Source organism: Gopherus evgoodei, chromosome 19 (assembly GCF_007399415.2).
Source record: "Gopherus evgoodei ecotype Sinaloan lineage chromosome 19, rGopEvg1_v1.p, whole genome shotgun sequence".
Lineage (NCBI taxonomy): Eukaryota > Metazoa > Chordata > Testudines > Testudinidae > Gopherus > Gopherus evgoodei.
Genome location: NC_044340.1, coordinates 3,440,012 through 4,575,549, shown reverse-complemented (window position 1 = coordinate 4,575,549; position 1,135,538 = coordinate 3,440,012). Strand labels below are relative to the sequence as shown.

Sequence of the window (1,135,538 nt, the reverse complement as noted above, 5' to 3'; positions counted from 1 at the left end):
ACCTCCCAAGTCCCATATGCAGCCCTGCCTGTGTGTAAATCCATCCTGCTGCTCTGGGGGTGAGGGGCATGAACAGGAATCTCAAACAGGAGCCGAGAGGGTATCTTACCTCTGTATTTGCCATTGGTAGGACTGTGCAGGCATCCTGTGTCCAGTTCTGGAGGATGTGGATAAATTGGAGGGATCAGGGAAGAGCCACTAGAATGATTAAAGGATGAGAAAACTCGCCTGGGGGCATTCTTCATGAAAAAAGTCTGTGCCAAAAAATTAAAAATTCTGCGCACTGTATTTTAAAATTCTGCAAAATTCTGCAAATTTTATTTGTCAAAACAACACTACATAATCCCACCAGTTTCATTTGTTTTCATAATTTATTTCAAAATCTCTGTCAGCAAGTATGTAACAATACAGCCACACACAAAATTTCCCCCAGAAGTAGAGAGTTAAAGAAATCCCTATGACAACCCAGTGCCTGTTTCTCTGCCCCCTTCCCCACTTCCCCAGAGCCCAGCTGGGGGGGGCCAGACACCCACAATCCACCCCCTGCCCCAGTCCAGCCGCGCTTCCCCCAGCCAATGCACCCAAACCCCCTCTTCCCCAGAACCCAGCTGCGGGACCCCTCCAGCCCAGATACCTGCACCCCCATTCCCTGAGCCCAGCTGTGCCCCCCAGCCCAGATACCACCTGACCCCCAAGCCTAGGGATTCAAAAGGAAGAGGCTTGCAATTGCATGGAGTTTCCTGCATATCTCCCACAGGGCATGCTGGGAACTGCAGATGCAGGAGCCCTCTAGCTCTTCGCCCCCTGCCCCCAGTGTCTTCTATGTGCCAGCTGGGTTCTGATGGGTCCAGTGGCCCTAGTGGTGGCCAGCAGCACTGTAGCCAATTTCTGTGGAGTGGGGGAAGGAAATTCTGCACGCACGCTAATTTGTGCAAAATTCTGCATTGCCCAGTGGTGCAGAATTCCCCCAGGAGTAAGTGATGGACTCAAGGAGCCAAAGTTATGACATTGTTAAGCTAAGTCGGGATGACCATCCTGTTGTGCAGAAAGAATAGCAACTATGGCAGGCGACCAGCTTGGCTTAACAGAGAAATCTTTGGTGAGCTTAACTACAAAAAGGAAGCTTACAAGAAGTGGAAACTTGGACAGATGACTAGGAACGAGTATAAAAATATTGCTTGAGCATGCAGGGGTGTAATCAAGAAGGCCAAATCACACTTGGAGTTGCAGTTAGCAAGGAATTTGAAGGGTAACAAGAATGGTCTCTTCAGGTATGTTAGCAACAAGGTGGGCAGGGAAAGTGTAGGCCCCTTACTGAATGGGGGAGGCAACCTAGTGACAGAGGATGTGGAAAAAGCTGAAGTACTCAATGCTTCTTTTGCCTCAATCTTCACAGACAAGATCAACTCCCAGACTGCTGCACTGGGCAGCACAGTATGGGGAGGAGGTGAGCAGCCCTCAGTGGTGAAAGAGCAAGTTAAGGGCTATTTAGAAAATCTGGATGTGCATGAGTCCATGGGGCTGGATGCGCTGCATCCGAGGATACTGAGGGAGTTGGCTGATGTGATTGCAGAGCCATTAGCCTTTATCTTTGAAAACTATGGTGATTGGAGGAGGTCCCAGATGACTGGAAAAAGGCTAATGTAGTGCCCATCTTTAAAAAACGGAAGAAGGAGGATCTGTGGAACTACAAACCAGTCAGCCTCACCTCAGTCCCTGGAAAAATCATGGAATCAATTTTGAAGCACTTGGAGGAGAGGAAGGTGATCAGGAACAGTCAACATGGATTCACCAAGGGCAAGTCATGCCTGACCAGCCTGATTGCCTTCTATGATGAGATAACTGGCTCTGTGGATATGGGAAAAGCAGTAGATGTGATATTCCTTGACTTTAGCAAACCTTTTGATATGGTTTCCCACCGTATTCTTGCCAGCAAGAAAGCTGGCTAGATCATCAGGCTCAATGGGTAGTGATCAATGACTCGATGAATAGTTGGCAGCCAGTATCAAGTGGAATGCCCCAAGGGTCGGTCCTGGGGCCGGTTTCATTCAAGATCTTCATTAATGATCTGGATGATAGGATGAACTGCACCATCAACAAGTTCATGGATGACACTAAGCTGGGGGGAGAGGTAGATACACTGGAGGTTTGGGATGAGGTCCAGAGTGACCTAGATGGATTGGACCAAAAGAAATCTGATGAGGTTCAACAAGGACAAGTGCAGAGTCCTGCACTTAGGATGGAAGAATCCCATGAACTGCTACTGGCTGGGGACCGACTGGCTAAGTGGCAGTTCTGCAGAAAAGAACCTGGGGATTACAGTGGACGAGAAGCTGGATATGAGTCAGTAGTGTGCCCTTGTTGCCAAGAAGGCTAACTGCATATTGCGCTGCATTAGTAGGAGCGTTGCCAGCAGACCATGGGAAGTGATTATTTCCCTCTATTCAGCACTGGTGAGGCCACATCTGGAGTATTGTGTCCAGTTTTGGGCTGCCCACTACAGAAAGGATGTGGACAAATTGAAGAGAGGCCAACGGAGGGCAATGAAAATGATTAGGGGGCTGGGGCACATGACTTATGAGTAGAGGCTGAGGGAACTGGACTTATTTAATCTGCAGAAGAGCAGAGTGATAGGGGATTTGATAGCTGCCTTCAACTACCTGAAAGGGGGGTTCCAAAGAGGATGGAGCTCGGCTGTTCTCAGTGGTGGCAGATGACAGAACAAGGAGCAATGGTCTCAAGTTGCAGTGGGGGGAGGTCTAGGTTGGATATTAGGAAACACTATTTCACTAGGAGATTGGTGAAGCACTGGAATGGGTTCCCTAGGGAGGAGGTGGAATCTCCTTCCTTAGAGGTTTTTAAGGCCCAGCTTGACAAAGCCCTGGCTGGGATGATTTAGTTGGTGCTGGTCCTGCTTTGAGCAGGGGATTGGACGAGATGACCTCTCGAGGTCTCTTCCAACCCTGATATGCTATGATTCTATGATTCTATGATTTGATCACAGCCTATAAGTACCTATATGGGGAACAAATATTGTCTAAGGGGCTCTTCAATGTAGCAGTGAAAGGGCTAACTCGGTCCATGGGTGGAAGCTGAAGCTCGACTAAGTCTGACTAGAAATAAGGGGTACATTTTTGACAGTGAGTAATTTCCCAAGGGTCGTGGTAGATTCTCCATCATGGGCAATGTTTAAATCTACATTGGCTGTTAATCCAAAAGCTCTCCTCTAGGCATTATTATGGGGCAGGTCTTTGACCCCTGCTATGCAGGGGGCCAGGCTAGATGGTCACAATGGCCCCTTCTGGCCTTGGACTCTATGAACATCTGCCCGACTGCCCCGTGCCAGGTGGTGAGTCTGGCTCTGCAGTCCAAGAAGGGGAATCGTAAACTCACAGGACTAGTGCAGTCCCCTGCACTTGTGGCAGAACTAAGTATTATCTAGACCATCCATGACAGGTGTTTGTCTAACCTGTTCTTAAAACTTTCTAGTGATAGAGATTCCACAACTTCCCTGGGCAATTTAGTCCAGTGCTTAACCACTCTGACAGGAAGTTTTTCCTGATGTCCTAAACTGCCCTTGCTGCAATTCAAGCCCATTGCTTCTTGTCCTGGACTCAGAGGTTAAAAAGAATAATTTTTTTCTGTCCTCCTTGTAACAACCCTGTATGTACTTGAAACCTGTTATCATGTCCCCTCTCAGTCTTCTCTTCTCCAGACTAAACAAACCCACTTCTTTCAATCTTCCCTCACACGTCGTGTTTTCTGGACCTTTAATCATTTTTGTTGCTCTTCTCTGGACTTTCTCCAATTTGTCCACATCTTTCCTGAAATGTGGTACCCAGAACTGGACACAATACTCCAGCTGAGGCCTAATCTGCACAGAATAGAGCGGAAGAATTACTTCTCGTGTCTTGCTTACACACTCCCGTTAGTACATCCCGGAATGATGTTCATTTTTTTTGCAACAGCGTTACCCTGTTCACGCATATTTCGCTTGTGATCCACTATGACCCCCAGATCCCTTTCCGCAGTACCCTTTCCTAGGCAGTCATTTTACATTTTGTATGTGTGCAACTTTGATTGTTCCTTCCTAAGTAGAGTACTTCCCATTTGTCCTTATTGTATTTCATCTGATTTACTTCAAACCATTTCTCCAGTTTGTCCAGATCATATTGAATTTTAATCTTATCCCCTAAAGCACGTGCAACCCCTCCCAGCGTGGTATTGTCCGCAGATGTTGTCAGTGTGCTCTCTGATGCACCGGTGCGCTGCCAGCCCTCCTCACTCAGGCATCACCGCTCATGGAGGATGTGCTCACACTCCAGCGCCCAGCCCATCGATCGCCCCGGAGCAGCACGATTGATTCTCACACGGGCTGGGCTGTTTGAGTGACTCTGGAGGTGAAGTGAAGGTCACTGAGTGCTGGCACACCCAGCGGGGCAGGCAGTGGGGGCTGGGCGAGGGGGGGCCGCAGCTCAGGCTAGGCCTGCCAGTGGTCTGGCTGTGCTGGGACCACAGAGCGAGCACCGACACGCCAGGCCTGCCTCACGCCTGAGCTCCTATCCTGAGCAGCAGCCTCCTTTAGCTCCCGGCAATGAATGGTGCCCACAGCACTGGGGCTCACCTCTGCTCCATGTCCTGCACCGATGGGGGGCCCAACCACCTCCCTCTCTGGTTCCTTCTCCTTCTGCGTCGGTTCTAACCATCTGGGCTGGACAGCACAACTGGCACTGCCAACCCTTCTGCCCTGCAGCATCCCGGGGCTGGGAAACCTGTCCCTGGCCCCCACAGGGGCTCAAAGCACAGCCGGCTGCAGACATGGGCCCCCTGCTGCTCCTCACCGGCTGCCCAGACCTGAGCTGAGCCCAGCTCCGTGGCAGTCCCAGGGCTTGTACTCACTACACCGTGCTGTGTACTCGCTGCCAGCGGCACCAGCACATGAGAAGCCAGAGCACAGAGACCCCAACAACCACCCCACCTGCATGGCCCCTCGCCCCGCCTCCCCCCAGCAGCCGGCCTTGGGGGACCAGCTGTGTCCAGACAGGAAGGCATGTCAGCCTGTGCCTCCCTCACAGAGCCTCCATGCCCTGTTTGCTCTCTCTCCTGGCCAGCCTCTGGGGGTTGTGTCCCCCATGTTGCCTCCTGTGTGGCTCTTTGGGTGGCAGTTTATACATATCCTCCCCCTTGCCCCAATCGCCGTGCAACAGCCGCAGTTCTCTGTTTGGGACCTTTCCACACACACACACACACACGGCTCAATCACTGGGTTTCCCCTTAAACACTGTCACCCTTCAGCATAGCAGCTGTGGTGAAAGTGCTGGCATTCCTGCTGGCTGCTGCCCCAGACACCGGCTGTGCACCAGACGTAGGCGCTCCATACTGCACCAGGGTCATGAGCTCCACAATAACAACGCAACTGTGTCCAGACACGTTCCCAGTCATCACAGCAGGGCCAGGCTGGGCACCGCATGCTCAGCGTGGGGGAGCTGAGCAAAGCCGGGCGGGGTTAAGATTTGGGGTTACGACGGCTAAGTGCAGGTGGGTACCAACATGGCGGGAGGCAGTAGACTATGTTTATTGTGGCCGGCGGGTGGGTTTAAAGGTGCCCTGCAAAGACCCCAGCTGGGGCTGGTTCTGCATCTCCACTGCCGGCCAAAGTCTGGTTTGTGCTTTCAGAACAGTTTGGTTTTTTTCTGGAGTCGTGTCCAGGTGCCAGGGCCAGTCCTGCCTGGCTCGGGCTGTGGCCTGCACACTGTCCTGAGCAGTTACTGGTATGTGAGTAAACGAAGTCCAGTGTGTTTGGAGCACTCAGAGTAACAATCCCCCAGCCACCCGCAGGCCATCAGGAACAGCAAGGGAGAGAAGACCTAATGGGTAAACTAGGAGAACTCCCTCTTTTCTCCCCCCCGCCTCCATGAGTGCTTTGTGCCCAGCACAGCAGCCAGCGGCCTGTATGCCACCCACCTGATCTGCCAGTCACCTTCTACATTGGGGCTTTACCACTCAGAAAGACGCTGGTTGGGGCTTTGTGTGCAGGTGAGCGTACCATGCTACCATGTTGGTGTTCGCACCCCAGTGTGCTCCCATCAATAGACATGGCTGACTGGCGCTGGGGATGGATGGGTGGCAATTCCCTGCCATGCCAGGGCAGAATTCACCCATCTGGGCATGGCTAACCCAGCCCTGCCAGCTGGACTGCACTGAAGGGAAGATTTCCCAGCCTAGCGAAACTCCTCAGCCCATCAGTAAGTGCCCAACAGACTCCCCACTATTTTCTCTCTGGGACATAAAAAAACCAGCACAAAATTCCCTGCCCAGCTGTGTTGTCTCGAAAGGGGCATGGCCAACACTTGGCAGCAGAATCCACGGGCCCGCTGGCTCTGGAGAAGCCCTGCAGGCCCAGGAGGAGCTGCTGGCTCCTGAATGGAGTTGATGTGTTTTCCTGCCTGGCCTGCAGATGCTAAACTCAGCATCCCCAGCCCCATCCACCCCAGGTGCAGGGAGATGTTTGCGGCCTAGAGGGAAAGGGTCTGAATGGCACTCAGGGCACAAAGGCTGATGATTAGGTGCCCTGCTGAGAGCCTGTGCCCTGTTCATAGTCCAGCCGGAAGCCTGCCAGGAGCGTCGATAACCCTGCCAGCCCTGGCTCTCCGCCCGCCCGCTGCACGCACATGGCAAAGGCAGAGGCTGTCACTCACGGGGTGGCTGGGCTGGCCCCACATGGAGCCTGCCTGACCTCTGCAGTACCTGGTTACCCTGAGATGACGTGTATGGCTTCCTGTAAGGCAGCGCGTGGATTTCCCCAGGCAGCCAATCTGGGACGGGTAGTCAGGTCCCTGGAGATGCTGCCGGGCTTGGGACCGTGCATGCGACTCTCCCAGAAGCAGGGCAGACATGCAGAGGCCTGGCTGCGGCTGCAGGTCCCCTGGCTCCAGGTCACTCTGGTCACCCAATGCCGATCTCTGCTCAATCCAGCCCAGGGCGTCGGGGAGGCAGAGCCAGGGGGCCCCCAGCAACGGTGCTCTGAGCCAGGCTGCCTGCACCGGACCTGGGGAGCCGGCCGAGCTGTGCGCCAGAGACCTGCACACACAGGCAGTGGCCACGCTGGGGCCTCATCTGCCCTGCACAGGAGCAAGCCCCCAGCCCAGCACTTTGACGTGCGGCTCAGGTTGCAGCTCAGCCTCTTGGCCCTCCTGTTCCCCCCCCACCCAAGCCACACCATACAGGTGCTGGCCACAGCTGTTTAGAGCACTAGCCCGAGTCTATTGACCTGGGCTAGGAGGTGTGCTCCAAAATGCTGTGTAGACATAACCCTAGAGCCCCAGCTCCATGCCCAACCCCTACAGTGCCCTGCCCTGATGCAGGGTCCAGGCCCCCTGGCCCAGACACCCATTGCCCAGCCCCCAGGAGCACAGCACTCACTAGGGCAATGCTGAAGGGAACTTGCCTCTCGGCCCAACCTGGAGCCATGCTGCTGCAGAGCGGGAATTAGCCGCACGGCCCCAGTCGTGGAGAGGTGTTGGCAGAGGCCTCGCCAAGAGCTCACCCAAAGCCCAGCTCCTGGGGCAGTTACATGTGCCTGGTTTCAGGGTCACAGAAACTCGTGCTCAAGGCTGGGGCATGTGGGACAACGTGCGCTGTGACCCATCCTGCAGGGCCGCCCGGGGCGAGGGGGCAAGTGGAGCAATTGGCCCCAGGCCCTGGTCCCCGCAGGGGTCCCCACGAGAATATAGTATTCTATAATATTGCAACTTTTTTTATGGAAGGGGCCTCTGAAATTGCTTTGCCCCAGGCCCCCTGAAGCCTCTGGGCGGCCCTGCCATCCTGAGCATGGCTGCTAGGCAGTGACAAGGCCTGGGGACTGGAGAGGCCAGAGCAATGCCCCACCTGCCCTGGGTGGTGCGCCTCAGGGGGGTGGGGACACGGGCCGCAATTTAACTGCTAGAAGGGACTCTCACAACGCTGAGAGCCCAAAGCCTGGGGTGCTGGGCTGAGATACCCCCAGAGCCACTGCAGCGTGTACCTGCCTAGCTTTAGCGCACGTTGCCGTGACTGTGGTGGAGGGGCCCACCACACGCAGAGCCCCGCGGAGTACAGGCTCCCTGCACTCTGGCCAGACAGCAGCCGAGGGCAGCCATCCCAGCGGGCGTGAACTGATTGCGAGAGACGCGAGTGCTGAGGCAAATGAAGCCCCCCGCAGGCTCTCCGATACAACTCGCAGCTGTCAGGAATTTGTTTCCAGCTGCCTTTCATTGCAGCGCGATGCCCAGGCGGTGGAGGGTTCCTGGGGCACTAACACACACGCCCCGTGGGTGCGACCCCCATGGCTTGCCGGGCGCTGTGCAGCGGGTGACTCAGCGGCCAGCAGCTCGCTGGAGAAGCTCTCTTTATTTACAGGAATAAGGCCCCAGCACTGGGAAATCAGGCAGGTTAGGAAAACGTCTCACAATAGCCATTAAAGGAAATATTAAACGCTCCCAGGCTAGCGCCTCGCAGAGCTGACCAAACCCGAACAGGCATTGCCAAACAACCCCCAGCTTTGAGTGTGGTGATGCCAGCTGGGTGGGCAGGACCACTGGGCTCCCAGCTCCATGCTGGGCAGCAAATGCAGCTGCAGGGGCCTCCAAACCCGGGGGTTCCCCGTATGCCCCAGGAAAAGCCCACTATGGCAGGTGCCCCAGACAGCGTCAAAGCAGAGATCGGCCCTGAAGCCAATAGCAGGAATCCTGGCTTGGCCCCCACATGGAGTGCCAGCCTAAGAGTGGGGCAGCAGGTGGAGTCCTGCCAGGGACCGGGCACTCAAGAGAAAAGGAGGCAACGTTTGCTGGCAAGAGACGCCTGTGCCAAGCCCCATGGCCAGGCTATGTTGCGGGGGGCTCCTCTCCTGCACGCAGCTGGTATGGAGCCTGGCGAGGCCTCCATGCTGCCCCATCTGCCTGGCCTTTCCCATCTCTCATGCTGAATGTTCCCCCTCAGCATGTGGGGCAGCCTGGGGAATCCCTTTCCCATGGGATCGCAGCCCATCTTGGGGGGAAGCGTCAAAGGCCTTTCATCAGGGATTCTGTTGCCAGTGACCAGGGGCCAGGTGTGTCTAGCAGGCATTGGGGGTGGGCACAGTAGTAGCCAAGTGCTCGCCCTCAGGCCCACGGTGTCTGGAGAGTCTCTCCGGGCTTTGAGCATTACAGATGTTGCACCCGCCTGGCATAGAACATGCTTGGCTTTCTACACCTGGACTCCTGTCGCCCCCATGTCCATGGGCGGCAGCATGACTCTGGTCTTCTCGTCCCTCCTGGGAATGGCAGAGCTGTTTGGCATGGGACTGTGGGCAGCAGGGCAGGGGGTCTGGCACTCGCCCATCGTCCCTGCTATGGGGCTGCTGGACTCCGACATGCAGGCACCTGGAAAGGAATCACCTTTTACTAATAGCGAACAGCAGCAGCAGCAGCTTAGCAGGCTCAGAGCATGACTCTGCTGTCCATGGACAGGCCAGGCCTGGCATGGGGACCCCAGCCCTGGGCAGAGCAATCCCTTCCGAGGGGACACGGGGTATTTTCCTTGTTCACAAGGAGATCGTTTTTACCGTGTTCCCCCTGCAGGCCGTGGGCTCGAGTCAAGGCTTGGGGGGCTCAGAGGAAAGAAACCCGCTGGCTCGTTTGGGAGTCAGGCACTGATGACAAGGGACGCTCTGAACCTCCACCCAATGAGCTTGTTTTCTCACGGGACAGGCACGATGGCAGGACTTGCCACGCAGAGCCATGGGCAGAGCCAACTGGCACAGAGCATGGGCATGCCCAGAGGCAAACCTGCAGTCTGAGGGGCTGGAAGGGCCGGGTCTGTCCTACTGCCTGCACAGAGCACTCAGCGACATGCCAAGGGCAGTGGGCTGGGAGACCTAGTGTCTCTTCTGGCTCGGGCACAGCCGCACTGCGTCACAGGTCACGTCCCCTCCTTGTGCACCCCGCACTGGGAAGTGGAACAAGCCCCACCCGCTCAGGGGTGATGGCCAGGAGCCAAGAGAGGCCCACCTGGGAATGGAAGGCTGCAGTGCAGGCCACATCAGCGTGTCGAGGGGCCAGGTCAAAATGTACCCAGCACAGCGCCTGGCCTTGGATCAAACCTTCTCCTCTGCCCCGTCCAGCCCCCCATGGAGTCAGGCATCGCTCCCACGTCATGCTCATGTAATCCAGTGCCCCTTGCCCTCCACTAGCCTGACCCCCAGCTCCATAGCAATGCCCAAAGCAGTCTGGCCTCACCCTCACCCCAAGGGGGGCCCATGTCAGCCAGTCACCTGCTAGGGTGTCTTGGGACTCAGCGCCAGATCAGCGCCTGCTGGGAGCTAATCACTGCACGCAGTACACTGCAGTGCCCCAGGGACGGACAGGCTGAGCCTGCTGTGGGGACTGGCAGTCCGGCTGGGAGCAGTGCATGGGGGCTGGGCTGTGGAGCTCCAGGGATGAGGCCACGAGAGGCTTTGCAAGTCCAGGTTATTTTGTGTGGAGCTGGTGTCTCTGAGCTGCATCCAGGGCCCCAAGCGTTTGTGCCCTAGAGAGCCATGTGCCGAGCTGGTAGAGTTCTTGTGCCCGTCCACCCCCAGTCCAGGCCGCACAGGGCTGGGGAGAAGCGTCCCCCAGGGCAGGTTATTCCCAAGTTCACTAAAATTTGCACCTGCCTCCAGACAACCTGGACTGGCCGGTGTCCTAGCTGAGCGTCTCACCTGCTCACTGAGGCATGCGTGTGTGCGAGGTTGTACAGGCCTGTCGGCCAGCTAGCGCATTGGCACTCAATGGGGAATCTGGAGGCGCTGGGCAGTGAGGGCTGCACATGCTGGCCCAGCTCCCTGAGCCCCTCCCTGCTTGCAGATGCCCAGTGGGACCCAGGCGGCGATGCCGCACTCCAGAAGCACACACCGCAGCTACAGGGAGGTCAGCATCACGCTCGATGGGCGGCAGGAGAGCTGGCTCGAACTGTGATAGCCCTGGGGGTAGGGGGGGCAGTGCCATGCTGTGGGGAGGCTGGAGCTCACCCCAGGATCTGGGCAGGCTGCTCCATGATGGCCAGCACTGTTGGTAATCTACAGAGAGCACACCCTGGAAGAAAGAGGTTGGGGGGGGTGATGCTGGCAGGCCAGGTGCCAGCTCATGCCAAGGTCCCCATGATTCTACTGGACACTGACAGACCCCGGGCTGGAATCACTGTAGCTCACATGGGGGTTAATACTGATCAAATAAGTATGAGGATGCTAAGGACGTGTTTAGTGGTTGGCCTCTAGTGAATGCCTGGGAGATGCCACCTGCATTGATCTGTATTCCATACTATTGGAGTGGCTGGAGGGTGAACCTCTATGAATCGCCACTAACTAGTACAGGGAGCTGCTCTTCTGCAGAAATTGTTACACCCCCTCCTGAAGGAGGACACCCAGTGATACCAGACAGGCTCTGGTGGGATCCTGCAACTGGAAACTCCTATATCCAGAGTGAGAAACTAAACGCTCTCCTGTCCTGCTCTCCTCCCCGTGAAGATGAGTTACAAGAGTGGACTCCTCCATGAGCTGAGTTTGCAGCTGAGACCACATGGCTGGAGGGGGATAAAACCCCCAGACAAAAGGAACTAGGTATTTGTGCTGCTTGGATTTGGGCATGGGGGCAAGGAAGGAGTTTTTTAGGCATAAGCAAGGGAGCCCCAGTGCTCAGCCTGTGTTAGCCCTAAAGGACAACAGAGCTTCCTGATTATAGACACCTCTGTTACCCTTTGAAAGCTAAGACTGTACGTCATTGGTGTGTGTCTCTATTCACTTGCTTCAACCTTGTAAATAACTCTAGTTTTCTTCTCCTAGGTAATAAATCTTCATGTAGTTTATTAGAGGATTGGCCACAAGCATTGTCCTTGGTGAGACCTAACATACAACTGACCTGGGGCAAGTGACTGGTCCTTGGGGACTGGGGGTACCTGACTACTGCTGTGATTCTTGGTCTTCAGGGTCACCTGTCAGGGAGATATGCTCTCGTGGGCACCCCGGGGCTGGCAGGGCTCCGTGTTCAGGCTGTCAGAGTGCCGGTGCAGTTTGCACTTGGGGCAGTTGGTTGGTTCGAAGTTTAAGGGTTTGTGCCCAGGTTTTTATCACTCTGTCCTGAGGGTGGCATTCACACTTGGGAGCACTACGGGGCAGAGAGTGTTCGGCAGCAGGAAGGGGCTGGGGCACTTATCCAAGGAGATGCCAGAGGGGACTGTTTGGGGATTTTTCCTGCTCCCGGTCACAGGCTGGGTGGGGAACTCTCCTCCCTTTCCTAGCCACTGGGTAGGAGCGGGCTCCAGGACTCACCCTTTGATCATTCTGCCTCCCCTCCTGGGGAGTCTCCCAGTGGGTTTTTCTCAGTGCTCCCTAAGGGTGAGCGGAGGGTGCTCCTGTGTCTGGCCTGGCTGGCACCTCGCCTAGGCACCATGTGTCACAGGGAGCTCCGCAGAGGACAGGATTCTGTTCCAGCCCCAGCGTGGGAGCAAGGCCTGAAGCCAGGGCTCTGGGACCCTGCCAGGAGGGAGGGGCCCAGAGCTCAGGCTGCAGCCCATGCCTGAACGTCTACACTGCAATGAAACAGCCCCACAGCCCGAGTCAGCTGGCAGGGGCCAGCTGCAGGGTCTAGGTGTAGACATGCCCTGAAGAGCCCAGGGATGCTAAGGGCTCTGGCTGATCTCCTGGCTGGGGAGGATGCAGCGCTGCGATGCCAGAGCAGGCCGGCCTGCCAGCGTCCCAGTTATTGTGTGCCAGCCAGCACCAGCACTAACACTTGCCGTTTGGCCCAGTGAGGGGCTGGGTCCCATTCAGTGCTGCCTTCCCCTCCAGCTTCTCAGCAGCAGGTATCCCCTCAGGCCTCTGGGAATACTTGGCCTCCATGTCCTCCAGCCAGCCGGTGCTCCACTCCCAGGTGGGACGGGGAAGAGGCTCTGCTCCAGTCCATGCCATGCCCTCCCAGTGCTCCGGACGGGGAAGGAACCTATCCAGCGGGGAGGCGGGTGGCGAGAAGTCTGTGGGAAAGAACAACCCCAGAGTTACGCTGTGAGGCTCACGGAGGGGGTGGGTGAGAGTCAGGGACCTCCGGGCAGGCCTGATGGTAAGGCAGCCCTGCGGCAGGAGAAGCAGAAGGGCAGCGTGGCTGCCACAGTGCAGGACAAAGGGCCAGGCCATTCCCACGTCAGTGTTCAGCAGGTGGAGCAGAGCTTGGAGCCCACTCCATGGGCTGCCAGGGCACGTGCTTCTCAGAGCAGGGACAGGCATGACCCTGACGTCCGGCCACTGAATGGCCACCGAGGCCTGACCTCGGTGCTCATGTGGCTCCCCCCAGCCCAGGGCAGGTGGCCTCTCTCTGCTAGTTGAGACGTGATGCTAGGGGCTAGCATCATTGCCACATTGCTGGCACCGCACAGGGCTGGTGTCCCATCCACGGCGCTGGCACCGCCAGCTGGCATCTCAGGCAGCCAGGCCCCTCTGCAGACACAGGGCCCCTGGGCTGCAGCAGCCTCCCGCCCCCTGGCTCCTGTCCAGCCTCGCCCTGGGGCCAGCTCTGGCCCTTCCCCTCACGGGCACAGGGTAGGTGCATGCCAGGCACACTGCGGAGTGGCAGCGCCGCTGGAGCTAGGCTGGGAGTGACGCACGGGGTGGCACTGCAGCGGGTGCTGGCGGGAGGAGGAGCTGCGCCTTGGGCCAATGAAGCTGTTTCATCTGGACAAGGTCCAAGCAGCCCGGAGAGGAGCTAACCCAGCTGGTTCCTGCTGGGCCCTTCAGGAAAGGCAGCGCCTGGAGCACGGTTGCCTGTGGACGAGGGGTGAGTTGTGTAAACATGGGCGCCATAGGGCATGGCTGAGCTCAGCGCATTAAATACCCTGCATAGCTCCAGGGCCTCGGTGAGGGGCATGTGGGTACCCAAGAGTCCCTGCCCTCAGGGAGGGGCACGTGGAAACCCGAGAGTCCCTGCCCTAAGGAAGGGGCACGTGGGAACCTGAGAGCCCCCTGCCCTCAGTGAGGGGGCACATGGGAACCCGAGAACTCCCTGCCCTAGGTGAGGGGCTGGACATAGCTGGAAGCATTTCTGTGCCCAGTAACTAACAGAATCACGTGGCTCCCCAAAGAGCTAAAGGGGGCCACAGGTCCGTCTGGCACTCTAGCCAGCTCTGCCCGGGCAGTTCGTCAGCAATTCTGGGCAGGATGCACCAAGACCACGTGGCTCGTTTCCTTTGGGTATCTTGCCTGCTCCCAGTGCTGTCAGTTTGGGTTAACGGTGGCTCTGGGGGACCTGGAGTGACAGCGGATTTACTGAAGCCCAGACCCTGAGCAGCGGGCGCAATGCAGTACATGCAGACGCCTGAGGCTGCAGTGTGCAGAGAGTGGGGCACACTCTGGCCTGACCCTCTCTCCATATCCAGGGCCCCTCTGCAGGGACGGCGGGCAGTGCACGGGCACAGCTGGGTTCCGCTAGTGTAACGCCAACAGATCTTGGTCATCAGTGGGCGGGATCAAACTGTGCACCGCTGGAGCTAGTGCCTGAGCCTCTACTGCATGAGCGAAAAGCCAGCTGGCTGTGAGCTAAGGCTGTAGAACAGGCTCATTTCTCTCTCTCTCTCTAAGTGGTCTCGGTGCCACTAGATGGGACAGAGCCACCCCCCCCCCAGTAGGTGTGTGGGTTACACTAACAGTGGGTTACTACATGAGCAGCTCTTCGGCTGGCTGGGCAGAGCTGGGGGCATGTCCTGCCTGTGCCTCTGGGAGATGAGTCAATGCCGCCTGGGGCATCGCAACCAGAATTCCCAACCCCTGGGAACCGACATCCCCCTGGTGCCAGTCCAGGCTGGGCAGACAGAAACCTGCCAGTGCCGGTCACATAGAGGCAGGGCACAGGCTGTAACATGCCCCTAATCTGCTAACACCGGGCGAACACCTCCCCGCCGGGCCCCGAACTCCAGGGACCAGCAGCTGGAGAAGGAAAGCTGCACACCACATACCGACCCCCAGGAGGCACAGGGCCCCTGAGTGCAAGGCCTCTGGATGCTCTCCGGGGGGGGGTGCACTTCCGCCCTGCTCCTCCCACTGGGGGCAGCCAACTGCTGCCCATACTCTGTGCAGGTCCCTGCTTTTGCCGCTGCAACAGAAACTGCTCTTTCCACATCTGGATGAGATGTCTCCTGCCTCAGGGAGAGAGATCTGTGGGGAGAGTGTGTCTGAGCAACTCCCCCAACCAAGCCCCCCAGGGCAATGCCCCAAGCATGCGGGCAAGCATGTATCCCCACGGTGCTACCCAGGACACTGATTTGCAGCATAGGGCCAGACAAGTGCAATAGCCATGCAGGCATCTGCCCCATCCAGGGGAGAGCGAATCCTAGACCAGCCCAGCCCAACCTGCCCTGGCCAGCCTGGGGGTGTAAAATCAGGCCCCAGTGTCCTCTCTAAATTCAGTTTCTCCTCAACCAGGAGGGGCTGTGCCGAGCGTGCCCCGAGGCTGGGCGCTGGCACACACAGCTACACTGCTGGATCTGTGTGCCCGAGGCCCTAACGTGCAGGCAGGGGCCGCGGGGCGGCAGCACAGGCCCGCACTGCCTGGAGGAGTATGAGCCCCTAGCTCTGTCAGCTCCAGGATCTGGATTCCATGCCAGACCTTGCTCTACTCTGCCGTCTGGCACAGAGCCTGGTGCTGGGGGGACGCCTTGGCCAGCTTGGCCCTGATGCCATGAGCCTGGCCAGGTCACGCTCCTCACACAGTGACTTTCCCAGGGGGTTAGGTGCAGTGGTTCTTCAGATCCCCCATTAATTAACATCTGCAGCCCCCTCTCCAGGGCAGGCCAAAGAGGTTTGGCAGCTATGCTCTTAGTTAATTGGCATTCTTGGTCCTAAGAGAAACAGAAAAGTAACCTGCCCCCATCTGCCCCTGCCCCCCTCCAACTGCACCCGAGGTCTGGGGCAGAAAGCAGGGCCTAGTGCAAGCGCTCAGGGCTCTGGGCACGAGAGGGATCCATGTACCTGGGTAGGCCGGCTCGGCCTCGCTCGGGCTCAGCCCAAAGCAGAAGCTGTCCACCGCCACGGCCAGGGCCTGCGCGAAGTTGGCGTCCACGAGGAAGGAGCCGTCGGAGGAGCTGACCAGGCTGCAGCGGGTGCTAGTGAAGTTCTCCTCGGAGACGGAGCCCCAGCCGTTGAGCAGGGAGCCGCCCAGCGAGCTGGACGAGGGTGTCCGGCAGTACCGGCGCAGGAAGGGCATGGACTGGCAGCCGCCCCCCTCCGCGTCGGGGTCGTTGTCCTCTTTGGGGGCAGGCCCTGCCCCCAGCTCAGAGAGCAGCGGGCCGCAGATGTACCCGTAGGTGTGAGGGGGGGAGAAGGAGCTCTCCTGCCGGGGCCTTTGGAGAGAGAACATGGAGCTGGCATTAACGTCGGCAGTAGCCTTAGATGGGAATTCGCTGCCTCAGTGCAGAGAAGGCTGGGCCTGGGCTCCCTGGGGGGGCTCCGATCCGTGGCAAAGCCTCTCTCCTGGGGGGTTCACGGTCAGCCCTGCCCTTCCCAGCGACACCCGGTCCAGGGCCCCACCCACGCTCCCTGGGGCCCATTCAGGGGTCAGGCTCCAGCTCGAGCTTATTGACATGTTCTTAGGCGTCAAACCTGCAGGGTGTGAGCCCAGCTCGCGGAGCGTAGCCGTGACTGAAATGGGGGACACCTGCCTGATGCACTAGAGCTGATGGGGTGTGAAGCCTGCTGTAGCTCGATGCAATGGGGCTGTGTACGGGGGATCTGACAGGGCAGGGTTTGAGTCTTGGCTGACATCCTCTCAGAGCTGTATGGCTGCAGGTACCAGCTGGTAGGTTTTGTTTGTTAAACACTGACAGGTTTAAATCTGGCCGGGCTGGTTTGCTAGCAAATCTGTGCTATGAATTGTCTGTGCAGAGGGCCAGGTGAGATGATCACAGTGGTCCCTTCTAGCCCTGGAACCTATGAAATAAACCCATGAAAAACACCCTGTTGCTCCTTACATCGCTAAGGCCACCCTGACCCCCTCACAGCTGGTGCACACAGGCAAGTGAGGGTGAAGATATGTGTGTGTGTAGGCAGGTGTGTGCGTGTGTTTGCAGGTGTGTGAATCTGCAGGTGGGCATGTATGTGTCAGTGTACAGGCAGATGGGTGTGTTTGTATAGGTGAGTGTGCAGACAGGTGAGTACACATGTGCAGGTGCATGGGGGTGAGTGTGCAGGCAGGTGTTGTGAATGTGCAGGTGGTTGTGGAGGTAAATACACAGGTGCGTGTGTATGCAGGCATGTGCTTGTGGGGGCGTGAGTGTGCAGGTGGATATGAGTGGGTGGGTGTGTGCATACAGGCAGGCATGGGTGTGCAGGTGGGTGTGCATGGGGGTGTGAATATAAAGGTGCGTGTGTGCGCAGGTGGCTGTGTATGTGTACAATTAGCTGTGTGTGAGTGTGTGGGTGTTTGTAAGCACAGGCAGCTGTGTGTTCGTTTGCAGGTGGGTGTATGAGAGTGTGTGGGTGCAGGCAGGTGTGTGTGAATGTGCAGGCAGGTGTGTGTGCAGGTGAGGTGTGTGCAGATGGCTGTGTGTGAGTGTGCAGGTGGCTGTGGGTGTGTGCAAAGGTGTGTGTGTGAGAGAGAGAGTGCATGTGTGTAAGTGGCTGTATGTAAGTGTGCAGGTGCTTTTGTTTGTGCAAATGTGTGTGAGAGAGTGTGTGTGTGCCTGTAGGTGGCTGTGTGTGCATGCAGCTGATTGTGTTTGTGTGTGTGTGCAGGCAGCTATGTGTGAATGTGCAGGTATATGTGTGTGTGTTTGTGTGTGCATGCATTCAGGCATGTCAAGGCAGCAGTGTGTGAGTATGCAGGCGGTTGGCTGTAAGTGTCCAGGTGTGTGAATGTGTGCAGGTATGGATGGGTGGGTGTGTAGGCAGATGTATGTGTGTGTGCAGGTGTGTGTTCAGGTACATGTGAGTGTAGAAGTGTGTGTGTGTGCAGGGGTATGTGTGAGTGTGCAAATAGCTGTGTGTGAGTCTGCAGATGTGTGTATGTGCAAGTGTGTTTGTGTGCAGGCAGCTGTGTGTGAGTGTGAAGGCAGGTTTGTGTGGCTGCAGGTGGCTGTGTGGGTGCAAAGTTGTATACATTTGTGAGAGAGAGAGAGTGTGTGCAGGTGTGTGTGTTTAAGTACAGGTGCCTTTGTGTGTACAGGTTTGTGTGTGAGTGTGAAGGTGTGTTTGTGTGCATGAGGAGTGTGTGTGTGTGTGTGTGTCTGTGTGTGTGCAGGTATGTGTAGTTAGCTGTGTGCGAGTATGCAGGTGGCTAGGTGTGAGTGTCCAGGGGTGTGTGTGTGTGTGTGTGTTTGTGTAGGGGGTGTGCAGGCAGCTCTATGTTCAGATGTGTGTGAGTGTGCAGGTGGCTGTGTGTGCACAGAGGTGTGTGTGCAGGCAGGTGTGTGTGGCGTGACTGTGTGTGCAGGTGTGTGTGTGTTTGGGTGTGCATGCAGGTGGCTCAGTGTGTGTAGCAGGTGTATATGAATGTGCAAGCAGGCAGGTGTGAGTCTGCAGGTGAGTGTGTATGTGTGTGCAGTGAGTTAGAGTGCGTGTGCAGGGGTCTGTGTGAGTGTGCAGGGGTCTGTGTGAGTATGCAGGTGGGTGTGCAGCCTGCTTGGTGGAGCAGAGGGAGGGTGTGATATGAGGGTGGGTGCAGCGAGAGGTTGTGCCTGGCCTCTGGGCCTTGCAGCAGGCTGGGGAGGGGATTCCAAGCTTGGCTGGAGCCTTTACCTCTGGCACTCGGCCTCCACACTGAGCTCCAGGTACGCAGCCACCTGGTCCGGCGTCAGCACGGCCTCCCCGTCGTCGCCGAGAGAGGGTGCGGGAGAGGCAGCGGCAAGGCGGCGGTAGGGCAGCGCGGGTGAGGGCAGCACACTCCGAAGGGCGTTCTCTGTGCTCTGCTGCAACTCTCCAGCCGGGAAAGGCCTGGCTGCCTCCCCACCGTCTCTGCTCCTGTAGGCACAGGCACCATCACCGTGGGGAGCCTGCCCTGCTGGGCCCTGGCACATCCCCCTCATGCCCTTGCCTGCCCCGCCTCCTCCAGTCCTGCTCAGCTCTGGAGCCCCCCAGCCTCCCTTCAGACCCTTGGGCTCCCCTGGTGGTGAGAGGCTCCTTGTCCCACAGCATGAAGCTCAGGACTTACGGCAAACATCCAGGGGCCGCTGTCAGCTGGATGTTGGACAAACCTCTCCATCCTCCTAACACAGAAAACACAGTACCCGTTCTTCCGTGCGCAAGGCCGGCAAGCTCAGGGCACCTGTGGGCCCATTAGCCTGGCCTGTCAGCACCTCCCGCCCCCCTACAGAGAGCACTCACCCCATGCCTGGAGGGCTGGGGAGGTGAAACCAGGAGGTTCCTAACTGCATTTGATAAGTAGCTAAATGAATCCTCATGGGAAAAGAGAACCAACCTATAGACAGCAAGAGGGGATTCTTGCCCCACTCCAGAACCAACCTATAGACAGCAAGGGGGGATTCTCGCCCCGCTCCGGAACCAACCTATAGACAGCGAGGGGGGATTCCTGCCCTGCTCTGGAACCAACCTATAGACAGCGGGGGGGGGGATTCCCTCCCCGCTCCAGAACTGACCTATAGACAGTGAGTGGGGATTCCCGCCCCACTCCAGAACCGACCTATAGACAGCGAGGGGGGATTCAAGCCCCGCTCCAGAACCGACCTATAGAGAGTGAGGGGCAATTCTCACCCTGCTCCAGAATTGACCTGTAGACAGCGAGGTGGGATTCCTGCCCCACTCTAGAATCAACCTATAGACAGCGAGGGGGGATTCAAGCCCCACTCCAGAACTGACTTATAGAGAGTGAGGGGGAATTCCCGCCCCACTCCAGAACCGACCTATAGACAGTGAGGGGGGATTCAAGCCCCGCTCCAGAAGCGACCTATAGAGAGTGAGGGGGAATTCCCGCACTGCTCCAGAATTGACCTGTAAACAGCGAGTGGGGATTCCCACGCTGCTCCGAACCAACCTGTACACAGCAAGAGGGGAGGATTCCCGCCTGGCTCCAGAACCAACCTATAGACAGCAAGTGGGGGATTCCCGCCTGGCTCCAGAACCGACCTATAGACAGTGAGGGGGGATTCAAGCCCTGCTCCAGAAGCGACCTATAGAGAGTGAGGGGGGATTCAAGCCCCGCTCCAGAAGCGACCTATAGAGAGTGAGGGGGAATTCCCGCACTGCTCCAGAATTAACCTGTAAACAGCGAGTGGGGATTCCCACGCTGCTCTGAACCAACCTGTACACAGCAAGAGGGGAGGATTCCCGCCTGGCTCCAGAACCAACCTATAGACAGCAAGTGGGGGATTCCTGCCTGGCTCCAGAACCGACCTATAGACAGCAAGTGGGGGATTCCCACCCTGCTCTGGACCCGACCGTTATGTCATTTTAAGCACAAAGAAGGTAGAAGGCAGGACCTAGCTTTACTCCCCCATGGCCCCTACACACACACTGCCTGTGCCAGTTTCCGGGTCATGGGGGCAGCAGAGGACAAGTTCTAGGTGCCGCTAAAGGAATGGGCATAGGGGGTGCTAGGCACAAGACTGGCTGTGCTCTCCCCATCAGAGATTTGTGCTTGGTACTCGGTGGGGTGAGGTAACGCTCAAGCACCAGAAAGGAATCCCTGAGCCAGCCACTGCCCCTACTGGCTCCGAGTCCAGCATGGGCCCCATCCCTGTGGGAATCCAGATGTCAGGACCTGAGCCAGTATGAGGAGAGGGTCTGGCTGGGGCAACAGAGTCTGTCTAGCACAGTCTGGCACTCGCCTGCTGTCCAGACCCAGACGACCAGCTGTGAGAGGGGGCAGGACACCCCTTCAAACTTCCCAGTGCCAGCGTCTCCTGGAGTCCCCGCCCGGCATGATGTCCCCATCACACCCTGCCCGACAGCCTAACCTGGAGCCCCTGGGCAGCAGCAGGACATGGAGCTGGTTACAAACTGGTGGGCTGGATTCAGTGACGTGCAAAAAGTGTTGCAGCCTGTAAATTAGACTGCCAGCACTGCTAGAGAAAGACGTCTCTCCAAAGCAGGTGAGGCGAACCCACTGGAGGTGTGCATCCCTCCTCCTCGGATTGCTTTGCCTTTACTGTCCCTCTGGCTACAGTCGGTTATTCAGCCTCAGGAACGTTGTTAGGAACAAACCCCAAGTGCTGACAAACAGCTGGCTGCCCTTTTCAGCAATGCCAGGCCCAGCGTGGCTGGGTCACAGGGTTCTGCCCTTCAGAGATGGTCAGGGGGTGCACTCCAGAGAGGCTGAAGCAGTTCATCTGGCAGGCAAAGCAGGGTAAACAGGCACTTAACATCAGTTCAGAAGGCCCTTACTCTGGCTGCATGCCCTGGCCCTGGGGGCTCTGTGGAGTGGGAGGAGCTGGAGGGGGGGGCAATGTGCCAGTTCTGTGCAGTGAGCCTCTGGATTGCAGCAGCTTGGGGGAGCTGAAGGTTTTCAGCACTTTGGTATCCTCTCCTAGGGAAAAAAAAAAACATGAGAAAATGATCAGCCAGCTGTCCAGCCCGCTGTCACCCCCCAACCCGGCCTACCTGCCAATCAGCCACCTGGCCCCAGTCCCCTGCCATCCCTCCCAGCCCACCAACCAACTCCCCACCACCCCAACAGGCCCCAGATAACCAGACCCAGCCCACCCACCCCAACAAGATACACTGGCTGGAAGCTGATGCTAGACAAATTCAAAAGAGCAAATTAACAGTAAAGGGTGATTAACCAATGGAACCAGGAGTCATGGTGGATTCTCCACCACAGGCAATTTTTAAATCAAGGCTGGATGTTTTTTTAAAAGATCTGCTCTAGTTTAAGCAAGAGAATCCAGGGAAGCCCTATGGCCTGGGATGTACAGCTCAGATTAATTGATCACAGTGGTCTCAACCAACTCTCCAGCTGCCCAAACCTGCCGTCCAGCACCAATCAACCAATGCCCCAGTGCCTCAACCCTTCCATCAGCTCCCGACTAACCAACCCCCCAGCCCCATAAAGGCCTCTATCCCCTACTGACCAACTGATCTTCACCCAGCCCTTCACCACATCCCCCGGCCCCGAGAAAACAACTGACCTATCAGCCACGCCCCACCAACTTCACCAACTCCCCATCCAATGTCTCAAGCCCTCACCCAACATGTCCACTTACCTGCAACCAACTCTCCAGTCTCCCAAGAGACTGACCTACCTACAGTCACCAAGCAACCCACTCCACAAACCACTAACCTACCCACCGGCCCCAGCCCACTCAGGGCCGTCCCTAGCCATTTGGGTACCCGATGTAGCCCCCCTCGCAGGGAGGCTGTGTGGGGCCCCAGGCCTCCTCCCCTCCCCACAGGATCTGGGAGGCAGGAGCTGTGGGGGGCACTTTTTGGGACCTCACAGGCCCAGAGTGGCCCAGGGGATTAGCAGGGGGCCAGGAGCAGCTCACTCCACTTCCCTCGCCCCAGTCCTAGCTGTGTCGCTTGGGGGAGGGGGTTTGGGGGAAGGGATCCCCCCGACTCAGCAGTGGGAAGTGGAGCAGCCTGGCCCCAGCCTTTCCCCGCACTCACCAGTGGGAAGTGGAGCGCTACGGCTGGGAGCTGGCAGAGTAGAGCGGGCTGGGGCCGGGTTGCTCTACTTCCCACTGATGCCGGTGAGTGCAGGGTTGCTGGGGGAAGAGCTGGAATGGGGGTGGGCTGGGGGTGGAGCAGAGGGGAAGGGTAAGAGGCATCATAGAGGGAGCTGTCCGGGGCCCCGCGCCCCCCATCCCCCAGGGATGGCCTTGCCCCTTGCAGAGAGGGCCGGCCGAGGAATACAGCTCATCGCTGGGGCTGGTACTGCCACATATGCAGCACGCAGCAGCCTAGGGCACCATGAAATTAGGGGCAATTTGGTACCCCAAATTTCATGGTGTCCTACGCAGCTGCATATGCTGCATATGCCTAAGGATGGCCCTGAGCCCACTAACCCACCCACCAGCTCCCCACAACCCACTAACCTATCCACCAGTCCCCTAGCCCACTTCCTACCCACCTGCTCCCCGCAACCCACTAACCCACCCAACAGCCCCCATGTAACCCCTTTATCCTCCAGTCAACCCACCCCCTGACCAGGTTCCAGGAGCTCAGCTCCCCAGTGCCCCAGGCTGAAATCTCAATGAGCATCCAGGTAAGCAGCCCAGCCAACGGACCCTCAGCCACCACACACTGCTGATCCTGAGGCTGTTTGGAGGCCTGGTGACAGGCAGGCTACACGTGCACAAACTCCTAATCTTTTCATTCAGTGCAATGGGAAGTCCAGGACTGGCCCTGGCAGATGGGAACTCTTGTCCTGTTGGTTGGGGGCCAGCTTGCCGTGGGTCTCTCCCATCTGCCCCCTCTACAGGCTTATGGCTGGTGAGCTGTGCTAGGCCTCCTCCAGCCTAGTACAGGCCTTTCCCAGTGCCGATTTCCCGCTGGGACCTTCTCCTCTCACGCAGCACAGGATCTGCCCCACGTGCTGGCGGCTTGCTCCCAGCACAGATACATGCAGAGGATAGACGCAATACAAGGGTGAATAATGTTGTCTGTGGCCCAGGCTCTGTGGCACCAGGGGACCTAGAGACATGGCCCCTGGCCCGAGGCTGCCATTCCCTCCTCTAACAGCAGGGACCTGAGGGCACATTGCTGATGTCCCTGCCTTCTCCATCTGTGCCTTTAGACTCAGGGCCGGCTCCAGGATTTTTGCCACCCCAAGTAGCAAAAAGAAAAAAAAAAAAGCCGCGATTTCGATCTGCGGCACTACCACCTCCCACTCCGAGAGGAAGTGAGGGACCCGCCACTAAATTGCCACCAAAGAGCTGGGCGTGCCACCCCTCTCTGTTGGCTGCGCGGGGCCGGTGCCTGGAGCTGGCCCTGTTTAGACTGCACTCAGCCCCGTCCTGCTCGGACCCCGCCAGCCACTCACCGAGGCATGAAGATCAAGGGCAGAGGCTTCCCCTCGCCTATGAGCCGCCCCGAGCTCTGAGGCCGGCTCTCCTCACCCGGCCAGCAGACACTGTCTCTTCCACCACCCCGGGGATACCCTGTCTCATTTCCAGTGCAGTTAAAAATTGTCTTTGATGGCCACACACACCTGCCATGGACAGACCATAACTAGGGTGATCTGATGTCCTGATTTTATAGGGACAGTCCTGATATTTGGGACTTCTTCTTATATAGGCTCCTATTACCCCCCACCCCCTGTCTTGATTTTTCACACTTGCTGTCTGGTCACCCTAGAATCATAGAATATCAGGGTTGGATGGAACCTCAGAAGGTCATCTAGTCCACCCCCCGTGCCCAAAGCAGGACCAATCCCCAACTAAATCAGCCTAACCTTAACTACTGTCCTTTTTGCTCCTCGTGTTATTCCGCAGAGATGCTGGAAAGCTGTCACTTGGGGAGCAGTGTTTGGCCAGCCCCCGTAGCCATTCCTATTTGCTCCTAAGCCAGCTGCCAGGTGTTATCTGTCTCCTGTCATTCCCGCCCCCCCCCCGGGTCCGATCCAATTTCAACAGGGGAAACCACGTGGGTCCAGAAGAGAGAACAAAGGCACATTAACCACTCGGCACATGGCAGCTCCATCAGCTGTGGGGTTTGAGGAAGGAGCGACAAGCAATGAGATCCCCACAAGGCATGAGCCCTTCTCTCAACCTCAGCTGCTCTCAGCAGATCAAAGCACCTAGGCGATGCTTCTTCATGGTCCCCTGCACTGCAGGCCGGCCAGCCCTTGGTCTGTAGGTGTTCCCCGCACTCCTCGGCTTTGCTGAGTGTTCCCTGTCCGGATGGCTGAGCACCCCGCCCTTCAGCAGGGAGCTGCCTGGTCTCACAGCTCTGGTTCACTGCCGGCTCACCCTTCAAAGCAGGGCTGGGGAATCGCAGTGCCGCTGCAAGTGCTCCTGATGTCTCAGAGCTACCTCCCACCCTTTACAAGCACCCTGCAAACGTGGGCTCCGGGCTCTTCTGTCGGATGATGGAAGGGCTGGGAGTCTTGGGGGCTCAAGGGCTTTTTCTGCTTGCTGGTTACATTGGACGATCAGCTGTGCCTAGGCCCGATGGCTCCCTGGGCCCTGCTGTGAGCGCAACAAGGTGAAGCCAGGTTGGTAGGCAGTGGAGGGATTCATATCAGACTGGTTGGTTTGGTGCTGGGAACCAGCATACCTAGGCCTCTGGTGAGCTGACAGCCCCCAGCCTCACCTCGGCGCCATCCAGGAAAGATAAGCAAACCAGGGAAGGCCAGCCTGGCCAGCCCTGATGTCTCTACTGCAGAGAAACCCAGGCAGAAACCCTCCCCTCCCCAGGAAACAGCCCTCTGCCCGTCCCTGAGTGCCACAGAGGTTCACCAAGGACTCTGGGCCAGGGAGTCTCCCGCAGCCATCTTTACAACTGGTAAGTGCCAGCAGGCCGGGCCTTCTTCCCGTATGAAAAGCCTGTTTCCTTGGCATCCCAGCAGCACCTCGCCAGGCTCCAGTTAACATGGCAGCGTCGCTGTCTGGGAGCGCCGATGGCACTGATCCCCTCGGACCAGATGTGCCATGGGGGGCTGAGAGGGGGCAAGGGTGTTGGGGCCAATGGTGGATTAGCCAACTGGGGGGGGCACCTGGAAAAAATCCACCGTGCAGTGGAAGCCACCAATTGACTGTTTTGTGGAAGGCAGATGGCACTTGGGAGAGGGCAGACAGCAGCGAGCAACGGGCTGGCAGGGGGCTTCGAGGGCAAAGCTGGGGCAGGAAGAGGCCGGTCAAGGCAGGGCAGTGGGAGAGGGGCAGGAAGAGGCAGAGTGAGGGAGGGGGCTCAGGGGCAGAGTGGGGATGGGAACTCAGGGTAGAGCATGGATGGAGCACCCAGGGGGAAAAAGATGTCAGTGTTTGTGCGTGCAATTGACTGCATAGGGGCAGGTTACCAGCCCCTCAACCTCCTCCCTATGATGCACAGCTGCTCACGCCTCCCCTCCGAGAGCTGGCTGCAAAGCCCTCAGCAAGGTGGGGCTCCTAACAGGTTCACATGCCCAGCGATTTGGAGGTTCTCAAAGAATATAGAAACAAGACAGCTGAGCTGTGCCCAGAGTGGAACCAATGGGCGTTGGGGGCAGAGAGTCTGAACCACTGCTTGGGGGAGCCGCCTCCCTCTGAGGATTTGTACTCCCCTCAGAGAGGCAGCATTGCCCAGTGGGTAGGGCTCTAATTTGGCTCTTGGCAGCCCTGGGGTCAGCTCCCAGCTCTGCCTGGGGTGAATGTCTCAAGCCCGCAGTTCACCGGGTGGGACAGAAGAATGTAGCTGATAGCTGTGACATGGGGCAAGGTTGGAGCAAGGGTTTGGATGAGTTTGAGACAGGCTCAACTCACCAGCTAAACACTCTCTCTGTCGGGGATCACTATAGCAGGAGGCAGGGCTGAACCCCACCCCATGTTTCTCCTGGGGGCCGTGGTGCCAGTGCGGAAGCAACACTATACTGGCCCCTGTTGCAGGGGTCTCACGGTGATGCACAGGCCTGCAGCCATCACTTGATTGTTGGAAGCAAAGGAAGGGAGCGGGGCACAACAGCCACGGCGGAAGGGGCACTGAACTGCAAACCAGAGACCATGTGCCAGCGGCTACTGTTAATATTTCTGTGCCCTTCACTGCCCTGATTCTGCCCAAGGTTCCACATCTCACCAGTTTTACAGAGATGCTAACGGGCGGCTTGTCCACGGTCCCCGCAGGGCAGGCAGAGCTGGGAGGAGAAGCCGAGTCTTTAAGTCTGAAAGAGCCAAAGCCCAGCTGCTCTGCCACAACGCATTCCCCTGTGCACAACAGCTGGGGCAAGGCCCTGCTTTACTGCTGGAGGGGTTTTACATCTCAGCATTGTGAGCTGATGGGACCTGGGATGTTACATGAAGGTTGGGTTTCCTGTTGCATGTTTAGTGGTTGTAGCCTGGTTCCTGGGGCTGTGCCTTGAAAAGCAGGGGTGGGGGCAGACAGTGTTTGCGGCTGAAGGCACCCTGTGGGGGAGCAGGGGGAGAAGAGAGAGACAGCCCCTGCCCGGAGAGCCCCAGGAAGAACAGAAGTCGATTTAATACATGTAGCGCTCTCCCAGTGGACTGGTGTGCCTGCAGGGGATGGGCTGCCTAAGGGCATTGCTGCGGGGCTGTGAGCCGTTCCCCTGGAGGGCACAGCATTGAATCCAGCCCAGCTCAGCAGGGGGCCAACTGTTCCTAGCCTGGGGGCCAGCCCCACAGGATTTCTCTTTTTCGAAAATATCATGATGTGGGGGTCAGTGTCTGATATCTAGGGCCCGACTTGGGGTTTGGACCTTGTGGGGCTGAAACCAAGCCAGACCCAGTCTGGACCCATTAGTCAGTCCCAGCACCCCTTTGTTTGAGCAGCCCGCCCTGCCTTTGGGGCTGCAAGCGCGACTCCCAGCCACAGGGTGTGCAGAATGGGGGACCAGCCCCGGTGAGCGGCTGGAGGGGCAGCGCCCAGCATAGTGCCTTCCACCCCACCCCTCCTGCAGCACTTGCACAGCCACTCGTTCCTGTGGCTGGGGGGCAGAGCTAGGGGTGCCGCAGGATGAGCACTGGGCAGGGCCGGGCTGGGGGATGCTTATCCCTATGGAAGAGCCCCGGCTGGCGACTGTGTGGGGTGCTGGTGCCCCCTGCTGCCGGCTCTCTAGTAATGCAAATCCTGGCAGAGCTCAGACCGGGGTGATGCAGTGATGCCCTACGTGGCTGGGCAGTGAGATCTAGACATGGCTGCCCTGGCTGGCTCAGCACCGCATGGAGAGCAGGAGAGGCAATGGATTCCCAAGCAGTTCGCAGCAGCCCAGGCATGGGGACGGTCAGGAAGGGGGGAACAGACTCAAGCCCTGCCCCCAGGTGCTTGCTGTCCCCCGGATGGGCCTGGAGCCCCAGGGAAGTGGCTAACAGAATCACCTCCTTTTCTCCTGCCAGTTTCCTCATCTTGCCCCGGCCTGGATGCTGCCGGCTCTGCCCTAGGCCAGCCCAGGCTGCCAAATCAGAGGTGCCTCTGGGTAGGATGGCTCTGCTCAGCGTGGTCCCTGGCGTTGGAGGAAGGTGTCTGCAGCTAGGGCAAGAGATGCTCCAAGGAAGGAATCCACCCCACTCAGTGGCCAGGGCCAGCAGCAAGACGCCAGGGACATGCACCCAGTTGCAGGCCAGATGTCCAGCTGTCCCTCACTGGGGCCCAGCCTGTGCATGGCAGCACCTGGCCATGGTTCCCAGTGCAGCTCCCCAGGCCATGCAGACCCCAGAAGGCTCCCACACCTTCCCCTTGCTTGCCCCCAGCCTCCGGGAGAGCAGGATCAGGGCAGCAGAGGGGGACCAGTCCTGGGGGACAAAGTGGAGCAGGAGCATGTTGACAGGGAGGGGGCAAGTGCCGAAGGATCAGGGTAGCTGGGGGAGCCCGAGTGTCTGGCAGTGTGAGGGGGTGGGCTTGGGGTGTACAGAGGAGCAGGAGAGGGACCTGGGGGTACCTGAGGGGATAGACGGGGGGCCTGTGAGAGTCCCTAGGGAGCAGCAGAGGAGGCTAAGTCTCCAGGCCCCAAACAAGCCCAGCCTTTGAGTTCTCTGGCCAGGCATGAGCCCCAGTAGGGGCCAAGTAAGTTGGCCCCTGGGCATCTCCACCAGCTGGTGTGGAAGCGATGCCAGCAAAAGGCTCCAGGCAACCGCAGTGTGTGGAGGGGGAAGGCCTTGGCTTCATGGCCAGAGGTTCACAGAAAACCAGGGAGTATTACATCCCCTGCCCCCCACTGGAGAGTTCCACAGGGTAACACAGACCCCCAGAGACTGCCCAGCCCAAGAGCTCCGGAGGGTAAGACAGACCCCCAGAGACACGCCTGCTAACACAGCCCACCAGACCTCCCACTAACAAAGTGCCCAGAGACTCTTGCCACTAATGCAGCCGTCCAGCACCACCTCCTCCGCTAACACAGCCTCATCTTCCAGAGAGCCTTGTAGGCTAACAGCCCCCCATGCACCTCCCACATTACGACAGGGATCAACGGGCAGACCCAATCTCCCCCAAACTTTCCGCAGTGTCCCGCAAGGTCCCATAGCACTCAGAGGCCTGCAGGGTACCCAAGAAATTCTTCTGCACCCTACTGCTGTCTTGCAGAGCTGGAGTTCCAGGTGTCCTGACCTTCTCCAGCACCCCTTCCGTCCAGCCCCCAGGCAACTGGGGAAGGGCAGCCTGGCCTGGTGCTGCAGCCCCAGCGCTCTGGGACCAGAGCTGGAGGAGGGTCTGTGGGGCAGGCCATGCTCACCTTTTCCTGCATGGCGCTTTCCTGGGCTGCTGGTGCTGGGCACACTGCTAGGGCTGCTGGAGTATGCCGGGAGGCTGGGTGACAGCACAGGGGTGCTGTGCACCTGCTGCAGCTCTGGGGGAAAAGGAAAGGAGGGGTGAGCAGTGGAACAGCAGTGGGGGATAACCAGAGCTGCACCTCTCCTCGGGGCCCCTCTCAGGCCACACCTGCTCTCAGCTGGAGCTGTGAAGATGGGGTTGCGCCCACTGAGGCCAGAGGTGGTGCCTGGGAATCTGGCCCGTGACAGTGGCTGCTGTATTGGACGTGTCACCAAGTGTGGAGGAGCCTGTGAGGAGGTTTTGGGCCCAGTCCTCACTCGCATGTGGGCCCCTGACATAACTGTGACTGAGCCTGGGAATCCCCCTGCGCAGCACCTCCAGCCTGCCCTGCTCTGCCCCCAGCACCACTGGGACGGGGTGGTGCACACTGCGCCACAGCTATTCACTTCCCAGGGCCCCCAGGCTGCCCCGGCTTGGGGTACATCTCCACTGCAGAGACTACACCAGCACAGCTGTGTACCAGAGCTATCCCGGCACAGCTGTGTCCCGTAGATGCAGCCAACGTTGGCAGAAGAGAACATTAGCTATGTCTGTGACACTGCCAGGCCAGGTGCCAGCTTATGCCAAGGCCCCCCGGTCTCCCTGACAAATGCCCAGCTGGAAACCAGCCTGGCTCACCAGTGTGTTACAACAGATGTTAGAGTTATAATGTGTTCAGTGTTGGGACTTTATGACATGCTTGTGAGTTGCTGCATGTGTTAATCTCACATATAACATCTGTATCCTGTTATAGGGCAACATTTACGTATTTTCTCTGCAATTAGAGAAGCGTTTGCTATAAACCCGCAAAGCCCGGAGTCATGAGGAAGCACGGCCAGGTGTGAAATACTCATTCACCACAAGAGGTGTCATTTCCTGCCCACACAAAAGGTCTACAGACACCAGACAAGCCATTGTGGGACATCAGTGCACAAAAGACTTCGCTGATTGCTCCCCTCATATCCCTGAAGAGTAGACGTGCTCATCACATCCCTTCGAACTCTGGGGGAAGGGAATAAAAATGCCTGGCCAGAAGGAACTTTATCTCTGTGCTGCTTTACCTCTGCGGGGCAAAGACTTCTAAGGGTACGCAAGAGAGAGACCATATAGAGCTTGCTGATTATAGAAACGTCTGTCACCTTTTAGAACCTAAGACTGTAACTCATTTGTGTGTGTGTTTACTGCTTTAACCCTGTCAGTGTCTCTCATTTCTTTTTCTTATCCATTAAATCTTTAGTTAGTTTATTATAGGATTGGCTACAGGTGTTGTCTTGGGTTTGAGAGTTGAGGTGTCATTGACCTGGGGTAAGTGATTTGTCCTTTGGGACTGAAGATAACCTGAGTGTTGTGGTTTTTGGTGTAAGGGACCATCTATCACAAAAGCCAGATAGACTGGAGTGCCCAAGGGGACTGTCTGTGACTCCATGGTTAGGCTGTTAGTGTTGGAGGAGTTCACACTTGTCACTGGGTTGGTGAATTCTAACTGTGGAACACACCACCAGTTTGGGGTTTGTGCCAGTCTGCCCTGAGTTGGTACTCACGGTTGTCAGCCACTCCAGAGAACTTGACAACGTCATTGGAATCCCTCTTCTGTCAGCATAGCTGTGTCTACTCCGGAGGTCAGGTGGGCAAAGCTACCCCGGTCAGAGTGTTGTTGGTTCACTTCCCTGACTGCCGTAGCTATGCCGATATAACTTTCAAGCCTATGAGTCTGTCTACACTGCAGCTGCAGGTGTGTTTGCAGAAAGGGCAGATCTAGCTAGATCAAAGCAAACTCGGGGAACAGCAGCAGTGAAGCCATGGCAGCCTGGGGGTGGTACAGGCTAGCCCTGACCACCCAGGATCCCGGGTACATTCTCAAGCAGCCACTACCGGTGCTGCTGCAACTTCGCTGCTGCTGTTCCCTGAGGTAGCTTCGAGCTAGCTAGATCTGCCCTTACTGCAATCACAGACATCCCCTTACACCGGTCCTGAGCAGGGCCATGACTGGCCCCAGAGTACAGGGAGGGGCCACGCAGATTCTAGAGTCATGGATTCGAAGAGCAGAAGGGATCATTGTGATTGTCAGTGGTCCCCAACGCGGTGCCCGCGGGTGCCATGGCGCCCGAGGGGGGCATCTTAATGTGCCCACGGCTTGGCCCCAGGGAGAGAACCCGCCGAAATGCCGTGGCGGGGACGCCTCTCGATGACGACACTTGTCGCCGACAAGCGATATCATTGAGAAGTGTTGCCCCAGAATTTCGGCAGGAACGCCTCTATGATGCTGCTTGCCGTCGACAAGTGACGTCATCGAGAGGCGTCACCGCCGTGGCATTTCGGCGGGTGCTCCGCCGCCACTGTGGTCCTTCGGCTGGTGCCTGCCAGCCAAAAGGTTGGGGACCACTGGTCTAGTAGCTTGGCCACCATAGAGATCACTGAATGTGTTTGCGACTCCATGATGAGCCAAAACTGGCGCATGACAGGGCAGTATTCCAGTGTGGGACAGGTGTCTGTCAACAGCATCCAGCCATTGTATTGTAGGTCCTCCGGGGTGTCCTTTCCGTCTAGCTCCAAATCAAAAGTGATTTTTGCAGGGAAGCTGATAGACATTCAGAGTAGATGACTGTGTTCCCTTAGAACACTGGACAACTGTTTGAGAGAGCGGGACCTCTGTAACTAGAAAATGGGTCTCTTCATTCAACTTTAATTTGAACCATTTGATATTTTTGATCATTCAGAGATGCTTCATCTGACTGGTGTCCAGCTTCTTTTCAGTCTTGTTTCAGTCCTTGTTTCGTGCATTGCTTGATTACGAATGTTATTTAGCCTACGACACGTGACCATATCACCTTCCAAATGAGCCATACAACACTGTTCAAACACGGCTAAGGTGTTAATGGAGCTCCAGGGCTTCTTAGCCATTTTGGGGACCAAGGACAGTCATAGCAATATGACCGCAAAGCTCTTATGGGAGTCCATGCTGTCGCCCTCGAGGAATCTTCTGCCAAGAACAATGTGGCCTCCTTCTGCAAACACTTGTGGAGCTCACCCCCAAGAAAGATCTTTCATTTGATGTGGTCGACTCCAGTTCTGATCAGTTACTCAGTGCAGAGGTGGAGTGTGTGGCATGCTGGAGGGACCATGTCAGCCAGCTGGTAAATCCACTCTCAGTTTTGTTGGACCCTGACATTAAGGCTGCTGCTGAGTTCACCCATTCCATGCAAAACGATCCTGGCGAATCCACCAAAATCCACAGAGATGTAAAGATACATAAGGGAAACCAGGCAGCAGGAATCTGTGGCATTCCTGTGGAACTGTTATCTGGGATTTGAAGCCCATCCAGGTGGAGGCAGAATCGGCATACTTTGGCAGTCTCAAACCTGTCTGAGATTTCAATTGCACAGCAGTTTTGAATGCTATTGAATTTTAGATTGGATCATTTGAATTCTGGTAACCCAATCATCGCTCTGCCTATGCTCGTTAATCTAAGACAGAAACGTGCAGAGACTAATTAGTGGTCACTGTTGCCAGGCTTGGCAGACCGATAAGATCTGCAGTTGCTGATGGATGATTCCCAGCTATGAGAGATTATGAACTCAATCATCTTCTTTGTTCCACCGTCCTTCCTTGACCAAGGAAATTGGTGAATTCACTTCCTATGAAACCAGGTGTCACTGGGGATGCTGAAGGTGGAAACCATGTGTTTGAGTTGTTATTACTACCTCAAGCTGCAGCACCCCCAGCACCCCTAGTTCCAGCACCTGGGCCAGGTTTCGTAGAGGCCTGGGTCCGAAAGAGGTAGGCTCAGTGCCCAGTCAAACACCAGTTACTGCACTAAATGACGGGGCACCTGGATGAGGGTCTCTGTGAAGTCAGAGCAGGTGATCCTGATGGACTTTAAATTCCCTGGAACTCTATAGGGCTGGAGGGATGGGGTGTGACACTGCACCCCATATTCTTCACAGCAATATGATTATGATATGATTATGGCATAATTATGGTGCATTTTATACCAGATGGGTCATGTGAAGTGAAGTGTGTGGGGGAGGAGCTCCCTTTGATGGACAGCCAGCCAGCCAGTTAGCTGTAAAATCCCTCTTGGTAGCTGTTCTCTGCTTGCTTTACCTGTAAAGGGTTAAGAAGTCCCCCAGGTAAAGAAAAATAAAAAGTGGGCACCTGACCAAAAGAGCCAATGGGAGGCTAGAACTTTTTAAAATTGGAAAAGAAACTTTCCTTTTGTCTGTTGTTCTCTGGAGAAGGAGTCACGGAGCAGCAATGCTGTGTAAGGTATAAAAATTCATCTTCCATACCTAGAAGAAATCATTGGACGGGGCATGTTTAAATAGACCCATTTAGGGTTATTTCGTTATTTTGGCTTGTGAAGCTCCTCTGTGCTAACCCCAGATGCTTTTGTTTTGCTTGTAACTTTTAAGCTGAACCTCAAGAGAGCTATCTTGATGCTTAATTTTTGTAATTATTTCTTTTACGATTTAGTAAAATGCCTAAGTTCCAGATGTATTTTCTTCCTTTTTAATAAAATTTACCCTTTTTAAGAACAGGATTGGATTTTTGGTGTCCTAAGAGGTTTGTGCATGTTGTTTGATTAGCTGGTAGCACAGCTAATTTCCTTTGTTTTCTTTCTCAGCTCCTCCCCAGAGGGGGCATGAAAGGGATTGAGGGTACCCCACAGGGAGGAATTCCCAGGTGCTCCTTCTTGGGTCCAAGGGTTTTTTTTTGCATTTGGGTGGTGGCAGCGTTTACCAAACCAGGGTCAGAGAAAAGTTGTAACCTTGGGAGTTTAATACAAGCCTGGAATGGCCAGTATTAATTTTCAAAATCCTTGCAGGCCCCCACCTTCTGTACTCAAAGTGACAGAGTGAGGATTAAGCCTTGACATGAGGCGTCAGTGGAAAAGTTATGATTTGCTGAATATGATTATCCTATTTGTATGCATGTATCATTTTTGTATCTGAAGTTCTGAATATTGACTATGTATCTATATTTCAAGCGTGCTTACTTTGGGTGACACCCACAGCTAGCCTTTCTGGTACAATAAGGAAGAAGCCAGACAGCGCTGATGGCCCATCAGCAAAGACAATGGACACTGGAAGAACTTAACCTTCCTGTGAACATTGCAGACAGGCTGTAAGTAATGGCTGCTATGACTCAGCAAGGTATGCAAGGGCATGTAACCAGGCCACATGACTCTGGACTCCATCTTGGGATGTACAGGTTTTTCCACAAACTGAGTTTGGAACAAAGGGTTCCTGCCATATGTTAAAGCTCTATAAGGCAGTGGGCAGCACAGCATCGGGGGGAAGTGACTAGCCCTCTGTGGAGAAAGAAGTGGTTCGAGACTATTTAGAAAAGCTGGATGAGCACAAGTCCCTGGGGCCGGATGTGCTGCATCCGAGGGTGCTAAAGGAGTCGGCAGATGTGATTGCAGAGCCATTGGCCATTATCTTTGAAAACTCATGGCGAACGGGGGAGGTCCCGGATGACTGGAAAAAGGCTAATGTAGTGCCCATCTTTAAAAAAGGGAAGAAGGAGGATCCGGGGAACTACAGGCCAGTCAGCCGTACCTCAGTCCCTGGAAAAATCATAGAGAAGGTCCTCAAGGAATCAATTCTGAAGCACTTAGAGGAGAGGAAAGTGATCAGGAACAGTCAGTATGGATTCACCAAGGGCAAGTCATGCCTGACTAACCTAATTGCCTTCTATGAGGAGATAACTGGGTCTGTGGATGAGGGGAAAGCAGTGGACATGTTATTCCTTGACTTTAGCAAAGCTTTTGATACAGTTTCCCACAGTATTCTTGCTGGCAAGTTAAAGAAGTATGGGCTGGATGAATGGACTATAAGGTGGATAGAAAGCTGGCTAGATCGTTGGGCTCAAGGGGTAGAGATCAATGGCTCCATGTCTAGTTGGTAGCTGGTATCAAGTGGAGTGTCCCAGGGGTCGGTCGTCGGGCCAGTTTCGTTCAACATCTTCATTAATGATCTGGAGGATGGCGTGGACTGCACCTTCAGCAAGTTTGCAGATGACACTAAACTGGGAGGAGTGATAGATACACTGGAGGGTAGGGATAGGACACAGAGGGACCTAGACAAATTAGAGGATTGGGCCAAAAGAAATCTGATGAGGTTCAACAAGGACAAGTGCACAGTCCTGCACTTAGGATGGAAGAATCCCATGCACTGCTACAGACTAGGGACTGAATGGCTAGGCAGCGGTTCTGCAGAAAAGGACCTAGGGGTTCCAGTGGACAAGAAGCTGGATATGAGTCAACAGTGTGCCCTTGTTGCCAAGAAGGCTAATGGCATTTTGGGCTGTATAAGTAGGGGCATTGCCAGCAGATTGAGGGATGTGATCATTCCCGTTTATTCAACATTGGTGAAGCCTCATCTGGAAAACTGTGTCCAGTTTTGGGCCCCACATTACAAAAAGGATGTGGACAAATTGGATAGAGTCCAGAGGAGGGCAACAAAAATGATTAGGGGTCTGGAGCACATGACTTATGAGGAGAGGCTGAGGGAACTGGGATTGTTTAGTCTGCAGAAGGGAAGAATGAGGGGGGATTTGATAGCTGCTTTCAACTACCTGAAAGGGGGTTCCAAAGAGGATGGATCTAGACTGTTCTCAGTGGTACCAGATGACAGAACAAGGAGTAACGGTCTCAAGTTGCAATGGGGGAGGTTTAAGTTGGATATTAGGAAAAACTTTTTCACTAGGAGGGTGGTGAAGCACTGGAATGGGTTACCTAGGTAGGTGGTGGAATCTCCTTCCTTAGAGGTTTTTAAGGTCAGGCTTTGACAAAGCTGGGTTGATTTAGTTGGGAATTGGTTCTGCTCTGAGAAGGGGGTGGGACTAGATGACTTCCTGAGGTCCCTTCCAACCCTGATATTCTATGACTCTATGAAGACAGGGAGTGACATCATCTGTTGTTCTTCATGCCCCACACAAGGGGAATCTGGAAAACACCTGCGTATTAAAGACTGAACTGGGGAAGTGCTGGGCTCAGGCAAAGTGGTTTCCAGCCTGTGTATGAAAACCCTGGGGATTCCAAGCTGCAAAAGAAGTGTATCTTGTGCCTTAAGAATCTCCCAACCTGCTTGTATCATCAGACAGGGTGAGAATTTGCTAATTCGTATCCTATCTTTCTAGTGCTTAGTTTGCATTTTTGTTTATTTGCTAGGTGATCTGCTTTGATCTGTTGGCTATCACTTATAATCACTTAAAATCTATCTTTTTGTAGGTAATACACTTGCTTTACGTTTTAATCTAAACCAGTAAATTTGGAAATAAGTGCTTGGGAATAGCTCAAGGGCTGTTGCAGGGGCTGTTGCATTTCCTCTCCACACTGAAGGGTGAACTCTATGACCTTGCACTGTACAGTCCCCATGTGCAGCGCAAGATGGAATAATTTTGGGTTTATACTCTGGAGTGCGGGGGGCAGGTCCTAGGCTGGGAAGCTGGTGGTTATTTTGGCTGTAGCCTCTCTATTGTTGTTGTATGCAGTGGCTGGTCAGACAGCCTGCATGTAACTCCAGCTGGGTGTGTCCCTACCTGTATGAATGCTGGTGGAAGTGTAGGACCGGGAGCAGCACAGTGGGAAAGGGATCCCAGGCTCATGAGTTAGAGGGCTCATTGGTACTCCAGTCCCAGGTGGCACCCCGGGGGGATCCCATCACATGGGGATCTGACTCCATCAGCGAATCCTGCACTAGATTGGTCAGGCCAGCTGTCTTGGGGTGAAGTGTTGCCTCCCCACAGCATGTAGTGTCCTTGCTGTCCACTCAAGCGCACGTGTTTGGGCCAGGGACCAAAGTCACTCCCTGGTGCTGCCTCTTCCCAACTGGACTTTGGATGCATTTGGCTTGGCTGAAATCCCCAGAGGCAGAGCAGCTGGGGCCCAAGCTGCAGATAGTGCCTGGGACGGTTCAGGGAGGGAGCACTTACTGCACAGATCGTGGCAAGTAACCAGGCTCCATTGACTTTCGCTAACCTCCCTGGTGCCGGCTTGTCCCTGAACTCTGGAGCTAATTAAATTCCACCCTCCCTCAGCACCCCTTCCACAGCAGCCTCCCTCTCCCACATTGGCAGCCCCTCTGAAGGCGGCGAGGCTGCTGGGATCAGCACATGTTTCCCTCTCTGGGGTTTGCCAGGAGCTGGGGACTGGAGGCTGGATGCAAGGACAGGATGCAGCTGGCATGTGGGACAGTGGTGGTGGGTGTCACAGGCTGAGGGGATGCAGGGCAGGGCTGTTGCTGAGGGCATGGGAGGTGTACAATGCCAGCAATACTTTGCATTGCCTGAGGGCTGTTCAGCCATTGGACTCAGAGCACAGAGGTGCAGGGAGAGGGGGAGGGACGAGGGCTCTGGTCCCCAGTGCTCAGCATTGGACAGGCCCAGACAGGGGCACACACAGAACCCAGCAGCCCTGGTTTCCATGTCTGCCCCCTGCTCTGTGCTGCTGCTGGACTGGGCTACGACCCCTGCTGTCAGTGTGATCCTGGTCCCGTTCCCGGGGCACACACCAGCCCCGTGCTCCCTCAGCTAGTGCCGCAAGAAGCCAGGCAGCACTTGCCAGTGCTCCCACTGCTCCCCTCCTCCAGCACCCTCCTGTGCCGTGGGGCCTGGGGAAGGGACTGGCTGGGGCAGTGTGCTGCTCCTCCCCCGACACCCTGCTGGGAGCCATGCTGGAGCTCACAGGGCTCGTCCCGGGTGCAGATCCAGACCCTAGTGTGAAGCCAGGACAAGGGCAAAGAAGAAGAAAGGCCCTGGCCAACCGCCCAGGCGAAGGTCCCCTCCATGGGCAGGCCCAGCCGGGCTGTGATGCCAGCAGAACAGCCGAAGGGTTGCTCTGGGGTCGGGGAGCAGGCCCATGTCCAGGCCTTGGAGTGGGGGTGGGGGAATGCCAGGGGCACGGCACTGGGCTGTTTGGCGGGGCTTACGCCCAGTGGGATGGCCACACTAGGGAAAGGCTGAGCTTGCTGGGCTCTGTGGCAGGCTACGGTCGATGGCGGTCCCGCCGTCTGGGCTGGTGTCAGCACATGCAAGGTGTAGTGTGGCAGGGCAGCGCGTTGCCACAGTCTCAGCGGGTCAGGAGGGAAATGCCAACCCTTCCCGCTGGGCCTGTGTGCCTGCGTGGCACCCTGCAGCCCCTGAATGCAGGCCCAGCCACCCTGAGGTCAGAGCCCCAGCTCCCAGCTGGGACTTCCCACGGCCCTTACCTCTCTTGCTGCTACTCTCCCAGGGTCCCTGCAGGGTGAGGCTGGGGGGCCCGGGGCCCGCTGGCTTCCACAGCCCTCTTTTTTCGGCTCCCCCCACACAGCTGCTCTCCATGCCAAGGCTCTGCCTGTAATGAGGCCCGAGCTTGGGGTCGGGGGCTCTGCAGTGAGGGCCAGGGGTGCTGGGCAGCGGGGGGCGGTGGAAGGTTTGCATGTCCTTGGCAGGAAGGTCGACATAGAGCACCCGGTACAGGCTGCTGCTGTCGGGCCCCCGTGGGACACCCGGGGTCTGGGAGCTCTGGCTCGGCCTGTCAAAGGACATGGCTGCAGAGAGAAAGGGAGAGACATGGTGTGTTAGGCTCCAGGGGCTCCATGAGCCTCACTCAGCCTGCAGAGCTCTCCCCTGCCCACAGACACACCCAGCCCACAGCTCTCTCCCCATCCCCAGCCCCACAGGCACACCCAGCCCAGTCTCCCACACCACCCCACAGACACACCCAGCCCACAGTCTCCCCCACTGTCCCACGGACACACCCAGCCCACAGCTCTCCCTCCCACCCCCTGCCCCAGAGACGCACCCAGCCCACAGATCTCCCCCTGCCCCACAGATACACCCAGCCTGCAGCTCTACCCCACCCCAATCCCCTGCCCCAACCCAGAGCCCCTCCTGTGCCCTAAACCCTTCATCCTTGGCCCCATCCCAGAGCCCGCACCCCCAGCCAGAGCCTTCACTCCTTCCCACACCCCAACTCCCTGCCCCAGCCCTGAGCCCCCTCCCACACCCAAACTCCTTCCTGGAGCCTCACCCCCTTCCGCACCCCACCTCCCTGCCCCAGCCCAGAGCACCCTCCTGCACCCCAAACTCTTCAGCCTTGGCCCCACCCCAGAGCCCGCACCCCCAGCCAGAGTCCTCACCCTTCCCCACACCTGAACACTCTGAGCCAGCCCAGTGACAGTGAGTGATGGTGAAGGCGAGCGAGCAACGGAGGGAGGGGGGATGGAGAGAGTGGGGGACGGGGCCTCGGAGAAGGGGCAGGGCTAGGGTGTCCAGTTTTGTGCAATTAGAAAGTTGGCAAGCCTACTGACAGCCCTCCCCCCCGGAGGTGTGGGGCTCAGTTAAAGCCCCGAAGTGCCGGCTGCCCCCCAGACTGCAGGTAGCGCAGGCCTGGGGCTGACGTGTTTGGAGCCAGACGCTGCCGCGACATTCAAGTGCAAGCTGAAAGACCCCAGTCAGGAAACCCAGGCATTCCATCGCCTCCCCTGCAATGAACCAGGTCCCACCGCCACGGGCATTGTGATGCCAGAATCCTGCTGACTCCCCAGTCCTCCGGGGAACCTTCGGGGGAACACCAGGGAGACAAGCCCTGAATTTCTCACAGCAAAACCCAGCAGAAAATCACCCTCTCCCTGTTCAGAGAACCTGCTTGGTCTCCTGGAATCCCACACATGGAGCTCAGCCGGCCTGCGACCGGGCTCCTGGGATCCTGCACAGGGAGTGTCATCTCCTCGGCAGAACGTCCTGACTTTGCCCTGAAGGTGCAGCGAGAGGCGTGGGCTGGTCCATGCGGGAGCCTCTTAGGGTGACCAGACAGCAAGTGTGAAAAATTGGGACAGGGCACGGGGGTGGGGGGCAATAGGCACCTATATAAGAAAAAGACCCAAAAATCGGGACTGTCCCTATAAAATCGGGACACCTGGTCACCCTAGAGCCTCTGTCCAGGCAGGGAATGGCCAGGAGCATGGCACGGCAGGGACTCACTGGAGCGGTGGAAGTCCAGGCTGTCTTTGGTCTCAGCCCACAGGAGCTGGCTGCTCGACCTGCTGCTGCTGCTGCTGAAGGTCTTGGAGCAGGAGGTGGCTTTCCAGCTGTCAGCCAGCCACGGGTAGTCACTCACGTCCATCCTGGGGTTGGGGAGGGGAGGAGATGTACAGGTGAAGGCACCAGGTGGGGGCTTTGCTGTCACCTGCAGCAGCTCTGGTAAACCCCAGCACATCGGGCTGGGTGAGTCTGTGGCACCTTCCTCCTGTGTCCATGTGGAAGGGGCTAGCACAGGGCTAGTGCCCCACTCCAGCCCTGGCCACGTGCAGGGGGAGTGGGAAGATCCTCTGCGTTCCCAGCCTAGGGAGCCCTAGCAGGTACGGCCTGCTTCCCCCGGCAGGGGTGTGTCAGGGTGGGCAGCGGGCAGGTTCTGGCTCCCTCCTGTTGGCAGGTGCTGCACAGCACCCACGTGAGCAGGGAATCTGGTCATCTGTTGTAGGGAAAAGCCCCAGAGCGCTGCGTAACTCACAGCACCCTGGGCACCTGCCTTTCTCTGCACCAGGACGCCACAGGGGTGTTAGCTTGGCAGCCTCTCATCACAAAGCCATCACACGCTCCCCAGCAGAGACCAGATGAATCTGCTCCCCCTCCAGCCTGCCTTCACCACCTTGTGCCTTCAGGACTATCACAGGGCACAGGTGGGGCTGGCAGGGGCTGCTGCAGACTGTAAGCTGTTTGGTGTCTTACAGAGGGTCATATGTGGGGCCCAGGGCTGGGATAGAAAGTGGATGCAGGTGGCGATTGAGGGGCTGTGCATGGGGCCCAGGGCTGGGATAGCAGGGGGCTGTGGGTTGCGATCTAGGGGCACCGGCAGAGCAGTGACTGGGGAGCCCAGGGCTGGGATAGCACGGAGCTGGGGGTTGGGATTGAGGGGCACCAGCAGAACTGTGTGTGAAGGGGATCCCAGGGCTGGGATAGCAGGGGGCTGTGTGTTGTGATTGAGGGGCACTGGCAGAGCTGTGTGGGGAGCCCAGGGCTGGGATAGCAGGGGGCTGCAGGTCAGAAATAAAGCAGGCATCTTCCCTGTCAGTGGGCCACCCTTGGGCTTGCTGAATGGGGATACAGGCCAGCCTATGCCGTAGGGTTCAAAACCATTTTCTCCAGGCAGATCACTGTCCGTGGTAGGGCCGAGCTGTCACTCACTTGTGCTTGACGATGGTGTCGTCACTGGCATATCGGCACAGACCTGGGAGAGAGGCAGGGAGGTTGTCAGCTGCACAGCGATGGCTCCTTGCAATGACCAGGGTGCTCGCGTACCAGCAGACTGTCCTGAGCTGCATGGCTCCCATTTGCTGCCCCTCTTGGCCACCTCTCTCAGCAGGCCCGTCTTCCCCTGCCAGAGTTTCATCTCGCCCCCATGGCTGATTACAACCCAGTTTCGCAATGCTGGGGACTCGGCCAGCTTCTCACCAGTCCCAGCACCAGTTTCTGGATAATTCCTGGGCATGCTCCCACAGCACTGAGATAGGGAACCCCTGGGGTTCACCCCAGACCACCCAGGGCAGGGGCCCTGCTGATCTCCTGCACTGACAGGCCCCTTTCTGGGTACATCTGGGCAGAAATCAGAGCCGTCTAAGACAAATCCCCAGTGTAATGTCCAGGGCTGTGTGGAGGCTGCAGGGCCCAGCGAGCAGGGGTGATGTTGGGGAGCCCTGCTTTAGCTGGACTGGTCTGAGCCCCTAAGGGCTGGGGTGTCTCATACTCACATAGACCAGGCATAATGTGTCGTTCCAGGGCCCCTGCTGCCCCCCACTCCCATGCTAGTGACTGCTGGGAGACAGCTGGGCTCGGAGTTCTATAGCTCCAGATTCGCTCTCACCTTTGCCCACGGCGTGCTGCTGTTCTTGGCTGTAATCCCTGGCGTGGTGCTGGCACAGGTAGACAGCCAGCACCATCAGCACGAGCCAGAGCAGCGAGCCCACACTAGCGATGAAGACAGGCTGGCGAATCACTGCCAGGATGTGGCTGACGGAGAGCACAGCCGGAGTCCTGGCCATCTTTTCCACCAAGGGCTCTGGGAAGGAAGGGGCGGATCAGAGATTGAGGTGACAGGCTGAGTGGCTGCAGCTGAGCTCGTCCAATGCAGAACGATGGCCCGGGAATAGCTGAGCTGCTCACCTGCCTGCCCACTAGACACCGAATGGTTAAATGCAAAGGTGCAGACGCAGCAGGAGGTTGGGTCAGGCTCCAGTCTCTCTTTGCTACCCTCCCAGCAATACCTGGGCTGCTGCTCGGAGGGGCACAAGAGCCTCCTGCCTGCACAGCTCAAGGGCTGGGGTCCCCCTCTATGCGGGTGTCGCTGGGGAGCCAGGCTCAGAGCTGGGATAATGCCGGGGACAGGTGTCAGCTGTGATGAGCAGAGACTGGCCCAGCTGGCAGAGGGAGCCAGCCTGCCAGGCTGAGTAGGTCCCACCACTCCTGGCACACCCCTAGGGCCTGTGGGCTGGAGCCCTGTGAGCGGCACACCTGGCAGAAAGGGAAGGGGATGGGCCGTGGCCAAAGTGACCCAACGAGAGGCAGACAGAACTGGGAACAGAACCGGATTCCAGACAGCCAGCTCCTGGCTCGAACCATCAGCCAACATTCCCTAGTCCCAGCTGCCAGCCAAGCCCCTGCAGAAAGCCAGCACTGTCTGGGGGCTCACGTGAAATGAGTCAAATGCAGAGAAGAAAAATATCCCTTCCAGGTGCTGCCTGAACCAATGGTCCACTGGGCAGGCGTCAGAGAAGGGAAACAGACCGAGGAGCACGACCTCCACGCTGCCCCCAAGAGGGTCCCTGCAGACTTCCCTAAAACTTCAGTCTGGCCAGCTGGCAATGGTGCCAAGGGTCCACGTGACTGAACCAGGGTTTCTAAGGGACACAAGTGAGCACAGCCAGCAGGCCAGTGTGCCAGCTTGGGAAGCCAGAATGTCAAAGGGAGGGCAAGTGAGCGAGCGATCTGTCTGTCCCACCATCCCCAGCCAGCTCTCTGATCACAGGGCCCATCACAGGGGGCTTGGGGGTTTCCAGCTGGACAAAGAGCTCTACAAACAAAACATCACTTCTGACCTACGCTGCTGCATGTGGCATTGCTGGGCACCCCGAGCCCAGCTCCATTGAAGGCTGCTACCTGGATACAGTATTTAACCCCAGCCGGCAGCATGACTGTTTCCAGACTGTGAGTCCCTCCATTCACGGTCCTGTTCAAGTGATGGTGAGTTTCATTGCCCAGGTACCAGACCTGTAACACACCCAGACAGAGCTAGCATGGCTGTGACAAACCCAGACCAAGAGACAGGATGCCTGTCATACACCCAGACAGAGATACAACCAGATACACCCCCACCATCCCAGGCCCCATGGAAAGCTGTGACAACCCCCCCTCCCACACACACACACACTGCCCCAGGCCCCACAGACAGCTATGACCTCCACTGCCTCAGGCCCCATGGATAGCTGTGACCCCCACCGCCCCAGGCCCCACAGACGACTGTGACCCGCACTGCCCTGGGCCACACAGACAGCTGTGACCTGCTCTGCCTTGGACCCTCTGGATAGCTGTGACCCCCACTGCCCCAGGCCCCACAGACAACTGACCCGCACTGCCCTGGGCCCCACAGACAGCTGTGACCTGCTCTGCCTTGGACCCCCTGGATAGCTGTGACCCCCACTGCCCCAGGCCCCACAGACAGCTGTGACCCGCACTGCTCCAGGACCTATGGACAGCTGTGACCCCACCATCCCAGGCCCCATGGACAGCTGTGACCCCCACTGCTCCAGACCCCATAGGCCAACTGTGACCTGCACCACCTGGGCCCCACAGAGCTGTGATCTGCTCCACCAGGGCCCCCTGGATATCTGTGATCCCCACCATCCCAGGCCCCATGGATAGCTGTGACCTGCTCCACCCCAAGCCCCACGGATAACTGTGACCCCCACCCCCCAGGCCCAACAATCAGCCCCAGGAACTCCAAGCAAAAGCTGCTCCAAAGGCAGGACTGCACAGGCACTGAGGGGTCTCAGCTGGTGTGGCTCCTCTGCCAGGCCCCCCCCAGGTCCCCGAGCAGAGCAGCCCCCGAGATCCTTGCATGAACAAACACTGACTCCTGTGAATGCTCCTGAAAGTGACTGAGAGGGCGTGTCAGGCTGGGCAGCACTCCCAGGGTACATGGTCCTGCCTCCTGGCACCCTCCCGGTTACCTCCCCACCTTCGGATGAGATCCCTCCATGAGCCAGAGCTCCCTCCAGGTTCCTACTAGCTGCAGCCTGGCCAAGCCAGGCCGATTTGGCTCTTTAACCTCTGTCCCCACGGCGAGCACATCAGTGTCATGCTGGACCTGAGCCGTCACCCCGGCACATCCTCACCTTGTAGCCCCGGATGATGCCGTTGTGTGTGTGGTGGGGAGGGGGGTCCCAGCTGATGAGCACTGTGCCATTCCCATCCTCCACTGCTGTGATGGTGACATGCTGAGGAGGTGCGCTAGGCACTGAGGACAAGAGAGAGCCACTGAAAACCTCCCTGGCCAGTGCGGGGCCGGGCTGCTCTCCGGACACGGAGCCTGTGGTCCCTAGAGCTTTGACCTCCCCATCCCCACCCCTTCCACCCGAGGCCCCGCCCCTTCTGGGAGCCAGACCCGGCCCCATCCCAACCCCGTACCAGTAAGTCTCTATTTCTACTTTCACCCCTGGGTGGAGGGCAGCAGAGCTGTGGTCCTGAAGTCTCCCACCAGCACCAAGATGCCCGTCTAGGCTTCGGGCAGGTATCGCTAGAGAGGCAGGTCAGGTCATGGGGCCATGGAGAGATGGGGTGACTGCAGATGAAGGGACCGACCTGGCCTCCTGGTGCCCAGGGGTCCTTTGAGATTGTGCATGGTGCTGCTCCTGCTTCTCATCCTCTTCCTTGTCCCTCCCTGTTCCCTGTAGCAGGACAGTGACAGACCCCAGCCTTGGCACTTCCCCGCACAAGATCTCTGGACGATGCAGCCTTGGGGTGCCAGGGCACACTAGGGCATCCGTCATGCTATTCACCCAGGGGATGCATAGCAGCTGAATGGGCAGATTCCTGTGTGCTCCAGCAGAACCCCCTGACCGTGCTCTCCTGGCGAGCCATTGGCCTTGTAAGGAGCAGCACCATGGAGAAGGACCTGTTGGCAGCCATGCACCAAGCCCTCAAACCCGCTCAGCATGTGACTCATGGACTCCCTGTCAGGCCAGCAGCCTCTCTAGGTCCCCATGTGACCTTGCTCTGCAGAGCAAGCTGAGTCAGGCCCCGGAGCTGGAGGGACTGGGGGCACCTCGGGCTGTACCTTCCTCCGGGATCCAGAGGTGCCTGACGTTGCTGTCCAGGCCATGGACCTTCCCGGCATAGGGCCGAACCTTGAACTCATACTTGTAGCCTCTCTTGAGGGCTGGGATGATGATGCTGTGCTCCCAGGGCACCTTCCGTTCAACCCAGTCCGTGCTGACCGGCAGCAGGGAGCGGTACAGCACAGCATGGCCCTCAGTGTGCTGGGACGGGCGGATCACCTGAAAGGCAACCATGGTCAGTGGGGACACAGGACAGGCCAGCAGAGATCTGCTCAACCCCCCAGCCTGCCCATATCCGAGTCTCCTCTTGTCCTCCTGCCCAAGATGGTGCTTGCCGTGGGCAAGGGGCTTGGGGATAGGCTGCCAGAGCTGCATCAGCAGGACTATGTGCTGGGAGAAGCCAACTCAGTGTGGTTGCTATGACAGAAAGTGCTGTATAAATGCTGATAGATGGGAGGGCAGGAGGATGGACAAGTGGATGGATGAGTTGGTAGATGGGTGGCTGGGGGGTGGGAGGGTCAGAGGGTGGATGGCTGGTTGGGTTCAGTGGATGGGATGAAAAGATGGGTGAGAGAGTTGGTGGGTGGGTAAGTAGTTGGGGGTGGGTTGGATACTGCCTGCAGATGTGGTTGCCCCATCTCAAAAAAGATATATTGGAATTGGAAAAGGTTCAGAAAAGGGCAACAAAAATGATTAGGGGTATGGAACGGCTTCCATATGAGGAGAGATTATTAAAACTGGGACTTTTCAGCTTGGAAAAGAGAAGACTAAGGGGGGATATGATAGAGGTCTATAAAATCATGAGTGGTATAAAGTAAATAAGGAAGTGTTATTTATGTCCTCTCATAATACAAGAACAAGGGGCCACCAAATGAAATTAATAGGTAGCAGGTTTAAAACAAACACAAGAAAGTATTATTTCATGCAACGAACTGTCAACCTCTGGAACTCCTTGCCAGAGGGTGTTGTGAAGGCCAATACTATAATGGGGTTCAAAAGGAAGCCAGATAGATTCATGAAAGAAAGGTCCATCAACGGCTATTAGTCAGGATGGAGTCCCTAGCCTCTGTTTGCCAGAAACCAAGATTGGGTGACAGGGCATAGAATCTCAGGGTTAGAAGGGACCTCAGGAGGTCATTTAGTCCAACCCTGCTTCTCAAAGCAGGACCAATCCCCAGACAGATATTTGCCTTGATCTCTAAATGGCCCCCTTGAGGATTGAACTCACAACCCTGGGTTTAGCAGGCTAATGCTTAAACCACTGAGCTATCCCTCTCCACTCACTGAATGAGCACCTGTCTATTCATTCTCTTTGGGGCCCCTGCCATTGGCCACTGCCAGAGAACATGATACTGGGCTTGCTGGACCTTTGGTCTGACCCAATAGGCCCATTCTTATGTTCTTAAGTAGCTAGGAGTGAGCTGGATGAGTGGTTAGGAGTCAGTGGGTGAGTAAGTAGCTGGAAGTGGGATGGACGGGTGGGAGAGTTGGAGGGTGGGTAAGTAGCTGGGGGATGGGATGCATGGGTAGGAGAGACAGTGGGTGGGTAAGTAGGATGGGATGGGATGGATGGGTGATTAGATGGATCGATGTGAGAGTTGGTGGGTGGGTAAGTAGTTGGGGGTAGGATGAATGGGCTTGTCTATCGGGGACTCCTGGCTTATGGGCCTCAACACCCATTGCTGGATGTGGATTTCAAACAATGGACATGACATGAAAGAAACTGACCACATCCTCATCATAAATCGCTCTGCAGTGAAAACTCACGGATCTCCAGAGCACAGGAACACCGGCAAACTCCAGACTAGCTGTCACTCAGTTCTCACTTGTCCAGCTCCTCATCAGCCTGATGTCCACCAAAAGCTATGGAATGGATGTGCTGCTGGACCTGGTGGCATCCACCCAAGCTACTCAAAGGTGCCTTGGAACAAGAAAGCTCTGGCCAGCATCAGGCCAAGTACCAGCAGACTGGACAGATGGCATCATAGTGCCCCTATGCCAAGGTAACGAATCTCACACTGAGTGTAGCAGCTACAGGCTGATTGCATTGCTTTCTGCCCCTGAAAGATCTTCGCTCATGTCCTACTTGATAGGATGCAGCCCATGCCTTAACAGACATTGTTGTTCACAGAAATCAGGTTTCGCTGATAGGCAGTCGATAATGGACGCTCTCTGTACCCTCTGGCTCCTGGCTGAGCTGCCCCAAGAATTCATCCGCCCTCCTCACCTGGCACACACGGACATCAAAGCAGCTTTGAATCCCATTGGCAGGTCAGCACTTTGGCTCGCACTGAAAGGATTTGGTGTCCCAGATGTTCTGCTACATCTGGTGTGTGATCTTCACACTGGTCCTGGTGCGAGACTGTCCTTTGGTTCACAGCTTTCAGTGCATTTCTATACAGCCTCAGGTGTGTGGCAGGGACGTGTTATCGCAAATGCTCCATTGACATGCAAAGGGGTGTATGCCTTGACCCTCCCTGGCACTGCCTGTAGAACAAGCCCAAAGATTTGTGGATTCCCAGGATTGACCCAGATCTGGGAACTTCCCTCCATAATGCCTGGTAGAATGCCATCAGCCATGGTCACTCTGGCTGGAGTCTGAGCAATGGTCCTCAGTAGCCTATGAGCACCAGATGATGTGGGTAGCTAAGAGGGTAGTTAGCTGGGAGCATGGGTGAGTGGATGGATGAGAGACGTGGATGGTGGATGGGAGGGTGGATGGACGGATGGATGAGTGGGATGGTGGGTAGATAAATATACGAGGGGTGAGTGGATGAATAGAGGAGGGTGGGTATGTGGGTGGGTGGGGTTCTGTGGCCTGCCTTGTGCAGGAGGTCAGACTAGATGATCATATTGGTCCCTTCTGACCTATGAGTCTATGAGTCTATGGGTGCTGCCCACTGGGCCGGATGCTGAACTGAGCTGACAGTTCAGGACACAGTTTGAGCACCTAGCCGATGGAGTGTGCAGGGGGAGCCCTCTACCTTGCAGCATCTGCACACAGACTGAGCATTTGCAATGGCGCCTGACTCAGTTCCCAGGTGCTTTCTACCCCAGGCAGCGCTGTTGCTAGACATTGCAGAGCACAGGCCCGACTGCATGGGGGAACATGCCAATGGTGAGCCCAGGGGTCTGCTTGGCCCTGCTGGGGAGGCCTTGCAGCACTTGGCTACTATCCTTCAAGCCTCATAGCTTATCGCTGGGGGGTCCTGTCCTTGTGACCTTTTCACAGGCAGGTGTGTCACAGCAGAGCCAAAGCCCCTCAGTCCCACTGGTAACCTGCCCAATGTCCAGGACGGCATTCCTGCGTTACCCACAATCGCCTCCATGAGGGAGGATGGCTTTCAAGGCTGCTGTCCCCATGCCGCTCTGCCATTGGAGCTGGGGAATCCCACCACTGGTCTCCAGCCAGCCCTCCACTCTCCTCGCTGGGCCTGTCCATGCACGCTGGGAATGGTGGGGATCCGAGCAGCACTGAGGCAGGGCAAGACCTAGCCCAGCCAGGCTGCCCAGGGGGGTAGGGCTCAACAGGGCCCTGCTGGAAGAGGCTGGGTTTGGCCGGCACTTTCCCATTCACAGGCTGGGAGTGCAGGAGCAGCTCCCCATTCCCTCCTGCTCCATCAGGACACAGTGCTGCTGTCTGTAAGTCCTGGTGCCCTGGTGGGGTGCTGGGGCTTGTCCTGGGCAACACATTCCCTGGACTTCTCCACTTTTGAACTCTGGGGCCATTTGCAGGCCAGGGAGCACCATGCTGCATCCACCCCTGAGAGGGGGGCTGTCACACAGGCCGAAGCTGACCATGTCACCCGTGACTCTCTCTGCTCCCTGCCCTGTGCAAATGCACTGCAGCATGGCGAGGCGCTTGCCCTTCCAGCAGGGGGTTGGCTCAGACAGGCCCTGAGCTCCTTCGAGACCTGCACAAGCCCAGGCAGGGCCTGGGGTGAGAACAGGCAACGGGAACTCAAAGGGTGTATGTTCCCCTGGCAGCCTCAGTTCCCACGTACATTGAGCACTGGGAGCCGACAAAATGGAAGCCCCGTTTCCATAGGAAGGAAACATGAGGATGTGAAAACAACATGAAGTCAGCACACCAGGGATAGACCCTGGGAACCATCCAGACTCTGGAGATCAGCAATGGATTTGGGGGGATATAAGGAGAAAGCAGAAGGCCACTCGTTACCCTGCACTGGGAAGCAAAAAGGACAGAGCTCTTTACATCCTGGCCAGGTTGGCTGGAGACACTGGGAGATTGCCTTGGAGAGAAAAACTACTTCAGACAAGGGTTTGGCCAGGTACAGTTCAGTGGAGACTCTACGAAGCAGGTTCTCTCTTTTGGTTTTTATTGAATCATTTCTGACTCTATGATCCTTACTTATTAGTAAGGCTAAGTTTTTGTCACACTTATTTTTAATAAAAGTCACGGAGAGATCACGGGCAATAAACAAAAATTTGTGGAGCCTGTGGCATGTTCATGACTTTGGGGCAGAGCTAGATGGGGGGAGGAATGGAGTCCTGGCAGGTAGGGAGTGGGAGGAATGATTGACAGGCCGAGCTCAGCTCCGGAGGCCACAATGGGGGAGGCACAACCATGGGGGGCACACAGTCCGTGCTCCAGAGCTGGCCGCAGCTGTGGGACAGGGGTGTGGGCCCGGCTGCAGCCCCCGCCAAGCCCAGGCTGCCACGAGGGTAGGGCTCATGGCCCCGGTGGAAGCCGCCGGGCAGGTACATTGTCCTGGCTGCAGCCCCCAGTGGAAGCCATGAGGCTAGGGCTGCAGGGTCCTGGTTCCAGCCAGCCCCAGTTGCAGCGTAGAAGTCACAGAGGTCCGGTAAAGTCACAGGATCTGGGACTGCCGTGACCTCCGTGACCAAATCGTAGCTTACTTATTAGCTCTTAAATTTGAGCTTCTGATGCTAAACTCATGAATGAGTCACTATCAATATGTTGGGATGTTCCAAAGGCCCTGGCCATGAGCTACAACACTTCACCTGTGTGTACACCACTCCCTGGAGACAGCAGGCCAGTAATTTCTGTGAGTGTCCAGTGGACACGGGCTGGGCACCACAGGGGCTGCTCTGAGGACCTGCAGGTTGGTGCCTACTGCTAACCCGCACCAAGAGAGTGAGGTCTGGGAAGGCCTATCAGACAGGACTTGTGTGGCCAGAGGCTGCTGGCTTCAAGGAGCTGAGCTGCAGCAGGCACAGACAAGCCCATTTCACACTAAGGGCCTCCCAACCCTGGGTGCCCTTGGGGAGCGCCACCCTCACGACACCCTCCCCTTCACCCCACCCATCCCCAAGCCAGCCAGAGGGGCTGCCCAGGGCTCACTGCCAGGCACTCTAGGCCAGAGTACCAGTGCACTTAGCACTAGTGGAGACTCCTCACTGACCTTCCAGTGCAGGTAGACGGCAGATGAGGAGGGGAGCGTGGTGCTGTTGTCCAGGTACAGCTGGACGTCCATCATCTCCCGTGGGACGTCCTTCTGCCACTCCCTCTGCCCAGTGTCCAGGGGGTCTACGGGCAAGAAAGGGGCAAGCGTGGGGTTGGGGCATGAGCAACAGGAGCTCTCCGGGGAAATACCACCCCCAGTGAGCACCTTTAGAAGTTGCTCCCTCTCCCCTCTGACAACCCTAGCCTATGGGCTGTTACCATGTGCTGGCAGCCCAGCTAGTGGGGGGACCACAGGCCCCAGGAATCGAACTGGATGCTGGGAAGGGTCAACAGAGCCAAGCCGGGGCAGACTCTGCTGTAGCTTCAACCCCCTTCATGAAGCAACCCAGGGCTGTGAGTTTAGTCCTTGAGGGGGCCATTTAGGGATCTGAGGCAAAAATCTGTCTGGGGATTGGTCCTGCTTTGAGCAGGGGGTTGGACTAGATACCTCCTGAGGTCCCATCCAACCCTGATATTCTATGATTCTATGAGAGGCAGAGTTGGAGGGCACAGGGGCTGGGCCAGCCATGAAGTGATGGGCCCAGCCCTGCACACACTCAAGCAGTAGAGTCACTTGGGCCATGCGAGGCGCACTTCCCAGGTGTGTCTGGAGATCGGGCCCTGCCAAGCTAGAGACAGGAGTTCCCAGCAGCCGAGGGCATTGTCTACTGATGGAACATCCAAGTGCTACTGCACCCCGGTCCCTGGGCCTGTGGTACTGCAGGGGTAAGTACCACAGAAAGGGGCTTTCTTGGAGCTCATGTGGGGCTGTTTCAGGCAGTTCAGGGCACTGACCTATCTACAGGGACCCCAGCCTGTAAAGTCTTGGGGAGCAGAGGAAAGAATCACACCAGGGTTGCTCAGAGAGGGCCAGAGCTAATGGGGCTGGTGGGTGGGTAGGGCAGGGATGTTACGTGTGCCCAGTCGCTGGTGACAACTTTCTGTCTCCCCCAGTTCCCGGGGCATTCAGGAAGCAGGGTGTGCTGGGCACTAAGGTCTCTCTGCTGCTCGTGGGCATGGCCCAGCCCTGCCATGCTGCTGGCGGTGAAGGCTGCATGGAGCTGCTTACCCTGCACAGTGAGCGAGGCCTTGGCCGAGGCGGTGCCCACCTGGTTCTGGGCCGTGCAGATGTACTTGCCGGAGTCAAGCGTTGTCACGTAATGAATCCGCAAGGTGTTCTCCTCGTCCACCTCGTGCCTGGGTGTGTGAGACAGAACAGCTGCATGGAACAGGGACTGGCGGCCACTCAGTGTTTGTGCCAAGCCCTGTCCTGGCTGGCTCGTAGGCCCCATCGGTATGCACATGACTCATAATAACAACAATAAACCATGGGTGAGTGGGACATGGGCAGCAGGGCTCTGGGCCCCAAACACAGGAGGCTCCCAGCTGCCAGAGCCTGGGATCTTGCATGCGCAGCAACCACTGACCATGGTTCCCTCTGCCCCATCAGAGCCAGTGGAACCACTATTCCAAGGGGTGGGAATTGCTCATGCTCATGACCAGAAACAATACGAGGCTGTACCCCACCCTGCCCACCTCCAGGAGAATGGGAACAGGTGACAGGCTGGGTTTATCTCCATTGATCCCTCCGGGGGCTGTATCGAACAGGCACAGTTCCCCCTCTCCCCCGTGGCCTGGGCAGTGTTGCTAAGTGAGCCTGGCATCCTCTACCTACTTTGCAGCAATGGGCTACGGGAATTACACAGTGCTTGGAGTGCTGTGTATTTGGATACCCGCCTGCAGGTAACATGCTAGCTAGGGGGGCAGCGCCAAAGCTCACAAGCCTCCGAATATACATCACATACCTGCCCCAGGGCAGCTCTCCGAGCTCCTTGTGCCACCATACTTTGGGCAGTGGGTCCCCCTCAACACCACACCCCAGCTGGACGGTGCTGCCAAATTTAGCCACAATATCACTAGGTCTGCGAGTGAACGTTGGCTTTTCTGGGGAGGAAGAAGCAGAGATCACAGTGAGACATCCCCGCTCTGCTGGGAGATGGAGCTCTGGGTGGCGAGAATTAGAGTCAGTGTCACATGTTACAGGATCCAAGCCCCACAACCTCCTGTTCCCCCAGGAGGTCTCCACCCCCTACCACAGTGGTCCTCAAACTTCTGAGGGTCATGCCCCCCTTACCCCTGAGGGTGGCTCCCCCACCAGAGCTGGGGCTGGGGCTGGGAGTGGCTCGGGGGGGGGAAGGAAGGGAGGAGGGACGTGGACAGGGGTAAGGGAGCCAAGGCTGGAGCTGCAGCTAGGGCTGGGTGGGGCTGGGAGCGGGGCCAGGAATGGAGTCGCAGCCAGGGGCTGAGGCAGAGGGCAGGGTCAGGGCAGGGCTGGGAGCAGGGCAGCAGCTAGGCCATGATGTGGGCAGGCAGCCAGGCTCCTGGCCAAGTTCCAAGCCATGCCAAGGCTGGGGATGAGACCAGGTGTGGGACCGGGAGCCGAGGCTATGGCTGGGGATGGGGCCAGAGCAGAGCTGCAGGGGTGGGCTCTCCCTCCCCACCCCATGGGGACTGGCCCAGGCCTGCCATGCCCCCCCTCCATGTTCCTGCATGCCACCCTAGGGGGGAGTGCCCCACAGTTTGGAGACCTCTGCCCTGCCAGCATGTGCAGCCCTCAGGGAATAAGGACAGTCAGAAAGGGGAAGGAACAGCCATTGCCTGCATTGGGGGTGTCGCGATAACTGGGTCTACAAATGTATCCTTACTGTGAGCAACTGTGAAAAGCAGTGAAAGTGCACAGATGCTCCAGTAACCTGTGACAACAAATGAGGGAAAAGCTGCCAAGGGAGACAGAGACTGAATGTGTGAAACGAAAAGGCCCCTGATATAATGCCAGCACCCACTGTCCACAGAACCCATATCTCTAACATGACAACCCCACCCTCAGCCACACTGCTCTCCATACTGAATGTGCCAAATCTATGTACTCCTGGCAGCCTACCTCTAACCACTACTTCACAGGCCCCTCTCAGAGCCAGGATTCCTGAGCTCCACTTTTCTATTGCTGTCTAAGAAATAGTTGTGTAACCCACTGAGATAGTGTCTCAAGCCCCCCTCTAGCAGCAGGTCCACAGGGCACTTGGCAATTGCTGCTGTAGCTCCTAAGTTGGGGTCAGTCCCTGCTGGCGACCCATGGGGGGTGTGTGTGTGTTACCACTGTATGTGATAAGCTATGGCTTTCTCGTTTAAGTTCACCGAGGGAGGAAACATCCTTTAAAATGGGGTTCATAGTTTAAAACACAGCCTGTCATTTACGGTGTGCCAGAATGCAGGCCTTCCCCATTTCAATCATTTCTCTCCCATTCGATTGCCCGTTGCCAGGGCAGAAGGTGTGTGTGTGTGTGTGCGGGCACTGGGAGAGGCTGGCTTGGCTCAAGCCCTGTCCACACTGCTGTTGGCAAGCTTGGAAATGGTTTCCCATGAGGCTGAACTGGGAGGAAGTGACGCAGCAACTCCAAAAGCCTGGAGAGGTTGGAGTTCAAACGGAGCCATTTCCTGGAAATCTGTAGCTAAGGCAGGGACTTGTCTCCAGGGAAAGCAACACGGGAGAGAAGCCAGTTCAGTGAGTCTCTGAACCATGCACTGGCTTGCGGTTCGACGTGGTTGTCAAAAGAGTGCTGAAGCTTGAATCAGACCCAGGGACTGTTTTTGGAAGCCCCTCATATTCTCCAGGACTCGGGGTGCAGGCTCCAAACCAGGAGCCATGGAGTGAAGCTGCAAATGGAGGAAGCTCCCAGGGAGAGACCCGTGCGTTCAGAAGGGCCAGGCTGCCCCCAAGAAGGGCTCCCAAAGGATGGGGACATTCCAGGTAAAGGAGGCTGAGCACCAAGGAGTGGCTTCAGGGCCGCTTGCCTGCTGCTCTCCCAGCACATCCTGGCCATTATGGCAGAGGAGCTCCAGGGATCACCTGGCTAGGAATCTCCTCCCTCAATGGGAACGTCCCTTTCTATGCAGGGAGCCAGTGTAGCCAGGGGTTTCCTGCAGCCGGCAGCACTCCTGGGTGCTTGGCTTCACAAGCTCCAGGGAGCATCGCCCAAGTCCCAGCCAACCTGAACTGGTCCCCTCGCCCTGGGGAGCAGGATTCCTTGGGGGCTGTCATCAAACCTCCTGCCGCCCTGAGAGGGGGAGTGCTGTTATGGTCTAGGAGAACCAGCCCCTCTCATGCGTGCCAGCCTATTAATGCCCCTCAGATGGTGACCACGCTGGGCATTCTGGGCACAGGCCATGTGGGTCCTACCGGTGGTCTCATTGGTCAGAAATGTCACCTGGCCAGTTTTCTGGCACCCCATGTGTGACAAAGTGGGGATTTTTCATAATGTTTTGCATTACTACTGTGTGTGCCGCAGTTTCCTCTATGTGCTGCATGGGTAACTGGGTTGGGGAGGAAAGGTTGTTTACTCTTTGCAGAGATCCAGGTGAGACTGACCCTGGCTGTCTGGGGTCTGGGCCCAGGGGGAATCCCTGAAGACAGTGACCACTCAAATTCCCTGGACATTTGGCACCTAGCAACTAACTACCATGGATGGCCCAACCTCCTTAGGAAGCCAGTCAGGTGTGACCAGCTGGAAAACAAAAGGCTAAGGGGAAGGCCAGATGACTGTGTTTGCCTGGGAACAAGGACTGAGAAGGGGCCAGGTGGGGTTGTTAAGTGTGGGCTGCTGGGCTTCTGGACTGGACTACAGAGCCTCAGAGGGGCTCTGGACTCTGCACTGACTCAGCTGAACTTTGCTGTAACTTCCCATTCACTGTGTTAACTGAGGAGGTCCTGCGCTCTGTTCCTGCTGTCACACTGGCTGGGAATCACTTGAGTCAGGAAGCTGGGGGTGCATTGCTTCCTTTGGGTGTGCAAGTCCTACTCAGGTGGACTGGCTGCAGGGAGCTCATGGAGTGAAGCTGGGGGGCTGAAGGCTCTGAGGTTCGGTCCCAAGAGGTAGGGAAGCCAAGGGACTTGCCCCAGTGATATAGTGACCCAAAGTGGGCTGACACACTGAAGACGTCCTCTCAGGGACTGTTCCAGAGCTGTGGGTCTGTGATGCCATGACAGTTGCTTGGATATCAGCTGAGCGCCAGGCCCAGTGGGCAAGGGACTGTCTCCTCACCCAGGACAGACACCAGGGCAGCTTTGCTCTCTCGTTGGCCTGCCTGGTTGGAAGCCACACACACATACAGCCCAGCATCACTCCTCTGGGCATGCACCATCAGGAGCTTCCCGCTGGAGACCTGCAAGGAGGGAGAGAGGGAGTCAGAGGCCCACGTAGGGTGACCAGACAGCAAGTGTGAAAAATCAGGATGAGGAGGGGGGTGTAATAGGCACCTATATAAGACAAAGCCCCCAAAAATCAGGACTGTCCCATAAAATCGGGACATCTGGTCACCCTAGGCCCATGTGTTGCCCCAGCCAGAGCCAGCCCCAGTGCAGAAACTCGGCATCTGGGGGGAGCTTAGCTTGTGCCCCCACGTACTGGGCCAGCAGCAGGAATAGCAGCACCCCACCAAGTCCAGTACAGCAGACAGACGGCCGAAAGAGAAAGAGTGAGAGAGCGCATATTTGGGCTAGAGAGTGACGGGCCTGACTACCCACACTGGGCGGAGGTAGCACCGTCCCAACTCTGGGAAGAGGGGGCCAAAGTGGCTCTGTTTGAACTCTGGGACAGGAAGACGGGGGCCAAGGTGGCTCCCTCTGAGCCCCAGGGCCAGGGGCCAAAGTGGCTTTGTTCGAATCCTGGGACTGGATGCTGAGGCAGCTCCACTCGTCTGCGGGCAGCAAACACCGTGAGGCTCGGTGCTCTAGCATGCAACCATGCCCCCTGCACGATGCTGCAGGTGGGAAAAGCCAGGGTAGGGTAGAGTGTGAGGAGGGGGAGAGGACCGAGCTTACCTCGTAATGGCCAGCCTTCTGGCTTATGGGGACCCCGTCCTTCTTCCAGGAGATGGTGGGCTCAGGATGCCCCCTCGGGGGCACACACTCTAACAGCACCTGCTCCCCCACTGTCACCAGCAGGTCGCTGGGCTGCAGCCGGAAATCTTCCCGCAGTGCTGCAAGGAGACCAAATATAAGCCAAATCACAGGGCAAGGCCTCCAGCCCTCCTGTGAGCATCTGGCTGAAAATCCACGAGGCAGATAGCAGAGCAGCGAATGGAACGTAGCCCTGTCCATCATGTCTATTCAGCCAGCTGCCCCATAGCCACGCTAGGCACCCTCCAGCCTCCTGCTCTTCCCTGAGCTCCTGCTGTCCCGGTCCCGTACCAAGTATGGACGGGCTACGGAGCTTCCTGTGGAGTGAGCCCCCCAACTGTGTTCAGCATCGGGCCCTCTGATGCTCCCCCCTACCCCCATGGCTCAGGGGAGCTGAAATAAGGTAAGTTACACACAGCGCCACCATGTGGTTGAACAGTATAATACAGTTTAGCATGCCATTCCATCGCCCCTTCTGAGTTCTACGTTCCTACCGTTTACACTAAACACACGATCAGTGCCAATCAGTCTGCTAAGTGTCTCTGGGTACGTCTTCACTACCGGCTGTATCGGCGGGTAGCAATCGATTTCTCGGGGATCGATATAGTGCATCTCATCTACACGCGATATATCGATCCCCGAACGTGCTCCTGTCGACTCTGGAACTCCACTAACGCGAACGGCGGTAGCGGAGTCGACAGGGGGAGCCGCGGACGTCGATCCCGCGCCGTGAGGATGATAGGTAACTCGATCTAAGATACTTCGACTTCAGTTACGCTATTCACATAGCTGAAGTTGTGTATCTTAGATAGATCCCCTTCCCCTAGTGTAGACCAGCCCTCTGAATCACACTGGTTTTCTAATTACATGACCCAAACCCGTAACTACGTGGTCATCTGGCTGTCCAGTAGTTACAGCAGCTGGCTGTGGTCCATCTAGAATCCTTGAGTCTTCCTTTCCTTGTTTTGCATCTGCCAGCTGTAGAGTTTGCTCTGTGGTTGATTGTTCTTTCAGAGGAACAAATTGTAGATGTCAATGGTTTCTGTTGAACTCTCCACTCTTGGTCTTGATCACACGTTCTGGGCAATGAATTCTTTTTCTTTATAACAGCTTTACAACAGAGGCTTGGGCAGTGCAGACCCTGTGCCGAACACCTGCAGGGAGGGGCCGGTGCAGCCATCAGCACTGATACGCAATCAGATCTTCCACACAGGCTGTGTTTGCCCGTTTGGGTGAGGCTGGGTAAATCCGTGGTGCCCTCCCGTGAACAGAAGGAGAAAAGACGAGCATCCCCTTCCTTCTCTTTTCCTAAGGCTGGATTTTCGTTCCGGGCTCAGAGTCTGGCAGTGCCTGGCTAAGCTGCAGGGCATTTCAGAGGCTCTGTTGCTCACCACAAATAAACAAGGAGAGCGCTGAGTCCCCATCTGAATTCGACTCTCCTTTTCCCACACAAGGTCCACCAGGCAACCTGGTTTGATCCCGTCTGGCAGCTCCTATGTTCCAAAGTGACCGGCTCAAACCATGAGACCCAGGGACCCTCTGGAAGCCTGGTTCAGATCCCCTTATCCACGACAGATTCAGATCCCCTCATCCATGCAGGACCATGCAGCCTTAGCCAAGGGCATCAGAACTTTTGTAGAAGTGGGGAGCCACCAGCACTGGAACCGGGAGGGCTCAGGGGGCCATGCACCCCACTTTTTAACATGGGCATAGTTTGGGGAGCAGAAGGGATGGCGTTGCCTCCCCAAACTACACCCATATGGTTATGGCTCCTAGCTCCCCCACAAGTTCTGGTAGTGTTGGCTTAGCCACACCAGCCCCAGCTCCAGCAAGGGCTCTGAGAGCCCCTCTCACGCCTGTGCCTGCTGAGGAGGAGAAAGTGGATGGCGCCTCATCAGGCCAGCATTTCATACGACAAGCCGGGACTCTACCCAGGGTTTCATTAGTGTTGCTAATAAAAGCATCTCCCAAACCAGGTTTGCCCATATGAATATTTATAACCCACTGACACCAGGACAAGGCCCTGGTCCGAGCTGTTGGACTTAATGGAGCCTGATCGGTAACAAAGTGTTAATTGGAAAGGCTCTGGACCTGCCCAGCAGAAGGGATTGCATTGCATCTCTAATGAAATATGGGTTATTGTGCTGAGCAACTCTTGCAAGAGGAAATAGTGTGGGGGGGGGCGGGGGGCAGAGGAGGGACTGGCTGCGACAGTCCAGAGCTGCAACTGCCAAAAATGCAGACAGCCCCCTTACAGGAGGGTGTGAGCAGCAAACATGCAGTGAGCATGGCAGGGAAGCAGTGAGCATGTGCAGCTCTTCTGGCCCAGAGCAGGGACTGTCCTCCAGGATCACTTTACCCCATTGCAGGAAGCCTGGAGCCAGCTGATCTTCAACATATGACAGGGCTGGAATTGGGGTCGGGGGGGGGGCACAGGGTGTGATAAATGAAGGGGGTGGGGAGCTCCCTATTATGGACACCCAGCCGGCCAGTAGCTATAAAATTCCTGTCAGTAGCAGTTTTCTATTCGCTTCACCTGAAAAGGGTTAAAAAAAAACAAAAAACACATAGGTAAAAGGAAGGGAGCGGGCAGGGAACGCCAAAGGGAGGGCTAGAACTTTTTAAATTTGGGGGGGAAAGGGGCCCCCACTTTCTGCACTCCAAGTGCCAGAATGGGGAATCAGCCCTGACACAGGGTTTCAGCAAATCCCTGACTGTGGGTGTGAGATGGAAGAGAGGTCACCCGCTGCTGCAGGCAGACACAGCACCCTGCCCCACAGGCCCAGGAAGACGGGGCCCCTGGCTAGCTACATTTTTGGTGTGACTGAATTGGGGCTGGAAATCCCTTGACCCTTTCAGAGGGATTGTTTATTCGCCACGAACTAGCTTCAGGCTGACCGATACCATTCCTAGACTGGCACTGAGCTATTCGAATCGTTTCTACTGACCTGAGGAGGCTGGACCGTTTCGATAATGTGTGGTGGGGGGGGGGAACCTTTCGATAGCTTTCAACCCAGACAGGATCGCTTTGGTTTTCAGGCATTTGCGAAAAGCCAGTGACCGGCTTCACAAACCAGCTGGCGGACAAATCACCACCCTCCTTGGCACAAGGTTGGTGATTAGTGAGCTCCCTGGACAGCTGATTTCCTTTGTTTTCTTTCTCAGCTCTTCCCTGGAAGCGGGGTGGGGGTGAAAGGGCTTGAGAGTACCCCACAGTGAGAAATTCCCAAGTGCGTCTTCCTGTATCCAAAGGGGGTTTTTTGCACTTGGGTAGTGGCAGCATCTTCCCATCTAAGGTCCCAACAAGTCCCAAACTTGGGAGTTAAATACAAGCCGGGAGTGGCCAGTATTAATTTTTAGAATCCTTCTGCACTCAAAGTGCCAGCGTGTGGAATAAGCCATGACAGCCCCTAGACCAAAAAATTCATTAGTCACTCCGCTCTACTTCCTACTAATCTGCAACACCTCTCTGCGGGCACTGAGTGAATAACCATCATCCCCATGGCAGGGAGGCCTTGGAAAGTTACCTTATATATAGAAGGAGAGTTGCCTGTGGAGTTTCAGCACATTCTTCCCAGTCCAGTTGCAATGAGCATCTCCCTGAGTTTTACTCAGGTTCTGGACAGAGAGACAACGTACCAGATGGCAGTGCCTGGGCCAGAGCTCCAGATATTGTAGGAAATTGGCTCGTTTGCTTTCCCATCCAAGCACAGACCAAAGAGAAGTACCCTCCAGTCGATACATTCCTCTTCTCCAACCAAAGCCCAGTGCAAGGCCATACTTGGAAGGCCATGCTTTAGGGAGCTGGCATGCAGGAGGCTGCCCCTGGTGTCTCATAGTGGTGACACGGGGACCTCTCAATGTATCTGTGCAACTCAGCCTGAGCAGGGGCTAAGAGGCTGCATTAGAGCTACCTACAACCCAGAACTCTCAATTTCCAGCTTTTGCTTCATTTCTTATGTGGAAAACTCTTGATGGGCCCAACCCTGCTTCAGTAGAGGTTGAGGGTGCTCAGCGCCATTCAGATTAGGCCAACTGTGGCTACCCCTGAACGGGACATGGGAAATTGCTGCTGGCATTATTTATCCTCTTTCACTGATGCATCATGGGTTAATATTGTTTGTTCCCCAGCTCATTTGTTTGGTTAAATCAAAGAACTGGGGGAAAGCTGTGGTTATGGTTAGCAGGCTCAGCAAAGCGCTGAAAGCAAAGTCAAATCTCTCAGCTTCCCAGTAAGCACGGCCATTTCCAGGCACTCAATTCAGCGAGCAGCTCCTAATGCCTTACCGGCAATGTAGAGGGACGCGTTCTTGCTGCTGGCTGTGCCCAGGTGGTTCGTGGCTACGCAAGTGTACACCCCTTCGTCGGACTGGCCCTTCCGCTGGTTGAGGCGGAGGAAGAAGAGCGACCCATCAGGCAGAAGCGTGCGCTGGGAATAAACGTTGTCTTTGCTCGTTTCCACATACTCCCCATTACGGTACCACCCAATAGTGGGTGCCGGGCTCCCTGCCACGCGGCAGTTCAGGGTGGCAGGCTGGTCCCAACGCACCACCAAGTCTGTTGGGTGATCAATGATGTAGGGCGGGAACTCCTCAGAATGGGACTTTGACCCTAGGGATAAAATGGCAGAACATGACATCATCCAATTTCTCTTTCGCTGCACCCTCCCCCATCACACTGCCACCCCCCATCACATGACAGCCTCAGTATCACCAGTGGGAAGCCCTGGCCAGTCATTCTCTTACACCCATTGTAAAGCCGCTCTTTGAGGTGTTTCCAGGGGCTAGACTGAGTGGCTCAGTTGGGTTTAGACTCTGAGATCCCAGCAATCAAACATCCCCCAACACTCCCCCAACCCAGATCCAGCATTTCTATGGAAGATGGCTGCTGCCTGAGCTAATCTCTGGTGACAAACTGTCATTTCCAGGTGGGCCCTTGAAGGAGAGCAATTCCCACCATCTTACCCCAGGCCCCTTCAGTCCTGCAGAAGCAGGATATTAATTATTAACCATATTATCATTTGCATTACCACAGACCTAGGCCTAGGCGCTGACCTTCTTTTTTCCGGGTGGGCGTTCCACCCCTGCTCCACTCCAAGGTCCTGCCTCCATTCCGGCCCTTCCCCCAAGGCCCCACCCTCGCTCTGCCTCTTCCCACGCCCGCTGCCAAAGAGCTGATAGGTGGGCCCACCAAAGAGCTGATGGGCAGGGGGCTGGTAGGTACTGAGCACCCACTTTTTTTTTTCTGGGTGCGCCAGCCCCAGACCAACCATGGAGTTGGCACCTACGGACCTAGGAGCCCCAACCATGGGCCTGAGCCCCATCATGCTAGGGGCCGTAGAAACAGAACAAAAAGACAGTCCCTATCCCAAGAATTTCCAAGCTACGTAAAGCGCAGGAAACCCCACCTGATGCTGGGCGTCACCACTCCACTTGCTGAGGGTACAATTAATCCCACCATCCAGATCATAATGAAGATGTTGAACAAAAACTGGACACAGTAATCTAAGACAATCTAAGACAATTGAAGAGTTGGCGGTCTGGCTCTGAGAACAAGCCCATGAAACAGCCTGAACTCTTAGTCCTGTGAGCTCACCATGCTGCACAGAGGGCTCAGCCACAGCTCCAGGAGAAGACACCAGGCCAGTCAGCCTCACCTCAGTCCCTGAAAAAATCATGGAGCAGGTCCTCAAGGAATCCATTTTGAAGCACTTTGAGGAGAGGAAAGTGATCAGGAACAGTCAGCATGGATTCACCAAGGGCAAGTCATGCCTGACTAACCTAATTGCCTTCTGTGATGAGACAACTGTCTCTGTGGATGAGAGGAAAGCAGTGGACATGTTATTCCTTGACTTTAGCAAAGCTTTTGATACGGTCTCCCAAAGTATTTATTCTTGCCAGCAAGTTAAAGTAGTATGGGCTGGAGGAATGGACTATAAGGTTGATAGAAAGCTGGCTAGATCGTCGGGCTCAACGGGTAGTGATCAATGGCTCCATGTCTAGTTGGCAGCTGGTATCAAGCGAAGTGCCCCAAGGATTGGTCCTGGGGCTGGTTTTGTTTAATATCTTCATTAATGATTTTGTACCCTCAGCAAGTTTGCAGATGACACTAAACTGGGAGGAATGGTAGTTATGCTGGGGGGTAAGGATAGGACACAGAGGGACCTAGACAAATTAGAGGACTGGGCCAAAAGAATTCTGATGATGTTCATCAAGGACAAGTGCAGAGTCCTGCACTTAGGATGGAAGAATCCCATGCACTGCCACAGACTAGAGACTGAGCGGCTAGGCAGCAGTTCTGCAGAAAAGGACCTAGGGTTACAGTGGATGAGAAGCTGGATATGAGTCGGCAGCGTGCCCTTGTTGACAAGAAGGCTAACGGCATTTTGGGTTGTATAAGTAGGGGCATTGCCAGCAGATCAAGGGATGTGATCATTCCCCTCTATTCAGCATTGGTGAGGCCTCATCTGGAGTACCGTGTCCAGTTTTGGGCCCCACACTACAAGAAGGATGTGGAAAAATTGGAAAGAGTCCAGCTGAGGATTAGGGGCTGGAGCACATGATTTATGAGGAGAGGCTGAGGGAACTGGGATTATTTAGTCTAGAGAAGAGAAGAATGAGGGGGAATTCAGGGTACAAAACATATCAGAAGGACAGAACAGGTTGTGCTGGTGGGGGAGTGGCACTATATGTGAAAGAAAGCGTAGAATCAAATGAAGTAAAAATCTTAAATGAACTAAATTGTACCATAAAATCTCTAGGGATAGTAATTCCATGCTTGAAAAATAAGAATATAGCAGTAGGGCTATATTACAGACCACCTGACCAGGGAGATTAGAAATAAAATAAAAATAAAAAAAGTCAATGATAATAATGGGGGATTTCAGCTATTCCCATATTGACTGGGTACATGTCTCCTCAGGATGGGATGCTGAGATAAAGTTTCTTGACACCTTAAATGACTGCTTCTTGGAGCAGCTAGTCCTGGAACCCACAAGAGGAGAGGCAATTCTTGATTTAGTGCTAAGTGGGGAGCAGGATCAGATCCAAGAGGTGAATATAGCTGGACCGCTTAGTAATAGTGACCATAATATAATTAAATTTAACATCCCTTTGGCGGGGAAAACTCCACAGCGGCCCAACACGATAGCATTTAATTTCAGAAAAGGGAACTACACAAAAATGAGGAGGCCAGTGAAACAGAAATTAAAGGGTACAGCACCAAAAGTGAAATCCCTGCAAGCTGCATGGAAACTTTTGAAAGACACCATAATAGAGGCTCAACTTAAATGTATACCCCAATTTAAAAAACATAGGAATAGAATCAAAAAAAGAGCCACCATGGTTAAACAACAAAGTAGAAGAAGCAGTGAGAGGAAAAAAGGCATCCTTTAAAAAGTGGAAGATAAATCCTAATGAGGAAAATAGAAAAAAGCATAAATTCTGGCAAATGAAGTGTAATAATATAATTAGAAAGACCAAAAAGGAATTTGAAGAAGAGCTAGCCAAAGACTCCAAAAGAAATAACAAAAAATCTTTTAAATACATCAGAAGCAGGAAGCCTGCTAAACAACCAGTGGGGCCACTGGACGATCGAGGTGTTAAAGGAGCACTCAAAGATGATAAGGCCATTGCGGAGAAACTAAATGAATTCTTTGCATTGGTCTTCACTGTTGAGGATATGAGGGAGATTCCCAAACCTGAGCCATTCTTTTTGGATGACAGATCTGAGGAACTGTCCCAAATTGAGGTGTCATTAGAGGCGGTTTTGGAACAAATTGATAAACTAAACAGTAATAAGTCTCCAGGACCTGACGGTATTCACCCAAGAGTTCTGAAGGAACTCAAATGTGAAATTGCAGGACTACTAACTGTCATCTGTAACCTATCATTTTAATCAGCTTCTGTACCAAATGACTGTAGAATAGCTAATGTGGCACCAATTTTTAAAAAGGGCTCCAGAGGTGACTCTGGCAACTACAGGCCAGTAAGCCTCACTTCAGTACCAGGCAGATTGGTTGAAATTATCGTAAAGAACAAAAAACTGTCAGACACATAGATGAACATAATTTGTTGGGAAATAGTCAACATGGTTTTAAGTAAAGGGAAATCATGTCTTACCAATTTACTAGAATTCTTTGAGGGGGTCAACAGGCATGCGGACAAAGGGGATGGAGTGGATATAGTGTATTTAGATTTTCAGAAAGCCTTAGACAATAAATAAGCAGTCATGGGATAAGAGGGAAGGTCCTCTCATGGACTGGTAACTAGTTAAAAGATAGGAAACAAAAGGTAGGAATAAATGGTCAGTTTTCAGACTGGAGAGAGGTAAATAGTGCTGTCCCCCAGGGATCAGTACAGGGCCCAGTCCTATTTAACATATTCATAAACAATCTGGAAAAATGGGCAAACAGTGAGGTGGCAAAATTTGCAGATGATACAAAACTACTCAAGACAATTAAGTTCCAGACAGTCTGCAAAGAGCTACGAAAGGATCTCACAAAACTGGGTGACACAAGAAAGAGATCTTGGAGTCATTGTGGATAGTTCTCTGAAATCATCCACTCAATGTGCAGCGACAGTCAAAAAAGCAAACAGAATGTTAGGAGTCATCAAGAAAGGGATAGATAAGACAGAAAATATCATATTGCCTCTATATAAATCCATGGTACGCCCACACATTGAATACTGCATTCAGATGTGGTCGCCTCATCTCAAAAAAGATACATTGGAATTGGAAAAGGTTCAGAAAAGGGCAACAAAAACGATTAGGAGTATAGAACAGCTTCTGTATGTGGAATGACTAATAAGACTGGGACTTTTCAGCTTGGAAAAGAGGCGACTAAGGGGGGATATGATAGAGATCTATAAAATCATAAGTGGTATAGAGAAAGTAAACAAGGAATTGTTATTTACTCCTTCTCATAATACAAGAACAAGGGGCCACCAAACGAAATTAATAGGTAGCAGGTTTAAAACAAACACAAGAAAGTATTTTTTCATGCAACACACTGTTAATCTCTGGAACTCCTTGCCAGAGGGTGTTGTGAAGGCCAATACTTTAACAGGGTTCAAAAGGGAGCTAGACAGATTCATGGAGGATAGGTCCATCCATGGCTATTAGCCAGGATGGGCAGGAATGGTGTCCCTAGCCTCTGTTTGCCAGACGCTGGGATTGGGTGACAGGGCATGGATCACTTGATGATAACTTGTCTGTTCAGTCTCCTTGGGGCATTTGCCATTGGCCACTGTCAGAGGACAGGATACTGGGCTCGATGGACCTTTGGTCTGACCCAGTATGGCTGTTCTTATGTTCTTATGATTTGATAGCTGCTTTCAGCTACTTGAAGGGGGGTTTCAAAGAGGATGGAATTAGACTGTTCTCAGTGGTGGTAGATGACAGAACAAGAAGCAATGGTCTCAAATTGCAGTGGGGGAGGTCTAAGTTGGATATTAGGAAACACTATTTCACTAGGAGAGTGGTGAAGGACTGGAATGGGTTACCTAGGGAGGTGGTGGAATCTCCTTCTGTAGAAGTTTTTAAGGTCGGGCTTGACAAAGCCCTGGCTGGGATGATATAGTCAGGGACTGGTCCTGCTTTGAGCAGGGGATTGGACTAGATGACCTTCTGAGGTCTCTTCCAACCCTAATATTCTATGATTCTATGATTCTGTGCCTGAATGGTGGCTGGGGGCATTGGGGTTGTGTATGGCTGACTAAGGTGACTGCTGCTGATACAGCTGAGAATGGTGTTGGAGCGAGTCCTGGGTGGGAGTTAAAATCCACCATTAGCATGGGGAGTCCCCATCTGATAGTGCTGTCTGTGGCTATCTCTAACACCTCCCCAGCTTCCCTCTGGCTCGTTTCCCTTTGCACGGAGGATCCAGGCAGCAAAGCTTCTGTCTCCGCTCTCATTAGCACTAGACCCACAGCTACAGCCATGCAAGTCATACACACCAGTTCCTGGGCTGTCAGCAGCTCGCTGGCCCCAATGCTGAGTCACATCAGCTGGGAGACTAGCCGCCCCGGTGCTGTTCAGACACGACCCCATGGGCAGTGAGGCCAGGCACCTAGTCTCGCTGTAACCCTGCCCTGGCTGGGCTGACACCAGAGGGTGGATCCATTGTATGTGTTGGGGGATGGCAGTAGGACATGGTGATGCTGGACAGTGGGTCACCTCCCCTGGGGTTGCAGCTCTCACCCTGGGGAAAGCCAGCACTGTTGCTGCCTTCTTACTGCTCTATAGTCTTTTCCCCGTCTCTCACAGATCCAGGTGCGACTTTGTTGTAGCGTAGTCCAGAGAGGCGCTGGCCTGGGAGGAGGCTGAAGCTGGAGGGGAACAGCTGTGCTTTGCCCATTGCTGCTGGCCTCCTCTCTGCCTCTGGGCAAGAAGCATCTCCTCTCCCCAACTGCCGGCTGGGCAGCTGGAGGGCAGCCCTGCGTCCCAAGGCATGGGCTCTCCGGTGAGTAGCAGTATGCGATGTGAGTGCAGTGGATGAGGGTGTTTAGCCAGCAAGTGGTGCTGTTCACATCCATGGTCACAGCCCCACCCCTAAAGTTGAGCAGGTTTTGCAAGTTCCTTTAATGAAGTTTTGATTTTCCGCAGAATGGGGAGGTTGAAAAGCATTCACAGTGGGTGGGAACAAACCCACATGCACTGCCACTCAGGGCTGCCCAGAGGATTCTGGGGGCCTGGGGCAAAGCAATTTCGGGGGCCCCTTCTCTAAAAAAAAGTTACAATACTATAGAATACTGTATTCTTGTGGGGGCCCCTGCAGGACCCAGAGCCTGGGGCAAATTGCCCCATTTGCCCCTGCCCTGGGCAGCCCTGCTGCCACTGCCCAGTGCTAGTGGCCTGGGGGCAGCATGGTCTAGTGGACAGGGGCCAGCACAGGGGCCAGCAATGGGCTCCATTCCTGCCGCTGACACCGACTGCCCTTAACAACCCTCTGCTAAGTACAGGCAGCCCTGGAGGCGCTGCATGTCAATCCCCTTCCCCGGGGACGGGTCGGGAAACTAGCACTCAGAAAGGCTGACAGAGTCACTCTGCCAGTCCCAGGAGTAGCACTTAGCGCCCCAAGCCAATGCTTGAGCTCCTGGAGCACCAGTCCCTTCCTTCGCTCAGCACCACATGGCCTCTCAGCCCCTCTCCTCCAGCCAACAGTGTCTGGTTCGCATGCAGTGGATGCACCTTGCAGTGGGCTCCCTGGCCAGTGTGGCTGTCCTGGGGCCTGGGCTAGTGTCGGGGAGCCGTGTGGTACTGCCGGGACAACGCTGCGCTGTGCCTGGGACAGTCAGTGGCCCCACTGCTGTCATGTGCTACATATGCCCCGAAAGGTATTGCAGAAGGAGAACAGACAGAGGCTTTGCGGCAAGCTGGGCCGGAGGGGGAGCCCAAGGCATGGGGCTTGTGCAGTTCACTGGACAGGCCCACGCCCTCCCCGCTGGGCTGGCCTGGGGCTGCCATCCTCTCTGCTGGGCCCAAGCTCCACGGAAGCAAAACTGCTCTGAAAATGGCAAGTCAAGTGTCAGCGAGTGGCCAGGGTGGGGTTTGTGAAAAGCGAGTCCTGGTCTCCAAATGGGAGCTGCACTCCTCAATGGCTGTGCGGAGTCCCTGGCTGAGGGTGCTCTCCCCTGGGGGCTGGTGTTTGTCTCCCCCTCCCCCGCCCTTCAGCTTTTCTCTCCTTCCCTCTTTGTCCGGGAACTTTTCCATGTGAATGTGTCTGCAGAAAGTGGCCCGCCCTGGGAGCAGGGCTGCACAATCGCAGCATTGTCCTGCCTGGAGAACAGCCCTGACAGGCAGTGAATGGTGCATGGCCTCACAGAACCAGAGCACAGGGAGAGACTCCAGAAAACAAACCAGGGGCCATTGATCCCTGGGCGAGATCCATCCCCAGGAGCACAGGCCCCTCCTGGCACAATGCAAGGACCCACTCGCTGGCGTCAGTCCAGCCGGGGCAGGGTTACAGCGAGGCTGGGGCCTGGCCTCACTGCCCGCGGGGTCGTGTCTGAACAGCACTGGGGCGGCTGATGTCTGCAGGTCACCAGAGAGCTCGGTTTATGGTGTACATGTACCCCTCACCAGAACCATGCAGGGTATCACAAACAATTACAACCCATCTCGGGACCAACACGGCTACATCTAGTCTGACCTCCCAGGGGCGGCTCTAGGTATTTTGCCGCCCCAAACACAGCAGGCAGGCTGCCTTCGGCAGCTTGCCTGTGGGATGTCCCCGGTCCTGCGGCTTCGGCGGCACACCTGCGGGAGGTCCGCCGAAGCCGTGGGACCAGTGAACCCTCCCCAGGCAAGCCGCCGAAGGCAACCTGCCTGCCGCCCTCGTGGCGACCGGCAGAGCGCCCCCGTGGCTTGCCACCCCAGGCACGCGCTTGGCATGCTGGTGCCTGGAGCCACCCCTGTGACCTCCTGTATAGCACAGGCCAGAGACCTGCCCCAAATAGTCCCTAGATCAGAGCTTTCACAAAAACAGCCCATCTTGATTTCGACATTGTCACTTGTCAGTGAAAGAGAATCCACTATGATCCTTGGTAAATTGTTCCAAAGGTTAAGTACTCTCAGAGTTAAAAACTCACCTCTTATTTCCAGTCTGAATTTGTCTAGCTTTAGCTACCAGCCTTTGGATCACGTTAGACCTTTCTCTGCTAGACTGAAGATCCCATTAGTAAATGTTTGTTCCCCATGTAGGTACCTATAGACTGTTATCAAGTCACCCCTTAACCTTCTTTGTTAACAGGGCCGACTCCAGGCTCCAGCGCGTCAAGCGTGTGCTTGGGCAGCATGCCGCGGGGAGCACTCTGCTGGTTGCCGGGAGGGTGGCAGGCGGCTCTGGCGGACTTCCCGCAGGCGTGCCAGCGGATGCTCCACCGGAGCCGCGGGACCAGCAGATCCTCCGCAGGCACACCTGCGGGAGGTCCACCAGAGCGGCCTGCCGCCCTCCCGGCAACTGGCAGAGCACTCCCCGGGGCATGCCGTCCCAAGCACGCACTTGGCGCGCTGGGGCCTGGAGCCGGCCCTGTTACCAAGTGATCAGATCACACTGAATCAGTGACCGGTCCTTTTCATTATTTATCACTCCCCCAATTTCTGTGCCATCTGCAAACTTTATCAGTGATGATTTTATTTTTTCTTCCAGGTCACTGATAAAAATGTTAAATAGTGTGGGGCCAAGAACCAAACCCTGTGGGACCCCACTAGAAACACATCCAGCTGATGATGATTCCCTGTTTACAGTTACATTTCGAGACTTATCAGATAGCCAACTTTTAATCCATTTAATATGTGACATGTTAACTGTTTTAGTTTTCTAATCAAAATGTTGTGTGGTGCCAAGTGAAACGCATTACAGAAGTCTAAGTATATCCCATGACCACTGTTACCTTTATCAGCAAAACTTGCAGTCTCATCAAAAAAAGATAGTTAGTTTGACAGAATCTATTTTTTGTAAGCCTTAACTCTGCTGGCCAGAGATTTTTCCTTGTGTCCCTTTGCTTCCCTTATTGATTTACTACAGTTCCTAACTTCTGATTTATATTACTATCAACTTCCAAATATCCACTGACATATCCCATTATCCAGAAAGCCCCTCGTTGGGATGTGTCATTCCATATCCCACCCTTTGGCTTGCACAAGGTACCAAGGCCGCTGCAGAATTCAGTAAACCAGGGGACGGGTCTCCCCAGTCACAGCAGCACAGAGCAGCAGAGGTCAGATGGTGTGCAGCAGTGAGCCCAGGGCTGGAAGCGAGAACGTGCTGACTCTAGTCCAACCCCCAGACTGCCGACTGCCTTTTCTAATAATACTGCACATCCACTACACTTTGCAGGCCACTTAGCCAGGCTGCCCAACCCCTGCGAGGTCTGGAGAGTCGTTAACACCCTGCCTTGCCAACAGACAGGTTAGGTGACATGCCCAGTGTCCTGTGGTGACTCAGACTCAGAACCAGGCATTCATGCCAAGCCCAGTGTAGTAGTACCACCCTCCCAGCCAAGTCACTCTGGGCCTGATTCTCAGCCACGGCAAGGCCCCATGCTGACAGGAAAAGAGGTCTTAATGTGGAAGCAGGTCATATTTCCTGATGCTGCCAGAGCGCTACAAGAGAGCCCCAATCCACTTTTCCTGTGGTGGTGGTGGAGAAGGCCTCTCCATTGAGCCCCTTTGGCATCCTCTGACTGTCCCTCCCCTCCCACACATTTCTGAGTGTGGGGCCTTGGACTGTGATGTGCTGGGCCATTGCCTCCCTGCATCAGGGCCCTGACAGTGGGGGAATCATGGTATTTGTTCTTTACCTCGGAATTTGAATGTATATATAAACATGGGCAGGCCCTTACCGGTGAAGGGGATGAGACGTTGTGTCTGCAGCTGCCGGAGATGCACACAAGGGCCCTAATATTAGAGCAGAACATAAGAATGGCCATACTGGGACAGACCAATGGTCCATTTAGCCCAGTGTCCAGTCTTCTAACCATGGTCAGTGCCAGGTGCCTTACAGCAAATAAACAGAACAGGGCAATTTATCGAGTGATCTGTCCCCTGTCATATAGTCCCAGCTTCTGGCAGTCAGAGGTTTAGGGTCACCCAGAGCATAGGGCTGCATACCCGCCCATCTTGGCTAATAGCCATTGATGGACCTGTCCTCCATGAATGTATCTCATTCCTTTTTTAACTCAGTTATTCTTTGGGCTTTTGCAATGTCCCCTGGCAATGAGTTCCACAGGTTAACTATGCGTTGTGTGAAGAAATACTTCCTTATGTTTGTTTTAAACTTGCTGTCTACTAATTTCATTGGGGGTCCTGATTCTTGCGTTATGTGATGGGGTAAATAGCACTTCCTTATTCACTTTCTCCACACCAGTCATGATTTTATAGACTGCTATCATATCCCCCTTAGTTGTCTCTTTTCCAAGCTGAACATTTCCAGCCTTTTTAATCTTTCCTCATAAGGAAGCTGCTCCATACACCTAATCATGTCTGTTGCCCTTCTCTGCACCTTTTCCAATTCTAATATATATCTTTTGAGATGGGGCGACCACATCTTAATGCAGCAGTATTCAAAAGTACCATGGATTTAAATAGTGGCATTATGAAATTTTTCTGGATTATTGTCTATCCGATCCCTAATGGTTCCTAACATTGTTAGCTTTTTTGACTGCCACTGCACATTGAATGGATGTTTTCAGAGAACTATCCACAACAACTGCAAAATCTCTTTCTTGAGTGGTAACAGCTAATTTAGACCATCATTGCATATGTATAGTTGGGATGATGTTTTCCAATGTGCATTACTTTGCATTTATCAACACTGAATGTCCTCTGCCATTTTGTTGCCCAGTCACCTGGTTTTGTGAAATCCCTTTGTAACTCTTCGCAGTCTGCTTTGGACTTAATTATCTTGAGTAGTTTTGTATCTGCAAACTTTGCCACCTCACTGTTTACCCCTTTTCCCAGATCACTTATGAATATGCTGAACAGCACTAGTCCCAGTACAGACCCCTGGGGGACACCACTATTTATCTGTCTTCATTGTGAAAACTGACCATTTATTCCTACTCTTTGTTTCCAGTCCTTTAACCAGTTACTAATCCATGAGAGGACCTGCCCTCTTATCCAACGACAGCTGAGTTTTCTTAAAAGCCTTAGGTGAGGGACCTTATCAAAGGCTTTCTGAAAGTCCAACTACACGCATCAGTCACTAAAAGCCCATAGTGCCAAAGAGCAGGACAGGGATGTGCCCCCGTGGCTGCAGTGCCTGGGTCCCAGCCACAGCCTGGGCTTCGTGAGGACCCAACGGGGGCCATACAACCTGCAGACTCTGGGGTGAGATTGAGCCCTGAGGGTGATGGGGTGGAGGTGACACTGGAGCTGGCTGCAGCAGGGCTCCAAGGTGCAGAAACGAGAGCAGTAGCTCTCCCGCACTTTGTAGAGTGTCATGTGCTCTCAGCCAGCTCTGGCAGCCATCATCCCTCAGCCTGATCCCACTGCCTGGCCTGCAGCTTGCCGCAGGGACCACACTCCCCACTGGAACTGAGACAGTTTCTGTGGAGCCTGATGGAGGAGAGGGGGGCTTTTGTACCCACTTGCACAGTGGACAGCAAGAATCTGGCACTGGGGTCCATTCTGCTCCCGGAGTAGGGTGACCAAATAGCAAGTGTGAAAAATCGGGACAGAAGATGGAGGTAATAGGCGCCTATGTAAGGAAAAGGCCCAAATATCAGGACTGTCCCTATAAAATCAGGACATCTGGTCACCCTATCCCGGAGACACTGTTGAGGCTTCTTATCTAGCATCAGGTAGAGCTGCAAAACCCCAGAGGCCTCAGCCCAGGTGAGAAGGGTTGATGCTGTGGTGCTGGGTGATGCCAAGACTCAGACTCAGACTCAGACTCAGAATCTAGGACTGGAAGGGCCTCGAGAGGTCATCGAGTCCAGTCCCCTGCCCTCATGGCAGGACCAAATACTGTCTAGACCATCCCTGATAGATATTTATTTAACCTACTCTTAAATATCTCCAGCGATGGAGATTCCACAACTTCCCTAGGCAATCTATTCCAGTGTTTAACTACCCTGACAGTTAGGAACTTTTTCCTAATGTCCAACCTAAATCTCCCTTGCTGCAGTTTAAGCCCACTGCTTCTTGTTCTACCATTGGAGGCCAAGGTGAACAAGTTTTCTCCCTCCTCCTGATGACACCCTTTTAGATATCTGAAAACTGCTATCAGGTCCCCTCTCAGTCTTCTCTTTTCCAAACTAAACAAACCCAATTCCTTCAGCCTTCCTTCATAGGTCATGTTCTCAAGACCTTTAATCATTCTTGTTGCTCTTCTCTGGACCCTCTCCAATTTCTCCACATCTTTCTTGAAATGCGGTGCCCAGAACTGGACACAATACTCCAGTTGAGGCCTAACCAGCGCAGAGTAAAGCGGAAGAATGACTTCTCGTGTCTTGTTTACAACACACCTGTTAATGCATCCCAGAATCATGTTTGCTTTTTTTGCAACAGTATCACACTGTTGACTCATATTAAGCTTGTGGTCCACTATGACCCCTAGATCTCTTTCTGCCATACTCCTTCCTAGACAGTCTCTTCCCATTCTGTATGTGTGAAACTGATTGTTCCTTCCTAAGTGGAGCACAGAGAGCAGGGAACTGCTAGGGGATCAAAGAAATGGAAGCGTGCCCCACAGTTAGAGGGGAAGAAGGCTGGGCCAGTGCTTTGGGGACTAGCCTGCCATAGAGACAACCGAAATCAACTCCCTGCTCCCCTCAGGCTTCCTGTGTGACTCTAGGCCCTCCTCTTCCTCAGCCCAAACAAACAGAAACTTCTGTCCCGAGCAGAGCTCTGCTCTGGACCTATAAAGAAAGAAGTGCCAGAGCCTCCATGGAGTCCTCTCAGGAGTTTGCTAGTGATTTCCCCCTGGAAGACATTCAGGTACTCCAGTGATGGGTAGCAGGACAAAACCCTAACACAGAGAGCAAGCTAGTTCACCTGGGTAACAGGGGTTCACATCACTGCCCGAGATCATGGGGGTTGTGTGCATAAATACAGCCAAATCTATCCAGCACTCCAATCCCATGACAATGGGGCCATGCCAGTACCAGAGACATGGAATCTGATCCTGCCACTAACATGTGAGCGTTCCTTCCTTATAGGACTAGGGTTGTTGGCACTTTTCCAATTGCTGTTAACTGGCCCCCAAAGTCCCCCACCACCTCTTCCTCCCCAGGTCCCTCCCTTGCTCCACCTCTTCCCCCAGGCCCCACCCCCCCGTCACTCACTCCTCTCCCCTTCCCCTCATTGCTTGACTCCCTCTGCTCTGGGGCTTGGACAGGAGCTGCTGCAGCCCGACAAAGAGCCTGCCTGCAGGTAGGAGGTGGCCTTGTCTGAGCAGGGACTGGCACAGGTTAATGACCTGGCGCCTGCCCCCGTCCTGCGGTAACCGGACTTTTGGTGTCCGGTCAGTACATCTGACTGGACATTGCCAGGTCCCCTTTTCAACTGGCCTTTCTGGTCGAAACCTGGCAACCTTAAACAGCACCTGGACACTGAAGCCAAAAACCGAACTGTCCGGGTAAAACTCAGATGGGTGACACCACTACAAGGCCTGGTGTCCCAGGGACTGTCTTAAGAGTAGGGAGCTTGGCATGAGCAAGTGTGGCAGGAGTAGAACCAGGAGCATGAGACAAATGGCTGACCCGGCAGAAGGTGAAATGTTATGTTTGTTATTGCATTCTGCTGCAGAACATGAGCAGGCTGCTATATGCACCAGGGCTGGTCTGAGTGTGTTCACTGCATGGCGTGGGATTCAGTAGAACCCCACCACACCGGCAATGGGTGACGAGGAGACCACCAGAATTAAAAGATTGGGAAGCACTTGCCTTATACGAGGTGCTGGCACTACATGGGCAGAGTTAAGGGTATCGGATTCAGCATTTCCACGTTGTTGTACGTTTGAGTATTTGCATGTCTGTGTCTGTGTAACATTAACTCTGAATTTCCTCCTTTTCAGCTGTTTAGGTTATTTTAAAACACACCAATGCTGCATTCTGCTTTCTTTCCTTTCTCGCTCCTGATTCCTGTTTACAGCCCTAACGGCAGGAAACGAAGGCGCTTTTGTCTGGGAATTACTCTCCATTCTGTAGAGTAGCTGCAGGGTCCGACCCCTGGAGTGAATGGTCAGGGACACCAGCGGGAGCTTGGCCATTGGGAACGTTTCGAGCCCGTGTGAAAGAGGATAATTTGCAGTGACTCAAAGCTGCATTGTCCCTATTCAGAGTTCCAGAACCGCTCTATCTAAGTGTTTCCAATGCTTCCGTCACCCGCCTGTGAAGGGACAAAAAGCAGCTTTGCCACCTCTGTGAGCAGAGACTGATCCGGCTGGTGGGTCTGTGCCGACCCCAGGCAGACACGGCTGCACCACAGCTCAGCGCTCAGGGCACTGCACTGCCAGCATTGGCACCTGAGCTGAACACAGAGCAATGCAGGTAGAGAAAAGCAGCCTCTGACCTCGAGGCACTCGCAGTTTGAGATGCACAAAAGAAAAGGAAAGACAACAGCTCCATCCCAAGGAATCAGCGTTTCCCTGGTTGGTCTGCTCTGGTGTTCGGCTGATGGGCCAGACCCAGGAGCTGTGCTACATGGGAAAGAAGAGCCAATAAAATGGGTTCAAGACAACCCCAGCCTGGAAGCCTGTCCTTCCACGGCCACTGCACATTGCCCGGCTCTCTTCTGCCGATCTCAGGGGAAAGGCAATTCCAAGCAGTAGCAAGTAACTCGCCAAAAGCAGTATGAGCACTTGCTCCTCCAAGGACACCAGCAGACGTTCTAAGGCAGGGCGTTCCCGTCTTACCCGCAGTCAGTGCGGAGAAGGAAAGTTAACAGGCTGTCCCTGCCTGCCCCGGTCAGCCCTGCTGGCTCTAACCCGCCACAAGGACAGTGCCAGGGGCCTGGCCCTGGGAACAAACTCACCTTCCAGCTGCAGCAAGGCTGCGCCCAGCAGTAGCCCCTGCAGTGCAATCCAGGCTGCTGCCATGCTCTCCCAGTCGCTGGGACGGTCGGTGCAGATGGACTCGAGGCAAAGGGTGAACCTATCCACTCGCCCCTAAGCTGCTGCGCTGCACGTGGGCCTGGGGCGCTGTAGCTCCCACCAGTTTGTCCCCCACACACCTCAGAAGGCTCCTCTCCCTGCCGGGTGTATGCTGGTGCCTGTTTGCTGAGTGGAGGGGAGTGTGTGTGAACTCCGCTTTGTTGCCTGCAACTTCAGTTTGAAAACAGGGCTGCTTAATGAGCCCTCCTCAGAGCGCAGGCAGGAGGGGGCAAGCACAAACCTTCCTGTTTCCTGCTGCATGGCAGGAGAGCTGGGATCCGCCCCTGCCAAGCCAGTGTCGCAGACAAACAAGCCCCTTGCCAAAGGAATTTGCTTTTTCTAATTCCTTGAACGATAACTAGCTGCCCACCCCCAGCCCCAGGCCCAGGCCCGGTTGTATTTACAGCCCATGTCCTGTGCTGTGTCCTTGTCTAAACGAGCGGGTGCAAAATGAGAGTAGGTTTCTTCTCTGCTCCCCCCTTCCCCGGATCCCTGGTCAGCCAGACTAACCAAGCAGGAGCATTTGCTGCACTCCAGACAGACAGAGAGACAGATAGACATTTACCAGTGTGCCAGTCCCAGGCTGGGACCACTTTTTACCATAGCGTCGAGCTTTACGCATAGGCAGTTCTGTAGCATCCCATTCCCTGATACAGGGTATAGTGTTGCCCAGCAGTTAGATCACAGACTCACACCTTAGGAGGTGTAGGCTGTTGTCTTGGCTCTGTCACACATTTGCTGCTCCAGGCTGTTGTCTCGGCTCTGTCACAAGTGTGCTGCTCCAGCACTGACCTACCACACCTGGAGAGCTTCCTCATGAATGCTGGTGAAGTGCTTTGAGATCCTCGGCTGGAAAATGCTACAGAAGGCAGTGCCGAAGTGCAAATCAGGGCTAGAAGGAGGCAAAGGGCTGGATGGGCCAATGGTGCTGGTGCTGAGCCAATGTCGGTGCATGCCTCATTGTGGCTAGCCCTGGACTGCCCCAGGTCCCAGTCCCATGGCGTGTCCAGGGACCATTCCCTATCCAGAGAGCCATGGCCATCCAGCTGTGCAGAGACTGGTCTCGGAGCACCCACAGAGCTTGGAGCACTGCTGCTTTCTGGCAGTTTTGACACATCAGACACAGGGATCCCGTTGGGTCGAACCAAACCCGAATTTTTTTTTAAATGTGGACAAACTGGAAGCACCGTTGTTTTGTTTTGGGCATTTTTAACAAAAGCAAAGGAATTAAGGGCTAGAGTCACAGACCTGGAGGGGGGCAAGGAGGTGGTGGTCCTGTGCCCCCTGACACTCTTGAGTCCAGTGGTTAGAGAACTCCCCACGCTGGTATCCCCAGTCTAGACAGGGACTTGAGCCCAGTTCTGCCCCCTGCTGGGTGAGTAGCCTCTCACCTTCGCTTGTTGACGCTGTTCCATGTGGCATCAAATCCTTGCCCAGGCCTTGGGCCGGAGAGAGATACTGAGAATGACTCTGTAGCCCAGCGGGCGGGGCACTCAGCTGGGGGTGAGGGAGAGAAGCCTGGGCTTCAGTTCCTGCTCCCTTGAATACTGAATTGTTATACAAAGTGAAGCAGCTTCAACAGGACAGCCTGAGAGTGACCACCCGCCAGTAGTCCATAGCTGGTGCTTAGCACTGCTCCAGAGGGGGGGTCTCAACACGGGTGCATTACCCACTGGCTAAGGGCCACGGAAGGGAATGGGACCGGAATCCCCTTGGGAATCCAGTCCAAAGCCCCAAGACACTTCACTTGGGAACAATTGAAACCCCACACATCCCAAAACCAGGAGTCCAGTCCACAAAGCGTGAGACTGGCTTCCAATCCGGAGATTCTGAAAAATAATACACTGCAGGGTGGGGGTGGAGCTTTGCTTTCTGGGGTCCAAGCATGGAGGTTGCACTCGGACCACATTTTTCCACATCTCTCCAGTCCCAGAGGCTGGAACCAGGCTCCTTTTTTCTATGAAAACCGAGATTTATTCTCCTGGTTCCAGGCGAGGGGACTTCAAGAAAAAGCCCAAGTATCACGAGACTTGAGATAAAATTGCAAGAGTTGGTGACGCCTTGAATTGACTAGAAGTTGCTTGGCTCTTGCCCCAGCCAGGACGGCGCATCGAAGCCCCGCGCTGTAATGTGGCCCCACCCACCCTAGTTCCACAGGTGTTTAGTGCAGGGCAGAGGCAGGTAGATGCTGTGGTGCCCGCAGGCGGTGTCTGCACTTGATTTTGCACCATTTCCACTTGGAGGCAGGCTGGCCCCAGACCTTCCAACCAGTGTCAGTGAACCCTATGTGACACCGAACAAGGTAAAATATCGGAGGCTGCTGGCGTTTTTCTAAGCCAGTGCCCTTCTTCCCCCCACTGCTGCCCTCAGCAGAGCTGCACCAGTGCTAGTGACGATGGGAGACTGGAGGGAAAGAGGCAAGTGCAGACAAGGCCCCGAGTGCACAGAGCGGCACTGGGATGTTTGGCCAGTCCCTGCAAAGGGAAACACTCCACTCAGAGCACACGCAGCACTCCTGCTGCAGAACCAGACTGCGCAGAGAGCACCTGCGCCGAGCGCACTGGAGACTGGGTCACAACACGGGGGCAGGAAGGATGGGAGGAGTTTGCACCATCCCATTTTAAATAGTTACTACCGAGGTTCGATCCCAAGGACTATTCCTATCGTTCACCCCATGGCAGGACTTGGCAGGGAGCTGGGGCTCACAATAGCAGGACGTTCCAGAGCAGGCAGGAAGTGCTGCAATGAATGTAAACAGAATATGCTTAAGGAGAACACGGCTGCCTAGCAGGAGAGGTGCTGGGGCAGCTCTAGCGAGCCCTGGTTTGGTTCTCAGACGCTCTCTCACTCCCTAGCACCCTGCTCTCAGCCTCTAGCAGGTGGCAACTCTCGAACAGTCAGGGGGTCCCTCACATGGCTTCAGAAATCCACCCCCCCTCCTGGCCAGGGCATGAGCTTGTGATGCAGGATCCTGCAGGGAGGGACCAGAGGGGAGGGACTGGGTGAGTGTGTGCATCAGCGAGGTACATGTTGGGGAGACAGTAAACCCTTGTCGTTTGTCACCTGCCCCTAGCAGAGTCTGAGCCATCATTGGCAGCTCTGGGGAGGGCAATCGGAGACTGCTGTGCAGTGTGCACCTGCTCTGAGCATGACACTTAATACACCCCCCCCCTGCACTAGCTTCCCAATTGGGGCAGAGGCGGTCGACATTTTTGGCAGCAAAGTCCATTGTAACTGCAGCCTGAGAGACGCTGGTTGCTGGTGAATGACAACAGCGTTGTCAGAGGTGTGTTAACTGGCCATCAGACAAGACAGAGCGGTGCAGGGAAACATGGCCCTGATTACAAGGAGTTTGTTTAGAAGCAAGAGAATCCTTTATAGAAGTGATCCACCCCAGAACACGGCAGCAGCCGCAGTCTGACTGGGGCAATTCGAAAGAGGGTAATGGGCTTTGGGGAGATGCTCCCCTAACACCTGCTCTCAATTTGGTCCATAAGAGGCAAGGGTCAGTGCAAGGAGGCTGCATTTGCAGCACGGTGCAGTTGCAAATGAATGGAAAGAAGCAGCATGTGCAATTGGAAAGAAGTTTTCATACAAAAGTGGGGCCCTAGTCTGAGAATAACACCCAAGTCTGCTACGTGCGTGTGCAAGTGCCACACACACTGTAGCAGGGAGCGGGGACTGTACTTGCATCTCTTTGCTCATTAACACAGACCTCCTGTCCTGCCTGGGCCGTTGGGTGTGTAATGTCTGTGTCTCTCACAGCTCCTGCTCCCCTCGAGGTCTGCATCCACTGAAAGAACCTCCAAGCTTCTCCTAGATGCTCTGTGATCTGGGTGGGGCAAGCCTGGTGCACGTTCCTCTTGCTCTGTAGGAACTTGACCTTCTGCCATGTCATTGGCAGGTGATTTACCTGGGCTGAGCAATGTATTCTGTGGCCTCTCTGCAGTGATCATGACATCAGATGTGCAGAACTTCCAGCCTCGGCGAGGAAGATTGTGGCTTATGAGCAACATGGGCCCCAATTTGGCAGCTGACCTCAGTTGAACTTGAACTCCTGACTCTGGAAGGCTGGGCCGTCTCCTCCAGACATGCCATTTCCTCCAGCTGCTCCCTGGCACTCAGCGCCATGCCTGAGCTGTGCTGATCCCTTTAACCTGAACACACCCAGCAGGTGCAGCTGGGTGCTCCTCACCCCCCTGTTCTGTAGCATGGTGTTTGTACACACCCCATGGCAGTCTGACACTGCACAGCTCACTCCTATAACAGGCCTTATCCAGCATGAGAATGACCCTCCCAGCTCTGACAACCCCTCGCACCCCCAAACCCCAACACCCCCCCAACAACCTATATTGGCACCCTCTTCAACCCCCAAATCCTGACACTAACCCACCCCCCATTTTACCCCCCAACCCTGACACCAAAACCCCTTCTACCCCCAGACGCCGACCAACCAAACCACAAACCCAAACAAACCCTGAAAATCCATGGTAAGAAAATACATTCATAACGGTGAGCTAACAATATTTAACCTCCCCCCTCTCCAGCAGAGATTTCACCCCAAAAAGGAAGAAGTGCCGCAAACTCTATGAAGTTCATTAGGAACTTTGCTGTTGTTCTTGATTTGACATGGAAGCTGGCAGAATAAAGCCCTGCGATAGACCTGAAGACGAGCTCTGCATGGCTCAAAAACTTGTCTCTCTCACCAATGGAAGTTGGTACAATAAAAGCTATTCCCTCACCCACCTTGTCTCTCTAATATCCTGGGACCCAGACGGCTACAACAACACTGCATATGACAGGCCGCCGGATGGCCAGATCAGACAAAGGCAGAACAAGAGCCAATGCCTGGAAACTGGAGTCAGCCAAGTTCAACCGGGAAATAAGACCCCCTGGCTACCAGTGAGGGGAATCCCCAGATTGCAAGGGATGTGGGGACTTCCCTCACCGGGGAATGCTCTGTTCTGACCAGTCCGAGCCATGAGGTTGGTGCAGGGATCTTGGGGTGAAGTTCTTGTGATGCAGTAGGGACGGTCTGCATGGGGGATGGGAGAGCAGAGGATGACTTTAGGTGAGGAACAGTACCTAAGCCTGTAACCTGAGCCAGGAAGCGGGGTGGGGGGAGTCAACACCTTTGCCGGGAAGCTGGACAAAGGAAGAGAGCCTGCTGGAGAGGTTTTTGGTTTCAGTTTTGGGCTGGCTGGGAGGAGACAGGGAACCCCAAGTCTGGGGTCTAAGATCCTTGCCCCCAAGAGGGCCCTGACTGAGGGATCCTGGTTGTACCTACAAGCCCTGCTTGGGACTGTGTTCCTGTCGTCTAATAAACCTTCTGTTTTACTTATTGGCTGAGAGTCACGGTGAATTGCAGGAAGTGGGGGGCGCAGGGCCCTGACTCCCCCACTCTCCCTGACAGTTCTGTGCTGGCAGGTCAGCCTGGGTGATCAGCCGAGAGCTCGCCGCATCTCCACGATCTGCCGCGGAGGTCCTTGCAGGGGGATGGGCGGGAAGCGGCACTAATTGCTATAAAGGGCAAAATGATTTTTTCACCCTCTCAAGATCCCGGACTGGCTGAGAGGATTGGGGGGAAACCCCAAAGCTCAGCTGTGGGCAGAAAGATGCTGGCTTCCCTAGGACTCAAGCAGAGACTAGGACACTGCTGGGCTGGGGTCACGGGGCGGCAGGGACTTGCCCAGGGGCATGTGGGGAATCGGTGGCAGCATTTGTATATTTGGGTTTCTGCATTGATCAAAGTGTGGCCCAGGGCTCCCAGTGCCCTGAGAGAAACCTGCTCACCCCATGGTGTTCCGCCCCCCACAGAAAGGAGCTGCCCATTGGCACCACAGCAATGGGACCACTACAAGGAGTCCTTCAAGGCTCTGCAATGGCTGGTGGGCTGTGCAGCCAAGGGCTGGGGGTGCTCCACAGGTGGGGGCACTGTCACTGCGAATGGGGCACAGGGCAAGGGAGGAGAGACGAGCTTTCCTCTGGTCTTATTCTCCTGTTTTCTGGCGTGTTCAGGACCTCCCACTCCCTCACCCTACATGACAGGTGGTCCTCCTTGGAGCTTCCTTTGAGAGAGGATGGATCATCACACTGCAGAGGTCTGCACGGCTTCATGTCAGGGGCCGAGTCTGGGGCCGCAGGCGTGGGAGCTGCTGGCTCTTCCTGGGGAGGGGGAGGAGGGATGTGATGGGAAAGGCCAGGATTGTCAGATGACTCAACGTTTCCAGCTCTCATTGTGTTTGATCCGGCCCACTGTTGCCATTAGATGGTCTGCTGAGCGTGGCTCAGCAGATCAAGGCTGGGACAGGAAGTGTCCCTGTCGCCTCTCCATCCTGGGGTTGCTGGGGAGCAGCGGTGGGACCGGCAGCTGCAGGCAGGATTTTTATATCTGGTAAAGGCTGGGGGGAGGGAAGAACCCCCCACCTGGACCTGTCACAAAACTGAAGCTGCAGGGAGACCCCCCACTGGATACAGAACAGAGGCTGTTGGGGGGAGCCCCCACCCAGCACAGAAGCGAGGCCACAATAGGGTCCAATCTGGAACAGAACCCCCTAATCCACTGCCCCACACACATCCAGCACCGTGACGCCACAACCTCTGTTGCTCCCTCACCCAAATACCAGTAACCCCTGTACTCAAATCCATACTGAGACTCGATCCCCTGCTCCCAGCCCTATTGTGTCCCTCTCCAGAGCCATTGTGTGCCCCCTGCTACTTAGCCAGGAAGGGCCAAGGCTGAGCTGTGTTGGGCCTATGAGGGTGTGAGGGGGATGTCAGGGCCTGAAAATCAGGGGATTAGCTTACAAATCATGAGACTATACACTCCGAACAACACTGGCTCTCATCCTTCACCTTCTGGGGCCTGCGCTGTTGGGGGATAGAGCAGGTTCAGGACCAACTTATTCTTTGCAAAGGACACAGAGATTCTCACGCCTCTTGGAGCTAGGGGTCCTGGGCTGCGAAGTTACAGCAGCAGCTGCTCAGTGGGCTCCCAGCTAGGCCAGCCTGTGGGCACACTTGGCTTGCCTGCCCGCTGCGCTGTACAGGTGTGAAAGTGCCACACGTCCTGGGCAGAGCCACATGCGCTGCTGACTCCCTCCAGGAAAGGAGCTGGAGCAGAGCCCAGAACCTGCAGCAGCAGTACGGGGTCAGGTCACTTCTCCTGGTCAGCTAGAGGATGCGGGCAGATGGGCCAGCCCCACCCTCATACCCTGAGTGGTTAGGGGGAGGGCACAGAGGGCAGTTGGGTCTTACCCAGAGCTGCCAGCCTGCTCCCCAGCTGAGGAGGGGAATGGCAGAGTGGGAGCTCTACCCTGCCTGCATGGGGACAAGGATGGACCGCTGGCCGCCTGGTCAGCTCTGGTGGAAGGGCAGGGCTGGCAGAGGGCCACGTGGCTTGAGCCGAGAGCCCAGCCTGCTGCTGCAGGGAGCAAGCCCAATGCAGCCTGGTCCTGGTCCTGGTCCTGGTCCTGGGAGTGGGGGGCATGAGCCCAGGGAGCATGACCACAACCAGACTGGGAGAGCACCCCCAGTCCTCAGGAGGGAGCCCTGACCAGCTTGGCCATGCAGGGACAGACCCTGGCATTGCAGCAGGGCCTCTGGACTTGCACTGCACCCAAGCCCCAGTGACACTGCATGGGTCAGGAGGTGCCTCTGTGAGGACTAAGGGCAGAGGCTGGGGTGGGTGAGTGGAGGTTGGGCTGGTGGTGGCTGTGTCAGGTGAGACACGGCTGCTGTGCACACTGACGGGTCAGGGATGCAGTACATTGTCCTGCCTCCCCTCAGGCTGTGTAGGGGAACCAAGCAACAGGGCCTGGTGGGAGGCCAGTGGAGGCCAAGCTCCCCCACCCTCCAAGCTTAGAACCTCCCTGAGTCTGCACTGAAATACCCCGGCTCCTGTCCCAGCCACTCTAAGTCTGCCTCCTCCCCCTGCCTTCCAGGGAAAGAGCCACAACTCAACTCACTAGGCTCCTGGGGGCACTGGCTGGGACAAGACCTGGCATGGGACTGCCCTGCCAAACTGGCACTGCTAACAGGCATAGCAGTAAGGGCGCTGGCTCCCTTCCCAGCTGAGAGACACGCACACACACACATACCTCCCACCTTCCTCCATGCTCCCCAGCCAGATCACACTTTGTTTGTCATGGCAGCAGGGTCTGAATGAATCCTTCCCTGACAGTAAGCTGGGTGTATTTATGTAAATACATAACTGCTCCTGCTCTGATTATATATTCAACTTTGGCGGGTGTTGGGTACAAATCACCTTGGTACTGAATGCAGGGGTAGTGAAATATGGTTACTAATGTTGTAATCTTTGTAGGAATACAGGAAAGCAGGACTGTGCTTAACCTGTCCCAAATGAGGGGGCCACTCTCAGCTGAAAGAACACTGTTAAGCTAGGGACTTGATTGTCAGAGCCCTATGACAAGAAAAAGGGGGGGGGGAAACAGATATCTCCAATCAGAAGGCTGTACATCCTTAAGGGTCCTCCCCACTGTTCAAAGAATAAAACTAAATAGGTTTCATTTATTAATTGTTAAATGCCCCAGCAGAGCTGAAATCAGTTGTGGTAGGACTGTGTTTCTACCCTACCTGCTAAGAATTAAAAATCAGTGAGAGCTGAAATCACTTGAGATGGGGCAGTGTTTCTGCCCAGACTGCAAAGATCTGAAAATTACTAAGAGACTGATGTGCAGAGGGGCAGGAGGCAGCCGAAGGTGTCTGACAGTCAGCTGATGAACGAGTGGCTGGTGTGATAGAGAGGTGTGATGAGTGAGCGGTGCAGGGTGGCTGGCAGAGAGGCGTGGTGAGGGAGTGCCCAAGCAGCAGAGCGAGTAAGGTACGTCTTTATCCCACCCAGAATCACAGAATGGTTTTAACACAGTTACACACAGATGCCACAAAAGGCACAGAATTAAGGTAGCCAAGCCAACTGCTCCAAAGTCAGGAACTGCCAGAAGGAAGGTCACCTGAGCAACCTGACTCAGACCCTTGTTCTTATATACCCAATCTGTAGTGACATCAGCACATGCCAGCTTTTCCAGAGGACCCCTCCCCATCACTGCCCAGGCTGGGCAGTGCTCGCTGAACCAGGCAGCTGGTCCCCTTCCTTATTTACTGCCCACTGTTCAGACCCCGGTCTGAAGGCAGGGGAATCCTTTGCTCCTGGGTCTCACTATGGTACTCATCACTGGAGCATCGGAGTACGTCCCAAACATTAATTTACTCCTCTTCCCAACTGTAAGGATAAGGCCTTCGTCTGCAGCCAGATTAAAAGAGCAGTCGAGCAGCAGCCATTAGCTGAGAAGCAGGCAGTCACATCCTCACATTCCATCTAAATTACATTAAAACAATGTAATATCAGGCTGTTAAGAAGGAGACCCTGTCCTAATGGCACCCACTATCACCAGATAAAGAAACAGATCTGAAGATGGTTAAAGAAAACTTAGTTTGGTAGCATCCTGTCTGTCAAGAAATCACTTATCAATAGTTGCGGTTGTGAAATCCTCATTTCTTTATTGTCTTGTCATTATGGTCCCCACTTTCCTATTGTTTATCTGTATGGTCTCTGTCCGGTTCTTTGATTGTTCAATGCCCTGTCCCACTGCCATGCATCAGAGTATGCAAACATGGTCACTGTGAGATATGAGCTCCTTAGGGAGGGACTGGCTTCATTTGTGTCTTCCCCAGGGCTGAGCACGTGGTCAGAAGTAAGAACTCACACCTGACCAATAGTCATAGGAATAAATAGTAAAGAACCTAGTTCCTCAGTGTGGGTCTCAGATGGCATCCGGAGACCATGTCCCATTGAGAGTCATGGGGACCTGTGCTTCTAAGTCCCACAACCCTTTCTGAGGATCCTGCTGTGAAGGACTCTGCCCTCTTGCATAGACGATGAGTCAGTAAACTCTCCCCTCTGAAACTCCACTTTGTGTTGAGTGTCACACCGAGATGCCCAGTCGCTAAAGTCTCTCATGCACGCACAGTCAGAAATCCTGCTGGAGGAACATCCCATAAGGATGTGTTCTCAGCACACCCAGCCCCAAACAACCAAGTACCGCTACAGCTGCAAGCCAAGAAGTCACAAAAGAAAAGCTGACAGCGCTTCACACACACAGCAGAGTCTTTCCTTTTGTTGCCAGCCAGCCAGGCTCCCCATACCTTTACATACAGACAGAGAGGATTATTCCAATGGTAGGCGCTCACTGCATGAACAGACCCGACTCTGCGTAGCCCTCCTTACTTACAAAAATCAGCCACGAGTATAAAGCACGTCTCCCAGTTACTGGTGATAACAATAAAGATGCTATTTAATCTCGGCCAGTTACACTGATGCATAATAATAGAAAATAAGGCAGGTGAAACTTAAATTCTTAGAGAGGTATTTCTTATCTAGGAAATATGGGGCTGGTAAGAAGAAGTCGGTGTGATGGGTTCCTCCTGGGGTGTCACCTGGAATTGGGGCACCATTGAGCTCAGTGACTCACCAGCCTGGGCTCCCTAACAGCACTGTACTGCTGACACAATCTGCAGACCACTCTGGGTCCTACACTCCCACCAGCAGTCACACAGGCAAGGACACACCCAGCTGCAGTTACATGCAGGTTCTGACCAGCCAGTGCATAAACCAAACATTACAGAGGCTACAGCCAAGATACCCCCAGCTTCCCAGCCTTGTATCCCAGAGCTCTACCATCCTCCTCTGGTGAAAAACCCAACCAGTATGAATTTATTACTCAGTTTGTCCCTCCCTCAATGTGGAGAGGAATATGCGCACTTGTGTTAACCAAGCTGAGATTTTTCCCCAGACACTTCACTCAGAGGCACACTGGTTTAGATAAAACAAAAAATCCCCCAGTTTATTAACTACAAGAAGATAGATTTTAAGTGATTATAAGGGACAGCAAACAGATCAAAGCAGATACCTAGCAAATAAACAAACTACAAACTAAGCCTAAAATAGTAGAAAGATTGGATATGGATTAGCAAATTCTCACCCCGGCTGATGATACGAGCAATCCAACAGGTTTCCATACACAGGCTAGACATCCTTTTAGCCTGAGACCATCACTTCCCCCAGTTCAGTCTTTGTTTCTCAGATGTTTCCAGGGGTGTCCTTGTGTGGGGAGTGAGGCCCCCAGATGATGTCACACCCCACCTAATATAGCTTTACTATATGCCGGGAACCCTTTGTTCCAAATTCAGTTCACAGCTCAGTTTGAGGAAAAATGCAGGTACCCAAAATGGAGTTCAATATCGTGTGGTCTGATCACATGCTCTTGCTGACTCATAGCAGCCATGACTTACAGGCTGGCTGAAACATTTACAGGAAGACTAAATCCTTTCATAGTCCATTGTCTTTGCTGATGGGCCATCAGCACTGTCTAGCTTCTTCATTGTTTACCTGAAAGGCTACCTGTGGGTGTTACTCAGAGTAAGCATATTTGGAATACAGATACATAGTAAATATTTATAACTTCAGATACAAAAAGGGTACATGCATACAAATAGGATAATCATATTTAGCAAATCATAACTTTTTCAGTGACACCTCACATGACCCATTGGGTACAAAATGCATCATAATTATGTCATAATTACATCATAATCATACAACTATGAAGACTATGGGCTGCAGTGGCACAGTCAGTATCTATAAACACAAGAAGTTCATTAACTTTCTTATACAACCAGAATGATGTAGGGATCCTAAAATCCTGGACTCACATGTGTTGTCCTTCCTCCCGTGCGTAGGGCTTGGAAAGGGTTTCATTCCAGGATTCATCCACAATCAGGTGCAAAGTGTTAACAAGAGCTGTAAGCTTTAAGTCACCCTCTGTGAGCACATTCCTATTGCAAGGGACTGTCTCTCCGCATGCAGGACATGACAAACACCTCACTGCCTTTGGTCTACCCGGATCCTTCCAGGCGGGGCAGCATGCTCCAGGAATGGGGGGCAAGAGAATAGCTGGCTGTGATCCAGCTTCAGACTAACGAGATGGAGCTGCTGGAGTCAGAGCAGCCCATGCGGCCTTTAAGACTCTTGATTTTCATGCACGATGCACTAAAGTGATTCTGGAGAAGGCAGCTGCCATTAAGAGCAGAATGCTAGGTGGTATTGTGCTGCTCAGCCCCTAGGTGGTGCAGTGTATAAAATACTGACTAAGGGAATCTCCAGTGAGCACCTCTGGTGCGCCTCTGGGAAGGGTATTCTGTAGTCAGTCTGTATCTGCTACTCCTGCAGTACTGTATCTGCTACTGTAGCCCTGCAACCTACCATGTACAAGGTGTACATGACAGGTCCCAGATCTCAAACCAAACACGCACAGTCTCTGGGTTTAAACCTGGTGCTAGGAATGTCTATGAGCAGAGCTGGTGACTCCAAAGCACCAGCGTGTGTGGCCAGGTCACCTCCTGGCACGGGACATGTTCCTTTCCTTTGCCAAACCCTATCCCTAAAGGAAGGAAGCCCATTACCACAATGGACAAGAACTGGTGCCCCCTGCTCTCCTGTCTGCGTAGCGCAGGCATGTGTGATAGGCCTTTGATGTCACATACCAGGCAATGCAGGGCAAGGAGGGCCATGCAGCCGCAGCCTGGAGTGTTGATATTTAGAGGCCACAGGAACAGGTGTCTGAGAAATGGTCTAGGGAGTACCTCAGACATGCAGCAAGGCAAACAGTGCTGTGCTGTTGTATTACACCTGCAGTGTGACTCAGACACAGGCTTTGGGGTGGCAGAAGTCGGCTTTTCCAGTCTGCAGAAAAAAGATATTACACCAGGGTGCTCGAGTGGTTGGCTGATTTACCCTGCTGGGTGCACACTGTGGGCGCACGGTGCACAACATCTGTGTGAAAGCCAGGCTGGGTGGCAGCATTTGTGCACACGTCCCAGAGGAAAACGTTCCTGCGTTCTGTCCAACACCAATGTTTTCTCCTGCTGTTAGTTTCTGAGGGCATAAAGCAGTGGTCTCAAACTTCTGTATTGGTGACCCCTTTTGCACAGCAAGCCTCTGAGCATGACCCCTCCTTATAAATTAAAAACACATTTTTTGTATTTACCACTATTATAAATGCTGGAGGTGAAGTGGTGATTGGGATGGAGGCTGGCAGCTCGCATCCCCCATGTAATAACCTCGCAACCCCCTGAGGGGTCATGACCCCTGGCTTGAGAACCCCTCGTGTAAAGGATCAGTGTGAGCCCCCTGGAAGTTCTTGGGGTTTGGGTCACAAGTACAGCTCTGAAATCAGATGATCTGAGCTTTGGGGATCAGTTTTGAAAGCCACAAAGAATAAAGAGAAGGCCCTGGCTGGTCACTGACTTTCAGGACAGAGATTGACCGAGGCAATGGTTAATGACTGGTCAGTATAAACAGAAAGGACTTCCTCCGCTCTGACTGCCTCATTCTCTTCTAACGTGGCCTGGTAATTACAACTCTCTTCTCCAGCTGTCCCCCAGACCCCGGTCATTAGTTTGATCACCATTTTACTGGAAAGTGTCAGGCTCTTGAAACTTTGCTGAGAAAGTGCACTGATTCACCTACCTGGCTTTTATCCGAAGAGCTACTTGGAAACAACGGAAAGAGACACAGTATCTATGAGGACTGGAGGGGGCGGCAGTGGGAACACCAATGGGGTCAACATAGCCTCAAGGACAAACATGATTAAATCCCCCTAAAAACACCTCTGTGGTGCCCACCAGTTCTGAGTTCCTCCCCCTCTGAGCTATTCCTTCCCTTGCATTTCCCAGTATGTCCTATCTCCTAGCTTGTAAGATCTTTGGGGCAGGGACTGTCTCTTTATCATGAATGGCTCTGAGCACTAGTATCTAACCAAGAATAAATAATAATAAACAAGCAGCTTTTCTCCCTATGCTTGGAGAATCCAGCGCTGCAACACCAGTTCTCCCAGTGCAGTCACTACTCCTACCCCCATCACCAGTCCTCACCCCAATCATTGCTCCGACCCACCACGATCACCCAGACCTCCCTCTCTGTCACTTCAGCCATTGCTTGTGCATATAGGCTGAGACAAGCTTTTACAAGGAGGTAAATATTTGGAGTCTCTTTCACCAGCCTCTAAATCCCTGGGGTGCAGCATCCTCTCAGCCGAACAATTCCCCAGAGGTGAGAAGAAGTAAAAGAACCATCCCGCAGCCTGGTGGCTCTTCCCACATGCGCTGCAGTGACAACAGCCACTTGGGGGCAGCCAGGTGTTTGTGGGGCACGCTGCTCCACGGGCTGCCTGCCTCTAGTCAAGCCGGCTGTGGGACTAGGAGTCTGGTGAAAGGTGCTTACCTCGCAGCCGGTGCCGGTGCCTGCGCTGGTGGTGCTGGAGCTGTCTCGTCTGCCTGTTGGGCCCCTGCAGGCCCCTCCTCCCCTGTCCCTCTGGCCAGGTGCAGCGACACTGGCACACCTGGGATCCCCAGCTCCAGGGGAGGGAAGCCAAGCCCAGCAGGAGGAGTGCCGAGAGCATCTCAAGGAGAAACACTCCCAGCCAGATCCTGGCTCCGAGAAGCAACTTCCCACAAGAAGTTCTTTCCAGTCAAAGGATCCACAGGCGAGGCTCCTGCTCCCGCCCTGCCTGCACGGCTCTCCCCTCTGCCTGGCTCCAGCCCCTCGGCTGGGGAAAGTATTGGGAATTTGTTATGAAGCATGTTTTTCAGCTGCTTTTGTACTTTTTTTCCTCCTTTTTTTCCCCCCTCTTCTTCTTTTTGAAGTTGTGGACAATGGGGGAGGAAGGCATGTAGGCCCCATGCTGTGAGGGGGCTGCGTGGCGCCACAGGGGCTGCTTTCTCTGCACCATCTGTGACATCAGAACAGCAAGGGGGGGCAGCACCACCAGGAGTTGGGCGCAATATTGTGCAGAACTAAATTAACTGATCAGTGGAGAAAAAGGGCAAACAGCGTCTTTGTGGTTCCTTCTCAGCACCAGCCATCTCTGCCTTTAACCTCTTTCTCTGCCGTGTCTGCGCTCTGAGCCGGCCCAGCGAGACTGGCTCCATAAAGGAATGCCCCCCGCTTTAGAAAAGGCTGTTTTCAAACAAAATTGACCGTCCCCTGATAGATTTAACCGCTTGTCGGCTGCTCCTTTGTCAAACTGGTGTGAGACGGTGCAGCTCGGAGGGGGCCTGCGACATGTTCATTTGTCACAAGGAGACAGGCACTTTAAATGGTTACAATCACAGTTATTGCACTGGCTCCAATTATTTCATCATTCCACTGCTGAAAATCATGGGGGCTTCTTTTGTTCTTATGGTTCAATCCAGTTTTTCTCCAGCCCAGTTTCCCTTTCCCCTTGTTTTCTGGGACTTTTTATTCACTCAGACAGATTTAGCAAACATAATTCAATGAAAGATTTGTACCAAGTTAGCTCCTGTGCAAAGCCATCTATCTTCCCAGCTCCATCTAGCTCCTCCCCGCCCAGCCATCCGCCCACCCAGAATGCAGATGCCCAACAAGGAGAGCTCTCTCCTCCAGGCGCCTGCCTGCCCCCAGTGAGCAGAGCCATCAGCACCCTGCCTCAACTCCAAAGGCAGAGCCGTGTCACCTCATCTCTGTGGCTAAGCGCCTTGAGGGCTGACCCCAAACTTGAAAGTGCCCAAAGCGTGGGGCTGTTGGACAGCACAACTCCGGCACGGCCTACGCACAGACAAGGGCCTGTCAGAAGCTTCCTTCCCCACTGCCCAGTTGTGGGTTTGGTTTGGGCCCATCGTGACACAACTGGAGCTGGCCCAACAACGCACAGAAGGAGTCAGCCTGGTTGACAAATATCTGCTGTGAGTTCAGTGCACTCCTGTAGATTCATAGCTGACAAGGCCAGAAGGGCCCATCCTGACCATCCAGTCTGACCCCCTGCATAGCCCAGATCAGAGACATCTTCTCCCCGCTGCGCCCCAGGGACTCCTGCCTCCAGCCCAGTACTTGTGGGTGGGACACCTCATCTCGAGCTAAAGATTTCTGGAGATGGAGCCTTAGCCACATTGCTGGGTAAGCTGTTCCAGTCACAAATTTCCCTCGCTGTGAAACACTTATTTCCAGTTTGAATTTGTCCAGCATCGGCAACCAGAGTCATCTGCTCTTAGAAATCTCCTCCCCGCGTAGGCACTTGTAGACCCCGACCAAGGCACATCTTAGTCTTCCCGTTGTTAAGCTAAATAGACTGACCCCTTCAATCTCTCTATCAGGCATCCATTCCTGTGGTGGTTCTGTGAATCCTATCCAATTTACCAATATCCTTTGGCTGGGGGGATGCCATTTCAGTAATGGCCTCACTAGTGCCCAATACAGAGCTAAGCCCCAGCTCCCTCCTGCTGCTTGATTTCCCTTTTATACGTCCCTGGGTCACATCAGCGCCTTTTGTCACAGTACTGCACTGGAAAATTGTGCTCCGCCGATTATCAGCAACGACCTCAAGGTCCTTTTCAGTCATTGTCTTTGGTACTCAGCAAAAGTCAGAGTCTCACAAACTTTAGCCTCCGTGTGAGTGGGACGGTGTTGCTATTTCCTCCCCTGCTTAAGAAGTGTCGGTAGTCCGGTCAGAGAGCAGACACAGTACTAAGTGACTAGCCACACGCTACAAATTATGAAGAGGAACTTGCTGGAGTGAATGGCGGCTACAGTTGTCCACAGGAATGACTTGGTGAATACTTATGAGTAACGAAGAGGCTCCTAGAGACCAGGAGCAGGACATGAACAGACAAAAATGATTTATACAAATGGAATAATTCCACCGGATCTAATTACAGCAATGTCTGTGGGGTGCATGAGATTGTGCAATGCAAAGTCTTCCTGTGATTTGCAGGGGAAGGCTAAGTTGTGGTGGCTGCTGGAAAATCCCCGCCTGACCTTACAGCAGACTTATGGCCTGAAAAGGAATGCTATAAAAATGGTATCATAGGTTCCACTTGGGCCTTGTCTCTAGGTGTCTCCACACCTGTCACAAGGCTGCTTTTCGAACTGCCTGCCCTGCAGACTCGAAGCTGAAGCAGGAGCTGAAAGTCAAACTGTGTTCTTTCTGAGGCTTAGTCTAACTAGAAAGGCTTTGCCAGTTTAGCTACACAGGTCCATCCACACTGGCAAACCCCCACATCCACGCCACCTCCATGGCTATCCGTGTTGGCTAACAGTGAGCTGGCAAATAACCGACAATACACTGCAACAGTTAGGGAGTACATAAAGATCATGGCAAATCCCACACTACTGCCCCACCCTGGCTGAGAACGGCCCTCTTGCCATCAAGAAAACCCATCTGGTCTCGTGCCCCAGCCCTCCTTGCAGAAGAGAAGGACATTCACAGAAGATGGTCTGAAGCCTGGACAGCTGCCAATGCACCAAACAAAAATCTAATCAATGACCCAGCTATGCAAGTGCCAGGCTTTCCTCCCCACAGCACATATGGACAGCTCTAACCCCTGCATGCTTACTCTGTAGAGGGAAGGTGAAGGAATTGCTGAATGATGACTATGGTGTGGTGCAAACTATTGGACACATCACAGATGACTACCCAATCCATGTTCATCCTGGAGGTGTTGCAGCCATTCACATGGCTACCCTCTGCTCTTGATAAGAGACCTTAAGATCTAACTGGAGCCACTCTATTGCTTTTACTGTTCCACTATTGCATATGAAAGAAGATGACAGGCAAATTCTTCTAATGCAGGCAGAGCTTAATTATAGAATATCAGGGTTAGAAGGAACTGCTGCTCAAAGCAGGACCCATCCCCAGACAGATTTTTGCCCCACATCCCTAAATGTCCCCTTCAAGGACTGAGCTCACAACCCTGGGTTTAGCAGGCCAATGCTCAAACCACTGAGCTATCCCTCTCCCCCAAAACTTATACTGGTAAGACCACTTGTGCTGGTATAGCTTATACCACTTCCCCAAAGGGATATACTGTAACAATGTCACAGAGCCACAGGATCGGTGCCATGCCCCAGCTTTTCAGTAGTGTCTTGGAGAAACCACTGCCATGGGGCAGCCCCCCTAAGGAGCCCAAATCATCCTTCAGGGCAGGCCACACTGCCTCACCACCTCTTAGGCTCCAGCACTCCATCTTCACACTGCGAGCTCTACCCAGCACATCCAATGGAGACAGGCTTCTGGCAGAGACTCGTATACACTTCAGGGACTAGTGCACCTCAGCCAGTATCTGCAGTGACACCCGAGCAGCGTTTTCCAGACACAACTGGGTTTAGTAGCTGACTGGCATACAGCATAGTCCAGTCTGGTCACACCAGAGCAAGTCACCAGCCCAGCTGTAGCAAACTCCATGTTGATTGTAGAAGGACTTGGCCTTTGCATGGCTCTTCCTTCCTGTCTGTTGCATGCTCCACCCCTGCCTGTTGTAGTAATGCTGGGGCTTTCAGCACTAAGGGTGTGACAGCTCGGCAACGGGAGAGACTCCCCACCCTTTGCCCTATTTGCAGAGGTAATCCGCTGGCCGACTCACCACCTCCATAGAAGTCATCCCCTTGTTCTTTTGAGTGCCCTGAAACCTTGTCCTAACAGGTCTGGAGTCAGTTCCGATTTAAGCAGCAATGCCACTTTAAATTGCTCATAATCCCTGCACTCTGAGCCGTCCATTTCGCTGTAGGCCTCACAGCTTTGCCCCAATAAGGGGGTGAGAAAATGGAGGGAATCTGATTCAAGTCACAAGGCTTTTCAAAGGCGGGGAGACAGACAGCAATATCTCCCCCTCCTTTAACTGGGCAACAGCTTAGCATCTCTGCCATCTGCGGAGTTAGCATGCCATGTCCAGCCACTGCTTACTGGGTTCCCCAGATCTCTGACTCCTCATATGCTCAAGGGCCAGATCCTGCTTTGTCTGTAAGTCTTGCTCTGGTGCTGTGCCGCCTTGGGCTGGTGTTCTCTAGCACAGCCAGCAGCTTCTCCTTGTGCTGTTGGGGCTCTCCCACTCATGGTCAATCATGCCTCTGTCACTCCAGCTTTGCTCTCTTTAGCTGCAGCTTTTCCCACTGCAGACACAGGGAGCTGTGACTGGATGAGGCCTAGTCACTGCATATGCTCCTGACATCCTCCTGCACACCTCCCTCTGGCACCTCATTGCAGCCTTGCCATCCCTGTTGGTCCATTCTGACCTGTGTCTTATGGGGCACCCTGTAATACGGCAGAGCAATCACTGGCACAGTGCCTCCTGCTTGTTGCTCTGGGAATTAGCTCTTCCAGCTTCTGAGTGCCTCCTGCTGGCCGTGTCTCCCTTGCTGCCGCCTGCTTCTCCTTTTTCTCCACCACACTTTAGTTTAGGCCTCGCGTCCCTCCCAGCCTGTGGTGCCCCTGTGCTCAGGCACTGCCCCCAGCAGTAACTCATACTCTGGGATCCTCCCCTCCCCGAGGAAACTCAATTCTCTAACGCCCATCTTGCCTCAGTGATCAACTGCTAGTCTTCATCTATCCCTTTTCCTCAGGGGCAAACTGCAGTTTGAAGTGGCCATTGATCATTTGCAAAGGGGTTTGGACCTGCTGCCTCTTCCTGGCCTGGCTGCACCACTGCAGCCTCAGTACCACCACAGGCCCTTTTAGCACAACCTCAGCCTGGGGACTTGCCTGGCCAGAGTTCCCCAACTCTGCCTGTCCTTCCCCAGCACTGCTCTATTTGAGATACCCTTCTCTGACCAGCAGCCAGGTCCTTCCCACTCCACCCCTGGAGTGAGACTCCCCTTGCCTAGCTTCCAGCCCTTTTATCAGGGCCAGCTGGACCCTAATTGGGTGTGGGCACACCTGTAGCTGCCTACCCAATCAGCCTCCCTCAGCTGCTTTCAGCCCCAGCCCTCTCCAGGGGCTGGCTTTCAACCCTTTCCGAGCCAGAGAGGGATGACCACCCCGCTATACACCCACATGTCCTGCATGAGAGCAGAGACCCACTCCCAGCTCCTGGTCCACTTTGCCTTTGGACAGCTTCATGCAGCAAAGCTCTATCCTCTTCAGCTCTGCAGAGTTTAGCTTCCTTTCCCTGGACAGCTCCCCTAGCTCCTCTTCCCTGAGGTGTTCACAACTCACCATCTCTGTCAGCTCCTGTTCTCTTCCCCCAAAGAGCCCAGGACATTTTTCTCTTGTGTTTCTTTCTACAATACTTGTTTCTACTGCTGTCGTCCCTTGCTGGAACTTCACCACTTCCCTGTTCCACACGTACTGCCACCAAGATGTCACCATTACCGGACTTGCTGCACCTCTGGCTGAGTGTATCCCCGCGATGTTGGGCATCCTGCCCTCACCTCTCCCAGGACAGAATGCTACAGCTCTCTCACCCTTGGCATGGGCCCTGAGCTACTGCATCCTTGGTATCTACCAGGCTTCCCCAGCAGGGCTGACGGGGGTCGGTACCAGGGGCACTGGAACAAGGGGGCCAGGGCCCCATCACTTTTGAAGTGGGAAGGCTGTGCCCTTCCACTTGTTAGCAGCTATAAGGGTGAGTGACAGAGAAAGGGGGCAGAGAGAAGTGAATCGGGGCACCGGGTCTTGGGAGGAAGAGATGGAATGAGGGCAGGGCCTCAGGGATAAGGGGCTGCTTGAGGGTGTGGCCTCAGGGAGAAGGATCAGCATGGGCACTGGGCCATGGTATGGGCACCGGTGCCCCACCCATACACTTTTAGGGAGCTTCAATCACCCAATGTCAGCACTGCGGTGCTTTTCTCCAGAAGTCTGTGACCAGTGGTGAGTACAGTGACCAGGCAGCCGTCTCACACCAAAGCTGTGTGTAGATTATGGTTTGGAACAAAGCATTCAGAAGAAAGGATTGTCAAAGCACCCAGTCCACACATAGCTCTCATCCCTAGAGTTCTGCTGCTTCCTGACAGTGATCTTGGCAATACCAGCTTCTCTAGCCACCCCAGCGAGTGCCTGTGTCAATCTGGACAGCTCCCCTGCAACTGCCTCTTCCCTGAGGAGAGTCTCTTTCACCCAGCCACAGTGACTTGGCAATTGGATTTTCAAGCTTTGGGCCTTGCTTGTCAAAAACCAGCTTGGTACTGAGCCAGACTTCTCTGAGCCAGTGGCTCTGCCATCGTCCCATAACAACCCCCCAGTGTTTGCTGAGGGGTGGCTTATTTTGAGCTATTCTACTTCCTTTCTGCTGGTTTTCCTTACATCCATTACTGAACTAAACCAAGGTATCCCCATGGTAACATCCTGGTTACTGGGCGACACACAGAACTCTCAAATTATTTCAGAGCAGCAACACCCCCCACCCCAATCCATCACACTATGCACACAAGTAAAACAGAAGTAGGGGCCTGGAAGAGCCGGTATGGCTGGTCACTAAGGGGTTAAAGGAAGGTGTCAATCAGCAAAGTCATGATTAATATGGAGTCTCTTGGAGTCACACACACGGGAGGCTGCCTTGGTTGTTGATTCCCAGGAAGGAGCCAACTTTCCAGAGGCCCCCCTCTTGTGTTGCTTCAGTTTCCCATAGTTAGCATGTCCCATTGCCTGGCCATCCAGGGCAGGCTAGGTTCCCCAAGGGGACAATCGGTACATTGGGCAGCTCCCAGGAGCTGAGAGCTCCAGTTCCCTCCTTTGACACTGTACACCCATAAATCACCATGGGATGGAGTGACACTAACGCTGGTTGGCAAATTTCAGCAAAACCCATTTCTTGTTCATTTTTGTCTGAATGTTCATTTCCCTCGCTGAAAATCGCCAGTTGTGAGCAGGCACTTCCCCCACAAATCTTCACTTCACCAGAAACCCCATTTGCCACTGACAAATGCCAATGACAACATTTTGACCAGCCCTAACTGACACCATGTGATTCAGCCTGAGTGCGGGGCCGTGCAGCTCCGCATTGGCCCAGGAGCAGAGCTGGGGCATCATAGGGCCTTGGAGCATCTGACATTGGGCCCAGCTTCCCCTCTGCTCCATGGGGCAAATACACTACACTAGCCTTTCTCCTGGTCAAGCTCCCATCCACCTCCACGCCTGCTGCGCTGTGCTGCACTGGCCAGTGCAAGGACTAGGCAGAGGGGCCTTAGCCTGCTTCCCCACACATCCCGCCCGCACAGGCCGCTGTTCCTCCTGCACACAACCTGCGATGCAGGTGGCCAGTACAGGGCAGGAAGGTGGCGCCTGAGTGAATGCTCTGAACTCAGTGAAAAACTGTTCTGAGCTGAGAACATTTTACACTCAATTTGCACTGGTGTAAATGCACAAGGTGCAGGGCAATGGAGAATCACGCCCTTTGTGTCAGCAGCTTGTACAGGGAAGTTGCTGTGCAAAGGGCTTTGTGCACATTAAGGTTTCTAGGTTAGACAGCTGTGAAGGAGAACACGGCAGTAATGGAACATTCTGAAAGTCATGGGGCCTGGTGTCTTCCATCAGTGTGACGCACACAACTGCAGATAGACAGCACGTGCAGGTATGCACACAGCTCAGTATGTGCTACACACATCCAGCACATGCAGGTATGCGGTCTGTCTGCCTGTCCTGGCTCATCTCTGTGTGTTGCTGTCTGTAACCCGGCTCATCGCTGTGCTATAGCTCCTTCTAGTCGAGGATCTCCCAACACTCACAGGCCCTGGTCATTCTCATGCTACAGTGGGGAAGTTGAGCCCTGGAGAGGCTGAGTGACATGCCCAAGTTCTCACAGGGAGTAAGCAGCTGAGCCAGGAATTGAACCTGAGGCCTGATTGCCAGATCTACCCACTAGGCACACCCTCACTCCCCCCTCTGTGACTGACACAAAGGACTGTGCATTGATCTGTTACCCATAACCTCCAATGAGGGCTGGAGGCTGTACAGGCCTTTGTGCCCCACCCCCGTCTGGTGCTGGCAGCAGAAGGGGCTCCCTCCCCATCTGATCACTTCTCAGCCCAGCTGCCGCGTGCCTGGGAGCACGTCCACCCCTGCTTTCACCTGTGAACCAGCACAGTGGGGGCTGTGTAGACACACTCCTGCCTGGCAGGCAGGTAGCCCCACATAGCTCCAAGCAGCAGGGGCCTTTATAATCTGGGGTTGACCTTTAAATTGGTCCCTAATCATCCCACTGGGAGGACAGGGCTTTCGGATGCCTCCCAAGGAGAGGCCATTTGCCCGGAGCCACAGGCCTTTGTTGGCCCGGTGTGCACGCTGACAGCTCGCAAGGGAAGGGGAGCGCAGCAATGGCAGCTGGCTGGGAAAGCCCCCCCATCCACTCCCTCCCTGCAGGTGAGCGCGTTGGAGGACGCCTTTCTTCCCCACGGAGCGTATTGTTTCCCTTGGCAAAAGCGATGTGCTGTTCCCATGGCAATCGGTGGGCCAGCCCCAGCCTCCGGCCCATTCACCTCCCCGCTGACAAGCCTGCGCCCTGAAAGGAAGGATGGAGTCTGGGGATGTTTCCCTGAGTTAGTTAACACAGAACGTCCACCTCCTTCGTAGGCTGCCCAGTCCAGGGGGGCATGTCGGAGAGGGGGCGAGCCGTCGGGTGGGGGGGGTTGTGCTTCAACAAAGAGCAAAGCAATGTGGTGAGGCTACGACCGACTTCTGCTTGACTGCAGCTCAATGGAGGTGGCCCAGGCTGCAGGGAAGGGGCTTCTCTTTGTGCCTCGTTGCCAGCTGGCATCTGACAAAGGGGGCTGCTCCGAGCCCCCAGTGAAATACCGCTCCAGCCCTGCTTTGTTCCACTGATTTTCCCACTAGTCTGGGGGAGTGGTGGGGGGAGGGGATGTGTGTGAACAAGGCAGGGCACTGCAGAGCTGAGGGAGCCCGCCACGCTGGAGATGGGCTGTGGTGGATTCAAAACACAAACCATGAGCAAAAGACCCACCTCCAAGTTTGGCAGTGTCCTTTTCCTCTCAGGGTCTTAAGTCCAGTAACCCAAAAATCACCCAAAAGTCCAATACCGCAAAAGTCTCTGTCCCTGGTCAGTGCAGCCCCAGAGTTTAAAAGTTTATCTGCAGAGTTTTACCTCCCGGTCTGGGGTGGGGGGGGCACACAAGGGTGTTAAGGGGCACCTTACGTGGTCCAAGGCTGACTGCCCTGCCTCTCCGTGGGGTTCTGCTGCAGCCTTCACCGTGAGCTGCTCCAGCCATTCCATGAACTGCTCCGCTCCACCAGCCACTCCGCTCCCCCAGCTGTCCCCCAACCATCCCACAAACTGCTTGACTCCACCAGCTGTCCCACAAACTGCTCTGCCAGCCACTCAGCAACATATCTTCAGGCCCCCCCACAGCACTCAGTGATTTCAGCTTGCAGTAGGGGAGCCTCAATACTAGTGCACCATTAGCCCAAGGTGAATTCAGCTCAACAGCCTGTAACTAGACTTCTAATAAAATTAATATTAGCTCTGATACTCCACAGCAGCAAAACCATACAATTGGTGCTTCAGACCCTTAAAGATACCAACATCTATCTCCAACTTTCTCCTATTCACTGGATTTTGGAACCCATGTCCCTTGTCTAGTGAGTGCTACTTATTTGATGGCAAGTCACTCTAACATAAAATAGTTCCACTGTCCTTGATTCACATAATCAGCGTAACAACACTTTATTCTTCCTGCCCCAATAATAGAGAAACTGGGGATCCCACAGCAGCCAAAGTGACCATTTGGGGAGCTGTGGGCTCATGCTAGGCAGGGTGGGTGTACCTATGCAAACAAGATCAGCCCCTGAAGTTCTTTTCCACAATTCACCACAATTCACCACCAGATGTCAGGTTAGAGTTCATCCTGACTCTGCTTACACCTGCTCCAGCTCCCTCTCGGCCCTGACTGCATGGAGGAGGGGCCAGGCCCCATTCGCCAGTTCTTGGCCTCTCTGCTGGGCCTGTCACCAGAGGCCACCTGGGAAGGTAGAGCTGGGAATATGGACAACTGTCCGCTAGGAGCTGGATTGAGAGGCACACACGTCACACAGGCCCCCCAATAGCTAGCTCCAGTCCCCCAGTCACTGCCAGCTGGAGCCATATTTGAACCAGTGATCTTGTGGTGGAGGCCTCCATACCCTGTTGCCTCACACAGAGCTTGGTAATCAGGCGAAGCTAGGAAACAGCACTGGCTGTGAGCAGCTGGTTCCTGTGCTGAGCCGTGGGCAATGGAAAGCCAGGAAAGGCACCCCTCTCATCCATTGAAAATGGCCGGCAGGCCCCCCTGACTCCTGCCAGCTGGAGATGGTGCTGCATACACTCTGCTCTAGGGCCCTGCAGACAGGCAATGAGAGTGGGGAGCTCAGGGGACTGGACCAGGTGAACAGTGGAGTAAGGCAATTATCTCAGAGGTGTGTTCTTTCCATAGGGCCCAGGAGGAGAGGGCATGAGCATCCTGGCTCTGGCAATGGGGGGAGAAACTAGGGAGCATTTGTTCCTGGGGGAAGCTTGCTCTGGATTCTTGTGGCCCAGTGACTGTGCTGATCACAAGTGAATCAGTCCAACTCACTTTTCCTGCTGTCCTGCCCCGTGGCCTTTGCTCCTCTCTCCTCTCCACTCCGCTCCCATGGAGCCCAGGGAGTGGAGTAGATGGAGGAGCAGTTTGGAATCCATACACATTCCCATCCCCGCCTCCCTGATTGTCCAGCCCAGGCCTCTGACCCATCCATGGTGTTTTGAGGCATCTGCCCATTCTGAAGACCCTGCAGGAGCTGAGGAAAACCATGAGAGGGCTGCCTGGACTAGAGGAGTGATCTCTGCAGCAGGGAGGCCAGCCTGTTAGCCCAGGAAAGGCAAAAGGATGTGGAAGTACCCTAGTCTCCATGCACAGAGCCTTCCAGCTACTTCTCACAGTCACCCCAAACACCTACAGGTGCAAGAGAAATGTGAGAGTCAATGGAGGCACCAAGGGACATCGGAAAGCTAAAAAGAGCTACCGGTAGAATTCATAGGGTGCTACAAGAGATTAAAACCCCATTTATTAATAGGTTAGATAAGGCTTTTGATCAACATAGTTGCCATTCTCCCCACCCCTACATGAGGCTAGAATTAGGAGAAGCTCCAAGCCAGAGGCAAACCCACAGCTGCCTCTATTCTTCAGCAGCACTTGCTAACCTTTGGGCTAGCAGATGTGAAGGGCTTTAATCTGCTACAATAAATCAATCTCCTGCAGCAGAATCAGGTGTCTTAGCCACCTGCCTGCATGCTACTCATTAGCTACCTAAGACACGCTCTACAGTTGCAGAAAAAGTGTTTCACCGCGTATAGTGGCATTCTTTATTGCTGAGCACAGAGGAGGTTGATTCTGAGGCCATTTTTTTCAGCAGATCACAAACCTCCATGTGACCCAAACTTCCTACCTCGCACCAAATGGGCTTGAATCCTGTAGGTTTAGCTGAGAAGAGGCAGCACCGCCCCTTACTCCATTGCTATTGGTTATGGTGATGGCACCTCTGGCAGCTGCAAAATGGCAAGGAGAGGGAAAGGACGGTATTGGGGTTAATAGAGCCCGGAATAGGGGTCACTTGATGTTGGTGACCTTCTAGTCTCCATTCTCAATACAACCAACACTCAAATTACTTCAACAGAGACAAGTCTCAGGGATATAAAATGAACCTCTCAGAATCAGCCACTACTCTTATGTGGAAGCTCCGCTTCTTCCAGGGGAAATCCATTTTGCATTCTGAATTGCCTGGGGAGCCATAAAGCATTTAGTTATATGGGCCCAGCCAACCTTAAAGTGTTTGATATCAAGGTAAAAGCTTCCGTGAGCCAGAGCAGCAGGAGAGGCAGGCAGATGAAGGGATCAGCCATTAACCTTCGGGGGCAGACATGCGGTGTGCTTGCTCCAAATGTGTTGTATACAGCAGGTGTGTAATTAACCCTGCAGGGCAGCTCTCCTCTGCACAACCTATTTCACTGCAGGGAAGAGTGGCAGGTAATGCCACTAAGGAGAGAGGGAGAGATGGTTAGGAAAATGGTGTCTGGAACAGACCCGGAGCACTGTGATACCATGTGCTAGCAGACCAAGTAGGACTGGCAGCAAGTCCCATAAAAATCTGGTTCTTGACTCTGCCATTAACTCCTGAGGTGACCTTGATGTGCCCCATGCCTCAGTTTCTCCACCAGTGATGGGGGGATACTGTGATGCAGTAGGGACTGTCTGTGTGGGGAGTGGGAGAGCAGGGGAGGACTTTAGGGGATGGACGATGCCAGGGCCTGTAACCTGAGCTAGGTAAGGGAGGGGAAGGTCAACACCTTTGCCCGGGAAGGGGACAAAGGAAGGGGGTGGCAGGAGGGAAGCAGTTTGAGTTTGGGCTTGGGGCTGGATGGGCAGAATTCAGGGGATCCTAGCTAGGATCCAAGCACCCTGAAAGCCCAGAAGGATTTGGTGGAGGGGTCCTGACTGTGCCTGCAAGCCCTGCTGTAACCTGTGTTCCTGTTGTCCAATAAACCTTCTGCTTTATTGGCTGGCTAAGAGTCACTGTGGGTCCCAGGAAGAGGGGTGCAGGACTGGACTCCTCACACTCCATGACAGATACTGATACCCACCCGTGTAGAGCACTGGGAAATCCTCCGACGATGCACATGATTTTTTCCATTCATTTATCACTTCTGAGCACCTCATTTTGAAATGATCCCATCATGCTTCTGTAAAGGCCCTGCTCCCGTGGCACTGTCCGGAGCCAGGACTCAGCAAAGGGAAGAAGCCTCCTGGCCTCCAGTCACCAAGAACAATGCAGGAAGCTGGGGAGACTGTGGCCAATGAGAACAGCTGGAGCAGGCCCCAGGGAGTGAGGCCCCCTGGCCACAGTCACCTGAGAAGGGGCCAGCTGTGTGTGTGATGGGTACTGAGGCTGGGCGCTAGCTCTGCACACCTGGGCCCATTCAGACAGCACAATCAGGCTGGGGCCTGGACTGCTTACAGTGGTTCAGAGGGAATACAGGAACCTCAGCACCCTGCGTGCCAGGCCGAGGGATGTCTCCGAGGAGAGGGGACTGCTGGGATGGGGAACCAGACTGGGGTGTCCTCTTGGCTTTGTGCTTTGGTTTAGCTCTTCTGCACTTTAGAAACCACAAAACCAACCAACCTTGTTTGTTACTAAGGCACCTGATGGACTCCACCCACTCACGGGGAGCCAAAGCTGCAGGTTTGGGAGACTGTGAGGGGAATCTGAAGGGCAAGGAAAACAGCAGGAAGAGTAACCCCAAAGCACCCACAACTCCTGTGCTGTGTACCATGCAGGGGAGGGTCTCTGTGTGCGATGGGGAGGGAGTGATCCTTGTTCCTTCCCTTCCAGGGACTGCCCTGGCTCAGTGCTGTCTGCCACCTCTGTAGGACATGGATCACTGCAGACAGAGAGAGGAGTTTGAGCTCTCCTATTCTAGAGGCCAGTTGTTGCATCACAAACCTCTACCCTGTTGGTCTCTTCTCACTAAGGCCTGACCCTCCACTGCTAAAGTCAATAGGAACGTGGCCATTGACTCCAGTGGCTGGCATATCTACCCCAAAGAGCAGAAGGTTTGTGGCAGGTGCAGTAGCTGGCATACAGGAGGAGGGGCGCTAGCAGGGGTATGTGTCAGGCGCGCTAGCAGGGGTATGTGTCAGTGTAGTGAAGCGGCCTGGCTCCCAGCCGCCCCAGAGAGGGACGAGCTCCTCCGGATGCCAAAGTGGGCGGAGCCACTGGAGCCTGCGCCCGCCCCCAGAGGTCAAAGCACAGGACAGGAAGTATAAAAGCCCAACCTCAGGGCTCAGAAGCTGCCTGGCCACCAGAGATGCCAGATGTTGGTGCCCTAGTTCCTGCTGGGGACACTCTTGCAGCCCCTGACCGGCCCAAGGACTGGTCATACCAGTTGAGGCTGGACGCTGACCAGATGCCGGAGAAGCTGGTAAGCCTACCTGGGGGAAGTGACCCAGAGGAGCTGCCAAGCCTACCACTCGCTGAGTACCCCGAGGAGCCCATGGTGCTTGATGCCGTGGAAGATGCCGACCGGATACAGGCACTGCTAGAGGGGGAGATCAGAAGTAGCCCAGGGCCAGCCAACCCTAGTCTGGCTGTGGCACACCCAGAGCCGATGTCAGTGTGTTGAGGCCAGGATCCCCACTGATACAGCAGCAGGCCGCTTGCTGCTGTTAGGGCCCCGGCCTGGGACGCAGTGGAGTGGGTGGGCTGCGTCCCCCTTGCCCAACAGTGTATTATTGCCTAGGCCAACAAGGCCTCGGCCTAGGGCTGCAAATTTGCAGGGGTGACAAATTTGCTCATGACCCCTCCCCAACTCCGCCCCTTCCCCAAATCCCGGCCCGCCTCCTCCCCCAGGCGTGCAGTGCTTCCCTCCTTCCAACTCCCTCCCAGGCTTGCTGCGCGAAAGCACTGGGAGGGAGGGAGAAGCGAGTAGCGGTGTGCTTGGAGGAGGCAGAGCAGAAGTGAGCTGGGGCCCGCAGGCACGGGGAGTAACCCAGGGGGGTGGGAACCACTCCCCACCTCAGCTCACTTCCGTTCCACCGCTGCCATTCCCTGAGCATGCTGCAACTCCCCTTCTCCCACCTCCCTCCTAGGCTTACCATGGGGGAGCAGAGATGAGTTGGTGGGAGGTGTGGGGGCAGCAATTTTTTGAGGACCTAGGAGCACCAAATTTGTTAATCTGTCACTGCCCCTGCCCCCCCCTTCACGGGTGGCAGCCTCCCCCTCGCCTTGACGCTCAGGATCAGGAGCCTGGGTTTTAGTCTTGAACTATTTGCTCAGCCCCTGCCTGAAGGCCTGTGCGCCAAACTCTTTGTTTGCTGCCCGCCCTGACTCAGGGCCTAGGCTAGTTCTTGAACTATTTGCTCAGCCCCTTCCTGGGGCCTGAGCCCTTGACTGTTTCCTGCCCACCAGGCCAACTCCCTGACTCACCAGACCCAAGGAGTGAGGTGGCCTCACCCCAGAGAGAGACGACCTCCAACCAAAACCTTCTATAGTTAGGTGCATTAGCCAAGGGAGGAGGTGTCACCATTAGCCCACGAACACTGACACAGGTTTACTGACAAGCAATGGGAAAAAGAATCTATCACCCCCCACTGACGAGAGCCATCGCCTTCATTTTGCATTTGAAGCTCTTGACCAAAACACAGCTAAACTCCCTTAAAAATCCTCGTGAATCCCCTCATTGTTCAAGGTTGGACCTAAACAAGAAAGTGGTTCATTTTGTTACAGTTCAGTTTTTCCCACTCTTAGGCTCTCACCATGACTATAAGCCGTTCTCCCCCTTCCTGCCCTGTCCTCTACCTCCAAGCCATCTAGGCCGGAACTAATAGGATTGACTCTGTTTCATTAATTCCCTTTTCTGTAGCCTGGTTGGATTTCCACCACACGTAGCCCCTTCTTTCCCAACATTTATCAAGGCTTAAGGAATGCAGGGAGCCACTGAATAGCAATAGCAATTGGTCTGCAAGTCGAGGTGACTCATGTTTGCAAAGAGATTCTTATAGGGGACAATTCAGTGCTGTGTTTTGCTGCTATCCCTTCACACACAGACTTTCAGAATACTCTTGTTGGCCTGGTTTCTCGCAGTGTGTGAGGCACATGAGAAATTCTAATGAGCTGGAAAACAGGTGAGGTGTCCCCGCTAGAACTGGATGTTCCATAGCACCCTGAGTCTGGATAGCACAGGAGTTTGCTGGAGTGGAGCCCAGGAATAGTAGCACCAAAGCTCTTCTGGCTTTCGGTGCCTTGCGTTTCTGGGAGCAGATGGTGACAGGTCACTTGGATGTGACACAGAGCTGGGCTAGGGCACATCTTTGTTAATTCCAGCCTGCTTACTGCCTGGAAGCAAGAGTGACTAACAGGGCAATAAATACACTATGGGACAGACACCCAGGAGAGGATCCTCAGACAAACAGTTTTAAGTACCTGGGTCTCCAGCCACCCTGTCTGTGGCCCAGCCACCCTCAGGCCCAGAACTCTTGAACTCACCTGGCCTCTCCTTGTATAACCTGGCTGGCCTCTACTGTGGACTTCCCTCCGAAGGCAGATACAGCCCCAGTGCAAGGAGCAGGCAGAAGGGGTATGTGTTGAACAAAAGGAAGAGAACGGAGCTAGAGGGAAAGAAGTAAGGCTGGAGGACAGCTGACCTACAGCAGCAGCTGCATTGCCAGAGACGTCAGTGCTGGAGAGCTCACTGCCTGTTGTGCTGTTTTGCTGCAGAAGCTGGGAGTCTGTTATGTGGCCTGCTCACCAATGAAGGCCCCTAAGGAGTGATCTAGTCCCTGAGACAGGACACAAGGTCAGACATCTGAGCTCTGGGACGTCTGTCTGAAATGTGCCAGAACCAACAAACCCTAGCTTTGCAGTGAGACTGACTCCAGCCCCCCGGGAGCTCTTGCTAATAGGGATCTGCCATTACCATCACGGTAGAGATTTATCCAAACAGCTTGTTGCTCTGAGCTTGCTGAGCGAGAGGCAGCCCTGGGGGCATCTCCCCACTGGCCTCAGCAATACGGTTTGAGCCAGTCAAGGGGAGAAATGAAATACGGTGCAGAAAGGCCAGCAAGATGGAAGCAGGAGGCGGTGCCCTCACTGTGACTGCAGGCACGCCATGGGGGAGAGGGCCCAGGACAAGGCTAAGATGAAGGGAGGGCAGCTACCTGGGTCCCGCTGAGGAGCTCTGCCATCCCAAAATGGTGAGGGGTTGCCAGAGGCAGAAAGCAGGGCCAAGCACCCTTCCTCCATGTTCAGTTACACAAAGAGGCCACCCTGCATGTGCCTTCATGCCACTGCTGGAGGTAGATAGTGAGATAGAGAGACGGCTGTGGGTTTAGCGCTCACTGTCACATCCCACCAATCACATGCTAGCCTAGCGGAGTCAGACTAGGGCAAGGCATCTCCAGTTTACTGCCGACCCCCAGAAGGGAAAGCTGCCTAGGGAACGGTAATGTACAGACCACACACTGGGGAAGACCATCCAGAGAGTGTGATTGTGCACCAGGTACCTGTGCAGAACCTGCTGGGAGGAGGGGCACCCGGCGCCGAGGGGATATTGGCCGTTGCACGGTAAATGAGAGCCAATGGAAACTGAACCTTGTTCCCGCCAGCACTGCTGAGCCAAAAGGCACTCCGGCAAGTGCCTCTGCAAGTGGAGAAAGAAATGATGAGAATGAGGATCTGGGCATCTCCGAGGAAGCTGACGAGTCAGGGCCAGGAGGGTCTCTGCAGCAGAAACTGCCCAGGAGGGCTTTTAGTGACAGAATGAGACAAAAAGGCTGATGCCTCCTGCCTCGGGTGAGATCCTTTCTACACAGCCAAAGCCCCTGTCTGCTTCAGGAGAGTTTGGGCCAATACGCTGCCCCGAGAGCTGCACACCAGGGCCAGCCCTGTCTGAAGAGCTGCCTTGGGTGGATTCTGTTTGGGGTCAGTTCCTCACTAGAAACATTTCAGTGGAAAGGTTTGTGCTCCGGGGGGGTAGGATACAGGGTGATAACAGGTGGAATTCTCCTGCACGGGAGGTGGGAGCAGGCTGGCTGACGTGCTTGCCCCAATGAGGGAATCAGGCTGAAAATGACTCAAAGAAGGGAGACACGGTGGGTGAGGGAATATCTCCTATTGGACCACACTCTGCTGGTGAGAGAGACAAGCTTTCGACCGGCACAGAGCTCTTCTTCAGGCCAGAGGCTCCAGCACCACTGCCTGCATCAGGGAAGAGTGTCCGATTCAGAAAAGAGACCTGCATTTTAGTCAGGTGATTAGCAAAACTGGACCAAAGCCACGAAACAGCTCTCAACCCAGTGAATGTCAATGTGATATGGCATTGTCTCCTGTGACCCCCAGTACAGCACCATCCCTCTGCCCAGGACGTCCCCGTGTCTGTCCTCATGGAGGTGTAGTTTTGGGGCAGGGAACACGCTCAGGGATGGGCTGTCTACTGTGGAAATAGCAGATGCAAGCAGCTCTGTTATATGACAGGGCAAGGACCCCATCTCACTTGATGGCAAAGGGCAGATTCCATGTCCAGTTCTGGTCCCTTGGCCAGGGTATCAATCCAGGACTCTGTACACACCTCAGTCCAGAGCAGAGCTCCCACGCATGCCCTCTGGAAGGCTGCACAAAGACCAAGAGTGGGACAAGGCCCATAAAAAGTAAATGAACATTAGTCATCATTGTGTGTTGTTCGGTGCCACTCAATGGGAGAATCTGCCCTTTCTCAGGTCAGCATCATTCCTGCCCCACTCTACTTTCCTTGTTCCTGTCCCTGGGCCTCTGTCCTCACCTCGCGTTTCCTTCCCAATCCCCCTGTGGGACCCACCCACACCAGTAAGGGCTTCTGCCAGTGCCCGCCCAGGAACCTGGGCACCTCGAGGTCTATTCCCTGGCTCCAGCAGCCTGCCTACAAGCACAAGGTCTCACCCTGGCTTCCACCTAGTTACTCCTTGCAGTGACATCACTTTGGCACCCACACGCCACACAGTTTGCGCACCAGAGACCTGCTTGGGATAAAAATAAATGAAATATTTATTTAACAGAGAACCCATCGATTCAGAGATGAACTAGTGAGAGGAAAGTAACAGAGACGAGTTACACCGAAAGCAAACAGAAACCTGCCACCTCAGGCCATACCCTTCCAGATTAGATACAATCTTTTCTAATCAGAGCTGCCTATTGTCTTTAAACAGTTTCCCCATGTCACGCTGTCTGGAGTCGTTCACAGGTGTGAGTGCCTACTTCAGCGCAGACTGTCAGAAACAGAGCCGACTTGGCGGTGTGTTCTGTAATTAGATTTCACCACACCAACAACAAATGTGAACGCCTGGATCACTATACAAGCCTTACTATGGAGTCACAGACAGTCCCCTTAGCCTCTCCAAACTATCCTGCCACCCAGACAACCTGGACTTTGTGATAAAAGGTCACAAACCAAAAGTCATAGCACATCTGGTTGCTCCCAGTCCCAAGAGACCAGTCACTTACCCAGATCTATTGATCCTCTGGATGTTACACCAAAGACAAGGTTGGCAGCCAGTGCTATAGTAAACTAACTAAAGGTTTATCAGCTAAGAAAAGGAAGTGAGTTATTGAGAGGTTCAAGCAGGTAAAATGTATGTACTGGCAAGTTACAGTTTGTAATTCCCAGTGGTGGCAGTGATGTCATAAACTGCCCAATTTCCCGAAAGGCTTGTCAGGGGACCCAGCTTGTCTCTGGGGATCTCCGCTTTGCATCTGGTGCACTTCCCTGTAAGAGTCCAAACGGTGCAGAGATGAAGAAGCTTTCCTAGAACGCTGCGTATAGCTTCTTCTGACAGAAAGCAAGCTGCCAATGCCTCCACCCCTGGGGCCTTTCCCTCTGGTGAGGGCGAGTGAGGAACGCACTTTGAGTCTTTGACCTCTGGTCACCACACACAAGGGCCTCTTTGAACTTAGCACTTTTCTGTTAAAGTCCTTCACTAGCATTCACAAGGCTTCGCTGATGTGTTATTTGGTTACAGGGGTGCACACAATGTAAATAGGGGCTAGTGCACTCTAATAGGATACAGCTGAGTGGAAAACAAGGCAAGTAATGTTCTATTAGCTTTATGACGTCTAAAAGCCAAATGCACTCTTCTCCCTTCAACAGTCACTTAACAGCTGTACACAAGTGAATTGGCCTGAATACACTCTGGCATGACCTGCTCTGCTAGCGTCATACCCAGCTATCGAAGGGATCCAGCATTCCCAGATAGCACAGCCTTGTGCCTCAAGACTGACCCACAAGTTCTCGGTGATCTTCAGTTCAAACTCCTTCCATGTTAAAAGGGTTTGTGGTTCTTTTTCTTCAGTGTAGGGAAAACGCCCTCCTTTCCTAGCTTCCAAAGACTGGGCTTGTCTAAGCACTTTCAGGCTGTTCCCATCTGCTTTCCTGGTTCCTTGTGGTTTTTCCCTGGGTTGGACAATGGGTAGGTGCTTGAAGCCAGGCTGGATGGTTCATAGAATCATAGAATATCAGGGTTGGAAGGGACCTCAGGAAGTTGGGGGAAGTAGCCTCTCCCTGCCTGATTGCTTCATTCCATTTTGAGGTGATGCCAACGTTACTCTCTCTCTCTCTCTCTCTCACACACAAACACACCTGTGTACATATCTCATCATGACTAAGTTCTCTGCATTACAAGCTTGCATAAAAGATCCTACCTGATATATTATTACAGTAATTTAACATAGCATGAAATCAGTGGGTTTAACTGCTAATTTTTCTGGATTTACACCTTCTGTTCTCCCCTTGGTATGTCTGGACTCTGACTGTCACATACCTGCCTACATGGGCTTCACTCTTACCCCTTTCCCCACTCCTGCTGCTAACATGATCAGCAATTAAATAGTTATTGCTTACATTAAAGTGTCATCAGTGGTCTTAAGAGTTAACATCCCAGTGAGATCAACGGACAAAAGAGCTGGTCACACCTCTCACAGCTATTGTTTCAGGCTGTTTGTAGACTCAGGCAGACGTTGCAGCATCAAAGGCCTTGTCTACATGGGACTATTTGTTTGATGTGCTTCTCTGCTATAATTCTACCGGTGTAACTATATTGTGCATCTCCACGGCTTTGTTAATACACAGGATGGACCATAAGTTGCATTGTGGTAACATAGCTCTGTGCCATTTCATTCTGTGCAGATATTCCATGGTGCCATGTTTCGTTGTTAGGCTCAATAAATTCTGGGATTTCCCTTGTGGTGCATTGTGGGATACCTACTGGAGCCTGCTGGAACTCTAGGTATAATTAACAAACTCTGATTTATTTCATGGTATCCCATGATTCGTCTGGTTTCAGCAATCCAGCAACATTTTCAAACTGTTGTCAGGTAGCATGGAGAAAACACTGCTGAGTGCCACAATCCAGCCAGGCATTGATGTAAACAGGCTGCTCCAGTCGATGTACTGGCAGCCAGGCTGCTGGAGGGTTTGAATGAGTTGAGTGCAATCACCAGCATAACCACTTTAATGCTGTGCGGCTCCTGCTATAGGAGAAAGAGAACGACATTGAGCAGGTATTTCTGCAAGGCATTTTCCTGGAGCAGCTGCATTCAGTGGAGCGTAAGGCTTGGCCACCCACTGCCAACCAGTCAGACAGGCCAGTGCTGCAGAACTGGCATGCCCAGCAGTGGCAGCAGATCTTCAGGATGCAGAAGGCTACTTTCCTGGAGATCTGTGCAGAGCTCACGCCAGAGCGGCAGTGACAGAACACCGACATGAGGGATACCATATTTCAAGTTCCCAAATAGAGGACACTGCTGGGGAATGGAGAGTTGGAGGAGTGGGGCACAGTTTCTACTGTACAGTTTCTTTCTATTTTGAATGCCTAACATTTATAAATAACAAGCGTAATGGCCACAAAAATAAATGAATATCAAATTTCAATGTACACGGAGTCAGTCCTTTCCTACTGCGCTGCTTCTTGTCCCCATGCATTTCTCTGTAGAGCGGATCTTTCTCAGCAATGGCTGATGGCTCATCAAATAGCCATGAAAGCCTTTGCAAGATCCGTGCCTGAAGTTGTACTGTACAAGAAAGATCCCTTTCAGCGACTCAGTCAAGTTGTTCCTTTCCTTTGTCCGCAGACTTTGCAACAGCAGGAAAAAAAACTCACTGTACATTTGCATCATGAGAGGGAACAGCAAAGAACTGCAATCTTTAACACTGTTGAGTGACATTCAATGTTTTTGGACGTCTCAAAATATTTGGTCCGTTTTTGGTGTGCTAACAAATTATTGAACTCTCCATCCCTTTTGCAACCTCCCATAAATTTCCAGAGATTGCTGAACTGATCAAATCACTTAACGTCATCAGTTTCCACCCTCTTCTCTGTCAGGTATTTGACACAAGATTCCACATCATTCCAGTTTGGTGTCTCACTCAGGGCAATCCACATGGAACAAGAGATGTCTTCCAGAGGTGCCATCCACACCTCCCAATATTCTAAGCCTGTGCGGAACAGACATCCGACTTTAGCACAGAATACATTACACTCTTCATCAGGTCCCTCCTTGTGCTTTTGTGCCAGTTGTCCCTTAACTGTCAGCAGCATAAAGTTCCAGGTCTTGTGTTCAAGAAGGACAGTGTACGTTGAGTTCAAGCCTTTCATCACTTTGTCACGGAGTCCCCGGGCGATGCTCTGGAACTGCTCCCCACCAAGCCAGGCAGGACTTTGGGGAGCCTCCTCTCCCTTGGAGCAGACTTGTTCAGGGCAAGAAGCTCACGTCTTCACCTCCTGGGTCTCTCCTTGGAGCATTCAGCATCCTCTGCCCCTCCATGCGCTTCCCACAGTGAGCCCGCCTCAGTGGGGTCCTGGGGAAGCCACAGGGTCCTGCACCCCCACTTTGCAGTCAGACGTGACTCTTAGCCAGCCAGTAAAACAGAGGTTTATTCAATGACAGGAACAGGGTCTAAAACAGAGCTTGTAGATACAGCGAACCAGACCCCTCGGCTGGGTCCATTCTGGGGGGCAGTGAGCCAGACCCCCACGTCTGCCCTCAGCCAGCTCCAGACTAACCACCCCTCCAGCCCCTCCTCTCTGCTCAGCCCCTTTTCCTGGGCCAGGAGGTCAACTGATCCTTTTGTCTCCAACACCTTCAGGTGGCACCTTTGCAGGAGAGGGGCCCAGGCCATCAGTTGCTAAGAGACAGAGTGTCAGGCATTTAGGTGCACTGGCCCTTTGCTCTGCCAGATACTTAAGAACTGCCATGGGGACACTGAGGCACCAACACAGTATTCAGAGAAAACATTAAGAACATTCCCAGTTCGTCACAGACTTGCACGATGGAGTTTTCCTTTTCTATTGCCTGAATGTGTGACTGGAATGCACTCATGAGTGAGTGCATGTGCCACCGGTAAATCTCCCTGAACTCATCTTTGAAAAATTTCTTAATCACAGTACGTGGTTTGTCCTGTGACAGGAAGAAAGACTTAAAGGCAGGAAACATCTGAAGCAGCCTTGTAATACCTGGAAATAAGGACAGCCATTGTGTCTTGCTGTGATAAAGCAACGTTCTGTACTCAATGTCAACAAACTCACGGTATTCCTTCAGAAGCTCAGTGTTGATATGAAAATAATTTTAAAATTTTAAAATAATGCTCTCAATGTCAACATCAAGTGTCTGACCTACGATGGGCACAACTGTTCAAAAAGTGTGCTGGGCAACCCATTCTGATTAAAGTCCCCTTCTGCAACAGCTTCTTTAAATTTGCAAAGATGTTCTTGCTTTCCTCATCACACTGGAGTGCTCTGAACATTGTGTTGCAGTTGTCACACAAATGCAATACACTTCTCACACAAACCTTTCTTTCTCAGGTTCCTTGAAGTGTTGTGCAATTGTACCTGCAGTCTGATTAGGTGTGCTTTGGACCTCAGTTAGCTTTGATTGCAACCCACCGTGCCTCTGAATTATTACTGGAAATATTTTCACAGCACCATGCTTCCATCTGTAGCAGCTCCACAGTAAGGTATGTTGTTGTCCTCAAGCACTTTCAGAGCAGTGTCAACAGGATGCGGTGCAAGCACGGAATTAACAATTGCTTCTGGCTTGATTCGAGCAGTGGAATATTTTCAGGCGCTCTCAGAATCTGTGAATGTCTTTTTCAGCAGACAGATATGAAATCCATTGATTTGAAACTATTACAATGCACAACTGTGTGAAACACCAGAACACCTTCTACTGCAGTAACAGCATCCTCCGATTGGCTGCCTGGGTTTAACAAAATAATGAGCTGATTTTGCTGATGAGCTCTTTGAATGAACTTCTTGTATTTCTCGGAATCCACATGACCCTGTAAATCAAGAGCACCTTTATTTGCAAGAGAGATATATGTACCAACTCTGCATATCACACACTCTGCTACTCATTCCACTCAACCGCTATGAAAACATGGACATTTTGTCTTCAGTTCTTGACATTTCGTTTTGGCATTATGTTCAGTGGTAGGTCACTTCATCCAGCTCAAAGTACAACAAATCAAGTTCAACAAAATAAATCAAGCTCAAGGGAAATTAGATGGGTAACACACACAGAAATGCCCCAATCCAGGGCTCTAAGAATTATTAAAATACAACATAAAGGCAGCAGCTCCCCCCTAAACCAACCCGCCAAGCAATTAGCCCCAAGCACATCATGCCCCCAAGATCAGCCCCACCCTCAGACCTTCCCCACAAGCCTGGCTGACCACGTGGGCCGTGCAGCAGGCCATGTGTGGCCCCGCCCAGGCTCCTTCTCTGTAGAGCATGCGTGGGGAGAACGTGAGTTCTCTCCTCCAGTGGGATGGCAGAGGGCTAGGCTGGGCAGTGTTTTCTGAGTAGCCATTGCAAGGACCTCACGCCATGGCTGGGCTGCACACTGGGCACTTGTTCCAATCCTTGTTTCCTGCCTGGCCGATGCCAGCCAGAGCAGCATAAATTGCCAAACGCACTTTTTGGAAATGTCTCCCTGTGGCTGGCCGGTTCGGTGAATGGCAAAGATCCACCAGTCCCGCCCCAGACAGCTGTTTATCCCCAGGCATGTTCCCATACACAGCCACCAAATCCCCAGCACACCCCCCTCCCCTTGGTTTGAATGACACAGGCAGAGAGTGAGCCCAAAGCTCGGCACCAGCCTGTGCCCTGGGCACAGGAACAGCAGACTGTCCGGCTGCCCAGCTCTGAAGGCAGCACAGAAGTAAGCGTGTGGGAGCGGGGGATATTGCAAGGGGCTCCCGCCGTGTGATCATGGTTCACTAGGGCAGTTATCACGCCTAGCAGTGATAATCCAAGATGGCCACAGTCCTGCCTAATGTCTGTCATCTGGGCAGGAGCAGGGGAAATTGGGTCCTCCCTACTTCACTGGGTTCTGACCAGGGCCCCGGGAAGCTGACTCCTCTGCTCACCTGACTTCATGTGGTTTACAACTTCCCATCAGCTTCCCTGGGTCACTTCCTGCTCCTGTTCGGCTCCCATCTGGCCACAGTACGACTCTGGGGAATGTTGCTGTGATGGGGTTGGGACTCAGCACTGCTGGCAACTTCTGCTGGTCACTCCAGGGATTAGCTCAGTCCATGTGGAGCACCCTCTCTTGGTGGTTTCCTGTCCGTTTCTCGCCCTCGCTTGGCACCTGGACCGGTGTTGCTCCCTTTTGCTCATGGTGTCCCCTTCAGGACACTGCCCTCCAGCAGTGCTCCCTAGTCTGTTCTCACCCTCTTGGGGGGGTGGGGCTAACAGCAGTCCTTCACCTGCCACAGTGGCCAGCTGCTCCCAAAGTCTAACCCCTTCCCTCAGGGTTATGGTGCAGCCCAATATGGCCACTTCCCTCAGCCAGTTGCAATATAAGGGAGAAAGGGGAGGGGGGGACCCAGGCCCATCCTCTACTCTGGGTCCTGACCCAGGGACCCTCTAGCGGCAGCCTCCCTGCCCTCCTTCTCTCCTTTCGCTCGCTGTCCACTCTCCCTGGGTCACTTCCCCTCTGCACCCATTAGGCCCTTCCCTCTGGGCCTGCAGTCTGGCAGGTAGCAGGCTGGAGTTCCCTTCAGCTCCCCCCCAAGCCTGTGCTGGTCTCCTGGGTCAGGAGACAGACCTTCCCTGTTGGAGGTCTGGGAGAGACTGACTGCTCTGCTCATGGGCAGCCTTTATATAGGGCTGAGCCCGGCCCTGACTGGCCACCTCCTGTCTAGCCCTGACTGGCTCTCTAACAGGCCCTTCCTGATTGGCTGTCACTTTGCGCAGCCTCTCTGGTGTGTCTTAGCCCACTTTCACAGCGGGGTGGGGCACTCGCCCCACCACAGTTGCCTTCAGGCTTCTGTCTCCTGTCTCCTCCGTTGGCTGCTGCAGCCCCCTTCACTCACCAGCTCGATACTGGCTCCATTCCAGTCCTTCTGGGGAGCTCCCAGGGCGCATCCTGGTCCCTGGCTCACCAGCCCTAGACTGAGCTGTTGGCTGGCTTTTAAACCTGTCCTCCAGTCTGAGCATGCCTCTTTAGTCCATAAGTGTTCCTTAACCCTATGGTTGAGGTGGGTGTTTCAGGGGGCTCCTGCCTACTAAGGGGTTCACAAGGTGGCAATGCCATACCTTGCCACCCCTACTTCTGCACTGATGGCGGTAGCACTGCCTTCACAGCTGGGCACCCAGCCAGAAGCAGCTGCTCTCCAGCCGCCCAGCTCAAAATCACAGACGTGTTCAGATTTCAAAAATCCACCTGGACGGAGATTGGAGGATCATAGAAGAGGTCATGTCTGGGAAAACTTGGACATGTGGGAACCCTACTTTAGCATGGAGAACCATGTGGTCATCGCCATCTGGATGTTCGTCACCCCCCTAGTGCTGGCTGATCGGTGCTCCAGGTTCACCAGCATTGATGTGGGTTGGGCTCCATACTACCATGATCTTTAGAAACTCAGCACTGTTTTACGCAAGGAAAAGTGGAACTTTTACTTCCTAAGCCACTATGGACATTAATGGTAAAGTGATTCCTCCTGTCAAAAGGGGGCCCCAGTTTCCCCTCTGCTTCTCTGCCTTATCAAACCATTTACTAGTCACTTGGACAGGAAAAAAGAGCTATCTGACTGTCCCCCTGTGGCTGCAGACAGAAGGGAAGGTGGAGGTTTCTCAGGACAAGGATGGAGGGTTCTGAGCAGTCTCTGTCTCCCTGGATAATTGCGTGCAGTGCTTTGCACAACAGCTGTGAGACCAAGAAAGCCAGTCTCCCTGAAGGCTGGGAGCCGAAGAACTGGGCTTGCAGAGAGGCTGCCTTGCGGCTGGTCAGGGAAGCGTTGTGCTGTACTCTCAGGCCAGGGTGGGGTGCGGAGAGCCAAGAAAATGAACAGAATAGATCTGCTTTGTACAACGATGCTATTAGGAATGGCCATTGCTCAGGGGAGCTGAGACCTCAGTGCCGTTTCCCAGCAAAGCTATAAATACAAACCCTCTGCTGACCCACCCAAGAACACAGGTCACAGTGAAAGCCGATGGAACTGGCCAAGCCTGCCCAGAGTGTGAGCCACTCATTGTTGGGGGGGTGGCAGGTGCTAGAGGGCAGAGCAAACACATCGTTGTTATCTCAGGCCCAGGCTCCTAGCCGGCAATGATAAAGCATTGTTTTTTTCTCCGTTTTGGAATTCCTTCCCTTTCTGTTCTCCCAGGCTGTGGTGCCTTGGAGATGGTCAGCGGTTTCTGTCTTATTTCTCTCTTATGCAGGCCCCCTGTACCACTATTGGGCAGCTGGGCTTGGGAGGGAGAGGGCCACCCAGGGGCAGTTAGTAATTGCATGTGCACCTCTAGAAGCCAAAGGGTGTCACAGAAGCCCCATTTCCCCCCAAGGGGTCAGCACGAGCTCCAGCCCCTGACCAAGCTCATACGCTAAGGGTAGAAGTGTAGCTGTGGAGGCGGGAAGGGATTCATTGCCTCAGTACAATCCCATCCAAGGCCACAGCTATGTACGGGGGCAGCTAGACCCCCCAGCACTCTCACCCCCATGGCACCACTGCTATTTCCCATTTGGACGGACATACCCACAGTAACTCGATCGGCACTGGCAATGACAGCTCCCGCTCCAGCACAGCCGGACCCTCAGGAGGTAACTCCCTAGCGCCAGCCAAGGCAGAGCTGCAGGCCAGGCATCGGAGAGCTCCGCAGGGGAAGCCTGGGAGCCATCTGTCCATTATCTGCAAGGATGCGAATGTTGCCAAGGCAGACACTGCTAGCTGCAATCCCAGGGTGATGGTGGTTAATTGGTGAATTATTCACTGTTAAATCTCACAGGATTTTCCTACTGGAGACCCCTGCACAGAGCTGACAATCAGCTTCGACAATAGCAAGTAATCCTGTGAGGCTCATGGAAAAAGCAGTCATGCACCAAACCTCGCTAGCCCCTCGCATGCTCCTGTCCCCTCTGGCTCCCCATGAATCCAGCCCACCTCTCTCTGGGGCAGGGACCACATCCCATCCTCCTGTCTGGAAAGCACTTTGCACTGGTATAGCAGAGCCCTCTCTCAGAACGGCGCTGGCTTCTCTGGGGATTTCCTATAAGTGCACCTGGATTTAAGCATTGCCAGTGAAGGAGAACCCACCACAACCTTTGGTTAAGCCCAGCCGCTGAGGAGCAGACCTCTCAGCCATAGCTCCATTCCCGGCCATGCAGTAACTTTCCCAGTGTTTTGCCCTGCGTAGCTTTCAGTGATTCAGGATATGACCTTCCTACCACTCCCCAGACCAGCAGATCTCCCCTTCCTGGAGCCTGCAAAGACGTTTGCTGCATCCTGTTCTCCTTATGACTCCTTGTGACTCTCCTGTACAGGGAGAAGAGAGGTTCCCAGGTTACAGCTGCTGCCAGCCAGCACATGGAGCGTCAGAGTGCTTCTCTCAGACCTGCTCTGCCTTTGGTCACCTCCTTCTCTCCTGCTGCATCCCTGGACAGGCAGAGCTGAGCAAACAGAACCTCCCCTGCCAGCTCCCAGCCCCGATACCAACGAATGCTTCCCAGCCAGCCGTAATGAGTGGGGCCTAGTTCAGCACCCTTGGGGCTCTTCTTGCTCTGTGAGATGGGCCAGCCCTAGGGCAAGAGCTGGTGTCACAACCTCGGCTCTGAGACACAAGCCCAGGCCTGCTGCTTTTGAATCCCCAAAAAATGACGTGTGAAAAAGTTCTTCTGCACAACCAGCCAGAGGAGGCTGTTTCTTCACAGGCCCTACCTGGCGGCGTGCGGGTCCTGGGGCAGCAGCACCAGGGGGTCTGATGGGGGCCTGCCAGAATGCCCCTGCCACTTGTGCCCTCAGAGTGACCCCCACCCCATTGCAGCCCTTCCTGTTGTTGGGGTGTGTGACAGCGCCCCCCTGCTGTTAACACTGGAGAGTGTAAACATTTTATTCAGTAACAAAAGTCCCCTACACTCTTTGCTTCTGGGAGGTCAGTGTGGCATTGCACTGGGTGCATGCAGCACGGCTGCTGTGCTGGGACACAGGAGGGCTCGCTCTGCACGAGCTAGGGGTGAATACTGTCCTGCCATTGCACCGTGGGGCTTGTCACCTGGATTGACAGGCTGGGAGTTGATTTTCCTCCATTTAACATTGTTGCCCTTGGGAATCCATTGGGCGTGATTCTGTGCAGCCCTGCCCTGGTGCACAGCGAGCCAGGCAGCGCTCAGCCCACTACACCCGGGGGTCGGAGATGGACGAGATGCCAGGCAGGGGACACAGGCCCTGCTTTGATTCTGTGTCCGGCATCTCCCTGGGGCGGTTGAGAGCTGCCATGCCACAGTGGGGTTCAGCTGTGCCTGGTGAGTGCCGTTGGAGGGTACGGACAGGCCCTGTCCCACTTGCAATCAGGGGTGTGTGTGCTGGGGGCTGACTCTGACACCGGGGGAAAATGGTTGTTGTTCCAGATGGCCATTTATGTGAAACTGCCCTGTTTTTTCTGACTCCTGCCCCTCCCCCTGGCATTCTGGGAGGCGTAGGCTGTGGGGGGCTCGCAGGGCCCACTCGGCCACACTCGGTGCTTATTCCAGCCAACACCGGCATGCTCAGAAATGCCCACTTAAAAAACATCAGGTTCAGCCATTCCGTGGGAAACACGAAACAGGCATTTGGAGAGAGGGCAGTGCCAACAGCCCCGGGACAAACCCCACACCTGCCACATCCAGGGGCCCCAGGACGGGGGGAGAAGAGACACCCATTGCCCTCCTTTTTCCATCAGGCCGCTGCATGGTGATAACCCCATACAGGGGGGCTCTAGGGGTTGCGGAGAAGCCCCACTCCTTTGGGGGGGGGTGTGCCAAGCCACCACCACAGCTTTCTGCTTTTCCACTCCCCTGGCATCACAGCCTTAATTCCCTCTTGTCCGTGTCCACTCTAAGGTGATGATCCCGGTCGTTTCCATCTCTATCTCCAGGAGAGCTTTTCCAGGGCCTTGATCTTTGTCCTCACCCTTCTTTAAACTCCATCTAAAGAAAACGACAACTTGGCAGCAAAACTGCTCATCCGAGACCAACTAGACAAAAGCAAAAGCTGGCAGACATGCGTCCTGTGCATTTCCTTTAGGCTTTTTAATTGCTGGGTCTCCCTTTACAATATATTATACCCTTTCTACATCCAGTACAGCTGGGAACAGAAACTAGGACATACAGAAAGAGGCTAGTTTTCCCGCTATAGCGAAGTTAGTCTCATAATGAGGAAAGTGCAAGGTGGAGTGACACGTACATTGCCATGGAGAGCAGAGCTGACGACATGGGGAGCAGCAGGCAGGTCCATCTCTCAGTCTGATGTGGCAGGCCAGAATCCAGGTGAAAGAGACGTGTGACTGTACAGGGCCCCTACCCCCACACTTCGTAATGCATTCATTTTAAAAGAAGGAAGCTACCCAAGCACCCTTTCCAGCAGGAATCCCCTCTCTCTTCCCATGGCCTAAAGGTGGACTAGTGTGACTTTTACTTATCCTCTATGATGGGAGAAGTCGGCCTCAGACTTTTACTGCAAACCCAGATTTTTCTGTCTGATTTACCCTAGGAATGTGCATCTGCCGAGAACATTTCCGCAGTGACTGTGTGCTCAGTATCTGAGTGCTGGCTAGGATCTGGAGAGGGCCATTCCAAGAGCTGCACCCATGCAGCGGAGTGGAGCCTCAAACAGTCCAGTTGCCCCAATGATTCTAACCACATACTGAGCCCAAAGCCATTCCACTTTGCAGCCATCTCTATGACTGGGAAAGGGCCAGAAAGGGCCCACCAACCAGCAAACAAGCGTTTGCACCACAGCTCACCTATGGCTGGATCCAGCCACCACCTGCATGCTCATACCAGTGACGGGGTGAGCACCAGTCCCTGGCTATTACAGACGCCAGGCGCCCAGATTCTGGATCAGCTCATCCTTCAAGCACCAGCCCTGGGGTCATGAGCTGGCCAGTCCTGTGGGACAGGCAAGGAAGCACATGGACTTGATTCATGCCACACCCAGTTACAGCAGGGACCACATTCTGCGTGTGTTGTAAGGTGCATTCTGTCCCAGGGGGAACTCTACCGTGGCAAAGGCTCTCAGATGAGCGATTCCTCATTGCTTGTTCACAAGGCAACTAGGGTATTGTTTGACTTTGGCATGACAAAGTTGGCTGAGGATTGTTCTGCCTGGAGCCAGCCTTAGAATTAACCATCAGAGCTGGACAAAATCTTTTGGCCCAGGCTTTTTTTCACCAAAAACACAGATTTGGGTTGGTGGAAACATTTCACAAATCTGGGTTGAATTTGCCTAATAAACAAAAAAAAAAAAAAAACCGAAAACCCAAAATAAAAATTCTGGAAAAAATCAGAACTTTCTCTTGTGATATTTGACCTCAGTTGTATGTTTGAAAAAGATTAAAAACCTTAGAACCGAAGTGCTTTGTTTCAGGCTGAACAAAAAGTTTCATTCAACCAGAAATTCGATTTTTTTCAACTATTTCAGTTCACTGACAAAAATTTCATTTTTAGCCAACCTGAAACAAATTCCCCCCCTGCCCCAAACTTTTCACTCTGCCCAGCAAACTGGAAGCCCAACTTTGTGTGCAGCTCTAGCCATGCCAGGCCTAACCTGGCTCCCTGGTGTCTCAGAGGCTGCTACTGGGAGGAGAGGGGTGCTGGGGCTCTGGCACAGGTTTCCTTTAACCAAAGTGTTAAGGAGTTGTTGGCGTTAATTGCCGGGTACCAGCAAATGGGTCCCGGGGGGTTTCATGGCCTGGTGACAGTCCCCCACCAATGCTGCTGCTTGTGCTCACTTCCCTCCTGCAGCGTCCCCAGTGTCTGGTCTCTGCTCCCCACACAGTTTCCAGCCTAGACAGGACCTGGGTTTCTAAGGTAAAAATGAAGTGAAACTGAAGAGTCTCCTGGACACCCTCTTGGTCTCGGCCCAGCTCCCATGAGTGCCCGCAGTCCTCTCCCCCCGGGCACCAGTTGCTCCCTTGGCAGCAATCTGCCAAGGTGATGGGGCCCCAGGGGCTCAGACGCTGACCACAGGCCCCTTGGATCTGCCCTGAGGCCTGTGGGGTGGAGTCGACCCGGCTGTGCTCAGGCTCTGCCTGCCCTGTGCTTTGGGCTGGGGCATGGCACACAGGATGGACTTTGCCCCCTCCTTCCCCTCACACTCTTTAATTGCGGGGTTACCACCTGACCAGGTTTTCCCAGGATCACCATTCTTTCGAGGGACTTGTCCCAGGAAATCTGCCCAGGGCTTAGCACTCCTGGCTAGTTGTCCAATTCTGTGGGCTCAGGATCCTCCCGGGTGTCCCAGGTGCAGAGGTGACAGCTCCTCCGATAGGGTCTGTCTTCACTGCAGTTAGCCTGACTCTCCCCGGGCTCCACGCCATCCCCTCCCCAAGTCTGGTGGTGCTTTGAGCCCAGGCCAGCTAGCCTGACTGGGCGGTGGGCTGGAGTCTGGCACTGCTGTCCCTAGGGCTGGTGACCTGCCCGCTTTGCAGAGAGGATGTAGGTTAAATCACGCCAGTGCTGATGGTCCTCCGGTGCTTTCCCACAATCCCCCCAGGAGGTCAGACGAGTTCTCCGACTGCTCACTGGGGAACAGTTGAAGAGCGGGTTCCTCCCTACAGCACAACGAACCCTGGGATGTACCCCCAGCAGACACACATCGGGGCATGCAGCAGCAAAGAGGATGCAGTGTTACCCACTGTCTGTGCCAGATTCACTCCTGCTTTACACCAGTGTAGCCCTACTGCCTGTGGTGTAGTCACTGCTGATTTACACCAATGTTACCCACTGTCTGCGCTAGATTCACTCTTGCTTTACACCAATGTTACCCATTTTCTGCACTAGTCATGCCTGCTTTACACCAATGTTACCCATTGTCTGCGCTAGAGTCACACCTGCTTTACACCAGTGTAGCCCTACTGCCTGTGGTGGAGTCACTCCTGATTTACATCAGTGTTACTCACTGTCTGCACTAGATTCACTCCTGCTTTACACCAATGTAGCTCTACTGCCTGCGCTGGCGTCACTCCTGATTTACTCTGGCCTGGCTGAGAGCTGAGTCAGGCTGTGAGCCAGTAAAGCTCCCTCCTTCAGAAAGTGAGATGTTTTTCTGGGCCTTCAGGTCAGCCCATCTCCTCCTCAAGGAGCAGAAAGCGCCTGACCTGAGAGGCATGTTGGTCGTGTTTTGCCCTCAAACGTTTCTACGTCGAAGATGAGGCTGCAGGTCCCGGCCAGGCCAGACCCGTCTGTCTGCGACATGCAGGGCTTGGGCGCCAGATTTTGTTTGGCAGTGGTGGCAGATGAATGGAGCAAAGCAGCCAGGCTGGAGGGTAGTAGGTTTAGTTTATTAGTCAACAGTGTCTGCTCTTACAGGGATGCAGTACAAACTTGTGGTGTGAGGAGGATGTGGGGCCCTAACCCCTCCTGGCTAGATGGCAGCTTCTCTCACCACACATTGCTGGGGGGTGGGATGCTCTTCTCCTAGCTAATGTCCCCAGAGAAGTCAAACATGAATATGCACCAGTGTCACGTCTGAACGTCCGTGTAAAGAACAGGCAATTTTCACAGAAAATAGAGACATGGCAGAGCTGGCTAGGGAAGGGAAGACAGCAGTTGGGCTAACTAGACACCTGTCAGGCAAATCCCAGGGCCCAGCGTGCTACGAGCAAGTGGACTGCGAGGGAACATGGTCCGTGCAGCCGTATGTCAGAGACGGAACATAAAGCTATTTCACAGCAAAAGAATATACCCCAAGCTGTGCCAGTGACCTGGAGTTCCAGTCCGGGCCCTCGAAATCCCCCCCCCCCGCGCCCCCTGCCTGTGGGGCTGCCCTACAGGAAGGCAGTGACAGTCAGTGGAGCTGACCCTGCAGGCAAGGGGCAGTGCCGTGGAGGGAACAGGGCGGCTGCTGCTGCTGAGATGGCAAAGCTGACTGGCTCTACTGCCCCAAGCAGAGATGAGATGAGGCTGAGGCTGGGGGCCTGGTGGGGCCAGGACTCACATCTGTGCTCGCTGAAGCAGTGACTTCATGCCACTGTTTTGGGCCCTCTGCGCTGTCTGGTGGGGCAAAGGGCTGGAAAGCTGCAGGTTCCCCTCAGCTGAGGAGCCCCCTGGGCATAGGTGCAGGGAGAGGTCCCAACTGGAACAGCCAGCTCCTAAGCCGGCCCTTGTGCAGCCCTGGGCATACGCATGGCTGGAAGGTTACTGCACTAGCTGTTCTCAGCCAGTGTGATGCCCCCTTGGGGCCACAGCAAATTTAGATCTGAGGCGGCTATAAAGTACCTGTGGCTGGGGCCCCCTGTAACTGGTCCCATGATCAGAGACCCACAGTGAGCTTCTTTGTGGCTGTCAGCTCCACCCAGTGGCCTTTCGCTCTGCCTGCTTTTCCGGCACAAGCATGGACTAGTTTCAGCAGCGTGCTGCCTCTAACGGGCCTTCCAGCCCCTTCCAGCCCCTTAGTAAGCTCTGTAAATGAGCAACGACTCGCCACTCTGAGAGTCCTGGGCCTCTGCTCCTTTCCCACAGCTCCGAAACCAGCCCCGCAATGCTTTGTGAATGTCTGCGAGCCCTGGCCAATGATCAGCCCTCCGCCCAGAGGGACACGGCCACACGTGTGTGAGCTCACAGACACGCTCCACGCCGACAGCAGCCCACAGGGGCCTGTGTGCAAGCTCACGTGCAAATGTACTTGCCCACAGGCTCACATAATGTCACACGGAGAGGCACACTGAGGCAGACAGGCACACCTAGTCACACTCAAAAGCATGCCTGCTCACACACGCCTTCTCACGCTAAGCGGCACACACACACACAGACACAAGTTCTCGTGCACATACATGCACGTGTAGAGCTGCGTAGGGACAGATCTCAAGTGTGAGGGAATTAGTCTGACACCCCAGAAAGCCAAAGCTTAGTGAGCTGCCTGGGATTGCCCTAGAGCGTTAAATAGCAAATTAGTGTCTTTAAACCCGCTGAAGCTGGAACATTGAGGCTACAGTAAATTTTAAACTGGGCTCATCCAGTCAGCGGAGCAACGCATTTCACCTTTATCTACAGGCAGTACCTGGGCCCCATTCACCACCTGGAACACGCGGACATACACACGCCTGAAACCAACGCACTGCCACCTGTTAGAGACCCATTCCTCGGCAGCGGGAGCTTCCTGTTCACATGAGCTGGATGCTCTCAGGCTTTGATTTCGACAGAGTTGGCCTCCTCCTGCTCCCGGATGATATGAACGCCAGCAGTCCGCAGCATGCGTGTAGCACTCCGGGAGCGCACCGGAGAGCCGGGCGACCTGGGTGGGGATTTGTGTGTTCTGGTGGAGGCTGGAGATTGGGCTGGGGAGCGGTGATATCTGCGAGCTGATCGAACAGGAGGACCTGGGGATCTGCCAGGAGGAGAGCTGGAATAGCTGGGTGGTCCTTGCTCGGCTGCCGTTCTTGCCTGCTGAAAGGATTCCTCTTCTGCCTCCGGAGAATCCTTCAGGAATACAAGAAGAAGCAACAGGCAGTGTTCAGGATGAGCTGAGCAAAGACAGTAGTGGCATTGCACTTGGGGCAGGCCTTAAAAGCCAGCAAGAGGCAGATCCTGCAGTAGCTGGGTTCTCCATCCAGCGCTTTTCCATTCCCAGAGACACACAGGGGTTAATGCTTGTGTGAGCTCCAAGTGACAGCACAAGGAGTCATGACAGCATGGCTTACTACAGTTTTCAATCTGCTCCATCCTCCTCTGAGCGCAGGCAGGCCTCAGGCCACTGCAGAGTGGGGACAGATCATGCCAGAGGGCATTTGTAAAGAGCATCAATTGTGTTTGCTACCAGGGCAGGACCCCTGGACTTTTGACGGGGTTTCCCAGCAGGTGCATGCCCTTAAGCGCCGCTCAGCTGGCGCTTTCTGATGTCCTGAGCTGCGGATTATCACACATACCAGCTCCCTTCCCTGGAGAAGGTTCAGCCAGCAGAGACTCAGAATGGCATGTTTTGCTGCCCATGCCTGCAGTGCTTCCCAGTGCTCCTGGGGGCTTCTCCACAGCACCCTGCTCTCTCCACGTCTACCAGCAAGTGTCGCCCTTGAGTCACAATATGCTTGACTGAGACAAGCCAGGATGAGCTGGCAGGGGAGGATGGGAGGCATTGCTGAACCTGAACTTGTCTCCTTTTGCTTGTTCTTTTTAATAACAGAGCAGGTGAGAAATGAAGAAGCCACAGCCCATGGTTAAGGATGTGAGTCAGCTGCCATTAAAAGGCTGTTTTTTATATCCCTCCCAGGTTGCATGCTGAAAAAAAAGCCCTTTGCCATTTGAAATTCCTTGGGTATACAGTTCAGCCAGCGGAGAATGACTTGGAAAAGTTTGGACTTACCAAGACGGGCTCGGGACTTAGCAAACTGGGGGGAGGGGAAGAGTTCAGTTTTTAAAGAATCTTGTCATTTCTCTTTTCTGTTCTGCCTCTGTTAGGCCTGAGGCGGGCTACCCCCTACGTGTTTGATAATTGGTTCGATGAGATGCTTTCGCGCGGGATCACTGTCACGCTGATCAAAGCAGGAAGGCCTGCAAGATGCTCATCCTGCCACACCAGTGCTGTGCTGCTGGACATACTTAATACACTCCCAGGATGCTGAAAGCGTTCCCAGCCCTGGCAGTACTGGAGCAGAAGAGCCCAGCTGCCACTGTCAAAGAAGCCCACGTTCTGGGCCCATGGGAAAAGCTCAGCTGTACAGAGGCCTGGCTACACAGAGGGGTTCTACTGGAGCTGGGTGGGAGTGAAAGCCAGGACATGCTATTTTTGTACCCTTGGTGGGCTGGGCTCCTCCATACCCAGATAAATGCAGTCTGATATCCTGGGTTGAATGTTCCACTGCAGCCAGCTACTTGGGACCTGCCAAACTCACAGGTGCCACAAATCCCATTGCTACCTGCAAACACGCCCTTGCCTGTGCTGATGCAGCTTCTTCTCATGCATGGCCAGTTTGTTAGAGCCAGATGAATCTCAGCAGTTTGCTTTGGAGGCGCTCGACTGGCCATTTCCAGGGTGCGTCCCTCTGGGGTTCACGGCCCACAAGTTTTGCTTTGAGTTTCTGGCTCAAACAAACTGCAAACCTCAGAGGAATTCAATCAGAATGTCTGGGTCTCCCCCTATTTCACCTGAAACCACAAGTCCTGCACAATTTCCATGCACGGCTCTAAACTGATCCAAATTTGTCCAAGACAAACAGCTTCCCCCAAGTAGTGCAGGAGACTCAGCCAAGTGAGTCTATGACTCGCACTGGTAACAAAAGTTGCTAGGGCCACACTGGAAGTGTTTCACACAGCTCCAGGATTATGAGCCCATTTACAGGATCTGTGCCCGTGCCTCCATGTGAACGTGTCCCCTTTGGCCTTGCCTAGAACAACGCTGTCTCACTCTCTTATATGGAAAGAAATTGCCCTGCGCCATCCCAGGGGAAAGCTGTGAAATTACTGGCCTACAGACCCGACAGGTTACAAAGCATAACACTTACTTTGTCCTTTAAGATGTAGAGAGCGACTGGATTCCTGCATTCATGTTCTCCGCTGCGGGGGACAATCTCAACTGTACAGAAACAGCAACAAACTTCGGTGACATTTCTGATTAATAACTGGAGAAGGACCCTACACGCAGCATGTATGTGTGTCTGTGTGTGTATGTATGTGTGTGTATGTGTGTCCATCTGTCCATCCCAGCTGCTGCCCAGGCCAGACCCGGTGTGTGGGTGTTAGAATCCTCCTGGTTTTGCTTAGATTCCAGGAGCAGTACAAAGACTCAAAGTGCAAGTTCCCACAATCTTCCAGTCTCCATTAAGTCAGACTTACTGAACCAGATTTTGGAAATCCCGCCTGTTGTTGAATTACACTAGCAGTGCAGGCACAGGCTGTCAAGCACAGAATCACACACAAGCGGGGTAAAAACATGCCCGTGCGTGCTTGTGCTGCACAAAAAATAGATCAGGAGTGGCAGAGTTGGCTCCCTCCCGAGTGTAATATTTAGACAAACTTTGTGGGCAGCCCCCCAAAGGCTGCATCATAGCAGGAACCTGAGATCACAGCAATCAGCAACTAAAGTTTAGGAAGAAAGAGCCAGCAGTTGTAAGGGTGGCCTATGGCATATAGGACCCCTCCTCTCCTGGGCTCCATATGAGAAATTGGTCAGATGCAGGAAAGGGAAACAGGATTTTTTTTGCTCAGATTCATGGACTGTGAAAAATCAAACAGGAGCCAAGGGTTTATGGAGGATAGGTCCATCAATGGCTATTAGCCAGGATGGGCAGGATGGTGTCCCTAGCCTCTGTTTGCCAGAAGCTGGGAACTGGGAATGGGAGACAGGGAATCAGGGCCGGCTCCAAGTGTTTTTGCACCCCAAGCAAAAAAATGTTCACCGCCCCCTCCGGCCCTGCCCCAACTCCACCCCTTCCCTGCCCCATTCCAACCCCTTCCCCAAGTCCCCGGCCATGCCTCTTTCCCAGGGTGTGCCGCATTTCCCCTCCTACCCTTCCCTCCCCGGCTTTCCTGGGAGGGAGGGTGGAGAAGCAGAGCGGCCGTGTGCTCAGAGGAGGAGGCAAAGGTGAGCTGGACGGGGAGAGCGGTTCCTCTGCCCCCCCAGGGTTACCTCCTGCAGCCCTCCCCACAGCTCACCTCTGCTCCACCTACTCCCCTGAGGGTGCTGCCACCACTCCGCTTCTCCCCCTCCCTCCCAGGCTTGCCACAAAACAGCGGATTTGCACGGCTGGGAGGGAGGGGGGAGAAGCGGAGCGGTGACGCGCTCGGGGGAGCAGGCGGCAGTGGAGTGGAGGTGAGCTGAGGGGTGAGCAGTTCCTCTGCTCCCCCAGGGTTACCTCCTGCGGCCTCCCCACATCCCCCACCACCGCAGCTCACCTCCACTCAGGGCCGGCTCCCAACTTTTTGTATCTCAAGCAACAAAAAAAAAAAAAGGAGCCAGAGTGCCGCCCCGTGGAAAGTGCCACCCCAGGCACATGCTTGGAGTGCTGGTGCCTAGAGCCGGCCCTGCAGGGAATGGATCACTTGATGATTCCCTGCTCTGTTCATTCCCTCTGGGGCACCTGGCATTGGCCGTTGTTGGAAGACGGGATACTGGGCTAGATGGATCTTTGGTCTCATCCAATATGGCCAGTCTTATGTTCTTATACAAGCCCCCTTGTACCGTCCCCCACCCCAAACAGGCTGAGTGACACAACACTTGCTTCAGGATCCCATCTGGCCTCTAGTTTCATGCATGCATACAGAGCCCCAGTGAAGGAACAGGCTCTTAAGCAGAAGCCAGAATAAATGATGGGGCTCAGGATCTAGAAAGCAGAGAAATCTGAAAACCGTGTTTTGCAAGAGCACGGTGCTCCAAAGCCTTCAGTGCATCAGTCACAGCCACAGACTTCCCATCTCCACGTGAAGCAGGGCTTCCATTGAACAGATGCCACAGAGGAGTTGTTACATGCCTGACCCTCCCCATGCTGGGAGCTCAGGATTAACAGCTGAAAGAATGCACAACTGAAAGAGCGTGCAAAACATCACAAGGGAAATTGTGTATGCACACGTGGGCAGGAGCCACCAGCGCTGTGTTTGTTAACATTTGTCTCTTCCTGCTGGGTTGTCTCAATGTGAAAAGTGTGGGTTTGGTTAGGCCTGTAGTCCGTTAATCCTGGCTCTGGGATGGTGCACAGCACCCTGAGCACAGGCAGGGACATTTGACCCACACATTGATTATTTCATAATTCAGGATGACAACATGATTAAACATCTTCAGACTAACTTTCTGGCTAATGCATCCCTGGGAAATAATTGCTCAGGACAGAGCTCTTTGTTATACAGGAAGCCAGGACAAAATCTAGCCTGTTGTTATTTCATAAAATATTAGGGTCGGAAGGGACCTCAGGAGGTCATCTAGTCCAACCACCTGTTCAAAGCAGGACCAATCCCCAACTAAATCATCCCAGCCAGGGCTTTGTCAAGCTGGGTCTTAAAACCCGCTAAGGAAGGAGATTCCACCACCTCGCTAGGGAACGCATTCCATTGTACATGACTTTGACATAGCTAGCGTTTACTAGTAGCCCTTGTGCTACCCAGCCCGAGGAGTCCCGTGGTGACAACTGCGCCCAATGGCAATGGTTTGCAGGTCGTAAGAGTCATTGCATAAGAGGGTCACTAAGGAGCCCTGACAACAAGCTATTACCAGCTGTTTTCCCAGCTCCCCAGTGTGTGTAAACAGGAAAATTCTTTGACTGTTTTCTTTGCCTGCAGAGGTGCTGTGTTAACTGGCTGCAAATAGCCACAGAAGCCAGGTTGGCGGGATTGGCCAACAAGCCCTGGAAGGCTCCAGCCATCTGTGCCCTGCAGAGAGTTCAGAGCAGACAGAATCTCAGGACAGTTATTTACCTTCGTGCTTTAAATGCTCTTCATTCTGATCCACGTATTCAGAGGAGCTTTGCTTGTCCAGCTTCTGTTTGTCTCTGTTAAATGTACAAAGTGTTTCGTAAAGAACAAGCCGGGAGACTTGTGCTCAGATGCCCTTTACTAACCATGTTCTCGTCCCAGGGGAAGGCCCTTTGTGTGCTACTCACGGCTCTTCTGCTCCAAGGCAGCACAGTGGCACTGAGGCACCGATGCTGGGGAGGTTTCCCCAGCTTTATATACAGCCCAAGGCCACTCCTGAGGAATGTGTTCAGTGGCAGAAGGGAACAAAAATCCTAGGACTGCAAAGCGAAAGGAGGGTGGCAGCTGAGTCTGGGAGATGCTGCTGCTGGACCCTGCCTGCTCCAGGACCTGTCACCTCAGCTACTGCAATACTGGCCAGCAAATTCCTGGGACAACAGGATGGTTTGAAACACAGAGAGGCTGACGTGGGGCAATGTGGGGAAACACCCAGGGAGTGAATGAGCATGAGAGATATTGAGGGGATTCGGGAATTGGATTGGGAGGAGATCCCAGCTCTGGGGGGACAGAAGGGAACAGCATTGCAGCAATGACTCCAGGGAAAACGCAGATGAGGAGTAAGGGTTAAATATACATGAGAATGGTGCCACACGACTCAGGTCAGAATCCACTGTCTGGAGCAAACAAGGAACTGACTTGTAGCCTGGGTTCTATGGCAGCACTAGTCTGGGGGAGGGGGCTGGGGCTGGGTCAGGCTCCTCCACTGGGAATGACTTGTCTTTTATCAGGGGTTTATGTCTAGAAATAGCTCAGGGTGCATGAGAAGCAGTTAGCCCAGTCTGCCCTATTGTCAAGGTGGATATAAGCTGGTATTTAGCCTTCTCCAACTTTAAACATTTCTGGTTTTTAAAAAATCAACTCACCACTTTGTAAGAGACTATTTGCAAGTGAACTTTGGCAGGGGTGGCAGTGAGGGGGAGTGCCAGCTGGCTGTGCAGCAGCATTATACTCATGCACATTGTTTCTGAAAATGTGAGGAACTCATCAGAACTGCAGGACACAAGCAAGCCAGGCTGTTTGGGGTCCTGGGGGAATCAGTGATGGGCAAAGAGAAACCAACAGGAGCCAGGAAAGGAAACAGATTTTAATATTCCAATGACATCTCTGGGGACAGGGAAGCCTCCCACTCTCCCTAAGTGCTGACATCATCTCATGTGACAGAATGGGATTTGTTCCAAAGCCTGACCCTTTGCATGGAAGCCATCCCCTCCCTTATATCACATACAATATCAGGCTTGGAAGGGACCTCAGGAGATTGAGTCCAACCCCTGCTCTAAGCAGGACCAATCCCCAGACAGATTTTTACCCCAGTTCCCTCAATGAGGCCCTCAAGAATTGAACTCACAATCCTGGGTTTAGCAGGCCAGTGCTCAAACCACTGAGCTATCCCTCCCCCCACTACTTGTGTTCTATGGTGTGGGCTTCATCTGCCAAAGAGATTTTGCTCCCCACGAACCCTGCAGTGCAAATAGGCACAGACACTCCCATTGCCAGCCTAACTGTAACACAAGGAGGGCGCTCCTGGCAAGTCAAGCCCTTTCTTCATGGGTTTTGAGAAGGCGGTGGACAGAGTTGGACTTTGGTCCTTATGAGGCAGTGCAGTGAGGGCAGAGATTGCCTGTCACCTGGCATGGGGACCCTCCATGGGACTAGAGCCAGCAAAGCTCACTCCCACGCCTCCCTCACCACAGCCCCCAGTGATGGGAAAGGGATGGGGGAGGAGCGGGCCCTGGGCACCTCGGCAATCTCCATCGGGCTTGAGGTCCCTTCAGTACGGCAGTCCCCAGGCTATTCTGTTCTGCAGCCAGGGCAAATAATCATACGCCATGCCCAGGGCTGTGACAGTCCCTCCTGTCTGCACCCCACAGGGAATCCACCCCACTTGGCATGTGGGGTTATTGGGGTTATTCATTATTGCCGGGGTTGGGGAGCAGTTCATTGTGGGTTTGATTGATTGCAGAGTTTGTCAAGTTTAAGTGTCCAGGGCTCTGGGGAGCCCCTTCTGGGAAAGAATAAAGACACCAAGGCAATGTTACTGTGGTTGTATTCCCTGAAGCAGACAAAAGGCCTCTGGGCCCTGGGCTCCATAGACATCCCAGCAAACTACATGGAACCATTCGCTGGGAGATGGTCCCCAGAGAGCTCCCAGCTTCTCAGCCAGCCCCATCCCACTAGGGTGACCAGATGTCCTGATTTTATAGGGACAGTCCTGATTTTTGCCTCTTTTTCTTATGTAGGCTCCTATTACCCCCGACCCCCTGTGTCGATTTTTCACACTTGCTATCTGGTCACCCTACACCCCACTCCGCCTGTCGGGGCTGGCATGGGTGAGAAAATGCAGCATGACAGAACAGATTGGAAAGAGAGAATAGGCCATAAGGAAACAAATACAGATAAATACTGGTGTGTCGAAGAGAGGCAGGCCTGACAGAGCAGGGGAAGCAGCCAGAGGGCGCTGTGTCCCTCTGCAATCCCCTGGTTGAGGCTGGGATCCTGATGCAGGGGATCCATCGGGGGTGCTGTGTCCCTGTGTGATCCCCGGGATGGGGCTGGGAGCCAGGAGCCTGGTGTAGGGGATCCATCGGGGGTGCTGTGTCCCTGTGTGATCCCCAGGATGGGGCTGGGAGCCGGGAGCCTGGTGCCAGGGAGCAGAGTAACAGATATTTTATTCAAGTTATGTGAAAATGCTCACTTTTTGGAGGGCTTCCAGCAGGCACAGACCGTCACCAAGGTGACAAGGAGGAAAATGCCCCCAGTGGAGAGGATTATGTAGAGGGAGCTCCTTCCTAGGAAAGAGAAGGCAGAGGAATTACCCGCTCACACCGCCGTGGCTGCTGTGTCATTGCCTCAGCCTTTACAAAGCCCATTCTGCTCTCTGCAGAGAGTACAAGGAGCAACCCAGCATCAATCTGCCCTCAGCAATGCTCAGCTTGGGGTCACACTGAAACCTTGCCAGGGATGCCTCAGATAGAGGAGAACTCAAACAGCCCAGGAGATGAGCACAATCCTCTGTTTCTTTCAGTTCTAACACACACAGCTGGGGAGAGCTGGAGGAGATCTGGACCAGCCTCTCTGGGCCCCTAGCATAAGGGAAATGAAACAGAAAGAGATGATTTGCTCCTCTTCCAAGCTTCCAGGCTGAGCCCCCAGGACCCAGTTAAGTGCCCTGTTTTATCACTTCCCAGGTGTTTGTCAAACACCACACCCAGCAGGGATGGTGCAGAGGCAGTGAATGCCAGTGACTAGAAAAGAATGTTTGCTGGCCCTGGGTCTTGGACACACTGGAACTTCAGTGCCTGGGTTGGGTGGGGTCTGTGTCAGTGAGACTCAGACTTAAGGGGTTCAGGAGCCAAATTAGTGTCAACATTACCCAAAAGAGCCACAGTCGTGTGAATTCATTGTGCCATTTACTATAGTACTATTCGTATTAAACAGTATGACAGGAAAATTTAGTTTATATAGTGACAGGGCAAGGCCAGATGGCTATAGTAAAGTAGTGGGAGACAGATATATTAGCCACAGGCTAAACAAATCCCTGTTACGAGGATAAGCAAATGGCAGCTGCTCCAGGTCAATTAAGCCACCTGGGGCCATTAAGATCCTTCCAGAAGGCAGGAAGGACATCTAGGTTGATTGGGACACCTGAAGCCAATCAGGGGCTGGCTGAAACTAGTTTCAAACCTCCCAGTTAGTTAGGGGTGTGTGTGTGTCAGGAGCTGCAGGAGAAAGCTGTGCTGTTGGAGAGAATGAGCAGTATAAACCATATCAGGCACAAGGCAGGAGGTCCTGAGGTAAGGGTGAAGTGGATATTGAGGAAGTGGGGGCTGCTGTGGGGAAGTGGCCCAGGGAATTGTACGCGTCCTGTTTTCAAAAAGTCACCTATCATAGCTGAAACTATTAGGGTCCCTGGGCTGGAGCCTGGAGTAGAGGGCAGGGCTGGGTTCCCACTTTTCCACACACACCCCTAATTAATCACTGAGATTGGGAGACAACAGAGACTGTGCGAGGGAGGGTAGCTTCTCCTCATCTCCATTGCTGGCTTATCAAGAAAATGGCTCAGCAAGCTGTGACCCTTGCCTCTAGAAAGAGAATGGCTACGTGGAGGGTCACAGTGAGCCTCTGAGGCTAGCGAAATCCACCAGGAAACGCAGGACCCATGGAGATAAGCTACAAAACTGCTATGTGAATGCCTGTTCTCACTTGCAAGTGGGACATTGTAAATAAGAAGTGGGCAGCATTGTCTCCTGTAAATGTAAACAGACTTGTTCATCTTAGCGACTGGCTGAACAAGAAGTAAGACTGAGTGGACTTGTAGGCTCTGAAGTTTTACATTGTTTTGTTTTTGAGTGCAGCTATATATAAAAAAAATTTCCATTTGTAAGTTGCACTTTCACGAGAAAGAGATTGCGCTACAGTACTTGTATGAGGAGAATTGAAAAATACTGTTTTATCTTTTTACAGTGAAATATTTGCAAAAAAAATGATAATATAAAGTGAGCACTGTGCACTTTGTATTCTGTGTTATAATTGAAATCAATGTATTTGAAAATGTAGTAAAACATCCAAAATATTTTTAAAATGTCAATTGGTATTCTATTGTTTAACAGTGCAATTAAAACTGTGATTAATCGCAATTAATTTTTTTAATCGTGATTACATTTTTCAGTTAATTGTGAGTTAACTGCAATTAAACAGCCCTATAAATAATATGTATATATTATTCTCACAGCAAAATGACTGACTAAATATTATTATTTTATCAACTACACTTTGCTAATAACATAGTAAAAGTATCCTGACTGGTTAATAGTTTAGATTGGTTAATAGTGTTTTAATAACATGTGCTGCAAAGAGCCACAGGAGACACATCAAAAGCCCCTAGCCTGACTTACCCCACTGTGCACCGCTGCCACCCTGGAGCCGCTCGAGATAAGTGGTGCCAGGTCAGAGCCTGCACCCCGAACCCTTCCTGCACTCTGCACCCCAACTCCCTGCCCTGATCCCCCTGCTGCACCCTGTACTCCTCTTGCACCCCAACCCCCTGCCCCAGCCTTACATTCATGGCCCTGCATACAATTTTCCCACCCAGATGTGGCCCTCGGGCCAAAAAGTTTGCCCACCCCTGGGCTAGTGTCACAAGGGGACTTTGGTGCTGTTCATAAAGTAGTAGTGGAGGAGATTTCCTCTTGACAACTTTTAGCCCCATAGTTAGTGCACACATCAAGAATGTGAGAGACCCACGTCCAAGCCCCCCTTTACTTGCAGTGGAGCAGGGATTTGAACATGGATCCAGCCCTCCTAGGAGAGCACTCTAATGGCTGGGCTCTGGGGCTCTCACACAGGCTGTTGAAGCTGTTCCACTTTGTATAAATAACTAAACAGCCAGTCGAGCATCTCACCTGCCAGGTGAGTGCCCTAAACACTAGACCATAAAGTCATTTATTCTCTCACTCTTTCTGGCCCAGTGACTAGTTCAAATGAAAAGTTTCCTTGGCTCCAAAGCAGACGTTGCCAATTCACTGAAGTTTTTGGATTTGGTTTGGGTCAAACCACTTTCAAAAATTTTTTTTGGAACTGCTAGTGAACCGAAAAATCAATTATTTGCCCAGCTCTGCTACAGAGGTTATGGATCTGCTTATCTGCCTATCTCAGTGATCACTAACTGGATGTCCACTTGGAGGCGCCAAGGGCCTGATTTTCATTAGTACCTACAGCAAATATTGATTTCAGCTGAGGATGGGCTGCTCAGCTCCTCTGCACGTGTTATAAACTTTGGGCATCAAGTTTAGGCACAAATTCTCAAGTGTTACCATGAATGTAACAGAGGGTGAATTTCCCTCCTAGCCCCCTCTGCACCCCCTCCCCCACACAAGAGGGGACTTCCACTGTTGTCAACTTTCACAATTTTATCTTGATCATTGATGATCATTTATTGTGATAATTGGTGCACATCTTTGCAATAACCACAGTCCTGTAGCATATAAGCCCGATACCAATTGGAATGAAAAACAATATCCGACGAAGTGGGCATTCACCCACGAAAGCTCATACTCCAAAACAACTGTTAGTCTATAAGGTGCCACAGGATTCTTTGCTGCTTTTAATATCCGTGAAGGAGTAATTCCATTTGGTGCTACTGCTTTGCAGCTAATTCTTCATAGAGCAAAGGCTAGAGGAGAAAACCCTGAACTAAATCCGCTGCAGAGAAAGTGGCAGGTGGTTGGCACTGCAATTCAGCTTTGCCCTCTGGCGTTTCCTGCAGCTGTGCTGGCTTCCAAACATCTTGGTCTTCCAAGCCTCTGGGCGCAGTCAGTGCTGCCAAGAGGAGGACTTTGATCCTAAGGCACACCTCTGTCTGCCGAGGCATCCACACTGAGCATTCAGGTAGAATGGTCACCCTCTTCAGACTTGCTTGTTGGAAAGTGAGGACAATGTGCTCTGATATGCTAAATGATCTAGAGGAGGCTAGTGACCCTAGGAAATCTGCCATCAATGTAGGCCATCTCTCTGAAACCAGACTAACTGACAGGCTCTCTGCACCAGAGGCATTACACTTTCTCCTGGCACAGAAAAAGCAAACATCATCATCACAAACATGGGGTGGGTTTTGCAGGCAGAAACTCAGTACTAGCCATGGTTGAATGTCCCATTGAAACATCAGAATGAATTGTACCACTCAGAATATCTACCACAGGAGGCTTTGCCAACGTCATTATATCTGCTCCACCACTTTCCAGCTCTGAAGGGAAGGACTTGTTCTATCAGCCACTCGACAATGCCATCAGCAAGCTACCACCAGGCAAGCAACTCTGTCTACTGGGAGACTTCAACACAAGAGTCAGCTCAAGCCACAAGATGCGACTGCTAGGCACTGGCCACCATGGATTGGGGAAAATGAACAACATGCAAAGGCTGGAGCTCTGCACCCCCGAGGACTGAGCATGACTGACACCTACTTCCAAGGCAGTGTCTTGCAGGACAGTCTTGTGGAGACACCCCAGATGTGGATGCTGGCACTGATTGAATTTAATTGTCACCTGCAGAAAACCTCTACAGGATGTTCTCCAAACTCATAGTTTTAATGGTGTGTAGCAAAATATGGCTTTCGCTATGGAAATTCCATCATACCCAACAAAACTGTTGCCCATGTATTAACATCAACAACACACAAGACCAAGGAAGATGTCTCCAATTCACTACAAATCTCCTGGAAGCTATGGCATCAGTTGCACTTCTCATGGATGCTGATGCAGCATGAATACACTCAGAATGAATATACATATAGCTGCAACCTTAGCTTTTGGTTAAAAAAACTGTACAAGATAAAGACTGCTTTGCAGCATATTCTGAAGAAATGCTTCCAGTTATTGAACCAAAGTGCACAGCATATCTGCACCACAACATGAACTCCTCTCCTGAGACATGGGCTAACTGCAGAGTGGCCAAAGCACAATGCAATGAACAGCAAGACAATGTGCTAAATCATACTGGCTCCATCTGTGTAAGAAGAGACCTCTTAGACCTCCATTCTCATTGGATGCTTGTATGTAATGATGCAATCAAGAAAGCAATAGGTACGTCAGCCAAAAAGTCTGCCTCATTCAAATCTCTTAATGGAGACATCATCATTGACGGAAGCAAACAGATGTAGTGATGGGTTGAACGCTATCACAAAATTGATTAATGTGAAACCACGGTTTCTGAAGCAGCACTAAATGCAATCCCCAAGCTTCAGACCATCCAACAGCTTGATACAGAACCATTTAAAAATGAGCTAGTACATGTAATCAGCTTCCTAGCAGCAGGAAAGGCTGCAGAAAGAGATGGAATTCCAGCTGAAGTACTGAAACAAGGGCAGGTTGTGCTGAAACCTCCACACAATGTCTTGCTTGGCTACTAGAGGCAAGGAGGGGCACCGCAAGACGCGAAGGATGCCAACATCATAACATTGTATAAAACTAAAGGAGATTGCAGTGATTGCCACCACTACAGAGGAATTGCTCTCCTCACCGTTGCTGGCAAGGCATTTGCATAGGTCATTCTCAAACCATAAGTTCTGGTTGAACATACATATCCACAAAAGCGGCAAAGAGTTCTTATAAACTAACAAACGTATTGGAGCATGAGCTTTCATGGGTGAATACATATCCACAGTCAGTGCAGCTTCCATGCTGGTAGATCTACTATCATCATGGTCTTCACACTAAGGCAGCTGCAAGAAAAGCGTCAAGAACAAGGAAAACCTCTCTAAGTTGCCTTCCTAGATCTTACCTGGTTAGCAGAACAGGCCTTTTTCAACTGCTAGAGAGAACTGGTTGCCCCCTAATCCTCCTCAGTCAGATTCAATTCTTCCATGGTGGCATGAAGGCTATAGTCTAGTATTATGGTGATCAATCTGACAGATCGGAATTGTGCTGCGGTTTCAAACAGGGATATGTTTTGGCCCAACACTCTTCGATCTATACTGTTTGCTACTTTGTCATGCTTTCTCCTCTCCATGCAAGCTCAAATGGAAAAAAACTCTTCAATATTCCAAAACCTGCTGATAAGAGAATTTCTTTTTGCCAACAATGCAGGACTCATCACACACAGCGAAGTGGTGCTGCTGCAACTTTGTACCAGCTTTTCGCTAGCTTGTGATACATTTGGACTAGCCATCAGTCTAAAGAAGAAAATGAATATGGCACAAGGTGTGTTGCTTGCACCAGAAGTTTCAATAGCTAACACCACGCTCAAAGTTGTGCACGGGTTCTGCTCTCTAGGATCAACTATGTCAGAATTTATCTCAAGATGAAGGATTTAAATCTCACAATAGAAAGGCAGGTCCTATATTTGGCCAAGTGACTAAAAGCGTGTGTGTGTGTGATGACAGGAAACTAACACTGAACACCAAGGTATAAGTTTACCAAACGTGTGTTTCGAGCATGCTGCTGTATGGTGGCGAGACCTGGACTTCCTACAATGGGCATAAAGAAGACTAAAAAGCTTCCACACCCATTGTCCACACTGTGCTCTAAATATCAAGTGGGAAAGCAGAGTTCCTGACACCAAAGTAAAGCAAAATTGCCAAGTCTAATCGCTAATCTCAAAGACAGACATTTCCGGTGCCTTGGTCTTCTGCATCAGATGGAGGATGGACCCATTCCAAAGCATCTCCTATATGGAGAAATTGTGGACGCTGCAAGGCTACTGAGCCGACCTAGATTGATGTTCAAGGACATTTGTAATAGGGACCTGAAAACTTTCAAGATCTGGGAAGATACAGCTAACAGGCCGGCCTGCAGCACTAAGCTATGCCAGGGAGTCAAATAGGCTGAAGAGAGGTGTTTGAGAGAGAGGAAAGTGAAGAGAGCAAAAAGGAGAACAGTGGTCACTGTTTTGATGTTCTTAAAGCCCTAGCTCCTGGAGTCATGTGATGACATGAGAATCTCAGCTCTCATTTTTAAATGAGTACATTTTTAGCTCACTCAAGCTTACTTTCTAGCTTACAGAAGGCCAAAAATACATATTTTTTTAAATCTCATGATTGTTTGAGCCCAGCTCATGATTTTTGAATGTTTGAGGTTGGCAATGCTGTATTTTTAACATCATGAATGGAAAAGATTCCTCTCCTGGTGGGTGAGATGCCAAATGAGCAGCACAGGGGTTATAGCAAGGTTATTGCATCAGCTGAAAGGCTCATCTGACCAGTGATGATCAGCATCCTCAACTAGTCTTGTATGTGAATCATGACCAGGCTAAAAATGGACTGTGAGTGGGCTTAGTAGGTGGGGACTCAGGAGAGCTGGGTTCTGTTCCTGGCTCTGCCATTGATCTGCTGGGTGACCATGGGCAAGTCACTTTCCCTTCCCAATGCCTCACTTTTTGCTTAGTCTATTCAGACTGCAAGATCTTAGGGGCAAGGACTGTCTCTCAGTCTGCTTCTGGGCAGCTTCTGGCCCCATGAGGGCCTGATCTTGATCAAGGCCTCTAGGTGCTAGTGTGATGGAAATATTTATTAAGAAAAACTAGCATTAAGCACGAAGAGATTGAACTCATTCTCCTAACAAATGTAATCAATGACTGTAAGGACTGAGAAGGGTTTGCTGGTGGGAGGTGAAGAGAACAAATTCTAGCCATGCATTAAATGAACATTGTGTGTGTATTAGAATGTTATAAACAACTAGAACAGAGTCTGTTGACAGTTGAATCTTTAATTACCCTGACCCCGATTGGAACTGAGTATTATTCCTGGCCTGAAAGCCCTGATGAATATGGAAGACATTCTAGGTACCACAGGAGACTTTCCCCCTAAGGGACAAATAAGGGGAGCCAGACCCAAACTACCCTCTCTTCTGAGATTGCACCTGGCGGCTGGCCCCAAGAATCTGCCTAAGCATCCTGATTTCTTCAAAAGTAAGAGGTCCCTATCCCACTCACGGCTATAAAGTTGGCAAGGTTTCCTCAAGCCCTGGCTGTGAAAAGCAGCATTTCAGTGACTAGGATACTTCTGCCATGAGCATCAGACCCAAAAAATCCTGGCACCCTCACGTCCACTTGCAAACATTCTGCATGGGTCCGGTATTAAACCCGATTTGTAACTGGAGCCTGTGCTTACAAAGGTGGGGTAGGCTTTGGCCCATCCCCAGGCTAACACAGGGCACTGATGGTTGGGCAGGACAGAATTGTGGCACTTTGTTATGGGAGAGTCCAGACAGCATGACACAGGCAAGGGGGTCAGGGGGATCGAACTGTGCAGGCCCCTCCCCCATAGAGAGGACCATGCAGGAGCCCCCCTCTTTGAATGCTATGTTTCTCTGGCACAGGTACAATCGGGCTTTGTATCCTGGCTACAGGGACAGAAAAGAAAGGGGTTGTGACAAGCAAAGAAAGGCCTCTAATTTAGCTCTGTTTACCCTGCAGCTCTGAGGCCAAGTTCAGCACATCAGGGACTCTTCCATACTTCAGAGAAGAGTTTAAAGGCCAAAGAGGACACAGATTCCTGCCTTCGTCACCCTCAGTCATTTCCAGCATGGAACCAACATTTAACTCCTTGGGACCAGTCGGGTTGTTAACATGACAGAGACCTTAGCAGCCTGGCTGACGTTTGGATTTTGCATCATGCACTGGGGTGGAAATTGAATGCATTTTAGTGCTCTGATAACTTAGGGAGACATTTGAGCATCGTAACAGTGCAGTGAGGGCTGTGCCCAGCAATGCAGCTTAGCCCTTGGACTGAACGCAGCGGGAAGCATGCCCCAGCAGGGATACAACATTCCCCAGAAGCCAGAGCCTGCAGGACACCTGACAGACAGGGCAAACAAAGCCCCTGCTGTGTGTGAGGCTCAGATACTGCGGTGATGGGTGTGGTGGAGACACCCACGGACACAGACCTGCCCCATCACTGCCAGGTTTAGATGGTGGCAGCAGGGCCACACACTGAATGTCTCTGTCCCTTTCCATGAGTCCCCAGCCCCCTGTTCTGCCCTGTCCCCAGCCTGGCCTTGCCCTATGTATTCAGCCTTCCCTGCAGCCCCTTGCCCCCCATGCTGCTGGGCATTGCAGGCAAGCAGCAAGCACAGGACAGAATCATAGAATATCAGGGTTGGAAGGGACCTCAGGAGGTCATCTAGTCCCACCCCATGCTCAATCCGGGACGAATCCCCAGATTTTTACCCCAGTTCCCCAAATGGCCCCCTCCAAGGATTGAACTCACAACCCTGGGTTTAGCTGGCCAATGCTCAAACCACTGAGCTATCCTTCCCTCCCTGAGAGTCTCCTTGCTCTCAATTCCTGTGCCTGGTGCCACATTGACCTCCACTGGCTTGGAGCAGCAATTGCTCCCTGTGATGGACTGCTCTGAGATTTTACTACTTGTCTTAACAGACGTCTGGTGAGCATGTGCAAACGGTGATTTTTCAGGTGCCAAATCTGGGTAGATGTATATGGGGGCAGCAAATGCCATTTCCCTGACCCCAAGGCTGCCGCCCTGCAAATTTCAAGTCCCTGCTCCAAAGCACGGTGACACTAGGGCTTCTCAAAGAAATCGCATGTAGGAATTTTTTGACATGGACGAAACCACCAGTGTTAACTACATAGGCTAACTTCATAGTTCATAGGCTAACTTCAGCTGCAGCATGTATTATCCCAAGAGAAGATCACAGAAAGTGTTTGTGAGCGTTAGTACTGAGACAGTATCATTCACTTCTCGTGCACTGGGAGAGGGGAAGGATCTCTACAACACTTGTGCCTTGCATTGGGGTTGCACAGAGGGAAGGGTGAAGTGGTCATTCAGTGGTACCTTGGCACCTCTTTTCTGCCACAGGAAGCACTGTGTGGAGGGCAGAGGCAAGGGTGGTCTGTGCTAGGACTAAGGAATGTACCACAGGATCTCTCCAGGCAGTCAGTGTGCAGGGGCCAGACGAGCCAAGTGGCCTCAGAAGGCTGCACTGCAATGCCATGCTCTAGCTGCAGATGGTAGGCGGATTTCACCTGCACTTCACCCATACAGAACTAGAGAGTGGCTATTTCAGATACAGTGAGAAGGCAAAAACCTTCTAAAAGATTAGCCACTCCAGAGTCGGAACCTGGCCCCGCACATTGTGGGCTCTGCACATGCAGCTAATTACTGCTTTTATGCAACCCTGAGAAAACACAAGCAGTTATATCATTTGGCATTAGGGTGACCAGATAGCAAGTGTGAAAAATCAGGACGGGGGTGGGGGATAATAGGAGCCTATATAAGAAAAAACTCCAAATATCGGGACTGTCCCTATAAAATCGGGACATCTGGTCACCCTATTTGGTATCAACAAATACCAATTACTCAGTCACTTCCTGTAACAATTAACTAATCTTAGTAATACAGAGCAATCACCAGTAAAGGGCAAGGAATTCATTTATTTGTTTTCAGTTATTAAAAAATTACTATGTAAATGTTGCTTTCAGGTTCTAGATGAGGAGGCACAGAACCGCTAGCACCTCGCTGGGGCATTTGCGTCACTACTGCCACAAAGACCAGCACACCTCTCATGAGTGACTTACCTCCCTCTCTGTAATATTGGGCTCTCTATCAGTTACTGTGGGCCTTGAAGTCAATACTGAGCCAAGAAGCAAAGAACCTTCCACTGAGCTACTGGCACCCTTCCTGCAGCGCAGAACTCCCTAGTGTGCCGCTGAAGGGCTGGCTTCATATCGGTGCCGAGTGAAGAGGGGTCCCTTTTACACCTATCAGCAAATTTCCACCACAGGTCACAATTGTGCACTGCTTTCCATGGGCATTTCACTGGATTTAAACATGTCCTGCTTGAAACCACCATGTCGTGTTCCCCGTGTGTGCCAGACTGGAGACTTTCTGCAGCATGTGGAATGGACAATGTCACCACACAGACTGTATGCCTTCCCCCACATGTCCGCACTGTCGGAATACTTACTATACACCGTCAGCTTTATTGGGACGCTGCGCCCTCTACTAATGGGGTTTTCTACCAGACAGCTGTAAATGTCATCATCAGACATGAGGACTCTTGTGATGGTGAGCACCTTCTGATCGTGGGAGAGAAGGAGCCGTGAGTCGTTGCTGAGGGGCTTGCCATCCTTCAGCCAGGTGTAGGTGGGCTTTGTGCCATTCTCGTGGGAGCAGTTCAGGGTGAAATACTCACTTAGCTCCAGCACAGTGGATGATGCAAGGACAACATGAGGCTTTGAAATTGGAACTAGAAGGAAAAGAAAATAAAAACACTTCTAATTAACACTACAAAAGAGACTGCCTCTCCCCGCAATTCTACAGCCCCTGCCCCTGCTCCAATATCTTTCCCCATCCCCGGCCTGAGGAGAAACTGGCATAGCCAGTAGCAGAGTCCTGCTCACTCATTGCACTTGACCATTTTGGGGTTCCTTGGGGTTTTCTTTCAGACTCAGTGAGCAAATGCTCTGACTTTGCTGCGGCCTGGCAGGGATTTGTCACAGTGCCAGATGCTAGGGAGGCAGAATGTGGCAGCCCTGACCATAAAACCAACCCCCCAACAATCAACCGGACTGCAACAGAGCCACGAAAGAGTCAGAGGTCTGGCCATGGAGGAGCCCTGAAGAAGAGGGAATCCCCATGTCCTTCAGGCTCAAATCACTGGGCCTTAGCAAACTCTGACTGCAAAGCACTGCTGAGTTTTCCAGCAGTCCTCACACGTCATTATTTGTTTGCACCCAGAGACCACAAAAGAGATTAGGGCCATATTGTGCTGGGTGGTGCATAGATACATACTGGAAGAAACAGCTCCTGCCCCAAAGAGTTTACCCTCTAAATAGACAAAGGGAGGGTCATTCTCTCCCCATTGTACAGATGGGACCTGAACCCAGAGAGATTAAGGGACTTGCCCAAGATCACAGAACTAGGACTGACCACAGAGCTCCAGGGTCCCAGCCCAGCCCAGCCCCTAAACTACAAGGAGGTCCTTCCTCTCCATACAGTTAGCAGGTGTGTTTGTGAGTCTCTCATTTTTTGTTTTTTTTGTTTCTGATTCTGCCCTGAAGCCTACTGTTTGGCCACGGAAATCGGTCCCCAGCTGCTGCTGGATTCTATTCACTGTGCACCAGTGACAGCACAAGTCCCTTGACATGTTAATCGGCCATCTGAAATCCCAGCTCCGCCTACTCAGGGAGAGGTTTCCCCTCCCACACTTGGTGCTGGGAAGAAGTGACATTATGATATTAACCAAACACTGGTCTGTGACAGCCATAGAGGCCCCATGTCACATACCATGGCCCACCCTCCATCAATTGCCCTGTCTGACCTGTTGAGGGACAGAAACAGGAGCTAAGGAAGCTCTCACTAGAGGAGGGCACTGCCACTCCAGAGCGAGAGCACTGTCCTACCTAAGTGGCTGCAGGTCACCTGGCTGTCTCTGTTTTCGCTTGTTCTTAAATGTAGATCAGCTCATATGGGGATCTTGCTAACAACCAGAGCTGGTCAAAATGAATTTCCATTCCGCAGGAAACGTTGACATTTCAAAATTTGTTTTCATTCCAAATTGGACTGAAAAATGTTTTCAAAATTTCCAGAAAAATTTCTGCACAAAATTGTGAATTTTTGTTTAGAATGTTATGTTTTGTTCATGTTTATGTTTTTATCATTATTTTTACATTATTTCATAACATGTCAGTGGTAGTGGCGCATAATGATTCGTGTCAAAGTGAAAAACTATTCCATTCATTATAACACAAACAGGAGACATTTCGGTTGAGAAAAAAGATAAGATGTTTCAATCTGGGCTAAGCGGCAGCGGCCTGTAAGCATCTTAAACATTGATAAAATAAAAATAATCGGCTATTTCAACTGTTATGTCATATTATGGCCTGTGAGTAGTAGTAGGAGTTTATATTATGCACTGCTGCTATGGAAATGAGAAAAACCCATACAATAAAATTGAAAACAAAAGTTTAAAATTCCCTGAAATTAAAAATTTTCAAAATGGAAAAAAAAGATGTTTTCTGTGGTTTTTTTTCAAAATTGACACATTTAACACAAAAAAATATTTGGCAAACCAGCACTACTAGCAACATGCCTATTAATTGTCACAGCAACTGCACCTATATTTCCCCTTCTAAGGTCCACTAAGCACACCCAACCTCAGGCTTCCAGCTCCCCAGCCATCACGGCTCTTGGGCAGAGTCCTGTGCCTCTCTTCCTCCTGAGTGGCATATTTCCAGACTGCACAGTCCCCTGCCTGCATTGTGAGTTCCCCAGCAAGTCACACTGTCTAAGTAGGCCTGCTCTGCCTTCTCCTCAAACAGTGTAATTGCCACAGTTAAGGTAACACATGGCTCTTTCTAAGCAAGCATAGCTATTCTTAAAGTGAAAGCATTATAGAGAAAACATGTTATAAACAGTACAAGAATCTACGCATGTGCTAATAAACTTAGCAGAGATCACCCCACAAGGGCTCAGGCAGGTAAACAGTCCTTCAAATCCTACACCAGGGTTTTTGTGTGGATACAAGCTCCTAACTTCTTTTTCTCAGAACAAGAACACTCATGCAAATCTTAGTGCCTCCTTTATATGATATGGGAATAGCTAATTCATAGACAATGGGTTTCTCCTCCGGGTGTAGTTTCCGAAGGACAGGGTTTTGCAGAATCAGAGGAGTTACATTTGCATACTCCTCCCCATAGAGATTTCTTGGGGAACCCACTGAATTTCAAAAATTCACCTTGTTCCAAATAGTCCTTTGAAGCTCCTAACACTTTTCAGAGTTTTCATTAGTCAGGTCTCCTCTGTGGAGACGTCACACACAATCCCACAATAATATGTGAACATTTGGTGTTTTCCATACAATGAACTCCTAAGATACTTCAATTTATGTCAGTAAGATTTGTCCAGGATATTGCAGGACATTGCTGTCATGCTTATTACTAGACTTCTTTTGGACTGGATATAGGAAACTAAACATTCCTAGAGGCTCTTGTGAACATTAAAATGGGAGGAGTGGTAGATACATTGGAGGGTAGGGATAGGATATAGAGGGACCTAGACAAATTAGAGAATTGGGCCAAAAGAAATCTGATGAGGTTCAACAAGGACAAGTGCACAGTCCTGTACTTAGGAAAGAAGAATTCCATGCACTGCTACAGCTAGGGACCGAATGGCTAGGCAGCAGTTCTGCAGAAAAGGACCTAGGAGTTACAGTGGATGAGAAGCTGGATATGAGTCGACAGTGTGCCCTTGTTGACAAAAAGGCTAACGGCGTTTTGGGCTGTATAAGTAGGGGCATTGCCAGCAGATCGAGGAAAGTGATCATTCCCCTCTATTCGACATTGGTGAGACCTTATCTGGAGTACTGTGTCCAATTTTGGACCCCACACTACAAGAAGGATGTGGAAAAATTGGAAAGAGTCCAATGGAGGGCAACAAAAATGATTAGGGGGTTGGAGCACATGACTTATGAGGAGAGGCTGAGGGAACTGGGATTGTTTAGTCTGCAGAAGAGAAGAATGAGGGGGGATTTGATAGCTGCTTTCAACTACCTGAAAGGCGGTTCCAAAGAGGATGGATCTAGACTGTTCTCAGTGGTACCAGATGACAGAACAAGATGTAACGGTCTCAAGTTGCAGTGGGGGAGGTTTAGGTTGGATATTAGGAAAAACTTTTTCAACAGGAGGTTGGTGAAGCCCTAGAATGGTTTACCTAGGGAGGTGGTGGAATCTCCTTCTGTCATAACATATTTCCCAGATTTGGACCTTAGCGTCCAAAATATGGGTGTTAGCATGAAAACCTCCAAGCTTAGTTACCTGCTTGGACCTGGTAAAGCTGCCACCACCCAAAAAATTAGAGTGTTTTGGGGCACCCTGGTCCCCCCAAAAACCTTCCCTGGGGACCCCAAAGACCAAAATTCCTTGAGTCTTACAACAAAGGGGAATAAACCATCTCCCTTCCCCCTCCTCCCTTCCAGGTGGACCCTCCCTGGGTTCCTGGAGAGATACACAGAAGCAAGCTCCGTGAATCTAAACAGAGGGATTCCACCCTCCCTATTTCCAGTCCTGGAAATAGGTACCGAGAGAGAGAGAGCCAAGCTCTCCCCCCACCCCCCTCCTTCACCCAGAGGGAATGCAAAGTCAGGCTAGTAAATCTAACACACACAGATTTCCCCGACTTCTTCCTCCCACCAATTCCCTGGTGAGCTACAGACTGAATTCCCTGGAGTTCCCCACTAAAGAAAAACTGCAACAGGTCTTAAAAAGAAAGCTTTATGTAAAAAGAAAGAAAAATACATAAAAATGGTCTCTCTGTATTAAGGTGACAAATACAGGGTCAATTGCTTAAAAGAAATATGAATAATCAGCCTTATTAAAAAAGAACACAATTTAACACATTCCAGCAACTACACACATGTAAGTACAAAAGAAAACAATATAAACCTATGTCTATTCTTTTTGTACTTACAACTGGGAAACAGAAGATTAGAAAGCAGGAGGCAGAAAAATCCTTCCCATAGCCGAGAGGGACAGACACAAGACCAGAACAAAGGACTCACACACGAACTTCCCTCCACCCAGATTTGAAAAAGTCTTGTTTCCTGATTGGTCCTCTGGTCAGGTGTTTCAGGTTACTTTTTTCCAGGTGAAGGAGACATTAACCCTTAGCTATATGTTTATGACACCTTCCTTAGAGGTTTTTAAGGTCAGGCTTGACAAAGCCCTGGCTGGGATGATTTAGTTGGGAATTGGTCCTGCTTTGAGCAGGGGGATGGACTAGATGACCTCCTGAGGTCCCTTCCAACTCTGATATTCTATGATCAGTACTGAGACTATCAATAGCACTTCGTATACCCATTCAAAACAGCAGCTTTCCATAGTCTGATCAGGTGCTATTCTGGCCCCACTGAAGTCAATGGGAGTTCTGAGGTCATTGAGGCCAGGATTTCACCCATATGACCCAATGGAGAACAATGGGACTCAGCAGGAAGCCTTGCACTTGGTAGCGTTTGCAGTTGTTCTGACTCTAGTTGCCTAGCTGTCACCATCTTCAAGAAATAAGGTCATGCTTTTCGGTGCTCTGGAGTTGCTAGGTCCTTTGTCTTTGGCATTTCTGAAGTAGTAAACTAGAAATCTAAACAAATGTTGAATAACAGAGCTCCACAACCTGCAGGCAAACAACACATTCGAGCAGTGTTGCACAGAGCTGTCTGTGCATTAGTGTTCTGTACAGGGCCGGGAACATCACCAAACAATTAAATCTAACAAGGGTTGCTAAGGATGCTTAGCAAATGAGAAGGATGAATAATGAAAAGCACTTTGCGTTTTTAGTGTAACACATGCTAAGGCAGGAAGCCTGTTCTGCTGCAAAGCCAAACAGCTACTCCATAAGAACATATGAATGGCCATACTGGGTCATATCTAGCCCAGTCTCCTGTCTTCCAACAGTGACCAATGCCAGGTGCCCCAGAGGGAATGAACAGAACAGGGAATCATCAAGTGATCTGTCACCTATTCTCAGCTTCTGGTGAACAGAGGCTAGGGACACTATTCCTGCCTATCCTGGCTAATAGCCACTGATGGACCCATCTTCCATGAACTTATCTAGTTCTTCTTTTAACCCTGTTATAGTCTTGGCCTTCACAACATCCTCTGGCAAAGAGTTCCACAGATTGACTGTGTGTTGCATGAAGAAATACTTCCCTTTGTTTGTTTAAAACCTGTTGCCTATTAATTCATTTGGTGACCCCCTAGCTCTTGTATCATGTGGAGTATATAACACGTCCTTATTTACTTTCTCTGCACCAGTCATGATTTTATAGACCTCTGACATATCCCCCCACCAATCATCTCTTTTCCAAGCTGAAAAGTCCCAGTTTTATTAATCTCCCCTCATATGGAAGCTGTTCCATAACCCTAATCATTTTTGTTGCCGTTTTCTGAACCCTTTCCAATTCCAATTTTTTTTTTGAGATGGGGCGACCACACCTGCATGCAGTATTCAAGATGTGGGTGTACCATGAACTTATATAGAGGCAATATGAAATTTTCTGTCGTCTTAGCTATCCCTTGCTTAATGATTCCCAACATTCTGTTCGCTTTTTTAACTGCCGCTGCACATTGCGTGGATGTTTTCAGAGAACTATCCACAATGTCTCCAAGATCTCTTTCTTGAGTGGTAACGGCTAATTTAGACCCCATCATTTTATATGTATAATTGGGATTATGTTTTTCAGTGTGCATTACTTTGCATTTATCAACAGTGAATTTCATCTGCACTTTTGTTGCCCAGTCACCCAGTTTTGAGAGGTCCTTTTGTAGCTCTTTGCAGTCTGCCTGGGACTCAACTATCTTGAGTAGTTTTGTGTCATCTTCAAATTTTGTCACCTCGCTGTTTACCCCTTTTTCCAGATCATTTATGAATACGTTGACTAGGAATGGCCCCAGTACAGACCTCTGGGAGCACCACTATTTAGTTTTCCCATTCTGAAAACTGTCCATTTATTCCAGCTTTGTTTCCTATCTTATAACCAGTTACCAATCCATGAGAGGACCTCCTTTCTCTCTGTCTCTCTCCCCTTCTCCTCTCTGTAACCTTCTTTCTGCACACCTCTGTGAAGGATTCTTTCTGTGTTCCTCTTCTCTCTCTAAAGCACTGGGTGAATCCTCTCTACAGTAGAGCCCTGCAGCCTGACCCAAACCTGAGACAACCCGGTACGAGTGTCAGGGCTGGGTCAGGTCAGGTGGGAAAACAACCAGACCCTCTCTGGCTCAGGTCAGTTGGGCTCTCCCTCCTCCTGCTGCCTGTGGGGTTGGTGTGAGAGTGGCTGCATGCCCCAGTCCTGCCAGCCACCATCTTACTGCGCCCTGTGTACAGCAGCCTGGAGCAAGTCACAGCACCTCTCCCTCTGCAGCACACAAAGTGGGGCAACTGCAAAAGATGGCAGGAGCAGGGCATGCACCCCTGGTGCACCGAGGAGGAGAGACACCCTAACGAGATGGCAGTGCCAAGTCAGATCATGTTGGGTCAGGTTGTAAAATGACTTGACTCTCTTGGGTCAAGTTAGGTGGACTTGGGTCCAAGTCTGACCTGAAAGTTAGACTCAAGCAGACCTCTACTATAGAGGGCCTGGGATCAAGGACTGCCTCTGGACAGGGCAGTATGCAAGCACTGGCCACAAAGCTAGCAGCTAATGCACAGCTCAGAGAGATGGGACACCATGGGCCAGGAAATATCTCCAAACCAAAACCACACTGCTTTCCCCGCGTGAGCTGTGGGAAAACCTCCAGCTCCAATGAGGCCGAGTATTCTGTAACACTCTGAGTACCGATACGGAGCCAAGCAGCATTTGCCCTTCACTCTGGGGGCAGCATTACTGAGGAGCTATAAATACAAAGACAAAGGCTTGAGTAAGGATTGTGTGATATGGACTAAAAACTGGTGGAAGGCTCATAAACAAAGGGGAATGAGAAATGATAGGGCAATGCTTTCAGCTGGGAGTAGGGAGCAGTGTTAGGCTCAGCTTATCTAACAGCTTTGTTAATGGAGTAACAGCATGTTAATGGCCCAGAAAGGTGACAACAGATTAGGGGCAGTTGTGAGGACAAAGCAATTCAAGAAAGGCTAAAAACATGATATTCTATGGGAGGGGGGTGGGGGAGAATCCAGAGATGATTGATATTGATGAACAGAGGCCTGACAGGTGTGAGTGAAAGATCGGGCCAAACTCATGCTTGTTGTAACTCCAATGAAATCAGGGATAGATTTGGCTTGATGTGCATAGTTTACCTAAACAATGACTAAAAGTAGGGAGACAGGGACATAATGGGTAATAGTATTTAGGGTGATGTGTGAAAGCAAACTAGGAATAATGGGACTGAGCAAAAAACGTAGCATGAATAGCACATAACAATTCCTGGGCGGGAGATGCATCAGGGTGCGGAATGACCTCTTGGGGAAAAGGTAGAAGCTCCATTGCTTGGGACTCTTCAAATTAGACAAGACAGAATAATAGAAACTCTAGGGGACAACACAGCACACTCCAGGGAATTGATTTGTAGAGCACCTAGCAAAACGGGCCCCGCGGCTGGCTGGCCCTTCGGCATTACCCTAATAAACATGATTGACACTAATAATAGTAGTATGAATTTTTCTATCCCTCACTCCTCTGACTCTCTGACAGGGTGCCCAGCATGATACCTGCATTGCTTATAACACCCTCAGCCCCAGCCATTCATGTACATAGGCAAGTGTGTCATCTGCTAACTGTGGTGATCTTAAATGTAGATCTCTGCAAATTCCTAGATATCTGCAGATATCCACATCCGCGGATGCAAATATCCATGGATCATTTTTGTGGATTGCAGATCGGACATGGATACAAATTTTGTATCTGCGCAGGGCTCTACTTGGAATCATAGACTTTAACGTCGGAAGGGACAATTATGATTGTCTAGTCTGTCCTCCTGCACAATGCAGGCCACAGAATCTCACCCACCCATTCCTGTAACAAATTTCTGACCTGTGTCTGAGCCATTGAAGTCCTCAAATCATGATTTAAAGACTTCAGGGTGCAAAGAATCCTCCAGCAAGTGACCCGTGCTGCAGAGGAAGGTGAAAACCCCCCAGGGCCTCTGCCAATCTGCCCTGGGAGAACATTCCTTCCCAACCCCAAATATGGTGATCAGATAAACCCTGAGCATGTGGGCAAGACTCACCAGCAAGTACCCAGGAAAGAATTCTCTGTAGTAACTCAGATCCCACCCCATCTAACATCCCATTACAAGCCATTGGGCATATTTACCACTAATAGTCAAAGATAGCCTAATTAAGTGATCCCATCATACCATCCCCTCCATAAACGTATCAAGCTGAGTCTTGAAGCCAGATATGTCTTTTGCCTCCACGACTCCCCTTGGAAGGCTGTTCCGGAACTTCACTCTTCTGATGGTTAGAAACCTTTGTCTAATTTCAAGTCTAAAGTTCCTGATGGCCAGTTTATACCCCTTTGTTCTTGTGTCTACATTGGTACTGAGCTTAAATAATTCCTCTCCCTCCCTGATATTTATCCCTCTGATGTATTTATACAGAGCAATCATATCTCCCCTCAGCCTTCTTTTGGTTAGGCTAAACAAGCCAAACTCTTTGAGTCTCCTTTCATAAGACAGGTTTTCCATTCCTCGGACCATCCCTTCTCTGTACCTGTTCCAGTTTGAATTCATCCTTCTTAAACATGGGAGACTGGACTGCACACAGTATTCCAGATGAGATCTCATCAGTGCCTTGTATAATGGTACTAACACCTCCTTATCTTTACTGGCAATACGTCGCCTGATGCATCCTAAAACCGCATTAGCTTTTTTAATGGCCATATCACATTGGCGGCTCATAGTCATCCTATGATCAACCAATACTCCAAGGCCCTTCTCCTCCTGTTACTTCCAACTGATGCATCCCCAATTTATAACCAAAATTCTTGTTATTAATCCCTAAATGCATGACCTTGCACTTTTCACTATTAAATTTCATCCTATTGCTTTTACTCCAGTTTACAAGGTCATCCAAATCATCCTGTATGATAGCCCAGTCCTTCTTTGTATTGGCAATACCTCCTAGCTTTGTGTCATCCACAAACTTTATTAGCACATTCCCACTTTTTGTGCCAAGGTCAGTAATAAAACGATTACACAAGATTGGTCCCAAAACCGAGCTCTGAGGAACTCCACTAGTAACCTCCCTCCAGCCTGACAGTTCACCTTTCAGTTTGATCCATTGTAGTCTCCCCTTTAAACAGTTCCTTATCTATCTTTCTATTTTCATATTGATCCTCATCTTTTCCAATTTAGCTAATAATTCTCCATCTGAAACCATATCAAATGCCTTACTGAAATCGAGGTAAATTAGATGCACTGCATTTCATTTGTCTAAAAAATCTGTTACCTTCTCAAAGAAGGAGATCAGGTTGGTTTGGCACGGTCTGCCTTTTGTAGAACCATGTTGTATTTTGTCCCAATTACCATTGACCTCAATGTCCTTAACTACTTTCTCCTTCAAAATTTTCCCAAGACCTTGCATACTACAGGTGTCAAACTAACAGGCCTGTAGTTACCCAGATTACTTTTTTTCCCTTTCTTAAAGATAGGAACTATGTTAGCAATTCTCCAGTCATGCGGCACAACCAGAGTTTACAGATTCATGAAAAATTCTTGCTAATGGGCTTGCAATTTCATGTGCCAGTTCCTTTAATATTTTTGGATGAAGGTTATCTGGGCCCCTTGATTCAGTCCCATTAAGCTGTTCGAGTCTGGCTTCTACCTCGAATGTGGTAATATATATTTCCATTTGTCATCCTACCACTGTCCCTAAGCTCCTCATTAAAGACTGAGGCAAAGTATTTGTTTAGATATTGGGCCATGCCTAGATTATCCTTAACCTCCACTCCATCCTCAGTGTTTAGCAGTCCCACTTCTTCTTTCTTTGTTTTCTTCTTATTTATATGGCTATAGAACCTTTTACTACTTACATGAACTGGGTAGGAAGGAGAATAGTGAGGTGATAAAATTTACCAATGACAAAGTTATTTATTTAGCCCTGTCTACACTAGACATTTAACTGGGATTGTAACCAACCAAGAGCATTGCTGGCTCTACACATCAGATAGCATTTGTACTCCTCAGTCCTCCAGCAGCACACACTCTCACTCTCAGCTCCTTGCACGCCCCTCACTAACTGAAGTGAGGTCCCTTTTAAACCAGGTGTCCCCTGATCAGCCTGCCTGTCTTAATTGATTCTAGCAGCTTCTTAATTGGCTCCAGATGTCTTAATTAGCCTGCCTTAATTGGTTCCAGCAAGTTCCTGATTGTTCTGGAACCACCCCTGTAACCCTACCCAGGGGAAAGGGACCTGCTTAATTTGGGGCTTATACATCTGCCTTCTATCACTCTCCTGTAGCCATCTGACCCAACCCTGCCACAATACAGACATGAGTTCAATCCATTTAGGTGCAGATACATAGCAGAAATGATGAGGAGGCCGTGGGCACCTTAAAGACTAACAGATTTTTTTGGGAATAAACTTTTGTGGGTAAAAAACTCACTTCTTCAGATGCATGGAGTGAAAATTACAGATGCAGGCATAAATATCCTGACACGTGAAGAGAACGGAATTACCTTTTAAGTGGAGAATCAGTGTTAACAAGGCCAATTCAGTCAGGCTGGTTGTGGTTCACTCCCAATAATTGATGAGGAAGTGTCAATACCAAGAGAGGGAAAATTGCTTTTGTAGTGAATCAGCCACTCCCAGTCCCTATTCAAGCCCAAATTAATGGTGTTAAATTTGCAAATGCATTGTAGCTCTGCAGTTTCTCTTTGGTGTCTGTTTTTGAAGCTTTTTGTTGAAGGGTGTCTACTTTTAAATCTGTTATTGAATGTCCAGGGAGATTGAAGTATCAGAGGGGTAGCCGTGTTAGTCTGGATCTATAAAAGCAGCAAAGAGTCTTGTGGCACCTTATAGACTAACAGACGTTTTGGAGCATGAGCTTTCGTGAGTGAATACCCACTTCGTCAGATGCATGTGAGATTGAAGTGTTCTGCTGGCTTTTGTATGTTACCATTCCTGATGTCTGATCTGTGTCCATTTATTCGTTTACACTGAGACTGTCTGGTTTGGCCAATGTACATGGCAGAGGGCATTGTTGGCATGTGATGACATATATCACATTAGTAGATGTGCAGATGAGTAAGCCCCTGATGGTGCAGCTCATGTGGTTAGGTCCTCTGATGATGTCACTAGAGTAGATATGGGGATAGAGTAAACAATGGGGTTTGTTACAGGGATTGGACATAAAGCTGGTGGAGATTCCAATATTTAGATTTACCAAGACATCATAAAGCAGTTTCTTTATTACCTTGCTGGTTACTCAGAAGTCCAAACAACAGTTCCCTTGTTGTTTTTGTGGACACAGACTAACACGGCTACCCCTCTGATACATAGCAGAGATGGTGAGTTTCATAGCTGCAAAGAGCTCTTTCAGAAATAGTTCTGAAGTTATAATCCAACGTCCAAATATTATATTCAGGGCATTCCAGTGTAACTGGGACCTCAGTCTTGCGACTCAAACTTTCCCTGATGAAGCCTAAACAGATCTGCAATGACAGAATCAGGACCCACAGATCTTTTACATAATGTCATGTCTTTTGACAAGTTGGGAGTTCAAAAGATAATTAGAATGACTTAAAAGGAGTTCCATCACCGGTACTTAGCTATACGAATTAACATAAGGCCATTTGTTTGAAGTGTACTGTGAATGATGGAGGAACAAAGAGAGATGAATACCAAGATATCCCATGTTTACAATTCATTTAAGTCATAGGATGTTCTTTTGACCTCTGAATTATCAGAATACAGCATAGACGGACTGTTGATTACATTGTTAACCCTACTCATACAGAATGTAAATACACATACATGATCCCTCCACATGTCTTTTGAGGGTTATTTATTTGCAGGATGGTTAACGCTTTCTAGCCATGCATCACACCTTTACAGTGGACAGATTGGAAGCAGTAGTTTGCAAGATTTCAGTTTGCTACAAAACTATTAGGAAACTGAAGGTTTACAGGTATGCTCTTTAATTTATGGTATGGGGAAGTAGCTTGGGGGGAGGAATCTCTCAGTGGTTTGAGTACTAGCCTGCTAAACCCAGGGTTGTGAGTTCAACCCTTGAGGGGGGCCATTTGGGGATTTAGTTGGGGATTGGGCCTGCTTTGAGCAGGGGGTTGGACTTAGATGACCTCCTAAGGTCCCTTCCAACCCTGGTATTCTATGATCTTCAAATCCTTTCACTTTACTGAAGACAGTCACAAAGATGAGTATGAAAAGGCTTTGGCTGTGTTCAATGTATACTTTATACAGCATGTTTTCACCAGAGAATTCAAAAACCAGGATAAAATGTTGAATGTTTTATAAGAGCCCCATATGCATTGGCTGAAAACTGGGATTTCAGAACTGCAAATATGAAAATATCAGAAACAGGCTGGATATTTAGTTAACAGATACAAATATTTCACAGCAGCTACACTTAAAAACAGACTTAAGCCAACACACAGCTATTCAAACAGTAAAGCAGTCTGAGTTGGTGAGATAGCAAAACCAAGAGCCACTTGCCCATACTTGAAAAACAAGAAACTAGCTTAGAAGCAGTCAACAGAACCAGCAAGAGCGCTGCCATAAGACCCCTGGGGCAAGGAGAAATCATTCCTAGGCTGAGAGGGATGAATTCCAGTCAGACACCAAAGCCTTGCAGCCTAAATGCACAATATGTGGAAAAAAATCATATCCCAAGAGATGATGCACATCCACCCAAAGGCACAAGGTATAATAAATGCACAAAGTATGGACATTTTGCAGTTGTTTGCTGAACCAAAGCAATCGGGGAATTGACTTATATTACAGACAGACAGACAGACAGACAATCAAGAGCCATTGTTTCTGGGATCTATCACATGTGATGACACAGAGTGTGCCTGGAGAATGACACTGAATATGCATGGAAAGACTATTGACTTTAAAACACAGACTCAGGAGCAGACCTCTCAGAAGGGACTTAACATAACCTTCAACATCTCCAGAGCTGAAGTCACCTGACACAGCTCTGACTAGCCCTGGAGTTATTCTGAATCACATGGGCCAGTTCACCACAGAAGCAATTTAAAAAGACAAAAGCTTTGCATTCAGAGTGCTGAACAAAGGATCAAAGATCAGCAACATTCTCAGCAGCAACGTGGCAGCTGCGATGGATCTAGTGAGAAAGGTGGAAGAACTCAGAGAATTTGGTGAAATTGGACTTTTGAAAGGAGATTCAGAACAAATAAACTTAAGAATAATGCTGAACTATACAATGTACAAAAACCTCTACCAGACAGACTATCTGCAGATTTATACAAATCCAGAGGTCATCATTACCTGTTTTTCCAGGTATATAGCAATAATGTACTCAAAAAAGACATAACATATCACCGTAAAAAAAAGGAGTAATAATTGTGGCACCTTAGAGACTAGGAAATTTAATGGGCATAAGCTTTTGTGGGCTAAAACTCACTTCATCAAATGCAGAGAGTGGAAAATACGGTAAACAGGTATAAATATACAGCACATGAAAAGATGGGAGTTGCCTTACCAAGTGGGGGGGGTCAGTGCTAATGAGACAATTCAAACATACGTCGCAGTGTTATCAAGAAACTGAAGTGCACTTTTGGTCACTTCAGTATTCCAGAACATCTAGTGATGGACAACGGACCATAATTCATTGCAGCAGAATTTAAGTAATTCAGAAGGAAATATGATTTTGATTGTATTACTAGCAGCCCACATTATTCACAAGCAAATGGAGAGGCTGACAGAGGTGTACAGAGAGCCAAGAAAATCCTAGAGCAGGAAGACCCACTCCTTGCTTTTCTGACACCAATAGCAGCTACTGGATATAGTTCAGCAAATGGGAAGGCAACTCGGAAATACTGTTCTAACTCTGGAAAAGAATCTGTCTCCAAAATGGCCAGACATGAAGAGAGTAGCCAAACTGGATGAAAAGCAAAAAGAGCTTGCAAACACTTTTGCAACAGAGGACACTCAGAACTGTTGGGTCTAGAACCTGATGATTGTGTTCATGTCAAACTAGATGGAAAAAAAAAGGATGGATAGCTTCTGCTGTCATGAAGAAAAATAATTCAGTGCCCAGATAATATGTGAGCAAGACCGACAGTGGAGAGTTGGAAAGTTCAGCAGAAACCATCAATATCTCCAGTTTGTTCCTTAGAAAGAACAATCAACAGAGCAAATTCTACAGATGGTGGATGCAGAACAAGGAAAAGACTCAAGGATTCCAAACCAACCACAGCCAGTCATTAACTAGTAGACCGCCAGACGACCAAGTTGTTATGCATTCAAGGCAAATAATTAGAAAACCCGTATGGTTCAGCAACACTTAGACTGATCTGTATTGAACTTCAAAGATAGAATGATAGTATAAATATTGTAAATGGTAGGAATGTAGAACTTAAAGAGGGAGATGCAATGGAATACTAAACTGTATCAGAGAAACAAGGTGGGTGAGGTAATATCTTTTATTGGACCAACTTCTACTGGTGAAAGAGACAAGCTTTTGAGCTTATACTGAGCTCTTCTTCAGGTCCAGAAAAGGTGTTCAGAGGGTCACAGCTCATTGCAAGGTGGAACAGATTGTTTAGCATAAGGAGTAAACATGTTCTAAGAAACTGTTGAAGTTGAAGTGAGCAGTTAATATCTCTGCAGTCGAAGGACAACGGAGGGTTAGTGAGTCAGTAAGGGAAGGGCCTGTCTTTTTGTTATGTGTGTATAAACCCAAGCATAAGGGGCCCCGACCCCTTGATGGAGCCCCAAGGTGTTAATGAAATCACGTAATAAATAATAGCAACGGTCCAGGATGTTGAGGGCTGGACCTTTATGGGGTTCCCCTACCAGCTCTTTTAATGTGTCTCAAATCTGAGGTGCAACAACCCTTGCTAATCCAACTCTGTGCTCCATACACAGCTCTGCCAGTGAGTCTGTTATCCAGTCCCTGGGACCCCCACTGCACAGCTCTTACCAACATATCCACACTCCTCACCCCTGGCCTGCAGAACCCCACAGTGTTCCAATGAAGGGTCCTACCCAGCCTATAGGATTAGAGAGCTGGCATTCTAAAGTGTACTCGTTTGCAGAAGTTTGGAAATTATCTCCAGTGCCGGGATAGGTGACAAACACTTGGAATAATGTGCAGTGCTAGATAGCTAGGCGGTTTGCTGAAATGTGTCTCACATTTTCCTGCCCTCCTCCTTCCGTGACTGAAGCTTTGCTGGTACCTAAGGGCCGCTCCTTCACTTGGACTGAGTCTGCAGGCAGCACCGGCTCCAGGCACCAGTGCAGCAAGCAGGTGCTTGGGGTGGCCAATGAGAAGGGGCGGCATGTCCGGCTCTTTGGCGGCGGGTTTCTCAGTCCCTCTCTGAGGGAAGGACCTCCCACCAAACTGCTGCTGAAGAATGAAGCGATGAGGTAGAGCAGCTGCTGAGTGCTGCCGATCGTGATTGCGGTTTGTTTGTTCCCTCCCCCCCCCCGCCGCTTGGGGCAGCAAAAACCCTGGAGCCGGCCCTGTCTGCATGATCAACTGGGAAAGTGAATCATCCATATTCTATTTGGAAACCACATGCCTGAGGACAAACCCCGAATTCCCAAGACTGATGCAAAAACCAAGCAGGAAACGTTTGGGTCCCTCCACTAACCCTAACTACGGCTTTTCATTGAGAAGGTCGGAGCCCTTACAAATGTCCTTAATAGTTAACCAATCTGGCAAGAGAAATGCAGACTAGATGAGCTTGTGCTGTAAAATGGATACTTGGAAAGTGACCCTGCTTATGAAAAACTAAGGACTCGGAACAGCTGTGGTTCTAAGAACTTTTACTGAGGTTTCTTCTGCATTTAGCATGGAGCAAAATCCCCCTGGCAGCTCTCTGCTGGGCTACAGAGAGCTGGCCTGGATCAGTCCTTTAAGTTCTCTGTAATAAAGAGAGAACAAAGGGACTTCAGGGAGGATTTTACTGAAGAAAGGAGCTGTGCTTGTTTTCTTGGGAAGTTCTGTACACTTACTGTCCACGGTAAGGTTAATGTTCTTCTCCCCGGTAAAAGTGTCATCTGTGATGGAGATCTCCACCTCATAGGTGCCCTCATCTGACAGCTGCAGGTGACTGATCAGCAGGGAGCCATTCTCAAGTATTTTAATCCGGTCCTTGTAATCAGGGCGCAGGTTGCCAATGATCTCGGTGCCAATGGACTGCACCACTGTGGTAGGCTTGTCTCGCTTCAGCTGCCATTTGACCACAGGTTTATCGCTGCTGGTGCTGGTGTACCTCACCGAGAGCAGGGCAGGTTTGCCAACTGTGCCATGGATGAGGAGAACTGGGCTGGTGATATTGACGCCTTCCAGTAGGCCTAGAGGGAAGAGACAGCAGGACAGGTTAAGGCAAGGCTAAGACTTGTGTTATCGCTGTGGGAGTGACAGTCTAATACCTGTGTTCAGCTTCTGAAGATGCCCAGATGTTTCCAGAAGCCTTGTCAGGCTCAGTCTTAGCTGCCTGCTTATGCAGTTAATGAAAGTACTGGGCCTTCTCTCCTGAGAGTTTATTACACATTAGGCAGGAGCGCTGGCTAAGTGAAAACAGAACTGAACCCTTCTCAAGGCAATGAACAAAACCTAGTTCCAAGTATGATGCTGCTGATCCTTGCAGCTCAGGCTGCATGGCCCTTTCCTCCTTACTGTGGTTTTAAATGCACAGCACCTTCCCTCCCCGCCCCACATCAACTTTTAGGCATTTCACAAGGAAGAGGAAATCTCGTTCTCTGCATTTGACAGGATATTGAAAAGCAGAGAAGTGACATTCTTGCCTCAGGACACAACAAAACAGTGAAGCACTGCTGACTCCAGTGCCCTTCTCTAGCCACTAGTGCACACTACCTCCAGTGGACTGTGGACAGAAAACTGAGCCACACGAAGCGGGACAGACTTCCCCAAGGAGCAGCTCTGAATTAATTTTTTTAATCAATGTGTTCTCTGTCAGGGCTACATAAAGAACCCAGGTCTAGACATCCAGGAACCGTCAGCGAACCTGCTGCCAGTGGTCTTGGATACAAAGGCTGGGATACACAGTATTGAGGTAGGGCGGTAGAGGGCCTACCCCAATGGGTATAGCTAGCAGCTGGAATATTCTACACATACTAACAAAGCCATTAGCCCCACAATTCACGGTGCTCTACCATTTCAGACACTGTGCACACACAGCAGCTCCAGCGAGTCAGAGAGACCTGGCAGTGTGCTAATAAAACCATATCAGCATGCATCCGACAAAGTGGGTATTCATCCACGAAAGCTCATGCTCCAAAATGTCTGTTAGTCTATAAGGTGCCACAGGATTCTTTGCTGCTTTTACAGATCCAGAATAACATAGCTACTCCTCTGATAATAAAATCATAGAATATCAGGACTGGAAAGGACCTCAGGAGGTCACCTAGGTCCAACCCCCTGCTCAAAGCAGGACCAATCCCAGACAGATTTTTACCCCAAGTAGCCCCCTCAAGGTTTGAGCTCACAACCCTGAGTTTAGCAGACTAATGCTCAAACCACTGAGCCATCCCTCCCCTGATGGTTGCCTGATGGAGAACAAACCTTCATCTTTCCCACTGCCTTTAACAGCCTGGGGCAGGTGCATGCTGTAGAACTGCACTGTCACATATAACTGGACCTCTCTTCTGATCCTACAATGCTGTGCAATGTCTTGGTGCACAGGTGAGCAGTCACAGCCATAGTCCACCCCAGAGGTGTCTGCCTTTCAATGGTGGGTAGTGAAATGATTTATTTTAACTGTCGTGGTGGTAGCATCCTCTAGAGTTAAGACTGCAAAAGGATGTGCATTAACATGTACAAGGCTAGGCCGCTTAGGAGACATTTGCACAGCCCTCACAGTGACAAGTGCAATATCAGTGCCTTCCATTAATCAAATAAATAAAATAGGAGCTAAGATAGAACTGGGCCTGACCTCTTTTGCCTTAAACAAACCAAGGAAGTTCAATTAGAAAATGAGGACAATGTTAAGATTAAACACCGTTAAGCTCGGGGTAAATAAAAAAGTTAGGGCTGAACACGTAACTGTAAGTCCTGGGGTCAGGGAGGTGCCTATTGCTGTCCTCATGAAAACCCACCTAGATTTGGCTAAGTTATAAGCATCTAGAAAATGCTGTTTAGTAGAGGCTTGCTGAGAAACTCTCTGAACAGTCCATCGGCACTGAGCATGCTCCCTCCCCACAGAGCTTCCTGTGCATCAACTGCTATAAGCTTGCTCAAGCTCCACAGAGTTTCCGACAAGCCAGTGGTACCGAGCATGCTCCTAGCCATCACTCAGGGTACGTCTACACCTCAGTCATTGGGCCAAAATCTGCACTCCAAGTATGCAGACACCTCCTTCCGACTGCACTTACAGCTGTGTGTGTGTGTGGAGCGAGAGGGAATCTGGCCTGCAGAGGCTGGAGGTGGAAACGCTCTGCTAAGTACTCCAGTCCATCTATCTCATTGTCAATGCAGGCTCGTTCCCTACAGAGCGTGAGCTAGCACTGCACTCGCTTCACTGCCAGAGTCCATCATGAACATGCAGTGTGTGGCACTAAAACATCAATGACTGCCACGTGGCAATATTTGACTTTATTGCAGAATTCCCTACCCTGCAACTAGGAAATACCCCCTTCAGATGATCCTCTAAAGATGAAATATTGTGAAGTATTTTGAGATCTACTGAAGAAGAACACTAGATAAGAGCTAGGCATTATTAATAATTTTATGACTACTGCAGCCAAGCAGGACATGCAGATTATTCTTTTAAATGGTGCTCGCTTTGTTCAGAAAATATTTTCCATGTTGTTTTAAAATGCTCGTTTCTATTGATGGGTTACCAGATTAAATAGCTAGCCACAAACCCGCACAGCAGCTAGGACAAAATCCCCTGCCAAATGAGAACAAATGAGCCAAACATGAATTAGCCAATTAAGAAAAGCGAGATCAGCCCTAAAGAACACAGTTCAAAGAGACACACCTCAGCCTCGGCTAATCCACTGTTACACACAGTTTCCAATGTTTTGGTGGGTGTAATCCTTGCGCTGCTGCTCTTAAATGCACATTTAGAACACTGTCTCTGAGAATCGCACCCTTGACTGGCATGTTTGAGGCAGGCTGATGGGCGAGGTCAGCCTCCCAGACACCATTATGAGGAAGTCTCCAAATCATTTCCCCCACCTTTGGCAAGGCAAAACAGCTTCAGGCTTTGGCGGGAGGCACAGCCTGCCTGACCTTTCAGTCCCTCGGCACCCATGGCACAATGTCAGCAATGTGAAGGGCTGCTACACTACCAAGTTAATTACCTAGAACTTGTGTGTCTGGAGTGGGATGATGTATGAGCTCATCACCATTCAGCCAAACACAGTGACAGGAGAGAGGCCAGGAGAGCCTCCCCATGTAAAAGGCAAGGAGCCAAGACTTAGCAAGAAAGGGAAGGTTAATGACTGCAATGGGCAACTAGCACAAGGAGAGCCCTGCAATTCCAGGGGCCCATTTTAAAGACAGTGCTCTACAATGCATATCGTACAGCAAGGTTGCTGGGCCAGTGCTAAACTGGCGGAGGGCCTGTCTGGTTGCCCTGCGACAGCCAGGGCCCGGTGAATAAGGGGTTAACTCCAGTTCAGGTCCCTCCTCCCACAGGTGCTCTGGGCTCTAAGGTCTGCCGTTGCTGCAATCAGAGGCATGACTGCAGCATTTGCAGACGTACCGGAGCTAGCTTTCGCTAGTACACTGGAACATCAATAGCAGTGAACCTGCAGCGGCATGGGCTAGTCACCAAGTACGTACCCAAGGTCCTGGGTGTGCTGCCACAGCCTCATAGCTATTTTTTTTCAAGCTAGACCTGAACACTGGGGGGCTACCCATACTGCAGTCACACCTCTGATTGCAGTGTAGACGTAACTCCAGGGCTGGATTTGAACTTAAATGTTACCTCTAGAGATCTGCTCTTGAGCTAGATCATTTCAGTCAGAGCAGCCACATGGCAAAATAACTCAGGGGCTGCACAGAGTGTTGGGTTAGCAGCTAAGTTGAGTTGTAGCCAGTACTTCCATCGTTGGGGGAAGGAAGATCTAATGCAGGATCAAGGTCTGTGCAGCTGAAGAGAAATTCCACAAGGGGCCCAGCTGAAGCAGAACATACGTGTATTAGTTATTGTCCCTAACTCCAGTCCCGTTCACCAAAAGCTTGATGGGATGTAATCAGTAAGCTGTGGACTCCAGTTGATGGTGTTCTGCATTTCAAGCTGATTTCAGCACCAAGCCTCCTCTGTTCCATTGAATGGTTCCTTAAGGCTCTTTTAAGAGTTGTTGTACTAGGCTCACAGCGCAGTGATTGCAAAAAAATCCAACTCCAATCATCTCCACCGAAACCAGGCAATGGAACAAAGAAGCAGAGAGAAATTTCCCTTGGTGACCTTGCACTTACAGGATTACCAGGAATGTATGCATGTAGGTGCATATTGTTATAGGGTGCCCGTCAGAAGAAAACACACTGCTGTCCCCATGAAAATCTGCAGGGCCAGTCACACCCATTAGTCAGGAGGCCACTGCTCTGAAAACCCAAAGCACCTCTGGATGTGTACAGCTCATGGGGCCTCGGGGGGGGGGGGTTATGGAGCAGCCAGTGGACAAATGTTGCCAGAGGCCTGGCTGCTGAGCCCCAGCTAGAGCCATTTCCCTGACCGAGCCCCTCTCAACCCGCTGCCACGCTGCACATGGCTCTGAGAAGCCTCGAAGCGGCGTTTGTGCTGCTTTCGATCTGGCTGGTCTCCGAACACAGTGCTCAGTGCAAGAGAGAGAAAAGGGGCTGGGGGTCCAATACCTCTGTCCCAGGTGTTCTCCAGTGACCCTGCCTTAGCACACCCCTTCCACCTCTGCTCTGGCACCTGCTTCACCAAATGCATGTGTGTGCTGAAGCCTCACTCCCCAGGGCCGAGTGCCAACTTTCCCGTGTGTTCCATGCATCCTGGAGCTGGGTGCTCCCTGCTAGTGTCAGAGCAGCTCGGCAGTCAGAGCCTTGCTCTGGGGCTCTCTGGTCTCACTCTAGTGATTCTTTTGGCAGGACTTGGATCAGGCAAAACAAAATGTCTCTCGGTCCTTCTTTAAAGGATTTTCATCACACGTGAACTAAACCCTACAATCCTGGCACTGGCTGGAGACAAACAGCTCCAACACCAGTGGAGACGCAGGTTCAAGGGTGCCGCAGTCTATGTCGGCTGCAGCCTGCCCGAGGCCTTGTGTCTGCGGATAGTGGGGAGTAGAGGATCGAGGGGGACAGAATGAGAGCAGCTGGCTTCAGCAGCGTTACTGAGCGTGCTCTGTCCATGTGAGCATGCTTAGTACAAGCCAAGCAGCAAATCTGGGGGAGCACATAACCCCACATACCCCGTCTCCCATGCATCTCCTCTGAGCCTCACTAATATCAGGCAGCTGTGCCTCTGAGTCACAACACCAATCTGTGCGAGTCGGATCAGCTAACTCCACAGGCAGTTGGCTCCCAGGCTAGACTCCTACCATAGATAACCTGTGCCTGCTGATGGGGGGATTGGGGAGGGCAAACCCCCGGAATAGCTCAAGTCATGCCAACCCCCCCCCCCCACCCTCCTGGAAAGCAGCAGCCCCTCCCTACAGCTCTCAGCTGTTCCCTTGCTCCAGCTCCTGGGCTCAACTGCTCTGCAGGGAGTGAGCCCAGCCATATCATGTGACCAAGCAATCGAGGGGGGGCATGTGACCCCACATCCTGCTCCCCATGTCACCTCTGCTTCCACCTGCACCGATGGTGTAAGTTACACCTCCCTGCACTGATTTGGCCCAGAAGTGGCCTTGCCCTAGGCAGGACAGGCAGTGCCACTGCTGCTGCTGTCTTTCCAGAGGGTCACCCCAGCGGGAGTGGGTCCCTCAGGGTCCTGCCCTGCAGGCTGGGCAGAAGGGAGAGTTACCTTTACACAGTCACTCTTGTTTATGCAAGAAAATAACATGCACTGTCCACAAAGGTGTTTCTCGGTAATAGATCAGCCCATCCCCCGGCTGCTCTGTCTGTCCCTGTCCTGGCCGGGCTAGTGCTGTTTTCTACTGCCAAAGTCTCCTCCTGGATGGACCTTCTGCCAGGGCACCATGCAGCTGGCACAGAACCTGGGCCAGAACTGTTACTCTACAGCCACCGCTTAATCATTGTGCTGGGAATGGCAGGGGAAAATATTTCCCTGTTTCACTGATTTTCAAAACCCATTGGGGTCCATCCAGCAGCATGGACTCAGGTTAAAGCAACTGCCTCCAAGAACTAGTGGGGAAACTAGTTATTAATTCAATCCATGGTTGTAACAGTCAGTAAACCACATGACCATGGAGTGAAATGTGTGCAGACCGCCCCCTACTGCCTCATGGCTCTAGAAGAGCGCTGAGTGCTGCAGATCCTGGCACCAGGGTGGGTGCTGAAGGGCTGAGACATGGGGCCAGACTTCCAAGCCCTCTGTATCTGCAGTTGGGGCCAGATTTTCAAAAATGCTCAGCACTCAACATGGAGACACTTCCTTTGGTGCCTAACTGGGAGCTGAGCTCTCTGGAACATCTGGCCTAGGAGCCTACTGTACGCACCTGTAGGACGTCCTAGGACTTTGTCTTTTTGCAATGAATCGGTCCTAGAGGAAATCTGGAAATAGTGAAGCAAGGGACAAAAGTCTGCTCGCAGTCACACTGGTGTAAAACAGAAGCAACACTCTAAAATCCATGTGGGGTTAATGGAGAGCAGCATCCAGAAAGAAAAATATGTCAACCAGAAAGAAAAATAATTGAATATTTTAATGAGATGGAACCAGATAAGACCCCTGTGGCATCCATCTCCTACAGAGAGCACAAACTTCCTCTCTCGTTTTAACTGCTCATCTAGATGAGGCTGAAGTGAGGGGCCTTCCTCTGACTCCCGGGTATTAAATGTCTAATTCTAGCAGGTCAAGCACAGGTAAATCCCTCTTTGCTGTTGCAGGGGCAGGGGTGACCACACCGAGGCCTGGCCCAATGGTCAAGCTGGAAGCCATAGCCAGGCAGGGAACCCAGGTCCCTCCATCTGCCTGGTGAGGGGGAGCCTGAGAGCAGCCTCCAACCTGTGTCCCCACCTCCCCGGACCCCCTGTCCAGGGAAGGTGGAGGATCCACATCTTCCCACAGCTGCCTGGGCACCCCAGGCCACTCATACCCTTGCTGGGGTAAGAGCTTCTGTCCTGGTCAGGGGACGGGGCCTTGGGGGGAAGTGGAGGGGCAGGGAGCTGGGTCCATGGTGAAAAGTGGGAGGGCCATCGCCCCTTGCCCCCCCTGTTCTGGTCCCCCTGTGCAGAGGGGTACAGAAACCACAACATAGAATTGTCTTATGTTAATGTTGGGTCTAAACTTTTGGTGAACTTTGGAGCAAAAAAACACCCAGACTGGCCGTCTCTGCATAATCCTTTCTGAACCTTTTTTGAACAAAGCACTGACCTGCAAACTACTCATGACACCCCCTTCCTCAAGTAGCCATTAGCCTTTATCTCTATGCATTTACTTGTTAAACTTGCTCTTCCTGTAAAATCTTGATTGATTATGCATGACCATTATCTTTTGTTAATCACTTTGTTTACTTCTGTGTATAAATATTGATGCCCACCCCTAATAAAGGGGCCACACTTATTCTAAAGCTTTTGGGGTAGTGTGTGCCCGTTGATCAACGCATTTGTGTCTGGTCTCTGACAGAATTGTGGGCCCATATTCCAACTCCGCAGCAACCTCGGGTGTTGGAGAGGTGAGTGAGGACTTGCTTTATTACCTAACAATTTGGGGGCTCGTCCGGGATTCCTTCTGGTGCGGTACCTCTGTCCAGTGGTCAGACCACTCATATATGAATTGGCAAGGCGCCACAGGAGATTTCTCCTAGCCAATTCAATATTGAGAGGTCGTGTATTGGACAGCAGGGTAAACGCCAGTTGGAGGGCTCCTGTCAGACACCATGGGTCAAGGGACTAGAGTGCCTCTTGAGAGTCCGTTGGGGATTGTAAATAAGTTATGGAATGAAGGGAAACTCCCAGTACAGACAGGAATGTCTAGGAAGAAGTTGTACACACTATGTGTAAGGAATTGGACTGGGTATACCGCGGTATTGGCCGACTCGGAGATGAGGTGGCCTTCGTATGGCTCTTTCGAGCAGGCTGCCTTAAGAGGAGTAAAGAGCCAGATCGAAAAAGACCATCCGGGACAGTTATGTTACTGGTTTTGTTGGGACACAGCAGCAGAGCTGTGGAAATCTTTAAAAATTATGGCAGTCAGGTACTCTCCCGAGAGTGAACCCCCTCCAGGTTATTTCGATGAAGGGTGTAGACCACGGCGTGTTTTGACTCGTCAGCTGGTCCCCTCTGCACCTGCCCCTATTCCTCCTCCGCAGGGGAACTCTCTCCTTGTAGCAGAGGGGAATCTGCAGGATCCCAGATTGGAATTTGTGCAGAAGGATGAGGAGGAATTGGAGGGGCCAACCTCGGGAGGAGTAGTTACTAGGCTTAGGTCCAAGCAGGTACAGCAGGGTGCATGCCCCCCCCTGAGGATAGCCTAGAGGATGTCTCTGTCAAATCTCTTGCGAATAATAAAAGTATGGTTATAGAGATGCCTTTACAGGTGCACGATCAACCTTATATGAGCAATGATGGACAATTGCAACATGCTAGTATTGTGGAATATAAAGGATGGCTAGAATGGGATTTGAAAGAGTGGGGACAGTTGTCAGGGTCTTTTGGGGAAATCCCCGAAAGATCATAGAACTTCTAGAAAGATTGTTTTTAAGTTATAATCCTACTTATACGGATGTGGATCAGTTGTTAAGTAGAGTTTTGACTGGAGAAGACGTAGTAGATTGTGGATGGCAGAAAGGACATGGGGAGATAGCAATGCAGCTAATGTTACTTGGATGGATAGGCGGGATCTGGCCGCTGGCTGGAATCCCCTAGACTGGACTCAGCTAAGGCTGACTCAGCTGCGAACAGATAGAGAGCGATTGTTAGAGAGACTCAAGGAAATGGCTCGCCGCTCGCCTAATCAGGCTAAGTTCATGCAGATTCGGCAGGAATCTGATGAGCCGCCCAGAAAGTTCTGGTCGAGGCTATTGGAGGGGGCCCGAATGTTCACTCAGATGGATCCTGAGAGAGAAGCAGACCACCCTACTCTTATTTCATTTTTTGTGAATCAGTCGGTGCCCCCTGTAAGGGATTACTTCTTAAAGTTTCGCCCTGGTTGGGGAGGTGAGTCAGTCACTTCAGTGTTGGAAGTAGCTGATTTTGCCTGGGAGAAAGAAAGGGAAAGTAGTAAAAAGAAAGAGAAAAAGGAAGAATATAAGCTGATGGCTTTAGCTTTTCACGGTGGTGTTCGAGGCAAAGGCCGTGGCCGTGGCAGGGGATTCCAGGGTGCCCGGGGAAGAGGGTCCTGGCGACCCCAGCCATCAGGAAATTGTTTTCAGTGCGGACAGCCTGGTCACTTTAAACGTGAATGCCCCTGGGGACGCCCAGAAGGTCTGGCTGCATCCGCAGATGCTTACACAAGTGAGGAATACACCCCTGCACCACCAGCTCAGCCCATCCCCCAGGCCTGGATCAACTATGGAAAACAGCAGCAGCCGCAGCAAACTCAGCCTCCTCAATGACGGTACCCCGGGGGCGAAGGCAAACAATGTGATGGTCTTATTTCCTTAATGTCTTTAGCCGGCTCCTTTCTCACTTTCTCTCCTCCCAGCGAAGAGCCTCGTTTAACCCTTTCAGTCCAGGGACTGCCTGTCTCTTTCCTCATTGATACTGGGGCTACTTTCTCTCTTTTAAATCATGCCCCCTCTCCCTGGCTATCCTCTGAGGTTAAAACTGCGACTGGGGTGGAGGGCAACCCACAGTCTCTGGGACTCACTTTGCCTTTGAATGTTATTTATGCTGATAAATGTTTTTCTCACCGTTTTCTTTTTTCCCCAGCTTGTCCGATCCCTTTGATGGGCCGGGATTTACTCTGTAAGCTTGAGGCTACTTTAACCTGCACTCCTGAAGGGGTAGGATTATTGATGACAGTGTTAGGAGATTCGGCCCCTACTCAGGGTAATTGGGAAACACCCCCCTCTCTCTCCCCTGACCTCACTGACTTGCCTTCAACCCTCTAGGGAATTTCTGACACTGATGTTGGCCTGCTCCTTTCGGCAGAGCCCGTAAGGATTCAGGTAAAGCCTTCCTTAACCCCCCCGTCAGTCCCTCAATACCCCCTGTCGCTGGAAGCCCGGGAGGGCATCCGCCCCATTATTGAGGGATTCATTGCACAAAAGCTAGTCCGCCCTCAGCGCACTCCCTGTAACACCCCTATACTGCCTGTCAAAAAGCCTCCTAAAAAGGACGGAGACCCTGTTCGTTGGCGCTTTGTACAGGATCTACGAGTTGTTAATCAGTATGTGGTCCCTCTTCATGCAGTAGTTCCTGACCCAGCTACTATCATCAGCCAAATCCCCTGGGATGCTGAGTGGTTCACTGTTATTGACTTAAAATCAGCTTTTTTCAGCATTCCTGTGCACCCAGACTCTCAGTATCTCTTTGGTTTCACCTGGGAGGGACAAAGTTATGTCTGGCAACGACTTCCTCAAGGCTACAGAGACAGCCCCACGATTTTCAGCCAGTGCCTCCGCCACGACTTGGAAGGTTTCACCAGTCCGCAGGGATCCACATTGGTCCTATACGTAGATGACATCCTATTAGGTAATCGCGAAGAAGCTGCCCTCCGCATCGATGGTAAGGCACTTTTATTATACCTACACACCAGAGGCCACAAGGTAGACCCTAAAAAGATTCAGTGGGTCTCACAGAAGGTCCGATATCTGGGCTTCCTGTTAACCCCAGAAGGAAGACAGATGGACCCAGCCCGCATAAAGACTATTCAAAACTGCCCTCTACCGAACACCAAGAAACAACTTCGAGGTTTCTTAGGATTAATTGGCTTCTGTCGCCCCTGGTTGCCGTCCTGCGGGGAGTTAAGCAAACCGCTCCACCGACTCACTGCTAACCTTGCTCCTGACCCTTTGCAGTGGTCCCCGGACACTATTCAAGCCTTTCAGTTACTCAAGGACAGTGTGGCCTCCTCCATGTCTCTCCGCCCCCCCAATTACAGCAAACCCTTTCACCTTTTTGTCCACGAGAGAGGCGGAATTGCTAGTGGTGTCCTTACCCAGCTGAGCGGGCCCCACCATTTCCCGCTTGCTTTTTACTCTCAGCAAATCGACCCTGTCGCTCAGGGAACCCCATCCTGCACCCGGACTCTGGCAGCAGCTGCCCTGCTGATCACAAAGGCAAAGAGCCTAACCCTGGGTCATTTTACCACGGTTTGGACCTCTCATGCCTTGTCAGCCCTTCTGCGTAGGGGCACAACCCAAGTCTTTTCGGCCCATCGTCAGCAACAGCTAGAGGCCGAACTCTTAGAAGACACTAACCTAATTTTTGAAAGGTGTGGACCCCTTAATCCAGCTACCTTGCTTCCTGACCTGCCAGTCCCCCAGGACCAGCACGACTGTGTGGAAGTAGTTTCCAGCATCTTACAGATAAGAGACAACCTGTTTGACGTGCCACTGGACAACCCCGATTGCATCCTCTTCTCGGACGGAAGCTCCTTCTATGTTGATGGCAAGCGTTTCACTGGTTATGCTGTCACCTCTGAATGGGACATTCAAGAGGCCGCCTCACTGCCAGGCAACTGGGGAGCCCAAGCCGCTGAACTCTATGCCCTGGCCCGAGCTTGCCAGTTGGCCGCTGGTAAGACCGTTACCATTTTTACTGATAGCAAATATGCTTTTGGAGTTGTGCATTGTCATATCCACCTCTGGAAGTTCGAGGTTTCCAGACAGCTGCCGGTAAACCCATTCAGCACCTCCCCCTCATCCACAAGCTTTTGGACGCCCTCCAAAAACCCTCCGTCCTGGCTGTAGTTCACTGCCGGGCCCATACTAAAGATAGCAGCCCCGTTACCCGTGGGAATGCCCTGGCTGACGCCTCCGCCAAGAAGGCTGCCACCTTACCTTTAGCCATGCCCACATTGGCTATTGCAACCTCCTCCTTTACTCCACCGCACCCCGTACCAGTACCCGCTGCTGAACTAAAATCATGGGAAAGCCTCGGGCCACTCTGGTCAAAGGGACCTGGCTTATGCCAGATGGCCGAGCCTGCCTCCCTCGCTCCACATACCCTGTGGCAGTTCGCTGGCACCATGATAAAGGGGGTCACTACGGCACGCACGCCCTCGTGGACACTATCGCTCGCTTTTGGTATGCTCCAGGCATTCAACCCTATTGCCTATCAATAGTGAAAGCATGCAGCACATGTCAGCGTAATGGACCTGCTCCACCTCTTAAACAAAATTAAGGGTGGAAGACCTCCGCCTGCTGCTCCATTTCAACATCTTCAAATTGATTTTGCAGATATGCCAAAGGCTTTTGGAAAAAAGCACCTCCTTGTTTTGGTTTGCCCTCTGACTTCCTGGGTCGAAGCTTTTCCTACTGCTAATTGTACTGCTGCCACAGTGGCGAAGATTCTCCTTAGAGATATTGTACCCCGTTTTGGCATCCCTCTTGTGCTCGACTCAGATCGCGGACCTCACTTTACTGGTCATGTCCTTGGCCATTTAGAACAAGGACTGGGCATTTCACACTCCTTTCATACACCCTACCACCCCCAGTCTAGCGGGAAAGTTGAGCGTATGAATAGGGAACTTAAGTTTACATTGGCTAAATACTGTCAGGAAACAGGATTAAAGTGGCCTCAGGTACTTCCCTTGGTCCTGTTTCACCTTCGTACTCGCCCAACCCGCGCATTGGGATTATCCCCCTTTGAACTGCTCTATGGACACCCCCCTTTCAAAGGCGGGGCGCTACCACGTGCTGATGTTTCACTATTGGGAGGGGATCATATGACTGCGTGTCAGTTTCTCTCCCTACAGGCTCGCCTCCGTACCCTTTGGAAAGCCTCGCAGTTTTCCCAGACCGTGCCGCTGGAGGAACAAATCCACCCGTTCCAACCAGGGACTTCGTCTGGGCCAAAAGTTCGTTCGTGACGACACCCTCCAGCCAAGGTTTACTGGACCCCACCAGGTTCTTTTGACAACCCAGACTGCAGTGTTCCTGGAAGGACGCAAATCTTGGATCCACCACTCCCACGTCAAGCCAGCCGTAGTGGACCACAGTGACGGACCAGCAGCTCTTGTCACCACTGAGGACACTGCCTTCGACCAGTGGACCAGCTTACCTCTCTCAGACATTAGACTTAAATTAACTCGAAAAAAATGAGAGGACCCTTTATTTTGACAACTGTATGTTTTTTATGCTTTTTCAGTTTATTTTCTGCTTATGAAGATAATGCTTTTATTAGATATTCCCATGAGGTTAAAACTCGTATTTTAGGAAATAGAAGTGATTGCTGGGTATGTACTCAATTTCCAGTAAATGCAGCACAGGGACTCCCCTTCACACCCATTCCCCTAACCACTGCTAATATGACTTGGATGCCACCGACTAGAATAAAAGATCCAGTCCAACCCAATCTTACATGGGACAAAACAGAAGTGCCAATTAACAAATATCTCAGGGTAACCAATCAAACAGGATCACTGTGTTTTGTTAAAGAAAAAGGGTCAACTTTTGTGGGAACAAGTAAATGCAACATATATTTTAATGGCACCGCCTTTAGTAAAAATCTTGGCTTCAAGCCTTGCGCATCCCACTTATCCCATATGTGGATCCCTCACCCCGATCCAACCTTTTCAACTTTTTCATGGAGGGGCAGGTTTTCACAGTCAGTTTTTAAAAAGCCCTGCTCAGAGCTCGAGGGTGTCCAACTAATTGTTAAAGGATACACAATTGCCTTCTACAACTGCTCAAGCAGTACTACACTGCCCTTTGAGGACAACACTACCAAATTGTGCCTCTGCAGTTCACACAACGACCCCTCTGCGTTACCAGGGGAACAGTGGTACAACGGGCGGTGGGTTACCTCCTACTTTGAGAAATGGAATACCCAAAACGCATTATATGGAACATACTGGGTGTGCGGGCCCAAGGCTTATTATTTCCTCTCCCCTGATTGGGCAGGGTCATGTTATTTGGCATGGCTAGCACCGCCTTCTCGGATCTCCCTCACCCCCCCTCATTTTCCCCACGTTCGTAACATCCGTGAAACTGACAGAGATATTAATCTCCGTGATGGTTTGTCCTGGCAGCGGTGGGCTGGTCACACTAGCTTGAAGGGTGCTATCATCCGTCTACAGGGACTATTAGAATCTTTGACCAATGAAACTGCAACCCTATTTGAAAACCAGGCCGGGGAAATGTCCCAGCTGCGCCAGTTGGCTTTGCAAAACAGAATGGCTTTAGATATGATGTTAGCAGCCCAGGGAGGAACTTGCGCCCTCATAAATGAAGAATGCTGTGTTTTTGTAAATGACACCTACTCTGACACTTTTCAACGTACCAAACACCTAAGGGAAATGGCTAAAAACTACTCCTCTGGCCAGCCACCTTATGATTGGTGGGGAGCCTTATGGAATTGGCTGCCCGGATTTGGGTGGGTTAAAAACCTCTTGGTGGGTGTTGTTGGGGCCATGGTAGTCCTTATAATACTGTGTTGCTGTATTCAGTGTGTCCCCTCCCTCATAAACTCATGTAAGTCAGTTTATTCTTTTCCCACTTCAGCTAAAAGCCTTACTCTCTTCGAATTGGCCCAGGCTGAAATTGCCAAGCGGCCCTTGAGATCTTGAAATAGGGTGTAGCTTTTTGATTAATAGTTATCTCAAAGCTACAAATGGAGGAATGTTGGGTCTAAACTTTTGGTGAACTTTGGAGCAAAAAAACACCCAGACTGGCCGTCTCTGCATAATCCTTTCTGAACCTTTTTTGAACAAAGCACTGACCTGCAAACTACTCATGACACCCCCTTCCTCAAGTAGCCATTAGCCTTTATCTCTATGCATTTACTTGTTAAACTTGCTCTTCCTGTAAAATCTTGATTGATTATGCATGACCATTATCTTTTGTTAATCACTTTGTTTACTTCTGTGTATAAATATTGATGCCCACCCCTAATAAAGGGGCCACACTTATTCTAAAGCTTTTGGGGTAGTGTGTGCCCGTTGATCAACGCATTTGTGTCTGGTCTCTGACAGAATTGTGGGCCCATATTCCAACTCCGCAGCAACCTCGGGTGTTGGAGAGGTGAGTGAGGACTTGCTTTATTACCTAACATTAATATAATGCTCAAGTGATCAATCTGCCGCTGGGAACAGCTGTTTCTGGCCCTTTAAGTATTCAGAGGGGAGCAGGGTGGGAATGCTGCATTCAGACACCTGTCGTCAAAGAGCTTGGCGGAAGGATCTCTGTTTCTTAAGGTGGTATTTTTATATGATAAGGCCAGAAGGGACAGCTGTGATTATCTAGTCTGACCTCCATTATAACAGAGGCCATAGAACTTCCCTGAATTAATTCCTGTTGGAAGGCACTCAGGTGTGTAGTTCAATGTAAAAATCAGTGTCAATAACTGACCTGCTCACCAGCCAGGGAAGGAAGGTCAGGAGCCAAAAAGAAAAGAAAGAAAGATTAAATTCAGTGTAGGAAAGGCAGAGAGAAGCAGCAGAAATGCCTTGTCGTGGCTGACGGGAAGCACGCCAGAGCCACGCTGGACAATCTGTTCCCAGCTAAGGCTCTTTCTCTTGCTGCTATAGAAAGGGGCTATTCCTTGTGTCAGGTGTCATGGCAACAAAGTACTGGAACTGGGAAAGGGGGAGAGGGGCAGAGAGTGCTATAGAGACAGGAGAACCCAGTGAGAGAGCGAGGGAAGCTAGATTGAGAGAAAAAGAGAGAGAGAGAATAAAGAGTGAGTGAAAATGTTTGATGGAAAGAAGAACAGAGAAATGATTGAGATGGGGAGAGGGCAGTAGGAGAAAAGGGAAATCGGCAGACATGTGTGGAGGACAGGGATAAAGGACAGAAATGTAAAGTAGGGAAAGTGGAGAATGGAGCCCACATTTCTATGGAGAAATACAGTCTTGGCGGAACTACCATTAAGTGGATACATAATTGGTTAAACAACTTCAAACAAAGAGTAACCAGAAATGGAATGATGTCAGATTGTAAATATCTCAAGTGGGGTTCCACAGGGATCTGTTCTGGGCCTTGTGCTATTTAACATCACTATTAATGACCTGGAGTAGGAACAGACAGCATATTGATCAAATCTGCAGATGGCACAAAGCTCGGGGGTGGGTAGGGTTGCCAACACTTTGAAAGATAGAGCTAAAATTCAGAGGGATTTTGATAAATTGGAGAACTGTGCTATAGGTAACAAAATGAATTCAACAAAGACAAATGTAAGGTGCTACACTTAGGGAAGAGAAACCAAATGCACAAACACAGAATGAGGGGAACCTGGCTTGACAGCAGCACTGCTGAGAAGTCAACATGAGTCAACAATGTGATGCTGTTACCAAAAAAGCAAATGCAATTTTAGATTGTATTTATAGAGGCATGCAGGTCATGGGAGGTGATAGTACCACTCTAGTCGGCGCTGGTTAGGCCTCAGCTGGAGTACAGAGTCCAGTTTTGGTCACTACTGTATAGAAAGGATGTGGAGAAACTGGAAAAGATCCAGAGGTGAGCAACAAGGATGATCAAATGGATGGAACACAAATCATACGAGCAGAGGCTGAAGGAACTGGGTATTTTTAGTTTGGAAAAGAGGAGATTAAGGGGGGATATGATAGTCATCTTCAAATACTTGAAAGGCTGCCATAAAAAAAGATGGAGAAAAGTTGTTTGCTCTTGCCACAGTGGACAGGACGAAAGGCAATGGGTTCAAACTACAGGCTTGGCTACACTTGCGAGTTACAGTGCAATAAAGCAGCCCCGGGCACCCTAGCTCACTCCCCATCCACAATGGCAAAATACGTAGAGCTCTCTGACTCCGCAGCTACAGTGCTGCAGGTTCTCCACCTTGGCAAGTGGAATAACATTTGCTTCGCCCCTGCTGGAACACCACAGCGCCAGAGTGGACAAGGTGTTGCATTATTGTGCTGTGATCGGCCTCCGGAAAAGTCCCATAATCCCCTTAAGTCAAGTGGCCCCTCGTCATTGTTGTGAAATCGGCTGCAGGAATGCAGAAATGCCCTTTCAAAGCTCCGTTTTGGAGAAGCCGGCTGCATATCCATTTACTGTTTGCCTTGAGTGAGTGAGAGAGAGAGGCAAGGGGGAGAGGGGTCTGAATTACAAAACAGCATGCTGACACACTCTCAGCACCCCAAAAACCCACTCTCTCCCCCCACATACACAAAACACACTCCCTGTCACACTCCACCCCACCATCCCCATTTGAAAAGCACACTGCAGTCATTGCATGCTGGGATAGCTGCCCATAATGCACCGCTCCCAATGCTGCTGCAAGGGCCACAAATGTGGCCATGCCAGTGCGCTGTCAGTGTGGACAGATTGCAGAGCTTTCCCTACTGCGCTGTACGAAGGCGGGTTTAACTCACAGCACTCTACATCTGCAAGCATAGCCATGCCCTAACTGTAAGCAGGGTAGGACAATGGAACAGATCGCCTAGGGAGGTGGTGGAAGCTCCTTCACTGGAGGTTGTCAAAAGGAGGCTGGATGTCCTTCTGGCTTGGATGGGTTAAATACAACAAATCCTGCATCTTGGCAGGGAGTTAGACTAGATGACCCTTGTGGTCCTTTCTAACCCTATGGCTCTAGGTTTCTAAGATGTGAGTGAATGACCCTGCAGGCTGGAGAAAGTGATGGGAGATTGAAATCCCATTATGGGGCAGGGGGAGATGCTGGAAAAGGTCATTGAATATCTCTGATTTCTATGGCTAAGGCCTGCACCAGGATCTTGGCAGGGGTGGGGTTCTGGAAATGGCAAGGCTGACAGTGCTGGCAGATTAGTGACTTTCAGATAAAGGAGGATGTTTGGGGCCTATGGTGACTCCAATATTTTTGGACTTTGGAGCAAGCTACGGCCTGAATTGTCCTCCTTGATTTTTTATCACTGCTTCTCCTCTGGATGTTCCTCCATAGGCTCTCTCATGGTGGTTCCTCCTCTCTTCTGCTTTTTGCGCAGGCACCACAGGACTCTGTCCTTGGCCCCCTCCCCTTCTCATTTCACACTTTTTCTTTGGGTGAGCTCCTCAATTTGTACGACTTCAGCTGCCTTCTCTCCACTCAGGACTCAATCTGACCTCGCTGGTCCTGCCTCATCTCCCTCCATCCACCCTGCCACAGGACCTGTCTGACATTCCCTTCTGCAGGACTCACTGCCAGCTTTAACTCCACAGGTATGTCTACATAGCATTTTGGAATGAGTCTTTGATCCAGTGCTCTAAAAATAGCTGTGTAGACTGTGCATTGAAGTTGTGGCTCAGGCTGGAACTTGGGCTCTGAAGCCTGGGGAGTGAGGGAAGGGAGGGGCTACTTCACAGCAAGTCTGTTCAGCTATTTTGAGAGCACTGAGTGAGTCCCACTAGCCCAAGTCTGTCGATTGGGGCTGGGAGGCTCGCTCCAAAATGCCGTTCAGACCTACCCTAGATGGCCAGAAACCGGTCTCAATGGATTCCAAGGCCAGCAGGGACCATTGTGATCATCCAGTCTTCCTCCAGACATAACGCAGACCTGCCCCCAGATAATTCCTGTTTGAACTACAACTGAGCTTTTAGAAAAAAAATTGTGATTTAAAAATGTCCGATGATGGAGAATCCACCGCAGCCCTTGGTCAGCTTTTCCGCTGGTCAATCACCCTCATTGTTATGGTTTATTTCCAGTCTGAATTTGTCTAGCTGTTAGATTGAAGAGCCCATTGCCAAATGGAAGCCAGCTGGAAGCCAGTTGTGATGCACAGGTTAATTTGTAAAGTCATGTGTATAAACATGTAAAACTGAAAATAGCTTGAAACTTAAAAGCTGGACAGCAACAGACCACTCATCCCAGCGATGACTGACCTTGGTGATATTCTAACCCAAAGAGCTCTCAACCACGCTTGTAGCTCTTTCCATCTCTTGACAGCGACTCAACAGTCATTCTAGGATTCAGAGTGATGTTTTCGGTTATTCGTGCAGGTTGTGTTGATTAGTGTGTGGATTGTGTTGTGCTGAGAGATTGGTGTTGATTTGTGCAGGTGGGGAAGAAGGTGAGGGGTTGTGCTGAGGTGAGGGGTTGTGCATCTTTGAATTATTGTGTGTGCTGGTTGTGTTGATTTGTGTCTGGGGGGGTTGTGCTAGGATATCAGTGCAGGTGATGAATGATGGGTGTGTGCTGCCATGAGGGGCTATTTGTGTTTGGGCATGGGTGGCGCATGAATCGCTGACTGGGGGAAACTAGTCCCCAACCCTGCCCCTTCTGCACACACACCCCCCACCAGAGTCCAGAGCTCCCCTACAGCAGCCACCAGCCCTTGGTCCAGACTGGGCTCCCCAGCCCTGGAGCACCAGGAGGGCAGGTGGTGTGGCCTCAGCCTGAGCTGGGGCCACTGCACAGGGGGATTGGAGCCACGGCAAGTGGGAAGGAGGATGGGGGGAGCCTGGAGGCAGAGCATGGGTGGGGCCATGCCTGGCTGTTTGGGGAGGCACAACCTCCCTCAGCCTTTCATACCCACCGCCCATGGTTTGGGGTTATTGTGTGTGCTGGCTGTGTAGCTGTGTGGGTGGTTTTTAACAACTGTGGTAGCTGGGTCCCACAATCCACCATTCGTGTGGTCTCCCTTGAACAACCAATGAAATTGTTGCATGCAAATTTACTGTAGAATAAGAGTAGTGATTGGTGAGTTATCTTTGATATCACAACCATCTAGGACTCTTGGCATGGCATAGATACATGGCTTACTGTTGCACGGGTGTAATTCATAAAATCAAAATGACTGAGAACTTAAAAATTGAATGGTAACAGACTGTGAATCCCAGTGATAATTTGTTTTCATGATATTCTGAACAAAAAGAGGTCTCAGCCATGCTTGTAGTTTTTTCCCTCACTTCACACTGACTCAGACATTTTATGCTTCAGAGTGACACGGAGAACGACAATCTTGGATTCTTATTATATAGATTTGTTCTCTTTATAGGTACTTGCAGATCATGATCAGGTCATCTCTTTACCTTCCCTTTGGTAAACTAAATCAACTCAGCTCCTTGAATCTATCACCATCAGGCAGGTTTTCCAATCCTTTAATCATTCTTGTAGCTCTTCTCTGACACCTTCCAATTTATCAACATCCTTCTTGAATTATGAAGGCCAGAACCTGACACAGGATTCCAGTAACAATTGCACGGGTACAAAATACAGGGTTAATAGAACCTCTCTAGTCATACTTCAGAATCCCCTGTTTATAAATTCAAGGACTGTATTAATCCTTTTCACCACAGCCTCATACTGGGAGCACATGTTCGGCTGATTACTCATCATAACCTGCAAGACTTTTTCCGAATCCCTGCTTCCTAGCATAGAGTTCCCGATTTTGTAAATATGGCCTATATTCTTTGATCCTAGAAGTAAATGTTTACATTTGGCTATATTAAAACACAAAATTATTTGCTTGTGCCCAATTTATCAAGCGATTCAAATTGCTCTGCACTAGTGACCTGTCCTTTTCAATATTTACCACTGCCCTAATTTTTTGTGTCACCTACCAACTTTATCAGTGATGATTTTATATTTTCTTCCTCGTCATTGATAAAAATGTTAAATAGCGTAGGGCCAAAAACACATCCCTGCAAGACTCCACTCGAAACACATCTGCTCAGTGCTCATTCCCGGGTTACAATTATATTTTGAGACCTATCAAGTTAGCAATATTTTAATCCATTTAATGTGTGCCATATATATTTTTGTATTGTTCTAGTTTCTTAAACAAAATGTTGCGTGGTACCAAGTCAAATGCCTCACAGAGGTCTAAGTATATTAAATCAACACTATTACCTTTAAGAACATAAGCACAGCCATACTGGGACAGACCAATGGTCGTCTAGTACAGTATCCTGTTTCTGACAGTGGCCAGAGCCAGACGCTTCTGAGAGTTGCAGGTTTAGGGACACCCCAGAGCATGCATCCCTGACCACTTTGACTTATAGCCATTGAGGAACCTATCCTGCATGAGTTCCACAGGTTGATTAGGGATTGTGTGAAGTACTTTCTGTCACGGAGTCACCGGGCGATGCTCTCTAACTGCTCCCCACCAAGCCAGTCAGGACTTTGGGGAGCCTCCTCTCCCTTGGAGCAGACTTGTTCAGGGCAAGAAGCTCACACGTCTTCACCTCCTGGGTCTCTCCTTGGAGCATTCAGCATCCTCTGCCCCTCCGTGCGCTTCCCACAGCGAGCCCACCCAGGCAGGGTCCTGGGGAAGCCACAGGGTCCTGCACCCCCACTTTGCAGTCAGACGTGACTCTTAGCCAGCCAGTAAAACAGAGGTTTATTCGATGACAGGAATAGGGTCTAAAACAGAGCTTGTAGATACAGCGAACCGGACCCCTCGGCCGGGTCCATTCTTGGGGGCAGTGAGCCAGACCCCCCACTTCTGCACTTCACTCCTTGTCCCCAGCCAGCTCCAGACTAACAACCCCTCCCAGCCCCTCCTCTCTGCTCAGCTCCTTTCCCAGCCCAGGAGGTCACCTGACCTCTTTGTCTCCAACACCTTCAGCTGACACCTTTGCAGAGAAGGGGCCCAGGCCATCAGTTGCTAGGAGACAGAGTGCCAGGCATTTAGGTGCACTGGCCCCTTCCTCTGCAGCAATCACACACCCTTATTCCACCACCTAGATATTAAGAACTGCTTAGGGGACACTGAGGCACCAACACAGTATTCAGAGCAAACATTAAGAACATTCCAAGTTCATCACACTTTCTTTTGTTTGTTTTAAACCTGATACCTAGTAATTTCATCAGGTGACCACTATATATTGTGTTATGTGAGGGGTTAAATTACATTTTCCTATTCACTTTCTCCGCACTATTCATGCTTTTATAGACCACTGTCATATCTCCTTTTAGTCGTCTCATTTTTAGACTGAACCGTCCCCGTCTTTTTAGTCTCTCCTAGTACAGAAGCTGTTCCATACCCTTAATATTTTCATTGCTCTTCTTTGCACTTTTTCCAATTCTAATATTGCTTTTTGGATACGTGACAATCAGGACTGCCTGCAATATTCAAGGTAGGGCATACCATGGATTTATATAGCAGCATTATGATATTTTCTGTTTTATTATCTATCCTTTTCCTAATGATTCCTAACATTCTGTTCGCTTTTTTGACTGCCGCTGCACATTCATTGGATGTTTTCAGAGAACTATCCACAGTGACGCTGTTGGGGGGTGCAGGGCTCCAAGTAACTGGCAATATGGCGTGGGGTCAGAAGTTTACATTCTCAGGCCTACGACTGCCTTTCGAGCTAAACAATATGTTCCTTTAAAGTTAGCATGAGTACATGTAATCATTTGTCATTTTCTTGTGTTCTTTTGTTTATGGTACAAGATGTAATCGATCAAAGGGGGGAGGGTTAGTAGTATGGGTTAAGGATATAGTTAATTAAAAGATCCGGTAGTTAATGAATTGTAAATGATGAATTGTAGCACCTGTGAACATCTTTGTAAACAAGTAAGGTATATAAGACATGGCAATGAATAGTGATGTGTGCATGATCTGAGATTTTATATCTCCTTGCACCTTATTTGACTCAAATAAAGATACTTGCTTCTCCACTCCGGTGTGGTCATTGGGGATACGCACACCGGGCAAACGAACCCCAACTGTTGCCCCCCTGCAACAGCTTTGGCGACCGCGGCAGGACGGTCTGAGGCTGAAAAATTAGCCTTGCCCGGACCCTCTCCGGTGGCCGACAGACTGAGACAGTCACTGATGCCCAGCGCGCACCGGTGCTTTCACCGGGGGCCTCAGCGAAGTCTGGTGCGGTCGACCCCGGGAGGCACAACGGTGCAACGCCCCAGAAGGTGGAGAAGCTTTGGTCCTGAGCGACGGTGAGGAACCGGTCTCGGGGATAAGGTAGGATAAAAGTTAAAGGGTTTAATCTGTCACCTGCTAAGACCTGGGGACGCCCAGGGTCTCCCGGTAAGGAATGGGACAGGGACAGTCACAGGATAAGGTAGCGTGCACGCCTTTAGAATGCATTCTGGTTGCATTCTCGGTAATTGGAAAATCTTTGGAATGGATCCACTAACTAAGGGTAAACTAAAAAGGTATTGTACAATAGACTGGCCTCAATATCAGCTAGAGGACCAGGAACGGTGGCCACCAGAGGGTTCAATTAATTATAATACGATCCTCCAACTTCTTTTATTTTGTCAACGAACTGGTAAATGGAATGAGCCTATGTATGGTCAGATATTTATGTCATTATGGAACAGAACAGATATTTTGAAGCAGTGTAATTTGATTCCAACAGGCTTTTAGGGAAGAGTTGTGAAAATGTTTAAAACTCATTATTTACTGTAATAGCAGGAGCGGGGTCACATTCGGCCACAGCACCCCCATTGTATGGTGACAAAGTCCCCTCAGCCCCGCCAATTGAGCCCGCCACAGGTTTGTACCCTTTAATTACTGAAACCCGAATCGCTCGCAATGCTACGGCTACTCAGGAGTTAACCACTATGCAGGTGTACTCTCATGTTCCTTTTAATTCTGTGGATCTAGCGGCTTTCAAAGCGCAGGCAGGGGAATTTTCTACCAACCCCTCCCGATTTATTTCAGTTTTTGAAGGCTTTCTGGTTAGTCATAAACCTGACTGGGATAACTGCCAGGTACTTCTGTGAACACTCCTCTCTGAAGTGGAGCGAAACCAGGTTTCAGCTAAGGCATGGGCAGAAGCAGAATGAAGATATGAGCAAAGTCTTGATACTTAGAAGGAGGCCAGGGAGGAATTACAGAAAATTATAGATAAATTCCTGCAGTGTGGGGTATTACAGGAGTGTCACTCAGCTTGGAATACCCCTATCTCACCAGTCCAGAAACCGGACGGCAGTTATCGATTGGTGCAGGACTTAAGAGCAGTCAACGAGAGGGTTAAGACTCTATACTCCCTCGTGCCCAACCCATATACGCTGCTAGCCTCTGTGGGGGGACAGTATTCATGTTTCTCAATTCTTGATTTAAAGGATACCTTTTTCACAATTCTGGTGGACACAGGGTCCCAGGAAATTTTCTCCTTTGAATGGGAAGACGCAAACAGGAATAAAAGGCAACTGTGTTGGACGGTGCTGGCACAAGGATTTAAGAACTCCCCCACTCTTTTCTGTCAAGCTTTATCCCGGGACTTGGAAGGATGGGAAAATGAGAACGAAGTCCTTCTCCTACAGTACGTTGATGATTTATTAATCGCAGCAGTGGGACTAGAAGTATGTCTCCAGGCAACCGTAAGTCTTTTAAACTTTCTCGGGCTGCGGCGGTATCGCGTGTCAAGAAATAAAGCCCAAATTGCCCTCCCCGAAGTACGTTACCTAGGCTTCCAGATCAGACAGGGGGAACGCCAGCTTTCAAGGGGGAGGCTTGAACCTATTTGTCGAGTTTCTACTCCCTGAAATCGCAAGCAGCTCAGAGTACTCCTGGGAATGGCAGGATTTTGCCGCATATGGATTCCAGAGTTTGGACTACTAGCTAAGCCACTGTATGAATGTGTTAAAGGGACCGATCAGAAACCGTTTTACTGGACAACAAAGGCAAATAATGCCTTTACCTTAATAAAAAGAAAATTGATGGAAGCCCCAGGCCTGGGTCTGCCCGATCTTTCTAAGCCCTTTCAATTGTATGTACATGAAAGAAAAGGGGTGGCCCTGGGACTACTTACACAGTTATTGGGCTCTTGGAAATACCCAGTGGCTTATTTCTCCAAACAATTGGATCAGGTTGCTAAGGGGTGGCCGGCATGCCTACGGACAGTTGCAGCTACAGCTCTGGTGTTAGAGGAAGCAGAAAAACTGACTTTGGGGCGGGGGGGGCTGTTCAAGTATACACTCCACATATGGACCAAGCCTTACTGGACACAAAGGGAGGTCTCTGGCTCACCCAAGCTCGGGTAGCCCGGTATCAGGCTAAGCTCTTAGAGAACCCCTAAGTTACCCTGCAGGTTTGCCCCTCCCTTAACCCAGCCACCTTGCTGCCAGAAACAGAGGGCCAAGAGCATGACTGCTTGGAAGTTATAGATGCCCAGTATTCCAGCCGTCAGGATTTAAAAGAGCAACCTCTTGCTAACGCAGACTATGAGTGGTACACGGATGGAAAAGCACTGTTGTAAATGGACTTAGAAGGGCGGGCTATGCCGTGGTGTCTCTCCATGAAACTGTGGAGGCAAAAAGCCTGCCCCCGGGGACTTCAGCCCAGCTAGCCGAAATAGTGGCTTTAACTCGTGCGCTTGAATTGTCAAAAGGGAAAAGGGTTAATATCTTCACAGACTCTAAATATGCTTTTGGTGTACTACATGCCCACGCAGGTTTATGGAAACAAAGGGGATTATTGACGGCTCAAGGCTCCCTGGTCAAGCACGGGTTACAAATTCTTCAGCTTTTGGAGGCCATACAACTCCCCTTAAAGGTAGCAGTAATGCACGCTCATCAAAAGAAGGATCACAGTATTAACCGAGGAACACTGCTAAGACTGTGGCTCTTAACCTTGTTAAAGAGATTTTTCCTAGATTTGGCCTGCCTCGATGGATGGAATCTGACCAGGGAACACACCTCACCTCAAAAATTGTCCAGAATGTCTCGGATATCCTCCAGCTCAACTGGAAACTTCACACCCCTTGGAGGCCACAGGCCAGTGGAGTGGTAGAATGTACTAATCAGACACTCAAAAGGCATCTAGCCAAGATATGTCAGGAAGCGTCTTTAAAGTGGCCTGATGCCCTACCTTTGGTTTTACTCCGCATTCGAGCTCTTCCTAAGGGAAGAACTGGTTTAAGCCCCTTCGAGATTATGTTTGGAAGGGCATGGCCTGTGAATGGTACCCCGATCCTGCTAGGGGAATGGGAGGCTGGGTGTGGATATTTGTCTCAGTATATGTGTTCTCTGTCTGCTGTTTTATGTTCTTTTTACAGGTACATTAAGGACTCTCAGCCACTCCCTTTGGATGCACCGGTGTATTCCCTACAGCCAGATGACTTCATCCTTGTCCGTACCTGGAAGGACGAACCTCTCCAGGAGAAGTGGAAAGGACCCTATCTCGTTTTACTGGTGTCCCACACGGCAGCTAAAGTAGAGGGACACAAGAGCTGGATTCACTACTCCCGATTGAAAGCTGTACCTCCACCGCAAAATCCAAACCCCGAGCAGTGGACGATCCAGCCTACTGGGACCGAAACATCGGAAGATCTGGGACTCAAGTTATTGTTTAAACGCAAATCACTCTAATTTGGTCATGTTTTTAATATTTGTATGGGTGTTTACTGTTTCTGGACAGTTGGCCCCTTTATCTTTCCGCTCTCCAGAAAATAACTGGTGGGCTCTTTTAGCTGCCACAGCCTCTAATTCTTCTCACTTTTGTGTAGGGAGCGGTTACACTTTAGGGTCTGTATTTACTACTTGTTTTGTGGGAGTAGCTATGCCCTTGCAAGAAATTCACAAATATACTAAACTTGCTGGTTTCAATATTAAATTGACAGCTGGGCATCTGTCTCAGTTTGGTTCTATCTCAAATCCTAAACCCTATACAAACCAGCATTGTCTTCAGATTAGGCTAATGGCCGTGTCCTCAAATGTTATTTCCTGTTTTGCTATTGTAGGAGCACGGAAGGTTGATACTAATTTGACCAACCATGAGACGAATTGTTCTGTTTCCCCAACCCCGACTTCTTATTTTTATGCACACTTATATCTTCCCCATGAGTGGTTTTTGCTCTGCAGACTAACCGCATTTACCTATGTCCCAGCTAACAGTTCGGGAGGCCCTTGTTCTCTCGGACAATTAACCATGGGGGTTGTCCCTGGCCATGCTCTAGTTTTAAAGACACCTGGACCTATCCGAGCCCGGAGGGCTCGGCGTGGCCAGCCTCTGGATGAAACATGTGATTCTAAGGTAAACTTGGTGTCTAAATCTCAGGCCATAGCCCTTGCTACTTCATTGGTCAGAGTCCCAGGCCTGGCCTTAGATGCAGAGCTCCAGCTTGCTAAAGTGGCCTATGCCCTCGCCAAATCCATTAATCTAACTTCCACTTTAATCTCTGATTTGGCCTCGGAACTCACAGGGGTCCGAGAAGGGGTACTCCAAAAATCGAGCTGCAATAGATTATCTCCTCTTAAGGCATAATCATGGCTGTGAGAAATTTAAGGGTCTCTGTTGCTTTAACCTTTCTGATCACAGCCAAAGCATTGAAAATAGACTGGCTAAGTTGCGTGACATTGTCACTCACATAACGCAAAATAGTGACAATAATTGGTGGGGTTCTTGGGGTTTTGGTAATTGGTTTGGGTGGCTTAAAAGCATTTTTACCTCCCTGCTAGTAGTGATAGCGATTGGTTTGCTCTTCTGCTGTGGTCTGCAGTTAGGAGTGCCTTGTTGTAAAAGCTGTCTTTCTGCCCTCCGTCAGCCAACAGAAATGTACCCCCTTAGGGCAGTCTCGCTGCCAATATCAGGTGGCTTGCCCATTGACCTTATTCTAAGTAATGAATATGAGAAAACTCAACGAAAGGCCTTTGAGTATTCTCAAAGGGGGGATTGTTGGGGGGTGCAGGGCTCCAAGTAACTGGCAATATGGCGTGGGGTCAGAAGTTTACATTCTCAGGCCTACGACTGCCTTTCGAGCTAAACAATATGTTCCTTTAAAGTTAGCATGAGTACATGTAATCATTTGTCATTTTCTTGTGTTCTTTTGTTTATGGTACAAGATGTAATCGATCAAAGGGGGGAGGGTTAGTAGTATGGGTTAAGGATATAGTTAATTAAAAGATCCGGTAGTTAATGAATTGTAAATGATGAATTGTAGCACCTGTGAACATCTTTGTAAACAAGTAAGGTATATAAGACATGGCAATGAATAGTGATGTGTGCATGATCTGAGATTTTATATCTCCTTGCACCTTATTTGACTCAAATAAAGATACTTGCTTCTCCACTCCGGTGTGGTCATTGGGGATACGCACACCGGGCAAACGAACCCCAACTGTTGCCCCCCTGCAACAACGGCAAGATCTCTTTCTTGAGTGGTAACAGCTACTTTAGGCCCCATCATTTTGTGTGTATAGTTAGGATTATGTTTTCCAGCGTGGATCGCTTTGCATTTATCAGCATTGAATTTCATCTGGGCCATTTTGTTGCCCAATCACCCGGTTTTGTGAGATCCCTTTGTAACTCTTCGCAGTCTGTTTTGTACTTAACTATCTTGAGTAATTTTGTATCATCTGCAAATTTTGCCTCCTCACTGTTTACCCCCTTTTCCACATCATTCATGAATATGTTGAACAGCACTCATCCCAGTACAAATCCTTGGGGGACCCTGCTATTGACCTCTCTCCTTTGTGAAAGCTGACCATTTATTCCTACCCTTTGTTTCCTTTCCTTTAACCAGTTACTGAGGTATAAAGAGATCTTCCTGATTATCCCATTACTCCTTACTTTGCTTAAGAACCTTTGCTGAGGAACCTTGTCAAAGGCTTTCTGAAAATCCAAGTACACTATATCCACCCTTGTCCACATGTTTGTTGACTCCCTCAAAGAATTCTAATAGATTGGTGAGGTGTGATTTCCCTTTACAAAAGCTGTGTTGATTTCTCCCCAAAATATCATGTTTATCTATGTGTCACTCTACTCTAGCAACACCATCAGAGGACCCAGCCACATGGGACACACCATCAGGGGCTCATTCACCTGCACATCTACCAATGTGATATATGCCATCATATGCCAGCAATGCCCCTCTGCCATGTACATTGGCCAAACTGAACAGTCTCTGTGTAAAAGAACAAATGGACACAAATCAGACATCAGGAATGGTAACATACAAAAGCCAGTACGAGAACACTTCAGTCTCCAGGGACATTCAATAATAGATTTAAAAGTAGACATACTTCAACAAAAAAAACTTCAAAAACAGACTTCAAAGAGAAACTGCAGAGCTATAATTCATTTGCAAATTTAACACCATTAATTTGGGCTTGAATAGGGACTGGGAGTGGCTGGCTCATTATGAAAGCAATTTTCCCTCTCTTGGTATTGACACCTCCTCATCAATTATTGGGAGTGGACCATGTCCACCCTGACTGAATTGGCCTTGTTAATACTGGTTCTCCACTTGTAAGGTAACTCCCTTCCCTTCATGTGCCAGTATATTTATGCCTGCATCTATAATTTTCACTCCATGAATCTGAAGAAGCAGGGGGTTTTACCCATGAAAGCTTATACCCACATAAATCTATTAGGTGTCACCGGACTCCTCATTGAAAAGGTTTAAGATTACCCAAGTCCCATCAATTGAAGTCTAGAAATCTTAAAATGCTTGACAATGTCACTCATTTGGAATAAGATGTGTAATTATATGAATCAGTGGGTAGTAGGGGCAGGAGGCTGAAGGTAGCTGTGACAAACTAAAGAGATGGGGGCCCTAGCAATGCCTAGGAGATCACAACTGGCTTTAAATGGCCCCTTTGTTGGCCAAAGCAGCAAAACGTCCAAGGGCTGCCTGGGCCATAATGAATGCCTCGGGCTGTGCCCAGCTGCCATGCCTAGCAATGACCCTGTAGGTATGCATTCAAGCCAACACAGTGACAGGGTGTGGAGGACACGTACTCTACTGCCACCAGCACCTAGCCTGTTCTGTGAATAGAGGTCACTTCCTTGGCCATGGCTGCGTTACACAACCTCCTCCCGTGCCCTGAATACAGACTGTGCTGCAGACTTGTGTGAAGAGGAGGGACCAGGGGCACTCCAGAAGGCTTGGGGCCTGAGCAGAAATCCTAGGCAAAGGAAGATGCAGCAGGAAGAGACAGGGTCTGTTTGATGAAGGCCTTTTTTGCTCAGAGAGTGGGCTATTGTTCTGAGCTGTCTGATAGGAATGTCTCCTATCCTATAGAGACAAAGGGCCAAGTTAATCTTGCTGTCAGTCCTCGGTGTGTGCATGGCAGCGGGGTTCATTGTTTGATCTACAGCCCTGGAATAGAGGGGCTGCCGCTCTGCTCGCCTGCCCCCTGCTAGTCCATGCAGAGGCAGGGCTGCTATTTGCAGTCAGCGCTTTGGAGTCTGGAAGAGAGAGCTGTGTAAACACTGCCTGGCTAACAGACAGCACAGGGAGGAAATATTCCACATCTGATAGGCCGCCTCTGACAGGACATCGGCCTGCAGCCTGGACGCCGTAATCCAATAGCAAACAAAACCCGTATTGAAATGCAGCAGAGGAAAATGACTCATCTGGGTGACAATTCAGTATTAGATTAGGAGCTGTGTGCAGGAGCATAAGAAAAGGCTTAAACAAGTCCGAAAGTCATGAGACCTATTAGTATGCAGAGCATCTCCTCCTTCCTGCTCCATGCAACCAGCAGAAAAAGCTATTTCTGCTAATGAGTGATCTAAAGACAAGGGCTGATGAAAAAACAAGTTTCTGATTCAGACATCCCCTTTCCCGGGGAGAAGGATGTGTGGGGCAGAAGTAGGGTGACTATATTTCCCAAAGGGAAAATGGGACATCACGAGGGGCTTGCCTGAACCCCACCATGTGTGGCTGACCTGACCACTCTCCCAAGCTCTCCTCCTCACATGCGGGGGGGAAGGCAGGGCTCAGGCAAGCAGAGATGCACACACTACACAGGGTGACCATATTTCCCAAAGGCTGGGACTAGTGTTGCTGCTTGCCCAAGCCCTGCCTGCATCCTGCCAGAGCCCTGCCTCCCCCCGCCACCACCCACATGGGGCTGGCATCACTGCTCTCCTTCCCGCCCCCCACGTTCCTCTGCACCCCACTTTCTTTACATAGTGGACATTTGTCCCATTTGCTCTTGCCAACTGATCAGTGTCAAAAGAGTCGAGATGGCCGGGACAGGGCTCAAAAAAGGGTCTGTCCCAGCCAAAATGGGATGTATGGTCACCCTAGATAGAAGGGGTGAGAACTAGGAGCACCCACTCCATGACTAGACTGTCCACGCTTCTAACTGTCACTGGGCAAGTTAAATGGGCTGAGCCCCCTCCTATCCTTTTTCAAATCTCCCTTAAATTCACTGCATGCTTAGCCAGGCACCCCTGATCTCCTGGCTGGCCCTCTCTACTCTGGCTGCTCTGCCTGATCCTTTATCACTCGTGCTGGACCTGCCCAGCTAACGAGCTATGCTCCCTGGGGCAGGGAAGTTGGGCCAGATTTGCAGTTAAACCTACAGAGAGGTGCCTAGTGGACTATACTAAAGCACCTAACAGGTCCGGCACCTAACTCCTATTGAAAATCAATGAGAGTGAGGCACCTAACTCACATAGGCACCTTTGTAAATCCAGTCCCTTGTCTTCCTCTGTGTTTGTGCCATTCACAGCTCTAACAGTGTCTAGCTAACATCCAGGCCTGACTCGGCAATGCCGTGACCTCCCTCTGAGAGCGCTTACCAAGCAAACGTTTCCACAGGTATTTATTCATCAAGCCTTGGGCCAGTCCTGACATCAGCAGGATCTCTGGCTCCGTGTGAGATGAAGGGGGAGAGGCAGAAGTTATCCAAAGGCCCTGGGCACGGGGAGATTCTAGGAGCATATGCCAGACTTTTCCTGCCAATGGGCTTTAGTCACCTGCCAAGAGCTGCTTTCTCCTGCTTCTGGATGATGGGGAGTAACACAATGAACATGCAGAGTCATAGAACTCCAGCAAGCCCCACACAGCCACACACCACTGCCTGTTCAACTATCATGGCAACTTGCAGTTGCTTTGGCCATCATCTTCCCCAGGGTGCACTCACCTCGTCCACAAATAAGAATAGGGCAACATGGTAGATACAGGTGAAACGTCCTCTTAGGGATGGGTATCTATGGGGGAAGGTGGAGTAGGGCAGCCTCTGTGCCTCCCCACCCTATATCTTCTCATAGGAACTCAGGCCCCAGTGCTGGGGCTGGGAGGGAGGGATCTCGGGAGACACCCTGGGGTGCCTCAGGATTTCAGCACAAACCTGTACAGAGATGGCGCTGTGACAGCATGTGACCCCAGCATGGCCAGTGGGGAGCCAAAGGAGGGTGAGGATAGATGGAAGAAGTGGGAGAGAGGGGAGACCATGAGGGAAAGGACAAAAACACAGGGGACTGTACTTTCCTCTTCCCCTGTCTCCAGCTGCCAAACCTCATCCAGCACCTACCTCTCTTCTCAGGGCAAGTACCTCACACAGGGCCAGCACAACCCATTAGGTGACCTAGGCAGTCGCCTAGGGCACTAACATTTGGGGGACGGCGACCAGATCTTCGGCCGCCCTGGTCGTCAGCAGTATTTCGGCGGCGGGACCTTCCGCTGCCTCTGTTGGGGCTGGTATTTCGGGGGTGGGACCTTCCACCGCCTAAGACACCAAAAAAGCTGGCGGCACTCCTGACCTCACACTTCCCCTAGAGAAGGGGAGAGCATGACATATGGGTAGCTGACATTAGGTAACTGCAGTTAGGCATCTTAGCGAGAAGTGGCCTGATTCTCTGAAGTGCTAAGCAAACACACCTCTCTTCTCTCTCATAAATTTAAAGGTTTATTCGGCACCTCTGAAAGCTGATTTTAGGCAACTTAACTTTTGAATGTTTTGGTCTCTGAATATAGAGGCTTTTTTTTTCCCCCACTTGTTATAGAAACAGTTCCAAAGCTAAGATCTTAACACACTGCTTAGAAGGTGCATTTTTGCAGCCTTTGACATTAAAATCATGTATTTGCCGTGTCTTTGAGGATTGTTTTGAAAAGCATGGAAGTTAAATCATAATGGATTTAAAATCTGTGTCCTAGTCTTAAATATATTTAAGTCAACACTTTAAAATTTAACACTGAAAAGTACTGGCTTGAAAAAAATCAATCAAAACACTACCTTAAATTTTACAGTAAACAGCTTAGAGCTCATATCTTAATAAGATAGCAATGCCTCTGTATTTGCACAAATTGGGCCTTATTCTGAAGTCATGGGCTGGTGTGAAGTTACACCACCTCCAATGTAAAACCTGAGATTAGAATAAGGCCTGTTTGTATTCTTGACTCATCAAGGCCATTCCTACGGCTGCGGAAGAGATTATTCTGATTCAGTAGCGGGGGCGGGGAGCAACAAAGGATAAATTGTGATCAAGCATGGAGAGGTAGGTGAACCTTGTGTTAAAAAAAAAAGGTGGTCAAAGGTGGTTGAAGCATGGAGGGACATATGAATCTTTAGCACATCTGGCACATAAATACCTTGTGATGCCAGCTACAACAGTGCCATGCGAACACCTGTTCTCACAGGTGACATTCTAAACACTATTTATCACCCCCCAATTTGTGTGTCAACTGCACACTTTGTCAGTGACCATTTTGTTTTCTTCCACATCACTGATAAAAATGTTAAAAAGCATAGGGCCAGTAGCTGATCCCTGAGGGACCTCACTGGAAACACACCTGCTTGATAAAGATGCAAATCCAGTGTCAGTGCTTTAGCCAAAGAGTTGCTGGCAATACGAGATGACCTGTAGCTGCTACAGCACATTGGACACCTTTCTGTGCCCTTCCTGCCTAGGCCCTTTCAGATGTAACCTAGCTCTGTGGGGTTAGGACAAGCTGAGAGTCTGGTTCCTCCATGGAAAGAGCAGATTTAACAGTCCTAGTGTTTACCTCACATTCCCATGGTTTACCTCCCTTCCTGGAGGCCTCTCAGTGATCAGTCAGCATCACTGGAGTGTGGGGTTTAGAACTATTGAACATACAAGCCATAAAAAATAGCACAGACCGTTCTAGAGAGAAATATCTTCATTCAGCGGCTGAAAGGACTGGGACAAACTGTTACAAATGTGCTCACTGCACAACCAGAACAACTGAGTGGGACACTGGGGCACTCACAATTAACCAGCTATTGGGCAGAGTCTGTAGCTGGCAGGAGTGGACTAACATGAGCACAGCAGGGTACCAAAAGGGACTTTTCAAAAAGTAAATTAAAGTAGAAATTTCCTCTTTCAGGAAAGCCCATTCCAGATAGTGTGTCTGTACAATGCATGTGTGGGCTGCCACAAGAAACAGTGACATGGGAGACAGTTCTTCCCAGTAGCAGCTGGTTAAATCAAACTGGATCCAGGCTCACACGCAGCACTCATTCAATTCCACATCTCTTGGGAGCGGGGATGTCGGTATGAACATAGAGGAGTTTGTTCAGGAGCAAGCTTTTTAAATAAACTACTTTTATGGCATTTCTACAGTAATATCAGGAGCCAGTTACTTTCCAAATGTGATCCAGTCTCTTTCACACTTTGACTCGGGTGTGAGTCAAAATGTATAGCCAGCAAGCATGGCAGGAATGACATAACATTTTGTTTGAACTTTCCAGCATCTCCAGACCTTGGCTTAGCATTAAGCACAGCTGAATTATGGGTCTCAAGTGATTTCAATTGTCTTTCCAGAAGAGGGTGTTAGATTAACTCACGACATCAAACTATCTTGCTTCTACAAACAGAACACTCCCCAGGCACAATTCAGTGTCTGATTTTAGACGCACAAACCAACAATGTGTTCTATAAGAAACTGCTCGTTAATTCTTTGTTACATTGAAATGCAGCTGGAACAATCCTTCCCCAAAGTCAGAAAGCCGCTGTGCGAGGGGAAAGAAAAGGTATTCAGGACTGTTGCTTGAATGAACATCCTCTGATCGTGTAGGGGCTAAGCAGGCTCATGAACACCAGCATTCAGCTCCAAAGCCTCACCTCACCCCCATCTTCACGCCACACAACAACATCTGCACACCCTCTCCCACTTCCCAGATTCTTAAAGAGATTCGCTTTCCTACCTGGGTGGATTAGAAGAAGGCACACTAAGTGCACGAAACCTGGAGCACTAGGGACTCTGGATAAGGCTTCCCTTTCTCTCTTCATTTTGTGTTTAGCTTTAGGTCCCTCTCACAGACAATTGGCATGATTTGTCCACTCCAGGCACGTCCCTCAGTACTGCTTGGAGTTGTTCTGCCACCGCTCAGCCCTGCCAACTTCTCTGTGAATAGACAGAGCTCTGTGTGTTGTTGAGTTTGTCTTTTCTTTTGGTCAGACCTGACACTTTCTGGTTTCATGAACCCTACATCCTCAGCATCAGGAGATTAGCTGCCAGGACTGAGAAATAATGAACAATATCTCCAAATCTTCAAACACAAAAGTAACAGCAAAGGCCTGACTTAAATCTCTGAAAACAAGAAGCTTCTGAATGCCAGCTGACAGTGCCTTTCGCTCGCTCCTTGAGAATGCAGCGCACACTACATTGCATGTGCAGTTCTCTTTGAAATGCACCGGCAGGGCAGTTATAAAGGGTATTTGCATTTCCTGGCCTCTCGGGCTCAAGCCAGACACAGCATTGTTTTAAAGGGGTTGTGTTCTTTGTGGTAACTGTGCAGTGGAGTTTGCCAAGCTTCACTGGCTCATTAGATCACAAATATCTCTGCTCTGATGTCTCAGATGGTCAAATCTCCTGGGGTTCATTAAACAGGACTTTCTTTACAGGAAGTGGCATGAGGAAGGGGGGACTGCTGCCCCCTAGAGGAACCCCTATTCCTGTAAAAAGGGTTTAGATACCGTAACCAATACTTTCCCTTCCTCATGGAAGAAGGGGCTCCTTCCTGATGCAGGATGCTATCTATTGCCCATTCTTAGAGCAGTTTAGGCTGAGGATATTTGTTGAGATTCCCTCCAAGACCTTTTCCACTTGGCTTCTCCAGCACTACAACATTGCCATGAGTGGATTTTCCATACCATACCCTTCTGCTAGGCAGGGCCAGGAGCAATAAGGGCTGAGTTCACTATCTAGGGGTTCCTCTTAATGTTACAAAACCAAACCAACTCAAGCCCCCTCTGCCAACTCCCCCAAATCTGGGAAAACTAAACCCCTACACAGAGTGCCTCTAAGGGGGAATGCTTCCTCATTCGCAAACACCAAGTCTAGGGATAACAAAAGAAAACAGTTATTAAAAGGGAGTGGCAACTCAGCATTCATTTGGGAAAACACCATGATTCAAAAGTGTGCAAACCGTAAGTAAAGGCCTGCCTCACGATATGGGGGCAGTGTCTTTGCCTCAGCTTTCTCCCTTGCAGTGTGAAAATCCAATGGACAAATGTCCCTTTAATACACCACTTCCTTTCCCCTCTGCTGCACCTGCAAAGCCCTAGAATTCAAGGGGGCTCTTGCATGGGTTCGCCTCCCATCCCTGCAAGGGATGCCTCTGCTGCTGTCACTGCTCACCCCCACCGCTAATGTCTCTGCCACTGCTTGCCCCTCACCACTGCCTCCAGCTGGAGTGACATGTTCTGAGATTCCTGCATTGACCCCAGTTCTCGGTGATTTCAGCAGTGAGTGGGGAACCTCGTTGCTGCTGCGTCCTTTGTGTGATCTCTCATTGCAATGCTCTCCCCAAATCAGATGAAAGGCTCAGTCCCCAAGACCTGCTGATCAGTGATTTCAGCTCTATTGACCCCTGAGCAGAACCACAGGCTCTAAGTGGAGTCTGATCAGCTCTCTTTAAGTCCTGGAGGTGGAGGGTTAAATAGGATTCTTTAAACAGAGGACATTCTACCAGGTAGAAACACTTGTCCACTCCCTCAGATTTCTCTTGGATTGGACGTTACCCCCTGCTTCGCGAGTGATGTGTAGGACATGTTAAGTACAGATTTGTCGCCTTTTAGGCATACAAAAAGGATAATTACATTTCATTACCCCTGCGGTCAAGACTAAAGTGAATTTTAATCTAAAACAGCCAAAACAGGTCTGGCTGCTGAGCACCTAGGTCAAGGGTAGGCAACCTGCAGCACGCAAGCTGATTTTCAGTGGCACTCACACTACCCAGGTCCTGGCTACTGATCCGGGGGGCTCTGCATTTTAATTTCATTTCAAATGAAGCTTTTTAAACATTTTAAAAACCTTATTTACTTTACATACAACAATAGTTTAGTTATATATTATAGAAAGAGACCTTCCAAAAATGTTAAAATGTATTTCTGGCACGTGAAACCTTAAATTAGAGTGAATGAAGACTCAGCACAGCACTTCTGAAAGGTTGCAGACCCCTGTCCTAGGCCTGGTCTACACTGGGATCGGGGAGGGGGAAAATCGATCTAAGATACACAACTTCAGCTACGAGAATATTAACAAGAGTGTCGGATGAAAGATATGGGAGGTGATTGCCCCCCTTTTAGTTCTAAGAAAAAAAAGACAGAGGGAGCCTGATAACAGTCTTCAAATCTATTACGGGCTGTTATAAAGAGGACAGTGATCAATTGTTCTCCATGTCCATTGAGGGTAGGACAAGAAGTAAAGGGCTTAATCTGCAGCAAGGAGATTTAGGTTAGATATTAGGAAAAAACTTCCCCCATAAGGATAAACTCTGCAATAGTCTTCCAGGGGAGGGTGTAGAATCCCCATCATTGGAGGTTTTTCAGAACAGGTTGGGCAACCCCCCCGCTGCCAAAATGCCACCGAAGACCCAGAGTGGACCCCTCCACCCCTGTCGGGTAAGTAAAAAAAATAAAAAAAGATGCCTAAGGCACTGGGCCCGATTCCGGGGAATCAGCTTAAAGCCGGCCCTGCTCCTTTGGGCTAGAGGGGTAAGCCAGAGGGATTTAAACATCTCTTAGCCCTTGGTTTGTCACTGTGGCGTTTGGGACAAGTTTCCCCTTCTGTGTGGGAAATACTGCTGAGCATGGAAAGGCTACTGTGTTTGCTGTACTGATACTTAGCGATGGAGTCATTCATTGTACCAAAGTGCTCTGACCCATTCATCAAAAGCAGCCCTTCTTCTAGCTGCAGATCTGGATTTCACATCACCAAAGGACACAGCCACATGCCACCAGACGATGCCCTTATGTTTGCAGAAGACATAGTCATCAGTGACAGTATCATCACAGACAGATCCTACATCATTGCCAGAGACAGAACCACAGTCTCAGAACATGGTCTCAGAACCGGTGCTGGAGGCTCAGCCACTACTCAGCAAGGCAGCACCAGCCACTGGATCCCAAATACAGTAACTCCTCGCTTAACGTTGTAGCTATGTTCCTGAAAAATGCGACCTTAAGCAAAATGATGTTAAGTGAATCCAATTGCCCCATAAGAATTAATGTAAATGTGGGGGTTGGGTTCCAGGGAAATTTTTTATCAGACAAAAAACTATATATTACATAGATATACACACACTATACATTCTAAACAAACTAATACTGTTCACAGCTATGATGATTGTGAAGCTAGAGGGTGGAAGAGGGAGAGAGATTTCCCAAGGAATGCCTTGCTGCTAAATGATGAACGAGCAGTCAGCTGAGCCCTCAAGGGTTAACACATTGTTGTTAATGCAGCCTCTCACACCAGGCAGCATGAACACCAGTGAGGGGAGACAGCATAGCAGACAGAGACAAACATGCACCTTGGGTGTGGGAGAGAGAGAAACGCACACTGCCCCTTTAACTACGCTGACCCTCTCTTAAGTGCGCCGTCTTTTTAAGTGGATCAGTAAGTTGAGACAGCAGCTGCTGCCCCAAGCTCTCTGTCAGTGTCCCCACCCTGCTCTATATGGACAAGCGGTAAGTGGGGTGCAGGAGCAGTGGGGAGTGGGACACCCTGACATTAGCCTCCCCCCTGCACAGCAAGCAGGAATCTCTGGGAGCAGCTCCAAGGCAGAGGTGGGAGGGACAGCTGAACTGCTGATTGCTAGCCTGCTGGGCAGCTGCAGCATAGGGAACTTAGGGGAGTGGGGAGGGCCTGCTGGTCCACCCTGGTTCCAAGCTCCCACCAGCTAGCTGCAATGGGCTGCTCTTCCTGCAAGCAGTGGACAAAGCAGGTGGCTGCCAAATGATGTTAGAAGGGAGCATTGCACAACTTTAAACAACCATGTTCCCTAATTGATCAGCAACATAAGTTAACTGGAATGACTAAGTGAGGAGTTACTGTAGTCCGGTGTGTTGCCATTTGTCTCTTGACAGCACGTAAATAGGGCCCTACCAAATTCACCATCTGTTTTGGTCAAATTCATGGTCATAGGATATTAAAAATTGTAAGTGTCATGTCAGCTATTTAAATCTGAAATTTCACAGTGTTGTAATTGTAGGGGTCCTGACCAAAAAAGGAGGTTTTATTGGGGGGGGCTTACAAGGCTATTTTGGGGGTGGCTGCAGTCAATTTTCCCTCTAATTTTTTATATCTATGTGTGGAATGAATTTCGTGCACCAATATGGAAGGTAGGGATAGTGTTATCTGCAAACTGAGAGTGCAGTCCATGTCATCCTCCAGATCATTAATGAAGATATTGAACAAAACTGGCCTTAGGACCGACCCTTGGGGCACTCCACTTGAAACCAGCTGCTAACTAGACATGGAGCCATTGATCACCACCCATTGAGCCTGACAATCTAGCCAGCTTTCTATCCACCTTACAGTCCAATCATCCAGCCCATACTACTTTAACTTGCTGGCAAGAATACTATGGGAGACCGTATCAAAAGCTTTGCTAAAGTCAAGGAATAACATGTCCACTGCTTTCCCCTCATCCACAGACCCAGTTATCTCCTCATAGAAGGCAATTCAGTTAGTCAGGCATGACTTGCCCTTGGTGAATCCATGCTGACTGTTGCTGATTACTTTCCTCTCCTCTAAGTGCTTCAGAATTGATTCCTTGAGAACCTGCTCCATGATTTTTCCAGGGACTTCTCTCAGTTGCTTGTCTGCCCTTTCCCTGCTGAATGGATGAGCTAAGCTGTGAAGTACCTCAGAGGCTAATGAGAACATGTGTATACCAATGGCTCACGGGTGTTTACTGTTAAGAGACTAATTCTGTAGACTGGAGAGAGATTGTAAAATACTGAGGTTTTGGAGCAGTGTATGCCTCTTGCTGCAGTTTTTGAACACTTAAAGCACCAGTGTGGGACAATATAGGTATTTGAGTGGAGAGACAGGATCCCCTTCCTCAAACAGTATCATCTACTAGAGAGGCAGCAGATTCGATCTATGTGGTTATTGAAAAGCCAGAAACAAAAAGCAGCCATCTTTCAAGGACTGTCTCTGGCAGTCTGCAAAGTGAGTATAAAAAGGCACAGAGAGAAGCTTAAAGCTGCCAAATAAATTGGCGGAAAACTGTCACTCTGCCACATATGGTAGAAAGTTTACATCCCAGGATTTAGTGGCTAGTGAGGCCTTGGGAAGTGTCTTGTTGGACAATGAAGAGCTGAAGCTGAGTGATATAAAGAAAAGTGATGTTAGTAGGAGCTTTGGCACAGACTAAGTTCACTGCAGAGCCGAGAGTGGATTAGACATTCGGGAATAGTGGAAGTGTTAAAGAGGATGTTAATTAAAAAAAAAGGGAAAACACCTAGTAAGTCAAAGAAAAATGACTAACACTGTCACCAAAACTATATTGAGATCTTAGTTGGTGGAAACTCAGAAGAATAAAGAGCTCAAAAAATGGCAATAAAACAGAACGTTGCTAAGAGCAGCTAAAGCCCAGGCCAAAAAGTTATTTCACCTTTAAACACAGCAGTCAAAGCTTAAATATAAAAATAAAATCACAGTTAGAAATGTGAGCTGCTTAATTTAGAGGAAGGCCAGTGAAAAATGAACAACTATTTCCAGTGGCAAGGAGCATGAAGTGGGATATCGGGGAACTTATGCAGTACATCTCAGATAAAAGGCCAGTTGGGAAGGTCCATACTATGTAATGGATTGTTGAACTATCTTCATGTAAAATTTTAGAGAATCAATGGGTAAGGTGGAATTGGAGGAAATGTGGTAGCCTGAAAAGGGAGAGGGTCATGGGAAAAGAGAAAACAGATATAGGAACAATACTGTTAGTTGGAAATAATAGCATCGAATCATGGATATCACAGTATTGTGGAAGGAAATAGAGTGGGAGAGTTCAGTTGAAAAACCTGTTAAAGTGAAATAAACAACAAAATGAAGATATAAGGGAGGATTTCAAGAATGCAAAGATGCAGGACAGCTGTTTAGGGAAGTGGAAGTAACATTCAATGAAATGGGAAAAATAATAAACCATTTTCTAGTATATCAAAAGTTACCTGTTTGTGGTATGGCAGCTTCCTAATACAGGAGCTAGAGATAGGACTAGAGGAAAATCAAAGCGGCAAACTGCCTGTGTTCATAACAAAGAAAATGTTGGCTCAATGGACAAAAATAAAAGGAATAGATTGGTGCAGGGTTAGGCATTATCCAAGGGTCTGTTATGTTGAGAAGAGGTGCAATTTTGATGAGACATGGAGCCTTCCTTAATGAAGCAGAAAAACTGTCTGCCAGGAGTTAAAGAGAACCTTTTGGCCCAGCAAGCCCTGCCCTGTATCTCTGCAACCAATGCTAGGCCCAGAGTGGGGAGAAAAGGAGACCTTGGCTCAGTTTGGGGCTGCCTGGTAAAGAGGCAGGAGCTACTGCCTCCCTACTGGAAAGGAAGGGTCAGTAGCCCGCCAGCCAAGGCGGCCACTAGGGAGTGCAAGGACGATCTTCCTGGCCAAGGGAAACTGCAGAGGAGACCTAGGAGTCTCTTGCACCTGAGGGAACTGCATGACTGCTGCCCAGAGACAGTGTGGGGTTTGCCCTCACCAACCTTATGGCTGCCATGCCCAAAGGAGCCTGGGATTGTGGCAGGGTGATACTCGAGATCCATGAGGGGGCACTCTGGGAAGAAAACCACCCCAGTGAATTGGAATATAGGGGCCATGCTCCCTGTTCAGGAGTCGACTCACACAGGGCCCTGGGTGGAGAGGGATGCCTATGTCCCCCTATACCACCCCTCCTCCCCCACCTAAAAGACTGAGGCACCTCAACCAGGGAAACAAGGGGCCAGAGGTAAAATGCACCATCCACTAGGCTGTCTGGCTCTCCAGGCACCCTGTTATGCTTCCTCTGGTAGTAGCAGTACCCACAGCACTAAAATCACACATTAAGGGTATTTGATGTCCAGTCCATAGGTACATTGGAATTTATCATGGCAGGATACATCTTAAAGGAATATGTTGCTCAACCTCAGATACTGTGTACAGACAGCTGGGGTAGTCTGAAAACCCCCAGATAAGTCATGTTGCCCCAAGGGGAGTGGCACCTGGTTATATCACGAGGTATTTACCTTGGTTGAAGAAACCCCAAATTATACAGTATAGCTGAGACAATAGGAACAAGGTCAAGCCAAGGTTGCAAAGGCCAGAGAAAGCAAATATTGTGTAACCTTGCGGGCTGGACACTTAATAGGGCTCATAACTCGCCAAGTTCTGTTTTGCTCCAAGACAGGTTACCTGAATATGGAACAAGGCAATTTTTCCAGTTCCCCACCAGAAGATCACCAACATATCAGCTGCTGCCCTAGTCACAACAGTACAGTTAAGCCAAGTCACACCACCATTGCATTGAAGTATGCAGACCTTATGGAGTAGGTGCTGTAGCAGAGCTCCAACCTTGTCCCCATGGGTCCCACAGTTCTAGGCAGTATATGCTAGTCTCAGTGCAACCCTCCATGTAACCTCTCTCCAGGGTTACAGTCTACTGAGCCCTTTTCATCATAAGCCAGCAAGGAGGTTGGGGAGAGAACTTCTACAGTCTCTATTGTCCCTAGGGACTCATTTCAAGACAGTTGAGCCTCTTGTCCTGACAGGGGCCTGGCTTCCCCTCCCAGAAGGTGTTTCTGTAGTGGTGGGTTGGGAGGAACCCAGGGCTACCCTCTACTCCGGGTTCCAGCCCAGGGACCCTAATGGTAGCAGCTGTTAGTAACCAACCTTTCACCACCAGAGTTGCTACATTTCCCTGGGCCACTTCCCCACAGCTCTCCCACTTCTCCACCCTTACCTTAGGGCTCCCTTATCAATGACTTGATTATGTCTTCATTAACCAGCCCTTCAACCACACTTCCTCTTCTCTAGTTCTCTTCAGCCTGATTGGAATGAGCCCTTTTATAGTATCAAAAAGGGCCTTAATTAGAGTCAGGTGTTCACATTACCTTACTGGCCTCACCTGACTCTCTGCAGGTTAATTGGAGTCAGCTTTTCTCATTAGACTGGAGCAGTCCTTGCTCTAGTCAGTCAGGGAACAGAAAACTGCTAATCCAGTGGCCAGTATATCTGCCTTCGACTATTTTGTTGTACTCAGCTGACCTGGGTTTATCACAGCATCTAGAACATTTGTTGACCTTAAGTCAGGAAAGCTGAAATTTTCAAAGTGATACAGATATGCTGGGAAATTGGCCATGCTGGAAGATAGCATACAAGACTGGGGAACATCTGTGGCTACAAATGGTATCAATGGGCTTTGTAACTATGCAAGCTATATTGGTGATCACGTTAATTACTTAGATTTGAAAAGACAGGCGCTTGTTTAGGCAGTTTGGAAAGAAGAGATATAAATGAAATACAGGCCTTGATGAAGCCTTAAAAAGGATTCTATAGCTTCATGCGAGGGAGTGTTAGGAGGAAAGGTATATTTAGGCCTGACTGAAGCCAGCTGTCATCCAACAGTTTTACAGTTTATCGTGTTTAATGTTATGCATGTGTAAGGAAGATACAGCCTAATCATGTCTGTGAGCAAAACAAAAGATAAAGTAATCACAAAACTAGAAGAAACTGGTTTGCACTAATATCAAACCTATATTGACAGTAAAGGAGAGTTAACATGGAAATGACAGACTAATGCATATGTATAAGATAGCAGAAAGTAATATAAAGGGAAGCTGAAGCTACGTATTGTCTGGTGCTGGATGTGATCATGGTGAGACCATCCTGATGTGCTTTCCACTTGTAAGTAACTGATCACTGCTTATGAGAGCTTTGCCTTAATAAAGATTTGTTAGCTCCATCTGCTGAGTGGTGAATTACAATCCAAGAATGTGCAAATAACCCTCCCTCTGTGCCCAATGCATCACCCCCTGGCCACAAGCAGAGACAGCAAAGAGACACAGTCATGGGTGCTAGAACTAGGGGTGCTAAGATGTTGCAGCATGCCCTGGCTTGAAGTTGTTTCCATCATACCCAGGGTTTACAGTTTGGTTCAGTGTCTCTCAGCACCCCCACTGTACACTTTGTTCCAGCCCCACTGGATGCCGTGATGAGGCATTTTCATTCCAAAGCATATTACATACATACAGCTCTGCCGAAACCTGCCCCAAGGCCTTGCACAGTTCCAGCCCCTTCCCCAAGCAGCTCCCCCACCTGGCCTCAGAAAGTCTGTGGTGCTTAGTTAGCGAGGCCAGGACATGGCTCCCATACCTCCATGTTCCTGCAGGCTATGAATCCAAAGCCAAACCACAAGCAAGCATCAGCACACAACAGGGCAACTGGGCAGAATGAAGGTGCTGTACCAAAGCCGCCTTCCAACGTGGACAGCCGGCCTCCTGCAACTAACCTACCCCTACTCAGCACATCTGACAGTGAGTCTGAGGAGGAAGACACAACCATGGTGTATCCTGGGATGAAGAAAAGATTTCAGTCTCGATCCGCTGAATCAGAAGAGAGCACATCCTCTTCCGCCCTAAAACCTATGGCAGAAGTATTTAGGCCCATTCCTGACATCCCTGAGCCACTGGTGGGACCCCCGTGTAATGACTTACACAGGCTATTAGACAGTGGTGACATACAGATGGAGGATGTCCAGAGCACCTGCGACCCTCCACTGTTAGAACTAGAAATGCAGGGGCCTATGCCAGTACCAGAGGGGAACTCACAGGAAACCTCCCCATCCGTCACTCAAGAGGATGTCCCCCCTACCATAGCACCAGAGATTCTCAATAGGCAAGACAGGGTAATAAGACCAGTGAAACGGTTAACTTACGATGCACCTGAGGTGATTAGTGAGGAGCCTATACATTTAGCACACAGGTTTGTGAAAGCTAAAGTGGGCTATCTAATGCCTTTTGGAGGGGACCAATAAGTTGGTATAGTAAGGAATGTGATTTGTCGGGACGACAAATTCTTGGCTTCTAGCTAGCAGTACCAGGTAAAAGGGCTCATTACAGGCACGGCTGGTGGCACCATCCACTAGTGATGTCACCAGCACCTCCTGCAAGAAGATGCTGTTTTATAAAGATATATATATTTTAAAAAAAAACTAAACTTTAAATGTTCAGGCTAAAATTTTCCACACTGGGTGTCAGCCTCAGGCTGTTTCTGTGAGTTGGGCCTGAGAGCCCCCAAAGCAGCTCCCATTGTGGCTGGGCTGGCACAGCAAGCGTTCCTCCTCCCCAGTACTCCTGCACAGGGTCACGCTGCCTGAAGATCAGCTGCTGCTCCTTGCCACCCTCGCCCCCTTCAGCTGCCCCCATAATGCTGGTAAACCAGGTGATAGCTCTTGAGAATGCTGGAGGTGTCATAGCTGCATTCAGACCAGCTCAACTGTATATTAATGTAAGCAGAGTCAGGATAAGCTCTACCCTGACATCTGGTGGAAAGAATTTCAGAGAGTGTATTTGCATAGGCACGCCTACCCTATCCCAGACTGCTGAGCTGTGGGACTGCTTGGTGACAAATGACTCACCCTCAGTTGGGTGGTACTTGCTAGACAAGGGACATGGGTTCCAAAACTGACGGATGGAATCTGTGCCTGGTGGTGCAGTCTCCTTGGGGAGCCAGAAGCACCAGTTCCACTCTCTCCACTGTGGAATGTCAGAGTTGGTTTTTTTTTATTCCCTCAAGAATCTAAATACAGGTTACTGAGCTGAACTCACTTTGGGCTAATGGTGCACTAGCACTGGGGCTCCCCTACTAAGAGCTGAGATCACTAAGAGTTGAAATCACTAACGAGCTGAAATTACTGAGCTGAGAGCACTGAGTACTGTGCTAACTAGTGGGGGAGCCTGAAGATATACTGTGGAACAGAGCAGCTGGCAGAGTGGAGCAGTTGTGGGGGTGGCTGGAGCGGATCACGGGACAGCTGGTGGCAGCAAAGCGGCTGGCAGAGCGGCGTGGCTGTGGGACGGGTGGAGAGGCCTGCAGATTGAGCAGACCCGAGCAGTTTGCAGGGAGAACTGGAGCAGCTCATGGAGCAGAGCAGCTGGTGGAGCGGAGCAGTTTCTGAGGACGGCTGGAGGGGCAGAGTGGAGCAGCTGGTAAAGCGGAGCAGTTCGTGGAGAAGGCGGAAGCAGAACCCACGGAGAGGCAGGGCAGTTGGCCCCGGACCATGTAAGGTGCCCCTTTCTACCCAGGCTGGGGGGAGGGACCTCTACAGATAAACTCTCGAACTCTGGGGTGGCATTGACCAGAGACTCTTGGGTTGTTGGACTTTGGGGTGATTGGACTTAAAACCCTAAGGGGAAAAAGGACAGTGCCAAACGTACTTGGAGGTGGGTTTTTGTTTATGGTTTGTGTTCTAACCCTGTTTGTGGTGTTTCTCCAATGGGATGCCACATTGATTCCTTCTTTTCTTAAAAAGATTTTGCTACACTCAGACTCCGTGCTTGCGAGAGGGGAAGTATTGCCTCCTAGAGGCGCCCAGGGGGGTGTGGTATGTGAGTGTCCCAGGTCTCTGGGTGGGGGCTCGAGCCGGTTATGCATTGTGTTACTGAAAAGGAACCCCTGGATACTGAACCAGGCCCTTGTTGCTGCCAACTCAGAGGGGCAGAAGGGTTACATTTTTGGGGGCTCGTCTGGGATCCCTGGGTCAGTACCCCTCGCAAGCACCTGTTGAGTGTTCCACTGTATTGGGAAATAATTGTGTTTATATTTTGAGGAAACTACTGTTTGTATAATGGCTAATATGTCAGGTTTGTTGGGCCCCAGTCCTGCAGCCTCTAGCTCAGGGGCGGCAGACTCAACCTATGATTGGGCAAAAGCACTGGGGCATATATTGGAAAAGATTGTGTTGGCCTATGCTACGTCGAACTCTTGTCGTAAGTTAAGGTTATTTGATGGGGAAGAGGAGTTTGAACTCTGGTCGGAGCATACTACTGAAATGCTGCGGGAGTGGGCCGTACCCGATGTAGAAAAGCGACGATGTCTAATAGAGAGCCTTAGTGGCCCAGCATTAGATGTAATTCGCACCCTGAAGCTCATTGACCCTGAGGTCAGTGTGAAGGACTGCCTAGAGGCCCTTGATAATACCTTTGGGAGCGTAGAGGGCCCTGAGGACAGTTACTGTAAATTCATTAATTCCCAACAGCAAAGGGGTGAGAAAACTTCAGCCTATATACAGAGGCTGGAGAGACTGCTTCAGAGAGCTGTTATGAGGGGAGCACTGACTGCTGAGCAGATGGATCAGACCAGACTGGCTCAGGTTGTAAGAGGGACTCTGTATCGGAACCCAATCCTACTTCATCTCCGACTAAGAGAACGGCAGGAACATCCCCCAAGTTACTCCCAGCTGATAAAGGAGGTCAGGGAAGAAGAAGAAAGGCAGGCAGCCAGCGAGTGTTGGGAAGCCCAAACATTGGAACCAGCCAGCACGACACCACCGCCAAGGGCCAGGGAACTGATGGTGAGCACCACAGAGGAACTTGCCCAACAAATGTAGGTCCTGACAGAACGGATAGCTGAGCTGCAAAGCATCATTGACCGAGCTAAGATTTCCAGGAATAAGGAGCCTCAGACGGTGACGATAGACAAGTCAGTATCTAGAGTCACCGTCCCACCTCGCCGAAGGGGGAAAGGACAATTCTTTTGCTACCGGTGTGGTCAGTATGGGCACAATGCTGCTAACTGTCATAAGGAAGAGAACCCCTCCTTAGTGTATGAAAAGCTGAGGACTAGTTGGAAGAGATCCAGTAGCTGCCAGAAGGTCCGGGGATGGAGACCACCTAGGCCTAGAGGATTTGAAGTTTCCCCCAGAAGAGACCATCCAGCTGGGATCCCTGCAGGACTGATAGGCCCTCGAGCAGAGGTCATGGTGAGGATTGAAGGGGCGGAGTGTAAAGCTGTGCTTGACACTGGATCTCAAGTGACTATTATATTTCAGTCATTCTACCAACAGATGCTTAGGCATCTGCCTATACAGCCACTGACTGGCATTGGTCTGTGTGGCCTCAGCATGGATGAATACCCCTATCAAGGGTATGTCATAGTGCATCTGGAATTCCCAGAGGAGGTTGCTGGGGTAAAGCAAGAGGTAGACACTGCTGCCTTAATATGCCCTGACCCGAAAGGGACCTCTGATGTGTCTGTGCTGATAGGGACCAACTCCAGCCTCTTCAAGGTGCTCGCGGATTACTGCAGACAATGGACCAGTACCTGAGTACCCTGATGATCCATACGCTTTGTGCTGAAGCCTATAGGAAGATTGGGAGCGCTAAAAAGGAGACATCTGAGCTACCGATTGGGGCACTGAAGTACATGGGTACAACCCCCTTAGTAGTGCCTGCAAGGACGGAACAAGAAGTACTTGTCATGAGTACCAGGCTGAAAGGCAGTAAAGGGGCATTAGCAATGATAGAGCAGCCGGCTGAAGGAGAGCTCCCGGAAGGAGTGCTGGTCCCCAGTGGAGTCATAACCCTACCTGCTGAAGCCCAGGAAAAGGTGACTATACTGATTACTAATGAAACAAGTAGAGATGTTGTTGTGAGGCAAGGACAAAAGATAGCAGACCTCTTTGAGCCAGAATCAATTGTAAAACCCCAGTGTGAGACTCAAGTGCCAACAATAGACCCAGCAAAGTTTGACTTTGGAGATTCACCATTGTCCGAGGAGTGGAAAGATCGCCTAAGAAGGAAACTTTGTGAAAGATCCAAGGTGTTCTCATTGCATGAGTGGGATGTGGGATGTGCAAAAGGAGTAGAGCACAACATCAGACTACATGACTCTCGACCTTTCAGAGAGAGATCTAGGAGGCTTGCTCTCTCTGAGATGGAAGATGTGCGACAACATCTTCAAGAGCTGGCTGCAAATGGCATCATTACAGAGTCCCGCAGCTCATACGCCTCACCCATTGTGGTGGTCCGTAAAAAGAATGGGAAAATCCGGATGTGTATTGACTACCGCATCCTAAACCGCCGTACTGTGGTTGACCAGTACACAATGCCTCGAGTTCAAGATGCCTTAGACTGTTTGCTGGGAAGCCAGTGGTTCTCTGTGTTGGATCTTCGGAGTGGATACTACCAGATCCCTCTGGGTGAAGAAGATAAGGAGAAGACAGCCTTCATCTGCCCATTAGGATTTTATCAGTTTGAACGCATGCCCCAAGGCATTTCTGGAGCACCTGCCACATTTCAACGTCTTATGGAGAAAGTTGTGGGAGACATGAATTTAGTGCAAGTGTTAGTTTATTTGGATGACCTGATTGTGTTTGGAAGAACTTTGGAGGAGCATGAAGAAAGACTTCTTAAAGTGCTTGATAGGCTAGAGGATTATGGTTTGAAGCTTTCAATTGACAAATGCCAGCTCTGCAGGACCTCGGTGAAGTATGTGGGGCACATCGTGTCCCAAGAGGGTGTGAGTACTGATCCTGATAAAATAGAAGCACTCACTACATGGCCACGTCCAAGCAACTACAGAGAACTCAAGACCTTCCTTGGGTTTAGTGGTTATTACCGCAGATTTGTGAAAAACTATGCTACAATTGTAAAACCCCTCAATGATCTTACCAGGGGATATCAGTCCAGCAAGGACAAATCTAAGACCAAGAATAAAGGGCCTTCCGTGCAGAGACACTATGGCCCCTTCGAACCCTTTGGGCCACGGTGGGATGAGAGATGTGAAAGGGCTTTTCGAGAAATCATTACTTGCCTAACTCATGCCCCAGTCCTCATATTTGCTGACCCAAGCAAGCCATTTATCCTGCATACTGATGCCAGTTTGGAGGGTCTGGGGGCAGTACTGTACCAGGAGGTGGAAGGCAAGTGTAAACCTGTAGCCTTTGCCAGCCGAGGACTGTCTGATAGTGAAACCCGCTATCCCACCCACAAGCTGGAGTTCTTGGCCTTGAAATGGGCCATCACTGAGAAATTTCGAGACTACTTGTATTGGGCTCAGTTCCAGGTGTGGACAGACAACAACCCACTGACTTATGTGTTAACAAGTGCTAAACTGGATGCTACAGGGCAAAGATGGGTGGCTGCTTTGGCTAGCTATGACTTCAGCATTCAATACTGATCAGGGAGAAGCAATGTAGATGCAGATGCATTGTCCAGGCGTCCACAGGCACCAGAAGTTGCTATGATACCCACTGATGGAGAGCTATTTGCAGTGTGAGTCGCCGAGAGCCGGAGGCCCATGAGAGCCTTCATGGATGTGTTGCTGAAACTTTGGGCCTACCCCCTGAATGCGTGCCTTCTGCTTCAATAAACTATATTGCTTTGGACCAATCTCCCTTGCCCATGCTCAATGCGGCTGACTGGCAGGAAGCCCAGCTGCAAGATACTGACATTCGTGATGCACTACTTGCCAAAAGAGAGGGGCGAGGCCCAGTTGAGGTTGTCCCACCTACCCCAGAGGGCAAACTACTATTGAGAGAATGGACCAAACTAAAACTGATTCAGGGAGTGCTACACCGCACGACCACAGACCCTCTACAAAAGCAACGGAATCAACTATTGCTGCCAAAAGATTACAGAGCCCTGGCCATGAGGGCCCTGCATGATGACTTCGGACATTTAGGGATGGAGAGGACCCTGGAACTTATCCGCAGTAGATTCTATTGGCCACGGATGGCTGAAGATGTTCGCAGGAAATGTGAGACCTGCGCGCGATGTGTTCAAAGGAAAACTCTGCCCACGAGGGCTGCATATCTGAAGAACATCATCAGCAACAAACCTCTGGAGCTGGTTTGCATTGATTTCTTGTCTTTAGAAGTGGACAAGAGGAATATTGGGAACATCCTAGTAGTGACCAACCATTACACGCGATATGCACAGGCGTATCCCACACGTGATCAGAGGGCCACCAGTGTCGCTCGAGTACTGTGGGAAAAATATTTCTCAGTTTATGGATTCCCAGCCCGGATACACTCAGATCAGGGACGAGACTTTGAGAGTCACCTTCTGAAGGAGGTGCTGAGGATAGCAGGTATTAAAAAGTCGAGGACAATGCCTTACCACCCGCAAGGTGACCCTCAGCCAGAGAGGTTCAACCGAACCCTATTGGATATGTTAGGGACTTTGCGGCCAGAGCAGAAGGCAACCTGGAGCCAACATGTTGCATTTCTGGTGCACGCCTACAACGCCACAAAGAACGATGCTACGGGGGTCACCCCATATCTCTTGATGTTTGGGCGAGAACCAAGACAACCCATAGATCTGTGCTTTGGTGTATCAGAGGATGGCGATAGCTATGAAACCATCAGCAATATGAAACCCATCAGCAATACGACGAGAAAAGCTACGGGATGCTTATCACTTAGCTACATCTGCAGCTCGGAAGAATGCAGAACGCAACAAACATCGATATGATGCTAGGGTGCGTCTGCAAGAGCTCCAGCCAGGGGACAGAGTCCGGCTGTGAAATTTGGGTATTGCTGGCAAACACAAGACAGCTGACAGATGGAAGGCAATACCTTACTTAGTGATGGAAAAGCTAGGAGACCTGCTGGTCTACAAGATCAAACCTGAAGAGGGTCCAGGGCAGACCAAAACCATGCATAGAAACATTTTGCTCCCTGTGGGAGAATTGGTAGGCAGCCCTTATGAGATGGGCCACAACAGGGCAACTGGGCAGAATGAAGGTGCTGTACCAAAGCCGCCTTCCAACGTGGACAGCCGGCCTCCTGCAACTAACCTACCCCTACTCAGCACATCTGACAGTGAGTCTGAGGAGGAAGACACAACCATGGTGTATCCTGGGATGAAGAAAAGATTTCAGTCTCGATCCGCTGAATCAGAAGAGAGCACATCCTCTTCCGCCCTAAAACCTATGGCAGAAGTATTTAGGCCCATTCCTGACATCCCTGAGCCACTGGTGGGACCCCCGTGTAATGACTTACACAGGCTATTAGACAGTGGTGACATACAGATGGAGGATGTCCAGAGCACCTGCGACCCTCCACTGTTAGAACTAGAAATGCAGGGGCCTATGCCAGTACCAGAGGGGAACTCACAGGAAACCTCCCCATCCGTCACTCAAGAGGATGTCCCCCCTACCATAGCACCAGAGATTCTCAATAGGCAAGACAGGGTAATAAGACCAGTGAAACGGTTAACTTACGATGCACCTGAGGTGATTAGTGAGGAGCCTATACATTTAGCACACAGGTTTGTGAAAGCTAAAGTGGGCTATCTAATGCCTTTTGGAGGGGACCAATAAGTTGGTATAGTAAGGAATGTGATTTGTCGGGACGACAAATTCTTGGCTGGGGGGAGGATGTAAGCAGAGTCAGGATAAGCTCTACCTTGACATCTGGTGGAAAGAATTTCAGAGAGTGTATTTGCATAGGCACGCCTACCCTACTGCCGAGCTGTGGGACTGCTTGGTGACGAATGACTCACCCTCAGTTGGGTGGTACTTGCTAGATAAGGGACATGGGTTCCAAAACCCAGTGAATTGAGAGAGGTTGGGGACAAGTTTCTGTGCCTGGTGGTGCAGTCTCCTTGTGGAGCCAGAAGCACCAGTTCCACCCTCTCCTCTTTCCACTGTGGAATGTCAGAGTTGATTTTTTTTTTTTTTATTCCTTCAAGAATCTAAATACAGGTTACTGAGCTGAACTCACTTTGGGCTAATGGTGCACTAGCACTGGGGCTCCCCTACTAAGAGCTGAGATCACTAAGAGTTGAAATCACTAAAGAGCTGAAATTACTGAGCTGAGAGCACTGAGTACTGTGCTAACTAGTGGGGGAGCCTGAAGATATACTGTGGAACAGAGCAGCTGGCAGAGTGGAGCAGTTGTGGGGACGGCTGGAGCGGATCACGGGACAGCTGGTGGCAGCAAAGCGGCTGGCAGAGTGGCGTGGCTGTGGGACGGGTGGAGTGGCCTGCAGAGTGAGCAGACCCGAGCAGTTTGCAGGGAGAACTGGAGCAGCTCATGGAGCAGAGCAGCTGGTGGAGCGGAGCAGTTTCTGAGGACGGCAGGAGGAGCAGAGTGGAGCAGCTGGTAAAGCGGAGCAGTTCGTGGAGAAGGCGGAAGCAGAACCCACGGAGAGGCAGGGCAGTTGGCCCCAGACCACGTAAGGTGCCCCTTTCTACCCAGGCTGGGGAGAGGGACCTCTACAGATAAACTCTCGAACTCTGGGGTGGCATTGACCAGAGACTCTTGGGTTGTTGGACTTTGGGGTGATTGGACTTAAAACCCTAAGGGGAAAAAGGACAGTGCCAAACGTACTTGGAGGTGGGTTTTTGTTTATGGTTTGTGTTCTAACCCTGTTTGTGGTGTTTCTCCAATGGGATGCCACATTGATTCCTTCTTTTCTTAAAAAGATTTTGCTACACTCAGACTCCGTGCTTGTGAGAGGGGAAGTATTGCCTCCTAGAGGCGCCCAGGGGGGTGTGGTATGTGAGTGTCCCAGGTCACTGGGTGGGGGCTCGAGCCGGTTATGCATTGTGTTATTGAAAAGGAATCCCTGGATACTGAACCCGGCCCTTGTTGCTGCCAACTCAGAGGGGCAGAAGGGTTACATTAATATTGTTCAGGGTAGGTGTTAGACTTGCAAAGATGTGTTTAGATTCACCAAAATGCTTGTAAGTTGCTGTGTGCATTAATCTTACTTGTAATGCCTGTATCCCATGCTAAGGTAATATAGGTTTACTTTATAATTGTAGAAATGCCTGCTCCAAATCTGTGCACTTGGGCAAGAAGAGTGGTTCACCCACTCACAAAGAAGGGCTATCAAAACTTAATGGGGCACTGTAGGATGAGAACTTTGGTGATTGCCACATCCACCCACAAAGAAGTTACGGGCAGGAGCACTTGTCCCATGGGTTTGAATTCTGGGGTAAGGACAGGTAGAGATGCTCACAAGAAGAAAGTTATCTCTTTGCTCACAAGGGCTCAGAAATAAAAGCAAATATCCCCAGGCCATCTGGGGCTAGCCTTAAAAGGCATTCGACAGGTTACTACTGTAGTAAGTGAAGGCCCTGATAAAGGCCCAGTATGAGGCTTGAGGCCTGAACTAAAGTAATGTCAAGACTTAGCTAGAAAGCAAAGTCAAGCTGTGAGCTGAAGGCCGGCTCAGTTCACAGATGCTGGCAAGGAAAGGGCTGATATTGCATAAACATATATTCACCTAGCATACCGAAGTATAAACACAGTACCAGAACACCTTATACTGGAACATTCCACAGATAAGAAAGAATAGGCCGACCCATCCCAATGACAGGGGCAAAAGGGTAATATGATGGATAGAGTTGTTTAGATAGAACCAACATATACAAGGTGAGAGGTGGCACCTTACTGCGTAGAGGGGCTGCACCTCAATACGTCAGGAGTGATGTGTAACTTGTTTGTACCTGTGTATAAAAATGTATCCCTGGGGCAATGTCCATGTCCGGCCTAGGGGCAGCGGAAAGTCCCGCCACTGACTGAGCCGAGTCCATTGCCAAGAGGCACTTTCTTGTAGTATGCCCTGAATTAGGCTAAGAAACCTACAGGGAACTGCAATTGTGTCCGAGATCGCAATAAACCTGGCCGACGTGCCTTCGTACCTTACTAGACTCTGTGGTCATTGGGGGTTTTCTTTGGGTCTGCTGTGTCAGCTATCTGCGGAGCTGGGGCAGCACAAGAGGGAACACATGCACGCAGCCGAGTGATACCAACAAGGAGAGAGCAGAGCACCACACAGGTAGCATCTGACAACACACCTCTGACAACACTTGCTGGCAAGGAAAGGGCTGATATTGCATAAACATATATTCACCTAGCATACCAAAGTATAAACACGGTACCAGAACACCTTATACTGGAACATTCCACAGATAAGCAAGAACAGGCCGACCCATCCCAATAACAGGGGCAAAAGGGTAATATGATGGATAGAGTTGTTTTGATTGAACCAACATATACAAGGTGAGAGGCGGCACCTTACTGCGTAGAGGGGCTGCACCTCAATACGTCAGGAGTGATGTGTAACTTGTTTGTACCTGTGTATAAAAATGTATCCCTGGGGCAATGTCCATGTCCGGCCTAGGGGGCAGTGGAAAGTCCCGCCACTGACTGAGCCGAGTCCATTGCCAAGAGGCACTTTCTCGTAGTATGCCCTGAATTAGGCTAAGAAACATACAGGGAACTGCAATTGTGTCCGAGATCGCAATAAACCTGGCCGACGTGCCTTCGTACCTTACTAGACTCTGTGGTCATTGGGGATTCTCTTCGGGTCTGCTGTGTCAGCTATCTGCAGAGCTGGGACAGCACAAGAGGGAACACACGCACGCAGCCAAGTGATACCAACAAGGAGAGAGCAGAGCACCACACCGGTAGCATCTGACAACACTGGTGACCCCGACCGCTGATCTGGAAATTACGTAGAATAAGCAAGTGCCGTAAGTACCATGGAGACCTTCCAACTAAATAATGGAAGTTTTATAAGTTTTAACCTTACAGCCCCATCTGCACCCTGCTTACTGTTACATATTGCGTGGGGACAATTAAAATGTTTTGAATTAACTAGACCCTACCCAGTCAGACAATTAAGAGCGAAGGGTCAGTTCACTTGGGGCATTGGGAATATACTCACTATCTGGTGGAATGATGTAAACACTTCTGTGTGGACACTGGAACAAGAAGGAAAACAGCCGCTGTGGATGGTGGGGCCAGGAATTTCATGGATTAACAATGTTCCTATGGTCCCCATGGGAACAAGATTCCTATTCTTAAATCCACTCAAGGATGAGGTCATACTGGCTTTGTTAAATATGGATTATATCCAGCAAGAGCCAACAAAGATACATGAATGTGACTAACTGACATTAGCATAAATCAAACACTATGGCTCTAAAATATTGCTGCTACAAAAAAAACAACACATCATACAGTATAACCTCTATTATGTATACGTAAGAGAGAGGCGAGTGTTGTTTTGTATTTTTCATAGGTTAAGATGCAAACATGGATTTGGATCGTGGCAGGCATTTTGGTAGTAGCCCAAGAGTCAACGGGACTGGCAGATGTCATCAAAATCAACCAAACCCATTCGGTGACCAGAACCTTCTGGGTCGAAACAGCTGATAACCCTAACGGATGGGAAACAACTAGCCAGCAGCACCCTTCCGGGACTGTGTTAAAGTTGGTGTGTGACACTGAAGGAAAGCGACAAATGGAAAACATCCTCAGGACATCGCCTTTCCCAATCCTAATGGCGTGGGGATGGAAAGTTAATGACAGGGGCCAAACCCAACTGGTTCCCGTACCAGAGTTTAAGGATGCACACAAACGAATTGAAAAGGAACTAACTTTAAGTAAAGAAACACAGGGGAAGTATGCATGCTGTTGGAAAGTTGATGTTATTGTAAATTGTAAACCCATGGATATTTTAGCTCTCCCTCCTCCAGTTTCAGACAACAATGTCCCCGTTATTGCACCACAACACCATGAGTATAATATAAACAAGAAAAGAAAACAGGCAACTCCGGAAATGCAGCGTGCTCTAGTGTCACCAAAACAAATTATGGAGGACTATCTTACAGTAATGGTGGGAGAAGATCTTACACTAACATGCATTATGCAACCACACCTGGTCCAGACCAATACAGTCTCTCTTGATTGGTTTCGAGCAATAAACCCTGTAATCAGTTATATTAATGGGCAGGTAAAAACATATGGAGATTGGCTAAATAGGGCGGAATTTACAAATGTGCAAAATAAGTGGAGTGCATCGATCCGCATCCGTAATATTCAGCTAAGGGATGCAGGCACATACACAGGGACTTGGTCTATAACTCCCAGTATTAGTAAATGCATTTACCATGTGCAGGTTTGTAAGGATGTATGCCCCACTTTAGACCGTACGTCATCTCCTCCCTTTCCTCCATACATAGATACTATTTTAGAGGAAGAATGTCCACCTATACAGCCATGGCCTATATCAGGAATTTTCCTACACCCCACTACGGAATATATGGTAGAAAATGTAGGATGGCTTTATGTCCCATTAAAATTGGATTTCGCAGGAATGAACCTGCCAGAGCAGTGTCCCAGTCATTATAAAAATTGGTTTAATTCTGAGCTGCAAATGCAGTTACAGCTCTGGAAGGGCTCTCAAATTGTCCCACAACACAACAGAAACAAAAGAGATATATTGGGAGCAGCCCTGGGAGGTTCAAGCCTTGGGATGTCCCTATGGAATTCAGCAGATATTGAAAATCTTAATTGGAAAATAAGCACTGTGGTGGACGGAATAGGTAAAGCAGTTAAAACAGGGGGAAGTGTTAGCAGTTTATTGATGGACCAACACGCAATCACTATTGACAACATGCATGTAATTGCACAAGGGTTTCAACACCTAAATGCCACTGTTTTGTCTCTTATTAACAGTATACAAAATAATGATGTTTCACTGGCAGTGGCCTGCACAGCCTATGGCAATAGGGTAATAGAAATAGTACAGCAAAGTTTACTACAGTTACAGCTTCATAATTGGCCACATATTTTAAACCATGCCACCATCATGAACCAAATACGACAGGGCATAGACCATATGATGCCTATCTTTCTAGAATTCGCTAAGTTCGACAGCATTCCAAAACGAAATCAAGGGGAACGCAAATGCATACACCTCATGATGGCTGTGCCTAGATGGGTACAAGAGCCAGTTAAAGTATATTATACTAATAATGTGGGGACTTTGGTAAATAAGACATATGTACAACACTACCTCACTGTGCGTCTAGTGATGGAAACTGGCTCTGAAATCAATCAGGCGTGCTGTACAAAACATAATGGCTGGTGGTTGTGTGAGTGCTATGCCAATATTGACATCAATGCCACTAAAAAAGGATGGGCGCGACTAGTAAAAAATTGGTCAACGAGGTAATGCGTATTCAGAACATGGCCGGTGCCATAGGGTATTATAATTTTTCCATAGATGGCAATATCTGCCCCACAAGTGAGGCAGGATTTTGTGTACCTATCATCGGCATTATTGAGATAGGAGCCCATGCTTTTTGGCCAACAAAAACGGGTAAGGCTGTCACTGAAACGGTCGTTATGCATAAACAGCTGCAAAGCTTATTGGTTGATCTATTTCCACCTGTAAAATCCTTACATTTAGATATACATGAATTAGTAGCAAGAACAAAGGAATCCCTAATACCTATAGCCCACTTAATCCAGCAGCAAATGCGTGAAGTGGACGAGGTTCAACAAGCGGTGGAAACACCTTGGTGGACAATCCCCGAGGATGTGACTCTGCATCCAGTAGTCCACACCCTAAGCATATTTCTAATGGGAATCCAGGCCCTAACTGTTGTGGCTTTAATAGGAATGTGTTGCTATATGATCCGTCAAACAAAACGTGCAAAATTACAAGGTCGAGTCAATAACGGAATGGAAATGGCAATCAACACTGTTGTTGTACACCCAAATAATCACTTCATAGAGTAAAAAAAGTAAGGCACAAAAACTAAGTCACACTAAATAACAAATCTGTTACAGCACACAGGTATTCATATTTTTAATAATGGGTAGATTGTTATAACCAAAACCTATATATCAATCACCATATCATTCACATACATACTCCTATTCAGATAATATCAATATGTAAGTCATATAATCCATAATTTTTATTTATATCCTGGGCATAGTCTGTATGTCCCCACGAAGCCCTCGATGAAATACCAGATAGGCTACTAACCCCCAAGAACTTACGGTCCCGGGCCTAACATTCCCAGGCCCACCATAAGGGACTAAAAAATAATTGGATAATAAAATCTGTCTCTCAGTCGTACGAGGGAATGTGCAGACTAAACAGACAGATGGGGCATGAGTGTATGGATAATAAAATAAGGTAACCATATAACAGTGTTTAGCCCACTGGGTTATCTTAAGTCCATGCATTATGCTTTTCCGGGACAATGGGTAAACATCCTCCCCATAAAAAGACAAAAAGTGGGGGAATGTAGTAAGTGAAGGCCCTGATAAAGGCCCAGTATGAGGCTTGAGGCCTGAACTAAAGTAATGTCAAGACTTAGCTAGAAAGCAAAGTCAAGCTGTGAGCTGAAGGCCGGCTCAGTTCACAGATGCTGGCAAGGAAAGGGCTGATATTGCATAAACATATATTCACTTAGCATACCGAAGTATAAACACGGTACCAGAACACCTTATACTGGAACATTCCACAGATAAGAAAGAATAGGCCGACCCATCCCAATGACAGGGGCAAAAGGGTAATATGATGGATAGAGTTGTTTTGATTGAACCAACATGTACAAGGTGAGAGGCGGCAGCTTACTGCGTAGAGGGGCTGCACCTCAATACGTCAGGAGTGATGTGTAACTTGTTTGTACCTGTGTATAAAAATGTATCCCTGGGGCAATGTCCATGTCCGGCCTAGGGGGCAGTGGAAAGTCCCGCCACTGACTGAGCCGAGTCCATTGCCAAGAGGCACTTTCTCGTAGTATGCCCTGAATTAGGCTAAGAAACCTACAGGGAACTGCAATTGTGTCCGAGATCGCAATAAACCTGGCCGACATGCCTTCGTACCTTACTAGACTCTGTGGTCATTGGGAATTCTCTTCGGGTCTGCTGTGTCAGCTATCTGCAGAGCTGGGACAGCACAAGAGGGAACACACACACGCAGCCGAGTGATACCAACAAGGAGAGAGCAGAGCACCACACCGGTAGCATCTGACAACAACTACAGCTCTGTCACTCGTTGGAACCACAGCCTGTGACTCATTGGTGCTTATGTGTTGGCTGCTTTATCCTGTCCATAACACTCCCGTTGCCTTTTCCTAGTTAATAAAGCCATAGCTAGTTTACTCTTGGACTGGCTACCAGCTGTCTCTGGCTCTAAGTTGCCCACCAATCTGGGGGAAGGAGTTGGGAAGAGGCCCAATATGCTGTGCATTTGGTATAAGTGACCACTAGCAAGCCATCCTGCGGAGCCAAAGCAGCTTCCCTGAGGCCTGGTCTGGGGCTACCTGGCAGGCCCGTCTCACTGACCCGGGTCACCCTTGTCGCTGGTCTAGGGAACTAACCCTATGGCGCTTGGCTGGGAGTCTCCTGGAATTGGGCTTGATCTCCCAGAGGCTACTGAAGCCAATCCAGGAGGTTTTAGGCCGCTAAAAGTCTGATGGCGTGGTGGGGCTAAGGAGGAGGTGCGGCCAGGGCATCTCTGTGCACTGCCCCCAGTGCCGACTCTACAGTTCCCATTGGCCAGGAATGGGGAACTGTGGGGGCAATGCTTGCAGGGACCGTGTGCAGAGCCTGGTCGCCTGTGAGCCACTGCCAGATATGCCGCCGCTTCTGCGAGCTGCCTAAGTTTCTCCTAGCCAAAGCCTGCACCTTGAACCCCCTCCCACACCCCACCCCCTGACCTCTCCTGCACCAGCCCTGAACTCTTTCAAGCACCCCAAACCCTCTCCTCCACCCCAACTCCCTGCCCCAGGCTCAGCCTGGAGCCCCCCCCAAACTCCCTCCGCCCCAGGCTCAGCCTGGAGCCCCCCCCCCAAACTCCCTCCTGCCCCCCAACTCCCTGCCCCAGGCTCAGCCTGGAGACCCCTCCCACCCCGAGCCTGCAGCGAGCGAGGCAGGGCTGGCTTGCAGCCCTGGAGGAGCGACGTGGTGGGGCAGGGCAGGGCAGAGCAGAGCCGTTTGGGTTGGGGGGGGTGACTGCTGACACCCCGAGGCCCCCACCCGTAGGCGCTGGAACTAGGGGTGCTGCAGCAGCCTCTGCCGTGACACCACCACATGCAGGGGCCCGTTTGGTTCAATGGCTCCCAGCCCCTCACTGCACAAGCGGCAGCGCCAGCCCCGCGGGTCACTCAGGCCGGGCTCCCGCAGGCCCTGCTCTGCCCGTTCCCGCCCTCCCGCCACGCGCCCCGCGCCCCGCAGCCAGCAGCAGGCCCGGTCTACCGCGCCTGCGCAGCGGTCCCCAGCAGCCCCGCCCTCCCTTGTGTCCAGGCGCGAGCGAAGCGGAAGGGGCGTGTCCCGGGGTGGGTCCAGCGCGCTGGGCGGAAGTGGCGCCTGGATTCAAAGTGTCGGTTGGCGGCAGCTGCTTCCGGGTTCGGGCCGTGAGAGCGGGTGGGGCGAGGTGCCCGAGTTGCCATGGCGATGGGTGTTGGGGGCGCCTGGCTGCAGGGTAGCGGGGGGTTTCGGCGGCGCGGGGCTGGTTTATGGGGGTGTCTGGGGGCCAGGCAGTGCTGGGTTGGTATTGTTGGGGTGAGATGGGGGTGTCTGTGGGGGTGGGTAGGCAGTGCTGGGTTCGTTTTGTTGGGGTGAGATGGGGGTGTCTGTGGGGGTGGGTTAGGGCTGTCTGGGGGCCAGGCAGTGCTGGGTTGGTATTGTTGGGGTGAGATGGGGGTGTATGTCGGGGTGGGTTAGGGGTGTCGGGGGGGCAGGCAGTGCTGGGTTGGTTTTGTTGGGGTGAGATGGGGGTGTCTGTGGCACGAGGCACTGGGTTAGGCTGGTCTGTGGGGTTGGGCGTGGGGCTGGTTTATGGGGGTGGGTTAGGGCTGTCTGGGGGCCAGGCAGTGCTGGGTTGGTTTTGTTGGGGTGAGATGGGGGTGTCTGTGGGGGTGGGTTAGGGGTGTTGGGGGGGCAGGCAGTGCTGGGTTAGGTTACTCTATGGGGGTGGGATATGGGTGTCTGGTGTGGCCGAGGGGTGCTGGGTTGGTTTTGTTGGGGTGAGATGGGGGTGTCTGTGGCACGTGGCACTGGGTTAGATTGGTCTGTGGGGTTGGGCGTGGGGGTGGGTTAGGGCTGTCTGGGGGCTAGGCAGTGCTGCGTTGGTTTTGTTGGGGTGAGATGGGGGTCTGCTGGGGGCGCTGGGTTAGGTTACTCTGTGGGGGTGGGTTAGGGGTGTCTGGTGTGGGCAAGGGGTGCTGGGTTGGTTTTGCTGGAGTGGGATGGGGGTGTCTGGAGTGGGATGGGGTGGGGTAATGGGCTAGTTTGGGGCTGGTGTAGGGATGTCTGTGGCAGGGCAGCAGGCACTGGGTTGCTTTTGCGGGAGTGTACTGGGGTTGGGGGGCACTGGGATGCTTTTGCCTAGAGCTATCCCTTGAGTTGTTGTTTTCATTGTTTTTGAACAGGGCTGTGGATGAGGGGCTGGCTTCCTGTGTGACTGGGATGCTGCCACCTGCGAAGCAGCAACCCTGTGCCCGGAGCATGGCAGTGGGACAGCCTGTAGGGGACAAAGCGAGGTGTCTGTGGATGGCAGTGAATCAGGCAGTACTGGCTGAGAGGAACCAGAGTGTGGCCCCTGTGAGGGCTTGGGTGGAGAGCGCCCAAGCTGGTGGCAAGTGGGAGGAGAGCATTGCTTTTGTGAGTGCCCTGTCTGAATGCTTTGTCTGTTCCGCTGTTTGCTTTCTCCAGATTGTTCTCTCATCAATTTTGGTAATCCAGGCCAGGATTAGATCATCTCTGAGTGGGAGTCTCAGCTGGGGTTCAGATTGTAGCTACTAAGTATTCTTCCTTGACTTTGTGCTCCTTATTCCTCTACTCTTCCCCAGAAATCTGATAGTCATGGGGAGGGCCCTCTGTGTTCTGCGATTCCACAGCTCCAAAGTCCTCCCTTACTGCAGAATCTATTTTATTGAATTCTGTTTCTAGTACTCATAGTTGTGAAGATAGAAAAGGTGACCTGCATGTAAACCAATGCAGCATTGTTTTCCTGAGTTTACAGACAGCCTGAAATGATACCTGCGAGAGACCTGAACTGCTCCTTTTCATCTTAAAGGATTGTTAATGCGGAAACTCTTAAGATGACAATCTATAGTACCCTGGAAAATGTGCAGACAAGTTCTTTTTTTTTGTAACTGCGAAATAAATCCCACAGCAGCTGTTTGTTTATTTTCACGTTTAACTCAATAAAACCTGCATTCTTAAAACTTAACTAAAACGTCCACAGAATTTTCACCTAAGCACTGCTGAGTCTAGGCACCTTCCAGAAGAACTTGGGTGTAGCTAAGGGAGAGGAGTTATTTAAATTAAGTGCCAGTGGGGACACAAGAACAAATGGATATAAATTGGCTATCAGTAAGTTAGGCTTGACATTAAATGAAAGTTTGTAACCACCACAGGAGTGAAGTTCTGGAACAGCCTTCCCAGGGGAGCAGTGGGGACAAAAAACCTAACTCGCTTCAAGGCTGAGCATGAAACCTTTATGGAGGGGATGGTATGATGAGACTGCCTACAATGGCATGTAGCCGATCTGTGACTGCGAGTAGCAAATATATCCAATAGCTGGTGATGGGACATCAGTTGGGAAGGGCTCTGAGTTACTACAGAGAATTCTTTTCCAGGTGCATGGCTGGTGGGTCTTGCCTACATGCTCAGGGTCTAACTGATTGCCATATTTAGGGTTGGGAAGAAGTTTTCCCCAGGTCAGATTGGCAGAGGCCCTTAGGTTTTTATGCCTTCCTCACTTGCATGTTTAAACTAGTATAAATGGTGGTTTCTCTGTAACTTTTACTCTTTAAATCATGATTTGAGGACTTCAGTAACTGAGCCAGAGATTAGGGGTCCATTGCAGGAGTGGGTGGGTGACGATTTCTGGCCTGCAGTGTGCAGGAGGTCAGACTAGAATGATGATGATGGTCCTTTCTGGGCTTGGAGTCTATAAGTCTATAAGCCTGTAGCAGGCTTTGGTTTGTATATGCATCCTTACCCTTACTTGTCTCTTTCATTGCTTTTGCCCAGAGATCGGTTTTGTGTTCTTTTTGTATAGCACCTTCAACCAAGTGGAAGGCAGCACTGTCCCCAGTGTGTATACTTTGATTGTGCTAGAAAGACACATTTGTTATGAGCAGGTAGAAACTGAAATGTGCTCTTTCGGCCCAGCACAAAATCCTACTCTAGTGGGCACAAGGGCTGCCACGCATAACTAACTATCTCAGTGAAATGAGTAGCCCATTTTACAGTACTCCTCTGGTAGGAAACAGACCGGAGAATAATAGGCTTTGATTTGCTGGTGTTTTGAGGTTCCTTATTTTGACTTTTTAACTAATCCGTACAGCAAACCAATCAGCAATGGCCTTGTGATTTTTCTTTTGTTTTTTACTAGCATATTTACAAATAAATACACATGGGCGGCATATGACACCTGCATTTGAGGCGGCTGGATGCAAGTGCCAGAAGCTCCCCAGAAGTAGGAGGGGCATTGGTGCCTCAACTGTAGCCCCATGCCCTTGGTCCATCCCAAAGAGGGTGGAGAGGTGCGGGGGTCTCTGGGAAAGAGGCAGTGTTGGGATGGGAAAAGGCGGAGTGTGGGTGGAGCCTCTTGGGAAAAGGCAGAGCAGGAGCAGGAAGAAGATAAGCAGGAGTGGGGCCTCAGGGCAGAACCTGAACGGGGACATGGCTCGGGCGCCCTTTCAGCAGCGATACTCCAAAGGCGATGGGCTGGCATGCCTCCAAAGGGAGGTGTGCCTCATCCTGTTTGGGGAGGCTTAGCTTCCCGTGACCTTTTATGCCCTCTGCCCATGTAAATACACACACAATTCACTAGTAGATTAGGTGTTGTATTCAGGTATGTACAAATGTTCATAGATTCTGACTGCAGCATTGTTAAACACAAGTATTTGGTGCAGTCATATGCACTGATGTACAATTCTTACATGCCATAAAAGCATGATACAGAATTACCATTTATTTATTTATTTATCAATATACAATATACTTTGTATAATGACCACCATCTATGCAAGTCAGAGACTGGCATCATTCTAAGTACAGAACAGCGTTGCTCTAATTTGAGAGGCTTTTTATCATCTGTGTTACAAATGGGTCATTGACTAAGGCAGGGATTGGCAACCTTTTGGAAGTGGTGTGCCAAGTCGTCATTTATTCACTCTAATTTAAGGTTTTGTGTGTCAGTAAAACATTTTAACATTTTTAGAAGGTCTCTTTCTATAAGACTATAATATATAACTAAACTATTGTTGTATGTAAAGTAAATAAGGTTTTAAAAATGTTTAAGAAGCTTCATTTTAAATTAAATTAAAATGCAGAGCCCCCCAGACTTGTGGCCAGGACCCGGGTAGTGTGAGTGCCACTGAAAATCAGCCTTTGGCACATGTGCTATAGGTTGCCTACCCCTGGACTAAGGCTTGATGTGCCATAAACTCCTCTTCACACTTCAGTGAAGTTGCTTTCTATTCCAGCTCTGATTTATTGTATGTTATGTAGGCTCTTCATATTGTATTGCAACAGCGGTGTGATATGGTGATGTACGGCCTCTCTGCTGTTAATATTCAGTTGTTTTGTAGTTTTACAGTTTTCTCTCTAAGCACATAACTTGAGTTTTACAGAATTTATTGGAAGCTTTTCATACTGTTTGATATGTCTCTAAAGCTGAAGACTTGTGGGTGTTCTCAAAAAGTGTCTCAAATAACTTGATTTCATCCTTTTCAGTAGAAGCGATGTTTACTTGAGCTCATTTCGTTGGTGATGATGAGTAGAAATGTGTTAATACTTTGGATTGGAATGCTTTTGCTCAGTCTCACTTCAGCTGTCCTGCGTCCTTCTCTTCCTCATTTCTCCTCTCCTTCACCCCTGTAATAGAATACACTTAGTACAAACACATGTAAACTAAAAATACAAATCTAGTCAAACCCTATTAAAACAATCAGTGGAGGTGCTAGCCTGACACAAGTCATCCTTGTTCATTGTGTCTGTGTGTTTTCTATCCCTTTCACTATCCTTTCTGTCTTGTCTGTTTAGGTTGTAAACTCTTTGGAGCGAGAAACATCTTTTGCTCTGTCTTTGGTCAATGCCTAGCACAATGGGGCATTAGAGCCTCAAAACACTATTCTAATACAAACAATCAGTAATAAGAATCCATTCTGGCCCTGATGGAAGGAGGGTGAAGAGTGAGTATTCTGGAGACAGTCTTAGAAGTTGTGCTTCTGTTGTGGTTTTATGTGCTGTGACTTGTGTATCTTCGTATTATACATGGAGCTTCATGGAGAAAGGTAAATCTAAAAGAAAATGACAGGTTTTTTTTCCCGAATTTTCTTGCAGTTTATCTATTTTGGGTTTGTGGTGTTGGATGCCTGCTCTTGGTGTGGTGCTAACGTTGAATTTAGGATATTTATACATGTCGTTGTTGGATGAATGGTCCTCATAGGCACAAGTGAGAAACTTGAAATTGCTGATTTATGTGAGTGTTTGTTTTCCATCAGATGGTGAAAATACTGGGAGAAGAGCAGGTCTTGCTTTATTTTGGCCCTGTAAGTTAGTTCCCTGACATGTTGTTATAGATCTGGGATGAGTACATAAAACATTGTTGAAAGACCGATGTGGGACTTGCACTGGGCCTTAATGGAGACCACAATGGGTGTCAATCCTCAGTTTTCTGATTCGGATTTTGTGGCTTCTGTCAGTCTTTCTGAAAGCAGCTTCATGTCTGATTGCCCCACGAGTTACTTTATTAAACATGCCTCCTTTCTTTCCTTTTTTTTATATTATGCATTTTAAAGGGGGAAAGTAAAGATTTCCACATTGTAACATGATCTACTCAACCCATCTGTGCAGCTGTTACTAGGTTCACAGAACAATCTGTGTTACACTTCACAATTTTAACTAATTGTATTTATCTTTAAACTAGAAGATTGACACACATCCCTTTCCCTAGAGATACTGCTTGTCTGTAGGTTTATGTACAGGTCCCAGAGATAGAGAGAAGCTGAAATCAAGGCTGTTGTGAAGCTATATGGTGAAAAAACTAACTTGAACGTCTGCTTTAACCTGTTCCAGGCTTCAGCGTTTCAGGTTGAAGAGGAGCTAAAGGAGCAGCAAAAGGAAAAGGAAGAAAATCTGAAACGCTTCCACGGGGAAGTGAAGCAGAGGGTGAATCAGCAAATCAAGATGAGGAGAAAACAGCAGCTCCAGAAATCCTGTGAAGCGGTAGGGCAAACCTGTGTCAACACCAGCCTCTGTCTGCTCTGATTCACACAAGGAGTCTTGCTTAGATGGTGACACTGCTTCAAAAGCAAACGTTCCTGTGTAAATACAACCACTATTTATACAATCTTAAGGCTTGTCTCTTAAGAAAAGTCTGGAAATTTGCAATTATTTCCACAGCTGCTTTGACTCTAGGCATCTTGCAAAGACTTAATGTCCAGAGATCTATGTCCTAGTGAAGACAAGCAGGGAACTTCCCACTCACAACTGAAAACCATTGCTGAGGTGTCTATTACAGATGTGACCCTTGCAGGATTCCTACTGTTATGTCTTGTGCACTAGTGTGTGACTGGCTGGGAACTTCTGTATTTTGGGTCTTTCAGGTACTGGTAGTTGAGCATGAGCCTCCTCCCAACCTGCAATACCTCTAGAACCTTCCTAGCTAGTTCCTTCTAACTGCAATCTGAGTGGAGCAATCTGGTTGAGCTACATGTCGCTGGGCTGGGCTGGGCTAGCTCCTTGCTTTCTTCCCCATTTCCCTGCATTGTCAGCAGAGGAGGAGAGGAAGAAAGAGGCATTGTCTCTGAAGAGCCATAATTTTGCCCTGCTTGTGTCTTTGAACTCTGGCAGGAGGAGATGAACTGGGAAGGGAAGTTAGCACAGCAATTCCCTTTTTAATAAGCTTGTTCCACATGTTCAGTTCCATGAGGGGTCACCTTTGTGATCTAAGGGGGCACTAACCTTCAGGTGCACTCAACCCTTGAATACAGAGCCACAGGGGCAATAGCCTCCAAAATCCATCTGCTCCTGTACCTTTCTGTCATCACATGAATGAAAGTTCCACTGGTAGCACCTGCGACAGCAAACTGTCAGTACGTGGGTGGATTTACTCAATGAGTGACTTCGGTAAGATGGTTGTTCTGGACTTGTGTGGGTTCTTTGTCCCCCCATCACTGCAGGCAGAAAAAGAAAGCTCTGTTGTGATGCGATGTTCAGAGTCTGCACTGCACTTGACCCCTAAGAGGAATACATGTGTGTATCGAAGTAATGCAGCATCTGCCATCTGCAGTTCTGGTACCAACTTGATCCCTGGGCAGCAGCTTCGTGCCAGTTGGGAGGAAGAGGGAAGAGAGAAGCAAAACCTGTTATTCTATCAACAAGCCAACACAGTGAGTGTTTGACTGCCAACAATCTCACAGCCTCTGTTTGTTGTATGCCCATAGCATTAAAACTTCCCCAACTACGATACAGGAGTACCCTGTTTTAGAACTGAGCTTGCATATCATGAATGTAAAGGCTTTGCAGAGTACTCTGACACTTAGAATTACAGGGGAAGCATGTGTGTGAGTTCTGTTGTTAAAACTGGGTCATTACAAGATAACGTTACAATGCTTTACTTCTCTTACCTCACTTTTACCTTTTGTACATCTCACTCATGACACTTACCTGTTCTTGAGGTGGAAGACAATATGTTTTTTTTTTTCTTACTCCAGTCTCTCCTTTTATGGGCTGGATGTCCTTGTGTGTTTACATTCAATGCTTTGTGGTGGTAAAGTACAAAGCTATTATATAGGGAACTTTTTTTGGATTCTTGATATTGCTGAGGTTCCATTTAGTCATAATTTCAGTATTAAAACTAACAACAAATATCCCTATTAAGAATGCTGCACTTAAATTTGATCCATCGTTAGTTTAGTGGAGATGCAAGCATTCCTTTTGTGAAAAACTTCCAAAGAAGTGAAGTAAAGCCTCCATAGAATAAAGGTTCTTCCCCACTGGTGTGTTTCATTGGGTCGAAGGCACTAGATGGAGTCATCTCCCCACTGACATTCTGCATATCCAGGAACAAAGGTGTGAGATAACTAAAGCCTTGTGAAATGTGTGAGGTGGGAGCTAGCTGCCTTTTTTTTATAGTTATTAACTGTGCTTATGATTTATCTTGTCAGTTTAAAAAATTACTCGCTATCATCCCATATGGCTGTGCTTGAGTTTAACAATTCAGTTCCCAATCCAAATTCAGTGAAGTTTAGAGGTATCTGGGGCTTTGGTTCAGTGCGCTCTCTAATTATGGTATCGTTCTGTATCATAAGCCTCTAGACCTGCTTATATTAGAACAAGAATTAAAAAAAGCGACAGAATCCTCTGGCACCTTTATAGACTAACAGGCGTATTGGAGCATAAGCTTTCGTGGGTGAAGTGGGTATTCACCCACAAAAGCTTATGCTCCAATACATCTGTTGTCTATAAGGTACCACAGGACTCTGTTGCTTTTTACAGATCCAGACTAACACGGCTACCCCTCTGATACAAGAATAAAAAAAGAAACCACCTCTCTGGGTTAGTGTTGCTCAGTGTCTATGTCAGTATATACATGAGCCCACAGGACATCCAGAACTGGATCAGCTGGATCAAGGCGGACATCCAGCTTCTGGTACTGGCTTCTAACGGATATTTTAGAAGGTGAGGGGGTAAATCCCTCCTCCCTCTCATGCACAGGTTACTTGTGGTAAGAGGATTGAGGCTAAATTGACCATAGCACAGGTTTTTCTCTGAGCTAGTCACGTAGCACCTGTGATTGGGTAGCAGGAATGGGATCTAGAATGTCTCCTGTCTAGCCCCAAAGTCCAAATCTAAAACAGGTCAGTAGGAACCAAGTCAGGCTGTGACAGCTGTGAGGCACGTGAAACAAAACTGTTGGTGATCACATACTAATGGGCTACATCCCTGGAAATTGTAACAGACTAGTCAAGGAGTGAATTGGCCATCAATGAAATTCTTTTTCTTACCAAGAACTGTCCTATGGATTAGAGTTGCAGTATGCTTGCAAGGTACTGTAGCTGCCTGTCACGTACCTGTCAGTGGATTACCTCCAACAGTCAAGCAACTGATGCTGCATTGCACCCTCAGGCAAAGTGCCAAGATGACTTTGGCCACGTTGAGTGACGACTACTTTCAGATGTGATGTAATCTACGTTGTAATGAACCTTTTGGCCTTCTCCTCATTTGTAGCAGCAAGCTGTCACTAAACTGTCAACCTATTAGCACTTTGATCTATCTTTCTTACTGGCAGCTTAGCAAAACTATGCAACAGGTCCGTTGCCGGCTAGCATCCTGCAAAACAGTGCCCAAAGGAACAGGCCCACCTGAACTACCAGGAGGCATCTGGGGTGTCAGCCCAACCAGAAACGTAAGTAAGGGGCTGACTCAGCTCAGCCACTAGTAGAGTGATCATAAATTGCTCCTTGCACTGTGTGAAGATCCTGAGCCCTGTACAATCAGCCAACCACACAGTGCCGTGGATCTTTTCAATAAAGGGGAAAATAAAATGGGTTATTGCTGTCACTTAATAATTTATTATCCCATATGTTTAAATTCAATGGGGTTGAGAGACCCAAGGAGATGCCTTTACAGTACGGAGTAGTGTGCCTAGACTATCCAGTTACTTTTTCTTCCCCCCTTATTACTATTCATTCAAGTAAAACAAGCTTCACTGAAAACCACATGAAAGGGAACTTTCTGAAATAACCACCATTAAAGTACAGTCCTGTTCTGAATAATGATAGTAAAGATGGCTCCTCCTTGCCCATCAGCCTTGAATATACAGGGAGCAGATATGCCAATCCTCTTCACTTCTGTATGAGCAACCTCCTTTTGCCCTACAGAGCCAACAGTTGAGGGAGACTCCAGGTCACCTTCTTGTTTATCCAGTTCCAGGGCTAGCATTTCAAACACTATCACATAGCTGTCTTGAGAGAGGGGGGCGGGGCGGTTGGTTGTTTGTTTTTAAATCAGCATTCCTTCCAGATCAACACTTCCTTCAATACCCCTCCTTTTAGAATGTGGAGTTTGCTTCCCAAAATGACACTAGCCAAAGGCTCAGGCCAGGCCACATTTAGTCCGGCCCAAATGATAGGTAAAAGGCCTGATGTTATGTGACCTAGCAAGACCCCCCCACCCATGCCCCTAAACCCAGTGCTTTTTACCGTTAGAAAATTGCAAGTGAAGGTTGTCAGTTCCTAGCTGCCCAAAGGGACCCAGTTTGTTTTAGAAGGCTTTTAAAATAGACACTTAGAGCGGTGGTTTTCAAACTTGATTGCACCAAGACCCCCTTCTAACAACAAAAGTTATTACACGACCCCAGGAGGGGGGAGACCGAGCCCCTCCATCCCAGGCTGGGGGGCCAAAGCCAAAGCCCGACACTCACTGCCCCAGAGCCAAAGCCGAAGCCCAAGGGCGTCAGCCCCAGGCAGGGGGCCTGTAACTTGAGCCCCACCACCCAGAGCTGATGCTTTTGGGCTTTGTCTTGGGCCCTGGGTGATGGGGCTTGGGCCTTGGGCCCCAGCAAGTCTAAGCCAGCCCTGGCGACCTCATTAAAATGTGCTTGCGACCCACTTTGGCGTCCCAACCTACAGTTTGAGAACCGCTGATGGAGAGAGATGCTTCTGGGTTATTGAGGGAGTTCTCTTGACGTGTGCACTACTGGGCTTGTGGTGCTTAAGGAGTTTGCCTTTATGGTGGAAGAACTACAAAAATAGCTTAACTACTGCCTTATCATAGCCAAGCTGTTTATGAACATATTTCTCTGAAAGCCATGGTGCATGGCAGGGTGAAATGGTACAAATGTTTTATTGGCACTTTTTTGGGATGCTAGTGGCCTCAATGCTCGTAAGTAATGCAGTCATTACATACATAAACCAATAAAATTCTGTCTCATCTCTTGCAATTATGCATTTTTTATTGGTCTGGCCTGTTTCAAGAGTGTCTTTTTTCGTCCAGCATAGAAACAGCAAAGTAGAACAAATCCTGAGTCCATGATACCCTGGGTCTGTTTTTTATCTTCCTTCATTTTCACAGATTCCCTTTAAGATCTACTGGATCTTCAGATATCGAGAGGATCTGAATCAATATCTGGCCTGCTTCTCTGTGAACACCGTCTCTCTATCTTCCATGGCCTGATTAAATGTATTGAACACTTCCATGTTCAACAAAAGAATTACCCACAAATTCTTGTTCTAGGTTTTTTTTCAGCTTAAACTAGAATCTATTTTTGTTAGTGTGTTGCTGTGGATCCCATTGTAAGTGCCCACGTGCCTCATGAATGCGAGATTTATCTTTTGGCTAGTCATATCTGTCAGGGCTATGCTTGGACCCTGTTCCTCCTTGGGCCCTGGTATTGGGGCATCAAGCCATGACCCTCCAGTTCCCTCTTACTGCTGGAGGTAGCGAGAGAGAACTCGGTGAGTGTCCAACTCACTATTCTTTAACTTCAGCTAAGTTCGATATTCACTTTACTTGCTGAAGGAAACTAAAACAAACGAACTCAACCCATCTGGGCTAATTTCTGATGGACAGAATTTTGCTCCATTGTATCAAAAGGACCATGCCTTTTAGGGTGTCTCCCCACCTATTTGAGGCCACATCTAGCCCTTTAAAAATTCAGGCCATCTCATTGCAAAGACTCTTTCTAAGTGGATCACACAATATATTTCCACTTGTAGAAAGATAGCTGGTAGACCTCTCCTTCCAATGGTCAAGGCTCACTCTGTCAGGGCACAGGATTGTGCCAATATCTGAGATCTGCATGGCAACACTGTAGAGCAGGTCACTGACCTTTGTCAGATATTCTGTCCTTGACCTCAAGGCTAGATCAGGTACCAAGTTTTGGAGAGCAGTGCTTCAATTTTTATTTGAAACTTCTCATTCCCGGCATCTAATGAGGAAACTGCTTGCCAGACACCTGCTGTGGGATCCACACTGGCATTCTTAAAGAAGAGGGCTCAGTTACTTACCCTACAGTAAGTGGCTAGTTGAGGTGGGGGATAGCTCAGTGGTTTGAGCATTGGCCTGCTTAAACCCAGGGTTGTGAGTTCAATTCTTGAGGGGGCTACTTGGGGATTTAGTTGGGGACTGTTCCTGCTTTCAGCAGGGGGTTGGACTAGATGACCTTCTGAGGTCCCTTCCAACCCTATGAGATGTAATCTGTGTAGATCTACTCCCCATCCCTGCTTTTCAGAATTCTCCAAAGCCACAGACTTTGTATTGCAAGGAGCCAAGGGAGGTTTGTGGCTATCCCACCCTTATGCTATCAGATGGAAGCATCAGGAGGAACAGTGTGTGCACCACCTTGACACACACTGGTATTCACAAAACTCTGATCTCAGGTACATTTCCAGTGGGAGCCACACTTACTACAACATCTCAAAGATTGGTAGTTATTGTAGGGTGAATATCTTCTCTTCTGAGAGGTCCCAAGATTCTGCGCACCTTGATGTGACTCCAGAAACCTGCACATACAGCACCCTATATTTGCCAACAGTTACTTTGCAAATGCCACGAGTAGTTCCTGTTTGTACCACAAATATAGATGGCTCAGATGGCCTCTGTTCTAAATATTGAGAGAATCTGTAGCAGCAATTAGCAAGTGTTGTTTTGGTTGTTTTTTTTAATGTTTGCGTCTCCTGCAACTGCAAAATGACACGCACAGAAAACCACTTCCTTTATTCCCACCAGCTAGTCACTTTTGCATTGTTGACAAGATTGTCCACCAATTAAAATCTGCAGTGGTACTATTTCTTGCTCATTCCCCTCTACTGAAGTTCAAGCATATCCTCTTTACAACCTGCCTAGTCTTCACTGACCCAGAGAACAAATGTCCTCAGGTTGCTCTTTCACCCAAAGCTTACAGGGGTCTTATATTCATGAGCTGCTCCTGCATTGAAATAATGCAATTAAGTTTAAATCTAACATTTTGTTTCCCCAGAAACTAGTGTCCCGCAGGCCAACTCCAGTGCATGGAGAAGAGTGTGAGGAGTTTCCTCTGGCAGGACATCATGACCTTCCCGCTGAATTAAAAGACCAGGCAACAACCAAAAATAAGGCTGAGCAGGGTGATGACAACTTGTACTACAAACTAGAATTTGGAAAAGTAAGACATCTAAAATCCCAGACCTGATGTGACCAAGGCTAGGTCAGCCAGTCCTGGCGTCCCTAATTGTCCTAAGTAAAGGTGGTTTCTGGTCTTTAAGACTGCTGTTCCAGAACAGCTACTGCCTGAGCAGTGGTGATGCATTGCCAGTTGACCTCCTAACCTGAACTCTAGACTCCAGATACGAGTTCAGACTTCTACTTTGACCTCTCTGCTGAGCTTGATAGCAAAGAGTAGCATTTGTGGAGGTGACTTTTTTTTTTAACATACGTGTCTATTCATTCACTCAAGCCACTAAACAGCAAGTAGCTATTTAATTTTTTTTATCACTGCCATTTTGAGCTGGAGTTGAACCCATGATTACAGGTGAATATTCCATGTGAATCCAGGACAAGTACTTGTGACAGCATATTTAATGACTGGATTTTTTTTTTCCTGTTTACAAGCAGGCTGATATATTTATATAAGTATTTGTTTGAATCTGATACTTTAGGCAAACATTTCACCCAATGGGTTGCTTATAAATTGTTAACTCAAAAATGGGAGCGTTTACTGTTTGTGCCAAGAATGGCTATATTAGACATGGGATGTTCATATTTTTTTGATCCGTGGTTCGATTATAAATATTGAAGCAAGAGGGCTTGAGCAAGTTCTGTCTGCTTCAAATACTTGCCTAAGTATTTGTGGGACTTCCACATTCTGAAAATATTCTTGTAAATAAGTACTCACTGGTACAAATGTTTGTGAAACTAAAAAAAAATGTGTTGAATATAACTAAGAATAAGCGCGTGTAACTGAGCAATTTGCAAGTAGCTTTTTGCAGTATTTTCACAGCTTTCGTGTTATATCCCGTTACCAGCTACTAGAGGGCTCCAATCCCACTAAATTCCGTTTTTTGATCCTTAAACAATGGTTTTACAAAACAAATTGATGTATAAGTGTCCTTAACTTTGCATGAATGAACTGAAAAGTAATATTTCTGGCAGGACCCAAGTTCAGAGCTCATGTAAGAGTTAACCCAAAGTAAAACAGAAAGCTGCACTCCTATAGCAATGCTCTGAGGGGACAAGAGCAAACTCCAAGACAGACTTATCCATCCATAATAGGTGAGCACACAGAGAAATGCTTTGTCCTTAGTCAATCAGTGGTTGTGCAAACTTTAGACACCTTCATTAACACACAAAGGTCCACAAAAATACACATTCCCAAACCTGATTTTTGAGATAGCATGCTGAAGAATCTCTTCTTCACTAGCATTCTCTGTGCCACCAATTAGACATGTATAGCTGAACACATTGTATCTGTATATACAAACTTAAGCCTAAATCATGGAATTATTCTATTTGTATTGAAAGGGCTTCTGTGGCTAAAGCATCACACTTACAACTGGCTTCTCATAGATATGTCTCCGAGCCGTTGTGGGGGAAAAAGAACATAAGGAAGATGGGAGAATGGTCGTGATTTGGCCACTGTACGAGTGCAATGGCTTTACCTATTAAGATGTCTGCAAACTTCTTTAAGTCCTTGATCAAAAAATCCCCATCTTTCAGCGTGGAAGTATGACCCTGTGAACTGCATGAATAAAAGTTTGCAGGATTAGATCTTAAGTGTGAATAGGGAGTTAAAAAAGGGAAGTTAGTGCTAGTGACACTACAGGGTCAAATGTAGCATGTTTGGGGACCTTAAATATAACATCTGTACATCTCCATGTTTTAAGAAGTTTTGAATTTCTCATAATTTTTCACCAGGACATTTGGAATTAAGGTAGTTAATTTGTCAGTTTGGGCTAACTGCGATGCTCTTGTAATGATTTTTGTCCTTATAATAAGTATAGAATCTCATTCTTAACTGCATCTTGAACAAATTTCTGTCTGGGAATATCTAATAAAATAAGTCACATACATGTGTGAAAAACAGTAGGAATCGTATACTGTGCAAAAACATCCACTGATTTTCACATTAATTACATAAGAACATAAGAGTGGCCATACCAGGTCAGACCTATGGTCCATGTACTCCTGTATCCTGTCTTCTGACAGTTGTTGGTGCCAATTGCTTCAGAGGAAATTAATACAACAGAGCGATTTGCTGAGTGATCCATCCACTGTTGTCCAGTCCCAGCTTATGGCAGTCAGATGTTTTGGAGGAACCAGAGCATGGGATTGTGTTCCTGACCATCTTGGCTAACGTCCATTGATGGACCTGTCTTCCATTAATTTATTTAATTATTTTTTAATCCAGTTATGTTTCTGGCCTTCTCAATAACCTCTGGCAATGAGTTCCACAGGTTGACTGATTTATTTATTTATTTATTTATTTATTTTTTAAGATATATTGTGCACAGAGCTCTGTAAGGGTATTGCACAATTTCTGGGCTAAAGTGGGGCAACTTTAATTTCCAAAACCGATTATAGCTGTGAATAAAACTTCAGTTTGTTCCGAGCTGAGATTTTTATTTTATGTTTCTACCCAAAACAAACTTACATGGCAGTGTTATCAATGCCTGATTGTAGAAATGCAGATGTTTTCTCAACAATAACAGTATCACCAATGATCTTTCCTGTGTGCCATGCATAAAATTATCAGCAATGTCAATGTCCCATATTTTGTGTTTTGTATGAATGTTGTGCAGATCATGTGTAATTAGTCAAAAGACTAGTGTTACTGCTATAAACTTCAACAAAAATCTGACACTCTGGCTTATTGAAAGTGCTGAGGCCTATCGTGTCTTGATCCACTGCATATTTTTTTTCAGCTTTATAATGGATTAATGAAGGCATCAGACCCTGCTGGCCTGTCTTCAAGATTGAACACTGATTTCCAAGCTCCCCTTGTACTTTGGCCTGGGATAGACAAAGAAGAAACCAAGAAACAGGTATGTCAAATAGCATAAAGTCTTACTTGTATTTTCGGCATCTGTGTCTGAATTATAATAAGAGCAGGACACATTAGGAGACACTGCTGTTTACTGTGAAACACCAGAAACTGGCATAATATATCAAAGCTGGTGGCATAGCTGCCAATACTGTGTAATACGTATTAACGCCCTTAAGGCTGTTGATTGACTTCATACATGGAATCATTGGGGCAGTTGGAACCATAACGACGTAGTCTCAGTTGGTGCGATAATCCCTGCAGGATCCCACCATTTAACTTACCACGTACACTGCCACAAAAGACATACAAAACCACTGAAACCCTGCATTCCAAGAGGAGCAGAGTACATGCTCGTCCCATGAGGATTTCTGTTCTCTTGCCATTTGGCTTCTTTCTAGGCTCCCTTTTTAGTTGCGAGGAGGGGATTGATACTTGTCTGTTGTTGGACCTTAATAACCTGGACCTCAGTAGTGTATGGAATTGGCTCCTATGCAAGCTTTTCATTCCTTTACACACAGGGCTGGCCTTAACTGCAAGCAAAGCCTGTTACTTTTCCAGTTGTGTGTGTTGAAATCCGGACAAACTGCAAAGCATGTAGAGTACAGCGTTGCAAGCAAAGTATCCACCTGTAATGGGCAGAGGTTTCTGTGGCCTGCCAAACCCAGAGTTGCCTAATGTAGCACTGCCCTGGATTTCAGCAGCAAAATTTTTCCAGAACATCCATTATAACAAAATAATTTTAACTGTACCGTGCAACGAATCTATGACCACTGTCTTTATGAAGCACCTTCAGGGTGCTTGGTATTGTACAATACACTGGATGAGCCATGCTATCACGTAATATTTAGTAACTATTAAGTACAGACCATGTGATTGACACTGCACCAGAGACAACATGCTAGTCCATACCTTGCTCAGCTTACAGCCTAGAAGACATAGGAAGATGACAACCGCTGGGAGACCCAGAAGAGAGAATTATTTTAGTAGGTGCTTCTCCTCCCCACCCATTCCCTTTCACTGTCCACTTATATTAATGTAATATTTCCCTCTTTCACTTGTGAGCCTTGCCGTATTTTATACATAAGCTTCAAATGATAAACAGTTTGCTTTTATTCTTAAATTAACAACTTCTTACTAATTACTTCGCAACCACTGAACCCCTGAGGTCCAAAGAATCTTTCCTTCCTCGCTTCCAAATGGTCTCTACCCTCTGTATATCAACCCTTCTGACTTGTTCCTCCACCTATTCCTCTTAGCTTACTGCTTTCTCCCGCTCAGCCTCCCATTTCTTTTCTCTTTCACACCGTAAAGCTTGATTCCTCCATTGCAAGCCTACCAGTATCTTGCACACCATTATTTCTAACTTCATGATCACTCAAAAGTTCAGTCATCTCAACTCTTAGCAGAGGGCCTACCTGGGAGGAAAACCCTATATAAACTATGAAAATAGCAGTGCATCAAATGCAGCATGTGACTTAGAAACCAGGTCTTCTTTTAGGTACATAGAACAGTTCCCCACCAAGGAAGGATTTACTTGGGTTTCTATGCCATGTACAGTGTTTGATGTATGCTCAGCAGGCCTCTGTTCTGAGTCTATTTCTAGACTCTGTATGCATATAGGGTTCCTTTCCCATGTGAAAGATGAACTAGTTCAACCTGAAGTTATGGGCTTGGTGGAGGAATCACTGGGTGAAATTCTATGGCCTGTGTTATGCCAGAGATCAGACTAGATGATCTTGATCGTCCTATTTGCCCTTAAATCTTACGAATCTGCATGGAGATGTGAACTTAACTAGATGCTTTCTCCACTCTTAGTACATCCATGGGTTTTTTTCTTCCCTTTGAATTCTATGGGTGAGGCTGAAGCCTTGACAGCAAAGACTTTTCCTTATATAGCAACACATATGGGGCTTATCTCCCCTGTGAAACAGTGGATACTTAAGGCTCCAGCTGTTGCTGGAGTTGATGGCATGGCTTTTTCACATGCCCTGTGGCTGATCAGACAAAGGGCTAATCTTAAAACCATGTGGTCTCTTATTTTGAATAGAAAATGTGTAAGCATTGAAGGGGAAAAAATGTCCCTAGCACTCCTCTCTCTCTCTCTCTCTCCCCCCCCTTGGCTGGGTAATGTAAATCTTCCACACCCCTGGTTCTGGCTTCTCACTACAGGCCCTCCTTTATGCTGGATCTCCTTTCAGAGATTCTACAGCAGAAATCTTAGGGGTGGAGGAAGAACTATGAGTGCATGAGGTTGAGTAGATGAGTGTTGTCTTGGGAAATCCACTGTGGGTCCATCAGGAGCATAGAAGTTCTCAAACTGTGGCCCACTTGCTGGTGGTTGTCAATGAGCTGGCTGGTCACATGGTGCTGCCTCTACCTCACTGCAACTACAGAATAACACTGAAAGAAGGCAAAACTTAAAGATGATCGGGGAAAAAATGGGAAAGGCCGACACTTCAAAATTTCCTTTCATTTCCAGTCAGAATGAGAAGTCAAAGTTTACCATGGAACAAAAATTCTGAAATACTTCATAGAAACCCATCATTTCAGTAATGTCCAAACATTGAAAAACTTTTTAAAAAAATTAAACATATTACATTTAGAAGTTGAAACAAAACAAGAAAATTGGAACACAATCCTCCATTTCCATTCAAATAGGTTTTAAACTTTTCTGTCAGTTGGCACATTCACTGAAATCAAAGAGGTTTCACTGCAAACACCTTTTTCTGATGGGGAGGGGTGGGGAAACTCTTCCATTGGAAAAAAAATAAAATTTGGCCAGCTCCAGTAAAAATACCTTACAACACAAGCAATTGCTATAGCTGGCGTCCATGAGACGATATTGCTAATAAAATGTCACACAAAGTTTAAGAACGCTTGCAGTAGAAGATAGCTGGAGAGAAGAGGAGCAAGGTAACAGCTTTCTTCCTGCCTTTCATTCAGTTCTGGAACATGTTCAATGAAACACTTTAGTTCTCCCTTGAGGAGAAAGAAGAAACTCATACACAGGGAGCACAAGATGACTGACAAGATGTGTGTTTTCTATCATCTGAATGACCATCTGCAGCAGCTGGAGACAAGTAAACTCTGTGGTGGATTTCACAGGGTGTTGCTTATTGGGTTTTTATTCAGTGTGATATTTGGCGAGACTTCTTAGCTCAAAACTTAATCCTTCCTCCTTTAATTCTTGCAGTATAACTTGCACAGTGTGAGTTCTTGCAGTGCCACTTTCAGGTCCTGCTGTATATTGCACCAAGACACCTTCCTCTTAAGACTATGTCGTCTTTCCTGCAGCGTCAAAATCAGTACCTGAGATACAGACGTCTCTTCATGGATATCGAGAGAGAACAAGTAAAGGAACAGCAGAGGCAGAAAGAGCAGCAGAAGAAAATTGCAAAGTAGGTATCTACTGATAACTATGGATTTCTTTATAGATGTTGCCCTTGATGTACAGTCAACTGAAAGAAGGTTTTCGTAAATTTCAGATTTTAAGCCTGAAGGGACAATTGTGATAATCTAGTCTGACTTTCTCCATAATGCAGGCTACAGAATTTCAGAGTAACTTCTGCATCAAGGCCAATAACTTGTGGTTTTACTACCTGGAAGCTTTTTAAGACATCTGATCTTTAATGAAATCAAGATCAAGATTTAAATCTAGTCCTCTATAATCCTCTACTTGATAAGTTGTTCCAATGGTTATTTACTCTCACTGTTAAAAGTTTGCACTCTTTTTTTTTCCAGTTTGAATTTGTCTAGTTTAATTTCAAGTCACTGGAACTTGTGGTGAGTTTTGTCTGCTACATTAACGAGCTCTCTACTATCGGATATCTTCTCCCTGTGTGGATACTTACAGGGTGTAGCTGCTAGAGTATGTAAGCAGTGTCCTGGTTGGGCTACTGCAGCCCAAGCTGCCAGGGCTTTGCTACTGGTAGCTAGCTAGATGAAAGCTAGCTTGACTGTGCCCTCAAGAGCTTTGATTGCAATGTAGCTAGACCCATAGGCTTTGATCCATGTCAACTCTTAACATTCTGTTTGATCAACTAAATAGTTTCTGTAAAGACATGTTTTCCAAAACCTCAAATTAGTCTTGCAGTTATTCTCTGAACCCTCTTCAGTTTTTTTTCAATGCTCTATTAGAGGTATGGACACAGGAACGGGATACAATATGCGAGTGATGGTCTTGTAAGAGCTGTATGCATAGTCTCCCTACTCCTAGTGACTGTTCATATGATCTTTGGGTGTATTAGGTTTTTTGGTCACGGCATTGCACTGGGAGCTCCGGGGTCATGGTTAACACCCAGCTGACTATATGGCCTTCTCAGAGTTGCTGCTTTTCAGGTTACAGCCCCCATCCTCTGTGTGTGACCAACTTTCTTGAATTTAAGTTTATTACTTTCATTTATCTGTGTGTTTAACTCCTTGTTTAATCGTGCCCAGCTTTCCCAAGTAATCTAGGTTGCTCTGTGTAAGTGACCTTTTCCCCGTTATTATTTATTAGTTTTCCACAGATCTTAACTTTATCAAGAATACTTTTGTTCTAGGGCACTGATTAAAAATATTGTCTGGCCAAGAACCGATCCCTCTAGAAATGCCCCCATATATGAGGATCTTCCATTAACAATTATCTATTGAGATCTGTTAGCCAGTTTCTAATAACTTAATATGTTCCTCATTCGCTTTGTGCTTAAAGGAACTGGCATCTTAAGGTGTCATGCAGTATTAAGACAAATGCTGTACTGGAGTTTTAAGTGTGTTTCTATGCAAGTTACTCTTATCAACTGAACTTGTCGAACATCACTTTTTGTGTTTATTAGCTTAGAAGATGTATTTTCCATAAAACCATATTGATTGATATGAATTCTATTACTATCCTTTTAGTCCTCTGATCGAATTTTTTTTTTCCTTGCATCAGTTCCTTTCTTTTGCCTCAAATTCGTGTGTGGTTAACAGGAGAACTGCTGTAGTATGAGGGAAGCTTTATGTGCTTAATTCACTCAAGAGCTGCCATGTGCTGCAGCCCCTTTGTCATCAAACACATAGGAGATATCCTGTATATGTGGTATAATGATCTACGGGCTATCTATATCTATATCTAATCATCTAGTGAATTCTCCTGTCCGCATAATAAAACAATCTTTGTGAGTGGTGGTAGCTATGTTAGTGTTGGCATAGCACTATGTCAGCAGAATTTGTCACTCAGGAGGATGGTTTATCGCACCCCTACCTGACATGAGTTATGTTGACACAAACGGTAGTGTAGACATAACCTAAGAGTAGAAGAACCATATAGAAGTATTTGAAGAATATAAACCCAAGGCAGGGAGGAGGAATTGGTGTGGCACAGCTGAAGAGACTACAACTAAGGGGTGAAGCTGATCCAAGAAAGAGTTGGGTAAAAATCAGCAAAACTTTCCTGACTGTGTACAATCTGTTCATTGGGGAAAGTTGTCGCAGTAAGATAGCAAGTCACTTAAAACTGTACTGGACAACACAATTGGAGAGCTGCGTAGGGAACGCCCCTCTCTAACCATTGGGGTGGACTAGATAATGGTAACAGGTCTTATTCGTTTCTTAACTTTGACCCATTAAATGTGTAGGAAGGGCCTCTATAGCAAATGTAGCTGCATCACCTATTACCTGTTAGCTATTATCTGAGCTCTTCCATTTTTTTGTGCCTCGTCGGAAGGAATCCGCTCCTAATACACCATACGTGTGCATGGCATTTAACAGACGCTCCCAAATGATAGGGGCCCTGTCCAAGTAAGTGTCTTACAGTCTAAATCCGTACTCCTAAATTCATATGAATGTTTAACATGCTCTTATTAGCATCTTGATTTATTTTTGCATTGCATAAATTGTATTTTAATCTTCTGTTTTCAGTTCTTTTCAACTCAGTAACTGCAGAAGAAAGTTTTTCTTCAGGTATTAGGTCACTGTATCATGACACAAATACATCAAGAAGTGTCAGCTGACTTCTTGTGTCTCTAAGTGACACAAACTGCAGCCTGATTTAACTTTCAGATAATACACACTGGCTCTGATCTGTACACATGTGCATGTGAATATTATGCAGGTGAGTAGGCTCATTGACTGCAGAGACACTACTCGTGTGCTGAGAATGACTAATGCATTAGTGTTTGTGGGATTGGAGCCATTGTTTGCAGATGTGCAAGGGTGATGATCTCTGAGCTTTAACAGAGGAAATGCTACTTTAAATGACCTTTTCAACCAGGAATTAATGCACTTACTTTTTTATATACAGTTTAACCTGGCACTAATCTAAAGACTAAGTGTTGAATGAATTGAGAACCATGTTAAATAGTACACATGAAAGTTCTTAATAAAAACTTTTTTTTTTCCCTGCAACATGGAAATGAAGGACAGTTGATTTTTGACGTGAATAAAAATCCTTTCTCCATTCTTCAAAAGGAGGTGGGACTAGAAACTCTATGAACCTCAGGATTCTGTACCCTTCTGACATAGTATTTTTTTTTCTTTTCCTGTTCACTGACCCAGGATGGATTTGATTTAGATCACTGACTGAAATCATTGATTTTAATCAAGATTTAAATCAACAAGCCAGAAACCTTGATTTAAATCATGGTTGGTTTGTTTGTTTGTTTTTTTAAACATCTTGCATTTGTACTTTTTAGCAATTTTCCTAAAGAAAGAGTGATTCACATTGCTTTGAGCCAGTATGGCCATTCTTATGAACCAATGGGCCATCTGCCCCGGTATCCTGTCTTCTGACTGGTCAATGCCAGATGCTTCAGAGGGAATGAACAGAGCAGGGCACTTACCAAGTTATTATCAACTGTTATCCAGCCCCAGCATCTGGTAGTCAGAGGCTTAGGGACACCCAGAGCATGGGGTTGCATCCCTGACCATCTTGGCTATTTGCTGAGGTTAAGATTGTCACAGGTATTTTTAGTAAAAGTCAGGGACGGGTCATGGGTAATAAACAAAAATTAATGGAACCCTGCAATCTGTCCCTGATTTTTACTAAAAATATTCTGGGGGAGGCGGAGGCTAACAGTCAGAGTGCTGCTAGTGGCTGACCTCCAGCATCTGCTCCAGCTCAGCTGCTGCTCTTGCAAAAGGGACTGACCATCTCTGCTCCAGCCCCAGGAAGGATAAACTAACCCTGGGCACTGCTCCGGCAGCCCTGGGAGCTGCTGATCCAGCAGCCCTGGAAAAAGTCACAGAAATCCCAGAAAGTCACAGAATCTGTGACTTCCGTGAGAAGAATCATACCATTACCAATAGACACTAATGGACCTGTCCTCCATGAATTGATCTAATTATTTTTTTAACCTGATTATAGTTTTGGCCTTCGCAACATCCCCTGGCAACCAGTTCCATAATATCTTTTTTGAGATGGGGTGACCAGAACTGCATGCAATATTCTAGGTGCGGGAGTACCATGGATTTATATAGTGGCATTTATGATATTTGCCTAAAACTAACAGAATGATAGGAACTTTTTAGACTGCCACTGCAGGTTGAGTGAATGTTGTCAGAGAACTATCCCCAGTGACTCCAAGATCCTTTCTTTAGTATCAGCTAATTTAAACCCTATCATTTTATGTTTTTCCAATGTGCATTACTGTGCATTTTATCAATATTGAATTTCATCTGCTATTCTGTTGCTCAGTCATCCTGTTTTGTGAGATCTCTTTGTAACTCTTTGCAGTCTGCTTTGGATTTAACGATCTTGAGTAATTTTGTATTATCTGCAAACTTTGCCACCTCACTGTTTACCCCTTTTCCCAGATCACTTATGAGTACGTTGAACAGTATTGGTCCCAGTACAGATCCCTGGGGAATCCCTCTGTTTTACCTCTCTCCATTCTGAAAACTGACCATTTATTCCTACCCTTTTTGTTTCCTGTCTTTTAACCAGTTACTGATCCATGAGAGGATCTTCTCTATTATCCTATGACTGCTTAGTTTTCTTAAGAGCCTTTGGTGACGGACCTTGTCAAAGGTTTTCTGAAAGTTCATTATATCCACTGGATCCCCCTTGTCCACATGTTTGTTTGACCTTTTCAGAGAATTCTAACCATTAAAACATGTTGATTTTCAATTAAATATAGTCTTTACTCTAAATGTGGTGCTTCTTTATTCACCAGGAGGCTACGCGGTATTAATACATTTATTTAACCAATTATCTTACATTTTTTCAGGTTCTCAATTATTACTTTATTATGATGTTAGCAATGTATCGTTCACCATTTTCTTACTAGATTTTTTTTTTACTTGCAATTTGTCATGCTCTATTTGGAAATTCAAATTCAATTAAATACCAAAAAAGAGTGTTTTAATATTTGTGTTTTATTAGTTAAATAAAAATATCTCAGATTTGCTGGCTACATAAGAAAAAAATTAGACAGTTTATCAAAACGTTATGCATTTAAAACTAAGTATTATGTGTAGTTAGTGAATTGAACTGATTGCTTCTGGTCACCATTCTCCTTGAAGATTTTAGAGCTTATATCCTCTCACCTGTTTTTACTTATAGATTGGAAGAGGAAAACAAACTTTCCTGCATCTTTAACTCCCAGGTGGCTTCTTAAATGGGAATGAACTAGTCATTATTTGAAACTGAAATGAAAATATTCTCTCTGCATCTGCAGATGAGATTACCGCTGTCAAAAGCTGGTTTAGCACTCCTGCAAACTCTGGTTCTAGGTGCTTAGTCGTTGACTTCCACTAGTTCAGTAATCCAGGGTAGATTGGATTTAAATCATTAGTCAAGAATCATTTAATCATGAATTTCTCCATAAAAGTGCGTTCTTGTTGGTTGTAATAGCCTTACTATGTATTCTTCACAACTCGGAGACAGATGTAGATTTCACTTTTAGAAGGTATACACTATATATTTTTTAAGTGATTTATTTTTGGAAACTTTTCAAATGAGTTTTATAGCTATCTCAGAAAACGAATGATTGGTTATTTAATTTGCCAAAGGTAATTGAAGCAGATATTGATGAAGTCATTGGGAGGTGAACTATCTCCAGTTCAACACATTAATCATTAATATTTGGAGGATTTTCTCGCCAGGGTGTATTAGGAGGAGAACATCACCAGACAGACATTAAAATTTTTTGTTTTAACTAAAACAACAACGTTAAGTATTCTGGATTTATTTTCTTCAACAGCAAACACATAATAATATAACAAAACAAGCATATGAATTTGAATTTAGTAAAACATTCAAGTTTTTTTTTAAATCAAGTTTGTTTTTGTTTAAATTGTTAACTAAAACAACAACATTAAGTATTCTGGATTTATTTTCTTCAACAGCAAACATATAATAATATAACAAAACAAGCATGTGAATTTGAATTTAGTAAAACGTTCAAGTTTTTTTTTAAATCAAGTTTGTTTTTGTTTAAATTGTTAACTAAAATAGTTAAATATTTAGATAAACAAATTAAATCGACTATGTCAGCCAGGTCAACATGAGAAATTTAAAATATTTGGCTCCTGCAACTAACTGTTCATAATCTGGAAAAGAAAACAAGCTTTCCTGCTTTTTCAGGTCCCAAATGATTTCTCAATTGGGAATGAATTAGTCCAAAGGAAGAAAATATTATTTCTGGACCAGCAGAAGAAGCTACTGCTGTTAAAAGTGAGATTATCACTTCAACAGTCTCTGAATCCAAGTGCTTAAGTGACTTCCTCCAGTTCACTGGTGTGACTTTCTTTAAATCATCATCAGCAAACATACGTTTCACCCTTAGCTCTGAAGTTTTATTATAGTTGACGTTATGGAGAGATGATTGCTGGATGTCCATGTCATAGCCAACTCCTCTCCTTCAGCAGTTAAGGTTTGACCCTGGTACTGAGTATTGAGAAAATTTGCAAGAAAATGAGCTGGAGATAATGCTTGTCCCATTCATTTTTTTTTTTTTTTAATGCTTTAATTTAACTGCATATTTCTCTTTAAGATCTCAGTTCCTTCCAAATTTCAACAGCGTCAGCAATAAAACAGCTATTTCCCTGCATTTTGTTCAAGGCTACAGAAATAGGCTTCAGGGTACTCTGCATGTGTTTAGCATTTCTCTTAAGCCCAATGTTGAGAACTTTGGCTCTGACAGTGCCATCTATTTTTTCACAATTTTGTTCACCAACTATCATCAGATTAGGCCAGTTCTTGATATAGTGCTCAAAATAGTCCACTGCTGAGTTCCATCACTCGTCTTATGGGAGAGTTAGCTTGGTTCCTCCGACTTTTTTCAGAGTAGCTGATGCAAAGTGGTTGTTACGGAAGTATTTTGCAATATCAGCAACATTAGCCTTTATTTCTGGAATGCTGAAATCTTCGGCTAGGAGGTGCATCAAATAAGCACTGCAACTGTATGTTGTTAGCTTGGGAATCTCTTTACTCTCATCTACATTTCTTCTCATCTTGGATACATTCTCAGCATTGTCTGTGACCAAGCTGTTTACTAGACATTTGATTTTTTTTTTCAGTTTGTTATAGTTTTTATTGCTGCTACTTGTAAGTATTCTGCTGTGTGCATTTCCTGATGTATCAATTATTTCTGTAAGAAAGACATTCCTTTCTTCGGTTGTCACACGAGCACATACAACAGGATCATTGTGGACATTGCTCCACCCATCGAGACTCAGGTTAACAATTTTACCTGCTAGACCTTTTGCCCACTGCTCAATTTCTCTTTCATACACTTTATCCAGCAATTTGCCTTCCAGATCTGCTCTGTTGGGTGGGCTGTATCCTGGTCTTAATGGCTGAACCATGTTAATGAAGTGTGAGTTCTCAGTCATACGGAAAGGAGAATTTTGTTGCATAAACAACCTCGTCAATTTTTTCATCAACTATCTCTTTTTGTAATCTGCTGGTTCTTATCACAAACTTATCTATGGTTGTTTCTGGGTGATGGAGATTTTCTTTTCTTTTTGCTACAGGTGATATACTGTGGCTATGTGACATACACGATGTGACTGAAACACTATCATTGGCAGATAACTCTGAAACTTTTAAAAAAAAAAATTTGTGATCTTGAAGGTGGATAGTCTTCAGAATCCTGTATGTTGAGGATGGATTCTGCCAAACAAAATAATTCAGTGCAGTTATTTAATCATTATTACCATACTGCTCATTTAGCATTACTCAGTGTATTCACTGACACTCAGTACTATAAAGGTGAAATTGTAAAAGGACAATCTCCCTATTTCAGCTATTAATTTTTTTATTACAACTGCATCTAAAATGATAGTACCGTAGAGTTGTTTTTTTTGTTGTTTTTTTTTTTTTGCTCAAACATGACAATTCAAGAATAGTCCAAAAGGAAGACAGGCAGTCCTTAAGAAAGAAGTGTGAAATAAAAAAGTTTACCAACCTGAAGATCCTGCGTGTTCAGACATGTTCCTTTCATCATCTTCAACGCAGCTTCCCCTGAGCAGGAACACTTCTCATGATGTTGTTTCATCCAGGCAACCAGGCCTTACATTTCTTTGTTGCATTGTTTGCATTTTGCATGCATGCCTGTCTTAACCCACAGGTAGAGGAATTTCATTAAAATATTCCCAAACTGGGTCTCTTTTTACAGTCTGCTTCCATTATAGGTTTTCCCTTCTAGTGAGGGAATGGTATGGTAGATCTCAGATCAATGAAGGCTACACTCAGATCTCAAGACTTCTGGAATATGCTGCTCAAACAGCTTCACTTTAGTTTCTACTGCCTGTCCCTCCCATTCCACATTTATCTCCAGACTTCTTCTCCTTGTCCAGATCTGTTCCACCCCAACAATCTTCTATTCATTGAACTTTTTGAAACTTTGCACTTCTAGAGAGAGGTAAGGGATTGACTCTTTGTACACAAATTTGCAGAGGGACAATAGGGTTGAGGTCTGTTATTTCTCACCTCTCTATATATTTATTTTAAAAACATTTTTGCTTTTAACAAGCATGTTATCTCTGGAAACACAAATCCACAGTTTGAGAAATGCAGAACTAAGCATCTCTGACGGTATCTTCTAGACTGAGCACTGAGTCCCATTGCGTAGATAGATTATTTTAGGTTAATCTTGCTATGCAGAAGCCCCTGGAACTCCATAAGATTGGGTCCCTAATCCATGAGCTGTGGGAAATCATTTACAAAACTTTTCTTAAACATTACATGAATTGTCTCATACTATAGAATTTTTATAATCCCTATTCCATGATGAGATATCTTTGAGCTGTAACATATCTTTAATAGGTTTTCCTTCAAAAAGCATTTATCAAAAAAAATCCAATTTAAATTAAAAAAATAGGATTTTTGATTTTTAAAATCTTTTTTTTATCCACCCTGCAATAATCTGGTTTTCTTTAAAACTTTGGCAGCAAACAAGTACTGCTTGACATTGCTTTAATTGAATTTAAATAATTTTATTAAATGGGAGAGGGAGGAATGGCTCAGTGTCTTGAGCACTGGCTTGCTAAACCCAGGGTTGTGAGTTCAATCCTTGAGGGGGGCCATTTGGGGAACTGGGGTAAAAATCTGTCGGGATTGGTCCTGCTTTGAGCAGGGGGTTGGACTAGATGACCTCCTGAAGTCCCTTCCAACCCTGATATTCTGATAGTACACTTAAACCTTCATGTAAATTGTAATAATTTCAATTTTATTTTAAATAAGTTTCTTTTTAAAAAACTTTTTTCACTTTATAAGTGTTTTTTTTTTGTTTGTTTGTTTTATTTAATCCACCCTGCCTTTGGCATATCTCCAAATCTAGTACAGTGACTGCCAGGGCTAAAGGGTTCTTCAAAGATGGGGATTGGCAGTAATTGTAAGGAGGAGGGACCAACTGCACAGTCATGGAGGGTAGAAAAGAGAGCGCCTCTTGTAGGGTTGAGGAGAGAAGCCATGAACCTGCTGAAGGGAGTCTCAAACAGTTTCACAGGCAACCAAAACTGTTAAGTTAACCATATAAGTACACTTATCTGCTACTGAATTGCCCCACACTGCGTGAACTGGGTAGTTGTTTCATTTGCTAGAATATGGATTTTCCTAGCTATAGTGTTAGGTTCCTGAGAAGACTTGGTCGGAGAGATGGTTTGAGGTGACAGTAGTTATGATTTGGACAGTTGCACTATAGGTGAAAAACGAAATCTTCGTGACGTGCGTTGAGAACAAGCTTCCATGTTCAGAAATTATTGGGTGAGGGTCTCTGGTCAGTATTATGCAGGAGGCCAGACTAGATTATCGTAATGGTCCCTTCTGGTCTTAACCTATGAATCTGTACATATCCCTTGGCTTCTATCCCTAGGTTTGATGAGTGACTGTAAATGTGCCTCGTGGGGCTCCATTTAGTTTCAGTTGCTAACTTCCTGATCAAATGTGTTGACTGTATGAGGAGAAAGAGATGGTTTTTGCTAAGTACCTGTTCTGCAAACTAGCCCCAGGAGATGAGTTACGTAATCATTAAATACAAATTAAATGTACATTTTTATGTAATATTGTAATTTAAATTTATGCCAGCCAAGCTCTCCTCATACACCTGTCCAGCTGTAGTGTCTGAAATGGGCTTGTGTAGGTGTAACTAATTGATTCACAAGTATGTTGAAGGGCAGAATTTGGCCTTCCAATTGGATCTGGGCTATCAGTTGCATTGAAAGAGAAGAAACAGCATGCAGTTCACTTGACCACTGCTGGGTTGATTCTGCAGAGCTAACTGGAGTGAAGTAGTCCTTGGTATTTAAAGTCAGTATGTCTGACTTTGGATACCCACAGGGAACAGACCTGTTTAAAGAATGTTTTTAACATTGTCGCTTTTCAGAGTAGAACTGCACCTTTTAAAGAAACATTTCTTTGTTGGTTACATTTCCTTAAATAAAATGTGGCAATGAAAGAGCCTCTAGTACAGAACCCATTCTGCTCCAGGAATGAACACGAAGAGGCTGCTGTGTATGTGGAGGCCATTTGAAGGATTTTCTTGTTTCAGGTTGATGCAGTCTTATAAGTTTGCTAGATTTACTAGCTGCCCAGCCTTTCTATATATGGAAGTGAGTGTTCCTGTAGTTACTTGATGTAAAGCTAAGCTGTCCTTGTTCTGAGTTTTATAGGAGCACACTTACGATATACTTAAGTTTTTATTAGCACTTCATTGTAAAGACATCTTCGGGCATTATAACTTGACTAGAGAAGCTTTGGCTTAGGCACTCTCCTCCTTGGTGTGTGTGTGTGTGTGTGTGTGTGTGTGTGTGTTTTTTTGTTTTGTTTTGTTTTTTTTCTGGTCTGTTGGGCAAACACCCTTTATTTAATTTCTGGTACTCTTCCAATCTGAGCTCAACCCAGCTTGGATTTCAGATTGAATTTTGGCAGTGATTAGTTAGAATATGTTGTATTTGGTATTCAGTGAAAAGAATAACATGGTAGATCATAGAATCATAGAATATCAGGGTTGGAAGGGACCTCAGGAGGTCATCTAGTCCCACCCCCTGCTCAAAGCAGGACGAATCCTCAACTAAATCAGATGTCTCTGTTTAAAGTCCATTTCTGCCTATGGTAATAACTTGTTCCAGAGAATGTCCTTAACATTTTTAGTACAAGCTTATATAGTTATTTACACGGTAACCCAGATTCTACATCAAGGTATTAAACACCACCTAGATGTGAAGAGCTTTATCATAAAACCAAAAATTACATGTAAAGAATGTTCTGGTTCATTAAAGCACTAAGCACAGCATGGCATACCTCAGCCAGAGATCAGGGCCCTCCCGGGGTTGAGGGCAAAGGTGGCTGTAAGTTACCTTTGTGCCCTCTGGATTCTGGGCTGTTCTAAGGGCTGAAATGGCCTCTGGCATACGTTAGAGCAGTGTGTCCTGTGGTACAGCCCAGAATGTCCATAGTACTTGTACTAAATCTTCCCCCAGCTTTGTCCTGAGCATGTCCCCTTGGATGGTGATTGCATGGATGCAGTCTGCCCCATGTATTGGCTGGAGCAAGTTGCTCCCCAGCCAACTTCCATGCAAAGCTCTAACACTTGGCTCCCATGACTCCCACCTCAGCCCTCTCACTCTCGTTGCCTATCTCTGTCCCAAACTCCAGACACCACATATGTGGGATTTTTTTTGTTTTAAAGTCCACTACAATGTAACAAAGATTAATTCCCCGGAGCTGGTCAGCCCAACACTTGCACAGAAGGCAAGCAGCTGTGAGCCCTTCTGTATCATTTCCCCATTTGGATGGAGTCTATACCAAATTTCTCCCGAGATTCAGGCTTCCTTCGCTCTCCCTGCTCTGAGAATGCACTGGGGAGAGAAAGGGAAGCCCAGATTATGGCTACAGTCCTCTGCTTTGGCTGATGGAGTCCTGTCCTCAGCCTGGAGTGGTGGGAGGAGTGAAGATCATATCCAGTACTTTGTGAGGAAACCCACTTACCAGGGCCCTTTGAAATCTGCAGTAGGCTGAGTGGGACCAGGAAACAGAATTGCTGGTTCCTGCCCTTTGGGCAGCTGCTCCTTTTAAGAGGATGGAAAGGAAGAAGCAGCAGTGGCATAGGCATTGTTGCTACTTTCTAAGGTGGAGAAGAGGAGCTGTAGAGCAGAGCAACACAGGAGCCTCCTGACAAAGAATATAGGCCATACTTGCAGGTTAGGGGATTCCTATCCCGAGAAACAGGGACTCTGACAAAGACTTGAGGGACATGGTGGATAATTATTTGAACATGAGGTCCGAGTGTGATCTTGTGGCCCTCCGGGCTAGTGTGATCTTTGAATACACAAGCAGGGGAATCTCAAGTGGGTCTAAAGAGATTATATTGCTTCTACTCATTTGAGTTTTGGTTTGACCACTGTTGGAATATGGTATCCTGTTCTGGTGTCCACAACTGAGGAAGGATGTTGATAAATTGAAGAGGTTCAGAGAAGACCCATGAGAAAGATTAAATGAATGGAAAAGTTTTGTCTTGTAGTGATAGCTTGAGTTCCTTCAGGTTAACAAAGAGATGGTTAAGGGGCAACTTGATCAGTTTTTATGTACTGACATGGGGAACAAATATTTGGCTCTTAAGTCCAGCAAACAAAGATAACAAAATCCAAAGGGTGGAAGTTAAAGGTAGAGAAATCCAGACTGGAAATAAGGCATGCATTTTTATACTGAAGATAATTAATCACTGGAACAGTTTACCAAGTGTTGAGAGAATCTGTCACTGACCATTTTTAAGTCGAGGTCGGATGTTTTTCAGTTGTAGTTCAAACAGGAATCCTTTCTGGGCAGTTCTCTGGCCTGTGCTGTACACAAGATCGGACTAGATGATCAGAATGGTACCTTCTGACCTCACAGATTGACTATTGGAACTGTGTGCAAATCCTCTGAGCCAGAAGCAAGCCTGTGGGTGGAGGGGTCAGAGCTCTCTGGAGAGAAGAAATGTGAGACAGAAAACATGGGGTGGGGCAGAACAAAAGACGGTGGTGGTGGAGGGGAGAGGGGAAACAGGAAAAGCTATAAAGGGATGGAGGAAAGGAGAAGGCACACACAAGGCACAAAACTCTCCAGTGAGGAAGCCAGGAGGGAAAAATTAGCTTTGACAAATTTCAGGGAACAGTTATGTTATGTTAAAGTTTATCACATAGAAAGCTGATGCTGCATTTAAACACAGTGCAGAATTGTTTTCCTCTGCAGGTAGGTGAGTAGTTGGGGCCTGGGAGAAAGCAGCATAATCCAACTCCTTGCTGTAGATCCAGTGCTTCTAGAAAGAGGGTATTGTCAGTATCTTACAGTTGTGGGGGGAAAGACGATATATGACATACCCTAGGTCCCACATGCAGCAGAAAACAGAACCCAGTGCTCCTGACTTTGTCCTGTCCTCTGAGCATGGGACCATCTTCCTTCTCTCTGAAAGATCCAGTTAAACAGCACTTCTGCCCACAGAATTAAGAGTGAGAAGGAGCACCAGCGTCGTGCAGAGGAGCAGAGGATCCAGGAGAGAGCCTACCAGCAAGACACCTGTTCTGGGGAGAAGGCATGTGAAGTACTGGCTCAACTCAGACTGGAGGAGAGAAGAGTGAGGAACAGTAAGGAAAAGCAACAGAGAAATAAGGAATATGTGAGGTGAGCTGGTGAATGATTGAGGGCTCCTTCATCTTGTTCTCAAAATCCTGGCTTTGCCAGTGGGATTAATGAAGGCAATGGTATTATCCTGTCACAGGGAAACTGTTTTATTTTTGCAGATACATGGAAGCTTTAAGAGCTCAGATGAGGGAGAAGATAAAACTGTATAACATTGACTTGCCTCCATTGTGCTGCTGTGGGTCTGATTTCTGGGACTCTCATCCTGACACCTGTGCCAACAACTGCATGTTCTACAAAAACCACAAAGGTTTGAGCTCTTGCTTCCTAGTAAGGAATCAGTGTAGACCCAGAACTGAGATCAGATGTAGGAGTCCTGCCATACAGGCAAATGTTAAGCCTGGCTAGGAGTTCCCATAGTTTTGTAGCATCATTTCCATTAACTTCCTCTACTGTGAGCTCTGTACTTATGTAAGTGTGCACACATCCCCCATGCACACTCCCAGGGAAATATAGACTACTTGGGTAGTATTTCATTTTCATTTGACAGCCTCGGTGGTCTGTTAAACTAGATTTTCTTGTGGCACAGATATTTTGTAACTCTTTTTATACAGCTGTTAAAGCTAAGCACCAGCTGCTGCTCTCACTAATGCAAAGCCAAGGGGGAGTCCAAATCCAGGAACTAGAAAAGCCTGGGCATTCTGCAGACACCTGGCACCCCCCTTTTGCAACCCTTGCTTTGGAGAAACTGCAGCTGTCCCACCAAGGGCTGGGCTGGCAACTTTCCAGGGATGCACGTGTTTGTTTGAATGAATAATGAAATTATATTTGAAAGAACTGATGGGGACACATGTTATGGGGAAAAGTACCGCAAAGCAAACATGTAAACGGGACAGAAAATGCCTGGCTCTTGGAAAATCTGCTCTCCACTTTGATGCCAAGGTCTTTATCGGAAGGTGGATGGGAGGGAGATGTTATCAATCACCTGTAACAAAGCAGTCTTGTGCTTTAAATTATCCTGCAGAACAATTAGGGTATTTGGTTGAACAGACATTTGGGGCAATCCTCATAAACTACTTTCAAAAATACAAAGTCATGAGACAAATGGGAAATGCAACAGTTTGTAGAAAAAATCAATAAATACAGAAGCCTAAAGTCAGTAATGGCACATGTGGGTGCTGCTATTGCTATTTTACAGTGCCCAGACCAGGGATTTTAAAGGTTGATGGGTAATTATTAGGCTTATTGGTTAACCAACACTAACTGTTAAGCCTGATGGCCCTGTGTTGACAGGAGGGACCCCAGCTGTGCTGGCCACAGCAGGCTGGTGGGGCCCCAGCACTACCTCAGTTAACCAGTTGTAGTTCTAACAGTTTAACCGCTTAACTTTTTTAACCAATATTTGCATGCCCAGCCCAGACACAGAGTCATAGATTATTAGGGTTGGAATGGACCTCAGGAGATCATCTAGTCCAACCCCCTGCTGAAAGCAGGACCAATCCCCAAATGCTCCTCTCAAGGATTGAACTCACAACCCTGGGTTTAGCAGGCCAATGCTCAAACCACTGAGCTATCCTTCCCTGCCCCATAGATGTTGTAGAATGCCAGCTAGTTAAAAATCAGCTTCTCCAGCACTTACCTTCTGGCTCCTAGGTTCAAGGTTCTTTATTTGCCCTGTACCCACTAATACATCTCAGACACATGCAATGTTGAGATGCTGCTTGTGGCCTACAGAAAGTGCCCTGAACATCTGAGCTGGCTGGTGAGTGAGGAATTGCTGTTCAAACTCTTTACACTTTAAATGCTTGTGTGCAGAATACATGCAAGACTCTCTTATGGAGTTGGGATTTTTCATGTCTAGTCTCCTCCCATTTGGTGCCCAATCCTGCCCTTGCTCGTCTTGTGTGTCTCAGCTTCCCATGTCGTAATCTGCTAAGCAGCTACGCTGCCCCCACAGCCATGCAGAAGCTTATCTTCTTGCTCAGTTATGCAGCAAGAAGAGCACGTGATTGCTCGATACCCGTAGATCCTATGAATTTCCACCCTTCAGAGATGAGGCCCTTGGGAAAATGTCCCTCTCTATCTTTGTCAAGAGGCCCAACTGCATTTTTTGTTTAATTCCCAAGTTAGCAAATGACTCCAGAAGTAAGCCCCAGGACTCTGTGGGAAAGCTGGCTCAGGCTACAGTCACTTAGCACTTTCTGATTTTTCAGCTTATGCTCGAGCGTTGCAGTCGGTCATCTCATCATGTGACATTTCGGATGGGAATTCAACCACACGACTTGCAATCCATAACTTAGCTTCAATACGTGCACCTTCTGTGAAGAATCCATGAAAAGTCGGCCTGGAATCAGCTTTTACGAATGTTCAGCAGACAGCTGGCGCGTGCACAGGAGAGACAATTGTTCCCCGGAGCAGTTTTCTGTCCCAGAGCATTCACTCTCTTCTTCATTTGTTAGCCCTTATCCAGAGAGACACTAGATTTGTTTTGACTAATACTCACATTCAGGGTTAAATTGTACCTCTAACTCCTTTCATCATGTGTGATCCATATACACTATGGAAGGTGAGTACTTCAAAGGCCCAGAATTAGCCCTGCTGCTGCCACTGATCAGTAACGCAGGGATCTAATGTAAAGAGATACCATGGGATGGTTATAATGGATGAGGGATTTTTGTTTGAAGCATAAATCCAAATTTCTGTCTATTCGGCTGATGAATAAACCCTTCCAAGTTCAAAGCATCTGTGCAGAATTCTTCTGTGGCTGTAGCTGTGCATGCTTTCATGTTGTACGAGTCTCTAAACTGGGGAGGGAGTGGGGGATAGCCTGGCTACGGTTGGGTTCCCCTCCCTCCCTGCTCCACCATCTCAACAATCCGTGGTCTGTTAGTACGTCTGCCCAGAAAGATTTTTTGCAGTTTTAGTTTATAAAACGAACTGTTCAGAAAAGAGATGCAAATCTGCAACATCTTCAGCTTTTGCCCCATGAGGAAAAAAACTATAAAGCTTCTCCAGTTGAAGTCCAAAGAGAAGGGGGCGGTGAGATGTTTGTTGAAACAAAACACCCAGTTCTCTTGTGTTGTCAATCCCATAGTCTCCTCTCTGCAGGGTCCAGAGCACTGAGGGTTTTTCTCTTATTAGATCCTGGCAATAAAGAGGTCCCAGGCTGCATATCCACGTGTATACTGTGCAATCTCATTCTGCTGTCTGCAAATGGCTCCATCAAGTAGCAGAATATTCTTATACTCAACCCTACATGTTGGGAAGAGGAGACACTGGTGCATCCTCTCCTTGGATTTAGTCCATTTATAAAGCGGGGGCAGAAACCCTCCTCTTCCCGTAGGAATATGTTGCAGTCTTGTAGTGTTTGCTTGAAAGATGCCCTACTTCCAGGGAAGGTTAGAGGGTGTCGTTTGACTCTCTCACTAGGGCACTTTAGAGAGGCCACAGGCTTGGTTGGGAGAGAGGAATCTGGGTGGTGGGCAATTTGAGCTGGGCTGTTCTGTGGTGTGTAAAGAGAACCAGCAACAGGGTGAGTTTGGATTCCACATGCTGTGGATGCTGTCCTACATGCTGGTGAGGAGTGGTGCAGAGTGGACTTCCTAGGAGGAATTCTGTTTTGAGGGAGCCAAAATTCCCTCTGGGGAGTGGTCCCTCTGCCACTGGGGAGAAGCCGTCACACACCTCCTCCCCCCTTTCCTTCTGAGTGGTTAGTAGCTGCCCTAGGAGGGAGTAGGGGCTGATCTCCCCAAAAGAATTTGACCAGCTCCTTTGAAGAGGCACAAGGACTGTGTCTCTGTCTGTGTCCTCTAGTTCACTCCCTACCTCCACATATTAAATGCCCCGTGGGCACTCTGTCACATACCAGCACTCTGCTGTCTATAATTTCCTGCTTGTTCCATTGGCTAGCTAATCACTCACTCATAAAACATGTCAAGTAAGTCTCTCTTTCTCTCATATGATGTAAAGAAACCTGCATCAATTTCCAATTTTGCTTTGAGGCCTCACCCTATTCCCCATTGATGGACTGGCTAATCCCCAATTAGCTCTTCACATGGCTGCCAAGCACTCAGTAGCTTCTCCTGTGTCACCTGGCTGGAGAGGAGCGGGTTTAGCGAGCAGCTTGTTGTGAGCGGCCTGTCTCTTCCACAGATTGATGTACTGAATCTTAACATGCTTCCATCTACTTGAAATGTAGGTCAGTATCATTCTCCCTCATCTTCAAATGACTAAACTAAGGCACAGAGAGTCACGGGCAGAGCTGGGAAAAGAACCCAACTCTCCTTCGTCGTGAGCCTGTATATTAGCCACAAGTCTGTCCTTCCCTGTTCGTTCCTGGATTGTATTGTTTTCCTTCTCTTGGTTCCAGTCTCTCTCCTGTCTTTTCTTCTTGTCTTTCTCCCTGCCTTTCTCTGCAATAGTCTAGTCTCCTCCCACAGGTTCTTTTTCCTAAATCTCTCTGCTCCTGTCTCCGCACCGTGGCTGCCTCCTACATGCGGAACGTGTTACTGCTCAGGGCCCAGGGGCAGCAGTAGTGAAATGGGAGCAGAGGTAAAGGGGGAAAAGCATTGGTTGCCTGCTCAGAAGCCCTGGGAGTTGCTTTTAGTAGCCAAGAGGAGGTGCTGCAGGCAAAACAATGCACAGTACCTGTAGCCATGCCTAGGAGTGACAGCAGGGATGAATGTGATTATTGCTGCCGCTGAGTGACGCTTAGCGGGTTTGTGTTTGGCTGGGCTGCATGAAACTGAAAGCTTATCAGGAAAAGAAATGGCTACACAGCACTGCAAATAAGACTAAGGTACAGTCTTCTGCTCTAGGAGGGAAAAATCATGAGAAACATAGCCAGTTCCATCAGAAGAAAACTTTTCTATGAGGGGGCAACATGTGCATATGTCTCTCTCCACCCTTTAACCTCCCCCACCTGCTACCATCACATGGAAGAGCAAGAGATCTGATCCCTTCACCCCATGGATCTTGAGCAATCTCCTGGATGCTCAAAGTCATATATGTAGAAGCCCCGTGTCTCTACTTCAGCTCCTGTTCTTGTCAGAAAAGTTCCATTATAGTCAAGGGGTCCTCAGCTAGAAGGTATGCAGGGAATATGTACAGAGGGAGGTGGGGGGACTTCCTACCTATGGAAGGGCCTATACTGGCAAATTAATAGCCTCCTACAGCAGACTTATCACTGGATGATGGGCGAGGGACAAGGAGTGCTGCAGAGTCAATGATTTCAGAGCTCACCAGCTCAGATCAGCTAATCCCGATGGAGTAACAAGATCTAGGAAAGCAGCAAAGAATCCTGTGGCACCTTATAGACTAACAGACATTTTGGAGCATGAGCTTTCGTGGGTGAATACCCACTTCCTCAGATGCATCTAGGAAACTGACGGACCTGAGGAGCGTCCAAACTCCTGTGGCCTTGTTTGGAATATGAGTCCTAAACACACTTAAGGCCCTCACATTCTTTAAAACCATAATCTATATTTGCTACATTAGATTCTAGCACGTGGTTTCAGTTTCTAGGTGCTGTAGACAAAACGAAGGATCTACATCCTACTTAAGAAGGCAAAAGCTCTCCACGTGTCCTTCAGCTGCCTGCTCCCCTGAGTTATTTATACCCCCTTCTGCCAGCTACCAGAGGCATCTCTCTCTTCTAGATGTTCTGTATGTCTGCCCAGGTTGAGCTTGCTTGTCGCTGCACTGTTGACATACCCACCAGGACCTTTGGCCAGAATCACTTTTAAAGCAGAATTGCACTTGACGTTCTGGTTTATCTTGTGGAAATCAAATAATGAAGTATTGTCATTAAAATTCATTAAAGCAATAATAAACCTGACGACTAAATATCAGGCAGACGTTAAAAGTGGTTATCACAGCTGCTGAGCTGGAGTTTCCAGATGTTAATCTCCAATGATCACAAGCATTCTGGATTGTAACCTCTCGCCAAGGCCGATAGATTGGCGCTGTGCTTTCCTCTAGCAAACGGGAGCAGCTAAGGGGAGTTGTGCGAGGGAGTTCTCCAGGTGGAGGAGTGACTACCTGACACCTGGGGTGAGTTTGTCGCCTGTTTGTGTGTTTGCTGCTTGACTGAAGTTTACAGTGTGGTCTGTTTGTGTGTGGGAGGGGGCCATGTGTTGAGCCTAGCGGCCTGCTAGATACAGCTGAGAGCTTCTTAACAAGGCTTTGAACCCTAATCCCTTGAGCACCTGTTAGCCCTTCACCACGGGGTGGGGCTACTCAGGGAGAACTGGGGGTTAAAAAGCCCACTCCTAAGAAACCAAAAGAGCTAGCGAACAGGAGCAACTAATAGGAGTTTTGCGAGGGAGTGTGGGAACCCAATACACCTGATTAACCTGCTCTTAAACTTAGGCCAAGAAATATCTCTCCCCACCCCCTAGCAATAAAAAACCCAGCAAAGAAGCTACAGGAGTAAAAAGCATGCAGGCAGAGTCCAGCAGCAGAGTGGGGGCTATCCAGTTTATTGCACGGAGTGCAGCATGTACCATTATCTACCTTGTGGACAGGTGCCGTGTGCATTCAGTGCAAGCAGCTCATGGCCGTCAGAGACTGAGCACAGGCTCTTGAGACCAGAGTGGCTGAACTGGAGGAGCTAATGGAGACAGAAAGATGTGTAGACGAGATTTTTATTTATTTATTTTGGTCCCACGCCTGAGGTGCTGCTGAGGAAGGTGAAAGTCTCAGGGAAGGAGAACATGAAAGTGGAGCAGAGGGAAACAATTCCATAGTTGGGACCCTCCTTCCAGATGTCATGGTGTCCTCTCGGGGGAGTTTCTCTACATCAGGGGTAGCTGATTTTCAGTGGCACTCGCACTGCCTGGGTCCAGGGGGCTCTGCATTTCAATTTAATTTTAAATTTTAAAACTTCTTAAACATTTTAAAACCCTTATTTACTTTAAATATATAACTAAACTATTGTTGTATGTATAGACTTACAGAAAGAGATCTTCTAAAAATGTTAAAATGTATTACTGGCATGCGAAACCTTAAATCAGAGTGAATAAACGAAGACTCGGCACACCACTTCTGAAAGGTTGCCGACCCTGCTCTACAGCTTAGTAAAGAGAAGAGGATAGAATGGTAGGACTGGAGAGGTCCTCAAAAGGTCATCTAATCCTGTCCTCTGCACCAGTGATGAACATTCCACAACCTCCCTAGGCAGAAATTGATAAAGTATAGGTAGGAACTGGAGAGGCAGTCCAATGAAAGAGTCCAATTCATTTATATCACATAACAGATAGCTAAAATGTGTCAAATTTTATAGGTGCTTGTATACAAATGCCAGAAGTCTAAATTGTAAGATGGGTGAACTTGAGTGCCTGGAATTAATGAGGATATTGATATAATAGGCATCACAGAAACCTGGTGGAGTGATATAATCAATGGGACATGGTAATACCAAGGTACAAAATATATCGGAATGACAGTATAGGTTGTGCTGGGGCAGTTAGGGTGTGCACTATATGTGAAAGAAAGCATAGAGTCAAATATTGGTAAAAATCTTAAATAAATCAAACGGTATGATAGAATGTCTGTGGATAGAAATTCCATCCTTGAATAATAAGAGTTGAGCAGTAGGAATATACTACCAACCACCCGACCAGGATGGTGACAAGTGATTGTGCAATGCTCTGGGATATCAGAGAGGCTACAAAAAATAGGAAAACTCAGTAATATTGGGGGATTTCAAATATCCCCATGTTGACATGGTACATGTCAGGATGGGATGCAGAGATAAAGTTTATAGACACCACCAATGACTGTTTTTTGGAGCAGCTAGGCCTGGAACCCACAAAGGAAGAGGCAATTCTTGATTTAGTCCTAAATGGAACACAGGATCTGGTCCAACAGATGAATATATAGCTGAGCACTCTGTAATAACGATTATAATGTAATGCAATTTAACACCCTTGTGGGGAGGAAAATCCCAAAGAAGCCCACCACAGCAGCATTTAACTTCAGAAAGGGGGAACTACAGAAAAAAGAGGAAGCCAGTTAAACAGAAATAAAAAGGTACAGTCATAAAGGTGAAATAGCTGCAAGCTGTTTGGAAGCTTTTTTTTAAAATACCATAACAGAGACTCAAATTAAGTATATACCCCAAATCAAAAAAGCATAGAAGATTATAAAGATGCCACCGTGGCTAAACAACAAAGTAAAAGAAGCAGAGAGGCAAAAAAAAGGCATCCTTTAAAATTGGAAGTCAAATCCTAGTGAGGAAAATAGAAAGGAGCATAATCTCTGGCAAGTCAAGTGTAAAAATACAATTAGGCAGGCCGAAAAAGAATTTGAAGAGCAACTAGTCAAAGACTCAAAAACTAACAACAAAAAAATTAAGTAGATTGTTGGGCAGTCTTCCTGCTTCAGATCAGTAGCACCACTGGATGACTTAAGTGCTAAAAGAACAGGAGTACTTGTGGCACCTCAGAGACTAACAAATTTATTTGAGCATAAGCTTTTGTGGGCTACAGCCCACTTCAGCGGATGCATAGAATGGAACATATAGTGAGGAGATATGTATACAATACAGAGAACATGAAAAGGTGGGAGTTCCCCTACCAACTCTAAGAGGCTAATTAATTAAAATGAGCTGTTGTCAGCAGGAGAAAAAAAAATTTTGTTGTGATCAAGATAGCCCATTTAAGACAGTTTGACAAGAAGGTGTGAGGATACTTAACATGAGGAAATAGATTCAATGTGTGTAATGGCTCAGCCATTCTCAGTCTTTATTTAAGCCCAAGTTGATAGTATCTAGTTTGCATATTAATTCAAGTTCAGTGGTTTCTCCTAGGAGTCTGTTTTTGAAGCTTTTCTGTTGCAAAATTGCCACCTTTAAATCTGTTACTAAGTGGCCAGAGAGCTTGAAGTGTTCTCCTACTGGTTTTTTAATGTTATGATTCCTGATGTCCAATTTGTGTCCATTTATTCTTTTGCATAGAGACTGTCTGGTATGGCCAATGTACATGGCAGAGTGGCATTGCTGGCGCATGATGGCATATCACATTGGTAGATATGCGCTGTGAACGAGCCCCTGATGGCATGGCTGATGTGATTAGGTTCTATGATGGTGTCACTTGAATAGATATGTGGGCAGTTGGCATCAGACTTTGTTGCAAGGATAGGTTCCTGGGTTAGTGGGTTTTGTTCTGTGGTGTGTGGTTGCTGGTGAGTATTTGCTTAAGGTTGGGGAGCTGTCTGTAAGCAAGGACAGGTCTGTCTCCCAAGATCTGTGAGAGTCAGGGATCATCTTTCAGGATAGGTTGTAGATCATTGATGATGTGCTGGAGAGGTTTTAGTTGGAGCCTGAAGGTGACAGCCAGGGCTGGTGCAACCATTTAGGCGGACTAGGCGGTTGCCTAGGGCGCCGAGATTTGGGGGTGTCAAAAAGCGCCCCCCAATTTTTTTTAAATGGTTGAGCAGGTGCTGCTGCTGGGACAGAGAGGGAGTCTGAGCTCCCGGCAGCAGCCGGCAGCCCAGGGGGTCCCCCGGGTCAGGGTGCCATCACGTCAGCTGGCAGCCCAGGGGGTCCCCCGGGTCAGGGCGCCATTGCTGGCAGCCCAGGGCTTCCTCTGGGTCAGCGTGCTGCCGCGGCAGCTGGCAGCCCAGGGGGTCCCTCTGGTCAGCGTGCTGTTGCCGGCAGCCCAGGGCTTCCTCTGGGTCAGGGTGCCGCCGCAGCAGCCAGCAGCCCAGGGTGTTCCCCGGGTCAGGGCGCCGCCGCGGCAGCTGGCAGCCCAGGGGTCCTCCCGGTCAGGGAGCCGCTGTGGCAGCCAGCAGCCCAGGGCTTCCTCTGGGTCAACGCGCCAGCAGGGCCGCCCAGAGAGGGGGAAAGAGGGGCAATTTGCCCCAGGCCTCGCAGGGGCCCCCACGAGAGTTTTTCGAGGCCCTGGAGCGGGGTCCTTCACTCGCTCCGGGAGCCCCGGAAAACTCTCGTGGGGCCCGGGCTCCTGGAGCTTCCGCTCCGGGGCAGAAGGATCCCCCGCCGGTGAATTACCGCCGAAGCGGGATCCGCTGCCGACATGCAGCCCGGTCTTTGGCCGTAATTCGGCGGCGGGGGGGCCCTTCCGCTCTGGGACCAGTCACCGAAGTGTTCTGGAGACCTGTGCCGGGGGCCCTCCGCCACAGAATTACCGCTGAAGACCCGGCTGCACTTCAGCAGCTGGTCCCGCTTCGCTGGCAATTTGGCGGTGGGGGGGGCCACACGGCGGGTCTCCAGGGCACTTCAGCGGCAGGTCCCGGAGCGGAAGGGCTCCCCGCCGCCGAATTACCGCCAAAGCGGGGACCCCCTGCCGCCGAAGACCCCAGGCCCCCGGAATCCTCTGGGCTGCCCTGGCGTGCCACTGGCAACCCAGGGAGGTCCCCTGGGTCAGCACGCCGCTGCCGGCAGCCACCAGCCCAGGGGTTCCACTGCGCAGTCCTGCTTGGAGAGGATGCGGAGCAGAGGTGAGCTGGGATGGGGAGGTACCGCAGGGCTCCTCAGGCCAGGGGGTGGGAAGCTGCCACAGGGGTGGGTGGCACACTTCAGGGTGGGGGGCTGCTGCAGGGCTGGGGGGGGCGCAAGGTGGAAGTTTTGCCTAGGGCGCGAAACTTCCTTGCACCGGCCCTGGTGACAGCTAGTGGTGTTCTGTTATTTTCTTTGTTGGGTCTGTCTTGTAGTAGGTGACTTTTGGGTTCTCTTCTGGCTCTGTCAATCTGTTTTGTTTTGTTTTTTTTCACTTCAGCAGGTGGGTATTGCACTTTTAAGAATGTTTGATAGAGATCTTGTAGGTGTTTGTTTCTGTCTGAGGGATTGGAGCAAATGTGGTTGTATCTTAGAGCTTGGCTGTAGGCAGTGGATCATGTGGTGTGTCCTGGATGGAAACTAGAGGAATGTAGGTAAGTATAGCAGTCAGTAGGTTTCCGGTATAGGGTGGGGGTTATGCGACGATCACTTATTAGCACAGTAGTATCAAGGAAATGGACTGCTTGTGTGGATTGGTGTAGGCTGAGGTTGATGGTGGGATGGAAATTGTTGAAATCATGGTAGAATTCCTCAAGGGCTTCTTTTCCATGGGTCCAGATGATGATGTCATCAATGTAGCGCAAGTAGAATAGGGGCATAAGGGGACAAGAGCTAAGGAAGCGTTGTTCTAAGTCAGCCATAAAAATGTTGGGAGCACTCAAGGGAAACAAGGCCATTGCAGAGAAGTTACATGAATATTTTGCCTTGGTCTTCACGGCAGAGGATGTGAAGGAGGTTCCCACGTGAGCCATGTGAGAATCATAGAATATCAGAGTTGGAACAGACCTCAGGAGGTCATCTAGTCCAACTCCCTGCTCAAAGCAGGACCAATCCCCAACTAAATCATCCCAGCCAGGGCTTTGTCAAGCCTGACCTTAAAAACCTCTAAGGAAGAAGATTCTGCCATCTCCCTAGGTAACCCATTCCAATGCTTCACCACCCTCGTAGTGAAAAAGTTTTTATCCTAATAGCCAACCTAAACCTCCCCTACTGCAACTTGAGACCCTTACTCCTCGTTCTGTCTATGACAGGGTGGATCGCAGAAACCCCCCTGGGAGCTGCCAACTGATGTGCCAAGACTACCTCTTTTCCTATTTTCCCTGTCAGCTGTATTCCCTCCAGCACCATGTCTTGCTGAGCCAGCCACTCCCGTCTGCTCCAACAAAGACCCAGGGTCTGAATTACTTGCCCCAAAGCTGCAGATTTACCTGAAAACAGCTCACAGAAGTGTGCTTGTCTTTAGCACTCAGAGGCCCCAACTACCAATGGGGTCTAAACCCAAATAAATCTGTTTTACCCTGTATAAAGCTTATGCAGGGTAAACTCATAAATTGTTCGCCCTCTATAATACTGATAGAGAGAAATGCACAGTTGTTTGCTTCCCCAGGTATTAATACATACTCTGAGTTGATTAATAAGTAAAAAGTGATTTTATTAAATACAGAAAGTAGGATTTAAGTGGTTCCAAGTAGTAACAGACAGAACAAAGTAAGTAACCAAGCAAAATAAAATAAAATGTGCAAATCTATGTCTAATCAAACTGAATATAGATAATCTCACCCTCAGAGATGGTTCAGTAAGTTTTTTTTTATTTTTTTTTTACTCAGACTTGACACCTTCCAGGCCTGGGCGCAATTCTTTCCCCTGGTTCAGCTCTTATTCCAGCTCAGGTGGTAGCTATAGGATTCTTCACGATGGCTCTTATCCCCCTTTGTTCTCTTCCACCCCTTTTATATATCTTTTTCATAAGGTGGGAATCCTTTTGTCCCTCTCTGAGTTCCCACCCCTCCTTCTCAATGGAAAGACACCAGGTTCAAGATGGATTCCAGTTCAGGTGACATGATCACATGTCACTGCAAGACTTCATTATCCACTTGCCAGCACACACGTGCAGGTAAAACAGAGCCATTTGCAGACAATGGTCCTAGTTAATGGGAGTCATCAAGATTCCAAACCACCATTAATGGCCCACACTTTACATAATTACAATAGAGAGATATTTCATATTTCTAGTTTGATACAAGAGTGGTACATTTATACAAATAGGATGATTAAACTCAGTAGATTATAAACTTTGTAATGATAATTTACAAGAGACCTTTTGCATGAAGCATATTCCAGTTGCATTATATTCACTTATTATTAATTTTTTATAAAACCATATAGACCGCACAACATCACACTGTCATCTGCTACCACTGAGAACAGTCTAGATCCCTCATCTTTGGAACCCCCTTTCAGGTAGTTGAAAGCAACTATCAAATCTCCCCTCATTCTTCTCTTCTGCAGACTGAATAATCCCAGTTCCCTCAGCCTCTCCTCATAAGTCATGTGCTCAAGCCCCCTAATCATTTTTCAGAGGGGTAGCCGTCTTAGTCTGGATCTGTAAAAGCAGCAAAGAGTCCTGTGGCACTGTATAGACTAACAGACGTATTGGAGCATGAGCTTTCATGAGTGAATGCATCCAACGAAATGGGTATTCATCCACGAAAGGTCATACTCCAATACGTCTGTTAGTCTATAAGGTGCCTCAGGACTCTGTGCTGCTTTTACTAATCGTTTTTGTTGCCCTCTGCTAGACTCTTTCCAATTTTTCCACATCCTTGTAGGGTTGAGCCCAAAACTGGACACAGTACTCCAGATGAGGCCTCACCAATGTCGAATAGAAGGGAATGATTACATCCCTTGATCTGCTGGCAATGCCCCTACTTATACAGCCCAAAATTCTGTTAGCCTTCTTGGCAACAAGGGCACACTCGATTCATATCTAGCTTCTTGTCCACTGTAACCCTTAGGTCCTTTTCTGCAGATGTAAGCCACTCTTTTTAGGTAACAAATCTGAGGAACTGTCTCTCAAACTGAGGTCTCAATAGAACAAATTGATAAATTACACAGTAATAAGTCACCAGGACCAGCTGGTGTTCACCCGAGAGTTCTGAAGGAACTCTAATATGAAATTGCAGAACTACTAACTGTGGTATGTTACCTATCACTTAAATCAGCCTCTCTACCACAGGACTAATGTGACACCACTTTTAAAAACAGGCTTCAGATGCAATTGTGGCAATTACAGGTGAGTAAGCCTAACTTCAGTACCAGGCAAATTGGTTGAAACTATAGTAAAGAATAGAATTGTCAGACACTAGATGAATTTGATTTGTTGAGGAAGAGTCAACATGGCTTTTATAAAGGAAGATCATGCCTCACTAATCTATTAGAATTCTTTGAGGAGATCAACAAACTTGTGGACAAGGGTGATCCAGGAGGTATGGGGTACTTGGACTTTCAGAAAGCCTTTTGACAAGGTCCCTCACCAGTGACTCATAAGCAAAGTAAGCTGTCATGGGATAAAGGAGAAGGTCCTCTCATGGATCTATAACTGGGTTAAAAGACAGGAAACAATGATAGGAATAAATGGTCACTTTCTACAATGGTGAAAGATAAACAGCTGTGTCCCCCGGGGATCTGTACTAGGACCTCTGCTGTTCAGCACGTTCATAAATGATCTAGAAATTGGGTGAGGTGGCACAATTTGCAGATGATACAAAATTACTTAAGATAATTAAGTCCAAAGCAGACTGGAGAAGAGCTGCAAAAGGATCTTGCAAAACTGGGTGACTGGGCAACGAAATGGCAGATAAAATTCAATGTTAATAAATGCAAAGTAATGCACATTGGAAAATATAACCCCAACTACCCATCCAATATGATAGGATCTAAATTTAGCTGTTACCACTCAAGAAAGAGGTCTTGAAGTCACTGTGGATAATGCTCTAAAAACATCTGCTCAGGGTGCAGCAGCAGTCAAAAAAGTTAACAATGTTAGGAACCATCAGGACAGAGATAGATAACTCAGAAAATATCATAATGCCACTATGTAAATCCATGATACACCCACAACTTGAATACTGTGCAGTTCTGGTCAGCCCATCTCAAAAAAGGTATATTAGAATTGGAAAAAGTACAGAGAAGGGCAATGATTAAGGATATGGAACAGCTTCTGTATGAAGAGAGATTAATAAGACTGGGACTTTTCATCTTGGAAAAGAGATGATGTGGTGGGGGGGAATATGATGGAGGTCTATAAAACTATAAATGGTGAGGAGAAAGTGGATAGGGAAGTGTTATTTACTCCTTCATATAATATATGAACCAGGGATCACCTGATGAAATTAATAGCAGGTTTAAAACAAATATAAGGAAGTATTGGATGAGGGGGATTTGAATTCCAATATTAAATAAAAGTTATATTGGAAAAGGTTCAGAAAAGGGCAACAAAAATTATTAGAGGTAAGGAACGGCTTCCATTTGAGGGATTAATAAGACTGGGACTTCTCAGCTTGGAAAAGATACTAAGGAGGGATATGAGAGAGGTCTATAAAATCATGACTGGTGTAGAGAAAGTAGATAAGGAATTGTTGTTTACTACTTCTCATTACACAAGAACTAGGGGTCACCAAGTGAAATTAATAGGCAGCAAGTTTAAAACAAATAAATGGAAGTATTTCTTCACACAACACACAGTCAACCTGTGGAATTCCTTGCCAGAGGATGTTGTGAAGGCCAAGACCATAACAGGGTTCCAAAAAAACTAGATAAATTCATGGAAGATAGGTCCATTAATGGCTATTAGCCAAGATGGGCAGGAATGGTGTTTGCCACAAGCTGGGAATGGGTGATAGGGGATGGATCACTTGATTATCTGTTCTGTTCATTTCCTCTGGGGCACCTGGCACTGGCCACTGTTGGAAGCCAGGAGTCTGGGCTAGATGGACCTTTGGTCTGACCCAGTAGGGCCATTCTTAAGTACTACTTCAAAGAATGCAAAGTTAACCTGTGGAACTCATTGCCAGGGAATGTTGTGAAGGCCAAAACTATACTATACTATGAATTCAAAAAAGTATTTATATAGTATGCTATACTATATAAGTATAGTATGTATTTATAATTGATTTATAATTTGATGCATAAGCAACTGCTTTCCACAGATCACTATATTTTTGTAACAGAGCTGCTCCTAGGCCTCATTTGGATTTGTCTGAAGACAATTTTGTGAGTCTGTTACTATCAAATTGTTTTAATACTGGAACTGTTTTCATTAGTTACTTAAGATGCTTAAATTCTTGATTATTTTTACAAAGTAAAGTCCTTAAATTTCTTGGTTGTTTTTTTTATCTGCTAGGTTAGGTATGTATTTTCCTACAAAATTAACCGGACCAAAAAATGTCTGTAATGGCTCCTTTTGAGTAAGCAACGTTATCAGTGGCTTGTATTCATTATGGATCAATCAGTAATCTCTGACTGGTCACTCTTCCTCCTAGAAACGTTAATTCTTGCTGCTAGATTTACATTTATTTTTGTTAAATTAAAATCCTGCTTCTTTTGTTCTAAATAATGACTTAGATCGTTTTAATCATGCTCTTCTGTATTCCTTCCCCATATTATTATATCATCCATGTAGACTTGTGTGCCATCTAGATTTTCAACAATCTTTTCTATTTCTCCATGAAATACCTCTTGAGCTAAACATAATCCAAAAGGTAATCTTCTAAAACAGTACCATCCAAAAGGTGTGTTAAACATACATAGCAATTGACTTTCTTGCTCCAATGGTATTTGCCAAAATCCTTTTGAAGAAAGAAGAAAAGTTTTTTGCTCCTGACATTTGTCCAAATATTTCTTCTTTTTTCAGAATTTTAAAATGTTCCCTTTTAACATACTTATTTAAGTCTTTTGGATCTAAACATAAACAGGGATCCACCTTTCTTTTCTACTATTATTAATGAATTCACCCACACAATTGGCTCTTCTACTCTTTCACTTATATTAGAATTAACAAACCTTTCCAATGCCATTTGTACCCTGCTTTTTAAAGCTAAGGGTATTCTTCTGATTGCATGTGTCACTGGTTTCTTTATTTTATTTAATTCTATTTTGCACACTGTATCCAATTTACCAATGCCAGAGACGAACTCTGTAAACTGATGTTCTATTTCCAGGGTTTCAGAATCATGAATAGTCTGAATCCTGCCAATTATATTTAGTGCTAAACATGTTTCTAAATCTAAAACTACTATAAATCTTGTGTTCTAAATTATCTATAACTATGACCTGTAATTCACAAATATCCATAACAGGAATTTCATACCACAGTTAGTAGTTCTGCAATTTCATATTAGAGTTCCTTCAGAACGATTGTAAATTAATATGTATTTTTGTTCTCTTACTACAGGTTTTACTTTGACATTTTATAATTTCTTCTGAAATTACATTAGCTTGGGCACCTGTATCTATTACACATGAAATTAATGTTCCTTTAGTAGATAATGTAACCGTACAGTCCTCCTTGTAGTTCGCAGTGATTGTTTCAAAATACCCAGAAACAAATTTTCTTCTTCTGTAATGTTAGCTCTGTATTCCTTATTTTGTATCTTCTCAGAGACTTTTAAATTTTGAACTAAATGTATATTTCTAAGTTTTTCCAGACTTCGCTGTTTACAACTGTTGCGACATGATTCTCTTTCTTGCAGATATGACAGGTTTGACCATATGCTGGGCATTGTCTAAACTGGTGCTTCCTTCCACCTCTAGAACATTCTTTCCCATGTGCATTCATTTTAACTTTAATACTTTCACTCTCTTCTCCTCCATAGACTTGTTTTTTACTTTTACTTCTTAAGTCTCTATTCACATCAGTTTGTTTTCTTTCTAAAATGTGCAGTAGTTTGGCAAATTCTCCGTTTTTTCTAGATTTTAGATTTGGCTCTAACGGTCTTTTTCTTACACTGATATATTTTTATACCCATCACAATCTGATCTCTGATATTGACTCAGTTAGATTCTGGAAATTACACCTCTGACTTCTTATCTTTAGATCTGTTTAAAATGGTTCAAAAGTCTTTCTTTTTCTCTGTTTTGATTTCTGGAGTGAAACCGAAATCTTTCAAATGTTTCATTTCTTTTTGGTAAAAAGTATTCCACACATTTTTTAAGGCAAATTCAAAGTCAGTCCATTCTCTCACATTAAGCTCAAATGAATGACGCTGCTTCAGTACCTGCAATATTCAAAAAGACAGGAATCTTTTGCTCACCTTCCTTATGAGTAGATTCTGATGCCCTCAAAAATAAGTCAGATTCTTTTTTAAACTTTTCCCAGTTTTCTGCAGCATTTATTGACCTTTTTAGAAATGTAGAAACTCTCAATTGATCCATCTAATTTCATTCAAACTTATTTTTCTCTCCTGAGCAACTTTTACCTCAAAAAAAACAAAAAAACTTTAACTTCTTCCAGTTCCTTTTATCAGGTCCCTCACTCCTGGTACCGTGTATTGTTTTATGGTCAAGTAATCCACAATCCTAATAACCATTCAGTTCTAGTAACTTAACAACAGTCTTTATTAGATACACAATTAACAGACAGAGCATCTTAACTCCTGTCAAAGTGTCTAACCCAGTGGTTCCCGAACTTTAACAACCTGTGAACCCCTTTCACTAAAATGTCAAGTCTCACAAACCCCTCCTAAAAATGACTATTTCCAGGGATTTTCTCTTTTACCTGAGTATAAATTATAAAAGCAGTGATCTTGGAAATATAAAATTTGCTTTTAATGACATGTTTATTCACACTATTATTTATCATTACAGTATTTTTATTACATTAGGAAAACAGCAACACTCTTCCAAGACTTTCGTAGCTTGTCTCACTTTGAATAAGCCTGTTTCATCAAGGAGTATCAGATGTGAAACAGCATGAAGGTATTTAAGAAGCCTACTCAAAGTTCCTCCTACACAAGCATTCAGGTCTTGAGTAGTCCAACCAAACACCACATGTTACGAAGCTTAAACTTGTTCTTCTTAATAATTTTGCAAACAGTGCTAGGTACCTATTTAGTTTTAAAAACAGCAAAAAATATCCACCTCCCTTTTTCATTTCTTATAAGGAGTCTTGAAATTTAAATCTCCTCAGTGTGACACATATGCTTGCTTTGATCTGCATAGCTATTGGAAGTCCAAGGGATAGCTCTGTCCGCCAGTAGGGAATTTTTTTCCGAGAACCCCCTGTAACATTTCGCGAACTCCCAAGGGTTCACGAACCCTGGTTTGGGAACCACTGGTCTAACCTAAAACCAACTGTCAGCTTCCACATCCAGGAAAGTCTATTCATTCTCTTAAAGCCACAGTAACACCACAGTATGGATTTGTCAAGAACAAACCATGCAAAACCAACCTAATTTTCTCCTTTGACAGGGTTACTGGCCTAGTGGATGTGGGGAAGCAGGGGATGTTATATCTTGTCTTGAGTCAGGCTTTTGACACAGTCCCATATGACAGGCTAATAAGCAAACCAGGAAAATATGGGCTAGAGGAAATTATGATAAGGTGGGTGCACAACTCTAGCATTTCCGGTTTAAACTTCCTGGAGACATTTATTACTGGTTCATGGTCATGATTCCAGCCAATGTAGTGCAAGGATTCCAAGGCCAGAAGCCGATCCATCTTTTCTAAGTATGATTTCAGTTGGGCTATAGATCTAGTATTTATCCAGAGGAGACTACCTCTCTGTAGCTCTATACTGTACTAGCGTCATTGTGGATCTACAACCCCTCTTCTGGAATTAGGTGCCTAATCCAGGTCAACCCTTTCTTGCCAAAAGGGAAAAAAATCATCCAAGGAGGATGTTGTAGGAAGTAGCCCTCTCACCTTATATTCACTAGCCCAATGGTGTGGGTGCTCAGCTAGGATTTGGCAAACCAACGTTCAAGTCTCTGGTCTGCCTGATTTGCAGCAAACACTCAAAGCCCTGTCTCCCACTCTGCAAGGCATGTCTGGACTACAAGTGTGATGTTATTGATGTGAACTGTGACCGTATAGATCATTGTTGCAACCAAGGTCCTATAATTGCACCAAATCTTGTACAAAGGAGGTTAAGTGAGGTGTCTTTGGAAAGGTGGTAATTTGCTGGTTATGATTATGCTGTCTGTATGCATGTATCATTTTTATATTTGAAGTTATGAATATTGGCTATTTACTCTTGCTCTTCAGCATGAGCATCTTCATGGTTCCTTCCTCTGCGGCTGGGGAATGGGTGTGCAACAAGAACGTATATGACACTCAGTCACTTTCTAGTAGGAGCCGAAATAGTGTTCCGGTATTTTTTCCTTTTTTTTTTTTTTAAGGACTCAAGCACAGGTTCTTAGATGCTACCATAATGGGATTATATTGGCTTTGTTGGCAAGTGTGTAACAGCTGTGAGCGTATAAACAGTTGGCACAAGTGAATTTCACTCTGACACAATGAACTCTCTTTTCTGTTTGTATAGATTAGAATAGATCTGAGCGAAAGAAGTTGATTCATGATCAATGCAGACCGCATTTGTAACAGCGGGAGTTCAAAACCAGCGAGTTACTGACCCATGGGACACTCGGCATTCTCATAATAGCCACGAACCCAGATGTAGTTCATTCACATATCCTGAGTAAATACCCACAGCTTCTCTTTAGCGGTTGTAATAGCTGTGAAACGCCCTAGAAATAGCTGATTCCAGTAGCTATAAACTCTGCTGGCGTCTCCATGGAGCAGGTCTTTAGAGCGGCAAGGTCATGAAAAGCCAGTTTATGACTGCTATCAACCCAGAGGGTCAATACTAAGACATTTATGACCTGGTAATCTTCTTTGTGGCAGAGACCTCACCCCTAGTCATTGCCATTTGGATTGTGCCTCTCTGCTAATAAATACAAAGCAGCTCATAGTTGGCCAGGAGGACTCTGGAGCTAGGTTGTGCTCTAAAGTACCACACCCCTCCAGGTGAATATTGTGATGCTCCAGGAATGCTCCATAGGCTGGTGACAGATTGTCTCTCAGGAGCTCACTAACCACTTATGTGAATCCAGGAGGCCATTGGAATCTCTCCTCAGGCACCTCGCTCAGGTGACTTGAACTGAGGGAGCTCAGTACTGGAAAGGAAACTAGCAAGTAAATGTCTGTCTGGATTGCAACCTCTGCCCTGGCCCGATATGTTTGGAACATGAAAAACGATAGTAGGGGAGAGAGAGGAGGCAGGAGGATGGAATCCAGCAGGGCTACACTCTAAAGGGTAATCAAATTTAACTATTTCTGAGCGCCGCATGGCGTAGAGTCTGTCTGATGAACGAGTCTTCAGGTGAAAGGGCATCACAAAGAGTTCCTTTTGGTGGCAGGTTCCCTTTTGGCCCAGGATGCTGCTAGGGAAGGTGTTGAATGGGTTACCTAGTGAGGTGGTGGAATCTCCATCCTTAGAGGTTGGGATGATTTAGTTGGGGTTGGTCCTGCTTTGAGCAGGGGGTTGGACTATATAACCTCCTGAGGTCTCTTCCAATCCTAATCTTCTTTGATTCTATGAATGGGATTTTATCCCTTTCCAATTTTATCTGAAGCTGTGCATTCGTCTGTGATGCACTCTTTGCCCTGCCTCCTCCCAGCTATGGAAGGGTTAAGAGCTGTCTGAGACAGGCATTTAGAGTGAAAGGCATGAAATAACAGCATTCCCAGCACTGATTGGCTCATGTTAATATTGCTGTTGTGTTGAGGCGTCAGGCAAAGTCAAAGCAGAACGTTTTACCGGGCTGTGGCAGTTCACTGCTCTTTATCAGCATCTCTTGTCAGGCCTGGCCAACTCACTACATCTAACATATTGTTACCATAGTGTTTATCCAAAAAGAGTCTTGTACGGTATGAAATGAAAGGTGGTGATGGGCTGGAATTATGGATACTTCATACTTTAAAGTCTGGGACCAAACACATTTTCTTCCAGATTGGAGGGAAGGTAGTTATCTCCCTACATCCAATGTAAATTAAGCCTTGGGAAACCAACACATAGGCAGCTGTATTTGCATGTAAGTCACCAGGAAAAGCCAGGTTGACGATGGCCAGGGGGAGATGGGCAATTAGTATGGATAGACATTGGAGACTGAAATCACAGTGGGACCAAAATGATGTGTTTTGGGGAGACATAAAGAGAAGCAAAAAAAATATTTTGTTACCTATTTACTGAGGAAACCACCAGGAGGGCATGGTGGAATCATGAAAATCTGGATTGTGATTTGCCTGAAAATCAGCAAAACTCTACAGAAAAACTGTGAGGGTGAGAAAACTGCTTTAGCTTAAGGACTGTAGCTTGCTAAAGTTATATTTAGTTTCTTAGAGGAATGTTGTACTTTTGTTTCACTTGTAACCAACTCTCCATTATCCTTGCTTTATATCACCTAAATCTCTCTTTGTTAATAAACATCTCTTTGTTTAATCATTGGTAGATCTCAGTGCTGTAATATTAAGGAAAGTGTGACTTCTTAGTTGAATCAAACAAGCTGGTGTCTGATAGTAAACTTGGTAATTTCTGTGTGTCCAGTGACAAGGGCCGGATATGCCAGAGGCATGCGCTTCCAAAGGGCTCAGGAACTGGGGTGCACAAATGCTATCTGCAAGGCAAAGCAAGAGATGGCGGAGTCCTGAGAAGTTTGTCTCAGGGGTTTGTCTGGAGTGGCTAACAGACTGGGGTGACAGGGAGATGTCACCCAGTTTAGCACCAGTGTAAGCAGAGTCAGAATGAGCTCTACCCTGACATCTGCTAGTGAGCTGTGGAAAAGGACTTCAAGGGCTGATCTCTTTTGCATGGATACACCCACCCTGCCTAGCATGATGGGACTGCTTGCCCGAATGGTCACCTTGGCTGCTGTGGGACCCCAGTCTCTTTATTACTCCTGCCCCAATAACAAAGTGTTGTTATCCTGGTTATGTGAATCAAGAACAGGAGAACTGTACTTGGCATGTTATGACTGAGGGACTCGCCCTCAACTAAGTAGCACTTGCTAGGCAAGGGACATGGGTTCCAAAGCTCAGTGAATTGAGAGATGGGGATGGGTATTTATACCGGGGAGTGTGGGCCCCTTCTGAGGGCCCTAAATGCCACTTTGATCTCTTCTCTCTCCACTGCATCATAACAGCTAATTTTGATTCTATTAGGAGTCTTGTTACATGCTGCAGAGCTGAAATCTCTGATACCTAGGTCTATGTGTTAGACCTACTTTGGGCTAGTTATTCTTAGTGCCCTGGCACTGAGGCTCCCCTACTAACAGCTAGGGGGAGCTGAAGACATATTGGTGGATGGCTAGCAAAGAGGTGTGGCTAGGGCTGAAAACTGCAGCAGAGCTCCACGAAGAGGTGTGGCAATTGGCTTTCAACCTGAGCAATGAAGCAAGTAAGGAACCATCCCCATACCTCTGTCCCCTTGCCCCCTTCCACCCAAGCTGGGAGGTAAACTCTACAGATGGACTTCTGAACTCTAGGGCTGTACTGACCAAGGAGAGAAACTGGGAGGGGTGACTTCTGGATTGCTGGACTTAAGACCCTGAGAGGAAAAGGACACTGCCAAACTTACTTGGGGATGGGTCTTTTGCTCATGGTTTGTGTTATGAATCCTGTTTGTGGTGTTTCCCCAACATAATGCCACATTGTTTCCCTCCTTTATTAAAAGGCTTTTGCTACACTCAGACTCTGTGCTTGCACGAGGGGAAGTATTGCCTCTTAGAGGTGCCCAGGAGGTGGTATGTAATTGTCCCAGATCACTGGGTAGGGGCTCAAGACGGTTTTGCACTGTGTTATTGAGGCGGAACCCCTAGATACTGAACCTGACCCTTGTTGTTGCCAACTCTGACAGGCAGAAGGGTTACACCAGCAAATCTCTCTTTTGCTAGGAGGGAGGGAGAGAGGGGTTACACTGTGACCTATGATTTGGGGCACCCTAAGAAAGTTGGAAGGGACCTCAGGAGGTCATCTAGTCCAACCCCCTGCTCAAAGCAGGACCAATCCCCAACTAAATCATCCCAGAATTTCAGATTCACTAGATTGTAACTAGGTGTATCTTTAGGAACTCAAATACTTTTGGAAAGCTCAGCTGGCGCTGGGCCTTTTATTGGTGCTTTGTTGATCTATGGAAAGTTGCTTATGCATCAAGATCTATGTCAAAAAAGGAATGACAGTATGCGCCGATAGAAATAGGCTTTGACATTGACTTTTGCATGCAAAAACTTGAACGTTTTATTTATGGTAGATCTTCACTGGCAGAAACAGATTATAAATAGTTAATATTTCAAAAAGGAACAACAAACATCCCGCCTCGGTTACAATGATGATTTTTGTTCTTCGAGTGCTTGCTCATGTTAATTTCATTCACGCTCATGTGCACAGTTGTCAGAGATTTTTTACCTTAGCAGTATCCCCCTTGAGTGCTGTGCTCATCCACTGGTATATTAGGTGCTGCAGGCCCTATACCCTCTCAGTTCTTCCTTGCCACCCTGTGATGGTTGGTCAGAGCACCTTGTCTTGCATTGCAAGAGCATTAGCGGTTCTTTACAACCCATTGTTCTATCTTCTTTGTATATAGTTCATAGGCACTTAGTCATTAAGTGAAGTGTTAGGTTAGTTTAGTAGTTAGAGTCCTGTCTGAGACTTTGCCCCGAAGTGGGGTGTGCCGTGTTCCCCCAGGGTTCATCTCTGCTCCTCATCCAGCAGGTGCCTGTTAGTGACCCCTACGACAGCTTTTGAAGTGTTTAGGGGAGTCCTATAGAAAGGACAAATGCAGATTCTGTAAAAATGTTTGACCTAGAGCTCAGAAGGATTAGGACATCTGCTTGAGAGCCCTCCTCATGGAGGCCATGCTTTATCCTGCACTGGAGCCCTCCCAACTGGATTCCACACCTAGCACCTCAGCAGTGGCCCACTCAGTGGCCATACTGGAATCCATGGAGCCTTCCTGTCATGCCAGTCATAGAATATCAGGGTTGGAAGGAACCTCAGGAGGTCATCTAGTCCAACCTCCTGCTCAAAGCAGGACTAATCCCCAGATAGCTAAATGGCTCCCTCAAAGATTAAATTCATAACCCTGGGTTTAGCAGGCCAATGCTCAAACCACTGAGCTATCCCTCCCCCATATTCCCACCATTCCTCTCTGGCCACCTTGGACAAACTGCCGCCGGCACCAAAATCAGAATACGGTGCTGAATATGACACAGGCTGCACAGCAGACTCCAACACCTAAGCTAAACAACTAGTGGGGCCACTGGACGATGAAGATGCTAAAAGAGCACTCAAGGACGATAAGACCAGGGCAGAGAAATAAATTGATTCTTTGCATTGGTCTTCATGGCGGAGGATGTGAGGGAGATTCCCAAACCTGAGCCATTCTTTTTTAGGTGATAAATCTGAGGAACTGTCCCAGACTGAGGAGTCATTAGAGGAGGTTTTGGAACAAATTGATAAACTAAACAGTAATAAGTCACCAGGACTAGATGGTATTCACCCAAGGGTTCTGAAGGAACTAAAATGTGAAATTGCAGAACTACTAACTGTAATATATAACCTATCATTTAAATCAGCTTCTGTACCAAATGACTGGAGGATAGCTAATGTGGCGCCAATTTTTTAAAAGGGGTCCAGCGGTGATCCCAGCAATTACAGATCAGTAAGCCTCACTTCAGTACCGGGCAAACTGACTGAAACTATAATAAAGAGCAAAATCATCAGACACATAGAGGAACATAATTTGCTGGGGAAGAGTCAACATGTTTTTTGAAAAGGGAAATCATGCCTCACCAATCTACTAGAATTCTTTGAGGGGGTCAACATGTATCTGGAAAAGGGGAATCTAGTGGATATAGTGTATTTAGATTTTCAGAAAGCCTTTCACAAGGTCCCTCATCAAAGGCTCTTAAGCAAAGTAAACTATCATGAGATAAGAGGGAAGGTTCTCTCATGGATTGGTAACTGGTTAAAAGATAGGAAACAAAGGGTAGGAATAAATGGTCAGTTTTCATGGAGAGAGGTAAATAGTGGTGTCCCCCAAGGGTCTGTTCTGGAACCAGTCCTATTCAACATGTTCATAAATGATGTGGAAAAAGAGGTAAACAGTAAGGTGGCAAAATTTGCAGATGATACAAAACTACTCAAGATAGTTAAGTCTCAGGCAGACTGCAAAGAGCTACAAAAGGATCTGTCAAAACTGGGTGACTGAGCAACAAAATGGCAGATGAAATTTAATGTTGAGAAATGCAAAGTAATGCACATTGGAAAACATAATCTCAACTAAACATATAAAATGATGGGGTCTAAATTAGCTGTTACCACTCAAGAAAGAGATCTTTGAGTCAATGTGGATAGTTCTCAGAAATCATCAACTCAATGTGAAGCAGCAGTCAAAAAAGTGAATAGAATGCTGGCATCATTAAGAAAGGGATACATAATAAGACAGAAAATATCGTATTGCCTCTATATAAATCCATGGTATGCCCACATTTTGAATACTGCACGGAGATGTGGTTGTCCCCCCTCAAAAAAATGTATTGGAATTGTAAAAGGTTCAGAAAAGGGCAACAAAAATTATTAGGGGTATGGAACGACTTCCATATGAGTAGAGATTAATAAGACTGGGGGGATATGATCTAAGGGGGATATGATCAAGGTCTATAAAATCATGACTGGTGTGGAGAAAGTAAATAAGGAAGTGTTGTTTACTCCTTCTCATAACACAAGAACTATGGGTCACCAAAAGAAATTAATAGGCAGCAGGTTTAAAACAAAAAGAAGTATTTTTTTATATGACACACAATCAGCCTGCGGAACTCCTTGCCAGAGGATTTTGTGAAACCCAGGAAGATAACAGGGTTCCAAAAAGAACTAGAGAAGTTCATGGAGGATAGGTCTATCAATGGCTATTAGCCAGGATGGGCAGGGATGGTGTCCCTAGCCTCTGTTTGCCCGGAAGCTGGGAATGAGTGACAGGGGATGAATCACTTGATGTTTGCCTGTTCTGTTCATTCCCCCTAGGGCACCTGGCATTGGCCACTGTTGGAAGGATACTGGACTAAGTGGACCTTTGGTCTGATCCAATATGGACATTCTGATGTTCTTAAGTACAGGATGAAGCTCAGCACAGGGACAGACGTTTGGCTGAAGCTCACCAATATCTCATCTGACAGAAATCAGGTCTGTTTTGTCAAAGAAGAACATCCTTCCCATTAATGGCACTTTTTGAAAAAATTCAGTGCTACGCCAAATGTATTGTATTTTTCGTGATTTTAATTTTGTGAAAGAGAAGCAAAGAGAACTTTGACTTGTGTGCAACAGTAACCCAGATAAGAATTATCAGGAACTTTAAACTAAAATTAGACAAGTTAAAAAGTCACGTTACTGACGTAATGCAGCGGCGCACACCAAAATATATCAAGATATAATTTATGACATTTGTTTCTTGTAATTTGAGTAACACAAAAGACAAATATTGATAATGAGAGACAAGGTGGGTGAGGTAATATATTTTATTGGACCAACTTCTGTTGGTGAGAGAGACATGGTTTTGTGGTTACTTGGATCTGTTCTTCAGGTCTTTGAGTTGCTGAAGAAGAACTCAGTGTAAAGTCAAAAGCTTCTCTAGTGAAATCATATTTAAGCACATTTTCCATAAAGAAATTTACTTTGTGAAAAAATTGTCTTAAACTGCACCTATCTGGGGCCTGGCTGAGTTCATATCTGTGAGCAGGCATATATCCATCTGAAGGATCAACTGCTATCAACTAGTTTCATTGCCTATTTTCATGCATGAGCTAGCATTGGAATGCGTGCACAAGCAGAATGCTCTGAAGTGCAAACAGCTCAGGAGACAGTGCCACTTTATTTCATAGATCTTAAGCTGAGGGACTCCTGGGATCCTCTAATCTGATCCTGCATAACACAGGCCATATGACTTCCCTGAATTGAGTTGTCTTTGAAATAGAGTATCTCTTTTCGAAAAACATCACATTTAATAGATCATAAATACAGATCACACATGTATTCCAGAGCCAACCCTTTTGGATGGTACCCTAGCACTTTGCAATACCCTTCCACACCTTGTGAACTCCTGGGTGAAATATTAAGATAACCATGTCAGAACGCAATGCTGAGAATTCACGTTAGCCCCATCGTTCCTGTTTGGTATGAAGTCTTTCATGGCTTGCTTAGGGGATTCAGAAGTCTCTTATGAAATGGCGCAAGTAGCTTTTGTACCAAGTCTTTTATTTAGGCTTCTCAGTGTGGCTGTTGCTTGACCTTCTACTACAGGCCTCATTGGCCTTTCAACACATACACTGTGCTGTGATCTCTCATATTGCTATTGTGCCAGTCACTGTCCTCTCTGCTTGCTCCCCGCATCTTCTGATGTTTCTGACCGTCCTACAGCCACTGCCATTGGAAAGCACCAAAACTGAGAGTTGCTATCCAAGTTAGAGCTACCGGTTGGGCTCTAATAATACGTAAAATCCAATGGGCTTTGTTATCCATGTTTGGCAGGGGGTTAAGGAGACACACAGCCAGCAGATATGGTCACAACTGCCCTCAGGAGTGAATGGGAGGAAGAGGTATAACAATACATATCAAATGCTGCGGTAAAAGATGAAAAGATGTTCCTGCCTCGTACACTAAAAGTGCAGCCTACAAATAAAAATTCTCTAGGTTCACATAAGTGTCTTACTGAGAAATGAAAGCATAACTTTACATGACTGTTAAAGGCTCACTGCTTGACTTCTGTAAGGCATGCACAAAAGCGAGTGTACAGTGACAAAAAGGAAGTGCATAGTGGTTGAACTTTTTGGACAACCCCCTATTGAGTTCCCTTGTGCACCTGCTCTTGCTGCCTGGGGTTGCTGTGGGGGCCAGGAGAGAACAGGTTGACGTGGTTTTGGAGCCCTGTTTTCATGCACAGCCCCAAATCTCTGCTCCGTGGTACAGATGTGCGCTTTGTGCTATATGACTGAAATAATAAAGAATCTCGTGTTTTCAAAGAACAGAATCCATATCCTGAAGTGTGTTATGTTTGCCATTACTTTTTATCTACTACCCCTGCAGTTCTGCATCTTCTGCCACTTAGAATACAGAGGAAGCCCGCGACGCACAGTTAGACTCGGAACGTGATGGGACAGAATCGATGTCTTGACTTTCTTTGTTGCCTCTGTGCTGTAGAATCTGATGTGGAAGACATGCATTGTATCTCCAGCTTTACAGATTGTGGGACTGGAGCACGTGCACTGGGACACACTAGCCAGCAGAGTGTCTTACGGGCTGTGCTTTGCAGCTCATGGTTTTGAGTGTTTGGGTACGCAACAGTGCAGAACATTGTTTATCTGTCATTCCAATAACAGGGCAGACATTCTCATGCCTCAGTAATGGCACGTGAAGGAACCCTCCACGACCTGTAACCACAGTTCATAGGTAGCTATGGATTTTTATTAATCCAGAGGCAGATTGCCCATCTCACGTGTTTAGGGTTGTCTCCTTTCACCCTGTGCTAATTTCCTCCCACACAGTAGCCAATGAATCATTTATCACTTTAATATGGTCCTTCACTCTATTAATTAGCTGATGTCTCCTGAGCAATTTGCGTCAGAGTAAAATCAGCAAAGCACCAATAAAAGGCACGGAGCCAGTTGACCTTTCCAAAGGTATTTGAGTGACTAAAGATACAGCAGGCGCCTAGTGAGATTTTTGAAAGCTCCCAAAGAGATTTATGTGCCTGGGCCCTTTGGAAATATCACTGGGCGCCTGTCTGCACCTTTCGTTGCCTAAATCCCTTTGCAAAGCTGGCCACTAATGCTTCGGTTGGCACAGAGCTGGCACCTGCACCACAGACTGAAGCGCCGGGTGAGCTGGAGATGAAGAAACCTGAAGGGGCCCTCAAACCCAAGCGCACAATGATCCTTCCAAGGGCCTTGTTGCAATGAAGTTGCTATAAATGCACTATCAGTTCTGTTTACCTTTTAAAATGTGTAGAGGCCGTAACTGTGTTTTTAGTGCACTTTGAGTGTGATGTCACTGCCTCTGCACATAATGGGATTGCTGTAATGATGTGGGTCAGTGAGACACTGGCGTGACTTGTGCCCAGACTCTAAAAGCTATTTCATAAAACACGCACAAGGTACATTTTGGATATTCACTCTAAGGCCCCTAGGGGACATGCCGCAGTAAAGTCCCATAATAAGGAAAGAGCCTTACTGATTTGCTCTTATTGAGAAAATGAAATGTAGCCACTTCCTTTCAGGCTAGAATATAAAGAAAAATCCAGTGGAGGAGATGCCAGTCTGAGGCGAGGATGCAAAGCAGCCCAAGCATCAGAGACCTTTCCCATGCAATCTTCCAACCTGCCTCCCTGGAGTGGATGCAGCACATAGCAGATGAAACTAAAACTAATTGCCTTCTATAATGAGATAACTGGGTCTGTGGATGAGTGGAAAACAGTGGATGTGTTATTCCTTGACTTTAGCAAAGCTTTTGATATGGTCTTCAACAGTATTCTTGCTGGCAAGTTAAAAAATATGGGCTGGATGAATGGACTATAACGTGGATAGAAAGCTGGCTAGATCATCGGACTCAACAGGTAGCGATCAATGGCTCCATGTCTAGTTGGCAGCTGGTATCAAGCAAAGTGCCCCAAGGGTTGGCCCTGGGGCCGGTTTGGTTCAATATCTTCATTAATGATCTGGAGAATGGCATGGACCACGCCCTCAGCAAGTTTACAGATGACACTAAACTGGGAGGCGTGGTAGGTATGGTGGAGGGTAGGGATAGGATACAGAGAGACCTAGACAAATTAGAGGATTGGGCCAAAAGAAATCTGATGTGGTTCAACAAGGACAAGTGCAGAGTCCTGCACCTAGGACAGAAGAATCCCATGCACTACTACAGACTAGGGACCAAGCGGCTAGGCAGCAGTTCTGCAGAAAAGGACCTAGGGGTTACAGGGGATGAGAAGCTGGATATGAGTTGACAGTGTGGAAGTACAGAAAGAACTGACAGGGATTTGTAGGGGATCTTAATGCATGACAGTCTTTGTTAGCAAGAGTTAGGCTAGCTGTAACCCTAATAACGCGAGATTTGTAGAAGCAAGGATTGTGTGAGGCAAGTGGAAAAGAACTGTGTGAGAAGTTGTTTTTCGGCCTTGTGTAGATAATACAATATGTAGACTGGCGTCTCTTAAGTGAGAAAAACAAGATATCAGGATGACCTTTGTATAAACAAAATGCAGCTGTTGCTTATTATCTGTAACAAAAGTATAAATGCTTGTTGTAATTGTTCTATTGAGAGACCTATCTAGGAAGGGGAGACTCTATGTCCTAGTGCACTCTCTCTCCCTGTTGTAGCTGCTAAACAGAATAAAGTATCTGACTCTGCTGCACCCAAACGAAAAGCGAGAACTGAGTTTTTCTCCGACAATAGTGTGTCCTTGTTACCAAGAAGGCAAATGGCATTTTGGGCTGTATAAGTAGGGGCATTGCCAGCAGATCGAGGGACATGATAATTCCCCTCTATTCAACATTGGTAAGGCCTCATCTGGAATACTGTCACCAGTTTTGGGCCCCGCACTACAAGAAGGATGTGGAAAAATTGGAAAGAGTCCAGTGGAGGGCAACAAAAATGATTAGGGGGCTGGAGCACATGACTTATGAGGAGAGGCTGAGGGAACTGGGATTATTTAGCCTGCATAAGAGAAGAATGAGGGGGGATTTGATAGCTGCTTTCAACTACCTGAAAGGGGGTTCCAAAGAGGATGGGATCTAGACTGTTCTCAGTGGTAGCAGATGACAGAATGAGGATTAATGGTCTTAAGTTGCAGTGGGGAAGGTTTAGGTTGGATATTAGGAGAAACGTATTCACTAGGAGGGTGGTGAAGCACTGGAATGGGTTACTCAGGGAGGTGGTGGAATCTCCTTCCTCAGAGTGTTTTAAGGCCTGGCTTAACAAAGCCCTGGCTGGGATGATTTAGTTGGGGATTGGTCCTGCTTTGAGCAGGGTATTGGACTAGATGACCTCCTGAGGTCCTTTCCAACCCTGATATTCTATGAAAGTCCAACCCTGAATCCATCTGTGCTGCCACCTACCCACTGGGAATCGCATAAGGAGTCTGCTGTGAGGGATGCCCCTCTCTGTCTATAGTTGTGATGGGTGCTATACAACCATGAGCTGAGCTAGGCACAGTGCTCTCCTTGGGAAATAAGGGCTTGGAGCAGAGATGACTGACTTGATGTTTGAATCTTCAGGGTCCCAATAGGCCATGGTGACTTCTTTGAGAAACAGATCCCATGTGGCACTGGGTATGCAAACAAAGATAGAAAAAGTCCCAAACTGAGTGAGCCTTCCCTCCACCCAGCTCTCTTGAGAAACCTTCCTCTTGCATTACTGTGAAAAATAACTTTACGAGGCTTTGCAGGATTCCTTGCACCTCCCCCTACAGGTATTGTGCAGGAGTTCCGCCCAGAGTTTGGGAGAGAGAAAAACAGAGCACTTGGATTTTGTCTGACCATTCCTAGTGATTTGAAAAGGCAAAGCCCCCATTCTCTCAAGGACATGGGGATGTTTCCGGTACAGGGGCCTTTGGATCCTAATGCAAACAATGACTGACTCACCCAGCAACTGGCTAGTGCTGGGTGGTCTGGTCTCTTAACTGATCTTTAAAATGGTGGGTGCTTTGTTAATAGACTTGTAACCCCCAACAGAGCATTGAAATTAACATCTGGGTGTATATTGTTTTAAGAGCTGTGCCCAGCAGCACCCCTTCCTCCTCCAGCATTCCATTCTAGCCATGCTGGTGAACGCCATTCCCAGGCAAGAGGGAGCAGCTCCTGTATCTCACTGTCCATTGTGCCAAACCTTCCCTCCCATGCCAGGCCAGCTCCCCATCAGGTTGCTGGAGGGAAGGATTTCTCCTGTTTTGGGCACAAGCATGAAATAAAGCGCATTTGCCTGGGATGCCACAAACAGCTGTGAGACATCAAAGGAAGAGCAGCACTGGGGCTAGAAATGGTGGCCAGGCAAGATGGAACTAGCAAAACAGCCAAGACAAGGGACAAAGTAAAAGAAGAGACAAAGTAAAAGAATCAAATCTACAGAAGGAAATAAGGGGAGGTGCCAATCATCCCCCCACACTATAGATAAATGAGAGGCCGGCCAATACAGGAATACAACCAAAGTTTCTACTCTGACAGCTTAACTCTCCTCTACTGTCCCACACAGTCTTTCAGAAGAAACATCCAGATTCTATACTTGTCTAACCCAAACGAACACTGTTTCGGTTTCTGGCCCATTCTAGTAGTTAGCCTCCATAGACAAATTTATGAGCCTGCTACAGCTCCAGGATAGTGTCCCTGAGCTCAAGTTGCTTTCCATTACAAACAAGAGTCACGCTATGTGGCTCTGCTGTCCTGTCTCGCTCCAGAGCCAGGTGCACAGCTATCCCCCCTGACGGAGATGTCACCAGACAAGAGAGCCTTGAAGGCTGGACTCGGAGGGGCAGGAAGCGACCCCAGCAGGAGGCCTCATGCTGAGGAGAAGGGTGCTCCACTTAGACCCCGAGGGTGTGTAGCTGCCACCACAGCAGGTGTTTTACCCGCAGTATCACCACAGTTCTGTCAGGGCCTGGGAAAGTGGTCAGAGACGGGTAATGAGCTGTAAATTTTCTTGAGTCCCAAAGACTGTTTTTACAGTGTCTCTATGCCCATCATGTGAGGTTCCTTGAGCCCTTAACCTTTTCCATTATTCCCTTATTGCTTGACAGTCGCTGGTTCATAAATTTTATGTGGTTTAAACTCAAGGCAGCGATCACTGGGTCAGGGAAGTGGCTGGTGAGGAGAGAATACCAAAGTGGGGACACCCTAACCCCCTGTCTTGAGCAACCCACAATGAGAATAGGGGTTAAGCTCACCAGGAGACCTGGGCCCAGCCTTTTTGGGTTTACGAGGAGTCTGCCACCCAGGAGAATGGAAGGGGAGTCCTCAAGGTCAAGAAGGCCTCTGGGTAAAGGGAGCTGGGGAAGGAACTCAGATCCTTTTGCCACTCAATTCCACCAGGATAGTACAGAAGCCAGGAAAATTCCCCACGATAGCACTACCATTCCCTGCTTACACCCGACCTTGTCTCTAGATAGAGAGACTTTGTTCTGCTGGTACCAGGTGGCTTATACCCATCACATTGCCCTTCCAAGTTCTCCCCTCCATTCCTTTAGGGGTCATGCAATGGTTGGCCTGCCTTATGGGGTCTCTACCTTCAGGTGAGTGGTCAACAAATAATTTCTGGTCAACATCATGGCCTTAGACAATGTCTCAGGGCAGGGCCCTGTTACTCATTCCCAATCCCCAAGCTGTAGAACTTGAAGGAATTGCTACAGGACCACCTCTTTTGCTGCCCGCCCTGAGGCTCAGAGTAGGGGAATCTGGGGTGGGTAGGGGGACCCGGACCCTCCCGCTCCAGTGCCCTGAAAGTATGACAGTGTGGGATGTCTGAGGTCCAGCCCACCTCCTTCTTAAATTCCCCTGGCCACTTCCCACTACAACCAATGCCTCACTTTGGGGACTGGCTTCTATTGAATTACACTCCTTTGCTTCACACCCGGCAGTCTAGGAGTCATTGCAAGCTGGTGCTCCAGCATGCAGATCTCCCTTCCTCTTGGGTAATGTCATGGTGGGGTAAAGACTCCCAGCCAGACCTCCTTAGTGGGAGCTTCTCCTCCTGCTGCCAGGCGGTTCTCTTCCAGGAAATGGCTGCTCTCTTCCCCCTTGCCTGGGCTGCTGGAGCTCTCTTAATAGAGGTCCTTTTCCCAGGAGTGTGCTCAGCAGTGCTGAGGGATGAAGTTTTCCTCTCCTAGTACTCTCCAGCCCTCCCCTGTCTCAGCCTATGTGGGGGGTCTGTAAACATCATTACACATGGGGTGTTTCAAGGATGGTGGGGAGGAGTGGCTTCCGGGGTCCATGATTCCTGGACTGTGGAGTTGACAACTGTGACCAGAGCAGTCACTATTGCAGGGAAGAGAGCATTGTGGGACAGCTGCTAGAGGACTGTGAGGGTCAGCATATGTCACAGTGTATACACTCACACTCCATCAACCGCAGTAGGTTGACAATGGCTCAATGCAGTTCAGGGGCATGGCTTTACTGCATTGCCTGTCGGTTGGAGACAAATTTGCTTGTAGACACATGCAAAACTAAGTCAGTGCAAGGCGACATACGTCAACCTTACTTTGCCATGTAGACCCGGCCTTAGTTACACGGTCTTCAAAGAGAAGCTGCTGGATTACAGAGACTGACGCTTCTCCTCAGATGTTGCTCATGGTTTTAAAAACGGGATCTGGCTTTCAAATGATTGTGGGGAAAAAGCTGTTAATAAATTACGGTGATGCATCAGACGTGCTGTCTGCTTTCAGCTCTAACCCTGTGTGGTTTCAGAACCAGTACACTTTAAAAACCCTGTGAGATGCTGCTTCAGACAAAGGGAAACATTCACAATGAGAAACTGCAAAGCACTAGTGCCTCCCCCTGAATTTGGAGCTGCTGGGAAAGTTTCCAACGGGCAGTTTAGCAGCAGAAAATGCTGATTCAAGTAAATCAAACCATTCTAAGGCAACCTGGTGATTCTGTTGAACCACTGGGTCTTAGTGTCCACTTGTTTTCCTATCCCTGTTCTGACCCTTCCTGCAGGCTGCTACAGATGGCTGCTCTAGCCTGGTGAGTCTTCCTTGGGAGGGAATCTAGTAGTTAAAAGTGAAAAAACCTCCAGCCTGCCAGACCTATTAGCACAACATTGAAACTGTTAAAGAGACATTCAAAGGGTAATAAAGCCATTTAACAGGCATTTGCCAACCCCAAGTTATATACTGACAGGTTTCAGAGTGGTAGTCCTGTTAGGCCACGTCCAGACTAGGTATTAAAATCGATTTTAGATACGCAACTTCAGCTACGGGAATAACGTAGCTGAAGTCGAATTTCTAAAATCGAGGTACTCACCCGTCTGGACGGCGCGGCATTGATGTCCGCGGCTCTCCGTGTCGATTCCGGAACTCCGTTCGGATTGATGGAGTTCCGGAATCGATGTAAGCGCGCTCGGGGATCGATACATCGCGTCCAGACTAGACGCGATATATCGATCCCCGAGCAATCGATTTTAACCCGCCGATGCCGCGGGTTAGTCTGGACGTGGGCTTAGTCTGTATCAGCAAAAACAAGGACGAGTCCTTGTGTCACCTCAAAGACTAACAAATTATTTGGGTATAAGCTTTTGTGGACTAGAACCCATTTCATCAGATGTCCACGAAAGCTTATGCCCAAATACATTTTTATACTGTCAGTTTCTGACTTTACTGACAAAAACAGTTGTGCATTAATGTAATATTTACACAGAACATGTCAGTCTACAGGACCTTAGTTTAAAGTTTGCTTTAAAAATATTTCATTAGTGAGCTGGTGAAGATTATAAAATCACATTTCTAAAAAATGCTTGCATAGAGTTTTAGATGCACAATCATCTTTAGCCTTAAATGCATGGATCTTCAGACATACAGTTTTTTAAATAAATCCTTCAAAAGACCTCCCTTATCTAAAATACACATTTTAATTACTATAGTTAAAAAAAAAGTGCTTCCAAGTCTTCCTGTGTCCTTTCTGTCCATCCCTTCACCATCTCTCCCCCCACTCCCCACTGAAGAGAGCCCTTAAAGGGACAACAGTCCTTCCCTTCCAGATAGGTGGACAAAGAGTTTCCCTTTCTTTACTTCTGACTATCCGACGAACTAGTTTTAAAAGAACCCTCCAGCAAAATCATTACCTTAGTAAGACAAAATCCTTATTATACCTAAAATCTTTGGAAACATATATTTTTTTAAAGTTGGTGAAATTTCATAACCGTGTCTCTTGTTATGGAGATCACACAAAGTAAATTACTGTTCCCTTTTTCTAAAAGCAATGAACATTGTTATGAACACACTAAACCTCTCTGATTAATTTAAAAGAATGTCTTCATTTCAGTGAGTTAAATATGTAGTAATCTGGAATGCTGGCTTAAGATTTGAGTACGTTTAAAATATAAATTCAGCTTAGAAATACTGATGAAGAAAATGTAAAACAGAGAAGAGCTGCATCATGTATTCCATTATATGTAATGTTGTATTCAGCAGGACAGCAGACTCACCCTTACTATGAAGTTTTTGCAAATAAATCTCTGACAAACTTCAGGGCATATCAAAACACCTGTGACTGACATTTTTTATTCCCAAATTTTAGTGCTTTTAATTAGGTACTTTCTTCATGTCCATTCTGCATGAGGGAGAGGGCATGGAAGTCTCTGCGGCGAACTGTGACTCTCCGCCACCATGAGGCAGGCCGGGCATCTCATTATCCTTTGCTGTCAAGTCCCTCCTCCCCCTTCCCCACCAGGCTGTGAGCTTGGGCTGCCATCCGGCCTAGGGGCACCAGTTTAATAATACTGCGTAGGGCCCCATAAATCCTAAGGACGGCCCTGCCTGGAGGCTGACTCTCTGACTGTCCTGAAGGCAGGCTCCCTGACTGTCTGGTTGGCTGACTCCCCAGTCTGCTTGACTTCCAGGGAGCCATCAGCTGACAGATTCCATTTCCGTTTGCCCCAGACTACATTCTTTGTGCATTTGTGAAAAGTTTGAATTTCTGACTCTTCATTACGATGTGAGACAAAAAATGGCATTGCAATGACCAAGTTCCTTTGTGAATCTCACCTGGCTTCCTTATCTGTGCCGTGCTGCGTCGGATTCCTGACAACTCATTATCGAGTTTCCCATCTCTAGTCATTTCCTCTCTAATTGCTGACGTCTGTTGAGGTTAGCTGTTTGTTACAGGCCTGTCACTTTCATAGCCTGGTCCCAAACAATGTACGTTGCTCTATTTTACACCATGTTTACCTTGCTCGTCTGATTTACCTGCCATAACCACTGCATTGCTAGCAACCTGGAGCTGAGTGCTCTCTGTTGGTAGCAATACTGTCAGTCCTTCCCTTCCCCTAGCATTGTGACCTTCAGAAATAAATACGTTTTGTATGGAGCTACTGACCCAGCGTTTACTGCTGCTGTTTACTGCTGGTTCAGAGCAAAGCTGTGACACATTCCATTTACCTAGGACCTGATTCACAAAGTGCAGGTGCCTAATAGCCTCTTCCAATGCCTATGTTCAACTTATTGGCACCACGGACATTCTCTGAACCAGCGCATGGCTGCTGCCTCCCTCAGGGCCACCAGAGTGCTCACCTTTCCCCCACTTTCAAAGTCTCCTGTGTCCTGATGACACCCCATGACTAGTCGACAGATTGGTGCCCTAGTACAAACCATGCCCCTGTGGGAGTTGCAGACAAGGTGTTCCCCTGCCTTTCTCGCCAGCGGGGTCTCATCCCATAGGCATGCTCAGAGCATGGGCACAGGGTTGAGCCCGGCACAAAAGACAGGTGTTTGTGTTTGTCCCCAGATTTCCCAATAGACCAGTGGTTGGAGCTCTTATTGGAGATGTGGGAGGCCCAGGTTTGTATCCTCCTCTGCCTGGTTTGGACTCAGCCTGTATCCAGGTGAGTGCCTGAACCACAGGGCAGGTCTCTCTCAATCTCTCCTCCTGGAACAGTTCCCTTTGTATCACTACTTCAATAATTTTTGGAGCAGGGACTGAACCTGACTTTGCCGCAGAATTACCCTGTGTACGTCACAGGAGTACCTCGACCACCAGGCTATCCCAGTCTCTTGTGCACTCTGGCCCCATTAATAGAGAGATTGAGAGCCACCCCCTGTGCCGCTCCCCACCTTATTCTCAATAGCCAGGTGCATGGGGCACCCACCTGGGAGCTCCAAAATAGGGAGAACAGGGACTGGAGTCTGGATCTCCCTTACCCAGATGAGCGCCCTGACAACTGAGCTACTGGCTCTGATAGACTGACTCTATCTCTCCATTATTTGTGAGATAAAGCTAACCTGGCTTAGGTGCCTGGCTCCGGGAAAGGGATCATGGCAGAGAATCCTGAGGGAAGGGAGATGCCACAATGCCCAAGTCCATGGGAGTTAGGCACCTAACTACCTCTGAGGATCTGTCCCTAAGCCCTGTCCCTTTCCTCTGCATTTCACACCAGACTAGCTCAGGCAGCTCCCCACTCACATTGCTCTCTCCTGAGGATCCCTTTCTTAGGTGCCTAACTCTCCCCAGATGATGTGCTGGGCGTCTGGGAGCCTTGGGCTGAGGGTCTCATGAGGCAGCAGGTGCCTAAATGTTCTGCATAGCAACACCTCTGTGAGCCAAGCCTTAGCTGGATTCATTTTTCTCATTCCCATTTAGGTGGCATGGAAGGTCAACGTAGGCCAGACACTGAAACCCCCGGAGGGTTTTCAATGGCAAACAGGCTTTTCCACTGGGCCCTGAGCTTCGCGATGCAGGGTGGCTCCCATGTAGGGTGTATCAATGGGTGGGTGTCCCCCCAAGGGATGCCAACAATGTCAAGGGTTCGTTAGCATTTATGGAAATTATTTGCTGCTTTGTCTCTCACGCTGTTGAGACCTTTATGTCCTTTTGATAAGCCCTAATAAAGTTTATTACTCTGTTCTTGATGACTTTAATTGGAGTACAAAAAGCTCTTATCTTTGTAGAAGGCTCTTGGCCAGCAATGGCATTCATGCTGCCATGAAGCAACTAAAGCATCGCAGTGGTGGATATCATCTGTGAGTGTGTGTGTGTGTTTTCGTGCACGTGGTTGTAGGCGGAAGCATAACAGCATACAGTTCTTCCCTTCAATGTCCCTTGCCACACCGTATAATTATGTTGTTCCTTGTCCCTGTGGTCTGGAGAACAGGTGAGTACCAGGGTGACCCCAGATTCCCTAAGCTTTGTCACAGCCTGGATTGCATCTTAATAGGGAGACAGTTGTAGACGTAATCCAGAACACTCCCTCATGCCCTGCAGTGCCATGTGCCCCCCTTCTGCTCACCATGGTGTATACCCTTCCCAAAACATTCATAGAATCATAAAATATTAGGGTTGGAAGAGATCTCAGGAGGTCATCTAGTCCAGTCTCCTGCTCAAAGCAGGACCAACACCAACTAAATCATCCCAGCCAGGGCTTTGTCAAGCCAGGCCTTAAAAACCTCTAAGGATGGAGATTCCACCACCTGCCCAGGTAACCCATTCCAGGGCTTCACCACCCTAGGCAGGTGGTGGAATCTCCTTCCTCAGAGGTTTTTAAGGTCTCCAACACCTTCAGTTGGCACCTTTGCAGGGGAGAGGCCCAAGCCATCAGTTACTAGGAGACAGGTTGTCAGCCATTCTCTGTGTAGACAGCATCACACTGGCCCTCTAGGACTCTGCAACAATCACACCCCTTATCCCACCACCTAGATACTTAAGAAAGGCATAGGGGAAACTGAGGCACCACACAGTATTCAGAGAAAACTTTAAGAATATTCCCATTTCATCACATCAGGGCCTGAAGAAATGCATCCTAGAATACTCAAGGAGCTGGCTGAGGAGATATCTGAGCCCTTAGTGATTATCTTTGAAAAGTCATAGAAGATGGGAAAGATTCCAGAGGATTGAAAGAGGCAAATTTAGTGCACATCTATAAAAAGGGGACTAAGGACAACCTGGGGAATTACAGATTAGTCACAGAAAGATAACAGAGCAAATAAGCAATCAGTTTGCAAACACCTAGAAAATAATAAGGTGATAAGTAACAGCCAACACAGATGTCTCAAGAATAAATCATGTCAAACCAAACTAACAGTGACAGTTTAACAAGCCTAGTGGATAGGGAAAGGTGGTAGATGTGGTATATCGTGACTTTAGTGAGGCATTTGATACTGTCTCTCATGACCTTCTCATAAACAAACTGGGGAAATATAGCCTAGATGGAGCTACTATAAAGTAGGTGCATAACTGGTTGGAAAACTGTTCCCAGAGAGTAATCATCAGTGGTTCACAGTCAAGCTGGAAGAACATATCGAATGAGGTCTTGCAGGGGTCAGTTTTGAGTCCAGTTCTGTGCAATATAGATTCATAGGTTCATAGACTCTAGGACTGGAAGGGATCTCGAGAGTCATCAAGTCCTGTCCCCTGCCCTCATGGCAGGACCAAATACTGTCTAGACCATCCCTGATAGACATTTATGTAACCTCCTTTTAAATATCTCCAGAGATGGAGATTCCACAACCTTCCTAGGCAGTTTATTCCAGTGTTTAACCACCCTGACAGTTAGGAACTTTTTCCTAATGTCCAATCTAAATCTCCCTTGCTGCAGTTTAAGCCCATTGCTTCTTGTTCTATCCTTGAGGCTAAAGTGAACAAGTTTTCTCCCATCTCCTTATGACACACCCTTTTAGATATCTGAAAACTACTATCATTTCCCCTCTCAGTCTTCTCTTTTCCAAACTAAACAAATCCAATTCTTTCAGCTTTCCTTCATAGGTCACGTCCTCTAGACCTTTAATCATTCTTGTTACTCTTCTCTGGACCCTCTCCAATTTCTCCACATCTTTCTTGAAATGTGGTGCCCAGAACTGGACACAATACTCCAGTTGAGGCCTAACCAGCGCAGAGTAGAGCGGAAGAATGACTTCTCGTGTCTTGTTTACAACACACCTGTTAATGCATCCCAGAATCATGTTTGCTTTTTTTGCAACAGCATCACACTGTTGACTCATATATAGCTTGTGGTCCACTATAACCCCTAGATCCCTTTCTGTCGTACTCCTTCCTAGACAGTCTCTTCCTATACTGTGTGTGTGAAACTGATTGTTCCTTCCTAAGTGGAGCACTTTGCATTTGTCTTTATTAAACTTCATCCTGTTTACCTCAGACCATTTCTCCAATTTGTCCAGATCATTTTGAATTTTGACCCTATCCTCCAAAGCAGTTGCAATCCCTCATCCATTATTAGATAATGGCATAGATCGGGGTAGGCAACCTATGGCACATGTGCCAAAGGTGGCACGCAAGCTAATTTTCAGTGGCACTCATACTACCCAGGTCCTGGCCATCAGTCCAGGGGGCTTTGCATTTTAATTTAATTTTAAATGAAGCTCCTTAAACATTTTAAAAATTTTATTTACTATTTATTTATTATTTACAACAACAGTTTAGTTATATATTATAGACTTATAGAAAGAGACCTTCTAAAAACATTAAAATGTTTTACTGGCACACAAAACCTTAAATTAGAGTGAATAAATAAAAACAGTACACCACTTCTGAAAGGCTGCTGACCCCTGGCATAGACAGTATACTTACAAAGTTTGTGGATGATTCCAAATTGAGGTTGAGGAGGTTGCAAGTGCTTTGGAGGATAGGATTAAAATTCAAAATGATCTGGACTAGGGCTGTCAAACTGTTAAAAAAAATTAATTACAATTAATCATGTGATTAATTGCTCTGTTAAACAATAATAGAATACCATTTATTTAATTTTTGGATGTTTTCTATACTTTCAAATATATTGATTGCAATTACAACATAGAATACATACAGTGTACCATGCTAACTTTATATTTATTTTTGATTGCAAGTATTTGCACTGTAAAAACACAAAAGAAATTGTATTTTTCAATTCACCTAATACAAGTACTGTAGTGCAATCTCTTTATCATGGAAGTGCAGTTTACGAAGGTAGCATTATGTACAAAAAAAACTGCATTCAAAAATAAAACTATGTAAAACTTTAGAGCCTACAAGTCCACTTAGTCCTATTCTTGTTCAGCCAATCACTCAAACAAACAAGGCTGGTTACAATTTGCAGGAGATAACGCTGCTTGCTTCTTGTTTACAATTCACCTGAAAGTGAGAACAGGCATTCTCATGGCACTGTTGGAGCCAGCATCACAAGATATTTATGTGCCAGATGCACTAAAGATTTATATGTCCCTTCATGCTTCAAACACCATTCCAGAGGACATGCATCCGTGCTGATGATGGGTTCTGCTCGATAATAAAAGCAGTGTGGACCAACGCGTGTTCATTTTCATCATCTGAGTCAGATGCCACCAGCAGAAGGTTGATTTTCTTTTCTCGTGGTTTGGGTTCTGTAGTTCCTGCATCATCAGAGTCTTTTAAGACTTCTGAAAGCATGCTCCACACCTCAATCCTCCAAGATTTTGGAGGGCACTTCAGATTCTTAAACCTTGGGTTGAGTGCTGTAGCTATCCTTAAACATCTAACGGAGGTATCTTCTTTGCATTTTGTCAAATTTGCAGTGAAAGTGTTCTTAAAACAAACAACATGTTCTGGGTCATCATCCAAGGCTGCTATAACATGAAATATGTGGCAGAATGTGGGCAAAACAGAGCAGGGGACATACAGTTTCCCCCCAGGGAGTTCAGTCACAAATTTAATTATCGCATTTTTTTTTAATGAGCATGGAACCATTTCCGCTGGAATGGTGGCTGAAGCATGAAGGAGCATACGAATGTTTAGCATATCTAGCATGTAAATATCTTGCAATGCTGGCTACAAAAGTGGCATGCAAATGCCTGTTTTCACTTTCTGGTGACATGTAAATAAGAAGAGGGCAGCATTATCTCCTGTAAATGTAAACAAACTATTTTGTCTTAGCGATTGGCTGAACAAGAAATAGTACCACGTGGACTTGTAGGCTCTAAAGTTTTACATTGTTTTGTTTTTGAGTACAGTTATGTAACGAAAAAAATCTACATTTGTAAGTTGCACTTTCATGATAAAGAGATTGCACTACAGTACTTGTATGAGGTGAATTGAAAAATACAATTTCTTTTGTTTACAAATATTTGCACTGTAAAAATGATAATAAAAAATGATATACACTTTGTATTCTGTGTTGTAATTGAAATCGATAGACATGAAAATGTAGAAAAATATCCATAATATTTAATACAGTTCAATTAGTGTTCTATTGTTTAACAGTGTGATTAAAACTGTGATTAATCACGATTAATTTTTAAAATCACAATTAACTTTTTTGAGTTAATCATGGGAGTTAGCTGCAATTAATGCACAGCCCTAATCTGGACAAACTGGAGACACGGTCTGAAGTAAATAGGGTGAAATTCAATAATTACAAATTCAAAGTACTCCACTTAGGAAGGAACAATCAATTGCACACTTACAAAATGGGAAATGACTGCCTAGGAAGGAGTATGGCAGAAAGGGACTTGGGGGGTCGCAGTGGACCACAAGCTAAATATGAGTCAACAGTGTTACACTGTTGCAAAAAAAGTGAACATCATTCTGGGATGAATTAGCAGGAGTATTGTAAGCAAGATACAAGAAGTAATTCTTCCACTCTACTCTGCACTGATTAGGCCTCAACTGGAATATTGTGTCCAGTTCTTGGTACTACATTTCAGTAAAGATGTGGACAAATTGGAGAAAGTCCAGAGAAGAGCAACAAAAACAATTACAAGTCTAGAAAACTTGACCTATGAGGGAAGATTGACAAAAATGAGTTGTTTAGTATGGAGAGGAGAAGACTGAGAGGGAACATAACATCAGTTTTCAAGTATATAGAAGAATATTACAAGGAGGAGGATGAAAAGTTCTCATTAACCTTGGAGGACAGGACTAGAAACAGTGGGAGTAAATTGCAGCAAGGGCAGTTTAGCTTGGACATTAGGAAAAACTTCCTAACTGTCAGGGTGGTTAAGTACTGGAACAAGTTACCTAGGGAGGTTGTGGAATCTCCATCACTGGAGGATTTTAAGAGCAGGTTAGACAAACACCTGTCAGGAATAGTCTATTTATTACGTAGTCTTGCTATGACTGCAGGGAACTGGACTAGACGACCTTTCGAGGTCCCCTCTAGTCCTACATTTCTATGATACTGTGATTTTTAGGTGATCCAGGGACCACTCCTCTCCAATAGAGATGATATTGCAGCATTCCGAGAGAGGTTGATCCCATCCAAGACCCCGGGGTGGTGGCAGAATTTTAACTTGGGGTTTGTGAGACTCTCCCCTCCTTCCCTTCCTGATTTATCACCAGGTTTAGCTGGACATGGCTGAGCAGTTACACTGTTTAGCAGAAGAGCTAGGCACAGACTGCTCACTGCTCAGGTCTGCCCGAACAAACCCATGTCCAAAACTCAGGACAGGAGAAGGCACAGGGGCAGAATGCTGTGTCATCTCAGGAGCTGCAAATTGAGATGACACAGGCGCTCTGGAAATGAACTTGCCTCTGTGTCATCTCCAACGTATACTTCCGCCAGTAATTTACTAGACTATGTCGTTCCAGCCTAAGTTCCTCTTTACGTCAGTGCTGCTTGCGTGCACTGGAGTACCTGCTTCCACACAGTTACATCAGCACCAATGCAAACAGGGCCCTGGCAATGGACATCACAGTGCTCAGTGTTCAGTCCTGCAAGCCTTGGCTGGGGCTGGGACTGGGGCTGCACTGAGTCAGCATAACAGCCTCTGCCTGCAGGGCTCCCACACAGACCCTGATGGAAACTAACACTGCCTGAGCCCCAGGAGGAGGCTGGCAGTGCCCCACTACCGGAGGGAATCCTCCTGGAGCCCAGGGGCAGTTTGCATGTCTCTGTAGCAGCTGGGAGAATCTCACTTACTGAGCTAATCATTAATGGCAGGGCTGGGCCTGGCCAGGTGTGTCTTCTGGGGAAGCTCTTGCAAATCCCTCCCAGCAGCTCTCTGTTGCACTTTCTTGCCTGTGATTTGAAGTTTACAATTGAAATGGCAAAGGTCTGTTTCCTAACCAGTAGGGGGTGTGACGAACTGGGACTGTTCTTATTGTTTTCTCTGAATACTGTGTTGGTGCCTCAGTGTCCCCTATGCAGTTCTTAAGTATCTAGGTGGTGGGATAAGGGTGTATGGTTGCTGCAGAGCAAAGGGCCAGTGTGCATAAATCCCTGACACTTTGTCTCCTAGCAACTGATGGCCTGAGCCCCTCCTCTGCAAAGGTACCAACTGAAGGTGTTGGAGACAAAGAGGTCAGGTGGCCTCCTGGCCCGGGAAAGGAACTGAGCAGAGGAGGAGGGGCTGGAGGGGCTTTTGAGTCTGGAGCTGGCTGGGGACAAGGAGTGAAGTGCAGATGTGAGTGTCTGGCTCACTGCCCCCCAAAATGGACCTGGCTGAAGGGTCCTTTTCACTGTACCTACAAGCTCTGTTTTAAACCATGTTCCTGTCATCGAATAAACCTCTCTTTTTCTGGAGACTAAGAGTCACGTCTGACTGCGAAGTGGGGGTGCAGGACCCTGTGGCTTCCCCAGGACCCCACCTGGGTGGACTCGCTGTGGGAAGCGCACGGAGGGGCAGAGGATGCTGAATGCTCCAAGGAGAGATCCAGGAGGTGAAGACGTATGAGCTTCTTGCCCCGAAAAAGTCTGCTCCAAGGGAGAAGAGGCTCCCCAAAGTCCTGACTGGCTTGATGGGGAGCAGTTCCAGAGCATCGCCCGGAGACTCCGTGACAAGGAGTGACAGTGCCATGTTGCTCCTCTCTGGGCAGTATCCGAGAGTGGGTGAGGGTCCAGGGTAGGGATGGTGGACTGAACCATTGCTGCTACCAGAGTCACTCTTCACTGCCCTGTAATGACTTCTGTGGAGAGAAAGGCCTGGACTACCCACAGATTTCCTGAATCTGAAACCCCCTGCCACCAAAAGTTTCTTAGGGCACAAACAAGGCACAGCCATCCCTGACTGGAATGGCACTAGGCTACACAGCCCTGCTGAAGAGGGCAGCCCTACTGACTCAGGTCACTAGGCCACACAGTCATATTGACTCAGGCCTTTAGGCTGCACAGCCCTCTGAATAGGGCAGCTCTACTCACTCTGGCCATTAAGCAACACTACCCTGACGGGGAGGGCAGCTATACTGACTCTGGCCAGTGGGCCACGCAGCCCTGAGGGACAGGGCAGCCATATTGACTTTTGCCCCTAGGCCACGCTGTCCTGAGACAAAGGGTGGTCGCACAGACTCAGCTGCAGGGAAATAATAACTCTCACCCTGCCACAAAAAGAGCTAGAGCAGACTTCCCCATCAACAACTGGTAACAGGGTTTATACTAGTACAGCATCTCCTCATAAATTGGACAGTGAGAGTAAACCACACTGGGATAAGCACTTTTATACTGGTCCCACCGCTCCTTGTGCCCTTCCAGCTTGACTGGGAACAGCTGTTGATAACTCTCTGGGAATGGTTTTCCAACCAGTTATGCACCCATTTTATAGTAGCTCCATCTAGGCTATATTTCCCCAATTTGTTTATGAGACAGTCATGAAAAACAGTATCAAAAGCCTCACTAAAGTCAAGATTTCCCATATCTACCATTTCCCCTCTATCCACTAGGCTTGTTACCTTATCAAAGAAAGCTCTTATGTTGGCTTGACATGATTTATTCTTGAGAAATCCATGTTGACTGTTACTTATCACCTTACTGTCTCCTAGGTGTTTTCAAACTTGATTATTTGCTCCATTATCTTTCTGTATACTGAATGGTCTGTAATTTCACAGATTCTCCTTAATGTCCTTTTTATAGATTGGCACTTTATTTGTCCTCTGGAATCTCTTCCATCTTCCATGACTTTTTGAAGATAATCACCAAGGGCTCAGACATCTCCTCAGTCAGCTCCTTGTGTATTCTAGGATGTATTTCATTAGGGCCTGGTGACTTGAAAACACCTAACTGTCGAACTGGAGCCAACCTAACAACATGAGGATTAACATAATTGCAAGTTGTTTTCGAACTGGAGCATTGGTACCCTGTCGCCATCCAGCAAGAGCCGGAGGAGATGGAGCTTGGGGCTTCTGCACCATGCTGAGGTGCCAGTGTTTGCCAAGCCTCACAAACTTCAGGTGACCTATAAAACCGGAGAAAACAAAGAGGCAGATTAATGGCAGGAATATTGGGCCATAAAAATGCTATTGAAAAATGCCAGCACCTTCTATTCCAAAATCAATATTTTGTTACAGTGGGTGTTTGTATAACTAGCCGGCCCTTTAAATGCTCTGAGTTGAGGAGACTTGCCAAACACACATCTCTGTTCTTGTGGAAATGGCAGAGGTGCTAAATGACGTTTTTGTTTCAGTTTCCACAAAAAGTTTAGTAGCGATCACACATCCCATAATGAACACCAGTGAAATTGAGGTAGGATTCGATGCTAAAATATGGCAAGAACAAGTGAATAACTTAGACAAGCGTTTGTTCCTGGGGGTGTGGTTGCCCAGCCACTCTTGCACCGCTGTAATGATATGGATTTCTAAACTGGCACCGTAACTGTGCAGCAAGGCCCAGAGAAGCATGAGGCTGCTGCATTGGAGGGAGAGGAGCACTGCTCCCAGAGAGGGTTGGTGTAGCCACGTGGTACATCAGCCAGGCCCATTTCTCGACTTGGCAGGTTCCCCCGTGTTGTGGTCAGGAGCACCCCAGTGTTACTAAGGAGAACACTGGGGAGTGAGGGGGCTCAGACTCACAGGAAGCAGAGGCTTGTGCTCACCTCTGCTTGGCTCCCTGCAATTTTCCTTTTGTGTTAAATTTCATCTCTGGGGATGATCATTAACCTTGACAGCCCAGAGGGATGAACTCCGCGGTGCTTAGAGACGACGACACCTCCGACTGTGTGAGCTGGGAGGCATCAAACCCTCAGCCCATCTGGGCATTTCCTTGCTGCTGACACTCAGTTGTACTGACTGTGTCTCCTGCAGAATCAGCACCGGCTTTGCCACCTGGTGTCCTCACCTTGCCACTGGACAAAGCAAGTGTAAAAGGGGCTCACTCAGAGTGCTGGGGTGCACTGACTGCCCCCACCCACAGCAGCTCATCCAGTAAACCGGTAGACATGAAACTCGAACACACACCGCACCAGCCATGGGAGGCTCTGTGTGTTTCTAGCAATATCAGTTAGAAGAGATTAAGCCCACCATTTAGCAGGCCCTAGCCATAAGTCTCACTCTGAATAAAATGGGGTAGCTTGTGAGTTAACCACCTGGAGACTCAGACCTCAGGTATACTGGGGCTGCAGGCAGCCAGGGGGAGTGTGTCTGTCTGCTGTGGTGCCAGAGTGGGTGTTAACCCAGGAAACAATCCCTAAGACAACCTGGAAGTTAATTCACTTTTTACTCTATTGGTGAAAATGTGCTTTTAAAAGCATTAAATGAGAGAGGCAACCTAGTGAAAGATATTGAAAAAGCGAATGTACTCAATGCTTTTTTTGCCTCTGTTTTCACAAACAAGGTCAGCTTCCAGACTACTGCACTGGGGGCACAGCACAAGGAGGAGACGACCAGCCCTCCATGGAGAAAGACGTGGTTCAGGACTATTTAGAAAAGCTGGACAAGCACAAGTCCATGGGACAGAATGAGCTGCATCCAAGGGTGCTAAAGGAGTCATCGGATGTGATTGCAGATACATTGGCCATTATCTTTGAAAACTCATAGTGATTGGGGGAGGTCCCAGATGACTGGAAAAAGGCTATTGTAGTGCCCATCTTTAAAAAAGGGAAGGAGGAGGATCCGGGGAACTACAGGCCAGTCAGCCTCACCTCAGTCCCTGGAAAAATCATGGAGCAGGTCCTCAAGGAATCAGTTCTGAAGCACTTAGAGGAGAGGAAAGTGATCAGGAACAGTCAGCATGGATTCACCAAGGGCAAGTCATGCCTAACTAACCTAATTGCTTTCTATGACGAGATAGAAGGGTCTGTGGGTGAGGGGAAAGCAGTGGATGTGTTATTCCTTGACTTTAGCAAAGCTTTCAATACAGTCTCCCACAGTATTCTTGCTGGCAAGTTAAAGAAGTGTGGGCTGGATGAATGGACTATAAGGTGAATAGAAAGCTGGCTAGATAATCGGGCTCAACAGGTAGTGATCAATGGCTCCATGTCTAGCTGGCAGCTGGTATCAAGCGGAGTGCCCCAAGGGTCAGTCCTGGGGCCGGTTTTGTTCAATATCTTCATTAATGATCTGGAGGATGGCGTGGACTGCACCCTCAGCAAGTTTGCAGATGACACTAAACTGAGAGGAGAGGTAGATACGCTGGAGGGTGAGAGGCACATGGAGGAGAGAGAGATGGTGATTGGAGCCATGGGGCTAGATATATAAGGGAAGCAGACAGAAGAGAAACAGGCAGCAGAATGGCATATGCCTGGGCGTGGGAGAGGAGACACCTGGTGCCGAAGGAGTACGAAGTGAAATGAAGAGCACGCAGGCGACCAGGTCTCCACTGACGCTCCACTGACGCCCCAACTAAGCAACAATTTTTCAAATAAGATGAAACACCGCTGGACCAAGACAGCGAAAACAGAAACACTTTCCGGGTGTAGTTATGAACCATCAACCGCTGCTGTTGGTTCCACAGGAATGTTTTGGGAAGGGTATACACCATGGGGAGTGGGAGGGGAGAAGGGCACATGGCATTGCAGGGCAAGAGGGGGTATTGTGGGTTACATCCACAACTATCTCCCTGGTAGGATGCAATCCAGGCTGTGACAAAGCTTAGGGAATCTGGGGTCACTCTGATGCTCACCTGTTCTCCACACCACAGGGGCAAAGAATCACATAATTATATGGTGTGACTAGAGACATTGAGGGGAAGAACTGTATGCCATTATGCTTCCCCCCACAATCAAGCACACGTACACACACACACACACACACACTCACAGATGATATCCACCACTGCGAGGCTTTAGCTGCTTCATGGCAGCATGAATGCCATCGTTGGCCAAGAGCCTTCTGCAGAGATAAGATCTTCTTGTACTCCAATTAAAGTAATCAAGAATAGAGTAATAAACTTTATTAGGGCTTATCAGAAGGACATAAAGGTCTCAACAGCGTGAGAGACAAAGCAGCAAATAATTTCCATAAATGCTAACGAACCCTTGACATTGTTGGCATCCCTTGGGGGGGACACCTACCCATTGACTCACCCTACATGGGAGCCACCCTGCATCGCGAAGCTCAGGGCCCAGTGGAAAAGCCTGTTTGCCATTGAAAACCCTCCGGGGGTTTCAGTGTCTGGCCTATGTTGACCTTCCGTGCCACCTAAATAAGAATGAAAAAAATGAATCCAGCTAAGGCTTGGCTCACAGAGGTGTTGCCATGCAGAACATTTAGGCACCTACTGCCTCATGAGACCCTCAGCCCAAGGCGTCCAGATGCCCTGTGCATCATCTGGGGAGAGTTAGGCACCTAAGAAAGGGATCTTCAGGAGAGAACAATGTGAGTGGGGCGCTGCCTGAGCTAGTCCGGTGTGAAATGCAGAGGAAAGGGACAGGGCTTAGGGACAGATGCTCAGAGGTAGTTAGATGCCTAACTCCCACGGACCTGGGACTTGGGGCATCTCCCTCTTCTCAGGATTCTCTGCCATGATCCCTTTCCCGGAGCCAGGCATCTAAGCCAAGTCAGCTTTATCTCACAAATAACGGAGAGAGAGAGTCAGTCTATCAGAGCCAGTAGCTCAGTTGTCAGGGCGCTCATCTGGGTAAGGGAGATTCAGACTCCAGTCCCTCCTCTCCCTATTTTGGAGCTCCCAGGTGGTTGCCCCATACACCTGGCTATTGAGAATAAGGTGGGGAGCGGCACAGGGGGTGGCTCTCAATCTCTCTATTAATGGGGCCAGAGTGCGCAAGAGACTGGGATAGCCTGGTGGTCGAGGTACTCCTGTGACGTACACAGGGTACTCCCTCGGCAGTCAGGTTCAGTCCCTGCTCCAAAAATTATTGAAGTAGTGATACAAAGGGAACTGTTCCAGGAGGAGAGATTGAGAGAGACCTGCCCTGTGGTTCAGGCACTCACCTGGATATAGGCTAAGTCCAAACTAGGCAGAGGGGGATACAAACCTGGGCCTCCCACATCTCCAATAAGAGCTCCAACCACTGGTCTATTGGGGAATCTGGGGACAAACACACATGCCTGTCTTTTGTGCCAGGCTTGACCCTGTGCCTGTGCTTTGAGCATACCTATGGGATGGGACCCTGCTGGTGAGATAGGCAGGGGAACATCTTGTCTGCAACTCCCACAGGGGCATGGTTTGCACTAGGGCTTCGATCTGTTGGTTAGTCGTGGGGTGTCATCAAGACACAGGAGACTTTGAACATGAGGGAAAGGTGAGCACTCTGGTGGCCATGAGGGAGGCAGTAGACCGTGTGCTGGATCAGAGAATGTCCATGGTGCCAATATGTTGGACTTAGGCATCGTTGTGAATCGGGCCCTATGTAAATGGAATGTGTCACAGCTTTGCTCTGAACCAGCAGTAAACGCTGGGTCAGTAGCCTAGATCCATACAAAATATATTTATTTCTGAAGGTCACAATGCGAGGGGAAGGGAAGAACTGACAGTATTGCTACCAACAGAGAGAACTCAGCTCCAGGTTGCTAGCAACGCAGTGGCTATGGCAGGTAAATCAGACGAGCAAGGTAAACATGTTGTAAAGTAGAGCAATGTACATTGTTTGGGACCTGGCTATGAAAGTGACAGGCCGGTGACAAACAGCTAACCCCAAGAGACGTCAGCAAGTAGAGAGGAAATGACTAGAGATGGGAAATTCGATAATGCACACAGTGGTTGGGCTGTCAGAAATCTGACGTGGCACAGCAGAGATAAGGAAGGGAAACAGTAAACCATTTGCTGACTCTGGGAGTCCAGCATCCCATGCCGAGAGCCAGAGCAAGGCCTAAGCACCAAGAAAGGATCAGCCATTTCTAGGGATAACTAGTCATGCAGAGTTACGACAATTCCTGCCAACAGATTCTGAATGGATGTTTGAATTTCCGGCTTCCAGACTTTAGTCTGTCCCTACCTATTAGAGACCATAATGAGGCGTAATGTGGGGCTCTTACACTTAACGTCTGAAGCACCTGGGGCTGGCCACTGGCACAGACAGGACACTGGACCTCCGGTCTGACCCAGTCTGGCAGGTCCCATGTTCCACCTTGTCCGTTCCCTTCTCAGGCCCTGTGTTGGCCCTGGACATAGGGAGAATCATACCCAGAACCAACATCAGCCTCCACTAAGGCATCTGCCTGCGAGACACATCTAGAGACAGTGAGTAAAGATGGACTTAATGGCAATTGTGGTTGGTGTGTTAATGAGCATAAAACAATAACAGCTGTAAGCTGAGGGCCCTCAGCTCCCCTCTGCTGCCTCTGGAGGAGAGGTAGGGGTAGGCAGGGGGAAAAGAACCCACAACAGGCTCCTCTCGCACTCCGAGCCCTCTGTCCAGGGCAGGTGCAGAGTCAGAACTCTGCAGGGAGGGTGGGGTCATTCCAGGGGCAGCTGCCCGCTACAGCACACTCCCCAGGAGACCTAGCAGCTTCTCTAATGGAAATCCCCTCTAGAGTTAACACAGCTTCCAGCAGCAGGACCACACCTTCTCCCTTAGCCACACAGAAAGCCAATGGTATCAGGTTCCTAAGGTAGCTATGCTGAAGGGGAGAATAGGACTAGGGAAGCCCAGGAGCCAGAAGAATGGAGTCTGCTGTCACCATGGAGCATAGGTCTTTGCTGGACACACAGGCTGTATCCCTGATCCCTCTCCAAGCACAATATCCTCACATTGTGGGATGATGCAAGGGAAACCCAGGGAACTGGGTGCAGTTTCCAACAGTGTGCTGCCCACAGGAGGAGACTGTCTGACCCTGGCAAAGCAAGTGATGCAACAGCACCATTCAGCTCATCCGATGCATCTTCCTGAGAGGCAGCATGACTGCAGAATCCCCAGAGTTTGCTCAGCAGTGCCAAGGGCAGCCAGCGGTAAGTGGACCCTGGGCTATTTTTGGATTGACTTTTAGTTCAAACTGGTTGTTGCTAGGTAAGAAAGTTAACGCTACTAACATAATAAATTACTGCACTGAACTCCATAACCTGCCCTGAACTCATCTCCACTCACACTGCTGCAGATCAGGAGTAATTCCACTGGTATAAAACTGGTGGAAGTAAGAAGAGAATTGGGCCCAGCCTTGCTGAATTCCCCAGCAGCCAGCACACAGAGGTTCTTCTTTAATGTACAGCGTAAAGGGCTTCCCACCCACATGCTACCAGAGCCTCCTGGAGTGCCACAAGCCCGGTTGGGGGAAGGAAAGACTGAACTCCTCCAGAACTTGCCCAAAAGGGGCTCCTGAGCGAGATGAAGAACATCTCGTATGAATTCCTCTGCCACTGAGGGATCAGAAACACAAGAGGCAGAGGGTTGATCTGCCTGTCCAGCTTTGGATGGGAAACGTGAGGAGTCCTATGCTGGAAGGGAAGGCAGGCACAAACGTGTAAAAAAAAATTTAAGTACATCAGAAGCAGTAAGCTTGCTAAACAACCAGTGGGGTCACTGGACAATCGAGGTGCTAAAGAAGCACTCAAGTACGATAAGAATATTGCGAAGAAACTAAATGAATTCTTTGCATCGGTCTTCATGGCGGAGGATGTGAGGAAGATTCCCAAACCTGAGCCATTCTCTTTAGGTGATAGATCTGAGGAACTGTCCCAGATTGAGGTGTCATTAGAAGATATTTTGGAACAAACTGGTAAATTAAACAGCAATAAGTCACCAGGACCAGATGGTATTCATCCAAGGGTTCTGAAGGAACTCAAATGTGAAATTGCAAAACTACTAACTGTAGTCTGCAAAAAGAACAGGAGTACTTGTGGCACCTTAGAGACTAATGAGCATAACAAATTCATTAGTTATTTATTAGTTTATTTGTTAGTCTCTAAGGTGCCACAAGTACTTCTGTTCTTTTAACTGTAGTCTGTAACCTATCATATGTGATGCAGTAGGAACTGTCTGTGTGGGGAGTGGGAGAGCAGGGGAGGACTTTAGGGGATGGATGATGCCAGGGCCTGTAACCTGAGCTAGGTAAGGGAGGGGAAAGGTCAACACCTTTGCCCGGAAAGGGGACAAAGGAAGGGAGTGGCAGGAGGGAAGCAGTTTGAGTTTGGGCTTGGGGCTGGATGGGCGGAATTCAGGGTATCCTAGCTAGGATCCAAGCACCCTGAAAGCCCAGAAGGACTCGATGGAGGGGTCCTGACTGTGCCTGCAAGCCCTGCTGTAACCTGTGTTCCTGTTGTCCAATAAACCTTCTGTTTTACTGGCTGGCTAAGAGTCACTGTGGGTCCCAGGAAGAGGGGTGCAGGGCCAGACTCCCCCACACTCCGTGACACATTTAAATCAGCTTCTGTACCAGATGACTGGAGGATAGCTAATGTGACGCCAATTTTTAAAATGGGCTCCAGAGGTGATCCTGGCAATTACTGGCCTATAAGCCTGACTTCAGTACCGAGCAAACTGGTTGAAACTATAATAAAGAACAATATTGTCAGACATATAGATGAACATAATTTGTGAGCAAGGGTCAACATGGTTTTAGTAAAGGGAAATCTTGCCTCACCAATCTACTTGAATTCTTTGAGGAGGTCAACAAGCATGCGGACTAAGAGGATCCAGTGAACACAGTGTACTTAGATTTTCAGAAAACCTTTGACAAGGTCCCTAACCAAAGGCTCTTATGCAAAGTAAGAGGGAAGGTCCTCTCATGGATTGATAACTGGTTAAAGGATAGGCAACAAAGGGTAGGTATAAATAATCCGTTTTCAGACTGGAGAGAGGTAAATAGTGGTGTCCCCCAGGTATCTGTTCTGGAACCAGTCCTATTGAACGTGTTCATAAACGATCTGGAAAAAGGGGTAAACAGTGAGGTGGCAAAATTTGCAGATGATACAAAATTACTAAAGATAGTTAAGACCCAGGCAGACTGTGAAGAGCTACAAAATCATCTCTCAAAACTGGGTGACTGGGCAATGTCACGGGGTGGAACCCACCCCTGCGGGGCCTCCTGCTGGTCATCCAGGGAATTAGTGTTTCCAGCCTCCAGAGTGCCCTCTGCAGGCCGGTGTTCCACTTGCCGCTGGGCCTGAGTCCCTCCTGGACCTCGGTGCCCCTTTCAGGCCAGGGTGCTTCCCCCTGTCAGTACCCCCACAGATCTGGGTCTCCCCTTTCTGGGGAACCCCCACCCACTATCCCCACCTAGCCTCAGACTATGGCTACTGCCAGTCTCAATCTAGCTCCAGTTCACTGGGGCAGACTGAAGTGTAAATGCCACTCATCACCGGCAAGGTGGGGTTGGACCTGCTGCCTCTGCCTACCCTTGGGCTGCCCCGCTGCAACCCCAGTACGCTTTTTGGTCTTTAACAAGGCCTGCATCCTGGGAGGTTTTCAGGCTGGAGCTCCCCTAGCTCCTCTAGCCTTCCCCCAGCCCTGCTCCACTTTAGGTACCTTCTCTCAGCCCCCTGGAGCCAAGCCCTTCTCCCTCAAGATCTAGAGGGAGAGTCCTGTCAGCTCCTGGCTTCACTGGCTTTTATAGGGCCAGCTGCAGTCTGATTGGGGCGTGGCCCAGCTGTGGCTGATTTCCCAATCAGCCAAGGCTTTAGCTCCCAGCCCCAGCCCTCTCCCAGGGCTGGCTTCAAGCCCTTCAGGGCAGGAGTGGGTGACCACCCCGCTACAGGCAAAAAAATGGCAGATGAAATGTAATATTGAGAAATGCATAGTAATGCACATTGGAAAGCATAATCCCAACTATACATATAAAATGATGGGGTCTAAATTAGCTGTTACCACTCAAGAAAGAGATCTTGGAGTCATTGTGGATAGTTCTCTGAAAACATCCAATGAATGTGCAGCGGCAGGCAAAAAAGCAAACAGAATGTTGGGAATTATCAAGAAAGGGATAGATAATAAGACAGAAAATATCATGTTGCCTCTCTATAAATCCATGGTACGCTCACACCTTGAATACTGTGTACAGATGTGGTCGCCCCATCTCAAAAAATATATATTGGAATTGGAAAAGGTTCAGAAAAGGTCAACAAAAATGATTAGGGTATGGAACAGCTTCCATATGAGAAGAGATTAATAAGAAAAGAGATGCCTAAGAGGAGATATGATTGAGGTCAATAAAATGATGACTGGTGTAGAGAAAGTAGATAAGGAAGTGTTGTTTACCTCTTCTCATAACACAAGAACTAGCTATCACCAAATGAAATTATTAGGCAGCAGGTTTAAAACAAATAAAAGGAAGTATTTTTTCACACAATGCACAGTCAACCTGTGGAACTCCTTGCCAGAGGATGCTGTGAAGGCCAAGACCATAACAGCGTTCAAAAAAGAACTAGATAAATTCATGGAGGATAGGTCCATCAATGGCTATTAGCCAGGATGGGCAGGAACGGTGTCCCTAGGGTCTGTTTGCCAGAAGCTGGGAATGGGTGACAGCGGTTGGATCACTTGATGATTACCTGTTCTGTTCATTCCTTCTGGAGCACCTGACAAGATACTGGGCTAGATGGACCCAGCAGGGCCGTTCTTATGCCAGTTCCATGAGAATTTGATTCATAAACAGAGAATCTTTGCACCTGCTAAAACTCATACAGCTTTTAGATGAAGGAGAAGGAAGAAATGACCTGACTGAAATCTATTCATAAAAAGTTCAGGCAGATTTTCATTTCTTGGAAGAGCTTTTCGGCGAATGGATCAGGAGGGATGACTGATCATGCCATTTCCCCCAGAACCTGAGCTGGGCCCTCAAGACGTATAACCCCAGGGCCAGAGGGGCCAAATCTATGGATGGAGCAGGAACAACAAGTCCAGGAACTTATCTAGACTGTCACAACAGTTTTCTTAAAGGCATCTGGCCATACACATATTGTGTTCCACCACACAGAAATAGAATGGGGAAAAAGGGTACACGACACTTCAGACTGCTACCAAGACACAAGTGGAACATGGTATGTAAAGAATTACAGGCTGGACCTGGGCATGGTGGAAGAGTCCCACAGCAACTGGCATAGCCTGATCATTCTCGTTCCCAAGCTGTGTCCAAGTTGGATGCATACCCAAGGCTGTGAGTTTCACTGCGTCAATGAGATAATGGTGCAGAGAGGAGGGGTTTAGATTTATTAGGTACTGGGAAAACTTTGGGGATGCGGGAGCCCATACAGGAGGGATGGGCTCCACCTAAACCAAAGTGGAACCAGACTGCTGGCACTCAACATTAAAAAGGTTGCAGAGCAGTTTTTAAACTAGGAGATGCGGGAAAGCTGATTGCTGCAGTGGAGCACATGGATCGGACAGAGACTTCTCTTAGAGGAGAACCTATTGATAGAAGCAGCAAAGAATCCTGTGGCCCCTTATAGACTAACAGACGTTTTGGAGCATGAGCTTTCGTGGGTGAATACCACTTCGTCGGATGCATGCCTATTGATAGAGATTCTCTAGGTTTTAGTCAGGAGGAGAGGCCAGATCAGATGAGAAACTTTTACATAACAAAGAATCCAAAACATCAGAAAAGGGCAGACAAATGAACAGTGACAAGTTTTTAAAGTGCTTGACCACAAATGCTAGAAGTCTAAATAATAAGATGGGTGAACTAGAGTGCCTTGTGATAAAGGAGGATATTGATATAATTGGCATCACAGAAACCTGGTGGAGTGAGGACAATCAATGGGACACAATCATTCTGGGGTACAAAATATATTAGAAGGACAGAACAGGTCGTGCGGGGGGTGGGGAGTGGCACTCTATGTAAAAGAAAATGTAAAATAAAATGAAGTAAAAATCTTAAGTGAATCCACATGTTCCATAGAATCTCTATGGATAGTAATTCCATGCTCTAATAAGAATATAACATTAGGGATATATTATCGACCACCTGACCAGGACAGTGATTGATAGTGATGATGAAATGCAAAGGGAGATTAGAGAGGCTATCAAAATTAAGAACTCAGAAACAGTGGTGGATTTCAATTATCCCCATATTGACTGGGAACATGTCACCTCAAGACAAAATGCAGAGACAAAATTTCTCGATACTTTAAATGACTGTTTCTTGGAGCAGCTGGTAGGTGAACCCACAAGGGGGGAGACAATTCTCGATTTAGTCCTGAGTGGAATGTAGGAGCTGGTCCAAGAAGTGACTATAACAGGACCACTTGGAAATAATGACCATAATATAATAATATTTAACATTACTGTGGTGGGAAGAACACCTGAACAGCTCAACTCTGTGGCATTTAATTTCAGAAAGGAGAACTATGCAAAAATGAGGGGGGTAGTTAAACAGAAATTAAAAGGTACAGTGACTAGAGTGAAATCCCTGTAAGCTGCAGGGATACTTTTCAAAGACACCATAATAGAGGCCCATCTTAAATGTATTCCTGTAGGGAGGTTCGGCTGGGACTCATCCCTCTCCAGGGCGGTGGGGAACCAGACCGCCTCACTACTTCTGTCAGGTGTGTCGGGGCAAACAGTCAGTTGCTCAGGCCCTCAGGCACGAGCTGAATAAACTGTTCAGTGTTAGCAGTTCCAGGCCCTGGGTCAGGGCAGGGCAACAAACAGTCAGTGGTTCAGGCCCTCAGGCAGGGGCTGAACAAACAGCTGAGCAGCAAACCCCAGGCTCCTGGCTCTGAGCAGCCATGGCGAGGGGGAGGCTGCCACCCACGAGGTGGGTGGCACGGGGGATGCAGGCCCACCCACTCTACTGCATCCCAGCCCAGGGCCCTGTCAGCGACAGAAAATCCTCTGCTGTGTCAGTGGGGATCCTGACTGCAACACACTGACATTGGCTCTGGCGGTGTTGCAGCCAGACTAGGGTCAGCTGCTCCCAGGCTACTTCCTTTCTCCTCCTCTTGAGGTACCTGGGTCCGGATGGCGTCCTCCAAGGGGTCACACACCATGGGCTCCTCAGGGTAACTGGCACATGGTTGGCTTGGCAGCTCCTCAGGGTAACTAGCGAGTGGCAGGCTTGGCAGCATCTCTGGGCTCGGGCTAGCATCAGGCATTGGCTGGTCTGGCCAGTCCTCAGGTCGGCCGCTAATTGCCGTGGTCTCCCAACTGGGAGCTATGCCACAGGCATCTGGCTTCTCCGGTGGCTGAGTTCCAAGTGAGCCCTGGGGTCCGGCTTTTATACTTCCTGTCCTGCACCTTGACCTCTGAGGAGCAGGCGCAGGATTTGCTGGCTCTGCCCACTTTGGTGTCCAGAGAGGCTTGTCCTTCTCCGGGGCAGCGGGGAACCAGACCGTGTCACTACAATATCCCAAATTTAAAAATACAGTTAAAGAACCAAAAAAGAGCCACTATGGCTTAACAGCCGTGTAAAAGAAGCAGTGAGAGATAAAAAGGCATCTTTTAAAAAGTGGAAGTCAAATCCTAGTGAGGTAAATAGAGAGGGGCATAAGCACTGCCAAATTAAATGTAAAAAGGTAATAAGAAAAGCCAAAAAGGAGTTTGAAGAACAGCTAGCCAAAAACTCAAAAAGTAATAACAATTTGTTTTTCAGTACATCAGAAGTAGGAAGCCTGCTAAACAACCAGTGGGGCCCTGGACAATCGAGATACAAAAAGATCACTTAAAAACGATAAAGTCATTGTAGAGAAACTAAATGAATCTTTTGCTTCAGTCTTCATGGCTGAGGATATTAGAGAGATTCCCAAACCTGAGCTGGCATTTGTAGGTGACAAATCTGAGAAATTGTCACAGACTGAGGTGTCACTAGAGGAGATTTTGGAATTAATTTATAAATGTAACAGTAACAAGTCTCCGGGACCAGATGGCATTCACCCAAGAGTTCTGAAAGAATGCAAATGTGAAATTGCGGAACTATTAACTATGGTTTGTAACCTGTCCTTTAAATTAGCTTCTGTACCCAATGATTGGAAGATAGCTAATGTAATGACAATATTTAAAAAGAGCTCTAGAGGTGATCCCAGCAATTACAGACCAGTAAGCCTAACATCAGTACAGGGCAAATTAGTTGAAACAATCATAAAGAATAAAATTGTCAGACACATAGAAGAACATAAATTGTTGGGCAAAAGTCAACATGGTTTCTGTAAAGGAAAATCATTTCTTATTAATCTGTTAGAGTTCTTTGAAGGGATCAACAATATGTGGACAAGGGGGATCCAGTGGACATAGTGTACTTAGATTTCCAGAAAGCCCTTGACAAGGTCCCTCACCAAAGGCTCTTACATAAATTAAGTTGCCATGGGATAAGAGGGAAGATCCTTTCATGGACTGAGAACTGGTTAAAAGACAGGGAACAAAGGGTAGGAATAAATGGTTAATTTTCAGAATGGAGAGGGGTAACTAGTGGTGTTACCTCCTCGGACCAATCCTATTCAACTTATTCATAAATGATTTGGAGAAAGGGGTAAACAGTGAGGTGGCAAAGTTTGCAGATGATACTAAACTACTCAAGATAGTTAAGACCAAAGGAGACTGCAAAGAACTTCAAAAAGGTCTCGCAAAACTAAGTGACTGGGCAACAAAATGGCAAATGAAATTTAATGTGGATAAATGTAAAGTAATGCACATTGGAAAAAATAACCCCAACTATACATACAATATGATGGGGGCTAATTTACCTACAGCTAATCAGGAAAAAGATCTTGGAGTCATCGTGGATAGTTCTGTGAAGACGTCCCCGCAGCGTGCAGTGGCAATCAAAAAAGCAAACAGGATGTTAGGAATCATTAAAAAGGGGATAGAGAATAAGACAGAGAATATCTTATTGCCCTTATATAAATCCATAGTACGCCCATATCTTGAATACTGCGTACAGATGTGGTCTCCTCATCTCAAAAAAGATATACTGGCATCAGAAAAGGTTCAGAGAAGGGCATCTAAAATGATTAGGGGTTTGGAATGGGTCCCATATGAGGAGAGATTAAAGAGGCTAGGTCTCTTCAGCTTGGAAAAGAGGAGACTAAGGGGGGATATGATAGAGGTATATAAAATCATGAGTGATGTGGAGAAAGGAAAAGTTATTTACTTGTTCCCATAATAGAAGAACTAGGGGGCAGCAAATGAAATTAATGGGCAACAGGTTTAAAACAAATAAAAGGAAGTTCTTCTTCACCCATCACACCATCAACCCATGGAACTCCATACCTGAAGAGGTTGTGAAGGCTAGAGCTATAACAGGGTTTAAAAGAGAACTGGATAAATTAATGGAGGTTAAGTCCATTAATGGTTATTAGCCAGGATGGGTAAGGAATGGTGTCCCTAGCCTCTGTTTGTCAGAGGGTGGAGATGGATGGCAGGAGAGAGATCACTTGATCATTACCTGTTAGGTTCACTCCCTCTGGGGCACCTGGCATTGGCCACTGTCAGTAAACAGGATACTGGTCTGGATGGACCTTTGGTCTGACTCAGTCTGGCCATTCTTATGTTCTTATGTACCTGTTGGTCAACTGGGAGAGCTGCTACCTCATTCCCCTAAACCCCAAAATTAGGATTTAATTTATATAATTTAATAGAAATAGTTTAAGGGTAATTCCCTGTGTATTAGCAATATGTTAACTTAAGCCATGGGTGGAGCCATTATGTAATCTTTTAGACCATTGGCTTATTGTGCTTATCTTGCCTTATTGATAGAACCTATCCAGGGGCTTCGGAAAACCCATTCCTGTCGCTTCTCTCCTCCCATGGCACCCTATATAATCTATTGTAATTAATTGTTGGGCAGTGTCTCTGAGCCTAATAAGCAAAGTGACAGTCCACCAGCACTGTGCATAATAAAGTCCTGTGATTGACTCTACACAGTGTCCATATCTGTTCCTTAACAGAGGTTGCTGAACAAGGTTTTAAAACCATATAACTGAAAAGCAGTGGCATATATTGGTGATATCGTTGTGTACTGCAAGGCTTGGGGAGTCTACTTCACACACATCTCACAGTAGTCTTACAGACCCTCTGAAAGATAGGACAGATGGTAAACCCATCTAAATGTAAATTAGCCAGGTGACCTGGGCTATATGAGGCTGGGGTGGGGGGCGGTGTTGCCTATGACCTCTGCAAGGGAAGGTGTAAGGTTTGCAGGACTGACCCATTGAAGGGCAGGTTTCAGAAAAGACTCACAAGAGTGATTAAACTGTTAGAAAACCTGCCTTGTAGAGACAGACTCAAGGCACTCAATCTATTCAGCTTAACAAAGAGAAGGTTAAGGGGTGTTTAGATCACAGTCTGTAAGTACCTACACGGGGAACGGATTTTTAACAACGGGCTCTTCAATCTAGTAGAGAAAGGTAGAACATGATCCAGTGGCTGGAAGTTGAAGCTAGACACATTCAGACTGGAAATAAGATGTAATTGGAACAACTTACCAAAGGTCATGGTGGATTCTTCATCAGTGCCAACGTTTAAATGAAAACTGAACTTGTTTCTTAAAGAGCTGCTCTAGGAATTATTGTGGGAAGGTTTTTGGCCTATGTTTTACAGGAGGTCAGACTAGATAATCACAATGGTCCCTGGCCTTAGAATCTAAGAATCTATAACTCGTAGCTTCAGTAAAACACACAGTCTAATTGTTATAAATGTACATCAAGCACTACATGTTTTCTAACAATCCCCAAACCTTCAGGGCTAGAGTACAGTCCAGCACAGCACATTAATGTGGCTAACCATTAAAATGCTCTTTCAAAGCCTACCTCAACCTCATAGCTCCACCTTGAGCTCTTGTAATGGCCCTTGTGTCTGGATGTTCAAACTCATCTGACAGCTGCTCTACTTGCATCCTGGCAGTACCTTTTCTCCATTTGCTTCACAGATATTATGCAGAACACAACATGCAATATAACCATTGGGATATTTTTCTCACTGAGATCCAGTCTGGTGAGTAAACACTGCCAGAGTCCCTTCAATCTACTCAAACCACATTCAGCTGTAATTCTGCACTTGCTGAGCTGGTAGTTGCATCTTTCCTTGGTGCTGTCAAGGTGGTGGGCATACAGATCATGAGCAAGGGGAGCAAGGGGTAGGCTGGGTCCCGCACAATCACTGTGGGCATTTCAATATTGCCAGTGATAATCTGCCTGTTGGGAAAAAAAGGTCTCTGCTTGCAGCTTTCTGAACATTGGTATTTTCTAAAAGATGCAAATATCATGCTCCTTCTCTGACCAGCCCACATTGATGTCAGTAAAGTGTCACTGGTGATCCACTAAGGCTTGCATAACCATAGAAAAGTAACCCTTTCTGGTGCCAAAATACGGATGTCCAAAGTTCAGGAACCCCGTTGCTGAAAATCCATCCGCAAAGCAGGAGATGATTAATGGCCCTGCACCCTTGCATGGCAACAGCCTCCATTGTGGATTTTCAAACTCCAGAATGATTCCCCACTAACCAGTAGCAATATAGCTTTGCAAGCTTCTGGAGTGTGATCATCACTCACTTCTCCATTGTCAGTGCAGCTCTCATTCTACTAAGAGGGAGCAATAGGATACTGCCTTTCAGATGCTATGGCAAGGATGGAGGTTATTCATGGGTTGAGGACAGGAGCTTTCAGGATAAGTCTACACTGCAGTGTAATCCCAGGCTCTGACTCAGGCTCAAGCCTAACCCCCTTTCCATCTACACGCAAATCAGACTAACCCAGGGCTTAGTCCCAGGGTACCAGGACCCTCCTGGGCTGCAGAGTCCAAGCCCAAGGCAAGCTGGGACCCAGAGTTTGAGCCTTATTGCTTTGCAGTGTAGACACAGCCTCACTTGACTCATGTCCTGGAACTCTACCAAAAGTATCTATATGCCCATGGGCCAACTTTCTTTGTCCTCTTGGTCCCAAGAATCTCTAAAGGACTCAACTGAAAATGGAAGCCAGCCACCTTGGTGTACAGCAGTAGCTCAGTGAGGTGGCATTCACCTTTCCATCATATTCTGACCACTGAGCTTCAAATTCCCCGTTGGAAAGCAGAGCCTTTCATGTATGCAATGGAGACTGACCAGAAGAAGCTTTTTGCAAAGGGTGCTGCATCATGGTCATGGGAAAACAGCCAGATTTTGGTGAATCTCTGGTGCGAGGTCAGCAAAACTGTGGACTTTAGCAAAAGTACCAGGAATGACCACGTAGATAGCAAAAAAGCTTTGCAAATTTTCTGGACTGATGACCTGTGCAGGGAGCAGATCAAGAGGTTCACGAGTGAGTACTGGAAGACCAGATACCAGAACTGCACCTGGGCAACTTGCCAACCTCATTCCTGTTTCATAAGGTGTTTGACTGGATGCTGAGCACCACACCCATCACAAAACCAATGGTGGTGCATGACGATCTGGTCAGTCGGGATGGTGACTGATGGAAATCAGCAGCAGGCTTTGAGCGAGGACCATCAAGTCACTCTGTTGCTGAAATTGGTCCCACAGCTGTGTGAAACAGGATCAGCAACAAATTCTGGGTCCATACTTGGAGGAGCTGTTTGATGCCCCTGCCCCTTTCCCCCTGAAATAACAGCCCACTGCTGAGCCTGCAGCGAACCCAGAGGAGACAAAAAGAACAGGAGTACTTGTGGCACCTTAGAGACAAATTAGTTAGTCTCTAAGGTGCCACAAGTACTCCTGTTCTTTTTGTGAATACAGACTAACATGGCTGGTACTCTGAAACAAGAGGGGACAGAATCTTCCCTCAAGCCTGGTAAGTTTCTGGCTCCATTTAAAAGTTAATTACTACAGCAAAGCAACAGTCATGAGAATCTGCAGCTACCAGCATGTGCCCACAGATGACAGATTGTATCCCAGCACCTTGTCATCCTTCAACCCCCTTCCCTATCCCTTCCCTTCACATGGCTTTCAGAATGGCAGCTGGGAAATGCAAACTGTAAATAACATCTTTGAAAAGCATTTTCACTGGACAGGCACTGATTTTTTTCCTAGGGTCATTCATTTTTTCCTTAAAGTAATAATGGCTTTACCTTTGCTGCTCTGTAATCACTCAACGGTCTGTGGAGCTGCCAGGCAACAGTGAAGTCTCTGTGTGTGTTTGGGAAAATGTGTTTTGTTTCCAAATCTAGCCCATTTCAGTTTGAAGTAGTCCATGCAGTCTTTAGGGGACAAAATCATTTCTCCCAAGTATGACTGAGGTATCAGTTTTTGTTTAGAAATGTGCCAGGGGAGAGATGAGGAAGGCTGTGGAGTTCTGCACGTTTGCATGCAGGCATAACAGACTATGCCATGTGGAAGCTAACACAGCATCCTATTAATTTCCTCATGGCTTCTGACCAAATCCCAGATGCTGATAGATGGATGCTTTTCCTGAAGCAGGAACTCCAGCTAGGCAGTCACATTTCAGGGAAGAGTGTATATTCCAGGGCCACCCTGATAGCTGGCCAACCCATTCCACTCATAGAAGTGCTGGTCAGTCTCTATACATTTGAATACTTTGGCTGCATACACCACACGTTTCCCACCAGCAACTTGGAATAACATCTCCCTTTGCCACCGTAAGAACAATTATATCATCCAAAACATGAAAGGCTGAAATGATTGAAGAAGCCTTTTGTTGCAAGGCCATCCCCACTTCAACTAGTTATGCAAAATTTATCAAACAGAAACAGCATGCAGAAAAGGACCTAGGGGATACAGTGGAATAGAAGCTGGATATGAGTCAACAATGTGCCCTTGTTGCCGAGAAGGCTAACAGCATTTGAGCTATATAAGTAGGGGCATTGCCAGCAGATTGAGGGACATGATAATTCCCCTCTATATGACATTGGAGAGGCCTCATCTGGAGTACTGTGTCCAGTTTTGGGCCCCACACTACAGGAAGGATGTGAAAAAATTGGAAAGAGTTCAGCGGAGGGCAACAAAAATGCTTAGGGGGCTGGAGCACATGACTTATAAGGAGAGGCTGAGGGAACTGGGACTGTTTAGTCTTCAGAAGAGAAGAATGAGATGTGATTTGATAGCTGCTTTCAACTACCTGAAAGGGGGTTCCAAAGAGGATGGATCTAGACTGTTCTCAGTGGTACCAGATGACAGAACAAGGAGTAATGGTCTGAAGATGCAGTGGGGGAGGTTTAAGTTGGATATTAGGAAATACTTTTTCACTAGGAGGGTGGTGAAGCCCTGGAATGGGTTCCCTAGGGAGGTGGTGGAATCTCCTTCCTTAGAGGTCTTTAAGGTCAGGCTTGACAAATCCCTAGCTGAGATGATTTAGTTGGGGATTGGTACTGCTTTGAGCAGGGGGTTGGACTAGATGACCTCCTGAGGTCCCTTCCAACCCTCATATTCTAATTCATTGTCTCTGCACTTCTGTAAATGTGATTAACCAGGCTGTGTCCAGGGCTGTTCTCTGAACTGAAGCATCCCTTTCACAGTCTGCTGGGGTTCAGTTCTGAAATGTAACATTTTATGTCCTTGAAATTCCACAATAATTAATTCTGTGTTCCTTCACTGAGCTCTTTGAGACAATAACCCTCTGTGTCTTGTCCAGTTTCAGGCCCCTTGAACTCTACTAGCTGCTGTATGTCCACAACTTGACTCCGGGTTCAACGTCCTTTCCAAGAGGAAGCATATCCGTGATGAAGTTATGATCAGAGTTCTTGAAAGGGCCGACAAGCAGATCCAGTACCAGGAGCAAAGAGACTTAAGACTGGAGAACTGGCATGCTGAGAGGCAAGCAGAAAGGCTGAGGCTCCCCCCACAGCTGGAGGACAGGTGTTTCAGCATGGGAGCAGGCAACAATGTTCCTGGAATGGGAATAGTGGCTAAGGAAGGACAACAGAGGACAACAAAGAGAACTGTTTGAACAACTCACTTCCATCATGTCTGGAAGAGTACCAGCTCCTGCTGCCTCTTCCACACCATGGTCTGATCCCTCTGCAACATACCCTCTGTCCAGAAGTAGCTCAGACAACTCCATGTCTGGGTGGTCCATGCAATCAGGCCCCATGAGTGGCTGGGCAGGGCACCTAAAACCTGTGCAGCCTTCCTTCTGAACCCCTCTCCTGTGGATACATCCATCCCCCTCCCCTGGCACCAGGTGTGTGGAAAATAGGGCAAGAAAGAAAAGAAGAATGTAGGGCCAGGAGACATGCAGCGGGGAGGGGAGGGGAGTGAGTTGTGTCTACACTGTGTTCTGCACTTTAATTTTTTTCGTTTTGGAAATGTTTTGTTACTTGGGTTTGGGTCTTGTTTTGTTTTGCTGACCTGTCTGACAATTGTTGAAGATGTACTGTTTTATAATATGTTTACAAATAAAACATTTTATAACATCAAGGATTTTTATTGCTATTCCTGCATCCCATCATATAATCATGATTTGCAATAATAAAACTAAAAATAGGATCAGGAGCAATTATACATGACTAAGCAAACACTTCTCCTCTACACAGTTAGATACAGCAATTCACACTTTAATAACTTCCTTACAAGATCCTATGCCGTGATTCATTGACCGCCCCCTTCCACCCAAATCATTACTCATCATGTCATTTATAAGTACATTGCATGGCAATCAAGCCCCCTAACACCCAAGCACTGACCCTCCACAATTAATTAACCCTTTTCTCCCCACAAGCACATTCATAGCTGTGCTATTCCCCCTATTCCATTGGGCCACGCAAGTCCATAATGTGGAAGCACAAAGCATCCCTAACTTTTGTGCCTGGGTGCATCGAGCTCCAGGTGTGGAAGGTGCACTTTCTGGCTGAGGTACCGATCCAGCAGCCTCTGCTGTCACAGGTCCATTCAGGGGAGAAAGGCCCACCTCTCTCTTCACACAGATTGTGAAGAGCACAGCAAGCCACAGTGATACGGACAGCATTGAAGACACTGGTATTCAAATGGGGCTGAAGACACCTCCAGTGGGATTTCAATCTGCCAAAAGCACATTCAACAACCACTCTGTACCTGCTGAGAGTGTAAGTAAACCCTCTCTGACATCAGGGTACAGTTTCATAAGTCAAGGCAAAGACTAGGTACACAGGGTCCCCCAGAATGCTGGTGGGGACAGTAACTCCATTTATGACACTGTCATGTGGTGGGAAGAGTGTCCCAGCTGGGCCATGAATATAGACTGCTGATCAGTGAAAATCTCTGGCATCATGGACTTTCCCTGTGCAGCCCCCATTAAATCACCCTTTGTGGTCCACGAGGACCTGTAGTACCCTTTGTGGTTTATATACTCATGTGCTCCTTGAGGAGGGCAAACTATGGGCACATGGGTCCCATCAATGGCCCCAGCACAGTTAGGAAACCCCATTCTCTCAAAGCCAGCAATTGCCTCTGGAATAGTTTTAATGCCACCCACCTTGGGGTAACAGCGGAGGCTAACACAGGGAGTTTGCCTGGGAGTTTGCCTGGGAAGAGTGCCCTGAGGCTTTCATCTTGCAGGCTTCTCTGAGTAGTTACTTCAGCAGCTGAGGAAGCTCTTAGAAGAGAGAAATTATGGAAGGTGAGCATTCAGCTGTTGTTATCTGCACAGGATGTGCCATGTTTGTCTTTCTTCCACAGGATGGAAGCACCTTTGTCTATAAAAAGTGTAAGCTGGTCTCCATATTGGAAGAGAAGGTTTGAGGTCTGGAGAAACAAGTATCAACCTTGCGTTGCATAAGAGAAAATGAAGATTTCCTTGACAGACGTTAGGATATGCTTCTACAGGCACAACATTCTGAAGAATCAGAGCAAGCTGTGCAGCAGGGACAGAAGGATGGTGAAGCAATTTGGCAGCATGTGACCTCCAGAAGAAGAAAGAGGAGCATCCATGTACCAGCAATGCAGATACAGGTGAGCAACCATTTTCATGTTCTCTCCACAGGTACTAATATGGAGAGTGGACTAGATGATGCATCTGCGGGAAGGGAGCAGAAGGAGATTCCACCAATTGGAAGGATGAGATGCACTGTCCTAGGGATGGGGGTTCCACGACCACCGCTCCCAAGAGAAGGAGGCAGGTGGTAGTGGTCAGGGACTCCCTCCTCAGGGGCACTGAGTCATCTATGTGCCACCCCAACTGAGAAAACCGAGAGGTCTGCTGCTTGCCAGGAGCTAGGATTCACGGTGTGATGGAGAGACTGCCGAGACTCATCAAGCCCTCAGATCGCTACCCTTTCCTGCTTCTCCATGTGGGCACCAATGATACTGCCAAGAATGACCTTGAGTGGATCACTGCAGACTACGTGGCTCTGAGAAAAAGGATAAAGGAGTTTGAGGCCCAAGTGGTATTCTTGTCCATCCTCCCTGTGGAAGGAAAAAGCCAGGGGAGAGACTGTTGAAACATGGAAATCAACGAATGGCTAGGCAGGTGGTGTCGGAGAGAAGGCTTTGGATTCTTTGACCATGGGATGGTATTCCGAGAAGGAGGAGTGCTAGGCGGAGACGGGCTCCACGTACCAAAGAGAGGGAAGAGCATCTTCGCAAGCAGGCTGGCTAACCTAGTGAGGAGGGCTTTAGACAAGGTTCACTGGGGGAAGGAGACTAAATCCCTGAGGTAAGTGGGGAAATGGGACACCGGGAGGAAGCAGAAGCAGGAGAGCCCAAGAGGGGAGGCCTTTTGTCCCATACTCAGAAAGTGGGACGATCAGCGAGTAATCTTAAGTGCTTATACACAAATACAAGAAGCAGGGAGAACTGGAAGTCCTGGCACAGTCAAGGAACTATGATGTGATTGGAATAACAGAGACTTGGTGGGGTAGCTCACATGACTGGAGTACTGTATGGATGGATATAAACTGTTCAGGAAGGACAGGCTGGGCAGAAAAGGTGGAGGAGTTCCATTGTATGTAAGAGAGCAGTATGACTGTTCAGAGCTCTAGTATGAAACTGGGGAAAAACCTGAGAGTCTCTGGATTAAGTTTAGAAGTGTGAGCAACAAGGATGATGTTGTGATGGGAGTCTGCTATAAAGCACCAGACCAAGGGGATGAGGTGGATGAGGCTTTCTTCTGGCAACTAACAGAAGTTACTAGATCACAGGCCATGGTTCTCATGAGAGACTTCAATCACCCCGATATCTGCTGGGAGAGCAATACAGCAGTGCACAGACAATCCAGGAAGTTTTTGGAAAGTGTGGGGGACAATTTCCTGGTGCAAGTGCTGGAGGAACCAACTAGGGGCAGAGCTCTTCTTGACCTGCTGCTTACATACTGAGAAGAATTAGTAAGGGAAGGAAAGGTGGATGGGAACCTGGGAGGCAGTGACCATGAGACGGTGGAGTTCAGGATCCTGACACAAGGAAGAAAGGAGAGCAGCAGAATATTGACCCTGGACTTCAAAAAAGCAGACTTTGACTCCCTCAGGGAACTGATGGGCAGGATCCCCTGGGAGAATAACATGAGGGGGAAAGGAGTCCAGGAGACCTGGCTGTATTTTAAAGAAGCCTTATTGAGGTTGCAGGAACAAACCATCCTGATGTGTAGTAAGAATAGTAAATATGGCAGGCGACCAGCTTGGCTTAACAGTGAAATCCTTGCTGATCATAAATATGAAAAGGAAGCTTACAAGAAGTGGAAGATTAGACAAAAGACCAGGGAGGAGTATAAAAATATTGCTCAGGCATACAGGAGTGAAATCAGGAAGGCCAAATCACACTTGGAGTTACAGCTAGCAAGAAATGTTAAGAGTAATAAGAAAGGTTTCTTCAGGTATGTTAGCAACAAGAAGAAATTCAAGGAAAGTGTGTGCCCCTTACTGAATGAGGGAGGCAATCTAGTGACGGAGGATGTGGAAAAAGCTAATGTAATCAATCTTTTTTTCCTCTGTCTTCACGAACAAGGTCAGCTCCCAGACTGTTGCACTGGGCAGCACAGCATGGGGAGGAGATGACCAGCCCTCTTTGGAGAAAAAAGTGGTTCAGGACTATTTAGAAAAGCTGGTGAGCACAAGTCCATGGGGCTGGATGCACTGCATCCGAGGGTGCTAAAGGAGTTGGTGGATGTGATTGCACAGCCATTGGCCATTATCTTTGAAAACTCGTGGTGATCTGGGGAGGTCCCAGATGACTGGAAAAAGGCTAATGTAGTGCCCATCTTTAAAAAAGGGAAGAAGGAGGATCTGGGGAACTACGGGCCAGTCAGCCTCACCTCAGTCCCTGGAAAAATCATGGAGTAAGTCCTCGAGGAATCAATTCTGAAGCACTTAGAGGAGAGGAAAGTGATCAGGAACAGTCAGCATGGATTCACCAAGGGCAAGTCATGACTATAATGACTATAATGACTATAATGACTAACCTAATTGCCTTCTATGAGGAGATAACTGGGTCAGTGGATGAGGGGAAAGCAGTGGATGTGTTATTCCTTGACTTTAGCAAAGCTTTTGAAACAGTCTCCCACAGTATTCTTGCTGGCAACTTAAAGAAGTATAGACGGGATGAATGGACTATAAGGTGGATAGAAAGCTGGCTAGATCGTTGCGCTCAACGGGTAGTGATCAATGGCTCCATGTCTAGTTGGCAGTTGGTATCAAGCAAAGTGCCCCAAGGGTTAGTCCTGGGGCCGGTTTTGTTCAATATCTTCATTAATGATCTGGAGGATGCCATGGACTGTACTCTCAGTAAGTTTGCAGATGACACTAAATTGGGGGGAGAGGCAGATAAGCTGGAGGGTAGGGATAGGATACAGAGGGACCTAGACAAATTAGAGGATTGAGCCAAAAGAAACCTGATGAGGTTCAACAAGGACAAGTGCAGAGTCCTGCACTTAGGATGGAAGAATCCCAGGCACTGCTACAGACTAGGGACTGAGTGGCTAGGCAGCAGTTCTGCAGAAAAGGACCTAGGGGTTACAGTGGACGAGAAGCTGGATATGAGTCGACAGTGTGCCCTTGTTGCCAAGAAGGCTAACGGCATTTTGGCCTGTATAAGTAGAGGCATTGCCAGCAGATCGAGGGATGTGTTCATTCCCCTCTATTCAGCATTGATGAGGCCTCATCTGGAGTACTGTGTCCAGTTTTGGGCCCCACACTACAAGAAGGATGTGGAAAAATTGGAAAGAGTCCAATGGAGGGCAACAAAAATGATTAGGTGGCTGGAGCTCATGACTTATGAGGAGAGACTGAGGGAACTGGGATTGTTTAGTCTTCAGAAGAGAAGAATGAGGTGGGATTTGATAACTGCTTTCAACTACCTGAAAGGCAGTTCCAAAGAGGACGGATCTAGACTGTTCTCAGTGGTACCTGATGACAGAACAAGGAGTAGTGGTCTCAAGTTGCAGTGGGGAGGTTTAGGTTGGATATTAGGAAAAACTTTTTCATTCAGAGAGTGGTGAAACACTGGAATGGGTTCCCTAGGGAGGTGGTGGAATCTCCTTCCTTAGAGGTTTTTAAGGTCAGGCTTGACAAAGCCCTGGCTGGAATGATTTAGTTGGGAATTGGTCCTGCTTTGAGCAGGGGGTTGGACAAGATGACCCCCTGAGGTCCCTTTCAACCCTGATATTCTATGATTTTATTCTATGACTCCTCCGCATTGGCGGGCTGTTCCAACTTCCTATAATGTGCAGGGTGGACAGCCAAGTTTCCTCACAATGCACCAGGGCCAAAGGGCTGGAGTGGCCACATTTCAGGAGGGTGCTAGGGACTCAGATATTGTTGGTTAGACTCACGTCTGCATGTTCCAGTATGGAAGCCAGAGCTCCAAGTCAGAAAAGTCTGAACGTAGGGTTAAGAATCAGTGTAGATGCACAAGCCCATGGTTCTCTAACACAGATCAGCTGACTTGAACCCGCTAACCCTTACATTACAGTGTAGATAGTGGCCTCTGAATCTGCCTCCTTCCACACCTGGAGCCACCCCTGGGAGTTGGCCTACTTATAAGATGGGACAGAGGAAAACTTTTGCATCAAAAGCAATGACTGAAAGGTTACAGCTGATGTGCTCAAGGGCTGTAAAACCTGACCCAGAGGGAAGGAGTCAGTCTGAGTGGGTAGAAAATGGAAAGTAACTCTAAGACTCATGTCATAAACATACAACTAAGGGTAGCATAAAGTCCATCTTTTACCTTTAAGGGGTTAAGAAGCTCAAATAACCTGGTTGGCACCTGACCAGAAGGACCAATAAGGGAAGAAGATACTTTCAAATATGTGGGGGGGAGGTTTTGTTTGTGCTTTCTTTGTTGTTCTCTCTGGGCAGGAAAAAACATCTCCTAAAACTCTACCTGAAATAAGCATCCAAGATTACAAAAATTGAAAGTAATAGCAAGGAAATGCATTAGCTTATCTTTTGTTTTAGCTTGTGAATTTTTCCTATGCTAAGAGGGGGATTTATTCCTGTTTTTTGTAACTTTGAAGTTTTGCCCAGAGGGGAATCTTCTGTGTGTTAAATTTTATTACCCTGTAAAATTACCTTTCATCCTGATTTTACAGAGGTGCTTCTTTTACTTTTTTTGTCTTTATAATAAATTTCTGCTTTTAAGGATCTGATTGGGTTTTTAGTGTCCTAAAAACCCAAGGGTCTGGTCTGTGCTCACCTTGTTTACCTATTTGGTTTGTATATTATTCTCCAGCCTCCCCAGGAAAGGGGGTGAAGGGTCTTGGGGGGATATTTTGGGGAAACAGGAACTCCAAGAGTCCTTTTCCTGAATCTTCATCTAACACACTTGGTGGTGGCAGCGATACCGTCCAAGGACAAGGAAGAATTTGTGCCTTGGGGAAGTTATTACCTAAGCTGGTAGAAATAAGCTTAGAGGGTCTTTCATAGAATATCAGGGTTGGAATGGATCTCAGGAGGACATCTAGTCCAACCCCCTGCTCAAAGCAGGACCAATCCCAGACAGATTTTTACCCCAGATCCCTAAATGGCCCCCTCAAGGATTGAACTTCCCCACATCTGTACCCCAGAGCTCAGAGTGGGGAGGGAATCCTGACAATCCAGGTGCAAATCCCAAACCCAGGCTCTTTAGTCTGTCCTCACACAAGCTGCTAAGTTATCTGGAGTGGATTTTATTAGCTTTTCAGGGGGGCAGATGGAGGAGGGAGAGCCCAGGTGTTCTGTATGTTCAATAAACTAGGAATTTTTAACTCCCAAGGCTCACTGGGGATGGATTTTTTCAAAACAGCTCCTGGAAGCATTCCAGCCTGCACAGCATCACAGCATTCCAATGGGGACCCCAATGCCACTCTCAGGGGACCCTGCAAGCTGAGAGCCCATCAACATAGATGAATTTGGTTTCAGCCTTAGGGTGATGACAATGAAATGTCATCCCTCATCACACTGTCCAGTATCCTTGTTCAGGAAAGTCCAGCTGGAGGTACTTAAAGTCTTCTGTGGTTCCTGAAATCTAACGCCATCAGCAAGCCGGCATCTGCAGTGACTGTCGCTCTGCAAACCACTCAGCCAAGTACCTTGGCGATGTGCTTGTTGGAATTCTGCCACCCATGTCAGGGAGAGTTGGAGTGATCTCCCAGCCTTCTCTGTTTGCTGCTACTTCATCCCTGCCAGAAACAACTTGTCCTGGGAACTCAAACTTCTCAAGCATCAACACATTCTGAAAATGTTGCCGGAGCATTTCCAGAAATTTCATTTAATCAGGTTTATTTGCTGAAGGGAGGAAACACCCTTCAGCAAATAAAGTTATGAAAATGTTTTTTTAAAATGGGTAGATAACTGAATAGACTCTTGTAAGCACACACACAGCTGGCTTTAGCAGAGGCCAAAGGAAACCTTTGGTTAAAATAATGGCAGCAAATCACTGAACTAAATGTCACCAAGTCAAGGAAATTTCCTCTTCAAGCCATTAAGTGTATGAGTCACATTGGTTCCAGTACCTACCCCTTTAGATCTGACTCCTATTAACCTCTATCCTTTCTAGGACAGGCAGCGCTTCCTTATTGCCTAACCAGTGCTTACTCCATAACGAGACTTTGCCCCTTGTCCTGTGGGTTAGTTAGATTCCTTAATAAGCTTTTATGACAATCCTTATCAAAAGCTTTTTGGAAACCCAAGTAAATTATGGATGAGGTCACATTCAACTACTACTTAATTATTGTTTTCAAAGAGTAGCAGGTTAGAGATTTCCCCTGCTGTTTTGAGCCTGACAGTTTTTACTTATCTGAGTGTTCTTCTTATCTGTTAGCAACAACCTCTGAGAGTATCTGTGATTGTCACACACACTTGAATGTGCTGAGGCATGAGACAGTGGAGTGCTTTAGCACACCCAGGGTGTGCACTAAAGTCATTGACACTCACCTCCAGCATGTTCTCTTGTACTTGTGTTTTGTTTTGTTCTTTTTGAGGAGGGGGGTAGGGTGTGTGTGTGTGGAGACTTTAGGAACTTTAGGAGCTTTACATGGGAACTTTAGGAATATAAGATTTGCCAGATCTGATCAGGTCATAGGTCCCATGTCCTGGCCTACAGAGGCCAATACCAGATGCTTTAGTGGTAGGTGTAAAACCTTCATAATGAACAATTATGCAATAACATGCCTACCTGGGATGTTTCTTTCTTATCCCTAAGCAGTCAGTGATTGGCGTATTCACCGCAGTGTTCAGACATTCTGTCCTTTTGACTGTTGATGTTCCCATTGGCCATCTAAAAGTCCAATTCTTTTCTGAATCCTGGTAAGCTTTCATCCTCAACTACATAGAATCATAGACTATCAGGGTTGGAAGGCTCTTCAAGAGGTCATCTAAGGGCCAATCCCCAACTAAATCATCCCAGCCAGGGCGTTGTCAAGCTTGACATTAAATATGTATAAGGAAGGAGATTCCACCACCTCTCTAGATAACCCATTCCAGTGCTTTACCATCCTCCTAGTGAAAAAGTTTTTCCTAATATCCAACCTAAACCTCCCCCACTGCAACTTGAGACTACTACTCCTTGTTCAGTCATCTGAGAACAGTCTACATCAGGGGTAGGCAACCTATGGCATCTGTGCCAAAGGCGGCACGCAAGCTGATTTTCAGTGGCACTCACACTGCCTGGGTCCTGGCCACTGGTCCAGGGGCCTCTGCATTTTAATTTAATTTTAAATGAAGCTTCTTAAACATTTTAAAGCCCTTATAAATTTTACAAACAACAATATTTTACTTATACATTATAGACTTATAGACTCTAAAAACGTTAAAATGTATTACTGGCACGCAAAACTTTAAATTAGAGTGAATAAATGAAGACTCAGCACACTACTTCTGAAAGGTTGCCAACTCCTGGTCTAGATCCATCCTCTTTGGAACCTCCTTTCAGATAGTTGAAAGCAGCTAAAAAATCCCTCCTCATTCTTCTCTTCCGCAGGCTAAACAATCCCAGTTCCCTCAGCCTCGCCTCATAAGTCACATGCTCCAGCCCCCTAATCATTTTTGTTGCTCTCCACTGGACTCTTTCCAATTTTTCCACATCCTCCTTGTAGTGTGGGGCCCAAAACTAGACACGGTACTCCAGATGAGGCCTCACCAATGTTGAATAGAGTGAAATGATCACATCTCTCAATCTGCTGGCAATGCTCCTGTTTATACAGCACAAAATGCCATTATCATTCTTGGCAACAAGGGCACAGTGTCAACTCATATCCAGCTTCTCGTCCGCTGGAACCCCTAGGTCGATTTCTGCAGAACTGCTGCCTAGCCATTCAGTCCCTAGTCTGTAGCAGTGCATGAGATTATTCCATCCTAAGTGCAGGATTCTGCATTTGTCCTTGTTGAACCTCATCAGATGTTTTTTGGTCCAATCCTTTAATTTGTTTAGGTCCCTCTGTATGTTATCCCTACCCTACAGCATATCTATCACTCCTCCCAGTTTAGAGTCATCTGCAAACTTGCTGAGGGAGCAGTCCATGGCATCCTCCAGATCATTAATGAAGATATTGAACAAAACCGGCCCCAGGACCAACCCTTGGGGCACTCCACTTGAAACCGGCTGCCAACTAGACATGGAGCCATTGATCACTACCTGTTGAGCCCAAGCATCTAGCCAGTTTTCTATCCACCTTATGGTCCAATCATCCAGCCCTTACTTCTTTAACTTCCCAGCTAGAACATTGTTGGAGACCATATTAAAGCTTTGCTAAAGTCAAGGAATAACACAACCACTGCTTTCTCCTCATCCTTTTTGTTACTCTTAACATCTCTTTCTAGCTGCAACTCCAAGTGTGATTGGCCTTCCTGATTTCACTCCTGTATGCCTGAGCAATAATTTTATACCCCTCCCTGGTCATTTGTCTAATCTTCCACTTCTTGTAAGCTTCCTTTTTGTGTTTAAGATTAGCAAGGATTTCCTATTAAGCCAAGCTGGTCACCTGCCATATTTACTATTCTTACTACACATCGGGATGGTTTGTTCCTGCAAACTCAATCAGGCTTCTTTAAAATACAGCCAGGTCTCCTGGACTCCTTTCCCCCTCATGTTATTCTCCAAGGGGATCCTGCCCATCAGCTCCCTGAGGGAATCAAAGTCTGCTTTTCTGAAGTCCAGGGTCCATATTCTGCTGCTCTCCTTTCTTCCTTGTGTCAGGATCCTGAACTCCACCGTCTCATGGTCACTGCCTCCCAGGTTCCCATCCACTTTTCCTTCCTCTACTAATTCTTCTCGGTTTGTGAGCAGCAAGTCAAGAAGAGCTCTGCCCCTAGTTGGTTCCTCTAGCACTTGCACCAGGAAATTGTCCCCTACCCTTTCCAAAAACTTCCTGGATTGTCTGTGCACTGCTGTATTGCTCTCCCAGCAGATATCGGGGTGATTGAAGTCTCCCATGAGAACCATGGCCTGTGATCTAGTAACTTCTGTTAGTTGCCAGAGAAAAGCCTCGTCCACCTCATCCCCCTGGTCTGGTGGTCTATAGCAGACTCTCTCCACGACATCACCCTTGTTGCTCACACTTCTAAACTAAATCCAGAGACTCTCAGGTTTTTCTGCAGATTCATGTCAGAGCTCTGAGCAGTCATACTGCTCTCGTACATACAATGGAACTCCCCCACTTTTTCTGCCTTGCCTGTCCTTCCTGAACAGTTTATACCCCTCCATGACAATACTCCAGTCATGCGATTTATCCCACTAGGTCTGTTATTCTAATCACATCACAGTCCGTTGACTGTGCCAGGACTTCCAGTTCTCCCTGCTTGTTTCCTAGGCTTCTTGCATTTGTGTATAGGCACTTAAGATAATTTGCTGATTGTCCTGCTTTCTCAGTATGAGGCAAGAGTCCTCCTCTCTTGCGCTCTCCTACTCGTGCTTGCTCCTGGTATCCCACTTCCCCACTTACCTCAGGACTTTGGTCTCCTTCCCCTAGTGAACTTAGTTTAAAGCCCTCCTCACTAGGTTAGCCAGCCTGCTTGCAAAGATGCTCTTCCCTCTCTTCGTTAGGTGAAGCCCATCTCTGTCTAGCACTCTTGGAGTAGGGAGTTCCACTGGTTAATGGTGCATGGTGTGAAATAGATAAGTGTTTCCTTTAATCAGTTGTAAATATGCTGCCTTCCAATGCCATTTCACAGACTGTTGCTGCTGGGTTATGGAAAAGGTAAACAAGAACCCTCTTTTTATCACAGTCACAGATACCCAGGCCAGAAGGGACCAGTGTGATCATCTAGTCTGACCCCCTTTATAGCACCTGCCAGACGGTCTCACCCAGATATACTCTTCTCTACAACATCCATTATTAAGTACCTCTATCATGAGCCTCAGAAATAAAGACAATAAGGTGAAATCCTTTGTCCCAGTGGATGACAGGCTGTTGCAGGCACAGGTCCCAGAGGCTACTGATATCCCCACGCTGACCCTCCAAGGAGGTTTGTCAGGCCAGGGCCAGGCAGGCCAGCTGGTAAGACACAGACGCACAGGGGAGCTGGTGCTTTATCTGAAATGTTGGGGAAAGGATATGTGTGAGTAGTCTGGCCAGGAGGAAGGCAATGGGAAGGGCAGAAAGTGAAATTCCCACCAGCAACCCACAGATAGGACACCAGCTTGGGACTGTCTAGCTTGAAGGGGCATTTTAAGAGCGGCAATGTTGGGTGGGAGGACTCAGCTGGTGAATGAAGGTGGTTTGTTGGGTAAGGAAGCTCTCACATTTGACAGCTGAGAGAGATAGCAGCGACCCTGACTCAGTTGAGGTGAGGAAGTCCTCGTGTAGACACAGGGCAAACCTTACTCCCATTGAACGTGTAGAATGTAGAAGACCTCAGATATTTGTGCCTCAGCTGGACAGAGCCTATGCTTTAATTTGACTAGTCTACCGTGTTTACGCTAGACTTGTAGACAGGTTTCAGAGTGGTAGCCATGTTAGGCTGAATCAGCAAAAAGAATGAGGAGTACTTGTGGCACCTTAGAGACTATCAAATTTATTTGGGCTTAAGCTTTCGTGGGCTAAAACCCACTTCATCAGATGCATGGAGTGGTAAATACAGTAGGAAGATAGATAGATAGATAGATAGATAGATAGATAGATAGATAGATAGATAGATAGATAGATAGATAGATAGATAGATAGATAGATAGATATACAGAGAACATGAAAAGATGGGGGTTGTCATGCCAACTCTAAAGAGACAAATCGATTAATGTGGGTTATTATCAGCAGGAGAAAAAAAACTTTTGCAGTGATAATCAGGATGGCTCATTTCAAACAGTGGACAAGAAGGTGTGAGTAACAGTAGGGGGGAAAATTAGCACAGGGAAATAGATTTTAGTTTGTGTAATGACCCATTCACTCCCAGTCTTTATTCAAGCCTAATTAATTAATTAATTAAGCAAACCTAATTGTAGAGTGTTAGTTCGCACATACTAGCAAGACATCTTTCAACCCTAGCCTAGATAAGGATGTGGAACAGCTTGGCACCCCTGGCTCGGGTCTCCTGCAGACATCCCAGGATCTATGCAGCTTGGGACCCAGACCCACAGCCTGCTCTCTGGAGGATTACCTCATTTCACTGCTACCCCTCCCCACATATGCCTGAAATCACACAGTGGGTCAGTGGCAGAGCTGGGTCCACACCACAGGTGTCCTGAGACCTAGTCCAGTGCCCTCTCCAGGGGACAATATTGTGTGTCAACAAGGACATTGTTGTGACTGGTTTATTTATTTCTCTCTTTCAGGGGCCCTACTCTCCTCCCCATTCTGTGAGGCTCCCCATGAATATGCTCTTGGCTCTTTGCTCTTCCTACAGCATATCCTGGCTCTGGGTGAACTCATCGGCCATTGGGGCGCCAGCTCTCACCTCTGTGCTGATGATTCACAAATCTTTCTTTCCATCCAATCCCATATTTCACTTTACCTCTCTAATATCTCCTCTTGCAGGCCTTGTCACCACCTTACACAGACTTTTCTTTCCTCCTGAACCTTCTCCTTTTTCTTCCTTCTACAGCATTAGATCGATTTAACCTGCACCCATCCATATGACAAAGCCATTTTTGTCGACTTAAAGGGCTCTTAAAATCAATTTATGTACTCCTCCCCAATGAGGGGATTAGCACTGAAATCGACCCTGCAGGGTTGAATTTGGGGTAGTGTGGACACAATTCAATGGTATTTGCCTCCAGGACCTATCCCAGAGTGCTCCATTGTGACTGCTCTGGACAACATTATCAACTCAGAAGCACTGACCAGGTAGACAGGAAAAGCTCCGCAAACTTTTGAATTTCATTTCCTGTTTGGCCAGCGTAGCACGCTGATCAGCACAAGTGACCACGCAGAGCTCATCAGCACACGTGACCATGGAGTCCCAGAATCGCAAAAGAGCTCCAGCATGGACTGAATGGGAGGTACTGCATCTGATCGCTGTATGGGGAGACGAATCCGTGCTGTCCGAACTCCGTTCCAAAGGACAAAATGCTGGAATATTTGAAAAAATCTCCAAGGGCATGAAGGACAGAGGTTATAACAGGGACCCCCAGCAGTGCCACGTGAAGCCTACTAAAGAACCAGAGATGCAAACGGCCGCTCCGGGTCAGAGCCCCAGACATGCCACTTCTGTGATGAGCTGCATGCCATTCTAGGGAGTGCCTCTACAACTACCCTACCCCTGTGCTTCCCTCCTCCCCCACCCCTCCCAGGCTACCTTGACAGTGTCCCCCCATTTGTGTGATGAATTAATAAAGAATGCATGAATTTGAAACAATAATGACTTTATTGCCTCTGCAAGCAAAGCTCAAAGTGGGGAGTGGAGGGCGGCTGGCTTACTGGGAAGTAGAATGAACCAAGGGGGTGGGTTTTCATCAAAGAAAAACAAACAGAACTTTCACACCGTAGCCTGGCCAGTCATGAAACTGGTTTTCAAAGCTTCTCTGATTCATAGCACACCCTGCTGTGCTCTTCTAACTGCCCTGGTGTCTGGCTGTGCATAATCAGTGGCCAGGCAATTTGCCTCAACCTTCCACCCCACCATAAATGCCTCCCCCTTACTCTCACAGATATTGTGGAACACACAGCAAGCAGTAATAACGATGGGATTATTGGTTTTGCTGAGGTCTAACTGAGTCAGTAAACTGCGCCAGCGAGCTTTTAAATGTCCAAAGGCACATTCTACCACCATTCTGCACTTGCTCAGCCTATGGTTGAACTGCTCCTTACTATGGCACAGGCTTCATGAGCCATGGGAGCAAGGGGTAGGCTGGGGTAGGTGCAACCACGCGGTGCTGCCGACTGGAAGAGCAGCCTGAGGCAGAAGCCTCCAGCTGGTATGATATTCCAGGCAGAGCTGAATCTCCATTAGACAAAACCTAAAGAAGAGAATGATCTGGAGTCATTCCCATTTTTGTCCAGGCACCCCCAACTAACCTCACCGAGGCCAGCCAGGAGCACCCATGTCTGCCCAGGCACCCCCAACCAACCTAACCAAGGTCAGCCAGGAGCACCTATGGGATGATGATGATGGCTAGCAGCCATATTGTACCATCTGCCATCCGCAAGGCAAGGCAAGGGGATGCTGCTAAGTGGCACTGCAGTACCACATCTGCCAGCAGCACCCAGGAGATATACGGTGACAGTGAGCTGAGCAGGCTCCGTGCTTGACGCTTGTCTGCATGAGTAACCCAGGAAAAAAGGTGAGAAATGATTTTTTGCTATTGCTTTCACAGGGGGAGGGAGGGGGGCCTGACGACATGTACCCAGAATCACCCGCGATAATGTTTTTTGCCCCATCAGGCATTGGGAGCTCAACCCAGACTTCCAAGGGGTGGCAGAGACTGCGGGAACTGTGCGATAGCTACCACAGTGCAACGCTCCAGAAGTCGACGCTAGCCTCAGTACTGTGGACACACACCACCAACTTAATGTGCTTAGTGGGGACACACACAATTGACTGTATCAAATCGATTTCTAAAAAATTGACTTCTATTAAGTTGACCTAATTTCGTAATGTAGACATACCCAGCTGACAGAAGGAATGGAAGGTTATAAGACAGCAGGAACTGATCTCTTTGGGTCATCATGGGCCAGCTTAAGATGAGGGAAGCTGATGCAGGACCCTGCATCCTTGAACACAGATGGTTCCCAAGGACTCCTAAGAAATGATGAGCTAAAGTGAGGAGCACTCTGCACAGGTCGTTTGTTGTTTTCTATATGATCTGTACCCACTATGTAGTTCTTAAGTGTTTAAGCAAAGAGCAATAATGAGTCAGATCCTATGCAAAGTGTCTGTGTGTTATACGCTACACCTGCCATGTGGCCCCTTGAAGCAGTAACCCAGCAGGCTCACTCCTTCAGTGGGACTATGGGAAAGGTGTCTTCAGAGGTGAAAGTAATCCGATCCGGTCCGGTACGGCATACTGGCAAGAGCCAGTGCACCGTGCCGGACTGGACCGGCTTCTGCAGAGGTGATTTAAAGGGCCCGGTGCTCCTGCCACTAGGAGAGCCCGAGGCCCTTTAAATCCCAGCTGGAGCTCTGGCAACCGGGCTCAGGCAGGGATTTAAAGGGCCCGGTCCTCCTGCCACTGCAGGGAGTCCTGTGCCCTTTAAATCACCACTGGAGCTGAGGCAGCTAGGTTTGGGCGGGGATTTAAAGGGCCCGGAGCTCCACAGTGGCCAGAGCCCCAGGCCCTTTAATTCGCCCCAGGGCTCCCAGCTGCCTCAGCAGCTGGTAGCTCCGGAGTGATTTAAAGGCCTTTAAATCTTGAAAGACCCCACCTCTTCTGGTTGAGGCCTTGCCCCCCTCTCAGGACTCCGGCATACCGGTAAGTCCTTTAAGTTACTTTCACCCCTGGGTGTATTTAAGATATGGGGGTATCTCGGGGGTCAGCATTGGTCTTGAGGGCTGCAGGGCTCCAGTTCCATGAAGTGGTAACAGACTGAGAGTCAATGCCCAGGAAATGGGGAAGGAATCAGTGCTGCAGCCTGCTGACACCCTGGGAAGCTTAGAGTCCATGGGGGGAATCACTGACTTGATCCCTCATTGGAGTCCACCGGCTGCCAGCAGGGGGAGCCTGACTGGATCTGTGTGACAATGGGCGATGTCATGTTCATTTCCCTCTTTCCTCCAAAACTGTAACACATGGTGGCCATGAGGTTAATGTGACAGGGAATAACGAGTAAGAGCAAACCAGCTGCTTAGACACTCTAGTCACTGTCCCACACAACTCAACCTGGCTAGATTCCTTTGGGCCAGCATTGCACAAAGGCATTGAGGAGCCAGTGGTGCAGAGCCACGAATCGTTACCCCTCTGCACTAACTTTCAATTATCTGTGATGGCAAAATTCTCAAAAATCACACGCTGGTCAAATAACCAGGCTGGGCCCTTAGCCATGTGCCCTGAGGAATAGAATTCTCAGGTCAGATCTATACTACAGAGTTAGGTTGATGTAAGGCAGCTTATGTGGACTAACTATGTATGCATACACATTACAATGTTTCTCCCGCCACTGTAACTCACCCGCTGTGCTGACCTAATACATCCACCTCTGTAAGAGGCATAAGGCTTAGGTCGATGTAGTTTGGGCAATACAGTATCTGAATAGACACTGCATTGCTTGCATCACCTGTTGGCTGTCAGCGTTAAAATGTGTTTGGAAACGACAGGAGAAAGTCCCTGGTGATCTGCACAGAAACACTGATCCATACTTTGAGTAGTTGGGCACATGACACAACCTATAAAGAGGGACCATCGTGGCTCTGGAATTTATAGCTGCACTGTTATCTTTGGGAGCTATGCGCGATGTCTGAGAGGCAGAACTGCATGCTGCTGATAGCTGTATCTCGGACACGGCCATCAGTGGCTGTTTCATGTGACTCTAGCTCTTTGTACTATCCAAAAACAGGGCTTTTATTTTAAAATGCCTATTGAATTTTAGGCAATACATTCACAAACAGCCAAACCTGAGAGCCATCACTCATAACAGAGTGTGACGCTGGGGGGACAGAAAGAGAGGGGACTTGAGCACAGAGAATCGGGGAATGAACACAGGTTTCACGCTCCATTAACAGAATAACCATAAACCAAAGTAACTGAAACAAATATCAAATAGCAGCAGGTTTTAAATAACTATCTTTGCTTACCCGGGTGGTCTCCTCACTACCCACAGTCCAGAGACTGTTGTTGAAAAATCCTTGCCAGGCAGGTCTCTATTGGCATGGGAATTTTATCAAGATTATGTATTAAAAAACCACAGCTGCAAACCTGGAGGCCCCCTGTGATGGAGTGGGAATTTTTCATAATATTTTGTATGTACACCTCTACCCTGATATACCGCTGTCCTTGGGAGCCAAAAAATCTTACCACATTATAGGTGAAAACGCTTTATATTGAACTTGCTTTGATCCACCGGAGCACGCAGCCCCACCCCCTGGAGCACAGCTTTACCGCGTTATATCCAAATTCGTGTTATATCAGGTTGTGTTATATCGGAGTAGAGGTGTGTATTGTTGTGCCTCAGTTTCCCCTATGTGCTGCATGGTTAACTAGATGGTGAGAAAAGTTGCTTGGGGCTTGTCTACACTGGCAATTTGCAGCACTGCAACTTTCTCACTCAGGGAGGTGAAAAACACCTCCCTGAGCACAGCGAGTTTCAGCACTGTAAAGCCCCAGTGTAAACAGTGCTCTGGGACTGACCCAGATAGACTATGGTGCAACTATCTGCTCTCTATGTTAACTAAGGACTTTCTATCCTCTGTTCCAGACAACTAATAAACCCTCCTGCTTTTACACCTCTGCCTGAGAGCTACTCCAGGTTAAGGAAGTTGGGGGTGCATTGCTCCTTTTGGATCTGCAAGTCTCCCTCAGGTTTCCAACTCAGGTGGACTCACTGCAGGGAGCTCACAGCATGAGGCAGGAGTGCTGAAGGCCCCGAGGTTCAGTCTAAGGAGGCACTGAAGCCAAGTGACTTACCCTAATGAAACAGTGTGACCCTAAGGGGGCTAACAGACTGAAGGGATTCTCCCAGGAACTGTTCCAGAGCTGTACGAGAACATTGGACTTGTGGATCTGTGACACCCCCACTGCAGGAAACCTTTCTGTCTTGCCCAGTAGTTTAAATGTGAAGCTTTCCCTTGGCATAGCTTGCTTGCTGAGCGGAGGGCAGCACACTGTGGAAGGGAGGTGGGGCTGTCACCAATCCTACAGAATCAATCCCTTCTTTCATAGAGTTATAGTCTTTAAGGCCAGAAGGGACCATTGTGACTGTGATAGATATGAAAATATCATGGACAAAACTTGATTGAATTTAGTACAAGTATCTCTGGAGTTCATTATATTCAAAATGCAAATGTTTATGTACGATTGTGGGATTGTATGTAACGACTTTTAAGAGGTATATTCCAGTTACGCAAGAACTCAGCCTTTGAAGCTTTGCCCTGAAGGGGGAACCCATGTGTGGCTGATAACCTATTCACAGTCCCTTCAAAGACCTCAACTGGATAAAGGAGGGACTCCCTCATTCATGAGAGTGTTTGTTCTGAGCTGAAGTGCTGATGAACTTGTGAACAAGGGAAAAAACCCTGGGTGGAGTTTGAGGGACTATGGTGAACCGACCAAAGCCCTTGTTGGAGAGAGAGGGTGATCTCTGGTGAGTTTATTAGCATGTGTGTAGGGTTTTTTTAATTGTTTTAACATGTTTTCTCTGTAACACTTTATCTTAAGAATAAATGTGTCTGTTTAGAAAGAGCTGTGTGGTAACTTAACTATGAGCTCAAACACAAAGCAGGCCTGCTTAGACAGTTTGATTTTGCTGGACATCTCAGATTGTAGGCAGAGCCTTAGTAGTAAGGATCCTTCAGTCTCAAACTGTGACCATCTATTCTGACCTCTTGCATGATACAGGCAAGAGAATTTCAGTCAGTGATTCCAGCATCAAACCCGTAGTTCCTGGTAGAGCTACAGCAGATCTCTTACAACTTCAGCCAATCTTGATTTAAAGACCTCAAGTGATGGGGAATCCACTAGGTCTGTTGTTCCAAAGGTTAATTATCCTCACTGTTAAAAATTTATGCCTTCTTTGTAGTTCGAATGGCTTCTAGCTGTTGCACCTTACTCTGCCTGGTAAATTAAAGAGTCCTTAACTATCAGAAATCTTCTCCCTGTGTAGGTATCCGTAAACTTGACTAAAAGAATAATGCAATGCTCTGCTAGTTAGTGAGGCAGTTTGACTCTTTCTTGTCCCACACTAAGCAGGGTGAGTGAGTGCCAAAGAATGTAAGAAAGAAGAAATCTGTTGGAAGCAGCTGTCTAATTGTGTTAATTAGCTCAAGGTTCTGCCGCTCCAGATTTGCACGGCCCCACAGCATCTGCTCTGCCCTCTCCGGTGAACGTTAAGGTCCTCAGCAGGGCAGTGACCTAGTATTGACAAACCCAAACATCCAAAAATCACAGAAGATTTTAATTCAAAATCATGAGAACAAAACAAAACACAGATTTGGGCTCTTTTAATTTGCCTGCTGACTTTTGAGCCTTTCAGCGATCATAGGGTTTTAAGCTTTTTTCCCCGCTATGAAGGCTAGACCATTCCTCTCCTCTAAATGGAGTCCGAGATTATCACATACCCTAGGAGTTAACACTGGATAGTGCAAGAGTTGACCCCTATGCTCCAGTTACAAAGAAAGCAGAAATTCTACCTCTAATTAAATGCACATTCCTAATATAATCACAAGTACAAACATTGGTTTTTTACACTGTCCTCTCAGAGGGCCCAGTTCTGCTTTGACTGCTGGGAAAGTGGGAGATGTTATGTTGCAGTACCAGTTCAGAAACAGGCTCTGCATTGCCACCTGTTTTATGTACTGGTGCTAGAGGGAATTGCTTTGCTACTGATGGGTCAGTGACTACCTAGGGGAAAACAGCAGCCGCTAGGACAGGGGTTCTCAAACTGGGGGTTGAGATCCCTCAGGGGGTCGCGAGATTATTACATGGGGGGTCGTGAGTTGTCATTCCCTACTCCAAACCCCACTTTGTCTCTAGCATTTATAATGGTGTTAAATATATTTAAACATGTTTGTAATTTATAAGGGGGGGGGTCGCACTCAGAGACTTGCTATGTGAAAGAGGTCACCGGTACAAAACTTTGAGAACCACTGCACGAGCTCCCTCCACCCTCTGACACTGAAACCTGCTTTAGTGCCTGACAGACCCTGAGGTTCTCTGCTAAGCTCTGCAGGGTCAGGGCGCTTTCCTCAGGTTCCTGTCAGTCAAGCAACGGAGGACTGTGTGAGTTTTCATTCCCCTCTGTTCTGCTGCCATGGCAGAGCCCAAGGAGGGAAAACGGGGAGGGGGAGCCTGATTGAACTTGGGTGCTACTAGGTGCCCTCAGTCAGCCTGGTCCGGTTGTTCCCCAGCTCTCCCACGGTCGGTGCTGGGCAGCTGTCCTGGGAGCCAGTGCCTTTCATACCCAGACTAAGTTGCTCTATGACAAGGTTTTGTTTTCCCCAGATATGGAGATCCACACAAGAAAGTGGGATTCTTTCCTTACCTGCTGCAATGGCTAGACTGACCCACCAGACAATTTCTCTGCATCCCTGAAGGGCTCAGGAAGACATTTAAAGGAGATACTTGTATTTAATATTTTGTTCAGCTAGCAGCCTTGGTTCAGACAAAGTCAACTGGAAACCTCCTCTGCTGTTACAGAAATGGATGGGTGGGGGTAGTTGTGAATATGTGCAGGGAGAGGGTGTGTTTGGGGGTACAGGAAGGGGTTATCTGTGTGGCCAGGCAGCTGCACTTTCCCCTTCTCTCTGCTGGATCCCAGTCAAGGGACAGAGGCTGGGGGAGCAGGGGCTGGACGGGGGCAGAATGCGGGGTGGGGGGGTAGATGAGATTTCTGTTGGATTTCCTACTCTCCTTGCCCCCCCATTTCAATCCACCAAAGCCTTCTCCCCCCATTTCTCCTTTAGGTTCTCTCTACCCACACACCCTCTTCCCCATGACTCTCCCAACCCTTCACCAGCCACTCCTGCCCTGCTCCCCCAAAAGAAACCCGGGGTGCAGGGGAGAATGAATGGCTGATGCTCACCTGTCAGAAATGCCACATACAAATGTGGCCATTCTCTGTGGGGAATGGAGGGAAGTGTGTGTATGAGGGGGTGCATACATAGGAGATGCTGTCCGAGGGGTCTGGCCAGCACCTCGAGGGCCATGAGAGGAAGGGTGTGTCTGGCAGCAGGATGCTCCCTGGCAGGCAAAGCCAGTGTATGGGGGTGGGGTCTGGCATAAGGCAAAAGTAGCTATATATGGCGGCTGAGAGTGTTTGGGGGGGTGTCTGGAGATGGAGATGTGGGTGTATGGCGAGTGTGTGTAATGAAAGAAGCAGAAGGATGTGTGAGGATGGCAAGGCTGGGGGGAGTATGAGGAGGGAGGGAGTGGGGGTGGGTCTGGGGCAGGAGGTCTATGGAGAGGAATAGGGTGTGGGGCTGTATGTGCTTGGGGATACAGGAAGGGCTGTATAAGGTTGGTATGTGTATGGGGAGACATGGGGTGGGACGTGTGTTAGGATGGGGTGCGGGTGCATGGAGAGGGGAGGTTTGTGGGGATAGGGGCAGGGCTTGTATGGGGAGGGAGGATCGTAGGGCTATATGTATGGAGTGGAGAGAGGGGGCGAGATGCATGGCCTATATGAAATGTAAAAGATTGGACATTTAAAACCAGTCGAAATAAATACTTTCTCACACAATGTGTGATTCAACTGTGGAACTTGCTGCCACATGATGTTGTTGTGACCAATAATTTAGCACGATTCCAAAGGCATTTGGTATTTATATGGATAACAGGGATAGAGATGGGAGGGGAGGGGTGCATGTGGGGGGAGAAGCAGAGAGAGAGAAGGGGGTGCACAGGGAGGGAGATAGTCAGGAGGAGTGCACGACAGATGGGAGGAGGGGGGTGCACAGGGAGGGGGACAGAGCTGGGAGGGGAGGGACACACGCTGGATGGGGGTGCGAACGGGATAGAGGCGGGAAGGGCAGGGGGCTCACAGGGAGGGGGACAGAGGCGGGAGGGGAGTGGACACAGGAGGAGGGGGATAGAGGCAGGAGGGACCGGGAGAGGGAAGGGGACGCACGGGGAGGGGGACAGAGATGGGAAGGGTGCAGGTAGGGGGAGGAGAAGGGAGAGGGCAGGGGGCGCATGGCGGAGGAGACAGGGTGCACGGAGGGGACACGAGGGGGATAAAGGTGGGAGGGGAGGGGCAGGGAGCAGGCAGGGGGCGCATGGCAGAGGAGAGGGAGGGTGCACGGAGGGGGCGCCACAGGGATAGAGGCGGAAGGGGAGGGGCAGGGAGTGCACGGTGGAGGAGAGGGAGGGTGCACAGAGGGGGTGCAAGGAGGATAGAGGTGGGAGGGGAGGGGTACAGGTACAGGGACAGGAAGAGAGGGCAGGGGTGCACAGGGATGGGAGGAGAGGGAGGGTGCACAGAGGGGGCGGGAGGGGAGGGGCAGGGGGGGTGCATGGCGGAGGAGAGAGAGGGTGCACAGAGGGACATGAGGGGGGATAGGGGCAGGAGGGGCGCATGGGGAGGAAAGGAGAGGGAGGGTGCATGGAGGGGCGCAGGTGGGGGGAGGGGCCAGGACGCATGGGGCGGGGAGGAGAGGAAGGATGCATGGAGGGGGCTCGAGGGGGCTCGAGGTGGGAGGAGAGGGGCAGGGGGCACACAGCAGAGGAGAGGGAGGGTGCATGGACGGGGTGCGAGGGTGGCGCAGGTGGGGGAGGGGCAGGGAGAGGGCATGGGGCGCATGGCAGAGGAGAGGGAGGATGCATGGAGGGAGACAGAGGCGGCAGGGTAGGGACAGGGAGAGGGCTGGGGGCGCGAGGCGTTGGAGACGGAGGGGGTGCGTGGGGGACAGAGGTGGGAGGGGAGGGGCAGGGAGAGGGCAGGGGCTGCACAGCAGAGGACAGGGAGGGTGCATGGACGGGGTGCGAGGGGGGCGCAGGTGGGGGGAGGGGCAGGGAGAGGGCAGGGAGCGCATGGCAGAGGAGAGGGAGGGTGCACGGAGGGAGATAGATGCGGCAGGGGAGGGACTGGGAGAGGGCCGGAGGTGCAAGGCGGAGGAGACGGAGGGGATGCGTGGGGGACAGAGGCAGGAGGGGAGGGGCAGGGAGAGGGCAGGGGACACAGCAGAGGAGAGGGAGGGTGCATGGAGGGATGCGAGGGGGATAGAGGCAGGAGGGGCGCAGGCGGGAGGAAGGGCAGGAAGAGGGCACGGGGCACACGGCAGAGGAGAGGGAGAGTGCATGGAGGGGGCACGAGGGGACAGAGGCAGGAGGGGAGGAGAAGGGGGCGCACAGGAGGAGAGGGAGGATGCAGGGCGAGGGACAGAGGTGGGAGGGGAAGGGAGGGGCAGGGAGTGCACAGCAGAGGAGAGGGAGGGTGCACGGCGAGGGACAGAGGTGGGAGGGGAGGGGAGGGGCAGGGAGTGCACAGCGGAGGAGAGGGAGGGTGCACGGATGGGGACAGAGGCGGGAGGGGAGGGACAGGAAGAAGGCAGGGGCGGGAGAGGAGGGTGCACGGAGGGGACGCGAGGAGGACAGAGGCGGGAGGGTCGGAGCAGGAGGCGCACGGCGCAGGAGAGGAGGGTGCACGGAGGGGACGCGAGGGGGATAGAAGCGGGAGGGTCGGAGCAGGAGGCGCACGGAGCAGGAGGGGAGGGTGCACGGAGAACAGAGGCGGGAGGGTCGGAGCAGGAGGCGCACGGAGCAGGAGAGGAGAGTGCTCGGAGGGGACGCGAGGAGGACAGAGGCGGCAGGGTCGGAGCAGGAGGCGCACGGAGCAGGAGAGGAGAGTGCTCGGAGGGGACGCGAGGGGGATAGAGGCGGGAGGGTCAGAGCAGGAGGCGCACGGCGCAGGAGGGGAGGGTGCACGGAGGGGAAGCGAGGGGGACAGAGGCGGGAGGGTCGGAGCAGGAGGCGCACGGCGCAGGAGGGGAGGGTGCACGGAGGGGAAGCGAGGGGGACAGAGGCGGGAGGGTCGGAGCAGGAGGCGCACGGCGCAGGAGGGGAGGGTGCACGGAGGGGACGCGAGGGGGACAGAGGCGGGAGGTTCGGAGCAGGAGGCGCACGGCGCAGGAGGGGAGGGTGCACGGAGGGGACGCGAGGGGGACAGAGGCGGGAGGTTCGGAGCAGGAGGCGCACGGCGCAGGAGGGGAGGGTGCACGGAGGGGACGCGAGGAGGATAGAGGCGGGGTAAGGGCGCGGAGCCCCAGCCCCCGCACAGCACCAGGCGGCCGCAGGACCGGAGTCGGGACGCAGGAGGCGGATCCGAGCCGGTCCCGCGCGGCCGCAGCATGTGACCGGCGGGGCGGGGAACGGGGCTGACCCAGCGGCATGTGCCCGGCCGCCGGGCTCCAGCGGGGCATTTAAATGGCAGCGCCCGCGGGGCCTGCAGCAGAGCTCGCTCCTCTCCGCGCCCGGCAGCATGAGATCGTCGCTGGCTCCCGGGATCCGCCTCATCCGGGCTCTGCCCCGGGACAGCTGGTAAGCTCGGGGACCGGCCCGCGGCAGGGGCACCAGCGGCGCTGCGATGCCCGACAGGCCCGTGGGGGCTCCGGTGGGCGAGCGAGGCTGGTCCTTCCGCCGAGGCCTCTAGCCAGAATCCCGGAGTCTCGAGGATGGACCGATTCATCCCTGCCCCCAGACCCTAAATGGTGGCACTGTCTGTTCCAGGAAGACTGGACTGGGGTGGACTAGTGGGGCGCCATGGAGGGGGCATGGCGAAGCTGGGGGGATTCCCAGGCTGGACTGGGCATGGGGTGGCACTGCAGAGCTGAGAGGAACCCCAGGCTGGACTGGGCATGGGCTGGCACTGCAGAGCTGGGGGGATCCCCAGGCTGGACTGGGCATGGGGTGGCACTGCAGAGCTGGGGGGAACCCCAGGCTGGACTGGGCACGGGCTGGCACTGCAGAGCTGGGGGGATCCCCAGGCTGGACTGGGCACGGGCTGGCACTGCAGAGCTGGGGGGATCCCCATGCTGGACTGGGCATGGGGTGGCACTGCAGAGCTGGGAGGAACCCCAGGCTGGACTGGGCATGGGCTGGCACTGCACAGCTGGGGGGATCCCAAGGCCGGACTGGGCATGAGGTGGCACTGCAGAGCTGGGGGGATCCCCATGCTGGACTGGGCATGGGGTGGCACTGCAGAGCTGGGAGGAATCCCAGGCTGGACTGGGCATGGGCTGGCACTGCAGAGTTGGGGGGATCCCAAGGCCGGACTGGGCATGAGGTGGCACTGCAGAGCTGGGGGGAGCCCCAGGCTGGACTGGGCACGGGCTGGCATTGCAGAGCTGAGGGGATCCCAAGGCTGGACTGGGCATGGGCTGGCACTGCAGAGCTGGGGGTATCCCAAGGCTGGACTGGGCACGGGCTGGCACTGCAGAGCTGGGGATATCCCAAGGCTGGACTGGGCATGGGCTGGCACTGCAGAGCTGGGGGGATCCCCAGGCTGGACTGGGCATGGGGTGGCACTGCAGAGCTGGGGGGATCCCCAGACTGGACTGGGCACGAGGTGGCACTGCAGAGCTGGGGGGATCCCCAGGCTGGACTGGGCACGGGCTGGCACTGCAGAGCTGGGGGGATCCCAAGGCTGGACTGGGCACGGGCTGGCACTGCAGAGCTGGAGGGATCCCAAGGCCGGACTGGGCATGAGGTGGCATTGCAGAGCTGGATGGATCCCAGGGCTGGAATGGGTGCGGGGTGGCACTGGAGAGCTGGGGGGAGCTCAGGGCTGGACTGGGCATGGGGTGGCACTGCAGAGCTGGGGGGGGGGAAGCCCAGGGCTGAAATGGGTGCGGGGTGGCACTACAGAGCTGAGAGGAGCCCAAATCTGGAATGAGTGCAGGGTGGCACTGGAAAGCTGGGGGTGCGGGGCTGAGCTGGTAGTCATGGTTGGTTTATTTGCGTTTTTTTGCTGGCAGATGTGCGGGTGAAGGAGCACTTCCAGCTCTTGAGTTTATTGCATCTGTCACAAACTCCAGGCCCTGCCCAATGCACCAGCTCTTTGGCATCTGATACTTTGTCACTGAAACAAGGAGCTCACCCAGATCAGTCTGTAGCTAGAAAGTGCCTAGGGTGGTTATTTTGTCATTTGTGGGCCTTCTCCTCCTACTTAGGCCTGGTCTACACTACGCTGTTAAACCGATTTTAACAGCGTTAAATCGATTTAACGCTGCACCCGTCCACACTACACTGCTCTTTATATCGATTTAAAGGGCCCTTTAAATCGATTTCTGTACTCCTACAAAACGAGAGGAGTAATGCTAAAATCGATATTACTATATCGAATTAGGGTTAGTGTGGACGCAAATTGAAGTTATTGGCCTCATTATTTTACAGTAGCTACCCACAGTGCACCACTCCAGAAATCGACGCTAGCCTTGGACCATGGACGCACACCACCGAATTAATGAGCCTAGTGTGGACACGCACAATCGACTTTATAATATCTGTTTTATAAAATCAGTTTAAGCTAATTCGAATTTATCCTGTAGTGTAGACGTAGTCTCAGTTGGCACCTGTTCTATTTCATGCTGAGCAATGGATTTTCCCAAGTCTATACCAGTTCCTGCTGCAGGCTGCTGGGCAACTTGCTGGTGCATCTCCGTGGACCAACATTAAGTGTATTTAGAGCATGTCTACATTCAGGAGAGTTAATCCAAATTAACATAGGCCTGGTGTACACTAAAAAGTTAGGTCAACCCAGGTATGTCGCTCAGGGGTGTAAAAAATGCACACCCCTCAGAGACATAGCTATACTCAGTGGAAGAATTCGTCCATCAACCTGGCTGTTACCTCTTGTGGAGGTGGATTATCTACACCGATGGGAGAAGCTCTCCTGTTGACATCAGGTGGTGCCTATACTGAAGTGCTACAGAAGTGCAGCTGCACTGCTGTAGTGTTTTAAGTGTAGACATATCCTAAAACTGCATTTGAAGTGGATTAGTTAAACTGCATTAAACTCCTGAGGACACTTATTCAGAACTGATTGACCTGGTCACAGTTTTAATTAATTTGGATTAACTTTTCTGAGGTTGGCTCTACGCTACAAATCTGTACTGGTATAACTATGTCCCTCAGGGGTGTGAAAAATCCCACCAATTTAGGCTGCATCTACACTGCCACTTTCAGCATTAAAACTTTTGTCATCCAGGGGTGTGAACCCCCACCCGAGCGATACAAGTTTAAGTGCTGAAAAGCACCAGTATAGACAACTCTTTATCGCCGAACTCCCGGCGATAAAGCTACCATCACTAGGTAGGGGTGGGTTGTGGTGTTTTTTTGTTTTGTTTTGTTTTGTTTTGTTTTTGTTTTTGTTTTTGTTTTTTAAACCTCTGGCAGAGCTCTCCCCCGGCGATAAAGCATGTCTACACTACCCATAACTACTGCCTCTCAGGGAGGTGGATTAACTATGCCAACGGGAGAGCCATCTCTTGTCGGCATAGAGCATCTTCGTTGAAGTGCTACAGTGACACAGCTGCAGGATTTTAAGGGTAGAATTGCACTGAATGTCACTGTATAGATAGTTCTTATGTGGACCATGGAAACCCCAACATAATGCTCATGGCCAGCAATGAAACAAATATTTTTAAGATTATTTTTGTGGCTCTCTAAAATCTGAAAATCCTGTAAAAATAAATGTGAAATAACACTCTTCATAAAATGTTTGCTTTGTTCATCTTTAGAGGTTTCTATATCAGCAGAACCTTAGAACAGGGTGTGTTATGCATGGGCTCTTAATACTTCATGCTTCCTATTTAATCCAAGGATCACCATTTATTGCATAATTAATAAATCTTGCAGCATCCCTGTGAAATAGACTCATTTTAAAATGGGGAAACTGAGGCACAACTAGCGAGGGACTTGACAATGTCACATTTGTGACAGAGCTAATCTTAGAAACTATCAGCCTCAGTTTTCTCTCATTTGCTTTAGCTGGACCATATGTCCTTGGCATGCAATAATTTTCACCGTTTGCTGTCCGTCTTAATGTATCTACCTTCCAGATGTTACCCTGTTAAGATAAAACAGTAAACTTTGCGGACTTCTGTTGGGTTGGTCTGCTGCAGATATCCTATTCTACTTTAAAAATATTTCACTTTCTCCATACATTTGGCTTTAAAGTGATATTACTATCCAAGGTCATATTATGACATTTCCTATAATGCTATATTGTATCACTGCAGTTCATGACAGTGCTTTGTGAAAGCCTGTCACTTGATAGACCCTTATAAAGTGCCAGGATTATAGGAGATAAAGTGAGCCTGCTTCACCTGTATCAGCTAAACCACGAGAGTGAAGCTTATCTGGCTTTTTCAGGTCACTGAAAGGAAAATACAACTTATCTGTAGCTGTTCTCCTCATAGCTGATTCTCCCCTGCCCAGGCCTCTCGTCTTCGGCTACAAGAAAGGTTCTTCCCCTGCGCATTGCTGTGTTGTATGGAAAGATGCAGCCCATGTGTCGAGGCGCTGCCTTGTTAGTCTGCTGAGTTCCACTGAAGAATTCTCAGGGCTTTGTTGGCCTAAGGGCTGGTCCACACTACGGGGGGAAATCGATCTTAGATACGCAACTTCAGCTATGTGAATAACGTAGCTGAAGTCGAATATCTAAGATCGGATTACTCACCCGTCCACACCACGCAGGATCGATGTTCGCGGCTCTCCCTGTCGATTCCGGAACTCCGTTGGGGTTGATGGAGTTCCGGAATCGATATAAGAGCGCTCGGGGATCGATATATCGCGTCTAGATTAGACACGATATATCGATCCCTGAGCAATCGATTTTAACCCGCCGATACGGCGGGTAGTCTGGACATAGCCTAAGCTTCAGGCTCTGTAGGGGGCTTCCGTCTGCCCTGCTCTGAACATGAGAAGATTAGTGGGGCTACGGAGATAGAAATGGATGTCTGCAATATTCATTTCCTTTTATAACTGGGCCGGGCTGGGAGTGGGAAAGCTCTTGAGCCAGACAGGCAAAGATCTCCTGGAGAGGGACTTGATCCCCACAAACAGAATGTTCACAGGGCTTCTGGCTTCTCTTTTTACATTTTGTTTTTGATTATCTCTCTCTTTTTTGAAATGTAGATGGAGGGGCCCCATAGAAGCCTTGTAATTTTTGATGAACTCTCAAAGCAGCACATGGAGTGGCAGTGCAGTTCCCACGAGGTTTAGTGTAGATAACCCTCTCCTTACACCCTGTTTTTCAAACCTGACTGTCTTGGAGTCTGTGTGACTTTTTCTACATAACGAGGGTTTGAAACCTTTCAGTTCCTATTATGGCTATTAGTGTAAATACCGAGTCATCATTTCCAGGGGAGCTAGTGGCTTGTGTCTCTTTGACATGTAATCTGGCATTGTCACATGATAGACACAAGATCGCTGAAGAATCGTGGAAAGTATTGCTTTTTTCTAGCACGGAGCAAGGAGCCCTTCTGCAATGAAGAGAAACTCTCTTCCTAAAGCAACTTTGTCTGGCTCTGCTTTAGTTTAAAGCTTCTACTGACAATCTTAGCAGCTCACTCATCTCACTTGACCTAGCCTGACTTCTTGCTGCAATTTCAAAGAAACAGGAGACTTTCTCATTGTGCCCATCACCATGGTATCTGGATGGTCATGAAATCTGGTGTACGGTAATGTACTGTAATGTCTCTTAGAAAGCAAGGATAGAGGTACACATCCACTCTGGTGGTTAGGAATCTGTCAAATACATACGTACTGTACGTAATTACATGGTGTGTTAATGGTTCAGTGTGTAGGTAGGTAGGAAGCTATGGAGCCTTTCACGCTTGCATCACCATACCCAATGTGTGGTCTGTGGCGGCTGGCTGGTTGCCTGTGCATAACGAACTGATTGTCTTGGTTCAACTCCTGATGAACTGGGACCCAGTAGTGAATACTATCAATTGTCCCCTTGGCGAAATCTTTTGGCAAATAGTAAATTAGCAGAAAAAAAATCACTTTTTCAGGGCAACCCAACTATTTGGGTTGAATTCGACTAATAGTTTTGGAGAAAAACCCAGAAATGTCAAAATGCTTTATTTTGACATTTTAAAAACAAATTATTTCAATATTCCATTTCAAAATGTTGTTTGGTTTTGGTTGCCAAATTCAAAAACCAAAACCGAACAACAAGTGTCAATTATTCATTCAACTCTACTGGGCCCTCTGCTGCTATTGAGTGACTGGGCCATGGAGACAGCACTCTCCTCTCGGCTATAGAGGTGATTTCCCCCCCGCCCGCCGCCTTCCTCCCCAGCTCGGGCCAAGGCACACTGGCAGTCTGGAAGGCTGCATTATTGTCACATTAATAAATATGAGGCACTCCGACACTATGGGGATTAGCACCATAGAAATACCTAGAAATAACTACATCTAATGGGTGTAACTGATCTTGGTTACTCTCTGATTGCTAGTAAGGCCTATGGGACATGGGTGTGCAACAGACTTTCATAACAAAGCAGCACAAATTTTAATAACTTACTCAAACCTTTTGCCAAGGAGTATCATCCACAACAGTCACTCAAACACTGTGTTTGAGTGGGGCTTCAAGAGCTCACTAACCATAATGCAGTCTGGATGATGTGAGTATTACCTGGGGAGTAGCGACAAGCTTTTGGGCAACTTAATTTTTGCTTTTCAAAAAATTCCTGTTGGCCTTTAAACTGCAGAGGTGTAAGAAGAAAGGACACACCTCTGGATTTGACACTGGCATGACTATTACTGGAACACTATGTCCAGATCCAGTGTCAACAGTTCAAGAAGGATGCTGCTACATTGGAGAGGGTTCAGAGAAGAGCCATGAGAATGATTAAAGGATTAGAAAACCTGCCTTAGAGTGATAACCTAAATAGACTGAAGGAGCTCACTCTAACAAAGAGAAGGTTAATGGGTGACTTGATCACAGTCTGTAAGTGTGGATATGAGGAATAAATATTTTTCATGATGGGCTCCTCAGTCTAGCAGAGAAAAGTCGAATGCAGGGATCGGCAACCTTTCAGAAGTGCTGTGCCGAGTCTTCGTTTATTCACTCTAATTTAAGGTTTCGTGTGCCAGTCGTACATTTTAACGTTTTTAGAAGGTCACTTTCTATAAGACTATAATATATAACAAAACTATTGTATGTAAAGTAAATAAAATTTTAAAAATGTTTAAGAAGCTTCATTTAACATTAAATTAAAATGCAGAGCCCCCCGGACTGGTGGCCCGGACCCGGGCAGCATGAGTGCCACTGAAAATCAGCTCGTGTGCCACCTTTGGCATGTGTGCCATAGGTTCCCTACCCCTGGTCTAATGTGATTTAGTGGCTGGAAGTTGAAGCTAGACAACTTCAGACTGGAAATAAGGTGCAGATTTTTAATGTTGAGGGTAATTAAGTTGTTCCAGTGGTTACTAAGAATTGTGGTGGACACTGGCAATTTATAAATCAAGTCTGGATTCATTTTTAAGATTTGCCCTAATTCAAAAGGAATTATTGCGGGGGAAGTTCTATGGCCTGTGTTTAAACAGCTCACACTGGATGATCACAGTGGTCCCTTCTGGCCTCACTGTCTATGAATCTCCTCACATGTGTTGGGCTTTTGTACTGGGTTTCAATCCAGTGTTCAATTGATTTCATGCATTAAGCATAATAAACTCTTTGAAATGGGTCAGCATTGCAGCTAGATCGAGTGTGATATGTGCCATACAGTTCAGCATGTACTGGGCGGGGTGGTGGGGGCGGAGAACGGCAGAGGAAGCTCAGAGCACATACCTCATTTAGTGAAACCAGCTTTTGTACATCATGGGATTAAGGTTTGGTCTTCACCTGGCTGCAGGTTTGACATTTCTGCACCACAGAGTTGTGTATATGGGGCAGGTGAACCAGACTGAAATGAAGAAAAAAATAGAGGACACTCTGAATGCATCTCTCGTGCTTCCTGTGTACCTGCTACATTCCCTTGCTAGGGGCAGGTGAGCAGGACAGTTGCTCTGGCTGCCAGCTTCCAAGGGAACTGTATTGCTACCCCACTTGAATTTTTGTTCCACTCTGATTGACCAGCTGGTTTTGTACTGCTGACTGACCGGCTTTTTTTCCCTTCAGCTGTGTGTGCTGGATGCCCACACATGTACCCAGGGGTCAAGTGCGATGGCTAGCTTGAGTCATCACTCGTGTTGCTGCAGCCACGTTGCTATTTTTAGCGTGCTGGCTTGAGCAGAGTTTTGTGCCTCTGTCTCCCCAGGCTGGGAAGCACCCTCCCAGCTGCAGTGTGGACGTGCCCTTTGGGAATGCTAGAGGCATGAAAAAACTACTCAGAGCAAGGGTGCCTAAATCTGGCCGTAAATGATTCGGAGTGTTTGTGGTGGACACTCCACAGCTTTGTGACTCTGGAGCACTGTTTCTCAAATGTGGCCGCCAGGGGGTTTCCCTGCAGCCATGGCAGTTTCCTGAGACTTGAAGATTTTTTGGTTCGCCTGCTGGGAGCATTTGGGCTTATCTCACCTAATCAATTCCTTGCACTGCAGGGGTCTCTGGCATTATAAGTACCTTGATTTCTCTGTTCTGTCCCTGTTTAAACTAAAGTGTTTCAGTCCTCAGAAGACTAAAGTCTCTGGGCTTAACATAAGGGTATCTAGGTGGAAATTAATGGCCTGTGAAATATAGAACAGGCTAGATGATCCAATGGTCCCGTCTGTCCTTAAATTCTAAAACTATGAATTTTAAAGTGGCTGCCATTCCTGACTCAGGAGCCCACTAATATTCTAGATGTTTTAAAATGTAAATTTGAAAAAACAAATTCCATCATCGCGTATGTGGTTGGGGTATCAGCAGGGTTGGAACCTTCAGCTCCATCAAGCAGACCTCTGCCACTGAAACTAGTGGAGTCATTGAAAGCAATATTAAATCCTCTATGTGGATTAACACTGGGGGGGATGAGACACACACTTTGTGGAAGGATTTCACAGTTATTTGCTGACTGCAGAGGCGTGGTGACTCGAGAATCTTGGATTCCATTCCTGACTCTGGAGGGGGAGTGTGCTTTGTGGTCATAGACTCTTGTGCCCTGTCCACTCCAACTTGTCCTTATCCCAATCCCGTCTCTTCCCCACCGTTGGCTTCTTATCCCAGTTCCATTCTCCTTGCCTATCCTGTCCCACTCCTCAGGCTTCTCATCCAAGTCCCAGTGTTGTTGGCCGGCCAGTCAGCCAGCCCTAGTCTCCCCTTCTGGGGTCCCCATTGGAGTCCCAATCTCGCCCTATTCCCAGTATCCTTATTCAGTTAGTCCCAGTTGCCCCGGGAAAGGTACTGGGAGTTAAAGTAGCCTTTGTTTGGAGGTGACAAAGGCATGGAACTCTTTGTCCAGGTTCACAAGACGTTTTTGGAAACTGATGCTACCTGGTCACCTGACATTAGTGAGGATTCAAACAGGACCCCAAGACTTCCTACCACTTTGAGAAATGGGAGCTGTGCGCTTTCTATGGAAGATAGCGACAACATTTTGGCTAGCTCTTCGAAGTGTTTTCTCTTTCCAGTCAACATTGCTTCAGTTGTGTCTAGGTTCAACATGGGCCAGCTGCTCTTCATTGGAGAGCTAATTTCCTGTTGGAATGCTGACACTTGAGTGGTGGTGGTGATTCCGTCAGTTGAGGTAGGTGGTAGAGTGTCATTGGCATCCTGGGGCATCTGAGCCCATGGCGTCTCTCTGTGCTCTTGTGTAGCTATTGAAGGGGAGTGGGATAGTGTGGATCCTTGTGGAATCCCAGCTTTGGAGAGGAGGAGCAGTTACCCATCACCATTCTCTGAGTTCTGGTGGAGAGAAATGGTTGGAACCAATTAATTGTAATTGAAAGGTGTCCCATAATGCAGACATACAGGGGGACCAAATTAAGATTGCATCAGGAACCTTAATTCTGGCATTTCCTAACTTTTGAGTGCTTGATTTAGCAACCTTAATGTCCTTTGAATGGTGTGTATGTGTGTGTGTGCATCCGTGCGAATAAATATTCTGGGGGAGGGGGGGAAGGAGGGCGATGAGGAAGCAAAGTTTGCAGATAGCACAAGATTATCACTTCCAAAGAGAACTATGGGGGAATATAGGGGAACCTAACTAGCCATGATGTCCATTCCCTTGATAAACGCAAAGTAATGCATACTGGAAGGAAAACAAACTATTTGTACACCTTATTTTATGTAGCTGTATCGACTCAGAAAAAGGATGTGGGTGTCATTTAGGACAGCTTAATGGAGACTTCTGCTCAGTGAGAAGCTGCGATCAATAAAGCAAACAAGATGTTAGGATGCATAAGAAATAGGCTGGAGAATAATAGCAAAACTATTGCAATGCCCTTCTGTAAATCAGTGATGCAGCACCATCTGGGTATTGAGTGCAGTACTGGTCACTTCATCTCAAAATGGATATTGCAGAATTAGAGGGGGTTTAGAGAAGGCAACAAAAATGATCAAGGGCCAGGAAAAACTCTTAATATGAAGAGAGATTGAAATGACTGTGATTGTTACCTCTTTACAAAGGAGACAAGAGAGGACATGATAAAAGTCAATAAAATAAGCAGTGATCTAGAGAAGGTAGACTGGGAGTTTTTGTTCACCCTGTTTTGTAACACAAGAACAAGGAGACATTCAATGAAATTAAAAGATAGCAAATTCAAAACCGATAAAAGGAAATACACTTTTACGCAGTGCACAACTAAACAGTGGCACCCCATTGCCATAGGCTATCACTGAGGCCAGAAACTCAGTAAGATTCGAAAAGATCCCAAAGAGATCTCATCAAACAAAATACTAAACTCATGAGGTGCTACTCTTTTGATCTAGTTAAAACTGTTGGAAGAGTGTAGGCTGGTCTGCTAACATAGCAGGTTTAGTTGTGCTGAGTGACGTATGCATCTGAGTTGAACTTATTAGCATTCGGCGTTATGTAAGACAGGAAAACATTGCAAAGCCTCCTATGCACTGGGAACCTTTGGCTGTTAATACTTGTCTTTTGGAGTCTCGCTTCTTCTCCAACTCCAACCGCACAATTTGATGCAGTAGAACCTCAGAGTTGTGAACACCAGAGTTACGCACTGACCACTCAACCACACATCTCATTTGGAATTTGAAGTACACAATCAGGCAGCAGAGACAACCTCTTCCCCACCCCCAAAAACCAAACAAACAGACCCAGTACAGCACTGTGTTAAATGTAAACTGCTTTAAAAAAAGCAGCATTTTTCTTCTGCATAGTAAAGTTTCAAAGCTATATTAAGTCATCTGATTTCTGTGCTGAGGAAAGAAATTAGGGTTTTCCAACTCTGGAGATGAGCCGTTGTCTAGCTCTCCTATGTGGAGTCTGCACTGCTTGCTTACAATGCACTTGTAATGATTGATAAAATCGGTTGAGCTCACTGCTGTGGAGGCCTGATCCAAAGCCAAATGGAATAAGTGCAGTTTTCTATTGGGCTTTGGATCAGCTCCTACCCAAACCACAGTGTGGCTTCTTCTGATGACTTCCTGCCACTGGAGTCTTTGCGGCAATCTGTACTTGACTCCCAAGTGACTTGGAGGCAGTGTGGTGGGGGAGTAGGGGTTTTTTGTGTGGCACATACTAATTTGTTTGCACACAGGCTTTATAGAGCTCCGGCATCGCCTTAGTTTGTGGATCTGGCTCCTCATCCAGACAGAGAAATGGGGGGTTAGTGTTAGTCCCAGAGCCTCCTGGTTCCAGTTCCCTCTTTTCCCAGCAAATACAGGACCTGCATATGCTTTGACTTGGTCAGGTTTTTCTTGGTCTCTCTTATATTGAGAGATCCTTGATTGACAGGCCTGAGAGATCCTAACTCCTGTTGCTCACCACATCATGGGCCAGCAGTTTCCTCTCAGAACTCTTCAGCCCTCTCTACTGTCCACTCTTTCCTCTAAAATAGCCGAATTCTAGACTGATCAGGGGCAGCAAGTTCCAGGAAAGGGCACTGTGCATCCTCCGTTAGGAGTTGCCTTGCCTTCTCTTTGGCCCCCTCCCCCAAAGGGTCTTTACTTTCTCTTTGCAGGATTTTCTTGAACTGTGTTTTATGTCTAAGTCAGTTCTCTCTTAAGCAGAAGTGAAACCAGTCTGGGGGCAAGAACAGAAGCTGCTCAGTTCAGAAGATTAATTCTCTGGGGGAAGGAAACCAGAAGCTACAATGGCATATAGTAGTTTCCTGGCTAGGCTGAGCTCTGAGGCACTTGTGTACAAGTCACTAGTGTCACTGATCTTACGCAGTCCTCTGTTGTATGTTCTTAATCGTTCATATAGACTTGTCAGTTCTATGTACTGCAGCACTGATCCTCCTCAGTGTCTGATCAGCGCTAAGAAGCACAGCTACGTGGCACTGATTTGGCAGCTCCTACGGTTATTCCTGACTTCTGGCACCCTTTCCTCTCCCTGGCTCCTCTTAAACAGAAATGAGAGGAGGACATGGCTTTTAACTGTCTCTTGCTGCCTAAAAAGGTCCCCATGAGATGAAATTTCCCTATTCAGTACAGAGCACAGGATCCTAGCCACGCTCTGAACCAGCACAGCCCCTGAAAGGTATGAGGATGTGATGCTGTTTGTTCAGAACCCAGCTGCCTAGGGAGTCCCTTATCCATTACTAATAGCCCACTGAGTTGACCTACTCAGTGTGCCTTGTGAAATCTGCTAGATGGGTTTACATGACTGGTCATCTTGACACTTTGGGACCAAAGGGAGCTGCGGACTAAACAGCTGTCAGCTTTTGTCTTGAAGAGTAGATGTCCCTGGATGTGTCCATTTTCCCCTCTCTTTGCTCACCTGTGGTACTGCCCTCAGTTTGGGATAAAAGTACCTGGGACTGGTAAATTTGCTGAACAGGCTCCTGCTGTGTTGGGGCTGAAACTCCCCCCTGGCTGAAGTTAGTGTGATTGTTTTCACTGATATCTCTATGCTAATGAGGTAATAGATAATCCCTGCCTGAGACACTGACCCTTGAGAAGCCTCTCGGAGCCAGCATCTTCTCTCCCTTCTCTCCGCAATACAATCGTCTTCAAGCCAATTTTGTCTCTAGCCGTTCTGTGCGGGGCAGCTGTTTCAGAGGCAGCGCTGTGGAACATAAATGCTGAATCAGATGCTAAGAGGATGTTGGGGGTGGGGAGCTAGGGTGAGAGTCCTCAGCTGTTAAAAGCTGAAGTCGTGTCTGTGAGTGGCTAGAGCAGGGCCTTAGTTTCCTATCTCTTTCCACCTCCATTGCCCCCAGATAAAGGCCTTATCTTCATCTATGCTAAGCACCCACAGATCCCACCAAAGTCAATGGGAGCTGCTGGTGCTCAATACCGCTGAAAACTGGGTCCTCAGTACTTACCTGCCTGCACCACAGAGCAGTATGTGAGATACTCAGACTCTGCATAAGTGAGGTATCAAGGGAAATATACTGAGAACTGTGGGCAAATGGTCACTTTTTTATGGGGACTGCTACCCTTACCAGACTCTCAGGTGGGCCATTAAGTAAGGATCTTATACCAGCATCACCTCTAAGGCAGCCTAAGACCCACTTATCTTCTAGCATGTCTGATCTTTTTCACTCTCCAATGCATTCAGGGTTGTGAAAAAACAGACTTTTCCTAAGAGACAAAATGTCAGCATGGTGGGTTTTGCTTGTTTAGTCAGATCTTTTGTTTTATTTTTTCACTTTTTGAATTTCTTGTGTCACTTTGAATGATTTTATAGGCATATAATATATCAGAAAGTATCTTTGGATGCTAGAAACACTCTCACTTCAATGTGTGAATGTAAACTTTATTCGGAAGTTACAGGGGAAGTGATGAGACTAGCCAGGCTCTTATGCCCATCAGGAATGTGTAAAGCTGGCTAAGTCATTGCATTTTCTTTTGTCTTCAGATTGTTTAATGCATTAATGGTGGCTTCTCCTTCCTGTAGTAAATGTGAAAGCTCTGGTCAGTAGTGGTCACCAGTAATCACAGATATCTCAGTCTGAATTGCCGACTTTTGAGGCCTGAAGTGGAAGGCATAGTGATCAGTATTTGAATAGACCAAAGTAACCAAACCAAAGAATTCTTTTGAATGAAGATAAAGCTCTTCTCCAGGTTGAATGGGTGGATGGGAAGGACTCGTGCTCATCTCAGAGCAGAGATGATGTGTAATTGAATGAAATCTTGTCTAGTGAAGTGGAAAAGCAGAAAATGGAGTTAGGCGATTCTGCAGACGAGGTATTTTCCATGCCATTGTTTTTGGGATGAAGCTACAATGAGAACTTATGTCATTGATCTAGACCTCCCTCTCCCCTCCCAGCCCCATTTTTTCATTCAGGTTAGGGAAATTCCCTTATTCTATGTGCATCTGGCCTGCCTGAATGTGATCCCTATGGACTAGGGTGGTGGTTCTTGATCATCCTTCCTGCATCATGCTTTAGTGCTTGGTCCTGGGAGATGGAAATATTTTCTGAATATTTCCTTCCCTGTCCTGCCTGTTTCTCTGTATACAGTGCACACAGCAGGGCTTGAGTGGAACTTGGTCACAGGGAGGCAGTAATTCCACTGCTTCTCCCTTGTGACACTGGAAACATATGAGTCATTCTGTGGTTCAGTTGCTTGTCTGAGGGAAAAATTGGAATGGAAATATTCTCACTTCAGTGGAATCTGCTCCAGATAAACAGCTGACACGTGAACCACCATCAAAGCCTAGGATTCTCTTGCAGATTTCTGCTGCCTTTACATATATCTCTCAGGAGCTCCCTAAATCTCTAAACTGCTTCCTGATAGTTCATAGATTTGTAAAGCCAGAAGTGATCAATGTTGAGCATTTAGTCTGACATTCATAACACAGGGCACCGAATTTCCCTGAATTAATTCCTGTTAGGAGTCCAATAGCTGTGGCTGAACAAAGCACATCTTTTAGAAAAATGTTCCAACTTGAATTTTTTTAAACTGCTAGTGGTGGAGAATCCACCACAGCCCTTGGTAAGTTGTTCTAGCCGTTAATTACTCTCCCTGTTAAAAAAAAAATACAAACTTTAACAATTGCTTCTTATTCCTATGGTCTGCATTTGCCCAGCTTCTACTTCCAGACATTAGATTATGTTAAGTTATACCACCCCCTGCTAGACTGAAGAGCCCTCTATCTAATTTGTAACACATTCTAGAAAGATCAATTAGCTGCTAGGTCCTCCCCACAGAAATCTTGAGCTGCTTTATTTAGGCATTTATTGGAACCATTAAAAGCTTATGGAAAAGGCTGAGAGTACCTCTTAAAAACTACTTTTTAAAGCTAATTTTTCTTCTCATGAACTAAGAACGTAAGAGGAATGTTCCTGTTGATCAGTGTTGTGGCCATTCATTGAAAGCTTCTTCTAAGGTACAATGTAATATATTGTCAAAATGTGGTAGGTACAGCAGAGAGTGAGCCTGCACGTGTGGGAGATGGACAGGTTGAGCTAATTGTGCTTTTCTGTCTCTGATTTCTGTGACTGCCCTTCAATAATCAGTCCAAAGTAATGGAATGACTAGGAACTGCTCTGTTCTCTCGAATTTTAAACAAACGTGTCCCCTGCTGTGAGGTGCTCTTTCCATCGAATCTTTGGATATATAAATCTTTTAGTAAAGAAGGAAGATCCTGCCAAAATAACTTGTTTCCTAAACGTCTGCTCTTAAGCTTGGTCATAGAGGCCATGCAGGTCATCAGATGACCTGAATTACATGTGTCTTAGTGTGCAAGGGAACTAACTAATGAACTCACTGAATCAGTGATAATTATAGTTTGTAAAAAATCACATGGAAAACTAGGGAGGTATTAGAAGTGTGGAGGACAGCAAACTCTGTACCACGTTTCCAGAAAGGAAAGAGCTGCCAGGATCACTTAATGTTCTGTATCCCCTAAGTTCTAACTCCTGTCCATAGTAATGCATTTTGTCTTAAAGAGGCTAATGGAGCCATGAACGATTGGCATTGGGAATTTGGAAAGTACAACTCTTTCTGGACACACTTGATTGCTTTTTTTGGTTGCTAGAACTTGGTGAATGAGTGGGAATCCAATAGGTGAACTGTCTCGTCATCATTCACTATGAACCCTAAAGATGGGTTTTAAGGTCAGCTTTTGACTATGTAACGATTGATGATTTTTAGAAAGGAATCCATACCTACTCTGAGGTTATGAATGGCATTTGGGTAGAACTTGTCCACTTCCCTGCATTCTAACCCTGGGGGGAGTTCTGTAGTGTGGTAAATGTGGTGTGTATCAGGAAAATCTCCCTGAGTGCTAGATGTATTGTGTTGTAGAATAGTCTCCTCAGGGAAGTGGTGAACGTCTTCTTGCTTGGGACTTGTAAAACTAGACTGAGGACAGTGCGAGAACACATGCCATAGGGAATATTTCTGCGCTGGGAGAGGGTCTAGATGATCCAGCAGGTCTTCATCTCTAACTCTTGAGTGTCTGAATCATCTAATAAACAGCTGCTGGAGGAACCAGAATTCCAGCTGCTGTCATAGAACTGTGACTGTTTAATTTCCAAACTGGGCCAGGTGCAGAGAAGGGCTGCTAGGATGCTCATGGGGAGTGGTGAGGCTGTGTTACAAGAGAAGACTGAAAGAGCTTGGTTTGTTTAACCTAGCAAACCACAGGCTGAGAAGGGCCATGGTTGTGCTTGATAAATACATCCGGGACTACACTAAGAAAAGCTATTGAAGTTGAAGGACAATTTTGGTATAAGAACAAATGGGAATAAACTGGCCAGAAATAAATTGAAGCTGGAAATGAGAAGCAGGTTTCTAGCCAGTTCTGGAACAGCATCCCCACTAGGAGCAGTGGGGACAAGAAACCTGATTTGATTTTAAGATGGAACCTAATCAGTTTATGAACAAGATTTACATGTCAGGCTTGTCTGCCATAACAGGGACTGGACCTGATGGCCCAGGAAGTCCTCTTAGTCCCACATCATGTTCTGAAAATAACGTTGCACTAAGTCATCAGCCACTGAACCTGATCATGTTGGCTTTAAATGGTGGCACCAGCTGGCCTGTCGCTCATGTGTGATAAATCCAGCCCACATTCCCTCTGGTCTTCTTGTCTCTACCCTAGACCTGAAGAAGAACTCTGTCTAAGCTCAAAAACTTGTGTCTTGCCAACAGAAGTTGGTCCAATAAAAGATATTGCCCTCACCCACCTTGTCTCTTTAATATCCTGGGACCAATATGGCTACAACACCACTGCAAACAATCTCCACCCAAAACAGGGCAAAAGATGGCATTTTCAAGAAAATGGCACGATCATAGAAACATAGAAGATTAGGGTTGGAAGAGACCTCAGGAAGTCATCTAGTCTAATCCCTTGCTCAGAGCAGGACCAACACCAACTAAATCATCCCAGCCAGGGCTTTATTAAGCCAGGCCTTAATCTCTAAGGATGGAGATTCCACCAACTTCTTAGCTAACGCATTCCAGTGCTTCACCACCCTTCTAGTGAAATAGTGTTTCCTAATATCCAACCTAAACCTCCCCCACTGCAACTTGAGACCATTGCTCCTTGTTCTATCATCTGCCACCACTGAGAAGAGCCGAGCTCCATCCTCTTTGGAACCTCCCTTCAGGTAATTGAAGGCTGCTATCAAATCCCCCCTCACTCTTCTCTTCCGCAGACTAAATAACCTCAGTTCCCTCAGCTTCTCCTCATAAGTCGTGTGCCCCAGCCCCCTAATCATTTTTGTTGCCCTCCACTAGACTCTCTCTCCAATTTGTCCACGTCCCTTCTATAGTGGGGGGCGGAAACCAAAACTGGATGCAATACTCCAGGTGTGGCCTCTCCAGTGCCAGATAGAGGGTAATAATCACTTCCCTCAATCTGCCGGCAATGCTCCTACTAATAGAGCCCAAAATGCTGTTAGCCTTCTTGGCAACAAGGACCCACTGCTGACTCATATCCAGCTTCTCATCCACTATAATCCCCAGGTCCTTTTCTGCAGAACTGCTGCTTAGCCGGTCAGTCTCCAGCCTGTAGCGGTGTATGAGATTCTTCCATCCTAAGGGCAGGACTCTGTACTTGTCCTTGTCCTTGTTGAACCTCATCAGATTTATTTTGGCCCAATCCTCCAATTTGTCTAGGTCATTCTGGACCCTATCACTACTCTCCAGCGTATCTACCTCTCCCCCCAGCTTAGTGTCATAAGAACGTCTGTACTGGATCAGACCAAAAGTCCATCAAGCCCAGTATCCTGTCCTCTGACAGTGGCCAATGGCAGGTGCCCCAAGGAGATTGAACAGGCAGGTTATCATCAAGTGATCCATGCCCTGTCACCCAATCCCAGGTTCTGGCAAACAGAGGCTAGGGACACCATTCCTGCTTGTCCTGGCTAATAGCTATTGATGGACCTATCCTCCATGCATTCATCTAGAGCCCTTTTGAACCCTGTTAAAGTATTGACCTTCACAACACCCTCTGGCAAGGAGTTCCAGCGGTTGACAGTGTATTATGTGAAAAAATACTTTATTGTGTTTGTTTTAAACCTGCTACCTATTAATTTCATTTGGTGGCCCCTTGTTCTTGTATTATGAGAAGGAGTAAATAACGCTTCCTTATTTCCTTTCTCTATACCAGTCATGATTTTATAGACCTCTTTCATGTCCCCCGTTAGTTGCCTCTTTTCCAAGCTAAAAAGTCTTCTCATATGGAAGCTGTTCTATACCCCTAATTGTTTCTGTTGCCCTTTTCTGAAAGTTTTCCAATTCCAATATATCCTTTTTGAGATGGGGTGACCACATCTGCATGCAGTATTCAGGGTGTGGGTGTACCATGGATTTATACAGAGGCAAGATGATATTTTCTGTCCTGTTATCTATCCCTTTCTTGATTCCCAACATTCTGTTCACTTTTTTGACTGCCACTGCACATTGAGTGGATGATTTCAGGGAACTATCCACAATGACTCCAAGATCTTTCTTGAGTGGTGACAGCTAATTTAGACTACATCATTGTATGTTTAGTTAGGATTATGTTTCCCAGTGTGCATTACTTTCATAGAATACCAGGATTGGGAGGGACCTCAGGAGGCCATCTAGTCCAACCCCTTGCTAAAAGCAGGACTGGTCCCAAGACAGGTTTTTGCTCCAGATCCCTAAACAGTCCCCTCAAGGATTGAACTCACAACCTTGGGTTTAGCAGACCAATGCTCAAACCACTGAGCTATCCCTCCCCCCTGATAAATTACTTTGCGGTTATCAACATTAAATTTCATCTGCCATTTTGTTTCCCAGTCACCCAGTTTTGTGAGATCCTTTTGTAGCTCTTTGCAGTCTGCCTGGGACTTAAGTATCTTGAGTAGTTTAGTATCATCTGCAAATTTTGCCACCTCACTGTTTGCCCCTTTTTCCAGATCATTTATGAATATGTTGAATAGACTTGGCCCAGTACAGATTCCTGAGAGACACCACTATTTACCTCTCTCAGTTCTGAAAACTGACCATTTATTCCTACCCTTTGTTTCTTATCTTTTAACCAGTTACCAATCCATGAGAGAACCTTCTCTCTTATCCTATGACTGCTTATTTTGCTTAAGAACCCTTTGGTGAGGGACCTCGTCAAAGGCTTTCTGAAAATCTAAATATGCTATATCCACTGGATCTCCTTTGTCCACATGCTTGTTGACCTCCTCAGAGAATTCTAGTAGATTGGTGAGACATAATTTCCCTTTACAAAAACCGTGTTGACTATTTCCGAACAAATTATGTTCATCTCTGAGTCTGACAATTTTGTTCTTTACGATAGTTTTAACTGATTTGCCTGGTACTGAAGTGAGGCTTACTGGCCTGTAGTTGCCAGGGTAACCTCTGGAGCCCTTTTAAAAAAATTGGCATCACATTAGCTATCCTCCAGTCATTTGGTACAGAAGCTGATTTAAATGATAGGTTACAGATGACAGTTAATAGTCCTGCAATTTCACATTTTGAGTTCCTTCAGAACTCTTGGGTGAATACCATCAGGTCCTGGAGACTTATTACTATTTAGTTTATCAATTTGTTCCAAAACTTCCTCTAATGACACCTCAATTTGGGGACAGTTCCTCAGATCTGTCACCCAAAAAGAATGGCTCAGGTTTAGGAATCTCCCTCACATCCTTAACAGTGAACAATGCAAAGAATTCATTTTGTTTCTCCACAATTGCCTTATCGTCTTTGAGTGCTCCTTTAGCACCTCGATCGTCCAATGGCCTCACTGGTTGTTTAAATACAACAGAAGTGGAAAGGCTGCTAATTTTTTTTTTGCACATCTGTGAACTTGCTGATGGTGCAATTCATCCCATCATCCAGATCATTAATAAAGATGTTGAACAAAACCGGCCCCAGGACCGACCTCTGGGGTACTCTGCTTGATACCGGCTGCCAGCTAGACATTGAGCTGTTGATCACTACCCATTGAGCCCGACAGCTTTCTGTCCACCTTGTAGTCCATTCATCCAATGCATAATTCTTTAACTTGCTGGCAAGAATACTGTGGGAGACCGGATCAAAAATCGTCCTCTTCCCAAGTGGTTGGGTCTCTATCTGTGTACGTAGGAAGTGGGTGCTTCTGTAGCATGTCCCCCTGCCCAATATTCCACCTGTGTCACACCATGTCTTAGTAAGTGTGTCATCTGGTGATCACATCTTTGTCTATCAGGTTCCGTGCTAAATGCATTCAATCTACAAATTCAAAGCAGGCTTTTCTAACTGCCAACCCTGCAAATTCAACCTGGCATCCAGGAGTCAAAGTGGGTACTGATTGCTTTGTGCATTAGCTGCAATAAAGGTTCCATAGGCTGAGTTCTGCACTCAGAGACTCCTGGGCAACCTTCCGGGGCTTGCGTAGGTGTGACGCTGGAACTCCACAAACAATTGCATTGATGCACAAGAGGAAATAGATTTTCCCCTCTCTCTCCTCTATTGCTCTGTTGGCTCTGTGGAGCAATAGGAAGTAAAAAGCAATAAATGAATTTATTTGTCACTCACATCGGAATTTGATTCTGTTGCACACAGGGACAGATATGAGGATAGAGGGTGCCGTTTTACATTAGACTTTTCTGTGAACTGCATCCACACCTGGGAAAACATGCCTTGAGGTCAGGCAAAGCTTCAGGCTTGGGGTGCCAAGGTTCTGTTAGTATAGACAGTCTGAGTCCATTCCATTGGCTCCCCAGATTCTCTTGTGTTAAGGAAACTCTCTGCTGTCTTATCCTGGTAAGGTATTGCGGGATGCTTGGGTTCTTGGACCAAGAGCCAGACCCTCAGCCATGAAGACAGGTGCAAATAATTTGTTTTAGTTTCTCCATAACGGCCTTATTGTCCTTGAGTGCTCTTTTAGCAACTTGATCATCCAGTGGCCCCACTAGTTGTTTAGCAGGCTTCTGACTTACTTAAAATTTTTTTGCTATTCCTTTTTGAGTCTTTGGCAAGCTGTTTTTCAAATTCTCTTTTGGCCTACTTATATTTTTACACCTCATTGTCCAGAGTTTATGCTCCTTTCTATTTTCCTCACTGGGCTTTAACTTCCACTTTTAAAGGAGCCTTTTTGCCTCTCACTGTTCTGTTTGTTTTTTTGTTTTTGCGTTTTGCTTCATTGCTTAGCCATGGTGGCACTTTTTTGGTTCTCATACTATGTATTTTAATTTGGGGTATACATTTAAGTTGAGCCTCTATTATGGTGTCTTTCAAAAGTTACCATGCAGCTTGCAGGGATTTCACTTTGGGTGTTGTGTCTTTTAATTTCCGTTTTAACTAACCTCCTCATGTTTGTGGTTTGTGTTGATTCTCAAATCTGCCTCTCTGCTGCTGAGCTCTCTCCCTCTATCCAGTCCAGTATCTCACAGCTTGTTCACGCTTATACAGTGCTGTAGCACTTACTGAAAATACTACCTACACTGATGGAAAAGCTTCTCCTGTCAGCGTAGGTACTCCACCTCCCCACGAAGCTTATCTTTGAAAACTCATGGCGATCGGGGAAGGTTCTGGATGACTGGAAGAAGGCTAATGTAGTGCCCATCTTTAAAAAAGGGAAGGAGAAGGATCCGGGGAACTACAGGCCAGTCAGCCTCACCTCAGTCCCTGGAAAAATCATGGAGCAAGTCCTCAAGGAATCAATTCTGAAGCACTTTAGAGGAGAGGAAAGTGATTGGGGACTGGAGCACATGACTTATGAGGAGAGGCTTAGGGAACTGGGATTGTTTAGTCTGCAGACGAGAAGAATGAGGGAGGATTTGATAGCTGCTTTCAACTACCTGAAAGGGGGTTCCAAAGAGGATGGAGCTAACAGGGCCGGTGCAAGAAAGTTTCGCGCCCTAGGCGAAACTTCCACCTTGCACCCCTCCCCCAGCTAAGCCCCCCCCCCATGACAGCTAACTCAGCCCCCACCCGGGGAACCCCCCCCCGCAGCAGCTGCCCCCTGCACCGTGACAGCTAACCCCTCTCCTCCCTGTCCCCCCACGGCAACTAACTCCAGCCAGAGAGACTCCCCCTGTCCCCCCCAGGCAGCTAATCCCGCCTGGGGAGACTTCCTCCCCACCCCCCACCACAGCAGCTAACCCTGCCTGGGGAGACTTCCCCCCTTCCCCTCCCCCCGCCATGGCAGCTAATCCTGCCTGGGGATACCTTCCCCCGCGGAAGCTAACCCTACCTGGGTAGCCAGCCCCAGCTCACCTCGGCTCTGCCTCCTCCACTGAGCACGCCGGCACTGCTCTAATTCTCTTCCCCGCCCAGGCTTGCGGCGCTGATTGGAGGAGACTTAGAGCTGGGCTGTGTGCTCAGCGTAGGAGACAGAGTGGAGGTGAGCTGGGGCAGGGAGCTGTTCCCCTGTGTGCCCCCCCCATTACTGCGGGCAGCCCCCCTCGCGCGCCCTCCCACCCAGCTCATCTCCACTCCATCTCCTCGCCTGAGGGGACTTTTAGGTGCCCCCAACCACTAGGCGCCCTAGGCGGCCGCCTAGTTTGCCTAAATGGTTGCACCGGCCCTGGGAGCTAAACTGTTCTCAGTGGTAGCAGATGACAGAACAAGGAGTAATGGTCTCAAGTTGCAGTGGGGGAGGTTTAGGTTGAATATTAGGAAAAACTTTTTCACTAGGAGGGTGGTGAAGCACTGGAATGGGTTACCTAGGGAGGTGACGGATTCTTCTTCTTTAGAGGGTTTTAAGGCCCAGCTTGACAAAGCCCTGGCTGGGATGATTTAGTTGGGAATTGGTCCTGCTGTGAGCAGGGGGTAAAACTAGATGACCTCCTGAGGTCCCTTCCAACCCTGATATATTATGAAGCTCTCCTGTCAATACAGAGCTGTCTGCACCAGAAGCTAGGTCAGTAGAATGACGTCGTTCTACTGAGGACATTTGTAGTGAAGGCCTAGCCTCAGTTGGCCTTCCTGATGCCTCTTTGGGTGCCCATTCATCACCTTTAGACTCCATCTCCTCCTCCTCCTTTCTCAGCACTGTGGGCAAACGGCTGTCCTTGCAGTGGTGCACTTCCTTATACCACATCTCTGAAATCCAGCCTTTCCTCTCTGCCCACCCACCTAGCCAGTTGCCTGTCGAGGCCTCAGTGTGTCGCGCTGTGGCTGCTCCACTCCTGCTCCCCTTATGTCTGTATGTGCTGTTGGTGCTGAAATCACAACCTTGGCTTGTTGCTTGGACCCTGTCAGCCCCCTCTGCATCGCTCCGCTACCGCCCATTTACCTATACAAGCTTTCTTGCCTTCACCTTTCGAGCATAGAACTGAAGACTGTATCATGGTGACTATGCACAAGGGCACCAAACTAAGGTTGCTTGGGCAGCAGTAAATCTTGCATTTCCTAATTTTTGGGCGCTTTTACTCTGTAACAGAAATGTTCTTTAAATGCAGTTTTTTATTTAACTTGTGTGTGTGCATGCTTATGTGTAGTTTTTTGTTTTAAAGTTGGAGAGGAAAAAAATAAAAGCAAATTTATATAAATACAACTATAACAGTCTCTCATGATGAATCATGAGTGGGTTTTGAACCTTGGGCCTTCTGCAGTCCAGACTTCTACCACCTGAATTACTGGACTGGCTATATTAACTGGCAGCAAGGGAAGGCTGTTTTCTCTCAGAAGGGTGGACTGCTGGCTCTGGGGAGGTGCAGGAGAATGGGGAACGCCTCTCTCCCCACCCATGGAAGTTGGGGGGCACACCAGCTGTATGTGGTGTCCCCAAGGGAGAAAGAAATGGGTCACTTGGGCCATATGCTGAATCCAGGCATCTCTGCTCTCTTTTCCCTCCCTTCCACATGCATGTTCCCCACCCCCACATCACCAACTGTCAATTTTACAGCTGCTTTTGCAGCTCCAGGCCGTCTCAGCATGTCTGCTGCCACCCTGACATTGTGAGTCGGGCGTTGTCATCAGTTATCATCTAGGAAGGCTGCCAACACTTCCCTGAGGACTGCGGGAAGGGGAATGGAAACTGTATGGTTTATAGCTCATGAAATGCTGAACTGAAATTTATGAGAGAGAGAAAAAGGCATTTGTGTTGTGGAAGGAATTTCTACTGCTAAATATCAAAGGCTTTCTGCAAACAGGTGTGAGAACATCTCAAACAGAGTCAGAAGAATCCCTTAGAATGGGACCAGTTAGGGAATTTAAATATAGCGATTGCTGGAACTCACTCGTTCCACCTAGCATCATAGGTGGGTGGATTGACTAGCTCATCTGTGTCTTTCACCTGTGTAACGTCTGTGACCCAATCCTACCAATATCCTGCCTCTGCAGCCCTGGGGTGTGATGAAGGAAGTGGTGCACCAGTCAGCTGAGGGTTTCTGGAATGGGGTGGAAGCTGTTTCAGACCCACTTAAGGTGGAGCCAGTGCCATGTTCAGGCCACGCTCCTCTGGACCTCTACATATGGGAAGTGGAGTTCTTCCAGCTTATGGGTCAGGGTTGTGGGTAGGATCCTGCCCATGTGTCCAGAGTCTCCTTGCTCCATGATGGTGGGGAAAGGGGTCAGGCTTGTCCCCAGCTCTTATGTGGCAGAGCAGTGACCGGCACAGACTGTGACTGTGCTGTCTCTGACCCAGGTGCTTATGAGGGGGAAGGGATAGCTCAGTGGTTTGAGCATTGGCCTCCTAAACCCAGGGTTGTGAGTTCAATCCTTGAGGGGGCCATTTAGGGAATTAAGGTAAAAATCTATCGAGGTTGGACTAGATGACTTCCTGAGGTCCCTTCCAACACTGGTATTCTATGAATCTCTATGGTTCCTGCAGCAGGAGCCAAAGAGGGCATTTTCTCTCCATTTTAATGCCTTGTCTCTCATTTGTGCCATTTCTTGTTCTTCCCCCACTCAGGTATCGGGGGCTAACGCTTGTGCTGACATTCGTGTTTTATGCCAGTTTCCATCTCTCTCGCAAACCCATTAGCATTGTGAAGGTAAGTGCTGTACCTGGGATGTAACACCTAGTGTGGCCCTATGCTCATGAGATGAGATTTCTGCTTCTGTAGTCTTGTTCTGGCCAGCTCCCCAACCCACTGTTAATGCATGAGTCTGATGGTATTGCAGCCCCACCTGCCCACCATGCCAGTACCTGTACCCTGCCAATGGCCTGGTCTCACCATAACCTCTACAGCCAGCAGTGAGCTGCTTGCCGCCATTGGCCTGGCACACTAGTGTCTCATCCTAGTGTGCTTTATTAAGAGATGTTTGGGCGAGGGTGAGGAGGAAGAGTTCTCCAGATTCTCTCTTTGGGCGGCTTCTCAGATCCTCAGTTCTGGCAAGACTTTTCCCTTGAGGAGGATCTGTGTCATGTAGGTTCAGACCTTCATGCAGGGGTGTTAAATACCATTCCTGGTGCCTGAAACATGGCCAAGCAGCATCAGGGAGACTTCAGTCAAGACATCCTAGGTACCAAGGGTGCTTAAAAGGCACTAGCTAGTGGGGACACAGTAGGCAGAGAGCACATGGGGGGGATGTCTGGGAGGTGCTGGGTTGGGGACAGGCTGTGGGGTGAGCTGTGTGTGTGTGTGTGTGTGTGTGTGTGAAACAAGAAGCGGGAGCTGCCTCTTGTTCTTGTGTGAAGATGATGCCTTTTGAAGGAGACTTGGACTCTTCAGCCTTTTCTTTCCTTGTTCGGTCCACAGAGTGAGCTGCACACCAATTGCTCTTCTCTGGAAAAGATTCCCCCCAATGACACCAACAGCACCACGTGGTGTGACTGGGCTCCCTTTGGTAAGAGCTTCCTGACTGAGTGCCGTGGGCCTCCCACCCAGCTCCTCTGGATGGCTGCGCTCTGAACTGCGAAGAGCGTAGGAGAGTGCAGCTCCCTTCCCTCACGTGCCGGGGGCAGCCAGGAGAGCTTCACCTCGGAGCTCAGTGCCCAGAACTAGCTGCAAGTCACTTGGTCCAAGGTCTCCAGGGAGGTGTTTGGGTGGGAGGCTCTAATGGCTGGGCAGAAATTACAGAGACTGTTCAGGCTGCCTGGGTTGGGAGCCCTCATTATCTCCCCCTAGCCTGTCCACTTCCCTCTGCCACACTCCCCATGGTGCTGCTGTGACCCTGGCTTTGTAGGTGTGCTGCTTGGGTAGCCCTTGGGGCCAGCAATTTTCAGTGCCTCTGCATTGCCTGTTGGGGGCCCCAGCCCCTTCTCCAAGAGCAAGCCATGACTGAGCCTGTGTGCCTCCGCCCTAGACTGTGACCCCAGGAAGTCCGATCAAATATTAAGAATTGGCAATGCTCTGGCAAATAGACTCCTAGCGTGATTAATGACCTTACTCAGGAGCCTTAATGTGTTTACAACATACTTATGAGTCTCATTAGTGTGTTAGCTGAGGGCTGGGTTCCCAGAACAGCTGGGTTTGGCAGTTGCTAATCAGAGCCAATTGGAGGCCATTAACCAGCTGAGCAGTGCCCAATGTGCTTTTGCCTCAGGTCCCAGGTACAAAGGACAGATGCTTAGTGGAAAACAGGCATGTAACAGAAGCTGGCCTCGTAGTGGGGTGTCCTGGCATTCGGAGAAGGCGTTGTTTCTGAAAGCAGTGCAGCTTAGCGTGGCCTAGAACCATGCTCCTCAACCTTTTCAGGCTGGCACCCCTTACTCAAAGTAACGCTTTTGAAACTCTCTTACATAGAGTGTAAAAAGCATAGCCATGCGTACAGTGCCAAGCCAATGGAATGGCGTGGTCAGTGCATGCTGAGCGCTTGACAGAGAACACTTCCCTTGAAGGGTCAGGAGGTGTGGGAGTGAGAGTCTCTGTGCTTTAAACTGTAAGAATATAGTCAATGCCTCGTTCCTTTCATGTTGCACTGGTTGAGAATCACCAGCCTGGAGAAATGAGCTCAGGAGGCAAAGTCCTGAGTTTGAATCCCAATTCTGCTGCATTGTCCCATCTCCTTTTTGTACCTTCAGTCCCCTTTGGTAGACGGGGATAATTACACTTTGTTTTTGGGGGTGTGGGGTGAAGAGCAGTGAGTTAATGTTTAAATACACAAGGTTCTGCTCAACTCTTAAAAATCTGATCCCTGAAGCAGTGAATGAGGCACTCAGAAATTCAGCTCTGAGGGTCTCTGAGCCTTGCTAGGAGCACAAAGCGGTAACCTGCATTGGGGAGGGAGTGGGAGAGAGCAATATCTCCCGTGGATGTGAATGAGATGCAGGGCTTCTCTAAAATATAGGCGTAAACCCAGAAAATATAGCTAGCAGCAAGCCCACCCTCCAGGTCTTGAAGCATCCCTGCGGTGCTGGGGTGGGGAGAGTGGGCAGAGACTGCAGTTGGGAGTCCTGCTATTCCAGCCTGTTGCTCTTTAACATGCTGGCTTCTGCCTGCATTGTCACTTGTTTTCCAGATCAGGCTAACTACAATGAGCTTTTTGGTGCCCTGGACAATGCCTTCTTGGTTGCCTATGCCATTGGAATGTTTATCAGGTATGGACTTCCAAGCACCACCAGCATGTAGAGAGGAGACGGTTACATCTCAAATCCTCCCCTAGATGTCTCACTGCTTCCCTTTGGGATCACCTCCATTCCACAGACCCCATGAGAGCTTTCTGACTGCATAGCTGCCAACAGGTGTACTGGCTCTTGCGTCTTTGCCTGGCTCAGTGACATGTAGTGTCTTGGACAAAAGCTGGGCCAGACAGTCTGATTCTGGCTTCCTGCATGCCCCTGGTAGCCTCAAAAGCAAAGGACATGTAGTATAGCCAAAAGCTGCTACCTTGCACCCCAGAAGTGGCTGCATTTCAGTGATGCATGAAACTGTTGTAAACCATTCTGGAATGGGTAGGGTGAATGGTGCTATATAATGCCAATGACTGGTTGTTAAGAAGTGGAACATCCCTTAGGGAGCTAGACCCTGGCAGAAAGCTGCAGCACCAGTGCTCTGTGGTCACATCTCTGGTCAAGCAAGATGAAGGGAAGATAAACTTTGAACTGGCCTCCCGGCACTGAGAATAAATTGATCCCCATTTCTCTTGCCTGCTTTAGCCCAGTGATTCCAAGCACCCTAGCTGATTGGTCTGCACAGACCTTTCCCTTTCCCGTAGACTCTGGCTATTGCTGCCAGTGGAATTGGTGTAGCCTCAGCTTGGAATTTCAGCCACCTTGTTCTGTTCCTAGAATGCAGACTTTTCCCTCTATTGGAGCTTGCTGTTGGGTTATGATGATGATTTTGGGTGGCGTTTGCCCTTCCCCTGCCCTGGAAAATAACCCTGTGGGGATAAGAAATGACTTGCACTCCAGCTTGGTAAATAACATCCATCATGCGTGCTACCGGCTGTGGACACTTTAGTAGGTTTCTTATCAGTTTGCTGTTTGTGACGGCAGCTTCAGGGGTTTGTATCTGAAATGTGTCCAGCCTGTTTGAGAGGTCAGGTTGGTTTCTGTGTTGATCTGGGCTGAGTGGGATGGTGGGGTGGTCTCCAGTCTGGGTGCAGCTGGGAGGAGACCACATACTAGATCTGTCCTGGGGACGCTGCATTGGGTAGGTGACTTATGGCACCTGGCCTCAGCCAGCACGGCACGTAAATGCTAATGCCCAATGCCTGTGAGATATGACTTCAGCACTCCACACTGAGACAACCAGAGCCATTGAGAGGAAGGGGGACTCGAAGAGTTGAACATTAGGAAGGTGCCATGGTGAAGAGATAGAATGAGCCTTAGATTGGGACATTCTGCTTGGGGGTGAGAGGATCAGGATGGCATTTTGGGTTTAGTTCTGGGTTTTGTTCCTGCTTGGGAGGAAAGTAGCTCTGTCTCTCTGGAGTTCAGACTGCCCCCTCAGCCTCCCTGCATGCAGAGATGGGCCTCGCATTTCAGAGCTGGGAAATCTGTAGCTTTCCATAAGCATGTCCCAGCCTCTGGTTCCCAGAGGTAAGACCCCAGCCCTTGTGTAAAGTATTGCTGAGCTGGCAGAGTGCATGTGGGTGGCTGTTAATGGTCTTTCCGCTCCTCCCCTCCTCTGTGCAGTGGCATCTTTGGTGAGCGCCTCCCACTACGCTATTACCTGTCGGGAGGGATGGTGCTGAGTGGACTGTTCACTTCCTTGTTTGGCCTGGCCTACTTCTGGGAAATCCACGTTCTCTGGTACTACATCATCATCCAGGTAAGGAGTCCCTGGCCTTCACCTACCATCTGTTCTGAAATGCTTAACTGACCACAATGTTGGGCGCAGAGCAGGGAGTTCAGTACCTCTGAAGAGTCTGCGTGCAATCAGCAAGCCTAGAGTTTCTTTGGAACGCCTCTCTGCAGGTACATGGTGCTTCTCCACCACTTGGAATCTTTAAACCATATCGGACTTCCTGCTGAAAGCTCTGTGCTAACTCAGCCATAAGTGATGGGATTCAGTGCAGGAATTACTGGAGGGAAGCTCTGGCCTGCCTTGTGTAAGAGGGCGGAATAGTTTATCATAATGTTCTTAAATCTGTGCATCGGCAAAGCTGTAATTAAATGTACTGATTTGATGGGAGCAGCCTAATGTGTGATCATTTTAAAAAGGCTGAGTTTCCCAAGGGGAATCCTCAGCATCCTTTGGAGTAAAGGCTATTGTGTGAGTTTCTCAGTAACTTTGGGAGTTTCTCTTTGTCATAAGAACATAAGAATGGCCGTACTGAGTCAGACCAAAGGTCCATCTAGCCCAGTATCTGTCTACCGACAGTGGCCAATGCTAGGTGCCCTAGAGGGAGCGAACCTAACAGGCAATGATCAGGTGATCTCTCTCCTGCCATCCATCTCCATCCTCTGACAAACACAGGCTAGGGACACCATTCTTTACCCATCCTGGCTAATAGTCATTTATGAACTTCACCACCATGAATTTATCCAGTTCCCTTTTAAACACTGTTATAGTCCTAGCCTTCACAACCTCCTCAGGCAAGGAGTTCCACAAGTTGACTGTGCGCTGTGTGAAGAAGAACCTCCTTTTATTTGTTTTAAACCTGCTGCCCACTAACTTCATTTGGTGACCCTTAGTTCTTGTATTATGGGAATAAGTAAATAACTTTTCCTTATCCACTTTTTCCACATCACTCATGATTTTATATACCTCTATCATATCCCCCCTTAGTCTCCTCTTTTCCAAGCTGAAGAGTCCTAGCCTCTTTAATCTTTCCTCATATGGGACCCTCTCCAAACCCCTAATCATTTTAGTTGCCTTTTTCTGAACCTTTTCTAGTGCTAGAATATCTTTTTTGAGGTGAGGAGACCGCATCAGTACACAGTATTCAAGATGTGAGCATACCATGGATTTATATAAGGGCAATAATATACTTTCAGTCTTATTCTTTATCCCCTTTTTGATGTTTCTTAACATCGTGTTTGCTTTTTTGACCGCCTCTGCACACTGCATGGACATCTTCAGAGAACTATCCATGATGACTCCAAGATCTTTTTCCTGACTCGTTGTAGCTAAATTAGCCCCCATCATATTGTATGTATAGTTGGGGTTATTTTTTCCAGTGTGCATTACTTTGCATTTATCCACACTAAATTTCATTTGCCGTTTTGTTGTCCAATCACTTAGTTTTGTGAGATCTTTTTGAAGTTCTTCACAGTCTGCTTTGGTCTTAACTATCTTGAGTAGTTTAGTATCATCTGCAAACTTTGCCATTTCACTGTTTACCCCTTTGTCCTGCCTGATGGTTTTTGGTTTTTTTTTAGTACTTGCTTCTGCAGCCTTTGATGTGATCATAGAATCATAGGACTGGTAGGAACCTTGAGAGGTCATCTAGTCTACTCCCGTGCACTCATGGCAGGGCTAAGTATAATCTAAGCCATTCCTGACAGGTGTTTTGTCTAACTTGCTCTTAAACCATCTTGGGGTTCGGTTCCTCTGGCCAGCCCAGAGAGCCAGCAATGCAAAGCCAAACCACAAACCTGTTTTGATTCTTTTTCTCTCCACCCCTGCCCCTCCCACCAACGAAAGAACAAGCAAGGTAATAGATACACTTGGCATGGCCAGGCATCCGCCTAAGTGTGCAAAAATTTTCCATGGTGTCCTGAGTCAGTGTGAAGTTTGCAGTGGATTCTCCAGGAGCTCTCTCTAATGTGGTTGTTCCAAAGTGCTAGCAAGAACAGGGCACTTCCAAGGACATTTTAAGAAATAGGAGGCTTGAAATGCTCCAAACTTACAGCAGACAGGCTGGCACAGAATGACCAGTATGGAAAAACTAGCAAGTGACTAGAACTGGCAGACTGTGTTACCTGAGGGAGACCCAGGCTACAGGGCAGTGCCAAGGCTGCTTCTCCTTCAGAATCAGAGAGATGTTCATCTCCTCCACTCTGATTTCATCCAGAGTAGGCCGCACAGGTATTCTCTGCAAGCTGATAGGACCTGGAGTTAAAAATAGTTATCCTAATTCTTGAGATTCCCTCCTCACACCCTCTTGCTATGAAGATGGTGCACCCCAGACCCCGCTGTGCCAAGTATTCTCATTCCTGCTCAGGTACGAACAGGAAACGGAGGGGCCTAATAACAGAAAAACAACCTGTAAAAGTTCCCTAGAGGTGCTACGTTACAGGAGTGTTGGGAAATCTCACTGGCCCTGACTATTGCCAATGGAGAGCAAGTAGCAGGAAACATGGATATTTCTCCACATTGATGTCCCAGATGCAGCACTGCAAATCTCTGCTTCACCAGACAGCCTGTACCAGAGAAAATTGGCACAAGTGCTGATGAAATGTAACCTACTGGCAACAGCCACTTTTCCTGAACCTGTAATTGCAGGTTCCTGTTCCAGTTTCTCTGATAAGAAATATGCCGTCAAACCTGCCACTTTGACGTGGGGTGCAGCAAAACTTGACTCCCAAAAATATTCCAGCTGCAGACTGAGGTGCCATCCCTCACAATGGAAAAATCTTGACTTCCACTGCTGCGGTGAAGCTGCTGAGGTTTCTGCAAAGCTGCTGCTGCTAGCAGGGATTCTGTTCTCTCAAGCAATGCCAGGGAAGCATTTCACAATGAGCTATTGGTGGGGCCCTGGGTGGGGCCCTGGCTGTTACTTCCTATTAAAGGATGAACTCCCAACCAGCAGTGCAGACCTTAATTGCAGCTTTGGAATCCAGAGGGCAAGCTGCCTGGGTTAAAGGCCTCATTTGTGTACTGCTCCCTTTTTTGTGTTTTGACATGCCAGGGCTTCCTAAGTGGATGTTTAGGTTGGGGCAGATGGGCTGGGTCACAGGTCAGGATTTTGCGCTTCAAACATAGGCCTCCTTCTAAGTGCAGAGACACCTCCCCCCTCCCCCCAACCATCTCCTACTCCCAGTGCTTTCAGACACCTATTTTCATGTCTCAGGGTGACTCTGGCTTTATTTACAGGAGTGACTGAGATGCTGAGCATGAGTTGATGCACCTTCTACACTTTAACGAGTTTAGCCTCACAGCCTCCCTGTGAAGTGGGTCAGGTCAGGTTAACTCCATTTTACAAATGGAAAACTAAGGAGCAGAGAGGTGTGACTTGTCCAAGGTTACGCAGCGAGTTAGTGGCAGACTGAGAATCTTCTCAATAATCTCGTGCCTTAGATCCCAGGCTCTCCTCACTCCCTAGGTGGCGGGGGCAGTTGGAAAATGCTGTGGTATTGAAATAGAGCAACTTAATTTGAAAGCTCCTGGAATGACTTTCAGACAGAAATATCATCGAATGCCCGAGAAAGCATTGCTAAGCGCTGCAGGGATTCCCGGCCTCCAGGTGGGGTACAGCAATAGTTTATGCTCCTGATGCATGTAAAATGGTCCAGCAGAGAAAACTTACTGACTACTCACTGAAAAGGGTGGGTGCTTTCAGCATCCCAGACATACTAGAGCAGTCAGCCCTGGGCACAAGAGAGGTGAGATTGGGCTTATCTTGGAGCCAGGGATTAGGAGTTCTAATCCCAGCTCTCTCTTGACATGCTGCATGACCTTGGGCAAGTGATAAGCTCCCTGCTTCTGTTCACCTACTGCATGGGGTGAGGGGTTCTGAGGATTAAGGTCACAATTTTCAAAAGCAGGAACCTAAAGTAAATCTGTATTTAGGTTCTGGAATAAATGTCCTGGCTTGTCAGAAGTGCTGAATTACCAGGGGGCTGTTGGGCGCTCAGCATGTTTGAAAATCAGACACTTTGTTTAGGAGTCAAAATATGTGCTTGGGATCTGAACTTCAGGCTTCTGGTTTTGGCCTGTCCATTTTGGCATCAGGGACTGGTGTTTTCCAAAGAGCACTGCAGTTTTTCCCGTTAGTGAAAAAAAGCAGCCACTTCCACTACAAGCAGAGATCTGTGGAGACAACAGGAGCTAGTGGATGTCATGTCCCTTGCAGTGCATGCCTGCAGCTCCATCCAGATGGAGGCCTACTTCCTATGGTAGCTCTATGAATGTCCTTGTAGCCCTTCTGAAACCTGCCCTGCATAGTTCCCTTTACTAGATGGGTTAAAGTGTACCTGCACTACTCATTGGCCTTCCCTGCCACTGCATGGAGGGGGTGGGACTGGCATGTCTTTAACTTGGGCACCAGCCCTTCAGAACGACTGCATACTTGACTCCCCAAGCATCCAGGTTTTTGGAGGAATTAGACTATTGGGCCATGGAAAATGCACTGCCTTCCCCCAGGACGTGTAAGGATACTTTGGCAGTGTGGCACCAATAACCCCATAGGATGTAGGCACTGCTTTGGATGGGAGACGGTCTACTAGACAGCATCTACATGGATGAGTCTCACCTCTGGCTCTAGAATGACTTCCTTTGCAGGGAGAGAGATTTCTTTCTTTGCTATGTTTCACCAGAATTGCCTGATACTGAGGTATGATTTCAAACTGTTCAGTTTGCCTCCCTGTTCCTGTACTGAGTTAGGTCTGCATTTACCTCAGGAACCAGTGGCACCCCTGAAATCCAGAAGAAATGGCCAGATAAAAATATCTTGAGATGCCTCAGACAGAGTTTCTCCTTCTCCTTTGGTGGGGAAGCTGGCTGGAGTGAATGGCCTGACCATGCTCAGGGTGTAAGGCACTACTTTCTTTCTGATTTGGGTGGTGGATGTGTGTGGTGGGCTAGTGAGAACACTTCTGTCCTAGAGGAGGACTGAATTTTCCAGGGACGGGGACAGGGGATAGCACAGTCTAACATTGTGACTCTATTGCATGGCTTCTAGACACATCTACTCTCTCCCCACTAGATCTGCAATGGTTTGGTGCAGACGACTGGCTGGCCATCCGTGGTGACGTGCGTTGGGAACTGGTTCGGAAAGGGGAAGTGAGTCTGTTTCTTCATCTCTTAAGCTTTTTGTTGTGGCTTCTCTCAAATGTTTTGTTGCTTAATCCCATCCCCTGAGGAAGTGCCTGATTCACACCCTGGCAGTGGCAGGAAACGACACCCGGCACAGAAACCTGTGGACTAACTTTGGTTTATGGTCATGGTGGCACTGTCAAGGCCTGGTCTGAAACTCACACAAGGTCCTACGATACAGCTTTTTTGCGTGGCAAGGGAGACTCTAAAATGCTGAGGCTTCCCAGCGAGGATAGTAGCACCATTAAAAAGGCAGCTACCCTGAGCCATTTGCCAATGTAAGCTGTGTGCACACTGCATGTCTCCCTATGTTCCTTCTACTCCACATAGCTGCCCATCAGTGCTTTGGGGCAGAGATTCCTGAGGTGTTCCAGCACTCAGGGCCTGTCTTGGTAAGTCATTAGCTCTGAGAAGACTGTTTGTTTACCCAGCAATGGCTTGATAAGCCATTGCCACCTTGTTTTATATGTCAGCAACTAGTGATCATAGGTGTTGCACCTGCTGGGCCCTCTGTCATCAGGGCCGGCTTTAGGAAGTGCAGGGCCCAATTTGAACATTTTCGGCGGGGCCCTGGCAGGGATGACTTAAAAAAAAAAGTGGAAAACAATGCCTTTCATTTCTTTCATGTATTATTTACTTTCCATAACTATATGAATAATAAAATTATAAATTATATACATTGCATCATATATGCTGTTGATTGGCTATTAATGACCGCCATTTCACATGTGTGGGTCCCCGCCACTCCCTGGGGGTGTGCACATGTGTTGGTCCCAGCTGCTCCCTGCCCCCATCATTGAAGCAGGTGTGCAGGGTTACTGCCCTGGAAACTGCAGGGCAGCAGTGGACATGGGGCTGGCTGGAGGCAGGTCAGGGGCTGACTGGAGGTAGGGTCAGGCTGCAGGCAGGGCAAGGGGTGTGGGGCTGGTTAGAGACAGGGGGTGTGGGCCGGGCTGGCTTCAGGCAGGGCCGCAGGGGGGTGCAGCAGGGGTTTGCAGGTCTGGAGACAGCGGCGTGTGGAACTGGCTGGCTTCAGGCAGGGGGGTGCAGCAGGGGTTGACTGGAGACAGGGAAGAGGGTGCGGGCTGGGCAGGGTGTGCAGGGCTGGTGCCGGCAGCAGCGTGTGTGGGGCTGGCTGGCTTTGGGCAGGGCTGCAGGGGTGTGTGGCAGGGGTTGGCTGGAGACAGGACAAAGGGTTTGGCAGGGGCTGGCTGTGGGTACGGGGTGCAGAGCTGGCTGCAGGCAGGGGGGGCCGGACTGGTGTGGGCAGGTCAGGGGGTGCAGCAGAGGCAGCTGGAACCCCAGCCCTTTAAGTAGCCCCCAAACCCCCTTCTACCCTGCCCCGGACCTTTTAAATAGCCGCGGGAACACTGGGGAATGCATGGGGGTGGCGGGGCTCCTGCGGCTGTTTAAAGGACCGGGGTGGCAAAGGCAGCTGGAGCCCCAGGCGCTTTAAATAGCCCCCGGTGCCCCTCACTGCCCCAGGGCTCTGGGGGCTATTTAAAGGGTCCAGAGCTCCAGCCGGGGTCGCGGGGCTTGCCGCACTTCAGCCGGAGCTGCCAGGCTTGCCACACTCCGGCTGGAGCGAGTGTGGCAAGCCCCGCGGCCTCGCTCTCCCGGCCGAAGTGCGGCAAAGCCCCACCGCCCCGCTCTCCCGGCTGGAGCCCCGGCCGGAGCGCGGCAAGCCCCGCCGCCCTGGCTGGAGCTCTAGTTGGGAGAGCGGGGCAGCACCGCGCTCCCACCGGTGCTTCGCTCAAAGGAGCGGGACCATGGAAGACCCCGGAGCAGACCGCAGCCGGGGACCGGGGTAAGTTAAAAAAAAAAATTAAAAAGGTGCCTAAGGCGCGGGGCCCTCTTAGACGCCGGGCCTGATTCCCCGGAATCGGTCAAATCGGCCTAAAGCCGGCCCTGTCTGTCATGATCAAATGGGATGATGAGCACACACCTCGCAAACTGTCATGCCCATCTCTGCCATTGCTCACCCTGGTGCCAGCCCCGACTTGTCCTCACTGGCCATAACTTTGGATTTGGAGAATTTTCTTCCTTCCTTATTTCGGTGGCTGTAAATCTGCATATCCTCCCCCCTCTGCTTGTGTTCGCTGCTGCCAGGAGCCCCTCTGCTGCAGTCCTCATCCAGGCCTTCATTTCCTCTCCCTTGACTGCTACAGCTCCCTTCCTTAACATGCCAGTTCCCAGCCGCTGCAGAATACAACATCTCCTTCTGCACATACGGAGCAGGAGCTCATCCTTAAACACTTACTTGTTTGTGCGGGAGCCAGTTCTGTGGTATCCCTCCATGGACTCAAAGCAGCCCAGCTCTCCTCTGATCATGGACCTGTTATGTTGCTTCACAGTCACACCATTGTTCATGCTTCTCCTTTGCTGATACTGCCACCTGTAGCAGCCTTCCTGGATCTTTGTCTCTCCCTGATTTTACAGCTGAAAGTCTGTAGCTGTGACCATCTCTTCTGACTTACGTGTGTCCCCTAGTTTTGGCTTTTCCTGAATTACTGCTTTAACTGTATCTCTGTTGCTAAGCTCTGATGTGTTTCTGATGTAGGAATGGTGCTACCCAGAGTGAAATTGCTGGTTATGAACTATTGGCCCATTATTGTCCATTTCAAGCAATAGTGGGGGCTGCACACAGTCACATCACTAATACATTGCCTTACCTTTAAAAAACATGAGCAAGGCTCAGTTCCCAAATTTGTGGGCTCTTCCTCCTAGGGAGGAGGATATACAGCAATGGCATTCTCATGTTCCCTCTTGGGTTAGGTTGGTCCAGTCTTTGGTGCAAGGTACTTCTTACTGGACTCTGCCATGTCATGCCCACTGGCCAAATCCAAATTGGCATTGCTGATTGGAACAGGAGAGAATGTGCCCTGGTTCCTGCATGCCCATTTGCCCACATCAGCTGAGCTGGGAATCCCTGCTGAGCCTTTCTTAGCTGCTGGGGTATAGGGCCTGGGCATGGAGGAAATGGCAGGACATTGAGGGCCTGCAGGGAAGAGTCTCATATCCAGAGTCTATCCCAATAAATGGTCGTAACTGGCAAGCACTGTAGAAATGCTGTCCTAATGGTTTCTCTCTTATCCTTCATCAGGAGAGGTCTGATCATGGGCATCTGGAATTCCCATACCTCTGTAGGAAACATCCTGGGGTCCCTAATCGCTGGAGTGTGGGTTTCGTCAGCCTGGGGCCTGTCTTTCATCGTGCCTGGAATCATCATTGCAATCATGGGAATCGTCTGCTTCTTGTTCCTCGTTGAATGTGAGTGTGAGCTGGGCCTAGATGCTTCATCACAACCTCATGCTGGAAGACGAGCTGTGCTGCAGCATTCTGCTGGCCTGAGGGTGGGGAAGGTAGATACAGAATGTGTCAGGGAGGGAGGCAGCTTCTCAGTAGCCTCTGCAGGGAGAGCAGAGGCTTGGTGCCTCTGTGACGAACTGGGAAAGTTCTTAATGTTTTCTCTGAATACTGTGTTGGTGCCTCAGTGTCCCCATGGCAGTTCTTAAGTATCTGGCAGAGCAAAGGGCCAGTGCACCTAAATGCCTGACACTCTGTCTCCTAGCAACTGATGGCCTGGGCCCCCCCTCTGCAAAGGTGCCAGCTGAAGGTGTTGGAGACAAAGGGATCAGGTGACCTCCTGGCCCGGGAAAGGGGCTGAGCAGAGAGGAGGGGCTAGGGGGGGTTGTTAGTCTGGAGCTGGCTGAGGGCAGACGTGAGGGTCTGGCTCACTGACCCCCAGAATGGACCCGGCCGAGGGGTCCGGTTCTCTGTACCTACAAGCTCTGTTTTAGACCCTGTTCCTGTCATTGAATAAACCTCTGTTTTACTGGCTGGCTAAGAGTCACATCTGACTGCAAAGTGGGGGTGCAGGACCCGGTGGCTTCCCCAGGACCCCGCTGGGGTGGACTCGCTGTGGGAAGCGCACGGAGGGGCAGAGGATGCTGAATGCTCCAAGGAGAGACCCAGGAGGTGAAGATGTGTGAGCTTCTTGCCCTGAACAAGTCTGCTCCAAGGGAGAGGAGGCTCCCCAAAGTCCTGCCTGGCTTGGTGGGGAGGAGTTCAGGAGCATCGCCCGGTGACTCCGTGACAGCCTCATTGCTGACACCATGCCAGCCCCCCATTGTCATGAGGAGAGAACTGGCTGTATTCAATATTTAGGGTTGGCATCTAAAGCCTTTCAGCTCTAGGACACTGGTGTAGCTAATGAATGGTGCTGAAACCTCCCTTCAGTATTGGCTTGACCTCTGGCAGGGCTCTGTCCCCTTTGTGCTGGTGTCTGAGCACCCTCCAGCGATCAGGTTCCCTGGCAGGAGCATTGGTGGAAGTGGCAGATGGGATCAGTTGGTGCTGGTGCATATCCGTGGGCTGTGGATTCAGGCTGTCAGAATACTCTTCCCCAGGAAGTGGGTTTTACGAATGATGCTAGTCTCATCAGTTTTTGTGAGATCAGTGTTAATCAGAGCAGAGCTCTAACTGTGAAGATCAGACTCTTGATGGACTAAAAACTGATTATTCTACAATATCTCATTGAGCTGATGAATTCTGAGTGAGGATAACCTGGGCAGAGCCAAGACTTGTTACTGAGCTAAAGACCCTGGCTCCAAAGTCCTTATCTGATGGCTGTACAGCGGCCTGTGTGGAAACAATAGGCAGTGTCAGAGCGGTTCTCATGCACAGAAGTCAGTGTTATCTCTTCTCTTTAGAGCTTGAAAGGCTTATCTACCTTTGGGGGTCCTTATGGGACTGTCCTCTGCAGTACAGTGCTGCGTGGCTATGTGGAGACTCTCTGGGGGAACACTAGAAAATGATGGGCCGATAACAAGAATGAAAACCTTGGAAAGGGGCTTGACATTCCAGGGAACCTGAAGTTCTAGCAGAGCCATGCCCGAGATGAGTAACTGCAAGATCTCTTATCCCTCTCAGCATGTGCACCTCAGGCCCTGGCAGCCTTTCTCCATGGTGGCACACACTGAGCTGCTGAGCGTGTTTCCGACTGGCACGCGGAGCAGTAAATCGGCAGCATGGGAGCTGGCCCTAGGGAAAGGTGCACTATGCTGGGGCCCACTTCCAAGCTTAGTGTGTCACAGCTGCAGCTGCTGTGTGGGGCTTTTGCAGCCATGTGAAGCCAGAAAGCTGTCTGCTGAAGGGCTGAACTCTTACAATGGAAGGAGTGCAACGGAGCATCTTGACATCCAGAGAAATGAAGCAGGGACAGCAGTGAAGAGAGGGCAGTTCCTGGGACCTCGTATACCCCCTTCCAGCCACAAAGATCTCTGCTGGAAGCATGGTACCTTACAGTGTGGACAGTTTTCAGAGCTCTTTGGGGTACATGGGTCACTTAAGGGAAAAGCCCTCCTGGTCAGATTCCATGAGAATCCTCACGTGGCGCGCTGCTGTGATTGCTAGCTACTGATGTGTGGGGACCCCATAGCTAACGGGAACGTTGGGCCAGACCCTGACTTACAAAGGGATTGAGGCACCTAAAGATGCAGAGAGGTGCCTAGTGGGATGTACATAAGTGTCCAAGTTAGGCCCCTGTGGAACTCCTTGTCCGGGGATGTTGTGAAAGCCAAAAGTATCACTGGGTTCAAAGAAGAATTAACTAAGTTCATAGGTCCATCAACAGCTGTTAGCCAAGATGGGCAGGGAGGCAGCCCCGTGCTCTGGGTGTCCCTCGCCTGTGACTGCCAGAAGCTGGGACTGTACAACAGGGGATGGGTCACTCAATAGATTGCCCTGTTCTGTTCACTCCCTCTGAAGCACCTGGCACTGGTTACTGTTGGAAGATAGGATACTGAGCTAGATGGACCTTTCGTCTGACCCAGTCTGGCCATTCTTATGTTCTTAGGTACCTCTCTGCATCTTTAGGTGCCTAGATTCCTTTGTGTCTCTTGCCCCACGGGACTCAGACAGCTCAGAGCACCTTTAAACTTCAGACTAGGAGCACTTTGAATGGAAACAACAAATAGCTATTGCCATCTAGTGGCAAGTGGTGATACAACTGCTTCCCTATCCTGGCCATGCTATTGCTCTGCATGGCTGCCCCGAATTGTGTCCACTCAGCTCTTACCGCCAGTGCTCTGGTCTCTGAGCTCCCCTAGAGGTGTGTGGATATGCTGCCCACCAGGCATGCTCCCCATAAAAGCCAAGGCCCTCTCCTACTCATCTTTGCAGCTGCAAAATGGAGGGGAAATGAGCCCTATGGAAACACTTGGGGTCTTGCAGTTCACTTCACTTTAGGAAATAGTCACTGGTCTCTAAAGTCGTCACCTTTACTGTGAGCTGCGGCCGAGACCTGGCTTTGCTGTTGCTGCTTAATCTTGGACTTGCTTTTCAGATTGCCATAATTGGGGCCTTTTATTCTTCAGGTCTTGTAGTATGAAATGTTGTTTGCATGCTCCTTTTCCTAGTTGTGGGGCTCCTGAGTTAGTGCACCGGAAAGCTCTTGTCCTGTGGGGCAGGCTGCACACATGCTACAGACTAGGGACTGCTAGATTAGTTTCCCACACTGGCTGTTGTACGTGTGCTGAGGTAACGGGAGGATGCAATGGGGTTGTTGTGTGTGGCAGTCACATGGAATCTCTCTCTCCCTCTCTCTTTCAGATCCTGAAGACGTTGATTGCAGCCCACCTCTGCACCATGTAAGTTAACTTTCTTTCCAGGCTCTCTGAGGAATCTCGGGCTAGGCAGAGTTTCCTCTTCCCCACTCAGCAAGGGCAGTGCCATTTCCGGGGACCACAGTTCCAAACCTCAGCTTCCAGAAGGTTTCCCATTTCCCTGGTGTGGGGCTAGCAAGGAATATCCCAGCAATTCACTATGCTGTGGTGCAGCAAAAGCTCTGATGTGCAGCCATAGCCATGGGAATGGCACAATTTAACCAGAGATGCCAGTTGCTCAAGGAGGATGTTCCGGATGCTTTGGCTGTTGAAATCTGGCTTGTGTGCTGTTGTGTAGTTCACTGGTTGAAATCTATAAATAACCTGTAACAACATATTTCCCCAGGACACCTGTGTGGAGATACATCCTAAAGTTCTTGGCCTGTCCCCTGTCCAGATGCCTCGATGGAGGCACATTGATCCCATGACACAAGTGGGGCTCTGAGCTTTCCTACTTTCATTAGGCATGTGGCCTCCCTCGCTAAGAGCACTTTGCAGGGCTAGAGACACATCATGTAGCAAGGGTGCCAAGCTGTTGTGTGTGAGTGCACTGACCAGGCAGCTCTTCAGCAGAACCTAAGAAGGGCTACCAACAGCTGCTTGACATTATTATTATTATTTTATTATTTTATTTATTATTTAATGAACTTTTTTCTAAAATGAAACTTCATGAAAAAGTGTTTTTTAAATCCACCTTCTCCCTCCTCCCAGCCTCATGCAGCCTTTATAGAAACTGAGTCTTTCAGTTTTCCCCCTTTTCTCTCCTGCCGCCCCTGAAACAAATAGAAAAGCTGGGGAGGGAGGGATAGGAAAAATGGAGTTTGTACTGTTGGCAAGTTTTCTCTTGAAACTCGGACACTTCATATGTGTCCAGCACTTAGGCAGTGGGATTAGCAGCACTGGCCTTAGGCAGGTGTAACTGTCAATGCACAAGCTCATTCCTGACCTGAATACCCACACGTTTGCAGTGGTGGACTCCAGTGCACCTTGGTACATGTTTCAGCCATTGCCTGCCACACGCCTGCTCTATTAGGGCTGGTCTACCCACAGAAATGTACTGGTATAATGATACTGCTGTATTCAGTATAACTTCCTGTGTGGGCATTCTTATTCCACTATGGCAATAGAACTATACCAGTATAGTTCTGCTGGTAAACGTCCCCATGTAGACAAGCCCTTAGTCCTGTCAATCTCTTAAACCCAGAGCCAGGTTACATAAGAACGGCCACACCGGGTCAGACCAAAGGTCCATCCAGACCAGTATCCTGTCTACTGACAATGACCAATGCCAGGTGTCCCAGAAGGAGTAAACCTAACAGGCAATGATCAAGTGATCTCTCTCCTGCCATCCATCTCCACCCTCTGACAAACAGAGGCTAGGGACACCATTCCTTACCCATCCTGGCTAATAGCCATTCATGGACATAACCTCCATGAATTTAAGGCAGTTTGGAGTCCTTGGCACAACCTCAGCCTGGCACTGGGACCTTGCCCTGCCTGGGGCAGTGTTGGCAGGGGCTGCCCATGTGAGCTGGTTGGAGTCAGGCAGGCCTACCACCCTCCTTTCTGGGAAAACTGAAAATCACTGTTCCATCTTCTGGGGACCTGGGGCTGCCCGATCAGCGAGGACAGAGAACTTCAGGGGATGGGCTCTGCTGACATCACCCCATGAGAACTGATGATAGGGTGGCAGCAGTGAGGGCCCCTGTTCTGGTGGTGATGGCAGGGCCCCTCCCCCTACACCAGCAGTGGCTTCCATCATTAACAAATCCATTGAGATGCATGGCATAGCTCATTTGTCAGCTATTGTTTCAGGCTGTCTGTAACCTCAGGCAGGTGTCACTGCCTTGGTTCGGCTTGGAAACATGACCCAAGTGTTTGCAGCCATAAGGGCTAGAAGCAGTTTTTGGTGTGTGTTTGTGTTTTTTTGTTTCTTTTTAAATGACAACTGAGATTTATGACCCCAAGAGTGAGGGCCCTATACATGGGCCTATAATGCCTGGCCTTGAAGCAGCAGGCTTGTTACGCAATTGTGTGGCTATGCAATACTTCATCCCGTTATAGTGATGGGCCTGAGCATGAGAATAAGCTGTACCTGCAACCAAGGGGAGGGCTGGGCTCGACAGGTGTGCCAGGCCAGGGTATGGACACGCTCTGCTCCAGCTGCCTGAGTGTAAACTGCTGGGCTAATCTGGTTTCAGACGGAATCAGAGGAATCAGAGGAGAAAGACCCTGAAGTGACGCTCTCCGCTGATGATGGGAGCTGTAGCCGAGAAAACACTATCGATTCTTCAGAGTATCCCAAAGAACCAGCTGAGCAGCCAGGAGCCATCAGCTTCTTAGGAGCCCTCAGGATACCCGTGAGTAGAAGAACCAGGCTGCTAGCGGGTCCAGAGTATTCTGAACAGGGGGCTAATGTCCTGTGGGATTTGGGATGTCACTTACTATACACCAGCACAGACATAGGTGAAGTCCAAGGTGTTTAGCTGAACATGAGAATGGCCGTACTGGGTCAGACCAAGGTCCATCTAGCCCGCTATCCTGACTTCCCACAGTGGCAAGTGTCAGTGGGGAATGAACAGAACAGGGCAATTTTATCTAGTGATCCATCCCCTGTCATTCAGTCCCAGCTTTTAGCAGTCAGAGGTTTAGGACACCCAGAGCATGGTTAATGGCCATTGATGAACCTGTCCTCCATGAACTTATCTACTTCTTTTTTTGAACCCTGTTATAGTTTTGGCCTTCACAACATCCCCTAGCAACAAATTCCACAGGGTGACTTTGCACTATGTGAAGAAATACTTCCTTTTGCTTGCTTTAAATCTGCTGCCTGTTAATTTCATTGGGTGACCCTGGTTCTAGTGTTTATGTGAAGGGGTAAATAATACTTTTTCTCCACAACAGTCAAGAATTTGTAGACCTGTTTCATATCTCCCCTTAGTTGTCTCTTTTCCAAGCTGAAAAGTCCCAGTCTTTTTAATCTCTCCCTGTATGGAAGCTGTTCCATACCCCCAGTCGTTTTTGTTGCCCTGCTCTGTACCTTTTCCAATTCTAATATATCCTTTTTTGAGATGGGGTGACCAGAACTGCACACAGTATTCAAGGTATGGAGATACTGTAGATTTATATAGTGACATTATGATTTTTTTTGTTTTATTATATATCCCTGTCCTAATGGTTCCTAACATTAGCTTTTTTTGACTGTCGCTGCACATTGAGCAGGTGTTTTCAGAGAACTATCCATGACTTCAAGATCTCTTTCTTGGGCGGTGACAGCTAATTTAGACCCCATCATTTTGTATGGATAGTTGGGATTATGTCTTCCATTTTGTGTTACTCTGCATTTATCAACACAGAATTTCATCTGCCATTTTCTTGCCTAGTCACCCAGTTTTGTGAGCTCCCTTTTGTAGTTCTTCCCAGTCCGATTTGGACTCAACTATTTTAAGTAATTTTGTATCATCTGCAAACTTTGCTACCTCACTCTTTACCCCTTTTCCCAAATCATTTATGAATATGTTGAACAGCACTCGTCCCAATACAGATCCTTGACTGTCTCTCTCCACTGTGAAAACTGGCCATTTTATTCCTACCCTTTCTCTCCTGTCTTTCTAACAGTTACTGATCCATGAGAGGGACCTTCCCTCTTAACCCACGACAGCTTACTTTGCTTATGAGCCTTTGGTGAGGGACCTTGTCGAAGGCTTTCTGAACCTCCAAGTATACCATATCCACTGGATCACTCTTGTCCATACGTGCGTTTGACCCCCCTCAAAGAATTCTAATAGATTGGTGAGGCATGAATTAACTTTACTAAAGCCATGTTGACTCTTTCCCAACAAAGTGTGTTCATCTATGTGTCTGATCATTCTGTTCTTTAGTAGAAGCAGCAAAGAGTCCTGTGGCACCTTATAGACTAACAGACGTATATACGTCTGTTAGTCTATAAGGTGCCACAGGACTCATCGCCGCTTTTACAGATCCAGACTAATACAGCTACCCCTCTGATGCTGTTCTTTAGTGTAGTTTAAACCAATTTGCCTGGTACTGAACAGCCTTTCTGGCCTGTAATTGTCATGATCACCTCTAGAGCCTTTTAAAAAAATTGGTATCACATTAGCTGTCATCTGGTACAGAGGCTGATTTAAGCAATAAGTTACATATCACAGTTAGTAGTTCTGCAGTTTCATATACGAGTTCCCTTGTAACTGTGGGGTGAATACCATCTGGTCCTGGTGACTTATTACTGTTTAATTTAACAGTTTGTTCCAAAACCTCCTCCTTCAGTCAGAGACAGCTCCTCAGATTTGTCACCTGAAGGGAATGGCTCAGGTCTGGGAATTTCCCTCATCATCTTCAGGGAAGACCAGTGCAAGGAATTCATTTAGCCTCTCTCCAACAGACATGCTGAGTTAAGCTTAGCATCTCGATCATCCAGTGACGCCACTGATTTTTTGTTTGGCAGGCTTCCTGCTTCTAATGTTGTTGTTGGTTTTTCTGTTAGGTTTTGTCTTTTGCTAGTTGCTCTTCAGATTCTTTTGTGGCCCGCCTACTTGTACGTTTATCCTTGATTTGCCTGAGGGCAAGTCTACACTGCAGAATTAAGTCAACCTAAGGTATGTCATTGTACAGCCACCCAAGTAACTAAATTGCTTTTGCACGTCCATGCTACTTTTCTTGTGCTGGCGGTGTGTGTTCTCACCAGGAGTATTCGCACTGATTTAATTGTTAGTGTGGGCATTGTGGGATGGCTTCTGAAAGGCCGCACCAGTCAATGTAAACAACAGCGTGTCTATACTGGCACTGCGTCAACCCAACTACATTGACCTCAGCACTATGCCTCTCAGCAAGGTGGAGTTATTAAATTGGTGTAATGGATGAGTTACGCTGGTGGGAGCTACATCTTAGTGTAGACGCTTAGTTAGATCAATGTAAGCTGCCTTACATAGACCTCTGTAGTGTAGACCAGGCCTGAGTTTATGCTCCTTTCTATTTTCCTGAGTAGGGTTTGACTTCCAATTTTTAAAGGGTGTCTTTTTGCCTCCAGCCACCTCCTTTTTTAAATTTGGGGTATGCATTTAATTTGTGCCTCTATTACGGTATTTATAAAAGTTTCCATGCAGCTTGCAGATATTTCACTCTTGTCACTGTTCCTTTTAATTTCTGTTAAATTAGCTTCCTCATTTTTCTGTAGTTCCCCTTTTTGAAGCTAAGTGCTACTGAGTTTGGTATTCCCCCACCCACCCCCAAGATGTTAAATTAAATTACATTATGGTCGCTATTACTGAGTGGTTCAACTAGATTCATGTCTTGGACCATCCTGCACTCCTCTGAGGACTAAATGAAGAATTGCCTCTCCTCTTGTGGCTTCCAGGATTAGCCGCTCCAAGAAGCAGTCATTGTACAGAAGAGAAAGGGAGGCATGGAGACACCACTAGGGTTGCCACCTTTCGTTGGATGTATTCCTGGAGGTTTGATCACCTAACATAATCTTTATTTAATGATTAATCTCTGATTCCTGGAGACTCCAGGACAATCCTGGAGGATTGGCAATCATAGACATAGCGCAGCAGAGATTAAAAATCAACTATCGTGCTTTTAAAAAAAAGATGTATTTCCATACATTTTTTTAAAATAAACCTATTGAAAATTAAATTTTTGAAATTGACATCCTATACTAAGGCCTAAAAATGGTACAATCTGTTAAAATTTCAATTTAAATAAAATTCAAGCAGGCCGTGTTCATTGCTGAACTTCTAAAGGAAGTCAAAGCATTGACTTGGGGGAAGTCACTGGCGAAGCACCTGGAAGCAGAGTTTGTTGAAGTGCTAAACCAACTTTTGACAGCGGTAGCCTCTTCTGCGCATGCAGAGAGAGAACCTTACTTTCTTCACTTCAGTTTATTCAACAAGTTCAGTTCCGTGACTCTTTCCTTCAAAGTTGAGAAACCAATGTGGGAGTTGAAAAAGCAGGAAAGCTTGTTTTCCTCCTCCAGTCTATGAATAAAAGTGAGATATAAGTGGATGAGGCCTCCTGTTCGAAAATTCAGAAGGACAATGCTCAGCTGCTCTTCCTGATGTTTATTTTAAGAAAGGTGGCTAGTGTGCAGTGGGCATGCCTGATGCGTCAGAGAAATCCACATGGGGGCTGTTTCCCCGGGAGCTTGTAACTCCTTGTCCTATTGTGCTTCGGGATAACATTCCCTCAGTGTCGGCAGTCTTCCCTATCAGCCATATGCTTCCCGAACACCTAGAACTCTGCAGATACTGTGGTGAAGCTGTTTAATTGTCCAAGGTAATGAGTGAGTTTAAGATGATCATTAGCACCACTGATGCACCCGACATATGGGATTGGGTTGAAAGCAAATGGGGAGAAGGAAGAAGATGGAAAGGGGAGGCTAGGGGTCCCCTCTGTGCCTTGAGGTTTTCAGACACTAACCCTTCTCCCCTCCATCTCCTTCCCAGGGTGTGGTGGAGTTCTCCTTATGCCTGCTGTTTGCAAAGCTGGTCAGTTACACTTTCCTCTACTGGCTGCCTCTCTACATTGTGAATGTTGGTGAGTCACAGGAAACTACTAATGCCCATTTAACTATTTCACCGGGTGTGCTCTGGATGGAGGATTCTCATTTGCCTGCCTCCTGGCAGGAGTGCACAGGCTTCCCGCAGAGAATCTTGCTTATTTGCCCTTAGGAGCAAGAAAGTGTTCTCTGCTTCCTCGTAAGTGTTCAGTCTCTTGGGAAAATCTGGCTGTGGTTCAGGAGTGTGTGGGGACCTCAGCTGAGGGACACAGACGTATACCACAATGGCAGTTCAGCTGCTGTGGCCAGCTGTGCTCAGTGATACCCATCGTGGTGCTGGGCAGGTCCATGGGGTTTAGATGCCAATGTTGCTCCAAACTGAGCAAATGACAGTGCATCCTGTGTCTGCAGTCTAGAGTGCAGGTCCTGCCAATGGGCTCCTAATGAACAAGGTGTCTTCCTGGGCATCCACAAGAGCTGCTTCTGGCTCCCAGGAGATCCATACCCAGCACCAGTGGATGCCTGTCTCTTGGCCCCAAGAGCTCTGGCTCCTGATGCCAGGAGAATAACCATACAGCCAGAGCTCAGGCTTGCTCTGAACGTCTGACAAAGTGAATGTATCTCATTTCATTGCAGCTCACTTCAGCGCTAAGGAGGCTGGGGACCTGTCCACGCTCTTTGATGTTGGCGGCATCCTAGGTCTGGCATTCTTCATTCTTGTTTGCTGTGTTGCCGTTGTGGACAGGGAGAGATGATGGCTTGTGGCGAAAGCACAGGCCTGGGACACAGAGAGGAGTTGTATCCCTGGCTCTGATCAGGGTTCCTGGGGGGACCTTGACCAATTCGGTTATATCTACACTGTGAAATGTGTGTCCTGATTTGGGTGCCTACCTTGAGATGAGGCGTGACTCCCAGAAGTGTTCAGCACCCACCACTCCCATTGCTAGCTGGAGTCGTGGGTGCTCGGTCCCTCTGACCACGAGTGTCCCAAGTTGGCCGTATGTGATGTATAGGGCTCCCTGTTCTCTCCTGGGCTTTATCTGAAAAAATGGGAGTAACGCTTGCCCTTCTCACTGGGGCAGGGGATGTAAGGATTGACTCCTGTTTGTAAAGCATGTTCAGAGCTGCTAATAGAAGTACCAATTATTATCACATTTTTTTTTATTCTGCTCACTGATTGGCTTGTAGTGACAGCTCTTTAGAATCCATATCCTTGCTGCATATGTCTGTTTTCCAGCTCACTGAGTGAGTCTCCTGGAATTCTCTCCTCTGCCTGGGTCTAACCAGTCACCAGACAGTAACATCTGTCTGCAGGGCCCCAAGCACCTTCCTGAGATCATGTGGGAAGGCAGCAATGGGACAAAGACAGAATATAAAGGAACTGGGGTAAAAATCTGTCTGGGGATTGGTCCTGCTTTGAGCAGGGGGTGGGACTAGATGACCTCCTAAAGTCCCTTCCAACCCTGATATTTTATGATTCTATGAGACTTTCTCATGCAGGAGGCATTCTGGCTGGTCTCATATCGGACTACACTGATGGCAGGGCCACCACATGCTGTGTGATGCTGATAGTGGCTGCTCCTATGGTGCGTATTGTGATGGAAAATGTTCACTTGTCCTTGGTCATGAGGGCTTGATGTGAGCCTTTTCCCTCTGCTCCTCCCTACGTAAGCCCCTTTGAGTCATATGCACTTTCCTGCAATGAGTGGTCAGATGGATCCTTGTGCAGGGAAGTCTGGAACCTGCTGCAGGATCAGCATGAGTCACAGTTTTCATGTCTAGCTCTTGTTCCTGGAGGAGGATATTCACTCTGGAGCTCTTCCTAGATTGTAAGGGGCTCCAGCATCCTCCACAGCTGGGCACAGGAGGCCATGTGAGAGGCTTTTCTTCCCCCTCCTCCCCCCCACGCTCTGCTCACTTACCCCTTCCTAGACCTCTGCAGTGAGGGTGCCACCTCCACCTCCCTTGGGACTCTACTTCACTATCCAGCTGCTTCTTCCTAAACTTTTATTCCATAGCCTGATACCAAGTGTGCTTGGTCTGCAGCCTAGAGACTGAATAGCTTCCTGGTTCTGCCCTGTGCTAGCTAATGTTCTCCAGTAAGAGACAGGAGCTGTAGAGCAATTCTCTCAGGACGACTGGTCCTCTGCCTAGTCAGCGTGGGTCTGAAATAGAACAGCTGTACTCCACTATTAATGTTCAAAACTCCTAATGCGTCATTCCAAGTAAGGCTGGAGTCATCGCTGAATAGGGACCCATCTACTCCCTTTAGCTGGCGTAGAAAGGCACCTTCAGGGTCTTGGTTTCTCCAAGAGGAATGGAGGTTGGGAGCAAAAATGAATGAATCAGGGAATAGCCATCCCTTTTTGTTCTAAGGCACTGGAGTTCTCTGCACCACAGAGCAGCTCTTGGTGCAGCTGTGAATCAGTGAGGTGGCAGTCCTGCTGCTATGCAGATCTGGCAGGAGGCTGGCATCTGACTGCTCTCTGCTGGAGCTCCTTCTCTGTTCAAATGTGTGGTGCTTCAGGCAGGGAAAATGGGGAGCCCTCCTGTCTACTTTGCACAGCACCCAGCAGCAGCCAGGAGGCTGTTCTTAAACTCTGGCTGCTCATCCAGGCATCCAGGACTGTCAGACCCTGCTGCACAGTGCTGGGAAGATGGGCCTGTTGGCAGGTATTGTCTGGGCTGGTGGCAGGTTATGGTACCTCTGGGTCACCAGATCAAAGGAGCCAACGTTGATAGTTGCTGAAAATAATCCAACACCTCCTATCACAATGGACAGAGCCCTGCAAATCTGTGGATATCCACGGGCTATGTTTGCAGATCGGATGCAGATACTAATCATGTATCTGTGCAGGGCTCTAACAATGGGACTCCTTCTGCCAGCCCAAAAGTGCCCTGTGGGTTCTGGAGTAAAGGAGGGGTTAAAGTTAAAATGTTTGTGGTTTTCCCCCCATGGGTACTATACCCCCCATGTCTGTGCTGAACTCCACTTCAGTTAGACTTCACTGTTCACCCCTAAAAGCAGCTAATTGGGGCAAGCTGCAATGTGAACGCATTCTGACTCTTAGTTGCAATTCTCTTCCCAGCCCAAATGCCTCTGATGCTGCAGTCTATCATTAGTGCAAAGCTGCGACAGTGAGACCATGACTAGGAGGTCAGAATGCAGGCTGTGAGGTCCTGGTCCTTATGCCGTGCTAGAGCAGTGATAGCACTACAGAGACAAATGATTTTGTGTTGCTGGATTTCACCTTCTTCCAGACTCAGGATTCACGTAGCCCACCAAATGAAACTGAATCTCAAAAATAGCTGTTTGGCTAGCTGTTCAGTTACCAGCTGCTGCTATTTTATCTGGCAGTCGAACCACAGAGCTGAAGGCCAAATGAGAGATTCTGGCTCTGTTGTTCCCCTTTAGTCCTGCCTTCCCATAAATACTTGCTAGCATCTGCTCTGGCTGACTTACTCAAGTCGCACTTTCTAGAAAGACTAAACATTTTCTAACCAAGAAATAATTGAGTGCAAGCAGTAAAACTTAACCTCCTGTTAAAAGCACATCACTGAGTGACCAGCAGGTGTCTCTAGAACGCTTCCCATAACCCTTGGCTTCAGATGTGATTGGCTGGGATGAGCACTGGCAGGACTGACACTAACTCATGCTCTTCTGCCATGTGGCAATGACCCCCCTTCCCTCAGCAAGCAAGGATGGAAGTAACGCTCTCCTTAACATGCCACAGTGGGCCTCTTTTCCCACACTCAACTCCACAACTCCTAAAAAGATCTCCATTCAGGATAGTGGCTCTTAACCAATCTAATGCTGCCTTGGAATTAACAGTGCCCTCTGATCACTGAATGACCCCCCCCACCCAGCTCATAGGTCTAATTGGCTGTCCTCACCCTCTCTGTTTTACTCTTGTCTGGGAGAAGCGACAAGAGACCGGTACAGAATAAATACTGCTGCCTCCTCCACCCTGACGCATCTGGTTCCAGGAGTTTAGCATGGAAAGCAGGAGAACTAAACTGCTGGAGTGCAGGTTAGGTTTGCCCAAGAGCCTTCTTGAGCCGAGGCCAAATTCTGTGAGCATTTCCTTTTGCGCTGAGAGGGAGCTGTGCCCATGTGCATGTATTGTGCCCAAAATGCCTCAGCCACAAACTAGGTCTAAAATAAGGACCTCAGTGTGTATTTAGGCAGCTAAGTAAGTGGGCTAACATTCAAAGGGAATGAGCATCCCAACTGCTGGCTTCGGTGAGAGCTGCAAGTACAGACTTTGGACTCAGAGAATGGATTTAGCACCTGACATTAGGCCCCCAAGATAGACAGTGGTGGTCCCTCCTTTGTCTGAAAGGATCCAGATGTGGACTCAGGGGTCTTGCATACCACTGCAAGCTAAAATGCTGGGAAAGGGAACAGAACCAGAATCCAGGCAGGACTAGCTCACTGCACCTTGCAACTCATCTGGGACCCAGGGATGCTCTGCTTGATCTCAAGAGGAAGGCGAGTTCCTTCTTGAATGGTGGAGGAACTTGTGACAAATCGCTGTCTGTGGTCCGGGATTGTCCGTGGGGGGTTTCCATGGAAATAACCCTGATACTTGTGCCCACTTGTTATAGCTGCAGCTCGGCCATGGCACTCCACCCAGCTGAGGTCTAGGGAGGAGAGCAGAAATTAGCTAAGGGGCTTGGTACTTCTAACCTGCTGACATAATCTGTTTCTCCGCTTTGCTTCCAGCTATTCCTGTACAATCACGTTGGCCAGAATGGAATAGGCAGTTCAATAGGTAAGTAGAACTTCAGACTCTTGGGAACAAACCAGTGAGTGATTTCACAAGTTTGAGTTTCTAGATGTACCTCCCTGGAGGTAAATAAACCCTCTAGTCTCATTCTCCCATCTCCTCCAGAATTATCTGCCCTAGGGAAAATCTTAACTGGTAGACCATGGACTGTAGTTATGTACACTGGGAGAAGATGTCTGATGCTAGAGGGCTCTTTAATCTAGCATCCAAAAGCAGAAGTACCTTCCAGCCATTGTACCTTAAGTTGGTGAAGTTCAAACTGGAATAAGATGGCTTTTTTTAACAGGGAGATTGGTTGACCATTGGAAGAATTCATCTAGGGATGTGGTGAAATCTCCATCACCCGGACATCTTCTTTTAAGTCAAATCATGGCCCCAACAGTTATTGGGCTCATGCAGGAATTGCTGGGTGAAATTCAGTGGCCTGCAGGAAATCAGACTCAGTGATCACAATGCTCCCCTCTGGCCTTAAAATCCAAACTAGTCACTGGTGCCACACGGTTGCTATTGCTGTTATTTTAAAAATCCTCCCTCTCCACCCCCCGGCAACACCCCATTTCTGCCTTCAAAACCTGTTTGTATCAAAGTCCCCAGCAAACCTTCCTTTCATCCAGGCTGTTCTGGGCTGAGCCTCACTCACTGTCACCCTTGTCAAAGCACCTAACTATGGCTGAGAGCTGCCGAATAAAGTGATGCGGTCACAGCCCAGAATGTTCTCTTCCCATCAGCACTCAGCCTTCCCCAAGCCTCAGCTTATTCTTTTGTCACCACTGTAGTCACGTTCTAGGCCTTAGAATAGCAAGGGGAAGCGGAGATGCAGTGGGCCCCAACTCGTCTTATTTCATCTCCTGGCCCTCTTCCCAGGACTCGGGCTCCAATCACTTATCAGCTAGGTGACTGAAATGGAGGTCACAGCATCACTGAAGTCGTGTTGTAAGAGTTTGTTCCTGCCTGCAGGCGCTAGGGGAGCAGAGGAGGGAAGATGTGACCTTCTGAAAGGGAAGAGTAAATGTGTGACATAGAACCTGTCCTGCAGTGACCTCCAGAATAGGGTGTTGGAGATGAAGAGGGGACTCTTAACCTAACAGGGCCTTCCTGGGCTGCCTGTAACTCCAAATGGCTCTTACTTCCAATTCCCTTGCTCCCGTGGTGACCCCGTTGTCCCACTATGAACTCAGTGGCAGAACTGAGAGTTCATAGAAAGTTAGAAGCACCCAGTAGATCCTGTCAGTACAGGGTTGTTCCCTACAGTGGAGTGTAGCAAATACACAAATCTCTGAGTGGATCGCTGTAGGATCTTGGCATACAGCAGGGCCAGCTGTGCTGTAGTATTGATACTCTTTCTCTTTGCAGCTATGCTAATTGTATGTGGTGCCCTGGTGAATGGGCCGTATGCTCTCATTACGACAGCGGTTTCAGCTGACTTGGTAAGAATTACACTGTTTGTTTGTTTGTTCTTGGGGCAGGTCTATACTTAAAACACTGCAGGACTTTAGTGAAGACACTACCTACGCTGATGGGAGAAGCCCTCCCGTTGGTGTGAGTACTCCACCCCACCCCGACAGGTGGTAGCTGTGTTGGCGGGAGCAGCCCTCCTGTCGGTGTGGCTACTCCACTCCCCCGCCTCCACACACACCCTGCGACAGGCGGTAGCTGTGTTGGTGGAAGTAGCTCTCCCACTGGTGTGAGTACTCCATCCCCCTGACAGGCAGTAGCTGTGTCAGCAGGAGCAGCCCTCCTGTTGCTGTGGGTACTCCACCCCACTGACAAGCAGTAGCTGTGTTGGTGGGAGCAACCCTCCCATTGGTGTGAGTACTCCACCTCCCTGACAAGTGGGACTTATGTCGGCGGGAGCAGCCCTCCCGTCAACATAGCACTGTCTACACCAGGGGTTAGGTTGCTTTGACTGCATTGCACAGGGGTGTGGATTTCTCACACCCCAAGGTGATTTAGTTATGCGGACCTAATTTCCTAGTGTAGACCTAGCCCCTCTCATCTCACTTGAGCCTTTTTTCTTATTTTTTGCCTGGCTCAAAGTTTGAGGCCTTCCATTCCCACTGCAGCTTTTTGTGCACTGCCCTCCACACAAAGGCAGTTCTGTCTTTTCTGAGCTTCGCCATAGAGGGTTGTTACTGGTGGATCATGTGCAAATACCCACATCTTGGGCCTCTCATTAGTGCAAATCCCTCCTCCCCTCCCTGGGCTAGGATTGCACACAGCACAAGTGCAGGAAAGTCTTCTCATCACTGACACCTGGGTTGAGCCCTCCTGGTGGCAGGGGGACAAGGGCTGGGATGCTGCATTAGAAACTTGGAGGGATTTAAGTGATGTGGTACAGAGTGCTCAGACATCTCCGAGGCAGTTCAGAAGGATTTGTGGTTTTATGCAATCCGCCGGCTGTAAGCATGCCTGAGGTAAATTCTCCAGAGCAGCCAAGCATAAGAAGGTATTTGCTAGTATCTGTTTCAAAAGATTTAGTCCGGTCCAAGTGTTCCTCAGTTGTGCAAGAATATTTTCTGTTGCTGCTGCTTTGAAGACCAGAACATCTTCTTCCCAGTTCTGGCACATGCTTGGACTGACGCTCTTCAGATCAAATGTAAGGCTAGTTGGTAAACAGCTCTGTGGTCTGACAGCACAGAGTCCCATTCCTTGCCGTGGCCTCACTGTGAGCAACTGCCCAAAAGTTCCTCTAACAAACTGGAAGGCCTTCTGAGGGACGCTGCTTGCTTTCTCCTCTAAATAACCTTCTTCTTAGGAGCTTCCTGTTAAGACTTTATTAAGAGGGGGGAGGTAGCACCACTATACTTAGTGTTTTTACAACCTGCAGTTGGGCTTGCGTCAAGCTAACTTCCATGTACTTCAGTGGAAGCAGAGCGGAGCCAGCACAATACACGTTTGAAAATTCCATCCTTAATTCCCTATGGATTAACTTTGGGTTGTTTTTTAAAGATGACGCTTTCAGCTTGTTCAAATTGAAGACCTTTCTACCTGCTTTCGTAACTGGCTACAAGTTAGGATTTTGGGGGTGGGGGGAAAGGAAAAGAAGGGACTTGAAATTCAGCTGGAGTTAGATTTTAGTGATATTTGGGCACCTGGCTCTGAAACCTCTTTAAAATCCCTAGCCTTAAAAACTTTACAAGCAGAGTTAATAAAATCAGATGGGATTAAAATCACTGGATATTTAGCTCTGGCGGGAAGGGTCTGTTTTATGTTTGTGCCGTGCCTAGTACAATGGAACCTTGCACCTGATTGGGGTCATTGGGCACTACAGCAATGGAAGTCCTCAGTAACGATCCTATTATCCCTTCATCAATCTTACTATCAACTCAGGCAAGCTACGGAGGTGCCACCCACACCCCTCCTCCTCCAAAGATTCAGTACAAATGTAGCTGAAACACTGTAAGAAACAGCAGAGAACCTGACCCAGTTTTGGGCAGCCAGATGCAGTAAATCTGCAAAGAGGCCAACAAAAAACCAATTTGCCCCCAACCTTCAATCTTCAAAAATCCCTCCGCTCCAACCAGCATAAGCCAGGACTTCAGAGAGGCCAAAGCAGTTTCTCCTTCATGCAGAGCAAAGTTCTTCAGCCATCGTGAGCTCTAGTGCTCCTCGCCTGCCTTTGGAACGTGGCCGTAGGAGGCAACATGAAATGTGCAGAAAATCAGACTCTTGGAATGCTGCCCCTGCTTGGTACATGGAAGGGGAGCAACCTCCCAAAGATGTCGCTTACTGGTCTAAGAATCTCCCTCCCCAGGGCAAGTATTCAAGAAAGGGGTTTCCCCTCTTCAAGGAACTGTCTCTCTAGAGAGTGTGTTCCTAAATCTGCCTGTCACAGAAGAAACCTCTCTGGCATTTTGATACCAGCATTCCTCGCTGGAAGCTGGAGACAGATCCTGGACTAACCCAGTAACCAGAATGAGTCAGGGTTAGGGTGACCAGACAGCAAATGTGAAAAATCAGGACAGGGGTCAGGGGGTAATAGGAGCCTGTATAAGAAACAGACCCAAAAATCGGGACTGTCCCAGTAAAATCAGGACATCTGGTCACCGTAGTCAGGGTTCAGGATGCACTGAATGGATCACAAGTTGTACCCCTCATTTTTACTCCAGTATTTTGATTTTATTTATTTATTTATTTATTACTTCCCCCTCCTGCGCAGGGAACTCATGAGTGTCTCAAAGGAAATGCAAAAGCCCTGTCCACTGTTACAGCCATAATTGATGGGACTGGATCTGTAGGTGAGTAGGGTTGGCTGTACTAAACAAGGGGGGCAAACTGTTCCAAGAACTCCATACAACAGCTGGAGAACCTAATTCAACCCCCCAGCTCTCCTGCCCCCAGTAGGGTCTACGTTCCTTTTGCCCCCAGGGTCCAGCACCCTTTGCCCTAAGGGAACACAGGCTGCTGGTGAGCTGGAAATGGTCCGGGGCCAGCCTGCTTTACTCAAGAGAATGGAAAGGGAGAGAGACTCTTTACTTCCCTCTGCAGGGATGGTGATTGGGTCCTGTAAGCTTACAGGACCCATTCTCGGGCAGGCAGAGAGACTGGAAGGGACGGGATAAGACCCAAGGGAACGGTTGGGTTCCCACAACCCTGGGGGTCGGAGCTAATGGTGCAGGTGCTGCAGGGAGCTTTTCAAACTACCAAGTAGACTCAAACTCCAGTGCTCAGGGGCCCTGGCGATTAAATGGTCCCCAGTGCCCAATAAATAACCCTGCTGTGCGACTGAGCTGTGCAGTGAGACACACCCAGGCTGGGGCAGGAGGAAAGCGACTGCCGGCTCCTCCAGCTCTGCCTGTGGCCGAAGCCAGGGGAGTTCAGGCACACTCACTTCCTGAGCAGGGCTGTGAGGCCAGTGCTAGCCATGTGTGGAGACTCCTCAGAGGGGAGACTTGGAGCAAGCTCTTCTGTTCTCTTCTGGCCCTCAGAAAGTGGGAGCTGGATCTGCAGGCCCAGCTGCAGCATCCGGCGAGTCTGGCCAGTGCCTGATAGCAGGGGCATTGCTGAACAGCAGCGGCTGCCAAGGTGGGAGTGGGAGCAAGGTGAGACGCTGGCAGGGGAGGAGATGACTGAGAGAGCAGGCAGAGGAGCTGGAGCCTGCAGCTCTGAGCATGCAACCTTCAAGCACTCACTCCAGCACGTGTGCCAGAACTGACGTGGGGGCTGGGTATGGGTTTTCTGCCCTGCATATGCCAGTGCCCAAAGGCTGGCTGCCCGGGATGGTTCATGGCTGCTAGTGATATGCTTTGTTTGTTTGTCCTTTTGCAGGTGCTGCTCTGGGCCCCCTGCTGGCAGGGCTGATCTCTCCCACTGGCTGGAACAATGTCTTCTACATGCTAATAACAGCGGATATCTTGGCTTGCCTGGTGGGTTTCTCTTGAGCCTGCTGTGGCTTCTTGATACAGATTAGGGGGTTGGTGTGCAGCTGGGCCAGGGGTTGTGTCTCATTTCACAAGCTAAGTGTCTGGCCTGGCCTGCATTTGGATGGGTAGCTGCTAAGGAAAGGCCAGGAGCTGTAGCACGTAGTGCTGGTGCCTGAGTATTTGGTGCTCTTCTCTTTGAGGCAGCATTGAATTTCGGGTCCCGGCATCCTGAGGGATTAACATCGTGTTTGATGGACAGCCCTTGGCATGCTTGTCAAGGCTAGAGGGAGGAACCAAACGCCAGTGGGGTTAATTGCATATGTCTCCCAGTGTTACTCCTGGCGTGTCAGCTGGAGACAGGATTCTTCATTTCCTGCCCTAAACTCTTGTGTGGTGCTGCCGTGCACATGTCAAACAGCAACTGGTTCCGCTGTCCAGGAGGTTCCTTTTCAGATCGAGGAGCATTTCCATAGCTTAGAACACGCTCTGGGACCCTTCAAGATAAAAGGCAAAAGCGCTGTGTAAATAGGACTGTCACATGCATGGTGGAAGCGGTGGGCTCTGCATAAAGCCAGGCACAATGAACAGTCTCTTCCATCTGTAGTGCTGCTTTTATGCACAGTGGGTTCTCTTAGCCATTGTGAAGTGGTTCCTAGATTTGCATAACAGCCTCGGCTCAGAACCGCTTTGCTAATTCCTTTGCGCTGCACTGGGGCATCGAAAGAAAATCTGCACTCTTTTCTCCCCTTCCTTCTGCGACAGCCAGTGCTGCTGTTAACTGCCCAGGGGTCGCTGAACGGGACAAAGTGATCAGTGGGCAAGGCACTGGACTGGAAGTGGGGATACCTGGGTTCTGTTCCTGGCTCTGTCGCTGACCTGTGTACAGCACCTAGCACCGCCGTAGGGCCCCAGTCTGGGTTGGAATCTGTGCTCTTGCAGTATTCCTCCTCCCACCCCCAACAACACCACTGCGCTGCCTTTTTGCTGGCTTTCCACTTCCGTAAGGAGGTAACTCTGCTGGAAGTGAGCCAGGCTCACTGTGATTTGCATCCTGCACCTTTCCATGTCATTGCAGGACATCCTGCTCTACATCAGGAGCTTTTCCACTCCTGTTTTGTCAGATTTTTGATTGCAGGTGTGCAGATTTTGCTTTGCATGAACACTCTAGAAAACAAGACTTTGCAGGAATAGTCATGGAGACGGCAAATGATGTAAATGTTTCAGAGCATTGGCAGAAAGCAAAGCCTGTATTTAACCAAGTGTTGGCCTTGGAAACCTGATGTTAGGAATATGCTCATTCAATCAGGGTTTGATGTAGACCCTGTGATTCCTTTGTCCTATCAGAATTTTGACTCTTGGATACTCATAATGAAAATGCTCTCAGTTGACACAAACAAAGAAGTATTCCCTGGAACTGTGGTGAATAAATAATACATTTATAGACAGTACATGGCCTGACAAACTAAATTCAGACTAAATCATTCATCCAGTTGTTTGCATACTTCTCATTCACTCCAGGGATAGGGAAGGTGGTGGAGGGGACTGTATCTTCAATACTTTCCCAGAGGCTAGAATCATGAGTGTCTTTTTCCCTTCCAGTTCCTTTCCCGGGTGGTGTATAAAGAGATTAAAGGATGGTGTGGCTGCTACACAAGAAAAAGAGGGTATGTGCTTCTAAAATCCCAAGTTTGTTGTGTATTTCTATGACTGTTCTCAGATCTCCTGTAACACTGGCAGAGAAGCCTTCACTTCCAGCAAAATATGCAGGTATGGTACATGCTGAGTGCACATAGGAGTTTTAGATCTAAAGTAGGTGACATTGAAAAAGGAAACTTACTGTACTTGGGTAATTTACGTCTGCTGCTGCATTCCCTGCATTTAGAATGGGAAGCACCCCAAATGCTGCTATAAATGTTTTGTCTTTGTCCAGTCTTTGATGGAACCCCCTGTACAATGAATGCCTCCCCACCCCCTATCCTATCCCCCAAGCATGCCCAAAAGGACACCTAGAGCCTGGGCCACAGAAGAACCCAGGGAGAGTTATGACTGTTCTAATGACCCAAGGCTTCTACCTCCAGCCCTGCAAAACCCTATTAATGTGTTCTAAATGAATTGTCCTTGTGTGTCTTCTTAGCTCTTCTGTGGCACTAACACACGCAGTAGTGTTGGATGGGAAATAGTTTGTATTGTGAGTATCTTTGCTATTTTGCTGCTGCAGCTAATTCCATCTGCAATTTATCCTGATTTTTCTTTCTTGGCATTTGTGGGGTAAACTTGAAGGTGTCTGTTCCGTGGCTAACTAAAGAAGAGTAGAGACCCAAGGCACAGTAGTCATACAACGGACTTCTAAGGGAACAGCTTCCAAAGAAAAGAATCCAATATGTCCATCTCCAGTGCCTGACTGTGAGAGCGGCACATGCTGTGCTCTGGGTCATAATTGCAGAGTAGTGGGGCTAACTGACCAGAAGACTGTCTGGAAATGTCCAAACACACACTGATCTGGACACCAAATTTTTAGTCCTAGAGTATAAGGCCAGAAAGGATCATCAGATCATCTTGTCTGACCACCAATGAGTGTGTTAAACTAACAAACTACAAGTGGCCAAGTACATAGCCCCACTGCTCCTGTAATCTTGCCAGTGAATCTAATGATAAAAATAGAAATGTAATGCTGTACCAATCAAAGTAATTTCCAAGCCTGTGTAAAATGAAGGTAACAATCATGTGTCTTGTCCTGGAGTCAACAGAAATTGATGAGATTGTAGACTATATTTCTCAGAGGCCATTTTTGCTCTTTACCTGACAATCCCAGGGCAGCTCGTGGTGGTGCAGGGCTGCGCTTTGCCAAGGTGTGTTCTTGCCATGCTCTCAGGAGTCTGGTACACTATATCTTGATTATGTTTACAGGTAAACAGCTTTTTTAGTAGCCATGTTCTGGGCCCCTGTGTTACGGTAAGTCTGGCCCAAGTCTCCTCCTCAGCCCTGGTGCAGGGTAATAAGACTCCTGCTTTCATGTCTCGGCTATCTTGTCACAAAGGGCCCAGTTCTAGCTTCTCCAACCTGAATCAGCTCCCTTTGGGAGTGATGGGAGTGACGTGTGCCCATCTGCCAGCGGAAATGGGCCCCAGGGAGAATGTGTTGTGAGCAGCTCTGGCTTTGGGAATGTGCCACTCTGCGCTTGCTGGGTCCACCAAAGGGTGGCAAACCTGCTTCCTTTATGTTGGTCAGTCAGGATGATGCTTCAGGCTCTGTTTAGAGCCCTTTGGTGTCTGAGGCTCCAGTCTGATCCCTTGGGAAGGGCATATGGTGGGCTCAGCCAGCTAATGGCAGCTGGACCTCAATTTATATCTGGCTGGTTCTGCCTTCTGGAGAGAGTCACCTCAACAGCAGCCTGGAAAAGCAGGGCTATAGCCAGGGTGCCTCTTGTTGCATTTTATGAGACAAGGTTCCCTTTTTTCAGGGCTTGTGAGCCTGGCACAGCAGGGAGAACTGGGCCAGAAAGCTGTGGGTTCAAGTCTCCGCAGTGTGATTCTGGCTCATTCTCAGCGATAGCTGTGAAGAAGCAAGGAGAGGGAGGAATGCTGCAGTGCAAGAGCTGCAACCTTCAGCTAAGACAAAGGCCCAGATCCCCACAGGGACATAGGCATTGCAACACCGAACTTTTAGGCACCTAGAAATCCCTGGAACTAAAACAGGATCCACAAAGCCTGAGTTAGGTGCTAGTTTCCCTATGCAATGAATGGGGTGTGGGGAAGGCGCTTAAGAATGGGACCAACAAAAGCCAGCCTCTCCTCCTGTGGATCTGGCCCGACAGTACTATCCCATCTGCCAGCCTTTGGGGGTTGGGCTAGGAAGTTGGGACAGTCAGCTCTGTCCCCAAATTCCCTCTCAGCAGAAGGTTCTAATGTCTAAAGCTGAGGCCCATGTGGTCACTGAGGTCTGTCTCACTATCTGCATAGTCACTGCAGTGCTGGTATCTCCTTATGTCGGGACCCCCAGCCTCTGGAAGGTGCTGCAGCCACCTCAGCCCCTGGGTGGTCCTTGCATGTCCCTCTTGGGTTGTTTCTCAGACTCTTACCATTTAGTTCCCCACTGGAATCAAATTAACAGCTGTGAACTGCTTTCTGCTCTCTGGGACACACACTAGGCTCTTGCGTTAGCAGGAACCAAAATGGGGGCGGTATCTCTGCTGCCCTCTCTCCCTGCTTGCTCCTTTGGTTCTTTCCCTTGCACAAGGACTCCGTGGGTCTAAAACTTGGCAGGTGAGGTGAGCTGGGTGAGGGCTATGCAAAGGGGCAGGATGTAAGTACCAGTGACTTGGCTTTGGATTCTGGCACACTGCAATTCTTGAACAATCTCCATCGGAGCAAAGTTCCATCTATCCCTGACTGTATCTGAGCACCTGGGAAGCGGTGGCTAGTAAGGCTTAAAAGTGCTTTGGAAGCGTATCGAATGTAATTAAACTCATGAAAATAAACTGTTCCTTGGCAGGCACCTGCCTGGCCACACTCCATGGGCTGTGCTCTAATCGCGGTTCTTGTTCTCGCAGATTTAAAGAATTTTGACCTGACTCCCTATGACCAGGAAGCAGAGTGCAGCAGTGACGGGCTTTGCTGGCAGAACCCACCTTTGATGCTCTCAGTTTAAAGTGGGAGGAATTACGGAGGCAAAATGAACTGGGAAGATGAGTAGTGCTCTAAAACCCAACCACCACGGACTCTAATCATTGGCAGCAGCTTTATACAGGGCGAGGATGCAGAGAAGATGGTATATTCTGGCCCATGACTGTTTTGTGAGGTATAATTGGAGCCTCTGTCTCTTACCCACTGCCTCTGCTCCTCTTCCATTATTCCTTTTATTATTAAAATGGTGCTAAACCTGTGTTGTAGTGGAGCTCCTCTTTGTCCTGGGAGTGGAGGGAAATGTTCCCAAGGCCGCTGGGGCCCAGGAGCTGCAAGGCTGGCTTCCTTCTGTGCAATGGGCTACAGCTGGCCCTTGCCTTGTCAAGATCAGCAGTTCCGTCTGAGCACCAGCTGGTTCTCAAACGACAATTCTCAGGTTTGAGCCCCACTTCTGGCTTTTCAGATGCCTCTGTCGTCATTTGTTTGCAACATTGATTAATGTGCTCAGCAACTGAGATGAAAACTTGCCAGTTCCCGTGCCTGGATTCTTTCTCATTCTGGACAGATTAACACAGTAGGTACTAATAAATGGATAGTATTAGCTATCAAACAAGTACTGTGAGCAAGAATTTTGTTTTTGGGAACAAGACAAAGAGTTGTGTCAGTGCTCGTGGCTCTCCGAGGTCATAATACAGAGTAGTGCTAGACAGTAGAACGCTGCCATTTGGACTAAAAAAAGACTTGTTAGTTTAGTCCAGGAATCCCACTTCTAGCTTTGCTGATAAACACAAAGTCAGGTTTAATTATGTGCTTTGCTGTTTCCAGAACCACTCTTCACACTGGAAGAAAGCAGCATCTTTCATAAGGGTACCGGTTTATAATTTTAAAACATGGTATGACGGTTTGTAGATCAGAAACTTTCAGTGAGATTATAATCTCATCCGGCCTCTGTTCAAAGTGAACTAGATTCCTATCATTTGAAATGTCTTAATCTGCATCTGCAGGCCACTGACAGTTGTTTTAAGAGTAACTTTGATAATGTTTGTAAAGACACTCTGTCTGGGTTCTCACACCATGCTTATCACTTTTCTAGTCAAGTGCTAAACATCCTTGTGAGCTATACTATGAGGAGGAGGAGGAGGAAAGAAGATTCTCTCTCCTACAACCTCTGTATGTCTGGAAGCAGCTGACTAATGTATTCCTCCTCTTTCTAAGGCCACGTCCAGACTAGGAATTAAAATCGATTTTAGATACGCAATTTCAGCTACGAGAATAACGTAGCTGAAGTCAAATTTCTAAAATCGAGGTACTCACCAGTCTGGACGGCGCTGCATCGATGTCCGCGGCTCTCCGTGTCGATTCCGGAACTCCGTTCGGATTGATGGAGTTCCGGAATCGATGTAAGCGCGCTCGGGGATCGATACACCGCGTCCAGACTAGACGCGATATATCGATCCCCGAGCAATCGATTTTAACCCGCCGATGCCGTGGGTTAGTCTGGACGAGGGCTTAAAGTGTCTTTAGGAGCATAGGTGTAGATTGATTTATATATTTGGGGGGTCAATTCCAGCCAGGCCAATGGGGCCAGTCATGGGGGGTAAATTCCGCACCTGCCCCAAGCTTGCTGTTTGGGGTGCAACACTCCCATGTCCCCCCAAACTATGCCCATGTCTAGGAGACATTGTGCTAGAAAGAGAGATTGGTGGTGGGGGAGGGAAGAGCCCCATTTAAATCCAATATGCCAGTCTGTGAGGCTAAGTACTTAAGAACAAGGCTTCTGTAGCTTAACAATTTAATACCCATCTAATTCTCAGCCTTCCAAAAAAGAATGAAAAACTAGTAAATTGTCTTCATGACCAATAATAGGCCTATCAAATTGTCTTTTATCAATCTACCCAACACCTCCAGTAGTGCTGGGTCCATCACTCGCTCTGAAGAGACAGATCCTTGCTGCCAATGTCTTAGTCTAACCAGCTGGGCATAACATTCATTCTTAATGAGTAAGGCAGAGCAGGACAAGCTCTTGTTGGTTCTGATTCTTCCCCCCGCCTCACCCTAGTAGTTTCATAAGAGCAAAGCAAGAGCTCCTCACTCCTTGATTGTGTAAAGAAAAGGGATAAAATCCTCTCCAGAAGCCCTGAGTGCTGCTCCAGGAGAATTAGTCTCTCAAAAAGGCATCCACTTGCAGATCCATCCCTACTCCTGTGCTGGGAAAGCAAGAGAGGCTCCTGTTAGGTACATCTACACTGTGAAGAACAATCCGCGGCATAGAGTGGCAGGGCCTGGGTCAACTGACTCAGGTTTGTAGGGTTAAAAATAACAGTGCAGACGTTCCCACTCTGGCTCTGAAACGTGGCCAGGGAAGAAGGTCTCGTAGCCCAGGCTCCAATTCAACTGGCCCCCACTTACACTGCTGTTTTAGCCCCACAGTCCGAGCACCGCGAACCCAAGTCAATTGACCCTGGGACTCTGAGCCGGGGGTTTTCTTTGCAATGTAGACATACACTTAGTATAGCAAAAGGGTGACACATTAAAGTGCAGGCAGAAATCCAGTCATTCAGGAACTGAACATAAATCACAGTGCAAACATGGAACTGCCTTCAGCAGAAGAACTAGCTGAGCATGCTGGGAAGAGAAGGAAGTTTATCATCTGGCAGTTGCCTTCCATGTGTCAGGGTTAGATCCACAGAGGGACTTTGCTGCTTAATGAGGTAGCAGGGCACCCTGGCCCTGATCTAACCTCTGCTCAGCTGCTGCCAGCCCCTGTAGGCACTTATGTTTCTGCTGGGGGAGCTTGCATAAAACTGCTCAAATTTTGATGCCCCTGAGCTACTTAGGTCCTAGTTCAGGCCTAAGCCGTGGTGGGATTCTCAGACTAGGCATTCCCCTGCCTATCCCAGCTGTAGGGTCCAATCCATGAAGCATTGTCAGCACACCTAACCTGCACAACAGGCACTTTGGGGCTCTGTGTCCATCTGTCCAATCATACCCCCTAACCCTATGGTCAGGGCACTCATCTGGACTGTGGGAGAACCAAATCCCTGCTCTACCTGATAGGGATCAGGGACTGGAACACAGGTCTCCCATATTGCAGAAGTGCTCCAACCACTGGGCTACAGGATATTCTGCGCTGGGGTCTCTCAATTCCGCAAATGATCCTCACATTCAGCAATCGACCTGGACTCCTCAGCAATGCTCAGGGGCTGACGATTGCTGCTGGCAGGCATCCTCTTCCTGCAGGAGTCAGGCTATTTCTGGTGCCAGGATCTCCCCATTCCACAAAGGGGTGCAGGGGTCAGGTGCAGATTATAACTCTACTAAAAACCCAACTCCTGATCTCCTGCCGCAGCACTCAGCCACACTCCCAACAGGCAGGCAGCCCTGAGTGAGCACTAAAGCAGCACTGGCCACATGGAACTGTAGGGCTCACGCCGCCCAGCTGGGGAGAGAATTTTCCCACAAAACCCTGTACGCTGGGCACTCTCCTGAGGAGTGAAAGCACCAAGATAAGGGATGTTGCCAGGCACCTGGAGGCCAGTTCTCAGGAGGACCGTGCATGCAGGCCTGAGACTCACCAGCTACCCCACACCAGTCCTGTCTCTTCAGTGGCTGGCTCCAGCTCCTCCAAAATGGCGTCTCCCCTCTCCCAGCGCTCCTGGGGGTCACTCTAGCTCTTCTTCCAGGGATTTGATGTGTCAGTCATATGACTGTACCCCACACCATGCCCAGACATGCCCTCCTCTGAGCAGGCAGTTGGTGGCCGTCCAGGCACACTGCCATCCTCCCCTGAGCTCGAGGGGCCGTCGCTTGAAATCGTGACTCTCCTCATTCCCTCGGGGCTGCTCACAGTCTCTGAATCTTCCCTTGGCCCGCTTCCTCTCAGGGATAGCGTGCGTCTCCCTGTGCAAGCAGTGCACAGAGCCAGGGACCAAGCTGAGCTCCCTGGGGTAGAGATATATAATTGATATCAATTGGACCAGGGACTCCCTGCATCCCAGGCAAGTGCCCTTCTCTGTCTGGCCACATTGGTATTGAATTATACGCGATGGGACAGTGTCAAGCCCCTCAAATCTGCTGGAAACCAGATGGGTTTCCAAGGGAAAGCAGAGTGGGGAGCTGTCTAAACTAGCCAACAGCAAATGCTAAGATGAGAGGCGATTTAGGCACCTCCTTCTTCCTGGGATTCACAGCTGTGAACCCTGCTATGAGCCTAAGCCAGGTCAGAAAACTAAAGCATGCCCCCTGTCCCATGGTCAGCCCATAGCCTAGTAGTCAGGACGCTCACCTGGGCTGTGCATTTTCAGCTCCTCACTTGGCCTGATGTGGAGCAGGGCCTTGGGTCTCCCGTATTCCCGCAGAGTGCCCTGCTCAGCAGGCAATCATCCCCTTCCCTAGCATGCTGAGTATTTATACAAAGTGGAAGCACTTCAACAAGAGTCCTCCCCCCCCCCGCTGACAGCCTGGGGAGCAGGGCCCTCAGCTGGAATATAGGGGACCCAGACTCATTTCCCTGCTCCACATCAAGCAGAGCAGGGATTCAAACCTGGGTTTCTTGCCCCACCCAGACCCTGGGCTGTTAGGTACTGTGGGCACTAGAGACTTACATTCCTGACTGTCTTTTGTGCAGTGCCAAAACATGCTCTGAACATACCTACCAGACTAGGCCCTGTAGGAGAGTGAGGCTGGGGAATGCTTGATTTGAGAATCCCACTGGCGGTGAACTAGGGTTCTGAGCAGCTTGATGGCTGTGCATATGCCCATGATGAAAATATGGGAACCTCATACCCCTTGTCAGCTTAAATGGGGGTACCCCAGGCTAGGCAGCAGCTGTGCAAGGATTCTGAGGTTCTCAATGGTGTCTAAATCTCCAGTTTAGGTGTCAAAAGTGGCAGTTAGACAGCTAAGGGCATGTGTGGAGCTAGCCCTAAGACTTTCACAAGCAATCCTTCAGAATGGTCTGGTGCTCAGAGGTGGGTGCTGGACCCTTTCTAGCCACTGGGCCCTCTAAGTTGGGGCCCACACAGGGATGGTAAAAGGCACCTCTCTCCCCAAGACCTACCTCCTTGCCAAATTCCAAGGTCCTGCTGGAAAAGGAAAAAGAAAAAAAGCAGGAAAAATGTGTCAATAGGAAATGTTAGGCAACCTTAATATAGGGGACACTGCTGCTTCTTCCTTTGTGCAGAATCTTAGAATCATAGGACTGGAAGGGACCTCGAGAGGTCTCTAGTCCAGTCCCCTGCACTCATGGCAGGACTAAGCAGTATCTAGACCACCCCTGGCAGGTATTGGTCTAACCCGCTCTTAAATATCTCCAGGGATGGAGATTCCACACTCTCCCTAGGCCAGCGGTTCTCAAACTGTGGGTCAGGACCCCAAAGTGGGTCATAACCCTATTTTACTGGAATTGCCAGGGCTGGTGTTAGACTTGCTGTGGCTTGGAGCCGAAGCCCGAGCCCCACCACCCAGTGCCAAAGCCCAAGGGTTTCAGCCCTTGACGGTGGAGCTTAGCTTTGGCATCAGCCCTGTGTGGTGGAGCTCAGGTTACAGGCCTCCTGCTCAGGGCTGAAGCCCTTGGGCTTGGCTTTGGCACAGACCCCTCTGCCCGGCACAGCAGGGCTTAGGTGGACTCAGGCTTCAGTCCCCACTCCTGGGGTCATGTAGCAATTTTTGTTGTCAGAAGAGAGGTTGCGGTGCAATGAAGTTTGAGAATCCCTGTTCTAGGCAGTTTATTCCAGTGCTTAACCACCTTGACAATTAGGAAGTTTTTCCTAATGTCCAACCTAAACTGTACATTGCTTCTTGTTGTATCCTCAGAGGTTAAAGAGAGCAATTTTTTGCCGTCCTTCTTGTAAAAGCCTTTTATGTACTTGAAAACTGTTATCTTGTCTCCTCTGTCATCTCTTCTCCAGACTAAACAACCAAGTCTTTCAGACTTCCCTCATACGTCATGTTTTCTAGACTTTTAATCATTTTTGTTGCTCTTCTCTGAACTTTTCCCAATTTATCCACATCTTTCCTGAAATGGGGCACCCAGGACTGGACAATACTCCAGCTGAGGCCTAATCAGCCAGGAGTAGAGCAGAAGAATTACTTCTTGTGTCTTGCTAATTCCCCACTCTGGCACTTCAAGTGCAGAAGGTGGGGGCCCGCAAGGATTTTAAAAATTTAATACTGATCACTGCAGGCTTGTATTAAACTCCCAAGGTCACAGCTTCTCTCTGACCTTGGATGGGTCACCGCTGCCACCACCCAAATGCAAACCCCTTGAAACCCAGGAAGGCGCACTTGAGAATTCCTTTCTGTGGGGTACCCTCAAGCCCTTTCACCCTGTTACACCGTTCGCTCATATTAAGTTTGTGATCCACTTTGACCCCCAGATCCCTTTCCACAGGACTCCTTCCTAGGCAGTCATTTCCCATTTTGTATGTGTGCAACTGATTGTTCCTTCCTAAGTGGAGAATTTTGCATTTCTCCTTGTTGAGTTTCATCCTATTTACTTCAGAGCATGTCTCCGGTTTGTCCAGATCATTTTGAATTTTAATCTTATCCTCCAAAATACTTGCAACCCCTCCCAAACTTTACAAGCGCACTCTCTAGGACATCATCTAAATCATTGATGAAGCTACTGAACAGAACCAGACCCATAACTGACCCCTGAAAGAGCCACTCATTATGCCCTTCCAGCTTGACTGTGAACCACTGATAATTACTCTCTGAGAACGGTTTTCCAACCAGTTGTGCATCCAACTTATTTCCCTAGTTTACGAGAAGGTCATGCGAGACAGTATCAAGAGCCTTACTAAAGTCAAGATCTACCATGTCTCCCACTGATGAGGTCACTGTGAGTATTCATGGAGAGTGCCCATAGGCACCTACTCCGTGGGTGCTCCAGGGCTGGAATTAGTGGGTGCTTAGCACCAGCTGGCAGCCGCCCTCCCCCAGTGCCTCCTGCCTGCCACGATAAGCTGTTCCAAGGCATGCAGGAGGCATTGGAAGGGATGGGGAGAAGCAGGGACAGGGCACACTCACGGGAGGGAGCAAAACTGGGTGGGAAGTAGTAGGGCGGAGCAGGGGTGGGAAGAGGTGGGGTTTGGGGGAAGGGGTGGGGGTGGGACAGGAAGAGGCAAGGCAGGGTGGGGGTTTGGGTAAGGGGGTTGGTGGGGGTGGGGCTGGAAGAGGAGCGAAAGGTTGAGCACCCTTGGGGCCCAGAGTAAGCTTCCCAAACACATGGAGCAGCCAAGGAGAAAGCACAAAGGTGAGCAATGGAGGCTGCACTGAGGGCCGATTGGAGAGGAGCATTGACAGCTTGATAGTGAATGAAAGATGATAGGTGGGTAGGGACTGACTGTGAAGGGCTTTGAAAGTGAAGAGAAGCAGCTCATGTTTGATGTGGGAGAAGGGGGAGCCAGTAGGGGGTTGCAAAGAGAAGAGTGACAAAGCAATGGGCTAGGAGAAGGATCTTTGCAGCAGCATTCTGGATGGAGATGAGTGGGTCAAGATTCAGGACTGACCTGAGAGCTGGCTGTTCAGCGTCCACACCTGGAGCACCACATAACTTGGCTGCCAGTGTTTTTGTTTGGTTTGATCTGCTGGCCTGATCAGGGAAAGGCACCGAAAATATTTTCTGCCCTGGGTTGCAAAATCAGGGCTGGCCCTGATTGCACTGGTTAAGGCCAGAGAGCGGGATGTTGCAGTAACTGAGGTGCAAGCTGATGAGAGCCTGGAGGAGAGTTTTAGCTGGTGGATGGCTAGGAATGGCCGTGTCTTTGGGTGCTGTTGAACACAGTGACTGAGACAGGAGGTAACCGGGAGGACTTGGGGGAAGATTAAGAGCTCTCTTTTAGCCATATTGAGCTTGGGGTGATGACTAGACATTCCCAAGGCAACAGCAGAGAGACAGGCAGAGATTTTCATTTGGACAGAAGAAGCCAGGTCTGGAGCAGATACAGATCTGTGAGCTGTCCACATAATGATGGGAGTTGAATTGTTTGCAGATGAGATTACCGAGCAATGAGGTCAGCCTGGCTGCAGACTTTCCTGCACTTCAGCTCAGAGCCTCCACTCAGACAGCTGCAGCATCAGCCCTAGGCTAAGGAGTTCTAGTCAGAGCTCCCCGGACTTCTCTAGCTCCCCACCTGTAGAACGCCCACATTGCTCCGTAGGTCCTGGAGCCTAGAGCAGGTGCTCTCCTCTCCATGGCACAGCTGTCCTGGGGCAGAAAGGGCACAGGTTTGGATCTCACCACAGCCAAACTAAGACAGTTAATGAGCGTGTACATTGTGAACCAGCAACCAGTTGCACAGATGTGAAATGTCTGAGTAGCAGCTTTAATGTGCTGAAAACAAAACTGCAGCTTGGAGCAAAAAATTCTGATGTGTTCCGTCTGCTGAGCCATGAGTGTCCCAGCCTGTTCTCCGTCCAGCAGGCACATCGATGAGAAGGTCAGGCTAATTAGCCAGGGGATTGTTCCATTGGTATTAAGGCTGCTCGCGCCATGCACTGTGTTTATGTACAGTATAAATCTGAACTCCAGTTGACTTCACCTCCTTGGAACATAAGGCAAGAAGTAACATCTGTGCCTGATGTTATTTTATGAAGTGCTGATTCCATCAGTTAAGAAACAAAATACATGTAGTAAAAGCAAATCCCTGCAAATCCCAGCAGGGCTGCGTTCAGGCCCCACTGAATGGAGCACTGGCAGAGCAGGCAATCAAGCGCTGACTTCAGGAACTAGCCTGGTGACCACATGGCTTCTTGCATGAATTAGAGATGGCCAAATAAAGAGAATCTCTGTGAGGTCAACCTGATTTGAGCCTTAGCCAAAGAAAGCTCTGAAGGAAGCCTCTCCTGCCGTAGAGTGTGATTGACTGGAAGAGAGAGCACATACATAAACACATACTGAAAAGACCAAGCATTCAGAAACCCTCTGCTCAGTTGCCCTGGCTGCAAAGAAATATTTCAAAAGTGACTCCCGTGACCCACACTGCCTGAGTCTGCACAGAGCCTGAGCTGATCGCCCTGAAAGAGGGCAGCTGCCCCACGTGTGACCCATGCTGCTTGAGTCTGTGCAGAGCCTGGGTCAATCACCCTGAGAGAGGGCAGCTGCCCTGGGTGTGACCCACATTGCCTGAGTCTGCGCAGAGTCTGGGCCGATTGCTCTGAGAGGGGGCAATTGTCCCGGGTGTGACCCACGCTATCTGAGTCTGCGCGGAATCTGGGTTGATCACCCTTGGAAGGAACAGCTGCCCCAAGTGTGATCCACATTGCCTGAGTCTGCGCAGAGCCTGGGCCGATCACCCTGAGAGGGGGCAGTTGTCCCAGGTGTGACCCACACTGCCTGAGTCTATGCAGAGCCTGGGCCAATCGCCCTGAGAGGGGGCAGTTGTCCCCGGTGTGACCCATGCAGCATTCAACATCCCTGTGGTGGGAAGAACACCTCAACAGCCCAACACTGTGGCATTTAATTTTAAAAGGGGGAACTATGCAAAAACGAGGGGGTTAGTTAAGCAGAAGTTAAAAGGTACAGTGGCTAAAGTGAAATCCCTGCAAACTGCATGGGTGCTTTTTAAAGACACCATAATAGAGGCCCAACTTCAATCTATACCCCAAATTAAAAAACACAGTAAAAGAACAAAAAAAGAGTCATGGTGGCTTAACAACCATGTAAAAGAAGCAGTGAGAGATAAAAAGACTTCTTTTAAAAAGTGAAAGTCAAATCCTAGTGAGGCAAATAGAAAGGAGCATAAACACTGCCAAATTAAGTGCAAGAATGTAATAAGAAAAGCCAAAGAGGAATTTGAAGAACGACTAGCCAAAAATTCCAAAGGTAATAACAAAATGTTTTTTAAGTACATCAGAAGCAGGAAGCCTTCTAAACAACCAGTGGGGCCCCTTGACGATCGAAATACAAAAGGAGTGCTTAAAGACGATAAAGTCATTGCGGAGAAACTAAATGGATTCTTTGCTTCAGTCTTCACGGCTGAGGATGTTAGGGAGATTCCCAAACCTGAGCTGGCTTTTGCAGGTGACACAGATTGAAATGTCACTAGAGGAGGTTTTGGAATTAATTGATAAACTCAACATTAACAAGTCACTGGGACCAGATGTCATTCATCCAAGAGTTCTGAAAGAACTCAAATGTGAAGTTGCAGAACTATTAACTAAGGTTTATAACCTGTCCTTTAAATAGGCTTCGGTACCCAATGACAGGAAGTTAGCTAGTGTAACACCAATATTTAAAAAGGGCTCTAGAGGTGATCCCAGCAATTACAGACAGGTAAGCCTAACATCGGTACCAGGCAAATTAGTCAAAACAATAGTTAAGAATAAAATTGTCATAGAAAAACAAACTGTTGAGCAATAGTCAACATGGTTTCCGTAAAGAGAAATCATGTCTTACTAATCTATTAGAGTTCTTTGAAGGGGTCAACAAACATGTGGACAAGGGGGATCCAGTGGACATAGTGTACTTAGATTTCCAGAAAGCCTTTGGCAAGGTCCCTCACCAAAGGCTCTTACGTAAATTAAGTTGTCATGGGGTAAGAGGCAAGGTCCTTTCATGGATTGAGAACTGGTTAAAAGACAGGGAACAAAGGATAGGAATTAATGGTAAATTCTCAGAATGGAGAGGGGTAACTAGTGGTGTTCCCCAAGGGTCAGTCTTAGGACCAATCCTATTCAATTTATTCACGAATGATCTGGAGAAAGGGGTAAACAGTGAGGTGGCAAAGTTTGCAGATGATGCTAAACTACTCAAGATAGTTAAGACCAAAGCAGACTGTGAAGAACTTCAAAAAGATCTCACAAAACTAAGTGATTGGGCAACAAAATGGCAAATGAAATTTAATGTGGATAAATGTAAAGTAATGCACATTGGAAAAAATAACCCCAACTATACATACAATATGATGGGGGCTAATTTAGCTACAACGAGTCAGGAAAAAGATCTTGGAGTCATCGTGGATAGTTCTCTGAAGATGTCCACGCAGTGTGCAGAGGCGGTCAAAAAAGCAAACACGATGTTAGGAATCATTAAAAAGTGGATAGAGAATAAGACTGAGAATATATTATTGCCCTTATATAAATCCATGGTACGCCCACATCTCGAATACTGCATACAGATGTGGTCTCCTCATCTCAAAAAAGATATACTGGCACTAGAAAAGCTTCAAAAAAGGGCAACTAAAATGATTAGGGGTTTGGAGAGGGTCTCATATGAGGAAAGATTAAAGAGGCTAGGACTTTTCAGCTTGGAAAAGAGGAGACTAAGGGGGGTTATGATAGAGATATATAAAATCATGAGTGATGTGGAGAAAGTGGATAAGGAAAAGTTATTTACTTATTCCCATAATACAAGAACTAGGGGTCACCAAATGAAATTAATAGGCAGCAGGTTTAAAACAAATAAAAGGAAGTTTTTCTTCATGCAGCGCAGTCAACTTGTGGAACTCCTTACCTGAGGAGGTTGTGAAGGCTAGGACTGTAACAGCATTTAAAAGAGAACTGGATAAATTAATGGTGGTTAAGTCCATAAATGGCTATTAGCCAGGATGGGTAAGGAATGGTGTCCCTAGCGTGTGTCTGTCAGAGGATGGAGATGGATGGCAGGAGAGAGATCACTTGATCATTGCCTGTTAGGTTCACTCCCTCTGGGACACCATTGGCCACTGTCGGTAGACAGGATACTGGGCTAGATGGACCTTTGGTCTGACCCGGTATGGCCGTTCTTATGTCCTTATGTTATGTTCTTATTAATTAACCCAGAGTAAGTGATTAACACCTAGGAGAGCAAACAGCTGTGCATATCTCTCTATCAGTGTTATAGAGAGTGGACAATTTATGAGTTTACCCTGTATAAGCTTTATATGGAGTAAAAAGGATTTATTTGTGGTTTGAATCCCATTGGAAGCTGGGTGTCTGGATGCTGGAGATATTTGACCTGCTGAGCAGTTTTTGGTTAAAGTCTGCAGCTTTGGGGGTGTGGACCAGACTTGGGTCTGTGTTGCATCAGGCTAGTGTGTCTGGCTCAACAAGGCAGGGTTCTGGAGTCCCAAGCATAGGTGCCGATTTCCACTGTTCCTGGTGGGTGCTTGATCCTATCCCTGCCCCTGGCCCCGCCCCGGCACCACTCTCGCCTTGCCCCCATTCCACCCCTTCCCCAAAGTTCCCGCCTCCTTCCTGCCCCCATTCCACCCCCTACCCCCAAGTCGCCACCCCTTCCCTGCCTTTTCTCCGCCTCCTCCCCTGAGTGTGCTGCATTCCCGCTCCTCCCCCCCCACCTCCTGGAAAGTCCTAAGCATCACCAAACAGCTGTTTGGCGGCAGGAAGCGCTGGGAGGTAGGGGGAGGAGCAGAGACATGGCGCGCTCGGGGCAGGCAGGAGGTGAGATGGGGCAGGGGGTGAGGGGAGCTTGGCTGCTGGTGGGTGCAGAGAATCCACTAATCTCTCCCTGTGGGTGCTCCAGCCCCGGAGCACCCATGGAGTCAGTGCCTATAGTCCGAAGCTGGCAGGGAAAACAGGCTCAGTGGCAGTTTCAGCACATCAGAGGATAGTCCCATGGGGATCTCTGTGACCGAACCTGTCGCAAGGACTCTCGAGTTGGAGACACAATCTTGTCATCATCTGGGACGAAGAGGCCATCTGGGCATGAGCCGTCCTCTGCGGGTGGGAGACAGGGAACCTTGGGAATAGGAACCGCACATAGGCGTGTCACCAATAAACACTGCTCACAGGGCACGAACCCCAGAGCTGAATGCACAACATCCATCTGCTGAGGGGAGGAGATGGGAAAGGACAGCTAGGAAAGGAGACAGTGAAGGGAAGGCGACACAGTAGCGGGGCTGCAGGGGTGTTTCTCTCACTTTGCATCCCTACAATTCAGTCAGGCTCAGTCACTAGCCACAGGGCTGGATGCAGGATTCTCCAGAGGAGGTTGTCTGGCCTGGATGATTGAGGAGGCCAGACTGGATGGGCATAATGGTCCCTTCAGGCCTCAGGACTCTACATTTATGTTTTGTTTTATGGCTCCAGAACTCTCTGGTACTCAGGGGGGCGAATCCCCCCAGGCAGAAAGGGGCTGCTCAGAGCCATGGCAAACACTACACATCTCCAGCCAAGACCTGCCTCTGCAGAGCTCAAAAGAGGCGGAGCTGAGTGCACTCACTGCTTTCCCAGAGTCCCAACATTTCATTTCCCTCGTCCATGGTTTCAGAGGTGTTTTATCCCATCCCTCCCCTGTGTAGATGCCTCTCAGGGTCTCTGGTTCCTCAAGGCCCTGGGCAGCTGCGACAAAGGGCTCCTCCCCTCACTCCAGGCAGGAGATGATGTCAGGCTTGTGAATGGGAATCCTTACTCTGGGAAAGTCCACAGGTAAGGTCCCAGCTGGCCAAATGTCTCAGCATCCATCATTCCATTATTTTAACCCCAGCCACCCTTCCCGTGCTCACAAGGACATGGAATCCATACAACTAGGGCAATACCACGGAAGCCTTCTGGGGTGGTGAAGTGTCTGCATGGGTCATTGATGTGCCCTGTTAAGACAGCAGCTCCTCTGATAAATGCCAATGGACCCTCTCTCTCCAGCTCAGCAGGGTAAATCCAATCCCTGCACTGCCACTTCTGTCCCTGCATCTGGGGGCAAGTTACGACTGGGGAGGCACAAGCTAAATGGGAGGACATGTGACTGTCCCATGTGTCTCCCCTACCACCTGACACCCCCTCCCCTCCACCCAGCCGGGGCTGCTGCATTCTTCCCACCCCATGTTACCTGTGGGGAGGGAACTGTGGGGGTTCTGTCCTTCTCTCACTGTGCCTTCCCCCTCCCTCAAGCAAATTTGACCCGCTCTCCCTGGCAGGCGGGCAGGGAGAGAGGCAGAGCTGCTTCTGCCTGAGAGAGCCTGGCTGGGAGGCAGCCTGGGCTTGGCTGCCAGGGGGAGGGAGTGGAGCTCTGGCTTTCTTGGCCCCTGTCCCTGCAGCAGGGCCGGGATGGGGGATGGCCCCCTGCCATCCCAGTTACCCGGGACAGGGGTGAGCAAGCTGGAGTCCCCTCCCCTCCATAGTGTGTTTCTGGCTCACTTGTCCCCTGTCCCTGGCAGCTGGGATTGCAGCAGGCTGCCCCCCATCAAGGCCCTGCTGTGGGGACAGGGGCCGAATGAGCTAGAGTCCCCTCCCTCCCCGCCTCCCACAACCAAGTCCAGGCAGGGAGTGGGCCACTGCTGCCTCCCAGCCAGGCTCTCTCAGGCAGTTGCAGCTCTGTCCTGCTCCCTGCCCGGCTGCCAGGTAGAGCAGCCAATTTAGCCAAAAAGGTACCCAGGAGTGAGGGGTGGGGGCATAGGGAGAGAAAGTAGAGCTCATCTCCCTCCCTGCCCCCAGCAGGCCAATCGGGGGGGGCACTTGACTCCCTGTGCCCCCCATGCATCGCCTCTGTGTGGGTCCTAGAGAAACCGCGGCTGAAAAAGCCTTGGCAGCGCATGTCTCCATGAACTGGGAAAAGCCTGATGGAACCAGAAGCAGAACAGAGGTTTAGGTCCTCTTCGGAGGGAAGGTCCCAGCTGACAGGTGGGGCTTCAGGTGGAACTGTTGACAATGCCATTGGAGGAAGACAAACCACCATCTCCATCCTTGCCCAATAGACTGATTTGGGAAGAGCTCCCTGAGGCAATCCTCCCTGGACCTTCCTCACCACTGACCACCTTGGGCTGGCACTTCTACAGCAGGGAGCGGTGAAGGGTAAGGAAGAGGTCCCTAACCATTTATGATAGGACATGTCCAGCTGCTTATTACTGTATGTAGCGGGGTGGTTACCCCCTCTGGCCCTGAGAAGGTTAAGGCCAGTCCTGGGAGGAAAAGCCCGAGCTGCTTAGGAAAGCAGGCACAGCTGGGGCCACACCCCAAACAGAGCACAGCAGATCCTTATAAAAGGGCTGCTAGCTTGGTGCTAGACAGTCTCTCTCTCTCCAGTCTTGGAGGGAGCAGGGCCTGGCTGCCTCTAGAAAGGATACTGGGAGTGAAGCAGGGCTGGGGCTGGGGCTGGGGCTGGGGAGCTCCAGGCCGGTGACTTCCCAGGCTGCAGGGTCTGGTCCTAGGCCCACCCCTGAGGTACTGGGTGGTAGAGGAAGACAGCAGGTCCTACCCCCTTGCCTGTGATGAGTGGCATATACTGCAGTCTGACCCAGGGAGCGGGGGGCTAGTTAGTGACTGCCACTAGCCTATGACTGAGGTGGGGATAGTGGGTGGGGGTTCCCCAGGAAGGGAGAGACTGAGGGGTGTACTGCCAGGGAGCAGCATCCCAGATAACGGGGCACCAGGGTCCGGGAGGGACACGGGGGCCCAGCGGCAGGAAGATGTCAGCCTGCAGAGGGTGCTCCAAGGCTGGAAAAAGAGTTAATTCCCAGGATGCCAGCAAGAAGTGCGGCAGGGCTGAGTCTTGCACCATTACACTGTGTTACTTACTAATGACTCCAAGGTGTTAAACCAGGCCTGGGTTAGGTGGCACAAGCGAAGACACACTTTTTATACCTCTCCATTTACCAATGATTAAAGGACAACACAGGGAACCTTCACCCCCGGTGGCCTGCATTAACCGGTTGGGCTGGTTCAGGAGTCAGGGAGATAAAGAACTTTGAGGTGGATAAAAGGGAATTTGTGAGGAACAGAGGATGAAGGCTGCAGGCTGCCCGCTCATGCCCAGCGGGTGGGTGCCTGGGATAAGCAGAGACTGTCTAAGCTCTGGGTGAGACAGAGCTTCCGATAGACTCTTTGTTGTATTAAAAGCTCTTTGTGTATTATGCTGCATTCACACTGCTAAGACTGAACAATACTTTGGTTTGAAAAGGCTACCGGTGGCACTGAATTCATTACTAGTCCTGGCTCCCAGAGGGAAGAGCTGCAGGGACTGAATCCACTTGGCTGGTAAATGGGGGATGCAGAAGTGCAGGTACATGGGGGCTGGAGAAGTGCAGGTTTTTTCCTGTGGGAAGTAAAAGCTTGAGGCCTAAATCCTGGAAGGGGAGAGCTCTGAGAGAGGACTGACAGAGGGGCTGCAGGTGCAGCAAGCTCTGAAGTGGGATCAGATTCCCAGCTGTAGTGCATGTAGAGCAGTTCTCAACCTATTTACCATTGTGGGCCGCATCCTGTACTATTAGTATGGTCCTGATGATGTAACATGGGCCTCAGCTCTGTGCTGATTGGTCCATAAGTGGCCCACAGGCCACAGGTTGAGAACCACTGAGTAGCCTTAGCATAGTTTCCCGTTACTGCCAATGTGTAAAATTAAAGAGTGTGTGAGAACGAGAGCTGGTACCCTATAGACTGTGGTTGTCATGCCAGACTGGTGTACATTTGTTAGCATTACATGGTTCGCTTTCTCCTGGGGGAGGTGTAATGACAAGCAGAACACAAAGCAGCATCCTCTCAGAGCCATGCCAAAGCTCCCCTAGGGGTGGCACTGTTACCTCACTTGTGGATTCACATGCTGGCTGTGAAAAGAGGACCCAAATCTGGCAGCCTCACCAACACAACCAGGCCCTCCCCTCGGCACTAGGGTCAATCAGGTGCATTGAGCGTTCACTGGACAGGGTGTTCCAGTCCAAGTCCCACAGCATCCCCTCTTGTACGAAGTCCCCACAGTAGCATCTGAGACCTGAAGTTGCTTCCAACCCAGCATTTCTTTTATGGAGGATACACTGTAGTCCTGTGCAATCAGGGCACCTTCAAGAGAACACGCTGCAACAGTTCTGGGAGTTACTAACTCCCCAGAAATCAAGGAGGGTGTGAAAAAAGAAAAGAAATGTTAAATTCTTTGGTCGCTAGATGGAGCTGCTGCTGTGTGACATGGAGCTTCAGAAAGGTCCCAGTGTGACTCAGTGGGAAGGGCACCATTTGTTTATGGCTTTTGCACTGACATTTTAATTGCAGGACTGGGAAAGCTTGTCTGTAAAAAAGCTCCGTGCTTTTCTGTTTTCTGTTTTGATTCATTCCTCTCCAGTGCCAGAACTTCAAAACACCACGTATCGCTCACAGTCTCACACACACACTCACACAGCCTCATGGCAATAGTCAGCACTGCAAAACCTCCCTATAAATGTCTGCTCATGATAGGGGGCTGCTAAGGAGCAGTGAGAGTCTTAATGCGCCAGATCTGAAAAGGCTTGAGGTGTGTATTTACTGATAAAGAGAACTGCCTGCCTTTTGAGTCAAATCACCCCCCAGCTCACGTTCACATTTAACATTAATTTTATTATTATTTATACCAACTGAATACTCAGCACTGAGGCAGAAGGAAAAGATGCAGACATTAGACATCAATCAGGCGTATCTGAAATATTATCCATATGTCCAAGAAAGAATTCCTGAACAGATCGACCTTGCTAGTAATAGCAAACCCTCTCTTGCAGGCACTGACACATGTAGTATGGCTCAGCAGCACGTTTTCAAGCTCAGATAATGCCCCTCTCAGAGCTATTGGCAAATGCTGCTGCTGGAAAATACAGCAGTGAATTGTAATCATGAGTCGTACGCTAAGTGATAATGATGACATGGGCCAGATTTCACTGGGGTTACACTGGTGTAAATGAGAACAGAATTGGCCCAATGTCTCCTAATCAGCTCATGGCGTAACTTCATAGCAATGGCTTTGAGGCCATCATGATCCAAGAACTCCTCAATGCCAACTGACAGGAGGGTTAAAAGAATGTCCTGATTCTGGTCTGTACAGTGTAGTTCAGCAAAGAATGTCCTGTGAGGGGTTAACTGGAAGCCAGGGTCACTCAGGCCATTGTTATTATTGAGCAAGGGATGTACAGATACTGTGCAGGGAGCTGCGTGCACAGTGGAAATGTATCCTTGGAGTCTGTATCACAGCAGAAGTGAAGAAACAGGTTTCCTGTCACACAAAAGGTATTTATTCACCTGTCTCTCTGTTGAGATGTAAATTAAGTGTCTCATTCACAATGGGTCTCCCATCACCCGTCTAAACTGAATGCAGAGGAAGGATTGTAAGAATCTCAGCAACGTATTAACAGATATAGAGACACAGTGGGGGAAGAGAACATTATCTTGAGATGCACATCAAAGGTTTGCTAGACTATATTTGGGGAACAAAGAAGACACCCTGCACCTAGGAAGTAAACAGGCAGTGTGTTTACATTAATGAAAACAGGATCACAACCAGCCTTGGCTGAAGACACTGCAAAAGGCTTTGCACGAGATAACCTTCATTAAACAGGAGGTTAACCTAATAGTTAAGTTTAGATATGTCTTCACTACCAGCTTGGCTGTGTAGTCGGAGCAGCAGCTGTAAAAAACTATCCGCTCGAGGGGAGTAGCTACCAGCACTAGAAGCATGGCTCCCAGCGCTGTTGAACTGTCTACACTGCCACTTTACAGCGCTGAATCTTGCATCGCTCAGGGGTGTGTTTTTTCACACACCCCGAGTCAGAAAGTTTCAGCACTGTAAAATGGCAGTGTAGACAAGGCCTTAGTCTCTAGAAAGCATGTTATGTAACCCTTATGTTTCCATGATCCTTACTTACTATCTCTTGAATTGTGACTCTTTGATAAGAAACATATATATTTTTTTTACTATAACTATATCTCAGTGCTGTGGCATTAAGCAATGTGCTGATCCTGAATTGAATCAGGCAAGCTGGTCAGGGGCACAATTTCAGATTTTGGTGGAGGGGAGCATCTTTAACCATGAAAACACCTTAGGCACCTGAAAACGCTTTTTGGAACACTTCAGCAGTGTCCCTTTTATATGTGAGAACATACACTAGTTTTTGCAAGTTTTCCATATTAAAGGAAAACAAGACAGAAAATATGGTTGAAGACTTGATTGAATAGCTGTATGTCTAACTAGGCCTATTTATCCACGTCTTCAGCCAGATTGTTTGTTTTAAAATACATACCAGGTAATCAGTAAACAAGCCCAGTGATAGAGCATACCAATTTAAGCCCACTCCTCCAGACTGATGGATGCAGGCAAGACTCTGCACGTGTGGTGCACCCCATCCACTTGTATTAGCTTGTATCATTAGGGCTTTATAACCATGCTTGAATTAGCATCTGTTGTGGCACTGGCCCTGAGAAGAGTATGGTCGAGTTGTTAGAACACTTGACTGGGAATTCTTGGTTCCATTTCTGGCTCCATAACTCACTCACTAAGTGAACCTGGGAAACTAACTTAGCCTTTCTATACTTTGATGTCCCCCTCTGCAAAATGGGAATAAACAATAAATCCCTATCTCACATATTAATAAAGATTAAATGAGGATAGTGAAACTTCATTAATTATTATGCTTTGAGATCTTCTTATGATGCTATGGAAGCACCTCATATCTAGAACTGGCCAGGCATTTTTCAACGAAACACTGTTGTCAGAACACACTGATGGTTGAATCCAAAACTTTACACAGGAACTTGCCAGTTTCAACAAACGTTCATCAGCAAGAGTTTCTCAGGTCCAGGATGGAATTTCTGGACAAGGAGAGAGACCTAGCCCATCAATAAGCTGCTGGCTAGAGGACTGGTTCAGCCCAGGGGCTCGAGCCTGAGTCTCCCGCAAGTGCTCTAACCATGGGACTATTAGCTATTCTGGGGTGAGTGCCTCCCTTCCCCCACCCTACTTGGGTTTTGCAAGAAATTTCAAAATGCCTGTTTGGTCCCAAGAGGAAATGCTCTGAAATCTTGACGTTTTGCAGGATGGAAAAACCTCTTCCCACCCAGCCCTACCTATAACTTCCAGAGTAATTCCTGTCTGTGATGCATACATGAAGCTCTACTGAAGCAGAGTGGGTTCACTGACTAATGTGCTAGCCCCAAACCCCCCCTTCCAGGGGGTTGTTGGCATTGCTTATACTACACCGGGGTAGAACACACCAAGAAAACCAAACCCAGCCAGCATTTGAACACAGCCCCTGCCATTCAAGCAGGCAGCAAACCCCAGTGTCCTGTAGATGACAGACGCAGGCAGGGAACACTCCAGAGCTGATTATTTCTGGAGTGGAGAAGGCACAGAGCTCTTCCAAGAATGGTTTGTCTCTAGGAGCAGCACACCTGCACTGGTGACTCATGGGAGAGTCCCACTTCATCAGCCTCCTACCCACTGTCCTGGACACAAGCAACAGTCAGACTGATCCCCTTCTGCATGGGGAGAGGAAAGGGGCAGTTATTCAGAGCTCCCTTTTCCAGGCAGCTACCCCAGGAAGTGGGACTGAGGCCACTAATCTCCCTTATCTGTCAGCATGGTGGGGGTGGGTAGGGGGCATCTGCTGGAAGGGCAGGGCATGGTCAGCGGATCACTCACCCAACAAGCAGCAGTGGCAACAAAGAGACAGTGGTCAGAGAAACAGCAGTAGATGGGAGCCAGTTGCAGAGGCAGCAGTGGAGGTGTTGCTTGGTACCCTGCCCCCCCTTGGCGAGAGGTGAATCCTGTGAATGCCCCTCTGAATGCTGACCAAGGACAGCCAGTTGTGAGTGGGTGCAGCAGGGACAGCAGGAGTGATGTGTTAAAGGGACATTCACTCATCGGACTTTCCCACTGCCAGGTGGGAAACTGAGGCAAAGGACACTGTGGAGTCTACTTTGCTTATGGTAACATGCTTTTGAATGCGGTTGTGGTGTTTTCCCAAATTAATGCTGGATTCTCTCTCCCTTCTAATAAAAGTTTTCTATTGCTATACACAGACTTTGTGCTTGTGGGAGGGGAAGTGTTGGCTCTGACGGGCACTCAGAGGCAGTGTTACCTTTTCCCAGGTTACTGGGTGGGGGCTCAAATCAGTTCTGTGTTGTATTGTTAAGAGGAACTGCTGGATATTGAACCTGGCCCTCGTTGCTGCCAACTCGACCTGCCAGAAGGGTTATACTTATAACCAGCCAATAGCATTCCCCTATAGTAGTATTACAAAATCATGACTGGGTCATAGGCCGACACAGTGCACTGCCTGAGTAGCCATCTTTCTCCAGTAGCTGGGGCATGAAAAGTCATGGTGCCTTAAAACAAGAGGCTTATTCTGGAGGCTAACTGAGGGCTTGTTTGGCCTGGGGAGTCTCCGCATGGGGAGTCTCTGGTGATAATGTGACAGAAGGGAACAGCTCCTCTTGGCTGTCTGACTCAGGCTGACAGTTATAACAGCAAATGGATCCCATTCCAGGGAATGCACAGCCCAGGGCTTGGTTTCACCCATTCTCTAGCAACAAAAGCCAGGCCGTGTCGGCTCAGGCTGGGTCATAGCTCTGAATATGGCAGGAGAGCTTTCAAGCACCAGGGCAGTAGACAGGAAGTCTGGGAAGGTGGAGAGGCTGGGGGAATTGGGAGGGGTTTGGTGGCAGGTGTGGAGACTGTGTGCAGCAAGAACAGGAATCCCAAGCTAGTTTTTCCCTGCGTTGCCTGCCTTTCTGCTCGGAGCCCTGGAGCACCTCTCACAGGCCACTGGGGGAAGGCCAAGCCAAGCTGGAACTCAAGGCAGGGCTTCTCCAGTGCAGTTCCTGATCATGGCTCTCAGCTCTATGGAGGATGAGGAGTCTGGTGGCAATGACCATTGCAGTTGGTCCCTAATGGGTTTTGCTGTTTAGTCACCAACTACTTTCCCTCCCTAAGCTGTGGCTGGAACCAGTATTGTTATGTTGCCCACATGTTTTTCAACAACTTTTAATTTAGTTGAGTAAACACGGCAACTCTGTAAGCAGCATGGGGCCAGGCCTTGTCTCTAGTGCACTGTTTTCAAACAGATGTTTAGACATAGCCAAACATCTGACTTTGGTTTCAGTCCCAAATCAGTAGTGTTTGAGCCATACCTGTGCCCTTGGCCAAGTGTCCCACTGCCAGGGTGAGAGAAAGCCCCCCTGTCCCTCCCCCCCGGGGATTATTATTCACTGGAGCACATACATTATGAGATCATGTATCAGACATTCTCATCAAATGGGAACAAATCCATGCAATTCCCATGAAACTTCTCTCTATTTGAATATGTAATATAGTGCTGGGAGATTAACCTAAAAGCAGATTAATAGACAACTCACCTAATCTGGGATGAAATGAGTGCAAATAATACCCCTTCTCTGTGTTTCTGCAACTGGAATTTTTCATATGATCCTGCTTGTGTTTTCAATATCTTACTGCTTGGAATTCTTGTGCCATGACCCTGGGCCAAGGGCAGGAACTGACCATGAGACTCTTCACTCCCAGACACTGACTAATTATTACAATGTGTAGAAAGAGCAAGAAGCTTTGGGCCCAGGTCAGAAACTGCAGCACTATAGTGTCTAAAGTCTAAAGTCGAGCTGCCTGGAGACGGAAGGGACGGGCAAGCGTAAAGATCCTGCACCTGGGCTATCATCTTCAGTTATGGGCCCTTCCATACACAAATGGTGCAATCTCAGGGGAACTCAAAGGTGGGAAACAAAAATGATTAATAATCCCAAGATACTGATTGATGAGGGGAGATTAAACATCCACAGCAGCTTTGCTAATGCCTTTATTTCCTGACCCCTGCTGCTCCATCTAGCTCTCCCCACCCACTCCTCCCATTTCTCCACTCCTCCAGGACACTCCTTGTCCTGCTTTGAGCAGGGCATTGGACTAGATGACCTCCTGAGGTCCTAATATTCTCTGATTCTCTGACTGGAGCATGGGGCTGGTCTATGGAATTTTGGAGTAAGGGTCTATTTTGGCTGGAAAGACCTCTATGGCAGCATTTAAAAATATTATCTGATATAATTAATCTAGGAGTGGCAATACCAAAGATGTTACTGTGCTGCCCGGGCCCCCGATTCCTGGACCCTCAGAGCCCAGGGCCAAATGAGCAGCTGTTCCATGGACGCTCAAAGCCATGTGGGGTGCTGGTCTCTTGAATCTCAGAGCTCAGAGTTCTGTGGGGTAATTCCAGAGGGCCACAGAGTCTAGGGCTGAATGGGGTGCTTCTCAGACCACCAGAGACCAGGGCTGCGTGGAATCCTCCCCAGGCCCTCAGAATCTGATTTTGTGATATGCTGCGGAGTAGAGACGGGGAGTTTATGGCAGGTGAGAAAACGAGGGGGTGAGCTCCCCCTGAGATTCCAAGTCATTGCAACCCTGAGGAATAAAATGAGTGATCTGGGGTTTCCATGTGAAAACACAGAGCCCAGAATCTCTCACTCACCCTCCCCGCTCATTACACACGCATACGCACACACACACACTCACATGCCAATGTCACTCATTTTACACACACACAGATGCCCACATGCCCACATGCCAGGCCAGGCAGCTGCACTCATATCACAATTCTCTTTGGAAGCTGCGAACAAGAGCCTGTGATTGTAGCTTAGTCATCGCTATGCAGCATAGAAACCATCCACCCGCCATCCCCTCCCCCCCAACTCCCCCATTCCTGACCCCCCCCCCCAGCATTGTGTGCAGTACTACAGTAGAACCTCAGAGTTACATACACCTTGGGAATGGAGAGTGCTCATAATTCTGAAATATTCGTTACTCTGAACAAAACGTTATGGTTGTTCTTTCCTAAGTTAACAACTGAACATTGACTTAATACAGGTTTTAGACTTTACTATGCAGAATTAAAAAGTTGCTTTTAACCATCTTAATTTAAATGAAACAACCACAGAAATCATTTCCTTACCTTGTCAAATCTGTTTTTAAACTTTCCCTTTTTTTTTTTTTTTAGCAGTTTATGTTTAACACAATACTGTACTGTATTTGCTTTTGTTTGTCTCTGCTGCCTGGTTGTGTACTTCCGGTTCCAAATGAGGGGTGTGGTTGACCGGTCAGTGCGTAACTCTGGGGTTCATAACTCTGAGGCTCTACTGCACATCTCACTGTGCGTGGTTCCCAGCCATAGGGTCCATAGCAGAGCCCATGGTTTTCCATGGGCAGTTGACAATCTCTCCTGCACAGCGCTCTCTGTAGATAGCACAGGTTCTGTGAGCACTTTGGAGTCAGGAGCAGTGCGTCTATATGTGAATCAAAGACCCGCAGCATGGCTGCGGCTGGTCCAGGTCAACTGACTTGGGTGCAGGGGGCTCAGCCGGTGAGGCTACGACTTGTTGTGCAGACATTCAGCCTCAGGCTAGAGCCCAGGCCCTGGGACCCTTCCCCCTCCCAGAACTTGGGCTCCAGCCTGAGTCTGAACATCCACACAGCAGTTTACTGACCTACAGCCCAAGCCCTGCTAGCCTGGATCAGCTGATCCAGACCAGCTGTGAGTGTTTGATTGCCGTGTAGATGTCCCCTAAGAGACCCTAACTGGGCTGGAGCTTGGGCTCAAAACCCTGGGCTTGGGCTCGGAACCTCTGAAGCCAGAGCTCTGCCCGAACCACACCGTCATAGCACTGTCTACACAGCTGTTTGGAGAGCACTGGCATGAGCCGAGTCAGCTGACCGGGGCTGGGAGGTTTGATGCATGGGCTGTGTAGACATGCATCCCTTAGCCATCAGCCTATACTCCCACCAGACATGTTCTGGAGGGTCACTTGGTTTCACTTTTTGGGGTTTGTGCTGCTGCTGTATTTCCAGGTGCCATGGGGAGTAGAGTAGAATTGCAGAGATACAGAAGAGTGGCTATTGCTTGAGGCATTTCTGGCTGGACCAAAGCAGGAAATACCAGGAGTCTCCCAAGAGAGCCTCCGGTCATGAGATTTCTGGCCCCTGAGCCCCATGCTTGAGAGATAAAAGGTGCAGAGACACTTCTGGGGGCTTATCCAACCCAAATCTGTGAGATTCCCCCCTACTGATAAAGAACCCACAGCTCCCAATTCCCCTTCCTCCTGGTGGGGCTCTGCTATGAGAGGCAAGACCTTCTGTTGTTCTGGGTGCTGATGCAGTCAGTTCATTCAGCTTGCTCACAGCAGAGGCATCTGCCGCTCTGGAGCCAGCCCTTGCTGTGGAAACTGTGAAATTAATTCAGTAGCTGCATGCACATCTGGCAGAGGGGGCTGGGGCAGCGTGGCTGTGGGGTGTCAATGGGGCACTATATCAGCCCCTAGGACAGGATGGATCATCTGGTGGCTGTAAATCTGCTTGAAAAAGCCTGTGGAGCTGTACGCACTGATATATATTAGGCTGCACAGCTCTGGTATGTGAGAAAGCTGCTATAGCAGAGGCCCCCTCTCCCACCTCCCCTCTGCTCCCCACTCCTCACCGACCAGCTCCTCATAGCCTTGCTCCTTAATTGAAACCGTACTTTAATTCTGCGCCTATAAATATTAATGGAGTTCTTTAGATCCCCCAAGCTGGGATCACGTGGTGTGTGGTACCCAGCGCAATCATGTTTTATTGGTCCTTCCATATGGAACAGGAAACGTGCACAAAGGGGGAAACTCCACAAATAGGAGGAAATTTACTCTAGACTCAAGTCTGCAGAAGAATGACTGGGAACTTGCAGCCTGAATTGCCAGCCGCAGGGGTGACATTCTTGACCCTCCGGCACTCACACAGCACTGTATTGCATCTTATTTTTCAAGTGCAAATTGTGGCCATTGCTGGTGCTGCTTTTCTTACTCCTATGCCAGAGAAGCATCTACCGTTATCTGCAGAGACGTCTACTTTTTACAGAGGCTCTACAACAGCTAAGGCAGTTGGCTTCATATTTCCTCATTCTTCCCATCCCTGGGGGATTAATACACAGACAGCAGGGACAGTTCATAAAACTCTCTGCACAGCTTCGCTGAACTGTCACTCACTGAAACAGAAGGTTGGACCCAGACTCATGAGATGGCCAGCACACTTTGGCCAGCACAGCAGCAGAGATCTGTCCTAAATTCTCCCCCCTTTTCCAGTGACTCATAATTTTTCCTAGATAAATTTCTTTGGGGCTGAAATGATTCACACTTGGCTTAAGCCCAAGAGGAACTGTTTCTAGAGAATCTGTGTAGAATCAGTTGAGTAGTTTTGTCTTTTCTTTTCCAACGGGGAAAAGGCACTACATTTCCCTCTTGGTTCTGGTCAGACTTGTTCTCACAAACCGAGTTCACAAAAATGACTCAAGCAGCGCTAGAAACAAATCTGGCTCTCACTGACACTTAAAAGGTGAGTGGCAAAGGAGTGGGGGATTAGTTCATGCCCTTTCCCCTCTTTTGCTTCTCTAGGACAGAGAAGGGCAGGAAGGTTTGTCTTTAACAAAACCCAGAGAAAAAGAAAGAGGGGCAGAGAAGAGGTTCTGCTCTTTTCTACAATAGAAATTCAGATCTTGTCCACCTTGGAGCACTCTGTGGATTATGGGATTGCAAGAGCCAAAAGGCTGTAACAAAACTCTCTTTGTCTTTGTTAATACCAATCTAACCAAAGAACAGTTTGGAGAAAGGATGTCTTTGTTAAAGAGTCAAACACACATCCACGCAGTGTGAGGTGGGGCTCCCAATACACATATTCCACAACCTCCCCTAGGGCCTCCAAAAAATCCAAGGTCCATCAAGACTCACATTCAGAGGTAAATAGGCAGCAGGTTTAAAACAAATGGAAATATTTCTTAAAAAAAGTCATAATGTGGAAATCTTTGCCAGAGGATGTTGTGAAGGCCAAGTCTATAACAGGATTAAAACCAAAAAAACTAGATAAGTTCATGGAGGATAGGTCCATCGGTGGCTATTAGCCAATAGCCAGGATGGACAGGGATGGTGTTCCTAACCTCTGTTTGCCTGAAGCTGAGAATGCGTGACAGGGGATGAATGAATAGATTACCCCTTCTATTCATTCCCACTGTCGGAAGACAGGACACTGGGCTAGATGGACCTTTGATCTGACCCAGTATGGCCATTCCTATGTTCTTATAAAACCAGGGGAACCCACCTGGACAAAGCCCACATTTCAGGCTTTTTTTATCCTTCATGAAGTAACAGAAACAGAAAAAAGGGCCTCTTCGCAGGTCACCTTTAAATGAGCTAGGTGGGAGCCAGCTATTTCAGGGGTTGCTTGGTTCTGTGAGCTAGGGGCAGCTGTTTGTCACGTACACAGTATTACTTTGCCACTTGATTAACTCAGTGATTTGTCTTAATGTCTTGTCACAGAGTGTGGGGGAGTCAGGGCCCTGCACCCCTACTTCCTGCAATTCACCGTTTATTAGACCAAGAATACAGTCCCAAGCAGGACTTGTAGGTACAACCAGGATCCCTCAGCCAGGTCCTTCTGTGGGGCAAGGATCTTAAACCCCAGACTTGGGGTTCCCTGCCTCTTCCCAGCCAGCCCAAAACTGAAACCAAAAACCACTCCAGCAGGCTCTCCCCTCCACTTCTCTCCTCTCCCTTTGTCCAGTTTCCCTGGCTCCACTCCTCTTCCTGGCTCAGGTTACAGGCTCAGGTACCGTCCCTCACCTAAAGTCATCCCCTGCTCTACCATCTCCCATGCAGACAGTCCCAATAAAACTAAACGACATTCCCAGGTCAATCCACTCCGCTCCCTACTGCGTCACATGTCTCTATTCCAAAATTAACATGGAAAATAAAGGCACAAGTGAAATAAAGGTGAAAATAAAGGCAAAATGCAATATTAAGTTTGAAATCTGGAGCAGGCAAAAGGAAGGAAATTTTACAGTAAAATCCTGTTACTCTGACACAAGCCCTGGGGAGGGGGCAGCGTGGAGGGGATTGTGGGGCCGTGATCCTGACTACTGATTTTGTCCAGCAAATTACATGGAGCAAGTGCTACTGAATGCTAACCCTGTGCAACCAAAGAAGGTGGTCTGGTAACCTATGAACTTCCACACCTGAATGGCTGCCACACATAAGCAGTAAAAGTCTACCCTCAGTGCTTTCTTGTTTAATCTCCCTCACAGCAGAGTGCAAAGCTATAATTACAACTTCAGCAAATATTTGTTGCAAGAGAGTTCTACAAAGACCTATCTGTATCCATGTAGACCATTGAGCTAAAAGCTGGGGCTTCTCCAAGTGGCAGAAAATGTAATGATCTGCAAATTGTATGCCTCTAATAAAGGAAGAACCAAACAATCAAGATGGAGCTATATTTTTAAAGGCCTCAGATGCCTTCTGGAGAACATCACATGGAAATCAACCCTGAGGTGAAACAACTACAACAAGCCGCACAGAGCAGCTGCTTCTTTGAAAAAGGAGCTTATCCAGATTGACAAACTTGTGGAGATGGGAATCTTAAAGAAAGTTACATGACTGACCAACTTTCAGTACCATGGTAGCTATAAAAATCCAGGCAAACTGCTCACACCTCACTAAAGCTCTAAAATGATTCTGTTATCCTTTAACTGAGGAGATCCAACCCAAACTCCTGAAGGCACAGGTTGCAATCCATCTTCAAAAACCCATTGTTATCAGTTCATGAACATCTTCAAAGAGCGTTGATGACAGTTCACAGTTATCACTGGGACATTCAATACTGAGGGGGCCTCTGATGTTCATTGCAGAATTTTAGTCCAGAGCAGCAGTGCCACAAAAGACTGTGAATAATGGGACCCTTGAAATCTTCAGTATGCACCCAAGATGGAGTGAAGCTAGACAAACTCAGACTGGAAAATAAGCATACATTTTTAACTGTGCAAGGCATTAACCATTAGAACAATTTACCAACTGTCATGGTGGATTCTCCATCATGACAATGTTTAAACCAAGATGGGATGTTTTTCTAAAAGATCTACTCAAGGAGTTATTTTGGAGCAGATTTCTGCCCTGTGTTATCCAGGAGTGAGATGAGAGGATCACAATGCTCCCTTCTGGCCTTGGAATCTAGGAACGAGGAATTTGAACACATCAATCAGACAGAATTCTTTCAGGTGATATAGAGAAATGGCTTCTGCAAATAGACTTGTCCAAACAGACACTGCACCTCAGGTACTCAGAACAGTCATTATACTGGGAATGCACAGGCAGGAGGTAAGGAGAGCCACTTAGCATCTATACTGCCTATAGACACACATCCCAAAATGCTAATCCACATACTGGGGCTGAAGTAAATCTATGTGAGGCCTGAGATGTCCTGAATTGGCCAAATATGAGCAGTGAGGTCAGAGACTCCATAAGCCTGTGCAATATCTGCAGTGAAATCCTCTTACGAGTTAGGCATGCATCAGTCTTCCCTCCCTAGCATAACAAATATGTTAACTGAGAAATTGCATCAGGTTGCCTCTGGCAGACCTAGGAATAGAAATTAGGTCTCTAATATGGCTGAGCCAATATAGCCACTGGGTCTTGGAGCTCAACCGTATGTATGGGCTTGTGTGTCCCACACTAAGAGAGAAAAGGTCCTTGTTCCCTCTAGTGGCTGGTCCACAAGGCATATTTGAGTCTGGTTCTGTTTCCAGCTGGAGGATTGATTAATTTAATTCAGATTGTAGAAATCTGTGCCAGGACTCTGAAGGTCCAGTGCCAAGTCCTGTTAACGACCCATGTGGATCTTATAGTTGCACATGAGAGAATTTCTGTATTTCTACCTTTCTTTTGCTGGGGACAACTGGTTTATTTAATTCACACAGTAAGAAAACATCATTTCAAAGCAGTTTATGGTTAGGAACCATTAGAATCTGTCAGTTACGGTGTGATGTGCAACAACCCAGCTGTTCCACACTGTGGTCATTTGTCACAAATATCAGTTGCTTGACCCACACATTGGGAAGCATGAAGGTTGAGAGGAATGATGGCAAAGACTTTAGTGAAATGTCAGCCATCTTCCCAGGGAATAGCTTGTGGCACCCGCTCCCCTGAAAACAGCAGCCATCTTTGCTAGGAGCAGCCTCATTTCATATGGCAAAACTTCAGTGAAATGGTGGCCAGCTTCTCTGAGGGTAATCTGTGGCTTTGCAGACGGTAGCCATCTTAACTAGTGGCATCACTGCCCCCCACTAGCAAGACTCTGGCCATCTTTCCTGAGCACTTGAGTAGTTTCAATTCCACTACGGAACTTCACTTCCATTGTAAGTTAGGGGAAATAGTGGCTGTTTCGACTAAGGGAACATTGGGAAATATAGGGAAATGAACTTTGCTTGATTCCAATCTAATTCTTTAAACAAATATACCTCCAATGAGAGTTAAGTATGGAAAGTGTGAATGAAAACAAACCGGCTATTTGTGAGCAAAAGGCATCCCAAAAAAGGGATCAACAGATAAAAAAAAATCCTTTTTATTACAAATGAATGCAAGCTGGGATCTTTAACCCACACTAAAGAAAAGAAACACATTTCCTTGAAAGTCCCCAGAAAACTCAATCCTCATCACAGACTATGTGCTGTTCATTTGGGAGTTCCACATTTCAGGGGAAAGAATGCAAAATCTCTCTGTCACCTGCATGAAATATAGCCTAGTCAAACTCATGCTGATAAAGCCTTTATACCACTCCACAACAACATGAATTCCCTTTATATAATCTTAGAATATAAACCCCTAGTCCAGGAATGTGCCTGCAGGTACAGAACCTGGTACCCCATTGGCACTGCCTAAATGCTAGACAGTATGAACTATAAGATGACAGACACAGAGGTTAGACCATATATTCAGCACTGCCAAAATCTGGACCCCACTCAGAAGTTTCTTGGGCTGTTGAATCGTTTTAGCTACCTCTGATTTACATGGTTTCCTGGTAAGTCTTCACGCTCTGCACCAATTGGAACGATTTCATCCTCAGCGGGGTTGGATTTTCTGACTAACAGAAATGTGAGCGTCTGGTTAAAGCATTGAAGTCCCCTCTGTGCTTCCCTTTTATGGGCAATTTTATAGCTTCTGTATAATCCATTAGGTTACAAGCAGCCCTTTGATCCTTGTTTGCCCCTTACCTTCTGTTTCTGGTTGATTTTGTCCCTTGCTGGCCACCTCATCTCTGCCGCTCACACCATTCATCTCACTTAGAGATGTTTCCTTTGGGCTCCCTGGACTGGATTTTCAGCACTGCTAACAGCTACTTCCATCACTCCAGCTAAAGCCATTGCTGTGCCAGGGGCTTATGATGCCATGTGTTCCATTAAACACACTCTCTGATCCAGAAGCCCGCAGAGCTGGCTGGGAGGGAATCCCATGTGACCAGCCTAGCCTGGAACATCCTCAGAGCCTGGGTGGATGGAAAGAAACCACTTGGAATGTGGAGTGCAGCCACCCTCCTGCAGCTGCAGGTGGATCTATGGAGACACCAGCTGGCAGCTGCCCGGATAAGACTCAATTGTGATAGGCCTCCTGGTGCCAAGGCACATTGGCAGAGAAAGGCAGTGCTGGAAACTATCTATCTCAGCACCCTTGAGCAAGAGCCAGCCATGTGCTGGTGTGGGGAGTGCGGGAGGGTAAGGGTGATGACACTGAGATGGCTGACTAATGGGAGCAGCATCTGTATCTACTGCACAGGAATAGAAGGGGAAGGAGTGCTTTCCGGCAGCCAGGAGGCATTATGAAACTTCCCAGTTCCAAAAACGATTCCCAATGCCTCACGTTCGATTTGGGCATAGTTAGTTTCTGCTTTGCTTAGAGCGTGTGAAGCAAAAGCAATAGGTCTCTCTTCTCCCAAAGCCATAATGTGTGACACGACTGCTCCCACTCCATAAGGGAATGCATCGCAGGCCAACTGTAGGGGTAAGGATAGATCAAAGTGCGCCAGAACTTCAGAATTTAACAATGCATCCTTAGCTTTGTTAAATGCAACATCACAGGCTTCAGTCCACCTCCAGGCCTTGTTCTGCCCAAGGAGTTTGTGAAGTGGTTTTGAAAGTGTGGCTAACTGTGAGATGAACTTTCCATAGTAGTTCAATAGTCCTAGAAACAAACAAAGCTGGCTAACATTTTGAGGAGTGGGAGCCTCCATAATAGCCTTAACTTTTGCAGGGGCCTTACGAAGCCCTGTAGCATCAATGATGCATCCCAAATATTCAACAGAGGGCTGGAAGAATTCACACTTGTCTTTGCGGACTCCTAGGCCATACTCTTCCAGTCTTTGTAGGTTAGCCTCTAAATTCTTTACGTAATCCTCCTCATTCCTTCTAGTGACCAGGATATCATCCAGATAGCACTGGACTCCTGGCAAGCCACACAAGATCTGGTCCATAGCCCTCTGGAACAGGGCGGGAGCAGGTGTTATTCCAAAGGGTAGGTGACAGTATCGATAAAGCCACTTATGTGTCACAATAGTCAACAGTTCTTGGGACTTTTCATCAACATGCATCTGTAAATGCGCTTGACTCAGATCAATCTTACTGAACTTTTGGCCCCCAGCCAGGCCTGTGAAGAGGTCATCGATGCAGGGAAGCGGGTATTACTGTGCACACAGCACTGGGTTGACAGTGACTTTAAAATCACCGCAAATCCGGAGGAAGCCATCTTTCTTCACTATTGGAACAATAGGGGTTGCCCATGGGCTATGGGTAACTGGTATTAAGACTCCATTTGTGACCAGGTGCTCCAGGTCCACTTTGGCCTGATGGCATATGGCACAGTTCGGGCTTTCAGATATTTTGGTGGACTGTCAGGTTTAATGTTCAATGTCACAGTGATTCCCTTCATACTTCCCAGATCCTTTCCAAAAACAGCAGCATGTTTCTTTAGTATAGCTGGCAGACTAGTTTCTTATTTAGTCATTCGGTGCACTTCTGCCCAGTTCAGCTGGATCTTCCTAAGCCAAGACCTATCCATTAAGGCTGGGTAATTACCTCTCACCACAAACAGTGGCAATTTAGCAGCCTGTCCATTGAGCTCCACCTTAACATCAGTAGTGCCCAACATGGGCACAGCTTCTCCCGTATACGTCTTCAGAACTGTTTTTGTTGCTTTAAGCGGAAGATGCTGTAGCTTTTCTTTATGCACGGTCTCAGAGATCAGCGAGACAGCTGCACCGATGTCCAGTTCCATGCATATAGGTTTGCCATCCAACTACGGGGTTACCCAGTATTCATGTGAGCCCACTGCCAAAGACAAAATGTGGAGTGGCTCTTCTTCTTATGATGAGGTTTCTTCTTGGTCATCCTAGCCCCTACAACACTTAAGAATATTGGCACCTTCTTCTCTTCTGTAATGTCATTTGCAATAACGAAAAGCTCAAAACGCTCAGTATATATGTGCCATTGCACTATAGTCTCCTCAAAAGGTTCCAGTGGCCCTGTAAGCGTAGCCATGTGTCAAGGTTTTTTTCCCTCACTTTGAACTTTAGCGTCCAAAAAGTGGGGACCTGCATGGATCCTTCTAAGCTTAATTCCTAGCTTAGATCTGATAACGCTGCCACCAGCCAAAATATAGTGTTTGGCACACTTTCTGTTCCCCCAAAACCTTCCCTGGGGAAACCAAGGGAACCCAAGACCCAAACCCCTTGGGTCTTAAAACAAGGAGAAATAAACCATCTCCCTTCCTTTCCCCCTCCCAGACTTTCCCCTCCCTGGGTTACCCTGAGAGGCTACACTGATCCAAACTCCTTGGATCTTAAAACAGAGAGGAATTAACCTTCCACCAATCCCTGGTGAGTTGACTGGGTGTTGTGTGAAGAAATACTTCCGTATGTTTGTTTTAAATCTGCGGTCTATTATTTTCATCAGGTGGCCCCTGGTGCATGTGTTATCTGCAGGGGTAAATAACACTTCATTACTCACTTTTGCCACACCATTTGTGATTTTATAGACCTCTATCATATTCCCCCTTGGTCATCTCTTTTCCAAGCTGAACAGTCCCAATCTTTTAAATCTCTCATTATATGGAAGCTGTTCCATACTCCAATCATTTTTGTTGCCCTTCTCTGTACCTTTTCCCAGTTCCAAAATATCTTTTTTGAGATGGGGCAACCACATCTGCACACAGTATTCAAGATGTGGGTATTCCATGGATTTATGTAGTGGAATTATGATATTTTCTGTCTCCTTATCTATTCCTGTCCTAATGGTTCCTAACACTGTTCGCTTTTTTGACTGCTGCTGCACACTGAGTAGATGTTTTCAGAGAACTATCCATGATGATATCACAATTTCTTTTCTGAGTGGTAACAGCTAATTGAGACCCCATCATTTTGTATGCATAGTAGGGATTATGTTTTCCAATGTGCATCACTTTGCAGATTTTTCATACTGGAGTGTCAGAAGGGCATCCCTGTGTTCAGGCAGTTCTTGAAATCCAAGGGATCTAGATAGTCCCACCCATCAAGAACACGATCAACAACAGATTTTGTCAACCAGTTTTTGAAGTAAGGAGCCCATATTAGGTGGAAGGGCTGCAGAGTCAAGGACTTGCAGGCTTTACAGCTTGTGTTGATGTCTTCACTATAAGCTAATCTTCATAAGGGAGTTTCTTTCTCTTTGAGAGTTGACAGTGGAGCGGCTTCTACTTTGAAATAAAGAGTAAAATCTTCCATAGTCTTTTTTCCAGATGCCCTGCTTTCCTTTCTCCTCCGTTCTCCAGGAGAATTACGGTAGCAATCCTTTCCACAGTTCCCAGCACGATTTCCATGTCACCTAGATGATGTATGGGATGATGATTCAGCTCTGCAGTCTGCGAGTACCATACCCCAGAGACTTTACCTTCCTTTGCTCTGATCCTTAATGCTCTGCGCATCAAGCTTGGTTTCCTAAGCAGGATTTAGTGCTGCTTTCTTTGGTAACAAGCCGCTCACAGTTCACATTACTGGGCCTGCTGACAAAGAAAAGTTCTTACCCCAGCACAGCTGGGTGCCTCTGCTGCAAAGCACTGAAACAACCAGGGGTGGTTGGGGCTCTTGCTGCTGCCGAAGTGGGAGCCATACAAGATGGAGCTAAGATTCTCACCCACCTTCTCATGAGCTATGTTTTACAAACTAAGGTTGAGATGTGCAAAGCATTCTAGGGAATTTAGGGCCAACTTTTCAGACTGGCTCAGGGTCAATCTTTCCAGATCTCAGCACCACACTCAGGGCCAGATAGTCAAAAGAATTCGGCACCCAACGTGCAGAGCTCCTTGAAAATCTAGTCTTAGTGCCTAAATCCCCTAGACTGCTGTGAAAAGCCCAAACTGACCTCTGAAACTTGATAAAGGGACAGTCACTTTGCTAAATCTGAGGCCTGATCTACATTAGAAAGTTGACTCAACTATTTAGGCACAGCCTGACATGCATCCATATGTAATTTTGTCTCCTACCAATAAAACTCTCTGATTTTCCAGCATAGTTATTCCCCTTTTTTATGTACCCATGTTGATATAAGCAAACCTCCAGCTGCAATCCCACAATGCAACATTCCCTTCCCAAACAATCTGTCAGGAAGCCCTTTTGAACTTCACTGCCCAGGTGTCACCATGACCGGAAGTCCACCTTGCTTTTAAATGCCTAGCTCGATATTCACAGCCACGTCCATTCCAAATACCTGCTACCTGTTTCTTGAAAGAGTGGCTCCTAGCTCCTGGCTTGTACTGTGGTTCGGTCCCGATGGTAGGTGCTGTCATAAACAGATAGCTAAGGGTTAATGTCTCTTACACCTGGAAATAAGTCATTTGAAACACCTGACCAGAGGACCAATCAGGAAACAAGACTTTTTAAAATCTGGGTGGAGGGTTTTTTGTGTGTGAGTCCTTTGTTCTTGGGTCTTCTACTTGCACTCTCTCGGCTATGAGGAGTGAATTTTTTTATTTCCTGCCTTCTAATCTTCTGTTTCCCAGTTGTAAGTACAAAGGATCAGCTAGTGATTTATATGTTTTTTTGTATTTACATGTCTATAGTTGCTGGAGTGCTTTGAATTGTATTCTTTTTGAATAAGGCTGTTTATTCATATTTCTTTTAAGCAATTGACCCTGTATTTGTCACCTTAATACAGAGAGACCATTTTAATGTATTTTTCTTTCTTTTTATATAAAGCTTTCTTTTAAGACCTGTTGGAGTTTTTCTTTAGTGAGGAACTCCAGGGAATTGAGTCTGCAGCTCACCAGGGAATTGGTGGGAGAAAGAAGTCAGGGGGAAATCTGTGTGTGTTAGATTTACTAGCCTGACTTTGCATTCCCTCTGGGTGAAGAGGGAAGGGCTTGTGTTTCCAGGACTGGAAATAAAGAGGGTGGAATCCCTCTGTTTAGATTCACGGAGTTTGCTTCTGTGTATCTCTCCAGGAATACCTGGAGGGGGGAAGGGAAAAGGTTTATTTCCCTTTGTTGGGAGACTCAAGGGATTTGGGTCTTGGGGTCCCCAGGGAAGGTTTTTTGGGGGACCAGAGTGCCCCAAAACACTCTAATTTTTTGGGTGGTGGCAGCTTTATCAGGTCCAAGCTGGTAACTAAGCTTGGAGGTTTTCATGCTAACCCCCATATTTTGGATGCTAAGGTCCAAATCTGGGACTAGGGTTTTGACAGGTGCTCATTGCCCTTACACTGTAGGAAGAGGGGTGTGTGCAAGCCCAACAACTGCTCTCCTGCAGGACCAAGGCTCTCTGCAGTGACTTGGTGAGGCTAGGGTGCACAGAGAGAAGTCCCAGTGCCATGCAAGGGAAAGGAGCTGAGGAAGAGATGCCAGAAGGTGAAGCAGAACAATATGCATGCTAGGGTTCCCCTGGGTCAGCGCACCGGCACCCAGCCCAGAGGTTCCCCTGGGTCAGTGCACGCCACTGGCAGGCAGCCCAGGGGTTCCCCTGGCTCAGCACACCGCCGCCGGCAGCCAGCCCAGGGGTTCGGACTGCCGGCGACGAGCTGACCCAGGGGAACCCCTGGGCTGCCTGCCAGCGGCTCAGACTCCCTCTCCCTCCCAGCGCAGCGGCCACTCCATCCCATGCGATTCTTCTAATTGCCGATGGTGGCACCGGTGGCTGGGCAGAGCTCCGTAGCTCTGCTTAGCGCACATGACATGAGGCCAGCGACGGGCGTGACAGCAGGGCTTCTGGAGCAGAGGTGAGCTGGGGTGGGGAGGTGCCAGTCGGCTCCCTGGGAGGGGGAGCTGCTGCGGGGCTTGTGAGGGGGGCGGGACGCAAGGTGGCAGTTTCGCCTAGGGCGCAAAACTTCCTTGCGCCGGCCCTGGATACATAAGCCCCTGGGCTCTGGGATGCTATAACTCCAGCACGGTCTTTCACCTTCACAAAACTCAAGCTGGCTGGAGCCATAGGCTCTCTCCTGTATTAACAGCCCCTTTGTGTTGCTCTGGTGGCACAAAGGAGCTGGAAGCTAGCTGGATGTGGCCAGCTGAGAATTCCTGCAGCATGTACCCAGCCCCTGCATGACTCCCCTATGGCATAGGGGGCAGGGAGGAAGCGGGGAGGAGCCGGGAGAAGGTATGGCCAGAGGATGGTATTCTTCAGCAGACCTCAGCTGGCCTGCAGTCCCTTGCTGGTAGGGTCACCAACAGTCCTGTATTACAAGGGATATCCCTTATTTTTCATCTCAGTATAACAAAATCAGGAGTTGCTGAGTGCTGCGAAAACGAGCAAGAAATGCCCTGGAACATGTCAGTGAGTACTGTATCATTATTGTTATTATTAATAATAATGATGATGATAATTTTGAGAGGAGGGGTTGGGTGAGGGGCTAAGAAAACAACCCCTTATTTTTGAAATACAGTCTTGGAAGCCCTAGGTGCTGGCAAAGGTTTAAGAATGCCACTTTTGGGGAAAAGCCTGAGGACACTTGCTGTTGCATAAACATTTATGCAAATTAGTTCATTTGTATATTTGCAAATAATTTGGTGAGCTTGTCTGGATTCAGACTCACAATCTATAGGAGACAGGCTCAGTAGCCCACAGCAATGCCCTGTATCAGAGGGTAGCCGTGTTAGTCTGGATCTGTAAAAGCAGCAAAGAATCCTGTGGCACCTTATAGACTAACAGACGTTTTGGAGCATGAGCTTTCGTGGGTGAATACCCACTTCCTCAGATGCATGTCATGCATCTGAGGAAGTGGGTATTCACCCACGAAAGCTCATGCTCCAAAACGTCTGTTAGCAATGCCCTGACACCACTAAGATCCAGTGAGTTATAACCAGGGATCCTAGAAATCTGTTTGCCATGGAAAAAATACAGAAAAACATAGAATTGGTGTTTTTACAGAGAATTTTTAGTTTTTGCATTTTGTGAAAAAATAAAAACATATATTAACTATTAAATACATTTTACTGAAAATACCAGTGTCACTTATTCAATGCACACAACCTTCCCATCTTGTGGTTGATTTTTTAATGCACTTTAAATTTACAGTGGAACCCCGTTTATCTGATCTTATCCAGATCAGATAATAAAAAATTGGGATAATCAGGAGAATTGGCAAAGCGCTTTCTATCCCTTATTTTAAGATGGGGGGGGGGGCTCCAGCTGCCAGTCCCAGGCAGCTAGTCATTTGGTTAATACAGAGAGCCAGCTAATGGAGGTGCGGATAAATGGGGTTCTACTGTATATCAATAAAATGTGTTCGACTGACACCTATATATATTGTGGATAGGAAAACAAAAGTTCAGCATTTCATTTTCATCAAGGAAAAACACAGATTTTTCTGTTTTTCTCTAGGAGCATTTTGGTTATTTTTAATCACAGAAAACTAGGATCCCTGGTGATAACTTAAGATGGAGTCTCCAAGACAGACAGATATTACATACACATCCCCACACAAACGCTGAAAAAAAAGTGTTCAAAAAATATTAAGGTTGCAAAGTCAAGCGCTCAGAAGTTAGGAAATAGCAGAACGAAAGTTGCCCGTGTAAACTCTGTGCATAGGCATTATGATGCACTCTTTTATGATAACATCACATACTATTTTTAATCCTACAGGGTGTGGACTTAGCATCTTAACATCCATAGCACCACCTTCAACTCCTCCAACAAAAGGAGAAAATGGGAGATGAGCTAAGCTGTTATCACCAGTGTGAACTAATCCTTAGTGGCGATCCAACATACAATTCGTCAGCTGGTTATACACCTGCTTGTGAGATGCGGTGGAATATTGGCTATCAGCATTCTGGGGTTCTTGTCCTGTTTTTGGCAGTGAGCTGTGGTCAAGTGGTAGGAACAAAGAAATTAAGAGCTAGGCAATAGCCACTGTGGCACAGTGGTTAGAATTCAATGCTCCTGAAAAATGATTGTAATAAGTCCCACAATGGGGGTCGTTTTTTTAATCCGCCAGAACAGAATAAACATGAGCCCAGTGCTGATGTGACAAATGTGACATCTGGAGGAGTTTGGAACAAACACAGAAACCTTAAATAAGCTTTTCAATTGAGTGCATTACAAGGACATTTGTTAAACACTGAGCCTCCCCTTTTTACTATGTCAAAGAGCTCTTAGAATATTCACACTGCAAACCCATACTTTACAGAGCAAGGGCTCCATTTCACATGCTAATTGCTGGTTCACATTAGCCAATTGTTTCTAAGATAACATTTATGGGACACGCACAGCGTGTTTGGAATATTTATCATGCCTCATAATATTCCTCACTCCTGAGTTCCTATAGCTCCCACAGATTTTACTGGAGTTTAATATATATTTTCTATGTGCAATACAAATCACTGGCCTTGACAACCAACCTTTTTATAACTTGTATGTCTTCCCAATAGTCCTATTTGTCTGATGGAGACAAGGGAGAAAGTGTCACACATTTTTGCAGGCGTCCTAGTGCAAGAAATGGTATCAATATAATTTCAGCAAATTATTCCTGGAGTCCTTGGAAGGCTTCACATCCTGCACATCCTACAGCATCTCTATTGCCTAAGGCCCTGCTTCTGCAAAGGCACATGGCCCCATGGAGTCCTGGGGAGTTCGGCGAGGCTCCTCAGAAGCATGAGGATCAGTGTTGGCAGATATCTGCAGGCCTGCTGCCCAACACTGGATCTGCTACTTGAGTTTGAGTGGCAATCTCCAACTGCCTGCTGGCTCAGCACCCACAAGAGAAAGCAACTCCATGAACAGAAGAACTCAGGGCCAGTCCTGGGCTGTGTCTGAGTGGCTTTCTGTGAAGCTTTGTGGTGGAGAAGGGCAACAGGAGCCTCAAGAATCTTTTGTGCCCCCCTAAGCCTGGTGCAGATGTGCTGCAGGGCTGGTCCCTGGCATAGGCTGCTAACAGCCCTGAAGGGATGTTATGGCATCTGGGGTTGTCAGAGCACAAGGATACCATGACCTCACATCCTTCCCCATTCCCATGCCCCCCATGCTAGGGGTAGGGAAGAAGCAGGCCTAAGTCACTGGAGGATTTCTCCTACCCAAGATGGGGAACTCCGGTAGGCCTAGGTTGCCAAAGAAATGGCTTTTGGTTCAGCCCTTTACTTGTCCTCAGGGCTGTGGTGTTCTTTGTTTGAGGAAATGAATAGGGGGGAAATTTGTCATCCAAACCATGGAAAGGCCACATATCTATACTGTTTGCACATGTGCCCTCAGGACCATTTGTTACCTGAGAGTCACAGCATGGTTGGAACAAGCCAGAGAAACATCTCAGAAGCCCGTACGCTATTGGAGTCTTGGATCACAGGACTATCCTTGCACAGGTGTAAGGTTTTAGTCCCTGATCCTGCACTGAGAACTGTGAGTGAACCCTTTGGCTACAACAGATCTCTGTGCAGTTCTGCTGCCCTCAGGGTTCTCAGCGCAGAATCAAGGCCCCATCCATTTCTTCGTTACCTGAATTTCCAACATAAGGACAAGCAGGGGAAGCCCTGTTTCTGTTGGGAGAAGAGGGAAGTCTTCGCACCTTCCAGGTATTTGTTATAGTGTATAAAGAAACAAAGAAGAACAAAACTCCAGTGTTTCCCCTGTGCAGGTCATGGTCCTCACACTCTGGGTGAAGGCTTTCCTTGGAATGGATACCAAGTCCCAGGCTACTTCAAAGGACTGAGTACTTATTGCTTAAAGGCCCAGTTGTCCTCCATAGCATCTCAGCAGATAGCATCTTTATTTCTCCCGGTGTGGACACAATTTCAATTACAATGCAGCATCTTTTTAGCCTGGTTTTCCAGTGTGTGCTGAATTGTTGATTTTTGGTGTTGTGATCCTTTCCCCAGCTAGTTCTATTCTTTTCTTCTAATATTTGTTTGTAACCCATTGTCCATGTTGCATTTCATTTCCAGAGTCTGTCTGCCTTTGAATCACATTTCTTGATATTTTATAGGCGGGATCCAGGAAGATGATCTTTAGCCCTGTAAAATGGAAACACATAAAATAAGGATGTGACACTCTGTACCTCAAAGTAGCACCCTGGAACCCACATATTCACCACGGTGATATGATTATGATATGTTTTGTACAAAATATACCTTGTGAGGTATCGTTTTAAAAGTCTTGATCTGTTGAACATCAGTACCCTGTTGGATTGTATGGGCTAGCATTGCATGTGAAGTTATGAAGTTTTTCTATGCATGTGTTACTAAAATATGTTTTGAGGTTGGGAACACCCAGCCTTTCAGTTACCACAAAAAAGTAGCCATCAAGAAAAGATTCCTCTATTCTAGAGACTTCTCAGAGGAGGCACGAACGCCATCGTGGCGGACTAACCCACCTCACAGCAAAGATCTTTCCAGCAATCTGGAAGAAAATATAAAAGAAAGACAGTGTGTTTTGGCTGAATTGCTTGGTGTTGCATGCCTGGGTGCTCTGCAAGGACGAGGCCCACACACTCGGTGAATTAATTGGCTTTATTGAACGTTAAGTGACACACCCGCAATGGGGACTCCAAGCGTTGCTGTCACTGGGATGGGGAACCCAGCGCACGAAAAGCTCGGCCTGGTGCGAAGTCCAATTGCGCAACCAATGGCTACAGCAATTATAGCATCATGCTAATCCCATGCAAAGCAGCACATACATAATAATTCGGGGCTTTCCAACAGCAATGGCCGCCCCCCTTGGCCTATGGCCAGGGGCTTTCTGCAGTTCCTCGTAAACACTGGGGGCTTCCCACACAGGGCAGTTCTAACCGGTTACAAGCAGCATCTGCTAGCATGCTGTGTCCGCTAATAACCTCTCCTTGAGAAAGCATAAGCCCTAACTAGGCCATGACAAAGTCTTCCGGGGTCCCCTACACTTGGAAAATCTCAGCTCAGTTCACAACGGCTGGTGTGTGCCCTCTCCATACTGAGGGAGTGGCAAATCAGATAGTGAACTTGGAATCATAGAAGATTAGGGTTGGAAGAGACCTCAGGAAGTCATCTAGTCCAACCCCTTGCTCAAAGCAGGACCAACACCAACTAAAGCATCCCAGCCAGGGCTTTGTCAAGCTGGGCCTTAAAAACCTCTAAGGAAGGAGATTCCACCACCTCCCTAGGTAACCCATTCCAATGCTTCACCACCCTCCTAGTGAAATAGTGTTTCCTAATATCCAGCCTAGAACTCCCCCACTGCAACTTGGACTATTCTCTTTGTTCTGTCATTTGTCACTACTGAGAACAGATAAGCTCCATCCTCTTTGGAACCCCCTGTGGTGGGGGGGGTCACTGATGCGGTACGTCCTGCTGGCCATCTCAGGAATTAGCGCTTTCCAGCCCAGAGCACCCTCTGCAGACCATTGTCTCACCTACTGCTGGCCCCATGTCACTCCCAGACCCCATTGCCCTTTTCCCAGGGATTCTGCCCACCACAGTACCCCCTCCCTCTGGGTCTCTCCTCCCAGGGGAACCCCCAACCCTCTAAACCCACCTTGCCTCAGTGTCTACTGCCAGTCATCATCTAGCCCCCACTCCCTAGGGCCGACTGCAGTCTGTAAACCACTCATCATTGGCAAGGGGGTTAGGACCTGCTGCCTCTGCCTATCTCTGGGCTGCCTCTCTGCAGCCCCAATACCCTTTTGTAGGCCCGTAACTAGGCCTGCAGCCTGGGGTTTTGCTAGGCTGGTGCTCCCCAGCTCCCTCTGCCCTTCCCCAGCACTGCTCCACCTAGGTACCTTCCCAGCTCCCAGGCAGCCAGGTTCTTCTCTCTCAAAAAGCTAGAGAGAGTGTGTCTGCTAGTTTCTGGCCCACAGCCCTCTTATAAGGGCCAGCTGGGCCCTGATTAAGCTTGCCACATCTGTCTACCTTTTCCCAGCTGAAGCCCTCTCCAGGGGTGCTTTAACCCCTTCAGGGCCGGAGCAGGGTGACCACCCCGCTACACCCCTCTTCCGGTCAGTGACATAGCCAGGTTCTAACAGCAGGGGGAGCAAGCAAATATAAAAAAGGCACCCTCCCTTGGCTCCTCCTCTGGCCACGCCATGCCCCCTCCCTCCCTTTGCTGGCTCCTCTGGCCACACTGCGGCCATGCTATGCCCCCCCCGCCACTCCGCGCCCCCCCCCCCCATGGCTGTACAGGGAGGCTGGCAGAGGACGGAGGTACGAGGGGAGGTGAAGGGGAGGGAAAGGCAGGGACATGGGAGGGGTACACAGGGTATGGAGTTTGGGGAGGGGTTACTGGGGATGGGAGTGGGCTGCGGTCCCTGGGGCTCTCTGTGCAGAGGGGGCTGGAGCTGCTCCCAGGACCGGGAGAGTCTGGGAGGGGCTCGCTGCGTGCAGCACCAGACCAGACTCAGTGCTGGCCCTACCCCTTGGGGCGTGGGGGAAGAGGGCAGCAAGCCCCGCCAGGCGTGGTCCGAGCAAGCTGCAGCCTGGCTCGCCCGCTCAGCCTGGAGGGCGCTGCCCTGCCCAGGGCTGCTGGCAGAGCCTGGCTGTGGGCGGGTCGCACTGACAGGCCACGCCGGGAGGGGGGAAGCGCTCTCCCCTCCTCGGGGGAGTTTTATTCCGGTGAGCCGCGGGCGGCACCGAGGCTCCTGCTGGGTGTGGCTGCCATGAGCAGCACAGAGCTGTGGCATCCACTCCTCCAGCATGCACGGGCTCTGCCGCTGCTTCTGCTTTGCAGCCACGCTGGCGGGGCTCTCCTGGGCCAGCCGGAACTGTCAGCGCCTGCCGCCCTGAGGGGAAGCAGCTGCTTCCACTGAACCTCGCTAGCTATGCTACTGCTTCCGGTAGTTGAATGCTGCTATCAAATCCACCCTCACTCTTCTCTTCTGCAGACTAAACAAGCCCAGTTCCCTCAGCCTCTCCTCGTAAGTCCTGTGCCTCAGCCCCCTAATCATTTTTGTTGCCCTCTGCTGGACTCTCTCCAATTTGCACATCCCTTCTGTAGTGGGAGGACCCAAAACTGGACACAATACTCCAGATATGGCCTCAACAGTTCCAAATAGAGGGGAATAATCACTTCCTTCAATCTGCTGGCAATGCTCCTACTAATGCAGCCCAATATGCCATTAGCCTTCTTGGCAATTAGGGCACACTGCTGACTCATATCCAGCTTCTCATCCACTGTAATCCCCAGGTCCTTTTCTGAAAAACTGCTGCTTAGCCAGTCGGTCCCCAGCCTGTAGCGGTGCATTATATTCTGCCGTCCTAAGTGTAGGTCCAAGATCCAAGTGATCGGGACAAATTGGAGAAATGGTCTGAGGTAAACTGGATGAAGTTCAATAAAGACAAATGCAAAGTGCTCCACTTAGGAAGGAACAATCAGTTTCACACATACAAAATGGGAAGAGACTGTCTAGGAAGGAGTATGGCAGAAAGAGATCTAGGGGTCATAGTGGACCACAAGCTAAATATGAGTCAACAGTGTGATGCCATTGCAAAAAAAGCAAACGTGATTCTGGGATGCATTAACAGGTGTGTTGTAAACAAGACACGAGAAGTCATTCTTTCGCTCTACTCTGCGCTGGTTAGGCCTCAGCTGGAGTATTGTGTCCAGTTCTGGGCATCGCATTTCAAGAAAGATGTGGAGAAATTGGAGAGGGTCCAGAGAAGAGCAACAAGAATGATTAAAGGTCTTGAGAACATGACCTATGAAGGAAGGCTGAAAGAATTGGGTTTATTTAGTTTGGAAAAGAGAAGACTGAGAGGGGACATGATAGCAGTTTTCAAGTATCTAAAAGGGTGTCATCAGGAGGAGGGAGAAAACGTGTTCACCTTAACCTCCAATGATAGAACAAGAAGCAATGGGCTTAAACTGCAGCAAGGGAGATTTAGGTTGGACATAGGAAAAAGTTCCTAACTGTCAGGGTAGTTAAACACTGGAATCAATTGCCTAGGGAGGTTGTGGAATCTCCATCTCTGGAGATATTTAAGAGTAGGTTAGATAAATGTCTATCAGGGATGGTCTAGACAGTATTTGGTCCTGCCATGAGGGCAGGGGACTGGACTCGATGACCTCTCGAGGTCCCTTCCAGTCCTAGAGTCTATGAATCTATGAATCTATATCAAAAGCTTTGATAAAGTCAAGATATATCACATCCACTGCTTTTCCCATATCCACAGAGCCAGTTATCTCATCATAGAAGGCAATCAGGCTGGTCAGACATGACTTGCCCTTGGTGAATCCATGTTGACTATTCTGGAACTTATACTGGCCAGGCTTCTGATCAGGGCAGGACAGTACAGTCCTGGGGTGCAAGACTGGGGAGCTGGGGGGAATTGGCTGAAGTGTCTCTATGGTTGGTTCATGAGTGGCTGGGAGAGCATTCATGTAAATCAGTTGGGTGTGTGCCTGCCTGTGGATGGCTGTGTAAGTGCAGTATCTGCCAGAGGTTTGTAGCTTGACATCAGCATCACAGTGTAAGGGATACTCCAGCTTGTGGGAGAGAGGGCTCAGCAGTTCCACAGTCCAAGTTGCATCCCGGTGACCCCACCACAAATACCCAATTCACCTTACAGAGCGTTGACACAATCCAGCTAATATACTATTGTTCCTATTGTGCATTGTTATGGTATTCTGTAGCCAAGTGATTGGTTAGGAAGTGAGTGTAGGTAAATATACATACTTATATGCTAAATAAATCAGTGTTAACAGTAATAAATGATTCCACCAATTGGAAATAAAACCCGCTCAAATTCTGCAAAGACCAACAAAGAACATGCATTTTACTGTAGCTAAATGTAAATGTATACATCTAGGACATTCTTAAACGATGGAGGACTATCCCAGGAAGCAGTGGTTATGAAAAAAATTTTGGGGCCTTGGTGGATATCAGCTGACCATAAGTGCCCAGTGTGATGTGCTGGCCAAAAGAGCTGATGCCATCCTTGGATACTGTGATAAATAAAGGAGGAAGAGGGGAAATAGCTCCCTTTGATGGACACCCAGCCAGCCAGTTAGCTATAAAGTCCCTCTTGGTAGCTGTTCTCTACTTGCTTTACCTATCAAGGGTTTAAAAGTCCCCCAGATAAAGGGGGGGCAAAGTGGGCACCTGACCAAAAGAGCCAATGGGAAGGCTAGAACTTTTTTAAATGGGAAAAGAAACTTTCCCTTTGTCTGTGGCTCTTGGGAAAGAGGGCAGCAGGAATGCTGTGTAAAGCTTAAGCCAGGTATGATCATAAATCATCAGATCATGCCTAGAACTACTTATCTGAACTTCAAATGTCTAAGAAGGTCAAAATGTGTAGCTAGACGTGATCAGGTTTATTTCTTTATTTTGGTTTGTGGATCTCATCTGTGCTAATCCCAGATGCTTTTGTTGCTTGTAACCTTTAAGTTGAACCACCAGGAAAGCTGTTTTGAGTGCTTAATTTTTTAAATTGTTTCTTTTAAGATCTAGCAAAAAGCCTAAGTTCCAGATGTATTTTTTCCTTTTTGTTTTTAATAAAATTGACCTTTTTAAAGAACAGGGTTGGATTTTTGGTGTCCTAAGAGGTCTGTGCATGTTGGTTGATTAGCTGATAGCTACAGCTAATTTCCTTTGTTTTCTTTCTCAACTCTTCCCTGGAGGGGAGTGGGGGTGAAAGGGCTTGAGAGTACCCCACAGGGAGTAATTCCCAAGTGCTCCTTCCTGGGTTCAAAGGGTTGGGTTTTGTTTTTTTTTGCATTTGGGCAGTGGCAGCACTTACCAAGCCAAGGTCAGAGAGACGCTGTAACCTTGGGGGATCAATACAAGCCTGGAGTGGCCAGTATTAATTTTTAAAATTCTTGCGGGCTCCTACTTCCCTGCACTCAGAGTGACAGAGTGGGGACTCAGCCTTGACATATACAGTGTGATAGACCCAGGCCATTTGGGAACAGCAGAGTAGTAAAAGGGAGATATACTGGCCACTGGATAAGCAGTTTTCCGTTCCCTGAGTGACCAGAGCAGGGGCTGCTCCAGGCTAATGAGAACACCTGACTCCAATTAACCTGCTAAGAGTCAGGTGAGACTGTTTAGCACCTGACTCTGATTAAGGCCCCTCTGATGCTATAAAGGGGCTCACTCCAGTCAGGCCAAAGGGAGCCAGGAGAGAGGAAGTGCGTGCGAGGAATTGGGAGCAAGAGGCGTGCAAGAAGCTGAGAGTGAGTAGTCATACTGCTGGAGGACTGAGAAGTACAAGCGTTATCAGACATCAGGAGGAAGGTCCAGTGGTGAGGACAAAGAAGGTGTTGGGAGGAGGCCATGGGGAAGTAGCCCAGGGAGTTGTAGCTGTCTCACAACTGTACCAGGAGGCACTCTAGACAGCTGCAGTCCACAGGGCCCTGGGCTGGAACCCGGAATAGAGGGCAGGCCCAGGTTCCCCTCAAACCTCCCAACTCCTGATCAAACACAGGAGGAATTGACATAGACTGTGGCTTCTACCAGAGGGGAAGGTCTCTGGGCTGTTTCCCGACCCATAGGGTGAATCTGTGAGGCGAGCAAATCCCAATAAGTGCAGGACCCACCAAGGTAAAGGAGGAACTTTGTCACAACAGAAACAGGGGAATCTCAAGTTGAGGGGTAAGGAGGTTATTTTAAGAATGTGTTTGGCACTGGTGTGACTGCTGCTGGAATATATTGGCCAGTTCTAGTGTCCATGTTTCAAGAAGAATGTTGAGTACAAAATTAATAAAGGAACCAAAAGACACAAGTGAAGTAATTCTTAGTTGCCTAGTCACAAATGTTAGGAGCCTGGGTAACAAACATGAGGAATTGGAATTGCTCATTTATTAGCATAAATTTGATGTAGGGCTGTCAATTAGTTGCAGTTATCTCATGTGATTGACTCAAAACAAATTAATTCAATTAAAAATAATTGTGATTAATCATCGTTTTATTCACAGGTTAAACAATAGAATACCAATTGAAATTGATTATAAATATTTTTGGATGGTTTTTCTACATTTTCAAATATATTACAACACAGAATACCAAGTGCACAATGCTCCCTTCATATTATTTTTATTACAAATATTTGTACTGTAAAAAAGAAACAAAAGAAATAGTATTTTTCAAGTACTGTAGTACAATCTCTTTATTGTGAAAGTGCAGCTTACATATGTAGATTTTTTGTTACATAACTGCACTCAAAAAAAACAATGTAAAACTTTAGAGCCTACAAGTCCACTCAGTCCTACTTTTTGTTTAGCCAATCACTAAGACAAACAACTTTGTTTACATTGATGGGACATAATGCTGCCTGCTTCTTGTTTACAATATTATCTGAAAGTGAGTACTGGTGTTCACATGGCACTTTTGTAGCTGGTATTGCAAGGTATATAAAAGCCAGATATGCTAAACATTTGTATGTCCTTTTATGCTTCGACCACCATTCCAGGGGACATGCTTCCATGCTGATAACACTTGTTAGAAAAAAATGCATGAATTAAATTTGTGACTGAACTTCTTGGGGGAGAATTGTATGTCTCCTGCTCCATGGTTTTACCAGCATTCTGCCATATATTTTATGTTATGGCAATCTCAGATGACAACCCATTATGTGTTGTTTGATTTAAGAACACTTTTATTGCATATTTGACAAAACACAAAGAAAGTATCAATATGAGATTTTTAAAGATAGCTATAGTGCTTGACCCAAGGTTTAAGAATCTGAAGTGCCTTCCAAAATCTGAGAGGGACGAGGTATGGAACATGCTGACGAGGTATGGAACATGAAGTCTTAAAAGAGCAACACTCTGTTGCGGAAACTACAGAACCCGAACTACCAAAAAATAAAATCAACCTTTTGTTACTATCATCTGACTCAGATGATGCAGACGAATGTGTGTCGGTCCACACAGCTTTGGATCGTTATCGAGCAGAACCCATCAGCAGCATGGAAGCATGTCCTCTGGAATGGTGGGTCGAAGTATGATGGGGGATACAAATGTTTAGCATGTCAGGCATGTAAATACCTTACAACACTGGCTACAATGCTGCCATGTGAATGCTTGTTCTCACTTTCAGCTGACATTGTAAACAAGAAGCAGGCAGCATTATCTCCCGTAAATGTAAACAAAGTGAGTGCACTTGTAGGCTCTAAAGTTTTACATCGTTTTATTTTTGAAGGCAGTTATGTAAAATAATAATTCTACATTTGTAAGTTGCACTTTCACGATAAAGAGACTGCACTAAACTCCCAAGCAATGAAACAGCAAAGGACAAATCACAGTCCTGGTCACTATTTTTGTGCCTGCACAAATAACCATTTATGTATGAAATTGGCAGTTTAGCTACTATGTGTGTGAGAGAGAGAAATGGGTGTGTGCTGACAGTTGCACCCATAGAGTAAAAAGGGAGGCTGGGTAAAATTGTGCCTGTTGCTGTTTTCAATGGTCCCAGCATCCTGGAACTGAGAGTTTTGGAACTAACCATAGTGCTTATTTATCACATTTACTTTGATAGACAAAAGCCCGGTGAGGGGTGCCTGTGTCAGAACCTCGAAACAGAGTTAGCTGTGATAGATAAGAACATATTTCACTCTTCTTTTAGCTCCAGCCCATATCATACAACAAGGAGGTAGGGCTGGATGGCAAACTCTGCAAAGGAGGCAGCTGCCATTTAAGGCTGGTCTGAAAACCAATTTCTTGACACATTCTTCCTTTTCAAAAATAAACAGGAACCATCTGAAAATCTAGAGCAAAGCAGGAAGCAGAACGGTTTTACTGCTACCAAAATAAACAGACACATACAAAGAGTGTGAGTGATTTCATCCAGCCAGGAAAGCCAGGCTGCCGGGGAGCAGAAAGGCTGGAGCAGGGGATATAGTGCTGAGCACCAGAATCAGCAGCTTCAGATACCTACTATCTGTGCTCCCCTCATTGCTACAGAGCACGTACCATGTATGAATGCATCGTCCCAGCATCCCTTAGATAACTGCAGTATATTGTGAATGGAAATACATCAAGAATTAGTTTAAAGTCCATTCCTGTTTGTGACTATAATGGACACCTTGATGGAAAGGATTAAGGGAAAGGATTCGTGGAATATTCCTTTTGTCAATTACATGTGTTGTCACAACCAGAAATACAAACTGGAAAGGGATCTAGAATGATGGCAGGCTGCATTAGAAGAAAATGGCCTATGAATCAGCTGGCAAAAGATGGAATATATGCTTCATAGAAAGGGACAATGAGAAGCCAGTAAAACTAGATGTATAGAGTTAAAGTCTGCAGAATTGTTCAAATAACTTGGTTCAGTGTTGAGCCAGGATGGAAATGTGGATGCAGCTGTTGGGAGACACGTGAAGAAAACTTGGTGCAAATGGAGAGGAGTTGGTGGGAATTCTCTGAGACAGGAATATGCCAACTAAACTAAAGACTAAAGGCCCACCATAATGGTCAGAACACTGGCCATTGAGGAGGAGAGAAGAACAGTTACTCCACATTGAATAAGATGGGAGCTGATAGGCTACACAGTGAAACAGTATGAGCCATGTTGCAGGTCGCCCCACCACAGAAAAGCTGAGAGAGTATCAACTGAGATTGTCAGGTCATGTGAGATGATGAGGCACCAGATATTTTGGTCTGAAAGTGCAAGATCTAGTAGCTGCAGGACAAAGACCATGAGGAAGACCCAGAAAAGGTGGTTCGAGATGCTGAAGGAGGACATGAAGAACACTGATGTCAGCTTAGAAGATGTACTAAAAAGGAATGCTTGGAGGCAAAGAACTAGAGCCACTGACCTCAGCTAATGGAGCAAGGTGAGGAGGAAGATGAAGTACTGGTCATCTGTAGCACACTTTTAAGAGGGAAACTGAGCCACAGAGAGGGGAACTTGACTTGTACGCAGTGATTCAGTAACAGAGATGAGAAAGGAACCCAGGTCTCTTCGCTCCCAGGCCTGTCAGAACTGCTGAGCCATACTACCATCTCCTGTCAGCGTGCTATGGCAACAAAGCACCTGTGGTGTGTGGCCTTCAGGTCAAATGTAGCCTCTGGAAATCACAGATTCTAAAGGTCACAGATTCTAAGGCCAGAAGGGACTGCTGGGATCATCTAATCTGACTTTCTATATGGCATAGGCCAGAGAATATCCCTGAATTAATTCCTGTTTAAATTAGAGCAGATATTTTAGAGAAACATCCAATCTTGATTTAAAAATTACCCGTGATGGAGAATCCACCACAACACTTGGTAAATTGTTCCAATGGTTAATTACTTCAATGGTTAAAAATTTATGCCTATTTCCAGTCTGAACTTATCTAGCTTCAACTTCCAGCCACTGGATTGTGTTATACTCGTGTCTGCCACATTGGAGAGCCCATTGTCAAATTTTTGTTCTCCATGTAGTGTGACAGACCCAGGCCAGTGGAGTACAGGAGTCTGATAGAGGGCAAATATACTGGTCACTGGATGAGTAGTTTTCTGTTCCCTGAGTGACCAGAGCAGGGGCTGCATTAGAGTAATCAGGAACCTGCTAGAACTAATCAAACTGTCTGCCTTAATTGGAACACCTGCAGCCAATCAAGGCAGATTAATCAGGGCACCTGGGTTTAAAAAGGAGCTCACTCCAGTCAGATGAGGAGCCAGAGGAGAGGAAGTGTGTGTGAGGAGCTGGGAGCAAGAGGTGCAAGGAGCTGAGAGCAAGAGGGAGAGCTGCTGGAGGACTGAGGAGTACAAACGTTATCAGACACCAGGAGGAAGGTCCTGTGGTGAGGATAAAGAAGGTGTTTGGAGGAGGCCATGGGAAAGTAGCCCAGGAAGTTGTATCTGTCATGCAGCTGTTACAGGAGGCACTACAGACAGCTGCAATCCACAGGGCCCCGCCAAACCTCTCAACTCCAGATCAGACACAGGAAAAGTTGACCCAAACTGTGGGGAAGATCACTGAGGTGAGCAAACTCTGCCAATAAGCGCAGGACCCACCAAGGTAGAGGAGGAACTTTGTCACAGTAGGTACATAGAAATTTTGATTAAGACACCCATTAACCTTCTCTTTGTAAGATAAACAGATTGTCTCAAAGAGCTCAGTCACTGTACACCATGTTTTCTAATCCATTAATCATTCTCCTGGCTCTTCTCTGAATCCTCTTCATTGTATCAACATCCTTCTTGATTTGTAGATTAATTTATGAAGGCCATTGTACGACAGGGTTGCTTGTGATGGTGAGGAGCAAGGCTCAACAGCCCTGGGTTTCAGCCGCCCACCTGCAATGGTCAGAGAGGGTGTATTGCCCCTCCTTCCCCCCTCCCACTGTATTCCAAGAGGGGTTTTTTTAAGCTCCTTCCTCTGAAGTGTCAGGGATGGCCATGGCTGGACATGGAACTTTGGGCAGCGTGGGCCAGGGCTCTGAGGTGGTACTGAGCATTTTCTGTCTCAGGTGCTTGGCTGGGGGTTCTTGCTCACATGCTTAGGGTCTAACTAATCACCACATGTGGGGTTGGGAAGGAATCTTCCTACAGGTCAGATTGGCAGTGACCTTGGGGTTTTTCTCCCTCCTCTGCAGAATGGCACGATTATCTGGGTAGATCTCACTTAATCATTTCCCTGTCCTTGGTCCCTCCTGTTGTCTGCCTGTGGCACATAATAGTCTAGGCTCCTGTCAGATCTAATATTGTGGTCTCATTTTGGTTGCTGTGTCTAGTGTGAGGGTGCTGGGTGGTGGTGTGGCCTGTGATACACAGGGACTCAAACTAGATGATCTGGTGGTCACTTCTGGCCTTAAGCTCTATGACCCCATGATACTAAGAACTAGACACAGTATTCCAGCAGCAACTGCACCAGTATCAAACATGGAGCTAATACATAAAACCTCTCTACTGCTGCTTGAAATGCCCTTGTTTATACGTCCAAGGATTGCATTAGCCTTTATGGCCACAGCATCACACTGGCAGATCATGTGCAGCTGGTTATTCACCATGACTCCCAAGCCTTTTTGAAAGACTCTGCTTCCCAGGACAGGATTCCCCATCCTGTAAGCATGGCCTACACTCTTTGTTTCCAGATTTATACCTTCACATTTGGCCACGTTTGCTTGCACACTGTTTGCTCGCACCCAGCTTACCAATCTATACAGAATGATCTGGATCAGTGACTTGTCCTCTTCATTATTTACCACGACCCCCAATTTTTGTGTCAACTGCAAACTTTGTCAGGGATGATTTTATGCTTTTTTTACCAGTCACCTGGAAGAAAGTTAAATAGCAGAAGGCCAAGAACCTCTGCCTGCAGGCCCCCAATGTAAGCACACCAGCTTGATGACGATTCCCTGTGTAAGATCACATTTTGAGACCTATCAGTTAGTCAGAATTGAATATGTGCCATGTTGATTTTATATCATTCTCATTTTTCAAGCCAAAGGTTATATCAAGTCAAATGGCTTACAGAATGCTAAATACATCAACACTGTTACCTTTAGCCTCCAAATTTATCATCTCACCAAAAAAGCTATCAAGTGACCCAGAACAGCCCGAATGAGGCAAGCAAACACCAGAGACTGTCCAAGAATTTTATCCCACACTTCTAGAGGGTATGAGCTGTGGGGCAGCTCAGGCTGCAGGCCCAAGGAGCCCTGCAGACAGTGCTGTCCTGCCCCTGCCATTGCATTGCTGCCAAAGAGGATTTAAGAATCCTGTGGCACCTTATAGACTAACAGACATTTTGGAGCATGAGCTTTCATGGGTGAATACCCACTTCGTCAGATACATGCATCTGACGAAATGGGTATTCACCCATGAAAGCTCATGCTCCAAAACGTCTGTTAGTCTATAAGGTGCCACAGGATTCTTTGCTGCTTTTACAGATCCAGACTAACACGGCTACCCCTCTGATACAAAGAGGATTTAGTACTAGAGTCTGCCAGCCCCAATAGAGACTTCCTTTGTGTGAGATGTGTGCATGCATTTATGGGAACCCACCAGGTCTAAGGACCTAGCAGGTGAGGCCCCAGCAGGTGAGGCCCCTTACTTCTGGAGCAGGCGTTACACCAACGTTTCTATGGTTTACATCCTGATTACAGCAGCTTGTCTGAGGCCCTACAGCTTGCTCCTGGCTTTAGCCACTAGATGGTGCCAGAGTCAGTATTTTCACTAAAGGGCTAACGCTCCCATTTGTCCCTCTGGTGCTGGTGTGCCCAGTGCATTGGACTCAGGCCTCTCCATGGAGGCCGCTGCCCAGACAACACTAGCGAGCAATGGAGCAGCCATTGTGCCTTGCTTTAGTTTTCTGCAATGAAAGAACAAGGGGAGGTGAATGAACCCCAGGGTATCCCGAGGTCAGGCCCAGGGTCAGCAGATGCCTGCTCAGGCCCAAGCAGACAGGGAGACCGTCCTTATTTTAAGGGACGTCCCTTGACCATTTTATACATTAAATTGAAGCTGATGCTAATTGCACGGTACACCTGAGGGCAGTGGAAATGTGCCCTTGGGAGACAAACACAGTCTGCACCAGGAAATGAGGTTTCCCTAAAGTGTTCCTTAAAATAAAGCCTAGTCCCTTATTTCCATTCAGCAAAGCTCGTCACACGCCGAGGGCAGGTACAGTGGAATGCAGAGGGTTTGGAGCTGAGGAACCAGCTGCACCAGCCAAGTGGCCTGCTAGTCTCCACTGTCCAGTGTCGCACTCACCTTCTTGACTGTTGCTGGTGCCTCATTGGTCTGGGCAACCTCTTCACCCATCTGATGGTCACGCCAGATCACGGTAACACTAGTGGGTGGTGGGGGTGCCACATGGTCCAGCCCCGTCAGCTGTGCACTTGCCAAGCCCCCCAGCCAGAGGGCAGCCCTGGCGGCAGAGCGCATGAAGAAAGCTACATTCCTGGAGCTTTGTGAGCAGCTTTCCATGACTCTTCGGTGTAAAGACCCACACACGGCGACTGTGGGTAGAGCGGTGGCAGAGGTCTCGGAGGCAGCCAGTCGTGTGGGTAACCCCAAGGTGATTGGAATTGAAGCTATTCCGGAGGCAATTCCAGGTTTTGAGAGAACGGGGTTTCCTAACTGTGCAGGGGCCACTGGTGCAACCCATGTGCCCATAGTCTGCCCTCCCCAAGGAGCACATGAGTATATAAACCACAAAGGGTACTACAGGTCCTCGTGGACCACAAAGGGTGATTTAAAGGGGGCTGCACAGGGAAAGTCCATGATGCCAGGGATTTTCACTGATCAGCAGTCTACATTCATGGCCCGGCTGGGACACTCTTCCCACCACATGACAGTGTCATAAATGGAGTTACTGTCCCCACCAGCATTCTGGGGGACCCTGTGTACTTAGTTTTTGCCTTGACTTATGAAACTGTACCCTGATGTCAGAAAGGGTTTACTTACACTCAGCAGGTGCAGAGTGGTTGTTGAATGTGCTTTTGGCAGATTGAAATCCCGCTGGAGGTGTCTACCTCCCTCTTTGGATGCCAGTGTCTTCAACGCTGTCCACATCGCTGTGACTTGCTGTGCTCTTCACAATCTCTGCAAAGCCAGAGATTGGCCTTTTCCCCCTGAATGGACCTGTGACAGCGAGAGGCCGCTGGATCAGAACCTCAGCCAGAAAGTGCCCCTGCTACACCTGGAGCTGAATGCACCCAGGCACAGAAGTCAGGGATGCTTTGTGCTTCCATGTTATGAACTGGCCTGGTCCAATGGAAGAGCTTGAATAGTACCTCTATGAATGTGCTTGTGGGGGGTGGAGGTGGGGCTCATTGATTTAGTGTGTGGGGGGGTCAGTGCTTGGGGAGAGATGGGGGCTTGATTTCATGCAATGTATTTATCAGTGACATGACCACTCATGAAATGGGGCATGGGGGGGAATGATTCACAGTATTGATTCATATTAGGAAGTAACTGAAGTGTGGATTGCTGTACCTAACTGTACAGAGGACTAGTGTTTGCTTACTAATTCCTAATTGTTCCTGATCATGTGTTAGCTTTATTATTTTAAATACACATTGTCAGACATGGTGCAGTGATGGCAATACACTCTCCTGAAGACATACAAATCTTTATTTACATACATGTTATAAAACTACAACAGTTGCCCTTTCCGAGACGGCGAGCCACCACCCCCACACCAAAACACCAGTAACAACAGAACCTTACAGGGGAAAACCCACAAAAACCACTAGAAGAACAAGTGTGAACAGTGGAATCAAGTACAAGACAGAGCCCTCTGCCGTGGCATGTCCCCTGGGCCCCCATTCTCCTTTCTCTTTGTTCTCCATTTGCTGAGCACTTGATGCCAGGGCAGGGGCTGGAGGCATCAACAGGGGAGGAGGTCAAGACAAAGAGCTGCATAGGGCTAATTTGCCCTGCCCAGCTGCTCATGGGGCCTGACTGCATGGGCAACCCAGGCCTGAAGTTTCTGGCCTGCATCCCAGGGTACCGTGCAGGTATCTCAGGCCATGGTGTGGATAATGGAGCAACAGCTGGTACTCTTGTAGCTATTACTGACAACAGCTGCTCAGCTCTGTCCTCCCTTAGCCACCATTCCTGTTCCAGGAACTGCAAAGCAAGTGCCTGCTCCCACGTTGAAACCCTGTCCTCAGGCTATGCAGCCAGCCGGAGCCTTTCCTCTGGTCTCCCACCAGGCCTTTCCTCTAGCCACAAGTCCCTTTGTTCATGGTACTGGAATTGTCGGTGGCTCTCTGCAGAACTTCAACCATCAGTTCATCACTGAAACGTTTGTACGGCACTGTGGGCGAGCTGTGGAGGTTCTGCAGCCAATAGAGAGTGAGGGGCCTAGAACAGGACAGGACACACAGGGTTATTGTCTCAAAGACCCCCATGCAGGAGCACAGAAAAATCCTTGTGGAATTTCAAGGACATAAAATGCTACTTTTCGAAACTGAACATCAATATATTGCGAGAGGGATGCACAGAAGCCCCTTGACACAGCCTGGTTAATCACAGCGAAAGAAGTGCAGAGACAATGACAGGCTTGCTTTTTTTTTTTTTCCTAAAAAAGTGCAGAACTACTTGGGCTGGCTGGGTTGTGCGGGTGGGCAGGGTGCCATCAGTGGCAATGCTACAAAAGCTTTTTCTATCGTTTCAGGCCTTCCATATTTTGGAGGGCAGAACAGTTCTTGTGCTGCTCGGCTGGCAGAGGGAGTTGTTATTCCAAGCTGCTGGTGGGAAACCTGCAGTGTGTGCAGCTGAAGTATTCAAATGTATAGAGACTGACCAGCACATTGATTAGTGGAGTGGGCTGGTCAGCTACCAAGCTGGCCCTAGGAAATACACCCTTCCCTGCAATGTGACTGCCTAGCTACGGTTCCTGCTCCAGGAAAAGTTTCTATCAGCACCTGGGATTGGTTCAAAATTCATGAGGGAATCAACAGGATGCTCCATTAGCTTCCACATGGCTTAGCCTGTTATGGCTGCATGCAAACACACACAACTCCACAGTCATCTCTCTTATACCCCATCCTCCATGGCACATTTCTGGATGCATTTTCAAACCCCGGTCAAATTGGGGATAACTGCTTTTGTCATCTGTAGACTGCATGGACTATCTTTACCTGAAATGGACTAGATTTGTGGCTGGAACTCATTTTCACCTCTCCCCTCTTTGACAGTTCATTTTCCAGTGGCTCTTTATGTTACTGAGTGGTTACAGAATGGTGTACTTACAGGCATGGCAATGCAAAGTTATTATTTTTAGGGAACAGGAATGGCCGGACCAAAAATCTGTGCCTTTCAGGTAAAAATTCACTCTAAGGCATTTTTACTATTTGCATTTCTAGGTCACCATTTGAACTCCATGTGATAGGGAAGCCACAGCACTGGGATACAGTCTGCCATTGGTGGATACATGCTGCTAGCTGGGATGTCTCATAACTTTTGCATTGGTTAATAGAGCAGAAATCCCTGCCATGCCTATATTAATAATAATAAACATTAAAACAGGGTCAGAAGCCTACCAGGCTCAGGGTTTCAGTAACAGTTCCTTCACTGCCCTCACTCGGCACCTGCTCCTGTTTCCCATCAGTCCCCATGCTGGATTCTGGGGCCAGCAGGGCACCATCCTGGCTAACCAGGTAGACATGCACCATCGCTGGCTCTGTGTTCGGTGCAATACCCAGCACCCAGTCAAACTCCTCAGAAAACAGGCACAATGTCGGTAAGTAGCCCAAGGTGGGGTTCTGGTCTCTGGTTTTCCAGTACTCACTCTTGAGATGCTTAATCCAGTCCCTTCACTGCAGTCAGGTCAGACCTTAGAGGCTGTTTTATAGACACACCTCTCATGTTATTGACAAGCCTCCATTCATAAATGCAACACACAATTCTAAGCTACATTACCACCACCCAATGAACCTTTCTGCCCAGGGGAGGAGGTGACAATTCAGAAGGAGTTGGTGACTGAGGAATTTAGCACATAGATTCACATAATCAGTCTTTTGTATTTCAAGGCCAGCTTGCAATGTGTGTGGTAACAATATATTTCACTCAATTAATTAGCTTGGAACTCATTCAGGAATCCAGCTCTTTGCATGCAGGCAATAACGTGAGCTAATAGAGATGAGTCCAGCAAACACATCAGTATCATAGTCCGAAAAGAGACTAACGTACACGCAGGCTGTTTCTCAGCTCTATCCGACATTTTGCTCCCTCCATTGTACTCTAGCTCCCAAGGGAGCCCAAAGTTTGACTCTTGCTGTCAGCCGGAGCACACACAGAAACAGGAGCTGCTCTTGCATCAGGGACTGTCGCTGTGAAACCTCCTCTACAGGGCCAGTGAGCCCTAGATGGAGATCAAGATCTTAGGTGAGATAGCAGTCGTCTCATTAGACTGGAGTGATTCCTGTAACATGGATGCTGGCTCCTTTCCTCCATGCAGTTCTCACCACAATACTGATGTAGGCCCCAGTCCTGTAAACATGTGTGAAATCAACGGGCCTGCTCACATGGTTGAAATTAAGCATCTGAGGAAGAGTTTGCAGAAGCAGGGCCTGGCTGATCGTGGCTAACTGAGCAGGAGCGTCATAGCTCTGCATATAGTGCCCAGAGCACATGATGCTCTCATTACAGGAGCTAGTTTGGGTTTGGCAGGGGGAAGGGAAGGTACAGCATATTCAGGTTGCTCTACACCAGGGTTCCTTCCAAAGATGCTGGAGTAGGCTGGCACAGGCACCTCTCTTTTTCTGCAGCCCTTCCATTTACGTCTCTGCTGATCGTCCTTGGTACAAAGTTCAGCTTCTCAGCAGAAGCTTAAAAACAAAGTATAGGCAGGAGTGCCAGGGGACCGAATCAAGATGAATTTAATCCTTCCTCCATGGCACAGTAATGCTTCCCCTGATCTCCCCACCCCCTAGGGGATTTCTTTCCATTCTACTAAAAGACAAAGACCTGAAGAATTAATCAACTTCTAATTGAATAAATAACCAGCATTTAAACTACAGGAGGAGGTGCCACTTGCCAGCAACGTCACCTGGGGCAAGAGAGAATTGGTACCAGAGATCCAGGCAAAGTGGCGTAAGGAAAACCCAGCAACTGTTGTGCGTACCCAGCCTGCTGGTAAATGATGAGATGGGCATGGAAAAGGGTCCTCGTTCCAGCAGAAGGTTTCTAGCAGAAGACTAGCAATCCAGTGATCCATCCCTGCCTTTGTCTGTAGTATTATAAGTCCCTTTCCCAGTGAATTTGGATTTTTCTAGCACTGAACAGGTAAAAATCTCTCTCTTAATCCAGTGCCCAGGTCTGCGGGGCCTTGGCTAAGCACATCCCTCCTCTTTTAGGGCCTGAACCTCCATCCGTTGGAAAGATGACTTCTCTTATTGAGTGCAGCATGAGTTAGATCAGACTCTTGGAGCACAATGGAGACAGCTCTTTAGAGGTGTCCCCCAATCTCGATAGCCACTGAATGGCCAGTGAGTTTTCACCCTCAAAATACCTACCTGGGACCTCAATCCCTCATGGAAGAGGGAACATGAAAATGATCCATTCGCAGACAGTGATTTGTTTTTCATGTTTGTTCCTTTACTAAGGTGATGGGTGCAAATGATAGATGATATGTGTATCTTCTGATGCAACCAGAAGGAAATATAGCAGCTGAAAAAAAGAGAGTCACTTTAATTAGGACAATCAACACAGTGTAAATAATAAAATAAATGGGCTAGTTAATACTGATCCACCACTTCACATCTTCAAAATACAATAATTGTGACACTGCTGCTTTAGCTAGTATTATCAGAGCATCAGGGCCAGGGCCCTTCCACACTGGCCCTATGGCAGGTGCCCTGGCCTCATTCACTGTGCAATAGGTGGTATGGTGAGTGAGGCAGGAACCCACCTGACAGTAGCTCTCCCAAGATCTCTTTCGCAAACACGAAGATGTCACACATCTGCATCTTGGGCGGTAGGACTAACAGGCCATAGTACATTATACGGGATTACTTGACAGAGTCTGTGACGATGGATCCCAATGGGGCCAGAGAAAAGACTGTGAGGACAGCTTTATCACTGACTCAGCATAGCAGGTTCTTCTTCACCTGAGCCACCCCCCTGGCCAGGTGGGGCAGGGAAAGCCCTATCAAACTGCCTCCTCAGTGCACACAAACTGCTATGTAGGGTGTGACATTACACCCCATATTCTTTCTGGAAATATGCTTATAATATGGACATGGCATAACTGAAATATATTTTATGCAAGATGGGTCTTATCATTGGAAAGGTTATAATTTACGGAATGTGATGACCCAATTTGTATGCATGTATCATTTCTGTATCTAAAGTTAGGAATATTGACTATGTAACAATTACAACTGTGTGTGTATTTGGTAGACACCCACCAGACAACAGGCCACTAGCCTTGATGGGCCATTAGGAAGAAACAATAAGACTTTGAAGATACTAATCTCTCTTCTTCCTGAGCCATGTCCTGGAACATAGCTGTGACACTATTAGGTCAGGTGGTCCTGTCACATGGTACTAAACACCATCTTGGACTTCTAGTAATTTTCCACTAAAAGGAGGGGGATGTCAAGACTGGGAAATAAAAGATTCCCACCTAAAGTAAATCTTATTTAAGGCTGGGGAGTAAGGTAAACAGGACTCTTCTTTGCCTTTCTGCCCAAGAAGGAAGACTGCTGAAAGTATTTGAAGAGACAAAGGAACAGAGCAGTGAGAAAGGCAAGGGCTGAGTCCAGACTAAGACAGGAGTCTAGTCTGTAAAGAGAAATAACTGGAACTCTAAGCTACAGAAATTCTGCAACTTGCCTAAAACAACATTTAGGGTGAGAAATTACTTCTTGTAACCAGTCTCTTTAAGATCTTAGCTTAGAATACGTGTTAAGTAGTCTGCTTTGTTCTGTTTCCTGTCCCTTATAATCACTTAAAATCTGCCTTGTATAGTTAATAAACTTGTTTTTGTTTATTATTAAACCCAATTTGTGCAATTTCTAACTGGGGGGAGGCAAGAAGTTGTGTATATCTTCCTCCACATTGAGGGAGGGGGCGAATTCATGAGCTTACGTTGTATAGATTTCTCTACAGTGCAAGACAATATTATTTTGTGTGTACTTTCCAGAGGGGAGCTGCTCTTGAGTGCTGGGCGATTTCCTAGCTGAGTCTTCTCATAGAGAGCTGTTTGCAGACTCTGTGTGATTCTACAGCTGGTGCGTCCCTATCTGTGTGTGTGTGCTGCCAGAGGCCGGAGACCCTAATTCAGCAAAACAGGCTAGTGGGACGGGCAGGCTCAGTGAAATCCCAGTACATCAGGTAACATCCCGGATGGGGGGGTCCAACCCATCACACAGGGGTTTCCCTCCCTGCTGCCTCCTGGCTTGCTGCTCCTTCTGCTATTTTAAAAGCAACAATTTCCCCTCAGAGTAGTCATATTATGTAACTGTCTGCACGATCCATGACCTGTACTGGGAAGCTGCTGGTCAAAGTCTTTGGCATCACCATCCAAAAACACTGTGCTGCTTTCGCATCAGACCACTCATTCACTGAGATCAACAGCTCAAAGGCTCTTTAAGTAGTTAGATTCCAGTCTAATTTGCATGACCAGCACATCTCTTCTCGGGCAAAAGTACTTTTGCCATCTTGAAGCCACTGCTACCAGTTTTATTACTTGATATAGAAATCCAAGGATTTATTGAATACTGCAAGTAACAACTCCAGCACACTCCGGCAGGATTTGACTTCCTACTACACCCCCCAAGTCAGATACCACACAACATACAAGACAGCAGCTTAACCCTAACTATTGGCAGAGGTGCTGTATACAGTCATCATTACACATCTCCTGACCTGAGTCCTTAAAGGGACACTAGTGTCACAACTGATGCCTACAATCCCTACAACTGAAAGAGTTTAGAGGAAGATAATCACTCTCTCTGTTTTTTCAGTGTGTTTTCTTTGTGCCTCTTACAGTATTGAGTGTCTGAGCAAGGTCCTGGTTCACTGGTCTGGGCAGTGAGGCCTGGAATCTGCAGCCATTTACACAGTGGGCATTGAAACCAGTTGAAGCCTTTCCCCTGATTGCAGTGGGCTCTGGATCAGACTCTGAGTAACTTGCCACTGCCATGTCGGGGAAAAAACCACCACCTCAATGATTTGATCAGACAGCCTGAGGCTCCTTTATTGTTATGCAGGTATGCATACCGGGAGAGCTAGCATATCCCCTAGCAAGGGGTAAGCTGCTCTACCCTTACAAATTTCCCTGCACCTTATAAAGCTTAAAACCGCAAATTAGCATATCTTGCTTACGCATTAATACAACCTTATTTGGATTATTATATAGCTTACACTGCAAAACACAATTAATATTTTCCTTATATGGCATACATATTGCAATTTTGCAAGCAACTGACTTTTATATTTCCTTGTTGATGTCCTTTGGCCATCTCGCAGCCCTGACTGTTCCGTTACCCCTACTTGCGGTTACTTTGAGCAAGCTTCACATGGTCTCATTGGATCCTCTTTTGGAGTCCAGTTTCCCCAGTTCCGGCCAGATGGCTTTTGCGCTGACAGACAAGTATTAATGTTATACTGATAAGCAAGCTTTTAACTTTATACAGACAGACAAGTTATTAAGGCAAGTTAGCATAAAGCCAACAAAGCCTTTGTTATAAAACTTACTCAAGCTAAAGGGGAATTCCATTAGAAGCCATTATCGAGTATTATATGATAGGGCAATATTGAGCTGGTTACCTGGTGACCCCTCCTTGGGATCCATCTTATGCATCATATGCAAGCCAAAACAAATATATTCATCTGTAGCAGAACAGATTTCTAGGGGACCCATTGTCTCTTTTCCAGGTTCTCTTTTGTCAGTGCTGCATACCCCGTTTCCTTATCCTTAAAGCAATTAAACCTTTAACTCCTACATGTATTAGTTAGCAGAAGCCTAAGGCCTCTATATGTGGGCCCGTAAAACTTACATAAACAAGGCTATTAAACTACGGGTTAAACTAAGGGGGGTTGGTTTCCCTATCAGCCATAATAAGCAAAGCACCTTCTGCTCCAAAGATGGACGACCCCTGGGCCATGTGAGCTGCAGTGCTTCTTTTCAAGCACAATGAAATGGTTTGTTTTTGAGGATCTTGTTCACAGAATGAAAGATCATTTAAACAATGTCTGATTAATGAGGAAAAAAATCAACTGGATCATGTGGACATGAAAAGTTCCTAAAGAAATAGCAAAACCTTGGCTTTAAATTTTTCAGACACACTTTACCAGCTGCTGCCCAGTTTGCCACAATCAGACCTTGACTGAGCCACTCCTCCCATTTGAATGGACATGCTCCAACCCACCTGGGAACTTGAGAAGCTCCCAGCCTCAGCCTCACCTTTGTGAGGAGATGCCCAAGCACCTTGGCAGGTGATACAGGACTAGTCTGGGCACTCCTGGTTGGGAACCAGGGCACTAAACTCTGGAGAGTTTCTGTGTAAATGTACATCTCAAGCGAGCCCTTCCTTGTTTGCTGTGAGACACGTACACATGCATAAATATTATTAAGAGGATAATCTAAATATGAATTTTGTTTCAGGCATCAATTCAAAGGCACCACGACATTCAAGGGACTCATTGCATAAATGATCAGCATGTTCCTTAACATCATTGATGCCACTGAAATCCCTTTGATCCCAGCTTTAGGGTATGCGCAGGATTAGTATTTATGTAGTTGGAGTAGTTTGGATTCTTCTTTTAGCAGCTACAAGGAATCCATGCAACTAGAGTTTTATCTAGACTAAACGTTAAGATTCCTACATGCTTAAACAGTTATGAATCCAGGGCCAGAAACTGCATTATCAAACCTGAAGGTTTAAGATGATTGCTCTTTAATGCGTAGGTAGCATGAAACAACTTTCCCAACCTGTAAGACTTTTGAGATTAAAAAAAATTTTCCCATCTCAAATCAGGACTAAAAGTTGAGATTTGAAAATTTTCATGAACCTAAATCCAAAAAATACCTTTGGGTTGGGTAAATCAAGAAGTTGTGTGAAAAAGTACATGTTTTTAACTATGCCCTAACAAATTTCAAAAGAAAAAGTTGTTTAAAATGAACAATGGAAACTTTTCATTTAAAAAAATGTTAAAATGGGATGTTTCAATGATTTCAGAACTTTTATTTAAAAAACTGCAAAACAGAAAGTTCATCAAAACTGACCTTTTCCTGTGGACAGTCTCAGTTTTGAAGAATGGGCATTTACCAACACAGAATGTTTTTGTCAAAAAACTTCTGACCAGCTTTCATTTCTCTACAAAAATAAATCAAACGGAAAAACACCAGGAATGGAGGAGGAATTATTTAAATTAGGACCTATGTTGACACAAGAACAAATGGATATAAACTGGCCTCAATTACTTTAGGCTTGAAATTAGACAAAGGTTCCTAACCATCAGGGGAGTGAAGTTCTGGAACAACTTTCCAAGGGGAGCAGTGGAGGAAAAGCTTACCTTGAATGAGAGTGGATATTATGATGGGATTGCCTACAACAACATCTGACCCATCCATGATTGCTATTAGCTAATATCGCCAGTGGCCAGAGATGGGACACTAGATCGGGAGGCTCAGAATTACTACAGATAATTCTTTCCCAGGTGTCTGGCTGGTGGGTCTTGCCCACATGCTCAGAGTCTAACTTATCATAATATTTGGGGTTAGGAAGGAATTTTCCCCAGGTCAGACTGGCAGAAACCCTGTATTATTTTTTGTTGTTGCTTTCCTCTGCTGCCTGGAGCATGAGTCATTTGCTAGTTCAAACTACAGCAAATAGTGGATTCTCTGTAACTTGTAAGTCTTTAAAACAAGATTTGCGGACTTCAGTTACTAAGCCAGAGGAGATTGGCCTATTACAGGAGTGGGTGACTGCAGATCTGTAGCCTGCAATGTGCAAGAAGCCAGATTAGATGATCATGACGGTCTCTTCTGGCCTTAAAAAGTCTTATGGGCTCCCCTCTCAAACTGGATTCCAAGATTTTATGCAAACATGAAGGCCCGCTGACAGAAATTCCAGGCCTCGGGACCAGGGCCGTCCCTAGTTGGGGCAGGGCCCAGGGCAGAAGTGATGAATCCTTTTAAATCACCCCATCCTCTGAGCAATTGCCCCCTTTGCCCCTCCTCCGTCGGCGGGTCTGCAAACATGCTCCTGTTCTCCTCTGCATTCCAGCTGATTTTCTGATTTACAGTCGTTCCAGGTCTTTCTGATTAGTCACATGCATCTTCAGCCTTCAGTTTAGCATTTTTGCTTTCTTAGAGAATCTGGACCCTTTCTTTAAAAATAGAGAAATCACAAGGTGTGTGCACCCTAATCATTTTAACGCACTCTACATGTTGAAAGCCTGAGATTTTTCTTTAGCTTCATAGTACTGGCTTTTTGTCCAGGTACAAGCACAAGTCCCGTACCTCACTGCACTTATGAGAAGTTTAACAAAGTTGGCCCCTCTCACTGTTTGGAATCTGTTATGTCACAGTGAGAATCACAGACTCTCTTCTATCAGAGTCAAGAAAAGGGTGTTATTGCAAACATTGTTCCAGCTCTGACTCCTCTCTACTCTTATGCTGCCACTGCAGAATATGGCACCTTCAGGATAATGGTAACTGTGTGCAGTTACTGCTCCTTTAAGGCCTGGAATATTCTGGGGGGCTCAGTTCAGAAGGCATTTCAGGTGGATTTGGTGAGATGTGGGTTGGGCTGGTCTGCAGCAGAAATTCCAGAGACAAGAGCTGGATAAGTTCATACCTAGGGACTCACTGGCTGGGCCAGCCTCACTCATTTAGGCAGTTCATTTTCTTATTATTATTCCCATCCAGGCAAAGGCACCGCAGTTCATTAAAAATGTGTGATTGGTTTATTTAGATCTGAAACAATAACATCAAGCCCCTTCACCCAGCTCCCGCCCCTCCCTCAGCCAATCCTCCTAAATAGAGCCAGGCAGGAATTTCTGGACAAAATGGTTTCTCATTAGAAAATGCAGATTTGTTGAAATGCACTTATTATGAGAAGTTGTCGTCATGTTCTTGCACCAAATATGCCCTGGCTTTTAACATGAGTGACTAGTGGGAGGGACATAAAGGGAGCACCTTTAGGGAGCAAGTGACCTCCTTACGTGACCCCCACATGTGATTCGTCCCTGCCCCTCCCCCAGCCTGGGGGCCCTGCACTCTCCCTGTCCTCTTCCCATCCCATGTTACCTGGTGGGGAGGGAAAGAGAGAGGCTCTGCTCCAGTCCCCTGGTATGTGGAGCCACTAACGCACTCTCCCAGGCAGTCTCCAGCCATGCTGCCTGCTTGGGCCCTCCCAGGCAAGCAGCGTGGCCCGAGGCTGCTTGGGAGAGTGCAGCCACTGCGTGCTGCAACAGGCAGTGTGACCAGAAGAGGAGAGGCTCTGGCCCTGCCTCTTCCCTTCTGGCTCTGGCCCTGCCCTTTCACCTCCCCAGCTGCCGGCTTTGTCCCTCCCCTGGCGTTTTGGGAAGAGTCATGTGACTCTTCAGGTTCCCCCCCTCCCACAGGTCACCATTGGCCACAGCACTTACTTCTGAGCAAGATACACACTGTACATGTTCACTATAAGATCTTCTAATGCACTGCGTGGAATGGGTGTTGTGACACAGACCAGTCTCTGGTATGCAGCAAGGTCAGACTTAAAGCAAAATACACAGATCTAAAGCAAAAGGACGTCCTCGTATTAACATCAGTACCACAGCTGTCCAAGAAAAGTCACAGGAGTACAAGAACATACAATAACAAGCCCCTGCGTCCAATGATTGTGCCACAAGCACCCAGCTGATGTGGGAGAAATTGAAGAACACAATCTATGACGCAGCTCTGTCAGTATTTGGGAAGAAGGAAAACAAGACTAATGACTGGTTTGATGTATATTCCAGTGAGATGACACTAGTTCCATAAAGGCCAACGCACAGCCCAAACCAAGAACAGGAAAGACTCAAATGAAAAAAAAACCAAAAACCGCACAAGCTTTGGGAGTGACAAGAACCAAGATACAACAAACTGTTCAACATTGCACTTATGTGAAAGCATCCAAATAGCAGCTGATACAAGCAAAATCAGAAACATTCATGATGAGATCAAGAAAGCCTTGGTCCAACTTCAAAGAAGACGGCCTCATTGAAATCAACAAGAGAGGAAACAATCAACGACCACACCAAGCAGATAGATCGCTGGGTAGAACACCACTCTGAGCTTTACTCATGTGAAAATATTGCTACGGACTCAGCCATCTACACCATCGAAAGCCTGCCTGTTATGAACCAACTCGACAATGAACCAACTATCGAGGAGCTTACATTTGCCATAGATGACTTCCCCAATGCAAAAGCCCCCAAAAAAGACTGCATACTGCCAGAGGTCATAAAATGCGGAAAACCTAATCTATTGCAACACCTTCATGAGTTGCTCTGCCTGTTCTGGAAAGAAGGCGCAGTACCACAAGAAATGAGAGATGCCAACATCATCATTCTTTATAAAAACAAGGCTGACAGGAGTAACTGTAACAACTATCGTGGCATTTCCCTTCTGAGTATCATGGGGAAAAAAACTTTGCCTGAGTCAACCAGAACAGACATCAGACAGCTGAGACAACTACAAGAGAAATGGAGAGAACATAGAAAGCCCCTTTACATAGCCTTCATCAATCTCACAAAGACTTTTGACCTTGTTAGTAGAAGTGGACTACTTGCACTTCTAGAAAAGATTGGATGTCCCCCCAAGCTCTTAAGCGTGGTTCAGTCCTTCCATGAAAACACGCACAGCACAGTCCAATTCGATGGCTGTCTCCGAAGGGCTTTCCAGATTCATAGCAGGATCAAGCAGGGCTGTGTACTTGCATCAACTCTGGGATCTTCTTTTCCTTGCTACTGAAACAAGGTTTTGGTTCCTCAACTGAGGGAATCTACTTGCACACAAGATCTGATGGGAAGCTGTTCTATCTTGCAAGACTCAGATCTAAAACCAAGACTCGAGAAGCCCTCATGCAACACCTTCTCTTTGTTGATGATGCAGCCGTGTCAACCCACACTGAAGCCCATCTCCAAAACCTCATGGACAGTTTTTCCAATGCCTGCCAAGACTTTGGGCTTACTATAAGACTAAAAAGGACTGACATAATGTGACAAGGAGTTGAGGAAGCACCCTCCATCACGATCTGCAACTATGAACTTGAAGTGGTGAACAAGTTCACATACCTGGCGTCCACTATCACAGTCAACCTCTCACTTGAAACGGAACTCAACATCTGCATTGGAAAAGCTGCCACAACAATATCAAGACTGAGCAAGAGAGTATGGCCAAACAACAAACTGACAGAACACACAAAGATCCGTGTGTATCATGCATATGTTATCAGCACACTTTTGTATGGGAGCAAGACATGGACTTTATACTCTCATCAGGAAGAGAGGCTCAACAGTTTTCATACACGTTACCTCGTCAAATCTTTGGAATCTCCTGGAGGGGATAGTCACCAACACTGAGGTGCTCAAGTGGGCCAGTATACTCAGTATGCAAACAATCCTCAAACAGAAACAACTCCACTGGCTTGGGCATGTGTGTGCCGAATGAATGATGGGTGCATCCCAAAGGACATTGTCTATGGCAAATTGGCATCTGGAAAAAGCCCCAAAGGATGCCCCAAATTCTATTTCAAGGATGTGGGCAAGCAGGACTGCAAAGAAATGGATATAGATGTGGACAACGGGGCAGATCACACTCAGGACCACAGCCTTTGGAAACAAGAACTTAACAAAGGTCTCCGGAGTTACGAGAGGAAGCCATCTATTTTAGAGGAGAAAGGAGCTAGCAGATGGCAGAGCCAAAGGGTCGAAACATCACCTTTAAATGTGACCTATGCAGCAGATTGTCTCTCTCGAGTGGGTCTCTTCATCCACAGTCACAGCTGCACTAAAACCAACTGAGTGAATTCTTTATCTCTCAGGGGTGCATACCTATGGTCCCTCAAGACTGAAGGATGCCTACTACTATATTTAACATTCAGCATGGATCAGTCTGTTAAGTGTCTCTGAATCATACTAGTTTTCTAACTACACTACCCGAACATGCAACCACTTGGTCTTCTGGCTGTCCATTAGTTCCAGTGACTGTCTGTGGTCAGTTTGGAATCTTTGAGTCTTCTTATTCTGCATCCACTATCTGTAGAGTTTGCTTTATTGATTGTTCTTTCTGAGGAAAGAAACGGAAGTTGTCATCTGTCTGCTAAACTCTCCACTCAATCATAAGAACAGCCATACTGGGTCAGACCAAAGGTCCATCTAACTCAGTATTCTGTCTTCTGACAGTGGCCAATGCCCCATGCCCCAGAGGGAATGAACAGAACAGGTCATCATCAAGTGATCTAACTGCTGTTGCCCATTCCCAGCTTCTCTCAAACAGAGGCTAGGGATAGCATCTCTGCCCATCCTGGCTAATAGCCATTGATGGACGGACCTCTCTTCTATTTCTTTTTTGAGCTTTCAAACATCCTCTGGCATAGAGTTCCACAGGTCGACTGCATTGCATGAAGAAATATTTCCTTTTGTTTGTTTTTAACTTGCTGCCTATTAATTTCATTTGGTGACCCCTAGTTCTTGTGTTATGAGAAGTAAATAACACCCCCTTATTTACTTTCTCCACACCAGTCATGATTATATAGACCTCCTTCCTCTTAGTCGTCTCTTTTCCAAGATGAAAAGTCACAGTCTTATTAATCTCTCATATGGAAACTGTTCCATACCCCTAATCATAATTGTTGCCCTTTGCTGTACAATTTCCAAGGGGCGACCACATCTGCCCGCAGTATTCAAAATGTGGGCGTACCATGGATTTATAAAGAGGCAATATATTTTCTGTGTTATTATCTGTTCCTTCTTAATGATTCCCAGCATTCTGTTCGCTTTTTTCACTGCTGCTGCACATTGAGTGGATGTTTTCAGAGAACTATCCACTATGACACCAAGATCTCTTTCTTGCATGGTAACAGCTAATTTAGATCCCATCATTTTATATATATAGTTGGGATTATGTTTTCCAACGTGCATTGTGACATTCTGTACCTTGGGGGAGCACCCTGTAAATCCCCCCCCCCATTCCTCATCTGTATATAATTATGATATTATATATAAAAGATGCCTTGTAAGATATCGAGGGAAAGGTTATGATCTGCTGAAAGTAATTTTTCTATCCATATATGTATCTATACGATATTCCAATCCTCCTATGCTGATGATGAGTCCAACTTTGTCACCAGCAAATTTCATTAACACACTCCTGCTTTTTGTGCCTCCATCATATACTCTCCCTGCACCTCAAGAGTGAAGTTAAACTCAGATTCAGACTGACTTCTGTGACAGACCCAGACCAGTGGGGTATAGGAGTCTGGTAGAAGGCAAATATACTGGCGACTGGATGAACAATTTTCTGTTCCCTGAGTGACCAGAGCAGGGGCTGCTCTAGAGCAATCAGGAACCTATTAGAACCAATTAAGACAGGCAAGCTAATCAAGACATCTGGAGCCAATTAAGAACTTTCTAGAATCAATTATGGCAGGCAGGCTAATCAGGACACCTGGTTTTAAAAGGACCTCCCATCAGTTAGTAGGGTGTGTGTGTGTGCAAGGAGTGAGAAGGTGTGCTGTTGGAGGAGTGAAGAGTTCAAGGGTGATCAGGCTTCAGGAGGAAGATCCTGAACTGAGGATGAAGAAGGTGCTGGGGGAAGGCCATGGGGAAGTAGCCCAGGGAGTTGTAGCTGTCACACAGCTGATACAGGGAACATTGTAGACAGCTGCTATCCACAAGGTCCTGGGCTGGAACCTGGTGTAGAGAGTGGGCCTGGGTTCCCCCCATTCCCCCAGCTCCTGATTGGACACAGGAGGAGTTGACCTGGTCTGTGAGAAACACCAGAAGGGAAGGTCTAAATTCGAAAGGGATCTGGCCTATCCCCGCCACAGACACAGACTGTGGGGATTGTTCTCCATTTCCCTCATGCTGGCCAGTGATAAGGTTAGCTGAGTGGATGGCAGATTTGAGCCACTAGCAAAAGTGGCCAAACTGAGGGCAGCTGTGAATTTCTGAGACAAGCAAAACTGCCTATAAGTGCAGGACCCGCCAAGGCAGAGGAGGAACTTTGTCACACTTCCCACCACCTTTATCTATTGTTGTTTAACAACAGTCCTTGGGTCCGTTTCAATCCACATGGTGAAGCTAAGATTGAAGTCCATCTGAGGTGAGATTCCATGAGACAAATGCTTTACTACAGTCCAGCTAGATCAGTGGTCTCCAACCTTTTTATGCACAAGATCACTTTTTGAATTAAGATCAACCCAGGATCTACCCAGCCTCTTTCCTGAGGCCCCACCCTGCTCAATCCATTCCCCTCTCCCTCCGTCACTTGCTCTCCCCTACCCTCACTCACTTTCACTGGGCTGGGGCAGGTGGTTGGAGTGTTGGAGGGGGTGCAGGCTCTAGGCTGGGGCTGAGAGGTTTGGAGCATGGGAGGGAGCTCTGGGCTGAGCCTGGTGCAGGGGATGGGGTGCAGGAGTGAGGGGTGCAAGCTCTGGGAGGGAGTTTGGGTGCAGGAGGGGGCTCCAAGCTGGTGCAGGGGACTGGAGTGTGGGAGGAAGCTGCAAGCTCTGGCTGGGAGGCGCTTACCACAGGCGGCTCCCAGCTGGCGGCGCAGGGGAGCTCAGGCAGGCTGGCTGCCTGCTGTGGCCCCATGCCCCTCCTGGAAGCATTTGGCTGCTGGCACATTTCTCCCCTCCAGGGAAGGGAACAGCGGGTCTCCATGTCCTACCTGTGCCTGTGAGTTCTGCCCCCACAGCTCCCATTGCCCAGTTGCCGGCCAATGGGAGCTGCGGCACAGTGCTGGGGGTCAGGGAAGTGTGTGGAGTCCCACCTCCTCCCAGAGGCCACAGATATGTGCCAGCAGCCAGCCATTTCTGGGAGTGGCATGGGGCCACGGCAGGGAGGCAGCCTGCCTGAGCCCGTGTGCCACCAGATTTTTAGCAGCCCAGAGATTGCAATTGACTTGAAGAGGCTCCAGGATTGACCAGTCAATCATGATCAACAGGTTGGTGATCACTGAGTCAGACTGAAGCTATAGCATTCCTTTAAGCACCGACAATATGCTTGACGATATAGAATACAGACAGCCCTGCTCCCAAGAGCTTGCAGGCTGAGCTATGCAGACAGAGCAAAGACTCAGAGCAGTGAACCACTGACTTTTTGGCTTTGTCTATTACACCCTTGCTAACACTTTTTCAGCTGTGTGTGTTCGACGCCATACTGCAGAGGAGCTGCTGGATGCCATTAGCATTTTCAGCATTCTGACATCTTTTCCAGCTTCTCCTGCTGACAGTAGGTCCAACCAGCATCTGGTTAAAATGATGACAGCAGACAACAACCCATCTGCACTAGGGTTCTCAATGCTGCTACCCCCAATGAGGCTGAATTGAGAAAATAAAGTTTTGCAAAGTGTCCTTAAGTGTACACAGGGCCCTTGTGGGCATCACAGAAGTGAAGGGAACAGATGGAGGATGGTGGCTTGTTCGACTTCACAAAGCTATGTTGCCTAGTGGGGATTGTTCCACACACCCCTATTGCTTACAGACTTTGGTCCTATTGACTTACTCTAGGCTGAAGCTAGGCTTACCAGATGGTAACTGCCAGCAACACTTTTTTCCCCTTTCTCCCCTTTGGTACTTTGCAATCTGCTGCTACATCCCCAACTTTCCATGGTGTCAGCCAATGAATTTAAAATATTGAAGAATATCAGGATTTTTTCTAGGCTCTTTGCAAGGTTTTTAGTACTTCGGGATTGTTCACACCCTTTCCCCCACATTCTTCTTGTTAGAGATGAAGTTGCAGCTTAGCCAGTTTAGCGTCACTTTGATTTTTGTCCCCTCCTCATTCAATGCTGGGCCAAGTACTTTTCAATTAAGTTATACAATCTAGTTAGAAGTTTATTCACCAGAGCCCCCTCTGATTTTGTGCTTTCATCAGAAGAAAAGGATTGCTTCCTCACTTCAGTTTTCTGACCAAAAAAATTACAAGCTTTCTGCCAGCAAAAAGGAGATCTTTCCATCCACAGGAAGTAGGAATACTTCAGGCAGGATAGACTGTGAAAATTGCAAGAAGTAATGGAGAAACCATGGTGGAAGTAAAACCAGTGAGGCTATTTCATGGCCTGAAAGAAGTAGTTAGGTACAGTCAGTGGAAAGAGATAGCATTTAGTATTGTATTAGAATAGGCAGATATGATGCAAGTACATAACAATAAGCAATGCATGCTCTGTTGCTTATATGGTGGCACACTATAACTTAGAGCAGGGGTCAGCAACTTCTGGCACGTGGCTTGCCAGAGGGCCAGGCCAGTTTGTTTACCTGCCGCGTCCGCAGGTTCGGCCGATCTCGGGTCCCACTGGCCGTGGTTAGCCACTCCAGGCCAATGGGGTGGGGGGCCGAGGGACGTGCTGGCCGCCGCTTCCCACTGCCCCCATTGGCCTGGAGCGGTGAACCGTGGCCAGTGGAAGCCGTGATCGGTCGAACCTGCAGACACAGCAGGAAAACCAAACTGGCCCAGCCTGCCAGGGTGCTTACCCAGGTGAGCTGTGTGTCAGAGGTTGCCGACCCCTGCCTTAGAGGCATCACAAAGACTAGTCTCACCTACCTGTGCGGTGCACCTACAGCTGAACATAGGACATATCCAAAACATTTGCATTAGAAGTTTGCCCTTTGAGTGTGTTGTGCTTCTGAGAACATAAAATGCTCCCTGAGCCATTCTGCTGCAGTTTGACCCAAGCATCACAGAAAGCTGAGTGGAACTGGCTGACTTTCCATACATGGCTGGAGTTAGAGGCTTCAGGTGTTTGTTTATATAAACAATGTGTTTTTTCTCATGATCTATCTTACCCCATCTCCTCCCCACAAAGGAGAAGATAAAACCAACTCTTACCCTATTGGCTATGGTACCTGAATTATGAGCAGGAATCTCACTGGAAAGGGCCACTTTGTACTTCTGAGTCAGTGTTCGAAAGACACACACATCTACATTGCCCCCAAAATGCCCAGAAAATGTTGCAAGAGCAATATGCCCTAAATTACATGACAAAATCCTTACTTTCACTCATTTCTAATTTTGGAAAGAACGGTTCGTTACTTTCCCTTCTGGAACAATAGGGATGGCAAGAAGTTCCTCAAAGCAACAGAGAGAGAGTGTGTGTCCTATTGGAACTTTTTAGTCACATCCCCTTTCAATACTGAGCAGTGAAGTGTGTCCCAATAGGAGCATGTACATGGCTATGACATCACTGGAAAAGCCCCAGTGGCCAATACCAAGATGCCTTTGGAGAGTCCAGGCCTAAAGTTGCACACCAATCACCAGCTGGTGCACAAAAAAGAGCATGAGTGGCACCAGAGCTCCAGCCTTCAGCTTGGCTCATAAGTAAAGGCCCCTCCACAGTTATAGGGACTGGCACAGTCATCAAATTGCTAAAAAACACAATATTTATTTTGTCTTTAGGAACTAGTCAGCCAGTGGCTTCTCAGAGGGACTCATTAGTTTTCCACTTGCATGAAGAAGGGAGGGCAACAAATAAGCCCCTGGGGATCCATTAAATACAACTCACTAAATAAAAACATAGTACAAAGCAATACCTGGCAGAAAAGAAAAGAGCTGATGACAAAGCCGAGCCCTGGAATGAATGTGTGATTTCTTTATTAAAATGCTCTAGCTACACAACCGCTGTTCTTGCCAAGTGCCATGGGTGTTAGGAAAGTGTCTAAGGTGGCACGTACATTATAAAGGGCTTTGAATGTGTCTGAGAAAAAAATACTACTATCTGGGCTACAATTTCTCAGGCCCAATTCCCAGCCCAAAGATAGTTTTTATTACAGTAGAAAGTTTGGTGCCAGGTAACCTAGTCATGCATGGAAAGCAGCATCTCCTACAGTTTCCTCCACTGCCTCCTCCTGCAGCATTTCAGGTGTTAAGTTTTTACACAAGCTGCTTTTCAAAACTTCACTCTTGCACTGGGCTCAGGGCCAGATCGCCTCAGCCCCCAAAGCGCATGTGGGAGAGGTTCCCCCATCTGTTCCAACCATTCTGTCCCTATGCGCCATCTCCAGCCTCCCTTCAAATCTCTTCAGTGGTTCCACCTTCTGCATCAGGTTCCCCCCCCGAAATGCTGGCGGGAATATCTAGTGACATGCACATTCAGCTCCCTACACAGTGGAGCTCACAATCCCCTCCCTGACACTCTCCAAGGGAATAAGGAGAAGGTAAAGTAAACCCCAGTTCAGAGCGAGCTCAAGAATGGCAACATGGATGCAGTTGCTTGTGCCAGAGTGTCTCTGAAAGAGCCCCTGGATTCTGAGCTGGGCATAAGCAACACATTTGAACTGCCACGTCAGTGCTTTCTAAGTCAGAGAAACAATATTTGGTTGTTCCTGTTCCTGCTTCTTTATTGCCATAAAAATAGGATCTCACTTTCCCATGAGTTTACCCTCTCCACTTGCTTCTGCCTCTGAAATCATTTCTCAGGTGTTTCAAGAATGATTACAAATGACAAACGGCAGGGACAGATAAACCAACCCAAACTTCTGACACCCACAGTTCAAACTGAGCTGGGCTAAAGCCTCCAAGTTCAGTTCCTCTTTTTATTTATGTATTTCCACACATCCCACTTTCAGACAAAAGCACCAGCTCAGGCCTCCATCATGGCATTCTGCACCACCTCCTATGCTGGAAAGATGTCCAGCCTGACTTTTAGACCCCAGTGGTTCGGGTAAGGATCAGATCTTTTAGGAAGTTTCAGAAAGAACTATAGCTGTAGATGAGGCACAGGAGAAGCAAGACAAGCTGAATTTCCATAGAACAGAGATCACAGATATACCCCTGGAAACAAATACTGGAGAGACATGATGAAGTCTGTAAGCAGGCCTGTCTCTGCCAGGAAACAGTTCTCAGCTTCAAAAAACACAGAAGCTGCTCTTGGTAATTATCCAGTCCAAAGCATACACATTCTACAACTTCATTCTGGAGATGCCAGGGCCTCAGAAAGCAGATGCTGATTCTGGAAGTCAGTGTAGGTATCATAACATCACTTGAAGAAAGGCTTCTGGAGAGAATATTTTCTTTACCCAACTGGTGACTTGTCTGCTTTGGAGCATAGGGAATTCCCTTCTTCATAATAGCTAGTTAACTCGGAGTGGTTTAGCATACACTGGCTCCAAGACATGGTGAACCAGAACCAGGAACAGGCTTCCTAGAAACGTCACACTGAGAAGAGAGACCAGGACGTAGCGGCCAATAAAGAAGGTGTCCACGATCTGAGGAGAGTGGAAAGGTCACAAAATTACAACAGCAGCATTTCCTTCTTTATCACTGTTAACAAAAGCCCTACTACGGGTACCATGGCAATTTGACCAGTTTGCTGTAAAAGATGGTGTGCCAGGCAGTAGAAAAAATAGAATAGAACTTTTGGCCTTCTGAAAAGGAAAAGCCAGCCAAGATAAAGGTGGCAGATCCATGCAGGCAGGCAGGGGTGGAGCTACACCCCTTCCCAAATGTGCCACGTCTCAGCAGGATTTATCCGATAAACACAGGTTGCTCTGCCTAACCCGCTGGCAGGGGTGTCTGCTGAGTAACAAAGGGAATGTCTTCTCCCTCTGGAACTGTGTGCACCAATTCCAAAGCAGCCTCAGCCAGAATAAAATTCTAAGCCTGTTCTGCTGAATACCAACCCACAGTGCTAGCATTTGACCCACAGAGCTGCCATCCTCTCATTTTAAATCTAACAGGTTCACATGAAACATTCATGGTAGTACTCACACTGAATTTCTCTGTTGGTTCTGATTACTGGGTAGTGGTTCTAATGCTATCACTTGCGAGTGGGTTTATATAATAGGGTCCTGTTCCCTTCCTATGTCAAGCTTAGTTCTAAGGCGAGAGTTAAGCTAAAGGAAGCACCAGGTACCCACTATTTAGATGAATGAGAAAGGGTTTAATCACTGAATGGAGCCCAGTTCTGCATTCCTTGGACACAAACTTCCATAGAATTCAATGAGAATCTTAGGTGAACGAGGAGTGCAGAATCTGACCCATGAGGTTCAAATTAGCCCTAAGCCAACCATACTCAGCTCACTAGAATCAGATGTGGCCACAGATCATGACAGTGAGACAAGAGCTGAAATCTTGTCCAGCAATTATTTCCCTTAAGTCAATCAGTTATTTTATGAACTCCAAGTCACACAGCTGCTTCTCCCAGAATATTAGTCACTGATCTTTATATTTATGGGCACTGATATCAGGCACCACTGTACTTACAGAGGATATGTGGCAGAAAAAGAATCTCATTATTTAGCGAAGATGCAGACACAGACGGTAGACAAAGTGATAGTGAGAAAACACCAAACAGAAAGCCCAGGATTATGAAATCATCCTCCGAGCTTCTGGGATTGCTTATAACAAAGGTGAATATTATGAAACAGTGTTAACACAAGCTTGACCTTGGCTCTGCTACAGAACAAGTCTCTTGAGAGTGACATGTTTGCTCGTTCAACACTTTCACTTTTTAATTAGCCAATTAGCAGGCTTTGAGCATAGAAAGCCCAGGTCATGTATTATTGATATCGTATTAAGCCGGACTGCTTCAGGGGCTAGTCCTGGAGATCCTGTAAATGAGCATTTTGATTCTGCTGGCTTGTCTGACATGTACACTACATTCTATTTTGACCATGGCCCTTGATCTCAGCTCCAAGTAAATCTTGGAGCAAAGCAATTTACATGCAGGACAGAGAAAAAAAAATAAGAACCTCTCATACCACACTGTGATACTCTGTACCTTGAGGAAACACCCTACACTCCCATGTTCATCCTTATAATATGACTGTGTGGTATCCAATGCAAAGTTTTGGAAAGTACAGGGGAAAATTTCCTGGCACGAGTGTTGGAAGAACCAACTAGGGGAAGAGCTCTTCTAGACCTGATGCTCACAAACAGGGAAAAATTAGTAGGGAAAGCAAAAGTGGATGGGAATCTGCAAGGCAGTGACCATGAGATGTTGAGTTCAGGATCCTGACACAAGGAAGAAAGGAGAGCAGCAGAATATGGACGCTGGACTTCAGAAAAGCAGACTTTGACTCCCTCAGGGAACTGATGGGCAGGATTCCCTGGGAGAACAACATGAAGGGGAAAGTCGTCCAGGAGAGCTCGCTGTATTTTGAAGAAACCTTACTGAGGTTGCAGGAACAAACCATCCCAATGTGTAGAAACAATAGTAAATACGGCAGGCGATCAGCTTGGCTTAACAGTGAAATACTTGCTGATCTTAAACACAAAAAAGAAGCTTACAAGAAGTGGAAGACTGGACAAATGACCAGGAAGGAGTATAAAAATATTGCTCAGGCATGCAGGAGTGAAATGAGGAAGGTCAAATCACACTTGGAGTTGCAGCTAGCAAGAAATGTTAAGAGTAATAAGAAGGGTTTCTTCAGGTATGTTAGCAACAAGAAGAAAGTCAAGGAAAGTATGGGCCTCTTACCGAATGAGGGAGGCAACCTAGTGACAGAGGATGTGGAAAAAGCTAATGTACTCAATGCTTTTTTAGCCTCTGTCTTTACAAACAAGGTCAGCTCCCAGACAACTGCACTGGGTGGCACAGCATGGGAAAGAGGGGACCAGCTCTCTGTGAAAAAAAGAAGTGGTTCAGGACTATTTAGAAAAGCTGGACGAGCACAATTCCATGCGGCTGGATGCACTGCATCAGAGGGTGTTAAAGGAGTTGATGGATGTGATTGCAGAGCCATTGGCCATTATCTTTGAAAACTCATGGCGATCGGGGGAGGTCCCAGATGACTGGAAAAAGGCTAATGTAGTGCTCATCTTTTGAAAAAGGAAGGAGGAGGATCCAGGGAGCGACAGGCCAGTCAGCCTCAGCTCAGTCCGTGGAAAAATTGTGGAGCAGGTCCTCAAGGAATCAATTCTGAAGCACTTAGAGGAGAGGAAAGCGATCAGGAACAGTCAGCATGGATTCACCAAGAGCAAGTCATGCCTGACTAACCTAATTGCCTTTTATGATGAGATAGAGGGGAAAGCAGTGGACGTGTTATTCCTTGACTTTAGCAAAGCTTTTGATATGGTCTCTCACAGTATTCTTGCCAGCAAGTTAAAGAAATATGGGCTGGATTAATGGACTATAAGGTGGATAGAAAGCTGCCTAGATCATTGGGTTCAATGGGTAGTGATCAATGGCTCCATGTCCAGTTGGCAGCCGGTATCAAGCAGAGTACCCCAAGGGTCGGTCCTATGGCCGGTTTTGTTCAATATCTTCATTAATGATCTGGAGCACATGATTTATGAGGAGAATCTGAGGGAACTGGGATTATTTAATCTGCAGAAGAGATGAATGAGGGGGTATTTGATAGCTGCTTTCAACTACCTGAAAGGGGGTTCCAAAGAGGATGGATCTAGACTGTTCTCAGTGATAGCAGATGACAGAACAAGGAGTAATGGTCTCAAGTTGCAGGGGGGAGAGGTTTAAGTTGGATATTAGGAAAAACTTTTTCCCTAGGAGGGTGGTGAAGCACTGGAATGGGTTACCCAGGGAGGTGGTGGAATCTCCTTCCTTAGAGGTTTTTAAGGTCAGGCTTGACAAAGCCCTGGCTGGGATGATTTAGTTGGGGATTAGAATCATAGACTAAGGTCAGAAGGGACCACTATGATCATCTAGTCGGACCTCCTGCACAATGCAGGACACAGAATCTCATCCACCCACTCTTGTATCAAACCTGTGTCTGAGCCACTGAAGTCCTTAAATCATGATTTAAAGACTTGAAGGTGCAGAGACCCTTCCAGCAAGTGACCCGTGCCCCACACTGCAGAGGAAGGCGAAAATCCCCCAGGTTTTAGGATTAGTCCTGCTTTGAGCAGGGGGTTGGACTAGATGACCTCCTGGAGGTCCCTTCCAACCCTGATATTCTATGATTCTGTAATTCTCCAGGAGCAGAGAGGCAGTTCACACCTCATCAGGGCATGTATGCGACAAACCCAGCCCAGCCTAACAGGAAAAAAGGACACTGGCCTAGGCAGCAACAAAGGATCTGTTGGATTCTCAAGTGAGTCACCCCATTTCCCTTGGTCAGTTTGGGATGACGATGACGTACTCCTCACCTGACTCTGAAGGTGGGGGGCAAAGCCAAGAGAGACGAAAGGACACTTTAAAAGGGAGAGATGTTTGCCATACTGGCTCTCTCTTCCAACTCCATCTACAGACATCACCACCAAGCAACTGAAATGCTGATCAAAGGGGAGAGCCTGGCTGAAGAGCAACCAGCCTGTGATGAGAATCATCTAAGTCTGCCCTTAAATTAGGGCACTGAAAAAAAGTGTTAAGATCATCTTAGAAAGCATTTTGCTTTTGTTTCATTTGACCAAATCTGACTTCTTGTGCTTTGACTTATAATCACTTAAAATTGATCTTTTGTAGTTAATAAATTTGTTTGTTCTACCTGAAGCAGTGTATTTGGTTTGAAGCATGTCAGAGATAACAAGCCTAGTACAAATCAATGTCTTTGTTAAATTGATTAGCTTTTATAAGCTTGCAGCATCCATCAGGCATAATTGGACATGGCAAGATGGAGATTCCTAGGGTTGTGTCTGGGACTGGAGATATTGGCGAGTGTCATTCGGTTGCACAATCGAAGCAGCAGCTGGCCAAAAGTGCTCACTCACGTAGCTGGGAGCCACTTACATGTCAGAGGCTGTATGTGAACAGCCCGGGAGTGAGGGTTCTCACAGCAGAGCAGAGTAAGGCTGGCTCCCAAAGTCGAAGATTGGCGTGACCTAGCAGATCACCAGTCCAGATAACACCAGGGGAACACTACACACACCACACAACTCAGTATTTAGAAAGTGAGTAACATTCCTCTGCATGCTAATAATAGAATATGGGAAAGAGCACTTTGGGTATTCAAAACCCCAAACACCTACAGAAGGGCTGGGAGATGTAGAGCAGGAATAAGACAAACACAGAAAGCAGCATGGTGTGAGCAGGAGTCAAGAGAATCCAAACACCTAAACTATGGCCAACAGAGACTAAGCTCTCAGGAAGGTGAAAGGACAGCAATCTGGCTCTGAGCCAGAAGGCAAGTGGAATTAAGGCTAAATGATTGAGAAGGGCACTGGAGGGTTAGGCAGGGTGCTGAATGCAGGACTATTTGCCAAGTGATTATTACTCTGTAATGCTCACAAGCATGCTGGGTGCTGCAAAGAAGGCAAAGAAAGGTATGGCCCCTGAACCAAAGCATTTGTTGTCTAATTTAGAAATGTGAGCAAGAAGTGATGAAGGCAGCTTGAGCTCCCAGAAACCAAGCAAAATTATTTGCGGTCAGGCAAGCTGCACTGTGCAACAAGCAAGAGACAGAGAGGTTTTGAGGCAAGCCACCTTGGAGTGCAGCACAGCAGGCTCACCACAGAACAGCCTGCCTGCATCCTCCAGTCAAACAGCCAGTGTTCTGCCAGAGGAAAACCAAGGATGAACAGAAAATTTCCCTTCGAAGGTACCCATCTTCCAACGGCAGAAGAACAAGGTGAACATTCCTCAAGCTCTGAGAGTTGCTCAAGGACACAGGGAATCAGAGTGCTAAGAACGGGCTTTTTATCACTGGGACACAGTCAGGTGTGTGATGACAAAGGAATCATAGGATCATTTGCCTACTAAGAGTCCAGCCCACAAGCCTTTTGGTGAGAATCTGTCAGTATCTACAAGCTGACACTGTAGCACAAAGGCCCTGGAAGCTAAAGGTAGATGATCAGGAAAAACTCAAAAGCAATCTGCTGTAAAGGCCTATCTTCCAGCTTCATTCCCAGGCAAGCCCAGCAAAACAGGGGAATTAATTGCTGCAGTGTGAGTGAAAAGATGGTGTAAAGAGTGGCCCCCTCAAGGATTGAACTCACAACCCTGGGTTTAGCAGGCCAATGCTCATACCACTGAGCTATCCCTCCCCCCTGGCCAACAGCAGTGACAGGAGAGAGAATGGAAAAAAGCTCACAGACTGACGTGTTATGGGATTATCAAAATTAAAAATCCCATTTATAGGGCAAGAGATTTACACAGCAATTTACAGATGCAGAACAAGCCACATTTCCTACCCTGAAGATTTTAAGCTAAGGCAGAGACCAGACAGTATGGGGATTATTACTGGTGAGGAAGCAAATGAAATTCCAAAGAGGAGAGAGCACTGAAGTTTAGTGGATAAAATGGTGAAGACTGTTCTACATGGGGCCAGAGGGCAGCCTGATGGAAGGTGAAAAGATCAAAGTTGAAGAAAGAGACAAAGGAGGAGAGCGAAAAGGTTGTGTGTTGCCAAAGGAGCACAGGAGGGAAGATATGGCAAGAGACCAGGAGCCACAGCAGAATTAAAGAAAGTATGTGAGGGTGTGTGGGGAGGGAATGTGAAACATGACAGGAGGAGGAGGAGATGACTTTAGCGGAGACGTTCGAGTTCATGGAGGGTAGAAAGAGACAATGGGAGAGGTATAGTACTCAAGGCAGGAGCCAAGCAAGGGCTCCAGGAGGGTTTGAGCAGCGAGGTGATGGTAAGGCATGGGTTACCTCTGATTAAAAGAGTGACAAATGCCTCTACCTCATGATCAGTTAATCACAGAGTAAGAACTGTCCTAGCAGAATGCAAAAAGCTTTCCTGTATGCCAGAAAGATGGCAGGAAACCGCAGCTCCTGGCTAGAAACTATACTGCGCAGACAGGCTAGGCCTCCAAAGCACTGCACATAGAGTTCAAATCCTGACTAGGGACTTCCACAGAAAGGAATTTAGGAGGTAGGATCCATAGGGATGCAAATACCAGTTTGCAAGAATACAAGCAGAACTGTCAAATGCAAGAATTCCAGAATACGGTAGTCTGGGTTACTCTAGATTACCACAGGGATTGAGAGTCAGAATAGCAACTATAATAGTGATGTGCTCCCAATATCTTAAGGAAAACTTTGTGGAGCCCCTTATTCTTTGGGTGTGATAAACCCTGTGTCCCTAGCATGCTGCAGAGATGAGAGGTTGGGGACTCAGGATGCTCATATAACCACAGCTGCAAATAGCACTCACTTCACACTACAGATGGTCAGCAGACTGCAGCCCATCCTATTGGGCAAAGACTTGGCTACAGGGTTCCATGCTTTTGTGCACTTCAAGTTTGATCATTGCAGCTCACTTTACCTGGAATGAAGTCACATAGCTACAGCTTTCTCAGGGTGACATGTAACCCTGTAGCACAGAGGTATCTCAAAATCCTGGCCCACAGACCATCTGTGGCCCTAGAACCCCCCACTGCGGCCTGTGGAAACTTTTTAAAAAGTTCTTTCATCTGGCCCTCGTGGCTGCCGGCCGAGAGGGTCGGAGGGTGGGGGAGGCGGGAGGGGAGCAAGCAGGAGAGATGCAGCTATGCGCAGGGCCAGTGCAAGGATGTTTCATGTCCTAGGCAAAACTTCCACCTTGTGCCCCCCCCACGTCCCCACCCTGAGGCCTCCTCGCGGCAGCTCCACCCCCCGCCAAGGCATCCCCCTTGTGGCAGCTCCCCACCCCCACCCCGTCCTGAGGCACCCCCTCTACCCCAGCTCACCCCTGCTCCGCGCACGAACACCCCAAGCACGCCGTCATTTCTTCACTTGTCCCACCACCCAGGCTTGCAACGCCCAAGCTGATTGGGGCCGCAAGCCTGGGAGGCGGCAGAAGTGAAGCAGTTCACCCCTGCCCCGTCTCTTCCCCGAGCACGCCGTCGCTGCTTCACTTCTCCTGCCTCCCAGGCTTGCAGCGCCAATCAGCTTAGGCGCTGCAAGCCTGGGAGGTGGGAGAAGTGAAGCAGCCATGGCGTGCTCAGGGAGGAGGCGGGGTAGGGGTGAGCTGGGGCGGGGAGTTCCCCTGCGTGCTGCCCCCTCACCCTTACTTGTTGCAGGCAGCCCTCCCCGCACTCCCCTGCCCCAGCTCCCTCCGCCTAAATGCCGGCGGCAACTGAGGTGGCTGAAGATCTGGCCACCGCGGTCGCTGTCAAAGAAAATGGCGCCCCCCAAATCCCAGCGCCCTATCCTGAGTCCTAGATCACCTAAATGGTTGCACCGGCCCTGGCTATGCCGTTGGCTGTCTGCTGCAGGCACGCCCCCAGCATGCTCCCATTGGCCAGGGAAGAGCAACAGATATACCATCACTAGTCGCCAGGCAGAGTCAGCCATGGAGGCTGAAAGAACAGGAGTACTTGTGGCACCTTAGAGACTAACAAATTTATTTGAGCATAAGCTTTCATGGGCTACAGACAACTTCATCGGAGACATAGAATGGAACATATAGTGAGGAGATGTATATACACAGAGAGAACACGAAAAGGTGAGAATTGTCCTACCAACTCTAAGAAGCTAATTAACTAAGAGAAAAAGCATCACTAGTCACTGGGCAGAGTCAGCTGGGGCAGCATGAGGCCCAGAGAGCAAGGGAAAAGGGTGGGAAACGGACTGGGAGGTGACGTGACTCATGAGGCTCCAATGACAGCGCAAGGGGACAAGCTGCCTCCGGCTCCTCTCTCCCCGAGCACTGACCCCGTAGCCAATGGGAGCTCCAGGGGACGGTGCCTACAGGGAGACAATATGCCTGGTGCCTGCAGATAAGATAAGAGAAAAGACGCTCTTTCTAGCTGTTGGCACTGCAGGTCTGTGCAATGAAATGGGGTCCCTTATTTACTTTTTTACCCACTGTCCCATGTAATGTTGGTAGGTTGTGTAGGAGAGGGCCATCTCAACAGAGACACCAGGAGGTACTGAACCTGATGGGAGCATAATCCCAGACACACAGGGAGGATTAGAACTCCCCCACTGCCCCATCTCTTTAGGGTAATAGCCATGCACCTCACCCTGTCCATCTGACCAGTCAGCAGACCATGACTGTGCCTCCTCTTCAGCTGCTTTTGTGCCCAAGGAGGCCCAGCCCAGCAAAGTCCTGCTGTCAGCAAAGCATGAAGAGTGGGAAAGTGGACTGAACAAAACTATCTGATTCGCACCTTATTGAAATCCTGAAGGTTTCAACTGCTCAGTCACTGAGGCCAAACATCAACAAACTGACAGAACCAAAGCATTGCCAAGTGTCTGGCAAACACTAAAAACTCTCTTGTAGGTGAAGATTTGTATAAAGTTCTGACAGTTTTATTATTTCTAAGAAATTAAAAATAAAAAATACAATATAAACGTTTTCTTTTCTGAACACCATCTTCAGTGACATCACTGGCCCGCTGGGAGGATCTGAGGACTGGCACTGGCCCTAAGGTAAATTGAGTTTGAGACCCCTGCTGTAGCACATCTGCTCAATAACAAAGGCTGCTGAGAAGACAAGGAGAGCTACTCCTGAGGGCGTTCTGTGCCAACAAAACTTAAAAATTCTGCACACAATATTTAAAAATTCTGCAAGTTTGATTTGTCAATAAATAAATACAGAGGCTCCAGCATGGCAGATGGAAATGATAAAATAAAAATGCAAAAAACTAAGTTGGGGGTGGACAGGGAGAACCAGATGACATAATCTCATCATCTGGTGATGAGAACACTTTTTCCATTCCACTAGTCTCTTTGGTGGATGTTAAACAGCAGCTACTAAAGTTAGACATTTTAAAATCAGCAGATCCTGATAATTTGCATCTAAGAGTTTTGAAAGAGCCAGCGGAGCAGCTCATTAGACCATTAACATAGATTTCAGTAAGTTTTGGATAACTGGGGAAGTTTCAGAAGATCTGAAGAAAGCAAAAATTGTGCCAATTTTTAAAAAGGATGACCCGAATAATTATATGCTTATCAGCCTCACACTAATCTTGGGTAAGATAATGGAGCACCTGATAAGGAACTTGATTAATAAAGACCAAAAGGAATGTAATGTAATTAATGCGAATCAATGTGGGTTTATGGAAAATGACCTATTTTTTTTTTTTTAAATGAGAGCACAAGTTTGCTTGATAAAAGGTAGTAGTATTGACCTAACAAACTGAGACTTCCATAAAGTTTTGGACTTGGTACTGCTCAACATTCTGATTTGAAAAATTAGAATATAAAATTAATATGACATTCATTAAATGGATTGAAAACTAGCTAACTGCAGACTGTTAACTATAACTGCAAACAGGGAATTGACACGAACAGGTTTGTTTCCAGTGGGGTCCTACAGGGCTCAATTCTTGGTCTTATGCTAATCAACATTTTTATCAATGACCTGGAAGAAAGGAAAATCATCACTGATAAAGTTTGCAGATGACACAATAATTGGGAGTGGGGTAAATAATGAAGAGGACAAGTCACGGATTCAGAGCTATCTGGATCACTTGGTAAAATGGGCATAGGCAAACAATATGCATTCAATACAGCTAAATGTAAATGCATACGTCTAGGAACAAAGAATGTAGGCCATATTTACAGGGTGGGGGACTCAATCCTGGGAACCAGTGCGTCTGAAAAAAGATTTGGGGGCTGTAGTGGATAGTCAACTGAACATGAGCTCCCAATATGGCAGTGTGGCCAAAAGAGCTAATGAGACCCTTGGATGCATAAATAGGGGAAACTCAAACAGGAGCAGAGAGGTTATTTTACCTCTGTACTTGGCATTGATGTGACTGATGCTGGAATACTATGTCCGGTTCTGGTGTCCACAATTCAAGAAGGACGTTGATAAATTGAAAAGGGTTCAGAGAAGAGCCACAAGAATGATTAAAGGATTAGAAAACATACTGTATGGTGAAACTCAAGGAGCTCAATCTGTTTAGTTTAACAAAGAGAAGGTGAAGAGGTGACTTGATTACAGTCTATAAGTACCTCCATGGGGAACAAATACTTAAGGACTACTGTTCTATCTAGCTGAGAAAGGTAGAACATGATTCAATGGCTGAAAGTTAATGCTAGATAAATTCAGACTATGTGAGTAATTAACCATTGGAACAGTGTACCAAGGATCGTGGTAGACTCTCCATAATGACAATTTTAAAATTAAGATTAGATTGTTTTATTTTATGGGGGGTTTTTTTGTTTGTTTTTTTAGACCAGCTCTAGGAATTATCTGGGGGAAGTTCTATGGCCTGTGCTATACAGGAGATTAGATTAGATTAGATAATCATAATGATCCCTTCTGGTCTTAGAATCTGTGAACTCCCATTCATCCATGTCAGAAAATGACTCACTGCAGACAGCAGGGCAGTGGCAGGACCCAGCTGACTCCACCCACAGAGAAGCATCACGGAACAGACCAGGGGGTCCTAACCACCCCACTCTACTTGTGCCTCTTACTCTGGCTCCAAAGGACTTAAAATACGTGGGGGTGCAGCCAGCCAGGTATCCGGGGCAGGGCAGTAGATGGGAGAGCTAGCAGTGAGTCACCAGTGGTCAGAGAAGAGAGGAGAGAAAGCAGCAAGTTGCTGCTGAGGCTGGGCTGAGCTTCCATCCCCCCATATCTGAATGCAAGGGACTCCCTGCACACTCTCTCCATTGCTATCCCGCCCTGTCCCGGACAGCCACAGCCCCACATCCCCTGACCACCTCATTTTACCCCCATCCCATTTGAAAGCCAGTGGCCTACATTAAACAAGGTGTAATAGCCAGGACAGAGGGACTGAAATGGGGGAAAGAAATGAGTTTACCTTTATTTCTGTAGCCGGTGCTGGGAACTCACTGGCACGAGGGAAAAGTAACAGAACCAACATAACGATCACAGCAGAGAAGAAAATCATAATGACAGAGAATCTGCGGAAGAATCAGACAGGAAGAATCCCACTATTAGGTCTCCCAGCCACACAGCTCCTTTTATAAATGAGACATTAACACTGCTCACATTTTGTCCATACCACATTAAACAAACCAATAGCCCCATATCCCCCTTTTTGGTCTAACCCCAGCCCAGGTATTTAGTGCAGTCACAGGTCTCCAAAGCAAAGCAGCCATCACAAATTCAAAGGAATTCTACTCTTGTCTTTCCCAATAAGATATAAAGGAAAGTGCCAATATCCTGAAATGAAAGATAGTCATTCCCCATAAAGCAGAGACACTGGTAGTGAAGCAGTACACAGAAAATCTGATTTTCAAAACTGCTTAGCACAATTGGTCACACGATTTCCACTTTATCCCCTAGGTAGCATTGAAAAATCTCAGCCTTGCAGAGTAAGGTTTGAATTGGATGTTTTGCTGGAGCCTGATATTGGATAGTCTCTGTACTGCCTACCCATAGGAGCACTGGGCAATAGTTATGTTTGCTTGAATCAATTAATTATTTACTCGACTTTCATTGGGTGAATCTTGGCTCAGTGAGCAAAGACTTGAAAAAACAGATGAGTCTCTTAGTCAATCAGCATCCTGTCCCAGAACCACACAAGAGCTTTTAGAGTGACAATCTTTACTGCTGCAGCAAAAAGACATATGGGAAAGGCCAAGTCCTGGAAAAGTGCCTTTAGGAATGAAATATAACAGTTCACACCCCAAATCCGCCAATAATCCTTCCCACTCTCCTTGGTATGTACAGGTACTCTACACACTGTAGCACTCTACAGAGAGGACAGACTGCAAATGAGCTGGTTAGTGTTTATGGACTCATTCTAACCCCCACTGAAGTTAATGAGAATCTGCTATTTTAACAGGAGATTAAAATGGATCCTATTCAAGCTGCGAGGAATTAAAGAAACAGTGCCCTAAAATCCAGATGTCTGAGGACGTCAGACATTTCACCTCTAATAACTTTAGCTTTCTTTATCCAGAAGGCTACATCTCCTTACCTTGCAAGACCGGAGGTCCTAGATAACAGCATGCAGAGCAGCAACATCAAGACACAGAGCAGTGCTAAGATAAATACTCCTGGCCCCACCCCAAGCACAGTGCCAGCCATTCTGGAGAAGAGAGAAAGCATCAGCAAACCTGCTTCAGCTGGCCTCCTCTATCACAGAGGATAGATTTTCTTTGCAGGTTCCATTTTTCCTTCCTTTAAAACAGGTAATTATTCAAAAATAAAAACAAATACTTTAACATTAACAATCTAAGCGCAAAGAACAACCAGGGAAACTAACACCATCTCCTATAGCAAGTAATTTCATCTGGCAATTATTCTTCAGGAAATGCTATGTGATGACACTGGAAGTGTAAGAACAAGAAGATTTTTTGTTTTAGGACTAGTTGTTAACTATATTCTATTTACCCAAATTCCAGGTTCATACGGACTTTTTAAAACATAAATTCCTATTCTAAACTGTTACATAGTGTTGTGTGTACTATTAAATGCATTTCACCCAAGAGGAGTGTATCTTAATGAAGTGATCCTAGTGTACAGCTTGTGTACCATTTGCTAAATATGTAGAACACTTTGGGAACCAGCTAGATGAAAGGTGCTACACAAATAAAGGTTATTATTACAAAAGAATCGATGCTCATTACATCAGCCAAATACACTAAGAGTTTAGCATACTGTGTATTTTATGACAGGTTTCAGAATGGTAGGCGTGTTAGTCTGTATCAGCAAAAACAACATTTTGGGTTCTAGCCCACAAAAGCTTATGCCCAAATAAATGTGTTAGTCTCTAAGGTGCCATTAGGACTCCTCTTTTTTGTGTATTTTATGTATGCTTTCAGATTTATGTGAATTTCCTTTCACTGATGACATCTGGAATGAATAATGTTTAAATATCTATTAACCTCTTCTACTACAAGCTGGGACAATACATTTTTCACTCACCAATGAAAGCTACTAATGGGCTACATTCATCCACAGTCCATCCGCACGGTAGGAAAACAGTTCTGGTCATTTCCGCCAGCAAAGAAATAATCTGGAGTTTCCAAGCAATTCATCACCTAGAAGTGATCCAGCTGACACTCCCACATGCCAGATCCAGGCCTTGGGACGATTCTGTCCCGACCAGCAGCATTTTGCTCTACGCAATGGGGTCCTCCACATGGGTGTGACTTTGCAGGTACTGCAAGGTCCCATCACCTGGCCAACGCCGTTCTGTTTCCGTGTTGCGTAAAGCAGTGCCACACAACTAGGTGTGAGGCCCAGGTCCCTGAGGGATAGGAGCACCCAGCTGTCTGCTGCTGTGCCACTGGAACCCATCTGAGAGGGGGGATGGCCATGCTGGGAGGACCCAGGGCTCTAACTGACCCATACCAGCAGATTTCCTAGGTAGGAGACCAGGCCCAGACAGGGCACAGGAACAGTCTTTCTAGTGGGGGTGCTGAGAGCCCTGGCACCAAACTGCAACCCCTGGATCTGACGGAAACCACTTCAAGCCAGGGGGTGCTCAGAGCCCTGGCACCAACCTGCAGCCCCTGGATCTGACAGAAACCACTTCAAGCCAGGGGGTGCTCAGAGCCCTGGCACCAACCTGCAGCCCCTGGATCTGACAGAAACCACTTCAAGCCAGGGGGTGCTCAGAGCCCTGGCACCAACCTGCAGCCCCTGGATCTGACGGAAACCACTTCAAGCCAGGGGGTGCTCAGAGCCCTGGCACCAACCTGCAGCCCCTGGACCTGACGGAAACCACTTCAAGCCAGGGGGTGCTCAGAGCCCTGGCACCAAACTGCAACCGCTGGACCTGACGGAAACCACTTCAAGCCAGGGGTCGCTGCAGCACCTACGGGCCCCGATCCCCACAGGTATTGAGGCTCCCAACTCCCACTGACCTCAACTCACCTCCACGCTCGGGGGCGGGGCGCGCCCCACCGTGGCCAGGCGCAGCCTCAGCCGCCCCGGGGGACGTGATGCGCTGACCCCGCCAGGGACCCGGGCGAGCCGGCCGAGCTCGGGGAGTGACAGCGGCTCTCCCCGCGGCCGGCCGGCCGGCCCTGCCCCGCCGGAGCCAGCGCCTCACAGCCGGCCGCGCGCGGGGGCCCTCGGGTCGGTCTCGCTCAGCGCTCTCCTCCGGTTGCTCGAGCGCAAACGACGGGGCGCCGAAGAGAGCCAATGGCAGATAAGCTTCTATTCCGGGCTGTGGCTATGCACCAATCAGCATTCCCCTCTCATCAGCACCTCTTTCTCCTCAGGTCGGCTCTCTGCGGCCGGTTTCCCCGGGCAACCAGCGGGCCCGCACGGGTTGAAATTCGCCATCTGATTGGTTAGGGCGCACCGCTGAACGCCAATCAATGAGGCCCGCTCCGCTGCCCCGCACCGCTATTGGTTAAAGCTCCCCGGCCCCTCTCGGCCCCGCCACGTGACAGGCGGCTGGGCGCGCGGCGATCGGGGAGGGAGACCCCAGCGCGGCCACGCCCCCAGCCGCGCGCGCAGGGTCTGGCTGTCCCGTTCCTCAGCGTGGAGCGATTTGACCCCTCGTGGGCGAGGCTCGCGGAAGATCCTATTCCCCGCACAGGCAGAGCAGCCCGCGCCGTGGGGAAGCGTAGCCAGGGCTGCTTGCCCCAGGCATCCCCTCGTGCTGGGGCCATGTTCTGTGGCGCTTCCCTCTGCCTCAGTGACTCCCCTGGGGAGCCCTGCAGGCTCTGGGGCTGGAGGGGCACGTGGGCAACGTGCCTTGCTCTGCCCTCTTCCTGTGCATGGATCCCCTGTCTGAGATCTGGCCCTTGGCCTGAGTCTCGTGCTGACCCCCACGCTAGTTCAGCTGGGTCCCTTCGCGTTCCTGGATAATAAACTCCCTAGGGCCCAGCCACATCGCTCCCTGCCCCTGGAGTCCAGCAGCACAGCTCTCTGCTGTGTTTGGGTTTGACCAGCTCTCATATCAAACAGGCAGAGGGATCAGCTTGTCCTCTGTGCCTTAGTGAGGCTGAAGAAGCCCCACCAGTGTCTTCGTCTAGCCCTCAGACAGCTCCACAAAATGTGGGTGACCATCCCTGACATGTCTGATGCCCTCCCAGTCTGTCAGATCTCCTTCATTAGTGTGACCCCCCCTGACTGAAGGAACACCCTCCAGTGAGCCAGCCCCCTCCATGTGTGTGAATCCACCAAATGAGGGAGCCCCCTTGCTTGTCTGATACCATATAGACTGAGGAATCTTCTCCCCCTCACCCCTATCACCAGCCTGTTTGGAAAACTGGCCTGAGCAACAATTGTGATGTTAAAACCCCATCCCCACCTCCCCCATTAGGCCCCACTTCTACATGCCCCCAAATTCTTCTTTTCAGAAAATATCAGGGTTGGAAGGTAATGTACTCCAACTCCCTGCTCAAAGCAGGACCAATCCCCAGACAGATTTTTTTACCCCAGTTCCCTAAATGGCCCCCTCAAAGACTGAACTCTCAAACCTGGTTTTAGTAAGCCAATGCTCAACCCACTGAGCTATTCCTCCATCCACACTGCTTTGAAGACCCCTCCCTCTGCTCTCATCTTGTTCTTAAAGAGCTACTCCTACTAACCAAATTACAAACACTAAAAAATAATAAAATAATTACAAACACATCAAAATTCATTTATAAATGTTTTACAATAAAGATATTTGAACAATTCCTTTTTAATCTTTATACTTAGTGTTCTACAACTATTTTCATAGAGGTTATTATCAGTGGCTGAACTTGCAATTGTCAAAGCTATAATAGGGGACTCAACCACCACAGCCATAAGAACAACCAGTAAGGAGATGGTATTGTGTAGTCTGCTATGTGGAGCAGCCCAACAGGGTGATGACAGAGAACATCTTGCTTTTATTTTTTTCAGTTCAAGTACTGAGGCTTGGTGGAGGCCCTGGGGTGGTGACTGGAGATGTCTGCAGGGTTGAGAATTTGTTGAAGTTGTTGGATCTCCATTGATGTCGGGGGGGAATCCTGAATATGTCTCTTCCTTGACATCAACCCTGTCACTTTCATAAGGTAAAGGAAAGTTTAATCAGTATGAATATTAACTGGAGGCAAAAAGGTGATCAAAGGATGTTCTGATTAATAGAAACTGGATTTGACAAAAATAGCAAATTGCATTGTTTCTGTCTGTTGGGCAAGCAGCTTCTGAACCCAAACAGGAAGATGCAAACAATTCTACTGTGTGATATTGGAAGTTCCATTCTTGTTCCTTGTCATTTAATAAATGTCTTTCCGTAGTAAATTATTAAGTCAGGATTTTCTCTGGTCTAGGTCTGACGAAGTGAGATGAGAGGACAGGAAATCAAACATATAAGCCTTCCACTGGCATCGCTGTCTCATTGTGTTTCATGAAAGGTGCCACTCTTCACAATTTTTTTTTAAAGTGGGCTCTCTTTGATAGCTGTGCTCAGCAACTCTCAAACAAGGGCTCTCTGCTGTTATTCACAGACATGATTAATTTGCTGTTTCCATCAATCAGAAGATCCATGCACTGACAGAATGCAGCTGAGTATCTGAATAGATTCCTGCCTTAGGTTTTCTATGGTCAGATCAAGGATGGACCTGAACGAGCCCAGCCCACTCAACTTTAGGGAAATTTGGATCACACTCTGAACTCTGTGGCTCAGGCCTCTCCCTGGTTACATTCAGGGATAAAACTTGGTTCTTTTAGTGTCTGTAACATTTTCTGAAAAGGCAATAGGAAAATTTGCTCTGAAAAGTCACTCTGTACAAATGGCTGCATGCAGCCCCATGTTTAGGATCGCTCAAATAGGGAAAATATGTTCAGTTTAAGTAACAGTTAGATGTTTTTGTAACTGACAGCCTTGCAGATTCCACCTGGGATCTGAGAACCAGGCTGGATTCTTCACCGTTATGTATTATCCTCATTAATAAAGATCCTGCAGAACCAGATTATGCCTGGAGAAATACCTGTGAAATCCCCATTGCCTACAATGGATCTGCACAGGTGTAACTGACTGAAACTGAGGTTAAACAATTCTGTTGCTCATGCACAAGGGGTAGACTCCTGCTCCTTCATCTATAGCTGTGTTGGCTCTAATAGGAGAAAAGAGCAGAAAAATGTATCCCTTTCACTAAAGTCAGCAAGCAGGCCTGTGTCTGCATATACACAGGGAGTAGTAGGTTTAATAAGTAAGATGTTATTTTCACTTGGTCACTTTTTAGAGCAGAACTGCAATTTAAGCTTCCAAATCCTCCAACACCTTCTCTGTGCATGCTCTGCTCAGGTCACACTTCAGTAACGGCCTGTGTAATGGGGCCTACAAAACCCGTACTGAGTTTAAACAGAGGAGGGAGGAAAACCTCTCCTATTTACAAGCAAGCAGCTTGGTTACACCCCCATGCAGCTGTCAGAGCTACCAATCATGGAGACAGGTATCCACAGCTGCAGCCAATGGGGAAACAAGGCATTCTATAAAGGAGGGAGTATAGAGATGGAAGGGGAGATGGTGTAGGACAACAAAGAGGTGACAGCCATGCACCAGGCTGCCTCCAAGAAAGTAACCAAGCGACTGAAGCAGATTGAAAGTTGTAAAATTAAAGGACTGCTGGCCTTAATTAGAGGTGAAGGTCCAGGTATTGACCTAACTGAAGACAGGCTAAGGATGGTCATCCTGGAGAAGCTAGGGCCCCTCGAAATACCATACCAAGAGACTGTGAGAGCCTGAAATAGCTCTCACCAAGATAATAAGTGGGAGGCATTGACCTTCCTTTGCTCCTTAGGGAGGAAAATCTCAAGATCTTGGAGTGAAAGGCTAAGTCTACACTGCACAGTTAGCCTGAGTAATTCACACCTGGGTTAGCCTAGCCCAGCTGTGAGGATCCCCCAAATGGGTTACTAATTCTACTGGTGTTACTGTGTCATAACTGTTGCTGTTCTTACCCGTGTGTGTCTGGGTGGTGCATCCCATGGCTCTGTGGACAGAAGACATTCTATGATTCTTTCCCAGTCAACTGTGTTAATTAAGGGAGAACATATCTGTCCTTGGGGGAGATTGTAGGAAGGCATCACAGGACTATCAGCACTAGAGTGATTTTTGCCTGTGGGTTTCAGCCTGAGGGCTTGTCTACACTGACAGTGCTGCAGCTTTGCCATTGTAGCACTTAGTGAAGATGCTACCTACACCAACATAAGGTTTAGGTGCTCCACCTCCCTGAGAGGCCATAGCTATATTGATGGGAGAAGCCTCCTGTGATGCAGTAGATCAGGCCCTGCGGCCCCCTGCTGGAGGCCTGGTGGCCCTGCCATACCCTGCCCCAGAAAAGGGCAGTGGAGAGGGTCCTCCAAGCTGCCTAGAGTGACTGTATGGGACACAGCCAATCAGAAAGGGGTGGCTGGGAGCAGCTGATCAGGGCCCAGTAGGCTAGTATAAGAAGAGCTGCAGGGCCAGAGTGAGATCAGTTACTGCCTGGAGCTGGAAGTGGGAGGCCTGGGTGCATAGCTGACTGGCTGGAAGAGCAGCAGGACTGTGGACAGCTCACGGCAGGCAGGTCTGAGCCTAGAGAAGGCTACCGAAGTCCAGGTGCCTGGCTGGCTGGAAGAGCAGCAGGACCATGGACAGGTCAGTGTGGGCAGGCTGACCTGAGGGGACTCAGCCCAGAATCTAGCCAGACTAGCTGAGTGTACTGTGATGTGCCGTCCTGGTCTGGTTGAAGACTGAGCCCAAGGGAGGGCTACTGAAAAGACACCCACCAAGGATACTGAGATGGGGCCCCTGTTAGGCTGTTAAAGTAGGCATTTTCAGTTGTCACGGAGTTCCCAGGCGATGCTCTGGAACTGCTCCCTACAAAGCCAGTCAGGACTCTGGTGATGTCTCTCTCTGTGAGTAGACTATCTTCAGGGCAAGAAGCTCACATGGCTTCACCTTCCTGGGTCTGACCTTTGGAGCATTTAGCATTCTCTGCCCCCTGTGAAAGCAGCGAAGAATTCTGTGGCACTTTATAGACTAACAGACGTTTTGGAGCATGAGCTTTCGTGGGTGAATACCCACTTCGTCGGATGCATGCAGTGGAAATTTCCAGGGGCAGGTATATATATGCAAGCAAGAAGCAAGCTAGAGATAACGAGGTTAGTTCAATCAGGGAGGATGAGGCCCTGTTCTAGCAGTTGAGGTGTGGAAAACCAAGGGAGGAGAAACTGGTTTTGTAGTTGGCAAGCCATTCACAGTCTTTGTTTAATCCTGAGCTGATGATGTCAAATTTGCAGATGAACTGAAGCTCAGCAGTTTCTCTTTGAAGTCTGGTCCTGAAGTTTTTTAGCTGCAGGATGGCCACCTTAAGATCTGCTATTGTGTGGCCAGGGAGGTTGAAGTGTTCTCCTACAGGTTTTTGTATATTGCCATTCCTAATATCTGATTTGTGTCCATTTATCCTTTTCCGTAGAGACTGTCCAGTCTGGCCAATGTACATAGCAGAGGGGCATTGCTGGCATATGATGGCGTATATTACATTGGTGGACATGCAGGTGAATGAACCAGTGATTGTGTGGCTAATCTGGTTAGGTCCTGTGATGGTATCGCTGGTATAGATATGTGGGCAGAGTTGGCATCGAGGTTTGTTGCATGGATTGGTTCCTGAGCTAGAGTTACTATGGCGTGGTGTGCTTCAGGTTGTCTGTGGGCGAGGACTGGCCTGCCACCCAAGGCCTGTGAAAGTGTGGGATCATTATCCAGATTGGGTTATAGATCCCTGATGATGCATTGGAGGGGTTTTAGCTGGGGATTGTATGTGATGGCCAGTGGAGTCCTATTGGTTTCTCTCTTGGGTTTGTCTTGCAGTAGGAGGCTTCTGGGTACACGTCTGGCTCTGTTGATCTGTTTCTTTATTTCCTCCTATGGGTATTGTAGTTTTGAGAATGCTTGGTGGAGATTTTGTAGGTGTTGGTCTTTGTCTGAGGGGTTAGAGAAGATACGGTTGTACCTCAGTGCTTGGCTGTAGACAATGGATCGTGTGGTGTGCCCAGGATGGAAGCTGGAGACATGGAGGTAGGCATAGCGGTCGGTAGGTTTTCAGTATAGGGTGGTGTTAATGTGACCATCACTTATTTGCACCGTGGTGTCTAGGATACTTAACACTCTGCCCCCTGTGTACTTCCCACAACGAGTCCGCCCTGGCAGGGTCTTGGGGAAGCCACAGGGTCCTGCACCCCCACTTCATAGTCAGACATGACTCTTAGGCCAGCCAGGGCCATGAGAAAGAACTAGAGACAGTATACCCTGGAGGTGGGGACCGTGTTTGAGACTTGACCGGAGGGCTGAGTCACAGAAGACCTGCCAAAAGAATGAGCAGCTGAGGGGAGGGAGTGCTCACAAGAGGCAGGTGCCACCCTGTTGTAAGAACTGAAAGAAATGCAGGCTCACACCTGCCCAGAAAGGAGGTGCCCATGAGAGATGGGTGCTAATCCCGTTACACCCTTCCATCTATATAGAGCTATCTACACTGGGGGTTAGGTTGGCAAGCAGTTATACTGACATAAGTTGTAGTGTAGGCAAAGCTCAAGTTAAAGCAGAGCCCAAGCTGTAAGCCACATCTCAAGCCAGTTAAACTAGCCTGGGCTTAAAGCATCTTCAAACCAGGCCAGCAGTTCTTTTCTGTGTGGACGATGGGGTGGGCTAAGACTAAAATCCAGGTAATTATCTGGGTTAACTCTGCAGTGTAAACTTACCCTAAGTGAAGCAACTCAGGTTAAATTATATCATATTTATTATGCACATAGTGCAGCTAACTACAGGCTACTGCCCCAGCAATGGCATCCACTCTCAGGCTTCCCGCTCCCCAGCTGTTGCCTTTTTGGATGGAGACTCGCATGTCTCTCCCTTCTGATTAGTGTATTTCCCAGCCACACTGTTCCCTGCCTTCACTGTCAGAGTTCCCTCTCCACTCTGAACTCGGGGGTACAGATGTGGGGATTTGCATGAAAGACCCCCTATGCTTATATTCTACCATCTTACGTTAAAACTTCCCCAAGGAAACAAATTGTTTTCTTGTCCTTGGATTGTATTTCTGCCACTACCAAGTGATTTACACAAAAATTCAGGAAAAGGGTCACTTGGAGTCCCTGTTCCCCCAAAAATATTCCCCCAAGACCCTTCACCCCCTTTCCTGGGGAGGCTTGAGAATAATATGAGTACTGACCAGACCCTTTGTCTCTAGGACACTGAAAATCAAACAGGTTCTTAAAGGAAGAACTTTATTTAAAGAAAAAGTAAAAGAATCACACCTGAAAAAAATCAGGATGGAAGGTAACTTTACAGAGTAATAAAAAAGATTTAAACACAGAGGATTCCCCTCTAGGCTCAGCTTCAAAGTTACAAGAAACAGGAATAAAACTCTTAGCATAGGGAAAATTCACAAGCTAGAACAAAAGATAATCTAACGCATTTCCTTACCCTTACTTACAATTTCTGTAATTTTAGATGTATCATTTCAGGTATGTTTTCAGGAGATGTTTTACCTGCCTGGTCTCCCTCTCTGTCTAGAGAGGGAACAAACAGAGAGCACAACCAAAACCTCCTCCCACCCAGATTTGAAAGTCTCTTCTTTCCTTATTGGTCCTTTTGGTCAGGTGCCAACCAGATTATTTGAGCTTCTTAACCCCCTTAGTACATCTGGCCAGGAGGGATTTTATGCTACTGCATACATAAAAGTCGTTACCCTTCCCTTTATATTTATGACAGCTGTGTTATTCCCAGCATAGCCAGGTTGCCAAGCACACCCACTCACTTTCTCTTCAGTGACTGACAGAGTGATTGTCAACAGTTGTATGGTGCCACACAGTTCTTTCCATGCAAGCCTATTTTATTCTTATCATAATAGCACTATGGAGAAAACATATTAAAAATAAGAAAAGAACCCACATGCATGCTCATAATCTTACCCAAATTCACCCCACCCCTAACCACTTCTGATGGGGCAGTCCTTCAGATTCCCACCCAAGGTGATTCCTTGTGGTTACATGTTAATCACTGCTCAGAACAAGCACCCAGTGTGACTCTAAGAGCCCCTCAATGCCCACTGGCAAAGGGTTTGCTGCCATGTAACAGCAACTCCTATCAAGCCTAACAAATTCACTCCACCTAACACTTTGCTGTCATGATATTCATCTCTAAAGAATGTAATGTAAGAGATCAAATGAAAGCTGGTGATACACTGGTCATTAATATCATTGTGAAAATGTATTCACACCCTATGAAGAGTTATGGATACTTACTGATATTATGCTTGAAAGTCTGTGGCCAAACAAATGGGGAACAGGTTCTCTTCCAGACAAGCAGAAGCATCGTTATTTCCTTAGGTCTAATGTAAATTGAGCATGGTGATATTAGAGACAACAGGCAGTCCATTTGCATCTGTGGTAAACTCTAATTACCAGGATGATGAAGAAACAGCATGGCATCAGCACACTAGAGGACACACCAGGGTCTGAATGTCAGGGGTTCATCCTGAAACTGGTGACAAAGACAATACATTTTGGGGAATATAAGAAGCAAAAAGACATTTTGATTATCTGTCAGTTAGGCAACAAAGAGGCCGGCACTCTCTGTATCTTTGAACAGTGGATCTCCTACCATGCAGGTGGGGGATGTTGAAAGCTTGCTTTAGGTAAGAAACTTACCTTAGACAAGGATTGTAGCATGTTAAGTTCTAGTCACTAGAAAGCATGTTTATGCTTTTGTTGTATTTGTGACCATTTTCTATTATGTTTGCTATATATCACTAAAATCTCTGATCTTTATTAATAAATGTATTCTTGTTTTATTATAACTTCATCTCAGTACTGTTATATTAAAAAGTGATGTGTGCATCCTCAGCTGAGTCAACAGGCTGGATCCTGCAGGAAGCCACTTCTGGAGAGTGTGGGAATTGACGTACACCAAGGGTTAACCTGCAAAGTAAAGTTAGGACTGGTGAACTCTTGAGAACTCTGTGGCTGGCTAACAAACTAGAGGGGAAAGGAGTTGTCACTCGGTTTAGCATCAGCAGACCCTTTTATACTGAGGGAGAGAGGTAACAGGGTAACTTACAGTTCTGACACCCTGGAAAGCACCACACCCAGTCATATGGGGCCTCAATAGACCCAGTCGTTCCAACCCTAACCCTAGGATTGGGAGAGCCCCAATCCTGGTATATGTGCACCTTTCCAGGAGGTGACTTCAAAGGATTGATAACAAAGTACATTAGCATCCTCGTTGCTAACAGAGAAGGTACATACGATGCCACAGTAACATACACAATTGCCTTTTAATACAGTGTACCCCAAAGGTATTAATTCAATAAAGTTTAACTTAATTCAGTACAGTTTATCTTCATTCCATAAGGTTTGTTCACGATATTGTCACTCTTTCACAATGTTAATTTCCACCTATTTATATTACAGAAGCAAATGGGTTACTAATGCTCTTTGAACTATTTACATGTAACCAAGAAATAAAATAATCTAGCTATTAAATAGGAATCCTCAACACTATAACCCGCGAAGAATGCTGTAAAATCAACTATGGGATGAAGCTGTGACAGATTTATGTTACCAATCTGCCTGAGGTGTCAAGTGATCAGGCTGAGGCTGGAGGATCGTTAGGGAAGGAGATGATGGCACACACCAAGTGACTGAGTTTTAAAGCTTTATTAATAAAATAACAGCGGAAAGTGCTGGGGGTTCCCCATATCACTCAGAGGAAGGAAGAAGGTGTTAGTGCCCCAAGCCCTAACCCACTTTCATAATCACACATGCACGATCCGGGGCTGGCCAAGCCTGGGTGTAACGTACGAAGAAGCGGGGGGAAGAGGTGGACGGGAGTTCTGTCCTGTGCACAGGTTGTCTGGAGTCCGCTGTTGATCTCCAAGTTGCTTTTAGCTCCCAGGAGGATTTTAAGTCCCTGGGTCTCTTGAGGGTGTCCCGTTCAGGGACATCTGTCCCCAATGCTCTTTGTACCAGTCCAAATCTTCCATGGCTTCCTCAGCTTTCCCAAAACACACCAGCTTCAGGGATGCGAAAACTGTTGTTTTGGACACCAAAACCATTGTTTTCCCCCTTACTGGGTCTTCACTGTCTCCCTCATTTTCATAGCCCCTGCAGATCTGTTCAGCTGAAGCCTCCTGTCTCACAGCTGGTCAGGGTTGGAATTCATGCCCCTGTCTGTCTTGGCAGGCAGCTAAGAGTCAGTTGTATGCTGTGGCCTTGAGCTGGAGTCAGCCTTTTATCTCTGCTGGACCTAGCTGGAGTGTGGTGTTAACCCATTTCTGTCTCTCTCTTCCTCCCCCTTTGGTCTCACAACCTGCAAAGGAATATTTCATTCCACACTCACACCTTTAACCCTTCCCAAAATGCCTTGCAATGCCTGCAACAGTGTTAGCAACATACAATGCTGATCTGCCTCCCCAGGAGACTCCCTAAGGGAGGGGCCCATTGGGGTATGACAAAGCTCAAGCAGAAATGTTAACTCTTCTTACTTACCAGGAGATATTTTCAAAGATGCAGAGGGCAGTTAGACACCCAGGGTAAAAATTTCAAAAGCACTTAAATAATGTAGAAGGCTAAGTTCCATCAACTTTCAATAGGACTCAGGCACTTCTGAAATTTTTCCCTCAACTTCCCAACAAAAGTCAATGAGAGTTGGGCATCTAACTGCCATTTATACCGTTGAAAATGAAGGGAAGAGGCAAGTGGGGCCACTCCATGGCATCCACTGCATGACCAAGTGTGATACTGCAAGCATACCCTGCTTCAGTCTAGTGGCAAGAGAGAATGACTTTTCTCTATCTTTTTTATGATAGTCTTTCAAACACTTGAAAGACAGTCATATCTCCCTCTCCCATTACTCTCCTGTCTTCCAAACTAAACATACACAGTTCCTTCTGCCTTTGCTTATATGGCTTCCATTCCATCCCTTTGATCATCTCTTTTGCTCGCCTCTGAATCCTTTCCAGTTTCTCCACATACTTTCTATACATTGGTGACTAAAATTGGACACAGTACTCCAGCTGAGGCCTAACCAGCACCAAGTAAAGATTGTGACAGGGTCAGGCCAGATGGCTACAGGAAAGTGATAGAAGGCAGCTATATTAGCCCCAGGTTAAGTAGGTCCCCTTTCCCTGCGTAAGGTAACAGGGAAGGTTTCAGAACAATCAGGAACTTTCTGGGAACAATTAAGGCAGACAGGCTGATTAGAATACCTGCAGTCAATCAAGAAGCTGCTAGAATCAATTAAGGCAGGTTAATCAGGGCACCTGGGTTTAAAAAGGAGCTCACTTCAGTTTGTGGTGGGTGTGTGAGGAGCTGGGAGCAAGAGGTGCAAGGAGCTGAGAATGAGGGGGTCTGCTGCTGGAGGACTAAGGAGTACAAGTGTTATCAGACACCAGGAGGAAGGTCCTGTGGTGAGGATACAGAAGGTATTGGGAGGAGACTATGAGGAAGTAGCCCAGGGAATTGTAGCAGTTGCGCAGCTGTACCAGGAGGCACTCTAGATAGCTGGCGTCCACAGGGCCCTGGGCTAGAACCTGGAGTAGAGGGCAGGCCCAGGTTCCCCCCAAAACCTCCCAACTCCTGATCCAACAGAGGAAGATCTCTGAGGCTAGTGAAATCTGCCAGTAAGCCCAGGCACCAGCATCTGGCCTCTCTGGCAGCTTCTGAGCCCTGGGGTTGGGCTTTTATACTTCCTGTCCTGCACTTTGACCTCTGGGGGGGTGCAGGCTCCAGTGGCTTCACCCACTTGGGCACCCAGAGGGGCTCATCCCTCTCTAGGGTGGCTGGGAGCCAGGCCGCCTCACTACACCCCCATTCTGTATTTATGCATTTATTTTTTCTTCCTTAAGTGTAGCACCTTGCACTTGTCTTTGTTAAATTTCATTTTTTTTGTCTATAGCCCAGTTCTCCAATTTATGAAGATCCCTCTGAATCTTACCTCTATCCTCCAAAGTATTTCTCCCCCCCCCCCACTTTGTGTCATCTGCAAATTAAATCAGTATGCTCTCTGTTCCTAGTTCCAGTTCATTAATGAAGAGGTTAAACAACACCAGACCCAGAACAGATCCCTATGGAACCCCACTTGAGACCTCCTTCCAATCTGACATCATCCCATTAATAGTTATTCTTTGTTTGTGGTTGTTTACCTAAGTATGTATCCACTTAATGGTAGTTCCACCCAGCCCACATTTCTCCAGCTTACTTATCAGAATGTCATGTGGAACTGTGTCAAAAGCCTTGCTGAAGTCCAGGTATATTATATCCACTGTATTCCCCCTAAACACCAAACCAGTTACCCTGTCAAAGAAGGAAATCAAGCTGGTTTAGCATGATTTGTTCTTGGTAAATTTATGCTGGGTGTTAGTGATTACCCCTTCATCCTCCAGGTATTCGCAAATGAAATGTTTTATATATTTCAATACCTGGGAAGCTACTAGAGCAGTCAGGCTCACTGATCTATAGTTCCCTGGCTCCTCCTTTCTCCCCTTTTAAAAGATGGGCACTATGTTAGCCCTTCTCTGGTCTTCCAGAACCTCTCCTGTCATCCATGAGTTTGCAAATATTATTGCTAGTGGCTCCAAGAATCTTTGGCTAATTCCTTCAGAACCCTGCAGTGAATAGCATCAAGCTCTGCTGACTTGAATTCATTCAAATTAGTCACACCCTTGACATGTTCGTTACTTATCCTGATCATAGACTATCAAGGTTGGAAGGGACCTCAGGAGGTCATCCAGTCCAACTCCCTGCTCAAAGCAGGACCAATCCTCAACTAAATCAACTGATCTGCATCCCTTCCTCTTTATTGTCTATGGTAACTTCTCTAGTCCTCTGGTCACATGTTTTGTTTTTGTTTTGTTTTTTTTGTGAGAAGACTGAAAAAAAATAGGCATTGAGCAGCTCTGCCTTCTTATCTTCCATTCTAAGCTCACCTTCTCCATTGAGCAGCACACCCACAACATCATTGATCTTTCTTTTTTACTGGCATATTTCAAGAACCTCTTCTTGTTGTCTCTAACATTCATTGTCAATTGTAACTCATTCTTTGCCTTGACTTCCTTGATTTTTCTCCCTACACATCCATGCTATTTTCATGTATATTTCCTAGGTGACATCCCCTCCTTCATGCATGTATGCCTTTTGGTTTTTAGATAGCTAAAAACCACTTGTGGAGCCACATTGGCCTCCTGTGGCTTTTATTCTGTCCTCATGTCCTTCTTTCCTTAGGATTTTGAATTCTATCTGATCATGATCACTTCCTCCCAAGTCCCTGACCATGTTCACATTTGCAACTAATTCATCCCGGTTGGTCAAAACCAGATCCAAAATGGATGACCCCCCTACTTGTTCCCTTCTGACCTTCTAGTCCTCTGAACAATTGCCTTGTTGGTCTGAGTGAATTTTCCTTGTGCAGAGGGTTTCAGGGTACCAATGCCTCCAGCAAGGGACAGAGAAGGCCTGATAGACCATGTCACAGTTATAATATCTATGTCTGTTATGGTGAAAGGTGCTAATGGTTGCCATCAGGTGGATATTGGATCCAAAGATAATCATAGACCTCATTTGAAGTCAATGGATTCCAAGCACACACTTTCAGGCCCATCAGAAGAGGCAATCAAGCCCCAGTCTGTAATTAAAACACCTGGAAGCTGTGGGGCTACCACATGAGGCACTAAACTCAGAGCTAAGCCAAGTGAATGGATAGTTGCAAATGCAGGGGCTACAATATAAGTTTCAGGTTCTGTATGCTGGAGGCAAAAAGCCAGGAGCAGTAGTTGTGAGCATGACCCTGAGAGGAAGCAAAGAAGCAAGCTTCTTGGGCACAGTGGTCACAGGAGGGAAAGACCTGGAGATTTCTGAGTAAGGAAACTGCCTGCTGTTTGTTTCCACTGCGTTCAGGAAAACTAAGTTGGGGGGAGAGGTAGATACACTGGAGGGTAGGGACAGGGTCCAGAGTGACCTAGAAAAATTGGAGGATTGGGCTAAAAGAAATCTGATGAGGTTCAACAAGGACAAGTGCAGAGTCCTGCACTTAGGATGGAAGAATCCCAGGCACTGCTACAAACTGGGGACTGACTGGCTAAGCAGCAGTTCTGCAGAAAAGGACCTGGGGATTACAGTGAACGAGAACCTGGATATGAACCAACAGCGTTGCCAAGAAGGCTAACGGCATATTGGGCTGCATTAGTAAGAGCATTGCCAGCAGACTGAGGGAAGTGATTATTCCCCTCTATTCAGCACTGCTGAGGCCACATCTGGTGTATTGCATCCAGTTTTGTGCTCCTTCCACTACAGAAAGGATGTGGACAAATTGGAGAGAGTCCAGTGGAAGGCAATGAAAATGATTAGAGGGCTGGAGCACATGACTTATGAGGAGCGGCTGAGGGAACTGGTCTTATTTAGTCTGCAGAAGAGAAGAGTGAGGGGGGATTTGATAGCAGCCTTCAACTACCTGAAGGGGGCTTCCAGAGAAGACAGAGTTCGGCTGTTCTCAGTGGTGGCAGATGACAGAAGAAGGAGCAATGGTCTCAAGTTGTAGTGGGGGAGGTCTAGGTTGGATATTAGGAAAAACTTTTTTTCACTAGGAGGGTGGTGAAGCACTGGAATGGGTTACCTAGGGAAGTGGTGAAATCTCCTTCCTTAGAGGTTTTTAAGGCTCGGCCTGACAAAGCCCTGGCTGGGATGATTTAGTTGGGGTTGGTCCTGCTTTGAGCAGGGGGTTGGACTAATTGACCTCTGAGGTCTCTTCCAACCCTAATTTTCTATGATCTGAGGCCCTCCAAAGGAGAGGGAAGCAGCATCCAGGAAGACTTTGGAACAAACTTTGCCAAAGCTTTCCATGGTGGGCTGGGTTTGGCAATTTTGTACTTAAAGGCACAGTGCTTGGGTGGGAAATTTGTTCTTTCCTTATTAATATTTATTTATATTTCAGTAGTACCTAGGAGCCCCCGTTATGGACCTCATTGTGCTAGGTGCTGTACAAACATAGAACAAAAAGATAGCCTCTGTATCAAAGAATTTACCCTGCTCTTAAAACAATGTTACCTCTTAGCAGTATTAACTACTGTATTAATTGGATACCCTCCATGTTGTATTTGACTGATTAAAAGCTCTGGCCTGGCAGTTGCTTTCTCCATCTTCACTCATTTCATTTTGCTGTACCCACTGGAAGCCAAGTCTCAGTCCTTCACTGAACGTAGTTTAATATCAGCTGACATTTCTTTGACTATAATCTAGGGATGTGTATGCTATTAACGTTTGCCAATTGTCTGTGCCAGCCATCTGATTCCACGGCCAGAAGAGACCACAGTGATCATCTAGTCTGCCCTCCTGTGTAACACAGACCATCCTACAGAACTTGCCCATCCCTTCTGCAGAGGCTCGCCCTTCCTGAGAAATGTCTTCAGTACCTAATAAGCGTAAACCCCTCCTCTTTACATCGTCTTCTCATCCACACATGGAGATTTTGATGTTCCCCCTGTCCACCTGATCCTGTGTCCCCTGTATTAGAAGCAAAGGCATCTTTAGGCCTGATAACATCCACAGCAGGCTTCTAAGAGTCTGCTCAGATAATGTTTAACAGCAGAAGTAGAACTGTGTATGTGTAATAAATTGCAGAGTAATCATATTTAATGTTGCACATGTGTAAGAAACTGTAATCGGGTTGTGTTGCTCATGTGAAAGAAATTGCAGAGCACTCATGTTTGAGAACAAGATAAAATAGCTAAAATGCTAGAAAGGACCATTTTGAACTAACACTAAAACTATACTGATGGGAGAGGAAGGTGAACATGGAAATGAGAGACAAATATATATGTATAGGAAAAGATAAGTTATAAATAAGTCTGTGTAACAACAGGAGGTTGGAGCTGTGTAGTCTAATGCTGGACATGGCTGTGATGAGATGATCCTGATGGGCTTCCCATTTGTGAGTAATTGATCACTACTCGCTGAGTGTTTTGCCTTAGTTAGATACATTTGCTGAGTAAATGAACCTTAATCCAACACCCCTGTGGCCTAGAAGATTTCAAAGAAAACTAACTGAGATCCTGGACCTAAGCTTATTTTCTAGCAATCTAAATTCTGATTCCAGAATGGTTCTCTTATACCATTGGAACCAATATGTCCCTTGACCACAGTCTCCCTCCGTACTCGCTGTCTTGATGCTGCTAGACAAGTCACTGCCCAGTTTCCATGGTCAGCGCATGCCCAGCTATCCATACTTCTAATGATCAAACACCACACTAGCTTAAATATAGAAAACAGAGAGAGAATCAATGGTAATGAGAGAATCATCAACCTTTCTAGCACATTCTAAGGTCACCGTAAATCTCACTGGGGGAGGGTGTGGAAAGTTCTTTAGCATTACGGGTGAATTTTAAATGGAAACATAATCCTTTTCCTTGTTTGACCCCCTAGCCTAACTTTCCCAATTCACTTAAGCCTTATCTACACAGGAAAGTTTTTTTTGGTATATTTTTTCGGTATAACTTTACTTGATTTACAACTTAAGCTCCTTCCCTTGTAAGTCATGCTGTGTCCACACAGCTCTGTGCTTTTCTGAAATAACTGCATAGCACTGTGGACAGATGTCCCATGGTGCAATGCACAGTCACTTGGTTCTATGCATTTGGGGATTTTTCTCATGGCACATTGCTGGATACCTGATGGACCCTACTGGAACTCTGAGACTTGGGGTCAAACTAAAACTCCCATGATTCCTTTCATGGTATCCCAGATTTCATCTGGTTTTAGCAATCTAGTGCCATTTTCAAACTACTGTCAGGTAGCAGGAAGAAACAATGCTGAGTGCTGCAATCCTGACAGGCATGGATACGAACAGCTGCACTAGATGTACTGGCAGCCAGGCTGCCGAATGGTTCGGATGAGTTGGTGGAGCCACCAATATAGCCTCTGTGCTGCTGTGCGGATCCTGCTAGAGGAAGATAAAATTGAGCAAGTACTTCTGCAGGGAATTCTCCTGGATTAGCTTCGTTCAGCAGAAAGTCGCTTCTGGGCTTGGCCACCCAGCAGTGCCCAGCTGACAGAACAATGCTGCAGAACTAGGATGCTGAGCAGTGGAGGCAGGACTTCAGGCTGTGCAAGGCTGCTTCCCTGGAAATCTGTGCAAAGCCCATCCTGGAGCTGCAGCAGGAGAACAGGAAAGTTCCATCAAAAGAGTTCCCCTTAGCATGGAGAAGCATGTGGCTTTCGCCATCTGACAGCTCATTGGCCCCGTTTGTTACTGGACAGCATGTAATCCCCCTTTCTTCTTCTTTCCTGGTGTTTAGCCAAACACACTGACTGCTGGGATTCTAGCTGCTGTTTCTACTTGTTCTGAGTTGATATGGAAACATTGCCAGACAAGGGGGCAGTGACTACAAAGAAGTAGTAGCTGTTTATGCACACTGGAGGGAGTGCAGAATGTTGTTAACCATGCTCAGTAGCTGTTTTGAAGCTAGTGTAGAAGGCTTTGTTAAGGGCAGTCATTGCTGCATGTACACACACAGCCTCTTAGTGAGAGGCTGGAAGCACCTGGCCAATCAGCAGTGAGTGCTATCAGGGGTACAAAACTGGCAACCAAATAGAGCCCCGGTCAGATCCAGCCCTGCCCTGCAGGAGGGAGATAGAGCTGCCAGTGATAACCTAGGCTGAGCACTGGGGTAGATCTCAATGCAGTTTCCCAGTGGGATTGAGAGTGGGAAAAAGCACGGAGGAGGAATCGCAGGTAGGAGGCCAAATGTCTCCAGGAGCTGCACTGTATCATGGAAACGGACACTGTGTGAGCCTCACAGCTACAGTCATTGCCAAGTTGTTTTCGTTCTTATTTTAAGTTGTGTATGTGCTCAATAGTGTGATGCTGAAACACTCGGTTGTGTAGGACAGCTAAAAGTTTTATTTCACTGTTAGTGCATTACGAAGGGTGAGCTTACATGGAAGCAGAAGATCTCTGATTGTCAGAAGTCCCAAGCCCTGTATTGATTCTGCAAGGCATGATATATATATTGGGTCTAGGCCCTGTGTTATAGTCTTCATTTTAAAGGCATGATGGGGTGTCCATCCACACAAGGCATGGTGGGGGTCCAGGTGGCCAAGTGGGCCTATTAACTGCCTGGCTGCACCTGAAGGAAAAGCCAGGGAGCATGGATTTGAGTTGAGGCTCGAGGCTTAGCTAGACAGGAACAGAAGAGGCCTAGATAAAGCCCAGGAGCTGCAAGCAGCAAGGGACTCTGCAGGAAGGAGTCTGCAGTCACTCCCTGGGAGAAGGGAGGCTTTTTTGGGGCTATAGAAGCAAGTAACCTACAATTACTCCCTGGGAGCAGGGAGCTGTGGGGCTGGCAAACCCAGAGAAGGGGGCAGAGCCGGAAGGTAAGGAAAGGGGTCAGGGAAAGTCAGCAAGGTCCAGAAGGGAACAGACCTTGGATGCTGACTAGAGGGTCCCTGAGATTAAACTCTGACTAGAGGGCAGTTCTGGGTTCCCCTGACAGTCCCTGGGGAAGTTGTGCAGAGCAGGCAGTGGAAAGCAGACTGCCTGGAACAGTTTGCCCCCAAAGACTTTGATACCCCGGAAGGGGAGGACTACAGTGACTTCTCTGGAGCAGTCAAAGAGGAAGCTGCAGTGTGAAAGGGGATGATGGTTGGAGAGGCCACCAGAAGAGGGAGCAGCACTTGGAAGGAGTGAATCCCCACAGCAAGCAGGAGGAGGCACCCTAACAATGAGTGGACCGCATGACAAAAAGGGAAATAAATCTCTAGTTAGAAATGTCAGTCTAGCTAGATTGCATTGCAACTGCTTGGCTGTAACAGGTGGGAATTTTTATTAGAGTGTTATTCATAAAAAGGAATTTGACATTATTAACTGGGGGTGTGCAGAACTGTCTTATGGTGAAGACTAGTACTGGATTCCTGAGGAGAGAAAAAAGTGAATCCAATTATTTCCACTTTTAATATTTAGAGGGTTTCTATAGAAAATCCAGCTGTAGTCTCTTGCAAGAAAAGGGATTCATGGTATTTGCAAATACTTTGTCAGAGGAATTCTGTAGCACAGAATTGGTAAGCGAATTGACTTACCTCCCCTCTACATAAGTTACAAGCAGCTAACCACTTTGGATCAACTGTCAGGACTGCTGTCATGGAGGTTAGAACTGCTAGTGAAACAGTGTTGCCCTCATCTCCCATCTAACCACCAGACCCACTGGAGTTTCACTCTTCACAATTCCCTGGAGCAAACACATCAATCTTCTCTGCTAGTGTCTGCCCATAGATTTTTTTAATTGCCAAGAGACCTGTTTGCCAGGAGGTGCTGTGACAGGAGCCTGAGTCTCTCTTCCCACATGTCAGAGAAGATACTGCATGTGACTTGCTCCCTACAGCTTCATGCTTGGTGGATGCACCCCTGCCTGACTGTAGGCACACTCCATAATCTCTGCTGTCCAATATTCTCTGGTGATTTTTGCTCCCTTGAAAGCATCTGCCCAATGGATTGGGAATCTGCGTAGATAACCGAGGCAACTCTGAGAAAGAATGTTCTGAAGCTTCCCTAACATACAATGATGTTTGAAAGAAAGAAAAAATAAATCAGATAAAGGCATGTGGCACCTGAAACTCCTGCACAGCAATGTGGCAACCATAAGTACTGAAAAACCTCATGAGAAAGTGCAGCACTTACCCCCCAGAGGGCATGCTGTGGCTGCTTTCTCAGCCCACGTCCAGACTAACCCGCGGCATCGGCGGGTTAAAATCGATTGCTCGGGGATCGATATATCGCCTCTAGTCTGGACGCGATGTATCGATCCCCGAGTGCGCTTACATCAATTCCGGAACTCCATCAACCCGAATGGAGTTCCGGAATCGACATGGAGAGCCGCGGACATCGATGCCGCACCGTCTGGACGGGTGAGTACCTCGATTTTAGAAATTCGACTTCAGCTACATTATTCACGTAGCTGAAGTTGCGTATCTAAAATCGATTTTAATACCCTAGTCTGGACGTGGCCTTAGTCACTTTTTTTGTTGTTGGCGGGGGTAGAAAACAGGAGCATTAACTAGGTGCTCAACAAGCTAGGAGCCAGGATCCAAAAAACTTATAAAGCATAAGTCAGAAAGCAATTAAAGCGTACATTCCCTAATGAAAGCATCCTAAAGACAAGCCCATCATCACCCTGCCTCTTCTGAAGCACCAAACCCAGCCTCCACATGTCCTCAGTTTCAGCCTGTTTCCTGGAAAATCTTACCGAGGAGCACCTAGCAGGCATTACTTGAACTCTCCTGTGTCCAATGGTGCAGATGTCTAGGATTCCTTTCACAAATCCTGGCCTGTGTTATAACTTGCCACATGGAGCGGATGCAATTAAAGTTTCTGTCTCTTTAAATTTCATTATCACTAGTGCTGTACATTATAAAATATCACCCAGGTTCTCAGTTGTGGAGTTAGCTGGTGTAAATTGGTGTAAGGAGCTGGTCCTGTGTACCTGTCCCAGATGCATATTAAACAACCTCACTGAGTAGTGCCATGCCCAATTTCCTGTTTTAAATCAAAACAGTGACAGGGAAGTAAAAATTCATTAAGAAGCGCTCTCTCTCTTCTGACACAACTGTGCTTCCGAAACAGCCACACAAGGCTTTGTAAAAACAAAACTGTTTACACTTGGGGTGAGACATTACAAACTGAACTTCACATTTGACCTGAAAACAGCATTCCCAGTAATTCCAAACAAACCAACCGCTGCAGACCTCCTTAATTAAAAGGATTGTAAGATAATGAGCACTGCTATGTGTACACACAGTCAGTGTAGATTCATGTATCGCAGGCCCTGGTCAGTGTGTTTTATTATTTGTAGAATGCCAGGGTTGGAAGGGACCTCAGTAGGTCATCTAGTCCAACCTTGTGCTCAAAGCAGGGCCAGTCCCCAGACAGATTTTTGCCCTAGATGGCCCTGTCAAAGACTGAGTTTATAATTCTGGGTTTAGGGGGCCAGTGCTGGGTTTAGGGGACCAGTGGGCCCCTTCCCACTTTGTATTGCATCACCTGTATTCTACCCACTAACTCATCTCCTAGGAACTTCCAGAATGGCTCCGACCCATGGCCTATCTAGCCCAGGATGCAGTCTCTGACAGTGGCCAGTACCAGATGTTTCAGAGGGAGGAGCAAGAAGCCCGGCAAAAGGCAGTTATGGGACAACCTTCCCCCAGGGAAGTTTCCTCCTAACCCCATCCCACTAAACCTTGGATCTCGGGTACTGCGAAGGGGCACATTCTCACTCTCATGGAAAGGAGACTTAGGAGCTCTTCTGGGCTCCTTCAGCACAAATGAGGAGCATTTGGAAGGCTTGTGCTGCCTAGGGAGAGAGGAAGCTTATAAGGGAAAATTCCCCCCAGGAAGGAGTAGTGAACAGAGAGAAGAATGCTACACCACAGAGACTGCTGACTACAAAGACTGATCAGCCAAAAGAGACAGAGTTGCAGGCCTTGCTGTCCCTGAAACTGTGTGGACCAACTGCCAACAGGGACAGTACCAGGTTTACAGTGGCTCCATGGAGCTGGGCCTATGCTCAGAAGGAGCCTGCTCCACTTGCACTGTGCCCTGAGACCCTGCTGGTTCCCCCCACCCACCACTTGCTCCTCTTGGCCTGCCCGCTGGCTGGCCGAGGGCTCCTCTCAGCCCCCTGGCAGGACCCGAGTGCACCTCCAGCTCTGGGCAGTCTCTGCTTCCCACCACCTGTGGGGCCCTGCCTGTTTCCCTGGAGCTGAGCCACCTGAGACTGGTGCAGAAGCCTAGCCAGTCTCAGCCTGGTATGTGTGTGTCGGGGGTGGCAACCAGTGTGGATGGCTTGGCTGGGCCCCTCCAGGCAAATGCGTCTTGAGGGACCTCGGCTGGGGCAGGTCCTGGCCTGGCTGATCATGCCACTCCCAAGGGGCCAGAATGGTTCGTGGGGCCAGCCCTGGCTGTGCTGCCAGCTCAGCCCGGCAGACACAGTCGCCTCCCAGAAAGGCCGGGGAGTGCAGCCGGGAGACAGGGCTTGGGGGAGTGGGTCTGTGGGGAGCCTGGGTGGGTGCTAGACTGTGAAGATGTGTGTGTTGGAGCACTAGGGACAGGGGGTTCGCTGTGCATTTGTGAGTGGGGGCTGGGAATAGTGGGTCTGGGGGGCCTCTGGCCATAGGCAGCTGGGGGTGTTGGGCAGGGGGGCTGTGTGGCATGGCATGGGCCCACCCCTGAGAGAAGGGGCATGCTGGCAGCACAGGGCCGGGCAGGCCACTGTGCATCTGGCAACTGCCGATTTGTAAATAGTGCCCTCATATTGGGCAGAGCGGGGCTTCCCCTGCCATGCCATGCCCCATTGTCTCTGGCTGGCCTTTCAGGACTGACCTTAGGGTGACCAGATGTCCTGATTTTATAAGGACAGTCCCAATTTTGCAGGCTTTTTCTTATATAGGCATCTATTACCCCACCCTCACCCCATCATGATTTTTCACACTTGCCCTCTGGTCACCCTAACTGACCACCCTGCACCATGCTCCATTGCCTCCACAGGGGCCCACAAATATTGGTGCCAGGCCCACAAAAGGTTAATCTGGCTCTGCACAGGGTGCCCCAAGAGCAGGGGCTGGAGGTGGACCCTAAGTAAAGGCAGTAGGGGCCATCTGATAAACCAAGCCCCAGAGGGCTGGCCCCAGAAAGGCTGCATCAGAGGTGCTTGAACAGGTTTATTGTTGACAAAACATGGATAGAAAGCTGGCTAGTTCGTCGGACTCAACAGGTAGTGATCAATGGCTCCATGTCTAGTTGGCAACCAGTATCAAGTGGAGTGCCCCAAGGGTAAGTCCTGGGGCCAGTTTTGTTCAATATCTTCATTAATGATCTGGAGGATGGCATGGACTGCACCCTCAGCAAGTTTGTAGATGACACTAAACTGGGAGGAGTGGTAGATACGCTGGCGGGTAGGGATAGGATACAGAGGGACCTAGACAAATTAGAGGAAGAAAGAAATCTGATGAGCTTCAACAAAGACAAGAGCAGAGTCTTGCACTTAGGACGGAAGAATCCCATGCACTGTTACAGACTAGGGACAGAGTGGCTAGGGAGCAGTTCTGCAGAAAAGGACCCAGGAGTTATAGTGGATGAGAAGCTGGATATGAGTCAACAGTGTGCCCTTGTTGCCAAGAAAGCTAACAGCATTTTGTGCTGTATAAATAGGGGCATTGTCAGTAGATCAAGGGATATGAACATTCCCCTCTATTCGGCATTGGTGAGGCCTCATCTGGAGTACTGTGTCCAGTTTTGGGCCCCACACTACAAGAAGAACGTGAAAAAATTAGAAAGAGTCCAGCAGAGGGCAACAAAAATTATTAGGGGCATATGATTTATGAGGAGAGGCTGCGGGAACTGGGATTATTTAGTCTGCAGAAGAGAAGAGTGAGGGGGGATTTGATAGCTGCTTTCAACTACCTGAAAGGGGGTTCCAAAGAGGAAGGATCTAGACTGTTTTCAGTGGTACCAGATGACAGAACAAGATGTAATCGTCTCAAGTTGCGGTGGGGGAGGTTTAGGTTGGATATTGGGAAACACTATTTCACTAGGAGGGTGGTGAAGCACTGGAATGGGTTACCTAGGGAAGTGGTGGAATCTCTTTCCTTGGAGGTTTTAAGGTCAGGCTTGACAAAGCCCTGGCTGGGATGATTTAGTTGGGGTTGGTCCTGCTTTGAGCAGGGGATTAGACTAGATGACCTCATGTGGTCCCTTCCAAACCTGATACTCTATGATTCACAATTGGCTTAGGATGCAAATATGAATGGCCAGACAGAGAGATAAGTGTTTGTCACCTTGTGCGTGAAAGGAATGTTTCTGAAGCGTGTCACTTTCCGGGAGCCTGTCTGAACTCTGAGATCTTCAGAGCAGAACATTCAGTAGAAATACAGAACTCCTCAGATATGACCCAGACATACATTTTGCAGTGGTTACAACAACCAATAATTTATTGCCTTTTGGTAGAAACCTCATATGCTACCCTCTGATGAACTCTTATGCATATATCCTGGGCTGGGGATCTCTGTAAAACCCTATGTATCCCTGTGACCTCTGCCTGTGGGCACCAAAGGGTCCCTAGGTCATACGCATCCAACAAGAGAGCTTCAAGATTACCTTTCAGCTGTCATTTTGAGGCATCCTCTCTCCCACAAACATGGCCAAAGGTAGAGATGAGATTCAGACTCAGCATTCTCATAGAAGAGGGGAATAAAGAGATGAAAAATGCTGCCAGAAAAAAGAGCAGAGCAACTTTGAGCTGCTGTGGCCAGTTGGAGACCCAGTGAGGGAGCTGCCAGGAATGCCATGAGCTCCTCTGATCCTATCACCTCCTCCCAAAAACAGCAGCCCAATCTTCCACAGGTCTAGGTTCAAGCCGAAATGGGTTAATAATACAGGCACTTAGATATAATGCTCCTTAGCCACCCGGCTCTGAGGTGATTTGCTGACATTTATGAATATTAAATAAATAGGCTACAATATCTGGATCTGAAATGCATTGCCAGGATCTACTGTGGAGTCAGAAGGACTTGGGGATCAATTCAAAACTCTTTGCACAGTCATAAAAATTTGCTGAGCTAAAGCTGTAAAAATTCTAGCTTGATTATCAAGTATTAAAATTGGAAGAAACAAGCATTGATGCAAGTAAAAATATTCTGCTACTGATTTAAAGACTAGTGAATTGCTAAATATTTTTATTAGCAGCAAATTTGCTGCTTGCTGGAACTAATTTCACGCCCTGTAGATATGGTGCTTAAGCTGGAAATAGCGTTAAATTACTCTCTTGTAAAGGCAGTTAAGCCTTCTGATAAAAACACCACTAGATGGCATAAAACTGTCTGACATACACAGCAGGTATGAAGAGCTGAAAGCCAAGGGAGGAGCCTGGCAGAGGATGGGGTAAGCACAACTCTCGTTCTACTACAGCATCTCCGTATGCTGACATGAAACAGTTCCAGAATTTTCAGCCTTACCAGCACACCTGTTTCTCGCCTCTATCCTGGTCTCCTCCTTTCACAGCTGGCAACACTGATGAACATTTTGGAATGGAGTTGACAAACAAGCTTATATCAGGAAAGTAGCTGAGGGAGCTCCAGAAAGAGAGAGAGAAGCAAAATCTGCATTAGTCCTGTGAGAGGATTGGAAATGTGCTACTAACCTCTAACCAGAGACTGTTGGCCTCACCGTGTCAGGTGCAATGTGCCAATAACACCCAGCACATCACACGATCAGGTCCTTTATTCCCAGAGGCCTTGTTCTGGTTGTTTAGATGGAGACTGGTAGGCAAAGAGAGAGAGAGAACCCACAGAGTCAGCTACTTAACCACAAGTTTTGGAGCAGGAGAAGTGAGTCTCACTTCTTACAGGCCTGGTTGTCTGTGGCCTGGAACCTTGAGTCATTACTTACACCAGTCCACATAAGTGTAAAATGCTATCAGATCACAATGGCAGCGTGTTCACCCCTTGGGTGCTTTGTCTGAAGTGGAGCATCAGGCCCAGGGTCTGTAACCCACCAGTGACTGGGGCTTGGAGGCTTTGGGGCCAAGTCCAGGTGCTATATCCCACCTCAGTGATTAACAGCAGCTGAAAATTAGATTAACAATTCTGGTACTCCCAGTGGGGGAGTTGGGGAGGGGGAGCACCTGAGGGGAGTAGTGGATGTGCCATGCTGGCAGGTGGAGCAGTTCTGCCAACCTTACGAGTTCCAAGCTCTTGGAAAGGTCCACAAATGACGGGAACCACCCCACCCATCTCACTGCAGCTTGGGCATGATCTTTGAGTTTGGACGGGGAAATCGCCCCTTTGTGTGTGAGGGATTCAGGAAACACCCAACAACAATACAACACACACATCATGGAACCAGATCCTATGGCACATACACAATGCACCTGCAATGGGGAGGCCTCCCCACTTGCACTGTGGATTAAAGGTGGGACTCTTCCCCAACTCCTGCCTCCCCAGGCACCAATATCCCCCCCCCACACACACCACCCCTCTGCTTCCCTCTGGCCACTCCTGGAGCAAGTTCTCTGTCCTGCTCCCTCCCTGCCCAGCCCCACTGCCCAGCACAATGCTCCAGTCAGCTGCAGCGGCACAGGAGGTGGCTAACAGGGGAGTTTCAGTGGGAGTTTCCAGGGGGAGGTTGCAGGGGAAACCAAGGCAGAGAAATCAGGAAGGCAGACTAGGGAAGAGGCAGGGGTCTGCCAGCAGCCCAGCGCTTGTTGGTGGCCTGCGGTGCGGTGTGAGGCGTGGATTGCCAGGCACAGAGTTGGAGCGCTACGATGGAGGCAGAGGCAGCAGGTGCAGACACACTGAGGATGACAGGATGCGGTAGCTGCGGCATGTACATGGTCCTAGAGGGAGCACCTGAAAGGTGTTTCATCTACATGAAGTGCCGCCTGATAGAACTGCTGGAGGAAAAGGTAAGGGGACTGGAGATGCAAGTGGAAACTCTGGCTGAGTTTAGAAGGGGATTTGAGCAGATGATGGAACACAGACATGATGAGGCACAGTGGACAAGCTCAGACGAGCGGATAGAAGCAGGACCAAAGGACTCTGAGGAGGGCCTGCTGGGTGAGGACAGTGGACGGTGGAAGCATGTGACTAGGAGAATCAGGCAGAGGAAAAGACGGGCCAGTGATGGAGAAATAGAACTCAGGAACAGGTTTGCTGAGTTGGAAAATGAAGATGGAGCACAGCAGGCTGCTGAAGGAGAAAGGGCGAGGAAGAAGAGGCGAGCAGCTAGTCCTGCAGAAGGAGAGGAGGAGTCAATGGAGGCGACACCAAGTACGAGCCCTAGGAGGATTGTAAGGGCGAATACAAATCGAGAGGAATTGCGGCCAGCTGCTGTGGGGGATAGACCGCAGAATCGCACTGTCTCCAGGAAAAGGCAAGTCTACGTGATTGGAGACTCTTTACTGAGAAGAGTAGACAGGCCTGTAACTAGACCTGATCGGGAGAACAGACGGGTGTGCTGTCTGCCAGGGGCTAAGATACAGGATGTGGACCTGAGGCTGAATACGATCTTAGCGGGAGCGGGAAAGAATCCGTTGATTATCCTTCATGTGGGAACGAATGATACAGCTAGTTACTCGCTGGACTGTATCAAGGAGGACTATGCCAGACTGGGAAAGACGCTCAAAGAAATCGAGGCTCAGGTGATCTTCAGTGGGATTCTGCCGGTTCCTAGAGCGGGGCGACGAAGGAGTGACAAGATTATGGCGATCAACAGATGGCTCAGGGAGTGGTGTTATAAGGAGGGCTTTGGGATGTACGGTCACTGGGAAGCGTTTACGGATAGACGACTGTTCGCTCAGGATGGACTTCATCTAAGCAAGGAGGGTAATAGAATTCTAGGATGGAGGCTCGCCGACCTCATCAAGAGAGCTTTAAACTAGAAAGTTGGGGGAGATGGTTGGGAAATGTTCGGGAAATCTCCACGCCGGAATATAACCTGGAGAGGGAAGTAAACAAAGTGAGAGGGGATACCCTTGCGGTCCCAAGAATTGATCCAAGGAGGAATAGTGGAGTAGAAACCAGAGTAACGGGTGATGCTGGTGGTTTAAGGTCTCTGCACGACGGGGGAAAGAATGTCACTGACGCCAAACGCCAAAAATTAAAAGGTCTGTACACTAATGCGAGGAGCCTAGGTAACAAGATGGAGGAACTGGAGTTACTGGTGCAGGAAGTGAAACCGGATATTATTGGGATAACTGAAACCTGGTGGAATAGTACTCATGACTGGAGCACGGGTATTGAAGGCTATGTGCTGTTTAGAAAAGACAGGAAGAAAGGCAAAGGTGGTGGAGTAGCCTTGTACATCAATGATGAAATTAACTGTAGCGAAATAAGAAGCGATGGAATGGATAAGACAGAGTCTGTCTGGGCAAAAATCACACTGGGTAAAAAAGCAACTAGAGCTTCCCCTGAGATAGTGCTTGGGGTGTGCTATAGACCGCCAGGATCTGATTGGGATATGGATAGAGACCTCTTTAATGTCTTTAATGAAGTAAACACAAAGGGGAAATGTGTGATTATGGGAGACTTCAACTTCCCGGATATAGACTGGAGGACGAGTGCTTGCAAGAATAATAGGGGTCAGATTTTCCTGGATGTGATAGCGGATGGATTTCTTCATCAAGTAGTTGAAGTACCTACGAGAGGGGATGCCATTTTAGATTTGGTGTTGGTGAGCAGTGAGGACCTCATAGAAGAAATGGTGGTAGGGGACAACCTTGGTTCGAGTGATCATGAGCTGATTCAGTTCAAACTAGATGGAAGGATAAACAAATGTAGATCTGGGATTAGGGTTTTTGACTTCTTGAGGGCTAATTTTAAAGAGTTAAGGAAATTAGTTAGGGAAGTGGATTGGACGGAGGAATTAGTGGATTTAAATGCGGAGGAGGCCTGGAATTACTTTAAGTCACAGCTGCGGAGACTGTCAGAAGCCTGCATCCCAAGAAAGGGGAAAAAAAACATGGGCAGGAGTTGTAGGCCAAACTGGATGAGCAAGCAACTCAGAGAGGAGATTAGACAAAAGCAGAAAGCTTACAGGGAGTGGAAGAAAGGCAGGATCAGTAAGGAAAGCTATCTTGGTGAGGTCAGAACATGTAGGGATAAAGTGAGGAAGGCTAAAAGCCGCATTGAACTGGACCTTGCAAAGGGAATCAAAACCAATAGTAAAAGGTTCTACAGCCACATAAATAAGAAGAAAACAAAGAAAGAAGAAGTGGGGCCGCTATACACTGAGGATGGAATGGAGGTTAAGGATAACCTAGGCATGGCCCAACATCTAAACAAGTACTTTGCCTCAGTTTTTAATAAGACTAGTGAGGAATCTAGCGATGATGGAGGGATGATAAACGGGAATGTGGATATGGAAGTGGATATTACCGCAACTGAGGTAGAGGCCGTACTTGAACAGCTCAATGGGACGAAGTCGGAGGGTCCGGACAATCTCCATCCGAGGATATTAAAGGAACTGGCGCGTGAAATTGCGAGCCCGTTAGCGATAATTTTTAAGCAATCGGTAAACTCGGGGGTTGTGCCGTATGACTGGAGGATTGCTAATGTAGTTCCTATTTTTAAGAAAGGGAATAAAAGTGATCCGGGTAATTATAGGCCTGTCAGCTTGACGTCTGTAGTATGTAAGGTCTTGGAAAAAATTTTAAGGGAGAAAGTAGTTAAGGACATAGAGGTCAATGGTAATTGGGACGAATTGCAACACGGATTTACTAAAGGTAGATCGTGTCAAACCAATCTGATCTCCTTCTTTGAGAAGGTGATGGATTACTTAGATAAAGGAAATGCAGTAGATATAATTTACCTAGATTTCAGTAAGGCGTTCGACACGGTTCCGCATGGGGAACTGTTAGTTAAATTGGAAAAGATGGGGATGAATATGAAAGTTGTAAGGTGGATAAGGAACTGGTTAAAGGGGAGACTCCAGCGGGTCGTATTGAAAGGTGAACTGTCAGGCTGGAAGGAGGTCACTAGTGGAGTCCCTCAAGGATCGGTTTTGGGACTGATCTTATTTAACCTTTTTATTACTGACCTTGGCACAAAGGGCAGGAATGTGCTAATAAAGTTTGCAGATGACACAAAGCTGGGGGGTATTGCTAACATGGAGAAGGACAGGGATACTATTCAGGAAGATCTGAACCACCTTGTAAACTGGAGTAATAGAAATAGGAAGAAATACAATAGTGAAAAGTGCAAGGTCATGCACTTAGGAATTAATAATAAGAATTTTGGCTATACGTTGGGGGCACATCAGTTGGAAGTGACGGAGGAGGAGAAGGACCTTGGGGTACTGGTTGATAGCAGGATGACTATGAGTCGCCAATGTGATATGGCTGTTAAAAAAGCAAATGCGATTTTGGGATGCATCAGGCGGGGTATTTCCTGCAAGGATAAGGAGGTGTTAGTACCGTTATATAAGGCGTTGGTGAGACCCCATCTGGAATACTGTGTGCAGTTCTGGTGTCCCATGTTCAAGAAGGATGAATTCAAACTGGAACAGGTTCAGAGACGGGCTACAAGGATGATCCGAGGAATGGAAAAACTGCCTTATGAAAGGAGACTCAAAGAGCTTGGCTTGTTTAGCCTGGCCAAAAGAAGGCTGCGGGGGGATATGCTTGCTCTATATAAATATATCAGGGGGGTTAACGTTAGGGAGGGAGAGGAATTATTTAAGTTTAGTACTAATGTAGGCACGAGGACGAATGGGTATAAATTGGATATTAGGAAGTTTAGACTTGAAATTAGACGAAGGTTTCTAACCATTAGGGGAGTGAAGTTCTGGAACAGCCTTCCGAGGGAAGTAGTGGGGGAAAAAGACTTTTCTGGCTTTAAGACAAAGCTTGATAAGTATATGGAGGGGATGTTATGATAGGATCGTTAATTTGGGCAACTGATCTTGGATTACCATCAGATAGGTCTGCTCAATGGTCTGCGGGGAGATGTTGGATGGGATGGGAACTGAGTTACTGCAGAGAATTCCTTCTTGGGTGCTGGCTGGTGAGTCTTGCCCACATGCTCAGGGTTTAGCTGATTGCCATATTTGGGGTCGGGAAGGAATTTTCCTCCAGGGCGGATTGGCAGGGGCCCTGGAGGTTTTTCGCCTTCCCCTGCAGCGTGGGGCACGGGTCGCTTGCTGGTGGATTCTCTGCAGCTTGAGGTCTTCAAACCAATTTTGAGGATTTCAATAACTCGGTCCTGGGTTAGGGGTTGTTATAAAATTGGATGGGTGGGGTTCTGTGGCCTGCCTTGTGCTGGAGGTCAGACTAGATGATCATATTGGTCCCTTCTGACCTATGAGTCTATGAGTCTATGCATACTCTGGGATCTGCTTTGAACCCTGTTGCTGGGTGGAGCTGCCCTGAGTAGGGTGACCAGATTGTAAGTATGAAAAATCAGGACACTTTTTTCCAGGGGGAGTGGTGGCTGTATGGTTGCCTATATAAGACAAAGCCCCTAATATTGGGATGTCTTCTCACTCTAGCTCTGATGCTGGGCACAGGTGGGAAAACCATGAGTCACTTGCTTTTCAGGATGCAGCAAACAGTGCAGCAGCCTTTTCTGGTGGCAGCTGGATCTACATTATCAACATAGCTCAGGTCAAAACCCTGGGCCGCCAGGATTCTCTCACCAGCTCAGCACTGCTCCCACACCAGGCCCCTCCCACATGCATCCCCCCACAGCTAATCCTTTTGTCCTTCCCATACCAGGCCCCTCAGCACTGCTCCCAGCCTCCCACACCCAGTGACAATTCACATCCCTCTCTCACCAGCCCCCTAGATTCCCATTCCCATCCCACACCCAGTCCCTGAGCACTGATCCCCACACTCCTCCCACACCGGTCCCCACAGTGCTGATCTCCATGCCCCTCCCACACTGGTCCCCCCAGTGCTGATGCCCACATCGCTCCAATACCAAGACCCTCCAGGCTGCTCCTCACATCTTGCCTCAGGCTCACAACCCCACATCCACCAGCACGTAGATGTGGCATCAAGTATTTGCCTGAAGGTTTGATATCCAATTTTTAAACATGCAATACTTGGAAATCCATCCATCCAGAAAATCTTGTGACACAGCTGAGGTTGCCTTCCCCACATCTCTCTCCAACATACCTGACACAGAAATGAAATGTTAACCCACTTAGCAGCATGTCACCTCCACATTTCCACCCAGACACACGCTCTGCTAGTGCCAGAGCTCCTGTACCACACCCTTAACTTGGCTCTAAACCCCCCAAATTATGCAGTAAGTCTAGCATGCAGAGACCCCTATCTGTCAGCGCAGGGTGAAGTGAAGTCTGAAAGTGACTCAGCATCTCAGCACCTGTGTGCGAAAGGGTTCATTTTAATCCACCTAACACCTAAACTGGTACTAGAATCTGGTGGAAATATATTCAGTGCGAGTCACCCGCCCAGCTCCCTGAACAAGGAGCTGATGGAACCAACAGGGAGAATGTGAGTGCTACCAAGAGGGATGACAATGGCAGGGGTGTTCACCAGAATTATTGTTACAGACAAATATTGCCCAGTATACATATGACAGGAGAGCACTGGAGGCTGGCTTTGCGCAAGCAAAGTTAATATTGTGATGAATGGTCAGCGGTGCACTCTAGCTGTCATAGGCTGTGGGTCCAGGGATGAGGGGAGGGGGAGCCACCCAGGCCATGGCCTGACCATTTTTTGGCTACCTGGCTGGGCCAAACCTGAGTGGTGCTGCAACCCCATGTGCCAGGTTATAGACGATAGATTCCAAGACCAGAAGGAACCATTGTCAGTGGCCGATTAATACACAGGCCCATGGGGCCCATACCCAGGGGCCCTGGCCAATTTGGAGGCCTCGCAGGAGCACCAGAAGCTGTGTAGAAGCCTCCTGCCCCTACTCTTCCCCTCAAGGCTCCACCCCTGGCCAGGCTGGAAGTTTGAGCAGGGCCATGGTAAGAGCTGCCCAGGGAGCCCTGGCCACTGTGGGGAGCTCCAGACCCTCCACCTGCCCTGGATGGCATACCCTGGGGGCGAGTCACAGGCCGGGGGCTACTCTGAGGTACTCCAACCCCTGCCTCCACTGCTCCACACCTGCCCAAGGCTACAACACCCATGTTTAAAAGTGGGAAGGCATGGCCCCCCTGACACTGATTCCGGTGCCCCTGCAGTGTGCGGGACCCCAAACGTTCTTTGTGCCCAGGGCCCCAATAAATCTTAATCTACCTCTGACCACTGTGATCGCTAGCTTGACCTTCTTTATAGCACAGGCAATAGAACTTCCCTAAAGTAATTTCTAGAGAGATTTTAGAAAGAATCCCATCTTGATTTAAAAATTGCAGTGCTGGAGAATTCACCACAACCCTTAGTAATTAACCATTGGAACAATTTACCCTCACTGTTAAAAATGTAAATGTTAGTTCCAGTCTGAATTTGTCCCGCTTCAGTTGCCAGCCATTGGATAGTGTTATCTTTCTTTGCTACGTTCAAGAACCCATTGTTAAATATTTGTTCCCCATGCAGGTACATATAGACAGTAATCAAGTCACCCCTTAACCTCTTTGTTAAGCTAAATATTTTGAGCTCCTTGGCTCTATCACTATAAGGCAGGTTTTCTAATCCTTTAATCATTCTCGTGGCTTTTTCTGACCCATTTCCAATTTATAAACATCCTTCTTGAACTGTGGACACCAGAACTGGACACAGTATTCCAGCAGCAGTCGCACAAGTGCCAAATACAAAGACAAAATAACCTCTCTACTCCTACTCAGGATTCCCTTGTTTATGCATCCAATGATCATCTTACCCCTTTTGGCCACAGCATCGCATTGATAGCTCATGTTCAGCTGATTATCCACCACGACCCCTTGAGTCACTGCTTCCCTGGATAAAGTCTCTCTTTGTGCCTAGATGTATACATGTAGTCACACTAAAATGAATATTGTTTGCGATCTAGATTGCTCTATATCAGTGACCTGTTCTCTTCATTTTTTACCACTTCCCGAATTTCTGGGTCATTAACATAAAATCACCACTGAAAGTTATTCCTCTTCCAGGGCATTAATAAAAATGTTAAATATTGTACAGCCACAAATGAACCCTGTGAAATCCCACTAGAAACACCCATTCAATGATTCTCTTTTACAATTACATTTTGAGATCTACTAGTTAGCCAGTTTTAATCCATTTAATGTATTATGTTAATTTTATATCTCGCTACTTTTTTAAATCAAAATGTCATTCAGTACCAAGTAAAAAGCCTTATGGAAGTCCAAATATATTATATTAACACTATTACCTTTTATTAACCAAACTTATAATATCATAAAAAAAAATCTCAACTTAGTTTGACAGGATCTATTTTCCCCATGTTGATTTGCATTAATTACATCAACTCCCTTTAATGCTTTATTAATCGAGTCTCATATCAGCCTCTTCATTATCTTACCCAGGACTGACAGACCTATAATTACTCAGGTCACCTTCTTTACCCTGTTTAAATATTGGCATAACATTAGCTTCCTTCCAGTCTTCTGGAACATAACAGCTGTTCCCATACTTACTGAATGTCTACATTAACAGTCCAGGGAGCTCCTCACCCACCTCTTTCAAAGCTCTTTGGTGCAAATTATCTGGAACTGCTGATTCAAAGATGTCTAACTTTGGTAGCTGCTGTTTAACATCCTCCTGAGACAGCGGAATGGAAAGAATGTTATGATATGACTACATCATCTGGTTTTTCTCAAATACAGAACAGATTTGCCTTTTCTGCATTGTTATTAATTCTACCATTTCCATCTAACAATAGACCGATACCCTTGTTAGGATTATTTTTGTTCCTAATATGCTTAAACGCTTTGTCATGTTGTCACAATGCCACTCACTCAAATTCAGAAGTGGGGATGTCAGGGCTCATGGGCCAGAGAGGTCAGGCAGCTAGCAGGCAGGGGGAACCTGAGAGAAGAGTAGTAAGGTGATGTGGGGAGAGGGGCAGGAAATCTATACCCCCCACACTTTAAATGGCAGTCCGAAGCCCCTGGCTGTGGAATTAGTGAGGCAAGTGATTAGGAGTATTTCTACGCAGTAAATTCAAGTATGTTTGTAGTGTGTGCAGGCAGACCTGCATTAGCTTTAATCTAGCTAGTGCTGGTAACAGTATTAGAGAAGACACGGCAGCATGGGATTCAGTGCACACTAGCTGCCCCAGTCTAAGCCTCCTGTAAACCTGGGTATGTACTTGGGTTGCTGGCTTACACTGAAGTCTGTGACACCATGTCTTTACTACTATTGTTACCGCGCTAGCTAAATTGAGGCCAGCTTGGGTATGCCTGTCTGCGCTACAATCACACTTTCATAGATGTGCCCTATGAGTGGAAGCAAAGAGGGGATGTGTGGTTAGATGGCTTCACTTTTCATTTGCTCACTTTTATGGTTTGCTGTCAGGAATGTTAGATGTGTGGAACTTGGTTTCACAACAAAGGGTTTGTTTTTTGAATATGGAAAGAGACCCTGATTGACTAAACAGAGGCCAAGAGTTCCCCAAACCTCTCAAATAAGCCCTGACACAGAGTCAGTTAAATAACTGTGTCAACATGCAGTTACTTTGTGTGAATAGTATGGAACAAATTTACATTTTAACTCAGTGCTCAGCCAATTAATCTTATAGTTGCCAAGTGATGTGTTGCAAATGTTTTAATAAAAAGCTCATGGAAAAACTATTCTTTTAGCCTGGTGAAAAACCTCTGTCCAGGAGTGATGGAGATGGTGGAAATAGGATGGTAGGAGGCGACCGAGATGCTGACAGAAAGGAAGGGCAAGGATTGGGGTAGCTGTTTAGCATTGCTCCCAAGCCTCTCATTCTAATCACAAGGCAATAAGTAAGTGAAGAAGAGTTCCACAGGTTAAAATGTTTATCCTTTGGATTCCTGAAAATTATGCTGAGTCCATTGATGATATCACCTGGTTACACTTTGTGAGATGTGCCAGAGGATCTTGCAGGAAGGTTGGGTGGGAAGAGGAAGAATTGTTGAAAATATGACAGTTGGTGTAATCTGACATGTCCCAAAACCAACAACACCTCTCCTGCAAGGATGACTTAGCAGTGTCCAGAGAGGGGTGACTCCATCGGAGGCTAAGAGGTCACAGGCCTTTCACAGTGATGGTAGTATTTTAACAAGGGACAGCCAGGAGATCTGTACCTGGTATTTCCAGAAATAAAGTCTCAGGCAAGCCTTGTGCAGCCTAGAATGGAGACGGTCTGCCATGCTCTAATCTTCCCTAGCCTTGCTGATCGGCTCCCTCCCCCTGAGGGTTTCAAAGCACCAAGGGGGAATTAGCAATTATACGTAGCCAATCAGGAAGTAAAAACAGTATCATGTGATCAGCTGGCCAACACATCATCTTATGTAAACAACAGAGAAGTGAACTCTGAAGGACAAAGGTCGTGCCATATTTCCACAATGGAAGCATAATAGGTTAAATGAACCTCAACAACGTCCTTGGATAACATGTCCTGTAATTGACCAAATGATAAGTTGCTCTTTTCCAAAGAGAATCACTAATAAAAGAAAATTAAAATAATGTAAGAGAGTTTGAAATGGCTCCTCTGGGGATAAGTCTCTCTCTCACAGGAACCCATTTTGTATTATCTTTCTCTTGCTCATGGCGGAAATCAATTTTAATAGTACTGACAGGAAATGAGGATGTAAGACTTCAAATAGCACAAATCCTGCAAAGTTCACAAATCATAAAGTGGGATATGAAGTCATTTTAAAAATAAAAGTCTGTTACCAGCAAGTGAAAACCTTTATATTGAGGACCCGAACATTCCTGGCTTATGTGACAGTGATTAGGCAAAGTATTTCCAACAATTAAACACAAATTAGATGAACAGTGTACCATTTGCACATGGAGATATGCACTTCAGGCTATTAACATAGACATAAGAGGCACCTTTATAATCATGGATTATGATTTTATAGGCACCAGAGTTGGAGGAATTTGTTTTTTTCCTGTGTCTGTAAATAGAACTATAACTCAGGGCAGTAAACTGCCTTTTCAAACTTACTTTACCACAAAAACCATTTCATGGCATCCCAGTCCCAGAGGCTAATCAAGCTGTCATCAATGTAGCACAAGTAGAGGAGGGGCGCTAGGGGACGAGAGCTGAGGAAGCATTGTTCTAAGTCAATCATAAAAATGTTGGCATCCTGTGGGGCCATGTGGGTACCCAGAGCAGTGCCACTGACTTGAAGGTATAAGTTGTCCCTAAATCTGAAATGGTTGTGGGTGAGGACAAAGTCACAAAGCTCAGCCACCAGGCGTGCTGTGGCCTACAATGCATTGGTGATCCTCCTGAAAAAAACATCCTGGCCACCATGGATGTAGAAGCGCTTTACACCAATATTCCACATGAAGCTGTCAGGAATAGTATCCCTGATGAGGCCACGGCATGCCTGGTGGCTGAGCTTTGTGACTTTGTCCTCAACCACAACCATTTCAGATCTGGGGACAACTTATACCTTCAAGTTAGTGGCACTGCTCTGGGTACCCACATGGCCCCACAGGATGCCAATATTTTTATGGCTGGCTTAGAACAACGCTTCCTCAGCTCTTGTCCCCTAGCACCCCTCCTCTACTTGCACTACATTGATGACATCTTCATCATATGGACCCAGAGAAAGGACGCCTGTAGCTGGGTGATTACCCCGCTCCTGCCCTGAAGGGCTTGAAATCAGCCCTGTGAGAGGGCTGAGACTGTGAGAGAGCTGCTGCTAGGAAAGCAGCGAGCCTCAGCTGATTGTGGAAACAGCCACAGCTGTGGCCATGCCCCAATCAGGCCACAGCTGGCCTTATAAAAGGCCAGTGAACCAAGAGCTGGCAGAGTCTCCCTCTAGATGAGGAGGGAGATGGACCTAGCTGCCTGAGTCCTAAAGGGTACTAGAGTGAAGCAGGGCTGCGGAAAGGCCAGAGGAGCAGGGAAGCTCCAGACTGGCAGCTCCCCAGGCTGCAGGGCCTGGTCCTAGGCCCATAGAGGTACTGGGAGGCAGAGGAAGGCAACAGGTCCTAACCCCCTTGCCTACGATGAGTGGCTTTTACATTGCAGTTTGCCCCAGAGAGTGGGGGCTTGTGATGACGGGCAGTAACCCAGACTGAGGCAAGGTGGAGATTAGAGGGTGGGGGGAGGGTTCCTAGATGGGGGAGACCCAGAGACCGTGGGGGTATTGCCAAGGGGCAGCACCCCAGCCTGAAAGGGCACCGGGGTCCAGGAGGGACTCAGGCCCAGTGGCAAGCGGGACACCAGCCTGGAGTCGGTGCTCTGGAGGCTGGAAGAGCTAATTCCCTGAGATGACCAGCAGGAGGCACTGCAGGGGTGAGTCCCACACATTTACAAGTGGTGGAGAATGCGGGCATAGATAGTGTGCCCCTGATACAAGGGGCCCGGGCCTGGACTGTTGGGTGATTGCCCAGATTCAAGACTGGAGATATGCGGTACTATTATTGGAACTGCTTCAGCTGCTGTGGGGGAGGGCACATAGACCTCAATGGGGGCCAGGCTCCAAAGTCTGGAGGCTGGTGCTGAGGCCTAAAAACTGTTTCGCTTGTGGGTGAGTGGGACACTTGAGAAGGGAGTACCCCTACCAGACTGGAGCAGGGAGGCTTCACCCAGGACACTATGGAACTGTGAGAGAACCCCTGTGAAGTTAGCAGGGGGGCTCTAAACTTGTTGGGCCTGTGGGGAGCCTGGGCACAGGAAGAGGGAGTGCCACTGTAGGACTCGCAGGACCCAGGCTAGCCCTGAGGTGATCAAGGGTGTGCACGTTTACAAGGCCATTGAAGAATTCCACCAGAATTTCAAAAATTTCCACTCTACCATCAACCTCAGCCTGGACTAGTCCACACAAGGGAATCCACTTCCTGGAGACTACAGTGCAAATAAGTGATGGTCACATAAACACCACCCTATACTGGAAACCTGCTGACCACTATACTTACCTATATGCCTCCAGCTTCCATCCAGGACAAATCACACGATCCATTGTCTACAGCCAAGCCCTAACATACAACCTAATTTGCTCAAATCCCTCAAACACCCACAAGATCTTTATCAAGCATTCTTAAAACTACAATACCCATCTGGGGAAGTGAGGACAGAGCGAGATGCATACCCAGAAATCACCTACTACAGGACAGGCCCAACAAAGAAAATAACAGAACACCACTGGCCATCACGTACAGCCCCCAGCTAAAACCTCTCCAGCGCATCATCAACGATCTACAACCTATCCTGGAAAATGATCCCTCACTCTCACAGACCTTGGGAGGCAGGCCAGTCCTCGCTTACAGACAACCCCCTAACCTGAAGCAAATAGTCACCAGCAACTATACACCATGCCACAGAAACACCAGCCCTGGAACCAATTCCTGTAGCAAACCTTGTTGCCTACTCTGTCCACATATCTACTCTAGCGACACCATCAGAGGACCCAACCACATCAGCCACACCATCAAGGGCTCATTCACCTGCATGTCTACTTATAAAAAGTGACAAAGAGTCCTGTGGAACTTTAACGACTAACAGACGTATTGGAGCATAAGCTTTTGTGGGTGAATACCCACTTCGGCAGACCCCGAAAGCTTATGCTTTAAGCTGTTAGTCTGTTAGTCTATAAGGTGCCACAGGACTCTTTGTCACTTTTTACAGATCCAGACTAACACGGCTACCCCTCTGATAGTTCTACTATTGGTATATATGCCATAATGTGCCAGCAATGCCTTTCTGCCATGTACATTGGTCAAATCAGACAGTCCCTACATAAAAGAATAAATGGACGCAAATCAGACAGCAGGAACGGTAACATACAAAAGCCAGTAGGTGAACACTTCAACCTCCCTGGACATTCTATAACAGATTTAAAAGTAACTATTCTTTGAACAAAAAAACTTCAGAAACAGACTTTAAAGAGAAACAACAGAACGAAAATTCATTTGCAAATTTAACACCATTAATCTGGGCTTGAATAGGGACTGGGAGTGGGTGGCTCATTACAAAAGCAGCTTTGCTTCCCCTGGAATTGAAACTTTCTTATCTATTATTGGGAGTGGACTACATTTACCCTGATTGAATTGACCCTGTCAGCAATGGTTCTCCACTTGTGAGGTAACTTCCTTCTCTTCATGTGTCATTATATAAAGCCTGCATCTGTAACTTTCACTCCATGCATCTGAAGAAGTGAGGTTTTTTACCCATGAAAGCTTATGCCCAAATAAATCTTTAAGGTGCCACTGGACTCCTTGTTGTTTTTGTCACTATTTAATGTGCAAAATTGGGCCTTTTACATCATAGAATCATAGAATATTAGGGTTGGAAGAGACCTCAGGAGGTCATCTAGTCCAATCCTCTGCTCAAAGCAGGACCAACACCAACAAAATACGCTGTTTTTCTTCACCACAGCCCATTGGCTTCCTCATGTCAGAGTTCTGAGCTGCATGTCTGGGCTCAGAGTATAGGCAAGGATTCTCCTAATGGAAGGAAAGAATTCCCATGCCCTTGCTGTATCATTGAGGGGCATCGGGTCGCTCTAAATGCTTCCTTCCAGGGGCACAATGTGACATGAGCTTTCAACCTGGGGGCTGCAAACAGGTGTCAGGGGTCACAGCCATCCTGCCCATCCCATATTGCTAACTGGGACCAGGTTCCTGGATATGGGGGTGGGAGGAAGATAGGAGAAGAGACAGTCTTAGGGCACTGCCAATCTGGAAAAGGTTGAGAACCAATGCCCTAAGCAACTTCTCAGCAGGGACAGATGAAGGGAGTTTGGAACCCTAGAAAACACTTGCATGGGATGATATGGATAGAGTGGGATGGATTTCTCATTTCAAGTGGTGCTGACGTGTGTTTGTGGATATACAAGAGGGAGGTGATGTTGAAAGTGTGAGGTCAGGTGGCTATGTGGCAATGAATTAATTCATATCACAGGGGTGGGGTGAGTTGGGTGTGTGGCAATAGAAGAGGGATTCCTAATGCCGAATGTTGAAGGGTGTAGTAGGAACTAAGCCTTTAAATGCACTGAAGTACTATAAATAATCATTCTTCTGGAGTAAAATGTCAAGAGTTATTAAGTAGCCAGGGAGAAGGAGAGAGGCAAAAATCCTAAGAGGGCAGGAAATCTTTTCTTCCGATTCTCCAGGATCAGATGTGCCATTGAATGAAGCTTTGTCTATTGAGGTGGAAAAGCAGAACACTAATGAGACTGATGATCCTACAATTCAGACATTTCTGTACCCATCACCAGCAATGAGAATTTAAATGCCTGTTCCAGGCCTTCCTGCAGCTCCTCACATCGCCTACAGTCAGGAGCAATCTCTGTTCATCTTTGACAGTCAAAAAAATGGCAATGCTCAATCTGTGATTATGTCACAGGAGCAGTAGAAAGGCAAAGATTTGAATTTGATAAGAAAACTGCAACTTCCTTTTATACTAGCAACATCATCTTAAGTGTAGGACAAAAGAAGTAATTTAAAGAAATGACTGAAGCGCTCTCCCTGGATCTACTCCTCTACTAGATGCTCCAAGTGAAAGAAAGAGGAAAAATTATAGGAATCAACACTGACATTAATGCAAGGAAGTTGAACATGAGTAATGACCTGGTAATAGCTATGAGTGTTCGTATAACAAAAGATGCATCCCTACTTAATGCTGCCGATTCTACATGAAAGGAAACCATATGCTACAGATTTGTGTCCAAGTTGCAGAAGACACCATTCAAGAATTCAGGGAGATGATGATGATGGAAAAGAAGAGAGACCTTCTCAAGTGTGTTGTCTTTAGCTTCTGAGACATTGGTGTTCAGCATGCTAATTAAACTTCATTGAGAAAGAAGTAACAGCAAACACAGTCCTGGAAGTTCTTTGTACACAGATTACTAGTCTCACAAATTACTAGACTGTGGTGTTCTTATATTTGCCTTACAGAACTGGAAGCAGTCAATTTGGACAGTATGTGGCTATGGTGTTTGAGGATTTAATATGGTCATGAAGCGAATCACATGATGTATGTCTTGTGTTCCATTTCATAAATACTTTCTGTGGTCCCTTCCTCCCCCGTTTATTTTTTTCTCCAAAAAGAAAATAATGGACCTTTTGAGGTTGAGGAAAATTACAACCAGCAATTAAGTGATATTCATAATAAAGTGACATTTCCAGAGTAGCTAAAACATTATGAGACATTTTCTGAGCAGTGCTGTTGCTTATTCCTAGTATCACAGGCCTTGGGTGGCAGGCCAGTCCTCGCCCACAGGCAACCTGCCAACCTGAAACATATTCTCACCAGTAACTGCACACCACACCATAGTAACTCTAGCTCAGGAACCAATCCATGCAAGAAACCTCGATGCCAACTCTGCCCACATATCTACACCAGCGACACCATCACAGGACCTAACCAGATCAGCCACACCATCACCGGTTCATTCATCTGCACGTCCACCAATGTAATATACACCATCATATGCCAGCAATGCCCCTCTGCTATGTACATCGGCCAAACTGGACAGTCGCTACGGAAAAGGATAAACGGACATAAATCAGACATTAGGAACGGCAATATACAAAAACCTGTAGGAGAACACTTCAACCTCCCTGGCCACACTATAGCAGACCTTAAGGTGGCCATCCTGCAGCAAAAAAACTTCAGGACCAGACTTCAAAGAGAAACTGCTGAGCTTCAGTTCATCTGCAAATTTGACACCATCAGCTCAGGATTAAACAAAGACTGTGAATGGCTTGCCAACTACAAAACCAGTTTCTCCTCCCTTGGTTTTCACACCTCAACTGCTAGAACAGGGCTTCATCCTCCCTGATTGAACTAACCTCATTATCTCTAGCTTGCCTGCATATATATACCTGCCCCTGGAAATTTCCACTACATGCATCTGAGGAAGTGGGTATTCACCCACGAAAGCTCATGCTCCAAAACGTCTGTTAGTCTATAAGGTGCCACAGGATTCTTTGCTGCTTTTACTTATTCCTAGTATTATTTTCTTTTTAAAAGTGCAAAATTCGATATTCTATCACCTTCCATTTTAGCCGCCTGGTGGAACTGGTCATCTTCGACAGCTTGTTTGCCAACCCTCTCTCTCCTTCTTCATGTGCTCTGACAAAGTATTTTCCAGTTATCATCAAACTTCAGCGCAGACATTGATAATGAAACTCTTAACACTTAACTGTAAGTGACTAATCGTAATTAGTTCCTTTGGTACTCCTCATAATGACATTAATCATAAACCATTCATTAGACTTTAATATGCCTGTAATATTTTAATCCATATTAATTCAACTGTAATTTAGCATTAAATAATGTCCACTTATTGGAAAGTGTTAGTGATGTAACTTAAATCCATTTTGTAATAAAGCTGATGAACAGACGTGAGAAGAGAGTGAAGTCAGGGCATAGGAAAAGTGTTAGTATTTTGCAAACTCATGTCGTTGATGTACTATGCAATAGCAGAGATGAAATGCAGACATGTACAATCAGCTGTCTGCTGGCCTCCAGGCTTCTCAGCAGCACTATGTGGGATGCAGAAATCATGTCTGGCTCCCCAGGGAGAATGGACCTTGGAAAGCTGCAGGTCTGTGTAGCACTTGGCACCTGTCACAAATGGAAATTATGTATTTTGCTTTCTGGGCGTGTTTGAAAGTATGAAGAGTCATAAAATCCCCGAATGGCACTCCAGGGACGCTGAAATAACTGCTGGCAGTGACTGGAGAGAACCTGACCTTTCTAAGCATCAGAATAGCATGGTCAGCCTCTATTTTTTAGCTGTTTATGGATCCTATTCAGCTTTGATGGTTTGCTATCACCACTGAATGTTCCATTCTTCTATCACTTTCAAAGAGACACCGACTACATAGTCTCACTGCGTCACTGTTCTTCTCATCATATATTTCTGTATATTTTCACTAGCTCAAAGGTTCATGGGCTAGTGCACTATAGTACACCTGCACCATTAGCTGTGAAGAGAAGAAATGTCTTTAATACATGTCTGACAAATTGTCATGACTGGTCCACTGAGGTTGCCTGCCATCCCACAGCCAGAGTGTAACCTTGCCATGGGAAAGGAGCATTTAATAGATTAGATTTCTGCAGTAAAGAATTGGGAAAGACTGGATGGAAATTTGTGAGAATCTTCTTACCTCCAAACAGCCTTGCCATTGCTCTTCCTCCTTCGTGCTTCTGCATCTCTGTGCTACACATTAGATGTATTTACTTCTTTAAAAAGAAAGGAACGTAGAAAACAGTGTACAAAGCCCAAGAGACATAAAGAAATGGATACACTCTGGAAAATGTCATTTTGGTGCACAAATAGCTTGGAACACTTCTGCTCAGTGACCTTGGTGGGTCAGGAAGCCCATCTTGGACAAGAGTCATGGGAGGGAAGCACTAAGGACTGTACCACAGATCAAAGGCAGGGGTTCATCTGTGACTCCCCATATGCACACAATACACAATGCACACTTTTGAGAAGCAGAAGGACGAGCAGCTACAGTGCGCATTCTTGACTCCTGGTGTGAATTCATGTATCTTCTGGAAACATGCCACCAGCCAGAAAGGTAAATTAGATACTGATATTGGTCCTGATCCAAAGTCCACTGAAGGAAATGGAAAGCCTCAGGGACTTTGGATCAGGCTCCTTGGTCCCTAATCCAGATAGCTGCAGCAGTGCTGATGGCTGTAAAGCAGGGAGTTCTTCCTGTTTAGGGGATTTCATGTAAATTTTTAGGGCTGGTTTTGATCTTGAACATCCAGTCTGGCTTAGGCCCTGGCTAATTTTACATCTTCCTTACAGCTGAGGTGCTCCCACTGACAGTTCCTAACTCTGGAAGTGTAACTCTGCTGTCCCCCATGCAGCCTTGTGTCCCTGCATATTTTATAACACCCCAACCTCCACCCCCTCTGGTACTATCATATCTGAACTCCCCCAGAAATATTTATGGATTTTTCCTTACAACACCCCTCTGAGGCAGGAAAGTAGCATTAACCCTATTTTACAGATGGGGAAACTGAGGGACACAAGTAGCTGGGGTCATACTTTGGAAAGATCTCAGTTCCCATTTAGCAACTAAATAATGTGGCCAGATTTCCAGACATGTCTTGTCCCTGGCATCTTTGGCCAGGCCATTTAGTTACCTAACCGGGTGCTGACTTTTTTTTTAAATAAGTGACTTATCCAAGGTCTCTCAGAGATTCTATGGCAGAGCCAGAAACTGAATCCAGATTCCCTGGGCAGCAGTCAAGTGTAGCAGCCACAAGACCATCGTTCTCCCCTCACAGCTGCTTGCTGTGGGCCTGATCCAATTCCCATTGCTGTCAATGGAGGGTCTCTGATGGGGTGCATAGACCCCACATAGACAAGGGAGGTGCCAGAGATGCCCAGGCAGTAGAGCTAGCCCTGCCCCTCTGACCCTGTCAATCTTGCATGAGAGGGAGGAGGCCTTTAAAAGGGGGGGGGTGCTGCAGTAAGTGGGTGGGGAAGAGTAGGATTGCCCTAAGCTGCAGAGGGAACCCCTAGCCAGAAGACCTTCACCCTGCCCCTGAGAGGAATACAGTGGACTTCTAGGGTAAGATGGACAGACTGAGCCTGACTCAAAGGCCCAGCTAGAGTGATCTCCCCACTCATCCCTACATTGGTGCTGGATTGTTGGCAGCACTGTAGACTAATCAACCCCTCTTCTGGGGTCACAGGGAGGGAGTATCCCTGAATACACTGCGGTTTGTGATGTTCATTTTGATTCCCACAATCAGAGACTTAAGAAGGCCCACAAAGAGGAACCCCCCACACCACACAAAGAGTAAGTAAGTGGGGCCTGTGCTGGGAGCAGCCAATGTAGATAATGGGGTGTGGTCAGGTCCTCCCAGCCACTGAGGGAGGAAAGGCTGAAGACTGTTACAGGGTCCTTCAGGCCTTAACATAGTAGAGAAGACTGCTGGCAGGGGCAGCTTCCAGACTACCCAAACACTAGCCTCAACGTGTCTCTTTATTCCCCCACTGCTGTGTGGTTGTGACGCTAAGAACACCCAATGCCAGCTGGCACACTATCATCATAATATTTACCCAAAGGGTAACATGTAATGTATAACTGGAAAACTCATAACTCACTGACCATTAATATTATTGTGTGGTGCATGTATGGGTAACATATGCAAAGTTACAAATGTGCTGAAATTATGGTCTTAAAATGTATCCCAGGCAAGGTGTAAGATACCTCAATCTAAGCAAAGGAATGTGGTTCTGCCAGCTTGAATGTTTTCTTGAGAGACATTGGAAATGCATTTACATAAAAGATAAAGTCATCAGGCTAGAAAGTGGAGAAGACAGCTACTCAACAGCTGTGGGGGAACCAGCCAGAAGTCTTCACCAGACTACATGGTGTCTCTTCCCAGCAGGAGAAAAAGACTGTTCTCTGAGAATACATTTCAGAGTTCACTAGTCTATAGAGAGTTATCCTTTTATCTGATGAGACAAAGAAACTGACCATTTTGGACTCTGTAAAGGATCTGGGTCCAAAAGGTTGGTCTGGTCAGGCACTGCTGAAAAAGAGACTTGGCAAGAAACACTCCTCTTTTGAACAAGAGACTCTAGTTTGTTAAATCAGGCTAAATCTTAGGAAGATATTTTTGCTTTTATTTGCTTGTAACCCTTTCTATCTATAGGACTGGGTCAAAGGTCACTATTTTCAGGTTGGGAAACAAGCATGTCAGAGTAACCACTGGAGCTAGTGGATGCCAGCCCCTACACTTGACGGGCATTCACCCTCAGTGTCCCCGACTCACTGAATGGGATCATAGTTCTTCGTTGCTCTCACAGTATTTCACTGCTTCTGCTACAAAATTTGTCATTACCAAAAACATTTCTCTTGCCCATCACCCCACTGCTCTTCTGTACTGTCTTCAAGCAGCAGGCTGGGTGGAGCACTTATCAAGCTCAACCCTAATTTGTCACAGATTAGATATGTTAACATGTCGATGAATCTCAGCAAGGCTTGCTTGTTTTGAGGTCTTTGGGCTTATATAATTGGCTTCCCTTTGCTTGGGTTCAGCTATGCGCCTTTGTCACTGAGCATGTGTCCCACAGAACTCGTCTTATTCAGCTGGACCTGGCCTTTGGTCTTGCTCAGTTTGTGGTTTTTTTCCCCTTTGGTGACAAGTGGGATGTTATACCATCTCTCAGTGTTGCTCATTTCCACCCCAAAATAGCAGACCATCAACAGCTATTTCCACCTCACCCACATCTGCAAACATGCAGGACATGATGCTTTGGTTACCTCAGGAGCTGAGGTAATCCTGAAAATGAGTCATTTAAACATACATCTGCCAAACGGAGTCGAAGGGGCAGAGTTTTTGTTATAGTCACGTTACACACACACACACAAGTTAAATAAAAGAAGAGCAAATATTCTTGCTGGATGGTTGCAGTGTAAGACGACTTTATTTCTTAGAATCCAGAACTTTAACACAAGAACCAAAAAGAGAGCAGAGTGCTCGCTTCCACATCCACCATGCAGTAGACTGACTCTTTCCGTACTCACTGCTGCTAGACACAGATCACAGGCTACTCCTCACAGCCCCTTGACCTGCAAGCAAGACTAGGAAAACCTCTGAGGATTTAAAGTGACAACTTATCATTTTAATACAATTTTCAATACGCCACAGTTTTATACTTTCTCTATTGAGTCAGACCTGCCAAACCCCTTGGCTTGCATAAAGAATGGAAAATATCTTTGCATTTTGAAGTATGGACATGACCTCCTCACTGTGGCCTTGGCTCTTTACTTCTCTAGGGTTTCCTACTGGTATAATTATTAACTTGTGGCTATCTGTTCTTAAAAAAAATGACTTCAAGTTTTTGGAATAAAGATAAAGAGAGGAAGTTTCACTTTCTCACTGTCCTCTGAGCTGAAATTAATCTGTTCCTTGCTGTTGGAAGAACAGAATTTCTGACAGTCAGAAAATTAAAAATTGCTCCAGCTGCACCTCCAAAGACTTTTCTCCCATTCTTTCCCAGAATTCTAGTGCGTGTGCTGTGTTTATAGTGTTAATTACGGTTTTATTCTCCACTGTTTGCAACACCCTGATTTCATCCTCTCTCATTTGGCAAACATTGATTTCAAACCCCCCGCCCCTGGAGGCAACTTGAAATGGATGCGGCTGTTGTTGAATTTAATTTAATTTCCTTTGTGTGTGCATAACATCAACTAAATAAGTGATAGAAAAGACCAGTTAGACTTCTGATAACGTGGACTGGGAGCACCCTCCAGCTCCATGGAACTTCCTTTGAGTGCCACAAAGTGCCCATGTGGTGCTACACGATATTGGGATTATTCGCATTTGACAATCTGTGACTTTTCTTTCAAAAAAATAAATAAATACTTTGTACTACTCTGAACAGCCCTTGCCCTCCTTGGTATATAAGCCCATTCAGTCTCCAGCCTCAGGCAGAGCTCACTTGGGCTGTAAATATTTTGTTCTTTTCCCCAACTTAGTCCTTTCAGCTTTTTCATGCTCTCTGTCACACTTTAGGAAACACCCTTCAGTTTGTCAATGTCTTCCTAGTATCGAGGCTCCCAGATGTATGCATAGCATTCCACATGCAGCCTCACCAATGTCATATCAATAGTAACCGTCACCTCCTTTGTCTGTCATGCGATGGCTCTACACACACACCCCAGAGCCACATTTCCTTCTTTACTGCTGTATCAATCTCATCTAGCAGAGACATTTCCAATCTTTTTGTTCTCATGGCATCAAAACTCAGAATACACAAACAAAAGTAACTTTGTCCATTGGAATCACAACTATCTGCCCTTCCAAGATTTACCAGCTTTTGCATGAGATTCCTCTTTCTTCACTTTACTGCCTGTGCCTCTTACACCTTCTTTATCAATAACTTGCATCTGACAGTTAACTTACGCAGAATTTGTCCCTCTGTCACCAAACTCTCAGTAGATGCTATTCCAAGACGCAGCTTAGTTCTGCCCTCATGTACACCTGTGTGATCCCACTGATATCAGTGAGGCTGAGCCCAGCCATCTGAGGGCAGCATCTGCCTCTAGTAATTGCAGCAGATTAGGAAGCATACATATATGTTTAGTCTTCAGAGTCCAAGAGAGGCTCTAAATCTTCTATTTGTTTCCTGTGCCCAGGGCCGGTGCAACCATTTAGGCGGACTAGGCGGTTGCCTAGGGCGCCGAGATTTGGGGTCATCAAAAAGCACCCCCCCAATTTTTTTTTAAATGGTTGAGCAGCTGCTGCTGCTGGGACAGAGAGGGAGTCTGAGCTGCCTGTGGCAGCCGGCAGTCCAGGGTGTCCCCTGGGTCAGGGCGCCTTCGCGGCAGCCGGCAGCCCAGGGTGTCCCCTGGGTCAGGGCGCCTCCGCGGCAGCCGGCAGCCCAGGGTGTCCCCTGGGTCAGGGCGCCTCCGCGGCAGCCGGCAGCCCAGGGTGTCCCCTGGGTCAGGGCGCCTCCGCGGCAGCCGGCAGCCCAGGGTGTCCCCTGGGTCAGGGCGCCTCCGCGGCAGCCGGCAGCCCAGGGTGTCCCCTGGGTCAGGGCGCCGCTGGAGGGGCGGCAGGCAGCTCCCGTGGAGCTGCCGCAGTGGTGCCTGCGGATGGTCGGCTACTCGCGCGGCTCCGGTGGACCGCCCGCAGGAACGCCTGCGGCAGCTCCACCAGAGCCGCGGGACCAGCGCGTGGGCCGGCAAAATTGCCGTCCGCCTAGGGTGCTCAAAACTCCTAGCGCTGGTCCTGCCTGTGCCCATGGGATCCAGAACCTATAAGAAAATCAAGCTTGCCCACAAAGAGTTCTCCAACTATCCAAGAGAGACAGACAATCCCTGTTGGGAATTCAATACTCAAAAGAACAGTCTGCCAGGGACAGGTGATCAACCGGATGGTGGGCTGCCCTCCCAGAGGCAAGGCATGAGATGGGATAGGTCAACGGTTTGAGCATTGGCCTACTAAACCCAGGGGTAGAAGAGCAAACTCACCCCTGCAGCGCCTCCTGCTGGTCTGTTCCAGGAACTAGCTCAATTCAGCTCTGGAGCATCCTCTGCAGGCCGGTGATCCACCTTACCACTGGCCCCCACATACCTCCCAGACCCTGTGCCCTATTATCTGGGGCACTGCCCCCTGGCAGTAACCCCTCAGTCTTAGGATCTGCCCTCCCCAGGGAATCCCCAACCACTATCCCCACCTCACCTCAGTATACAGTTACTGCCAGTCATTGTCTAGCCCCACACCCTGGGGCAGACTGCAGAATCAGCCACTCATCACTGGCAAGGTTGGGTTTGGACCTGCTCCTTTGCCTACCCCTGGGCTGCCCTCTGCAACCCCCAGTGCCTATTAGCCCAATGCTAGGCCGCAGCCTGGGGCTTTCAAGGCTGGAGCTCCCCAGCCTTTTGCCAGCCCTGCTTCACTCAGGTACCTTATGTGCAGCTCCCTGCAGCCAGGCCTTTCTCCCTCTACAAAGAGAGAGAGACTTCTGAGCTCCTGGCTCCCAGGCTCTTTAAACAGGCCAGCTGTGGCCTGATTGGGGCATGGCCCAGCTGCAGCCACTTCCCAGTCAGCCCAGTTTAGCAGCTCCCAGCCAGAATCTTCCCCCAGGGCTGTTTTAAGCCCTTCAGGGCAGGCGCAGGAGCAGGAACAGCAGCACCCTGCTACACCAGGGTTGTGAGCTCAATCCATGAGGGGGCCATTTAGGGATTGGGGCAAAAATCTCTCCAGAGATTGGTCCTGCTTTGAGCAGGGGGTTGAACTAGATGACCTCCTGATTGGATAGACTCCCAATGTCAATAAGCAAGGATCCATCAGTGATGGTTCATATTGGCACTAATGACACTGTATTGCCAGATATCTCACAGATAACAGATGGCTTCAGGGAACTCAGAAGTGTGTTGAAGAAGAATGTCCAAGCACAGAGAACACATAACTATTAATCAGAGGTGAGGGGAGCACATATTTTGAACCCATGCCCCACACACAGGGTGACTGCCTCCTTTCACATCTATTGATAATGCGTAGGCAGAAAAACACTATGTGATCATGGAGGACTACAACCTGAGTGACCTGTGCTGGAGATCTCATGCTGCCAGGACTAAAACGTACTGGGAATTTCTAAATATTATAGATGACCATTTCCTAACCCAAAAAGTGTTGCCTCCAACACTATATTGGACTTTGTCTTGACAAATAATGAAGAACTGATCACAGCACTAAAAGTCAGTGGTAACTTAGGTTTTGTCTACACTGGCACTTTCATCGCTAAAGCTTTTGTCACTCAGGGATGTGAAAAAACACACTCCTGAGCGACAAGTTTTAGCAAGGAAAAGCACCAGTGTGGACAGTGCTATGTCAGCAGGAGATGCTCTCCCGTCGATGGAGGTACAGACCCTGGTTGGAGGTGGTTTTATTTTGTTGCTGGGAGAGCTCTCTCCCAGCAATAAAGAGCAGTCGCACACAGCGCACCTTACAACAGGACGGCTGCAGCAGCACAGCCATGCCGTTGTAAGGTGCACTGTGTAGCCATAGGCTCAGAGTAGGCACCTTTACTAGAGGGGCCTCTGAACTTAATTGGGAGTGTTCCACTCGGGAAGATCCTCAGTGCTGCAGTCCAGCCTGGGAGACTATAACTCTCATCATGCCTTGAGGTAGGGAAAGACTACCACTTTGAGAGGAGGCAGGGAGAGCATGTGGTGGGCTCCATCTTGGCAGGGAGCTGAGATCCTGGTCAGGGAAGATGAGGTTGCTTAGTGGAAGTCTGTCTGAGCCAGGAGCTGCTGCTAAGCTCCTGATAGAAAGCCAGAAGCTGCTAGTGAGAAACCGCTGGGGCTTTGACTAAGCAGGATGCCATGGGGTCTATTGCTGGGCTTCCTTGGAGCCAGGGCAGAGATTGTTGCTGTGCCCAGAGCTGACTGAGGTTGGTCTGCAGTCCAGGCAGTGTGCATCAGCACCCTCTTTGTTGTTTGGAAAAGTACTGCAAGAGACAGGGGACAGCAAAGAGACTCTAAGGGGTTGCCTGAGTCTGAGATGAGACAATGGTCTTATTGTCTAACCAGAATCCAGGGTTACTAACCTCTAGTTATAACAAGTCCCATCTTCAGAGGGGCTGTGCAGCTTGGAATAATCCCAAGTAGAATTGTTCTATCTTCATTACCTTGGCTGGACTGCTTTACGGGACCAACAGACTTCTGTCCCCAGCTTCAAGATTGTCACACACGCCCACGCAAGCATCGAGATCTCTGACATTCAGAGGAGTGCACATGCAGGGGTGGTTAAATGGTGACGGTGGAAATGTGAGTTGATTACATTTCATTTACTACTGTAAACTGCATTTATTAATTGATTTATTAGAGTACTTCCTGTTTTTTTTAAAATTGGTTGTGACATTTTAATTATCTCAATCTGTTATATCATGTTTTTCAAAATTGTTAGATTAGAGTTAAGACACCTTTAGTTAAGATTATATTGTTTATAATTGGTACTTTTGAGTTAGACCCATTACACAGATTAGCTCAGATTTATTCCTGGAAATTCCCAAGGCATTTCAGTGAGTCGGTGCTGAGCCTAGCCAGGTGGAGGCACAGTCAGCACTAATTTCCTTTATAGGTAAAAGGACTGCAGCAGATGCGGGGACAGAAGATTCACACCTATCCAACATCACCACTGGGACTTTTAGTCGTTATTGTTAATAACATCAGGCTGTGGTGGTGTGTACAGGCCCCATACTGGTGAGGCAAGAGTTAAGGAGTTGCTCTGGACACAGGAGACCCTGCTCTGCTGCCCCTGCTGGGCATGCTGACAGTGGAGGCAGAGGTCAAAAGGGAGCAGCTCAGGGGGAAGGCCACTGAACTGCCACAGACAAAGGGAGACGCTCTAGAGAGTGGCCAGAGATCTGCAAGGGGGATTCCAAGACAGACCAGTGGCACCAGCAGAGGATATGAAACTGGGGTAGGAAGTGGCCCAGGGAGCAGGCATAGAGGTGCCCGTCCCCTAGGCCACACATTCTGAACGATTGTTTCTTTGGGCCCTGGTTTGGAACCTGGTGGAGCAGCCGGGAGGGCCTGGGTTCCCTTACCTGGGCCACTAACTCTCACCATTGGGCAACACAGCCACTGAATCCAGCATCTAGGCTACTGCTGGGCAACATGGCCACTGACTCCAGCCACTGGGTGACACGGCCGCTGATTACCGCTGCTGGGCAACATGGCCACTGCCACCTGCCACCGGGTGACGCAGCTGCTGACACGGGCCTCTGGGCAACATAGCCGCTAATGCCCATTGCTGGAAGTCACAATGAGGTCGATGAACTATTGGTCTGAGCTAGTATGGCCATTCTTATGTTTTTATGTTCTTATGTAATTCTGATGTAAAGACGTATAGTCACACTGGAAACTACAAAAAAAGAACAAAACAAAAAACAAATTCAGTCATTGTAAACTTTCATAGATAATTTAAGTAAAGATAAAAAAATTACACTAACCTAGTAACTAAAGCTACTAAAAATTCAAAGTTTATAGTCCATCTGGCTCTTTGCTTCAGGGAGCCCGTATTAAATTTATTGCTAAATAAAACGAATAAGCCTAGTAAAAGTCAGTGCCGAAATCTGCATACTCATAAGAGAATTAACAGAACTCTCTTGTTATGATGGCTGATTCTCAATCTGCATCTTTAAAGAGTTGTGATCATTTCTTGGTTTGTTCCTTCCTAGTTACGCCAGAGGTAGGGCCAGTTTTATGCTTTGTGGAGTGCTTCAGGATGAGTGTTTAAACAAGTGCTGCGTATGCTGGCAATTTTGCACCATGGGCCAAACTGAAGCAAAGCAGGGGACATAAAAAATTACCAGAGACTGAATATTGTCTCAAGGGGCTGTTAACTAAAAGTTAAAGGCAGCTCCATGGATGCCTTGGAATTCACCAGGTCTCTGTTGCCTACATTTTAGTTTTTCTGTGTGTTTGGATTTCTGAATATCTTACATACAATTATTCCAGTGGAAGCCGTGAAAAATAGATTTCCTATAGGAAACTAATGAGATATATGATTTGACTTCGCAGTGAGGTGGTTGTCATGAATTAATCCCAAAATACTTTATGGTCTCTGCTGTTATAGGAAGCTCAGGATGTCAATTTAGATTTTTATTAGGGTTTTATTTAGCTTCTCTTTTGCTTTGTTAAAATACTAATAGCTACTTGAAAGTATAAATATATTTTTAAAGGCCCCATATCTCTCTCCAGTGTGACCAGTATTGTCTCAGCAAAACAGGTTCTTCTGTCTAAGGATGTGAGCATATCACTGCTATGTGCTTGCCTGCATAGTGCCTGCACTGCTATTGTTTGATGCTGGATTTAGTCAAGTGGTGGGGACCTTGCATATGAAAGTCCCTGCATACGTGCAGGGTTTTTCAGTTCTGTAAGCTGTGTAGGAAGGATCAGTAAAGACAAGAGCGAGAGCAGCTTTGCATTTAAAGGAAGGTTTGGAAGTGCAGTAACTCAGATTCAGGCCCTGAAGGAGAAGCGAGAGCAAGCAACAGACTTATTATGGCTTGAAATGAAACATTAAAAGGAAGGAAACTAACAGAAGGGATTTTCTAATAAAAATGATATAACCTTTAAATTATAGAGCCCTGTCATCCTGAAGGATCCCGCCGTGCTTTGCAGACTCCATGACATACCATTAACCCAAGTGTAGCCATCTCAGAAATGGAGCATGGCAGCTGTTTACCAACACAGCACTGCACTGTGCTCTGCTCAGGGGGGGCAAGATCACAGTGAAAATTTGTGCAACCATAGCTCTTTCCTAACTTTGGGGTGCTCAGCTATGCACCATTCATGTTTCTCTAACAAATGTTGGGATGGAATGTTATCCTGGCAGATGCAGCACAAACCAATGGCCATCGGTGTGAATTTTCCTGCTGGTGGTTGTGATGCTGGGATCCATGTAGTTAGCCAGGGCCGTCCTTATCCATATGCAAAGTGCGCAGCTGCATATAGGGTGACCAGATGAGAGGAAGAAAATATTGGGACACACGGGGGGTGGGGGGGCGTGCTCCTGGTAGAGTGAAATATCAGGACAAATTGCATCCCGACCAAAGATCGGTCGGGACGTGGGACAAAGACCTAAATATTGGGACGGTCCCGATTTTGTCGGGACATCTGCTCACCCTAGCCGCGTAGGGCACCAGGAAACTTGGGGTACCAAATTTCCTGGTGTCCTGTGCAGCTGCTTACTGCTCCAGCCCCTGCCCCACCTCTTCCCACCCCTGCTCTGCCCCAGCCCCACCTCCACTCCACCCCTTCCCCAAAGCCTCCGCCCTGCTCCACCCTGCCCCATCTCCTCCCGCCCCTGCTCCGCCCCACCCCTGCCCCTGAGAACTGCAGGAGGGCCGGGCCTGCACTCGCTGGCAGCAGGAAGTGCAGGGACCCAGCCCCAGCCGGGCCACTGGTGAGTGCTGGGGGTGGTTCCCCTCTGCCCCCCAATCCAGCCCCGCCCCCCACAGGAGGGCTGTGTAGGGCCCCAGAATAGATAGGGATGACCCTGTAAGTAGCCAGTGTATATTGCTCTTGTGCACATATTTTTAGACAGGGTGGCTATCTGTCAGCCTGCAACACTTTTGCGCCAGCACTAGGCCTGTGCCCTCAGGTTCGTTGTTTACCTGCTTGAGCTTTGAGTCTGTTGTTTTCACAACAGGCAGATCAATGGACTCATCTGGCTAATGCCAGTGTCATCCCCACTGACAACCCTGAGGGTAGCACTACAAGCACAGGCACTGACGTTCCAGGCCCTGCCCCCACTCCACCCCTTCCCCCAAAACCCCACACCTCCCCAACCTCTTCCTGCCCCTGCTCCACCCCACCCCACCTCTTGCTGCCCAGTTCCACTCCCTCCCTCGAGCATGCCGCATCCTCACTCCTCCCCCACAGCCTCCTGCACACCACAAAACACCTCATTGTGGTGGGTGGGAGGTGCAGGGAGGGAGCAGGACTCACTGATCTGTGGGGCCCACTGGTGGGCACGAAGCACTGGGGGGGGCTGATGGGGGAGCTACCCACCATTTTTCCCCCGTGAGTGCTCCAGCCCCGGAGCATCCACGGAGTCGGCGCCTATGACTACAAGGACTTAGTATCACACAGAGCCCTCATGCTCTGTGGCCACTTTGCCAGGTCCAGGTTCAGGCAGCTGCTTTCAGGGCGCATGAGGCCCAAGTGCACCAAGAAATTCCGCAGGGCTATGGCATCTCATAAAGCCAGTCGATCATGCTACTCTAATGTGTTTGCACCACAGTATCTGAGCACCTGGATGACTCCTCAGGAGTGGCTCATCATCTTTTGTTCAACATCTTTATTAATGATCTGGAGGATGGGATGAATTGCACCCTCAGCAAGTTCACAGAAGACACTAAGCTGGGGGCAGGGGAGAGGTAGATACACCGGAGGGTAGGGATAGGGTCTAGAGTGACCGAGACAAACTGGAGGATTAGGCCAAAAGAAATCTGATGAGGTTCAACAAGGACAAGACCATTACCCATTGCATCAGATCTACTCAAGGCTCATCTCAGCCAATGTTTATGTAAACACAATGCTGTTTTGCACTTAGGATGGAAGACTCCCATGCACCGCTATAGTCCGGGGACCGACTGGCTAAGCAGCAGTTCTGCAGAAAAGGACCTGGGGCTTACAGTGGATGAGAAGCTGGCTATGAGTCAGCAGTGTGCCCTTGTTGCCAAGAAGGCTAATGGCATATTGGTCTGCATTAGTAGGAGCATTGCCAGCAGATCAAGGGAAGTGATTATTCCCCTCCAGTAGGTAGTGGTGAGGCCACGCCTGGAGTATTGCATCCAGTTTTGGGCCCCCCACTACAGAAAGGATGTGGACAAATTGGAGAGAGTCCAGCGAAGGGCAATGAAAATGATCAGGGGACTGGACACATGTCTTACATGGAGGGGCTGAGGGAACTGGGCTTGTTTAGTCTGCAGAAGAGAAGAGTGAGGGGGGATTTGATAGCAGCCTTCAACTACTCGATGCAGGGTTCCAAAGAGGATGAAGCTAGGCTGTTCTCAGTGGTGGCAGATGACAGAACAAGGAGCAATGGTCTCAAGTTGCAGTGGGGGAGATTTAGGTTGGATATTAGGAAAAACTTTTTCACTTGGAGGGTGGTGAAGCATTGGAATGGTTTACCTAGAGAGGTGGTGGAATCTCCATCCTTAGAGGTTTTTAAGGTCAGGCTTGACAAAGCCCTGGCTGGGATGATTTAGTTGGGGATTGGTCCTGCTTTGAGCAGGGGGTTGGACTAGATGACCTTCTGAAGTCTCTTCCAACCCTAATCTTCTATGATTCAGATTCTATGACACTACTTACCATGAATACAGCACAGGGACTGACTTGGCCCACAGTCCGTAGCACACTGGCTGCTACAGAGATCTGACTCGTTACAGCCAGGATTTCAGATGCAATAAGAACATTGTTTATCACAGAGACTATGGTGAGTGCTGATGAACCACAGAAACCTGAAGACCAGGACATTCAGTAAATACCCATAGCATGAAATACTGTGGTATATAAACGGAGGCAAGGTGCTCATTGACAGAAGGGGATAGTGCTCCACTAGCCCCAAGCCAGCTCTGTGGATGACTGAGTAGTGTTCACCAAGTAATTCTTGGCAATAGTTTTCTGACAGTTGTCAGATAAGTTATCTATAAAGAATTTGGTTCATAATTCAGCCACCTCTGCTCTTACTGAAGTTCTAGATGTCCTTGTCCCATGATGAAATGTGCTCACGCTCAGTATGTTGGGAACGTAAGGGCCAGGGGCATTGCTCAGAGTGTAAGTTCTTCCAGGCAGGGCCCATACTTTTGTTATGTGTTTGTACAGCACGTAGTACAGTGGGGGCCTGATCCCTGCTTAGGGCCCCAAGTCACTGTCAAAATTAATACAAAATGATAATAAGCACTAATTACATAGGTTAGAAACTGAGCACTATAAAGATGCCGTGAGCCTTAGGAGTTATCACTGTGTCTGATCCTGAAATATTTATAGATTAATAGATTTTAAATTCAGAAGGGAGCATAATGATCATCTAGCCTGTCTGACCTTCTATATAAACCAAGATATAAATTTCACCTAGCGATTCCTGCATCCTATGGTAGAACTAGAGCAGCTCTTTTGGAATGACATCCGGTCTTGATTTAGAGACACCATGTGCTGGATGCACCAGGCACCTTTTGGTAAACTGTGACACTCATTAATTGCTCTTATTGTTAAGAATCTTATTTCCAGTTTGAATTTTGCAGACTTCAACTTCTAACCATTAGATTTGGTTACACCCTTCTCTCCTGAATTAAAGAGCCGTCTATTATCAGGTATCTTCTCCCTCTGGAGGTATTTATGGATAGTGACCAAGTCACATTTTAACCTTCTCTTTGATAAGCTAGAATAGAATCATAGAATATCAGGGTTGGAAGGGATCTCAGGAGGTCATCTAATCCAACCCCCTGCTCAAAGCAGGACCAATCCCCAACTAAATCATCCTAGCCAGGGCTTTGTCAAGCCTGACCTTAAAAACCTCTAAGGATGCAGATTCCACCACCTCCCTAGGTAAACCATTCCAGTGCTTCACCAACCTCCTATTGAAAAAGTTTTTCCTAATATCCAACCTAAATCTCCCCCATTTCAACTTGAGACCATTACTCCTTGTTCTGTCATCTGGTACCATTGAGAACAGTCTAGATCCATCCTCTTTGGAACCCCCTTTCAGGTAGTTGAAAGCAGCTATCAAATCCCCCCTATTCTCTTCTGCAGACTAAACAATCCCAGTTCCCTCAGCCTCTCCTCATAAGTCATGTGCTCCAGCCCCTAATCAATTTTGTTGCCCTCTGCTGGATCTTTCCAATTTTTCCACATCCTTCTTGTAGTCTTCTTGGCAACAAGGGCACACTGTCGACTCATATCCAGCTTCTCGTCCACTGGAACCCCTAAGCCCTTTTCTGCAGAACGGCTGCCTAGCCAGTCGGGTCCCAGCCTGTAGCAGTACATGGGATTCTGCCATCCTAAGTGCAGTACTCTGCACTTGTCCTTGTTGAACCTCATCAGATTTCTTTTGGCCCAATCCTCTAATTTGTCTAGGTCCCTCTGTATCCTATCCCTACCCTCCAGCATATCTACCATTCCTCCCAGTTTAGTGTCATCTGCAAACTTGCTGAGGGTGCAGTCCACACCATTCTCCAGATCATTAATGAAGATATTGAACAAAATTGGTCCCAGGACTGACTCTTGGGGCACTCCGCTTGATACTGGCTGCCAAGTAGACATGGAGCCATTGATCGCTATGCACTGAGCCTGATGATCTAGCCAGCTTTCTATCCACCTTATAGTCCATTCATCCAGCCCATACTTCTTTAACCTGTTGGCAAGAATACTGTGGGAGACCGTGTCAAAAGCTTTGCTAAAGTCAAGAAATAACACATCCATGGCTTTCCACTCATCCAGAGTCATTTATCTCATCATAGAAGGCAATTTGGTTAGTCAGGCATGACTTGCCCTTGGTGATAAATAGACTGAGCTCTTTGAGTCTCTCACTGTAAGGCAGGTTTTCCAGACCTCAAATCATTCTTGTACCTCTTCTCTAATCTCTCTCTTATTTTTCAAGATCTTTTTTTTTAATAGTGCAGACACCAGAATTGGACATCAGTTCCGTATGATGAGGTTGCTACTGCTTTGAGAATTCTCTCTTTTTAGGAAACAGTGTTAAGGGCATGTTTCCTTTTATTAATCATTTTTCTCTGACACCATGAAGCTGTTTGGTTTCAGCTGAGGTACAACTGTTTTGACTCTTCCTGCACGACAGATCATTTCAGAAACATTTACCAAGAATTGCCCACTTTCAAAATAGCTGCCATCTCCCATTGCTCTTGTTGGTGTCACTAAGCATAACCCTACGTAACTCGGGAGGGTGGAAGGCCACAAGAGTATGGAGCCTTCCTGGTTTTAGGCCTCAGCAGACAAGAGTCCCTCCATGTTTGAACTTTAATCGACCTAAAAGGCCAGGTGTAACAGCCGTTATCAGTTGCAACAGTTCTAACTGGTCTAAAGCAGAAATAATGAGGCCTGTGTACCTTTAGCAGAAGGACAAGATAACTTGCAGAAGGAAAACTTACTAACGAGCTGCCGCGGCCAAGATTACTTAATGCACCTGCACTTACGTAATTGCTACAGGGGGAGGAAGGAGGAGGAGGGAGGGGAAACGGGGGATTGCTAGTCAGTGAGAAAAGTTCTCATGGATATAAAGGAACAGACTGCTTGTTTTAGGTGTGCTTGATCTGAGTCAATCTCCCTGCACCGCTTTGAGATCTCAAATAAACTTGGTTTGCTTCTCCACCCTGGTGTGTTTATTGGCGCAGCACACCAGGCCACGGACCCCCCTGCTGTTGCTTGGCCTCAGGCAGTTATCTGCCGGCAACACTCTCAATAGGACTGAGGCTACAGATTACACGTAGCAACTGGCCATTTCCTCAGTGGTTCCCATTGTTCTCAATAGAACGGAGCCAAGCTGCTCTCATGGAAGATAGAGACAGAGAGGAGAACTGAGACACAGGTCAATGGAGGCAGTGGCCATCTCTGCTGAGCACAGCCTATGCCCATCCTCCCATAGAGAACACTAGAAGATGGAAGCCATTTAAAATAGGGCAATTCTTTGTGAATTTATGTGAAAAACAGCGTTTTTCTTCAGCCTCTGCTGACAGAGAAACTTTCAGTTATAAAGAACAATAGAGAGAGATACAAGTAAATGTTAAAAAACTATTTAAAAAAAATTATCCATTGCATCAGATCTACTCAAGGCTCATCTCAGCCAATGTTTATGTAAACACAATGTCTGAACTGAGACCGCCTGGGACAAAATTGGCTCTAGCATGGGGGGCTCAGTTTCTTAAAGGATCCATTTTAACATTAATTTGAACTCATACATTAAATACTGGATTTACTTGAAAACTCCCAGGAAATGAATTCAGTATGCAGCAAATAAGTGTTGCAGTTTTGGGGAGGATGCAGTGTGTGTCAGGGACCCACAGCTGAACCCAGACCCAGTTTATTGCCCTTGGCTGATTCAACTAATGAACCTGACCTCCTGATTGATGGAAGACTCCAGTGGGCACATTCTTAAACTCTGGAGCAGGCCTGGGTTCCTGGCTGCTCAATAGTTTCCTTGCCTATAGCTGTCCTGCTTCCTGTTCCTGCTCTCAGCTCCATCCTTGCTCCTGACCCTCACTCCTAACCCCTGCTTCTGCCTCCTGGTCCTTGTTCTTGGCTGCCACCACTGATTTCTTCCCATTGGCCCCCAGTTCCTGGCTTCCCCCTCATGCTCTGCTTCACCTGATGCTTCTGGCTCTGACCCTTGGCTCCTGATTCCTGGTTCTCAGCTCTGGCTCGCTCCCTGGACTTGGTAACTTGGCTCCTGATTTGGGCTGTGGCCATTAGGCCTGGTCACCTCTGCTCCAGCCACTAGGCCAGCCGCCCTCCCTGACCATTAGGACACACTTCCCCATGGCCTGATCTTTAACAGCATTCTTCATATATAGCAAAGAGCTTGAATCCCAGCTTGAAGTGCAAAACTTAACTTAACCTCAGCTATGGAGCCATGACTGCTTCTCCATGATACATTTTTGTGTTGTTTTTAACATATATTGTTTATTTATTCAGCTTCCTATCTTATGTATACTTAACAAGATTTCTTTTTGCATACACATAAAGCTGGAAACGTTTATTTCTCATTGTATCCTGTCAGTTTTCTTAGAGAAAGTCCATACTAGCGATAATGTAACGTTGTAAAGAGAATTGAATTATTCATGGCGATGGAGTGAAATGACTTACAGTAAAACTTTATATTTGATGTAATTTGTTTCTCCCTAAGCCTGTTGTGTAAACATAAATTATGCATGTCACTTCCCTTGCTAAGTGTTTAATATTTTAGCAAACTTGCTCTGTGTATTTTGGTCACTTAATAAAAAGAACCAGTAGATTTCTTTAATAAGCAGTGATTAGTGCACAGTACCTATACGTCCAAGCAAATCAAACAGTTGGGGTTTGTCTATGTGGGGAAATAGGCCAGAATAGCTATTCCGTAATAGCTCCCTGGATGGACACTCTTATTCTATACTAGTCTACTTTTTGGATTAAATTAAACTATACAAAGACACTCTAGTGTGGAATAAGAGTGCACACATGAGGAGCTAGTGCAGAATAGCTTATTTTGCAATAGCTTTCCCGTGCAGACAAATCCTTCTACAGCTGCTAACTTAGCCATTACGTTCGTGGAGTCTAAATCCGGAAGAGAAAACTCTGATCATCTAGTGGGAGCTCCTGCATAACGCAGGCCACAGAGTTTACCTGAAATTATTCTCATTTGAACTACAGCAGATCTTTTAGAAAAACATCCCCTCTTGTCTTAAACATTGCCCGTGATGGAGAATCCACCGCAGCCCTGGGCACATTGGCCCAATGGTTCTGTGCTAATAATGGGCTAAACTATGGCATTGAGGGTATGTCAACACTGCAATAAAATACCTACAGGTGGCCTGTGTCAGCTGACTTGGACTCTGGGGGGCTCAGATGCAGGGCTATAAAACTGCAGTGTAGACATTCAGGCTCAAGGGGGGAGGATCCCAAAACTAGAACCCCAACCAGAGCCCAAATGTCTACACTGCAATTTTATAGCTCCACAAGTACAAGTCATGGGATATGGACCAGCTGTGGTTGTTTTATTGTAGTCACGGCGGGTGCAAGGATGTTTCACGCCCTAGGCAAAACTTCCACCTTGCGCTTCCCCCCCCCTGAGCCCTGTGGCAACCCTCCGCCCTAAGATGCCCCCCCTGCAGCAGCTCCCCACCTCCACCCTAAGGCGCCCCCTCGGGGCCGCTCCTCGCCCCTGCCCTGAGGCACCCACCCCACAGTCGCTCCCCTCCCCCTCCTCCACCCTGAGGCACCCCCCCATGGCAGCTCCACCCCTCCACCCTGAGGTGCCCCCATGGCAGCTCCCCCCAGCCCGGGGAGCCATGCGGCAGCTCCCCACCCCAGCTCACCTCTGCTCCGCCTCCTCCCCAAGCACACCATCGCCACTCCACTTCTCCCACTGTTTGGCACCGGCAAGCCTGGGAGAGAAGAAGCAGAGCAGGGCAGCATGCTCATGGTAGGAGGCGGAGCAGAGGTGAGCTGAGGCGGGGAGCAGTTCCCCTGCATGCTGTGCCCCCCCCTTACATGCTGCAGGCAGCCCTCCCCAGGCCCCCCTGCCCCAGCTTCCTCTGCCTAAATGCCATCACCGCCGAAGATCTGGCTGCCATGGTCACCGCTGAAGGCCCCAAAATACCGCCCCCCTCAAATGCTAGCGCCCTAGGAGACTGCCTAGGTTGCCTAATGGGTTGCACCAGCCCTGATTGTAGTGTAGACATATCCATCGTCACAGAGACATTTGAAGATGCATCCCTGAACAGGAGACATAGAGAACTGCCGAGGTGCTGTTAGGCTCATCTCTTCTTGTGTTTTTCTGGCCTAGATTGAGATGAGCAAAGCAGGGTCTGTGAGGAAGCAGAGGACAGTGGTTCGGAAGCTTTGGCTCCAAGGCCTTAATGCTAACAAGTGCCTGATGTAGGGGTATTGCTAAGACCGGAAGGAGAATGCTCCCTTAAGAGCTCAGGTTGGGAAGAGAGATATTTGCGAGGCGGTTCCATTCCTCTTTCCCACATCAGAGCCCAGGGTCCTGGAGGTGAAAGCCGTAGTTAAAGGTACAGTGGTGCCGAGCTGGTGCCAGCTCAGAAAAGAAGATGTCCAAACCTTTGCCCATTCTCACTTATCTAAACATACTTCACCTCACCCCCTCACCTGACTCATAGAACTTATAGCCAGTAAGGACCATCATGACCATCTAGTCTGCACATCATAGGCCACAGAACCTCCTGTAACAGACCCTGAACCTCTGGCTGAGTTACTGAAGTCCTCAAATCATGGTTTTAAATTCTTCAAGTTACAGATAATCCACCATTTACTCTAGTTTCAAGCCAGAAAGTGACCCGTGCCCCACACTTCAGAGGAAGGCAAAAAACTCCCAAGGTCTCTGCCAATCTAACCTGAGGAAAATTCCTTCTCAGCCCCAAATATGGTGATCATTTAGACCCTGAGCGTGTAGGCAAAACCTGCCAGGCAGATACCTCAGAAAGAATTCTCTCTGTAATATCTCAGAGCCCTCCCCAATTAGTGTCCCATTTCTGGCAGTTTGAATATTTGCTGTTAGCGGTTGCAGATTGGCTACATGGCCGTTGTAGGCACTCCCAGCATACCATCTCCCTCCATAAACCTATCAAGATCAGTCTTGAAGCCAGTAGATTTTTTTGCCTCTACTGCTCCTTTGGAAGGATTCTCCAGAACTTCACTCCTCTGAGGGTAGAAAACGTTTGTCTAATTTCAAGCATAATCTTGTTGATGGCAGTTTAGCTATTGGTCTTGTGTCCACCTTGGCACTTTACTTAAATAACTCCTCTCCCTCCCTGGTAATTTATTCCTCTGATGTATTTATAGAGAGCAATCATAGCACCCCTCAGCCTTCTTTTGGTTAGGCTAAGCAGCCAAGTTCCTTAAGAGTATGTTTACACTGCAGTGCAAGCCCAGATTAGGGGAACTAGGGTCAGCTGATCCTGAGTTAGAGAATCCAGGGCACAAGTGGCTACATAATTGTTAAACCTACGTTAAGGTTTTTCTAACCTGGGGCTCCAGCTCCACATGGCAGCACGAAGACCTGAGTCAACCAACAATATCCCAGACTCCGTGGTGCCCTCCCAAAATGAGCCACTCCAGCCCTTGACCCGGGTGCACTGTGGGGAAACTTGGCTGTCCATCCTGCACATTGGCAGGAAGTTTGAACAGCCCATCAACGCAGCCTGCCAAGGAGTGATTTTGGTCTGTGTGCTCCCAGCTACCAGAGTCAGCAACATGGAGGAGGTGCTCCTTGCCTTGTGCTTTCACTCCTGTGTCAGGAAACAGGCAGAGCTTCTGTGAGATGCTGGTGGATGTTTTGGAGATGTTTTCTGACCTGACAGAGCTTAGGATAGAGCAGGAGGAGAAGTACACAGAAAAACTAGATGAGCACAAGTCCATGGGGGCGATATGTGCTGCCATCCGAGGTGCTAAAGGAGTTGGCGGATGTGATTGCAAAGCCATTGGCCATTATCTTTGAAACTCATGGTGATTGGGGGAGGTCCCAGATGACTGGAAAAAAGGCTAATGGGGGGCTCAACAGGTAGTGATCAAAGACTCCATGTCTAGTTGGCATCCGGGTTTCAAGTGGAGTGCCCCAAGGGTCGGTCCTGGGACAGATTTATTTGATATCTCATTAATGATCTGGAGGATGGCGTGAACTGCACCCTCTGGAGGGTAGGGATAGGATCTAGAGTGACTGAGACAAACTGAGGATTGGGCCAAAAGAAATCTGATGACGTTCATCGAGGACAAGTGCAGAGTCCTGCACATAGGATGAAGAAATCCAATTCACTCTTACAGACTATGGACCGAATGGCTAGGGACCGAATGGCTTGCAGAAAAGGACCTAGAGGTTACAGTGAACGAGAAGTGTGGATATGAGTCAACAGTTGTGCCCTTGTTGCCAAGAAGGCAATGGCATTTTTGGACTGTATAAGTAGAGGGCATTGCCAGCAGATCAAGGGAGTGTGTTCATTCCCCTCTATTCAGCAGTGATGAGGCCTCATCTGGAGTACTGTGTCCAGTTTTGGACCCCACACTACAATAAGATGTGGAAAAATGGAAAGAGTCCCAGCAGAGGGCAAAAAAAATGATTAGGGGACTGGAGGCACATGACTTATGAGGACAGCTGAAGGGAAACTGGGATTGGTTTAGTCTGCAGAAGAGAAGAATGAGGGGGGATTTGATAGCTGCTTTCAACTACCTGAAAGGGGGGTTCCAAAGAGGATGGATCTAGACTGTTCTCAGTGGTACCAGATGACAGAACAAGGAGTAATGGTCTGAAGTATGCAGTGGGGGAGGTTTAGGTTGGATATGAGGAAAAACTTTTTCACTAGGAGGGTGGTGAAGCACTGGAATGGGTTCCCTAGGGAGGTGGTGGAATCTCCTTCCGTGGAGGTTTTTAAGGTCAGGCTTGACAAAGCCCTGGATGGGATGATTTAATTGGGGATTGGCCCTGCTTTGAGCTGGGGGTTGGACTAGATGACCTCCTGAAGGTCCCTTCCACCTCTGATTGTTCTATGATTCATGTGCTGAAACCTGTCTTCAAGCTGTGCAGTCAGCCTCACCTTTCTTCTGGCCTCCCACCAGGCCTTTCCCTTAGCTGCAAGTCCCTCTGTTTGTGGTACTGGACCTGACTTGTTTGGCCCTGTCCACACTTCAACCATCAGGTTCATTATGGAAATGCTTCCTCTTGAAACAGTCATGTGAAGGTACAGTGGGCTAGTAGAGGATGAGGGGGCCTGGAACAGGACAGAAACAAAGGGTTATTGTCTCAAATACCCCCTTTAACCAGGGTCCCAGACAGCCATAGTTGGAAGTTACTCAATTAGGGTGAACTGGAAAGATTGAGCAGGACAATCCCCAAAGTTGTAGAATATTCCAATACTTTTATTTACCAAACCAGCGCAAAACAGCTTCTATAATACTTCACTAGTTAGCCAGAAGCCAACATCACAGTTCCCTTAAAGCAACCCAGCCTCAGGCTTCTACCCAGAAACCCAAGTTAAATATGATGAGGATTACTAAAAATCTTATTCATCATAGAAAAAAGTTCTACCAGTCCCAAAGCATCAGACACATTACTTCCCAGGTTAATGAATATTCCAGATCTTAATCAATACATACTTACAGCCAATTCTTATTAACTAAACTACAATTTATTAAAAAAGAAAAAAAAGAGAGAGTATTGGTTAAAATATCAGACACAAGTACAGTTCTGAGATCAGATTCATAGCAGAGATAGTAACCTTTCTAGTTCCAAAGAGTACTTTCAGAATTAGTCCATAGGTTATAATCCAATGTCCATATTCAGGGAGAGTTCAGTTTTATGACTTAAGCTTCCCCTGTATGAAGCATCAAGCAGATCTGAGATAAAAAGGATCAGGACCCAAGACATTTTTATGCAGTTCCAGGCCTTCTTTGACAGCTCGGAGTCCTTAGGCAAACAATAGGCAATCATCGAGACTTTGAAGTAGACCTATTTCTTAAGCATCACCGGTAATTAGCTACACGGATTAACATAAGGCAATTGCTTGTTTTCCACCATTCGTGGATGATTTGTTATACATTTCAAAGAGATGAATACAGTGACATCCTATATTTACTTTTGATCTCTGAATTAACAGAATACAGCATAGACAGAGACTGTTTGATTACACTGTTCACCTCTGACAATATATATGTAAACAGACAAAAACACAAACATTATCTACCAAAATGTCTCTAAGGGTAGAATTTGGGTCATCTATCCCGCAGGATGCTTAAACCTTTCCGGCCATGCGTCACACCCCCGTGCAGGAAAACAGAAAAAATCCTTGTGGAATTTCAAGGACATAAAATGTTACTTTTCCAAACTGAAATTCAATATACTGTGAGAGGGATACACAAAAGCACAGCCTGGTTAATCACAGCGAAAGGAGTGCAGAGACAATGATAAGTTACAAATGCGAAGCTGCTTTTTTATTTTAGAAAATTGCAGAATTACTTGGGTTGGCTGGGGGAGATGGTGGGGGTGGGCAGGGTGCCATCAGTGGCAACACTACAAAAGCTTTTTCTATCATTTCAGGCCTTCCATATTATGGAGGATAGAACAGTTCTTGTGCTGCTTGGCTGGCAGAGGGAGTTGTTATTCCAAGCTGCTGGTGGGAAACCTGCAGTGTGCGCAACTGAAATATTTGAATGTATAGAGACTGACCAGCACATTGATTAATGGAGTGGGCTGGTCAGCTACCAAGCTGGCCCTGGGAAATACACCCTTCCCTGCAATATGACTGCCTAGCTGGGGTTCCTGCTTCAGGAAAAGTTTCTATCAGCACCTGGGATTGGTTCAAAATTCATGAGGGAATCAACAGGATTCTCCATTAGCTTCCACGTGGCTTAGCCTCTTATGGCTGCATGCAAACACACACAACTTCACAATCTTCCTCCTCCCTGCCCGACTGTAATTGGGACAAATGATTTTGTCACCTGTGGTCAGCATGGACTAGATTTGTGAATGGAACACATTTCCACCTCTCCCATTTCACTATTTCCAGGGAGCTCAACAGACCATTGGGTGGTTACAGAGCAGCATACTCACAGGCATGGCAATGTAAGGTCATTGTTTTTAAGAGACAATAATTGCTCTAGCACAAATTTGTGCCTTTCCTGTAAGAATACACTTTCAAGGTGTTCTTTACTGTTTGCATTTCCCAGCTGCCATTTTTAACTCCACATGCTGGGTGGGAGATGAAAGGGAGACACCAAGGTGCTGGCATACAATCCGCCATTAGCAGATACATGCTGCTAGCCAGGGCATCGTGTAACTTTTGCATTGGTTCATAGATTGGAAATCCCTCCCATTACTGTATTAATAAACATTACAATGGAGCCAGAAACTTACTGGCTTCAGGAGCAGCTTTTGTCCTGCCTGTGTCTACTGCAGACTCCACAGTGGGCTGTTCCTCAGGGGGGTACAGGGACTCTGTGTGCTGCTCCTCTCCGAAGCCTGTTCTGGGATCAGTTCAGCAACTGAGTGACTGCATTGTCCTCCCTTGGTGCCTGCTGCTAGCTCCCATCAGTCCCCATGCTAGATTCTGGGGCCAGCAGGATATCATCCCTGTGGACCAAGTCATCATGCAGCAGCATTGGCTTCATGCTGGGAACAGTGCTAGCACCCAGTCAAACTCCTTATAAAACGGGCATGATGTCGGCAAGTTGCCAAAGGTGTGGGTCTAGAACATAAGAACAGCCATACTGGGTCAGACGAAAGGTCCATTAGCCCAGGATCCTGTCTTCCAGCTGTGGCCACTGCCAGGTGCCCCCGAGGGAATGAACAGAACAGATAAATCATGAAGTGATCCACCCCCTGTCACCCATTCCCAGCTTCTGGTCCCTGTTTTTCTGGTACTCAGTCTTGAGCCACTTAATCTGCTCCCTGGACTGGTGGCCGATCTGATATATTTGCAAAATGCCGGCAGCTTCTTCACTATTTGCTGGGACGGCTGATCATTCCAGGTACTCTTACGGAAGTCCACTGTTTTGCTGGCCTCACACTACAGATTCACCAGTATCTGGCTGTGCTCCCATGAAGATGAAGCAGTGCACTCTCAAAAGGCTTCTTCTGGTCAATCTGCATTGCAAACACGGAAGGCTCTCTGATGGTGTGTTTGTAGCTTAGTGGTCACAAGACAATGAAAGGGTTAATGCTGAATGACTGAGCTGCTGCAGTACACCAAGGAGGCCGCTTCTGTTTTCAGGGGATTGGAGATTCTTAGGATAGAGAGGACAAAGGAAATTGCCCTGTGGGATACTTTTGGTCAAGGGGGTGCTATGTCTACACTGTAAAGCAACAAGGCTTGAACCTTGGGTCACTGCTTGACTTGGGCGCAGACCCCGGAGAGTCCTAGGACCCTAGGTCTGAGCCCAAGTCTGAGAGAACTGCGTTTAGACAAAAGGGAGGTCTGCGCTCAAGCCCGAGTCTGAGCCCAGGCTTACAGGGCCGTGTAGGCAAATCCTAAGTTTCCTCTTCTCAGGTAGGTTCTTTATTCCTCAGATCGTCCTAGTGGCCCTTCTCTGCACCTGTTCCAATTTGAATTCAAATTTCTTAAACATGGGAGACCAGAACTGTACATACTATGCCAGATGAGGTCTCACCAGTGCCTTGTATAAATGGTAAGAACACTTTCCTATCTCTACTGGAAATACCTCGCCTGATGACTCCTCGGCTTGCATTAGCCTTTTTCACAGTTGTATCACATTGGCAGCTCATAGTCATCCTATGACCGACCAGTACACCAAGATCTTTCTCCTCCTCTGTTGCTTCCAACAGACATGTCCCCAGCTCATAGCAAAAAGTCTTGTGGTTAGTCCCTAGGTGTGGGACCTTGCACTTTGCACTATTACATTTCATCCCATTTCTACTACTACAGTTATCAAGGTGCCCCAGATCTTCTTATATGATTCTCCAGTCCTCCTCTGTATTGACAATACTTGCTGTGGTAGCTAGGGGTCCTCTTGAGTCCCTACCAGACCACAATTTGGGCTACTTACAGAGTCTTTCCCCTGGTTGTGGCAAACAAGGGCTTCTCCAAACAACCAAAGGTTCTTTTCCCTCTCCCTCCCCTGGGAGAGGGAGAATCAGAGTAAAAGAAAAAGACAAAGGTGGTCAGCCTCTTAGGCAATCTTTTGGGTCACCCTTTTGGGGTTCCTGTTACCTACAGGTTCTAATATCCTTGCTCAGGATTAAGGTCTGCCCCCAGCCCATCTCTGTGGTAACCCCCAGTTTGCACCAGGTCCATATGGTCTCAGGGGGTGGCAAAGTCTGCAATTGTCTTCCTGTTTGCTGATCTGTTACTGTAGCAAGCAGTCTGTGAGGCACAACTGTCTTCTCCTAGTCACTGCCCCTCCCTGTGGGGGATTTTCCCTTTTTAAGCTTCCTCTCTCCGGGCAGAACAAGCCTTACAGGTCTGTCTGGTTAGTGCTGGCTGAGCCCAGAAGAGCTCGTTAGCTTCCTCTCTACTGGAGTGAGGGGGTGGCCCTCACACCTCCCAATTTTGTGTCGTCCACAGATTGTGTTAGCACACTCCCACTTTTGATGCCAAGGTCATTAATGAAAATGCTAAATAAGATTGGCTCCAACTTCTCCAAATCTTCCTTGGCTGAAACAGAATTATCCAACAGAACCTCAGTTTTCAACCAGCCCCTCCCTAGTCCCCAGATCCTTGCTCTGTACCACTGCATGCTGAGGAACCTGTATCAGAAGGAGAGAGAATCTTCTATCTTCGGAAATTAGCCTAGGATAGGATAGAAATATAATCAGAAGAGGCGAGAACTTAATCTTCTAAGACGTGGTGGTTCCAGTGTGTCCCCCAGAATATTCTCACCATTTGCCAGAACTACCACATCGGGTGATGAAGACCATCAGCGTCAACTAGCTCCACCAATGGTAGGTCCTGGATATGTACGTATCCCTGTCTAGCCTATATTTTCAGCAGCATATTGAGACTTTCCCATCCCAAATGGCCTCCTTTGAAAGTGGTTCCACTTTTAAGCCCATAACTCTGAAAGTCCATCCACTTACTGTTTCTGATTGTTGGGTGCCATGAGTAACTTTTGAGGGACAGGTGATGTTCTTTGAAATGTGCCACCATTAAAATCATGCACACAAGCTGTAAGAAAGGACATTGTTTTATCTAACCAGTCTCTGGACACACAGAGAAGGGGTTTGCCCTCTCAGCCTGGCAGTATCCTTGCCTCTTGTGTCAGCCTACAGATATAAAACAGCAAGTAAGAACCTTGGCCAACCTAGTGACATTCAGCTGAAGTGGTGGTTTTATTTAAAGATATTTCTTCCATTTCAGGATTGCATGTTACCATAGCCAACACCCAAAGGCTAGAGTGATGATGATGCCATGGGACTAGTAAAGTGAAAAAAAGCAAATGCTGGTGCTAAAATATAAAATACAGTATTCGCTGCACGAACCAATGGACTGGTTCTTTGAGATGAGCAGAGTTGTTTTTTTCTGTGCACTTGGTAAGCTGGATGTGTGAATGACTTTTCTTTCTTCTAGTCCCAACTGTAGTTGGAAGAGAGCCTAAGACATAAGCCCTTTTATCAGAGGTCTGGTATAAGGCAGAACCTGTTCACAGAGTAACACTTTGAGGGTACTAAATTTTTATGACACTGTTGTGTTTGGGAGCCAAAGGTGGAAACCTGCTGAAAAAGCAGAAACCTGTTGAAATTGTTTAGTTAGCTTTATGCACAAATTATTATTTTAAAACATTTGTGCTATGACATTTTTATAACTATATTTAAAAGCACAAGGAAGTTTATAAAAACCCAACAAGAAATTGACATTTTGTTAATATTACATTATATGTATAATATATTGTATTTGGGCTGTATCTGAACCTGAACTCCACGGTGTTGGGAGTAGCTGGTGCAGGAGCTAGGTTACCAGCTCTGTGCTAGCAAACTTTCCCCTCTGCCAGGAGACTTCTCCACCAGCAAGTTATAGCCAGAATCCAGCCTGTTAAATGTAAAAGTGAATTGACTTTGGCTTGCTTATACTGCCTTGGTGAGGGCTTCCTACAAACATCCAGGAAATAAGGTTTTAGTCACAAAGTGAATTTTAAACTGCTCAATTGTGAATTAACACTGGAAGCCATTAGAAAAGTTACATTCTTCTAATAAGAGAAAAAGAAGAATACCACGTGGCCAGTCACAACTTACAGCTCATATTTTACATACTGAGCAAATTGTTCATACAGAAACATATTTCACAGAAATCATTTAGTAATTTAAAAACACAAATAAATATGAGGAAAGCATGACATCCCCGAAGCAGAAAGAGGTTGCAGCTGTTAATGAACTTATTCTCTATAAATTATTTGCTCAGCTGTTTGCTCCCCCAGGTATTAATCACTTACTCTGGGTTTACTAATAAACAAAAGTGATTTTATTAAGGATAAAACATAGGATTTAAGTTTTCAAGTAATAACAGACAGAACAAAGTAAGTTACCAAGCAAAATGAAACAAAACACGCAAGTCTAAGCCTAATACATTAAGAACTGGATACTGGTAAATCTCACCCTCAGAGATGTTCCAATAAGATTCTTTCACAGACTAGACTCCTTCTTAGTCTGGCCTCAATCCTTTCCCTGGTACAATTCTTGTTAGTTCCAGCTCAGGTGGTAACTTGGGGATTTCTCATGACTAGCAATCCCCTTTGTTCTGTTCCACCCCCTTTTACAGCTTTGGCCCAAGGCAGGAATCTTTTGTCTCTCTGGGTCCACAGCCCTCCTTCTAAATGGAAAAGCACCAGATTTAAGATGGATTCCAGTATCATGTGACATGGTCACACATCATGTAAGACCTCATTTTTCATTACCCAGGTCACAGGTACACTGGAAGGCTTGCAGGTAAATAAACCCATTCACAACCAGTTGTCCTAGTTAATGGAAGCCATCAAGATCCTAAGCCATCATTAATGGCCCACACTCTGCATAATTACAATAGGACCTCAGAGTAATACTTCATACTTCTAGTTTCAGATACAAGAATGATACATACATACAAATAAGATGACCACCCTCAGTAGATTATAAGTTTTGAAATGATACCTCACAAGAGACCTTTTGCATAAGCATATTCCAGTTACATCATATTTACACTCATAAAACATATGGAGTGCAAGTCACAAAGTGAATAATACTCTGGAGATGAAATGCAAAGATGGGATGCAGTTGTCCTGTCCACAGTGGCACTTGTTCAGAAGACCAGATCTAGGGGTCATCTTTGCAAAAAAAAAGCCTTTGGTATATTTACCAAAATATATATTTAGCAAAAGTGGTACCTTCAACAGCACAGTGCCCCTTAGTGCCATTCTTGGTCATTGGTTCCATACTTAAACTCTCTGGATTTGCTTTGCAAATCTCCTATCCAAATTCTGAGCAGGACTAACCTATTGTGAGATTTGATACTGACACTATATACTGCTGCCTAAACCAGTACTGGATTTACCATGGCGCCAGGCCCACGCTCCAAAGGGGCCCCAGCCCAGCCCACTCTTCTCCACCCCCCCGTCCACCGCTCTCTCCTGATGGGGCAGCTGGCAGAAGCCTGGTCCTGCCACCTCCTGCAGCAGCAGGGCAGGGTCCTCCAGCAGCCAAGCTCCCCCTCCCCTGCCTCTTCCACCGAGTGTGCTGCGTTCCTGTCCCTCCTCCTCCCAACACTTCCCCTGCTGCCGAACAGCTGTTTGCCCATGTGAGGGAGGGGAGTAGTGGAGCTGCAGCACACTCGCTGCTCGGGGGAGGAGGTGGAGAAGAGGCAGGGGTGGAGCCTTGGGGAAGGGGGTGGAATCAGGGCATACCCCCTCCAGCCCCCTGCCATGAGCCACTCGGGGCAGGGAGCACCCCCACGACCCCAGCCCACACCCCCCAGCCCTCTGCCCTGACTCCTGCACTGCCCTCTCACACCCCAACCCCTTGCCCTGACTCCTGCACTGCCCTCTCACACCCCAACCCCTTGCCCTGACTCCTGCACCCCTCCACACACACCCATGACCCCAACCCTGACTCCTGCATCCCTCCACATCCCCACCCCCAGCTTGAGCACCAAATGGGAGCTCTTGCACCCCCTCCCCCACATTCCCACCCGCACCCCTTGCACGAAATGGGAGCTGCCCCAGGTAAGCGCTCCACACCCCAACCTCCTGTCCCAACCCTGAGCCCCTCCCTCACCCTAACTCCTGGCCAGACCCTGAACCCCAATTCTAAGCCTCCTCCTGCACCCTAACCCCCTCCCAGACCCTGCACCCCCACCCTCAGCTCAGTGTAGAGAGAGACAAAAAGAATGGGCTAGAACCAGGGAGAAAGTAGGTACCCACTCTATGTGGGCAGGAGCAGGGCAGATCCTGTTTACCCCTCCTCAGCCCTGCTGTGCTTGCAATTTACCCCAGCCCCTCCCTTGCTCCAGGGACAACCCTAGCTCCCGGCCCGCTGTGCTTTTTCCCCAGGCCCCTTCCTTGCTCCATTCAGCAGGGTCTAATTCTCCCCCCACACCCCATTGTGCTCATCTTGCTCCGGCCCCTGCCTTGCTCTAGTTGGGAACCAATCCTTCTTTCCTCCCCCCCATGCCCCGCTGTGCTCTTGCCCCTGGCCCCTGCCTCGCTCCAGCTGGGGACCAGTCCTTCCCCCCCCACCATGCCCACTGTCAGGATGGATAAAAATCAATGACATTTTTTTTTTTAAAATCAGATTTTTAAAATTTAAATCTTTTTTTTGAGGAAAAAACCCTATCTAAATGTAGTTTTAATTAAGATACATTATATGTCACCGTGGAATAGGGATTATAAATTCTAATTCTATAGTATGAGACAATATATTCATGTAACGTTTAAGAAAAGTTTTGTAAATGAGTTCCAATAGTTGATGGATTAGGGACCCAATTATATAGGGGTCCAGGGAGAGATAGCTCAGTGGTTTGAGCATTGGCTTGCTAAACCAAGGGTTGTGAGTTCAATCCTTGAGGGGGCCATTTAGGGAACTGGGGCAAAAATCTGTCTGAGGATTGGTCCTGCCTCAAGCAGCAGGTTGGACTAGAAGACTTCCTGAGGTCCTTTCCAACCCTGATATTCCATTTAGGTTAATCTTCCTATCTACCCAATGGGACTCAGTGTTCAGTCTAGAAGATACCATCAGAGATGCTTAGTTCTGCATTTCTCAAACTGTGGATTTGTGTCTCCAGAGGCAACATGCTTGTTAACAGCAAAAATGTTTTTAAATAAATAAATATATAGAGAGAGGTGAGAAATAACAGACCTCAAACCTATTGTCCCTCTGCAAATTTGTGTACATAGAGGCAATCCCCTACCTCTCTCTAAAAGTGCCAAGTTTCAAAAAGTTTAATGAATAGAAGATCATTGGGGGCGGAATAGCTCTGGACAAGGAGAAGAAGTCTGGAGATAAATGTGAGAAACGAGGGACATATGCTTGTTTTGTTAAAATATTATATGTTTGCTGTTGTAGAAAAAAATCCAGAATACATAACATTGTTGTATTAGTTAAATAAAACAATTTAAATGTCTGTCTGGTGACTTTCTCCTCCTTATACAGCCTTGCAAGAAAATCCTCCAAATATTAATGATTAACCTGTTGAATTGGAGATAGTTCACCTCTCAATGACTTCATCAATATCTGCTTCGATTATCGTGGTAAATGAAATAACCAAATAATCAGTCATTTTCTGATACAGCTGTAAAACTCATCTGAAAAGTTTTCAAAATAAATCACTGTTTAAAAATGTATAGTGTGTACCTTCTAAAAATGAAACCTGCATCTATCTCTCAATTGTGAAGAACATGTATTAAGGTTATAACAACCAACAAAATTGCACTTTTATGTAGAAAACCATGATTAAATCAAGTCTTACTGACTAGTGATATAAATCAAATCTACCCTGCCTGCTGTGCTCTTGCCCCTGGCCCCTTCATTCCCCAGGGGGGCCCACAAATTTGTTTGGTGCCAGGCCCACAAAAAGTTAATCCAGCCCAGTCCTAAACATGGGGATAACTGAAATATTTGGTACTCAAACATTTCCATAAAGACCTATTAGAGCTGCCATATTGAGATACCATACTGGGGGATGGGGATGGCACAGATGGATCGGAATGGTAGAACCCGGTAAAGCCATGAAGAAGACAGGACTCATTGAATAAGTGTGCTGTTAGTGGGGTCCCTACCAGGATTGCTTCTTGGCCCTACACTATTTAATATTTTTATTAATTAAAACATAAAATCTTCACTGATAAAGTTTGCAGCTGACACAAAAGTTGGGGGAGTGTAAATAATGAAGAGGAAATGTCACCAATAGAGAGTGATTTGGATCACTTGATAAGCTAGACGCAAACAATATGTGTTTTAATATGGCTAAATGTACATGCATACATCTAGGAACAAAGATGGTAGGCCATACTTACAGGATGAGGGTCTCTGTCCTGGGAAGCAGTAACTCTGAAAAAGATTTGGGGGTCATGGTGGATAAACAGCTGAACATGAGCTCCCAATGTGACACTGGCTAAGAGTGCTAATGAGATCCTGAAATGCATAAAAAGGGAAATCTTGAGTAGAAATAAAGAGGGTTTTTTTTACCTCTGTATTTGGCACTGGTTGGAATACTAATGGAATACAGTTTCCAGTTCTGGTGTCCACTGTTTAAGAAGGAAGTTGATAAATTGGAGAGGGATCAGAGAAGAGCCATGAGAATGATAAAAGGATTAGAAAACCTGCCTTATAGTGATAGATTCAAGGGGCTCAATCTATGTAGCTCAGGGGTCGTCAACCTATGGCACACAAGCTGATTTTCAGTGGCACTGGCCACCAGTCCGGAGGGGCTCTGCATTTTAATTTAATTTTAAATGAAGCTTCTTAAACATTTTGAAAACCTTATTTACTTTACATACAACAATAGTTTTGTTATATATTATAGACTTATAGAAAGAGACCTTCTAAAAATGTTAAAATCTGTTACTGGCATGTGAAACCTTAAATTAGAGTGAATAAATAAAGACTCAGCACACCACTTCTGAAAGGTTGCCGACCCCTGATTTAGCTTAAGAAAGAGAAGCTTAAGGGGTGACTTGATTACTGTGTATAAGCATCTACATGGGGTAAAAATATTTAATAATGGGTTCTTCAGTCTAGCAGAGAAAGATATAATACGATCCAATGGCTGGAAGTTGAAGCTAGAAACATTCAGGCTGAAAATGAGGCATACATTTTTAACAGGGAGAGTAAGTAACAATTTATGAAGGGTTTTAGTGGGTTCTCCAGCACTGACAATTTTGAAATCCAGACTGGATATTTTTCCAAAAGATCTGCTCTGGGAATTATTGTGGGGCAGGTCTCTGCCTTGTGTTACATAGGAGGTCAGACTAAATTATCACAATAATCCCTTCTGGTTTTGGAAATCTACAAATCTACGAAGTATGTCTGCTTTATGCTGACAATACTATTCAATCTCCTCTCAGTGTTTAAAAGGGGCTCTGTCTTTTGCTCACTTTTCTTTTCATTCCAGCCATATTCTAGAGGATGAAAGGCCAACTTGGTGCTCTCGTAATTGTAACATCTTTGATATTGAGTTCAATGTGTTACGTCTACCCCTACTTATCTGTCCTATTTAAATTATACAGTCTCTGAAGACCTAAATATTTTTCACCTGGCACCAAATCTGGCTGAAACAACTTAGTACTGAAGACACTTTTATGGCTCCTTGTCTTACATTACTCTTGTAGAATAATAATGAAGGTGTAAAAACCATCCCGTTTTCTGATTTATAAGGCACTCTGAGGTCTTCATTGTATTTTAAGTCTTGGACAGCAAGAAATTATCATAAATCATTGCCCAAAACATCTCCAAAGACTTATTGACAATGAGGGAGAAAAGGAGCTTCTTCAAGTTACTTCTGGAATATTGTTTGTCATGCTGAGATGCTGTTCTAATAGAAATCCAGCTAGGTCTCATGAAGAAATCTCCACCTGTCTCACCGGTTGCATAATATCCCATTGGTTTACAGTAGACACACATGGCGCAATAGCAAGGAGGCGGTGTCATATTTGCAAACCCAGGACTCGGAACCCAGCAAACAATTGCAGTTGATTAGTTTGCAAGCCTACTTTTCCCCAGGGGATCCTTAACATGCTGACTTGGCTCTACAGCATTCAGCAACACTCTTCCAAAATATGTGTTGATATTTGGGGAGAATGTGGCTGGCTGCACAATCAAGAGCAGATTTGCCATGTGGAGTCTCCTTTGGCTCACCATGTGAACTATACGTATACATCTTAATGCCCACAGAACATCTGATACGTAGGTACCACTGCCCTCTGCTGGGTGGAATATGCTAAGCACAAATTTGTCTTCTGGCTGAGCTCACCTACAGCTTAGAAGTGTGTTATCTTTGAGTTGTTAAACTGAAGGCTATGGGTTCTAGTTCTGATGTTACATCTATTTAGCTGGCTGGTAATGCTCTGAGTCATTAGTGCAGAGGAAACGGCTGCCAGTGTTCAGAGCACTGGGCTGGATTGTTTATTGATGTGTCAGCATTGAAGATTCTCAGGAGGGAAAGTTCCGCATTGCTACTTCTGGTATTTGTCTAGAGGACGCAAAGAACAGCCTTTGCTGGGCACAAGCCTCCCAGAACATCAGTCTAAGAGGATGTATCTTTACATCTTCAGTCATTTACCTTGCAAAGCCTAAGTGTTCTATAGTGATACATTTTACAAAGTTGGAGTCATCAATTTCATGTCCGTTCTTTCAGGAGATTGGTCAGACCTGCATCAGGTCCTCAGGGCTAGTTCTGTTAATAGACTGGTGTTGAGGAGAAGAGGAAGTGGGACATGGGGATTTCCCAGTGAATCAGAATGAAACCCTTGCTCAAAAGTGACAGCATTTGCAGTGTGCTGTTTGGTGGGTTTCAGACAGAGAAGAGCTGAACTACATGCAGGAAATCTAAAGGGGATAATAAAGACAGCACATTTGTTAATCCTTCTCTTTAGTAACTGCGAACAAGAGTGGCCAACAGGGGAGTTTTGTGAGGGAGTTCTCCAGGTGGAGCGATTATGAGACCCTTGGGGTAAGTTTGTCATCTGTAGTGTGTGTGTTTGTGGTGTGCTTGCTGTTTGACTGAAATAAACTGTGTGGTCTGTTTGTTGGGGGGACCATGTGCTGAGCCTAGTGGTCTGCTAGGCAAGGTTGAGAGCTTCTTGATGAGGTTTTGATCCCCAAGACCTTTAGCACCGATCAACCCATAACCAGGGGGAAGGGGGGCTACTCAGGAAGACTAGAGCTTTAAAAAGCCCGCTCCTAAGTGACCAGAGGAGCTAGCAAACAGGAGCAGCTAACAGGGTAGTTTTGTTAGCAAGTGTTGCGGGGGTGGGGGGCTAGATACATTTTAACATTCTTTAAAATCAGGACTGGCTCTAGCCACCAGCAAAGCAAGCAAATGCTTGGGGCAGCACAATTCTAGGGGCGGCATTCTGGCCATTTTTTTTTTTTTTCGCTTGGGCAATTGTGCGGGCCGAGGGATGTGCTAACTGCCAGGGGCTTTCCCTGAACAAGTGGTGGCCCTAGTTTGCGAACCACTGATCTAGACCACCCCGACAGGTGTTTGTCCAACTTGCTCTTAAAAATCCCCAGTGATGGAGATTCCACAACCTCTCTGGGAAACTTATTCCAGTGCTTAACTCTGACAGTTAGGAAGTTTTTCCTAATGTCCAACCTAAATCTCCCTTGCTGCAGTTGAAGCCCACTGCTTCTTGTCCTATCCTCAGAGGTTAAGAAGAACAATTTTTCTCCCTCCTTCTTGAAACAACCTTTTATGTACTTGAAAACTGTTATCATGTCCCCTCACAGTCTTCTCTAGACTAAACAAACCCAATTTTTTCAATCTTCCCTCATAGGTCATATTTTCTAGACCTTTAATCATTTTTCTTGCTCTTCTCTGGACTTTCTCCAGTTTGTCCGCATCTTTCCTGAAATATGGCACCCAGAACTGGATACAATATTCCAACTGAGGCCTAATCAGCATGGAGTAGAGCAGAAGAATTTCTTCTCGTGTCTTGCTTACAATACTCCTGCTAATACATCCCAGAATGATGTTTGCTTTTTTTGCAACAGTATTGCACTGTTGATTCATTTTTAGCTTGTGATCCGCTATGACCCCAGATCCCTTTCTGCAGTACTCCTTCTTAGGCAGTCATTTCCCATTTTGTATGTGTGCAGCTGATTATTCCTTCCTAAGTGGAATACTTTGCAATTGTCCTTATTGAATTTCACCCTATTTAATTCAGACCATTTCTCCAGTTTCTCCAGATCATTTTGAATTTTAATCCTATCCACCAAAGCATTTGCAACCCCTCCCAGCTTGGTATCATCCACAAACTTTATAAGTGTACTCTCCATGCCATTTTCTAAATCATTGATGAAGATATTGAACAGAATCGGACCCAGAACCGATCCCTACGGGACCCCGTTTGTTATGCCCTTCCAGCATGACTGTGAACCACTGAAACGTTCATGAAATATCACGAAACTTTCAGGATTCCCCAGCACATTAATCTGATTGTTCAAATACTCACAAATAACAACTACAGTGATGCTGCAAGCAGCAGCAGAGTGAGGTCAGCTCTTTTGCCCAGGAATATATTCTAGAATCTGTCATTTTATTATTTGGCCAGCTTGAACTGAAATACAGAGGGCTAGCTCCATAAAGGGCACGTAGGCTCTGAGTTACAACTTTATAACTTCAGGTGTCCTGCCACCTAGTGGAATCCTCACCCCTGAGTTAAGTGGCCAAGCTCTATACAATGCATGGGGACAGTTCGGTGCCTAAGAATGGGACTCATACAAACCAGCACACTGCACCACCTAAGATAGCCAGATGAGAGAGATGGGGGAACACCTAGTTAGAGGATCCCACCAGGGCTTAGGTCCCGAGCAGTTTGGCATTGTCGGGACTTACATGATAGTGCTCACGCCCAATAGCAGAAATTTAGGCACCTAGGGGACTTTACCAGCAGAAACTTAGGTGGCTAGAGAATTTAGGTTCCTACAGGATTATGTGGCAGATGAGTGTGGGTTTTGAGGTTTCACTGTTGGATTTAGGTGCCTAAAATGCCAATTAGACACCTACATCTCTTTGTGGATCTAGCCTAAACGCTTTTTTTTTCCCCGTGGGCAGTAAGCTCATATGTGCAGAGGCACAGTCACCCAAGTAATATAGATTGGTAGGTATTTTTATAACAGAGACTGTCCAGATAAATGTCATGACAAATTGGAAAGACATCAGAATGATCATTTATTGAAAGATTAAATATGTTGATGTTCAACTCAGTCCTGCAATTGAAAAGCACCATGGCCCCAATCCAAAGAAACACTTAGACATGTGCATATTTTTAAGTATGTGGCTGCGCTTATGCTTAAAGTTAAGCCTGTGCTTACAAGCTCTCCTGAATTGGAACTTGGGTGCAGAGGTCTGAGAATGCTGCAGCAGGAAAATGTGACAAGTTGGCTTCAATGGCTGTAAGCCAGGGTGGGTGCACCTCAGTGGCAGAAAGTCTGGCACAAATTGCCTCTGAGGGGCAAAGTTAAAGTTAAAAGTAAAGTTGCCCCAAAAGCGAGTGGCAGAAACCAGGGAGGGAGCCTAGCTAGTATGCTCAGGAGATAAGCTAATCAGTGCATTGCATCCACCAGGCAGCCTCTGCTGGAGAATACTCAGAAACCAGCAAGGCAAACACTTCCTGCATTCTTCCTCCTGCTGATTTGGTGCAAACTGCACTTCGGGAGAATGTCAGCCCTAATCTTTCCAACTGCAACCTGCAAACCTGTCAGACACCATGCAGCTAGTTGGAGCGCATGCAGTGAGTGGCTTCCTGAATGGCTTGTACTTTCTCCCTCTTAATTTGCCCCAGCCCACTCTGCTTCCCTTGCCCTGGCCCCAGCCATGTCGCTCCGGTTGGGGAAGGGAGCTGGTGGGGTACAGCGGGCTAGGACTGGGCTGCTCGCCACTGCTGGTGAGTAGGGGGGTGGGAATTGCTTCCCCCAACCCCCCTTCCCCAAGCGACGCGGCTGGGGTGAGGGAAGCAGAGCGAGCTGCTCCTGGCCCCCCCAATCCCCCAGGCCTCTCTGGGCCTGTGGAGCCCCCAAAAGTGGCCCCCCACAGCTCCTGCCTCCCAGATGCTGAGGGGAGGGGGCCTGGGGCCCCACACAGCCCCCCAATGGGGAGGCTGCATAGGGCACCCAAATGGCTAGGGACAACCCTGTCTGGCGGTCCTGGGGCTGGCCACAGATCAACTGTTCCGGTGGCCCCAGGGCTGACAGCTGCTCCAGCCCTGCCACAGAGCAAGTCATGGAGGTCCCGGAAACTCCTGGAATTCCTGGTCTCTGTGACCTCCATAACAGAATTGTATCCTTAATGATCAGCATTCCCCAAGCATTATGCTGTGGTGATAGGGCGTGAGAACATGAGTTATACTGACTAGAAACAAGAGGGGAAACATTTTTCCATCTTCCACGTTGGGAAAAGTGCAAAAATCTTCCACTTTGACTAACTTGGGCACTGATTCAGAGAGGCACTTAAGCCCATGTGTCTAAGGTACTTAATCTCGACTCACCAAATTCAATTGATTTCAGTGGGACCACTCACATGCTTATAGCTAGGCATATGCTTTGGTGCTTCCTGAATTCAGACTTTAGGGCTAGGGTAGCTGGTCCCAGTGACAGACCTAAGCCCAGAGCAGGTGAGTCCAAGCCAGCCAATTCAAGGGGGCTGGCTTACACCTAGGCCTATGAAGGGCTGCTAGAGGAGATGGACTGATACAGGTTGTGCCCTGGGAAGGGAAAGCCATGCTGGAGTGGTGTTAGTGTCTGTGATGGGTCCCTGGAGCAAGGGGCCAGGGGCTCAGAGAAGCAGCCCTGTGGCTGCCAATCCAGAAAGGCAGCCGTGCTGACTGAAACAGGGTGGCTGCTAGGTGCAGGAGTGCCAGAGATCCTGGGGAGGGGTGGCCCTGAGGCTAAGGAAGAAGTTAAGAGTGTTTTTCCATTTGTTTGCCAACCTTGGCAAGGTTTAAGAAAAGAAACCTTGGCATGGCAGCACATGGTTTGAGGCTGGGAAAAAGTGTGGCCGGAGACACCCTAATTCTGCTGGTCAGGGCCGTGGAACAGGGTCCTTAAAAAAACTCTTCCCTGATTTAACAGTGTATTACTGCAGCATCCCTTTCACCATCCATCACAGACGAGAGCTAGAACAATAGGCTCCTTTTGTCAAACGGGGACAGCTGTAAAAGTTAACCCTGAAATCTAGAGTCCGATAAACACCCTAGTGACAAGTAAACTGGGTTTTGTTGTCTGTCTTTTTGTCGCGAACACTGCCATCTCTCTGCTGCCAACTGCCTCGCAGCAGTGGGATGTTAGCTGACCTGAGGAGAAGCCAAGGGTAGCTAATGGGCCATTAGCAGGCATTATCAAATTAGGATTATAATCCATTTTGACGTAAGAAGTAAAATGTTTCAAATTGTCTGCTTACTTAATTGCATCTTCAGAATTTGGCAGGAAATCAACATGAGCAACAATGTCTTGGAATTGACTGATCACATTGCTGTGCGTTTCTGTTTAGTGAGCTATTACAGCTCACTAAACCTCAATGGCCCACTCCTGGAGAAGTCCAGGCTCTGTCTGTTTGCCAGTGTTTGTAAACTGCATTGAAATCCTGGGGCAAAAGGGGCCTGATCTTGAGGTGCCATGTCATCTTATTTCCTAATGATCTCACTGGGGCCATGTCTACATGGCAATAAAACACCCACAGCTGGCCCAAGCCCCAAAATCTACCCTGCAGCCTGAGGCCCGGGAGCCCACATCAGCTGACCTGGGCCAGCCATGGATGTTTTATCGCAGTGTAGACATACCCTGAGTGCTGAGGATGCACAGAACTTGCAGGATCAGACCCTAAGAGAAAGAGTGAGAGAGAGATGTCACCTCCTTTATGGATACCTAGGGCTTTTATGACCTCATCACCACAGTGTCTGAGCACCTACCACATATTGAAAAATAGAAACTGCAATTACAATCTCCTTCTTCTTTCCCGGGTTGTCGGAGAAACATGCTGATTCATTTATAGTGTTTTGTTTTTATGGGGTTGCATGAGAATGGATATGGGTAACAGATGCTTAATCTCTGATGGCAGACTAAGTAAAACATACAAATAACAACATAGATGCTGTAGTAGGAAGAAAGCCTGAGACATAAGCCCTTGTATCAGAGGCCTCGCTGGGCTAAAGTAGTGGTCATAACTTTGCTGATATAAAGCAAAATCAGGCTGGCCCCGCTCATAGAATCTGGCAAGAACAGAGCTGATATTGCAAAAACATATTCCTAAGAGGTGCTAGGCACAGAGCACTCACACAAACACATTCCAGAAGGTGTATACCAGAACACACTTGATACAACACATCCCTAAAGAGAAAAGGAACATGCTGAACCCATCCTAAAAATAAGGTCAAGATGACAGTGTTGATGGATAGAGATGTACAAGGTGATGGGTGGTAACTTGGCTACTTCAGAGGGTGTTCAACTAACTATGCAGAGGGGCGTACGTAACTGTTTTTATTGATGTATAAATAGAGTTTCAGAGTGAGTGTCTCTGTCTGGCTGAGGGGAGAATGGAAAGTCCCACCATTCACTGAGCCAGTCCATTGTTATGGGCATACATATATTGGTGGTCCGGTAAAGTCTGCGGGATACTAGTACTGTGCTTCGTCAACAATAAACCTGTCTGGGTGCCTTCAATCCTTTAAACGGATCTTGTGGTCATTGGGCAGTTCACTCAAGGTTTGCTGTGCCAGCTGTCTGTGCAGGGGCTGGGACAGCACACAGGGAGAAACACATATGCAGCCAAACCTCTAACCACACTGGTAACCCACAACCGCTGATCTAGTAAGTGATCTGTCCCCTGTAGAATCAACAATTAATATGACAGAAAACCACCAGCTAAGGAACTCCATTATCCCTTCCCTGCAAATCCCCACATAGTTTGATGAAATTTGGACGCGCTGGATTGCCAGCAAGGGGGGCCTATATGCATTTAAAATATAGTGGAGAAGAAACATGGAATGAAATCTGTAAGCTAGGGCAGAGCTTTAGCCTGGAAATGTAGAATATTGCAAACTATAACCATAGCTGTTAAATTATTAAGACAATACACCACAAAATTGTCAAGGCAAGTACTGAAACAAAGTGCTAAAAAAGCAGGAGAAGCTACGGAGCCATGGAATGCTCCCATTCTCCTAGCAGGGGCAGAAAGCAGTCCGAGGACAGCAAGCACAAAACAGAATAAACATTGGAAACAGCTGTAAAAAAAAAAAGCTACAAAAAAGGTGTCTGTCCCCTGTTATAAAATACTTGTGGCCAACAGTAGGCTTCAGGTAGCTACCCTGTGCCTGAAAATGAGGACCAATGAAAAAAGTGGCCTTAGCAAAATTAAGAGATGAATGGGGTCCACTGCAGTGCAACCCACCTTACTATAAAAGTCAGGTTCCGGTTAAACTAACTAATACCTAGACAGGTCAGTAGCATAGCTAGTGGGGTGCAGGGAAGCAGCTGCTTCCCCTCAGCACATTTTCAAAAAAGCCGTGCCTTAGATGGAGTTACCATGGCGCCAGGGGGCAGGGCCCATGCTCCGCTCTGAAGCTGGGCCTGCCCGGCTCCCCCCCAGCTCGCTGCATACCCCCGCCCCTTTCCGAGCAGATGACTGGTGCCTGTCAAAACAGCAAAAATAAGTACACAGAAGGCAGAAGTAGCAAACAGTACTGTCACTGAATTGATCATTCAGATGAAGGCCAAAAATGGAACAGTTCACAGAGTACATTAGGGGAGCACAGCTGTGACTCAGTCACAAGGGTGAAATATTCTAAAATGTTTTTACATTTGCTAAATTTGCTGCTGCTGCCTGTACCTTAAGATACTTTGATAGAGTTAATCTTTCTTGGCTCAGATCTCCCTACCTTCCTAGTTGCTCTTCACACACCCCTTTGTCCTCCCCCCCCCTCCCGCATTCACTTCTGCTCTCTCTGTTTTAAAAGTTGAAAGTTATAGTTTTTACAGAAACCTCCAAGAGAAAGCAATTGAAAAAACAGAACAAAACAAACAAGGAGAAAGGAAAAACTTTATTTTACATAAGCCCACTATATTAATTGTTTTAACCCTTCAGAAATGCAACAGCTGAAATTATGCCTAACTTTCTTGAAGATTATGTTGCCGAGCAACAGAAATGCAGACTCTGCTTCTAATCCTAACCATGAGTAATATTTGAAACATGGCTTTTTCTTATTTCCATATAGCAGAGTTTTAAATAAAGTTTAATATAAAGTAATGGAAAATGCCTTAAGTTACTACATTGATACAACAAATTTGGAAAATGTTCATATGGATTTTATCAATTGTTATTTTTAAAAAGTTTTAAATAAAAGGTAATAACTTGCTTTTTAAAATATTTAACCCTTTTTTATTTAGTTATTGCCTTGTTTTATATAGTTATAAATAGAATTCGAGCACCATTTGTTCTTAATTGTAAGTTTGTCCTGTATGTCACCTGTGTTGTATGTTGTGTGACATCATTATTTTAATTTTGTTGCAACAAAAGCAAATTTCTGTTTTACTTCTCATATACATAGCACGGTGGGACACACTTTAGTAATGTCTATCCCAGTATTCAGACACTCAGCAGCCTACTACCAGTAATAATACAGGTTGTAACTATAATTGCCCTAATAGCAATGTGTTGCTATCTGCAGTACCACAAGGGCCAAACTACAGTACCCAGACTGGAAAAGGATTGTTAAGCTTGGACATAAAGTGCTTTCATACGTACACATAGATAGTATGCATATATACCCATATGTAACATGCAAATATATACACCATATCCATACATATTATCTAGGAGTGCCCCAAAGAATCATAGAATATCAGGGTTGGAAGGGACCTCAGGAGGTCATCTAGTCCAACCCACTGCTCAAAGCAGGACCAATTCCCAACTAAATCATCCCAGCAGGGCTTTGGTCAAAGCCTGACTGTAAAAATCTCTAAGGAAGGAGATTCCACCAGCTCCCTAGGTAACCCATTCCCGTGCTTCACCACGCTCCTAGAGCAAGAGTTTTTCCTATATCCAGCCTAGACCTGCCCCACTGTAACTTGAGACCCTTACTCCTTGTCTGTCATCTGCACCGCTGGGAACAACCATCCTTCCTTCTCAGGGAACCCCCACCCACTATCCCCACCTTACCTCAGTATATGGCTACTGCCAGTCATCATCTAGCCCCCTGCGCCCTGGGGCAGACTGCAGTATCAGCCAACCCATCACTGGCAAGGTTGGGCTTTGGACCTGCTGCCTTGGCCTACCCCTGGCTGCCCTCTGCAACCCCCAGACATTTTAGCCCAATGCTAGGTTGCAGCCTGGGTCTTTCCAGGCTGGAGCTCCCCAGCCTTTCCCCCAGCCCTGCTTCACTCAGGTACCATGTGTCTAGCTGGCCTGCAGCCAGGCCCTTCTCCTCTACAAGAGGCTTGCCAGCCTCTTTATACTGGCCAGCTGTGGCCTGACTGAGGCGTAGCCCAGCTGCAGCCACTTCCCAATCAGCCCAGCTTAGTAGCTCCCAGCCCCACAACCCTCCTCCTGGGCTGTTTTAAGCCTTTTCAAGGTGGAGCAGGTGGTCGCCCCGCTATAACCACCTAATAGTCCATTCATCCAATCCATACTTCTTTAACTTGCTGGTAAGAATACTGTGGGAGATAGTATCAAAAGCATGCTAAGGTCAAGGTATATCATTGTGCACCCGCTTTCCCCCATATCCACAGAGTGAGTTATCTCATCATAGAAGGCAATCAGGTTGGTCAGGCATGACTTGCCCTTGGTGAATCCATGTTAACTGTCCTGATCACCTTCCTCTTCTCCAAGTGCTTCAAAATGGATTCCTTGAGGACCTGCTCCATGATTTTTCTGGGGACAGAGGTGAGGCTGACCGATCTGTAGTTCCCTGGATTCTCCTTCTTCCCTTTTTTAAAGTTGGGTACTATATTTGCCTTTTTCCAATTGCCCGGGACCTCCCCCGATTGCCACAAGTGTTCAAATATCATGGCCCATGGCTCTGTAATCACATTGGCCAACTCTCTCAGCGCCCTCCAATGCATTGCATCCAGCCCCATGGATCTGAGCATGTCCAGCTTTTCTAAATAGTCCTTAATCTGTTCTTTCACCACTGAGGGCTGCTCACCATCTCTCCATACTGTGCTGCCCAGTACAGCAGTCTGGGAGTTGACCTTGTCTGTGAAGATTGAGGCAAAAAAAGCATTGAGTACTTCAGCTTTTTCCACATCCTCTGTCACTAGGTTGCCTTCTCCAGTCAGTAAGGGGCTCACACTTTCCCTGACCTTCTTCTTGTTGCTAACATACCTGTAGAAACCCTTATTACCCTTCACATCCCTTGCTAGCTGCAACTCCAATTGTGCTTTGGCCTTCCTGATTACACCTCTGCATGCTCAAGCAATATTTTTAAACTCATTCCTAGTCATCTGTCCAAGTTTCCACTTCTTGTAAGCTTCTTTTTTTCTGTTTAAGCTCACCGAAGATTTCTCTGTTATGCCAAGCTGGTTGTCTGCCATATCTGCTATTCTTTCCACATATCAGGATGGTTTGTTACTGCTTCCTCAATAAGGCTTTAAAATTACAGCCAACTCTCCTGGACTCCTTTCCCCCTCATCTTAGCCTCCCAAGGGATCCTGCCCATCACTTCCTAGAGAAGAACGAAAAGTCCAACCATTCACTAAGCTGGTCCACTGTTACGGGCATACATGTATTAGTAGTTCGGTAGAGTCTGTGGGAATACTAGTACCGTGCTTCATCAACAATAAACCTGGCTGGGTGCCTTCCTCCCTTAACAGATCCTGTGGTCATTGGTCAGTTCGCTCAAGATCTGCTGTGCCAGCTGTCTGCACAGAGCTGGAACAATACACAGGGAGAATACAAATGCAATGAACATCTTACCACAGATGCTGCTCCTGAATCAATCAGAGGGGTTGCTGTAGAGCCATAAATCACGCTGCAACTAGAGGGGGCTGGTTGTGCACTACTTCCAGCCATACTCCTCTTTTAAGAGAGTTGTTTGGTGGCTTTGTGGAGGGACAATTAAGCAAATCTCTCTTCTCGCTCTCTCAGTGCAAATGAGAGGTCCTGTAACTGAAGGAAGCAGTGTTTATTTCTCAGCTTTTGAAGTCTGACAGCTCAGCTACTTGAAATAAAAATACAGACATTTGTTAGGATTTGAAGGCAAGTTTTCTGTAACATTGTCCTCATTAATCCTGTCAGCCATGCATTTTCATTCTGCTCTTCAACACTTGCTAAAGATACACTACTTTTTTTTGGCTCATCAAACTGGCTGTGAAGATTCCCTACCACTGCCAATAGGCACAAAATAAACACTGGAAAGTCATTCCAATACCCTCATTATTCCCTCTGACCAGGGTGAGCTCTTCTAAAGCAAACCACTCTCCAGCACCTAAGGTATGTCTACACTTAAAATGATACAACAGCAGAGTTGCTCCACTGCAGCTGCACTGCTGTAGCTCTTCAATGTAGACATTACCAATGCAGATGGGAGGGATTCTTCCATTGGTGTAGGTCAGCAGTTCTCAAACTGGGGGTCGGGACCCCAAAATGGCCAGGGCTGGCTTAGACTTGCTGGGGCCCAGGGCTGAAGCCCGAGCCCCACTGCCCGGGGCCAAAGCCAAAGCCTGAGGGCTTCAGTCCTGGGCGGTGGGGCTTAGGTTACAGGTCTTCTGCCTGGGACTGAATCCTTTAGGCTTCAGCTTTGGCTCTCCCACCCAGAGCAGTGGGACTTGGGCTTTGGTCCCCCCTGTCCTGGGGTCATGTAGTAATTTTTGTTGTCAGAAGGGGGTTGCGGTGCAATGAAGTTTGAGAACTCCTGGTGTTGATAATCCACCTCGCCTAGAGGCGGTAGCTAGGTAAACTTCCCATTGTCTACACTGGGGGTTAAGTCAGCTTAACTACATCACTGAGGGCAGTGGATTTTTCACACCATGAGCAACATAGTTAAACTGACTTAATTTTCTAGTGCAAGCCAGGCCTTAATGTGGCTTAGATTCAGGCACTGACCAGCAGCAGAACTCCTAGACAAGCAGAGTGAAATTCAAGAGTTTCCAGAGCAACTTTCAGACACTTCCTTATTTCTAATAGTAGGAACAACAAAGAGACATTGAGGGTCACGTTGGACTGTATGAACAGGAATCCTGGCTTGGTGTTATGGTGTGACAGAGGAAATAGCCCTTTTTGTGAGGGAGCAGTGTCGTACTGTATAATTCCAGTTCCTTTTGTGATCCCTCGGGAGGCAGAATTAAGGCTGGGCCTATATGTCCTCCATGGAGCAGCACCTTAACTATGCATTTGCTGGGTTTGTAAGTTGGGTTGGTTGGTCTGTTTTTTTTTTCTCACATGAACATTTCTTCCAGGGAGATGTGGAGAGGTTGTAACTGATCAGTTCCTGGATTCCTAATGTTTGAGTTTGGGGTTTTGAAGTCCCATGCTAGTCCTGGCCGGGCACAGGGCACTGTTGTAAGGCACCAAGCGTAGATTCAGCATAATGAAGGCTTTTGTAAATGAATTTCCTTTTTTAAAAACATGTGACTGAACCAGGTACAGGAGGCTCTGACATCTCTGTCAATGGAATGGTTTAACCTCTGGGACACCCAGACTTTGCAGACAATACTGGCGGTTTCTTTAAGTCTCAGAAAGTTTAATTCTGGGGTCATCCCTGACAGTGCTCCAGAAGCAGCCCCCACTGGAGGGAACGGCATAAACAGCAGCTCCTTAAGAGTCACCATTTCATCAAAGGAAAGAGACTAATCACACTGACAGGCTAAAATACCCATGACGCTGAAACAAAACTAGCCTCATGCTTGTACCAGGCCAAGTTCTCTATACAAACCTTGTAACACCTGACCCAGCCTTGTGCCCTGGCTCCCCAGCCCAATTTTCCATATTCCCTGGGTCTTTCTGATCCTTGCACTCCCTTCAGCCCCTGCCCAACAGAGATCCAGCCCCCTCCCCTTACGCTCCAGGAACAGTGCCAACTTTACTGCTATGCCCAGAACCCCTCCTGCAGCTCTAGGTCTCCTGCACTTCTCCTCCACATCCAAGAAAGCTTCAGCTCACTCATTGCTCCCTGGACAGCTCTGGTCTTTTTCATATCCCAAACCTTTCTGGGTTTATTAACACATCCCCTTGGGAGATGCACGCATTTGGATATCCCCATTTACTGACAGTAACTGAGGCACAGAGACAGAAGCCACCTCACGACTTGCACCTCCAAGAACTGTGCTTGATACAATTTGCTCCATGTCACTCAGTGTGTGGCAGACCAGCCCTAGAACCCACTTCTTGTGGTCCTAGTGTGTGTCCCTTAACCACAGGTCCATCTTCTCATTCACTACACACCCATTTCAACATGTTCAGGTATTGCTAGCCAAAACTGTCTGTGCTTAACACAGAGCAGCATGGAGGTGGTCATGTAAAGCACAGCTAAGCACATAAATTTGGCTTACCCTTTCAGAGAGGCAGGGTGGATAAGAACTGGTGCTGCTGTGTGAGGGTGTGACGTTCCCCTCTGGTGTGATCTGGACCGGTGATCTGCTAGGTCTGGGAACCAGCCTTACCCTGCTCTGCTGTGAGAACCCCCACTCCTGGGTTGTTCACACAGCCCCTGGCATGTAAGTGCTCCTTGGATTGTACAACCGAATGACACTAGCCAATATCTCCAGTCCCAGACACAACCCTAGGAACCTCTGTCTTGCAGTGTCCAGTCATGCCAGCTGGATGCTGCAAGTTTATATGAGTTCATCAATTTAACAAAGAAATTGATATGTACCAGGCTTGCTATCCTAAGGACATACTTCAAACCAAACGCACTGCTTCAGGCTGCATAGCCATTTAATGACCAAGGATGGTGGGAAAATCAGAATTTTTGGGTTCTGTTCCTGGATCTGGATCACATTTCTAGTGATTTCAGCAGTGGCTAGAAAACATATACAGTGAACAACTTTGTGGCAAAAGACTGTGCGTTAGCATTCAAGTGACTTGGGTCTACACTATTGGAGAGTTGAGTTCTAATCCCAGTTCTACCTGACGTGACCTTGTGCAATGTCAGTTATCTTAAATGTAGAAATGATAGTTGTCTGCTCCTAACATAATGAACCTTTGGCAAAATAAGTGTTGTAAAACATGCAGCTATATTAATAGCAGTCAGCAGGAGAAGAGACTTGGGCCACGTGTACACTACAAAATTAGGTAGACCTAAATTATGCTGGCACGAAGCTGCTGCAGTTATTACATTGCTTCTGTGTATCCATATTATGCTCGTGTCGGCGGTGCGCATTATCACTAGGAGCGCTTGTATCGATGCAGAGAGCAGTGGGTAGCTGTCCCATTGTGCAACTTGCCACCATGTAGCACAGGGTGTTTTGGGAAGTGTAGTCGTGTGGACTCACCCCTGCGGCACCTCCTGCTGGCGACTTCTAGGAATTAGCACTTTCCTGCTCTGGAGCGCCTTCTGCAGGTCAGTGATCCACCTGTCCTCTGGCCCCCGTGTCCCTCTCTGGACTCCAGTGCCCTGTTAGCTGGGGTGCTACCCCCTGGCAGTAACCCCTTTCTCTCAGGGTCTCTCCTCCCCAGGAAACTCCCACCGACTAGTCCCACCTCGCCTCAGTATCAGGCTACTGCCAGTCATCATCTAGCCCCCATGCCCTGGGGCAGACTGCAGTATCATCCTACTCATCACTGGCAAGGTTGGGTTTGGACCTGCTGCCTTGGCCTACCCCTGGCCTGTCCTCTGCAACCCCCCATACCTGTTGGCCTTGTGTTAGGCTGCAGTCTAGGGCTTTCCAGGATGGAGCTTACCAACTCCTCTGCCTTTCCACAGCCCTGCTCCACTCAGGTGCCCTGTCTCTAGCTCCTCACAGCCAGGTGCTTCTCCCTCTAGGCTACAAGCAGAGGAAGACTGATCCTTCTGGCTTCTTTTGCCTTCTTATACAGCCCTGTTGCTCAGTTTGGGGCATGGCCCCAGCTGCAGCCACTTTCCCCAATCAGTCAGAGTTTTACCTTGCCCAGCCCCAGCCCTCTACAGGGTTTTTCCAACCCCTTCCAGGCTGGAGTGGGTGGTTACCCCGCTACAGGAAGGTTTTGCAATGCTTGGTGGGGCTGAAACGAATTGCACAGGGTGTCTGGTAGCATGGGTTCAACTTCCTACAATGCATTGTTCTCTATCTCATAATTTCATCTGCATCCCATGATATTTTGTGTCCTTTTAAAAATCACCTGCACAAACCTGAGCGTCCCTCCTCACTGTCTGCCATCTGTGACAGAAGCATGGATCTTGCACAGCTCTGCACTATTGTGATGAGTGTTGCGTGCACGGGCCACCTGATCCTCCAGTATTTGCAGAGCCACAGGAGGAGCCACAGGGAACCTGATGATTCTCTGGAGGCTAGCTTGCTGTGGGACATAAAAAGAAACAAATCAGAGTTGTTGGTGGCATTCACAGAGCAGCTTCAGACAGTAGAGTGCCAATTTTGAGCCCAAGAAACAAGCACTGACTGGTGGGATCACAGCGTCATACAGGTTTGTGATGATGAGCAGTGGCTGCAGAACTTTCAGATGAACAAGGCCACGTTCCTGGATCTGTGCACCAGACTCGCCCCAGCCCTCCAGCGCAGGGACACCAGACTGAGAGCTGCACTGACAGTGAAGAAACAAGTGGTGATCACACTGTGGAAACTTGCAACACCAGATTACTGATCTGTTGGGAGTCAATTAGAGTTGGGAAATCCACCACAGGGGCTGTTGTTATGCAAGTGTGCAGGGCTATTTATCGCCTCCTGCTATGAAGGACTGAGACTCCGGGCAGTGTGCAGGACATAATGGATGGTTTGCAGTAATGAGGTTCCTGAACTGTGGTGGGACGATAGATGCCATGCACATCCCAATTTTCACACTAGACCATCTTGCCGCTGAGTATATCAACAGAAAGGGCTACTTTTCTATGGTAATACAAGTGCTGGTGGATTTCCAGGGATCCTTTACTGACATCAATGTAGGCCAGTCAGGGAAGGTGCATGACACACGCATCTTTAAGAACACAGGGCTGTTTAGAAAGCTGCAGGCAGGGACTTTCTTTCCCGATATTGAAATGCCAGTAGTTATCTCGGGAGACTCAGCCTAACCCTTGCTCTCATGGCTTATGAAGCCGCACACCAGCCATCTCAACAGCACCAAAATGCACTTCAGCTACAGGCTGAGCAGGTGCAGAATGACGGTTGAATGTGCCTTTGGTCATTTGACTAGTCATGACACTTTCTACTTATGAGACTGGACCTCAGTGGGAAAAAAAAATTCCAATGGTTATAGCCACCTGCTGTGTCCTCCATAATATCTGTGAAGCAAAGGGGGAAAACGTCCACCGCAGAGGTGGAATGGCAGTCTGCTAATTTTGAGCAGTCAGATAAGCAGCACTATAAGAGCTCAATGGAGAGCTATACAACTCAGCGAGGCTTTGAAAGACCATTGTAATTGTAAGTCAGAATAGAGGGTATTGCTGTACTGTATTCAACCTATCCTTGCTCTTTTGAAGCCCTGTATGAACACTTTGGTGAGTGCTGTGTGTGTGGTAATATAACATTACCAATGCACGTGTTAAAATTGTCTGTGAATGATGCCAGCACCACCCAGCATATGTTGTGAACTAATAAAGAAGAATTATATTTCTAAAACCAGACTTTTATTGCATAACAATGCTAATAGAAAAACATTTATAACTTAATAAATTAGAGGGGAAAAAAACCTTATGAAGGGGAAAGAACAGTCATTTCCATTTCAGATACATATACACTGACCTGTGAAAGACATGTGAAGCTGTGACTGTCTTTAATGTCCCAGAAGTGGAGTTGCAGGGATAGTTCAGCAACACCTGATGCCATGGGGAATGTTGCAGGGGTATTGGGAGGTCCTGATATGCAGGTATCTATGGGCTGAAGAGAGAGGTTAGCATGGGATTGTTGAACCTGCAGGTCCACCAGAATCTGCAGCATGTCTGTCTCCTGTCTGAGATGTGCAAGCATCTCCTGCTGCACATCCCTCTCCTTTTCCTACGCCTTTCTCCTCTCCACTCTGTCCCTGTCCATGTTGTCTGCAAGGGTGATCCTCCAAGTCCTGTGCTCATTATCTGAAGCAGTGGAAGCTTGCAGGATCTGTTGGGACATATCAACCCCAGTCCTCTTCCTCCTTCCTTTTCTGGCTCAGCCATTCCACTGGTGTGGATGGAGAGTCCCTCAAGGCCACATTTACGGCTGCTGAAGATACAATACACAAGAGTTCAGTGTATTCAAGATAAATCTAAACTTAGGATGCTGAACTCACTACCCTTGATCCACACAAGTTGTAAGCACTACAGTCTCATTTCATCTTGGGATCTATACTGCACAGGAGCACTCACAGCACCAGCCATGGTGAATACAGTCCTGGGGCAGGGAGCGAATGGGGGAAATGATGGGGATAGATCAGGGGCATGAGTATGTATAGGGCAACTGAACTGAATATTGGCACCATTATCCACAGGTGGTGGTGATTTTAGCAGGTACCTTCACAAGTGAGATAATGGCGGCTGAAAGGGATCAGCTCCTGCAGGCGACTGGCTGCCATCTGGGACTGTATGTGACTAGCTTGTGTGCTGCTATGGTTCCCACTGAAGTAATTGAGGAGTGGCATGGAATATTGTCCCCCCCGGCCTCACCCCTTCTGCCTGAGGCCCTCCCTGAGACAGTAGCCCCCTCTCCTGGAGAAGCCCTAAGCCCCCTCCTCAGCTGGAGCCCTGAACTCCCCTCCCTCCCCACGGTCAGAGGGCCCCCAGGCCAGCTGGAGCCTCGAGCCTCCCCACTCCCTGCAGCCAGAGGAGTCCCGGGCCGGCCAGAGGGCCCACGGCCATTCCATGCCTCTCATCCTGTGACCCCAAGCTGCCCCACAGAAAAAGCTCATTTCTTCCCAAAGAACCTGAGCTTTTGACATGCCCTGGAGTCCAGGGAGATTACTGATGAACCCAGGAAGCTGAGTAGCTCGTACCATCTCCTTAGCCACCCCAGAACCTGCATGGGACATAGTAACAAGAAAAACTTCCCGTGCAAACTCCACACACAGCATCTGGTGTCCGCAGCTATGCTAGGGGAGGCTTAGCCTGCCCTGGCTGATTATACCCACCGCCTATGCTGCTAGCATAAGTAAAAAAGAGTAAATCAACAGAGGTGTCCTGCTACTTTGGGGGTTCCATCCCTGTAATTTCAAAGCAAACAGCATATATACCAGTGGTTCCTTCCCCTGTATAATGCTGGACTGTAGGGACTGGCTGGACTGAGATGGAGTCAAACACATGTTCTGGCTCACCGCATATCTGTATCCCCTGGATGCCTATCCCCCATACTCCTCCTCCAGGGGTGCCATTTAGGGAGGGCTGTAGGGGCACCTGCCCCCTGAGTTTCATACCACAAGGACTGGCCCTGCAGATGGGCAATGTGGGCAATTGTCCAGGGCACTGTGGTCAGGGGGTCTTATGCACAGCATGGAGGAGCATGCTGCCAGAGGGCAGGGGAGCGCCCAGAACAGTGAGTGACAGCAGGGAGCATGGAGCTCGCTCTGCTCTGCAGAGGCATCCAAAGGGGCGTGGGGGGGAGGCCAAGAGTGGCCAGAGGGCTGCAGGATGGCTCTGAGCTCCAGCAAGATACAGCTCCCATGTGACAGCATGGAGCCCACCTTCAGCCGCAGGCCAAGTGCCAGGCATCATGAGCCCCAGCAGCAGCAAATGCAGTGGTGGCAGAAGCTGATGGAGCTGCCGGTGCTTCTGAAGAGCAGGCTCACGCTGCGGAGGAAGAATTCCACCCGCTGACCCTGTTCTGCCCTTATAGCCGATGCCCCTCACCTATCCCCGCCATGTTGACACCTAAGGGAGACTAGTGGCCTCAGTCCCACTTCCTGGGGTAGCTGCCTGGGGAGGGGAGTTCCGAATAACTGCCCTTTTCATAGAATCAGAGGATAGAATCAGAGAATATTAGGGTTGGAAGAGACCTCAAGAGGTCATCTAGTCCAACCCCCTGCTCAAAGCAGGACCAACACCAACTAAATCATCCCAACTAAAGCTTTGTCAAGCTGGGCCTTAAAAACTTCTAAGGAGATTCCACCACCTCCCTAGGTAACCCGTTCCAGTGCTTCACCACCCTCCTAGTGAAATAGTGTTTCCTAATAGCCAACCTAAACCTCCCCCACTGCAACCTGAGACAACTGCTTCTTCTTCTGTCATCTGCCACCACTGAGAACAGCCGAGCTCCATCCTCTCTGGAACCCCCCTTCAGGTAATTGAAGGCTGCTATCAAATCCCGCCTCATTCTTCTCTTCAGCAGACTAAATAACCCCAGTTCCCTCAGCCTCTCCTCGTAAGTCACATGCCCCAGCCACCTAATCATTTTCATTGCCCGCTGCTGGACTCTCTCCCATTTGTCCACATCCTTTCTGTAGTGGTGGGGGGGACCAACACTGGACACAATACTCCACGTGTGGCCTCACCAGTGCCAAATAAAGAGGAATAATCACTTCCCTCGATCTGCTGGCAATGCTCCTACTAATACAGCCTAATATGCTGTTAGCCTTCTTGGCAACAAGGGCACACTGCTGACTCATATCCAACTTCTCATCCACTGTAATCCCCAGGTCCTTTTCTGCAGAACTGCTGCTTAGCCAATTGGTCCCCAGCCTGTAGCGGTGCATGAGATTCTTCCTTCCTAAGTGCAGGACTCTGCACTTGTCCTTGTTGAACCTCATCAGATTTCTTTTGGCCAAACCCTCCAATTTGTCTAAGTCACTCTGGACCCTATCCCTACCCTCCAGCATATCTACCTTTCCCCCAAGTTTAGTGTCATCTGCGAATTTGCTGAGGGTGCAATTAATCCCATCATCCAGATCCTTAATAAAGATGTTGAACAAAACCGGCCTCAGGACCAACCCCTGGGGCACTCCACTTGACACTGCTGCCAACTAGACATTGAGCCATTGATCACTACCCGTTGAGTCCAACAATCTAGCTGGTTTTCTATCCACCTTATAGTCCATTCATCCAATCCATATTTTTTAAACTTACTGAACATAAGAACGGCCATACTGGGTCAGACCAGAACACTCAGGGTGGGGACACCTCATGGAGACCACTAACAGTTGATGTAAGTATACACGGACTGTGCATTGACTTAACTATGTTGACCTTGACTCTACATCACCTGGGGATGTGGTGTTATTAAGACAGTGTATTGGGGAAGTTACAGCAGCCAGAGCTGTAGATGTAGATGAAATGTAGATACATACACAGTTAAGTCAATGTAAGCGGTCTTGTGTTGACTTAACTGTTTGGAGTAGGCCAGGCCTTGGCTCTTGATCTCAAGGCTCCCAGCCTATTTCGTCTTCTTCTAGGCTAAAGGATATATTTTGTAGGGGAGGATCTCGCTAAGCCCCCCCTGCAACTCTGACCAGAGGTCTGTGCACAATGCTGGTGTTCCATGAAGGGATCACAGTGGTCCAGCACACCAGGAATACAACTTTTCCAGTTGTCAGTGTTGTTCTTTCTCTCTCTCTCCCTCTCTGTATAGTTAGGGCTGGAAATTAATCACAGTTAACACAAGCAAATAATGAAAAACAAATTAACTAGATTTTTAAAATAGTTGCGATTAATCACAGGTTTATGTGTTTACTGTGAAAGCAAACAACTGCAGTGTCCGTGCAGCAGTGATCAGATGTGCTGTGACTCCAGGATAGCTGTGATGGCTCACGGATGTCCAGTGATCACCAGTCAAAGCAACAGCTAGTGCATTTTTCAGAAGCTCCAACTTTATAGTCTTCTCGTTGAAATATAGGTCCTGATGCAATGCTCCTCCAGAGAGCAAAGTATATGACTGATTGGAAGATGCAGTTTGAATAACATCTCTTAGCCCTCTGTCATTTACAATGTTGAGTGGTCTGCAGTGATAGCTATCCACTTAGCAATGGCATTGGTTAACCTGTTGTACTTTGTTTGATCCATTGGCTTGAAGCGATCCTGAAACTCTGTAAGCGTACTCTGTTGCAGCTGGTGGGATTCATTTGCTGCTGGTGGGTTGCCTGTAGCACAAGAACTGGAGGTGAAAGCATGTTTAGCGCATAGGTGGTACTGCAGACTCGAACTACATCAATGGTATTGGAGCTCAACCTTGCAATAGGTACCAGAAAATCATCTTTTTATCCAGAGAACCATCCATACGTTTTTGAAAAATAGACTTCCCATTCAAAAGACCTGAACTTTTGCTGGTTTGCTCCATTAGCTTTTTCTGACATTTAATCACTCCAGATCATGAGAACACAGTAGAACTGTTCCAATGTCCGCCAAGCGATGAAGTACAGTAAGTTAAGAGGCTCAAAGCAGAAGCGTGCAATTAACACTTGTTGAAAAATAATGCATTGTTTTGCGTTAATCATTTGCATTAACTGCTATTAATTGGCAGCCCCCCCCAAAAAAAATAATTCTACATTTGTAAGTTGTACTTTCACAATAAAGATTGCACTACGGTACTCATATCAGGTGAATTGAAAAATACTATCTTTTCTTTAGCTTTTTCACAGTACAAATATTTGTAATGAAAAATAATAATATAAAGTGAGCACTGTACACTTTGTATTCTGTTTGTAATTGAAATCAATATATTTGAAAATGTTGAAAAACATCCAAAATATTTATAATAAATTTAAATCGGTATTGTATTATTGTTTAATGGTGTGGCTAAAACTGTAATTAATTGCAACAATTTTTTAAATCTTGTGATTAATAATGATTTTTTAAAAACCATTTGACAGCCCTGAGATATAATTTGGTGTTTGCAAGTGCATAGGGAATGTTTTATTGAGCCCAAATCATTAATATTGTTACTTGATCTGGGGCAGGGAGGGCCCCTAGTTTATATATAAGTATGCACAAAAATCTATGGTAAAAGAATGCTGAGGTTTCCAAAGTCAAACACTCAAAAGTTAGCAAATACCAGAATTCAGTTTGCCTGTGCAACCTTAATTTGGTCCCCCTGTGCACACGCATTATGGTACAGTTTTTAATTATAGAATCACATAATGTTTTTCCCACAGGATGCCTGCCTCATTCAATGCACAGAATGGACAGTGCTCACTAAATGAGTAGTTATTCAGTCGTTTTTATCCTCATCTTTCAATCTGTGGCCCCAGGACTTACTTACTGCGCACCAATCAAACCCTGCACTGATTGCAAAATTAATATCCTCGTGGGATTTTTATGAGGTTTATCACTGATATGAGTGCTTCACAAACATTAATAAATTATCTTCTCAACCCCCTTGTGAAGAAAGGTGATAGTACCCCATTTTACAGATGGGTAACTGAGTCACAGAGAGATTGAGACCAAAACTGTGAAAAATATCCAGCAATTTTAGGTGCCCAACTTGAGACACCTATGACCTGATTCTTCAGCGTATGTAGCACTTTATATGTTCAAAGCCCAGCTCCCATTGACTTCTCTTGTAGCCGGGGTAGGAGCATGGAGGAAGGGGTGGAGTGGGGGGGAGGCCTGGGGCAGAGTGGGGGTGGAGCAGCCCCCAGCCACTTGGTAAGTCAGCAACACTGGGCAGAGGTCCTATAAACAACAGCCTCCTTGACTGTCCAATCCTGATTTGCTCCCAGAGCACTGTACAACTTGTACACTGACTGAGGTAGGGGTCCTTTGGAAAAAATACTCTGAGATCATGTAATTAAAGACTATATCATAATGCACGTGTGCAAGGGAGCTGAATTAAAGTTGCACAGGCAACTTTAATTTTGCATTTCCTACATTCTGAGTGTTTGACTTTGCATCCTTAATGTCCTTTTAATATAATTTCCTATGTTTATTTTTAAATGGAATTCTCTCATGTGGCATCTAAATGGCTTTAAGACTTTGTAACATGGCCAAAACACTGTATTCTTCCCTCATATCATTCCTGCAAACAGTTGAACCATTTTAGCTAAAACTTTTTTCTACATGAGGAACATTGCAGCCTGAATGGTTAAAATCTGGCAAAGTTAACAGCAACTGAAAAACGTTCTTACAATGGAAGATGTTAGGCAACCTTAATTTATAGGCAACGTCTAGCTCTGCCTGCAATCCTTCTGAACTATTTGAGAATACAGTAACTACTCGCTTAACATTGTAATTATGTTCCTGAAAAATGTGATTTTAAATGAAACAATGCTAAGTGAATCCAATTTCCCCATAAGAATTAATGTAAATGCGGGGGGGGGGGTTAGGTTCCAGGGAAATTTTTTTCACCAGACAAAAAATGACAAAGTATAAGTTTTAAACAAACAATTTAATACTGTACACAGCAATGATGATTGTGAAGCTGGTTGAGGTGGTGAAGTTAGAGGGTGGAAGAGGGTGGGATATTGCCCAGGGAATGCCTTACTGCTAAATGATGAACTAGCATTCGGCTGAGCCCTCAAGGGTTAACAAGTTGTTAATGTAGCCTCACACACAACAAGGCATCACGAATGGAAGGAGGGGAGACAGCATGGCAGACAGAGAGACACAGTCTGTGTGTGGGAGAGAGAGAGTGATGCGCATTGCCCCTTTAAGTATGTTGACATCACTCTAAGTACATTGTCTCTAAAAAGATCAGGAATTTGAGACAGCAATGTGAGTTTTGGGTACAAGAAATGAAAGATCAAGCCACAATTAAGGTGAGCCAGACAAAAATACAAAGTGTGGATTTGTGTGAGGAGAAGATGTTGTGAGAGGAAAGGCCTAGAGCTTGCATTCAGGCTGTCTACGCTGCAATTTTATAACCCCATAGCAGAAGCTTGAGTCAGTTGACAGGTCAGCAAGGGGTGTTTAACTGCAGTGTAGTCATAACCCGTGCATACCCTGTGTATACTGTACCTTTCTTTGGATGCTGGTTTTATCATTTATTTCTTTGACTGCTGGTTTAGAAAAAAATAGCACCCAAAATTAATTTAGAACTATATTCCTCAGGTAGACAAAGTAGTTCAGTTTTATATTAATGAAAAGAGGACTCAATGCTTTACTTTTCAGAGGATCTCAAATCTCTGGTTCTATATTGGCATATCATAGAAAATCCTGAGAGAAACATTTACATTTTCTAATAAGAGTTAGGGGGAAGTGGAATCAAAATAATCTTTTGCAGTCTGTCCAAATTCAAGGTATGCTAACAATCCTTCAATGCCACATAAAAATATAGAAAAAGCTACCTAAGCCCTGACTTCTTGCCTGGAATCTTGTGCAGTCACTTGCACCTGTACAAAACAACTAACCAAATCAGAATCTTCCGCAGACCCTTGTTGATGGCAGTGTTTTACATCTACTTTGCAGAAGCATAAATGACTACCCCAAGTGTAAGGCACTCATGCCCTCTGTAGATACAGGGGTCAAATTCTATGGACATGCAGTTCACACTGAATCTAAGAAGTTCATGCATTTGTAACCAAGAGCAGTATTTCTTCTTTGATATTTACCAGGCCTGGGTAAATAGTGGGAAACAAATATTTGTTAAATAATTTAATTAAAAAGCTGCAAAATCGTTCAAATAAATAATGTGATAGATATTATTATTCAGTCAGCACTACTAGTGGGGGGTGAGGGGATTTTGTATTTATTAAAAAACATCCCTATTGCAACCTCCGCATTACTTTACACAGGATTTGTGTCAGTTTTGTTATTGTTTTAAAAATAACTATCATTGATGCCTCTCTCTATTTCACAGACTTCACAAACAATCAGTAACACTTCTGAAATTAACACCTTTGACCTGTGAATAAAACTCTCTAGTTTATCTATTTTTGTTGCTTCTTGGAGGAGCAAATCCTGGAATAATTTTGTTTAAAGGAAAGGCAGAAGAGATAATTTAGCATCTCCCTTCTGCAGTTTTTAAGGGACTGATCTCTCTTTTACAATTCCGATATATGATTTTGCATGCAGCAGAGTGTAAAATAATACACTTCCTGTCAGTAAAGCGAGGGAGGGTGGGGGGCATGGGGTCAAACCTGAAATCTAGGGTAGGGGAGGGAAAGCATTAACAATAACTAGGGGTGCAGCTGCACAGCCTTGCTTAAAGTGGTTTCCATCAGGGCCTGGCCTTGGAACAATGTGTACAGTAGGGGTGCTGAGAGCCATGGAACCAAACTGTAACCCCTGGATATGACAGAAACCACTTCAAGCCAGGGGGTGCTGGACCCATAGTTCCAGCACCTGTGGTTTTCCATTATATCCAGGGTTTACAGTTCGGTTCCCTCGCTGTACACATGGTTCCTGCTCACCCACATCTAGGGCGGTCGGGATGAGATTTTTAAAATCCCCTTTGAAAGGCGTTAATAGGACACCAAACAAAAGGCGTCGGGGGAGCTGGAGCTCCTAGCACCGCACTGCCCCGCTGCTACCGCGTTTTCCAGTCCCACCCCTGGGGGTCTCCCAACGCGGCCGGGGAGTGCGGGAGCTGAGAGCCCCGGGAGAAGAGGGACCGGGCTGGCCCGGCTCGGCACGGGATAGCGCAGATCGGGCGCTGCTCGGAGCACGCGGCCCAGGCCGGCCCGCTAGAGGGAGCCAGGCGGGAGCCGGCGCGGGGCGGGGGCGGGGGCGTGGCCGTGACGCGCGGCGGCGGGCGGTGAGTATAGGCTGCGCGGCCCGGCCGGTGTCAGTGTGATGAAGATTGGCGTGCAGGTAAGCTGTCATTCAGCGCGGCCAGCGCGCACCCAGGGGCGGGCAGAGACCGGGCTGCGGGCAGGGGATGCTAGCGAGGGAGCCGGCCGCGCTGCGAGGCTGGGCAGAGGCGCTGCGGGGCAGGCACGGGCGGGGGGCGGGGATGGGTAACCCCGCATGTGGGGCTGGCGGGGGCTGTGCAGGGGCAGAAGACGGGTGCGGTCTGGCTGGGGGCAGGGAGTGCGAGGTCAGCCCGGGCTCGAGGGGCAGGGGGTGCGGCGGGGTAGGTGAGCGGTGCTGGACAGGGGGTCCGGGATCGGAGGGGGCTGGAGAGGCCGGGGATGTGGGGTTGGAGGGCACTGGAGGGGCAGGGGGTGCTGGGTCGGTGAGCGGTGGAGGGCAGGGGGTGCGGGGCTGGAGGGGCAGGGGTGCGGGGTCGGTGAGCGGAGGAGGGCAGGGGGTGCGGGGTCGGAGGGGGACTGGAGTTGCAGGGGGTGCGGAGGGGCATTGGGTGCGGGGTCGCTGGAGGACAGGGGGTGCGGGATCGAAGGGGGCTGGAGGGGCAGGGGGTGCGGGGTCGGTGAGCGGTGGAGGGCAGGGGTGCGGAGTCGGAGGGGGGCTGGAGTTGCAGGGGTGCGGAGGGGCATTGGGTGCGGGATCGAAGGGGGCTGGAGGGGCATGGGGTGCGGGGTCGGTGAGCGGTGGAGGGCAGGGGGTGCGAGGTCGGAGGGGGCTGGAGTTGCAGGGGGTGCGGAGAGGCAGGAGGTGCGGGCGGGGGAGGCGCGGGGCAGGAGCGCTCGCTGGCTGAGGGGCAGAGGGCAGGACCGGCTGTTTCTGCGCTTGACTCCCTCCCCCTGGCTGCAGGAAGCTCCGGGCCGGGTTTCGCTGCCGGCAGCTGGGCAGGCTGCGGCGTGGGGCCCGGCTCCCTTCGCGGGCCAGGCTGGGGAGTGGCGGCGGGGCAGTGCCTGGCGGAGCGGCGGTGCTGGGGGCCGGCTGGCCATGCGGAGAGCAGGCTGCGGGAGGTGCAGCTCCGAACCCTGGCCTGGCAACCGGGCGATGGAGGATGGGCTGCCCGGAGCCGCAGCTCGGAGCCCGAGGGTGCGGAGTTTGTGCGGGTTGCGGGAGCGGGCTGAGAGGAGGGTTTCGGGGCAGCCCCGCCGCGCTGCGCTCCCAGTATTACCCCGCTGTGGATCCGGAGCTCCTGCGCCGGCGGCCTGCAAGGGTTAGTGCGGTCCGGGAGGGAAGAGCCCGGGGACCGGACAGGAACTGGGCCGAGTCCGCTGTTCTCCCCGGGCGGCTCAGCCGCCGCTCGCTGTAGACTGGGCAGCCCCTAGGCTGGCGCGTCTCGGCTGCCCGCGGCTCTGCTCTCCTGCCCTAGTCACCCGCGCCCCGGGGCCGGCCCCGTTGCCCCCGGTAGCGCCGCTCACTCACGGGAGGGAAGGGGACCGGGTGGTGCCCGGATCAGCCCCAGCAGCGGGATCCTGGCTCCAGCGGGCGAGGCTGCCCAGAGCTGGGCCGGGAGCCGAGGATAATCGCTGCGGCCGAAGCCCGGTGCTCCTCGGAGACTGGCGGGGCTCAGCAGCACGGCGGGCAGGGAGATCCGGACTCGCCCGCACGGCGGCTGCTCGGGGCTCGCCGCAAGCCAGAGCCCGCGGGAGCCGGGCTGATGAGCGCCGCGTGTAGGGGCTGGCCGGGGAGCTCCGGCGCTCCACTGCGATGGTCTCCCTTGGCGAGCCTCCTGCGAGCTGCCCCGGCACCGCGGGGCCGATCCCGCCGGCGGGCGCTGTGCGGAGCCCCGGGCGTGGGGCTGGCGGTGCCTGGGGCGCCGTGTGAGCGGGGCAGGCGGGGAGCAGCGCCTCTTGCGGGGCTGCTGCGGGCTGGGTGCTGGGCGGCCCAGGCGGGGGGCCCGGGCCGTGCCCTGCGGGGACGCTGGTCTCTGTGTGGGCGAGAGGAGGAAGCTCCGCCAGGCGCGGCTCGCAGTCCGGCCAGTGTCGCTTGGGGCTCTCGGCTCCAGCTGTGCTGAGCTGAGCCAGGCTGGTGCTACGCGCTGCGGACCAGCGGCTGTGGCTGCCCGCTGTGCCCTCCCCGGACCCTGCTGTGCCCGCAGCGCCGGCTCGGTGGGGAGGGACTCGGAGCCTTTGGCTTGGAGCTCTGTCCCGGCCGCTGTCTGGCCTGGCGCCGGGTGCGCGCCGCAAAACCGAAGGGTGAGTGAAAACCCGGGGCAGCAGCCGCGTTAGTGCGGGAAGGGCGAGCGCCCTGGGCCCGATCCCATTCTCCTGGGGGAGTGAGGGCAAAGCTCGGCCTAGTGTCCGCGCCCACTCCCGGCTCCCCCAGAAACGCGCCGGTCAGCGGGTTATTCGGAGCCTGCTCTTCGTACCGGAGCGCTCGGCTGCACGGATCGGACCCTCCCCTGGCACGGGAGCGGCTGCTGCCCTGCGCGGGCCTTGCCCGCCTGTCACACCCACCGCAGCCGGTTACGCGGTGAGTGCGAGGCCCTGCCCACGCGGTGTTTGGCTGTAACTGACCCGCCTGCGGGGAATGTCCCAGCACATCAGGTGTGAGCCGCTGATGGGATCGGGAGAACCTCTGGCCTGGGAGTAGCAGATCCGACAGGCATGATCACTTCCGCGGCCGTCAGGAGAGGGTGGGACTGTGCCGGCTTTGGCACGGAGTGTGTCCAGTCTGGTGCTGTGCCGGTTCCGGGCCAATAGCGCTGGAGCCTACGCGTTGGGTTTGAAAGTGCTTAGGACCAAAGGGGAGAGAGGGCAGTTCAGTTGTGGTGTGCGACTAGGGAACGCCAAGAGCGAACAAACAACGTGAATGGGGGCGGGGGGGATACATTAAACTTTAATCATGGCTTCGGTTTTGCTAATCTGTATGGGCTGAGAAGAAGAATCTTCCGCAAACGGGGCTAAGGCGAGAATAGATGAGATCAAGTGTCCTTCTACTAAACACACCTTTGCCTTTTCAAAACAGCTTTCTGCTTCTCAGAAGCTTTATCTCCCCGACGTTTCAGCCTAGCCTGGGTTTTTGAATGACCCTCTCGGGCTGTGTCTCAAGTGAAAGGGGCCGAGCAGCAGTGCAGTAGCGATTTCTTTTCCACGCTGTGATGCACGGGGCTGCTGAGAGATGTTTAAGTGAGCGATGCAGTGGCTGGAGGTTCAGAGCCAGAAGGGATGTGCCTGGGACAGGATGGAAAGTGTGTGGATTAAATTAAATGCAGAGCAGGTTCAAGGAAGAGGAACTGGAGAAAGACAGGAAAAGGGATATGGAAAGTCCGCAAAATCAAACCCACCGATAGACTTGCCCTTTGCCTGGCTTGCTCAAGAGCTTTTTGCTGGCTTCCTGCAGATTGAACCTTGTGAGGGGCTGCAGTGCTTTGCTGAGAGCAAAGTTGTCAAAATATGTCACCTTGTGTACAGGAGAGAGCGTGAGTGTGAGACAGGGCCAGCGATGGGCTACAGGACAATTCTTTTTTTGAGTGTTGGTTCCCTGTTTCCATTGTTCGGGCAGTGCTGGGGCTAAGGACCTCAGCTCCAGACTCTCTGGATTCTGTTTTGAAATGAACCTTTTAAAATCGATTTGACAATTCTGTGCACACAGGGCCCTTGGCAGGTAATTACTAATGATGGTTGCTTTAGGTGCTGGCCCTGGATTCACAACTGTGTTGATCATGGGGCTTATTCAGTATGTTACATACCAGTTGAATTGACCTAGAATATTATAATGATGCAATATTCAAAATCTTGCCCTTTCGCCTGCAAGCCTGTGTTAGCAAGTGTGAATGGGAAGCATTTGTGGAAATCTCTGGAAGAACTGAATTTACTGCTCTGGTGCTGTCCCTGAAGTCTCACTTCAGACCTTCAATCCTGAGTTTTCAAAAGTGGTGCAGAGGAGCCCCCTGCATTTTGCTTTCTTTATCCCCTTGTGTTCTGTTTCATATGGAGGACTGAGAGTCCTTTCTTACTAAGTGTGTCAGTGCATTAGGTCATCTAGCTGAAGGCCTAGAAAACACTGGTTTCATGTATTAGCACACCAGCCAGAGTCTGGTCCCCTTTCCACCAGGGCAAATCCAGAGTAACTAGAGTTTTTTTTTGGTTTTTTTTTTTTTTAAGTATTTTAGATTATACCAGAGAGACTCTGGAGTAGCTGAGATCCAGGTTTGGTGCAGAGTTTAAATTAAACAAAACCCCAGTGGCATTAACACCAACGGTTGTAAAAGTTCAACTTCAGTGCAGTTTGCTTAAAGCTATGTCTCCTGGAGGCTTTTGTTTAGGTTGCAGCAGAGTTGGCCTTCCATGGTTTCTAGTTACATGAAGCTTCTATGAAGGGCCTTTCAGCTAAGATCTATCTCACTAAAAACACATCCCTCCATGTAACAAGAAACCCTAAACCAAGCAGGATATTTTAAAACTGAAGCAATGAAGATTAGATTAAGTCTCCTCCAAACCGCTCTGTTCTGTTATTATTTTTGGCTGGAATGTGGGGGAAGGCAGCTGTCTCTGACAAGTCGTGTGAGAGTCAGAATATATTTTAAAGGTGGGGTGGAACAGCTTTGCTGTTCTAAATAATAAAATTGATTTTAAAAGTACTACAATAGCAAGTTCTGAAATGGCTGGTGCCAGTATAAAGCACATTTCAGTAGGACTTTTTGTGATGTTGTTTTTAATTAGAGGGGGTTGTGACCCCAGAACTGGCTTTAACATATGAATCAGAGACCTTTAAATTGTTTATCTGTTTGCACGTAGTCACATATTCAGTTTCACTTTCTGGCCTTATTGAACATGCTTTATTCTCTAGTCATTAGTTTGAACTGCCTCCCTACGTTTATCTGACCAGTAGGTTTTGCTTTTTACTATTTTTACAGTTGACTTTAAAAGGGGATTCCCTGCATTAAATAACACTAGAAAGTGTGTGAGACTCATTGTGGAGTGACAGCAGGCATTGCAGAGTTAAGGTTGCAGTTCGATTTCCATTATGAGCCAGAGTCTGACTCTTTTTTTTCTCCCATTCTCTTAAAAATCACAATGTCAAATTGGCCTCAGAATTAGTATGCTGATGCACAAAACAATTGGATACACTGAGGTGATTTGGACAAAGGGTTTCTGGATAATGACATGCTAAAGGGAGATTCACCTGGTTTTATAAAGTCTTATGGTGACTTTTCCTCTTCATAGCATAAAATCAGGAAGAAGGAGTAGGAAATGACCCATTTCACTGAACTCCCAAGGCTGAGATCCAGCGCTCAGGTTTAAAGTTTAGTTGATTAAAGTCTCGTTTTAAAAGATATTCATTGTGAAACTGGTAGCATCAGTATGGGCAGCTTTAGCACATGGTGTCAAGGAGCTCCAGGAGCCCCAGGCCAAGATATTCCAATAATCAGCAATTCTGGGCCCCTGACTTGGGTTGCGTTAAAGGTGCTGGAGTTTCAGAAAGGGCAGAGTTACCTGCCCTCTGAAAATTGAGCTCTTTAAAGCAGAAGGCTGTCTGGTTCCATAAGCTGGAAGCCTCTTCATATGAGTTTTTGGTAGCAGGAGGGTGTCATGGGGCAAGTACACCCTGTCCCCCTTGGAGGGGGGAAAAGGGCGTTGAAACCCCATGGCCTGAGTCCACCTGACCACCCTTAGCCTCAGGGCAGTTGGCCTAGTGGCCAGAATCAATACAGTTGCCCTCCCTTACAAGGCTGTGTGGCCCAACTGCCAGAGTCCACATGCCTGCCCTCTGTCATAGGGTGATGCAGCCTGATGGCCAGTGAGGGGATGGGCCACCACCTGGTGGGGGAGGGGGGAGAGTAGCTAGGGTAGGGAGACAGAGGCCCTCGCTACTCCACCAGGTCCCAGCCCAGGGCCCTGTCAGCAGTGAGTGTACTCGCTTCTGGGTCAGCAGGGATCCGACCATAGATTCCTAGATTCATAGACTCCAGGACTGGAAGGGACCTCGAGAGGTCATCGAGTCCAGTCTCCTGCCCTCATGGCAGGACCAAATACTGTCTAGACCATCCCTGACAGACATTTATCTAACCTACTCTTAAATATCTCCAGAGATAGAGATTCCACAACCTCCCTAGGCAATTTATTCCAGTGTTTAATTACCCTGACAGTTAGGAACTTTTTCCTAATGTCCAACCTAAATCTCCCTTGCTGCAGTTTAAGCCCATTGCTTCTTGTTCTATCACTAGAGGCTAAGGTGAACAAGTTTTCTCCCTCCTCCTGATGACACCCTTTTAGATACCTGAAAATTGCTATCATGTCCCCTCTCAGTCTTCTCTTTTCCAAACTAAATAAACCCAATTCTTTCAGCCTTTCTTCATAGGTCATGTTCTCAAGACCTTTAATCATTCTTGTTGCTCTTCTCTGGACCCTCTCCAATTTCTCCACATCTTTCCTGAAATGCGGTGCCCAGAACTGGACATAACCTCCAGTTGAGGCCTAACCAGCGCAGAGTAGAGCGGAAGAATGACTTCTCGTGTCTCGTGACCAAAACACACTGACTTAGTTCCCAGTCCTCCAACTGAATCCTTGTCTAGTCTCCCAGGCTACTTCCTAACATGTCTTCCAGTGGCGTGGTCTCCTGGGGCTCTGGCCTGTGAAGCTCCCAGCAGTTCCAATGTCCCCTGGGTGTTCACCAGTAGCCAAGTGTCTGTCCAGACCCTGGCAGGCTTGGCCTCCCTGGTCTCGGGCTCCAGCAGCTCCCAGATAGGCATCTGCAATGGGCATCCTTCCACCTCAATGGTCAGCCCAGACTGAGCTGGGCTACTCCTTTTTACAATGCTGCTCAAGTTGGAGCATGCCCGGCAGGAGCAAGGGGGCATGGCGTCCTCTGCCCAGAGTGTGGGTTTATCACCTTTGTCTCCAGTGTGGGGCATGTACACCCCCACAGAGGGGCAAGGGATGTTTTTCCCTGGCTTCCACTGCACCCAGATCTTCCACCTGTCTTACCCTTTTCTGCAGTTTTGAGCACAGGTGCTGACTTTGCAAAGTGCTCCCCACAGAGCACATGAGCAGCCTGCAGGGATTGCCCTGGAGTGAGTTTTGGCCCCAGTGGGTGAAATGTGTTGAACACTAAAATGAATTCCCATTGGCATCACTGAGCTGAAAAGTGAGGACTGGGAGCTTGTTAGAACTCACATAATTTTTCACTCAGATAGCCAAGCAGAAGCTTCTAACTTGCTTCAATATTGATTACACAGTCAGACGCTCTTTTTTAAATGGCAGATTTTAGACCCTATTGTTCTTTTTTTATTATCATTTTATTTTATTAGCTGATCCAGGTTAGAGGTTTTCCTTCTTAGTCTCTGGTTGGGCTGCTCTACTGGCCTCTCACTTAGCAATGCGGTTACCAGCAAAAATCATGAGAAATTACAGTTGTCATTAACTGGACCCCCACATTACAGATTTTTAAACCTTGGTGTCACTTACCTGCTTAAGGGTGTGGCATCAACTTCCACAGCACATTCAGCTCTGCTGGTGCAGTGTGTCCAGGTTTGCAGTGGGAGAGTGACAAAACAGAGATGGGGATTGATCAGAAGTGGGTGGGACCATAAAATATAACACTGTGAGGCATTATACCATCAGGAAAAGTAGAATCAAAAACTCTGAGCAGAAATTAATGCTAACAACATCTGCACACGGGCAGGCAGGAAGAAGTGGTCTGGCTAAATGCACTTCACATTTACCAGCTCATTTAGACGTCCAGCTACAACGTGCAGCTCTCAAGAGTATCCTGCAGATTTGTGACCCTCTCCAGAGTGCTGCACATCCCTACAGCAGTGAACAGGGATAAACAGGGATCAGTGCTGCTTGTGATCCTGTAGCCACTCTGCATAGGGATCTACAGAAAGTTTTTTCCTTGCCCTGGAATGTGATGTGCTCTCTCTGCTGGGCAGATTATAAGAAGCTTGTTGGTCAGTGGTCTGCCTGAGCTCACAGGACCCATTTTCCCTCCCCCCAGCTCTGCCAGAGCGAGCTAAGGCATTAGCAGTGGGTGCAGAGTGCTGACCTCACCATTGCTCCTCATTCAGTCACATTTTGAGACAACTGACCTGTGGGAGGAATTAGGAAATCACAGCAGAGGATGGAGGAAGCCATGGGGAGAAAGATCGACAGGGACTCCTACCCTGCCAGAGGGAGAGAATGAGTGGCTAGGAGCCAACACATCACTACTGTCCTCCATAGCCAGTGGGGCAGAGAGGAGAGGCTCCTTTTTTTTGACAGCCCCTCCCCTATGGACAACCGTCTTGACCATTCAAGCTGCCGAACTCTCTGGTAGGAAGAAAGCTTCCTCCTAGTGGCTACATAAATTCTTCCCTAAGTGCTGCAACCCTGACTCCTACCACAAACTGAGCTCTCAGTGATGAAATGAAAGAAATGGCTTAGCATTATCAGCTGGACATAGCACTGAATTAAATAGCAAACAGTACAGCAGACTGGCATGCATGTTAGACACTGAAGTCTAATTCAGTGGTTAAGAAAGCTTGCCTGTTTTGTGCAGCTGCAGAACTTTGTTAGCCACAGAGTTCAGCACCAGACACAGCAGAGGGCAAATCAAAATTATTGCTGGTTCTGTGTGGCCTTGTGTGATGGGGTGGACTAGGTCTGGAGGCCCCCTGCTGAAGGCCTTGAGGCCCTGCCACACCCTCCCCCAGTAAAGGCCAGTAGAGAGGGCCTCCAAACAGCCTAGAGTGGCTGTGCGGGATGCAGCCAATCAGAACCTAGCAGGCTAATAGAAAAAGAGCTGCAGGGACCAGACTATTCAGTTTCTTGTTAGATCTGTAGGAGAGTGGGTGGTGTGCCTGGCTGGCAGCTGGCGCTCCAGCAGGACAGGGCCCAGAGGGAAGGGTGATGAATGTGCTGGAGCCATGGGGAAATGGCCCAGGGAATTGTAGTAACAATGCAGTTTATTTAAAGGGACATGGTGGATGGCTGCTATGTATAGAGTCCCTGGGCTGGGACCTGGAGTAGAGGGAAAGCCACTGGGAAAGTGGCCTAGACTTTGATATATACCAGAAGAGGAACTGAACTCTTTTAGTGGCCCAGCTGAAGAGCTGGTGCCAAAAAGGCCCAGTGTGGTGAAGAGTCTCCCGGGACGGAGCTCTGGGGGTGGTGAACACACACAAGGGCTGGGCCTGCATAAATAGCAGGGACAACTTGAAAGAGCTCAGAAGGGAGTGAAAGACAGTTTGAACCAGGGTACTGTGATATGCCCTGCTGGACTGACTGAGGAGAAAGCCCACAGATAGAGCTGCAGATCGATGGACCTTGCTAAAGGTGCTGAGATAGGCCACCTGTTGGACGTATATCTTGGAAGGGGTTTGATTTTATCACACAGACAGACTGAGTGACTCAGCTAGAGGCCTGAGTTACCGAAGATCCACCAGAAACAGAGCGTGCAGGCACAAGCACTTGGCCAGGGGGTGCTTGTGAGAGGTGAATGCACCCCTTTATACCTTGACTATAGTACTTTCATTTGTAACATGCAGGCAGAATCTTCCTTCGCTATTGCGTATGTAAAGGAAAATTTTATCCAGTTATGTCAGCTCAGCCCTATGAAATTTCCAGAGAAACAAAGCATGAATAGACTGAGAAATATGCAATCATCTCTCAAGCCTTCACCCCCGTTGGATAAACAAACTGATTCCAGTTTTCTTTTAACTCTCTAAAACTGATATGCAAGTGAGCCTCAGGAGGGAAACTGCCTGTCCAAAACTCGGGGCAGGGTTGCAGATGTGTCATCCTTTTTCATAGAATCATAGAACTGGAAGGGACCTTGAGAGGTCATCTAGTCCAGCCCCCTGCACTCATAGCAGGACTAAGTGCCTCAGAGGGAATGAACAGAACAGGTAATCATTCAAGTGATCCATCCTCTGTCACCCATTCCCACCTGCTGGTAAACAGAGGCTAGGGACACCATCCCTGCCCATCCTGGTGAATAGTCATTGGTGGACCTATCCTCCATGAACTTATCTAGTTTATTTTTGAACCCTGTTATAGTCTTGGCCTTCACAACATCCTCTGGCAAGGAATTTCACAGGTTGACTGTGCGTTGTGCGGGGAAAAAACTTCCTTTTGTTTGTTTTAAAGCTGCCTATTCATATCATTTAGTGACTCCTAGTTTTGGATTGTTATGACACTTACCTTGTTTCGTGACATACAAGGGTGTGACCTCTTATGTGAGTGAACGTAGATAGCTAGTTTGAGATTCTTCTCACTTTGACATCCCTGATATGTGCCACCAACTCCTACCACTCTTACTGCATAATGGTGCAATATAGAAGTCTCTAAAATTCCGTATTTGGAAGAAATTAAATTCCTGATTGCTTGGAAGCAATAATGCTAATTATTGAATTTAAAAATGTTTATGGGGCAGTACACTGCTTAAGTGTCTCGCTGTGCAAGATTTGCCAACCCTAGGTATACAAACCGCTGCCCCCTTTACATACTCCGGTATAGGCCATCATATCAGTGAGCAGTACTGGCCTGTAGTGGACTTTTTTGCAAAGAATTTCAGGGATAATCTATTATGGGATGGTCTATAAGGTTATCTAGACACAGCAGTCTCTGAGCACAAACATAAATATGCTTCAGATAATGCATTTCCTTATTAAGTAACAATCTCTGTAAGGAAGTCTCACAGTTAAGAAAATCATTTCTGGAGGCCAGTGTGTGTTCTGAGAGCAGAAAAAAGTACCGTGAATTAACAAAAGCCACTTAAATTTAGTCCCAAATGTAGGGCTGGCTCTTGGCTGAACAATGACTGTGTAATTCTGGAGTGCAGCTCTACTGGGTGAGATTGGCCTTTGTGAAAGGCTATCATCTGGAAGGAGTTTAGCAGCCCTTAGGGCAAGCAGAGGCATGACATGGCCCTTTATTATCAAGCACATTCCACAGATCTGCAATACTAAGCAGGGTTGAGTCTGATTTGTACTTGGATGGGAAATTGAGGGACAGCTAGTGATTCAGTATATAAGAATGGCCATACTGAGTCAGACTAAGGTCCATCTAGCCCAGTATCCTGTCTTCCGACAGTGGCCAATGCCAGGTGCCCCAGAGGGAATGAACAGAACAGGGAATCATCAAGTGATCCATCCTTGGTCACCCATTCCCAGCTTCTGGCAAACAGAGGCTAGGGACACCATCCCTGCCCATCCTGGCGAATAGCCGTTGATGGACCTGTCCTCCATGAACTTATCTAGTTCTTTTTTGAACCCTGTTATGGTCTTGGCCTTCACAACATCCTCTGGCAAGGAGTTCCAAAGGTAGACTGCATTGTGTGGAAAAAAACCCTTCGTTTTGTTTGTTTTAAATGTGCTGCCTATTAATTTCATTTAGTGACCCCTAGTTCTTGTGTTATGAGAATGAGTAAATAACAATTCCTTATTTACTTTCTCCCACCAGTCATGATTTTATAGACCTCTCTCATATCCCGGCTTAGTCATCTCTTTTTCCAAGCTAAAAAGTTCTAGTCTTATCAATTGCTCCCATATCCCCTAATCATTTTTTGTTGCCCTTTTCTGAACCCTTTCCAATTTCAACGTATCTTTTTTGATATGGGGCGACCACATCTGCATGCAGTATTCAAGATGTGGGCGTACTATGGATTTATATGGAGGCAATATGATATTTTTCTGTCTTATTATTTGTCCTTTTCTTAATGATTTCCTACATTATTTACTGTTTTGACTGTTGCTGCTCACTGAGTGGATATTTTTGTAGAACTGTCCGCAATGACTCCCAGATCTCTTTCTTAAGTGGTAACAGCCAATTTAGACCCCGTCATTTTATATGTATAGTTGGGATTATGTTTTCCAGTGTGCATTTATTAACATTGAATTTCATGTGATTGGCACAGCAAGCCTGGGAGGCGGGAGAAGCAAAGCAGTGACTGCACGGTGGAATCCCCAAGCTGCCGGTGGTGCACTAACCCAGGGGAACCCCTGGGTTGCTGGCGGCAGCTCATACTCCCTCTCCCTTCCAGCGCAGTGGCCGCTGAAACGGCTTTAAAAAATGTGGGAGGGTGCCACTTTTTGGTGCCTCCAAATGTTGGCGCCCTAGGCAACCACCTAGTTAGCCTAAATGGTAGCACCGGCCCTGTCTGTTTGGTTCAGTTTGTGTTAGGAGAAGTTCACTCACCATTAATAGCTCTGAGTGAGTTACAAGCCCCAAACACCCAAGTGTATTGGCACCTCCACACTCCTGTGCTTTCCTTGCCTTTCCAATGAACTTTCTGATTGCTCAGTGGTTTCTAGGTGCAATGGTGGGGTGACTGGCAGCAAGAGAGCTGTATTTTGCCCTTTCCATCCTGTGCAGATTTGGAGGAACTTTCTTTAAATAGGAGTTCATAAGTCTCTGAAATGAAGCCGTTTCTTTTTGTCTGATGGGGCAGAGGAATTCTCTTTTCCTCTTGGAATGTCATGAAACATGAAGTGAAATTGTGGTAATATCCCACCAGTTACCATTCCATGGGAAATACAAGCTTTTGTGTGTGGCTCCCTTAGATTTACCCATGGCTGATAATTGGGATTACAACTTGATTGCTTTATTTCAATGCACTCTGCTCCATGGCAAAACTTAAGCTGAAGGCATCTGCAGGAAAACAGGCAGTAATGACCAGGTAATTTGATTGAGTTAGTTGTTAGCTTTGTTCTTACTTCTGTCCTAAACCCTTGGTGGCAATTGTGCACTGCAATATAAGTTGTCAGGTGCTAAACCACTATTCCAACTTGAAGGCATCTGGTTCTCCTGTTCCCAGTGTTCCATGTGCCCTCTCACCAGTTTCTAATGTTGTTACAGTTTTACAGAACAATAGAGTAGGCTGGATACAATTATGAAGGACCTGATTACACCCTTCCTCTGTTATAGGCCCATTGCAATCGAGCGGAGTACTTGGGGCTGAAGATACAATGCTGCTCCATGTGAGTAAGGATGGCAGGAATGGACTCTAAAGAGTTGTTACACACGGTGATTTTTGTCCTGAAAAGATAACAGCAGCATTTTAGATTTTAGAGAGTAGGGGCCTAGCAGCCTTTTATTTGAACTTTGGGTAGTGGAGCACTAACACCTATCCAAAGGGACCGTCTTCAGGGCTGGCTCTGCACCTGGAAAGTCAGTGGAAATATTGCCATGGACCCTTGTGGGAGAAGGAGCAGTCTCATAAGGTACAGACTGAGTCTCTGATGATTTTTTTTTCCCTGCATGATTGCATTTACCATTGGTCTCTTCTGGATGTTTGCTGCTCCTAATAGTTAATGTATTATTTTCATGTAGACAGAGTTCAGGGTGTATGTGGTAAGTTTCAGAATGGTGTGAACTAATGCCTGTGCGGTTGGGACTGCTTTTCAGCTGAATAAAGATTGGGTTTCATTTTTACATGGATGCACAGTACCGATAATGATCTAATTCTACATTGCCCCAGCTGGTCATAAAACCAGACTGACACTTATCCCTGCAGTGCTGTAATATCTAGAAAAATATACAACAACAACAACAATACACTTAGACCAGGAAGGTCGGCAGTGCCGAAAGTCCATGACCACATTGCATGGCTTTATTGCAGGCATCTAAAAGAGCCGTAGGATTATTGTTGTTCTGGTGCAGTGTGGTTAATTGCAAGACGCCCACATGGCTGCTGCCAGTCCATGGGCAGACAATGTCCATTTCTGACCCCAAGTGTGGTCCTCAGTACTCAGTGTGCCAGGCTATATTGCTGAAGTCGACTATCTGACCAACAGTGCTAGCTGGAAGTGACCAGTGCTAGGCCAATTCTCAATAATCGATCCCTATGACTGATAAAGTCAAACGATCTTATGCCCAATGATCGCTTCTGGCAATGCACGTGAAATGCCTCCAGCCTCCTGATGTCTTGTTTAAACAACTTCCATGTTTCAGGTTTGTAAGAGAATGGGAAATGCACAGGTTAGATAAAGCCGTACTTTTGTGTATAATTTCACCACCTTTTGACTCCAAACTCTGTCCTGAGCCTTTATGGCTGAGCCTGTTAAAGCCATTCTCCTTAGGGTGTTTGGCAGGCTGTGCCCATGTGATGACAATTTCCTGCCTAGACAGATGAATTGATAATGCAGTATCTAACAACTTTGGAGTTGCTTTCTTTTTTCATAGAAGGAGCAAAAGTTCAGATGAACAGAAATACCATGAAAGGTTGCTCTTGGGAGTAAGAACATCTAGGAGCACAAAGAAATAAGCTGGGGCTCTAATTTTTTCCTGAGTCTTTTCTTGTCTTTTATACAATGCCAGACTCCAATAGCTACTTCCACTTACAGTAAATAAATAAAATATAAAACGAGTGCATCGTTACTGTGGTGACAGCATTTCCTGGTCAGAGTTGATGGGGAGGCGACAAAAGTTCTATAAGCCAGTTAGGAGCCTGGAACGAGTGTATTGGGATCCTAACTCTATCCACAAAGACTCAGCTGAAATTAAAATACATAAAATTCAATGACTGCTGAGTTGCCTTCCCCATTTTTCCTGCCACCAGTCACTTCCTTGAAAGAGACTATTTTTTTTCTCTTTTTTCATATGCACAAGGGTAAAGTGAAAATCAGCAAACCCATTTCCTTGTGCATTTGAGTGAGATATGGGTGTCAAACTGTCTGGAGAGGCTCATGAACGTGGATGCCAACCTCAGGGAAGACTGTCACAAAGTAGGGCACAAATCCCAAAAGGTTGTATGTTCTGTAATTAGATTTCAGCAACTACGTGACTAGTGTGAACTTTCAAAGCATGATACAGCCTTAGCCTGGAGTCAGACAGTCCCACTGGGCACTCCGGTCTGTCTTGCCACCCGAGCAAGCCTGTCTTGATGGTAGATGGTCCCTTAAACCAAAAATCACAACAATACCCAAGTTAATCCCAGTTCCAAAGGATCAGTCACTTACCCCATGTCAGATCTCAAACCCAAGACAACTCTTGTAGCCAATCCTATACTACTAGCTCAAGATTTATTGACTGAAGCCAGTCTACACTACAGACTTATATTGGGATAACTATGTCACTCAGGTGTGAAAAATTCACACCTCTAAGCGACATAATTATGCCCACCTAACCCCCAGTGTAGACAGCACTATGTCGGTTGGAGATCCTTTCCCATCAACATAGCTACTGCCTTTCGTGGAGGTGGATTAACTATGCCAACAGGAGAATCTCTCCCATCGTTTTAGAAGTGCCTTCACTTAACTCTAATTTATATTTTATCAATACTAACGGACGTGTGAGTTGGATTGGTTTCCAGCTATGCACTTTTCAGTGTTCAGTGATGCCTACTGACCTTGACATAAGGTGGCACCTGGTCTGAGAGCCTCATAGTAAGTAATAAACAAGAGGCAGAAAATGGCTCAACCCCTTCAACAGAACAACTATATTTATTGGAAGTAGTTTTTATTGCAAGTCTTGGAAACTTCTTAAAGTGCCTAATTCAAGCTGGTCTTGAAGCCCTAACTCATTTGCCCAAAGCCAGGGAAGATTAAAGTTCACCTCACAAATAAAACTCAAGAGAACTTAAGTGTTTATCAAGAACAGCAGGATGTTGATAAATGGTCTGAGACCATCCTCTGTGGTGTTTTGATGTTGCTAGTAATTAGGACTTGAAAAATGGTCTGGTTCACCCAACTGCATTTGAAATTAGGTCCAGTCCTAATAGGGCTTTGGGACTGGGATCCTGACATCCTCTCATACCATCTGGTCGCAGGATGACTGTTCAGACTGAACTATACTGTCTGCTTATTTTGCTCCAGGACATGAAAGGCCGTGATTGCAACTGGATGTGGATTATATACAGTGTAGGATGCTGACTCCTCGATGATCCTCATTCTTTCTATTTGTGTAGTCACTAAGGAGATGATCCTTCTTGACACTTTTGACAGCCACAGCCTGCTATCATAGAGCAGCAGGGTTTGTTTAACATGTGGCTCTCTGCTTTGGATGGACATCCCTAGGAAGCTAATAGTGCTGCTGCAGGTTTGGCACCATTTATTTTTCAGCCAAAATGAAACTGGCAAGAATTGCTTGTAAATTGAGGTAACAATGGCCCTTATGTGAGCTTTCTAAATAGTGAGACTGAACAGCATTCTCCAGATTAATCTCCAGGGGGGAGTTTTTGTTTTTAGGTTCTGGAGACCAAAGATTATTAGATCTGTGATAAATCATATTCCTAAATGGCCATTGAAGATGTTCCAGATTATGCTGGTCCTTGGCTCTCTGCCCTGCTGGTGGCTTATGCTTTATGGCCCACTGGTGACGCTAGCAGGGCAAGAGCTGGAGTGTCAAAGCACATGTTACACTTGTGCATGCTTGAAAATAGAAGAGAGGAATGACCTTCTGGAGCCGTAGGCTGAGTGGGACAAATTAGCTGATTGGGCCAGATCATGTCCATCTGCAGAACAAAGTCTAGAAGCACTCGGCAGTTCCCCTGGACATGTGTGCAGAGTTCCTTTGGGGTGACTGGGGTACCATGATCTTGCTTGGCTGATATCTCAAGATCAACAGAGATTGCACAGATCTTAGAGATCTGCAGAGGCCTGGAGTTTTTCATGGGGCTGGCTCCTCTGCACTGTTTCTTAAACCCCTGCCATGGGTATCCTGCTGCCAGTGGCTTCCCCACCCAAACCTCCGTGGTCCCATGTGGATTGCAGAAAGATTTACATTAGCAAAAGTGCATCTGCAGGACTGGGCAAGGAACAGTGGAACAAGAGGGGGGTGAAGGAGCTACTGCTTAGGCTCGCGTCCTTGGCGTCCAACAGTTTTTGAGCTACTGAAATGGGTTTTCTATTTCTCTCAGAGAGAGAAGTCAGAGAGGTGATATGGCCCATTATCTGAAAAGATCTTGTATGGTGTTGGGATCTAAGCAACCAGCACAGAGGCCTTTCTGGCCTTCATACTACCCCCCAGTAGGTTTACGTGAGCATAAGTCAGGAGCATCTTTAATTGTTTGGGGCTAGGCTCTCTAGGTTCAAGCTAATTTCACATGTGTGATTGAATAATTCAATTCTCAAGTAATTTTGCAACCACCCTCCACCAAACTGAGGGTCGTAATGATCATTAGACTGATCCTGGAGAGCTTTTACGGAGCTGTAGAAGAGACTAAATATGTGATTAGTATACACAGAGCAGATTTCCCCCTAATGAGAATTGGAATTGGAATCCTGTTAAGAACAAATGCCCTCTAATTAGAAAAAAATTATTTCATGGCATCATTAGTCAGACTGTTAAGACTCCAACTCAAAATAACAGTAAGAAGGCGAGAAAGTAATTGTGGACCCTGAGAATAACTGACAGTTTTTTCCCTGGAGAAGAGCTCTGGGTAGAGCAAAAGCTTGTCTTTCACCAACAGAAGTTGGTCTAATAAAAGATATTGCCTCATCCACCTCCTCTCGCTAATATCCTGGGACCAGCGCAGCTACAACAACCCTGCAAACCGCTTTTCCCCTAGTCAGAGGAGAATTAATGTGTCCCTGTCACAGCTCAGATGATGTTTAAAGCCACTTTTTGTCACTAAGGGTTGCACTGTAGTTTTTCTTTGTGGTAATTGCAAGGAACTGATAGATTTTCACACCAACGTTTGGAGACGAGGCAGCACCAGAAAAGCAGGTAGTTTGATGAGGGCTCCATTGAGCTGTTTCTCAAGGCAATCCCCCGCAGAAAATAGCCTTTCTAATGCTGGTAGGAAACAGCTGCCGTTGATCAGAGCATGCACGTGTCTGCTTCTGAACAGCCGTGTCAGAACCTCACCTTTCCTGCAGCACGACAGGCAGCCTGGTAGAAAATGGCACGTGCTGAACTCATTACAGTACTATAAATCTGGAGAAACGCCAGTGACTCCAATGGAGTTACTCTAGATTTACAGCCATGTAAATGGTATCAGAATGTTTTCTTGGCTCCTTCCCTGATTTCATTGGTTTGTGCTTTGGAACTCTTCATGCTCCCATGTCTCCCAGACAGAGCTGACACTGTACAAAGTAAAGTTGGTGAATTAAATTAAACATTTGTCAGCCATCTTGTCAGGATCTAGCATTTGTGAATGTTTGAATTAGCACTTGTTAAATATTTGCAGGCATGTAGATGTACAGCCCTTGGAAAGAACTGTGCAATTATTTTTTTTAAAAGGCTTTCCAGGGTGATAGTGTCTTTTGGTCAGAGTTGCTCTTCCGTAATGCCCTTTCTGACTGACAAGATACTTAAGCTCTATTCTAAGAATTCTTTCCCTCTGATTGGAGGGAGCCTAATGTTTGGTATGCAGAACTAACGCTGATGGATTGGAGTCCTTTCTTAACATTAGGAGTAATGAGATGAAATTAAGAAGGGAAAAGTCAGGCTGAACACAGTATTGTCAACCCCAAGTGTTCAAAAATCATGAGTCAACCCCCTCCCCCCAAATCACGAGATTGGCTTAAAAATCAGGAGATTTAAAAAAAAAATAAAGCTTGGGTTTTTGTTTTCTTTACTTTCTGATGTCTGAGCCATTATGGGTCACGTTTTCAAGCTCTTGTTTCTGTACACTCACAAGGGCTTCTCGTGTGGTCACCTGGCTCTGGGGTCTGGGGCTTTAAGAAAAGCACCACCAAGAGTGCTGGCAACACTGTGAATGTGAATGTCAAGAAGTACTTTCCGACAGTGAGGTGGGTCAGGTTGGGGCTTCATCTCCTAGAGGAAATGGCAAAAATCTCCTTGCTTGGGATCTGTAGAACTACAATGGAGGGTGCATTAGAGACAGGTCCATGACCCCGTGGGATGGGATGGATGCACACGTGTCTTTCACCTCAAACTTCTGTGACTCTAGTTCCTTGTAGTCTGAGCACCCTGTTGCCCAGTTGCTCTAGTCTAGACAGTGTTGTTCTTACCCTACTCTGATGACTGACTGGCCATCATTCATGCTGCTGCTTCACACAAATCAAGACTTTGAAAGTCTGCAGGTGGCAGAAATTCTGGGAAGTGCAGGAAGAGTCACCATCAAAAGTCTCTCCCTCTCCACCCCATGGCAGTCTCCAAGCAACTGTTGTGACTTTAAAAACAAATTTTTTTTTGCTGTTGTCTGATGCAGGGTGTCTCTCCTCACATAACTATAGGCATCTGCATTGGTGCCCCCTCCACTTCTAAAAGAGGATTCTAGTTAAGTATGTTAAAGATGATGGACCAAATCCAAACTCTGTAAAAGTGCAGCTCTAAAGCCAGTGATGTTTCACCCATGGAATTGCATCAGATCTGAATTTGGCCCTGCGACAACCGTATCGATGTTCTTCCCTTTGTCATGGATTATGGTTCTGGCACAATTTCTACAAGTATTCTTTGACTGGGATGTCTGTGACTAAAAGAAGAGATGCTCTTCGTATGGTCACCAGGCTTATTAGATCTTTGTATAAATGCCAGAGCTGTGCTGCTGAAAGGAAATCTGTCCTTCATTCCTACACATGTTAAGTAACAGCCTCTTTGGTGAAAGCTGCATTTTGTTGCAATTTACTGTCCAAGGCTGGTTAAAATGTCCAGAATATGTGCAGTCTACGGGTGAATGAATGTTCTTTAAATTACAGGCATTTCACAGCCCAGAGCAGAGAAGAGGGCATGGTGAAAATGCATGATCATATGCACTGGTTTGCATTACCATGTCTGTGAGGAGCTGTAGTGAAATACGACTGCGGTGGATTAGAAAGGTGCCATCAGTAATGTTATATATGTAGCTTTCAACTGTAATAAGGTGTTGCAAGAACTATGAAAATACTTATAATTAAAGCCACATTTTTCTGCAAGCACAGGCTGTGCTCCTACTTTCCACTGCTGCAATGGTGCTGCTTTGCACTGTCAATAAAATAATTAAATCTAATTGCTCAGTTACCAATTTTCAATCTATCGCTTTGGCTTTTCACCTGTGAAATACTGAGATCTGAAAATCTCAGCTTTACTTAAAACAAATGATGTGTTATTTAATGACCACTCTAAACTTGTAAAGAGTGTGTCTCAAAACAGGATTTTGGCCATTAAAGTCACACCATCCAAAGTCAGGAAACTGATCTATAATTGCTTCCTGGAGTAGCCGTGGCAAAATTAACATAAGCGATGCTGCTACACCATTAGAATTAATGGTTTAAATTTGTTTGAGTTTAAACTTCCCTGAATTTTACCTGCTATCGGAAAAGCTGGGTTTTCCTGAGATGACCAAGGGGGGGATATGGCAGATGTCTATAAAATCATGAATGGAGTGGAGAAAGTGAATAAAGAAGTATTATTTACTCCTTCGCATAACACAAGAACCAGGGGTCACCCAATGAAATTAATAGGCAGCAGGTTTAAAACAAACACAAGGAAGTACTTCTTCACACAATGCTCGGTGAACCTCTGTAACTCATTGCTAGAGGATGTTGTGAAGGCCAAAACTATAACCGGGTTCAAAAAAGAATTAGATATGTTCATGGAGAATAGGTCCATCAGTGGCTCTTAGCCAGGATGGGTAGGGATGCAACCCCATGCGCTGAGTGTCCCTAGTCTGTTTGCCAGAAACTGGGAATGGGTGACAGAGGGTGGATCACTCAGTGACTGCCTGTTCTGTGTCTTCCCTCTGAAGCACCTGTTGCTGGCTGCTGTTGGAAGAAAGAATGCTGGGCTAGATGGACCATTTGTCTGACCCAGTCTGACCGGTTTTATCACTCGCCTTGGATTTCATTCAAGCGCCACATGTAGGGTTGTCAAGCAATTAAAAAAATGTATTGTGATTAATTACGCTGTTAAACAATAACAAAATACCATTTATTTGAATATTTTTGGATGTTTTCTACATTTTCAAACATTGATTTCAATTACAACACAGAATACAAAGTGTACAGTGCTCACTTTATATTTATTTTTGAGTATTTGTGCTGTAAAAAACAAAAAAAATAGTATTTTTCAGTTCACTTCATACAAATACTGTAGTGCAATCTCTTTATCATAAAAGTTGAACTTACAAATGTAGAATTATGTACAAAAAAAGTGCATTCAAAAATAAAATAATGGAAAACTTTAGAACCTACAAGTCCTCTCAGTCCTACTTCTTGTTCAGCTGTCACTCAGACAAACAAGTTTGTTTACATTTGCAGGAAATAATGCTGCCTGCTTCTTGTTTACAATGTCACCTGAAAGTGAGAACAGGCTTTTGCATGGCACGGTTGTATCCAGCATTGCAAGATATTTATGTGACAGATGCACTAAAGATTCATATGTCCCTTCATGCTTCAACCACCATTCCAAAGGACATGCGTCCAAGCTGATGATGGGTTCTGCTCGATAACAATCCAAAGCAGTGCAGACCGATGTGTTCACTTTCATCATCTGAGTCAGCTGCCACCAGCAGAAGGTTGATTTTCTTTTCTGGTGGTTTGGGTTCTGTAGTTTCTGCATCAAGAGTGTTGCTCTTTTAAGACTTCTGAAAGCATGCTCCACATCTCATCCCTCTCAGATTTTGGAAGGCACTTCATATTCTTAAATGTTGAGTTGAGTGCTTTAGCTATCTTTAGAAATCTCACATTGGTACCTTCTTTGCGTTTTGTCAGATCTGCAGTGAAAATGTTCCTAAAACGAACATGTGCTATGTCATCATCAGAGACTGCTATAATATGAAATACTTGGCAGAATGCAGGTAAAACAGAGAAGGAGTCATATTATTCTCCCCCAAGGAGTTCAGTCACAAATTTAATCATTTTTTTTTAAACGAGCATCATATCTGGCATGTAAATACCTTGTAATGCCGGCTACAAAAGTGCCATGTGAATGCCTGTTTTTAATTTCAGGTGACATTGTAAATAAGAAGCCAGTAGCGTTATCTCCCGTAAATGTAAATTAACTTGTTTGTCTTAGCAATTGGCTGAACAAGAAGTAGGACTGAGGTGCTAAAGTTTTACATTGTTTTGTACTTGAATGCAGTTCTGTAACAAAAAAATCTACATTTGTAAGTTGCACTTTTACAATAAAGAGATTGCATTATGATACCTGTATGAGGTGAATTGAAAAATGCTATTTCTTTTATCATTTTTACAGTGCAAATATTTTTAATAAAAATAATAATATAAAGTAGCATTGTACACTGTGTATTCTGTTTTGTAATTGAAGTCAATATATTTGAAAATGTAGAAAAACATTCAAAATATTTAATAATTTCAGTTGGTATTCTATTGTTTAACTGTGCAATTAAAACCAATTCATTTTTTTGAGTTAGCACGTGAGTTAACTGCGATTAATCGACAGCCCTAGCCACAAGCAATTAAAAACGGTGGCAAAGGGAAGAATGAGCTAGCACTGCGTCTCCCCGCCCCCTTAGGGACCAGAATTCTCAACCTGTGAGGCCCAGACCTGAGGGGAAGGACACAAGAGTGTCATTAGACCTAGTGAGAAGGAACGTCTGTGTATATAGCAGTATCTTTAAGATGGATTCCAAAGGCTTTATGGACTTTACTGCCTGAATGATCAAACTCTAGGGTTGAATCTGGAGTCCTTACCTCCAGAACACTCCCAAGCGGCTTCAAATTATGGATGGTTGGGAGCTACAGACAAACACAGGCATCGCTTCTATACACTTCTGTTTAAAAATCTGCCCCCGCAAACGCTTCCTATCTAATGTGGGTCTGAGGGGATTGTCTACACTGGAGATGGAGCTCTGACCCTCGCAATGCAACCAAGGCTGCCCCAAGTACATTGCTGTCTGAAACCCTACCTGTGCACTTGCGGGCTAGCTTGTCGCATCGCCCAACCAGCCTAAGCTGTGCTGCTATTTTTAAGTGCATTGGCTTGATCAGAGCTACCACAGGGATGTTTATCCGAACTGGGAATTACATCTCCAGCTCCAGTTCATTAAGCGCTAGTGCTTGGAGGATCCAGCCTTGGAAGTGCACAGCAACACAGCACAACAGTTCAGGATGGCCAGTAGAGAACACCATCTCCAACTTGCAGCGTTAACTGTGGCCAGACAGAATGGGAATGGGAATTTGACCAGGTTTCCAGGGTGCAGTATAATTCTGTAGCATAAAAAACATTTTCTTGTACCCCAGTTTCATGATTCCAGATTTCTGATGTAAACAGAGTAACATACAACAATAAAATAAGCAAAAGCAAGGTCTGTGTGGTCCGGAGGGGACTTTGGGCGTGAGACTCTGTGGAGAGCATGTTCCTGAAATGAAGTTTGTAGCTCTTTGCAGGCACCTGATCGTGGAAGTAATTCTCATTGTTATAATTGTGCTTCTTGACGAAATAGCACCGGGAATCAAGCAGCAAATCAAAACTCTTCAAAATAATTCCCTTAATCCCGTCAAAAATATGTTTCATTTCAACAGCATTATCTATAAGAACCTTGCATTATCTGATCAGCAGTGTATTGCTGCATGGCTGCTATCTGTTGGAAGCAAGACTGGTCTTTTTAGATATATCATTTTTAGGTTTGTTGGAAGGCATTTTATAGCTTTGTAAAACCCTTAAAATGTTTTTTAAACACTCCTCCAAGCTTATGCAGTTAGTTTTAGAATAGCAATTACAAGCTCCCTTATCCCCCAGCAAATTCCCACCATGATGGGGTGTGTAAATGGTTTTAGACATTTTTAAAGCTCCCTAGCAATAAATCAGAAAGGGAACACAAGCCCCTCAGCCTGTACAAGTGGAAGACAGTTTCTAATTCATGTGGCATATAAGACTGTGAAGTCATTTTGCGTCTTTCTGTAGCAATGTTTATATTTGTACTGTTCCAAGGTGTAGATTTTTTCCATCTGAATGTTGCCTTACAGTGACCGCGCAAGGATTGTTAGAGGGGCATGTGTGTATCTGTCTGCTTTCGGTGTGCTGGCGATGTTTGAGGTGCGCTCAGATGACAGGGATTTGCAGTGTTCAGGTTGTTAGTGCCAGTCTATGATCTTTCCTTTTAGAGCAGACTTTGGTTTTTGGTACCCAGAGGGTGGCACAATGAGTGTTTTAGCCAAAGGGCAGCCTGGGATGGGTTTAGGTGTGTGGGGGGGATGGGATGAACAGCCCCCTGCTGCTATAGGCTAGTGGAAGTGGCTGTCCTGGAGAGAGGGTCTCATGTCTTGTTCTTTCATTAGAATTTTCTGTCTCCTCCTCTCAGCTCAGTTTTCACCCTGTTTTCTGTCTGCCCCTTATCTGTTGTTGCCCAAAGTCTCTCCTGAGTGAAATGCAAAGGCAGCACCGCTCACATTGGAGCTGAATCTTGGAACCCACTGTGTCTGCGAGGCTTTAAAATCAGGTCCAGCTGCTGAGTTCCTGGGCAGGTCCATACCATAGTTCTTCCAAGTCTCACTCAGCACTAGCCCCTAGGTCAGCCTGTAACAAAAATGGCCCAGATCATTTCTGGAGATGCCTGCGTGGAAGGCCTTCTGTCTATAGGTCTCTCCCCTTCCCATGTGGAAGTGCATTCATTTGCCTTTACAGCACTGTACCTTGTCTCTTCTAGATCGCTCTTCACAGGTTCAGGGTCCCCATGGCCTGGGCATAGAGATTGGGCAGACGAGGGTGAGGAGAGTGCAGAGGGACCAGGGATGGCATTACGGGAGGGCTCCTTTGGAGCAGCTTGCACAGTTCTGGGTCCCCCATGTCCAAGCAGGTGAATTCAAACTGAAACAAGTGCAGAGAAGAGCTACTAGGATGATGTGGGGAATGGAGGACCTGTTTTATGAGAGGAGACTACAAGAGCTTGGCTTCTTGTGAAAAGCTGAGAGGGTATATGATTGCTCTCTGTAAACACATTGGGGGGTTGATACCAGAGAGGGTGAAGAGCTAGTTAAGTTAAAGAACAATGTTGACACAGGAACAAATGGATATAAACTGGCCATGGTTGTGGAATCTCCATCTCTGGAGATATTTAAGAGTAGGTTAGATAAATGTCTATCAGGGATGGTCTAGACAGTATTTGGTCCTGCCATGAGGGCAGGGGACTGGACTCTGTGACCTCTCAAGGTCCCTTCCAGTCCTAGAGTCTATGAATCTATGAGTCTATTAACAAATTCAGGCTGGAAACTCGATTTCTAATCATTAGAGGGGATGAGGTTCTTGGACAGACTCTGTATAGGACTTGTGGGGACAAACAACTTAAAACTTAAAACTAATTAAGAGAAGACTGGACAAATTTATGAGTGTGATAGTATGACAGGGTTGCTTATGATTGTAGGAGTCAACACTCAGCAGCCATGGGGCTCACTTTCAGTATATGTCTTAAGATACTACAAGCTCATGCTTCAGGGTTTCAGTTGGCCATCTGCAGGGGTCAGGAAGGGACTCCCCCTCTCCCCCTGTGTGTGTATGCATGTGTGTGTATTTTAATCTGCCTCTGAAGCACCAGCTCATTGCTGGAGATGAGACATTGGGTGGGGTGGGCCAGGGCTCCGAGGTGGGACTGTGGATTCTCTCTTGGGTGCTTGGCTGGCTGGTTCTTGCTCACATGCTCAGAGTCTAACTGATCACCACATGTGGGGTCGGGAAGGAATCTTCCCCCAGGTCAGTGACCTTGGAGTTTTGACCTTCCTCTGCAGTGACTGGGCACAGGATACTGACCAGGGTTGTCTGGGTGTATCTCACTTGATCATTTTCCTGCCATTGTAGGGCCTCGGGCACTGATGCCCCTCGGTCCCTCCAATTCTCTGCCTGTGGCACAGAACAGTCCACTCTCCTGTAGGATGTGATACTTCAGTCTCACATTGGTTGTTGAGTTTTCTATGTGGGGACTGGATGGTGCTGGTGGCTGGTGATAGGACAGGAGGTCAGACTGGATGATCTGGTGGTCCCTTCCGGCCATACGCGGTGGGTATAATAAACCAGGGGAGGCTAAGCCTCCCTGGCGCAGCTGCCACCGACCTGTTGCTGGACACCTGGGCTGTGGTGGCCCTGCCTGTGCTCCACCTCTTCCTGTCCCTGCTCTGCCCCTACCCCAAGGCCCCCACTGCCTACCGCTGCCTGGTGAGTCCCTCCTCTTCTCCACTCCATCTCCCCTCTGCTCACTGCGCCCCTTCTCTCTTCCACACTCCTCCCCTGCAAGGACCCCCCTGCTCGCCATGTCCCTGTGGGTGGTGAGGGCCTCACGGGAGAAGGGGGAGGAGGAGAGGAGGGATGCAGCAGGTGGGAGGGGGCTCGTGGTGATTGGGTGGAGAATGGGATAGAGCAGGGATGGAATGTGGGCAGGGCCATGGATGGAAGAGGCGGGGCCGTGGGCGAAAGAGGTGGGACAGGGAGCTAGTCACCCCTGGAGGAAGCTTCACCTGCTGCCCATGTTTCTGGTCTTGAACTGTGTGACTCCAAGTACAAGAGGAATGTCCATCAGTAGGTAATAGATCAGGTGCCAGTAGATCATACACAAGAACACACAGCAGAGTTTCCAGGGTTTGCAGGACCAATAAATCCTGTGACTGTTTTGTATTGCCAATGGCTTACATTGGCTGCTATCTACCTGCATGGAGCCATAAGCATGGGTAGGTGGCTGGCAGTTTACAGCCACCCTGACCCTGCTCCTCTATGTCGAGCGAGAGACCCTGGCACACCAACTGGCAGCGCCAGGTTGCCGCCCCTTTTCTGGCACCTCCAGATCCTCCTGCTGAGGTTCTGTCTGCACTTCTCCTCCCATCCTCCATCTCACGAGCTCCCTGTCCATGACTCTCCCAAATCACAGGTTTTGCTCACCAACCTCTTCCTGGTGCTGACCACGATGGCTGTCCCACAGTACGGGAGGAGTTGGAGCTTTGCAGCTACAGGACCCACTTCCATTCCCTCATTGTCTCACGCCTCTGGCAGAGTGTTCTGGGCAGCGTCCAGTTAAGCCTCGGACTCCTTTGTGGAGTGGTGGGCGGGCACTGCCCTGGGCATTACTCTGTATCCCCTCCTGCTTGCTCATTTTAAACATTTCCCTGCCCCATATTCCTGGGTCTTTATGTTTTGTCCCATGGGACTTGTTGTTTTCTGGGTCTCTACTTTTCCTTCAGTTGTGGGGTCTGATGTAACACCTAACTGTCCTGTCCTAATCATCATTATTACTTTTATTACCATATTGTGCTTTGTCATTCATTACTGAGAGTGGTACAATCCAATAATAGCATCATTCTAGAATGTAAATTTAGCTTGTACACACCTTAGCAGTACCAGTTTCAAAAAACAAACGTTAGCTAAACACAGAACTTTAGACACTGGGCAGATAAAGGTTGCTTATTTTCAAACTGTATTTTTAGCTAGTTCTGTAAAATAACTTAAAATTTGTATGAAAATAAATGTGGTTCCAAGTCTGATACTAATAGTAATGATGGAGACAAGTGTTAGTGAGTCATGTTTATGATTGTGATCGGTAAACATAAATGCCCAAATAATTAGAAAAATAAATTCCCTTTCTTAATAAAAGAGAAAAAAAACCTTAATCACATATGTTAAAATTAAATAAATATGGTTTTAGTGGAGTGAAAAACAACTGACTAAGATAGAGGAGATAATGGCAGTAACATGGAGTGTGTCTGTTGGAGAAAATAAGCAGATTCTAAGAACATTTTATTTATCTCTACTAAAAATAGTGTGAAAAGTATCAAACTTGTGTTTCAGATATCCGTGTTAAGGCTCCAGAACTGATACCTCAAGGCTTGGGATTATCTTGCTGTATTATCTCCCGATTGTTCTAAATTTACATATAAACTTAAAATATGGCTTTAATTGATGTTTGCATGTTTTTTCTTTTTTTTAATAGAGGAATAAGATACAGTGCTCCTGACAGCTACTTTCTAAATTATTATCTGCAAAAACCCTAGAGTTTTCAGGTGCCTAAGTAGCCCCTGGAATCATAGTTAAAGTTCTGCCCCCCGACCAGCCCCAAAAAATCTGAAATGGCACCCTGAGTGGGTCATGGCAAACAGGAGGCTGGTAGTTTTTACTGTTTCTGATTTAGCATGGGTCAGTGTTTGCCTTTCTGGTTTATTATTATTTACTTACTGATCCCATCTGTGAGAGAGCCAGTTGCAGATCCAGGGCTGTGTAGCCCTTCTGGCTTCGTCTGGACTAGAATTGAAGGGTTTAATGTTAGCACATTAGCTGGGGGCAGGCTAGGATTTAACTTGGCCAGTTTAGGATACACTACAGGCAGGATGGCTGGTCCAGAGTAGACTTTTAGCATCTTGGTTAGCTAACACCTGCTAACGTCACATCTTAAAACCAAGTCTAGACAAGGTCTCTCTGCTTCTTGGAGAGCACTGAAGGGAGATTTCTATAGGTGTTTTTCTCTTTGTTCCCATTGAGTCACCTGCTTCAGACAAAGAAAAATCAGGTTTGGATTTTAAATACATTAACTTTCTTTTTCTTTAAAATATACTAATCTCAGTCCCAGCGAGTTCCCATTTGTGCAGAGTGCCCAGAAATGCATTTGTGCAGTAATTGGTTTCCTTATATTTTAGTGACAGATCCAACATATCTAACTACAGCAATTAATTTAGCAACATAAAAAATTAAGTGGAACATTTTATCAGCTGAGCAGTTTGTGGGCCCTGTTTATGCACGGCACGGAAGCATTCTGTTGGTTTGGGAGTGCATTTAAACATTAAAAATAGCATTCAAAACCCATTTGAAGTTGTGCACTAGATGAAAATGGTACTTCTGGCAAATATTTAGCACAGAACATGAATTCAGAAGCTTATTTGGCCCTAAAAAAATATGCTGTACATTGGAGTGCTTTGTCAGATTGACAGCAAAGAGCAAACTTAATGAACAGTAGTGGTGGGTTATTTTCCTGTAAGAATATGAGCTGTCGTTACATAACAGGAAGGGTGAAATAATCAGAAATGGGAGACAAATTGGCAGGTGTAATCTTAATTGAATTAATCTGTCAAAAATTTACTCTAGAAATTGTGCATTTATTTAGTGTCACTCTGCATCAAACTTAAATAATGGCATTAGATCTCTGCTCCTGAGAAGGCCCTAATGCCGTAATTTTTCCTAGTATTTGAATAGCTCGATTGACTTTTAAATATGCTGGATAATAACAGGACTAGGAGCCTGTGGAGGGTGACATGCCATCAAACATCTTTATTTATGCTGTTATGTAAATAACATTAAGGAAAGGGATAGGAGTTCTTTATTCTTTTTCCAGGAGAGGAAAAGATTCCCCCTACTAGCATTACCTTCACCCTGCACTCCCTTTTGATGGTGACTGGGAGGGTGAATAACTTCCTACTTGTGGCTATTATTATAATTAGTTAGTGTTTGACTGGGGGAAGAAATAGCTAATCTTTCTGTCCTCAGCTGGGCCAATCAAATCTTTCATTCCACTGTGGTGACAAAGACTGAAGTGCTTCTGATGCTGTGAGAACACCAGGCAAGGTGTACATTGGAGATTTAAATGGTCTTCCTTTCATTCTGAAAAAGAACAGGAGTACTTGTGGCACCTTAGAGATTAACGAATTTCATTCTGCGTTTCCCTCTCCGGCTAAGGCGTGAGAATTCCTGGTTGCTTGCTACCAGCAGTTACTTTTGATTCTTACTTTCTGGGAAGGACTGAGGAGCAGTTCTCAAATCTGTCAGTGAATAAAGGTTAACCTCATATCTGTAATTATCTTATTTACCCAATAAAATGTCTATTAGTGATTATTGTCCAATCCAGGTGGGCCTCCCCATACTGCCTACTGGGCCCCATTCATTCCAGGTTGGAGCTGTGTCACTCCAGTGGAGTTGTTCTTGCTTTACACTAATGTGATTAAGACCAGAATTGAGTCCCTAGTGGAATACTTCTGCTTACATTCCTTTAGTTTTCTGGCAGATTTCAGGAAGAGAGGGTGAAAGTGATCATGAAATCATAGAGTTTGCAATTCTAAGGAAGGTTAGAAGAGACTACAGCAAAATAGAGACAATGGATTTCAGGAAGGCGGATTTTGGTAAGCTCAGAGAACTGATAGGTAAGGTCCCATGGAAATCAAGTCTGAGGGGAAAAACAACTGAGGAGAGTTGGCATTTTTGCAAAGGGACACTATTAAGGGCCCAAAAGCAAGCTATTCCGATGGGTAGGAAAGATAGAAAATGTGGCAAAAGACCACCTTGGCTTAACCATGAGATCTTGCATGACCTACAAAATAAAAAGGAGTCATATAAAAATGGAAACTAGGTCAGATTACAAAGGATGAATATAGGCAAACAACACAGGAAAGCAGGGGCAAGATTAGAAAGGGAAAGGCACAAAATGAGCTCAAACTAGCTATGGGAATAAAGGGAAACAAGAAGACTTTTTATCAATACATTAGAAGCAAGAGGAAGACCAAGGATAGGGTAGGCCCACTGCTCAGTGAGGAGGGAGAAACAGTAACAGGAAACTTGGAAATGGCAGAGATGCTTAATGACTTCTTTGTTTCGGTCTTCACTGAGAAGTCTGAAGGAATGTCTAACATAGTGAATGCTTATGGGAAGGGGGTAGGTTTAGAAGATAAAATAAAAAAAGGGCAAGTTAAAAATCACTTAGAAAAGTTAGATGCCTGCAAGTCACCAGGGCCTGATGAAATGCATCCTAGAATACTCAAGGAGTTAATAGAGGAGATATCTGAGCCTCTAGCTATTATCTTTGGAAAGTCATGGGAGACGGGAGAGATTCCAGAAGACTGGAAAAGGGCAAATATAGTGCCCATCTATAAAAAGGGAAATAAAAATAACCCAGGAAACTACAGACCAGTTAGTTTAACTTCTGTGCCAGGGAAGATAATGGAGCAAGTAATTAAATAAATCATTTGCAAACACTTGGAAGGTGGTAAGGTGATAGGGAATAGCCAGCATGGATTTGTAAAGAACAAATCGTGTCAAACCAATTGATAGCTTTCTTTGATAGGATAACAAGCCTTGTGGATAAGGGAGAAGCAGTGGATGTGGTATACCTAGACTTTAGTAAAGCATTTGTTACGGTCTCGCATAATATCCTTATTGATAAACTAGGCAAATACAATTTAGATGGGGCTACTATAAGGTGGGTGCATAACTGGCTGGATGACCGTACTCAGAGAGTAGTTATTAGTGGCTCCCAATCCTGCTGGAAAGGTATAACAAGTGGGGTTCCACCAGGGTCTGTTTTGGGACTGGCTCTGTTCAATATCTTCATCAATGACTTAGATGTTGGCATCAAGGCCGTCCTTAGGCTTTATGGTGCCTTAGGCAGGATTATTAAACTGGTGCCCCTGTGCCTGTCTTGCTCTTAGCAACGCAAACATAAGCTTACAGTATTGGAAAACTTGCCACATGCATGTTATTAAAACCAGTTTAACTTAAATAAGCACACTGTAATGCTGATGGACTAGCACTAAAGAAGTAGCACTATAGAAAAAATTCTGATTTGACAGAATGATGCAAATAATATAATTTTTTTAGTTTGTCAACATTTTATTGGAAATTTCTATGAAGAGGTATTGAAAGAAGGATTTGTTTTTAATTAAAAGCAATTTTGTTCTGGCTTTTTGGGCTGCAAAATCAGTAATAATGTCATCGTATGACAAGGACAAAGTGATGTCTTGTTTGATTGCAAGAATAGCAAGACCAGTCAAGTGTTCCTGACTCCTTGTAGAGCGGAGATAGTTTTTAATGAGCTTTAGTTTTGAGCAACTCCATTCTCCTGATGCTGCTGTTACAGGAATTGTCAGTAGAATATGAGTGGCAATGTACACATTAGGATAAATGTCAACCAAGTATGCTGGTATGAGTAAACTGTACAATGTCCATCATCGATTTTGCATGTGGCAACATTGATGACAGTGTACTCAATTCTTCGTACAGTTCAAGTCCATTTAAATCAAAATGATCGTCGTGCTTCAGGAGGCTCTCTAGGTCAGGGGTCACCAACATGGTGCCCGAGGGTGCCATGGCACCCACCAGGGCCTCTCAGTGCACCTGCGTACTGACTGGCGGATGAGCATCTGCTGAAATGCCACCAAAATTCAGCGATTTCGGTGGCGGCGCCTCTGGATGACACCGCTTGCCACCGATAAGCAGCATCATCCAGAGGCATCGCCGCTGAAATGCCGCCGAATTTCGGCGGCATTTCGGTGGATGCTCGTCCTCTGCCATGGTCCTTCGTCTGGTGACCACCAGACGAAAAAGGTTGGGGACCAGTGCTCTAGATTCTTGCACTTTGTCATTAGTTGCTCTTGTTTTCCTGTTTTGTTGAATTTAGTTCTGCTCAGCCCGCTTCCAGCTGAGTGAATGGAACCCCAGGCCGACAGCGAGTTGAGTGGCTCATCCAGGGTCTCGGCCACCGGCCTGCTCAGCCCACTGCAAGCCTGGGGTTCCTTGGGGGTCCCCAGATCAGCAGCAGGTGCTGAGTGGGGCCGGCGGCCGGGACCCCGGGTGGCAAAGGGGCATCAGCTGGAACCCAGAGCAGCGGCAGGCTGAGCCGCTCAGCCCACCGCCGCATGCCATCAAAAATCAGCTCGCGTGCCACCTTTGGCACATGTGCTGTAGGTTGCTGACCCCTACTCTATACACTCGTAAGGAGATGAGCATATTACTGTTGTCGGAGGGCTCTATTTAGGAGTAACAGGACTATAGGAAAGTCAGTCAACATTTTTTGTTTCTCTGATGAAAACTGGCCCACTCCCTTCCCCATACCAAACTTGTCACAAATAATTGTCAACAACTTAATTTTCTGTTTTTTCTGTTTTTAAAAAAAATATATTGAAATTGAATTCAGGATTGTTAGCAAGCATTTTTTGCGAACAAATTTGTTAAATGACAATCTAAATGGCAACACAGTACTGCTTCCATGCTTGGCTCACCCCCCAGCCTGCTGTCCAACAGCTGCAGTAGAGGAGGAGATAGGTGGAAAACTGGAGGACCTCAAAATCCACCTCTTAGGGTGCAGAGTGGCAACAGCAGCAGCAAACCCTCAGCTCCGATCACACGCCAATGTGCACCACTGCCAGCCCAATGGACCATGGTGAAGTTAGCACAGCATCTGATCTCAGGGACAGGGCACTCATGGAGCCACAACAGCTCATCCTGCCCTGTGCAGCTCCCCCCAGATGAGATGGATCACTGCCAGCCCGGGGGAGAGACACGCTCCCCAGCTAGAGTGACCAGATTCAGATGTCCTGATTTTATAGGGCCAGTCCCGATATTTGGGGCTTTGTCTTATATAGGTACCAATTACTCCCACCAAGGGTGACCAGACAGCAAGTGTGAAAAATCGGGACAGGGTGGGGGGGAATAGGAGCCTATATAAGAAAAAGACCCCCAAATCAGGACTGTCCCTATAAAATCAGGACATCTGGTCACCCTACAGGTGAGTTTCTTCCCCTACCCCTTCCCAGAGACCCCAGCAGCGAATCTCCCCTCACCCCGCCCCAGACTATGGTGCATTCAGCTCTCTCTAGGACCCAGCAGCCCTGCTCTTACATGCTCCACTGCTTCCTGTCTGTCCTGGCTCCCGGCAGAGTGGTGCCCCCAGACCTAGTGGCTGCCTGTTCTACCTATGGCTAAGGACGGCCCTGGTTGGCATAGAAAGTACACTTATTAAGTTTGCAGGTGATACCAAACTGGGAGGGATTGCAACTGCTTTGGAGGACAGGGTCAAAATTCAAAATGATCTGGACAAATTGGAGAAATGGTCTGAGGTAAACAGGATGAAGTTCAATAAAGACAAACGCAAAGTGCTCCAGTTAGGAAGGAACAATCAGTTTCACACATACAGAATGGGAAGAGACTGTCTAGGAAGGAGTATGGCAGAAAGATCTAGGGGCCATAGTGGACCACAAGGTAAATATGAGTCAACAGTGTGATACTGTTGCAAAAAAAGCAAACGTGATTCTGGGATGCATTAACAGGTGTATTGTAAACAAGACACGAGAAGTCATTCTTCCGCTCTACTCTGTGCTGGTTAGGCCTCAACTGGAGTATTGTGTCCAGTTCTGGGTACCTCATTTCAGGAAAGATGTGGAGAAATTGGAGAGGGTCCAGAGAAGAGCAACAAGAATGATTAAAGGTCTTGAGAACATGACCTATGAAGGAAGGCTGAAAAAACTGGGTTTATTTAGTTTGGAAAAGAGAAGACTGAGGGGGACATGATAGCAGTTTTCAGGTATCTAAAAGGGTGTCATCAGGAGGAGGGAGAAAACTTGTTCACCTTAGCCTCTAATGATAGAACAAGAAGCAATGGGCTTAAACTGCAGCAAGGGAGATTTAGGTTGGACATTAGGAAAAAGTTCCTAACTGTCAGGGTAGTTAAACACTGGAATAAATTGCCTAGGGAGATTGTGGAATCTCCATCTCTGGAGATATTTAAGAGTAGGTTAGATAAATGTCTATCAGGGATGGTCTAGACAGTATTTGGTCCTGCCATGAGGGCAGGGGACTGGACTCTATGACCTCTCGAGGTCCCTTCCAGTCTTAGAGTCTGTGAGTGTGGAATATTAAGTAAGTCGTAGAAGCCTCCATAGTAGCCATGAAAAGTCTGATTACCATCCCCTGAGAGGACCAGGGCAAGGCTGGGTGCAAGGACCATGCCTAATCTTTCCTTGCCATGTATGTTCTAATCTGGTTTTCAATTTCTTAAGTAGTGGGGCTTCTCTCACTTCTCTTTGGAGTTAATTCCCCAATCTAATAGATCTAATCATTAGGAAATATTTCTTTGTATTTAACATATTTTCTGTTCTTAGTGCCATCCTGTTGCCCTAAGCAATCTCCCTTTGTGCCATGGTAAATCATTCCTTTCTATTCACATATTTCTGGACAGGAAGCATTCAAGGCACAGATTTCCCTTCCTTTGGTTTTAGAAGTCTAATATCCCAGTGCTTGGATGGAGAACTCTGTGGGAATGCGTATGCTAAAAGCACCAAGTAAAGCTATTTCACTAGGGGGTAGTCAAATGAACAATCTGGTTTAGTAGCCTAGCTGTTAGAACACCTGGAAGGTAGCCAAGGTCATCTCAAGGTAGGTCATCTTATTGTTTCCCTGTAACAATTTATGTTTGGATTTTGTTATACAGTGACAGAATTTTCAGACTGATATTACTGGGGAAATCTGCTGTTATCTCTGTGTGAATTACAGAAGCTTTTTCTCTCAGAATTAATTGTACCCTTAGAGGGATTTAGTGCATAATCTCTGGTCTACAATCTCTTTCACTTGTCAAGTGGAGGTCCCTTTGTGGAATGAGTTTGGAAGGCTCAGCTCAAGGGGGAGTTTCTGTTGCAAAGTCAGTTGTATTGTTACAAAATTTGGCACACGCCATATCTCTTTGGAGGGCAAGTCTATTACTGAAATGGATTGGAGATTAATACTCTCCACATGCTGCCTCCTGCAGCTGGGGGCCTTTCATTTTACGATTAAATCCATTGCCAGGATTTGGTGTATCTCTTTGGGGTCAGGAGTGCAGAGATGCTCCCTGGTGTGAGTTTGTGAGAAGAAAGAGACGCCCAGCTTTTCAAAGCTGTCAGCCCTTGATTTTCAGAGGTGAAAATAAAATTCACTCAGAGTGTTGCTGAGAAGTGGCACCTGCAGTGTGGGATGCTCAGTTGTCTTGTTTTCATCATTTTTTCTCCTTTTTCCTTTTGCTACAAAAGCCTTAGCAACACAGGAATTGGTTGCACAAGCAGTGGCTGACAAGATTCTAGGAAAGCATTAGAAGAACTGCTAGGTTGCTGTTTCCCCTCCTATCCGCATATAACAGCAACTTTGCACATACTGATAATTCTTTGCTTGAGAGTATTTTCCAGTTTATTATATTGGAGATTGATGTATCACTGGCTGCTGGTGCCATGGCTGCTGCCACAGTGGCTTGATAATGCAGTCTCTCAGTTTTACCCCCTTCTGTGCTGTAGGCTCCAGCCAAGCCCTCATGCAGCTAGCTGGGTTATTCCTCTGTTCTTGTTATTTAGCAGGGAATTTTCAGTCCCCGTTCATGCTAGCAACTGCTTTTAGGAGGGAGGAAAACATTTTGGTATGTAGGATTCCCAAATGCCCCGGGAGTTCATTCCCCATTGATTTTATTCCTCTCCACCTTCCCTACAGTTTGCATCAATGAACATATTCCTAAACCAGAGGAGGAAGTGGGAGAGTAAGGATGAGTTTTCGCAAGTTGTTCCTCAAACTGCTAAAATAAATCTGCAAACTCTTGTTTAAATTGTTAATCATTCTTTAAAAGGACACTGGTTGAATTTGCCCCCAAATTTAGGATCCACTCCTGCAGCTTTTACTCATTTGAGAAGTCCCCTGGAAGTCCATAGGATTACTCATGAGAGTAAATGCTGTGGCAACAGTTAGATTCTGGATATATATATATACACCTCTACCTTGATATAATGCTGTCCTTGGGAGCCAAAAAATCTTACCGCGTTATAGGTGAAACCATGTTATATTGAACTTGCTTTGATCCACCAGAGTGCGCAGCCCTGCCCCCCCTGGAGTGCTGCTTTACCGCGTTATATCCGAATTTGTGTTATATCAGGTTCCGCTATATTGAGGCAGAGGGGTATATATATATATGTATATTTGGGAAGAAATTTTCATAAGTGCCAAAGGGATGAGGCAGCATAAATCTCACTGACAATCGTTGGGATAGAGCACAAGGCCCATTGAAAATCACTGGGAAAGTCCCAGAGGCCCTTTGAAAACTCTCTCCCAGTGGTTGTATTTATTGTATTAATGTACATTTCCCTGGCCTTTCTAAGGCCGTCTCACCATAGGAGGTGAGAGCCCACTTTTGACTAAACCAGCAGAGCAGCAGAAATGTCCCTTGATTTTTAATTCCAAAGGAAACATTTCTTAAAATGAATCAGCGTCCCCTGTAGGATTTGCACCTTGTTGCAGCTAATTCCTGAGAACCAAGAACCTGCACCAGAAGAGAAACTGACATCTGTTTTCACTTTCTAAACTGAGAGAAATACAGGACCTGATCCGCAAGCCCATTGAAATCAGTTGCAGTCTTGTCTCTTGGGCATTGGATCAAGGCCCCGGCGTGTAAATAGTGAAAAACAAATGAGATTTGAACATTCCAGCTGACTAATCTAAGGGTATTTGTAACCTGGAAGGGGATTTGCATGCTTCATTTTGTAAAATGTAGCTCTAAAGGCAAGACTTTGGGTGACCATGTGAGCAGCAGAGAGTTCTGATCTTGCTTTGTGTTTTCTCTCCACGCACCAGTTAATAGGGCCAGATTTTCATTCTCCCCGTCCCCAAGGGTCTGTTTGTTTGTTTGTGTTTGAAAGGCATCTGATATCCTCTCCTTGGCTCTGCCAATTCCCTGCTGTGCTGGGATGCTGAGCTGCTTCACATACTGCCTGCTCTTGCTGATGGTATGTGTGCATGACCCCCATGTGGGGGAGAGGGCGTGCCAGCCCAAGGAGCTGGCCATGCGCCAGCGCCTGGCCGTGACATACAGGACCCTTCATAAAACCAGACAGAATTAAACCCTTTGTTTCCTGTTTGCCGGGCTGGCTTAGAAAAAAGTCAGTGAGGATGAAGCGCCCAACAAGACAGTCTTTGTATTAATTTAATTAATCAGTTTAGCTGAGGGGCAGTGAGGATGGGAGGTCATACTATAAATACCTGCATTTCTTGGAGTTTTGAGATGGTTCTGGTGCAGGGGCCTTATAACCCACCAGGGCTTCCCCGTTGCCAATGGGCACAGTGTGTCTTGTGATCAGGCGCAAAAGGAATTCCCATGAGGAGCTTGCTTCCCTATCCACTGCACTGCTGCCAACCTGCAGCTGTTGATGTCCTTTGGAATTTTTTTTCTACCCACACCGGTTCTTGTTGCAGCATTTCTCTCCCCAGTGATTCAGAACTGAGGAGATAGTTGCTAAACACGTGTGACCAAGACACTTAGCTCAGTGTGCCTGGTCTAGGAAGGCCATGCATGCATGTCTGGGGATGGAGCTAGCACTTAATGTTACAAACGACACCTCCATGTCATTAGAACGGCTCCATCAGCATTTGTTGGGGATGAATCTTGGCACAGAGGCTCAGCCTAGGAGGAGGCAAGTTTTTTAAACAGAAATAATCGGTGTGGTTGTTTTTAAACAGTGACAATATGTGTGAAATATCACAGATTTGGGGTTAATTTTCATCAGTTTAAAATGAAACCAGCTCCGTTAAATAGCACTCTCTGCCTTGGCTTTGGAGTTTGGAGGCATGGCTGCCACACAGGGATGTTAGCAGTACGGCAGGGAAGTTTTGGCAAAATCTAAATTAAAGAGCCCCTTATGGCTGATGGTATTCTCTGGTTACAAACTCCATGGCCTCTTGAGTCATGGATCTAGTGCAGGAAGGAGGGAGGGAGAGTGACCTGGGTGGTCAGGAGCGGTGTGCTGCGTTGTCACAGTCCTTGTGTCCAAGACATTTCATCATGGTAGTCTTGTTTCACAATGGCTGGTTGCAATAGCTATTCTTCCCAGTGGCCCACATAGAGCTTGGAGTTAGAAATCATCCCCTTATCAGCGTACAGGCTGCTGGGAATAAAGTGAGCAAGCAACCCCAGAACCATTCGAACAATTTACCCAGGGTCATGGTGGATTCTCCATCACTGACAGTGTTTAAATCAAGACAGGATGTTTTTCTAAAAGCTCTGCTCTAGGAATCATTGTGGGGCAATTCTCTGGCCTGTGCTATACAGGAGGCCAGACGAGATGATCAGAATGGTCCCTTCTGGCCTTGGAATCTATGAATGTTTCTTGGCCCTTCTGTCATTGTTCTATGTCGAGCAGTGATCCTAGCACATTGTCCAGACCCCCTCCTCTCACAGCCCAGTGTGATACCTGGGGCAGGAAAACTGTGTGGTGCTGCCTGGAAGCTGAGGGCAGGATACCCTTAGTAGAAGGAATTTTCAGCACAGGTGTTTGCTGCCCTCCCGGACTGAGATGAGCATTCATCAAAGAGTCTGTTCCTGAGCAAAGCTTGGTTGCAAACTCTGGCGTATAGCAAGACAAGTACATCTCAGATCACTACAGATTAATTACATCTTAGAGTGCCTTCAGGATGGCCTGATGGGTTCCAAACTGCCTCCAGTGCATGTGATGGCTTTACCCAGACCTTACCCACTGTACTAGATGTTGGTAAACAAGGATTCGTTTCATAGCATCTTCACAGGGAGCAGTTACTGAACTTGCCACAAGTTTCTGAGCTGGAAGCTAGATTTAGGACTGCAGGCTGTGTGATTGGTTGGGAAGTGTGACGGGGTGTATCAGCCCTGCACTGGTACAGCAGGGGTTAACCCTTCTCTCTTAGCTGAGGAGGCCACACTCCCCTCTCCCCCAGCTCTGCTTGGCATGCTCTAGTTGGAGCTAGTATATAAAAGGCAGCAGAGCAGCTCCATCTGGGCTGACCGCCAGTGGAGAAGGAGGTGTGTCACTAGCTCCTGAGGGAGGACTGTCTGCACTTCAAGATGTGGAGGCAAGCCAGTTGGAGATGGACCCTGATGCACTGGCTCGGGATGTCACAGAGAGTGGAGAATCCCAGAGATGGAGAACCCCAGAGACTTGGTAGGAAGTAACCCACGGAAGCTTTGCAGGGAAACGGTTACAGAACTGGCATGTTTTGGTAGGAGCCCCACTGAGCTGTTGTTGGGCAACCCCACCACCAATAGGGCCCTGTGTTGGGGCCCGGTGGAGAAGCTGGCCTGGTTCCGCCGTTCCTGGCCACTACCCACCCTGGGATGGTAGCCCCGCTCATCAGTATTATGGACTTTGGCTGCTAGGCTGCACTGCCCTGAGAACAAGGGTCATATTAAGGGCTAAGACCTCAAAGCCACGCAGCCCCAAGACATGGGGCAGCCCTTCAGACTCGATCATGGGGCTGTGACGCACCTTTCCCCTGGCCTTCACAGGGTGACGGTGTATCATCCCCGTGACAACTGGTGGAGAATAGGGGCATCAGTCGGGACTTGCTAGATGGAGACAGAAAAGCTTATGAAATGGCTGCTAGAGAGCCAGCAGCAACAGGCTGCACAGCAGCAGAAGGTGCAGCTGCTCCAGCAGCTCGCCTCACAGCAAAAGCTTCAGTGGAACAGCCGCAACTGTGGGAGTTGGCCACCCAGCAACAGGTGCAGCATGAACGACTAGCCCAACAGATGGCATCATTGTTGTGGCCCCCTAAAAACCCTTCCCCTACTCTGGCCGGGTCCGAGGCTGGGGATGGCCTGACGGGTATTCTGGTACGCCAGACAAAGATGGGACCCAGTGACAACCTGGAGGCGTTCCTTGTGACATTTGAGTTGGTCGCCACTGCCGCCCTGTGGCCACCCGAATAATGGGCCACACTCTTAGCCCTTTACTTAACTGACCTGGCACAAATGGCATACCGGAACCTCGACCCTCACAAGGCGCGAGAATATTCTAAGGTAAAGGCAGCCATCCTGGACCAAAGGTGCATCAACCCCGAAACATACCGATAGCGACGCTTCTGTGAGTGGTACCTGCCAGGGCCAGACCCAGAGCTGTGGCACAGCGAATCCAGGATTAGTGTTGGTGGTGTCTGGAACCAGAACATCGGACCAGGGTCCAAGTGGCTGAAGCTCTGGCCATGGAACAATTCACTGAGATCCTGCCTGCTGGAGGGGAAGGAGTGAGTGCAATGGCATTGCTCAGCAACCCTTGCCGAAGCGGTCTCCCTGACAGAGAACTACATGGCTGCTGAGAGAGCAGAGTGATCGGGACATAAATCAGGGGCCCCGGGAGATCAAGACTGACGGCCAGGTCAGTGGCCTTGTAAGACCAAAGGGGGGAGTCCCCGCCTCTGTGCCAGGCTGCTAGCACTCACAACAGGGCCCAGTGCAAGGGACCCAATCGAGGCAACCTCTACCCAGGGCAAAGATGACTCACTGGGTGGATGGAGTGCATCCCAGACCACTCCTCTCACAAGGGGAAATTGTGACTGATGTTATGAGAGTGGACAGGAAGGGCACTTCCAGAAAGAATGCCCTTATATGCACTGCAATTACAGGCAAGTTTGGTTGGCCGGTCACCACGCCTGGAAGAGGAAGCGAGGTAAGATCTTGGTTCCTGTTCGGGTGGATGGGATGCCAGCAACGGACCTGGTAGACTCAGGATGCAGCCAAACAATCATCTGTGCTCGCCTGGTCGAGACCACTGGCCTGGCCGGGGCACCCATACATCTTCAATGCATTCATGGGGATGTAAAACTGTACCCAACCATCTAGGTGCAACACAAGACTGCCCATCAGGAAGGACTGTGCCTAGTTTGGGTGGCCCAAAGCTAGCCTACCTGGTGATCTTGGGGCGCAACTGGCATGGTTTCGCTGGACTCTTTCAGGAGTGGCGCACACACCCCTCGAGAGCTAAGGAGACACACCCCGTGAGGAGAGGGTTGCTGGCCTTCCAAGGCCAAACAACCCCACAGAAGGACCCTTGGGAAATCCTGGGACACCAGAGGCAGGCCGTCCCCCAGTTGAAGCCCTGACAAGGAAAATGCAAGGATGGCTGGACATTGACGGGAACTTCCTAGAAGAGCAAAGGGGAGACCCAACCATCAGCCGGGCCTGGCAGCAGGTGGCGGGATCTGACTAAGGGATATTGGCAGATCCCTTTGACGCCAGCCTCCAGAGAGAAGACGGCCTTTCCTACACAATTTGGCCTCTACCAGTTCACCATGCTGGAAGGAGGATCAACCTCAGCACCTTCTCCAAGGACCTCAGTTTGAGATCTGCAATGATCTTCTCTACTGGTTAGTCCGGGGCCTGCAGACAAATGATGACCTGCGCTAACTGCTGGTCCCACGGTAGTTCCGGCGAGGCTTGCTCTGCCTGGCCGTCTCGGAACCCTAGGCTGGGCACCTGGGGAGGGAGAAAATGCTGCGGTGGGTGACCCAAAGATTCTTTTGGCCTGGTATACACCAAGAAGTGTGAGACTACTGCACTTCTTGCCCTGAGTGTTCGGAGGCCAGCCTGAAGGGGGTACCAAAGGACCCCCTTGTGCCCTTACCCATGGTTGGGATCCGCTTCGAGCATATTGGCCTGGACTTTGTGGGGCTCCTGGAGAAGAACAGCATGAGCCACAAGTATATCCTCATCGTGGACGACTATGTGACATTGTACCCAGAGGCTGTACCTTTGTGGGCCACCACTGACCCTGTTATTGCTAACAAACTTCTGCAGATCTTCACTAGAGCTGGACTACCGCATGAGATACTAACAGACCAGGGAACTAATGTAACATCCAGGCCGATGGCAGAGCTATGCTGCATGCTAAATATCCACGCCCTCAAAACCTCCATCTACCACCCCCAGACGGATGAGTTAGTGGAGCAATGTAATGGGACCCTGAAGCTGATGCTGAGGAATTTCATGGAGGACAATCCCTGGCACTGGGATAAGTTGCTGCCCATACTACTCTTCACCATATGAGAGGTTCCACAGGTATCCACTGGGTTTTCCCCATTTGAATTCCTCTATGGGAGGCAGCCCCGGGAAATCCTGGACCTCCTGAGAGAGACTTGGGAAGAACAGGAGACCCGGATCAGGGGTTCTGTCCAGTACACGCTGTGGGAAGGGTACCAGGAGCTGTGTACCATGGTGCGGGAGAACCTGTTGTGGGCCCAAAGTGCTCAAGAGAACCAGTACAACAGGTGGACAAAGATGAGGACCTTCAAGCCCAGAGACCAGGTCCTCTTGTTATTACCCTCCTTGGAGTCTAAGCTACTGACCAAGTGGCAGAGCCCCTTTGAGGTAACCAGATGGGTAGGCCCTGTCGACTACGAAATACGGCTACTGGGGTGTCGGAGAGATGCACAGATTTACCATGTGACCCTCCTCAAGGTCTGGAAGGAATGGGAGGGCTGATGATCGTCCCGTACCACCTGGAGCCCGAGTTGGGGCCTCTGGCTGACGAACCCGCTGAGCCAGGGCTGGTGGCAATTGGCCAGGAGCTCGATACCGAACAGCAGGAGCAAGTATGACAGCTAGTATCTTCCTTCCCCACCGTCTTGTCTGCCCAGCCAGGGAAAATGCATGTGACAGGCCATTGCATTGACAACATCCCCAGCCAGAAAGTGAGAGAGAACCACCACCCGCTCCCCAAGAAGATGAGGGGGGAGTGTGCAGAAAGAACTAGAGATGATGCTGGTCCTGGGAGTGGTTGAGGAGCCCATAGTATTGGTCCCTAAGGCCGATGGAGTGGTCAGATTCTGCATTGACTTCAGGAAGGTGAATGGTATCTCGGTTCGACGCCTACCTCATGCCCCAGGTGGACAAACTGCTTGAGCAGCTGGGCGATGCATAATTTATCTCCACCTTAGATCTGATTAAGGGATATTGGCAGATTCCTTTGACGCCAGCCTCCAGAGAGAAGATGGCCTTTCCTACACAGTTTGGCCTCTACCAGTTCACTATGATGCCTTTTGGATTGCATGGGGCCCCTGCCACTTTCCAGCAGCTCGTGAACCAAATATCGAGTCCTCACAGTTCATACGCTGCAATGTACATCAACGATATTGTGATCTATAGCGCCGGCTGAGAGGAACATCTCCAGCACCTTGCGAGCATGCTGCGAGCCCTGGGAGATGCAGGCCTCACTATGAACTTGGCCAAGTGTCACTTGGGACAGCAAGAGGTGACGTATGTGGACCACACCATGGATAGGGGAAAGCTACGCCCCTTAATAGACAAGGTGCAGGCCTTGTGGGACTACCACACCCCCATGACAAAGAACTGGCGGGGTATTGCTGCCAGTTTGTACCCAACTTTGCCATGCTTCCCACACCACTGACGGACTGGATGAAGAGCTCCCAGCCACAGAAAGTCCAGTGGTCAAAAGACTGTGAGGCTGCCTTCCTGGTGCCTCTGCTGTCCCAGCCTGACTTCACAAAGCCTTTCACCCTCCAGACGGACACTTCAGAGATAAGGGTGGGAGCAGTACTGCTGCAAGAGCCCCAAGCTGTTCCCCTGGGAGATCTGCTATTCCACAATGGAGCAGGAGGCTTTCGCTGTTAAGTGGGCGGTCGACGCCTTAAGATATTATCTTTCAGGGAACCCCTTTTCCTTGGTAACTCCTTCTGTGTGCTGCCAGGGAAGGCCCATGTGATCACAGACTTCTTCTTCTGGCCGGGGGGAGGAAAGGGGAAGGGAGCGGGGAAACCATGTCATCCTTCATCTCCAAGCAGCACTCAGAGGAGATGTTTAAAGCACTGGATGGTGAAGATGGTTTGAAAACCTAGAGAGATGGAGTGGCACAAACAGGAATTGCAGGGAGCATTTAAAATGTACTTATAGGGCACAATAAAGCTACAGAAAGTCAAGGCCCCTTTTTGAACCCTACTGCTAAAGCATTGGAGGGAAGGAAGCTCCTAATCTTCATTGTGCAGGTGGATAAAACATACAGTTCAGAAGCTCAAAAGGCAAGACCCTGGTATCAATCGATTAATAGCAATATCCTGTGTGGAAAGACTGCATGCTCCTTCTCCATCCTGATTATTAGGGTAGTGCCTAAGTACCAGCCAAGAAGGGGGCTCCCTTGGGCTGGTCAGTGCATAAACAGAGCTGTAGGGGGTGTCTGCCCTCAAGAGCTGACAATCTAATTAGACCAGACAAATGCAGGGTGGGGAAGGGGGGGGAACACCCCGCCGACTGAACAACGAGATGGCAGCAAGCAGCAAATTAGTGCCATGAGCTTGTTTGGTTTTAGGTGAGTTTAGTTAGGAGGGGATCAGCTAAGTGGGAAGAAGAGTGAAAGATGGGGGAGGGGAAAAGAGAGCAAAGGAGAAGTAGATGTGGGGTGAAGCTGAAGTGAAGAGACTGTGAAGAGGGAGGTCTCTGGGGTTCTCTGCTTTTGGCTGCTTCTGCTGACCAGAATGGATCTTGGGGGGAGGGATAGCTCAGGGGTTTGAGCATTGGCCTACTAAACCCAGGGTTGTGAGTTCAATCCCTGAGGGGGCCATTAAGGGAACTGGGGTAAAAATCTGGGGATGGTCCTGCTTGGAGCAGGGGGTTGGACTAGATGACCTCCTGAGGTCCCTTCTAACCCTAATAGTCTATGATTCTCTGCGGACTTTCCCTAAGGCCACATGGCAGGGGGAGGGGAGGCACCACCTGGTTCTAGTGTCCCCAGAGCTCTGCGGGGGTGGGGTGTCTCCCTTCACATTTCTAGCTTGGTAGGGAGGGGTGGCCCTGATTCTGTACTGTGTTTTATCCCCTACCCCTAGTGCTGCAGTGTCTGCTTTGGCTGCTTCTGCAGCTGCTGCTACTGGGTCAAGATCACCAAGGTGACGGCCTGGTCCAGCCACATTTACTGGCACAACAAGATAGATGCCCTTTTCTCTGCAGATGTAGCAGCTGGGAGATAGGGACAGCAGTCAGGAATCTAATGATCTCTCCACTTACTTTTGTTTCTGAAACACATATAAATTTTTGCCCTACCTGGATAGTACTGTTACACAGACCTCCCAGCAGGACTGTCAGACATAGGAAAGCAGGAGAAAGAAGAAGGTTGTCTTACCAATTCATTTTTATTTTTACTGGTATTTGTGTCTGGCACTTCATCCAATGGAGCTGAGAGTAGATGTACACGCTGTAAAATCTCTATTGTGAGTATGTGCGCATGAGTACAAACACCTGCTTTGGCGCTCTTGTTTTCTGCAAGTGTCCAAGTGTTTGCGCTTTGCTAGTGTGCAGGGTCAAGAAAAGCAAATGTTTAGTTTGAATGCTCAAATATTTGCCAAAAGCAAATTCTGAATTGTGTATTCAATTATAAAATTATTTGGTGCAGTGTTTGGATAGTTCCATAAATCATGTGATATATTATTTCTGTTCCCTGATTGGATGAGTTGTGTAATTTACCAACCCAGTGCAAATTTTGAACGACAAATATCACAATTGTGTATGCTATTAGAAATTTGCACTGTGTTAAGTTAGTTACAGTGTGAATTTCAAATTATGTGTATGTTCCAATTGCAAATAATGCAATCAATCTGAAGACCAAGAATTATTTGCTGAAAAAATTGCAAGTAACTGTGAACTTTGTGAATCACTTATTATTCCAAATCTGTCCCTGGACAATTCCTACCTGAAAAAAGGTGAAATTTATCGAATAAATTACCAGTTATAAATGACTTGTTCAACTGTACCATACAGATAAATAGTTTAAATAAAAAATCCCTTATGACATATTGTAGTGAAACTGGTTCAATACTTAACAATCTAATTAGTATTGTTACAGCTTTGGGAGTGTCCATAAGGCAGCGCCAGTGGGTGGGGGAAAGAGATTGATTGCTGAGCCCTGGAGCAATTCGGCTGTCTATCCCTGCTCTGTAGACAACAAAAATCCTCCATAGAATTGTCAGTTATGGAAATTGGGGGAAAATAAAGTGACAAATCAAATTTATTTAAATAAACTTTTCACTGTTAATGGATGGGAGCCTGCACTATTGAGAATTGTATGTACATGGTGCACAATATCTTTGTGCTATGTTAAACAATCCTGGCTGTATTCTAGTTGGTTTGGTTAGGCCTAGCCAGATTGTGTAGGCAAATAGTGAAGGTACCTTAAACACCCAAGCCCCCTGCCACTCTCCCCTCCTCCCAAAATCCCACAACACTATAGAATTCTACACAGGAAGCAGTATTTTGAGAACATTAAGGTTGCAAAGTAAATCACTCCGAAGTCACAAAAGCCAAAGTTACAGTAGCCTTCAGCTATGTGGTAACACGTACTGTTATTTCTGCAGGACCTAGCCTCATTCTCCAGACTGTCTCCTGCCGTTCTCCAGATATTACACTGGCCTAAGGCTCAGGATCGGCAGCTTTCACTGCTCAACCAGTAACAAGGTTAAGGGCCAGGATCTTGTTGCCGGCAGATAACTGCCTGAGGCCAAGCAACAGCGGGGAGGTCCGTCGCCTGGTATGCCGCGCCAATAAACACACCAGGGTGGAGAAGCAAACCAAGTTTATTTGAGATCTCAAAGCGGTGCAGGGAGATTGACTCAGATCAAGCACACCTAAAACAAGCAGTCTGTTCCTTTATATCCATGAGAACTTTTCTCACTGACTAGCAATCCCCCCGTTTCCCATCCCTCCTCCTCCTTCCTCCCCCTGTAGCAATTCCGTAAGCGCAGGTGCATTAAGTAATCTTGGCCGCAGCAGCTCGTTAGTAAGTTTTCCTTCTGCAAGTTATCTTGTCCTTCTGCTAAAGGTGCACAAGCTTCATTATTTCTGCTTTAGACCAGTTAGAACTGTTGCAACTGATAACGGCTGTTACACCTGGCCTTTTAGGTCGATTAAAGTTCAGACATGGAGGGACTCGTCTGCTGAGGCCTAAAACCAGGAAGGCTCCATACTCTTGTGGCCTTCCACCCTCCCGAGTTATGTAGGGTTATGCTTAGTGACACCAACAATCTCATGGGGAACGAATATTTGATAAAGGGACTCTTCAGTGTAGCAGACAAAGATATAACCACCTTGCAGCCATTGGATTTTGAAGATAGACAAATTCAGACTGGCTGTAATGTGCAAATTTTAAACAGTGAGGGTAATTAGTCACTGGAACAGTTTACCAGGGACTGTGCTGGAATCTCCATCACTGACCATTTTTAGGTCAAAATTGAATGTTTTTCTAAAATGTATGCTTGTCATATGTGAGACTGCCCTGTAGCACCACCCGCTTAGTTAGTGTGGCATTGCAGGTACTCACTGCCTCAGTTTCCCTTTTCAGAAAACCAGTAACTTCACTCTAGGCCCTCTTGACACATGACTGAATGATACCATTCTGGGGGCTGGTTTATTATAAAACTTCCTACCGAACAGTCTGTAACAAAAAGTCCCAAATGAACAGAAGGCGGTTTGTTCCCAGTGCCCTCAGGGTTATCTCTGTCTCTCTGGGTGTGCCTGCACTGCAGTTAGACACCCGCAGCTGGCCCGTGCCAGCTGATTTGGGCTAGGCGCTTTCATTGCAATGCAGATGTTTGGGCTTGGAGCGCAGCCACAGCTCTGGGACGCTCCCACCTTGCTGGGTCCCAGAGCTCAGGCTGCAGCTGAAGCCTGAACATCTACACTGCAAAATGAAACAGCTCTAAACCCTGAGCCCCGTGAGCCTGAGTCAGCCAGCACAGGCCAGTTGAGGGACTCTAATTGCAGTGTAGGCATACCCTATGTGTCTCCTTTTGGCAGGAGCCCCCGCCCTCCTCCAGAAGCTGGATAGTTCAAATAGTCATTGTTCCTCTCCTTACCAGAAGTCCCCAGCTCTTCTCTTGGAGCTGGGTTGCAATTCAGCTCACTATAGGACTTTAGATAGCTTCTCCTTGAGCTGGCCCCACTTAAGTCTCAGGTCAAAGGGTCTGGCAGCAGCAGAGCCACCTCCTTCTGGTGTGAGGAGGGAGGCAGCATTTATGCTGGTTCCCTTTTCTTAGCTCAGCCCCAGTTGGTTGGGGACAGGGGGAGCTTGCCCCACCCTCCCTGCAAGGCTCTGGATCCTTAAAGAATCAGTATCAGGATTTCCTCCTGAACACTCCTTACTCCCAGGACCACATCCCCTCTCCCAGGATCTCTCAGGTCCTTGTATCTATGATAGGACCTCTCAACTCTTAAAGAGCCATGCCAGCTTGTAAGGTGGACTGACCGTTAGGTAGTACTATCCTTAAGGGGCAGAGTATGCATCCCAGTTCTATATTTCAAACAAGAATTCTTTCAGGGACATTCTCTGGCCTGTGCTATCAGAAGGTCAGACTAGCTGATCACAGTGGTCCCTTCTGGCCTTGTGATCTAGGAATTATCCAGGAAGGCAAGAAATGGGAGCGTCATAGCATTGGAAGGGGGTATTTCCCAGCTCTCCAAAGGAGAAATCACTTGCTTCTAGCTCCATTACAGACCCTACAACAGTGACGTTAATATGTACAGAAAAGCTAGCGTACCTCATTTGTAGAGGTTCCTAAAGTCAGTTATTGATAGAACGGCCCATCGTGATTGGCCTGTGTTATACAGGAGATCAGACTAAACAAACATCCCCAAAATAATTCCTAGAGCAGATCTGTTAGAAAAAAATCTATTCTTGATTTAAAGATTGCCGCTGATGGAGAATCCACCACAACTTTTCCTCTTTAAGTCCTGTGAAGCTTCCCAGGCCCTGGCAGGCATTAGCCCCAGTCTGCGTTAGGAGCTGCAGACACTCAGCATCATACATTATCTGAGGAAGTCAGAGGCAGCCCAGAAAGGGAGAGGGCTGGATACCATATATGTGATGAAATGTTTTGCATACAGCAATCTACACATAAGTCTCTGTGCTAGAAGCTTTTCACTGTATAATATGTTAAGTGTAGACAACTGCATCTGCTCTCAGGTTACATTTAGTGCATAAATACTTGTGCAATGAGAAGTGCTTAATGACATGCACACCCAAATGTTCCTGAGCTTGAAGGATTTCTGCTGCTCCCACTAAGCCATCCCAACCAAAAGTCAGCCTAAAAGGCTGAACCACATGCCCTCCAACCTGCTATACAGGCAGAGGTGGGCAAACTATGGCCCGCGGCCACATCCGGCCCACAGGACCATCCTGCCTGGCTCCTCAGCTGCTGGCTGGGGAAGCTAGCCCTCAGCCCCTCCCCCGCTGTCCCCCCTCTCCCGTAGCCACCCTGCCGTGTGGGCAACGCTCTGGGCGGTGGGGTTGTGCGCTCCTGCAGGGCAGTGCAGCAGCATGTCTGGCTCTGGTCGGGTGACATGGCTGCCAGACATGCTACTCTGAGTGGCATGGTAAGGGGGCCGGGGCCTGGGGGTTGGATAAGGGGCAGGGAGTTCCGGGGGGCAATCGGGGGCAGGGAACAGGGGGTGGTTGGATGGGGTGGAGGTTCTGGGGGGGCAGTCAGGGGATGGGGAATGAGGGGGTTGGATAAGCATGGGAGTCCTGGGGGCCTGTCAGGGGACAGGGCAGTCAGGGAGCAGTGGGGGTTGGATAGGGGCTGGGGTCCTGGGGGGTGGTTAGGGGCGAGGGGTCCTGGGAGAAGGTGGTAAGGGGACAAGGAGCAGGGGTGTTGGATGATCAGTGATTCCGAGGGGACAGTCAGGGTGTGGGAATTGGGAGGGGCGGATAGGGGGCAGTGGCCAGGCTGTTTGGGGAGCCACAACCTTCCCTACCCAGCCCTCCATACAGTTTTGCAACCCTAGTGTGGCCCTCGGGCCAAAAAGTTTACCCATCCCTACTCCAGGGTTAGCATGGGCCAACACTGGCTTTAGAATTGCTGCCATATGCAGGGTTCTCTGAACTTCTTTGATTGGAATTACCCCGGAGAGTCTGAGAAGTGCGTTGTGGAGGGAATCAGTACATAGGGAATAGCTGGGACCCAGTGGGCAGGATGGAGTACCTCTTGTTTCTGTTCAGGACAACTACACCTGCATTTCCCCTCTGTGATCCCTCGAGGGCACCCACTCTAGGCTCCAGACTCCTGAGTTGTCCTGTGGGGAGACCCATGTCCCTCATCCTGCTGACCAGAGTTTTTCCAGGTGCATAGTTTCTTGCATACACCTAGATATCCCCAGCAAGCCAGACAGCCTTAACAGGCCATCATTTGCACTTGGCTTTCCCTTCAAAGGCTATGAACAATGTGATTGCCACAGTTATAAGGGCTGTTCAGCCCTTTCTAAGCAAGCACATTTATTCTTAAGGTGAAGGCATGACACAGAAAACACATTAAAAACAATAAAAGAACCTACACGCATGCTAATAAGTTACCAGAGATCACCTTCCAACTCCAGCAAGGGCTCTGGTAGGGGTCAGTCCTTCAAAAACCCACCCAGGGTTTTTTCTGTAGTTACAAGTTCATAACTATCTTAGCTCAGAACTCTCACATCCCTATGAGTTACTCAGTCTCTCCTTTCAACAGCTTTTGCTTTTGACAGCCAGTCTCAAGGAACAGGCAATCAGTAGACAAAGAGCCTCTCCTCAGCGTGTAGCTGCAAAAGGCTTGGTTTTTGCATAACTGGGGGTGGGGAATTTGCATTCATCTCCCTCTAGAGATTCCCAGGACAAACCACTTGACGCAGTTCATTCTGAAAGTCCATCCCTGTCTAGCACATTGTTCAGTACAGTCCGTTGAAGTTCCTAACACTTCCCTGGGTTTGCATCACATTTCCCCCTAGCGAGGTTACATGCAATCCTGGCCACAATAATACACAGCCTTTGCATTGAATACAATTGACTCCGAAGACACATAATTCAGTTTGTTTTTTCAAGATTATTTCAAGAGATTGCCACCTCTGTCACACCTCTCTTGGGTGCCTTCTTCTGCGTGCCAGCATTTTCAGCAGTCAGCTCAGCTAGAATGTTTTCCATGCTTATACCCAATGGCCTGTCCAGAGGGCATGAGCAGAAAGTGTTCCCATCAAAAGGGCTCACAGGTGAAGCTTTCTGTGTTGGCTTTTGATCAGGAAAATTTGCTCTGTCGGCATTCCTCACCGCCCCCCCCGCCCCCACACTAGCTGTAGTAGCCACTCGTGCACTAGTGAGGAATAGTGTTTACTAAAGCTGGGCGATTAATGGATTTTTTTTGATTCATTAGAAGGTTTGAAAAATTGAAAAAATCATTTGGGATCAAACTAAAAACTTTTTTGAGGTTTTTTGGTGAATTTGAAAAATGTTTTGAATTGAAATTGTCTGGGGATCTCAATGAAACATTTCCCTTCGACCCACCACGTTTCAGTTCAGCTTTCAGCCATTTTGGCAAAAGCAAGCAAAGAATCCCCAAAACTGTCCGCAGCAGGAGGAGGGACAGAAAGTGGTGGTGCCACTGTTTTAAGCTTTAAGTTAGTGGTTAGGGCCCTCACCTGCGATGTGGGAGACCCCTGTTCAGTTCAATGGCTGCTCATTGTCATTACCAGTGACCTGCCATAGATCAGCCAGCCAGGGATTTTCTGCCACTTGAGGGGGAAAGCCTGCTTTCAGGAAACCCAGGATCTATTCCGTTCATTTAAGGAGAAATTGATAAAAAGATACTGGTGCCTGAGGCATCTCTTGGGCTCAGCTGTGGAAAATATAAGGCCTGCAAATCTTCATCCCTTTATCTTAGTAGGTACTGGCCATCTCCTCGCAATCCATCTAAAAACCATTTCCCACTCTCCTCCACTAACTGCAGGGCTGTGACATGGCTGCCACAGTGCACTCAGCTGATGAGGTGAGGTATTTAGCCACACGTTTCCAGTACAAGAGAGAAATCTGAGTGCAGCTGTTTTTATCAGCTGTTTTTCTGTGCTGCTGACCCTCCTCTGGACCTTAGTGGATAGAATGTGACACCAGTGAATTGGACTGGGGTAGAATTACAGATTAAAGAGTTAGAGATGAGTGGAGGCCCTTCTCCAGAGGCAGTTGGAATCAGTGTGCAGTGTACCCAGAGTTCCATTTTTTACATGGCTGACTTTTTTAATGCTTTTCTTAAGATAAAAGAGGCCCTTATTTGGAATGTGTGCTAAAAGATTTATGAGTGTTACACATCTTGAATAATTCTACCTGTAGAAGCCCCTTCATTGTACTTTCTTTTCATGTTATAGCGAACATTTGAGGACTACAAGGTTGACAAAAAGAAAGTCTCTGAAGTGATGTTTGAAATCATTTCACAAGAATTAATTGACAAGCTTGCCAGGCTGGGGTTATGGAGAGGGTTGAGGGATTATAATGGGGAAATAGGTTGTTTTGTAAGTAGGAAGCATTGCCTGTGTGGGTGGGGTGAGGGTGGGGGAAGGGCAAGTGGGAAAATAATTTGATTTTTTGAAAGTGATTCAGAAGCAGTACTTCAAAAAGCCACTTTGAAGACTCTGATTTCAGGATTCGTTGTGCTGTGCTTGTGGCCACCACTACATATATCACAATCCTGAGATCATTGCTGTGTTATAGTAAAACCAAGTATGAAGCTTTTGCAGATACTTGAGTGTATGGCATCTTTTAAGGGCCGTTTGACTAGGAAAAGGCATCTGTCAGTTGAAAACATCTGTGGGGCTGCTTGAACAGAGGCAGATGGTGGGGTCGGGACAGAATGTCTGCAAATTTGGGACTAGCAGTCACACAAATACTATTCTGAAGTCAGGAAATGGTATTTAACAAATAAAAATGTAGGTAAAACCAAATGTTTCTTAACTAGGAATGGCTCTTAGTATTGCCCTGGCTACATTGTAATTTAGGAAAGCAGTGGAAAGAGGAGATCTCCCTAATGGAGTTGACATTCAATATAGAATGGATAGATGGACAGCTCTTTAATCTTCAACATCTCTGCTCGAAGTCTAAAATGTTCAGGGTGTCCATTTTTGATCTTCAGTATGCTGATGATTGTGTCGTCCTTGTGCACACTGGGAATGACCTTCAGTCCATCCTGGATTTTTTTGCACAAGCTTACCAAAGTTTAGGTCTCTCATTCAATATTGAGAAGACTAATGTGCTTTATCAACCTGCTTCAGGCCTTGCACATGACCCACCACAAATCACCATCAAAGGTCAGACTTTGGAGACAGTTGAGCAATTTTGCTACCTCGGTAGCCAACTTTCTCAGAATGCAAAAATCGAGAGTGAGATCCAGCACCGGATCCAGTGTGCAAGTGTTTCCTTTGGGAAATTGCTCCAACACGTTTTCACAGACCGTGACCTATGGCAGAACACCAAGATCAAGGTCTACAAGACAATTGTTGTTCCTACACTCCTCTATGGATGTGAAACCTCGGTGACCTATTGACAGCACCTCAAGAGTCTGGAGAGGTATCATGAACAATGCCTCTGGAAAATCCTTCGCATCAAGTGGCAAGATCGCAGCACTAATGCCAGCATCCTCGCTGAAGCCAATATCATCAGCATTGAAGCAATGATCCTCAGGAACCAACTTCCCTGGGCTGGACACTGTGTGCAGATGCCAGACTCTCGCCTCTCAAAACAAGCCCTCTACTTTCAGCTCCCCCATGGTCAGAGATCCCGTGGTGATCAGAGGACACACTGAAAGTGTATTTTAAGAAAATTGATGTGGATATCACAAGCTGGAAGGAGGAAGCCACCAACCGACCCCAATGGCGCCATATCCTCCATCAGGCAGTGGTTCGCCTCGAGGAGAAGCGCTTTGCCCTCAAAGCTGAAAAAGAAAGAGAAGGAAGGAGAAAGAATGCACTTCTCCCAGCAGGTCGCTGGCCTGCCATGAAATGTCTGTACCTACTGCAGGCGGATTTGTGGTTCCAGGATCTGACTCATGAGTCATCTCTGGACCCATATGTAAATCCATGGTCTTCAAATTGAGGGATGGCCAATCAATCAATCAATCAGCTAAAGGAGAGTGGTGGTTGTAGTCTAGGCCACTGACTTGTCACTGCCACATCATATGCAAACTCAGGGCTAATTTGCTTTCCACTTGCATTCCTAAGCGTCTATAGGCCATTTTCCTATCAGGCAAAACAGGGTCTCTTGCATCCCGAGTGCAAGTGGGTATTCTCTGGTGGGACTCTGTGGTCAGTTTAAAAATTCTTAACCAGCTCTAAACCTCACGCCTTCCCATCCTCCCACCCAGACTCCTCAGCCAAGCTCCATTCTTTTCTCATTTCCCTAGGCAGACATCAACCAGCCAGATTCTAAGGTTATTTTACTAGGAATCTATAAATACTTAAGGCAAGCCTACCAAGGCCTAAAATGTGTACAAAGAGGAGAAATGTACATGTGGTCCTTCAGCCATCAGCTTTTTAAGACATGAACCAGTGAAGTTTGGGAGACTCTAGGTTTGAGCATCCCCTTCCATGGAGGAGGGGGAGAAAGCTGGGCTTAGGGAATTTGGTCAAGTCTCTGGAAAGGAGAGAGTATGTGGGGAAAAGCCAGTGACTCAGTTCTGTCTACGTGTGCACTGTCTGCTCTGCCTCTCTTTCTCTCTCACTATTTTAAGATTTTATACTGCTGCCCATCACCATAGTGTCTGTAAAATCAATAGCACTAAGAAAGTCCCTAATGGACTCCTGCAGTCTTTGGAACATCTCCCTTTACTGGGCCAGAGCTCTACTTTGGATAGGTTTTTATTAGGGCTGTCAATTAATTGCAGTTAATTCATGTGATTAACTCAAAAAATTAATCACGATTAAAAAAAAATTGTGATTAATCGCACTTATAACAATAGAATACCAATTGAAATTTATTAAATATTTTTGGATTTTTTTTTTTACATTTTCAGTATTGATTTCAATTACAACACAGAATACAAAGTGCACAGTGGTCACTTTATATTATTCTTTTCTATTACAAATATATGCACTGTAAAAATGATTTTAAAAAATAGAATTTTTCAATTCACCTCATACAAGTACTGATGTGCAATCTCTTTATCATGAAAGTGAAGCTTACAAATGCAGATTTTTTTTTGGTTACATACCTGAACTCAAAACCAAAACAGTGTAAAACGTCCAAGCCTACAAGTCCACCCAGTCCTACTTCTTATTCTGCCAATTGCTAAGACAAACACGTTTGTTTATATTGAGGGGAGACACTGTTGCCTACTTCTTATTTATAATATCACCTGGAAATGAGAACAGGCATTCACATGGCACCTTTGTAGCTGGCATTGCAAGGTATTTACATGCCAGATATGCTATACATTTGTATGCCCCTTAATGTTTTGGCCACCATTCCAGAGGACATACTTCCATGCTGATGATGCTTGTTAAAAAAATAACACGTCAACTAAATTTGTGACTGTACTCCTTGGGGGGAGAAATATATGTCTCCTGCTCTGTTTTACCCACATTCTGCTTATATTTCATGTTATAGCAGTCTCAGATAATGACCCGGCACATGTTCATTTTAAGAACACTTTCACAGCAGATTTGACAAACACAAAGAAGTTACCAATGTACAATTTCTGAAAATAGCTAGAGCACTCGACCCAAGATTTAAGAATATGAAGTGCCGTCCAAAATCTGAGAGATATGAGGTGTGGAGCATGCTTTTAGACGTCTTAAAAGAGCAACACTCTGATGCGGAAACTACAGAACCCAAACTACCAAAAAAGAAAATCAACCTTCTGCTGGTGGCATCTGACTCAGATGATGAAAGTGAACATGTATTGGTCCGCACTGGTTTTGATCGTTATCAGACAGAACCCATCATCAGCCTGGAAACATGTCCTCTGGAATGGTGGTTGAAGCATGAAGGGACATATGAATCTTTAACGTATCTGGTCAGTAAATATCTTGCGATGCTGGCTATAACAGTGCCATGTGAGTGCCTGGTCTCACTTTCAGGTGACATTGTAAACAAGAAGCAGGCAGCATTATCTCCTGCAAATTGTAACCAGCCTTGTTTGTTTGAGTGATTGGCTGAACAGGAAGTAGGACTGAGTGGACTTGTAAGCTCTGAAGTTTTACATAGTTTTATTTTTGAATGCAGTTTTTTTGGTACATAATTCAACTTTCATGATGCAGTGATTGCTTCACAGTACTTGTATGAGGTGAATTGAAAAATATTTTTTTTTCAGTGCAAATATTTGTAATAAAAAAAAGTTAGAACTGTACACTTTGTATTCTGTGTTGTAACTTAATCTATTTGAAAATATAGTAAACATCCAAAAATATTTTAAAAAATGGTAGTCTGTTGTTGTTTAACAGTGCGATTAATTGAGTGATTAATCCTGATTAATTTTTTTAATCGCTTGACAGCCCTAGTTTTTATTGCTTTTTTGGGAGGAGGGGGGTGGCTGTAGTGGGCTGGGTCTAGAAGGGGTTTCTGAATTGTGAATGTTACTGGTAGGAGCCCGTTTTCTCCTCTCCTTTTCCCGTCTCTCAAGAGGCATTTCTCATTCCTGTGATTCCTTTCTCCTAGGAGCTGTTAAACACAAGCCAGGGGTTAAAACTCTCTCTTTTTGTTTTGCCTGTTGAACACACTGAGGGAGGGAGGGAGAGGGCACCTGTGGCAGCCATTGCCATATACCACGGAGTGCTCCTGTAGCTCCCGTAGCTATGCCCTGACAGAGCCAGGAATGCTGTGTACTCCTGTCAGAGAGACGCCAACAGCATGGCTTGGTTTTGGCATTGTGTGCCAGGGAATTCCACAGGGCTCCTGGAGGGCTGGGCAAACTTGCCAAGACACTTTTTGTCTTCTGCTACTTAGCTGGGTCATTTTGTGCTGTGCTCCAATCTTCAATTTCACTCTGCCCAGAAGATGGAAGAACCAGAGCCTTATTCCAAGTCTGTTTGCAAAACCCTCCGTCAGCTCAGACGTCCATATTTCTGAAACTTGGTACAGAAACCCCAAAGCTGCCACAATGGGTGATACTAACTTGAGGAGAGACTGCGGGTCAGAATAAAGCAGTGCATTATAGGCACAGGCCCCACACTAGCTCTCTGGTTCCACTCCAGAAGTGGGACAGGATCTGTATTGTATCTGTACACCCCAAAGCCCCACATCTTGCTTGGGCTGGGGCGGAGATGCCGGCACATCTCATGGAATAAGGGGCTGAAATAGCAGCAGGCAATGGCTCAGGAGACAGCAGCAGCCTCCTGTTGCCTGGAAGACTGGGAGTGGCCCTGAGGCACCAGCTGCTCAGTGAGAGACACTGACCAAGCTCGCTGCTGTGTGACCTGGAGCCATTGTCCTGCAGGAGATTCAAGGGGACAGAAGCAGGCAGTGTGGGCCTTTGCTCTGTAGCGGGCTTCTCCCCCAGCCCATCACTGGCACCAAGGCCTTAAAGTGGCATCAGAAGCTTTAGGAAATGCTGCAAAACCTTCCACTTTGAGAAAGCCTTTCGTCCATAGGTGACTAGTCCTGCCACGGTGGATCTCCATCTTCCCCTCTCAGTGGGTTTGCAGCATGCTCCCAAGATGGAGCTAGAGACTTTATGCTGGAATCCTGGGGACCTGCAGTAAGGAAAATGAGGTGGAGGTTCAGGGCATTATGGTTAGCGTTGCTTGGCATTCTGGTGAGGCTGTGCCACCAATCAGCCAACCTGTTTGCTACCAGGACCCCACAACGTTCTTAGACCACTGCCAGTCCTTATCTGCTGTAAACTCTATGCCAGATTCAGCTCTGCCATAGTCAGATACAGCTCTCATTGACTTAAATGGCAATTCTACACATGTACATGTGAATTTGGTTTATTGTCTACAAGAAGAATAAAATGGAGAGAGACAAGTCCTGCTCCCCAATTACAGCAGCTGCAAGGTTGCCAACTCTTGCAATACTTGGTGTTTTTCTTAAAGCCCTGTTTCCTGGAGTCTTCTGCTTTATATCATGATCCTAGCAATGTAGGGCTGGCAGGGACCTTGAGAAGTCATCAAATCCAGCCCCCTGCTCTGTGGCAGGACCAAGTAAACCTAGACCATCCCTGACAGTTGGTTTGCCCAACTTGTTTTCAAAAGCTTCAAATGATGGGGACTCCACAACCTCCCTTGGAAGCCTGTTCCGTAGCTCAGCTACCCTTAGAGTTAGAAAGTTTTTCCTCAAAAAGAACAGGAGTACTTGTGGCACCTTAGAGACTAACAAATTTTTTGTAGCATAAGCTTTCATGGGCTACAGCTCACTTCATCGGATGCATGTAGTGGAAAATACAGAAGAAAGATATATATATATATATATACACACACACACACACATATATACACACACAGGGAACATGAAACAATGGATGTTACCATACACATTATAAGGAGAGTGATCAGTTAAGGTGAGCTGTTGTCAGCAGGAGAGAAAAAATAACTGTTTGTAGTGGTAATCAAAATGGTCCATTTGCAGCAGTTGACAAGAAGGTGTGAGGAACCGTAGGGGGGGAGAATAAACATGGGGAAATAGTTTTACTTTGTGTAATGACCCGTCCACTCCCAGTCTTTATTCAAGCCTAATTTAATAGTGTCCAATTTGCAAATTAATTCCAATTCAGCAGTCTCTTATTGGAGTCTGTGTTTGAAGTTTTTTTGTTGTAATATTGCGACTTTTAGATCTGTAATTGAATGGCCAGGGAGGTTGAAGTATTCTCCAGCTGGTTTTTGAATGTTATAATTCTTGATGTCTGATTTGTATCCATTTATTCTTTTACGTAGCGACTGTCCGGTTTGGCCAATGTGCATGGCAGAGGGGCATTGCTGGCACATGATGGCATATATCACATTGGTAGATATGTAGGTGAACGAGCCTCTGATAATGTGGCTGATGTGATTAGATTCTATGATGGTATCCTCTGAATAGATATGTGGACAGAGTTGGCATCGAGCTTTGTTGCAAGGATAGGTTCCTGGGTTAGTGTTTTTGTTCAGTGGTGTGTGGTTGCTGGTGAGTATTTGCTTCAGGTTTGGGGGTTGTCTGTAAGCAAGGACTGGGCTGTCCCCCCTGATATCTAACCTAAATCTGCCTTGCTGTGGATTATGGCCATTACCTATTGTCCTGCCTTCAGTGGACCGGGGGAACAGTTGATCACCGTGCTCTTAGTAACAGCTCTTGTTATCAGGTCATCCTCAGTCTTCTTTTCTGAAGACAAAACTTGGGGTTTTTAAACCTTTCCTCCTAGGTCAGGTTTTCGAAATCTTTTATTATTTTTGTTGCTCTCCTCTGGACTCTCTCCAATTTGTCCACATCTTTCCTAAAGTGTGGCATCCAGAACTGGACACGGTACTGCAGCTAGAGGCCTCATCAGTGCCAAATAGAGTGGGACAGCAACCTCCTGTGTCTTACTTACAACATGCCTATTAATACCCCAGAGTCATATTAGCCTTTTTTGCAGCTGCATCACATTGGTGACTCGTGGTTAGGAAGAAAAGCTTGAAAACGTGACCCCTAAAGGCTCAGATGCCTGCAGACAAATACTCACCCCCAAGTTGTTACTTTTTAAAAATCTCATGAGTTTTGGGCCCAGCCCCTGGCTTTTGGACACAGAGGCTGGTGGAGATGCAGCAGGAGACAGAAGCAGATGACACTGTTGCAACTAAGAGATGTTTTTCTGACTGCCTCAGACAGCAGATAAAGTGCAGTCGCTCACTCACATGGCAATGTAGAAATCAGAACCCAATTATCTCACAAGTGACTTTTCTGACCAATCACAGCCAATCAACCCAGACTGACATTCAGAAAAGTAACACAAAAATCTTCTAACGATTTTCAATCAATCTAAAACAAGAAAAGCTACCTTTGGTTGAAACTTTGTAAACTGTAAATATTTAGTGACCCTAAAAGCAGGAAAATGTGAGCAATAAAAAATTGTGACAAATATTTCTCTCCGCTAGCTGCCTGCTCAATATTTTCAGCTTTTTTCCAAATGAGGCCTCTTGCCATGCTGGGTACTATCACCATGACTGCATCCCAGGCTCTGGAGCCATCCACTGCCCCAGAGTTTATCGCTGGATGAGGCAATCCTGCAATAGCTGCAGTAAGAACAGGATTTAAAAAGATCAAAATAAAATCCATCCTTCTCAGGGAAATGGTGAGCCTGGCTGATGGTTCATAGATCTTGAGGCCAGAAGAGGCCATTCTGATCATCTAGTCTGACCTGCACAAGGCAGGCCAACAGTTTCACCCAGAAGAACAAGCAGAGAGATGAATTATTTGCCTGAGGCTACACATCAGAACACAGAATCCTGGCTCCCAGTCCAGCATGCTGTCCACTAAACCACACTGCCTCCCTGGTTTGGCCCCTGCTCAGCCTAACAATTATAAGAGAGACCTGATTCTACAAAACTATTCTAAACTTTCCACCCAATTCTGTCAGCCTTACCTACAGCAAGTAGAACCTTGGACCTGTCATTTCAGTGGGACTACTCATAGCAGCAATGTTATCAATCTAAGCATCCCCAAATCACAAGCTTCGCTTAAAATCATGAGATTTCAAAATGATGATAAATGTTGGGTTCTCTTTATTTCCTGTTTGTTGTTTTGAACCTTTAGGTCACGCAGGTGCCATGTTTCTACTCTGTTATCCACAACCAGGAGGGCCAGAAACTTACTCTTTTAAAAAAAAGGAAGCTGAGATTCTCACCAAATTACCGGTCTCCAAGGTTGGGGCTTTAATCTCACAGGAGCCAGTGACATAGTAGAGAATCCCAAGCTGGCTTCCCTGCTACAAGTTTTAGCGAGAGTGGCTCTACTGGTAATGTGCCATTACGAGATTTGAGCCACTCCTGCAACTGCTGAATTCATTTTCAGTCACTGGCATTTAATTTAATTACCTGCATTTGTAAAACACTTAGAAGTAAAATGCCATGTATGTACTGGGTGCTGTATTATTATTTCTTTAAATACATAACTGACACTAAGATAAATAGATAAAATGGTAATAGAAATTCCTCCGTTATCTGAATTATGCATATCATGTGCATTATGTTTCGACTGTGTTAAAACGGGAGAGTTTTTATTTATTTATATGATGGGTAAATTTAAATAGAGATCTGGGTGATGTCATCTGAAACCAGGAGGAATAGTTTGTGAAACAATATCCCATACAAACCTTAGCTGGCTGTCTTAAAATAGCTATTTTATAGCGTGGAAATGTAATATCTCTTTGAAAATGAGCACCTGGCTGGCTCCTGTAAAATTAACTTCAACTACAGCATGTCTTGGTGAATCATTCCATATGAGTTAGGCCTCACCCTCCTCTTGGTTATAGCTTATATTAATTTTGCAGTAACTGCCTGTCTCTAGCCATTTGCAAGTCATTTCTGTGAAGCTGCAGGCCAAAATTAAAATTGACCGAATCATTAACGGCAGCCACGCTGGTTGGTATTGGAGAAGTTATGATACAGCAGATGAAATATGTCTGCACTCTTGGTTCCAGTATAGCTGGGAAGGATTAGAAGACAATTAATAAATCATTTAGTGCTGTGAGTTTAAGTAACTTCTTATTATAGGTTGCAGAGATTTATTGTGCACTGGCACATTTCCTCCATGTTGCATCCAGTTTGTTTCAGTGATTTTTAATAAATATATAAAAAATATGAAGTGTGTGTGTGTGTATAAATGATTAATTTGTAGTCTGTGTGCCAAATGAATCACAGGATTCTTTCCTAAGATGAAAAAGGCGTCTGTACAAAAGACAGCGTAGATTATTAGCATGTGGCTGACTGAGGGTGTCAGGTCATATTCCGGGGGAGAGAGGAAAGAGAGTCACTGTTAATGTGCCTTTGCACCCACAGCCATAACTGCAAAGGATTGTAATGTTCCACTAACCTTAAGACGTGTCTTGTAATTAAGCTCCAATAGAAATATGAGCCTCACGGCTCAGGTGAGGTAGCCTCAGAATATGTTTGGGTGGTTGTTGTCTACATCAATGGTTTTCAAACTGTGGGTCATGACCCAGTACTGGGTCGTGGAATGTAAGGCGCTGGGTCATGGCGGCTCTGTCAGCACCGCTGACCGGGCTGTTAAAAGTTCCATCAGCGGTGCTGCCCGGCTAAGGCAGGCTAGCTCCTACCTCATCTGACACCGCACTGCACCATGGAAGCGGCCAGAAGCAGGCCTGGCTTCTAGGCAGGGGGGCCATGGGGTTCCGTGCGCTGCTCCTGCCCCGAGCACCAGTTCTCAGCCAATGGGAGCTGGGGGGCGAGGGCGTTGCCTGCAGGTTGCCTGCACCCCAAACCCCACATTCCTGGACCCATCCCAGAGCCTGCACCCCCATCCCAGAGCCCTGACCCCCTCGTGCACCCCAAACCCCTGCCTGAGCCCTGAGCCCCCCTAAACCTGGAACCCCCTCTTTCACCCTAAACCCCTCATCCCCAGCTCCACCCCACAGCCTGCACCTCCAGCCCAGAGCTCTGACCCCCTCCCGCACCCCAAACTCCTTATTTCCAGCCCCACTTGCAGTACTCACCCTAACCCTCTGCCCCAGCCGTGAGCCCCTCCCAGACCCCATGCCTCAGACCCCTCATCCCCAGCTCTGTTGGGTCGTGGGCATCAACAATTTTCTTCATCTGGGTCACCAGAAAAAAAGTTTTAAAACCACTGGCCTATGGCATGCCATGTAAATGGGTCGCCATCTGGGCTTTGGTTCGGATGCTCCTGGTGCTAGTGATTGTCACTAGATGGAGGGTGCAGCCCATGAGTTACTTCTAGTTATGGAGAAGTGACAGCCTCCATAGCTAAAGTCGCAACTTGTTTTCCATCCTGATCTCAGTCTTGCACCCCACCCAGCCCTCCGCAAATTCCTCTATAAAGGTAAATTTCATTTTACATTTGGCAGGTGTGCTCAGTGGTTAGGGGACAACATTTTGCTCACATCTGAAGTGATTTACCTTGGGATAAAATAGGAGAAATCACCATGCATTAGCTTGCCTAGCTGCCTTTGCCAGCTGTGCTCGGAGCTGTCACCCCAAGTTCCAACAGTCAGAATTCCTGACTCCATTGCCTGCTCCTGACATCTTCTCCTTCCTCCACCCTTGCCCTGCCAAATGAGATCTTCCCTGCTTGTTCCCTCTCCTCAACTATCTGCTCATCATTCTGGTGGCTGTGTCTATGGCTCAGTGGGGAGCAAGGGAGGGAAAATACCTGAGCTGCCATAAAAGAGGAGCTCCTGTAAAATAACTCATTCTTCTTTCTAGAGCCAGGGCCTGGCAGTCCAATACTGGCACCTCTTTCCTGCCATGCTCTCCAGAATCTAAGCTTTTTTTTGGTTACAGTCAGTCTCTAGCTGCTCTGGTTGCTGAGAGACCCTGAAAACACCTGTGACTGATACAGTGAGGTTTGCCTGTACAATTAGCAGAAGCTGAACCATAGCTCAGAGGAGTTAGTGAGCCAGGCTCACGCCATGCCAGTAACGATACTCTAAATATCAGCATTGTTAACTAGTTCACACATTGTCTAAGTGTGTCAGAAAGGCAGGGGACAGTCCTGTTACCAAAGCTAAACAATCTACTTTGAGTGGCAGCTCTGGGTGGAGCTTATCTTGTGGGCAGGGCTTGGAAGAGTACCACTGCCTTGTTTTTCCACTGACTCCTGGCTGCAGCAGTTTAATAACTTCTGACTGATGTAAAAGAGAGCATGTATGCAGATCCACCCCTGTACTATATAACAGGGCACACTATGTGAAAGAGCCTTGGGTTGCCAAATACTGAGAAGATCTTCCCCAGCTAGGGCAGGGGAAAAAAATATATTGACAAAGGGAGTGGGGGCAAGATCATAGCAAGTGCAGGGCCTGGATTTCAGTATTCATTAATTTTTTCTGTGTCCTGCAGCCTGCTTTGATAAATGTCTGATGTAGTGTCATGTGATCTGTATGTCAATGCCTGATTCCAGAATATATGTCCCTTCTCATCACAGGTAACTGCGTTTTGCTGCTTGGGAAGTGGGAGGCTTTCGTTCCTTTCTCCACAAAAGTCTTTTTCAGATGAGCGAAGTCACTTCTCTTTGCCTCGGTGGCTGGGCTGAAATCTGGGGAAAATGGCAGCTGGACTCCTTTAAATTGTATTTCTTGTACAAATGTGCAGTGAACAATATTCAGTCTTGATTCCTCTGATTAGCTGGTATGTGTTTACACCAGAGGATTTAGTACTTGATTACAGCCACAGCAGCTGAGAGTGCTGCAGAACCAATGCGGAGCTGCTCACTGGGGAAGGGCTTAGGTATCCCCAGTGCCACGTCATAAAAACTCACTCAGAGCAAGTAAAGGTGTCTGAGCCGTGTCTGCATTTGTGCGTACACGGTTACTCTGGTTCAGCTGCACTCTTTCTGGTGGTGATGGCTATAATACAAGACTTCTTTTTCCAATGTAGACAAGGCAGTAGGTTTCAGAGCATGCTTCTCCTATGGGGACTTCAAAGGGCTTTCCTCACAGCAAGGTGGGATGCTTTTTCCCAGGATAGGATCTTTCAGAAGCCTTGACACAAGATTTTCTATAAAAGCAAGTCAGTGTGGCTGGCTTTCTCTGCAGAGCCACCTAACTCCTTTTCTGCTTTGGCTCTTTGATTTTTTTCTATGCATTCTATTCTGGCTTTGAAATATCCCCTGCCAATCAATCAGGGTTTTCGATTAATTTGTCTTGCTGTCTAAGTCCTGTACCTTTTGTACCTCTTTTCCCCAACCTGGCTTCTAGCTCATTAAATTTAGCAGAAATCTTCCCAATACCATATTCCAGAGGTGATAGCAGGACAGACAATATCTTGCTGATCTACTCGAGCATTCAGATGGCACTGAAAAGTCCCGCTGCTGAGAGTCAGTGGTGCAGCAGCTATCCAGGCCCTACATTTAAAGGAACTCTGATGATCATTTGTGCTTGTATAGGTAGCTCATGAGTCAGCCTCCTTTGAGGATTTTTATGATGTGTTCGCTTTTGAGAATGTAATAAAAAAACCTGAAGGAAATGTCTGGCAGTGTCCTGAGTAAGCTCAGGCTCGAGCAAATTCAGTGCCCAGTGAAAGAAATGTTTGACCTTTCATGACAAGCATTAGGGGATAGATTATATGGGGACAATATTAGATAAATATCTCTGTAACAAAGGCCTAGCAAAGCCAGCAGCATTAAACTTGTCACTCTGGGAATGCATGGTCACAGCAGCATTTCTTGGAGAAACACTCTGAGACTGGTAAGTCATTATTTTTCAGAGGTGTGTCCAGATCCCCTTCACTAGGTGGTTAAATGTGGAGATAGGTGCCTAACTTTACGCAGCGTTGCTGTAGGTGTGTCGGTCCCAGGATATCAGAGCAATGAGGTGGATAAGGGAATATCTTTTATTGGAACAACTTCTGTTGGGGAGGGAGACAAGCTTTCGAGCCACAAAGAGCTCTGCTGGTCCGACCAGTCCTGAAGAAGAGCTCTGTGTAGCTTGAAAGTTGTCTCTCTCACCAACAAAGCTGGTCCAATAAAAGGTATTCCCTCCCCCATCTTGTGCCTAACTTTAGGCACACAAGTGTGAACATCTTGTTCTAGGAGTTTTTAACATAAACTTTGCTTTCCTTACAGTTATACTGAGCTATTGGAAAAACAAACTATGTAAATAGGCAAGAGTGCCATAATAAGGGACATTTTCTTATGGTTTGACTGTGTATCCATATGCTGCATTCACACTTACTTGCATTCACAAGCCTTGCAGCTGCAGTCACAGGTTCATTTACTGCAATTCCACAGTTTCTTTTGAAGAGAAAAGAGGGAGAAAGTGAACAAGCTTTACTCTCTGGAGTTCCCAGGCTCATCAACTCTGCAGAACCATGAACTTATGAAGGGAGGCCCAGAGCCTTTGTGAGAGTCCATCCTAAACAGCTTGTGAGTGAGCATGGGGGATTGAATCCCCATGCTACAGAGCTCATAACTAGCCATCCTGTAGCTGCAGACAGTCTCTAAATATACAACTACAGAACATTTAAATGCACCCCATCTACCTCCTGCCTTTGCTACCCACAGCAAACCCAAACAATGGACTCAGCACTCTGTTTCCAAATGCAGCTACCATTCTAATGCCATAAACAACATCCTTCCACTGAAGCGTATGGACTGCTGCTTAGTGAGGGCTGTCTCCAGCCAATTCCAGCTTCCAAAGCTTAGTCATTCCAGATGGAGTCTTGTGGGGGTTCTTCTGCTAAAGAGCAACACTTTTGTGGGGATATTTTTTCTATGAAGAAATTTGGCTTGAGTCTCTCAACAAAATACACATTTGGCTGCAGACTAGGCTTGGAGAATATCAGTTCCAAAGGGAAGGACAGGAGTACTTGTGGCACTTTAGAGACCAACAAATTTATTTGAGCCTAAGCTTCCGTGGGCTAAAACCCACTTCATCGGATGCATGCAGTGGAAAATACAGTAGGAATATATATTATATACACAGAGAACATGAAACAATGAGTGTTACCATACACACTATAATGAGAGTGATCAGTTAAGGTGAGCTATTACCAGCAGGAGAGGAAAAAACACTTTTTGTAGTGATAATCAAAATGGTCCATTTGCAGCAGTTGACAAGAAGGTGTGAGGAACAGGAGGGGGGAAAATAAACATGGGGAAATAGTTTTACTTTGTGTAATGACCCATCCACTCCCAGTCTTTATTCAAGCCTAATTTAATGGTGTTCAATTTGCAAATTAATTCCAATTCAGCAGTCTCTCGTTGGAGTCTGTTTTTGAAGTTTTTTTGTTGTAATATTGTGACTTTTAGGTCTGTATCGAGTGACCAGGGAGATTTAAGTGTTCTCCGACTGGGGATAACTTATCTGAAACTGATAAACATCTGAAAATAGGGATTCCCAATGGAAAATGTTCAGCAGCCTTCCTGCTAGCAGCAGGTACTGCAGTAATTATCCTTTGGTTTCTTGGGCTGTATGCAACAGTGCCATTGTGCTTCAGCTAGTGCTATGTCCGGTGGTTCTGCTGAACAAGACTGATGCTGTGATAGATGGTAGGCAATGATTCTAGATCAATATATGAAGAGAAGAGCAATGTGCACTATGCATGGAAAACGTAATAGGGGAGAAATGTATAGGTGCAAATGATTGGGAACATAGATCAGATTTGGCCCAAGTGCACAACCTATGAAGGGAAGAAGCCCTCGCTATCTATAGCCACGGCAGTAGAGAGCGAATAAAATGGTCAGTATATAGTATAAATCCCAGGGCTTTTTTTTGTTTGGCTTGTATAACTTCTCCTTCAAACATCAGGATTTAGTCCCTAGTGATTTTCCTGGACCTGATTGCTTTGGGAAGGCTCTCTGGTTCAGGACAACTGGAAAGCTCCCCCTAGATCCACTGAGACTAATGATCCAGCTACTAATACCCCTTCCCCACTCTTAGGTGGTGCATTGTGAGGAGTGCCCTTACAGTCCCTTACTGGTCTCCGCCTTCATCAGCCCGCATTCTGCATCTGTGTAATAGGGCAGACAGAAGTCATCTGTTTTACCCACAGCAAAGGTATCTCCTGAGCAGGAGTGATGCAGACATTCACCCCCCTTCTCCTATAAATATTCCTGAAGGACCAGAAGAGAAGGTAACTCAGTCCTTGGCCTTTGGCTGTTCTGCCGAGACCCAGAGTAAACGTGTAGGCTAATGTTAAGGACAAGCTCACATGCAGGATATTGGCAAATACGAATGACAGTGACAAATCTGGCTGGATGATGGCTGGTTGAGTCAAGCTTCTGCTCTCTGCTGCATTCTGCTTATCTCCTTTCTCTGAAACTTGGCATCCCGAGTCCCTGGGTGATTCGGATACTGAGTTTGATTTTAGTTTCTGTCAGTAGAGGAGAAGTAGGAAAACCCCACAGGCCTGCAGTGAAGAACTGTCTGAATAGTGGATGCTGGTGAAGCTGCCACTTTCAGGAGAGGATTCTGGGCATTGTTGTCACCACCACTCAGGTTCAGGTCAAACTGCTGCAGGTATCAAACAGATGCTCCCAGGAATAGTTGCCTTAGAAGGTCTCCTCATCTCACCAGCCAAATACTTTGTGTTCAACAGTTCCTGGGGCAAGAAAATGTCATTTTCTTAATGTGTCAGGTTGTTACATTTCCTTTCTTTGATTTCTTCTGTCTCCTTCATACATCACCACCAACAGTGTGGAGTCTGTTTCCCGCTGTGGCTGGTTACTGACAGGGTGCTCTGCTGCACACCGCCAGGTTTGCATTAGCCAGGGCAGAGGCGGTAAAAGCTCAATCTCGAATGGAGGCAGCTCAGGTTTGGGGCTAAGGAGCTGGGGTGTGCAGGGGATTTGGGCAGCACCCAGAGCTCTGGCACTGGTGGCAGTCGGGAGGGCAATGGGGCATGCTGAGGAAACGGTGCAGTCTGGGAAGCTGCTGAGGCATGGTGTCTCCACTCTGAGGATCCAGTGCAGCTGCCTGCCTGGCTCCCTGGTCCCCACCTCGCATGCTGCTTTTACACAACTGGCAGCAGCTCCTGCCCTGAAGGTGAAACAGTTCTGCCCCCATCTCTGAAATGATGCATCTCCACCCTGTCCCTGCCCTGCCTGGCTCCACCTCTGACTCCAGGTGTCCCCTCTGCCCAGTACCAAGCCCAAGAGGGCTGCGCTGAAGGAGGAATGGGGGAGGGCTGCCCCTCTCACACCCTCCCTGGGTACAAAGGAAATATTTGGGGGTGTAAACATAGATCAGCCCCCACAATATTTTCACTGGGGAGCGCTAGCCCCCACTAGTGCCCCTCCCCTCCCCCATTCTTCTGCCCTGAGCCCTGCGAGGTGAAGTGCTAGAGAGAAGGGAAACGGGGGTGACCCTGAAGCAGTGGGAGTGTGTTAGGTGTGTAAGGAGGAGGCAGGGCTGGCTGGTGTGCTAGCTTTGCAGGACACACGCACACACACAATTTGTATTTGGGGAAATGCTTTCAGCTGGAAAGAAGGGAAACTTGGCTCATATGGCTGACCTGTGAAGGAGTTGTCTGGGCTGCACCCTTTTATCCCTTCAGATTTTGTCATTCTGTTGTGTAAAGCATATTAACACAGTCTGGCTTTTTGTCCCCCTCTAATGGCTAGACCATGTCTGAAGTTTATGAGCCTGTTATTTTCACTGAGCTAGGGATTTGGGCCCCTCCTTCCCTTCAGGACCTGTGAAAATCCAGTTTGATGTTCATAGACATGACAGGTGCTATCAAAGAGGATCATCTGAGGTGGAAGGAATATTTGCAGCCTTTTTTGTGGGGTTTTTGATTGTTTTGGTTGACTTCGTTCCAGGGTATTTTTAATGGGGGTCAGCTGGGATTTTTTTGCATGGAAAAAGGTGTCGTTGTGTGTCGTTCTTATGTTGGAAAGGTCTTTTAAAAAAGGAATGCTTTGCAGCCTCTCCTAGAGATGGTCAGACTCTGGAGTCACCTAATCTCCTCTTGCAAATTTGTTCCATAACCAGATACCCTGGACCATGCATGCTTTTATTCCCTGCTTTTATGTGCTTCATCTTGGCCTCTGTGAGCTGCAGTGTCCCAGGGGAGCGAGAGGTTCATAGATTAAAATTCAGTCTGTAATATAGTTTTGTCTTAATTCATTTAATTGCTTTGAGGATTAGGACGAAAGTATTAAACTGGCATTAGAAACTGATGGGGAGCCAATGGAGGGACTTGAGAACAGGCCATGATGTGTTCATGGCAACCTAAACCTAGGAGGAGGCCAGTGGTGGTGGGAAGTAAAGGAATCTATTCACTCTCTTTGAGTAGAGCTTTGTTTTGAGTCTGGCATGGAACCCAGTTGGTGGAGAGGTGCCCGTAACAGAAGCCTATCCGCATTACAGTCTTGGGAGTGTTGCCATTAAATAGCAAGGAGCTATTTCCCAACTCTAGTAAAGAGCTTTTTATAGCCATTACAGTGTGCAGCTATGTGATGGCCATTGTCAATAAGCAGATAGAGAGGAGGATCCATCCTTTGTTCATGCGATGTTAATCAAGATATTAGAATTCATTGTTACAAAGTATAAAAGGAGAGAATTATTTGAACCATGCTAGTCTCTCCCCAAAGCTAGAGCTAACCTGCTTGCATAAAATTAGCATTTAATAACAGCTTTGCGTATGTTTGAACAGAATGGTTCTCCATCTTCCAGAGTGTATTCCAATTAAAATTCATTCTATCCCAGGCAGTAGTGGGAGGAAATACTTTGAACTGATTGAGCCTGCAGCTGATTTGGGATCCTCCAGAGTTCACCTGTTCTAATAGCATTTTGTAGATAAAGTTTGTAATCTGAGGCGAGCTGTCATGTAGCGACAGGAGATGGGGATTGTAGCTTGGGGGGTGCACCAGTGATTGGTGAGAAACGCTGTCATCTGAGATGAGATACTCACAAATAATTTGTTTGCTCTGCCACTACCATGACTTCTTAATATATCACATTTCTTTAAATGCTCCAACTATCAAGGCAGGAGTGTGGTGGGCTGCCATGGTCATGGATGGAGATTGTACTAGCATTTTATATAACAGATGCTTCATATTTGTGCATTGATCTTGTGGAAATTAACTCCAATAATGGGTGCTGTGGCCTGGCTCCCATGACTCAGGTCAGAGCGGGAGGCAGAAATGTCCCTAGTTAATTATACTGTCTTATTTCAACCTCATCCCCTGCATAAAATACAGATGGTCATAACTAATTCCCTGGTTGGGGAGGTCAGGAATTGGGCTTGGGACCAGTCTTATTTAACATTTTCATTAATGACTTTGGCACAAAAAGTGGGAGCGTGCAAATGAAATTTGTGGATGACACAAAGTTGGGGGGTATTGCCAATACAGATGAGGAATAGAATATTATACATTATTTGTATGACCTTGAAAGCTGGAGTAATAGAAATGGGATGATTTTAATTGCGCAAAGTGCAAGGTCCTGCACTGAGAGACTAACAATGCACATTTTTCTATAAGTTGGGGACATATCAGTTTTAAGTGACAGAGGAGGAGAAAGACTGGGGTGTATTGGTCAATCACAGATAATTATGAGCTACTGGTGTGATATGGCCATGAAGAAAACCAATGCAGTCCTACCATGCATCAGCTGAAGTATTTCCAGCAGAGACAGGAAAGTGTTAGTACCATTAAACCAAGCACTGGTGAGACCTCATCTGGCATAATGTGCACACTTCTGGTCTCCCATGTTTAAGAAAGATGAATTGAGACTGGAACAGGCACAGAAAAGGGCAACTTGAATGATCAGAGGAAAGAAGAACCTGCCTTATGGGAGGCAGCGTAAGGAACTTGTCTTGTTTAGCCTAACAAAAAAAGGCTGAGGAGAGCTGTGATTGCTTGCTATAAATTCATTGCAGGGGTAAATACCAGGGAGGGAGAGGAGTTATTTAAGTTAAGGGCCAATGCTGGCACAAAACCAAATGGATATAAACTGACCATCAACAAGTTTAGGCTTGAAATTAGACGAAGGTTTCTAACCATCAGAGGAGTGAAGTTCTGGAACAGCCTTCCAAGGGGAGCAGTAGAGGCAAAAAATCTACCTGTCTTCAAGACTGAGCTTGGTAAGTTTAAGGTGGATTCTCTGTAACTTGAAGTCTTTAGTTTAGTCTTTAGTAACTCAGCCAGAGGTCAGGGGTCTATTACAGGAGTGGGTGGATGAGGTTCTGTGGCCTGTGGTGTGGAGACAATCAGATTAAATGGTCATGATGGTCCCTTCTGCCCTTACAGTCTGAGTCTTAGGGGGACCAGGCAGCAAATGTGAAGAATCATGATTGGGAGCGGGAGGAGGTAATGGTTATCTATAAGACAAAGCCCCTAATATTGGGATAGTTCCAATAATACTGGGATATTTGGTCACCCTAATGAGTCCAAGTCACAGAGTAAGTTTAGCCCTTTGTTTGTGTCAGACACCAATACCTCCTGGCCGTGTTTTACCTACAGCTGGTGGAGGAAGGGCAAGGTCTGGGGAAGTGTCTGTCTGAGCAGTAGTTGAGAAGAGTGAATGCAGGCACAGGGGATATGGGACTGAGTGTTAAAATGTAGCTGAACAGTTTCATGGGGGCCTCTGAAAACTGACCTCTCGGGATCTATACTTTGGGAATGTTTGTTACAACCGTAGAGCTATGATATTACAGGAGAGGACTGTGCTATAGAAATCAAAAGAGCAGGCCCAATAGGTTGTTCTGCTTAAATAGGACACGTAACAGACCTGTAGTGGGAAGAAAAATCATCAGAACTAAATTAAGCAGAGATGGCCACATTCTCAGCTGGTGTAATCAGGCAAAACTTCCTCCATATCAATGGAGCTATGCCTGTTTACACCAGCAGTAAATTTAGCCCATAGGGCCTGACAGTGCAGTTCTTGTGTATGGGAAAGTACCTTTGAAACAACAGGAGGTCCCAGGTGGGGTGGATCCAGTGCTGAGCCCAGTGCAGGGAAATGTCATGTTTTAGCAGCCTGCACCTGTAAATACATGCCTCTCTCTTGTGTGTCTCTCTGTACTTTCCTGACCTCGGTCTGTCATGAAAAGGGGAGTTCTGTGCACGTCATAATTTCCATGAACATAAATGGGTGGAACATAACGGGGGAACTGAAATCTGTAAAGCTGCCACGTAGAGCTCCAGTCCAGTCTTGCTTAGGGTGACCAAAAGCAAGTGTGAAAAATCGGGACAGGTGGTGGGGGGTAATAGGAGCCTATATAAGAAAAAGCCCAAATATCAGGACTGTCCCTATAAAATCAGGACATCTTGTCGCTCTAGTCTTGCTGCACCTCTCAGTAGAAGAGCCAAGTCAAAAGCTTCTTTTAGGAGAACAGCTTTTAGAAAGACATTCCTCAGCCTCCACTCAGGAGAGTTATTACAGCCAATTAATAGCCCAAAAGAGGAGATCTTCAGAGACAGTTCTTTAAGGAGTCAGACAGTTTATTCACCTGTAAGTGGAGTTCTGTGAGATAGATTGTCTCTTCAGCACCTCACTCACCTACCCTACATCTTCAGGACGTCCCTTCTATGCTCTCACACTGAATGTCTGGACTGGAGTGGGGTGTATGTAGGGCTACACTAAGTACTGCTTTGTAGGCTCTGAATGCATGATGCCAAGGCCACAGTCGCTGAGGTGCGAACCTTCAGGGACAGTATATAGATGAAAAGATCTTTCTCTCCAAGGTCCGAGAGAAGGGTGCAAATTACTGGGGGAAGGGGATCATTGCTTGCACTTCTTGAGGCATTAATTATGCCATTAATTGAAGCAATTAAAACTCAAAGCCCAGAATTCCAGTCTTGGTTGGTGAGGAGGAACTAATATTCAAATATTTTGTTTTGAAAGTATTATAGGTTCCTGGGCAAATGCTGACTGCTAATGGGAACCTTTATGTGGTGTATTTGGACATATTTAAGTGTACACGTAACAGGCTGTTACCAAGCTGGAATTTTAGATGTTTTCTGATTTACATAATTTCATGTGAACATCTCACTTCTCCTTAGCTGAATTTCCTGAAATTTAGAAAACTTCTGTTTGTTTTATGGTTATTAGTGTGAATGATCTTTTTATTTTTTAAATTAAACTTTCTTTAAAGAGATAGCCAGAAGTAAAACAGTAGGAACCAATGAGTTGTAAAATTCTTGGTTGGTTAGTACCACATGTCCATCCAATCTGCTTCAGAGTTCTTTTGGTTCATTGTCCTTTTCCTGATTAATTATTACCCATGATGTAAAGTACATATGACACACTCATTCTTACTGTTTGATACCTGCCCTCACCATGGGTCATGAGTGAGGCTTGAACCTAAGACGTTCTGCACCAAAAAGGCCAGCTTTTTTTCCACTTGTGCTAAAGGAGGATTTCAGTTAAATAATCCAACAGTAGTAGTAGTCTCCATTCTTTTCTGTGGCTCAGTCGCTACAGGAGGCTATGACAATAACTTAATATGTTACACTTCTGTAAGGCCAAACAAACTGCTTATCTGTACCATCTGGTTTTGGGTTAACACATTTAAGTGGGAATTCTATTTCTCACCCAGAAGCAATAATTTTTGGAGGGTATCATATCTTTATGTGATCTCTGCTCAAATATGCAAAGGATGTTAATAGATCTGATTGCATGGGGGAATTTCCAATATTTTGACATCTTGTTTTGGTTCCAAATGATGAAAAAAGCTGAAATAACATATTTTTTGGAGGGATGAAATTTCCCCCAAAACTTTGGATTTGAAAACATCAGAACATTTTGATTAGATACTTTTAGCTGAAATGAAACATTCCCGAATTGAAATGTTTCACTTCAAGTCAGGTCGACAATAAGCTGCGTTTGTCTGAGCTGCTGCGGTGCCTCTTAGGAGTTGCAGTTTGAGCTCCTTGTGCTCCCAATGTCCAATGTGAGACAGGCTTCTTGGCCAGACTGCATCTTCTATGATGCACCATGGTGTCTCCCTCTGGCTGAGGAAAACAGGAAAAATAAATGAACAGTTTTTTTTCTGTGGAAAATATCGATTTTGCAGAAACCACATTTTCCATAAAAGCCCCACTTTGATGGAAGTGCAATTAAACAGCAGCTCTGCGTGTGTTTGTGCATTCTCAGTAGAATTGCATTTTAATATTGCTTTCCTCACAGATAGGCAAAGGAATTAGCCCTCTCCAGGGTCTAATGTTTCCCCCTTTAACAGTCTTTCTTCCAACTTAAAATAATGAGTTAATATTAATGTGAGGGCTGAGTCCAGTGAGATCCTGGGCACTTCCCACTTCCACTGTGCTCAATGGCTAGCACTTTGCAGTGCCTGGCTTCCTGTTCAGAAACCTGGTCTTAGCCTGAGCCTTTGCAAGGTGCCTCCAGGTTGTACTGCCAGTAAGGCTGCCGGGTGTCAGGTTGTTGATTGGAATGCCTGGTCGAAAAGGGAACCTGGCGGCTCCAGTCAGCACTGCTGACCGGGCTGTTAAAAGTCTGGCTGGCGGTGCAGGGGAGCTAAGGCAGGCTCCCTGCCTGTCGTGGCTCCAAGCGGCTCTGTGTGGCTCCACGAAGCAGCGACATGGCCTCCCTCTGGCTCCTACATATAGGGGCAGCCAAGGGGCTTCCACACGCTGCCCCCACCCCAACTGCTGGCTATTCAGATCCCATTGGCCAGGAGCCGCAGCCAATGGGAGCTGTGGGGGTGGTGCCTGCAGACAGGGCAGCACGCAGAGCTGCCTGTCCGTGCCTCTGCATAGGAGCTGGACGGAGGACATGCTGCTGCTTCTGGAAGGTGCTTGAGGTAAGCACCCCCCAGAGCCTGCAACCCTGACCCCCTCCCACATTCTAAACTCCTGCCTCAGTCCGGAGCCCCCTTCCATACTCCAAACCCCTCAGCTCCACTGTCCAGCTCCCTCTTATACCCCAAACCCCTCATCCCTGGTGCCACCCCAGAGCCCGCACCCCCAGCTGGAGCCTTTGGGGGTGGGGCCTTGGAGAAGGGGTGGGGCTGGGGCAAGGTCATGGGTGAGGGGTGGGGTGGGGGTGGGGCAAGGGTGTTTGGTTTTGTGCAAGTAGAAAGTTGGCAACCTTAACTGCCAGTGGGAGTTGCACAGTCCTTGGCCTCCAGCACATCTGCAGCTCAGGTGCTGCAGGAAAGAGTAGCTGAAAATCAGCCTCTGCCAACCTGAGATTTCACTGCATACAGACAGACTGTTCCTGCCCTCCTGTCTGCACAGCAGGTGCTCACTGCCCGGCTGTGGTTCTGAGCCATGGACTTGCTGCTTGCTTGCCCTGCTGTAAAGGGCTGGAGTTGCATTCCTCAGACATTGCAGCCTGGTCCAGTGCTTGCTCCTGTATTCCTCTGGGCTGGATCTTGTGGGTGCTGCTGCAGTTGTGCATGTTGGTAATGATCCTCTCACTAAATGTTCCTGGTCCCTGGAGGGTCATGTGAGCTGAGGGAGAACGTGGCCTGCTTTGTGAGTGATTAACATGGTGTAAGCAATCTGCATACAGAGAAAAGCCCTGCTGGTATTACATTATTCTGTTACAGTTTCAAAGCTGGTGTTAAGTGGACATGATTTCTTCCTATGGACCATTAATTCTGTTTTATTGCTGGCCTGATGGCCATTACCCTTTTTTGCCAATGCATTCCTCCATTAGGTTTGTACAATTAATAAATATGAGCAGTGGAGGTGATGTTACTGCCAATGTGATGGCAAGGAATAGGGATTCAGCCGGTGCTGCCTGTGTGTGTGCAGGCGGGCAGCGGGCTCACAGTGTCCGTGTGCGTGAAGGCTGGGAGTAAGGCAGCTAAGTCTCTGTGGCTGCTGTTCTCTGCAGGCTCCTGGGTGCTGCAAAAGCCTCCCTTGCGCTGTGGGGAGCGGTGACATTTGAGGAACAAAGGTCCTTCCCCTGCCCTAAATACACCTTCGAGAGGCAGCACTCCACACTGTCCAGGCTACTGACTCGGGGCAGCTTGGCTCTGTCTCACCCTTGATCCTGTCATCACATTCCAGAGAATTAATTAGAACCTCCCTTCTGCTCAGTCATCTAATATGCTGAAGGCCATAGCCTGCTCCCCACTTGGGTTGCCAGGCATCTGGTTTTCAACCAGAATGCCTGGTCAAAAAGGGACTACAGCTGTTAAAAATCCAGTCAGCACAGCGGGGCTAAGCCAGGCTCCCTGCCCAGCTCTGTGCAGACTCTAGGCACAGGGACGGCCAGGGGGGCTCTGCACACTGCCCCCGCCCCAAGTGCCAGCCTCACATCTCGCATTGGCCAGGAACCACGGCCAGTGGGAGCTGCAGAGGTGGTGCCTGCAGATGGGGGCAGCATGCGGAGCTGCCTGGTGGCCCGTGCACCTAATGGCTGCAGGGATATGCCAGCCACTTCTGGGAGCTCCCTGAGGTGACCACCGCCCCAATCCCACTCCACCTCCTACACCCCAACACCCTGCCCCAGGCCTGATCCGCCTCCTGCACCCAAATTCTCTCCCAGAGCCAACACCCCCCCTGCCTCAGCCACACCCCCTCCCACACCCTGAACCCCTCATTTTTGGTCACAACTCAAAGCCTGCACCCCCAGCTGGAGCTCGCATCCCCTCCTGCATCCAAACCTCCTGCCTCGGCCCAGAGCCCCCTACCACACCCAAACTCCCTCTCAGAGCCTGCACCCACTCCCCAACCCCCTGTCCCAGCCTGGAGCCCTCTCCTGCACCCCAAACCCCTCGTCCCCAGCCCCACCTCAGAGCCTATATCCCCAGCCGGAGTCCTCACCGCTGCCCACACTCCCAACCCCCTGCCCCAGCTTTGTGAAAATGAGTGAGTGATCGAAGATGGGGAAGAGCGAATGATGGAGGGAGGAGGGATGCAGTGAGCAGCGGCTGGGCCTTGGAGAAAGGATGGGGGTTCTGAGAACGGGCAGGGCAGAGGGTGGGGCAAATGTGTTCGGTTTTCGACAATTAGAAAGTTGGCAACCCTACGCCCCACAGCCCCTCCCGGTGATATGTGCGTCTGTGCTGTGCTTTGGAAAGTCAGTTCGCCCCTGCGCTGCCAGTGGGGTGTGAGAAGCAGCACAGAGGGCCCAGTCCTATGGTAGGGGTGGACAACACTCTGTGCCTTGCATCCTCGTGACATGTGAGCCTCATGTTCATTAGAGCTGGGCAAAACTTTTCAGATGCAAAGGTTATTTGCCAAAAAATTGCAGTTTTGAGTTGAATAAAACTTTGCACATTTGGGTTACAATTCCCTCCTCAGAAACTAGCAATGGTTGCAGACTTGGCCAGTCCTGTGTAAGGCAAAGAGCAGTCCTTGGTCAGTCTTTCCAGATCACAACACAAGGACAGTCACTTTCCCTCCTGAACAAACATGCATATCTTTTCCAGGGAGAGGAAACTCCAAGCAACAGACTTTCTTCTTGTTTAATATCCTAACTCTGAAGATTGCTCAGCGTGATGGGTGCATAGATGAACCAAAATAGAGTAGAATACACTAGCAAACTGCTTACTGTGGCTGTAACTAGTCTGGAAGCCAAGGGACTCCAGTTTTATAACTGAGTGGCTAGTTTTCTCTGCTGCTTTTCTTGCAACAGTCCCGTGATGTGTAATGTTCAGAGATTAGGATGATGCTTTATATTTTCACAGAAATCAGTTGCAGTGGACTTGCTTGCAGCTATTTTTCGTACCTAGAGTGCTGTTGCACCTGTTGATCAGTCCTGAACTCCGTTCACATTTGACACATACTGTCTTGGTTCCAGTTGCGTCAGGCAGCCTAAGAGATTTCATATACTAAATGCTGCCTGTTGGCAGCTGTTCCAAGCAGCAACTGTAGCTGCAACTGGAACTTTAAGTATAGCGATGACTGGGGGGTGCAGAAGTCTGCTGTGCCCTTCGCAAATGGTTGAACATGTTTCCTCTCCACTGGTCAGCCTGGCTCATGAGGGCCTAGGTTAGCCCTGAACGCAGGTTTTCCATGTTGCATCCGGTTGCAGTGAAAAGGCTTCAGCACTTGTGCATCAAAAAAATCAGTGGACTGAATGGTGCTGGGTCTGCCCTCTGAGTTAGCTAGGCCGCCTTGTCCACCTGACGTCCTGATTCCACCACTCCCAGCGTCTCTAGTCCATGCAGTGCTTTAAAGCTGGGGTGGGCCAATATTGACCTTAGAAGCACTGCAACAATCTGGGCCCAATGAGCCTCTAAGTTCCATAACTGTCCTTGACAATTTGCAGTGTCATGGGGATCATCGGTTCAACTGGGATGCCCAGCACCATGGATCTGCTTTTTTCCAGGGTGGCAGCCTGAAGTAAAGGGAGGATGGTGGCTCTGCAGCATATGCATTGCCCTGCGGTGAAATAATTTTGCAGGAGTTAATTCATGTACAAGGTGAATGTGAGGAGGGAAAGTTTAATGCTGAGAACATGGAAGTTGAAAGACTCCCCTGTAGGAGGGACATTCTGGCCCTGGAAACATTCAGCACCAGTTTCTGTGACCCAGAGAGACAGGGGCGGCTCTAGACATTTCGTCGCCCCAAGCACAGCGGCCTGCCGCGGGGGATGTTCTGCCGGTCGCCGGTCCCGCGGCTCCGGTGGCTCCCGCAGGCGACCAGCAGAGCGCCCCCTGCAGCATGCCACCCCAAGCATGCACTTGGCGTGCTGAGGCCTGGAGCTGCCCCTGCAGAGAGAGACACACAGACTTTTGAATAGATTCCTTTTTATTTAATTTTAGCATGTGTTTTAAATTTCCCTTTGCACTAGTGATTCTCTGCAGTCGCACGTGTGCGCGCGCGCACACACACAAACACACGTTTTAATGATATAAACCTTCCCGTCCTGAAGTTTGAGAAAATAGATAATTATTTCAAATAAATTACTATATTTAATGAGTTTTACCTTCAAAAACATTTGATTGGATTATTTAAAATTTAAGGAAAAAATCTCCTCTTTGCTAAGAGTAATCACAAACTTTGGAGGTGCAATTTTTTTTCCTGTGAGATAGAGTGCGGGTGCAGATTGGCTTATAGTGGGACCTTCTTTGCAACCTTAATTTTGGAATTAAAGTAATGGAAACCAAGCAGGAAAATGGAGTTGCGCCCACCACCCATACAGAATTTTATGTACCCAAGAACAGCCAAGTTCAATGAGGGATGTGGTGAGGGGCTCTGCTGTGTCCCACATTCAGCTTCTGAGATAAGATATTCCACACAGGGTTCTTCGGCATGTCCAGTGCCTACTGAATGTTGGGAGATTGTTGCTAATATCCAACATGTGACATTTTTAATGACAATGTGTGCAGAACATGGTGTGTGTGTGTGTGTGTGTGTGTTAAACCTTTATAACTCAGCCAGACCAAAACAGGTCTTCATTGTTCAATTTCAGATTTCTACCCCAAACCGTTGACAATCTAGTAGCTGTGTGCAAATTGGTTTTTGGCGAATTATTTATTAATAATTTTACTCTCTTGAAACACAAAAACTGGGGAGCCATTTTTGCTCAAACTTTCAAGAAAAACTGCAAGAGAAAATTTTGGAAGCTTCAGAAAACTACAGCCTGAAAGGTGAAATTTTGATTAATGTTATAAGCAAGTACAACAGGATTCTTTAGAATAGAAACACTTAGACAACTGTAACAATATTGCATACAAAAGAACTACATTCAAAGAATGGAAAGTCAAGCTCTCAAAAATGAAGAAGTGGCAGAGTTAAGGTGACCTTTGCAATCTTAACTCCGTCCCCTTGTTCATATGCATTACAAGACAGCTTTCAGTTACAAGGTCACATCATATTTTTTCCACAGGCCCCAAGCCTCATTCAGTACACAGCAGTGACAGTGATTGTGGAATGAGGCAGCTGTTCACTATTTCTTTTCATCCCTACCATTCTGTGTGCAGCTCCTGTCTTTTCTCCCACCACCTGAACAATGCACCAAATACAGACTTTCCTCCTGGATTTTTCTGTGGTGCTTATCACTGTAGTAACTTAGCCTCACAAGCATTAATAAATGCTAAAGAAGAACAACTTTAACTTTGTAATCAATGAACATAGATTATCTCTGGATAATCTTTTTTTGAGATTGAATCTCTTTTCCCCCTTACCTGTAATTATAACTGCTTTTTTGCTCATCATAGACTCTAGGACTGGATGGGACCTTGAGAGGTCATCAAGTCTAGTCCCCTGCCCCTCACCAAGTACTAATTTTGCCCCAGGTCCCTAAGTGGCCCCCTCAAGGAGTGAGCTTACAACTCTGGGTTTAGTAGGCTAGTGCTCAAACCATTGAACTATTCCTTTCCCCTAATCTTCAGGTAAAAAAGGAGTATGCAGTTGAGCATTTTCACGTGTGCTAGTAATCTGCAAGCCCATCATTGGCTCCAGCTATACTGAGAAATGAGCCTCTAACTAAAAACCAGGTGAAAATACGACTCCCAGCTCCTGCTCATCTTGGCCCACAGGGGCTTGGCTGCCCATTGTCTGCACCCTGATTAAGTGCTTGGAAGTGATTTGAGCCCCCCTGGAATCTAAGGGTTTGCAAACTTCAGAGGCTATTTTTGGATCCACTATGCTGCCTCATATATTTTGCTGTCCTAGGCACCTGCTTGTTTAGCTGGGCCTAGAGCCGCCCCTGGTTCTAGGAGCTGTACAAACACATAAGAAAGATGGTCCCTACTCCAAACACTTATAGTCTAAGTGCTGCTGCTCTTGCTGTAATTGTTGTTCTGTAATATGGGGTCCTTTATCTGTTAGCACCCACCTTGTGGCAAGACTGGAAGCTACACCAACCTGGCTCCATCCCCCTTATGTCGCCATACACAGTTCGGCATATGTCATCCTTGTTGAGCTGAGCCCTCCTGGCTGGGTCCTCAGTAGTCTCTGCCTCCTTCAGGATGATGTGGAGTCTAAAGTTCCAGGGCCCTGGTGGGGTGCTACTCAGCCCTTGGTCTCCTGGGTTAAAGTCCTTCTCCAAAGGCCCCTAGCTGGAGGAGGCTGGGGAACCCAGGCCAGCTCGACTGACTGGATTGCAGTTCAGGATCCTTGTTTGGAACAGCCAGAGCCAGTCCTTCTCAGTCCCTGGCTGCTCCCTGAGTAACTTCTTACCTCCCCTCTTCTGTAGGCTTCTCCACCCTCTTGGCCTGCTTTTCACTCTTTGGCAGGGTGGTGTCTGGCAGCTGTTCCCCAGTCTACTGGAGGGAGGGCTATCATATTTCAGGTTCCACAAAAGAGAACACTGCCAGGGAGGAGAGGGCTATGGAAGTGGGGGAGGCGGAGAGGGGGGTAACTGTGGTTGGGACACTTACTGAAGGTGGGGGCAGTGTCGCTCCCTGTTACAGTGGCAGGGCATCAGTCACAGCCCATCAGTCAATGCATCCTTGTGGGACCCCCCGCCCCAGGGCTGGGAGCCGGGATCTGAAGGGACCAGTCAGCTGTTGATGCAGGGGAGGGACCAATCAGGAAGTGGACCAGTCGGGACTCTTTCTGAGCTGCAGTATCTTCTCTGCAAAAATCACACACCTTGCCTGTTATTTGAAAAATCTGCCCAGACAGAGGGCGGAGCCTCAAAAAAGAAGCGATGTCCTGGAAACCCTGGATACATGGTAACCTCTCTGCAATCTCTCTGCATCCCTGGGAGCCATCCCGCCCTCCTGCTTTGCAGCCCTTCTACTCACAGCAACTGGTGGGCTTTCACTCAGTGTTAACTGAGCAGGCAGGCGGGTGATTTGTTAACACTTCAGCTGCTGAACCAGCATGGGGTGTATACACATCAAGACATGTTCATCCATGTTCAAGGTGTCACCTTCGTGCTCCATCCCTTGTATTCTAAATGAATCTATAAATCTCATAAGTTTTAACACTGCAAACATCAGTGATTTTAACATCAAAAGGGATCCTTAGATAATCTGTCTGACGTCCTGTATAACACAGGGCAGAGAATTCCCTCCGGTTTTCCCACTATTGAGCCCAATAGCTTGTGTTAGGCTAAAGCATATCTTACAGAAGGCATCCAGTCTTGAACCTTCATCTCCTGAAAACCCAGCCCAAGTTAAGCTGATAGAAAGGAATCTGAATTATGCTGGGTAAAATGTAAGAAGAAAGTAAGCAAGATAAAGACAGACTCTAAATAGCAAAGACAAATAAGACAAGCTATGCTGTAGGTACATCAGAAGCAGAGCACCTGGGGGAGGAAATGTAGGGTTCCTGGACTGTCTGGAGGTTAAAGAAGCAACCAAGCGGATGGTGATATTGCCGAGATGCTAAATGATTTCTTTGCATCAGTCTTCACCAGACCTGCCTTTTTGTGGTGATGAAGATGAGGCACTGTCAGAGACTGAGGTGTCACAAGAATAGGTCCTAGATTAAAATGATAAATTTAAGAGCAGCAAGTCCTCAGGACTAGATGGGACAGTGAAGAGGTCTATGAGAATTCCAGGCTGAAGGTTCTCAGCTGCCAACAAAATATGCAAGATTGAATTTTCAAAAGTATCTAGTGTGGTAGAAACACAAATAATAGATTATTAGGGTTGGAAGGGACCTCAGGAGATCATCTACTCCAACCCCCTGCTCAAAGCAGGATCAATCCCCAAATGGCCCCCTCAAGAATTGAACTCACAACTCAGGGTTTAGCAGGCCAATGCTCAAACCACTGAGCTATCAATGGGACATGTGCTCCTAAGTCACTTAGGAGCTTTCGAAAATTCCACTTGCAATCACGTATTAAGATCCCCTATTATACTGGAGTACCGGAGAATGGAAAGCGTAGTACAGAAAAAACACTTGGGGAAGTCCTGAGGATTACAAAGTAGTGCGACTTATTTCAGACTCAAGAAAATGGGCTGAAATGATGATTCATAATAGAATTACAAAACATCTAGGTGTACTGGATGTGATAATGATAAAGCACCATGGCTTTGTAAAGGAAAATTATGCTTTAATCTAGTTGAATTATTGAGCATGTCAACAAAATAGTGGCTAAAGGAGACCCATTTAATGTCATTTATGTCTGCTTTCAATGGCCCGTCCAAGAAGCTACTAAAATTAGGTAACTAATCATGGGGTGAGAGCTAAAGTACAACCACGGATTAGAAACTGGATCTGAGAAAGGAAAAGAGTAGGACTAAATGGACAATTTCCAACATAATACAAGTTAAAGATGGGTGCCCTAAAGTGCTGGTATCACATCAGTTTGGTTTAATATTTTTATGGTGGTCTGAAAAAGAAACTGAAAAAGTGAGATGGCAAAATCTGTAGGTGACACAGAATTATTTAGATTAGTCAAGAATGGAGACGCTGGACCTGACCAAGGCCCTACTCCAGCAAAGCACTAAAGCACGTGTGTGACTTTATGCATATGAGTAATTCCACTGAGGTCGATGTAACTCCAGAGGGGCTGAAAGTTATGGATGTGCCTTTCTGCGTAAAGGCCCAAGTTAGATGCATGGGCAGCCAGAAGACAGAGGAAATGAGTTGTTGGCAAAAGCAGAGTAATGCAAATGGGAAGAAATCATCCAAACCGCTCATACAAGATGCTGGGTTCTAAATTAAGCATTACTACACAGACCTGAGTGTCACTGTTAGCAGCTCGGTGAAGACTTCTGCTCAATGTGGTGATCAGACTGTTACTGTGCATAGAGAATGAGAAAGGACACTCAGTATCTCATGACAGTGACCTACTGCCCTAAAAGTACAGAATAGTGTGTTGCAGCTGGAGTTGGGAGATCCTTGCCTTTTACAGGGGTCTAGGGGAGCAGCTAAACTTCTGGTACCTTTGCAGAGCTGGTGGCCCTTTTCAGGTAGTGCTGCTTCCTTGTCATTTTGCATCCCTCTATGGGACAAAGTGCCATGAATAAATGTACCAATTAGAAAATAATGGAGTGCTTTCCAGTAACTGGTAATTTCAGTAACGGCTTATTAAATTGGGGACAAAGAGTAAAGTTTGGCCACATTCCCTCTCTCCATATATCTCTATTTCTGAGACCTCATTCAGCTTCTTTGTCTAGAGCTGATGTGAACAGCCTCACACTGGCCAATTCGCCTATGTTATGGGACTCTGAAATAGCACATTGCGCCTTGTGTATTATTTACCTTTGTCTGAAAGCCTCCCTATTTGCAGTTAGAACGTAGAGTTGATTCAAATATTATAATTTTGCACAACCTGCAAAGAGACAGAAAGATGTGACTATATGCTTCTTCATGTGTCCTTTTCCTAGCCGCAGAGAGGGTAAATAAGGAATCTGCAGGGCCCTTTGTTACACTAAATTTCATGTTTAAAGAGCTATTCTATTCCTGTTGTGTTCTGGCATTTGAAACTGAGCCTGAATCTCCTATCACAGATGCTGGAGCAAATCAGGAGTCCTGCCATTCAGCCAATGAAACTGCATTAAGGGAAAACTAGCAAAGTTCTCTGTGTTTCCAAAGGGAAACACCGGGAATAAAAGGTGGGCTCTCACCAAAGGGGGATGTGAGTCAGCTCCCTGTCTCTATTCTGGAACATTGCTAGGCTCAGTAAGGGCATATTTTTATTTATTATTTTTTGCAAAGCTGAGTACGAAGAAAGGCCCCTTCTGGGTTCTCTTTGCACAAAGCTCTGCTGTCTGACTCTGGAAGCAGCTGCCCTCTGGAGACCTCAGCTGCTGCTACTCAGGTAACAGCAGCAGCTGGCGGAGGTGGTAGTGGGCTCTGTCCTCTTCGTGAAATAGCCAGTGACGTGTTCCTACAAAGGAGAATGTGACACAGGCTGCTGTGTCAGTCCTGGGGAATTGCACAGCTCCACAAGCCTGTGCTCCTGTAAAGAGAAAAGGGCAAAGACCTTCATTGACTTGTTCTTCCTGATCCAAAGACATTCTTCCCTCACGTGATTCTGAGGCTCCTTGAATTTTTGCAGTGTGATTTAGCAGCCATGTTAAGAGCTGTCATGTTGCATGTGCAGCACGAACAGCAAAGAGGAGGCTCCACTTGGCATTTGGGAGGTTGACATAGTTGCAGCCGGTTGGGACAGAGGCTGGTCTACACTAACTATGACAAGTTGACCTAAGTTACGCTGCTCCAGTTACATGAATAACGTCGATGTAGCTTAGGTCGACTTACCATACTGGGTCGATGGAAGATGCTCTCTCGCTGACTTCTCTTACTCTTCTCGGGGTGGTGGAGTACTGGAGTCGCCAGGAGAGCACTCTGCGATCTATTTAGTGGCCCCCTAAATAGACACGGCTGCATCAGTCACAGCAGTGCCGATCTACTGTAAGTGTAGCTTCCAAAGAGAGTTTGGGACAACAGGAAGAAACAAACTACAAAAGGATATTGTTCCCTCATTTCTTCCTGTTTAATGCTCAGAGGTTAAAGGGAGAGGAGCCATGTGTCTCTTCTGTTTGGTGTCTCTTGTGCCATGTGTATAGAGTTGCCAGGCGTCCGGTTTTTGACCAGCTGCTCCCCAGAAATGGCTGGCATGTCTGTCCCTTAGGCGCAAGAGCGATCAGGGAAGCTCTGTATTGCTGCCCCCAGCGCTGGCTCCGCAGCTCCCATTGTCTGGGAACCCAGCCTATGGGATCTGTGGGGGCAGCACCTGCAAACATGGGCAGCGTGCACTGAGCAGAGCCACTTGGCCGTGTCTCTGCCTAGTGGCCGGACATGCCAGCTGCTTCCGAGAGCTGTGCATTACCAGGGCAGGCAGAGAGGCTGCCTTAGTCCCGCTACACCACCAACCAGGAGCCGCCTGATGTAAGCTCTGCCCGGCTGGAGCCCACATCCTGAACCTCCTGCCCTAGATCGGAACCCCATCCCACACCCTAACTCCCTCCCAGACCCACAACCCACACCCCAACCTCCTGTCCCAGGTCAGAACCCCCTCCCACACACTAACTCCCTCCCAGACCCTCCACCCACACCCCAACCTCCTGCCTCAGGTGGGAGCCCCCTCCCGCACCTAACTCCCTCCCAAACCCTCCACCCACATCCTGACCTCCTGTCCCAGGTCAGAACCCCCTCCTGCACCCTAACTCCCTCCCAGACCCTGCACCCCCACCCCCACCCCAACCTCTGGCCCCAGGTCGGAACCCCCTTCCGCACCCAAACTCCCTCACAGAGCCTTCACCCCGCACCCTCTTTTGCACCCCAACCCTGTACCCCAGCCCTGAGCCCCCTCCCTTTCCACACCCCAACCCCCTGCCCCAGCCCAGTCAAAGTGAGTGAGGGTGGGGGAGAGTGAGTGCCAGAGGGAGGGGGGCTGGAGCGAATGGAGGCAGGGCCTCAGAGTAGGGGCGTGACCTCAAGGAAGAGGTGGGGCAGGGGCAGGGCAATGGTGTTTAGTTTTGTGCAATTAGAAAGTCCCTGGCAATCCTACATGTGTACAGGCTTCCTCCATCATGAAGATACTTACTTTTCAGTGGCTAATTTCTGAGGATGATTAGCTGATGAACTACCTCTGTGCTTCAGAGCCTCTTTTCATCTGGAATTGTGCATCAAGGTGCCTATATGGCAGAGAAATTCAGTTGAATAGTGTTTCCTTTTATTCTGTTTGCAAAGCATCACAAGGAAACCTTTGTCCCTCCCAGCCCCAAAAGAATTCTTTGCAGAGCACACCTTGCATTACCAACAGCTACTCTGGAAGAGTTTGAAGAGTTTTAAAAGACTGTTTTTGGGAATGGTATCCCTGTGTATAAAGAGAGCTAGCCTTATACTCCAGGATTCCCACCAGCTGGCCTTGGAGGAAGAGCGAAACATGCTGGTGACACTCACCACTATGTCTCTTTTCTCTGACCTAACTAGGTGGTTGAGCATCTGGGGGTTGTAGGAGGGCTGCATGGCTGAGGTTTGAGCCAGTGAAGACCAAGAGAATGTGTGATGATTGGGAGAAGAAAGTGTAAGAAATGGTTTAGATTAGGGGAGTCTCCTCAACTGAGGTGTTGCCCATCACTTATTATAGGGGGTTGCAATTGCAGGATCAATAGTTGGTCCTCAGTTGTTCCTAGTTGCTGAGGTAGCAGTGGTGACCAATTTGCCCTTGTCAGGAAAGGTGTGAGGGCCTTGCTCCAATGATCCAGGCCTTTGGCATCTCCAGATTAGACCCAGCAATGTGCTTTTTATGGAGTTGCACAAATAAAGGAGCAGGTGATGTCTGGGGTTCTCTGCTTGGTGTATCCTTCCTGAATCCTGATTGTAAACCTATGACCTCACTCCTGTTCTCTTCTTTCATTTGTTGTCCTCTGGAATCTGGAAGAGGGGGAGACCCTTCTAGTTTACTAGATGGATCCCTTTCAAGGATCCATCATGTACATGGGGAACAAGTAGGCCTGTGAAAGTCCTGTGGAAGAACTAGTGTGTGATCATGTAACTAACATATTAATGCACATGAGGGGGGCAAATTAGCATTTTCTGGGCAACTTTAGTTCTTGCATTTCCTAACTTTTGAGTTTTTGATTTTGCAACTTGAAAAATATTCTTTTAACACAGGGTGTTTTTAGCCTCCAAAATGCACAGAAATTTTCAGGACAGCAACATTGCCCTAATTTAATTAAGCAATTCTTACTTTCACCCATTTCTACTTTAAGGACACAATTATAGCGCTACCCAGACGAGTGTGTTGGGGGCGCAGCTTGCTCCCCACAGGAGGTGTGGTTGGGATGTATGTGGCAGTTTGCTCCCTGTAGCCTTTGCGTCCTGGTCAGCTGATTTACTGCACAACAGCTGCATACTTTGAGCCTAGGAATTAACTTCCATGTTGAGCGTATCCCACCTGACAGATCCATCCCAGGGTGTTAATTTTTGCTCTGACATCTGCTCTCATTCTAGTAATTTCCTCTCTAATAAAAACCCTTTTTAAAATATCAGCAGGTACCGTCTGGGGTTGGATCCTGAGGCTCCTCTGTTCTTCACGCTGATCCACTGAAAGAGTCCCTGAATTGTAAGTAACTTTGATTGGCATTTTCTCCTGTCTTTCGTTGAGGTTATGGGTTAAAGATCAGGCCAGAAATTTGATATTTGTCTGCACCGCACTGTGTAATGAAACATCTAACAATGAACTAGTCAGGATTTAAAATACAGTGAAATTCTAATTAGATTAGTCTGCATGTGACAAAGCAGCCCTGTAATATGACATTCTATTTAATTAGTCTTTATTGATTGTGCTTTAAGGTAGACTTCGTATACTATGTGTGTAATTAGCTCTCCTGCAGTACATGCTTGGCACAAGTTTGACTAGTCTGAACCAGACACATGTAGCAGAAAGATTTCCTCTCTGTGTGGAGGTGAAGGGCCAAGCTCTACCACTTTCACTGAACAGAGGTTCTGGCCTGCCCTGTTCCGACATTTGTGTGTATGTGAAGAGACTAGGCCACATTCTGTGGATAATTTACTTGGCTGCTTGTTGCACGATTTATATACAATCGCCCGTGTGGTTACAGAAAAAGTTACATCTCCTGACCACACCTGCTCGCAGGCAAACACCTCTGACAGCCACAGGTCAGAATCATAAGAAACAGTTTTATAAAAGCCCACCCATCTCTGTGGCATTCTTTGGCATGGGGACCTCACCCTGGCAGGGGCTGCTTCCAGCGTGGCTTGGTGCAGTAGAGATGGGTGACTGATGGAGAGAGGCAGATCTCCTGTAGCCCTTGTCTCTCCTGCTGCGAGGGGCTAGTTGCGCACTCGTTTTCTCCCATGATGGGATGAGTGTAGATGGCTGAGTTTGTTCAGTGGGCGTCAGCCAAGACTGACTTCCTTATGTGGAGTTTTAAGCCTTCCCAAGGTATATTCGAAACTCAGTTTTTGGCAATTTGCTGCATCTCTGAAGGCGCCTGGTAAAATTCCCTTTAATAGTACATTGGCCGCTAACTAGTCCATGGAATTATAAATGATTAACCGTTATCAGCGAATATCGTCACCTCTGTGTAAAAATAGATTGACTGTAATGAACATTTGAATAAATCATAAGAATGGCTAGCCTGGTATCATATAACATCATGCAGATGGCTGAGCAAGAAGCATACTGAGCCCTGCCGCCTTAAGGCTTGATGATTTCAATGCTGACGGAGCTAGTGATTGAAGGTTTTAACTTGCAGGGCACCTCATTTTGGCAGTCACATCTGTCTGTCCATTTGTCCGTGTGGTACATATGCATGATTTCTTGAGTATTCAGCTCAACAGAAAAATAAGAAACTGAAACTTCTGCACATCTACCTAAAATCAGTCGTAATGCTAATGGTGTGATATGCACAAATGCTCTGGAAAAGATCAGGATTGTGTGAAGGACTCAGAGATGAGCTGCTACTATGTTATTCGTTGGTAGTTCTAGAACAGCAGGCAATGGAAGGATTACGTTTTTTAAATGTTCCTCCATCCCATGTACATTCCTATATTCTTAGACCTTTGTGTCCTACTCTGTAGCTGGCCATCTTGATGTGCAACTCTTCTTTGCTGAAGTGTTAAAATATCCTGGTGGTGACTTCTAGGGTATTATGTGGATTGGTACAGGTAATTGCTTGAGTCTTCATTTCTGCTCCCATCTCTTGGGCTGTCATAATTCACCTCTAGGTCTTTGATAAAATCTCAGTGCTTCATTCAAGGCCTCTCTATTCTCTGACACTGGCGGCTGGTAATGGCAATGTCTGGCGCACTATTATGATTGGCTGGACTTGTAATCTTAAAACAGAATTCCTTGGGGCCTGAATCTTTGGAATCATTTGTAGGGTTTTCCCCATCCAAGATCCTTTGTGTATGTGCCTGGCTCATGTCAATTAGCAATGGTAATCCTGTGTGTTGCTTTGCTCACTCACTTATCAGAGTGGGAGAGAACATCAGGCTCTGGGAATGTGTAACTAAGATTAGGAGTCATGGCTTATCCTCTGCGCTATAGAGCTCGCTCCTGGACTTCGTCTTCCAGACCGTGCACTTGTGATTGTCCTGAATGAACAGCTGAATACAAGGCCAAGCAGGTGGCTGTCTTTGTCCTATAGTATCCCATTGCATGATCTAAGCAAAAAACACCCATTGCTGTTTATGGCAGCATCTCTGCAGTAAAGTACCTCGGTTATTTGGGGGCCTCTGAAGGAGCAGACTAGCCATAATAGCCAAGAACTTTTAGAGATACTTCTTGATATTAGATATTGGTTCAGGAACAAGCCCCAGGTTGCCTAGAGATGTTTGCTGGTGCTTGCTCTAGTTTAGGTTCCCTGGGTGTTAGCTTGAGGCCAGGCCCAGCCATTTAGAGACCTCATGCTTCCAGGCTAGCTCCATGTCTAACTCTGTCTTCTCTGCTCTCCATTGATGGGGTTTCCAGAGCCAGATGCTACCCTGGGAATCCAGTTAAGTGTGGAGAGTGGCCTGAGGCTACTATCTTTCTGGGAGAGTCTCTGCAGGGCTAGTGGAGGAAGGATCTGTGTGGATCATTGAAGCCCACAGGAGTCTTCAGCAAGGCTTTAGAGAAGGAGAAGAGAGTAAGGGGGGTTGTTCATCTGATTTTGAGAAATAAGGGAATTATGGAGATTATGTTCAAACTGGGCATTGGCTGCTAATCTCTCTCCCCATTATATGTGGATGGGGGAGGGAGGTCTTGCACAAACAATGTCTTCAGCTCATGAATGCTGGAGGATGATGCAGCAGGGTAATTAAAGTGCAGCCCAGTTATGGTGAACACTCATGCGTTAGTTCTGGCCCTGAAGAAAGCCTGGCCTTCCAGGCATCCCGCTCATGCTGTGTGTTTGTTCTGTAATACCGTTGGTTGATGTGATGATCACTTTGGCTTCAGGAGCTTTCTGCATCTTTCCCACGGGGAGGCTGGAAATTTCTATGGATATTCTCCAAGAGGCTCTGTGGATATTGGGGTGACCTGAGACCATAGCTGAGTGCCAGCATCGCATCCTACACATTCCTCTTCATTAGCCCCTCGGACAGAAGAGGAAGAAGTCGCTTGGTTATAAAATGTTTCTCCGTTATAAAGTGTCTCTATGTTACCCAAGAGTTTATGTCCTATAGGCTTAGTTTATTGCTGAGCAGTGACCTCTCTCTTTCTTAGAGACTGGGAATATATTGCTTAGCAACAACTGATCTGACAGGGCACTTGTTTTATGTGTCTTTTTTCACCACTGATTTATTTCTCCTTTCAGGGGGAGGTTGTTTGTCTGATTTTGAAAAACAAGTGATTTGGGGGGATTATGTTCACCTGGAGTGTTAGCAAATTCTCTGTAATTTACAGAGGATTGAATTTTGGCTTTGCCACAAGCCCCAAGGCGGGGCAGCGTGTTGTCACAGCACCCCGGAGCACAGCTTGGAGAGTCACAGTCTGCTGCCTGGGTCCCCCTGCTCCAGGGAAGGTGGTTTGTGAAGGCCATGGGTCTGGGGAAGCTGGTTTGCTCATGGCACAGGGACGCAGGGAGAGACAGGGAATAGTGCCACTGTGGAGGCTGTTCTCCTCCCACACGATGCAGGTAGCTGGTGCTGCAGAGTAAAGGGTTGCCTTGCCGTCCCTTACTCTCCTGCACAGGAGCAGCAGGTGTGCCACAGCCTGGCTATGATTTATTTCAACTATAGTGTAGAGGAAGCCCAGCACCAAAGCTCTGAGCACCCTGGAGGAACACTTGAAAACACAGTAATAGGAGCTACAAATATGCATTGTCTAAAGCTGTAGCATAACTGCCTGCCCCCCAACATCTCAGCCATCCCCAGTCATATGCCCACGCCCCCCATTGCAACTTTCCCCTAAGAAAAATCCCTCCCTCCACTGCCTTTGCACTCCCCCAATGGCCACTCAGTCTCATGGGTGTAGTGATGCACCCAGAAGGTCAGCCAGCTCTGGGTATCGGAGAAGCATTCCACAGGAAAGCAGCCCCCCCCCATTCTGACCTGAGGGGCATCTGACTGAAGCCATGGCCATGTGGCACAGGGACAGGTGGTCTTTCAAGAAGGCAGGTACCAAGCTGATTAGGGCTTTGTAGGTCAAAGACAACACCTGGAGCTCCACCCAGAAAGCCACAGGCAGACTGGTCATGCGTCGTGCTGCCATCATGAGTCACCCTGTTACAAGCAGCCTGCACATTCAGCATCAGCTTGAGTTTCAGCTAGGCTTAAAGTGTAGCGCCATCAGGAACACATTGCAGGGCCCAGCCTTGAGGTGACAAAGGCAAATCAACTAACAAAGTCCCTGCATTTGAAAGACACATTCACAATCTTTTGGCTAGGTGCAGCTGGAAAACAAGCCTGCCTGGTCACAGCTGCCAGGAGCCCTGTGGAGAAGGCGGGGGCAAGGCTCTCCTCTCACCCAGCCAGGCACTGTAGGGCATAGGTGCCGACTCCATAGGTTCTCTGGGGCTGGAACACCCACAGGAATAAAATGGTGGGTGCTGAGCACCCACCGACATCCATGCCAATCAGCATCTCCCCCACCCAGTTCCTCCCATCTGCTGAAATCAGCTGTTCTGCAGCATCCAGGTAGCACTGAGGGGGAGGAGCAAGGGCGGGGCACGCTCAGGGAAGGGGGCACAAGGAGATGGGAAGAGGTGGGGCAGGAGTGGAGCGGGGGTGGGGTGGAGGTGGGAAGAGGCAGGGTGGGGCCTTGGGGTCTGGAGTGGAGTGGGGGTGGGGTCTGGGATAGAGCCAGGGGTTGAGCACCCCCCGCCCCAGCACATTAGAAAGTTGGCATCTCTGCTGCAGGGCGTGAGGAAGCTCCTGCAGGGTCCTGAGTTAGCGGACAAAATGTGACCCTTTCCTCTGTACTGTTCAGAAACAAGGTGATTGCAGTAGTGAGCCTTCCACCCACTTCTCATTCTTCTCACACCAGTGTCCATGTGTGTCTGAGTCTGGAGCCCCAGGTCACCACGCACCTGGAAGGGAATGGCCAGTCAGGCAGCTCACCTTCTGGTGCCAGGGCAGGTCTGTGTGACAGCCATGCCTGTCTACAATGACAGGTAAGAAGGCTTTTCTCCAACCTATTTGGCTGTGAAGAATGGACCCCCCTGGGGCCCATGGGTGAGGTGTCCTTGAAGTTTCTGAGATTTTGGAGTCAGTCCTGAGAGCTTCAAAAATCCCCTAAAGCCAAAAATTGAGCTCAAAAGTTGAAATGAGGCAGTATAGTGAGAGCGTGACCACTGGTCATCAGGAGGTTATACTCTAACTTGGCTTCTTCCGTCTCTTTGAACAGGTGCTCAGAGGAGGGAGTGAGGGCTGGGGGACTGCAGGAAACACCAGAGACAGAAGGGGAGCTGTATGGTGTGGTAACCTCCACACTCCCAGTCACTGCAGGGCTGAGGTGACAGCCCAGTCCGGGGTTTAGGTTTTAGAGCAGTTTCAATGGTATGCTGGGTGGAGACATTGTTCTGGGAGGACTTTGAGGGCTAAATCCTGAAGGAGACAGATGGCCCGTGCGGCTGGTATTTATCGCTGATCCACCTGCTGAATCTTGCTGCTGAATTTGTCTGGCAGCTGACCTAAGATGCAGCAGCTCACCTGCCGTGGTACTGTCCCTACATGCTTTGATACAAGGATGGGGCTGAATGATGGAGAATCAGCAGATTGTCGTGTTACAGAGTGAAGCCATTTGTCATCATTGCAAACATGTATAATAAACAGGCTGTTTCCTTCGCCTCTCTACTGAGATTCAAGTGAGAAAATCAAAGCACACACCTTGAGTAACCACAGGGAGCGGAGTAAGAATGTGGGTAATGACAACATTCCCCTTATCTGGAACAGGCCACCATCTCCTGTGATTTGAGTTGGGATGCTCCCATGCTGCAGGCAGCTGTCCTGACAGGCTACCCTAGATAGAGCATCCAGGATTCCAGATGCGTCTGAGGAAGGTTTTGTTCAGCCACACCGCATTGTGCTAGAGTTTGGAGGGGACTGTACTGCACTGGTGGCACCTGAATGCCCTCCCTGCCTGCGTTGCTGGAGTACCCACAGGAAAAAATGGTGGGTGCTTAGCACCAATTGGCAGCCCCCTATCAGAACCTCCCCTTCCCCGCAGCCCCTCCTCCTTGCTGGCAGGCTCCACTGATCAGTGCCTCCCCCTCCCTGCCGGTGCCTACTGCCTGCCGCGGATCAGCTGTTTCGCAGTGTCAGGAGGCACTGGTGGGGAAGAGCGAGGGTGCAGTGCTCTTGGGGGAGGGGCAGAACTGGGCAGGGAAGAGGCGATGCAGGGATGGGAGGAGGAGGAGAAGGGGCGGGGCAGGTATGGGAAGAAGCAGGGCAGGGGTGGGGTATTGGGGGAAGGGGTGGAGTAGGGGCTGGGCCCGGGTGAAGCCAGGGGGGAGCACCCCCCCCCGGCAGATTAGAAACTCGGCGCCTATGGTTCCTACCACTTGGCTCCTGATGTAATGTCTCCCCTGTGTTTTCCATCTAGAGCAGCGGTTGTCAACCCGCGGGCTGCACGTGGCCCAATTAGCACACAGCTGCGGGCCAGCTCACCTGTGTGCTAAAGGCTGGCTTGTGAGACAGGTCCGGGTTCCCATCTGCCCAGCGCAGTGGGGTTTGGGCTGCCCCGCCACCCAGCATGGTGGAGGTGGGGTCCGGGCTGCCCCACCACCTGGCATGGCAGGATTGGGGTCCAGGCTGCCAGCCTACACCGTGTAGTGGGGGTCCTGGTTGAGGCTGCTGACCAGCCCCATGGAATCTGGGGTGGTTGGGGCCCGGGCTCCTGGCCAGCCATGCGTTGTCTGGGGTCTGGGGCAGGCAGCCGGCCAGCCCCTTGAGCTTCAGGGGTCCAGGGCTGGAGTCAGGACTGCTGCTGCCCTGCCACCAAGCCTCTGCTGTCCAGGTAACACGTGGGCCACATATGTGGCCCACAATGATAAATAAGTTGAGAACCACTGATCTAGAGTAAACCTTGCCCTTCCCTGTACATAGTGACCCAGAATTCCTGTCATCCCACTGCCTGCACCAGTGTGGCCATCTAACCATGGTAGGAGCTATAAAAAACCAGGGCCTGATGAGTAAACCAACTATAAAATCAAGGTGGATAGAGAGTATACACCAAAGATACCAAATTGCAGTTGAATGGAAGGAGTGTTCCCATCTATATCCACAGAAGGAGAGGCTGCTGGCTGGGACCATCAAGCACACCAGTAGACAGGAGGCGGAGGAAAGTGGGCCTACCTGGGCAGCATGGGGAACTGCTCTTGGCCCCAGGTGTCTGCCAATTTGGGGAGGTGTCATTGCCAGGGGCAACCTACCACCAAGTCTCTCAGAGTGGGATAAGCTCCCTGCCTTCTGTCGTCCTGATCCACAGGCGAGCGTCTGAAACAGCTGAATAACAGGGAATATTCCATCAGTATCTTGTTTTGGTTATATCTGAATTACTCAGTAAATGAAGATTAGCTCTATTCTAATTATCCCAGATACAACGTGTAACTTTATGGATAACAGCAACCCATTCACGACTCTATGGAGCAAAAGCCTCCTAAGCTGAGTCCCATGTCTACATGACTTCTCCAAAGCTCCCTTTGACTGTGTGTCTGAGGAAAGGTTTGGATGTGGAAAAACTCAGTCAAGAACTTCCTCACACTGATTTATGTAGCTCTGTAACTGTGCTCTGTGTACTGCATCTTTCAAATGTGCTTTGTGTACTGCACCTGCCTGTTTCAGAGACAATTCTAAGGCAACAATGATTCTTTGTTTCAGTTCAGCTACAGAATGAGAACCCCTTGCTTTACTTTACATTGATTCTTTTTTTGTTGTTTCCTTAGTCTGAAATCAGTCACTGTTTTGCAAACTCTTTGATTTAGGGACTGTATCTCTTTTTGTCTTCTGTGAAGTACCTTGCCCACTGTAAAACAACACTCTACTTTCAAGGGTCTTGAAGGGCCTGATCTTGCCTTATTGACTTCAATTGAAGCAGGATCAGTCCCCAAACTCAGCCATCCCTGCCCAGTGTTGGTTAAATGATGCCTCATTTTGTGGCTATTAGGTCAGACAAAGAAGACGTGTGTGGTTTCTGAGTGTAGGATTTGTTAATCCTGCAGCACTCGGGTCCCATATGTGGATTTCTGTGCCCCTAACCATTCCCTAGTGGAATATGACTAGGCTTCCTCTCATTAATGTTAATGCTCCCCACTAAGCTGTGCTGTCGTTTCCATCTGGAGAGGCAGAGAGCTGAACCTGGGAAATGGGGATATTTACCTCTCCCTTTTATAACTCAGCTCTTCTTCATCTGTCCTGCTCTCCAGCGCATGGAGACTGATTCAGGCTCTTTGTTGCCCTAGTCCAGCCAGTTTAGATGCAGCTCATAAAGCAAATAGAACAATCATCCCATGAGGCTTTGGCAGAGGAGTTCCAGAAACTATTTGCTCCAACTGCAAGCCAGCGCTCCAGCAGAGTCCTCTTTATGGGAGTTCAGGAAGACTTAATTGGGATTGATTTTTTTAATTACTTGCTGCCTGTGCATTTCTCCCATCTTTTACGTCAGGTGGGTCATTCTTCTACTCTAACACTAAACTCGCTTACAATGAGGACAGAGACTGGTGGGCACAGGTGCAGGTTATGTACAGGAGCTTATTTCAAGTTGATAAGTGAGAACTGTGCTGTGTTTCTTCCCCACAAAGCTCTCCTTCTCCTTGTGCCTGCCTGATCCTGAACCATGGCTATAGTCAAGGCCGGCTCCAGGCACCAGCCAACCAAGCACGTGCTTGGGGTGGCACGTTATAAGGGGCGGCCAATCTTGGTTCGGCAGGGCGGTGCTTGGGTTTTTATTGTTTTGTTTTGGTTCAGCGGGGCGGCGCTCCAGGGGTGGGGGGTTGATTTTTCTTTTTGGTTTGGTGGGGTGGCGCTCCGGGGGTTGGGGTGGGGGTTGATTTTCTTTTTGGTTCGGCAGGGCGGCGCTCCGGGGGAGGGGGATTGATTTCCTTTTTGGTTCAGCGGAGTGGCGGTCGGAGGTGGTGTTTGTGGTTCAGCGGGGCGGTGCTTGGGGGGGTTGTTTTTGGTTCGGCGGGGTGACGCTCGGGTTTTTTATTGTTGTTGATGGTTTTGGTTTGGCTGGGCGGCGCTCTGGGGGGGAGGATGATTTTCTTTTTGGTTCAGCAGGGTGGCACTAGGGGGTGGGGGCGCGTTTTTGGTTCGGCAGGGTGACGCTCGGGTTTTTTATTGTTACTGATGTTTTTGGTTTGGCGGGGTGGCGCTCGGGTTTTTGTTGTTGTTTTTGGTTTGGCGGGGGGGTGATTTTCTTTTTGGTTCATCAGGGTGGCACTAGGGGATGGGGGCGTGTTTTTGGTTCAGCAGGGTGGCCCTGGCTATAGTCTTTCAAACAGATGGCAATTAGCGTGTTTAAAAGAAGAGCAGGCCCCTTTGGCTTGGCTGGAGGTGACAGTGTTTATCAGGCTAGCATGAAGTGAGGACAATGCAGGAGCCATTGATGATAGTGGCTTGGAGTGGATCATAGGGGCCGCTCTTTTGGAAGACCAAGCTCATTCCACAGACAGGACGGGCCAATTGATGGACCCATCGTCCATTGCTGAATATTGTGGGAAACGTGTCGAGGAGGTGAGAGGGTTGGGGTGATGTTAAATGGCAGAGAACAATGACAGCTCAGACCGACAAGACACATGAAAACCGTCCTGTGGATGGCCAGTTTACCTGCTTCCTGGTCTGCCCTTTGAGGTGTATGTGGGGGGTTGACAGTCTGAGTTAGAGGCTACTAGAGTGGCTCCCAAAACCAGCATCCCCCACCCCCAGACATTTCAAACACAAATGTTAATTTGAACATATTCCCAGCGGGAAAACTTTTCACATGAAAACTTTCAGCCTGCTTGCTGGCCTCAGAGAAGCCTGGCTGACAGACCAAATTGATACTTCATTTTGTATGGCTAAAGTACAACATTTCAAAAGTTCAAAAGTTTGAACTTGATGTCTATTAAACTCTCTGCTGCTGGGGGGAGTGTTGGCGTAAAGAGAACGTCAGCTCATCCACTGGCTACTGTAACCAGCCACTTATATACTGAGCCTTCAAGAGGCTTGCCGCATTGGGCATGGAGTTCAGGACCTCATGGGGTGTCCCGCCCTTGTAGGACACAGTCCCTAGTAACGCAGTAGGGGCATATGACTGAGGCCAGCACTGTGGGCTCTCCAACAAAGGCTATTGGTGCGCCCCAATATCCTCTCTCCAACTGCCTCTGTTGCTCAAGTTCCCATCAGAGCCTCAGACCAATGATGTCCCCCAATTGCTTGCAAATGTGGTAGGTGATCCATCACCCTCCTCTGTAAGAGGAAAAGAGCAGCAGCAGATCTGCTCTCTGCCCTCCTGTTGCTGCTCAGTGGAGTCGTACGTTACACGGGTAACTCAAGTGAATGATACAGTAGGTTGAAAGTGTGGACAGCTGCTCCCAGCAGTGGCAGTTTTACTGAGGAGAAATCGAGCATGAAGGTGGTGCTCGGTGACTCTTGGGAGGAAGGTTGAGTGAAAGCTAAATCACCCCCAAACTGGTCAGGCAAGGTGGATGGATGAGCCATGCAGGAAAAGTCAGGATGCTAGAAAAAGAGAGGCTGGAGGTGAAGTGGGGGCAAGAAACTTGAACTGGGAGCTCAGAAACAGGAACTCAGGCTGTGAGCTCCTGCTACCTCAGCACAAAAGAGATTTTGTCTCTTCCCCGCAACCTCTGTGGTTTTCTTATTCAGTGGTATGAAGCTTTGCCTTTGACTGTCATTTTTGTAGATTTTCTCTGTTTTTCCCTGTTAAATGAACTTTGCTTTATTTACTCTGAACTGGCATTCTGGGCTGTTTCTGTTTCTGGGAGCCAAGAGGGTAGCAATCCTTCTCAGCAGAGGCTGAAGTTTGTCTAAGCCAAAACCTCCAAAAGGTTTATCTTGACATGGTCAAAAAGTGGAATTTCCATCCCATGGGAAATGCCAAGTTTTTAAATTGTGGTTTTGTCCCAAATTGGGACAAAAAGTCAAAATCTTGATTTTTGTGTGAAATGAAATATTTCATTTTTGATAAGGATTTTTCACAGCTTTGTCCATTATAAAACCAGAAGGGATCATTGTGGTCAGTTGATCCTATTTCCTATACATCACAAGCCAGAGAACTTCCCTGAATTTCCCCGGTTTGAACTAGAGCATCCCTTCTAGAAAAACACCCAGTGTTAAAGTGTTTCATTTTGATTCATTTTATTTCAACATTATTGTTTTGACTTTTATTATAACATAAAAGTTGAAACAAAACATTTTGACCTCATTGGAAAAAAAAAAGGTTTTGATAATTTCTTATTGAAAACTTCAGCAAAATCATTCCCATGAAATGTTTTAATTTTGCAAATCAGTATTTTCCAATTGAAAACTGTTCTGTTGGAAAATTTTTGACCAGGTCTCCTCCTATCCCAGAAAGTGCTGTCAGCATGCTGCTGTGGTCTGGGGTGAAGGTCACAGTTGCAGGTAAAGCCCCTAGTGCAATGCCTTCAAATATTTTAAAGAAAGTTGTTGTAACTGAGAGGAAAATGTACTGACATCATGGCTTGGAGGCTATTGCCTCAGGCTGCAAAATGCATTGATATTTTGTGCTGTAGAATGAATTTGAAACCAACACATATTAAAAATCCAAGTTGAGTTCAGTGCTTCAAACTGCTAGGCCTCCTTTGAATGTTTTGCTAACACCTGTGAATGAAGGGTAAGACCACACTTCAGGGTAATGTGGGAGCAGCAGTGGCACATAAGGGAATCTAAACAACTAGGACAGACATATTTCCTGGGAGACAGTTAGAGATGGTTCCAAAGTCTGTCTATGGTTCTCTTTTTCTCAGTTAGAAAAATTGGAAAATTTTAGATGGAAAATTTACTTCCTTTTCCTTCAAAAATTCCTTCAAAAGCCAAATGAAATAAATAAAGCATTAAAGTCAGATTAAACCTGAGAGATGAAGCACTCAGAAGTCAGGAAATTCCAGAGAGAGAAGATTACTGGGGCACATTAACCTGATCATGTTGCACATGTGTTCTGTTTTCTAGTTCTCAAACTGTACAGCTTTCTGAATTACCCTTGGTTACTAATATCACCAATAAACAATTTTTATTAACATTGCTTGAACAACCTAAACTTTGGGATTTCTTGCTACTGAATGCTTGATCTCGCCACCTTACTCTTGCTTTAGTGCGAGTTTTTTTGCATTTAATAGTATATAAATTTTAGCTAGCCTACTAATATTTGAATCATACTTATTGGCATATTGTCTTTTGACAAATTACTATTGAATGATTATAATAAAATGACAAGAAAAAGCCAAGTACGAGGCTATGTAGTACTCTAAATTAGAGGTTCTCAAACTAGGGCCACCGCTTGTTCAGGGAAAGCCCCTGGTGGGCCGGGCCAGTTTGTTTACTGCCGCATCCGCAGGTTCGGCTGATCGCGGCTCCCACTGGCTGCGGTTCAATGCTCCAGGCCAATGGGGGCTGGAGGAAGTGGCGTGGGCCAAGGGTCGTGCTGGCCGCCCTTCCTGTAGCCCCCATTGGCCTGGAGCGTCAAACCGCAGCCAGTGGAGCCACGATCTGCCAAACCTGCGGATGCGGCAGGTAAACAAACCAGCCCGGCCCACCAGGGGCTTTCCCTGAACAAGCAGAGGCCCTAGTTTGAGAACCGCTGTTCTAAATATATGTTCAGAGAGGAAATAAGACTTGTTAGAAAATTATTATTACATACTGGAATACTCCCTGGAAAAGGGAATGCTATTCCCTGGCATGACCTCATCTATTTTTATAAATCAGCTCATAATATACTAATAAGGCAAAACAGTAATGGAACAGTTACATTTCACTCTTCTGTTCTAATCAGTTGTTATAACACCAGATTTTAACTAATGGGAAATGACTGGGTGCAGCAGATCCGACTCTCAGCTAGCTTAGGTTTCCCTGTATCACCATGTATCTAAGTGCTGCTAAACTGTACTATTCTTATGATTCATAATAAACATTTCTGTTCTAGTAGCACTCAGCAGCCCCATTGAGGAACTGAGACCCATGGTGCTAGGCACTCTGCAGACACCTGAGGTGGCCCTGAAGCGCTCATTAGCAGATCGTGGCAGCATTTTGAATAAGTTCTTTAAGCAAGGGATATAGATATCCAAATATTTTTGTGTTTAAAGAGTCCCATTGGATGGAAGTAGCCATCAAAATAGCTCTGGCAGAAGCCACAATGTATCTATGACTCCAGCCATGGGTCCTCACCAGACCACTGATCTGTCTTCAACGTCTGACTCTTGGATGTCCAATGTCTCTTGGTCTAGTTTAATCAGCCTGATCTAATGCAGTATGCTGTAGTCACATTTATAAGGCTTTTTCAGCTGCAAATCTGCCTCCTAAATGTAGAATTTTTGTGGCGTGGTAAAAAAATAATGGCTGTTCTGTGTCTCCCATCTCTTGTGCCAGTAGATTGCAATTTACATTATGCAAATAGACATTATGCAATCAAACCACTTTCGCTAAAATCTGGCAGGGAGAGCCTGCTGATGAGATACAAAGGTCTGAAGCCCTAACTCGTGCATTTCTGAAAGGTTTGAGGGATCTTTCCATTAAACCACACACACGCACACACACAAAAAAAGTCCACTCAACTCAAACCTGAAGAGGTAAAATGGAGCCAGTGCAAAGATGAATGAATTCAGTGAGCTGCTGAAGCTACTTTCTCAATTAATGGCTTTGTTTAATCATACCCCCTGTCCAGAGGAGTATTGTCTTACGGATAATTCGTTTGCCTAACGAGATTTTACTAATTAAATCTCCTTTCTGTAGGTGTGACTGTCCCTGCAGGCTAGAGGAATGTTTGTGAATCCTTCTCTGCTACTGGCTAAATAACCCTTTCCACTCCAGTGCAAAGAAAAGACAGGAATTTCTGTGTACAAACACTGGGTTTGAAATAAATTAGCTTTTGAAACCTTGAAAAGCTGCTTTCTGGTATGTATGTGACTGTGTGTGTGGCTTTCTAACAACATCCCCTGCCTTATGGGATACTTTAAAGCCAGAAAGCTCCTGATCTCATTCCTGCTGCTTCTTCATGTTTGCTTCTAAATCAGGCAGTGGCAGCTCAGCTGTTGCTGCAAATGTTGTCTGGGTAGGAGAGTGGGGGTGCTGTCTGTGGATCCCAGCAAATGCAGGCTTTGCTGTAATAGCTCATGCCCTGTAAACCTGCAAGCCATATTCTCAGTCTATTGGCTGGTGATTAGTAATCAGTATGACATCATAAACCCTGAAATGATACTGAAAATTGGTCACTGAACTGGATGGCTTTTGTGCAGCTGGAACTAGAGCTGGTCAAATTATTTGTTGTTAATTTTGCCATTTTTTCCATCAAATAATTATTTATTTGCAGATAAATGTTTCCTTTATTCCTAGATGGAATGTAAGTACCCTCTCCCCCACCCACACACTACACTTATTCAGTGGTGCTTAATGATAATTGGCTCCTCATGTCAGTCCCAGCTGCAGGGCTCAGCCAAGCAGTGGGATGGTGCACATGCATTGCTCTCTACCTAACCATACGGTCTAATAAACTATGTTGCAGTAAGCAATCCAGCTCAGTTTGTGCAACCAATGGGCCAGCCCAATCTGCCCCGGGTTTAGTTCACCTGTCCCCCAAGGGATAGAGCCAAAAAGGGATTTGTATAAATAAATATTAATTGGAGCAAGTGCCCTAACTGCTGAGTTATAAAGCTCTTCTCAAGCTATCTGGTCTAATGAGTAATTAATTATACAAAGTGGAACAGCTTCAACTGGAAAAACATTACCCTGCAATGCCATGTAGCCCAGGGGGTAGGCTTGGGTACTTGAAGACTTGGGTTCAAATCTCTGCTCTATATCAGGCAGAGAGGATTTGAACCTGTAACTCACATACTATGAGTGAGTGCACTAATCACTGGGCTATTAGGTATAAGTGAGTGGTATTAACACAACCACCTTCTTGAGTTTTTCCATGAAGGTACTTAGGCACCTAACTCCAAGAGGGTGTTCACAACTGTGAATCCCAGCAGAGGAAGGTACCTAAGTCCTTTAGGGCAGTGGTTCTCAAAGCTGGCCCCTCGCTTGTTCAGGGAAAGCCCCTGGCGGGCGGGGCTGGTTTGTTTACCTGCCGCGTCCGCAGGTTTGGCCGATCGCAGCTCCTGCTGGCTGCAGTTTGCCGCTCCAGGCCAATGGGGGTTGCGGAAAGGGCGGCCAGCACATCCCTCGGCCTGTGTCACTTCCCACAGCCCCCATTTGCCTAGAATGGCGAACTGCAGCCAGTGGGAGCCGCGATTGGCCAAACCTGTGGATGCAGCAGGTAAACAAATTGGCCTGGCCTACCAGGGGCTTTTCCTGATCAAGCAGCGGACCAGCTTTGAGAACCACTGCTTTAGGGTATGTTTCCACAGGAACTAGACACCTGCAGACTGGCCCCTGCCAGCTGACTTGGGCTTGCGAGGCTCAGGCTCTGGGGCTGTTTTATTGCAGTGTAGACCTCCAGACTCGGACTGGAGTCCAGGCTCTACGATCCTGCAAGGTAGGAGGGTCCCAGAGCTCAGACTGCAGCCCAGGCCCAGAAGTCTACACTGCAGTTAAACAGCCCGGCAGCCTAAGTCCTCGGAGCCTGAGTAGACATACCCTTTGAGGGTGGACTTTAGGTCCCACTGCTCTCCTCAGCATTTCCAATTGGCTTGCTTAGACAGCTGCCTTGGTATAACTTGGTCAAAAATCCACACTCCAGATTGACGTCGTTACACTGACCTAACGCCAGTGTAGGCAGCACTGTATCAACAGGATTGCTTCTCCCACTGACATAGCTGTGGCCTCTTGGGGAGGTGGAGCACCTATGCCGGTGGGAGAAGTTCTCCTGTCAACCGAGGTAACATCCTCACTAAGTGCTACAGATGCACTGCTGCAGTGCTGTAAGCGTAGACAAGCCCTCAGGTGCCTATCTGTCCATATGTATTGTATGGGGAAGTGGACGCCTACCAGCATACCAAAGAGAAGGTCAGTGTGTGACTTGATCACTGACTATGAATATCGACACGGGGAATACAGATTTAATTATGGGCTCCCATCTAGCAGAGAAAGGTTTAACATGATCCAATAGCTGGAAGTTGAAACTAGACAATTTCAGGCTGGAAATAAGGTGTACATTTTAACGGTGAGAGTAATTAGCCCTTTGAACAAGTCACTAGGGGTTGTAGTGGATTCTCTGCACACAAAGATGCAGTGTACGCCAGTTTTTCCATGAACCATTGCTCTGGTAAACAAAAGTGGGTGATAAAACAAAAGTGGGTTTCTTTAAGAAAGTCTAAGGATTTAACTAGAAACAAGAGCGTAGTGAAGACAAGCGGTTGCAATGCAATACAAACTCATAAAATGCATCTACACTTATCAATAATCATCTTTCCTATCTAACAGGAAAAATGTGGGTTCAGTGGAACTACCATTAAGTGGGTACATAATTGGGTAAACAACCACAAACAAAGAATAACTATTAATGGAATGATGTCAGATTGGAGGGAGGTCTCAAGTAGGATTTCATAAGGGTTTGTTCTGGGCCCGGTGTTGTTTAACATCTTTATTAATGACTTGGATGTAGGAATAGAAAGCACACTGACCAAATTTGCAGATGACACAAATGGGGGTGGGGGTGGGGGTTTGCCAACACTTTGGAAGACAGAGGTAAGATTCAGAAGGATCTTGATAAATTGGAGAACTGGGCTGTAGACAACCAAATGAAATTCAACAAAGACAAATGTAAGATGCTACACTTAGGGAAGAAAAAACAAATGTACAAATGGGAGATAACTGGCTTGGTAGCAGCACTGCTGAGAGGGAACTGGGAGTTGTGGCGGATCATAACCTCAACATAAGTCAGCAATGTGATGCTGTTGCAAAGTATGAAAATGCAATTTTAGGTTACATTAACAGAGATATAGAGCATGCAAGTAACGGTAGGTGATAATACCACTTTACTTGGTGCTAGTTAGGTCTCAGCTGGACGACTGCATCCAGTTTTGGTCACCGTTGTATAAAAAGGATGTGGAGAAAGTGGAAAGGTTCCAGAGGTGAGCAACAAAGATGATCAAAGGGATGGAATCCAAGCCACGTGAGTCTGGAAAAGAGGTGATTAAGCAGGGGTATGATAGCCGTCTTCAAATACTTGAAAGGCTGCCATAAGAAAGATGGAGAAAAGTTGTTTTCTCTTGCCACAGAGGACAGGACAAGAGGCAGTGGGTTTAAACTACAGCAGAGCAGATTTAGATTAAATCTCATGAAAAAATCCCTAACTGTAAGAACAGTAGGACAATGGAACAGACACCTAGGGAGGTCGTGGAAGCTCCGTCACTAAAGGTTGTCAAAAGGAGGCTGGATGGCCATCTGCCTTGGATGAGTTAGATATAACAAATCCTGCAGCTTGGCAGGGGATTAGGCTAGATGACCCTTACGGTCCCTTCTATTCCTATCATTCTAGGATTCTATAAAGTAGATTCTTCTCCTCCCCCACCAAGTTCAGTCTGTTGCAGAACTGGCTGGTTTCTCAGTAACCAGGATCCAAACCATTCATGAAAGCATTCCCCTCTGCCAGAGGAGTTTCTCAGTGAATGGAGACAGAGCATCTTCCCTACACTCTGTTATACTGAAAACAGTATTTTTGTTCCCAGCCTATTCCCAACCAGCAAGAAGCTCTATCTGGTGTAACCTTCCTTTACCTTTGAGTGGTTTCAGTTGGCCAGTGGTGGCTCTGGTGGTTTTTCATTGATAGTTCATTGATAGTTCATTGGGAGGGAGCAAGCCTGCTCAACTGAGCCTTGCATTACCCCGCTGGTTGATTAGGGAGGACAACTACGCTCTCTTGCTTGGATGGGCCTTCCCCAAGGCCCATTACCTCTTGGTGATTAATTTCTTCTCCAAGTCCATAAAGCCAGCTTTCAATATAATTACATTGTTCCTTCAATACTCCCCATACACACAGCTCACAATGATTATGAATCTTGACAAGTCACGGGCTGTCTGTAGACACCTCACATGATATCCCTGTGGATAAATATCCTGTAAGATGGGTGCTTGTTATAATGAGTTTGTCCGGTCTGAGGTCAGAGCTGTTTACAAAGAACAGGGGACCCATTGCCAAGGATTCTCTGTGTCACAGACACATACCCGTGTCTACAAATATATTACCTGCTTTGTGCATACCCACCGATGGAAATGTAGACACCTTGAGCTCCTTGCCGGCAGAAAAGTTGACACCTACAGGGTTAAGTAGCAGCTGAGAAGGGGTTTGGAGGATCTCAGTGATCCCTAAATGTTGAACTTGGATGCCTAAAGGCACCTCAGTCCCTTTGTGTGTAGGCCCTTTCACTGTTTCTGCTGAGCAATCAGCCAGCTCCTCTGTCTCTGTGGGTCTTTCAGGCATCAGGAGGGGAGAGAAAACATTTTAAAAATAGGACAATGCGACTGGTCAGCACACCCGTCAGCAGGGGGCTCTGGCCGGGGCAGCACTAGCTACTGCTTTAACTCCTTTTTCCAACTGACCAGATTTCCAGCTGCTGGTGCTCCTTTAGCAAAGTGGGAGGCCTTGGGCTGGGCTTCAGGAGACTGGGCTCACTCCTGGCTTTGCTGCAGACCTACTGTGACGTCCAAGGAAAACATGGCCTTTCTGTGCTCATATGGGCCTTGCCATGTTCAAAGCTCTGTACAAACCTTATCTCAATAGAAAGCATTGCTCACACTCATAGACTCTAGGACTGGAAGGGACCTCGAGAGGTCATACAGTCCAGTCCCCTGCCCTCATGGCAGGACCAAATACTGTCTAGACCATCCCTGATAGACATTTATCTAACCTACTCTTAAATATCTCCAGAGATGGAGATTCCACAACTTCCCTAGGCAATCTGTTCCAGTGTTTAACTACCCTGACAGTTAGGAACTTTTTCTTAATGTCCAACCTAAAATCTCCCTTGCTGCAGTTTAAGCCCATTGCTTCTTGTTCTATCATTGGAGGCTAAGGTGAACAAGTTTTCTCCCTCCTCCTGATGACACCCTTTTAGATACCTGAAAACTGCTATCATGTCCCCTCTCAGTCTTCTCTTTTCCAAACTAAACAAACCCAGTTCCTTCAGCCTTCCTTCATAGGTCATGTTCTCAAGACCTTTAATCATTCTCGTTGCTCTTCTCTGGACCCTCTCCAGTTTCTCCACATCTTTCTTGAAATGCGGTGCCCAGAACTGGACACAATACTCCAGTTGAGGCCTAACCAGCGCAGAGTAAAGCGGAAGAATGACTTCTCGTGTCTTGTTTACAACACACCTGTTAATGCATCCCAGAATCACATTTGCTTTTTTTGCAACAGTATCACACTGTTGACTCATATTAAGCTTGTGGTCCACTATGACCCCTAGATCTCTTTCTGCCATACTCCTTCCTAGACAGTCTCCTCCCATTCTGTATGTGTGAAACTGATTGTTCCTTCCTAAGCGGAGCACTTTGCATTTATCTTTATTGAACTTCATCCTGTTTACCTCAGACCATTTCTCCAATTTGTCCAGATCATTTTGAATTTTGACCCTGTCCTCCAAAGCAGTTGCAATCCCTCCCAGTTTGGTATCGTCCGCAAACTTAATAAGCGTACTTTCTATGCCAACATCTAAATCGTTGATGAAGATATTGAACAGAGCCGGTCCCAAAACAGACCCCTGCGGAACCCCACTTGTTATACCTTTCCAGCAGGATTGGGAGCCATTAATAACTACTCTCTGAGTACGGTTATCCAGCCAGTTATGCACCCACCTTATAGTAGCCCCATCTAAATTGTACTTCCTAGTTTATCTATAAGAATATCATGTGAGACCGTATCAAATGCCTTACTAAAGTCTAGGTATATCACATCCACCTCTTCTCCCTTATCCACAAGGCTCGTTATCCTATCAAAGAATGCTATCAGATTAGTTTGACATGATTTGTTCTTTACAAATCCATGCTGGCTATTCCACTCCACTTACGGAAAAGCCCTGCACTATTTAATAGGGATGAAACTATTAGGATTCTAGACCAATTAAATTGGTTTCTAGTCATTGTTCTGCCATTAACTTATTGGGCAACCTCAGGCATGTCACTTCACTCCTGTGTGTCTCAGTTTCCCCTCTGTGAATGGGGATAATGATCAAGACCCATTTTGTAAAGTGCTGTGAAATCTATGACCAAAGAGCTCTGCAGAAGGGCTAAGTAACATTATTATTAGCAGTTACTCTAAAAACATACAGTACGTAAGAAGTATCAGTCTCCAGTTTCTATAGAACTATTACACCATGCCGTGGAAGTTAGAGAATGATATCCCCACCACAGAATGCCCTTCTCTGTAATATTCTGTAAGATTTCTCCATAGGGGGCTGGAAGTTGGGAGTGTGAAGTGGATGTATTTAGTATTCAGTATGCCATATCTCAGCGTATTGGACAACTCTACTTTTATGCTGAATTCTTTATGTGAAACTCAGTAACTTTTGTGGCACAGTAAATCCCAAGTAACAAGTTAATGGGCTGTAGCTAACCTTCTATACGATCTGCTCTGTCTCAGAACTCCCCGCTCCAGAAGAAGGAAAAGGCCTTTGATGTCTCAAAGCTTGTGTGCCCCAAATTATCTCCCTCAGTCCAACCACGCTACCTGGTCCAGGCAATGCCCCCTCATCCCCCCACAAACCCTGCCATGGCTGGAACTTTCCTACTTACTCTGGCAAGCCTCGCATCTTGTCCCTTGTAGGATGGGGTTGATAGATAAGGTCACCGGTTCTTCCAAATCCCCAGTCTGCTTGGTGGAAGGAAGCCTGAGCGCTTCCATACATGCCAGTGCAGGAGGGAGCTATTCTTTTTGTTCCCAGCAGCCCTGTGCTAATCTTTAGTGCGAAGGCAGAATTGTCACCTGTCCCCAGAACCATAGTATAGTCCGAGCACTCTGTAGCCTATGGGAAGACACAGTAGGCTGGAGCCCACAAGAGAATATCGCACCTCCTCCACTTACCACTGTTAATATTTCTGTGCAATTCTCCCATTTTACACTAGAATACAGGACTGAGTCCAGTCCCCTGCTGTTGCAGGCAACCCTGCCATACAATCCCCTTTTTGCAATTAAATTAACGGAAGTTTCACATGTTCCCTTCAGGCAGGGCTTGGCATAGTATCCAGGGCTCTAATATGGCAATCCCAAGTTTTACCCACTCAGCCTTCCAAAATGAATGTGCCACAGCTATGTGCTTGGCTGTCCTTTTTCCGTTGACTTCAACTGGCTTTGGATCAAGATCTCAGAGTAGAGGACCAACGAGAAGGCAGTGTCGCCTGTATGACTTTGCATGCAAACACCACATGAAAAAAATGTTAGGTTTGCGAAGTGAAACCATCAAAGAACAAGCTAAGCAAGCATGATTACTTTACGCTCCTGAAACAGACCCTGAGTGTTACCCAACACAATTATAAACTGTTCTGAAAACAATGTATGGATTACTCCAGCGAAACGTTAAGTACATTGGAGTTCTACGGGTTTGTGTATCATCTTAAGTAAAAGAACTGAAAAGTAGGTCAGTGCCCATGGTTGCAGCGAGAGAGATTGTTTAAAGAGGAATGGAAGTAGGACAGACCTGTCTAAGCAGAACTTGACTAGAATTCATCTCTAAGGCTGAACACATTAGAGTGAGTGTCATGGCAGGCTGTGTGTAACTTAGTCCCATGTTATCCTGTTTACTGTCTGTTTAAAGATCCAGGCTCTTGATGTGTAGCATTTGGGAAAATTTAAGATACATTCTTCTTTTGGAGAGGGAAAGGCAGAGAAAGAGAATGCACAGAAATGCCCCCAGACCTCTCCATTTTTCAAAGGATGAGTCTTTAAATGAGTGTCGGCCATTTCTGCTCTGCTGTCTCTGCTACACCTGGCCCTGCCATTGGCTAGTTCTGCTTCCTGTGCCACATGTGGCTCCCATAGCTTGTCCTTGCCCACAGCTCCGTTCCCTTCTGGCCCCTGAAGCTTCCTGTGCTTCCACCATCCCCTCTGCCAGGCTCCTCTCTCTCTGCCCCGTGACAGCTTTTCCTTGCTTTCCCTGTCTCTTCTGTGCCATTCCCCTCACTCGTCATGACTTCCCCCGTTCCCCGACAGTGGCAGATTAATACACATCCCACAGGGTCCATGCCCAGGAGCCCCAGCCAATTTGGCGGCCCCACAGAGGCGCTGGAACCTGGGTAGAAGTGGGGGGTCCACCTGCGACCAAGCTGTGCCCTGACCTCTGCTCCTCCTCTTTCCCCCCAGGGACCTGCCCCCTGGTTGGGTCAGAAGCCATAGCCTGGCAGAGGTCAGAGCCACCCAGGGAGTCCTGGACCCTCAGCCTGCCTTGGGCAGAGACCAGGGTGACCAAGAGAAGCCACTGGCCCATTTCTCCGACCCTGGGCACTCCGCTGTTGGTGGAATCCAGGGGCGGGGGCTCCAGTCCGGTCTCCTGCTCTGTCCCTGGGGCCAGCAGACTCACTCTGTGGGGAGAGGAGACTCTGCTCCGGCTGGGAGGTGGTGGGGGGCCCAGGAAGGTCACAGGCAGCAAGGGGCCGTGCATGGAGGGTACCTCCGGCGCAGGTCCTGCTGTTACTGGCCCAGCCTCAGTGGCTGCCACACTCCACATGAGCTCGCTGAGTGCCTGCACCCAAATGCCACTGCCAGGCTGCCCCTGCTGGGTCTCACAGCTGCTACACTGCTGGGACCAGTCCCGCTGCTGCCAGGCTGCCCCCTCCATGTCCCGCTGCTGCCAGGCTGCCCCCACCGGGTTCCTCCTGCTCCTGGTCATAGGCTGACCCTACTGCCACCTGGGCTTTTTGCCCGAGGCAGCAACCACGTGCATACTGCTCCTCCTGTCACCTCTGGCCTGAGGCTGTCAGTTTGGGAGGCAATGGCCCTCATCCCTCCACAAACTGCACCTATGCCACCACCACTCTGCACCTGCCATTTCAAAGGGAACAAAGCTGGTTGCCTGAGGCTACTATGGCCATGTTAAAAAGTGGGCAGGCATGGCCCTCCTGACAGCTCTGGGCCCGAGGGTGTGGGCGCCCAAATGTTCTTTGTGCCCAGGGCCCCAGTAAATCTTAATCTACCTTTGCCTGTGCATGGCTGCTTCTGGCCCTTGTTCCTCTCTTTTCCCCAAATATGGGTGCTTCTCCCTTTCTTCTCCTTCCAAAAGCTGATGTCCTCACCCCCTGCCCTGAGACTGACCTATGGATCCCATACAGACTTCTCTCCTGGCAGACCAGTAGTCCCTCCCATTCCCTCTGCTGGCTGCCTTTCTCTCTCCTCAGCAGCAGCCTGCTCTGGGTATCCCCAGAGAATTCCCCCAAAATAATTCCTAGGGTAGATCCTTTAGAAAATCATCCCCTTTTGATTAAAAATTGTCAGTGATGGATAATCACCACAACCCTTGGCAAGTTCCACTGGTTAATTACTCTCACCCTTAAAATGTGCACCTTTTTTCCAGTCTGAATTTGGCTAGCTTCAACTTCCAGCTGGTGGACTATGTTATATACCTTGTTCTGCTAGACTGAGGAGCCCATTATCAAATATTTGTTCTTATGTAGGTACTTATAGACTGTAGTTAAGTAACCCCTTAACCTTCCCTTTGTTAAACTAAATAGATAGGCTCAGGGAGCTCAGTCGCTATAAGGCAGGTTTTCTAATCCTTTAATCATTCTCGTGGCTCTTCTCTAAGCTCTCTCCAATTCATCAACAACCTTCTTGAGCTGAGGACAGCAGAACTGGACACAGGATTGCTACTTGAGATTCCCCTGTTTATGCATTAGCTCTTTTGGCCACAGCCTCCCACTGGCAGCTCATGTTCCAGCTGATTATCCACCATGACCCCCATATCTTTTTCAGAGGCACAGCTACAGCACAGCCCCAGGACTTTGGCCAGGAGAGCATTTCTCTGGGGCAGGTTCTGAAAAATCCAGACTGTCCTGACCTAATTGGGCTGTTGGCAGCTGAGCTAGTGAACAATTTTATTAAGCAACAACAACAGTCTACAGTAGCACTGCTCAGTAACCCACAATAAATACTGAGTAACTGAACTTAGCCTTGGGTTTACTAGGTAATTGATTTCCATAGTTATTTCTAAATAATTCAGTTACTATTAGATTATTGCTACAAATTACTTATAAGACAGATAATTCGTTTGATCACTCCAAGGAAATCAAATTGCTAATTCTGAGCAATTATAAATAATTCAGTTCTCTGGGTAAGGAACAGGTTTCCACCCTGTGAAACTACGATCTTGTCTACACCTGCAGCAGTGTGTGGGGTATGTGTTGGCAGCTACACATTGCAGTGAAAGGCTGACTGTGTCCATGTCCATTTCGACGTGTGACAGTGAAAGGCGCTGGCACGTGGGAGGCAGTGGGACACTACAGTTCTAAGAATAGCCGTGTAGCTGTGGGAGGCCCTGTGTGGGTGTGTAGAGAACTGTGTAGGGCACGTTGCTCTATTCTACTCGCCTAAGCCGTGCCTCCCTGTCTACACTGCTATTCATACCCCTGCTAGCTGGGCATGCAGTGTCTGTACTCGTCACATCACTTCAAGAATGGATCTACTCTAAAAAAACAACAACACCTAAAGAAGCTATCTGTACTGCACTGATACTTTCTGAATCAATAACTAGAACACGTACACCTCTCAATCCTGAGTACACAAGAGTCCAAAGAAACTTAAATTTAACTGGGTGCTGTGTGCGCCGTTGTCCCTCAACTTGTTTCTTTTACTGGTTATGGTCACAGAATTAACTTTCTGGTTCTTTCTGTAAATCATTTATTAACCCAAGTGTTTAAGAATGTAACTCTGGTAACATTTCATAATCGATGCATTGTTGATAGAACAGTCTATAACTGTGCGCAAGATAATTCTCAGCATGCCTGGCTTAGTGTGAAATTTGCCTATTTGTTTTTTCTAGGTTCAGTTCCAACAGTGCGAATTGTGGGGGAGCTTATTCAATGACTTTGACTTGAAATTTGTTGTTTCGTATGTGGATGGCTTTGGCAATCCTCAGGGGAGTTATAAGCCCTGGCTGTAGTTTCTGAAGAAGGCAACAACCTTCTAATTGCTCAGCCAAATACAGGGCAGGTTTGTGTCCATGGGCATTACACAAGCAAGACCTTTTCTCGCATTGTGTAACAGGTCTAATTCCAGCCGCATGTAAGTGGGTGCAATTTCATTGACTTCAGTGGGGTTGTGCCCCCTTACACCAGGTTTGAATTTGGTCTATTAAATTGAATCAGATTTAACTAGGGTGTTGCGCACTTTGTAGCTTCTATAACCTGAGCTCATCCCTCCACCCCCCACACCCCCGAAACTCCCTGTGTGCCACCCTCCTGTCCCCATCTGTAGCAGGGACTCCCTGCAACTATTTACTCCCTCCTTCATACTAGGAGGTCTGTGTGCTCCTCTCCCCCACCCCGCCTGCCCATTCCAGGGGCTCTGTGTGTCCTTTGCATTCCCCCTTCTCCTCCATACCAGAATCTCTGTGTGCCCACCCACATTCCCACCTGTCTCCATTCCAGGATCTCTGTGCGGCCTCCCATTCCCACCTCTCTCTATAGTTGGTCCCCCATAACCCTCGTGTCAGGGCCTCTATATGCACCCTTTTCCCCATCGTGACCTCCCATTTCCTATATCTCCCACACTCTAGTATTATTTCTTTTCTTTTTGTCTGGGAGATAAGTCATTCCAGGCATCAACACCATGTCTGACCTATAGAGAATTACAGAGCTTGCTGAAGTGGCTGAGCCTGCTAACCAGATGTCAAGGTCTCAATGGGTCCCCCATTTCCACCCTTCCAGTTTTCTGATTTTTATCCGAATCAATAGGGGCTCCTCCACTGATGCCTAGAACATTCCTTGATATTTTGGAATTGATTATATGTAGAGTCCCAAAGTTATTACATTACATTCAAGCAGACAGACAGGCAAACAGAGAAATGCCCCAAGGAACCACGGCCAAATGCTTAATGTTATTAAAGAATCAACAGAGAGCTAAATACTGGCACAGGGCAACTTAGCCATCACGGTGAGTGTGCTCTGACAGGGCAGCGCTAATGTGGGCCTGTGCCAGGCTCTCCTGTGGTCCCTTTCCATGGTTATCTAACTGCACAAAGAGACTCTCCTGGGTACTGAGAATTATGACAATAAAGCCCTTTGTTGAGGACAGAATTCACCTTGCAAAAACTCTCAGGACCAGTTCCTGGCCAGTGCTGAGCACTTCCAAAACCCATAGAATGTAAAGGAAGTTGCAGGTTTAGGTGCCATTAAGATCTTCAGACAGTTTTCTCAGCTGCCCGCTAACCCCGGAGGTGCCTAATTTCTTAGGAGCCTGCGTTTCCACCATGGTATCTACATTTCTGCTAGCGCCCAAACAGGAGCGGAGCCAGGGTTTCTGGTGGCCTAGGCAGAATTCAAGGGGCAGCATTTTGTGTGCTCCCCATGGGGTGCGCGGGAGCTTCCGGTTCTGCTCCTATCGCGCTGCCGAAGAAGGACCCTCCGCTGAAATGCCGCAGGCGACAGCGGCAGTCATTGAGCTGCTCAATTGTCTGCTGCTGTTTTCCATGGCATGTCGGCAGAAGATCCTTCTTCGGCGCGTGACGGGAGCGGAACCGGAAGCTCCCGCGCGCCCTGTGGGGAGCGCACAAAATGCCGCCCCCCGAATCCTGGCACCCTAGGCGACCGCCTAGGGTTGCCTAATGGAAGTGCTGGCCCTGCGCCCAAAGTCCTGATGCTGCTGAGCAGCTTGGCATCTAGCTCACCCCTAAGCCCTGGCAGGATTCTTGAATTAGGCATTGCCCTGCCTAACTTCCTGGGCCCAGCTCAGTAAGCATGCTCAGACTATGCCTAATCCTCCCAAGAGAAAGTCAGGCAAGGGGTTGGTCCTCCTTGTACCCAGTGGTTAGTACACTCAGCTGGGATGTAGAAGTCCCTGGTTCAAATCCCATCTTTGTCTGATTCAGCACAAGGACTTTAATGCTGCTATCCCACCTTATAGGCAAATGCTCTGGGGTGGGGCTCTCTGCTGTGAAGCTGTTGTACTCTCTGTGATATAATAAAATATTCATTGGCACAGGGCCTGGAAGATAGATCAGGGCCCCAGGCATGTCTACACTAGCACTTTTGTCAGTCAGGGGTGTGAGCTCTCCCTTCCCCCGACTGAGAAAAGTTTCACCAACAAAAGCACCAGTGTGGACAGTGCTATGTTGGCGGGAGAGTGTCTCCTGCCAACATAGCTAGCTCTGCTCATTGGGGTGGTTTAATTATGCCGGCAGGAGAGCTCTATCCTGCCAGCATAGCAACACAGGAGACCTTACAGCACCACAGCAAGGTCCCCCATAGTGTAGACATAGCCTCACTCTCTTGCGCCCAATGGATACATAATTATTTATCCAAACTGGAATAGCCTCAACAGGAGAGATTGACAGAGACACTCACCCACTCACATCTAGAATACCTAGGGGTTGGGGCACAACACTGGGGAAGACCAGGGTTCATGGCCCTGCTCCCACACAGGCAGACGAGGGATTTTAACCTGCATATCCCAGCGAGCATTCTAACCACTAGGCAACTGGTGACAGCAGACACCAGCTCCTGACCTCCTTGACTTCTCCTCCCCCCATTTTTAGTCTCTCCAACATGGTGCAGCTAAAATAACCTTTTCCTGCCACAGAGACTATATCTCCCCCAACCCTTGTGAAAGGAGCTGTACAGCTGTATCGCTGGCCTTGCTGCTCCCTTTCTCCTATCTCCCACCTTCACTTTTCCAACTCTTCTCACCTTTTTGGTCCCTTCATGCCTCTCCTTCATTGTCCTTCCTTCCCGAACCATCTGCTTCTCCTCTCCTGCCCTCAGGAGCAGTTAAAAACACATTTGTAAGCTTCACGCACACGATGGTTCGTTCTAACCCTTGTTGATCCTATCCCTTCCCTGTGCAGGGCCTGCAGCACCCATGGCAGCCAGTGATTGCACTTTGCCAATTCCAGGACTCTGGGTTTTACAGAACCCCTGTTTGAAAAGCCAGACTGTTTCTATCGCTGTAACCCCTCCGAGGACAGTGTTTGTCAGTGACAGAATCAGACATTTCCCTGCTCCAACCCATGAAATATGTGTCTGGAAACTCGGATTTCCCAAGTCAGGGGCCTGGCCCAGCTTATTCCATGTGAGTTGCTGTGCCTCGGTGATGCTGTGAATAGTCCTATAGTTCAAGTGCTTTCCCAGGAGACAATGAGATGCATCAGCCATAGACTCAGCCTCTTGCTTCAAGGCAGTTGCCTGGTGTGCTGTTGTCCAGCATGCATCCCTGATGAAAGCTGAAGATATTCTTCAATTACTACAGCTGACGGGGACTGACTTCAGTTCCTCCCAGAGGCTGGTGAAGTCAGTGGAGGCTCTGCCAGATTTACGTGAGTTTGAGATCTGGCCCATTGTGTTCCTATCTGAAGGGTGTTGCCTGGTTCTAAACTGTGGATGGTTATTTAGGGGTGATTTTTCCCTTTCACTCAAACCTGTATTTCCCACCATCTCACATCAATGCTTTGTTGTGAGCCTGGTGACAATGAGCTGCCAAGACAATTCCCCAAAGACACCCCAGTTATACAAGTCTTCCAGCCTCGTTTCCTGTAGCGTGAGGGTCACAAATGCATTGCTTTAGGCCAGCACAGGAAGTGAGCGCCTCATCTCCCTGATTGGTTGCCTTGTTTGTTTTTCTGTGTCATGAGACCTGAAGCTGTGCCCTACCCCACCCCCACTGTCCCAGGCGGCGTTCTGGGCTCCCAGCCAGATGTTTCTCACTAACAGATTCAGTAAGGCAGGGCCCGCTAAGTGTAGGGTTTCTGGACACCTGTTGGGAGAGCTTAAGTTGTGTTTTTCAAAGGCATTTTGTGCAGCCTGGACACAGCAGAGCTGATTTTCTCAGGCAAGCGGCATAGTTAGCGATGTGGTGTTTAGGGTAAAAAAGAAGCCCACACTGACACGTGGGGCTAAAACTCTGCAATCCCGGTGACAAAGCCATACATTCATGCCACTGTTCACCCAGCCTCATCCCAGGTGAGCTAGGTTGGCTCGAAGCACTTCTACTTTTACCTTCCCATTGGTGGGTTTTCAGCAGTTTCCCCACATCAGACTAATCCAGAGGTTTGGATTTTCGTTCATGACCAGAACAAGGAGTTCAAGGAATAGTTACCAGCACCAGCCCCATGTTCAGATACACCAGGAGTTCTGGATGAAGGAATGAGTCAGCTGGTGCGGGCCAGCCATGAGTTTGTAACTGCAGTGTAGCCATACCCAGAAAGTAAAGAGGGAGCCTATTATTTTATTTCTTCACTTTGTGACAAGTGAGTCAAATTCACACATGGACCAGAACTGTCATACATATCCCCATCCTCTAACCTCCCCTGGCTGAAGGGCCCTGCTTGTTTATTGGATTGGCAGTAGCACTCCTTCCCACAGTATCTGAGTAGCTTTACAACAGTCCTGTGAAATATGAAAGAACGATTAGCCTCATTCTACAGCTGAGGAGGAGAAGTCCATGGAGATGACATGACTTGGTCCATGTCACACAGCATGTCTCTGACAGAAGCAATAACAAAACCTGGATCTCCTGAGTCCCAAGCCGCAACCTCAGCTACCAGACCACCCTTCTCCAGAGTCCCCACAATGCACAATACAGTGTCTACTCATGTTCTGGAAGAAAGTGCATCACAGCCGCCTTGAGAATTAGGAGATGGAGTACTAGATGAAACCTTACAGGAGAGAGATGAATAAGAAAGCATCACAACAGACTGTCATCACTATATACTGGGCCAAATACTGCAATGTCTGCATTTGTGCAATGACAAACGCACATTACTATTGGCTTCAGAGGGGTGCACATGTATAACTGTATATAGGGTGCATATTTATATTTCAGGGACAGATTCTGATTTGAGTTATGTCCTCCAGGAAAGAAGGTGCAGTGGTTAGAGCACTAGCCATGGGCATGGGAGATCTGGGCTCATTTCTCTGCTCCTCCTCCACAGTCTTCTTGTGAGAGCTGGGGTGAGTCACATAGGTTTGTATTCTGTGAGGTATTTAGGCTCCTAACTTCCATTGAAATCATTCAGTGGCATGAATTTCTGTTCCATTCCCTTGATTTCAATGGAAATTAGGAGTCTACATACCTTTTGAGGGTCTGGGTCTTAGTCTGTCTGTGCCTCAGTTCCACAGCTGTACAGTGATGATGACAGTGCTCCCTGCTGCACAGGACATCGTGTGGAGAGACATGTTAAGACTGAGAGATGCTCAGGCACTATGGTACCATGGGCCATGTAAATGCCATTGGTAGATGACACACATCCTCAGCTGTTGTAAACCAAGGTAGCTCCATTGCCTTTCGTGTAGTCATGCTGCTTGACCCTGGTTGCGAAGCTATCCCTTTCACGTAAATCTGGGGTAAGGCATCTGACTTCAAACCTGGGTTTTACACCAGTGTAACTGTAATGGGTGGTCTGGAGGGCTGGATGTCCTAGTGGTTACAGCAAATGGCTCCTGACCCCCTGCTTGAATGTGGGGCCTCAATCTCTAAGGTCACTGTTAGGATTTGGGAGTAGGCAACCCAGGCCTTCCATCTCCACTGGGTCCCAGCCCAGAACCCTGTGTTTGTCAATGCCTGAACAGAGGCAGCCCTCCTGGCGTGGAGTCTAAATTTGCTGCCTTTGGCTACTTCCTGTCAAGGTCTGTTCAGTTTGGGGCATGGCCTCTCTAGTCCACTTAGTTGGCAGCCTGCTTCCCATAGGGTTTTGAGTGGCACCTCATCACGGTTCCAAGCTCCTTTGGGCGGGTGGCTGCAAGTTGGGAGGTCAAGCTTCACAGTGTCCCTGGGCTTTGCTCACTCAGTGCCGCTGGAGCTGGAGGCTCCTAGGTCTCCTCCTGTAACTAAGGGCACAAGGCTTCCTCTCAGGTGGCTGCCTGGATGGGTAGGTTAATGACCCTTCCCCTCACTTAGAGAGGCAGCTAGCTCTTGTCTCTTCACCAGTGAACCCCAAACTGAGCCAGATTCTCTCCTTTTCTCCCCTCAACCAGGCCTGGCATTGGCTGCAGGTATAGCGTGGTGGGGCTAAAGGCTCTTTGTAACCCCTGCTGTGCTGGCTGGCAGTTTCTCTGCTTCCTCACAGTAACTACGATCAAGATCTGCCTTAACTCTTCAGATGCACACACTGTGTCATATCTCCAAACACTCGTCAGTGATATAGGACAGTAAAACTGAAAAAGTTACAGGAAACATACTGTCAGTTGTGATATCTCCTTGGAGAACAAAAAATTTTCTACTAAATGGAAATACAGAAAAAGATTTTTTTAATGAAACATTAACTCCCAACCCCAGTTGACTTCCAGGAGAGCACAGGGTATGCAGCACTCTTGAAAGTCAGGTCCTAAATAAAACAACTAAAAGCAAAGAGAAATATCTTGTCTTCAGTCTCTTTCCATGACAGTGATCTTAGTGATTCTTGTAACAATAGTAGGTAAAAAATTCAGCATGATTTTTAAATATTCCTTGTTTTAGAAAAAATTGTGTTCGGGGGAGGAAAGGAATGAAAAGGCCCAAATGAACATCTTGTGCTATTGTGCATAGCTGGGAGGCCTGGTGACGGAATTTTTAAAAGTTGCCACAAATTCTGAGTGCATTGCTTTCTGGTTGCCCTACATGAGGCATCTTGGATCTGATTATCAGAGGAGCTGAGGACCCACAACTCCTATTGCAATTGTTTACCTTGGGGGATCTTATTGTATTTAAACATTGTACACAAAAAAGAAGTTAGCTTGCACAATGCGGACAGTGTCTTTGTAGTCAATATAGACCAAGCGAGCTTGTGTTCAGTATCATAGGTTTTAACCATGACTAGTCATGGTTGTCAGTTGTATTCTTTCCGTGTGCTTTCCCAGCTCTGCGCAAATGGCTGGTTCAGCAGACCTTGATAGTACTGCCCAATGTGGTTAAGTGTTGGCAGCTGGAAAGTCGTTGCCTTCGTAGTGCTGTTTTGGCTGCTCAGTGGTTCCGTCCTTGGAGCTTCAATGTTACTAGTAGATAGGGCAGCATGTTAACGCAGCAGACTTCGCTGTTACTCATAAAGAAAGACCACAGGCATGGTTCGGTGGCAAAGGCACTCGGCCAGGTTTATTGCCCCTTAGACACAGTCTCAGCACCTTGGCTCCCTGGTTACAGGTACACTGACACATGAGTGCCTAGTAGCAAGGAATGGCTCAGTCGGCAGTGGGGGTTTCTGACGTCCCCTAGGCCATACAAAGAATTATGGCAAAGTACCCTGACATTTATAGACTAAAACAAACTAACATACACAACTTACACACCACCTTATGTATTTGATGACATCTGTTTGTTACCTCCCCTTGTTCCTGGTATCTTGGACAAAACATTCCTATTCATTGTTTTGTCAAACCATCTTATCATGTACTAGATTGGGGTGTATCTGTACTAGCTGGAATATAGTTACGTAAATATCTAGTGCAAGAGTGGCCAGCCCGTGGCTCTGGAACCACATGTGACTCTTCAGAAGTAATATGCCGCTCCCTGTATAGGCACCAATTGTATAGGTTAGAGCTAGGTACCAATTTTCCATTGTGCCGGGGGATGCTCACTGCTCAACCCTTGGCTCTGCCCCTCCACCCCATCCCGCCACCTCCCCTGATGCTGCCATGCCCTCACTCCTCCCACTTCCCCTCCTGCATGCCATGAAACAGCTGATCGGGAGGTGTGAAAGGGAGAGGGAGGTGCTGATCCACGGGGCTGCCTGTGGGCGGGAGGCACTGGGAGCGGGAGGGGGGACGGGGGCTGATGGCATATTACTGTGGCTCATTGGAAATGCACATTGGTAAATTCTGGCTGAGGTTGGCCACCCCTGATCTAGTGCCTAGGACACTAGCCACAACTCTGCCAAGTTCATGTACTGGACACTGAACTTGTAAGCATCTGCTTCAATGCATGGCCTGAGTTTGGTTCACAGCCTCTGACTCACAGGTGAGCACCCCAACCATTGGGCTAATAAGGTGGGCTCCTCCACCTTCTGTTCTGTTTTGTGAATCTAACTGGCTTGTTTTTTTTTCCTCGCCAAAACTATTTGGTGAATTTGTGTTAATTTGCAAATAGGTTCAGGCCAACCGTAACTGCATTGTCTGGCAAATCAACGATGGATCTAAAAATGTTTGCCCAGTTCTACCTAGGTCCTCTCTTCACCAGAGGGCCAAAGGCAAGGCAAGAAAAACACAGAGTAATGATCTTGGGAGAGGAAAGGGGTTCTAGATGGCTGGATAGGGTACAGGTGAGAAGGAAGCAGTCAGACAAAGGAATTAAGGTGCCTTATCCCAAGCCTGAGCTTCAGATACCCAAAGGCCAGTAGGGAGTTCATACTCAGCTGCAAATGTTAAAAACTTCTTTCAGGAGAGTCCTCCTAAATCTCCCGGGGTGAGTCTGTTCTGTGCCCTCTGGCTGGCAAACATAAGGGTTATGCATGGACTCACTCACCAAGCCTGTTTTTAAAATATATATTTAGCATTGCAGTGGTCTCTCCCTAAGCAACCCCCCACACAGCAGATGTCCCAGAAGCTAAACATAACTCCTGCGGCCCTCTCATCATCAGCCAAGACTCTCCATGTTCAAGGAGTTGGTGATAGGGCAGTTTTCATGCCTCCCATCACCCCATCAGTTAGCCTAAATCTCACTGCCCTTGGGAAGCTCCTAATCCCTGGAAACTGATTTGTGTGCCAGGTGTAATTGAGACCCTAAGATGTGTCATGCCCCAAATCCCACAAATGGCAGAGGTTGGTGAGGACAGCACATGGCTGTTCAGTACCTTGAAGCTGTGCGGATAGCATACCTGCAGGTCCTGAAACCAATACTGAGCAAAAATGTCTGTCTATGGTGAGCGAAGGAGTTTCTCTGTCCCTCATAATAGGTGCTAGAATCCAGAGGCTTTTAAGCAGCTCAAAATAGGCAGGGGACTGCAGGAAGAGAAAGGCGTGTCCTTAGCACAATTAAAGCTATGCAGGATAAATGTATTCTGTCACCGTCTCTGCCACAGAGCCGCTCTGTGATGCTGGGCAAGTCACACAACCCAAAACTTTCCCAGGTAGCCACTAAATGTCTGTTCCTCATCTTCTGGGTGCCCAGTTTGAGAGAAGCAAGGCTCAGGAACTGACAGTTGCAAGCGAAGTTGTTGGGAGCTGCTGCTTCGGTACCACTGTTGGGGCTGAGGCAGGGTGATGTGCAGGGTTAGCAGACAGCCAGGCCAGAACTCTAACACTGCCGCTGCTGCTGACTCCCTGTGTGGCCAGGTCCTTTTGTCTCTCTGTCGCAGGTTCCCAAGCTGTAACGTGAGGCTTTGAATATATAAAGCACTATGAAGCACACTGAAAAATCGGAGGTGTCTCCGATTGGATTTTGGTTGTAATCTCTCTGGGTCTCCGTTCCCTGTTTACAAAATCCCTCCATACTTCCTAAGAGGGTTGTGAAGAGAGGCCCTCAGAGAGTGTGAGGAGAAAAATCATTCTGCACGGAGGGCAGGGTTTGCATGTTGTGCAGGAAGTAAAGTTGGGGGCTCACATTCAGGGCTGGATTAAGGTTCTGAGGGGCCTAAGGCTAATGGGAGGGAAGGGCCTAAGTATGAATGACATATTTCAAAAAATGTTGAAGTCATCAAATATTTTTCTACATACATATTTACATATTATTTATTTATGTAAAATTAACAAGTTTATTCTACTCTCACGACAGTCAGTTCTCCAAACAGACTTTTGAGTATGAGGTAGCGCGAGGGATGCTACACTGTCCTTCTCTTAGACCTCTTTCCTCCTAGGTGGTGGAGAGCTCATCTGTATGAGGGTGAACGCTGCAACATTCCTCGTCCTGCTCACCTCTTTCAACCTGGTGCTTCTATCCTCAGCTCTCCACCTGGCACAGTGCAAAGCTGAGCCCTGCAGGTGTTTCCCCCAAGCTATGGCCTCTACAGCCTCTCTCGCTCTGACTGCAGTCTGGGAGGCAGCCAGCTTTTATTATATAAAAGAAAACCACTCTGGTGTAAAATCCACTGAAGTAGGGGAAGTAGTGGTGGGAAAATTACATTGGGTGGTGGTGTATTTTTGTGTTGTCTTGCCTTGAAAGCTGCCTCCCAGTGTTGCACTGGCTGAGGACAGTGAATTACTGTTTTCACATTGAACCCAAATATTATTTGTGGGATGATATCCAGTTTGTGTCGTTAATCTCCAGTGATTCACCACATCAGGCCGTTCTGTCACCAAGCTCTTCTGCAGTTACAATAATAGAATAGAATCGTAGGAGTAGAAGGGACCCCGAGAGGTCGTTTCTAGTCCGGTGTCTTGCACTCATGGCAGGACTAAGTATTATCTGTTCTAGAATGTGTGATCAGCAGCTCTGACATGAGGTTTTTTAAGCATGAGTTCTGTGTGGACCAGCCCAGTTTGTATTTGTATATTTTAAGCTTCTGTATGAAAAAGGTAACAGCTAGAAGTGACATAGATCTTTAGATCGTTGCCCAGTCATAATATTTAGCACTTTTGTACTACATGAGCTCTTCAAAATCACTGTACAAACATTAAACAAACTTAATCTAAAGCCTTTCAGCTTTTGAGTGACTAGGAGTTGACAAAACAGAGCTATTCCCTGTTGTGTTCTCTGCCCCCCTGAACAAAAAGACTTCACAGAAAATCAGCATCTTAAAAGAACCATTAAGGATCTTTCAAAAGAACAGTCCAACCAAGGCTGCTGTAGTGACACCCTGGTTACATCAGGTCTGGTGTTTGTTTAAGGCTGCTGTGGAATGAAAGGAATCCTGTTTGGTTTGCATGTGTAAATCAAGCAAACCTTAATTATTTTTTTCCCTTAAAGTGCTCAGTGTTTAGGGGAGGAAAGTGAATGAGATTCTGCTTATACCAGGTGTGAAAAAGCAGAAGGGACCAAAATCTATTCTTGTGCAAAAAATCTGTTCTCCTTGAAGTCAGTAAAGCTACACAGGTGTAACTGTCAGCAGGAATCCGCCTGTGTTCTCATTCCCTTCTCAAATCACATTCCACGCTCACCCAACATTTTCCACTTGGGAAAGAAGTTAGTTTGAGTTGGGGCAGAAAAATGAGGACTAACTTCAGGTTTATTTAGCTTTAAGTTTTTGGAATGAAACCTAAAAGAAATCAAATGTGAGGTACACTTATGATGGATTTAATGGACAGAATCTGCCTTTAGCCTATTCAGCCAGTCTTTCTATCATAGCCTGCTAAGAAGTGGATTTAAAATCCTTGAGGGAGCGGGGAGGGAGAAACCTACAACATTGTGTTTTGAGCTTCCTCCAGTGCTTTTGCAACCCCTTGAAAATACAAAGATGTGTTGACCTGTGGAACTAGGCTGAGCATAAGGAAAGGACTTGGTTGCCTGTGCATCCCAGTACAGAAAAATATGTCAGAGAAAAAAAACTGGCTTTCTTTGATTTTTAGAACAGTTCAATACAGTATTGAATACAGTGCATCATACATCTGAAGCCCCTTAATGGAAGGTTCTGTAAAAGTTAAAGTACTGATATCCAGAATGGGATGTTTTGTTTTGTTTTTCTTACAAATGTGTGGGAATATGTGGGAACATCATCAGATTTCTTTTGGCCCAATCCTCCAATTTATCTAGGTCCCTCTATATACTATCCCTACCCTCTAGCGTATCTACCACTCCTCTCAGTTTAGTGTCATCTGCAAACTTGCTGAGGGTGCAGTCCACGCCATCCTCCAGATCGTTAATGAAGATATTGAACAAAACCGGCCACAGGACCGACCCTTGGGGCAGTCTGCTTGATACCGGCTGCCAACTAGACGTGGAGCCATTGATCACTACCCTCTGAGCCCGACAATCTAGCCAGCTTTCTATCCACCTTATAGTCCATTCATCCAGCCCATACTACTTTAACTTGCTGGCAAGAATACTATGGGAGACCGTATAAAAAGTTTTGCTAAAGTCAAGGAATAACACATACACTGCTTTCCCCTCATCCACAGAGCCAGTTATCTCCTCATAGAAGGCAATTAGGTTAGTCAGGCATGACTTGCCCTTGGTGAATCCATGCTGACTGTTCCTGATCACTTTCCTCTCCTCTAAGTGCTTCAGAATTGATTCCTTGAGGACCTGCTCCATGATTTTTCCAGGGACTGAGGTGAGGCTAACTGGCCTGTAGTTCTCCAGATCCTCCTCCGTCCCCTTTTTAAAGATGGGCACTACATTAGCCTTTTTCCAGTCATCTGGGACCTCCCACAATCGCCATGAGTTTTCAAAGATAATGGCCAATGGCTCTGCAATCACATCCGCCACCTCCTTTAGCACCCTCTGATGCAGCGCATCCGGCCCCATGGAATTGTGCTCGTCCAGCTTTTCTAAATAGTCCCAAACCACTTCTTTTTCCACAGAGGGCAGGTCACCTCCTCCCCATGCTGTGCCGCCCAATTCAGTAGTTTGGGAGCTGACCTAGTTGGTGAAGACAGAGGCAAAAAAAGCATTGAGTACATTAGCTTTTTCCGCATCCTCTGTCACTAGGTTGCCTCCCTCATTCAGTAAGGGGTCCACGCTTTCCTTGATTTTCTTCTTGTTGCTAACATACTGCTAACTTAAAGCAGTTTCAGGATGGCCCCAGAAGGTGGGCAGTTGCGGGCTAACCTGCTCCCAGGGAAAGTTTCTTCTTAACCCCGTGAGTTAGAGGCCAGTTCACGCTGTGAACTGGGAGGATTATGTAGTGTTGGTTTGGAAATAATCTTAACTCTGATGTGATTGTGGATGTTTTCATTAGTCATAGAAATGTCCAAGCCTTTTTAGCTTCCTGCTAAGCTCTTGTACCAAATGGTTTCCTTTATTAGCTTTGTGTTTGCTACAGGCTCTGGAAGTCATGTGGGGTATAAACGAATAACTGCAGCTTGCTTTGCTCTAATCCTGCTCCTGCAGCCCCGGGCCCGCGGGAGTCAGATCCCTGCTGGCAGCTGTTGGTTCAGGCAGCCATGCCAAGCCTGCATTGTCTGCCATTGCTTCATGTTTTCTGCCATTGTCTTGCTTTGACATCAGTCAGTGCGGCTTTTATCCTGTTACCCTTTGCTGCCTCTGTGCCAAATCCTGGCTCTATTGGCATGTGAGTGGTGGAGAGGACGGAGGCAGGACATGTTTGGGGGAGGATGTAAGTGGGGGGAGAGGACGGGGCAGGAAGTGTTTGGGGGAGGGGAGAGAAGGCGGGGGATATATGAGGGTGTGTGAGTGGGGGGAGGGGGGAAGCATGTATCTGTGGGAGGTATGTGAGTGGAGGAGAGGATGGGACAGGGCATATTTGGGGGAAGATGTAAGTGGTGGGAGAGGACGGGGCAGGGAGTGTTTGACGGAGGATGTGAGTGGGGGAGGAGAAGCTGGGTGTGTTGGGGGAGGATGTGGGGGGGCAGGGGAGGCATGTTTTTCTGGGGGACATTGGGAGGGGGCAGGGTGAGTGCTGTGAGTATAGTAGGAGTGATGGGAAGGAGAGAGGAGACCGCATGTGTGTGTGTTTGGGGGCGGGTGTGGGGACGGGCTGTATGATTTGGGGTTGTGTATGTTTGGGAAAGCAGAGAAGGAGTAGCCTGTGTATGGATTTGCTGGGGCCATCAGGGTCTTGAGACTGTCAGTCTGGAGCTCGGAAACTTACGAAGAAAATGCTATGATGGAACTTCCCTTTTCGTTTGGGGGTTCTGTAAAGCTGAAGAAATGGCCAGGCTGGGACACAATGCCCCTTTGAGAATATTTTGCTGGATCTGAAATCTTCATATAAACACTGCTAATAGTTTGAGAGTTTAACCCATTTATTGATTCATTTAAATGCTTTTCAGCTTGCTGTGAAGTTAAATGCAAATTTTCCCTGTTTCTCCTGCTGGTCAGCAGTTGGTGGGGATGGCGCATAGCCCAAATCTGCAGGAAATCTCCTGCTATAATCTCCAGCAAGAAGCTTTCAGAGCAATGTTTCAATTGGCCATGGGTCATGTCTGAGCCAGAACCCTTTTGTTTCATGGCTCTGGACCTGGCCCATATTACAAATAAGCAATGTTTGGTTTTGCTTTGGGTCTGTTGTTCTTGTTTTTTTTTTTCTTTAACTTTTTGGCTGAGGTTTGGCAGCCATCCCTGCAGACAGAGGCAGATATCCACTGCTGGCAGGAGATGCAGAGACAGGCAGGGCTATTCTCTTTCCCTGCTGGGTGCAAGGCAGGGTCCATTTTGGGCGGGGGTTATTTTTAGTAGAGCTTTTTTCGGAAGCATCGTGGCCCCTAAATTTCATTTCCATTTTTATCCTAGTTTCCATTGTTTACCGTAGATTGTTGAACATCATTGCCCTGTAGCAGCATCTGCTGTGAGAGGTGGGAGTGAAACAACTGCACATTCTGCTCCAGCTGTTCCCTGCTGAAGCTGGCTACCCAAAGCAACATTGTATAAAACAGCCCTGCCGTGCCCCTCCATCATGCCCTTCCTCTCCTTTTCCCTTAGGTGCTAATAGAGCTCTTATTCTATAGGGGAACAGCTCATAGAAACAGCATGATACTAAATATCCCCCGGAGAACCTATGCACCATTATCCATTTGGCATGCTTTTTTATAGAGAGATAAAAATAGACATAAATCTAACGCCATAGAAACATATACCCTCCCAGCCTAAACCCCAGAGATCTTGCTACAGGTAACAATTATTATGCATTTATAGTATGTGTAATTTAAAATATATAGACTTCAAAAAATGCTACCACTTGGAAGCTGTCAAGCCAATGACTGTTACACTACTCTAGTCCTTGGCTGGTGCAGTTAAATAGGATGGCTGAATATCTAATTCATGGTGACTGTCGTTACAGAGATGGAGGCACTTACACTACGTAAAACTAAAAGGCATTTTCAGGTGTATCCCCAAGTGCAGGTGTAAACTGGATTTCAGGGGAGCATCTTTATCACTAAAAACCATTGGAAGAGCTGCCGGATCTCAGGGAGTTAGGGTCACCTCCCTCCATTTCTGTATATGAAGCTAAACATTCATGGATCTAATAATTCAAAACAAGATTGTGGTCAAACAGAATTAGCTAAATCTTCATGTCACTTTGTTATGGTTAGGAATCACTTTCACCAACAAAAGAAACTTTGAATCAACTCTGTAGCATCCTCCCTGCCCTCCAAAACTGAAACATACTCCAGTGACAGAAAGAATATTTCCTTAGGGTAGCCTTCCTGGCAAAGCATTTTCTTCCTCTTTTATTAGGGCATAATTAAAAGGACAATGTAGAAGGTAGTTTTTTGTCAAACAAACAAAAACAGACCATCATTAACTCTTTATCTTGAATTCAGTATGATAATATATGGTTGAGGAAGAGGAATTATTGGTCCTACTTTGGGCATCCAAGATGGATTGTATTTTGTACGTTATTCATTGGTACCCAACAGTGTGCTTTCCTCATGTTCCTCACTGAAAAGACACAGCAGAGCTTTTCACCTGAAAATGAATATTCCTTCCTCACCTGAGTATATGAGTGTGTGTGTGTGTGAGAGAGAGAGAGAGATCTGATTCATCTTAAAATCACAATGTAGTTCATATTTTAAACAATGAATACAACAGTGTGTAAGGCTTGTCATAGGAGTACTTTTAAAGAGAGGTTTTTGTAACTCTTTCTGGCACATTGGATCTGTTTCTGTTCATAAAGTGCCTCTCTCCTTTCCATTGGAAACAGTTTCTCTAGAGGTCAGTTCGGTGCTCAGAGCTGAAGATGAAGTAAATAGTTGGGTTCGTTCACTTTTTCCTCTTCCTGTACATGTTGAGCACTTGCCACCCTGCTGTCTGTTTTTCCTTGCCAAGGTTCAGTTCTAATTATGTTGATTTTCTTCAGCCCACCCCCTCCTGGAAGCTTATTAGGGTGAATATTTTTATTTATTATCATTTCGCCCAGCTCCTGCCAGCATTTCCAATTACTCTCGCCGCTTCCTTGTAATTGTCTTTCTGTAATGGCTCTGAAACAATTGCGCTAAATGAGGTGTCTCCGGCAAGATGAGAGTTTCACTTCATTAAAGGCTAATGTATTCTCAGCTCCAGCTCTGTGGGGCTGGCTTGGAAAAGAGACATTTAAACTGCTTCTTTTATTTTATAGAGACCAACTTTCAGTGGTAGAAGATTCTTGTGTGTGTGTGTGTGTGTGTGTGTGTGCGCGCATACACTCTGGTTATAATTTAAGGAAGGTTTATGAAAGACCAGCCACTTCTTGGTGGTTATCATGAGGGCTTTATCTTCTGTTTGGAATGGTTTATATAAAGGAAAAGGCATTTGCCCTAATGAGGAGGGGGCTGGTAATTTGACATGCTCCTTCAGTTTCTTTGGTGACTGCTTGGCTGGCAGGTATAGAACATACCACGGGCCCAGCGGGCCTAATTTAGTCAGTATTTGTGCAGTAGCCTGACAGTCCTTGAATTTACACAATGAAATAGGCTGATTCATAAAAAGAGTTTTTAGGTTGTTTTCCATCACACATCTACTTTGTGGAATGGATCTTTTCAGAGTGGTGAAAGCTGATTGGCTGGAGCTGATGTGAAGGGAGGGAGTTATAATTCATTCCGGTATTGTTCACCTCAAAACTCATGAGTTATGGCCCCCAAAATCATGAGATTGGGTTTAAAATCATGAGCTATAAAAAATCCCAACAAATGTTGAGATCTTTTCATTTGCCTTCTGCTTTTGGAGGTGCGCTCAGATCACACTTTTGGAAGAGATGCTTTAGCCAAGAACAAGTTGTTGGGCTCAGTACTGGAGAAAAGTGGGTGAAATTTAATAGTCTGTGATATACAGGAGATCAGACTAGATGATCTAGTGCTCCCTTCTGGCCTTTAACAGTATGAACTCTTAAACCCTACGAAACCTGTGTTTTCAGGCTTTTCTCCATAACCATGAGGGCTGGAAGTTTTTTTTTAAAAGAAAAGAAATGAAAGCTGAGATTTTTCACCTAATCACTTGGCTCCAGGAGGTGGGGCTTTGGGTAAAATACCAAATATTAGGAAACTCACAATAAAATCGTAAAGAGTTGGCAACAAAAATCCACAAACAATTTTGCAACTTGGCTTTCTCTTCTGCATGGAAGCACTGTCTGTTTTGCTCCCGTTGAAGTATAACCAACTGAGTATGTGCACACTGTTCCCCCAGCATAGGTGTCAGGTGTGCCCTTGCATCCACAACAGGGCTGCTTTCCATCAATTCAGGCAGAATGACTGTCATATCTGACAGCTGTCAGAGGGATTTTCTACACATCGAGGTTCCACCGGTTTAACTTAACTCCGTTTTTTATGCAATTTCGTTAAATTAGTGCAAGAGATTGTTATTTCAGTTTAAGACTGGTTTATTTCTGTCTCTTTTAAAACAGTAAGGGATTGATTTAATCCAAGTCAGTATGAGCCACTCTTAAACTAAAATGTCTACACACAAATTTGCACTGGTTTAACTCAATCTGGTTACAGTACCTTTAGTTAAACCAATACAAGTCTGGATGCAAATAAGAGCTCCCTTAGCTAGCAAATGTCCGTAATTCCCCAGCTGAAAGTCCTCCCTCTGTCACTCCCATCCAGTAAATCCCTCTCCATGAGAAATGCTCCTTCAGCTTTTCCCCCATCTGCTACGAGCCCCAAAATAAACTAATTTCCACTGGCGCTCAGCTGCTGAGCCATGTGTGGATCTTGGGCTGGGATTCATTTTTGACCCCATCATGGTGCTCCCACAGTATCCTCCTTTCCCCTGGCTATGCGCCCCCACATAAGCTGCCCTTCACAGTATATAGACTTCAAGCGATGCCCCTTGGCTCTGGCTCTGCAGTTCTGAAGCTGGTGATCCATCTCTGAGAGACCAACTGCAGATTCTGCTCTGATGAACCTCTTGCAGTTCTCCAGAGCACGTGGCTCATCAGGTGGCTGTGGGTGCAGAACCAAGAAACCAGGGTCACAGGCTCTTGTGCTGTAATGCTGGCGATGGAAGCATCACTTGAGATGGAGGGAAGCATATGTGGAGGAGCAGGGCTAGGAAGGGGTATCATGGCCAGGGAATGCTTGGCTAGGGGTGTGGGATGTCTGTAGGAGAGGCAGACTGAGCAGATTGCCGGCTGAAGACTTGCAGCACTGTGGGATGTGCAGGCATTTCCAGGGGAAAGTAATGTGGCAAAGGTGACAGATATCAGCTGATAGGGCATGAACTATGCCAGTGTGTTGTACACCACTGCTGGAGCTGTCACTGATCCGGGCTACTGCAGTTCTTCCTCTTATTACATTTTGGGGTAAGTTACATCGATTTCTGCTTCCCCAACAATCAGTGAAGCACTTTTGTGTGTGGACAAAAAGGGCCTTTCACTACACCAATGGACACTGAGAGCAGGCTATAGTTACACTGGTATAGAAGTGTAAGTGAGAGAAGAATCAGGCCAAAGTGTTGTTCAATCAACTGAGTGTAAAAAGTCAGTGCAATTTATCTGGTGTAGTCACAGTCTTAGGAAGTGCACCTCAGTTTGCCATGCCCATCACATTGCAATCTCTTCTCACAAAGGGACACAAGAGTTACATTTTCTTCATATGAATGTACATGGAAAACAATTTTCAGGCTCAAAGACAATATTAGTTTAGAGATTAAGCTACATTCCTTCCATGTGGCAACAGAAGTAGTGCAGCGACCAACTCAGTTGTTTGTTTTGGGATTTGTGAAGGAGGAGAGTGGATGCGAGGCAGAGTGGGAGAGAATGGAGAAGGAAAGATGGGGACCTGGAGGGGAAGTGGGCCAGCTGCAGTTGGAAGGAAGATAGGCCTGGGAGCAGGACTCACTCTGTACATCTCTAGGCCCCCAGCACGGAAGCTCTAAGCTCACTTGCAGCTCATGAGATGCAGGCCTTGAATGGAAAGCTGGACTCCTTGCTAGCAGGGGACAGGGTATCTGGGCCAGAGAACAGCAGCCACCAAGGAGCAATGACAGCTGGGAGAACATCAAATATGGCCCCATTGATAGGATCCTGTATCTGTGGAATGGGGTCAGCTGCTTTCTTCCTCACAGACCTTTAAGATTATCCATCCTTTCACAGCCTGGCTGCAAGGGAGGCCATTGGGTCCAAAGGAGCAGAGGGAACTCACTGGAAGATTGATGGCCTTTATCTGGATGACAGGATGAAAGTAGTCCCCTCCCAAGATGTCGGTATACCTCTCTTCTCCCTAGCGAATGTTACCCACCCTTTCCCTTATCCTCCCCAGGAGTGAGCCCCATCCCTGCTCAGCATCCAAGAAGGCAGGCCTAGGCCTGGAGGGGTTTTGGTTGTCAGTTCACTGTTTTGGTTTTTCTAATATATATATTTTAAATCTACATATAGAACACCACATATGATAAAATTAGAATACTGTGTGATCAATACAGTTACCTATAGCCACAACTCCTTCCCACTAAATCTGTCTCTATGAGGCCTTTTTAACATTCCAAAAAAAAACCTCAACCCCCCCAGCAATTTCAAATAGCTGCCACTTTTTAGTCAAGCTGCCAGAAAAATGTTTCCTCTTTCTCCCCACAGATGTAGAGTTTTCCTCCCCAAATTATCCCTGCCAGAGGCCTAGGATGTGTAAGATTCAGACCTTGGTGAATAAAAGCTTTTCTGCTTATAACAATACTGTGGTTTTAACGTCTGATGTTTTCCAGCTTTGGAGGGCTAGAAATGGAGATTAGTGATATAAGGGATGGGATATTGTTACACAACACTGCACCATAGAGAAATCCGCAGATCCTTGGCATCACCAAAATGTAAAGAGACAGACACACCCTTCATAGCTACAACCATGCAATCCCCCAGCCAGAGCCACATAAACCACATTAGGATCTGGCTGCAACCTTTACTGTTAGAACTGTGCCCATGTAACCCACAATGGCAGAGTCTGACTATTTGTCCCGATATAGTGGCTGGACCACATAAGGGGATAAGACTTTACTGAACTGCCTGCTAATGGAATTACTCTAATTCAAGCAGTAGAGGCTCATGCTTTTACATTGTTGGTCTGAGATTCAAATTCCATTGTTGGCCTAAGCGGCATCATTATACACGTACAATGTTTGTGTGCATGTGATGGGAAAACTAATTCTAAAGCTGGCCTCAGTCTGTGATATTACTACCTCATTTCCTAACTGTCATGCTATTGGCCAAAGCCTAACCAAGGGGGCCCGGAAAGAAAAGGGTTAAGATGTTCTAAAAAGTCCCTGGTCCTGCCAGCCTGTCTTCACCTAAATCCACATGCTCCTTCTGCCCACTGCATGGGAGAATCAAGGGCGTGTATTTATGATGATGGTAACTAAATAATCTGGGTAGAGGATTGGAGGTCGATTGTGCTAGCAGTTGTACAAACAGATAGGAGGACACTCCCTGCCCAAAAGAGTTTACAAACTAATTTTAAGAAAACTGAGCAAGTAGTGAATGAAGCACTTTACCGGTTAGTACTATTTTGCAGGTTCAGCTTAGTTAAAAGAGGTTGGATTGTCGTTCTGAGGCCAGCTGCCTATCTGTGAACCCTGCCTTTTCTTTTATGTGGGATTTCTGCGTTTCTTTGCCTAAAATAATTATAATGACTATTATAAAAAGCCTTTCGTGTTATAAATGTTTTATTTGCCTGTCAGCCAAGGGTAGCTTTTTTAGCTGAAACTTCAAGGGTCCTTAGATATTATTTTTGTTTCCAAATCAGATGTTATTTCGGTGTAGATCTTGTTTTAAAAAATGATTTTCTTCCTGTGATTTTTCCCCCCAACCAGCCCATGTTTCCCTCCTTTTCACTCTTCACTTGGCCAATTGGGATTTTAATGCAGAATTCTTAAGCTTAAGGAGACTTAAGTACAGGCTTAAAGTTAAGCACGTGCTTAAGTATTTTCTGAATAGAGATGGTCTTAAGCATGTACTTAAAGTGAAACATGTGCTCAATTGCTTTGCTGAGCAGGGGCCAGAGGGCCCAACCGGACAACCTTGATTCGTGTTTAATAGTACTTACCCCTGGAAGTAATCCTATTGAATTCAATGGATCTATTAAAATGAGTAACTGCTACTCGGTCTGAGTAAGAGTTGCAGAACTGGGCCCTTAGATACTGATAGTGATATTCAGCACCTCAGTAAGTTTTTACATGAAAACCATTAAAAAGAAATTACGTGTAAAAAGAAAAATATCTACTAATATTGGTCCAAATATTGGGGTATTGTGGGCCCAGGGAGCTGGTTGTACGTACAAGCTCCTTTTTCCTTTCCTTCCAGAGGAAGCCCCACCAAGTGTCTCTGCTTGTTCGTCCATAGCAGCAGCTTGATCTGCACTTACACCGGGAGTCAACGTGTATAATGTAAGGAAAATGTGTTCTTTTGTGTATTCCCGACCTCCTCTTCTTCTCTCCCACTCACTACACAGATGCGCCCCAGCACACCCTAGCGTCATATATCTTTGTTGCCATTAAAAAGGAAACTTTAAATTCCTTTACAATGGTATTTGTGGTGGGATTTCCCTTCCCCACTAGCTGAGTTGCATGAGGGTGAGGCTGGAGGAATGGGAAGTGAAAGCTCTGGGGAGTGATGCTATCTGTCGCTCCCTCTACAAGAGGCAAACGCTGCTGGGTGAGGGCTTGGACTGGGCTTTATGGAAGTTTATTGGATGTCTTAGACGATATGGGCTGCCTCATTCGTTCCAATATGCCTGATGCTACACTACATTTCTAGATAACTGAGCCCAGAATAAATTATTCCTTTATAATGGCAAATACAACACAGAAAAATCAAATAACTGGCTTCTACTTTTGCATAATTTAAAAATAATGAAAAGAATTAACTTAATATACTGTGTGTGTTTTGTTCTCACTTCACTCCCTAATTCTCTTTCTTTTCTCAGTTTTTCCCGATCTTTGTCAGCCTTTTCTTTCATATGTTTATAAGTATCTGTTCTCCGTCAGTCTCGTTTTTTCTATTACAAACAAACAAAATATTTTGGTAAAGTAATGTTAATGTTGCAAAATAAGGTGCTCAGAAGATAGGAACAGCCAGATATAAAATTGCCTGTGCAAGTTTCATTCTTCCCCCACCTGTCTATGCATTATGATACAGACTTTAAATAGACGATCCACAAGACCTCTGCCTCATTCAGCACACAGGATGGACAGTGCTTAGTGTATGCGGCAGCTGTTCAACAGATCTTTTCTTCTGTGCAGGAAGGTCCATCTTCCCTCACAATGGATCTTCACCTTTTTGCAGCTAGAGGACAGAACTAGATGTGTCTGTTCTGGGAAGAGGGGAGTTGCCTCACCCTGGAAGAGCTTAGCATTTTAGTTCTGCCTCCTCAGCAACAGGCAGGCAGGGTCAGACCTTCATGCTAGGGGTAGAAAGGCTATTGTTTAGAATTATCTAATTGTTCAAGGGCAAATTGCTAGTATCCCTGATATCTGAAAATCCACAAAAGAGAGCAGATAGCAAGTACCTATCCAATCTCTGCTGTGGACAGGATGCCATAGAGAGAATTCCTCAACCAGAAAAGGGTCAGGAAATGTATTCGGTGTAGGGCGACTTTTCTCCTCGATAGATTGAAAGGAAGCTCACCTACACATTCCGATTCATCCAGCACATCACAGATTTCACCATTTCCACTGGCTCCAAGGAGCATAGGTGTAATTTGACTTCTATATTTGGGCGGCGGCTCCAGTCAGGCCAATGGGGCCGTGTGGGTGTTGATGAGAGGGACAAATTCTGTGCTTGCCCACAGGGGCGCCATTTCAGATTTGGGGGTGGGGTGCAACTTTAGCCATGATTCCAGGGGCTATTTAGGCAACTGATTTTTTGCAGATAACTTAGAAATATCTGACAGGAGCATTGTATCCAGGAGCGGCACCAGGGTTTCTGGCGCCCTAGGCAGAATTCGGGGGGGGCGGCATTATGTATGCTCCCCCCGGGGCGCACGGGAGCTTCTGGTTCTACTCCCATTGCACCGCCGAAGAAGGACCCTCCGCCGAAATGCCACAGGCGACAGCGGCAGTCATTGAGCTGCTCAATTGCCTGCCGCTGTTTTCGGCAGCACATCGGCAGAAGGTCCTTCTTCAGCGGCGCAACTGGAGCAGAACCGGAAGCTCCCACGCGCCCCGTGGGGAGCGCACAAAATGCCGCCCCCCGAATCCTGGCACCCTAGGCGACCGCCTAGGGTCACCTAATGGAAGCACCAGCCCTGATTGTATCTAATTCCTATATCAAGAAAGAAAATTAAATAAATATTAGACCCATTCAGCTCTAATGCTACTATGTTCTGACATCTTGTGGCAAGTAACTTATGGGACACTGGTTACATTTAAAATTGTAATGTATATTTTTACTCAGATACTCTTACTGAAGTCAGAGGGGACCATCGTGATCATCTAGTTTAGTGGTCCCCAACCTTTTTGTCTGGCTGGCGCCAGACGAAGGACCATGGCGGCAGTGGAGCACCCACCAAAATGTCGAATTTCGGCGGCATTTCGGCAGCGACACCTCTCGATGACGTCACTTGTCGGCGGCAAGCAGCGTCATCGAGAGGCATTGCCGCAGAAACGCCGTAGAAATTCGGGGGCGACGCCTCTTGATGACGCCGCTTGCGGGACCCCTGATTTAGTTTAAACTCTTGCACATTGCAGGCCACTGAGCCTGACTCACCTACTCCTGTAATAGACCCATAACCTCTGGCTAAGTTACCGAAGTCCTCAAATCATGGTTTAAAAACATCAAGTTCCAGAGAATCCACCACTGACACTAGTTTAAACCTGCAAGTGACCCGTTCCCCATGCTACAGAAGAAGGTGAAAACTCTCTGCCAGTCTGACCTGGGGAAAAAATCCTTCCTGACCCCAAATATGATGATTAGTTAGACCCTGAGCATGTGGGCAAGACCCACCAGACAGATACCTGGGAAATAAATATCTATAGTAACTCAGAACCCTCCCCATCTAGTGCCCTATCCTCAGCCATTGGGAACTTTCCTGTCATACCATCCCCTCCATAAACTTATCAAGCTCAGCCTTGAAACCAGCTAGGTTTTTTGCTTTGGGAGGCTGCTCCAGAACTTCACTCCTCTGATGGCTAGAAACCTTTGCCTAATTTCAAGCCTAAACTTGTTAATGGCCAATTTATATGTATTTGTTCTGGGGTCCACGCTGAAGCTTAAGTTAAATAATTCCTGTCCCTCCCTTGTATGTATCCCTCTGATATAGTTATAGAGAGCAATCATATCTCGCCCCAGCCTTCTGTTGGTTGGACTAAACAAGCCAAGCTCTTTGAGTCTCTTCTCATATTAGGGATGGTCTAGACAGTATTTGGTCCTGCCATGAGGGCAGGGGACTGGACTCGATGACCTCTCAAGGTCCCTTCCAGTCCTAGAGTCTATGAGTCTAAGGTAGATTTTCCATTTCTCAGATCATCCTAGTAGCCCTTCTCTGCACCTGGTCCGTTTTGAATTCACCTTGCTTAAACATGGGAGACCAGAATTGCACACAATACTCCAGATAAGGTCTCACTGGTGCCTTGTGAGGCAGATATACAGTGTGCTATGAGTCCTAAAATCTCATGGGTTAATTGTCAGCTGGGATAAGACCCAGCAAGCTCTCGTGCTGTCCATTGTACTCTCTGGGAACTCAAACACTCTTCAGCATGGAATGCTTCCCTTGAGGGTGATAGCCCAAACTGAGGGAAACAGTCCAATCAGCTGCCAGCGCTCAGAAGATGTTGGTATGGGTTTCCTAGATACTCTGCCCTCTTGCAGAGATGCTCTGTGGTGATCCAAATATGAGACCTCAACAGCCTTTCCACATCAGTTCCATCTATTCTTTTCATTGATAGATAAAACTTTGAAGATCCACAGATTCCAAGGCCAGAAGGGACTGTTTCGATCATCTAGTCTGACTTCCTATATAGCACAAGTCACAGACTTCCTAGAGCAGATCTTTAAAAAAAAAACTCCCAATCTTGGCTTAAAAATTGCCAGTGATGGAGAATCCACCATGACCTTTGGTTAATTGTTCCAATGGTTATTGACTCCCACTTGTTAATATTTTACCTCTTATTTCCAATCTGAATTTGTCTAGCTTCAGTTTCTAGCTATTGGATTATACCAGATCTCTACTAGGTTGAAGAGGCCATTATTAAATATTTGTTACCTGTGTAGGTACTTATAGACAGTAATCAAGTCACTCCTTAACCTTCTCTTTGTTAAGATAGCCCAGTTTGAGCTCCTTTAGTCTATCTCTGTAAGGCCTGTTTTTTAATATTCCTGTGGCTCTTCTATGACCCATCTCCAATTCTGTCAACATCCATCTTGAACTGTAGACACCAGAACTGGGCACAAGATTCCAGCAGCAGTGGCACCAGTGCCAAATACAGAGGTAAAATAACATCTGTACACCTACTAGAGCAGTGGTTCTCAAACTTCTGTAGTGATGATCCCTTTCACACAGCAAACCTCTGAGTGTGACCCCCCCCACTTATAAATTAAAAAAAATACTTTTTAATATTTAACACTCACAAATGCTGGAGGTGAAGCAGGGTTTCTTCCCTCGTCTGCAAAGTGGGGATGGACTGTGACTCTCCTCCCTTTCCACATCTCCCATAAAATGATGTTTGTAATAGAGACCCGCTGCCTGCTGTTCAGATGCTGGCATGGCTAATGCCAGTCTGAGGTTTTCTTGAGAAACTCCCAGCCCACAGGCCGTCTGAGGCCTGAGAACCTCCCTTATGTGGCCCTCAGGGCTCCAGCAATTTTGGGGCCGGGTCTCTCCCTTGGCTCTGCCTGCTGCCCTCAGGCGCCCCCCCCCCACCTGTCCCCCGGGCAATTTACAATGACCTGGGGCCCCGCCCACCACCGGCAGCGCAGCAGAGCTGAGAGGCATCTGCCTGCTTGCTCCACGTGTCTGCTGGCCCCTCCCTATGGCCCCAGGGCGGGGCGGGGCTGTGCCTTCGCACACGGCCCCCGCCCTGAGTGCCCCTGCAGCCAAGGAAAGCTGTGAGGGCAGTGCCTGGGGGCAGCAGTACGGAGGTCCCCCAGCCTGCCACACCTTGGAGCCCCAGGTAAGCGCCCCACCCCCCGACTCCTCTCCCAGAGACTGCACCCCCACCCCCTTCCCTACACCCCCCTCCTGCCCCCAACTCCCTCCCAGAGCCTGCACCCCCTCTCCCTCCCCTCACACACCTCCAGCCCTCAACCTCCCTCACAGAGCCTGTACCCCCCCTTTCCCACACACCCCCTCCCGCCCCCAACTCCCTCCAATAGCCTTTACCCTCTCCCCCTCCCCACACCCCCTGAAACTGCCAAACTCCCTCCCAGAGCCTGTACCCCACCCCTTCCCACACTCCTCCTCCTGCCCCCAACTCCCTTCCAGAGCCTGCACCCCTCCCCACACACCCCCAGTCCCCAAACTCCTTCCCAGAGCCTGCATCTCAATCCTCTACCCCAGACCTCCTCCCCCATACAAACTCCCTCCCAGAGCCTTAGGCACATAGGGGGCGGAGTCTGGGGGGTGGAGTTTGGGGGGCAGGTTCTGGGCGGCATGAGTGACATTATTGGCCCACTGGGAGGATTTGAGGACTGACACTGCCCTAAGGTAAATTGAGTTTGAGACCCCTGTCCTAGAGGGAGGGAAGTGGAGGAGGGAGAATAGGGAAGGGGCGCTGCTTATAATCCAGCCTGGGGAGTTCTAGAAGTGGCTACTCTGGTTAATGGGAACAGACACAACTTGGGTTTCAAATACACAGACCATGGGCAAACAACCCCAAAATGGGTCCAGGCAAGAAACGTGAGAAACCTCCTCCATGCTGCTGCCTGGCTGTACTCTGCTACCCTACTCCAGCTGCCCCATGCACAGAAAAGAGGTTGTGAAGAGCAGCCCCAGCAGGATAGGAGGCTCCATAAAGGGGCCGTAGGCAAAGGGGGACATGGATTCTCCAGTCCACTCTGTGACATCATTTAAACCAGTAGTGTAAAATGCTACCATTCTGATTTTTTTTGTTGTTTTTTTTAGAGTTTTACACTTGCTTTGAAGTGGGTTAGCCGGGGAAGGATTGATTGCCAGGTAAATACATTAAGCAAACTCTAACGTAAATCACTTGGGTCTTGTCTGCACACAAAACTTAACTCAACTGTTAAATAACAGTGGTAAACTAAACCGATAGAAGCCAGCTTTACATTGATTTAAGTGCCCACAAACAAAGTTGCACTGATTTAAATAAATCGCTGTAACATCAGATCTCTAGTTAAGCTGGAACAACTCTGGGCTTAGACCAGGCCAGACACAACAGTCAACAGAAATGTCTAAGATTGTAAAGCAGATTACATTTGATTGGGTCCTATAGTCCAGAGATGTAGATTTTTCCCATTAAAACGGAGGACAAAATTGTCCTCTGCCCTGAAGGTGGAGGCTGAGAAGCATTTCAAACCTTTCATAGTCTCAACAGAAATATTTTTCTCAGGCCAAAAGCAATGACTGGCCTAGTTAAAAATGGTCTGAAGTCTATTTATCTGACAATACTGTTGCTTCTCAGTGTTAAAGTTGGGGGCTCTGGCATTCATTAAGTCCCCCTCCTAATGATTTGTGATTTCCGTGAAACGTTCAGTCTCGTTAACTTATGCCATCTTTCCAGAAAATGGTTACACCAGATTCAAGAAAATAATCTTAGCCTCAAGAATGAAAATGTCATGTTTGGAAGATGATTATCTTTTTCACCTTAGTTGGGCATGTGTCCATCACGTAACTCCTTATGCTGCATTCGGCATGTCATCTTATTTTGTAAACAGATACCAAACACTTCATAATCTGATAGTGTAACAAAAGAAGAGAATGAACCAGGACTTCAGAGACTGTTGCTGAAACTCATAATTAGAGACCTAGGCTACATCTTCACTACCCACCGTATCGGCGGGTAGCAATCGATTTCTCTGGGATCGATATATCACGTCTCATCTAGATGCGATATATCGATCCCCGAACGCGCTCCTGTCGACTCCGGAACTCCACCAACGCGAACGGCGGTAGCGGAGTCGACAGGGGGAGCCGCGAACACCGATCCTGCGCCATGAGGACAGTAGGTAAATCGATCTAAGATACTTCGACTTCAGCTACGTTCACGTAGCGGAAGTTGCGTATCTTAGATCGATCCCCTCCCCTAGTGTAGACCAGCCCCTAGAATAAGCCCATCCACACACAATTATACATATTGCTGCCATCCTGATGCTAACATACATGCACTAATATCCAAAATGACAGCAGCCTAAATTCTACAGGATCCAATTAGTACTAACGGAAGTTATACAGTTTCTGTTTGACACCTTGAGAATCAAGTGAGTAACGATTAAGTGCTTTACAGTAAAAGTCACCCAATCTAAAATTAAATGTAAATGCGCAGTGTAGCACTGAATCCAGCTGTGAACAAAATAAAGCCAATTCAGCACAATTCCATGAGATTAACAGAAAAGAAAATAATCACACAAGACAAGACCAGATCCTCCTGTCACCTGATGATTCTCTTCCTCCGCCAACACACGCGCTCCTTTGTTCTTTGCCTCTAAAACTGAGAAATAATATTTGAAATATTATCCCTGTGGAAATATTGATCTTCTGCTCTGGACTAACATACCGCCATCTACTCTTGTATGGAATCATTGATGAGAGAAGTGGAAACTACCTAGTAGATCATCCTGTCCATCTCTGCCAAGGCAGGATTATTCAATATTGGACATTTTCTACATTTTGTCCAGTCTAGTTTTAAAAGTTGCGAGCAATGGGGTTTCTGCCACTTTTTTGGGCCCACTGCAAAGGGTGAACTTCATCCAGTCTTCTCATATTCCTCATGATCCATTCTTGGCCCTACTCACTAATAAGTTTTTGGCCCTACACTATTTAACATCTTTATCAATGACCTAGAAGAAAACAATTATCACTGAGAACATCTGTAGAATACAGAAACATTTGGGAAGTGGTAAATAATGAAGAAGATAAATCACTGATAGAGAACGAAGTGGAACACTTGGTAAGTTGGGTGCAAGCAAACAATAGGCATTTTAATACTGCTACATGTAAATGTGTACAGCCAGGAACAAAGTATGTCAGCCATCCTTACAGGATAGGGGACTCTAATCTGGGAAGTAGTGACTCTGAAAAAGGTTTGGTGGTTGTGGTGGATAATCAAATGAACATGAGCTCCCAGTGTGACACTGTGACCAAAATACTAATGAGATCCTTGGATACATAAACAGGTGTGAGTGCTGCTGAAATCCCGTGTACAGTTCTGGTGTCCATCGTTCAAGAAGGATGGTGATAAATTGGAGAGGGGTCAAAGAAGAGCCACTAGAATTATTAAAGGGTTAGAAACCTGCCTTATAGTGATAGAGCCAAGGAGCGCAGTCTATTTAGTTTAGCAAAGGGAAGATTAAGGATTAACTTTATTACCGTCTATAAGTACCTATATGGGGATCAAATATTTGATAATGATCTCTTCAATCTGGCAGAGAAAGGTACACAATTAGTGACTGAAAGTCGAAGTTAGACAAATTCAGACTGGAAATAAGGCATACTTTTTTAACTGTGAGAGTAATAACTGCTGGAGCAATGTTCCAAGTGTTGTGGTGGATTCTCCATCACTGACCATTTTTAAATCAAGATTGGATTCCCCCCTGACCCCCCCCCCCGCAAAAAAAATTTTTTTAAAAAATCTGCTCTTCTATGGCCTGTGTTATACAGAAGGTCAGACTAGAAGATCACAGTTGTACCTTCTGGCCTTGGAATCTCTGAATCTCTCTGGGTGGCTAGGTAAAAAGGGCCCATAGATGTTTGATCACTTCATTTCTTGTTGCTCCTTCTAATGGCCACATTCCTCTATCCACTTTGCTTTTTCGTTCGGTCAACTTGCTTAACAGTGGATAGATGCAGACACATCAGCAGGTCCACATTATATTATAAAAGTGCAGAAATGAATAAACTAGCACCACATTTCTGATGACTTAAAACTTTATTATAGTTTAAATATATAAAAATAGAACTGAAATTTGCTATGTGTAAAAATTGCTATTTAATTATTTTCTACAAAGTAGAATAACTTCAACAGAAAATATTGCAACAGACCCACTCCAGAATTCTGCAGTTGCTGGGGGACCCACCAGAGAGGTGGGGAATATGGGGTCAAGTCCCAAGGCAGAGTGGGAAGTTGAATATGGCTCACTCACATTCCAGGTGAGGGCTCTAATCTCTGGGCTATGGGCTGCACAATTTAAATGTAACCTAAGTGCTTTTGAAAATCCCACTGAGTGCCTGTCTGCAACTGTAGGCACCTAAATACTTTTGAAAATCTAGTCCTGAGTGACTTTTGAAAATGGAACCTAGTCTTCTAAGCCACTTACATGCTTCTGAAAATTTTACCCTCTCTCTGTTTCAGAATGTTTCTTTCCTGTAGCTACTGAAGAAATTCAGTGAGTGCTCTGCCTAGCATCAGGGACCCTAGGATGATATGTTACTCATTCTCTGCTGATCCATTCTGTTCTGTTGGGTTCTAGTAGTCGTTTAGAGATTGCTCCTTGGGCTTTGGTCTCAAGACTATAGGAACAGGAATCCATGTCAACCTGCTAATGCATCAAAAAGTAAAGTGGTAAGCACAGGCATGCAGCAGATGTGGGGAAGAGTGTAGATGAAGAAAGCCTACTGATACCTAGATGAACAGAAATTGCCTGGATGCACCATTATCTCATTGTGATGCTGATTGCATTCCTCCTGCTTTGACCACCCACCAGTCAGCTTCGCCAACAAGCACCTTCATGTTTTCTCCCACGCTACCCCTTATGCATGGGAAGACTCTCTGACAAAACATTTGCAGCCACTCCTGATTCTCCTTCAAATCCTTCCTTAAAATGCACCTCTGCTATGTTGTCTCCCTTCTAAGAACAGCTAAGCTAGTGGTGAGCTTTATTACAGCTACCAATCAGCTTATTACACCTACAAACTGTGTACATGGCTAGTCTGTGTAAAATCCAGCTCTGACAACTGGGATCTCATCCTTGCTTCTTCTACTCTATTCATTTGTTTCCTCCATCTGCTGTTACATCTATGAGACTGTATGCTCTTTGGGGCTAGGACGATCAATAACATATGCTGAACATAATGGGGCCCTGATCTAGGCTGAGGTCTCAGTGCACTACTGTAAATAATAATCTGTATTTCAAGTGAACAGATTTTCATTAAATGGGGAAGCAGGGGAAGGAGAGATGACTATTAGTAGGTGTAAGGAAGCAGGGTGCAGGGTATTGGACTGTGAGCCTACAAGAATACATCCTGAAATAGGCCATCTGCTTAATACTCTCCTCTGTGTTTGCACCATTATTCTGAATGTGCTGAAATGTTCAGTTTCCTCTTAACACTATAGGACTTCTTGGTCGGAGCAATGGTATAAATGTAACCCTCTGGTGAGTGTGCATTACAGATCCCTCTCTGTGCTGATCCACAGAAGATACAAGTTATTACAATTGCTACACAGCCTTGGCTCTTTAGCTGTAGCAGCTCATGCTTTTAGCTCTGGATGTACCAAGTGCAACCCCAGTATGTCATCAAAGAGGTGGGTTGTCCATACAAATAGGGATACCATATAATACCACTTATATACTGCTTTTCATCTGTGGAGCTTAAAAGACTTTTCAAAGATGAGTAGATATCCTCCCCATTATGCCGATTAGTGACCTGAGCTACAGAGTCATAGAGCTAAAGGCCAGAAGAGATCACCAGATCATGTAGTATGACCTCCTGTCATCACAGGCCACCAACAGCACTCAGCACCCTCACACTGAACCCAACAGCCGGAATGAGACCAAAGTATTACAGCCCCTAGAGGGTAAGTGTCTTGAGCAATGCCTTACAGGGATTCTGTGGCAGAGTTAAAAACTGAACCCACATCGCCCTGTCTGCTGCCCCCACTTAAACCACTGCCTCCCATGTGGGCACTTCAACTTAATGTACAGCAAATGCAGTGAGCTCTATAGCAGTGGTCGAGCACAGACAGTACAAAGAAGAGGAGAGACGGCACCAGGGAGTGAAGCCACCAGGTTGTTTTTGCATAAAATGTCCTTTTATTTAATCAAAAAGCCCTTATGAATAATTTTACCACCTTAATATTAGCTGCCTCCATGCAAAAATATGGGTGGCATTCAAAGTGGGGAAAGCTGTGTAACTGGTATATTCATATTCAGCTGTGTGCAGAGGGACAACATCTGGCCCTAGGCATCACTTAAGTCCTGTCCTAAGGGTTTAAGTGGGGCTTAAGTGTCACTAGACTCTTGGGCTGAGATTTACTCCAGAATAGACAACTCCTCCATCTGCTCACAGAGCAGCTCCATGGATGTTACTATGGGTGACATAGCAATCCTGGTGGTAATGAACCTGTGTGGAAAACTAATCTGTTTGCTCCCATAGGGGCCCTTTGCACTCACACTGTGCTCCAGTATTTCCCTTGTGTGGGAATGGTGAGGAGGCCACAACCAGGGCAGAGTAACTGGGTGGCAAGTACTACTAGTCAGCTCACTCGACATTGCAAAGGGCAATTATGCACTGATAGGACCCAATGATACGTGAATTGCTGACCTGTGCTGGGGGGTTAAACCATCTTGGGTGGTTTGAGCTGATGTGGGTGAACTGTCCTTTATCCAATGTCTTTCCATGCTTGTAAACACGGTAGAAATGCCCTCTCCAATTTGAGAAAGCAGTGCAGATTGTTACTGCCAGAGGCAGCTCTAGCTTTTTTGCCACCCCAAGCACGGCAGGCAGGCTGCCTTCGGAGCAGGGGAGGCTCCAGGCCCCAGCATGCCAAGCGCGTGCTTGGGGCGGCATGCCGCGGGGGGCGCTCTGCCGGTCGCTGGGAGGGCAGCAGGTGGCTCCAGTGGAGCTCCCGCAGGCGTGCTTGCAGAGGGTCCGCTGGTCCCTCAGCTTTGGTGGAGCATCCGCAGGCATGTCTGCAGGAGGTCCACCGGAGCTGCGGGACCGGCAACCGGCAGAGTGCCCCCCGCGGTGTGCCGCCATGCTGGGGTTGGCGAAATGGCTAGAGCCGCCCCTGCTTCGGAGGCATGCTTGCGAGAAGTCCCCGATCCCGCGGATTCGGCGGCTTGCCTGCGGGAGGTCTTTTGGTCCCATGGCTTCGGTGTACCCACTGCCGAATTGCCGCCGAATCCACGGGACCGGTGGACCTCCCGCAGGCAAGCCACCGAAGGCTGCCTGACTTCCGCCCTCACAGGGCTTGCCACCCCAGGCATGCGCTTGGAGCTCTGGTGCCTGCAGCCGCCACTGGTTGCTGCACTGTGGCGTGTGACATTGCTATTAACATCTGTTCAGTATCCTCAGCATTGACTGCACGGCAAAGGGCACAGGCCAGTCATGCACTGTACAACTCAGTTCACAAGTGGCTGTGCTAAACTTATTCATACCTCAGCTACAAATTTCCCAGATCAAAGGAACACGGCTGACTTTTATCTTAGCTTGACTAAAGGGAATGCACCTGTACTCTGGATCATTAGAAACTTGCTTAACCTGGACAGAACATAGCTTTTCTCTATGTTCCACTTCCCCTCACCAGTTGAGCTTTCAGTCAATCCAGAGATCCTCCGTGACCATTTTCTGATATGTCCTTTTATGCCTTTATTCCACAATGAACACAAAGTGGCAAAAATGGTCAAACTGCAGGGATGGATTCAGTTAAAAGGCTGATAGAAGAGGTGCACCTTGCATTCTCTCTTGACACTTGCCCAAATCAGGGGCTGTGTTGGCCACAGGGGAGAGAGGGCCCACAGCAAGGAGTGTCCTGCCATTGCTTCCAGAGAGTACTCTCCCTGTCCCAGCAGCAGAAGCCAGCTTAGCTGGTGTGAAGCCAGGAAATTTTCTGGATAGCTGAGTCTCAGACCATTCAGGGATTTAAAGATCATCATTAATAATCTGAATTGCACCTGGGCGCTTGACAGAATTTATACTGCTTATGAGACTTATTTATATGACAAGTCTTAAGTTGCTAAGTTCTACTATATTTGCATTATCACCACAGAAAAATGGCGGTATGATTTCTTTTACAATGGAAACATACATTTGCTTTATCTGCCCAGAACTCCTATAATGGCTGAAAAGACTTTGCTCAAGTGCCAAAACAACCACCACCACCTTTCAGGCAGCCCATGCAGGAAAAATTACTGCAGGTGTATGAACCTATAATATGGGCTTCGAATGGAAACTCTTCTAAAACCCTGACTGTAGTAGTTTTGACTGGACTCTCCCCTATAGGCTGAAATTCATCCCAGCCCACAAGGTCATACGCTCAGCTTACACTTTTAAGGGCAAAAGGCCTGGGCACTCCTTAAATAGCATTTTAACCCTATTTTTAATGGGGCCTAGGTCTCATGCCAGTCCTCTCCAAGGTGTTGTGGGGAGGGGGAGGCCTTGTACGGAGGCCTGTTCAGGAGTGAGAGGGGCTAGGTCTTGTGCTGCTCCCCATTGTGGGGTGAATTTCACCCTTAGTGCTTAAGGGGCTCCTAGAGCACAGTCCCAGAGAGATCATGCAGACCGGTGTGGGTCTCTCAGCACTGATAGTCCATTGGATAGTCCACTGGATGAAGAAATGTAAAGGAGCGAGTCTCTCCTGAGATCTCTTGAGTCACAGGGTTCTCTGGCAATGAATAGAGTATATCAGGCATGACTAGAAAGAAACACACTTGCAGGCCAACACGAAGATGCAGGGAATGCAAATGGAACTCACCTTTGCCCCAAGGGCACTGTACTGGCGGGTCATCCAGTCCTGAGGGAAGGCAGGCAGTGATGGGTTGCAGCTTTCAGTTCTTCCCTGTCTCCATAAGAACCTCACTGGCAGATGCTCGCACTTTGGAGGGAGGTTACCACCCAACCTCTCTCGTGAAGCTGGAAGCCCACGGCTCAGTCACACCAGTGGAACTCGATGGGGTGAATCTAGCCCAGTCACTGCAGCATATGCCTGTGAGGCAGCTGCTTTGTTGTTGCAGACTCGTTCTTGTCCTGATGATCTGATCCAGACGTCTGGACATGATCATTTGTCTCTCCTTGTCCTGGATTTGAGCAGGTTAATAAAGCTACCTTGATCAGGTGTTTGGAGAGTGGAATCTCCCAATGACACCACCACCACCACCACCACCGGTCTGCCTGGCCAGCACTTTCTCAGCCTTGTCACCTCCTGTCTTACCCCTTAAATTCTGGATCACGTCCCAGCCTCGGGGTGGTGCCAACAGAGTCAGGGGAACTCACCTGCCCTCCTGATAGGCACTGCCATGGGGTCTGGCATTTCACACATCTTTCACTTCCTGTGGGTAAAAATGAGAATGTCTGAGATAACACCTCATGCACGTGAAGTGTTTTTCCTTTCCCAGTCCCTATGCTCCACATCCCCTGGTTCCCTCACCTGCTCACTGGCACTTGTTCTCTGCTGGTCGTTCTAAGAGTCACCGTGCATTGAAGCCCCTGGTTTGGAGGAGGTATTGGTGAGTGGACACACGTACTCGCACACACGTGCACACATACACACACAGTGTGCAGAATTACATGAACAAACCGTCAGGTCAGACAGTACCCTTGTGATTTAGACAGCTTCCCTTGGTTCACAAACAAAGCTCCAAATGAAGCCAAAGGGTAGTTCACTACAGTGACGTGAGTGGGAGAGGGGCAGGGCAGGAAGGAAGAGCTGTAGGAGGATGGGGCTGGGTGGGTTCTCCGGAGGCGGTGGGATCTGAGGAGTGAGTCTGGGCAAGTGCGGTGCTTGCTGTCAGTGCTATGAAGACGGCATCAAGCTGGGGACATTTAAAGGGATGCAGGCACTTTGCCTCTGCTTTTCAAGCCACCTGACTGGAACGAGCCCTGTGTGTTGTGGCAGGGCTGATCAGACGAGATGCAAGGCAGGGGCTGGTATTTCAGCTAGTCAGTGGCCTTGTCATGCCCTTCCAAAGCCTCTTTCAGCATTGGAGTTCAGGATATGAAAATGGTTCTCTCCTCCTTGCTGTTAGACTAGTCTGTGATTGCCAATGCTGGTACTGCTGTCATATTCCCATTTGCACACTGTGCACACCATGCGCGGCATCCCTCTGAATGGCAAGAAGAGTTGCACCCATAGGACTCATTACTGTCCTTAGTCCCAGACAATAACATTGCTGGGAAACAGCTTCATCCATCTTTGGCAAGCCCACAGACTGCACCCATTGTAGAGCAGGCCATGCTCACCCACCTCCCTAGGTAATTATGGCAATGCACTTGACCTGGGTCTGACTGTGAAGGCCACACAGAAGATTCAAGTAAATCTGCATGCAGGAGCCCACCTCCCAGACAAGAAGGACTGATAAGACTGCCTCATGCTGGTGTCCTGTGCCCTTCACTGGATGCCCATTCAATGACAGACCCATTTCAAGATCATATCCTGATCTAAAAATCCTTTAACAGGTTAGGGCAAAGCAGAGGCACTGCATTGCAAGGTACCTTGGCTCCAAAAGCTCGCTGCACAGGAGAAAAAGCTCACTTTCTGCAGAGGAACCCAGCTTGTGTATCACTATGAAGCTCCTTGTTTCTCTTAACCACCAATATCCATCTAAATTAAATGTTTAGACAGGGTGCTAGCTCAGCTGGGACCCTGGCATGTGATCAAAAGCTGTTCTTGGCAGCCTGGAGTTGCCCCTGTGATCATGATTCAATGTGGAATAAAGCCAAGCCTCCGAGCACAGAGGCTGCCTGGCTGCATGACACAACATAGGCCACACTCACCGTTCTTATTCCACTACAGGCTAAGCAAGCACCAAATGCTTTGGAAAAAGGAGCCCTTTGGCTCTGGGAGAAGCACTTCAATCATTTAGTCCACTTTGACTTCAAGCACTTCAGGTAGCTGTTTATTCAAAGACAGAAATATTTGTTAAGCTGGAATTAAGGTTGAGATTCATTTCAGTAACTTTTTTAGTCTCCAAAGAATAGGATAATTGTCAAAAAGAAGCATCAGAAACCCAGAAAATTTAGGGCCAGATCCTCAGCTGATGTAAACTGACATATCTTCATTGAATTTAATGATTTACACCAACTAAGATTCTGAATTTTGGGTTATGTCTACACTACCCACTGGATCGGTGGGTAGTGATCGATCTATCGGGGATAGAACGCGCTCCCCGTCGACTCCGGAACTGCACCAGGGTGAGAGGCAGAAGTGGAGTTGACGGGGAAGCCACAGCCGTCGATCCCGCGCCGCGAGGACGTAAAGTAAGTCAATCTAAATCGATCTGAAATACGTTGACCTCAGCTACGCTATTCTCGTAGCTGAAGTTGCATATCTTAGATCCACTCCCCAGTGTAGACCAGGCCTTGGAGTTAGGGTGCAAATTAACAGAAATCTTAATAATTGAAAGTATGGAACTGTACAGTCAAGGCCCCCAAACAACCTTAACTGTGTCCTCGCTGCAATGCTTAGGAAAAAAACAAACTCAGAAATGCTCTGACAACCTTATCCTTAAAATCTATTCCATTTCATCATCAACCAGAAACACTAAGATGTTCGAATTCTGCTCATACAGTGGTTGTGTCAACTCCAGCCACTTTAGAACCATACACAGTACACAGAAAAGGATGTACTTTGCAAATAGCATTCTGAAGAGGCAATCATTCCCCAGTCTTCATTAGGATTCCATGTGTCACCAATTATACAAATGTCATTAAACACAGAGTTAGTGTATATACATATACAAACCTCCTAGGCACAGATCATGAAATTATTGCACTTACATGAAAGAAGAATGGTTACAAAGCATCACGCTTAGTATTGGAGACGTGTCTTTATGAAACGAATTATAAAACCAGTGCTCTGTGGTGCATATTTGTTATGTCACCCACAAACTGTACAAGTATAGTGCTTTTTCCGCACTGTGGCTACAAACAGCTCAAAGCCAGGACAAGAAAATGGTCACAACATGGTCACATTCATTTAAAAATTCCACCAAGGAAAGACTACTTTCTGTAGTAAGGGCTTAGCGCTCTTAGGGAATCAGATATGAACATAGCTGGGAAGAATAGCACACGGGGAATATTTTTGTTGTGTTTTTTACATTCACTCTAGAAATCCTCCCTCTTTATAGCCAAAGCTGTCTTCATAGGAAGAGAGGCATTGGTTTGAAGCTAAGGATCCGCCATTTAAATGTTTTTCAAAGCCCAGTGAACCGTTCTGATTGATGTTCTCATTTCACCAGGGACTAGCCACCCAGATATGTCTTTCCTCATCTCTGAGTTAATCCTGGGCACTAGAGTTTTGTCAAGTTTTGTCAAGGGGGTATAATAAATCAGCTTGATCTGAAGTTTCTAGGAAAAGGCTTTTTAAAATAAGATGAGGCAAAAGAAGCATTTGAAGGCGTTGCAAAACATGAGTATGACTGATTTTTTCCAAGTCCCATAAATCTCAAAAATAGCTGGGCTGAATTACCTCATTTTGAGGGGGAAAAACCAACCAGTGAACAAACAAAAACCCTGATGATTGTAGACTACAGTGCAAAGTATGAAGTGAGAAGTGCTTTTCTGAGGATTTGGAGCCAGGAAAAAATTGGGTTTATAGTGGAAAGCAAATTTGAACCTTACTATTATGGCGAGAACACCCCCTTTTCCCAGTCTGTCTCCCTGCCCCTGCAGGTACTTCAGTGGTTCTCACCACCCTAGAACCTGGGGTCTCCCACAGATTAATGAAGTAACCCCTATAACATGCCAGAGCGGCAGGAAGGTTTATTGCTCCCAAGTAACAGATGGGGAACAGAGGCACAGAGTGGGTAAGGGAGGGCACTTAAAGATAGGCATCCAGTGGGATTTTTCAAAAGCACCTACGTGAGTTGGGTGCCAGACTCCCATTACTTCTCAATGAGAGTTAAGCAGCAGACCTGCATCTTTAGGCACCTCAACGCCTTGGGAAATCTGGCCCTGCGTGACTGGCCTGAGATCACACAGGGAGCTTGTTTGATGTGTCTCTGTCTAGTGTTTCACCCACAAGATCATTCCCCCTCCTGGTATGAGTTTGCCTGCAGTCCAGTGTTCCCATCACCCTAGTGTCCAGAGGTAAAATCCTGGCCCAGAGAAAGCAAATGGCAAAACTTGCACTGACTTCAGTGGTGCCAGGATTTCACCCTAGTGGTATGTCTACACGGCACTGTAAACCCAGAACTAGTAGATCTCAAGTTAGTGACCCTGGGACTCGAATGTCTACACTCAGTTGTAATCCCAGGTTAGGAATGGTTGAACCCTGGGTCCCAGCCTGGGGCTCCAGAGTCTACACTGCATATGTGGGCTCAAATCCCACCACCCTTATCCCAGACTTCCTAGCCTCTCCCAAAATGTGGCTTTTCTTAGCCCGTTGTGTGTGGTGCAATGTGGGAAAACATGACTGTCCACCAAACTTGACTATCCAGTGGACAAAAAAAAGTCGGCCCATGGGATTGTGGGATACTTTGGCAGACTCCCAGCTCATGACTCCAGTGGGGCTGCGTCTACACTGCAAAGCAATAGGGCTTGAGCTCTGGGTCCCATCCTGATTCAGGTTTGGACGTTCTACACCCATGGGGTCCCAGAATGCTGGGTCCGGGACCTGGGTTAGTGAATTTTGTGTGTAGATGGAACAGGGGGTTAGGCTTGAGCTTGAGTTTGGTCCCTGGATTCCATTGCAGTGTAGACGTACCCTTGATGTCTTGTTCAAATGAAAAGGGTCGAAATGTGCTGGGTGTGTCATGGTTATGTGATGGAGGGTGCAAGCGGCCACATCCCCTTTCCATCCCTGTGCAGCAGTTGGGCACAATTGCAATCCCCATGTTCGCTACAGTGCAGGGACTGCTCCCTTTCTCTGACACCTGGGGCTGAAGAAACCCCAGGGATGAGGTTTGGTTAGGCCCTGTGCCCCCTGCCCTGGCCATACACATAGGGGGCAATATTCTGCACTCCCTGGCAGGGTGGATAGCACTGGACACACTCATTCTGCACATCGGGAATGCTTGGAGACATTCTCTGTCTGCCTCCTACAGCTCCCACTAGGATAGTGCAGCTCAAAGGTCTGGTTCAATATCGTCAGTAATGATTTGGGAAAGGAAGTGACCAGGGAGTGGCAAACTTTGGAGCTAACACAAAAGTATTTAGATTAGTCAAGTCCAGAGAGGATTGTGAGGTACTACAGGGGACCTAACCAAGGTAGTTAAATGGGCAACAAGATGGCAGATTAAGTTCAGTGTCAATAAACGTAAAGTAATTCATGTTGGAGGGGAATGTATGAACTACTCATACCCCTTGCTGGGTTCTAAATTAACTGAATCAAGTCAGGAAATGGACCTGGGCATAATTGTAGAGAACTCAATGAAAACATCCTCTCAGTGTGCAGCTTTGCCTAAACAAAATGTTAAGGTGTAAAAAGAACAGGATGAACAATAATACAGAAAATACTGTAACACCATTATACACAACAATGCTACAGCATCAACTGGAATGGACAATGCAGTACTGGATGTCCCATCTCCAAAACGATATTACCAGATGGGGTTCAGAAAGGGGCAATGAGAATGATTAAGGACCTGGGAAAACTCTTCTATGAAGAAAGACTGAAAAGACTGGGATTGTTTATCTTTGAGAGGGAACCAGTAAGAGGTTGTGATAAAGGTGTCCAAAATAATGCATGATATTGAGATGGTGGATTGGAAACTTCTATTCTTCCAGTTATTCAATGAAAGTGAAAGGCAGCAAAATGAAAACTGATTAAAGGAAATATTTTTTCGCACACTGGGTAATTAGACGGAGGAACTCATTGCCACAGTATGTTGTTAAAGTCAAAAAGTTTGCAAGATCCAGAGAGGAATTGGACGTTTATCTAGAAAATAAAAATACCCAGTTATAATAGTACATATTCTAAAAAAGACAAGAGCTTTGGTGTGGATATAAATCATCCTCCTTCAAGCCATAGACCAGCCTCTAACTCCTAAGGATTGTGAGAAAACATCTCCTGGGGCGAAGGTATCTCATAACTGCCACCCTCCCTGGATTTTTGCTCTGAAGCATCTGGTGCTGGCCATTGTCAGAGACAGGACACTGGGTCTGATCAAATGTGAGAATTCTTAGATTCCTGTGCAAGACAGCAGGACTCCTATATGAATGAAGATCAAAGGGCATTTGGAAAGAGCAGGGGCAAGTATTTGGCTCATGGTTTCTGCTAGGAGCTTGGTTCTAAGGGCTAGCCTCACAACTGCTGGTCTAGGAAGCCCCATGGCAGCAATTTTTTTTCTCAGCCCCCTTTCCATTTCAGGGAGGGGCGTGTGAGAGGTGCTTACTTCACCAGGAGGACACTAGATTTCTTGGACGATATGGTGTGTTCTTCTCTATCCTCCCCACACCCCAAACAGTAGCAGTGTGTCGTGCAGGGAGAGGTACTTTTGGGAAAGCCACCACCTTGGCCAACACAAGGGATTGAACCAGGATTTCCAGAGGTACAAAGCAGGAGCTGCTATAGCTTGAGCTGCAGCTGGCTGGCAGAGGGCTGTAACAGACTCACATCCTCTGTGGATTGGGGACAGAAGCGGACACGGGACACACATGGGTTATACTTTCATATAGTCATAGATTTTAAGTCAAATGAAACCGTTGTGATCATCTAGTCTGACCTGCATATCACAAGTGATAGACCCTCACCCCGTGATTCCTGCAACAAACCCAGTAGCTTCTTTTCCTGTTATTCTTTATGTATCATACTCAAAGTTTATGATCTAAGGCATTTGAGTGTTTGTGGACTCAGATTACACTAAACTGCTTTTTAAAAATACATTAGATTTTTTCATCTTTTCCTCTGTGTCACTACAGGGCAGAGTTAAGATTTTTGCTCAAAGATTATGAAGAACAAAAGGGAAGAAAAGGACAATTAATCCTAAAAATATATATATTCAAATGTAGTCTATGCACAAGATTTCAGGAAGTTTTAATGATACAGGGAGTTGTCTATGACAGGGCAGAGTTAAGGTTCTTTAGGTGCCATAACAGTGCATTTCCAGATATTAACACATTGGATTTCTTTTCAATTTAACCTTATTTGTAAATTTCCTGGGTTCATAAGACTTAGTTTTAGACAATTACCACATTCCTGTAATGTAGTGTACCCTAAACTACTGACATGTACTGTCAACCTTAACTCCATTTTAATGTGCTTTTTGTTATGGAATATTTGCTGATAAAGTTTGCAGATGACACAGACATTGGTGGAGTGATAAATAACAGTGAGAAAAGGTCAGTTATACAGGACAATCCAGATCGCTTGTTAAATTGGACATGAACAAACAACATGAATTTTAATGCAACGAAATGCAGGGTTATAAATCTAGGAACAAAGAATATAGGTCACACTTACAAGATGAGAGACTGTATCCTGGAAAGCAGGGTACAGACTCTGTAAATGACTTAGGTGTCATAACATGGGGAGAAGATACTTGATACCATAGGAGTTTTTAATATAGCAGATAAATGCATAACAAGATCTAATAGTAGGAGCTGAAGCTGGAAAAATTCAACCTGGAAATAAGATGCGAATTTTTACCAGTGAGAATAACTAATCATTGGAACAGATTCCCAAGGGATGCACTATATTCTCTATTACCTGCAGTCTTTAAATCAAGCCTGGACGTATTTCTAAAACAAATATTATGGTTTAACAACAAGTCACTCTACTTGAGGCAGGAATTGCTAGTGAAATTACTGTGTTTTGCAGGAGGTCAGACATGATGATCATAATCTTCTGACCTTAATATCTATGAATCTATGCATCACAGTTAACAATAAGCATGCCTTTTGAGATCTAATTGTCTGTACATTCATAGAATATCATAGAATATCAGGGTTGGAAGGGACCTCAGGAGGTCATCTAGTCCAACACCCTGCTCAAAGCAGGACCAATTCGCAATTTAATCATCCCAGCCAGGGCTTTGTCAAGTCTGACCTTAAAAACCTCAAAGGAGGGAGATTCCATCACCTCCCTAGGGAACCCATTCTAGTGCTTCACCACCCTCCTAGTGAAAAAGTTTTTCCTAATATCCAACCTAAACCTCTCCCACTGCAACTTGAGACCATTACTCCTTGTTCTGTCATCTGGTACCACTGAGAACAGTCTAGATCCATCCTCTTTGGAACCCCCTTTCAGGTAGTTGAAAGCAGGTATGAAATCCCACCTCATTCTTCACTTCTGCAGACTAAATAATCCCAGTTCCCTCAGCCTCTCCTCATAAATAATGTGCTTCAGCCCCCTAATTATTTTTGTTGCCCTCTGCTGGACTCTTTCCAGTTTTTCCACATCCTTCTTGTAGTGTGGGGCTCAAAACTGGACACAGTACTCCAGATGAGGCCTCACCAATGTCGAATAGAGGGGAATGATCACATCCCTCGATCTGCTGGCAGTGTTCCTACTTATACATTCAGCTAATCAGGAGTCGCAAGATCATTGCAGTAACAAATCTGGTGACTGAAGATAATGTTAGATACTTTAGGTTCATTGGGAGTTGGTCTGATATCATAGACAGAAACTCAGAGCCAATCAGGGTCCCTTGTGGGCTGCCAAAAGCCCAGAATAATAATAACAACAATAATTCTAACAGTTTCATCAAGATTAGGAATTTTTTGGTCATGAACAAAATGGAGAGTCATTGACCAATGATTCAGTCAGGATTTATAGGGTGATTTTCAAATAGTTTTCAGTCCAGAAACTGAGGTACTTAGTAGAACTAAAATTATTTTTCTATGTATTAAGGGTGCTGTTTTTCAACCTAAAATTGCTGGGCCAACATCTGACCAACAATTTGCACAGAAATCAGGAGCAAACATTTGTTCTCACAACTGTCCTGTAATCAATGCATCTGGCTTTCAAGTATGAAGCTTTTGACTATGTAGCCTATAAGATTTGTACAAAAATCATTATTTCTCATTTTAGCCATACAATGAACTCATAAACTCATAGGGAAATGGGTTGGCAGCCTTTTTACATGTACTTGGACTGTGAGATATACATTGAATGTAGGGGCTCTCTCCATTGCTCTCTTAAATATTTATATGTTAGTGGATCAGACATAGATATGAGATTTTTGTAATGGCTGATTTAGGATTGGTTTTATGTTGTTTAGTTTAGTAAAGGTTTAATTTTTCAATTAATTTTGTCCCAACCCAGCAAAAAATTTAAGTACCAGCTCAAGAGTAAGCATGTGATTAGCCCTTGAGATCAGGGCCCCCTTGTTCCAGGCCCGGCACAAACACATATAGAGAGACAGTTGCTGCCCCAAGGAGCTCCCAATGTAAAGAGACAACACAGACAGTAAGTGGGAGGGAAACAGATGCATGAACAGGGAAGTGACTTGCTCACAGAAGATCAGTGTCAGAGCCAAGATGAGGAGCCAGGTCTCTTGATCCTCAGGCCAATGCACTAGACCACACTAGATGATGATGATGATGATGGCCTCAGTCAGGGTGGGAGACAGTTCCTACCCCTACATGTCTACAGATTAATGCAGTGCTGCCTACTCTGACTGGCCTTTTTAACTTTGTTCCACTTTAATACAAAGGAAGCTTAAAAAACAACTATGAAAACATTCTGGATATGTTTCCTGTCAAGTGTCTCCATCCAAAACTTGATTCCTTGGAGCTGAGAGGAGAGCATTGCAGATGGAGCAGAGCTCAGTTTAGTTCTTTAAACATGAAAACTCATTGATTCATAGCGCAGTTTGTACCCTACCTGTAGCTGGAAGATTCCCCTGTCCCCTGAAATTGATGGCCTTGCTATCTACCACACAATTGCTGACTACTGAAAATGTAATCCTGGAGGTGTTTGCAAACTGCATCTGCCATTGCTGGATTTTGTGGCTAAATCTGCACATCCTTTGAGAAGGTGCCACTGTCTATTGTCTTTCCCTTTGGAGTATTTTTGTGCACTTCATGGGAGTATTTTGCTCTCTAACTCTTTCCAAACAAACGTGCAAATCCCAGCTCCCGTTAGTTATTTCAATTTTCTTAATCCTTTAAAAGGGCCTTCACAGTGCAACAAAGTTGTTTTGGTGTCACTGAGAATGCAAACCACTCTTGAATCCTCTTACAACCCCATGAGGGATATTTTTCTCCTTAATATTTTCTTAGGTTTAACCATTTATTTCTGAGTGAGTGATAGTAGCTTTTAGAATAAGCCACACACCGATTATATTGTTATTACTATTTTGATGATTGTAGCTACTGAACATATCCTGACTGAGGACCTTTATGTACAAACCTTCTAGTCTGGAATTGTGAAATATGCCAGCCCCTTTTCTAATCTCTCTCTGCCTCCACTTCCTTAGATGGATTGCATGTGCATCTCATTGCATACTTTGAATCAAAAGATAATTAAGTTACATTTCTGTGCATTGTTTGCTGTTGCTCTGAACCAGTCACTGTTCCACTGAGGTTAATCTTGGGTTTTTGCAAGCCTGTTTGTAATACCTTCATCTCAGTTAGTTTTCATTTTACTATTATTAAATATTCCCAGACATTACATTATTATGTGCCTCTGAGCTTAAATTCCTGAATTAGGGACTGCTCACATCTGGGCTTGTTCTGCAAATGTTCTCCTTTACAAAGGGATAGATATTAAAGCTAAATGTTGAAATTATTTCCCATAACTCTTTGGGATGGGTCTGCACAGGTACATGCTGTAACACAATCTGTTTGGAATGGCCTTGGCAGAAAAAGGAATAGCAGAATCTATTTAATCCTATTCAGCAAGTAGCAAAAATATCTAACCCTCTGTTCACCCGTTGGAGTTACACAACAAAGAACTAGAGAGGGATTGGAGAGGTGACTGTGGACCTTGGCTTTGAAAAAGAAAAAGCTGCCAGACTCGGGTTATGTTGCACACTTTTTGCCTTTTCACTGCATAGATCATGGCATTCTAAATGTTTTCTTGCTTTGCTTTGTCTCAAGCTAATTCTGCTCCAGCCTATGGCCTCAAGTGTCATTATGAAGCTGTTGAAGTGCTACAGGAAGTATTTTGCATATTTTTGCAATGATAGTCAAGCACTGGAAATCAGTTTACCTGAAAGTCAGAGTCTCGCGTTTGTATCTTGTATCAGGTTCAGGATCAACTGGCAGCTTATGTTCTGGGTGGTGATGTTATGATGAATTGACATGTATCACAGAAAACAACATACAGATGTTTCCCTGGGTCCAAATATTCCAATGCTGATCAGAACTCATATTTGGTACCACCTGACATTTGAAATTGCTTTTGTTTTTTCCTACTTGTTTTAACTTCTTATGACAGTGTCACTCTGTTTCACAAACACACACGCACACATATATACAGTCAGAGACAGATGCGTCCCCTGCCTCTGTCATACACATACGCACACTTATAGACACACTGCCATGCACAGATTCAGACACAGATATACACACAGGCAGATGCACAGATGCAGGCACATAGAGACAGAGGCAAACACAAATGTCCACTCACACATATACGCAGACATAGATTCACTCTCACATGCACTGATTTGCACAAAGATACACAGAGAGTGAAACCATAACTTTTTTTTGTTCCCATTATCTCTAACCCATATACTCCAGGAAGTTTAATTTGTTCTCGATGGTAATCACCATTAAATAGAAATTGTCTTTTTCTGTGTAAACACGTCATTAGTGAAGCTGGTTTCTGCAGGGTCCAGATTTCATTTTTATTAAAATGAAACACTTTTAGACTCCTCACTGTGTCCAAGGATGAACAGCATAATTTTAACCCATTGGGTTGGCCACAGATAATTGCGCTAGCATTTGATTGGATGATTAGGGAAATATCCTCTTCTCATGCAGTATAATTTGCATTTTCCTCTACTTCTATGGAGCTCAGTCATGCTTTTGTACACAGGCAGTTTTAATGAGCATTATAAATCCTAATGAATATATTTCCATGTTCATTTTATTGGCTTGTTTTTATTACTGAATGTCTAAAACGCAGGTCCAGTTAAAAACCTGCAGATGAAATGAATGCACAGTGTGGTCTGGTAAGAGGCATTATATTTCTAGTTCTCTCTCTCTCTTTAATAAGAATCATTGTGAATAAGGAAGTCTCCTGTTTATGGAATAAGAACTGGGGACACAGTGGGGAAGCTGTTTGAATTCTTAAGCCCCAGACATTAGAATACAAGGCATTCTCCTCTTACGGATGGCATCACATCTTTCAGAAACAGTGAATCCTGGAGGGAAGCATCTTTTCTCTTGTTGACTTTAGAGGGGAGCGACTTGGAAACCAGGACACTTGATGACTCAGGACTGGGACTGACCTTCAGGTCAGCTATTGAAATCTGTTCTGGTCAGTGCTGACTGAGAGCCATTATCCTCGGACAGCTGTTCCCAGCTCTCTGTGTAATACATTTAGGGGCTTGGACCAGTTGCTGATGTCTAGATTTCCCTATCATTAAACTCACCATCACAGTTGGCCCCCATGTTAGTAGACTCAGAGAACAGGGCCAGACTGGAATGAGCCTGGAGAATGAAGGCTCATCTCCGTGGAGTTTCTGCAGAACATGACGATGCCCACTGGCGGGGCAGTGTAGGGAAGTTTGCACTCCTGCTTCCCAGACTGTGCATGCTCTGTGGAGAAATTAAGGATGTCAGTCTGCAGGGCTGTTTATCCAGAACCTCATCAGTACTAGAGTCACTGACATTTACTGTAAATGTTCCTGTTGCTCAATGATTATTCTCTAACACCTACTGTGACTTCATCTGCAGTCTCGTTGGAATACCCATTCTCTTCTCTTCCCTTCTCTTTGCTTCTCTTCGTCAGGTATAATTGAGACACCCTCTTGAAGTGTTTTCAATGCCTCGATAGATTCGAGATGTCCTTGCCGTCAGTCTTTAAGAGAACTCTTCATTGAAATATTAACTACCAAAATATTATTTAATTCCAAAGTGAGATATGCAATAAATGACATCCCCACTGCTGCCCCATCTTGTGATATTAGTTGTTTGCCCAACAGCACCCGGCAGTGGGGAGCTGCACAGATGCAGTCCCTGATCCATTGCCTTCCTCCATTGCATGTTCTCTAGATCCCACTGTGTTAACTTCCTAGCCACTAGCTCTTTTCTGGGATCTCTGCAATCTGACTTCTGCCAAGGCTGCATTCTTGTTCTGGCCAAGGCCAATGGTACAGCTGGGCACCCTTTTTTGATTTTCACAATATTTCACAATTAAAACTAAGAAAAGTAATAGTGTTGATAAATGTGACCAGCTGTATGCAAGGGCCTCCTCTGTATCCCATTCTCCTTGATTTCTCTGCCACGCACACAAGCCCGACACATCATCCACCTTAATACCCTCAGCTTCCTAGGCTTTCACAGCTCTGTGCTTGAGTGGTTCCTCTCCCAGCTCTCCAAATATTCCATCAGTTTCTCTCTTGAATCATACTCTTCCTCCTCCTTCCCTCTCCCACTCTCAGCTTGAGCCTACCAGGTTCTTGTCTGGTCCCCTCCTTTTCTTAGGCTCCACTTTATTCCATTAGGTTAGAAAGCGATGCAGCAAATATGACTGTATAGCCTGTATGGAGGGAGACCTGAATTCCTAATCTCTGCTCCAGAGTGGGGATTCAAACATGGGATTCTGAATGCCCTAACCAGTGGGCTCTTGGGTGTAATGACACCTAAGTTCTCCCATGAATCTAGCTTGAAAAATGTATTCATTTTGTTTCAGAAATGTCTAAATGAACTAGTTTGAGATTTCTGATTATTTTTTTACCAAAACAAATTGCCGAAATGTATATGAATTCACAAAACATTTCAGTTGCCCTGAATCTGCTTTTTTTTTTTTTTTTTCATTTTTTGTGAAAAAATATTTCGGTGGAAAAATGTGCCCAGCTTTACTCATGATCTCTTGCCTAACTCCATACCTATCAGATTATGGCTTATCTAGCTTGAACATTTGTTGATCTTATTAATACAATTAATTCATATTAATAAATAATACACTTCAATCAATAAGGAACATCCCATTTCCGCAGCACTTGGATTACAGTGTTATTAATCAGGAGTCAAACAGCCTGAATGCCACTCTCTCAGCGTCCCCAGATCTAAATGTTGTTAAACTTTCATATAGTACCATACCCTACATGACTGCCCAGATTGATAAGGGTATAGGAACTATCATGCTGGATCAGGTCAGGATCCAGCTAGTCCAGTATCCTCTCTCTGATAGAGGCTCACAACAGATACTTCAAAGGAAGAAGCCGTGCAGTTGACAATTATCAGATAACTGCCTCAGGGGAAGATTTCTTCCATTTCCCATGGGCTAGTGGCCAGTATCCTTTCAAAGCTTTTGTTTATTTTTTTAATATTCACTCATCTATCTCTGGATGCTTCTGTAGTCGATGTAGATGTCCAGTTCTCTTTGGATTCTGCTAAGTTCTTGACCTTAATGATTTCATGTGACAGTGAGTTCCATATATCAATTGTACATTGTATGAAAAAGCATTTCTATTGATCGGATTTACTATTGCTCATAGTCCTTGCCCCAAAGAGAGTAAATCTAAATTAGAAACAAGCTCATAACCCAGTGAGAATCATAGTCCTGTGTAGCATTTAAATCTCTGCAGTGATGCTGAAGTAAATGTTTGTCCATTTCAGGAAGAGACGGAAGAGGGTGGGAGCGAGAAAAGAAAAGAAAGTTAAAGGAGGAGCACCAAGGTGGGAAGGGTGAGGCACAGAGAGCACAATGTCCAGGATGGCGTGGTCAGTTTTTAAAGTCATTCTTGGTATTTAGATATGAATGTTGGGCCCCAGCTTGGAGTCTGACAAGGATCCCTTGTGCACTGTGCTGCTGGTTGTAATGCAGAATCAGTGGAACTGATGCGATTTCCCATTGAAGTAGCTTGATTACATTTCTTTCACTTTAGTCTTGCAATGAGGAAAAGAGGAAGAAGGAGATATGGCAAGCGCTCAGTCTAGGTTAACAGGCTGGCAGAGAGAGTGGCAGGTTTGGATTTGGATCACAGAATGAAGCTTCCTGATGCCCCAGACTGTCTCAGTTTCACTTGACCTGCTAAACAAGGAGACTCTCTGGCTTTATTTTTTTTTTCATTTTATTGCCCTGTTGCCTTAGAATCAGGGAAAGACCCTTTTTCTGAAGGAAAGTTCAGCAGCCTTTCAGTTCAGAAGCCACAAGAGTACAGGACAAAGCATAAGGTACTCCACATTCCTGTAGCCAGTGATGTCAAGAGAAAAGCCAGCTTCCTCTACCCATCGTAGCTCATATTGGTTTGTGGTGCTTGGCTTCTCCTTTCATATAGCAAAGGAAGATAGAGGCAGAAGATGCAAGAAGTGAACTAAGGAAGTGGGGAAGTATAGGTTTTTGTGGAACATTGGTCCACCTTCTGTGGGAAGAAGGAACTGTATGGTTTGGATGGTCTACACCTCATTATGAGGGGAACCAATCTCCTCAGGAACAGGGTGGCTAGAGAAGTCAGGAATTAATAATAAAAGGGTGACAAGCCAAAGTTTAATCTACACTGAATATTTGTTTATTGTTGGTCAAAATGTCCCTTGTTACTGAAAGCATGCTCAGCCTTTGAAACAATCCCCGCTGGGCAAGTGGGCTGCAATCACTGATCTACAGAGGGCACGCAGGGCTTGCTGCAAACTCAATGATGCGTGAATTGAGTGTGCATATTCGGTGCTGCCTGCTTTTCTTCTCTGGGCAGAACAGGACTGGTGTCAGGGCCAAGGACAGCAGGAGAACAAACCACATTTGAATTTGCTTTTTACAGCTGGAAGTTGGTCTGGCACTGACACAGCCACTTTTCCATCCCATGGGTTGTGTTTTTATCTGTCCATACATGGCTAAGCAGAGGGAGAATTCCAGTTGAGAGAAAGTTCAGCCTGGATAGAATTCTGTGGGAGTTTGCTTCCTAAAGGATTTCTTATCCCATCTCAGGCTCACTGAGTGCTGCTTGCATCAGGCAGTGGTGCAAGTAGAAATAATTTCTTGGCAGTACGCTGGACTCATGGGAGGGACAAAAAGGAGGGGCACATAACCTCCCCACGGTACAGCAGCTGTGCCGGCAGGCTCTCAGGGCTCTCTGAAACCACAGTGGCCAAAGGAGGAGAAAAATGTGGGGCCCTTGGGCAGTCCCACGCCGGCAGCTCCTCTGGCGGCTGTACCACCCCTAGCCCCACCCCCAGCCCTGTCCTCCGGTGGGGCTACTGTACAGATGGAGGAGACACAGCTCTGTGGAAGGGCAGGGGGTAGGGCTGGGGGTTCTGCTCCTTCAGGGCTCTTCCAGGAACCACAGCAGGGAAAGAAGCAGAACATAGGGCCACCACGGCACGCTGGCAGCTCCTCTGGCGTGGCTGCTGTATTGCCCCAAGCCATGCCCCCGCACCTTTATCCTCCAGCGGGGCTGTTGTACAGACCCGAGGCAGGAGGACTCAGGAGACATGGCTGGCGGCGGGGCTGGAGGTGGGCTCCTCCTCTGTCTTTATAGTATGCTGTACCAGCTACAAATATCTTACTGGTCTCACGGACCGGACCCGACCGCCCTACTTGCACCACTGGCATCAGGCTTCCCTCAGACAGTTTGATTGTAACAGGAAAGAGATAATTCAGCCCTGTCCGAAGTAATCACTGATTTTAGGTGCCTCTGTTTTGGGATGCCCAAGTCAAGACACCTAGAGATGTTGAGCCATAAATAAGTTGTGGGTATTCAGCACCTCTGAAAATCAGGCTCAAGGTCTCTCAGCTTGGGAACCCCCCAAACTGAGAAAGCCCAAATCAGTGACCACTGTTCAAAATTTTGGGAATACTCAGTCTGATATGGTTAAGCTGCTTCCTATCTTGTTTGGGTATCCTATAGTGGGTGGGGGTGGGGTCCAAAGTTGTTACTAGGTTTACTTTATTTTTTATTCCAAGGCTAAGTGCCAGGAAATAGCCAGCAATTTGTTCAGAGGGGATATGAAGGAGTGGGTCACTCTAATCTTGTCTTTGTAGAGCTGCAGGGACAGTATAAATAACTCACTGGAAGCACAGCATTTTTATTAAAAAGCTGATAATTGCAAAAGCAATCTGCTAAGTCCGTAGCTGAGTCAGGTCTTCAGTTCTTGAACGATATCGATTATTGGGGCATACTGAAGAGACTCTTTTAGTCAGTACCTGTGTTTTATTGGGTTGAGGTGTAACGTGTGAGAAGTTGTTGCTTTTCAAATGGAAACAGAGTTGGTCTCCAGTGGAAATTGCAGGACATCCTGTCCGCTGGCCAAGAGGCTGGGAAGCTTTACATGAATGCACATGAGCACTGACAGCTGAAGGAACCTGGCAGTGCAGGCTTGCAAGCTGCATTTGTGTCTTTTTAAAATTAATGTTTAAAGAAGAACTGTCAGCTCTCTGGGCAGCCTCAGGGGTGGAAGGGACATGGGGCAGGCAAAGAAATGTGGTGGAATGAATAGTGTTCTGTACTCCAGGAAGTTGCTGATTGATGACACTGATACTAGGCTCCTGTGCGAAAGCTATCTCACCTCTCTTTGCATTTAGTGTATTTATTTAAAATCCCAGCACAGATTAGCCTGACCAGAGCCCTGCTGCTCTCCATTTATAGGCAGCCTGCTTGGCGCTGTTTGCATAAGACCACTTGGGGAGAGCAAGGGATTATGGACACTACAGAAAATGCCTCGTTGAAACAAACTTTAATCTTTTTTCTCTAAACTGCTCCAAGTATCCAGCACAGAACAATTTACTCCTTAAACTGAGTGTTTGTTCTGTCTCTGGCATCAAGATTGTTAAATTAAAGATCTGGATGAATTAAGTATAATATCTGGATCACCTGGGTACTGGCTGCCAGCTCAGGGGCATTAGGATTTATCGGTGGAGCTGATGCTTTCCAGAAAGAATGCAAAAAAAACTCATGGAAATGGCAGAGTTGGAGAAGCCCCTGCACAGAGCATTATAACAGTGAGGGGCACCTTCTCTCTGAGTTCTGTAAGGAGCTTTGCATTAAAGACACTTGCTGCTGCCTGTAGGTATGATGCCCTTTTCTGTTTGCAAGCTTTCGTCTGTGCACAAGGCATGGCTCATTGCAACTCTTCGTCAAACCGCACTCCTTCTACGAAGGCCAGGAGAAACAAGCATGTTCTTCTTAGCGTGGGGTGAAGTCAACAAAGCTTTAACTCACTCTCTGCCCCACATTCTCTTCTGTGTCCCGCTGTCTCGGAGGTTGTGGGGCAGGGACTGTCGTCAGGTTTATGTGTTGTTCAGCACAGAGCATATTGCTGCCTTGAAACAAATATTCAGTCAATAGCAATGACAGGGTGGCAACTCTGTTTGGCCGTGGTCATTCTGTGCTCAGTCGGGCAGGGATTTCTGCCTTCCACTCAGGCCCCTCTACCTCTGTTAACAGCTGCAGTCCAGCTGCTGGCAACCCTGCTGAGAAGAGCGCTAAACCTCTCTGGGGTCAGAGCTGTGGTATGTCGGTTTCTATAGCAACCAGCCAAAGGTCCAGTTTCTCAGAATAGTTGCCCTCCTCAAGCGAGTTGTGGAGTTAGCTCAGCTGAAGAGTATGTGGCTGCAGAGCACTAGGTTAGTGCACTCCCATCTCCCCTTAACCTGCAGACCTTTCTGTAGTTTATAAGAAACTTGCAAAATTGGGTGAGGCAATTTAGGCACGAAAAGCTCCATTTTATTAGCCTGAAGGTCCCTAGAAATCGCTTTGCTGTCTCCTTGTGACAGCCTCCTCCCTGGCAGCGTTTCAGATGGATTAGTGACGAGAATAGCAGTAACATGAGTGATAACAGCTTGCAGTTCAAGAGCAGAAGGGGCGGTGAGCGAGCATCCCCGCCAACCCCTCACCTCTGAAGGGCCAGGCTGCCCATGTTTCCTCATGCTGTGCTTTTCCTTCCTTGCCTAGTGCTGGAGCTCACCTTCAGCGCAGGAATGAGGGGCCTTGTTGTCTGTTCAATTCTGCTTGGCTTTCCAGTGCCCTTTTAGTGGCTCTCTTTGCGCTGAGGGGCAGATGAATAGCAGAGGGTTCCTTTTACTTGCTAATTAACAACATATTCTTTTAAAACATATATAGAACAATCCACGCACAACTTACACCCAACAACAGTGACAATCACCCATATGGCCCTTACGCCTGGTCCACACTACGCTGTTAAACCGATTTTAACAGCATTAAATCGATTTAACGCTGCACCCATCCACACTACACTGCTCTTTATATTGATTTAAAGGGCTCTTTAAATCGATTTCTGTACTCCTACAAAACGAGAGGAGTAACGCTAAAATCGATATTACTATATCGATTTAGGGTTAGTGTGGACGCAAATCAACGTTATTGGCCTCATTCTTTTACAGTAGCTACCCACAGTGCACCGCTCCAGAAATCGACGCTAGCCTTGGACCATGGACGCACACCACCGAATTAATGTGCCTAGCGTGGACGCGCACAATCGACTTTATAATATCTGTTTTATAAAATCAGTTTAAGCTAATTCGAATTTATCCTGTAGTGTAGACGTATCCCTACAGTCACACTAACACATGTAACAGCAACAGACATGCATGTGGCAACCCCTACACAACATACCCAGCTAAAATAATAAACACATAAACAAAAATAACCACTTGAACACCTCAGTCTCTCTTAATAAAATACATCTGTCATGTCTGAACCTTGTTTATAATAAATGCCAGAATATCTGTTCACTTTAATGTCTATCAATATCGGTAAGAAAGCTACATACAAAATCAATGCTTTTAAATAATCAGATCATTACAAGTTCATCTACACCAGTAGGGCCATATCTGATTTTACTGTCTGTGATTCTGTAATCAAGTTGCAAGAGCTATGAAGAAGAACATGGGAATAGATCAAGAAATGTTCAGAACTGGTTGCCCTAGAAAGATAATAATGCTCTTAATCCTGGGCTACCTAGGGCCTGAGTCTATTCTTATCTATGCTGCTGTAAATCAGGAGCCAGTCCACTGAATTCAGTAGAATCGTACTGGGATAAAACCAATGTATCTGAGATCAAACTTCAGCTCTTACTGTCCATGAGGACTGATCCTGCCTGCTACTGAGTACTTGCGCTTCCAATGATTAACTCAGCACATCAAGAGGCTCTCAGTATATGGCAGGACCAGACCCCATCTGAGGTTCTGGAGGTAATTCTGTGACTCTACTTTTCCCTATCTACTGACAGATCGCAAAATGTGATCATTGATGGCGAGTCATTGTCGACTGGGGTGTTCCTAGGCATATGTTCTCCGACCGCTGCTATTGAATGTTTTTATTGAAATATGAAAGTAAATATAAAATCATTGTTTATAAAACTTGCAGCTGACACAAAAATTGGTGTAGAGGTAAATAACGAGAACAAGTCAGTTCTGGAAAGTGATATGGCTAGTTCAGTAAGTGATCACAAATGACATGTATTTTAATACAATCAAATACAAGGTCATAAATCAAAGAACAAAGACTGTAGGTCACACTTACAGGATGGGGTTCTGGGTTCTGGAGAGCAGTGACTCCAAAAAGGATTTAGCTGCTATGAAGAATAACCAACTGAACATGAGCTCTCAGTGTGACACTGTGGCCAAAAAGGCAAATAGCAATGCTTGTATCTATACATGGGGGATATTGAGTTGGATATGGTACTGGTGAGACCACTACAGGAATAGTGTGTCTGGTTTTGAGCTGCACGCTTTAAAAAGGATGTTGGAAAATTGAAGGAGGTTCATAGAAGAGTCAGAAAAACAATTCAAGCTTACTTTACAGTGAAAAACTTTGGAAGTTCAATCTATTTAGCTTAGTAGAGAGAAGGTTAAGAGAAGAGATAACTTGATCCTGGTCTATAAATACTTGCATGGGAAGAAACCATCTGATAATAGATGACTCTTTACTCTATCCAATAAAATCAGAACAAAATCTAATTGCTGAAGGTTGAAGCTAGACCAATTCAATTTGGAAACAGAAAACACATTTTTAACAATGAAGCTAATTATTTTGCCATTGAAACAACCTACAGAGGGATGAGGTGGATTCTCCAGCACTTGAAATTTTAATATCAAGATTGGCGGTCTTTCAGAAAGATTTCATCTAGTTCCACCCAAAGTTATGGGTCAAACTAATTGATCAGAAGGGTCCCTTTCTGATACTAAAATCTATAGAGCTATGAACTGCTGCACCACAGCTGCTGTTCCAGGTGCCATGAGTTTGATGGTCTTAGCAGTGTTTGTGATGAGTGAGCAGGCAAATGTGGGGCTGAATAAGGAGCTGGGAAGTTCAGTGACCCACAGCGGATAAAACAGGACTTCGTTTCTTCTCTTTCCCCTTTTCACCAACACCTTTTATTTTCCTTTCACATTTTTATAGGCAGGTTCATTGGCTCAAGATATAGACAGAATTTCAGATCCCAATGTACTATATTGTGGCGAATATTAGAGTTAGTTTTAGTGATGACTTTCTCTTTGTTTGTGAGAAGAGGCGGATGAAGAAAGAGTATTCATGTCCTGGTGGTCAAGAGCTCAACTTTTATAAACACAAATATTTACTGCATTCTTTACAGTGTCAGGTGACATCTGCCGCTTTCATTCATGCTTTTGATCATTGCACAGATTGCATCATTTGAACCAATAGCCTTAGACTGGAACTAGTGACCTGCCATCTAAAATCTGCCTCTTTATTGGAAGAGCTGGGATTTGATTTTTCTTTGAATTTTGTTGTGTTTTGTTGTGCCCAGGTACACAAAGAGATGTGCCCAGCCACCCAGTGGAATTCCTAGTTCTGAGCTCTGTGTGGCTCCACAGCATGTCTCTCTCACCAATGGAAGTTGGTCCAGTCAAAGATTTTACCTCACCCATCTTATCTCTCTAATGTCCTGGGACCAACATGGCTACACGAACACCGCATAGTCCTGAGTGAAGCACCCACGCTCCCTGTACAATGCATGGGGAGAGCTAGGCACCTAGCAAGGGGATGCACCACAGTCAGCAAGCTGAGTGAGGTGCTGTCCAAGATAGACAATAGGAAAATCTGAGGAGAGGGGTGTGGTCAAAGCTCCACCACACAAAGGGACTTAGGTGTCTAAGGCCTCGCTGGAGGTATGCAGCCATGTCTGCTTGGGATTCAGAGCCAGTACCGCTTTTCTGGAGTCAGGTGCCTAAACTGTTCTTTTCAAGAAATGGAGGAGGACGAGTTGCCCTGTACTCCCCTTATAGCTTTTAGTCCAGGGTTTGGATACTTACCTGCAATGTGGGAAACCCAGGTTCATTTTCCCCCCTCTGCCTGGTCAGGGAGGGGATTTGAACTTGTGTCTCCTTCTCTCATGAGTGTTCCCTAGCCAGTGGTCTCTGGGTTACTCTCAGGATCTCCTGTTGAAGTTGTTCCATTGGGTATAAATCATTCAATAGTGATTGGGGCAGGGGGACTGGACCTGGGTTTCCCCCAGCCAAGGAGAGTGCCCTACCCACTAGGATATACAGTCATTTTGATTCTCATTTTGATCCAATGACTATTTAATTGGAGAAACTGAGAGAGCCCTGCCCCAGAGTACCCTTATCCCAGGCCCTCTACAGAGAGAGTGGAGACTCAAGTTTAAATCCTTTTTTCCATATCAGGCAAAAATGGAATTGAACCTGGTTTTCCTACATACTGGGTGAGTGCACTAACCAATGTACTAAAAGTTGTAAAGGGGTGGGACCCACCACAACCTCCTTGGCTGATTGTTTTGTGGAGGATTAGACATGCTCTGAGAATGTTCGCTGTCTCAAGCCCAGCAGGCTAGGCAGGTGCGGGAATACTTGCTGGGACTTTGGTGTGAGCTAGGCATTCGGATGTTTTATCGGGAAGTGTCTGAGCATGTGGTCACTGGCAGAAGCTTGGGGATTTCAGGAACTTTAACAGTGGATATGTAGGTGCTGAGGGACTTCAGTCACCTACAGAGTTATATAGCAGCTGAGTGGGATTTTTGAGGATCTCAGTGATGCTTAAATGTGCTTATACTTAGGCAGCTACAGTGGCAATTAGTCACCAAAGTCCATCGTGGATCTAGACACATTCCAAGTGTCTCTTTTGTTTTAATTTAAACCACAGACTGACCTGGTTTGCAAATGGCTTTCGTTTTGCATGAAAAGATCATTTTCAAGGATAACAACTTGATGTCCCAGATGGATCAGTTCAAACAGCCCTATTTTTCTATACAGAGTAACATAGACTATTCTGTACTTTTCCTTCTATTCATTATTATTAATTCAGCATAAATCTGTTTTACTGATGCCAAGAAATAGGGGACCTTCCAGAAAAGAATGTGCCATTTAAAGGATCTCCCTGAATCCTTTCTGAACATAAGCCAGAGATACTTACTGTCCGGCACCCTTCCAGCAAATATCTAGTCGTAAAAATATCTCTGAGCCAGTCAATGGTTTCAAGCAGCAAAGGCTGTGCATTTATATATGTGTGTATATATATAGCTGATTTGCTGGTATTTCTGGATAAGCGGAGTTGCGGGCATGGAGGTAGAGGGAATTGTATCTGAATTGGGCCCTGATTAGAGCTAATCAGTTCGATGTTGATGATGAAGGTAGTTTGTAACAGCATCTGTAAGAAATGGCAGAACCTAATGCATTTCACAGAAACTTTCACAATTAAAACAGCACATATAGAAGATGGTTTGTTTGCTTGCAGTGCACACTGGGGGCCTGCAGTTCACCTCTGATTAGTCATACTCTAAGCCTAAACTTATTCCAATAAAAGCTCTATGTAATGACACACCATCATTATAATATGTGTGTTTCTCTTTTGAGGTCTCTGTTCAGATAACAGTACACTGGAAGTCTACACTCACATCCAGAGATTTAAATGACCATGAACGTGAATCCGAGTCCTTTGTGAAATCACCAAAATCTTGAGACATAGGTAGATGTTTATTCCCATTTCTCTCTCTCTCCCTCTCTCTCTCACTCTGTGTTTTTCTTCCCCCCCCCCCCCCACTTAAAGGCTCTCTCAAGATTTTAAACCAGGATTTAAAATCATTCATCAAATGTCTCTCCTTGCATGGTGGGTTTTAGCATTATTACTACTTGGATTGGTTCATAGTATTTCAGTTCCATGTCGGAAAGAGTGACCCGTCCATTTTCATGAATCAGTGTTACATGGTTCACTAACAAAGCACTTTGGAAAATTCCCTGCGTATTGTTTTTAACTATGTAAAAAATTCCAGAGGTGTTTTTGTACTTTACAGTTTTGTTTAGAGATAGCTCTGCTTATTATGGGATAACACTATTAGAGAAAACCCAAACAATTGACATACAATTGCCTTTCCTGAAATTCTGCTAGTTAAAAGGCGTTAACATTTTTTACTTAAAATTAATATTAATTAAAATAATAATTAATGATTATTGATTAATATGATGAATATTGACTGATATCAATATCCATATCAATATCATTTCATATCGATGACTATGAATCATACTTATAATTCATAACTATTGATCTCACAGATGTCACAGCTATGAAATATGGATCATTGTTACCTGGCAGTGAGATTACTTAGATATTGTTTATTATGATGTGATACTTTTTAAATACTGCCACTGTGCTTGGTGCAAACCCAGTGAAGACTGTCCCTGCACTGACACGCTTATATATCAAACAGATGTGAGCAACCTATTATTTTACTCTTACTTCTCATATATTTGGTTATGGACACTAGTGATATGGGAAAATTCACCTTACACATTCCTCTGACAATCCTAACTGACCCACTGAACACACTTACATAGAGTCATTGAGTCAGTGATCACTGTGATCCCCTGCAGAACACAGACTATAGAACCTCACCCGGTGATTCATGCTGTGAGCCCAAAGCTTGTGGTTGAACTAGAGTCGGTCTTTTAGAAAGACATGTAGTATAGAAGACTGTAAGTGATGAAGAACTCAACGGACCCCTTCCCTTGGTTATCTGTGTAAATGGCTGATACTTAAGCCAGCTGGCTTTGGGACCATACATCACCTGAGCAATGGGCTCTGCCCCGTCCCCTAATATGCCAGGTGGAGATGGGGGAGATTCAGTGTAAATCCAAGATGTAAGAGTTGGCAATGCTGGTTTTACCACAGCTGAGAGGAGAATTCTCAGCTGGACCGTTAAGGCTCGATTCTGTCCCCTGCATATCAGGCCAGGACTGAGGCTGAAAATGTGGCCTTATATCTCCATTTGTACAATGACTAGTTCAAATACAGAGTGCGTGACCCCATACTCTCCACTTTACAGAATATATAATATAGAGCAGTGGTTTTCAACCTTTTCTCATTTGAGCACCTCTAAAAAAATTGAATGGTGGTGCATACCCCTTTGGAAATCTTACATATCGTCTGCAGATCTCTACGGGTCCACAGGCCACAGTTGAAAACCAATGATATAGAGAGTATGTAAAATAACACCCTGTACATGGTCTGTTCATCAGCCTTATACAACTACCACTATTTGCCAGAGCACCAGTAACTGTTTAACAGCTATCTATTGTAGTAGAATAGATAACAAAGGGTGAAAGCTGCAGTGCAGTAGAGACAGATGGTTCAGTGATTAGGGTCTGCTCTTTCACAGACTCCCAGTGTGACCTGGGCCAAGTTGCTTAGGTCCAGATCCTCAGAGGTATTTAGGATCCTAGGCACCATTAATTTCCCTTTGAGGATCTGTGCCTTAGTCAGTCTGTGCCTCAGTTTCCAGCCTATACAATGGGAACAGTAGTATCTCCCTACATGACAGGGGTGTTGTGAGGATAAATTAAGGGTGATGCAGTGCTCAGAAACTCTGATAATGGGGGCCAGACCTTAGATAGAGAGAGATAAAATTAACAATTAAAGGTGGGTTTTTTTGTATGTTTGATATAAAAGGGCTAGTTTCTCTAATTTAAAGGAAGACATTGGATTTCTGCTTCTTTTGACATTAGAAATTCAGGTCTTCTCTCAACAGAGACCTAAGCCTTGGAGATGATTGGCAGAGGAGGGAAGAGAGTTTTAGACTGACTGCTTAGAACTCTGAGTTTTTCTTGTTTGTATAAGACCTGTGTAAATGCCAGTGCCTAGTGAACACCTGGGAGAAAGTCAGTTTTGGTTGAAGCCTGCCCCCTCTTTAATGCAGGGTTTGGAGCTCACAATAAGCATCTGTGTTACCCACAAGAGGTTCTCCTGCAAACCAAGCAGAGAGGCCTGGACATTCCTGAGATTTCTGCAGAGAAAAAACCCTTTAAAAACAAACCAACAAACCTTCCAGGTCTCTGCTACATCCCAAAGAAGTTACAAAGAGGGGGACAGTGTGAATGCAATTTTTAAACAACCCTTTGCAGTTCACATTTAGCTGGAGGTTTAAGTATCGATGGTCTTGTGGTTATTGCTCTGGCCTAACACTCAGAAGAGCTGTGTTCAGTTCTTGTTCCATGGACTCCTTGTGTGACCCGTTATGATTGCTGCAGTGGCTGGTAAAGTCATTTGGAGTCTTTCTATTTACTTCAGTGCCTGTTGCATCATGACCTTACCCTGTCTGGGCCTGAGCTCCATCTGTAACATGAGGTTAATAATTCTGCCTTTCCCCTGCCTACTCTGGGTCTTGACTATTTAGACTGGAAACTCTTTGGGCAGAGACTGTCTCTTTCTCTCTGTAGAGCTGTCTCTGGCATGTCTGACTACTAGACACTACTGTCAATTCAGAATAAGCAAAGTTGGTTTTGCTGAAATTTTGTTACAAAGAAAGAACTATAGGCAGCTCAGAAAATGAAAAGGCAACTTCTGGTGTAGAAACTGTTCTGAGATGTATAGGTTAGGAAGGAAAATGGTGTCCAGAGGCCCACAAACAACTGCCAACAGAGGATCATAGAATATCAGGGTTGGCAGGGACCTCAGGAGGTCATCTAGTCCAACCCCCTGCTCAAGTACTGGATAGCTTCCTTCAGTGACCTTCTGATATTTAACTCTGGCCTCCTCATGTCATCTTCCATAGGAGAGGCATCTCACCCTAGTGAGACACAATGCAGGGAGGGAGAGGGAAGTGTAGAACAATTACTGCCTTGTGCTCGCTGTTTGCTTCACTGCATACTACCTGGGGAATCTTTTCAAAGTAGGTGTTTTTAGAAATTCATCCCAGTGTTGCCAACCCTATGGATTTAAAATAATTAATCAGGACTCAAAAATCATGGGGTTGATTTAAAAATCAAGAGCTTTAAAATAAATGTTCGGGCCTTATTATTTGCCTTCCTGGTTTATGAGCCTTTAGGTTACCCTCATGGTACACTGTGGTTTCCTTTCTTTTTCTTATTTTTTAATGGAAGTTGAGATCCTCACCTAATCCCGGGACCCGGGACTTAAAGAAAAACACCAAATATTGCAAGTCTCGCAATAAACTCTCAAGAGCTGGCAACACCCTGTGGTTTGTGAATTAAAAGTGTGGGTTTTGTGGATAAATGATGAGAGAGGCTAGTTTGGCAAGAGGTCAGGAGAAGATCACCCAGCAGTAGAGCAGAACGAGGGAGCCAGAGTGCAGCAGAACACAGAAGGAAGGAGGATGGGAATGGAATTGGGGAAAGGGAATAGGAGAAGCCAGGGAGCGGGGGAAGTGGCACCTGCAGGTCACCTGATGAGCAATGCCAGCAGCAGAGTCAGAATATCCAGGCAAGGCAGGGAGACCAGTTAGGAGGGAGTTAGCTGATGGGGTGGAGGGGCAGCTGTGAGAGATGAGGCAGTGGTGACTGAAAAGCTGGAGGCTGGGAAGGTGGTTCCTATGTCTCTAGTGCCCTGCCAGCTGGGGCTGTTAGGATTGGGAGCTTTCACAGCCTGTCCAGGTAGTGGGCCATGGTGAGGTCCTGCATCTAATGGGACTAAAAATTGACTAAGGAGGCGGCAGGATAAGGGCCTTCAAATAGCTGAAGAGGGGGTAAACTCCATGGACCAGCACCTGATCCCAGCCCCATCCCTTCAGCTCAAAGGAGATGGAGAGCTGCTCTAGAAGGACGCTGAGGGTTTCCCTGGTGTAAGGGAACCTCTGGATGGCATGGGGGAGTTCTTGGACAGGCTGCAGGAGGTCATTGGTGGGGTGTGCTCTGGCTATCCAGCAGAGCAGTCCCTAGAGGACCACCAAAGCCAGAGTAATTTAGAGCTGCCCTTAGGTTGCCCTGATGTATTCTGGGGGCTGTTTCTAACCCTGGATGGTTCCAGGGTTGGGGAAGTGCAGCGTTCGCTTAGAATCACATTCCTGGCCCCCAAGTTCCGTGCCCCACACAGCTCAACCAGACCTGGACACCTGGAGCTGCAGAGGAACTATGTAACTGTGAATACAGGACTGACATGGCAACTGAGTATCAGGAAAGAGGCCAGTCAGGGAGAAGGCTCAAGCTGCAGAACCACCCCCTGGAGAGGCCCTGGGAGATGGTTACTAATTGGGCCTGAAGCCACTTGGCCTGGTCCCCAGGGGGGATACGATGTCTCTTCATCATCTTTGTGAAAACATGCCAGTCATGGAAACAACAGATCTCGCTTCACAGCAGAGTGGTTTGTGCAGGGGCAGCCAAGAAGATCCCTCTCAAACTCCTCCCTTAATAAAACAGAAAATACACGTAATTTAAGAAACCAAATTAGTGCAAGGTTAATTTTGATATTTTAAAACTCAGGAAATGGAGATTAAGTTCCCATGGCAACAGTATCTTTATCCTCTTATATTTGTGCATTCTGGGACTCATCCTCCAGAAAATATTGGCTGCCTTCATGATCATAGGAGTCCAGAAAGGCTCTGAGTCTTGATCTCATTGTAAGCAGATTCATCAAGGGCCCAGTCTGTACTTGGATGGAAGAACTCAAAGAAAAAGTACATGCACCTTATATGCACCTACCTCTGTGTATCTCAGAATCTTGTCTTGACAATTGGCTCCTCATCTTTTCCTGTCCCTCCATATTTGAGTTAGTTTTGCACTGCCAGAGAATGGGATAGGAAGGGAATTGAGCTTGATATTTGTCCCTTGGGGAAGTCAGCAAGACTGTTTATGCAGCTGACTGCTCTGTGTTTGGGTGTGTCAAGGCAGGGTCAGGGAGGATATGGGTTAGAAGTGTCTGGCATAGTGGCGATTGTTAATTTTCTAAAAACAAACAAAGAAATTCCGACCAAAAAATTCCATTAATACAAAGTTAAGGTTGAGAATTTAACACCTAGATTCAGGAAGTTCCCGTGGTGATATCCCCACCATCCTTAACACTCTGCAGTGCGGATAGGTCTTACAGTTAGGAATGGGCAAGCCAATCTGGGCAAATTGAACTGTTTCCAATCTTTGCCCATCCTACACACCAAATCCAAACTTAATCCCATCTGAGCTATGGGACAAGTTCAATACATATTCTCTATCATCCATAGGTGGGATCTGAGCTCTCTTCTACTGCTGCTTATCTCTGGAGCGTTGCTTGTAGTGACACCACAGAGCTAAGAACTCCAAATATAGGGTCCTATGTTCCCATATCCTGCATGCCAAAAAGTGTATCAAGTTACAAGATAATCAACCTCCAAATTCTCAGCACTGCTGTACGCCTGTTGGTTGGCATGCTGCCACTCCCAGCAACAGCACAGAAATAGTACTGCTGAGTTAGAGAGAGGTGGGAGGAACCTCGATCTGAAGGGTCAGCACAAAACCTGAGGTCCCTGGGAAAACAAAAGCAGACACTACAGAAACCACAGCGTATTTAGCATATGATAGGTAAGAATCCCCGGAGTTGCCTGCCAACATACAACTGTTTTGGGGGATGTCAGTGCACACAGAATGCATCTGCAACTGATGGCATGGGGTGGATCAGGGTCTGCATCCACTTATTACACGTTATCCTTGAACAGCCTCAGAGGTGGTCATGGAGCCTTACACAGTGTTACAGAGACGGTTTTAGTTTGAAGACGGTTTTAGTTTGTTACAGAGACGGTTTTAGTTCGAAGAATTTTCAGTCTAAAGGCATTACCGAGCGAGTGAGACCAGACCAGACCATGGCATGGGGGAAGAATGGTGATGGACGCTGCTCAGATAACTGTGAATCCAGCTCAGATGATTTGGCCTGTGAAGCTGCCAGTGCATCAAGTTTGTAGTTTTTTCTGTCACTTCCTTCAAATAAATATTTCATTTATTTTCCATTCCTTCCCCCTTTTCCCCATGGGGAGAGGGGCAGGACGATGGGAGGAGGGGGGAGTTGGAGGAGATCAGGGTGTTGGGCAGTGTTTTGACATTTGAGGAGAGGTAGGGTGACCATATTTCCCAAAGGGAAAATGGGATCCCATATGGTGGTCGGCCAAGCCTCCCCCCGCCATCCCCTGTGCATGGAGCTGGCCTGAGCTGCTCACCCACACATGAGGTTAGTTGGAGCCACCTGGCATCACTGCTCACCCGAGCCCCACTGCAGGGGGCTAGCATTGCCACTCCCTCAGTTGTTTCTGTGTACCTCCCTAGAGGACACACCCCACTTTTTGGCAAAACTGAGCATTTGTCCCATTTGCTCTTGCCAACTAATGATCAGTTGGCAAGAGCAAATGGGACACATCCAGTTTTGCCACAAAAAAAATAAAAATTGGGACACCCGTGACAGGGCTGAAAAAGGAGATTGTCCGGGCCAAAATGGGACATATGGTTACCCTAAGGAGAAGGGTCAGGCTACTTGCTGTTTGCCAGGAAAGCTGATCCAGTGTAGGAGCATCATGGAATCAAGTGATGAAGTCTGGAGTGGGAGAATAAGATGGAGCCATGGGGGCTAGGACTTACTATGCTAAAGCACTGGAAAGCATTGGGGCTGATACAGAATCTCATCATACCTCCCTTAAGCCTCATTGAAGTGGCATGTCTGTGGTGCATAGGCCTTGAACTGGCCCTCTGCATAGGGTGAATCACATCCCACTTGCAAGGGGATCTTATTTGCTGTGAGCCCCTTAATACTGACTCCCCTGGCATTTGTGGGTTGAAATTTCAGTCTCATGTAAAGGCACACAGCCGGGGCTCGACCCTCTCTGAGGAGGAGGAGAGCCACACCGGCCTCGATACACGTCATCTACGTCAGCCCCTTTCTTCAGGGCTGAGCGACGCGGCACAATCGCTCGGGGCCCCGGCCTTCTGCTATAGGGTGGGGCAACAAACACAAAGTTATAAAGGCTCCGACCCTCGTGGCTCAGGGTCGAGCAGTCAATAGTTCATGCAGCTCAGGCCCTTTGGGGCAGGACCGAGCGTGGCACAGTTAAAGGGGGCCCAGCCCTTGGTTTGGGTGGGGCACCAAACACACGGTTACAAAAGGCTCAAACCCTTGTGGCTCAGGGTTGAGCAATCAATAGTTCAGGCAGCTCGAGCCCTTTGGGGCAGGACCGAGCAGTGGCACAGTTAAAAGGGGCCCAGCCCTTGGTTTGGGCGGGGCACCAAACACAGTTACAAAAGGCTCAAACCCTCGTGGCTCAGGGTTGAGCAGTCAGTAGTTCAGGCTTGATGGCCTCCTTAGACTAGGGAGAGGGGGATTCTGCCACCCTTGGGAGGATGGCAGGGGGAACGCAGGCCCTCCCACTCCACTGCGTTCCAGCCCGGGGCCCTAGTAGCGGCTATCACCGCTAATGGTCAGTGGGGTTCCTGGCCACAACACACTGACATGGGTTCAGGTATACTTGCAGCCTGACTGGAGTCGGCTGCCCTCGGGCTACTTCCAATCCCCCCACTGGGTCTACCTGATCTGTGGCGTCAGCCCCTGGGAAGTCCAGTAGCATGGGCCCCTCCCGGCCAGGGCTGGGCGGTAGGTCCGGCAGTACCTCTGGGAAGTCCGGCCAGGCCTGCTCCGGGGGTTCCTTGAGGTAACAGCAGGGACGGGACGGCTCCAGCAGCTTCTCGTCGTAGCGGGCGCGGGGAAGCTCCAGCCAGTCATGGCAATGGCCCTGGGCCTCTGCAGCTTCCCAGTCACGAGCACCCTCTGGCAAGTCTGCTCCCAACAGCGGCTGGGCTCCAACTGAGCGTTGACGGCTGGCTTTTATACTTTCGGGTCGCCTCCTAACCCTCTGAGGGGTGGGCTCACTGCTCTGTGGCCCTGCCCCCTTAGGTGTCTGACGGGGCTTGACCCTCCCTGAGGAGGAGGGGAGCCACACCGCCTCGCTACACTCAGCAGTGCATTAAAGTAGCCGTTTATTAAGTGGTCTCTCACGACCCGGGTTCACCATATCGCTATGTTCCAAGGCTGACAGTTTTTAATTAATTTGCAGTATATTCTTCTGTTAATTGATTGATAGAGGAGGAAGTGATAGGGCAGTTAATGCCCTGAAAGAGTCTTTAATTTGCAGCTAGCAATTTTCTCCTTGTTTGTTTGCAGTGAGAGGAAGAGTGAACCTGCCTATAATTTGAATTGGATTTCGTTTAACCAAATGAAAAGCAGCCTCCGCCCCTCAAAATTCCGGTGTGTTTGTGCTGCACCCTGCCACAATGCTTTCCTCCTTTCCAAAAGGGGGAAGACAAAGAAATGAGGAGCATTTTAAATGTCTCCGTGACATTTCACTTTACTGATGTGGGTAACAATGATAATGGTGCAAAGCTGCCGTTGCACCAAAAAAGAGATAGAAAACTGTTTTCTGCTGAGTCCACCTGGACTTTGGCACATCCATGGAGGAGATCAGTGTAACCATGCTAACAGGGAACACAAAGATCATGGACATGGGGAAGTACAACTGTGTAATACATCAGACGTAGGGCTGTGAGTTCAGTCCTGCAAACACTTATGTAGGTGAGTAGCTTGTATCAGGTGAATAAAAGTTATTCACGTGAATAAGTATTGTGACAAAGTTCCTCCTCTACCTTGGTGGGTCCTGCGCTTATTGGCAGATTTGCTCACCTCAGTGATCTTCCCCACAGTCTGGGTCAACTCCTCCTGTGTCTGATCAGGAGTTGGGAGGTTTGGCGGGAACTCAGGCCCGCCCTCTACTCTGGGTTCCAGCCCAGGGCCCTGTGGATCACAGCTGTCTATAGTGCCTCTTGTAACAGCTGCATGATCGCTACAACTCCCTGGGCTACTTCCCCATGGCCACCTCCAAACATCTTCTTTGTCCTCACCACAGGACCTTCCTCCTGGTGTCTGATAATGCTTGTCCTCCTCAATCCTCCAGCGGCACACCTTCTCACTCTCAGCTCCTTGTGCCTCTTGCTCCCAGCTCCTCACACACACTTCCTCTCCTCTGGCTCCTCCTTATCTGACTGGAGTGAGCTCCTTTTTAAACCCAGGTGCCCTGATTAGCCTGCCTTGATTGGCTGCAGGTGATCTAATCAGCCTGTCTGCTTTAATTGGTTCTAGCAGGTTCCTGATTACTCTAGTGCAGCCCCTGCTCTGGTCACTCAGGGAACAGAAAACTACTCATCCAGTGACCAGTATATTTGCCCTCTACCAGACTCCTGTACCCCACTGGACTGGGTCTGTCACAGTATGTGCAGAACCAGGTCCTATGGGATTTCAGTGGACTCAGCCCATTTTCTCTGCTTTCACACTCTTTTTAAAATCTTTTGAATTCATACATATTACAGGCATGTGTGTGCAGCCATTTGTGTGTGAACAGTCATGTGCGTGTGTCTGTGTGTATATTAATGAACATAAAGAATGCTTGTTCCTCTGAGAGAATGGTTTTACCCTATGTGAAGTGTGATTCTTCCTCACTGCAATATAGTTAATTGTAAAAAACCATGTTAATACAGTGCTGAGTTGCGTGGTTAAAAACTCGGTGGTCAAGTGATGGGATGCCATTGGCCCTGTCCTGTGTGTATGCTTTTCACTGCACATTGTCATTACATGATCACATGGTATTTGTTGAATAATTAGGTTAAGGCACATTTTGACAGCCTTATATACACAGGTGTGTAGCACAGCACTGGGAGAGCGCAGGGAAACCATGTCTATGAAAAGTGCACAGGAAGATGTGCATATTAGCTTGTTTTCTGCAGGAAGGGCAGGGGGAGCCTGTTGCGGGCAGCTTGCTCTTTGCAGTGAGGGCAGGGAGGGATATGGGGTGATGGGGCACTTGCTCCCTGCAGAGAGGACATGAGGTGTGGTCACAGGAGCAGCTGCTGCTGCTGCTGTTTCAGTGATGGCCAGGCATGCTTTATTCTTCTCTCAAAAACAGCTCAAGGGATTTTGCTCCAATTTTTAATAATAAAATGGAATTAAATAACCCTCCTCCCCAGTGGACACTGAGTGCTGAGCAGCAGGGAAATGTGTCCTTTCCTTTTACACTGTCCTGGCAATGTAAATAGTCTGCAAAAGGGGATGAAACAACCCCTTCTCAACACCTCTGCCTTAACACCACTGTGTATCCATTGCTCAGCTCCCAGCCTAGAAGGCATCATAGGGGCAAGAGGGAGAGATGGGAAGGGGTCTGGGCAGAGCACACTGCCCTATTCTGTGGTGGAATAATTGTGACAGTCTGTACCCCTATGTTCACCCCTTTTATAGGATTATGATAAATCTTGTGCAAAGAATACCATGTGTGGTATCATTTGAAAACTCATAATTTGCTGATTGCTATTGTCTTGGTAAAATATGTGTGGCAACTTTGTATGTAAAGTTATAAAATGCTACTGTATGACATTAATGAGACATGTTCCAAAGTTAGAAAAGCAGCCGCAAACAAGTTCCTTAGAAACAAAAGGCAAATTGATGCCTCAGCCAGGTGTCAATGAAATCAAATGGACCATCACCTGGTGAAGTGGCCATTTTTTGGCAGGAAAAGGATAATAAGTGAGAACTTTATATCTTGGCAAAGACGCAGCTGGAGTTTCCCATCCCCACAGACTTTCTGTCTCTTGAACCCCAGCTGAAGAAGTTTCCCAAAGAAGAAGAAAAATATAAGAATGGGGAAGAGATGCCCCATGTTATCTCTCCTGTCATTTCTACTCATGGCATCAACAACTCTTGAAGGACAAAGGAAGCATCATTGGACTGGGGAGGGATCCTGACTGAAAGGAATTCCGCCAGTAAACTGCTGTAATATGTGATGAGAGAGACCTTGTGCTTTGAATTCAGCCTAGCTTGTTAAGTTAGGCATTAGTTGTTATTTACTTTATTTTCTTGTAACCAATTCTGACTTTTATGTCTCATTATTTGTAGTCACTTAAAATCTATCTTTTATAGTTAATACACTTGTTTTATTGCTTTATTTAAATCAGTGTGCTTTGACTGAAGTGTTTGGGAAACTTCACCTGAGGGACCAGGAATTGTGCACACCATTTCCTATTAATAAAATGACAGACTTTCTCTGAGTTTGTGCTGTCCAGGAGAGGCCTGGGCAGTACACACACATTTCTGGGGGAAAGTCTGGGACTGGGAATTTGCTGGTGTTGCTCTGCAGTGTAATTCAAGAGTGGTTGGCCATAGCACTTGTATAGTACAGCTAGGTATGAGCAAACCAAGAGTGGTTGCTTTCACAGCCAAGAAGGGTAAAAGACACCGCAGTTGGAGAACTGAGGGGACACAGCTTGTCCAGATTACACCCTAGGTCATGTTATAATAATGACCCATGGAGGAGGCTGCTCTAAACTGCCCTGGGCACGGCCCAGAATTAGGGAGACCCAAAGGTCATTTGATCTTCTTTTGCCTTCCAGCCCTCCCTGTGTCAGTGCGGGTTCAGGGGACAATCTTGCCTAGGGGTTAGTGCAGAACCGGCTTTGAGATTTTGGCTCTCATGGTTGCAGACTCTATCAGGCCCTCAATTGGACTCCCCTCTGCGCTCTCCTACTGCAGGGTACTGAGGTACTGACACAGGAAATGGGCTATGACCTGGTGTCTCTACCTGCAGGAGGATGAGATTTCTAAGCAGTTATAGAGAAGCTGCTTATAAATGACAGCCCATCTCCAGCCCAGAGCAAAGAAATAATTTATAGGAAATGTATTGGCAAGACTGCACTAAGATATGAGGGGTTTTCCATTTGGTTGCCAGGGCTTGGCCAAAGCTGCCAAGGCAGGAATGGATGAAGCTATTCTGCTTTCAGTTTAGATTAGTAATCTACCGTTTTAATTTCTAATGAGAAAAAGGCTAGTTTAAATCAAACCTAGAAATATCCTTCCATTCCCAACACAGACAGTGACAATTCCATAGCAGAGTACAAATACAGGAGCATCACTGAACTACTAGCTTTGCCTGTTTGAAAGGAGCATATGTTTAGATTAGCAGCTGGCATGCGATTGATCTGTAAGTAACTTTTGGGAGTAGAATGGAAGTTTCTGGGTTTTGGCTTTGGCTCTGAGCCCAGTTGTTTGTGATCTGAGTTTTGCAGCCAGTTCACTAGAAAAGCCCATTCCCTTTTTCCTGTTATGTTCATGGTGTATGGTTATCATAGAAATGTAAGCGATGCCCTCTCAGCGTGATGATCTCTCCCAACTAACTATGGTATGTAACCTATCACTTAAATCAGCCTCTGTACCAGATGATTGGAGGATAGCACAATACCATTTTTAAAAAAGGCTTAAGAGGCAATCCTAGCAACTACAGGCCGGTAAGCCTAACTTCAGTACCAGAGAAATTGGTTGAAATTACAGAACAGAATTATCAGAGACACAGATGAACACTATTTGTTGGGGAAGAGGCAACTTTTGTAAAGGGAAATCATGCCTCACCAATCTGTTAGAATTCTTTGAGGGGGTCAACAAACATGTGGGCACAGGTGATCCAGTGAACTTTCAGAAAGATTTTGACAAGGTCGCTCACCAAAGGCTCTTAAGTAAAGTAAGCTGTCGTGGAAATCAGAGGAAAGGTCCTCTCATGGATCAGCAACTGGTTAAAAGAGAGGAAACAAAGGATAGAAATAAATAGTTAATGTTCAGAATGGAGAGAGGTAAATAGTGGTGTCTCCCAGGGATATGTACTGGGGCGAGTGCTGTTCAATGTATTCATAAATGATCTGGGGGGAAAGGGTAAACAGGGAGATGGCAAAATGTTCAGACAACACAAAATTACTCCGGATAGTGAAGTCCAAAGCAGATTGCTAGGAGTGACAAAAGGGGGCTCACAAAACTGGGTGACTGGGCAACAAAATGGAAGATGTTGATACATGCAAAGTAATGCAGATTGGAAAACATAATCGCAACTATACATACAAAATGATGGGATATAAATTAGCTACCACCACTCCAGAAAGAGATCTTGGGGTCTATCTTCTGGATAAGTCTCTGAAAACATCTGCTCAATGTCCGGCAGTCAAAAGGGCTAACGGGATGTTAGGAACCATTAGGAAAGGGATAGGTAATAAGCAGTAAGTAACACAATGCCACTATATAGAACCATGTTATGCCCACACTCTGAATACTGCATGCAGTTCTGGTTGTCTCATCTCAAAAGAGATATATTAGAATTGGAAAAGGTGCAGAGAAGGAGAAATTAATAAGACTGGAACGTCTCAGTTTGTAAAAGAGATGACTAAGGGGGGATATGATAGAGGATTATGAAATCATGAACAGTGCAGAGACAGTGAATAAGAAAGTGTTACTTATGCCTTCGCATAACAGAAGATCCAGGGGGTCACCCAATGAAATTAATAGGCAACAAATTTAAAACAAACAAAAAGAAATACTTCTTCATACAACACACAGTCAAGCTATGGAACTCATTGCCAGGAGATGCTGTGAAGGCCAAAACTATAATTTGGTTCTGTGACGGGCTGTGCCCCTTAGGAAACCACCTGCTGAGATACCACTGAGTCTACCTGTTGCGCCAGCCTGGGCCCCCTTTCACTGGTCTTGCTGAGCCAGGCTATTAAAGCCTCCTCTAACACACACACCGGCAGGGCCACACCCAGCTGCAGATCAGCTCTGGGAAGACTCAGCTTAAGGGACTTGCTCCAACACTCTAGTTCTCACTCCTTTTAAGGGGTACAAACCCAAAGGTTTTATGAAATTTGTTCCCTCACTCAATGCGGAGAGAGGTGTGCACACTTCTTGCCCCCCAGTTAGAAATTACAGAAACTGGGTTTAATTATAAAACAAATTTTATTAACTATAAAAGGCAGATTTTAAGTGGTAAAAGGGGTAACAAACAGAACAAAGCAGATTACTAAGCAAATGAAATCAAACACTCAAACTAAGCTTGTTTCACTAAAGAAATTGATTACCAATAGTATTTCTCACCCTAGATGTTGTTGCAGGCAAGTTGCAAAGTTTCTGTGGTTCAGAGTTCCAGTTACATTCCTTTTCAGACTGGAACCATGTCTCAGTCTGGACTCCTCCTTGCCTTGCCTTCAGGTGGCTTTTGCAGTCTTTCTTCTTGGGCAGCCAGCCCAGGATAGGAGGAGCCCTGTTTGCCTTCCTCCCCACCCTTCAATAGGATTTACATAAGGCAGGAATCCTTTGTTTCCCAAACTTGACCCACCCTTCCTCAAGAAGTCCCAGGTGTGTTTTAGTATCAAGTAACAAGACCTCCTGACTCTGTAGGATCACAGCGTCCATGAATCAGTGGCAGTGTGGAGCGTCCACAGGAAGGCCAAGCTTTTCACAGTCCATTGTCCTCACTGATGTGCCATGAGCCCTATCTGGCTTTTCCATTGTTGTACCTGAAGTGTTAGCAGTGGGTGTCACCCAAGTAGCATAGCTGAAATACAGATACATAGTTAATATTCCTAACTTCAGATACATAAATGATAGAGGCATACAGACTGGATAATTACATTCAGTAAATCATAGCCTTTCTAATAATATCTCACATGAGCCATCTTGCATAAAGTACATCTCAGTTATGTCATATTCATACCATAAGCATATTTTCATAAAGAATATGGACTGAAACATCAGAGGTTCAAAAAAGAATTAGATAATTTCATGGATGATCAGTCCGTCAGTGACTATTACCCAAAATGGTCAGGGACGCAACCCCATTTGCTGGGTGTCCCTAAGCTTTTGATTACCAGAAGCTGGGAGTGGATGGTAGGGGCTGGATGAATCTAGTTGACGCTAGTGTCAGGCAGAGAGACTTTAAACCTCTCTCACTTTGCTTTCATTGCCCTGTTCTGTTCGTTCCCTCTGAAGCACCTGGCATTGGCCATTGTCAGAAGACAGGATACTGGGCTAGATGGACCATTAGTCTGACCCAATATGGCTGTTCTTTTATTCTTAGGTCCCTCCTCTGATGGTGGCTGGGCTACCCAGAGCTTGATGAGTCTGATACAGCCTTGGTAGTAGAGGCTTACACATTAAAATGTAATGGTCCCGGGTTTGATTTCTGCTGCTGCTGAACCACTTATAGGTGTCAGCATTACAGAAGTAATCAACAGCATCAGTGAACATTGAGTATCAAGAACCTGTAAACTGGTTCAGAACTCTGCATAGTACTTGTAGAAGGGAAATCTATTTCTCACACCTTCAATTTAGCAAAACAAAAACCGTTCCAAACATTCCTCTTGGTCCATGTCGTTTCTGAGGGAAATGTACCACGTTCAGCTTCTTTACTTTGCACAGTAGAGGTAAGTCTTCTGTGTTTGCTTTCAAAGCTTTTAGCAGAGAATCTTGCTTGTACATTAGTTTTCACAATTTCTCCAATCCTTTCAGAATTTGGGGTCAAGGATTTAATTTAATTTTTGTCCTTCTGGAGAAAGACAAATATAATTTATTTTCTGAAATAGCTTTTAATGGGGTTCCAGAATGTGTAAATCCAAAGATCTTTGCCTATTTCTTTAACATAAACACTTTTAAAGATGAAACAAGTATTAGGGGCTGGTGGATTTTTTTTTAATTTCATACAAAAATCTTCACCAATTAGTTTCACACTTTTTTTAGTTCTTCACTGCAAAATTTTGTGTGTCAATAATTCCCTACGTATTGTCATAGGTGGGTGTGGAATCCATTTTGAGTGTGAAATTTTGGATTCCCATAACTTTGTGGATTCAAAATTTTGCGTGACAATTGCCATGGGACTCAACATTTGCAATTTGGTATTGAAGAGCAAAAACAGGGATGGATGTAGATTCACAGAGTTTAAAGCCCCCCAGAAGGGACTGTTACGATCATCCAGTCTGATCCCCTGCATAACACTGGCCAGAGAACCTCCTGCTGAGATTCCTGCAGGAAAGGGATTTATTCTTCCCTTCTACACACTTCCAAACCACCAACCATAGTGATGAAGAACTGGTATGCTGCCCTGCCTTGCCCTCCAAAGGTGAAGAAGGAGAATCCATGTGATCCCAGGGCTGGAAGGATCACAGCCACCACTATCGGGAGGAAACACAGGGTAGTGGTAGTTGGCAATTCCCTTTCGAGGGGGACAGAGGCACCCATATGTCTGCTTGACATGGCATCCCAGGCGGTATGCTGCCTGCCAGGATCCTGTATCCGATATGTTACCAAGGGATTGTTGAGGATCATTCAGCCCTTTGACTACTATCCCATGCTACTCATCCATCGATCATTAATGACACTGCGAGGTCTGACCCTGAGCAGATCAGAAGTGACTACAGGGCACTGGGAGTAAGTGTGAAGGAGCTTGAGGTACAGGTGGTGTTCTGTTTGATCCTTCTGGTTATGGGTATGGACCTAGGTAGAGAAAAATGCAGCATGGAAGTGAATGCCTGGCTGAAAGGATGGTGTCACTGGGAGGGCTTCAGATTCCTTGACCATGGGATGCTGTTCCGGGAAGAAGGACTGCAGAGTGGAGATAGGGTCCACCTATCAAGGAAGGGAAAGAATGTGACGGGGTCTTTGTGGTGCAACCTGGATTTCGTGACATCCACGAAAGCTCATACATCTGACGAAGTGTGTATTCACCCACGAAAGCTCATGCTCCAAAACGTCTGTTAGTCTATAAGGTGCCACAGGATTTTGCTATCCTTTCATACTGTGATGCTGTGTCAAGCCATAAACCTCTGGCAGGTTCTACACTAACACAGCCATCCAGAGGCAGGGACACACCCTACTGAGTTACATAAATGCTCTTCCAGCCACTCATGAACCATCAATAGGGAGGATCCAACCAATTCCTGCCAGGCTTGAGCTCCCCAGTGTTGCACCCCAGAACGCTATCGTCTTGCCCTGGTCAGAAGCCTGGCCAGTGTAAATTCATTACCCAGTCCATCCTTCTGTCAATGTGGAGAGGAGACTCACCAGCCTTTGTAAACTGAGCTGAGATTTTCCAAGCACTTCAACCAAAACACACTGTTTTTAGGTAAAATATAAAACCGCTATGTTAACTATTGAAAGATAGATTTTAAGTAGTTTTAAGTAGCAAGAAGGAGATCTAAACTGGTTACTTAATAAATACAAATAAATTAGCAGTGTAAGTTCTATAAACTAAAACAAGATTTCAATCACTCAGTGCCTCACTCTTATGGATGGTACAAACAGGTCACAGATCTTCAATATACAGATTGGAACTTTCCTCCAGCTCGGGACCACCTTCCCTAGGTCAAAGTCTTTGTTCTCCAGACGTGTTTCCAGGTGTTGTGGGAGGAGTGAGTCCAAGTGATGATGTCACTTCCCCTCTTTTATACTTTCTTCCAGCTTGCTGGAAAGGTCTTTGTGTGAGGTGGGTTAGTCTATTCCCCTCTCCTCTGAGAAAGCTCTAGGATAGTGGATTCTTTCCTTGATGGGTGTTGACTGCTGTCTGGCTACTCCATTGTTGTGCCAAAGGCCAGTTCTGGTTGTTCCCAACCTCACAACATATTTCAGTAACTTATCCATAGCAAAATGTCATAACTTTACATACAATGATAGCACATGCAATCCAACAGGATATTAATATTTAATAGATTAAGACTTCTAAAATTATACTTCACAAGGCATACTTTATACAAAACATATCTTAATTATATGACAGTGGTGAATATGGGGGTTCTGGGGTGCTACTTTGGGATTCAGAATGTCAAAAAAAGTAACTTCTACCCCAATATAACATGACCCAATATAACATGAATTTGGATATAACGCGGTAAAGCAGTGCTCTAGGGGGCAGGGCTGCGTGCTCCAGTGGATCAGAGCAAGTTCAATATAGCGCAGTTTCACCTATAACGCGGTAAGATTCTTTGGCTCCTGAGGACAGTGTTATATCAGGATAGAGGTGTATCTTTGAATACTGACTAGCTAACCTAGTTATGAAGGATTTAAATTATGCTTGATGGGGGCAGGAGACGAAAGCTCACTGTGAAATCAGAAACTTGGAGACCTGGGAGAAGAGTCGGAATCTGGGAGGAGCATGGGCCATTACAGAAGTGGGACAAGGCAGAGACACGAGAGCAGCTGGAGGGGAAATCAAATCAGTATCTTAGCTGTCTGTAAACTAATGCGAGAAGTATGGAGAATAAGCAGGAAGAACTAGAAATACCAGTGAATAAACACAACTATGACATAGCTGGCATCATAGAGACTTGGTGGGATAATGCACATGACTGGAATACTGGGTTAGAAGGGTACAGCTTACTCAGGAAAGATAGATAGTGAGTGCTAGTGAAAATGAGGCAGGATCTGAGGCTAAAATAGGGAAAGAAAAAGTTAAAAATTACTTAGACAAGTTAGATGTCTTCTGGTCACCAGGGTCTGATGAAATACATCCTAGAATACTTAGGGAGCTGACTGGGGAGATATCTGAGCCATTAGCGATTATCTTCAAAAATTCGTGGAAGATGGGAGAGATTCCAGAGGCCTGGAAAAGGGCAAATATAGTGCCAATCTATAATAGGGGACTCAGGACAACCCCGAGGAATTACAGCCAGTCAGCTTAACTTCTGTACCTGGCAAGATAATGGAGTAAATAATCAAGCAATCAATAGAGTGATAAGTAAGAGTCAGCATGGATTTGTCCAGAGCAAATCATGTCAAACAAACCTAACAGCTTTCGTTGACAGGGTAGCAAGCCTAGTGGATACGGAGGAAGCAGTAGATGTGGTATATCTTGCCTTTAGTGAAGCTTTTGGTACTGTCTCTCTCACAAACAAGCTAAGGAAGTATAGTGTCGATGGAGTTACTAAATGGTGGGCACATAACTGGTTGGAAAACCATTCCCAGAGAGTAGTTATCAGTGGTTCACAGTGAATCTGGAAGAGCATATCAAGTGGGGTAATGCAGGGATCAGTCCGGAGTCCAGTTCTGTTCAATGTCAGTGGTTTAGATAATTGCATAGAGAGTACATTTATAAAGTTTGTGGATGATACCAAGCTGGGAGGGGGTGCAACTTCTGTGGAGGATAAGGTTAAAATTCAAAATGATCTGGACAAATTGGAAAATAGTCTGAAGTAAATTGGATGAAAAGCAATAAGGACAAATGCAAAGTACTCCACTTAGGAAGGAGCAATCAGTTGTACACGTACAAAATGGGAAATGACTGCCTAGGAAGGATTACTGTGGAAAGGGATCTGAGGGGTATAATGCAGTAGTTCTCAACCTTTCCATACTACTGTACCCCTTTCAGGAGTCTGATTTGTCTTGGTTCACCTCACTTGAAAACTACTTGTTTACAAAATCACAGATAAAAATACAAAAGGGTCACAGCACACCATTACTGAATAATCGCTTAGTTTCTCATTTTTACCATATAATTATAACATAAATTGATAGGAATATAAATATTGTGCTTACATGTCAGTGTATAGTATATAGAGCAGTATAAACAAATCATTGTATGAAATGTTTAGTTTGTACTGACTTCACTAGTGCTTTTTATGTAGCCTGTTGCAAAACAATGCAATATCTAGATGAGTTGATGTACTCCTTGGAAGAGCTCTGTGTACCCCCAGGAGTACATGTACCCCTGGTTGAGAACTACTTGAATAGTGGATCACAAGCTTAATATGAGTCAACAGTGTAACGCTGCTGCAAAAAAAGTAAACAGCATTCTGGGATGCATTAGTAGGGGTGTTGTAAGCAAGAAGTAATTCTTCTGCTGTACTGGGGACCAAGTTTCAGGAAAGATGTGGACAAACTGGAGAAAGTCCAGAGCAGAGTAACAAAAATATTAAAGGTCTAGAAAACATGACCTATGAGGGAAGACTGAAAGGACTGAGTTTGTTAGTCTGGAGAAGAGAAGATTGAGGAGGGACATGATAGATTTCAAGTACATAAATGTTTGTTACAAGCAGGAGGGCAAAAAAATTTCTCATTAACCTTTGAGGCTGGGACTGAAAGCAATGGGCTTAGATTCCAGCTACGGTGGTTTAGGTTGGACATTAGGAAAAGCTTCCTAACTGTCAGAGTTGTTAAGCACTGGAATAAATTGCTTAGGGAAATTGTGGAATCTTCATCATTGGAGATTTTTAAGAGGAAGTTAGACAAATGCATGTCAGGGATGGTCTAGATAATACATAGTTGTGGTGTGAATGCAGGGGACTAAACTGGATGATCTCTAAAGGTTCCTTCCAATCCTACACTTCTATGACACTATTGAGCCCTGTAAAGTGCAATTGAGCTTGAACAGATGCAGTCTGGATTTAAAGATTCCATAGAATATCAGGGTTGGAAGGGACCTCAGGAGGTCATTTAGTGCAATGCCCTGCTCAAAGTAGGACAAATCCCCAGACAGATGTTTGCCCCAGATCCCTAAATGGCCCCCTCAAGGATTGAACTCACAACCCTGCATTTAGCAGGCCAGTGCTTAAACCACTGAGCTATCCCCCCACAATATGGTAAGGTATGAGGATGTGGCACACTTGAGGGAGGAGATGGTAAAGAGGTGGGGCAAGGGTGGGGACTTGGGGCAGGCTGAAGGTGGGGGGGCACCCATGGGGCAGAAGGGAAGTTGGCACCTATGTTTGGCTGTGTCCCATTTTCTCTTGGGGAAATATAGTCACCCTGCAGCTCCCAGCCACTGTGAGTGGAGGGCCCCATTGCAGGTTCCAGCTGCCATGGGCAGAGGGGGAACCCCACAGCTCCCATCCACTATGGTGGCAGGGGAAAACCATGCAGCTGCAGCAGCAAAAGTCACAGACCGGTCACAATTTCCATGAATTTTTGTTTGTTGCCCGTGACCGGTCCGTGACTTTTACTAAAAATATCCATGACAAAATCTTAGCCTTACAGAAGGCTGGTGCTACAGAAAAGCCAGTGCTTCCCCGCAGTCTCCCATAGTGCACACATAGCTTACGCTTGGCATACTTTTCCTGCACCCTCTTCTTCCTCAAGGCCTATCCCTTGGGAAGGCACCCCTGTGATACCAGCTAATGTGATACTATCCCATGCTCAGATTTCTACTGTCGGGTCTGGAGAAGAGAGAGTGGGATGCTTTCTGCCACCCCTTCTATAGGCCAGGTTGGGAATTGGTGATGTGTGGGGAGGGGAGAAATGGGTCTCTGGTGAGTAGAGAAGTATGCGTGGTGTCAGAGGCCCTCTACACCCTGTTTACCACACCAGATAGGTTGAAACTTTTCCACATTTTTGGAATGTTGGAGCTAGACAAGTTCAGACTGGAAATAAGTCAGAAATGTTTAACAAGAAGAATAATCAACAATTGGAACAACGTAGCTAAGGATGCAATGGTTCTCTGTTGCTTCGAGTCTTTAAATTGAGACTGGATGTCTTTGGAAGAGCAATTCTCTAGCTCAAATACAAGTTTATTGGGTTTGATGCAGGAATCACTGGGCTGGCCTGTGGAGGTCAGTCTAAAAGATCAGAATGGTCCCTTCTGGCCTCAAAATCTGTGGTTCTTTGTTATGGTGGAGATTTTCTAGTGTGTTCATTGCTTTCCCATTGGATCTGGCTCTGACTGGTACTGGGGAGCTGGCCTAGCAGCTGAGCCCTGCTGCACCATCAGCATGTCAGTGGTAAATATGACATCAAGTTAAGCAAAAATAAATATGTTTTCATGCAGGCTTTTTCTCTTGACTGACTCAAACAATGCCGTTGCCATAGGAACAGCTTTTTATGGAAAGGTCACATGCTAGAAACTGTGTTTTAAGTGCAACTCAAGGAGATTATGGGGGATTAGCTAATTTATATATATATATATATATATATATATATATATATATATATATATATATATATATATATATTCTTTAAAGGAAATGTTGTAAAGGAATTATATCCAGCTGAGCTGGAAAGTTCTCTCAATAAATTAAAAAGTTTAAAAGTCTGTGATAAAGGTTTTCTTTTTTAGCAGCATGCAGTGGGGTGATATCTGAAATAGTGATTCTCCTCTGTGTTTTTACTTGACTTTAATTAAACCTCAGTCAGGGCTGAGAAATGTGGTGAGATGAGATAATTGCACTATTCCCAATACATTTTTTAAACTCTGGCTTTGAGATGCACCTCCTGACAGAAGGAACCCACACCCAGGTGCTTTGTACGGCTCAGGGCTGAGTTTGTATCATAGTCTCATAACTTGCAGTTGCTCGAAGAACAGAGCGAGAGAAGGGGATGTCAAGTGAGCGATTGTCAAGGAGAAATTTGGGGAGACATAATCTAGTGGAGAAATAGTCAAGGTTAATGAGTGTGTCAGCAACTCTCTGTACTGAGATTCTTATAACAGAAAATGGATTCACTACACTGACCAATCTCCTATTTAAAAAAAAATGCCTGGTAAAAACTGAAAAACAAAAATATTCTTTTGTCAGTTTGCAATAAGTGGCACAGCTTCCAAGACTGGCAGCTTCATAGCAAGAGACTGTATATATGGGCACATACACCCCTGCCAGTAACAGGGCACCAGGCACTGGTAGCACAGGGACACAGCTCCTCTGTGATCATCATAGTTTGTGCTGTACTCCTCTTTCCGCTCATGCTAGCTCAGATGGAGGAGCCGCACTGAGCTATGGTCCAGTCGGGCTCAATGGGTAGTGATCAACGGCTTGATGTCTAGTTGACAGCCAGTATCAAGCGAGGTGCCCCAGAGATCAGTCTTGGGCCGGTTTTGCTCAACATCATCATTAACAATCTGGATGATGGGATGGATTGTACCTTCAGCAAGTTCGCGGATGACAATAAGCTGAGGGGAGAGGTAGATACGTTGGAGGGTAGGGATAGGGTTCAGAGTGAGCTGGACAAATTGGAGGGTTGGGCCAAAAGAAATCTGATGAGGTTCAACGAGGACAAGTGCAGAATCCTGCACTTAGGACAGAAGAATCCCATGCACTGCTACAGGCTAGGGACCGACTGGCTAAGTAGCAATTCTGCAGAAAAGGACCTGGTGATTACAGTGGACGAGAAGCTGCATATGAGTCAACAGTGTGCCCTTGTTGCCAAGAAGGCTAATGGCATATTGGGCTGCATTAGTTGGAGCATTGCCAGCAGATCGAGGGAAGTGGTGAGGCCACATCTGGAGTATTGCATCCAGTTTGGGGTCCTCCCACTACAGAAGGGATATGGACAAATTGGAGAGAGTCCAGCAGAGAGCAACAAAAATGATTAGAGGACTAGGACACATGACTTATGAAGAGAAGCTGAGGGAACTGGTCTTATTTAGTCTGCAGAAGAGAAGAGTGAGGGAGGATTTGATAGCAGCCTTCAACTACCTGAAGGGAGGATGGAGCTCAGCTGTTCTCAGTGGTGGCAGATGACAGAACAAGGAGCAATGGTCTCAAGTTGCAGTGTGGGAGTTCTAGGTTGGATATTAGAAAAACTATTTCCTTAGAAGAGTGGTGAAGCACTGGAATAGGTTACCTAGGGAGGTGGTGGAATCTCCATCCTTAGAGGTTTTTAAGGCCCCAGCTTGACAAAGCCCTGGCTGGGATGATTTAGTTGAGGTTGGTCCTGCTTTGAGCCAGAAGTTGGACTAGATGACTCCTCAGGTCTCTTCCAACCCTAATATTCTGTGATTCTATGGCCTAGTTTGGTGACCACATCCCCGAAGGGGCCCGGAGCTGTTCCACTGCAGTCAGTGGATATGGTGCTTTTGAATACAGGGGTTGCTGGGGAAGTGGATGTGGAGAGATCAATTTCCATTTAAGAGACACTTTAAAAAGAGCTGTTTTTCCAGGGGGACTCTCCTGACATTCATGGTTTGTCCCCTGCTGGCTTCCCCTGTGGAATTGCCCCAGGCCTGCTCCCTGCCTGGAGCTTCGGTCATGAGGGTAGCACAGCTGAGTGAGGAGATGGCCTTGGTATCTCAAGTGAACAGGAGTATTCCTATTGTAGGGCTCTGTGGAGAACCTGGAGAGATGCACTGTGGAACTGCTTCATTCCACAGTCAAGCGATATTGCAGCTTGTATATGATCTGTGGTATCCAGAGCTCCTGTTGTTCCTTTCATCCTGGTCAGACGGTTTCAATCTGTGCAGACTGCTACCCTACCAGAATAGTGGGTAAAGAAATGGGGATGGGGCTAAGTCAACAGTCCTGGCTCCACATCCCCTGGGAATCCCATGTGGAGCTGTTTTCTGTGGGGCAGGAGCAAGGGGCAGAAAAGTCGAGTGCATAAAGTCGAGTGCACGCGGCCACACTAAGCACATTAATTCAGTGGTGTGCGTCCATGTATCGAGGCTAGTGTCGATTTCCGGAGCATTGCACCGTGCGTAGCTATCCCATAGTTCCCGCAGTCTCCCCTGCCCATTGGAATTCTGAGTTGAGATCCCAGTACCTGATGGGGCAAAAAACATTGTTGCTGGTGGTTCTGGATACAGCCTCACCTCTCCCTCCATGAAAGCAGTGGCAGACAACCGTTTCACGCATTTTTTCCTGGGTGAACTGTGCAGACGCCATACCACGGCAAACATGGACCCTGCTCAGCTCAAGACAGCAATCATGGACGTTTTAAACACCTCGCGCATTCTCGTGCTGTCTATGCTGAACCAGGACCTGCAAAACCAGGTGAGGAAGAGGCGGCTATGCCAGAGTGATGACGAGAATGATGAGGACGTGGACACAGAATTCTCTCAAACTGTGGGCCCCGGCACTTTGGAGATCATGCTGGTAATGGGGCAGGTTCTAGCCATTGAACGTCGATTTTAGGCCCGGGAAACAAGCACAGATTGATGGGACCGCATAGCGTTGCGGGTATGGGACGATTCCCAGTGGCTGTGAAGCTTTCGCATGCGTAAGGGCACTTTCATGAAACTTTGTGACTTGCTTTCCCCTGCCCTGAAGCGCCAGAATAACAAGATGAAAGCAGCCCTCACAGTTGAGAAGCGAGTGGCGATATCTGTCTGGAAGCTTGCAACGCCAGACAGCTACTGGTCAGTCGGGAATCAATTTGGAGTGGGCAAATCTACTGTGAGAGCTGCTGTGATGCAAGTAGCCAAAGCAATCACTAAGCTGCTGCTACAAAAGGTTGTGACTCTGGGAAATGTGCAGGTCATAGTGGATGACCACAGCAAAGCATACAGATGACTACAACTGAAATTCCTGAAGAAAACCTGCCTGAACTGCTGTCTTGTGGCACATGACCAGCCCCCAGGCAGGCAGTTATTTAAACAATGAGGTCAGTGGGGCATTTAATTTAACTTCTGTACTTATTTCAGTTTTTTTAAATTCCCATCAGTCTCTCTGTGCACATGCTCACTAAAGCCCTGAGCAATCCATAGCAAATAACAACATGGTGAATCCTCCCCATGCATCCTGCCATTATGAGCCCATCTTATAGCCCCAAGAGCCTCAGGAAGTGGAGAAGCCTTGCTGTGGGCCTGGGAGATTTGCTGAGTTGAGCTGTCAGAGAAAAGGACAGTGCAGAATTCCAAAATCAAGGGCCCTTCATTGGTGATAAAGACACTGTCTTCTGACTAGGGCTGTGGGTCAGGTAATATGTTTGATGGATTACGCAGAAACTCCCTGTCCTTTTCTCAGATATTTGAGTTATTTACAGCTGTTCAACACAACTTGGTGTGAATTCCATGGAATCAGAGCTTGGGCTAACTTCAAGTGTCAGGCTTAGGTGGAAGTGCTCCGATGTGCCACACTGTGCTGGTTCTGTTCCTTGTCTGGTTGAACATAACTATCAGGCACTTGGTGTGAGCACTTGCAGAAAGCCTGGCCCAGATGCTCCTGTCCCATCAGTATATGAGCATGTGTCAGGGACCGGGGCAGGGGCAGGTGTGTTTAGTGGTTGGAGCTAGAGACAGTAGCCAGGAATCAGAGCCAAAGATCAGAAAAAGAGTCAGAAGCCAGGTGCCAGAGCCAAGGATCAGAGCCAAAGTTACCTGTCAGGAATTGGAGCCAAGGGTCAGACCCAGTTTAGCTGGAGTAAAGCAAGGCTGGGGCCAAGGCAGGAGTAGGGCTGAGTCCGAGGCAGCAGCACAGATGGAACAAGGCGGTGCATGGCAGAGAAAAGTGGGCGCAAGAGCTATCACAGCCATGAGCAAATGCTTTGAACAGCTGCTGAACTGCTGCTGCTGCTGGGCTTAAGAGCAAGCTTGCTGGCTCCCTCAGCCAACCAGACAGAGCATTCCAAGAGGTAGTTTAGCTGATGCAGCCCAGCTCTGTTTGTTAGGTCTGCCAGGAGACTGAGCTGGCACAGCTGCAGTACCCCTTTCAAGGGTGTCCCCAGACCCAACATCTCAGGATAGACTCTGTGAGAAGCATGCAGCAGATCTGGGGCATGGATGTGCTCTGCCGGTTCCCAGGACCATTCATCCTGGCCATAAGCCTCCCAGGCCACCAAGTATGGCAGTTGTCCCCAATACATTGGGAGTCAAGGATTGTTGCACAATGTACTCATCTTGCCCATGGACCACTGCAGGCAGAGGGCTGGAATGGTACGGGAAGGGGTTCTCAGCATGCGGCTTCAGGAGGGAAACATGAAACATGGATCAGAGGGTAGCCGTGTTAGTCTGGATCTGTAAAAGCAGCAAAGAATCCTGTGGCACCTTATAGACTAACAGACGTTTTGGAGCATGAGCTTCCGTGGGTGAATACCCACTTCCTCAGATGCATGTAATGGAAATATCCAGAGGCAGGTATATATATGTGTGCTAGCAAGCAAGCTAGAGATAACGAGGTCAGTTCAATCAGGGAGGATGAGGCCCTGTTCTAGCAGTTGAGGTGTGAAAACCAAGAGAGGAGAAACTGGTTCTGTAATTGGCAAGCCATTCACAGTCTTTGTTCAATCCTGAGCTGATGGTGTCAAATTTGCAGATGAACTGAAGCTCAGCAGTTTCTCTTTGAAGTCTGGTCCTGAAGTTTTTTTGCTGCAGGATGGCCACCTTAAGGTCTGCTATAGTGTGGCCAGGGAGGTTGAAGTGCTCTCCTACAGGTTTTTGTATATTGCCATTCCTAATGTCTGATTTGTGTCCATTTATCCTTTTCCGTAGAGACTGTCCAGTTTGGCCGATGTACATAGCAGAGGGGCATTGCTGGCATATGATGGCATATATTACATTGGTGGATGTGCAGGTGAATGAACCAGTGATGGTATGGCTGATCTGGTTAGGTCCCATGATGGTGTCGCTGGTGTAGATATGTGGGCAGAGTTGGCATCGAGGTTTGTTGCATGGATTGGTTCCTGAGCTAGAGTTATTATGGTGTGGTGTGCAGTTACTGGTGAGAATATGTTTCAGGTTGGCAGGTTGTCTGTGGGCAAGGATTGGCCTGCCACCCAAGGCCTGTGAAAGTGTGGGATCATTGTCCAGGATGGGTTGTAGATCCTTGATGATGCGTTGGAGGGGTTTTAGCTGGGGGCTGTATGTGATGGCCAGTGGAGTCCTGTTGGTTTCTCTCTTGGGTTTGTCTTGCACATACCATCACTGGTTCATTCACCTGCACATCCACCAATGTAATATACGCCATCATATGCCAGCAATGCCCCTCTGCTATGTACATCAGCCAAACTGGACAGTCTCTACGGAAAAGGATAAATGGACACAAATCAGACATTAGGAATGGCAATATACAAAAACCTGTAGGAGAGCACTTCAACCTCCCTGGCCACACTATAGCAGACCTTAAGGTGGCCATCCTGCAGCAAAAAAACTTCAGGACCAGACTTCAAAGAGAAACTGCTGAGCTTCAGTTCATCTGCAAATTTGACACCATCAGCTCAGGATTGAACAAAGACTGTGAATGGCTTGCCAATTACAGAACCAGTTTCTCCTCTCTTGGTTTTCACACCTCAACTGCTAGAACAGGGCCTCATCCTCCCTGATTGAACTGACCTCGTTATCTCTAGCTTGCTAGCACACATATATATACCTGCCCCTGGATATTTCCATTACATGCATCTGAGGAAGTGGGTATTCACCCACGAAAGCTCATGCTCCAAAACGTCTGTTAGTCTATAAGGTGCCACAGGATTCTTTGCTGATGAAACATGGAGTTAATCTTCAGAGACCTGGGTAAATTGCAGTTTGAATGTACCAAAGGGTCCCGATATTTGTGGTTCAGTTTGGCAAAGAGTGAAGCAATTTAAGATTGTGTAAGGACAGCAAGATTTTGTCTCCTATGGCAAGACTGCAGGTGGCCTGGCAGCGCTGGTCAGCATGATGCTTATATGTTTCCTTAGAGGTTTGTAGTTGCTCCTTGAACTCCTCGTGTGCTTGGGAGAAATGGATAGCTCGTTCTGTAGCCACAGGTACCAGGGACTTCACAGGAACATCCAGAGGAAAGTGAGGATGACACCCATAGTTAAGAAAATGGGCTTTGCTAGGTTGAGGTGTGGGTGGCATTATTATAAGCAAATTGGCATATGGAAGCATAGACAACCAGTTGTCCTGATGATGATTCAGAAGGCAGCAAAAGTATTGTCCAGGAATCTGGTTAACCCGCTCTATCTGTCCATTGGTGTGTGGATGGTAGGTAGATGAGAGGAGTGGCTCCATCCTCAGAAGCCTTAGAAATGCCCACTAGAACTGGTAAACAAAACGAGGACCGTGGTCTGACATGGTGCATGTTGGCAATCCAGGGAGACAAAAGATGTTCTCCAGGAAAAGGCAAGCCATTTCCTGGGCAGTAGGGTTGGCATGGCAAGGGATCTTGGTTAGGAGGTGGGCCATGACTAGTATAGCTCTATGCCACTGAGAATGTGGCAGCTCCACAATAAAGTCAGTCGAGATAAGAGCCCATGGCTGAGATAGAATGGGCATGGGCTGGAGAAGTTTGAGCATGGGCATTTGGTCCGGGTTCAAATGCTGCAGGATCTTATGTAGTTCTTGACTGTGCAAACCCAGCCACCAGAAAATCCTCAAGATTAGGCTCCAGGATTTGAGGTGGCCTAAGTGCCCAGCAAGGGGCATTCCAGGACATAGATACGGCCATTGTGGTTGTGACACCTTGCTTGGGTCACTCAGGACTGTGAGCCACAGTTACTACTCGGCTTCAGTAACAGTGAGCTTTTCTGCTGCTAAACTATGAATCAGCTCTCTGACACGCCAGCTTGTCTACTTTGCTGGCAAACTCTTTAGGATTCTGCCCATCCAAACCTTGCCTTCCAGATAACAATGAGTTAACCCCATTCCTGAGTTCCCCAGAGTCATCTCTTTACAGTGTCCAGTCCCTCTCCCTGGACCTTCACAGAAATTAGCAAGTTCACTGCCTCCAAAGAGACAGAGCGCACACAAGCCTGGTAGTTTGGTTGAGGATTTTACCCTTCAGTTTAATGCACAGCACTGAGATGGTTTGTAATGAAACAAAAATAAGTTTATTAACAAAGAACAGAGATTGAAGTGATAACTAAAAATAGAAGACACAGATATGGTTATAAGTAAAACAAAACTAGTGACCAAAATGTATACTCTTTATTAATCTCACCTGTAGTCAGGTCTCAGAGATTGCAGTCCCCTTGGTTGAAAGATCCAACTTTCTCAGATTACAAGAGCTGTGGTCCCTTATTACCATCCAGTGACCGATAACAGAATGGCATTTTGGCTCTGCTTTTCTCTTCCCAAATGTCATCGACCCTGTATCAAGAGGCAGGAAGGCTTCCAGGGGTGCAGTCTCCATCTCCTGTCCAGACTAAGTGGTCATCTTCCCCCACTAGCTCACCCAATAGCTTTGTTTATCTTTTATGGGATAGCTCAGTGGTTTGAGCATTGGCCTGCTAAACCCAGGATTGTGAGTTCAATCCTTGAGGGGGCCATTTAGGGAACTGGGGTAAAAATCTGGGGATTGGTCCTGCTTTGGGCAGGGGTTTGGACTAGATGACCTCCTGAGGTCCCTTCCAACCCTGATATTCTATGATTTTCCTTATCCTGTGAGGTGTTACCTGGTCAATTTACACTGGACACACAGGAAAACAAGTGAAACAACATTACTTTGTCTAATGCAGTCTGGACTTATGCACTGCTTGCAAAACACCTTTTTAAGAACATATGATCCTTTATACACCACACAATAATTCATCACACAGTAATATTAATGAGCAACCTGTTACCAGTTTACATATGATACCTCACATGACAACTTTTAGATACAGATTATAACAACCACTTGTTGGGGCAATGAGTGTGTTAGGACTGATAAGAATTATGGTATGGGGTGCCTCCTGCTAGTTGCCATTGGGGGGGCTTCTGGGTCACACTGGTAGAGACTCACATCTTGGAACCTGAACTTGGTGGCTGGCAAAGTGCTGGTGCAGGGGTGGGCAAACTTTTTTTGGCCCAAGGGCTACATTAGGGTTGCGCAACTGTATGGAGGGCCTGATGGGGAAGGTTGTGCCTCCCCAAACAGCCTGGCCCTCGCCCCCTATCCGCCTCCTCCCACTTCCTGCACCCTGACTGCCCTCCTCAGAACACCCAACCCATCCAACCCCCCCTTCTCCTTGTCCCCTGACCACCCCCTCCTGGGACCCCTGCCCCATCCAACCCCCCTGCTCCCTAACTGCCCCGACCCCTATCCACACCCCTGCCCCCTGACAGCCTCCCCAGGACTCCCACTCCTATCCAACTGCAGTCTGCTCCTCGTCCCCTGACCGCCCCTACCCAGGACCCCCTGCCCCTAACTGCCCCCATGATCCCAACCCCTTATCCAACCCCCCCTTTCCCCTGTCCCCTGACTGCCCTCCTGACCCCTATCCACATCCCCACCCCTTGACAGGCCTCCCAGAACTCCCAACCCTCCCTATTCCCCATCCCCTGACCACCACCCCAGAATCTCCACCCCATCGAACCACCCCCTCCTCCCTGACTGCCCTCTAGGACCCCCCAGCAGCAGGAGCTTGCAGCTGCAACACCCGGCCAGAGACAGCTCCACTCCCCACGCTGCCCAGCTGAAGCAGCCGGCCAGAACATAGGCCATGCAGCGGTGTGGCTGTGGGGGAGGGGGAACAGCGGGAGAAGGGCCGATGACTAGGCTCCCCGACCAGGAGTTTAGGGACCAGGCAGGATGGTCCCACAGGCCAGATGTGGCCTGAGGGCCATAGTTTTCCCACGTCTAGTCTGGTAGATCTGAACAGCAAAAGTGATTATTGGATAACAAGGAACAAATTGACACCATCAGGCGGTTGTCTACTGTATCATTAACAAAATTGGATGCTTTGAGAATCTTGGAAGGAGTTATCACACCAGGTTCCAGATTCTTGTCCTTGTGGAACAGAGTGTAGGTAACTACAAAGTCAAACCAGGCAAAGAAGAGGGACCAGCAGCTCTGGTGTTGGTTAAGGAGCATGGACGTTTGGAGATACTCCAGGTTTTTATTATCTTTGAAAACCTGGATGGGGAACCTGGCTTCCTCCAGTAGATGATACCATTCCTCAAATACAGTCTTGATGGCAAATTGTTCCTCATCCTAGATATCATAATTCTTTTCTGCTGGGGCTAGCTTATGAGAGTGAAAGGCACAGGGGTGAAGTTGACCATGAGGATCTGCTAGCTGGGACATTGCTGCCCCCACAGCAAAATTGGACATGTCAGCTTCCATTGTAAACAGTTTTGTGGCGTCTGGGTGGATAAGGATGGGTGCAGTGGTGAACTTCTGTTAGTCGATCAAACATAGCTTGGGCTTCTGAGGACCAGATGAACCAGATTCCCTTTCATAGCAATGCAGTCAGAGGAACAAGTAGACTGGAAAACCTCTCAGTGTACAGCCTGCAGTGAAACCTAGGATGAATCTCTTGATAAACAGCTAGCAAAGCCTAGGAGTTGTTTTACCCCATGGATGCCCTTTTGTGTGGCCCAGTTGGATACGCCTTGCATGGGTCCATGGTTAGCCCCTTGAGAGAGATAATGTAGCCAATGAATTCTATCGTTTCCTGGTCAAATTCTCATTTGGGGGGGGGTTTGCATATAGATACTATTGGTGAAGTATTTCTGCATACGTGATGATTGTGGAGAGCATGAATGTCAGAAAAGTTTAGGATGTCATCAAGATAAATGACTAAATAGCAATCTTGCATATCCCTGAAGGTATTGTTTAGGAAGTGCTGAAAAGTCTCTGTGGGATTGCACAGGCTGAACGACATAACCCAATATTCAAAGTATCCCTACCATTCGTCTTCTTTTCTAATCTGGACAAGGTTATATGCCCCACGAAGGTCTGTCTTAGTAAAAACATTGGTGGAATGGGGTCTTCTGAAAAGCTTTTAAAGAGAGGGAGTTATCAGTTTTTAATAGTAGCCCTGATTAATGCCCCGTAGTCAATACAAAACCTTAGAGAGCCATCCTTTTTCTTAACAAAGAAAATTGGAGCCCCATCTGGAGAAGTGGAAGGATGGATAAACCCCTTTTGTTGATTTTCCTGGAGGTAATCATGGAAAGCCAGCAGTTCAGACTCCAAATTGGAATAGATGTGGTCAAAAGAAATTTCAGCTTCGGCTGGAGGTCAATGGGACAGTCATAGCTGTGATGGGGCAGCAAGGTGTCCAAGTTCTTTTTGTTGAACATCTCGGCAAGGGGCTTTTGTCTAAGAGGTATCACAAAGGCAATGAAAATGGCCACAGGGGGTGCTGAGACTCCTTGTGGATTAACCTGCTCAAACTCAGAATCTCAGGGAAGGCAAACGAAGCAGTTGAGGGCTTCCAGTCAATGGTCCCCACAGTCGGAGACAAAAATGTTGGCAATGCAGGAAGCAGAACTGTACCGTGCCCAGGTGCCAACAAACACATGGGTCATGAGTGGCAAGCCAGGCCATGCTGAGGACAACTGCAAAGTGTGGTGCTTGAATAAGGCCAAACTGGAAGGTCTTTCAGTGACCCTGAAGGGTAACCATTTCCAAGGGGACAGTCTGGTGGGTAATGGGGCCTGACAAAAAGAGCAAGCCATCGATAGACTTCACCAAGTCTGGAGAGTTCTTGCATTGGATCTTATGTACCCACACAAAATCCAAGTCCATGAAGTTGCTGGAGGCACTCGAGTCCACCAGTGCCTCCCAATTGACCTTGGACGTGATAGGATGTTGGATCTCAAGGGGAGTTGAAGATGTGTTGTATCCCACTTAGTTGTTACCAAGGAACCACCAGAGAGGTACTGATGCTGGATGCCAAAGAGAGGGAGAGAGCACATCCCTGCCCTGGCACCTCTATTGGGGCTGGGACCTGGCATTCCCTGATTGGAATGCAGATTGTGTCTTGGCAGGGCAGCTTGACACAAAGTGTCCCAGTTCCCTCCAATATAGGCATAGATCTCATCTCTGGCATCAAGATTTCTCCACATTGAAGACACGGGGATAAGCCTGACTGATTTGTGTGGGCAGCAGAGAACGTGTTGATGATTGCAGGGCTGGAGCCAACTCACCTTTGATATCATCATTTAGGCTGAGGCAAAAGAATAGCGCTCCATGGCCTCGTTCCACTTGATGTCTGCTACCAAGAGGCAGAACTCTGTGTTATACTTAGCAACTGGCACCACGGTGCCTCTGCTGCAACACCTGAAGGAAGAGTCATGTGAATAAAAAGCAAATATGCAGATCAACTGATAGACATCCTCTCTGGGGAGGCGTTAAAAGTCCTTTACTACATAATGCCCCATCTAGAGAGGGAAGTCACTCAAAAATGGAACACGAGCACGTGAGGGGGTGCATCTGGAAGCCATGTTGGAAAGCAGGAAACAGTGAATGAAGGGTTCTTTGGGCAGAGATGAATTGAGCAACATTCAGTGTTAAGAAAAATGAGACGTAGCAGAGTCTGGGGCACGGGGGCTTATCCCACTCCGCCCACTCAGCATTCCAGCCAGGGAGTGAGCAAGCCCCTGACTCCACTCTCCAGCAGGAGCGCCAGGCGGGTGGAGGAGGACAAGCCCCCACACCCCAACCCTGCTCCCTGGCTGGAACACCAGGCAGGTGGAGCAGGGCGAGCCAAACAACCTTATAACAGAACATTGCAAAACTTTAAACAAGTGTGTTCTCTAATAGATCAGCAACCTAATAACGAAACAACGTTAACCGGTATGACTTTAAGTCAGGAGTTCTGTACTAGCTTATCAAGCCACTGACCTTGACTTTGCTGTTCCCAGAATGGCAGCCTTGATCACCTGTCCGTACACTTCTTTCTCGGACCTCTCCATTCTGACCCCATGCTGCCCCCTGGACATGGGAAAAACTTATCAGCCATCAACCTGCTCTTGTTTGCCTTTAAACCCCTCCTCATCACACCTCTGCCACATGCCCACCCCCCTCCAAGCTGGCACCGTGCTGGCAAGTGAGAAGCCTTCCAGCTAAAGTCTGCATCTCATCCTCCCCTCCCCCTTGTCTCTTTGGCCTATCTGTGGAGTTCTGTCTATCCCACTGAGCTCTCAGGGCAGACTTCTTTGTTATTTTTCCATACAGCAGGAAGCACAAGGGCCTGATCTTTGACCGGCACTCCTAGGCACCCCATAAAATTACTAGTACTAATACTAACAAGTGAAACTTGAAGTCATGTGTGACCTGTATTTGCGGGTTTGTTACAACCTGGACACGTGGGTCAAGTTCACAGAAAGACTTGCTGAGGCTCTGAAGATTTTTGGTCAGGAATGGGCACTGTTTTGAATCAATATGGGCTGGAAATCATGTGAAATCTGTAGTTTTGTATGGCTTTGGTACTAAAGTGGGTGAATCACCCATTTGAACTAAGCTTTGATGGTATGTTTCGATCCATATCTCAAAGCACATCTTGGGGGCAGTTAACCTATATGAATCAACATTGAGGCAGATGTTACCATGAAGCTTCTGATAGCTCAGATATTGAGTGGGACATTGCCCCTTATGCACAGCCACAGGGGCCGTACCCTCACTCATCAATGCTGCAAATACTGTATGGTCAACAGTGGAGCGTGAGTCCTCCAATCAGCCAGCTCAGACCAGGAAACATGTGCATAGCAGCTGCCATCCAGGAATCCAGAGCCACCAAGAAAACAGAAAATCTACTAAAGCAGTTTCTGTGCAATTTGAAAGGTTGGCTTGGAGGTTAACAATGAAAAGCAGAAAAACAGATTACAATTCAACACTGAAAAAATCAAAGCAGCACAAAACCTAATATGATGTGCAGTATGATTGACATATATAGATATATAGATATATGAAATAGTGACAAAATATTAAGTTCAAATCACATATTTAGGGCCTTGCCAAATTCATGGCCATCAAAACCACATCATGGACTGTGAAATCTGATCCCCCATCATGAAATCTGGTCTTTTGTGTGCTTTTACCCTGTACCATGCAGCTTTCACGAGGGAGACCTGCATTTCTCAAATTGGGGGTTCTGCCCAAAAGCGAGTTGCAGAGGGGTCATAAGGTTATTTTACGGGGGTTGCGGTATTGCCACCCTTACTTCTGTGCTGCCTTCAGAGCTCAGCGGACAAAGAGCGATGACTGTTGGCCAGACACCCAGCTCTGAGGGCAGCGCCCCGCCAGCAGCAGCGCAGAAGTATGAGTGGCAATACCATACCATACCACACCATCTTTACTTCTGCGCTGCTGCTGGCAGCGGCTCTGCCGTCAAAGCTGGGCTCCTGGCCATCAGCTGCTGCTCTCCAGGTGCTCAGCTCTGAAGGTAGTGCTGATGCCAGCAGTAGCACAGAAGTAAGGGTAGCAGTGCCACAACCCCCCTACAATAATCTTATGACCCCCCCACAACTCCTTTTTGGGTCAAGACCCCTATAGTTACAGCACTATGAAATTTCATATTTAAATAGCTGAAATAATGAAATTTACTGTTTTAAAAATCCCATGACCGTGAAATTGACCAAAATGGACTGTGAATTTAGTAGGGCCCTGCAGCTTGAGGTCTTCAAACCACAATTTGAAGACTTCAATAACTCGGACATAGGTTAGGGGTTTGTTATAGAAGTGGATGGGTAGGCTTCTGTGGCCTGCTTTATGCAGGGTGGCGGACTAGATGATCACATTGGTCCCTTCTTATCTTAGAATCTATGAGTCTATGATATTGTACGAATGTATCACTCAGCGTAGCAAGTACATGTATAGTTCACAGTTACCAATCAGTGTAATGGTAAATCATGCTCTGATCTTTAGGGAACACTTTTGTTAAATATTTGAGTTTGTCGTCTTTGGTCCACAGTCCCAGTTTCATCCATATTTACTTGGCTAGATTGTCCTGAGATATATTTCCCAGCAACTCAGTTTCATCTAGTTGTGGAAGAAGAGGAGCGAAAAACAGTTCCCAGCTCTGAAAAGAACTAGGAAAGAAAGGATTCAATGGAATTTGAGGAAGAGATAGCATTGTCTTTCTTTGCCACTATGTTCATGTTATGTTGTGTTTATGTAGCATATGATGGTAGCCTGACGTTTAAATAAAAATGTTGATTCAAGCCAAATGTTTAATTTCAAATTGACATTTTGAAACTAAACATTTCGCTCCATTTCAAAACGTTGTTTTGAAAAATATTTTTTTTCGGTCAAACGTGACATTTCCCTGTAAAAAACATTTATTTTGATGAAACCACATTATCTGACAAAAGGTTTTTTTTCTGGAAAATTTTTGAGCAGCACTGGCATTGAGTAATTTTGGTTCCAATGTTTGCCGCCCAGGATAAAGAAATGACCATGAAATTGACCTTCCTCAATTACAGTTGGGCAGAGTAATAAATAGAACTGCAGTATCTTCATTTTCATTTGTATTTGTCAGTTAATTTCATTCTTTTCAGTTTACTTTCCATGTCCATGAGAGGGACCACTTCCTACTGACATGACTGGAAACTGAATTCCAAAGTCTCACGATGAAAACCAAATTTTAAATCATTTACACTCATCCTTCCAGGTAACAGAAGACAATGTTGTGTTATTTATGTTAGCAATCACACTTAAATGGCACAGATAGAATTTATAGCATTGATACAGTTCATGATCAGGCTGCAGACTAAAAATGTTGGCTTTTTCTTCTGTCAAATTCAGATATTTAATACATTTTAGGGTATCACAATATGCTCACAGATTTCCTGTTAGCAGAAAAAGGAGCTCAATAGGTGCATTATCAATAGCTATGTTATTGTTTGTAAATTATTTGATCAGTTGTAATGATGAGTCACTACAATGAATCCCTCTTGCTGATGCAGCCTACAGGGCTGGCATGGGGATCGATGTTGTAGGTTTCAGTACCGGGAAGGGGTATTGCATGCAAGTGGAAATGCAATCGAGTGGAAGATAAGGAAAATAAGATTAAATAATTTTACCCCTCTGGGATTCATGCTTTGCTTTCATTGTTGCTGATAGAGACTTCTGTATTGTAGAAATAGGAAAATAGTTTAAATCACCTACTATTTCATACACACATTGTTTTCTGAAAATGTTCCACTGTCTAGAAATTTTCTGTTCCTGCATGATGCAAGCTGAGCAGTGCCCCTCTGTCCCTCTCCAGTGGTGGACCATGTAAACATTTATGTGTCAGCTACTGGCTGTAAGCTAAGGTGAATGATGTCCTAGCCTAGGAAGTGGAGGCTCTTGCTGTTAGATTCAGAAGTCCCAGGTTCAAACTTTGCTGCTGCTGAGCCATTCAGGGGCATCGGTAAAACGGGATATGGGGATGTGTGCAGCACTGAACTCAGGACAAGTATCAGGGAGTAGCTGTGTTAGTCTGTATCCACAAAAACAACGAGGAGTCTGGTGGCACCTTAAAGACTAACGGATTTCTTTGGGCATAAGCTTTCATGGGTAAAAAACCACTTCTTCAGATGCGTGGAGTGAAAATTCCAGATACAGGCATAGATATACTGGCACATGAAGAGAAGGGAGTTACCTTGCAAGTGGAGAGCTAGTGTTAACAAGGCCAATTCAGTCAGAGTGGACATGGTCCATTCCCAATAATTGATGAGGAGGTGTCAATACCAAGAGAGGGAAAATTGCTTTTCTAGTGAGCCAGCCACTCCCCGTCCCTATTCAAGCCCAAATTAATGGTGTTAAATTTGCAAATGAATTGTAGCTCTGCAGAACTCAGGACAAGTGTCGCTGTTGACTGAATCTGTTGTATTTAGCTGTTTGTTATTTATGTAAAAGGGGAGAAAACACACAGTTTCCTAATCTGTCCAGCCGTGTGGGTATTTGTCCATATAGATAACTCTATACCAGCAAGCTTTGAAAGGGTGGAATTATTCTTCACTCAGCTGGATTGCATTTCCTAGGTTTAAAAAGTAAAGTAGTGCATTCAGGAGAAAACCATGTTGGGTCCTTCTTTACTATACAATATTCGAGTTACACAATGAGCCAAATAACACTGCCACCACTAGAGGGTGCTCTTGTGCCAACATAATACAAAGTTGCTTTATGCCACTCACTCTTACGTGAAGTTTGGACCATTCTGAAAACATTGACCCCAGGGCCACCAAGGCAAGAATAACCCACACGGGGGAGTGCAAACTCTGAGCTGATTCTGCCACCCCTGCTCACACAGAGCTGTGCCTTACTTTGTGAGCAATCCTGTGGGTTTCTGTGGTGTTACTCAGTGTACCGATGGCAGGATCCAGCCCTTTGTATGTTTGAACTCATGTCATTTCTCCTAATTCAACCCCTGGGGGGTGGGCCCCAAACCCATGGACCCTCAAGATCGACATGGTTCTCAGAGGCTCTGTTGGAGGCAAGGGATATATTGTCAGAAGACTTGTCTTCGCACTGGGTTATTAGGCCCCTTAAGGCCACCCAAGTATGGTTCAGGCTTTGGCCCTTTCTTGTTAAATCCATTCCATGGAATATAGAGATGTGCTGCAATGCCCGAAGTTAAAGCTGTAGCAGAAACCATAACTTTTAGAGTTGTCTGCCTTCTCGGGGCTTAACCCTGCAGTGGCTCTCCAAACAGCAATTGCTGGGTGTAGCTGCCATGGCAAATGAAACATGAATGTGTTCTCATTTGGCCTGTACAGCTGAGAATTCAATTCCCAATTGTTCCTGTCAGTACTTGCATTGGTTTAAAGTTTGTTTGGGAATTTAGTTGACCTAAAAGAGTAGGAATGCAGCTTTGCCTTAGAGGAGGGGATCTTTCTGAAGTGCGTGTGATTATGAGCTGTATCTCCTTGCTTTGCTTCAGGCAGAGAGAATGGTAGGATGAAAAATGAGGAATCAGACATAACTTAGAGCCAGGCACCTTCCCCAGGCTGTGACCTCCCCTACTAAGAGGATAGGGACGGCAGCATTAATTGCCCTTTATATAAACCAGTGCAGAATTTCTTTCAACACAAGCCTTTAGTATTGCTCAGTTAGGATGCAGTCTGCTCTAATCTGCTTAACTCCCCCCCACCCCATATCTGGTTTAGCTCTCAAAGAGTAATTAGATGACAACATTCATTCAGTTAAAATGGGAATGGAACAGGCTATGCAAGCAGCATTTGCCAAAGCCCCGCATGCTTTTTGCCCTGTAAATTTGGAGAATTTCCTCTTCACTGTGGTTGTTTGTATCAATTGCTAAGGAGTCTGACTTTTCCTGAACAGAGAAAAAAATGTATAGTAATATGCAGATCGAAATCACAAGCCTCCTATTGCAAGCAGAAGAAATGTGATCCTCAAGAAGTAAGGAACAACTGCAATTTGTATGAGCAGAGGACCAAGAACAAACTTTAGAGAACATACAAACCCTGAAACAACTCAGAGGTGGAAAGGGAAAATCCCTTGAGACTCCATCATGACACAATGGGGACAAAAAGCAAAAACCAACTACTTTAAAAATCAGTTCACTCTAATCTGAGAACCCAACCTGTAGTGTGCATTAATGGCAATTGTATGGTTATTGCATTGTGTCACCCTAGAGTTAAGATTTTTTGATTCTTAGATTCCAAGGCCAGAAGGGACGATTGTGATCATCTAGTCTGGCCTCCTGTATTACACAGGCCAGAGAATTGCCTCAAAATAAGTCCTAAAGCAGTTCTTTTAGAAAAAAAGCCAATCTAGATTTAAAAATTGATAGGGATAGAGAATCCACCATGGCCCTTGGTTAATTGTTCGAATGGTTATTTATTCTCACCATTAAATATGTATGCCTTATTTCCAGTCTGAATGTGTCTAGTTTCCACTTTCATCCATTGGATCATGTTCTACCTTTCTCTTTTAGGTTGAAGAGAGTACTATGTAGGTTCTTATTGTCTTGTACTTGAGGTTTGTGGCTTGTGTACTTTAATGTCATCAAGTCACCTCTTAACTGTTCCTTTGTTAAGCTACATAGATTGAGCTCCTGCCTATTACTATAAGATAGGTTTTCAAATATTTTGACTGCAGCATCACACTGGGAGTTCATGTTCAGCTGATTATCCACCATGACCCCAAATCTTTTTCAGAGTCACTGCTTCCCAGGATAGAGTCCCCCCTCCTGTAAGTATGGCCTACCGTCTTTGTTCCTAGATGTATACGTTTACATGTAGCCGTATTAAAACAAATATTGTTCGTGTGAGCCATTTCACCAAGTGATCCAGATAGCTCTGAGTCAGTGACCTGTCCTCTTCCTTGATAAAAAAGTTAAATAGTGTTGGGCCAAGAACTGATCCTTGCAAGATCCCACTGGACCCACAACTGCTCAATGCCAATTCCCCATTTACAGTTCCATTTTTGAGACCTATCACTTAGCCAGTTTTTAATCCATTTAATGTGTGCATGTTAATTTTATATCATTCTAGATTTTAATGAAAATGTCATATGGTACCAAGTCAAATGCCTTTCAGAAGTGTAAGTATATTATGTCAATACTATTATCTTTATCAGCCGAACTTGTAATCTCATCAATAAAAGATATTGAGCTAGTTTGACAGGATCTATTTTCCATAAACCCATGTGGGTTTGCATTAATTACATTACTGTAGATTAATTCTTTATCAGTTATGTCCCATACCAGCCACTCCGTTATTTTGCCCAGGATCAATGTCAGGCTGACAAGACTATAATTACCCAGGTCATCTTGTTTACGCTTTTTAAAAATTGGTACAACATTAGGTTTCTTCCAGTCTTCTGGAACTTTCCCAGTGTTCCAAGACTTATTGAAAATCAACATTAATGATCCTGTGAGCTCCTCAGCCGGCTCTTTAAAAACTTGTGGATACAAGTTATCTGGACCTCCTGATTTTAAAATGTCTTACTCTAGTAGCTTCTGTTTAACATCCTTCAGAGATACTAGTGGAATGGAAACAGTATTGTCATCATCATATAAAGACACTATATCATCTGTTTTTTCCCCAAGTACAGAAGAGAAATATTTATTGAACACTTATGCCTTTTCTGAATTATTATAGATAATTGTACCATTTCCATCTAGTAATGGACCAGTACTGTTCTTGGATTCCTTTTGTTCCTAATATATTTTTAAAAACTCCTTTTTAATGTCCTTAACTCTGCTGTCCATAGATTTCTCTTTCTATCTCTTTGCTTCCCTTATACATGTTCTACAATTTCTAACTTCTGATTTATATTCATTACTATCAACTTCCTCTTTCTTCCATTTGTTATATTTTTTATAGCTGCTGTCACTTCCCCTCTAAACCTGGTTGTTTTTTAAAATCATTATGGCCTTCCTCATCAAATATGGGATTGTGGCTTTTTGGGCCTCTAGTAAAGTATTCTTAAACAATTAACAATTAGCATTCACATTTTTCTTATTACATTCTTCATCCCAACTGATTCAGCTCATAATTATTTTCAGCTTTGTGGAAATGGCCCTATTAAAGCACCAATTATTTTATTATTGGTTTACATTACAAACTGGAATGAAAAACCAAATTTAAAAAAATTCCCACAAAATGGAAATTCCACTTTTTAAAAATGTGGGACAATTGAAACATTTTCATTTCAGCAATGTAAAAACATTTCATTTTGACTTTATCATTTTGATTTATTTTATTTTGACTTTATATATATATATATATACTTATAACATTAAATACAATATGCAGCTAAACATAACATCTGATAATTTATATATTAACATACTATAATAGTAATAACAACAGAAATCAAAATGACCAAGTCAAAACAAAATGTTTTTACATTGTTGAAACAAGGCTTCCGACTTTTTCCCATCAAAAATGTTGTTGAAATCGACATGTTCTCACGAAATGTTTTGATTTTGATGAAACTGCGTTTTTCAAGGGAAAGCTCTACTTATAACCATCAATAACACCTTGTAGTGATGTACTTGTATCTATAGTGTACTCGTTACAGTCTATTAATAATTCATTAACCCTTTATAAACTATGTATGAGTGCAACCTTACAAAATAAGATTGAACAGAAATGACTTAAAAAGAGATGTCAGGTAGAATGAAATAGTGCAGCCGGGACATGTGACTGTCTCCCAGGACTCGGTAGATTGACATGCACTTGGCAGAAGGCAGTCACAGAACTTGGCACTGACTTCAGTGAGGCCCAAATTTTATCCATAGGTTTCAGGCCAGAAGGGAGCATTGTGATCATCTAGTCTGACCTGCACAGCACAGATCAGAGAAGTTCACCCAGTGATCTCTCTTGTAGAGGGAACTATTCTAAAATTCCTTTGGCAGTGTCACCAAACTGCTGCTTTCTCTGCATATTCATTAGAGCTGAGCAAATAGTGGAGCAACATTTCTGCAAATATTCATTTGAAATTGAAAATAAATGGCAATTTGACCCTTTGGAATTCACTTTCCATTAATATTCCAACTTTACTGGCAGGAACAGTCACCAGAAGCAAATCTGAAGCTCAGATGCTAGAATGCTTAGCGCATACCAGTTTGAAATTGTACATTGAATTGTTATATTCAAAACTCAGATGATGGGCTGTGATGGAGTCAGGGAACAGAAACAGTTGCCACATGGCTTGTGTTACAAGCCAAAACAGCATGAATTTGAAAGTTCCAATATGGAATATTTGCAGTAAAAGGTTTCTGAGCTATTCATATGAGGGGAAGAATTCATGCTGAAATTCACAAATGATTTTGAATCAAGACTAAATAATGGAATAATAAATGGATATCAATCATGAACAGTGTAAAGACAAAATGTGATGACTAGATTATGGACTGTGAATTATTTCCTCTGCTCGATTATTTATCTCTGTTTCATGGATCTAGGAGCCTTTTGCCCTGGTTTGTAATTCTAATATCTGGGTTAATTCCTTACACTAGTGGATAGAAATCCAGTTATTCAGTACCTGGTACTTCTGATGCCCTTTGCTCTCCCTTTTCTTTTTCTTTTTTTTAAGAAATCTTCTGAATTTGGAAATATTTTTTCCTCTTCTTTTTGCCTTTTCTTTGTCTCTAGGAGACTCAGGGTACTAACAGGAGAGCAGCAGCATTAATATTGATGTGGACCTCGGTTCTAAGGAGCTGTGTTTCTGAGAACGCCAGCAGCGTATAAATACTGTTACTGGCTAATTAATGAGTATCAAGCTGAGTCCTGATTTATTGGGGGGGTTGCCTCTTACTTTTGCCCCTTCTAACTAGTACTGATGGCCATGTTGGAAAGGATGCTAACAGTAAGTTTCTTCCAAGGCTTTCTGGACTGTTCAGGCAAAATTACGGAAAACCTTGCTAGTGGAGTGGTCCATGGTCACTATGTAGGGAGACATCAGCCAGCTGAGACATTAGCAATGTTGACCCAGCACAGTCCCCAGCCAGCAGTCCTCACCCTTTTATTTGAAGGGCAGTCATGGTACAGTAACGGTTTGCTCCAGTGTTTCAGATCACTTGTAAGTATTTGCTGTGTAAGACAGAAGCAGGGTGTGAGTCCTTCTGCCCTGGCCTACCCCAAATTGGGTTCAACCCCTGTCAGCTCGTTTTCATCATGGTTTGTAAAATACGTCACTTTTAAAGCTGATTGAAATGTTCCAACTAGACAATTTTTTTCTGTCAGAAATCAAAAGGTTACACAAAACAATTTGTTTCAGATGAATTTTTTCAATTTTTAAGCAAAAAAGTTTGAAATGAAACAGAATGAACTTTATGGTTTGGTTTGGTTTCAAATTGCATTTTTTATCTCCTTTTAGTTTTTACAGTTTTGAATTTTCAGCATCTTATTTTCCTTATTTTCAGAGTCTTATTTTTCCTTGGAAGGGGAAAAACAGAATACATTTTTCTTCACCATTTCTTCTGCCTTTTTTTTTTTAAAGTTGCATGTTTGAAATGTAAAATTCAAAGTGGAGTTGTTTTTTTCTCCATTCTCACTTTTTTTTCTTTTCCCCTGTTTTCCTTATTGGCCCTGAATACAACTGAAGAAATTATGGCAAAAGGTTCTTTGGTTATTTTATTTTCTTTCCTTTTTTTCTTTTTCTTTTTTTAAAAACATTTTCCTTTTGCTGCACTAACAGTTCAAAACTTTCTCAGCTTTGGAAAAATTAGAGCAGGCAAAAGAAAAATTCATCTCCCTCACTCTACCCTTAGGTGACTTTAAGGTGGAGAAATTTTGGAAAGTTACAAAGTGGAAAAGTGGAAAAAGAGAAAAAAATGAAAACTGAAACCCCTGGACATCATTCAGTTTACTTCGCAGGGCAATAAATAAATAAATAATTTAAAAAAAACAATTAAAAAAAACAACAGAGAGACAGATGAAAAGGAAAAAACAAAATTCCAAAATTTTGAAAAAAAAAATTTAAATAGCAAAATTTTAAAACAAAAATGGTTCAGATCCAAACCCTGAAAAACAGAGACAATTTAGGAGTGATAGAGTTTTCTACACAATTGTTTTTCCATTTTTTGCCCATCTCTATCTGCTTTGGCTGGTGTCGTTAGGGATCCATGTGTAAAGCTCCTAAGATACACCCTGAACCCTGGCTCCTAGTGTATACTATTTTGAGCACTACATAGCCCACAATGATAAAGACAGCCCCTGCCTTGAAGATCTTACAGTGTAAATGACAGGCCCAGAAATGGGCCATTCTAGGTGTAACACAGTGTTGGTGTGTTTAAATTATAGCCTTGCTCTTGTTTCCCATTTGTGCTGGAGACAGCAGCTGCAGGGAGGAGGGATGTAAGCTGCAGCTGCTTCCTCTAAATGACTTTCCCAGCATCAGTCGGATGCCAGGTGACAGATTTTTCTGGTTTGTATTGGGTAAGACTGTGTGAGAGGGACATCCTCAAATAAGCCACAGAGGGGGAAATGTGGCCATACTGTCCTCTAGTGGTGAGGTTGATGAGGCCATGGAATAAAGATGGCTGAGTGCCCAGGAATCTGGGCCATGTTGTAAATACTACAGCTCTCTAATGCTGGGCTGAGTATGCAAGGGGGAGCTCCTCCATGATTTGACACCATCTCTCTCTCACTCACAGTCTCACAGACTTTAAGGCCAGAAGGGACCATCATGACCATCCATTCTGACCTCTTGCACATCGCAGGCCACAGAACCTCACTCACCCACTCCTGTAACAGACCTCTAGCCTCTGGCTGAGTTACACACATCCTCAAATCACGATTTAAAGACTTCAAGTTACAGAGAATCCACCATTTACACTAGTTCAAACCAGCAAGTGAACTGCGCCCCACGCTGTAGAGGAAGGTGAAAAACCCTCTTGATCTCTGCCAGTCTGACCTGGGGAAAATTCCTTCTCAACCCCAGACAGAGCGATCAGTTAGACCCTGAGCATATGGGCAAGACACACTAGCCAGACACCTCTGTAGTAACATAGAGTCCTTCCCACTTAGTGCCCCATCTCCAGCCATTGGAGATATTTAGTGCTATCAGTCACAGATTGGCTACATGCCATTGTAGTCAGTCTCACCATACCATCCCCTTCATAAACTTATCAAGCTCAGTCTTGAAGAACTTCACTCCTCTGATGGCTAGAAACTTTCGTCTAATTTCAAGCCTAAACTTGTTGATGCTCAGTTTATATCTATTTGTTCTTGTGTCCACAATGGCGCTTAACTTAAATAACTCCTCTCCCTCCCTGGCATTTTATTCCTCTGATGTGTTTATAGAGCGCAATCATAGCTTCCCTCAGCCTTCATTTGATTAGGCTAAATAAGCCAAGCTTCTTCTGTCTCCTCTCATAAAATAGGTTTTCCATTCCTCGGATCATCTTAGTAGCCCTTCTCTGCACCTGTTCCAGCTTCAATTCATCTTTCTTAAACATGGAAGAACAGAGTTGCACACAATACTCCAGATGAGGTCTCACCAACACTTGGTATAATGGTGTTAACACGTCCTTGTTTCTATTGGAAATACCTCATCTGCTGCATCCTAGGACTGCATCAGCCTCTTTCACGGCCACATTGGTGGCTCATAGTCATTCTGTGATCAACCAGTACACCCAAGTCTTTCTCCTCGTCTGTCACTTCCAACTGATATGTCCCCAGTTTATAGCAAAAATTCTTGTTGTTAGGCTCTTTCTCCCTTTTTCTCTGTTAGCCCTTCCAGCATGTTTCCTGTACCAGCAAATACAAAATGATTTTCCATCCAAAAAAGAGGAAAGAAAAAGACAGTATGGAGGGCATGGTTCTGTAATATATGTCCATCTCTCTCTCTCATATTCCTTTTGTGGTAACAGGCTGATATATTTAATACCATATGGAAAGTTAGAAATGTTTTCTCTCTTTTAGACCTCTGAACTCAGACTAGAAGGAGTTTTGGAAAAGTGCAGCCTACAAAAGAGTGTGAATGTGGCTTGAAGGCCTAAAGAACTGAATCTTACCTGAACCAAAGGGGCTTCACTTTGGGGCTAGGAGCTTAGACAGGTATTGCCAGGATGGGTGGGCAGTGACAGGTGAACACTTTTAAATACATAAGAACAGCCATACTGGGTCGAACCAAAGGTCCAACTAGCCCAATATCCTGTCTTCTGACAGTGACCAATGCCAGGTGCCCCAGAAGGAATGAACAGAGCAGGTAATCATAAAGTGATCCATCCCCTGTTGCCCATTCCCAGCTTCTGGCAAACAGAGGCTAGGGACGCCACCATCCTGCCATCCTGGCTAGTAGCCATTGATAGACCTATCCTCCATTAACTTCTCTAGTTCTTTTTTGAACCCTGTTATCATCTTGGCTTTTGCAACATCCTCTGGCAAGGAGTTCCACAGGTTGACTGTGTCATGTGAAAAATATACTTCCTTTTGTTTGTTTTAAACCTGCTGCCTATTAATTTCTTTTGGTGACCCCTACTTCTTGTGTTATGAGAAGTAAATAACTCTTCCTTATTTACTTTCTCCACACCAGTCATGATTTTATAGACATCTATCATATCCCCCCTTAGTCGTCTCTTTTTGAAGCTGAGAAGTCCAAGTCTTATTAATCTCTCCTCATACAGACGCCATTCCATACCCCTAATCATTTTTGTTGCCCTTTTCTGAACCTTTTCCAATTCCAATATATCTTTTTTGAGATGGGGCAACCACCGCTGCATGTAGTATTCAAGATGTGGGCGTACCATGGATTAATAAAGAGGCAATATGATATTTTCTGTCTTTCTTAACGATTCCCAATATTCTGTTTTTATACATAGAGCTCTTATAAACATTTTAACCCTTTCTTAACAGGCGAGTGAAAGACTTTATAGTGTGAACACCTTGTAAAGGAGGTCGGTGAAATGTGGGGTTCCCACATTAGATTATAAAACACCACAAATTGTTGCCACAGTTCCAAATTCTCATGAATTTGAGGGTCCTGCAAAGATCACCTGGCCCAGGAAACGTACCTAGCTCACTCTTTCCCATCTTTCTGCACAGGCCAGAACACACCTGCTCCCAGGACAGAGATGCAGCTGGCATCTGTTCCATTATTCATTTACAAGCTTCTGTTAGGGAGGACAAACAGGAGAGGCTTTCACTCCCAGAGGAAATTCAGGGGCTCTAGTGCAGCAGTTCTGAGGTTCCTGGTTGATTTGCAGCTACATCTCAGCACATCCTCGGATTGGAGGACAACAGTTTTCCAGACCTCGAATCATTCTTTTGGCTCGTTTCTAAACTGTCTCTACTTTTTCAACAGCCTTTTTGAAGTGTAGACACCAGAACTGAGCAGAGTATCCAGCAATGGTTCTTCTGAAGCTGTGAGCACCACAGCATCTGAGGAGAATGTTTTTACTGCAAATTTTCTTTTAAGATGTTTAAGCATTCGAAATTAGTTAGTGGTAGCTCAAGGGGCAGTGTGTGGATGTGGGTCTGGCCCCACATCTGGCTGGTGTTCTGTGTTTGGGCTGTAGGGTGACCAGATATCCCAATTTTATAGGGACAGTCCCAATTTTTGGGTCTTTTTCTTATATAGATTCCTATTACACCCCCACCCCCGTCCCAATTTTTCACACTTGCTGTCTGGTATCCCTATTGGGCTGGAAGCTGAATCATGATTTGGGTACGGATGCTCTTGGAGATGGAGATTTTCATGGAATTTGCTGAGATTTCAGCCCCTACTGGTGGATATTTCATGGCCTGTTAGAGCAGATTCTCATTAGATTTTGATAGCATCTGAACAACACTTGGAAAATAGGATCCCCCCTGTTTTGACTCTGACCTGGGGCTAATAAGGAAATTATTGATTTGAACTAGATCCCTCCTCATCAACATGCATAGTTCAGGTTTTGGTCCATCTCTTCTTTTGCTATAATTGGGAATGGAATTCTGCAACTGGACACTGTGGTAGTAACTCCAGGAGGGGTGGGTGTGGGTGTGTGTCAGAGAGAGACAGTGCATCTGTGTTTGTGAGTGCATATGTGAGTATGGGCATCTGAGTGCATGTCTGCATGTCTGTGTGAGTGTGTGTGCATGTGTGTCTCTGTGTGTGTGCCCCTGTGTTTGTGAATGTGGGTGTGCATCTGAATACATGAGTGTACGTCTGTGTGTGTGTGTCTGGTTGCCTCTCGTTGTGTCTGTGGGTGTATGCAAGGATCTGTGTCTGTGTTTGTGAATGTATGTATGAGTAAATCTGTGTCTGTGAGTGCCAATGTGTGTTTGTGATGTGTGTGTGTGTGCAGAGTAATTAGAAATACCATTTCCCCACCCCACTCCTTTGCATTTTTAAACCTGGCCTCCCCCTGTAAAGTCTGCAATTGTGCTGAGTGGCAAAGACTTGCAGCACAGGGCCATGCAGGCGGCACCGTGTGGGCTCTGGCAGGGCTTCTACTACAAGCTGCTGGAAAGATTTTAAATTCCTGACTAATTTCTTTTTCATGAAACAAATGAATCTTCAGAAGGCTCCGTCCTAGCAGCTGCTAAGTCATTTAATTTATCCGAGTCATTTACAATTTGTGATGGGACTGCTAATGGCTTGATGTGGGGCTCAACATCACTTAAAGACTTTCATGTTTTGTTTGTAATTTGTTTTCGGATTCCCCCCAGAGGCAGAAAGCTGTGTTTGGAATATGTCAGTTCCCTGTCCTCAGCCCCTTTGTCATGTCAATGCAGCTTTGGTTGAAAGAATAAACTGCAGCCCACCCAGAGGGACCTGCAGTCCTGCTATCAGCTACCAGTTCAAAGGACCTGCCTGTGATCTGAAACATGCCATAAAATGAATGTGTTCCAGATGTAGCCAGGAATTCTCATCAACCCTTCCATCCACCTGACTGGTACTGACTGGGAATGCTTCCTTCACGCTGCTGCCGTGCTCAGACAGCACCAGCCACTGGGATGGGTTTTGTCAGCAGTACACCTTCTGGCTGTCGCTGGGGGTCGATCGCACTTGCCTTCCGCCCGCAGTGCGAGAAAGAAAGGAACAGTTCCTAGCACGGGTCTGGGGAAGTCGTGGCCAAGATGTGTGTCTGACAAGGGTTGAGTGTTGCTGCTGAGGTCACCATGTTGAGTTTTCACTCCGGATGTGCCATCGCTAGCTGGGAGAAGACTCTTGTCATGTAGGCCTTTTGTTACATGGCGGAGAGAGGCTGAAAACTTCAGCTTTGCTCAGTCAGTGAGTGTTTGTGAGAGTAAACCAGGGCCCAGTATTGAACCATGTCCCAGACAGTCACCAAAAGGATTAAGCACATGAACCAAGGAGACTGAAACCAGTGATCGTTACCCCTCCAAATGCCCTTCAGCTTTGGGTTTGACCTTAGCCCCAGGACTGGGCTAGGGATAGAGCCCCACTCCCTGGCAGAATAATTTCAAATGCTTTTTCTCTCTCTCCTCTGCGGTTGGGAGCTGTGAGGGGGGCTCCTGCACATGGCCCAGTGGCTCTTCTCATGCTTTGTGGGAGGGGCTGCGGGTTATGCAATGTTACTGAACCCCAATAGTAGTATCAGGACTCTGTTGGGCAATGTCTAGGAACATGTGTTATCCACCTTGAGTCTCCTACAACCAATATCTCCTAGGCTGCTCCCACAGGGCTGTGTAGGGTGACCAGACGTTTATCGGGACTGTCCCAATATCGAGCAGTTTGTCCCACGTCCCGATCGAAGTACGGTCGAGACGCCATTTGTCCTGATATTTTGTTTTGGGTGCCTTTTTCTTCTTTTTTTTTTTCCCCTTGTTGCTTAGGCAACGGTGACCAGCAGGGGGAGTGCCTTTTCAATTGTTACACTCACCCGGCATGTCCGGGTCTTCGGTGGCACTTCGGCGGTGGGTCCCTAAGTCACCAATGGTCTTCGAGCGGGTGAGTGTAACAATTGAAAAGGCGCTCCTGGTCACCCTAGGGCTGGGTCACTAGCAGAGAGGCAAGCGCTCTTCCCCAACAAATGCTGAGTTCTCTCCTTGGAAGTGGGTGAAGCGCCTTTGTCACCCCGTGCAGAGATCTGCTTTGCTGACTCAGCTTTGCATTTTCAGTGGGTTTAGTATTGATGTAGGGTGCTGTACTCGGAGCCCAGTAGTCCAAGGCCTCTTGGTACTCATCAGGCAGGTGCAGCCTGTGCAACCAGCTTTTCAAAGGAGCTCAGCATCCTGTGCACTCGCTGGGTGTGGAGAATCTGACCCAAACAGCCCAGACCCATCAGTGCAAGTTTTCCCCACACCTAGCATTGCCTTCTGAGCAGGAAAGGGGAGTTCATTGTGCCCAGGCTTTGTCTTCTATGTTGAGAGTGTCAAAAGTGGTGGCAGTTAGTGCTGATTTTGGATAATGGTTTTCTCATGAGGACAGCTGCCTGCTTGGCCCCCCATTTCATTTCCCATTGAACTGTGCTGCCCACTGGCCATGCGAATTACAGAAGTTTCCACCCCAGTACAAAACCCACCCAAGTGACGGATACCCATGCAAAACAAATGTCTGCACTGGACAGGAGGGATGTACAAGACAGAGGGAAATAAAAGTAAGCTGCTACATAGACTTTCTTCATTTCAGGACTTGCATAAGCTATTTTACAACCATGTAAATGCACCTTCTCTCATGACCTTAAAATGAACATCAAGGAAGAGAAACAAAAAGAGGTGTGTCTCTGTGTGTGAGATTATTGCTATTATTTCACATATTATTATAGCACCCCAGGGCTCCACTCAGGATCAGGGCCCCATTGTGCTACACCAGGGATTGACAACCTTTGGCACATGTATCACCAGGGTAAGCACCCTGGCAGGCCGGGCCAGTTTGTTTACCTGCTGCATAGGCAGGTTTGGCCGATCACAGCTCCCACTGGCTGTGGTTCGCCGCTCCAGGCCAATGGCGGCTGCGGGAAGCTGCGCGGGCCGAGGGATGGGCTGGCCGCCCTGCCCTGGCGAGCTGTGTGCCAAAGGTTGCCGATCCCAGAGTTACACACTGTACAAACACAGAGGCAGATGTGGCCCTGCCCCTAGGAGTTTATAATCTACAAAACTGGAGTTAATCCCAAATGGGCACGTGCTATCACTGTGATGAGGGAATTCCCTGGTATGGGCCAATGCCAATCAGGTGGCTCCATTGACATCAGCAGGAGGACATTGATTTACAGAATGCACAGCGTGTGAGGAGGGGGAGCTGCTACAAGTGAGGATCCAGCTGATCAAGAAGTCAGGGGCCAAGGCCTTCTGTAGAGCGAAAGCATCTGGCAGCACCTCACAGGAGCTGGCCTCTCTCAGATAGTAGGATTTTCTTCAGTGAAGGATTCCAGCTCCCCTTGCCAATTCACTGGCCCCTTCAGTACCTGCACGCAGGCCAAGTTAGTCTGAGTCACAAAATAACGTCTTCCACTCACCGGCCAGGTCTCAAGGGTCGCATTGCTAGCAGGGAGGAGATGCTTGTAAAGGCAGCCGAGAGCCTGGCAGGAGAGGGGCACCTTTACCCTGTTTACTAAAAAACAAAAGTGCTTCTCTAGTGCAAGAGCAGCATCTCAGAACCCAGTGCCATCTTCTTCCCCACCCCTCGGCCTCCCGCCACTGCCTATAACCCAAACACCAGCCTGACCCAGAAATTCCCTCTCCTCCCAGGCCTGCGAATCTGCCTGTTTCCCCATTCGCACCATCCCTTTGTTCACGGCTTTCTTGATTCCATGTGGGCTGAAATCCACAGTCAGGCCTTCTTCCCTTCCTCTCTCTTTGACTAGTGCAGTCAGCAGGCTTTGTGCTGCTTTCCCAGTTTCTGCTGAAATGCTTTGGGCTTACGCATGAGAGGGATGAGCTCGCCAGAAACAGCTTCAGGAGTCCCCCAGACATTGCAGGGCACAGGTCCTGCTAGCTGTAGCTTTAAACATTCCCTCCACGTGCTGCAGCTGCACTCCTACACCTTGCTTCTTTGCTCTCTGCACTTCATCCTCTCGTCGCACTGGAGCCACGCGCCTCACACTGCCTCCACAGCTGCTGGCTAGAACAGCCGTGCTTTGTCTCCCCAAGCACACAAGGCTCCAGCACAGTTCCTCCCAAGCAGAATGTTCCTTCCCTCCTGCCTCTGACCCTCCTCCTGTCTCTTTCCTGCTGGCCCTGTTAATGAGAGCTCGGTAACTATCGGTGAGCCAGTCTGTAGCTGGGCTGTGGGTGATGTGCCAGGGGCTGGGAGGGTCCCAGGAGCTCGCCAATGCTCTGCTTGCATGGACTCTGCCCTCTGGGATGCAGGGACTGCTCCCTCCCACACAGAACTCTAAAAGGGCTGAGAAAGGGCCATAACTCCATCATCACCTCCACACCAATGCTGAGCCCAGTGCAGCTCTGCGCTGCCCCCACCTGGGCTAGTGGTGAATTGCCATGACCTGCTCCTGCACACTTGTCTCCTGTGCTGCTGTATCAGTGCACTGGAAAAAGCCTGTGTTCTCATTCTCAGACACTGCTACTGGAACTAGGAGTGCGGGGGGTGCTTCTGCACTGCCTGTCTTCGAGTAGTAACAACAAACACCAAATAAATGGTTCATATGGTTTCCATCATCTGCACCCTCCCGCCCCCCCCCACCAAAAAAAAATGTCCCAGCACTTCTGTTCTCATCTCAGACAAGGCACATGGATTCTTAGGGATTCACTTGTGACAAATACTGTGCAAGATTTTACAGCTGAACAGACTTCAACCCTAGTGCCAGTGACTTCTAGTAAGTGCAACAGAGTCTGTGACCGGGAAGCATTAAAAATGAATCGGTGGATTAGGACTTGATGCCCACATAGCCTAATTTACTAGCTCAAAAATGTGTGGCAAGTGTGTTGCTGTAAAGTTTCTGGGTCTCCTCCCAGCTCCTTGCTTGAGGTTCCAGGGCCGTTTGAATGCAGCACAGCTAATGTTGCAGTTAAGAGACAAAATGAGGGCAAGTGGGTTTCAGGAGCTGGGCTACTCAGAATACAGTTCTGGAGTATAATAATGAGGGAGGGAGGTAAGGATGGATGGCAAGCCAGTCACCTAGGAAAGCATACATTGCAGCTAGCTTGTTGGGCACAATGGTTTGCTTCTGTGGCAGGGAGTTAGACCAGCAAATATGAGTGGTCCTCAGTTGCTCTCAGAGCTGAGCTTTGATTTATTTAGAAACTCAAAGTGGTAACTGAACACTATCGGGCTGGTGAAGAATTTTAAAACTGAATATACAAGAGGAGCAGTTCTGAATCTAAAGCTTCCCCATTAAGGACATTCTCAGCCAAGGATGGAGAGCAATCTCCAAGGCCCTAGAGGTGCCCAGGTTTGGGAATTGCTGGGAAGGTGATAGATCAGCTTTAATAGCTGCACTGGATGAAGGGGTGAAGTACATGTAAAAATAAAATTGTTATTCATTGCTAATATGTTGTGTGGTGCTAATTAATTTTTAAACAGACTCACTAGGGACCTCATTGCTAAAACATGATATTCTATGCTCCAGCACAATAACTGTTAAACCAAAACAAAACAGAAAAAACTCTGTGAAGATTGGGTCTCACTTGGCAGACACAATCTGTTCGATTTTCTTATCAAACTATTAATGGGACTTCAAATAATCTTAACAATTACAGAACAGCAGCCACCAAAACATGGGGATGAGCATCAAGTGGGGCACATGATGTGTCTCTGGTGGGAGAGATGAGAGACATCCCCTGGTCTGGGAAGAGGGGAAGGAAACCACACCAGCCAGTCGGTATCCTCTGAGCTGTGTGCCCACGGTGAGCAGTCTTGGGCCAAGCATTCGAAGAGGCTGGGCAGTCTAGATTGGTTGGCTCGCTTTCAGAGGCACTCAAGTCAATCTGCTGTCCTAGGCAAAACTTCAGAACAGAAATTCTCAATCAGGGGGACTGTCAAGCATTCTGATGGTGCAGTGGTTATGGTAGAAGTGGAGGACCAAGAGCCAGATTGCAGCATCATTCACTCAGGTTTGGCCCAGCCACACATCTGTTATGATGGGAAGCATGAGGGCTTGCAGCACTGCTCAGGTTGGCCTGGCTGCCCCCTGCCACTCTAGGAAGAATCTACTGCTTTAGTCAGCTGCCTCATTTGCCTGAAGCTAGAGTGGCCACTGCTTGCTTCCTGGTGCAGCTCAGCCGAGGCCTTTCCCTTCCGTCACTCTCCTCTTGTTGACGCTGAGGTTTGCACTCTGGGGAAACCGCCTGTGCTCTCCCAAGACTCTCGGTTAATAGATCCAGAGAGACCACCATTTTGGACTCAGGAGCCCTCAGGGAGAAGCTGCACTGTGCACGTCAGAAGAGGGTTGGGCCATTCAAATGTGTTGAGCACATATGAGACATTAAGGTTCTTCTTCGAGTGATTGCTCATATCCATTCCAGTTAGGTGTACGCGCCGCGCGTGCACATTCGTCGGAAAACTTTTACCCTAGCCACTCAGTGGGCCGGCAGGTCGCCCCCTAGAGTGGCGCCACCATGGCGCTCCATATATACTCCTGCCGGCCCACCCGCTCCTCAGTTCCTTCTTACCGCCCGTGTCGGTCGTTGGAACAGTGGAGCGCGGCTTAGCTGACCTCCACTTCCCTAGCTACTCGTTTTCTCGTATATAATTATGCAGTTATAACACTTTTATATATATATATTTGTATGGTTATACGTTTTTCCTTTGCTAACATGGTTAGTTTAGTTAGCGGGGTTCAGGAAGTAGCCCTTCCATGAGCCCAGTGCCGGAGCCATGCATGGCTCACCAGATTTTCAAAAGGGGCCCGGCTTACCAGAAGCCGCGGCCGAAGAGAGATCTACATGACTCCTGTTTGAAGAATCACACTTGACAGATAAGTGCCCCATTTGCAAGGCTTTTAAGCCGAGAACAAAAAGGTGCGGGACTTTCACTTGCCCCTCCACCTTGGGCGCGGAGCGATGTTCAAGCGGCGGGCAGAAGCGCCTCCTCGGCACCGGACCCCGCCGGTACCACCAGGGCCTTCCGGCACCGACCGTCGCCGGCACCGATGTCGACTCGGCACCGTTCCCTTCTTCCGAGGTCGAGAGAGTCTACGATTTCTGCTGGTGCCTGGCGGCTCCCCGGCACGCGCCGTGGTTGAGCCCCCTGCTCCCGCTACTTCCGTGCCACCTGCATCGCAGCCAGAGAGCTCGCCTCAGTTGCGTTATCCGGCCTGCAGAGGCACCGATGACTTCGGCTCCGTCGATTCCAGTCCCCCAGGACCAGGGAATCCGGTGCCTGGCAGCTCCCCGGCTCGCGCCGTGGTAGAGCTTACTGCTCCTGCTGCTTCTGTGTCAGCTGCACCACAGCTAGACAGCTCGTCTAAGATGGCTCGCCCGGCGCCGACGACGTCGGCACCGTCGATCCCGGTCCCACGAGGGCCGTAGAATCCGGTGCCTGACGGCTCCCCGGCACGCGCCGTGGTTGAGCGTATTGCTCCTGCTGCTTCCGTGCCAGCGGCACCGCAGCCAGAGAGCTCGTCTAGTCGGATCGCCATGCGCTGACACCTACTACGGCACCGATGACGTCGTCACCGTCGATCCCGGTCCCATAAGGGCCGTAGAATCCGGTGCCTGACGGCTCCCCGGCACGCGCCGTGGTTGAGCGTATTGCTCCTGCTGCTTCCGTGCCAGCGGCACCGCAGCCAGAGAGCTCGTCTAGTCGGATCGCCCGGCGCCGACGCCTGCTACGGCACCGATGACGTCGTCACCGTCGATCCCGGTCCCACAAGGGCCGTGGAATCCGGTGCCTGACGGCTCCCCGGCACGCGCCGTGGTTGAGCGTTTGCTCCGGCTGCTTCCGTGCCAACGGCACCGCAGCCTGAGGGCTCGTCTACGTCGGATCGCCCGGCACCGACACCTGCTGCGGCACCGATGGCGTCGGCACCGTCGATCCCGGTCCCACACGGGCCGTAGAATCCGGTGCCTGACGGCTCCCCGGCACGCGCCGTGGTTGAGCGTATTGCTCCGGCTGCTTCCGTGCCAACGGCACCGCAGCCAGAGCTCGTCTACGTTGGATCGCCCGGCACCGACACCTGCTGCGGCACCGATGACGTCGGCACCGTCGATCCCGGTCCCGCAAGGGCCATAGTATCCGGTGCCTGACGGCTCCCCGGCACGCGCCGTGGTTGAGCGTATTGCTCCGGCTGCTTCCGTGCCAACGGCACCGCAGCCAGAGCTCGTCTACGTCGGATCGCCCGGCACCGACACCTGCTGCGGCACCGATGACGTCGGCACCGTCGATCCCGGTCCCGCAAGGGCCATAGTATCCGGTGCCTGACAGCTCCCCGGCGCGCGCCGTGGTCGAGCTACTTCTCCGGCTGCTTCCGTGCCCACGGCACCGCGGCCAGAGGGCTAGTCTAAGTCGGATCGCCCGGCACCGACACCTGCTTCGGCACCGTCGATCCCGGTCCCGCAAGGGCCGTAGAATCCGGTGTCCGACGGCTCCCCGGCACGCGCCGTGGTTGAGCGTATTACTCCCGCTGCTTCAGTGCTGACGGCACCCCAGCCAGACGGCTTATCTAACTCGGTTCTCCCGGCACCGGCACCTACCGAAGCTCTGATGACCTCGGTACCATGGATCCCGGCCCCACGAGGGCCGTCGAATCCGGTGCCTGACAGCTCCCCAGTATGCACTGTGGTTGAGCCTGCTGTTCCCTGCGAGCCGGAGATGTTACCAACGGCGAGGGCTCTCAGTGCCATGACGGAGTCAGTGCTGCCTGACCCGGGCACCGCCGGTACGGGTAATACAGTCTCTTCAAGGGACTGTCCCCTGTCAGTACAGCAGAGCGGCACCGTCTATGATCACGGTCCCGCAGACGCGCCAAGTCCTGTCGGCACACCGGACACCACTGGCAGTCCCGGTACTGTTTTCCTCGGTACGGGTCACACTCACTGCACCGGTCGGTATCCCGTTCGCCGACCCGCTATCGGCACCGTTCCGACATCTGGCACCGGGGCAGGTACCTTGACTCCTGTAGCTCTTCTCCGAGCCTCGAGATCTCGGTCGACCTCCCGACACCGTTCTGGTTGCGGGTCTGGATCTCGTTCCAGGTACCGATACGCCTCCCGATGCCGGTCCCCGGTGCCGAGTTGGGCAAGGTCCGAGTGAGTCAGGGACTCGGCCCGTGCCCTCTTTTAGTACCTCCATGGCCGTCCGGACACGCATCCGTGTCACCCCATATGCGCGGATTTTATGCTCAGGACCACGATCCTGATATGATGGCCAGCGGGCGCCAGCCCCGAAGCGGAAAGAGCCTTGGCGAATGCAAGGTGTATTCTGCAGGGGCCCTGCACCTCTGGGGTGCGAAGCAACAAGCCTTGCTTAGCTGCGATACTTATAGCACCTGGGTGGAGGAGTTTCTCCCTCGAACCTCCCACCTAGAGTTCGCTGCCGTCTTGGAGGACGGGGGAAAGGATTTACCCTTTGTTGGTAAAGGCATCTTCGCGGCAGAGACAGCCCCAGACTGCGAAGCCTGCTGGACAATAGGGTCCTAATGCGTCTCAGCATGTACACGCCTGCGACCAAACGCAGGCCTTTATGGCCCCAGCCGCCATACTCTGTGCCTAGCCAGAGGCAGAACTCTGGAAAACGGCAAGGCCAAGGTGGTCGCAGACAAACGTCAGGCCCCCTAAAAAGCCAAAGTCGAGGTCCCTCGCAATTACCACTGGGACCAAAGACGGACCTTCCAAGGTTCACCGGAGGGCGGTGTACCAGTCGCAGGACGGGATCCTGATCCCGCTTTCTCCTGGCATGGCCCCAGTTACTTTTAGGTCGCTGGGTCCTGCGCACGATGGAGCATAGGTACCACCTTAAAATTGCTCCAGCCCTGTCCCCCTTCAGCGGACAAAAGGGGCTAGCGGTTTTACTCCCGTTATGCCCTAGTCCCCCACTCGACCACAGGTCAGACCTTCCTGGTCCTGCATGGACTCAACCGGTTTGGGATAAGGTTGAAGTTCTGCATGGTATCCCTGGGAACCATTATTCCATCCTTGCCTCCGGGGGGCTACTATGCCGCCCTGGATAGGAAGGACGCGTACTTTTGCAATGCCATCTTCCCTCCGCATGGGAGATGCCTCCGCTTTATAGCCAGCGGTGAATACTCCCGGTTTACGGCCATAGTCGCCGCCTACCGTAGCTATGTCGGATATGCGTTTTTCCGTATTGGGACGATTCGCTTATCCGAGGAGACTCTGACACACAACCCACTCAGCCGTGGGCATCGTCACGGTCTTATTCACAGATCAAGGCCTGATGATTACTATAGAGCAATCCACTCTGGTTCCCACGCAGAGGTTGGGCTTCCTAGGGGCTATCTTGGTCTCCTGCCTAGCCGGAGCCTGCTTATCGCAACTGCGGTTTTAGGCGATGGCATCAATCATCTGAGGTCTGAAGGCTTTCCCAACGACCTCAGCTCGTTCTTGTCTCAGTCTCCTGGGTCCATGGTTGCCCGCAAGTTTGTAACCAAACACGCCAAGCTCCGCCTCCGTCCTCTCCAAGTCTGGCCCACCTCGGCGTACCGCTTGGACAGGGAGCCAATGGTCATGGTAGTCACCGTTCCCTCGAACGCCTTAGGCTCCCTAGAGTGGTGGCTAACCCCCTCCTTGGTGTGGACAGGATGCGGTTTCATCCGCCCCAGCCCTCACTGCCCCTGACGGCGGACGCATCATCTCTCTGCTCGAGTGCTCATGGTCACCTCCGAGCTTAAGGCCTTCGGTCTTCTAGAGAGCTGGCATTCCTCATTAATGCCCCAAAAATCAGAGTAGTCCGCCTGGCGTGCCAGGGGTTCCAGCGGCAGCTGCGAGGCCGTTGTATCTCGGTGTTTACAGCCAACACAATGGCCAGGTGCTTCATAAGCATTCAGGGGGGACATAGTCCTCCCCCCTTTTTTGTCAGGAGGCCATCCATTTCCGGGTCTTTTGCATGGCCCGCTCGATGGAGCTGGCGACGTCCTTTCTCCCAGGCGTTCGGAACGTCTTATCTCTTTGACTCAGCGGGTCTTTCCTGTCTTACGAGTCATCACTCTGCCCCATGTGAGGCGTCCCGCTTTCCGGAAGTGGAAATGGTTTCTCACACAGACCTGTTCGCTCACCGCGAGTGCAGGAAATGCCAGGTGTCCTGCTCCTTCCAAGGTCTCTCCTCGGAATCGATCTTGGACGCATTCCTGATACCGTGGAACGGCCAACTGCATTATGCCTTCCCGCTGTTCCCACTGGTTCGTTACGTCCTGCTCAAATTCCGCAGGGGCGGAGCGTGCGTCATCATGATCACTCCAGAGTGGTCCAGGCAGCACTGACATACCACGTTGCTCGGCCTGTCAGCCCAGACCTCATCACTCAGGGCAATGACAGGCTTCGTCACTCGGACCTGCAGCCTCTTCGCCTCACGGTGGCTCCTGCGTACCTGAGTTGGGGTGACAGGCAGCCTTCCACCTGGTCAACGTACCGAGCCAGGTGGAAGCGTTTCCTTTACAGCTGCAGTACGCTCGATCTTGCTCCTGCTGAGGTCTCGATCCCCTCTTTCTGGCCTGCCTCTGGCCTTTAGCGGCAGGATCTGGCGGTATCATCGCTGAGGATACGCTCAGCAGCCGTCCCTACCTTCCAGCAGGCTAAGATGGACGTTCAGTGTCCCACGCTCTATGGGTTCGAGGTCCCTCAAGGGCTTGGAGCGCTTGCACCCTCGGGTGCGCCGCCCAGCCCCGCCCTGGGGCCTCAACCTAGTCTTGGCCAGACGGGTCTCTGAGATCAGAGCTCTTACGAAGGTTCCACAAAGACAGGGTGCAGTTGTGACCGCACCCGGCTTTCCTCCCTAAGGTGTTTTGGCCTTTCATGTTACCCACAGCTCAACGCAATGGGCATAACCTTTGCACTCCTTGGACATCTGTGGAGTGCTCGCATTATCTTGTGCTGACAGAATCATTTCCTAAGGTGCCCCAGCTCTGCCCCGGTAGCGGGCCAAAGGGAGGGCTTGCTTGTTTTCCTCTCAGAGGATCTCATCTTGGGTGATGGCGGACATCCCCACTTGTTCTGATTTGGCTCATATTTCACCAAGCCACATCACCGTGCATTCTACCAGGGCTCAGGCTTCATCTGCCGCCTTGCTGGCTCGTGTTTCTACCCACGAGACCTGTCGCGAAGCTCCATTGGTCCTCGGTCCTTACCTTTGCTTCGCAGTATGCCCTGGTTCAGCAGTCAAGGGAGGCTGTAGCCTCTGGCTCGGCAGTTTTATTCTGCCATATTTCACTCCGACCCCACCGCCTTTGTAAGGCTTGGGATTCACCTAACTGGAATGGATATGAGCAATCACTCGAAGAAGAAAAGACGGTTACTCACCTTTGTAACTGTTGTTCTTCGAGATGTGTTGCTCATATCCATTCCGCACCCGCCCTCCTTCCCCACTGTCGGAGTAGCCGGCAAGAAGGAACTGAGGAGCGGGTGGGCCGGCAGGAGTATATATGGAGCGCCATGGTGGCGCCACTCTAGGGGGCGACCTGCCGGCCCACTGAGTGGCTAGGGTAAAAGTTTTCCGACGAATGTGCACGCGCGGCGCGTACACCTAACTGGAATGGATATGAGCAACACATCTCGAAGAACAACAGTTACAAAGGTGAGTAACCGTCTTTTCCTGTGATTTTTTTCACATAATGAAAGCTGCCGAATTGAAAGTCCCAGGAGTGAGGCCTGGAGGTGATTAATAAAGATCCATCTGTTTGAAGCACCTGGACATTGGATTCCTTTCAGACAGTTTTATTTCTTGATGATACATTTCCTGTGCCGTTTCTCCCCACCTCGAGATTTTACATAGACCCAGCATTGATCCTTCAGTGCACAAAAAGGTGCATCATTCATTCCCTACATAGTGCTCTGCCTGGCAGCGCATCAACCTGCAGGAGCAAAATGCTCTTGATGAAATATAAATGTGAGTTTACTCCAAGAAGTAGACTGCTGCTTTTCTCTGGTTTCCAGCCCTGCATTGGGGCTTGCTGTAAAACAATCACATTTATGTTCCCAAGGTTTAACAGCAGCACTCTCAGACACCAGCATGATATAAAGCAGCAGCCAGCCATTTAGAGAGGGTATTTGCTCACACAAAATCCTGCTGTCCATTGCAACAGCAGAGTTGAATTGACCAATAAATATATGTAATGGCTGGCTGGATCCCACTCTGTTAGTCTTCCAGGTCCCAGTTGGCTTCTCCCCTGTGCTCGTGTCATCATCACTTTATATTGGCCTGGTGTGCCTCATTCTTATTTGTATTTTCTGCATCTGCTCCCACAGAAATCTATTATTGGTCTCTGGGGCTGTCACTGAGCTGGATTATTTATGCAAGTAAATCAGAGGGCCAGGGACTGAAGTTATAATGACAATCTCCTCGGGCAAGACGCAGGTGATTACTGCTTGGTGGGATTCTTTCTTCCTTCTGTCAGAGCCAGCCTACCAACACTGATGATTTACTGGTGGTGCAGTGGGGAGTGCCGGGCTGTAAATCTCAATGCAGGATGTAGCCAATGACTTGTTTCCTAGAGAATTTTTCTGGTAGTGCGTCAAACCCAGGTTCTGGGAAGTGAGAAAATATAGTCTGAGCTGAAAATGCTCACAAAAGGGAGACACACTTGCAGCTTTGCCCTCTCATCTGTCCTTGCTCTTGCCTTCCCCCAGCATTGGGGTTCTCATCTTGCTGAGCACCTTTGGGAGTGAGTTGTGGCTGGTTTCTGTGCCCCTGCAGTAGGGTGCAGAGGTGTGCCACTTGGTATTTAGCTGTGACATTTGGCGTATGTTTCCCAGCCCAAAGACTAGCTCTGTGTGGCTCAAAAGCTTGTCTCTCTCACCAAAAGAAGTTGGTCCGATAAAACAGTGGCTCTCAACCTTTCCAGACTACTGTACCCCTTTCAGGATTTTTCTTGCATATTCTCAAGTTTCACCTCACTTGAAAAGTACTTGCTTACAAAATCAGACATCAAAATACAAAGTGTCACAGGACACTATTACTGACAGATTGCTTAGTTTCTCATTTTTACCATATAATTATCGAATAAATCAATTGAAATATAAATACTGCACTTAATGTCTGTGCATAGTATAGAGAGCAGTATAAACAAGTCATTGTCTGTATGAAATTTTAGTTTGTACTGACTTCGCTGGTGCTTTTTATGAAGCCTGTTGTAAAAATAGGCAAATATCTAGATGAGTTGCTGTACCCAAGAAGACCTCTGCGTACCCGCAGGGTACACGTACCCCGGTTGAAAACCATTGCAATAAGAGTTACTCCTTCACCCATTGTCTCTAAGAATTGAAACACATTCATCTTTTCTTCCCTTTGCATTTATCTATTATTTATATCAGGCCAAACTTATTTTTTTTGCGATTACCTGAGTAGCCTGTCCCAGTTGCTGTTAATTTTTGCCTTTTAAGCTTCATCAGCGTTATGTGTATCAGTTTTTTCCATTTAGCACCCTGCATAGGCTTGCTTAACACCAATTTAAACTGTATTCCCAATGACTCAGAAGTGTGGAGAAGGCTTCCCATCTCCCAGGTGCTGCCAGTGGAGGTCCAGCTACGAGGAGTGAGGCATGTGCATCTATTTTATGATCAGGTGAACCAGTTGTAACCATTGCCAGATAGAACAAATGGGGCGCTGTAATCATATTGCTCAGAGGGGTGTAGAATGCAGGGCCCCACAAACTGTTCTAGACTCGAAGTGCTCCTGGAGGAAGGGGTAGGAGCCCCATTGCTTGGGACTTTTAAAACTAGACAAGACAAAACAGCGGATGTTGTTATGAAAGAAGCCGCCCTGCCTTGGCCCTGGGTGATCTCACTGCTGTGACTCCAACCATTACTGTGCCCTGTCCTCACCCTGATCTCCACATCCCCACACAAAGGCTGACAGTAGTCGCTGTCCTTTTGCTCACTTGAGCACAAGCGTATGCAAGATTAATGGTGGGAGGATGCAGGACCATGTCCTCCTCAGCCCCTAAATGTACCAGCCAGCAGTATGGGCCAGCCATAGAAGGAGTGACTGCTCCACCCTCAGAAAGGTGACTCCCCTGGGCACCAAGCAGCTGCAGGAGGCATTGGGTGACACTCTGCACTAGCCCCTCAACTAGGTCCTGTGAGTCTAGGTCACCAGCCAAAATATACCCTGCCAGGAGAGGCTCAAGTCAGCGTCAGCCTCACAAAACTGTAGCCACTTCAGCACTGGGGAATGGCCGCTTTGCTGGAACTCTGAGCAACAGCCACAGGCTGAAGGTGCTGGAGACTGCCCTAACTGCTTGTCCCTCCAGGGGCCTGATCCTGCCTCATTGCCCGAAATGTAATTACTCCTGTAAGTGAGGGCAGAATTTGTCTCAGTGAGAGTTTTCCCAGTGACTTTAATGGGGCAGGATTGGGATCCCAGTTAGGACACAGACAGATTGGCCTGGTAGGCTATGTACATATGGTCGTGGCAGAGCTGGGGTGGGAATCCAAGAGTGTCTGTCTTCCAGTCCCATGGTCTAGCACTGCCTCTGATTTGTTCTTTTCAAATCGTAATAAAATGTCTGGCTGCTTTAGTATTGGTAGTTGTATAAGAACATAAGAATGGCCATATTGGGTCAAACCAAAGGTTCATCTAGCCCAATATCTTGTCTTCCAACAGTGGCCAATGCCAGGTGCCCCAGAGGGGATGAACAGAACAGGTCATCATCCAGTGATCCATCCCCATCACCCATTCCCAGCTTCTGGCTAGGGAAACCATCCTTGCCCATCCTGGGTAATATCCATTGATGGACCTATTCTCCATAAATTTATCTAGTTCTTTTTTGAACCCTGTTATAGGCTTATAAATCACTCAAATAGACTAAATAATGAATGATTGTTCTTGACCCTACGTGGATGTGCATTATAAATATCCCTGTTAGAAGACAGCCCTGGCTGCTAGAAACCACCTTAGAGCAATCTTCACTTTTATGCTACCTTGATAATCTGGATTTATAGTTTTCACCCTTAAACACTCAGTATTTGCCAGCTGCTACTACACACAGCAGTAGCTGAGATCCCACCATTTTCCTTATCCTCTGAAAAGGAAATAACTGTGTAGTAACCGTTGGCAAATGCTGACTGTTTAGTTGTGAGCACAGATTTTGTTCTTTGCTCATGATGTCTCTGTGTGGCGTGGTCTTGTTTGGCATTTGCTGCCTCCCTTGCTTCCCGTGTACATAAAGGGCTATTAGAGAAAACCTGACACCTTCCCAGCAATCCTTTTTCTTGCTGACTGGAATTTGATGGAGAAGTGCAGGTGACACTACAGAAATCTATCAGGCTGTTTGCATTTCAGTATTGCTTTTCTGCAAGGTTTTGGTTTTGAGGATGGAGAGAGTGATTGTCAGCCTTTTTGGTTTAAACATTTTCTCTAGGACTGAAAATCATTCTTAAGAATTGTTGTTGGTACATTAATATGAGACAAAAACTTCAAAAATAGCATTCAGAGAATGATGAATGAATATACACTTCAACCCTCCACTTGGCAGCCTGCTGACAACTGCTGACCTAGGGCCCATAAAGCCCAGCCTCAGTTTGAGGGTCCGCCCCAACATCCTATTGGTGGAATCTCAGAGGTACTGGCTGGCCCAGTGGCCCTACTTATGCCAGTAATAGGCACAGTAAGAGGCACTGAACTGGGATCCACCGTGCTCTGGACTGTGTGCTTTGTGCCTTCACCTCCTGCTCCCTTACCTTGACTTCCTGGCATCCTGACCTGGCTTGGCTTCTGACCGCTGATGTGTTGTTCTGGTGTCTGGTTTGCTTCCTGCCTCTGACCTGCAAGTATCCTCACATGGCCTGACTCTGATTGTCTGTGTGTGGTTTTGATCTCCAGTTTGTCTCTTGCTTCTATCTCCTGATATCCTGACCCAGCTGATGCTCAAGTCCTTACTGTGGACTCCAACTCTGGCCAGTAGGTCTAGCTGCCTGTGACCCAGCCTTGACACATTGCCCTATGCTCCATCACCCACACCCCATTGTCCCAGGCTGCACTGCACACCCCTATGCTCTGTGCTCAAGCATGCCACCACTACTCTATTGATACACCATGCAATTCTCTCTGCTTACTATGTGCTCCCATTGCCACATGCTCCTTCGCACTGCAGTGGCTTGCATTTTGGCTATTATCTCTGGGTTTCTCTCCATCATAGACTAATCCTTGGAGACCTTCCAGTAGGAAGAGGACCTTCACCAGAGGTCTCTGGTTTGGTGTAAACAGTACAGGACATAGCAACAGCTATTCTGTAGCATGGCACAGCACAAAGTGCCTAGGAAGTCATGCTCTTTTGTGACACATTAGCACATAAATGCTCATTTGAACGTACACCTTCATGTCTGCAGTAAAGTTCTTGTGTTGGCCATCATGCTTCCTAAAGTGTCACAATCTAGACATCACCATAGCAGAGAGCAAAATGCTGCTCAGTGGAAATAAAAAGAAAGCAACTTTTATACTGTGTAAATGCACCTGCAGAAAGGAATTCATATCTGACCTTCTCAGCAAACTAGTAGCCTCTTAAGGGTCAGGAGCACTGCGCACAGGTTCTGATTCAGAAATTAAAACTCATCCTTTTATGGCTTTCTTATGTGCAGCCTCTGAGTCTGAACAATTTTTCCATACGCAAAAGGAATATGGCATCTGGTTTCACTTCCAGCAGCTGGCAGCTTGAGGTCTATATTTTGTGTGGTGCAGAATAAAGAGAAAATAAAATGTTGAATTGTTTGGCATTATCAAGGATTTCTGCTCCCCAGGAATTCTGCATAAAGAGATGGAAATTTTAACTGCTGGAGCCAAGAAACACACAGAAGCATATGAATTTATTACATTTTATCTCATTCTCCTGCAAACAGCACTGAAAATGTCAAAAGATCATCTATTGTTTCATCATTTATAAAGAATTTTTGTTTTTCAGTTGTAATTTCTTTGATGCACGGCTATGGGGAAGGGAAAGAAATTGGAGCAGGAGATAGAAGGGCTGTAGCAGGCTGAACATGCAGTTTGTCTGGCCTCAGAACCACATGCATTTACATTTCTCACATTCCAGTTTTTAATTTAACAAATGTAATTAAGGCTGGGGTAGGTACTCGGATTATTCATTTACTTCAGATGGAAACATTAAATTGAATGCAAATTCTGTAATCAGACATGAAGTTCAGAATGTCGGACGTGATGGGGAAGTAGCAGCACATTAATAGGGCCACTTTCCCTAAACAGCACCCAAGTGTAGAGTCAGGGATTATTTGAATAATTGAGGTGGCATTTGATAAGATATCTGATTGCTGAAACCTCCTTAAGACGAAGCCCTAATTGTAATTCTCCATCAAGAAGGATTAATCTGTGTAACAGGGCACGCTGGGAATAGGGACAGGCTTCACTTTCAAGCTGTCTCACTCTTGAATTTTGCCTTTTATTGAGGTCTGTTGTTCCAACAGGGTCCCCCAGGCTGCACAGAAATGACATATGGGTTTCTCTTTTATTTTGTGCTGCCCAGCAGGCCCCTCCAGAGGCACTGGCACTGCAGAAAGTTGGAGCCACATACTCACTGTTGGATTCTGAATAACTTGCAAGTCCTAGATACACAGAGACATTGTCCAAGGTCTTTTCTTGCCTCTTTTTACAGATGCTTCCGTGACGGGGCAGAGAGCTGTTGAAAGAAAGAATATTTAGTTCAAAAATGCATTTTGATGCAGTATCAGTTTTTAAAAGAAAACCTTCATTCACCCTTTTCTAATTCTGCAGAAGGTCATTTATACATTAGCTCTTGTAAACTGCATCAGGGCCTTTCAGTCATAATGTACACGAGAAAACTTTGCCTTGATAGAACACGAGCTTTAAGTTAAACCGGATTGTACTCTTCTTAACAATTGCAGCCAAAAAGGAACTGTTTTCCATATTAAAGCGCTGGGAGTCGGATCCCATCCTTGACTTGGTCTGTTTGAATTGCCCAACCTTTGCCTGACGATTTCCAAATGTTCTCTTCAAGAATTCGGTGCTGGGGAGAATCACTGGGCTGGAAGCAATGGAGAGTGAAATTCTCTCTTTCCAAAACCAGGGACATATGGCAGTGACTATAGAGGGTTCCTTCCACTGGCCTGTCAGTGTGTCACCTGAACTGAAAAGAGTCCCTCCAGAGGGTGAGAGGGGGAACTCAGTCTCCAGGGTCCTTTCAATCCTTGGCCTTGTTGTAGAGATTTTCCTTAGGGGAGTAATTGTAACATTCTTATTATTGGCTTAGAAGGAGCTTGGCTTATTTTGAAAGTTCCAGTTAAATTTTTTAAACCCGGTAGTATAGAGAGGTTCATCCGTGGTGTGAAAGCTGGTTAGAAGTACCGGTCCTGTTTGTATTCTACAAACCAGAAAGGAGAGGTTCCAAGTGAAACTTAACTCACTTAAGATAAGTTGGGTGTTATCTTAAGGTTTACAAATTGCTTGTTTGTTTTTCCAGCTGGAGCTGTTAATTCTGAACAATTACTGTGCAGTTTAAAACTGAAATGAAGCATATGGAATGGTCCCAAACAAAAAAGTCTATTACAGCCTCTCTTTAGTATCCGATAGGGAGTCTGAAAAACAGGCTGTTTACAGCAGGAGGGAGGAGGAATAGGACAGGACCTGAGTTACTTAGGAGCAGGTGCACCAGCTTTCATATACTTTAGGGAACTTAACAAATGTCTAGCATACACACTCCAGCAATTCATCTTCATTTTAAGATCTCGGTTGATTCTAGTTCACCAATTCAAGACTCTTTGCAATGGTAAATTCACAGAGACACAACCTCTGCATATATTCCGGCTACCATCTGCACTGGTCTAGCAGGTTTACAGTCAGTGCAGTCAGACTTCTTGGGTTTATCCCTCTTTCTTCTGGATTCTTTCATTACAATCAGAAATCATCTTCCCAGGCAGGTATTTATAGAGTAGGATCAAGTCACTCTTAGCCTGCTCTTTGAAAAGGTAAATAGATTGAGCTCCTTAAATCTCTCTTTTTACAGCGAGAGACTCATGAAGCTCCATCTGTTTTGTTTATCCAAGAGAAAGCTAAGAGGGGCCTTGACCACATGTAATAGAACCTAGAAGATTTTTTGATAGTAGAGGGCTCTTTGTTTTAGCAGATAAAAGCAAAATGAGATCCAGCGGCTGGAAACTGAAGCGTGATCAATTCAGACTAGAAATATGGTGAGAGTTTTTAACAGTGAGGTTAACTCAACATTTATAAACGTACTGTGGGATACGGTGGATTCTCCATCCCTTCAAGTTTTTTAAGTCAAGACTGGATATCTTTCTAAAGGATATGCTCTAGCTCAGACGTCATGGGCTTGATGCTGGAGTCTCTGAATGAAATGCTGGTGCCTATGTTATGCTAGAGGTCTGACTAGATTATTATTAGCAAATGCACAAGTGGTACAATAAAGCTAGAAAAAAGTTCAAAATGCAAAATATAAAGGAGAGAGATGAAGCAGATGTGTATGTCCAAAAATGTCCAAAGGGCATAGGCAGACATCGCAGGCATTTACCCATTCAGTAACCTTGGGATCAGCAGTATGGAATCTGGACAATCCTCCTGATAGACCTGCCTGAGATGAGCAGTGATTCAGCAAGTGTGCAGAGTCCTCACCCAACCACCACTACCCTAAGGGCTGGTGCTGAGTCCTCACCACACACCTCAGTGTTGTGTTAACTGAGCCTACAGCTTTACCCTAACTGCAAGATCGTCTGTGAAAAGTGAGTCAAAGTTCATAATGTGTCACAGCAACCTATAATATTGATGGGAAGTGGTGCAAAAAAGAGGCAGACAGATCTAATTAGTCCAAATGAAAAAGGCTACTGATATCATTCCAGGACTGGGTTAAGATCATGCCTGGTAAACAAGAGAAGTATGTGATTATAAATCAGTGAATCAAAATTGGTGTGTTGCAAATTAGGCCAAACTGCCAGTGGACAGAGCAATGAGGAGATGGGCTATTTTGCCCATCGCTTCCATTTGATTTCCTAGAAAAGAACCTTTGGAAAGGCAAAGGAAGGTGTGGCACTGGCTGTCTTGAAAGACAAGAGAAAGGGAAGGAACAGGCTTAACCATCAAGGCTGCCACCCCACTGTCTCCTGGGATCCCAGACTTTCGTCATCCCAATGCTGAGAGCTGTCCTGAGAAGACTGGCCCAGAGGGAGAGGGAGACAGATGACATTGCCACCTCTACCAGCTCCAGCTGATGTGAGACTGTGTCATTCTCCCCTCCCTTTGTGTCCTTTCTCTTGCCCACTTTATTTCTTCTCTTTTCTCTTTCCATCCTTTTGCGTTCTGTTTAATAAGAATCTGGCTTAGCTGCCCAAGACTGTATATTTTGCAACAGCGCTATAAGCCTGTGACCAGAAAGAAGCAGCTTAAAGCAATGCCCTGAATAGCCCAATGCTGGTACAAGTTAGCAAGGTTTCAGGGTGGCTGATAAGAGCATGTGCTGGGCCTGTCTTTTTCCAGCAATGAGGTTGCAAGTGTGAGTCAACACCAGACACAGAAGCTGCATTTTCTATTTTTACTGTTCTTTTTCTCTCCTCTCTTGCATGCGTTCGGCTTCTTCAAACTTTAACAACAGCAGCAGCTTCATCCCATCCAACTAACTTCTTCTCTTTCCCCCAAAAGGATGTTTTTTACCCTCTTAATACTATCTGAGAGTCTGTCAAATAAGGAGTTGTTTTCTTCTAAAAATGCTCTCAGGCTAAAGGGAGAGAGAACAAGAGATGTTATTAAAATGAAAGTCTTATTTAATAGTTTACATTTCAAAGGCTTTAACTGTTTTTTCTTTCTTTTCTGTATCTTTAATACAAGGTTAAAAGGACGTTTAGTGATGTGTTTGTGGTGGTACTAAACTGGCTGAGGTCTCTGCGTATCAAACCCCAAACCTTGTTTAAAACTATTCCACATTGGACAGTTTCAAGGTCTTGTTAGCATTTTGGACTCTTTGGACCCCTTTATTCCATCTAAAATAATACAACATTGCCCCTCACCTCTGTAATGGTTGTGCTTTCAACAAAGGCAGCTCCAAGTGAGGCAACCTCTCATCAGACTATGTGATGATAAAAAAAGTTTCATACAGAGGGCGTAACTCATTCCCTTTCTGCTCACCACAATGTGACCGCATATGCTGGAGAAATTCTTGGATTCCAAGGCCAGAAGGGACCATTGTGATCATCTAGTCTGGCCTGCTGAGCAACACAGGCCGGAGACCTGCCCCAAAATAATTCCTAGAGCAGATTCTTGGAAAAACATCCAGTCTAGATTTTAAAATTGTCCCTTGGTAAATTGTTCCAATGGTTAATTACCTTCACTGTCAAAAGTTCATACCTTATTTCCAGTCTGAATGTGTCTAGCTTCAACTGTTAGACCTTTCTCTGCTATAATTAAGAGCCCATTATCAAATATTTGTTCCCTATGTAGGTACTTAAAGACTGGGATCAAGTCACACCTTCACCTTCTCCTTCTCCTTTTCAGCTAAATAGATCGAGCCCCTTGAATTTATCACTATAAGGCAGGTTTTCTAACTCTTTAGTCTAAGGGTACCTCTTCACTACCGGCCATATCGGCGGGTAGCAATTGATTTCTCGGGGATTGATATATCACGTCTCATCTAGACACGATATATCGATCCCTGAACGCTCTCCTGTCGACTCTGGAACTCCACCAACACGAACGGCGGTAGCGTAGTCGACAGGGAGCCGTGAACGTCGATCCCGTGCCGTAAGGACGGTAGGTAACTCGATCTAAGATACTTAGAATTCAGCTACGCTAATCACGTAGCTGAAGTTGCATATCTTAGATCGATTCCCCCCCTGCAGGGTAGATGAGCCCTTATATAGGCAACTCTACCCCCTCCTTTTGGGGGGGGTCCTGATTTTTCACACTTGCTATCTGGGCATTCTATCCCTGAACCATCCAGTTTATCAACATCCTTCTTGAATTGTGGGCACCAGAATGGGACACAGTATTCCAGAAGTAGTCACACCCGTGCCAAATACAGAGGTAAAATCACTTTTCTACTCCTACTTGAAAGTCACTTGGTTATGCATCCCAGGATTGCATTAGCTCTTTTGGCAACAGCACCACACTGGGAGCTCGTGATGAGCTGATTATCCCCCACAACCCCCAAATCTTTTTCACAATCACTGCTTCCCTGGATAGAGTCCCCCATCGTGTAAGTAGGACCTATATTCTTTGTTCTTAGATGCACACATTTACATTTAGCTGTATTAAAATGTATATTGTTTGCTTGTGCCCAGTTTACCAAGAGATCCAGATCACTCTGAATCCATGATCTGTCCTTTTTTCTATTTACCACTCCCTCAATGTTTGTATCAGTCCTTATCAGTGTGTCAAGGGGTTCTCGCTCACTGCAGGTGGTGCCTACTCCTGGCCATTCTGGGGATTAGCTCTCTTCCAGGTCCGACATCTCCCCTTCTGGTCTCTCCACCCATTGTTCTCTCTCTCACACTGTGACCCTTCTCTTGCTTCAGGAGCTTCAGCTGCCTTTTTGTGACTCTGCCTCCGGCTGGGTCACTATGCAGTTTCCTCTTCCAGGGTATAGAGTCTCACTGGACCTGATGTCCAGGCAATGCCACTTCATCAGTGTCTGCTAGGGGAACTCAGGCCCACCCACCACTCCAGGTTCCAGCCCAGGAACTCTACAAAATTCGGTCAAGGTTTACTCAGTCCCCAACCTTGCTGTATTCTCCCTTGCTACTTCCTACTCACCTCCCACAGGCTTTCTTCTCCACCCTTCTCTCTTTGGGGTATGCCCTTCCCTCAGGGCCAAGCTCCCAGGGTCCTATTCTTTTCCTGGCTTCCTTCCTTCCTTCTCTAATGCACAGAGGGTGGCTGCAGACCTCCTCATTGCAGCCCTTTCTGTTGCCAGCTGCCTGTCTTTATACTAGCCCAGCCCACACCTGCTTAGGTGAGTTTCATCCTCCAATTAGGGGTTGGTCCTCCAGACTAATGCCCTCATGTGGGGCCTATCACACTAACTGGCATTTTCTGAGCCTCCTTAACCCTGTCAGGTTGATGGGCGACAAACACTCCATCACACAGTGATAAATATATGTTTTCTTTTAGGTCACTGATAAAAGCATTAAACAGTGTAGGGCCAAGAACTGATCCCTGTGGGACCCCACTGGAAATACCCATTTGATGATGATTCTCTGTTTACAGTTACATTTTGAGACCTATCATTTAGCCAGTTTTAATCCATTTAATGTGTGCCATGTTGATTTTATATTGTTCTAGTTTTTTTAATGAAAATGTTGTGCAATAGCATGCCAGACACCTTACATGTTACATACAGTGTTGCTGTAGCTATTTTGGTCCCAAATAAGTATATTACATCAACACGATTACCTTTAGCCACTAAGCTTGTAATCTCAGCAAAAAAATATCAAGTTAGTTTGACAGGATCTATTTTCCATAAACCCATGTTGATTTACATTCATTACATTACCCTCCTTTAATTCTTTATTAATCAAGTCCTGTACCAGCTGCTCCCTTATATTGCTCGGGATTGATGTCAGTCTAACAGGTATATAATTACCCAGATATCCCATATACTTTTTAAAAAAAAATTGGTACATTAGTTTTCTTCCAATCCTCTGGAACTTTCCTGGTGCTCCAAGACTTATTGAAAATTAACATTAATGGTTCAGTAAGCTCTCCAAACAGCTCTTTTAAAACTCTTAGCTGCAAGTTTTCTGGACCTGCTGATTTAAAACTGCTTAACTTTAGTAACTTCTGTTTAACATCCTCCAGAGATACGAGTGGAATGGATGGAATACCATATGATGAGACTGTATCATCTGTTTTTCCACAAATACAGAACAACAATATTTATTACACACTTCTGCCTTTTCTGGAATGGTGGTTGAAGCATATGCATCTGGCACGTAAATATCTTGCAACGCCGGCTACAACAGTGCCATGAGAACACCTGTTCTCACTTTCAGGTGACACTGTAAACATGAAGCGTGCAGCATTATCTCCTGCAAATGTAAACAAACTTGTTTGTCTGAGCGATTGTCTGAACAAGAAGTAGGACTGAGTGGACTTGGAAGCTTTAAAATTTTACATTTTTATTTTTTGAATGCAGAATTTTTGTACATAATTCTATATTGTAAGTTCAACTTTCATGATAAAGAGATTTCATTACAGTGCTTGTATAAGGTGAACTGAAAAATACTATTTCTTTTGTCTTTTTACAGTGCAAACACTTGTAATCAGAAATAAATATAAAGTGAGCACTGCACATTTTGTATTCTGTGTTGTAATTTAAATCAATATATTTGAAAATGTAGAAAACATCCAAAATTATTCAAATAAATGGTATTCTATTATTGTTTAACAGCGCAATTAATGATGTGATTAATATTGATTAATTTTTTAAATCGCTTTACAGCCCTAATTCTAATCTTATCCTAAAAAGCACGTGTAACCCCTCCCAGCTTGGTATCGTCCGCAAACTTTATAAGTGTACTCTCTATGCCATTATCTAAATCATTGATGAAGATATTGAACAGAACTGGATCCAGAACTGATCCCTGCAGGACCCCACTCGGTATGCCCTTCCAGTAAGACTGTTAACCACTGATAACTACTCTCTGGGAATGATTTTCCAACCAGTTAGGCACCCACCTTATAGTAGCTCCATCTAGGTTGTATATTCCTAGTTTGTTTATGAGAAGGTCATGCGAGACAGTATCAAAAGCCTCACTAAAGTCAAGATATACCACATCTACTGCTTCCCCTCATTCACATGGCTTGTTACCCTGTCAAAGAAAGCTATCGAGTTGGTTTGGCACGATTTGTTCTTGACAAATCCATGCTGACTCTTACTTATCACCTTATTATGTTCTGGGTGTTTGCAAATCGATTGCTTAATTATTTGCTCCATTATATTTCCGGGTACAGAAGTTAAGCTGATTGGTCTGTAATTCCCCAGTTTGTCCTTATTTCCCTTTTTATAGATGGACACTATATTTGCCCTTTTCCAGTCTTTTGGAATCTCTCCCATCTTCTATGACTTTTCAAAGATAATCATTAATGGCTCAGATATCTCCTCAGTCAGCTCCCTGAGTATTCTAGGATGCATTTCATGAGGCCCTCGTGACTTCAAGACATCTAACTTGTCTAAGTAATTTTTAACTTGTTCTTTCCCTATTTTAGCCTCCGATCCTACCTCATTTTCACTGATATTCACTATGTTAGACATCCAATTACCACCAACCTTCTTGGTGAAAACCAAAAAAAAGAAGTCATTAAGCACCTCTGCCATTTCCACATTTTCTGCTATTGTTTTTCCTCCATGATTGAGTAACAGGTCTAATGAGTCTTTCTGATCCTAACATTTATGAATATATTGCATGAACCCAGTTTACTGAACAATCCAGATCAGATCATGTAAGTGACCTGTCCTAATCAGTGTTTACCACTCCATCCATCTTTCGGTCATCTGCAAGGACTTTATATTTTCTGTCAGATAGCTGAGTAAAATAATGAATCACACTGATCAAGAATTGATCCCTGTGATACTTCACTGGAAAGCAACCCCTTTAATCAATAATTCTCCATTATTAACTACACTTTGAGAACTATCCTTTTTCCAGTTTTTAATCCATTTAATATATGTTATATTTGTTCTGCATAGTGCTTATTTTTTAATCAAAACGTTGTGAGATACTCTTATTTACTTAGCCTTACAGAGTCACTATATATTACACAGTTTTCTTTATCAGTCATACTTATTAACTCAGCATATAAAAACAGTAAGTTTGTTTGACAAAACCTATTTTCAGTAAACCACGTTAAATGTCATTATATTTCCATTCTTTAATTCTTTATCGTTAAAGTCAGTATCAGCCAGTCCATTACCTGGCCTGTGATCACTGTCACACTAACAAGCTTATAATTACCCAGGTCATCCTGCTTACTCTTTTGGAAATACTGGCATGCCATTGACTTTCTTCCAAACCTCTTGAACTTACCCAGTTTTCCATGACTTATTAAAAATTAACAACAACGTGACAGACAGCCCCTCATCCAACTCTAAAATCATCAAAATCTTCAGTTTTTCCTATTGCCATTTTACGTGGCCCCTTAGAGATGCTTTAACGCAGGTAGCCTCTCTGATTAAATCCTGTGGTGGCTTTCTTGTGGAAAACTTCACTCTTGTGAGCATCGAGTCGTCAGACTCTGGGACTCAGAAGCCAGAATAGGCTGATTTAGAAGATTGTATTTGTGTGTAAAAAGAACAAGTGTCTGGCATAGGGTAGTTTATTCAATACATACTGTGTTTCTTTGATAACGAAGTTAGCTTTAGAACTGTGACATCAGGGCTGGCTACCCTTGGAAAACGACATCTCCAGAGTTTGTTGTTTCTATCATTTGTTTTCACACCTGTTCAGGGCTCTTGCAGTGATGTTTGACAGGAATGTTTCCAGTAGAACAGTCTAATGCTGCCATGAATATTCCTAGAGTGACATCGCTCTTCAGGAGAGAGCCACCAGGTCACTTATGCAGGCTTTTCCCGCCTCCTCCGAGTCTGTTGCTTTGACACTGTCAACCTAACTGCTGTAAACTGCTGTTAGGCATCCAGCCATTACTAGAAATGTCAGGAGTTAAACAGCGCTCTGTCTAGAAGAATAATGAAATGATGTAACTCCTGAATGCAAGTGCAACAAAAAGGACCCAGTCTGCCTATAATGTAGTAGTTATGAGACTTAAATTGAAGCTGAGGGCAGGTAAAGCACAAAGCTATAAAGTCAGTCTTTTTAACAGTATTCCAGAGGTGGGAGACCTAAACCTATTTAAAATATTTCTGCATTGAGAAGCAAAGAGCCAAGATCATTATTTTTGTGCAAGGATATAAAATGCTAAACACCGGCTTTATTAGACCTTTATGAAAGTCTGTGTGAAATACTGCCACTTTGAAAGTATTTTTGTGAGACCGAAATGAGAATCACTTTAAATAATTACCCTTATTCCTCTGAAGGGAGACCCCAAAGTTCAGCTGAAGACACTCTCAATTTCAGAGATATTTTAACAGCTCAGGCTGTCACTTCTTGGCCATCCCGTTTGCTGCTCACAAGATACATCAACACTATGTATGATGTAATAGCTCCTTCGTAAGCACACATTAAGTTTGAGCTCAGCCAGCTGCAGACCTGGGAGTTAGCAGAAAAGTTTACTAGATCTGTGGTAGAGTCCCAATTACAAATGGTAATCCCAAAGAGGTTCCATCATTTGGGATGGCTCCAACAAGGTTAGTGGTGCTTCTGCCCCATGGCACCCTGAAAAATTTATGCTGAGGCTAAGGAAGCCATTGCAAATGCTCTGATGGCAGTGCGTTCTTCTTTTTTTTTCTGTAGGAAAAGCTTTGAGAGAAAAAGTTCATAAAAATATGTCCACCATAAAAACTCCTGTGGCATTAGCCCTGATCGAGGCAGTAACATTTCCCAGCCAGTTACTGTGAGATAATGCTCCTGGCTGTAATTCAACGCGAACATTCCTTCAAGAAAATGTTAGGGAGGAATAAATGATGTCTTGATTACGCCAGCGGAGCAAGCTTGGGAAAGGAAGTTCTTGGGCTGTGAAGTTCACGTGAAGACTTGGCTGTGGGCCAAAGGAGCGGGAAAGGGGGGTGTAAGCAGAGCTTTCTGCGACTCCTTTTCTAATGCTCCAGAAGCTTATGCTGAGGTGCCTTCTCCAAGAGCTGGAAACATGCCTCCCCCATGACCAGTCTGCTGGAACAGAAGCACCTTTATGCTCAGTGATTTCCCACTTGTTGCTCCCGTTTCACTAGCTGTTTTTAACACAGATCAGACAGAAATAGGTACAGGGCCTAGGTAGGAACCTGGCATGAGCGACTTTTTCTTACAGACTGTTCCAAGTTGAGGACACTGGTCTCCACTGTGTAAAGAGCCCTGGATATGGCTATATTTGGGGCAGGGACTGACTTTTTGTTCTGTGTTTGCACAGTGCCTAGTCAGTGCAATGGGGTCCCGGTTCATACACTAATAGATAACTTCTCATTCTCATGTTAGATGCAACTCACCCAGCTCATGATAAAAATGATCCAATAGACACATAGGTGTGCCTGGGATTCTAGCCCTCTGTAATGGGAAAAGAGGTGCTGCACAGCCCCCCTGCCTCCTGTCCGTGGGTTCAATCCTCCTCAGCCCACACAGCTGCTCTGCACAAAGTCTGCTGGCCCAGGCTTTGTGCAGGGGTGTGTGTTACCATCACCCTTATGCACAACAAGGCAGATATATAATTCCAACAGAGCAGTGTGTTAGTGTATATGGTGGCAGCATTTAGCACATGCTGCTGTCTGGAGAGCAGGGTCCACAACAGGCCACAGAGAGGTTAGTTGAAACGGCCACGGTGAGAGGAGGGATGAGGATTTAGCAGAGGGCGTGGGAAAGTGGGTGGGGATGTACAGAGGAACTGCAGATTGAATCAGATGCGAGGTCTGTCTCGTCCAGTGTCTTGTCTCTGAGGGTGGCAGCACTAGAAGAAGAAAGGATAAGAGTCCCATGCAGCAGATGTGGGATAATCTGCCCCATGCGCTAGCTCTCATCCTGGTCTCTAATAGTCAGAGACTGGTTTAAGCCCAGTGTCAGAAGGTTTAGAATCCCTTCCAAAATTTTGTGTTTGATATTCTTGGGGTCCCTATAAACATCATGGGAATGTTGCAGTGATAGTGACCTGTCAGTTTGTAGGCCTGGGTTATGTGAGAGGAGAAGGAAAGTCCCCGGTCAAGGTAAAGACAATAGAGGAAAATGAGAGGCTTCAATTAAGATGGAAAATTGAGGTGCTGGATCAGAAAATGAGGATGCTTTTCCTGGCCTGCTTGCATTCTCCTCCCCTCCCCTAACCCCAGTGCAGTGGGATCACTCTGCCCTGAACGGAGTCTCTCTATTACCCGGCACATCCATTGTCAGTCCAGCTGTACCTGGCAGCTCTCTATTTCAAAGGCACCTGTCCTGATGGTATCTACAAGCACTGGAAGGCACTGCCTCCCCATTGGATGGCAATGTGCCCCTCATTGCAGTTGGGGACAGTGCCCTTTCCTGGCACTGAAGGGCAGTGCGTGGGTGGCTGATACATACTTTTGAAAGCCACAGCACAGCAATGCCAGTGAGAGACTCTGGGAGAAGATTTCAGAGACTGGGGCAGCCTCCTAGCTCCTTTCTCAAATGCAGATGTAGTAGTAATGGAATGAAGCAGAGGGACATGGGCAGAGGTGGAGGGCTACCCAGCCTCTCTCTCCTACATCTCACCCCAACGTGGAAATCTTATACCTATTTAAAAGCCTTTCACCCTGGGTGTCTTTCCCATAAGATCTGAGCTGAAGGGAGGCATCAGAGTGGCTTTGGAGTCTCCCTTTTTTCTATCAGGAGTCTCAGCTTTTTTCTGCCTTAATAGCTCATTTCAAAGAGCAGCTTCTCACTGGGTCACAGACGAAAAGAAACATTCCTCCTGGCAACCACCAAGTTCTGGTCAAAAAGGAAAGCTCTTGGTTTGTCAGCATGTCACGAAGCCCGTCCGGCCTGCTCAGATTCCATAGCACTGAGCACAGCAGAGTCCTTCCCTCCGTCCTCTCCATCACACGTTCACTCTTACTGAGCCTACAGCCCAGTGCCCACAATTGTACGAATGAGGCCTGCTCATAGCAGACTGGGCTGGTGCCTTTGTCAAACTTCCCAGTTGTGGGGGTTCTACTGGAAATAAAGGAAACCAGAGACTGGCAGTCAGGTGTTCAGTCGCCAGGGAGGGAATAACCTTGCGTCCCTGCTCCAGAGATCCCCTGAGTGGCAGAGACAGGAAACACACATTAACTCTGAGGTGTGTGCATTAAGTGGAGGCTCTAGGGGTGCTGAGCTGGGTTGCTAAGTGGGTCTGTGACCAAGAAGAAAAGGGCTGGTCAGGACTTCTAGGCCCAGGGAGTCCCATCTGGGTCCCCTCTCCCTGTCAGGAACCTTCCCTCCTCCCCATCTGCTGTCTCATTGAACTGACAAATTGGGCAAAGCTAGCACAGAACCCAATGAAGCTCCATGTGAGAGGCTTAGTGAAAGCAGGGGATGAGATGCACAGGAAGGAGAGGGACTGAGGGTTCAGCTGGAGGGAGGGAGAGATGCATGCAAGAGCAGCGCTCATTCAGTTCCTGCCCCTCTGCTTAGAATCCCCGAGTGAATGTCTCAGCCTTAAAGGGCCACAACGTGATGCCAGGTTAGAATGTTCCTTGGCACAAGGGGGACGCTCGCACATCAGTGATCTGTCTGTCTGTCTGTCTGTCTACACCCAGCAGTTAGTTTCTGCAGACCACGCATTATTTAAAAATATGATGCTGAAATTGTTGAGCGGCATCAAATCAGCAGCTGTTCCCCTGTAAACTGTGCACCACCCTTCACAATCTCCCTCTTCAGGCAGGACTGTGACCCAACAGAGGGGCTTGTACTCTGGGCTCAGCACACTAGCACTGTGCCAGTACAGTGGAGGAAGTGAATTCCAGAGCCAAGAGCCCCAGCTGACCTCAGTCACTGTGGAGACACACAGGGGAGAGGCAGTGTCTCAAAGAGCTAGGATCCAGGCCATATAGGCCCTTATAGATCCATGTGAGTTTATTCAACTGTACAAAGAAGCAAATGGGACCCCAAAGCAGTCTTCAAAGAACTGATCTCATAGGTTCCTGCAGCTCGTTCTTGGTGGTTAGCCACATTCTTCACAGGCTGCAAGGCTCCGTGCAGAAGGCAGCCTGGATGTCACAAGGGCACAGATAGCTGTGGAAAGGTCCATTTCAGAGAGGAAAGGTCACAGCTAGCTCCCTGTGCTATTCTTGGCATTAAAGCACGAAAGCATGTAGATGATGTAACTTGAAAACAGCACAACCTGCAGCTCACTCACTCTGTCCCTGAAAGGCAAGCCTCTGCCTTTCAATATGGAGGGCGACCCCTTTGACCTCTGCTACCCCAGCCTACAGCCTTGCACAACAATAGCTGCTCCACACCTTTCCTGGGTGAGGCAAAAAAAATTTACCAGCACCACCTGAGAATCCAGGCCACTGTGGGTCCCTAAAGCTCCATCCATCCCAACTGCTATCTGCTGTCCACGTGGGCGGTGAATCCACTGAAGAGGAAGCCACTCACATATCTACATTTTCCTCACTTACCATTATATCTTCCAGCGTGTCTGGATTGTGCCTCAGCCAGCTTGTTCTCATAGAATCTCATCCTTAGGCCCTGGCAGGAAAGGACACCTAACCATGACAGAGTCAGAGAGCAGCCTCTCCGATCAGAGTGGTCTTAAGGTCAGAAGGGCCCATTGTAGGGTTGCCAACTGTCTTATCCCACAAACCCAAACACCCTTGTCCCCTGCCCTGCCCCTTCTCTGAGGCCCCGTCTCCACTCACTCCATCCCCCCTCCCTCCATCACTCACTCTTCCCCACCCTCACTCACCCTCACCGGGCTGGGGCAGGGGGTTGGGGTATGGCAGGGAGTGGGGGCTCTGGGCTGGGGGGTGGGGTGGAGGAGTTCGGAGTGTGGGAGGGGGTGCGGCCTGAGGCATGGGGCTGGGGTGCGGAAGGGGGTGCGGGGTGCAGGCTCTGGGAGGGACTTTGGGTACAGGAGTGCACTTAGGGCTAGGGCAAGGGGTTGGGATGCAGGAGGGGGTGAGGGGTGAGGGATCCAGCCAGCCTGCGCTTACTTTGGGCAGATCACGGGAATCAATTGGCATTTCCAGCTCCTAGGCTCAGGGGCAGCCAGGTGGCTCTGTGCACTGCCCCTTGCCTGTAGGCGCCACCCCTGCAGCTGCCATTGGCCGTGATTCCCAGACAATAGGAGCTGCAGAGCTGGCGCTCAGGGTGGAGGCTGCACACAGAGACCCTCTGGCTGTCCCTACGCCTTGAGGGACTTGCCAGCTGCTTCCGGGAGCCGCGCTGCGCCAGGGCAGGTAGGGAGACTACCTTAGCCCTGCTGCACCATCGGACTTTTAACGGCCTAGAATCTCCCGTATTGGCTTCAGTAACCTCCGGGAGATCAAGCCCAATTCCGGGAGGCTTGGCAACCCTAGCCTATTGTGATTTGCTAGTCTGACCTCCGGCATAACGCAGGCCAAAGGTCCCACTCAGAGACTGCTGCATGAAGCCCAAGAGTATGTTATTGACACACTGCTGATAGATGAGCTGCTGCTTCCTCTCGTTCTCCCCCAGTGCCCTTCTGCCAGAATGGACCCGGTGGGACCAGGAACCCCACATCAGTTTCTTCAGGGCCTGATGGACAATTGCCCCAAACCACCCCCTGGCATCTTTCTAGGAAGAAAGTGCAGAACTGCCCCACACAGAGCCTGTCTAAACCTCCTGGTGAAAAGTGTCAAAGGCTGCTGACAAGTGTAAAATAATCATCAGGGAACCGTGATCTGGGTCCATACTGAGCCATGGGTTATCACCAACAGGGCCTAGTCAGTCAGCTGGCACCAGCTGTTTGACAAATGGCCTCATTGCTCTTTTACGTGTGTGATCTGCGAGTGGATGAAGTCCAGATGTCTCCTGTGTGTAATACCTGCCATGCCTGTTGCATGGGGAATGGCTTCTATCTTGGTCAGAAGTAACTGCCTGACTGTGCCTCGCTGACGTGACTGTCATAGTCCAAGTTCCAATAGTTGCCACCTAGAATATACTCTTTTATAAGGATAGCCTCATGCAAACCACAAGCCTGGATTCTTCTTTGAGGAGAGGCACTGACTTCAATTTATTCCTGCTCTTCAGGCTGATAACATTTCATGCAGCCTCTAGTTAGCGTGATGCTGGTCATGAATTGCTCTGTGGAGGCTACACGTAGTTTTCAGTCTGTTTATTTTTAGGCACTCCTGCCTTTCCCACACTTTTGCCATTTGTCAGTAAATTTTCCATACTTGGCCTCTACTTAAAGTTGTTTTATTTTTCCAAGTTTGAGGAGAATGAAAAAAATACACTTTTGCTATCATGAAGACAATCAGATTGCTTTTCTCCCAGCATCCCTTGCAGCTGACTCAGTTTGGGGGGAAAAAAGGGGATTGCATTGGGAAATACAGTTCCAGAGCCACTGCTGCATCCTCCCCCTACTCCCTGAGGCAATGAAATAGATGCTGATGCCTTGATTCTTTGGTGACATAATTTATTATAACTCACAGCAACTCACTGTCTCTAGCCATTGGCTACTTGTTCCTGGCCTCTGCCTGCCTGCTCCTGGCCACCAGCTTATTCACACACATGCACACACATGTGCATGCACACAGATAGGTGCATACATACATGCATACACACATGCATACACACAAATGCACGCACACACACACAGAGGCACACACACATACATGTTTTTGCACAAACCATACACCTCCATGAATAATAAGTATATTCACTCCTCACATCCTGCCCTTGGATCCCTGGTCTCTCAGTCAGTGGCTCCCCCAGTTTTTCCACTGGGTGAAATGGTCAGTTCTTCTTCAAGTGATTGCTCACATCCATTCCAGTTAGGTGTGCGCGCCGCGCGTGCACGTTCGTCGGAAACTTTTTTTTTTACCCTAGCAACTCCAGTGGGCCGGCAGGTCGCCCCCTGGAGTGGCGCCGCCATGGCGCCCAATATATATCCCTGCCGGCCCGCCCGCTCCTCAGTTCCTTCTTACCGCCGTGTCGGTCGTTGGAACTGTGGAGCGCGGCATAGCTGTCCTCCACGTCCCTAGCTCTCCTAGTTATCTATCGTTTATCTATCGTTCAGCTCTAGTTCCATTATAGTTGTTAATTAGTTTGTTAAGTAGATAGTTAAGTTAAATAGTTGTTAAGTAGTTCTTCGCCGGGGGCTTAGCCCTTCCCGGCACCCGGCGCCAGGCTCATGCCTGTTTCGCCAGGCTTCAAGCAGTGTGCGGCCTGCAAGAAGCCCATGCCTACCAGCGATCCCCACGAAGCGTGCCTGAAGTGCCTCGGGGAATCGCACAGATCCGACAAGTGCCGCATCTGTAAGGCTTTTAAGCCGAGGACAAAGAAGGAGAGGGATCAAAGGCTCCGGACTCTCCTTATGGAGGCGGCACTTGACCCGATGGCTTCGCAGGCCGTGGTATCGGCACCGGCACCGGATCGCACCGGCACCGAGAAGACTCCCCGGCACCGACCCTCTCCGGCACTGGAGTCAGAGCCAAGGCCGTCGAAGTCCGATACTCCGGCCAGGCAGACCCGGCTAGAGCGCCCGGCCTCGACATCGGCCGCGGCGCCGCCAGCACCGTCGACTCCGGGCCCGGCGGGTCCGTCGAGTCCGGTGCCGCCGAGCTCCCCCATGAGATCTGGGGTTGAGATAGTGGTCCCATCCACACCGGAGACCTTCGCCTCGGCTCGGGACCTCATTGCCCTGACTGAGCCCACTCGGCTGCCACCCCCGGTACCTCCGGTGCGGGTCGTGTCCAGAGGCAAGCCCATGATGTCGGCACCGCCCAGAGACACTCGTTCACGATCCAGGTCCCGACATCATGAGGGCGCTCCAGATCCCGACGCCGCTCGCAGTCCCGGCACCGCTCCCCTCAGCGGTACCGGTCGCACTCGCGGCACCGGTCGACATCGAGACGGTCGCGGTCAGGCTCCAGTCGTCGAAACCGGCACCGCGATTCCAGGAGCAGGTCCCGACGCTACTCGCCGCACCGGTCGACCTCCCGGCACCGAGCTGGTGGCAGGTCCCGGTCTCGGTCGACCTCCCGGCACCGAGCTGGTGGCAGGTCCCGGCACCGAAGCGGCGCCCGGTACCGGTCAGGATCCCGTCACCGTGACAGAACTCGGTCCCGATCCCGATCCTGGCACCGTTATGACTCCCGGCACCGGTCCCCGGCACCGAGACGATCCTCCATGCCGGCCCGCGCAGACCCTTACCATCCAGGGTCGGCCCCTCCGTGGCTTTCTAGACAGCCGTCCGTATCCTCCCAGACGGACAGCGGGTATGCGCTGGGCACCAACCGGCAGGCGGCGCTGTTCGGTGATCTGCCGCTGCAGGACCAAGGCCCACAACAGTGGGGATTCTGGACACCCTGGGCATACCATCAGGCCCAGGGCCCCCAGCAGCTCCCTGCTAGGCCGGCGACTGCGGAGCGTAGGGCCCCTGAAGCCTCGTTGTCTCGCCCCCCTCCCTCCCCGGAAGGGGAGGAAGGGTCCAAGCAGCAGGACTCCGCTGTGGCTCCGGAGGCAGAGGCGAGGGCTGAGGAAGACCCTCAGTTAGACACTCTCGTGCCTGGGGTCTCATCATCCTCCTCCCCGGATGAGGCGGTGGCGGGTACCTCCTCCAACAGTCCCCCCCCGCTGGATCTCAGGGCGCACCAAGACCTCCTCAGGCGATTGGCTCAAAATCTGAGTCTGCAGGAAGAGGAGGTCTCGGAGATAGAGGATCCAATTGTAACCATCCTCTCTTCTGATGCTCCCACCAGGGTCGCCCTGCCCTTCATACGGACCATCCAGGCCAACGCCAATACCATCTGGCAGTCCCCGGCCTCCATCCCTCCGACAGCGAAAGGAGTCAAGAGGAAGTACATGGCCCCTTCTAGGGGATACGAATATCTCCATGTACACCCGACTCCGGGTTCACTGGTGGTGCAATCAGTGAATGATAGGGAGCGTCACGGCCAGGAGGCTCCAGCCCCCAAATCCAGAGAAGCCAGGCGGATGGACCTCCTTGGCCGTAAGGTGTATTCGGCTGGGGCGCTGCAGCTCAGGGTCTCCAACCAGCAGGCCCTGCTGAGCAGATATGCCTTTAATTCCTGGGTGGCAGTGGACAAATTTAAGGAGCTGCTGCCACAGGATGCTCGCCAAGAGTTTACGGCCATCTTGGACGAAGGCAAGAAGGTCGCACGCATGGCCTTACAAGCCTCCTTGGACGCTGCGGACTCGGCTGCCCGTACCCTCGCGTCAGGAGTTACGATGCGTCGCATCTCCTGGCTGCAGGTTTCCGGCCTTCCGCCGGAGCTCCAGCATACTATACAGGACCTTCCTTTCGAAGGCCAGGGCCTGTTTTCTGACAAGACAGACCCCAGACTCAAGAGTCTAAAAGACAACCGGGTCATTATGCGGTCCCTCGGGATGCACACCCCCGTGACGCAGCGTAGACCCTTTAGGTCGCAACAACAGCAACAACGCAGGCCGTTTTCCCAGTTCCGCCAGCGGCAGGACCTTTACAGGAGCCGCGGCAGGAACGGAAGGCGCAGGCAGTCGGGGAACCAAGGGGGGCAGAACCAAGGCTCCTCAAAACCCCCGCCTGGTCCTAAGCCTTCATTTTGAAGGTGCGCCCGAGGGCGCAGTAACAGTTTCCCCTATGGATCCTTCCCCCCCGTTTTCCAACCGCCTTTCGTTTTTCCTCCCGGCGTGGTCCCAAATAACATCGGACCGCTGGGTCTTAAGCATGGTGCAGACGGGATACCGCCTGCAGTTTGTTTCATTTCCTCCTTCCCGCCCTCCTTCCTCGTCCCTCTTCAGGGACCCCTCTCACGAGCAATTCCTTCGGCAGGAGGTGCAGACGCTCCTCAGCAAAGGAGTTATAGAGGCGGTTCCGGAAAACGAGAAAGGCAAGGGGTTTTATTCCCGCTACTTTCTGATCCCCAAGGCCAAGGGGGGCCTCAGGCCTATCCTCGACCTGCGAGAGCTCAACAAATACCTCGTGAAGTTGAAGTTCCGCATGGTATCCCTGGGGACCATTATTCCATCCCTGGATCCGGGAGACTGGTACGCCGCCCTCGACATGCAGGACGCGTATTTCCACATTGCCATTTGGCCGCGCCACAGACGCTTTCTCCGCTTCGTTGTGGGGGCTCTTCATTATCAATTTGCAGTCCTCCCATTCGGCCTGTCCACGGCCCCGAGGGTGTTTACAAAATGCATGGCAGTTGTCGTGGCGCATCTTCGGCGCAACCGTGTCCACGTGTTCCCTTATCTGGACGACTGGTTGATTCGGGGCACGTCGGAACAGCAAGTCAACAGCCATGTCCGCGTGATCACCGGCATGTTTGCAAGTCTGGGCCTCTTGATAAACTCAGACAAGTCCACCCTGAGGCCCACTCAGAAGGTGGAATTTATCGGGGCCGTCCTGGACGCCACTGTTGGCAGGGCCTCGCTGCCTCTGCAACGGTTCCAGACCATGGCGGCGATCGTTCAACGTTTACGGTCAGCCCCATTGACGTCAGTGAGGACATGTCTAACCCTGTTAGGCCACATGGCGGCGTGCACCTTTGTGACCGACTACGCTCGGCTCCACATGAGGCCTCTCCAGCTGTGGCTTATCAGTCATTACAGGCCGGCAAGGCAACCGTTAGACATGTTAGTCACAATCCCCCAGAAGGTCTTAGATTCTCTCGGCTGGTGGTTAGACCAGTCCGTATTATGTGCGGGTCTTCCCTTCCACCCCTCTCAGCCCTCGGTATCCCTGACAACGGATGCCTCAGATCTAGGCTGGGGGGCCCACCTAGGGACCCTGCGGACACAGGGCCTGTGGTCCCAGGAGGAGGTGGGGCTACACATCAACATGCGGGAGTTGAGAGCGGTCCGCCTTGCTTGTCAAGCGTTCTGTCATCAGCTTCAGGGTCATTGTGTCGCCGTGTTCACGGACAACACGACGACCATGTACTATATCAACAAGCAGGGCGGCACCAGGTCCTCCTCCCTGTGCCTCGAGGCGATACGACTCTGGGACTTTTGCGTAGCCCACTCCATTCACCTCAGAGCTTCCTTCCTCCCTGGAGTACGGAACACACTGGCGGATCGATTGAGCAGATCCTTCCTGTCACACGAGTGGTCCCTTCGCCCGGACGTCGCTCTCTCCATTTTCCGGAGGTGGGGTTATCCCCGGGTGGACCTCTTCGCGTCCAAGGGGAACAGGAAGTGCCAAGCGTTCTGCTCCTTTCAGGGCAGGGAGCCGGGGTCGATAGCAGATGCCTTCCTCATCCAGTGGTCGACCCACCTTTACTATGCGTTTCCCCCGTTCCCTCTGGTCCACAAGGTCCTCCTGAAGGTGCGCAGGGACAGGGCTCTCGTGATCATGGTGGCCCCGGCATGGCCCAGGCAGCACTGGTACACCATGCTGCTGGACTTGGCCGTAGCCGACCCAGTTCCCCTGCCCCTTCATCCGGACCTGATTGCCCAGGACCACGGGACCCTCTGTCACCCAGACCTGCAGTCGCTGCACCTAGCGGCGTGGCTCCTGCGTGGCTGACTGGTTCCGAGCTGCGCTGCTCCACGCCTGTGAGAGAGGTGCTCTTGAGCAGCAGGAAACCGTCCACAAGAGCCACATATTCGGCGAAATGGAAACGCTTCTCCTGTTGGTGCGTAGAGAGAAATCTCCGCCCTATGGAAGTTTCGGTAACCAAAATCTTAGACTATGTTTGGTCCCTCAAAGGGCAAGGCCTGGCCTTATTGTCGTTGCGAGTCCACCTAGCAGCTATCTCCACCTTTCACCCGGGTGCGGACGGTCGCTCCGTTTTTTCTCACCCGACGGTGTCGAGATTCCTTAAAGGGCTGGAACGTTTATTCCCTAACGTCCGTCCCCCTGCTCCGACCTGGGATCTTAACCTGGTGTTGTCCCGGCTCATGGGGCCCCCCTTTGAGCCGTTAGCTACTTGCTCCCTGCTCTACCTCTCTTGGAAAACTGCCTTTCTAGTGGCTATCACCTCAGCTAGACGGGTGTCGGAGCTCCGAGCTCTTGTGGTAGACCCCCCATATACGGTCTTCCACAAGGACAAGGTGCAGCTGAGACCACACCCTGCTTTTCTGCCCAAGGTGGTCTCAGCCTTCCACGTCAACCAAGAGATTTTCCTTCCGGTTTTTTTCCCAAAACCTCACTCCTCAGGCAGGGAGCAGCAGCTCCACTCGCTGGATGTCCGTAGGGCTCTCGCGTTCTACATAGAGAGGACCAAACCCTTCCGCAAATCCCCCCAGCTTTTCGTGGCGGTAGCAGACCGTATGAAAGGGCTTCCTATCTCCTCCCAGAGGTTATCCTCTTGGGTTACGTCCTGTATCAGGACCTGTTATGACTTGGCCCATGTCCCTACGGGCCGTGTGACTGCGCATTCTACCAGGGCGCAGGCGTCGTCGCTGGCTTTCCTCGCCCGTGTGCCCATCCAGGAAATCTGTCGGGCAGCGACCTGGTCATCGGTCCACACCTTTGCTTCCCACTACGCCCTGGTCCAGCAGTCGAGAGAGGATGCGGCCTTCGGAACTGCAGTGCTCCGTGCCGCGACTTCTCACTCCGACCCCACCGCCTAGGTATGGCTTGGGATTCACCTAACTGGAATGGATGTGAGCAATCACTCGAAGAAGAAAAGACGGTTACTCACCTTTGTAACTGTTGTTCTTCGAGATGTGTTGCTCACATCCATTCCACACCCGCCCTCCTTCCCCACTGTCGGAGTAGCCGGCAAGAAGGAACTGAGGAGCGGGCGGGCCGGCAGGGATATATATTGGGCGCCATGGCGGCGCCACTCCAGGGGGCGACCTGCCGGCCCACTGGAGTTGCTAGGGTAAAAAAAAAAGTTTCCGACGAACGTGCACGCGCGGCGCGCACACCTAACTGGAATGGATGTGAGCAACACATCTCGAAGAACAACAGTTACAAAGGTGAGTAACCGTCTTTTCCAGAGCCAGAACTGCATCTTCCTGCTACTCCCTGAGGAAACAGAGTTGATGCTGATGCTTAGATTCTTTGGTGACACAATCTATGGCCTCCTCCTGCTACTGCAAACTGGGAGGTGTGAGTAGAAGCAGAGATTTCAGCTGCTGTTGGTAACTTCATTTCCATCCCTGAAGCCCTGTATTCCCCTCCACACCCCACCCTCTACGTGTTTCTCATCCTTCATATGGGGGTGACGCTTTGATTCTGATGGGCTCAATGAAAACACAAATCAGTGATTTCCGAGAGCCACAGGAATGCAAGACAAGCTGGGATCCAGAATGTGCATCAGGGCAGGAAGGAGTGGGGTGGCTGCTGGCATCTGGCCTAGGTGGAGTTCAGCAAAAGCAGATCTTGTTCTCTGCCTACCCCATGCCTGTCACTGCCATGACTAAGCACTAGGTGGCTTCCAGTTTCTGTTAGGGAAGATGCCATGTGAATTAAAAGGGAGGCTCATTGGGACCCAAATCTGCAGAACTAGAACGTGTAACCTGCATTTTTCTGAAGTAGTGAGGGAATGGGGGTGTGGAATGGAGAGAGCTACACAGTGTAAAGGGAAGGCTGAGGGCTCAATGCTTATTACAAAACAATTTAAAGAGTGCATATATATATCCAGGCTGCCCATTGCTCATTACCCACTAAATGCTCAACAATATTGGCTGTTAATATTTGATCTATTAGTTTCCTGGGAGTAGAAGTTAGATTTACTGGGCAGTAATTGCCAGGATCACTAATCTTTCCTTTTTGAGAATCAGTACCGCAGTAACTTTCCACCTGTCTTATGGTACCTCACCATGAATTGTCAGTGCTTCAGCTAGTTCATTACCTGAAAGCCTTTAAATGCATTTAATCTGGGCTAGCTGATTTGCATATGTTCCTTTTCCCTGGAATTCATTTACCAGTTCTTGATCAAAAAATATTTTTACAGGATCTCCCTTCCGTACTAATATGTTCAATTTTATTTTCTATGCTTATCTTTCTTAAGACGGATTTTAAAAGCAGGTTGTTATGTTAGCATCATTATTAATTTCATCCCCTTCCTCCTGTACTAATTAATAGGCCCAGTTCCATCTGTATTTCTGTCTTCCCTGATATGTTTTTAAAAGTCCCTTTTTATTTTCCTTAACCTCTTTGTCATCATTAATTTGTTTGGCTTCCCTTTCCATTATCTTTATTATCCCTGCTTGGTTGCTTCCCTCTTTTCCATTTGCAGAACCGGTTTCTCTTTTACCCTCAGATTTCTGAGCAGCCCTTGTGAAGCCAACCCATGTAAAGGGGCATTTGACTTCAGTTTTTTTAGATGAGCTGTTTGAGGGTTAATCTTCATGCACTGGACAGCAAGCAGATTACTCTGGGATGTTCTGCAGAAAGTCCAGTGCACATCAAACTGGAATAAGTTTGGGTTCAAGCCAGGTTGAACCACTTTTTTATTCTCTCTCTAATTGTCAGCCCCCATGGAGGAGGAAAAGGTGGACGCTGTGTGGAATAAGAGAGGTGGGATTAATTTACTGGGGTGCTATAGACACATTGCCAGCTGAACCACTGGAGTGCTCTGAATTTTAGGGGCTCATGTCATGTTTAGTTCTCCTACAGATGAAATCAGAGCAATATATCTTTAAGAGCTTCTTTGCAAATCCTTCTTTCCTTTCATCCCGGAGCACTAGGATGGATTGAGGCAGTGTAAGGAAACCTGAATAACTAATCAGAGTCCTCATTAACCCCCTACTGAGATGCTCAAACATTCACTTTGCTGTTTGTGAAGCAGAAAAAAAATTCTGCATTAAAATTGATGTGTTATTAATCCCACTGTTCTAGACCTCTGGGGCACCAAGTTTCCTCTGTTTTGCCTGAGGCCAAACAGTATGGTGTCTGCTTCGACAGGGTACTTTGACTTTTTGTTATTTATTGGCCCAGTGCAGTGAGGCAACTATGCGTAGTGAGTGACTGCTGTGCACTCATGCACACACGCTCCCACATATACAGGCACTCACACTTCATACTCATGTGTTCACATGCAGGTATTCACATTCATGCACATGCATATACGCAAGCACACATATGCAGACACAAGCACACACGTACACACCTTTTCACACACATACACCGTGTATTCATGCATGCACACAAATACACATACATACATGTACATGCCCCCTGCATATACACCCACACACTCATGTGCGTCAGCTACTCTCCTGTTTCTCACATGTCACTTAGATGAGATGCACATCCTTGTGACTTTCAGAAGTTGTTTTGCTACAATTTATAGGCAACGGTAGGATTTCTGCACTCTCTCTCCATGTAGCCCAGTGAGAGGAAGAGAAATCTAAACAGTGGAGTTGTTGTAGCAACAGCATTTAGCTATCAGGTCTTCTAAAGCTCGGTGAAGGTTAGCAGGAACACCCCTTTTTGCTGGGATTCTCTCAAGCTATTGATGCCACTACCAGTAAGCAAGCTCACTAAAACCTGTCATATGATTCATGTACAAAAACATTCCTTTGGGGCTGTTCTTCACATGGCACAAACCCACAAAAGCAAGGAAATGAATGGCGGAGTCCCCTAACAGCAGATCCCCTCCAGGCCTCCAGCTGTAGCCACTCACTCTACCATTAGCACACCTGAATTCTTTGCTTCTTCTGCACACATCCCTTTACAAGGGGGATGATGATGGCAATTATTATCATTTGTATTGCCATTTCAAACTCTGGCAGTTCTGGCTGTTTGGTGTGAAGCTGGTTGTGTTAGTTTGGTGAGGCAGCTGGTTGTGCAGGTGTGTAGCTGGTTGTGTAGTTGTGGAAGTTTGGTGTGTAGCTGCTTATGTGGTGGTAGCCAGATTTCAAGACCAGAAAGGACCGTTGTGATAATCTAGTCTGACTGCCTATATAGCACAGACCATAAATTTGCCTCACAATAATTCCTAGAGCAGATCATCTAGAAGAACTTCCAAATTTGATTTGAAAGTGTCAGTGATGGAGAATCTTTTCTTTGTTATGTTAAAAAAATGGAGCTCCTTGAGTCTATAACTACAAGGACTTGTCTTCATGTACAGCACTTAAGCTGTAGCGCATTAGTGAAGATGCTACTACATCAACAAGAAAACGTCTCCCATTGGTGTAGGTGCTCCACCTCCCAGAGGCGGTAGCTCTGTTGGCGGGAGAAGCTCTACTTGCCAACACAGCACTGTCTACATGGGGTGTTAGGTCATTATAACTAAGTCGCTCAGGGGTGCAGATTTTTTATATCTCTGAGCGATATAGTTGTACCAGTGTAGGTCTGTAGTGTAGACCTGGCCTAAGGCATGTTTTCTAATCCTTTAATCATTCTTGGGGCTCTTCTCTGAATCCTCTCCAATTTATCACCATCCTTCTTGAATTGTGGACTACAGAACTGGATACAGGATTCCAGCAGCAGTCACACCAGTGCCAAATACAGAGGTAAAATAACTCTCTACGCATACATACTTGAGATTTCCCTGCTAATGCATCCAAGGATTGCATTAGCTCTTTTGGGCACAATCATAGAATCATAGAAGATTAGGGTTGGAAGGGACCTCAGGAAGTCATCTAGTCCAATCCCCTGCTCAAAGCAGGACTAACACGAACTAAATCATTCCAGCCAAGGCTCTGTCAAGCCAGGCCTTAAAAACCTCTAGGGATGGCGATTCCAACACCTCCCTAGGTACCTCATTCCAGCGCTTCACCATCCTCCTAGTGAAATAGTGTTTCTTAATATCCAACCTAAACCTGCCCTACTGCAACTCGAGACCATTGCTTCTTGTTCTGTCATCTGCCACCACTGAGGTCAGCCTAGCTCCATCCTCTATGGAATCCTCCTTCTGGTAGTTTAAGGCTGCTATCAAATCCTCCCTCGCTCTTCTCTTCTACAGACTAAATAACCCCAGCTCCCTCAGCCTCTCCTCATAAGTAATGTGCCCCAGTCTCCTAATCATTTTCATTGCCCTCCACTGGACTCTCTCCAGATTGTCCACATCCCTTCTGTAGTGGGGGGACCAAAACTGGACACAATACTCCAGGTGTGGCCTCACCAGTGTCGAATAGAGGGAAATAATCACTTTCGTCGATCTGCTGGCAATGCTCCTACTAATACAGCCCAATATGCTGCTGGCCTTCCTGGCAACGAGGGCACACTGCTGACTCATATCCAGCTTCTCATCCACTGTAATCCCCAGGCCCTCTTCTGCAGAACTGCTGCATAGCCAGTCAATCCCCAGCCTGTAGCAGTACATGGGATTCTTCCTTCCTAAGTGTAGGACTCTGCACTTGTTCTTGTTGAACCTCTTCAGATTTCCTTTGGCCCAATCCTCCAATTTGTCTAGGTCACTCTGGATCCTATCCCTACCCTCAGCGTATCCACCTCTGCCCCCATCTTAGTGTCATCTGTGAACTTGCTGAGGGTGCAATTAATCCCATCATTCCAGATAATTCATAAAGATGTTGAACAAAATTGGCCCCAGGACCAACCCCTGGGACACTCTGCATGATACCAGCTGCCAACTAGACATTGAGCCGTTGATCACTAACGTTAAGCCCAACAATCTAGCGAGCTTTCTGTCCACCTTATAGTCCATTCATCCAATCCATACTTTTTTAACTTGCTGGCAAGAATACTGTGGGAGACCGTATTAAAAGCTTTGCTAAAGTCAAGATATATCACATCCACCACTTTCCCCATATCTACAGAGCCAGTTATCTCATCATAGAAGGCAATCAGGTTGGTCAGGGATGACTTGCTCTTGGTAAATCCATGTTGACTGTTCCTGATCACCTTCCTCTCCTCCAAGTGCTTCAAAATGGATTCCTTGAGTACCTGCTCCATAATTTTGCTGGGTACTGAAGTGAGGCTAACTGATCTGTAGTTCCCCAGGTTCTCTTTCTTCCTTTTTTTAAATATGAGCACTATATTTGCCTTTTTCCAATGGTCTGGGACCTCCCCCAATGGCCACGAGTTTTCAAAGATAATAGCCAATGGCTCTGCAATTGTGGCTTTTTGGTATCTACCTGGTTTCATTGGGAGAGGATCAATTGGTAAGGGGGTCTCTGGGGTGATGGGAGGATATGACATTTCCCAGGGTACAATCTGGACTGTTAAACAGCTGTGTTACCTCAATTCTCCAACTTGGGGTGCCCTTTACACTGCTTTCCTGTGAGAGCAACCACTCCTGGTCTGCTCACACCCAACCTCCACCATGTAAATATCTCCCAGTTATAGTGTATGAGTGCTCTAGCCATCCATTCATGAATTACACTGCAGGGCAACACCAGCAAACTCCCAGTCCCAGACTTTTCCTCAGAAATGTGCATCTTGTACTGCCCAGAACCCTCCTGGATAAGATCATATAAAGTCCATCATATAAAGTTTGGTAACAGAAGATGATAGGAAGGCAATGCTGCTCATTGCCTACTTTGCTTCAGTCTTCTCATAAAAAATAACATGGCCAGGGGACTAGCGAAGTTACCATAGACAATAAAGGGAAAGAAATGCAGATCAGGATAAGTAAAGAACATGTCAAAGATCTTCTGACCAATTTGAATGAATTCAAATCAGCAGGGCCTAATGCTTTTCACCCGAAGGTACTGATGGAATTAGCTGAAGAAATCTCAGAACCACTGGCAATAATATTTACAAACTCCTGGATGACAAGAGAAGTCCCGGAAGACTGGAGAAGGGCTAACGTAGTGCCCCTCTTTAAATAAGTGAAAGGGAGAAGCCGGGGAACTATAGGCCAGTCAGCCTGACCTTGATACCTGGGAAGCTACTAGAGCGATGTATAAAACATTCAATTTGTGAATACCTGGAGGATGAAGGGGTGATCAGTAACAGCCAGCATAGATTTACTAAGAACAAATCCTGCCAAACCAATTTGATTTCCTTCTTTGACAGGGTAACTGGTTTGGTGAATGGGAGAATGGGATGAACATAATATACCTGTCCTTCAGCAAGGCTTTTGACACAGTCCCACATGACATTCTGATAAATTGGAGAAATGTGGGCTTCACAGAACTATCATTAAGAGGGTATATAATTGGTTGAAAAAACACAAAGAAAGAGTAACTATTAATGGAATGATGTCAGATTGGAGGGAGGTCTCAAGTGGGGTTCCCTGGGCATCTTTCTGGGTCTGGTGTTGTTTAACAACTTTATTAATGACCTGGATCTAAATATAGAGAGTATACTGATCAAATTTGCAGATGACACAATGCTAGGGGAGAAGTGTTGCCAATACTTTGGAGAATAGAGCTAAAATTAAGAGGGATCTTGATAAATTAGACAAATAAATAAAATTCAACACAGATAAATGAAAGGTGCTACACTCAGGGAAAAGAAACCAAATGCACAAATACAGAATGGGGAATAACTGGCTTGGCAGCAGCACTGCTGAGAAGGATCTGGGAGCTGTGGTGGATCACAACCTCAACATGAGTCAGCAATGTGACACTGCTGCAAGAAAAGCAAATGTAATTTTAGGTTTCATTAACAGAGATATAGCGTGCGTGTCATGGGAGGTGATAGTACCGCTCTTCTTGGTGCTGGGTAGGCCTCAGCTGGAGTACTGTGTCTAATTTTGGTTACTGCTATATAGAAAGGATGTAGAGAAACTGGAAAGGATCCAGAGCCAAACAACAAAGATGATCAAAGGAATGGAATGTAAGTCACATGAGCAGAGGCTAAAGGAACTGGGTATGGTTAGTTTGGAAAAGAGGAGATTAACAGGGGACATGATAGCCGTGTTCAAATACTTGGAAGGCTGAAAAAGATGGAGAAAAGATGTTCTCTTCAGCAACAGTGGGCAGGACAAGAGACAATGGGTTCAAACTACATCAAAGCAGGTTTAGATTAAATCTCAGGAAAAACTTCCAAACTATAAGAAGAGGACAATGGAACAGACTGCCTAAGGAGGTAGTGGAATCTCCTTCACTGCAGGTTTTCAAAAGGAGGCTGGATAGCCATCTGCAGCTTGGCAGGGGGGTTAGACTACATGGCCCTTGTGATCCCTTCTAACCCTATGGTTCTATGGCTTATTAACAGAAAATTATGTACACAAATTTTGTTATTCCAAATGGAGTTTCCCAAACACTTCAGTCCAAACATGCAGGACAACAAGGACAAGTGCAGAGTCCTGCATTTAGGACAGAAGAATCCCATGCACCGCGACAGGCTGGGGAGTGACGGGCTCAGCAGTAGTTCTGCAGAAAATAACCTGGGGATTACAGTGTACGAGAAACTGGATATGAGTCAGCAGTGTGCCCTTGTTGCCAAGAAGGCTAACGGCATATTGGGCAATATAGTAGGAGCATTGCCAGCAGATCGAGGAAAGTGATTATTCCCCTCTATTCGACATTGGTGAGGCCACATCTGGAGTGCTGCATCCACTTTTGGGTCCCCCACTATAGAATGGATGTGGACAAATTGGAGAGAGTCCAACGGAGGGCAACAAAAATGATTAGAGGGTTGGGGCACATGACTTATGAGCAGAGGCTGAGGGAACTGGGATTGTTTAGTCTGCAGAAGAGAAGAGTGAGGGGGATTTGATAGCAATCTTCAACTACCCAAAAGGGGGTTCCAAAGAGGATGGAGCTAGGCTGTTCTCAGTGGTGGCAGATGACAGAACAAGGAGCAGGGGGGAAGTCTGGGTTGGATATTAGGAAACACTATTTCACTAGGAGGGTGGTGAAGCACTGGAATGGCTTACCTAGGGAGGTGGTGGAATCTCCATCCTTAGAGGTTTTTAAGGCCTGGCTTGACAAAGCCCTGGGTGAGATGATTTAGTTGGGGTTGGTCCTGCTTTGAGCAGGGGGTTGGACTAGATGACCTCCTGAGGTCTCTTCCAACCTTAATCTTCTATGATTCTATTTGCTAGACATACCAGAATGTTCTGACTTTTATATAAGTTTCTTTCTCTTAGGGGCATATTGTCTGTTGATGTTCACGGGTGAAGCTCTATTGATTTCAACAGAGCTGCACCAATTTTCACCAGTCAAAAATTTGAAACTCTGGCTTCATCACATTTGTAACCTTGTTTACACATCTTGATAAAGGCCCCTGAAAACAAAGTGGTGATTAGTAATTGGACTCTGAAGCCTGGAGTGGCAGGAATCCAGCCCAGGGCTGCAATCACCCAGAAGAAACTTGGGATTTGTCTTTCTGGGAGCTGCCCTTTGCTGCCTTTCCTTTTTAAATGGAAGTCATGTCCTGGCACCATCTCCATTGCACCCACCTCTTAGATCCATTCCATTTCATGCCTATCTGACTTGCTATCTTCTTGTTTTTCACACAAGTGGGAAGTCACTACATTGGTATGAGTTGTGTGATTCTTAACTGTGTCCGCTCTCAAGCATTCGTGTGTAATGCAGAGCAGGCCTGGGATGGTCTGAGCTGAAGCTCATTTATTAGTGAATTCATTTTCCCTCTCTTCCCACCTTGTCCATCCCCCCCAGTTTGCAGACTCTTCTCGCCCATGGAGTTCTAGTACAGACAGCCTTGGTGTTAATGAGGTGTTCAGGGAGTGCAGATGATATCAGTTCCACTGACCATTCTGTAGCCTCTGGGTCAGTAGGCTGTAGGTGGAGCTGGCTGATCTTAATCTCTGCAGATAAGATTTTACATTTAATTAAAGGTGGTAGATAATGTCCCATCTGTGACACAGCTCTAAGGAAGCAAAGCTCTTCCGGGACCAAATTAAACATTGGTGTAAGAGAGCACAACACCTGCTGAGTCCATGGGAGTGGTGCCTGCTTATTGCAGGGTGGATTTGTTGGAGCTGTTGCTTGCTTTGCTGTATTGTGGCAGCAATGATGGCTAATAGCACTGTGCTGTATGTTATGGTGGTTTGATATTGGCCACAGTTTCCTCATTTTCTGTCTCCTTTTAGTTTTGCTTTCTCTCTTTCTGTCATATAAATTGTTATGCTTGAACTCAGAGGAATAGCTACTGGGGATAGAAGATGAGGCGAGAGGCTGTATTTCAGCCTAGCAGCTTTCTGCAGGCTGTCGGGAAAATAATAAGAACGAGGTAAATTGTTAATTATGGGGGCAAATCTAATTATTTCCACAGCCTGAAGAAAAGAATGACTGCAGTGTCATCTTTGAACCTCTTTTCTGTTTCTGATATGTGTTTTATTAATCCCCAATTGTTTAGATTACAGAGAGAATTTTAAGTTCCAAATGCTAGTACAATGCCCTGCAGAACAATGTAACATCTTTAATGGATGGTATCACAAAATCCTTTACTGCGATAGACAATCACATGCTAACAAAAAAAGAAATGCATTTTCAGGAGAGGAAAGTATCAGAGGGGTAGCCGTGTTAGTCTGGATCTGTAAAAGCAGCAAAGAATCCTGTGGCACCTTATAGACTAACAGACGTTTTGGAGCATGAGCTTTCGTAGGTGAATACCCACTTCTTCAGATGCATGTGGTGGAAATTTCCAGGGGCAGGTATATATATGCTAGCAAGCAAGCTGGAGATAATGAGGTCAGTTCAATCAGGGAGGATGAGGCCCTGTTCTAGCAGTTGAGGTGTGAAAACCAAGAGAGGAGAAACTGGTTCTGTAGTTGGCAAGCCATTCACAGTCTTTGTTCAATCCTGAGCTGATGGTGTCAAATTTGCAGATGAACTGAAGCTCAGCAGTTTCTCTTTGAAGTCTGGTCCTGAAGTTTTTTTGCTGCAGGATGGCCACCTTAAGATCTGCAATAGTGTGGCCAGGGAGGTTGAAGTGTTCTCTTACAGGTTTTTGTATATTGCCATTCCTAATGTCTGATTTGTGTCCATTTATCCTTTTCCGTAGAGACTGTCCAGTTTGGCCGATGTACATAGCAGAGGGGCATTGCTGGCATATGATGGCGTATATTACATTGGTGGATGTGCAGGTGAATGAACCAGTAATGGTGTGGCTGATCTTGTTAGGTCCTGTGATGGTGTCGCTGGTGTAGATATGTGGGCAGAGTTGGCATCGAGGTTTGTTGCATGGATTGGTTCCTGAGCTAGAGTTATTATGGTGCGATGTGCAGTTACTGGTGAGAATATGTTTCAGGTTGGCAGGTTGTCTGTGGGCAAGGACTGGCCTGCCACCCAAGGCCTGTGAAAGTGTGGGATCATTGTCCAGGATGGGTTGTAGATCCTTGATGATGCATTGGAGGGGTTTTAGCTGGGGGCTGTATGTGATGGCCAGTGGAGTCCTGTTGGTTTCTTTCTTGGGAGAGGAAGTGACTCAGAAGGTGAGGAAGAGGGGAACATCCCACATAGATGAGGTATCACAAACAAAAGGATGGCCTCTGGGAAGCCATTGGGAAGAGTCTAGGGGCATATCTACACTTACCTCGGGACCGATCGATCCAGCGGGGGTTGATTTATCATGTCTAGTTTATCTTCACTAGATGCAATAAATTGTCTGCTGAGCGCTCTCCTGTTGACTCCGGTACTCCACCGGAGCGAGAAGTGCAGGCGGAGTCGACGGGGGAGCGTCAGCAGTCGACCTACTGCAGTGATGACACTGCGGTAAGTAGATCTAAGTGCGTCGTCTTCAGCTACATTATTCACGTAGCTGAAGTTGCATAACTTAGATCGATTCCTCCCCCACCCCCCGTAACCAGGCCTAAGATGAAGATTGGAGGGGTACAGTGCACAGTAGGACATAGGGCCCAAAGAGTTAAAGGTGTTAACATGATCCTGAAACTGTCCAACATCAACCCGTTTGAAAGCAAGTTAGTTAAAAATCCTTTTGACCCTTCCTCCCCTCCCCCCTGTATCTTTTGGCTTGGTCTACACTACACAGTTAGGTTGATGTCAGGCAGCTTTCGGTGACCTAATTATGTCAGTGTCCACATTACAGCCTTACTCCCACCAATGTGAGTACCATACTACAGCAGGAGGCGTAGGACTTATGTTGGTGTAGTGAGGGTCATGCAGTGTGTCCGTGTAGACACTGCATTACTTTCATAGGCTGTTGACTGTCTTTCTTGTCAATTTCACAGCTCCATGCTGAAGGCCTGAAATTGACAGGAAAGTTGAGCTGTCATGTGGTGGGTGAGGGCTCTCTCCCTGCTCCCAGTCAGGCTGTGTCCACCCTGGCTCCCTGGTCCTGGCTTCCAGCCCAGCTACTGCCCAGCTCCCTGCTGCCATCCGCATTGCTGCCCATAGGCTTCCCACAGAGAGCCCTGGTACTGCACAGAGGCTTCCCCTTCCCTGTTCCCTGTCATTGCGAGCCCATCTGCCTCCCCAGGCTCTCGGCTTTCCACTCCCTGCTGCAGCCAGGCTCCCTGCGCGAAGTGGGGAGCCTAGGGTGCAGCCTGGCTGGCAGCAGAGAGCCAGGCAGTCATAGCATGATGGCTGTCCAGAGGCTCCTGGGAGCTGCTTGGATTCCCAGTGTGGAGATCGCAGCTGCGAGCCTAGGTGTGGCAGGGAGCTGGAAGCCGAGAGCCCAGTGGTGCAGCTGGGGTTCTGGCAAGGAGCTGCATGTGGAGTTGAGTGCACAGGCTCTCAGCCCCCCATGCTGCCCTTCTAAGGTGGTGGAAGTGCTCCAGGTAAGAATGTGCACCACCAACAGAAGGAGGGTAATGTGGACATGAACCACTGCTGTAATTATTGTTGTGGTTGTAAATTGACTTAACCTAGATTGACTTATGTTTCTAGTGTAGATATGCCCCACGTAAAAGAGTTAAAACATTTCAAATTTAAAATATTTAGCGATTCCAAGGCCAGAAAGAACCATTATTATCCTCTGGTCTGATTTCCTGTATAACACAGACTAGAGAATTTCCCCAGAATAATTCCCAGAGCAGATCTCTTAGAAAAACATCAAATCTTACTTTAAAAATTGCCAGTAATGGAGAATTCACCATCACCTGGGGTAAGTTGCTCCAGTGGTTAATAAATCGTATCAGGTTTTTATAATTCTGCTCTGAATTAAATCTGTTCCTTCAATGGTTTAGATGGGCCAGACTCAAATAATTAGAGAAGCTACTTTTTTACCCTCAGATCTGCCAGGAATTGACCACAACTCAGTGTTACAGCACATGGGTAGCTATAAGGAAGAAGGAAAACACTCACTTTTATCAACAGATGCTTCCATGTAGTATTCTCCATTTATCACAATGCCATAGGTTGGAGGGGACAGATGGGAACTAGGTCCAGGAGATAAAGCATAGGACTTGGAGTCAAGTGATGTTGGTCCTCTTTTTGTGGAACCTTGAGCAAATCACTTCTCCTCTGCGCATCAGTTTCCATACCTGGAAAGTGGGAACAATAATAGCTACTGCGTTGGCTTGCTGAAGGCTTAATGGATGATGATGGTGATTGCCATAGAAATGACCATACACAATAAAGTGCAGTAGCTGAACCAGTTGAGACCCCTTGCAGCCCAAATTGTGGTGTATTGAAGGTGTCAGTAGGAATGGCCTGATAGGGCCCATCATTCTAGCCTTATTGGTCTTCATTTATCACGGAGAGACAGCATACTGTATGCATGGCAGAGAACAGTACTATTCCAGTGAGCTCTAACACGTGGTCACTCTTGATGAATGGAAATGATAAATGCACTAAACAGGAATATTTTATACCATTCTAGTGCTTCTTTCGACCAGCACTAAGCAATTTTTATTCTGATTCACCTATAAAACAGAGCTGGGTTCTCCGGATAGTCAGAGAACAACACATCCCTAAAAGTAATGATGCGCCTGACAGGAATAATCTGGTTCACCTGATCCATAAATAGCATAGGTGATCACACAAACGTACTCAAACCATACGGGGTTACCATACATCTGGGTTTTTCCAGGCATTGCCTCTTTTTTTGATCCTCTGTCTGGGCAGATTTTTCTAATAAGAGGCAATGTCCAGGATTTTTGCAGAGCAGACGTTGCAGCTCAGTGAGATTTGTCTCCATGCTCCGATTGGTTCCTCCCCTGTGTCCATAGCTGATTGATCCCTTCCCTGCAGCCACAGCAGCTGAAATCCCACCCATCCAGGCCCTGACTCCCAGCCCTGGAGAGAGGGAGAGGCCTGCAGGGAGGTACTGACTGACAGCCTGACCAGGAGCAGCAGAAGCTTCCTAAAAGTGGAGGAGGGGCCACCAGTGCCCCGCGTCCCCTGTACCGCCCCTGCTCTCTGAGTCCCCGCCCTCGCACCACCCCTTCCCCTGTGACCACACCCCTGCACTTCTTCCTCTACCCTCACCCTTTTATAGGGACAGTCCCGATTTTTCACCCTTGCTGTCTGGTCACCCTACTGCTTCCTGAGCCCCACCCTCATGCCACTTTTTCCCCAAGGCCCCTCCTCAGCACCCCCTCTTCCCCCCAGCCCCCCCACGCTCACTTCCCCCCATTGCTTGCCCTTACAGATGGTAAAAAGGGGCGTGGTGGCCTCCTGACCCTCCCCCCCGTTCCAGTGCCCCAGAGGCTGGCACGGAGTCCTGGGCCTGCATCAGCCACCCTGCCAGAGAGTGACACTGCCACCCACCTTGAGGGTGAGGCTGCAGGAACCCCATTCAGTACCCCCCAGGTACCCCTCCCAGTGTGCACACACCCCTCCAGCAACTCCCCAAATGCCCCCACCCCCCACCCCATCCTCTGGCTGTGGCCTCTTTTTGAGAACCTGAAATATGGTAACCCTACTCAAACACTCTTCCTATGTACGTCCTAATGCACCCCCTCACCTTTCTCCACATCACCCATGCACCCCCTTTTCCCATTCCAACACACATCACCCTGCACTCACACATATATCCAGACCCCCCTTCATTCACTCAGACGCCCACATCCCCATACACAGCACTCATGCACCCCCCACATACCCACTCACTTTCACAAATGCACCCCCCCATACACACCTTCACCCAGCCACACAGACCACCTCCTCAAGACACTCTCTTTAGTGTCTTTTAATTGCCTGTTCTGACCAAGCTATTCATTTGTTTTAAAGGCCTAAATCATTCAGAGTATGGCTACACTTGCAGTGATACAGCGCTGCCGCGGCAGCGCTTTGAAGTGTGAGTGTGGTCGCGGCGCCAGCGCTGGGAGAGAGCTCTCCCAGCACTGCAGGTGCTCCATCTCCCTGTGGGGATTAGCATACAGCACTGGGAGCCGCGCTCCCAGCACTGGGGCACTGTTTACACTGGCGCTTTTCAGCTCTGTAACTTGCTGCACTCAGGGGTGTGTTTTTTCACACCCCCGAGCGAGAAAGTTGCAGCTCTGTAAAGCGCCAGTGTAGCCAAGGCCTCAGCTGCAGGGAGAGCAGAGTATTGCTCATCCTCAGGCCTTCAACATTAACAGCCATGCAGCAGCTCCCTGATGCTGGCTTTCCAGCTGTGGCACTCTGGCCCACATCTTCAGCAAGGCTTCACTTGGGACTCCCACTGTATAAGCCTAGTGCATGGCAGTGCAGAACTGAGGAGAAGGGCAATGGCAGCTTTCAAACTCCCTTGCACCACACCCAAGGGTAGGGGATGGAGCTGAGGATGCCAACAGCTGAGGATGCTTGCTCTGAAATGAACCCAGGCTGTGGAATGTGACAGGGCAGTGGGGCCAGACCCAGGGTTGCTGACTGCCACCAGATTTCACAAGGTCCTGCAATTCACAATTCTAATAGCTACTTGGGATCCCGCCAGATGCTGCTGACAGAAGGGGGAAGGGGGAATAGGAGAGACAGAGAGGCAATGTCATGGAGAGAAAGAGCTGGCTGCAGCAGAACAGGGAGCTGGGTATATTTGAGGAAAAGAGAGAACTGGATACAGGCCACTCCCCAGGGCAGGAAGGGAGGGGCCAAGAAAGACAGTCAGGGACAATGCCCAGGGGGAGAGCAATGGTGAAGGACGAGCTGGGGCCAGGTCCAAGGGTGGGGGAGCTGGGGTCAGGTCCAGGAGTGGGGGAGCTGGGGACAGTGCCCAGAGGTAGAGCAGGTGTGAGGGGAGCTGTGGACACTGTCTAGGGTTGAGGGGCGCTGAGGCAGGTCCAGGGTGGAGGAGCTGGAGACCATGTCCAGTGGAAGGGAGCTGGGGCCAGGTCCAGGGATGGGGGAGCTGGGGACAGTGTCCAGTGGAGGGGCACTGGGGCAGGTCCAGGGGTGGGGGAGCTGGAGACCATGTCCAGTGGAGGAGAGCTGGGGCCAGGTCCAGGGGTGGGGGAGCTGGGGACAGTGTCCAGTGGAGGGATGCTGGGGCAGGTCCAGGGGTAGGGGAGCTGGGAACAGTGTCCATGAGGAAGAAGTGGAGTGTGTCGGAGCGAATGCTTGGCATGGCCTGGGGCAGTCTGGGCAAGTGTCACCAGTCGCATGGAGAGGGGGGTGTTCCACAGTGTGTGCACATTTTGGTTGAATTTCCTGACGGATGAAGCCACACACATATCTGTATGCCTGCAAGCACATGCACACACACGCGCACTCAAAGCAGTGACTCTCCCTGTGATTTTTTTTTTTTAAATAGCTCATGATGTTTACGTCAGACTCATTATTTGTGGGGTGAAGGGTCAGTCTCCTGGTTCTTGGACGGGTAGGGCTGGGAATATAGGGTATAAGTAAACTGCTCTTTGATGTGAACAGCTCCTTCCTAGTTAGCACCATCTCAGTCTGAGTGTCAAAACACATTCACACCTAAATAAAGATTGTAATTAACTAGCACAGTGACAAAAAGAGGTGCTAAACCGAAGCCCAGCAAGCAGAGATGTGAGAGGGGAGTTCATGGCTACATCAGCCCTCTCTTTTATTTGTCATTTTCAGAACTGGAATATAATGAACCCCCAGCCCCAAGAGCGTGCTGGATTTCAGCCCAACGTATCAAATACAAACACTTGAAAACAAACGTAGGGCAGTGTTCATTCTGGCTGGACAGAAAAGAAAGGACTGCGAAGCAGGGAGGCTCTTGATGAATCCCTCCATGCAGCTCCCCAAGTCTGTGCTGGAGCAGAGCTGGAGGAGGCACCTGGCAGCAGTTTAGCGGAGTTGCTCTTTATAAGGCGTCAGCTGACAGGAGGAGCAGCCTGAGCTTCCATTGGGAGTGAGCGTAATGCTCACTAACTAGCACGAGGAGCTGACAGCGCTGGCTAGACAGCTCCTGGGACAGTGCAGACGGGTGCTGGGCAAACTTCTTTCTAGCGCTGCCAAGACACCTCAAGGGTGACTTGGCGGAAACACTCCTGGCTGCCCCAGGACTCATGAAGTGATCAAAGTACCAGGGTCTCTCCCTTTCTCTCTACACTTCAAGCAGCAGTATGACTGCAGCTTGTGTAGACGCACCCGCACTAGCTTCAATCCAACTAGTTCACTAAAACCAGCAGTGAAATGCAGCAGCAAAGGCTGCATAATGGGCTTGCACTCAGGTGGTTAGCCTGTGCCACCACCACCTCTATCTTTAATGGGCTAACTCGAGGTAGCTCAGGTATGCTTACACATGTTGCAGTCACACTTCAGATTGCAGTGTAGAAACTTCCTCAACCTCCCTATTCAGGTTTTTACACTCTACCCAGCACTGCACTGTCCAAGCGTGTCGAGACCAATCCCTCCACTTGTTCCCAGTAGAGACAGAACTCAAAGCATAGGCCTGGCCCAATCCTCTGGAGCAAAAGAAACTCTCCTCCATGCAATAGAAATAGGCCACCCACGCTAGGGAGACATATGCCCTACATTTCCTCAGGCCTCATACTCCAGCCAGTAGAGGACAATGATTTTACGCACAGATTCACCAGCATGGAATTAAAACCATAAAGGTCTTGATCCTCCAGTGCCTGCACAGGCCCAAGAAGGACTGAATAATGTGGACTTTAATAAAGGCAGGGAGAAATTCTGAGGCAGGGATGTTCTTCTAAAAGCCTGGAGTCCGTGGACAGGTCTACGGTGAAAAAGCTGAGGCAGCTAAGCTGCAGCACTTTAGCGAAGATGGTACTACGCTGATGGGAGAACTTCGCTCGTTGGCCTAGTAGTCCACCTCTGCGAGAGGCGGTAGCTATGTTGACGGGAGAAGCTCCCCCATCGATCTAGCACTGTCTATGCCAGGGCTGGGAATGGTTGGTAGGCTAGGCTGGTATAACTGCATCCCTCAGGGGTGTGGATTTCTCACACCCCTGAGCCACGTGCTTTCCAATGTACATTTGTAGAGTAGCTTTGGCTGTATCACATTGTTCCCTGCATTCACAGCAGTCACATACCGTGCAGTGCTGACTTGCAGGGCCTTTGCATTTCCTCTCCTGAACAAACCTTAGTGTGTGTGTGTTTGTGTGGGTGGGTGGGTGAGTGAGTCTAGAGGAGATCTAAAGTGACTATTAGACTTATTTTCCCTGGTGAGTTTCCAGGGATAGAATCCAGATCACCAAATAAAATAAATTAAAATAATAAACATGAGAACAGAATAAATGTATTGTAAAGGTTATTACAGCACAGGTTGTATACAGACATATTTATTAAAAGGATAACAAATATTCACAATCAAAGCAAAAATTTTTGAAAATGGGCCCATTTTACCTAAATGCTTGTTAGGTTTTGTGATTTTTTTGTAGAGAAAATATGCCTCAGTCTGGCTAAGTGTGACATCCCCTGCGGTGCAATCTGGACCGTGGAACCACTGTGCCACTTTTAACTCTCCAGCCCAGGCTGTCTGCTACATTGCTATGCTCGTGAACAACAACCCCCCCCCCCCGCCTGGCCCCCCACCAATCTCTCATAACCTCGTGTACAATGCTGACATGTACATTTCAATAGGACAATGATGGTCAACGGATTATGACTTTTCCAATGATACTTTACATATGTTTTATTATAATTTAGTAAAATGGTGACCAGAACAGTGTAAACAGGGTTTTTTTATGTGAAAAGAGCCATTTTATTGCATGACACAGACACATGAAAGTTTTGGAACTTGAAAAATATTCTTATGTGAAATTTTGTGAAAATATTTTTCATCTGCTTCCCCCGCTGTAGTTACTACACAGTGTGGAAGTCTCTACCTAAAAGACCTGCTCTACTTCAGCAACAAGGGTTGGGCTTTTCAGGGCAGTGAGGAATAATTCGCTCCACGGCAGGATCACTGGAGGCAGTCTCTGACCTGTGTTAAGCAGTAGGTCAGACTAAGATAGTCACAGTGGTCACGCCTGCAAATAACTGGTTTTGCCTTTTCACCAATGAGTAAAGCTTCCTGAAGCAGCTGAAAATTTGCAATACAGCAGAGCAGAAATTAGAACAAAAATTGCTTATATCTGCCAAGCATGAAAGTGAGAAGCGAAAAGACTTGTCTGCTACAGAGTCAGTACCGCTGCACCTCTCCACTTCTCCCCTTGCGACTAGTTTCTCCCCTTTTTGGCAGCAGTGTCTGTGGAACTCAGAGCTGTAGTGAGGGTAGGGTTGTTTAGGACTGAGACATTTCTCCACTTTCCCCCTCTAATTATAGATTCTTTTGTGCAGTTTTTCTTCATCAATGGCCTGGAGCCATTAGCTCTCCGTTTGCATAGGTTGCCATAGAAATGTCAGGCATTGAAACAATGCAGATGAGCTGAGGATGCTTAGAACATTGCATGACCAACCTGCTTTGTTGCCCCCTGTGGCCCAGGATTTCACCAGAACCCATTTTGTAATACCTGGTGGCCTGGAGTCCTAATAATCGGGGGCAAAATGGCCAAATAGTGGGAGGATATGGGTGGTATTGGCAGTGTCAGTGGCCACAGCAGTATATTTACTTCAGGGTGCATCCTCACCCATCACTTCTTGGTCCTGCTCCCATCATTTCCAAACCATCCATGGATGTGGCTGCTGTGTTCTGAGTGCAGCTTGCAAGAGACTGGCTGCTGTGCTAAAAAGCCAATGTGCCATAGAGATTTACAGAGTGTAGAGCCAAAAGGAAGCATTAGATATGCTAGTCTGACCTTCTATATATCACGGGCCATTAACTTTCACTCTGTACTGAGCCCAATGTCTTGTGTCTGGCTAAAGCATCTCTTCCAGAAAGTGCTCCAGGGCTAGATTCACAAAGGAATTAGGCACTTGTGACATACCAGGGTGAAATACAGACCAATGAACTGTGTCACCCCTGCCCTGGGATGCTATTGACAATGCCTTGCTGCTGTATCCTCCAACCTGGACTGCTCACAAACAGCTTTCAGCATGTAAGTCATCTCAGTCACGTCCATGTGCTGCAGCCAGCCAGCCAGCCACACATTAGTTCTCGCCAGCCTTAAAGAGTCCAACACACTCCCAGTCCCAAACTTTCCCCCAGAAATGATGGCCTGTACTGCTCAGCCCTCTCCTGGATTATACTAATGTATTGAGTCTATTGTTCCTTTAAGGGAATAATATGCACACAACTTGTTACCCCAAATGGAGTTATCCACCCACTTCAATTGAACACACTCAATTAGATCAAACAGTAAAACAAGTTTATTAACAACAAAGAGGTTTTAAGTGAGTCCAAGTAACAAGGCATAAAAGTCAGAAACGGTTACAAGAAAAATAAAGATAAACCACTTACTGGTACCTAATTTTAACAAACTACATTAGATTCAAAGCAAAGTTTTCTCATCACATCCTTTCAGCACTGAGTCTGAACTCTCCCAGAGTCCAATGGCTGCTTTCTTTAGCTCTACAGGGGCAGTGAATGCAATGGGAAGGGGGAGAGGGATTTCTTGGAGTGCTTGTCCCTCATTTTTATAGTTTTACGAACACACTGACTGGTAAACCACACACCTCATTTGGAACCAGATGTACACAGCCAGGCAGCAGCAGAGATAAACAAAAGGAAATACAGCACAGTGCTGTGTTAAATGAAAAATGCTAAAAATAAAGGGAAAGATTAAAAAACAGATTTGACAAGGTAAGGAAACTGTTTCTATGCTTGTTTCATTTAAATTAAGATGGTTAAAAATAGCCTTTTTTTCTGTATAGTAAAGTCTCAAAGCTATATTAAGTCAATGTTCAGTTGTAAACTTTTGATAGTTAAAGAAGTATAGACTGGATGAATGGACTATAAGGTGGATTGAAAGCTGGCTAGATCATCGGGGTCAACGGGTAGTTCTCAATGGTTCCATGTCTAGTTGGCAACTGGTATCAAGTAGAGTGCCCCAAGAGTCGATCCTGGGGCCAGTTTTGTTCAGTATCTTCATTAATGATCTGGAGGATGGCGTGGATTGCACCCTCAGCAAGTTTGCAGATAACACTAAACTGGGAGGAGTGGTAGATACGCTGGAGGGTAGGGATAGGATACAGAGGGACCTAGACAAATTAGAGGATTGGGCCAAAAGGAATCTGATGAAGTTCAACAAGGACAAGTTCAGAGTCCTGCACTCAGGATGGAAGAATCCCATGAACTGATACAGACTAGGGACTGAGTGGCTAGACAGCAATTCTGCAGAAAAGGACCTAGGGGTTACAGTGGAAAAGAAGCTGTATATGAGTCAACAATGTGCCCTTGTTGCCAAGAAGGCTAATGGCATTTTGGGCTGTATAAGTAGGAGCATTGCCAGCAGATCGAGGGTTGTGATCATTCCCCTCTATTCAGCATTGTTGAGGCCTCATCTGGAGTACCGTGTCCAGTTTTGGGCCCCACACTACAAGAAGGACGTGGAAAAATTGGAAAGAGTCCAGCAGAGGGCAACAAAATGCTTAGGGGGCTGGAACACATGACTTATGAGGAGAGGCTGAGGGAACTGGGATTATTTAGTCTGCAGAAGAGAAGAATAAGGGGGGATTTGATAGCAGCTTTCAACTACCTGAAGTGAGGTTCCAAAGAGGATGGAGCTAGGCCGTTCTCAGTGGTAGCAGATGACAAAACAGGGAGTAATGGTCTCAAGTTGGTCCTGTTCCTACATGACCTCCTGAGGTCCCTTCCAACCCTTATTTTCTATGATTCTATGGAAGGACAACCATAATGTTTTGTTCAGATTTACCAACATTTCAGAGTTACAAACATCCTCCATTTCCAAGGTGTTCATAACTCTGAGGTTCTACTGTAACTTCACATACAATATTGCGACACATATTTTAATCAGGACAATACGAACCAGAAAATTATGAGTTTTCAAATGATACCATACAAAAACATTATTGCAATGGTGTGTAGGAGTGAACACAGCAGTAGATTTTGTCACAGTGCTTATCTGCTACTTAAGGTACCACTAGTATTCACTAAAGCCCTGCTCAGCTGCTGCCTTGTCCTGGACTCTTACATCATAACTGTTAGGTGGTCATTCTATTCAGGCAGGATGTGGGCAACTGCCAGTTCAAGCCACCTGATGATGAGTAAAGGTTTGACTGAGCATCTACCACTTGTCAGGTGAATCCTCTTACCACTGGGCAATGGAATATTCTGAAGTGGGAGGCCTCCCTCAGCTTCTCCTGTTGAAGCTGTTTCACGTTGATTAAGTAAGGAGCCATTAGAGCAGAGGGACTGGAGCCTGGCTGTCCTACCTCCTAGGTGAGTGCCCTCCTGTCAGGGGTTGCCTGGGTGCCACAAGCCAGCAATATCACCTAATGGTGATACTCCAGGGGTGTAATACCTACTGGTGAGAGTTCAAATGCATCACCTACTGGCTAGGTGGCAGATCTGCAGAAAAGGACCTGGGGATTACAGTGGACGAGAAGCTGGATATGAGTCAACAGTGTGCCCTTGTTGCCAAGAAGACCAATGGCATATTGGGCTGCATTAGTAGGAGCATTGCCAGCAGATCAAAGGAAATGATTATTCCCCTCTATTCAGCACTGGTGAGGCCACATCTCGAGTATTGCGTCGAGTTGTGGGCCCCCCACTACAAAAAGGATGTGGACAAATTAGAGAGAGTCCAGTGGAAGGCAATGAAAAGGATTAAGAGGCTGGGGCACATGCTTTATGAGGAGCGGCTCAGGGATCTGGTCTTATTTAGTCTGCAGAAGAGAAGAGTGAGGGGGGATTTGATAGCAGCCTTCAGGTACCTGAAAATCTGTCCCCACACATCTATACCCATGGAAGAGAGAGTAAAGGGAAGGGTGGTCCTGGGGATATTGCTGAAGGCATTTTCCCAGTTAGTCCCCCTGGAAAAATTCACTCAGCTGATTTTAAAGAAATGATGTTGGAGGCTTTTATTTATCTTTAGGTGTGTTTAGCGATTGGGCTAATAACATCACAGAATAATACAACAAAGAATTTTTTAAATCTCATTTAGGAATTGCTCTTCACGCTGTGTATTATTTTCCATATGTCTCTTGGCTTGGGCCATGAAACACGATGAGCAGTTTCATTTTTGTTCCTAGTAATTGGCCGGTTTCACGGAGGGTATTTCATGCTCTACCACAGCACTCCAACATTTGTGTTCCAAATACTGCAGGGAACTATTTATGGTTTTGTTTGTTTGGGAGAGGGGTGTTAAACTGTTTCCTCTAGAATTTTTAAAAAATATTCCTAAATTCGAGGCCAAAGTTGGTCTGACGTTGTCCCTTTTATTTGCCTGTTTTTTTATAGACTGGAAACATACCATGGCAGAGAGCAATATTTTCATGGTTTTCCAAATGTTTTCTGTTCTTGCTGTTAGTCTGGATCATAAAAGATCTCAGTGATGCTTATGAAGAGTAGATCTGTTGGCGGGAGCTGCAGATTTGTTTTTGTCCCTGCTGCTTTCACTTGTATAGAAATGAATTTCTAATGGGGGAAATGCTCTTTCTCCAGTTAATAGTTTATCTTTCTCTTTTCAGGTGCTTTGGCTCTGACTGAAAGAAGGAGGTTTTGTTTTACTGGCAGAGGAAGAGCAAAGGCGAGAGGTTCAAAGGACTGGCAGCTCCCAGAGCGCACTCCAAACAGTAAGACCCATCATACTTCTATAGCTTCAAGCAAATGAACAAAACAAATCAGAATCATTTCAATAAGTGGCACAAATAAATTAACAAAGCAGGTGCTTTATACATGAAATAGACCAGGAGTGACCTTACTGAAGTTTTAATAGGGACACTGGCAATATAGTTATCATATTTTTTAATATCATTGTAATAAAATAGCCCCGGCAGCCAGAGATTGACTTAGCAAAATAGCGTTAATCCATCATATTATAACAGGGTTTCTCATGAGTGCTTGGTTCCTGGTGTTTGTTTAAAACAAGTACACAAAGTGTGTGTTTTGGGAAAAAATCCAAACTTTTAATTGTCTCAGCTTCTAATGGCTGGAGCCTGAAAGGATGCCATAAGCACAACTATTACTGCTACCTATGGAAAATATGCCTGTTTTTTAAACATTTTTGTTTATAAACTTTTAAATCAGACCTTTCTCCAAAAGGTCAACTGTATTTTAAAAACTAAAAAAGGTTAAAAAGAAAATGACCCAAAGTATACCCATTATTACTGCCAAATTTACAAGAGCAATAGGGTGTGATCTGAGTCAAAAATTGCCAGTTGTTAAAAAACACAAACCCTAAGAATACAGAAAACAATCAGATGAAATGTGTCTGAAATCAGTGCTGTCAGAATTCTCTGTGTTGTCTAAGGCCCTGAACTCGTAACCACTCCAATGGGACTGCCCACATGCAGAAAGTTGCCCATGTGAGTGTTTGCAGGAACAGGGTTCAAACTGGTGTCCAACTCAGGATGCTCTGAAGAAACCACAAAGTTATCTGAAAGTTACTTGCTTCATCCCAAGTGCGACCTGTGATGGCTTCCCCCTGGGGTGCACCTGGGACTGGGATACCACTGAGCCCTCTAACCCAGCAGTCTGGGCTCCCTCTCACACTGTGCTGCTGTGACGAGCTGCAGACCTGCTCCTGGTCCTACACTTCCCCCAGCATTCACACAGGCAGGGACACACTCAGCTGCAGTTCCATGCTGTCTGACCAGCCAGTGCATGAACCAACAATAGGCTACAGTCAAAATAACCACCAGCTTCCCAGCCTAGGACCCCACAGCTGTACTGTCCTGCTCTGGTCCAAACCTCAACCAGGATGAATGTATTATTCATTTCGCCTCCCCCTCAAAGTGGACAGGAAATGCAACAAGCCTGTGTCAAACCAAGCTGAGATTTTTCCCCCGACACTTCACTTAAAGGCACACTGAGTTTTAATTAAAACATAAAACAAGTTTATTAACAACAAAAGATAGATTTCAGTGATTATAACGGATAGCAAACAGATCAAAGCAGATTACCTAGCAAATAAAGAAAAACGCAAACTAAGCTTAACATACTAGATTGAATATGCATTAGTAGTTTTTCACCTGAGTGATGGTACAAGCAGGCTGCAGATTCTTGAGGTGGAAACTGCACTTGCTTTGCAGTTTGGAATCCCCAAGTTTTTCATACACAGGCTAGCAATCCCTTTAGCCTGGGTCCAGCACGGCGCCTGGTTCAGTCTGTTGTTCCTTAGATGTTTCCAGGAGTTTTCTTGTGTGGGGAGTGAAGAACAACAGATGATGACACCCCTGGCCTTCTATAGCTTTAGCATATGGTGGGAACCCTTTGTTTCAAAACTTGGTTGCCGGACCAGTTTGTGGAAAAATACAGACATCCCAAAAAGGAGTCCAGAGTCATGTGGCCTGGTCATATGCCCTTGCATACCTTACTGAGTCATAGCAACCATTACTTACAGGCTGTCTGGAACGTTCACAGGAAGGTTAAGTTCTTCCAGGGTTCATTGTCTTTGCTGATGGGCCATCAGCACTGTCTGGCTTCTTCATTGTTGTACTTGAAAGGCTAGAGTCAAAATGATAAATGCATACAGATAGGATAATCATATTCAGCAAATCATAACGTTTCCAATGACACCTTACATGACTTGTCTAGTACAAAATGCATCATAATTATGCCATAATCATATCATAATCATATCACGGTGAAGAATATGGAGTGCAGTGTTATACTACCCAGGGCCATCCCTACCCATATGCAAAGTACACAGCTGTGCAGAGCACCAGGAAATGTGGAGCACCAAATTTTCTGGTGCCCTACACAGCTGCGTGCTGCTCCAGCCCCTACTTCACCTCTTCCCCATGGCCTCCGCCCTTGCTCTACCCCAGCGCCCACCACTCCACCCCTTCCCCAAAGCCCCCACCCCTGCTCTGCCCCACCCCACCTCTTCCTGCCCCTGCCCTGCGCCACTGGCGGCAGAAAGTGGAGCAATCCAGCCCCAGCCTGCTCCGCTCCCCTGGCTCGCAGCCGCACTGCCAGTGAGTGCTGGGGGGTGGTTCCCCTTTGCCCCCCAGCCCCAAGGCTGGGAGCAAGGGGAGCGGAGCAGAGCAGAGTGGCTGGGGCTGGGTCGCTCCACTTCCCGCTGCCCTGTGAGTGTGGAGTCGAGCCTGCCCTGGACTCACCAGGCAGCAGGAAGTGGAGTGACCTGGCCCCAACCCGCTCTGCCTGCTCGTGCTGAGGGGCGGTTTCCCCTGCCCTCCAAGCCAACCCCCCACCACCATGGAGGCCTGGGGCTCCACATAGCCCCCAGCAGGGGGGCTGCATAGGGCACCAAAATGGCTAGGGATGGGCCTGATACTACCTAGAAAACCTTTGTCTTAATATAACCCCACAGTTAGAAGAAACAAAACTGCTGTAGCTCCAAACTGTGCACGTTTTCTTTCTTAAAACATGAACCTCTGCCATCTCTCTGGCCTTTCTCTTGTTAATTAGGAAATATTAGGGTCTGAGCATCTTGGGAGAAAAACCTTTTCTGTTCTTTTAATCAAATATAAAACTTACCTTGATCCAGAGCAAAGTTCAAAGGCTTCTATATCCCTCTCTTTTAACAGAACCTTCTTGCCTCCGTAATGTTTTAAAAATTTCTTCTAATAAACCACATAAAGTTATGAGAGGATTATATTCTGCAGGCCCCTCTCTATGAGACCTAATCAGAGGTTAGGCCTTCCAGATGTGCTGTTGGAATTATTTTGGGGGCAGTTCTCTGGCCTGTGTTATGCAGGAGGTCAGACTAGAAGCTCACAATGGTCCCTTGTGGCCTTGGTAGCTATGAATCATAGCCTCCACCAAACGATGTCAGGACTAAGGGCAATGACATTTTGTGTTACCGTGCTGTGCCAGATTTCACAATGGTGTAGGTGAATTGTAATCAAATCTGGCTCTTTGGTAAGATGTAAGTGACAGTTTCTATTTTTTTCTACAAATTCATGATTTTAACCTGAGGAAAGGAGACATCATGTGTATTTTACTTTGTGTTTATAAAATTATGTCAGGTAGTCAATTAACCCCTTCTTTGTTGGAACTAAATGGCTCAGAAGACAGGGCTAATCCCCAGAGAGGAACTCTCCATACTTGAAGATTCTTTTCCAGTTCCATTCATAGGAGATTGGCTACAATGTTCCAGTTGACCTTGCTGGCTAGATTTCTCGGGATGATGTCTTTCTTCCTTGGTCCCATCTGGCCCAAGGATTTGATTGTTCCTTTGGACAGTGCCCTGAACGGGGGCAGAGATTGTATGCTGCACTGCCCTAGAGTAGCCCCTGGAAGTCCTGTACGCTAGAGAGCCTCTGAGGCACAATTCCCTCCCCACTTGGGTGGTAGCAATGACCTAGATCTGCAGCCAATTATGAGCCCTGCTGCACCAGCTCCATGGTATTGGCCAGCACACTGTAAGGGATGGAGTCAAGACTCCACCCATTCCCCATCACTCCCCACCTACCTGCTCTGGAGTGGGGGCCAGCAGGTGCACAACTTGTGACTTTTGCATGCCCTGTTCCCCTCTGTGGGTGTCCAAGCCAGGTCACAATCTAGCCCTAGGGAATTAATTACCTAAGACTCACCAAGAGAGAAACCAGGGCCCTGAGACAGCAGGGGATCAGGGCATGTGGCTAACTTTAAGCGCTTGCTTGAAGTCATTGGGGCTGCCTCATATGCTTAAAGTTTGGCACATTCTCTAAGAACTTTGTTGAATAAGGCCTTATGATGAGAACTCCTAGCAGAAACTGGAGAAAAAATTACAATGATTTATAATGCAAATATGATTAGCCCAATAGCCACCATCAGATACCTCCCTCCTCGGCGGCAGTGAGTAATGGCTCCAGCATAGCACGCTTAGCAACAGCCAGAAATTTTCCTTTTGTTCCAGTGTTGGGGCTGTTAGATCAGAAGGTTCTCAGCAAAGACAGAATCTTCATAATGTCACTGAAAACTTCAGATTAGTTAGAAACATTTCAGCTCATTTTAGAAACCCAGAGGCTTGAACGTTTGTGTTTTTAATCAGTGCTGTGTTTAGAGAACACGGGATGAGAGTGGGGAGAAGATACACTTTTCAGAGCACAGGTGAACTGGGAAATTATGTTTTCTTGAACTCCAGAAAACTAATGAAATGAAATTGGGACCCTGCCTGAAACCAAACAGCCAAGCAATTCAGGGTTTAGGCTGAATGTCCGAGTTGATGATCTACCACTAATTGTGTCATTGTGCTTGCCGTCGGGAAGAACTGCATGGCTTGTGCACAATTTCATGCACCTTTCTCAGGACCTGGCAATTCACAGATTCTTTGCTTGGAATTCCCTTGCTATTGTGAGTATAGGTCAAATCTGTATCCCCTACACACACATTTTATGGTTTATTTTTTGGAGATAATGACAAAGAAAATATAGTCAACATAAAATATAATTACAGGCTTTAAAAATATTTGTGACTCCCTGATTAGCTGAAGGTTTGTACAGTAGTGATATAATTTGGCTCTTAAAATTGGTAGCTTTTTTTCTGATAGGATGTAAAAAGCTGTAAATATGGCTGCTGATTCAGATTTCTAACTTCCCTGTAAACATGCAAATAGAGAGGGTTTGAAATGGGAGCAGTTGACTGAACAGCTTCTGTTACAATTTATTCTGTGAATGTTAATTTAATAGCAAATCAGTGATGCTGTAATCAGCTAGTTTGGTACCTAGGTCCTGTAGGCACAGAGGCCTAGATCCTCAAAGATATTTAAGCACCTAATTCCCATGGGAGTTAGGTACCTAAATATCTTTGATTATCTGGACCAGGTAGCCCATGTGCTAAAAACTATGCATGATATTTTTGAAAGTCTCACTGCATCTTCCATTTTTTAAAACACTTTTTGTTTGGAATTTTTGCATTTTACGAGGAAAATCAAACTGTTTTAAATGAAGCAACTAAAACTAAGAAGTAGTGCAGGGCACAGAGCTCTCAGAAGTGCTCAAAGAGGCAGTAAATCAAAAACTTTGCTGACAGGGTGCCTGGTGTATCCTCTATAGTGGCTGGGGGAAGTGCTTGGAAATGGAGAAAGAACCAACTCTAAAGGAGATTTGTTTGCCTAGGTTCTATATTACAACAGATGCATCTTTAAAGAAGTAGCCTTAATCTTCAAACATGTCAGCAGAATATTGCAAGGCTCTATTACTGCTCACTTGCTAGTTACCAATTCTAAGCAGATGATTAGTGTTTAATATATTAAACAAACTGGTAATATGCAGGACTTCTAGACCTTATTCCTGCACACACACACACACCCAAGCAAACATATGCTGAAGAAGGCATATGCAAAGTACAAAGTATGCTGTTCTCAATTAACCCCATGAGGAACTAGAGCTACTGGTGCAGGAAGTGAAACCAGATATTATAGGGATAACAGAAACATGGTGGAATAGTATTCATGACTGGAGTACAGGTATTGAAGGCTATGTGCTGTTTAGGAAAGACAGAAATAAAGGCAAAGGTGGTGGAGTAGCATTGTATATCAATGATGAGGTTAACTGTAAAGAAATAGTGATGGAATGGATAAGACAGAGTCTGTCTGGGCAAAAATCACACTGGGAAAGAAAGCTACTAGAGCCTCTCCTGAGATAATGCTTGGGGTAGCACTGCAGACCGCCAGGATTTGATTTGGATGTGGATAGAGACCTCTTTAATGTTTTTTAATGAAATAAACACTAATGGGAATTGTGTGATCATGGGAGACTTTAACTTCCCAGATATAGACTGGAGGACAAGTGCTGGTAATAATAATAGGGCTCAGATTTTCCTGGATGCAATAGCTGATGGATTTCTTCACCAAGTAGTTGAAGAACCAACAAAAGGGGATGCCATTTTAGATTTGGTTTTGGTGAGTAGTGAGGACCTCATAGAAGAAATGGTTGTAGGAGACAACCTTGGTTTGAGGGCTCATGAGCTAATTCAGTTCAAACTAGATGGAAGGATAAACAAAAATAGATCTGGGACTAGGATTTTTTTATTTCAAAAAGGCTAAATTTAAAGAATGAAGGAAATTAGTTAGGGAAGTGGATTGGACTGAAGAACTTGTGGATCTAAAGGCAGAGGAGTCCTGGAATTACTTCAAGTCAAATGTGCAGAAAATATCAGAAGCCTGTATCCCAAGAAAGGGGAAAAAATCATAGGCAGGAGTTGTAGACCAAGCTGGATGAGCAAGCATCTTAGAGAGGTGATTAAGAAAAAACAGAAAGCCTACAAGGAGTGGAAGATGGGAGGGATTAGCAGGGAAAGCTACCTTATTGCGGTCAGAACATGTAGGGATAAAGTGTGAAAGGCCAAAAGCCATGTAGACTTGGACCTTGCAAAGGGAATTAAAACCAAGAGTAAAAGGTTCTATATCCATATAAATAATAAGAAAACAAAAAAAGAAGAAATGGGACCGCTAAACACTGAGGATGGAATGGAGGTTAAGGATAATCTAGGCATGGCCCAATATCTAAACAAATACTTTGCCTCAGTCTTTAATGAGGCTAATGAGGAGCTTATGGATAATGGTAGGATGAAAAATGGGAATGAGGCTATGTAGGTAGATATTACCACATCCGAGGTAGAAGCCAAACTCTAACAGCTTAATGGGACGAAATCAGAGGGCCCAGATAATCTTCATCCGAGAATATTAAAGGAACTGGCACATGAAATTGCAAGCCTATTAGCAAGAATTTTTAATAAATCAGTAAATTCTGGGGTTGTACCGTATGACCGGAGAATTACTAACCTACTTCGTATTTTTAAGAAAGGGGAAAAAAGTGATCTGAGTAACTCTAGGCCTGTTAGCTTGACATCTGTAGTATGTAAGGTCTTGGAAAAAATTTTGAAGGAGAAAGTAGTTAAGGACATTGAGATAAATGGTAATTGGGACAAAATACAACATGGTTTTACAAAAGGTAGATCATGCCAAACCAACCTGATCTCCTTCTTTGAGAAGGTAACAGATTTTTTTAGACAAAGGAAAGGCAGTAGATCTAATTTACCTCGATTTCAGTAAGGCATTTGATACGGTTCCAAATGGGGGATTATTAGCTAAACTGGAAAAGATGAGGCTCAATATGAAAATTGAAAGGTGGATAAGGAACTGGTTAAAGGAGAGACTACAACGGGTTGTACTGAAAGGTGAACTGTCAGGCTAGAAGGAGGTTACTAGTGGAGTTCCTCAGGGATCGGTTTTAGGACCAATCTTATTTAACCTTTGTATTACTGACCTTGGCACAAAAAGTGGGAATGTGCTAATAAAGTTTGCGGATGACACAAAGCTGGGAGGTATTGCCAATACAGAGAAGGACCGAGATATCATAGAGGAAGATCTGGATGACCTTGTAAACTGGAGTAATAGTAATAGGATTAAATTTAATAGTGAAAAGTGCAAGGTTATGCATTTAGGGAGTAATAACAAGAATTTTAGTTATAAACTGGGGACACATCATTTGGAAGTAACAGAGGAGGAGAAGGACCTCGGAGTATTGGTCGATCACAGGATGACTATGAGCTGCCAATGTGATATGGCCGTTAAAAAAGCTAATGCGGTTTTAGGATGCATCAGACGAGGTATTTCCAGCAAAGATAAGGAGGTGTTAGTACCGTTATACAAGGCACTGATGAGACCTCATCTGGAAGACTGTGTGCAGTTCTGGTCTCCCATGTTTAAGAAGGATGAATTCAAACTGGAACAGTTACAGAGAATGGCTACTAGGATGATCCGAGGAATGGAAAACCTATCTTATGAAAGGAGACTCAAAGAGCTTGGCTTGTTTAGCCTAACCAAAAGAAGGTTGAGGGGAGATATGATTGCTCTTTATAAATATATCAGAAGGATAAATATTAGGGAGGGAGAGGAATTATTTAAGCTTAGTACCAATGTGGACACAAGAACAAATGAATCTAAACTGGACACTAGGAAGTTTAAACTTGAAATTAGACGAAGGTTTCTAATCGTTAGAGGAGTGAAATTCTGGAACAGCCTTCCAAGGGGAGTAGTGGGGGCAAAAGACGTATCTGGCTTTAAGACTAAGCTTGATAAGTTTATGAAGGGGATGGTATGATGGGATAGCTTAATTTTGGCTATTAATTTGGCACCTGATCTTTGATTATCAGCAGGTAAGTATGCCCAGAGGTCTGTGATGTAAGATAGGGTGGGATATGAGTTACTACAGAGAATTCTTTCCTGAGTGCTGGCTTCTGAGTCTTACCCACATGCTCAGGGTTTAACTGATCGCCATATTTGGGGTCGGGAAGGAATTTTCCTCCAGGGCAGATTGGCAGAGGCCTTGGAGGGTTTTCGCCTTCCTCTGCAGCATGGAGCACAGGTCACTTGCTGGTGGATTCTCTGCAGCTTGAGGTCTTCAAACCACAATTTGAGGACTTCAGTAACTCAGACATAGGTTAGGGGTTTGTTACAGGAGTGGGTGGGTGAGATTCTGTGGCCTGCATTGTGCAGGGGGTCAGACTAGATGATCATAATGGTCCCTTCTGACCTTAAAGTCTATGAGTTTATAATCCAATTGAAGTCTGAGGTTGCATTTGTGTTACTGAACGCAGAATAGGGCCCATTGGTGTTAACTCACACAGACACTGGGAGAAATGTACAGAAGCAAAAAAGAAGTCAATCAGAAACTAGGGCTGTCAGATGATTAAAAAAAGCAATCGCAATTAATAGTGCAATTAAAAAAATTGCAATTAATAGCGCGATTATTCATGCTGTTAAACAGCAATAGAATACCATTGATTTTAAATATTTTGGGATGTTTGCTACATTGCAAAATATATTAATTTCAATTACAGCACAGAATACAAAGTTTACAGTGCTCACTTTATATTTATTTTTATTACAAATATTGGTACTGTAAAAAACAAAAAAATTGTGTTTTTCAGTTCATCTCATGCAAGTACTGTAGTGTAATCTCTTTATCATGAAAGTTGAACTTACAAATGTAGATTTATGTACAAAAAACCTGCATTCAAAAATAAAACAATATAAAACTTTAGAGTCTACAAGTCCACTCAGTCCTACTTCTTGGTCAGCCAATCACTCAGACAAACAAGGTTGTTTACAATTTGCAGGAGACAATGCTGCCTGCTTCCTGTTTACAATGCCACCTGAAAGTGAGAACAGGTGTTCACATGGCACTGTTGCAGCTGACGTTGCAAGATATTTACGTGCTAGATGCACTAAAGATTAATATGTCCCTTCATGCTTCAACCACCATTCCAGAGGACATGCTTCCATGTGGATGATCGGTTCTGCCTGATAACAATCCAAAGCAGTGCAGACTGATGCATGTTCATTTTCATCATCTGAGGGCATGTCTTCACTGGCAATATTAAAGTGCTGCCATGACAATGCTTTAATGTGGCTTGCATAGTCGCAGCATAGCTCTGGGAGAGAGCTCTCCCAGCACTCTAAAAAAACCACCTTCGGTGTGGCTCCCAGTGCTGGTGCACTGGCTACACTGGCATTTTACAGTGCTGAAATTTGCAGCGCTCAGGGGGGTATTTTTTCACACTCCTGAGCAAGACAATTTTTTTCAGTTAATCGCGTGAGTTAACTGCAATTAATTGACAGCCCTATCAGAAACTTTAATCCTAGACTAACTATATCAGTCGGGCCTTGTCTCTGTTTCCTGATTGGCTTGCTAGAACTGTAATAAAGCAAGGAAGGTTCTGTCAATTATTAGGTCTTTGACTCCATTAGGGAGCAGGTGGGAACATTCTTTTGCGTTAAGCAGAATAGGGTTGGCAGGATCAGAGAATTTTAGGACATTTTAACCCCCCCCCCCATTTTTTTGGAGGGTGGGGGGCTGGGGCACTCCAGTGAGGTGTTTCCTAAAATATAACTGGTAGACATCGTAGTCTATTGTAATCCTATAGGCTAGGTCACATTTAAAATGACTTATTTATCACCACATAATTGCATGTAACATGTGCACATATGGTCCTAGCTGGCTGGAATGTGCCCAGATCTTGTATGGTCTATTTAATTTAATCTGCACCTGGGCTCTGGACAGGGGCTTTACGGGAATTTCATCAGATTGTTCTCTGTGACACTTTTGTATGCCTATACACTTTAGTGGTTTGCACAGTTGTAATTGATCAACATTATATTGAAACTTGGTAGAAATGTTTACATATTGATACGCAATCACAAATAGAATCCAGCTCATTTCCTCTTTGGTGTGTTTGCTAAACTGGAGTGAGAAGCAATGGTGATTAATATTATCCCTTCAGATCAGTAGATCTGATGCTGTATCCATACCAGGAGCACATCTGTAAAGTGAGAAGTTGCATTTTTAAAGAGTCACTTTTCAAAGTAGAACCTCTCTCTCATTTCTGGCCCTTTGTTTCTGTGATCACTCTGCTAGGTCTGTTTGAAACAAGTGTCATTTACCGGGCCAGTATTTGTTTTTCTCAGCACTTTTATCTGAATAAAAAACCACTTGGAGGGTTGTATGCAAGAGGCCAATTTAAACAGGTTGGAACATGGCCAATTAGATTTACTGAGATGTTTGAATAATTTCCCCCACTGTGCACTGCGCTCTCAAGGTGAAACTGCCACTCAAGGCCTGTCTGTACCAATCGGAGAACTGGCTGCAGTGTGCTCCTCAGCCCTTCACAAGGAGTTAGATCTTTCTCATTGCTTAGGGCTAGTCCAGACTAGGGGGGGAAAATCGATCTTAGATACGCAACTTCAGCTACGTGAATAACGTAGCTGAAGTCAAATATCTAAGATCGGATTACTCACCCGTCCAGACGGCACGGGATCGATGTTCGCGGCTCTCCGTGTCGATTCCGGAACTCTGTTGGGGTTGATGGAGTTCCGGAATCGATATAACTGCGCTCGGGGATCGATATATCACGTCTAGATTAGACGTGATATATCGATCCCCGAGCAATCGATTTTAACCCGCCGATACGGCGGGTAGTCTGGATGTGGCCTTAGTTATCAGTAGCTGCTTCCTTTCATCAGAGGCCAACTTTGCTGTCTCCACAGCACTCTAAACCACGGCCAGCTTGCCGATCCAGAGCTTTGGCCCCAACTGCAAATCCCTGAAGTGTGCAGCAATGCACTGTGCTGTCAATCAATGGCCAGCCCAGCTCATCCATTCCTCATTGTTTAAAAAGGGCTCCAATTCAGTCTAAAACACTGACAACCTCCAGCCCAATACAGATCCTTAGAACGTAAGTCATAAACCCCTGAAACTGAGGTGTCGTAGGGCATGGCTACCTTCTAACACTCCCTGCCTCGGTTTCCCTCCCCGAGGTGGGTCACCTTGGCTCAACACACACACCAGTCAGTTCTAGAGATATGTATTAATCCTTGGCTAAGTTCCAAAACAAGAAGTCCAAATTAAAAAGCTCAACGTCCAAAAAAGGTTCTTCTGCTCTTTGGGGCTTCTCTAACCTATTCTATGGGCCCTATTCCCAGCCTCTTTGTAAGCTCCCTTTGAGAGTATATTTCTCCATTCTGGGGTAGAGTGCTAGCCCTAGGCTGGTTCCTCTGAAGTACCAGTTCCCCTGTAGACCCAGACTCAGGGTCCTTCCACAAGATCCTGCCCCTTCCCTCAGCCCTCTTATAAGGCCCAGGTGTCCAATCACTTGCCTCCTTAGGCTGGGAAGCAGCTGATTAATTTTGGCACAGGTGTGGTAGGACCCATTCCCCCTCAAAAGAGCCAGTTACCCTCTGACATGAGGCTTAGTAGTAGAATCATTATGTACTATCAACTACCATATATTGTTTGAATAGCTGGTGTTACAGCTAGCAACATTTGTCTGCAAGCATATTGTTACTCAGAGAGGAAAAGTGAACCCAGTTATTTTAGGAGACTAATAAAGTAAGCTGTAATTCGTTGTTTTGTATATTCAGATCTTCAGCCATGTGGCATATATACTGGCCCATTATTTTGCATCACTGATTTTTCTTGGACACTGAAGAAATTAAATTGTTTTGTTGTGATGATGTTAGCCATTAACCCACTGCAAACAGGGATGAAGCAAGTGGTAATTGTGCAGCCCATGATATTGTGAGAGTGAGCAGCTCAGCTTCTTAACCTGAAGTTTTATAGTCCACAGGACACCCGACTTTTGTTGTAAAAAGAAATCTAGCAAATTACCTGGAATATCTAATTGATTAAATAATTTGGCTAGCCCACATTAGTGATGAATTCTTAAAAGTTGTCTGTCAGTGGAGGCAGAAATAGACTTACAGGAACTTACTTTTTCAAAGTTGTCAACTTTGTTAAATACAATTGGCTGGGGCAGTACTGTTAAAAGTATGTTGATCTGAAAGGCAAAACAGCTATATAAGTTAAATTCTCAGATTTATACAAACATTTGTCTTATATACTTCATCGTCTTTTCATCCTCTCATCCTCACTTTGTGACTCATGCAGAGAAGAAAATGGGGGTTACAAAGGTCAGCAATTACGCATTCTGTTTTAAGTATTTGTATTTCACAATTAAAATATTATTTTAGCTAATTATTTTACTAAGTGGAAGCACCAAAATGTGCCATTAATCTGCTCCTTCACTTTCACCCAAGAAAAAAGAAGGCATTTCCCAGATATCTTTCATTTTAATATATAATTTTTGTCCTTCTTGTGAAGCTTTCACAAGAAGGTAACATTTGCAATTTATACCAAATATCAATGATGGAAAATTTATGTGGAGTTGAAAAGATTAGGCACAGCAAAAATAGTAATGACATAAATCATGACATTGTATGGCATTCAAGCCATGAATATACAGTATCATAGAAACTAGAGATTAAAAAGATTAATTTGCTTATCTAGCTACATGGCTGATTCCCTACAGAGTGATATCTAATGCTTTGTGTAGTCATTTACTACTTTGCAATTTGCCTTTGATATGGGCGAACTGGGTGAAAGCCAGGGGTGCTGTTATAAGCAGGGTGCCTTTACATCAGGAATGCCCCTCCTCCCACTGCTCTGTTGCCATCTACAGCCCCACTGCTCCTGCCCCCTTCCTTGGAGCCCCATTGTCCAGCTGTTCCCAGGAACCTCCTGTTTGCTATGCAGAAGTGATGGGAGGGGAGAAGTAGGAGCTGGTGAGGGCTGCTCTACGCAAAGGGGCAGTGCTCTGTCTCCCATACACTCCTGCAGAACACACACTCTGTCTCTGCCTCTCACACACAGGCACTCACACACTGTCTCTCTCGCACACACATGCACACTCACTCTCTCTCACATACACACACACAATGTCTCTCACACTCACCACATACCTGTATTATTGTTGTTGTTACTTCCAACTTCCTACAATCAGGGCCGGCTCCAGTGGTTTTGCTGCCCCAAGCAGCTAAAAAAATAGCCATGATTGCAATCTCGATCTGCGGCAATTCAGCAGGAGGTCCTTCGCTCTGAGCGGGAGTCAGGGACCCTCCGCCAAACTGCCGCCAAATACCTGAATGTGCCGCCCCGGTCCAGAGTGGCCGCCCCAAGCACCTGCTTGCTAAGCTGATGCCTGGAGCGGCCCTGCCTGCAATGCACATATATTCTCTGGTTTCAGAGTAGTATCCGTGTTAGTCTGTATCTGCAAAAAGAATAGGAGTACTTGTGGCACCTTAGAGACTAACAACTTTATTGTAGCATAAGCTTTCGTGGGCTGCAGCTCATTTCACGATGAAGCCCACCAATGCTTATGCTGCAATAAATTTGTTGGTCTCTAAGGTGCCACAAGTACTCCTGTTCTTTTTGCATATATTCTCTGTAATTTTATTATTTCAAAGTGCTGTTATTTTATTTTTTGACTGATCTATGCATTTCATAATTTTATTTCTCTCTTATGCTTAAATTTAATTCTTTGAGTAGTGAGTTCTAAAATGCCTAATCTGTCCCAGCTGGAGTAATTATCGTTATTACTTTTATTATCATATTGTTCTTTGTCATTCATTATTTAAAGTGTTACAATCAAATATTAGAATCCTTCTAGAATGTAATTTTAGTTTGTACTAACCTTAGCAGTGCCAGCTGAAAAAACATTAGCTAAAAATATAATTTTAGACACCGGGCAGATGAAGGTTGCTTATTTCCAAATTGTATTTTTAATTCTATCTGTAAAATAACTTAAAAATTGCATAAAAATAGATGCAGTTCCAACTATGATACCAATAGCAATGATGTAGTTAAATGTTAGTGAGTCACGTACATGATTGTGATCGGTAAACATAAGTGCCAAAATAATTAGAAAAATAAATTCTCTTTCTTAATAAAAGAGAAAAGAACCATAATCACCCTTGTTAAAATTAGGTGTGTGTTTTTGAGGAGTCAAAAACAATCAACTAAAATAGAGTAGATAATGGCAGTCCCACAGAGCGCGTCTGTGGAAAAAGTAAACAGATTTTAAGCAGATTTTATTTATTTTTATTTATCTCTACTAAAGATAATATTCAAAGTATCAAATGTGTGTTTCCGATATCTCTGTTAAAGCTCCAGAACTGATACCTCAAGTCTTGGGATTGGGACTCTCTTGCCATATTATCTCCTGATTGTTCTAAATTTACATATAAACTTTAAACGTGGTTTTAATTGGAGTTTGTATATATTTTTCTTTCTTTATATAATGATTAGAAACAGTGCTCCTGCAAGCTAATTCCTAAGTTATTATCTGCAAAAAACCCTAGCATTTTCAGGTGCCTAAGTAGTCTTTGGAATCACAACGTTTCCTCCCATCCCCCAAAATCTGAAACGGTGCCCCAGTGAGCCAGAAGTGGCGAAGATGCAGCCCCTGTGTAACAGCACAAAGCCCACCTTTAGCCACATGCCATGCACAAGGCACTACAAGCCACAACAGCAGTGCAGAAGTAAGGGTGGCAATACACCATATACCAGGCCACTCTTACTTCTGCGCTGCTGCTGCTGGCCGTGGCGTTGCCTTCAGAGCTGGGTGCCCAGCCAGCACCCGCCGGTATCAGGCTGCCTTGCCAGGGCTTAATTTGTGCAAGGGCTGAGCTCTGGCATCTCTTTCAATGCAAATTAAAAACTGGGGGAGGCAGCGGGGCCCAGAGGTGATGGGAGGTTAGCCCAGGGAGTCCGTGGGGGCCAGGGTGATGGGGGGGGCAAAATACAAGTTTGCTTAGGGTGTCATTTTCCCTAAGGCTGGCCCTGCTACTTTATATAGATTAGTGTTAATGAGCTAAGCAATGGGACTTTTCCTCCAGTACCCTTGGGTCAACTTTTCATGGCTTAATTGTTCTCGCTATTAGGAAGGTTTACATTTCTTGTGGCTCACTTCATCCCATTGATCCTACTTCCACTCTTTGTACCGCTCTCAGCTATCCTCCTGCCTGATCCATTTACACAAAAGAAATGCCCAATACTTGTCAATGCCATCCAGGAAGACAAGTCACAAGGTCTAAACCAATTCCACACTATTGCCTGTTGAGCCAGTCAGTCATTTTGGGAGCCAAAATCTCATTTGTCTCCTAGACATCTGAGAGTGCATCTGCATGGCAAAAAATAAAAAAAAAGTGTAGTTGTAGCATGGGTAGACCAAGGCCATCCAACAATAGTAATGTAGACAGGGTGACACAGGCTTCTTCGTGGGCTGGCTACCCCAAGAAGACCTTGGATATATAATCTGGTGACCAGCCTATGCTGAATCCATCCTGCCACGCCTACTTGGTTCTTCTTGAAGTGCTTGCTCATGTCAATTTCAAGTAGATGTGCACGTGCCGCAAGCGCAGTTGTCAGAAGGTTTTTCCACTAGTGGCACCTGTTGGGCCAGCTGTGGAATCCCCTGGAGTGGCACCTTCGTGGCAGTATATATAGGTCCCTGCCAACCCACTGCCCAGGGGGGGTGCAAGGATGTTTCGCGCCTTAGGCAAAACTTCCACCATGCGCACCCCCCCAAGGCAGCTCTCCACACAGGTGCAGATGTTCCTATATCTCGACATCTGGCTGGTCAAGGGTCATTCCAGGGCTAGGTAGAAGTGCATGTACACCTGACATGGATGACTTTTAGCAGTCTGGGTCTATTACGAACATGCCCGAGTCGACTCTATCCTCTACCCAAAGGATAGGGCTTATAAGAGCAGTCTTAGGCTCCACTCAAGCCAGGGCATTCCTACCGGAGTCTCGCTTCCAAGCCATTTCCTCCATAATAGACAGCTTCAAAAGTTTTTCGGCCACAATGGCATGGAACTCCTTGAAGTTGCGCGGTCACGTGGTCGCATGCACATACGTGGTGCAACATGCATGACTGTGACTCAGACCTTTTCAGGCATGGCTGGCATTAGTATGAAGACCAAACAGAGACAACTTCAACAAGATAGTTTTGCTTCCTCGCCTGGTTATCAAGTCCCTCCTGTGGTGGCTCAGTTCCCAAACGACATGTGCAGGAGTCCCCTTCTCCAGGCCCCAGCCCTCGCTGTCTCTAGTCATGGATCCATTGGTGTTGGAGTGGGGAGAACATCTAGGAGGGCTCAGAAGTCAAGGCTTCTTGTCCCAGGCAGAGCTCTCACTTCACACCAACATGAAAGGGCTGAGAGCAGTTCACCCAGCCTGCCAACCGTCTAATCCCATCTGGAAGCCAGGTGTATGTCAGTCATGATGGACAATACAACAGCAATATTTTATATAAACAGACAGGGTGAAGTACACTCCTCTCCCCTATGTCAGGAAGCCCTCAAGCTGTGGGACTTCTGCATAGCCCACTCAATACACCTAGAGGCTCCTTACCTTCCAGGGCCCCAGAATGAGTTGGTGGACCATCTGAGAAGATCTGTCCACAGTCATGAGTGGTTCATTTGCCTGGACATCATCAACAGCATCTTCCGGTGGTGGGAAATACCCCAGATTGACCAATTCGTGATGAGACTCAGTAGGAAGTGTCAGCAGTTTTGTTCCTTCCAAAATCACAGCCCAGGCTCAGTCACGGATGTGTTTCTCCTCCTCCGGAGGAACCATCTGTTTTATGCATTCCTGCCCTTCCTGCTCAGCCACAAGGTCCTGCTGAAGGTCAGAAGGGACAGAACATCAGTCATTCTGATAATGCCAGCTTGGGCCCACCAACATTGGTATACAATGCTCCTGGAACTGTCAGTAGCCACTCTGATTGCCCTGCCATTGGTGCCAGACCAAATCACTCAGGATCATGGCTGCCTCCAGCATCCCAGCCTCGAACCTCTCCACCTCATGGCATGGAAGCTTCATGACTAAACCCCATGGAGTTGGCATGCTCAGAGCCTGTCAGAGAGGCCCTCCTTGACAGCTGGAAGCCATTCGCTAGAGCTACTTACTTAGCCAAATGGAAGAGATTTTTGATTTGGGCAGTACAGAAGGGCATGTCTCCAATGCAGGCATCAATACCCTTCATTCTGGACTACCTGTTGCACTTGAAGCGGTTAGCTCTGGCAGTATCATCCATAAAGGTTCACCTGGCAGAGATCTCAGCATTCCATTCTGGGGCTGACAGCTGATCAGTCTTTGCTAGCCCGATGGTGGGCCGCTTTCTCAAGAGACTAGACAAGCTATACCCTCAATTTCGCCACCCAGTACTGGCATGGGACCTTAACCTGGTGCTCTTCAGGCTGATGGGGCCCACCTTTGAGCCCTTAGCAACTTGCTCGCTCCTCTACCTCTAATGAAAGGTGGCATTCCTGGTTGCTATAACCTCGGCCAGGAGAGTGTCTGAGCTCAAGGCCTTGACATCCGAACCCCCATACACAGTATTCTATAAGGACAAAGTTCAGTTATGGCCTCATCCACCCTTCCTTTCAAAAGTGGTATCCCATTTTCACACAAGCTAGGACATTTTCCTTCCAGTGTTCTACCCTAAGCCACATACCAATAGTGGAGAGCAATGTCTCCACTCCCTAGACATAAGGTGGGCATTGGCTTTTTATATTGGAAGGACAAAACCATTTTGCAAATCAAATCAGTTCTTCATTGCCTTATAAAAAATCAGCCAGTTCTGAACCAAGTGAATGGCAAACAGAGAGGCTAAGAGAGGAAGTTTGCCTGGGAGGAGTTCCCACAGAGTTATTTGCCTTTCAAGCTTCTGTGAGCAGTAAAAGCAGTGAAGAATCCTGTGGCACCTTATAGACTAACCGACATTTTGGAGCATGAGCTTTCATGGGTGAATACCCACTTTGTCGGATGTGAGCAGTAAATACAACATCTGAAGAGGATCTTAGAAAGAACACAATATGGATAGTGAGTGATCAGCTGTTGTGACCTGCACAGGATGTACAATGTTTGTCTTTCTCCCAGAAGATAGAATCATAGAAGATTAGGGTGGGAAAGGGCCTCAGGAGATCATCTAGTCCAACCCCCTGCTCAAAGCAGGGCTAATCCCCAGACAGTTTTTTACCCCAAGTCCCTAAACAGCCTTCTCAAGGCTTGAACTCATAACCCTGGGTTTAACAAGCCACTGCTCAAACCATTGAGCTATCCTTCCCTCAAAGTGACTTTGTTTGTATGAAGTGCAAGCTGGTCTCCATATGTGAAGAGAAGGTTAAAAGACTAGAGACCCAAGTATCAACCCTGTGTTGCATCAGAGAAAATGAAAACTTTCTGGATTGAAGTCAGCATTTGGTACTCCAGGCACAGCATGCTGAAGAATCAGAGAGGGCAGAACAGGGAAGAAAATTGGCAACATGTGACCCCCAAAAGAAGAATGAGGAGAACCCATGTATTCCCACTGCAGATAGAGGTAAGAAACCATTTTCAGGCTCTCTGCACAGGTACTATGGTGGAGAGTGGTTTGGAAGAGTCATCTGAGGGAAGGGATCAGAAGGAGACTCCATCAACCAGAAGGCATGGGATGCATTGTTCTAGGGATGGGGGTTCCACGACCACCAATCCCAAGAGGAGGAGATAGGTTGTGGTGGTTGGGGACTCCATCCTAAGGGGGACGGAGTCATCCATCTGCCGTTCAGACCGGGAAAGTCAAGAAGTGTGCAGCTTGCCTGGAGCTAGAATTCAGGATGTGACGGAGTGTCTGCCGAGACTGATCAAACCTCCCTTCCTACTTCTCCACATGGGCACCAATGATATTGCCAAGAATGACCCTGAGTGGGTCACTGCAGACTATGTGGCTCTGGGAAGAAGGATAAAGGAGTTTGAGGCACAAGTTCTCATCCATCCTCCCTGTTGAAGGAAAAGGCCCAGGTAGGGACTATCGAACTGGGGAGGTAAATGTGTGGTTGTGCAGGTGGTGTCGGAGAGAGGGCTTTGGATCCTTCGACCATGGGATGCTGGTCCAGGAAGAAGGATTGCTAGGAAGAGATGGGATCCACCTAATGGAGAGAGGGAAAAGCATCTTTGCATGCAGGCTGGCTAACCTAGTGAGGAGGGCTTTAAACTAGGTTTGCCGGGGGATGGAGACCTAAGCCCTGAAGTAAGTGGGGAAGTGGAATACAGGAGGAAACACAAGGAGGAGGGTGCAGCACGAGAGGCCTCCTGATTCGTACTGAGAAAGTAGGGCAATTGGATAGTTATCTTAGGTGCCTGTGCATGAACGCAAGACTACTGGGAAACAAGCAGGAAGAATTGGAAGTCCTGGCACAGTCAAGGACGTGATTGGAATAACAGAGACTTGGTGGGGTAACTCACATGACTGGAGCACTGTCATGGATGGGTATAAACTGTTCAGGAAGGAAAGGTGGAGGAGTTGCACTGTTTCTAAGAGAGCAGTATGATTGCTCAGAGCTCCAGTATGAAACTGGAGAAAAGCCTGTTGAGAGTCTTTGGGTTAAGTTTAGAGGCAAGAGCAACAAGGGTAATGTAGTTTTGGGTGTCTGCTATAGATCACCAGATCAGGAGGATGAGGTAGATGAGGCTTTCTTTGGACAATTAACAGAAGTTTCCAAATCACAGGCCCTGGTTCTCATGGGGGACTTCAATCACCCTGGCATCTGCTGGGAGAGCAATACAGCAGTGCACAGACAATCCAGGAAGTTTTTAGAGAGTGTTGGGGACAACTTCATGACGTAAGTGCTGGAGGAACCAACCAGGGGCTGTACTCCTCTTTACCTGCTGCTCACAAACAGGGAAGAATTGGTAGGGGAAGTAGAAGTGAGTGGCAACCTGGGCAGCAGTGACCATGAGATGGTTGAGTTCAAGATCCCGACAAGAAGAAGAAAGGAGACCTTCAGAATACAGACCTTGGACTTCAGAAAAGCAGACTTTGATTCCCTCAGGTAACTGATGGGCAGGATCCCCAGGGAGGCTAAGATGAGGGGGAAAGGAGTCCAGGAGAGCTGGCTGTATTTTAAAGAAGACTTATTGATGGTGCAGGTGGTGTCGGAGAGAGGGCTTTGGATCCTTCGACCATGGGATGCTGGTCCAGGAAGAAGGATTGCTAGGAAGAGATGGGATCCACCTAATGGGAGAGGGATAGCTCAGGGGTTTGAGCATTGGCCTACTAAACCCAGGGTTGTGAGTTCAATCCCTGAGGGGGCCATTAAGGGAAGTGGGGTAAAAATCTTGGGATGGTCCTGCTTGGAGCATGGGGTTGGACTAGATGACCTCCTGAGGTCCCTTCTAACCCTAATAGTCTATGATTCTATGATTAAACCATCCTGATGTGCAGAAAGAATAGCAAATATGGCAGGTGACCAGCTTGGCTTAACAGAGAAATCTTCGGTGAACTTAAACACAAAAAGGAAGCTTACAAGAAGTGGGAACTTGGACGGATGACTAGGGAGGAGTACAAAAACATTACTTGAGCATGCAGGGGAGTAATCAGAAAGGCCAAAGTACAGTTGGAGTTGCAGCTAGCAAGGGATATGAAGGGCAACAAGAATGGTATCTACATATAAGTTAGCAACAAGAAGGTGGTCAAGGAAAGTGTAGGCCCCTTACTGAATGGGGGAAGCAACCTAGTGACAGACAATGTGGAAAAAGCTGAAGTACTCAATGTTTTTTTTGCCTCAGTCTTCACAGACAAGGTCATGTTCTTCATGTTACTGTTTTTCTCCAGTTCCTACCTGTACTTTATCAACTTCTATCATCTCCCCTTTACTAGGATATAGAGAATCCCCATTAATAGATCCTCCCCTACAGGAGGTGACTTCCTTTGCTTGGCAAATTCTAATTGCCTTGTGAAATGTTAATTCTGGGTCTCCCAGTAGTCTCTCTTGGAGTTTTTTGTCCCAGATACCATTCACAAAGTGGTATGTTATAAGGGATTCCGTTAGTTCTCTAAACTTGCAAGATGGGCTCTCCAGCTTCAGATCAGTCATAAACTCTTCTATGGTTTCACTTTTAGTTTTTGTACTGTCTGTTATAGACCATCTCTCTCCTGCGTTTCCTGGAGTGCAGTACTCTTCAGACTTCTGTAATACCATTTCATAGTTACCCTCCTCTGCCTGAGTTAGCTGTCAAATGCATCAAGGACTTCAGAATCAGCTGTTCTAAAAAATAAAGCTACCTGCTGACTGTCCTCCTGCTTGTGTAACACCGACACACCCTGTTTGTTGGTGAATCTCTGGAGCTTAGAGCATGAGCCTCTACTACATGAGCTAAAAGCCATATGGCTGTTAGCTAAGGCTGTAGAACAGACTCATTAATCTTTCTCTCTCTAAGTGGTCTCGGTGCCACTAGATGGGACAGAGCACCACACCCCAGAGGTGTGTGGGTTACACTTACCGATATAGAGTATAGTGCTGTTGAACCCTTCTCCAGTGGACTTCCACATTTCCAACAGGTTTCAGCTGGAGTGTGGGGCGGGGGAGCTTTTCACAGCTCCATTCTTCCACTCAGAGTGTTTTCTTAGTTCATTTTACTCCTGGTACCATGTGGTGTTCAGTGATCACTCAGAGCCAATAAATCTGACAGAGCCCTGCTTCATTCAGTGTCTGAGTTCCAAATGATCAGTGTAGCATAACATGAGCCTCTGTAACATAAGAACCAGTTCAGACTAGCTCTTACCAGTGATTCTTAAAGGACCAGTTCCTCCAAATGCTGGGAAGACTGGGAGAACTGGTGTTCTTTGGCAGAGCAGACAGCTGACTCCAGTAATTACTATCTGTGAGGTAGTGAGTGCTAATGGCCCCTCTCCCAGTTCTGTCTCCAAATACATATCTGGTCTCTAAAATTGCCCAGTGCGTTGTCTCAAATATTCCTATGCATGGAAAAATTCAGGAATTATGCAGGATGAGGCTGCTTAAATTTTGATGAGGCTAGAATGGTTTGGCTGTGTGTTTTTCTTTTTTTTGCTTCCAGTAACCGTAAACCAGTGGTTCTAAAACTTTTGTACTGGTGACCCCTTTCATATAGCAAGCCTCTGAGTGTGACCTCCTGTCATAACCTTAGTCCCAGATTTGGACCTTAGCGTCCAAAATATGGGGGTTAGCATGAAAACCTCCAAGCTTAGTTACCAGCTTGGACCTGGTACTTGCTGCCACCACCCAAAAAATTAGAGTGTTTTGGGGCACTCTGGTCCCCCTGAAAACCCTTCCCTGGGGACCCCAAGACCCAAATCCCTTGAGTCTCACAACAAAGGGAAATAATCCTTTTTCCCTTCCCCCCTCCAGGTGCTCCTGGAGAGATACACAGACACAAGCTCTGTGAATCCAAACAGAGTGACTCCCCCTCTCCGTTCCCAGTCCTGGAAACAAAAAGGACTTTCCTATTCCCCAGAGGGAATGCAAAATCAGGCTAGCAAATCCAACGCACACAGATTTCCCTTGATTTCTTCCTCCCACCAATTCCCTGGTGAGTACAGACTCAATTTCCCTGAAGTAAAGAAAAACTCCAACAGGTCTTAAAAGAAAGCTTTATATAAAAAGAAAGAAAAAATACATACAAATGGTCTCTCTGTATTAAGGTGACACAACACAGGGTCGATTGCTTAAAAGAATATTGAATAAACAGCCTTATTCAAAAAGAATACAAATCAAAGCACTCCAGCACTTATATTCATGCAAATACCAAAGAAAAGAAACCATATAACTTACTATCTGATCTCTTTGTCCTTACACTTAGAAACAGAAGATTAGAAAACAGAACTACTTCTCCAAAGCTCAGAGAAAGCAGCAGACAGAAAACAAAGACTTAGACACAAACTTCCCTCCACCCAAAGTTGAAAAAATCCGGTTTCCTGATTGGTCCTCTGGTCAGGTGCTTCAGGTGAAAGAGACATTAACCCTTAGCTATCTGTTTATGACACCTCCTTATAAATTAAAAACACTTTTAAATATATTTAACACCATTTTAAATGCTGAGGTAAAGCGGGTTTTGGGATGGAGGCTGACAGCTCACAAGCCCCCATGTAATAACTTTGCAACCCCCTGAGGGGTCCCGACCCCCAGTTTGAGAACCTCCGCCTTAAATTATACTCTTGTCTGACAGGAATCCCCGCAACACTTCTGAGGCCACGTCCAGACTACCCGCCATATCGGTGGGTTAAAATCGATTGCTTGGGGATCAATATATCGCGTCTAATCTAGACGCGATATATCGATCCCCGAGCGCGCTTATATCGATTCCGGAACTCCATCAACCCCAACAGAGTTCCGGAATCGACACGGAGAGCCGCAAACATTGATCCCGCGCTATCTGGATGGGTGAGTAATCCGATCTTAGATATTCGACTTCAGCTACGTTATTCACGTAGCTGAAGTTGCGTATCTAAGATCGATTTCCCCCCCCTAGTCTGGACCAGCCCTGAGTGTGAAAAAAGGCACATTTGAAAGTGTGAGTCATACTTCTGCTTTCAAGAACAGTAATGGCTTTGCTGATGCTTGTAGTGACTGGGGAAAGTGAGTGTCCCATGGGAAGTATAAGTGTTGAAAGTTGGATGTTTCAGTCATACTGTGCAGTAAAGATAACAGAATCTGCATGCACCAATTGCATCAGACTATCAGTGCCCAAAAGCCAGTGACCTCTGTAATAATCAGTCAGGACCTGGCATATTCAACCTCCAAGCCACATGCTCTGGTATTAGAACCCACTGGTCAGTGTATTTTGTGTTCCCCTCTCTGTGCCTGATCCATAGTAGGCAGAGCTCGCTAACAGCTCTCACCTGTTTAGCTCAAGCTGGAGCTTGCTGGTGCAATTTCTAATGGTGGCTGCCACATACATGGGAGAACTGACTAGTGTGTGAGCAGCTTGGGAAGAGTTTCTTCTTGCAAGGTGAAGTACATAACCCGCTGGTCTGTGTGTGTAAGGTGTCTCCTTCTGTGCCTGATCCACAGGGAATGTGGATCTTTACAGCTCACAGTTGTGGAAATTCATGCTTTCAGTTCTAGAGGTTGCTGATACCAGCCTAGATAGAGGGCATCAGAGTGTCAGTTGTTGTTATTAGCTGGTGAGACAAAGCAATACTGTGATCTGGCACAATGACCATTAAACTTGTAAGGTCCAGAATTCAATACAGAACCAAGCACTAAACATTTCAGTATGAGGAGCCCAAGAGAGTGTTCAGATCCTATTGTCTCTTTCCCACAGAGTTGTGCTGATGTTTGGTTAGTTGTTTTGTTTTGGGTTTTTTTGGATGGCCATGAGGGGAGAGGGAAGAGGCGGGCTGTGAGAATTTAAGATTCTAATCCTGTAACAATTATTCAAATGCATAACTTTACTAATGTGAACTAATGGAACTACTCACATGGTAAAATGATGTGTGTACATAAGTGTTTTCAAAGACCTGGGCCTAAATTTGTTTCTTGTCTTAAAAACTCATAATTCCAGTGTTTGACAGCAGACGTGGTTGTTGTTGAATGTGATTTCTGAGAGAGAATTCCATGTATAATAGAGTAGCAATAACCCTTATGTTAAGATCGCTTGACACTTTCCATTATGAAAAGGTCTTCTGAACATTATTCTGAAGATTCATAGAGTCATAGATCATAGAATGTAAGGCCAGTAAGGGACCATTAGGTCATCTAGTCTGGTCTCCTGTATCACTGGCCATTATATTGCATGCAACTACCCCTGCCTTGAGTCCAGTAACTTGTGTTTGATTAAAACATATCTTCCAGGAAGGCTCCAATCTTGTTCTGAAGGTACCTAGAGATGAGTGGGAGAATCCACCACTGCCCTTGGTAGTTTGGTTAATCACTCTCACTGTTAAAAATTTGTGCCTAATTTCTAGTTTGAATTTGTCTGGGTTCTTGGTTTGCCTCTCTCTACTAGATTAAGAAGTCCTTTAATACTGGGTATTTTTCCCTGTAACGGTGCTTATACACTGTACTCAAGTCGCCTCTCAAGCTTTTTTTTTGATCAGCTAAATATGTTGAGCTCTTTCAGTTTCTCATTGTAAGGCATTGTCTCCAGCCCTTGAACCATTTTTGTGTCTCTTTTCAGCACTCTCTCTAATTTTTCACTATCCTTTTTAAAACGTGGACACCAGAACTGGATGCAATATTCCAACGATGTACACAAAGGTACAATCACCTTACTACTGCTACTCACGGTGCCCCTGTTTATACAGTTGAGGATCTCATTAGCCCTTTTAGCCACAGCATCACACTGGGAGCTCACGTTCAGTTGCTTGTCTACTCTGTCCCCTACATCCTTATCAGAGTCCGTGGGAGTTAGGCTCTTTTTGAAAATCCCACTGAACATCTATCTGCATCTTTAGGCACTGTAGACGTGCAGATTCACTCCTGCGGCGCCTCCTGCTGGTCTCTCAGGGAATTAGCTCATTCCAGCTCTGAAGTGCCCTCTGCAGGCCAGTTATCTGCCTGTCCTCTGGCCCCCATGTCCCTCCCAAAACCCTGGTGCCCTTTTAACTGGGGTGCTGCTCCCTGGAACTACCCTACCAGTCTGGGTATCCCCTCCCTGGAGAACCCCCAACCCACTATCCCCAATTTGCCTCAGTTTGGCTACTGCCCAGTCTCCTCTAGCCCCCATTCACTGGGGCAAACTGCAGTATCAGCCACTCATCACTGACAAGGTTGAGTTTGGACCTGCTGCCTTTCCCTACCCCTTGGGCTGCCCCCTGCAGTCCCCAGTACCTCTTGGCCCTATGCTAGGTTACAGCCTGGAGCTTTCCAGGCAGGAGCTCCCCAGCCTTTCCCCAGCCCTACTCCACTTAGGTACCCTGTGTCTAGCTCCCTACAGCCAGGCCCTTCTCCCTCTACAGGCAAAGGGAGACCTCTTTGGCTTCTGGTTCGCAGCCTCTTATTGGGACCAGCTGGGCCTGGTTGGGGCATGGCCCCAGCTGAGCCTACTTTCCCCCCAGTCAGCCCAGGCTTTTAGAAGTTGGGGGGTCTACCCCACTACAGGCACTTAAATACCTTTGGAAAATCTGGTCCTCTATGCCTCAGTAAGACCTCCCTACCTGACAAGGGAGTTGTGAAAATATGTCATTAATGAAAAGCAACAAAGACTCCGGTGGCACCTTATAGACTAAGAGACATATTGGAGCATAAGCTTTCGTGGGTGAATACCCGCTTCTTCAGATGCATGTAGTGGAAATTTCCAGAGGCAGCTATAAATATGCAGGCAAGAATCAGTCTAGAGATAACGAGGTTAGTTCAATCAGGATGAGGTCCTCTTCTAGCAGCTGAGGTGTGAACACCAAGGGAGGAGAAACTGCTTTTGTAGTTGGCTAGCCATTCACAGTCTTTGTTTAATCCTGAACTGATGGTGTCAAATTTGCAGATGAACTGAAGCTTAGCAGTTTCTCTTTGAAGTCTGGTCCTGAAGTTGTTTTTGCTGCAGGATGGCTACCTTTAAATCTGCTATTGTGTGTCCAGGAAGATTGAAGTGTTCTCCTACAGGTTTTTTGTATGTTGCCATTCCTAATATCTGACTTGTGTCTATTTATCCTTTTATGTAGGGACTGTCCAGTTTTGCTGATGTACATAGCAGAGGGGCATTGCTGGCACATGATGGCATATATTACATTGGAGGATGTGCAGGTGAATGAAGCGGTGATGTTGTGGCTAATCTGGTTAGGTCATGTGATGGTGTTGCTGGTGTTGATATGTGGGCAGAATTGGCATCAAGGTTTGTTGAATGGATTGGTTCCTGAGTTAGAGTTATGGTTAGTTATGGTGCGGTGTGTGGTAGCTGGTGAGAATATGCTTAATGTTGGCAGGTTGTCTGTGGGTGAGGACTGGCCTGCCTCCCAAGGCCTGTGAAAGCAAGGGATCATTGTCCAGGATGGATTGTAGATCACTGATGTTGTGTTGGAGAGGTTTTAGCTGAGGACTGTAGGTGATGGCCAGTGGAGTTCTGTTGGTTTCTTTCTTGGGCTTGTCTTGCAGCAGGAGGCTTCTGGGTACACTTCTGGCTCTGTTGATTTGTTTCCTTATTTCCTCGTGTGGGAATCGTAGTTTTGAGAATGCTTGGTGAAGAATGTTTGTGAGGTGTCTGATACTACAGTGAGGATCACACTAGAAAAGCCCATGGAAAAATGAATAATTCTATATTCAGTGCATGGTTTGGTTGGTGGCAGTAAATAAGGCAGGGCAGGGGATTTCAACTATCCCCATATTGGCTGAGAACATGTTGCCTCAGGATGGGATGCAGAGAGAAAATTTCCAGACACCATTAATGACTGCTTCTTGGAGCAGCTACTCCTGAAACCCAAAGGGGAGAGGCAATTCCTGATTTAGTCCTAACTGGTGCATAGAATCTGGTCCAGGAGATGAAAATAACTAGTAGTGACTGTAATGTAATTAAATGTAACGTCCTTGTAGGGGGAAATACCAAAGAAACTTTCAGAAAACCTGACAAGGTCCATCACCAAAAGCTCTTAAGCAAAGTAAACTGTCATGGGATAAGAGGGATGGTCCTCTTGTGGATCAGTAACTAGTTAAAAGATAGGAAACAAAGGGTAGGAATAAATGGTCAATTTTCATAGTGGAGAGAGGTAAATAGCGTGGTCCCCAAAGGATCAGTCCTGGGACCAGTACTTTTCAACATATTCATGAATGATCTGGGAAAGGGGAGAGACAGTGAGGTGGCAAAATTTGCAGACAATACAAAATTACTCAAGATAGTTAAGTCGAAAGCAGACTGTGAAGAGCTACAAAAGGATCTCTCAAAACTGGGTGACTGGGCAATAAAATGGCATATGAAATTCAGTGTTGATAAATGCAGAGTAATGCTCATTGGAAAACATAATCCCAACTCTACATACAAAATGATGGGGTTCAGGCTAAGTATTACCACTCGAGAAAGATCTTGGAGTCATCATAGATAATTCTCTGAAGACATCTGCTCAATATAGTAGCAGTCAAAAAAGGCAACAATGTTAGGAATCATTAGGAAAGGGGTAGTAAATGAGAGAGATTAAATCATATTGCACTATATAAATTCATGGTATTGACCACACCTTGACTTCTTCCCGCAGGTTTCATCGCCCCATCTCAAATAGTTGTTCATTATTATTGAAACTATAGTAAAGAATAGAATGATCAGACACATAAATTAACATGATATGTTGGGGAAGAGTCAACAGGGATTTTGGAAAGGGAAATCATGCCTCATCAAACTATTATAATTCTTTGAGGATGTCAAAAAAATATAGCATAATTGGAAAAAGTACAGAGCAGGACAACAAAAATGACTAAGGATATAGAACAGCTTCCATATGAGGAGAGATTAAAAGACTGGGACTGTTCATCTTAGAAAAGAGACAGCTACAGAGAAATATGTTAGAGAGCTATAAAATCATAAATCATGTGGAGAAAGTGAATAAGGAATTGTTAATTACCTCTTTACATAACGCAAGAACCAGGGGTCACCCAATCAAATTAAGAGGCAGGAGGTTTAAAACAAACAAAAGAAGTACTTCTTCGCACAATGGATCTGTGGGGATCATTGCCAGGGGATGTTTTGAAGGCCAAAAGTATAAGTCAGTTCAAGAAAGAATTAGATAAGTTCATGGAGGATAGTTCCATCGGTGGCTATCAGCGACAGAGGTCAGGGATGGAACCCAGTGCCCGATGCTCCTAAACCTCTGACTGCCAGAAACTGGGAGTTGATGACAGTGGATGGATCACTTGACAAATTGTCCTGTTTTGTTCATTCACTCTGAACCATCTGGCACGGACCACTGTGGGAGGTCAGGATACTTGGCTAAATGGACCACTGGTCTGACCCAGTATGCTGTTCTTACGTTATGTCCTTAGCGTGCTTTCTTTACTGAGCAGTGAGCACCTTCTACCCTGTCCACTGACTTAGGCAAAAATTCATTTACCGTGTAATTATTGACTGCATTATAAGGCATGTGCACAAGAGAGTAAAATAAAATCAGCCTGGGTAATCTGATTGATGGGATTCCTAACACTGAGAGGTTGACTTTGCAATCTTAATGCAGAAGGTTTATTTGTTTTGTTTTTATAATTGTTGATTTAGGAAACATAAGCAAATTATTATCATACAAATGCCAAAATGCAAAATCAACACATACAAAAAGGGATTTATAACTTTTTGTTCAAGGGAGACATTAGGTACTGACATTTGTCTATTGAACAGGACATTAAGCACTGAGGCCTTATAGGCATCAGGCATGTGTTTTGAATTGTTACTTTATTCAAGAATGATGAAACCATGAGTAAGATCTCTTTAATCTGGAGGTCTTTCCATTCTATAATTGCTGCTTGGGTTCAGTCACACTCCTTTGTGGCTGAGTATGTGTCCTACACTCTCTCTTTCACATACACGTTTCCCCCTCACTTCAGGCTCCATGTTCTCCTGCTCTCGTATGCCTCTTGAGTTTCCCCTTCTTGCCCTCTCAATAGGTTGGGGCAATGAGTAGTTTTTGAGGGGGGGGTTTAGGATTTATTGTCATTTTTTGCTGTTATTCTTCATAACTGAAAGTTTGCCTGTCAGTGGAGGCTGGTGAATAATGTTCCATTACAGAGAATTCCACAAAGAGCTGCCCTCTTTCAAAATGGTTGTCATTTCCTTTTTGTTCTCAGTAAGAGAGAGGTTACAGTGGCTGTCAGTTCAGAACAGCTATTGCCTCCCGTTGGGAATAATGAGAGTGAAGCCAAGTGGCTCAAAGAGATGTTAGTCCCTTAGGGTCCTTCTTAACTTTGTAATGTACTTCTTCCCTTCTTAACTTTAAACACGTACTTCGATGCTTTGCTCAGTCAGGGCCACGGTCAAGGCACTAGATAATGTAATAAATGTGTTGCAAAGTTCAGCTTTCACTGCAGAATTGTGCTGTAGAATCAAAACTTTCAGTTAAAAAAAAAAGATGTCCAGCCCAGTGAAATAAATGATCCAAACATGAACCTACTGAAATCAACCAATACAAGTGCTTTCCTCTTGAGTTTAAACATAGCCTGAAAAAATGGGCCAGATTCTCAAAAGATTAAAGAATATTTAATCAATTCATTTTCAGACTAGTCAAGCCCCTTTGTGTTCACCTCCTCAAAGTATGCATGCATAGAAACTTCTCATTAGGAATGTTCATGGAAAGAGTAAGCTGCAAGCAAATATACAAAACTATTTGTGCATATCAGATTTTGAATTGATAACACTAAGGGAGATTTTGAATGAGTTACAGTTGAAGAATGAATCGACAAATGATTTCAAATAACACATACTTTCAAGAAAACCAGCAGCTTCTCATGGACCATTCATGATCAGAAAGGAAATTTGTCAAAAAATTATTTGTCCAGTTTTACTAAATTGAAGCTGTATTTTTATTTCAAGCCCTTTCAGTTTGCCTTGTAGATGAGAGTCAAGAATGTTCTATCAGCGTTACAGAAACTTTTGCTGGGCCAAGGAGCACCAAAACTCTTGCACACACAAAAAATCCAACCCCCAAACCATAGTATTTTTACTTTACTTTGAAGGTGTGTCTTTGATAAGGATTTCCTTTGCCAGATTGTTTTGGAAGGTATCTTAATGCTCTCTTTCTATAAATATAACACTTTAAAATGTCTGTAGGTACCTCAGGCCTCCACTTAAAAGAACAAAGTTGTTTAATGTGGCTTTTCAAGGTTCATTAACTTTGGCTACTAAAGTTCTGATTGGCTGTTGCGGTTTTTATTCTAGTATTTGTTATTGAGATATCCCTGGAGCATTTTAGTCTTGAGATGCGTTGGCTTGAGTGTCATCAGAAAAGAGAGAATGACTTAGCTGTAATTGCTGTTCTCGTCAGATATGCATCATAACCGCTCCCCTTCACATACTTTTCTCCTCAAAATGCTGAGGGGGCTGTAATTTAAAATGTTTTAATGATACTCCTCTTTATACCTATCGGAAGGATTTCACCTCCCCTGGTGAAAGCACCCGGTGTGACTGCATTGTATGGCAAGGTCTGGCAGAAGACACCTCCTGTTGGAACATCTTGGGTTAGATTGTGACAAACCGGCACAGCATGGATTAGGGGGTGGTTGAAAGGAGTTTGGGGAAGGTTCCTCAAGGCTCCTGGTACATAGTGTGGCTGTATAGGCTACTCCACACCAATTCCCAGGATGGTGCAGTCTGCTTCTCTCAGTGCTCATGGCCTGGTCTACTGTAAGGGCTTGTGCAGAAAGGGGCAGGGGCAGGGCCACGGCCCTCAGTCTCCTCCTGTTTCCTTTTTGGCAGTGTGCTCGCCTGGATCACATGATCAGAGCAGTTCTTCACAGGCAAAAGCTGTGAATGTTTCAGCCCTTAGAATGTGGAAGATATAGAGAGGTGATCTGTTATGATGTTTATCTTCAGAGAACAGTGACAAATGAGCCGTATAGTTTTGAAGCATGCTAAGATACATAGATTCCAAGGCAGAGGGGATCTTTGTGATCATCTAGTCTGACCTCAGGGATAGCACAGGCCAGAGACCTGCCCCACAATAATTCTTAGAGCAGATCTTGTAGAAAAAACAGCCAGTCTGGATTTAAATATTTTCAGTGATGGAGAATCCACCTCAACCATTAGTAAATTTTTCCAGTTGTTCATTACCCTCACTATTAAAAATCTCCTCTTTATTTCCCGTCTGAATGTGTCCAGCTTGTACTTCCAGCCACTGGGTCATGTTCTGCCTTTCCCTGCTAGTCTGAAGAACCCATTATCAAATATTTGTTCACCACCTAGGTACTCAGAGACGGTAATCGAGTCATCCCTTAACTTTCCCTTTGTTAAGCTAAATGGATTGAGCTCCTTGAGTCTATCACTATAAGGCAGATGTTCTAACCCTTTAATCATTCTTGTGGCACTTCTCTGAAGCCTCTCCAACTTATAAATTTCCTTCTTAAATTGTGGACACCAGAACTAGACACAATATTCCAGCAGTGGTTGCTCCAGTGCTAAATATTGAGGTAAATATCCTCTATACTCCTGCTCAAGATTCCTCTGTTTATGTATCCCAAGATAGCTTTTTCAGAGTCACTGATTTTTTTTTTCAGAGTCACTGCTTCCCAGGATAGAGTCCCCCATCCTGTAAGCCTGGCCGACATTCTTTGTTCCATCCATGTTCATAATGACAATTCATAGTCATTCATCATGACAGCGAATAGTCCTTTGGCCATGGAGAAAGAAAGAATGATTCTGTAACCAAATGGTTAAGGCCATCTCCCAAGATGTGGGAGACCCACGTGCAAGTCCCTACTCCAGGGCCAGTGCAACCATTTAGGTGACTAGGCGGTCGCCTAGGGCGCTGGGATTTGGGGGGTGCCATTTTCTTCAGCAGTGACCGTGGCGGCCAGATCTTCGGCCGCCCCGTCACCGCCTGCATTTAGGCAGAGGGAGCTGGGGCAGGGGAGCGCGGGCAGTTCCGCCTGCAGCAAGCAAGGGGCAGGAGGCGGCATGTAGGGAAACTCCCTGCCCCAGCTCACTTCTGCCACGTCTCCTCCCTGAGCACATCATGGCTGCTTCACTTCTCCCACCTCCCAGGCTTGCGGCACCAATCAGCTTAGGCACTGCAAGCCTGGGAGGCAGGAGAAGTGAAGCAGCGACGCCATGCTCGGGGTGCTTGTGCTCGTGCGTGGAGCAGCGGTGATCTGGGGCGGGGGGTGTCTCAGGGTGGAGGGTGGGGGTGGGGAGCTGCCACGGGTGGGGGCGCCTTAGGGTGGAGGGGGGGAGCTGCCGCCAGGGGGGGCACCTCAGGGTGGGGTCTTGGGGGGTGCAAGGTGGGAGTTTCGCCTAGGGCACGAAACATCCTTGCACCGGCCCTGCCCTGCTCCAATGAATATTCAACAAGCTATATACAGTAAAATGGCTTCAACAGGAGAGACTGAGGAAGCTTAATATCGGAATATTCCATGGCCCATTGATTATGACACTTTCTTGCAATATTGCAGAACCAAGTTCCCTTCCCTTGTCCATATCAGAGAGGAATTGAACCTCAGTGTGCTACATTCCAGGGGAGCCCCTAAGTACCAGTCTCGAGGTTACAAGGAAGCCATTATCTCTCACCAGCATTTTGTGAAGCTAGCTCTCCAGTGCTTGGGTCAAAATACATGAAATCAAAACAAACATATTCAGATCAGTTCAAAATAGCAAGGAAGAAAGAATGTACCCTATACTTACAGGATGAGGGACCCTGTCCTGGGAAGCAGTGACTCTGAAAAAGGTTTGGAGGTTGTGGTGGATAATACACTGAACATGAGTGTCCAGTGTGGCACTGTGGCCAAAAGAGCTGATGTGATCCTGGAATGCACAAACAGAGGAATCGTGAGTAGAAGTAGACAGGTTATTTTACCTCTGCATTTGGCCCTGGTGTGACCATTGCTGGAGTGGGATCAGAAAAGAGCCATGAGAATGATTAAAGGATTGGAAAAGATGCCTTATAGTGATGGATTCAAGCAGCTCAATTTATTTAGTTTAACAAAGAGAAGGTTAAGGGGTGACTTGTTCAGTTTATAAGTACCTATGGGGAATAGGTATTTGATGATGGACTCGTCAATCTAGCAGGAGTTTTCTCTCAGCCTCTATCCTGTTGCACAGGTTGGAGTGGCATAAGCTGAGTGCTTACACTGCTGTTATCTACATAAATATACTCACATTTTCTTCTCAAGCACATTGTTAATTTCAGGGCTGAAGGTAGCTGATGTTAGGTGAATTTCTCATTTACAGCACTTTGAAGATGTGAGCCTAGGTTCAGCACCTGAGTTCCACTGGGTCGTGCCGATGGCACTAAGGCTTCAGGCTGCATATGAAGGAAAGTCCATCTGAAGAGGGAACATAGTGATGCAAGCAGCCTGAGACGTCTGCTACAATGAAGGGCTCAGAACTGGCCAGCGAGGCCCTGACTTGGGAAGGGGTAAAGCCAGAAGATATGCTGATTCAGCCTAACTGGTGTGCCACTCCTGCCCATTGTGGCATGTTGTGTGCTGTATAAGTGCTGCTAACTATTATTATTGTCCTTATATGTCCTTATATATCTTGACTTTAGCAAAGCTTTTGATAACGGTCTCCCACAGTATTCTTGCCAGCAAGATAAAAAAGTATGGATTGGAAGAATGGACTATAAGGTGGATAGAAAGCTAGCTAGATTGTCTGGCTCAACGGGTAGTGAGCAGTGGCTCCATGTCTAGTTTGCAGCAGATATCAAGTGGAGTGCCCCAGGTGTCGGTTCTGGAGCCGGTTTTGTTTAATATCTTTATTAATTATCTGGATGATGGGATGGATTGCACCCTTAGCAAGTTCGCAGATGATACTAAGCTGGTGGGAGAGGTAGATACACTGGAGGGTAGGGATAGGGTCCAGAGTGACCTAGACAAATTGGAGGATTGGACCAAAAGAAATCTGATGAGGTTAGGGTGACCAGACAGCAAGTGTGAAAAACGGGGACAGGGGGTGGGGGGTAATAGGACCCTATATAAGAAAAAGACACAAAAATTGGGACTGTCCCTATAAAACCGGGACATCTGGTCACCCTAGATGAGGTTCAACAAGGACAAGCACAGAGTTCTGCACTTCGGAAGGAAGAATCCCATGCACTGCTACAGGCTTGGGACTGAATGGCTAAGTGGCAGTTCTGCAGAAAAGGACCTGGGGATTATAATGGATGAAAAACTGGATATGAGTCAGCAGTGTGCCCTGTTGCCAAGAAGGCTAACAGCATATTGGGCTGCATAGTGAGAGCACTGCCAGCAAATTGAGGGAAGTGATTATTCCCCTCTATTCGACACTGGGGAGGCCACATCTGGAGTATTGTGTCCAGTTTGCCACTCCCCCCCACCACTATAGAAAGGATATGGACAAATTGCAAAGAGTCCAGTGGAGGGCAACAAAAATGATCAGGTGGCTGGGGCAGATGACTTATGAGGAGAGACGGAGGGAACTGGGCTCATTTAGTCTGCAGAAGAGAAGAGTGAGCAGAAGAGAAGAGGGAGGGGGGATTTGATAGCAGCCTTCAACTACCTGAAGGGGGGTTCCAAAGAGGATGGAGCTCGGCTGTTCCCAGTGGTGGCAGATGACAGAACAAGGAGCAATGGTCTCAAGTTGCAGTGGGGGAGGTTTAGGTTGGATATTAGGAAACACTAGTTCACTAGAAGGGTGGTGAAGCACTGGAACAGGTTACCTCGGGAGATGAAGGAATCTCCATCCTTAGAGGTTTTTAAGGCCTGGCTTGACAAAGCCTTGGCTGGGATGATTTATTTGAAGTTGGGCCTGCTTTGAGTAGGGGATTGGATTAGATGACCTCCTGAGGTTTCGTCTAATCCTAATATTCTATGATTCCGCCCTTTTTACCCTGAAGATCTTTACATGAGACATAAAATTGCAGGAACTGGAAATAATAATCGAGGATTTTCTAAATCCTCCTGCTGTGGCTGGAGCACCTGTAAGCAGCATTTTCTTGTTGATGTGAAGAATTTTTGACACTCACTAAAAGAGATAGATGGAAGCCTTTTCTCTTGCGGAGAACCCAGAAGGTAATTTGGGGCATCCCTTCATCTGAGCCCAAGGTACTTCTCATGTGGGGATTTACACAATTATATCTGATGTGTCTATGAGGCAAAAAGGGTAGAAGTGAGGTGGTTCCTTCCATACATAGATGATACACAGTTCTGTCTCTGTTTATTCAGTCCTTGAGGGCACAGTTGATAGATTTCCAATCTCTATCCAAGCCAAAGGTTAGACATGGGGCGGAGGGTCAGTGCGGATAAGAAACAGGTAATTTTGGTGGCCTGAGACAAACAACTAGAGCAAATGGTGGAGATGATATCTGAGCAAGTTTTCTCTGCCATTTGTTATTCAGCTGCCTGACTTGGATTTCTTCCATCTCCAGCTACTTCATGATCAGATAGCAGCAGTAGCCTAGACTATGTCTTTCCAACTGCACATTGCAAGAAGGTTGGGGCTTTTGCTTTCAGATGTGGAGTTCAGCACTGCAGTGTCCACGCCATTGCTATCTCCACACTGGAGAAGCAGAATGTGCCCTACTTTGGGCTACAGTTGAAGACCACTCAGGATTTTCAGTTGATGCAGAATGTGGCTATTCACTTACCAGGGGCTACCTACTGTGAGCAGATTCAACATGTGTGTGCTCTGTACTGGCTTCTGATTAGTGTCCAGGTGCAATTCTGGCACCCCTTCCTGCGAGGTCTCTGTCATCATTTTATCATCTGGCAGCTGAGATCAGCTGAGAGGCTCAACCATACACTTACTGAATGTGCTCCACTTTGGACAGTTCAGCAAGTTCTTACTGGAGGCTTTTGGCCTGAGTTTGCTGACCTCAGGGGCATGCTGCTTGGTATGTGGGTGGGGAAGGTATTGAGGAGATAGTGCTTGGTCTTTAGTTTTGTGGCCTTTGAGTCTTTTACTGTTTGACGTTGTTGATTTGAATATTCCTGCATTTATTCTTAAACTATGGATTTTATTTGTACCTTCAGCATGGAATGGTTTCATTATATCAATCTATCTGACTAAGGAAACAGGCTTTCTCTGACACACTGAGGTGAGAAAGAACAGAGGGCAATGCCATTCAGTAGAGGGAATGACTGATGACTGCCATGAGTCAGACTGAGCTGCAAAATGCTATGCTAGTCAACTCAGCTATTTATGGCCCTTCATGGGTTTTGCAGAGCAGATCGTGTGTGTTTTTCTTCAGATAAATCCACAGAGTCACATGAAATTTGTGACAGGTTTACACCATTATTTCAAGATTCATAGCTGTAGGTTCCCATTGAGAGGGAACTGTCCATATCTTTCCAGCAAACTAAACACTCTTCCTGGAATATTTATGGTGGCTGAATAAGTTTATTTCCCAAAGATAAATATAACACTATCAGCAACAGCTGCCTCTCATTTTTATTTGTTTTATGTTTGACTATAAGTCCAATGATCTAAACACGTCAAAAGCAGACAACTGACTACATGTTTTAGTAAACAGGTTATTTTATATAACAGTTAAATAATGCTCCACACTGCCACCTTCTGCAAATATGCAGAAAGGAAGCCAGCAGCCCATAAAGTAGCAAGTTGTACGTAGACGATCATTTACAATAAAATAAATTGCTGGCGTGTGCTAGGGGTATACTCATTCTTCCAATGTGAACAGTGGACTCCAGCTGAGCAACTGTTCTGCAGAGATTCCTCTCCCCCTGCAAAATGAATTATCTGTGGAGGGGTTTCACCCACATCTAGAGAGTTAAAGCTGTGAACTGTTCACCTTTCTCTAGCAGGGATGGCTGTTACAAAGCATTGCAGCGGGACTGTTAATGTTCTGGCTCCGGTAAGAAGGTTTAATCCAGGAGGGAGTCAGTGGAGTTAGCACATCTCTTGAGAAATCTGACATTATCCACTTAATGGCAGGGTGCGTTTCTTTTTAAGTATTTTAAAGTGATGCATCCTTGATAATGATTCACAAGGTTTCCTTTCACCTCTGAAAGCAGCCAGTGCAATATGAAGCTAAGGAATCTCCATTATTAATTCTCCCAAATCTCTTTCTTTCTCTCTTTTAGTAATGGAAATATTTCATTTGCCAGCACAAGCTTTCTTTACATGCTGCCACAACATCACTATTCCTTCTATTTATATTTGCTATCCACAGAGCTGGCAACAGCATTATTGGTATTCAGCATCAATATTAATGCCAATGGCATCAAATATCATTATTAATCCTTGGAGATATGAATATTGGTGTTTATTCAGCTGAAATCTAAGTTTTAATGTAGAATTCTTAAGATTTAGAGCAATGGGTTCTCTTTGAAAGTAACTAAGTTTTTCTCATCTGTTTCACAGTATGGCAAAAGGGAAAATAATTACTATAAACCTGATGCTTTTGGAGCTCACTAGGTGTTTTCCATAACCCTAATATAAGATTTGTAGTTTTTCTTCCACATGATGCATATGATCTTCCTTCCCCTTTCTTGGTTTGAGAAAGGACACCTTCCCACATTCCGGTGGGTCATTGGGTAATAAGGCAGAATAGTTTAAGAAGTAATTGTGCCTAGAGTTTTACCTTTCTTGCCCAAAATAATCAAGGACTATCTGTCATGCTTCTTTCATGGCCAATAATACTTCAGCATTATGTAGAATCACTATATTTTGTGTGTTTGCAGACTCTGTGTGGAACCAGCTGTATGCAGTAGCAGCTTTATAGCAGAGACTTAGGCCTGGTCTACACTTAAAATGTAGATTGACAGAGCTATGGCACTTGAGTGTGAAAAAATCCATACTCCTCCATGCCATAGCTATGCCAACTTAATCCCTGGTGTAGATGCAGGTTGGTTAACAGAAGAATGCTTCTATCAACCAAACTACCCTCTCCTGGGGAGGTGGAGTTCCTTTCTATCTCTGTAGTCTGCATCTCACTCTGGGGTTACAGCAGCCTGGTGATGGCACCATAGCTATATCACCTGAAGCATAGACATGGCCTCAAATACAACATAGAATATCAGGGTTGGAAGGGACCTCAGGAGGTCATCCAGTCCAACCCCCTGCTCAAAGCAGGACCAATCCCCAAATAGATTTTTGCCCTAAATCCATGAATGGCACCCTCAAGGATTGAGCTCATGACTCCAGGTTTAGCAGGCCAACGCTCAAACCACTGAGCTATCCCTCCCCCCATGATTCCTTAGGGGCTGCTGGAGACATTTGAAATCTCTGCTTCATGATTATGAGCCGTTTATCATAAAACAGTTCTTAATTTACATTTTCATGACAGTCACTAGACGTTGCACAGAAGCTTATTTCCCCTAGGACATATTGCAGTTATCTTAGGTTAGAATCTTCGCCTCAAGGTGTCATTTGTTTCAGAGCAAACAGTTATATTAACATGGCTGTTATTATTGTTTTAGGTGTTTGTAACGTCGTAGATTGGGGTCTGCCTTCGTGTTAATTCAAGCATTCTACACTCAAATTACTTCTCTCAAGTTATTCTAGCCGAAGTGAGAGTGGGCATACTGCACAATAACACTGAAGTTGCTGGGTCGACACTGGCATTGCAGTCACTCATGTGGCACTAAGACTTCTGGAGGCACTTCCCGATGTTCTTAGCACAGCAGTAAACTTAGCTGTTCCATTAATTCTTTCCCAGTGAACTGTGGGAGAACTTGTCTGTCCTTTCTGGGCACACAAGGGAAATTGTGGGAAGGTACTGGAGGAGCAATGGCACTCGATTGCTGGAAGCCTGCATCCACACTGCAGAGTGGTCATGTTGGCATTTAACTTTTGCTCACCCAAGTTTTAGCCTCCTCTTGGTCCAGCCAACTAGAGTGAAGGGGTTTTGTGGGTGAATGGGACTTGAGTTAGGGGCAATGTGTGAGTTTTAACTCAAGTTAAAGTTAATCTAAATCTACTGTGCTGTAGTTTGAACCCACTGCCTCTTGTCCTGCCCTCTGTGGCAAGAGAGAACACTTTTCTCCATCTTTCTTATGGCAGCCTTTCAAGTATTTGAAGACAGCTGTCATATCTCCCCTTAATCGCCTCTTTTCCAAACTAAATATACCCAGTTCCTTCAGCCTCTGCTTGTATGGTTTGCATTCCATCCCTTTGATCATCCTTATTGCTCACCTCTGGATACTTTCCAGTTTCTCCACCTCCTTTTATACAGTGGTGACCAAAATTGGACATTGTACTCCAGCTGAAGCCTAACCAGCACTGAGTAGAGCAGTACTATCACCTCTCAGGACTTGCATGCTATACCTCTGTTAATGAAACCTAAAATTGCATTTGCTTTTTTTGCAACGGCTGTTGACTCATGTTTTAGTACCCCACACTCCCAGATCCTTCTCAGCAGTGCTGCTGCCAAGCCAGTTATCTGCCATTCTGTATTTGTGCATTTGGTTTTTCTTCCGTAAATGTAGCACCTTACATTCATTTTGCTGAATTTCATTTAGTTGTCTATAACCCAGTTCTCTAATTTATCAAGATCCCTTTGAATTTTAGCTCTATCCTCCAATGTGTTGGCAACTTTGTGTCAATTTGGTCAATGTGATCTCTATTCCTACATCCAGATCAATAATAAAGACGTTACAGAACAGCAGACCCAGAAAAGATCGATGTGAAACCCCACTTGAGATCTCCCTACAATCTGACATTCCATTAACAGTTACTCTTTGTTTGCAATTGTTCAATCAATTATGTATCCACTTACTGGTAGTTCCACCGAGCCCACATTTCTCTAGCTTACTTATCAGAATGTTATGTGGGACTGTGTCAAAAGCCATGCTGGAGTCCAGGCATTCCTCCTAACCACCAAACCAGTTACCCTATCAAAGAAGAAAATCAGGTTGATTTGGCATGATTTGTTTTTTGGTAAATCCATGATGGCTGCTAGTGATCACCCCTTCATCTTCCAGGTACCTGCAGATTGAATGTTTTATACATTGTTCTAGTAGCTTCCCAAGTATCAAGGTGTGGCTGACTGGTCTATAGTTCCTCAGCTCCTCCTTTTTCACATATTTAAAGAGGGGCACTATGTTAAAGGTGAGCACTATGTTAGCCCTTTTCCAGTCTTAACCCCTCTGTTCCATGAGTTTGCAAATATTATTGCCAGTGGCTCTGAGATTTCTTCAGTACCTTTCAGCTAATTCCTTCAGTACCCTGGGGTGAACAGCATGAGGCCCTGATGGTTTGAATTCTTTCAAATTGGTCAGAAGATCTTTGCATCCTTTCTCCTTTGCTAGTCGTCTGGTCAAATGTTACTTTTTGTAAGAAGACTGAAGCAAAGTAACATTGAGAAGCTCTGCCTTTCTATCATCTTCCATTCCCAGCTCACCTTCTCCACTGAGCAGTGGACCGACACTGTCCTTGACCTTTCTTTTTTGTCTGACATATTTGCACAACCCCTTCTTGTTGTCTCTCACATGTCTTGTCATCTGTAACATGTTCCTTGCTTTGGTTTTCCTGATTTTCTCCCTGCACACTCGTGCTATTCCCATGTATACTTCCTTGGTGACAGCCCGTCCCTCCTTTTCCTGTATGTATGGTTTTTAGATAGCTAAAAAGCTTCTTGTGCAGCCACATTGGCTCCCTCTGACTCTTCTTATCTTTCTTTTATGTCGGAATAGCTTGACGTTGAGTCCCTAGTATTACATCTTTTAGGAACTGCCAGCCCCCTTCGACTCATTTTCTTCCTAATTGATCTTTCCCTGGGGGTTTGCCTGCTATTTCTGAGTTGGTTGAAATTCACCTTTCTGAAGTCCAGTGTCCTTGTTTTGCTGTCCTCATGTGTTCCTCTCCTTAGGATCTTGAATTCTATCAGATCATGATCACTTCCTACCAAGTTCCGGACCCCCTACACATTCTCAACTAATTCATCCCTGCTGGTCAAAACCAGATGCAAAATGAATCACCCTGAAGTTGTTTCCTCAACAATCTGAATCAGAAAGTTGTCCCCTACACACACTAAGAGTTTACAGGATGTATTATGTTTTGCAGTAATAGTCTTCCAACTGATATCAGGGAAGCTTTTTTTGCCTCGGTCTTCACAGACAAGGTCAGCTCCCAGACTGCTGCACTGGGCAGCACAGTATGGGGAGATGGTGAGCAGCCCTCAGTGGTGAAAGAACGGATTAAGGACTATTTAGAAAAGCTGGACATGTACAAGTCTGGATACAATGCATCCAAGGGTGCCAAGGGATTTGGCTGATGTGATTGCAGAGCCATTGGCCATTATCTTTGAAAACTCATGGCGATTGTGGGAGGTCCTGGACAATTGGAAAAAGACAAATATAGTGTCCCATCTTTAAAAAAAGGAAGAAGGAGAATCTTGCGAACTACAAACCTCACCTCTGTCCCTGGAAAAATCATGGAGCAGGTCCTGAAGGAATCCAATTTTGAAGCACTTGGAGGAGAGGAAGGTGATCAGGAACAGTCAACATGGATTCACCAAGAGCAAGTCATGCCTGAACAACCTGATTGCATTTTATGATGCAATAACTGGCTCTGTGGATGTTGGGAAAGCGATGGACGTGATACACCTTGACTTTAGCAAAGCTTCTGATACAGTCTCCCATAGTATTCTTACCAGCACATTAAAAAAGTATGGCTTGGGTGAAAGAACTATAAGGTGGCTAGAAATCTGGCTAGATCGTCGGGCTCAGCAGGTAGTGATCAACAGCTCAATGTTTATTTGGCAGCTGGTATCAAATGGAGTGCCCAAGGGGTCAGTCCTGGGGCCGGTTTTGTTCAACATCTTCATTAATGATCTAAATGATGGGATAGATTGCATCCTCAGCAAGTTCGCATATGACAGTAAGCTGGTGGGAGAGGTAGATACACTGGAGGGTAGGGATAGTGTCCGGAGTGACCTAGACAAATTGGAGAATTGGGCCAAAAGAAATATGATGAGGTTCAGCAAGGACAAGGGCAGAGTCCTGCACTTAGGACAGAAGAATCCCATGCACTGCTACAGGCTGGGGACTGACTGGCTAAGTGGCAGTTCAGTAGTAAAGGACCTGGGGCTTACAGGACCTGGATGAGAAGCTGGATATGAGTCAATGGTGTGCCCTTGTTACCAAGAAGGCCAATGGCATATTGGGCTGCGTTAGTAGTAGCATTGCCAGCAGATCGAGGGAAGTGATTATTCCCCTCTATTCGGCACTGATGAGGCCACATCTGGAGTATTACATCCAGTTTTGGTCCCCCCACTCCAGAAAGGATGTGGATAAATTGGAGAGAGTCCAGCAGAGGGCAATGAAAATTATTAGGAGGCTGGAGCACATGACTTATGAGGATAAGCTGAGGGAACTGGTCTTATTTAATCTGCAGAAGAGAAGAGTGAAGGAGGTTCCAAAGAGGATGTAGCTAGGCTGTTCTCAGTGGTGGCAGATGACAGAAAAAGAAGCAATGGTCTCAAGTTGTAGTGGGGGAGGTCTAAGTTGGATATTAGGAAACACTGTTTCACTAGGAAGGTGGTGAAGCATTGGAATGGGTTACCTAGGGAGGTGGTGGAATCTCCATGCTTAGAGGTTTAGTAGGACCCATAAACTTATGATCCTCAAATGGCTTCCCTTGTGCAGCTCTTTACACTGAGTTTCCAGAAGATATTCACAGTTCTCATCATTGCTGGTGATATTTGACTCTTTCACAAAGTCAGAAAATCAGGAAGGCCACTTGAAGAAAATGTTTAGTTCATGATTTTAATTACAAAGAATCTTTGTAATTAAAAAAAAATGTTTTGTACCAACAACTCCTGGTCTCCTTCTCCTCCACCTTCCCCTAGGACTGCAGCCAGCAGCAGAGAATGGGAGAGTTCTTTCTGCCACTCAGCAGTGACTCCTCTGGGATATAGATAGGGTGTGAAAAAAATCTTCTCTGGTCCTCTTGTGCATGAGGTGGGTAAGAGGGAGATCCGAAGCACAGTCTCAATTGTGTGTGTGTGTGCACAAGTATATATAATAATCTGAGTGTGTGCATGTAGGGACGTAACCCTTCTACCAGGGGCATCAGCAACTGCAAGGACTGGATCAGTATCTAGGGGCTCCTCTTGACATTAAAAAAAATCAGCTCAAGCCCCATCCAGAAATCTGGGAAAACTAACCACTACCCTGGGGTGCCTCTAAGAGGCAATACTTTCCCACTCACAAGCACCGAGTCTGTGTGGAACAAAATAAATCTATTATTAAGAGGGAGAGGGAACTCCACAGTGATTCAAAAGTGTGCAAACTGTAAGTAAACAGCTGCCCCACAATAGCCTGGGCAGTGTCCATGGTCTCAGGGCTGGTCCACACTAGGGGGGGGGAATCGATCTTAGATACGCAACTTCAGCTATGTGAATAACGTAGCTGAAGTTGAATATCTAAGATCGGATTACTCACCCGTCCACACCACGCGGGATCGATGTTCGCGGCTCTCCGTGTCGATTCTGGAACTCCGTTGGGGTTGATGGAGTTCCGGAATCGATATAAGCGCTCTCGGGGATCGATATATCGCGTCTAGATTAGACGCGATATATCGATCCCCGAGCAATCGATTTTAACCCGCCGATACGGCGGGTAGTCTGGACGTGGCCTCAGTGTGTGAAAGTCCAGCAGGTGAATGTCCCTTTAACATGCCACTCTCTTTCCCTTTGCTGCACTGTTCTCACGGCTGGTTGTCAGAACTCAGCCATGTCACAGACTTTGGGGGCATTCCTGTGGGTTCACCTCCCATTCCTGAAGAGGGCAGGGTTGCTGCCACAGCTCATCCTGGCTGACACCGTTATCTCTGCCACTACTCACTGCTGCTGCTTGCTGCCCCTTCTGCTTCTAGATATGCTGCCAGCACAGAGCCCAGTTCTCAGTAATTTCAGCAGGCAGTGGGGAACCTCACTGCTGTTTCATCCTCTGCATTGTCTTACATTCAACACTGTCCCCACACAAGGTCTAAAGTTCAGCCCCCCTAGACCTTGCTCAGCAGTGATTACAGCTCTGGTGAACCCTGAGTAGGAATAAGGACTTCAAAGTGAATCTGACCAGCTTTACCTTTAAATACTGAAGGTGGTAGGATAAATAGTGTCTAGGATTCTTTAAACACAGTCCGTAGCAGTAGACGGGAACACTTGTTCCTTGTCCCCCAGTGGCCCCAAACAGCCAAAATTGAACATTTTGGCAAAGCAGGTCTGTCTGCTGAGCACATAGCAGAGTAGATGTGTCTATGCAAATACAGTCTTTTCCTTCAGTTCATCAACAGATGGCCGGGGAGAGCTCAGTCATATCCTGGCTTATAGAGGAAAGGCTGTATCTTGTTTGGAAAATTCCATATATTGACAGCAGAGGAGGGAGAAGCACTTTTCCAGGGGGCTGCAGGGGATTTTGCTCTACAACATCATTAATATGCTGAAAATATAGCACAGAGATTCTGACACACACTGCTGCGTGGCCATTGCAATGCAAAAGGCAGAGCCTGTTTGAGCAGCCAGTCTGAGATCATGCCTCTTCCAGCCAGGTCCTGACTCGTGAACAAAATGTGGCATTCCGGAAAAGGAGAGAGGTCAGGACACTTATCTGATGAACTAAACAGGATTTTACTGCAAGAAGAATTGCAGAGTTCTCACAACTGATTTTGGTTGTATTCCTCAGCTCTATCCCAGGAGCATTTTCAGGGTGTCAGCAGCAGTAGCAATGTAGGTACTTTCCTTCACCAGGCTTCTACACTTCTTGAAAATTCCTTAGGGATCTCATTGCATTCTATGCTCCTTCAAAGCTGGGATCTCTTGTTGCTGGCCCTATAGAGGGAAGTTTCTCAGTTACCTTGAAAGTCCTAGTAATCTTGAACATATTTCTGCACTGCCAGGCCTGTCCTCAAATTCACAGGTAGACACGGACAACCTTCGGCATTTTCCTGTCATCTTACCCCAACACCTGTTGCCCAGAGTCTGCCTGTCTGTCTACATTCCTATATTGCATCCTCCATCATAGTATCTGAGCACCTGATGGTTGGTTCTGAAGTCCTGAAGCAGGCACTCCAATGAAACAGCTTTTCCAAAGGGTTAAACGTGTGTTCTTCACCTATAGTTTTACCTTTGCATCTAAAAACAAACTGCATCAGAACTCAATTAAAAAGGATGTCAAACATTTTTCTCGGATCGTAGAATCATAGAATATCAGAGTTGGAAGGGACCTCAGGAGGTTTTCTCGTCCAACCCCTCTGCTCAAAGCAGGACCAGTTCCCAACTAAATCATACCAGCCAGGGCTTTGTCAAGCCTGACCTTAAAAACCTCTAAGGAAGATCCCACCACCTCCCTAGATAACCCATTCCAGTGTTTCACCATCCTCCTAGTGAAAACGTTTTTCCTAATATCCAACCTAGACCTCCCCCACTGCAACTTGAGACCGTTACTCCTTGTTCTGTCATCTGCTACCATTGAAAACAATCTAGATCCATCCTCTTTGGAACCCCCTTTCAGGTAGCTGAAAGCAGCTCAAATCCCCCCTCATTCTTCTCTTCTGTAAACTATACAATCCCAGTTCCCTCAGCCTCTCCTCATAAGTCATGTGCTCCAGCTCCCTAATCATTTTTTTTGCCCTTCACTGGACTCTTGCAAATTTTTCCACATCCTTCTTGTAATTTGCGGCCCAAAACTGGACACACTACTCCAGATGAGGCCTCACCAATGTTGAATAGAGGGGAATGATCATGTCGCTTGATCTGCTGGCAATGCCCCTACTTATATAGCCCAAAATGCCATTAGCCTTTTTGGCAACAAGGGCACACTGTTGACTCATATCCAGCTTCTCGTCCATTGGAACCCCTAGGTCCTTTTCTGTAGAACTGCTGCCTAGCCAGTCGATCCCTAGTCTGTAGCAGTGCATGGGATTCTTCCATCCTAAGTGCAGGACTCTGCACTTGTCCTTGTTGAACCTCATCAGATTTCTTTTGGCCCAATCCTCTAATTTGTCTAAGTCCCTCTGTATTCTGTCCCTACACTCCAGCGTATCTACCACTCCTCCCAGTTTAGTGTCATCTGCAAACTTGCTGAGGGTACAGTGCACGCTATCCTCCAGATCATTAATGAAAATATTGAATAAAACTGGCCCCAGGACCAACCCTTGGGGCATTCCTCTTGATATCGACTGCCAACTAGACATTGAGCCATTGATCACTACCCGTTAAGCCTGATGATCTAGTCATCTTTCTATCCACCTTATGGTCCATTCATCCAGCCCATACTACTTAACTTGCCAGCAAGAATACTGTATCAAAAGCTTTGCTAAAGTCAAGGAATAACACGTCCACTGCTTTCCCCTCATCCACAGAGCCAGTTATCTCATCATAGAAGGCAATTAGGTTAGTCAGGCATGACTTGTCCTTGGTGAATCCATGCTGACTGTTCCTGATCACTTTCCTCTCCTCTAAGTGCTTTGATTCCTTGAGGAATTGAGTCCTTGAGGACCTGCTCCATGATTTTTCCAGGGACTGAGGTGAGGCTGACTGTCCTGTAGTTCCCCGGATCCTCCTTCTTCCCTTTTTTAAAGATGGACACTACATTAGCCTTTTTCCAGTCATCCAGGACCTACCACAATCGCCACAATTTCCCAGAGATAATGGCCAATGGCTCTGCAATCACATCCACCAACTCCTTTAGCACCCTCAGATGCAGCACATCCGGCCCCAGGGACTTTTGCTTGTCCAGCTTTTCTAAATAGTCCTGAACCACTTCTTTCTCCACAGAGGGCTGGTCACCTCCTCCCCATGCTGTGCTGCCCAGAGCAGCAGTCTGGGAGCTGACCTTGTTCGTGAAGACAGAGGCAAAAAAAGCATTGAGTAGATTATCTTTTTCCACATCCTCTGTCACTAGGTTGCCCACCTCATTCAGTAAGGGTCCACATTTTCCATGATCTTCTTCTTGTTGCTAACATACCTGAAGAAACCCTTCTTGTTACTCTTAACATTTCTTGCTAGCTGCAACTCCAAGTGTGATTTGGCCTCCCTGATTTCACTCCTGCGTGCCTGAGCAATATTTTTATACTCCTCCCTGGTCATTTGTCCAATCTTCCACTTCTTGTAAGCTTCTTTTTTGTATTTAAGCTCACCAAAGATTTTTCTGTTAACCCAAGCTGGTCGCCTGCCATATTTGTTCTACACATTGGGATGGTTTGTTCCTGCAACCTCAGTAAGGAGTCTTTAAAATACAGCCAGCTCTCCTGGACTTCTTTCCCCCTCATGTTGTTCTCCCAGGGGATCCTGCCCATCAGTTTCCTGAGGGAGTCAAAGTCTGTTTTTCTGAAGTCCAGGGTCCATATTCTGCTGCTCTCCTTTCTTCCTTGAGTCAGGATCCTGAACTCAACCATCTCATGGTCACTGCCTCCCAGGTTCCCATCCACTTTTGCTTCCCCTACTAATTCTTCCCAGTTTGTGAGCAGCAGGTCTAGAAGAGCTCTTCCCCTAGTTGGTTCCTCCAGCATTTGCACCAGGAAATTGTCCCCTACACTTTCCAAAAACTTCCTGGATTGTCTGTGCACTGCTGTATTGCTCTCCCAGCAGATATCAGAGTGATTAAAGTCTCCCATGACCAGGGCCTGCTATCTAGTAACTTCTGCTAGTTGCCGGAAGAAAGCCTCGTCCACCTCATCCCCCTGGTCTGATGATCTATAGCAGACTCCAACCACGACACCACCTTTGTTGCTCACACTTCTAAACTTAATCCAGAGACTCTCAGGTTTTTCTGCGGTTTCATACCGGAGCTCTGAGCAGTCATACTGCTCTCTTACATACAATGCAACTCCTCCACCTTTTCTCCCCCGCCTGCCCTTCCTGAACAGTTTATACCCACCCATGACTGTGCTCTAGTCATGTGAGCTACCCCACCAAGTCTCTGTTATTCCAATCACATCATAGTTCTTTGACTGTGCCAGGACTTCCAATTCTTGCTGCTTGTTTCCCAGGCTTCTTGCATTTGTGTATAGGCACTTAAGATAACTCGCTGATTGTCCCGCTTTCTCAGTCTGAGACAGGAGTCCTCCCCTCTTGCACTCTCCTGCTCGTGCTTCCACCCAATATCCCATTTCCTCAGGACTTTGGTCTCCTTCCCCCAGTGAATCTAGTTTAAGGCCCTCCTCACTAGGTTAGCCAGCCTGCTTGCAAAGATGCTCTTCTCTCTTCGTTAGGTGGAGCCCATCCCTGCCTAGCACTCCTCCTTCTTGGATCACCATCCCATGGTCGAAGAATCCAAAGCCTTCTCTCCAACACCACCTGCGTAGCCATTCGTTGACTTCCACAATTTGATGATCTCTACCCAGGCTTTTTCCCTGCACAGGGAGGATGGATGAGAACACCACTTGCTCCTCAAACTCCTTTATCCTTCTTCCCAGAGCCACGTAGTCTGCAGTGATCCGCTCAAGGTCATTCTGGGCAGTATCATTGGTGCCCACGTGGAGAAGCAGGAAGGGGTAGCGATCTGAGGGCTTGATGAGTCTCGGCAGTCTCTCAGTCACATCGTGAATCCTAGCTCCTGACAAGCAGCAGATCTCTTGGTTTTCTCAGTTGGGGTGGCAGATAGATGACTCAGTCCCCCTGAGGAGCAAGTCTCCAACCACCACCACCCTCCTCCTTCTCTTGGCAGCGGTGGTCGTGGAACCCCCATCCCTAGGACAGTGCATCTCATGCCTTCCAATCGGTGGAGTCTCCTTCTGCTCTCTTCCTTCAGATGTATCATCTAGTCCACTCTCCGCATTAGTACCTTTGGAGAGAACATGAAAATGGTTGCTCATCTGTATCTCCATTGCTGGTACATGGACACTCCTCTTTCTTCTTCTGGAGGTCACATGCTGCCAGATTTCTTCACCATCCCTCAGTCCCCTCTGCGCAGCCTGCTCCAATTCTTCAGAACGTTGGGCCCATAAAAACATATCCTGACGTCTGTCCAGGAAATCTTCGTTTTATCGTATGCAACGCAGGGTCTATACTTGTTCTTCCAGACCTCGAAACTTCTCATCCAGTATGGAGACCAGCTTGCACTTTGAACAGACAAAGTTGCTTCCGTCCTATGGCACAACCTGTACAGGTTACAACAGCTGAACGCTCACCTTCCATAATTTCTCCCTTCTAAGAACTTCCTCAGCTGTCGCAGCAACTCACAGAAGCCAGCGAGATGGAAGCCTTAGTGGGCTCTCCCCAGGCAAACTCCCTCTGTTAGCCTCTGCTGTTCGCCGCTCAGCTGGTTTGCTACTGACTGCCTTCTTATAACAGTCAGGTCCTGTCCTCCCCGACTCTGATCTTTAGGGTACAGATGTGGGGACCTGCATAAACACTTCTAAGCTTAACTACCAGCTTAGATCTGGTTTCGCTGCCACCATCCAGATTCCTCAGTCTGGAACACCCTCTTTCCTCCCAAAACCTTCCCCTCCCTGGGTAACCTTGAGAGACTTTTTCGCCAAGTTCCTGGTGAACTCTGATCCAACCCCTTGGATCTTAACACAAGGAGAATTTAACCATCCCCCCTCCTTTCCCCCACCAATTCCTGGTGAGTCCAGATCCAATCCCCTTGGATCTTAAAACAAGGAAAAATCAATCAGGTTCTTAAAAAGAAAGCTTTTAATTAAAGAAAGGTAAAAATCATCTCTGTAAAATTGGGATGGAAAATACTTTACAGGGTAATCAGATTCATATAGCCCAGAGGAACCCCCTCTAGCCTTAGGTTCAAAGTTACAGCAAACAGAGGTAAAATCCTCTCAGCAAAAAGGAACATTTACAAGTTGAGAAAACAAAAATAAGACTATCACGCTTTGCCTGGCTGTTACTTACAAGTTTGAAATACGAGAGACTGGTTCAGAAAGATTTGGAGAGCCTGGATTGATGTCTGGTCCCTCTTAGTCCCAAGAGCGAACAACCCCCAAAACAAAGAGCACAAACAAAAGACTTCCCCCCACCAAGATTTGAAAGTATCTTGTCCCCTTATTGGTCCTTTGGGTCAGGTGTCAGCCAGGTTTCCTGAGCTTCTTAACCCTTTACAGGTAAAAGGATTTTGGTGTCTCTGGCCATGAGGGATTTTATAGTATTGTACACAGGAGGGATGTTCCCTTCCCTTTATAGTTATGACAGGCCTACTCAAGGCCCACCTGGAACAAAGCACTCCCAATTCACACTTTTCAAACAAACAATCAAGCACACGGTCAAACTGACAAACTGTCCCCTGCAACAGACACTCAGATACTCACCAACACAGCCCCCCTAATGCAGCACTTAGCATACCTCCTCTCGGACAGATCCCAGGCAAACTTCCTCTGTTAGCCTCCGCCGTTCGCCGCTCCACTAAATTGCTTTGGAGCCTACAGAAGCCATTCTGTGCCTCACTGGTATTTCTGACTCCTAGGTATGCCCTGTTCTTTCTTTGGAACCTGCCAAGATCTGGGTATTTTGCTGTTACTCTCTTTTTTTCTTAGGAATTTAGTTCTTTGCTGTCTTCTTCTTCATTATTTCTGAACATCCCTAATAGAGCACCGACTGTGTGCATTGCATCTGCCCTTTACCTATTAGATATACAAGGCACCAAACACTGTTATTTTTTCTATTCATCTGACTCATTCTGGAAACCCTGCATAGGACCCTACAGAAGAGAGTATTGTGCCCCTCCATATGCAGATAGTCACTCTGGGTCAGGCAAATAACAGTCATAAGAAGAGCCATATTGGGTCAGACCAGTGATCCAGCTAGCCTAGGATCCTGTCTTCCAACAGTGGCCAAAGCCAGATGCTTCAGAGAGAATGAAAAGAACAGGGCAATTATTGAATGATCCATCCCCTGTTGTCTACTCCCAGCTTCTGGCAAGCAGAGCCTAGGGACACAGAGCATAGTGTTGCATCCCTGCCCCTCCTGGCTAATAGCCATTGATGGCCCTATCTAGCTTTTGAACTTATCTAGCTCTTTTATGAACCCTGTTCTAGTTTTGGCCTTCACAACATCCCTTGGCAATGAGTTCCGCAGATTGACTGCATTGTGTGAAGAAGCACTTCCTATTGTTTGTTTTAAACCTGCTGCCTATTAATTTCATTGGGTGACCCCTATTTCTTGTGTTATGGGAAGGAGTAACTAATACTTCTTTATTTACCTTCTGCACATGATCTTATAGAACTCTGTCATATCCCCCCGTTAGTCGTCTCTTTTCCAAGCTGAAAAGTCCCAGTCTTTTTAATCTCTCCTCATATGGAAGCTGTTCCATACCCCTAATCATTTTATTGCCATTCTCTGTACCTTTTTCCACTTCCAGTATATCTTTTGAGATGGGGCAACTACATCTGCACACAGTATTCAAGATGTGGGTGTACTATGGATTTATATAGAGAACATAAGAATGTCCATATTGGGTCAGACCAATGGTTCATCTAGCCCAGTATCCTATCTTCTGATAGTGGCCAGTGCCAGGTGCTTCAGAGGGGATGAACAGAACAGGCAATCATCAAGTGATCCATGCCCCTAGAGGCATTATGATATTTTCTATCTTATTATCTATCCCTTTCTTAATGGTTCCAAACATTCTATTAGCTTTTTTGACTGCTGCTGCACGTTGAGTGGATGTTTTCAGAAAATTATTCACAAAGACTCCAAGATCTCTTTCCTGAGTGGTATTAGTTAATTTAGACCCCATCTTTTTGTATGTGTAGTTGAGATTATGTTTTCCAATGTTCATTACTTTGAATTTATCAAATTGAATTTCATCTGCCACTTTGTTGCCAAATCACCCAGTTCTGTGAGATCTTCAGTCTGCGCTGGACTTAACTATCTGGAGTAATTTTTTATCGTCTGCAAATTTTGCCACATCACTATTTACTCCTTTTTCCAGATCATCTATTTATTGTCCATAAGCTTGAAGGCTTTCCCTCCGTGGCTTTTGTTCAGTATCAAAAAATAACTACGTTCCTGCTCTCTGCCAACCGAATTTCCCTTCCTTGAGGATTATTTATTCAAGTCATAATGCTGAATTGGTGACATCACAGTCAGTGCATGGCAACAGACTGTGATACTGCAGTGGCATCAGCACAAGGGGCCACAACTGGCTCCACCTCAGGGCTGCTCTTGTTAACAGGACCACTTCCTCTCAATATTTCCCTCACTTGCAGTTAGGCTCATAATTATTTGCATCCCACAGAGGGCTGGCTCCAGGCATCAGCAAAGGAAGCAGGGGTCTGGGGCGGCCAATAGAAAGGGGGGGCACTCCATTGGTTATTGAGGTGGCACGTCCAGGTCTTCTGCAGCAATTAGGCAGCGGCATCCTTCAGCCTCTCTCTTCGTCTTCGGCAGCACTTCAGCAGTACCTCAATCGTTTTGTCTGGTTTTTTCCTTCGCTGCTTGGGGTGGCAAAAAAGCTGGAGCTGGCCCTGATCCCACAGGCAGAATGGTTACCTGGGAAGCAAAGAATGTCGTCTCTACATTACATCATGATGTGTAAAAAGGTAGAAAGATTTTTCAGTTTGCCTAAAGCAGTAAATCGCCTAGATTTAGCATTGTTTAGGGTTCTTTTTTAATACTATAAATGGATATGTTTGGAAAGGTTTTGAATCAGAAGACAGCAGATGGGAATGAAACTGACTTAGTCATTCAGTGTTTGACTAATTGGTGACCCTGTGCTCTTCTGTCCTCTTGACAGATTTTCAAATATACTGTTGCAAGATGTACTGTGAGTAATGTTAGTCCCAGGCTGATATGCCACAAGAGAAATGGGGCCTACCTGTGGGGAGAATGTGCATGAAGCTATAGAAATATTTTATTAAAATGCAGTAGAGTTGGTTGATGCAATGGCTCCATATTTGTTTACTCACACAATACAGCAAGAGTCTGTACTGAGCATACTGGCAATTGGCAATGAACAATAACAATGCTTGTACGCCTACTTTTGACTAATATTTCAGACCTGAGCTGATCACAGCCTTGACATATTTCGGAACAGTTCCCCTCTCACCCAGTTTCCTTTGGCAACATGACCGCCTCCTGAATAGTGAGTGTTTTCATAGTGTGTCTTGGAGTCAGGACTTGGGATTTGTACAATTAGCACAACTATGCCACTTCAAACAACAACAAAATGCAGCCATCTTAGAGTGTCAGTACTGAACTGTTTTGAATCTGAGTAATTCTAACGGCAGAAATTCGTTTGTAGGGATCACATAGGAAAATGACTCAGTAGGCTGAGCACATTGGCAGGACCAGTGCAGGCATGATAGGCTGAAGGAGGGGTGCTACTTCATGCCCCGAAGGCAGCATTCACTCGGGAGCAGGCAGTGTCTCATCTTTTGACTAACTTGTCATCTTTTTTTTTTTTTTTCGGTTAATCAAGCTGAACTTTCTCCCATCAACAGGTTCTAGATGTGAATCAATCCCAGGATGCAACATGTCTCCCCAGCACCAGCTCTGATAATGATGGCCACACAGAGTGTGCCCCCTCCCCCTTACCAAGACAGCCAGCAGGTGAGTGTGCTCCAGAGCTCACATCCAACACCACCCTTCAAACATGCAGCAGCAGTGAGGCTTGGCCAGGGGCTTTCCATGCATTTCCACTCACAGCCTTTGTAGAAGAGTTTGGAGTGTTGCTGAAAAAACAGCAGGGGACTTAGCATCAAAGAAAAAATTCCTTATGAATTGGTATTGCTGCCAAGTGCAAAGCAAAATTGATTCTGGCAAGAAATGGAAGAATCTCACATTGTTATCTAGAACCAAATGCAGATGAAGTTGCAATGCATTACTAGATTTTGTTCTGTGCCGTACTCTAACCAAATATATCCCCAAATGCCAAATCCCCTAGGCCGCATATTATCAAAGGTATTTAGGTGCCCAAAAATACACGTTGGCACCTTCTGGAAGGTTCAGACACACCTGAATAAGTTTGTAGCTTGACTCCCATTGACTCTAATGGGAGCTATGGGACTAACCTATTCATGTGACTTTGTAAACCCCACTAGACAACTAGCTTCATCTTGAGGCACCTTTGGAAATCTGGCCTGGCCTAACTTTAGACTCCCCAGTTTGAATATGCCACCCTGGAATCTTTTGTGCCAGAGTCCAGAACACAGTTTGGGAGACAGTCAAAGGCATTTAGATTCCTAAGTTCCTAAATCCCTTTTGAAAATGCCATTTAAGCTCCTAAATCAGTTAGATGTTAGGATGACACGGAGCACAGGAACACCTAAATCACTTTACAAATCTGAGCCTTACACTTCCAAAAGTTCTGCCAATAGTGTCATCTGATATTTTTCCCAAGAGGGAAGAGGTGTAAAGAGGGTATACAGAGAATGGCTGGTTTCACAATGTGCTTGATCTGAAAGAACTCACTCCAAGATAGCGTGAAACTTCACCCCTAGAATGGGTGGAAGTGCTGTGACTTTGTGACTGTTGGTCCTATCTTTTGGTGCCTTTTTAAAATTGTTACTTTTGCATCTAATCTGTTTGAGGAAGGAAGGGTGAGTAGTGAATAGTCATCATATGACCTTTTTAATTCGGCCTGGATTTCAAAAAGGAGTTTCTTTACCACACACTGGGATAAGAAGGCAAAGTGCTCAGCTCTCTGTAGCTGGCATATACAGTACTTGGGAGAAAAGGGCTGGGGGAGAGGAGCTGGAGGCCTGCCAGCTGAAAGGAGACGCTGTTGTGTTGCTGAGTTAATTCTCTCCTTGAAGAACTATAAAAGATACAAGCTTAGGCCTGGTCTACACTGGGGGGGGACAAGGGGGGGGCGTCGATCTAAGTTATGCAACTTCAACTACGTGACTAACGTAGCTGAAGTCGATGTACTTAGATCTATTCAGCACGGTGTCTTCACTGCGGTGAGTCAACTGCTGATGCTCCCCCGTCGACTCTGCCTGTGCCTCTCCAGGTGGTGAAGTACAGGAGTTGATGAGAGAGTGCTCAGGGTCGGTTTATCGCGTCTAGACTAGACATGATAAATTGACCCCCGCTGGATCGATCGCTGCCCACCGATCCAGTGGGTAGTATAGATACCCTATGAAAAGACAGCTGTGGTGTCTCAGCAACTCTGACACATACCTGCATCACACCATGTCAATCCCACTGAAGTCCTCAGATAGCTAAAACAAGTGCTTTTCTGTAGATAGGTCTAATGCAAAGCTGGCTAAGGGATCAGCCTGTATTTCAGAAGGCAGGACCAGTACGGCAAATGTACTGGAGTTGGATGAATACTACAAAACATGTGCTGGCATTTGCACTCTGATTTCAAAGTGAATTTTCTTTGGCGCGGCTCAAGCCTCTTCTATAGTCTCTTTCCAGGGACTTTTGAGCAATGTCATATTCACTGACAGAAAGTTACAGTAAAGCTGAAAGCTCAACTGCTCACACCAGGCTGGAGTATTTTTAATACTATGCAATGGGGCAGCAGAGATGTAGTTCCCAAAGCCCCTCCCCAGTTAAACTAGCCAAACAAAAACCTGAACAAACCCTTAACCCCTGGGCAGCACATTCACAGGCAGTTACTTTGTGCCAGCATGACAGCAGAAAAATGAATGGGCCACTCTGCGCTCATCTAGAAAACATTACAATAAGCTGATGTTCCTAGGAACCACTTCTCAAGGAGTGCCTGAGGGACACACAAAAGGAAGAGTTTGATTTTTGCAACCCCCCTAATCCTGTTTATCTGCTCTTTCTCCCTGAGGTGCTACTTCAAGCCCTGCTGTTGATTCCATCAGTTGCACTCACCCCAAAAGGCACAGGAGACAAAAGCATGTGGCTTATGCACCCAATATCAAACAACCAACACAATTCAGATTTTGCATATCAAGCATCAAATGCTGCAGCAAATTCTTCATAATAAAGCCACAAAGTTCACTTTAAAAAAACAACCCTGCAACATGAATTGAATAAGTGTGGGGAATGACTGAGTATGAGGAAACTGTGATCCACTCAGAGGGAAAATAATTTATTTGCTGTGAGTTATTTGCTCAGCCCCACTGTTAATGAACTTAGACTATCTAGTTCAAGCCAGGAACAGAACACCAACATTGCATTCTGATATTTACCAATCAGGAGCTAGATTAAGTAGACCACATAATGCTAAAACATTAGTATTTGACTATGAGACCCATTGGACCAAGAGCTTGTTAGGAGGAAATGTATATGTAAGGAAATCTCAGAGCTTCTTTATTTTGATGGACCCTGGGTGCAGCAGGTGGCAAACAAGTCTAGGGGTACTATGGCAAGATGGAAGTGGGTCCAGAAATTCTTCTTTTGTAACATAGGGTCATAGTATGGAAAAAGTTGATAACGGCTAGATTCAATGCACTGAAGCCACTAGAAGGTGGAGCTCTGTGAAATATTCATAACAAAACTAAAAATGAGTTTGTGGCATTTCTATGAAAATAGAACTTGGCAGTGGAAGACGAACGTGCTGAGCATGCAGTGAAGTGAGTGTGGCAGTCGGCATGAAGTGAGAAATAAGCACAGTGTTGTCACCACTCTTTGGATGCCCATGCAAATGCTGAGCTGGTTTCACAGTGCGTTTTCTAGTTGCAAACTGGGTTGGTTGGGACAAGTCATATAGTTTGTCATATTGTATTATTTCTGTTTCCCTGATTTAGCTGCTTTCCAGAGGCCTTGTTGACTGTTTCTCAGAGTGCGGAGCAAAGTTGTACTTAGGAAGATGGCCAGGAAGATGGTTCTTTTAGTGTCACACTAATAATTAGACAGCTTGGAGTCAGAGCTGGTGGAGGTGGAAGGGTTCAAATCTGGACCCCTGGTAAGGTTCCTCCTGAGGTTCACCTTCAGAGTTAAGGCTAGGCAAGGGTTGGGTTCAAATTTGATGGCGCTGGGTTCATGCCATCCCTGACATCCAGGGACCTATCTGAACTGGCTCTGGAAAACTCGCCTGGATTTTATGCACCAAACCAAAAATCAAGTCCTTCTCCTCTCTGCCCCAAGAACCCAATATTTTGCAGAAAAACAACTTTTCAAGGAGGTGAAAAATGCACTGAATGAAATGGTAAAGTCTTCTCCATTCAGTTCTGCATACTTCTGCTCTCACCCCACATCATGTGCATAGCACAACTTGTAGGTTAACAAGCTAGAAATATGAACCCTTTAACTAAATACAAGCTAGGGGAAGAAACCATAAGAAAATGTAAACAATGTTTTGATTCATTTAAAAGATTTTGGCAATGTATCTCAGGGAAAAAATACTTCCTGTATAATGTGGCTCTACGGGTTAGAACAAATCTCTGTCCAAATGCAAATAAGGATTTAGTTGTTATAAAGAATGTCTGCCAAAGCACCCAAAAGTCTTGGACATGGAGTTTTGTGACGCTATTTAGATTCAATTGCTGCGTAATACCAGGGGTGCTTCACAATCTGTGCTGGGCTCTTTGGGCCAACACACCTAACTTTTCTAAAAGCAGCTGCGTTAGTGGCTCTATTATTACAGTGACTGAAAAGGCAGCATTTCCATCCATGGTGGAGCTAGGTTGGGCACAGAGCTTTGTGTTCAAAGCTGAATCAGGAGATTCAAATCTGATAGTGCAGCAATCTCAACAGCTGTCTAGTAGGTTTTAACCCAGTTTTGACAGGTGCCTCATGACATCAGCTTTCCTGAGATACTGTCTGCTTGCAGCTGGATGCAGAGAACAGGCCCCTCTGTGCACTGGAGCTAACCTGGAACCAGCCTGCACAGAGAAGGTTCTGGTGAAGAGCCTTGAATTGGAAGCCAGGGCCTCCTCCCTAAAAATTACAGGGGTTTGGAGGTGAGGGTTGGGTTCTGACCCATCAGTATTTATGTGTTTTACTCTTTAACTTGTCTAATCCACTCTGTGATGTGGCTGGGAATAAGTCATATAAAAAATACGTGACCATCTAAACAGATGAGAACCACAGAGGCAGTTCAGCTCCTGGAAAACTGGTAGGTTTCTTTTTGTTTATCTACAAAGGTGTCATTCTTGTTGTCTCAGGGTTGACTGCAAGGCACGACAGTGAGTGCACACAAGAGGGGTGTGTATTCCAACCACCAGCGTGTTGCGTACTACTCTTAGCCCTCGTCCAGACTAACCCGCGGCATCGGCGGGTTAAAATCGATAGCTCGGGGATCGATATATCGCGTCTAGTCTGGACGTGATGTATCGATCCCCGAGCGCGCTTGCATCGATTCCGGAACTCCATCAATCCGAACGGAGTTCCGGAATCGACACGGAGAGCCGCGGACATCGATGCCACGCCGTCCAGACTGGTGAGTACCTCGATTTTAGAAATTCAACTTCAGCTACGTTATTCTCGTAGCTGAAGTTGCGTATCTAAAATCGATTTCAATACCTAGTCTGGACGTGGCCTTAGCTACCTTAACATGCGCTAGCGAACTTTTAGTGCATGCCAGCTAGGTCTACATGGACAGCTAACATGCAACACAGTGTGGTTTAGAATTCACACTCTCTAGTCCATATCAACACACTTGTAGACAAGCCCGCTATCTCTCTCATCAGTTGCAGTGAGTGGAGCTCATTCAGATAATGTATTCAGTGAATTTAGAGCTAGTTTTCAAACAATTCCAGAATACTTGTCTCTCTCATCAACAGAAGTTGGTCCAATAAAAGACAGTACCTCACCCACCTTATCGCGCTCTGATTCCATTTTCAGTTATTTGCCCATTTTTATTCTCTGAAGTTTGTTCGTAGTCACCTTAGTTTTTTCTCATGTAAGTTAATTCCGTCTCTCACAGGCTCTGGTCACTCTGGGGAAGCTGAATACCTTTACTGCATTTAATGCAATAAGTGTTTTGTCCTTTTTGGAAAAGAAAGTAATCACTTAGCTTGCTGTGCTCTTTGTTTCATCTCCCACTTTGATCTGTTTTGTTTCCCTCCCCCATCTTGCTCCCTTGCATGTTCCCTGCTCCCTGCACTTGTACATACTTCCCTGACATCTAGTTCCCCTGGTTTCCAGGACTCTCACTGTGGCAGTTCCCATTATTCTTCCCAAGTGACAGCTCCTCCTCGTGGTAGTTCCGGTCCTTGGCGATGCTTTATGTTTCTCCTCCCACTCTTGTGTAGCAATGGCCTCTAGGCGAGGCAACTTGGCATGTTCCTGCTCCTTGTTTCCTAGCTGCTTCTTCAGGCTTCCAGGCTTTTACAATTAATTGGAAACAAAGAGGATCCTGTACTATGTGACCTCCCAGCGTTTTGCAGGTCACCAACAGTGATACACAGAACACAGTTTGGGAACTAGTTCTGCTTGGCCAGCACAGCAGAATGTGTGGGGCTGAGTGGGCCGCAATCTGCTGCGGGTATAGGCAAATAGAAAATCATTGTCCTCCTGGAGCAAGAGAAGAGCACAAAACCTCCAGGACTACTCTTGGGGTGGTGCAGTTTATGCCCCAGTCCTTGCTCAGGCCTTTGGGAGTTTGCAGCAGGAGCTGAGCTTCTTTGAGAATGTGGCCCTTAGTGGTTAGTGTGGGGCTGAAAATAAGGAGTTCTGGGTTCTGTGCCCAGCTCTGCTAGTGACCAACCCTGTGACCTTAGGCACATCCCTGTGAAGCTGTTTCCCCTCCTGCAAACTGGGAGGCGGAGATCCCTCATTTGTGGCTAGAGGACAGGTGACTGTCTGCCTGTCCATACTGATCACTACAGAGGAATGAGACAGCAGATAGTCCCACAGGGGATGAAGACAGCAGAGAGCTGCTGCATTTTGCTGCCCAGCTTCTGGCTGCCTCTTCCAAACAAGCCCATCCGTCAGTGACCTTCCATGAACTCTTTTGCACAGACAATTACAACATGTAAAGTAAGCAAAGACATGAGCTCCCAGGCTCTGCGGTATGCTTAGGACATAAACAGAATGCTTCCCTTTCCATTAGTTAAGGGTTACAGTTTTAAACTGGAGGGGCCCATTTCCTCAGACTCTAACAGCTTATAATTAAATGTTCACTGGGTCTGAGTTGCTGGAATTCCTCCATAATGGCTGTAGTCAGCAGCTGGGAGATGTTTAGGGCCGGAGAGATTAGTAGGTAGCTGCATGAGACACCCAAACATTACAAAAGAATGTAGATTGGAGGTGAGGCGTGAGAAGAGCCTTATTTAATTCACATTATACTGTGGATTAACAAATCACAGCTGCTGAAACGGACTTTCATGGCTAGTCCGGCTGCCAAATGCTCTTGTGTCCCAGGAGAAATCAATCGCTGCTTCCAACATGCATTTCTGTGTTGGCCCATGTGTGCCAAGCTGTACTGACACCATTTCAGCCACCGAGCTGGAGGCTCCAACCGCACATTTATGGTAATACCTGCGTTCAGTGGGAAGCACTTCAAGTTGTTCCAAAATGTGATGCCCAGTAAGAACTTGATTTGCCTTGGTCTGAAAACATCTGAGTTTCTACCGTAAATGACCTGCTTAGTTGGTACAAGAATAGGAACATCCCTTTTGCCTCTTTGCTAAGAACCAGTTTGTTCATTTCAAGCATGCTTTGAAAGTTTGGTTCATTCCTTGGATGGCTCTGGCTACAGCTAGAGCAGCTGATATAAATGAATAGGTATCCCTGGGATACTTGGAGACAACTCATGAGTTTTACAGATGAGAACACTTACGTCTGTGTGGGGGGATGCATGTGTGTGTGCATGAACATATCTGTTTGTGCACAAGCATGATACAGACACGAGTGTGTGCATGCATGTTTGTGTGTGTATGTGCATGTGTGTGTTGGAATTGTCCTAGGTGTCACCAGTGTTGTCAGATGTTTGGCCGCGTGTGTGTTCTCCCGTGTGTTCTACCATGTGCTGTCCCAGCTCTGTGCAGACAGCTGGCACAGCAGACCTCAAGCAAACCACCCAATAAATTTACAGACCTGGCTCATAGAAAAGGCACTTGGTCAGGTTTATTGCTGATGAAGCACAGTGCTAAGGCCCTGGCTTAATGGCTACAGGTACACTAACACATGTATGCTTGTGACAATGGACCGGCTCAGATAGTGGTGGGACTTTTCGCTATCAAACAAAGACACTCCCTCTGAGATACACCTTTATACACCAATACAAACAAGTTACATATTACCCTTGAAATATCAGGGTGCAAGCCTCTGACATATTAGGGTGCCATGGTCCACCCATTGCCTTGTACCTGTAGGTATGATCAAAACATCTCTATTCATCATGCTGTTATCCTGACCTTATCCTTAAGAAGGGTCAGAATGTTCCTGTTATCTTTGGGGAATATGTTTATAGGGGTGTTCTGGTACCACCCTTCTGGAATGTGTTTACATGAGTGTTTTGTGCCTAGCACCTCTTAGGAGTATGTGTTTTTGTAATATCAGCCCTATGCTTGCCAAATTCTGTGAGCAGGGCCTGCCTCTTGCTTAAAACTTAACTTTGCTTTATATTATCAAGTTTTGACCGTTACTTTAGTTCAAGCCTCAGGCCTCATACCAGGCCTCTGATACAAGGGCTTAGACTTTCTTCCTACTACTCTCATCTCATCTCATTTCAGAATTATTATGTATTGTAATCCAGCAGCCAAACGCAGACTAGGTGCCCAAGAGTCCCTTCCCTGAAGAGTTTACAGTTACAGAACTCACGTAGTAACAGATGGAGGAAGGGAATGGACCGTCCTACAGTAAATGTGAAGAACTAGGCCAAGGCCAACCAACATGTGTAACAGATATTGTGATACATATAGGAAAATTAAATTCACATAAAAAGAATAGTGGGACATTCTTCCAGAGGGGGTGGATGTGGGTGCATGGGGCTGAGGGGGATGCACTCCTGGAACTTTATGTGTATTCGTGGTGGCAAGATTGTCTCATGAAGCAAGCTCAGGAGCCAACTGGACTTCCAGAAAAGATTTTTACTGGCTACAAGATGGACAGAAGGGTATCTTAAAGGTACATTACAGAGCTGAAACAGATCTCAGTTAAAGCTAGAAGCATGAACCCCATTATCTAGGCTCTGGTGACATCCAATGGTGAAATCATTTAAACTTACCTCTCCAGTGATTACTCCCTTCTGTGAGTCCCTCTGGGAATTCCTGCTTCCCCAAAGACCTCACAGTATACAAAATTCTCCCATGTCACTGGTACCATTATTAATCCCATGAACTGCAGTGATATCATTTGACCTGCGGCATGGCATTCCAGACATGGGATTAATTCTGTCCATGGTGTCACAGAGTGCTGTGCTCTGGGGTATCACTGGAAAACTAGGACATGACAATGGTTTTGACAGAGAAAGACAGAGAATGTTTTCAAATATGTAAATTGAAGGGTCTCTCATTAGCTAATGGGGATTTCTGAACAGATTACCTGTTGGACATGCCATCCTTCACTTCCTGTCCTAATTTGTTTTGTGGTGGGACTGTGCACTGTTACACCGGTGGCATTTCACTAGCAAAGTGACTCTGTTCAGTACCAGATAAAGAGATGCCTGTCTAAAGTTCATAGTGTGTATCAGGTTAAGTTTAGAAATCACTTTGGGATGGAAGGTGCTAGAGAAAAGTCAGATCACTTGCAGATCACTCACATTTCTGAGCTTTTAGCTCAATGTTCACATTAGCCTTACAGCTCATAGACTCATAGACTTTAAGGTCAGAAGGGACCGTTATGATAATCTAGTCTGACCTCCTGCACAATGCAGGCCACAGAATCTCACCCACCCACTCCTGTAACATACCCCTAACCTATGTCTGACTTATTAAAGTCCTCAAATTGTGTTTTGAAGACCCCATGCTGCAGAGGAAGGTGAAAAACCTCCAGGGCCTCTGCCAATCTGCCCTGGAGGAAAATTCCTTCCCGACCCCAAATATGGCAATCAGTTAAACCCTGATCATGTGGGCAAGACTCACCACCCAGCAAAGAATTCTCTGTAGTAACTCAGATCCCACCCCATCCAACATCCCATCACAGACCACTGGGCCTACTTACCTGCTGATAATCAAAGATCAATTGCCAAATTAATTGCCAAATGCCATATATGCATTTGGATTGAAGATCATTGTGTGAATGGGGAATGTCTTTGGCAGGTGCTGTGATTGGAGGGAAAGGGCCCTTTGGCCCACAGAGGAAGTGTAGCTAGCATGTCTTTGGCTAACACATATGTGGAGAACGGTACAGTTAGGGACTATACTTAAAAGCTATTTGTTTTTGCACATCCAAGGCACCTGCCGTGTGACAGAGGTAGCCCTCACCTTCGTGCTTTTTTCTTGTCATTTCCACAAGCTCTGATGCTGAGCTCCAGAGAGAGAGAATGTTTCTATAGAATCTTTTAAAAAACAAAACTTTTCCATAGTGAAAAATTCTGACTCAAAAGCCAAACAGTGCTGCATTTCATGACAGTTGCATATTTAAACATTAAGCATCTCTCCTTGGGATAATAAATGGTTAATTGCTTTGGGTGATGTATCTGCAGTGCATAGGTGTGGAGGGATGACTGTAGCCCAGGAGTGGGCAAACTTTTTGGCCAGTGGGCCACATCGGGTTTCCAAAATTGTATGGAGGGCCAGTTAGGGGAGGCTGTGCCTCCCAAACAGCCAGGCGTGGCCCGGCCCCTGACCCCTATCTGACCCCCCCCTGCTTCTCGCCCCCAACAGCCCCTCCCCCAAACTCCTACCCCATCCAACTCCCCCTGCTCCCTGTCCCCTGACCGCCCCTCGCCCCTGACTACCCCCTGCCACTCCATCCAACCCCCTCTCCTTTCTGATGGCCCCCTCAGGATCGCTGCCTCCATTCAACCCCCCTGTTCCTCACCCTCTGACCACCTTGACCCCTATCCACACCCACACCCCCTGACCATGACCCCAAACTCCCCTGCTCTCTATCCAATCCTCCCTGCTCCATGCCTCCTTACCGCGCTGTCTGGAGCACCAGTGGCTGATGGCGCTACAGCCAGACCGCCCAGAGCACCGTGTCAAGCCACGGGCTCTGCAGCTGCGCTGCCCAGCCGCCCAGAGCATTGCACCAGCGGATCAGTGAGCTGAGGCTGTAGGGGAGGGGCTAGGAGCTAGCCTCTCAGGCCAGGAGCTCAGGGGCCAGGTGGGAGGGTCCCACAGGCTGGATGTGGCCCGCAAGCTGTAGTTTGCCCACCTCTGCTGTAGCCCCAAAATTACTGTTATGTATGGCACTAGTAGTCACTTTATGGAGACTTTGCAGCCCTTTCTATTGTTAGTCTAGCAGAATATTTGTGGCATTCATCTGTCCCTCCCCTAGAAGGAATTATTTTATTTAGAACAAGCAGCAAAACTGATTAGTGTGGTTGTTTTGAATTCGGAGCTGGACAGGAAATCTGTGAGTTATAAACAGTAGCCAACGTGGCTGTCTCCTCACATCAGGCATCCCCCTTTTCATCTTCCTGCCTTCGGGGTTCATAATGGTTTCTGTTTGTTGGCTGAGATATTATTGAGAGTACCCCTTGCATCCATATTTATTGAGACCCTAGGCTGACGGGAATTTCGCCGCCCCGTGCGCTGGTCCTGCGGCTCCGGTGGAGCTGCCGCAGTGGTGCCTGCGGAGGGTCCGGTGCTCCATGGCTCCGGTGGAGCTGCCGCAGTGGTGCTTGCGGAAGGTCCACCGGAGCCGTGCGAGCAGTCGACCGCCCGCAGGCATGACTGCAGCAGCTCCACCGGAGCCGCCTGCCGCACCCTACGACAAAACGGCACCCACCATTTATTCTGGCTCCCTAGGCGATTGCCTAGGCTGCCTAAATGGTAGCGCCGGCCCTGGGTCCATGCTGCAGTCTCCACGATACGGCTGGTCTATCAGCACATGCTCTGCTGTCCAGCATGCTTTCTCTGGAGCTGCATGGTCTCAGGCTGATCTAGATACTAATTGTTTGAGTCACTTGATGAGCCCTCCTGAAAACTTGTAACTGATTGGTTCACTGCATCTGGGTGCTCATTTATGCCCTGAGTGATTCCTTGAAAATCCTTTCAATAAGTCTAAGTTAAAGCGAAACACACTCGCAGCAACATTCCTTTCCTAATGCACATTACGGCAGGTCAGCCTCTTCCAAATGTTGCAGTATAGTTGCAGTGACTCTTCCTCACCTCACTATAGTCTCTATGGCCACTGGAAACAAAGCCTCAGGGTAAGTTTCAGTGACACTTAACTGAAGAGGGTTTCAGTGCCCTTTGAATGGCTCCAAATGAAGTTAAGAGGTTTTTTTAGAATCTGAAATAGAAACTTTCACTCAAATTTATTTTTAGGGCTTTAAAAGGAAATGTTCTGCTCACATGGCATTTCTTGTGCTAGCCACACTTCAGGCAGCCAGCCTGCAGCATAAATGGCAATACTGTACAGCGTGGGGTTTGGGAACAGCCACAGGCGAGGCTGGCGCGACCTGGCAGTGGGATCAGCGGCACCTGTGTGGCGACTTCAGCAGTTTCTGCAAAATTTAAGCTTCCTCTTAAAGCATGTTTCTAGCCCTTATGGCTGCAAAGGTAATTCTGTGAATGTGAATGAGTCTGTAGACAGCCAAAACTGAGAGGTGTGAACTGCCTTTTTCATCTCCAGAGCCTGTTAGCTCTGAAGCCTGTGATGACAGTTTAAGTGCCAACACTGATAGGTATTTCATGGGTCAGATTGTGTGCCAATAGTACTTTACTGCGTGAGTAGCCCCATTGAGATCAGAATCCAGGGTTGGAGGGAGGGGACCACAGACAGGGAGATGAAGTATAGATATTGTCCTCCCCCACAATGCACCACAAAGAACTGTTAATCTGGTGATGCTTCATTAGCTCCTCTAGAGCTTTGCATTCCCATGCTGTGAAATCCTTCGTGGGGAGCTCCCGGGGCTGGCTAAGGAAGCCCTGAAGCCTGCTGCTTGAGGGCCAGAAAAGGGGGGATGTGGCCCCAATAATGAATTGGAAGGCACAGGACCGCACATGAACAAGTGTCCTGTACATGTCCTGGTATCACAAGATTTGGGGGCAGAACCCCCTGCCAAAGTCTCTCCTACCCCTACACATTTTGGGGAACTCCTTGGGAAGAAGAGTGCCATTTTCCTCTCCTGTGTCCTGTAGGTTTGCCTGGCCTGAGGTCAGAGTTGGACTGAAATCCCCTCCCTCCTCAGAAAGCGCCTGGAGTCAGTTCCACCTGATGTGTTGGTCTGAGTGTGAGGGGAAAGGGGCAGGCAAGTTAATTTTTCGCAGTGAAGATATGATTAAGTGAAAGATATGATTGTCATCTCACGCTTTCTCACCAATGGGACTAAGAGCTGTACTCTGCAGTGCTGAGACCTGCTTGCCACCTTCGAGAGGCTTTTATAATACAGTTAAATCTGCACATTATAAGCCTGTGTGAGAGTCACATGGCCCCTTATGCTCATCTCCTTAACATGTCCCTATGGTGAGAAAGGTCACTTTGCACAAACGACACCTTGGTGCGAGCTTTATGACATGTTGAAATTTGGTGTAATCATTTGCTTGTTTCACTGCTCCTCCTGGTTTCCTTTTGTGAGCACTCTGAGTTGAACATGTTGTTTTGGCTGATCTCCACTGCACCTTGTTTTCTGCTGGTGTGGTGGAAGCAGAAGGGAAATGCAGGGATATTTTATTCCTGTTTGCAGTTGAAAGAACTGTTAAAATAGGAGGGCTTCTCCATAGCCAGGTCTTTCTGAAACGTCCAGTGCAACTTCCATTCCCTCTCCCTCACTGATATGCTGAGGCCCTGTAGCCCTGCAGAGCATCTAGGGTAGAGACACACTGGAGCCCAGATTTCTGTGATCAAGGAGGCCAGGAGGTAGAACTCCTGGCATTGGGAAGATATAAAATTCCTCTTCCTCTGGCTGTGGTATGTTTGGAGTGGAAAGGCTTAGGTGGAACTTTAAAAATTGGAGTGCTGGATGGAATTCCAATAGCAACTCTTGCGGGAAATGATATTTAGTCTGTGGCTAAAGCAGTTAATATAGTAACTCACAGCCAGAAGAAATATCGTTGTTTAATCTCAGAATTGTTCAGACACAAAGGCAGCTGTGTGGGGAGGAAGTGGCCCCAGCCCTAATCCCTGTTCAGCAGGAGGAGGAAACACTGTGCTTTGAGGTGTGGGAGGGGCCAAGGCCAGCTCCTCCATTGCTCCTCCATCTAGCCCAGTATCCTGTTTTCCAACAATGGCAAATACCAGATGCTTCCAAGGGAATGAACAGAACAGGGCAGGGACTGTGGAAGTCAAAGGCTTAGGGGCACCCAGACCCTGAGTTTGCATCCCTGACCGTCTTGACTAACAGCGATTGATGGACCTATCCTCCATGAAATTATCTAATTCTTTTTTAAATCCGGTTATATTTTTGACCTTCGATATCCCCTGGCAATGAGTTCTACAGGTTGACTGCGTATTGTGTGAAGAAATACTTCTTTTGTTTGTTTGTTTAAATCTTGTTGCCTGTTAATTTCATTGGGTGATCCCTGGTTCTTGTGCTACATGAAGGGGTATATAGCACTTATTCACTTTCTCCACCTCACTCATTATTTTAAAGACCCCTATCATATAGCCCAAGGGGGCCAAACTTACCGACCCTCTGAGCCGCATGTGACAGTCTTCAGAAGTTCGAGAGCTGCCAGGGCTCAGGACTTCATCCCTGTGGGAGGCACTTGACAGGGTTTCGGGCTTCAGCCCTGCTCCTGCTGAAGCCCCAAGCCGCAGAACACATGCCCTCCGGGGATGATGCCCTGAGACTCCCACTCCCTGCTGGGCAGAAATCCCTACCCTACCACCTTGCTGCAAGGCAGAGGTCTCGAGCTCCCCTTCCCAGTCTGGTACGTGGAGAATGGGGATGGAGTGTTGCGTGCGGGGGCTCTGCGAGCTGCACTTTAATGATCAAAGAGCCTCATGCAGCTCATAAGCCACAGTTTGGCCACGCCTGATATAGCCGTTTAGTCATCTCTTTCCCAAGCTGAACAGTTCCAGGCTTTGTATTCTCTGGTCATATGGAAGCTGTTCCATATCCCTAATAATTTTTGTTGTCCTTGTCTGTATCTTTCCCAATTCAACTCTCTATCTTTTATCAGATGGGGTGACCAGAACTTGCACACAGTATTCAAGGTGTGGGCGTACCATGGATTTATATAGTGGCATTGTGATATTTTCTGTCTTATCACCTCTCCCTTTCCTAATGGTTCCTAACATTCTGTTAGCTTTTTTGACAGCCATTGCTTATTAAGCAATATTTTCAGAGAACTATCCACAATGACTCCAAGATCTCTTTTTTGAGTGGTAACAGCTAATTTAGACCCCATCATTGTATATGAATAGTTGGGATTATGTTTTCCAATGTGATTTACTTTGCATTTATCAACATTGAATGTCATCTGCCATTTTGTTGCCCAATCACCCATTTCTGTGAGATCCCTTTTGCAGCTTTGGACTTAACTATCTTGAGTAATTTTGTATCATCTGCAAATTTTGTCATCTCACTGTTTACTCCTTTTCCCGGATCATTTATGCATATGTTGAACAACATTGTCTCAGGACAGATTCATGGGGGACACCACTATTTACCTCTCTCCATTCTGAAAACTGATCATTTATTCCTATGCTTTGTTTCCTGTCTTTTAAAGGTTACATTACATACCACATTAGTAGTTCTGCAATTTCATATTTGAGATTCTTCAGGACTCAGGCTAATTCCATTTGGTCCTGGGGACTTATTACTGTTTAATTATAAATTTGTTCCAAAACCTCCTCTACTGACACCTCAATGTGAGATAATTCACAGATTTGTCACCTAAAAAGAATGACTCAGGCCTGGGCATCTCCTTCACACCCTCTGCATTGAAGATGAATGCAAAAATTTCGTTTCACTTCTCCACAATGGCCTTGTCTTCCCTGAATGCTCCTTTAGCACCTTGATTGTCCAGTGGTCCCACTGTTTTTCAGGCTTCCTGCTTCTGATGTATTAAAAACAAGGTTTTGTTAGTTTTTGAGTCTTTTCCTAGCTGCACTTCAAATTCCTTTTTGTCCTGCCTAATTATGCTTTTACACTTGACTGGCCTGAGTTTATGCTCCTTTCTATTGTCCTCAGTAGGATTTGACTTCCAATTTTTAAAGGATCCGTTTTTGCCTTTGACCACTTCTTTTATTCTGTTTAGCCATTGTTGACTTTTTTGGTCCTTTATTATTCTTTTTAATTTGGAGTATACATTTAATTTGAGCCTCTATTATGGTGTTTTTATAAAGTGTCCATGCACCGTGCTGGATTTCACTCTTGTTACCGTTTCTTTTGATTTCCATTTAGTTAGCTTCTTCATTTTTGTGTGGTTCCCTTTTCTGAAGTTAAATGCTACTGTTGTGGGCTTCTTTGTTAACACACACACACACACACACACACACACACACACACACACACACACACACACACACACACACACACACACACGTTAAACTTAATCATATTATGATGTCTTATTACCAAGCTGTCCAGCTGTATTCACTCCTTAAGCCAGATCCTGAACTCAGCTCAGGACTAAATCAAGAATTGTCTCTCCCTTTGTGGGTTCCAGGACTAGTTGCTCCAAGAAGCAGTCATTAATGGTGTCTAAAAACTTTCTCTCTGCATTCAATCCTGAGGTGACATACCCAGTCAATATAGGAATAGTTGAAATCCCCCATTTTTATTGAGTTTTCTATTTTTTGGCTTCTCTAATCTCTTGGAGCATTTCACAATAACCATCACTATCCTAGTTAGGTGGTCGGTAGTATATTCCTACTGCTATACTTATTATTCAAGCATGGAATTTCTACCTATAGAGATTCTATGGTACAATTTGATAAATTTAAAATTGTTGGTATATTTGACTAGTCTATGCTTTCTTTCACATATGGTGCCACTCCCCTACCAGGAAGGTGTTTGGCAGGTACTGCTCGTGTCAAAGTCTGATTCAGGACTCACAGTTTATTAGACCACTTTGCTAATACACCCAGATAATGTGAGCACCATGCAAGACTCAAACTATCTTATTTATACAGATAAAAGGGCGCGAACTTAACAAGATAACAAAGGAAGCAGAATCTGATAAAAGCAGCAGAGAGTCCTGTGGCACCTTATAGACTAACAGACGTATTGGAGCATGAGCTTTTGTGAATGAATACCCACTTCCTCGAATGCAAGAATCTGATAAGTTTACCTGGGCTAGACATGCATATCTTATTTCCTTAGTAACTAACTATTACCGATCTCCTGTCAATGTCCCACCATTAGCTTAAGTGGACCCATTGTTTCGTACCTTAATGTTTCTCTTCCTGACAACTATATTTCAGCATTCCTTATTTCTGCTTAAAGGAACATACAGCATTTCTTTAATCCATTCTATTTTTACAATATAATTCATTCTTCTTTCACAGTCCCTCCTTTTGGTCAAGCTATGCAATGACCAACAATTACTGGGTTCCACATATCAATCATTCTTTATCTCTTTGTTCATCAGTGATATTTAAAATCATCATATTAGCACTCTGGTTTGGGACAGCTATCTGTATAGCATGTCTTATACAATTTTGGATGCAACAGGAGATTAACTGAAAACATACAAAAATCATTAGGATTCCAAACAAGATAGTCAGGGCTCCCTGAAACAACCAGTTTCCTATGCCAGAGAAATTGAACAGGTTACTTAGTCGCTTCCATAAAGAACTCAGCTCTTCATGGGGAAGATATGTGATTTTTTCTAAGTGGCTAGCGCGATCTGTTACCTCATTGGTGTTATCAGGTATATACACACAACATTCTTTTCCAATGAGAGCACAGGTCCCTTTTTTGGCTGCCAGCACTATGTCCAATGCCTGACAGTTTTGGGGTCATCTGTCAGATCGCCCCTGTTTCTTTGGCCAGGACTCTTAACCTTTCTCCAATTTCATTTGCCATTATTTCAACTACTGCTTGTAACCTCAGGAGCATTTTTGCATGGTGTATTACTCCCCCAGGTGGGATTAAGGAACCACTAATGGCCTCTTCCCAGGTTAAGGGGCTTATGTTATTTACATACCATTGGGCATCTGATAAGTCCCATCTTTTTCACCTGAAATTACGGAGGCGTTCTCATGGGAAAGACCTTAGCACTCAGAATTGTGGGAAGAGTCAGGCAGGATAACAGATACCTGACCAGTTGGCTGGTAGTGCGGTATAAGCCTTGGTCTCACAAACCCAATGATGGCCTGTGAAGGCTGGGAAGGGTCGGTCGCACCCATTTGTCATATAGGTGTGTTGCAAATGAGGAGTAATATCCCCCAAAGGGCACAGGGTAATTCTCCTTACAAGGAGTGGTGTTATTTGCATGGCATTGAAAGATTGTATTGTTTTCACTAAGGTTACTGTAGGGGGAACATGAGATTGATTTCTCTGTTTGATACCAGGTTGAGAAAAAATTCATATCTCCAAACCTGACCCACCACTTTTTAGTTTTGCTTGAATAATCCCATACACCACTGGCGACAGTATGCTGAAGGCAACGGCTTTTCTCCAGATCCAGCCCTGTCCCATTACACACCCAACACCAATGACCTTTTCCCTCCTCCACACTTATCCATTTAGATACATTTATTCCCACCATTTCCCAAGTGTCATTGCTGTTCCATGTTTTGTTAAACGGATGAGGTTCTCCAGTGAGGTCTGGGGAATTGAGTGGGATTGCCAGGACAGGAACACCAGTTTGAGAGTGGGCTGGGATGTGGCTGCAGACCCAGTATTTAGAAATATTAAGGGTCTAAGCTATCCACACTTGCTGCTGGATAAAAGAATTGTCATAGTGGACTCCCCAGACCTTAAGACCCCAGCAGCCGAGGAACAGGCACCATCAGAGGTGCACATTGGAGGCAAGGTCCTTCTGGTTCTGACAACCTCAACTGAGGGAACCGCAATCACGATTTTACATCCACCAGGCAGCAAGCGCTAGGCTCGCTACTGCTTATTGTTGGGCCTTGCTTTAGGTCATCGTCTGCTTCTGGCAACCCTTATGAGAGCGTAGATTGTAAGGTATTGCAGGCTGTTCCTCTACGGCTTCTTCTGGAGTCAAAATTGACTCTGCATGGTCTGAGGTGATGATTGGTTTGCTGGGAGTGGTGCCTTCTTACACTGCAAAACATATATCCACGCTGTGATGCCAGACAGTTTAACAGCCATCTGGGTAGTAAACAGTACCTGATGAAGACCCTTCCACTGGGGCTCCAAGGCATGTTTTCAATGATGGTGCCATACGTAGACCCAATCAACTGGTTCAAGGTTGTGGCAGGCATCAGAGGTGGGTTCCGTCGGCCAGGCGGCTCGAACCTGTGAATGGAAGTGATTTACGCCTTGCATTAATCCCTTGCAATATTGAAGGAGCTTACTGTGAGTCAAGTTCAAGTCTGAGACTGGAGTAATGGTAGCCATAGCTTGCATAGGGCGTTCCATAACAATTTCAAAAGAACTCAATTTATGCCTTTCGGATGGAGTGGATCACATTTCCATAAGGGCTACTGGTAAAGCTGCTGGGCAGCTTAATCCTGTAGAGTCACAAATTTTAGCAAGCTTATTCTTAAGTACACCATTTCGTTTTTCAACTGCACCTGCGCTCTGTGGGTGGTAGATATGTATGTGTGATATGTAATATATGATCCAGGTGTTGAACAAGTTATCTGGTAAAATGTGTACCCTGATCACTGGACAGAGTGGCAGGAATTCCCTTGGCAGGCATAATATGATTTAACAAACCTTTGGCAGCAGATAGTGAGTCAGCCTTGTAACAGGGAAAGGCTTCAATCCAACCAGAAAATAAACATACCATAACCAAAATAATTCATATTGTCGACACTTAGGCATTTGTACAAAATCAAGTTGCCAGTGCAAGAATGGTGCTTGGAGCAGGCCCCAGAACCCCTGAGCCACTTTTAGAGGTTTACCAATATTGTGGCTTTGGCAAGTGGTACAGGCGGCATAGTGGCAGGCTGTAAAAGAGCTGAAATAGGGGGCCCACCATCCTGCCTTAGTTACAGCAGAGACCATCCCCTCCTTTCCGACATGCGAAACACCGTGTAGCAGGGTGGCCAGAGACAGGTAGAGTGAAAAAGAGGCCACAAAGGCGCCAGTAGGCGAACGCCAAAGGGAATCAGGATGTAGACAGCAACCTTGGGCAACCCAGGAGCCTTTTTCGGTTTCTGGGGCAGAGTTTTGGAGCAGGGTGAAGTCAGTGAGGGACAGCGGTGGTATAGAAACAGAAAGGGAACCTAGAAATGCATCTGGGGAAGGTTCTATGGCAGCACCATGTTTAGCAGAGGCATCAACAAATGCGTTACCCTTAGCAACATCAGTATCTGCCGTCAAGGGACCAGGGCACTTAACAATAGCTGGGGTAGATGAAAGTAAAATTGCATACAAAGGAGCAGCGATGTAGGGGCTATTTTTGATAGGGGTACTGGCAGAGATAAGGAAACCCCAAGCTTGCCAGAGGGTGCCAAAGTCATGTACAACCCCAAAAGCATAGCGGGAGTCAATGTAAATGGTGGCAGAGCGTCCCTCTACCAAAAAGCAGGCACAAGTGAGGGCAACTAATTCGGCAACTGGTGCTGAGGTTACAGAAGGTAAAGGTGCAGCTTCTGGGATTTCAGAGGGTACGTCTTCACTAGTGGCCATATCGGCAGGTAGCAATCAATTTCCCGGGGATCTATATATCGCATCTCATCTAGACGCGATATATCGATCCCCGAACGCACTCCTGTCGACTCCGGAACTCCACCAACGCGAACGGCGGTAGTGGAGTTGACAGGGGGAACCGTGGACGTCGATCCCGCGCCGTGAGGACGGTAGGTAACTCGATCTAAGATACTTCGACTTCAGCTACGCTATTCACGTAGCTGAAGTTGCGTATCTTAGATTGATCCCCTCCCCTAGTGTAGACTAGCCCAGAGAGAGACACTACGGCGTATCCTGCAAGGAGACGACCTTGGTTGTCTCGAAAACAGGAACCATCAGTAAACAAAACGAGGTCTGAGTTAGGGAGAGGGACATCAGAAAGGTCTGAGCGCGGGATGGTGACAGCAGAAACAGTTGCAAGGCAGTCGTGGGAATCACCGTCATCAGACAAAGGAAGGAGAATGGCAGGGTTTAACTGAGAACAACGCTTTGCGGAGATATACGAAGCCGACAGCAGTAAAAGTTTGTACCTGGTAAGGCAGGCGGAGGAGAGGTGGCCTGTGTTACGTTGTAGCAGGAGAGTTTTCACAGAGTGAGGGACCATGAGGGTAAGAGGAGAGCAGAGGACAAGGGATTCAGACATTTCAACTAGGCGTGCTGCAGCAGCCAAAGTACACAGGCAGGGGAGTAAGCGTTGGGCAACAGGGTCCAGAGTGGCAGAGAAATAAGCCACTGGGCGGTTTTTGTGTCCATGCATCTGAGTGAGAACTCCAAGTGCACACCTAGATTGTTCATGGCAGAAAAGGGTAAAAGGCTTAGAACAGTCAGGCAGCCCTAAAGCGGGGACAGATGCCAAACCTTGTTTGAGGGAAACAAAGGCAGAGTCGGCCTCAGGGGGCCATGGCATGGGATTAGGCACAGAGAATCAAGTGAGTTCCTGAAGAGGTTTTGCAAGGGAGGCATATTGGGGAATCCATTGCCTGCAGAATCCAGCCATGCCCAAAAATTTTCTGACCTGGCGTGGGGAGTGGGGTTGGGGAAAGCTAAGGATAGCTTGGATGCGGGCGGGAGAAAGTGTATGGGAACCCTGGGAGAGGAGAAAGCCAAGGTGTGTGACAGAGGCTTGACAGAGCTGTAGCTTAGAGTGAGAAGCATTGTGACCCTTGTTTGCTAGGGCAGTAAGGAGCACTAAACAATCAGTTTCTGAGGCAGACAACAAAGGGGAACAGAGGAGTAGATCATCTACATCAGTGGTCCCCAAGGGCGTCATGGCGCCTGCTGTGGCATTTATATGTGCCCGCCTAGTGCCCAGCAAAGGAGAGAAGCTGGGGTCCCACGCCTGCTGGGGACAGAGTACTCCAGGGCTATGTGCGCCACATTTCTCTGTCCCTGGCAGGCGCGGGACTGTGACTTCTCTGGGACTGCAGGTGCTGGTGTTCTCAGTTCCCGGCAGGCGCCGGGCCCTTCTCTCAGCTTCGAAGCCAGAGAGAAGACCCGGGCCCATGGCGGCCAGGGACAGAGAACTCTGGGGCTATGGGCACCGGTGTTGTCAGTCCCTGGCAGGCGCCAGCTTGTGCCTTAAGCCGGAGAGAAGCCATGGCCCCGCGCCTGCCAGGGACAGAGAACTCCGGGGCTGCAGGCTTCATTCTATGTTAAAGTAAGAATAATAAATATATTTGGACCAGCAGTTAAACAATGTTTTACTTTTTTAAAATAAATAAGATGAAATCTGTTTATGATATTTATTTTGTAAAAACTCCTTAATGTTTCTTACAGGTAGATAAAAAACAGCAAATTCACATGGTAAGGTGAAAGAGTAATTGCCGAATAATTTAATTTAATACCTTTTTCATGTAAAATTACCCTTTGTATCTTAGCGATTCATATATTATGTAATATTAAATATGATGTTTTTCATATTATTTAATGTACAAATACAAAATAAGCCTTGAAAAATTGCTGGCGCCTGCCACACTCTTCTGAAAACATGAATGTGCTACTGGCCACAAAAAGGTTGGGGACCACTGATCTACATATTGGACTAGTGTGGACCCAGATGGGAAAACAAGGTCAGCAAGGTCTCGGGCTAATGCTTGGGAAAAGTAAGATGGGCTTCAGTATACCCCTGGGGGAGTGTGGTCCATGTGTACTGTTGCCCCTTCTAAGAAAAGGCAAAAAGATACAGGGAGTCAGGGTGAACTGGGACAGAAAAGACAGCAGAGGAAAAATCAACAACAGTAAAATGAGTTGCACCTGGTGGGATAGAAGCCAGAATCATTGCTGGGTTAGGGACAACAGGAAAGGCGGGTATGACAATGCAGTTAATGGCTCAAAGATCCTGAACAAACCACCACGATTTGCCATCAGCTTTTCGAACTGGGAGGATAGTGGTGTTACAGGGGCTGGAGCAGGGGACAATAATGCCTTGTTCCCACAGGGCAGTCATGACCGGAGCAATGCTTCAGGGCTTAAAGGGTATTGAGACAGGTGAGGCAGGGGTTTGGAGGAGTCAACAGTAATGCAGACGGGTTCAGTATTTAAGCAGCCCACTTCATATGGATGGGTTGGCCACAGAGAGGATGGGACCTGCAAAATTAGGTGTTCAAGGGACAGGATTAATGGGTAACAGGGAACCAGAGTGGAAAGGGGAGTTTCAGACAGCAAGAAGGCCACAGAATCACTCAGAGAGGACTGGGGAATTTGTAAGTAGACACCATCTGGGGAACAGTAAATGGTACAGCCAAGTTTTCATAACAGATCTCGACCCAAAAGGTTTACCGGAGTGGAATCAGAGAGAAGGAAGGCATGATCCACAGAAAGGGGACCAACCTGGATGAGTAGAGGTTTTGAAAGGGGATAAGGGGTTGGGATTCCCATAATGCCCACAGTGGACATGGTTTTTCCAGAGCGGGGAACCACTGGAAGGTCGGTAGTAAGAACTGCAGAGAGCAAAGCTCCCGTATCAACAAGGAAAGGGAGAGAAAAATCATTGATAGTCAAAACACATTCACTCGTGGGAGTGAGAGGTAGTAAAGGAGCTAACATTTCCTGAGGTTCCCTGGCATCCCGTCATTGCTGTGGGACAAAGTAAGGCTGGGGACTGTCAGGCTGTGCAGACAGGGAGTCTAGCTGGTTGTTTACAGAGCTATTAGGCCAGCACAGACACTCGTTCTTCCAATTTCCTGGTTGCTTACAGTAATTACAAAAATCCAGTTCCATAGCCCCTCCCACAACCACGTCCCCATCCCCAGTACTGTTTGCGCTGCCCTGAATAATGCTGTATTTGCAGGGCCATTAACTTTTGGGAGAATTGTTCCTCCTTTCCTTTTAGAGTGGGGTAGCAGTGCTCTGCCACTGCTTACAATTTGTCCATGGTTTCGGTCTCCCACCCAACACTTATTCGCTTTAGCATACTGCCAATAGCAGGTAGGAGGCCATTAACAAATGCATGAGCCAGGGCTTCCTTTCCATTTTCACCCGGTTGCTGTATATCAAATGTTGCAGAAAAACATCAGTCAGCCGGGTGCGATAGTCGCCTGGGCTTTCTACCTGTCGCTGTTTACAGCAATGTATGGCTGTCCAGTTTAATTTTAGGAGTCTATACTCGAGGAATGGCCTCAGGTAGGTTTTTAGCCTGGTCTTTACACTTTTTTTGGTATTCAGCGTCAGGACCGGTGTCTGGCAAAGTAGAACGTTGCTCACTGATGGGCCAGTTGGCTGCTGTGAGCCATTTTTCATGCTCGCTAGGGGTTACAAGTAGCTTGTACAGCTGCAGGAGGTCTACCTCAGAGGGTTCATAGCAGTGGTGTAGCCAGGTTTTCAGTGTAACGGGAGCAAAAAACATAAAAAGGCGCCCCCCCCCCTTGGCTCCCCCTCTGGCCACGCCCCCTTGACTCCTCTGGCCACGCCCCCATATCAGACCCCACCCCCACCCCCGCTCATCTTCCCTCCTGCGCTGCCGCCTGTCCCCGTCTCCTGTCGCAGCGCTTGGCTGTGCTTGTGTCAGCCGGCAGAGGCAGCCTCCACGGCGGCCTGCCGCCCCGCAGCTCCTCTGGCCGTGTGGCTGACAGCGCTGGCCGGCAGGCGCCGCTTCTACACCTGCCAGCGTGAGTGGAAGCAGCTGCTTCCACAGAACCCCGCCAGCTACGCTACTAGTTCATAGGTGTCGCGCACTAACAAAAATTCCTCTGCAAATTTGGTAGTGACATAGGGAGGGTTTTGAAGAAAGGCTGGGCCTGTTCACAACATTGGGAAAGGCAGATGATTTTGGTGGGGGAAGGCGAATGTGGAGAAAGCCAAAAAGATTGCAGAAGCTGAGATGTGAGATGACTGAGGGTTTTCTCAGGCCTTGCCTCACTACAGAGTTTTGTTGATGCAAGTTACGCCAACGTACAGCCACGGATGTAATTAAAGTACCGTTGCTTGTTCACACTATGCTCCTTGTGTCGGCAGAGTGCATCCACAATAAGAGCTCTTGCATCGACTCAGAGAGCAGTGCACTGTGGGTAGCTATTCCTCTGTGCAACTGGCCATAGGGTGAACTGGGAAGGGTTTGCAATGCCTCACGGGGCAGGTACAGCTTCACACAATGAAGGTTTCTCAATCCCATTGTTCCATGGACATCCGACTAGATTGCCAACCGCTTTTCAACTGTCCTGGCAATCTGCAACCCAGCCATCTCTGTGCAAAAGTAGAGGACATGCACTGCTTTTCAGCACTGTTCTGTGTGTTATGAACAAAAGGCTATAAGCAGGGGTGGCTCCAGGCACCAGCACAGCAAGCATGTGCCTGGCATGGCAAGCCCGGGGCTGGGGGGAGGGAGCACAGCGTGCTGGTTGTCGTGAGATGCGCTGGTCATGTGGCTTCAGCGGTCTTTCTGCAGAAGGTCCGCCGGTCCCGCAGCTTTGGCAGCAATTTGGTGGCTGGCACGCCGAAGGCGTGGGACCAGCAGATCACCGGCAGAAACACCGCCGAATCCGCATGACCAGCGGACCTCCTGCAGAAACGTCTCTGAAGGCTCCCTGACTGCTGTGCTTGGGGTGGCAAGAAACATAGAGCCGCCCCTGGCTATGACAGGAGTCCAACGGGGGCAATTCAGCTGGGGGATGCCTTGAAAGAGCATATTAACACTGAGCCACAGTAATGTGTGTTGCTATAGTTTGCTGAGCCTGGCATTGTTTGTTTGCACCATGCCAGGAACCTTGTAATGAGTGCTGTGTGTGCCTGAAAAGTAATAGACTGTGCATCACTTTTTAATGTAGCACTCGGTAATATTACCAGACCGACATTGCTGAACACTAACACAGGAAGCCCACAGAAATGTGGGGGAGTGTGTGTGAGAGAGTGAGACAGTGTGTGTGTTGGGGAAGTATATGTGTTGGGGGAGAGTGAGTGTGTCGGCACCCTGTCTCTTCAAGTATAGCACTCACCAGCCCGATCACTTGTTCAGACAGCAGCTGGAAGCAACCAGTCCTGAGATAAAAACGACAAAGCGCCGGTGGCACCTTAAAGACTAACAGATTTATTTGGGCATAAGCTTTCTGCTACTCTTTAAGCTGCCACTGGACTCCTTGTTTTTCTGGATAGACTAACACGGCTACCCCCTGATACTTGAATACTGAGATAGACAGCTGGTGTCCCCCTGCCTCCTCACCCCTGCTCAGTGGGCAAGGGTGACACCCCAACATCAGCCCCACCTCCCTCCCTGGCTCTGCACAGCACAGCATGAGTCTCTTTCCCTCCTCCCTCAGCAGCAGCTCACCGTGCCAGCTGGTCACTGCGGTCCTAGTGCTGGGGAGAGCAGGATTCCACATTAATGTTTTGATTCCGTGATTGCCTCCAAGTTTTCTCACAGCCTCCTCTACCCACAGACCAAGCAGATCCACCCCCTCCCCTGTAGTCCAGGCAGGAGTGCATTTGCTGTCAGGAGTAGCATACTCAGCTGGGCAGTGGCTATATGAGCTCTCTACGCTAAGCAGTGGCGGATTAATGATTTTGCCGCCCCTAGGCCCTGAAATAATTGTCGCCCCCAGCCCCGTATGAACGTGTTTTAGTTCTTTTACAAATTGGTTTGAACTAAAATGAATCTAAATATCATTAAAATAATTGAACATTTACGAGTACAGCGGACCCTCTCTTGAACACACATCTGTATAGTGTGATTTCGCTTATAGCATGGGACTGCGCATGGATCCAAAACCCCGAGTTCAATACACGCTATGATTGGTAGAATCGCAGCATCACTGATGCTGTGATTACAAAAATGCTGCTATTATAAATATGCCACCCCTCGGCGATAACACGCCAGAGATGCTGAGCAATTTCAAAACTTCCTGGGGCTTTGAAAGGGAAGAGGCGCATGTCTGTGTAGCTGGATGCTGGGCAGTGGAGTTCAAAACAGTGAGCAGAGCGGTCGCGGGGGGGCATTGTGAGATACCTCCTGGAGGCCAGTTACAGCAACATAGCGAACACAGTGTCTTACACTGACACTTTGTTGCTCTAACTTTGCTGCAAAAAGCTCTATGTCTCTCATCGAGGTGGTTTTATTTTGTCAGCAAAGCAGGTGAGTTTTGATGGCGGGAAGAGCATTGTAGTGTGTACAAGGCCACTGTTTTGTCTACAAAAGCTGTCTTTTGGCTCAGTGGGGATGGAGAGGAATGTGCCGACAAGTAACACTACAGTTCTTCATTTTCCTTTTATGTAATAAACCAACGTGCGACCCTAGTGTTCAGCACACTCCCTACCCACTCCTGTGAAATGTATGTGTGACAAACCCCTGTTCTCCAAAGCAGCTTATACAAGTATGGAAAAGAGCAAGGAGATAAGGAGCACTAAAGAAAGATCAGATCTCTTCCTTGGTAGCTTAGCATTAATATCTTTTCTGCTCGCTATGATGCTGCTTGACACATCTTTTCAAAGGCAACACAGTTGACTGTCAAAATGACTGAATTTCCTAAAATACAGAGGAAGAAAAGGGAAAAATTTGCTTTGAGAATAGAGCAACTGCTTTAATAATCTTCTGGTTTGGCTAAAGGCTAGTAATATTGAGCATAATCTATTCAAATGCACAGGAGACTGTCTTTTGAAATTAGAAATCTGCATAAAAAATCCAGGATCCCATGTTCTCCATAAAAAAAATTTAAAAAATTTAAGTGGAGTTATTTCATTGCAACTTTATTTTTAAAGTTTGGGGAATAAAGTTATGAAAAATAGAAGCTTCTTTTTTAAAAATATGCTGTTGTTTATCTTCTGAGGACGAAGCACAGTGGGCAAAATTCTGCTCTCCATCACACTGGTGTAAACCCAGATAATGATTTTTTCTCAGTGGAATTACTAAGTGCAGGATTTTACCTCATCCTGTATCTCTCCATTTTCTGTTAATTTCCACTGCAGCACAGTCAAGAAAGAAGAAACTCCACTTTACTTGTAAGTAGTTTTATCTGGAAAGACAAATTTCAGTTTTTGGAAAATTTCATCTTCGGTCAGGATGAAAAGCCCAAAACTCAAATTTTTGCAGAACTGAAATCTTGCAATATTTTGTGGTGTTTCTAAAACAAAAAAAAATGATGCAGAGTTGCTGACTAAAACTGCTATGATTCCTGTTAGTTTCACAGCTGCCCACCACTGCAGCAGCAGTGAAACTTGGCAAACACTTTTTGTCAAATTAGCCAGACTCAGGTGAAAATCACTCTAGCTATTTAGTGGCGGACAGCAGTGAAACTGACCAGAATTACATACATTTCAGTCTGCAGTTGTCAGGTCTCTAGGGTCCCTGGCAGGCTGATAGGGAGTGGGGAGCCAGGAGCCTGAAAGGTCTCTGAGCACTGGCTCCCAAGCTCCAAGGCTCCTGGCTCACCCAGGGCTGACAGTTCTTCCTAGGCTCCCAAGTCCACTGCTGCAGGTAAGCTGAAGGGAACTGGAAGCCTTGGGAGCTTGGCTCTACTGGAGCCCACTTGGTGAACTATGGAGGAGTCAGGAGCCTGGGAGCTTGGGAACTAGGATTCCAAAGGCTTCCCCAATACCAGGCCAGCTGGCTGCCCAGGCTGGCAGACTCCTGGGGCAGCTGGCTCTCCAGGCTGCCCAACTCCTGGGAATCAGGCAGCTTGGGGAGGCAGCTGGCCTGGGAATTTGGAAGCCCTGAGTTCCCCAGCTCTGAAGAAGTCTGCCTGGTGGGCTGCTCTGCCTGGTGGGCTACAGAGGAATGGGCTGCGGGAGCTGGCAGGAAAACAGGCAGGCTTCTGTGAGAAGTTTGCCAGAATTGAACAATTTCTGGGAACATTTTGATTTTGATGACTTGGCGAATTCTGATGAAAGTATATTTTGTTGGGATTTTTCTGCCCAGCTCTATTGAGGGGTCTATAATGCCAGAGCCAGCTGCACTATAGCCAGTGATGAGAAGAACTTTGCCGGCATATTAAAGATCTCTTGTCACTTGCAACTTTGAATTTGATATCTACTAGGTCTAGGAGTTTTTTCTGAGCTTGGAACTTTGATTTGCTAGGAAGATATTGCCAGTCACAGCCACTTCTCAAGTTTGGGTGGAATAAAACTTAACAAAAAAGTCAGAAATATATCTGTGACATATGGAAGTATGACAGTGTAAACACAATTGGTCAAACATTTTTTTAGACGTGAAGACTTTTCAGGATGCCAACCATTGTTCAGCAAAGAGCACTCCAGACTGTCTGATCCAGAGAATAATGTGGTCAGTGCTTGCCTTGAGTGCAGTGTGTATCCTCAGTGCAGAAAATAGTATTTGGCACTGCAACTACTCACTCCTAGTCCTGGGAAAGTTCTCTTTCTTCCTCCAGCAGGTTGCCACTATAGCTGCTCAGGCATGTGCTGCAAGTAGCTTTAATTCCCAGGTGGACCAGAATCATTTGCCTGGCTGTCGTGAGGCTGACAAGGATCGCAGTTGATAACTGACACCTAGATAAGCCAAAGCTCTACAGCTGCAGATTATCAATACAAGGTCTGGTCTCTTTGTGAGTGCCCACAGCAGGTCTTATTGCTGAAACCTCTTTAGATGTGGTACCCTTGGAAGCTACCTACCCAACCTTTGCCTAAGGCTGACACCTACGTGTTAAAAGGACAGTAAGTCTCTTCATATACACATGGTAGAACAGACTTTTTTTATTAAATGGAATTTAATGATTTTGTATTAAACTACAGTGGGTTCAGCTGCTGTTACAGTTTCACGCTTGACAGAGTGAAAATCACCTTTGATGCTTTTCTCAAATTTGGAGACTCCAGGAACACACAAAGACCAAGGACAGTGACCACAGATCCAATCACAAGTACGAAGTCTTAACTGTACTACAAGTTTTGTTAAAGCAATAAGTAGTTACAATTACCCATGAATATAGAAATGCTGCAAAAACCTATGGAATGACATACTGTATTCCTACTTACATCCTCAAAGAAACTTCAGGATCTGATGGAGTTGATAGAGAGGTGGTCCCTCTGGGATTTCCCATGGGTCTTCCCTTGGGGGTCTTCCCACCTTTACCCAGCCAGCGAACCTCCTTTATATTGTTGTTCTGACCACACCTAACAACTAGACAAATTAGAGGATTGGGCCAAAAGAAACCTGATGAGGTTCAACAAGGACAAGTGCAGAATCCTGCACTTAGGATGGAAGAATCCCATTCACTGTTACAGACTATGGACCGAATGGCTAGGAAGCAGTTCTGCAGAAAAGGACCTAGGAGTTATAGTGGACAATAAGCTGGATATGAATCAACAGTGTGCCCTTATTGCCAAAAAGGCTAACAGCATTTTGGGCTGTATAAGTAGGGGCATTGCCAGCAGATTGAGAGACGTGATCATTCCCCTCTCTATTCGACATTGGTGAGGCCTCATCTGGAGTACTATGTCCAGTTTTGAGCACCACAGTACAAGAAGGATTTGGAAAAATTGGAAAGAGTCCAGCAGAGGGCAACAAAAATGATTAGGGGGCACATAACTTATGAGGAGAGGCTGAGGGACCTGGGATTGTTTAGTCTGCAGAAGAGAAGAATGAGGGGGGATTTGATAGCTGCTTTCAACTACCTGAAAGGAGGTTCCAAAGAGGATGGAGCTAGACTGTTCTCAATGGTACTTGGTGACAGAACAAGGAGTAATGGTCTGAAGTTGCAGTGGGGGAGGTTTAGGTTGGATATTAGGAAAAACTTTTTCACTAGGAGGGTGGTGAAGCACTGGAATGGGTTATCTAGGGAGGTGGTGGAATCTCCTTCCTTAGAGGTTTTTAAGGTCAGGCTTGGCAAAGCCCTGGCTGGGATGATTTAGTTAGTTGGGGATTGGTCCTGCTTTGAGCAGGGGGTTGGACTAGATGACCTCCTGAGGTCCCTTCCACCCTGATATTCTATGATTCTATGAATGAGAATTTCAGCGAATATTGGTGTGTACCATTTTTCATAGGTTGTTGTCTTAGCTCCCCTTATTCTCAATAGTATCTACGCACATCATGTGTCCATGGTAACCCGCCGTCAGAACCTAACTTTTCATGCTGTTGTTTTGTCATCTGATACAGTTTGTTTTTCTGTAACATCACCTTTCGGCACTTTCTTTCCAGTAATCTTGTAACCTTACATAGGGTTATGCCTAGGTTACCCACTTACGTCAAGCATTCTTAAGCCTGTGGCCTACTATGGCTAAGCTAAAATCTTACAGGCCTCAGACTATAGGCTGTGCATTACAGTCATGCTTTACTTACATACCTAAATACTTGTCAATCTTACCAGTCTATAATCCTACAACTTACATCTATTTAGCATACATTGATTATATATGAAATAGCGTAAGAGTTGAACAAACCGTCAATAACACAGTGATGAACAGATGATAAAATGAATTAACTGGCTACACTAGATAACATAGTCTGTATCATCTCTTTCACTGCGGCACAGGTAGAGTTCCCCTTGGGATATCGAAGATGAGGTGTACCACCTTTCTGGTTCTGGCCACCTATCTCTGAAACTCTGCAGAAGCCTGGCTGTGTAGGAAGAACTGGGGGCAGGAGGAGGCATGGCAGGAGGCATGCTGCCAAAACAGGGAGGCTAGTGTAGTAAGGTGCAGAGGCAGCCAAACCTTCAGGGTGGATCTTTTCTGGCGATTGCCTTCCCTGTGCATTCCCTAGATTCATGGTGTGGAGGTCCCATCCCTCGCCCACCTTGAGTATCTCCCAACTGAGGGGACACATCCCAAGGAACCTTTTGAAGAATTCTGGCCCCTCCATGGGTTTTCCCACAGGATGAGGTGTGGCCTAGTGGTATCCTCAAAATAAAGCAAGAAGAAAAGAAATTTCCTGTCTTCAATCAGAGGCAGTGACCCCTGCAGAGATGGGACTGGAGCAGAAAGCACCGTGGAGTCTCTTGAGTGTGATGCCACAACTGATGTGCCTTGAGGACAGTTTTTAAAATACAAATAGAAAATATCTTAATATCTAAAATACCAGGTATTTACAAACTGCTACACATCTCAGACCAAAGCAAAGCTCTGAACCCCACTATTATGGTTGTACATTTTACAAATCCTGTGGCACCTGTCCAACCCTGCAGTAAAGATGGTGGACTGCTGGACCTAAGTCTGGGGTTGGCTGCAGAGAGGGAAGTTAACAGACCTTGAAAACTTTTTCATAAGCCCTAACTTTGGACTTATGTTCAATAACTTGAAAGAAGCAAGGAGAAATATGGCTGACTAGATAAGACAAGTAAGGAAGTAGGAGGGTAGGGAACAATGCTAGGCTTAAAGTTTCGAGGATAGGAACTAGCCAGAATTGTCACTGTAGTATAAAATCACAGTGTGTCCAGAAGGGAGGTCCCACCTGTGACATTCTCCTGCAAGGCCCATGCTAATTGTAATCTAGGAACAACCCAGTCATATCCCCCCCTCGAGGGCACTGCAGTGACTGCACTGATAGCACTAAAGGCTGAAACCAGGGAACTTTCTTTTCCTGAACAATCATTTTTGCACTGAGACTCATTTGTCCCATTAAACATTTGTAAAGTGTGCGTTAAAAGGCACTTGGTTGTTTAGGTCCAGGCATCACGGCTGAAGTGGAATGTTTATGTAGAACTTACCTTAGAGATAGGTCAGAGCAGGAGCGTAGGCATTATACAGCCATCAAAAGCATATGCCAGATTGGCTTAATTCATTGGGATATTCTTTATTTTCTTAAAAGCAGCAAAGAATCCTGTGGCACCTTATAGACTAACAGACATTTTGGAGCATGAGCTTTCGTGGGTGAATACCCACTTCTTCAGATGCATGTGGTGGAAATATCCAGGGGCAGGTATATATATGCTAGCAAGCAAGCTAGAGATAACGAGGTCAGTTCAATCAGGGAGGATGAGGCCCTGTTCTAGCAGTTGAGGTGTGAAAACCAAGAGAGGAGAAACTGGTTCTGTAGTTGGCAAGCCATTCACAGTCTTTGTTCAATCCTGAGCTGATGGTGTCAAATTTGCAGATGAACTGAAGCTCAGCAGTTTCTCTTTGAAGTCTGGTCCTGAAGTTTTTTTGCTGCAGGATGGCCACCTTAAGGTCTGCTATAGTGTGGCCAGGGAGGTTGAAGTGCTCTCTTACAGGTTTTTGTATATTGCCATTCCTAATGTCTGATTTGTGTCCATTTATCCTTTTCCGTAGAGACTGTCCAGTTTGGCCGATGTACATAGCAGAGGGGCATTGCTGGCATATGATGGCATATATTACATTGGTGGATGTGCAGGTGAATGAACCAGTGATGGTATGGCTGATCTGGTTAGGTCCTGTGATGGTGTCACTGGTGTAGATATGCGGGAAGAGTTGGCATCGAGGTTTGTTGCATGGATTGGTTCCTGAGCTAGAGTTATTATGGTGTGGTGTGCAGTTACTGGTGAGAATATGTTTCAGGTTGGCAGGTTGTCTGTGGGCAAGGACTGGCCTGCCACCCAAGGCCTGTGAAAGTGTGGGATCTTTGTCCAGGATGGGTTGTAGATCCTTGATGATGCGTTGGAGGGGTTTTAGCTGAGGGCTGTATGTGATGGCCAGTGGAGTCCTGTTGGTTTCTTTCTTGGGTTTGTCTTGCAGTAGGAGGCTTCTGGGTACACGTCTGGCTCTGTTGATCTGTTTCCTTATTTCCTCGTGCGGGTATTGTAGTTTTGAGAATGCTTGGTGGAGATTTTGTAGGTGTTGGTCTCTGTCTGAGGGGTTAGAGCAAATGCAGTTGTACCTCAGTGCTTGGCTGTAGACAATGGATCGTGTGATGTGTCCGGGATGGAAGCTGGAGGCATGAAGGTAGGCATAGCAGTCGGTAGGTTTTCGATATAGGGTGGTGTTAATGTGACCATCACTTATTTGCACCATGGTGTCAAGAAAGTGGACCTCCCGTGTAGATTGGTCCAGGCTGAGGTTGATGGTGGGGTGGAAGCTGTTGAAATCATGGTGGAATTTTTCCAGAGTCTCCTTCCCATGGGTCCAGATGATGAAGATGTCATTAATGTAGCGTAGGTAGAGAAGGGGCGTGAGTGGACGAGAGCTGAGGAAGCATTGTTCCAGGTCGGCCATAAAGATATTGGCATATTGTGGGGCCATGCGGGTGCCCATAGCTGTGCCACTGATCTGGAGATATATATTGTCATCAAATTTGAAATAGTTGTGTGTAAGTATAAAGGCACAGAGCTCAGCAGCCAGTTGCGCTGTGGCATCATCAGGGATAGTGTTCCTGACAGCTTGTATTCCATCTGTGTGTGGGATGTTTGTGTAGAGAGCCTCTACATCCATGGTGGCTAGGATGGTGTTTTCTGGGAGGTGACCAATGCATTGTAGTTTCCTCAGGAAATCGGTGTCACGGAGATAGCTGAGAGTGCTGGTGACATAGGGTCTGAGTAGAGAGTCCATATATCCAGACAGTCCTTCAGTGAGAGTGCCAATGCCCGAGATGATGGGGCATCCAGGATTTCCGGGTTTGTGGATCTTGGGTAGTAGATAGAATAACCCTGGTCGGGGCTCTAGGGGTATGTTGATTTCTTCTGGTGTTAGTGTAGGGAGTGTCCTGAGTAGATGCTGTAGTTTCTTAGTGTATTCCTCAGTGGGATCTGAGGGAAGTGGCCTGTAGAATTTGGTATTGGAGAGTTGTCTGGCGGCCTCCTTTTGGTAGTCAGACCTGTTCATGATGACAACGGCACCTCCTTTATCAGCCTCTTTGATGATAATGTCAGGGTGGTTTCTGAGGCTGTGGATGGCATTGCATTCTGCACAACTTAGGTTGTGAGGCAAGCGATGTTGTTGTTCCACGATTTCTGCCTGTGCACGCCGGCGGAAGCATTCAATGTATAGGTCCAGACTGTCATTTCGACCCTCAGGAGGAGTCCATGTGGAGTTCTTCTTCTTGTGTTGTTGGTGGGAGGGCACCCGTGTATCAGTGCACTGTTCAGTGTTGTCCTGGAAGTATTCTTTGAGTCGGAGACGGCGAAAGTAGGCTTCCAGATCGCCACAGAACTGTATCATGTTGGTGGGGGTGGCAGGGCAGAAAGAGAGTCCCCGAGATAGGACAGACTTTTCTTCTGGGCTGAGTGTGTAGTTGGATAGATTGACGATATTGCTGGGTGGGTTAGGGGTACCACGGTTGTGGCCCCATGTGGCAGGTAGGAGTTTAGACAGCTTACAGTCCTTTTTCCTTTGTAGAGAGGTGAAGTGAGTAATGTAGATCTCCTGTCTTATTCTAGTGAAGTCCGTTTGTATAGAAGTTTGGTTATTAATGAGAGTCTCCAGGTTGGAGAGCTCTTTTTTGATGTTTTCCTATTTGCTGTATAGGATGCTGATCAGGTGATTCCTCAGTTTTTTTGATAGAGTATGGCATAATCTCTCACTGTGGTCTGTGTAGTATGTAGATAGCAGTGGATTTTTTACCTTTAATCCATTTGGTATGATGTCCATCCGTTTGCATTTGGAAAGGAAGATGATATCTGTCTGTATTTGTGCAAGTTTCTTCACGAGGTTGATGGATTTCCACTCCATACGGCTAAATGCGGTGCCTTGCATGGTGTCAAGTATCAGAGGGGTAGCCGTGTTAGTCTGGATCTGTAAAAGCAGCAAAGAATCCTGTGGCACCTTATAGACTAACAGACATTTTGGAGCATGAGCTTTCGTGGGTGAATACCCACTTCTTCAGATGCACGTGGTGGAAATATCCAGGGGCAGGTATATATATGCTAGCAAGCAAGCTAGCATATATCTCTAGCTTGCTTGCTAGCATATATATACCTGCCCCTGGATATTTCCACCACGTGCATCTGAAGAAGTGGGTATTCACCCACGAAAGCTCATGCTCCAAAATGTCTGTTAGTCTATAAGGTGACACAGGATTCTTTGCTCCTTTTACAGATCCAGACTAACACGGCTACCCCTCTGATACTTTATTTTCTTCTTTATCATCATTTTATAACAATGTGGCCACCAGGTGCATGTAAAATAAAGATCTATACAATCCTATATGTACATCACTTGACCCATTATCAGTGATGGTAATAAACACCACACCTGGGTGCTAAAACCTCTGAGTCCCCTGCCTTCCCATTTAAGCCACCCTCTGCAAAAAGTCCCCATCAATCTATAGACTTTACTGTGGGTCCCTGAAGGCCCATAAACCTGGAGTTTATCAGACTAGAGGAAAGCAAATTCTGTCACCCATACCTGATCCATCTTATTCCTACTAGCATATGACATTCCTGGGTGCAGTCCAGACCAGTGAGGGGCTGTGTTACCCCTGCCCTGAAACTAGGGGTGCCTCGTAATGCTTTGTTGTTGTAACTTCCAACTTGGGCTGCTCACAATCAGTCTGCCAGCATGCAGGTCCCACCCTGAGTGTCTGTGTACAGCTACACTCTTGATCCAGAAGCAAACACCAGCTATGCTCTGGCTTCCAGCAGCCTTGAATACTACCTGCAGAATGACCCCAACACATTCCTGGTCCTGGATTTTTCTTCCAAAGCATGTGTTCTGCACTGTCCAGCCCTCTCCTGGACAGTCCAGATATAAGGGGATCAATATACAACAGATTATTACTTTAAAGGGACTTACTCACTGTCAGGGTTCCCTCCCCCCTCTAAACTCTAGGGTACAGATGTGGGGACCCATATGAAAGACCCCCTAAGCTTATTTCTACCACCTTAGGTTAAAAACTTCCCCAAGGCACAAATTCCTTCCTTGCCGTTAGTATCGCTGCCACCACCAAATGATTTAAACCAGGGTAGGCAACCTATGGCACGGGTGCCGAAGGCAGTATGCGAGCTGATTTTCAGTGGTATTCACACTGCCCGGGTCCTGGCCACTGGTCTGGGGGGGCTCTTCATTTTAATTTAGTTTTAAATGAAGCTTCTTAAACATTTTAAAAACTTTATTTACTTTACATACAACAATAGTTTAGTTATACATTATAGGCTTCTAGAAAGAGACCTTCTGAAAATGGTAAAATGTATTACTGGCACACGAAACCTTAAATTAGAGTGAATAAATGAAGACTTGGCACAACACCTCTGAAAGGTTGCTGACCTCTGATTTAAACAAATATTCGGGGAGGGCCACTTAGAGTCCTACCTCCCCTAAAATATCCCCCTAAGCTCCTACGCCCCCATTCTTGAGGAGGCTTGAGAATAATATCCTAACCAATTGGTTACAAAGTGAGCACAGATCAAACCCCTTGGGTCTTTAGGACACTGAAAACCAATCAGATTCTTAAAAGAAGTTCATTTAAAAAAAGATAAAAGAATCACTTCTGTAAAATCAGGATGGAAGATAACTTTACAGGGTAACAAAAAGATTCCAAACACAGGATTTCCCCTCTAGGCAAAAGTTTAAAGTTACAAAAACAGGGATAAACCTCCCTCATAGCACAGGGAAAATTCACAAGCTAAAACAAAAGATAATCTAACACATTTCCTTGCTATTACTTACTATTTCTGTAATATTAGGTGCTTAGTTCAGATGTGGCTTAGGGAGATGTATTTTCCTTGCCCTGGCTCCTCGCTGACCGGGAGAGAACAAAGGAACATAAAAACAAAAACCTTCCCCCACAGATTTGAAAGTATCTTCTCCCCTTATTGGTCCTTTTGGTCAGGTGCCAACCAGGTTATCTGAGATTCTTAACCCTTTACAGGTAAAGGAGGGATTTACCCTTTACAGGGTAAGGAGGGATTTTATGTTACCCTTAGCTGTATGTTTATGACACCCACACATTCCATTTAAAGACAATACTAGATTAATTTTGATTAAAGAATACAACAAGTTTATTTAACTACAAAGAGATTTTTTAAATGAGTACAAATATCAGGCATTAAAGTCAGAAATGGTTACAAGAGAAATAAGGATAAAACACTTCCTAATACTAATTTAGGGCTTGGCTACACTTGCAAGTTAGAGTGCATTAAATCAGTCCTGGGCACCCTAACTCCTGAGGTGTCCACACTGGCCAGGTACTTAGAGCACCTGGATTCTGCAGCTGGACGTAATCCTGGTAATCCAGCTCCACAAGAAGCGTAAAGCTTGCTGTGCCCTGGCTGAATCACCTGGCTGTCAGTGTGGACAATGTGTTGCATTACTGTGCTGTGATTGGCCTCCGGAAATGTCCCATAATCCCCCTGAAGTCAAGTGGCCACTCTTGTCGTTGTTTTGAACTCAGCTTCAGGCATGCAGATATCCCCTTTCAAAGCTTTGTTTCTGACAGCTTATCTGCTCCAGGACAAAGAAAACCATTACTGTGAAATGCTGCTGCTACCAAGGCATGTGTGTGTGTGAGAAAGAGAGAGAGAGAGACAGGGGGATGGGGGATCCGCTGCTGTCTGAACTTACAAGACAGCATGCTGACCCTCTTTCTGCCCACCCAAAACACACTGTCTCTCCCCCCACACACACAACACACTCCCTGTCACACTCCACCCCCCATTTGAAAAGCACACTGCAGCCCCTTGCACACTGGGATAGCTACCACAATGCACTGCTCTCTGTGTCATTGCAAGAGCTGCCAATGTGGCCACACCACTGCACTTACAGCTGACAATGTAAACACACGGCAGTGTTTTCCCTGCTGCAGTCTCCGAATGCTGGTTTAACTTCCAGCGTTCTACATCTGCAAATGTAGCCAAGCCCTTAATAAACTGTATTTGATTGAAGGTGAAGTCCCTTACCACATATTTCCAGTAACATTGCTGACCAAATTCTCAGACCAAGATCTGCTCCAAAGTCTAACAGCTGTTTTTTGTCTTCTTAGGTAAAAAGGAGAGAGACGGATAGGGAAAGATAACTTGGGGGTGGGGGTTTGCCCCTCACTTTTATAGTTCAGTCACCTTTGAAATGCATTTTTCCGAGGGCTACCGAGGGTTTCTGTTGTTTGCTAAACTGCAGATCTGTTTGTTCCTGCTTCCCTTCCTTACCAAAGAATGACCACTTGATAAGTGAACGCCCATCAGTTTTGTTGACACCTGGCTAGATGTGTCAACTTGTTCTTTGTCTTTAAGAAACAGACTTGCCTGGCAAACATACTTCAGTCATGATTTCAGCTTATGTTCATAGCTTTATGTATAATGTTGCTACATACATTTCATCCTGATATTAGTAACCAGTGAATTATTAGCTTTCAAATGATATCTCATAAGGCATATTTTGTACAAAGATTATTACAGGAGTGTGTAGAGTGTGAATACAGGAATACATTCCATCACATAGGGCCTTTGGTTTCAGTCCTTGTATGCACACGGAGAACCTGTTCTAAACTCCTCACTGGGAGAGTTTACCTCTACTGAGGCCCTTTGGCCTACTCTAGGAATGGGGATTTTAGGATCCAGACACCCAGTTTCCCTTCATTTCCTCTCAGTAGGTAGGTGGATGGACTTAGTTCTCCTTCAGGGCAGACTGTGTGAAACACTCACATAACAGTAGCTTCTGAAAAACAGGAGTTATTAAAAGCAGAGAAAGAATCAGATTAAAATGTAATAAATGGTTTCTATAACTTTCCTTGTGTGAATCTAGAGAACTAGACCTCCTTAGCTAGAGAATGACTATTAGGTGTTGAAGAGGGTAGAATGGACACATCTATCAATGCTGTGTCATTTTTCTAGGTGGTCTCTTCCTGGGTGAGAAAATCCTGCAATTTCACATTGAAAAGAGACAGGAGAAGTTTGAACACTCCCTTCTTTCACTGCTACCTGCTGGGTTGTTTGCTACAAGTCCATGGCTGGGTCACACTCACAAAAAGCAGTAACTTCTTTAAGGGAGAGCTATAAAATGTACTTCAGACTTTGACTTACACAAAACATCTGGTTGTTACCAGGGCACCAATAACATAGGCTTACTCATCACCTTTGATGATCGTCTTAATTTTAAATGATGTAGAGCAAGTTAAGAACCCAGCTTTCTAACAAGGTAGAGGGATAGCTCTGTGGTTTGAGCATTGGCCTGCTTGGCCCAAGATTGTGAGTTCAGCCCTTGAGGGGGTCGCTTAGGGATCTGGGGCAAAATTTGATCTTGCTAGTGAAGGCAGGCGGCTGGACTTGATGACCTTTCAAGGTCCCTTCTAGTTTTAGGAGATAGGTATATCTCCAATTATTTATTTATTTAAGTCTCTTCTGCTTCCCCATATTGGGAAGAAAGACATTTCCCAAATTCTGTGCTTGTGTAACCCACATTTACAGTGTGGCTTTGTCTCAGGCTAGTGCCTAGAGTCTAGACCAGAGGTCTCAAATGCATGGCCCGTGGGCCGCATGCAGCCTGCAGGGCTCTTGCGTGTGGCCCGCCAAGCTCCCCGCCCCTCTGCCTACCCACAGGATTGCTCCCTGTGGTGCTGCAAACCCTGTGCCACTATCTGAAGCAGCTGGCAGCACATCCCTTCGGTCCGGGGGGGAGGAGGAAGGAGGCAGAAGGCTTTTGCATTGCCTCCTTCCAGGCACCGGCCCTCGCAGCTCCCATTGGCCGGGAACAGGGAACCGCAGCCAGTGGGAGCTTCATGGGAGGTACCTGGAGGAGCGGCAAGAGCAGCAGGTGCACTGAACCCCTCCCCCTCCTCCAGGGGCTGCAGGGACACAGTTCCTGCTGCTTCCTGGAATGGAGCAGTGCAGGGCCGGGGACCAAGGCAGGCAGGCAGGGAGCCTGCCCTGGCCCCGGTGTGCACTGCTGCCACCCTGGAACCACTCTAGGTAAGCGGCGCCGGGCTGGAGCTTGTACCCTGAACCCCTCCTGCACCCCAACTCCCTGCCCTGAGCCCCCTGCTGCACTCTGCACCTCTTCTGCACCCAACCCCCTGCCCTGAGCCCCCTTCCACACCCTGCATCCCTCCTGCACCCAGCTTCCTGCCCTGAGTCCCCTGCCGCATATCGCATCCCTCCTGCACTCCATGCACTGAGCCACCTGCTGCACCCTGAACCCCTCCTGCACCCAACCCGCTGCCGTGAGCCCCCTGCCACATCCTGCACCCAACTCCCTGCCCTGAGCCCCCTGAACATCTCCTGCACCTCAACTCCCTGCTCTGAGCCCCTGCCACACCCTGCACCCTTTGTGCACCCCCTGGGGCAGCGTTGGGATGGGGACTTCGGGGAAGGGGTTGGAATGGGGCAAGGAAGGGATGAGCCTAATAGAAGGGGTGGAGTGGGGGAGGGGCCGGAGGAAGTGAGGAGGATGTGTCAGTGATGCGGCCCTCGTGGTCATTTGAGTTTGAGACCCCTGGTTTAGACACACTGAGGTTTATGAGCCTGCTATCATCTCCATGCTAATGTGCATTGTCCCTTAGCTAAAATTCCCACAGCATAAACTCACCAATACTCTTTGGCAGACTAAGCAGAGAGACCAAAAATGACCTGGAGACTGAACTTCCTCTGTGATCCCTAGAGACTCCCCCCAGATCAGTGCTTGGGAAGCTGGCAGGCTAGTACGTGGGTGAAGCTTGCTCTGATGCTCCTTTGTAGATAAGCAGAGGTATTCATTCACAGTGCTGCACAAGCACTACAGCCACAGAATGTTTTTTTAAGCCAAAGTTTATGGCTGTATGCAAATCAGTCAGAAATAGGCAAATCAGTCAATTCAATAATTTGCATAAAATGTCACATGAAGTTACTCCAAACTTGGCAACTATGTCTATGCAGCTAATTTAGCTATGCATGTATGTACATCATGGACACCTTCACTCCAGTGTTGGGAAATGTGCTGCAAAGATCCATACACAATACTGAAATTCAGACTCTAGGTAGGGCTAAGGACTCAGTTCCACAGTCAGTGCCTAAATTACCATCATTTTACAGTAGGGCTAAGTATAGATAACTGAGGAATTTGCATGAGAGACACTGATATAATGGTTGAGACATGAGTCTATCATGTTAGGAATCAGGTCTCTTTTCCTGAGACTGGCACAAAATTCCAATGGACCTTGGGCAATTAACCTCAATGCACTGGAAAATAAGGATAATGGTAGAGACTTTTCCCTTTGGGGTAGTGGTGAGTGCTCTAAATAAATAAATCTTGTGAAGTGCATTAATCATAATATTCAATCAAAATTAGCTCTCTCATGGCAGAAGCCTCATTACCAATCAGAATTCTTTCCTCAGCAGTATTATCTACTGCTAAAAGTCATTGCAGAAACATTCCATTAGCTCTCTGGAAAGAATTAATGTAATCATAGATAATAAGAATAACCATAGGGACCATCAGTTGGACCCCCAGCACTCTTCAAGATGGCTTGCCACACTGTCTGCGCTGAAGCTGCATTTAACCTGCTCCTGAATCTCTGAAGTGATGATACCTCAACCACCTCCTTTAGGAGTCTGTTTCACTGCCACTTTCTCTTACTGTTTAAAAAAAACTTTCCTGAAGAAACCTTTTTTTTTTTTTAGCTTCAGACCAGTGTTCCCTAACTGAATAACTTTCCCTCCCTTCCCTTAAAGTAACTGAAGTAAAAGTAAAGCAGGAATGGCGATGATCCCTTCTACAGGTAAAGTTGAACAACAATTTTCACTCTAACCCTCTATTTGCTCATACCTTTCCAAACCTCTGGGGCTCAACTGGTCCAGGCTTGTTCTTTGCCTGAAAGTGAAGTTTTTATAAAAATAAAAATTTGAGCTAAATTAGTTCTGCTATTTTATGAATGAGAAGAATAAAAAATATAATGTTCCTATTTTTAAAAAAAAAGTCCTTGTGACTTTTCCTGACCAGCTCTGCAGCCAAAAGTGTCTGGGGATGAAGTAGAAAATTGGCCAGGAAATATCCCTTATTGAAGAGAAGAGCCTACGGCAAATACAAAATATGGAGAAGAGCCCTAAGTGGGAAGAGTGTCTGGTGAAAAGTTCTTATCACTATCAGAAAACCTCACACTACTACAGTACACTTTTTTGGAAGGCTTAGAAAGTGCAGCTGTGAGGAAGCACAGACCTGTGCCTAACTCCTCTTGTTCCTAGTCAAGTGCAAAAGAGTTGAAAGAGAATTCTTACACACATCTTATGGTGCACAGGCGGGATGCCCGCTCTTGCACACCATGGGAAATGTGCAGCTCCTACAGTTCACAAAAGAGATGTCTTCCCTCTTGCAGATTTCCTGTGTTGCGTGGAAGCAAGGCTCCATCTACTGTGTCCCTGAAGGTACATTGAAGAGGCTACTTATGTGTACTCTCGATAAATAGATAGCCTCTGCAAACACCAGGGACTGAGTCCTTAACAAAAAAATAAAATAAATAAGCCTGGAATGCACTGCCAGTACTGTCACCCATAAGTGTACTCATAGTGCTGGTACTTAATATTAAAAATACCAGAACACAGCAAAAGAGATGCTGGAACTGACATGATTTGAGCCCTGGCATAATAATAAGTTATATGGGCCTGTGGTGCCTGGGCTCCAGCAATATTCAGTGCCCTGGGGCCCTGCTGCACCAATTTCTGGGGCCAGGTCTCTCCCCCAGCCCCACCTGCTGCCCCTGCGTGCCTCCCCCAAATGTCCCCTGGCCCCCACTTGCTGCCCCTCATGCCTCCCCCAGGCCCCAGAGCGTCCCTGCCTCAAGCCAGTGACTCCCCGCTACAGCTCCGTGCTGCACTCTGCTCTGATGGCTCCTGGCATCAACAGCTCCTCCATGGTCTCACCGGCAGGATAGGGGCTCCGAGACCACATCAGCTTTGGTACTGCAGTGATATCAAGGCCAGTGGCCAAACCAGTGGCCTTATTGGGGTACATGGGGAATGGTGGTCATGATGATGTCCCCTTCCCAATGCTCTTTGGCTGCCACCTCAGAGCAACAGCAGGTGGCACAGGTAGCATAGGCGACAACATCCACCCTGACTAAACTGGCCTTCAACACTGGTTCTCCACTTGTAAGGTAAACTCCCTTCTCTTCACGTGCCAATATATATTTATGCCTGTATCTGTAATTTTCACTCCATGCATCTGAAGAAGTGAGTTTTTTAACTACGAGAGCTTATGCCCAAATAAATCTGTTAGTCTTTAAGGTGCCTCCGGACTCCTCGCTGTTTTTGTGGCTACAGACTTTGATACTTGTGTAATTTACAATTACCATCAACAACCCATTAGCTGGTTGATCCTAAGTCTGCCATTGTAAGACAAAATTACAAAATCTTCATGCTCTCAAATGTTTAGTAGCTGAAAGACAGCCAGATTTCCACAATGAGCAACCTTTAAAAAAGTGAGCCACCAGGTCAGAGAGACTCCCATTCCCTGTGTGAAATGTCATAGACTAGCCAGAGCCTGTTGAGGAAAGGTGGGGAAGCAGCTCCTAGGTTTAACTTCAGGAAAGGTGAAAGGGGCTTAATTACACAACTTCACACTCTCTGAAGTGGCAAAGCCGGGACGCCTGTGAAGTTCCCAGTCAAGCTGTGCTTGCTTTCTCTGGTGCTCAGTGTTCTTCTTTGAGAGAGTTGATGTCCTGGGTTAGAGCACAGCACTGGACAAAGGAGCTGGTTTTTATTCCGTTCCTACTACAACAGGCTCTCTGAGGCAAGGGGTTTTCAGTGGTGCAAAAATGGTGAATAATCTCTGTACTTTGGATAACAAATTAGTTGGAAGAGTTTCAGGGATTTTTTTTTTCAAGCAACAGACCTTCTAGGTAGCTAGACCAGGGGTCAGCAACCTTTCAGAAATGGTGTGCCAAGTCTTCATTTTCACTCTAATTTAAGGTTTCATGTACCTGTAATACATTGAAGTTTTTAGAAGGTCTCTTTCTATAAGTCTATAATATATAACTAAGCTATTGTTGTATGTAAAGTAAATAAGGTTTTTAAAATGTTTAAGAAGCTTCATTTAAAATTAAATTAAAATGCAGAGCCTCCCGGATGGGTGGCCAGGACCCGGGCACCGTGAGTGCCACTGAAAATCAGCTTGCGTTCCACCTTCGGCACGTGTGCCATAAGTTGCCTATCCCTGAGCTAGACAATAAAATTTGCATTATTTTAACATTGCTTTGCAAATCAAGAGTAAATGTTGTGACTCTTGTTTCTCCAGCACTGTTACTCTTTGTGTTACTCCCAACAGAAAACAAACAGGGTATTCATCTGTTCAGTTAATGAATGATCGGTGTGTTTCCTGTACACTCAGAGCATATTAAGGCAGCTGGCATGCGTTCCTTTCCCCTCCCTTAAACATTGGTTTGTGATTACTATTCTATTTTTAATCTGCAGATACTCATCCCATCACAGCTGCTTATGTCTTATGTTTCCCTGATATGTCTCAGTGCTCAGCTCTGGGACATTTGGCCAAAGTAGCCAAACACAGAGAAGATTTCAGTTTGTAGCCTAATCTCTGCCACTGCTGATTTATCCCTTGTTTTCATATCATTGTGTGGGAGGCTGTTTTGGCAGTGTTGAAATGATTGGTTGTGCAGGCAGTCTCTCTGTCCAGAGGTATTGTACACAAATCTGACCCAAGCTGCAGAAGGCATTCTTATTATCTAACTAACCTTCAGGAGGAAACAGGGAAAGAATGAAATCTAAATCCCCTGATTTCCAAGTTCATTCGAAGTTTGGGTTATTGCAAACATCCTCAGGGCTTGGCTGTACTTGCAAGCTAGAGTGCATTAAAGCAGCCCCAGATGCCCTAGCTCACTACCCGGCAATACCGGCAAGGCACATAGAGCACTCTGACTGCAGGGCTAGAGTGCTCCTGGTACTCCACCTGAGTGAGAAGATTAACACTTGGTGCACATTGGCTGGACGTCAGTGTGAACGAGGTGTTGCATTACTGCACTCTGATCAGCCTCCGGAAACATCCCATAATCCCCGTAAGTCAAGTGACCACTCTTATCATTGTTTTGTAATCGCTGCAGGAATGCGAATATGCCCTTTTAAAGCTCTGTTTCTGACATCCAGCATGCTTATCTGCTCTGAGACAAAGCAACCATTACTGTGGAATGCTGTGTGTGAGAAAGAGAGGCAGGGGGAAGGTCTGCTGCTGTCTGAACTTACAAGATAGCATGCTGACATGCTCTCAGCCCCCCCAAAAACCCACTCACTCTCTTCCCCCACCTATACACAACACACTCCCTGTCACATTCCACTTCACCCCATTTGAAAAGCACCATTGCAGCCACTTGCATGCTGGGATAGCTACCACAATGCACTGCTCTCTGTGGCCATTGGAAGAGCTGCTAATGTTGCCAGGCCAGTGCGCTTGCAGCTGTCAGTGTGGACAAATTGCAGCGCTTTCCCTACTGGGCTCTACAAAGGCTGGTTTAACTCAAAGTGCTCTACATCTGGAAGTGTAGCCATGCCCTCGGTTTTCACATTTCCACCACCCTTGAAATACACTGTTCAGCTCTTCCTTCGGAGAGGCTGAACCCAGGAAGAATGAAGCAAGCACCACTTGCAGCAGACTTTATCAATCCTGAGGTGTTAACAGGCCATTTCACCTTGAATGGTCTCTTTCAATATGTGTCAACTGTGTATGCTAAATAATCTGCTCCACCTTTTATTTAGCTGTGACAGTCTGAGTACCTTTCATGGAGCTCAAGGAGGGCTCTGTGTCGCTTGAAAGCTTGTCTCTTTCCCCAACACAAGTTGGCCCAATAAAAGATATTACCTCACCCACCTTGTTTCTTTAATCAGCCATTTCAATCTCTTCAGTACCTGGCTCTAAAGAGGGACACAGCAGCAAAGTGGAACCATCCTAACCAAACCACTGTGTTCCATCAGGCCTGCTTAGGTTATCAGAAGCCCTCCTAAGTTGCTAGTGTATGGAAAGTCCTGTGTTTGTGGGTCAATTTTTCCCTTGACAGCTAGTTTTTGGGAATGTCAGGAATGGGCCTAAATACTTCTGCCATAGGGTTTAGGGCAGAAGAGGATGTGCTCTCTTCTGATTCAGCGGATCGAGACTGAAATCTTGTCTTCATCCCAGGATACACCATGGTTGTGCCTTCCTCCTCAGACTCACTCTCAGATGTGCTGAGTAGGGGTAGGTTAGCTGCAGGGAGCCGGCTGTCCACGTTGGAAGGCGGCTTTGGCACAGCACCTTCGTTCTGCCCAGTTGCCCGGTTGTGGCCAATCTCATAAGGGCTGCCTACCAATTCTCCTACAGGGAGCAAAAGGTTTCTATGCATGGTTTTGGTCTGCCCTGGACCCTCTTCAGGTTTGATCTTATAAACCAGCAGGTCTCCTGGCTTTTCCATCACTAGGTAAGGTATTGCCTTCCACCTGTCAGCTATCTTGTGTTTGCCAGCAATACCCAAATTTCGCAGCAGGACTCTGTCCCCTGGCTGGAGCTCTTGCAGACGCACCCTAGCATCATATCGCTGTTTGTTGCGGTCTGTGTTCTTCCGAGCTGTAGACGTAGCTAAGTGATAAGCATCCCGTAGCTTTTCTCATAGTTGGGATACATATTGCTGATGGGTTTCATAGCTATCGCTATCCTCTGATACACCAAAGCACAGATCTATGGGTAGTCTTGGTTCTCACCCAAACATCAAGAGATATGGGGTGACCCCCGTAGCATCGTTCTTTGTGGCGTTGTAGGCATGCACCAGAAATGCAATATGTTGGCTCCAGGTTGCCTTCTGCTCTGGCCGCAAAGTCCCTAACATATCCAATAGGGTTCAGTTGAACCTCTCTGGCTGAGGGTCACCTTGCGGGTGGTAAGGCGTTGTCCTCAACTTTTTAATACCTGCTATCCTCAGCACCTCCTTCAGAAGGTGACTCACAAATCTCGTCCCTGATCCGAGTGTATCCGGGCTGGGAATCCATAAACTGAGAAATATTTTTCCCACAGTACTCGAGCGACAGTGGTGGCCCTCTGATCACGTGTGGGATATGCCTGTGCATATCGCGTGTAATGGTCGGTCACTACTAGGATGTTCCCAATATTCCTCTTGTCCACTTCTAAAGACAAGAAATCAATGCAAACCAGCTCCAGAGGTTTGTTGCTGGTGATGTTCTTCAGATATGCAGCCCTCGTGGGCAGAGTTTTCCTTTGAACACATCGCGCGCAGGTCTCACATTTCCTGCGAACATCTTCAGCCCTCCGTGGCCAATAGAATCTACTGCGGATAAGTTCCAGGGTCCTCTCCATCCCTAAATGTCCAAAGTCATCATGCAGGGCCCTCATGGCCAGGGCTCTGTAATCTTTTGGCAGCACTAGTTGATTCCGTTGCTTTTGTAGAGGGTCTGTGGTCGTGCGGCGTAGCACTCCCTGAATCAGTTTTAGTTTGGTCCAGTCTCTCAATAGTAGTTTGCCCTCTGGGGCAGGTGGGACAACCTCAGCTGGGCCTCGCCCCTCTCTTTTGGCAAGTAGTGTATCACGAATGTCAATATCTTGCAGCTGGGCTTCCTGCCAGTCAGCCGTATTGAGCATGGGCAAGGGAGATTGGTCCAAAGTGATATAGTTCACTGAAGCAGAAGGCATGCATTCAGGGGGTAGGCCCAAAGTTTCAGCAACACATCCATGAACGCTCTCATGGGACTCTGGCTCTCGGCGGCTCACACTGCAAATAGCTCTCACTCCATCCGTGGGTATCACAGCAAGTCTTGGTGCCTGTGGACGCCTGGACAATGCATCTGCATCTACATTGCTTCTCCCTGATCGGTATTGAATGCTGAAGTCATAGCTAGCCAAAGTGGCCACCCATCTTTGCCCTGTAGCATCCAGTTTAGCACTTATTAACACATAAGTCAGTGGGTTGTTATCTGTCCACACCCATACAAGTAGTCTCGAAATTTCTCAGTGATGGCCCATTTCAAGGCCAAGAACTCCAGCTTGTGGGTGGGATAGCGGGTTTCACTATCAGACAGTCCTCGGCTGGCAAAGGCTACAGGTTTACGCTTGCCTTCCACCTCCTGGTACAGTATCGCCCCCAGACCCTCCAAACTGGCATCAGTATGCAGGATAAATGGCTTGCTTGGGTCAGCAAATACTAGGACTGGGGCATGAGTTAGGCAAGTAATGATTTCTCGAAAAGCCGTTTCACATCTCTCATCCCACCGTGGCCCAAAGGGTTCAAAGGGGCCATAGTGTCTCTGCACGGAAGGCCCTTTATTCTTGGTCTTATATTTGTCCTTGCTGGACGATATCCCCTGGTAAGATCATTGAGGGGTTTTACAATTGTAGCATAGTTTTTCACAAATCTGCGGTAATAACCACTAAACCCAAGGAAGGTCTTGAGTTCTCTGTAGTTGCTTGGACGTGGCCATGTAGTGAGTGCTTCTATTTTATCAGGATCAGTACTCACACCCTCTTGGGACACGATGTGCCCCACATACTTCACCGAGGTCCTGCAGAACTGGCATTTGTCAATTGAAAGCTTCAAACCATAATCCCCCAGCCTATCAAGCACTTTAAGGAGTCTTTCTTCATGCTCCTCCAAAGTTCTTCCAAACACAATCAGGTCATCCAAATAAACTAAGACCTGCAGTAAATTCATGTCTCCCACAACTTTCTCCATAAGACGTTGAAATGTGGCAGGTGCTCCAGAAATCCCTTGGGGCATGCGTTCGAACTGATAAAACCCTAATGGGCAGATGAAGGCTGTCTTCTCCTTATCTTCTTCACCCAGAGGGATCTGGTAGTATCCACTCTGAAGATCCAACACAGAGAACCACTGGCTTCCCAGCAAATAGTCTAAGGCATCTTGAACTCGAGGCATTGTGTACTGGTCAATCACAGTACGGCGGTTTAGGGTGCGGTAGTCAATACACATCCGGATTTTCCCATTCTTTTTACGGACCACCACAATGGGTGAGGCGTATGAGCTGCAGGACTCTGTAATGATGCCATTTGCAGCCAGCTCTTGAAGATGTTGTCACACATCTTCCATCTCGGAGAGAGCAAGCCTCCTAGATCTCTCTCTGAAAGGTTGAGAGTCATGTAGTCTGATGTTGTGCTCTACTCCTTTTGCACATCCCACATCCAACTCATGCAATGGGAACACCTTGGATCTTTCACAAAGTTTCCTTCTTAGGCGATCTTTCCACTCCTCGGACAATGGTGAATCTCCAAAGTCAAACTTTGCTGGGTCTATTGTTGGCACTTGAGTCTCACACTGGGGTTTTACAATTGATTCTGGCTCAAAGAGGTCTGCTATCTTTTGTCCTTGCCTCACAACAACATCTCTACTTGTTTCATTAGTAATCAGTATAGTCACCTTTTCCTGGGCTTCAGCAGGTAGGGTTATGACTCCACTGGGGACCAGCACTCCTTCCGGGAGCTCTCCTTCAGCCGGCTGCTCTATCATTGCTAATGCCCCTTTACTGCCTTTCAGCCTGGTACTCATGACAAGTACTTCTTGCTCCGTCCTTGCAGGCACTACTAAGGGGGTTGTACCCATGTACTTCAGTGCCCCAATCGGTAGCTCAGATGTCTCTTTTTTAGCGCTCTCAATTTTCCTATAGGCTTCAGCACAAAGCGTATGGATCAATAGGGTACTCAGGTACTGGTCCCCAGCCCGTTGTCTGCAGTAATCCGTGAGCACCTTGAAGAGGCTGGAGTTGGTCCCTATCAGCACAGACACATCAGAAGTCCCTTTCGGGTCAGGGCATATTAAGGCAGCGGTGTCTAGCTCTTGCTTTACCCCAGCAACCTCCTCTGGGAATTCCAGATGCACTATGACTTACCCTTGATAGGGATATTCATCCATGCTGAGGCCACACAGACCAATGCCAGTCAGTGGCTGTATGGGCAGGTGCCTAAGCATCTGTTGGTAGAATGACTGAAATATAATAGTCACTTGAGATCCAGTGTCAAGCACGGCTTTACACTCCGCCCCTTCAATCCTCACCATGACCTCTGCTCGAGGCCCTATCAGTCCTGCAGGGATCCCAGCTGGATGGTCTCTTCTGGGGGAATCTTCAAATCCTCTAGGCCTAGGTGGTCTCCGTCCCCGGACCTTCTGGCAGCTACTGGATCTCTTCCAACTAGTCCTCAGCTTTTCATACACTAAGGAGAGGTTCTCTTCCTTATGGCAGTTAGCAGCACTATGCCCATCCTGACCACACCGGTAGCAAAAGAATTGTCCTTTCCCCCTTCAGCGAGGTGGGACGTTGACTCTAGATACTGACTTCTCTATCGTCACAGTCTGAGGCTCCTTATTCCTGGAAATCTTAGCTCGGTCAATGATGCTTTGCAGCTCAGCTATCCGTTCTGTCAGGACCTACATTTGTTGGGCAAGTTCCTCTGTGGTGCTCACCATCAGTACCCTGGCCATTGGCAGTGGCGTTGTGCTGCCTGGTTCCAATGTTTGGGCTTCCCAACACTCGCTGGCCGCCTGCATTTCTTCTTCTTCCCTGACCTCCTTTATCAGCTGGGAGTAACTTGGGGGATGTTCCTGCCGTTCTCTTAGTTGGAGATGAAGTAGGATTGGGTTCTGATACTGAGTCCCTCTTACAACCTGAGCCAGTCTGGTCTGATCCATCTGCTCAGCAGTCACTCCAGCCTCTGTATATAGACTCCCTCATAACAGCTCTCTGAAGCAGTCTCTCCAGCCTCTGTATATAGGCTGAAATTTTCTCACCCCTTTGCTGTCTGGAATTAATGAATTTACAGTAACTGTCCTCAGGGCCCTCTACACTCCCTAAGGTATTATCAAGGGCCTCTAGGCAGTCCTTCACACTGACTTCAGGGTCAATGAGCTTCAGGGTGCGAATTACATCTAATGCTGGGCCACTAAGGCTCTCTATTAGACATCGTCGCTTTTCTACATCGGGTACGGCCCACTCCCGCAGCATTTCAGTAGTATGCTCCGACCAGAGTTCAAACTCCTCTTCCCCATCAAATAACCTTAACTTACGACAAGAGTTCTACGTAGCATAGGCCAACACAATCTTTTCCAATATATGCCCCAGTGCTTTTGCCCAATCATAGGCTGAGTCTGCCACCCCTGAGCTAGAGGCTGCAGGACTGGGGCCCAACAAACCTGACATATTAGCCATTATACAAACAGTAGTTTCCTCAAAATATAAACACAATTATTCCCCAATACAGTGGAACACTCAACAGGTGCTTGCGAGGGGTACTGACCCAGGGATCCCGGACGAGCCCCCAAAAATGTAACCCTTCTGCCCCTCTGAGTTGGCAGCAACAAGGGCCGGGTTCAGTATCCAGGGGTTCCATTTCAGTAACACAATGCATAACCGGCTCGAGCCCCCACCCAGTGACCTGGGACACTCACATATCACACCCCCCTGGGCGCCTCTAGGAGGCAATACTTCCCCTCTCGCAAGCACGGAGTCTGAGTGTAGCAAAATCTTTTTAATAAAAGAAGGAATCGATGCGGCATCCCATTGGAGAAACACCACAAACAGGGTTATAACACAAACCATAAACAAAAACCCACCTCCAAGTACGTTTGGCACTGTCCTTTTTCCCCTTAGGGTTTTAAGTCCAATAACCCCAAAGTCCAACAACCCAAAAGTCTCTGGTCAATGCCACCCCAGAGTTCGAGAGTTTATCTGTAGAGGTCCCTCCCCCCAGCCTGGGTTGAAAGGGGCACCTTACGTGGTCTGGGGCCAACTGCCCTGCCTCTCCATGGGTTCTGCTTCCGCCTTCTCCACGAACTGCTCCGCTTCACCAGCCACTCCACTCTGCTCCTCCAGCCGTCCTCAGAAACTGCTCCGCTCCACCAGCTGCTCTGCTCCATGAGCTGCTCCAGTTCTCCCTGCAAACTGCTCAGCTCTGCTCACTCTGTGGACCGCTCCACCCGTCCCACAGCTACTCCCCTCTGCCATCCACTTTGCTGCCACCAGCCATCCCCACAACTGCTCCACTTCGCCAGCCACTCTGTTCCACAGTATATCTTCAGGCTTCCCCACTAGTTAGCACAGTACTCAGTGCTCTCAGCTCAGTAATTTCAGCTCTTTAGTGATTTCAACTCTTAGTGATCTCAGCTCTTAGTAGGGGAGCCCTAGTGCTAGTGCACCATTAGCCCAAAGTGAATTCAGCTCAGTAACCTGTATTTAGATTCTTGAGGGAATAAAAAACCAACTCTGACATTCCACAGTGGAGAAAGGAGGGGGTGGAAATGGTGCTTCTGGCTCCACAAGGAAACTGCACCACCAGGCACAGATACCTGTCCCCAGCCTCTCTCAATTCACTGGGTTTTGGAACCCATGTCCCTTGTCTAGCAAGTACCACCCAACTGAGGGTGAGTCATTTGTCACCAAGCAGTCCCACAGCTCAGCAGTCTGGGATAGGGTAGGCGTGCCTATGCAAATACACTCTCTGAAATTCTTTCCACCAGATGTCAGGGTAGAGTTTATCCTGACTGTGCTTACATATTTATAAAAAGGACTTTCTTTAGCCTGTGCTTACACACGGTGCTGCTTACAATTAAATGCAGTGTGCTGAATTTGCTCCCAAGAGCTTTGTAGGTCTGTAACTTCACTGTCCAATCATCTTATCTTTCCCTGGAGTGAAATGCAGCAAATATCTTTATTAGAGATATGGAACAGCTTGCATGTGAGGAGAGCTTAATAAGACTGGGACTTTTCAGCTTGGAAAAGAGACGACTAAGGGGTGATATGAGAGAGATCTATAAAATCATGACTGGTGTGGACAAAGTAAATAAGGAAGTGTTATTTATTCCTCATAACGCAAGAGCTAGGGGTCACCAAATGAAATTAATAGGCAGTAGGTTTAAAACAAACAAAAGGAAGTATTTTTTCACACAACATATAGTCAACATGTATCAGCGTAGCAGCCATGTTAGTCTGTATCCACAAAAAGAACAGGAGTACTTGTCAAGTATCAGAGGAGTAGCCATGTTAGTCTGGATCTGTAAAAGCAGCAAAGAATCCTGTGGCACCTTATAGACTAACAGACATTTTGGAGCATGAGCTTTCGTGGGTGAATATCCACTTCGTCACCCACGAAAGCTCATGCTCCAAAACGTCTGTTAGTCTATAAGGTGCCACAGGATTCTTTGCTGCTTTTACAGGAGTACTTGTGGCATTTTAGAGACTAACAAATTTATTTGAGCATAAGCTTTCATGGGCTACAGCCCACTTCGTCAACATGTAGAAATCTTTGCCAGAGGATGTTGTGAAGGCCAAGATTATAACCGTGTTAAAAAAAGAACTAAATAAATTCATATAAAGGATCAGTCCATCAATGGCTATTAGCCAGGACGGGCAGGGATGGTATCCCTAGCTTGTTTGCCAGAAGCTGGGAATGGGTGACAGCGGATGGATGTCTTGATGATGACCTGTTCTGTTCATTCCCTCTGGGGCACCTGGCATTGGCCACTGTCAGAAGACAGACTACTGGGCTAGATGGATCTTTGGTCTGATCCAGTATGGTTGTTCTTATGTTCTTATGTCCCTCTCGGCTGATGTCTCTTTGGAAACTGTGAAATGACCGTCTTTATGTATTCAAAATTACGTAGCTCTTGCCACCCTCTTCCCATGCGCCCTGGATAGAAATGGGGTGAAGCAGAGAAAAGTATCTCCTCTCATGCTGACCCTTGGATGATATTAACAGTCAGTATAGGGAACCATTTGCTGCAGAAACACAGATTATTGTCAAATTGCACTGGATCTGGAGCATTGCAAAATTTTGTGGTCTGCCATAATTTCTCAGGAATTCACCTCCGTTTGTATAAAGAAATGAAGTGCAATGAGTAAAAGGAAGAGACATTCAACAGAGTGAGGAAAATCAAATTAAGACAAAGGTCCCCCTCCCCAAACATGTTCAGGAGCAGAGAGGGATTGGAGCAGTTGGTTGGGAAACGGTAAAGAATTCACACTGCTCTGGAATATTTGTATGGATGTTAAAATATATTTCTCTGATTCAGTTGGTGACGGCTGCTGAATTGGACCATTGTTAATTTTGTGTGACCTTTGGATAAGATTTTGAGAGCTGTAGCATTTCTCTCCTTCAACAAGGCTAAGGGTTACTGGTGGGTAGCTGGATGATGACAACAGGAATTGGTGGGAATTATATTTGGAAAAATAAAATGTTAGAAAATCTAATAAGAAGTGGCTTGTTCCACATTTCAATCCAGATGCTAATTCCTTGGGGTTTGTACTGTTAAATGTACTGACTTTTCAGCTACTTGTTCCCAAAATACTAGTCTGGAAATTCAGTGGTTTGTCTGAATCCTGGCTTCTGGTAGAGAGAGAGGCAAATGGGTGGTACAGTGGAGAGGCACCAGATCTGTACACTTTTCCTAGTGAAAAGAATGTCTTTGTGTTTTACTACAGAGAAAGGACTATCAGGAAATTCCCTGCCTGGTACCAGAGGCCTTGTTGCCAGCCCTACTGTATTTGAGTCTGTGATTGTTTTTGGAGCTTTAGTGACAAAGGGTGAGCAGTGGCTTTGCCATGAGCTGTGAGCGAGGGGCAGTGTGTGGTCATGCTGCCCCTGGAGCAAACTACGGGGCATATTGTGGCTCAGAGACGCAGTCTCCTCTCTGGATGGGCCCCTACTTACTCTGAAGAGGAAATACCCCCATTCCAGATCCATACCTAGCAGGTCAGCATAGCCAGTGCACAGGGGTGGAGCCAAGGCTTTGATCACTCCCCACATGGCCCCATCCACTCTTCTCCACTTGTGTAAGGAAGTGCTGTCCTTCTCATGCTGCTACCTGCAATCCAGCACAAGGGATTAAGGTTGTGCATTCTTACTTCCTTGTGCAGGTGCCACATCTACCCGAGATCAACCATCATTCCTGAAATATGACATTGCTTTGTGGTAATAAGTGTTTCAAGCTGTTTTGTGCTAGTTCAGGGTGGGCGTAAGGAGCCTGACCTTTGCAGGTCAAAGATCTTTGCCTGTAAGGGCAGAGTTTATAAATCAGTTGCTATAGCTCGAGGGTGGGAAGAAATGTGAGCAGATAGGCATGCAGCTTGAAAGATCTGATGTGGTCTTTTGCAAAACATGTGTGCATCTGCAAATAAAAATTGCCTTTTTATATTTGCTTTTTATTGTTCCAGTTTTTTATTTGCTCCCGTTTCTCCATGCTTGTCATTTCCCCTTCCCCAAACCCCAGTCCCTGTCTTTTTGTTTTCCTTTTTTCCTTTTGGCATGGGATGGGATGCAATGGAAGAAATTATTTTTCACCCCAATTTTGGCCAGCTCTGGGCTCCAGCAATGGCAGCAGCACTCACTTACCAGAGATGGGCTTTCAAAAGAGCTATGCAGCTCTGACTTAATCAGAAAGCTAGGTACCTGGGCCACACACATTGCCTAAGTGCAGACTCATAGAGAACCTTTTGCATTGGCCTACTCTGTCCTGAGAGACATGCAGCCTGGTGTTTGGTGCAGTTCAGCCAAAGCATTAAAGTCAGCATGTGGTTCCATCCTCACTCCGACTGCTAGGTCCAATTCATTGCTGGCCTGCACCCAGTGTCATTATTTGCACTGGTGCAAAGAGGTCCGAAATAGCCCAGCTTTGATGACCTGCCAGTCACATTGTAAAATTCACCTGATAAGGGTTTTTGAAGAGGGAGCTGAGGGTGTCCTGCCTAGAACAATGCAGGGTGGAATAGAGCTTTTGTTGCAGGTAGCTGACTGGCAGAGCTCCTGTCTAAATGATTCATGCCATGCTCTTGGGCTTGCTGTAATGCTAATGATGTTTAGGGTGTCTAAATTCTTGGAGAAGTGTTGCTTTTTATTATTTACATCAAAATAAATGAGAACCAATAGGTACTCAGAATAGTAGAGATTTACACCAACTTTGCATGGCTGTAGATGATGATAGAAGATGCAGGGCAATGGTGGAACAGATCTGTTGTTCCTGAATTTCCTGAATTTTTCATGTCAGGCCCTTCCTGTCCTAAAAAGACTTAGTCTGGAATCTCAATTAATTCTCTTTGTGGGGAACAGGACTAAAGAATTGTGGGTCTGTCTTTTCTAATGGTTCTGGCATCCTCCAATTATGTGCTACTCCATGGAATAGCTTCCAAGAAACACATTGACACAGAGACACACACACAAAAGACCACAAGGCTATCAAGCACACTGGCACAACCCTCCAAAAAGTTACACAGACACCAATGAGATCAGCAAAACCACAGACAAAAAACATATGGTACATGATAACTAGGGCCCTACCTAATTCATGGCCATGAAAAACGCATCATGGACTGTGAAATCTGGCAGCTTCTGACTGGGTGCCCAGCCCTGCAGGCTGCAGCGCAGAAGGATAGCAATACCATACCACACCATCTTTACTTCTGTGCTGCTGCTGCCGGTGGTTCTGCCTTCAGAGCTGGGCCCCCGTCCAACAGCTGCTGCTCTCTGGCTGCCCAGCTCTGAAGACAGCCCTGGCACCAGCAGCGGCACAGAAGTAATGCTAGTAGTACCGTAACCCCCCTACAATAACCTTGCAGCCCCTCGCACCCCTTTTTTGGGGTCAAGACCCCTACAATTACAACTCTATGAAATTTCAGATTTAAATAGCTGAAATAATGACATTTATGATTTTTAAAATCCTATGACTATGAAATTGACCAAAATGGATCGTGAATTTGGTAGGGCCCTAATAATAGCTCTGTAGAGAAAGGAGACAGACATACCCATACATTCAGAGACACTCACACACATGCAAACATGGACTCACTTGCACAGAGAGATGCACAGAGGCAGTAACACACAATTCACACACATGTAAATGCACAGACACACACACACAGGAACACAGACATAATGTGAGACAGAGACGCACCCAGAGACATGTGAGCAGGACTCAGTGGCACATAAACACAGAGCTACAAGCACACACATACAAGCACCCAGAGGGTCACATGCCTATGCTGCAATATTGATATCGTACACACGCATAGTCACAGAGAAGTACCTCCACCACCTTTCACTCACACCTAGATCTGGTTTGTTTTAAACCCCAGTGCTTTCTTGTCTTGTTTTAACAGATGACTGCCACAGCGCAACAGCCGGCTAAGGCACAGCCAGTGCACATCACAACACCCTCGGCAGCAGCCAACACCCCAGTCCCCAGCGCTCCTATTGACCCTCAGGCGCAGCTGGAGGCTGACAAGCGAGCTGTCTACAGGTACAGAGAAACTATTGCCAGGCTGCTCTTTAAAGTTCCTTCCCATCACTAGAGTGGCATGTTGAGCTGTTAGTGCAATCTGGCCTGGGGCTAACATGTCAGCAGGAGTCTACAGAGAGGCATTTGCATCTTTGTCAACAGATTTTTCAGGAGGCAGCTTTAAATTCACTTTAAACTAGGTGAGACCCCTGTTCCAGAGAAATTAAAGGTGCCTATACACCTTTGTGCTGAACAATATGCAGGAGACAGTGACCCCAGTGCACCTGGGATGCTAGAGATCAGGAACAATTAATATGTGATGGAAGATATTAGGATGAAATGCTCAGTGGATACTGGGGAATTCTGAATTTTTTCTGTTACTTTTCCTTCCTAATTTGTTCGGCTTCTCACCTGGTTATTCCTCGTACACCACTGGTCTAAAATGACCATGGGATTCACTTATCATTGCTTTTTTAAAGGAATACGGGGATACTATCTGATGCGTGTTTGGTTGCCTCTGTGACATAAATAGTCAGCCAGACCTGCCCTCACACTGGGCTCAACCCGCTGTCCAAGCCCCATCTGGGCAGCAGGCTCACACTAGCAGTCATCACCACATCTCAGGGCAGATAGTTAGCCCACATGATAAACCATGTAATCATCCACAGCAGTGGGCTCATTCTCTCCTTAATCCCTCAGCCATGACAACAGGGTGACCTTTGCATTGACCCTTGTGGGTAATATCCCATCCCTGGCCTCATGTGTAGACACAAGAGGATGAGGAGAACATTTGCTCTTTATAACTAAAAATTGTCTGTATTGTAACTTGATAGATGAGAAAGCAGCAGTGCCGCTGAGCAGTGATCCCTGCATTGATACTGTAGGCTCACGGGGACCTGGGGATTCTTGCTTCTTCATCTGCCACCTTTACACCTGGCTTTATTTCCTCTTTGATCCAAGGAAAAGATTCTGCCAGTTCAGCTTTCAATGCATCTGGCCCCCTACTCAACTGGCTGACATACTGAACAACAGGGTGGGCTCCTTGGTGAAGAGATTAAGAGCTGGATTCTGCCCTGCTTTGTCCCTGTGCAAAATAGGTGACTATCAGACCAGAATGGCACCATTCTGTCCCCACTTTGCTCAAGTATATGGAAGGGCAACTGAGGCCTGGAAACTGAGGCACATTTCTGGTGAAGTGTCTATAGCTGAATAAAAGCTAATGTGATGTCAGTAATTGGGTTAGCTGATGTTACCCCAGCAGATATTTATGAGAAAAGAAAATATCTGGAATAAAAAAATTGCAGCAGAAAGAGCCTCCCTCTGCAAAATGTTCTCCTCCTCTCCTACATTATTATTATACACCTCTACCTCAATATAACGCTGTCCTCGGGAGCCAAAAAATCTTACTGCATTATAGGTGAAATCGCGTTATATCAAACTTGCTTTGATCCACCGAAGTGCACAGCCCTGCCCCCCCCAGAGCACAGCTTTACCACATTATATCTGAATTCATATTATATCAGGTCGCGTTATGTCAAGGTAGAGGTGTAGTTATAAAAATGTTGATCACAAGCTCTAAGCACTCAATAATATAATACAGGTATCTAGGTTCTGCTCACTGCATGTACCATCCAACCTCAAGAGTAGAGAGTGCCGTGGGGCAGGGCAGGATATTTGGTCAGTTTTAACTGCTCATCCAAGCACTGTAACAAAGGGAGGCTGGTGGTCTTAGAGGTGCAGCTGCAGCTGTTTTTTCCATTGTAAGACAATATTTTCAGCTATTACAAATTTTGCAGACCTTAACCACGTGGGTTGAAATTTTTCATTCTTGTTCTTGGCTTGAGATGTTTTTGTTGTTTCGTTTCTTCTGAAATTTGAGTGAGAACAGTTCGGTTGTTTTTCAGTGAGGTAAGTGACAGGTAGCTTTGCCATTTTTTAAAACAATTTAATGCTTCTATGATTTGGAGAAGGAACTTGAAAGCCAGAGAGATCCTTTCCGCTGTCCCTGTGAAAATTCATCCACATTTTGTCAAGTTATAGGATACAGAAAGTCCTCATTTGTGCATGCACTTTAGAACTTGTTCAACACTGGTCCCTTAGGATACATATACATAGCAAAAAACCCTGCGACATCACATCTCAGAGTTTGGCTCAACTGTAGAGGTTCCTGCTTGGGCTGGAGCCCAGGCACTGAAACCCAGCGAGGCGGGAGGGCCTCAGAGCCCAGATGACAGCCCAAACTGGAACCTCTACATGGCTATTTTTAGCCTCACAGTGCGAGCCTGAGTCAGTCTATGCTATTTTTAGCCTGTGATGCGTGAGCCTCACAAGCCTGAATCAGTTGACCTAGGCACTGAGAGTCACTGATGTGAGGGGTTTTTTGCAGTGTAGATGTGCCCTTAGTTTTATGAATATTTCAGCCAAACTATGTGCGCTTCCAGGACCTGCAGAATTTCCTGCATCACATGAGCTAGTCAGCCACATTAAACACAGCGAAATAGATCCTTCTGCTTCTGTTAATAATCCTTTGTACTTAACAAACCTTATTATTGAGCAGGACTTCATATGTCCCTATCCTGGAAAGCAAGCCTCCTCCTTTTACTGACAAGATTGCACAAAATCACAAAGAACCAGGTATCAAATATGGGAGACCCAAGTCTCTTCCATTTAGTCACACTGCCTCTCAGAATGCATATACCAAATCTGTGCAGTTGGTTAGGAAATTTGTAAGATATCCTACCTACCCGCTTTTGAGATGCACACATCAATGAGCACTCTGTAAATCCAAAACACCATTGACATCCAAGAGTCTAAACTCTCAGGCCTTGTCTACTCTTAAAATGCTACAGCAGCACAGATGTGCTTCTGTAGCACTTCAGTGTAGACACCATCTCTGCCGACAGGAGGGATTTTCCTGTTGGTGTAGGTAAACCACCTCACTGAGAAGCGGGGTTGAGGGAAGAATTCTTCTGTCAACCTAGTGCTGTCTACATAGGGATTTAGGTCGGCTTAACAACGCTGCTCAGGTGGTGTGAATTTTTCACACCCCTAACCATAAGCACCAACTTCTGCTCCTGCTAGTCGGTGGTTGACCCCCGGCCCCACCCTCACCCCATCCCTTCCCCCAAGCCCCCACACTCGCCCTGCCTCTTCCCACCCCTGTTCCGCTTCCACCCCCTTCCCCAAGTCTCTGCCCTCACCCCACCTCTTCCCTGCCTCCTTCCTTGAGCACGCTGTGTCCCCACTCCTCCTCTTGGAGTGCCAAACACCTGTTTGGCAGTGGGCAGAAGTTCTGGGAGGGAGGTGGAGGAGCAGGAATGCGGCACTCTCAAGGGAGGAGGCGGGGAAGAGGCGGGGGGAGCTTGGCTGCTAGTGGGTGCGGAGCACCTGCTGATTTTTTTTCCCGTGGGTGCTCCACGCAATTGGTGCCTATGCCCCTGACCAATGTAGTTAATGTGTCATCTCATCCTCTAGTGACTTATTCCTTCACCCTCTCACTTCCCTGGTCCTTCTCCCTTGAACAGAGAGAAACAATACCTGAAGTCCAAAAGCACAAACAATTTGATGTTTATTGGGGTGAACTTCCAGTAAGCATGATTCCAATTTCCTTCCCTAGTGTCCCACTTCCCAGCTCTGACACCACAGAGCCTTGCCTGTGTCCCTGTTCCTGTTCCCATCCCCTGTTCCCATTCCCCCTTTAGCAGAACATGATCCCAATTCCCTCATCCCTAGTACCTGTTCCCATTCCCTCCCCCACCACCACTTCCTTGATTGACTGCAGACTATATAGTAAAACTTGAATTCTGCTTAGCTATCCCTTAACCAATCATTTTACTGAAATTTAACTAACCAATCCTAACATACTGTAACATGGATATTTAACCAATTATACCCCATCACCTTAATTGGTTTATACCCAACAAAATTCATGATACAGCAGACAGAAACAATTACAGAACCAGACAGAGACCATGCAAATAGACATACAAAACAATACAGAAGTGAGGATTTCGCAGCTACATCTATACAGACATCAGGGTTTTCCAGCTGTGTCTATTGATAAGTGAGTTCTTGCCAGACAAGATGCTATTAAACTAAGTTTCCTTTTACATCTTCTAGGCTCTTCTCTTTCTCTGGAGGTGATAGGAATATCAGGACAGGATTGTATTCCCAAAAGCCCAATAGTACCTTATTTCAATGTGACTAGTTTGGAATGTGTGGATGGGACCATACACTTCCCAGCTTACGGCTGCCTCTGCTGCTTAGCCGAAGAACCAGTAAGAGAAGGCCATTACACAGACAGTGATTTTGATTCTTTCTTTTATACCTCTATAACTAGCTAAGTGATAAGAATACATCTAAATTCTTAAAGCATAGGCCTTTGCAGACAGGCCTGAATATCTATATCCTAACACAGTGTGCCTAGAGAACAATAGCCTACTACTGCTACCAGCTGATGACATCAGTTCTTCAGTTCACGTGGTTGAAATCAGTAGTGTGGCTCAGAACGTTTTGAGTTCAAACCTATGCTGGGGGTCTATGGTTTCACATGATGGAATTCCTTTCTTTTACTAGTTTTTTTCCCCTTGTATTCCCTTGTGTGTACACATTATGATGCTAACTTCAGTTACATGATGCTCCGCCGCTGTATGCTATGTTAACCATTGAAGTATTTGGCCCTTGGGTATGGAACTTCCTCCCTGTGAAACCTCCCTTACTTCCTCTGGCCCTGAATTTTTAAAAACACCAAGTCAGTCTTTCCCCAAAGGTGTTAGAGGTTGTCCTATATTAGTTTCCTTTCATTATTGCATTGCCATCCTTTGTATTAGAACCTTGTCATAGGGCAATGCCACCTGGAGTGCCCTCCTGCAGCAGGTCACAGCATGCCAGGTGTACCCGCCTCACTTTTGCCTTTCAAAAATCCCACAGACTCCACCACAGGCTCCCTTGCCTCAGTAATACCACTCTTTGGGCCTGGTTTATTACAAAAAAACATCATGCAAATGCTGTAACACCAACAGTCCCAAACAGAGTCCTAAACCCTTCTCTATGTAGCAGAAACACCACCAGTCTCTCTTCTGGGCACACCCCTGCACCAGACTCCGATGACCTCACCAGACTCTCTGCTGGGCACACCCTCTCACCAAACTCCGGTGTCATCCACCACACCTGTATTCTCAGGCCCCCCCACTAAGGGAAGATGGAGGGTCTACCAGGGCTCCCCACAGCAGCCGGGCTGTTACCCTGGCCAGGCTCTGGTTTGCAGTCTGGCCAGGGGGGCAGGGCCTTGAAGTGAAGAGGAGGGGCAGGCCCACAGAGGGGGCAGGGCCTCATGGTCCTTCTACTTTCATGAGGATCCAGCACCCCTGGAACACTTCTGCTTCTCTGCCTGTCCCTCTGATCTCTAGCAGCTCTCCATTGCCCTTCCTGACTGATCCACACAGCTCTCCATTGCCCTTCCTGACTGATCCACACAGCTCCAACTCAGCAGGTCTCCCCTGTGATGCCTGGGCTCCAGGAATATTCAGGGCTGGGGACCCTGCTCCGCCAATGTTTGGAGCTAGGTCTCTCCCCCGGCCCCATCTGGAGCGGCCTCCGGCCCCCACCTGCCACCTCCGTCCCCTCCCCGCCCCCCAAGCTCCGGAGCATCCCTGCTTGCATGAAAGTGGCGTGCGGCTCTCCCTTGCCTGCCTGTGCTGCCGGTGGCCACTGCTGCTGCTGCCTACAGCTGTAGCACAGGAGCAACGCCAGCAGGCTCAGGCAGCTGTGGCTGCTGCAGCACCTCAGGAGGGGAGTAGGAGGCACACACATGCTTGGCAGCCCTTCCTTGGTACCCACCGGGAGAAGACGCCAAGGGGGCTTCCAGCCAGGAGACATCTGGAGTGGACCTCGCTCACCTGAGCAGCTGCTGGGGCTTCGGTTGGGGCTTCGGTGAGTGGTTGACCCTGTGAGCCACCCCTCCCCCACCCACAGCCCCCACTCCTGCCCCACGCTGGGCAAGGGGCAGCCCCATCCCCCACCCCAGGTGAGGCTATAGTGAGGGGCAGCAGCTGGGGAGGCCACACGTGATGGCAACTCCCCTCCGCCGGTATCCACCATAGGGGAGACAAGGGGGCTTCCTGGACCTGAGAAGGGCCCTAGGAGCATGTGCAGTGACAGTGGTGCAGAGTGAGTGTACTGCGGGGGTGAGAGAGTAGAGGGGTCCCTGCCCCGGAGTTTGCTGATGCTAACGGGGAGAGGGTTGATGGGGGGAGTCCTCTCTGGCCCTAGCCCTGGGGCAGCCTGTCTGCACCCCAAGCTCCTCATCCCCGCCCCTGCAACACCTCAGAGCCTGTGTCCCCAGCACCCCAACCCTGAGCCCCAGCCCTGAACTTCCTCCTGCATTGTGAACCCCTCATTCCCAGCCCCACCCCAGAGCCCTCACCTGAGGGGAAAAACATGCAACTTAAATTTGGTGGTCAGTTTGGGGTATGATCTTGTTTAGCATAATACTTGGTTATTTTACACCCTTTAAAGTAAATAATTGATTATATACAGGTGTCACAAAGTGGGAATGTTCTTAATGTTTTCTCTGAATACCTTGTGGGTGCCTCGGTTTCCCCTATGCATTTCTTAAGGATCTAGATGGTCGGATAAGGGTGTGTGATTGTTGCAGAGCCCTAGAGGGCCAATGTGATGCCGTCTGCACAGAGAATGGCTGACAACCTGTCTCCTGGCAACTGATGTCTTGGGCCCCTCCCCTGCAAGGTGCTAGCTGAAGGTGCTGGAGAACAAAGAATTCAGGTGGCTTCTTTGCCTGGAAAAGAGACAAAGGCCAGAGGAGGGGCTGGAGGGAGTGTCAGTGCCTGTGCGGATTCGCTGCGGGAAGCGCACAGTGTGGAAGGGGATGCTGGGATGCTCTGGAACTGCTCCATACGAAGCCAGTCAGGACTCTGGGGGAGCCTCTTCTCTCTGAGCATACTGTCTCCAGGGCAAGAAGCTTACACCTTCCTGGGTCTGACCTCGGAGCATTCAGCATCCCCTTCCATACCATGCACTTCTTTCAGCGAGTTTGCACAGGTGGGGCTCCTGGGAAAGCCAGAGTGCCCTGCACCCCAACTCCGCAGTCAGACATGACTCTTACCCAGCCAGTAAAACAGAAGGTTTATTAGGTGAGAGGAACACAGTCTAAAACAGAGCTTGTAGGTGCAGAAAACAGGACCCTTCAGTCAGGTCCATCTTCAGGGATGGGGAGCCAGACCCAAGTTCTGGGCCTCTCCCTGTCTCCCCAGCCAGCTCCAAACTGACAGTCTCTCCAGCCCCTTCTCTGGCCTTTGTCTCTTTTCCTGACAAGGAGGCCACCTGATCTTTTTGTTCTCCAACACCTTCAGTTGGCACCTTGCAGGGGAAACTGAGGCACCCACACAGTATTCAGAGAAAACATTAAGAAAATTCCCACTTCATCACAACAGGTACAACAAAATATAATATACTGAAGCAGGTGAGTGCTGCTTCTGACTTTCCACTTTTAATTGGCCCTTGTAATCTTGTGGTGCTGGCGCACTGGGGCTTCATTTTATCCCAGCAACAAATTCTTGATCTTCGCAAAAGTACATCACAGAAGAAGGGGTTATATTTGTTTTAATTTTAGAAAGTATTTGCTTTTGAGGGAGTATTGATCAAAGAGTGCTTGGTTGTTTATGTATTCAAAAGAGTATTAATAACGTTGATATTCTTAGTTACATATTTTTTCTTACAATAGTGATATTGTGCAATAAAGGGAAACTTTTAAATGCTTACAGTTGCCAGTCCATTTTTACATTATTTAATAAAATATTTATTGGCTTACAAGGCAGGCCAGGGTGAGAGGGAAGAGACTTAGACACATTCTGTACACCATCAAAAATTATACAAACCTGCTGCCCCTGCCCTGGGACAAACCCCTTGGGAGTTTTGCTTTGTGAGTTTCCAGATATTGTTAATTATATTTGCATGGCAGTTTTATTCATGTATATTATGTAGTTCAGCCCCCTGATCTCCTCGATGGCACTGGAAGGTACTTCAAAATAAGAGTTGTTGTTATTCCCCATCCCTCATTTATGTGATGGGTATCTTTGATCTTCACCGGTCGTGACCCTGTCTTGTTTAATATATACTAGCCTTTTTATTCTGCCATGTGCAGCTTCAGACGAGTATAGATGTACTGGACAAAAGAAGAAGAAATGGTCTATGGGAGTTAAAAAAAATCCCGAAAACAACAACAACTCCTGAACAATTTCCCCCTCAGTCTTTGCAGAAGCAGCAGGACAAGGGAGATGGCAGTTCTCTCCCCTTGCTGGAAACTCTAATAGACAGGGAGATTCAGCTGGTGTCGGTAAGCACATCCTGCTGCACAGGCACAAGCCTACGTGCATTTGTTTGAAGGCCACAGTCAGCCTGGGGCTCTTAGACTTTGGGGACTTGTTTTGATGTTACCAGATTGCTGGCAGCCTGTTGCGGGCACCACTTCTCTCTTTCACTCTCATCTGAGATCAATCTCTTTATTATTTCACCTTTGGGGTTTGTAACTTACTGCTTAATGTTTTTTAACAACATTGTAAGCAGGATTAATAATTTTAATCAGTGTTAGCAAGCTGCTAACAGCAGCATTTCTCTCAGACACGTTGGAGATGTGCTTGGGGGTTACAGATTAGGGATTTACCAATGTATTTCCAAGGAAATGTTGAATGCTAAGAAGAGGCACTTTCCTATATATTTTATATCAATTGTCAATTCTTTCCCCCCCCCATGTTCCAATATTGGCTGGACATGATGGCAGTGCAAAGTGGAGTTCACTGCACGCGTCCTATTAAACCCAGTGGGAGTAGGTACAAAGGACATAAGTAAAGGTAGGAGTGAGGTCCTGGAGGCCAAATTTAAGCTTCTAAGTAACAGATTAAAGTCCAGGACCTCCATGGTTGAATTCTCTGAATGCTTCCAATTCCATGCGCAGGGCCAGTTAGACAAGCAGAACTGCAGGGTCTCAATGTGTGAATGAGATAGCGGCATTGGGAGAGGGGCTTTAGGTTTATTAGGAACTGGGGAACCTTTTGGGAAAGGTTTCAGACTAGCATCCATGTTAGTCTGTATCAGCAAAAAGAAGAGGAGTACTTGTAGCACCTTAGAGACTAAGGGTATGGCTACACTTGAAACTTCGCGAGTGTGGTCGCAGCACCAGCGCTGGGAGAGAGCTCTCCCAGCACTGCATGTACTCCACATCCTCATTGGGTTTAGCTTGCAACGGTGGCTCCCAGCGCTGCGGGACTGTTTACACTGGCGCTTTACAGCGCTGTATCTTGCAGCGCTCAGGGGGGTGTTTTTTTCACACCCCTGAGCAAGAAAGTTGCAGCGCTGTAAAGCACCAGTGTAGCCAAGGCCTCACAAATTTATTTGAGCATAAGCTTTTGTGGGCTACAGCCCACTTCATCGGATTGAACAGAGACTGGGAATGGCTCAGTCATTGCACTAATTGAATCTATTTCCCCGTTTTAAAATAGCCTCACACCGTCGTGTCAACTGTCCAAAAAGGGGCCATCTTGATTATCACTTCAAAAGTTTTTCTCCCCTGCTGATAATAGCTTCTCTTAATTAATTAGCCTCTTACAGTTGGTATGGGTACTTCCACCTTTTCATGTTCTCTGCATGTATAAATATCTTCTTACTGTATGTTCCATTCCATGCATCCGATGAAGTGGGCTGTAGCCCACGAAAGCTTATGCTCAAATAAATTGGTTAGTCTCTAAGGTGCCACAAGTACTCCTGTTCTTTTTGGGAAAGGGAGAGCCTATACAGGAAGGATGGGCACCACTTAAACCTAAATGGAACCAGATTGCTTTCATGTAAAATTGAAAAGGTAGTAGAGAAACTAAGGGCTGGGGGAAAGCCGACAGACACGGAGGAGAACACAGTTCAGACAGAGATGTCCCTTAGGGGAGGATCTATTAATAGAGATTCTCTATATCCTAGTAAAGAGGAGAGGATAGAAGATGGTAAAGGACAGGTAGGAACTGAAGAGAAACAGTCAAACGAAAAAGAATCCCATTAAAGTACATCACATGAAGGCAGACAACTAAATATTGACACGTTTTACAAGTGCTTGTATACAAATCTAAATACTAAGGGCTTGTCTACACTTAAAACAGTACAGATTCAATCACCATCTCTGTCAATCCGTCAAGAGTAATCGGTATTACATGTTCTTGTAGCAAACCCCAGAACTCTTGGGACCTGGATGGGGCTCATTTTGCCTTCCAGCGACATATCACTGCTGATATTCTTGGTCTTCTGTAATCAGGTTTCAGACTAGGCTGTGGCACAGTAACAGCACTGTTCATGCGTATGGACAATCTCTAAACTGTTTTCAGCACTGGCAGTCCCAAATAACACCTAACCAGGAATAGACAGTGTAGCACTCAGGTGGCTTCCCCCATTCCTTTCACACAGTTCTCGAAGACTCATGAGTTTGTTCAACATCTTCATTAATGATCTAGATGATGCGATGGATTGCACCCTCAGCAAGTTTGCAGATAACACTAAACTGGGGGGAGAGGGATAGGATGCTGGAGGATAGGTATAGGATCCACAGTGAGCTAGACAAACTGGAGGATTGGGCCAAAAGAAATCTGAGGAGATTCAACAAGGACAAGTGCAGAATCCTGCACTTAGGATGGAAGAATCACATCCACTGCTACAGGCTGGGGACCAACTGGCTAAGCAGCAGTTCTGCAGAAAAGGACCTGGAGATTACAGTGGATGAGAAGCTGGATATGAGTGAGCAATGTGAACTTGTTGCCAAGAAGGCTAACGGCATATTGGGCTGCATTAGTTGGAGTATTGCCTGCAGATCGAGGGAAGTGATTATTCCCCTCTATTTGGCACTAGTGAGGCCACGCCTGGAGTACTGCATCCAGTTTTGGGTCCTCCCACTACAGAAGGGATGTGCAAATTGGAGAGAGTCCAGCGGAGGGCAACAAAAATGATTAGGGGGCTGGGGCACATGACTTATGAGGAGAGACTGAGGGAATTGGGTTTATTTAGTCTGCAGAAGAGCCAGAGTGAGGGGGGATTTGATAGCAGCCTTCAGCTACCTGAAGGGGGGTTCCAAAGAGGATGGAGCTTGGCTGTTCTCAGTGGTGGCAGATGACAGAACAAGGAGCAATGGTCTCAAGTTGCAGTGGTGGAGGTCTAGGTTGGATATTAGGAAACGCTATTTCACTAAGAGGGTGGTGAAGCCCTGGAATGGATTACCTAGGGAGGTGGTGGAATCTACATCTATGATAAATGAAGGGGGGTTAGTTCCCTTTTGTGGATACCCAGCCATCCAGTTAGCTGTAAAATCTCTGTTAATAGCTATTCTCTACTTGCTTTACCTGTAAAGGGTTAAAAAAAAGCCCATAGGTAAAAGGAAGGGAACGGGCACCTGACCAAAAGAGCCAATGGGAGGGCTAGAACTTTTTTAAATTGGGGGAAAAAACCTTTCCCTTTGTCTGTCTGTTGTTGTTCTCCAGAGAGAGGAGACACAGAGCATGAACAGGGCTGAACTATGCTGTAAGAAGCTTTAAGCCAGGTATGAAAAAACATTAGATCATACCTAGAAACTACTTATTTGAAACCCCAGATATGTAAGTAGATCGGGAAATGTCTAGGAAGACGTGGTTAGGTTTATCTCATTTATTTCTTTGGCTTGTGGACCCCTTTGTGCTAACCCCTGGTGCATTTGTTTTGCTTGTAACCTTTAAGCTGGACCTCAAGAAAACCATTCTTGATGCTTAATTATTATATTTGCTCTTTTTAAATCTAACAATAGCTTAAGTTCCAGCTGTATTTTCTTTCTTTTTGTTTTTAATAAAATTTACCTTTTTTAAGAACAGGATTGGGGGGGTTTTTTTGGTTCCTAAGAGGTTTGTGAACATGTTGTTTAATTAGCTGGTGGAAACAGCTGATTTCCTTTGTTTTCTTTCTCAGCTCCTCCCCCAGGGACAGAGGGAAGAGCTTGAGGGTACCCCACAGGGAAGAATTCCCAAGTGCGCCTTCCTGGGTCCAAAGAGGTTTTTTGCACTTGGGTGGTGACAGCATCTACCAATCCAAAGTCAGAGAGAAGCTGTGACCTTGGGAGTTTAATACTAGCCTGGAGGGACAGTATTAATTATTAGAATCCTTGCGGGCCCCCACCTTCTGCATTCAAAGTGCCAGAGTGGGAAATCAGCCTTGACAACATCCTTAGAGGTTTTTAAGGCCCAGCTTGACAAAACCCTGGCTAGGATGATTTAGTTAGAGTTGGTCCTGCTTCAAGCAGGGGATTGGATCAGATGACCTCCTGAGGTCTCTTCCAACCCTAATCTTCTATGATTCTCAGAAATTAAGCCTTGTGAGGCTCAGCACTGTCTCCTCAACTTTTTGGCACACATGTAAACCCTACACAATGGCTTGTGGGATAATGCAGGCTCCAGCACAGCCAATGTACAGATATGGTTGTGTCACTGGCTGACCAGGTCACACTGGCGTGTATTCAGGTCAACTTCCTTGTGTAGATCAAAGTAATGGTTGGCTGTATAAGTGTGAATTCAGATGTTTAAACTTGTGGAATGTTACTGGTATTGTTTTCACTTATTTATTCCTGCCATAATGTAATAGCAAACATTTACATGATAAACACCCTTGTAACTAAATTACCGATCATTTGATACACTGATCACGTTTTTTCCATGAAAAATATTCTATACATGATAAATATATATCTTCAACAAAAGAGTAATAATGATCATGATAACAATTTTAACCAAATACTTCATTTTGGAATCATTATAAATGTTTACTAGTGTTTTTTTTCTCATTCAAACTGCAGGTAAGTGCCCTAAACTGAGTAATACAGGTTGCTACTTATCATTGCCATTTCTGTCTGCAAATACTGAAGCTGATTTTGTCAGGTCAGTGCAATGCCCCACACTGCCTTGGTGTGCCCAGAATATGGGGCATGGCAGTTTGGCACTGTTACAGACACATCTCATAGCTGTACAAGGTACATCACTCTCACAAGAGCCTGGTGTTTAACTGGACCAACAATGTCCTGTGGTGGCTAGGCATGGTGCTTGAGGTCACCAACCACAGCATTAGTGGAGGCTAAGTCTTGAGCAACTCTTGTTTCAAGATGATCTCAGTCAGGGCCAGTGCAACCATTTAGGTGACATAGGCAGTCGCCTAGGGCACAAGGATTTGGGGAGTAGCATTTTCTTTGGCAGCAACTGCAGCGGCCGGATCTTCGGCCACCCCAGTCGCTGCCGGAATTTAGGTGGAGGGAGCTGGGGCAGGGGAGCACGGAGAGGGCGGGACAGCGCAAGGTGAAAGTTTCACCTAGGTCGCAAAACATCCTTGCACCGTCCCTGATCCCAGTTATGGCACCATGGCTCAGTCCATACCTCATGAAAGTGGCTTCAATGCACATCACTCCAGAAGCATAAAAGAAAACAAAAGATGAATGAAGAAAATGGTTGGCCGTGGTTTTGGTTTATAATCTGTTAATGTCTATAATTGTCCAATATTTGAAAAGTAATTCTCATGAATGAATATGTAAGAATTCGTTAAGTGAGCCTGTTGTGAGAGCCTGCTGTGAGAGTGCTGTCTCTCATTTTGGAGGGAGGATGGGGATGGCAGAATATACTGCTAATACAGACATGTGTACCCCCTGCTTAATGATGTTTGTTAACAAAATAATTGTCTGACGGTTTCATTAAAAATAAATGAATTCAGTGAATGTGGTTTCACTGTCATCTGGCTTGTGAATCACGAGAGGAATGGTAATAAGTGTTCAGATTTCAGAATATTTACCAGTGACAAGGGTGCTCTGGCAGTTTCTTTTAATTTAAGGTTTTAATATTCAGAATTTACCAGAAAAGAACAACTATATGGACACTAAGATAAGGTACTGCCAAAACTTGCTTTTGGCTACCAGAAGGTCCTGTTTAATGTCTCATTGGTTGGAGGTGATATTGTTTGTTGATGGGCCTATGGCCTGTGATTCGAAAAGTTAATAGACCCTGACTGGATCTCTGCTCTGAAACATACTTGTCTTGGCTTACAGCCTATCTTTTTAAAAATTCATCATATAATTCATATTTTAGTTACATATCCAGATATTTAATGAGTCCCTCTGTTCATCACACTGCATTGAAACAAATTAATTTTTCTATCTCACCTTCCACACTCAGGGGAGCTCTCACATAGACTTAAACACTTGCACCCATTTATTGAGACAAGGAATGTGGGCCAGACTACCAGGGCCAACCTGTCCTGGCTGGGCATTTCACCATGCTCACACGTTGTAGCTAGGCACTGCAGGGCTGGTAAGGATTGCTCCTATCATGTGCCAAACACAGGCACTGGAAGAAGTGGTTTTGATTACATGCCCTGCTCTGTCACCACAGAACATGTTGGCCTAATCACGCACCATGCCTAGGAATCTCAGGTCATGTGGGGAATGGGTTCAGCTTAGGCAATCATTGTAGAGGATGTGGGTAGTGAATCTGATCACAACTTGAGTCTGGCCTCTGTAGTGCCTCTTTGGGAGCAAGTCCAACTGTGTGCCAAAACCAGGTCAAATTGCACCCTGTGGTGAGACAGCCTGAATTCTGGCATCTTCTGCTTTTGTTGATTTCAGTCCCTTAACATTGTTGTAATAGGCGGTATATTCCTATTTTATAAAAGGAAATTGAGGGAAGAGGGGGAATCAATTGCCATCATTCAGGATAGAAAAGAGAACTGGAGCCAGGATGAAGAGTGGAAGAGTTGAATGGTTCACTGGAAACCTTGTATATCACACTGAATGCCTGGAAGTTAAGGGGGGGAGGGATTAAATTAAAATTTCTTTCCTCTGGAGAGCATGACAGTTCAAAACCACATTGGGGGGTTTTCATTTCATGTCAATAAATTTAACAAGGCCCCATTCAATTCAAATTAATACCTGAGCTCCTAGCTTTTATGCTCTGCTCTTAAAGAACAGATAAAGGAAAAATATTTGGTGAGCTTAATTTATTCTCTCTCTCCCTCCCACACACACGCACACGCACACACACACACATTCAGAAACCCCAGCAGAATCATTCTGAGAGAGCTATTTTTGTTCAGCAAAAGACAGAAGAAGGGAAGCTGAACGAGGCACATGATTTGCTGCTAGCTTGTGTGTGTATAGAGCAATGTGTTAATAAAATGTATCGCTTCCCCCTGATCTGAAATATGGGAAAGAAGTCTGATTTTAATTGGATCATATGGGAGCTTCTCTTTAGTTAATCAGCAAGGCAGCAGCACTCTTTGGCTGAGATTAATGATTGCAAAATAATCTTAGAAGATTTGAGGATCAGATGCACATCAGTGCTAATGGTATTTATTTTTGTAGCGCTCAAAATGAGGTGCTCTGAAGTTTTCACGGCCATGAGCTTGGGACGACAACATGGCTCACATGTGGCAAAACCATTCAGGAAACTTCGTAGCAGTCCTTATATCATCACATATTTTGCTCACGCTACTTACTGTGTTGGGCTCTTCAGTCTCCCCCCACTTTTCCCCTCTAAAATACACTAGTTACTACGGAAACAGTAATATCATCAGTATGAGAGGAACTTAAAATGTTTTCAGATGTAATGTAAAGCCAGTTAATAACGGAGACCTGGGTTTGGGAAATTCTCAGGGTTACTTTACCTGTGACAGTACTAGCAGGGACAATGCTCACATGGGATGAACACTCCCAGGTGGAATTCATACTTTGATTACTCCCAAAATGGGATTTCCATTCAAACCTCTATTGCAGTCACACGTGCTGTAAGGTAGGTATTACAAATAAATCAATTAGACAAACCTTGCCCCCTGTGAGAAGCCTGGAGGAGGGGCAGGGCCTTGAGTAGCAGAGGAGCTCTAGAGTTGCAATAGCGTCCCCCCCCCCCCGCAAGAAAGCATTTTGGCCAATGGACCCACATACCAGACACATAGTAAAAGATCTATTAGTCATGCACTTTCAGAAAAGGGGACTGTAAAAGATGAGGCTCCTGCCCTAAAGTCTAAAGTGAGGGAATTAAAATTCTTGGAGGCTACTCCAGGAACAGTAGTAGAGTCCCAAAGACACACGCCCCTTATCATAAAAAGGGATCAGGAAGGCAAGAAATAAACCAGTCTGATTTAATGGGAAAGTTCAAGAGGTTAATTGAACCAAATATGTAGCACTCAAGAAATAGAAATCCAACCCAGGGGAAGTCTATGGAAAGAAACATAAACCACAGAAGATAAAAGGTGAAATAAAAATTAGAGAATTTGAAGGCTAAGGGAATTTGAAGAGCAGTTAACCAAAGATATAAAAACAAATTATAAAAAAACTTTCAGTATCTCTGAAGCAGAAAGCCTGTGAGGAAATCTTTGAGTCTGCTGGACTACCAGTGAGTAAAGGGAACAATTAAGGATGATAAGGATATCCCCAGAGGATACCTGCCCTGGATAGTTATGGTGATAAAGTTGAGGTATTCCTAGGGACTAAGATGTCAGCAGAATGGCTGCTGGAAGAATCCGATCAATTAAAAAGCAACAAGTTACCAGGCCCAGCTGGTACCTCCAGCTGCTCTGCAGAAATTAATGTGTCAGGTATACATGTGACTGAGTGGCTTACACTGCTCAATAAAATCAGCTACTAGATTGGAGGATTGGGCACTAATAAATACACCTATCTGTGATGGGTTCCCCCTGGGGTGCCACCTGGAACTGGGGTACCACTGAGCCCTCTTACTCTCCAGCCTGGGCTCCCTCTCACACTGTGCTGCTGTGAGAAAGTTGAAAAGCCCTCCAGCCTGCACTTTCACCAGCACTCACACAGGTAGGAACACACCCAGCTGCAGTTACACCCAGGCTTTCTAACCACCAGCTTCCCAGCCTAGGACCCCAGAGCAGTACCGGTCTGCCCACGATCCATCTCTCCCACAATGTGAAGAGAACAATGCACACTTGTGGTAACCAATCAGAAATTTTCTTCAAGCACTCCAGGCAAAGCTTACTGGTTTGGATTAAAACATAAAATAAGTACACCTCTACCCTGATTTAATGCCACCCGATATAACACGAATTCGGATATAATGTGGTAAAGCAGCGCTCCAGGGGGGCAGGGCTGCGTGCTCCAGCAGATCAAATCAAGCGCAATATAACACGGTTTCAGCTATAACGTGGTAAGATTTTTTGGCTCCCAAGGACAGCGTTATATTGAGTTAGAGGTCTATATTAACTACAAAAGATTGATTTTTTTAATCGTGAATAATTTTTTTTGACTTAATCACGGGAGTTAACTGCAATTAATTGACAGCCCTACTTAAAATCTATCATGATTAATCACACTTGTAACAATAGAATGCCAATTGAAATTTATTAAATATTTTTGGCTGTTTTTCTACATTTTCAATATTGATTTCAATTACAACACAGAATACAAAGTGCACCGTGTTCACTTTATATTATTATTTTTAATTACAAATTTATGCACTGTGAAAATTATAAACAAAAGAAATAGTATTTTTCAACTGACCTCAGACAAGTACTAAAGTGAAGTCTATTTATTGTGATACTTGACACTATTGTGAAAGTGTAACTTACAAATTCAGATTTTTTTTTTTTGGTTACATAACTGCACTCAAAAACAAAACAGTGTGAAACTTTAGAGCCTGCAAGTCCACTCAGTTGTACTTCTTATTCTGCCAATCACTAAGACAAACAAGTTTGTTTACATTGACGGGAGATATAGTGCTGCCTGCTTCCTATTTATATTGTCACCTGAAAGTGAGAACAGACGTTCGCATGGCACTTTTGTAGCTGGCATTGCAAAGTATTTACATGCCAGATATACTAAACACTTATATGCCCCTTCATGCTTTGGCCACTATTCCAGAGGACATGCTTCCATGCTGATGATGCTTGTTAAAAAAATGTGTCAATAAAATTTGTGACTGTACTCCTTGGGGGAGAATTGTATGTCCCTTGCTCTGTTTTACCCGCATTCTGCAAATATTTCATGTTATCGCAGTCTCAGATGATGACCCAGCACATGTTCGTTTTAAGAAGACTCTCACAGCAGATTTGACAAAACGCAAAGAAGGTACCTATGTGAGATTTCTAAAAATAGCTACAGCTCTCGACCCAAGGTTTAAGAATCTGAAATGCCATCCAAAATCTGAGAGGGATGAGGTGTGTAAGTTCAACTTTCATGATAAAGAGATTGCACTACAGTACTTATATGAGTTGAATTGAAAAATACAATTTTTTTGTTTTTTACAGTGCAAACGTTTGTAATCACTGTACGCTTTGTATTCTGTGTTGTAATTGAAATTAATATATTTGAAAATATAGTAAACATCCAAAATATTTAAAATAAATGGTATTCTGTTGTTGTTTTAACAGCATGATCAATCACAATTGATTTTTTTAATTGCTTGACAGCCCTAATTTTAAGTGATAGCAAACAGATCAAAGCAGATAAACAAGTAAATAAACAAAATGCAACTAAGTCTAAAATACTAAAAATATAGGATATGAACTAGCAAATTCTCATCTTGGCTGATGAGACAGGCACACTGCAGATTCTTATGGGACAAACTGCACTTGCTTCACAGCTTGGAATGCCCAGGTCTTTCATAAACAGGCTAGAAATCCCTTTAGCCTGGGTCCAGCGCTTTCCCCAGTTCAGTCTTTGTTCCTCAGGTGTTTCCAGGTGTCTTCTTGTATAGGGAGTGAAGAACCATGGATGATGTCAGTCCCCGCCTTATAGAGCTTTAGCATATGGCAGGAATCCTTTGTTTCAAAATGTGGTTCCCAGACTGGTTTGTGGAAGAATCACAAGATGGAGTCCAGAGACATGTGGTCTGGTCACATTGCTGTTACAGCAGCCATTTCTTACAGGCTGGGCAAAATGCCCACAAGAAGGCTAATCTATTTCATAGTCCATTGTCTTTGCTGATGGGCCATTAGCCCCATCTGGCTTCTTCCTTGTTGTACCTGAAAGGCTAGCTGTGGGTGTTTTCCAGAGTAAGCCCTTTTGAAATACAGATCCGTAGTCAATATTCATAACTTTAGATACAAAAATGGTATATGCATACAAATAGGATAATTATATTAAGCAAATCATAATTTTTCCAATGATACCTCTCATGACTTATCTTGCATAAAATACATCATAATTATGCTATATTCATGTCATAATAATATCACTGTGAAGAATATGGGGTGCTCTGTCACATTATGTGAAGAAAGAATAGTAAATATGGCAAGCGACCAGCTTGACTTAGCAGTGAAATCCTTGCTGATCTTAAACACATACAAGAAGTGGAAGGTTGGACAAATGACCAGGGAGGAGTATAAAAATATTGCTCAGGCATGCAGGAGTGAAATCAGGAAGGCCAAATCACACTTGGAGTTGCAGCTAGCAAGAGATGTTAAGAGTAACATGAAGGGTTTCTTCAGGTATGTTAGCAACAAGAAGAAAGTCAAGGAAAGTATGGGCCCCTAACTGAATGAGAGAGGCAACCTAGTGACAGAGGATGTGGAAAAAGCTAACGTACTCAATGATTTTTTTGCCTCTGTCTTCACAAACAAGGTCAGCTCCCAGACTGCTGCACTTGGGCAGTACAGTATGGGGAGAAGGTGACCAGACCTCCATGGAGAAAGAAGTGGTTCGAGACTATTTAGAAAAACTGGACGAGCACAAGTCCATGGAGCCGGATGCACTGCATCTGAGGGCGATAAAGGAGTTGGTGGATGTGATTTCAGAGCCATTGGCCCTTATCTTTGAAAACTCATGGCCATCGGGAGAGGTCCCGGTTGACTGGAAAAAAGGCTAATGTAGTGCCCATCTTTAAAAAAGGGAAGGAGGAGGATCCGGGGAACTACAGGCCAGTCAGCCTCACCTCAGTCCCTGGAAAAATCATGGAGCAGGTCCTCAAGGAATCAATTCTGAAGCACTTAGAGGAGAGGAGAGGAAAGTGATCAGGAACAGTCAGCATGGATTCACCAAAGGCAAGTAATGCCCGACTAACCTAATTGCCTTCTATGAGGAGATAACTGGGTCTGTGGATGAGGGGAAAGCAGTGGATGTGTTATTCCTTGACTTTAGCAAAACTTTTGATACGGTTTCCCACAGTATTCTTGCTAGCAAGTTAAAGAATTATGGGCTGGAGGGTTGGACTATAAGTTGGATAGAAAGCTGGCTAGATCGTCGGGCTCAACGGGTAGTGATCAACAGCTCCATGTCTGGTTGGCAGCTGGTTTCAAGTGGAGTGCCCCAAGGATCGGCCCTGGGGCCGGTTTTGTTCAAAATCTTCATTAATGATCTGGAGGATGGCATGGACTGCATTCTCAGCAAGTTTGCAGATGACACTAAACTTGGAGGAGTGATAGATACACTGGAGGGTAGGGATAGGCTACAGAGGAACCTAGACAAATTAGAGGACTGGGGCAAAAGAAACCTGATGAGGTTCAACAAGGACAAGTGCAGAGTCCTACACTTAGGACGGAAGAATCCCATTCACTGTTACAGACTAAGGGACCAAATGTCTAGGAAGCAGTTCTGCAGAAAAGAACGTAGGTGTTACATTGGACGAGAAGCTGGATATGTATCAACAGTGTGCCCTTGTTGCCAAGAAGGCTAACAGCATTTTGGGCTGTATAAGTAGGGGCATTGCCAGCAGATCAAGGGACGTGATCATTCCCCTCTATATGACATTGGTGAGGCCTTATCTGGGGTACTATGTCCAGTTTTGAGCCCCACACTACAAGAAGGATGTGGAAAAATTGGAAAGAGTCCAGTAGAGGGCAACAAAAATGTTTAGGGGGCTGGAGCACATGACTTATGAGGAGAAGCTGAGGGAACTGGGATTGTTTAGTCTGCAGAAGAGAAGAATGAGGGGGGATTTGATAGCTGCTTTCAACTATCTGAAAGGGGGTTCCAAAGAGGATAGATCTAGATTGTTCTCGGTGGTACCTGATGTCAGAAAAAGGAGTAATGGTGTCAAGTTGCAGTGGGGGAGGTTTAGGTTGGATATTAGGAAAAACTTTTTCACTAGGAGGGTGGTGAAGCACTGGAATAGTTACCCAGGGAGGTGGTGGAATCTCCGTCCTTAGAGGTTTTTAAGGTCAGGCTTGACAAAGCCCTGGCAGGGGTGATTTAGTTGGAAATTGGACCTGCTTTGAGCAGGGGGTTGGACTAGGTGACCTCCTGAGGTCTCTTCCAACCCTGATATTCTGTGATTATTATTATTATAAGAGACCCTTGGAGTCATACTGTGAATTGCAGACCAGGGAATTGTACCTGGAAAATTGGTTGGAATTATAATTAATACAATTATTATAAAACATATATGTGAACAGTGTATGATAAGAATAAAGCAGCATGGAAAGGATAAACATATGGCTCTAATCAATTATCTGACTATATTAAAAAAAACAAAACTACAGCTACCCATTGAACCTTTATTTTAATTTTAAAAAAGCTTTTGATAAAGTCTGTCACAATCAGCTGAAGGGTAAGAAAAGTACTGTCAGGATCAGAACCTTACTAAGAGAGAAAACAAAGAGGAGGAATAACTGCTTTACCGTCAGTGTAATAAAAGATTTATGGTGGGGATGGCACCCCCATGTCAGCATTTTTAACTGGTATTGTCTAATATATTTATTTAGGATCTTGAAATGGGGGTGAGCACGGGGGTGGCAAAATTGGCAGAAGATACAAAATTATGTAGGTTCATCAGACCCAGGAAAAAGTGAGTAACGTCAGAAGGCCTAAACCAAGTTAGATGAATGGGCAACACAATGGCAGGTGAAATTCAACTTTGTTAAAAAAACAAAGCAATGTACGTTGGAAGAAATTATCAGGAAAATGACCTGGAGATCATTGTGGCAGGTTAGAAGATTAGGTTTAGCAGAGACCTTAGAAGGTAATCTAGTCTAACCCCCTGCTCAAAGCAGGACCAACCCCAACTAAATCATCCCAGCCAGGGCTTTGTCAAGTCAGGCCTTAAAAACCTGTAAGGATGGAGATTCCACCACCTCCCAAGGTAACCCATTCCAGTGCTTCACCATCATCCTAGTGAAAAAGAATTTCCTAATATTCAACCTAAACCTCCCCCACTGCAACTTGAGACCATTGCTCCTTGTGCTGTTGGCTGTCACCACTGAAAACAACCTAGCTCCTTCCTCTTTGGAACCCTGCTTCAGGTAGTTGAAGGCTGCTATCAAATCCCCTCTCACTGTGGTCTTCTGCAGACTAAATAAGCCCAGTTCCCTCAGCCTCTCCTCATAAGTCATGTGCCCCAGCCCCCTAATCATTTTTGTTGCCCTCTGCTGGACTCTCTCCAATTTGTCCACATCTTTTCTATATTGGGGGGCCCAAAACTGGATGCAGTACTCCAGATGTGGCCTCACCAGTGCTGAATAGAGGGGAATAATCGCTTCCCTCGATCTGCTGTCAACGCTTCTACTAATGCTGCCCAATATGCCATTAGCCTTCTTGGCATTAAGGGCACACTTTTGACTCATATCCAGCTTCTCGTCCACTGTAATCCCCAGGTCCCTTTCTGCAGAACTGCCACTCAGCCAGTTGGTCCCCAGGCTGTAGCAGTGCCTGGGATTCTCCCATCCTTGTTGAACCTCATCAGATTTCTTTTGGCCCAATCTGCCAATTTGTCTAGGTCACTCTGGACTTTATCCCTACCCTCCACCCTATCTACCTCTCCCCCCAGCTTCGTGTCATCCGCGAACTTCCTAAGGGTGCAATCCATCCCTTCATCCAGATGATTGATGAAGATGTTGAACAAAATCAGCCCCAGGACCAACCCCTGGGGCACTCCACTTGAGACCAGCTGCCAACTTGACATTGATCACTACCCATTAAGCCCAATGATCTAGCCAGCTTTCTATACACCTTATAGTCCATTCATCCAATCCATACTTCTTTAACTTGCTGGCAGGAATACGGTGGGAGACCATTTCAAAAGCTTTGGTAAAGTCAAGATATATCATTTCCGCTGCTTTCCCCATATCCACAGAGTCAGTTATCTCATCACAGGTACCAATCAGGTTGGTCAGGTATGACTTGCCCTTGGTGAATCCATGCTGACTGTTCCTCATCACCTTCCTCTCCTCCAAGTGCTTCAAAATGGATTCCTTGAGGGCCTGCTCCATAATTTTTCCAGGGACTGAGGTGAGACTGCAGTTCCCTGGATTCTCCTTCTTTCCTTTTTTAAAGATGGATAGTATATTTGCCTTTTTCCAGTCATCTGGTATCTTCCCCAATCACCATGAGTTTTCAGAGATAATGGCCAATGGCTCTGCAATCGCATCAGCCAATTCCCTCAGCACCCTCAGATGTATTGCATCCAGCCCCATCGACTTTTGCATGTCCAGATTTTATAAATAGTCCTTAACCTGGTCTTTCACCACTGGGGGCTGCTCACCTCCTCCCCTTTCTGTGCTGCCCAGTACAGCAGTCTGGGAGTTGACCTTGTCTGTGAAGACCAAGGCAAAAAAAGCATTGAGTACTTCAGCTTTTTCCACATCATCTGTCACTAGGTTGCCTCTCACATTCAGTAAGAGTCCCACACTTTCCCTATCCTTCTTCTTGTTGCTAACATACCTGTAGAAACCTTTCTTGGTACCCTTCACATCCCTTGCTAGCTGCAACTCCAATTGTGCTTTGGCCTTCCTGATTACACCCTTGCATGCTCGAACAATATTTTTATACTCTTCCCTAGTCATCTGTCCAAATTCCCACTTCTTGTAAGCTTCCTTTTTGTGTTGAAGCTCACTGAAGATTTCTCTATTAAGCCAAGTTGTTCGCCTGCCATATTTGCTATTCTTTCTGCACATCAGTTCATTGACAACTTCTGACTAATGTGCAATGGCAGTGGAAAACACAAACAAAATATGGCTCTATAAAAATAATGAGATACCAAAAATATTAAAATGCCATCATATAAATCTGTGGTGTATCTTCACCTGGAATACTTGTGCTCAATTCTAGTCACTCAAGATTAAAAAAAAAAAGCATAGCAGAAATAGAAGGAGGTTGTAGAGAGGTGATAGGAATGAGTAGAGGCACGACAGACTTCCACATGAAGAAAGACTGGGGAAAATGGAACTGTGTAGTTTAGAGAGGGTACAGCTGTATAATAAGATTCTAGGATTGTAAGTCTTTGTGTTATGCTGTAGGCAAAAATGTCTGTTGAGTTAGCGTGAAGCGATGGAAACAGCAACAAGCATGGATGAGAATGCGACAGGCATGGACGAGAATTTGTTCAGAATGTAACCAGGTTAAATCCTCACTGGCTTCCACGGTCTGTTACCATTCAGTTCTTAACTTCTCAGCCATTTTGACATTACAAGTTACACCCATGTGGTGTACAACTACTATAAAGCGTGTATCTATGCCATGCCAAGAATCCAAGAGCACTATGATATCAGAGGTAGCTCAACCAATCAGCATCAGGTTACAGTTAACTTGCATGCTACAGTTTCATTGGTTGTATGAGGACAGCTGCACAGATGATGGATTACTTGGCCCAACTAGCACACCCAGGCACGCAACTAACACCCACACAAATCAACACAAATCTCCCAGGACAACCCCACTCTAGACCCAAATCAGCACAATCACCCTCACCACAACACAACCAGCACACATAATAACTCCAAACACACCACGCCCCTCGCCACAGCACACTCTCTCTTTCTCCACTTGTACAAATTCACACAACTCTCCCAGCACAACAAAACCCACACACAGAGCAGCACAACCACCTGCACAAGAACACAACCAGCACAAACAATAACCCCAAACATCACTCTGAAGCCTAGAATGTCTGTTGAATCAGTGTGTTGTGATGGAAACAGCTACAAGCGTGGTTGAGAGATTTTTTGGTTCAGAATATCACCAGGTACAGTTTTCACTGGGATTCACAGTCCGTTAGTGTCCCATTTTGAAGTTCTCAGCCATTTTACACTTATGACTTTACAAATTACAGTATAGTACATGACTTTAGAGCAATTACATGACTTTATGGCAACAGTACTGGCTCTCAGCTACTAACGATAAAATAGCTTCAAGGGCTTCTGAACAAGAACAAGAGACATTCAGTCAAACTGAAAGCAATGCATTTAAATGGATAAATAGAAGTGCTTTTTCACAATGTATAATTAGGTTGTGGAACTTCCAACCACAAGATTCATTGGGATAAAGCTTTCAGGCCCTCCTGCAGAAAGCTTACAGTCTTAATAGACAAGACAGACAAAGAGTGGGAGGAGAAACTGAGACTTCTCCAGTGTGACACAGCTGATCATTGATAGGGCCAAGACTGGAACTCATGTCTTCTGCATCCCACTTTAGTAGAAAATGTCACACTTTGGCTGAAATAACTGTGGCTGAATTTTCCCCTTGTGGCCCAGTAAGCCCCCCCACCCTAGGTTCTTGGCACCTCAACTGTTATGTCTTTTAGGTAGAGGCCTGCATCTCTTTTCCTCCTGATCAGGGTTTTTCCAGGCTGCACAGTTCCATGCATACATCGTGAATTCCCCAGCAAGCTATCTAACCTCAAAGTTTTCATAAACAACTGTCTTAGACAAATCCTCAATATCGGATAGACAGAAAAAAATCACAAGCCAAGAATTCTGGAAGAGGATGAAATAGAAACCAATAAGATAGGAAATTATGGAATGAAAAGGGAGATGGCTAGGTCATATATGTAGAAAAGACCTGAATAACATAATAAGACAGGCTCTGGACTAGGACCTCCAGAGCAAGGGACGACAGGGTAGACCAAGGATAAGATTTAAATGCACAATAGAAGCAGAATTGAAAGAGAGATAGATCTTATAACAAAACCTGAAAAGCCTTCTGAAACTTTATGTAATTAATTTGGTTATCAGCATGGAGCACAGCAAATGTCTTCTGAGCAGCTAGCATGGCTGTCCTCCCTTTCAGCTGAGACATGAGCCAACTACACTGGTTTCCCTAGAGTTTCATGAATCTGATGAGCCTCTAGACTGACATGGGAGACAAAGCTGTCCAGTTGTGGGGCCAATATGCGGATGATCTGGTGGAGAAATGCAACCAGTTGGTGGTTTCAACTGTCAACACCATGATTAACCCCAAAACATCTCTCCCTTTATATGGATCCTGTAAATCACCTTTGACAACTGATGAACAACATCACATCTAACAAAAAGGCAGAAGATTGGAATGTCAGTGGCAGAACCACCTTAAACATCCAAGACACTATTCAAGGATTTTCAAGAGAAAAAAAAGTACCTAAATGACAGCAGCAATCAGTGGGACTTGAGTGCTTTTGAAAATCCCATCTCTAGGTAACTGAATATCAGTTTAGGATCTTCGGTCTAGGGAATAGGTGTCTATATTTTGAAAAGTGTTGCTAACATACTCACAGACTTCTGCATAGTTTCCAGGCGTGCTCCCTCATTTTCCTAGGTAAATAATGAGAGGGGATGACATCCAGCTTTGGACGGCTCTCAGTCAAACTTCAGACCAGGGTGAGGTGCAGAGAACTTTGATGAATGACCTCCTCATAGCTACTGACAGACTCAGACACCCCTATGGCTCCTCAGTCAACCATAAGGTGCTGCTGTCCTGTGCACAGGACCTATCAGGAATGGATGGTGCAGCACTAAACTAGCTTCAATCATTCTTCTCAAATAAACCCTAGAAAAGTAGGTTGTGCAGAGGCTCTTCCTCCCCAGGAATCCGCATCTATGAAACCCTGCAGGCATCAGTCCTGTTGTTTTTCCTTTTCAGAATATATGCTAATCCTCTGGGAGTCATCATGAGATGCCCCAGGTCCCCTAGGTACTGTATTGCTGCTGATACCCATCCTTACACCACCTCCTCAGCAGCCACAGTGATGCTGTCACTCAATTTGCAACACTTGCAAGACACGGTAAGAGGGAAACCCCTCAAGGAGATAGATGAGACACTGACCTCACCTTCCAATTGTCAAGTCAGTGTGACACCCAGAAGTCTTAGTGGATCTAGCACTGCTTCTTGAGGGTCAGGCACTGAAAGTGAAACCACTTCCTCCTCTGACTTATTAAGGGACTAGGTCTGTTCTTGGAGGAGGACGTAGCTGCACTGATCCACAGTCTGATAATGACAGAGGATTTGCCTGGTAACTGAAGCTGTAGGGGCTGATCCACAGTCTGATAATGACAGAGGATTTGCCTGGTAACTGAAGCTGTAGGGGGCTGCCTGGTTTTCTAGGTATGTAGCCAGTCTGCGCAGTAAATGGGTGTCACTGGCACCCTAATGTGAAGCCTAGGATTGACTCCATCCATTTAACATGTATTAAAGTTGGTAAAACCTGTCTGCACTGGTTGCTAAGTGGTGTTTTAAAATGTGTTAAGTAAAACTAGTCACAACATTTTTTTAAAAACAACATTTTCGTAGGCTACATCTACACTACAGTACTTACAGCATTGCCGCTACCACACTTGTGTTGAAGACACTCTAAGCCAACGGGACAGAGCTTTCCCATCACTTTAATAACTCCTGTTTCTGCGAGAGGCGGTATCTATGAATATGAACATAAGAATGGACATACGGAATCAGACCAAAGTTCCATCTAGCCCAATATCCTGTCTTCCGACAGTGGCCAATGCCAGCTGCCCCACAGAGAATAAACAGAACAGGTAATCATCAAGTGATCCATACCCTGCCACCCATTCCCAGCTTCTGGCAAACAGAGGCTAGGGACACCATCCCTGCCCATCCTGGCTAATAGCCATTGATGGACCTATCCTCCATGAATTTATCTAGGCTTTTTTTTTTAACCCTGTTATACACTTAACCTTCACAACATCTTCTAGCAAAGAGTTCCACAGGTTGACTGTGCATTATGTGAAGAAATACTTTCTTTTTTTTATTTTAAACCTGCTGCCTATTAATTTCATTTGGTGACCCTTAGTTCTTGTGTTATGAGAAGGAGTAAATAACACTTCCTTATTTGCTTTCTCCACACCAGTCATGATTTTATAGACCTCTATCATATCACCCCTAAGTCATTTCTTTTTCAATCTAAAAAGTCCAAATCTTATTCATCTCTTCTCGTTCCATACCCCGGTGCTAATCTCTTTTTTTTTTTTTTTTTTTTGCTCTTTTCTGACCGTTTTCCAATTCCAATATATCTTTTTTGAGATGGGACAACCACATCTGCATGCAGTATTCAAGATGTGGGCATTCCCTGGATTTAGATTCATAGAATCATAGAATATCAGGGTTGGAAGGGACCTCAAGAGGTCATTTAGTCCAACCCCCTGCTCAAAGCAGGACCAATTCGCAACTAAATCATCGCTGCCTGGGCTTTGTCAAGCCTGACCTTTAAAATCTCTAAAGAAAGAGATTCCACCACCTCCCTAGGTAACCCATTCCAGTGCTTCACCACCCTCCTAGTGATAAAGTTTTACCTAATATCCAAACTAAACCTCCCCCACTGCAACTTGGGACCATTACTCCTTATTCTGTCATCTACTACCACGGAGAACAGTCTAGATCCATCCTCTTTGGAACTCTCTTTCAGGTAGCTGAAAACAGCTATCAAATCCCCCCTCATTCTTTTCTTTTGAAAACAAAATAATCCCAGTCCCCTCAGCGTCTCATCATAAATCATATGCTCTAGCCCCCTAATCATTTTTGTTGCCCTCTGCTGGACTCTTTCCAGTTTTTCCACATCCTTCTTATAGTGTGGGACCCAAAACTAGACACTGTACTCCAGATGAGGCCTCACCAATGCAGAATAGAGGGGAATGATCATGTCCCTCGATCTGCTGGCAGTGCCCCTCTTTAAAAAGCCAAAATGCCATTAGCCTTCTTGGCAACAAGGGCACACTGTTGATTCAAATCCAGCTTCTCGTCCACTGTTACCCCTAAATCCTTTTCTGCAGAACTGCTTTCTAGCCACTCAGTTCCTAGTCTGTAGCAGTTCATGGGATTCTTCTGTCCTAAGTGCAGGACTCTGCACTTGTCCTTGTTGAATCTTCTCAGATTTCTTTTGGCCCAATCCGCCAATTTGTCTAGGTAACGCTATATCCTATCCCTACCCTCCAGGGTATCTACCACTCCTCCCAGTTTAGTGTCATCTGTAAACTTGCTGAGGATGCAATCCACGCCATCCTCCAGATCATTAATGAAGATATTGAACAAAATCAGCCCCATGACCTACACTTGGGACACTCCGCTTGATGGAGTGGAGCCATTGATCACTACCTGTTGAGCCCGATGATCTAGCCAGCTTTCTTTTCACCTTATAGTCCATTCATCCAGCCCATACTTCTTTAACTTTCTGGCAAGAGTACTGTGGGAGACCATATCAAAAGCTTTGCTAAAGTCAAGGAATAACACGTCCACTGCTTTCCCCTCATACACAGACCCAGTTATCTCCTCATAGAAGGCAATTAGGTTAGTCAGGCATGACTTGCCCTTGGTGAATTCACGCTAAATATTCCTGATCACTTTCCTCTCCTCTAAGTGCTTCAGAATTGATTCCTTGAGGACCTACTCCATGATTTTTCCAGGGACTGAGGTGAGGCTGACTGGCCTGTAGTTTCCTGAATCCTCCTTCTTCCCTTTTTTAAAGATGGGCACTACATTAGCCTTTTTCCAGTCAACCGGGACCTCCTCCGATCACCATGAGTTTTCAAAGATAAGGGCCAATGGCTCTGCAATCACGTCCACCAACTCCTTTATCTCCCTCGGATGCAGTGCATCCGGCTCCATGGACTTGTGCTCGTCCAGTTTTTCTAAATAGTCTCGAACCACTTCTTTCTCCATGGAGGTCTGGTCACCTTCTCCCCATACTGTACTGCCCAAGTGCAGCAGTCTGGGAGCTGACCTTGTTTGTGAAGACAGAGGCAAAAAAATCATTGAGTACATTATCTTTTTCCACATCTTCTGTCACTAGGTTGCTTCCCCCATTCAATAAGGGCCCCACACTTTCCTTGACCTTCTTGTTGCTAACATACCTGAAGAAACCCTTATTGTTACTCTTAACATTTCTTGCTAGCTGCAACTCCAGGTGTGATTTGGCCTTCCTGATTTCAGTCCTGTATGCCTGAGCAATATTTTTATAATCCTCCCTGGTCATTTGTCCAATCTTGCACTTCTTGTAGGCTTCTTTTTTGTTTGAAATCAGCAAGGATTTCACTGTTAAGCCACGCTGGTCACTTGCCATATTTACTATTCTTTCTACACATCGGGATGCTTTGTTTCTGCAACCTCAATAATGATTCTTTAAAATACAGCCAGCTCTCCTGGACTCCTTTCCCCTTCATGTTATTCTTCCAGGGGATCCTGCCCATCAGTTCCCTGACGGAGTCGAAGTCTGCTTTTCTGAAGTCCAGGGTCGATATTCTGCTGCTCTCCTTTCTTCCTTGTGCCAGGATCCTGAACTCAACCATCTCATGGTCACTGCCTCCAAGGTTCCCATCCACTTTTGCTTCCCCTACTAATTCTTCCCGGTTTGTGAGCAGCAGGTCAAGAAGAGCTCTCCCCCTAGTTGGTTCCTCCAGCACTTGCACCAGGAAATTGTCCCTGTGACAGGTCAGGACTCACCACCTAGTGCCTCCTACTGGTTGTCTCCAGGAATTAGCTCAGTCCAGTGGAGTGCCCTCTCCTGGTGGTGTCCTGCCTGTTGTCTCACCCTAGGTTGGCGTCTGAGCCCACATCGCTGTCCAGCTCACAGCATCCTCTTCCGGACCACTGCCCTCCACCAGTGCCTCTTAGTCCATCCACACCCCCTTCTGGGAGGTGGTGGTGATCAGCAGTCTCTTTGCACCCCAGCCACCATGTCCGATCATGCCCCCAAAGTCTAATCCCTCTTGTCAGGGATCTGGTGTAGTCTGTAATGACTGCTCCCCACTGCCGATGGCTGAGTGTATGGCAAGTGGAGAAGGGGGGAACCCAGGCCCACCCTCTACTCTGGGTCCCAACCCAGGGACCCTCTGGCGGCAGCCTCACTGTCTTCCTTCTCTCCCCTCATCTGTCCACTTCCCTGGGCCACTTCCCCTACAGCCCCTTGCACCTGCTAGGCCCTTCCCTTAAGGGCCTGCAGCCTGGCAGCCAGGCAGGCTACAGGCTAGAGCTCCCTTCGGCTCCCGGAGCCTGGCCTGGCCTGGATTGTCTGCTGTATTGCTCTCCAAGTAGATATCAAGGTGATTGAAATCCCCCATGAGAACCAGGGCCTGTGATCTAGTAACTTCTGTTAGTTGTCTGAAGAAAGCCTGGTCCACCTCATCCCCCTGGTCTGGTGGTCTATAGCAGACTCTCTCCACGACATCACCCTCGTTGCTCACACTTCTAAACTTAATCCAGAGACTCTCAGGTTTTTCTGCAGTTTCAAACTGGAGCTCAGAACAGTCATACTGCTCTCTTCCATACAATGCAACTCTCTCACCTTTTCTGCCTTGCCTGTCCTTCCTGAACAGTTTATATCCATCCATGACAGTGCTCCAGTCATGTGAGTTATCCCACCAAGGCTCTGTTATTCCCATCACATCATAGTTCCTTGGCTATGCCAGGGCTTCCAGTTCTGCCTGCTTGTTTCCTAGGCTTCTTGTATTTGTGTATAGGCACATAAGATAACTCTCTGATCGTCCCATTTCCCCACTTACCTCAGGGATTTAGTCTCCTTCCCCCAGTGAACCTAGTTTAAAGCCCTCCTCACTAGGTTAGCCAGCCTGCTTGTGGATATGCTCTTCCCTCTCTTTGTTAGGTTGAGCCCGTCTCTGCCTAGCACTCCTTCTTCTTGGAAGCACATCCCATGGTCAAAGAATCCAAAGCCTTCTCTCCGACACCACCTGCAAAGCTATTTGTTGACTTCCACAATTAAACAGTATCTATCTGGGCCTTTTCCTATTTATATAGAGGAAATATGATATTTTCTGTCTTATTATCTATCCCTTTCTTAATGATTCCCACCATTCTGTTTGCTTTTTTGACTGCTGCTTCACATTATCATAGACTCTCATAGACTCTAGGACTGGAAGGGACCTTGAGAGGTCATCGAGTCCAGTCCCCTGCCCTCATGGATGTTTGAGTGGATGTTTTCCGAGAACTATCCACAACGCCAAGATCTCTCTCTCGAGTGGTAACAGCTAATAAAGACCCCATTATTCGATATGTATAGTTGAGGATATCTTTTCCAATGTGCATTACTTTGCATTTATCAACCTTGAATTTCGTCTGCCATTTTGTTCCCCAGTCATACAGCTTTGTGAGATCCCTTCGTAGCTCTTCACAGTTTGCTTTGGATTTAACTATCTTGAGTACTTGTGTATCATCCGCATATTTTGCCACCTCACTGTTTACACATTTTCCCAGATCATTTATGAATATGTTGAATAGGACGGGTCTCAGTACAGTCCCCTGGGGGACACTGCTATTTACCTCTTTCCATTCTGAAAACTGACCGTTTAATTCTATTCTTTCTTTCCTATCTTTTAACCAGTTAAAGATCCATGAATAATTGGGACAAAATACAACATGGTTTACAAAAGGTAGATCATGCCAAACCAACCTAATCTCCTTCTTTGAGAAGGTAACAGATTTCTTAGGCAAAGGAAACACAGTGGATCTAATTTACCTCAATTTCAGTAAAGCATTTGATACAGTTCCACATGGGGAATTATTAGCTAAATTGGAAAAGATGGGACTCAATATGAAAGATGGATAAGGAACTGTTTAAAGGGTAGACTACAAAAGTTCATACTGAAAGGTGAACTGTCGGGCTGGAGGGAGATTACTAGTGAAGTTCTTCAGAGAGCGGTTTTGGGACCAATCTTATTAAATCTTTTTATTACTGACCTTGGCAGTGGGAATGTGCTAATAAAGTTTGCGGATGACACAAAGCTGGGAGATATTGCCAATACAGAGAAGGATCAGGATATCATACAAGAAGATCTGGATGACCTTGTAAACTGGACTAATAGTAATAGGATGAAATTTAATAGTGAAAAGTGCAGGGTCATGCATTTAGGAATTAATAACAAGAATTTTTTTTTATAAGCTGGGGACGCATCACTTGGAAGTAACAGAGGAGGAGAAGGACCTCAGAGCACTGGTTGATCGCAGAATGGCTATGAGGTGCCAGTGTGATAAGGCTGTGAAAGAAAGCTAATGCGGTCTTGGGATGCATTGGGCGAGGTATTTCCAGTAGAGATAATGAGGTGTTAGTACCGTTATACAAGGCACTGGTGAGATCTCATCAGGAATATTTTGTCCCAATTATTCATACTTTAAAAAGGATGAATTCGAACTGGAACAGGTACAGAGAAGGGCTACTAGGATGATCCGAGGAATGGAAAACCTGTCTTATGAAAGGAGACTCAAAGAGCTTGGCTTATTTAGACTAACCAAAAGAAGGTTGAGGGGAGATATGATTGCTTTCTAAAAATAAATCAGAGGAATAAATAGCAGGGAGGAAGAGGAATTATTTAAGCTCAGTACTAATGTGGACACAAGAAGAAATGGATATAAACTGGCTGTCAGGAAGTTTAGACTTGGAATCAGACAAAGATTGCTAACCATCAGAGGAGTGAAGTTCTGGAACAGCCTTCCAAGGTGAGCAGTGGGGGCAAAAAACATATCTAGCTTCAAGATTAAGCTTGATATATTTATAGAGGGGATGATATGATGGGATAGCCTAATTTTGGCAATTAATTGGTCTTTGACTATTAGCAGTAAACATGCCCAATGGCCTGTGATGGGATGTTAGATGGGTTGGTATCTACAGAGAATTCTTTCCTGGGTGTCTGGTTGGTGAGTCTTGCCCACATGCCCAGAGTTTAGCTGATCGCCATATTTGGGGTCGGGAAGTAATTTTCCTCCAGGGCAAACTGGCAGGAGCCCTGGAGGGTTTTCACCTTCCTTTGCAGCATGGGGCACGGGTCACTTTCTGGAGGATTCTCTGCACCTTGAAGTCTTTAAACCACAATTTGAGGACTTTAGTAGCTCAGACATAGGTTAGGGGTTTGAAACAGGAGAGGGTGGGTGAGATTCTGTGGCCTGCATTGTGCAGGAGGTCAGACTAGACAATCATAATGGTCCCTTCTGACCTTAGAGTCTATGATTTATGAGAGGACCTTCCCGCTTATCCCATGACAGCTTACTTTGCTTAAGAGCCTTTGGTGAAGGACCCTGTCAAGAAGCTTTCCTGCTCTCTACACCAGTACAATATCACTCTGGGTGGTGGCTTATTCACACCCCTGACCGATGTAAGTTATACTGAAGTAACCTGTAGCGTAGCCAAGGTTCTAGGCTAGACATTACCTTTTAATATTAGGAGATGCTCAGCAGTATCTTGTTAGCAATGAAATAGACTCACTGCCCATATGAGACATGGGAAAAGGACAGCTCTTTTCTGGCTCTTTGGCACATCCAAGTGCAGTACTGGGGAGATAAGTATATTATTAATAATCAAACTGACACTGAGGGGACAAGGTGAGGGGCCCTTTCTGGACATCTGCAGTAGATAAATAACTGCACCTATAGGATTAAGTAAAGAGAATTGCTGAAGCCTCTCTGAAGCCTGGCAGGTGAGTGAAGTGCCCTAATGCTAAAGTAGGGCTGGCTGGAAAACAGCATTTCCATTTTATGAAAAAACTGTGAGGTGTCAGAATGTATCCTCCTTCCACTGCAGAATGGAAATGAGGTCTTGTGAAACTGTGTACAGACAAGCACAAGAGAACAAGATCAAATGCTCCCTGCCTTGTGGCAGAAAAGCAACCCAGGGATTCCACTTCTCTCAGGCTACTGTCACATTTCTTGCTCCATCAAAGTCTGTTTCCGTGACAACAGCATTTTAATTAATAGTTTTTATATATGTCATCTGTTGTCCACCTCTTCCATGTTCCACCAGGTGGAATTCGGGAATATGGCTAGGAATATGCTTTTTTTTACCTCTGTACATGTCCAGACCATGTTAACCTTCTTTCTTGAATAATTTTTTCTACAGAAAGAATAATCCCTACCCCCGAGTGCTCACTAGCATGGTGATTAGAGGACTTACCTGGGCCTGTGGGAGACCCAATTCAAGTCCTAGCTCTGTCTGATCCACACTAGGATCAGGAACCAGGTTTCCCATATCCTACCCAAGTGCCTTAACCATGGGGTTATTGGCCATGCCTGGGTACATCTTTCTATATCTCTAGTTTGACCAGAAATTCCACCCTGGACCTGAAGAACCTTCTTGACAAAAGTTTTGTTGAAACTGATGCACATTCACAAAAAAATTCAGTTTCAACAGAAAAAAAGTGTATTTGAATTTTTTTTTGATCTGCTCAACTGAAAAGTAACTGCACATATTATACCTTGGTGTCTATTCTATCCCAAGTGGCCGTCAGCCCTAACCTGAGACCAATGCAGTCCCAGCTATGTTAATATTTCTCTGTTTACCAGTTCAGTTTATTGACCCCCTCCTTCCTTCATTTTTATGGACTGTAAAATGTCTTCTGTTAAATGTTAAAGCAGGGAATTCTCTATTTCTCCTTCTCTCCTTCCCTCCATCCCCACAATTTTGGGATTAATTAATTCCTCTCTTTTCTTGGTCTGATGACTATTGATCTGGAGGTTAGTTAAACAGAAATTAAAAGGTACAGAACCAAAAGTAAAATCTCTGTAAGCTGCATGGAAACTTTTTAAAGACATCATAATAGAGGCGCAACTTAAATGTATACCCCAAATTAAAAAACATAGTAAGAAACCAAAAAAAGACCCACCATGGCTAAACAACAAAGTAAGAGAAGCAGTGAGAGGCAAAAAGTCATCCTTTAAAAAGTTGAAGTTAAACCCTAGTGAGGAAAATAGAAAGAAGCATAAACTCTGGCAAGTGAAGTATAAAAATATAATTAAGAAGGCCAAAAAAGAATTTGAAGACCAGTTAGCCAAAGACTCAAAAAGTAAAGGCAAATTTTTTTTAAGTACATCAGAAGCAGGAAGTCTGCTAAACAACCAGCGAGCCCACTGGACGATCAAGATGCTAAAGGAGCACTCAAGGACGATAAGGCCATTGAGGAGAAACTAAGGACATGGCTACACTTGCGAGCTAGAGTGTATTAAAGCAGTTCAGTGCACTCTAACTCACGACATGTTCACATTGGCAAGGCATGTAGAGCACTCTGACTCCGCGGCTAGAGCGCTCCTGGTACTCCACCTCGGCGAGTGGAATAACGTTTGATGCGCCCCCGCTGGAGTGCTGCGACGCCGGTGTGGGTGCCCTGGTCTGTTAATGTGATCTGATTGGCCTCTGGAAGTGTCCCACAATGCCTGTTCTAGCCACTCTGGTCATCAATTTGAACTCTACTGCCTTGCCCTCAGGTGACCAACCATCAGACCCGCCCTTTAAATTCTCTGGGAATTTTGAAAATCCCCTTCTTGTTTGCTCAGCCAGGCGTGGAGTGCGATCAGCGAATCTTTCCAGGTGACCATGTGCCTGGTGATCCCCAGTATGGAGCAATGGCGAGGTGCTGGACCTCATCAGTGTTTGAGGGGAGGCAGCTGTCCAGTCCCAGCTGCACTCCATTCATAGGAATTACAATACCTTTGGGCAGATATCAAGGGACATGATGGAAAGGAGCCAGGACCAGGATGCACTGCAGTGCAGGGTTAAAGTGAAGGAGCTGCAGAATGCCTACTGCAAAGCCCGTGAGGCAAACCACCACTCCGGGGTGGCTTCTGCGACCTGCCATTTCTACAAAGAGCTGTACGCGATACTTGGGGGCGACCCCACCTCCACTCTGATTACCAGCATGGACATTTCAGAACCCAGTTCAACAAGGCAGGAGGAGGAGGAGGAGCAAAGCAAAAGCGAGGGTGCTGAGGTGGAAGAAGATGCCCCAGAAACCCTAGATACATGCAGCCAGGAGCTGTTCTCAAGCCAGGAGGAAGATAGCCAGTTACAGCGGCCAGTGCTTGGGGAAGGACAGACACCAGAGGAGGTGCCCGGTAAGCGGCTTTTATTTTGGGAAGGAAGTTATTCAGTGGGGGCTCTTGGGGTGAGGAGGGTTAGGGCTGCATGCATACCTAGATGCAGAATAGGGCATTGTTGTGCTCTCTCACATCGCGGTAATCAGCCTCAATGATCTCTTCAAAGGTCTCAGCCTGAACTTGGGCAATGCACTTGCACAGGTTTCTTGGGAGAGCCGCTGTGGTCCTTGTCCCAGTCAGGCTAACGTGTCCATGCCACTGTGCCATGAGGGGTGGGGGGACCATTGCTGCGCACAGGCAAGCTGCATATGGGCCAGGGCAGAAGCTTCATTGCAGTAGAAGACTCTCCCTTGCTTCCCAGGTCACCATCAGCAGTGAGATATCTTCCAGGACGAACTCCTGTAGAAAATGTTGGGACAGTGTTCAGTATAGGGGCTCCCTGCAGCTGTTGGCTCTCCCCAAGGCACAGAAACCCAGAGGACAGGAGAGCCATGAAACAATAATTCCCCTGGACCCTGTGCTTACTCATCATTTTGGGGCTCCCATGGGTTATCTACACTCACTTTGGGACAGGCAAATTATGCTATTGTGTAGACTGTCCTTGCCCTCCTTAAGTCCGGGAGAATCATTGCTCTGTCTGGTGTGAACAATGCTGCCTCTGTTAAGCACTGCATTTTGCCTTTACAGATGCAATCTTGACATCTCAACCGTCTGTGTTATCACTGCCGAGAGACTGCAAAGACTCAGGAAGAGGACACATAGAAGCAAAGAAGACATGCTGCATGAACTAATGCAGCAGTCATTTAACAAGAATCTAAAAGTGCAGGAGTGAAGGGAAAGTGAAAGGAGGATCCGCCAGCAGAATGAGGATTGCTGGCACAAAAGCGTGGAACTCTGACAGCAAAGCACGGATCAGGGTTGGAAGGGACCTCAGGAGGTCATCTATTCCAACCCCCTGCTCAAAGCAGGACTGGTCCCCAACTAAACCAATAAGCATCATGGAGCACCAAACGGATTCGATCCAGGCACTTGTAGCCATGCAGGCAGAGCACTACCGCGCCCGCCCCCTTCCCCGCAGCCCTGTCCCAAAACTCTTTCCCTTGTGTCCCTATGTCACCTCCAACCCTTTTTCCCCAACATCCGGGTTCTTATCGCCACCACCTGTAGCTTCACCAGCCAGCCCTGAAAACTACGACCCTTACTGTCTGCACTCAACCACCATCACCATGCAGTATAGCCATCCTGAAGTGCAGAACTCGTTGCACAGCACTCCAGACAGGAAGACTGAGTGTGATAACAGGACTTACGCAAATCTGTGATTGTACCATTCCCCACCCCACCCCCTTGCCCTTTCTGTTTCCCAAGCAGTTATGTTTCTTTTCAATACATGAATTTTCTTTTCAATAAATGGATTTTTTGGCTTTGAAAACATTCTTTATTATTGCATAAAGTAAACGATTCCTTAGTCCAGGAAAGCAACAAGTACTGCAAGTCAGCGTAGCAAACTACTAACATTGGAACCACTACACTTCACTCCCATGCAGGGCACCAGACATTACTGGTGGGTTTCAGTCTCAAATTGCTCCCTCAAGGCATCCCTAATCCTTGCAGCTCCACGCTGGGCCCCTCTAATAGCCCTGCTCTCTGGCTGTTCAAATTCAGCCGCCAGGTTTTGAATCTCCAAGGTCCATGCCTGAGTGAAGCTTTCACCCTTCCCTTCACAAATGTTATGGAGGGTACAGCAGGCAGATATAACTGCGGGGATGTTGTCATCGGCCAGGTCCAGCTTCCCACACAGAGAGCACCAGTGGCCCTTTAAACAGCCAAAAGCACACTCCACAATCATTTTGCACCAGCTCAGCCTGTTGAACCGCTCCTTGCTGCTGTCAAGGCTCCTTATATAGGGTTTCATGAGCCACGACATTAAAGGGTAAGCAGGGTCTCCAAGGATCACAATGGGCATTTCAGCTTCACTGACGGTGATCTTCTGGTGTGGGAAAACAGTACCAGCTTGCAGCTTCCTGAACAGGGCAATGTTCCATACGATGCGTGCATCATTAACGTTCTGGGTCAGCCTGTGTTAATGTCAGTGAAATGCTCCTAGTGTTCAATAAGCACCTGGAGAATAATAGAGAAATATCCCTTCCAATTAACATACTCGGAGGCTAGCGGGGCTGGTGCCAGAATTGGAATATGCATCCCATCTATTGCCCCTCCACAGTTAGGGAAACCCATTTGTGCAAAGCCAGCCACAATGTCATGCACGTTACCCAGAATCACAGTTCTTCTGAGCAGGATGTGATTAATGGCCCTGCAAACTTGCATCAACATGATTCCAATGGTAGACTTTCCCACTCCAGACTGGTTAGCGACCAATCAGTAGCTGTCTGGAGTTACCAGCTTCCAGACTGCAATAGCCACCTGCTTCTCCACTGTCAGGGCAGCTCTCAATCCCGTGTCCTTCTGCCACAGGATGGGGGCGAGCTCATCTCATAGTCCCATGAAAGTGGCTTTTCTCATCCCAGACTTGCAGGATGATATGATCCCACCACTCAGTGCTTGTTTCCCAAGCCCAAAAGCGGTATTCCATGGCGGTGAGCATGTCCGTGAATGCCACAAGCAATCTCATGTCATATGCGTTACTCGAGTCAATATCACTGTTGGAGTCCTCACTGTCAGTTTGGATCTTAAGGAGTAACTTGACACCAAATGTGACATGCTGGCGAGACTCGTCTGCATATTTCTCAGCAGTTCAGGCTCCATTCCATAGACCAAAAGGGTAGACAGAGCGTGCAGCACAAAAAACATTGAAAGATGGTGCCAAATGTGGATGGAAGCAGAGGGATTGCTGGGATGTGAACCGATGCATCATGGGGCATTGGGACAGGATCCAGAATGCCCTGCCCCCCCCACCCCTTCCTACAAGCCACAGCACCAGAATGGGAAGAGGTGCTCTATGGGATAGCTGCCCATAATGCACCGCTCCCAATGCCACTACATGTGCCACAAATGTGGCCACGCCAGTGCGACTGCAGCTGTCAGTGTCGACAGACTGCAGCGCTTTCCCTACTGCACTCTTCAAAGGCTGGTTTATCTCACGGTGCTCTACATCTGCAAGTGTAGCCATGCCCTAAATGAATTATTTGCATCTGTCTTCACGGTTGAGGATGTGAGGGAGATTCCCAAGCCTGAGCCATTCTTTTTAGGTGAGAAATCTGAGGAACTGTCCCAGATTGGGGTGTAATTAGAGGAGGTTTTGGAACAAATCGATAAACTAAACAATAATAGGTCACCAGGGCCAGATGGTATTCACCCAAGAATTCTAAAGGAACTCAAATGTGAAAATGCAGGACTACTAATGTCATCTATAACCTATCATTTAAATCAGCTTCTGTACCAAATGACTGGAGGATAGATAATGTGACACCAATTTTTTAAAAGAGTGCCAGATGTGATCCCAGCAATTACAGGCCTGACTTCAGTACCGGGCAAACTAGTTGAAACTATAGTCAAGAACAAAATTGTCAGACGCATAGATAAACATAATTTGTTGGGGAAGAGTCAACATGGTTTTTTTAAAGGGAAATCATGCCTCGCTAATCTACTAGAATTCTTTGAGGGGGTCAACAAGCATGGGGACAATGGGGATCCAGTGGGTATAGTGTATTTAGATTTTCAGAAAGCCTTTGACAAAGTCCCTCACCAAAGGCTCTTAAGCAAATTAAGCAGTCATGGGATAGGAGTCCTCTCATAGATTGGTAACTGGTGAAAAGATAAGAAATAAAGGGTAGGAATAAATGGTGAGTTTTCAGAATGGAGATAGGTAAATAGCGGTTTCCCCCAGAGGTCTGTACTGGGACCAGTGAGGTGGCAAAATTTGAAGATGATACATGACTACTCAAGATAGTTACGTTCCAGACAGACTGTGAAGAGTTACAAAACGATCTCTCAGAACTGGGTGACTGGGCAACAAAATGACAGATGAAATTCAAGGTTGATAAATGCAAAGTAATGCACATTGGAAAACATAATCCCAACCAAACATATGCAATGGTGGGGTCTAAATTAGCACCACCATTCAAGAAAGAGATCTTGGCATCATTGTGTATAGTTCTCCGAAAACATCCACTCAATGTGCAGCGGGCATCAAAAAGGCGAACAGAATGTTGGGAATCATTAAGAAAGGGATAGATAATAAGACAGAAAATACCATATTACCTCTATATAAATCCATGGTACGTCCACATCTTGAATAATACATGTAGATGTGATCGTCCCAGCTCAAAAAAGATATGTTGGAATTGGAAAAGGTTCAGAAAAAGGCAACAAAAATGATTAGGGGTATGGAACAGCTTCTGTATGAGGAGAGATTAACAAGATGAACTTTTCAGCTTGGAAAAAAGATGACTAAGTAGGGGGATATGACAGGGGTTTATAAAATCATGACCAGTGTGGAGAAAGTAAGTAAGGAAGTGTTATTTTCTCCTTCTCCTAACACAAGAACTAGGGGTCACCAAATGAAATTAATAGGCAGTTGGTTTAAAACAAACAAAAGGAAGTATTTCTTCACACAATGCACAGTCAACCTGTGAACACCTTGCCAGAGAATGTTGTGAAGGTCAAGACTTATAACAGGGTTCAAAAAAGAACTAGATAAGTTCATGGAGGATAGGTCCATCAATGGCTATTTGCCAGGGTAGGCAGTGATGATGTCCCTAGCCTCTATTTTCCAGAAGTCAGGAATGGGCGATGAGGAATGGATCACTCCATGATTGCTTGTTCTGTTCGTTCCCTGTGGGGCACATTGCATTGGCCACTGTCGGAGGATAGAATGCTGGGCTGGATGGACCTTTGGTCTGACACAGTATGGCCGTTTTTATGTTCTATTGAAATATACTATATCTCCATCTTCTGATACCAGTGAACCCCATCAGCTGAGCAGTGGCAACTGAGACCTTTCAAGTCAGCTTCACAGTGGAGGAGAAATCAGTGATCCAGAATCGTCATATACCCCAAGTTAGGGCTTGTCTACACATAGAGTTATTCTGGAACAGATTTCAGGAACAGGCCAGTGGGTAAGCTAAACAGGAAGAAGGTACTCTTATTCTGGTATAAGAGTGCTCACACATGTTATTCGGGCATAGCTACTTCACTTTCTAAATTCACAGTTTACCTTAATCTGAAACAACTGTCAAGTATAGACAAACCGTAAGTGTAATTTGTGTTAATTAAACATATACACCAGTCCTGAGGCCAACAGAATTCAAGGCAATCTCTTCTTTGAGGATTCTCAGCCCAATATGAATGCCTGGTTCCCAGAGAGCAACTCAAAAATTGAGTTTAATCAGAGACTACGACAGAAAGAAAACTATCCTGATGCTGTCCCAGCTTCCCATCCAAGGACCACTGCCTCTACACAGAGCCTTACATCTCCAAAACTACCAACAACACAGCATGTCTTCACCAAACTAAATGTTTGCTTGAAAGCTAAGAAAAAGAATGTGGGGAGACTATGTGTAATAAAACACCTGCCATAACAATATAAATAAAAATTACAACCATCAAACATAAAAGAAAAGGCACAAAAATAATATCTGTGCCTTGAAGCCAAAGAAAGAATGCCTGTCTGTGTCTTTCCCTAGTAACACCAGCAGATACATAGAGAATCAACATATGGTAGGTTTCAGACCAGCACCAAGGCTCAATATACAAATTCATGATGTAAGAAAATATGTGTGGAGTCTGTTTTACTTTGAAATAAAAGTAAATGCAGATCAAATTTAACAGTGATATACAAACAGCCTGTGAAAATGTCCTGCATGGTTCATCGTATAATAAAGAAAAAGATTGAAATAAAACTCCGAATATGAAATTAAATCTATTCCCTTTTATCTAATCTTTCTCCACTGCCTCAGCCTTCACAATGACCTGCCACAGCGCCCTCTCACCAGCTTTGTGCTGCTGGACTTTGTCTCTCCTATTTCCTCATTCTTTTTGTTCTTCATCACATGTCAAAAATAGCATTTCTTATCAGCCATCTTTGCTCTGTAAGGACCCAATTGTCCACTGTATTGAACCATCTATAATAACTTGCACCTGCACCATTCTGACTGGATAAGACCTTACAGCCAATTTGCACTCACTTTACACTGATGTAAATGATGACATCAGACAGTCAGTTGGGGTTTTTTTGTTTGTTTGTTTGTTTGTTTTTTGGCCTTTTAACTTTACCTAGTTAAGAAAAGGGTTAATTAAACCCTGAAAAATGTTAAAGCCCTGATAATGGTCTGAGCTAAGCAAGAGACATCAAATTCAGAGATAAATGGGAAACCACCATTCCCAGGCAGAGCTGAACACGTTAAGACCACAGGACTCTGAAGAGCACTTAATTTCTTGTATCTACTCTATAAGCAGCAGTACAGGGCTTGTTCACTCTACATCGTCACCAACTGCATGTTCCACAGTCCAAAGATAGAGTTTTTAAGTCATTATGCATATAGCAGGAGGAAATTAGACTGAAATTTCATAACCATGGTTGGACCTGCAGGGAGATTAGCAGCAGCTTACACTGCCCAGGGTTCTGTGCAAAATGAAACCAAAGACATAAAATGAATCTTACAGCACTAAAGTGAAGACACTACCTATGCTGATGGGAGAAGCTCTCCCAACAATGTAGGTGCTCCATCTCCCTGAGAAGCAGTAGCTATATTGATGGGAGAAGTTCTCCTGTTGCCATAGCATTGTCTACACCAGGAGTCAGGTCGGTATAACTGCACTGCTCAGGAGTATGGATTTTCCCCAAGCGATGTAGTTATACTGACGTAAGTTTGAAGTGTAAACCAGGGCTAAGATCTGGTCTACAGCTTTGTTGGCTAGAAGTGTGAACAAATCAGCTCCCCAGCCAAAACAGCTATGCCGGCAAAACACCTATTGTAGACACAAGAGAGCTTCTGTCACTTTAGTTAATGTCTTTTGAGAACTAGCTATTTCTGCTGACTTCCACTGCATCTCCACTAGTGGGCTTTATCAGCCTAACTGTCCTGGCCAAGGTTCTGTGGTATAGACAAGCCCTGAGCCATTCTCAAAGATTTATGCATTATCCTTGTGAAGCCTCTTTGAGATAGGGAAGTATTATTGCCTCCGTTTTACAGAAGGGGAACTGAGGCACAGAGAGATCGAGTGACTTGTTCAAGATCACACAGGGCGTCTGTACCAGAGCCTGGAACTGAACCTTGAGCTTCTGAGTTCAAGGTTAGTGCCTCGACCAGAAGTCCCCCACCATTTCGGGAAGTTTTCTGTTACTTTTCAAGCTACCCACTTATTTAACTGCTCTTTTGCTGATATTGCTGTAGCAGGAGATTGAGTGACGACCATTCTAGCTAAGGCTGCATAGTAGTTTCCATTCTAACTCACTGCTTTTGTGACTTTCTGAAGGTTCACCCTAAATTCAGTCTCTGCTTGAGGTGATCTGGTGGTTGCTATTTGAGTGCACAGGCAGCTTTCCCTGGGCATGTAGCGGGGAGGGTGGGGGCAAGGGCAAAACTGCAGTGGTACTTACGGGAGAAGTGGACAAGCAGGTGATCAAGGTTGGTTCTCTGGGGGTGCAAAGGTTGGAATTGAGCTTGCAATGAGATAACAGGATGAACAGATGGGGCAGGGCTACACTGTAGTGGGCACACAACTGTTTCCCACTGTCTTATCCACACTTCCACCCAGTGCCTCCCCAGCCTGAGTGCCTGGCCCATTCCTGCCAGTTCCCTCTATCAATCCCAAATTAGCAAGATTCCAAATGAAGACTTCTTCTAATGGGCTTGGCTCCATAGTGGAGGAGGACAGTAGGATTGGAGAGGCTATTTTACACTTTGGAGTGTTTGGTAGGTGAAAGGCAGTGTTTGGCTTCTGAGCTACAATTCTAAAGTTAATGCCTTGCTAAATAATCATTTCCAAGGGCTACACTGGGAACCTATATCAGCATAGCGATGTCACTCGGAGGTGTGACGTAGCTATGTCCCTGAGAAATGTAGCTAGGTTGACCTAACCTAGGGTGACCAGACATCCTGATAAAATCAGGACTGTCCCAATATTTAGCTGTTTGTCCCACGTCCCGAATGATTTTTGTTCAGGATGCAATTTGTCCCGATATTTCGTTCTGCCAGCACGTTTTCCCCTCGCTGCTCCGCCAGCAGCACTCGGCCTTTTTTTTGTTTGTTTTTGCTCCCCCCCATCAATTTGTCCCAATATTTTCTCCTTCTCATCTGGTCACCCTAACCTAACCACCAGTGTAGACAGACAGTGCTAGGGCAATAAAAGAATTCTTCCATTGAGCTAGCTCTCATCTGTTGGGAAGATGCGTTACCTACTTTGATGGGAGAACCCTTTACGTCAGTGTTGGTAGTGTCTACACTGAAGCACTATAGCGGCCCTGTAGCATTTTCACTGTAGACATACCTTAAGTGTTAGTGTGGGCTGTAAAAGCTTAACTGCTGAACATCACTGAAGTCCGTGCAGTCAACAGAGGTTTCCAAGGTCACCCACAGGGGAAGGAAAGCCATGCCCAGCAATTAGATTGCCGCACAGTTGGTCGGATTCGTAATTGAAGTTTAGCTTCCTTGCCAAGGTCACTCTGAAAAAAATGGTTGAGTGACTGTGAAGTTACTGCTCAGTTTTATATCAGGAGTTTTATCACCCATAAAAAGAACTTTACAAAATAGTTTCTCCTTCTTACTCTCACTCTACAAAGTATGTTCTCAGGGCTTTGTTATTCAGTGACGCGATGTCTCTCTTCGGCACTCTGTGAAGCCCAGGCACAGCAGGTCTCCCTTAGACAGTCTGCACTTGGCATTTGGGAGCCTGTCTGGGGGAAGAGCAGTAGGGATGCATCAAGAGTCCCAGTGAATTAGATTTTATGTTTAACTCCCTATAGCAGACAGCCCTGTTCTCTTCCAGTCCAAATGGTAAGGTGCCTATCCTGGGGTTCTGGGCCTGATTGTCCAGGCCTTCCTCAATGTTTCACAATGACTGAATGCTCTTCATAGCTAACGAGACTCTTTGCCTTTGCTGTAAACAGTGTCTCTTCCTTGGCTTAGCTAAAGAGAATGTTAGAGGAACTTTTTATTCCTCTGCCTTTGTACTCCTGGCCCATCTCTGGAATCACTCAGCCATTTGAAGCATAAAAGCAGAATCTTGAGGAAACACTTTCCATTAATGGTATATGTCATTGTTGCTCCCAGAACTGTGAGTCCTTTTCTTTGGCAGCAGTGTAGTCTCTGTTCAGCAAGTTTGCCAGGCTCTGCTGACCTCTAATAGCTAGCACTCCCACTTGCTCTTAGATATGGGAATATGTGGAATCTTTGTAGATGCCAGAACTAAGGCAGGAGTAATTTAACTAAATAAAGGCTTACACACCCTAAGAAATAAGCACATCTATTTTAATCACCTACATCAGTGACACAAGACTGTAATTTTCATGTTGCGAAGGGCCTTTTATTTCTTTGTCTCTTTAACAAGGAGAACCAAATATTCCCAGCCCTGTTTTTGTTCTGATGCTCTTTACTAGAGTTAAAAGAAGAAATGGAATTTGAAATTCTCTTTCCCTCCCTCCATTTCTTGCTCTTCCTTCTCGTCCCCAGCCTCACTCTTTCTTTGCTGTTCCCCTCCTGGCTTGCAGGCAGAACACTGCTGAATGTGCTAAATTAGGCCATTAGAGGAATTCATTTCTCTTTATTAGCCTGTGTCAAATCCTTTTTATTAGTGGCTGAAAACGACCTCTCTTCTGCAGTAAAATGTCAGGCCAGTTCAGCCCTTTTATTTGTTCTACGCTGACGAGGATCAAACTCTCCCTGAATTAGTGTAGAGATTTATTTCCTCCAAATTTTGAATAGCTTAAGGGGGTGGCGGAGAGAAGCAAGCGAGTGAAATCCCTGCTCAGTTCCAGTGTAGGTCATATATATCTGCTTTGGACCTTGGAAGGACTGGCTGCTTTGACTGAATGAACAGGGAGCCCCACTTCTACCCATGAGGAGAAGGTGAAGGGGACCACTAACCCTCTGTCATTGCACAAGCCTGAGCTTTTCATTCCCATGATTGGAGAAAATGGTCTAGTTTGCTTTGATTCTCCAGTGCCATGGCAGCCCCCTCTAGAATATAAACAGCGGTAGAAATAATTCTGTTGGTAACCATATCCTTGGTGTCATGTCAGCAGCCATGCACAGCGTGGTCCTGGATGATTTGTCTGCCTGTGGGCATATAAGCGGTAGTGCCAAGTGCATTGCATACCCTGGTTGGGGAGCTGGCCACAGCCTTGCAAACATTGAAGGGGGGGAGAAAAGTTTCCTGACATTCCGTCTAGACTCTCCTTTTGTTCTTTCATCCTGTTGCTCAGTGCTCAGACACAGGGTGGGAGGCACTCTAGGAGTGCCAGTAGGCACATGCCAGGATATACAGTTACATCATAATTCCTCTCTCCTTGGTGTTTGTACACACCTGTACACCCCACACTCTCAGCAGGAGCTCAGTCTTGCTCGTCAAAGTTAGCTCTTTTAATAGTTTTTATATGTCAGTTCTCCCCTCTCCCGGACCATTTTTGTTGCTCTGCTCTGCACTTATTATACTTTGCTCATCTCTTTCTGGACACGAGGTGCCCAGAACTAAGTCCTAAATTCCAAATGAACCTGTGTGCTGGGGAAAGGACAGGGATCCTCTCTCCCGTGGCCTGAGGGGGGAGAAATGAATCAGACCAGCCTTGTTTCCTTCCTATGGTCCTCAGCCTGATATCCCTCCTATAGCCTGTCTGGGAAGGGCTGGTGAAGATCCCGACACACACCCAGCCCCTGGAACTCCCTCCATTCAGAAGCGTCTAGCACATTACTGTTGATATTTTCTGGGACAGTGAAAATCCCCGTTGTCATCTCACGAGAGCTGCCTGCTCTTATTTATTATTAAACCAAACCTTTGACAGGTAGTCACTGGTTGTGTGATCCTCACTGTCTGTGTGCCTGACTTGAGATTTGCAGAAATGCTGAGTACACACAGTTGCACCTGAAGTCACTGGGAGCTGGGCTTTCATAGATTCGTAGATCCCAAGGCCAGAAGGGATTACAGTGATCATCTAGTCTGACCTCCTGTATGGGATTGCCAACTTTCTAATGGCTCAAAACCGAACACCCTAGCCCCACCCCTTCCCTGAGGCCCTGTTCCCTACTCACTACATTCCCCCTCCCTCGATGGCTTGCCCATCCTTACTCACTCTAACTGGGTTGGGGCAGGGGGTCAGGGACCTGGAACCACGGCCAATGGGAGTGCGGAGCCGGTCCTCGGGATGAGGAGAGTGCATGGAGCTCGTGGCCCCCACGCCTAGGAGCCGGGCCTGCTGGCCGCTTCCGACATGCAGCACAGAGCCAGGACAGGTAAGGACTAGCCTGCCTTAGCACCACAGCACAGCATGGACTTTTAATGGCCCAGTCGGCGGTGCTGACCAGAGCCACGAGGGTCTCTTTTCAACCAGGTGTTCCGCTCGTAAACCGAATGCCTGGCAACCTTACTCATATATCACACAGGCTAGAGACCTGCCCCAAATAATTCACTGGGGGTGAACTATACAGTGCTTTGAAGTGCTAAGTACTCTGAAAAATCAGGCCATAGGTGTTTCACTGAAATTTAGTGAACTCTGTTGACAATTTTGGCCTCTTTGTGCTTCAGTCCCTGAGATATACAATTGAGATAATACCAGCTCATCTCACAAGGGTATGGTGAAAATAAATTCATTAATGTTTGAGAAGCGCTCAGATAATCTCATGGCAAACGCCATAGAAACGCCTATGAATAAATTAATGATATTGTATTCAGTGCAAGATTTAGCTGATGTGTTTTGTAGAAGGGCTAGGGCCATACAGTGACTGTGGTGGATAAAAAGAAAGATTGAATAACTACCTAATCACTGAGCACTGTCCAGCTTCACTGTATGAAGGAGGGGCCTCTGGAAAAAAAACAATCATGGATCCTGTAAGTAAAGACTGTAACATAATGCATGCCCATGAGTGTGGGCCATAGGAGAGGAATTAAAAGTGCACGGATAAAATTATTTAATGTGGGATTTTCCTAACTTTTGAGTGCTTGATTTTGCAATGTGGGGTTTGTTTGTTATTTGGTCATCAGTAACCCTCGCTTCAGTAAAGTGAAGTTTGTAGCCTCATCTCATGCCACAATCCTGCCTCTCACTTGGAGGTGTGGTTGTAGGGTGCCCTCTCTTCTTCTGTACAGACAGGGCAATGGCATGGGGAACCCTTCATTTTCAAGGAGTAGCTTCAGGGGGAGAGAATTAAAGTACACACACTGTGTGGAGAAAGGACCATTTTGTAACCCCCTGGCAAATGCTCAGCAAGCAATCTCTCTGACGTGCCTACAGCTCAGCCACTTTCCGTCAAAGAGTCCTAGAAGTTGGAGATAGAAACTATCTAGCCCATCTCCCTGGAGCCAAGCAAGGCAAGATTTTTCCATACAGATTATATTAAGTATTATTATTATTATGTAGTAGTGCCTAGAAGCAGGACGTGGGGCAACAGGGGTCAGAGTGGTGCAGCTGGAATCCCTTGTAATTATCCCATCAGTCAGGATGCCTCAGCTTGGAGTCAGGAGTTGGCCTGTCTGCACTTAACTGCTTCTGCCAGGCACTGTCTTCCCCTGGGATGGTGCTAGTGAGGACCCCCATTGAAATGCATGGGGTTGTTCACATCTGCCAAAGCTTTTGTTTCAGACTCTCTGCAGACTCAGGCAGACATAATGGCATAAGCCATGCTCAAACTACTTTTTCTTTGTTTCCTTTGCAACAGTAAAGACTATTAAATTCCTTCTTTTTATGTGAAAACTCTGATTTTGATGAAATCACATGGCTTCAGATAGTGCAGATCTAACCCTGGGCATTAACCTGGCACTGCCCATTGTTTGGGATTTTTGAAACTAGACTGGACAAAGCACTAGAAGTTGTGCTTCCTGGGCATTCATGACTCCATCCTCTGCTGGTTCTCCTCACACCTCTGTGATCATTCCTTCAGTTCAGTCCTTTGTCTGTCTCCCACTTGGGTGGGGATCCTATAGGGGTCCATCCTAAATTGCCTCCTTTTTTCTCTTTGAACCCTTTCACTATTGATCTTACCTGTTCACATGGCTTTGATGATCATCTTTACTCTAACTCACAAAACTGCCTCTGTACTCCATACCTGTTGCCCTCCCTCCAGTTTCCTAGTTTGCACTGTCTCTCTGACAGATGTATAGCCTTAAACTCAAAGTGATCATGGCCAGAACAGCTCCTGCTCTTTCACCTGAAGCTCTCTCACCATGGACACCATCTCCACAGTCACTCAGGCTTCTTAGCTGGGCATCATTTTCCACTGAGCCTTTTGTCTAGACCCACACAACCAGCCTCTATCTAAACCTTGCCACTTCTTTCTAAATAAAACTTCAAAGAAGTTGCCTTTCTTCCCTACCACAATAACTGTTATGTTGCACCCCATAATGCTTTACGGAAATATGCTTATGAATGTATATATGACATAAGCAGAATATGTTTTATGCTACGTATGCCATGTAACATATCTCTGCAAGGTTATGATCTACTTACTCTATTCCTCCTGTTTGTATGCATATACCATTTTTGTATTCGAAGTTATGAATATTGGCTGTGTACTTGTTTGATTGTAAGTAGCCTTAGTAAAGCATTTGGGCAGCTTCTTTAGAAAGGAATTTGCAAGTTAAGTGCCCAGTCAAGAAACGCTTAACAGACAATGGATCTTGGAAGGCTCCAATCCACATAAGAAGTTTACCTGAGGATGTTCAAGGTAGCATATGAACAATGGCTGCTAGCTGTAAGTCTGAATCATGCATGGACATGTGACTTGCCCATCTGACTCCAAAACTCCATCTTGCAGCTGGGATTCTACACAGGGGGAGAGTGGGGTGTCCACCCGCAAGATAAAGTCTATTTAAACCCCTGGGAGACCCCTCCATTTGTTATTCAGCTGGCTTAAGAGAGAGCTTCTCCAGCCCAAAGGATACCTGAAAGAAACTGGAACAAAAGACAGTGACCACAGGGGTGTGAGTGATTGCTGGACCCAGACTAGAAGGAGGCTAGTATGTAAAAGAAGCTTACTGGAACATCTCTGAGGGTGAGATTTCATCTGTAATCACTTTTTTACTGTATTAGGTTCAGACTTGTGTGTTTTGTTTTATTTTACTTGGTAATTCATTTGTTCTGTCTGTTATCACTTGGAACCACTTAAATCCTACTTCTTGTATTTAATAAAATCACTTTTTACTTATTAATTAACACAGAGTATGCATTAATACCTGGGGGGAGGGGGCAAACAGCTATGCTTATCTCTCTAGCATTATTATAGAGGGCGAACAATTTATGAGTTTACCTTGTATAAGCCTTATACAGGGTAAAATGGATTTATTTGGGGTTTGGACCCCCGTTGGGACCTGGGCATCTGAGTGACAGAGACAGGAACACTTCTTAAATCTGTTTTCAGTTAAGCCTGCAGCTTTTAGGGGATGTGGTTCAGACCTGGGTCTGAGTTTGCAGCAGGCTAACAGGTCTGGCTCAAACCAGGCAGGGCGCTGAAGGGGAAACAGGCTCATTGGTAGTCTCAGCACATCAGATGGCAGTCTCAAAGGGGTTTCTATGATCCAACCTGTCACAATAACATTCCCACCCAGGTCCTCAACATTTTGTGTACAGACGACTGCAGCCACCTCTCTTGCCTTTAACTTCTGCAGCCTGACCTCCCTCAAGTCCATCCATAGGTGCCAATTCTGTGGGTGCTCCGGGGCTGGAGCACGCACGGGGAAAAATTGGTGGGTGCTCTGCACCAACTGGTAGCTCCCCGCCCCAGCTCACCTCCGCCTCCTCCCGAGTGCACCTTCTCTGTTTTTCCTCCCAGCACTTGCTGCCGCGAAACAGCTGTTTTGCAGTGTAACAAGCTGTGGGAGGGAGGGGGGGAGGAGTGGGAACATGGCACTTTCAGGGGAGAAGTCTGGAAAGAGGCGCGGCTGGGGTGGAGATTTGGGGAAGGAGTCCAAGAGGGGTAGGGAGAGGGTGGAGTTGGAGCAGGACTTTGGGGCAGGGGTGGGGGGATGCGAGCACCCACCAGCGCCAGGAGAAGTTGGCGCCTATGAGTCCATTCAATATGTAGTGGCTGAGATCATCTTCATCGTTCACTGCTCTGACCACGCCAGCCATCCCTGAATTCCTCTGCTGGCTAGTCCCCCGTCGCCATCATAAAGTGTAGTGTTCTTGTCCTTATCTTCAGGGACCATCACAATTTAACCCATCCTCATTTATCTGCTCTATTTACATTATCTAATTGTAAGCTTCCTCCTTTACTCCAGCTGTGGTGCCATCCTCCCTCCCCAACTTGTCTTATTTCTGCCTCAGGCATCTTCAAGCTCTGTTCCGTGCTGGAATACCTTCCATTCTTCCAGGCTCCTTCAAAACCGTATATTTCAAACCCCATTATTACCATGATGCCTACTAAACATTCACAGCACTAGACCAGGGCTCATGTGACCTCGGTTCCATTCCTGACTCTGCCACTGGCCAGCTGATATTGGACAAGTCACTGCACTGCTGTGTGACTCAGTTCCCCATCTGTAAAATGGGAATAATGATAATGACCTCCTTTGTAAACAGTTTGAGCTCTACTGATGAGAACAGCTAGCTGGTGTTATTGTTCTTAAGCGGTGAGCTGAAGGTAGTGCAACTGATCTGCTTCTTCGTCTGTATTTAACAAAACAAAACATAACTAACAAAAATCTCTGCCTACAAATTGTGCATGCAGGCTGCTAGTCAGTGCAACTCAAGTTTACATTACTGCCCCACCTCTTCCACCCTTTGCTCATTTTACCCACCTGCTTGTCTGAATTACAACTGTAAACTTTAGGGCGCAGCTCCTAGCACACAGAGCTCCAATCTGGTTGTGATTTCTAGGCACTACATAATAATAATAATAATAACAATAATAATAATTAGTAATAATTAATACAACTTGTATGGAAAAATCTTGCCTTGCTTGGCCACAGGGAGATGGGCTAGATAGTGTAATTGTCACTTTCTAACTCCAACTTCTAGGACTCTTTGAAGGAAAGTGCCTGAGCTGTAGGCATGTCAGAGAGATTGCTTGCTGAGCATTTGTCAGGAGTTTACAAATTGGTCCTTTCTCCACCCAGTGTGTGCACTTTAATTCTCTCCATAAAAATTGAAAAAGGAATTTGTGCAGTGTGCAGAGATTGGGGGGTGTGCTGCTCAACTCCTACCACCTGGCATTACTGCTTGGGTTATTAGTTCCTGGTAATTTAGTGCCCTTGCACAGGGTCGATTTGTGCCTTTCATTTCTAATTGATCTAGTGGCTGTTTAAATGGCAGCAGGCATCTGTTGAGAGTTGGAAGGTTCATAAGGTGCAATAATTCATAACACCGTCTGGAATTTGCCTTTCATATTGCTCAGCTAAACCTCTGCAGGGCTGCCTAAATTATGACTGCTGAGGCTTTTTTTCGTATTCTATACAGGTCTTGGAGAATCTTGCATTAAACTGGGATCAGTCTAGATTAGACTATAATATGCTGCAGTATTAGTGGCTGCAAATGAAGACTTATACCAGAGTTTAACCCCTTCACCTGACTTTCTCTTTGTCTTGGACCTGGAAGGCTCATCTAATCCGTTGCTTCCTCTGATTTGTTGATGTGTTTAATAGATCTTTCAGCTTGGTGGACTCCTAGGAGCATGAAGTGTCCAAGACTTTTAAAAAATTAAAGCACACTTGCTTTGATTAAATAAGGTGCCTTTCAGATTTTAGTGAAACAGACACATGTTTTTTTTCAATTCCCCGCAAATATATAGGGAGGAAGAGACAGCCTACCTGGTGTCATGTTAGAAATGTGTTACAAATTTAAGCAGCTCTATTGCCAACCTGTTGTATGGATTTGGAGAGTAGTTAACTTATTTATAACACGGTTCTTGTCCTTCCCATTTCCTCAGGATTTGATAAGGGAGAGCAGCCAAATAAAGTTTTACCATCCCATGTTTAAATGCAGCTTCAGCTTGGAGTCCCTAGCTTTACACAACATGAGTATTTGGATTTAGCTGTTTTTTTAAAAACTGAAATACCAGCTCTTCTTTCAGGAGACAGAGTGTTTATTACTTTTTCACTGACAGAGATTTGACTGCCTTTATTCGCAGGAGAAACATGCCAACTCACCAATCTGGAATTAACCAGAAAAATGAAAAGCCGGTTGCAAGCAGCTTTACAGAGTGTGTAGGTCTCTGGGCAGAGTCATCCCTACTCAAGGATAATGGGGAGGGGATGAGGCTCATACCTCTAAAGTGCAGCTTCACAAATGAAGTATGTCGCACTGTCCCCCACATTCTGATTGGCAACCCTCCAATCCAGCTTGTTTTAATGACTGCTCTAATTTCCTCTCATTCAGGGAAGAGACCATGCGAGTTTGTGTAGGGGTGCGGAGTTGTTTTTATTTGCTGAGCATTCCCTGGAAGATTCGTTGGTGCTTTGGTGGTGGTGATACATTGCCACATGGAGGGCTGAACTCACCTCACCTAGGTTTGAACTCAAATGTTATTGATTTTGCATTCTGCGTAGGAGACTTGAGCAAAAAGAGCGGAAAGGCAAAATAGCCAATGAAAAATGGGATGAACAATGCAGCAGAGATGGGGCAGAATAAAGAATCCAACGTGGAAAAGTAGCAGGCAGAGGAGAAAGAGAAATTTTAAGACAAAAAAGATGAATGTAGCATGTAGACTCAGTGAATGAGTTGCACCAGTGTAGCAGATCCAGGTTGCTTCCCACAGAGCTGTGCAGTCCGTGTAAGAGCACGCTAACCACATAGTGGTCACATTGAACCCCTACAGGGGCAAGGGGAGTGCTTTAAAGTGTCTGGCCCTAGTCCCAGGAACACATGACATGGCAGAGAGTTCTGCTGTGCACTGATTGTCCTGTGGGCTCTGTGGGGGAAATTATCCAAGTTTTACAGTTCTTTCCTGGGAGTTATTACATTTAAAAAAAAATTATACACATGTAAATAGTTATTTTCATTTATGAGTTTTGTTCATTTGTTTCACTGTACTGGGTATTATATGTATTTCTTTTATACTATAGTAATGCATTTTGTATTGTATATAAAGCAAAATGTTAGACAATGTCAATTTTAACAGGTGATTCATTTATTATAATCTACAGAGATATGTGGGGCTAGATTCTTCCTGGTGTTTTAGGAAGTCATTTGCACGGATGCAAAGTGGGTGCAAAATGTTGCCTAAGCAGAATAATAACAAGAAGAAACACAATGAAGAATCAGCCCAAAATGTATAATACATACAGAACTAATAATAGACTGTCATTAGTTGGGCTCAGCCATTCCCTCCCCATCCTGTTAAATAGCAACCCAAGTTAGACTGCTAGGAACTAATCCAAAGCCCATTGAAATCAATGGCAGTATTTCCCTTGATTACAGTGGGCTTTGGATCTGGCCCACATTTCCAGGGTCCCTTTCTTCTAGCAGATGTGAGAACTTCCTGTATTCATCAGGCAGCTTGCCACTCTGTTGCTGAGTTGAAGAACCTTAGAGCACAGCCCTGTAGACCAGTGGTTTTCAACCTGTGGCCCACGGACCCAAAGGGATCTGTACCATGAGTATATCGATCTAATTTTTAAGTGTAGACCAGGGCTTAGCCTGCCACACTGTAGGAGAAGAGGCGGTTTTAAATAACATTTCAAAGATCAGTAAAAGAAGCATGTTCTAGCAGTCAATTAGCTGTATGGCTGCTCTTGGATCTGATTATAATAGATTCATAGATTCCAAGGCCAGAAGGGATCACTGTGATCATGTAATCTGACCTCCTGTATCACATAGACCAGAGAACTGCCCCACAATAATTCCCAGAGCAGATCTTTTAGAAAATCATCCAAGCTCAATTTAAAAATGGTCAGAGATGGAGAATCCATCACGACCCTTCTTAAATTGTTCCAGTGGTTAATAACTTTCAGCGTTAAAAGCGTGTACCTTATTTCCAGTCTGAATTGGTGTAGCTTCAACTTCCAGACACTGGATCATGTTCTACCTTTCTCTGCTAGATTGAAGACCCCATTGCTAAATATTTGTTCCCTATGGGTATGTCTACACAGCAAAGAAAATCCATGACTGGCCCATGCCAGCCGACTTGGGCTCACAGGGCTCAGGCTGTGGAGCTATTTCATTGCTCTGTAGACTTTCAACCGGAGTCTGGGCTCTAGGACCCAGCAACGTGCGAGAGTCACAGAGCTCACACTCCAGCCTCGCCTGGAGGTCTACACAGCCATGAAACAGCCCAGCGGCCTGAGCCCTGCATGTCCGAGTTGGCTGGCATGGGCCAGCTACAAGTTTTTCTTTGCTGTGTAGACATACCCTATAGAGATACTTACAGACTATAATAATTAACCTTCCCTTTATTAAGCGAAATAGACTGAGCTCTTTGAGTCTATCACTATCAGGCATGTTTTCTAATCCTTTCTAATCCTTTGATTCTCATGGCTCTTCTCTGAACCCTCTCCAATTTATCAACTGCTTTGAATTGTGGATTTCAGATGTGGATGCAGTATTCCAGCAGTGGTCACAACAGTGCCAAATATAGAGGAATAACCTCTCTATTCCTAATTCCGGTTTATACATCCCATGATCACACTCACTCTTTTGGCCACAACATTGCATTGTAGTTCATTGTAGCTCGTGATTATCCATTTTGATCCTCAAATCTTTTTTCAGAGTCACTGCTTCCCTGGATAGAGTTCCCTGTCTGGTCAGTATGGCCTATATTCTTTGTTCCTAGAGCTATACATTTGCGTTTAGCCATATTAAAGCACATATTATTTGTTTGCACCCAGTTTACCAAGCAATCCAGATCGCTCTAAATCAGTGACCTGTCCTCTTCATTATTAACCACTCCCCCATTTTTTGAGTCATCTGCAAATATTATCAGTAACAATTTAATGTTTTCTTCTAAGTCACTAATAAAAATGTGAAATAGTGAAAAGCCAAAAACTGATCCCTACAGGACCTCACTGGAAACACACCTGTTTGATGGTGATTCCCCAGTTACAGTTTGAGACCTATCTGCTAGCCAGTTTTTAATCAGTTTAATATCAGCCATGTTAATTTTATATTGTTCTATTTTTTTAATCAAAATGTCATACAATAATAAGTGAAACGCCTTACAGAAGACTAAGTATATTACACCAACTATATTATCTATATAATCTATCTCTATAATCTATTATCTACCCGAGTGCTCCAGCACTTATTGAAATCAACATTAATGGTCCAATAAGCTCCTCAGCCATATCTTTTAAAACTCTTGGGTGCAAGTTATCTGGATCTGCTGCTATTAAAATGTCTGACTTTAGTAGCTTCTGTTTAAGATCCTCCAAAGATACTAGTGAAATGGAAAGGATGTTATCATCACCATATGATGAAATTGTATGATCTGTTTTCCTCCAAATGCAGAATAGAAATATTTATAGAACACTTCTGCCTTTTCTGCATTATTATTGATACTTCTGCCATTTCCATCTAGTAATGGACTGATGCCATTGTCAGGATTCTTTTTGTTCCTAAAATATTTTATTGTCTTTGACTTTGCTGGCTACAGATTTCTCCCTGTGTCCCTTTGCTTCCCTTGTAAATAGTTGCCTTTGTTTCTCCTTTAAACCAGGTCAGTTTTTTAACCAGTACGGTCTTCCTTGATTGTGGTCTTTTGGGCATCAAGTGCAGTGTTCTTAAATTGTTCTCAATTAGCATTCACGTTTTTCTGATTAAATTCTTCCTCCCAGCTGATCTGGCTCGTAACCCTTTTCAGCATTATAAAACTGGCCCCATTAAAGCACCAAGTATTTTACTAGCCTGCAGCGTGTTCTGGTTGCACATTGTAAATATGATGAAGTCATGATCACTGGTACCTAAACTACTGTTAATTTTTAGTTCTGTGATCAGTTCCTCTTTATCTGTTAAGACAAAGTCTAACATGTTGGTTGCAATGCTTTTTGAGTTAGGAAATCGTCACCTACATTGTTTAGAAATTCTAAGGATGTTTTAGTCCTGGCAGCATCAAACCTCCAGCACAGGTCACTCACATTGAACTCCCCCATGATAACACAGCCTTTTTTCCCTGCACATTATAGACAGGGGCCTAAGAGGCCGCTCATTCTGATCCTTAGTATGATTTAGTGGTCTGTAGCGGACACCAACTAGTACCCCATCTTGTGCTTTATCTCTTAGGATGTAGATCCATAAGCATTTAAGATAATTTCTTCCGCGTATCAGTAACTCAGAAATAGGTAAAGCACTCACCCTCCCTTTTTGGCCACTCAACCCTTTCTAAATACCATCTAGATCAAACCTATGTTCATAAATGATCAATTCCAATTCCTCGTGTTTATTACCGAGGCTCCTAGTACTGGTGTGTAGGAAATTAAAGACTTTCTTCTTTTCATGTCCTTTGTTTCCTTGGTTAATTTTATTCTTCTTCAGGTTGTATTCCTATGGCTTCTCCAGTCTAGGTGTGCTTGTGCCCCATGTTCCTCAGATTGGAGATTTTAGGTAGCAGTGTCCATTCGGCCTGTGCATGTCCCTCCTTGTCTCATGTGCTGCACCAGGCTATAACGCTCTGCATGAGCAAACTGCTCTCTCAGATCCCCCTCAACTGCCTAGGCCTAAGACAGAGACTAAGCAGCATCCCATTATTTCAACCGTTTTTTCCCTCTCATTCATAATAGTATTAGTTCCTAGAGTTTCTTTTAGTTAGTGGCAGTAATCCTTTTCCTTTTCTTTTTTTAGTTTACCTTCCAAAAAAATTAAAAAATGTATTGTTATTAGGTTCACAGCTGTTGCCCATCTGACTATTTTTCTTTATTTCTTCCCCTCAGGGGAACTGAAATCCAGAAAGTTTATGCCCAGTTCTCATGGGTTTAAACATTGCCTTTCATGCTGAGAGGCTATCCCAGTCAGTGATGGACATTCCCATTGTATGCACTGTCTCGGGGAGTCACACGTTCCTCAAAAATGTAATTTCTGCATCAAGTTAAAGTCAGGGGGCAGAAAAAACAGGAACTAATAGTACGTCTCGTTATGATGAAGAGTTTGCTCTGACCAGCTTCTGACGTCAGCCTTAGGAACCCCCATACAACGGTCCCAACCAAACCAACTGCATATGCTTCTTCCATGAAACACTCCTCTAGAGATTCAAAGAGGAAATCGCTGGAATCCTCTCAAAAAGTCTCTAGGAAGTGGGCTTCAAGTCCCCTGGGTAAAGAATCTACTGCAAAGAGACAGTCCCTGACCATGTTGACCACCTCGGCATCCACTGGTCTCCAACTCAGTTCCCACAAGGCAGCAGGCTCCCTAGATACCATCACCACCAGCAAGGACTTTAAAAGTTCAGTTTTCAGAAGATCAGTATTATCAGATGAACAGAGCAGCAGAGAGATCAGCTCTTCTAAACTGGTACTGACAGAATCCCCTAGAGCCTTGGTACCAAGCACTTTGGTCTTATGCACCACCTCAGTGGCCCTATTGGGATTCTTGGAGCTTACCCTAGTGCTTCTTGCTGGGAAAAGAGAAGGCACTTCCCACCAGCTTTTCTCTCTAGGGCTCCTGATCCACAAGATGAGACCTTTGAGGAACAGGAGGTGAGATTGGACAAAGAGATTACTTCTATATCCAACATCTCTTCATCCACCCCTGACGAAACTGTTATGCCGCGTTGGCAGATGATTTTAAACAATTTCATGACCTTATTAAAAGGATAGCAGACTCCTTGCAAATTCTACTAGAGGAAGTTAAGGAGTCACAACATAAGTTACTTGGTACCTCCTCATCTGCCCGCATCACATTACCCATTAATGAGGTCTTGTTGGATCCAGCAAAAATAATATGGCATACTCTGGCCACAATACCACTCACCTGTAAGAAAGTGGGCAAAAGATAATATGTTTCTTCCAACAACTCAGACTTTTTATTTTCACATCCATCCCAAAACTCCCTCGTGGTTGATGCTGTGAATTAATGTGGCAGACAGCACTATGCTAAATTGATGTCATACTACAAAGTTTTTAAGTGTCATGTTGTATTTGACTGTAAATCATACTTGTCAGCTACCTTACAATTTAAGATTGCCAATTACCAAGCCCTTATGGCAAAACATAGCCATACTAATTACTCAAAACTGAATGCCTTTATTGAGCATCTTCCAGTGGTAGATGGAACAGAGGGAGCAATTTCAGGTGATCATTGCAGATGGCCAACTGCTTGCAAGGACATCTCTGCAGGCCTCTTTGAATGCTGCTGAGGCATTCAAAGGAGAGGCTGAGGAAACTGGGGTTATTTAGTCTGCAGAAGAGAACAGTGAGTGGGGAGGTTGATAGCAGCCTTCAACTACCTAAAGAGGGGTTCCAAACAGGATGGAGCTCAGCAGTTTTCAGTGGTGGCAGATGACAGAACAAGAGGCAATGGTCTCAAGTTGCAGTGGGGGAGGTCTAGGTTGGATATTAGGAAACACTGTTTCACTAGGAGGGTGGTGAAGCACTGGAATGAGTTACCTAGGGAGGTGGTGGAATCCCCATCCTTAGAGGTTTTTAAGGCCTGGCGTGACAAAGCCCTGGCTGGGATGATTTAGTTGGTATTGGTCCTGCTTTGAGCAGGGTATGGGACTAGATGACCTCCTGAGGTCTCTTCCAACCCTAATATTCTATGATTCTATGACACAGCTGTTTTTGTCTTCTTCATAGTGGTGGTCATGAGGAAGGCTCCCTGGCTTTAGTTCTCAGGTTCTCTGAGGGAAGTGCAAACTACAGTCAATTACCTTCCCTTTGAGGGATCAAAGTTGTTTGCCAAGAAAATTGATTAATCCTTGCACACCTTGAAAGACCCTAGAGCCACCTTGCACGCTCTTGGAATTTATACCCCTGCACAAAAAAGAAGATTCAGTAAGTCCCAGACTGCACAGAGATCTTGGCCTACTCAGTTTCCTGCCTTCCAGAGGCATTATGAACCCCAGCACAAGAGACAACAATTTCAGAGAAAGAGACCTGTTGCTACGCAGGCATAGACTTCACAACTAACTAGCTTGAAAAATCAATTTTAACAGGTTGGTCAATGTCCTGATACTCTTAGGGGAATACTGTACCAAAAAAAAGTAAATTTTATGCACAATATTTTAAAATTATGTATATTTTATTTGTCAAAATAACACATGCCAGTTTCAATTATTCTGGTAATTTTTTTTCAAAATACCTGTCAACAAGTATGTCTGTAATAATACAGACAACAAAAAAGATTCAGGAAATGTTTTTTAAGAAATGGATTCTTTATTGGCGATATTAATACAGACCTTTGAGTAATAATTCATTTAAACTACAATACAGAAATCCATTTCTCACATCCCTCAGAAGAAGTGTGAAGGCTTGGTGGAGTCAGGAGTAAAGGAGGAGCCAAAGGAGATGAAAGTAATTGGTTGGAAGGAACCAGGGTGTGAACTTGGAGAGTTGTTGGGTGTGGGTGGGAGAAGTATTGAACAAGTGTTTTCTGGGCGGGGGGCAAGGGATTGCTATGGAGACATCCCCATGCGGACCCTAGATGACCCCTAGTCTCTCTCATTCAGTCAGGCACATCTGCCCCTGTCCCCATGTGTCCCTGTACCCCCCGTCCCCATGTGTCCTTGTATCCCCACTTAGCCACCCCCCCTCCCCTATCCCCATGTGTCCTTGTACCCCCATCCCCATGAGTCCCTGCACCCTCACTAAGCCACCCTCCTCCCCCTGTGGCCCTGCACCCCAATCAGCCACCCTCTCCCTGTCCCCATGTGTCCTTGTACCCTCATCCCCATGAGTCCCTGCACCTCCACTCAGCCACCCTCCTCTCCATGTGTCCCTGCATCCCCACTCCCATTCAGCCTCCGCCCCAGTCTGTCCCCTCCCACTAGCCCTTCTGAACCGCAATCTTTGACCCCCAAGCAGCTCCATATGCCCCATGCTATCTGTCCCCTCCCAGTCTGATGCCGCCTAACCTTGCCTCACAGGCAGGGTACTGTGAGGAAGAAGCCTCTTCTTTTCCCTATCCACAGCTAGAGCTGCTCCTGACTGGAAGTGGCTTCTCTGTGTTCTGGCACCACAGCATAACTACAGCACTTCCCTGGCAGAATATATTTTCTGCAGAGAAAAATATTCTGTGTGGGACATGAATTCTGCACATGTGCAGTGGTGTAGAATTCCCCCAGGAGTAGCCTAAGTTACCACACCCATTCTTAGCTGCTGCAACAATCCATATTTCCCCTGCTTCAATGACTACCTTTTTCATTTTTGTCAGAACTAAGAACATATCACTACGGTCAAGTGGATGTAGGATATTATTTCAATAGAATAGTCTATCAATTTTATCTTCCTCCACCCACCCTCTCCGTTTGTCTTCAGGGACCCCTCTCAACAGCACCTTTTGCGACAGGAAATCGATTCTTTCCTGGATCTGGGTGCTACAGAATCAGTTCTTATCCAACACAGAGGGAAGGGATTTTATTCCAGGTAGTTCTTGGTACCAAAAGAGAATGGCTCTTGTCCGTTTTAGATCTAAGATCACACAACAGATTTGTAAATGTTTAGTGGTTCAAAATGGCAACCCTTGCAGCACTGAGTCCATCACTGGATGAAGGGGCCTGGTTCTCAGCCATCAACCTCCAGGACACTTACTTCCATTTAGTGATCCACCCCCCCACAGAAGGTTTCTATGATTCACCGTAAGTCAAGAGCACTTTCAACACACAGTGCTCCTGTTCAGTCTCTCCTCTGCACACAGAGTGTTCTCAACAGTCCTTTCTGTGGTATTGATACATCTCCACAAACAAAGAATCCTGATCTTTCCATACTTAGATGATTGCCTGCTCAAAGCGCAGTCCTTCAACAAAGGTTTGATAGCCACACAGAAGGCCGGGGACCTATTCCTCTGACTGAGACTACAATTAAACATCCAAAAGTCCACCTTCAGTCTGGTACAACATCTGGTGTTCATAGGAGTCTACCTCAATGCAGTAACAGCCAAAGGTGGCTCAGAATTATTTACTCACCAAGCAAACACATCTTAAACAAATTACTCTCTATACCTTCAGTAGTTAAAAAGTCCATAAAATGGTGGAAGAACCCTCACAATGTTTGTGCTGGGGTCTCCTTCATTCAGCCACTCCCAACATCATTAATAACAATGAATGCATCCCTATTGGGATGGGGAGCCCACCAAAACGCCATACTATTCAAGACAGCTGGTCTCCTGTTGTGTCCACAGTACACATCAACTTGCTGGAACTCACAGCTGTCAGAAATTCCTGTATTTATTTCCTGCCACTGATTAGGGGCAAACATGTAAAGATCATGATGGACAGCATGTCATGTATATTTTACATAAACTGCCTTCTGCACTGAAGCAGTGAGACTCTGGATTTGGTGCACATTGCACCAGATCAACATCTCAGCTGCTTACCTTCTGGCATACAAAACACCCCAGCAAATGCTTGCAGCAGATGCCTCTTGCAAGATCACGAATTGGAGAGAGATCCCACTATAGTCCACTGCATATTTCTACATTGGGATGTCCCACAGATAGACCTGTTTGCCAAAGACAAGAACAAGAAATGCTCCCATTTCTGCTCCAGAGCCAGTCTGGATCACCACTCCCTGGGAGACACCTTTCTCCTGCATTGGAACTGAGGACTCTTGTATGCATTTCTACCGATTCCCTTAATATCCAAGGTGCTGCTCAAGATAAGTAAAGAAAAAGACAAAGTTATTCTCGTAGTGCTCACGTGACCAAGACAAATATGGTTTCCTTATGTCAACTCGCTATTTGTCAGCCAATCATTCTCCAGCCTGTTCCCCATCTCCTCTCCGAGCATGCTGGTCAAATTCATCTCCCCAGTCTCCAGGTTCAAGGCATGGCTGATAGATGGTTTGAGGGGTTAGAAACAATCTGTTCTGAGGACACAGACAGTGCTGTTGCACAGCAGGAAACAAGCCACTTGTGACACATATGTCCAAAAGTGGAAGAGATTCAAACACTGGTGTGACTCAAAGCCCATTTCACCTACATCCTCTGCACTATCATTTGTACTCTAGCTAAAAAGGCCTGAGTTATCTCTAAGCACTGTAAAGGTGCACCTCGCAGCTGTCATGGCCTTCCATCACATGATAGAAGGATTTTCTGTTTTTGCTCATCCAACAACAATAAGGTTCCTCAAGGGACTGGGTAAGCTCTTTCCACAAATCAGATGCCCCACACCAGCATGGGACCTCAACTTTGTACTCAGATGTCTTATGAGATACACACACACACCCCAGGAAGCCATGGCCACTTGTTCCCTTTTACATCTGTCTATGAAGACCACATTTCTAGTGGCCATTACTACTGATCAAAGAGTAGGGGAGTTAGTGATCTAATGGAATACTCCCCTATACTTTTCTTTAAAAACAAGGTCACATTAAGTCCACATCCCAAGTTCCTGCTGAAAATATCTTTGGACTTCCGTATAAACCAACTTATTCACCTTCCAATTCTCTTTCCTAAACCACACCAGGTCAAAAGCGATGTGTCATTACACACACATGATGTCAGGAGGGCATTAGCCTTTTATTTAGATAGGACTAAGCCCTTCGGGAAATCTCCCAGACTTTCTCTCAATTATGGACAGAACTAATCCCCAATTTCCAAGCAAAAGCTCTCCAGATGATTATCAGGTTTTATTATTTACTGCTGCCAGTCTCATGATCTTCAACCTTCCTCTAGAATACAAACTCACTCCATGAGATCTCTCTCCACTTCCATAGCCTTCCTCAAGAATGTTCTGGTTGCAGATATATATATAGTGGACATCCAGTCATACATTCGCTGAACTTTGCACAGTCACTCATGCCTCAGCATCCAATGCCATATTTGGCTCCACTATTTTATCCTCAATTCTAGACTCGATACCAAAGTGCTGTTGTCATGGGATAGGTACACTCTGTCCCAAGTGTCGGGTCACGTATGGACAGAAGAAGTTAAAAAACTGTATAGCAGCCAGTTAGGTCCTGTGTTCGTGAATCTGTCTTAAAACATGGTAGTATGGCCTAGTGAAGTTAATAAAGCAGCCCTTCCACTCAGGGCAGCATGGCCTAAGGGCTGGAGTCAATAAAACGGCCCTTCCACTCAGGGCAGCATGTCCTAAGGGCTGGAGTCAATAAAATGGCCCTTCCACTCAGGGCAGCATGGCCTAAGGGCTGGAGTCAATAAAATGACCCTTCCACTCAGGGCAGCATGGCCTAAGGGCTGGAGTCAGTAAAACAGCCCTTCCACTCAGGGCAGCATGACCTATGGTCTGGAGTCAATAAAGCAGCCCTTCCACTCAGAGCAGCATGGCCTAAAGGCTTGAGTCAATAAAATGGCCCTTCCACTCAGGGCAGCATGGCCTAAGGGCTGGAGTCAATAAAACGGCCCTTCCACTCAGGGCAGCATGGCCTAAGGGCTGGAGTCAATAAAACGGCCCTTCCACTCAGGACAGCATGGCCTAAGGGCTGGAGTCAATAAAACGGCTCTTCCACTCAGGGCAGCATGGCCTAAGGGCTGGAGTCAGTAAAACGGCCCTTCCACTCAGGGCAGCATGGCCTAAGGGCTGGAGTCAATAAAACGGCCCTTCCACTCAGGGTAATGTGGCGCAATTGCCAGAGTCAATAAAATAACCCACTTCAGTGGGATTGCGTGGCTGATTGGCTCATTGGGGAAGTGGGATGCCACTTAGCGGTGTGTGGCACCCAGGGTTGGGGGACTCGGGCCCTCCCTGCTGCTTGGACTCCCAGCCCAAGGCCCTGGCGGTGGTGGGGTACTTGCCACTGAGTTGGGGGATCCTCTCAAAACACGCTGACTGGTTCCCCAGGTCACTCACCGGAGAAAAGTTTAAGTCCCCTGGTCTGCTTCCGACCCTTTTTCCCTCTGTGATACTCCATGGTTCCCCCAGGTCTCTGGGATTCTCAAATGGGCTAGCTCCGCCAGCGCATTCTCTTCTCCAGGCTCATCAGGCAGCCTGGAGTCCATCTGGAGCGCTATATGCTGTGGCTTTGTAATCAGAGCCTGTAGCAGCTCCCTGGAGAGAGCCTACAGTCTGCGTCCTCTCCCTTCAGTAGCCTGCCCAGACTGAGTTGGGCTGCTTCCTTTCATATTCTGCCTCCTGGCTGAGCAGGCACAGCAGAGTCAGAAGGGCAAGTCTTCCTCAGCCTGCAAAGCACAGTTAACCCTTTTGGACTGGTGTGGGGTAGGTACACCTTGTCACACCCATCCATTAGGGGTACTGCTGTGGAGTCACCGAGAAGGGAACACCCATAGGGACACTATTCAAAGAATTAACGAAGGTTACTCACTTTGTGCAGTAACTGTGGTTCTTTGAGATGTGCCCCCCTATAGGTGTTCCACTACCTACTCTCCTCCCCTCTGCTTTGGAGTTATTTTCAGTGAGCTTCATGGTAGAGAAGGAACTGAGGGCAGTTCGTCCACACAGCACTATGTAGCCCTGGTGCAGGGCATGAGATGGGGAGGGCGATGTGTGGGCAGAATGGACTCTGCCACCTAAAATCTCTAATCTGAGGCACATGAGATGCAAGCATATCTAGAGTGGAGCACCCAGAGGGACACACATCTTGAAGAACCCCCTCTTCACAGAAGGTGGGCCATTGTTCCAGAAATCCATAACCCGCTGCTGCTTACCTAACCAGCGGTTCACTTCCAGAATCTTCTGCCTTCTGTCTTCCTTTGCTCATCTGACAGGAAAGATCTCTGAGAAGATCATTTGAACACTTTGAGTTCACTGAAGTCACTGTTATCTGCGAGATACAGGAAGGATAGAGGTGGTGGGAATCCTTCCAGGGTAGAGGCTGCTAAATACTGAGAGGCAAGAGGCAAGGGAATTAAGATTAGGCTGGGGAGATAGAGGGACTCAGATGAATGGGTTCCTGAGGATCATCACCTGCACCAGACGAGTCTATATAATAAATAACTTGATAGCAGAGGTGGTCCAAAGTGTGATGAGTTTGGCAGGTTTTTTACCTGTCTATTTTGCTCCTTGTTATTGTTTGCTGGTATTATTAATTTATTATTAATTATTATTATTATTATTATTATTATTATTATTTTCAAAGGTTCAAATACCCTTAAAAGATCGAGAAAAGAGAACATTCCAAAATGTTACAATGAGCCCATGACTGAGGTATCCACTCCCTTGTGGGAAAGATACTGTAAGGTTCAGAGTGTATTGAGGTGACCTCTCACCCTCCCCTGCTTTTGCTAAGGGGTAATCTTGACCACAGCTAAGGGGTTCAGAGTAAGAAGATGGTTAAATGGTTTGAAAAGGTGGTTTTGTTCTCTATTGTACTTAAAAAGGGCTGACCTATCCAGTTGTGGTGTGAATTGGAGGGCGATGTGGTGCATTTTGGAAGACTAGCTCCTATTTCATAGCTAGACACATTCAGAAGAATACAATGTAGGTTTATAGGTATTCAGTTATTAAAACAGGAAGCACATTCCAGTCAGTTGGGCTGAAATTACCTATAAACAGCCCCTGATTTAGGGCATTGCAGTGTTTTGGATGTCTCATACTGGGCGCCAACAATGTGAAGCACCCAAAGTCCAAGGCTACTTTTGACAATTTTGTCTTTGATGCCCAGGCACTTTCAGCTCAAAATGGACAAGCTGTTGGCGCCATCTGCAATCTGTTGGGTGACCATCTATGAAGACTTTGTCAGCCATCCAAACAGCAGGGGTAGCAAACTGCAGAAACCACAAAGCAGGATGTTGACTGCCCACAGGGCAGCAGGTCATGGAATAGTATTGGAGTGGTACATTTCTTACTACAAACCATTGATGGAGGGCTGTAAATTACACGGCACTTTCCAAACACAAGAGACACGTTCTGTTCCCTGGAGAACTGAGAGTCTAACTAAGACAAAATCAAACACATACAAGACAACACAGAATCAGGGCTTGGGAGACTGAGGAACACAGAGGTGGGGAAACATCATTGTGGGAGGTGGCAATGCAGTGCCTAACCATACTGGGCTGGTACATTATGAAGGAACTCATGGAAAGGAGTTTCAGGCAACTGAGGCTGAGGCTTCGACCCTTCGAGTAAGGTCTGTTCGCCTCGGAGGATCTTTCGCAGCCTCACTGGCCGAGCTGGGGGAAATGGTCCAAATTCAAGGTTTGGATCATTTTATTTTAGTTGAAATTTTGAATTATGTCCAAATAAAGTCCAGCACACATGGATTCAATTATCATGGGTCCCAAGACTTTTTTTTCAGTTTTGGACCATCCTCAGACTCACTGAGGCACAGACCTGAAAGAGAAAGTCTCCCCCCATGGCCATCACACAAGCAATGATTTAAAAGGTCCAACCCAGAGGAGCAAGGCTCCCTCTGACCCCATCAAGGTGAGTACAGCCATTGGGATCCTTCTCACTGGATCCTTTCATAGGTATGCAAGTGATATGACCCTATGTGCTGCCTCTTTGTTCCCTGCTGGCTCCATATATGCCATGATCCACAGGACTGCTGTGCACTATTACTATTATTAGTGCTACTGTGGGCAGAACCAACATCAAATCATGCACGAGTTCTAGGCCACGAAGAACTTCATATGTGAACCAAGCATTGTAGATGATGTCCACCCCCGCCTAAGGGGCCCAAGGGGAGATAGCACAGCCTATAGGAATAGGAAATATAACTGCCACTGCTATGAAAGTTCACCCTGTTTCTAGAGCATCCAAATCCAACTGCTCAAAACCTCTTCAAAACAACTCTAAGTTATGGCACCATCTGACCAACTTCAGTCCAATCAGAATTGGACCCTAACCCCTGTAGTAATGTTGGTAACTGATCCTGTGACATTACAGCCAGTGGAATTTGCTTTATAGAACTGATCAGAATAGGGTGCCTACAGATACGTTTGGGAGATTTACCTGTTTGTCTGGCTGCCATTTTGACATTTTAGCAGCATAAGAAATCCCCTACCTCCCAGAGGCAAGTGTAAATTAAAGGTTAGAAAACAAGATGAGAATGAGACTGGAAAAGAGAATGCCTTTATTTAGCTGGTGAGTGAATGTAATACTCGCCCACACTCTGGCGCAGAAAGCTGAAATCAGTTAAATACATAGGAAGATGGCTTTACAGAAAGAATGTTGTGATTTCCTGTCTCTCCAGGCATCCTCTTTTCCCACTCCTGACGCTGCTGTTTGAGAAGTGTGAGCAGGCAACACAGGGCTCCGAGTGCATCACCTCTGCCAGCTTTGACGTGGACATTGAGAACTTTGTACACCAGCAGGAGCAGGAACACAAACCATTCTTCAGTGATGACCCCGAACTGGACAACCTGGTAAAGCCCTGGTTCAGACCAGTCCCAGCCCCGTTGCTTTGTTTAGCATTTGAGATAACGGGGACATCTCACTGCTTTGCTCTTACACTATAGGCTTCTGAACCCAAAGCCCGAAGGGCAGCAGATTAGAGAAGTCTCAGGTTGGATGTGTTTTAAGGAGCATATATTAGTGGTTTTCAAATGGGGTACACATAATCCTAGGGGTACACGAGCTCTCGTCAGGGGAGTACATGAAAAAAATCTTGTAATGGTGGATAACACTTTTATTTAGTAGCAAGATTTTCAAACTGTGGGGTGCACCCCCCTGGGGTGTTGGAGGAATGTTCGGTGGGGTGAGCGGCAATGTGAGGTGGCTCAGTTTTTGAGCTGAGTCCTCTTTCAGTTACAATTTTTGGTTGCTCCGCCCACCACCCATTCCAGACAGGCTGGGTGCTCCACTGAGGTGAGTTGGGGGTTAAGGTGGCACTCCCTCCCTGATCCCTCTGACATCCCTGCTCACTCCCCTGAAAGTTCCTCTGGGTCCCCACGCCCCACAATTTGAAAACCTCCTGAAGCTGTTGCTAAATGGAAGGCAGAAATCTGAGGCAGCACATGTCACCTCTGCCTATCTCAGATGGGGTATGAGGTATACTGCATTATTTGTAAGGAAGTACTCAATCTAAAAAGTTTGAAAACCATTGTGTTAGAGCATTGAAGAGTCTAGATGAGCTTGGCAACTGAGATTTTTCAAAAGGAATAATTGTAAATCTTTGTCTAAAATTTATAGAAATAGTTTAAGAACATAAGAATGGCCATACTGGGTCAGACCAATGGTTAAGACTGCGAGTCTGTCATGGAGGTCACGGAAGTCATGGATTCTGCAGCAACCGGTGCAGCTGGCCTGGGGGCAACCTGAGCAGCTCGGGCAGCCCCTGGGCCAGCCGCTGCTGGGGCAGTCTCAGGCCACTGCCCCCTGCCCCCCACCTGCAGCAGGAGTTTGGGTGTAGGAGATGGCTCAGGGGTGGGTTGAGGTGCAGGTGGGAGTGAGGGCTCTGGGCAGTGGTTACCTCAGGAGGGGTACCGGGGGAAGGCTCCCCAGAAACAGCAATATACCTCTCATCTGCTAGGCATGGCCAGGCAGCTCTGCACACTGCCTCTGTCTGCAGGCACCAGCCCCACAGCTCCATTGGCCATGGTTCCCAGCTGCAGAGCTGGCGCTTGGGGTGGGGGCAGCGTGTGGAACCCCCTGGCTGCACCTCCGCCTAGGAGATGAGGGACATCATGTCGCTGCTTCTGGGGAGCTGTGCAGAGCCCGGTAGGGAGCATGTCATCCCCACCTACCCCCCAGCAGCACCAGGGTTCCTGGGCTGCGCACCGCTGCCCGCCCTTCTGAGCACTCTCAGTGTCCCCAGCCCCCTCCCCCAGAGCACCCGCAGTGCCCTTGGCTCCCTCCCCCAGAGCACCTTTAGTGACCCTGGGCTGCCCCCTGCCCCCTGCCCCAGACCACTCAAGTTTTAGTTAGGGGTATATAGTACAAGTCATGGACAGGTCACAGGCTGTAAATTTTTGTGTACTGCCTGTGCCCTGTCCATGATTTTTACTAAAAATACCCATGACTAAAACATATCCTTACCAATGGACCATCTGGTACAGGATCCTGTCTTCTGACAGTGGCCAATTCCAGATGCATAAGAAAGAATGAACAGGGCAATAATCGTTTGATCCATCCCTGTCATCCCCTCCCAACTTCTGGTAATGAGAGGCTAGGGACACCAGAACATAGGGTTGCATCCCTGGCCGTCTTGTCTAATAGCCACTGATGGACCCATCCTCCATCAATTTATCTAATTATTTTTTTGTGAACCTGGTTATAGTTTTGCCCTTCACAACATCCCAATGAATTCCACAGGATGACTGTACATTGTGTGAAGAAGTACTTCTAGACCTTTATCAGATCCCCCCTTAGTTTTTTAATCTCTGCTTATATGGAAGTTGTTCCATGCCCTTACTCATTTTTGTTGCCCTTCCTCGTACCTTTTATACTTTTAATATATCCTTTTTTGAGATGGGACAACCAGAACTGCACACAATATTCAAGATGTGGGTTTATAAAGTGGCATTAAGATATTACTGTCTTATTCTCTATCCCTTTCCTAATATTCTGTTAGATTTTTTGACCGCCACTGCATACTGAGTGGATGTTTTCAGAGAACTATCCACAATGACTCCAAGATCTCTTTCTTAAATGATAACAGCTAATTTAGATCATTTTGTATATTTAGTTGAGATTATATTTTCCAATGCACATTCATTTGCATTTATCAACATTGAATTTCATCTGCCATTTTGTTGCCCAATCACCCAGCTTTGTGATTGTAACTCTTCTCAGTCTGCTTTAGATTGACTTACCTTGGGTAATTTTGTGTTATCTACAAATTTTGCCACTTCAGTATTTACCCCTCTTTCCAGATCATTTCTGAATACATTTAAATAGCACTGGTATCAGTACAGATCCATGGGGGAACCGCTATTTACCTCTCTCCATTCTGAGAATGGACTATTTATTCATACCCTTTGTTTCCTCTTTTTTAACCAGTTACTGATCCATGAGAGGACCTTCCCTCTTATCCCAAGACTGCTTACTTTGCTTAAGAGTCTTGGTGAGGGACATTGTCAAAGGCTTTCTGAAAGTCCATGTACACTATATCTGCTGCATCACTCTTTTCCCCATATTTGTTGACCACTTCAAAGAATTCTAGTAGATTGATGAGGCATGATTTACCTTTCCAAAAGCCATGTTAACTATTCCTCAACAAATCATGTTCATCTTTGTGTCAGATAATTCTGTTCTTTACTATAATTTCAACCACTTTACCTGGTACTGAAGTTAAGTTTAAACCACTGGTCTGTAATTGCCAGGATCACCTCTGGACCTTTTTTTAAAAAATGGTGTCACATTAGCTATCTTCCAGTCATCTGGTACAGAAGCTGTTTTAAGTGATAGATTACATATCACTTAGTTATTGTGCAGTTTCATATTTGAATTCCTTTAGAAATCTTGCATGAATACCAAGCAATCCTGGTGATTTATTGCTGTTTAATTGATCAGTTTGTTACAACATCTCAGTCTGGGACCGTTCCTCATATTTGTCACCTAAAAAAAGTGGCTCAGGTGTGTGAATCTCCCTCACATCATCTGCAATGAAAACCAATGCAAAGAATTAATTTAACTTTATCTTCCTTGAGTGCTCATTTAGCACCTTGATTGTCCAGTGGATGTATGATTGTTTGGCAGACCTACCACTTCTGACATACTAAAAAAAGTTTTTTGTTGTTAGTTTCCGAGTCTTTTGCTAGGTGCTCAACAGATTCTTTTTTTGTCCTGCCTAATAATGCTTCTATGCTTGATTTGCTAGAGTTTATGCTTCTTTCTAATTTCATCAATAGGATTTTACTTCCAATTTTTAAAGGATGCCTTTTTGCCTCTGACCATTTCCTTTACTTTATTGTATAGCTATGGTTGCATTTTTTTTTAGTCTCTTACTATGTTTTTTTTTTAATTTGAGGTATTATGGGTGTATTTAAATTGAGGTATTGAGGTGTCAGGGTTCCTTCCCCACTCTGAACTTTAAGGTACAGATGTGGAGACCTGCATGGACACTTCTAAGTTTAATTACTAGCTTAGATCCGGTATCGCTGCCACCATCCAGAATTTTCAGTGTCTGGATCTCTCCCTTTACCCCCAAAACCTTCCCCTTCCTGGGTAGCCTTGAGAGACTCCTTTACCATTTCCCTGGTGAGTCCAGATCCAATCCCTTGGATCTTAAATCAAGGAGAAATTAACCATTCCCCCTCCTTTCTCCCACCAATCCCTGGTAAGTCCAGATCCAATCCCCTTGGATCTAAAAACAAGGGGAAAAAAATCAATCAGGTATTAAGAAAAAGGCTTTTAATTATAGAAAAAAGTTAAAAGAAAACCCTCTGAGAGAGATTAGCATACTAGCTACTCTCACAGACAACAGATTCAAAACACAGAGGATGTTCCCCTGGGCACAAATTTAGTTTCACAAAAAAATACCCAATTTGATTCTACCTCTAATTGCATAAGACAGGTTACAAAGAAATGAACATAAACCTATTTATTCCTTTCTAAAACTTACTACTCTGATAAGAGGCTGGTTCCTTGATCTTTTTCACTCCAGCTGAAACTGAAACTCTAAACAAAGGAAAAACTTCCCTCCTTCCTTTTGAAACATCTTGTTCCCCCATTGGTTCCTCTGGTCAGGTGTTAGCTAGGCTAGGTGAACTTTTTAACCCTTTACAGGTAAAAGAGGCATTAACCCTTAACCGTCTGTTTATGACAGGTGGTTTTAAAAAGTTTCCATGCAGCTTGCAGGCATTTCACTTTTGTAACTATACCTTTTAATTTCCATTTAACTAGCTTCCTCATTTTTTTGTAGTTCCCCTTTCTGAAGTTAAACGCTATAGTGGTATTCCCCAGTCCACGCAACGATGTTAAATTTAATTACATTATGGTCACTATTACCACTATGAAAAGCCACAAACTGCATTGACCTCCACACACATGAGGCAAATGACTGACTGTACCTAAGGCAAGAGGACTCAACTTTAGTCATTGAACTGGCTCTACCAATAGTCCCTGCTTTATCTAGCAAATGCAATTGTGTGGTTTAAATATAAGTGCCCTTGACAGTCAGTAACTTGCTTCTGAATTAGTTTTTATGTTTGATTGTTGGCAAACTGTAATTTTTGGTTTGTAAAACATTCCAGATAAGAAACCGCAATGACATGATCTCCCTGCCTAGGCAAAATGGATTTACTGCCAGGACCTTATATACTGTTAATCAGTGGATTACCTTAAGAAATGTGAGCAATTTCTCAACAAAGTTAATGTTTCATTGTATACCAATCTCTAGATCCCTGCATTTCACAGCTTTCTACCTGCATTTTCCTGGTGGAAATTGCAGTCACAGATGGGCATATATTACTTGCCAATGATTTGTGTGTGTGTGTATATATATATTATATATATATATATATATGAAGAACAAGAACAAGAAATGCTTTCTTACAGAAGAGTTTTGTAACAACTTTGCTATTCTTACTCCTGAGTTGGTTCCTGATGCTATCAGCTGAAAAGAAGGGCAAACTAGCTCTCTTCCTCAAGTGATGGTTCCTATTGTGTTCCACTGGGATTATGCACGTGCGCCATGTGCTCAGAGTCAGAGAGTTCTGAAAGTAATGTCCATTGGTCCACATATGTGCCCTGGCTCACCTCGTGCTTCTGACCAAGGCAGTAAAAGGTGGGTCAGACCAACTGCCTCTTCAGTTCCTTCTCATTGCTGCTTTGGAAACTTCAGTGTCCTCATCTCTGACGTCATTCTAAATAAATAGTTGTAAATAGTTTTATTAATTCTTAAATAACGTGTAGATTAGTAGTTTTACCAGTCTGAATAGTTTTAGTAGTTGTAGAGTAGATTACAGGGATCTCCCCCGTGCTTCCGCATTTGGATATTAGACTATGCCCAGAACTATAGGCTTCTAACTCTGTGCCCCTGCCCACTGTCTTCTCCGTCAGCGATGGCCATCAACACTGCCTCTACTGCCTGGGAGAAGCTCACATTGCCACTCAGTGCAGTATCTGTCGGTCCTTCCCCAGCCGTACCCGAGAAGGGTGGGCACTTTGTCTCCACAGATCTCATAGGATGGCCATGAGACCCCAGTTGGACCCATGCTTGGGAACCCCCCACCTCCTGCACATTGACCTGAATCAGCAAGGAGTGAGTCTTCTGCTATGAAGACGAACTCTGGTACCAGAGACTCCACCCCCACAGACCCATGGCAGGGTCTCGTTGGGAAGAAATATTCTCATAAGTCTTCCTCTCAGTCCACTTCAAAAAGATCAGATGTTCCGTTCACCAGCTCTGTCTATGAGGATTTATTAAGTCCTAAGTCCCTTAGGCATGAGACGAAAGCCCAGACACATTGTGCTCCACTGACTCCAGACTGTGGTTCAGAGCCTCCATCCCTCCCCCCATGCCCATACACAAAGTACACCTCTCAGATGGCACTGATGGTTCTGCCACTGTAGCCTTTTCTTCCTTGGGGGATTTGGAACCATTGGAAGAATTGCCTCTCCCATACCACTCTTATCCATTTCCCAGGAGACCTGCATGACCCTGGGAGCAGCCATTGCCTCACCTGACTCTGAGCCATTGCAGCGAAGAATCCTGTGGCACCTTATAGACTAACAGATGTTTTGGATCATGAGCTTTCGTGGGTGAATACCCACTTCATCAGATGCACAAAAGCTCATGCTCCAAAACGTCTGTTAGTCTATAATGTGCCACAGGATTCTTTGCTGCTTTTACAGATCCAGACTAACACAGCTACCCCTCTGATACTCTGAGCCATTGGTATCCCATGCCATGGAGGCCTTAATGACCACCTGTCGATTCCTCCTATTGGGCATATTTGGGACTTAGGGAACACTGCCCCCCTTCAGAGACCATCCACGCCATCAGGGAGTTGCCATCTGCTTCCTCTCATAGAGAAATATCAAACTTGCCCCATAAATAATAGAATCATAGAATTAGAAGGGACCGCAAGAGTCATCTAGTCTAATCTTCTCCCAAGATGCTGGATTTGTTGTGTTTAACCCATTCAAGGCAGACAGCTATCCAGCTTCCTTTTGAAAACTTCCAGCAAAGGAGCTTCCACAACCTCCTTAGGCAGTCTGTTCCATTATCCTTCTGTTCATACTGGGCTTTCTGAAAATCTAAATACACTATATCCACTGGATCTCCTTTGTCCACATGCTTGTTGACTCCCTCAAAGAATTCTAGTAGATTGATGAGGCATGATTTCCCTTTACAAAAACCACATTGACTGTTTCCCAACAAATTATCTTCCTCTATGCATCTGACAATTTTGTTCTTTACAATAGTTTCAACCAATTTGCCCAGTACTGAAGTGAAGCTTACTGGCCTGTAGTTGCCAGGATCACCTCTGGAACCCTTTTTAAAAATTAGTGTCACGTTAGCTATCCTCCAGTCACTTGGTACAGAAGCTGGTTTAAATGATAGGTTATAGACAACAGTTAGTAGTTCTGCAGTTTCACATTTGAGTTCCTTCAGAACTCTTGGGTGAATACCATCAGGTCCTGGAGACTTATTACTATTTAGTTTATCAATTTGTTCCAAAACCTCCTCTAATGACACCTCAATTTGGGGACAGTTCCTCAATCCAAAAAGAATGGCTCAGGTTTGGAAATCTCCCTCACATCCTCAATAGTGAAGACTGATGCAAAGAATTAATTTACTTTCTCCACAATGGCCTTATCATCTTTGAATGCTCCTTTAGAATCTTGATCATCCAGTGGCCCCACTGGTTGTTTAGCAGGCTTTCTGCTTCTGATGTATTTAAAAAAAATTGTTGTTCTTACTTTTGGAGTCTTTGGCTAGCTAGTCTTCAAATTCTTTTTTTGGTCTTTCTAATTATGTTTGTGACAAAGTTCCTCCTCTAGCTTGGTGGATCCTGCACTTATTGGCAGACTTGCTCACCTCAGTGATCTTCCCCACAGTCTGGGTCAACTTCTCCTGTATCTGACCAGGAGTTGGGAAGTTTGGGAGACTGGAAACCACCCTCTACTCCAGGTTCCAACCCAGGGCCCTGTGGATTGCAGCTGTTTATAGTGCCTCCTGTAACAGCTGCATGAGAGCTACAACTCCCTGGGCTACTTCCCCATGGCCTCCTCCAGACACCTTCTTTATCCTCACCACAGGACCTTCCTCCTGGTGTCTGGTAATGCTTGTACTCCTCTGTCCTCTAGCAGCTCTCACTCTCAGCTCCTTGCACTTCTTGCTCCCAGCTCCTTACCCACACTTCCTCCTTTTTAAACCCAGGTGCCCTGATTAGCCTGCCTTGATTGGCTGCAGGTGATCTAATCAGCCTGTCTGCCTTAATTGGTTCTAGCAGGTTCCTAATTACTCAAGTGCAGCCTCTGCTCTGGTCACTCAGGGATCAGAAAACAACTCATCCAGTGACCAGTATATTTGCCCTCTACCAGACTCCTGTACCCCATTGGTTTGGGTCTATCACAATTATTACATTTCATTTGCCAGAGTTTATGCTCTTATCTATTTTCCTCATTAGGATTTATCTTCCACTTTTTAAAGAGTGCCTTTTTGCCTCTCACTGCATCTTTTACTTTGTTGTTTAGCCATGGTGGCACTTTTTTGGTTCTTTATGTTTTTTTAAATTGGGGTATACATTTAAGTTGAGCCTCTATTACGGTGTTTTTAAAACGTTTCCATGCAGCTTGCAGGGATTTTACTTTTGGTACTGTACCTTTTAATTTCTGTTTCACTAACCTCCTCATTTTTGTGTAGGTCCCCTTTCTGAAATGAAATGCTACAGTGTTGGGGCACTGTGGAGTTTTCCCTACCACAGGGATAGATCAGTGGTTTGAGCGGTGGCCTGCTAAACCCAAGCTTGCAAGTTCAAGCCTTTAGGGGGCTATTTAGGGAACTGGGGTGAAAATCAGTACTTGGTCCTGCCTAGTGAAGGCTGTGGGCTGGACTCAATGACCCTTTAAGGGGGGAGGGATGGATAGCTCAGTGGCCTGCTAAACCCAGGGTTGTGAGCTCAGTCCTTGAGGGGGCTAACTGAGGTAAAAATCTGGGGATTGGTCCTGCTTTGAGCAGGGGGTTGGACTAGATGACCTCCTGAGGTCCCTTCCAACCCTATGAACTACATTATGGTCACTATTACCAAGCAGTCCAGCTATAGTCACTTCTTAGACCTGATCCTGTGCTCCACTTAGCTGCATCCCTAATAACCTGGGGCACTCATATGGACAACCACGCAACACAAGAGACATGGATATCCTGAGAGTCCAGAATGCACATCAATGTCCTGGAATTTCTGGCCGTAAGAATGGCATGCAAGTTCTTTCTTCCATTCATCTGCTCTCACCATGTCCTCATAATGTCAGACATTAGAACCTCATTCTACATCAACAAACAAGGGGGAGCGAAGTCTGCCTTCCTGTGCACAGAAGCAGGCAATCTCTGGAACTGGTGCATCAGCAATCAAATCACTCTATCGGCAGCCTACCTTTCTAGGACACAGAATGTGCTCACACACTCCCTCAGCAGACACTTTGCGATTGACCATGAGTGGGAACTCCATGGCAGGTGCTACGTGATATTTTCGCACAATGGGGAACCCCAACCACATCCTTCTTATAGTGTGGGGCCCAAAACTGGACACAATACTCCAGATGAGGCCTCACCAATGCCAAATAGAGGGGAATGATCACGTCCCTCGATCTGCTGGCAATGCTCCTACTTATACAGCCCAAAATGCTGTTAGCCTTCTTGGTAACAAGGGCACACTGTTGACTCATATCCAGCTTCTCATCCACTGTAACCCCTCGGTCCTTTTCTGCAGAACTGCTGCCTAGCCGCTTGGTCCCTAGTCTGTATCAGTGCATGGGATTCTTCTGTCCTAAGTGCAGGACTCTGCACTTGACCTTGTTGTTCCTCATCAGATTTCTTTTGACCCAGTCCTCTAATAATCTGTCCAGTGCTTGCAAAAACATTGATTTTAACTAACTGTGTCAACTTCTACTCAGCTACTCACCTCCTATTCTTGAGAAAGGTGACTGTGAAGATGTGGAGTATCCATCTTTAACACCTGACCATCACAATAAGAGACAGCACTTGCCATCTTAGTAGAAAGAAGCAAAGAGCCATGCTCTGACCGTTGGATCTCTCTTCAGCATTTGAGGTGCTGCTGACTCACCTTAGAGACCTGGTGAGGGTGGTCAGAAGCACAATGAGCTGGTCAGATCCTTCCACTTCAACTGATCCAAGAAGGAAGTTATTGGCAGCTGCACCTCTGCCTCTGTAACCCACATGGAAAAAGTCTAAAAATCCTTCCTGACCCCTGCAGGTGATGAGTTTAAACCCTAAAGTCTGAGGTTTGGTTGTAGTCACTGTATTAATCCAGAACTGCAAGCATTATGAGCATGTTGAAGGCAGTGAAGGCCAGAAAGGACCATCACGACTATCCAACCTGATTCCCTCTACAGGCTGCAGAACTTATCTTACAAGCATGTATTTTAGAGATTGTCTTACAGCATATATTTTAGAGATTCTATCACCTCCCCGGTAAACTGTTCCAATATTTAACTATCGTCACTGCTGGTAAATTGAGCCTTTGACAGCAAGGCTGAAAAGCGCCTACTGTCAAATCTCTTTTCCGTGTGTAAGTTCCTATGCACAATGACCACTTCACCTCTGGAACTCCTCTTAGATAAGCTAAATAGGTTGAGTTCCTTAAGCCTCACATCGCAAGGTTTCTTTTCCAGTCCCTGGATCATTTGTTGGCTGCTCCTTAGAACTCTCTCCAGTATTTCCACATCCTTCTTGAAGCATGGACACCAGAACTGAACACAGTATTTTAGTACAGTAGAACCTCAGAGTTACGGGCACCTCGGAAATGAAGGTTGTTCGTAACTCTGCAGTGTTCGTAACTCTGAACAAATGGTCATGATTGTTCTTCAAAAGTTTGCAGCTGAACATTGACTTATTACAGCTTTGAAACTTTACTATGCAGAACAAAAATGCTGCTTTTAGCCATCTTAATTTAAATGAAACAAGAACAGAAACAGTTTCCTTACCTTGTCAAACCTATCTTTAAACTTTTCTTTTATTTATTTAGTAGTTTACATTTAACACAGTACTGAGCTATATTTGCTTTTTTTTTTTTTTTTGGTCTCTGCTGTTGTCTGATTGTGTACTTCTGGTTCCAAATGAGGTGGGTGGTTGACTGGTCAGTTCGAACTCTGGTGTTCGTAACTCTGAGGTTCTACTGTAGTGATTTTACCAGTGCAGGAATAAGATCGCTGCCCTACTTTAACTTGATATTCCCATTTTTATACATCCAAGGATCACATGAGCCTTTTTTTACCTTTAATCTTGGAAGACTGGGGAAACTCCAACAGACTGGAGGACTGCCAATTTAGCTCCAATATTTGACATTGCACTGGGAGCGCATGCTGAGGGATTATCTACGATGACTCCTAAAGTCCTTATCTCAGTCATTGTTTTCCAACACAGAGTCTCCAACCTGTACATACAGCCAGCATTCTTGGTTCCCACATGTGTTACTTTGCATTTGGCTATATTAAAATACATTTTGTTGGATTATGAATACTTAACCAAGAGATTCAGATCACTCTGTAACAGAACCTGTCCTCCTCGTTATTTACTAACCCACCAGTCTTTGTGTTATCTACAAATTTACCAGCAAAGGTTTTGTATCTGTTTCATTTGAAAAGAGAGATGCAGAGTACAGGTTAAGTTGAACAAGTAGAACTTTATTAAACTCTGTGCACTACTCTGTTCATGTGGCTAAGTAGCTTCCACCCTAACTCCCTGCACTCCCTTTTCCACTGGTAACCTGTCAATGACATCCCTTCCAGAGGACATGGTTCCTCTGACTCCAACTCCGTTGATCATGATAAAATATCATCATCTAGCTCATTGATCAAAATATTAAATAGTGTTGGACCACAAATGGATCCTTGGGGAACCGAGCTACCGAGAGTTCTGCTCATTGGTATATTCCCATTCACAACTACATTCTGAGATCTGCAAGTTAGCCAGTTTTTAATCTATCTATTTTGTTCCCTGTTAGTTCCATATAATGCAATTTTTTAGATCAAAATATCATGTGGTTCTAAGTCAAATGCCTTAGAGAAGTCCAAGTACAGTCTATCAGCACTGTTGGCTTTATCAACCAGATCTGTAATCCTTAGCAAGACCTACCTTCCAGAAACTGTGTCAATTGGCAGTAATGATAGTTTTAGCTATGTTGGTAAAGTCCCAAATTAACCATTCCATTATTTTACTCGGGATCAATATAAGGCTAACTGATATATTGTTCCTTGGGTCATCTCTTTTACCCTTTTATAATACTGGAGCTACATTGGCAGTGCTCCACTCTTTTGGAATTTCCCCAGTTTGTAGTTTAGAGAACTCCTCAGTTAGTTCTTTTAAGACTCCTGGGTGTAAGTTATCTTGGCCTGTTGATTTCAGAATGTTTAATTTTAGCAGATGCTGCCTCACATCCTGCTTCATTACAGATGATATATTTTTTGTTCCATCCACATCATACGGGATAGATATACCCCACCTCTCTTTTGTTCCAAATACAGAAAAGGACTATCTGTTGAACATTTCTGCCTTTTATCCATCATTATTCACAATTTTACCATCTGTTTCTGGCAATAAACCTATACCTGACATAGAGCTCCTTTGTTTGTTTGTAATATGTTTTAAAAATGTCTTCTTCTTATCTTTAATCCTATTAGCCACTGATAGTACATTGATTCCTGTACATTCCTTTATCAGTCATCTATATTTTTAATCTACTTATAGTCATTGCCATTTGCTTTCCCTTTTTCCCATTCTTTATATATTGATTATTTTTGTGCTTTATCACTGCTTCCTCATATTCTTTTAACCTGGATGGCTTCATGTTCTCCATAACTTTTTTTAGTTTTTTAGTCATCCATTAAGATGTCCTTGCACAATCCCCAGTTTTTGTTAACACTTCTCACCTTAAAGTTGTGTTCCAGTAAATTATGCTGACAACTGCTTTAAGCTTTGAAAGAATGGTGCCATATTCTGTTACACAAAGTAAATGTAACCAGATCATAGCCACTGATACATAGGCAATCCCTAATGTTTAGATCAGTGATTAACTCTTCCTTGTCCAGTAGATTGAGGTCCAGTATTGAGTTACTCCATGTTGAGTGCAGGACTTTGTGTTAAGAAGTGATTATCTATTATTTTCCGAAACTCTTCAAGGATGTTTTGTTACTGGCTGCATGAGATGTCCAGCAAATGTCCCCCAGGTTGAAGTCACCCATGATAATACAGTTTTTATTCTGATACATTATGGACAGATGTCTACAGAGTAGTTCATCCTGTCCCCTAGTGATAGCTGGTTGTCTGTAACAAATGTCCACTGTTACCTCATCTTTAGTTTTACTAGTTTGAACTTTAATCTATAAGTGTTTGAGGTCCTGTGATTCTGAATTGTCTGTACCTCTGTAACAGGTAAAAGTGTCTTTGATGTAGAGTGGCACCAGCTCCCTTTTCCCCATTATGTCCTAATGGAACAAGTTCTAGGTGCTCAGATAGCAGGTTGGTGAGAGTGGGGTAACAGAACTGGGTTCATTTGAAGGAATTTCACCTTGTACTCCACTAACTATGGACTGAGCAGCATTTACTTACCTGATAACCCCAGTGGGTTCCTCACATGAGTAAAGGTTCAGGATCAGGACTTATCTGAGTAATTCTGTAAAAAAAACCCACAACTGATTAGAACATCACAAAATGCATGCTTGCTTTTCATTGTGCTGTTTTGCATCATAAAAGGGGTATCTCAGGCCTATTGATGACTGAGGAGTCCAAAGTGAACACATAGTTTCTTTACTGACATAGCAGCAAGAGCTACTTCGCTTTATCTGTAATAATTTAGACAGCCCACTGCTTAAGCAAACCCCAGCCTGAACAGTTGTGCCAGGAATGGAAGGTAGATGTCAAACCTTTACAGTATGACAAGCACAGGAGAGACTAGTCCACCCAGACTCAAGAGTGAGTCCGTATCACAGCGGGCAGCAAGCATATACTGGAACTGTCTCAGCCAATCAGAGAGCAAGTCCACTGTGCAGTTACTGATTATTACAGCACAATTTTTTCCCAAGTTATGCCGTCCCCTGCATTGTGCTTCCCAGTTCTAAAAGCCTCAGTGCCATCCGGAGAGCCAAAGCCCAAATCAACTTCCTGTATCCTCCTGGGAGCGAAGTACTCCAGTCTTTCCCTATCCAGGTGTTAGAACCTCTAGCTTCACCGCATCCCCCACTCTCCAGGACATCTAAATGCGCCTCTGCAATTTGGGATTTTTAATACAAAAGTATGTGGTGCACTGAAAACTGAAAATGTGGAGGCATCATACAATATGCAAATGAGGAAACAACAAATAACACAAGGGCTGCCGTACTGATTGTATAGTACTGGGAGCTGTGGAGACTGGGGGGAAGTATCACAATATTAGAATCCATACACAGAATTTAACCTTAATGTGCCACACAAAACATGGAGACTTTGCTATTTTTGTGTTTAATTATTGGTTTACATTTGGAGACAATAAGCTTCTATTGTGCTTATATTATGATTAGGATCTTGTATATTTCGTCTACACCATGAAATTCACCGTGGAACCCACCATTTATGCAGAATTAATCTTAGTCTATTCCAGCCGATTTTGAGTGGCACACTGCTGCCTGCCGCGCTCCTGGTCCCCAGCCTCACTCAGCTCCCTCGCCCACCGCTCTCCCCTGTGAGGGCAGGAGGCAGAAGCTTGGTCCTGTGGCAGCCAAGCTTCCCCCCTCCCCCACTTCTTCCCCCAGCGTGCTGCTTTCCTGCCCTTCCTTCTCTCCTTCCCTGCACTAATCAGCTGATGCCTCTTGTGAGGGGGAGGGGAAAGAGTGGCAGCGTGCTCTCTGCTCCGTAGAGGAGGCAGAGAAGAGGAAGGGATGGGGCCTTGGGGAAGGGAGTGGAACAGGGCATAATCCTTCCAGCCCCCTTCCATGAGCTGCTTAGGGCAGGGGGCTGGGAGCATCCCCACAAGTTCGAGCACCCCAGCCCTCTGCCCTGACCCTTGAACCTCCCCACACACCCAGCCTTCTGCTCTGCACCACCCCCACACCCCAGCCCTCTGCCCTGAACCCTGAACCCCCCCCACAACCTTCTGCCTACACTCCCACACCCCCACTGCCCTGACCCCTGAATCCTCCACATACACCCAGCCTTCTGCCCTGCATCCCCACAGCCCCAGCCCTCTGTCCTGACACCTGAACCACCCCCACATGCACAGCCTTCTACCTTGAACCCCCCCCACAAACACTCAACCCTCTGCCCTGACCCCTGACCCCCCCAGGTCTGGGGTCCCGGCTGCCGGCCCCTTGCCAGCTGGCGTCCCAGCCGCAGGCCCCACTCAGCCCACTGCTGGCCTAGGTGAACAAAACCCCAGGCTGGCAGTGAGCTGAACAGGCTGGCAGCGTAAGATCAGCATTTTAATTTAATTTTAAATGAAGCTTCTTAAACATTTTGAAAACCTTGTTTTCTTTACATAAAACAATAGTTTAGTTATATAATATAGACTTATAGAAAGAGACCTTCTAAAAACATTAAAATGTATTACTGGCACGAGAAACCTTAAATTAGAGTGAATAAATGAAGACTTGGCACACCGCTTCTGAAAGGTTGCTGACCTCTGGTCTAATCTAATTCCTTCATGTCACCTGAGTATTCATGGATGCTTGTCCCTCTGCCATCTTTCCCACTATAGTCTCAATGTTCCCTTTCTCAAAATGGCCACCATTTCTCATAACTGACAATGGGACTAAATCAACATGACAGGATGTAAGCTGTGTGGGCCAGAGATCATCTTTTGTTCTGTGTTTGTAAAGTTCCTAGCATAATGTGGTTCTGCGCCACGGCTGGGGCTCTTGAGTGCTATCATAATATATCTATGAAATAGCAAGAGGAATTTTTGTGGTTCTCACAGATACACACAAACACACACAAAAGCAGCACATGAAGATGATATTTGAAGGTTGAGTTCCATTTTTCAGTTGAAGTAGGGATTTGATTTGTGTGGAGAATACAATATATCTTTCCAAACTTGCAGCACAAAATATGTGAGCAAAGATCAAATTTTATAGGGATTTTCAGCTACTTTTTTCTTAGCTAATGAGTTAGATTAGTTTTAAAATGGGATATTTAGGAAATTTCCAGTATCTGACTTTTATTTTTTTGTAACCCGTAACTAACTAATAACCGGGTTTTTATCCATCATATTTGCCATATAGTTAAAATTCACTGACAGCCCCCTTCAAATGTACACCTGAAGAAATTAGATTGTAAAGATGAGTTATTAATGATTCCCTCTGCCATCTTTCCCACTATAGTCTCAATGTTCCCTTTCTCAAAATGGCCACCATTTCTCATAACTGACAATGGGACTAAATCAACATGACAGGATGTAAGCTGTGTGGGCCAGAGATCATCTTTTGTTCTGTGTTTGTAAAGTTCCTAGCATAATGTGGTTCTGCGCCACGGCTGGGGCTCTTGAGTGCTATCATAATATATCTATGAAATAGCAATAGTAATGTACAGCACCTAGCACAATGGATCATGGTCTATGAGTGGGGCTCCTAGGCACTACGACAACACCACCACCAATAACAATGTAAGCCCTCATTAAAGATCGTCACTATGTCTAGTAAAGATATCTGCCTTTCATAATTTTTTCCTAAGATATTGAAGCCACAGTTTGCCACATGCAACCATAAGAGACCCACCCAGGCAATGTTTAAACCCGGCATCTTGTCATCTTCACTATGGAGCAGCCACTAAAGGGAGAACATGACACACATTTCTTTCCACAGCATGGCTCAACTATTTGCTAGACAGAAGACTACTGAGAATCAGGATTCCTGACCTTCAGGGGAGGGGATTGCTTTGGTGTTTAGAGCAGCATTACAGAGAGCCAGGACAGCTGAGATCAAGTCCTGGCTTAGAATACAGCATATATTAGTTACCAGACTAGTAGTTACAGCCATTGTAGTCAAGCATATACGTATGGTAGTTTTCTTTTGAGTAAATGAGGCTGAGGTTTTCCACGTCAAAGATGTAAGTTCTAGTCCCAGCTCTTCTCAAAATGATGTTGTGCACCTCTTGGTTACTTCATTTGTAAAATGCTGTTGTTTATATCTGAGTACCTCCTAGGGTACGGAGTTATGCTGGAGTTTGGAAGGGCACTTCCCAATCATCTCTCCTTCCCCCTGTGCAAACATCACTGCTCCCTGTATGTCTTCACATGTCAGAGGGGAAGTTATGGAGAAACATCATATTAACCCTCAATATTTGTTAGGGTTGCAATTGCACCAGGGCTGCTGTAGTGCCAGAAGAAAGGTCAGCTGGCTCGCAGCCAAGTGCAGAGAGGGAGGGGGCAGTTTGGCCTTGACCCCACCACTTCTACATAGATTCTGGCACCCCTGATTGCAATTTTGATTGCAACTGTGGGAGATCAGTGTGTTGTGTGTAGTGCAGTGATTCTCAAACTCTTTTCTTCATGGACCACTTGAAAATTGCCAAGGGTCTCAGTGGACCACTTAATGGTCTTTCCAAATGTTTGTACCATTAGCTAACTATTATAAAGCGCTTTGGATAAAAGCACTATATAAAAAAATGTAATAATTATTTTTTTTTGTTCTGCAAATAAAAGAACACAACGCATTTTAATATCAGTAGTCTTACCTTTCAAATGTGATGGATGTGCCCTCTCCTGCGGCAGCAGCCTCCAAGCTGGGGCTGGGAAAGGGGGCCATCTCTTGCTGGCAGCTTACTCCCATCTCCCTCCTATTCCCCCCAAGGCCACCACCTCACCTTACATGTGCATCTTCTCCAGGGTCCAGGCACCTAATTAGTGGAGACACGCCTGCATGGCTCCACTACTTAGGTGGGTGGGTCTTCATTCTCTCATGTGTGGCTGCTCAGGCATGCACCTTAAAGGGAACTATCTGTGGATCACCTGAATGGAGTAATCCACGGACCACAGTTTGAGAACCTCTGGTATAGTGTGTTTCCTTGTCGTTTTGAAGCATAAAGAGGTTCCTTGTGGATTCTGTGTACTTAGGGCTATGTCCTCCCCTCAGTGAGAGCACTTATTCCAGGGATTCCTATCATAATGGCCCGAATGCCAGTGCAGAAGAACCAAAGAAAGAGTTGTGCTTGGATTTTCCCTAGAAGAAATTATCACTGCTTAGGGAACATCAAATATTCCTAAACCCCACCACCTTGCTCACTCCTACTCCTCCTGTCTCCTCTCCAGGCCTGTACATAAAACTGCCTATTTAAAAAATATGGAGCCTCTTTGTAGGCTTCCTTTGTCCTCAGATATGGAACAGGGTGTCGAGAACACTGATGATCACTCACCTGGGGATCCTGCTCACCACACTCACTCCCTTCTCTGTTTCCCCTTTTGGATGAGAGAACAGTGTGTATGTGACAGCTCCTTGTGACTGACTACAGACATCTCAGACATTTTGATATCATCAGTTATTAGCTCTCCTTCTCAGCTAAATTGAGGACCTACAGTTTCTTTCTTTTGCTTTTAATGTAGACCCTCTTCTTATTGCCTTTTATGTCCTTTGCTAGGTGTAACTCATTTTGTGCTGTAGCCTTTCTGATTTTGTCTCTACCTGCTTGTGCTATTCTTTTGTACACATCCTTAGCTGCTTGTCCATGTTTCCACTTTTCATAGGATTCTTTTCTGATTTTCAGGTCATTAAAGAGCCCCCAATAGAGCCATATTGGCCTCTTACTGATCTTGCTATCTTTCCTTCTCATTGTGACTATTTGCTGTTATGCCTCTAATATTGTCTCTTTCAGTAACTGCCCGCTCTCCTGACCTTTTTCCTTTAGATTTTCTTCCTGTGGAACCTTACCTATGAATTCTCCGAGTTTGTTAAAGTCTGTTATTTTAAGTGCATCATCATTATTCTCCTGCTCTCACTCCTTCCTTTCGTGAGAATCATGAAATTCATGATTTCATGATGATTTTCACCCAAATTGCCGTCAACTTTCAGATTCAAAATCAATCCTTCCCCATTAGTCAGAATCAAGTCTAAACGGTCTGACTCTCTGGTTACTTCCTGCACTTTCCGAAACATAAGGTTGTCCCCAATACAGTCCATGAACTTATGGTTTGCTAGTGGTGAAGTGGCTGTGTTGATCTCAGGATATGAGTGAATCAAGATAGCTTATTAAGGTGAATTTATTGGACATTTCATGTTTTGCCATATTACTTTTCCAACAGATGTATGGATAGCTAAAGTCCCCCATTACGACCAGGTCTAGTGATATCTATCTATCTATCGATCGATCAATCAATAGATAGGTTCACACGAAAGAAAGAAAGAAAGAAAGAAAGAAAGAAAGAAAGAAAGAAAGAAAGAAAGAAAGAAAGAAAGAAAGAAAGAAAGAAAGAAAGACCTCATCCGCCTCCTCCTGATATTCTATGATTCTTTGAAATGCAAGAAGTGTGGAGAATAAACAGGACGAACTGGACCTATGAGTCCATAAGCTAAATTATGACTTAACCGGCATCACAGAGCCTTGGTGGGATAAATCATAGAATCATAGAATCCTAGAATATCAGGGTTGGAAGGGACCTCAGGAGGTCATCTAGTCCAACCCCTTGCTCAAAGCAGCACCAATCCTGCTTGACTGGAATTTTGGTATAGAAGGGTATAGCTTGTTCAGGAAGGACAGGCGGTGGCAGGGTCCGGATGGAGGAGATGTTGCATTATGAATTAAGAATATATACATTTGTTCTGCAGTATAGAAGGAGGTCAGAAGCAGACTAGTTGAAAGATTCTGGATGAAGATAAATAGAGACAATGTCATGATGGGGGTCTAGTATAGCCACTTTTATTATCCATATAGGCCTCTGCCTTATTCTTCGTGTTGCTCATTCTTTAATGAGACCTAGGGGTCTGATGTTCACAGGGTTTGGCCACAGCAAAACACATTTGTGTCTCCCCAGCATAATCAGCAGTGGGGGACCTGTGACAATGCCCTTGTTTATACAGGGAAAGTGAAGGAAGTGGCTCTAATGAATTTGCAACTGAGTGACAGAAATGAAATTTTCTTCTCACTCATGTATAATCTGGAGCTGTTCCAGATTCCTTGGCAGATACAGCGCCTTTTGTGTGGGGTGCAGCATTTCTGCCTCTCACTCCTCTGTTTTTTCTCTCCACTTCACACTACGCTCCTGAGTGGGATTTGCTAGGCAATCATTGTGTCTGGAACAAGCGAGGGCAAACAAATCTTCTGCTGGAGTTTGTTTGTGTTGTCTGGAGGATTTCTTCACACCACTAATTCCCTACAAATTGTCCACCACCGCTGATGGCAAAAAGGAGATGAAAAGGCCAGCAACATTAGCCATCATTAGAATAAGAATCATGTATTCCTCCCAGCTGAGATGCATATAATTAGAAATTAGAAAAAGGTCAGATCTTGCCATTATCAACTCAATCAGTTGCTGAGTGCCACACAGTCAATTAATTCAGCATCTGTATTTTTTACAACCCCGCGCACGTATTCCATTGGACTGTAACTCTTTTTCTGGACAGATATACTACGCAGTGAAGCAGGAACATAAAATGAGAGACCCTAAGCAAATGAGCTGAGATAATTGAGAGATTTATATTTTATATATATGAGTGTGTCAGGTCTTCTTGCCTTTGCCCTTGAATACTGACTTTCATAAATGTGATTGTTGGATGGATACACCAGTCTGAGGGATCTCTGTCCTTCTTCGGAGCTACACTTTTCTCGTGTCCATTTACTGAATAGCTCTGAAGAACTTAATTTCCCAATTTGTGTGCTGGTCAGAGTTTTTTGTTTATTTTTGTTTTGTTTGACCTTGTACGTTATTCCCATTTCTGCAAGAGAAAAAAAGTAGGATGTGGAGCATGGGAGTGCAAGGGTTCAGTAGCATATCGTCGTGAACCAGTATTATGGGGGCTGAAGCAGGAGCTGAAAGGCAAAGGGCTTTCAACCTCTTCCTCTCAAAATTCCCTGGAGTAGATGGGGACTAAAAGGAGTTTGTCCCCTGTTTGCCCTGGCTAACCATGCTTCTGATTAATCTCTTCTTGTTCTATTTGTAAATTGTACCTCATCGGCACCCATTATTCTGTCTCCCTGCTGGCTTTGTGACTCAGCGGAGAAAGCCTTCACAGTGCATTAGGACAGAGAAATGTGGCTATCTTCTGAGGTCCTCTCCTACCCCTTTTTAATGCCACTTTTATGGGTATGGCTACATTTGGAATTTCAAAGCGCTGCCGCGGCAGCGCTTTGAAGTGTGAGTGTAGTCAGAGCGGCAGCGCTGGGAGAGAGCTCTCCCAGTGCTGCATGTAAACCACATCCCTTACGGGTGTAGCGTGCAGCGCTGGGAGCCGTGCTCCCAGCACTGCTGCCCTGATTACACTGACGCTTTACAGCGCTGTATCTTGCAGCGCTCAGGGGGGTGTTTTTTCACACCCCAGTTGCAGCGCTGTAAAGTGTGAGTGTAGCCAAGGCCTGAGCTAGTAGCGAGCAAGGCCTCATTATAGCAGCAGAGTTCCAAAGGCCTTCCTCCTACTATTGCCCCTGCAGCCTCATCAGGGCAATTGATGGCAAGGCTATTGAAATGTGCGTAGCCATTCAACCCAGGAGCAGTCTATGACTAACAGTTTGTAAAGATGATCACTACAATTTGCAAATTAAAAAAATCCTTTGACATGTAAAGACTTTTTGTTATATAAAACTGGCTTTATCACCCCACAGCGAATAGCTGGAATTTATATATTATGCAAGATTTCAAACTGAAGCTGTAAAACTTAAAGTTTCAGTTCCATGAGAGGAATGTTTTATGTGTACATTTTTTAACATTTATGGGATACATTTTAATGAGGCCCCAGCTTTGCTCTAGGGAAAGCTCACAGCCACATTGCTGCTCTGAAATCTTGTTAGAGAGAGTGGCCAGTAGAGAATAATCAAACACATTTTTATATCCAATGCTTAGTCTCCAAATTTTCTTTGGGCATTTATTTTAGTTGGGATGGTAATTACAGTGAGTTTCTGCATCTCCAAATAGTGGAGATTGGTGAATTCCATGGCAACAAAAATATTTATTTTCTTTTACCACTAGTGAAAAAGCTGCACTGTTTGAAAAGGCTGCTTTTCTGCACTAGCACCAACAGATCTGAACTGCAGGCCTGAAAAGGATTATGTGGCAAATTGTACACTAGTTTATTTAATCAGATTGTCTTCATTAGCAATTCCGAGGTAATCTTGCAGATACTCATCCTTAGCAGTTCCTGAGGTTGCCCAATGATTCTAGTAGTTACTAGAAAGCCAGTGGATACGCATTGACCTCCTCTCTTTGTTTATCCTTCTCAGATGGTGAAAGCAATTCAGGTCTTGAGAATTCATCTGCTGGAGCTGGAGAAGGTGAATGAATTGTGCAAGGATTTTTGTAACCGTTATATCACCTGCCTCAAAACAAAGATGCACAGCGATAACCTACTCAGGAATGATCTTGGGGGGCCCTACTCCCCAAACCAGCCCTCCATAAACCTACACCCACAGGTAATGGCTGAAAATGTCCACCACACATGCTTTCTTAAAATCTCCCCTTGGGCCTTATTTTTCTACAAACAGTTTCACTCCATTTTATAAAGTTCCTCCTCATTTTGATCCAGTTGCCAGGAGGCACATTTTCCTAACGGGCTGTGTGAGCAAGGCAGAGGAATCCTGGAGATTTAAGACATTTTGGGTCTGATTTTCAGAGGCACTCAGTATCTGCAGCTCCCATTGGCTTCCCATTGTACTTGCTCAGCAGCTCTGGAAATCAATCAACAAGTGTTTCCAGGTGGGCTCTAAAAATGGAAGCACCTGAAAATTTGGGGCACTATAGAAAATGTAAGTCTTAATCTGTGTGTGTGTGTATGTGAATATATGTGTTTGAAAGCAAATGACCCATAATTAATAAGCACAACGCCACAGGAGGAAATGATGCAGTGATTGAGTGTTTTTCATTGGATTGCTCTGAATGCCATCCTGCAGCAGAGCACTCTTTCATAGAAAAGTGACTCTAGTGGGTGACTGCCGCTGACTGGTAGAGTTTTAACCATGAAAGTTTATGGATGATGAAACTGAGATGTCAGATAAAATATTGCATATGGCTGTATGTCAGTATGCAGTGATAGTTACAGAGGGGACACAAACTAATAAGAAGCATGGGAGATTCTTAGTGCTTCTCTATATGATGAATTAGTGCACAGCAAGCTGAAGGGTTCTAGCATGCTGCACACTAACTCTCTGTGCGCTCTGATGTACTGGTGTTTGAAACCCTGCACACTAACTGCATATAGACAAATCCTTATCCTCACTTTGAAAAAAATGTAAATTAAAAACCAGATTTTGGGTTACATTTTAAAGTTTATGGAGATACAAACTGTTGAATTTGTCAATTACCATAGAAAAGGTACAAGATTTTATAGCAACAAAATCCTGGCACAAAAATTTCATGAAGCCTAATCCCTAGTAACATTTTCTTAAGCAACCTCATGTCAGAGTTTGTCCATTTGAATTGCTTTGCTGGATTTTTTCTAGAAAATCTTCTAGAAATCCAGCAGATGTTGTGCCTTTGACAGAATAGTAATGCAGTGAACTTCCTTTCACAAATCTCACTAGTACCGTCATTTACCTCTTCCTTCAGAGGCATCACAGAAAGCTGCTGGGACAGGCGGTGGAGTGCATTGTTTCTATACTATTCCATCCTGCCTGCTGACCACTAGCTTATTGTCTCAGTGCATCCTAAGGCTTTTTTTAGGGCTCTTTGCTTGAAATTTCTATGTAGGCGCTGGATGAGCAGCTTCCCCAAGAAGGGAAGCAGGAAGTCAAGTGATAAATGGAAATCCAACCCTAGTGAAGCCCAGGAAATGGAAGATCAACTACATCAGGCAACATGTAAGAAGAAAATTAAGGGGTTAAAATAGAATTTGAACCGTAAATAATTCAAGGTATTTAAAAATAACAAGAAATTACATCAGAAGCAAGATGCCTGCAAGAGGATCAGTAGGTCCATTACACCATCAGGGAGAAATTCAGGAAATTAAGGAAATTGCTGGAAAGTTAAGCAATTTTTCCCTCAGGTCTGGTCTACACTTAAAACTTATACTGGCATAGCTATGTCAGTCAGGGTGTGAGAAAACTACACCCAGTAGCAACATAGCTATGCTGACAAACCCCCCCAGCATAGATGCAGCTATACTAACAGAAGAGAGCTTCTGTCAACATAGCTAGCATTGCTTGGGGAAGTGATGTTACTACACCAACAGCCCCCTTCTGTCGGCATTCATTGCGTCTCGGCTAGGGGGCTATGCCAGCATAGGCTCATAGACTCATAGACTTTAAGGTCAGAATGGACCATTATGATCATCTAGTCTGACCCCCTTCACAATGCAGGCCACAGAATCTCAGTCACCCACTCCTGTAACAAACCCCTAACCTATGTCTGAGTTATTGAAGTCCTCAAATTGTGAGTTGAAGACCTCAAACTGCAGAGACTCTTCCAGCAAGTGACTCATGCCCCATGCCGCAAAGGAAGGTGAAAAACCTCCAGGGCCTCTGCCAATCTGCCCTGGAGGAAAATTCCTTCCCGACCCCAAATATGGTGATCAGTTAAACCCTGAGCATGTGGGCAAGACTCACCAGCCAGCACCTAGGAAAGAATTCTCTGTAGTAACTCAGATCTCAGCCCATTTAACATCCCATCACAGACCACTGGGCATACTTACCTGCTGATAATCAAAGATTAATTGCCAAATTAATAGCCAAAATTAGGCTATCCCATCATACCATCTCCTCCATAAAATTATCAAGCTTAGTCTTGAAGCCAGATATGTCTTTTGCCCCCACTACTCCCCTTGGAAGGCTGTTCCAGAACTTCACTCCTCTAATGATTAGAAACCTTCATCTAATTTCGAGTCTAAACTTCCTAGTGTCCAGTTTATATCTGTTTGTTCTTGTGTCCACATTGGTACTAAGCTTAAATAATTTCTCTCCTTCCCTAATATTTATCTCTCTGATATATTTATAAAGAGCAATCATATCCCCCTTCAACCTTCTTTTGGTTAGACTAAACAAGCCAAGTTCTTTCAGTCTCCTTTCATAAGATAGGTTTTCCATTCCTCGGATCATCCTAGTAGCCGTTCTCTGTACCTGTTCCAGTTTGAAATCATCCTTCTTAAACATGGGAGACTAGAACTGCACACAGTATTCCAGATGAGGTCTCATCAGTGCCTTGTATAACAGTACTAACACCTCCTTATCTTTGCTGGAAATACCTCGCCCAATGCATCCTAAAACTGCATTAGCTTTTTTAAAAACACAACTATCTCACACACAGATGGAATACAAGCTGTTAGGAACAGGTTCCCTGATGATGCCACAGCACAACTGGTTGCTGAGCTCTGCGCCTTTATCCTCACACACAACTATTTCAAATTTGATGACAATATATACCTCCAGATCAGTGGCACCGCTATGGGCACCTGCATGGCCCCACAATGTGCTAACATTTTTATGGCCGACCTGGATCAACGCTTCCTCAGCTCTCGTCCACTCGTGCTCCTTCTCTACCTACGCTACATTGATGACATCTTCATCATCTGGACCCATGGGAAGGAGGCTCTGGAAAAATTCCACCATGATTTCAACAGCTTCCACCCCACCATCAATCTCAGCCTGGACCAATCTACATGGGAGGTCCACTTCCTAGATCCATGGTGCAAATAAGTGATGGTCACATTACCACCCTATACCAAAAACCTACCAACCGCTATGCCTACCTTCCTGCCTCCAGCTTCCATCTCAGGCACACGACATGATCCATTGTCTACAGCCAAGCACTGAGGTACAACCACATCTGCTCTAACCCCTCAGACAGAGACCAACACCTACAAAATCTCCACCAAGCATTCTCAAAACTGCAATACCCACACAAGGAAATAAGGAAACAGATCAACAGAGCCAAACGTGTACCCAGAAGCCTCCTGCTGCAAGACAAACCCAAGAAAGAAACCAACAGGACTCCACTGGCCATCACATACAGTCCCCAGCTAAAACCCCTCCAACACATCATCAGGGATCTACAACCCATCCTGGACAATGATACCACACTTTCACAGGCCTTGGGAGGCAGGCCAGTCCTTGCCCACAGACAACCTGCCAACCTGAAGCATATTCTCACCAGTAACTGCACACCGCACCATAGTAACTCTAACTCAGGAACCAATCCATGCAACAAACCTCGATGCCAACTCTGCCCACATATCTACACCAGCGATACCATCACAGGACCTAACCAGATTAGTCACGCCATCACCGGTTCATTCACCTGCACATCCATCAATGTAATATACGCTATCATATGCCAGCAATGCCCCTCTGCTATGCACATCGGCCAGACTGGACAGTCTCTACGGAAAAGGATAAATGGACACAAATCAGACATTAGGAATGGCAATATACAAAAACCTGTAGGAGAGCACTTCAACCTCCCTGGCCACACAATAGCAGACCTTAAGGTGGCCATCCTGCAGCAAAAAAACTTCAGGACCAGACTTCAAAGAGAAACTGCTGAGCTTCAGTTCATCTGCAAATTTGACACCATCTGCTCAGGGTTAAACAAAGACTGTGAATGGCTTGCCAACTACAAAACCAGTTTCTTATCCCTTGGTTTTCACGCCTCAGCTGCTAGAAGAGGGCCTCATCCTCCCTGATTGAACTAACCTCATTATCTCTATCCTGCTTCTTGCTTGCATATATATACCTGCCCCTGGAAATTTCCACTACATGCATCCAACGAAGTGGGTATTCACCCATGAAAGCTCATGCTCCAAAATGTCTGTTAGTCTATAAGGTGCCACAGGACTCTTTGCTGCTTTTACATTAGCTTTTTTAACAGCCATATCACATTGGCAGCTCGTAGTCATCCTGCGATCAACCAATACTCCAAGGTCCTTCCCCTCCTCTGTTACTTCCAAATGATGTGTCCACAATTTATAACTAACATTCTTATTATTAATCCCTAAATGCATGACCTTGCACTTTTCAGTATTAAATTTCATCCTATTACTATTATTCCAGTTTACAAGGTCATCCAGATCTTCCTGTATGATATCTCGGTCCTTCTCTGTGTTAGCTATACCTTCCAGCTTTGTGTCATCTGCAAACTTTATGAGCACATTCCCGATTTTTGTGCCAAGTTCATTAATAAAAAGATTAAATAAGATTGGTCCTAAAACCGATCCCTGAGGAACTCCAATAGTAACCTCCTTCCAGCCTGACAGTTCACCTTTCAGTACGATCCATTCTAGTCTCTCCTTTATCCACCTTTCAATTTTCATATTGATCCCCATCTTTTCCAGTTTAGCTAATAATTCCCCATTTGGAACCATATCAAATGCTTTGCTGAAATCGAGGTAAATTAGATCCACTGCATTTCCTTTGTCTAAAAAATCTGTTACCTTCTCAAAGATGGAGATCAGGTTGGTTTGGCACGATCTACCTTTTATAAAACCACATTATATTTTGTCCCAATTACCATTGACCTCAATGTCCTTAACTACTTTCTCCTTCAAAAATTTTTCCAAGACCTTGCATACTACAGGTGTCAAACTAGCAGGCCTATAGTTACTCAGATCACTCTTTTTCCCTTTCTTAAAAATAGGAACTATGTTAGCAATTCTCCAGTCATGCAGCACAACCCTTGAGTTTGCTGATTTATTAAAAATTCTTGCTAATGGGCTTGCAATTTCATGTGCCAGTTCCTTTAATATTCTCGGATGAAGATTATCTGGGCCCTCCGATTTTGTCCCATTAAGCTGTTCAAGTCTGGCTTCTACCTCAGACGTGGTAATATCTACCTCCATATCCACATTCCCATTTGTCATCTTACCATTATTCCTAAGATCCTCATTAGCCTCATTTAAGACTGAGGCAAAGTATTTGTTTAGATATTGGGCCATGCCTAGATTATCCTTAACCTCCATTCCATCCTCAGTGTTTAGCGGTCCCACTTCTTCTTTCTTTGTTTTCTTCTTATTTATATGGCTATACAACCTTGTACTATTGGTTTTAATTCCCTTTGCAAGGTCCAACTCTACATGGCTTTTGGCCTTTCTCACTTTATCCCTACATGATCTGACCTCAATAAGGTAGCTTTCCTTGCTAATCCCTCCCATCTTCCACTCCTTGTAGGCTTTCTGCTTTTTCTTAATCACCGCTCTGAGATGCTTGCTCATCCAACTTGGTCTACAACTCCTGCCTATGATTTTTTTCCCCTTACTTGGGATGCAGGATTTTGACAGTTTCTGCAACTTTGACTTGAAGTAATTCCAGGCCCTGTAGTGTAGGCACAGACGTAGTCTTCACCACAGAGGATGTTGGGGACAATCTTATTCTGGACCTACTCTTTTCAGGTAACAGCAAGAGGCACTGTCAAAGACTGAGGGGTCTGAAGAAGAGGTGCTGGTACAAATTAGTAACCTGGTTCAAATAGTTACAAACGTTCTGAAGGAGGTTCAGCGTGAAGTGACTCTGCTGATAGCAAAAATATGCAAACTCTCATTGTCATCGGCTGCCATACAAGAGAGTTACAGGGTCTCAAATGTTGTATCTCTATTTTTGTAATGTGCTTGGAGTGATCTGGGGAATCACTGACCAGTGAGCTGAATGTCTGTACATTGTAAATTGTAACAGTTATGAAATATAGAATTATATTAGAGGTTGCACACATTGTGCAGGCTGAGTGAATTGCACCCACAAGGGGATCTTTGGATGCCGTCTCCCCCCTCCCAGCTCCCTGGGTGCTATCCTCCCACCCCTTATTGCAGGGACTCCCTGCAACTCCCCCATCTGTGCCTTGCCAGGGGCTCTGTGTGCCTAGCATTCCCTGTCCTCCTGCCAGCAGCTCTGAGTGCACTCACATTTCCACTTTCCCCCATGCCTTCTGTTCCTGCTTTCCCCTCTGGAAGGGGGATTGTGGGCCCCTGACCCCATAGCAGGTTTCCCTAATATCACCCCCAACCAGGGGTTCTGTGTGCCTCCCATTCCACCCGTGTGTCCCCATTCCAAGGTCCCCCTCTCACCCCCATAACAGGGACTTTGCATGGCCCCTCCTACCTCCCTTCTCCCAATGCATTGGTTCCTCTCTCCCTGATTTTCTCCAAATCAGTATGGTTCTGGCCATTTGATGCTTAGGATACTCCCTGAAATTTTGGAATGGATCACATGCAGGATTGAAAAGTCATTATTTTACAGAGAGGTCCCTTCTGGTCTTAAACATCTGTGAAAATTTCAGCTGAAATGGCCCAAATCAAGATCCATCCAGGTGTGTCTTGGGATGTAAATTCAGTGAATTTGCATTCCATGTTTGTGTCAGGTGAAGGGGAAGACTGTAATCTCACTAGTGCCACACACAGGTCCAGTCTTCTCCTCCTACCACAGACATTGTCTTCTGCCAAGGTGAGGCTGGCAGGGCCCCCAAGATGTAGGTCTTGGAATTAACACTCTATTGAGATGAGTCAGGCATCTGCCACCTTCTTACAGCTGTTGTTGCAGACTGAGGCAGATCTCTCTGCTTTTAGTGACACTCATTTCAAGCCTTTTTCTGCCATCATGATCACTAGAAACTTTCAATGGATAGCTATGATTCTGCACGTGTGCCCGTGTCTTAATGTGACCCTGCATATACCATACCTTCCCAAAGAACCTCTGCAAAATGACCCAGTCTCCAAGAGTGCTATGCTTCCAATAGGACTTCAAATATTTTTTTTATAGTAGCTCTTGGAATAATGCAAAGTAAAGCACTTTCCTCAAATAATGGCTCCCCAATGTACACTGTACTAAGCCAAGTTTAGTGCATAAACCTGACAGTGTGAGCACACCTTAGTGTGAAATGGACAAATGATTTTTGTCTTAAATCTGATATTGAAGGTTGCATTATCAAGTTATTTGGTTACACAACATGGCATTCTCCTGCTTTCTTTTGATAAGAGGGTATTTATTCAGTTTCTGTTTCAATCCCACTGTGTTTATGACTGTTTCTTGGCAGCTTTCTGCAAATTTTTGAGTGTTTACTAGAACAAATATTTGTGAAAAGCAAATCTAAAATCTAAAGGTTTGACTATCCACCAAAAGCAAATTTCAGATTGGATATCCAGACATCTAAAAGTACCTCAGTGTAGTGCGTAAGTCATCCAATCAAAGAAAAAAAATAATACATGATTTGAAGTCAGATAATTGAGCTACTAAGGACTTGTCTGCATGGCATAGCAAAGGCCTGAGGAGAAGTGTGATTTCTATAGTGCTCTAACATGAAAACGCACCTACTTCAGATTAACATAGTCTACATTAGGGTGCAACTGCTAGAGTGCTTTACAAATCACCCTTCTCTAGAGCACTTTGCTGTTCCAGGTACACAAGCCCTAAGTAACAGTGACCACAACACAATTGTGTTCAACATTCCCGGGGGAGGAATAGAACCAAAAGCTAGCACTGTGACACTCAATTGTAGAAAGAAAGATTTTCAAACAAATGAGAAATCTTATCAAAAAAGCCATAAAAATCAAAAGGAAATTGAAATCCTTTGATTCAGCATGGAGGCTATTTAAACATTCCTTAATAGAGTCACTGAATGCCCCTTAAGCAAAAAAGAAATAAAACAAAATAAAAAGAAAGGCAAAACTAGTCTGGTTTAATGGTAACACTATTTGAGAAAACAGGTATCCTTCAGAAAATGGAAATCCAAACCGTAGGGAAGCCAATAGAAATGAACAAACCAGAGCAGGTGACGTGCAAGAAGGAATTGAAGAACAAAGAGGGGATTTGAAGTGCATTTAGCCCAAGGTTTAAAAACCTACCAAGAGATTCTTTCCATAGAACAGAAGCGGGAAGCCTACAAAAGGGCTGCTGAGCCGCTGGACTATCAGGGAGTGAAGAACCAAACTGTGGCCCAGGCTTTTGCAAGGAATTATGGAGAATAAGACATCTTCCTGCTCTGGATGCAGATGGAGAGCAAATTCTGTGAGGCTGCTGTCTGTCCCAGTTTTGATTGCACCCCCTGGAATGTTAGCCAGTCCAGCCAGCATAGGGGACAGGATAGTAATCTGCTTCTGGTGAAGCTGCTGTAGAGTTCTCCCACCCAGGAGAAGGTGGGAGCAGGGAAGGAATTCACACAGGGCTGAGCTTAAAGGCACACAACTAGCTCTAAAGAAGCAACTAAGGAAGATCATGACATTGCTGAGATGCTAAATGATTTCTTTGTCTCGTTATTCACCAATGGATGCCGAGCCATGCCCACCAATTTCAGAAGGGTTTGTACTTGAACATGTCTCTGCTGCTGCTCTTAGGGCTACATGGCTGTTTATACTGTTTATTTATACATGGCTGTTTATACTAGCAGAAGTAATGCCCACAGGTGTGGGATTCACAGCCCTAGCTCGTAGTATAGACAGAGCGTAAAAGAGCTGAGCTGATCACAAAAATATGCAATTCCTCAATAAACTCAACAGTTGTACTGGAGAACAGGAGGGCAGCAACTGTTGAATCCACCTGTAAAAAATGTATAGGATGCGTCTAGGTGTACAGGTGAGTCTCATCTTATGCCGGGGTTACGTTCCGCTGTCAGCGCATAAAGCAAAAATCGTGTATAGTCAAAATTACATTGAGTGTAATGGCGGGCAGAAATTCCCACACTACAGGTACAATATGTAAATTGTTATTTTTTCTCTTCTTTTTGTTTTTGTTTTTGTCGACCGTCCAAAGCTGAATTTACGTATGTTAAATGCGCGTAAGATGTGATTCGCCTGTATAGGCTGTGATAATGATAAAACCCGAGGGCTTCTAATCAAGTCAAATGTTTGACCATGTCAACTAAAGGAGAGCCAGAGTAAGAATAAATGATCAGGTCAGGCTTGACAAAGCCCTGACGGAGATGATTTAGTTGTGAATTGGTCCTGCTTTGAGCAGGGGGTTGGACTAGATGACCGCCTGAGGTCTCTTCCAACCCTGATATTCTATGATTCTATGATCATTTTCCAAAATAGTACAAGGTTACAGATGGGTGTACTGTGTTAATTCGATGGAATATACAGGCCCAAAGCATCAGACGTGTTGACATGACCTCATCACTGTCCAGCATTGGACAGATTTGGTTTAACCTCAGCCTGCTTAGTACCATGTCAAACACACCTTTAAAAATCCTTGTAACCTTTTATTAAAGATAGAGAAAAGAAGGGAAAACAGTTAAAGCCTTTGAAATGCAAAGTGTTAAAGGAGACTTTCATCTTAACAACATCTCTTATTCTTTTCCCTGAGGAGAGTTTTTTGAAAGAGCACCCCTTTCCCCCATCTGAGAGTCTCTGATAGTGTTAAGGGTGGTACTAATGGTCTTTCTAGGGAAAAGAAAAGTTAGTTGAGCTGGGCTGGAGCTGTTATTGTCACTGTTTTTGTTAAAGTCTGATCCCATTTCCTAAAAAACAAATCATGACAAATACACACAAAACAGAGCAGGAAAAGAACAGCAAAGATAGGTTCTGTCTCTGGTGTTGGCCCTCACTTGCAGCCAAACTACTGGACAAAGATAGGCCATGCCTATGGTCTTATCAGCCACTCCAAGACCTGCAAACAGCATCAGGCTGTTTTAGGGCACAGCTTTTGGCTGCTTTTCTTGTCACAGGCTCACAGCAGTGTTTTGAAATACAGTCTTTGCTGTTTAAGCCAGCTTCTTATGAGAAGAGTGATAGGAAAAAAAAGAAATAAGGTGGAGAAGGAAAAGAACAAATGGGGAGGGGGACGATATGTATGACAAAATCTCACTTTCCAGGTGGTATTCAGGTTTTAACTGTAGCCAGTGGAGGTGCCATGTCATCTGGCTCCCTCTCTCTGGTATGGTTCAGTCAGGACATCTCTGAGAATTATGACATAGATAGTCCAACCGTGTCACTGTAGATTCCAGGAGACAGTGACAGTAGCTGCCATTATGGTGAATCTCACTCTTTCCTATAATATGGAGATATACCTAACTCATAAAGCTGGAAAGGACTCTGGAAAGTCATCAACTCCAGCCCCCTGCCTTCACTAGAAGGATCACGTACAGATTTTGCCACAGATCACAATGCTAGGTGATTAGCTCAAACCACCGAGCTATCCCTCCCCTTCATGTTTTTTTGTCTTCCAGTCAGCCATTGTCCACATCCCTTCTAGTTTCCCGTGTACATTTAAAGGAATAACTGTAACTAATCAAGAAAAGGATCATGGAGTCTTTCTGCACAGCTCAATGGAAACCTCTGCTCAATGAGCAGCAACAGTAAAAAAAAAGTTAAGAAGCTATTAATAGGTATTAAAGTAAAAAAAACCATTATGGTCATCTAGTCTGTCCTCCTGCACTACGTAAGTCAGAGAATTCCTTCCAGTGATTCGTGCATCAAGCTTAAACTAGAGCCTATATTTTAGAAAAACATCTACTATGGACTTTATGTGGTAGCAAATCTATCACAACCCATGATACGTTGTTTCAATTGTTAACTACCCTCTGTTAAAAATGGAAACATTATTTCCAGTCTGAATTTCTCCAGTTTAACTTCTAGCCTTTGGATATTGTATCATTGCCCACTAGATCAAAGATCAGAATCTTTCTCTGTATGCTGATTTTTATAGCCCACAATTAAGTCCTCTGTTAATGGTCTCCTTGACAAACTAGATCACCCCTGCAATGCTGTCTCCCCTTCTCTGCACCACTGTGCCCCTTTCACATCCCCACACACCATGGGGAACTTGGGGCATCCATGTCCCATGCTACCTTATAGCACTTTTATACATGTATGCAAAACCCATGATGATTGAAATCCACTTTGAGTGGTGATGATAGCAGAAGGGGAAGGTAGAAGGCTGTTTCCATCAGCTAGATTCCAGTGGAATTGTACCAATGTCAGTCACTTTCTCACAATATTTGTTATCAGCAATATTTACGATAGTGGTGTCAGTTTGTTTTCCCATGTAAACTAAAATACTTCCACAACCGGGGAAACAAACTTATATCAAGTCCATTTGCTTGATATTTTTATACTTTGTTCCTGAAAATCTCCTGAGGGTATTGATGCTGCAGCTGATGGCAATTGAAATGTATGTGTGTAAAGTCCACTGGTCTCCTACCCTGAACATTTTTTTTAAATGCCTCTTTGGTGCAATCTGGTGCATTCCAAAAGTAAAAAATGAGCTTTACTGCACTTTTTTCCTGAATCCTAGAAGTGAAAATCATCCTTGGTGGGGGCAGTTTACCAGAGGGGAGTGACTCTTTTAGAGGAAAGGAAACCACAAACTTCCCTTCAGTCTGCCATGGTATATTAACCAGGGCCTCACATGCCCTGTCCTGCTCATCACTGAAATAAGAGTCAGGCAAAGGGAGACATTTGCTGAGAAGGAAGTAAACTCTTTTTCAAACACAGAGGAAAATGCCAACGGACTCGGGCAGCCCTAGAAAATGTTACTCAGCTGGATATATTGTCATTTAAAAAAATGTTCCAGTGTGAAAGCCCACCTTACAGTTGTCATTTGAAACTCTAGAGCAGGCATTCATGTAGCTGAAGTTATAAATGATCCAAGTGTAACCCTTCTGCCAGGTGGAGCCGGCAGCAACCAGGACCAAGTTCAATAGCTAGGTGTTCCTTTTCAACAATACAACACAGTACCGACTCAAGCCCCTACCCAATAACCTGGGAAAATTACCCACTACCCCTAGGCGCTTCTGAGAGGCAATATTTCCTCACTCACAAACACAGAGTCTGAGTGTAGAAAAAAAAGACTTTTAATGAAAGGAGGGAAGTCACCCAACACTAATTAGAGAAAATGCCACAAGTGGGATTCATAATCATAAAACTGTGAGCAGGACCACCCACCCCAGAGTGTGTGGGGCAGTGCCTTCTGCCTCATGTCCTTGAATTTTACAACCAAAAGTTCCTTTTCTGTGCCCCCCTCTGCTCCCTCACCATATCCCACTCACAGTAGTTGTCCTTGGTCAGTGAGGACCCAGGGTGCATCTGTATAAGTTCACCTCCCACCCAGGGATGAAGGGACCTTCCTTGCTCCACCATCTGAGGGCTTGCTCCACCATTTGAGCATTTGCTCTGGTTGGCCGCCCTGCCAGCCGCTCATTCCACTTCCGCTGGCTGATCACTCACCGCTCTTGCTGGCTGCTTGTTTGCCGCTCCTGCCAGCAGCTCCTGCCAGCTGACTGCTCACCGCTGCCACCAGCTGACAGCTCGCTGCTCCCACCAGCTGACTGTCAGTTACCTCCCACTGCCACCTGCCTCTATGCTGTGACTGCTGCAGGTCAGTCTCAAAGGGCTGGTCTACGCTGGGGAGTAGGGAAGGTGGGGATCGATCTAAGATATGCAGCTTCAGCTATGCTATTTGCTATTCGCATAGCTGACGTCAAAGTATCTTAGTGCAACTTACCTGGCCATTCTCACGGCAGCAAGTTGACCACTGCGGCTCCCCTGTTAACTCCGCTTACTTCTCCTGCTGAGATGGAGTAAGGGCGTCAATTCAAGGATCAATTTCTCGCATCTAGATGAGACCCGATAAATTGATCCCCAATAGATCCATTACTACCTGCCAATCCGGCAGGTAGTGTAGATGTGGCCTTAGTGATTGTCAGCTCCTGGTGATTTTCAGCTTTTAGCAGGCTGGGCAGAAATGCTGTGCCATCATAAGTGATTTCAGCTCTCATTTAAGCACTTAAAATAACAAAGGCTCCTAATGGAGCCTATTTAGCTCTATCTCTGAACAGTAGGAGGTAAACAGGTTAAACCAGACTGGGAACTCTGAGGGACAGTTCACACCTCCTGGCTGAGATACCTGTCCCCTCTCCTCTTAGGGCTGGTCTACACTGCGGGCGGGGATCGATCTAAGATATGCAGCTTCAGCTACGTGAATAGCATAGCTGAAGTCGAAGTATCTTAGATCGAGTTACCTACCATCCTCACGGCATGGGATCGACTTCCACGGCTCCCCATTTTGACCCCGCTACCGCCGTTTGCATTGGTAGAGTTCCAGAGTCGACAGGAGCGCGTTCGGGGATCGATATATCATGTCTAGATGAGAAGCGATATATCGATCCCCAAGAAATCGATTGCTACCCACCAATACAGCTGGTAGTGAAGACGTACCCTTAATTTCAGGGCTCTGGCATTGGAGTTCCTGATCCTTAATGAGGTCCTTTCAGATCAGGGTGATCCCCTCATTTGGACAGTTTAAGTACAGTTCTGTTTCCCTTTATTCATACAGTAAAGACAACAACATTGATAACGGTATTTCACTATCCCTGCATTCAGTACTAAAGTGATTTGTAATCCAATAGCAGCCAAAGTTGATCACTTTGAGCAACACTGCTCAAACACTGCTGGATATCTAGGCAGAGTAGGTGTGTTCATGTTAATGAGTTTACTCCAGAAGTCTCTCCTCATCCCAGATAGCTGTCAGGAGAGAGTTCATTCAGACCGGGCTTACACAGGTTAGTCATTTCAAGTACAGAGTTCTGTTCTATTTGACATGGAGTAGTCATTTAAATTAGAGTGAACACTGGGGGCAAAATATTCCTCCAGCCTGCAGGAATGAGTAAATTTGGTTAGTCCATTTGGAAGTTTACAGGACTCAGATGGCATTTTGAGTCATTAAATATTTTTTGTTCAACTGACCTCTACCCTGGTCCGATGTCATAAATCATTTGCTGAGAGCATGTGGAAGTCATTGTTAAGCATATGTAAAGCTTTAGGGTGAAAAAAATCCTATTAGCTTAGGTGCCCTGGCCATCTAATTGGATTACTGTGCATATTAATATAGCATTAGAATGGTTTAAAGTGTTAATCATGGTTTGGATTTTTTTTTTTGACAACTGAGATAATGTACCATATCCTTAGAGGGTCTGATAGAATATGTGACGAGCTTCAAATTCACCAAGCACAATTACTGAGCATGTCTGATACTTGATTGGAGCCATTTCTAAAGAACATCAGAAAATGTCTGTCAAAACGAAATTCGAAAGAAAATGAAGAAAAAGTTTCATCAAAATGGTCTTCCATTTTGAGAGCTGCTGTAGTCATTTCACTCATCCATGGGAGTCCTCCAGGCATGAGGAATTCTAGCCTATCAGAAGAAAACAGCTTCCCAATAGTATTGAGTCCCATTGGTGGGATGAAGGAGGCTCTGTGACTGAAGAAATGAGATGGGTGAAGCCAGTACTTCATCTTATTTCAGTGCTGCTGAATTTTGCCCCTGTGATGGGAGGTGGGCAACTCACAGTGTGGTAGCAGCCAGGATTGGCACAGAACCACCATGGAGCTCAGCAATCAAGAGAGGGAAGCCAATGTAGAGAGAAGAGGACAAGTATGATGTACTCATTGTAGCCCATGTTGCTGAGGAGATGTGCCAAAGCAGTCTACACTGCTTGGAATGCTCTGAAGGCTGAAGTTTTGAAGGTAGAATGTGTTGTTGTAATTCAGACAAGGAGTGACAAAAGGTGTATAATGAAGGCCAGGTCATTATCTGCCAGGATGGGATGGAGTCTCCTATCCAACCAGTGATGGTAGAATGCATTACTCACGGATGCTGCTTTGTCATATCTTAGCATCAACAAGAAATCAGGGAGCATCCTAAATTATGGACTGGATTGACCAGTTGTGGGTATGAGCTTGCAACCAAATTAGACCGCAACTTGCTTGCAGAATCTTCAAAGAACTTTCCTTGTCCCATCAGCATCACTTCTGTCTTGTTTGTGTTCAGCATCAACCAACTCTTCTTTATCCATGAGCTGATCTTGTCCAAGCATTGCACCATCTTGATGGTAGTGGCATCGTAGTATAGGGTGTGGGATAGATGGAGCTCTTACCCTGGAGCATGTAAGAGTTATGAAGCTTTTACATATTTATTTCAGTCATAGCAATATCAGTCAGTTTCATTAAAATTCACACTTAGATGTAAATTGAAATGAGCAACAACTTTGGAAAAGAATCATTTGGAGAGCAAGAAAGAGAGTGTCACAGCTTCAATGGAGCTGCACCTGCATTCTCCTCTCTGTGGTCCACTCCAGGAGCATCTAGTCAGGACTTAGCTCTCCAGCTGTCACCTGTGTCTAGGCAGGGACCCTTATGCCATTCACTTCTGACCAAGGGGAGTTTTAAAACTGCACAGCTCACTGCCTAACATGATGATATTCCCAGCAAGACAGTCTACCTAATAGCCAGTGTCTGTGCATTGTTTTCTCTCTGAGGGCTATGCACAGTGTATTGCCAGCAGCTACAAGTTACCACACAGCTCTTCCTAAGCAATCTAAATTATTCTTAAGGTAAAGGCATGACACAGAAAACATAATAAAAACAATAACCAGATTTAAACATGCCAGGAGTCACTTATCAATCATATGGACCCCTAGTAGGCCGAAGTCTTTTCAACCCCTCCTTGAACAGGAGGTCCTGTCTGTTTGGTGGATAGTAAAAAGGCCCTGAGTCAATTTAAACTTAACCTTTTAAAATCAAAAGCCCTTTCTTTGTCTATTGGTCTCTGGAAAATACAGTTTGAGGCAGGATATGCAAGCCTCCCCAGGGATGGTGCCTTTCTGGAGGTGTTTGCAACCTAAGTGATTCACCTTAATCACACCCACTGTTTCTGTTTCCTGGCAGAGCTGTGGCAACCTTCCCCCCTGGAGTTGCATATAGGCTTTGGCCTACCGTGATATATAAACCATTCAGTATGGTTCCCAAAGGTCTTGCATGGGGCTGCAATAACTGTCACAGAGCATATCTGAGATTCTTCCAAGAGGACCAAGTGAAAAAGGTAGAAAAGTATTAACCATTAACTATCTGGCCATGTACTATTATTATTTATTTGTATTGTCTTTGCACCTAGAAGCCCGAGCCATGGACCAGGACCTTATTGTGCTAGGCATTGTATAAACACAGAACAAAAAGATGGTTCTCACCAGCAAGACCTTACAGTATATAAGACAAGAGAATGGGTGGATACAGAAAGTCCGAAGGTGGTGCACGAGGAAACAATAAAACAATGCTTGTCAGCATGATAGGCAGTGCTCTCCACAGATGTCTAACAATTGCAAAGTGTTTTGTAGGCATCACAGCAAAGGAGAGTTTTAAGAAGGGATTGAAGGAGCACCATGAGATGGTTCTGATGAGATTTACAGGAAGCACCTCTCAATAAGGAGCGGCAGCCTGAGTGCAGGTTTGCAAATTTCATACATGAGTGGAAGTCAGCATCTCAACAGTGTATGAGAAATGGTAGGTAGGATGGAGATAGGCTAGGAAGAGTCTTGAAGGTGAATACAAGCTGCTTATGTTTGATGTGATAGAGAAAGGGGAGCCCATGGAGGAATGAAGAGAGGGGTGACATGGTCAAAGTGACAGGCTACGGAAATGATCTTTGTGGCTGCATTTTGAATAGACATGAGTGGGATGTGATTGCTTTTTTCAAGGTCAGAGAAGAGGATGTTGCAGTTATCAATACAAGATGGTGAAAGCTGGGATAAGAGATTTAGTTGTGTGGCTGGATAGGAAAAGCCTTATCCTAGAGATGTTATGCAGAAAGAATCTGGAGGATTTAGAACCAGTCTGAATGTGATGTTGTAGAGCAGTGGTCGCACCCTCCTAGGACACATATCTCCTACGGAGGCGCAGAGAAACATTTGGGGGTGTGCAGTGGGGCCCAGCCCAGCCCCCATGGGGGTGTGTGATGGAGTGTTACCCAGCCTGGCTCTGCCCCCAGATCTGCTCCAGCCCTGGTTCCCAGCCACACCTCTGCTCCCAGCCTGCTCTCAGATGTGGCCCTGGCCTTGGTCCCTGGTTCCCAGGCCTGACTGCAGCTCTGCACCCAGCTGTGGCCCCAGTCCTGTCTCCAGCCTCAGGCTCCAACTGCAGCCTGGATGTGGCTCCACTCTCAATCCTGGCCATGGCCCCAGCCCTGCCCCAGGCCTCGATCCCTGGCCAGCTCCACTCCCAGCCCCAGCCCTCTCGGCAAGTGGGGCCAAGGGTGGGAGTGAAAGGTTGTTAAAGTTGGCTGGGCTTCTGGGTGTGGAAGTCAATCAGGGTGCAGAAGTAGAGGTGCTTGTCTAAGAAGATGGCAGAATTGAAGGAGCAGAGAACAAATTTGTAGTGCAGGAAGGCAGCACGGTCACGGATACCCACCAGAGATGCTTTTCTGTGCAGGAGCAAGAAGCAAATGTTGGGGTGAGCTAGGGCTGGTAGTGTATTCCTTAGAGCAAGTCAGGCAGTAGGCAGACTAGCTGGGAATCGTGGAATGACTATCTACTGTCAAAATTCCTGTGTGGAACCTTCCTCTCCATTCTGCCAGTCTCCCCCTATCTCCTGCATTGCCTGGAAATTAACCAGCTCCCCCTCAGCCTGTTGTGTTGTCAGCACAGTGGGACTTCAAAGTGAATCTTACTAGGAGGTAGTTAAGTTTCACTTTGACTATGGACCAACAGAGATCTTCTCCCAGTGTGGCCCAGGGGCTCACTGAACGTCTAAGATGAATTAGGAGACAAGCAATAAAGCAGTAGGTTGAGAAAAAGAGGAGACCTACGATGGAGGAAAGCAAAGGAGGAAGAAGAGGAAACAAAGGAGGCTGTAAAGGGTAGAGGCAAGAAGAAACAGTGGTGGGTGAACAATGGTGAGAGAAGAAGGTTTAGAGGGAGGGAAACAAGAGACAAAGTCCTTGTTGTAGTTCCTGAAATCCCCATTGTGCTGGGCGCTGCACACACACATTGCAAGAGAGAATATCTGCCCTTATAATCTTAGTCTAATTAAACAAAAGAGACAAAAGTTGGGAGGGGAAACTGAGGCACAAAGAAGCCTATTGGCTTGCCTGAGGTCACAGCAGGTCAGTAGCAGAGCTGGAAATAAAACCCAGGTTGCCTGAGTCAGTCCAGTGCACCTTCCATCTCTCCAAAAGCTAATCTCTATGAAAAGAGTAATCCAGGACCAGGAGTGGTTTAAGTATTAGCCTGCTAAACCCAGGGTTGTGAGTTCAATCCTTGAGGGAGGCATTTTTGGGAACTGGGGTAAAAATCTGTCTGAGGATTGGTCCTGCTTTAAGCAGGGGGTTGGACTCGATGACCTCCTGAGGTCCTTTCCAACCCTGATATTCTAACTCTTCAGTCTTTTTGAAACCTGGTAACTCTGCTAACTAGCAGTGTCACTCTGTATGCTCTCTTTAAATCTTGGCCTCGTTTAAGAAGGCATGGAATGGGCTGCTAACTACCCTGAACCAGGCCATTGGGCAGAGCCAGCATCTGGAGTGATACCTGGCCATTATTTCAGCCCACCAGAGTGGTGGGCAGGTATGTGTGTGTGATCAGGGGAGGGACAATGATCGGGTCAGTACTAGTTGCAACTTGCAGAAACATGTATTCCTCTGTACCCCATCTGACTCTGAATCTCCAACAGTGGGGTCTCCAAAGGCACTGTCTAAATTGTCCCACTTGACTTGCATACTGCCCCCCTGAGTTCATCATGCAGAGGTGTGTGGAGCACTAGTGCTGTGTGGTAGGTAGTTGGTGGCTGTATTCATACGACCCTTAAACCAATGCATTGCACTAGAGATGGGCTGCTTGGAAACCTGCTGTTCTTTCTCCTTGCTCCAGGAAAGGTGCATGTGACAGCGTGGGTTGGTGAGCAAGTAGGGCTCTGCTTGTGCTAGATATGGTCTTGCTTCCCCTTTTGGTAGGGGGTTTGAAGCAGTGGAATAAGAAAACATGTCTCCTGTATAGAGAGGGCTTGAAAGCAATCTCAGCAGTGTAATGTGTGCCTGCTCTAGCAGCCATGTTACAGATGTTATCAAGACCCTTTTGCTATGACCATGCTTCCAGGAACAGGGATAGGATTCTGTCCACAAAGGGTCACTTTGGAGAGTCCAGGCAGCTTGTTTGACTTTGAGTCACATAGAGTTCAAGGCACTTGATGTGGCATTGCACCAGCAGGGAGAGGTCCAGAGAAAAATAATGCCATAAAAAGTTCATTTCTTATTTAGATTTACTGAAATAGCCAAATCACTTAATCATGGATCTAAAAATCTGGCCTTTTTCTATTTTCTAATATTCTCTAGAAATGGACTTATTATTCCTTTGATGCTTTATTTTAGTTCCCCTTATGATCAAAATTAGCAAGAAACTTGCATAAAAGAGAACAATAATTGCTCAACGAGCATCTCGTTTGTAATTTATTAGTTTCTATTATTGTGAGTCACTATAGCAACAGCTCGCATCCAGGGTGATGAGAGAGATGTTAGATATGAGCTGACGAGGCTCTAAGTCCCAGCAAATGGAGATGCACATTTTTATCAGTAATTTTCATGAAAATAATAAGTGAGGAGTTAATGAGATGGAAAGCTGTCCTGTGGCTATTGTGAATTTTTTTTAAGTGTTGATCTAATTAGAATGCATCGGTCAGGAAAAGTAATGAGAGCTTTAGCGCTTCACAAAGATGTGAGGATCATATCAGAAAATTAGCACAAGTCTTTGGAAATAATCAGGCCCTTGGAGAGTCACTAAACCTCTTCTCTTGGCTCCTTCTGATTTTACAGGTTGCTCTGCAATCATGGAGCTGTCCTGATTTTATTTTCTCAGGCCTTGGCTACACTGGGAGGTGTGCAGCGCTGGGAGTTACAGCTGTCTTCGTACAGCTGTGTAGGGACAGCGCTGCAGTGTGGCCACACTGACAGCTACCAGCGCTGCAGTGTGGCCATATTTGCAGCATTTGCAGTGCTGTTGGGAGTGGTACATTGTGGGCAGCTATCCCACAGAGCACCTTGTCCCATTTTGGTGCCGTGGGTTGTGGGAAGGGGACGGAAGGGTGCAGGTCATTTCGCTTCCTGTCGCAACGTCCCGTGGTGCATCGCTTCACATCCGAGCATTCACAGTTTTTCCATCCACATTTGGTGCCATTGTGAGTCTCTGTGCAGCGCGATTTCTGTGGGAAATGGAGCCTGAGCTGCTGAGGACTTTGCTAATGAGTGTCGCCAGCACATCACGTTTGGCAGTTGAGCTATTCCTTCAGCTCCAAAGTGACAATGAGGAGTCCGACGATGATATCGAGTCACCTGACGCATATGACACTAAATTGCTTGTGGCAGTAACGGAAATGCTCAGCACCGTGGAATGCCGCTTTTGGGCTCGGGAAGCAAGCACTGAGTGGTGGGATCACATCTTCATGGAAGTCTGGGATGATGAGCAGTGGCTGCAGAACTTTCGGATGAGAAAAGCCCTTTCATGGGACTGTGTGAGGAGCTCGCCCCCACCCTGCGGTGCAAGGACACGAGATTAAGAGCTGTCCTGCCAGTGGAGAAGCGGGTGGCTATTGCAATCTGGAAGCTGGCAACTCCAGACAGCTACCAATCGGTTGCGAACCAATTTGGAGTGGGAAAGTCAACCGTTGGAATCGTGTTGATGCAAGTTTGCAAGGCCATTAATCGCATCCTGCTAAGAAGAACCGTGACTCTGGGGAACGTGCAGGACATTCTGGATGGCTTTGCACAAATGGGTTTCCCTAACTGTGGAGGGGCGATAGATTGGACGCATATTCCTATTCTGGCACCACCCCACCCAGCATCCGAGTACATTAATTGGAAGGGGTATTTCTCTATGGTTCTCCAGGCGCTTGTGGTTCACCATGGGCGTTTCATTGACATTTACACAGGCTGGCCTGGAAAGGTGCATGATGAATGCATCTTTCAGAACAGTGGCCTGTTCAGGAAGCTGCAGGCCGGGACTTTTTTCCCAGACCGGAAGATCACAGTAGGGGACGTTGAAATGCCCATTGTGATCCTTGGAGATCCCACTTACCCGTTAGTGCCTTGGCTCATGAAATCGTATACAGGGAAGCTTGACAGGAGCAAGGACCAGTTCAACTACAGGCTGAACTGGTGCTGAATGACTGTGGAGTGTGCTTTTGGCCGTTTAAAAGGGCGCTGGTGATCTCTGTATGGGAAGCTAGACTTGGGGGAAAGCAGCATCCCTGCGGTTATATCCGCGTGCTGTACCCTCCATAATATTTGTGAAGGGAAGGGTGAAAGATTCAGTGAGGAATGGGCCTCCGAGGTTCGACGCCTGGAGGCTGAATTTGCACAGCCAGAGAGCAGGGCTACTAGAGAGGCCCAGCACAAGGCTACAAGGATTAGGGATGCCTTGAGGGAGGAATTTGAGGCTGAAAGCCAACAATAACGTTTGGTGCCTTGCACGGGAGTGAAGTGCAGTGGTTACAATGATTTGCAGTGCCTGTTTTTTTCCTTGGGCTACGGTATCTTGCACTTTCTGCAATAATAAAAACTGTTTTAAAAGCCAAGAAATCATTTATTGAAAAGAAAGTATGTAAAAGGGCAGGGGGGTAGGGTGGTGAACTGTACATTCAGAGGTTTGAATATGTCCTGCCTGGAGTGCTGTGCAATGACTGCTGCACTTCAGGATGAAAATGCTGCGTGGTGATGGGGGCTGAGTACAGAGGGTAAGGGTCGTAGTTCTCAGGGCTGGTAGGTGACTGTACAGGTGTTGGGGGCAGCTGGTGGTGGTAAGAACCTGGATGCTGGAGAAGGGGGTTTTGAGCTGACATTGGGGAACAAGGGAGAGAGCTTTGGGATGGGGGGGCGGCACGGTAGTGCTCTGCCTGCATGGCTACGAGTGACTGGATACAGTCCGTTTGGCACGCCAGGAGGCTTATCAGCTGCTTTGTGCTTTTCTTCTTAGCCAATGCCTTTCTCCTGCTTTCTCTTTCCCTCCACTGCTGCATTTTTTCTCTCCAGTCCTGCAGCTTCTTACTCTCTCTGGCAGACTGATTCATAACTGCTTTCACCATATCTTCTTTGCTTTTTCCTGGCTTTTTCCTCAGGTTTTGTAGCCTTTCAGCAGTCTCTGATACGGCCAGTTGAGTAGTAGTAGTAGTCAAGGACACTGTTATTAGAAAGACAAAAATTGAAACATTTAACAGAGAGGCAGCATTGTGTATAATCACAGTGAAGGAGTTGCAAAGAATCCTGTGGCACCTTGTAGACTAACAGACGTTTTCGAGCATGAGCTTTCATGGGTGAATACCCACTTCGTCAGATGCATGACGAATGAAGGAGTTTACAGTCTCATTTTAGCATACTTTCCACATACCAAACAGAGCACAGAGAGCCCACAGCAGCGAAGACATGGTGAGTAAGGGGGAATGAATGCAGGAGTTAATTAATCCTGGAAGCTATCTCGCTTCCGCGGGTCACCTGGGAAGCAAGGGAGGGACTTCTACAGCAATGCAGATTCTGCCCTGGCCCCTATGCAGCTTGCCTGTGTGCAGGAATGGTCCCCCCCACCCCTCGCGGCACAGTGGCACGGACGTGTTAGCCTGACTGGGACAAGGACCACAGTGGCTCTCCCTATAAACTTGCGCAAGCGCATTGCCCACGCTCTGGCAGAAACTTTTGAAGAGATTACCAAGGCCAATTACCGCAACGTGATAGACCACATCGATGGGCTATTCCACATCTAGGCATGCATGCATGCAGCCCTAACCCCCCCTCCTTTCCCGAAACATTTCCATCCTGAAAATAAAAGCTGCTTACCGGGAACCCGCTCCTCTGCTTCTTCTTCACCACCAAGTTCCAGCTGCTGCGACTGGCTACCTTCATCCTGGCTTGAGAAGAGCTCCTGGTTGCATGCCTCCTGGGACTCCGGGGTGTCTCCCCTCAGCCCAGTACCCTCACTCTCGGTTTCCTCCCCGCCTTCCACCTCCCTCTCCTCTCCCCGCTCTGAACTGTCCATCGTGGTCATTGGATTGGCAGTGGGGTCACCCCCAAGTATCGCGTCCAGCTCCTTGTAAAAACGGCAGGTCATGGGGGCAGCACCTGAGAGGCGGTTTCCCTCGCGGGCTTTGCAATAGGCACTCCGCAGCTCCTTTACTTTAACCCTTCACTGCACCGTGTCCCGGTCATGGCCCCTTTCCAGCATGGCCCTTGAGATCTGCCCAAAGGTATCGTAATTCCTATGGCTGGAGTGCAGCTGTGACTGCACAGCTTCCTCCCCCCAAACACTGATGAGGTCCATCAACTCGCCATTGCTCCATGCTGGGGCTCGTTTGGCGTGTGGAGGCATGGTCACTGATTGATTGCACTCCACACCTGGCTGAGCAAACAGGAAGGGGATTTTTAAAATTCCCGGGGCATTTAAAGGGCGGCTCACCTGAGGCCAGGGCAGTAGAGTGTGAACTGATGAGCAGAGTGGCTGAACAAGTATTCTGGGATACCTTCTAATACCCTGGAGGCCAATTACAGCGCTTTTGGTGGCCACACTTGTGGAGCAGCGCTGCATCACCAGCGCTGCAATCGTTATACCTCAGGCAGAGCAGGAGTACAACCAACGCTGCAGCCACGGAGATGCAGCGCTGTATGTGCCTTGCAAGTGTGGACGGTGAGTAAGTTGCAGCGCTGATGGTGGGTTTACAGCGCTGCAACTCTCCAGTGTAGCCAAGCCCTCAGGGACAGAGAGGTTCAGCTACAATGATGGCACTTTCTTATGTCTGCCAAAAAGGAGTTCACAACTGCAGTTAAAATTACTTAAATAGCATCTTCTGTGAAACTTATGTTCCTCTCAGACACTGACTAATGGGCCTGGGGAATGTGTTCCCCACCCAAGGTCAAATACACACATGAGCCACTCCAAACCTTCAAGGCAAGAGCTACCCACACAGTCCCACAGTCACCCAAGATCACTTGCCCAGCCTCTGAGGACCCAGTGTCTGGGCATCCAGAGTGTCTAGTTCCAGATCTACCACCAATACACACAGGGCCATGCCCCCAGGCCCTGAGAGCCCAATTTCTAAACACCTGGGACACAGGCCCAGTTCCCACATTCCCAGGGGTATAGACCTAGCCCAAAAGCCCAGTCTCTGAGTGCCCAGGGCTATATTCTATATAACGTGTACACATTATATAAACATATGCATTTACGTTTTATCTAATGTATATTTATATTTAAAAGCACAGTAGGATCTAATTATAACCTTTAGCTCAGGACAGGGGAAGTGACCGGTGCTTCTGAGCCTGCAGAGTGACTTTTCTTTTTTCAGAGTGTCTTTTTACCTTCTGTTGCTCACACCATTTGCTCCTTCATAGCAGATATGGCAGTGCAATCTGTATTCTTTTCATTGTAGCCTCATGCTTGGACCATGTAAGGCCTGGCAGCTCATTCTTCCTGATGTCAATGATAGAAGTATATATACTCCCCCACGGCCTGGACCTTTTCAAAGTCAGAGCGGTTTCAAAATATTTGCTGTAGGCTTTCAATTGTGTCAGCCATTGACTTAATTTTGCTTTCCTCTGCCACTAGTCCGATGCTCTTTAATACTTTCAGATGTGTTAAATTTGCTGCTGAATCCACGAAATTATAATTAGAATCTTCGGGAAGATGCTCCACAACTAGGATGTGTGGCAAAGGATGCAAACTTTCAGTCTCAACAGAGACCTGGTTCTGTAACCATGAGCAGCTCTGTAACTATGTCCTTTGTTAACATTTCCTCTTTCTCTAATTCGTTTTCAGTTTCGCATCTAGGCTGTAACTCAAAAAATAGAGCTTTTTGGTTAAAAAACATCTTGGTTAAGCGAGAAGGGGGACGTGAGAGCAGCAATTACAAATAAATCATATAGGAAATGGAAAAAAGGACAACAGACAGCAATGAGCATAATTTAAAAGTTAAAAAATGCAGGTAATTGTTAAGTCAAGAAAAAGTATCAACAAAATATCTATGGCCAAGAAATTTAAGGATAATATGAAGGAGTTTAAAAATATATCAGGAACAAAAGGAATACCAACAATGCTATAGGTACATTTTTAGAGACAAATGGTAACAATATCAATAATTATGCAGAAAAGACAGAAGTGTTCCATAAATATTTCTGTTCTGGATTTAGAACAAAGCTGGGTGATGTATCAGTATCATGTAATGAGGATGAGATACTTTTTATTTTAGGTATAACTAAAGACAGTGTTAAACAGATCTAGTAAAGCTAAATATTTTAAAATAAACAGATCTGGATAATTTACCCACAAGAGTTTTAAAAGAGTTGACTGAGGAGATCTCCAGCTGTTTATGTTAATGTTTAACGTATTGGAAAACTGGGTAAGTTCTAGAGGAAGAAAGCTAACATAGTACCAAAAAGGAATAACTTGGGAAATTATCGGCCACATAGCCTGACATTGAACCTGGGTAAAATAATTAAACAAGACTCTAGCAATAAAGAATTAAAGGATGCAAATATAATTAATACCAGTCCACTTGGTTTCCTAGAATATAGATCTTGTCACACAAACAGGATCATCATCATCATCAATCATTTTTTGACAAGATTACAAGTCTGGTGGATAAAGATAACTATGCTGATGTTAGGCTTAGGCTTCTGTAAGATGTTTACCTGAATAACACATGATATTCTGATTAAATAATTAGTATCATACAGAAACAACATGACCCATTAAAGAGCTAAAATTCTGGCTGAGAGATGTTAAAATATAATATTTTATTATTATTGGGGGGTTATCAACTAGAAGAGGTATCTCTGGAAGGGTATCTCTAGTATCACTAGAAGGATTGGTTCTTTTCGCAACCCTATTCAGTATTTTTATCTGTGATTTGGAGAAAGATATAAAGCAATTGCTGATAAACTTTGCAAATGACAGAAAGATTGGTAAGATGGACAATGACAATAAGGACAGGTCATTGATTTGGAGGGTTCTGGATTGCTTGGTCAGCTGGGTGCAATCAAACAACCTGCATTTTAATATAAGGTCATCTCAGAACAAATAACGTAGGCCAAGTTGACAGGATGGGGAACTCTATCCTGGGAAGCAGTGACTCTGAATAACCATAGTAAATTATCATAGTGAATAATCAACTGAACATGAGCTCCCAGTGTGATATTGGGTAGGGAGGGGGAAGCCACTATCCTTTGATGTATAAAAACAGGCATATCACATAGGAGTAGGGAGATGGTATTTCCTTTGTATACAGCATTGGTAAGATCAGTACTGGAATACTGCATCCTAATTGGGTGTGTGCACTTTAAGAAGGATGTTGAAATATTGGAGAGGGTTCAAAGAAGAACTAAAAAAATGATTGCGAGAAATATGGAGTTGCTCTTTAATCATTATTAATATTTTATATGGCTGTATCGCTAGCATAGTGTTTCTGTATCATACAATGGAACAGACTTTCATAGTAGGGGTCTGAGCCTACCCAACTAGAGGAAGAGGGAGAAGGCTCTTTCTAACAGTCTCCTAACAGCTTATACTTTAGAGTCATTAAGAGACAATGACAGAGCAAGTAGCTTTAATGCCTTTAGCTTGCTTCCCTCAGGGAGCACCAAAGTCAAACTGAGGCCTGTCTACACTATAGAGTTAGGTCCACATAAGGTAGCTTACGTCAACTGAACTTTGTAAGCGTCTACACCAAAATGTCCCTCCTGCCAGTGAAAGTCACCCACTACACCGACTTAATAACTCCACCTCTAGAGAGGAATAATGCATAAGACAATGTATTTAGGTCGATGCAGTGTCTGTGTAGACACTTCATTGGTTACATCACTTGTTTCTGTCAGGGGCTGAAATCTGGAGCCATGCTGGGCTGACAGCAGAAGCCCCACTGCCAGGGCTGACAGCTAGAGTCCAGCCTCCTGGGGCTGATAGCTAGAGCCCTACCTCCCAGGACTCACAGCTGGAGCCCCACTGCGTGGGGCTGACAGTCAGAGCCTTACCTCCAGCTCTTATCCCTGGAAAGGTTCCGGCTGTCAGCCCTGGGTGGTGGGGCTCCAGCTGTCAGCACCAGGACAACGGGGTTCCAGCTGTCAGTGCCCCACAATGCCACACTACAGTCGGTGCAGGCTCTTGTGAAGATGCACACCACCGGAAAAAGGAGCGTGGTATGGATATGAAGAGCTCATTTAATTACTGCTGTGGCTGTAGATCAACTTAACTTAAGTTGACTTAATTTTGTAATGCAGACATGCCCTGAGCGATTCAGATTGAGAGACGTGTAGGCAGTGTTGCTGTAGCAGTGTTGGTCCCATGCTATTAGAGGGACACGGTGGGTGAGGTAACAGCTTGAACTGAAACAACTTCTGTTGGTGAGAGAGAGACAAGCTTTTGTGCCACACAGAGCTCTTCATTCTGTCCTTGCACTGAGAAGCATATAGACACAAGGTTTTTTAAGAGACTGTAACTTGGTTTTCTTCTGTTCCTGTCACTGAAGCGGAAAGCCTGTCTAACTTAGCTTACAGCGAAGGGTAAGACATCACATATCCATATGGGCTGTTTGTTATTTTAAAACCCTTTTTGCTAGTGCTTTGTTCCAACTGCTAACTAATAGTACTGGTTGTCTGAAGCCAGATGCCACAGCAGCCTCTAGTGACTGTCAAGGAGGAACTACAGCTCCTGCCTGCAGCTCTAGATGTGAGAGATTCCCACTTAGCAGTGGGTACACGTGATAGGGCCACCAGATGCACAACTGTCAGGTCAGATGCCTGACAGCAGCCCTGTGGGAATTGTGGGCAGCTGGGGAGTGAAGGCCGGGACATGCTGTAGGGTAGGCTGGTGAGAGGGGACTAGAGAGCATCGTAACATGCTGTGGGGCAAGCTGGAGAGTGCAGATGTCCATGTCATTACATCAGAGATAGTTGCTTTGTTAGAGATATCCCAGACAGTGCTGCTTCTGGATCTTGTGAGATTAATAGTCACCTTTCCAGCACACCTGTTGCAGTCATCCCGGACACATTAGGTCCTCAAGATAAAGCAGGGGTCAGCACGGCCTCACTTCTGGAATTAGCTCCCAGTGGACATATATCAAAGCCTGGCAACTTATGTTGTAAGATGCCCCTTGCTTTCTACTAACTGAGGGCTCTGGAATGCCTGGCATGTAGCTTACTGCCCAGATCTTCCTCTGTCTCTGCTCTTTAAAGTCTCAGTGCTGGGGTGGGAGTAGAGTGAGGAGATTCACAATGCTTTTGCTCAAATTTAGGAAGCAGGTGTGGGTGCATGGCAGAGGCCCCAATTTGGTCAACTTACTGTACCCTACACACATGCACATTATACACCATTGCAAAGCTTATTATGTCTGCTTTAAGATGAGCTATGATGTGGAGCTGTCAAGTGGTGCTGCTACCATTGAAACAGGGCTAAACAATGATATCATCAACATGTTAAAATGACCATTTTGAAATATTTGCATTCATTTCTGTTAGTTTCATGACTGTATGTATTATTTCAAAACAGAACATTTGATTTATTTAAACCTCAAAGTATCACAACAACAAACTAAAGGGCAAAACAAAATATAGTAATAAATTTGTACAGACATAGTTGAAATGTAATAGTGCTGGTGACATTTCTAATCAATATCATCATCATCATCTTGTGGGTTACCACAATCTTCATTGCTCTCTCATGAATATAGTTCTGTGCAGGGAAAATTGTTCTCACTGCACACACAGTTGGTTGTGTAGCAACACCTATTGGTATGGGCACAAATAAGATCTTGTAAAAGTGCAGATGCCATTCAGTCCTTGAAGAATGCAGGAAGTAGTTCATCAGCCACATTTTTCTATCCATGTTGCAATGGTTTACCTATGTGCAAAGACATCCACATTTTTGTTTGCCAAGATGCTCTTTTGAAATACTCAAAATTGTTCTCATGTGGTAGGAATTTGATGAGCAACTTCTCCTCTTTGCTGGCTAGACTAAGGCTACGTCTTCACTACCGGCCATATCGGAGGGTAGCAATCGATTTCTCGGGGATCGATATATCACGTCTCATCTAGACACGATATAGCGATCCCCGAACGAGCTCTTGTTGACTCCGGAACTCCACCAATGCGAATGGCGGTAGTGGAGTCGACAGGGGGAGCTGCAGACATCGATCCTGCGCTGTGAGGACGGTAGGTAACTCGATCAAAGATACTTTGACTTCAGCTACGCTATTCATGTAGCTGAAGTTGTGTATCTTAGATCGATTTCCCCCCCTAGTGTAGACCAGCTCTGAGGTGCAAGCAATTCAGGTCTCTGTAGGTCTCCTTTTCTTTCTCGCTCTCATCATACAGCACTGCTACCAACTACCTTGCCACAGAAATAGTGGTTTGTCTGTCACTTTCTCCCAGTTTGGCAAGATCTTTGAAGTAGTAAGCTCCCTCTGCTTTGATATTAAATGAATATTTTTCCCAATATCAAATAGGGATGACACAGAGCCACATCCTGGTAATGCATTGTTGCACTTTGTACCTCAAAACAGCTCCCTGGAGCCCTCATACACACCCCATCATATAATTCTGATATATTTCATACAAAGCATGTCATGTAAGATATCATATGAAAGGTCATGATCTGCTGAAACCTATTGTTCTGTCCAAATATGTATATCATTAGTGTGTATGAAGTTATGAGATTTTTCTGCATGGTTGTTACTGAAGTAGGTTGTATATTTGAGAGTCTCGACTGCTAGGTGGTGATACTCTCCCAGGAGGGTGTTAAGCAACCGTTAATCAGTATGGGAGTTATAAACAAGGGATTTACAATTCTGTAAGAGTGCTGCACAAGCATCACACAGTAGGGGAGCGCTCAACTTTGTGACTCAGCGAAGCCCACCAGAACATTTCTGGGCTAGTGTTTTCTAGGCACATGGACTGAGGATATAAAATAGGGGATAATGGCATCATACTTTTGCCTTTCTCCTCCCCCACCTACACTGGAAGCAACAAGAATGCTTGGAAGACAAAGAACTGAGGAGACTGGTGTGACGAAGTGGGAATGTTCTTGATGTGTTATGTGAATGCTGAGTGGGGAGTATTGATCTGGGAAGGTTGCAGGGGAGTCTTGCTAGGACGGCCTGCATTGGGGAAGGGAGCATACCTGAGCATGAAACCTGAGAACCCAGGACGGGGGTTGGAGGCCAAGTAACACCTCTGCCTGGGAAACTGGAAAAAGGACAAAGGCTGGGGGAGGAGCCAGGGGGGAGTCTAAGTGAGAGGCTGAAGGGAGTTTCAGTTTGGAGCTGGCTGGGAAATGGAGAGGGATGCCCCGACGGGGCTTTGGCTTCCCAACGGGGCTGTGGCCTCCCTGGGAGCCCCAGATGGACCTAACTAAAGGGGGTCCTGTTGTCTGTACCGGCAAGATCTGTTTTGGACTGTGTTCCTGGCATCTAAATAAACCTTCTGTTTTACTGGCTGGCTGAGAGTCATGGTGACTTGCAGGAAGCTGGGGGTGCTGGCCTAGTCTCCCCCCACACTCCATGACAACTAGTCCCAGGCTTAAAGGGAAAGCCTGCATATTAAGAACTGTAACATCTAATGGGGTGAGAAAACTGTTTGATCCAAATACTGCCTAGTCTAATAAGGTTTAAGATTTAGACTGTATGCTTACCTTTTATTTTCTTTGGTAACTGTCTCTGACCTTTTGAACCTACCACTTATAATCACCTAAAATCTATTTTTCTATAGTTAATAAATCTGTTTTGTATTTTACCTAAAATAGTGTGTTTGGGTTGAAATGCTTGGGAATTCTCAGCTCAGTTTAAAAAGGCGTGTGTGTGTCCTCTCCACATAAAAGAAGGGGTGGACTGGGTAATGAATTTACACTGGTCAGGCTTCTGACCAGGGCAAGCCATTCTATTCCAGCGGTGCAAGGCTGGGGGCTTGGGAGATTTGCTTGTGTCTTTCTCTGTGTGATTCCTGAGTGGCTCAGGGACCATTCATACACTTTAGCTGGGTGTGGGGCTCCACACGCTGTTGTGCTGAGTGATAACAGCACCAGGAGGGGTTGGCTGCTTGTCACTAGCAAAGCATTGTGAGAGACATCTCAGGCTGGAGAGTTAAGGGGGCACAGCAGTATCCCAGTTCTGGGTTGTACCCTGGGGATCCCATCACATCCATATACAGCGGGAAGTATGATGCAGACATCAGGAGTGAGTGGGTCACAAATTGCATGAACAGCTACAGAGTGACACTTGTTGATTACGCTGATAATGGTGCCTGTTTCAATGCAGATGTTATCTGTGTATTGCATTTTTGTACAGTAGTGAACAGCAAAGACCAAAACGTCTGTATCATGTGATCTAATGATTACGGGTCTTTTGACACCAAAAGACCCATACTGGGTGAATCATAGATTACCAGAGTTGGAAGGGACCTCATGAGGTCATTTAGTCCAATGCTGTGCTTAAGGCAGGACCCATCTCCAGACAGCTTTTTACCCCCATTCCTAAATGCCCCCCTTAAGGATTGAACTTACAACACTGTGTTTAAGCAGGCCAATGCTCAAACCACTGAGCTATCCCTCCCCTTGAAGAAGTACTCTTGTGTCTGCTTACTCGAGATTACTGTCATGTCTTGGACTTCAGGACCTATTCCGCTAATGAACTTTGCTACTTCACCATTGGAAAAGCCTCCACGAGAAGTGTTTGTGTTGGATGTGCTCCTACCCTCTTGGGTACATTTTGAACCCTATATACACAGAGAAATTTTACAAATGACTGCTGGTCAGATATCAGCTTTAGAAACATTTTCCATGGAGTCACATGGCGTCCACCAATCACCTGGGGTTTCTTGCATCCAGCCTTAGATCCTGTCCAGTGCTATCTTTCTGCCCTTTTCATAGTGTTACTGCTATCATATCTGTCAAAGACTCTAATTACAGAATTAGCTTTGATAAATCCTTCTTGGATCTGCCTTAGGTACTCAGCAGCCAATTCATCAATATATGGGATTTGTCTCCAGCCATCATTTGTATGACAGCCATGGCACCTCTGACGTACACTGTGGTTTCTATGTTACATTGTCCTAGCGTCCAAATTCTTTCAGCTTGAACCTCTGACTAGGGTCCTATAAAGGTAGCTAGCCAGCCAGGCAGCGGCATAGACAACTGCAGCAGCACAGAAGGCAGGAAACAGAGCTGTAAACAGGGGAGTTTGGGTGGGAGTTTGCATGGGGAGTTTGTAGGGAAGACTGAGAGAGCCAGGCTAGTGAAGGGAGTGTGTGGTGGTCTGGCAGTGTTTTGGTGCTTGTTGGGGGTTTGTGTTGCTGTGGGTGGTGGTGTTTGGTTTGGTTTGTGTTTCCCAGACTAACGGGACTTAGGTGAGAAGGCTATGACGGATACAGAGGCAGCAGTGGTAGTGACCCAAGCAGTAGAAGACACAATGCAGATGACTGGATGTGGAAGCTGCAGCATGTACATGTGTCACGGTATCTTTCCCCAATCTGAACCTTAGAGTCCAAAAGTTGGGGTACCAGCATGAATTTCTCTAAGCTTAATTACCTGCTTAGATCTGATAAGCTGCCACCAATCAGGAATTCCAGTGCCTGATACACTCTGGTCCCCCCAAAACCTTCCCTGGGGACCCCCAAGACCCAGACCCCCTGGATCTTAACACAAGGAAAGTAAACCCCTTTCCTCACTGTTACCTCTCCCAGACCTGCCCTCCCTGGGTTACCCTGGAAGATCACTGTGATTCAAACTCCTTGAATCTTAAAACAAAGGGATTCCTCCTTCTCCCCTCCCTTCCCCTTCCCTGTTAAGTACAGACTCAATTCCCTTGAGCCTCAACAAGGGGAAAAAATCAAACAGGTCTTAAAAACAAACCTTTTAGTAAAAAAAGAAAGTAAAAGGTAAAAGTTATCTCTGTTATTTAGATGGTAAAAGTTACAGAGTCCGTCAGCTTATAGAAACTGGAGAAAAAGCCTCCTCCAGCAGAAATACAATTTAAAATACTTCCAGCCAAATACACATTTGCAAATACAGAAAACAATCAAAAGACTATAACCGCCTTTCTTACTAAATACTCACTATTCTGAATATATAAGAGACTTACTAAATACTCACTATTCTGAATATATAAGAGACTGTAGCAGGGAGATTTGCAAGAAACCTGGTTGCACGTCTAGTCCCTTCCAGGACCCAGAGAGAACAAAGCCAAACCCAAAAAACACAAACAAAGGCTTCCCTCCACCGAGATTTGAAAGTATCTTGTTTCCTCATTGGTCCTCTGGTCAGGTGTTTGGTTCCCTGTTTGTTAACCCTTTACAGGTAAAAGAGACATTAACCCTTAACTATCTGTTTATGACAACATGATCCTGGAGGAGGTACGTAAAAAGAGTTTCGTCTGCATGAAGTGCTGCCTGATAAAGCTGATGGAACAAAAGATCTGAGGATTGGAGATGCAAGTGGAAACTCTGGTTGAGTTTAGAAGGAGGTTTGAGCAGATGATGGAGCAAAGACATGAGGAGGCTGAAGGGAAAAGCTCAGACTTGCAGATGGAAGCAGGACCAAAGAACTCTGAGGGGAGACTGCTGGGTGAGGAAAGTGGACAGTGGAAGCATGTGACTAAGAGAACCAGGCAGAGGAAAAGACAGGCTAGTGAAGGAGAAATAGAGCTCAGGAACAGGTTTGCGGAGATGGAAAATGAAGAAGGGGCATAGCAAGTGGTCACTGAAGGTGAGAGGGCAAGGAAGAAGAGAAGAGCAGCTAGTCCTATAGGAAGAGGGGAAGAGTCAATTGAGATAACACCAAATATGAGCCCCAAGAAGATACAGGATGGGTTGTGGAGGATTGCAAGGGAGAATAGGAATTGAGAAGACTTGCAGTCAGAGGGAACAGGGTATAGATGAGAGAATCGCACCATCACCAGGAAAAAGCAGGTCTAAGTGATTGGGAACTCCTTACTGAGAAGAATAGGGAGGCCTGTAACTAGAGCTGATCCGGAGAACAGAAGGATGTGCTGTCTGCCAGGTGCTAAGATATGGGATGTGGACCTGATGATGAAGAGGATCCTAACGGGAGTGGGAAAGAATCCACTGATTGTCCTTCATGTAGGAACAAATGATACAGCTAGATTATCACTGGAATATATCAAGGGAGACTATGCCAGATTGGGGAAGATGCCTAAGGAAATCAAGGTTCAGGTGACCTTCAGTGGGATTCTGCCTGTTCCTAGAGAAGGGCAATAAAGGTGTGACAAGATTATGATGATCAACAGATGGCTCAAGCAGTGGTGCTATAAGGAGGGCTTTGGGATGTATGGCCACTGGGAAGCATTCATGGACAGAGGACTGTTCTCTCGGGGTGGACTTCACCTGAGTAGGGAGGGAAATAGACTTATCCTAGGATGGAGGCTGGCACAACTGATTAAAAGACCTTTAAAATAGGAATTTGGGAGAGATGTTTGGGAGATGTCCACGTAATCTCCACACCAGATTTTAAAATTGAGAGGGACGAAAATGAAGTAAGAAAGGATACAGCCATGGGTAGGAGAATGGACATAAGGAGGAAGGTTAGTGTAGATACCAGTCTAATAGGTGATACTGGCAGTAGAATGTCTGTGCCTAATTGGGTAAAGAATGTGAGAGAAGCTAAACAGCAAAAATTAAGATGTTTCTACACTAATGTGAGGAGCCTAGGTAACAAAATGGAGGAACTAGAGCTATTGGTGCGGGAAGTGAAACCAGATATTATAGGGATAACAGAAACATGGTGGAATAGTAGTCACGACTGGAGTACAGGTATTGAAGGCTATGTGCTGTTTAGGAAAGACAGAAATAAAGGCAAAGGTGGTGGAGTAGCATTGTATATCAATAATAAGGTAGACTGTAAAGAAATGAGAAGCGATGGAATGGATAAGACAGAGTCTGTCTGGGCAAAAATCACATTGGGGAAGAAAGCTACTAGAGCCTCCCCTGGGATAGTGCTTGGTGTGTGCTATAGATCGCTAGGATCTGATTGGGATATGGATAGAGTAAATACTAATGGGAATTGTGTGATCATGGGAGACTTTAACTTCCCAGATATAGACTGGAGGACAAGTGCTAGGAGTAATAATAGGGCTCAGATTTTCCTGGATGCAATAGCTGATGGATTCCTTCACCAAATAGTTGCTGAACCAACAAGAGGGGATGCCATTTTAGATTTGGTTTTGGTGAGTAGTGAGGACCTCATGGAAGAAATGATTCTTCATAGAAGCACATATATGCCTGCTTCTTGCTTGCCTTTATATACTTGTCCCTGGAAATTTCCACTACATGCATCCGACAAAGTGGGTATTCATCCACAAAAGCTCATGCTCCAATACGTATGTTAGTCTATAAGGTGCCACAGGACTCTTTGCTGCTTTTATAGATCCAGACTAACACGGCTACCCCTCTGATATCAGTCTTTAATTAGGTTAATGAGGGGCTTAGAGCTAATGGTAGGATGACAAATAGGAATGAAGATATGGAGGTAGATATTACCACATCCGAGGTAGAAACCAAATTCGAACAGCTTAATTGTACTAAATCGGGGGGCCCAGATAATCTTCCTCCAAGAATATTAAAGGAACTGGCACATGAAATTGCAAGCCCATTAACAGGAATTTTTAATCAATCTGTAAACTCAGTGGTTGTACGGTATGACTGGAGAATTGCTAACATAGTTCCTATTTTTAAGAAAGGGGGAAAAAAGTGATCTAGGTAACTACAGGCCTGTTAGTTTGACATCTGTAGTATGCAAGGTCTTGGAAAAAAATTTGAAGGAGAAAGTAGTTAAGGATATTGAGGTCAGTGATAATTGGAACAAAATACAACATGGTTTTACAAAAGGCAGATCGTGCCAAACCAACTTGACCTCCTTCTTTGAAAAGGTAACAGATTTTTTAGACAAAGGAAATGCAGTGGATCTAATTTACCTCGGTTTCAGTAAGGCATTTGATATGGTTCCGCATGGGGAATTAGTAGCTAAATTGGAAAAGATGGGGATCAGTATGAAAATTGAAAGGTGGATAAGGAACTGGTTAAAGGGGAGACTACAACAGGTCGTACTGAAAGGTGAACTGTCAGGCTGGAATGAGGTTACTACTGGAGTTCCTCGGGGATTGGTTTTAGGACCAATCTTATTTAATCTTTTTATTACTGAACTTGTCACAAAAAGTGGGAATGTGCTAATAAAGTTTGCAGATGACGTGAAGCTGGGGGTATTGACAATACAGAGAGAGACCAGGATATCCTAAAGGAAGATCTGGATGACCTTGTAAACTGAAGTAATAGTAATAAGATGAAATTTAATAGTGAAAAGTGCAAAGTCATGAATTTAGGGATTAATAACAAGAATTTTTGTTATAAACTGGGGACGCATCACTTGGAAGTAACAGAGGAGGGGAAGGATCTTGGAGTATTGGTTGATCACAGGATAACCATGAGCCACCAATGTGATATGGCTGTGAAAAAAGCTAATGTGGTCCTGGGATGAATTAGGCGAGGTATTTCCAGTAGAGATAAGGAGGTATTACTACTGTTATACAAGGCACTGGTGAGACCTCATCTGGAATATAATGTGCAGTTCTGGTATCTCATGTTTAGGAAGGATGAATTCAAACTGAAACAGGTACAGAGAAAGGATACTAGGATGATCCAAGGAATGGAAAACCTATCTTACGAAAGGAGACTCAAAGAGCTTGGCTTGTTTAGCCTAACCAAAGGCTGAGGGGAGATATGATTGCTCTCTATAAATATATCAGAGGGATAAATACCAGGGAGAGGGAGGAATTATTTAAGCTCAGTACCAATGTGGACACAAGAACAAATGGATATAAACCGGCCATCAGGAAGTTTAGACTTGAAATTAGACAAAGATTTCTAACCATCAGAGGAGTGAAGTTCTGGAACAGCCTTCCAAGGGGAGCAGTGGGGGCAAAAGACATATCTGGCTTCAAGACTAAGCTTGATAGGTTTATGGAAGGGATGGCATGATGGGATAGCCTAATTCCGGCAATTAATTGATCTTTGACTATTAGCGGTAAATATGCCCAATGGCCTGTGATGGGAGACTAGATAGGGTGGGATCTGAGTTATTACAGAGAATTCTTTCCTGCGTGTCTGGCTGGTGAGTCTTGCCCACATTCTCAGAGTTTAGCTGATCGCCATATCTGGTGTCAGGAAGGAATTTTCCTCCAGGGCAGATTGGCAGAAGCCCTAGGAGGGTTTTGCCTTCCTCTGCAGTGTGGGACATGGGTCACTTGCTGGAGGATTCTCTGCACCTTGAAGTCTTTAAACCGTGATTTGAAAACTTCAGTAGCTCAGACATAGGTCAAGGGTTTGTTTCAGGAATGGATGGGTGAGATTCTGTGGCCTGCTTTGTGCAGGAGGTCAGACTAGAAGATCATTATGGTCCCTTCTGACTTGAAGTCTATGAGTCTATTTTGAACTTCCAGCTGATGCCCTAATTCAGCTTTGTCTGTTCTTCTCATTGTTCCATCAGTACCCAAGAGGGACATAGACACAGGTCCACTTGGGTGACTAGGAACAGTTGCCATAGAAAAATCATCACTGAGCCTTGCTAAGGACGGGGCTGTGCAGAAAACAGTTTCTGGACTGATAGCTGCTGTGATTGTCCCTCGCTTGCCATATTTAGATATGGTTTTCTTGGCCATGTCAGCAAATGTTTTGATGCCAGATTTCTTGACTGGGCTGAAAAAGCTACATGTCCCATCAGAATCAAGTGCACCTCTCACAAATCTCTCCATTTGTTCTTCACCAACACCTGATATTTTCAGCAGAGACTCTTGTACAGCTTATGTTACATGCAGTGCAGTAGATATGTTGATAAACACCTCTGGATGTGATTCAAGGTCAAATGGATTTGTCGTATTGTTGATGGCATGGTTCGCAGGAGCTGTAACATGCTCTTCATCCCTCTTCAGTGCAGAGGGAAGGACCTATTTTTTTGTCTTCACCACTTCTTGTAAGCCCATTTCTTTCTCTCATAGCTTTTGCATATTCATAATATGAAGCTACGCAGCCGCCCAGAGGATTCAGGGGACCTGGGGCAAAGCAATTTCAGGGGCCCGTTCCATAAAAAAAAGTTGCAATACTATAGAATACTATATTCTCGTGGAGACCCCTGCAGGGCCTAAGGAAAATTGCCCCACTGCCCCTCCTCCCCCGGGCCACCCTGGGGGAAAAAACATTTAAAACCTTCCGCATCTCAGCACAAACCCAGTTTTGAGAAAACTTCTTTTCAAGTCAACTTTACAAGGTATCACTGGTTCTCAGCATCAACTAGTGCTAAAAGGCACTAAAGCTCATTAAAAGGGTTGGACAAATATTTTCCATCAAAACTTTTTTTGGAGCAAAAACTAGGGGTTTTTAAAAAGCACAGGAATCACGGACAATGTCTGCTTTCCTTCAAAATTTGTTGTGGCTTTTTAGTTGAAAAGCTGAAATTAGTCTGCCAAAACCTGAACATGGTTTAGGTTTCAGAAGTGTCTGGCCAAATATTTGCTGCTTGCTGTGTTTGATTGTTTAAAGAAACAATAAAAAAAATTCTGCTTAAAAAAAATCCAAAATTTTTGAACCACCTTAGCCTGTGACCAAACATCTGAGCCCATCCAGAGATTTTTCCAGGTTTCTGATACTCTGCTGGCTTCCTTGACTCATATCTGTCTCCATAACTTTGGGTTCATTTAGGTTAGAACATAAGAATGGCCACACTGGGTCAGACCAAAGGTCCATCCAGCCCAGTATCCGGTCTACTGACAATGACTAATGCCAGGTGTCTCAGAGGGAGTGAACGTAGCAGGTAATGATCAAGTGATCTCTCTCCTGCCATCCATCTCCACCCTCTGACAAACAGAGGCTAGGGATACCATTCCTTACCTATTCTAGCTAATAGCCATTAATGGACTTAACCTCCATGAATTTATCTGTTTCCTAGAAACTGGAGATGGTTACTATGGGTTTGTCTTTAGTATAGCTTATGTACATACTCCATGAACTGAGCATTTGAGCTTGTTCCAGAATCTGGGATGAGTCTATGTTGTGAAACCTGAAATGCTCAACATAGCACTTGCATGTGAATGGACACTGGGTGCTAAAATTAAATTAACTCAGAGGGTCTCAAACTGCGGGTCAGGACCCCTCAGGGGGTCACAAGGTTATTACTGAGGGTTGCGAACTGTCAGCCTCCACCTTAAACCCTGCTTTGCCTCCAGCATTTATAATAGTGTTAAATATATAAAAATGTGTTTTTAATTTATAAGGGGGTTTTGCACTCAGAGGTTTGCTATGTGAAATGGGTCACCAGTACAAAAGTTTGAGAACCACTGAATTATCCCCTCTGGAGCCTCAGTGAATGCAGGGGAGCACATGTCTCCCTTGATAGGGTTGGGAAGGAGGTAGGTGGTGTAGGATATTGCTCTTCTCATGTGATTCCCTTCCCCATGGCTCTCTTGGCTCTATCACTGTTAATCTAAAGTGGCTAATTTTAAATGAAGCTACTCTGCCCTGACATGAATCTCCCTGTGGCACTGAAATTAAATGTAGACTATAATTTGGCATTTGAGCAGTGAAAGGGATGGTAGCCCTAAGGGAAAAAAATAACAGTTTGGCTCTTTGTGTTAAATAGCTGTCTGCAAGCCTCAAACTACTGAATGAGCTTTAGGGTAGGGAAGGCTGTGCCTCCCCAAACAGCCTGGCCCTGCCCCCTATCTGACTCCCACCCACTTCCTGCCCCCTGACTGCCCCCCTCAGAATCCCCAACCCATCCTGCTCCTTGCCCCCTCACCATCCCCCTGAGACCTCCCAACCACCCCCAGGACTCCACCTCCGTGACCCCCCCCCTGCTCCCTGTCTCCTGACTGCCCCAACCCCTATCCGCCATCACCCCCTGCCGAGTCCTGACAGACTCTTGAATGCCCACAATCCAACCCCCCATTCCCCATCCCCTGACACCTCCCCCGAACCTCTGCCCCCTCCCTGTCCCCTGAGTGTCTCCGGGACTCCCTGCCCCTTATCCAACACCCCCCTCCGCAGTGCCCTTACCAAGCCACTTACCCCCGTCACCCCCCACCCCCTTAGTGCGCCACATCCAGGAGCAGCCCTGGACAGCGCTGCAGCGGCCTGGCTCCAGCAGGACCTGAGCTTGCAGCTCCGCCCCCTTACCACATGGTTCTGAGCGGGAGGATCTCAGGCCCCGCCTGTGCCACACCACTTTGGCTCTGTCCAGGGCCACACCTGGATGCAGCGCGCTGAGGCGCGGGGGTTGGGGGAAGGTGGAGGCAGGGGGAGCCTCCGACATTCTCATGGGGGTTCCTGCAGGGCCCAGGGAAAATTGCCCCAGTTGCCCCTCCTCCCCCTGGGTGTCCCTGCTATGCAATCCAAACTATGGGCATGCAATCTACTGCTATTGGAGCACAATCTTCAGTGTGAGAATGAGCTGGTCTCCAGTTTGAATTGAAAATATAGAAAACTATTATAATCACTTGTGAGGTACTTTGACAATTAAGAATACACAATGTGAAAACATTTCATGTTAGTATATTGCAAAATGCTGACATTTGCCATTTTGGCCACATGCTGAACAGCTTAATCATTTCTGATAAAATGTTTTTTGGTAGCTTTGACCAATAAACACCGTATTAATGTGTTAAAATTAACTTAAACAGTAAAAACTGTAGTCATAGTCATGTTGCAGTGTTTCTGGAACTGTCAAAAATGATACTTTTTCATTTTGGGTGTCGTTTTACCTCGCCTACAGGATTATAATACCACTTGACATCTCAACTTCATACCTCATTTAAATGTACATAAAATAAGCTTTCAAATGATATGTGCTATGGGTGTGTGTAGGGTGGGGTACATGGCCCATTTTGGAGAATTGCTGGATGACTTCCCTAGTCTGAAAATGTTGATGTGGCCCCAGATAACCCCAGTGCCAAGTAAATATTTGAAATAATAGAGACAGCTTTGCTGTCCACGGCTGTGAGGTTGGCACTTTTCACCTGTCCAAAATTCACTTTAAAAACCTTAAACACATATGCAAATCCCCTGGATCCAAGAGACACCAAGCAATGGGGCAATGAGCTTAAAATAAGTGACCGTAGAAAAAGGGTCATGTGAGCTCTGGTTTATGTATGGGGGTCTGGTGTACAGTACTGAGGTTTAAAGTAAGTGAGAGTTGAGAGGTATTAACAAGTTCTTGTAGCACTGGCTCTGTATCCTCTGACAAAAGGAAAATCTTTCTCCTAGAGCTGTTTTCATGCATAGAAGAGTTTGAATTTGATGAGGTTGTTAGCGAATATCACCACAGCAGGAGAATAAAGCCTATCTCAGTTTCTTAATGGACTGTCCTTTATATTAGCTCATCTTTTGTCTCTACTGTCTGCATCATGGGGGACACAGGGAAGCACTCAATGGCACCAGACAGGCTACCCATGCATTTTCAGCATGTGCCGTTTGGAAAGCTATGAGCCTTCACTTCAGGCTCTCACAGCTCTAATTTTCCATTCTGAGCAAACGGGAAGGTTGGAGTCAGCTGCTTTTGGATACATGGCATGAAATCTGCAAAGTGCGAGTTATTCATAATTTGAGGTTAATGGATTTTTCAGTAAAACCGATGTGGGCAAATTTGGCTTATCTGAGACATAAACACACAACTGTGCAAGGGGATCTAAGGTGGGACTGGCTCTCAGAGAAGGGTGAAGCGGCACTGGAAAACTCAGAGATTGGACGGTTGGCATTAAGTGCACAATTTTTAAAGAAGAGAGAGAGAATTTGTCATGATTCGAGTTTAATCCCTGAAGCTTGAAATAGAAGAGTCATTGTCTGTGCGTATGTTAAGGTTGCTTCCTACTGGAAAATGATACAGCAGGATAAAACTTCCACTCTGCTGCCAGCTTTGTTGAAGGCAGCTTGTTAATGTTTTTCTCAAGTTGTTAATTACTTTGACTTGTTTTAGAGGAAAGAGAAGCAAATCTACTCGGAAAATGCATGTCAAGCCCAAAGCCCCACCTTGACCCCACACTGATGGGATTTTTGCTGCCTTTTATTCTGTTGCATGTCAGA

The 1,135,538-nt window shown here is 47.1% G+C and overlaps 6 protein-coding genes and 3 long non-coding RNA genes across 26 annotated transcripts; 4 read left to right on the top strand and 5 right to left on the bottom strand.

Annotated features, from left to right (window-relative positions):
* Nucleotides 1-8,378: 8,378 nt before the first annotated feature.
* On the bottom strand, nt 8,379-91,312 carry ROBO4 (roundabout guidance receptor 4). 2 transcript variants are annotated; one of them, XM_030538445.1, is made up of 20 exons: nt 90,971-91,312; nt 61,362-61,685; nt 56,997-57,154; nt 56,218-56,338; nt 52,924-53,062; nt 52,188-52,315; nt 51,078-51,202; nt 45,690-45,909; nt 44,749-44,870; nt 43,453-43,624; nt 42,222-42,416; nt 41,546-41,588; nt 40,343-40,485; nt 38,587-38,907; nt 29,298-29,411; nt 21,368-21,509; nt 18,767-18,988; nt 16,004-16,374; nt 12,787-13,020; nt 8,379-9,398 (listed from the first exon to the last, which is right to left on the bottom strand). In XM_030538445.1, exons 1-20 carry the CDS (start codon nt 91,146-91,148, stop codon nt 9,223-9,225), a joined length of 3,648 nt encoding a protein of 1,215 aa, XP_030394305.1. In that variant the 5' UTR covers nt 91,149-91,312; the 3' UTR covers nt 8,379-9,222. The 2 variants fall into 2 exon arrangements, with proteins under 2 accessions (XP_030394305.1, XP_030394308.1); XM_030538448.1 differs by lacking the exon at nt 90,971-91,312 and adding an exon at nt 76,554-77,038.
* A 33,446-nt stretch (nt 91,313-124,758) lies between these two features.
* On the bottom strand, nt 124,759-197,344 carry HEPACAM (hepatic and glial cell adhesion molecule). The gene is made up of 7 exons (XM_030538378.1): nt 196,940-197,344; nt 161,995-162,336; nt 145,304-145,585; nt 134,584-134,677; nt 131,835-131,908; nt 128,933-129,003; nt 124,759-126,914 (listed from the first exon to the last, which is right to left on the bottom strand). Exons 1-7 carry the CDS (start codon nt 197,022-197,024, stop codon nt 126,618-126,620), a joined length of 1,245 nt encoding a protein of 414 aa, XP_030394238.1. The 5' UTR covers nt 197,025-197,344; the 3' UTR covers nt 124,759-126,617.
* Nucleotides 185,757-188,815, top strand: LOC115637266. The gene is made up of 2 exons (XR_003997219.1): nt 185,757-186,418; nt 188,095-188,815. It is a non-coding gene; the product is annotated as an uncharacterized LOC115637266 (long non-coding RNA).
* A 25,764-nt stretch (nt 197,345-223,108) lies between the features above and the next one.
* Nucleotides 223,109-258,569, top strand: CCDC15 (coiled-coil domain containing 15). Of its 4 annotated transcripts, none has more exons than XM_030538326.1 (11): nt 223,109-223,188; nt 224,196-224,427; nt 228,859-229,008; nt 229,965-230,174; nt 232,076-232,192; nt 235,766-235,930; nt 238,686-238,805; nt 242,102-242,205; nt 255,690-255,869; nt 255,989-256,137; nt 258,041-258,569. In XM_030538326.1, exons 2-11 carry the CDS (start codon nt 224,233-224,235, stop codon nt 258,160-258,162), a joined length of 1,512 nt encoding a protein of 503 aa, XP_030394186.1. In that variant the 5' UTR covers nt 223,109-223,188; nt 224,196-224,232; the 3' UTR covers nt 258,163-258,569. The 4 variants fall into 4 exon arrangements, with proteins under 4 accessions (XP_030394186.1, XP_030394188.1, XP_030394187.1 ...); XM_030538328.1 differs by having other exon boundaries at nt 223,109-223,198; XM_030538327.1 differs by having other exon boundaries at nt 223,109-223,246.
* An 88,940-nt stretch (nt 258,570-347,509) lies between these two features.
* SLC37A2 (solute carrier family 37 member 2) lies at nt 347,510-410,081 on the top strand. 4 transcript variants are annotated; one of them, XM_030538469.1, is made up of 18 exons: nt 347,510-347,671; nt 372,469-372,550; nt 373,259-373,346; nt 374,961-375,039; nt 376,579-376,714; nt 381,756-381,832; nt 384,969-385,135; nt 388,478-388,515; nt 390,732-390,890; nt 394,995-395,085; nt 395,684-395,746; nt 396,548-396,633; nt 399,774-399,822; nt 401,191-401,264; nt 403,997-404,075; nt 405,106-405,203; nt 406,800-406,864; nt 409,750-410,081. In XM_030538469.1, exons 1-18 carry the CDS (start codon nt 347,613-347,615, stop codon nt 409,763-409,765), a joined length of 1,506 nt encoding a protein of 501 aa, XP_030394329.1. In that variant the 5' UTR covers nt 347,510-347,612; the 3' UTR covers nt 409,766-410,081. The 4 variants fall into 4 exon arrangements, 3 of the variants coding, with proteins under 3 accessions (XP_030394329.1, XP_030394328.1, XP_030394330.1); XM_030538468.1 differs by lacking the exon at nt 409,750-410,081 and having other exon boundaries at nt 406,800-409,728; XR_003997237.1 differs by lacking the exons at nt 403,997-404,075; nt 409,750-410,081.
* A 55,632-nt stretch (nt 410,082-465,713) lies between these two features.
* LOC115637184 lies at nt 465,714-474,539 on the bottom strand. The gene is made up of 3 exons (XR_003997194.1): nt 474,343-474,539; nt 469,625-469,778; nt 465,714-468,937 (listed from the first exon to the last, which is right to left on the bottom strand). It is a non-coding gene; the product is annotated as an uncharacterized LOC115637184 (long non-coding RNA).
* Nucleotides 474,540-484,664: 10,125 nt separating this feature from the next.
* TMEM218 (transmembrane protein 218) lies at nt 484,665-500,978 on the bottom strand. Of its 4 annotated transcripts, none has more exons than XM_030538182.1 (4): nt 500,879-500,978; nt 498,975-499,085; nt 497,850-497,952; nt 484,665-486,511 (listed from the first exon to the last, which is right to left on the bottom strand). In XM_030538182.1, the coding sequence occupies exons 2-4, from the start codon at nt 499,082-499,084 to the stop codon at nt 486,377-486,379; spliced, it is 348 nt and encodes a 115-aa protein (XP_030394042.1). In that variant the 5' UTR covers nt 499,085; nt 500,879-500,978; the 3' UTR covers nt 484,665-486,376. The 4 variants fall into 4 exon arrangements, with proteins under 4 accessions (XP_030394042.1, XP_030394044.1, XP_030394043.1 ...); XM_030538184.1 differs by having other exon boundaries at nt 500,869-500,954; XM_030538183.1 differs by lacking the exon at nt 500,879-500,978 and adding an exon at nt 499,925-500,534.
* An 88,107-nt stretch (nt 500,979-589,085) lies between these two features.
* Nucleotides 589,086-595,885, bottom strand: LOC115637300. 2 transcript variants are annotated; one of them, XR_003997229.1, is made up of 4 exons: nt 595,751-595,885; nt 594,177-594,353; nt 589,836-590,027; nt 589,086-589,116 (listed from the first exon to the last, which is right to left on the bottom strand). It is a non-coding gene; the product is annotated as an uncharacterized LOC115637300 (long non-coding RNA). The 2 variants fall into 2 exon arrangements; XR_003997228.1 differs by lacking the exon at nt 589,086-589,116 and having other exon boundaries at nt 589,371-590,027.
* An 8,709-nt stretch (nt 595,886-604,594) lies between these two features.
* Nucleotides 604,595-1,109,410, top strand: LOC115637298 (homeobox protein PKNOX2-like). Of its 7 annotated transcripts, XM_030538441.1 has the most exons (9): nt 605,649-605,851; nt 693,023-693,095; nt 739,447-739,529; nt 889,325-889,429; nt 943,823-943,931; nt 1,001,316-1,001,455; nt 1,070,736-1,070,907; nt 1,092,999-1,093,187; nt 1,109,345-1,109,410. In XM_030538441.1, exons 5-9 carry the CDS (start codon nt 943,848-943,850, stop codon nt 1,109,378-1,109,380), a joined length of 621 nt encoding a protein of 206 aa, XP_030394301.1. In that variant the 5' UTR covers nt 605,649-605,851; nt 693,023-693,095; nt 739,447-739,529; nt 889,325-889,429; nt 943,823-943,847; the 3' UTR covers nt 1,109,381-1,109,410. The 7 variants fall into 7 exon arrangements, with proteins under 7 accessions (XP_030394298.1, XP_030394301.1, XP_030394297.1 ...); XM_030538438.1 differs by lacking the exons at nt 605,649-605,851; nt 739,447-739,529 and adding an exon at nt 604,595-604,650; XM_030538437.1 differs by lacking the exon at nt 739,447-739,529.
* The last annotated feature ends 26,128 nt before the right edge of the window (nt 1,109,411-1,135,538 follow it).

Excerpts from the sequence above, each read along its gene's own strand:
- ROBO4 (XM_030538445.1), bottom strand. The coding sequence starts at position 91,148 with ATGCTCTCGGCACTCCTCCTGCTGGGCTTGGCTTCCCTCCCCTGGAGC. Across the intron at positions 52,316-52,923 it reads GGAGAGCTGCCCTGGGGCAG|GCACGAGGTGGACGAGGAGA; the intron begins GTATGTGATGTA and ends TCACACACCCAG. Across the intron at positions 18,989-21,367 it reads GGCCAGGGCATGCAGCCAGA|GAGCAGAGACGGTGGGGAGG; the intron begins GTAAGGGCCTTC and ends CTGTGCCTACAG.
- HEPACAM (XM_030538378.1), bottom strand. The coding sequence starts at position 197,024 with ATGAAGAGAGAAAGGGAAGCCTTATCCAGAGTCCCTAGTGCTCCAGGT. Across the intron at positions 134,678-145,303 it reads AATAAAGCTGACGGTGTATA|GAAGGAGCTCCCTCTACATA; the intron begins GTAAGTATTCCG and ends TCTCTTTCCTAG. Across the intron at positions 131,909-134,583 it reads TGCTGGAAGCCCTCCAAAAA|AGACAAACAGAAGCTGGACA; the intron begins GTGAGCATTTTC and ends TACATTTAACAG.
- CCDC15 (XM_030538326.1), top strand. The coding sequence starts at position 224,233 with ATGCTGCCACCTGCGAAGCAGCAACCCTGTGCCCGGAGCATGGCAGTG. Across the intron at positions 232,193-235,765 it reads GTGTCAGCCCAACCAGAAAC|AAACTAGTGTCCCGCAGGCC; the intron begins GTAAGTAAGGGG and ends TTGTTTCCCCAG. Across the intron at positions 256,138-258,040 it reads GTTCTACAAAAACCACAAAG|CTTATGCTCGAGCGTTGCAG; the intron begins GTTTGAGCTCTT and ends CTGATTTTTCAG.
- SLC37A2 (XM_030538468.1), top strand. The coding sequence starts at position 347,613 with ATGAGATCGTCGCTGGCTCCCGGGATCCGCCTCATCCGGGCTCTGCCC. Across the intron at positions 381,833-384,968 it reads AACTGGTTCGGAAAGGGGAA|GAGAGGTCTGATCATGGGCA; the intron begins GTGAGTCTGTTT and ends ATCCTTCATCAG. Across the intron at positions 395,086-395,683 it reads TCTCTACATTGTGAATGTTG|CTCACTTCAGCGCTAAGGAG; the intron begins GTGAGTCACAGG and ends ATTTCATTGCAG.
- TMEM218 (XM_030538181.1), bottom strand. The coding sequence starts at position 499,105 with ATGCTTTCTCTCTTCTCCAGAATGGCTGGCACTGTGCTTGGGGTGGGG. Across the intron at positions 497,953-498,974 it reads AGGACCTCCGGTCTTGCAAG|ATTCTCTGTCATTATGATTT; the intron begins GTAAGGAGATGT and ends ATTCTTCCGCAG. Across the intron at positions 486,512-497,849 it reads CACCGGCTACAGAAATAAAG|ATCGTGGACACCTTCTTTAT; the intron begins GTAAACTCATTT and ends CACTCTCCTCAG.
- LOC115637298 (XM_030538438.1), top strand. The coding sequence starts at position 943,848 with ATGCAACATGTCTCCCCAGCACCAGCTCTGATAATGATGGCCACACAG. Across the intron at positions 1,070,908-1,092,998 it reads ACCCCGAACTGGACAACCTG|ATGGTGAAAGCAATTCAGGT; the intron begins GTAAAGCCCTGG and ends TATCCTTCTCAG. Across the intron at positions 1,093,188-1,109,344 it reads CCATAAACCTACACCCACAG|AGCTGTGGCAACCTTCCCCC; the intron begins GTAATGGCTGAA and ends GTTTCCTGGCAG.